Source organism: Lutra lutra, chromosome 13 (assembly GCF_902655055.1).
Source record: "Lutra lutra chromosome 13, mLutLut1.2, whole genome shotgun sequence".
Taxonomy (NCBI): domain Eukaryota; kingdom Metazoa; phylum Chordata; class Mammalia; order Carnivora; family Mustelidae; genus Lutra; species Lutra lutra.
The window spans coordinates 12,296,188-13,449,620 of record NC_062290.1 but is presented as its reverse complement, the minus strand read 5'-3'; the positions used below and the strand labels follow the sequence as shown (position 1 = coordinate 13,449,620).

The 1,153,433-nt window shown below is 41.8% G+C and overlaps 3 protein-coding genes, 1 long non-coding RNA gene, 1 other non-coding gene and 2 pseudogenes across 14 annotated transcripts in view; 4 read left to right on the top strand and 3 right to left on the bottom strand.

The window, feature by feature from the left end:
* Nucleotides 1-24,812, top strand: part of CEMIP2 (cell migration inducing hyaluronidase 2) — an 84,997-nt gene extending 60,185 nt beyond the window's left edge. Inside the window, 8 exon segments of the mRNA XM_047699331.1 lie at nucleotides 1,703-1,918; nucleotides 5,565-5,773; nucleotides 9,997-10,179; nucleotides 12,494-12,713; nucleotides 16,363-16,461; nucleotides 19,410-19,564; nucleotides 22,292-22,395; nucleotides 22,742-24,812. Coding sequence (XP_047555287.1) covers nucleotides 1,703-1,918; nucleotides 5,565-5,773; nucleotides 9,997-10,179; nucleotides 12,494-12,713; nucleotides 16,363-16,461; nucleotides 19,410-19,564; nucleotides 22,292-22,395; nucleotides 22,742-22,938 — 1,383 coding nt within the window. The 3' untranslated portion in view covers nucleotides 22,939-24,812.
* A 235,544-nt stretch (nucleotides 24,813-260,356) lies between these two features.
* On the top strand, nucleotides 260,357-1,058,218 carry TRPM3 (transient receptor potential cation channel subfamily M member 3). 10 transcript variants are annotated; one of them, XM_047699838.1, is made up of 28 exons: nucleotides 260,357-260,643; nucleotides 801,526-801,605; nucleotides 803,189-803,393; nucleotides 816,273-816,486; nucleotides 819,648-819,772; nucleotides 833,682-833,853; nucleotides 850,431-850,505; nucleotides 870,298-870,472; nucleotides 891,964-892,087; nucleotides 932,196-932,268; nucleotides 958,692-958,792; nucleotides 960,171-960,305; nucleotides 964,562-964,612; nucleotides 972,976-973,011; nucleotides 973,201-973,341; nucleotides 976,764-976,793; nucleotides 977,931-978,220; nucleotides 978,756-978,984; nucleotides 981,141-981,308; nucleotides 986,819-986,959; nucleotides 993,011-993,139; nucleotides 997,540-997,791; nucleotides 1,003,145-1,003,319; nucleotides 1,038,783-1,038,933; nucleotides 1,039,052-1,039,251; nucleotides 1,040,735-1,040,867; nucleotides 1,049,691-1,049,974; nucleotides 1,051,640-1,058,218. In XM_047699838.1, the coding sequence occupies exons 1-28, from the start codon at nucleotides 260,461-260,463 to the stop codon at nucleotides 1,051,660-1,051,662; spliced, it is 4,095 nt and encodes a 1,364-aa protein (XP_047555794.1). In that variant the 5' UTR covers nucleotides 260,357-260,460; the 3' UTR covers nucleotides 1,051,663-1,058,218. The 10 variants fall into 10 exon arrangements, with proteins under 10 accessions (XP_047555794.1, XP_047555786.1, XP_047555790.1 ...); XM_047699830.1 differs by having other exon boundaries at nucleotides 1,049,691-1,058,218; XM_047699839.1 differs by lacking the exons at nucleotides 260,357-260,643; nucleotides 850,431-850,505 and adding an exon at nucleotides 551,703-552,142.
* LOC125083695 (proline-rich protein 3-like) lies at nucleotides 284,076-285,210 on the bottom strand (annotated as a pseudogene).
* Nucleotides 519,425-519,554, bottom strand: LOC125084191 (small Cajal body-specific RNA 20). The gene has a single exon (XR_007122539.1). It is a non-coding gene; the product is annotated as a small Cajal body-specific RNA 20 (non-coding RNA).
* On the top strand, nucleotides 899,731-912,885 carry LOC125083694 (40S ribosomal protein S2-like; annotated as a pseudogene).
* Nucleotides 1,058,219-1,112,085: 53,867 nt separating the features above from the next.
* LOC125083244 (uncharacterized) lies at nucleotides 1,112,086-1,118,092 on the bottom strand. The gene is made up of 3 exons (XR_007122220.1): nucleotides 1,117,312-1,118,092; nucleotides 1,115,312-1,117,207; nucleotides 1,112,086-1,112,266 (listed from the first exon to the last, which is right to left on the bottom strand). It is a non-coding gene; the product is annotated as an uncharacterized LOC125083244 (long non-coding RNA).
* Nucleotides 1,118,093-1,137,231: 19,139 nt separating this feature from the next.
* Nucleotides 1,137,232-1,153,433, top strand: part of KLF9 (KLF transcription factor 9) — a 22,339-nt gene continuing 6,137 nt past the window's right edge. The window contains exon 1 of the mRNA XM_047699385.1: nucleotides 1,137,232-1,137,736. Within this exon, the coding sequence (XP_047555341.1) occupies nucleotides 1,137,232-1,137,736 (505 nt within the window). The remainder of the gene's footprint in view (nucleotides 1,137,737-1,153,433) is intronic.

Genomic DNA, 1,153,433 nt, shown 5'->3' with positions numbered 1-1,153,433 from the left:
AGTTGCCTAGCTTAAAATAGAACATGGGAGGGGTGCCTGGGTGGCTCAGTGGGTTAAGCCTCTGCATTTGGCTCAGGTCCTGATCTCAGGGTCCTGGGATCGAGCCTCACATCAGGCTCTCTGATCAGTGGGGAGCCTGCTTCCCCCTTTCTCTTTCTGCCTGCCTCTCTGCCTACTTGTGATCTCTGTCAAATAAATAAATAAAATCTTTGGGGGAAAAAAAAAAAAGAACATGGGATAGTTTGACCAGAGTCTGTATCCAGTTTTCCAGAATGGAACCCAGGTCCAAATTGGGATGCCAGCTTCGTTGGCTGGTTCTCTCTTAGGCCCTATGATTCCAGGGGAAGAGGGAAGGCTACACTAGCAGATCATTTCCCGCATAAATAAGTAGGCAGAACAGCTAGGAAGGAGGTGGGGTGTTCAATTACTGCCCACATAGACCTTTCCATACACAGACTTCTAGTGACCTCTGGCACATTCGTTCTGAAAAATAGCTCACTGGGTGTTACATTGGCTGTGGAGTTCCCGAGTTCTCACATCCGTGCTCTTCAAGGTAGTGGTCATCAGCCTGGGGGTCTGATGGTGCTGGTGCCCTGGGAACAGTTTGCAAAGGGAACAGTGCCATTTTTATTCTCCCTGAAGAGGTGGGAAATGTGCCCTAAACGTCTCCTAGATTTAACCACAGAAGGTACAAGGGAAATGGGGGAAGAAGGTCCTATAAGTAAGAATTTAGAGCCACTTGTCCCAAACATCACTGATTTTTCATTGAGTTGCCTATTTTAGATGTTCGGTTGATTTTACAACATCTGAGGGTGATGAGTACATAAAAGCATTTTTGAGGTGTATCTGTGAGGCTTGCGTAGTGGGAATAATTTACCACTAATAAGAAGTAGCTAAAGACTATAAAACATGTCACCTGCAGCCTGCTTTGCAGCTGTGTACTGTGTGTTTAATAAAAGCCTTAAATTAACTCTACCTGACATGAAAATGACTGAGCTGGGTTTGGTTGATGTTGGGGAGAATGTAAAAATAAAATGAGCTAGCTCAGAAGATGGAATTTATAATAGATATTTATTTAATTGAGGTATAATTAGCAGGCAGGGAAATGCACACACCTTAAGTGTGAAGTTTATAATTTTTTTTTTTAAGATTTTTATTTATTTGACAGAGATCACAAGTAGTCAGAGAGGCAGGCAGGGAGAGAGAGGAGGAAGCAGGCTCCCTGCTGAGCAGAGAGCCTGATGTGGGGCTCAATTCCAGGACCCTGGGATCATGACCTGAGCCGAAGGCAGAGTCTTTAAGCCACTGAGCCACCCAGGTGCCCCGAAGTTTGTAATTCTTAACAAATATGCGTGACTTCATGTTTCCCCCTTCCCACGACTGTTCTGAATCTCTTACCAAGGTTAGTTTTGTCTGGAGAGCAGCTAATTCTTTTTAAATGGAAAAAAAGGAAAACACCAACATTAGCTACCTGATCTCCACAAGGCTCTGTGACTTTTTTTTTTTTTTGCCCAACCATGTCATAATTAACTGAACACTTTGATTGATTGGGTGCCATCGTTGACAACTGTGAACTGGGACTCTCGGCTGCTCTAACCTTGAAGCAGTTGAAATGGATATGCCTTTGGGTGCTCGCAGGGGACGCCGGCCAGGACGGTAGAAACCTTCCCATTGTGATGTCCTGGTTTTTCACTGCCGGTAGGTCTCTCTGAACGTCTTCTTTGGAAAGCCTGGCCCCTGGTTTGAAGACTGTGAGCTGGATGGTGACAAGAACTCCATATTCCACGACATTGATGGCTCCGTGACAGGCTACAAGGATGCTTATGTGGGAAGAATTGACAACTACCTGATCCGCCACCCAAGCTGTGTGAACATTACCAAATGGAACGCGGTGGTCTGCAGCGGGAACTACGCCCAGGTGAGCCGTTGTGCACTGTGATGCCTGAACTCCGACCCAGCTGCTGACAGCATCTCTTCTGGGAGGAGGGCTCTCCTGCTCTGCAGTGTCATTGATCCTTTCCAAAGCATGATTTTTCTTTAGGAAAAAAGAAAAAAAAAATTCATAGGGGATCGGGGACTCATATAATTTTATTTCAAGTTCTCCTCCTTCAGAGCAATTCAACAAGTGGAAATGTGGGTCCAAGAGTGGTAGGATGATTTGCCCTTGGTTAAATATGCTTGGGATACAGTTGGGGTGAGAAGCTATGCTTCCTAAGTCTTAGGCCGGGTTTTCTTCCCATGCTGCCGCTGTGCTCACTGAAGGGGGGATTTATTCTTTGCTTTGAGGGTCATTATCTCTGCTAAATTAGAGAATTAGGCAGGGGGATAAAGATTGGAGGAAGTTTTCTGGCTTAATTTTAAAGGAGTATTAGCTTCTTTGTTGTGGGATTTCTTATTCCCATAAGGAAAAAAAATATGTTATTCTTGCCTAAGTTCTGGGGAAAACAAGGGAAAAAATGGAGAATTAACTATAATAGAGAAGAAAAGAATGTAGTTTGAAATGTAGTTTCTTTTTCCTTTCATCTTACTCTTAATCAGAATTGCCTGCTAAAACTAAGTTAACCTCGGATGCTGTAGAAATTCTAGAATTAAAATAAAACAAAACCAAAAAGCTTTTAGCTCTTTTCTGAAGCTACAGTTTAGTTGAATTTCATGGGTGTGTGTCTGTCTGAGAGTGGTATGTGCTCACCAGTGAAACAGAAAATTATTATAAATGTGCCTGTCAACCCTTTGGATTTCAAATGTATTCGAGAATGTGAATCTAATCCGCCTGTCTTATAAGGCAGAGTAGTAATTCAATTTTTATTGGAGGACGAAGAAAGACGTAAAACATCTAATGCTTCCTAGGAGGTTCCAGGAATGGTAGGACCACAAGTCAGAAATTTTCTCCTGAGAATTTGAGATTTGGGCTGGGAGCCCAGATCTGCAGCCATTTGCTGTTACTTAGATAATGTTTAGACTGTATGTTTTTCGGTAAAAGGTAGAAACAAAATAGGACTGTATGTTTTTAGGCAAAAGGTAGAAGCACCTGGATCTCAAGATGGAATATTAATTGTTCGACTCTTTGTGAATATATTTTAGCTCTTTGCTAACGCAAGGGTTAAAGGGGCTCAGGAAGAAAGGTGAAAACATGATCCCAGGTCCTGGGTTCGAGCCCCGCATCGGGCTCTCTGCTCAGCAGGGAGCCTGCTTCCTCCTCTCTCTCTGCCTGCCTCTCTGCCTACTTGTGATTTCTCTCTGTCAAATAAATAAATAAAATCTTTAAAAAAAAAAAAAAAAGATTTAAAAAAAAAAAAAAAAAAAAGAAAGGTGAAAACATAAGGCGAATTTAAGTTACAGGGGCGCCTGGGTGACTCAGTCGGTTGAGTGTCCCAGGGTCCTGGGATTGAGTCCTGTATCGGACTTCCTGCTCAGTGGGGAGTCTGCTTCTCCCTTTGCCTCTGCTGCTCCCCTTATTTATGCTCTCTTCCTCCCTCTCGCTCTCAAATAAATAAATAAAATCTTAAAAAAAAAAAGTTACATGTGTCACTTCCTGTCCTTCCTGGATTTGGAAGAAGGCAGGAGATTGATTTTGATATGTCTATTACATATATCCTATTATATAGAATCTGTTTTTTATGTTATAACCTAGTTCTAAAATTATATTGTTATTTTAACGTATATTTGAAATTATACATTCTATATTTGTATAATCTATATAATAAGTATAGGTTAAATATAAACATTTTAAAAAATAAGTATATTATGTTCGTGTAGTAACTATGATATAATATGTAGTACATAAATAAACACTAAATAAATATATACTAAATAAATATAAATATTTTTATAACAAATTTTTATACTTTTTATTTTAATAATATATTATGATTTTTATAATATGATTTTTATAATAAATACTATTATCATTTTTACAGTAAATACTAAATAGATATAAAATACTAAGTAAATATATACTGAATAAATATATATAAATGAAGACCATTGGTAGTCTCAAATGATATGTTTCCTATCGTTATTTTAAATCTTCAAGGAGTATAAAGAAGAGTGTTACTATACTGAAATAGTCAGACATGACTGAGATTTGGGAGTGTTTCTGGCTCACAGGTTGTATGCATGAGGAATCAATATGGACGAAACCATAGAATTGACAGGAAGAAAAATAGAGAACTATTGTGGATTAAATGCCATTTTCAGCAAGCATTTTAATCCGCCTGGAGAGTTCCGTTATGGGATAGTGATTTGTTTTAGGAAATCGTTCTGAGGTGTGTTCTTTGGAGGATGCCTTTGGAGAAGGTTTCATTTTGGCACAGCAAGGGGCACAGCCACTGGAATGAATTCAGGATTTTTAAATTTGTCTCTGTTGAATGTATTTTTTTCCAGTTTTTGCAAAGTGCTTTATAGCTTTTATTTAATTAATTTATTTTTTTTGAATGGGTGAAAAATGACTTCTTGGGCTGATGTAGGTCATGGAAAATTGAAAGCCAAAGCTCTAAGATATTTCAATTTTCCATCTCTTGTTTTAGAGGAAAGGCTTTCAGATTGACTGGTGGGTATCAGTTTTCACATTAATTTACAGATTCTTTGTATGTGTGTTCTTCAGACTGAGGTATTTCTTTGACAAGCTGTGTAAGCCACAGAGGTTTTATATTCTGATGAATAAGCCGGCCTGTGGCAGAGGAACGGATGATGAAGGTCTTGGCTAGCGGAACGCTTGGTCTGTTTTTACCATTGCCGCTTAAGTCGGCTTCGTTTTAAGTATAATTTAGGATGAAGTTGGCTACTATTCATTGAGTCTGGCTTAGGTCACAGAACCTCTGTTCTGTAAGGAGAGACTCTGAACTTTGTGCTGGAAAATGTTTGTTTAGGTTATCTGAGCTTTCGTTCTCTGCTCTTTAATTCTTTTTTAAAAAAATTCATTTTTAATTTTTTTTGCAAGATTTTTATTTATTTGAAAGAGAGCACGAGTTGAGGTGGGGAAGGTGAGAGGGAGGGGGAGAAGCAGACCCCCCCCACTGAGCAGGGAGCTCTATATGGGACTGGATGGCAGGACCCCGAGATCCTGACCCGAGCCACCCAGGTGCCCCTTAAGTTTTTAATTTAATTTAATTTAATTTAATTTTATTTTTTTTTTAGATTTTATTTATTTATTTGACAGAGAGAGATCACAAGCAGGCAGAGAGGCAGGCAGAGAGAGAGGAGGAAGCAGGCTCCCCGCTGAGCAGAGAGCCCGATGTGGGGCTCGATCCCAGGACCCTGAGATCATGACCTGAGCCGAAGGCAGCGGCTTAACCCACTGAGCCACCCAGGTGCCCCTTAAGTTTTTAATTTTAATTCCAGTTTAGTTAACATAGAGTGTTCAGTTAGTCTTAGGTGTATGGGGTAGTGATTCAGCAATTCTACACGTGGCTCAGTGCTCATCACAGTTCAGTGTGCTCCTGAATCCCCAGTCCCTATTTTGCCCAGCTCACCCTGCCCCCTACCTCTCCTCCGGGGACTACCAGCACATAGGTTCTCTGTGGTTAAGAGTCTTCTCCCCTTTACCTCTTGATTGCTTTCTGAAGGTTTACGTGCAGACGTGGAGCACCCAGAATCTGACTATGACCATCACGCGAGATGAGTACCCCTCCTACCCTATGGTGCTCCGGGGCATTAACCAGAAGGCTGCCTTTCCTCAGTACCAGCCGGTGCTTATGCTGGAGAAGGGCTACACCATCCACTGGAACGGACCGGCACCGAGGACTGCTTTTCTCTACCTCATAAACTTCAACAAGTACGTCTCCATTACTGTTACTTCCCATAGTGGAGCCAGGCGTCATTTCGTGGGGACAAACCAGACCGTATTGCTCTCGGAGCAGGGCAAGAATGCCAGTTTTCACGTACTTCGTTCTTAGGTGGAGGCTGTATCTGTCTTGTTGACACAATTATGCAGTTTCACAGATTGACAGGACCTAATCATGTTAAAAACATTTCTCTTTTGTCTGTGGTTGAGCTATTGTGTGCAGCCTCACAAGAGGCTTTACTACAACCTGCTGAACGCTTAATTCCCGGTCGCTGGGAGGGGACGAAGTTGTGTTGGGCCTTCCAGCGGAGCTCTTGGTTATCTAGAAAGTGCAAAGATGTTTGAGGCCCACTTTAGACCTGACAGAAGAGAGAGGCGTGATTGACAACTAACCTCAGCTACAGGCGAGAGGGGAAAGAGCCGGACGTGAATCCCAGGTGTCCACCACCCCTGCCGGAAGGCATCTATCTGTCCCTTCTGGATTTCAGTTGTCCGTCCTAATAACATTACTTTCAATCAAAGGCTCTGTTTTTCCATCAACGTATGCAAGTGTTTTCTGTGTGCCTGCTGACCTAAAGGTGAGTGAAAAAAGTTCTTGCCTTTCAGGAGTTCTTGTTGTCCAGGTAGAAAAAATTTTAAGTGCATTGACAACCCAGTGCTAATTTTAGTGGACACGGGATAGAGCAGGAATGTTACCTACCGGGGCCCGGCCGGGCTGCCCAGAGGAAGTGATACTGAGGGCTCAGTCTTGGTAGAAAAGCAGTGCTGTTGAGAACGGGCTTGCTCTGCTCAGGGACGGATGGATTCAGTGCAATGGGAGCATGGGGTGTGTCAGGGCAAGTGACAGATGACCCTGGCAAGGAGGCATGGGGCTATTTTGAAAGGCAGAGGTAACCAGTCTAGTTGCGTGTGATGGTGACCCCGGGGGAGTCCATGAGACTACTTGGATAGGTGTTGGAAAAATTGAAATGGCCTCTCTTAAAACACCCACTTGAAAAAAAAAAAAAAAAAAAGAAAAGAAAACAAAAAACACCCACCTGAAATGAACAGAGGTGGGCCTATAATGTGTAGGACTTCAGCTCTATGTAGGTCACTTCCAAGGGTCTGTGACATATCAGCGGATGCCCTTCTTCTGAGATGTTAGGGCCCCAGCACCTGCTCTAAAGCGGAGCATGACTGTTTTCCCCTAACACTTGGCTGCTGTTTCTCTGTGCCTTTGCTGGAGCATCGCACCCCTGCCTTATGGAGTCAGCCCCAGGCAAAAATCCCAGGACTCATCACTGACGCTTCTTTTCTTCGTCCCATCCCGTTAGCGACCAAAGCCTGTCGGTCGCATCTCCTTAGTGCTGTTTGAGTCTCTCTCCTTCTTTCCACCCACACTGTTTGCGGCTGAGTTCAGACCATTACCGTCTCTCACCTGGACCCTACATGACCTCCCCGCCTCCAGTCCTTAGTTCACACTGTGTCCAGGGTGAGGTTTCCAATCCTGTGTGGCCAGTCTCCGGGGTGAGCTGCGGAGAAGGCAGTGAAAGAAACCGTGACGGTCAGAGGGGACCACGGGGAAAGTCCAGGAAAGAGTGACCAGGAATGCGAAGACTGGTATCCAGCAGCGTGTGAACTTGACGCGAGAGATTACAACCAAAGGATACGCAGGGTTCTGTGCGGATCCCGTGTAACTTCTGAACAAGCGCCGAGCAGGAAAAGATCTTTTAGAGTAAAAATCTTTTAAAGTGAAACAAGGCCGAACCCAGAAGTTTCAAAAATCTGCATGGACTTTTTTTTTTTTTTTTTTTTTAAGATTTTATTTATTTATTTGAGAGAGAGACAGTGAGAGAGAGCATGAGCGAGGAGAAGGTCAGAGAGAGAAGCAGACTCCCCATGGAGCTGGGAGCCCGATGCGGGACTCGATCCCGGGACTCCCAGGATCATGACTGAGCTGAGCAGTCGTCCAACCAACTGAGCCACCCAGGCGTCCCTCTGCATGGACTTTTGAAGTTCAGTCAGACTTTCCTAGCCTAAGTAGCTCAAAGTGTATAAAAATTACATCATGGGCAGAGGCAAGAGGAAGAGATGGACAGTTTTTTCCCCCAAATTTGATGTGATGATAGAGCAGTCATAGGTTTTGTCATAGTGCCATGTCTACAAATAACACTTTAAAAATGGTAAGAGCTGTGCTTATTCGCTAAACAAAATAAGGAAGATAGAGAAAAATATAAAGAAAATGGAAATAACCTATAATTCTTCTAATCAGAGTGAGGCGTTATAAACGTAGTATTCTCTCTCTCCACCTCGGGTTTTTTTTTTTTTTTTTTTAAGATTTTATTCATTTATTTGACAGATAGAGATCACACGTAGGCAGAGAGGCAGGCAGAGAGAGAGGGGGAAGCAGTCTCCCTGCTGAGCGAGAGCCCAATGCGGGGCTCGATCCCAAGACCCTGGGACCATGACCTGAGCCAAAGGCAGAGGCTTTAACCCACTGAGCCACCCAGGCACCCGTCCACCCTTGTGTTTTCAGAGCATATAAATATACCAGAATTTACTTGACTGCTCTCTTTCTCCATGAGCATGTACCTTCTTTTTCTTTTGCTAGCCCCTCAACACACCCTTTATGCTATTAGAAATGATACAGCATAGAGCATCTTTCCTGGTCTATGTTCCTAATTATTCTTTAATGGGATTACTGGTAAAACCTGTATGAATAATTTTAAGGCCTTGTTACATATTATTTAAAAATTCTTTGGAAGAGTGGTGGTAATTGTAGAACCCTGTGAATGTACTTAATGCCACTGAACTGTGGAGTTAAAAATGGATAAAAAGATAAATTTTTGGTTATGTATATTTTACCACAACTTACAAAATGCCCTCAAACAGCAAATGATTTAATGGTTTCCAGAAAGTGTTGATTTTATATCTAAAGACAGGATATTACCTAAGGAAAAAAAAAAAACAACCACAGCAATTTGGTAACATGCATTGAAAGCTTTAAAAGCACATATGCCTTTATATCCAGCAGTTTTACCACTAAGTATTTATTCTAATGCAATCATAAAAGAAAAAAAATATTTATGAACAAAAAAATTCTTTGGAGGGGCATCTGGCTGGCTCAGAAGGTTGGAGTGTGCAACTCCTGATCTCAGGATTGTGAGTTTGAGCCCCACTTTGGGTGTAGAGATTACTTATAAATAAATAAAGTTAAAAAAATAATAAAAATAAGGGCGCCTGGGTGGCTCAGTGGGTTAAAGCCTCTGCCTTTGGCTCAGGTCATGATCCCAGAGTCCTGGGATTGAGCCCTACATTGGGCTCTCTGCTCAGTGGGGAGCCTGCTTCCTCCTCTCTCTCAGCCTGCCTCTCTACTTGCGATCTCTGTCTGTCAAATAAATAAAACCTTTAAAAAAAAAATCTTTGGAAAGATTTTACCAGCGTACACTCCCACTGTCAGGCTATTAGTGTTTCTTCTGTTTTCATAGACCCCATTCCCAGCCATCTCACTTAATTTTACTCTCCTCTTGCCGTGTCTAAGTACATTTTATCCAGTTTGTGTTCACATTCCTAGAGGTCCTGTTGAGACCTAGATGTTGCTGCAAGCCAGACAGTTGTCTAAGTATATTGATAAGAGAAGTTTGGGGAACATACAGAGGTGGGCGGAATTGTTGTATGTCGTGGTGTGGAACTTCCGTTGTTAGTGGCTCAGTCAATACATAGCAGAAATTTTTTTTTTTTTAAGATTTTATTTATTTACTTGACAGAGAGAGATCACAAGTAGGCAGAGAGGCAGGCAGAGAGAGAGGGGGAAGCAGGCTCCCTGTGAGCAGAGAGCCTGATGTGGGACTCAATCCCAGAACCCTGAGATCATGACCTGAGCTGAAGGCAGAGGCTTAACCCACTGAGCCACCCAGGCGCCCCTGTTTGTTTGTTTTTTAAAATGTATGTATTTATTTGACAGACAGAGATCACAAGTAGGCAGAGAGGCAGACAGAGAGAAGGGGAAGCAGGCTCCCTGCTGAGCAGAGAGCCCGATGCAGGACTCGATCCCAGGACCCCGGGATCATGACCTGAGCCGAAGGCAGAGGCTTTAACCCACTGATCCACCCAGGTGCCCCCACAGCAGAAATTTAAGGCGGAGAAGAGTTACGGCTGAAATTTACAAGTGCTATAGTACTCAAAATGTACAGGCTCAAGTGTGGATTCATTGTTTTATTGTCTCTCCTTTATAGGAATGACTGGATTCGAGTTGGCCTCTGCTATCCATCAAACACAAGTTTTCAGGTTACCTTCGGCTTTTTACAGCGCCATAATGGCTCATTATCCAGAATGGAGGAGTACGAGCCCGTGCACTCGCTGGAAGAGCTGCAGCGGAAGCAGTCGGAGCGGAAATTCTATTTTGACTCCAACACGGGGTAATTGGGCGCAACCAGTGAATGAGAATTATTGCTATTTTTCTTTAATGGTGAAATTACTAGTTCTTCAGCCTAACTAAGAATAGGTTGGGATGGGACGGCTGTTTAGAAACGCAGCTGATGTGGGTAATTCTCTGCTCATCACTATTAGAGGTTTAGAGATGTAGAATGACTCGTAATTACAGTTGGAGCAGGAATCGGATGAAGATGTTTGCCATATACCTATTAAGGCAATTTGGAGAGAGAAATTACCCTGGTCAATAAAGAACCAGTAGGCCCAATTGAAAATTAAAATAATTTTTTTTTTCCTATGGCAACCCTTAAGATGATTATTTACGTGGGCTAGAGTTCATATTTCAGGGAGAGCTCATTTTTTTCTTCCTTTACGGTGATCTCTCAAGTTGACCTTGAGTTTAAAAAAACAACCAACACCAAACCACTGTGTAACCATGGCATGTTTGCTTTCAACTTTCTCTAGGCTGCGTCTTTCCACTTTTTAATTCTAATCCTGTTCACCCGGGGTCCTGTTGGCTTTGTCTGCCTTTATCCAGTTACAGTCTCTCAGCCTTTGGGTTATGGTAGGCTCGATCTCCTGTACTCTTCCAGCAAGTAGCATGCTCCTTCAGCGTCCATCCCTGAAGCCGACATTCCCATCACATATGCCATCGTCTATGTGCCATAAAGATACTCATGTGACTAAGAGCCATTTCTTCGGCAAATTCACTGTCCGCCGAATGAAGGATGTGGGCTTGTAAAGCAAGTCATTAGCAAACTAGAGGTTTAAATGCTGCGATTTCTGTAGTGGGGTTTTCAGGGTGCTTTCTGAGGTCACCCAGAAGCTCAGCCTGGGATGCCCAGTGACATCCCAAGAGGGTGACACTGGGGCTAACTCCTGAGGAATGAGTAGGAGGAGATGGAAAAAGAGAGGGGTCAGGTGTCCCCAGGAGCAGCGTGGAGAGGTGCATGGAGGCATGGAAGAACGCGGCATGGCATGTTTGGGGGAAAGACGAAAGTTCAGAATGGGGAGAAGGGGGTGTGAGGGGCGGTTCCGTCAATTGGCTTGTTAGTTTTTGAAGAAGATGCCCCTCATTTGCCCTCCAGGGCTCCCTCAGCAGCCAGTGTAACCCGTTGAAGTCTTTTCTTATCATAATTGTCGCTGATTTTCAGTTCTTGGTAAGACTTAAGACAACCTACTTGGACTTTTATTCTGCAGATGACAGAACTTCCACAGTCCCTGTTGATTTTCCACAGAAATAAATGGAACACCCCAATTTGTGAGGATGGTCTGGAGATCACAAATGATGAATGATTAACTGGGAAATATTTTTTTTTCCATTCTGGTATTTTTAGAATCCCTCAGCCTTCGAGGTTCTAATTCTTTTTAATTCTATTCATTTTGTTGATTTTTAATTGTATTCATTTTTCAAATTTTTTTAATTTAAAAAAAATTTTTTTAATTGTATGTCAAAAGGCCCAAGCCTAATTAGGTCCTTTTCATTCCTGACAGATGTATGTTAAAAGTGTTGATGTTAGGACAATGGCTGATTTTTACCTTATAACTGCAACTTTTCGTTGTTGACGGACTTCGTATTAAAATATAAATTCATGATCTCCAGTAATCAATCACATTTGATCAGATGCTTTACAGTCTTGACTTCCTTTGGTTCAGAAAGACTAGGTTTGCTGACAGATGTTGGACTGTTGCCTGGAAGTTACTTTTCCTTCCATCTTGGCAGCAGGAGGATAATTCCAAGTGGGCGGGACTGTTCCTTTCCCTTGATTTTGGCCGAAGTACAGACAGAAGGACTTCAGGCCCATCTGCTCTTTGTAAACACCACAGGAATTGATGGGAGACCATAGCAAGCAAGTCACAGTTGCTATTTTTATTTATTTCGAATTTAAGCCTTAAACCGAAATGATTTATAAACCAAAAAAAAAGAAGGCACACTAATTTACGAAATCTTAAACTCAATGTAAGTCTAAAATTTTCCAAGGAAGTTTGAACCAAACCAAAGTCCATCTTCCCAAATTACCTACTGAACTAATTCACTCCAGGAATGAACTTTGGTATGTTTCAGAATGATTGAATCGGGTTATCAAAATATTTCCTGAAAGTGGTGTTGCATTTGACTTAGGGCCCTGGGAGGATAGAAAGGAAGGAGAAACGACTTTATTAGTTTTGTAATTTATTTTCTTTTAAGGAAAAGTTACTTTATTAGAGGAATAGCCTCCTGGGCCACGAGCCAGTGGGAGGAATCTCCGTGAGTTTGTGAGAGGCCGGCTAACATTCCCGTGGACTGGTTTGTGTTCTCAGGTTGCTGTTTTTGTATCTCAAAGCCAAAAGCCACAGGGACGGCCACAGTTACTGTTCATCTCAGGGATGCGAAAGAGTCAAGATCCAGGCAGCGACGGACTCAAAAGATATCAGTAACTGCATGGCCAGAGCGTATCCCCAGTATTCCAGGAAGCCGTCGGCCCTCAAGCGTATGCCTTCCATGCTCACCAGGCTCTGTCAAGACTGCGGGACCCGCCAGGTAGATCAGGGAGAAGAGTGTGCTGTGGGTGGGAGGAAGAACCAAAAGCAGTGTTCTGTTTTGTTTTTTGTTTGTTTCTTTATTTTGGCAATAGGCACGTTTTTCTTGGGAACGTGTGTCTTGCCAAGTTATAAGTACTGCGTGATTTCTCCTGAATTTTGGCCCATTCTAGAATGCGATAAGCCTAAGGAGTAAACTAGTCCAAATTCGTAATAGCAATATCTGATCCCTGAGATACAGCAGTTTACTGGGGATGGCTGTGGACTTTCTGGTCCTCGTTTTCTTCCCCCATCAGATGTGATTCTGTTAAAATATTGCTGTTGGATTTACATGTCAGTGATGTAGAAAAGTACTTTTTCTTTTATTGAGAACTATAAAATTTCTCTTCCAAAAATGCAACTCCTCTATGGGGCACCTGGGTGGCTCAGTCGGTTGAGTGCCTGACTTCTGATTTTGGCTGAGGTCCTGATCTCAGGGCTGTGAGACCCAGCCCCATGTTGGGCTCTGCGCTAAGCATGGAACCTGCTTGAGATTCTCTCCCTCTGCCTCTGCCCTTCCCCAACCAAAATAAATAAATCTTAAAAAAATGGAACTCCTGGGGCGCCTGGGTGGCTCAGCGGGTTAAGCCGCTGCCTTCGGCTCGGGTCATGATCTCAGGGTCCTGGGATCGAGCCCCGCGTCGGGCTCTCTGCTCAGTGGGGAGCCTGCTTCTTCCTCTCTCTCTGCCTGCCTCTCTGCCTACTTGTGATCTCTCTCTGTCAAATAATTAAATAAAATCTTAAAAAAAAAAAAATGGAACTCCTATGAAAATTGCCCCCCCCCAAGGTGGAAAGCTACTGTTAATTTTGAAGCATTTGCTATTACATTTACCTGTAATTAAAATTACAAACTAACTTTGGCTAGAAGCAAAATTCTTCTCCTTCTTAATTACAAGGCCTCCTTCTAGATCTTAAGAACATGTGGCAATGAAAGTAAATCCAAAATAACGAGCTCAGACTGGGCATGGGGTTTTCAGAGGAGGTCAGACCAGCTCCAAGTGAAAAAGAAGTATAGAGTTGATATTGCTCTAATTAATATTTACGTTTTGCACAACAAATATAGGTTATGGAAAATGGTTCTCAAAGTGTGGTCCCAGATCAACCACATCAGCATCACCTGGGAACTTATAAGATATTAGAATTCTTGGTCCCACCCTAGTCCTGCTGAATCAGAAATGTTTTGCATTTCTTTTTGCCTGTGGTGACGGTAAGAGCAGAAAGAGGAACATGGGTTTATTCTTCCTCTTATCATATATGAATATTTTTTCAGTGGCAACTCACTATCCACAGTTTCAATCTTTCATATCCTTGTCCCACTACTATTCTCCACCTCAAATAAAACTAGCCCATCAACCCACCCACCAACCAAGCAGCCAGCCAACCAACTCACCAACCAACCTACCAACCAAGCCACCTACCAACCAACCAGCCAGCCAACCAACTCACCAACCCACCCACCAACAAGCCAGCCACATACATGAAGAAGTTCATATAGATCCTTGCTTGTCCCATGTAATATGTTGACTGTCAAAGTGACATTTTATTTGTTTTTTATTTTATTTTCATTTTTATTTTCTTGGGGGTAGGGTTGGAGGGAGAGGAAGAGAGAGAATCTCAAGCAGACTACCTCCTGAGCACGGAGCCTGACACAGGGCTCAGTCTCACAACCCTTGAGATTATGACCTGAGCCGAAATCAAGAGTCAGATGCTTAACTGACTTAGCTACCCAGGTGCCCCTAAAGTGATATTTTTAGATAATCTTAGTGGGGAAGTAAATTCTTCAGCCTAATTCTCAAGCTGAATTTGTTAAAAGTCCTTCACTACAGAAAAGATTATATAGGGGCACCTGGGTGGCTCAGTGGGTTAAAGCCTCTGCCTTTGGCTCAGGTCATGATGCCAGGGTCCTGGGATTGAGCCCCACGTCCAGCTCTCTGCTCAGTGGGGAGCCTGCTTCCTCCCCTCTGTCTCTGCCTGCCTCTCTGCCTACTTGTGATCTGTCTGTCAAATAAATAAATAAAAATCTTAAAAACAAAGAAAAGATTATATAATTTATTAAAGCAATCACAACATGGTAATTTATAAAAATAATTATCATTGGAAATATCCTAAGCCTATCTAGATGGTTCCATATGTTAATGTTTAGCACTCCTAGTTTTTTTGTGTGTGTGTGCTTAAAACATTGATTAGAATTTATTTTTTATGTTTTATTCTTTTTAAAGACTCGATTTATTTATTTAACACAGAGAGAGATCACAAATAGGCAAAGAGGCAGGCAGAGACAGAGGAGGAAGCAGGCTCCCTGCTGAGCAGAGAGCCCAATGCGGGGCTCTATCCCAGGACCCTGAGATCATGACCTGAGCAGAAGGTAGAGGCTCAACCCACTGAGCCACCCAGGTGCCCCTAGAATTTATTTTTTTAAAAATGTATTGATTACTGACTTGGTGCAATTGCAAAGTACTTGAAGCATTTGGAAACCTCACTTTTACTTGGAAATTTGAAGGAATGAGTTTGTTTTGAATATCAGTATCAAAATCAAATATCAAAAAGAAACACACGTACATGAGGAGTAAGTAGGAAAATTCATGCAGACTTTTGACTCTAAACCTGAGCTTCTTTTTTTTTTTTTTTTTTTAAAGATTTTTATTTATTTATCTGACAGAGATCACAATAGGCAGATGGGCAGGCAGAGAGAGAGGGGGAAGCAGGCTCCCCGCTGAGCAGAGAGCCTGTTGCGGGGTTTGATCCCAGGACCCTGAGATCATGACCTGAGCCAAAGGCAGAGGCTTTAACCCACTGAGCCACCCAGGCACCCCTCTAAACCTGAGCTTCTAAACGTTGAGTATCATGATGATTGTTTGCCCTTGGAATGAGGTTGTCAACACGCATTCATAAGGAATATATACTTGAAGTGCTGAACTGTGTGAGAGTTCGGCCTGCTTTTGATTGAGAGGAAAGCTTTTAGGGAGGAGGCGCAATGTGGGATTTGGAAGCTGGAAGTGATTTCAAGGAGTGGAGGGAAACAAGGAAGGGCATTCTGGGGGAGGGAACAGCATCTGCAAAGGCAAAGTGGCGGGAAAGGAGATAAAGCACTTGTGGGAAAGCGAGGTTGCTCTGGTGCCTGCAGAAGGCGATAGAACAGTGGGATTAGGGGCCTGGATGTACTGGGTAGCTGGATTTATAGGACACAGTGCAAGTCAGGTCAGGAAGTTAGCTTGGTGATGCACCACTGGCTGAAAGGTTTTGAAGTATAATTCTTGTCACCTTTACTTTTCTTAGTTCTGGAGTGACTGAGTCTCAGTTTAAGATAACTGGTCTGAAAAGGACAAAGATCTAAGTGTGAAACACATTTATGTAGTCACTTGCAGAATTCATTTCCTGAACAAGATTTCAATTATTTGAGACTGGGATTATTCCAGAAAATGAGGAATATATACACTTCTTGAATTAAATCCGGATCCAAAGATGGAATTCCAGGCCATTCAGTCTGTACAAAAAGTTCACTGGGGGGAAAACCCCCCAGCACCATTGGGTTTCATATAATTGAGTTGATTTTGAGGCCCTTTTGAAGGAAGATGTGGTTGACAGATATACGGAATTTCTTCCCTGTTTAGGTGGTGTTTACCAGTGATCCTCATAAAAGCTACCTCCCCGTGCAGTTCCAGTCACCCAGTAAAGCAGAGACTCAGCGTGGAGACCTGACTATTATCTCTGTAAGTACGGTTGGCACATACCCTGCCTCAGCTTCTCACTGTTGTGTTTTGTCTGGTGACATGAATTCTCTGTGGCAACAGTCACTGGGTGGCAAGCAATGTGATCGAGCTACAAATACCTCCTAAACGTTTGCATTTTTACACAAATTAAAAGTATCAAGTCTTTTTTCTCTCTAGATTGTGTTTATTGATGACTTCGAGTGAATGTTAACATTGGTTCGCGAAGTGTTAGTCCTCTCTTCTAGGTGGGTTTATGAAAGTGTAGGCCTGAGCTTCATTGGCAACATGTAGAATTTGGGCGAAGAGCCCAGCTAGCCAGGGGTGACCTGCTCTTGGCATGAAGTCTGTTCCAAATCAGGTTGACCTGAGTGCCACTGTCTAAGGAGCTCTCTGTATGGCAGGTATCTAGCCACCTAACTGATATCTAGCTGGGCCTGGTCCCAGTCTCATGTGGTCTCTTTATTTATTTATTTATAAATTTAATTTTAATTTTAATTTTTTAAAAGATTTTATTTATGTATTTAAGAGTCGGGGGGAGAGCACAAGCAGGAGGAGTGACAGAGGGTGAGAGGGAGAAGCAGGGAGCCTGATGCGGGACTCATCCCAGGACTCTGGGATCATGACCTGAGCTGAAGGCAGGATTAACCCACTGAGCCACCCAGGAGCCCCTCACGTGGTCTCTCTAAAGAGCTCATTTTTTCTCTTTTTTGTAACTGAGGTATAGCTGACCTACAATATTACATTAGTTTCAGGTGTTCCACTTAGCGATTTGACATCTTTGTACGTTATGAAATGCTGACTGTGGTAAGTGTAGTTACCACCTGTCACCATACAAAGTTACTACAATATTATTTACTCTATTCCCTATGCTGTACTTTTCCTTCCTGTGACTTACACATTTTATAACTGGAAAAGTCTTTACCTCTTTTTTTTTTTAAGATTTTATTTATTTATTTGACAGAGGGAGAGAGATCACAAGTAGGTAGAGAGGCATGCAGAGAGAGAGAGGAGGAAGCAGGGTCCCCGCTGAGCAGAGAGCCCGATGTGGGGCTCGATCCCAGGACCCTGGAATCATGACCTAAGCTGAAGGCAGAGGCTTAACCCACTGAGCCACCCAGGTGTCCCCATGATGTAGGTTTTTTCTGGCATAAAACTTGTTAGCTTAGCATCTCAGGGCAGTCCTCGGCGTGGAGAAGCTGACCCCAGCCTTGTTGGTGTGGCAATCCATTGCAGAAGGGAAGCGAGTGGGTGCTAAGTCTCTCTGCTCTACTAACGTCACTAAACACTTCGAGAAGATAATGTTTGGCTCGCCCAAAAAATCTCAGGCAGGCTCTGCTCCAGCGTCTGAAGACACATTTTAAAACTGCTTTGCTGCACACTGGGTGCTCAGGACCCCAGAAAAGTCCCACAACATTGTGTTCTGTCATATTTACCTCCAGTGGTTTACCCAAGCATTGCCTGAGGTCTTTGCTAGGACATGGTGTTGCTTTCATCTTTATGGAAACTTTTGGGATTTCTTTAAGCAATAGGTTTTTAGGGGGTTCTTTTCAAGAGGACAGTTTAAGTGTGTAGAGGATCATTATGTATTTTTTCTCAAATGTATCTCAGTTTTACGTATTCAGATTTTTAAAAATAAGAGAATCATTTCCCATCTTCCCAAGTATGAAGTGGTACTTGACTCAAGAATTTTCAGAATTGTTCCCTGGATTAGAACAATATAAACGTATAGACAACGAAGTCATTTGACTCCTGTGAGACAAGTAGTGATTAGAAATAAAATTTAGGGGCACCAGGGTGGCTCAGTCAGTTGGGCGTCTGACTTTGGCTCGGGCCCATGATCTGGGGGTTCTGGGATCGAGTCCCGTGTTGGGCTCTGTGCTTAGTGCAGAATCTGCTTATCTTTCTGCCTGCCCCCCCACCTCGCTCTTTCTCTCAAATGAATAAATTCTTAAAAAAAATAAATAAAATTTAAGTGCTATTTCCCCAAACATGAACAAGTGTTGTTAGCTTTTAGCATAGTTTATAATTTTACACATTTTTCCCCAAGAAAAACCTTTTCTTTTCTTTTTAGTTTTTATTTCTTTAAGTAATCTCTATATTAGTGCAGGGCTTAAACTCAGGACCCCAAGATCAAAAGCCCCACACTCCTGACTGAGCCAGCCAGGTGCCCCAATTTTACTTATCTAAAATAAAACAGTGCCTATGGCTTAAATTAGTGTTCAGTCACTTTTTAGTCCAGCGAGTTTTTTTCCCTTTTTTTTCTGGCTGACGAGTTAATGATACTTGGATGTGTCTGGAGTTCCTTTTTCTTGAAGAGGTCTCAAATCACTAATTTAATTTAGAGAGGACTACTGGAAATTTCAGCTCACAATAAATTATGAACAAAATTTATTAATACCTTGTGGCTTACATCCTCGTGAAATTACCACATTTCATTTTTATTTTAAGGGAGAGCTATGGGTGGAACAAAGGAGATGAGGCCATCTGGCTCCTTCAGTATTCCAAACCTAAACTCTAATGGGGGGTTTCTGTGTCGGGGAAGGCATGATATTTTTTTCTGAACCAGTGTGACAGTAAGTGAGCGGCAGGAACGGTGGTACTGAGGCTGACACCTGATCGCCGAGTGTGAGAGCTTTGACCCCAGTGGGAGAGTGGGATAGGCATGGAGTCCTCACACCTGCAGTGAAGTCATACTACTCAGCTGAGTGGGGACTGCCATGCTTTGCTCAGAGATTTCAATCCAACCAGTAAAGACCCATCAAAGGCACAGTCTGTGAGAACACTGGCAGGGTTTCAGATGTTGGTAGAGAAAGAGTCACTGAGTTATGCAGTTTGAATCCTGGAAATAGAATTTGATTCATGGGTTTAGAAGACCGAGGGAAAGGCTAGAAAGATTCATCTTAGAGATAGGAACGTGGTGATGACAGCAGATGTTTCTCTGTTCCCAGGTCAACGGCACCGACTTTACCATCCAGAACGCAGGTGTCCTCCTCCTTATTGTGGATGCCTGTAGCGTTCCCTTCCGGTTAATGGAAAAAAAGATTTTCTCTCCTGCTGATGTCAGTCGCATGGAAGAGTATTTGAGAACAGGCATCCCTCCAAGGTAGGTGACGCTTGTTCTGCAAGAGGGGATGGACCATCGCAACAGGTGACACCTGGTTAACTCTGAGCTTTGGTTTGTCTTTCCACCCTTTTGTGGTGTGGGTTTTAGGGCTGTTGAAAGGCGGTCATTTCTTCCTCGTCTCAGATTGGCGCCCATGGTCTAAGCTGCATAGCATTGCTGGGTGAAAGCCCAGGTGTGAGCGGAGTTTGCAAATGGTGTGAAGGCTCTTCACGTGGGAATTGTTCAATATTTTGAAATACTAAACAGTATTTTCCCACTTTTTAGTATTTGGTCAATTATATTGCACCTAACTTACTCAGAAGGTTCATTTCCAGTTTAAAGCAATTTTATAGACAATTTGACCTTCGTGGCCATCCATCGTACTGATAAGCCCTCAGATGGCATTGTGCTGTGAATTCCCCACCTAGCTCAGGTGGAAGTGACTGGAAAGGAGTCAATTCAGTTTTAAGTGGACCAGTATCTGGTCTCTCTTTTAAAAGCCCTGGCCTGATGGGTTTTGTTTTGTTGGTCTCTGAAGAAGAATGCACCTGAGCAAAACCTTTCTTTTCGGGGGGATGGTTAGACCCTGCCTAGAGGCAAGGGGATGAATTCAGGCTCCTCTCTGCTGCCTGGCTGTGCGGCAGACACTAACTTACATGCAGACCTTTGTTCAGTGAGGCAGCTAAGGGAAGCATAAGCATCCTGGGGAGTAAGGTCCTGTCTGGTTTTTGAATGCATCTTCTATCATCTGATGACTTACGCTCTTTACATATGACAGGACCAAAAAAGTTTTGTTTTTTTTTTTTTAAAGATTTTATTTATTCATTTGACAGGCAGAGAGAGAGTGGGGGGGGGTGGGAAGCAGGCTCCCCGCTGAGCAGAGAGCCTGATGCGGGGCGCGATCCCAGGACCTTGGGTTCATGACCGAAGGCAGAGGCCCTAACCCACTGAACCACCCAGGCACCCTAACGGGACCAAATTACAAATAAAGTCACTGGATTATTTGAATGTAATATTCAGTGTGCTTAATATTACAGCTCTACTTTCTGCTTTGAGGTACTTCTAGGGAATTCCTTTCGAAGGCCTCAATTTTCTTTAAGGATTTAAAGATTTTTGCTGATGGTGGGTATGTTCACCTAAACCCCTCCAGGGCATACTGCTCACCAAAAACTTTTAGGATAACTCGGCAGTCCTGTAAGGTACCCTATAGATTTAAGAGTTAAAACCAACTCATTAAAAAGTCACTAGGTTGTTTCTGGAAAGGGTACTGAAGGAAGGCTCTTAAGATGTGGGTAGCTCTCTGTTTCTTCATCTAGGCTGGTTACGTAAGTACATCATGTGCAGAAATTCAAAATGCTATACACTTAATGATACTTTTCTGTATGTATATTGTATCTTTTTTTCCCCCTTACGATTTTATTTATTTATTTATTTGAGAGAGAGAGAGAGAGTGTAAGCGTAGAGGGAAAGAGAGAAGCAGACTCCTCACTGAGCAAGAAGCCCAACATATGGTCTAGATCCCTGCACCCTGGGATCTCGACCTGAGCCTAGGTAGACGCTTAACTGACTGAGCCACCCAGGAGGTCCTGTATGTTGTATCTTAACAAAGTCTTCAGAAGTTATGGAGCAGCTACCAGTGTCTTCTAGAGAACTAGGCACACATGGGGGTTTGCGGGTCCCTGGGGATCTGTAAGTGATCTCATGGGACGAACCTGAAGAAGAGGGTCAGGCCTGTAGGTTTGCTGTGGTCGGACCTCTGTCTTGATGCTGAGTGGTCTCCCCTGCTTTAGGATGACGTCAACATATCAAGACCCACATTAAGAAAATGAATACTGGGGGCGCCTGGGTGGCTCAGTGGGTTAAAGCCTCTGTCTTCAGCTCAGGTCATGATTCCAGGGTCCTGGGATCGAGCCCCACATCAGGCTCTCTGCTCCACGGGGAGACTGCTTCCTCCTCTCTCTCTGCCTGCCTCTCTGCCTGCTTGTGATCTCTGTCAAATAAATAAATAAAATCTAAAAAAAAAAAAAAAAAAGAATACTAATGGTTATATAAAAGTTGAAGAAAAGAATAGTGGAAGAGTAACTGTGGGACAATAATAAAATATTTGTAAACAACTTAAAATAATGCAAGGGGCCTGTTTTATAACATATTAAAATAAATCATGAGGCCATAGTAATTAAGCCCATGTGACACTGGCAGAGATGAGAGAGAGAGATCAGGAGAAGAGAAAATCTGCAAACGGATTTAAGTATATGTGTTGATAATGCTACATGATAAACAGGGAATTTAAACCAAACCATGGGGCACAGACTTTATTTCTTTTTAGAACTGGCGTTTATTCATTTATTTTATAAATAGATAATAGGATGTGAACAGTTAGAGCATCTGAAACAAAATTAGCTTCCCTTATTAATATAAAAATTGAGTTGAGTCCCAGTTCACTCACTGGGTTAACTGACCTCAATGACCTTGGCTTTCCCAACACTTGGAGACACCTTACAGGAGCAGTGTGGGTCCTGGGTGGATTCTGGGGGTGGCATGGAGCCTGAACTTGGAACAGCAGGGATGTGAAAAGCATCTGGGTTTTGTTTTGTTGTTTTGTTTCCTGTTTGTTTTTAGCTCTGCTTTTATCTAGTATTTCTCTGCTGTAGTCAGTTCAGAAAGGCACTCAATTAATACATGCTGATTTTTTGAAATTCCCTCCAATTTTCTGACTTTTATGTACAGGTCAATTGTTCTGTTGAGCACAAGAGGAGAAATAAAGCATTTAAATATTTCCGATTCATTAGTACCTCTGGGATTAGCCAAACCAGCTCATCTTTATAACAAAGGTTTGTATTCGTATTTTTCCTTAAAGTTCTTATGAGTCCAGCCATAGAACTTTCTTCAGGTGGGATAAGCTACGAGAGCTTAGTTTGCTGGAGTGGGTATCAGTAAGATAATTTTTAAATAAGGAGACATTGGAGGAAGTGTTTGGGGATGTGGTTTGTTATTTGGGGCAAGAGGTGGGTGGTCAGAGTTCATCGGCTGACGCAAGGAAGTGTAGCTTTTCTGTTTCATAGCCGTCTTTGTTTTGCTCACCTCCGGCTCACCTCCTGCATGGTCTTGCCTGGAACGATTAGATGGACAGATGGTGCATTTTCTTTCTTTCTTTTTTTTTTTTTTTTTTTTTTTAAGGGAGTACCATATTTTTGGGATTCAGCGGAAACTTTAAACCATCCTGGGCTAAGCTGTTTACCAGTCCTGCTGGCCAGGGCCTCGGGCTGCTCGAACAGTTCCTACCTTTGCAGCTGGATGAATATGGTTGTCCTCGAGCCAGCGTCGTCCGCCGGAGGGATCTGGAGCTGTTCATGCAGACTGCAAAAGCACATTAGGGACTCACTGTAACTTAAGTGCTGGGGGAAGAAAAAAAAAATGTGAACTAACTTATTTAATTTATGGCATTTAAAAAATGACACTGTTAACCCAATGGAACCATTTTCCTGTCTGATACAGAGAGGGGACGAAAGGATTTAAAATGATGGCTTGAATACCAGCTCGCGCACCTTCTAGTTGTACAGAGTGTTGAATTTATTTGGGTTGGTTAGGCTGGTGTATTCGGAGAGCATTTCTCCTGCCCCTCACCCGCCACTTCATGTGTCTTAGTGACTGTAAGCAGCTTCACCTTCTGTGTGACAGGATGCCGTGGGGGGGGAGGTGGGGACCTTGAGGGTCGGCCCGAGTCCTTGATCGGACCAGCTTTTGTAGCACCTAGGACACTTGTAGTCTGATGCCCAGTTGTGTCATTGGCTTTGGGTCAGCGGTTGACTTGGGTGGCGGACGTGTTCCACGAGGCCCCGGGCGCTGGATCGGGGCCCGCAGCCTTTGCAGATTGTATAGGATACTTGATGACAAGAGTATCCTATACTCTGTCTTACTTAAGTGGCAACTCAGGCCCAGCTCATGTCCCCCTTTTTTTTGCCTGGGGCATGTGCTATTTTTATCCATTTGTACATTGATTCCTTCTAAGGGTTGAACTTTCAGATGGAAAGCATACTGGGATGAAAGGGCTTTAGGGATTGGACATCCCTTTAAACTTGCACCTCTGGGGCAAAAAATTTGATCAGCACCGCCGAGGTCTGAAGTTGCTGGGACCATATTTGCAGCTTTAGTCCTTAGCCTGTTTCAACTGTATATTTGTGTTTAACATGCAGAGCTGAGCTGAATATTTACATTTTTTTAAAAAGAAGAAGGCCGTGTTCCTGAACTGTACATGTGGGTCATTTCAAGGCACAAGGGAAGTCTGTTCTCGGGGTTGCTCCTGTACCCGGGTTTTATTGTTGTTTTTGTGTGATTTTTTTTTTTTTTTTAAGGCTTTTCTGCTCACCATCCTGCCAGGAAAATTATAGAAAGCTCAATGATACCCCAAAATATTGTACTCAGGGGGAGGAAAAAGGAAGAGCCTTTGAAGGGCCAGAATCATGGAGGGGGGATATTTAGTAACAATACTCTGCAGAGCGTTAGAGGAATTGGTCACTCTTAATTAATTAAATTGTTAGAGCCGGTTAAAAAAAGAAAGTGCCGCCATGTGCGATTTCCCTTCCCCATGGGTGCATGCGTGTCCAGCCCGTGAGACTTGGATGTAGCAGAGAGATTAACTTCAGAGCCAGAGAGGACACCACACTGAGGGGTGAGAAGGATCAGAAAAACGCCTTTGCCTTTTCCCAAACCTGCAGTACAAGGAAGGTATGACAGACATGGCCATGGCGAGAGGGTAGGAAGTGAGTTCAGGCTGACTTGGCAGTGAACATGGACAGATTCACTCTCCTGCATCAAGAGCAAAGGCTGAGTGAGGGTCTGTCCCTCGGTGTCCCGGACAGGCTGCAGAGCAGGTCTGAAACTTCTGTTACTTTACAAAATATGCTACCTCAAAATGCTACCGATAAACCGTTCTCTTAAGTGCTCTTGCTAAGGGCATGTGTCTTAAAGTTGAGGGTTGTTGCTGTTGTTTTCTTTTGTATATTGATGAACAAGATCTTACCTATTAAATATATTATTGGATCATGGTTCCTGAAGGTGATTCAAGTTTGTGTGTGTGTGTGTGTGTTTTATATGAGTTAAATATCTTCGATGTGTGTTTTTTAGAGTTTGGTTCTTTAAAGATTTGGAGAGGCTATGTAAGTTCTGAGGCACTCAGTGTTTCTGATTTGTATGCTAATTGTCAGGGCCTAAGTTAAATAAATAAAAATATGTGTGCATGTATTTTTTATATATGCGTGTGACTCAGTCAATTGATCAGCCGTTTTTCATTCCAGCTTCCAGCCGTGGAGATGTTCTTGGCAGGGATGAGGAAGGAAAACTTTCCTCCAGGGAGATTGGGAAACACTAAGCTTCAGAAGGGCAAGGACCCTCTTCTGTAGTGCAGACCTTGACCACCGAGCCTGAGCAGTGGAATTGCCTGGGAGCTTTAAAAAACAAACAAACAAAAAACCAAGGCCTGGGACCCACCCCCCACCCTAACACTCAGATTTAATTAGGGTGGGATGCAGCTTGGGTATTGGAATTTTTTTAAAGCTCCCTGGGTGATTCCAGAACACAGCCAGGTTTAAAACCCATTGCACCCATATAAGAGGTCCACTGTTTAACTCGAGTCTGTAATTTTTTGTGACTCGAGCAAAATCACGTGTATCTATTATTTTTACATTCCCGAACTCCCAACCCTAAACAGCGCTTCACTATTGTCTTCTTTTAATAGAGCTTTAAATATGGTTTTTAGTCCTTAATCACCTCACATCGTTAAGTTGGTCAACTAAGTTTTTAAATACATTTCCGGCAAGGGGGGGGGGGTAGCCAGCAATCTGTTTTATTTCTATGGGGAAAATGGATCCAAGGGTGATTTACAAGTTCATAAGCATTTTCCATCAGGTGAGGCAGTTGGCGGAGCTCCAGAAATGTGGCCGTCCACAAATCAGCCGGCTGATGAGAAACACAGGGCCTTCTCCTATGTCCGCAGACGTGGGTTTTAAAGTCTTTGCTCTTGAGGTTCCTGCCTCTGCACCTGAGCCTGGCGTGCCGCGTAGTCTTTTCTGAAGCTGGAGGAGAGCTTGCAGGAACGTGAACGGCGGGCGCCTGGTTTCGGGATGTGACTGCAGGTGGCGGCTCAGCTGACATTCAGATGTGGGCATGGCGGAGGGGGTTTTAGGACTTCCCTGTTCTCCAGCTTTGTGAGAAGAGAACAAATGCATCCTCATGCCATTAAGTGGATAACTTCGTAGCGAGGAGGGACAGGCCATGAGGTGATAGACGCTTGAAGGCTTCAGATAACGAGGTGTTCCTTCCCTCGGAGATGAGGTCCTGTTCGGATAAGCCCGGTGGAAGGCATTTTAATAAACAGGAATGCACTTAGTGAATTCAAGTGGGTCCCCGCCCCTGCCCCGCTCAGCTTGGTCCTCGTTGGTAAGTGTACAGATCCCATTGTGACCATCTTTGTTGATTCTGTGATACAGAGTTGGATCTGACCCTCCAGAATTCTCGTTTGGCTTTCAGATACTTAGGAAACCATGCTTAATAACCAGAGAAGATCCCCTAAAGGTGAAGACTGAATGGGAGTAATTGGGTAACAGATTTGTATCATTACTGTTGTCTTAACTTGGTATAACAATCCAGTCTGCTGGAAATGCAAGCAGAGACTCTGGGTGGGAGTGGATTTTTTTTTTTCTTTCTTTCTTTAAAAAAAAAAAAAGATTTTATTTATTTATTTGACAGATACAGTGAGTGAGGGAACACAAGCAGGGGGAGTGGAAGAGGGAGAAGTAGGCTTCCTGCTGAGCAGGGAGCTCCACTCGGGGCTCAATCCCAGGACCCTGGGATCATGACCTGAGCTGAAGGCAGACACTTAATGACTGAGCCACCCAGGCGCCCCAGGAGCTGATTTTCAACCAAAGGTCAGGGAGGAAAAAAATCAAGGAAAGGCATCCCCAGTCCCTTGTTCACAAGTAACAAAATGCTATTCACATCTTGCTGGGCCATTGGAGTCATCTGGAAGGCAGAGGGTTTTGTTTTTTTATACCCATTTGTCCTCAAAATAAGAGAAAGCTGGGGATATCTGGTTGGCTTAGTCAGTTAAGCGTCTGACTTTGGCTCAAGTCATGATCCCAGGGTCCTGGCATTGATCCCTGTCGGGCTCCCTGTTCAGTGGGTAGCATGCTTCTCTCTCTCTCTCATAAATAAATATTAAAAAAAAATTTTTTTTAAAAAGAAGCTGAAAAAGATGCTAATCAGGCACTTGTGTTGTGGGGAAGGGCACACACAGACTTTATTTTATGTGATAAAATTAGAGAATGACTGAACAATGAAATGAAGATTTCTAAATGAGGAACTGTGTCCTACAGGGCATCCAAAAATATCAGCCGTAAGAAGGTGTGAAATGTTCTATCTGAAAATACATCAGTGAGTCTGTCAGAAAACAATCTCATAGATTCAGGTTTCCAATTTTCCTAAGATGGACAGTGTGATTAGTCTGGATAAGAGAAATCATCAATTTCGGGCACCTGAGTGGCTCAGTCGGTTGAAAGTCTGCCTTTGGCTGAGCTTGTGATCCTAGGGTCCTGGGATCGAGCCCCACATCAGGCTCCCTGCTCTGTGGAGAGCCTGCTTCTCCTTCTCTCTCCCTCTGTCAAATAAATAAATAAAATATTTTTTTTTAAAAGTCATCAGTTTCAAGCTCATCCTCAGAAGAACTTAGACCTTAGGAGCACAACTGAATTCCTCAGCGGTTGACGAAGTGACATAGAGGCCAGATTTGACCCCTGACTGGTTTTGTACAAGTTCTGAGCCAAGAATGATGTTTGTATCGGGACGCCTGGGTGGCTCAGTTGGTTAAGCAGCTGCCTTTGGCTCAGGTCGTGATCCCAGCGTCCTGGGATCGAGTCCCGCATCGGGCTCCTTGCTCATCGGGGAGCCTGCTTCTCCCTCTGCCTCTGCCTGCCATTCTGTCTGCCTGTGCTCGCTCTCTCTCCCTCTCTCTGACAAATAAATAAATAAAATCTTTAAAAAAAAAAATGATGTTTGTATCTTTAAAGGTGACACGTTGGAAAAAGTCAAAAGAAGAGCATAATTTTGTGATGTGAAAATTAAAGTTCAGTGATGATAAGTGAAGTCTTACTGGAAGACAGCCACATCCGTCTGCTCCCATGTGGGCTACATGTCCCAGGGGTAGAACTGAGGTGCTAGCTGGGCAGAGTCTACATGACTTCAGAGCTGAAAAGGTTTACTCTGTTCCTTTACTGAGGACGTTTTCTGACCCTTGCTCTTGGTGAAGGGTCTACTGGTGTTCATTATCCTCTTCTTGGGACTTACAGAAGACTTGAGAATTTTTTAACTAGAAAGTTAAGGGAAAAAACCAGCATGAAAAAAACCTGAGGTGCTTGATGGACATGGAGAATCTCCAGCCCCAACTCAGACCGGAGAATTGGCATCTCTGGGGGTTGGAGCCGGGAATATAATGTTAGAACAAGCTCCCCAGGTATTTCTTCTAAAGAAAAATCTGAGAATTTTTCTGAGAACCCATAAGGTTTAGTGAGCTCCTGTTACATCTTTCCCTCCTTTTCTTCAGCAGAGAACATATTTGAACAAATCGTAATGTTGTGTTTTTGAACCCTGATCTCCGTGGTCTTCCCCAGAGCTTTCTGTGACAGATGCAAGGCAGATCTGATGTGCACAGCACAGTCTGTCACTGTTCCTGGGGCAGAAGTTTGGAGCCTGTGATAAAAGCCTCTCTCCATAGTCTGAAATTCTGATTATTAGATGATTCCTTTGGCTTGGGTGTTCCCACTCTGGAGGGCCAGTCGTCCTTTGTTTCCTGCAAGTTCTTGTTAGTTTCCGGAGTTTAAAGGAAAATATACATTAAGCCACAATCAAGCCACACAGAATAACAAAACCGTAGTTTCTTTGCTTTGGGATGGAACTGTATATCCACTCTGGTGATTTCACATTCTTGGAAGCACTAATTGTCAATTGCAGATTTCTCTCTTTTTTTTTTTTTTAAGGTTAGAGTGAATGACTTCATACAAGCAGTTGGATTTGTAAGTGAAAGCCTTTTAACACATAAACTTTATGAAGGTGGTGGGAGGCGGTTGAATGAGCTTGGGAGATTATGAAATTGGTCTTTGCCGACAGAGGGTGGGACACTCTGTGGGAGACTGTGGCAGGGCTCCCTTCTTCCACCTCTTCCCACCAGCCCATGTTGGTCTGAAACACCCAGTTCCTGAGAGCGGAAGGCTTAGATCGGATGGGTTGCCGATGGGAGCCAATGTAGGATCTTACAGATCTCAGGGAGCAAGGGGCATCGTTAGTTCCCAATGTGGTAGGGAAGAAGAGAATTCTGATCCCGGGAGACAAAAGCCATCCAAAACTTGTTGTCTCCCAAAATGTGCACTTGAGCAGTCTTCTAAGGGAAATGATTCTTCATGATTGGTTAGTGGATTTGAGAATGTGAAGTGCCTAATCCAGTTCATTGCTGTAGGTCTGGTGCAAGTTCTGGCGACCAGGCTAGGTCCGATGTCAGTTGGGGGTCTTTACTAGCCTTGTGACTTCGGATGCATCCCTAGTCCTGATTTTCAGCTCTCTCATCTATACAATGGGGCTGCGGATACTGGGGTAAAATTACAAAGGGGATTAAATGAGAACAATCATGGTTCCCAAACAAGGTTCATTATCAACAATAACTATGCCTGGGTCGTTTGTTTACAAAACAAAATAAAAAACAAAACTTAGACTTCCAGGGGCGCCTGGGTGGCTCAGTGGGTTAAAGCCTCTGCCTTCGGCTCAGGTCATGATCTCAGGGTCCTGGGATCGAGTCCCGCATCGGGCTCTCTGCTCAGCAGGGAGCCTGCTTCCTCCCTCTCTCTCTGCCTGCCTCTCTGCCTCCTTGTGATCTCTCTGTCAAATAAATAAATAAATAATCTTAAAAAAAAAAAACCTTAGACTTCCAGACCCCTGTGAATTCTAATTTAGTAGTTTCAGGGCTAAGGATTAGGGAATCTGTTTTGTTTAAAGCAGACTTTGGAGATGATGCCAGATTTGGGAAGCCCTGAGAAGTGCGTGTGAAAGCCCGTGGTCTAGTTCTAACACGCTTTCTGTACTCAGTTGTTTGTATCTGGAAAACAGGACTTTGGGCCGGACCGTACGTGTTCAGTGACTCGGTTGGAGCATCCCCATGGAATGTGCCTTTGTGCCCTTTGTTGTGCCTGCTGTGTACCTCAGCAAGCCAGCCGTGTGCGGGCCAGCGCTACGAGCTGTGGAAGGCAGCTGTGAGTGAGACCCTGCGTCTGCACCCGATTCCTCGGCTGGTGTGTGTGGCTTTCTGCTCTCCGTTCTTGGGAGGGAAAAGTGCAGTTCAGCTAAGAGTTTGCTCTTCCAATCCCTCTTGCCCTAAACTCAACATGGGCTAGAAACAACTTATTTCTAATTATTACTCCATCCTTCAACCACCCACATTTTTGCTTTTACTTTTTTTTTTTTTTAAGATTTTATTTATTTGTCAGAGAGAGAAAGCATAAGCAGAGGAAGCAGCAGGCAGAGGGAGAGGGAGAAGCAGGCTCCCCGTTGAGCAGGGAGCCCCATGTGGGGCTCCATCCCAGGACCCCGGGATCATGACCCAAGCCGAAGGCAGACACTTAACCCACAGAGCCATCCAGGCGTTCATTCACTTTTGCTTCTTATCAAGCGGGACAGATGCTAACATACAGTGAAATGGTTCAAAGCTTAGGCTGATATGGCAAGCCGAAGCTGAGAGGAGGACTTGGAATGAGTGTCTTTGGCAGGGCAATTTCCCAAGTTTTTCTGCACCCCATTTCTTCCTTGTCACACCTCCTCCCGACTGCCCCAGGGTCCACTGCTGCAGTCTGGTCCAACTGGCCAAGACCACATTCCTGGACCTCTCTGTACCTCTCACACCCCTGCTCACACATTCCATGTCCAGCCTTCAGGAGCCTGAGCCCTTGCTAAACAAATTCAAAGTCAGATTAGTCCTCATGTCTAAAACTAGTTTCCTCTTAGGCAGTGATGCCGTTCGAGTATCAACCGACAGTACTTATAACGCTCCCGGTAATGTGTTGCTGGAAGTTTTGTGGACCCAATTTGAGGTAATTTTGCTCTCCTAAATACTTCACCTACAAATGAAGCTGATGCTGTCAAAGCCTAGGGAAAGTTGCAAATCTGGAAAATCCACAAACCAGGTAATCAGTCACTGGGTAATGGGATCAATACCATCGACCCCATACGAGCATTTGTATTCGAATGGAATCCCTTCTGATCATCTTTTTTTTCTTTTCCTTTTGATCATCGTTTAAGAAGGTTATGAATAATACGATGATTTTCCTCCTTTTTAAAAAAATATTTTATTTATTTGACAGAGAGAAATCACAAGTAGGCAGAGAGATGGGGGTGGGAAGCAGGCTCCCTGCTGAGCAGAGAACCCCATGCAGGGCTCAATCCCAGGACCCCGAGATCATGACCTGAGCCGAAGGCAGAGGCTTAACCCTCTGAGCCGCCCAGGCGCCCCAATTTTCCTCCTGCTTAAGCAATGTTCTCAGAACACAGGCTGGATGAGAACTGGATGAGAACCCTACCTGGCTCTGAAATCTGTAATCCATTTGGATTCCAGGCCCTGGGGCTTGCCACAAGAAAGAGTATTTATCCCAGTGTCTTCCTGGAAGCTGTGATCTCTGAGCACTGGAAAATCCCTTTGTTTATAGTGTCTTGCATTTCTGTAAATCGCCTTATCTCAGTAGTTTAAAGGAAGAGATTGGGTAATTACAGCTTTCCTTTGTTACAGCGTTATATTGAAAACACATGCCCCCAAGGTTAAATGAGGATCCAAGTGGATAGATAGATGATATATAAACAAGATTAGAGATCACAAGGATTAGGAGTTTCCTGTGCACTTTCATCCAGAGGAAGAAGGTCAATTACAAATACAAAATTATTATTTTGAGGGGTAAAGGCAGGGTGATTTTATTATATTGATGATCTATATTTTCTGGCTCTTGTTTCCAATTCCTTGAAATGGGATGATTTTTTAAAAAATTTCAGTTGTGAATTTTTAATGTGGTATTATCTAAAATAATTGGATTCAGAATCTATTGATAAGTATAATGATGGGATATTTTGGATAGTCAACTTTGAAATTATCAACTTAATGCCTATGTCCTTGCTACATACTTGAATTAGTAGGATAGGTTCTTTTCACTTTATTCAGGTTCTTTATCTTGTTTACAGAAGACAATTACTATGAAGCAATAAGGTACCCAGTGAAAGACTTATTTATTTTTTTAAGATTTTATTTGTTTATTTGACAGACAGAGATCACAAGTAGGCAGAGAGGCAGGCAGAGAGAGCGGGGGAGAAGCAGGCTCCATGCTGAGCAGAGAGCCCCATGCGGGGCTCCATCCCAGGACCCTGGGATCATGACCTGAGCCGAAGGCAGACGCTTCTCTTCTCGCTTCTCCACTGAGCCACCCAGGTGCTCTTCCATTAACTATTTCTATGCTTAAGTTAGCAGGTCAGAGCCGGTGGAATCTCATTACTAAATTCCTAAATTTCCTATTTTTTGTTTTAAAAGAAAGCAATTAACTTTTTAAAAAATTTAAATTAAATTAATTAGCATATAGTGTATTATTTGTTTCAGAGTTACAGATATGTGATTCATCAGTCTTACATAATACCCAGTGCTCATTTTAAAGAAATCCTGCCCTCCTTGTTACTCTGTGTGTGTGTGTGTCTAATATGCCTGAGAGTTTATGTTATGCTGATATCATCACTACAACCATGAAATTAAGTCTTTATCACTTGACCTTCATCTTGAATTCCGTTTTCAATGCTATTTCACTTGAATTTAATTAAAAGCCCTCAACATGACAACCTTGAATTTAATTTAATCTTCAACATTATGACCTTTATCACATTGTGAACAGATCTATCATTTTAGTGTGTCAAAAAGTATATATTCTTCACAGTGTTTCATGTAATCTAAATTTGTAAATACTGCTTCTGTTTTATTTATCCTTAATATACTTGACTGTCTAACTTTGTGATAAGTGACATGAACTTTATATTACGTATGTTTCTTTGAAACCTCATCTTTTTGGTAATGATAGAATTAATAATTTGGAATGAGACCATGTCAGAAACTCACATTTTATTTTATTTATTTATTTTTTGGAAAAGATTTTATTTATTTATTTGACAAAGAGAGAGAGATCGCAAGTAGGCATAGAAGCAGGCAGTGAGAGAGGGGGAAGCAGGCTCCCCACTGAGCAGAGAGCCCAATGCAGGGCTCTATCCCAGGGCCCTGAGATCATGACCTGAGCCAAAGGCAGAGCCTTAACCCACTGAGCCATCCAGGTGCCCCAGAAACTCACATTTTAAAAACAAAATTTGGTTCCAGCCCTGTTAAAGAACTTTGTCTTGCTGAGGGCTACACAGAGAATATTTTACTGGTGTGTACAGTGTTAAAGAAAAAAAAAATACTCAGTACTCTTGTAAAAGATGATGAGGTGGACTTTATTCAAGGGGTTATTACAGTGGGGTTTTGTACCAGGAGAGTGGATGGAGCTCAGTTCAGGATACAACAAGGACAAGTGGACTTTCATAGCCAAGGAGCAGAGTGGAGATTGGGTGATGGGAAATTACTAAGAGGAAACTTCTCCAGCAGGGGGATTCCAGCTTTACAGGATTTTTGACAGGGTGATAAGATACCAAGGGTCGGGGAATTTTCCCTAAACTGAGGCAGCAGGATTCCTGTTAAAACTGGATTAAATGGGCCAAAAGGTCCCAAGAACCCAAGGTCAGGGGCCTAGACAGAAGAAGGGCCCTGAGGAGCCTGACTCATTTTGGTCAGGGAGATCATCTTCATCAGTGGTAAGTAGAATATTGCTTTGTGGGTGAAGTCATGTCTACTGTTAATGACCATGGGGAAGTTAGCGACTTAGATGTACCATCTGCGTGGTATGAGTTTCTAAGTTTAGAGAGAAAGAACGTTTAGCTTTTCTCTCTGATTAGACTTCTGTGAGATTGCCATGAAATGGGCTGTAATGTTGAATATTAAGGTTTCAGGTTCTATATGGAAAAAGGATAGTTTTGAAGGAGGGACATCACTGTTAATGGAATATTACCTTCTGGGTTTTGCATTCTTGATTGTTTTCCAAAGCTCAAAATTATTTTATTATTTAATTTATTTATTTATTAAAAGATTTTATTTATTTATTTGACAGACAGAGATCACAAGTAGGCAGAGAGGCAGGCAGAGTGCAGGGCTCGATCCCAGGACCCCGAGATCATGACTTGAGCCAATGGCAGAGGCTTAATCCACGGAGCCATCCAGGCGCTCCTGGAATTATCTTTTAAAAAGTGAGGTTTATGGGCTGTTCCATCAGAACCATGGAGTTTACTGTTAAAACTGCAGATTCATGGATTCCATTCTAAATAGTTTGAGTTAGAATCTTTGGTTGAAACCCCCAAATCTGCATTTAAATAAGCAGCCTAAACAGTGGAATGAATCACAGCACCCAGAAATAGACCTGTAACAAAGATGGCATTACAATCAGTGGGCAAGGGATAAACTATTCAATAAATAGAGTGAGAATAAATGGTTTTCTATGGAAAAAGATGCAGTTGGAGCCCTACCAAACACCATGAAGAAAAACAAACTCAATATGAATTAAATGTTTAAGTGTGAAATGTAGAACTATAAAACGTTTATTTTATTATTTCTTTCAAAGAGTCTATTTATTTATTTGACAGAGACACAGCAAGAGAGTGAACACGAGCAGGTGGAATGAGAGAGGAAGCAGGGTCCCCGCAGAGCAGGGAGCCTGATGCGCGGGGCTCGATCCCAGGACTCAGGGATCATGACCTGAGCCGAAAGCAGACGCTTAAAGACTGAGCCACCCAGGTAACCCAAACTATAAAATTTTAGAGAAAATACAGAAGAATATAATTTTGACATTGGAAGGGAGAAATAGATGTTAAATACATAAAAACACAGGGGCACCTGGGTAGTGCAGTTGGTTAAGCATCTGACCCTTGGTTTCGGCTCAGGTGATCTCAGGGTCGAGACATTGAGCCCCATATGGGGCTTTGTGCTGAGCTCAGAGTCTGCTGAAGTTTTCTCTCTCCCTCTGCCCCTCCTGCCTCACTCTCTCTCTTAAATAAATAAATCTTTAAAAAAAAAATACATAGGGGCGCCTGGGCGGCTCAGTGGGTTAAAGCCTCTGCCTTCGGCTCAGGTCATGATCCCAGGGTCCTGGGATCGAGCCCCGCATCGGGCTCTCTGCTCAGCGGGGAGCCTGCTTCCTCCTCTCTCTCTCTCTGCCTGCCTCTCCGCCTACTGTGATCTCGTCTGTCAAATAAATAAATAAAATCTTAAAAAAAAAAAAAAGAAAAAAAATACATAAAAAAAGCATTAAAAAAAATTTACTAGATTACAATGTAATCATTTTGTATGACAAAAGATACCTTAAACAAAGCCAAGAGACACAGCATAAACTTGGATGAGGTATTTGTTAATGAGTATAACCAGAAAAAGAATTTGTAGCAAAAACATATAAAGAACTTCTCTAAATCATTAACAAAAATAAAAGCAAACCAAGGGGAAAAAAGGGCAAATGTCGATCATATCCAACTCAGAACAGGAAACCTGAAAGGTAAACACATATATGAAAAAGATGTCTAATTATATTAGTGTTTAGGGATAATGCAATTAAGTGAGATATTGGGGTGCCTGGATGGCTCAATCGGTTAAGGGCCCAACTCTTGGTTTCAGCTTAGGTCTTGATCTCAGGGTTGTGAGACTGAGCTCCATGTCGGGCTCCATGCTCAGCCCAAGAGTCTGCTTAAGACTCTCTCTGCCCTTCCCCACTGTGTGTGGTCTCTAAAATAAATAAATAAGTAAATTATAAAAAAAAAAAAAAGGTGAGATACTGTTCAAAGGGTTCATGAATATGTAGAGGAAATGAAACTTTTGGATACATTGTTGGCTGTAAAGTGAGTACAAACACTTTGGAGATTAAATTGGTAGTATCGGGGCAGCTGGGTGGCTCAGTTGGTTAAGTGACTGCCTTCAACTCAGGTCATGATCCTGGAGTCCTGGGATCGAGTCCCACATCAGGCTCCCTGCTCTGCAGGGAGTCTGCTTCTCCTGCTGACCACTCTCCTCTCATGCTCTCTCTCTCTCTCAAATAAATAAATAAAATCATTAAAAAAAATTTAAAAAGGGGCGCCTGGGTGGCTCAGTGGGTTAAAGCCTCTGCTTTTGGCTCAGGTCATGGTCTCAGGGTCCTGGGATCGAGCCCCGCATCAGGCTCTCTGCTCAGCAGGGAGCCTGCTTTCTCCTCTTTATCTCTCTGCCTGCCTCTCTGCCTACTTGTGATCTCTGTCAAATAAATAAATCTTAAAAAAAAAATTAAAAAAAAATTGGTAGTATCTAATAGCTTTGTATATAAGCTACCCTAACTATATATTTCTATGAATGTTCTGTTCATATGTGCAAAGAAATATGTGGGGATATTTATGGCTGGGTTTATATGAGTAAAACATTGGATAGAACATGGATGTTCGTTATTGAGGGGTCATATAAATATAGTGTATTCATAGATTCCACTACTATTCCAGTTAAAATGAATGAATTATGTTATGTATCAATATAAATACATCTAGAAAAGGTAATATTGGTAGGTGTTGGGGGAGGAAGAATTTCCTCTTCCTTTCAAAGCCTTTCTAGCTGGACTAAGAATCAAATTAACATGAGACAGATATTTAATAGCATATATATGGGAAATCTACATGGGCATGGAAATTCCAAAGACAGAACATTTTTCTTTTAAATACAGGCAATTTAAAGGATCCATCATCTGTCCATTTGTGAGTTGGATCTGTGAATAGTGACTCAAACTAATATGCCTTAATGGCTTAACCAAAGATGCAGGAGGTGTCCAAAGGGGACATAGATGATGTAGCCCCATGATCCAAAAGTTCACTCTCAGAATTAGCTGGAGAAGGCAAAGATGTTTTTTGCACAGGTGGTAACGATGGTGTAATGAAAACAGCATCTAAATAATACCCCCCAAATGTGAGATGCTTCTAGCCACAGACCTGCTAATCTGCGACACTGGGCTAGCAATATTTGGATGGGACTTTGCACATTACTAAGGAACAAAGGTTAGTGTGACAAAGGTTCCTGTGGTTTGGAACCTCTCACAGCAGACACCCCTGAGAGCTGGCATGGCCAAACAGAGAGAAAGAGAGAAAGGGAGAGCGGGAGAGACTTGGATCCCTGGTCTGTTTGAATCCCAAGTTCACCTCTTATATGTGCACCATCAGGATGGTGGAGACCAAAAAGAATGTTCTCATTGGTCATAAAGCCAATGGTCTTAGGACATAAAGCAAGACAGAAGGAAAAATGCATGTACATTAATAGTGTTAGCTGAGCTTTTGGTCTTTGGAGGCGTATTAATACCCAAGAGGTATATGCCATGGGGTTGGCGACTGTGTGTGGTTTTATAGTGTACCTCATTGCATGGAAGTTTTCTTGAGGTTAGCAGATGACCCAGTGTCAATGTGACCCATTCTGTGACCAATTTATCCCACCATGGGCGGCATCTTGAGGTGTGAGCACTCTAAAAGCTTTTAACTGCTAGTGGTTTTGTGGCTTTGGCTTCCAGGATGTTCCTTAGCAATAGCTTTTACCTCATGTGCACATCAAATGACATGGACAAAAGAAAACAAAGACTTTCTCTGGGAAGAAATGCATCAGTCCCCAGAGAGTACACTACCAAACTAGGCCCAAGGAACTGGCTCCGCAAGTATTTTCTCCTACTAATCTAGATTTGCAAAGAGAGAAAAAGGATTCTCATTATGCTCCTTTCATCCGATGCCACAGATAGAGAGATGTCAGGAAGCTGCCGTGTCAAGAAATGTGAACTTGTGTTGGCTGTTTGTTAGGTTTCCCAAGGACCTCTCAGCTGCAGCAGTGTCCAGAGCAAGCAGTGTCCAGTGAGTTCAAGTATCCTGCCAATGACATCAGTTGTTGGAGAGGAAGAATTTCCTCTTCTCTTCAAGGTCCTTCTAGCTGGGCTAAGAATCGGATGGCCATGAGATAGATAAACAGGAGAAAATCAAATTTAATCATGTATGTGCAGGGAATCCACAGACATGGAAATTCCAAAGACAGTGAGGCAACATGCTTGTGTGAGCTAAAGAGAGTGGTCGGGGGCGCCTGGGTGGCTCAGTTGGTTAAGTGACTGCCTTTGGCTCAGGTCATGATCCTGGAGTCCTGGGATCGAGTTCTGCATCAGGCTCCCTGCTCAGCAAGGAGTTTGCTTCTCCCTCTGATCTTCTCCCCTCTCGTGCTCTCTCTCTGTCAAATAAATAAATAAAACCTTAAAAAAAAAAAAAAAGCGGTCGGGGTCTGAGGATACAAAGGGGAGAAAGACCATTAACAAGAAGGTGAGAGGAGATGTTTGGAGAGCAAAGTTTTCCCTCTTATGTAGGTAAGTTTCTTAGGCACAGAGGAATCTCTGTTAAATAGTTTTCTTCCTGGTGTAACCAGGCAGTTGAGGGGTGGAGATAAACAGCTTTTCTGGAATCTGCTAGGTTTTTATTGCTTTTAACTGAAAATAATATTCCTGCCAAAGTGGCCCATCTTGGGGTGACCTGCCCTTGGCCCTTACATAGAGAAGGTACATATGAATCCGTAAGTATTGGTGACATTTTTATAGTTGCAAATATATTGTTGAAGCTGCATGATCCAATTTCCTTCTACTCTTGCTAACCTTACAGACTGATTATTTTATATTCAGAAATCAGAATGTTGAGGTTAAAAACTCTCTTAAAACTCATCTCATCCAATTTTTTACTTTTTAAGAAAGATCTTCTTAAATGAACTTTTAACTGTAGAATAGTTTTAGATGGATAGAAAAATTGTGAAGGTTGTGTACTACAGAGAGTTCCCATATATCCCCACACCTAGTTTTCCATATAATTAACATCTTACAGTAGTTGGTACGTTTGCTACAATCAATGAACTAAATAGAGTTTATGTTTTATTCAGTCTATGTTAATTTTTAGCTAATGTACCTTATGTGTTCCAGAATGCCATCTAGGATACAATGTAAATGTTTTTGTCATGTCTCCTTGGGCTCCTTTCAGTTATGGTAGTTTCTCAGACTTTTCCCTTTTTTGTTGTTTTTAATGGCTGTGCCCGTTTTGAGCTGTAATGATCAGGTAATTCATAGAATGCTCTTCACTGGAATCTGTCTGATATTTTTCTCATAATTACGTTGGAATTACATTGGAGAAGAACACCACAGAAATGAAGTACCTTTCTCATCACATTGTATCAAGTGTACATATTGTTAGCACGACTTACCATCTTTGGTGGTAACCTTGATCCTCTGGCAGAGGTGGTGTTTGCCAGGTTTCTCATCTGTAAAGTTATTTTGTTTTCTCCTTTCTATGTTGCGCTCTTTGGAAGGAAGTCGTTATGTGCATGCAGCCTGCACTGTTCTCCTTTTTTAGAAAGAGAAATTGTAAGGGCACCTGGGTAGCTCAGTTGGTTAAGTGTCTGACTTCGGCTCAGGTCATGATCTCAGGGTCCTGGGGTTGAGCCCCATGTTGGGCTCCCTGCTCAGTGGGGAGCTTGCTTCTCTCTCTACCTCTGCCCCTCTCTCAGCTCATGTTTTCTTTGTCTCTCAAATAAATAAATAAAATCTTAAAAAGAAAAGAGAGAAATTATAGCTCAGAATGATGAAGTAATTTGCCCTAGGCCATAGCATTAATCATACTTAGTCCGAGGTATGATCTGGGTCACAGTAAGAGGATTACTTAATGGATAGTAGGGTTTTTTTTTTTTTTTCTGTTTAAGGTTTTATTTATTTATTTGCCAGAGAGAGAGAGTGAGAGAGAGAGAGAGCGAGCGAGCAGGCGCACAAGCAGGGGGAGTGGTTGGCAGAGGGAGCCTGATGTGGGACTCCATCCAGGACCCTGGGATCATGATCTGAGTCGAAGGCAGATGTTCAGCAGACTGAGCCACCCAGGCATCCCTAGTAGTTTTATTTTAAAACTAATCAATGTGATTCAACAAATTTTATTTTACTTAGACTTCAGTTCAGTTTACATGTAAAATTAAGGTTCAGGCAGTGGATTTAGTACATATGAAATCTAGCTTCCCCTTGTCCTCAACAACCTTTCTACTCAAAACAGAGAGAATTATTAGATAATGTATTTTTTTCAAATTCACCCTGCCCCCGCACATGCATAGCTGAGCTCAAGGTGAATAAAGGAAAATGTATACATGTTGGAAACTTGGAAGGAACCAGTTTAAAGAGCAGGAGCTAAAGCTTCATGAGACTAGAGACTTATACTGAAAGCCAGGCCCGCAACAAGTGCCATCCACACAGGAGAGTCTAGAGTCCTGGATCTTTGAAACCTAGTCCAGAAGAGGACGACAGGTGCATGCCCAGAGAGGGGTGTGTCTTCTTGGGCTCCTGGATTCCTTGGTTCTTAAAGATGGGCAATGTGGATCAGCGGTCAGGGGGCAAGAGAAACCCTCTAAATGCTGAGTATCACGCTCCATCATGGATATTCAGGTCTGAGGGTGGTGCCGGAAACAGCCCTGGGAGCGCTCCTGAGGATGAAGAAAAATGATGGCGGGGAGACACTGTGGGGTCTGGGAAACAATGGTGAGTAAAGAGAGCAGTAAAACATGGGACGTGGTTTTAAAAAGTACTTCCCGGAAAACAAGTATAACAGTATTTGGGTTTGTATTTGGAAGCAAGCTGGAAATAAAATACTTCATAATAACTTGGAATTACTGTTCTTGAACCCAACTTGTTCGTGCACCTGAAGTGTCATAAGCCAGTGTCTGAGACACTGGTTTTGAAGCAAAGAGAGCTTCATTATCAGGGCAGCCCAAAAGGAAGGCAAGGGATCATTCTCAAAGCTGTGTTGCCCTGCTGAGCCCAGGGCCAGCTTATATATGCTTGGAGAAGGAGGTGGATACGTGAGAGGAGAGTGAGGGGTTTCTTGAAACTTTTAAGGGGGTGGGGTTTGAAATAACCTAGAGCTGTTCGTTCTTCTGAGTGAGGAGGCACCTGTCAGACCTGGTTCTGTCAGGTATGTCAGATAATTTCATGACAAATGTTACCGTCCTGTCCCCATTAGGTTTCTACTCTCAGTGTGTAAACAGAGAGTGGGGGTAAAAAGGCCAAGTCAAGGACTGATTGTGCATGAGGTTAAGAAGTGCATAAAACACACTTGAGTAGGGAACAAAACAGAATGTGGGGCTAAGTTAATAGCACAACTAACACAAGTTCAGTTCTGCTTACGCTTTCAAAACAGGTCCGGGAGCCGAGTGTCCGGCCTCATCAGGAGGCAGAGGAAGTTACTGTGTGCCAAGGCCCTGTCTTTTTCATAGAGAAAAGAGATACTGATTAATTTTGACTTTGTCAGCATATTTTAAGTGTAAGAATGTGTGCTAAAAATAAACAAAAAGCGTAACTTCTAAACTGGAAAGTGAAAAGAAAGAAGTTTAAAAAATCGATCTATTTAATGAAAGCATAAAGAAGAAAAACAGGATGAATTGCAAAAAAATATATATATATATAAAGATGGTAGAAATTAATCCAAATACATCAATAATTATAATGTACAAATGCAGGTTATACTCACTTTTCTAATATTGGATACAAAAATCTCTCAGTTTGGGATTAAAAAGTGAAATTTGTAAGAGGGTAGATCTTAAAAGTTCTCTTCGCAAGAAAAAAATGTGTAAATATGTATGGTGACTTGTAAACTAGACTTGTGGCAGTCATTCTGCGGTAAATACAAATATTGAATCATTATGTTGTACATTTGGAACTAATATAAGGTTATATGGCAATTATACCTCAATTTAAAAAAAAACCATAGTAATTACACGCTATTTATAGATATACCTTAAATAAAAGGATTTGGAGTGATCAAAATGAAAGGAGAGAAAATCATATACTGAGAAATTTGATGTAACAATATTGAAAAATATTAAGGGGATTCTAATAGGCTATTAAGCAAGAAATTGTGTAGACAATTTCTACACAATTGGCAGGGGCATTGAGAGACAAAGAGGAGGGGGGCTCTGGCTTGTTCAGAGGGTAGAGCATAGGATGCTTGCTTTTGGGGTTGTAAGTTCAATCTCCACATTGGGGGCAGAGTTTACTTAAACAAACAAAAAAAAAGAGGAATATCCCTCTTAGAGACTGATAGAGCAAGGAGGCACAATTAAGGAGTCACCCTGACGAATCATGAAAGTAGGAAATAGGCACTCTCTTGTTCTCCAATTCAAGATCCGTGGTTCAGTTTGCTTTATAGTGAAGGCCACATATTTCCCCCGTATTTCCTAAGTACATATTTTCAGTTCTCCAAACCAGCATGTGTTTTCTCATCTCTGGGCTTCATACACCCTTTGCTCTCTATCCAGATCTCTCCCCCACGACACAAGTGACACAAGCGATGGAGCCTTGGGGCTGGGCCCTTTTCCCTATTGCAACACATGCTCAGCACACTGAGTGCTTCAGTCAATGCAGAAATGAGATATGCAAGAAGAAAATGGGATCACAGATGGGGAGGGTTTAATTGAACCTGAGGAGACGCCTTCAAAGAGGAAGTGCCCTTTTATTTTTTTTTTTTAAAGATTTTATTTATTTAGGGGCGCCTGGGTGGCTCAGTGGGTTAAGCCGCTGCCTTCGGCTCAGGTCATGATCTCAGTGTCCTGGGATCGAGCCCCGCTTCGGGCTCTCTGCTCAGCAGGGAACCTGCTTCCTCCTCTCTCTCTGCCTGCCTCTCTGCCTGCTTGTGATCTCTCTCTGTCAAATAAATAAATAAAATCTTTAAAAAAAAAAAGATTTTATTTATTTATTTGTCAGAGAGAGAGAGAGGGAGAGAGAGCAAGCACAGGCAGACAGAATGGCAGGCAGAGGCAGAGGGAGAAGCAGGCTCCCCAGTGAGTAAGGAGCCCGATGCGGGACTCGATCCCAGGACGCCGGGATCATGACCTGAGCCGAAGGCAGCTGCTTAACCAACTGAGCCACCCAGGCGTCCCAGGAAGTGCCCTTTTAAAGAAGAATCTAGGAGAAAGAATAAGGGCAAAGGTTGCTTGGGTAAAGGGAACAGCGTGAGCAAATATCCTGAGGTTACCGAGAGAACCTGGCCTGGCAGGGAATTTTGAATAGTCACATTTCGTGTAGCTGGAGTGTGTGTGGTAATGAAGGAGGACGAAATGAAGCTGAAAATAAGAGTGGGGTCACTACACAGATCCCGGGATGCCATGCTAAGTAGTGTTCACTTTACCCTGCAGGTGGGAGATGTCCAGGAAGATACTGAAACAGTGGAACCATTGTGGTAGCTGTTAGAGCTATTGACTGAGTATTTCCAGTATGTCCTACTTCCAAGCCTCTATCAGGATTGTACTTCTCTGCCTGCCTTGAAGTGAGGCATGGCCACAGACCTGACATTGACCAACGTTAATGAATGAACGTGATGTGTGCCACTTTGGGCAGAAACCCTAAGAGATGCTATCTGATTTGTCAGAGCCTTTTCCTGCCTGAGCTCCTATGGAAATATGGGCCTTTGTCCTCAAGTGAGAATGACATAGAGAAGATCCTCAGCTTGTTTGTCACAGACACAAACAAAACAGAAACCATTGTTTTAAGATGCAGAGACATGGTGGTTATTATTGTAGCATAACCTTGCCGGTTTGGACTATTAATAGGTTTTTTGCTTTTGTTTTGTTTCAGATGTAACACTTGTTAGACTTGAAGCCAAGAGAAAAATGAGGAGACCATTTCCACTGGGGTACTGGCGGGAGGGAAGGGGAAAGATAGTCTGAGACCGAGAATAAGGATTCACCGATTTTACTTATTTATGGGTTTCTGGTACGTGGCTCAGTTCCTGGAATGAAAGAGGGGGTTGTAGAATCCTTGTTCTCATGCTTCCAAAAGGACTGTGTAGTTTCCTCCAAAAGATCTGTTCAAATTTTAATCCCTAGTACCTTTGAATGTGACCTTATTTGGAAGTTGGATTTTTGCAATAAAGTTAAGGATCTTGGGAGGAGATAGCCCTAGATTTAGGATGGGCTCCAATGACCATGACAGGTATCCTTCTAGGAGGAAGGGGAGAAAGATTTGGCCCAGAGACACAGAGCAAAGGTCATGCAGAGCGGGGGACAGAGACTAGAATCATGCAATCGCAAGTCAAGGAAAGCGAGGGATGCCCGCAGCCAGCACACAACGGAGAAGAAGTAAGAAAGGTGTTGTCCCTCAGAGCCTTGAGGAACACAAACGACACCTTGATTTTGGACACCTGGCCTCTAGAACCAGAGGGCTCAGGTAGAGAAAAAGAGCAAATGTTTGAATTCTTTACATAAACATACATACTTTACAAAACTGCTGATAACTTAGAGAAAAGAGAAGAAGCTTTCCTTAAGTCTGGAAAAACGAAATATTAAAGAACCACAGTGTTTCAACTTGAATGATATCCAGGTGGACCCACCCACCCAAGCGCATTATCAATGAACTTCTTTACATCAGGGAGATCTTCAACTAGGTTGGAAATCGAACGCAGAAAGTCAGGGTGTCTCAGTCTGACCGAGTCCCTTTCCTAAGTCGGACCCAGTCTGATCTCACCCTTGGTGCAATTTCCAAGTCGCAGCCGGCTGCCCCGCGTCTGACCCAGGTGGGGTTTGGTTTCCACGCGGGACTCAGCCCCACCCATGCCCGGACCGGTTTCCGAGTCGGACCCAGACCCGGACGGGTTTGCAAGTCGGACCGGGTCTGACTCGGGCCGGTTTCCAGACTCAGTCCTGGGAAAAGAAATGCTCGGTGGGGGTGGGGGGCGAAAGCTCCTCGCAGGATCCGCGAAGCTGGGATGGGAAGGTGACCGCCAGAGGCAGCGGGGACGGCAGGGAGCTGAAGGACTTCGACAGGTGGGTGGCCGGCTTGCTCTCTGCTCCCGGGACACGTGGTGGCGGGGGGTGGGGGGGTTAGGATGGGGTGGGGGGGCTGTGCTTGGAGAGGGTGGGGGAGGGTCTCCTTCAGTTCCCTCCTCTGACATCAGAACTGTCAAGAGGTAAACTGAGGCACATGCAAAATGTTAAGCATTTATTTGAGCCACGACCTGCGAGCGGCTAGGAACGCTGTACCCACAAGCAGGTGGGGAGAGTTTCTTCGGGAGAAAAGGTGGAAGCAAAGTAAGGGAATTACTGATTGGCTATAACCGAAAACCTAGTTGGCTTTGATTGACGTTTCGGTTTTGTAACCATGAGGGAGAGACAGAGCCTCTGTCGCATCACACGGGGTGACATCCCCATAAACCCTTTGTAAGTTGAAAATATCTTAAGTGGAGAATGCATTTAGTGCGCCTAACCTAAGGAACCCCGTGGCTTAGCCTAGCCAGCTGGAAACACATCAGCTCCCAGTTGGGCAAAATCAGCTCACACGAGCCCAATTTTATAGCCGAGTTTTGAATATCTTATGTAATGTATTGAATACTGCACTGAAAATGAAAACCAGAATGGCCGAGTGGGTAGAAAACGGCTGTAAGCCCATCGGTCATTTTCCCTGGTGGTTGTGGGGCGGACTGGGGGCTGTGGCTTGCTGTCCCCGCCCAGCTCAGGAGAGGGAATGGTACTGCTTATTGCTAAGCTGGGAAAAGACCCAGATTTGAAATTCGAAGTACATTTTCTGCTGAATATATGTCGCTTTTGCATCATCCTTTTAAAGTAGGAAAATCATAAAAGATAGGGACGGTCTGTGTAGGCTGAGATTTTGGTTGGCTTCAGTAAGCTGCTGTGGCATTAGAGCCCCATCAATCTAGGGCTTCCTTAGTTGATTAATTTAATGGAAGCCAGGGTTCTCAGTGCTGCTCAGGTCTTTTTTACTCTCTGTTGCACATTCCCAAGCTCAAACCCTCTCCTCTGTCCCCTGTCTCTGTGTTCTGCCTTCCAACTATCATAACCTATTTCTTGTCATTTCATTTTGCTCTGGTTTGTTTTTGTCCCCTGTTGAATCAAGTTTGGTTTGTTCTGAAGAAACAACAAATGCCTGATTCCCCTTCTTTAGAGCTCTGGGGTGAGTTCAGTCTACAGCTGTTTATGAGTGGTGACAATCCCCGCTGGCAGATGTAGGCGTAAGACTTTTGTTTGGGAATGCGCTATCTCCAATGATGCCAGCTGAAGGAGAATTTCAGGAATTTGCTTTCATGTCGACCATTCATTTAAACACATTGAAGAATGGCCCCCACTTTCTTTAGCTTTTATAAGCCCTTATGAGGCCCAAATTCTCTTGTGCAGTCTGAGAGCAATTTTTTTTTTTTTTTGGTTCTTTCATGTGGTGTGGGGGGGGATGGGGGAGTGGAAGACAGTTGTTCAAAGGGAAGCTCTTTATTCACTCTCTCAAGTCTGTTTCATAGGAAATTTTCCATAGGAATTCTAGAAAGAGAAACAAATGACTTAGGCTGAGAGCAACATTTGGTCTATGAAACATTCCAGTGGCTCTGTCTGTGGCCAGCAGGGCCGCCAAGCCTACGGAATTTCAAGGAACGCAGCACTTTTTAAAATCAGAGCCCTATGTCTGGCCGCAATGCTAATTGTTTCACAATAGTCACTTGGTATATAGTGTTATGGGGACTTCAGTGGTTTCTTTTGTCGGAAACAGGCTAACTCCTAGTGCTTATTCAAAAAGGTTACAATTAGGAAGGATATGGGAACAGAGCTTGAGAAAGTAATCGTGGGCACCAATATCCCCGTTCATTATAAGTCGCTTCCTCTTCCCTGTTTCTGTAGTTGGGAGATGCCAAATGCTTGAATCGACGGGGAGTTCTCTTTTCCTAGGGAAGGACGTGGTGTAACTGGGGGCAGCAGATATCTGAATCCCGTGGTCTAAACAGCCGGCACCCGGAACAGGCATGTCAATGGAGGCTGGTGGTGATTTTGAACAAAGCCCAAACATGCCTGGGGTTAGCTTGATTTACCAGAATCAAAATAACCTGGAAAAGAACCAAATTGTGGAGTCTTTGTTTGGAAAGTTTTGTAGGATAAAGGCTAGTTGGACTTAAATAAAACTGTTCCATCAGGATTTCGAAACAAAACATTGAAAAAGAACAGAGGGTGTCTCTATCTTTCCTTCCCACAGGCCAGGTTTTGAGTTCCATGAGAGGACTAGTTTGTTGGATGAGATGCAGACTCTCTTCTGCTTGGAACATAGGACACCCTGGCTTGGATTTATTTCCATTGCTTAAGGGGAAAACTAATTAGTTGATTTTTCCAATGTTTTTATTGTGGTTGAATATAAATTGGAGGCACTGTTAAGTTGACAAAGAAAGTAGAAGTGACCTATAAATGCCATAGTAGAGGTGTGGCCATCTACCTTCCATTTCTAGCTGCCTTTGCCAGCCAAGTCAGCAGATGAAGTGTGCGTCTCGGTGACATTTTTTTGTGAAATGATGGTACAAAAAATACCAATTTTATTATTTTTTAAAAAGATTTTATTATTTGAGAGTGAGAGAGCATGAGTTGGGGTGGGGGTGGGGATGGTAGGATGGGCAGAGGGAGAGGGAGAAGCAGACTCCCCACTGAGCAGGGAGCCCGATATGGGGCTTGATCCCAGTACCCTAGGATCGTGACCTGAGCTGAAGGCAGATGCTTAAGCGACTGAGCCACCCAGGCACCCCTAAAAATACCAGTTTTAAAACAAGCCAAGTGAAAAACTGTCTGTAAATATAACCTATGATGTTCTTGTGGCTTTGTATGGGTCTGTGCCCGAAATACTATGGTCTCCCCCAACACATGGATTCATCTGTGTGGAGCCAGAACACACATGGTAGGCGCTCAGCATTGTTGAATAACAGAATTTTTTGTGTGTGAAGGTATCATCATCATGCTCTATATCTATAGCAAGCTGGCCGACTATAGCCCTCAGACCTCTTTTCCTAAATAAAGTTTTATTGGAACACAGCTATACCCAATGTTGACTATGGCTGCTTTTTGCTACTAGAGCGGAAGTTAGTAGTTGTATCAGGGAACTTCTGGCCTGTAAAACCCCACACATTGACTAACTGGCCTTTTATGGAGAAAATTTGCTAACTGCTGCTCTACCTCCAGACTTCTCTATTTTCCCCTAAATGATGGATCCATGAATGCTTCTAGAACCAATTGTGTCAAAGTCTGTTCCAGGGAACACTCATTCTGTGAGCTACTCCTTCCTGGTTTAGGAAGTTCAGAAAATATAAATGAATAACATACTTTGTGCAGTTTGGCAGTCGAAAACAACTGTATAGGGGTGTCTGGGTGCTTAGTCAGTTAAGCATCTGCCTTTGGCTTGGGTCTTGGGATAAAGCCGTGCATCGGGCTCCCAGCTCAGCGGGAAGCCTGCTTCTCCCTCCCCCAATCCCCCTGCTTGTGTTCCCTCTCTTGCTGTCTCTCTCTCTGTGTGTCAAATAAGTAAATAACATCTTTAAAAAAAAAAAAAAAAGACCCAAGTGTATAGTTTTGATTCAGTATTTTCAAATTCATTTGATACAATAATTATTATTATATTTTTACCAGTTAATGTTTTATAGGAGGAAGCTACCTCAGACACAGCTTAGGAAATATGGATAACAGAATTGATTTTGCATGCTAGCTCCGGTAAATTGGAGGCGACTCCAATGTGTTGCATTCAGAAGGGTCATGAGATACTGCCAAGGGACTGGGAGGAATATAGCGACTCCTTCCCTAGATCAGCCATCTATCTGTGCCAGCATTTGCCAGCACCGGTTTAGACCTTACTCAAACTACATTATGCTGATGGCCTGTATGGTTTCTACGCCTACCCCTGCTCTGCCTAAAACACAACTTCAGAGATGCTCTTCTTGTGTGGCTTATGATCTAGTGATGAGGAAATTCACAACGAGTTAAAGGGAGAGTTCTCGTCTTATCTTACAGGAGAACTGCTTGGAAGATGAAATTTAATTGGTCGTACAGAAGAAAACTTGATTACATCATTCTGTGTCTGGTATTCCCATCACACTTATGTGACACTTTATCATTGTTTCACAGCCCTTCAATATTCTGTTTTGTTTTTTTCAGTCCTTGTTCTTTTTGTTTTTCAGATTTTGAAGTTCCTATTGACATTTGCACAAACCTAGAGGTTCTTTCCTCAGTCGTCTGGTGTACAGACAAGCTCACTGAAGGCGTTTTTCATTTCTGTTACAGTGGCTAGCATTTCTTTTTTATTCTTTTTTAGAATTTCCATCTCTCTGATTACCCATCTATTTTTGTATGTTCTCAGTTTTTCCCATTATAGCCCCGGGCATATTAATCACAGTGGTTTCAAATTCCCATCTTGTAATAATAGACCTAATAATAGTTCTCATTCCTGGCATATCTGAGTCTGGTTCTGATGCTTGTTATGTCTCTTCAAACTTTTTTTGCTTTAGCATGTTCTGTGATTTTTTTGTTAAAAGCCAGACATGATGTAGTGGGTTAAAAAAAAACCAAAAACCTCTAGTAAATAGACCTTAGTAATATGATGGTGAGGTGAGATGTGGGGGGTGGGGAAGTGTTTGATAGTCCTGAGGTTAGGTCTCAGTCTTTTAGTGAGCCCGTGCCTCCACACTGTCAAGTTCATGCTGGCTTCTGCCTACTCTGCCCCACCCACTTAGGTGGGGTAGGAGAGGAATGGGCTCTAGTTGGATAGTTCCCTTCCCAGAAATGGGTTAGGCTCTCTTGAGAGCAGGTCTTACTACCAAGAAGAAGGGAATTCTTTGGGTATTTCAAAATGGATGATTTTCCCCTGCTGGAGGCTTGAGAGGATTTTTCTCCATCACTGTCTACTTCTCTGCATTGAGCCTCCGGCAGTTTGTCAATTACTTTGAGGTTTCCTCCCCTGGTATTGGTTGCAATGGAGGTTTCTGCTCTGGTAAGCTGGGATTCTCTATTTTAAGTCGTTGATTTTCAGTTTATTCAGCTTTTAACTCATTGTTAGGAGGGAACGATAGCTTCCCAGCTCTTCACATGCCAGACTGGAAACTGGATGTCTACAGCATTCTGTACACCTTCCTGGGTCCTAAAAACATAATAAAGCAGATTCCTTGTCAGACCTTGGGTGTCAAGGAGACATTATAAATTAATTTTTGAAGCTCCATCTTTGCTCCAAACGTGTAACTGTATAAAAAGAGAAGATGAAAGTAATAGATACATTAACAAGAAAGAATAACATTTTCCCATACCAGAAATACAACAAAAGACAAAGCTATGGTTGGGGCTGGGATTGGAACCTGCTGTGTTGTATGTCTGAAAGCAGATAGGAGCTTCCGGAAACTAGGGCCTGGAGTGAGTCTCCCCTAGTTAAGAAAGGAGACTGGAAATCTCCTTAGGGCTGCTACTTCTATGAAACTTGGTGTCCAGGAAAGAAGGACACTGTACAAGTTTACAACCCCAAAATGAGGAAAGCCCCAAACAGTGGCAGCTCCTTATCTGCAGTGCCATCAAGGGGATGGAGGGCCAGAGGCAGTTACAGACCCACCATTAGAAGTGGGAGGCTGGCTAGAGGGGAAGGAAAGAGATTTCACCAAAGAGAACTTAAGGTGCAAATTCCAGAACATATGAAGAAATCAAGCCTGTGACTGCTAACCACTGGAGACAAACTTTAGGTACAATGAAAAGAATGGAGGAATATGAAAAAGACTTTAAATACATGTTTTGAGGATCTTCAGAGTGGTAAATGAAATAAAAACTTCCATAAAAAGAGCAAGAATTAACCGAAGGTAAGCAGAAATGAAATTAAGTAGCATATATGAAAGAGAGCCACTTAGGTATCTTGTACGTGAAAAACAGAGACTGAGATAAAGCACACAGTATGTGGCTTTAGCATTAGGCTGACACATGAAGGAAAATACTGTGCTCTCGATAATTGTGTCAGAACTTCGCCAAGAATGCAGTACACAGAGAAGAGGAAAAAAACATATGGAGAAATAGGGGAAGGGCATGGGAGATTGACCAAGAAGCTTACATCCAACAGGAAGTTCAGAAGAAAGGAAGAAGGGTGAGAAGCACTATTCAAAGAGAGATTGAGGATTTTTCAGAGTTAAAGACACAAACCCTCACATGTAAATGAAGACAAAGGATTATGAAGTGGTTAAATAGAAAATAGATGTAGATGTAGACACAAAACAATAATATTGTGGAACACCAGGCATGGAGAGAAAAGTCTTAAAAACTATGAGAGAGAAGAATGCCTGCTAATAAATACCTATTAGATGAACAACAGACTTCTTACCTGTAGCCAATGCCAGATTATAACAAAGTATCACTTTCAGTTTGCTGATAGCAAGTGCAAAAGTTGAATTCTAAATCCAAATAAAGTACAACTCAAAAATGCGGACCGTACAGTTTCAAAAAGCATTAGGAAAACTTGCTGCTTAACATTCTCGGTGAAAGGGCTATTAACAGATATCTAAGAATTGGGGTACAAAAAAACCAGAAAATAATACGTTATTATTTTAATTAATGATTGACACTATTCACACAGACACGCACACTCAAAATTCTACATAAGAATACCAAGGAAGCAGGAAAGGTGGAAATGGGAGTTGAGGTCTTTTGATTGGGTAGGAAAAGAGGACTTTGGTTGTTTAGAATCACTTGGTACACACAGGTTGTAGGCCCCACCTGGAGTTTCTTATTCCTTAGGTCTGTGGTGAGACCTGAGAACTTGCATTTCTTTTTTTTTTTTTTTTAAGATTTTATTTATTTATTTGACAGAGAGATCACAAGTAGACAGAGAAGCAGGCAGAGAGAGGGAAGCAGGCTCCCCGATGCGGGACTCGATCCCAGGACCCTGAGATCATGACCTGAGCCCAAGGCAGTGGAGAGCCCAAGGCGCCCCGAGAACTTGCATTTCTAACAATTACCAGGTGGTACTGATGCTACTGGTCTGGGATCTATACTTTGAGAACCACTCCTCTAGAGTTCAGGAGAAATATATTGTAGCTAACTCTGTAGGTTAGAAAAACTCAGTAACCTTGGAAGGCATAGAAACAATGTATCGTTTTAAAACCACAAAGGAGGAAAAAAATGTATGTAAAAATGTTATAAGTACAACAGAAGGCAAGAAAGAAAACATAATGAGGAAGAAAAGGAGAATAGTAAACACAAATGGAGACAATCTATAGACTGGAAGATAATTTTTGCAACACATCAAACTGAGAAGTTATTTGTATGTAGAATGTATTAAGAACCCTTGCCAAACTGTAAAGAAAGGACAAAACCTTGAGAAAATTTGCAAATGCTATAATTAAGCAATTCACCAGCAAGCCCAGGAAAGTGTTTTGTCTCATTAGCAACCAAAGAGACGCAAATTAAAACATGGGTTCTTACCCAGCAGATCCGTGAACACTTAAAAGCCTGATAATTGTAAATGTGAGTGGGAATGTGGAGAAACAAAGCAGAAGTCTCCCACCCAGCTGGTGAGTGGATACACTGGTATGATTCCTTTGTGAACAATCTGATACAACCTCGTAAGGATATGGTCTTCATGTCATCGCCAACTAAAGATGCATATTCTGTGGGACCCAGCAATTCTGCTTTCTAGGATTCTGTCAGAACTCTTGCATGGATACACAGAGGTGTGGGTGTGAATGTTCTTGCGGCATTGCTTGTGATAATGAAGAACTGAAAATAACCTAACTCTTTCACCAGCAAGTGCATAAAAATGTCGGATCTCCATAAAATGGAACTCAAGTAATTAAAATGAACTGGTCGCATGTGGAGATAAATTCTATCTGTAAGTTCCTTAATGTTATTAATGAGACAACATTATTGACCCCAACTACTTGGAAGTAGCCTTAGCTAAAATTATCATCAAAACATGTACTTTGCAGAGTTCCTGGGTGGCTCAGTTGTTAAGTCTCTGCCTTCGGCTCAGGTCATGATCCCAGGGTCCTGGGATCGAGCCAGGTTCTCTGCTCAGTGGGAAACCTGCTTTTCCCTCTCCTACTCCCCCTGTTTGTATCCCCCCCCCGTCTCTGTCAAATAAAGAAAATCTTAACAAAACAAAACAAAACACGTAGTTTGAGATTTCAGTGATAAATAAGAAATTTCCATGAAGTCTTTGGCATAAGGGCTTTTGTGAACCCCAAACGCTGGGTTAGCCACTGTTTGTTTAGATTAGAAAGATAATGCAGAAAGTTAGAGAAGATTTCCATTCCAGTAATGACAATTTAAAAATTAATCTATGCTTCTTTTATATGTTATCATAAAATTATCTCTAAGTTTGTTTATTAAATGGAACAAAGAACTTTGTATAATGTGGGCAGAAGTTTAATAGTTCTTGTCCAAAGAGAGTTGACTTGTGAACTTGAAACAATGTCTGTTTATTTTACATTTGTCAAAGAATTTATAATAGATAAGTGTATTTTTTACTTAGAGAAATAAAGTGTTATCTGTTCTTGTTTCACTTAGTACAACCAGTATATTTTTAAAAGTTCATTAAAGTTAAGAAGGCATAGGGGCGCCTGGGTAGCTCAGTCAGTTCAGTGTCCGACTCTTGATTTCGGCTCAGGTTATGATCTCAGGGTCCTGGGATTGAACCCCATGTCAGGCTCCGTGCTCAGTGTGGCATCTGAGATTCTCTCTCTCCCTCTTCGTGTGTCTCTGCCCTTCCCCTCATGTTCTCTCTGTCTCTCTCTCAAAATAAATAAAATCTTAAAAAAAAATTAAGAAAGCATAATTGAAATCTTGCTGTCTGCAAAAGGATTTTTTTGAAGTAAAATTAATTACTCTTTCTAACATTCACTTAAAACTGTAACACTAAATCTAATCTTCCAGTTACATGTATTAATGTGGTAAATCCCAAAAATGAAAAGTGGAGTGAAAAAGGCAAATTGTTGACACTTATATAAACAATTTCAACATTCAAAACAATGCTGTATATACAGAATATGAATAAAAAATATATGAAAAATGTGTTCTTTCCCCCATAAACTTAATTCTTATAAACCAATGCCTCACAGCTGTCCTTCTCCATCCTCCTACCCCAGCTTTCGCCTTTGGTTCACACAGATGCTGTGCAAACGTGTGGAAGTCCCGCCGCGGGGGCCTGTAGTAGCAGCAGCAGGCTGTTAACAGCGAGCCGGCTGTCTCTTCACACCGCACAGTAACCTTCCTGCGCATTTCCAGTTAGCACCTTCGTGTTTGTCCACAACTACACACACCTTCACCGGTCTCTTGACGCTCCCCAGGTAGGCCCCACACTCAGCAGAGGGCACCATCTAGCATTTAATCAGGAAAGTGGAGGTGAGTAGGCATTCCCAGCTGAGCTGCTCCTGCTCTGCTTCCTGACCCATGGATCTGAATCCAAAGCCTTTATTCCTTTCATTCCCCTCCATTTCTGTGAGAACTGTGGCCTGCCTTCTACATCTGTTCAGTGACCTGTGTTCTGGATCTCCTCTCGTTTTACTTTTTCAGAATATGTTTATCCATGGTGCCTCTGGCTCCTGTGTCTTAAATAGTTTTTTTTTTTTTTTAAGATTTTATTTATTTGACAGACAAAGATCACAAGTAGGCAGAGAGGCAGGCAGAGAGAGAGGAGGAAGCAGGCTCCCCACAGAGCAGAGAGCCTGATGCAGGGCTCAATCCCAGGACCCTGCGATCATGACCTGAGCCGAAGGCAGAGGCTTTAATCCACTGAGCCACCCAGGCGCCCCTGGCTCCTGTGTCTTTATTCCCTCTTGACGTGTTTTGATTTCCCTTTGGTCTACAATTGTGCTTCACTATCTTCCAACTTAAAAAAAAAATCCCCCTTGATTTTCTGTGACCTTCCCATTTCCAGTACACCTATTTATTCCTCCTTTGACAACTGATTTCTGAAAACTTTGTCACTAAACGAAGAGCCATTAGGGTGAAAATCCTTTTCTGACCCGCTATTACATGCAGTGACACAACCCTTCACCATCAAATTCCTCACAAGAGAAAGCTGCTGGTACTTTCTCCACTGTCTCCATCCACTTCCATGGTGGTCTGGTTTCTGCCTTAGTTCACTAACTTCTCTTGCCAAGAGCATTGTCAGTTCACTGTCTGTGGGTAAATACAGTGTTTTGACTTGGCTTCTTGGGAGTAGTTCATAAAGTTGATTATTTCCTCTTATTGAATGCTTTTCCTCCCGTGATTCCAGTTTAGTTGAATGGACAGTTATTGATGGGACAGATAAGATGTGCCAGAAACCAACCTGGGTGCCAGCGTAAGACTTGGACCCTGTCCTTGAGAGCTGTAGAAGCTGGAGATTGGTGGTATGGAGGAGAGGGAAATGCTGCTTCACTTAGAAGGTCATGGGCGCTGGGTATAACCCTGCTCATGAGCAAACAGCAGAAACAGGGTGGTGAGGTCGGGGAAGACCAAGAGAAGGCTTTTCTGGGGAAGGTGGTACCTGAACTGAGTCTTAAAACTTGAGTATTAATATGATTTCCAGCTCTTCTTGTTTCCTTTATATCTTTGTCTTTCCACATCTCTTCTTTTTTGCTATTTATGTTTCTCAGTCTTGCTTCCTCTATTCTCTATTCCTTTCCTCCTCTATTCTCATTCTGTTCACTCTTGACATGTGTCTCTGACCTTGATTACCACTTGTCTCCTCAGATCTGTCTCAGACTCCAAGCTAGATTTATTTCACCACTTCCCCCTCCACAGGGTTTGTTGAGATATCATGGATATATAACACTGTGTACATTTAAGACACACAATGTAATGATTTGTACACATATATATTGTAACATGTTTACTGCACCAACTCTGTCTGGTCTGGGTATTTTATAGGCAGTTCAACCTAGGATACCTAAAAATGGCTATTAACCCCTTCCATCCACTTTCCTCCTGTGCTTCCTGTCAGTGAATGCCACTATAATCTCTGTCTAGATGCCTAGGTCAAGCATTTAAGAATCAACTTTGATCCTCTGTCCGCCTTACCTACCATGTCTGTATGGTGACCGAGAGTTACTGATTTGGCTACTTCATAGGTCTCTAGTTCTCCGCTTCTCTGCATTCCCCTCCTTTTGCCTTGGCTTAGACCTTCCTCATTTTCTGCCTGTTGCACTCACCTACTAAGTGGTCTCTCCATCTTCAGGCTTTTTCCCCTTAAAGTCTTTCCATATCCCTATCAAGCAACCTCTCCAAGAGTGGATCTGGTCTCTTCATTCCCCTGATGAAGGTCCTTTGATCACTGCCCCTTGCCATCAAGGTGGAAGTGGCTCACGGAGCTTCTCCTCTGGAAGCTTCACTCCGTGTTCCTGATTTTTAACACAGTCAAACTGCATATGGTTCTCCGAGCATACCGGTCTCTGTCGTGCTTTTGTAATTATGCACATGCTATTCACTCTGTCTGGAACTTCCTTGTCCCCTTTCTTAGCTGACCGTACCCCAGTTACTCAGTTGTCACTTCCAACTACAAAAGGCTTCCCTCTCTCCATCTTTTCCGAATGTAGTTCACTCTGACCCATAGGCTCTGTAGCATCAGTTTTGTGTCTGGCATTTCTGACGCCATACATTTATTACCACTTGGCTTGTCTGTATCTTCTACTTAATCGCTAGGGTCCTTGAGGCCAAGGACTGTGTGTTCTCTGTGGCCTCAGTTCCTAGAGTAGTGACACACAGGCAGAAGACATGTACTCAACAGATGTGTATAAAGCGAATAAATGGATCTAGCCTCCCCTAAAACTTTCCCATGGCTATCATCCTGGCCCTGGTTCCTTTGTGGTCTGTGTTATAAAAAAAAGGGGGGTGGTTGAGGAAGTAATAGAAATAAGATAAAAATATTTTTCAAAAAGTGCTGAACAAATGACTCTTGAATAAAATTTTTATTTTTCTAACAGTCAAAACTGACATCTACAGCATAACCACACACAAAAATTCCTGTTGGGCAAAATGGCACAAAGGATCACAGAAAACTTTTGGATAAATTTTTTAAAAAGCAACACAGTGAAACAAATCCTGAGTAGTAAGTTTGAAGTTTACTTAAAGGCACATGTTTTAAGACAGTCACAGGTAATGCTTCTCAAAGACTAGAAAGACATCCTTAATAATAAGCAGATTATTAAACTATTTTGAGCTAACATTAATGAGCTGCTAGACTGTTTTACATACGTGTTCTCAATTAGTATTTACATGACACTGTCAAGTGTGTATAATTATGATGCCCAGGTTATTGAGAAAACAGGCCTTTCTCTGGATCCAAACCCAGTGCTTTCTGCTTTCCCCTAAGGAGGCTTTTCCTCAGGGGGCGGAGCTCAGCTCTCCAGGGAATGCAGGGGCTGGACTTTGTCTTCCTGGATAGAAATGCACCTTTGCTGATGTGGCCTCTGGCAACCTGGTTCCCTTTTGGGGGATTTCCCCATTTAGGAGTCTTTGAGCAGAGGGAGTCTTGGGGTCGCATATAATAATGGACCAGAGGCTATGGAGGGAGGTAAAATTCTTACTTAATGCCATCTCCTGTGGCAAACTTCCCTCTGAGGTCTCCAGGCCTGAGAATGAGCTGCTGCTTCCAGATGAGGAGGTAGCAGCACGAAGAGCCAGACTCCCTGCTCAGATGACCCCACGAAGTCAGGACCAGAACAAGGGTCCAGCTGTCACTCCTGGACACTCAGGTGGCTTACACTGGACACATATGTGTGGCAGAAATGGGACCTGAGAGAAGCAAATGCACCTTCCTGCTTGTGTTACACTGAGCCCAGGTGCACACACCTGTCTTCCATTATTTTGAGGTTCCTCAAAATCCCTGGTCAGAACTCCGCTCACAAGAAGACCCTCCGGTGTATGTTCCTGATGAATTTGGAAGATTTTACAGACAACTCACTGTCTGATGTAACGTCCACAAAGTTCCCTCAGCTATTCAAAGCCCTTCCAACAACGAGGACTGCAGCTTGGGTCCCAGAGTGGCAGCCCTTGAGGTCATGGTCTCCGAGGGTTGCCTCGTGCTCGCAGAGACCATTGTGAAATATTCAGGGCTTCTCAAGCTGGATATTGGATTGCTAGTGGCTTGACATCACATGGTGGGAGTCAACTGCAGAAGTTTTCGAACCCTACCTATCAGGGCTTCCCCCTGCATACTGGGAGCCAGTTGACGGAACTGGTTTAGTGGGTCTAACCTGTGACTGCTCCGGTGACTATCCCAAGTAACTAGTGTTGCTGTTAAGCACAGGATCACAATCCACTTTACAGCAGCCTTGCCTTAAAGGTCCCATGCAGCCAAGCCACGGGACTGCCTGTGGTGTGTCCTTTTGTCGGACGGGACTCCTGTGAATAATTAATCCACAGAGTAAAGAGCAAAATTAGTGAGACACCTGTAAAGAGATATTCTTTCCCTCTGCCTTTGATTTCTGTTGAAACGCTGTGAAACTGTCCCATCTGTCTTTGTGAGGTTGGTTGGTTAGCTGGTTGGTCTTCTCCCTCTGCTAGAATGTGAGCTCTCCGAGGGCACAGCCTTCATTTCTGCGGCGTCCCTGCTAGCCAGTAGTGTGAAAGAGGATCAGAAAAATCCCTGTTCCTCAAACAACAAATACAGTAGAAACCAGCAGCGAGTTCAGCAGCAGCGAGCAAGCAGGGAAATGGTTATACTCTTGCTCTGTGACTGTGAGAATCTGGTAGCCAAAGAAAGAATCAGGGGAGTCTACAATGGCTGTGCTTAGTTAACTTGGCTTCTTCCCTACTTCCACCTTCCAGAAGCAGCAGAAGGGGAGATAGTAAGTGATTTTTTTTTATGAGAGAGGTAGAAGCGGGGAGGGACAGAGGAAGAGGGAAAGAGAATCTTAAGCAAGCTCCACACCTAGCATGGAGCCTAACATGGGGCTTGATCTCACAACCCTACAATCACAGCTGGAGCTAAAATTAAGAGTTGTATGCTTAACTGAGCCAGAGGCCCCAGTAGGTGAAAATTCTTATAAAATTTTTATAAATATTGCCATATTTGTGGAGAAGCAGATGAAGGAAGTAGTAGCAGCATAGGAAAAGGTCTGGGCACTCTTGCCCCCATGGCAATAGTTTTAGCAGGGGAGAGCACTCACAATTAGGTGATATGAATTCTTAGGATATTAAGAAAATCTCTGAAAAAATAGAAGAGTTGTGTCCTCAAATTAAGGTTACCCAGAGCCCTGGCAGAGCTCTCTCCTTATCCTTTGCACCACAGACTATGGAAAAATGAATCTAAAACAATATTCACTCTCTAACCCATAATTCAGAGGAGAAAACAGTGCAGTGTCAGATGAGCTGCAAAGATGTCAGTGAGAACAGACTTGCATTCTATCTGAGCAAACAGAAGCTTGGTTAGAGCTGTCCACCTTAAAGGTGGGTAAAAAACAAAACAGTGCTAGATAGATTGAGAAGAAGGAAGGAAGGAAAAAAGGGAAGTGGGAAGAAAGGAAGAGAGTTGAAGGAAGTATGGGGAAGGAGAAAAGGAAGGAAGGACCAAGGTACAAGGAAGGAAGGAAGGAAGGGTGGGAGGAAGGAATGAGGGAATGAAAGGAAAGAAAGAAGGAAGGGAAGGAGAGTTGGAGAAGAAGGGAAGGAGTGAGAACATAGTGGGTAAAACAAAGACAAATAATTCCACCCATATTTCCATGGGTGCTTTGGGTCATAAAAGAAGTATGAACAGGGGAGTGCCTGGGTGGCTCAGTGAGTTAAAGCCTCTTTCTTCGACTCAGGTCATGATCCCAGGGTCCTGGAATTGAGCCCACATCGGGCTCTCTGCTCAGCGGGGAGCCTGCTTCCCCCACCCTCTCTGCCTGCCTCTCTGCCTACTTGGGATCTATGTCTGTCAAATAAATAAATAAAATCTTCAAAAAAAACCACCAAAAACTAAAAACCAAAAATAGAAGTATGAACAGGAATTTTTTTTAAAGGGGGGAGGGGCAGGAGAGGGAGAGAGAGAATCTTAAGCAGGCTCCATGCTTGGCATGGAGCCCCATGCAGGGCTCAGTCTCACCACCCCGGGATCATGACCCTGAGATCATGACCTGAGCTGAAATCAAAAGCTGGTTGCATAATTGACTGAGCTACACAGGGACCCCAGGCATTCTTTATTAGAACAGGAACATAAAAATAAGAACTCAAGGACAGAATGGTAAGAAACAGCAGCATGAAATGCAGAAGATTTCAGAGCTAAGGGAACAAATTAAGGACCAAAACAATGTCATTAAAAAACTTACTCATAAATTAGAGACAACAAAGAACAGAGTACGCACAGCTGAAAATCAAATTATTTCCATAGAGAGAAAGCTGAAATTTTCAGAGTGCACCCAGAAGGAAAATGCAAGAGTTGAAAGCAATTAGAACAGAGTCTCACCACCGCTGGGCTTCTGGCTCACTCTCAAGTCCACATCCTCGCAATTCTTCCACTTCACTGAGATTATCAGTCCAGTGACCTACTCCGTTTCATAATTCATAAAACTTTCTCGCCTCACTCCCACTGTATCCAGCTTAGATTTACTTAACACACTCCTTGAAAGTAGGGTTATAATACATTTGTTGTTTTATTTTATCTTTTGGACAAATTTCCCCTGGAATGATAGGCTTTTTGGTATGACGGGGGCTTGGTTTAGAGCTTCTAGGAACACTTAACTTCTCCTTTCTCTGTAGCTTTTCCTTCTTGGTCTTCTTTACTGGATTCTCCTTTTCCCAACCTCCAGATGTGACTGTATCCAAAGGCTTAGTCCTGGGTCAACTTTTCTGTTGGCACTGGTGCCATGTTCAGTCCTCACATATGCTGTTTGTTTTGGGGTTAGAGAACTGGGTGCAAGTCTTTCTTAAAGCCCAGATGATTTTGTTGCACAGTGAGGACTGAAGACCACTGTTTCCCCATGGTGATTGTCCTCTGGCTGTTAATTTTACCCATATGTTGACCAGTTCTAAATTTCTGTCTCCACTGAACTCTAGATAAGACGTAGATACCTCTTGTCTACTGGATTTCTGATTTCTGAAATGAGACATCTTGGACCCCTGTTCTCAACCCAACCTATTACTTCTCCATCCTTACCCATTTCAATAAGTAGCACTAATTTTAACCCTGTTGCTCAAGTAGAAAAAACCAACCAACCAACCAAACAGACAAAACATTAGAATTTGTCCTTGGTTCCAGTTTTCTTATTCCTCCACTAGTCATTCCATCCACTCTAGGAAGTTCCATCCATTTCACTTGTGATGTGCATCCCAGTGATGTCCCTCTCTGTGTCTTTGCTGTTACTACCCTAGTCCACATCATCATCTCTTGCCTGGATTACTAGTATTATCTCTCTCTTTTTAAAAAAGGTTTTATTTATTTATTTGACAGAGAAAGAGAGAGATCACAAGTAGGCAGAGCAGGAGGCAGAGAGAGAGGGAGAAGCAGGCTCCCTGCTGAGCAGAGAGCCCGACGTGGGGCTCGATCCCAGGACCCTGAGATCATGACCTGAGCTGAAGACAGGCTTAACCCACTGAGCCACCCAGGTGCCCCACTAGTATTATCTCTTAACTGGACTTTCTGCTTCTATATTTTCACCCCACCTGTTCTTTCAACTCATCCTCTACACAGCAGTCAAATTGGTCTTATCAAAATGTAAATTAGTTCATGCCCCCCTCTTCCCCCCTCTTGCTTATACCTTCTAAAACTTTTACATTGCATTTTGAATTTCATCATCTGAAATTCTCTGTGTGAGATGACTCTTGAATATTTCTCTGACCACCTAGGCTCCTCTCCCACTCTCCCGCTAAGCTGTAGCTACATTGACCTTCTTCCTGGTACTTAAGCCACATTTAATTTTGCCTTAGGAATTTTCTGTTCCTTCCATGTAGCAGGTTTCTCCTCTAAGGCGTTTTAGTGATGGAGTCTTTTGAATTATTTGGGACTCAGCTTACATGTCATATCTAAAGAGATACCTTTCTTTAGTAAAATAGCTTTCCCCCTACTCGTTACGTACGCAGCACTTAGCACACACAGTCTGAGAAATACCTTGTTTTGTTTTGTCTTGTTTGTTTTCTTTCTCCCCCTTTAGTAAGTTCTGTGAATGCAGAGATCTTACCCATTTTTCATACTCGTCTCCCCAGTGTCCAGATACCCCAAACATATGTCTTGAATATACTCCAGACATATGTATTGAATGGAAAGCCTACGGTAAAAATGATCAATGTTCAGGATGAGATACATTTAAATGGAAAACCAGGAATGACTACTTGGAGCCTTAGAATCACGAAACAGATTTTAAGTATTAAAAACCTTGACAAAGTTAAAATAATAATATAAGTTATGAAATAAAAATATGAATTACAAAGGGCAAATTTCCTTATTGTCTGAAGTAAGGAGTAAGTCTTAATTTCATTTTCTAGACATTTCTTGTGTAAAATTCAAGATCAATTAAATTTTATTTTAAAAAGATCTTACATGGAGTACAGTTTCATTTTATATTCTACATCTCTTCCCCTACCTATCCATCTTCTTTTTGGATGAAAAAATGTTATAAAGGGAAAAAGATGCTTTTGAGAGTTCCAGTAATTTTTTTTCTTTCTTCTTTAATTTTTTCCCTATTAGGTAAATTTTAAAAAGTGACCATACATCAGTGAAGTCATTCTGAAAAGTAGTAAAAGGGAGATGAGAGGGGTGCCTGGGTGGCTCAGTGGGTTAAGCCGCTGCCTTCGGCTCAGGTCATGATCTCAGGGTCCTGGGATCGAGTCCCGCATCGGGCTCTCTGCTCAGCAGGGAGCCTGCTTCCCTCTCTCTCTCTCTCTGCCTGCCTCTCCATCTACTTGTGATCTCTCTCTGTCAAATAAATAAATAAAATCTTTAAAAAAAATAAAAAAAAGGGAGATGAGAAAAGCAGAACTTTACAACTTACAAGCTTTCAAGCTACCTGTGAAGGAGGACATTGAAATAGGATCAAACTAGAGAGGTTTTCTCTAGGGTTTTGCTAGCTTGCTTCTTGTTTAAGAAGGGAAGTTTTAGAATAAACCTGAACGTAGGTGAAATGGACCCAGAAGCAAGAATGTGGGCATGTGGCATATTTAGGGAAGAGAGGTGACCTGTGGAGTGGGGGAGTCCCTTCCAGAGAAGACAACAGTGAATGAGTTTTATAGGATCTATTCCGATCCAGTCTTTGTTAGGAGATGTGTCATTTACCTACTGGAAAAGGGGGAACAGGAGAGGATGGGTGTGGGCAGATGCAGGAGGCTATGCCAATTTAGAATCCGTGGCGGGAGGTTGAGGGATTTGATGGCTAATTCCGTGTAGGACCTCTGTGAAGTTGGAGACAAGTTATTACTTGAGAATGTGTGATGGAAAGTGTATCGTATAAAAATGGTGGAAAAGCTACTCCTAGAGAAAGACAGCAAGATTAATCGGCCTGCTACGGATTTGGCTGAGGTTGCTGCTTTTAAGTGTGAAGCAATCTGTTCAGTGGAGTGATTTTTCTCCAGCTTTACTCGGCCGTTTGGGTGCAGGAGAACGTGGGTGGTTGAGTTTAGTCATGGTAGGTGCTTTGAGGGAGGTTCAGCAGTTTGTAGTCGGAGGAAGAGGATTGTGATGGACTCCAAGCCGATGAAGACGGAAGTGAAAAGACGCTGACGGATAAGGCGACGTGGCTTTGGCCTGTGAGTTGAAAGGTGGTGATGGGTTTGAAGGAGTTTTGTTCCTGGGGCATTTGAGCTGTTTGTCTTCTTTTCACGTACAGCAGAAGTGGACTAGCTGAAGCATTCATATCAAGGTCCTTGTCCTAGCTGCTTTCATGTATAACTTCATGGTTTGGCACAAGCTACTTGCTTGAGACTCTGTTTCTTTATCTGTAAATAAATGGATTGAGATCTTTGTCTCTCGAACTGAAGGGTGCACACAAATTCCTGGAGTATCATGTTTATGTACAGAATCTGATTTAGTGGGTCTTTTTTTTTTTTTAAAGATTTTGTTTATTTATTTGACTGACAGAGATCACAAGTAGGCAGAGAGTCAGGCAGAGAGAGAGGGGGAAGCAGGCTTCCCGCTGAGCAAAGAGCCCGATGTGGGGCTCGATCCCAGGACCCTAGGATCATGACCTGAGTGGAAGGCACAGGCTTTAACCCACTGAGCCACCCAGGCGCCCCTGATTTAGTGGGTTTTATGTAAGGTGTGAGGTTTTGCATTTATCATAGGCAACCATATAATTTGATGCTGCTGGTCTGGGGATCACACTTTGAGTAGCAGGGATCAGATAAATTCTCTAGGCTTCAAAATTCTGATTATAAAATCTTTGACCTTGAAATAGATTTCTCCCTCTTTCTTGTCTTCCTTTTCTAAGCTTTGCCAATTCATCTTGAAACCAAGTCTTTGGCCACTTCGATAGTTTTCCCTTCCCTGAGCAGGAAGTCAGGAGAGAAAGATGCAAGCCCGCAGAATCACCAACGCCCAGCAACGGAAACGGAAGAGCTCTGGTGACGTCTTACAGCTGGTGTCTGCCTGGGTGGGGGTAGTGATACTGCCTTTTCCCAGGCATAGTGTGTCAAACAGGAATGTACTATCATGCAGGAAACAGCTCCAATACAAACAGGGACACCAGAGATCAGGCTTGAGTAAGAGACTGATCACAGCAAATGGCACATTACAGACAGACACTTAGATCAATTTCCTTCCTTTGTTGTGTCAAAAGGTTTCACTGTGTCAGGCTTCCTTTCCTTAAAAAACATATGTTCCCCATCTCATGGGCTGACCACAAGCCCCCCTTTACTCCCCCAACTTTAGGTTTCATTTTGTTTTAAAGCCAAAGACGACTGGAAGGTCCGCTGGTACCAATGTAGGGGAACCAACCTAAACCGTTCCCATATTCTGTATTTCCCATAAGTAACCTTCCCATTCCAAAGGTCCTACCTACAGCGATGTGTTTTTCTGGACCGAACATTATTTTTTGCAGGCAATCAATTCATGTTTCAATTATTAGAAAAATAACAAAGTGCTTTAGCAGGTTGAATATGATGTATTTGACCCAAAGGGAAAATTTGTTGTAAGGAGAAGTAGATGAGAGAAAGGAACGTAACATTTTTGTAACAGCTGTAACTGTTCGAGGACAGTTTTCTTGTAATGAGATGGGTGTTAGTGATCGTAGGAAATGCTGAGTATGAGTAACTGAGGGAAAAGTCAGAGTCAACGTTTACTTTCCTTTTGGGATCTGTTTCAGAGGAGGGGGAGATCATTCTGAGAAGGACTTGGCTGGTTTATATGGCACAGGACACTGCCAGTAGGCCAAGTTCACAAATGAACCGAGAAAGACACATTCAGGGTCTAAATGTCAGCTTCTAGTCTTTCATCCTGTGGGGCACCCTGCCACCACTGACACTGACAAAGGGGGCTGACGTTATCGAATGGGTCCTTCTTGCTTTCTGGAGCTGGGTTGACGCCATATTTGAAGATGGTAAACCATAAAAGAACAAGAGCCATCTTACCTAAGGTCTGTTAGGTTTTCTTTAAATATCCTAACTCCATTCAAGAAATGTTTTGGGGGTGCCTGGGTGGCTTGGTGCCTGGGTTAAAGCCTCTGCCTTTGGCTCAGGTCATGATCCTGGGGTCCTGGGTTTGAGCCCCACATTGGGCTCTCTGCTTAGCAGGGAGCCTGCTTCCTCCTCTCTCTCTCTCTCTGCCTGCCTCTCTGCCTACTTGTGATCTCTGTCTGTCAAATAAATAAATAAAATCTTTAAGAAAAAAAAAAAAAGAAATGTCTTGGAATATGTTTTACGTTGTGCTGAAATGGAAGCCACTTTTATCTCCAGGAAATGATGGCAGGGAGTGAAAGTAAGACTTTTTATTGGTAGCAGCCTTTTGCAGCAATCCACAGAACTGGGGAAACAATAGTCACAAAAGCCCATTTGCACAGGAAAAGAACATTGTATGCAATAAACACAAATGAACTCTCTGCTGCCCCCTCACCCCCAGCCCACCACCTGTTATCACGCTTTCCGCAGGCATGGAATAGGTAGATGACACGTTGAATAATGAGGCTGACATGATGTAAGAGGCCGCTTGAATTATAAACCAGAGCTCATCATTGCATTGAAATGAGGAAAAAGGAATTGGAATAGCCTCGTTTGAATTGCATTAAGTTACTATTTTGCAGAGCCAAAAAATTCCTGGGGTCTTCACAATAGGCATTGTGGAGACTATTTTTTTTTTCCCCCAAAGGGGGTAGGCAGGGGTGTGTGTGAGTGGATTATAAAAGACTGTAATTTACTTGGAATAAAGAAGAAGTTTTAATTTTTTTTTTTTAATGAAAAGGGCTCCTACTACACATAGCAAATTAAATTCCAGATGTTCATGGCTACAGAATCTCTACCAGATGCAGGAACTCATGGTGGCTGGGGATGTTTATTGCAAGAAAGGCATTCAGCACCTGCTTAAAGAGCCCTCCCACTTACCTTTTCATGTGTGGTAGCATGTTGATTATCAGGAGTGATGAAATATTTAGTCTCAATAATTAAAGAGGCAAGGAAAATTTCTAAAACTATTAATTATTTTACTCTAAATGCCAGTTAAGTAAATGACTACAGTGTATCCTCTGGGACATTTTTGAAAATTCATTAATTACACTGTTTCAAAATAGGGGATCCATTTTGAGAAGATAGTTCAGAGTGGAAAAAAGGACTTCAGATCGCATAAGCCAGCCCAAAGGAAAGGCACTGGTTTTTAGCAACCCCGATTGCTGCTTTAAGGGAACCCGTTTGTTAAAGAGTCATCATGACCAATAGTTTCTGCACAGCAAAGGAAACAGTCAACAAAACAAAGAAGTAAACCACGAAATGGGAGAAGATATTTGCAAATGACACTACAGACAATGGGCTGGTATCCAAGATCTGTAAAGAGCTCCTCAAACTCAACACCCACAAAAAAGATAATCACGGGGTGCCTGGGTGGCTCAGTCATTAAGCATCTGCCTTCGGCTCAGGTCATAATCCCAGAGTCCTGGGATTGAACCCTGCGTCAGGCTCCCTGCTCAACGGGAAGTGTGCTTCTCCCTCCCCCACTCCCCCTACTTGTGTTCCCTCTCTTGCTGTCTCTCTGTCAAATAAAAAAACAACAAAACAGATAATCACGACAAAAAAGGGGCAGGAGACATGAACAGATACTTCTCCAAAGAAGACATACAAATGGCTAACAGACACATGAAAAAATGTTCATCATCATTAGCCATCAGGGAGATTCAAATCAAAGCCACATTGAGATACCACCTTACACCAGTTAGAATGGCCAAAATCAACAAGACCATAAACAACATGTGTTGGAGAGGATGTGGAAAAAAGGGAACCCTCTTACACTGTTGGTGGGAATGGAAGTTGGTACAGCCACTTTGGAAAATAGTGTGGAGATTCCTTAAGAAATTAAAAATAGAGCTACCCTATGACCCTGCAATTGCATTACTGGGTATTTACCCCAAAGATACAGATGTAGTGAAAAGAAGGGCCATCCGTACCCCAATGTTCATAGCAGCAATGGCCACAGTTGCCAAACTGTGGAAAGAACCAAGATGCCCTTCAACGGACGAATGGATAAAGAAGATTTGGTCCATATATACAATGGAGTATTATGCCTCCATCAGAAAGAATGAATACCCAACTTTTGTATCAGTATGGACAAAACTGCAGGAGATTGTGCTGAGAGAAGTAAGTCAAGCAGAGAGTCAATTATCATATGGTTTCACTTTCTTGTGGAACATAAGGAATAATATGGAGGACATTGGGAGATGGAGAAGTGAGTTGGAGGAAATCAAAGGGGGAGACGAAGCATGAGAGACTGTGGACTCTGAGAAACAAACTGAGGGTTTTGGAGGGGAGGGGGATGGGGGGACAGGTCAGCCTGGTAGTGGGTATTAAGGAGGGCATGTATTGTATGGAGCACTGGGTGTGGTGCATAAACAATGAATCTTGGAACACACACACACAAAATTAAATTAAAATTTTTAAAAAAGTCCTTATTAGAGAGCCTCCCCATTTATGAGCCACGGTGTTGCTAATGCCTTTCCCATTGCGTGAGCGCAAACAAGCCCTGTGTTCTCAGCACAGTGACCATCAGCAGAGTCGGACTGTCCCAGGCTGGAGGAGAGTCCTGACGAGGGCCACTTCCCCCTCTGGTGTCACACTGCAATCCACATGTCTATGTGAGTTCTTCAGTCTGGAATGCATGTTAAAAATATGTATTAATTAATATTACAGTCTCTGCTACTTCGGAGTGACTGTTTTAGTGTCTACCAAAACATTTTGTGTAATGATCATCCTTGTCTTTGGGATTCGTTGCTTGGTGTGGAGGTTGGGCAAGAGGAAAGAAATACTGTGGCATTTTTTGAAGCTCACACCACTATACATTCCCTCACATATTCTCTCTTCTGATCTGTGGCCCTTTTAGATGGTAAAACAAATGACCTCTTTTTATTTTTAATTTTTAATTTTAATTTAATTTAATTTAATTTTTTAAAAACAAATGACCTCTTTATGATCTTGTTTTGCCTCCTGAGGTCTGCCCTTATGAATTTAGCTGGGATTAATTTTTTTTAATAGACTGATTTTTTTTAGGCTCACAACAAAACTACATAAAGTAGGAGAGTTCCCATATATACATCATCCCTCCGCCTCCCCAGTTGCCTCCTCCACTATCATCATCCCCACCAGAGTGGGACATGTGTCACAATTGATAAACCTGTGTTGATACACAATTATGTCCCAAAGTCCACAGTTTACCTTATGGTTTGCTCTTGGTGTTGTGCTTTCTGTGGGTTTGGACAAATGTATAAGGCCGTGTATCCACTGGAGTGGTTTCTGCCCTGTGCATTCCTCCCTTCTCACCCCTGGGAACCCCTGATCTTTTTCTCTCTCTTTGGTTTCACCTTTTTCAGAACATCATGCAGTTAGAATCATTATGGTACGAACGCTTTTCAAGTTGGCTTCTTTCCTGTAGTCCTATGCTGTTAAGTTTCCTCCACGTCTTTCATGGCTAAATTTCTTTTCATCCCCATAAAATGTTGGGGTGGGAGAGTGAAAATACATGGTAGCTTGCCAGGAGTTGAGGCTTCAGTGTTGGATTCATTCTGTGAAAAGGCCCTAGGCTAACCCACCCCGGATTTTGATAGCCCACCAATCAACCTGGAAAGCTTTTACGTGATGGTTGGCCTAAGCCTGTTTTGCCCCATGATGTTCACATGCGTTTGATGGTCTTTGGTCCTCCTTTATTGCCTCCCGATCTGATAAACATAAGAATCCAGTGAGACTCAAAATGGATTAGGGAAAGAGGATATTTATTCATTTCTACAAATAAAAGGGTATAGAGAGGGTTGTTTTTTTTTTTTTTTTTTTTTTTTTTTTTTTGTTGTGGGTTTTTTTTTTTTTTTTTTTTTTTTATAAACAAGGCTAGAATAGTTTGTCTTCTGATTCCAGCTTCCTGTTTCAGCAGAGGGCACTCCGACCTTACCTAGAGCCCGGTGTTTTTCCATTTGACCAGTTGGGGAAGTAGCTAGCTTATCAGATCCACCTTTCAGTTTAACTGTCAGCAGGGATAGCACCACGAAAGTAGAAGCGGGACGCATCCAACCAGGGCTCAGCCCCATCCTGTGTGATCCTGAGGTCTTTCATTCATCTCTGCCCTAAAGCCCCTACAGTTCTCGACTGTAGTCCATGCATTGACATGCAGCCTTTCTGTCTAGTCTGTGAACTCCTTGGGTCTGGGATCCATACGTTTCATCCTAGCACCACGCCTGGGACAGACTACACACTCAGTAAATACCTATTCAATAAATGGGGAAAAAAGAAAGAGGGGAGTCTGAATGGACTGTATGAATGGAAGATGGGCATGCGTTTGGTGTTTCCATAGAAGCCGCTGTTTTGCCTATGGATTCAGTAGTGTGCCTGGTTGGGGTCATATCTGTGCTCCATATTGCTTTAGGTCAAGAGGGAAAAATGGCATTGACCTTAGTTCCAGAATAGAAGAACCCACCGTATTACCCTGTTCAGCATGGCCTCATGTTTGATCCCCCTGCTGGCTTGGTCATGGCAATCGTGTAGGTAATGCAATGCTAGTTCTCTCAGGAGAGTTGGGCTGACGAGAGCCCAAGACAGATCCAGCTTGCAAATTTGCATGTACCCTTCCCCGGTCCTAAAAGGTCCCCATCTTCATCTCTGAATCTCAGAATCTCTGAATGTCAGCACACATTCAGTCACCAGCTCAAATGCCACCTGTCCTAGACTTCTGTTTCAGGCCATCAGCAACCTTTCTGCCCCATCTCCTATAGCAGTGAAAACTTCGAACAACCCTCATGGCACTTAGCAAGTTCTCTGTTGCCTTACAATTTTTCATACGTATGTCCTACCTTCCAGAGTGTTATCTCCCGTAGTAAGGGACTCGACATTTTTTTTTTTTTAAGATTTTATTTATTTATTTGACAGAGAGATCACAAGTAGGCAGAGAGGCAGGCAGAGAGAGAGGGAGAAGCAGGCTCCTTGCTGAGCAGAGAGCCCGATTTCGGGCTCAATCCCAGGACCCTGAGATCATGACCTGAGCCGAAGGCAGAGATATTAACCCACTGAGCCATCCAGGCGCCCAAGGGACTCAACATTTTTGAGTGCTGGCTGCGTGTGTTATTTCATTTAATTCTAACAGCATTTCAGTGGCAAGTAACCGTCCTCAGCTTGCTCATGAACTGGAGCTCAGAGAAATGAATTATCTGTACTGTTATCACCGAGCTGGCAAAGGAGGGAGCCAGATTTTAGGACCAGTTTCTTGCCAAAGTCCATGCTCTTCCCATTACATTATGCTGCTTAAGAACAGGACCCATTAGCCCTGGAGAGAGCTGAGCCTTAGCAAGTTTTGGGAAGCAGAGCCCTTTTTAGTTTGCCCTGTGTGTGGGCCTCCAAAATCATCATGATTTTCTTATTTCACTATCATGACAGTATCATGACAAAGTGCTTATGGAAGAGAATTTCTGGGTCTGTCATTCGTATTACCTATTTTGTTTAAATTTTAAAAATTGATAATGTAGTCTACATGAAGTAAAACACTAAAATCTTAGATGTGCAGTTTGGTGAGGCTTCCTTCCTCCCTGCATCCATCCATCCATCCGTCCATCCATCCGTCCATCCATCTATTCCTTCCTTCCTTCCTTCACATATTGTTCGGGAAAGAAATAGCCAAGAAGACTTGACTGATATCCTTAGAAAGGCCTGCTTGCAAGGTTGCTAAGAATTTGAATTTTGAGAGGGTTTGTGTTGTTTTCTGCTAAGAAAGGCTCATTGTAGTAGTGCCTGGCTGGCTGTTGGAAGAGCATGCAACCCTTGATCTCAGGGTTGTGAGTTTTAGCCCCACATTTGGTGTAGGGATTGCTAAACAACAACAACAACAACAACAACAACAACAACAACAACAAAAAACAGTTTTAAAGTGGCTCATTGTGTGTTTATGGGAACAATATGGCTTATGCTGAAGACTTGCTTTTCTTCTCAGAGTTTGTAATTTGGTACACACTAGGCAGAAGCTACCTATGTGACTGTTTCCCAGTAAAAATCTTGGCACTGATTCTTCAACGGGTTTTCCTAGGAGATAGCACTTCGCACATACCACATTTGTTGCTGTAGGAATTAACTTCCTGTGTGACTTCACTGGGACTCTTAGACTTTTTCCCCTTTACTCTGAACTTTGCCCCATGCGCTTTTTCTTTCTGCTGATTTTACTTTGCATCCTTTTCCTCCTGTAGTACATTGTAGCCATGCTCGTGACTCAGTGCTGAGTCCTTTGAGTCCTCCCAGTAAACCATTGAACTTGGGCTTGGTCCTGCAGTTTCCTGACTCACATATGTACACACCAGTGTAATCATCAAGCAGATCAAGATATAGAAATTTCTCCTATTCCAGAAAGTTCCCTCCTGCTTCCTTCCAGCAAAAACCCTTCCTTCCTAAAAGAGGTAACATTTATTCCGACTTACATTGCTGGAGGTTGGTTTTGCCTATTCTTGAGTTTTAAATCAGCAGATCATAAGATAAATATATATACTCTTGTGCCTGACTTCTTCCACTCAAAGCCATTTTTTTTAAATCTTTTAAAAGATTTTATTTATTTATTTACAGACAGAGATCACAAGTAGGCAGAGAGGCAGGCGGGGTGGGGCAGCATGGGGCAGGGGGAAGCAGGTTCTCCCGGCTGAGCAAAGTTCCCAATGTGGGGCTCAATCCCAGGACCCTGGGGCGCCTGGGTGGCTCAGTGGGTTAAGCCGCTGCCTTAGGCTCAGGTCATGATCCCAGGTCCTGGGTTCGAGCCCCACATCGGGCTTTCTGCTCAGCAGGGAGCCTGCTTCCTCCTCTCTCAATCCCAGGACCCTGATATCATGACTTGAGCTGAAGGCAGAGGCTTGACCCACTGAGCCACCCAGGTGCCCCAAAACAATGTTTTTTGAGATTAATAAAAAATATCCAATACAATATCTAGCTTCTTAAAATCTATGGCAGTTCATATACATACAGCACAACTTAGTCTTTCTTCTGTGGATGGACATTTGTGTGGTTTCCAGATTTTGGCTATTACAGATCATAGCTGTGGTGAACATTCTTATATAAATCTCTGTGAGAATATACACATTCATTTCTCTTGGAGAAGATATCTTGGAGCCTAATTGTTGGATCATTGGGTGGATGCATTTTTACCTGTATTAGAAGCTGCTAAGCCATTTTCTAAAGCAGCTGTACCATCTACATTCCTATCACCAGTGTGTAGGAGTGTAAGTGTATAAAAGCATCCTTACTAGTGCTTAGTGTCATCAGGCTTTTTTGATTTTAGCTGTTCTAATGGGGGGGGGGGTGAAGTGATATTTCACTGTGGCTTAAATTTGACTTTCTGATGAGCAGTGACTCTGAGCATTTTTTTCACATTATTAAGATGACCCTTTGGATATCTTCTTTTGTGATGGGATGATGTTACATTTTGAAATGATTTAAAATTTTTTTTTCTTATTTTGTCCTTAGTCCTATTACCTCATTTCTGAGTTTTTAAAATTTTTTATTTTTGCATACTCTATTGTGGCAAAAAAAAATCTCCATTAGCTCATTTGAAAAATGCTAAGTTACAGTTTTCATCTGTTCCGTGGCCTTTTTTCTGGAGAGCTTTCATTATCTACAGAGATATTTTCCTATGCCTAGTTTTCTATTTTCTTACAAAAATGTTGTATAGAATTCAAGTATAATTCCTTTCTGTTGCTCATTTCCACATGAGATTAGTTTTCCTCAAGTCTTAGGGGGAAGAGTTGGGTCAGGATAGCTTGTCTAGTTTGATTGCTGTAGAGTTTTGTTGCTTTGTTGAAAAATATGGTGTCATAATTCTGGAGCTCTCCTGGTTTTGTTCCTCATCCCCACTTTCTTTGGACCTTCTCTTTTCTTCCTCCTTCTCTTCGTCAAATTAGGTCATATCCCCCACAGTTTTTTCCTAGTGCAAGCTTTGTCCTGGAATAACACTTTGGCAAATTCACTTCTACAGTTAAGTCCCAGATTAATCTGCTTCTTAAAATCTTCCTGCCATTTTATTGCACTTACCTGCAGACAGCCCTTCCGGTTCAGCTGTGGTCCTCACACTGGCCACCCACACTTTCCAGTCAGTATATCCTGGCGTGGTGTCCAGGTGGCGTAGTTCATTGAAGGGCCAGCTCTTGGTTTTGACTCAGGTCTGATCTCAGGGTCGTGAGATGGAGCCCAGTGTTGGGCCCTGTGCTCAACAGGGAGTCTGCTTGAGATTCTCTCCTTCCCCCCTGTGTGTGTGCATGCTCTCTCTCTCTCTCAAAGAAATAAAATATATATACAGGCAATTCTGGAGTTAACTTGTTCTCAGATCTGCTAGATGCCTCCTTACTTCCCTTGTCTTCTACCTGTATAGATGCTAATAATAGATGAGTCTTGGTGTGTTGTCCTCATTTACCCCAAGATAACTTACACTTAATGTTCTAGATACTGTATGTAGCTGTTGGTTTGGCTCTGTCTGTTTTTATGGGGTGATTAGGAATACTGAAAAAGCTACATACCCTCACTACTATCTTCCCTTATTATGTTTTAAATTTAAGCCACGGTGCATTTTTTTTCATCCCCTGTAGTGTGTTTATATTTTAGGTGTTATCTTACATTGTGGGACAGTAGAACACATCTCCAGTTAAAGAGCTCTCAGGGAACAGGTATCAGATTTTCAACCTATGAGATCATACTGTGGTAAACTGATGTCTGCCGGGGCTTTGCGTCAGAGCCCTTTGAGAGAAGGGGCTTACGAAGAATATATAACTCTGTGTTTGGCTTTTCTCTTTTCTTCTTAAAAAACAATTCCCCTACGTCCTCTACTTGTTTTCCTTCCCTTGACTTAAATTCCTGGGAGTATACTCCCCTGGTTTCTTACGTAAGGGGCGGCAAAAGAAACTTCTTAAACTTTTTCCCCACTTCCCAAGGCAACTGTTGACAAAGGTATGGATTTCAGTCCAAACATACAATGGAACACATGGGACTGTTTGAATCTTTACATAATGAAATTTCTCCATGGGGTTCTTGCTTTCTTTCCTATCTCTTTAGGACTCCTCTTATACGGAATTTGGATAATGAGCCTTCCGTCAGGGAAGTTTTCCCTTGTTCTGTGCTTAGTGACCAATTTCAGAGTGCTGCAAATTGGGGTAACCACATAATCCAATGGTACTCTAACCTTGTCTACATAAGAATCTCCTGGGGTTTTTGGATTCTACAAGCTGGAGATTCAGAAACAATATTGGAGGGTGAGTCTGGGAATCTGCACAGGATCTACATCCCAGATGATGCTGATGCCATTGGTTAGTCTAGGGATGTCAGTTCGAAAAACACTAGTGTAAGCCAAAACTATTTTCAGAGACTAAATCAAAACTAAGTTCAGTGACTGTGGGTTCTAAAATAGGCAGTGAGGTTTCAGAAAACGCTCTGTGTGAACATCCATCCATCCATCCATTCATTGTCTTAGTTAACATCTTAAATGCTAACTGTGTGTCAGGGTCTGTGCTCATTCATTTTGAAATGAATAAGAGAAGGATCTAGACTTTATGGCTAATATGAGGGAAATGTGCAAGGGAATAATTCCAATATAATGTTAAAAGGGAAAAGCGTTGGCCCTTGGCATTCTCATGGGAGGTATCTGTGACTTCCCAAATTTGCCATATAATTCCTCCCTCAAAATATGTTTATAATTAAGAGTGAAGACTGAATAATAATTTTAGTGATATGTACAGTCTGGGCTATTATAATTTTTTTCATTAAATTGCCTCCAATTCTGTTCTAATTTTGTTCAATAAAATGATGGCTCCGTGTCATGAACCTTGTGGTCTGTCAAGAGTATTAAATTTAGGGGCGCCTGGGTGGCTCAGTGGGTTAAGCCTCTGCCTTCGGCTCAGGTCATGATCTCAGGGTCCTGGGATCAAGCCCCGCATCAGGCAGGCTCTCTGCTCAGTGGGGAGCCTGTTTCCCTCTCTTTCTCTCTCTGCTTGCCTCTCTGTCTACTTGTGATCTCTCTCTGTCAAATAAATAAATAAAAATCTTAAAAAAAAGTATTAAATCTACAATTACCAAAGGTGAAAGGGTATTTGAGATTAAATTATTGTGGAACAGTGCTTCTTAAATTTAAGCAAGCTTGTTAGAACCCAGATTCCCAGGCCCTACCCCCAGATAAAAGGATTCAGTAGGTCAGAAGTGGGGCCTGTGAATGCCCAGTTTCAGTAATCTCCCAAGTGCAGCTGTTGTTGCTGGTCCAAGGACTACCATCGAATAGCACAGTTTTCGAAGAGCTGTTGGTAGCACTTAAGAACTAGTAATTAATATCCTGCTTTGGGGAGTGACAGAGCATGGTGAGGAGAAGGCTCTTCACAAGGGATCTGGGTATCGGAGGTTCAGTAGGGTGTGTAATGTGGGAGAGGATGGATCACAGGTAAAGAGAAGATTTCTAGGCAGATGGCAAAGAAGGTTCAAAGACACAGGCACAAATAAGCACAAAGTGTTCTGAGACCTGTCTACAGACAGATCTGCCCAAAGTCCAGCAGCCCACAGTGACCTTGGAGACAATGGGAAAAGCTAAGCTCCTACTTGAGCAGAGGAAATGAAGACAATGGTATGTGAGCTTCAAGGAAGCGAATTGTGCCAAGAGATAGGATGCACCGGTATGTGATGTCCTTTTGAGATATTTCTGAGAAAGGATGGCTGGTTTGCTTCCAGGGATGAGTTAAGTAGAGTTCTGTCTGTGTGGCAGAGCTTCCTGTGTTTAGAGCTTCCATCCAGGTTTCTGATTCTGTGATATTAAACATGCATTTAAAATTTGGGGGCACAAAGAGGAAAAACATACATATTTCTGTTTGATTAGGCTTGAAACATGCAAACAAGTAGAAAGCCAGCTTCTGCTAGAGAGAGGGGAAAGTCTCCAAAGATCTCTTTCTCTCTCTCTTTTTTAAAGATTGATTGATTTACTTGAGAGGGAGCATGCACATGTGATTGGGGGAAGGGGCAGAGGGAGAGAATCTCAAGCGGACTCCCCACTGAGCTGGGAGGTGGACGTGGGGCTCGATCTCATGCCTCATGAGGTCATGATCTGAGCCGAAATCACTAGTTGGATGCTTAACCAACTGAGTCACCCAGGCCCCCTCCAAAGATCTCTTAACTATACCTCTGAATGTACGCATTTGTGGTCACAAGTTCAGCATAGACTGACTTCTTGACGGTATTCTTGGGCAAAGAATCTACAACAGTCCAGTTTCTCATTAGAATGAGCTGCCAGTTGATGTTATATTACGGGGCAGCAGAGAGGACTGCCTCTGGTCAACAGATAAAATAATTGGGCATTCTCATTAGTGGTACCTGGAGTTTACAGGGGAGAAAACACCACAGGAGAACGAACATTTCTAATTGTGGCCCCAAAGACTTTCACATTGCCGGGTCTTCATGTCTTTACTCAGGAGGACCAGCAAGCCTTTTGTAAGAGGAAATAATAAGCCCAACCGAGCCAAACAAGTTTCTGTATGTGTTGTTAAAGAGAAAAAGAATATCCATTTTTAGCACAAATTTTTCTGATGAAAGGTGAATTTTCTCCCCCAGCCCTTCCCCTCACAGCTGCTGTGTAATTCTGGAGCCTGAAGTACTTCCACTCTAATAAAAATTTTCATCTTATCTATCAGCAGCAACTAATAGCAGACCCTAGGCCTGTGTGAACAGCCTGGCACATTCTCTCTTCCTTCACTTTTAACTGTCCAGGTCTGCGGGCAGAGGAGCCCCGTAGGCTCAGCTGCAGAACAAAAGCCAGGGGCTCTTTCTTTGCCACTGAGTGTTTTGGTAAATGGATTTGTCACAGAAATCCTCTCTCAAAGGAAGTGACCCAAGTCTTTGGGCTTTTATGTATTTATTTTATGCTGCTAAGAATTGGGTTTGACTCTGGTTTTTAAATAGAGAGCCTTGATAGTTCATTCAGCCATTTATTTATTTATGAACATGTATTGAAAATCTGCTATGTGCCAACCACTGTACCAGGCACAGGGATGCTAGGAACGGTAAGGGTTGGCTTTAGAACTTTCTTTCTAGTGGGAGAATTAGATAAGTAAGCAACTTTCCCCATTATCTTGAGGTACAAGGGGTATTTAATTCTACCTGGGGAAGTGCCCCAGACTAGGAAAAATGTAATCTGACTCCTTGAAGAAGGAGGCATTTGTCTTCCAGATCAAGGGTTGGTTGGGGTCTAGAAGCTGAGGAAGGCCTACAGGACAGCAGCAATGAGAAATGCAAGATCCTAGGAACTCTGCAGTCTTTGAAAAACTGGCGGGAGTTTGGATTGGGTATGGGTTGGGACAGATGGTGCTAGGAGTTGAACGTGGAGATCCAGGAGAGGCCACATGGTGACAGACTCAGTTCACAAACATGAGGAAAATCCCTGGGGTTTCTTTAAGGCTCTGGATCTAGGTGTGTGTTCTCTGTATACCATACACTCTGTCTGTAGAATGGGATAAGGATTGCGCTTCCTTCACGGCATTGTTGTAAATACAAAGTGAGGTGACATGTGTCGAGGTCTTAGCCTGATTACTGGCAATTTTTTGTTCTCCATAAATTGCGGTAATGACAGTGACAGCAGTGATAGTAGCTGTTCTTGGGCCTGTGCTGATTATAATATTTCTGGAGTCCTTCCCATCTGGGCCTGGGAACAACTGTGGGGAATCTGAAAAAGAACCCTGGTGAGTCTATTATCCTCCCGCTGGGGGTGGATTGGTGAGATACTGATTGGAGGAAGCCAGAGAGTTCTGGGTTCCCAGAGCTGAGAATGAACAAAACCTTGATCAGGACAGTGAGGATGAAGACGCAGATTTGATGACATACAGGTCTCCCCAAGTCTCCACCCTAAACTAGACTCTGTTGAACTTGACACTGCTCCAATGGTGCTCTCTAGTGGCCCATAGGAAAAGAACATTTCCCATCAATAGGATCAGGACGAAATACAGTAGTCTCCCCCATTATCTGAGGTTTTGCTTTCTGCCCTTTCAGTTACCCAAGGTCAACTGTGTCCAGAAGTGGACCATCCTTCTGACAAAATGCTGTGTCACAGTGCCTACGTCATTCACCTCATGTCATCCCATCACATCTCACATCACCACAAGCAGGGTGAGTACTGCATAGCAAGCTATTTTGAGAGAGACCACATTCACATAACTTTCGTTATAGTTTATTGTTAGAATTGTTCTAATTTATTATTAGTGATTGTTGTTGATCTCATACTGTTCCTAATTTATAAATTAAACTTTATTGCAAGTATGTGTGTATGGGAATAAACAGGATATGTAGGGTTTGTACTCTGCATGGTTTCAGCCATCCACTAGAGGTCTTGGAACATATCTTGTATAGATAAGGGGAGGAAACTACAGTAAATTATATGCAGACCACGGAATACTGTGCAGCCATTTAAAAAAAATAACTTAGAGCCATCCCAGCCAACTTGGAAGTATTTCCGTGAGGGTTTGAGAGAGAAAAACAGGATGCAGAAAAGCATAATTGATGTGAGCTCCCTCTTGTAAAACAACGACCAAAGAACTTGTCTCTGTAATGGTAGTTGTGTATGGGTGAGTATTTATATAGGATTAAGTAAAATTATGTGAGCATAAATAATATATGAAAGGATATAGACTAGTTTGTAAAAGTGAATTCTCTTAGGTGGGAGTAAGATAAGAGTTGCAAAGCCAAACAAAGGCCCACATTTATGCATTCATGTAAAATTATTTTTAAATACATATAATCATAAATAAAAGTTCATTTGCAAGTAAAATAGTCCAGATGATGGAGTCCATGAAAAAACTATTCCATGAAAGTGAAATAGTATGGAAGATAACTTACTCACGTCTTTATAATTTCTGATTTGTGATTTTTTTTCTTTCTTGCAAAGCTACTCTTTTACGTTATGGTGTTACAGAAGTTCAGGGTATACAGCAGGATCTGCTGAGCTATTTTAAACCCCTCCCAGTGCAAGTTTTTTTTTCTGAAATTCTCAGCTTTGGTTTCGTACCACAAAAGTGTGAAAAAGTCTCAAATCTAACCCTGTATAATAAGGTATTCTGGTATACCAGAAAACCCTGGTACTGTGTTTTCTTCCAGTTAGCAACCTTTACATGTGATGACACTATGTTTGTGCTTGTTTGCTTATCTTGTAGTGACTTATTCTTCACTTTCATGTGAACAGCAATAAAAATCTATTTGAAGATGCCGGTTGAGATCTATAATAGCAATATGATCGATACCAGACCTCTATCTCAGTTCTGTCACTCACTATGTATGTGAACTTAGGCAAGCTATTCTAGTTGGGACTTCAGCTTCTTTATTTGCAAAATGGGACAAAAATAGGACATAACCCATAGATTCATTTTGAGGGTTGAATGAGATAATTAAGGTAAAGTGTTTAGTGATCTTCCTGGTACATGGTATTCATTTATTCGTTCATTTATTTGTTTATTCATTCAGGAACTACTTCCTGGGTGCCTCTCTGTGCCAGGCTCTGTGCTGGGCACTGGAGATGGGAAGCAGTAGATCTATGTAGTCTACACAATAGCAGACGAGAGAGATGAATCTAATGGCCACACAGTGAATGGTTGAGAACTGTGATGCAGGCTGAGAAGAAACAGCACAGGGAGCAGTGAGAGTAACTGAGCTGGCCAGGGAGCCAGGGAAGGCTTTTCTGAGTAAGCAATGTTTCAGTTGAGAAATTAAGGATGAATAAATAGTCATTAGTTGATGGGGTGCTTGGGTGGCTCAGTCAGCTAAGCATGTGGCTTTGGCTCAGGTCATAGTCCCAGGGTCCTGGGGTCGAGCCCCGCACCAGGCTCCCTGCTCAGCAGAAAGTCTGCTTCTCCCTCTGCCTATCCTCTGGCTTGTGCGCTCTCTCTCATTCACTCTCTTTCTCAAATAAAATCTTAAAAAAATAGTTATTAGTTGAAATTGCACATACAGAACATTCTAGACAAAGGGAGGAGCCTGTACAATGCCTGTGGCAGTGGGGAGAAGGATCCGTTCTAAGAAGGGCTTTTTAACACATGGGGTGTAATTTCACCGAGCTCACTCTTCGTTTTCTCACGGGACCTATTTTGCTGGGCCTGTGAAGATGACATAATGCCCGCTTTGTAGTGTTGTGTAGATTAAGTAAGAACATGCACTTGAAGCATACTACTTAATACATAGTAGATATACCATAAATGCTCCCCCCTCTGATATCTTAGCTTTGGCACAGAGATGTTTAGTATAAATTAATTATTATTAGCTATAAATATAAATTAATGATTTCATATATACACACACACCCTCACCGACACCAGCCATTGTGAGGACATCCCATAGTACCCCTAGAGACCTAGTTTTGTTTGTGAAAGCTGAAGTTTTAACCCAATGAAATCTGTGCCTTCCATATTTGAGCCTTCATTTTAAAGACAAAGCCCCAGAAGTTGGCTGGTATAGGAAAAAGAAAAGTGGTATGACCTCTACCCGAATTCTCCAGACTTCAGGCAATAATCCTTTCTGTTCTGGGTTATGATGAGGCACTCATTTCAGGTCGTTACAATTTCATGTGTGCCAACTATGTGTTAGGCATTTTATTAGTTTCTGGGTAATAAAACATTATTAAAACAGAAGCCTTATTCAGAAGAGGAGAGATGCATATAATAACAACTAGTATCTTTTAGGATTCTTTTTTAGAGGCCGGTAAACCAAGTGTGGATGCTCAGTTGAAATCAGTGTTGCCTGAAGAAATCTCCAGCCCTGCCCAAGGCTCTTCTAGTGCATTTTCCCTCTAATGCTGCTCTCTGCTCTCCTCCAGCCGCTGTAGGGATCACACAGGAAAGTCTCTACCGTTGTAGCACTAGGAGAACCAAACGCTCCTGCCACTGTGCTTGTCTGAATGTCTAATTTCCCTGAGGGCTGCTGCATTTCTCTTCATCCATTTCTACTCTCAGGTCTTGAATGAATGTGTCTTTTTGGTGGAACTCAGGTCCCATGCATAGCCCCAGCTAAAACAGATTCTCACAAGTGAAGTGTTGGCTCCCACTCTCTATGGTACAGGAAAACATGGTAAAAGGGATTGAGATTAGGAATTGAGTGAGCAAATTTCTTTCTTTTTTTTAACTTTTTTTTTTAAATTTTATTTTTTATAAACATATAATATATTTTTATCCCCAGGGGTACAGGTCTGTGAATCGCCAGGTTTACACACTTCACAGCACTCACCATAGCACATACCCTCCCCAATGTCCATAATCCCACCCCCCCTCCCAACCCTCCTCCCCCCGTCAACCCTCAGTTTGTTTTGTGAGATTAAGAGTCACTTATGGTTTGTCTCCCTCCCAATCCCATCTTGTTTCATTTACTCTTCTCCTACCCCCTTGACCCCCCATGTTGCATCTCCTCTCCCTCATATCAGGGAGATCATATGATAGTTGTCTTTCTCCGATTGGCTTATTTCGCTAAGCATGATACCCTCTAGTTCCATCCACGTCGTCGCAAATGGCAAGATTTCATTTCTTTTGATGGCTGCATAGTATTCCATTGTGTATATATACCATATCTTCTTTATCCATTCGTCTGTTGATGGACATCTAGGTTCTTTCCATAGTTTGGCTATTGTGGACATTGCTGCTATAAGCATTCGGGTGCACGTGCCCCTTCGGATCTGAGTGAGCAAATTTCTAATGCCTTCCATAGCCCACCTCTTTAGCTGGATCCACAAAGTCTGAGAATTAAACTTCAAAACAATGACAACAAAGACATTTTCCTGTAAAACAAAATGCAGTGATTCCTTACTTACCCTCTTCCCAACGGGGAGAATCAGTCTCACCAGTTACTGCAAATATCTTGATGCACGCCTTTTTTTTTTTTTAAGATTTTTTTTTTTAAATTTATTTGACAGAGAGAGAGAGAGATCACAAGTAAGCAGAGAGGCAGGCAGAGGTAGAGGGGGAAGCAGGCTCGCCACCGAGCTGAGAGCCCAATGCGGGGCTTGATCCCAGGACCCTGAGATCATGACCCAAGCTGAAGGCAGAAACTTAACCCACTGAGCCACCCAGGCGCCCCTTGATGGACACTTATCCTTTAGTTTAGGATTTAGAAACTACAGTTTCCAGGTTAAATCTAGCCCATTGCTCTGCTTTAAGTAAAGTTTTGTTGTTGTTGTTGTTTGTCTTTTTAGAAGACTGTATTTCTAAGTAATCCCTACACACAATGTGGGCCTTAAACTCAGAACCCCAACATCAAGAATCACATGCTCTATGGACCGAGCAAGCCAGGCACCTCTGTTGTTAGTAAAGTTTTATTGGAACATAGCCATACTCATTTGTTTATGAATTGTCTATGGTTGCTTTTCTGCCCCAATGGTAGAGTTGAATAATTGCTATAGATACAAAGTAGGACCCACAAAGTCTGAAATAGTCACTAAAATATTCACTAAAATTGGACCCTTTACAGTAAAAGTTTGCTTTTACTTTTCTAGCTAGTTGTAACCCTGTCTTTTTTTTTTTTTTTTAAGGCAAGGTAGAATTTCTTTTCTTTTTTTTAATTTTTTTTTTCAATTTTATATATTCATCAGAAAGAGAGAGAGAGCACAAGTGGGGGCTGGGGGGATAGCAGGCAGAGAGAGGGGACAAGCTGGCTCTCCACTGAGCAAGGAGCCCGATGTGGGACTTGATCCCAGAACCTTGGGATCATGACCTGAGCTGAAGGCAAATGTTTAACTGACTGAGCCACCCAGGCATCCCTGTAACACTGCCTTGATATCTTGTAACTAAATTTACATTAATCACCATGAATAATAGGAGAGAGGGATTTTTTAAATTAACATTTTAATAGGATAAAGGGATTTAAAAAAAATTAATAATATAATATATTATTTGCCCCAGGGGTACAGATCTGTGAATCATCAGGCTTACACATTTCACAGCACTCACCACAGCACATACCCTCCCCAATGTCCCTAACCCAGCCATCCTATCCCTACCTCCCTACTGCCCCGCAACCCTCAGTTTGTTTTGTGAGATTAAATCTCTTATGGTTTGTCTCCCTCCCAATCCCATCTTGTTTCATTTTTCCCTTCCCTACTCCCCATGGCCCCCTGCCCTGCCCTCTCAACTTGAGAGGGATTTTTCTTAAAAAGAAAAGGATAGTTAGTATATTTGAGCAAGGAAGAAACTGCGAGTATATGCTCTGATCATCATTTCTACAACACATGTTAACAATGTCCTTTTCTCACTCCTCATTCTACATTCCTTTTACCCTCAGTGAGCATATAATCTGTACGTCTAGTTCTTATGGGTCTGAGCCTCAGTGGTCCGTCTTTATGCTGTTGCTAGACTCGTTCACTGTTACTGTTGGACGTGGCGGTTCTAGGAGAGGACCCAGAAGAATCATTTCAGACATGTAGCTTTCTGCTTACATTGTGGAGTAGCAATCGCTTTTCCTTTTGATTATTAGAATCTGTCACCTTAACCAACGAAGTAGTCCCCAGCCCTTTCACCAGCACATTCAGTGGACCAGGGCGCTCAGAATGACCAGGTATGATTCTTACTTTCTAGATCAGTTATTTTGTCAGCTAAAGTTGTTCTTTCACCCTTAGGTGCTAAGATCTCTAAACAAGCTGAGCCCAAAGACGCCAGAATAGGAAATAAAAATCTTGTCAAGACTTTATCAGGGGTAACACTGACAAGTACCATTCCAAATTCTACCCCTTTGGTCCCTGTTATGGGCTGAATTGTGAGTTCCTCAAAAATTTGTTGAGTTATAGTCCCCCATACTGAGATTGTGACTGTATTTAGGAATGGGATCTTTGTAGAGGAGATCAAGTCAAAATGAGGTCATTAAGTTGGGTCATAGTCCAAACTGACTGGTTTCCTTATAAAAGGAGGAAATTCAGACACAGACACATAGAGAAAAAAGATGAAATGAGGACACAGGGAGAAGAAGGGCATCTACAAGCCAACGAGAGAAATTGGGAGCAGATTCTTTCCTCATGGGTCTTAGTAGGAGCCAACCCCATTGATACCTTGATCTCAGACTTCCAGTCTCCAGAACTGTGAGAAAATAAATTTTGGTTGATTAAGCTAGCCGGTCTGTGGTATTTTATGATGGCAGCCTAAGAAAATGAATATAATCCTGGGCCTGTAAACAGCACAATATATCACTTACTTATTTAGAGCAAACTGTAGAAGAGCAGTCCAGACTCCCAGCTAATGTTATGACTCTTCAATTGGCAGTTCCACCATTCAGTAGGGTCAACTGCTTTTGAGTGATGGAGAACATCACAAGATCAGTGACTCTTGCAAGTAGTCCCCATTGTTTTATTTCTTTTGCTCTAAAATTGAGTTCATTAGTCAGAAATGTATTTTTTAGTCTGCTTTAATGGAGAGTCCCAGAGTGGTGATGTTGGCATAAGTGTGGCTAGCACAGAAGGCAAATCCATATTCAGAATAAATGTCTAGTCCAGAGAAGACAAATTAGTTTCACCACTCCACCAAGTGCCTTGCTGATCACCTAGATGGGTTGCTAGCAGTTGGTTTCTGTGGCTAGAAGTTTGAAGTGTGAACAGTTGTCAATGGTATTAGCCAGATAGGCCTTGATGCCATTATGCCAGTGCATAACTTTACTCCTGCCACTATTGTTACTTGATAGATGAGCCCATTGAGAAGGGTCTGGATAAGGATGTCAGTTGACATACACAGAATAAGTCATGTTGTCTACATGTCTGTTAAACACTTTAAGGAGGGCACTTTGGATGGGTATTAAATACAAAGGTACTAATCCTTGGTTTCTTCTGAAAAGATCACACATATACTTCTTTCCAGACATCTTGTCATAAACCCGTCTGCAATTATTTGGACAAAACCAGTAGCCTCTACCTTCTGTGAATTATTGCCCATGTCATTTCTCCTCTATACATTTTCCTCCTGCCCTTCTTGAAGGCTACCACTCACTAAGACTGTGCTAAGCGGTAACCCATTTACAGCTGATGCCAGCAAGCTGAACAAGCCTATTTGTAAGTCCAACTGACATTTTCCCCCCACTTTAATTCAACTTCTAAAAGGCAACTTCCCATCAGTTCGTTTATGTAGCAGTACAACAGGAGGAGGCATATTAGGAATGTGTATACAAACATACATGCTCACGCGACTAATTTGTGCTTCCAGGACCCGCCCCCCCCCCCCCCCCCCCAGCCTGACTGGAAGTATCAGACTTCACTGATGATGAGGTGCTGCTGGGCACACTTAGAGTTATGGCTTGGCAGGTCAATAACCTGCGTTTGTCCCGTGTATTTCAGATCTCATGGTTGCTTTGTGTTCCATTGTCCATCTTCTCAGGACTTAGGACCAAGTCTGAAACTAATTTTTAGAAGGAAAATAGTGATTTATTAAAAAGTGTGTGGTTATTTTCCAAATTCCAGATTGTTTACACTGTGATCTTCCATTTTAGATCTGCCACTGTTGCACATCACATCCTGATTTGTGACGGATACTTCAGACACCTTTGAGTTTGTTGGTTCATAAGGGACAATTGGCAGAATTATTTGTGCTACAACTAGCTGGCTGAGAGCTTCTCTAGCTGTGTTCCCTGTATTCAAAGCTGGCAGCTTTACAGATTACTCAGGGAGGGAGTAGGAGCAACATACCAAAATGAAGTATGTGTTACCACCAGTTGTCTCAAAGCATTAGTCCCTCTAGAACTTTACTGATGTGCCAGGTATCTGAGTATTCGTGAAGTTTATCTCTAATGTTCTAACATGCATGTGTCTCATAATAGCGTCTAGTGTACCTGCCCTCCTCTGCCTACAAATTACTGTCATCATGTCGTTCAAGTAGTGGGCCAACATGATGTCCTGTGGAATGGTGACACAAAGTCTCTGCACAGTAAATAATGGCACAGAACCAGAGGTCACATAGAGCCCTATAGCAAAAGAATGTAGGCAATCTGCTGACCGCCCCCAGGTGAAAGCAAACTGCTTCTGGAGTTCCATAATGGAACAGAAGTAAAGCATTTTTCAGATAAACAGTTGCAGACCACATGCCAAATGCAGGGTTGACTTGCTCCAGTAAATTCTCTCAAATGGAAACGGCAGCAGCCTTTAGAATTAACATCTGATTAAGTGTATGATAAGACACCTGTTACTCACCAAGAAACAGCTGTGTTTTACAGAAGTCGAACAGGCAAGTTAAACAGAGATATAAGTATTACCATCTTGCTCATGGACTCTCTCATGTATGTAGTATTTTTTAATCTATTATTTTGGAAGCTGTCTTAGCTCAGGCTGCTATGATATAATACCATAGACTAGATGTCTTAAATAACAGTTTTTCTCATGGTTCTGGAGGCTGGGAAGTCTGGGATCAAGATGTTGACAGATTTGTTTCTTAGGGAAGGCCCTCTTCCTGGCTTAGATGGTGGCCATTTTGCTGTGTACTCATGTGACCTCTTTGATGTTCATGTTCACACCTCTTTGATGTTCATGTTCATGGGAAGAGAGAGATCAAGCTCTCTTGTATCTTTTCATCTTCTTCTAACCTCACTAATCCTATGATGAGGGCACCATCTTCATGGGCCTAATCTCCAAATACATCATATTGGAGATTTGAGCTTCAACACATGAATTTGCGGGGGGTACACAGACTTTCAGTTCATAACAGAAGTCTCTACTGAATGGTCATAAAGTCAATGGGGGATGGTTTATGTTAATTTCCAGGTATCTTCATTTTGATCATAAATTTAGGGTGCATGGAAATGACCACAGAGTAGATTGAAAGATCCTCTGAGCCCACTGTGATATTCAGTACAAAGGTAGTTTATTGGCTGATTCACATGGGCTCTCATTGTGGCAGGTAGATAGCAGTGGTGTTTGGGGCCTTTTTATTAGTATGTGCTCATTGAATCTCCAAGTGATATCATTATGTCCCTTTCCCCCGATAACTAGCCACAGTGAAGGTAACTTTGAGGGACCTTCTTAAAGAGGATCAACTCCTCTTGATTCAAGGGGCCCTGGGGCAGACTCAAGTCTGAAATTGGTTCACAGAACATAATTGTCCATTGCCAGATCTAGAGTTCTCTAGATACAGATCCTAACAGCGAGTGCACTGCCAATTTTCAGCTAAGGGACTTCAAGATTTATAAGCCACTGTAGAGATTTTGCAGGTCAAATCATTCTCATCACCACTTATATTTTGCTATCATCACAGTAACTACTCTCACTTTGCTTCTTATAGTTAAATGATGTTACTTGGCCTCTGTTGCTCCAGGATCTCTTCATTCCTATTGAAATTAGGAAATTTATCTTAGCAGCAATTCTGCCATCTTCATTTCTTCCCTAGAGAAGACAGACACTAGGACACTTTGAAAAAACCCTACTACTTTCTTCATCGGTGTGAGTAAGTGGGTTACACTCAATATATCCATTTTAATATGCTTATCTCTGCAGTTTTTAGATTCCTTCCTGTACATTTCACCAAGAAATTTCTGGGATCTCAATTTTAGTTAGCAGAGACCCCATTAGGCTGAGTTTTATTAATTAGTTGAGCAATCAGAGTTCTTGTCAACTACTTGTACCAGCATAGTGAATCTAGAATCTGCTAAGTGCATCTGTATAAAAAAGATCGGTCTGATCTTAAATTGGGTTTTTTTCCCCTCAACTCTGTTTATTACTCTCAGAATCCATCCCCACACATCTCCTTTAGGATTATGTTGGTATAAATTATACCTTGAAATTTTATTGCTGGGTAAGGCCTTCACTTCTGAGTCTGTAATGGGCCTCCTGAAACGTGCTGGGATCTGACTTTTATATGGGTTTGGAGGTAATAAGGAGAGGACGGGTAAGGAATATAGAGAATTGACAACTCCTTTTAAAGAAACATGGCAGGGTCTTCAAGTAGGATAGCAAGAGTCTTATCAGACAGGGTGGCAAAGGCTACTTTTGCTGAGAAGGGAGGTTCAGTGGGGTTTGAGAGGATGGGTAACTTGAAGTTTTCCCAATTCCACAAAGTTCCCTATTCCTATTATTGAGGTTCCACTCTTTCCAAATTAGTGCTCTAATTCTCATATAATACTCAAGGATGAGGCTGCAGTTGAACTTACAGTGTATTTTTACAGACTATAGGATCAGACCCTGCAAGTTCTGTTTGGCTATATCTGCCCACCAGCAGCAATAGATAATGTCTATTAGGCAAGTCATGACTCTGTGGCATGCCATGACTCATGGCAACTGTGACTTTGGCCAAGAATTTAAAATCCCAAACTTATTATTTTCTTTATTAAAGCTCTCCGGCACAGTTTGAAATAGCTAGCTCACATCCCATATAACCATTGCATGCCCCATGTTGATCAGCATAGCTTCTCATAGCAGTAACTTCATCTGCCAAAGCCCACTAGGAACCTCTTTCCTTTAAAATGCCCATAGTGATAAGTTGACACTCAATTTCACGGGAACTCATTAGTTAGTGCCCCACCTTAGTGCTCATCAGCTTTAACTGACTTTACACCTAAAAGAATAGACAACTGTTATGGACTAAATGTTTGTGCCCCCCTCCACCCCCATTTATATGTTAAAGACCTAATTCCAGTGCGGATGATATTTGGGGAGGGTCTTTGGTATGTAATTAGGTTTAGAAGAGGTCATGAAGATGGAGTCCCCATGATGGGATTAGTGTTTTTATAAGAAGAAGAGAGACCAGAGTTCATTCTCTTTGCCATGTGAGGACACAGCAAGAAGGAAGCCATCTGCAAAGCAGGAAGAGGGCTCTTACCAAGGAATCAAATCAGCTGGCACCTTGATCTTGGACTTCCCAGCTTCTAAAGTATGAAAAAGTAAATTTCTGTTGTTTAAACACCCAGTCTTTGGTATTTTGTTATGGCAGCCTGAGCAGAGTTATATAATAACTAACATTAAGTGACCATTTTCTTAAAGGGTCCATTTATGGCAAGCATTTCTGGTACAAATTTCCATATGAACCAGTATTATTAGTTGCAGATAACAGAATCTACTCTAAGTAGTTTAAACAGAAAGTGATTAATTTTAGAGCATCAAGTAGCATAACGTATTTCCAAGAGGGCCAGGGAGCTAAGTTTGGATACTATATAATCAAACATGGTTTAGAGAATCTCTAAATCTAAATCACTTCAGAATTGTTTGAATGAAAATTTTTCTGTTGCTAATACTTGTTACTTGACATTTAGGAAGTTCGTGCACCCAGAGTACGATCTTAGTGACAGTTGCTCCTGGAGATCCAGATGCTGCTTCTTGTGGGCAGATCTGATCTCTCTACCTCCCATTGTTTGATTATACGTTCCAAGTCTCTAAAAGGTATTTTTACAAGAGAGTCTGGGTTATGTAGATATTAGCTTTCTAGTACATGAAGGCGTATACTAAAAAGAGCCTGATGTGGGTGTTGAGTGCATCGATCCATAGTGTCTACTGCCAGCTTCCATGGAATCTAATGAGAAATACTTGCGAAGACATAAAGAAGATTCTTGGCCTGGTTTTTTGTTACTGGTCTGAATATTCAAAAAGACCTCTATTTTGGGAATCTAATTTGTGATGATTAACTGAGTATCTGTTATTTTAACTCCAGTTTAGGGGAGACAAAGAAGTATCACCCTTTCATTTTAATGAGCTGCCCATCAGCACTATGTTATTGGACCTGGATGCCTCATTTCCTGACTAGAAGGATAAGCCATCTTTTGCAAGGATGCTTTCGGGAAAATTGTCCATAGGGGAGGAAGGCTGGGTTGAAACTTCAGCTCTTTTTTCCTTTTTTAAGCATTACTCACCATCCCAAGTCCAGCCTGTGTACCTTTCTCAGTTCTGTAAGATCTAGCTGGATGGGTCAGGGCTCTGTTGTCGCTTGCACAGCAAGGAGGAAGTCATTGCGCAAGTTGACAGCCTGTAGCCCACTGTCTTCCTCTGTGGTCCTCCTGGATTTTGTTCTCCCAATGGCACATCGGTTCCTTTTTAACCATCCTAACAATGAAGTGTGTTTAGCAATGAATGCTGTTTTCTCATTATCTTTCATCTTCTGCGAAAAAGCCATTTGTCTTCTCAAATAATAAACAGCAGGGACTCTTGTCTTCCCACATGCCATTTTCTCACATTCTTAGGTCTCAGTGTTGAAAAAGAGCAACAACATTTCTGCAGAAATACTACTAAATGCATCTCTCAGAGCTTCCGTGTCTCTAATAGGAGCAATTGTGGCCTTTGGCTAAGGGCAAGAGCTAAGGGGAGACTGGATGTTTCGATGCCTGAAAGACTTTTCTTTTCTTTTTTTTTTTCTGGTAGGAAAAAGAAACATAAAAAAAAAATAGACACTCAGGAACCTTGTTCAGGCACTGAGGAGAAACTATGGACCATATTTTAATGAGACATGTATTCTGCCTAGGAAACAAATGTTCGGATAAAAAACCATGAAGGGGGTGAGAACAGCCAGGCTATTGCTTTGTTAAGAAACAGTAATGTATTCTTCTCTGGAAGGAAAAGAAATGGTCTTTAGAAAGAGGAATCTTAGAACAGGGGTTTTCGAAGTACATTAGATTTGAATCCAAAACCTAAATATTCTACTTCTATCTAAGTAAGTTTGGGCTAGTTATCATCTCTTTGAAGTGTTCAAGTTTTCACATCAGTATAATGGGTATAAATATTAATAGCTATTAATAGTATTGTGAAGATCAAATATAATACTGTGTGGGGACACTTGGTTGGCTCAGGCAGTAGAGCATGTGACTCTTGATCTTGGAGTTATGAGTTCAACCACCACGTTGGGGGTACAGTTTACTTAATAAAATTTTTTTTAAAATGTAGTAATGTATAAAATACTTTAGTGCCTGGAATAGCCAGTAGCTATTATTAATATTGATGATTTTATAATCATCTTGTACAATGTAAGGTTGGAACTTTCAACTGGAAAGCTTTAAGACCATATACATGTGTACACACACACACACGCAAACTTTTTTTAGGTATATATGATTGACCTTTTAGTTTTCTTTGTAAATAAAAATAATTAGCAGACATTGAGTCTTTAGATGGCAGATAAAGCTTGTTGTCTACACATTTTTTTTCTTTCATTTTTCCTGGCTAAGAAAGTCATTATTGTTCCATGCTAAAAGACTCACATTCTTGCAGTTAGAAGTGGTTATGTGACACAGTTCTGACCAAGGAAAAGAAAGCAGAAGTTTGTGGGTGATTTCGGGAAAAGTCTTCCTTTCCTAATATTGCTACCCCCTCTTTCTTCTTATCACCTCCAGTGCTGCTTTTTTATTGGGAGGTTGAGATGAGGATAGAGGTAGAGTTTCCGTCTTGAAGGAACAAGGAGACCACGGGATGAGGGCCATTCACTGAGGCAGGCTGAGCAGAGAGAAAGAAAGGAGTAACTTGACACAGCTCATGGTGCTGAGCAGTTGCTTGCTTGGACCACCTTGACGTGAAATTTTTTTGAGGAAACAATAAATTCTTATTTAGTAATCTCTGAAGTACATCTTCTGTTCTGTGCAGCTGGAATTTATCCCTAACTGGTGATTTCTTTCTGTTGGCTGATGGCATGCTGATTGGCTTTTCATGAATTATCTGACTGAGACCTAACACTAGGGCTATCCCGTAGCGTACAGATATTTCCCTCATTTAAAAGCTTCGGAAAGCCCAGAACTGTTAAGTGACTTGTCCATGGTCACAGAGCCAATACATGGAATAGCCAACATTTAAAAAACCACAGCAGGGGCGCCTGGGTGGCTCAGTGGGTTGGGGTCTCTGCCTTTGGCTCAGGTCGTGATCCCAGGGTTCTGGGATCGAGCCCTGCATCGGGCTCTCTGCTTGGTGGGGAGCCTGCTTCCCTCTCTCTCTCTGCCTGCCGCTCTGCCTGCCTGTGATCTCTGTCTGTCAAATAAATAAATAAAATAAAATAAATTTAAAAACCACAGCAATCAGACTTCAGAACCGTTGTGTATCTACTCCTATCTTCATATCATTCTACGATGGATTTCAGGCCCTTTCAAGAACTATATAAAATAAGAGAAACAAATATCAATAAAAAATTAATATGAAAAACCCCAAAGTGTTTACAAAGTGTTATAAGAAATAATATATTTCAATAGGAGGCAAAAGCCAAGGAGCAGTCACCAGGGGAAACAGAATACAGATAGATGGACCATAAAGTCACTCCAGGAAAGATCCACAAACTTAATGTCTGAGCTTTCTGGTACCTAAGGGAAGGTACGGTATATTTTTGTGTGAGAAGAAAAAACAAGCCCATTCTTAATGGGAAACAAAACTTTTCCTAGGAAGTTCTAAAAGTAGTTGCAAACATGTGGTTTCAAGTGGGACAGAAATGTGATTAAGAGACTTTAAAAAAAAATTTATTTATTTGAGAGAGAGAGAGAGACAGAGAGAGAGAGCATGAGCAGGGCAGAGGGAGAGGGACAAGCAGACTCCAGCAGATCAGGGAGCCCAATGCAGGACTCGATTCCAGGACCCCGGGATCATGACCTGAGCCGAAGGCAGACGCTTAACTGACTGAGCCACCCAGGCACCCCCAAGAGATTGTGTTAAGACATGGATTCCTGGAAGCCACCCTCAGAGATTCTGAAACAGTGGGTTTGCAGTAGGGCCTGAGAATCTGCATTTATTCCCTACTTCTAGGTATTACTGATTCTGCTTGTCTGTGGACTGCATTTTGAGAGGCATAACTATAGGACAGAGGTCACAAACTTCTATGCCCAGAGGTATGAGCCAAGTAATATAAACGACTGAAGTGGGCCTCATGGAAGCCAATAGGGAGAGATGCTGCTACAGCCAATTGGAACTGAAAGCTTCGTTTTAAAGGGTAGCTGCCTCTCAACACCAGCCAGTTGTAGCCTTGTGAAAATCCAGGCAAATATTGCTAGATTTTCAACCATTTCAAGAGAAACCCAAGTGTTTCAAGATAACTCAAATGTTATCAAGAGAAAGTTACATGAAATTTCTATTTCTTAAAATACTGTTCATGCCAAATACGTCTCTTGCTCTCTCTCTCTCACTCTCTCTCCTCCTCCTTCTCCTCCTCCTCCTTCTCCTCCTCCTCCTTCTCCTCCTCTTCCTTCCCCTCCTCCTCCTCCTCCTTCTCCTTCTTCTCCTTCTCCTTCTTCTCCTTCTCATCCTTCTTCTTCTCATCCTTCTTCTTCTCATCCTTCTTCTTCTTCTTCTCCTTCTTCTTCTTCTTCTCCTTCTTCTTCTCCTCCTCCTCCTTCTTCTTCTCCTTCTTCTCCTCCTTCTTCTCCTTCTTCTCCTCCTTCTTCTCCTTCTCCTTCTTCTCCTCCTTCTTCTCCTTCTTCTCCTCCTCCTTCTTCTCCTTCTTCGTCTTCGTCTTCATCGTCGTCGTCGTCTTCTTCTTCTTCCTCCTCCTCCTCCTTTGTTTCTTCTCCTTTGAACGTGGACTCCAAGTCCAGTGTGGAGCCCAATGTGGGGATTGAACTCACAACCCTGAGGTGAAGACCTGGGCTGCAATCAAGAGTTGGATGCTTGGGGCACCTGGGTGGCTCAGTGGGTTAAGCCTCTGCCTTCGGCTCAGGTCATGATCCCGGGGTCCTGGGATCGAGCCCCGCATTGGGCTCTCTGTTCAGCAGGGAGCCTGCTTCCCTTCCTTTCTCTCTGCTTGCCTCTCTGCCTACTTGTAATCTCTGTCTGTCAAATAAATAACTAAAATCTTAAAAAAAAAAAAAAGATTCTCTCTTCCTCTCCCTCTGACCCTCCATTCTTAAAAAAAAAAAAAAAAAAAAAAAAGAGTTGGATGCTTAACCAACGGAGCCAACTACGTGCTTCTAAATACATCCATCTCTTAGTAAATGGGCTTTAGGGGGTGAATATATCTTACTGCTCTTGTTGTAAAAATTCTCTATATTTTTGTGAGTTTTGTAAAATATTTTTCTGCATGTTATTAATACAGCCATTCATGATTAAGGAATTCCTCCTGAGATAATGTTTGTTTATGGTTTTATTTATGTCCATAACTTAAGACCCGTTTCTGTTATTGATGGAGGTTCTTATATAAGGGGTAGGCAGGTGGCCACACTGCAAAAACTCACTCTGGTATCTTAAAGCTGAGGTGTTTGCTTCCATTTCCTTGGAGATCAAGGATTAATGGGAAACCATTATAGGGGTCCAAGATCTTGCAGATGAAATTCTTCTAGTTTTTGGTCCAGATTCCCTGAAATATGAGCTAGAAGATATCACATTATCTTTTCCTCAAGGTAAATTTTTTCTTCCAATAAATGGACAGAAGAGAAATCTCTTCGAAACTTCTAGAGTACTTTTTTTTTGTGGACTGGTGATATGCTGGTACACTGTGATAGCGTCTTTATTGTTGCTTTGATAATTTGTTCCTTTTTATTTCTTGTTCTCTTTTTCTAGAACTGCTAATATTCAGATATTGACCTCTTAGACCGATTCCTCTAAATGTTTGCTCTGTAGCTTTTATTTGGATACTCATTATAAGATAAAGGAAGTTCCCTTCTGGTCCCATTTTGCAAATAGCTTTTTTGTTTCAAGTCATAAATGGGTTTTTAATTTTATCAAGTGATATTTTTGCATCTATTAAGAGTTTCATGATTAATATGAAGGATTTTTTAGATTGATTTTGGCACATTGAATCATCTTCATATTCCTGAAATAAACCTTATTTGATTAGGGTATATCATGATTTTTATGTATTTGCTGATTTGATTTTCTAAAATTTGATTTTCTAAAATTTCTCTTTTATAAGGAACTTTAGCCTGTAATTTTCTTTCTTATAATATATTGTCAGATTGTGGAAGCAAGTTATCCTGGCTTTATCGAATGAGTTAGAAGTTTTTTCATATTTATTCTCTGGAAATAAGGAATATTAAATAATGTTCTTATTTCCTCCTTAATTATTTGTAGGGTCACTGATGAGGCCAGCTAAACCTACAGATTTCTTTGTAGAAAGATTCTCTTTTTCATTATGATGATTATTATTTTATTTAAATTTGATTTAGTTAACATATAGTATATTATTAGTTTCAGAGGTAGAATTAAGTGATTCATCAGTTGCATATAACACCCAGTGCTCATTACATCAAGTGCCCTCCTTAAGGCCCATCACCCAGTTACCCTATCCCTTAACCCCTTCCCTTCCAGCAACCCTCAGTTTTTTCCCTATTTAGTTAGGAGTCTTTTAACATTTGCTTCCCTCTCTGTTTTTATCTTACTTTATTTTTCTATACATTATTCCGTGTTTATCACAATAAGTATATTCTTGATTCCCTTTACCTATTTCACCTATCTCCCCCTCCCATCTCCCCTTTGGTGACCACCAGTTCTTTATATTTAAGAGTCTAGTTTTTTGTTTGTCTCTTTTTATCTTTGTTTGTTTTGTTTCTTAAATTCCACACATGAGTGAAAATATGGTATTTGTCTTTCTCTGACTGACTTATTTTGCTTAGCATTATACCCTCTAGTTCTATCCATGTTATTGCAAATGACAAGGTCTCATTCTTTTTTTTTTTTTTAAGATTTTATTTATTTATTTGAAAGAGAGGCAGTGAGAGAGAGCATGAGTGAGGAGAAGGTCAGAGGGAGAAGCAGACTTCCCGTGGAGCTGGGAGCCCGATGTGGGACTCGATCCTGGGTCTCCGGGATCATGATCTGAGCCGAAAGCAGTCGTCCAACCAACTGAGCCACCCAGGCGTCCTGGTCTCATTCTTTTTGATGGCTGAGTAATATTCCTCTCTGTGTGTGTGTGTGTGTGTGTGTGTGTGTGTGTGTGTGTGTGTGTGTGTCTGTATGTACATATACCACATCTTCTTTATTCATTCATCTGTTGATGAGAATCTAGGCTCTTTCCATATTTTGGCTATTATGGACATTGCTGCTATAAACATTGGAGTGTATGTGCCTCTTCGAATCACTACTGTTGTATCCTTTGGATAATACCTAGTAGTACAATTGCTGGATCATAAGGTTATTCTATTTTTAACTTTTAGAGGAACCTCCATACTGTTTCCCAGAGTGGCTGTACCAGTTTGCATTCCCACCAATAGGGTAAGAGGGTTCCCCTTTCTCCACATCCTCACCAACATCTGTTGTTTCCTGAGTTGTTAATTTTATCCATTCTGACTGGTGTGAGGTGGTATCTCATTGTGTTTTTTTCCTGATTTATTTATTTATTTGAGAGAGAGAGAGAGTGAGCAGGATGTAGGGGCAGAGGAAGAGGGAATAGAAGACTCTTTCCTGAGCAGGGATCCTGATGCAGGACTTGATCCCAGGACCCTGGGATCATGACCTGAGCTGAAGGCAGATACTTAACTGACTGAGCCACCCAGGCACCGATCATTGTGGTTTTGATTTGTATTTCTCTGATGCCGAATGATGTTAAACATTTTTTCATGTGTCTGTTAGCCATTTGTATGTTTTCTTTGGAGAAATGTCTGTTCATGTCTTTTGCCCAATTCTTGACTGGATTATTTGTTTTTTGGGTGTTGAGTTTGATAAGTTCTTTATAGATTTTGGATACTAGCCCTTTATCTGATATGTCATTTGCGAATATCTTCTCCTATTCTGAAGGTTGCCTTTTAGTTTTGTTGATTGTTTTCTTCGCTATAACAAAAGCTTTTTATCTTGATGAAGTCTCAGTAGTTCATGTTTGTCTTTGTTTCCCTTGCCTTTGGAGAGATGTCTAGCAAGAAGTTGCTGTGCCTGAGGTCAAAGAGGTTGCTATCTGTGTTCTCCTCTAGGGTTTTGATGAATTCCTGTCCCATATTTAGGTTTCTCATCGATTGTGAGTTTATTTTTGTATATGGTTTAAGAAAGTGGTCTGGTTTCATTCTTCTGCATGTGGCTGTCCAGTATTCCCAACACTATTTATTGAAGAGACTGTCTTTTTTCCATTAGGTATTCTTTTCTGCTTTGTTGAAGATCGGTTTACCATAGAATTGAGGGTATATTTCTGGGTCTCTATTTGTTCCATTGATCTATGTGTCTGTTTTTGTGCCAGTACAATACTGTCTTAATGATTATAGCTTTGTAAGAGAGCTTGAAGTCTGGAACTGTGATGCCTCCAGCTTTGGTTTTCTTTTTTAACATTCTTTTGACTATTCTGGGTCTTTTCTTGTTTCATACAAATTTTAGGATTATTTGTTCCAGCTCTGTTAAAAATGCTGGTGGTATTTTTTTTTTTTTTAAAGATTTTGTTTATTTATTTGCCAGAGCAAGAGAAGGAGTGAGAGAACACAAGTAGTGGGGTAACAGAGGGAGAGGGAGAAGCAGATTTCCTGCTGAGCCAGGACTTGATGCAGGGCTTGATCCCAGGACCATGAGAGCCAAAGGCAGACACTTAACCAGCTGAACACTCAGGTGCCCCTTCTGGTGGTATTTTGATAGTAATTGCATTGAATGTACAGATTGCTTTGGGTGGCATAGACATTTTAGCAATATTTGTTTTTCCAACCCATGAGCATGGTATGCTTTTCCATTTCTTTTTGTCTTCCTCAATTTCATTCATAAGTGTTTATAGTTTTCAGAGTATAAATCCTGTACTTCTTTGGTTAGGTTTATTCCTAGGTGTCTTACGGTTTTTTTGTTGCAGTGGTAAATGGGATTGATTCCTTGATTCCTCTTTCTTTGGCCTCATTGTTAGCATATAGAAATGCAACTGACTTCTGTGCATTTATATCCTGCAACTTTGCTGAATTCCTGTATCAGTTCTAGCATTTTTTTTTTTTTGGTAGTGTCTTTTGGGTTTTCTACATAGAGTATCATGTTGTTTGAGAAGGGTAAAAGTTTGACCTCTTTGCTGACTTGGAAACCTTTTATTTCTTTTTGTTGTCTGATTGCTGAAGCTAGGATTTCTAATACTATGTTGAGCAACAGTGGTGAGAGTGGATATCCCTATCGTGTTCCTGACCATAGGGGAAGAGTTCTCTTTTTTTCCCCTGTTGAGGATGATATTAGCTTTGGGTCTTTCATATATAGCCTTTATGAAATTGAGGTATGTTCCTTTATCCTTACATGGTAGAGGGTTTTTAATCAAGAAACGATGCTCTATTTTGTCAAAAGCTTTTCTGCATCTATTGTGGGGATCATATGATTCTTATCCTTTCTTTTATTAATGTGGTGTATCACACTGGTTGATTTGCAGATGATGAAACACCCCAGCAGCCCAGAAATAAGTCCCACTTGGTTGTGGTGAATAATCCTTTTAATGTACTGTTGGATCTGATTAGCTAGTATCTTACTGAGAATTTTTTGTACCCATATTTGTAAGGGATATTGGTCTGTAATTGTCCTTTTCACTGGAGTCTTTGTCTGGTTTTGGGATCAAGGTAGTGCTGGCCTGATAGAATGAGTTTGGTGGTTTTCCTTCCATTTCTATTTTTTGGAACAGTTTCAGAAGAATAGGTTTTAATTCTTTAAATGTTTGGTAGAATTCCTTTGGGAAGCCATTTGGCCCTGGACTCTTGTTTGTTGGGAGATTTTTGATTACTGATTCAATTTCTTTGCTGGTTATGAGTCTGTTCAGATTTTCTATTTCTTCCTTTTTCAGTTTTGGTAGTTTATGTATTTCTAGGAATTTATCCATTTCTTCCAGATTGCCTAATTTATTGGCATATAATTACTCATAGTATTTTCTAAAAATTGTTTGTATTTCTTCAGTGTTGGTTGTGATCTCCACTTACATTCATGATTTTATTTATTTGGGTCTTTCTCTTTTCTTTCTGAAAGTCTGGCTAGGGGTTTATCAATCTTGTAAATTCTTTTGAAGAACCAGTTCCTAGTTTCTTTGATGTGTTCTGTTTTTTTTTTTTTTTTTAAATTTCTATATAATTGATTTCTGCTCTAATCTTTGTTTTATTTCTCTTCTCCTTCTGGAGTTAAGCTTTATTTGCTGTTCTTTTTCCAGCTCCTTTAGGTGTTAGGTTAGGTTGTGTATTTGAGACTTACCTTGTTTCTTGAGGAAGATCTGTATTTGTATATACTTCCCTCTTAGGACTGCATTTGCTGCATCCCAGAGGTTTTGAACAGTTGTGTTTTCATTTTCATTTGCTTCCATGTATTTTTAAAAATTCTTCTTTAATTTCTTCATTGACTCATTCATTCTTTCATAGGATGTTCTTTAACCTCTATGTATATGTGGTTCTTCCAAATTTTTTCTTGTGGTTGACTTCAAGTTTCATAACACTGTGATCTGAAAATATTCATGGTATGATCTCATTCTTTTTGTACTGGTTGTGTCCTGATTTGTGACCCAGTATGTGATCTGTTCTGGAGAATGTTCCATATACATTCAAAAAGAATCAGTATTCTGCTGCTTTAGGATGAAATGCTCCAAATGTATCTGTGAAGACCCTCTGCTCCAATGTGTCATTCAAAACCGTTGTTTCCTGGGGCGCCTGGGTGGCTCAGTGGGTTAAAGCCTCTGTCTTCAGCTCAGGTCGTGATCCCAGGCTCCTGGGATCAAGCTCCGCATCAGGCTCTCTGTTCGGCGGGGAGCCTGCTTCCTCCTCTCTCTCTCTGCCTGCCTCTCTGTCTACTTATGATCTCTGTCTGCCAAATAAATAAATAAAATCTTAAAAAAAAAAAAACCGTTTGTTTCCTTGTTGATCTTCTGCTTAGATGATCTATCCATTGCTGTGAGTGGGGTGTTAACACTCCTACTATCTCCTACTATTATTGTATTATTATCAATTAATTTCTTTACGTTTATTATTAATTGATTTATATATTTGGCTTCTCCCAAGGGGCATAGATATTTACAACTGTTAGATCTTCTTGTTGGATAGACCCCTTTATTACAATATAGTGTTGTTCTTCATCTCTTATTACACTCTTTGGTGTAAAATCTAGTTTGTCTGGGGTGCCTGGGTGGCATGAGTTGAGTGGCTGACCCTTGGTTTTGGCTCAGGTCATGATCGCATGGGTCATGAGATTGAGCCCTGTGTCAGGCTCTGAGCTCAGTGAGGAGACTGTTTGAAGATTCTCTCCCTCTGCCCCTCCCCTGCCACTTGCATGCTCTTGTCCTCTCTCTCTAAAATAAGTAAATCTTTTTAAAAAAATCTAGTTTGTCTGATATAAGGTGGCTACTCCAGTTTTCTTTTGATGTCCACTAGCATGGTAAATAGTTCTCCACCCCCTCACTTTTAATCTGGAGGTGTCTTTGGGTCTAAAATGAGTCTCTTGTAAGCAGCATATTGATGGGTCCTTTTTTTTTTTTTTAATCCATTCTGATACCCTGTGTCTTTTGATTGGCACATTTAGTCCATTTACATTCAGACTATTTATTGAAAGATATGAATTTAGCACTGTTGTATTACCTGTTAAGCTGCTGTTCCTATAGATAGTCTTTGTTACTTTTGGTCTCTCCATTCAAAGTGTCCCCTTTAATATTTCTTGCAGGGCTGGTTTAGTGTTCACAAATTCCTTTAGTTTTTGTTTGTCTTGGAAACTCTTTATCTCTCCTACTATTTTGAATGACAGGCTTTTTGGATAAAGTATTCTTGGCTGCATATTTTTCCCATTTAGCACATTGAATATATCATGCCAATCTTTCTGGCCTGACAGGTCTCTTTGGACAGGTCTGCTGCTAGTTTCATGGGTCTGCCTTGTAGGTTAAGGACTTCTTGGCCCAAGCTGCTGTCAGGATTTTATCTTTATTTTTGTAATTTGCAAGTTTCACTATAATATGTCATGGTGCTGACCTATTTTTGTAAATTTTGGGGGGGTTCTCTGTGCCTCTTGGACTTGAATGCCTGTTTCTTTCCCCAGATTAGGGAAGTTCTCAGCTATAATTTGTTCCAATAAATCTTCTGCCCCTGTACCCCACTATTTCTCTGGAACTCGTATATTGTGGGTATTATTTTGCTTTATGGAATTGCTGAGTTCCCTAAGTCTATCTTCATGATCTGATAGTCTTCTTTCCCTCTTCTTTTTAGCTTCATATTTCCATATCTATATTCATATCTTCCATATTTCCATAATCTATACTACTGATTCAATCTTCTCCTTCATTTATCTCTGTTTTTATGGTCTGAACTTGGGACTGTATCTTGGTTATAACATTTTAAATTTTGACCTTACTAGATTTTAGTTCTTTTATCTCTACAATAAGGGATCCTCTGGTGTCTTATGTACTTTTTTCAGGCCCAGTTAGTATCCTTATAATCATTGTTTTAAATTCTAGTTCAGACACCTTACTTATATCCATATTGATTAAATCCCAAACTGTAAATACTACCTCTTGTTCTTTCTTTTGGGATGAATTTCTCCATCTCATCATTTTGTCCAGACAAGAAAAGAAGAAAGAAAACAAAAACAATCATAACAAAAACAACTACAAAAACAAAACAAAACACCCAAAACCAAACAAACCCCAAACAACAACAAAAACCAAAAAACCCCCAAATAACCCACAGAAAAACTAGATCCTGAATGTGTTTTGATCTGCTTGTTAAAAGAAACTAGACCAAAATAAGCAACAAGCAAAACAAACAAACAAAAGCAGTTAGGGAAACAAAAAATAAAATTATAAAGTATATATGAAAAATTAAAAAAAAAACAATTGAAAAAAATAATTAAAAAACCGAAAGAATAAAAGTACAAAGGATGCTAGATACTATTTTCCCCTAGAGCTGAAGCTTTGCAACCGTCTTTGATCAGTAACCTTGGTAGGAGGGAGTTCTTTGTGCTGGTCTCCTAGGGCAGGGGCCTTTTGCAGGGATTCTCAGGTGGACTTGCCCTAGTGGAAATGCACCTTCATTGCACAGGGTGGCGGGGCTTGGTGTGAGTGGCTCCAGACTCCACTAGGTGGTGCTGTTTTGTCTCTGGGATTAACATGGCGGCACCATGCTCTCTAGCCCGGAGCTGAAAGTTTGTGCTCCCTACTCTTCAGTAAGTCTTCACAGGAGAGCAGTCAATCACTCTTGTCTCCCTGGTTTCCGTTAGAACTCTGTTCACCTTGCCTGTGTCTGAGCATTTTTATCTTGGGCACGTGACTGAGTTTCAAAATTCCAAATTTTAGGGAGTCTTGGGGGAGTGGACCTGCTCTGTTTCTCCCAGGGAGGGTCTCACCATGCTTCAGTCTCTTGCTGGACCGCCCAAGGAAAGCAGTCACACAACTGTGCAGCGGTTCGCAGTTTATGGCAATACAGAGCAGAGAACCAGCATGTAGACTCACCATTCTCAGCTGTCTTCCTGGTGCCTGTGTCTGCACTTAGGTGTCGTCCATTCTTCTCACAATCCAGGGGATCCTCAGATCATGGTGTCATATCTAGGATTCTGCCCTGCTTCACTGAGCACCTGTAAGCCAGGCACATCCCCCACTGTAGCGGACTTGGAAAAGTTCTGATTTTGTGCTCTGCTGTTCATAATACTCCGCGGTAGCCTCCATAAGCAGGCTCCCTCTCTGCCACAGTGTACCCAGCTGTATCACCCTGACTTCAAGTCTCTGCACCTCCTACCTTCCAAGGTAGGAAAAGGTCACTTTTCTACTTGTAGACTTGGAGTATTTGTCTTCTCAAAGTTCCCAGTTGATTTCTTGGTGTTCAGAATGATTTGATAATTATCTCGTTTTATTCAAAGGATGGGACAGATTTAGGGTCCCCCCAACTCCTCTGCCATCTTGAGAGAAAGTATGGAAAGGTTCTGGAACTTACAGTTTATTTAACAGATAGAGGATTATTCAGATTTTGTTTTTTCTTATGTTAGTTTTGGTAAATTGCATTTTTCTAAGAGTTTGTCCATTTCACTGAAAATTTAATTAGCCTAAAATAATATATAATAGCATCTTTTAAAAAAAAAAGTCTGTTAAATCTGTGATGTCTGCTTATTATTTCTGGTAAGGGTAATTTGTAATTTTTTGTTACAAAAATACAAATAACCAGGAATTTATTGATTGTTAATCTTTTATTATATTGTATTTTTAAAAAAGATGTTATTTATTTATTTGAGAGAGGGAGAGAGCCCAAGTAAGCAGAGTGGTGGGCAGAGGGAGAAGGAGAACCAGACTCCCCACTGAGCAGGGAGCCCTACAGGTGGGGCTCAATCCTAGGACCCTGGGATCATGACCCGAGCTGAAAGCAGCCATTTAACTGACTGAGCCACCCAGGCATCCCATGATTATTAATCTTTTAAAAATGAAACAACTTCTGGCTTTGTTTTAATTTTTTTCTATTGAATAATTTGTTTCCACTTCATTAATTATTTTTTGTATCTTTGTCATTTGCTTGTTTCTTTGTTCTTTGTGTGTAATTTGCTCTATTTTTCTAACTTTTGGAGATGTATTTTTAGGTCACTGATTTTCAGCCTTTTCTAATAGATGCATTTAAGGTGCTATATTTGGACTGCTTTAGAAGCAAATCATATTTTGGAATGTTATTATTATTTTTTTTGCTATCATTCAGTTAAAATACTACTAATTTCCATTGTGATTTCCTCATTGGCTCATGGGTTATTTAGGAGTATACTGCATGGGGCGCCTGGGTGGCTCAGTGGGTTAAAGCCTCTGCTTTTGGCTCAGGTCATGGTCCCAGGGTCCTGGGATTGAGCCCCGCATCGGGCTCTCTGCTCGGCAGGGAGCCTGCTTCCCCCTCTTTCTCTGCCAGCCTCTCTGCCTACTGGTGATCTCTGTCTGTCAAATAAATAAATAAAATCTTTAAAAAAAATACTGCTTAATTTCCAAATATTTAGAGTTTTCTTGCTATATTTTCATATCGATTTAATGATTAAATCAACTGTGGTCAGAGATTGTTCTCTGTATGACTTTAGTCATTTCAAAATTTGTTGAAATTGGCCCAGTTGCCCAGCATATAATCAAATTTTTGTGTATATTTCTATGTACACTTGAAAAGAATAAAAATATTGCAGTTGGTAGCTGAGTGTTGCATGTAAATTAGGTCAAGTTGGTTAATAGTGTTAAAATCTTCTACAATATTATTGACTGTCTGTCTTCTTGTTCTATTAATTACTGAGGAGAATTGAAATCTCCAACTGTAATTGTGAATTTATCTCTTGCTCCTATTTCATCAATTATTTTTTGTTGTTGAATACAAATTAAAAAATTTTCCATCTTTTTAAAAAATTTTGTATCTCCCTAGTTGACCCATTATTATTATGAAATGTCTCAGTTTATCTCTAGCAATTTTCTTGCCTTAAAATTTACTTTATGTAATATTATTATAGTTAAGTGAGCTTTGATTGATTGGCATTTGTGTGGTATGTGTATTTCCATTATTTTGCTTTTTCACCCTCAGTTTTTTTGAGATATAACTGACATATAATATTGTGCAAGTTTAAGGTCTACAACATGATGATGATTTGATATGTATATATTGCAAAATGTCATCATTTTACATCCTTATATTTAAAGAGTGTTAGTAGCATGTAGTTAGGTCTTGGATTATAACCACCCTGACACCTTTGACATTTCATTGGGATATGTAGTCCATTTACACTTAATATAATTACTGATACACTTTAGTTTACATCTATAGTTTTTTATTTGTCTCATCTATTTTACATTCTTTTTCTCTCATTTCTTGCATTTTCTTTGATTAATTAAAAGTTCTCATTGTTCCATTTTTCTCTCTAGTTGCTTGTTATTAATATATGCCTCTACTCTTCTTTTAATAGTTACCTAGAAATGACAATCTGTATCATTTTATTTGTTAGAGACTAATATAAATTATTACTTTTAATACATCCAGGACAATGCAAGAAACTAGAAGAGTTTTTACTTCTTATTTTCACCTACTGGTGTGCTACTGTTGGCTAATATCAGCTCTTGAAGGTTGATTGATAACTTTTCAGAAAAATTTCAAGCCAGTTGGTAAAATGTTGATAGTCTCCATGGTTGGTCATGGTGGGGACTGTTTATGTCACAGAAACTGAGACAGTCAGATTAAGATATTTTGTGTTTTCTTGAGAACTTGTTAAAACATCTAAGACCACATTACTGTTTCCATCCCCAGTTATGTTTTGGCTTCCATATGTTTTTCCAATTTTTAAAATCATGTTTAATACTGTGTATATTATTTTGCAGTTAGTATTCCTATATAAATAGAATGACTGGAATCATAGGTCCCTGACAAAACTTCCTATGTATTTTAAAATCAGCAAATTTTTTCATAGCACAAAGAATTGAAGTACAATGAATAATTATCTAACCAGTTGAATGGACGTGAGTTGTGGGCAGAAGCTTTGCCTACTTTTGATTCCTTTTCATGTCAGTAACTTGAGGAATGTCAGCTATCTTCTTAATCATTCGGTCCAGTGTTTGCTGAATGAAAGACAAAATTAATATACATATGACCTATAACTTGTAGATAATAAAGATAATGTTACCTTTGATGCTACTATTACTACTAATATAATAACATTAAAAAGGAAATCCCTTTTATTGTATACCTGAAACACAGTGTGTGTTCAATAAATTTTTGTGGAATTGGTGAATGAATAATTCAAGCCATAAACATGTCCTTCTTTTCACCCGGATAATATTTTCTAAAACTGGGAGTATTCCTGTTTTGTCTCAAAAAGTCTATTCATAGTCCTGGCTTCACCCTCTCTAGAAAGCCTTTCTTGACTTTTCCAAGCTCTTGGTAGGTGTTCATTTGTGCCTCCACACCATCCCAGACTTTCTGTAGTACGACATATTATAATTGCTTGTTTAATTATCTTTTTAATTTAATTTTATTCTATTTTTTAAAAAATATTTTATCTATTTATTTGAGACACAGGGAGAGTATGTGCACAAGCAGAGCAGCGGAGAGGGACAAGTAAGTAGACTCTGCGCTGAGCATGGAGCTTGACACAGGGTTCGATCCCACAAACCTGAGATCATGACTTGAGCTAAAATCAAAAGTCAGGTGCTCAGCTGACCGAGCCAGCCACATACCCCATGTAATTACTTGTTTAATTATCGGTCATTCCACCATTCTGTGTGTTTTGTGAAGTCAGGGATCCTGGTTCTTTTGTTCTATAGTAGATGCTAAAAAAATTAACTTGAACATATGAATTACAGATTCTCCAGGGCAGGTGCTAAATCTCATTTGCCTGTTTTGACTTTGCAGTACAGGCATAGTACTACATTGCTATATGGTTTTCAGCTAACACTTCTAATTTGAAATTTCCTCCCTGTTAGAACATGTGCTCAGAAAAAACAAACTGCTTTCGATATTAATTTTGCAGAAAATATAGAAAACCAATCTTGGCTTAAACAGCAATGCAATGATATTTGAAGTATTTTCTGTTATAGTTTTTCAGCTTTTGTTATTCTTCAACTACATAGGTGACTGAGCCCTTTTGGCATTTCCAAGGAGAAAAAAGGGGAAATAGGGTCACAGAACACATTAATTAGAGGATTTCCAAACATTTAAGTGGTATTGAATGGTGATGTTTAGCAAAACTTGGGCAGAAGTGAATCGAATATAGTATCAGAATTAAAGTCAGGAGTTTTGACTCCCGGCTTCATGACTGCTCTGCAGGCAGAAGGCCTTGGGAGCTGTCCGTTGTGCCCCATGTAGCACCTTTGGACAATGTCACACCTAAGAAGGCAGAAATCTAAGTTTCCAAATGCAGTCAGCATATTTCCACAAGCCTGGGCTCCATTGAACAATTGTTTTCACTGTAATAACAATTTTCTCTTTGTCTTGCCATTGTCAAAGCATATTGAGAAAGTTTAGAAATGAGGATTATGTGTTTGGCACTATGCAAAATTTATAGAAGTCTCTGGACATGGCCTTAGGCTCAGAACCAACTGGCAACTCCAATTCGTTGAAAGGGTTAGTTACATTTCTAAAGGTTTTAGTTCTTAGAAAATCATACTCTGGGAATAATGAGAGGCAAAAAACCCAAAAAAACAAAAAACCCCAAAACCTTCCCCCAAACCCAAAGCCCCTGTCTAACTTGGCTGGGATGAGGCTAGTCATGTCATCTGTCTTAAATTTGCGGGCAATGGAAAGACATTAAGCTCTATTTTTAATGATTATGGTCATGATTTCCATAGCCTGACTGCATTAGGCAACATGTTATTGTGTTATATGGCGCACAGACACTTTTGAAACCTAAACCACGAGATTTTCCTCTTTTTTTTTTCTTTTTATTTGCTAATTGTAGCTGCTTTGTCTATCTCTTTTGCTGTGCTCTTAGAGAATCATAAGCAGACTTTCCTTAGGGAAGATTCTTCCTCAGGTTGGTCACTGAACATAATCTTTCTACGGAAGAGAGCACTTTTAATGACTAATTGAAACCAATACATGGTCTTTTGTCTAGTTTGGAGAACTGGTTCGGTTTCTGGTGGCCAGAAATGGCCAGGGCTTGGAGGCGAGGTGGAGCCCATGTTTGCTACGAGGGAGGAAGGTTTGCTGCCAGATCAGGTTGGAAGGGTGCCTGCTCTAAGTCAGATGCCACGTTATTTATCTAGCTCCAGCTTCTGTCATCTCTACTGGGCTAGTGATTTTCTCTCCATCTCATACACACAATTGTGTGTTGGAGGCCACGGCAAGGTTGGAGTCGAGGATCAAACCAGGCCCTGACTTGTGTCTCCTTCAAAGTTCGGGCACCTTTACAAGGTTAAGGACGGGAAAGTTGAGTAACACTGAGAAAAGGGTCTGTGCTATGTGTCGTGCGCTCGCCTACGTGACTTCCCACACACTCCCCCTACAGAAGGGAACAATGTGATCAGGGTCATGAATTCTTAGTTGGTCCTTGTTGTTCTGTACCTCCCATAACCCACTCCCTGGTTGATTGTCTTGCTAATGGCTTTAGCTGAAACTACCTGACATCATGAGGTTTGCTTGTAGTTAATGTAAACTTGTTATAGAAACTTGCAGTCATCTGACTAGGTACTGATGTATTACTCCTCCTATTCTGGTCTGCCTTATAAACGATTGTAAGATGTGGAATAAATTTGGCACTGTTGGACATCCTCCTCAGTGTCTCTCCTGCCCCCATCTTTTTGTCTCTTAATTTCTTTTCACCATCCTCTTAACCCTCACGTTTTCCTGGTCAATTTGTTGCGCCGGCCGCGGCAATTGTGTGTGTTGATTTTTGTGTGTATGATATGGGGATACAACAGGAACTATATATCTTTTTGATTTTCCAACAGTGTGTGATGCCTATTAAGTACAGAAAAAAACTGAGGGGTTACTTAGAGGAAGCAGAGTGAAAGTCTCTTTGTCTCAGGCATTTTCTTCACCCTGTGCACCGTGTAGGCTCTCACCTTCTCATGTCTGAGCGTCAGCCCCAGGAAAGAATGCCTGCCCAAACCTGCATCCTTTCCCTCCTTTTCTGTATTCTTCATTTAACCACTTTGGAAGGGCAGCCTCAGGACAGATTTCCACTGTTGGAAGGAGTGTCTCTCTACACTATGGTACAACCTGTTTGAGGCCATCTGACAGGGCTGTTGATACAGGATCCACAGGGTGACTTAGAACTATGGGTTAATGAGATAACATTGGCTTAATCCCTCCTCCTTGAAAATAATGCCCCTTACATGCATTTTAAAAATGGGGTCATAGTCTTCATTCTTTTAACCTACTTCAAAATATATATCATGGACAGCTTTCTGTGCCCTCAAATATAAGTCTACATTGTCTTTCTTATTGATTCCATGCTATTCCACTGTAGTTTACTTGAGCTTTTGTTGATACAGAAAATAAAAGTTTTCATTAATAGAGCTCTTTGTAATAGAGCTCATAGGAGAGGCTATGATTTATTTCAGGCCAAAAAGTTGCTACTCCTCTACTTTGGCATATTCTTTTTTAAGACTTGAAAGAAATTCTAAGTCTCTTAAGGTTTTCCAGAATATTCTAAGTAAACTTAATGCTCATGCCAGCTATTAACAGTTAATTGCTGGTGAGGTTTATGGTCCCATAGAGAAGATTGCAATCTATTTCAGAAAAAATTCCGTAACTTTCAAGATACACTGATAAACAATTTTTAGATACCCGAATCTGGCTAAATCTGGGCCTGGGTCCTCTGGACAAATGTCTTATGGCACCATCATTATTAATATGATGTCAGAAATAGCCTCTTGCCTCAAAATATTTTGCAGATAATTGAATATCCTGAGATCCTTTGCATAGTAACCTGATTATATTACCTTACATTTTTTATCCTGTGCTTATGAAATGCCATTGCCACTGGCCTCATTTATACTATGGTATGAATGAGTTTCAGAAGGCTTGTGGATTTTTTTCTCCATTTTCTTCTTGAAAAAATATGAGAGGAAAAGAGGATAAACATATCGGGTACCCAGTGTAGGAAAGTGGCCTGACCAGTGTGATAGGGTGGGTGGGAGTGGAGATTGGGGTCTGGGATAACTACCAGGCTGTTTGCCCCATCCTGAGTTTGTCCCTCACTATTTCTAATGTGGTTATAGATAAGACTGTAAATTTAAGCCCTTACTGGTGGAAAGGGGCAGTTCTCAACATCCCACGGACAGATTTGATAAGGAGCCTAAAGAACAAGACTGATTTCATGACGCGCATGAATGCTCGTTAACATTCAGCAGGTGGCAAGCAGGCCCTTTTATGCAATATATTGCAGGAAGCAAAGGAACCGAGGGCAAAAGAGCTTAAAGATGCTATGCAGGTACTAACTTCCTGACAGCTGAGCGCCTCCTAGGGGATGGCCAGTGGAAAAGATGGCCAGGGGATGGCCAGGTTCCAGAATTTTGGCCCCCTTTCCATTTGACCACTCCATGGGGGCAATGCCTAATGCCACCTGGGGACAAAAAGAGCCATTCATAATAGAGCAAGGAGAGTTCCAGCTCTGTTGATGACCAGCGATTGTGAGAAGTAAGGTAAGAGACAATACTTTGTCATTTATGAGGTGCAACATGAATGTTGGTAGTCGTTACAGCTCTGACGGTGCCCTGTAAGGCTGTCGGAGATCTTATTCGGGAGAGCATGTAGTTCTATTCTCCTAACAACCCTGAGAACAAGAGAAGAGGCTATTTTAATTTTACAGAATGAAAATAGCTTTATTTTTTGGTTAGGTTGTGCAAGTAATACCTCCATAGACTATCCCCCAAAATAAATATAGCCAAGGAAAGGGAATACATATTTAGAATTTTGATAAATATCCTTAAAGAGCCCTTTATTTATTTATTTTTAAAGATTTTATTTATTTATTTGACAGACAGAGATCACAACTAGGCAGAGAGGCAGGCAGAGAGAGAGGAGGAAGCAGATCCCTGCTGAGCAGAGAGCCCGACTTGGGGCTCGATCCCAGGACCCTGGGATCATGACCTGAGCAGAAGGCAGAGGCTTAACCCACTGAGCCACCCAGACACCCCTTAAAGAACCCTTTAAAGATATAGTCAATCAGCAGACTTACCAGACATGTATAAGGGCAGCTTGTACACTTGCAAAAGCTGGGGTTTGCCCATTTTTTACATCATAGCCAATCTGCTTTATTTCTATTTCTTTGATTACTAGTGAGGCTAAACATCTGCTAATATAGGTATTGGCCCCATTTTTATTGAATTACCTATTCATACCCTTTACCCATTTTTTTTTTCTGTTTCATACTGCTTTATAAGAATGTGATGGACTGTACATACTTACCCTCTTCCTGGTACATATGTACAAATAAATAAAAAAAAATCTTTAAAAAAAGATGTAAAATTCAGGTGAATACCTGAACTTTCCTTAAAAGTAGCATTTATTGGGTGCCTACATGTCTTCGTCTCAATGTATATATAATTTCATTAAATTTGCACTAAAATCTTATGAGGTAAGAATTATCATCATCTCCTTCTTACAAATAGAAAACTCGCAGGTCAGAAAACATGGTTCACTCTAAGCCGTCCAATGGAGAAGTGGTAGACTGAACACTGGAGGCCTGATCCCTGACTTTATAGAATATGAACTTCTCAACTACTTCATATTCCAGAAATGATCCTGCCTGCAGATATTTAATTTGAATAAATTCATAAGTTAAAAGGAAGCTATTACAAATACTTTCCCAGGAAAAAAATGCCCAATTCTGAAAAGAATAACTTTAATAGCTTTATGCAGGCTGGATAATAAAAAGTAAGAATAATGGCTGAGAATGCCAAGAGCTAGTTTATACAGTAAGATTTACTAATTTCTGTAACTTGGTGAATGGAATATTTTGGTTATTCAAATATTCCAGTTAAAATAAAATGCAGGACAGTGTCCTCATGAGCCGGGGATAGACATTCTGAGGTCCTTTCTGGGCAGAAATAATATTCTTCTCTAATAACCAGAAATAAATGAATGGATGTTATTTATCCTTCTACAGTAGCCATTTACAAACATTTTATTCCTACCCTGTCTACACATTTCATGTGTTAATTTATTTTTATAGCCAAGCTTTGGTTACATACCTGTTCTCTTTCAATTCAAGTGCTGTTTGATACCATACTTTATTGTTTTCTTTGAATTCTTTGTCATGTTACACATTTGTGACCCATTTCTAACAAAATCAAACCAGTGAGCTATGAGATGTTCTGTAAATGAATTGTTTACGTTCCTGCTAAGATGAGAACTGGTTGGCAAATTTTTAAAAACTATGAAGTATGATAGATATAAGTGTTGAGATGGGTTTTTTTATGTTGATACTTCAAGCTTTGGGGAGTTTCAGAGAACTTGTATAGGAAATGAGAAGCTTTAAAATTACATGGAAGATGCGTTGTTAACATTCTTTTGAACATTTCATATCACAGAGAAAATAGTGCTTTTTCTTGACTGGTAATTCAGTAGTCGAGGGTGATTTCCAAAATTTTAAAGCCAAGGGAAAAAAAATGACACGGAATAATAAAGCAATGGGCGATAGTTTTAACCATGATAATATGAGAAAGGGTTGCAGAATAATTTTAATTTGCTTAAGAAATGTGTATGTAAGACACAATATCTGAGGAAGTTCTTTGTTTTTGTTTTCATTTGGGGTTGGGCTGTGGTTAAACAAATAAAAATAATTCTACATACTTGATTTAATGACCTAAAACACAATTTGTAAGGTATGAAGAGGGAAGTTTGCAGGCTACTTATCCATCAAGCAAGGGGACACAGTGAAGGCAAAAGGATGTGAATTCAATCTTTGTCGTCTTCAAGGAATGTCTCTTGAACATCAAAAGTCAAGATAAATTCCTTTGAATATGCAGAATTTCTTTTTGCTTGCTTCTTATTAAAACCATGAAAGGCAGAATGAGAGAGACTCTGACTACTGGGTAACAAGTGCATCTCTCTAGGGGGTGATCCGTCCTTGCTGGAGAGAGCTGGAAGATGATGGCGTGAATGACGTGTGGGTAATGGTTCTGTTTATAAGATGGGACAGAAGAAGGAAGGCTTGGCGGGGAGTGGACTGGAATTCATGACTGGGGTCTGGACCGGACATACAGGTTTGGGAGTCATTTCTCAATTGATTCAGGCAGCAAATCTCTATGGAGTATCTGCTCGGTTCCAGGCATGTTTTGGGGAGCAGTACTGGCTGTTCACTGTAGTTTAGCCCACAGGCAATTAGACTAATTGGGGGAGTGCTGGGGAGCATGCTTTGTCTCTTCTTACATCCCTCCTTTACTCCCTGCTAAGGGAGAGAGAAAAGGTTCAGCAGTAGCTCAGAACTTGAAGTTAATGGACTGCATTTTACTGTGGGCAGAGCCGCTGTATTAATGGTGTTATTAATGGCCTGCGTTTTCCTTTCCCCGCTCCCTGGATCCATGCTGCTGGCAGGTTAGACAGTCAAGGACCTTCCCCTTGTGCGGAACAGCTTCTCCCTTTTGCTGCTCCGTCTGCCCCCCCATGCCAGGTGGTGACTGCAAAGACGTATCAGCTCAGAGCAAAGCTCTGGAGCGAGCTTGCTCTGTCTGTGGCCGTCTCTCAGTTCCTCTGTGTTGGGGCTGGTGAGGCAGCCTCTCATTCTTGTACATGTGGGTAGATACGTAAGTGGATTTGGGGTTGCCTGTGCAGTGCTGGTCTTTGTTGCTCACTTATTCCTGGCATAGCAGAGTCTCAGCACTCAAGGCTGGGAAGCAGTGGGTCCCTTGAGCCTGAGCTGTGTTTCCCATTCCAGCTTTTGCTAGAGCTCTGCTCTGCAAAGGCCGTTAATAAACAGCGTGTTTTGTTTGGCTAGTGATGTTTGTGTGCGTGCTCTGCTGGCCAGGCCTTGCAGGGAAGGAGGAGAGAGGAGCAACTCACGTCAATTCAACCCAACAGTAAGGGCATTTGAATAACATGTAGGATATCTGAAGCCTTGATAGTACATAAGCCAGGAACAGTACGTAAGATGAGAAAAGAGGGGAAAAGGTGACAGAATCCTAGGAAAATCGCTGCAACATTAAGGGCTAGGTATTACATTATAGAACTACAGTGAAAGAACTGGTATAGGGGGTCGCACAGAAGCCTGTGGGTAGTACCGCGGAGGTTTTCTTTTCATCTTGTTTTCACTTTTTGTTACCTTTTTTTTTCTCCCCATCACAACAATGAGCAATAACTACATTTATGGTAATAATAATAATAATAAAAAAACTCTAGGGGTATCTGGGTGGCACAGTTGGTTAACCATTGGATTTTTGCTTGGTTTCAGCTCAAGTTGTGATCTCAGGGTCATGAAGTCAAGCCCGGTGTCGGTCTCCACATTCAGCGTGGGGTCTGCTTGAGTTTCTCTCTCCCTTTGCTCCTCCCCGCCATGTTGGCTATTTCTCTCTCTCTCTCTCTCTCTCTCTCTCTCTCAATAAATAAATAAATCCTTGGGCGCCTGGGTGGCTCAGTGGGTTAAGCCGCTGCCTTCGGCTCAGGTCATGATCTCAGGGTCCTGGGATCGAGGCCCGCATCGGGCTCTCTGCTCAGCAGGGAGCCTGCTTCCTCCTCTCTCTCTCTGCCTGCCTCTCCGTCTACTTGTGATCTCTCTCTGTCAAATAAATAAATAAAATCTTTAAAAAAATAAATACATAAATAAATAAAATCCTTAAAAAAAGTTAGCTGATTCTAAAATACTGCAGTCTCTCTATGGTCTCAAGGAAAGAGGATTCTTCTTGCATCTCAGACTGCAATGAACAAACCCAGTTCTCTTTCTCTCTTTCTCTATTTTTTAAAAAAGATTTTATTTATTTGTCAGAGAGAGAGCACAAGCAGGGGGAGCAGCAGGCAGAGGGAGAAGCAGACTCCCCACCGCGCAAGGAGCCGGATGTGGGACTTGATCCCAGGACCCTGGGATAGTGACCTAAGCTGATGGCAGATGCTCAACCGACTGAGCCACCCGAGCGCCCAAACACACCCACTTTTTGACTGCAGGTTCTTTAGCAGAGTACTTCATTTGCAAACAACACAGAGATGCAGCAAATTCAGATTCTGAGAAAATTCATTTTGTGAGGAACCATCTGGGGACAATGAAATCTGAGGCCAGGAAGCATGCACCACAGCTGGAGAAAGTAAATGCCAAGGGAGAGAAGAAACCTAAGAGTAAAGAAATTTATTTGTCCATTCGACACATACCGTGTGTGCCTGTTATGCGTCAGGTTCCATGCGAAGTGGTGGGAATGTGAGGGTCAACAGGATTAGTGTGATTTCTGCCGTCTCTGACCTTCCAGACCAGTGAGGGTGCACAGTCAGGAGGGGGTCGAACAGAGTGAAATGCTGTGATGCATCATTGCTCCAGGAGCGCCTGGAAACATTTCTAACAGGCCATGGTGAGAGGCGAAGCAGACTGTGGTGGTCCAGAAGAGCGTAGAGCTCCCAGGTGGATCTGACCAGTCTAGCTACGTATCTGGAGATTTCTCCCCAGGCACGGAATGACATTTCCCCTAATAACAGTGTATGTGAGGTTGGGGTGCTTTCCCCTAGACACGCATGTTTCCATGACTGATAGAAAAATGATGGTTCTACTAATCAGCAAAATACCCAAATATTATGAGTACTTGGCTTAGCATCTGAATATGCTTTTTAGTTGTGTTCCAGAAACCTCTTTCACTTTAGAAGCTGTCTGGTTTCCACACCTAAACCCAGCTGGAAAGCTAATTTATGAACAGGGGATATCGAATGCCAAGACAGACAGGCCGTTCCGTAGCAGCTGTAGCAGATTACAGCCTGTTAAGTTTGTAAAGACACATGTCACTGCGCTCTTTTGCTTCGAGGAAGCCATATGCTCTATTCTCAAATGTTTTGGGTCTGCATTCCCCCAAGGTTTCAGCTCCATGGTGGCGTGTCTCATTGACACGTAAGGAGCCAAGAACATCAGCGCTATGTCTCCCAGCTTAAAGAAAGGAGACAGTGGATGAGCAGGGGGATTGAAACAAAGACGAGGATTAAAATGTGTACACCCATGGTTTTACCGTCATTGCCATATGCCTCTGAGCCTATGATCTGCCTAAAATGTTAATCCAATTTCTGGTAAGCTTTTCATTAGTTAAGTGGGGGGGATTGGTGCCTGTGAAATGGCCAGATTCGCTCTACGAGGGGCTTGCCTCCCCTTTTTGGGTTGAGAGATGCAGGGAGGTTTTTAGGAGAGCATGACAGTAGACCCTAACCTCTCTGGGTCAGGTGGTGCGGGCAGGAGGGACGCTCTGAGAAGACTATGGAATGGTGAAGTTGGGAGGAGTTAATGAGAGGAATTGTCAGGAAGCACTCATAACCTATAATAAGCACTCAATAACTGTTCCTCTCCTTTCCTTTCCTAATACAGTTTCCCTTCTCTCCCTGCGCCTCTGGTTGTAACAGCTCTTCTGCCGGCTCATCTGGGGACATAGGACAGGCTTGGCAGGAACAGAGCTGTGCTGACAGGGCCATTTACTTATGCTCTGGTGTTCAGTGCAACGGTGTAGTTTTCTCAAATTAAATGATGGTTCTGAGGCATCCTTGACCTTGAACAGAAAAAGTACCTTCCAAGTTGGTTCAGGGCCCACATCACGTCTGGTTACCCAGGCAGGGCCTGAGGACAGATGATCAGAATGTTGGGTGCAAAATAGCAAGGCTCGGGGCACATGGGTGGCTCAGTTAGTTAAGCATCTGACTCTTGGTTTTGGCTCAGGTCATCTCATGGGTAGTGAGGTCGAGTCCTCTGCATTGAGCGGGGAGTCTGCTTGCAGGTCTCTTCCTCTGCCCCTCCCCCCACTCACGTGCACCTGAACACACTCCCATGTGTATGCGCTCTCTCTAATAAATCAATCTTTAACCAAACCGAACCAGACAAAACGGCAAGGCTCTCAATTACAGCAGTGCTCCCTCCCTTCCCTCTTTGCTTTCTCTTTCCCTTTCTCCCTCTCTCCCTCCTTTTCTTCCTCTTCCCTTTTATGCTTTTCCACCAGAAAAAGGAAGCAAAGCAGAAAGAATTTAGGAGTAGGAAGATACCTGAATTAGAAATCTTAGTTCAGCCATGTACTAAACCTAGGTACCAAAAGTTGCTCCAAACTTCCTAGAAGCAAAGCAAAACTAGCCAGCATCCAAAATTTGAAAATAGGCTATCTTGGCAACTTGGAAATAAGACATTTGTGAATAACCCCAGCTCTGGCTTGCCCAGTGATTGTATTGTTGATGCAACCCGAGGCCAAAAGAGTGTTTCTGTTCTCATTCTCTCCTTTGCTCAGTTTCTTCTTTGCACTGATGACTATTTGTAATTATATAAAATTGCCTATTTACTGGTCTCTCTGATTAGACTATAAGCTTCTTGAGGGCAAGGATCATGCCTGCGTTGTTCACTACTGGATACCTATTCCCTAGCACAGTGACTTCTTCAGAGTACAATTTTTGTGAACACATGAGTGAATGAATGACTCTGAAAACATGCTAACATAATATACATAGAAGAGTAAATGAAGTCAGAAGGAGGCCACCAAGAATGAGACCAAAGGTGAGGTTAGCTCGGATGTTAAATCTTATTTAAAATTTTAAAGAAGATTTTATTAAGATTTTATTAAGATTTAAAAACAATCTTAAATTTGAGATCTAAGATCAATAGTAGCTTAGTAGCCTGGTTTTGAATATCAATCTGCTTCTAATGGACCCAAGATATTGAAGAGTAAACAATTAAGAGGGCTTTGCCAAATTATCTTTCTCCTGCATGCATAACTTACAGAATTGAGTATCACATCTGTGCTGTCTTTCTGTCAGAATATTTCACAGATAAGCCGCATAGAATTTCTTCCCCTTAGTTGAGAAGAAGGGAATGATCCTATGGATGAAAAAAGAAAGAAAGGGATGACTTGTCCAAATCCAAATGGTGAGTCAGTCACAGATCCCAGAAATGACTAATGAGCTATGGGAACCTCCCTGAGTTCCTAAATTCTTCTGAGCCTCATCCAGCCAGTGGGTGTAATAATAGATGCCCTATTACTTGTCTCATAGGGTTTTTGAGAGAATTAAATCTCCTACTAGATGTGAAAGCCTTTGGGAGACACATTACATAAATGTACGATAAGTGTGGTGTTTTGTTTTGCCTGCTAGCGTGCAGTTCTATATGAAGAAGTTCTTCTTGAAGAAGCCTAAATTGTTGAATCAATTAACCTAAAAGTAATGGCTCAAACAAAAGAGAGATTTTTTCCCTTCCCGGGTAAGGGGGATGATGGTAGTGGTGGAGGTCTGGCGGTGGGGGTGTAGTCTTTCCACACATTCAGGAACTTAAGCGGATGGAGGCTCTGCCATTCTCAACACATGACCTGTGGTTGCTCTGGGCCATGCCATCCTCACTCATGGGAGTGACTATGAGTTTAACGGCCTGGGCCTGGAAATGGTACTGATTGCCTTGTACTCATTGGAGAGGACTTTGTCACGTGGCCACACCTAGGGGTACAAGAAGCAGGGAAATGCAGTGCAGTTGGACAGGCTTCTGCTTTCTTCTATAGGAGAATGTGAGAGTAGATTTTGGTGAAAGCCAGCAGTCTTTGCTCTGGATGGGGTCACGTTCTCCCTTTATAGGATCTCCATTCTTCACAGTGGTCCAAGACACAATTACATTTTATGATTATTGGGTTCATTTTGCCTCACCAGACAAGGACAGGGATCATGTCTCTTGTTGGTCATGATCTCCAGCACTTGACGTAATGCTAAACTCACTATAGACTTTTCATCAAGATTTATTCCATGAGAAAGGATACATGAATGTATCAGAGACATTGGTTGATACTAAAGAACCTCTAGTGTGTCTGGGTGAGATGTTATAGCCTTGTGCTTATCAGGCATCTTTTGCAACTTTTGATACACTTTAGGAAAGGGGTGTGGTAGGTAGAATTCTAAGATGACCCACAGTGTCCCTCACCCTTGTATAATCTCCTCTTCTTAAGAGTGGCTGAAACCATTCACTCTTATGGTGATTAAATTATATTATTTGGCACAGATGACTTTAAGAAAAGGAAATTATCCTGGGTGGACCTGACCCACTCAGGTGAGCCCTTAAGAGGGACGGGGCTGTCCTTGAACAGGTTGGAAGGGTGAGAGGTTATTTGTTGCAAGGAGCCTCCCTGTTGGTGGCTCTGAAGATGGAGAGGGCCACACGGCAAGGAATACAGATGGCTTCTAGGAGCTGAGAGTGGCCCAACTGACGGCCAGTGAGATAATGAAGACCTCTGATTTTGGCCTACAACTCAATGAGCTTACTAGTGGATTCCCCCCCACCCGCCCTACAGCCTTCAGATGAAAGCTCTGGCTGGTTGGTACCTTGGTTTCTACCACAAAAGACCTTGAGCGGGTATCTCAGCTGAGATGCATTCAGACTTCTGGTCTACAGAAACCATGAGTCAATGAATGGGTGTTGTTTTAAACCACTAACTTCGTAAAAATCTATTAGGTAGGACTAGGAAGCTAATACAGGTTTATGCTTGTTTACTGGGATGGGATGGAAGTTGAAGGATAGAGAATGATGTCTGCTCCCCTGAGGGCTTCATGGATAGACTTAGGTAGGATAACTAACTGTTCTAGTTTGCCTGGGACCGAGGGTTCTCAAATACGTGGGATTTCCAAAACTAACACCAGGACAGTCCTGAGAAATGAAGGCAGTTGATTCCCCTACACACTGTAGGAGTTGCTTTGTGAAGAAGAGGTATGGTGAGCCGTGGTGATTAGCTTTCTTCTGTTCAGGGACCGCAGGAATGCGATGCTTACTGTAGCCCACAGCAGCCACTTGTTTTAGAACCACTGACACCAGTATGATTGTGGTAGAATCTGCGGTAGAGGGCGTGGTGAGGTCCAGCCCTCAAGGGACTGTCGCAGATTTGAAGTGAGGAATCCCTGAGGGATATTATACGAATGTCAGCTGTAATCACAGGGGCATCTCCCAGGCCTTCTAGAATTAACCATAGGTATCTCTGGAATGGATCTGCAGCTCCTGCACAGCACAGGTATGGGTTTGCCTTCTCATTGTCAGTGTGTCCTCCCGATAACCACAGACTCATGAAACGAAGGTGTACACCATCTTTCCTGGTGAATATTGTAAGCCCCATTTTGATTATGAGGATTTTGAGGCTTAGTGAATTTACATAATTTCCTTAGGAATGCCACCTGGACCTCTTTTACATGCATGCTAAATCTCCAGGAGATACTAGAAACAGCTTTAAGAGTCAGTACATATGACATCTTCAAAACTACTTGGGAGAGCCCAGTGGTAATTGATCTTTGGTTGCCTTTGCTTAGCTCAGGGGCTTGGAGCTCTGTGGGGAGAGGGGTACATTGAGTCTGAAGGGCATCTACATAGGTTTCTGTGGACAAAACATATGCATTTATCAAGGACGACTTAACCCCAGTATCTGACCAGGAATGCCATTATTTTATTATTTATTTGGAGGGGCCAGAGGGAAATAGAGAAGTTTAAGTGGGTTCCATGCTCACAGCCCTGAGATCGTGACCTGAGCTGAAGTCAAGAGTCAGACGTTCAACCAGCTGAGCCACCCGGGTGCCCCAGGAATGCCTTTATTTTAAAGGCGTGTGGAGATGGATTGACTGAATTAAGCAAGAAACAAGCATTAGCACATATCCTTCTACCAGGTTACTTTATAAAATACAGACTATCTGACAAAAAAAAGTCAGGAAAAACATCACGTTTCCTTTGCATCTGCTCCCTATTTGTCGTGCCAGGGCTAATAACAACCAGAAAATGAGCATCCTTCCTTCTAGCTCTTGTTTGTGAAGAAAACAGATTAAGTTTCTCATTTGCCAACCAAGAGCCACTGTGTACATTCGGGCAGGCTGTTTACTGCACAAGAGCGCCTGGCATAACAGGCATCTTTTTCTGATTTGCAAAGAATAAGTGCTCAGTGAGCTAGAAGCAGCCCTCTTAATCCCACATGGTGCCATGCCTCTCTCTCTGTATTCAGGCTGAGCTCTGAGGCTCTGAGGGGGTCCAGTGTATGCTTTTGGTTGTAGTCTGTCTGTTGGGTGGGATGGGCATGGGACAGATGGAAAGAACCCAGTTAACTCCGGATGTTGGGAGTTAGTTTTCACGTCCTATTTCTGGTTAGTAGATCAGAGAACATAATATGGGGATAACAGGAAGGTCTCCCTGTGCCACAGAGAGCTAGGTGAACCTGCCCCCAAATTTATGAAGGGTCCTGAATTTTCACTTATATGTGCAAATGATAACTGTCCTCAGTTTCTTACAACACAGCTTGTCTTTATTATAAGTGCTAGGGACAGGACACTTAATCTCACTCCATTTTTATTGCTTTCATTTATGCCAGGTTTCAATTCAGACAATTCAGGTCTTCCCACCTTCTCTCTCCCTCACCCCCCATAAAATTAGTTTATTTTCTCTTCTCAGTTCTTGGGGCTTAAATCTCATGATTGTACTGCAAGGAGGGGGCCTGTTCCCTGTGATTGGCTGCTGTCCCTTTGCTGGGTAGAAGATTGAAGTTATCCCACTTGGCCTTTGGTATTTCACATCTTTGCGGGTTGACTTTCCATCCTGCCTTAGTGTTAGGGTCCTCGGGCTGTACTCGTTCCTGTCTGCAAGTTGCTGTAGCCTCTTGGGAATACAGGAAAGTTGTAGCTCTTCTCTCATACCACCCCAGGAGTGTGCAAGAGTCTGGAGGCCCCTCCTGGAAAGTAAGTTCAGGTCCTTTCTGCTTTCCAAGCCCCACTGCCGTGTGGAGTTTTCTGTCTTTCCCTTGAGACCTGTCCCAAGAGGGTGGGCACTTGTTGGCAACATTTGCAGGATCTCACTTTTTTACTTTTACTTTGCTCTTTTAATCAAATTTGGGCTGCAGAACTGACTTTTTAAGTCATCTATGATTACTAAGATTAATGATTCCTCTTGATACTTAAAACTGAGTTTTTGAGACACAGGAACATCTTTCTCAACTATTTTTTTAAAGATTTTATTTATTTATTTAAGAGAGAGAGAATGAGAGATAGAGAGAGAGAGAACATGAGAAGGGGAGAAGGTCAGAGGAAGAAGCAGACTCCCTGTCAATAGGGAGCCCGATGCAGGACTCAATCCTGGGACTCCAGGATCATGACCTGAGCTGAAGGCAGTCACTTAACCAGCTGAGCCACACAGGCACCCCTCTTTCTCAACTTCTTACCTGTGCTGAGAATTTCAGAACTCTATATGGAGGGAGCTGAGACATGACACTTCTCTGTTGTTCTCCTATGGCCTTTCTCCCCCTAAGACATAAGCCTGAAGGGCCTGAACACATCTGAAAAGACAGAGTAGAAAGCCTAGAGCAGTTAATACTACAATACTCCTTCCTTAGGCTTGTTTCTTCAATAAAATCAGGGATCTTGACAGAGGCTGGGCAGGAGTAGACAGAGAGCAGGACACAGGTCATGTACATATCTTGCTCACTGACAACCCCAAGCCCAGGCAAATTGTCCCCCAAATCAACCTACAAAAGGTCTAGGAAGAAGCCTTGCACAGTAAGACAGAGGCAACTGGCAGACCCAGAGGAAGGGCAAGCTTTGAAAACTCACCTATCATCGGGGTGCCTGGTGGCTCAGTTGGTGGACTGTGTGACTCTTGATCTCAGGGTTGTGAGTTCAAGCCCCACAATGGGTATAGAAATTACTTTTTAAAAAAAGTATTAAAAAGAGAGAGAGAGAGAAAAATCACCTATGGTAGCATCTAAAGAAAAAAATGTCGTTGTCCTCAAAAGTGTGCATTGTGAATAAATTTAAAAAGGAGAAGGCCTTGTAGTGTTTGTCCCCAACTTAATTACACCTGAAGGAGAAAATGCAGATGACCTTGGCTTAATTCTGTTCATTTAGATATCATTTTCATCTCCTTTGATGCCACAGTTGAATCTCAGGTGAACTAATATGTTTGGTCTTGGCTTCCCAGACTTCAAGATTTCCTCTGCTACTGATATGATCTAAAAAAAAAAAAATTTTTTTTTAAGTAGGCTCCACACCCAGGATGGAGCCCAATGCGGGGCTTGATCTCATGACCCTGAAGATCAAAACCTGAGCTGAGATAAAGAGTTGGACACTTAACCGACTGAGCCACCCAGGTGCTCAGCCCTCCATATGATTTTTTAATCTCTTTTATTGACTATGTGGAGAATATAAATACCTCATAGACTTGGTGTTGTATCAGCCTTAGATTTTGAAAATGAATTATGGTTTCATCTTTTTCTATTTCTGATGATGTTTTGTTGAGAAATTTGGAGAAGCTACACTGGGGCCACCATCTTAAACTGGATGCCCCATTGTAAGTTATTTTTAAATTTATTATTTTTTTTTAAAGATTTTATTTATTTATTTGAGAGAGAGAGATCGCAAGTAGGCAGAGAGGCAGGCAGAGAGAGAGGAAGGGAAGCAGGCTCCCTGCTGAGCAGAGAGCCCGATGCGGGACTCGATCCCAGGACCCTGAGATCATGACCTGAGCCGAAGGCAGTGGCTTAACCCACTGAGCCACCCAGGCACCCATAAGTTATTTTTAATAACATTTTAATAATAATGCAAATAAATATTTTTATTTGGTAATTATTAAAGGCATTTACAATATTGAAAAACCAATTAGTTGTTTTTATAGGTAAGTCATTAACATTTTTGGAGTGAAAGACATCCTAAAAAAGTAACTTTTTTCAAAATAGTTAAAAGTGACAAAATGAGTATATGAATACAGTGAGTGGGTAAAGGCTTTGGATTGCACAGCTCAGGGGATGAATGATGTCCTTAAAGTTGATGAATTTAACAGTTCAGAGTAAAATCAACCACTAAATCTACCCTTTAGTAAATGGCATAGGGATATTTAAAACTGGAAATTACTGTCACATACTGAGAACTAAAACTGTATCTGATTAAAAAAAGACATAAAAGAAGTAGCAAATAATTTTCCTATTCCATAGCTGATGATGGGCAGGGGCGGCCTGAAGAACTGTGTTAAGAAGGATTCTGAAGTCACATGTAAACCTAGAGGGAAAGATCAGTTGTTCCTGGTTGTTAGGGACACTGACTGTGTGGCAATCAAGACTCGTGTCAAGCTTTTGCTATCCTTAGTATAAGAGAAAAACATGAGTGAAGAAAAAGAAACTAGGATAAGCAATACGTAGAACTAAACACATTAGTTTCAAAAAGTCCAGAGATGTCTTTCCCCAATTTAATGTGTGTGTACAAAGTCCTATGCTGGGAGCTCTGCGGAGAGAGAGGGCTGTTCAGTGAAGCTGAGATCCCTTCAGATCCTTGGACATCCGTCCGTCAAGCTTGAATGCCAAAAGCTTTTACTTTTACTTAGGCAGAAGAATATTGACAGTCCTTACACAGTGATCTTACTGAGCATTTTGTAATGTATCAAATTTAGGGGACTTTACAATGATGAAAAGGAAATTTCCTTTATTGTGTTCATTTGAACAATGTTTTCCTAGAGTCATTGTTGCAGCATTGTTACTTGTTTCCTTGGGCTCCATGTCAAGATACCACGAGGTAGCTGGTTTACACAACAGAAATTTATTTTCCTCAAAGTTCTGGAGGCTAGAAGTTGAAGAGGGAGATGCTAGCTAGCAAGGTTGGGTTCTGGGGAAGCCTTCCTCTAAGGGTTGTAGATAACTCTTTTCTAGCTGCATCCCTACATGGCCTCTGTACGCAGACAGACAGACACTCACACCACCCGCCTCATCCTCTTCTCGGAAGGACACCAGTTTTATCCCGTTAGGGCCTCACCCTTATGACCTCATTGAATTTAATTACCTTCTTAAAGGCCCTATCTTTTTTTTTATTTTTTATTATTTTTTATTTTTTGTAAACATATATATTTTTATTTTGTGTATTCTTTTTCTTTCTTTCTTTATTTTTTATTTTTTCAGCATAACAGTATTCATTATTTTTGCGCCACACCCAGTGCTCCATGCAATCCGTGCCCTCTACAATACCCACCACCTGGTGCCCCCAACCTCCCACCCCCCACCCCTTCAAAATTCTCAGATCGTTTTTCAGAGTCCATAGTCTCTCATGGTTCACCTCCCCATCCAATTTCCCTCAACTCCCTTCTCCTCTCCATCTCCCCTTGTCCTCCATGCTATTTGTTATGCTCCACAAATAAGTGAAACCATATGATAATTGACTCTCTCTGCTTGACTTATTTCACTCAGCATAATCTCTTCCAGTCCCGTCCATGTTGCTACAAAACTTGGGGATTCATCCTTTCTTTTTTTTTTTTTTAAATTTTATTTTTTATAAACATATATTTTTATCCCCAGGGGTACAGGTCTGTGAATCGCCAGGTTTACACACTTCACAGCACTCACCATAGCACATACCCTCCCCAATATCCATAACCTCACCCCCCTCTCCCAACCCCCCTCCCCCCATCAACCCTCAGTTTGTTTTGTGAGATTAAGAGTCACTTATGGTTTGTCTTCCTCCCAATCCCATCTTGTTATATTTACTCTTCTCCTACCCCCTCAACCCCCCATGTTGCATCTCCTCTCCCTCATATCAGGGAGATCATATGATAGTTGTCTTTCTCCGATTGACTCATTTCGCTAAGCATTAAAGGCTCTATCTTAACGACAGTCACAGAGCCAGTGAGGGCTTCTGCGCATGGATTTTGGAGGAACTCAGTTCGGTGCCTATCAGCAATCCTGTGCCTTCAGTGGCACATAATCTCCTAGAGGGGCGGGGGTGCTCACCTCCTGCGGTGGCAGCAAGGGGAGGAGGACCGGATATCAGCTCTGGGATGAGTGCGGAGGGAGTTAACAGTGAGAGGTTGCCATGAGCAGCGACCACAGCCTCCTGCGATTTAACTGTTTCCTTATCTCTTTAGCCACCTGGTTCTCCCTAAACTTCCACCACTTCTGCTTCCCGGGGGTTTTCGGACTGTGCTCCACAGAGCCCTGGTGTTCCACGGCCCCACTGTAGTGATTCCTTAAATGTGTGATTCAGATTCCGTTTAAAAATTCATTTCAGCTGTTAAAACTGTAATAGAATAACATGCAAACCAGCTTCAAGAAATAACTCACGTGTGTCACCAAATTTTCACACATTACGGATCGCTTACTCACCAACTTTGGGTGCCAGGTTATCTTGATTTCCCATAGACTTTGGAATAAAACCTCTGTGGTTGCATCCTGATTGAAGAATATCTTGAGAGCATCGGAGAAGCTGTAAGAAACAGCTTATCTGTGTGAAGAAACAACAACAAAATTATGCCAATAAATGGAGCATTGAAGTTAATGTATAATTTCATTTAAATCATGATTTAATGATTTTAATCATTAAATGGGCATCTGGTTGGCTCAGTCCATGAAGCATCTGCTTTCGGCTCAGGTCATGATCCCAGGATTTGGGATTGAGCCCCAAGTTGGGCTCCCTGATCAGCGGGGACCTTCTCCCTCTGCCTGCTGCTCTCCCTGCTTGTGCGCACGCTCTCTCTCAAATAAATAAAATCTTTAAAAAAATCATGATTTCTTGACAGATGCTGGCGAGGATGCGGAGAAAGGGGAACCCTCCTACACTGTTGGTGGGAATGAAAGCTGGTGCAACCACTCTGGAAAACAGCATGGAGGTTCCTCAAAATGTTGAAAATAGAACTACCCTATGACCCAGCAATTGCACTGCTGGATATTTACCCTAAAGATACAAACGTAGTGATCCGAAGGGGCACGTGCACCCAAATGTTTATAGCAGCAATGTCTACAATAGCCAAACTATGGAAAGAACCTAGATGTCCATCAACAGACGAATGGATAAAGAAGATGTGGTATATATACACAATGGAATACTATGCAGCCATCCAAAGAAATGAAATCTTGCCATTTGCGACGACGTGGATGGAACTAGAGGGTATCATGCTTAGCGAAATAAGTCAATCGGAGAAAGACAACTATCATATGATCTCCCTGATATGAGGGAGAGGAGATGCAACATGGGGGGTTGAGGGGGTAGGAGAAGAATAAATGAAACAAGATGGGATTGGGAGGGAGACAAACCATAAGTGACTCTTAATCTCACAAAACAAACTGAGGGTTGATGGGGGGAGGCGGATTGGGAGAGGGGGGGTTGGGTTATGGATATTGGGGAGGGTATGTGCTATGGTGAGTGCTGTGAAGTGTATAAACCTGGCGATTCACAGACCTGTACCCCTGGGGATAAAAATATATGTTTATAAAAAATAAAATTAAAAAAAATCATGATTTCTGCTTTCTTTAATAAAACAGATTTACTGACTTAAAATTGTTACAATATAAACTTGAGAATTACGTTTATGCTAATGAATGGATGTTACTAAATAATGATGTTATACTTATTTAGTGTAAGATTGCAAATAAAGGTAAGGTTGCCACTAAAGCAAGTTTGAAAACCATTGCTCTACTTGTCCACATGTCTTCTGTGCTGCCTGCGCTGTTGAACTACTAAAAGCTGGAGGAGCCTATTGTGTGATGTCAACCAATCGGTTAAGATCAGGTGGATAGACATACATTTATGTGCCCTTGAGTTCTTGGTTTTATAGCCTGGCAGCGAGCAGTCATTCATTATAAATCATTAGAATTTTAATTTAAAAAATTAGTGTAAGGAGCTGAGTTGTGGGGGACATTAATATGAGTATTTGGTATTAAGATGAGAGCAGCTCGGTAGGAAACTTCCTAATGGAAATGTCACTGTTAGTAATTACCCCTTTCCAGTCAAGCAGCTCTTTGATTTTCCTCCAGCATTAGGGGACCAGGCAGTCTGACAGATCCAGTGGAACGAGAAGGATGATTTTAGAAAGCTAGAGAATCTGGAAAGCTGGCTAGGGAATTGGGAGCCAGCAGTGTGGTTTGCTATTTGTACCATCCAAGAATCTTGCTGGGTCACGTTTTTTTCATTGGCTAATCGGTGGGGGCAAACTGGTGCGGGACACTGAGAAGTGGAGCCGAGGAACGAGACCCACAGATCTCGTGCTGATGGGCAGAGGGTGGGGTGGGCAAGGTGAGGGGACTGCTTGGTGGTGGCCGCTCTTGCACTCCTCCCATGAGGGGTGTCTGGCTCTCAGGGGGCCTGTGGGTGGTGCACCAGTGACCCTGGGAGGACGTTTAGCATCCTTGTTTTTGTACGCAGTGTGTGAGATGTGTATCATTACTCAAACCTTGTGAAATCTTACGTTGATTAAACCGAATGTACAAAAAGCTCTAACTAGAGTCCCTGAACCAAAGTAGCTTTTTTAGTCTTTTTTTCTTTTTCTTCAAATGAGTTCTTGGAATCCTGAAGCCAAGTGCTGGCAAGATCCTACTTCCAAAGAAAATCCTTACAAGCTGAAGGGTGAAATTTCTGATGATTAACACAGCCTCTTGCCAATGGACAAATACGTGTATCTTCCATTCCTCCCTCACAGAAACAGCCTTGTAACTTCAAAATGAAGAGATTGAATGAGAACCCTGGTCCTGGTGGTTTTTTTTTTTTTTTTTTTTTTTTTTTTTTTTTTTTTTACCTCCTTTCTTCTTCAATGATTAAAACTTTCTTTATTAAGAACATTAAAGGAAACATGTCAGAGGGCTTAAATTATCTATATTTGAGTGTGACAAGTTAATAATAAGATTGAGTTCTTCTGTCTGCCTCTGGAATAAGTCTCATTTCTCTGAGAATACATAACACACACAGAGAAGTACACATTGATACGGCAGCGGGCAAATATGGCAGCTATGTTTAAGAATATCCAAGGGTGAAATTAGACAAATAGTTTCAGAATGTAAATTTTTGTTTCTCAAGAAAGTAAATAGTGCAGAGGCGTCTCTGCAAAGCTATGCTGACTGTCTGTATTAACTGGCTGATATAATGTTCAGAGTAGTTTTTGGTTGATTTCCTAGCAATCAGAGATAACATAACAATTCACAGTATTTGATTTTTGTGGGTTGGTAATGGTTCAAACACATGGGAGTAATTCAAAACTTTGCTTTTGCGGGTTCAATAATTCCATCTCCACTTAGAAATGAAATGATTTTTTTTTAAAAGCAAGTAAATAATGCATGGTGTGAAGGGATGAGGAGAGTATTGCTAAAATTCACATCAAAAAGCATCCTCTATCATACCGCTCAGTTCTCAGAGCTGTTCCATTAGTGCCCCTTTAACATGTAATATTTTCCAATTAAATGTGTTGGTAAGAATTATTCATTTTAATAATTAAAGAGCTTCCCCAGCTCCCTGAAGAGCGTTACCATGGAGGCCGGGCTCCACTGCTGGGAATAATCACGGCGTGCTAATGTAAGGAGAGGGTGACAGTTGAATGCTAGTGTTGCCACTGGGTGAAACGAACTTGAGGCTCATTTCAATGGCTGGGCCCCGGGACACCCGCGAAGTGACCTTTTCCTGTAGCAGGCTGTGCTATGGTTTGGTTTTGCGGCTAGAATGGACTGTAAAATTCATCAGTTATTACGTATTTAGACTATGCTTTGAGACATTCTAGAATGATTTGAGAAGGCTTTCTGACTGCCTTTAATACTACTTAACTGTTACACAGTGATTTCCCCCCAAATAAGGGTTTTGTGATGCCTTAAGGCTGCCGTGAAATTCTGCAAACAAAAATTTCTTTCATTTTAGTTAAAAAGAAATATAGGGCTTTGGGGCTTTTAGGAGAGGCTGATGTAAAAGCCAAACTTGGAGAAGGGGTCATAACTAAACAGGACAGAAACCCGTGGTCTGTTGGCAGCCGCAGCTATGTTGAATCCGGGTCTCGGGGCTGGGAGTGAGACACTGCCTTCTTGGGTATAAAATGCTGGTAAATGTAATCCCAGCTGATAGTATTAAGGGAGTGATAGTTCCCAAACACTTGAGTTCCTAGTATAAGAAAGTTATATAGTACAGATAAGCCAAAACCCCATCCCATTACTGAAAATAGTGATGAGAATCATGGTAACCACTACCACCACTAACCACCAACCTAGGCGTGCCTGGGTGGCCCAGTCGGTTAAGCGTCTGCTTTCGCCTCAGGTTGTGATCTCAGGGTCCTGGGATGGCACCCCGCATTGGGCTCCCTGCTCAGCGGGAAGCCTTCTTCACCCTCTGCCCCTTCCCTGCCCCACCCACCTGGCTTGTGCTGTCGCTCTCTCTCAAATAAATAAAATATATCTTTAAAAAACCCATCATTGTAATAAAAAACTCATGCTTATGGAGTGTTGACCATGGAATGTTCTTCTAAGTGCATTACATAAACAGACTCATTTAACTGTCATCTACAAAGATCAGGGTCTAGATTCTGATAACTTGCTAGAGATATCAATGGTGATAAGTATGTCTACAAATATTTGCACTTTCCATCTGATGATGTGACTATTTAGTACTACCCAGCTTCCAAACCACTCTTAGCGTTTATTATTTGATTCTTGCAACAAACCATTGAGGTAAATAGAGCTACTTTTACGTTAATAGTACAGAGAAATGATGGGATTTTCCAAAAATTTAACAGCTAATCTTGGATTCCCAGAATTTTCAAAGTGGAATATTTCTACAGAGTCTTATCGGTGAGAAAACCGTCTAACAGCCATTTGTGCATTGCTCAAGCTGTTAAGTCTTGTCGTTGTCATTCTGATGACTTTCCCATGGCATCAGTGTGTTTGCTTTGATTATCAGAACTGGAACAATCATTCCTTAGCTTGATAAGAGGCAGCTGTGCTTAAGGCCATTCATAACCTGAAAAATGAAAAAAATGAAAAATGACCAAAAGGGTTCAGAAGGCAGAGGGCACAGCAGATTACCTGTCTGGCTTCTGATGCCCTCCCCAGGACAGGAGGAAAGCACTTTGTGGTTTCTCGGGCAATGAGAGGGCTCTGGTGCCATCCCCCCCAGGATTGCAAGCTGCAGGCAGTCTCAGGGCGGCTTGCTCCGAGAGTTTTGTCTACATTTGGGGGTAGTCATGAGGGAGTTGGGAGGTGTGAAGGGATGAGCAGAAGCCTGGGCTATGTTCCTCCCAGGGTGGCTTCGATTCTCCCATCTGCTGGCAGGCCTTGCCACCATCTTCTCTGTAATCCAGGCCCTATCTGGACAGATGGTCCTTATGCGATATTATAGCTGTTTTCCTTTTGAGGGGGAGCTCTCTCAGCCCTCAACTTACAGTTAACGTTCTAGCTAAATCTTTCTCTGTTCTCTTTGGGGAGTATATAGACATGACCTAGTGAATTTTTTTATGCACTGGGTGGGATCAATAACTTGATGATTTCTAAGTTTCAATACAACAGTCATGAGCCTGATACCTGTAGCAGCCTTGAACTGAAGGCAGAGTCATCATTCTCCATTATGAGAAGAAAGGTAGAGAGAGTCTTCTCGTGGTTTGTCCCCTCAGTCCCTCTGGGTCCCAGTTGTCCTGTTTCTCATGTCCCCAGATTATTATGATATGCTGTTTATCTGGCTGACTTAATCAGGACACATCTAATTGCAAGGAATAAAATTCTTTTTTAAGAAAAGGAGGGATTCATTTCAAGGATACAACAGGGAATTTTGATTTCAGGGAAATGAAGTCTGGCCTGTTTTTGTGAGACTGGGACTTGGAGATAGGGTGCAAACTGCCTTTCTCTTTCTCTCTTTGACTTTCATTTTCTGAAAGCCTCATAGTAATTGGTGTCTGCTTTTCTTGGTGATCTGTGGTCTTGTCTTCTGCTCTCATATGGCTTGTCGGGGCTGCCTCCCACAGCAGCGTCACATCTCCATTTACTCTGTCTTGTGGTCTCAAGCTGGCAGTCCCTCTTTGTTGTAAGCAACAGAAACTACCATGATGAATTTAAGCAGGAAAGGAACTTACTGAAGGATATTATGTAGCACGCAGAAATGTTTGGAAGGGATGGAGCATGGGCAGGAAACAAAAGACTCCAGAGCTGGAACAGATGTGCCACGGAACTGGTCCCATGGGAAGTTCACTGCTGATGAACTAGACCTGACTTATCCTTGGGCCCGACGCTGGAGGCTCTTGGATTCTGCTGGTGCTGCACTCATGGCTATTCCTTCTGAACTCGGATTCACCAGCACTCCTGTGTCTGGGCATCACCAGCTTCCACTTTGTCCAGGGGGTGGATTTCTGGCTGGTCAAACCTAGGTCATGGGCCAGTTCCTTGCCTGCAAAGGAGGCTGGGAAAGCCAGTGTCAGGTGCTTTCTTCAAAAGGAGGCTATTCCTCCCACCGTGTCTCATATGGTGGGAAGTTTCTCAAACCTAAAAAGGGGATTTAGATCTGGGCAGTGCCCCAAAACCAAAGCCAGATGGTCACTGCACTCAGTGTCCTTCTTCATCACAGCTGAATGAATATAAAAAGTTTATTTTGAGTCAGATATCCTTCCCTAGACCAGTGACCTATGACCCTTGAAGCAAGAAGCCTTTATATACAGAGAGCTGCACTTTCCAAAATTGTGGTTGAGTATATTCTTATCTAAGAAGCAGGGGTATGTGTGAAATCATGGCTGGGAAATCATGGCTACCTTTATTTCTGATAATGGTTCGTGATTAATATCCTGTGGCGACTTGTAATATTGCGAATTTCCCGTCAGTTGCATTAATCTGTTCATATGGTTTTTAGCGTCCCTAGAATAGAAATGGTTACTTTGAGGCATTTGGTAGCCTTGTGGATCCAGATCTCTTCTAGAAAGTCCAACTTCTTTTCCTCCGTAGATAATGGACAAATTCAAGCCTACTCTTTGACTGGAAATTTGGAGTTGTAGCTTTTAATATTCACCGGATTCTGTCTAATTAACCAGCTCTTGGGTCTTTGATGAAGGTATTACCTTTGACTATCTCTTAGAGATAGGTTAAGTGTGAAAATGGAAAAATACTTTGGGAAGAGAAAATACTACTACATAATAATTTATTACAATTACTACTGTTCATTCAAAAAATGCATATTGAGTACCTTTTGTATGCTAGGCATGGTATCAAACTTTATTAAATTTATTAAAGTTAATTCTTCTTAAATGGGCAGAGGATCAAAATGGGTATTTTTCCAAAGAAAACATGCAAATGGCCAACAGGTACATGAAAAGATGCTTAACATCACTAACTATCAAGGAAATGCACATCAAAACCACAATGGTATAGCACCTTATACTTGTCAGAATGGCTAAAATCAAAAAAGGCAGGAACTAACACATGTTGGTGAGGATGTGGACAAAAAGGAACCCTTGTATGCTTGCTAGTGGCAGTATAAACTGATACGGCCACTGGGGAAAATACTATGGAAGTTTCTCAAAAAATTAAGAACAGAAATACCATATGATTCAATAATTCTACTACTGAGTATTTAAAGCAAAGAGAACAAAAACACTGATTCAAAAAGATACATGCACTCCTATGTTTATTGTGGCATCATTTATAACAGTTAAGGTACAGAAACAAACCAAGTGTCATTGACAGAAGAATGGCTAAGGACGATGTGGACACAAACACACAGGAATATTACGTAGCCATAAAAAGGATGCGATTATGCCATTTATGACAACATGGATGGACCTAGAGGGTATTATGCTAAGTGAAATAAGTCAGAGCGAGAAAGACAATACCTTATGGTTTCTCTCATATATAGAGTCTAAAAATCCAAGTGAATAAACAGACAAAAAGCAAATCTCACCTAAAAATACAGAGAACTCTTGATAGTTGCCAGAGGGGAGGGAGTCAGGGATGAGCAAAATGGGTAGAGGGGAGTGGGAGATACAGCCTTCTGGTTATGGAATGAATAAACCATGGGAATAAAAGGCACAGCACAACATCCAAGATATTGTAACAGTGTTGCATGGTGATAGATGGTAGTTACACTTGTGGTGAGCATTTTATAATGTATAGAGAAGTTGAATCACTATGTTGTACACCTGAAACTAATGTAACATTGTGTGTCAACTCTACTCATATTAAAAACAAATTAGTTTTCTTAGCAATGCTCATGGTAAATTAAAATTAAAGAAATCTCTGTCAACTATAGCAAAAAAAAAACCAAAAAAAAAAAAACAACCAGTAAGAGCCATATATAGCTTTTCACCTCTGTATTTTAATAATCTGGATATTTGGGATTCAGATGTGGGGAGACTGGATATCTAGCTCAATATTACAGTCCCTCCTTAAGAGAGTTTAAAATCTTTTTCATTTAATAAAGATTCTGAAACTCTGCAGTCTTTGTTTGGGGGACTGAATTTTAAGAAGTACAACTGGGTATTTGTTTTGAATGAGGTAAATGGTGCCAGGAGCAACAATTATCATTAATATTTACTGTTACTTGAGCTTTACAGGAGAAAAAAAAGAAAGCTCATTGAAAATACCAAAGTTGATAAGTAATAAAAGGAGCTTGTAGGAAGCAAAACACAACCAAGGATGAACATTACATGAAAACTCCATTATGTGGAGGGGGCAAGAGTAGTAGAAAGATTTTCTTAATTATATACAGTCAGCTTTTAAAAGTATGAGGCCGTTATATTAAATTCGGTAAAAATATTTGGGCTTTGGAAGGAAAATGTGGATATTGAAACATGGGCAAATATTAAAAGAATATCAGTGTTTTACTCCATCTTTTGCTCATTTTACCAATCTACCTATGATCCACGTCCGTGTCAAATCTCTTATTCTGAAGGTCTGTCGAGTTCCATAAAGCTGTTGTAGTTTTATTTCCAAAGTAATGGCACAATTATGTCATAAAACAGAGTGGTGAGGCGCCTGGCTGGCTCAGTCAGTTAAGGGTCTGCCTTAGGCTCATGTCATGATCTCAGGGTCCTGGGATGGAGCCCTGCATCGGGCTCTCTGCTCAGGGGAGAGTCTGCTTCTGCCTCTCCTCCTCCTTCTGTGCGCTCTTTTTCTCAAATAAAGAAATCAATCTTAAAAAACAAAAACATACAAGAGTGGTGGGGCAGCTCTGTTTGACAGCATGGTTGCATGTGAGATGTAGCAAAATAAACCACGTTCTTTGATAGCATTTGAAAATAGAAGAAACATGATGACATGTGAAATAGTAATTTGTCTACCCAGTAGCATTAAGAGAAATATTTTTATTAACAAATAAAATCATCTCTTTATACTTTAAGGGGGACTGAGTTTTCTTTCAAAGGGCAAATACACACAGAGCAGCAGGTACGACTGTAACTTAGACCCATATGTTATGGGTCCAGGGAAATAAGTCCTCCCTGCACCTGCTCCACTCCCATTCATTGAAAATATGGGTGGATAAAACCCTCCTTATGTTAAAGATTAAAAGCAGGCAAGCTTACTATCCCAACTGCATTCTCTAAAATAAGAAGAGGCCAATTTTCTGTAAAGGGCCAGATAGCGAATATTTTTGGCTTCATGAGTACTACGGTCTCATGTCACAGTTACTCCATTCTGCTGTCAGGAGCACAAAAAATCCGTAGGCAATATGTAAGTGAGGAAGTGGAACTGTGTTCCTGTAAAGTTTTACTTATGGGCACTGTAATTTGAATTTCACATAGCATCCTGTGTCATGAAACATTCTTCTTCTTTTGATTTTTTTTCCCCAGCCATTAAAAAATGTCAAAATCATTCCCAGGTTTGTGGGCCATACAGAAACAGGTGGTGGGCCAAATTTGGCCTGTGAGCTATAATTTACCAGCCCTGCTTTAAAATGTACTAGCATTTTCCTTTGCTCAAGGCTTCCAAACTAAATCGGATTAAATGCGTTTTCAGGAGGCATAGCATGTTTCCTCTTGTGTCACAACTTTGTTTTAAAATATTGTGTTCTTGGGGCGCCTGGGTGGCTCAGTGGGTTAAGCCGCTGCCTTCGGCTCAGGTCATGATCTCAGTGTCCTGGGATGGAGCCCCGCATCGGGCTCTCTGCTCAGCGGGGAGCCTGCTTCCTCCTCTCTCTCTGCCTGCCTCTCTGCCTGCTTGTGATCTCTCTGTCAAATAAATAAAAATAAAATCTTTAAAAATATATATATATTGTGTTCTTGCCTTTCATGCCCCTTTCGCCATCCACGTGTTGATATCTTCCAATTAATAATGTCAAGAATGTGAAATGTAAGTAAGACTAGTCAGGAATTATGGATTCGGTATTTAACTACCTTCTTCCACATTATTTAATTCATCTTTTCTTTCTTCAATTTCGTGGCATAATTCCTAATCCCCTGCCCTTCACTCTTCCCTTCAAATCTAATTTGTATGTGACATATGTAATCTTCTTTAGAAAAGATATTTGCTGTGACTCAAACAATCCCTCCATTTGCTGTTGGTTTCTTACTCTTGAAATGAGAGAACACACATCTTAGTCCGGATGAATAAAAGAAAAAAAAAAAAGTAAATGGAGTTGAACCTCAGCCAAAATACAGGCTTTGCATAAGATGCCCGACTAATTTCCCTCAGCTTTGTCCGCTCTATTAATTTTCTGCCAGTTGCTTATTTTCTTCCAAATCTTACACATCCTCTGCATGCAAAAGCAATACCAGTGAAAGCTCATATTTGAGCCAGAGAAGCAGGGAGAACTCAGCCGTTCTTACTATTATAATAAGAAAGCATTTCTTAATTCAATTTAACCAATAATAAGGGTATGAGCATGTGTTTTTCCATAGACAGGACTGTGCAGAATGGGGGGTGCTAAAAGTCCATACATAGCACAGTATATACCTGCAGGGAACTTGCAGTTAAAGAATGTACTTAATATATTAAATACAAATAAAAAAAGAAATATGCCAACCTGAGCTGGCCAAGAGGGTAGCAGCATTGGAAAGCAAAAGTATTCTGTCTGGCTTCTTTACCTTCCTTCTTCCAGTGCTGTGCCTTTGAGGAAGTGTTCGTTGCTCTGACATTCTTACAGGCTCTTGGGTTGCTGTAGGATTTCTCACGCATGCTGTCTGTTGTAATTCCATCTGTATGTCATGACGGCTTGGTGTTCCACCTTGCTGAGCTCATGTTAGATCACAGCACAGAAGATTTCTGCTAGCTCGAGTTCCCCACCTGGACAGTGCCCCACACTGGAGGGTGCCTGGCAGTCTATCCTCTGTTGTTTCTAGCTGGGCACTCTTAATGATGTGTTCCTGGTCTGGAGGAAATGTCTTTTGTCCATTTTTGTTACTCTCTGCTGCAATGCACTACTGTCTCCCTGCCAGGTTTTGTACCAGAGAACAGAGCTATCACATTTTAATTTCATGTTAATTGCAGTCCCGTTTCCCATCTCCCGACTCCGGAACTCATCCTTGAAGACTATGCTGTGAATAATTTGAGGGTCAGACACCAAAATATAATCATCTCTTCCCCAAGAACCTGATAATCTTGAAGCACATGTATGCACTTAATTTCTCTCTTCTCTTGGCATGAATGTCTTCACCTAAAGTTTCTCAGCCACTCAGTCATCTATCTAGATCCCAGGCCAGGCAAATCCCATAAGCCCTACTGAAATGCTCCGTGGCCACACACAGCTTGGATTTCCATTCTAGGGTCTCCACAAACAAACATAATTAATAGCTAGAGTAAGTCACACAAACAAAGTTGTAGATAAGTGTTTGGAGAGAATAAAGATTATGTTTGAGTTAGAGTTGTCAGAGGAAGAGTCTGTTAGGGACTAAAATTTAATTTAGATTTTGAAAGAACAAAAGTTTAGAAGAAGAAATCAGTGGGAAAGGCATTCCTTATATGTTGTGGGTCAGTACTTTTTTATGGACACACATCAGAGTCCATACTTTGCCCTGTAGCATGTTTCAATTATGTCTGCACAAGATATGAGTGGATTTGTGTGCAAAAAAGGCTTTATGGAAGAGATGGGATTTCAGAAGTTTCTGATCGCTTCCCTGAAGGCTTAAGAGGCTCTGACCAATATTAATTCATAAGATTTGTAGGATAAAGTTTCTTGGAATACCACCAAGATGAAACCCAGGGTAAAAGAACTTATTTTTTTTCTTTGCACTTGCTTTAACAGGTTTCCCCTTGAATAGAGTTTTTTTAATCTCTAAGAGGTTGATTTTTGACTAGAAAGGAACCTTCGTTTCTGTGGTAAACCACTGAAAATGGAAAAAAAATAGCATAGCTAGTTGAATTCTCTGGTTACGGTTTTCATGGTTAGGTTTGTGTTGAGCCAAAAACAGTGACAGGACGGTGATTAAATGTGGCACAGGAGAATTACTAGGATTGAAAACCATAAATTGAGAAGTTGTCATAGTTCTTAAGAGTGTCTGTTTTAAATTCTTCTTTCTCTTTATGGATTATTGTTGTTTGATGGTAGTAGGTATTCATCACACATAGTTTCTGGGGCTGATGGACCCAGTCACAGCAGACTGGTGTCTTGTATGATATTTGTATCATTCTCCCCTTTCCCTGACCACAAATGAGGTCAAGGACAAGGAATATTTATTAACAAATCCTTCAAAAGTTCTATCATGGATGAAGTTAAAGGGAGGTTTGAAATGAAATCTGGAAATAGGTCTATGGATTTCTTTTGTTCCAGTCATCCAAGAGAAGCAGTGAATAGTCGAAAGACTCCAAGGTTTAGAGTCACAGGGCTGGTTTTGTCAGCCCAGCTTGGCCACTTAGCGACTACAGAGCCGAGTCAAATGTTTCTGGAGGGCAGGGACTTTGTTTTTTTTTCTTTCTTATAAACACTAAATACCTAGAACAATGTCCAGCACATCGTAGGTGCTAATTTAATATTTGTTAAAATATGGATTAGTGAATTTTACCTGAAAGTGACTTGTATATAGAAGGTGCCTATATTAGTCAAGTTCTCCAGAGAGAGAGAAAAAGATGTATTTTAAGGAATTGGCTAATATTATTATGGAGGTCAGCAAGTACAAAATTTGCAGTGTAAGCCAGTAGGCTGGAGACCCAGGAAAGAGCCAGTATTGCAGTTCATATCTGAGGGCTGTCAACTGGCAGAATTCTCTTTGGCTCAGGGGAGGTCCGTCTTACTCCATTTAGGCCTTCAACTGATTAGATGAGGCCCACCCACAGTATGGAAGTCAGTCTGCTTTGCCCGAAGTCCGCTGATTTAAATGTTAAATCTCATCCAAAACTACTCTCACAGAAATATTTAGAATAATATTTGACCAAATATCCAGGACCATGGCTTATCCAAATTGACACATAAAATTAATCATCTTAGTGTCCAATACATGTGGATTCACACATTCATCTTATCCATACTAGGCAGTGGATTATTATAGAATTGTCTATTACCAGAGCACAAACTCAGACTCAGTTTGTCATCAGTAATCAGTTTTCTTTAAAAAAAGATTTTATTTATTTATTTGACAGACAGAGATGACAAGTAGGCAGAGAGGCAGGCCTCTTCTTGTAACAATATCGGGTGCTGGTATTTGATGAAAGAGGGCTGGCTTTCAGCCCAATGTGGGGCTCGATACCAGGACCCTGGGATCATGACCTGAGCTGAAGGCAGAGGCTTTAAACCACTGAACCACCCAGGTGTCCCAGTAATCAGGTTTTTTTTGTTTGTTTGTTTGTTTTTTGTTTTTTTGTAGAAGACAGAGAAACAAAAATAAAGCATTTCTTTATTGATGTATGAATGTCTTGTTTCTTAGAGACATTTTTTCCCTCAGCAGTGAAAATGTACACTTGGACTATATTTAGGGGCTTTGCTTACTCCCTTGCCATAAGGAAATTTCTTTCTTCTATCACCTCTGGAGCCACCTTCATCTTCTGAATACTTTCTATTTTTAATAGGGTACTAGTCACGGGAGATATGATCATTGGCACTGCTGGAGTTGGAGATACAGGCTTGCTTCTTGTGTTGCCATTTGTGTTCCTTTAGTTTCTTTTGGCTGCAAGAAGCAAAGGCCTACTTGAATTTATTCGTGTGAAAACATATTATTACAAGGATTCAGGAAGATGTCATAGGAATCTAAGGGCATGTGGCTTCAGCCAGGTTGCAGGGGGACTGGAAAATGTTAATGAACAGAGGTTGCTCTCTCAAATTCTTAACCATCACCTGGGACTTTAGTTTTCTAGGGTTGCTTTAACAAAGTACGACAAATATAGTGGCTTAAAAAACAAAACAAAATAGGGTTTTATCTTCTTAAATTCTGGAGACTAGAAGTCTTTTTTTTTTTAAGATTTTATTTATTTATTTGACAGACAGAAATCACAAGTAGGCAGAGAGTCAGGCAGAGAGAGAGGGGGAAGCAGGCTCCATGCTGAGCAGAGAGCCCGATGCGGGGCTCGATTCCAGGACCCTGAGATCATGACCTGAGCCGAAGGCAGAGGCTTTAACCCACTGAGCCACCCAGGCGCCCCTGGAGACTAGAAGTCTTAAATCAAAGTGTTGGCAGAGCTGTTCTTCCTCTGAAGGATTTAGGAGAGGATCTTTCTTTCTTTTTTTTCCTGTCTCCAGTTTCCAATGGCAAACTTCAGTGTTCCATGGCTTATAGCAGCAGAGCTCCAGTCCCTGCCTCTGCCTTTATATGACCTTCTTCTTTGTTTCTCTCTGTGTCCAACTTTACCTCTTCTTGTAACAATATCGGGTGCTGGTATTTGATGAAAGAGGGCTGGCTTTCAGCATATCCTGTCTTTTGATATGCCTTCCTTATCAAACTAAATCATTTCTAGCTTCTGTTTTAAAGTGAGAGACACATGACTCTTCCTTTCACTTGAACTTTGAGAGGCCGTTGGTGGGTTACTAATTGGCCTAATTTCAGTATTGTTGGGTCTCAGGGAATAAGAAGGCATAAAGAGAGGGAGAAAGATGGGGAAATGACTGATGAGTGGTGCAGTCAGAACACACACATTTGTCAGTTAAGTTTGCTCTCTTTTATATGGGTGTGGTTTGTAGTGCCCCCAAACAATTACAATAGTAATGTCAAAAATCACTGATCACAAATCATCATAACAAAAGTAATCATAATGAAAAAATTGGAAATATTGTAGGAATTACCAAAATGTGACACAAAGTGACCAAATACTGTTGGAAGAATGGCACTGGTAGACTTGCTTGACTCAAGCAGGGTTGCCCCAAACTTTCAATTGGAAAAAATGCACTATCTGTGGTGTGTAGTAAAGCAGAGCTCAGGAAAACCAGGGATGCCCAGAGACACCTGGGTGGTACAGTCAGTTGAGCATCTTACTCTTGGTTTCAGCTCAGGTCATGATCTCCTGCTTGTGGGCTTGAGCCTTGCACTGGGCTCTGTACTCAGTGCGGAGTCTGCTTCAGATTCTCTCTCTCTCCTGTCCTCTGCCCCTCCCCACTCGTGTGTGCTCTCTTTCTAAAATGAACTAAAAAAAAAAAAAATGCCTGTATTTATTTTTGGGCAGAGGACGGGTGGAGTTTTGACATCTTCATGGTTCCACAGCCAATTTTATGTTTCTAAAGCATGAGAGATACAGATGTCTAATTTTATTTATAAGTCTAGCTTATGGCCATAGCAGGGAAGACATGCTTCCTCAGCCCAGTATATCCCCCTTTTTAGAAGGATCACTCTAGAAGAGATATTTGATGGTGCCAGATGCAATATATTTAAAAATGGCAGTAACTTATGGATTTAATTTCATTTTTTTTTCTTATCACATGTGGGACCTGTGTCATGCTAACTCTAACACTATTGTGTAGGTGGTATGACTTGGATATTATCTACATATAACTAATGTTGAGTTGGATGGACATCATTAAGTTATTTCAAAGATCTTAAAATTATGCATTTGCAACTCATAAAATTTAACTCTTAATTATCAGTGTTAATGGAGATGATCAAAAGTGTGATAATATCCAATTATTGGGCAAGATGATATATATTTTATATATTTATATTGGAAAATACTTTTATTTATCACACAACTGTTTTTACTATCAGGCTTAAACATGGTATATGTATGCTTTAATTGAGAATTGACATTTCTTTGAGGTGATTATTGTATTATCATTTTACCAACATGGAAACTGTGGCTAAGAGAAGTTAAGTAACTCACTGAAGGATGGACATATAAAACTTGGTGTAATGCAGGGGCACCTGGCTGTTTCAGTTGGTAGAGCGTGTAACTCTTTATATTTGAGTCGAGAGTTCAAGTCCCATGTAAGGCATGGTGCCTACTAAAAAAAACCACAAAAAACCAAAAAACAAAAAAACCCCAAAACACAAAACCCTGGTGTCAAGGTTTTTAGAAACCCATTTGGTGTGACTCCTGAGACCTTGTTTGTATAGAATGTGGCCATGTGATGTGAAAATTCACAGTATTATTTTCAACGGGGCATAATATGAATTTTAGATGTGAGATTTTTTATTTCCTTATCCTCCTCTTCTGCTGAACTTTTAGCCTTTCTCCTGAGACTGATAAAAACAGTTCATTTACAGCAATTCTAGCTCTCCTACCTTGCTGGCCTTTAACTTCCCTGGGGCCTAGTGGTAGTTGCTTTTATATACCTCATCTTATTGTCTTGCTTTGCTTGAGACATCAGAATTTATAAGTACAACTGTTTTACAGTCATTTAAATACAGGTAATCTTTTATTTGCCTTCCAAGCAAGTATTAGAAAAACTTGGGTTTTTGTTTTTGTTTCATTTTGTTTTTTGAATTAGTGTTTTGGAAATTCACAGCTTTCATCCCTGTTGCATTAAACAGAATGGAGCTCCCAGTTTATGTCTTCTATTTCCTTTATTATATGCAGAATACATAACGATGATATGAAGAATATGCAAGCCAAGATATTTTTTGTCCCTAGTAAGAAGCTTTGGGATAAACACAAATATGACATACTACCCTTGCATTTCATTCATTTAGTCCTAACATATGATTCTCTCTTAAAGACATCATGAGCCCTAAACTTGGAAAACACATGTTAGATGTGCGTGGTACCTCAGATATGCAAGATGCTATTTATTTGCTAACTTCATTGTTTGTTTGTTTGAGAATATGCATGAAGAGTGACCCAAGTGTTTCCCCAGTATCCCTGGGAGCCCCCCTGGGAGGGACACATGGCCAAATAGAGTATGCTAATGGTTACCTTTTGCGAAAGAATGTAGCCCAGATTATTTCAACGTCTTTGATGCTCACAAAAGAGGTGAAAAAGATCTCATGAACCGGCAGCATAAACTAACAGCCTTCACCTTTGCTGAGGAGCTGCTGTTAGCTGTGGGCTTTCCAGAGTGTTGGGGGTGATTCTGAGTCCCGCGGTACACAGGTAGCACCAGAAGCCACTCTCGGCGAAAGATGAACAACAATAAATATATACGAAGGGTTCATTTTTTCCCTCCGAAGTTTGAATCACGTTCATCTTTTCACCGGAAGCTGTTTTGCCCAGAGCCTATTTCATTCTGAGGTGGCTCAGCATTTGAACCTACCAGAGCACCACTTTGCGTTCTATGTGGTTCACTGAGCAGATACATATATTTTTTAATGTGAAGCAGAAACTAGAAGATTCTTTGCTGCAGAGGTTTGCTCAGAAATATCCTGCATCTGAAGAGATTTTCAAGCCTCTAGATGTGTTCGTTGTCCTTCAAAATCACCACCACAACCACCCCCCCTGCTCGTCAGAGTCCTTCAAGTCTATCTGGCCTCCCAGACACACACAGTTTCAACCAACCGTACATACAGACCTGTAGAACCAAGAATGCGGTGTGGTGGCTTCCAATAACAAAAATGCAAATAGGCAGTTATAGAGGAATTCGGTCTAATGCAAAAATTATATCTTAATGCACTGGATGCTGCTATAACTTTGGGGGCAAAGCCTCATGTTTTTCAGGCTGTCTTTCCTGGAAAGTGCGGTTTCCAAACAAGCTACTTTATGAAGAAGAAATTATTTAAAAACCAGCAGAAGTTGAAGTACTCTGTCACAGAAAGGAGAAATTAAGGGAAGTTTCTAAATGTGGCCCCAGCATTTGTCATGCAGTATTCTGGCTTGTCATTAGAATTTCCCAGGAACGGAAGTACGCAAGTTGGACATCTGAGAAAATGAACAGGAGGAATTATGGACAGATGAATGGTCCACAGAAATATTTCAGAAAGCTGCACATTGATGAACAGTCCCAGAGTCCCCAGGAAAACTCCCAGACAGGAGGACTTTTGAAGAGGAGATGAATGTTCCTCTATACATTTTTAGATAAATAATATGAAGAAATCAAAATCTTTTTCCTTTTTTCCTTCAAATCGGTGTGAAACCTGCTCCATTGAAATTACTGGTCTAGAAAATAAGGGAATTAGAGTTGATACTGAGGTGTAATTTTTCCATGCAGCCCTTCGGAATTCAAAATCGGCACAGTGGAATGTCAGCTACTGTTTATAACCATTCATGGCTGTGACAGTCCATAAATAATAAATGCTCGCTTTGTCTTCTATCCAGGAGCCTGGGATACTGGGATGACCTTAAAAGCATTGCCTTTTTCTAGCTGGCAGTGATTTGAGGACTTTTCCGACCAATCAGGGTAGAAACCAACATTCCTCCTGCGAAGCACTATGTTTCTGCCATTGGCTACAAGAAAACAAGCTGGATCGGTTGTGTTCTGATTACTTTGGAGGTTTCACCAACGTTCTCAAATGAGATAAGATAAAATAAATAGGGATACTGTTTACCAGCTATATTATTCCTCAATCTCAGAGTAGTGTAATCATGTGTAAGTGTCAGCCAGGCTCCACACAGAAGGTACTCTGAGCTGGAAACGGAGAACATTTAGTGCCAGGTTGGGAAGGGGTCTAACCTTAGGTGGCTTAAGTGCCATTTATGATGAGAAGGGGACATGTGCTCTGGGCCATCTTTTGACCCCTGGCTCCCACTGCGGTGAGCGCAGCTTGTCCTGCCTGTCTGTGGGCATCTTGTTTGGTACCTGCAAGGCTACTGGGCATCACCTGGCACCTTTGATGATGTCTAAGTCCTGCCTGTGATTTGAGGGTCTTACAGTTTGCATCTCTCTTATCTCAAACTTGGGTCTCTTCTGAGAAACTTCAGCTGTCTTCTCTGCACCACCTGAAAGTACATAGGTCCCTCAGGCTCCCATGGATCCACCTCTAAGTTCTGTTTTGATCACCAAAGCATCAGGTCCCTGCATTGCCAGGCCCCCTTGAGGCAGCGTATGCTCTTTCCAGGATATTCCCTTGAAAGGCAGGCTCAGCTGACTTTCCGTGTTATTCTGCCAAGCCTCCTTGGGGGTCCTGTTATTCTCCTTTCTACAACCAAGGCCCAGAGAAGTAGGGTGTTAGGAGCTCTCTCAGTGACCCACATAACATGTTAAACCTATTCTCGCATCCTTGAAATCCTTCCCTTTCTTCTCAACTTTGTGACTTAATTTTGTAAACACTCTGAGCTCAGTCCCCTAAACTTGCTCTTTCTTGCAGTTCAACATATAACCCTCTTTCACCGTAGCGCCTAGATCTGACAAATCTTAATGCACTTTGGCTTTTGGAGGATTATTTTTCCTCTGGGTATAAAACAATGTCTTATTTGAAACTCAAAACCAGACAATGACTTCTTTGTTATAGGAGGTATCTGCCCTCCTTTTTTCCAGGGAACTTAGCTGTGTGTTCAGGGCTCAGCTTTACTTACTGGTGGAAAGTACAATGACAAGTTCCAAGAAGGGAGGTGGACGAGGAAATCTAATATCAAAAAAATCCTCCTATTACATTGTAGTTATAACTTATATTTGCATCTGTACAAGAAATTTGTATAAATATAGTTTTCGAAGTGCTTTCATGTATGTCATCTTGAAGCAGTAGATAATAAAGGTTAAAAACCCAAACCTTGGACCTAGGCTTTGATTATGGTTCCGCGACTCAAGAGCAGTATGTTGTGGGACGAGCTAATTTAATTTTCTTCATCTGTAAAATAAAGACAAAAGGCATAGTGACAGTATCATCGTCAGGGTTTCAGCATTAAATAAGACTTAATCTGTGTAAAGAACTTCACAGGAAGCCTGATACACATTATTTATAGTTGGCATGACTTCTATTTCAAGAAACTGAAGAGTATAAATAAGGAGCACACTATGGTTCTTAACATTGGTATGAATCTCTTTGGTTTCTGTCAGGTTTGCTCAGCCTCCAATCTTAGTTGTGGATTCCATTTCTTTGTCTAAAGCTGGGGGAAGAAAATGGAGGTCCTTAATTGCCAAAATATCTGGCAGCTCCTGTGTGCCACCATGTGTATGCTTATTCTACTAGGTGATGCAGGACTTGGGGACTTTGTCAGCTCATGCTGGGAAACTGGGAGCCCCTGCCCAACGTCACTATGCGGGAGGCATGGAACGGTTTCAGTGGTCAGTCCTCCTGCAGCCCTGCAGAGGTTTCGCTGTTTTCTCTTTTTCACCCAGTGACACTCCTTTTCTTCTGTCCTCCTCTGGGAGAACCCAACATAATGTCAAGAAGTTCACAATTTAGGAACAAAAAGTGGAAGGGGGATTGATGTCAAAGCATTTCTCCTTCTGGATGGCATCTCTTGTGTTTAAGCAAAGGTGAGCTGCAGGAAAAGCAAAGCATATGTTAATATCTCAATAAATTATCCTGCTATGCATTGAATTCCTGGAAGCAGTCATTCTAGGCATTCCATGATACAATGGAAGGATAAAGAATTTTGAATTATACTTTTATCACTTAACCTAAATCCAGTGAAGGAGTTTTAGGAATAGATATTTGATATCATTGAAAATGAGGGTATGACATCAGACCTAATTTCTGTCAGGCTCAGAGAAAGAAGAAAAGGGAATCAGTCCAATACTGGATATTTAGATGGTTTTAGGAATTTTTCCTTATAGTTGGAATGAACCTAGAAATCATAACTAGTTGTCTGTGATGATTAAAGATGGAAATGCAAATATAGATACGAACAAAAATTTATAAGAAATCCTAGATTATATAGAAGAGGGAAATAAATTCACAACTAAGACTGGAAACTTAGATCTATAAAAGAAAAATATAGATATATTTGTTAAAAGTTAAAAATAATTATGGTATCTGGTACCATAATCAAACCCAAAAATAAATGATGGATTTGGAAAAAGTATTGGTAACACAGAAGACAGAAGGATTATATACATAATCATACACAGAACACTTAAAAATTGAAAAAGGGAGTAGAAAAATGAAAAAGTATGTGCTCAATAAACACAGAAAGCTGACATATCAATTCACCAGCATTAGGCTGACAAAATTGAACAAACATACATGGAAATCTAGAGTCCTTTCTTGGGGGACACACACAATGAAATGTACATTCATCCATTGATGGTAGGATTTGTGGCATTCTACTGGAAAGAGACATGGTGATGCCTCCTAAAATAAAAATAAAAAATATAGATATCTGTAGACTTGGTGATTCCACTGATAGAAATGTATTCCATGGGAATGAAAAGTCAGCCCCAAAGGGAAATTTATATACAAAATATTGATCACCATGTTGTTCATAATAGTTAAATAAATTATGGCAAACTCACATCTTGGAAAGCTATGTGTCTATTAAAAGGAATGAACTAGAGCTATATTAGTCATCTTGGAAGGATTTCCGTGAAATATCGTTGACTAAGCAAACAGAGATGTGTGCAATAGCATCTAATTCTTATAAAACAACAACTCTCCCATTTAAGTGACTGTGTGTATGTGTGTGTATGTGATTAGAGAGATACACCGTTGATTTTAACATGGGTTACCTGGAGGAGTAGTGATGGGTTGGAGGTAAAGGAAAGATGTTGGATGGGAAGCAAGGAAAAAAAACATCTAGACTTAAAAAAGCAGATGTACAGTTCCCCAAATAAAAATACACACATTTACACACACACAGAAATCAGAGGAAAAAAGGATAAGTTTAGTTCTTTGTGATGGCCCATGATCTGTCAAGTTTCAGTTTACAGAATAATATATATAGTATACTACCTTTGTTAAAACCAGTAAATAATCTGATGTATATATGTTTCTATATATGTGTGTATATTCATGCACACACATTGTGCAGCGGAAAAGCACACACTAGATGTAATATTGCATACTTTAGGAGGTGGGAATGGAGCAAGCCCAGGATTACATCTTTATTTCTTACGCATTGTTTGACTTTTTGTACTCCCGCGAATTTAAAAATTTTATTTATTTATTTATTTTTGGGAAGATTTTATTTATTTATTTGGCAGGCAGAGATCACAAGTAGGCAGAGAGGCAGGCAGAGAGAGAAGAAGGGAAGCAGGCTCCCGGACAAGCAGAGAGCCCGATGCGGGGCTTGATCCCACGACCCTGAGATCATGACCTGAGTCAAAGGCAGAGGCCTTAACCCACTGAACCACCCAGGTGCCCCTGAATTTTAAATTTTAAATAATAATGCCTGACATATGTATGACTTCTAGAGCCTATAAATCTATTGACTCAATCAAGTAGTGTACGAACCCCGGCCTCTGGTCAACATTACCTAAGCCAAACTCTGATCTTATCCTGAGGTAAAATTTATTTTCTTTACGCCGAATGACTGCTAAGATGCCATTTCCGCATTCATTTTCTCACCTACTTTTCATCAGTAGCCTGAGAAGGTATTATTATCCCCATATTTATATATATGGGAAGGAGTCAGAGGGCTCAGTGACTTGACAAATCCAGATTTCAAATTCTGTTTTTTTCGCCTTTCAATTATATCATGAATGCTGCTAAGGAAGTGCTTGCCTAGTTCCTTCCAAAAATCCAACACTTGCCCAAGTCCTAGCAATGGATGGATATTCATGCCACATAGTGAAATTCTGTCCCCTTGTTGTCAAGAGATCATTTATTTTTTCCAATCTCTGATGCCTTCTTTTCTTCTCCCTCCTTGGCTAAATTCTATTTGTGAAATCATTTAGATACTTTCCAAATGTATGGCATCAAAAGAAGACTCAGCCCTATCAGCTGCTTTCTGTTTCAAGTGAAACAGCCCGGTTCTTAAGAAGGTTCACCATCGGGCGCCTGGGTGGCTCAGTGGGTTAAGCCTCTGCCTTCGGCTCAGGTCATGATCTCAGGGTCCTGGGATTGAGCCCCGCATCGGGCTCTCTGCTCAGCAGGGAGCCTGCTTCTCCCCGCCTCTCTGCCTGCCTCTCTGCCTGCTTGTGATCTCTCTCTCTCCATCAAATAAATAAATAAATCTTAAAAAAAAAAAAAAAAAAAGAAGGTTCACCATCAAGGGTTTCACAGCCCGAGTGCTAAAGAAATAAAGATGAACAACACTAACAAAAAAGGCCTCACAGCCTCAGGCTACTACAGTGAAAGAAACAGAAAGTAACCAAAATAGAAGGTGGGTATGGACTGAATGTGTCCTCCCCAAATTCATAGATTGAAGCCTTCACCCCGCAGTGTGATGGTATTTGGAGGCGGGGCCTTTGGGAGGTAATTAGAGCTAGATGGGAGGGTGCGAGTGGGACTCTCGTCAAGGAGTAAATTCCCTTCTACAAAGAGGAAGAGACACGAGTGCTGTCTCCCTCCACCATGAGAGAACACAGCTGGAAGGCTCTGTGCAAAAGACAGGGCAAAAGTGCCCTCACTAGACTCTAATCTGCGGGCATCCTGATCTCGGACTTCCCGGCCTCCAGAACTGTGAGGAAGCAATGCTTGTTGCTTAAGCCACCCGGTCTGTGGCACTGCGTTAAGAGTAGCTCAGACAAAGGCAGAGGTGGAACTAGTGAGTGGAAAGCGCTGATACCACCGAGGCAGTGTAGGACTGTTGCACGTACGTGTGTGTGCTTTTGCGTCTTCCGTCGTAAATCGTACTTGTGGCAGGCAGGATTCTAAGGTGACCCTCGATGAGTCGTAGCCTGTGTACCACCTCGTTCCCTTGAATGTAGGCGAAACTTGGGTCTGGCTTTTAGTCGATACCATGTAGCAAAGGGGATGGGATAGCTGGTCCTGTGATTGCGTTACATGACTTAAGACTGTCTTAGGCCGGAGAGGGATTCTCCCGCTGGCGTGGAGAGCGGGTCGGCCGCCATGTTGTAGGTCACGTGACAGCGGTGGCCTCTGGGAGCTGAGACTGCCCCCACCTGACAGCTCGCGGAGAAACCCAGGGACTCCAGTCCCACAGCCCCGAGGGACTGAATTCTGCCAACGGCTGCATACACTTGGAAGAACACCCAGAACTCCAGAAATGCGTGCAGGCTGAGGGACATCTTGATTGCAGCTTTGTGAGACCCTGAGTAGAGGATCCGGCTGCGCAGTGCCTGGACTTCTAGGCCATGGAAACTCTGAGTTAAGAAACCTGTTTTGTCTTAAGCCACCGAGTATGTGGTAATCTGTTAGACACCAATAGAAAACGAACATGATACATAACGAGTACAAACCATGATGTCATGGAAACACAGCTTGGGAACGTAGATGTGGCTTTATCCCTCATGGCCGATGCACTTGCTGGGGGACGTCGAGCAAGTCGCACAAACTTTGGAAGCTTCAGGGACCTGCTCTGTGAAATGAGAGCCTCCTCAAGAGTTATTTAGGGTCTTGTGGCTGACACCTCCTGGCTAGTGTTGACATTAATTACTGCAGGAGTTTTGGCCACATCATATATACCAAATATCCTATCAAGTGCATGTTATCATCAGGTATTTTAATCTGGTTCATATGTTTATTGTCATTGTCACTCTTCTCCTGCCCCTAAGTCTGTTAAATTAGCATGCTCAGGTATGTTTTTTTTTGATTCTTTAAATTTAAATTTAGTTTGTCAACACATAGTACATCATTAGTTTCAGATGTAGTGTTCAATAATTCATCAGTTGCATAGAACACCCAGTGCTCATCACATCACGTGCTCAGATTTTGATTTAAGAGCTCAGGAAGACGTGTAAGGATGAGTTCAGAAAGATGTTTAAGAGAAATTGTATGATGATCATTATTACCTTTGAGAAATTTCATTGTAAAATTGAGAAGTAAGACATAGCTAAGGTAAAAAAGAAAAAAAAGAGGGAAATGGGGATTTTACTTTCCAAAACATTTTCAGGAATGTGAAAGATCTGTCAGATGTGATTTGTGTCTCTATTTCTGGAGCATTGCATAATGTGGGAAAACAGAGCAAATCCCCAGCGTCTCTGGAGAGAATGGGCACATTCCCCAGGTGAGACTCTTGCATCAGAAGGCAGCACCTTCCCCCTCACCGGCAGGATGCTGGTGGGTCAGCAGGTCTGTCTTATTGGTGTGCACTTGCTCATGCATGAAAGGGAGAAGTGAGCAACAATGGAACCACCAACTGTTTTATTGTACTTTGTCACTGTCATGAAGCATCATAGTTCATATTTAGTATAAGTCATGAGGCTTGGAGAGGCAAAGCTCCATGCCGCAGAGGGCAAGTGGTATACTCTGTCCTGATCCCACAAGGCACTGCAAACAAAGGTGATTTCTGCTATAAATAGGACCTGGGTCAGGAAATGCTGCATGCAAGTATTAATAATCCATGTCCTACACAGACAGCGTAAGGTGAAGGCTGGGGGTAATTATCATCCAGTTAGGAAAACGAAGAAATGACTTCCTTTGCACCAGGTGGCAGTCAGTGTGACCAGATGAAGGAATTCTTTATTAATTTAATTTTCCCTCCTTGCATTGACTTAGCTCTGCAGTTGACACAGGAATACTGGAGCTCACTCTAGGAAGGCAGCCCTTTGGAGCGGGGGAGTTAGCCATCATTTGCAAACTCACCACGAGACTGGAAGCAAAGCTAGAAGACGGGAACTGCCGAAGCCAATAGCTGCAACCTGTGGCAGGCTTCTCTGCCTGGGCTCTCCCATCGCCCTAGGAGAGAGTTCCCTCCCCCTCAGTCCTCCTCGACGGGTGCACGGGGCTGCTGCTGCTCTCCCCGCACCTGTCGCACCTCCTGGCTTTGGCAGAATGAAATGAGGAGACAGCTGGAATCATTATAGTTCCTGTGTTTGAAGGTTGCCCAAATGAAAAACAAACAAACAAATCTGGTGAGTTTCATGTTTCTTTTAAGTGTACAGAAATGCAGCTGCTGAGTGGTGTAGGAGATCAAAGAAGCCTTTTAAATTCAGGACACCAGCGTGTTCTTCCTGGCTTGATCCTTGGTGGAGATTCGTTAGAGAACTTTAGAAGGGAGTTGCAGAAGAGGATTGGGTCTATTAAACTTGTCTGAATTGTGAAAAGTTCTTTGTAAAGCTCATTAAGTGTCTTCATTGCTGATCTCTGTGGAGAATGGGGTAGTGTAGGGAGCCCCTAGGTTGTTATTTCGGATGGTGAGTCAAGTGCATAGTTGAAAAACATTTATTTAATAGAGTGATAAGATAATATGATTGATTGACTATTGATTTGCCGTTTCTTAGAAACGAAGGTATATTCTGAAGCATCCAGATATTCCAGTACTTGGAATGAAATGGGAGTTTAATTAGCCCCTAAGTCTGAAGTTGTGATTAAAATATAAAGGTATTATGTAGGTGAAATAATTGGCATATTATTTTCAGTGTACATTGCATTATTTTAAATAGCTTAGACTCCAAATGATTGGGGCAAACAAAAATGTGTGTTTGTTGTTTCTATCAGGACCTCAGCAGTTATTAATTTTCTTAACAGTAAGAGAATGTAAAATTACTTTGTCATTGGAGGTTACAATAGAAAAAGTGAACGATATTATTTGAATATTCAATGCTTCTGAACATTAAAAAAAACATATTTTTTGAGGTTATAGTTTCTATTTTGTCCGGAATTGGTTAAATGCCTACTTTGTGAATGGTGTTTACTTCGAAGTCACTTTTCTTTAATTTGACGTGCTTTAAATGACTTCTTGATCATGTGACTCTTCTTTAGCAGAAGAAAATTAAAAAGTATGCTATATATTATAAGACACATTGCTAATGTGTCTTATAATACATTTTAGTTACTATTGTTGACAGTATTTATATGTGTGATAAGATCTATTTTGATTATTCTGAGATTTTTTCCTATTTATTATCCGAAGTAAATGAGTTGCTTTTGGCTAAGTTCTCCCCACCGGCTAAAATAATATATCTAAAAGATTAATTTTTACCTAGAATTATTTTAATCCACAAACTTAATTGAGAACTCTTTCATAGCTAGTTATTTTGGTCAAGTTTGAATCTTATTTTGACAGTTTTAAGGGGCTTTCCGGGGCCAGGGTGGTGGGGGGAGTGAAAGGGAATGTGAAGAGGCTCTTGAATTAAATAATGTATAAAGGTTAAACATCAAACACTCGTGACTGTTATCATCACAATTCTAAATCACAGCTTACCATAGATATTGATCTGTTTCTCCAATAAGTCATCACATCCTTGATGTATTTTTTTCTTCTGTTGACCTGATTTTCATTTTCTTAGCCTCTGGGATGTAGCTCCATAAAAGGTAGGTTTGGGGTGGGTTTTCATTTTGGATACATGCTGGAATTTGGAATTGGAATTGGAATTACCAGAGGAATTCCAAATGAGGTCCTGGGTGGGGCACATTCTCAAGGTGGTCTTGTCAAGGTACTGAATTGTAGCGTTGGTTGGTTCTCCAATGAAAGGCAAGTGAATATGTGTGTGCGTCTAATTACAGGAGAAGCTCTGGTTTTTAAAGGACGTGTGTAGAATTTCTGGAAATGAAGCTTTAAGAACACTTTAAAACCATTCAACAAAAAACCATTTTAATTTATTTGCCCCTACATTTGAGGATTAATTCACAACCATTTAAATTTGGTAATTGGAATATGGGTTGCATGGTTGGAAGGGAGCTCTGCTTGTCTTCTGTCTTCAGTGTGAAATGCCCCCATTTTTTCTTATTTTGGTGCCTAATGGTATAGGTTTAGGTTTTCATCTCCTAATTTACATTTAAAAAATAAAGTCATTCAATTTCAAAGATAGAGTTTAGTATTTGTAAATTACTTTTATTAGGAATTTGACTGGAATATGTGTTTTACAAGGTCCATGGGAATTGAAGAATTCATCAAGGTAGTTGCTTCTTATAATAAAATAAATGTCCCTTTTGAGAACAAATATTTTAAACATGGTACATGTAGATAGATCAGAAGATACAGGAAAGTACAAAAATAGTTTTAAAAACTACCTAGTCTCAGAGTGAGGGAACTATTAAATATGGTGTATTTATCAGCATAAAGTATGCATATTTTTTAAAAAGTGGAATCATACTGTATACAAACTATATTTTGCCTTTTCCCATAAAATCTTAATTATTTTCAAGCAATTTTGACTACTTTTCAATACCTCTATATTTTTTTGCACAAAATTCAGTTTCTGTTATTAAACTTGAATAATTGTCTTTTCCTCTTTTGATTTATTATTCTTTGGATATCTCACATGTGAATGTGGAACATAAGAATTATAATCCTAATGGTCGAGCATTTACTATGTACTTATTACCTAAATCCTGAATAGTTTCATATTTAAAATTTGTAATGACAAACTCATTTTAAACATGTGTCATTAAGTATCTCATAATATTCTATTAAATGGATAAATCATAATTCTTTAAAATATTCCCTTGCTGACATTTAAAAATTCATTTTAGAGTAAGAGGATATAGTAAGATTTGCTTGGTACAATTCATTTTATATATTGGAAACACAGGCTCTTCCTTATTCCCTAAATATGGATGTTTTCACTTCTTTACCATGGAATACTTTGTGGCATGGATAAAGGAAGTTCTTTATTTCTACGCCTTCATTTTAATTTTAAGCATTGCAAACACCAATTATTATAACTAATATTGGCTGAGTGTGTTCTATAAAGATTCATTTAAAAAAGACTGAACAGACCATTAATATATCAAGGGAACACCTTGTAAAGAGTCTCCCTTACAAATCATGTAGAACACTCTTCTCTCTGAGGCACACCATTACAGTGTATATTTGCAAACAAATAGAACATTGGCTTTATTAAAATTCTCAAGGTACTTTTTTGATACTACTACCTCTAATGCAACAATAATAGTGTCAGCTGAGGTCTGTGGTTTTAGGTGGGTTATAAAGGTAGGGGCTGATGGATTTTGAAAAACTATCAGTTACTAGCTTAAAATAGTATTTGGGAAGCAGTTCCTATTTAATTGTTCCCCGTTTTACACTAAAATTCTTAGGAAGATATTCTAGAAGATGAACTCACAGTACTTCCAGAGACCAATACTGATAGTCAACCTGTTGCCAGGATCTGGGAGAAATTCTGCCGGACTAGAAAATATCAGATCTCAAGGTTCAATAATACCAGAAAAGGGGAAGAAATCCAGTTTGTGCCCTTTTTGGTATGTTTGCCTTCTAATTCACAGCCTCATGGTCTATACCAAACAGGGGACAGTTTCTGTCCCTTTACTGGGTACTGCTTTTGAGGAAGCCAAGCCAAAGTGCTCTGTGTTTCTGCTAGATACTAGCATTTCTCTTTCTAAAACTCTCCGAGATGGCAGACCATGTCAACAGCTGTGGAGAGAGGATGGCAGATTACCAATGTTGATGACACTAGGCACCCCTGGGTGACTCCCTGCAGGGAGGTAGAAAGCATGGGAGAAGCCCAAGACGGGTGCGCATGGAATGGGGGTTAGCCTGTATCCCGTCTTTCCAGGTTGGGCTCCCCGAGCAGGCTGTGCAGTTTGTACTCTGCTCAAGTGAACAGGGCACAGGGAGAATGCCTTAAGAAGGAACGGTGACTTTTTGAAGTGTGTGTGTGTGTGTGTGTTTGTGCACTTCATACAAAGTCCTTGCATGGGCATGGTCGCCTTCTCTTTAGAGCATTAGAAACCCAGACTGTAAAGGTAGGGAAAATACTTGGCGAGGCCATTAGAAGCAGGTATAAATGAGCTGTGTGAATCAGTCGACATGCTAGCAGCAGAGATTTGAGAAGGGGATGTGAACCGTGCCCAGTGGACCATGACTGAGGCTGAGGGAAATTCTCAAGACCTCTTTCTGTGTTGGCAAACAGCTGGCTGAACTCTTTTTTTATTGAGATTGAGTGCAGTTGTGTTAAATAATAGATGGTATTGAAAAATACTGGAAGGAAGATAATCTGGACATCCTCTGGTGAGATTATGGGGTTATGAATGATGATTAGTTTATGTAAAAGTAACTGTATAATATTTTAATAATAAAAAAATGGAAGTCCTCCTTAAATAAGAGAAAATCTGCTGAAAGTTTTATAGTCATTGATATTCTGATAATAGAATTGAGATCTTCTTGCCTCTTTTTAAATTTTCTTTTTCCTTTTCTTTTATTTTTTTCTTTTTTTAAAGATTTTATTTATTTATGTGACAGAGAGATAGATAGCAAGAGGGGGAACACAAACAGGGGGAGTATGAGAGGGAGAAGCAGGTTTCCCGCTGAGCAGGGAGCCCAATGCAGGGCTCAATCCCAGGACCCTGGGATCATGACCTGAGCCAAAGGCAGACATTTAATGGCTGAGCCACCTAGGTGCCCCCAAATTTGCTTTCTTCTTAATTAGCAAAAGTATCTAATAAGAAGATCTTAATGGTTCTATTTTCCTTATGGATTGCTGCTCCAGTGATGGTCCCCTTTTTGTTTATTACACACAGGTTGGCTAAGTATGGTGGTGAGAGGAGGAAGACTGCTTAGTCACCCAGATTTTCCCCCTTCCTGGAGTAGTGACCCCACAACCCACACCTGAAACAACTCTTTTAATCTAAAAAATCTCCCTCTTTGCTCTGGTTAGAGAATGTCAATGTACTGGGCAACCAAGGTTATGTGATCTGGTGGGCCAGATCCGATTAATGTTTTTAATTGTGATTTCGAGATGTAACACACCCAGGGAGATTTGTTCCAGATGGATGCAGTACAAAATGAAAAATAAAATAAAACCCCCTCCAAGCACAATATTGTTCTGAATACTTCTTTGAGGCATCAGCAGGTTTTAAGTCATTGGAAGACGGGCTGAAGGCATTCTCTACATCATTATGCCTTTCCAAGTTATTTGAAATAAGTTTTAGTTTTAAAGGCTTTTCTCTGTAGCTCTTTCCTCTGCCTGCATTGGCAACCTTACCTATTGTATTAGAAAGAAGTAACAGAGAAAGGTATAGAAGTCATAATGTGGATGGTCTCCTAAGAGTATTTTATATGACTACCCAATATTTTCTCTTAGTGTCTCAAAAGTTCTGGAGCTGTTTGTGTATGTCTGTGCATTGTTTACAAGGTCAAGGATAATACAGAAACTTTGTTTAGAAAATAATAAATGTTGGGGCGGCTGGGTGGCTCAGTGGGTTAAAGCCTTTGCCTTCGGCTCGGGTCGTGATCCCAGGGTCCTAGGATCGATCCCTGCATCGGGCTCTCTGCTCAGCGGGGAGTCTGCTTCCTTCTCTCTCTCTGCCTGCCTCTCTGCCTACTTGTGATTTCTGTCTGTCAAATAAGTAAATAAAAAAAAATAAAAAGAATAAAAAAGAAAATAATAAATCTTAAAAGTATATGAGCAAACCATTACATAAAAACTAATGAAACAAATATATTTTACTGTTTTCTGTATAGATACACAAGTTATTGGGATATTTTAAAATATCAGGGGGCGCCTGGGTGGCTCAGTGGGTTAAGCCACTGCCTTCGGCTCAGGTCATGATCTCAGGGTCCTGGATCGAGTCCCGCATCAGGCTCTCTGCTCAGCAGGGAGCCTGCTTCCCTTCCTCTCTCTCTCTGCCTGCCTCTCTGCCTACTTGTGATCTCTGACTGTCAAAAAAAAAAAAATCTCTAAAATATCAAATAAGAGAGTTTAATTATGTTGTAATTTCTGGTAGCTATTAGATTCTTGTTACATATCCTATAAAGTAGAAATGAATAATTGAAATGGCTCTTAGACTCTGCAAGCAAAAATAAATTTGGGGGGAGGACATTTTCAAGAGTAAATTAATTTGGATTTAGGTCAGTAAAGATCTCACAGACACATTGGGTTTATAAATGGATGAGTTTCATCTTGGTGCTCTTGGTTTAATAACTAGTTCTTACAACTGACCACTAAGAAGATATCTTGGCATATTAAGATGCTACTTCATATCCAATGCAATTTTAGTTTGTTGTTTTTGGGGGATGCTCAGGATCTATCCCCAGGATATTTCAGTTGTGTAAACACAATTAAAAACCTAGCATGGTTACTTCTCTTTGATTTTGTAATCATTTGCCCTTTCTCTTTGGATTTGGGTAGCCTTAGAAAATAAAAACTTTATTAAACTCTCTCTTACAATATAGAGGGAAAAAGGAATGTATCATAATTGGGGGCATTAGGTGTTTGAGGACTAAAACTGTTTAGGAAATCTGTTTCATGTTAAATCACCACCCAGAATGTAATTATCGAATTGAGTGTGACCTAGGAGGTGTGGATTTTGTCCTGTGTGATCAGATCACGCGGAAAATTTGCACACGTATAGAAGATGAAAACTTAAGAGCGTTACTAAAGAACGTGTTTAAAATATGCACACCTCAGACAGTTTAAACAGGCTTCTGCATGACTACCTTAAGCTCTACTTATAGGTAAATCCATGAAGCAGTTAGACATGAAATTCTTCCTACTGCAGATTCCATAATCTCTAAAACAAAATAAATAATATAAACCTATTTCTAATGTTTAGGCCATGGTCACCACCATTGAGGCTTTATTCCCAAATTTCCTTTTTTTTTTTTTTTAAGATTTTATTTATTTATTTGAGAGAGAGAAAGAGAGAGCATGAGCAGGGTGGAGGGGCAGACAAAGAGGAAGAAGCAGACCCCCTGCTGAGCAGGGAGCCCGATGTGGGACTTAATCCCAAAACCCCAGGATCATGACCTGAGCTGAAGGCAGAGGCTTAACTGACAGAGCCACCCAGGTGCCCCTGTGCCCAGATTTCTATATGAAGTTAAAATCACATAAATGTAACAAATAGCACAGGCACCTTTGGTTAAATACTGTAACTGTTTGAGCTAGTGGGACTAGTTGCCTTCATTTTAAAAAGCTAATTCCATTAGGAGAATGATTTGTTGACCATGTCCTGGATTAAGCTTGGACAGCCAGGGATCTTTGCCATCTAGGTGCTGTCCTACGATCGTTTTGATAGCAAATTGACTCCTTACAGGCTCAAATATCAGGGGTTCTCTTTCTTTACCTCCAAGTTCCTGAGCTTCTCTTTGAAAGCAAAATTTTCAGCTGTGTAGCTATCCACAGAACACATACTTGAAAGTGAGGATGATTCAGGAAGCTAATAGACTGGGAACTGTTTTAAGTTGTTCTTTTGATCTGAATACAGTTGCTAAAATAACAATGCTGTTTGGTTTTAGTACAGTAAAACAAAACATATGCCAAGGATATCGGTTTTTTTTTTTTTTTTTCAATAAGTCTCCAAAGGACTGGAGAAAACTTCCTGACTTGCATGGTTGAAAGGATTTGACTTGTGTAGACCTCAGGTTCTGTATAGGTATGAGGTGGAAATTGGGAGCAGGAGTGCAGGGAAATGACTCAATTATTCTCTTATTTCCTTTGTGCTTTGTTGATTGATTCAGTTTTTCTTGGCCTCTTTGGGCACAGTAGATGCGTGGTAAAATTCACTTTCTCTATACAGTAGCCCCCCTTATCTGCAATTTCATTTCCCCTGTGTCTGTTACCAGGGGTCAGTTGCAGCTCAGAATTATGATCCTCCTGACTTACTGTCAGGTCAACAGTAGCCTAACCTATGTCAGGGCACCTCCATCATTCACTTCTCTTCATCTTATTACATGGGCATTTAATCATCTCACAGTATCCCAAGAAGAAGGGTGAGTATGGTACATATGATGTTTTCAGAGAGAGAGGCCACATCCACATAACCTTGATTATAGTGTATTGTTGTAATTGTTCTATTTTATTTTTAGTTGTTGTTCATCTCTTACGATGACTAAATTTATAAATTAAACCTTAGCCTAAGTATGTATGTATAGGAAAAGCCATAGTATATACAAGACTTAGGGCTGTCCACTATAGATAGGGCTCAGTGCTGCCCAGGAATCCATTGGGGGTCTTGGAATGTTTCCCTGGCAGATGGTGGGGGGGGGGCTATAAAAAATGGAAAGACCTTGCCAGTTCTAAATGGAAAATTTGGCAAATATGGAAATCAGTATTGTTGTGAAGAGGCAAAAATTTCACAGGCGAAATGTTTTCTGGACACTGTATAATTTGGTGGCATTGGAAGAGAAAATCTCTTGAGGATGATTAATTTTCAGTAAGAAGTGTTGAATGGGTGCTACATAATCAGCCTGACCGTGGCTACTGTTTTCTTCAAGCCAGGCCTTCATTGCTTACCTTTTGTCAGTTCTGACTTTACCTTTTACAGAATTTAAGCCAAATAGAAAAGTTAAAATTGAATGCAGGGTTGAACATCTTTTCACTTCTTTTTTTTTTTTTTTAAGGTGGCTATTTTGGTTTGTGAGCTATGCAGACTTCTTCCTGCTCAAATCTCCTTTTGCAGCTTGTCTCTTGGTATTTATCCAAGTGGGAGCAAAAGGATTATGGCCAGAGGTGGGGCCCTGGGATGTGCCTTTTCAACAGGCATCTCTAGGTCATCTTTGAGAGTCAGTGCCTCAGGTGCTCAGAAGTCACCCCCCTGAGGTGAAGTATACCTCTGTCTCCCTCCTCACCTCACCTCCCTGTCACCCTTACTCCCCCCTCAACCCCCGCAAGTAGATCCTTTCCTCCGCCCCCACCCCACCCCGGCCTTGGCATTTTGACAGAGGGTTTCATGGGGGAGAAATTAGCCTGGATGTTGTAAGACTGGATTGTCTAAAAGTTTAGTTTGTGCAGTGCACCCCAGGTTACTGCAGAGCTGACATGTAGCATGGCTGGTCCAATAATTGTATAGTGTGAGTGTAGGTATAACAGTTATGGAGGGAAATTTCCCGAGTAATAAAAATAAGTGGTGGGTTCTTCACTGTGATTGTCAGTCATTGTCATTACCACCATCATTAGCAATGGCAGTTTAAAACACTGTGCTTTGGGGCACCTGGGTGGCTCAGTGGCTTAAAGCCTCTGCCTTCGGCTCAGGTCATGGTCCCAGTGTCCTGGGATCGAGCCCCACATCGGGCTCTGTGCTCTGCGGGGAGCCTGCTTCCCCCTCTCTATCTGTCTGCCTCTCTGCCTACTTGTGATCTCTGTCTGTCAAATAAATAAAATCTTTGAGGAAAAAAAAAAAAAAACACTGTGCTTTTGAAGTTGAGCTAAGAGGTCTAAATGGTTTCCAGACTGTGGGGGAGATCTTGACTCAGAGCTGTTGGTTTATAGCAAAGAAATATTGCTACATAAATGAGCCAGTGCTAAAATCTAATAATATAAAAGTCAGTTCTGTGTACCTATGTTGATGTTTTTTTAAGGGAAATTTTGGCTCTTCACAAGGCAAGAGGCATTTGGGGTATCTATATATTTAATATATACTAATATATTAAATATATAAATATAGATTCCCCTAAAGTAAACATAACACATGCCATCTTGGTATGCTACAGAAACCAGAATGAGATTAAAAAAATCCAACTAGGAGAGGAATAAGCTATTAAAATATGCCAATTTGAGACTTTAAAAAATATGTAATTTTATGAATAAAATGAACTACAATGGACTGAGCCAGATGTATGTAGAAAAGCAAGTGACTTGTGAGGGAAACAGTATTTAGTAGTATTCAAGGAAAACAGATAAAGCAAACTGTTGTGATCTTGGTGTTCTTAACATCAAGCAACTCCCAACTATTAATAGCCCCACAACTACAATATGGTATAATAAATACCATTTTAGACACACAAATGTTAGAAGAGAAGGTAGGCAACGTTCTAAACTTTGCTTAGGGAGGTTCTGGAAATTTCATCAGAACAGATGACCCTAGAGGTCCTTAGGGTATGTGTGCTCAAGAAATGTTAACCTGTTATTCATTATTGTTAATCTTCAGGACAAATGACCTGGGAATCAGGTTACTTTTCAGATTATTTTTTCACTGGGCTTAGTTTGACTTTAGTCTGTGGCTTTGGATATTGTGGTTTATTCTCTTTCTTCCTGTCTGTAAATACTATAGAAGGAGCAGAAGACCAGTAATTTGGTATTTGATAGAATGCTTCTTGATAATGCTGTTCAGTGTGCATTCAAGATTTAGAAATTCAGGGCCTTTCAGCAAATAGCCCTGGAAATGGTGTTGAGTAGCCGCTTTTGCATCTGGGAAAGGATGTCACGGAAATAGATGTATCATACCTAAAAGATAGTTTGAGTTTGTTTGTTTGTCTTAAAGTTGGATAGTGGATGTGGCTGTTAACAATACGTGTGTCTTTTTATTCAGGAAAACTGGTGATATCCCGGGGCTGGTTTGGTTGGGTTCTCTATTTCCCTCAGAGTCATTTCTTCTTCAAGAGCTAAAAAAGAGATGAAGAAAACACAGAATTCACAAACAGGGGAAGTTAAGGTCGTGGCATTTTAAGTAAGTAACCTGGGTGAGGTGCTGAGATTTTTAAATGCTAATTAAAGAGGAACCTGGCGAAGAATGAGAAACAGCTTGAGACCAACTGGATATTAAACCACACTGAAACTTAGGGATGAATCTCCTAGAGGGGCATTTCCCTACAAGCTAAAAAAAGTTTGGAATACCGACTCCTAAAAACTCTGTTCATTTAGAGAGAACTTTTGTTTTAATTTGCCAAATTTAAATTTTGCAAGTAGAAAAACCTATCTTTTAAAAATTTATTTTTTAATAAATTTTTTGTTCAATTATAATGAACGTAAGTCTTATATTAGTTTCAGGTGTACACTACAATCATCCAGCAATTCTCTACATCACTCAGTGCTCATCACAATAACGCCACTTTTCATCTCTTCACCTATTTTACCCATCCCCCCTCCTGCCTGGTAACCACCTGCTCTTCGTATTTAAGAGTCTGTTTTTTATATGTCTTCTTTTTTTTTTGTCTTCTTCTTTTTTGTTCATTTATTTTGTTTCTTAAATTCCTTGCATGAGTGAAATCATATGGTGTGGTGTCTAAATGTGGTGTCTCTCCCAATCAGATCAGGCCCCCAGATGTGGGGCGACAGTGGATCAATCGGTCAGAAGCTGGTGGCAAGGGCAGTGAAGAGAATTCACCTGAGGCAGAACAAAGTCGATAGAAGTTGATTGAATACACCTCAAGGGAGCAGCAGGCAGGTCAGCAAAGGAGAGACTGTGTGCAAGGAGACAGTGGGTGGGCGCTGTTGTGTTTTTTTTTTTAAGATTTATTTATTTATTGACAGAGATCACAAGTAGGCAGAGAGGCAGCAGAGAGAGAGAGGGAAGAAGGCTGCCTGCTGAGCAGAGAGCCCGATGCGGAGCTCGATCCCAGAACCCTGGGATCACGACCTGAGCCGAAGGCAGAGGCTTAACCCACTGAGCCACCCAAGTGCCCCTGGGCACTGTTTTTAAAGGGGGAAGGTGAGGAGGTGTGGGGATGTATAGAACTTTCCCTTTCTTGGTGACTGTGCCTGGTTTTAAGCAGCCCAGTGGTCAGTTAGGGGCTATGGATGTTTTGAGGTAGCCACCTGATGGGCCTGTCTGGATCTAACCAGGTGGTTGCTGTGGGCCTTTTCTACATTCCATGGCACACACCTGTTTGTCTAGACACGGCCTCTACATGTGGTATTCGTCTTTCTCTGATTCGTATTTCACTTAGCATTGTACCCTCCAGATCCATGTTCATGCAGATGGCAAGATCGCTTCTTTTTTATGGCTGAGTAATATTCCAACACACACACACACTCTCTCTCTCTCTCTCTCTCTCTCTCTCTCTCTCTTATTCTTTATCCATTCATCAATGGATGGACATGTGGATTGCTTCCATAATTTGGCTATTGTAAACAATGCTGCAGTAAACGTAGGGGTGCATATATCTCCTCAAATTAGTGTTTTTGTTTTCTTTGGGTAAATACCCAGTAGTGGAATTATTGGGTCATATGGTAATTCTGTTCTAATTTTTTGAGGAATGTCTGTACTGTTTCCCACAGTGGCTGTACCAGCTTGGATTCCCACCAACAGTATGTGAGTTTCCTTCTTCACATGCTCACCACTTGTTATTAAATCAATCTATTATGAGGAAGATCTGACTAGAGTCATCCACATTGGTGGTAGGGCGCTCACCATGTGACTGGAGTTATATGATGGAGGCTGCCTTGCCACCTAGTGGTGGCATATGAAAATTGCAAGTCTAATTTCTTCAGTTATGAACTTCTAAAATATATTTAATACTAAACAGCACAATAGAGAAGCGATAGGAAATATCATCTTAGTTCTTAAGATAGACCATATGAAGCATAGGGTTAAAAAGATCATGGAAGTCTCTGGAAAGCTGAAGCTGGAAAAGAGTCCTTTAATTGGCAAAATCTCTTTCACGGATGGGATTTTTCTTATTAAAGTTAGAGCACTGAATACTAAGAAGAAAATAAACATCTTTCTTGAAAGGTAAGTGAGTAGAATATAGTCAAATTGTTGCAAGTGACATTTATCAAGCTTCAGCGGGAAAAAAAAAAAAGAGGTTGTCAATCCCTTGTCTGTCACTCATTGGGACAATACTTTCTATATTTATTAAGTCAATGATATGCAGCCCACAGAACCACCAGGGTAGGCTGAGATGTTCTTAAGGGGAAAAAAAGAGGAGGAAGAAGAAGTCTAATATTTAGCAAGAAATAAGTAAACCTGTGGTTGCTCTTTACGTTTCGTTGCTTGACCTTGTGGCTGTTACTACTTTTAGTGACCTTTTCCCATCTACATTCTTTTCAGCATTAAGAATGGAATTTATAGGGCGCCTGGGTGGCTCAGTGGGTTAAGCTGCTGCCTTCGGCTCAGGTCATGATCTCAGGGTCTCTGGGATCGAGTCCCACATCGGGCTCTCTGCTCAGCGAGAGGCCTGCTTCCCTCTCTCTCTCTGCCTGCCTCTCCGTCTACTTGTGATCTCTCTCTCTGTCAAATAAATAAATAAAATCTTTAAAAAAAAAAGAATGGAATTTATAATCAGCCAGACATACCATCAGAATCTGTAAATTATCGCTTTGGTATTAAGCTTCTAGAAACTGAGTTTCGCATAATTGACTTCAGGATAGTAAAAGCAAAAGCAAACATATGTCCTTTTAAATATGTTTCTTTGCATAAATCTTCAGGCTTTTTAGCTATCAAGCCATAAAAGCATACAATTCTATTCTCTTTTTTATTCCCTCATTATGAGAGTTTCCTTATGGAAAAGCTGACAACACTTGGTAAACTGAGTGCTGCCACTCAAGCATTTTGTAGAAAAATCTCTTTAGAAAGGTGAGCAACCAAATGTCACCCTGGACTTTTGACATATGATTGGTGATTTCTTGGGAGTGATAAGGTGTACTGGTCTAGTTTTGTGTCTTGTGTTTTGGATATAGATCATCCCTCACACCATTTCCACAATTTGGCCAGGCATGGGGCTCCATCCCAAGACCCTGGGATCATGACCTGAGCTGAAAACAAGAGTCAATACTTAACCAGCTGAACCACCCAGGTGCCCCTGCGTTTTGTTTCTTGAGCTACACACTACACATTAAGACTGAGTCAGTCACCATATGTAACCAGTACCTGCTACTTCCAGCCTCCCTTCTGTATGACTTCAATGAACAGTAGTTATTGTGGTTATATTGTGAAGGTGTTTGCTTCATGACTTCATGGTCTGGGACTACAGCTAGATTTCAAATATTTTCATATATTTTTGTCTTGGTCATCACAATCTTCTTTTCATTGCCCCAACCCCAATCTTAAAAATATCCCAGCTTCCATACACCCCTTGGTATGGTAGTCATGTTCTAAATGTTGATGACAGACTGTCCTTTCTTGATTTCAAAATGCCATAGACTTCCTAGTGCAGAAATTGAAAACAAGGCCATAGAATCAAGTCTTGAGTAGTTCAAGTAATAAACTCTGTAGAGTTATAAGTATTTTGAAATATGACATTTTGAAATAATTGTTCAGTCCCAAGTAGAATCGCTACTTTATTTTATTTATTTATTTATTTTTGTAAGCAGCCATCTGGATTTGAATCTTTATTTAAGGTAATTTTCGCTTTATTACTTTCTCTAATACTACCCAAAATACAGAATTGCCACTTTAAACTAATATGGAGGCATAATGGTATTTTTGTGTAAAATACATTTTTCATTAATAATCAGAGGCTTTATAATTATATAAATGCATGCACAAAATCAGAGAGTCTGCCAAGAATTATCAGCAGACCATTTTCATTTATGATTTCTTTCTAATGTAAAATCAGTTACTGTGGCCTTTTTTCTTTGAGCTCAAATATAGCTCTAATTATATCTAGGGACTGTGCCTTGTGTCCTGCAAGCTTCCACACTGTGATGCTAAGAGCAGATGGAAAAAGGTGCTATAATACTGCAATGTAGTCTTGCAAATAGGTGTGAAGAATCAGTCTTCTAAAATTTCATCGTCTTTGTCTTCTGGTGGCTGCACCTGTGTAGTTGTTACAAACAATTTTATAATGTAGCTAACATTTTTTTGGAGTTTATTTTTATTTCTTTTATGCTCCAAGTCTGGTTTCATAATGATTTATTTGAGCTCCAGCCTGTGGAACTGGACAGACAGGAAGGCTGCAATATATGTGCAAGTTATGTTGACTTGTAGGGTCTTGAAAGATCATTCTGGATCTGAAGTTGCTTTTCTATTATCACCATCTCATCTAAGGGGCCATTTTGCTCTGTGACAGACATGAAGAAACTCCAAACCAGATATGCTACTTTGGTTGGACTTCCACCATTTCTTTCCTGCCCACCTCCATTTTGGCATAGGCACTAGGGGATGCCGGATGTTCTCTCCACACACAGGAGACTCAAGCTGAGGCAGTGTGTGCTGGTGAGGAGCCTTGATCTCTAGGGAGGGGAATCCCTGTGGATTTTGGCAGTGGACTCTGCCTAGAAGCAGTTGAAAAACAAGTACGCAGGAATGCCTACTTAGCCTTTATAGATAGCATTAGGGAGTGGGTGGTATTTGGGTCTTGAGTGACCCTGACATCCTTGGTTTCTGGCAAAAGAGTTTGAGTATTATTTCATCTCAGGAATGACAACAGAGTGCTTTCTAAGTGATTCTAAATAAATAATCAACCTTGACATTTGCTTAGGTTGTTTATAATTTTAGCCCTTGTGTAGAAAAATTTCAGAGCAGAAATTCTGGTCAGACACAATGGCATTCCAAGGCAGATGTCTTCATACTGGGGTTCACACACACTGGGGGTGCATGAAGACCTCCCAGACACTTAACATTCAGAAGTACTTTTAACTAATAGCCTTGCACGTGAGATTCGCCATCCTCCCCACTTCCCCTTGCCTCCCAACCGGGTCACAGTTGCTCTTTCTTGGCTTACCACATAATTGTCACTCACGCCGGAACACTTTTGAGAGTGAACAGAGGCGCTGCTAATAATTATACCAAGGCAACAAGTGTTGGGACTATTTTGGACAAAACTGTATTGTATTGTCCCCTTACACTTCTCCCATTTTACAGAAGGAAGGCAAACCTCTTCCTTCTCTTGCTTCTTACTGTGGTGAATGACCCTCAGTTTGTAAACTTCTGGATACCGAACAAATAGACAAGTGAGAATGCATGACTCCACAGAGAATAACTAGCAATAGCAAGTCAAAGTTCAATAGGGATGGCACTGTATATCATTTGTGCAATGAACTCATGGTGAGTTCCTATGACTTCTTGTTATCTTATAATTAAAATTCACAAGTGAGATGGTTATCATAAACATGTGACACACTCATTTAAAATGAAATGATGGGACGCCTGGGTGGCTCAGTTGGTTAAGCAGCTGCCTTCGGCTCAGGTCATGATCCCAGCGTCCTGGGATCGAGTCCCACATCGGGCTCCTTGCTTGGCAGCGAGCCTGCTTCTCCCTCTGCCTCTGCCTGCCACTCTGTCTGCCTGTGCTCACTCTCGCTTCTCTCTCTATGACAAATAAATAAATAAAATCTTAAAAAAAATAAAATGAAATGAAACCTGGCTTTTAAAGAATGGAACATATATCTCATTTGGCTGACAGGTTTGGACCCCCATTACCTATTAGGTGATGTGACAGATATTTCCCCTAAATCAGATGAGCTAAATCTTCAGTTCTGAGGTTTTGGAAAAGAAACCAAAACAGCGTTAAGTCCATATGCATTTTACCATGTGCCATGAATTACACCTATAGCACTATTAAACATTTTAAAACTAATAACGATTTTTAAGTGATAATTTGAAAATATAAGTAGTCACATAGTTTTTCATGATTCTGTTAGCAAAAACCTTGGAAGACCATTTAAAGTATTTGCATTGAAGAATCATGATGTTTACCATCCTGGTCTCCTGCCTCTTAGTCACTGATCACCTACAGCAGGTGCCATGTATTTCCAAATGTCACCTTCCCCCACCCATGTGGAACCACTGTGGGCCCAGTAACTCCTCAGTAAGTGAAGCCCATGCTAGAGAAAGTATCTGAAAGGAAAACTCCACCATCTTGCCGTCCGGCCTGGACACTTTATTTGTTTTGTTTTGTTTTTTTAAAGAATTTATTTATTTGACAGAGAGAGATCACAAGTAGGCAGAGAGGCAGGCAGAGAGAGAGAGGGAAGCAGGCTCCCTGCTGAGCAGAGAGCCCGATGCGGGGCTCGATCCCAGAACCCTGAGATCATGACCCGAGCCGAAGGCAGAGGCCTAAACCACTGAGCCACCCAGGTGCCTCTGGACACTTTATTTGTGATTGGGTCTGTCAGGGTCCAAGTATGCTTATCTCTGGGAAACTTGCTAAGGTCAATTTATTCCAAAACATACACACTTTTCCCTTCTTTTTTTTTTTTTTTTTTTTTTTTTTTTTTTTTTTTTTTTTGCCTATTTGGCAACCATGAGGTAAATTTCTGTTCAAAGAATATCAGAATTACACCCTGGCTATGGTCATCAATCTAATTAGATCCTTATTTCTGAGATTAGTAAATTTTCCCTGGTATCTAGCAGATAACTGTTTTGTGTCTTATGTTGTCCTTCAAGTGAATCTTAATACAACGACAGACGTGAAACCAAGAGGAAGGTGATTGAAATTTTCTTGAGTAAATTGGACTTCAGTCTTACTGGTCAGCGCACAGAGGAATAAAATCAGATTTACGTAGGAGAATATATTAGTGGGAATGACATCCACACTCTTCTTTGTAGTGCTCTAACTCCAATTTGCTAAAACTCAGCTGGAAAAAAAAAAGTTTTTGGAGTATGAAGGCAAGAAAACAAAAAAACAGATTCAGGAAAGGGGCCTGCTGCTTTGGAACAGGGGACAGTCTGGCGGGCCGGTGGCTTGCTGTCCCGTACAAAGAGGCCATTGTAAATACTTGTAATCACACAACTACGGATGGTGGAAAAGTTGTTGGTGGGCAAGTAGGAATTCCCATCCTAATTCTTAGTTTCCTTCTGGATGTTCTGAAACAGTCCGTTATCTCTGAACAGAGTAGCACAACTAATGTTACGTTTGGTACCTGTCAGGCAGAGCTACAAAAAGTGGCTTATATTTTTGTGGACTCTTGTCAGAAAAGGCATCCTCTCATGAATTATTCCATCTGATTTCGACGAGAGTAGCACGCCGCGTGTGGATGTGGCATTCAGGCTGAAGCCGCCACGCTCCAAGCATCCTTGTGGGGTTGGAAGGTTTATAAAAAGCATCTTCCGGGTTGCACTTTGATTCTGGTTTAAACGTTACTCATATCAGCAAATTAGCCTATGAAACAGTTAGTTAACTCATGCCTAATTAAAGAATTTCTCTGTAGCCATGATGAAAACAATTACATGAGTAATTTACAAAATTATTTTTTAACATTTGACAGATCTAATTATACCGACACTGCCACTGTAGGTAACCCAAAACCAACTGCATTGTAATTACAGTGTACTTTCTCACTGGCAGATTGAGCCCATGGCTTCAGGCTCTCAAAGATGATTTTCCTTCTTCTGCTCCCAAACTAGTAATTTTTCACAAAAGTCCATCAGACCTTCTAAAATGACATATCATTAGAAAGCCAATGACAATAAATTCATGTTAGAGAACACAAATTGCCACAATTCTGCATGCTACCGTGGTGAAGGATTAGGTGTAAATAGTATAATTTGATTGATGAGTAGTAGATGAGCCCATGAGCCCACAGGTGAAAAAGATGGGTTGGCACATTAGATATTAATGTTTGTGTAGGATTTCTCGGCTTGTGGATTTTCACCTAACTTCTTCTTCTCCTTCTTTTTCTCTTCCTCCTTCTTCCTCTTCTTCTCCTCCTCCTTCTTCCTCTTCCTATTCTTCTCCTTCTCTTCCTTCTTCTTCTTCTAGCAATTTACCACTTAAAAGTTACAATGAGGTTTTATTTCTCATGGAAGTCCTTACTTAAAAAACTGAAATGTTAGTCCAATACTTGGCAGAGAGTAAATTACCGAAAATTGTTAAAACCATGAGTCTTGTTCCAGTTGTTCTTCCGCTTTCTGCTGCCACAAAGTAGATTAGAGCACTTTTATTTCATGGTTGGATTATTGTAATCATACATAAAGCAGTGTTATATTCCTCTCATTCACTTCATTCTGCTGATTTAGATTAATCTTTTTTTTTTTTTAAAGATTTTATTTACTTATTAGACAGACAGAGATCACAAGTAGGCAGAGAGGCAGGCAGAGAGAGAGGGGAGAGAGCAGAGAGCCTGATGCGGGGCTCGATCCCAGTACCCTGAGATCATGACCTGAGCCAAAGGCAGAGGCTTTAAGACACTGAGCCACCCAGGCACCCCTCTAATTTACCCTTTTGCCTTAATGCCAATTACTTCCCCACATCTAGTATCATTCATTCATTCTAAAATATTTAGTAAGCATCTACCATGTGCCACAGACATTTAATTTCTGTTCATTCTTTGAGGACTATCTTGTGTCTTTCCTCTCCATGATGTCTTTCTAAACCACTTAGATCTGTGGTGATTTCTCCCTCTCTGAAGTTATAGTTAATACTCTTTCTCTAAGTTTAAACACTAGCTCTATCAGCAATTAGCTGTGTGATCTTGAGAAAGTTATTTAACTTCTCTGTACCTTAGTTTCCTCATCTGTGAAATGGAAATAATAGCAGTATCTGTCCCATAGTGTTATTGGTAGAATTAAACAAACTTACTTATATAAAGCACTGAGAACAGCACCTAGAATATATTAAGTACTGGGTTAAAATAACATTACTATATTATTAGTCTACAGTTCATTTATAAAAAATCTTGTGACATTTCCGGTATGCAGATAACTAGTATTAAATGCCTCTTGTAGTATTATTATAAAACTGTTATAGATTTCTTTTTATTTCTATCATACTTACAGAGTTTTTTTTTTTTCCCTGCTGTAATTTTGTTTTGATTGTTTTCTTTATAAGAAAATATCTGTTCAGGGATGCCTGGGTGGCTCAGTTGGTTAAGCGGCTGCCTTTGGCTCAGGTCATGATCCCAGTGTCCTGGGATTGAGTCCCACATTGGGCTCCTTGCTCAGCGGGGAGCCTGCTTCTCCCTCTGCCTCTGCCTGTGCTCACTCTCTCTGACAGTTAAATAAATAAAATCTTAAAAAAAATATTCTGTTCAAAGAAACTGACTTTAGTATTATTCTCATTTCTAGCAGAGTCATAATTAATTAATTAATTGCACCACGATTTTATTATTTTAAAAAATTTCCTTTAATCCAGGCTTTTAATTAATTCTAACTGAACTGCTTCTGTGGTTTCCCTTAGGTCTAATTGTTTTACCTGATGTCTCTTTTCTTTTTTCTTCTAATTGTTATTGAAATTCTAGTTAGTTAACAGATAGTGCAACGTTGGTTTGAGAAGTAGAATTTAGTGATTCATCACTTACATATGACACCCAGTGCTCCACACCACAGTGCCCTTCTTAGTACCCATCACCCATCCAGCCCATCCTCCACCTCCTCCCTCCAGCGACACCAGGGCCATATTTTAGAAGTCCAGTGTGTTCTGTGTTGTGCAACGGAACCTCTAACCTCATATTTTAATGGGGTTCCAAATATTGTGTTCCTTTTGTGATTTAGCCTCATTCTGTTTATGTTCATATATTTTACTCAGTGATATAAATGAATGCAACTTTTTGTGATTACACATTTACTTCTGTATAATAAATTTGTCTTAAAAATGAAGACCAGAATATAGAATATGTTAGTATACCCTTTTGCTTCTGAGTCTGTTAATTGTTACTAAACTCTGGATCCTGAAGCTATTTGAAGCTCTTACTTAACTCATCTACTTCAGACAGCAGCCCCAAAATAATCTAATCAGGACAATTATCCCTTTTGGGTGAAACAAATACTTGAAAACTGTTGAAAGGTAGAAGAAAATGCGTGCATGGTAGCAATAAAAATATTGGAAGAACATTTTGTTTAAGGAGAAAAATCAGTTTCTTACCTTTTTCTAATGAAATCAAGGTGCCTGGGGTAAAATATGATCATGGAAATCTTCATGATCTAAGAAAACATAAATTCCTGGAGAGAATGGGGACTCCCTTTCTAAAAATCTTTTTATTTTTCCATCCACAAAGGAGTTCTGGACACAGATATATCAGATACATTGTTGATGAAAGGATACCCTTAACCGAAGGAAGAAAAGTAGGCATCAGGATTTGTGGATGGAGGAGAGGCAACTTAAGTACCACAGCCACTCTGGGCCAGACACTTGGCTAGATATTTTGTATGTTACTTTATTAGATAATATTTCATAGATTTTTTTTTCTGGTGGCAGGTAACAAGGACTCAGAACAGCCTAGTTAGAGCAAAAATTAAATGTGGTGTTACTCTATTAGTGAGAAATCCAAGATTAAGTCACAACTAGATGCTCTGCTTTCCTTTGCGTTGGCTTAATGTTCAAGAAGACTCTTTCCATCAAGAGACAAAGGTGGCTGGCTGCTGGTTGATCTGGTCTAGGCTTCCATTATTCTTTCTGCTAGGAATTTCTGCAGAAACCCATGGGGCAACGCTGATCAGCCTTAAACCCGGATCTTGTGCCCATCCTTGAACAGCCTCTCTGCTTAGAGGGCTGAAGTGATCTGATTGGCCAGGCTGGGCCACTTGTCCACATTCACGCTGGTGGAAGCAAAGCTCTGTGAGGTGGAGGAAGAGCAGCTTCCAGAATGGGAAAATGGTAATGAATATCCGGACAAATAGAAATATCTGGACTAACCATATCCTGGGCCAATATAATAAGAGTGGGTGTGACAGACATTTATAAAATAAATCACAATAGAAGCCTTAATGCCCTTCTTGATTGTTTGTCCTTCAATCCATGAGATCTGGGAAGTTGAACATACTCTGTAGACGTGTGTAACCGCAGTTTCACTTCAGGCTCTGGAGGGGAGACCCACTCTTCATGTGAGAAAGGTAAAGGCCCCATCCACAGCCCAGTGTGTGTAATTCACCAGCACTGTCTCCAGGGAGTCTAGCTCTTGCTGTCACTGCCTCCGTGTATGCCAGTTCCCCATTCACTGGGTTCCTGCTATGACTGTTACTGAGTTTACTGTGGCTGACTCCTTGTCCTGTCCCCCAGAGTGACACCACCTGCAGCCCTATGATCAACTTCTTTTTACTACCCTTCCTCAGTTACTGAGAACGCCAGTTTCTGCTCTGTCGTTCTTTGACCGAAGCCCTGCTTACTACCTCAGCAATGCCAGGAACTGAATTTTCTTTGTATAAACTCCTTACCACAGAATTAGATCCATCACGGGTTTCCTGCTCCCTCTTCTCTGTGTTTCCGCCCATCTCGCTGGAAGAACATCTTCCATGATTTTGTCCTTTGGGTTCTACTACTTACTTACCCCTTTATACTTTTATCCACTAAATAGTTACACTTTTTTTTCCCCTCAGGAAATATTATTTCAGGTCTATTACTTAATTCTGGGTTAGGGCTGGAGGAAAGAAGATGAATGGTTTCTACCCTCAAGATTTTGAGTTCAGAGAGAAAAGAGTGCCTAATAATCTCCATATTATTAGAGAGCACTAGGGGCGCATATGTAAAGGACAGACCTGAAAAGAAAAAGGTCAGGAAGCCTTCCCTGTGAATGTGGACCTTGAATGAGTAGTGGTTAGCTGGGCCAAGGGATACCAGCTGCCCAAGTAAGGGGAACAGAATCTGCAAAGGCTCGGAGTCATGAGAGGGTGGAACCAGCTCAGTATGGCGTCCCGTGTGTGATGTGTATGGGAGAGCATTAACAGATGAGGAAAGTAGGTAGAGTGACAAGATCGTTGAGGAACTTGTGAGTCATAGAAATGTGCTTGGTCTCTTTCTTTAAAAAGCTCACTGTCTCTTGCTTTTCCCTATCGAACAGACCCCTTTTACATTTATCTTACTGGATGATTTGGGTGAGTGGCGATTAAATTCTGCCTGTCTTTCCTTCTGTGTGACAAATATGCAGGCATCAGTTCACCATAGCATTTGGATTTCCTGACTGAAGGGCTGTTCTTAAAATACCTATCCTGGGTCCCATTTCTTGAGGTCCAGACAGCTCTCTTCCACCGTAAAGTTCTGAAAATTCGCCGTGGGCTGATTGTAGAGATGGTGAAGTAGACATCCTCCTTTGGGAGTAATCTGATACTGCAGAAAGGTACACCTCACAAAACAATACTTTCTCAATCCTGGAGTCTGAGATTATGATTAGAATTATTTCATAAGGATCTTCCAGGATGAGGTTGGATGTCTATTTTCAGAGCAACAGGGGAGAAGATGTCCTACCTTACTGACACATTAGAAGGGCTTTGTCTATCCAATTCCATGTAAGTTTTTATGTTGTTTAAGGGAATGAGATAAGGAAAGAGGAACATGGGGTGCTTCTCGAGTCTGTTAGCCTTCACCACCACTAACCTTTAGAAGGGGCTCTCGAGTTTGTAGAATTCTGATGGTCTTCAGGTATCCAATAAATGGGTAAAGGGCTCTGCAGTAATGTCAGCCTAATTCATATATTTCTGAGAGCAAGCATAATTTAGAAGGAGAGAAATACTGGTTATAAGGCATGAGGGGGAGGAAGGTTTAGCCATAGAACCTGAAAGACGAGCTAGATATGTATTCAGAACTTAAAAGTAGTTCTTGGCCAAAGAAAATCTTACAGTTCCTGAGAAGGCTGGGCTAGACTATCCTCTAGACCATACTAGAAGTGAGCCAATGACATTTAAAATTTACAACAGGAAGCAATTCCACATTTTCACTTGTCTTCATAAATGCCTTCATTGCAAGGAGTAGGGGAGGGAGGTAGGATGGGGAGGAGTAGCAAGTCATCCTCCCTTCTGAAAGCGCTACCCAATTCTGTGGCGACCTGGATCTGGCCTCTCCTTGGTTCTGAGCACATTTCCTTCTGACCTCCTCTTTGCTTTATTAGAGCAGCCCCATTTACAAAAGGCAAAATCATCTTATCTATAAATACAAATACCTCTGTATAAAGAGAAGTGAAATTTTAAGTATGTCCATTTTTATCGGCACCAGACCATATGCCATGCTCTAAGCCCATGTCTTCTCCCACCTTTACACACCTGTGAGGTCAGCACAACTCCCTCCTGCCACATTAGAGCATGGCTTTGACTGGGGCTGGTTTTCTTCCGGGACTCTTAGCAGAAGAGAAGCTGTAATTATTTATTTATTATTTTAAAATTCAATTAAAATTTATTTTTATTGAAGTATAGTCAATGTACATGTTGCATTAGTTTCAGGCACGTGACATAATGATTCAACAAGTCTATGTGTTATGCTGTGCTTGCTCCAAATGTAGCCACCATCTGTCTCCATGCAATGCTACAATAATACCATTGACTCTGTTCCCTATGGTGTGCCTTTTAGCCCTGTGACTTACTCATTCTGTCACTGGAAGCCTATGTCTCCCGCTACCCTTCACCTATTTTGCTCATCCCCCACTTCCTTCCTTTCTGGCAACCGCCATTTTGTTCTCTGTATTTATTGTTCTCTACCTTTTTTTCGCTTGTTCATTTGCTCTGTTTTTTTAGATTCCACATAATAAGCGAAATCATATGGTATTTGGCTTTCTGTCTGACTGATTTCATTTAGCATAATACCATCTAGTTTTATCCATGTTGTTGAAAGTGGCAAGCTCTCATTCTTTTTTATGACTGTGTAATATTCCACTACACAGACACACAGACACACACAGCCACACACCCCACATCTTTTTTATCTCTTCATCTACTGATGGACACTTAGGTTGGAGAACCATTATTTAAAACAAGCTTATATTTCCTGGTTTGTCAACTCATTGCAATTACTTTATACGTAGGGTAAGTTGAGTTCTCAGAGCTGAACCCCACCTCATATATTCTCCTCTGTCAAGTGGCTATAGGGCTCAACTCCCCTTTCAGAGTTATGCTTTGGGTAAAGAACTGGTCTCATGAAAATATGTTAAAAAAAGCGATAGAGGTGTAGCATTTAAGAGTGGGAACATGAGAATGGTGTAAGGATGATAAATGCATGGTGTGTTTGTTACTTGTCCCCTACTCCTGACCTGTGGCAGACATTGCAAATCAAGCACAATGCTCTTTGCCGGTAAATCTCAATGGGGCCTTAAAATCCTTGCCCATCCATGCCCCCCGGCAGACATTACCAATCAGTTAGGATTGGTACTTGGAATAAAATCAATTTGCTGTCAGTGGCTGGACTGAGTAGTTTTATAAAATTGGCATAGCAGAGAGCCATCATCAAATAGTGGGTCATTAGAGCACTTGTCTTTTGGTAAATGGAGGGAACTGAGGAAGGGGAATGTGTCCTGATTGTAGATGAGTGGAATGTTAAAGAAAAATTAGATACAACAAGAATGAGTGTTGAGACAGAGACAGACTTCACAATTTGTCGCTGAACTACTTCTGCCCAGGTGCCTTGTACTTCTCTGTGCTCTAATAACAGTAGGAGAGCTGATGGATTGTACAAAAACATTAATTAAAAATATCCACCCCATTAGTCTCCACCATTCCATAGCACTTTTAGGCTCTAGGGATGGTCTCTGCTGGGTAGAATGCTGGCATGAAAAAAAAAATCATATTGAAACCCTGTTAGGATCTGAATTTCTAAAATTACTTATTGAGTAGAAAATTTTTCTTTTCTGATCTTCTCTGACCACTGTTCCTCATAGTCATTTTAAATATATTTTAAAGGATGTTACTTCCCATTTTCACTCTCTTGATCAGAACTTCCAAATGGATAAGCTCATTTTATCCAAAGAAAGGTTCTGTTGAGTAAAATCTGTTTTCAGTTCCTCTCTTGGGTAAGGTGTGACATTCAAAGATAAAATATATCTCACTAAATTTAAAAGGCCCACTCCAGGGGCGCCCGGGTGGCTCAATCCATGAAGCATCTGTCTTTGGCTCAGGTCATGATCCCAGGGTCCTGTGTTGGGCTCCCCTCTCAGCGGGGAGTCTGCTTCCCCCTCTTCTACTGCCCCTCCGCCTGCTTGTGCTCTCTCCCTCTCCCTCTCTCTCAAATAAATAAAATCTTTAGATAAATAAATAAATAGAAAGTTCTCTCTGTCACCCGTGTACAGATACATTTCCACCTGGACAACACTTTAGGGAGCTTAACTTTGGGACCATTTAGGAGAAATTAATCAATGTTCCCTGAGTATCAATAGTTCAATTGAGGAGATATTCCAAAAGGAAGGGCTTGGAATCCAACCCAAACACATTAATGACTGGAGACTGTGGTTTTAGAGAATGTTTGGATTGCTTTTTGTTTTGTTTTGCAATAGTTAGACATTAAAAAAAAAGCCTCTGTACAGTGAAGCTCATCTATATAATTCCTCTGAGTAATTTTTTCCTGTGCTATTGTTCATGTCTGTGGCCCTGCCAGAAAGAACATGGGCTTCAAATTAATTTTTCCTACACATGCTATTTTGTATGTGTTCTGTCTTTATTTTCGGTTGTTGTGAGGTCACCAATTTTGTTTTCCCTTTGGCATCCAGTATTCCTGGACAGTTCTCTGTGGCCTCAGAGAGACTCAGAGGGAACAGATGTTGTGTAAACCATATCCCCCGCATATTTTCCTACTTATATTTTCCTTTTGAAAGAAAAAACAGAGGATAGCTCTCTCTGTATGGAACCTTTTTCTGTCTGTTTTTTTTTTTTTAAATGCCCAGAGACCATTTATTAAGTCTATCCTACTTCTATTGTGGGAGAAAATGTTCCTTTTTGAATGGTATGACCAGTAAACTGTTCTAGCTGCTCAGAAAGGTTGATAAAGGACATATTGTAAAGATACCCATCACTTGGGATAGCAGCTATAAGCCACTAGTTTGCTTATTTTTTAATCCCCTTATGGAGAGACCTTTAAAAACACATATTAAGTTTCAGCAAAGGTCACCAAGTCCAGGACCATATATCAAAAATTTCAGCAATGACTTACCACCCTACTTGGTTGATAAACACAATTTTAGTATCTGTGAACTTTAATATCTGGATATTATATCCATGGTCCTGTTCCAATTTGCCAAGTCAAACCAGAAATCCACGTCACTGCTTTCATCCTTTTTCTCTGTGTAAATTTTGTGTCCCCCCCCCTCCCCTGTAAAAGTTTGAAATAAGCTGAATAAACAGAACACAGTAGGTAACCCAGGGAGTGTTCTAATCAGAAATATTTTCACTCATGGGGTAAGGCTTTATATAACCCACCAGGAGCTGTGATTTGAACCACCCATTGCAAGCAATAAAGCACCGAAATAAGGACGTGTTTTTATCAGATCTCTAGATCTATATTTATTTTTTCTCAGCTGCTCATGTAAAATTTCATTGTGAACTGTGCAGATGTGTAACTCTGCTTGTCTCTTGGGTGATGCATTCAAATGTCAACTTCTAGTCCCTGTTAATCTTTTCCATTATGTTTTTTTCTTCTGTCTTCCAAGCGTCAGAAGAGAATATAAAAACACAAGTGCTCTGAAGAGACCAATGCAAAATAAAATCTACCCTTGTGCGTTGCACATTCAATCTCAGATAGCTGCCTTCCAACGCATACTGGAGTCCAGTGTCTGCTAAGAAAAAAAAAATCATTTGGTCCTATGGCATCAGCACAGTGAGATGTGAAAAAGATTCTCTTTATTTGGCTTTCTAAAGCAGATGTTGGCATAAACTGTATCGCCCCAAAAGTTGTATAATGCATATGGGTAACATGTATAATACGGTTTAGATTAATAATAAATGGAACAGCTGTGTTTTTACCAACAGTTTAGGAAACTGTCAGTTCCTTTCCAGCCCTTTGTGTGTTCCTTTCTGTTATCCTTTCCATCTGTCTACTCCGAGATCACTTCTACCCCAAAAGTTGCTACCATCTCCTGCTTTCTCTTTCAGACTTTCCTGTGCTTCACTTTGTGTGTTCCCATAAGTAATTTTAGAGCAGGTGGAACACTACCATTATGCTTGTAATATCCACCTATGTTCATGTGTACTGCTCTAGTTCATTTATTTTCACTACCACGTAGTATTCCATTGTTCAAAGAAAAAAACCTCTCTGCTGTCCAGTCCTTCTCCTTTCAAGGGACATTTTGAGTTGGTCTTCTTATCTTCTTATTGCAAGTAACATTGCTAGAGAGATTCCTGGTCCATGTTGCCTGGTAGCTATGGGTAAGGGTTTTTCTACGATGCATATCTAGGAGTGAACTTACTGAGTCATAGAGTATAGGTGTCTTCAACTGTACTTGGCATTGCTATCCTGCATTTGAGTTTTAAACTTTTAAACTTTAAACTTTTAAAATTTAAAATGCACACTTAGAAAAGTGTGTATGAGAGAAATCAAACTTTTGAATACAATTTCAACGTGATGCTGATTTCTCCCTTTTTCTCCCCCGTATGCTAAAACAATGGTCCCTGGCTTAGAGTTACACACCATCAATCTGCATGAAGCTGTTACTGGTAGCTTTGCTGTGTCTTCTTTCCTGCCTGCCCACTCTGATTATGTGCAATGAGTCTAGACAAGTCTCTTCCATTCCTTAGTGTAACACTGTGCTTCCTTTGTTCACCTGCCTCCAGGGTGTTTCCATTAGGTAAGGGGATGAATAATTTCCCCCCTCATTTGTAACTGTAGTGGTCATAGGTCATTTCATCAGAAACAAACTCCAGCACCCTTCTGGGAATACTTCCTTTTCTTTTTAAGAATTTAAAATTTATTTTTCATTGTATAATACGCTTAATATAAAATGGACTTCTTAAGCACTTTTAAGAGCTAAGTTCAGTATTTTAAGCACATTCATTATTGTGCAACAAATCTCTCTCCAGAACTCTTTTCCTATTGCAGAGCTGAAACTTTGTACCCATTGAACAATTCCCCTTTCACCTGTCCTCCTGGTCCCTGAAAACCACCATTCTGCTTTCTGTCTTGATGAACTCGATTACTAGATACCTCTTATAAATGGAATTATATAGTATTTGTCTTTTCACAGCCGACTTACTTCACTTGGCATGATGTCCTCCAGGTCCATTGATGTTGCAGCACTTGTCAGAACCTTTATAAGGTTGAATAATATTCCATTGCATGTGTAGACCACCTTCTTTTTATCTCTTCATCCATCAGTGGACACTTAGGTTGCTTCTACCTTTTGGTATTGTCAGTAATGCTGCTATGAACATAGGTGTACAACTGTTACCTCAAGGCCCTGGTTTAATTCTTTTGGGTATATAACTAGAAGTGGAATTGCTGGCATACTTCCTACTCTTTAAGAGGACTGCTCCTATTCCTATTCCAACCATGAGGGAGTCCTTGCAGCATTTATTTTCCTGTCCTTTTCCATAGTCATATGAGCCAATAAATTCTTCTCTTCCCTTAATCAATTTGAGTAGGACTTCTGTTTTTTGCAGCAAGTGTCCAGACTAATATAGTGCATAATTACCTGCATCTTAGGCAGTAGGCCAGTTCTTTCTTATATTGGCCAAGAGTCAGTACTGATTCCTATAATTCTGTTGTAATGAGAGAAGAAGAAATACAATGATAAGAGATTGAATAAGTGGTGCCCTGCATTCCTTACTGAAATTGGCAGTGTGGAAGAATGAGAATGCAACTGATAAGGATTAAAACTAAGAAGGTAAAAAAAAAACAAAAACAACTAAGAGGGTAATGAGACAATAATGAGCCATCAGAAGAAAAGATTTGGGTTCATCTCAAATGTTGGATGAGGAGGCTGTAAACCTAGGAGAAGTGACTTATAGATTTCTGGGATTATGGAATGCAGAAAACCAAAATTTTCTGGAAAGGCATATTTATCTTAAATCATGAGAGTGATATGGACTCTACTTCTAAATGGCTTTGGTCTTTCCCAGAGTTTGGAAGCTGAGAAGAAGAGAGAGGGTTCTAGCCTAGCTAGTCTGGAAAACAGACATTTATATATAGCCTTAACTATTTCCTGGTTATAAGAAACAGAAATCCTCTCCAATGGAATCAAGTTCAAAAAAAAAAAAAAAGAAGAAGAAGAAGAAAGAGGGAAAAAAAGGAAATTTACTGAAAGAAAACCCCAGTGGCTAAGAATTAAAGGGCAAGATGTACAAACTGTGGCCTCATGGAAGACTAGGAACTCAAATGAGAATGCCCAGGGAGTGAAAGCATTTATTTTCTTGCTGTCTTTCTCTTTGGAACTTCTCTTTTCTTTCTGTCTGTGATTCTACTTCATCCTTCTCTGTTTCTTTTTATAGTCTGGCTTTCTCTGTTTACTCATCATATATCATGCCTTGAACATAGCCACCTCAGCCCTGACTTTACATGTCTTCACACATCCAACACTCAGATTTCAGAGAATGAGAATCTGATTGGCCCAAGTTGGGTTCCATCCCCGCCACCTCCAGTCCAACTAGCAGTGCTCAGAGCTAACTGTCAGTTCAGCACAGAACAGGCTAGCTGATGACCTGAGAGGAAGATGTGGGCACACTCTCTTACAATGAAGTGGGCAAAAGAGAAGACATGATTGACTTGTATGTATGTTCATCTGGACGAAGTTGGGCACCATATATAATGCTCCAGACCTGGTTGATGCAGTGTGTAGACTGAGCTATCAAATTCCTCAAAGTTCTGTCCTTCACTTTTCTCCAATGCCAATGGTTTAGTTGTAGTTTTTATACTTGTAGAACCTTCACCATGTGTATTTTTGCTACCCAAAGGTTACATGTGGCTAACTTCCATGTTAGTGGTAAGGGCATGTGTCTGGAGCCAAAAGACTGTGGAAGAGAATTAGCTACTGTCTAGTTGCATGAGATTTTAAAGAAAATTATTAAAGTTGAATAAGATATTGGGACTAAGCCTGATTTGTAAGCTACAAAGCAGTTCCAAAGAAATAGTCATGAGAACTGTGGTTCTCAGCCCCAATGTAGGTATCCTGGAATGTTGTTATGATTTGTGAGAGGTAAATGATTTGTTGCCCATAACTTATTACTAATCATGAAAATCTAAAGTATATGAAGCCTTTTTAAAAATGAAGAGTATATTCAAAGTTATGTGTGTAGTAGTATTACTGTCCTTTATTTGCATTTGAACATTTTCCTTAGTGGGAAAAGAAGGAGTGGGGTTTGGGATAGCATGGTGAGAATTGCCTGTAACTTTGACCTCACCTCGGGGAATGTGTGCAGACGTGTGCTTCATCTGCCATGGGTATTGTGGCCAGATAAGGTTGAGCAGTTGGGGAACTATTAGACTATGAGCTGCATGAGGTACCATGTTGTCTCATTCGTTGCTGTATGCCCAGCAAGTGGCATGGTTCCTGCCACGTAGTTTCTCAGTGAATATTTAAATGACCAGAAGCTGAACTTCCTAAGGGACTACAAATAGTTGTGCTCGTGCTCTAAATAATAGAATTTCATTATTGTACCAAGTGGAGAGGAATATGTCTTCTCTTCACCTTCACTTAGGGAAAAAATATGATGCTCAAGGTATTTGTGGTTGATTTAAGGTATTTGTCACAGTTGCTATGTTGTTCCTTTGGGGTTCTAGAGGAAGTCGTGAGCAGAGAGACATTTATTTACCACCGAACATCTAATTTTGAGGCATTTCCCGATGTGTACATCCTAAACCATGAGGAATTTGTTGCTGTACTAAAGAAAACAAATGATTGAAAAAAGTATACAAAATCTTGCTACAGAAAGTGGATCTGAGGAACAGAAATTTAAAATTTAAAAATTTCTGTTAAAATTTAACAGGAATTTGACAGAAATTTAAAATGCTTGCTCCCTTGTTTTAAAATAAAATCTTTGTCCTGGTAAAGACTCTGGATGGGAGAGAAATTTGAATTTCTCTACGAATGAGTTTTAGAAGATGGTGGTAGTCAACCAAGGGATTGGGAAAGGAGATAAAGAGCTAAAATTGATGACTTTGGTTTTGAATATTATTATTATTATTTTTAAAGTTGGTAACGAGTCAGGAAGTGATTTCCTTTGGTCTTGGCAGAGTGGGCACTGGGGAAGAGAATAATTGCTCCTTTGAGGAAACTTCTTGGGTGCTTGCCTCCTGCAGTTAGATTTTTCTATTTAAGAGAGCCATCTGCTCCATTAAACTTTCCAAGATCAGGCACTATCTACAGGGAGTTCCACAATGTCTTAAAACTGAGGACTGCAGCAAAGTTTTAAGTTGCTGCCAGAAAACCAGATGTTAACCAGATTGTCAAGTTCTTTTTTTCCTTCCAGAACCAAAGGTTTCAAGTGAGGCTGAATAAATGCAAATGTTGGACAATCCTAATGGTTAGAATTTGGAGCCAACATTGATCTCCTTTGGCCTCTATTCATGAAGCCCCTCTAAAGTCAAAGGGAATGCTGTTTATTTTATTTTATTTTATTTTATTTTTTACAGAGTGGGGGAGAAATTCTGGCCTTCCACATTCCCTAGTGTACATTCCTTACTGAAAAATCACACAATTCTAAATGCTGGGGAATTCAATAGATATTCCCAGTGCTCCTTCCTTAATCCAATATGCATTTCTCCACATTTTGGATGGGTATTCATTTCTGATTGTACCCTGCAGACTGCCTACTAATCTCAAAAAGACTGAGTGGAGAAAAAATATGCAATGGAAACTGAAAATGAGAATTGCTCCTTTTTGCATCCCCTATGAGTTGACAGTAGAATATCTGAATTATTTGAACGGGGGCTCTCCGCAGAGATTTGCAGGCAGAAAATAGGTATTCTCTTTAGAAACGAGTGCTGACGGAAGCTGTGTAGTCAAACACTCCAGGTAGAAAGGCCTCCATTTTTGTTATGACAAGTGCTAATTTATTTCCTAGGATCAGGGGGATCAGAACTTCTCCCTTCACCAACCAAACAAGGCAACGTTCATGTTTCAGGGATCCAAACTCTTCCATTTCCCCTTCTTAACCTCTTTTTTAAAATTAAATAAAATTAAGCAATAGGCAGCTGCACAACAACAAAACGAAACAACAGTCCTTCCTTGCCTCTAATTGTGTTTAATATTTTAAAAAGAGAGAGATTAAGTTTTAGGTGAAATTCTTCTGTGTTTAACTATTATCCTCTCATTTGATGAGACTAAAACAAGAAAAAACATAGTTTTGTTTACACTTACTATTAGTTTTTAAATCTACATGGTTTCTTAATTTAATTTTATTTTAATTGAAATTGGCCATGTTTGAGCTTAATGTGAATGCCTAGCTACTGATGTGTAGGAAAATCTGCATTTAACAGTATTAGGAAAATCAAAATAGACTGAATTCAGTGACAGGTGTGAAGGTGTTCCACAAGTGTACCCAAATGGACCAATTCTGCTTTTTGGCCCTCAGATGGCTCCTCCTGTCATTGCAAACAAGATGGTATGATTTCTCCTCTGTGATAAAGGCATGATTTTGCTGTCATAATTTGCTATCATATCTTCAAAATGTCTTTACCTCTGCTCATTTTCCTTGAGGACCATGAGAGAGAGAGAGAGTTGTATAAAACAGACTCCTCCATTGCTGAGGAAAGAATGACCTACATTTCCTGCTGCTTTACTTTTACAGGTAGAATTTTTTTCATGAAGACTCATTTCCTAATTTGGGAAGATATAAACTGTTATGTCAATATCACCTCTCAAGATTCCGTAGGTCTCTTCATAGCGGTTCATGTGATCACTTACAATATTTCACACCTTTCTATCTTGAGCCAATATAATCCAGTCGAATCAGTGTATCCTTCTGAAGCCTTAGTTACTGGCTGCTAAAGAGAAATGTCCTGTCTCTTGTGATAACAATAGCTTAAAGTTGCTGGCATCTAATTGTTCACTTGCCACTGGCAAGCAGAACGCTCATTGTCATTGTCATGGCTACTCTGCTCTTCTTCCAAAAGGTATTTCCTTCTTTCCAAGTAGCGGTGTATTATCCTCTTACTCCCTAGAAACCCTTGGGTTTCTGCTACTCTAAGAGCAGCCGCTACAACCCAGAACAGCTTTCTTATCAAATGAGCCATGGATTTTAAAACTGCCAATTCAACATGAATTAACATGAAGTTTCACTTGAAAAATGAGAATATCTTTCAAAGATTTTTTTTAAAAAGCCCAAAAGCAGTCCATCTTCAAAAAAAAAAAAAATCCATCAATCATCGTAATCCCTTTCTAAGAACTCTCTTCACTCCTAGGTTCAGCAAATAATATGTCCCAGATTTTCTTTACAAATCTGAGTCGTCTGCCTTTTAGTTTTGCAAATATGGGAGAGACTTCTTGGCTGTTTGCCTGGTTCTGCAGCTCCTACACTACCAAATGGAGTTTGAATCAATTTTAGACCAGTGGTGATATGAGGAGAGTAGAAGGCCCTGCTGAGATGTCAGCAGTACCCACAACCAAATATAGCCGTGGACCGTTCCAAGGCTAGAATTCAACTGTGAGTTCCTTTCTTGCCAGGGACCATGCCTTTTGCTTTTTTCTGTCTTCCTGATTTTGCCCATCACAAAGCTGACCATGTAGTGGCTGCTCGATGAATAGCCTGAACAATTATGATTCCTCTTTCTTTCCGGTTCAAGAAGCATACTCATGGGGCACCTGGGTGGCTTAGATGGTTAAGTGTCTGCCTTTGGCTCAGGTCATGATCCCAGTGTCATGGGATCAAGCCCCATATTGGGCTCCTGGCTCAGCGGAGAGCCTGCTTCTCCCTCTCCCTCTGCCTCTACCCCTGGTCATGCTCGCTCGCTCTCTCTGTATCTCTCTGTCTCAAACAAATAAATAAAATCCTTTAAAAAAATTGTTGAAAAAAAGCATGTACTCATTAAACAACTTTAAGAAGATGTAGGAAGAAGAAAAAAATTACTCAAGACTTCACAAGCCAAATATCAGCACAGTTGGTTTAGTAAATGTGTTGTTTGAAGTAATTTGAAATAAGGCTTCTATTGATTGTGCTGGTGCCCAACTGTCAGGTCATTAGCCCCACCCACTCTTTCTCACTCCCTGTAAACCTAAAAATAGTTCTTAAAATACCCTTCTGTTTGAAAAATTCCCATCTGCCACACCCACGATCACAGCTGGCCGAGTAAGACATCACAGTCCTTCTAGTATGCTCCTATGGTTGTATTTAACGGAACTCCGAAATCTGTATGCAGAAAATGATAGAAAGAGCCCCTTTATCCATCTACCCAACTACCTGTTGGTTCACTTAATTCAACAAATACGTGATTAGTGCTCACTATGAACAAGGTCATATTATTATATTCTGAGACCACAGTGGGGAACAAATAGATCAGATCTTTTTTATCCTACAGCATAAGATGTGGTGGGGGAGAAAGGAAATAGACCAGTAAGCAAGGAATTGAGTAAACATAGAATTCTTAGAAAATCAGAAAGCCAAAAGGAACAGGGAAGTGGACCAGATGTAATTGCTTTTAATTTCTTATTTGGCTAAGTGCTTGTCTCCCTTAGTGTTTGTTTGTTTGTTTGTTTGTTTGCTTTTGTTTGAACATCAGTACAACTATTCAATGGGCACGCCAAGAAACCTAAACTGTACAAAGGTCGTTTGAGTCAGTTCTTGCAATAGAAGACCTAGCAAGGTACGCAGACCAAAAACCAAAGAAGAAACCAAGAAGACAAGCTGTAGTAAATTATTAGATTGTAAGTAACAGGTAAGTCACTTCGAAGATTAGGTGTGTTATGGTGCCTTGTCGTGTTTTACAGACAGAGAATGATGCAGATAACTTGGTGCAGGCACTACGCGTCCTCTACCTCTGGACAATTAGAACTTTGGAATGTTCTGGATCCTCTTCCTCTCTGCACTGCTGCTTCACCAGTAGTAGTGACTTCTTCAAATATTATTGCAGGAAGAGATGGTTGATAGGGAGATGTTGACTGAAAAATGCTTGTGGGTTGAGAGTGATACTGCATTAATTATCATTTTATTTCCCTGCTAAAGTCACAATTAATATGTGTTGTGCTGTATTGCAAAGGCACTCACTTTGATAGGCGTTGGATACTCATTTCTCTTTCCTCTACTTTTCATACCTTTTATTTGGACTAGGTTCTTTATGATTTCCTGTTTTTAATGTATCTGGCTTTATTGAAATTAATTGAGATATAATGTTATGTAAGTTTAAAGGTTTAGAATGAAGTCATTTTTTTTTTAATTTTATTTTTTTATAAACATATATTTTTATCCCCAGGGGTACAGGTCTGCAAATCGCCAGGTTTACACACTTCACAGCACTCACCATAGCACATACCCTCCCCAATATCCATAACCCCACCCCCCCTCTCCCAATCCCTCTCCCCCCATCAACCCTCAGTTTGTTTTGTGAGATTAAGAGTCACTTATGGTTTGTCTCCCTCCCAATCCCATCTTGTTTCATTTATTCTTCTCCTACCCCCTCAACCCCCCATGTTGCATCTCCTCTCCCTCATATCAGGGAGATCATATGATAGTTGTCTTTCTCCGATTGACTTATTTCGCTAAGCATGATACCCTCTAGTTCCATCCACGTCGTCGCAAATGGCAAGATTTCATTTCTTTTGATGGCTGCATAGTATTCCATTGTGTATATATACCACATCTTCTTTATCCATTCGTCTGTAGATGGACATCTAGGTTCTTTCCATAGTTTGGCTATTGTAGACATTGCTGCTATAAACATTCGGGTGCACATGCCCCTTTGGATCACTACGTTTGTATCTTTAGGGTAAATACCCAGCAGTGCAATTGCTGGGTCATAGGGTAGCTCTATTTTCAACATTTTGAGGAACCTCCATGCTGTTTTCCAGAGTGGTTGCACCAACTTGCATTCCCACCAACAGTGTAGGAGGGTTCCCCTTTCTCCGCATCCTCGCCAGCATCTGTCATTTCCTGACTTGTTAATTTTAGCCATTCTGACTGGTGTGAGGTGATATCTCATGGTGGTTTTGATTTGTATTTCCCTGATGCCGAGTGATATGGAGCACTTTTTCATGTGTCTGTTGGCCATCTGGATGTCTTCTTTGCAGAAATGTCTGTTCATGTCCTCTGCCCATTTCTTGATTGGATTCTTTGTTCTTTGGGTGTTGAGTTTGCTAAGTTCTTTATAGATTTTGGACACTAGCCCTTTATCTGATATGTCATTTGCAAATATCTTCTCCCATTCTGTCAGTTGTCTTTTGGTTTTGTTAACTGTTTCCTTTGCTGTGCAAAAGCTTTTGATCTTGATAAAATCCCAATAGTTCATTTTTGCCCTTGCTTCCCTTTTTCCTTTGGTGACGTTCCTAGGAAGATGTTGCTGCAGCTGAGGTCGAAGAGGTTGCTGCCTGTGTTCTCCTCAAGGATTTTGATGGATTCCTTTCTCACATTGAGATCCTTCATCCATTTTGAGTCTATTTTCGTGTGTGGTGTAAGGAAATGATCCAATTTCATTTTTCTGCATGTGGCTGTCCAATTTTCCCAACACCATTTATTGAAGAGGCTGTCTTTTTTCCATTGGACATTCTTTCCTGCTTTGTCGAAGATGAGTTGACCATAGAGTTGAGGGTCTATTTCTGGGCTCTCTATTCTGTTCCATTGATCTATGTGTCTGTTTTTGTGCCAGTACCATGCTGTCTTGATGATGACAGCTTTGTAATAGAGCTTGAAGTCCGGAATTGTGATGCCACCAACTTTGGCTTTCTTTTTCAATATTCCTTTGGCTATTCGAGGTCTTTTCTGGTTCCATATAAATTTTAGGATTATTTGTTCCATTTCTTTGAAAAAAATGGATGGTACTTTGATGGGAATTGCATTAAATGTGTAGATTGCTTTAGGTAGCATACACATTTTCACAATATTTGTTCTTCCAATCCAGGAGCATGGAACATTTTTCCATTTCTTTGTGTCTTCCTCAATTTCTTTCATGAGTACTTTATAGTTTTCTGTGTATAGATTCTTAGTCTCTTTAGTTAGGTTTATTCCTAGGTATCTTATAGTTTTGGGTGCAATTGTAAATAGGATGGACTCCTTAATTTCTCTTTCTTCTGTCTTGTCGTTGGTGTAGAGAAATGCAACTGATTTCTGTGCATTGATTTTATATCCTGACACTTTACTGAATTCCTGTACAAGTTCTAGCAGTTTTGGAGTGGAGTCTTTTGGGTTTTCCACATATAGTATCATATCATCTGCAAAGAGTGATAGTTTGACTTCTTCTTTGCTGATTTGGATGCCTTTAATTTCCTTTTGTTGTCTGATTGCTGAGGCTAGGACTTTTAGTACTATGTTGAATAGCAGTGGTGATAACGCACATCCCTGCCATGTTCCTGACCTTAGTGGAAAAGCTTTCAGTTTTTCTCCATTGAGAATGATATTTGCGGTGGGTTTTTCATAGATGGCTTTGATAATATTGAGGTATGTGCTGTCTATCCCTACACTTTGGAGAGTTTTGATCAGGAAGGGATGCTGTACTTTGTCAAATGCTTTTTCAGCATCTATGGAGAGTATCATATGATTCTTGTTCTTTCTTTTATTAATGTGTTGTATCACATTGATTGATTTGCGGATGTTGAACCAACCTTGTAGCCCTGGAATAAATCCCACTTGGTCGTGGTGAATAATCTTTTTAATGTACTGTTGAATCCTATTGGCTAGTATTTTGGCGAGAATTTTTGCATCTGTGTTCATCAAGGATATTGGTCTGTAGTTCTCTTTTTTGATGGGATCTTTGTCTGGTTTGGGGATCAAGGTGATGCTGGCCTCATAAAATGAGTTTGGAAGTTTTCCTTCTATTTCTATTTTTTGGAACAGTTTCAGGAGAATAGGAATTAGTTCTTCTTTAATGTTTGGTAGAATTCCCCCGGGAAGCCATCTGGCCCTGGGCTTTTTGTTTGGAGATTTTTGATGACTGTTTCAATCTCCTTACTGGTTATGGGTCTGTTCAGGCTTTCCATTTCTTCCTGGTTCAGTTGTGGTAGTTTATATGTCTGTAGGAATGCATCCATTTCTTCCAGATTGTCAAATTTGTTGGCGTAGAGTTGCTCATAGTATGTTCTTATAATTGTCTGTATTTCTTTGGTGTTCGTTGTGATCTCTCCTCTTTCATTCATGATTTTATTTATTTGGGTCCTTTCTCTTTTCTTTTTGATAAGTCTGGCCCAGAGTTTATCAATCTTATTAATTCTTTCAAAGAACCAGCTCCTAGTTTCGTTGATTTGTTCTATTGTTTTTTTGGTTTCTATTTCATTGATTTCTGCTCTGATCTTTATGATTTCTCTTCTCCTGCCGGGTTCAGGGTTTCTTTCTTGTTCTTTCTCCAGCTCCTTTAGGTGTAGGGTTAGGTTGTGTACCTGAGACCTTTCTTGTTTCTTGAGAAAGGCTTGTACCGCTATATATTTTCCTCTCAGGACTGCCTTTGTTGTATCCCACAGATTCTGAACCGTTGTGTTTTCATTATCATTTGTTTCCATAAATTTTTTCAATTCTCCTTTAATTTCCTGGTTGACCCATTCATTCTTTAGAAGGATGCTGTTTAGTCTCCATGTATTTGGGTTCTTTCCAAATTTCCTCTTGTGATTGAGTTCTATATCTATATCAGGGAATGATCCCAATCTTTTGATACCGGTTGAGACTTGATTTAGGACCAAGAATGTGATCTATTCTGGAGAATGTTCCATGTGCACTAGAGAAGAATGTGTATTCTGTTGCTTTGGGATGAAATGTTCTGAATATATCTGTGATGTCCATCTGGTCCAGTGTGTCATTTAAGGCCTTGATTTCCTTGTTGATCTTTTGCTTGGATGATCTGTCCATTTCAGTGAGGGGAGTGTTAAAATCCCCTACTATTATTGTATTATTGGTGATGTGTTTCTTTGATTTTGTTATTAATTGGTTTATATAGTTGGCTGCTCCCACGTTAGGGGCATAGATATTTAAAATTGTTAGATCTTCTTGTTGGACAGTTCCTTTGAGTATGATATAGTGTCCTTCCTCATCTCTTATTATAGTCTTTGGCTTAAAATCTAATTGATCTTATATAAGGATTGCCACTCCTGCTTTCTTCTGATGTCCATTAGCATGGTAAATTCTTTTCCACCCCCTCACTTTAAACCTGGAGGTGTCTTCGGGTTTAAGATGAGTTTCTTGTAGGCAACATATAGATGGATTTTGTTTTTTTATCCATTCTGGTACCCTGTGTCTTTTGATTGGGGCATTTAACCCATTAACATTCAGGGTAAGTATTGAGAGATATGAATTTAGTGTCATTGTATTGCCTGTAAGGTGACTGTTATTGTATATTGTCTCTGTTTCTTTCTGATCGACTACTTTTAGGGTCTCTCTTTGCTTAGAGGACCCCTTTCAATATTTCCTGTAGAGCTGGTTTGGTATTTGCAAATCCTTTCAGTTTTTGTTTGTCCTGGAAGCTTTTAATCTCTCCTTCTATTTTATTTATTTATTTATTTATTTATTTATTTATTTATTTTTTAAAGATTTTTATTTATTTATCTGACAGAGAGAGATCACAAGCAGGCAGAGAGGCAGACAGAGAGAGAGGAGGAAGCAGGCTCCCTGCTAGCAGAGAGCCCGATGTGGGGCTCGATCCCAGGATCCTGAGATCATGACCTGAGCCGAAGGCAGCGGCTTAACCCACTGAGCCACCCAGGCGCCCCTCCTTCTGTTTTCAATGATAGCCTAGCTGGATATAGTATTCTTGGCTGCATGTTTTTCTCATTTAGTACTCTGAATATATCATGCCAGCTCTTTCTGGCCTGCCAGGTCTCTGTGGATAAGTCTGCTGCCAATCTAATATTTTTACCATTGCATGTTACAGACTTCTTTTCCCGGGCTGCTTTCAGGATCTTTTCTTTGTCACTAAGACTTGTCAATTTTACTATTAGGTGATGGGGTGTGGACCTTTTCTTATTGATTTTGAGGGGGGTTCTCTGAACCTCCTGGATTTTGATGCTTGTTCCCTTTGCCATATTGGGGAAACTCTCTACTATAATTCTCTCCAACATACCTTCTGCTCCCCTCTCTGTTTCCTCTTCTTCTGGAATCCCAATTATTCTAACGTTGTTTTGTCTTATGGTGTCACTTATCTCTCGAATTCTCCCCTCGTGGTCCAGTAGCTGTTTGTCCCTCTTTTGCTCAGCTTCTTTATACTCTGTCATTTGGTCTTCTATATCGCTAATTCTTTCTTCTGCCTCGTTTATCCTAGCAGTGAGAGCCTCCATTTTTGATTGCACCTCATTAATAGCTTTTTTTATTTCAACTTGGTTAGATTTTAGTTCTTTTATTTCTCCAGAAAGGGCTTTTATATCTCCCGAGAGGGTTGCTTTAATATCTTCCATGCCTTTTTCAAGCCCGGCTAGAACCTTGAGAATCATCATTCTGAACTCTATATCTGACATATTACCAATGTCTGTATTGATTAGGTCCCTAGCCTTTGGTACTGCTTCTTGTTCTTTTTTTTGTTGTGAATTTTTCCGCCTTGTCATTTTGTCCAGATAAGAGTATATGAAGGAGCAAGTAAAATACTAAAAGGGTGGCAACAACCCCAGGAAAATATGCTTTAGCCAAATCAGAAGAGATCCCAAATTGTGAGGGGGGAGAAAGGGGATAAAAAGGGGTTCAGAAAGAAAAAAAAAAAAGAAACTATTAAAAAAAGAAAGCCGATAAAGAAAAAATATAAAAAGAGGAAAAATATATATATATATATTAGATAAACTATTTAAAAAACGTTAAAAAAGAAAATGGTAAAAGTTAAAAAAATTTAGCAGAAGGTGAGAAAAAAAATTGAAAAAGAAAAGGAGCGCCTGGGTGGCTCAGTGGGTTAAGCCGCTGCCTTCGGCTCAGGTCATGATCCCAGGTCCTGGGTTCGAGCCCCACGTCGGGCTTTCTGCTCAGCAGGGAGCCTGCTTCCTCCTCTCTCTCTGCCTGCCTCTCTGCCTACTTGTGATTTCTCTCTGTCAAATAAATAAATAAAATCTTTAAAAAAAAAAAAAGAAAAAGAAAAAAAAATTAAATTAACTGCAAGGCTAAAGAATCATGGGGAGTAAGCCATGAGTTCCATGCTTTGCTTTCTTCTCCTCTGGAATTCCGCCGCTCTCCTTGGTATTGAAACTACACTCCTGGGTAGGTGAACTTGGTCCTGGCTGGGTTTCTTGTTGATCTTCTGGGGGAGGGGCCTGTTGTAGTGATTCTCAAGCGTCTTTGCCCCAGGCGGAGTTGCACCGCCCTTACCCGGGGCCCGGCTGAGTAATCCGCTCGGGTTTTCTGGGTTTGCTTTGGGGAGCTTTTGTTCCCTGAGCGCTTTCCGTAGAGTTCTGGAAGACCGGAATGAAGATGGCGGCCTCCCGGTCTCCGGCCCGGAGGAGCCGAGAGCCCGGGGCCCCACTCCTCAGTGTGCCCTTTCAGATAGTGGTTGATTTTCTGTTTCTAGAATTGCTGTTCTTCTTCTCTTCGATCTCCCGTTGGATTTGTAGGTGTTTGCAATCTTTAGATAAGCTATTTAGCTGATCACCCGCTACCTGAAGTAGTCTCAGCCTGCTACTTCTCCGCCATCTTGACTCCTCCCCATGAAGTCATTTTTTAAAACAATTAATTAATTAAATTTTGAAGATTTTATTTATTTATTGACAGAGAGAGAGAGAGAGCACAAGTAGGCAGAGAGGCAGGCAGAGGGAGAGGGAGAAGCAGGCTCCCTGCTGAGCAGAGAGCCCTATGTAGGACTTGATCCCAGGACCCTGAGATCATGACCTGAGCTGGAAGCAGCCACCCAGGCACCCTATTTATTTATTTTAGAGAGAGAGAGAGAGAGACACGGACAGAGAGAGAGCATGCCAGAGAGCATGAACAGGGAGGCGGGGCAGAGGGAGAAGGAGAAACAGGCTCCCGGCTGAGCAGGGAGCCTGACATGGGACTGAATCCCAAGACCCCGGAATCATGAACTGAGCTGAAGGCAAATACTTAACTGAGCCTCCAAGGTGCCCCTACAATGAGCTGATTTGATATATGTATGTACCATGAAATGATTACCACAATAAAGTTACTGCACAAATCCATTGCTTACATAGTTACTATTTTCTGTTAATTTTGGAAGGCTTTTGGGATTTTTCCCTAAACCCCAGCCCCTGGCAACTGCCAGTCTCCTCTCAGTTTCTATCAGTTCACTGTTTGTTTGTTTGTTTTCTAGATTCTTTATATAGATGAGATCATACAATATTTGTCTTTTTTTGTCTGGCTTATTTCATTTAGCATTATATCCTCAATGTCTATCCACGTTGCTGCAAATGACAGATTTCCTTATTTTTATGGCTGAATATATTGCATATATTCATATAAATACTGAATTTTCTTTATCATTCATCTGTCAATGGACACTTAATTGCTTTTATGTCTTGGCTATTATAAATGCTGTTGCAATAAACAGGGGTGCAGAGAGCTTTTTAAGGTAGTGATTGCATTTCCTTTGGATATATATGGTACCCAGAAGTGGGATTGCTGGATCATATAGTAGTTCTGTTTTTAACTTTTTATTGAGGAATCTCCATACTGTTTTCCATATACCAATTTACACTCCCATCAGCGGTACACAAGGGTTCCCTTTTTTGCCATATCCTTGCCAGCACTAATTATCTCTTGTCTATTTGCTGTTTGATAATAGCTATTTTAACAGGTGTGAAATGATAACTAATTGTGGTTTTAATTTGTGTTTCCTGATAATTAGTGATGTTGAGCACCTTTTCATGTTTTCATGTACCTGTTGGCCATTTGTGCATCTTCTTTGGAAAAACATTTATTCAGGTCTTTTGTACATTTTTAAATCAAATTAATTATCTGTTTTTGCTTTTGGGTTGTATGAATTTCTAATTTTATTTTTTCTCCCCCTGTTTTATTGAGCTATAATTGACATACAGCATTGTATAACTTTAAGCTGTACAGCATAATGACTTGACTTATATATATTGTGAAATGATTACCACAGTAAGTTTAGTTAGTATCCATCATCTTATGTAGATACAAAAAGAAAACAGATTTTTTCTTTGTGATGAGAACTCTTCCTATTTACTCTCTCAGGAACTTTCAAATCTAACATACGACAGTGTTAATTATAGTCCTTGTGTTGTACATTATATCCGTAGTACTTGTTTATTTCGATAACTGAAGTTTGTACCTTTTGGCCACCTTCACTCATCCTCTGGTGACCACAGTCTAATCTCTTTTCTATGAATTTGGATTTTTTATTTTTTAAAATTTTATTCCACATATAAGTCAGATCATACAGCATTTATCTTTCTCTGTCTGACTTATTTCACTTGGCATAATGCCCTCAAGGTCTATCCATATTGTTACAAATGGCAGAATTTCCTTCCCTTTTTATGGCTGAATTATTTGTGTGTGTGTGTGTGTGTGTGTGTGTATCAAAACTTCTTTATCCATTTATCTATTGATGGACACTTAAGTTGTTTCCATAGATTGGCTGTGGTAGCTTATGCTGCTCTGAGCATGGGGGTGCAGATATCTTTTTGACATAATGTTTTCATTTCCTTTGGATATATTCCCAGAAGTGGAGTTGCTGAATCATATGCTAGTTCTACTTCTAATTTAATGAGGAACCTCCATTCTGTTTTTCACAGTGGCTATACCAATTTATAATTTCACCAATAGTGCATAACATTTTCCTTTTCTTGGATATTAAGTCATCACCAGATATATGATTTGCAAATAAGTTTTCCCATTCTTTAGGCCATCTCTTCATTTTGTTGAATTGCAGAAACTTTTGAGTTTGATGTAGTTCCACTAGTTTATTTTTTATTTTGTTGCTTGTGCTTTTGGTGTAATAGCCAAAATATTATTACCAAGACTAGTGTCCAAGAGCTTTTCCCCTATGTTTTCTTCTAGGAGTTTTGTCATTTCTGGCCTATGTTTCTAGTACTGTGTTGAATAGGAATGGTAAAAGTGGCATCCTTGTCTTGTTCTTGATCCTAAAGGAAAATTTTACAGCCTTTTACCATTGTGTATGAGTTAGCTATGAGCTTGTCATAGTCTTTATTATATTGAGATACATTCCTTCTAAAACCAATTTATTGAGAATTTTTATTATGAAAGTATGTCGAATTTTGTCAAATGCTTTTCCCCCATCTATTGAGATGATCATATGATTTTTATCTTTCATTCTGTTAATGTGATTTATTGCATTTATTGATTTGTATATTAAACCAACCTTGCATTCAGGGCTGAATCCCACTTGATCATGGTATGTGATTGATTGTCTAAATATACTGTTGAATTTGGTTTGGTAGTATTTTATTGAGAATTTTTGCATCTGCATTCATCAGGGATATTGGCTTATATCTTTTTCTCTTGTGGTGTCCTTCTCTGGCTTTTGTATTAAGGTAATGCTGGCCTTGTAAAATGAGTTTGGGAGTGTTCCCTTCTCTTCAGTTTTTTGGAACTGTTTGAGAAGGATTGGTATTTTTTAAGTGTTTGGTGAAATTCTCCAGTGAAATCATCTGGTCCTGGGCTTTTCTCTGTTGGGAGGTTTTTGCTACTGATGGAGTCTCCTTACTTGTTATTGATGTGTTTAGATTTTCTATTTTTTCATGAGATGTTTTTATTTCCCTTTTGATTTCTTCTTTAATCATCCGTTATTCAGGAGTATGTTGTTTAATTTCCATGTCTTCCAGCTTTCTTCCTCTTATTGGTTCCTAGTTTCATACCATTGTCTTCAGTTCAGATACTTGATAGAATTTTGATTTCCTTGAATTTGTTGATATGTGTTTTGTGGCCTAACATTTCATCTATCTTAGAAAATATTCCATGTGCACTTGAGAAGAGCATATGTTCTGCCGTTGGATGGAATGTTCTTTATGTATTTGTTAGGTCCACTTGGTGTAGTGTTGTTCAGATGTGCTGTTCTTTTTTTTTTTTTAATTTATTTTTTTATTTTATTTTATTTTTCAGTGTAACAATATTCATTGTTTTTGCACCACACCCAGTGCTCCATGCAATCCGTGCCCTCTCCAATACCCACCACCTGGTTCCCCCAACCTCCCACCCCCGCCCCTTCAAAACCCTCAGATTGTTCTGTTCTCTTAACGATTCTCTGTTGGATGATGTCTCTGTTGTTGAGAGTGAGGTATTAAAGTCCTTAAGTATTATTGTATTGCTGTTTATTTTTCCTTTTAGTAGTTAATATTTCCGTTATATATTTAGGTACTCTGATGTTGAGTGCATATATATTTACCATTGTTAAATCTTCTTGATGAATTTTCTACTTTATTGTTATATTATGACCTTTTTTTTGTCTCTTGTGGCCATTTTCAGCTTGATGTCTATTATTTTCTGACAAAATTATGGCTATCTCTGCTTTCTTTTGGTTAGCATTTTCTTGGAATATAATTTTGCATCCCTTCACTCTCAGTCTATATATGTCCTTAAAGCTAGGGTGAATCTCTTTTAGGCAGCAAATCATTGGACTTTTTTCTATTCAACCATTCTCTTTTGATTAAAAAATTTAATTGATTTACATTTAAAGTAATTATTGATAAATAAGGACTTGCTATTTTATTCATTGTTTTCTGACTTTTATAGATCCTTTGTTTCTTATTTCTTACCTTGCTGTCTTCCTTTGTGATTTGATGACTTTTTGTGGCAGTGTGCTTTGACTTCTTTATCATAATCTTTTGTGTATCTACTACAGGTTTTTCCTCTAAGGTAAGCTTACCATGAAGCTTACATGAAATATGGTATAGTTATAACATACACTCTTAAGCTGATAACAACTTAACTTTGAGGACATACAGAAGTTTTATTTTTTTACTTTCCTCCCTCACATTTTAGGTTATTGATGTTATAGTTTTCCTTTTGTTTATATTGTGCATCCAATAAATAATTAATATAGTTATGGTTGTTTTCAATTTTTTTTAACTTTTAAGCTAGAGATATAAATGATTACTCACCACCATTATAACATGCAGAATGTGACTTTCACTATATTTACTGGTTAGTTTTATACCTTCATGTGTTTTTATGATATTAATTATTATCTTTTCATTTTAGTTTGAAGATTGCCCTTTAGCATTTCTTTTTTTTTATTATTTTTAAAACTTTCTATTCTTTTTTTTAATCATTTTTTAAAAATTTATTTTCAACATAACAGTATTCATTGTTTTTGTACCACACCCAGTGCTCCATGCAATCTGTGCCCTCTCTAATACCCACCACCTGGTCCTTTAGCATTTCTTTTAAGACTGGTCTAGTGGTAATGAATTTTGTCAGGTTTTATGTAAGAATATCTTTCTCTCTCCTTCATATCTGAAGGACAGCTTTTCTAGGTATAACATTCTTGGTATTCTCAATCTCCTTTTCCAGAGTTTGTAGGTTTGCTGTAGAAGGAAAGACCTTTATTAGTCAGCTTGGCTTGGCATACTAGATGGGTCAGTTCACAGTGTTCACGGGCAGGCAGGGTTTTATCAAGATCTCCAGTTGGGCAAGGTCACTACCTGTGCTCAGAGGTTCATGGCGGTTGCTGCTAGCTGGGCTCTGCAGTTGGATGGCTCTGTTGGCTGGGTTCCATGTTCACGTAGGGCTACTGGTGGGCTGCTGGGTTCTGTGGTTAGATGGGGCTACTAACTGGGCTTTTCAGTCAGCTCTGATCAGTCAGGGCTGCAGGCTGTTGTTCTCCTGCAGGGTGGTGCCATTGGTTGGATTCTACAACTTGGCAGGGCTGCAGGCTGCTCTCTGCAATTGTTACTGGTTGAGTGGGGCATCAGTCTCATCCAGTCAGTACTGCTGGCTGGACTTTGTGTTCAGGCAGGGCCGCAGACCTGTGCAGTTAAACAGGGCCTCAGGACGTGCTCTGTGATCAGGTAGGGCCACAGACTGGGCTTCATGATTGGGTAGGCTGTTGACTGTGCTCTTCTTTTGGGTAAGATTTCTGGCCAGGTTCTCGGTCAGATGGGGCCTCCAACTGTACCCTGCAGTTGGAGGTGCTGGAGACTGTGCTCTGCAGTCAGGTTAGGACAGTGTTTGAGCCCCCCTCCCTGGCTGAGCAGACTATGCTTACTAATTGGAAGGTTGACTGGCTGGCCTCCCTGTCTGGGTGAGGCCACAGGCCATATTCAGCAATCAGGCAGGTTGTAAGCTGGGCCCTGCTGCTAGGTGGAGTTGAAGTCTGGGCTCAGTAGCTGGGCAGTTCTGTAGCTGGGCTTCCCCTCTGCTCGGGGCCACTGTCCAGGCCACCAGATTATGTGGAGCCTGAAGCTGTGCTCAATAGTCGGGCAGGGCTACTGCCATGGCTCCCAGCCTGGGTGGGCCACAGGATGTGCTCAGTGTCTGCCTAGTGTCCATGGCCGGGCTTCACGGAGGAGGAGTACTGGAGGTCATGTGCCACAGTTAAATTTGTAAATTTGTGCCCTGGCATGGGTGGGGTCAAAGAGTGGTCTCCACAGCTGGTACTGTGGACTGATCCAAGTCAGTCAGAACTGCTGTCTGAGCTTGGCCTGATGGGGTCACCTGCGCAGCTCTGCAAATTGGCAGAGCAGTAGCTGGGATCTCTGTTTTGGCACTGCTACAAATTGCCATGATCTGAGCACTGTTTCATAAGCCCTGCCTTCTTTCTCTGTTTGTATCTCATCACCTGTGGTTGAGCTCTGCAGATGCTCCCAGTGAACCCCACAAGGTGAGTCCTGAGTGGGTCTCCTGGGAAGCGTTCTGCAACTGGTTGTTGACTCTAGGCCAGGGAGCAGAGTGTATGTGTTGGGGGGTACCTCATGGTGTGGCATGCTTGTCTGGGAGAGAGGCAATGCTTCAAAGTGAAGCTGACCCTCTTACTTTTCTAATACAGACCTCCATCTCTGTGGTCCGGGGCGTTGGTTCAGGCTCACCCCCAAGGTTCTGGGATTTTCACAGTGGTGCTGTCTACGAATAGTTGCTAGTTGATCTTCTGAGGGAGGCTGAAGTCAGGAATAACCTGGGTTGCCATCTTGACCTCACTCTTCTTCTCATGACTTTCTAATTTCCAGAGTTTGTCTGTGGTCCTTATCTGTGTGCATGTAGGAAAATATAGAGCTATGCTGTGCATTTGAATACAATTAATATCTTGACATAATGTGAACTGTGACACGGAATTATTGACTCATTTCTGTGTGCTTTAGATCATGACCTGAAAGCATCTGAAAGCAGAATAGCTTTACTTTGCTTGCACTGTTTGTGTGACAAAGGGCATTTCTAACAAGGGGTAGCAGTTTTCAAATGCCTTGTGTCAAAAGTCATGGAGGCTGCTTGGTCTGAATCTCAGTATGCCCACTTGTGAGTCTGGGCATGTTAAACTTCTCCAGACTTCAGTGTACTCATCCATAAACAGTTTTGTTAAGGGCATTCAGTAAAATACTATGTGTAGAGTTTGATGCCCGAAGCCTGGCATTTAGTAGACATCTAGTGAGTGTAAACACTATCATTCATTATAGATGTTTGCAAGAACCTGTGCATTTTTCAGTATCCAGAAACTAAGAAGAACTTGAAATACTGACTCTCAGCTCATGTATCACAGTGGTTCTTAAAAAAAAGTTATACAAGTCTTAAAAATTAATAGGTTATACTTTAATACCATTCAGATATGTAAATCATATAGATCAGTAGAAATGCAATAATAGTGTGGTAATAGCAATAAACATGATAGTAGCTAAAATGGACTGGAAGCTTATTTTGTGCATGGAGAGCACTATCTCATTTAATTTTTGCAAAACATCTGTGCTTTTATTATTCCCATTTTATGGATGTGGATACCGAGGCATAGAGATTAAATTAATTGCTGAAAGTCATGTAATTAGTAAGTAGAAGATCAGGACTAGAAACTTTCCTGTCTTGATCCCAAACTGAAAATTTATCTTGATCCAAAGCCCAAGGTCTTCTATGACCAGTATCATTTTTAGGCCTGTGAAAATGGGCCCTTGAGCTGCATCCTACACTTAAAAAGGATCTATTCTGACCTTTCTATGGCTGTGTCCTTTCCCAAGAGGCAAGAGCCTGAGGAGCCCAGGGGATGTGTTGACCTACACACAGCCCGTGACCCCTTCTATACCACAATCTGGGTGCTCAGGGCCTTGGAATTCTCTGCACTAAAAGTTCTCAGCAAGCTTCCCATTCTTGCTTAGACCTATCCCCACTGTGTCCTCCTGAGAATGGACCGTTTGTGGTATACGCACCCCAAGTGTAGTGTGAGAGGGAGTGTCCATAGCTGGACATATGGGGCACCTTGAGGTATGGGAATGAAATCAGGGGTGATGAGGGAAGGAGTCTGCATAAACATAGACAGGATGCTGCCTGGCTTTCCTGGGAATGGCTGTGATGTTCTGCCCTAGAACCTCAAGGAGTTGAAGCACCCTAAATCTGAATCTGGTCCTTCTGATCAGAGCAAAGACATTGTTCTCAAGGCGGGAGATACAACAAATTTTATTTGACAGTTTATTGTCTTGATTTATAATTTTAATATATTTAGGTTTTGAGTTATAAGAGGTGCTTTAAACCAACCCCACCTCTTCTCCCCTCTAATTTTAATGTCTGGGTTATTTGGAGATCTATCTCCAATGATTACTTTTTTCCCTTGAATGTGGGCCACACTTTTCAGATTTTTGATAAAACTAGTAATTATGGATTGTATCCAGCACTTTGCAATTATATATTGTAGAGACTCTACATTTTGTTATATTTCATTGCAGTTTTTTCCCCATATTATTCCAGTAGGCAATTAAATGGACTGAACTCAGACGTTGAATTCAAATCCCTTTTGTAGACAGAAACAAAAATCTCAGGTCCATTTTATTAGCCTTAGCTGAGCTGCTTGGAGTCTGCCCCACTTACAAATATTTTATAGGTCAGCCAGAGATTTGGGCAGAATTTTTATACCTAATTTGGGGCTATCCGTCTTCTGGTTCTCTTCTTTCTGGGACTTCTCTCTTCATTTTCTGGTTCCTGTGGTTACCCTGAACTCTATCCTCTATATCAAGCCAGTAAAACGACAGATTTCTATCAGTTTGATGGTGGAAGGGACTCACCTATAAAGTAAAAGCTTAAAAAATCAGGAAATTCAGTGCTGTTCCCATATTCTAAGTGTCTGCCCCCTTCCACTGCCCCAGAATCTACCTTTTTTGGGGGTTACATGAAAACACAATTTTAAAAAAAGATTTTATTTACTTATTTGACAGAGAGAGAGAGATCACAAGTAGGCAGAGAGAGAGGGAGAAGCAGGCTCCCCACTGAACAGAGAGCCCGATGCGGGGCTCAATCCCAGGACCCTGAGATCATGACCTGAGCTGAAGGCAGAGGCTTAACCCACTAAGCCACCCAGGCACCCCACATGTAAACATAATTAAAGAGTTCTTCACTAGTGTATTTCTATTGTTGATTATTTTTGTATATCTTTTTTATTCCTTGGGCATGAATATTGCTTGTTTTCAGATAAGCAGATAGAATTTCACTGTGTTTAAAATTTTCAGTCAAAAGAAAATGTAATATATCATCAAGCCTTGGCTTCTTGAGTTGATATACTTTTTCCCTGTGCTTAACTACAAAATGATTGATTATTACCAAATTATCTATCTTTGGACATTTTAAGTATATGTCTTACTGGTAGTGAGTGGGTCAAAGTCATAGGTAGTGTATGTATTACTTAAAGAAAAAATGTGATTTTCATGAAAATAAGTATCTATTTGTTGAAGACAAAACTTCATTTCCCATTTTCCCACTTTGTCCTACAATAGCACTGACATGTGGGCACTTGAAGTTAAAGGTCTCACAGATCCTACTTGCCTTACTACTTAAATCCAGTAAAAAATGTAGTAGCAATAGTAATTCCAGTTTATAGCCCTGCCTTGATCAAATTTAGCAGTTGTCTTTTAAGCTAGAGCAAGTTCTTTTAGAGCGATCTAAGTAGTTGAGACAAAATATACTAAAGACCAATAACAGAAATTCAATATCCAAGGATCTTGCTAATAAAATATAATCCAAAGAGAAAAAAAAAGATTATTTTTTTCATTCACATGGGCTGCTTCTAAATCTGTTAAGAAGGGCACACACTTGAATAGAAGATGTCTGAACCCTTGTAAAAACTCTGGGTATTTTTCATTTCAAAGAGGGTTTCAAATGCATATGATCCTTTATACCAAAATATACCCATATGAATAATTAATAAAAGGAACTCAACTCTGAAGGCATTACTGCTGGTTTCTAATCAGCCCATAAGGCAGGGCAGATGACTTCTCTGCACTGGAGTCAGAGGCGGTGCATATTTCAGGGAGTATGACTGCATATGGGGATTTTACTATCTCCTGTGTCTAAGTTTGCTTTACTTCTATAATCAGGCTGATGGTTCAGAACAAAGAAAAGGCATTTTGTAACAATAAGCTACTTTTGTTGTGAACACTAATATTTGTCTCCTTTTTCTGCCCCCCAAATATATTTTATTTCTTCATGCAAAATTTCTGTATAGCAATTTCTCTGTAATTAGCCATGGTTAGAAAAATCAGATGATCTGACAATAAGTGTCTCGAGTAGTGGAACATGTTATGTTTGGCCCTGCTTTGATGATTCCTAAAATAATTCAATATCTTATTGTCCTTTGCAGCCATTTCAATTACAAACATCATTCTTTTACTTATATGCTGATTCATAGATTAATTTCTGTAATACTCATTTGTTGAATGTTTTCAGTGTGTAAAATGCCATGTTATGCATATGAATAGAAATGCTGTTAAGTAGAGTGTTATTTAATTGAATAATCTCAAATGAATCATTGTACTTTGAATAAGCTTCTGTGTTTCCCAGATTGTGTTTTTCCCATGTCTCAATATACAGTCTAGAGGAAACTGAGGAATAAGCAAATTATTAACTGTCAGAAATCTGGTAGCAGCTGAAACATAGAGAGACCTAAATTTGGAGACATAAGTCACAGGTTTTTTTTAACTTTTTAATCATGATTTTTTGACAAGATGGAAAACCTAAACAATGGACACTATTGGCCACCTCCCCCTCCACCCCCCAAGTGGCTCAGTCAGTTAAGCAACAGTTCTTGATCTTGGCTCAGGGCATGAGCTCATGGGTCCTGAGATGAGCCCCATTTTGCCCTCCCTGGTCTGTGGGGAATCTGCTTAGAATCTGTACCCACCCCATCTCGGGTGCTTGCATTCTCTCTCTTAAAATAAATAAATAAATCTTTAAAACAAACAAACAAACAAAAACAATGAAATAAACACTGTCTTCTGGAGAAATTTGCTGCTGTCCCGTAAGACTTGGCATGCCCAGTCCTGATGCCTCTATCTCTGATGGAAGGCTGTTGATCTCGAATTATACTCCTCTTGGGAAAGACCCTTCACTCCTCCTATGCTTCTCCTTTCTCATCCCTCTTTTCTTTTCTTTTCTTTTTTTTTTTAACCCCTTAATCTGTGAGTCAGAGACCTAGCACGAAACATACAGAAAGCTCAAGCTGAGTAATTGAAGAGCATTTAATGAGAAGGTGTGGGTAGGGTGTAGGGAAACCAGTAAGTGTCTTTACCGTCTCTAGGACTGAACGGCCAATGGGAGAGAGGATTTACCTGTTACTCAGACAACAAAGTAGCTGTGTAAAGAGGGCCTCCTGACAGAAGCTGTGACCTCCAGAAGAGCAACACAGCGAGACTGTGGCAACCTGGCAGGGAGAGACCCAGGGCAAGGAGTTCCCTGGCCTCTATTCGTACTTTCTCTGGTACTTCCAGTTAGGCAAATTCATCCAGCAGTCAGAGGCAAGGAAGTCTCCAAGGGCTCAGGGTAAGTAAAAAGTGTAAAAAATAGCATACACTGCATTGTATGTTGTCAACTCAGTATCTCTGCCACTTTCTTCTAGATGTGAGGAGTCATGTTTCCCAGAAACCCTGTCACCATTAGGTTCACTTTAGGGTCTGCCAAGGAAAGCCACTCATGGGAGATTAGAAGAAGAGAGAAGAAGGGGGGAAATTATTTTTCTTCAGCAGTGGTGGACAGATGTGTGCCCGAACAAGTGTTCCAAAGCAGTTTCTAGGCAAATCCTTGAGTACCACCCTCTTCATGTTGAAGGCTGAGCCAGTTGGAGTGACTCAGAAGTTGGGGAGATTCATAGCCACTTTTCAACAAAAGGATCATAGATTGAGCTCATGGGTGGCAGTTTTTCTATTCCTTGTTCTCTTAATACTTCCTGTGACCTTGTATGTCTCTACTTACAAATCTGGGAAATGTGCAGTGGCTGCAGTTTTCCCGACTGAATCCTGATTGATACCCAGTACAATCCCTGTCTGCTGAGGTGCCTGAAATTCCCACTTGATTTGAAGAGGGAATGTTGGAAGAAATAGTCAGGTTGGCAGTGATACTAGACTGTGACTCTGAGTCTTAGGAATGGTGGGACAGAAGGAGGCCTGGGAGTACTTGAGGGTGAAGAAAGGGAAGGATGTCTTCAAGAAGGGAAATGGAATCATGCACTGATCTGGGTTCCCTGGAGTAGCTGTGAAGAAGAATCCTTTTGTAACCATGGAGTTGTTGGTACAATGGGTACCTAGTGGTTAAGTGTTGGATTTGGTTTTGTAAACAATAGTCTGCTATTTCAAGCATACTCTTACTGCAATTGTCAGGACTATTAGCCCCTTCAGAACATGACATATGTCTCCTTTGCATACAGTTTAGCTCATGGAGATGCCATGTGGTATAGCTTCAATCATAGTCTAAACCAGTGGTTTTTAACTGGCTATATATTACAATTAACTGAGGAGCTTAAAAATATTACAAATTCCCAGGACTCACCTGAGATCAGTTAAATCAGAATCTCCAGTTATCAGTAATTTTTTTCTGAAGCTGCACAGGAAATAGAAACCACATTGAGAAGTGGTTCTAGAGCCTTGCCACCCGAACACTGATCCACTGATAGCAGCATGGGCATCCAGCCATCCATCTATGTTTCCATCCATCCATCCAACCACCCCTCTAGCCATCTACTCCCCTACCTTGATAGCAGCATGGGCAGCCTCACCCCAGACCTACTGAATAAGAATCTATATTTTAACAAGATTCCCCAGGTGACTTGTGTGTACTTTTAAAGACTGATATGTACTAGTCCCGGCTGTTCTAAACAAGTAATATTTACCTTTGTTCCATCATACCTTCCCATCAGCACTTGCCTTTTTAAAAAAATAGCTTTTGGGGGGCATAACTGATATGTAGTAAGATTGACATATTTAGAGTGTACAATTTGGTGAACTTTGACATATGTATACAAGAGTGGAATCATTATCACAATCAAAAGAGTGAAAGTATCCATCATCACCAAAAGTTTCCTCCCTGTCCTTTGTAATACCTTCTTCCCACTCCTCTCCTCAGTCCTTCCCCTATCCCCATCCCTATGCAACCAGTGATCTACTTTCTGTCACTATAGGTGAGTGCATTTTCTGGAACTTTTTATGCACACAGTCATTTCATATAGAATTTCCTTGGCCTGGCATCTTTCACCCAGCAGAATTACTCTGAGATTCATCTGTGTTGTCATATGTATCCGTGGTCATTCTTTCTCATTTCTGAGTAGTGTTCTATTTCATGAAGTAACTCAATTTATTTATTCATCTGCTGATGGACATTCGGGTTGTTTCTAGTTTTTGCCTTTCACAGATAAGCTGCCAGAACTTTCATGTACAAGTCTTTGTGTGCACAAGTATTTTCATTTTTGGGGGGTCAATACCTAGGGGTAGAATGGTTAGGTTAGGTTATATAGGTTAGATGTGTATTTCACTTTTTGTAGAAATAGTTCTCAGAACAATTTTCTATGGTAGATGTTACTGTTGATCTCATTTTGCAGTGGAAGGGGAGCCCAGAGGGTTTAAGTGATTACATTGCCTACTGTGAGATATTTTCCCACTCTTCATAGTGATACCTCAGTGCTGACAAAAATTCATGTGTTCTTGGTTATTTACATTATAACCATTATTACAGTTTGGGGCTCACAGCTGGCATCTTAGCCAGATCTGATTCAAACCCTTTGGTCCAGAAGAGTCCTTATATATTCAGCAAGCTCCCTTTCCCTCTGGTCATTTTATATATATTGTGAATTAACAGATGACAGTGATTGAAGCCAAATCCCACTATGACCTTGAATCAGGTGAAAGCCCATAACCATATACTACTTCTTGAGCTAACAGGGTTCTATATTTGTAGTGTATTTGTGAAGAATGTAGACATTCTCTAACTCTTACCTTTGTCTAGCATGTAACTCATATCTTAGCACAAAGATTTTGTTCAACCTATAACTAGTAATAATTACCTTCTGAACAGTTTTACCCAATCTTATATGCCAGCCTCACTTAAATTATTTCCTTATCCATAAAAGAACTCTGACTTATTGGGCGCCTGGGTGGCTCAGTGGGTTAAGCCGCTGCCTTTGGCTCAGGTCATGATCTCAGGGTCCTGGGATCGAGTCCCGCATCGGGCTCTCTGCTCAGCGGGGAGCCTGCTTCCCTCTCTCTCTCTCTCTCTCTGCCTGCCTCTCTGTCTACTTGTGATCTCTCTCTGTCAAATAAATAAATAAAAAAAGAGAGGAAAATACTCTTTAAAAAAAAAAAGAACTCTGACTTATTGTATTATGAATCCTATTAATTTAGTCAGTTTGTGATATTTTCTTAGATAAATAAAACAGAATATATGTGAAATATGAATAGGTTGTAAAGTCTAATGAACATTCACAAAACTACTACAAACCTAGCAGCTAGAACCTTTCCAATCCTGTTGCATTTCTGAGTTTGTCTGTCTCCTGCCTGTCTCCACCAGAGGAAAATAGTATATAGAAATTTCTGTTTATTACTATCTTGCTCTTAAAATGTATAATTTTACTTAATGTATATTCTTCCCTACACATTATAGTATTTATCTTAACTGGTTACGAGCTTTAAAAAAATGGTATCATGTAATAATCACCTGAAAATTGCTTTTCTCATTCAAGAGTATACTTCTAAGGTTTGACCACAGTACTGTGCATTGCTTTTCATTTATTTTCTCTTCCTCTAGAATGATCCTTTTATGACAGTCAGTGCTGCTATGAATATTCTTATACAGGTTTACTGTTGCACTGTGTAAGAGATGCTCTTAAGAGATGTGCTTTGGAGGACGCCTGGGTGGCTCAGTCAGTTAAGTGTCTGCCTGTGGCTCATGTCATGATCTCAGGGTCCTGGGGTTGGGTCCTGCATCAGGCTCCCTGCTTGGTGGAGAGCCTGCTTCTCTCTCTCTCCTTCTGCTGCTCCCCCTGCTTGTGTTACTCTTTCTATATGTATCAAATAAAGAAATAAAATCTTAAAAAGAGATGAACTTTGGAGTCTAATTAGTATGTGAACGCTCAACTTTATAAGATTGTTGCCAGTATTTTTTCCAAAGGGGTGTAACCTGTTTACACTCCTACCAGCAGTGTGCAAGAATGGTCCTTACTGAATCTTTAACAACAGCTGGTATTGTCGATCTGGTGGCGAGAAAATTGAATCTCACTGTGATCTTACTTTGTATTGCTCTGCTTATAAGTAAGTGTGGACAGTATTTTATATTTTAATCACTGTGTTCCCTCTTGTGTCAAGTTTCAGATCAAATCCTGCACATATTTAAAGTTTTGAATTGTCTTTTTCTTATTGGTTTTTCAGAGTTCTTTGTCTTGATAGTAATCCTTTGTTGTAGGTACGCACTACAAACTCTTTTTCCCACTGTGACTTGTGTTTGGTTTTCCCCACTTCTTGAAAGGTTTTGAGACAGAAATTCTTATTTTTAGGGTAGTTGAATTTTTCAGCATCTTCCCTTATGGGTAGTGTTTCTTGCTTTGTGTTTAGGAGATCTCTTCCTAGTTACAGTAATAAATATGTTGCATATATTTTACTTCTGTGTTGTCCTCAATACACTGGCAGTTGGTTTTTGTGAATGGTGTGATATAGGCACTCAGTTTCAGGTTTTTTTTGCCTTATGGATAATCCATTGTCTAAACACCGTATGTGTTAAATTTCCATATATGTGTAGGTCTGTTTCTGGAATTTATATGTTCTTTATTTTGTCCTTTTTGGTAATATTTTTCTGGCTTTTAAAAATTATTTGAGGTTTTTATTTGCTCACTACCTTTTCCTATTTAATTTTTTCTCTTACTGGCTTAGAAGTTATATATTTTGGTTTTATTCTTTTTGTGATTACTTCTAAATTTTAATGTGCACTTATTAAGTACCATTACTATCTTAATCATTTTCCTAAATATTACAAGAATGTCAGAGACTTCACTGTCACCAGGATTATGATCCAGTGTTTTAATCCTGTTCTTTAAAAAAAAATAAACAGTCTTGTTAGTTAGAAACAAGTATTTTATGCCAGCCATGTGTGTTTCAAGATAACTACATACTTTCCAATTTCTTTACTCACTATTCTTTCTTTAATCTGAAACTTTCCTTCTGGGGGTGATATACTTCATTCCTGAAGTTTCTTTGGTGAACATCTCTTGACTGCAAATGCTTAATTTTTTTTCTTTTGTTCATCTATTTAGGAATGGTTTTTTGGATTACAGAATTCTAGGTCATCTATTATATTAGCACACTGGAAATATTAATTTTATTGATTTCTGGATTCCATCCTGGCTGTTGGGAAGTCTGATATTAGGCAAATCATCATACTTCATAAAAGATTTCTCTATCAGTCAGTCATTGCTGTGTAACAAATCTAAAACCTGAAAGCTTTCATTTATTTTAATCCGGGTGAGTTAGCTGGGAGTCAAGATGATGTAGGCTGAATTTGGATGGGTAATTGCCTCCAGCTGTAGGTCTGACTGAACTTGGCTTTTCACTGTGGGCTCATGTCAGCTCCATTTTTCATCCTTCTGGGGCCCGAATATTAGTTATTATTACATTAATTCTTTGTGTGTCCAACTTGCACACTGAATCTTCTAGAAGGGAACTGCCAAGTACATGGGTTGGTAGAGTAGTGGAATAGAAACTGTACAAATAGGGATAGAGAAGGACAGAAGAAGACAGATTTCTTTCTTTCTTTTTTTTTTTTTTTTTACAACTGGATACCTGTAACAGCTGCTGCAATTATTTCATAACATCTAGTCTGTGAAGAGGCTGACATGTTCACCTAAGGAATCTTGGCTAAATTAGGGGTCAGCTGACTCCATGTAACACGTCAATTATACCGAGAATTATAACATCATTATACCGAGAATACTGAATTCCACTGTGCTGCTTGAGAAAAGCCTGAAAATGGAGCGCCTGGGTGGCTCAGTGGGTTAAGCCGCTGCCTTCGGCTCAGGTCATGATCTCAGGGTCCTGGGATCGAGTCCCACATCGGGCTCTCTGCTCAGCAAGAAGCCTGCTTCCCCCTCTCTCTCTCTCTGCCTGCCTCTCCGTCTACTTGTGATCTCTCTCTGTCAAATAAATAAATAAAATCTTAAAAAAAAAAAAAAAAAGAAAAGCCTGAAAATGACCTGAAAAGCTTGTAAATGATATTCAGGAACTCTAATCTGCCAGTTTACTTAAGGTTTGACTTTTAACAGACTGATGATCTAGCAGTAGAGAATAAGTTTAGTATAGTAGGTTACAGTGAATATTCTGGCAGAATGTGCAAGGCACAGACCCAAATGACTTTGCATGGGATCATCAAAGTTGGTTATGAGAGAGTGGAAATAAATTGATGATTGGCAGCTAAGAGCATTATATGATTTTTAAGTGATAATGGCATTCTTACTCCGAGATATTTCTATTAGCTACAAATACTTTAAATGTCATTAGACAAAAATCAGCCTTTGACTGGAGTAACATTTCATTCTTTAGTGTTTGTAGCTCTGGCAGCAAATAAACATTTTTCTCACTCATACTACCTAAATGCCAGATGAAAATGAAAACATAATTTGTATAAATATTCAGATCTTGGTAGGATGTCCCAGTCTATTAATTCTAATTTCGGAAATTCATTGTCCTTACAAAACAGGTGTGATAAAAACCACTTGGTTTGCATATAATAGTGGCAAACCATCACCATCAGTGGAACTAATTTAATGTGGCATCATGCAAATGAAACATAAGCATGGTTCCCTAGGGTGAGTTGCCTTCAGAGATGGGCACAACACTGGCAGATGATTCATACCTGCCAACCATGGAAAGGGTGATACTCTGGCCAGGGCCACTGCTATCTCTTTAGTTTAATTTTTTTTTTTTTTTTTTTTTTTTTTTTTTTTTTTTTTTTTTTTGGTAAACAGACAGATGCTCTTCACTGACAGGTTGAAAAATGAGTCATTTCAATTTCATAAATTGGTAAAATATTCAACTAGCCCTTGCATTCTTATTAATACCATAACACTAGTTTGGAATACAGAAATTGTAGAAGCTGGAATTCCAATTAAACTTCTATTAGGGCAGCCTGTGATATTTGGCTGGGAAAGCAGTGTAAGGCATGACCAGTCTTCCAAGTTCAAATTCAGGTCTCTAACACTAAGGTTGCTTTAACTTTTGTCTGTGACATGCTACACAGTAGAGAAAGGTGTTTTCCTTGTATCATTGTTTCTGTAAGTTGAATGATGATAAGTGTATTCTGGGATGCTTATTAAAACTTTAGATTCCTGGGTGCTACCCCAAAGCTTCTGATTCAGTTTATCTATCCTGGAGTAGAATGAAAATCAGCATTTTTAGTAAATACCACAGGGATTCTTTTGAAAGTGGTTATGAGCTCATGTTTTGGTGTACACTTCAATGGACCTTTGTAATAAGGAGTAGAACTGTCTCGTAGAGATAAGGGGTGATGTATCGTAGTATCTTGGTATCTACATGTATCCCCCACCACCTCTTCTGCTCTTTTACATAGAGGACTTGAAGCAGAAGTGTCTTAAGACAAATGTAGATTTAAAAATAACATATTATTAAGAAACAATAAAACAAGGAAGATTTAAAAACACAATTGCAGGAAGGAACTAAGATTGAGAGATTCAGACTATAAAATCTCAATTATTTGCTATAATTAAACTAACAACTTGGTTTAAATTCTCCAGGCAACTGAAACGATAGGAAGATATCATCTATTCTACAGAGAGGGTTTTTGTTTGTTTGTTTGTTTGTTTGTTTGTTTTGGTTACCAAAATGAGGGGGAAATACCTGTGCTTTACCAGAATTTTCTCTGGCATTTCGTTGGCATAGAAGAGCTGTTATGGGTGATATCTTCCATGGCTTTCTTCATTGGTAGGAAGGAGTGGTCTAATTCTCCACTTCACTGTTAATTCCCTATTCATGGAAGATGAGGTATGAGGTGTTAGTGTTGTCTGGTCCACAGTGCCCAGATTTTCTCTTAATTTCCTTCTGAAACTGGAAATCAGTACCCAAGATATTTTCCTCTAACCCTCATGCCTGAATCTTCCCATCATTGGTAGCAGGTACTAAGACCAGTTTACTTTCCTGCCATGGAATTGTGTTATTCCAGCTATTAGAGACCTGCACATGCGCTACCCTCTCTAGGAGGCCCTCTAGCCAGATGATGGTTGTTCCCCTGATTCCATCCAAGATAGAATGTAGTATGGCGTCTGTGCAGTTGAAAAGATGATATGAGCCAGAATCATAACATCTTGTCCATCAATCTCAGATCCCACTCAGTTTTTAGGTCTGGAAGGGAAGAATAAAATTGACATAGGCTTCTGAATTTAGCAGGATGAGAGGAAATCTCAAATCTTAAAAGTTGCTTTAGGCTCTGGGAAGACAGTTTGCATTTTGGAACCATTGCCAGTCTTATGTGGAGGTAAAATGAGTAGCCATCTAGATGTGTAAATTTGTGGAGTAAGAAGCCCCACACTGAAAAAAGCATCACCCCAAGTAATAAGTAATTCAGGCTTGAAATTCCAGTTGTTGAAATTACCAATTCATTCCTTTGTTTGGAACTTTCAGTTCTGTATGGTTCCATCCTAAAACATACAGAACGATTCAGTGTGAGTGCATTCATTAGCTTACCCTTCTTTGCACCAGTAGGACAAGGATTAATTGAGAACCTTGATATCCTAGGGGCAGGAGTCAATTTCAGAGGCATCCTGGGTGTAGAAGAGTGGCAGGAATTAATGATATTTATGTATTTCATAATTTTATCTAAGGCTATTTTTGCCTCCCACATTTGGGTGAAATAAAATGAAACTATATTTTCTCTGTGATGTGCTATGTAATCTGCTCTTAGTATAAGAGAAGAAATCTAGAAACAAAGGAAACCCTTTAATACAGGAGTGTCTGCATTTGGTAAAATCCACACATGTAGTGTGGCTATATTTTAAAAGGACCAGAGGAGATCATAATTAACAGTTGAAGCATGGGAAGGAGCATTCAGGCTGTACAGTGGATCCCAAGGAGAACGTGAATGATTGCCCCCCCACCCCGCCCCACCCAGAGAATCCTTACATTACTTGTACATAGCAAGGTATGAGCCACTGGGACAAGTCACAGCTAGTGGATTTTATCCAGAACACTAGGGAGGGGACATTGTCAGAGGGACTCCTAGTCATTGATCCCTATTTAATATGGTGAGTTTGTGTTAAGATTCCTGGTAGTCCCAAAATTTAATATTCTGGCAAAGTCTGGACAAAATGGAAATGTTATTCCATTTGAAAATGGCCATGGCCTCTTTGTTTCATGAAGTACATCTTAAGAGAACAGTAAGGTGTAATGTCATTGCACATGGAAATAAGCCAAGCTTTCTCAAGATTAACCTAAGGGAATGGTCCAGACTGTAGAAGGAAAGTGTCCAGTGAAGTGACTGATCTTTAGAACATTTCAATTACACTCAAAAAGGAAAATTACATTAGCTTTTCATGGAATGTAAATGGGAAGAATTTGTTTCTTTTTACCTTTTTTAAAAAAAAGATTTATTTATATATTTTAGAGAGGGGGGATGTGGAGGGGCAGAGGAAGGAGAGAGAATCTCAAGCAGACTCCCCACTGCGCACGGAGCCTGATGTGGGGCTCTATCTCACAATCCTGAGATCATGACCTGAGCTGAAACCAAGAGTTGGATGCTTAACCAATGGTGCGGCACAAGTGCCCTTGTTTTATTTTATTTTTAAAAAATATATACCACTGGTATATTTTTAGAAGCTAATTTTAAAGTATCTGGAAAATCTTTATTTTACACAAACATCTTTAAATCCTATTTGTAAGCTAAAATCCAATTTTTCTTTATGAATTACAAAATATATATTCTATTATTATTTGATCAATTCCATTATTATTTTAATCTCCATCAATTTTTCTTTTTTAATATCAGTAGATGGCATAGCACTTAGAGTATATACCCTTAGACAATGATACCCATAGATGAAATGGCATAAGTAAAAATTAGATTCTTTAGTTCCCTCCTCAGACATGGTGGAACTCACATTGTACTCTGAACCAAATCCATTCTAACCACTCTGTCGTGTGTTCTTAGACCTCTGCATTCATTACTCTATAGCCCTCTAATCCGGCTTCTGCAAAGAATAGGATCATAGCAATGAGGGGCAAGCTTGGAGAAAGGAATAAAAGAAGGACTGAAACTCCATTAATAGTTCTGAGGTGGGATTTGAGAAGAGTTCCATCGCTGTTGGAATAAAATAGTGGTTGGTAATTCCTAGCCTTCGGGACTTTAAGGTGGGGGTTACCTGTCTCTCATTTTTGAGCATTTTCTTTGAGTGGGGAAAAATTATTAAATCTTTCATATTGGTCCTGTAGTCAACCAATAAAGCTGGCTTTAGGTATTTTTTTTTTTCTGGTGGCTCATAAATTTGGAGAGAAGAATTGGTTCAAAGTGATTGTAGCATATAATCTTTGCTTACAAGTTTGACTCACAGCCAGCCGCAAATTGATGTTACAGATAAAAGGGAATGCAGTTAATAAGAGGTAAGAAGTAGATAACCATCTAGGAGATCATTCTCCTTCCAGGTATACCTGTATGAGTTCTTCTTTTCTTAGAAATACAGTGGATTATGTGTTGGGGCACCTGGGTGGGTGAGTTGGTTGAATGTTGGACTCTTGCTTTCGGCTCAGGTCATGATCTAGGGTGTTAAGATCAAGCCCTTTGTCAGGCTCCATGCTCAGTGGGGAGTCTGCTCGAGATTCTCCCTCTCCTTCTCCCTGTGCCCCTCCCCCTGCCCCTATCTCATATCTTAAAAAAAAGAAAGAAAGAAACAAACAAACAAACAAAGAAATGTGGTGGATTACGTGATGTGCCAACAACAGGGACACAGATATGGAATTGTGAAAATATTATGCCAGTCAAATAAGTATTAATATTGCAGCTTTCTTTGTAACACAAAAAACACAAGATCTTAGTTTCTTGAAAAGACAAGCCCATTCATGGAGGAAATCAGTAAATAAATGAATAAAAGCTATAGCACATTACAGCTGCGTGGGTTCTTAAAGAGTATCTGTCCAGCTATGTCCCCTAGCTATGGAATCACACTTAGGAAAGTTATGACTTGCTCAAGTTTACCTAGCCTGGGGCAGGACTAGAGGGTTAGACTAGAATCTGGGGTTCCTGATTCCTAATTAAATCTTTCCCCCGTTTATTTCTCTACATCATCTGCCCAAAGCAGTGGTTCTCAAACAGAGGCTTTCTAGGTGTTCCCTTGGGCAAATCTTGAGGTATTTTTGGTTGTCACAGTTGGGTGCTTAGCAGGTGGCTGTTACTGGAAACCAGTGGGTAGAAGCCAGGGGTGCTCTTAAACATCATGCAATGTACAGGAAAGTTTCCTCAAGAGAGAATGGTCTGCCCAAGTGCCAATATTGTTGAGTTTGGCAAAGCCTGCTCTACACCGATAATAACAAGTCTCAGGGCCCTGCATTAAACAAACAGAGAATAGAAAACTCTAGATTTAAAGTCAAGCAAATACTTTATAAGGAACTTACCAGAGTATTTTGTTAATTGATAACATGTCGTATTGTCAAAATCTTAGAAAGTTTTAGTCAACAATAAAAAGACAAATGTCAAAATCACATGTACTGCAGAAAAGCCTGACATTTATGTTTGAGCAAAACATGAAGACAAATGAGAAAGAAACAAACTAATGCTGTTATTTCTATACCGTCTATAGAATATGGAATAATCGGGGTGCCTGGGTGGCTCAGTGGGTGAAAGCCTCTGCCTTCAGCTCAGGTCATGATCTCAGGGTCCTGGGATCGAGCCCTGCATCGGGCTCTCTGCGCAGTGGGGAGCCTGCTTCCTCCTCTCTCTCTCTGCCTGCCTCTCTCTGTCTACTTGTGATCTCTGTCAAATAAATAAACAAAATATTAAAAAAAAAAGAACACAGAATAATCTCTCATGGGTTTTCTCATTGTTAGAGTCTTGTAACAACCAACTGAAGAAAGAAGGGGAAGCATTCCTATGAAATATGAACACCGAAGTTCAAAGAGCTCAAAAGAGTGACTCCCGTCACGCAGTATCAGAGCTGACCCCTAAACCCAGGATTTATGTCTCTCATGACAATGTTCTGTCTACTTTTATATGTTGTCTGTACAGCATATTGGTATTTATATGTGTATATTTTAAGAAACCATAGTCTACAACGTGCGAAAGTTCACGCATCTTAACGTGTTTTCAAATAATGTGCACAGAAAACCAGTTTTGCATTGTTTTTCACTAGGAACTGATAATGAAAATAGTAGTAATATTTTATAGGAACTTCTCTGCCTGAAAGTGGATTAATTTCATTTAAAAAAAATTTTAAAAGTCAGACCTTGTCTAAAGCCTCTCTTCTTGGGATCATGAGGTCTGTGTTAAGGTTAGGTGGAGAACACCATGTCCCAAATCCATGGAGAGGGTAACTGTCACAGCTGATGCTCTCAGCAAATTTCTCAGATGCTTTTCACATGGTTTCTTTGCTCATTGACTTCAGCAGTGTTATGGACATATGGTAAAGGTGACAAGACTTCATTAGGATTTGTTGAGTCAAAGGCCACCATCCTTAAGAATGTCAACTCCGGGGGCACCTGGGTGGCTCAGTGGGTTAAGCCGCTGCCTTCGGCTTGGGTCATGATCTCAGGGTCCTGGGATCGAGTCCCACATCGGGCTCTCTGCTCAGCAGGAAGCCTGCTTCCCTCTCTCTCTCTCTCTCTCTCTCTCTCTCTGCCTTCCTCTCCGTCTACTTGTGATCTCTCTCTGTCAAATAAATAAATAAAATCTTAAAAAAAAAAAAGAATGTCAACTCTGTAACTTTGGAACTAAAATGTTCATTGTTTAATTCTTTCTCAGTCTGGGTTTCTGTCCTTTTCTGAGAGATTTCAAAAGAAATAGCATCCCCAAGTGAGTATTTCAGGGACATGACACTTGGTGTTAATGGGGTATTTCTGGTGGGTTCTAAATTTTGCTGTATTGCTTTAATATCTCAAGATAGTTATTTCTTCTGTTTTAAGGAATTGGTAATTTGAAACTTCTTAATTTTGATAATTTTAATACAGGCATTTTTGTAACATGAAAATGCTGTAGAATACATGTCCTATATCACTTCATACACCAGGAACAAAAAAACAAAATCCAATTTTTATAGGAATGAACTTTAAATTGTTTGATTTGGCTTTCTGAAGCCAAATTCTGAGTGTCTTTCTAGTAGGCTGGAAGGTAAAATAATTCATGCTTAAGCCTTTTTTTCTCTTTTTCATTTTTTAATCTGTCCCGTGGCAGAATGAAGGCATCTTTATTTTCTACCTTTACTCCCTCCCAATTCCGTTTCCATTTTGTACCCAATGCTAAAGGTCAAGAAAATTTGTTCTCCTCAATGTTCTAGGGAAGAAGACATTCATACCTGGCTGGTTCTTGGCATCTCAAGGCTCGGAGGCAGGAGTTGGGTTTGGTCAGGGTTTGCTCTCATAGAATGTTCTGAGCTCTCTACATCATTTTACAGTTGTGTCTACTCTTAAGAAAGCTGGCTATGGAAATGCCCTGCAGCAGCGGGTGGGGACTTAAGAGAAAAGTAAGGGTTCTGAGCAGCCATCTCTGGAAGCCCCATGGGTGGGCATAACAAAGCTGGGCAGAACAGTTAGAGATGCAAGAAAATAACCAACCTGTTCAAGATATTGTCCTGGGAGGCTTCTATCCATAGCAACAAATTTGGCTGCTGGGGTTCCATTTACATTTCATTCATATATTCTTAATTTATCCATTTAGGTACTCATTTAATCAAACATTTATCACTGATTGTTGGTGATTCCCAGCCCCACAGTCTCAGGAAATTAGCTGCCCGGTAGTCTCAGAAAAGACTCTCCTGTACAATTCACCCACGACATGAATTCTCCAAAGAGTAGAAAGGTAGGGCTATATTAATACTTTTAGCACTTGTGGAAAGTACTTGAATTGGGACATCTTAGGGTTGCATCCTCACATGTATGCATACGTATACAGAGAATCCATAGAGACCCACAGAAGCATGACTTCTTGCCATGTGAAGACATTGTTCTGTATGGAGGAGTATGGTTGAGGTACTGAAGCTGATTTTATAGTCAGGCATGAAACTTATCATCACTTTGGAGTTATAACTTTGCACAGAACTATGCTGCAAGGCAGGAAGGGTCAATCTGAGACAGTCAAAAATGTTGGACAGGGGTTCCTGGGTGGCTCAGTTGGTTAAGCATCTGACTCTTGGTTTTGGCTCAGGTCATCTCAGGGTTGTAAGATCAAGCCCCACATCAGGCTCCATGCTCAGCAGGAAGTCTGCTGGGGTTTCTGTCTCCCTCTCCCCCTACAAAATAAATAAATATATCTTTTAAAAAGAATGTTGGACAAAAAGATAACAGTTCCAGAGGTAGATGGAGTCAATGCACATTTGAGGACCAAGGATAATATTTTGTGGAATTAATATTTTTACAAGCTATTTCTAAAATGATATATAGATGATATTTTTATCTCTGCATATTATGGGTAAAAATAGAGATAGAAATATAAAGCAGTAAAAAAGCTTGTGTCCATACTCTCTCAATCTTCTGTCCTATTGAAGAAATAAATATCCGTCTTTTCTTTAGCAACAATGATTTGTTTATCATAACATAAGATGGATCAGAAAGCATTAATACCTGGAGAAGTAGCTAAATAAATAAATGGAAAGAAGTTGAAAAAGAGATTTATTTTTGTGAGTTTTGCAGACTGTGATATTAGATCTGGGCAGACATAGGGTGGTGTGGTGTTTGTGGCTTCACATCCTTCCAACAGAGCCATTTTTGTATTTATTAAGAGTGTGGAATGTGGGGTGGGACAATAAAACCCCAAATTCATCACAGCAAGGCTCAACAGGGGAAAAATACGTGTGTAAGAAGCATCAGGAGAAGTCCATTTAGCAACAGGAAGCTAATTGCTTCATTTTTATTCCACGGCAAAATCAAAACCAGGTGGCTGGCAGGCAGCCCACACGTGAAGATGTTTCTTAGAGTTCCTAAGTCATGGGCCATGGATGCTGTCAGATGAAGTTGGAAGGCTGAAACAGCCATCTGGTGGCCGGTCATATTGTTGAACTCCAGAGAGAGTTCAACACAGGGCTCTAACACAGAGCTTTCTAGGTAGATCACCTCCTGGTGATCTGCACATCTTTTATCAAGAATCAATAGAGCCACTAATGCTGGCCAGACAGATAAAGTGCACACACCTCATTACTCATGTAAGGTTGATTCAACATTCTTTGTAGAAGTAGGACTCATCGAGCAGTGTTTCTTAGACTTCAGCAGACATCAAGATCACCGGGAAAGCTTTTCAAAACATGGAGTACTGGGTATCGATTGCAGCCAGAGTTTCTGATATGGGTTAGGTCTGGGGTGTGGTCTGAGAATCTGCATTTCTGGTAAGTTCCCAGGTGATGCTGCTGATCTGGTTTACTATCATCTAGGAAGCCATTGATTATGTTAGGTATAAATAAGACAAGAATAGAGCTATGTTACAATATATTTTTTCCTTTCATGTTTCACCTAAAATTTCTGAGTTTTTATTTCTGATAAAATTATAAGACAGAGTAATGTGTATTAAGCTTTAGTTCTCTTGATCATTGCTTCTAGGTGATACACCTGTCTCCCCCCTGTCACCCTGAGAAGTACAAACAAATTGATGTTCTTATTTAGAATGAATCATTACTTGGTCAGAAAACAAACTTACATCCAGTGTGGGCTGAACTGACCCACAGGCTGGTTTATGAGAAAAATATCAAATCTATTGTGCTCCCACACTAACAAGCATTTAATAAGAAGTAAGGTTTCTTTTCTTTCTTTCTTTTTTTCCTTTTTTTTTTTTTTTTTTTTTGCTTTTCTTTCGAGGGAACTGTATTGACCTACACCTGGTATTCTGTTGTCACCACCATTTTTCAGGGAGTGCACTGACAGAAAAGTAGAGCGGAGGTGGGCTGCAGAGAGATGCAGAAGTTAAAAGAGGTGCTTTGCCATGTATCTAGAAATGCATTTTTTTTTGTTTCACATAAGTTTTTTTTTTTTAATTTTATAAACATATATTTTTATCCCCAGGGGTACAGGTCTGCGAATCGCCAGGTTTACACACTTCACAGCACTCACCATAGCACATACCCTCCCCAATATCCATAACCCCACCCCCCCTCTCCCAATCCCTCTCCCCCCATCAACCCTCAGTTTGTTTTGTGAGATTAAGAGTCACTTATGGTTTGTCTCCCTCCCAATCCCATCTTGTTTCATTTATTCTTCTCCTACCCCCTCAACCCCCCATGTTGCATCTCCTCTCCCTCATATCAGGGAGATCATATGATAGTTGTCTTTCTCCGATTGACTTATTTCGCTAAGCATGATACCCTCTAGTTCCATCCACGTCGTCGCAAATGGCAAGATTTCATTTCTTTTGATGGCTGCATAGTATTCCATTGTGTATATATACCACATCTTCTTTATCCATTCGTCTGTTGATGGACATCTAGGTTCTTTCCATAGTTTGGCTATTGTAGACATTGCTACTATAAACATTCGGGTGCATGTGCCCCTTCGGATCACTACGTTTGTCTCTTTAGGGTAAATACCCAGCAGTGCAATTGCTGGGTCATAGGGTAGTTCTATTTTCAACATTTTGAGGAACCTCCATGCTGTTTTCCAGAGTGGTTGCACCAGCTTTCATTCCCACCAACAGTGTAGGAGGGTTCCCCTTAGAAATGCATTTTTTTTAAAAAAAGATTTTCTGTTTTTTGACAGAGAGAGATACAGTGAGAGAGAAAACACAAGCAGGGGGAGAGGGAGTACAGGCTTCCCACGGAGCAGGGAACCTGATGTGGGGCTCGATCCCAGGACCCTGGGATCATGACCTGAGCAGAAGGCAGACGCTTAATGACTGAGCCACCCAGGCATCCCTGGAAGTGCATGTTATCTCATTTTTAGTAAAAATGATAAAGATAGGCTCTTCATCTACAATTTTAGTCTAACTGACTAAAATAAAAACCAGTTAGGTGTATCAAAAGAAAGAAAAACATTTTTTGTAACATCAGTCTCGAAGAAGAGGAACAATGTATTCATCAGCTTAGGCAAACGGGAAACTTGCTGGTTTAGCAGATGCAATGTCTTTTCCAGTCCGGTGATTTAATGAAAATCTCATCAATGGCTATACCAATTTCCTTCTCCCTTCCATTTTCTTCTCTTTCCTTTCCTACCTATTATTTGCTAGATTTTGATTTGGTTTTAGCACGTGCAAACAATATTCAAGATTGTAGGGGAAAAAGATTCTGTCCTCAAGGAAATACAGGTTGTCTGTTTTTCAGTGTTTAAATTCACTTGTGCTCAAACTATAATATTTTCACCCAGATATTAATATACATTTGTGTGATGATAGATTCTTTTTTAAAAAGTATTTTATTTATTTATTTGACAGAGAGAGATCACAAGTAGGCAGAGAGGCAGGCAGAGAGAGAGGAAGGGAAGCAGGCTCCCTGCTGAGCAGAGAGCCCAATGTGGGGCTAGATCCCAGGACCCTGGGATCAGGGCCTGAGCCGGAAGGCAGAGGCTTTAATCCACTGAGCCACCCAAGCATCCCTGAAAATAGATTCTTTTGAGGAGTGACAGAGTTGCCTTCTACTCTCCGTTATGTTTTGCTTGGCCTGGAAATCCCCTCATCTCATCCTGGGTGCTTCTCCAGCAGCCTCTCTCTGCTAATGTGGTTTCCTGGTATCACTTAGTGGGTTGAAGTATGTGTAGCTTATAGTAGATGAGTCTGGGTGTTCAACACTCAAGGGAAGTGAGCATTCAGGATAAAGAATGTGTACCCTTTTAGCTATTAAACTTTGACATGTGCCCCAAAGGCACGTGGGCATACCTACATGTGTATATATGTACCCATATGTACATATGTGTATGCCAGAGATCTGTATGCAGTTACTACACCCATACAGCTATGGCTCATACTAAGTTATGTTGGTTCATTGGATGGTTTAATGTATGGTTACCAAATTACGTGATTTCCATTGGGGGCATGTTTTTTTGATTATTTCATTGATCTATAAGTCCTAAGGAGCAGAACATGGTTATAGTTTTGGTGAGTCTGTCATTGGGGCCTGCCGAGACCTTATCCACAGTGATATTGGGGAGAGAAGGAACTGGTGAGTAAGTAGGACTAGGGGCCATGCTTTGGCTCCTGACTGTAGCACTGGCCAGTGGGAAGTAGCCAAAGTACAGTACATAGAGAAACATAACGTGTCATTGTTACAAAAAAGTGACACCTGAGGAGTCAGGACCAGCTCCAATACCTGCTGCCCTGTATGAACCCACTCAGCCCAATTCCCAAGGGCAATATGGGATCATTAATAATACACAAATTATGGGGTAGTTGTAAGGGGAAGTGGTAAATGTCAAGTGTTTAGCCCAGTGCCCTTAATAAATATTAGATTGAGGGACTGACTGTCTTTTTATTCATGCCTTGAAATACAAGCCACATATAAGCTTCTGTCCATATTCAAGTGATCCAGTCCCCTGCTGTAGAGATCCTCAAGGCGTGGTCCTCAGTGTTAATGCCATTGTCATAGGTATTTTACCAAAATTGCAAATGGATAAGTTCTATGCAGGCCTACTAGATTAGAAACTCTGAGGTTGGGCCCCACAAACCCTCTAGGGGAGGCTGATGCACATGCAAGTTTAGAACCACTGCTCTAGGAGGACATTGTAGTGTCATTTTCAGCAAAAAGGTGATGCTCAAAGCTGGCAGGTGATAGCACTATGGTTCAGGGGATTGGCACATAGAACAGAGGTTTCCAGACATCAGCTGGAGGTATGGGGGATGGGGACCTTCCAGGAAAGGAGGCTGGGGCAAAAGATAGGAGGATGGTGGGCTCTGTTCTATCCTTCCCTTCCCCATCCCAGCCAAGCCAACAGGCACTGGGGACAGGGTTCTTGTCCTTTGGGGGAATGGGAATACTAATCAACAGAATCCCATCATACATCAGGGCAAGCAGAGGGTAAGGGAGGCTTCCTATTCTGTAAGCATGTAGATAGTCAGGACCCACTTCCTGGAAGAGCCAAATTTGTCCCCAGTCGGGTACGAATAAGGCTCTGGAATTAGGTTGGAACCGATGTTGAAGATAAAAGTCTTCATTCTTCTGGTTAAACAGAGCTTGGCAAGGCAGGGATTGAGGTGCTCGGTATATTAACATGGACTTTTTGGCAATGTGAGGTCAACCTCAGTTCAAACCACCTCTGATCTTCCACTTTGTAGGCCTGTGGCTCTGTGCTCCTGGCTGACACATTCACGGACATCATGGAAAAATACTCTTTACTTTGTGTCAGCATTTTCTTTTTCAGGGGAGCGACAGGCTGTGGCCATGCTGTTTGTGTCTGGTGGCAGTCGCATGAAGCCCCTGGGATTGCCCGCTGATCTAGACACTGTGTCTGAGGGCCCTGGGCTGGAAATCGGGAAGGCGTATTTGTGTGGGTGAACAGCCTTGGCTACAGGTGCTGCTTTCCATGGTGCTCCTTGTAGAAGCCTCAGGGGGAGGAAGTCACAGGATGGTATAACTGGGAGGCCTTCTGAGAAGTCATTTAGTTTTGCCTCCTGTGGAGAGCTCAGGACACAGAAAATAAGGAAAAGAAAGGAAAAGAATCCTGATTCTCTTCCCTCTTGCTGACACATTGTCTATTCCAGTGCTTCCTCCCAGGCTTAGCAGATAGAAGTGAGGGTCAGACAGCCAGTTGGGTTGTTGCTTTTTTCTTGCCTCTCGTCATTTGAGCTCCCATTGTATGGTACTCAACAGCTTGGAAATTTTAGCCCTAATCACTAAGATAATGGATTGAAATTCAGCCTCCCAACCAGAATTACAAACAAAATCAAGTTGAATTGATGAGTCACATTGTTACTGAATGGGAATTATTATTGTTATGAAATAGTGTCATTTATATTGTTATTAAATAGTGTCACATTGTTATTAAATAGAAATTAAACCTTTAGAACATCAATGAGTTCAACAAGTATTTATTAAGTTCCCACTAGGTGGTTCTCAGATGACAACTGGAAGAATCTCTGAAAGACTTATTTAAAATGGTCCCAGGACCCCACACTCAGAATTTTTAATCCATTAGATTAGGAATGAGGTCCAGAAATCCATATTTTTAACTATTGTTCCCAGATCATGCTCATGCTAGTGCTCTACAGAGCAAGTGCTGAGTAGCACTGTTTGGGGGAAAAAGGACAGATATTTTGTGAGTGTTTACTATGTTCTGGTTCTAGACTATAAGCTTTCGGCCAGCAGGAATTCTGAGGTTTTCATTTACCACCAAACCATTCAGTGTCATGGCTTTACATACCTCTTATTTGCCCCAAACTCCAACTCTGTATCTTCAGCTCATACTACAACTCTGAACTCCAGATTGATGATATACCCACTAGCACTCTCACACACGTCTAGTAGACTTCTCCAAGTGAACATGTTGAAACTGAACTTCTAATTTTCCCAAGCCTACATCGACATCTCAGATGACAGCAAGTACATCCATCCAGCTGCTTAAATGAAAAGTCTTAGGCCATCTTTGACTCCTTCCTTTCACTTATACCCCTCATCTAGTCTGTTCGAAATCCTGTTACTTCCGTCTTTATTATTTATTATTTTTTATTATGTTATGTTAGTCATTATACAGTATATCATTAGTATTTGATGTAGTGTTCCATGATGGATTATTTGCGTGTAACACCCAGTGCTCCATGCAATATGTGCCCTCCTTAATAACCATCACCAGGCTAACCCACCCCACCCTCCACCCCTCTAAAACCCTCAGTTTGTTTCCTGGAGCCCATACTCTCTCATGGTTCATCTCCCCCTCTGATTCCCCCCTTCATTTTTCCCTTCCTTCTCCTAATGTCCTCCATGCTATTCCTTATGGTCCACAAATAAGTGAAACCATGATAATTGTCTTTCTCTGCTCGATTTATTTCACTTAGTATAATCACCTCCAGTCCCATCCATGTTGATGCAAAAGTTGGGTATTCATCCTTTCTGATGGCTGAGTAATATTCCATTGTGTATATGGACCACATCTTCTATAACCACTCATCTGTTGAAGGGCATCTTGACTCTTTCCACAGTTTAACTATTGTGGACATTGCTACTATGAGCCTTGGGTTGCATGTGGCCCTTCTTTTCAGTACATCTGTATCTTTGGGATAAATACCCAGTAATGCCAGGTCATAGGGTAGCTCTATTTTTAACTTTTTGGGTATCCTCCACACTGTTTTCCAAAGTGGCTGCACCAACTTGCATTCCCACCAATAGTGTAGGAAGGTTCCCCTTTCTCCACAACCTCTCTAACATTTGTTGTTTCTTGCCTTGTCAATTTTTGCCATTCTGACTGGTGTAAGGTGGTATCTCAGTATGATTTTGATTTGAATTTCCCTGATGGCTAGTGAATATGCACCTTTATTCACGTGTCTGTTAGCCATTTGTATGTCTTCTTTGGAGAAGTGTCTGTTCATCTTTTTAACTTATTTGTTTTTTGGGTATTGAGTTTGAGAAATTCTTTATAGATCTTGTATATCAGCCCTTTATCTGTAATGTCATTTCCAAATATCTTCTCCCATTCTGTGGGTTGCCTCTTTGTTTTGTTGACTGTTTCCTTTGCTGTGCAGAAACTTTTTATCTTGATGAAGTCCCAAAAGTTCATTTTCACTTTTGTTTCCCTTATCTTTGGAGACTTTGTTTTGAACAAAGTTGCTGTGACCAATGTCGAAGCGGTTACTGCTCATGTTCTCCTCTAGGATTTTGATGAATTCCTGTCTCATGTTGAGTCTTTCATACATTTAAAATTTATCTTTGTGTATGGTATAAAAGAATAGTTGAGTTTCATTCTTCTGTATATAGCTGTCCAATTTCCTCAGCACCATTTATTGAAGAGACTGTCTTGTTTCCACTGGATATTCTTTCCTGCTTTGTCGAAGATTAGTTGACACTAGAGCTTAGGGTCCATATCTGGGTGCTCTATTCTGTTCCATTGACCTACATGTCTTTTTTTGTGCCAGTACCATGCTGTCTTGACGATTATAGCTTTGCAGTATAGTTTGATATCAGGCCATGTGATGCCCCCAGCTTTTTTTTTTTTTTCCCCAACATTTCCTTGGTGATTTGGGGGTCTTTTCCGGTTCCATACAAATTTGAGGATTATTTGTCCCAGCACTTTGGAAAATGCCATTGGTATTTTGATTGGGATGGCACTGAAAGTGTAGATTGCTCTGGGCAGCATTGACATTTTAACAGTGAGCCATGAGCATGAAATGTTTTTCCATCTTTTTGTGTCTTCTTCAATTTCTTTTATAAGTCTGTCTTTAAATTATACTTAGAATCTGACTACTGCCTATTTTGTCACCCTGATTCAACACACTCTTATCTAATTTCTCTTGAGTTACAGTCAGTTATCTCTTAAGTGATCTTCATGCTTCTACACCTGCCCCTGTTTCTGTTGTCAATGTTGTAGCCTGAGAGATCCTGTTAAAACATAAATCAAGTGATTTGACTCCTTGGTTTATATTTCTTGTGTCTCCCATTTTATTAAGAGTGTAAGTCAAAGTACTTACAAAGGACAGCAAAACCCTATAAGAAGTGGCTTCTTGTTGACTCTCTGACCTCACGTCTTGCTACCATTCTTCTTGTTATTTTCACCACATCCAATGATATTCTGGCTCTTCCTGCCATACACTTGAAATGTTTGCATGTAGGTCTTTATATTGGTTGTTCACTTTGCCTGGAACACTATTTTTCCCCATGTACCCACATAGCTCACTCCCTCACTTTCTTCCTGTTTGGGTCTTTACTCAAATTTGTCTTTATTACCATCTCAGTAAGGTCTGACTTGGCTGCCTTATTTAATATTGTAATGACCCGGGTGCCTGGGTGGCTCAGTGGGCTAAGCCGCTGCCTTCCGGCTCAGGTCATGGTCTCAGGGTCCTGGAGTCGAGTCCCGCATCGGGCTCTCTGCTCAGCGGGGAGCCTGTTTCCTTCTCTCTGCCTGCCTCCCTGCCTACTTGTGATCTCTCTCTCTGTCAAATAAATAAATAAAATCTTAAAAAAAATATTGTAATGACCCCATCTCCCATCCACTCCAGGCATTTCTGAACTTCTACCTTCCTCCCCCGTGCTTTTTTTTCCCTATAGCACTTATCATCATCTAACATACTGTGCAATTTACTGATTTATTGTGTTTATTGTCTCTTTCTCCCCTTGAATGTAAGCTTCAACAAGTGTGGGGATCTTTGTCCATTTGGTTCAGTGGTGCATCCCAAACACCAAGAACAGTGCCTGCTATAGGGTAGATGCTCCATTAGCATTTATTGAATGAATTAATGCTTGACAGTGGTAAATTCTCAATATTTACCGAATGAATATCACTTCATTTAACTCATAGCAGCCTCCCCCCCTTTTTAAGATTTTATTTATTTGAGTCAAGAGAGAGCAGAGAAGGAGAAGCAGGCTCCCCACTGAGCAGGGAGCCCAATGTTGGGCTCAATCCCAGGGTCCTAAGATCATGATTTGAGCTAAAGGAAGATGTTTAACCAACTGAGCCACCCAGGCACCCCCAAGGACTTACTTTTTTTTTTAATTTGATTTAATTTTTTTCAGTGTTCCAATATTCATTGTTTATGCAACACACCCAGTGCTCCATGCAACACATGCCCTCCTTAATACGCACCACCAGGCTCACCTATTCCCTCACCCTCCTCCCTTTGAAAACCCTCAGTTTGTTTCTCAGAGTCCCGTCTCTCATGGATCGTCACCCCCTCCAATTTCCCCCAACTCACTTCTCTCCATCTCCCAATGTCCTCCGTGTTATTCCTTATGCTCCACAAGTAAGAGAAACCATATGATAATTGACTTTCTCTGCTTGCCTTATTTCACTCAGCATAATCTCTTCCAGTCCTGTCCATGTTGATACAAAAGTTGGGCATTCATCCTTTCTGATGGCTGAGTAATATTCCATTGTATATATGGACCATATCTTCTTTATCCATTCATCTGTTGAAGGGCATCTTGGCTCTTTCCACAGTTTGGCGATTGTGGCCATTGTCATAGCAGCCCTTTTATTCCCATTTTGCACATGGGAAAACCGAGGTTGACAGATACTAAGTGACGTGATCACGAACAAACATCCAGCTTTGCCTGATTCTGAAACCCCTTTGGTTTCTATTCTCTAAATACCTACCTAATGTGTCAGGTATTGTACTAGCTATTTAAAGATGGAAGAGGCATGGTCCCTTCCCAAGGATCTCATCTGTTAGAGAAGCCAGACATACAGGAAAAAGTAACTATCTTACAAGGAACTTACAGGTTATTACCATAGCAAATGCAAACAACTAATTACACTACAAGGCAGATTCTGGCATATGTTATTGGAAATGGATGAAGTGTCATAGGAAACAGAGTAAGCTACTGCCTGTAGTGATAAGAGATTGAATTCTTAGGAAAAGGAAATAATCAGTGACCATGTGAATAGTCTTCAGTTACTGAATAATAGGTAGGATTTAATAAGTAGAGATGGTAAGAACTAGCATTTCAGCATGAGCAAAGGAAATCAGCAGGAAAATGAAGACTAGGTGTGGGGATCGTGATATTTTCTAGAAACAGTATGTATATGAGGTGGCATAAAGGTGATAGCCTTAGTAAATCTCAGGCTAAGATCCAACAGAACTTTCTCTGAATCTGTAGAAGGCTTTTGCTAATGAGAAAGCTGTACTTTGGGAGGGCCATTCTGGTAGGCATATATTCACTTATGTAACATTTATCAAGTGCCTACCTGGTGTTCCATGAAGGGGTTAAAATGGAAAGAGATAAGGAAGATACCTTAGTTATTTACAGCTTGTAATCTGGTCAAGATGGCAGCTGATTAAGCAAATACAATCCAGTGAAATATGTACAGTGAAAGGAGACATAGAATCTATGAGAAGGGGGAATATCCTAATCTGGGAAAATATCAGAGATATACTAAAGGAAGTTACATTTTAGCTGAATCTTGAGTGCTGTGTAGGCATTACCAGAGCAAACAGAAAGGTGAAAAGTGTTGTAGGCAAAGGAATGACATGTAAGGAGAACTAGAAGTGACCAGTGCCTTTCACTGAACCCTCCAGAACCCTGAGGAAAGTTCAGAGTATGAGCTGGGGTTGAGAATGACAAAGGAAGGAGTAGGATGGAGATGCCAGGTCATGAAGCACCTTATAGGTATGCTAAGAGTTTAAATGTTATCATAAAGGGAAAGGGATGTCATAAAGGGTTTTAAGCAGGTTTTTTTTGTTTGTTTTGTTTTGTATGGTTTTGGGGGGGGCCTTAGGTTAAGCAGGGACATTTTATTTTTACTTTTTTCTTTCAAGATTTATTTATTTATTTATTTATTTATTTATTTATTTATTTATGGGACAGAGTATGTGGCAGAGCAGGGTCAGAGGGAGAGGGAGAATCCCAAGCAGGCTTCACACTCAGCGTGAACCAATGCTGAGCCTGACACAGAGCCCAACCAGGGGCTCAATCTGACTATCCTGAGATCATGACCTGAGCCAAAATCAAGAGTAGAGCCATCAACCGACTGAGCCACCCAGGTGCCTCATTTCAGGATTTTATTTAAGTTCCATTTAGTTACCATATAGTGTAGTATTACTTTCAGGGGTGAATTTAGTGATTCATCACTTGCATATAACACTCAGAAGCAGGAACAATTTATGATCAGATTTACATCTTAGAAGCTTTACTCCTGCTTCAGTGAGCAGAGTGCATTGGAAGGGTCTAAAAATGGACATGGAGATCTGATCAGAGGCTGCTCTAATAACCCAGTCAGGTGGGGATGGATTGAAGTATATAGAAATTGTCAGGATTTGGGGATTGACAGGTTGTATGAGATGGAGAAAGGGAGGGGTCAAAAGTGACTGGCAGGTTTCTCAGTTGTGCACATGGGTCATGGTAGAGCCAGTTACTTAAACATGCCTGGATGGAACGTTGCACATGCGTGGGCACGTACACACACAAGTGCGGGTGTCTATGTGTAGGAGGAATCAGCTGTTATCATAGACCAGGTACAACACTGAAAAATGGTAACAATAGAATGGAATCCAGGCAGCTGATATTTTGTGAAATTCATAAACATTTTAAGGTTATTGTTAGGAATTCAGGTATCGTTAGAAAGTGATGATGGCACAGTTTTTATAACCCATTTGTAGTTTTCTCTTTTTAAAAAAGTATTTTTTATTTATTTGACAGAGAGAGAGAGAGAGAGACAGAGAGAGACAGAGAGAGAGACAGAGAGGGAACACAAGCAGGGGGAGTGGGAGAAGGAGAAGCAGGCTTCCCGTGGAGCAGGGAGCCTGATGCAGGGCTGGATCTCAGAACCCTGGGATCATGACCTGAGCCGAAGGCCGACGCTTGATGACTGAGTCACCCAGGCGCCCCCCTCCTTTGTAGTTTTCTAGATTATTCCTTGATAGCCTGTCTGCACACTGAGTTTTTAGTCAGTGTTTCATTTATTTAGTCAATGCTTGTAGAAGAAGAAGATTTTAAATCATTTTATAGGATCAAAATTGGTTATTAAAAATATCCATGATTATCACTTTATCATTCATATCTCTGATGTAAAGAATGAACTTCACTCTTTAAAGAAAGTGCTAATTTATTAAGTACAGTGCAAAAGGAGCTGCTACCTACATGTAAGAATTCTTTTTTAAGAAACACAGCAATCTGGGAATTGTTAAAGTGTAAACGCTTAAAAAGTAAATAGAGGCAACAAAAAGCCACATACAGTTCATGGACATGAAGGATGGATGTAACTTCAGTGTAGCTTGATTCTTCAGGGAGTGATTTTTTTCAGACACTTAGCTGAATTCCCATGTAATATTCATTGCATTTGCAGAAAAAGTCCAGTTGTGGACTTGCAAGACTATTCTTTTAAAATGGTAAAATTAAACATCACTTTTGAAAGCACGGGTATAGAAAATGAGCCTTCAAAAGCTCTCCTTAGGGCGGTAATCAATAATGTGGCAAGCCTCACGCGTTAGGAATGATGGGCAGCCGGTGTGCAGAGGCTGCCCTACATATTCTGATGGAGATCGGTACAGTGAGAAAAGATCCAGCTGATCGGAAAAAGCAGTAGCCTTTTCAGTAAATACACTTGGTGGGATACTTTGCCCTTCTACCTTTTGGAGTAAGCAGGTGGGCTGTATTTTTCATATAATTCTCAGGAATATGGTCTGCTTTTATTATATACCTCCCTCTATAAAGAATTCCAACCCTCTCAGCAGACACTGTGCTAAGTGTTGGGGATACAAGGTACAGGTTCTGGCTTTAAGAAGCTTACAGCTTGGGGTGCCTTCTCTTCATGCCATGTTGGTAATTGAGCCAATAACATGTCTCGACCTGCTTACGGAAAGTATTCAACAGATAAGTGAAATAATAAACACTTATAATAAAATAAGTGAAATGATTTATAACCCATACTATTCGACTTTACCTCCCTGATTTCCTGTAGAGATCCTGGATTTGGGAGGTTAGTTTTTCATACCCAAGGGAATACTTTGGGTAAGAAATGCCTTATGGATAGTTATTGCAGAATCCTTAAATTTGCCAAATTGGATTCTTCTCTCTAACTGTTGCTGTGACTTTACTGAACCTCTATTTAATATCAAAATTATTCCTTGTGAAATTATTAGCTAAAAAGTAACACATGTCTGACCTAGCTTAATAAAAATTCCAGAAATTGGATACACACAGCTGCATGGAAGAGAGTTTTGAAATTTAGTATTTGTGGAGCATAACAAATAGTATGGAGGACAAGGGGAGTTAGAGAGGAGAAGGGAGTTGAGGGAAATTGGAAGGGGAGGTGAACCATGAGAGACTATGGACTCTGAAAAACAATCTGAGGGGTTTGAAGGGGTGGGGGGTGGGAGGTTGGGGGAACCAGGTGGTGGGTATTGGAGAGGGCACGGATTGCATGGAGCACTGGGTGTGGTACAAAAAACAATGAATACTGTTATGCTGAAAATAAATTAAAAAAAATAAAAATAAAAAATAAAGGAGGATGACCAGCAAGCGTATGGTGTGGTGTGAGGGGCCTTCAGTTTATCTTGTCACTGTCTTCTTTGCAACTGTGCCTTCTTCTTTGGGTCTCTAATGCCATTCACATTTCAGAATTTGCTCTCAGGAAAGCATCTATAACTGTGAAGAAAATCTTGAAAAATACATTATTCTCTAGGTGGTCTGAAATTTTAAGGCCTGATTCTCATTGAGAAAAAAATACTTTGTAACTTCATAAAGATTTTATATCTTTTAGGGTTCAGATGGCTGTCATGAGAGGAAGGGTAGGAGGTCCTTCTCAATATCAGACCACATAAACACTGTCTTTGGTATCCACAAGAGTGGGTTGAATAAACTTTGAATAAACTTTGAATTGCTTTGAATAAACTTTCATAATAAATTAACTTAATCTTTTGTTCCTGTGATAATTTAATGGTTAGTAAGACTTACCAAGTTCCTGGAGTTTGTGAGGCTGGGTGGAGTTATGAAGTGACTGAAATTGTAAAAAGGTATATAGAAGTAAAAGGTATATAGTAAAAGAAGTAAAAGGTATATAGTAAGTAAAAAGGGAGTAATGCGGTCAGTAGGTGAGAGATATGAGTGAAGTAGACTCAGAGAAATATAGACACGACTAGTAGAGTCGGAGGGTCTCTAATGCCTTGAAAGGACTGAGATTAGGGCTGTATCTGACCCTCATGCCTTTAGAAAAGTGTATTAGAAAATATTTTAAAACTCTAAGTGGAGTAGAGGTGGGAAGAAGTTGTGAATCAAGGAGATGTTAAGCCCATATACTTTCCCTCTCTTACAATGCCTTTCTCCCATCTAATTCCAACTCCGCCATTTCTCATGGCCACTTCTCTTCTTGACATCCTTTCAATCTTGCCCTATCTGCAAGCTCCTTAATTTGTTTCCCATTTCCAGAAGACAAATCCCATGAGAGTAGGATAGGCTCAGCTCATATGTGCATAGTGGTTGGCTATATTGATGTCATGTGCCTATATTCTGGTCTAATCCATCATCCATCAGTAGCTGCCTGAAGCTCTGGCCATGGGTAAGTCTGTTTCCTTCAGAAGAGATTTGGGGCTCTGTAGGCATGAAGACTGAAAATTCTAGAACAACAATGAATTGTTAGAATATAAAGAGAGCTGACTTTGAGTATTTGCCATAGGCTACATACTGCTTTATACATCTTAAATTTATTTATCCTTGAAAACAATCCTTTGAAGCAGGTAGCATCATTATACTCACTTAATAAGGAAACTGAAGCACAGATTTACTCAGTAACTTGCCGAAGTTGAATCAGACAGTGAAGGGCAGTGTTGAGATGTGAACTCAGGTAGCCTGGCCCCTCAACCTGTGTTGTACTGTCTAGGTTTTAAATTCCATTTTCTCATTTTACTATGAAGGATATGTTTCTAGGCCAATGGTATAACTTCTTTAAACTCCAGTTTTCCACCATCCAATGAAGATGATACCTGACTACATACCACACGTTGTCAGGATTACGTAAGAATGTATTTGAAAAATTCTCTTTGAACTGTAGAGTGAGGTATTGAAATTTAAACAACAATAGTATCCGTAATGATAAGAATAATAAAACTGCAGAGAGTTTTGTTGAGTAGTTAATTTTCTGATAACTCCTTAAAAAATTCATGTCATTTGCCCTCAAGTTCTATTATAAAATAGCTATAGTAATTTTTTACACTTTAACATGACAAGCTTTGGGGAATTTTCTTTTTTTTTTTGAGGCAGATCAAATTATTGCTGTATCATCCAAGAAATTATGATATTATTGAAAAGGGGCAAATGTCCAGGATCTACATCTATTTTTCTCTTCTTTCTCCTCCCACCCATGATTATTTGTAGGGTAGATAAATTTGTAACTGTTTTAAAAACTTCATATGAAACGTGTTATAAGCAATTTAATAACAGTATGCTCTGATACATTGTTTTTCTTCCTTGAGATTTTTCTATAGCAAATTGCACAATAGAACTTTTGACTTACTAATCTCTTAGTTCTATTTTTTATTTTACCATACTCAGATTTGCATAGCATACATCTAAATAAAGCTCTAAAAAAGAAATAATTTCTTAATTTTTCCTGATCTATGAGACTTTCTTTTAACACAGTTCTGCAGAGCAAGTAGGAAGAACAGTGTGTTTAAAAGGGAATAATTAGGAGTGGAGATAGTTTTGTATTTTATCCTTCTAGGTTTTTCTGTTGAAGGAGCAAGCACATTAAATGCCAAAATAGCAATAGCCCTAAGAACATATTAGCTTGCTATGGGATATTTAAAGCTCCATGGTAACAATTATTTGCAGAATTCGCAAGATATACTTTTGGAATTAAAAGATGCTTATCTCATTTTAGGAAAACAACATGTCTAGATGAAGGAGAACAGGGGAAGATTTAAACCAGACTATTTTTTTTCAAGAACTGACTTTATCCATAATTAATCCTTTCCTGTGGATATATTTATTTTCTTTCTCATTCCCTTCTTATATTTTTCATCTTCTTTTACACTGAAAAAGGGTAGGCTTGTGTGTCGCAGTCTGCTGGGGAAAGTGTATGGTTATAAGGTTGGGAAGATATTACATTTCTTCTCATAAAGTTGATTACGTCCTGAGAGTATGCATAAAAATGAATTTTCCCTTATTTGTTTGCTCTTTGAGAAAGAGGCTCAAAATAAACTACTTGTCTACCTTTTAAGTAGGTTGACAACCATATCCTTCTCCTATTTTTCATAGTGTTCTTCCTCTGTCCTTACCTCTGGGGCAACAACCTGTATTCATAATCACAGAGATAAGAGTTGGGGAATAGTCACCTGTGGTTTACAAGATCAGAGGGTCAGCTATGACCAAGCAGTCCTGGAAGAAATTATTACAGGCATAAATGAAAAATGAAAGGAGCCCTTACGAGTAGGAGAGTTTAGAAAATGTGAAATGAATATTATCATCAATTTCTCCTGGTTACAGAAGCAGTGAAAGCAATAGATGCAGAAAAAGCATTTGACAAAAGCAGTAATCTTTTGTTATTAAAAACACTGAACAAACTAGGAATAGATCAGAGTTTCCTTAACATGATATAGAACATCTATGAAAAAACCCTACAGCTAGGATCATATTTAATGGTCAGTGACCATTCCCTTAAGATCAGAAAAATTTAAAGATGTCAGCTCCCACCACTACTATTTAGCATGTACTGGACATTCTAACCAGGGCAATTAGGCAAGAAATGAAACAGAAGTCATCCAGATTGGAAAGGAAACAGTACAACTATCTCTGTTTGCAGATGACATGATCTCATATATAAAAAATTCTAAGGAATCCAATTAAAATTTATTAGAACTGATAAATACATTCAGCATGATTACAAGCTACAAAATCAATGTACAGAATCAGTTGTATTTCTGTACACTAGCAATAAACAATCAAAAAATGAAATTAAGAAAATTCCATTTAAGACAGCATAAAAAGAATAAAATAGTTAGGAACATATTTAGCCAAGGACATTCAAAACTTGTACATTGAAAAATACAAAACATTGTTGAAAGAAATTAAAGAATTTCCAAATTAATGGAAAGAAATCTCACAATCACAGCTTGATAGTCTTATTAAAATATTATTAGGATAATAGTATTCTTTTTTTTTTTAAAGATTTTATTTATTTATTTGACAGAGAGAAATCACAAGTAAACAGAGAGGCAGGCAGAGAGAGAGGAGGAAGCAGGCTCCCTGCTGAGCAGAAAGCCCGATGTGGGGCTCGAACCCAGGACCTGGGATCATGACCTGAGCCGAAGGCCGCGGCTTAACCCACTGAGCCACCCAGGTGCCCCAGATAATAGTATTCTTTAATGTGATTTACCAACTTGATGTAATCAACATACACCAAAATCCTAAAGGTCTCATTTTTCAGAAATGGAAAAGCTCACTGTAAAATTTATATGGAATTTATATGGAAATGCGTTTCAAGATCATAGTGAGATATTACTTTGCTCCCACTTGGATGACTATGATAAAGAAGATAATAAGTGTTGGCATAGATATGGAGAATTTGAGACCTTGATATATCACTGGTATAAATGTAAATTGGTAAAGCATCTTTCAGTTCCTCTAAATGTTAGACATAGAGTTACTATGTGACCCAGAAACTCCACTGCAAGTGTATACCCAAGAGAAATAAAAACATACATGCATACAAAAATTTGAAGGAATGTTCCTGGCAGCCTTACTTATTCTATATAGAAAATGGTAACAAACCAAATGTCTATCAGCTAATGAATGGATAAATAATCTGTGGTATATCCATACAACAGAATATTATTTGGCAATAAAAAGAAATGAAGTGTTGGTATATGCTATAGTAGGGGTGAAACTTGAAGGCATTATGCTAAGTGAAAGAAGCCAGGCAGAAAATAATATATATTGCATGATTCTATTTATATGAAATGTCCAGAAAAGAAAATCTGTAGAAACAAAAAGCAGATTAGTGGTTGCCTGGGGTAGGGGACAGGGAGGCAGTATGGGGAGTGATTATTATTTTTTTTAAAGATTTTTATTTATTCCTTTGACAGACAGAGATCACAAGTAGGCAGAGAGGCAGGCAGAGAGAGAGAGGAGGAAGCAGGCTCCCCGCTGAGCAGAGACCCCGATGCGGGGCTCGATCCCAGGATCCTGAGATCATGACCTGAGCTGAAGGCAGAGGCTTTAACCCACTGAACCACCCAGGCGCCCCTGGGGAGTGATTATTAATAGGTTTTGTTTGGAGGTGATGAAATCATTCTAAAGTTAGATTGTGGTGATAGTTGCAAATTTGTAGTGAGGACATCAAAAATCATTGACTTAACACTTTAAATAGGTGAATTTTATGGTAATATGAATTACATCTCAATAATGTTGTGTTTTTCTTTTTAAAAAGATTTTATTTATTTATTTGACAGGCAGAGATCACAAGTAGGCAGAGAGGCTGGCAGAGAGAGAGGAGGAAGCAGGCTCCCTGCTGAGCAGAGCAGAGAGCCTGATGCGGGGCTCGATCCGAGGACCCTGGGATTATGACCTGAGCCGAAGGCAGAGGCTTTAACCTACTGAGCCACCCAGGTGCCCCTCAATAATGTTGTTTTATTTTAAAGTTGAACCCCCAAACAGAATAAACCAAAGAAATCCATGTCAAGACACATCATAATTAAATTTAGAAAACTAATGGCAAAAAAAAAAAAAATCTTGAAAGCTGTGGGAGAGAAACAACAGTGTCAAAGTGACAACTCAAATGGGATCAGATTGTCTTCAGAAACTACGGAGGCCAGAAGGACTGACCAGTTTTTGAAGGGCTGGAAGAAAAGAATTATTAACCCTGAATTTTATATCATGCAAAATTTGCTGTCAGGAATGAAGAGGACATAATGACACTATGAGACAAAGGAAAACAAACAGAATTTTTACCAACAGACCTATCTCAAAATAATAGCTTTTAAAGAAGTTTTTGATAAAGAAAAAATATCTTAGAACATTAGCAATAGAGAGTGAACAATGGAAAGAGCCAAAATATGGTTAAATACAATGGACTTTCCTTTACTTTTTGAGTTTTCCAAATTATGGTCTCAGCAAAAAGTAAAACATTATCTGATGTGGATCTCAAAATATGTAGAGGAAATATTTAAAACAATGGTATTGTAAATAGAGGAGCGTAAAGGAACTTAAGGGAAGCTAAGTAGAGTTTTGGAATAGTTCTGTATCCTGATTCCTGTGGTGGTTACAGGACTCTACCCAGGCAGTAAAATGGCATAGAATGATACACATATATTTTATTGATGGAGATTTTCCTGACTCTGATACTATATTTTAGTTACACAAGATGTAACTGTTAGAGGAAACTGGGTGAAAGGTACATAAGACCACTCTGTATTATACATGAAAAAATGAAGTTTAAAAAAGTAGTGATGACCCAGTGACTAGAGAAACACCTATGGTGTGTGTGTGTGTGTGTGTGTGTGTGTGTGTGTGTGTTGTGTATCTGTGTGTGTGGAAAACAGAGGGAGACAGGGGTGGGAGGGAGAAGGAGAGATTGAACTATGTTGAATAGAAAGATGCTGAATGGAAGGTGGACGGATGTTAAAAGCAAATTTCACCAGTTTCGCAGTCTGGTTTATGGTAGTCCTCATACTTCCCACATAGTGTTCTCTTTCCACAACTGATTTCTTAGTTTTATCTTCAGTGTCTTCTGAGAATTCATACACATTAACTTCTGAAGCCATCATTGTATGGCAAATCTAAGTAATGACTTGAATCCTATTCTAGCTCCCCCAGAGTCAGGATGCATGCTTCAGTCTTGTGACTTATTTCCCACTTATGTGTGTCTTTGATGTTTATTGGCATACTTTATGATTTTTATCTGTTAAAAGACAGACTTTAAAAAATAAGTGTGTGTTTACTAAGTGTAACTCAGTGCAAAGTAGAATAACTTTGGAGATTAGGAGATTAAATGGGATATTTGAGAAAATAAAGGAATAAAAGATGTTGTGTCATATATTTTAAAACTTTATTTGTAGCAGTTTTAAACCATTGTAAGAGATTACACCAGAATTAGAAAATATAATAATCTTACAGAACAGAGAAGCTAATTATAGTTAAATCAGACAGAAGGTGGGATCTCTTGCCGACAAAAAGGAAAAATAAAAGCAATGATTAAGATAGTGGGAAGACTTGAAACAAAAAACAAATCCGCTTATTTTTTTTAAAGTTTTTTTTTTTTAAGATTTTATTTATTTGTTTGACAGAGATCAGAAGTAGGCAGAGAGAGAGAGGAGGAAGCAGGCTCCCTACTGAGCAGAGAGCCTGATGTGGGGCTTGATCCCAGGACCCTGGGATCATGACCTGAGCTGAAGGCAGAGGCTTTAACCCACTGAGCCACCCAGGCACCCCAACAAATCCGCTTATAAATAAGCAGCCCTTCCCCCACTAAAATCTTGATTAAAAAGTTCAAGTTTTATTCCCATTGAGGAAGGCAGGATATATGAGAAACATAATAACCTGTAAATTTTATTATATTCAATAAATATCCACCTGGTACAATGAATGACAGAAGCGTCATAGAAATCGGCACCTTTGAGCAAAATGGCAGACTGATATATTTGAGGGGAAGCAAGGAGGCATGAGGATAAAAAAAATAGTGTCCTAGATTTTCATGGTGTTACTTTTAATAAGTAGATAGAACTGGGATGTAGATGGAAATTGAACATCATAATCAGGCCTATCAAGAACTCCATGAACATAACGAAGAGGTACCTCGTACCTGTTGAAAGATAGCTTGTGAAAAGAGCCACAGGTGTTTATATATTCATTTGTCAAAGACAAGCCAAGAGTGTTTACAGCTCCGTCTTGGAACTTAACCTAATTGGCACGTAAGGAATATTTGTTTTTCGACACCTTTATCTAGCAGAATGTAATGATCTGTTTCGGGATTATAAGGCACAGAAGGTAGTACAATTCAGGGGCCCTGGCATTTGCAAGAGAGATCCAGAACTAAGGTTCATTCGCCGGCACATTCACCCTTCCTCTCCACTTTGATATCAGAGTGCTGAAAAACAATCCAGCTCAAATGAATTTCAAAAATGAAGAGAAGTAAAAAACAGATGATGTCTATCTCACCACATTGGCAGGCTTGTGGTGGAGGCAGGGAGATTGTTGGTTGAAGGTATAATGAGAGCCCTCAATGATTTTAAAGAATAATCATTGGTCGGTAGGGCTGCCACCTTCCTACCAACTGCCTCCATGACTCAGGGCCCCTCCGTCAGCTCTGGGGCATGGGTGTGGGGGTGGCTGGGGGATAGACCCAAAAGTTTGGCAAAATTCCAGCTGGTGGGAAGGATTTCCTGAAGTACTAAAATGCTTGATGACATCATCGTGGATTAGGCCAGAACTGAACCTTGGATAAAGTAGTAGAACCTGATGCGAATAAATATAGCATCACCATTATCATTCATAGTCCCCAGCACCATCCCCACTGTCAGACTGGAGATCAGAAACCAAGAACTCGGTGACTTTTCTCCATTAAAGACTGAATATATCGTCAGCTCCTGCTACGGAGCTGTTTAAATATGATTATTTATGTCTTTTTTTTTTTTTAAAGATTTTATTTATTTATTTGACAGAGAGAAATCACAAGTAAGCAGAGAGGCAGGCAGAGAGAGAGGAGGAAGCAGGCTCCCTGCTGAGCAGAGAGCCCGATGTGGGGCTTGATCCCAGGACCCTGAGATCATGACTGAGCCGAAGGCAGCGGCTTAACCCACTGAGCCACCCAGGCGCCCCTATTTATGTCTTTTAATACTGTTTACCTCCCTTCTCTATCTCACAGGACTATTGGGAGGATCTAAAATTGATCTATAAGTAAAAAAAAAGAAACAATATGTAAGTTCCAACCATTGTTTTAAAATGTGTATTTGTCATATTTCCTCCAATTTGTTCTAAAGATAATTATCACTATCCATGATGGCCTTTTTTAGTAAAATGAATAGTTCAAGTTTTGAGGTACAATGAAATCCATTCTTTATGTAAAAAGATTATTTTTATTAAAATAAAACTTGAGGGCGCCTGGGTGGCTCAGTGGGTTGGGCCTCTGCCTTTGGCTCGGGTCATGATCTCAGGGTCCTGGGATCGAGTCCCACATTGGGCTCTCTGCTTGGCGGGGAGCCTGCTTTCTCCTCTCTCTCTCTGCCTACTTGCGATCTCTGTCTGTCAAATAAATAAATAAAGTCTTTAAAAAATAAATAAAATAAAACTTGAGAGTTAGTACTATATATTGATACATCAGGAGTAATAATTTTAAAGCCACTTTTAATCTGACAATTCTCCCTTCTCCCTTAAAATTCCAAAAGGAATAATAAGCTCAATGTTTGTTTTCTTTTCTTTTCTTTTTTTTTTAAGGTTTTATTATTTACTTGAGAGAGTGAGTGAGAGAGCGAGCATGAGCGGGGGTGGGAGGGAGCAGAGGGAGAGGCAGGCTGCCCACTGAGCAGGAAGCCCGATGTGGGGCTCTATCCCAGGACCCTGAGATCATGACCTGGGCCGAAGGCAGAGGCTTAACACTCTGAGCCACCCAGGTGCCCCTCAATGTTTATTTTCAAGTGTAGAAGCATGCCTTACATATTGAATATATGTATACATGTATATGTCAAAGTTGGCATCAACAAATTCACTATTACTGAAGAACACTGTTATGTTAAAAAAGTAAAACATTTCACAATGTATAGGTTAGATAATTAAGATAGAAGGTGACAATAAGAGTCTCTTAACCACACAAAACAAACTGAGGGTTGCCGGAGGGAGGGGCTTAGGGAGAGGATGGTTGGGTTATGGACATTGGGGGAGGTATGTGCTATGGTGAGTGCTGTGAGGTGTAAACCTGGTGATTCAAAGACCTGTACCCCTGGGGCTAATAATAAATTATATCTTAATAACAAATTAAAAAAATTTTTTAAAAAGGTGACAAGAATTTTTGTTTTTATTTATTTATTTTTTTAGAGGAGGGAGGGTCTGAGTGAGAGGGAGAAAGAGATTCTTAAGCAGGCTCCATACCTAGCATGGAGCCCAGCGTGGGGCTGGATCTCACAAGGCTGTGATCAGGACCTGAGCTAAAATCAAGAGTTGGAAGCTTCACTGACTGACCCACCCAGGTGGCTGACAAGAATTTTTAAAACACTTATTATTTTGAAATAATTATAGATTCTCAGGAAATTGCCAAGGATGAACAAGGAGGACCCTTGTACCCTTTCCCCTGCCTCCCACTGTTAACATCTTACACAATCATAGTGGCATATCAGAACCAAGAAATTGACCTTGGGACAACCCATAGAACTTATTCAAATGTAACACATGACACATGAACTCATGCACATGTGTGTATGTGTGCAGCTCTACGCAAGTTGATCATGCATGTGGCCTTGCAGGACCACCAAGGTGATCAACTGCTCCATGACCATGAGACTCTGGTGATAAGGACTGTGACCATAGAGTTCATGTGGTTTGACACTATACAAATATTTTATAGAGAAATAAGTATATAATATACATAAAAACTGCCATAAAAGGTAAGAAACATTATTTCCCTAGTTTCTCTATTGAAAATTTGTATATGTTGAAGTGTCAGAAAAAAGTACGTGTGCATGTTTGTTTGCATGGATCTAGACAGAGAGTGGTAGTCCCTGTAATTCTTCTGGCAAGTCTGTACAGGACAACGGCAGCAGAAATAATAAGAATAAAAGCAAATTATACATGAATTCCCGCTTAAAAAAAGATAAAATGGGATTATTTGTAGGGAGGAGAAGGATCCCGAGCCTTTGCCTGTTCCCTTTTCCCCCAGCCTTTTTTGTACTTTCGAAGATTCTTAAAACATTACAGAACTTTCCAGTCGCTATTTCAGGACATACTCTTACATTCTTCTTTTGCAGCAGCATCTCAGGGCACTGCTCCTTATACCCTACTATCTTAGCAATTTCATGAAAAGCTCTTTTGGGGGCAAAAGAACTTTTTTCTGTGATACTAATATGTGTTTTACTTTTGTTTCCATTTCAAGAAGGAACCTGACTTTTGATATTTCTTTTCCTTGGGGGAATTTTGGAATGCCTATAGCAGGAGCTGCTTGAAGTCAAAGTTGGCTTCCTTTTGTTGAGAGAGCCAGAGCTCACTGAAGAGAAGGTGCTGGGTCTTTCAAAGGGGGAGGGAGGCAGCAGGAGAAGAGGAGAGAATAGAGGGAACAGAAGTCACGGGCACGGGGTTCTGGAACAACGGGAACCTGAACATCAAATTGTGCCAGAGCCCCAGGAAGGCAGTGAGCATACACGGAAAGAGTTCGTGAGGAAGTAAGGAAGACTAAGCACAAGTCTCAGGCCCCCACGCCTTGACGAAGAGTAAGGGGTTGGCAGGGAAGCAACAATGCAGAGAACTTGAAGACATGTGGTATCTTTTTGATTTTAGTGCAGTCCAAAGAGGTGAAGCAAGTCCCAGTAGATTTTCCAGGGGGGTGTCTGTTAAAGAACAACAGAGAAAAATGCTCTTTCTCATATACTAGAGTATAGGATTGAGATTCATACTTGCCTTCGAGGTTTACTGATGCCTTTCTCTCCCACCCCCATCTCCTCAGGTTATATAAGGCAGAAATTAGAATTCCTCTAAATTCTTAGAACGTGGAAGAGTTCCTTGAATACAGTAGGGACTCCAGACCTCATTGCTGAATGTAGACTGAACCGGAGTCCATAACGAATGGAGACCATACCTCTTTGCTGAATGAAGACCACACTGAAGGAAATGACAGTTATCTGTGGTCACTTTTGTATGTTTTGTTTTCATGATTGAGTCAAAGTTTTCATCAGACTCTTGCTTGAGAAGGAGACTTCTGAATCCCCAAAAGCTCCTGGACAGAAGAGAGTTGGAATTCCAAGAAAGTAAGGTGCAGGCTCAGCTGGAATTCCAGTTTCATAGTGAAACAGTTCTCAGCTCTTTCCGAAGATGTGTCAGCCTGGTCCCATTTGGAGAGTTTCTACCGTGGACTGTTCCCAGTGGGGCTAATATTCCTGTAGGTGATGGGGCTGTAGTGATGACCATTGATATTTCCTAATCTCTAGGACATAAACTTGAACACTTTTAATATATTTCCTGCATACCACTTTGAAACAATGTGAAGCAGGAAATCATTACACAGAAAGGAAATGTGAACTAATGGCTTAAAGTGAGGTCTCTGGGATCAGACTGCTTGGGGTTGAAACCTTGGTTATTTGAGCTCTCAGGGCTCAGTTTCCTCTTCTGCAATATGGCGAGAATAATTGTATCTGCATCACAGGGTTGTTGTGAGGTTTTAATGAGTTTATAGGGGTAACACTTGGAACAGTGTCTGGCTTATAATAATAAATGCTCTATTATAATTAGCTTTATTTAACATTACTTATAGTTGATAGTCATTAAAAGGTTGAAAGTAGTTTCTAATCTGCAGTAAGTTTTCAATAAATACTGGTTATTCTTTGTTACATGTTTCATTGACAGGAGTATTTCCTCTAGCTAGAAATATGTTTAAAAACACAGTTTTCAGTTGGATAAGGTTAGCCTTCTTGGAGGAAGTCACAGAAAGGTTATTTTTTTTGTATCATCCTTTGGTTTACATGAAGCTTCTCCTGTGTTCAGTGTAGCGTAAACCTACCCTTCGTAGGCTAGGATATTCAAGTAAAATCACGGATAAACAAAATAAGCTCAGTTCAGAAATCTCTACTGAACAAAATAAGAAATATTAAATGTAACTTTGGAATACTAAAATGTAACAGTATTTTGCTTTGGAATACTAAAATGTAACAGTATTTTGCATAAAGCTTAGCAAAGATAACCTTTCTCCGAAGAGTGAGGGTTTAGTATTGAAAATAAAAAGAGGGTGAGTTGATAACCCAAGGAATACTAAAATGTAACAGTATTTTGCATAAAGCTTAGCAAAGATAACCTTTCTCCGAAGAGTGAGGGTTTAGTATTGAAAATAAAAAGAGGGTGAGTTGATAACCCAAGGAGATGAGGGCATTTGTATTTTAATGTCAGTGTGATTCCATTCCCCTCTTCCCTGAAGCAGGTAGACCTTGGTTCCTTCCCGCGAGAAATCAGAATATTCATTTTCCTGGATTCGTGTGTGTATTACAGGGCATCTCTCAGGGTCTTGCCGCTGTGACCTGCAAGCCTGAGCTGGAGCCTGATCAAAGCAACCGAGGGACTGATTTTGCTCGGTTGCCTCTTGAAGTTTAGGCTGCACAACATCGCGGTAGCTTTCTCAGGCTTAAGCCATTCTCTGTCAACAATTTATTCCCCTGAAAGTTACACAGATAGGAGTTTTAAATCATCTCTTCTGATAGAAGCTCAAAATGCCCGTTATTTAAACTCCTACCTAAATCCACCAGCTTCTTAAACCTTTCCATGTTACTGCTTTCCTGCCTTGCCACACTGTTGAAATTATGTGACAAACGTTGTCATGATTTTCTTAAGTCTTCTGAATGTTGTCATAGCTCCTTGATGTTTTGGATTTCTGTGGTTACTTTTCTAAAAAGGTCTAACTGCCTTTTCATTTACTGTTAATGGTGTGTGTGTGTGTGTGTGTGTGTGTGTGTGTGTGCGCGCGTGTGTGTGTTTGGTGTAGCTCCAATCTGTTATTTTTTTTCACTTTATTTTTGAAGCTACGGTGTTATGATACAAGCAGTATTGCAAAACCCCTTTGTGGAGACAGGGTGCAGAAAGTGGTTTTGTGACTATCAAGTTGTTGTGGTTTCTATTGTATTGAAACTAATTAACTGAGAGAAAGTTGCTTTAGTTTTTATGTATTCTGGTTCTTTGAATTTTTTCAGGCCATACATGCAAAAAATCAAATACATTTCTTGCTAAAAATAAAGGATATCTATTTAAGGGGAAAGAGTTAGCTTGTTTATCAAACAGAAAGGAATAATGCCAATAAAATTATTGAGTTAGTTCCAAACATTAATTATATGTATGTATACAAAACATATAAATACACACACACACACACACACACACACACACACATATGTATACTGAAAATAGTATACCTATAGTAAGTAGTTATTATAAACTTGGGAAATAACAGGTATCATTTAGCCTGTTATATGCTAAGGTATTCTTTGCTTTATAATTACTATGGTATTCCTGCTAGATAGGTGTTATTATGTCCATATTATACTGTGTTGTACACCAAGACACTGTGGGTCCAATAAATGAAGATATTTGCCTCAAATCACGTCTGCAGCTTGAACCCAGATCTGTCTGAGCATCATATCTTGTACTTTCTACTTAATTTTATTTTTCTGGCATACACTATTTTTTTTTTTTTCTTTTCAAAGACAAGACTTGTTGTAAGGGTAAAACTCTTCTTGGCTTCTGTAGAGTCCAAGATTTAGCTACAAGTAAAAGCATGTTCTTGAAAAAACATGTGGTAGTCAAGGGAAAGCTCACCTAGGAAACTTTTGTCATTTCTGAAAGATAAGCTTGTAAAGGAAAACTTGATCTGCTGCAGTGTCAGATTTCTTGTGCTAATCTAATGATGGGAGTATTTTCCCCAGAAAGCTTCTGAATTTAAGAGAGGATTATGAATATATAATTGTCAACAGGCATTGTCATAATATATATATATTTTTTTACAAATGCCTAAACTACCCTCCATTATCTTTTGCTAGTAGGAGAAAAAGCTTTATAATTCCAGGCATTTTGTTTAGGAGAGAGGAAGTAATGAGAAGGGGCACACTGTTGTCTCATCCAGAGAACAGCACTGGGAACCAAACCAGGATCGATGCCATGGGCCCGTGGAGCCAGGAATACTCAGGGAAGAACTTGCCAGGCTCCTGCACTTCGTCCACATGCATAACCCTCAAGTTACCGCCTTCTCCAAAGACAGGGCAAAATCTGGAGCATCCCCCAGTGTGAGAGGCTAGGTGGCAAGGAGCTCAAAGAAAGTAGAATGTAGAAGTCTCATGAGTTCTCAGACTGTCCAGAGGAGGGCCCGAGGTGATAAATCTGTCCTAGTGAAATCCTAGAATACACCTTGAAAAGTCAACAATTCCTGCGGCTTCTTTTGCTTCGGCTTCCCCATGGGCTGTTCTAATCTGTTCGCAAATCACATTGTTTGTCTTGAAACATAATAAGCTTTTCAGAGAGGAGAGGTGGGTTGAGAGTGGGTGGGGTGTTATATTTGAGACACCATCCTTTTTTTTTTTTTTTAAAGATTTTCTTTATTTATTTGACAGAGGGAGATCACAAGCAGGCAGAGAGAGGGGGGGAAACAGGCCCTCCGCTGAGCAGAGAGCCCAATGCGGGGTTCAATCCCAGGACCCTGAGACCATGACCTGAGCCGAAGGCAGCGGCCTAACCCACTGAGCCACCCGGATGCCCGAGACACCATCCTTAATCAAACTTTTGAATGCTACTTGTCACATATTGCCCACTTTTGGAGCTGGAATACAAACACACACACACACACACACACACACACACTCTCTCTCTCTCTCTCATACACACACACACACACACACACACACCCTCCATATAATTCTTTCAAACAGAAAAGAATCTCTCCTTTGTTGAGATCACTGTTTCTGTTTCTAAAATTCTACCTAAAAGTTCAGCTGTAAACTCCCAGGAGATATCCTAGGGGAAAGGGAATTAAATACATTTGGAAAAAAAAATGATTGGCTTTTCAAAGGGAGATTATAAGAAAGTCGAAGACTCTGGTGTGGGGGCTAACTACAAATATTACAAATGGAAAAGGAAATCTCTCATACCCTCTCTGTCTCTTTCTCTCTGTCACACACACACACACACACACACACACACACACACACACACACACACGTTATAATAAAATAAAATATAAAGGAATAGACTGGGTAGCTTAAATACTTTTCTTTTTCTCTCCAAGGTAATAAACACTGTGCCTGAGTTGTCAGCTCATTAAGTCGCTGAAAAATGCACCAGCAGTTAGTGTTAAGTCCTTTGTAAACAGTGAAAGTCTCAAAGGTGCCTCCACACTTAGAAATAATCATTTACTCTGTCAAATTACTAAGAAATTGATGGAGGGAAGATGCTCCTGAGAAAGAATAAGTAAATATTGGATGGCTAGTTTGACAAATGAAATTAACACTCTGTGAACCTGTGTTTTTAAAAAGATAAGCAGAAGCGTAAGATATGAGTTCAGGATATTTTGAATTTTGGGTTATTTCATTTCAAAAATGGGTAAGACCCAATGCTGTTTAAACGACAAGGAAGAGTAAAGACGGGCGCCCAAAGTAAGAGCAGATTCAGCAAGTCTTTCATACATAAAACATGCACCGAGCCACACATTTGGATGCCTAATTAAATAAGTTCAGGCCAATGATAAATCCTTCTGACATTTAGGAAGAATTTAGAATGCTGTAAGGTTAAATCTCGGACACCGAGGCCCTAGTGCCTTGAGTAAAAAGGAGCAGTAGAATATGGTGGGGTTTCTCATATTTTCCGAGGATGTTGATATGGAGATAACTCTTTAGGAAATGTAGAATACATATCTGTTTTTGGTCTGCTTGGTTTAATGTAAAATATTAGTTACAAGAGTCCCCAGATCTCATGGGCCTTCTTGTAATTTCTGTCTCAGTGACACCTATAGGCTTCTCTGGTGAGAATCTTTCAAGTGTGCCAAGGTGGATGAATTCCACACAGCCGACTGGGTGTGAGAATGAGCTCACAGGGGCAGGAGACCACCACCACTGCTCCTGTCCACATTGTTCTCTGCAAAGCCAGAAGGTATCTCATAGTATGTGGGCACAGTCCCTTGTCATTCTCCAGAGATGGTCTCTCAAGCAAATCATTTAGGTGGTATGCTTTAGCTTGGGGCCATGGATTTCATGAAATTGTGGGCAAATGTATGGGGGTTACCTATAATTCAACTTCTCTTCATGTAGATGACCTATAACCTCCCAGAGGTTTTGGAACTATTATCTAATCTCCCTCCTCAACCCACCTTAAAAGCACCCACTTGATGTTTTTCTTCGCTGTTTTTTGAAGTCAATCACAATTATCTAGATGATATTTTATGACAATTCTATTGTCTGATAAGGTAGCTACTCGCCATATGTGATTATCGGACACTTGAAACATAGCTAATCTAAACTGAGTTATGCTGTAAATATAGATGCACACTGGATTTCAAAGACTTGGTACAAAACACTATGTAAAATATCTCAGTGTTCATTTTATGTTGATTACATGTTATAATAGTAATAACATTCTAATAGTAATAGCGAGTTTACAGCCACCAGAAGGCACTATCTTTAGAGAAAGGGAAGGCAGCTGAGAATGTACTAGATAGCGAGTAAAAGGCTTTCCTTATATTAACTGACTGGATTCTCACAACTCCCCTGTGAAAAAAATAATATTGGCTAAGAGAATCCCCGAGAAACTAGAGAACCTTATAACCATTCCCCCAACTTTAATTCCTGAACCAACAATGACAATCCATTATTTTAATAGCAATAATTATGCTTTTTTAAAATTTAAACTAAATTAGCAGTGTAATGGTTGAATGTACTAAAAGTAAAGTGTCATGGTGTGTCCCTAGGCTCAAGAGTCAGATATGCAGAATTGGAATCAGGATTCTGTCGATTATTACCTGGGTGTCCTGGGAAAGTTGCTTGGACTCTCTCTGAACCACAGTTTTTAATCTTCAGTACCAATGAAAGCAGGAACAGAGAGAAGTTATGTGCTCAGTAGTGCTTTCCGCTGAACCTGATTATATAGAAAATAATAAATATTGGTTATTATTTGTTTATAGGCTGTGGTTGGGAAGAGGTCAGGCAGACTAGAGATTAATCTCAGTGCTGCAACTTAAAAGTTGAATAATCGGGGTAATGTTCTTAACTTGTGTGAGTCTGTTTTTCTCACCTGAAAAAATGAGACTATTTCCTACTTGACAGAGTTTTGGACATCAGTGCTCTCATTCAAGACACTTAGCACAGAATATGGCACAAAGGAAGCAGTCCCAGGTCAGGCGGTTATGATAATTATTTCCTCCCCGTGTCTGCTTTTGTGTACATAATGACATAATAATAAATTGCTCTGGAACCAGTCTGATGCGGTCGAAGTCTCGGGTCTGCTGCTATCTCACTATGTAGCCTTCAACGATTTCTTTAGCCTCTTTTATCTCAGTTTCCTCATCTATAAAATGGAGTCATTGTGAGAATTCAATGAATTAATCTGTGGAGATAGACAATGCCCAACACAGTGAATTCTTATTAAATGTTAACCATTTTAATACCACGGTGTTCTGTTCCTACTTTTGTACTTCCACTGTCTTTCCTTTTCTTTTGTATTCTTTTTAACATACTCCTTGGACCTCCAGGAACACTTATGAATACTCTATGAATAAACTGGTGAGACTTAGAACTAATGTTCCTGCCACCACCTTGATCAGTGTGTTTACTTTACATCATAAATATATTTTTGGAGGGATGGGGTGGCTATGTGAGGAACACTGGTGGTGGGGTATGTGCTATGGTAAAGACTGATGAGTTACAGACCTGTACCCCTGAAACAGATAATACATTATATGTTAATAAAAAAAATATTTTTGGAAATAATGTGGTCTTGGCAGACACGTAGAGTTTTACTTTCAAGTTAAGTTTCATCAAGGACACAGTCAAGAAGTTAAGATTCTGAGAACACTTTTTAAAAATCACAGATATAGGGCATATCACTGTTGCAGAGCTGGTTAGATAGAAACTTCCAATTGGGGTGCCTGGGTGGCTCAGTGGATTAAGCCTCTGCCTTCAGCTCAGATCATGATCTCAGGGTCCTGGGATCAAGCCCCGCATCGGGCTCTCTGCTCAGCGGGGAGCCTGTTTCCTCCTCTCCCTCTGCCTGCCTCTCTGCCTACTTGTGATCTCTCTCTCTGTCAAATAAATAAATAAAATCTTAAAAAAAAAAACTTCCAATCAACGTGCAAACTTGTTCACAAGCGGGTGGTTGTAAGCATCCAATAGGATCTTTATCAATGAATATGACCACTTTATGTGTTTGCCATGGCTCCATGTTAGGTCTGGTTGGAAAATATGGGTAGGATTAAGAAGTAAAACTGATTAACTAAAATCACCAAATACTGAGGCATCATGTTGGTAGGAATCCTAAAAACCACTTAATTTTCCCCTTTAGATAAGTAAACATTTATATATAAAACTTTCAAAAAAGGAAGAGTTTAGAAGGAGTATGGCTTTCCCATTTGCCTTTCTCATTTTGGTTAAGTTTTTATTTTAAACAGCTTATCATTGCTCTCCATCTTCTTTTGCTTTCAACATCCTAAAGAGTTTTGTTTCTATGACACCGATGTGGTCATACAACTTTGCTAAACTTTTTTACTGTCACAGCAGATATCCTGTATTTCAGCCAATCACATCAGCTTTCTTTTCTAAGTAACAGACAAAACTACACAATCTGGCACAAAGGATTTCCTTTAAAATTCAGTTTAATACAAACCATCTTCTTTTTTAAATTTTTTAATTCTTAAAGATTTATTTATTTGTGAGAGGGGGCTGGAAGAGGTGGGTAGGGTCAGAGGGAGAGAGAAACTCAAACAGACTCGACACTGAGCATAGGGCCCTATCTCATGACCCTGAGATGATACCTGAGCCGAAACCAGAGTCAGATGCTTCACGGCCTGTGCCACCCAGGGGCCCCTACAAAGCATCTTTTAATTTAAAGCGTCATAGTAGGCATTGGAATCTCTGCTGAATGTCTCAAGACCCCATTCAGCCGGCAGAGTTAATTTCAGCGGAATACATCAGGTTAATGCAATAGTTTGTCTCATTTTTAGCATATTGTTGGCTTTGCTTCTTTTTGTAGAAGTCAAAGGAGACACGTGAAGCACTTGTGAATTTTTTAGTTCATTGAGTCTCTGCCTTCAGACTTTTTAAACTCCCAAACTGATTTTGCATGAGGAAAGGAATTTTGAAAGTACATCAAAGATGAAAAGGTAACCAAGTGCTACTTCTTGTTTAATGAATTGCTTTCACACCATTCACCTTTGTACTTTGCAGGGGAAACATGCACAGATTTGTTTTGTTTTGAGTAGTGAAAAAAGCTTAATAGGACTCTAGTATGCTCAGATTCAAAATCACAATTCTTTCCCAGCATGAATAGAAATTGTGACTCTCAATCCCATTTATAATTGCACCCAAAACCATAAGATATCTAGGAATAAACCTAACCAAAGAGGCAAAGAATCTATACTCAGAAAACTATAAAGTACTCATGAAAGAAATTGAGGAAGACACAAAGAAATGGAAAAATGTTCTATGCTCATGGATTGGAAGAACAAATATTGTGAAAATGTCTATGCTACCTAAAGCAATCTACACATTTAATGCAATCCCTATCAAAATACCATCCATTTTTTTCAAAGAAATGGAACAAATAATCCTAAAATTGATACAGAAACAGAAAAGACCTTGAATAGCCAGAGGAATATTGAAAAAGAAAGCCAAAGTTGTTGGCATCACAATCCCAGACTTCAAGGTCTATTACAAAGCTGTCATCATCAAGACAGTATGGCACTGGCACAAAAACAGACACATAGATCAATGGAACGGAACAGAGAGCCCAGAAATAGATCCTCAACTCTATGGTCAACTAATCTTCAACAAAGCAGGAAAGAATGTCCAATGGAAAAAAGACAGCCTCTTCAACAAATGGTGTTGGGAAAATTGGACAGCCACATGCAGAAGAATGAAACCAGACCATTTCCTTACACTACACACGAAAATAGACTCAAAATGGATGAAGGACCTCAATGTGAGAAACAAATCCATCAAAATCCTTGAGGAGAACAGGCAGCAATCTCTTTGACCTCAGCTGCAGCAACTTCTTCCTAGGAACATCGCCAAAGGCAAGGGAAGCAAGGGCAAAAATGAACTATTGGGACTATCAAGATCAAAAGCTTTTGCACAGCAAAGGAAACAGTTAACAAAACCAAAAGACAACTGACAGAATGGGAGAAGATATTTGCAAAGGACATATCAGATTAAGGGCTAGTATTCAAAATCTATAAAGAACTTACCAAACTTAACACCCAAAGAACATATAATCTAATCAAGAAATGGGCAGAGTACATGAACAGACATTTCTGTAAAGAAGACATCCAGATGGCCAACAGATACATGAAAAAGTGCTCCACGTCACTCAGCTTCAGGGAAATACAAATCAAAACCACAATGAGATACCACCTCACACCCGTCAGAATGGCTAAAATTAATAAGACAGGAAATGACAGATGCTGGTGAGGATGTGGAGAAAGGGGAACCCTCCTACACTGTTGGTGGGAATGCAAGCTGGTGCAACCACTCTGGAAAACAGCATGGAGGTTCCTCAAAATGTTGAAAATAGAACTACCCTACGACCCAGCAATTGCACTACTGGGTATTTACCCTAAAGATACAAACGTAGTGATCCGAAGGGGCACGTGCACCCGAATGTTTATAGCAGCAATGTCCACAATAGCCAAACTATGGAAAGAACCTAGATGTCCATCAACAGATGAATGGATAAAGAAGAGGTGGTATATATACACAATGGAATACTATGCAGTCAACAAAATGAAATCTTAACCATTCACGATGACATGGGTGGAACTAGAGGGTATTATGCTGAGTGAAATAAGTAAGTCAATCGGAGAAAGACAATTATCATATGATCTCCCTGATATGAGGAAGTGGAGATGCAACGTGGGGTGTCGGGGGGGTAGAAAAAGAATAAATGAAACAAGATGGGATCGGGAGGGAGACAAACCATAAGAAACTCTTAATCTCACAAAACAAACTGAGGGTTGCCTGGGGGGAGGGGGGTAGGGAGAGGGTGGTGGGGTTATGGACATTGGGGAGGGTATGTGCTATGGTGAGTGCTGTGAAGTGTGTAAACATGGCGATTCACAGACCTTTACCCCTGGGGATAATAATACATTATATGTTTATAAAAAAATAAAAAAAAACTATAAAAAAAAAAGAAATTGTGACTCTAAGAGATGGGGGAAATTTTGCATATTACTTCCATGCCCCCCTTTTACTTTGTTTTGTAATGGACCAGGCATAACTGTTTGTACTTCTGCACAAAAGCACAAAATTTCACAAAATTGTTCGAATAATTTTTTGTTTTGTTTTTTAAAGATCTTATTTATTTATTTGAGGGAGAGAGCATGAGAGGGAGGAGGGCTAGAGGGAGAAGCAGGCTCCCTGCTGAGTAGGGAGCCTGATGTGGGATGTGATCCTGGCACTCCAGGATCGTGACCTGAGCCAAAGGCAGTCACTTAACCAACTGAGCCATTCTTGAGAAATTCATACTTTCTTAAAAATAAAAAAGAAGAAAAAGTAACTTTCCCCTAAAGATTAGCCCCTGCCTCTAAAACTGAACATTCCTTTTTAAGATGGTCTTTGATGTTTTTCTGCCCTTTATACTGGACAAACAGAAATCATTGGATTTTGGCATAAATGATTGCCTTCTGTTTTAGTGTTGTAACTTGAGATCAGGCAGGAAACAATAGTTTACCTTTAGAAACCCCCAGACCTGGATGCCTGGGCGGCTCAGTGGGTTGGGCCGCTGCCTTTGGCTCGGGTCATGGTCCCGGGGTCCTGGGGTCATGATCCTGGGGTCCTGGGATCGGGTCCCACATTGGGCTCCTTGCTTGGCGGGGAGCCTGCCTCTCTCTCCGTCTCTGCCTTCCTCTCTGCCTGCTTGTGTGCTTTCTGACAAATAAACAAATAAATAAAATTAAAAAAAAAAAAAAAAGAAAGAAACCCCAGACCCCGGATTCTGCCTCTCTCCTTGATAGGGCTGTGTTATATGTCCTTCTCTACTGATATCCTAGAGTTCTGGCTACACAACTAAAAATCCTGACCTCAGAAAGATGGATAATGAGGGACAAATTCTAAGGATTACTGATCATAGAAGGAGTTGCATTTTTAAAGAAGCAAAACTAATGAAATTGTAAAGCTAGAAGTCCAGGCATCTGTGATGCCAGAAAAGGAGTTTGAGGAAAAATTTAGCCTTTCTAAATGGGTCACAACCAATTCCTTTGTTCTACCTAGGGATAGCTGGATCTTGTACCAGTTGAAAAGTCAGTTAAGCTTAAACATCTTTTTTGAACTTAAACATTATATTTATTTACCATTTTTTGGTATAAGAATAAAGTCTTTTCTTTGAAATGTTCCTAGTAATTCAATCTCTGAATTAACTTTTTACATAAACTACATCCATCACATAGGACCCAATTACCAGTTTTATTTCTTTAAAATAGAAACAGATCGTAAAGGTAATGGCAGAACAATTTGGGGGAAGCCAACCTCTGTTTTTTTTCTACTTAGTTCTTTTTAAAAGAACAGCTGTCTTGTCCACACCATGTTATTGCTGTTACATCACGCACGGTTTTGCATGTGATAGTGGTTCATTCACACTCACTGCTGAATAGTATTCCACTGTCTCATTATACTGTAATTTATGTATCCATTTTGCTCTCGATGGACATTTGTGTAGTTTCTACGTTTGGACTTGTGCAAACAGTGCTGCTATGAATATTCTTGCAGTGTTTTATTTTATTTTAAGATTTTACTTATTTATTTGAGAAGGAAAGCCTGAGGGAGAGCGCGCACGAGCGGGGGGAGGGGCAGAGAGAGGGAGAAACCGACTCCCCACTGAGCAGAGAGTCTGATATGGGACTGAGATCATGACTTGAGCCACCCAATGCCCTCTTGCAGTCTTTTTTTGATCACATGCATGCATTTCTGTTGGGTATATGTCTTTGAGTAGAATTGTGGGGTCACTGTAGGCATATTAGTGTTAGTGGATAGTACCAAGTGGTTTTCCAAAGTGGTCATACCAGTATCCTGCCAGTGGCATGTGAGAGTTCTGGTTGCTTCACATCCTGGGCAAATCTTGGTGTTTTTTGTCAGCTTAAATTATCTGTCTACAGAGTTTTATTCATTCTGTTGGGAATATTTATGAATTTTTTTATACTTCTATTTTATACATTATTTTATAATAGGTGAGAATTTAGTTCAGTTATATCTCCCTCTCTTCCCTGTTCTGTTCTCTTCCTTCTCTACCCCATTGTAATAGTTGTGTTATTTTTAATTCTATTATTATTTACATTTATAATTCTTACACCATTTACTTTAGTCATTATCTCTTAGTCTTGAATGAAAATTTCAGACAACTATGTATAGGTTCAAAAAGAGGGAAAACTGTTATATACATATGCATTTATGCATCAATGAAAAATAAAGAGGGTTTATACTACACATTCCTATGAATTATAATAGTGTTTAAAGTGTAGGAAGCCTGGATAATTGGAGGATTTTGTTTGTTCTGTGGTCTGTGCAAAAATTAATAGGAAAGAAGGGAGGGGGGAGGGAGATGGAGCAGACGAGGATGAAAGGAGGGAGAAAGGGGAAGAGAGAGCAAGGAAGCAGAGCAGATCTGTAGCTAGGTTCTCTGACCTGCACTGGCCTCTGCAGGGAGGATGTGATGGGGTATATAACCAGGAAGACTTGTCAGTGGGTATTTCAGAGAAGATACGCGATTGTTTTTCATTAAGAAGGAGGATAATTTTTCAGGAAGCTATTACCCAGAGAATTTCATCCACATAGATGGCCAATTTGCATAAACCAGTATAACCCTACTGCTCCTTGTCTTGATTAATAGTCGTGGGCTTTGGGAGATTTTTTGCTCGAGTTACAGGAATAATTGTTTCAACTCTCACGGTTGTTTGGCTTTGTGTGAAACTCAGCCCTCATGTCTACTGAAGGGAATCTAATCATGACTAAAGGCAGATTCTACAGCCTGTCTCCAGCTTCATAGGCATTGATGAAGCCTATTCCTCTGTGAGTCTAGTCATGGTGGCTATGTTTTTAGTGAATTCACAAAGCAGTTGGCCCCAAATTCATTTAACAGTCACATTTAAAAATCTCTCTTAGTACGCAAGAGTGCCAATTCAGACTTTGCTTCCCTGCGTGTGTAAGGACGTGACAGAAGGAATTAGACATCACTTGGCTTAAGAGAAGAGATATTCTACGGAAGTTGTAAAGGCCATCTTCAAATACCTGATGACTATCACTTGTTAAATTAGTGTGGAGACAAGAGTTTAGAATAAAGATGGAGGCATTGGTTTCAGCCAAGTTTATGAGGATGGGTTTCCTAATGCTTAAAATGGTTTAATAAGGAAGGGTCCTGCTTATGAGAAAGAGGATGTCTAATACTGAGGTCTGAATGTGTAGGCAAAGGGTGAATGCCAGCTTGTTGGGTTTCTAAGGTCAGACCTACAAGCATCTAACTCCTTATTCAACTCTACGATTCCATATAACATATTATACTGAAGCCAAGATACCATCCATTATCAAAAGCATCCTGTTTCGAGAGTGTTCAAAATGTAAAAAATTGGGAGTGTTAAAGTTCATGAAATATGTTGATATTCTCTTATTTTGCAAAGAGAGGTTTGGGAACAAACATAGCTTTACAGTTTTCATCACTTTCTCTATGTTTATCCTCCCTTCTTGGACTTTGCTTGATCGTGGTAGTCTCTGGGTATGCCTGTGGGTTTCCATGTCCTAGAATAACCAAAGGAAAATATATTTCCTGTTAACTTTTTTGCAATAAAGTTCATGACCATGTGCCTTAGAGCAAATGGATTTTGGAGAGAGTTTCTACTGATTATATACTCAACACACGCAACAGGCTGGTAGGATCATGTAAGGGTCATAGAGTGTGTAGGGCTAATGAAAAATTGTTGGCATTTGATATTTTCTAGAGAATTTTTTCAATACTATTTAAAGCTCACTTTTCAGAACATTTCAGTATATTTGGATTGATTTGTACATTTAAAGATTTACATATTTGCATTTTTATTTTATGTAGACTACCTATTGGATAACAATATAAGTAATTTTTGCCTAATCTTATCCTAATATGTGCATTCTTTTTTTTTTTTTTTTAAGATTTCATTTATTTATCTGACAGAGAGATCACAAGCAGGCAGAGAGGCAGGCAGAGAGAGAGGAGGAAGCAGGCTCCCCACCGAGCAGAGAGCCCGATGCGGGGCTCGATCCCAGGACTCCGAGACCATGACCCGAGCCGAAGGCAGCGGCCCAACCCACCGAGCCACCCAGGCGCCCCTAATATGTGCATTCTTGAATGCATTGAAACCAAGGAGGAAAAAAAAAAAGTTTTATGGCATCCTTCCCAATAGCCTTTTTGATGTATTTAGACTCACCTTTGCATTTACAGTGACTCTTCCAGGAAAGTTAAGTTACTCTAGAAATGGCTTCTAGCCTTGATCCCAGATTTTCAGTGCTGGTGATTTTAAACATGTTCTTAGCTTTGATGCTACCATTCTCTGCTAACTTCTAAGAAAAAATGGTATACTTTCAATGTAGTTTTCCAGTTTGTAGTTATTAGAAAATTTGGGAAAAGACAAATGAACGTCAGAAGAGGGAAGGGTCAATAATTTGCTTGTTTGTAATCACGTCTAACTTAGCCTCTTGTACAGTTCCCAGATATTTTCCCCTGTACTTGCCAAGTACAAAAACAAAATGCAGAGATCATCTTCAAACAAGGCTTTAAAACACAGCCTTAAGATAACAGCAATACAAGGCTCATTTTTAGACCAAACAGGTTAAAAAACAATTATAAATACAATCACTACTCACTGAATGTTCTAAATGTGTCTGAAAACTCACCAGGAGCTCTGAATAGTCATCGATGTCCTGGTGCCATCATTTGTGATAGATATTCTTGACAGCAGGGTTATTCCCCCTTAATGGGCTGATGTGAGTGAACTAGGGTCTTGAGACTCTGAGAAGTGAGTGTTCTTGGATTATGGGCCTTGATACATCTGGAAAGCCCCTCTTGTTCCTTTGCAGAGCTTTTATCATTATATTGAAAGAACTTTCAAGGCCTCCAGGTTAGCACACAGGCTTTTCATCTCCTAGGGAGGTTTCACTTACATTCCCCTTTGTTGACAACTAAGGAAAAGGCAAACATCTAATTTAAGTCCTAATTTGCTGTTTTTTTTTTTTACTCCCTAATTGGTATTTAGCTCTCATACCTGTCTGATCTGTAAACTATGCATAATCATTTTGATTCATTTTTGTGGGGGTGTAGAAATCTGGACTAAATTATTATATTTCCATGAAATGTCACTAATAGTTTCAAATCCATGAACTTAGACAGGGAGCGAGGAAATGTGAAATGCAGCCTGTGGTTTTCTCATTAAATGGCATTGTGTGTTGCAAACATTGTTTAGAGCTTCATTTTGTTTAATATGGGTGTGTGATTTCTGGACACAGAGGGTTATTTAAAAAGGTAGGAAATGTGCCCTGTGAGTCCCTTTGCTTAAGATGACAGGATTACTCTTAATAGAGCACTACACACAGGTATACAGCTGTAAGGGTTTTAAAGCTCCGTATTCCACTCCTGAAAACTAGTCAATTCTAAAACCTCTGCTTAATCAGACCCACCACGGACAACTCAGATTATGATTTCACAGCTGGTACCACAGTACAAATTTTCCTACAGCATCTCTCACTCTCTCCCTTTCCCTCTTAATCCCTTTCTACCTTTTCCTCCTGGAAGGACCTGGCCTTATTCAAAATGGAGAGAGAATGTTCCATTTCAGAAAGAAATGAAAATGAGTCTGTTGCCATTGCAACAGATAAGCAACCAGACAACTCTTTTCAACCAGGAGGGATATTAGGTCTTCTTCCCTTTAATAAGGAGCAAGGTCACTGTTTCAGCGTTTTAAAATTTGTGACACCCCCATTGGCTCTCTCTCATCTGATCAAGGAAATTTCTGAACAGGAGGACAGCTCAGTCTGGTAAAACAACTAACACAAAACTGTTGAGAGACTGTCGGGTTTCCTTCTAATGAGCAGAAGGCAGATAGATGAACCAAGGCCGAGGTGTCGGGGAATATTCGCCACAGAGGTGATCATCCTCACTGCGTTTACTGCTGTATCATCGTCCTGGCCTCGAGAGTGTGAGGGTAAAATGAACACCCCACTCCTGCCTCTCTTCCCTTCCAACGACTCTCCTGTGCTGTGTCCCCATAGGACAGGCTGTCACAGACGCTTAATTGCGGTTAGAGCAGCAAGAATCAAACTGGAGATTTTAAATATCCTGATTCCCAGGCCCCAGCCAGGCCAATTAAATTAGACTCTGAAGAATATCAGCATAAAAAAAAAAAAAAAATGAAGGAACTCGAACGTGCAACCAAGTTTGAGAACCAGTGGGCTAATCCGCACAAGCCCGAGAAGGAATTAGTGTGGCATCTGACAAAGAGGTGAAGCTCTACCCACCCCCCACCCCCCAAGGATACTTAGGAGACCTTTGTTGCTGCAGAGGAGAAAGGGAAGAAAGAGAAAAGGAAGGAAGACAAAGTTGCATGCTTCCTGTCTTTCTCCAAGTCAACTGGAGTCTCCCACTGTGGGCTTGTACCTGCAGCTGGGGTGTGGTTGGTCCGCAGGCCTGGGACTGGACTGGGCGGGGTGGGGTGATTGGCGGTAACCACCTAGCGGCGCATCAATAGCCCCAGGCGTGGGCCGTGTGCCCCCCAGAGAAGGCGGCGCCTGGGGATGGTGGAGAGCAATTTGGGGGCGCAAAAGGAAGCTGGCTCGGGCGCAGGTGGCGCTCGCAGCCCCAACCGACAGTTCAGCCAATCGCGGACGCAAGCGCAGCCTGGTGGCGGCGGCGGTAACGGGGCGCAGGGTTCTGGCAGGAGCCAGCGGAGGCAAAGGCGGCGCCAACAGAGAGCTGCGCGCGGGCTGGAGTGAGACCCGGCGGCGAGAGGAGGGAGCGAGAGCTCGGCGCCAGGGTGTTGCCTGGCAGAGCGAGGCGAACTTAGCATGGGGAAGAAGTGGAGGGATGCGGCGGAGGTGGAGCGGGGCTGCTCTGACCGCGACGACAGCGCGGAGAGCCGCAGGCGCAGCCGGAGCGCCAGCCGGGGCAGGTTTGCCGAGTCGTGGAAAAGGTTAAGTTCCAAGCAGGGATCCACCAAGCGCTCGGGACTCCCATCGCAGCAGACGCCGGTGAGTGGCCCAGGAAGAACCCCTGGGTCTCTTGCTCCCTCCGCCCGCGACTCGAGCCCTTTCCATGGTGCTGAACTTGCCTCCTTAGGGGTCGAGCCCGGGAACTTGTGGAGCGTCCTCTAACGAAAAGTGTCGGGGGCTGTGAGGAGGGGCAAGAAGGAACGACTTCCCTTTCTTCAGCGAGGGGAGGGTCTCCTGACGTCTGTGGTGTCTTTGCAAAAATGGAGAAAATGTTCGAGAGGCGAAGGGCTCACTGGCAGATCGTTGGAGTTTCGCAATTAGCAGAGCGTGCGAGATGTTGCTGAGGGTATTGTTGTGACTCCTGTGCATCCCGAGGGTCTGTCTGTGCCGCTTGTTCGAAGACGCGGGGCATCCACTGAATGAGGGCGGAATAGGATGGGCATGCCATTTTTCACTCTCTTAACACTTGCCCTTTTTCATCCCACACCCCCACTATGTTAATGGGTGCGTTTAATTGTTTGCAGAATATTATTTGCATGCAGAGAATAGCAGAATATCCCAGGTGCTTAGAATCCTCCTGTTAACAAACACAGCGTTCAGAAAACAGTTTTCCCATGCGTCAGCTCCTCTTCAATGTCTAATTAGAGCGATAAAAGCACTCAAGTGAAATTAATATAGGCATCGTATGTGTGTAGAGAAGTACAGTTGATAAAAAAACTTTAGCTGCATATGCATTTTTAGTATTCAAATATTATCTGTCTTCCTTTAGCCTAGAGGGAAAGAACTCTGTTCCAGAAGAGAGCAGAGAGCCCTCCTGTTGCTCCTAGGGAGCGAGGGTACAGCACTTCAACTTAGGAGACATCATTAAGAACATCGGTGTGTGTGTGTGCTGGTGTGTGTACCTATGCCTTATATTCAGAAGAGTTGATGGCAGATATTATATAGAGGGGAAACTAAATTAATTTTTTAAAAGGGTGGTACAAAAGCATTGTATCTCATAGCATGAATAATGGTACCTTCTTCTGTTTTCGAGAGTTCATCAATAAAGGATAAAAATCTGTGAAAAGCAGGACGTTTAAAACATTACTTCAACAGAATGAAATATGAACATGTAAATTTTTTGGTGTGTTTATTTTGTTTGCTTGTTCACAAAAACTAGCAGAAAAATATTGTTAAATTTGAAATATTTTTTCCTGATATTTAGTGTTGTGGGTAAGTTTTTTTTTTAATCTAAAGATGGATAGAGTACACTTAAAATGCAATTAATTTTATTTCAGGCATTGCAATATCATTTTTAAATAAAGGTGAATTTAATATTTTAAGAAGGAGACTATTATTCTGAAGATAGGAATGGATGACTTCTGGTTTTCATCAATTATGTGAACTAAGAATTTTATCCCTTTTAATAGAAAGTATTATTCTAAATAACGTCTTATATTGCTTCTTTGATTCTGTTCAACAGGTGTGGTAGAGTCTCAGGAACGTATAAAATCTTCCTATAACCATAGGTTAGGCTCAGTAACTTACAGGTCTGTTATTTAGAATAAAAATATGAGAAGAGAGGGAGGACATAATAGGATACCATGACAACAGGAGACATCTGGAAAAGTAACTGTGTCCTCCTGTTTACTAAGGGTGATGATGGTGCTATATTTCTCTGTAGTACTTGTTAATTGAAACATTAGTAATTCAGTTAAAAACTCATTATGGCAAAAGCCTGTGCTTCTTCTCACATTGCATGACCTGTTTGATACCAATTTTGTTCTAAAAACCTAGGAAGTGCTCCTCGTCATGATTTGAATTATCAGAATTTTTTAAACAAAGATAATGAAGTTTTATAAATTTTAGAGCTGGGATGGTGGTTTTTAATCAAGTTTTGATTCCATGAGTTGTTAACAAAGACTTTCTCTTCATCTGTAAGTGATACACCCAACTTGCTTATGCAAACCAGAGGGAGGAAATAATAAGGCTTGCAACAAACATGCTGACAAAAGTTTTTAATCTTCAGGGTGAGATTTTTTTCTGCCTCTTAAGGTGAGCTGGTGCTATTTTCAACTTTCATTGTATCTTATGCAAAAAAAAAGTTTAAATGACAGAGATTAAAGGAAGTGATTGAAGCAGTTAATATGATTAATGCTACTTTTTATTTATTCTTCTGAATAAATAAGATATTCTGTGATGTGACTCTGGATTTTATTCATTGTGTTGTACTCAGAAATATTGTGGCATCATTGTAATAAAAATCGTAGAAGAATTTTTTCTTTCTTTGAAGACAAGTAGATAAGTGTAGAAAAAGGTAGTAATAATAAAACATGAGAATGTTCTTAGATCCTTCTTTCTTCTTTCTTTTGAGAATGTGAAATGATTATGTAGTTGTTTTATTGATGTGGCCTTTGTTACTCTCTTTTCTGCTATAGTTAGAGTCTTGAAATCACTTCCAGTTAAAGTTATTCCCAGGGAACGATGACAGTCCATGACTCTGTCCCCAGTGGGAATGATTACATTAGTTTTCATTTTCACTAACAACAAAGCATGAATACATCATAGATAATGGGGGAGACTTTCTTCAGCAAGACTGCCATGTTCTTCATTATCCAGAAATACTTTCCTGCTATGGTCTGAGTCATGGTATTTTTATGTGTCAAGGGTAGGGGAGGTCTGTTTGAATCAACCTTGGTAATTAGATTTCCTATCTACTTATCACTAGATATGTTGGGGTTTTCTTAGAGACAGCTTAGAGGTTGGGCTGGCCCCATTATTTTGATGCCAGTATGAGAAATCAGAAAGTCACATTTCTGGCAGTCTTGGTCTAGTGATATTCTTTGTGGACTGTGGCAGGCCCAGGGGAGGACAGCGTGTGCTCTCCATGCCCTAGCTCCCTGGGGCCTGCTTCTATTCTGGCACAGGCAGAAGCAGTCCTACTCTGTGCATTGGTGAGAGGAAGGGGAAGCTGTTCTGGGTCCTGATAGTGGTATTTAAAGGCCATGTTTTCAAGTTCTGGGCCACAAGAGTAGATGTGTCCAACACATCAATTCTTGTTGATTTGAAAATATTTTTTTCCCAAGCAACCTTCTTCTTTCCCCTTATTTTTAGGCTTCGTAGTTGATAATGCACCATTGGATTCAGTAATCTACAATACTCAGATTATACCCCAAATCATAAAATTCTGATAAAGTGAAGTAGGATTTAATCATAGTCATTCCTTGGAATTTGTTCTTCTCTGACCATGGGTCATAGGATATTTTTAAAATCTGAAAACAGTGGGGTGTTTTTTTCAGTAAACTAATAAAGAAGTTTGATATCAGTTTTATAGTTATATCAATGTAAAAGTTACATATTTGCATTGTGGATATGAAATTCGGTTTCTGGACATTAATATTTTACATAATACCACTGTTAAATTGCTCAGGAGGCATAAAAGGATTTTAAAACTTCTTTGCCTCTATTCGATACTATCTGGATCTCATATTTGTCCTTGAAGTATTGTTCTTATTGTTCCTGTTACTTGTTTTAATCCTACCCACATAAAAATATATGGGAAATCCATTGAAAGGGGATTCAGCAAGTGCTGTCCGGTGTTACAAATACCACATGTTTGCCTCAGCCTGTAGTGTTTTTTATTTTGAAAGGTGATTTCCTCCTCTAGTCCCACAACTATTTCAGGGCTTCTTTTCAAACAGATGCAGATTTCATTTAATCTCCAAGTAAGCTCTGTGTAAAAGTGGGGGGAAAATGTGTTCTGAGGGAGTAAAATGGTCGAGTTGTAATTAGAGTTGTTTTTCAACCTTAGATGGCATGCTTCCTTCCACTAATGCTATAATTACCCTTATCAGCAGGTGCCAACCACAGAACATCACGCCTTGTGCAGAGAAGTGGGCAGCTGAGAGTGTATAGAAACAGCAGCCCTGCAAAGTAGACGAGTCCAGTACAGCTGGGTACCAAGTTGTGTCTTCCCACAGCTGTGTGAGAGGCGATGTGGGCAGGGAGGGATTCCAGGAACAAATCTGCTTCCGTTCCTCGGGCTGACTTGTCCCTTCTGGGCCTAGGAAGGGACTTCCAGTTATTCCTGCCAAAACCTGGGTCCTTCAGGGTCTTATAATAAATGAGGGAAAGCTGAGTCAAAGGCAGGGCTAAAGTGAGAAAAACCCTTCTCCCAACCTGTTGGTCTTTTGAGGATGATGTGGATGGGAATTCTGGTGAAGGCTGTAGCAGAAACAGCAGCAAGCTGGCGAAGAGGATCCTTGCTCCCTTTTCAGTGTTCTGATACGCGATGACAGTGTCGTTAAACCCTTAATGGTTTGTTCTTGTTAGGTACGCAAAGGGCTCTCCTGGTGAAATCAGAATGAATCCCCTGCAGGGCTAGTCCATTACTGCGTAACTGTTTCTTGACAGGTTGATTTTTGTCTGCTTTTTACTTACTGTGTTAAAAAAATGATAATAATTAAAAAAAAGGGACAATGTTGTATCACTCAGGAGTACAGATGTATTTTCTTATTATTGTGAATTTTTGATGGGGAAAAACACCATTTTCTGATAGTGGCTTATTTTATTTAAGCATTTCTGAAATATTATCTTTTTTTTCTAGTAATTAACATCTAAGAAGCTTGTTCTCATTGGTCACAAACGGTGAAATAAATTTAGTTTCATCTTTAATTTGAGGACCACAAATATATTAGGTGGCTAGTGAGTAATTCAAATATTTTAAGTTCTGAGGAAGAAAAGACCCTTGTATAGTGATGGTTAAATGTGTTTTCAATTATTCCAAAATATATTAGAACAGTTCCTCCTGCCATTATTTACTGAGATCTTGAAAAAGCAATTGAATCATTAAAAATCTTTTATAAATAGTAGCAACACATTATAGTCATTTGTCTCAACCAGCTGTGATGGTCTGTGCATTGGCTTTACTTTTTGTTTCTTTCATTGGCAAAACCCAGAGAGGACTTGTGGAGCAAAAATGCAAGGATGATGAACAGCACTGAAGCAAACTTTAATTCATCTAATATTCATTGAGTACCTAGGAAGTGTTAGGCAGCCTAGTAGGTACTGAACAGCTTTCCTAATAGAACTGATGGCTTCATACAAGACAAAGCAACCAGACAGAGATGTACAAAGTCTGCTTCGTGGTCAGAATACAATAGAGAGAAAGTTAAAGTAGTGAACGCCTGTTAAGTGATGGTGATGAGGAATGAAGGTAAAAAGCATCCTCCACTTGATGCCTGATTCTCAAAAGATGAGGAAGCAAAAGAGTTGTGTGGATTTGGCAGTTTGGAACCAGGGCTGTTATTTTCAGCGACTCCTGAGGGTGGATACCTGAATGCAGTGAGTAGAAGTCAAGGGAGATGAGACAGAGAAGCAACCGCATCAAGGACAAACACACTGTCAAGTATTTAGTACATGCCAGGCACACTCTAGGCACATCACCTAACTTACTACGTGTTGCCTGTTTTCAGCTAGAATGTAAGCTCCACAAAGGTAGGGATCTTTGTTTGGTTCACTAATTTATCCAGATGCCTTGAGCAGTGCCTGGTGTATAGCAGGCCCTCAAATGTTTGTTCAATGAATGAATTGACCAATTAATAAATACACTAATAGACAGGATTTTCTCATTAATATGAGGTAGACTTTAAGTTCTTGGCTATGAGAGCAAAGAGAAACAGAGGCAGAAGAATTTTCTTTCCTTTTTCTTGTGTGGCAAGATGGGAGAGACTTGAACATGTTTATTTGTTGGAGGAAGAACCTATTAAAGGGTTTAAACAAATAGGAAGAAAGAAGAGTAGTCAAACTAATCCATAGCCTTGGAGGAGTTGGGATTTGTTTTACGTGAGAATTGAAAACCAATTTTTTGCTAGTTTTCAATCCTGGTTCTGTCCTTTCTTTGTCTTACGAACTTGCCTGGTGGACACTGGATCTGATTGCTTATTCTTAATTTTTTAATTTTTTTATAAACATATAATGTATTATTAGCCCCAGGGGTACAGGTCTATGAATCTCCAGGTTTACACACTTCACAGTACTCACCATAGCCTGATTGCTTATTCTTTTGCAGGTTTTACTTAATACATATTTAGTCTATAATGTTGGTAAATTAATTCATAAGTTATGCAAAAAGTGTGCATTTTTAAGAAAACTTTTGTTTGTGATTCAGAGATTGCTGAAATATAACTTTGTATCTCCCTTTGATCTCTCTAAATACCTCAAGGAATGTGGGAAAATTCTCAGGCAGATTTCAAAAGGTGGGAATTACTACTTTAGCTCTTCTGAAGATAGTTATCTAAGTTCAGAGTTGACGCATCAAACTGCAAATTCATGCATTCAATGTCATGAGATTGCATGTTCATTACAAATAACTCTCTAGAATGCCAGAACTTCAACCCCAAACTAGTCACACAAAAAGGAATACATTCATGCTAGGTTTTTGTTCACACTGAAGGTTGATTTTTCTAGGACTTCCTTGGGAATGAACTTTACAACAGTGAGATTAGGAGGGGAGGGCTCTAATGATAAGCATTCTTAGGAGGCTCAGTTTGAATGCATGTCATCTCTACTTTGGGAGTTGTATGGAAAATCCAAATTGATCTTGAGAATAATATGGTGCTTTGAAATCAAACAGATCTAGATTGGAATCTTGGCTTTGTCTGTTATTAGCTGTGTGGCCTTCGGTGAATTATATTTCTATGTCTCTTTTCTCCTGAATTCTATCAGGAAAATTCCTTCTTCCTTTCCCACCGAGTGTCAAATTCACTCAAGTCTTTGTCTTCTTTTTATATAAAGAGAAAACATTTATTTATTTTTATTTAAAATTTAAATTGTCTGAAAATAGAAAAAAATAGAAAAATCATAGAAAATATTATGAAAAGGATCTACATACTCATAATACATATTAAACCAAGATTAATAATTTGGCATATTTTCTTCATGTCTTTAAAAAGAAGTAAAATGTTATAGGCACATTTAAAATACTATCCTACCATTCTCCTGATTCCTTCTCCAAAGGTCAGAAATATTCTGAACTTGGGGCACCTGGGTGGTTCAGTGGGTTAAGCCTCTGCCTTCAGCTCAGGTCATGATTTCAGGGTCCTGGGATGGAGCCCCACATTGTACTCTCTGCTCAGCGGGGAGCCTGTTTTCCTCTCTTTCTCTGCCTGCTTCTTTGCCTACTTGTGATCTCTGTCTCTCTGTGTCAAATAAATAAATAAAATCTAAAAAAAAAGGAGAAATATTAGGAACTTGAAGTTCATTCTTCTTATATAGTTTTTTAGATAACTCTAGTCTATATTTATATACTCATAAAATGTGTAAATAGTATGGTTCTATGTGTTTAAAATTTTTACATGCATTTTGAGACATACTCTTTTGCAATTTGCTTTTTTCACTCAACATTATATTTTTGGGGATATATGGTTATATGTAAATGTTGCCAATTATTTTAGTATATGTTTATATCACACATAGTTTATTCATTTCTCTACAATAAAAAGTTAAGTTTTTTTTTTCTTTTTCCTTTTTTTTTTTTTGGCGGTTACAAACAATATTCAGTTAACATCTTTGTACTTGTCGGTTCTTGCAAATATTTTTTGACAAGGTAAAAATTCAGGAACTGACCTTGCTTTTTGGAAGACGTAAGGACCAGGGCTTCCTTTGTAGTTGTTTTGCACCAGAGAAATGTCAAGCTTGTCTAGATCCTAACCTCTGAACAGAGTCAAAATTTGCAAGGGGCTGAAAGGTAGTGACACTGGCCTTCTGCTTTGAGATTATATTGGCATTCAAATCAGACAGACTTGATTTTAAGTCTGTCTCGGTCATTAACTGATTTTGCAACTTAAGCTTTCTTGTCTTCGTACCTTTTTCATAAAATGAGTATGGTAATCCCTGTCTCCAGGATGAATTGTGGAAGTTAAATGTATTGTGTAGCTAGTATAGTGCCTGGCAAGAGATACTTGCTAAATGGTAATAGTTACCTAACTCCTGGAATTAACTAGAGGTGTTACATCAAATACCAAAAGGAAAAGTTGCCTTTGCTTGATGGGGAAGTGTTGTTTGTGGTCTTCAGTCCTTTTGGGTTTAGAATGTTCTTGGTTACAGCCAAGATGTAATAAAAGGCTAATGATTATATTGAGCTTCTTGTTTTAAAAGTATTGTAGAAAATAAAATCAGCTTGTTTTCTCCAAGATGTTTATTTTCCACAGTAGGCCTGAAATGTGTGTTACTCTGTGTTTTTACGGAAGGTGAATTTGTTGATTATTTTTAGAGATAAAATATGAAATTTCTACCATATTGAAAAATATAAGATACTCTTTGCTTTTGGTATTTTTACCATTGGGCTCTGTATCATTGGATTTTGAAATAAATTATGGTGACCAAATTATCCTCTTCATGAACCTTAAGACCTTTGGGAAAGGATGTTTTAGAATCCTTTTATTAAGGAAAATTCAACCATGTACAATAGGAGAGGAAATAGTATAATTACCACATATACCCATAATCCAGCTTCAACAATTACCAAATCATGACAGTTTTGCTTCATTTGTACCTCTGTTTTCTATTTCTTCCCTCTGCACTAGATTGTTTTCAGGCAAATCTGGATGTCATATTTCTTCTAAAAAGTATCTGAAAGATAAGGATTCCTTATTAAAACAAAACTATAACACTGTTATAAAATGTAAACAAATTAATAATTTCCTGATACCCACATATATTAAGATCACATTTCATTAATGATCTCATAATTCTGTTTCTTACCCACAGTTTGTTTGAATCAGATTACAGTTATAATTGGCACATTACAGTTGTTTGGTTTTTCATCTGTTACGTTTTTCTTCCTGATCTCCTTTTTTTTCTGTTGAAGATCATTTGTCAAATAAATTTGTTTGTCCTGTAGATTTTCCCACATTCTGTATTCTGCTAAATACATCCCTCTGGTATCATCTTACATGTTCCTCTGTCCCTTGTATTTCCTATGATTTGATAGTTTGACCTGGAGTCTACATCAGTTTTAATTTTTTCCATATAGGTATTCTGTTTGCCTCTCATTTCAGATGTTAGCTACCATTATTCATCATCACCTAGAGTAGGGTTTGGCAAATATTTTATGCAGAGGACCAAAGAATAAATATTTCAGGTTTCGCACATCATAACGTCTCTTACAACTACTCACCTCTGCTGTTATTGTTTAAAAGCGGCCACAGTAAGTAAATGGGCATGGCTGTGTTCCAATATCACTTTATTAATAAAACACTGAAATCAGAATTTCAAATAATTATTTATGCCATGAATATTATTCTTTTGATTTTCTTAATCACTTGAAAATAAAAAAAATAGTTCTTAGCTCACAGGCTAAGAAAAGGGGCAATGGACTGGGTCAGGCCCTTGACTAGATCTGACTGATTTCTGGTTAAGATCCATTGCTTTGTCAGGGCTTTGCAAAATGGTGATATTACAATTCTGTCTTTCCTTTTTCATTTAATAGCTCAAATACTTTTATAAATAGGAACCCCCATCATCAACTATTCCATTATTCCGAGTTATAGTTCATACAGTGAAGTCAAGATAAATGCTTGAGAGAGATAGTTTTTTAGAAGTTGAACCAATACTACTAGGAACTGTGTATTGGCATTGATCTGCAGGTTTATTGTCAGGCCTTAGTCTTTAATTGGGTTATTGTGTTGAGTTAATGATCAGAAAATATTTGGTCTATTTATCATAGAGGCCAATTAAACTCTCATTAAGAAATAGAATGTGTAAAAATACATTGTCAAGTTATTACTGTATTAGTTTTTGCTATCAGCGCTAAAAAGAAAATCTTGGGCATTGTGTTTGGTTTCTACTGCTGCCATAAAAATTACCACAAATTTAGTGGCTCACAGCAATGTGAGTTTATTATTGTACAGTTCTGTAGTTCAGAAGTCTGACATGAATTTCACTAGACTAAAATCAAGGTGTCAGCTGTGTTCATTTCTTGTTTCTAAGGGGAGAATGCATTTACTTGCCTTTTCTAGCTTCTAGAAGATACCCTAGTTCCTTGGGTCCTGCCCTTTTTTCTTTAAAGTCAGTACAGTTGCATCCCATTGATCCTACTTTGGTCATTACATTGCTTTCTTTGACCCTCCCATCTGCCGCCTTCTTTGACTTTTAAGGACTCAAATGATTACATTGTACCCACCTGGATAATCCAGAACAATCTCTTTACTTTAAGGTTAGGTAATTAACAAACTTAATTCCATCTGCAATATTAATTCCTCTTTGCCTGTAAAGTAACATATTCCTAGATTCTGGGGATTAGGATGTGGACCTCCTTGGGAGGCCATTATTTTGCCTGTCATAGGCAAGGAGATGTTGCTATTCAATTTGTTAAGTCTTTACTGGACAAAATTGCAAAATGGTGTTGAAAGACCCTCTCTAAGCTGCCTTTAAGTTCATGATAAATGCTTATCTCTTTGGAATGAGGTTCTGTGGGCAAACAAAAGAACAGAAGAGATGAAGATTCACTGTTTTATTTTTTTTTCCTCCCCCTGCCCCTGGCTTTATGAGCTATAATTAACAAATAAAAATTATATATATCTGTGGTGTACAGTGTGATGTTTTGATGTAGTATACCTTGTGAAATGATTATAACAATCAAACTAATTAACATATCCATCACCTCACATAGTCACTGCTTTTTTCTTTGTGTGGTGAGAACAGTTGATATCCATTCTCTTAGTAAATTTCAAAAATAGAGTAGTGTTAACTGTAGTCACCCTGCTGCACATTTGATCTCCAGAATTAATTCATTCTGCATAATCGAAACTTATATTCTTTTGCTTTCTGAGTGTTGAGTTTATAATTACTGTAGACGTGGAAATTACCTTCCCTACAGTGGATATTCAGTAGATTTGGGAATACAAATGATTTATTTCGACATACATTTTAATGAGCACCCACTCTCATAAAACCTCAAATGCTACATGAGGAAGAGATGTGAATAAAACTTCTGGAAGACTTATGATGGTGGGAGGGATGAAAGTATAATTTGGTGTATAACATCATATAAGCATATTAAGTATATAGTTAGCAAGTATAGGTAAATGTTATACTATAACAATTATTCATATTATTAGTATATTAAGATTGACTTAATTATATTATTAGTCTGCTAAAAAGCTTGGTAAGACTGGTCAGGTCAGTGAGAAAATCAATTTACTGGACCAATAGTTTTTGATTTACTGAATTGAAGCTTCCTATGTAAAATAATTTGGGGGATAGTCTTATTTGATATATTCTATATAGATGTGGCAAACAGCAATTTTTTACTAATTTATAAATGTTTTATTGATTTTTTTTCTTAATGAATGAAAATAACCCTCCACTTAAAAGTTTGAATCACAACTACTTTTTAAATAGGACTCTTACTATTTTTTTTCCTGTTATTTGAAGACATCTGATTTTTCATATAAGTGCTTGTTTCCTGTACTCAGTAGACAATGATTATAACAATAGATAATTATTACAAATTACTGTTAATAGGCAAGAAAGCAGGGTGAATAATTAGCACCAAGTGAGGACACAGTAATAGAGAATGTCTTCAAATGCTGAGGTTAAATAAGGTGAGAAGTTGAGTCTTTCTTTTAAAGATCATGCCTATTTCTTCTTTTTAAAAAATATATTGGACATAATGTATAGATTTAAGGGGCATAATTTGTTAATATGATACAAAACAAAACAAACTGTGATGTGGAAAACAAAATCATTGGAAATACAACTGAAGATCAGTTACATTGAAGGAAATACTACATCTTTAAAGCAATACTTTGATAATTTTCTAGAGCACTAGACAGTGATTGCCTAAGCCATGCCAAATTGGACAATGAACAATTAAACTATCAAACTTCAGAGAAGCTGCAAGCAGGTTGTTTTCTCAGGAACAGTTGTCACATTTGACATTTGATGGTGATATTGGGAAGTTTTCAAGGTGCTCTGAGGCCTCCAAATTGGGAAGGCAGAGAGCTAAGAAGTGGGAGAAACTCAGGCCTTGAGCCGTTATCTTCCCATTAAACATCAGAGAGAGAAAGAGAGAGAGACTATAGCATTTATAGCTGGTATTCTTGGGTTGTCGGTATAGGAGTCATTTGTATATCTGGAGAATGTTTTGAGCCTGAAATTTTAGCACATGTTCAAAGTTAGGGAAAAATAAACAGATGTATTTGTAGATATAAAACTGATGGAGACTCCATGCAAGTGGTTGGGTTGAAAGCTCAGAAATTCTACAATTGATTTCTAGTGGCCTCAAAAAAGTACCAGGGAAGCAAGGAACAGGAACTAGAGAAAGCTGAAGACTGGGTCTATAGCAAGGCAGAAGGGCCAAGATAAGGAGAAAAGATTTGGATCTTGACTCAAGATCAAGACATTTTCCTTTGTCATTCCTGACCGAGGGTTTTACTGTAGTTATAGCTATGTGGTGTGTTGCTGGTATTATTATTAATATTAGTTATTATAACTTGTATAGGTAATCAAGTACAAGGTCATAGGTGTATAAACTCTATTCATTTAATTTTGTCATTGTTGTCTTTATAAAGTCTGTCAAAACAGACGTCCTTTAGGAATTATCGAGTAATAGTCGCAAAAATGGGCTTGATGGACATGTGTTATCACCAACTCACTGCCCAGAGCAGGTGCCCCTTTCAAAGTACTGTTCTCATTCCTTTTGACTTTATATCACAAAGTTATTTACATGTAAAGACACATTTTGAACACAACAGTTGACTTTAAAATTGCTTTCCTCACTGTATGCTAACTAGCTGGAATTTAAATAAAAACTTGGAAAGAAAAAAAATTGCTTTCATTTGTTCTGAGTTATTGGCAGCCATTTTGTGGGAAATAAATAGGAGTTTTTTTTTTTTTTAAAGATTTTATTTATTTATTTGTCAGAGAGAGAGAGGGAGAGAGAGCAAGCACAGGCAGACAGAATGGCAGGCAGAGGCAGAGGGAGAAGCAGGCTCCCTGATGAGCAAGGAGCCCGATGTGGGACTCGATCCCAGGACGCTGGGATCATGACCTGAGCCGAAGGCAGCTGCTTAACCAACTGAGCCACCCAGGCGTCCCATAAATAGGAGTTTTTAAGCATTTGAAATTCTTATCCTGCACCAGCACTAAGTGAAATTAGTTTTCTTTAAGAGATAAACAATGATGATTCAAATTACCAGAGCCTGGGACAAAGTGGGAATGATCTGGGTTATAGCTACAAAAAGAGATCATTGTTTAAGATGTGCACCAAGTTATTGGATGTAACAGTAGAATGCACTGGTAACAGTAACTAAAACAAGAGCTTAATTCATGTTGTGAAGACCACATACTCCAAATAAACAAGCTATGAAAAATGAATGCAGAAGGAACCAGTGGTAAATAATGGCTCAGTCCTACTTTTGTCTCATTACCCGTTAAGTACAGTTGGGGGAGGGAACAAGTTTTTTGTTTGTTTGTTTTTGTTTTTGTGACCATACCATGCCCTATGCGGCTGGTGCCTTTCCGTCCACCAATGGAGACAGACAGGTAGGCTGGTGTGATAACATTATGGTCCTGTATTGAGCTCAGCAGTGAGGTAATTCACAGGAAATTGTATTACTGGATAGTTTGTGAATCATACACATTGTAAAACCTTTGGAAGACTGGGCATTATTTCTTCTTCCTAGGGAAAATGTCTGATTATCAAACATACCTTAGATGTGATTAAAGTGCAGTCTAGTCCTTTGGTTTAGGATCTCCTTCGGGATGAGAATTGCATTTTGTTCATCAGTGTGGTCCCAGATCTTGCTCAGTGCCTGGAATGTTATGGAAACTCGGTATGTGGGTGTGGAACCAAGGAAAGAGCATAGTGAAAAAGCTCTAGACTTAGGTGTTTCATATCCTGGACAGAAAAAGGATGAAGAAGGGAAGGAAAGGGACCATCATTCTGGTATTTTTTTTTAAAGATTTTATTTATTTATTTGACAGAGAGAGATCACAAGTAGATAGAGAGGCAGGCAGAGAGAGAGAGAGAAAGAGGGAAGCAGGCTCCCTGCTGAGCAGAGAGCCCGATGCGGGACTCGATCCCAGGACCCCGAGATCATGACCTGAGCCGAAGGCAGAGGCTTAACCCACTGAGCCACCCAGGCGCCCCTCATTCTGGTATTTTTTAAATACCGGGCACTTAAAGTGATCTCTTATGCAATCTTCTTGCATATCAGAAAGATGTAGGCTTTATGCAGATACCCCCAAAGCACAGATGAAGAAACTAAATTTCAGAGAAGTTAAGTTAGTTTTAACCAGGGTCGCTGGGAAATGGTAGAGATAGATTTCAGAAGCAATCAATCTTTAATTTTTTTTAATACCCTGCTAACTTGTGAGTTAGAGATAAAATAATTAAAAGAGCGTAAACAAGGTTTATGTACTTCTTTTTTCTCACAAAGGTGATTTGTGGGGGTCTCTTAAGGGTCATTATGGGGGATGCCTGGGTGGTTCAGTCAGGTTAAGAGTCTGCTTTCAGCGTGGGTCGTGATCCCAGGATTCTGGGATGGAGCCCGCAACAGGCTCCCTGCTTCACAGGGAGCATGTTTCTCCCCCGGCCTCTGCCTCTTTCTCTGTCTTTCATGAATAAATAAATAAAATTTCTTTATAAATGAATGAATGAATGAATGAATGTATGTATGTATGTATGTATGTCAGTCTGGATGGTGAGACCAAGTCAGGGCAGTCGGGAATAACGAAAGCAATTAAACAATGTAGTTAGCAGCCTTGCAAACAAGCCCAGTTCCAGGAATAAACTATTGAGTGGAAAAAAAAACAACAGGTAATTTATTTTTGATGCTACTTCTCTCATTGTTGTTGGGTGAGAACAGGGCAATATGTTTGTATTCACATAATTATAAGACTATTCCCTTTATTATTTTTAATGTGTTGAATTTTTTCGTTATCTTTTAAAATTTTTAAGTAAGCTGATTATTTGACTATGGGATGCCAATCAAAAGTAGATCTAGAAAACTTGAAATTTAGGTGAAACTTGAGCATAGGATCCTTGTCAAATAGACTTTGTGTGTGCGAGTGTGTGCAGGTGTGCAATTTACCGTTAGAAAAATGTGACAAGTTAAGAGCTAGGTAAGAGCTTTTATTGAGAGTTTAATTTGAGAGAGTCATTACCTAGGTGTGTCTTGGGGGTCAGAATAAGGTTGGGTCAACATGCTGAGTCTTCAGTATCTTCAGTTATATAAAGGGGGAGCCATTGTCCGTAACAGTGACCCTCAGCCAAGATGTACTCAGACATGAGAACAAAGGATTTCTCTTCCTCTTTCCTACTTACTAAGGCAAGGAAGCGCATTAAGCTCAGGAAGAGTTGTTCAATAACAATGGGTGAATGAAAATGAGTTGATGATTGATTAGAAAAATCACTTAATTAAAGCATGTCTTTTCACAAGCACTCCTTGTTAATCTTACTCTGTGTACACACAGGAAGTATGTGCCCGTATTTTCACAAGCGAGTATATTTAAAATCTAATTAGGACATGCTGACTTTTGCTGCAAACCTAAGTAATGACCATAGCATTGAAGAGTTTCCATTTGTTCTTCTCAGGTCTCAGGGATACAGTGTAGGGGTGACTGTGGTCACAGGGAATATAAGAGAAGCAAAATGTGTGGGCCTCTTCATTTGTTATCATGAGAAAAGAGAGGAAATGAACATTTGCTGTATACTCAGCATTTTGTTAGACTTTTTTATATTTATGAAGGTTTTATGTTTTATACATGTTATCTCATTCATTCCACACAACAACCAACCTGATGAGGTACGCGTCATTTCCATTTTACCCAATTCCAGCTGTCCCGGGGCTTATATGCTCGTGAGGGCAGACAGAAGAGAAACAGACAAGCAAATAAATATATATAATTAACTGTCTAGTGATTATAAAGACTATGAGGAAAAATAGAGCAAGACGGGAGGGTAGAGAATGAGGAGGGGCACTGTTTTGGTTACAGGGAAAGTCTGATTGGTGCTATCAGACAGATGTCAGGATGGAGTGGAAGAAAACTCTGGAGATACCTGGGGAGGAATGTTCCAGGCAGAGAGAAAAAGTTCAAGTGTGCTGAAGCAGAGGAGTGTTTGAGGAACAAGAAGTCCAGAGACAGTGGAGCAGAGGAAGCCAGGAGGAGAGGTGAACCCGGGTCCATCTGCCTCCAAACTTGTCTCTGATGTTCCATTTACATCATGAAATGGGGGACATGAAACAGCTAGAGAGTGACACAGGAAGTCAAGAACAACACTAGATCTACAGGAGAAACTGTTAAATATTGTAGAAAATCAGGATGGACAGCAAGTTGCTTTGTTGAGGGCAGGATGACATGGGCTCTTGGGTTTAGGATCTAGGAGAAAGGTCATTGTGGATTTGCACATTCAGCTGCAAAGAGCCGTGATGTGGGAATGTTAACAGTCACACATATTGAACGTCATGTGCCAGAAACTGCCCTGTGAAGCTTCCGTATATTGAATAATTTGTTCCTTATAATAACCTCATTGTACCCATTTTAGAGATGAGGAAACTAAGGCACAAAGATACTAGGAATTTGCACAATGCCCTTGAGTTGAGGTTTGAAATCATGCTGCCTGGCACTATATTCTGCTCTAAAAAATGGAGGGAATAGAAGAAAATTCTTTTTATTTCTTGTCTTCACTCATCACTTTCCTGAAATATGGAGCAGAGGTTGACAGATGGGCTCTTAGGAGGAAAATTTTACTCTGATCCCTGTGAAGAATATAAAAGAAAATTTGGAAGGAAAGATTGGGAGGATGGTGAAGATACATATTTAGTCAAAGTACTTTCTCATTTTTCTCATTCTAGTCCCTCTGGCAGGGGTGAAAATATGATTAGCCAATGAGGTGCAGTACTGTGCGCATAGTGGGTCCTCATTAAAGAGCTTATTAAATCTGCTTTGAAGTGTTCATTATATGAGACTAAGAGGCCAGTTACCAAAACATGGGACAATTTGAAGCTTATAATGCATTCCACGGGTGCGCCAGGGTGAAAAGGAGCCGTAAGAGGTTATCTTTTTGTTCGTGCCTTCTGTGTTTTTCACCAAGCAAGACTTTTAGGCTGGTTTCAGTGGCAATTTGGCTGCTGAAATATGCCAGAAGCATCAGAACAAGTAGTTTCAGATCGGATTTGTCAAGGTCTGTGGAGATAGATACATCCGTGAGATAAACGAACAGACCAACCACCACCTATCTACGAATTCTGCAAATAAAACTGTTCATCAAAACGTGTCACTGCTTTGAAACAGACATGGCATTAGAGAAAGTTTCCCAAAGCTGCTGGCCTCTGAACACCTGGGTAGGGGTTAAAAAGACAGATTACTGGATTGGTGACACCATGCCTGTGGACACTCTCTTTCCCTGGCAAGGCTGGGAAAACTACCCTGAAAAGATCCCCAGGTGATTTAGATGAATTTGGAATGATGACTTTAATAACTTTTACCTGTGCTGGTAGTTCTCCACATCAGCATATATTGGAATCACCTGGAGGGTTTATTAAGCCCCCCCCCCCCCCCCCCCCCCCTTCCCATGGCCCTTCCTTCCCCGTGGGCCCAAGTCCTCCCTGTCCTCCCACCAGCCCTTTCTTCCCCTGGGCCCCACCTTCCGGTGTTTCTAAATAAACAGACCTGAGGCATGGTTTGAAAATTTGCATTTCAAGCAAGTTCTTCTGTGCTAGAGTTGGTGCTGCTTTAGGCAATGTGCTTTGAGGACTTCTGGTTTATAAGGACATCAGAGTTAAGACACAGGAGGCTGCAGGACCGGTAAGCGACATTATCTTCCTAAAAGGCATATGGAAAACTCCACGGTCCAGGATAGAATCATTGATTGCTTAAGAAAAATAATATAGTGAGTAAGGCAACGTTATTGCTCTAAGGTATATCTAATTAGTCTTGTTGTTTGTGGTTTTCGCGAGTTTGTGAATAATGGGCTAACCAAAAGCCTTTGATTGGGTTCTAGATTAAGAATTTTGAAAATAATTTAGTTTCTTGGGATTAGAAAGAGTCAAGGTGGGAAGGTAATATTTTATTCAAGAATGAGCTCCGACTTAATGGCAGACCTATAAAAAGGAGATAAGTAGACATTTCTCAAGACAGGAAAAAGTGAGTTACCTCTGGGATTAGGTCTGGAAATTTCTTTTCCTTAACACTACTAAATGTCTTACAGCTGTGAATACAGTGGTAAATCACTCCGTTCACTTAGATCCAAAATTCTGCTGTGTAAGAAATACCAAACTACTAGGAATAAATTGAGGAAGCTCTTCACGACAAAACCTGTGGTAGAGTCAAGAATGGCGAGGTAATTTGTGGGGCCCAGTGCAAAATGAAAACGCACGGCCCTGTTCAGAAACTGTTACGATTTCAAGACAGCAGTTCCAGCACATTAAAAATACCTGGGCCCTGTGTAGCTAAATAGGTCTCTGGCCCGTGAAGCCAACTCTGGGTTAATCAAAGAGATTCAAAAGATCTGGAGTCACATTTGAATTCCGACCCTGACACTCTGTATCGTGATGAGCGACTTGCTTTTGCCGCTCAGTTTCTTGATATGTGCAGTTTGCTAACTAATCCTTCCTTTGAAAACTCAGGAAAAATAATCCATGAAAACCTCTGTGGTTGTGCATGGCATAGGGCAGACAGCAATTAAAAAAAAAAAACAAAACAAAACCTAGGAAAAAAAGCATTGGCAGGGCTGGAGAGCTGACTGCTCTCCTCAGTGTAGTTGGGTCATTTCTTACTGCCTTCTAAAGCCAACTTGTTGAAGAGATGTTTGCTGATTGCTTATAAAGTGCTATGCAGTGTCCTAGGTGCTGGGCTCACCCTGTCTTTGTGTAGGTCACAATCTAGTGAGAGAGGCAGCCAACATCTGTGAAACACAAAATGTGGGGAAAGGAAATAACTGGCACGAGGTATATGATTTTGGAGCAAGGCCAAGAAAAGTTTCCCAGAAAAGGTGACTTAAGTTGCTACCAACCTCAGGTGGAGTAAAGTTCAGTTTGGGTAGCAGCATTCTAGGTGGAGAGGACAGCCTTTTAAGCAGGAGGGCCTGCGACGTGTTTGAGGGACTAAAAGGAGGCCAGCAGGCTACAGCCAGAAAATGGGGTAAAGAGTGCTAGGAGATGAAATTGGGGGGATTTTGGGGCCAGATATGTAGCCCTTTGTGGGTCAGCGGAAGAAGTCTAGGTTTTATTCTAAGCGCGAAGGGAGATCACTGAAAAAGAGTTCTGAGCAGGGAAATGATGTGAGGGAGCAGCTTTTGCTAAATCTGGTTTCACATGGTTTGTAGAGAATAGTTCAGAGGGACATAGGAGTAAGTCAGAGGCTGTTCTGGGAAAACATGGTAAGAAATGCTCAGGGGCACCTGGGTGGTACAGTTTGTTAAGCATTGTTGGCTCAGGTCATGATCTCAGGGTCCTGGGATGGAGCCCGGCATCGGACTCCCTGCTCAGTGGGTGGTGTGCTTGTCTCTCTCCCTCTGCCACTCCTCTGGTGCTTTTGCGCTCTCTCTCAAACCTTTAAAAAAATAAAAAATAAAAAATGTGCTCATGGCCTGGACCAGGTTGGTGGCAATGGTGATGGGAAGAAAGGGACTTTCTATTTTGGTGGTAGAAGCAATAGGGTCTGCAGCTGGGATGGGTGTAATGAGAGACCAGTGAATCAAGAATGGATCCCAGGTTTCTGGCTTGGGGAACTGAGTGGGCGGTAGTAGTCACAGAAATCATGAAGACGTGGAGGCAATCTGGCTTTGGAGGAATGTCAGGAGTCCAGTTTTGAACTTGCAGATTTTGAGATGGTATCACATTGAACAAATGTGACAAGTCAGAGGAGAGGCCAGAGTTAGAGATCCCTTAGATGTTCCCAGTTTATGGATTGTATTAAAGGCCTGGGAAAGAAAGGTTGTTAATTAAGATGGCTGTGCACAGAGCCAGGAGGGGGCTTAGGAAAAGCCCCTGTGGACTTATTTAGTAGAAGGGCTATTGAGGGAAATAAAGAACTAGAGATGCACACAGGTAGTTATGTCCCAGCGGCCTGGAGAGGAGTGTCCTTCAGGAGGAAAGTGATCAAGAGGGTTGAATAGCAAGAAAAACGAGGACACTTAACATCTTCCTGTCCTCCGCAGTTCAGATTCGTGGTGTATTTGCTGAGAGCCGTTTCACTGCAGGAACCAAAGCCAGATCGGAGTGGGCTGAGGCGGTGGAGATGGCGTGTGTGCTCGGTGTTCTGAGAAGTTGAATGTACCAGGGCAGAAAAATGGTCTGGACCCCTGGGGGGCGTATGCAGTCAAGGTGCTTCCTTTTGTCTTTGAAGATGAACAGTACCACAGTGTGTTTGTGCCCTGATGGGAATGATCCCACACACAGGGAGCGGATGCTCATGGAGGAGGAGGGACACCTGTAGAACAGAGGATGGACTCTGAGGAGAGGTCACCAGGGTAAACCTGTCACCGTCCATAACACTGGAAGTAGCTGTGCCCTCCCTGCCTTATGGCACTGCTTTTATTTGCATTATTTAACTGGTCTTGACTACTTCCTTTCTCGCCTTGCCTTACCCAAGGGGAGGAGAATGTAAAGTGCCGTCTGTAGGAGTTTACTGCAGTTTTGTCAAGGAGGAAAAAATGAGTTTGAACCCAGATCTTAAGACTTGGTAGATGGTTTGCCATAAGGTACAAAATGACTGTTCCCTGAAAAGGATAAGGACACAAAAGCAAATCAAGACTTAGGGCTGCTGACGCAGAGTAGAAAACAGTGCAGAACTCTCCTTTCACAGAACATTGTGCGTGGAACCATCTGTAAGCAACCGTGTGACTTATAAAGTTGGTAGTCTCTAAGACCTCCTCAAGAACTCGGGGGACTTCAGTTCTGGATGGGAGGTAAAAGACAGATCTGAGAAGTTGGAAAACTGTCCAGCTGTGCCCTGTGCCATAGGGAGCAGTCGGGGTCTGGAAGCCCAGCCAGTCTGATTCCATTCAGCCCTTTCTGTCAGCTTGTCCCAGATGAGGTGGTAACGTGACCAGATTTGGAGGAAAAGCAGATGAAGGAAGTAGGTTAGTTATGGGAAGGCGTGGTTGATACTTGAATAATTCTAGCCTTGTTAAGAAAATTGCACTTTTATGGGTTATGAAATTGGGGGCCAAGGCTAAGTTTAGGAAGAAATAAACTGTCAGATCTAGCAGAGAAACATTGTAAAGTGGATTAGGTGAAACTGTGCCCTTACTAGAACGTTAATATCCTGAATCATCCTTCTGGGTTTCTTCAGAGTGTGACGTTTCATAGCCCGACAAAGGTATATTGTATGTTGTCTTCTGTTTCTAGGAAAACATAATGTTTCCTATCTATGGAATTTTAATAAGGAGCATAAATATTGAAAGAAAGCAAACTTAACCTAGTTTCGTGGTGCCAGGCCTTACTTTTGGGAACCTGTTCTGTAGAGAATGGTGACCCTAAATTGAGAAAACCAAGGTATGGTTACTTGGAAAATGCATGATTTCTTCATCGTTATAGGTGGAGGGTTTGCATCTCCTGGATTCTGGTCACATTCCCAGATAGTCTCAAAAGGACGCCACTTTTAAGCAAAAGTGGCAAATTTGGATCAGTTCTTAAAGGGCACTTCATAAATAATGGCTATTTAAGGACTTTTAATTTTCCTGGCCATTTTGAATCTTTGCTCTTTAGGGCTAATGTTTTTAGAGTTACCTGTCAGAGCAAAACTGCTACAAACCCTGAGAAGTGAATTTAATGTTGATGAAAGCAAGTTGCTCACAGGGAAATGGTCTCCTCCCGGGTCTTTGTGTGGTGAAGAAGCCATGGCCGACTGAGACAAAAACGCTCGAAACTGAGCAAGACCGAAGAACCGCTGCGTGGGGCTCGTCACGGAATGCATCTGCGTTGATCGGGCTGAGATTTCAGCAGTAGGTTTTGCATTATCCATCGTCCCTCTTCGGGTGGTTATATTGCCTAGGGGAGCACTTCAGAGGTCCTCCGTCTTACTGGGGATGTGTGGTGAGCTGAGAAAGGTTTGAAAATTCTTAAATCTCCACTGAACACAAAGATCTGTGAGTTGCTGTAATCAACTGTGTCTTGAAGGTTTTGAGATACTGGGAAGCAGCTCTCCATGTGTCTTAATTATCAGCTGAATAATTTCCCAAAGCTAACTGTTTCTAAGAAACCAAGCATAGCAATATGACATGAGTTCAGCCAAATGTGTCTTGTTTAGAGTCCCTTTTTAATTTCCGTGATGATGGAAATGTTTTTGGCTTCTTTATAAGTCTTTGGAGGAATGCTACTAGAAAAAGCTGACCGATCCCCTTGTCTGTGGAGAGTGAGGGGACAGTGATTTTCAAACTCTGGTGAAACCCTAGGTTTTCATAGAGTGTCTAGTGGGAATCCTTGGGAAACTGGGCCTGTGGACAAGGAGTCCAACCCTTTGCCACTTGGTTAGTAGTGAACAGAGCTTGAGGGATCTCAAAGGCAGAAGGGTCCCCTGGGTCAAGGGGTGGAAAACCGTTGTCCTCAGTAATGCATTGCCCATGATACAGCATGCTGTCAGTCATACATGGCCTTGCTTGCCACATCTGCTTATAACTGTGTTGATAGTCTGTCTGTCCCATTGTCCTTCTGCACTGATGCTAGGGCTTTTCCTGTTTCCCTTTCAGTATGTTAGAATAGTCCTGATTCCTTCATAAGTTGGTGGTTGCGTTATCCTAGCTCAGTGGTACTTGATCCATTTACGACTCCCTTCAGAGTACATTCTACACATTTGCTCTAAACGTTCTACTGAAAGAAGGCAGAAGTTTATATAAGACGAACTTGGTAACAAGCAGAAGCCTCCTTTTTTTTTTTTTCTTCTTGACACGTACAAGGGGATGCACAGTTTCCCAAAGCACAGAGCAGCAGGGATCATGCTACTGATGCAGAAACTACAAAATCCAAGGGCAGGGAGAGTGGCCTCTGCACCAGTCATCCATACTTGGCCCAGGTCAACCTGGTGAGTTTCACAGGGCAACTGGCAACTTTGGGGGTAGGGGCTGTCACATAGAAAGAACTTAAAACAAGCAGCTAGAAGAAGGAAACTGCTCCAGGGCTCTCAGGAATCGAGGGCAGTACTGGGTCCTGGGTGGATGGATGTATCGAAATAGCACCAGAGAGGTTTCCTGTTCAGCAGTCGGCTGGTGAGGGGGGAAAAGGGTCCAGGAGGCAGTTGAAGGGAGCAAAGATGGGGTCCCAAAGGCAAGTCTCTGAAGGCTGGATCAGAAGAAATCCCACACACTGGGCACCAGCAATAAAACAGCCCTAGACCCCAGACTGGGGAGGTGGTGGATAGGGGTGGGTGTGACTGACTGAGGGTGGTGGGTGGAACATCCCCACAGTAGCCATCACAGGGCCACAGGAAAGCATGTGGCCACTAGGTCAGAGGGCTCCTTCCAGCCTGGATGGGAAGGCACACTCTCACAGAGGTCCATTGATGCCTGGGTAGGAGAAGGCACAGAGATCCTTGTATCAACAGTGGTCCTTTTTGGGAAAGTGTGGGCAGACAGGGCAGTTGGATTTGTCTTCCATAACTTGGGGGCCATCCTTGGGCAGCAGATATATATATTTTTTATTAACATATAAAGTATTATTTGCCCCAGGGGTATAGGTCTGTGAATCATCAGTCTTCTACATTTCACAGCACTCACCATAGCACATACCCTCCCCAATGTCCATCACCCAGTCACCTGATCCCTACCCCCTCACCCCCCAGCAACCCTCAGTTTCCTGAGATTAAGAGCCTCTTACGGTTTGTCTCCCTCCTGATCCCATCTTGTTTCATTTTTTCCCCCTTCCTTCCCCCTTTCCACCCAACCCCCCTCCCTGTCCCTCAAATTCCTCATATCAGAGAGATCATATGATAATTGTCTTTCTCTGCTTGACTTATTTCACTCAGCATAATACCCTCTAGTTCCATCATGGCGTTGGAAATGGTAAGATTTTGGGTTTTTATTGATGGGGGCAGCAGGCATTTTTGATAAGAAACCAACTTTTGAGTCTTGGAGGATTTCTCTGCTCTTTGTGAAAGCCTCCCCTGGAAGGACCCCCATGGCCTGGTCTTGGAAAAGGAGGTTCAGTATTGGCCCTCCACCAACCATGGCCATATGGGCCACCCCTGGACCTCCCTGAATGGGGCCTCTGCCCCAGGGAGGAGTGGGAGACTCAGCAGTGGTGGAACCGTTGGTCCCCTTGATTCTGGAGGACCTCCATGAAGAATGTCTGCATCCATTTCTGTCCGGCTCCTTCCGCTCAGCCTGGCGTTGGCGAGGTTCACTGAGGCTGTCTGCAGCAGGAGTTCATCATCTTCATGGCTATGTAGTATCCCATTGCCTCCACACACTGAACCTTATGTATCCATTCTCCTGAGGGTGGGCATGTGGGTGGATTCCAGTTTGGGGCTGAACTTGGGGTCACCAGGCTTTCTACTGGCCATGGGGGAAGGGCCCAGAAGGCTGGGTGGTCTGATGGGCCTCCCATCCTTCTTGTTTCCAGTCTCTTCCCACTCTGGTGGCAGGGGCTGCTGCTGATTCTCCATCTTTCCTTTCGGCGTCATGGTTGTGGCAATGGCTGCAGTGGGATTTGGAGGGAAGTAATAGGAAGCTCTTTGAAAGGGGAAAGCAGTCCATAGAGAATATGTTTGCAGCATTTTGTCCTCCGTGTTTTCCTTTGATCTCCTTTCATCTCTCCTTTGCCTGTCCCCTCCCTACTGGGCTTTGCACCCATATCACCCACCCTGAGATGTCTCCGATCCCTACTCTTCTCTTCATGAAGCGTAATGGGAGTGAAAGAGAGCAGCTAATGTTTCGAAGATTTTCAATGTGGAAACAATGAGCATTTTTATTTAAAACAAGCTGTAGTAGAGCATTTTACATGTCAAATACATAACCAGTTGGTCTGTGATTGGTTGACTAACTAGTACCTTCATGATTGGATAGAGTAGTTTTGGATTTCATTGAATTGGTGAAGCTTTAATGTTCAGAATGTCAGAATTAGACCCAATTTTTGCATCTTAATTCCTGTCTAGGAGCATTGTTGTCCTTAGGACTTACGGAACAGAAATCATCAAACTTTTATTATGGGAAGGACATAAGCCAAACCTCTGTATATTGGAACTTTTTAATAGTATATTTTAATTTAACTTTTTAATTTTTAAAAAATTAATTTAATAATTTTAAATTAACTTTTTAATAGTAATTTTAATTTTTTTGTTGGTAAATGGTAACATTTAATGTTATATATGTATATCTTACATTTTTAATGTATATCTTACATTTTTATGGTTTTTTTAAGTATATAGTTTTTTTTTATACTTAATGGCATTAACTATATTCACATGATACCGAACTTTTAGGGAAACATCTTATGTCCTATATTTCTTTTTCTTTTCTTTTTTTTTTTTTTAAAGATTTTATTTATTTATTTATTTGACAGAGAAAGACACAGTGAGAGAGGGAACACAAGCAGGCTTCCCCTGAAGCAGGGAACCCAATGCGGGACTTGATCCCAGGACCCTGGGATCATGACTTGAGCCGAAGGCAGACGTTTAATGACTGAGCCACCCAGGCACCCATGTCCTGTATTTCTGGTTACAAATATTTTGTGAATGTTTTTTCTTTTGCTATTACTTATTTATAACAATCTAAGCACATTAAGATTTGTAGCCAAAAGGAATTAACCAGCTTGATACCTTTTTTTCCCCTTCAGTTTGCTTAGAAATAAATTCTCTGAGAACTAAATTCCTCAGACCAAAAAGAAGCCAACCAGTTTGCAAACAAAAACACCACTAGAAAATATGGTGTATTCTATATACCTTAACTTCTCAACCTTGAAACCTTGAACAGTCATTTGACTTCTGGGTCCTTGGGTGGGGAAATGATCTTTAACAGAAGTCAGAACAAAGATCCACATCTTACTATCATTATGATTAAATCCTATCAAGAAGGCCTTTTGTTTATTAGTCCAGAAAGTTATTCTGGAAGAAAAATTGCCCTAGGAAGTAGAGAGTGTGTAAGGATGAACAAAACCTTTAAAGTAAGACCCAGCATTATCCATTTTATGAGTGTTTTTCAGTTTTATTTTCCTTAGGTTTGCATCTCTGTGTTTTCAAAGATTTCCTCTGTAAGTTAATATCCTTGCAATGAAATGTTAATATTTTCTAGGTGCCTTATGGCTTTTAAAGCACTTATGCACACAAATGGCATTGTTAGAGCCTTTCAGGGATCCCTTTCAATAGGGGAGTAGAGTCCATTCTCTGTGGACTTTGATAGGTTGAGAGCTTTCACTTTCATTAGTGGAGAGTGATTAGTTCCTGACCACTCTGAACCTTTTTTCCTTTCCCTAACACATGAATACCATAGATACGGTTGGCTTGGGTGGTTGTGAGGGTCTCGACAACACCTGGTGGTTGGGGCAGGTGTGAGACCTAAAGCCTAGGCAGAGGCTTCCTTTTTGGGAGGTGAGCAAACGCGCTGGTGGCCACATGCCTTCCTCTCAACAGAAGCGAGTCTTGATGGGCCTGTATCTGCTGAGACTTGCTGAGCTTCCAGCTTCCTCAGTCTAGAATTGCCTCGCTTCCTGTCTTTTCCATGATGGCATACCTCCTGGAAGCACTTTTTCTTTTTTTTCCTTTTTTAAGATTTTGAGAGAGAGCAAGAGGGCATGAGCACACAAGTGTGGGGGAGGGGCAGAGGGAGAAGAGAATCCCAGGGGGACTCCCAGCTGAGCACAGAGCCAGACTCGGGGCTTAATCCCAGGACTCTGGGATCATGACCTGAACCTAAGGCAAATGCTTAACTGACTGAGCCACCCAGGTGCCCCCAGTACTTGGTTCTTGTAGGTTCTTTATATACTAACTTAGATGAGGACCCTGAGGTCTTGGGATTATGTGACAATACTTTGGAATATCAACAGATATGTGGTCACCATCTGAGTGCTCATGGGACAGGCTCTGTGTAAGACTGTAGGTACATATCTTCCAACAAAAGTTATAGTCCCTGCTCCCCAAGAGCTTGGAACAGGGACCTCACAAAGGAACATCTATAAATGGCCAATGCTCAATGCCAATGCTCAGTGTTCGGGAAATATAAATCCAGACCACAAAGAGGTACAGATACACACCAGATGGAGGGGCTAAAATTAAGATGGACAGTACCCTGAGTCATCAGGGAGGTAGAGCAATTGGAACTCCCATATGTTGTGAGGACATAAACCGGTATAGACACTACTGAACACTTTGGAAAACAGCTTGACCATTTTGCATAAAATTAAACACTTACAGTATATCCGTGATATTCCCCCATGAAAATTTATCTCCACCCAAGCCCATGCTATGAATATTTATAGAAAAGATTAGTTGTAAGAGCCCCAAACTGGCCAAATGTTCATTAATAGGTGAATGATGAACAAAGTGTAGTGTATCCATATAACAGAATGCGCAGCAGTGGAAGGATGAATGGATACATACAGCTGTACAGTGAAGTCTTAGAGATGTTGAATGAAAAAAATCAGATACAAGAGTATACATCGTATGTTTCCATGTGTATGAAAATACAGGCAAAACCAGTTTAGAGTGACAGATCAGTGATTACCTAGGACTGGGCGTGAATGTTCCATGATCTGGGAAAAGGACAAAATAAAGCCTCTGGGCATAAGAAATACTGTATATCTTAGGGAGGTAGTTTCATAGGTGTATAATCGTATTAAAATTCCTTGAAACACTTAAATGGGGTGCAGTTTATTGTATTGTACTTAAATATCATTGACAAAAGTAAAGGTGAACACGGTCCTTAAAAGACTTTTTCTTTTAAAAATATTTTATTTATTTATTTGACAGAGAGAGAGAGTGATCATAAGTAGGCAGAGAGGCAGGCAGAGAGAGGGGAAAGCAGGCTCCCTGCTGAGCAGAGAGCCCGATGTGGGGCTGGATCCCAGGACCCTGAGATCATGACCTGAGCGGAAGGCAGAGGCTTAACCCACTGAGCCACCCAGGTGCCCCACCTTTTTTTAATTAGAGAATGTGTGAGCAGAAGGGGTGGAGGGAGAGAGAATCTCAAGGAGAGTCTGGTGAGCATGGAGCCCCACATGGGGCTTGATCCCATGACCCTGAGGTCATGGCCTGAGTCTAAACCAAGAAGAGTTGGTCGCTTAACCAACTGTGCCACCAAGCTGCCCCTAAAAAGACCTTATGTAAAGGCATATTTGAAATATTTTAATTATCATGGAAATACCATAAGGCACTTAATAGTTACCTTTTTAAAGAGTCTAGTTCTTTGAGAGCCATAAAAATGACTATCTATCAAAAATGATCTAGGATGGGGAAATTATCCAAGGCAACGAAGTATGTATTTTACTGATGATAAATGATAAGATAAACCCTTATCTTTAATTAGCTTGTGCTATTTGGGGAAAAAAATGTTAAAATAGAAAAAAAAAATCATCATAGATGGTAAGAAATTACCAACCAACCTAAACTGATTTATCAAATTAAAAAATTTTTATTCCCGGGTGCTACAATTGTTATTCAAGTATAATTATTATATTAGTTTTAGGTGTATAATGTAGTGATTTGACAGCTCTGTACTTTACTCAGTGCTCATCACTGTAGGTGTATTCTTAATCCCCATTACATATTTCACCCATCCCCCCCCCCACCAATCTCCCCTCTAGTAACCAGTAGTTTGTCATCTGTATTTGAGTGTTTTTTTTTTAATCTTTTGCTTCTTAAATTCCACTTCTGAGTGAAATCATACAGTACTTGTCTTCCTCTGACCTGCTTCACATTATTACTCTCTAGATCCATCTGTGTTGTTGCAGATGGTAAGATTAAATGATCATGATTTTCAAATCTTTGTCCATATTTATATCTCTTAAAACTTTAAAAAAAACCACATTACTGTGTTTAACTTCTCTTATAATACCTCTTCTAAGGTATATTGACTTACATTGATCTAAATTATTCATTGAAATCTCAGATAATTCTTTGATTCTTTAGGTAAACTGCATAGGTCCTTCTTTTTTTCTTTGTGAAATAAAAGCCAATAAAAAATTCATTTATTGGGAAGGGCAGTTCTCAGCCTCCTGTCAACTAATGGAAAGTAATACCTTAACAAAAGTCCTTGGGATATTATAACAGGGTTATTAAAAAATGTGTTTCTCCCAAGGCCTCAAGCAATAGAAATGCAATATTTTTCTACCATCCATTCGTTTAATGCAATTTCAGAGTGAGTTGTTTGGAAACAATCTTCCCAGTTTCTTCAGATTTTCACTCTTCTAATGCTTTTTAATTTTTAGTGTTTATGAAAATCCTTGCACCCTAAATAGAGGCTGTTAGAGATGAAGACCTCTGTTTCTCAGCCTTGGGTGGGGGGTACAGGAAACTCTCAGTAAGGCGGCAACAGAGGGGAGGCGAAGCACAAAATTTTTAAGCTGGAATCCATTTCAATATTAAGAGTTTAATGGCCCTACAAACAGCTGAGGTTTGCGACTGCTTGAAGTCTGTTTGCCTTCTCCCCCCCCACCCCCGTTTATGAGCCTGTGGGCTGTGGTTGGGAGGGGGAGGGCGCATGCGTGAGCATCCCAAGTGGGCCCACACGCAGAGCCATTTTCTCCCGTCATGACTGAAGCCAAAATCAGGAGTTGGAGGCTTAACTGACTGAACCACCCAGGCACCCCCCTTTGCAATTTTTGAAAATAGCTTTGAAACTTACTTGAGAGTCTCCCCTTTAAAGCGTATGTCAGTATCACCCTTCTATTCATAATTTATGAAAAATAGACAGTAATGCTGTATTGACACAATCATGGGCATTTCAGTTACCTGTGGCTTACAACCATAAACTTGATAGTTGAAGATGACAGATATTTTTTCTTCCACAGTTGCGGAGGTTGTCAGAAACTTGAAGTTAGTATTACTCATTGAAATTAAGGGGCCGCTCCCTTAACTCCCGGCCCAGGCTTGAGAGGAGGAGGAGGGTCTGTTCTCGGATCTTGGAGCTTGTGGTGGTTGGAGGCATTTCTTGGCTCGTAGCCACACCAATCTCTGCTCCCGTAGTCCTGTGCCTTCTCTTCTGTCTGTGTCCGATTGGCTTCTGTCCCTCTTCTGTGGTCACTGATTTCATTTAGGACCCACCCAGATAACCCAGGATAACCTTCCCATCTCAAGACCCTTAACTCCATCACTTCTACAGAGACCCTTTTTCTAAATTAAAGAGTAGTTACAGGTTCCAGAAATGAATTAGGACCTCCTATATTTGGGTGCCATTATGCAGCCTGCTACAAAGATCTTTAAAGAAAAAACAAACAAACCCAAAAACTTGCTATTCTAATTACATTGCTCTTTCCCCTGTTACTTGAAAGCACATATGGTCTTTCCTACACATCGTATAGTTTAAGTATATTTATTTACCCAAACAGACGGAGTATTTCTGTTGTCTAAGATACTGTCGTTGTCATTCATGATCAGAAGAAGAATCTTCGTTTTCTCTGCTTCATGAGTCAGTGTTTTGTCTCTAGCATGATAGTAAAGACTTAGAGCCCAAGACCTGTGTGCGTATTATGGCACGTATCCTACAGTTGAGAATTGCCCTGACAATACCAACTGAAAATTTTCAGTTCTGTTGTGAACCACTATATCTGTTGAATATTACATCTTAGACTTAGAAAGTGTGATTGCCATATACAGCTCATCAGGCAGAGTGAGCCTTCTAAAAGTATTGGTTCAGAAAATAAAAGCATCTTAATTTTTTTAAGCTTGACCGGTATATCCTCCTTCTGTTTTCCTTTTGAAAGGAAGTTAAAAGGTAATCAATGAAGAAGCTGTTCAGAGAGTGGGGATATCAAGTGTCTTTCACAACAGCCTATTAGGATGATGAACAGATTCTTGTAATAAGGCATTGATGGAGGAAAAAAAAATCTATCCTATTAAAATTTCATTTCCATGCTCTTACTTAAATGCTGGCATCTGACCTCAAATGGTATCATCATTTTTTAATCTCCCTGTCTTTTAGCTTTGTAGACCGCAGAACATGTGGCCTTGTGGAGAGGTTGGACCGACCCTATACATCATGAAGAAGTAACAGTTGAAATACAATGGGACAAATGAAGCCGAACCTTTTAATTGCATTATGTAAAAAAAAAAACAAACTATGTTTCAGTTGAGCCTTGTGAATATTACAAAGCAGAGGGTTCTTCTGCTTTTAATTCAAGTTAACATGTGGTATTGCATTAGCTCTGGTGTATAATATAGTAATTTAGCAGTTCCATACGTTCTCCTGCTCATCACGACAAGTGCACTCCTTAATTTCCATCACGTAGAGGGTTACTCTTAGAAGCTGTTTTTAGAGACATGTCTACACATGGATATGAAGCACAAAAGTATGTGAAAGGTGAGCAGTCTGTATATGAGCCAGGGAGGAGGTGAGAATGCCCCATAAGCACTATTCGCCTGCTGAACGAATATAGAGGGATTAGGATACTGATGGACTTGTAAAGTCCAAGTTTATTTTGGGGGGGGGCGTGGGTGGCTGACCACATGCATACAGATCATGACTACTCATTTTATGACCTTGAGAAAGTTGTCTGTAGTATTATCTAATATCTAGTATGTTATCTATAAAGACAGTTTATATTATCTCAAAAGTTGAGGGTTAAATTAGATAAATTGTACAAAACCCGAGGACTGGTCCATATTCACTGTTCAATAATCTGGGTTATTGATTTTTCAGGTTCTGAACTAGCTATAAAACCATTTATGGAGAAATAACCTGCATGATGGAATTGAAGCTGCCACTGCACACCCCACTGATCAAATTTAGTACATAGTCCGTACTCCATGCACAGGCCCAACCAGTTTTTCTCCTTCAGTGGGGATCAGAACTTTTTGAAAATCCCACACTGGCCCTTGAGTCCCCTATATCAAACCTAATCATCTCTCTAAACCCGCATCCCTGTGCGGGTTTGTAGACCATCTGAGTTGGGGCATCATGTGGTCAGAGTTCAATCCTTGATTCCCTCCAGCAATATCATCATCTCTATTTCCCAAGAGAACTCAGTAGCCCAAAAGAAAGTCCCCTAAGCCAATGGAAACTACTTGTTCTAGTTCATCAAGGCAGTGACAGATGATCTGATTATAACGAGATGGGAAAACAACCCCTTTGGGTTGCATTGATTTGAGGGTCCTCTAAATCTCTAAGGACACTTCAGCCCTATCGATCTTCCCCTACCTCTACTCTGTGGGCAGAATGTCCATTTGCTCTAATATATATTATTTTGTGTATATATACACAAAATATATATAAAGGACCTTTGTGTTACAGTTTTCTCTTGATAAACTGCTGTAAATGGCTTCCTTATTGAGGAAGGCTGGCCTTGGCTCAATACTAAGATTGCTGAAGTTTAAGTGAAATTTCAGATGGCTTCTTCCCTTGCAGATCTCCCCTTACCAGTGTTTCTCACTGTCCTCTTATTTCTTGAGGAAAACCTTGGCCAACTTTTCATGTTCATTTCTCTTTTCTATAGAAGTATCTCTAAGACTACATTATTTTCCTTTTTACATTGCTCTACATCCATTTCTTGATTCATTTACCCAACAGATACGAAGCATTCCCTGTATCCCAGGCATTGTCCTAGGCACTAGGGATACTAATAAACAAAATACAGGCTGGAAATTCTCATTTTGGGAGCTATTTACCAATTTTTTACTGTCTTCACAAATAAAGGCTTCCATCAGTGACTATAAGGTTATCTCTTTCTTGTTCTTACTTATTACTTTGTACTTACTTATTACTTTGAATGTTCTTGTACTTAGATGTGAGGCAATGAAGAATAGGTACCTAGATGTTTTCTTAGCTTTTGGTGTCCTTTAAAATATATTTTCATCTTGACTATGTATTAGTTGTCATCTGCCAACTATTTATAACTGTTCTTTGAAGTAGCCCTGGTACAGGAAATAAAGACAGTTTTTTTTTTTTAAACACTGCAAAGAAGAACCATTAGGAAGAGAAGAAATCTACAAAATGGCATTTTTGTTATAAAGCAATTGTAATTAGGTTTCAGTATGTAAGCAAACTTTCTAACAGAACTTGAATTTATGATTGTTAGAGTGGTTTACTTTTATCTTCTTCTGTTCCTGATGGTAAAAGACCCCTATTGATTCATACAACATTGACAAAAAACAAAACAAAAAACAAAACTGGGGCACCTGGGTGGCTCAGTGGGTTGAGCGGCTGCCTTTGGCTCATGTCATGATCCCGGGGTCCTGGGATGGAGTCCCTCATAGAGCTCCTAGCTCAGCGGGGACCCTGCTTCTCTCTCTGCCTGCCACTCTGCCTGTTTGTGCTCTCTCTCTCTCTGACAAATAAATAAAATCTTGAAAAAAAAATCTATGTATGTGGCTTTAGTTTTCAGGATAAGATCTTCTTTACATGTAAAAGAAAACCTAATTATCTATTTGTATTGAAATACCTTTGGGAATTAGAAGGATGTGGCAGCTAGTTTGTATCTTTCCCTAATCTAAACCTGGTGTATAATGATCACTTCTGCCTTGTTCTAAATTCCTGGAACTGAGCATAAGAGAAAATATTCTGTTTCTTCTTGACATTTGTATATCCCGTTGGGCACAGGACAGGGCCATACATGTATTAGATAAGGAAGTGCTAAATTCTGCTAACCTCAGAATGAAGTTGTTTTTAAATGCTGGAAGAATGTGCAAAGGCAATCAGACAAGGAATAATTATAACTTCACTTACTGGTACAAAAATATTTATTGGTAATTAGTATCAAGCAAGAAATATACAAGGTCTTGAAGATGTGAGGTCAAATGAGAGTGAATTCCTGCTTTAGAGAGAACCACAGCTTAGGTGTGACACAGGCATATTGATAACAGTACAAAGTAGGACACCCAACTGTAGCTCTGTGGGAAGGACTGCAGGAACTGGAGGGGTCCATGGACAGATTCTGCCTGCGTAAGTTAGAGGAGGGACTTAAAGTACACGAGATATTCCTTCTAGGTCTAGAGTGTCCTAGGTGTCAAGCAAGTCTAGGATCGATGAGCCTCATTTGTGGGGAAGTGGCAGAAATTGAGGCAGGGAGGTTGGATGGAAGCCAGGGAGGGATGGTGCTTGTGGGTTGTGAAGTCCAGACCGAATGCTCCATGCAATGGGGAGGACATAAGAGGACTAGGATTCTCCTAAGATTCCATCAACTAGTTGTGAGAATGGGCTAGGAGAGAGAAAAATATTTGAGGAAGCAACGGCAGTCAGAAGGTTAGAGCACCAGTCCAGTCAAGAGATGACCAGGGTCTGCCTGACCTAAGGCACGAGGAGGAGAGCTGGAGGATTGTGTCTGGTAGATTTGAAAGAAATTAGGGAATAATTAAATTGTGGGGAAAGGGAGAGAGGAGTAAGAGAAAAATACCTGGAATAACTTCAAATCCTGAAAAGATTCCCGTGTGATGCTGTTAAGTAGAAATGAATCTGAGTAAGGCTGATACTTGCTAAATTCACTTACTAATGAAAATCTATTAACGCAACAATTATGAAACACCTGTTTATTTCTCTTATGTGTTGGATACTGCTTTCTCTTTAAAAATTCAATGATAATAACAGGCTTTATTGAGCTGCTCTGTGTTAGGAACTTAGGTGTTTTAATCCACCTCTGTCACCTTGGGATGTGTGTATGAGAGGCCTTGTTTTATGGATCATACCAAGGCTCCGAGTAACTAGTATCTTGTGTATCTTCCTGAACTTGTAAGAGGTTTCATTAGTAGGACAAAATTGGATTTTTTAATTCTAAAGCGCTGCTCTTTTCACTGGCTTTCTCAGCCTCCATATGTTAGAATTTCATATACCTGTGTTTCAGGATTTTGAAAGGGGGAATATTGCTGTTTGGACCTGTTCTAAATTCCTTGTAGGAAGCAGCGACTTGTTGACCTGTTCTAAATTCCTTGCAGGAGGAATTGACTCGTTGACCTGTTCTAAATTCCTTGAAGTCTTCTATTCATGTTAGAAAATCCTCATGTTCTTTCTATTGTGGTGGCCTGTGGGGTTCCATAGGTTCTAGCTGCTTTTTTGGTTTTTGAACATGGTTGAGACACAATGTTACATTAGTTTCAGGTGTGCAACATAGTGATTTGGTTTCTGCATTATGCTGTGTTCACTGCAAGTGTAGCTGCCATCTGTCACCATACAATGCTATTATAATACCATTGACTATACTCCTTATGCTGTGCCTTTTATTCCCGTGACTTATTCCATAACTGGAAGCCTGTATCTCCCACTCCCCTTCACCCATTTTGCCCAGTCTCCCACTCCCTCCCATCTGGCAACCATCAGTTCTCTGTATTTATAGGTCTGATCCTGCTTTTTGTTCTTCTTCTTCTTCTTCTTTTTTTTTTTTTTTTTTTTAAGATTTCACTTGAGAGTGGAATCATGGTATTTGTCTTAAGTCTGACTTATTTCACTGAGCATAATACCCTCTCTGTGCATCCATGTTGTTGCAAATGGCAAGATCCCATCCTTTTTTTCTGGCTGAATAATATTCCATTATATATGTACTACCTCTTATGTATATGCTATTGATGGACACTTAGGTTGCTTCCATATCTTAGCTATTGCAAATAATGCTACAATAAATGAAGAGGGTGTATATCTTTTCAAGTCTGGGTTTTCATTTTCTTTTTTTTTTTTTTTTAAAGATTTTACTTATTTTATTTGACAGATCACAAGTAGGCAGAGAGGCAGGCAGAGAGAGAGGGAAGCAGACTCCCCACTGAGCAGAGAGCCCGATGTGGGGCTCGATCCCAGGACCCTGGGATCACGACCTGAGCCAAAGGCAGAGGCTTTAACCCACTGAGCCACCCAGGTGCCCCTGGGTTTTCATTTTCTTGGGGTAAATACCCAATGGTGGAGTTACTGGATCATATGGTATTTCTATTTTTATTTCTTTATAATAGAACTTTTGTTGGTTTTCTTTTTTTAAATAAATATTTATTTTGATCTATTTATTATTTGTTTTGATTTATTTGACACAGAGACTGCGATCACAAGCAGTGGGAGCAGGAGAGGGAGAAGCAGCCTCCTTGCTGAACAGGAAGCCGGATGTGGGGCTTGATCCCAGGACTGGGGTTCATGACCTGAGCTGAAGGCAGACACTCAGGATTGAGCCATCCAGGTGCCCCTGGTATTTCTATTTTTATTGGGACAGCGGCTGCACCAACTTGTATTGCCACCAGCAGAGTAGGAGGGGTCCTTTTTCTCTACATCCTTCAGGAACTTGCTGTTTCTTTCTGATTTTAGTTATTCTAACAGGTGTAAGGTGATATCGTGGTTTTGACTTTATTTTCCTGATTAGCAAGGGTGAACATCTTTTCATGTGACTTTTGGCATTTGTCTTTGGAAAGGTGCCTGTTCAGGTCCTCTGCACATTTTTAAATTGAACTGATATATTTTTTGGTGTGGAGTTGTAGATCTTTAAATATTTTGGATATTAACCTCTTCTCAGATTATTTGCGAATATCTTTTTCAGTTCAGTAGCTTATCTTTTAAATGTTTTAAACTGATGAAGTCCCAGTAGTTCCTTTTTGCTTTTGTTACCTTTGCCTTAGGAGACATATGTAGAATGATGTTGGTATACCATGTTAAAAACTACTCCCTTGTGCTATCTTCTAGGATTTTTATGGTTTCAGGTCTCACACTAGGGTCTCTAATCCATTTTGAGCGTGTTTTTGTGTATAGTGTTGAAAGGTGGTCCACTTTTATTCTTTTCCATGTAGTTGTCTGGTTTTCGCAGCACTGTTTATTGCAGAGATGGTCTCTTCCAGGTTATATTTTCTTGTCTCTTTTGTCATAGACCAGTTGACCATGTAAATGTGGGTTTATTTCTGTTTTTGTGCCAGTACCATACTGTTTGGATTACTACAGCTGTGTTAAGATGGCTTTGCCTTTTCGGGGCCTTTTGTGGTTCCACACAAATTACAGTATTCTAGTTTTGTGAAAATGCTTTTGGTATTTAGACAGAGATTGCACTGAATCCATAGATTGCTTTGGTTAGTATGCACCTTCCAACAATATTCTTTCAATCCACGAGCAGGGCATATCTTTGCATTTGTTTGTGTCCTCAATGTTTTCAATATTTTAGTTCTCTGAGTGCAAGTCTTTCACCTCTTGAGTTTATTCCTAGGTATTTTATTGTTTTTGGTGCAGTTGTAAATGCTTGTCTTCATTTAATTTCATTAGTATGAAGAAATGCTACCAATTTCTGTGAATATTGTATCCTGCACCTTTACTGAATTCATTACTAGTCGTTATTGGTAGAATCTTTAGGGTTTTCTTTGTGTAGTATCCTGTCACCTCCAAATAGTGACCATTTAGGCTTCTTCACCAGTGTGGATGCCTTTTGGACCTACCTCTTTCGATATTACCTCCCAAAGACTTAGTGGTGATAACTACTTTTTATTTGCTTTGTGAATGGAATAGAGCACAAGAGTCATACTGCCTGAGTTTGAACCCCTCCCCTGTCACTCACTAGCTGTGTGATGTTGCTCTGATTCTCTGCATATGTTGGCTCACTTAATAAATGAAGGTCCATCTTCCATCACATGACTGTTACAGAGAGTAACTGAGCTACTGGATGGGAAAGCTTGTAGTACCTGGCATATAGCAAATGTTAAAAAATGACAGACATTATGGACATGTATTTTTCAACTACCTAAGCATGAGGTGCTTTCTGATCAACTCCATGGTTATCCCTCTAGCCATAATCTTACTCACTCCCCAGACATACTCCATGCTCTAGCCACTCTAAGCCACACACAATTTCTAGAAATAAGCATTATTTTTGTTACTTTGCCATCTTTGCACATGCTTCCTTACTTGGGATGGCCAAACTCTGTCTCCAAACCCTTCATTTCCCCTTTCTCTAGAACATAAGTTGGCAAAGTTATTTGCAAAGGTCCCAGTAGTAACTGTCTTAGGCTTTGAGGTCCATGTTGTACCTAGCACATCCACCATTGTACTGTGAAAGCAGTCAAAGAACATGATTAAAGGAGTACTGTGCCTGTGCTGTAACAAAGTTTTTTTTTTTTTTTTCCAATATAACTGTTGAGCTGGATTTGACCTGCAGGCATATAGTTTGCCAACCTCTTTTCTAGAAAATTCCCTCAAAGCTCCCAGTCTGAAGTGGAAGGTGGGTGCCCTTCTGGGTGAACCTTTAGCTATTTACTACCTGAAACTAAGCACTCTCTACACCTGGGAAATGCTCTTCCAACGTGCTCTCTCACTCTCTCTCTTTCTCTCTGTCTCCCTCTCTCCCCCTCCCTCCCTCCCACCCATTAGATTGAGAACTTTGAGAGCATGGATTGCATTTTCAACTTTTTATATCCTTTCCAAGGGTAGAGAAGGCTTATAAATTTTGAGTGAACGGATGAATTCATCAACAGGGTTCTGTGCACTAGCTTTGTGTTCAATTGCTCTTTAAAAAATTGGGTCACTTAGAATAATACCCTCTAGTTCCATCCACATCATTGCAAATGGTAAGATTTCATTTTTTGATGCATAGTATTCCATTGTGTGTGTGTGTGTGTGTGTGTGTGTATGCCACATAAGTGAAATAAGTCAGTCAGAGAAAACAGTTATCATATGATCTCTCTGATATGAGGAATTTGAGAGGCAGGGTGGGGGGGTTTGTGGGGGTAGGGAGGGAAAAAATGAAATAAGATGGGATTGGGGAGGAAGACAAAGCATAAGAGGCTCTTAATCTCAGGAAACAAATCTCAGGGTTGCTGGGGGGTGTTGGGAGGAATAGGGTGGCTGGGTTATGGACATGGGGGAGGATATGTGCTATGGTGAGTGCTGTGGATTGTGTAAGACTGATGATTCACAGACCTGTACCCTTGAAGCAAATAATACTTTATATGTTAATTTAAAAAAATATAACCGGTAGGGTGATCATGCGGAAAGGATATGTGGTATGTAGAGAGTTTTGCACATGAGGCACTCAATAAATAAAAATCATTTCTTAAAAAAAAAAGGTTTAAATGAGTAAGAGTTGTGGTCGGTTCAAATTGAGGCCAAAGCAAGGTGGATCATCATTAGGAAGGGCATGGCGCGTCTGCCTCAGATAACACAAAATAGGCATAAAACACCTTTATGTTTGCTTTAAAATAAGTATTTTTCCTACAAAGCAGAAGCCATTGAAATCAAACATATAAAAACTGTTCTTTTGTTTCTTAGAAATGGGATGATTCAGTTAAGTGGATTTTCAATGTAAACTTTAAATTTAGGGATATAGGGAAAGATAACTGGGAAGGGGATGTTGATTGTAGACTTCAGAAATAACTGTCAAATGGGATTGAAATAGAGGAGTATAGACCTTTGCTACATCCATATAAGACCTTAGGTCATCTTCAACGTATCTGAGTATGGAGGATGAGGGTTATCAAAATTACTAAAGAACAGTTGATTTGGAAGAGATGATAAACCAGGTGATAGAAAACCATCCACTTTAAGACCTTGTTTCTTCAGTTTCAGGGTAGTCTACATACTTCTCATTGACTACTAAAACAGCAAGATTTTATAGCATCTTTTCATGTTTTCATTAAATTGTCTTGCCACATAAAAATGAATTGGATCTAAAACAGCTTTGGATTTAAATTTACTTTGGCGTATGTAAGCAGCATAATGCGAGGCTATGAAGACTCGCTATTGATTCTAATTTGTCATAAGTAATTGATGACCTTTTGTTTGAATGTTTACTTCTCTATCCATTTCAATTTTGCTGGCTGAAAGTTGGCAGAAGCTACTCTGATATGTAGGCCAGCCATCACTTTATTATGTACACAATGATCATTGATGGTGTGCTCTTTTAGAGGGCTCTTTCTTCTAGTAACCCATTAGAATGGGTGGGTAATAACTTTTGGAATTTCAGTTTTTGCCTCTGCCTAAGGCTTTTCAGGTAGGTAAGTCATTTATTTGAAAAAAAAAAAAATTCCTCCGTTATTTGGTTCTCTGTGGTCAGATTTGAGTCTGAGCTTTATTTTGACAGAGCCAAAGCAATCTGTTTCATTTCCTTTGACGTGGTGGGCAGGTACTTTTCCTCCTCTCCATTCTCTTGCCACCACTGGAGTTCAGCTCTTCAGCGCCTCTGCCACCTAGCTCATGGTCCATTCTCTACTCTCTAACTCCCCTGGGTGTTTATTCTGCTTTCAGAATATCATTATTCCAGAATGTTCAGTGAACCCTTGGTGTTTACATCAAGAGCAAACTCTTCAACTTGGCTTTCTAGACTTCTAACATCGAGCCCTCTCCTATCTATTCAGCCCTTGATTTCTCCCCACCCCCTTTACCTAACTCAAAATGCTGTTTTCATATATTGGCTCTTATGAATAATGCTGCAGTGAACCTGAAAGTGCAGAGAACTTAACTTCTAGAAATAGGAAAGAATGGCAGGTGGGAAAAGGAGAAATTAGGGTACAAAGTTACACAAGAGGAATGGGTACCGGAAATGTAATGCCACCATGAGTACGGTGATACTAGGTAAGAGGACTTAATGCTGTATTGTATACTTGATTTGCTAAGAGGTAGACCTTTAATCTACTCTCACACACACACACACACACACACACACACACACACACAGTGGTAACTATGTAGAAATGGTAAGTTACTTAGCTAGATAGCTTTTGACAATATGCATATGTCAAAACAGAGAGTTGTATACCTTAAATATGTACAATTTTTATATGTCCAAGATCTCTCAAAGTTAACAACGTCTCCAAACAGATGCATTTACTGTCCCCGGGACTGAAAAAAACCATGTCCTCCATCTGCATGCCCTTTAATCAGTAGTTTGCTCCTATGAATCCTGATACCCTCTAACTACCTCAGCCTACCTTGACTTCTCTTCCTCCTGTCCCATGTCCACTTGTTTCAGTTAAATGAACTAAATCTCTTGAAAGCAGAAGTTGCTGGCTACATTATCAGTTCTTAATGTGTGTTTGGTTTTACTAATGAAAATTAGAAACCTTTTCTTCGAATGTATTTTTATAAACTTTCTTTCCATGTCTCTAAAACCTCTGGAAAATGTAGGAGTAAAGTTAGCAATCTTTTTTTTTAAGGATTTATTTATTTTCGCAAGAGAGAGTGAGTGAGTGGGGAGGGGCAGGTAGAGAATCTCAAGCAGACCTCCTGCTGAGCATCAAGCCCAATGTGGGACTCAGTCTCACGACCCGGAGATCATGACCTGAGCTGAAATCACGAGTCGGACACTTAACCAACTGAGCCACCCAGGCACCCTGTAATCTATATAGTAATTATCTAAAGATAACTGTTCTCATTGGTAGATTCCTTGCTGTCTTTTTAAATGTATACCTAATACATAACTCTAATCACTGTGACTGGATGAAATCCAGTTTTCTCTCTAGTTATTTCTACTTAGACTCTAAGCTCTGTGAAATAGTTACTCTGCTCCTAGTATCATGAAAATTCTGTGAATGCTGGGCATTGACAAGCTCAGTTCATGGTGATTATTTCTACAGTAGTCTTCAAAGTCATGATTGTTAATGGCTTCATCATCTTCCATCTTTGAATTCTATATTATTTAAAATGTCCCCCTCACGTGTTGTTGTAAACATCCTCCTATTTCTATGCATTTTGGTTGTTACCACATTTCCCCCTATAAAACTGCTATGAAGCTTCGTGTGCACAAATATTTCTGTATACATTTTTAAAAATACTGATTTAGAAGCAAATAATATGGCCTAAGTTCTGTGTAAAGGCAGATTGTGGATATTGTTAATGCCCTTAATATCAGTTTTGAGAGATTTTTCTTTCAGGGTAAAAGAAGCTTAAGGTTTACATTATTATTCATGAAATTAAATGTTTTCCAACATTTGTGGGTTATTAATTGCCTTTTCACTCTGTGGCCTTCATTTTAGGAGGAATATTTCTTTACATTTATCACTTTCCACTTCTCGGGTGACTTACAGACATGAAGTGCATACAGTCCCTCAATTATCCATTATAACAACCTTGTGGGATAAATTGGGACCTGTAGGAATCTTACTTAATATGAAATTTAAATTAAGCTGCTTGCTCAGGGTAATAGGCTAACAAAGATGCAGCTGGGATCTGAACCAGGCTTTCCCCCTCGTTCTACCTAGCCTGAAGGAAAACCTTTTAAAAGGAGAGATCTTTGAACTTATAAAATAGAAATAAAAACTACCTGAAAATCAAGTATAATTAAATGGAGGTACTGTGAAGCAGCTGTGTCTATGCCAGCGTTCAGCACCTGTAGAGCACTTAATATATGATTGCAGAGCAAGTGCGTGGACAGTCTGTTTTTAGATCCACTGGATAAAGTTGCTGGGAGGATGCATGTTATGGTTGAAAATCCCAGTGATTGGGCTGGGAGTTTGGCTGGATGAAGAATCCATTCTATTTATTAGGTAAGGTTCAGATCTACTTCTGAAAGCCGTTTTGTCCACTTAAAGAATTTAGAATGTGGGTTCAGTGAGGCTTGATGAACTCCATATTCTAGATTATAGAATACAGATCCCCCATCTTTCTACTTTTAATGATGAGAAAGTTAGTTGTAAATGTATGTATAAAAGTATATATGTACATAAATAATATATATAAAAAATAAATGTGTAAACGTTAGTTATGAATGCATGTATTGTAATAGACTCACAAGTTTAGTCGCTGCATTTCAAATTGCATAATCCTCTTCCAAACTTTCATTTGAGGCCTCTGATTTAGGTAATCAGAGGTTTAATGCCACAGTGTTAATTCTTTGGCATTCCTTGCGCTTTGGAAAGAATGTGCCCAAAGAGAACGTTGATGGGGTGGAGGAGTGCCAGTTCTTCCCGTGTGAAGTTTGCATTTTTCTTACGTTTAATTCGACTTCATGGTGATGCTTGACACTGCAGGGTGTCAAGAATCTAGGAAGATAAGGCTCATATGATTATCTGATTTTAGAAAGACAAAGGAAAAAGCAGAGTTTGAGAAATGTGCTGATAGGTATTAAGCCAGAGAATAGAGTAGTACTAGAAGATCATGCTTTATAAACACAACAAAAAAATATCCGTATCTAAAGGGAAATGTGTATCACCATTGGAGGGACATGGTTTTATCCTGATCGACAGCTGTGCTTTTTGTGTGGAAATATGTTACTGTGCTATGTTAATTTTACTGAATTCTCTGTTAGAAACACTTTTTTTTGGTGATAGACTCAATTTTTCCTGCCTAAAAATTACCACAGCTAAGTGTAAATATACACAGTGGCAAAAAATTTAACCTAGTATATTTTCTTCATTCAACTATGTCTCTTTATTTATATATGTATTTTTTTTTCCTTTGGGATTCTGTTCCAAAGATTGACAATTTTTCCTAGATACGGTTCTTAAAACCTTGTTTCTCCTGAGCAGATATTCCTATGGTTGGGATTTATGAAGTACAAGAGTATGATAGGATGACTCACATCTACAATTGTGGCCATCAGATTGGAAAACTCTTGGGTTTGCTTCACAGTTATATTAGTTTCAGGTGTGTGGCATAGTGATTCACCATCTCGATACATTGTACACACTTCCCACAAGTGTAGCTACCAGCCATCCCTATACAACACCATTACAGTATCGTTGACTGTATTCCCTGTGTTCCTTTTTATTCCCATGACCTATTCATTCTGTAACTGGAAGCTTGGATCTCCCACTCCATTTTACCCATTTTGTGCATCTCCCTCTCCCTTCTCTCTATCAACCATCAGTTTCTGTATTTACAGGTCTGATCTTGCTTCTGTGTTCATTTTTTTTGACTCCACATATGAGATGTTACTTGTTTTTGACTTAATTCACTTATCCCAGTAGCCTCTAGGTCCATACATATTGTTTGCAAATGGCAGGATCTCATTCTTCTTTATAGCTGTGTAATATTACCTTGTGGGTACATATATATGAACCACATCATTATCTGTTCATCTGTTGATGGACACTTGGATTACTTTCATATCTTGAGCATTGTAAATAATGCAGTAAATGTAGGAGTGCATATATCTTTTCAAATTAGTGGGTTTTTTTTCTTTGTTTTGTTTTCTTTGGGTAAATACTCAGTAGTGGAACCACTGGATTGTATGGTATTCCTATTTTTAATTTTTAAAAAGATTTTATTTATTTGACAGATCACAATTAGGCAGAGAGCAGGCAGAAAGAGGGGGGATGCAAGCTCCCTGCTGAGCAGAGAGCCTGATGCAGGCCTCTATCCCAGGACCCTGAGATCATGACCTGAGCCAAAGGCAGAGGCTTTAACCCACTGAGCCACCCAGGTGCCCCGTCTATCTTTAATTTTTTTTGAGGAACCTCCATACTGTTTTCACACTGGCTGTACCAGTTTCCAATCCCAATCCATGCTCGAGGGTTCCTTTATTTCCACATCCTCATCAACACTTATAATTTCTTTCTGATTTTAGCACTTCTAATGGGTGTGATATAGCTCATTTTGGCTTTGGTTTGCATTTCCCTGATTGTGATGTTGAACATACTTTCATGTGTCTATTGGCCATCTGTACATCTTTGGAAAAATGTCTATTAAGGCCCCCTGAGGGGCCCTCTGACCTTTACTCTATTCCATTACAACAAAACTATTGCTTTAAATGAAAATGAAATTCCTGTTTCTATAACTGTGATTACAGTGTGTAAGACCAAACTGTCACTCTCTGGACTTTTAAACATGATATAAAAATGTTCAAAAAATAGTGCTTTGGCAATTGTATGTATATATAGGTGATTTATAATCATGCGCACATCAAGAATATTTAAAACAATAGTTCCTGCACTTGAATAAGGGGAATGTATATCTGCTAAATCTGTGATAAATTTTAAATCTCAGGAGCCAGAGCAGAAAACAACTTACAAAATCATTTGTCATTTGATTGCTTGAATCCTTTTATGGTCTTAGTAGTTGCCCACTAATCATGGAATTAAGAACAAATTGCCCAAACTCTTCTTCAAAGTAGTCCTCCTATTTTTTTTAATCTTCTCACTTTTCTCCATTTTACCCTTTCTACATCCTTTTCCTGAGCATTGCCATCACCTTAGTTTTTTGTCTCCACTCCTACCCTTGTTCATTCTCTGAATTCATACCCAACAGAAATTTTCCCTGCTTTCAGATTATTAATTCCTAGGCATTTGCATTAATCCTGTAATTCCAGCTCTCCCACTAAATCTTCACCTAACTGGTTAAAGAAGGGTATCCACCATACCTTTTTCAAAGAGGGTAATTTTTTGTTAGCATCTTTTGCTTCAAGGCTCTTTCTCCCTCACCACATCATGCTAGTCCCATAAAATTCAGTTTTTTTCTACACCTAGTAAAATTTTGCTTTTTTTTTTTCTATTGTTGGGAAACCACTAAAAAATAAACTTAGGTTTTAATTGGTAGGAAATTTCCCAGCATACGAACCTAATAAATGCTTTTTTTTTTTTTTAAGATTTTTTATTTATTTGTCAGAGAGAGAGGGAGAGAGGGCAAGCACAGGCAGACAGAATGGCAGGCAGAGGCAGAGGGAGAAGCAGGCTCCCCACCAAGCAAGGAGCCCGATGTAGGACTCGATCCCAGGACGCCGGGATCATGACCTGAGCCGAAGGCAGCTGCTTAACCAACTGAGCCACTCAGGCGTCCCCTAATAAGTGCTTTTTAAAAATAATTAAATTCAAGTTAACATAGTTTATTACTAGTTTTAGGGTAGAGTTTAGCGATTCATCACTTGCGTATAATACCCAGTGCTCATTCCATCACATTCCTTCCTTAATGCCCATCACGCAGTTACTCTACCCACTTTCTCTCCAGCAACTGTTTGTTACCTGTATTTAAGAGTCTTATGATTTGCCTCTGGTTTTCTATTTTCCTTCCATTCCCCTATGTTCCTCTGTTTAATTTTTTTAAATTCCACATATGAGTGAAGTCACATAGTAGTTGTCTTTCTCTGACTGACTCCTTTTGCTTAGCATAATACCCTCTAGTTCCAGCCACATTGTTGCAAATGACAAAGTTTCATTCTTTTTGATGGCTGAGTATTATTGCTCTCTCTCTCTCTCTCTCTCTCTCTGTGTGTGTGTGTGTGTGTGAGAGAGAGAGAGAGAGAGAGGGAGAGAGAAAGAGAAGTAGAGAGAGAGAGAATGTGCGAGATCTCTGCTTTATTCATTCAGTGTGTTGATGGGCATCTGGGCTCTTTCCATAGTTTGGCTATTGTGACATTGCTGCTGTAAACATTGGGGTGCAGGTGCCCCTTCGAATCCCTACTTTTGTTTCCTTTTGATAAATACCTAGTAGTGCAATTCCTTGGTCCTAGGGTAGCTCTATTTTTAACTTTTTGAGGAACCTTCTTACTGTTTTTTTTCAGAGTGGCTGCACCAGCTTGCATTCCCATCAGCAGTGTAAGCAGGTTCCTCTTCCTTTGCATCCTCACCAACATCTCTTGTTTCCTGACTTGTTAATTTCAGCAATTCTGACTGGTGTGAGGTGGTATCTCACTGTGGCTTTGATTTGTGTTTCCCTGATGAGTGATGTTGAGTATTTTTTCATGTGTCTATTGGCCATTTGTAGGTCTTCTTTGATAATATGTGCTTTTGATTATGATAAAGAATGAACTAGAGTTTTAGGACCTTAGCTAAGATGTCTAATCAAAATGTTGAAGTAAGCCTTCATGAAATTTCTAGCAAGTAGAAAAATCAGAAAGAGGAATATTTGACTTTCCACTTTGGTACTGGTATTGCTTGAGCCACCACTGTCAAGTTCTAAATTAAGGTTAACTCTTGAGATCAGCATGTACTTGCGTCTTTAGTTTTGCTTTGTTTTTGTTGTTCTGTTTTGTTTTATTCAATGAGTCTCCCTAGAAAGTCTAAAGCTATTACAATTTCTGGCCTTTCTCTATACTACTATCTATCCTGGTTTGTTCAGAGTCCATAGCATTTTCCTAGATGATTGTCCTCAACATTTTCTTAGAGGGCCATGCCTTTGAGAGCTAATACCTCAGTTGAGGAAAGCAAAGCATTTATATATGAAGCTCTTAAATCCTCCTATAAGAAAGTGCATAATTTAGTACCATATGGGTACTAGAGAGGGAAATAGAAGAGATGCAGTGAGGTGCTTGGGGAAGGTTCCCTAGAGTAGATGGATTTGGACTTGAGGCCTGCTGAAGAAGGGGTGGGAAGAACACAGGTAAAAGGCTCTTTCTCAGTGGAGACACTTTTGGCATTTTGACAGTACAGCTCTTCATTATGAGGGACCACTGTTGTGGTAGGCTGTTCAGCATCCCTGGCTTTTGTGTTCTAAAGGACATAGTAGCCCCTGGTAACAGTGATAATTGCAGTACCCCACACAGGTCCAGAACAGTATCTTGGGTGCCCTCCTACCCTTGGTTGGCAACCACTGCTGGAACATGCTCTCCTCCTAGGACTGGTGCTGATTTTGGCATTCCCAGGTACTGCGTTTATGATGCCAACAAGCTGGGGGTTTACTGACAGTTTTAGAAGGTGTGGACTTGGATGCTCCTAAAGGACAAGTTGGATTTTTTCTCTTCAAATTATTTCTAAAGTGGAATTTCCATTACCTGGGAGGAATCTTATACAGTTTAGAGGTACTGTGAGGTAAGGAGATCATATGTAATCAAAAAGCCTGGGATATGAGGGCAATATGCGCACCAACAAAACGGAATTTTCTCAAATTGGTGGGTATCCAGAAAAACCAGAAAGTGGGTCATTTTTGGCTGTCTGTTAAGCCCACCTAGGCAAGGTATCTTCACGTTTAATCTTGGATGTCTGTGGTTTCCATGTATCTTCAAATTATATACGGACACACAAACATACTAAATACATGTTATAACAATTCAGAGAACACAAAACATCTTGAAAAACTAAAATTTATCTTTTCTGAATGACAGTATGCATGAACCACTCGGGGTGGGAGTAAGAGGGAGAGGGAGAGAGAATCTTAAGCAGGCTCCACACTCAGTGCAGAGCCTGACACCGAGCTCGTTCTCAGGACCCCGAGATCATAACCAGAGCTGAAATCAAGAGTCACACACTTAACCAACTGAGTAATCCAGGTACCCCTGAAATTTAGATCCTTAATAGGGGACTTTTTTCTTTTTTTTCAAAATACATTTTCTATGGTTGAAATCCTATAATACATACAACTTTGTTTCCTGCATTTATTCCTTTAATGTATGTAAAATATGTTCATAATTTTAGGTCTTTATAAGGATATCTATTCAGTAATAAAAGGATATTAATATGAATGGTTGAGTCAATTGTATAATTTTTTTTTTTCTAGGAGAATTGTCAGGATTTACTTAATATGGTAAGTAGGTATCATTGACTGTATCCTTCAGCAATGGTTCCTAATGTCTTATATCCCAAATCTGAGGATCAAAGGAAATCAGTGGGTCTCCCTTCAGAAAAAGGCATATATGCACATAAAATTTCTAGATAACCTGAAGACTACTAAGGATCTTCTGAAAGCATATAGACCTTGGGTTGAGAAATTCTATTTTTTCAGCATAAATGGTCTCAAATATGGGAAAAGTCAGAAAAGAATTGTACTGAGAGGTCTATCACTTTGTTGGTCTCAGTGGTACTGAATGTGCTGTGTATTGTACTTTGGCCAACTGATCTGTACTCTGTGGCCATCTAGAGTTTATTTCAGACCGTTGTACCAGAACTTAATTACTGATGGAACTGGCTATGTGGAGTCAGAAGGGGGTACATTGTATTCTTAAATTAAGCTGTATTGCAGCTCTTCCCCCAGCAAGCATCCCTAAGTAGCCTTGGCAACATTTCCCTTTTTGGTTCTTGCCCTGTTACAATCCCCTCTATTTTATTCGTTTTAACCTAAGCCAGGTTCTGGGATGTGAGAATGAAAATAGATATTTTTCTTAATACTTGGAGTAATTTATTCTATATTATGCCATTTAATATCTGGAGAAACACCCAGAAAGAGGTGTTCTTTCTCAAACTTAATTCTGTGCTTCCTCTTGGTGGTTTTATTGCCGTGGAAACCTGGACAGATCAAAAGTCAGCTTACTTCTCTCACTCTCTTGGCTTAAATCAATCTCTGCTTTTCTTACTACATTATTTTAATCCCCTCACACTGAACTTCCCAGTCATCTTTGACTTCTTGATCTCCTGGCCATTTAGAACCATGATGGTCTACCTTTTCCCGGAAACAGATCATACCTCACTTATAGGTACTAATGCCCTGATCCAGGCCAATGATTCATGACCTAGATTTCTGGTCTTCCTTCTATATTGTTCTGTATTCCTACCTAACAACTTCCCAAAACATTACTTTGATCACATTACATAGGTACTCTAAAACATTGAATGGTTTTTCCATTTCCTGAGGGGTATAGAGTGCTTTCAGGGGAATGATGATTCAATCTCCAGGTCTTCAGTTCCATTTTTCTATGTTGTACAGGGTACAAATGTGATTTAGATATAGTTTCTCAAACTCCACTTAGTAGGAAAACCAAGATAGACATGGCTAACTACAATGCTGGATAGAGGGTTCTGTAAGTCTTGAGAGATGAATGGTCCTAGTGAACTTGAAGAAAATGGTGATGGCTCCCTCTGACTGAGGGATGTAGGGCAGGCTTATTAAAGCTAGATCCCAAAAAGGAATGGGAGATAAGCAAGGGGAAAACATGCAGCAAAAGGCTTTGAAAATGGACTAATAGAAATAAAGACTGATACCAAGCCCAGGCACATCTAGGGAAATTCAAGCTGTCTAGTTTAAACTTGTTAGTCTTTCACTGATGGCCTTTCTGACCTTGGCTGGCCTTCTTTCTGGACTTATCTCCTCTCTCCTCCTTCTGTTGTACTCTTTGTGCTAACAAACTAGCCTCTGCTTTTGTATCTGGCAAGCGCCTTGATAGTCCTTCTCCTTGCCTCTACCTTTTTGTTCTTTTGATAGGCTTGCTTAATTTTCTCTCTAACCAGAGTTCACAGACCATCAATCTCCGAAACCTTCTTCACTTATGAAGATATGTTTTGTTTAGTAAGTACAGTATTTGTTTTTAAAGTGAATTTGAATTCTGAATGCAAGACATACACACTTTATATCTAGTTCACCGCAGTGCCCCTGGTTCCTGTTGTCCTGCTCTTTTCAATAGCTTTTCTTTTTAGTTCCACCCAGGCCCTCATCAGCATTTAAATTTGCCATCCCTCTGAGCCTGCATCACAGTCTACTGAATTTTTAAGGTTTTCCCCAAGTCCCTCTAGCCCTTGGAGATGTCTGTAAATTACTTTCTTTCTCTGAGCTTGCTGTTTTATGCCCTTCATTTGGAAATTATGTACTTCTTTAAAAGACCTGGATTTAAAGATTAAATTTGCTTAAATCCTTAATAGTTTTTACCTTGTCCCTTAAGCAAGCTGAAGGAGTTAGAATTTATTTCCATGCCCATGAGAATGCCGTACGTTCAGCATGAATGAAACAAATACTAGATTGAACTGCATGAAATTATTTTTGTTGATGAAAATGGTTCAACATTAACAATTTCAAATGGTTCAACATAACAAACTTGGTTTTTTTTTCTTTGCAAATTTATGAAACTTCCTAAAATGGATTTTGAGCATGGGTAAAAGTCTTTTTCACATTCTTTTTTTTTTTTTAAGATTTCATTTATTTATTTGACAGACAGAGATCACAGGTAGGCAGAGAGGCAGGCAGGCAGAGAGAGAGGAGAAAGCAGGCTCCCCGCTGAGCAGAGAGCCCGATACAGGGCTCAATCCCTGGGCGCTGGGATCATGACCTCAGCCGAAGGCAGAGGTTTTAACCCACTGAGCCACCTAGGTGCCCCTTTTCACATTCTTCATGTGGAAAAATTCCAATAATATTTAATGACACTTGACTACTATATTTAAAAATTAGAAATTTAAAAAGAGATTTTAATCTGAATATATGAGCAATAATTATTAACCTACATTTAAATAGGAAAAAATTTTGAGAAAATACTTACGAGAATCATTTTATATATTTTACTAATATTTCATCCAAGAAACAAGGAGATAAAAGGAAATAATTGTAGTTCCTGAGTATTATCATGGAATCCATTGTCCAGAACCAAAAATCAAGTTTGTTTTTTAGCTTTCATTTTCTTTGTATAAAGTAGACAATGACATCCCTCTCCCAGGTTTTTTGGTTCAAATAAACTAATAAACTATCAAGAGGCCGAAGATGGTAACTAGTATATAGTAGATGTTCATGTTTCCTTCCCTTTGATGTTCACTTGGGGATGGTTTTAGGGAGACGGTTGGTGACAGATGAGGTAATTTGTAATTCTCAAGGCTATGGGGAATGTTTGCTTTTCTCATATTCTGCTGACTTGGGTTGCCTGATATCTCTGGCCTAATGTTCAACATCTTTACCTCTTTGGTCTGCTCCCTTGGTTCTAGCCAACAACATCACGTTGTCTTTCAGTCTTTGCTTGAACTACAGTCTTCCCCACACTCATGGGACACATCTCCTGTTCTCTGGGCTTCTTTCACCTTGAGAGCTATTCCCACAATTGCTTTGAAAAAGTGATCATGTACTTAGTACCTCTTCCTTCACTAGATTTAAAATTGCAGTTTCGTTCGTCATCACTGGAGCCAGGTGTGGTACCTAGTCCATAGCAGTGGAGTGCTTGGGATTTGCAGAATCAATGACGGACGGATCTGTTTAGTCTAGACCTAGAGTGGCACCTGCACAACTAGGATGGATGAAGAGTTTGTTAGGCAGCCTCCTCTAATTGCTGTTAGATGTGCCTAAAGGAGGGAACTGCTGGCCCTTATTTATGGAGCTGGTAGAGAGGAGAATCCTATCTTTAGCCAAGACAAGGATGTGGGCTTTACATTTAGAATTGTTAGAACTTAAAGATTTGCAAGTGACTGTGAAATTTGGAGAACTCCAAGAATGTGCTGTTAAGATTATAAGAGCCCAAATCAGTTAACTCAGAGGACGGAAGTTATTTAAACTTCCAGTGTACATGTGCATAATGAACTTGACAAAGTACATTATTTCCTTCTTCCTTCCTCTTCCCTCTCCTTCTTTCCTTTTCAAACTTATATGGGCTCTTAATAATTTCACCTCCTGTTTTATTATCAGTGCCACTGAGATCTATCCATCTATCTTTCAAAAGGAGAATGTAGATGAATATATGTGCATATGTCTTCTCTCACCAATATTGAAAAGAATTTGCTAGAGGGGTTATTTGAACTTTATACGGGGATGAGATTATCTTGTATCCTATTATATTTGGTTCTGTTCTCCATTTTCATTCAAAGAAGCTGTTTGGCTCTAATTCTCCCAGCAGGGAGAATTTTTCAAGTGGCCAAACCTTTGCACATTAGTTCAGGTCCTCAGAATTCTCATCTTGATTTCTCTGAAAAATAGACTCTGTTCTCTGGGCTCCGGACTGCAAATGTGCATTTCTTCAAACTGTGAGGGTACTCTTTTCCTGAGGTGCTGGACTCACATAAAGAAAATCGGAGACAAAAATTCTTTTGTTCTTGAGTTTCAAATGAGTTTGCTCTGAAGCTAACGTTCCCCTTGCCTGGTCATGTAGAGCTGTTAGAGAATGGAGAGGCTACGAAAATATCTGTGTGGAGCCCTAGTTTACTCTGTCAGCTGAAATAGGTAGACTGGACAGGATCATGGCTTAATTTCTGCTTCAGCTTCAGATGATTTACGTGTTCCTTAAGGGACTTTACATACTGTCCTCAGCTTTCCTGCGTGTATCCCATGTTATGAGGCCAAGATAATAGAGCAGATGACTTGCATGTACTCCAAGACTTAAGCTCTGAACTTTGGTGGGGAGAAATTTGTGGCAAATTTTTCTTTTTCAAGTCTTTTTTGTAGATGTAATTTGACTCTCAGACAGGAGTAATTAGCCAGTTTCTGTACGCCTTTATTTATTTGTTTATTTTTGAAAAGATGATCTTCAACTTTATGGCCCTAAAATTTATATGCCTATGTTTGTGAGAGACTGGAGGAAGTATTGAAGGACAAACCTGGAGGCAAAGGCAAGGTTTTTCCCTGCTGGCTCTTCTCCTGGAACTGGTTCTGTGTCTCCCCCCACTTCCCCAACCCCTGAATCTGGCTGCATAAGATGGGTGCTGCCTGAGTCTTTTGGACAGTGACACAGACATCTAACGATCCTTTGATTACTATAGTTTCTTTGAAGACAGGAAAAGAACCCTTCAACTTCTTAGAACCAGAGCTCTCTGAAGAGTACTGTTTGGCAGGCAGTAGAAAAGTTATTGGAGAAGAGACAAGTACGTATTTTAATGTGGAAATGTATTCACAATCTATGATGGAGTAGAAAAAGCATGACACATCATAGTGTCTCAAGTAGGATATTTCCTCCAAAGAGTGGAGTTCTGTGTATATGCATCTGTGAGCTTCTATCTGTGGATATTTTTCTGAATATGCCTTTTGGTGCTAATGTAGATTTTATAGTTCGAGTGGTGCTAAGTTTTGAGTGCTCATTACATGTCAGGCATTGCTAATGCCTTATCTAAATTATTTCAGTTCTCATGTAATATACATATTTTAATAAGTTACATTAAAACAATGAAAAACATTTTAAAAGGATGTCCCTACTTTCTCCATCCTGCCAACTAAAGGTCAGGTGTATAAATAATAAATATTTAATTTGAAAAATTGTGGCATTAATAGCCTTTGTCAAGCATCAAAATCTTTATTTCCTTTAGTTAAGCCTCTTCATAGACTTGATATATGGATATGAAATACCATGGTTCTTGGCTTAAAAAGAAAGGTAGTAATATTGAGGATCCTATTACCTCAAGTCATCTGTGAATGTGCCAAAAGTAGATTTTTCTGAGCGAGAACCCACAGATAATCTGATGCTCTCAAATTAGAGATCAGGTGCTCATCTCTGATTTGGAGACCGTGGGGATATAGAAATCGGAAACCCTGGTGTTGGCAGTTGGTAGCTTCTGGTACCCTATGGTCTCGAAGTCAATGGTTCTTGAGGCTGTTGTGAAGCTGCTTACCTGGCTCCCTAACCAGAATCCAGGAAGACGTTGCTCTCTTGCCAGAGGCAACCCAAGTTTTAAAATACCGAGTGCAGTTTTCTTCTTACAAGCTCCTCAATCATTGGTTTATTTATATTCTCTGTCTTTGGCAAGAGAATTTGCCTCAACTCAGTGGCTCACAATCTTGGGGTTCCTGGGTGAAATTTGAAACTGGCCATCTCACGTGGAGGGTAAGGAGAGCGACCAAAGGCAGCAAGGCACTGCGGAGGAGGAGGCTGGGGTGGACTTCCTAAGCGGCAGATCTTACCCAGGAGCCCTGTCATGTGCATAGCTCCAAGATGAGCCGACATTAGCCCCTGGCTGCCAGTATCCGAAGGGTTTCTTTTAAGACCTTATGTGGCTTAGTCACGTGTTCAGCCCAGATGGTCTCAACACCTCTTACTGTCTCCAGACTGTGTCCTTGAAAACTTGCTAGCATGGGTAGAGTAGGTAGACTATACATTTCAAAGGGGAGAGAGGGTGAGGAGCCTCAGATTGCCTGGGGCCAGATTACGTGGCCAACTGGCTCTTATATTCTCTTGATGACCAACTATAACTCAACTCTTTTTGGCCTGTTCCATAACTTGAATGAGTGCAGGAATTAATCAGTTGAGTAAATGTCCTCCCTGGGGGGAAGCTGCATACAAGTACATTTTCTAGTATTCTGATCATTACTCAGCTGTAGCTCTCCATGCCAATGCAGAAGAACATGATTTACTAGAAAAGTAAATGTTTGTGCTTTGTGTATATGTCTCAGTCAGACTGTGGGGTAAACTAAGAGTCAGATTGATACTATGGAACATTGTTATTTTCTTCAGAAATTTGATCATTTCCTAGCCTTTTGAAGACTCGTTAAAGTTATTCCGTCATTATTTTGAGGACCTACCCAGACTGAAGCTTACAAGTCAAGTATGAGGGTTCTAGTATCCTATAATGAACACTAGTATGTAGTATTAATTTTTTAGAAGTTACTCTCAATAATGGCATGAAAATTAATGCAAGTTGTATATACATTCCCCCCAGTATTGACTCCCTGCTGTGTCTACCTTGATCTTGCACAGCTACTACAAAGCCACAATTTCCAGATTTATTTTCATGAATTCTGCTTCCTCAACCCCTCTGTATGTATCCTCTTCTATTTTTTGAGATTTATTTTTAGTACGTGCACACACAGTATGGGGGTCAGGGGGAGAGGGAGAGAATCATCAAGCAGATGCCTCAGTGGGTGTGGACCCCTTGTGCAGGGCTTGATCTCCTGACCCATGAGATCATGACCCAAGCTGAAACCAAGAGGCAGATGCTTACCTTAGATTGAGCCACCCTAGTGCCCTATTGTCTTGTATTTTTTATTCCAGGGATTTGCCTACCACACTTTGCCCTTTCTCCAACCAAGAAATCTTGGTCATTTCTTAGTTCTGTTCTTCATCTTGTAACTTCCACATCCAACCAATCACTATTTCTTTTTTTTTTTTTTTTAAAGATTTTTTTATTTATTAATTTGTCAGAGAGAGAGAGAGAGAGAGAGAGAGAGAGAGAGAGAGAGAGCACAGGCAGACAGAGTGGCAGGCAGAGGCAGAGGGAGAAGCAGGCTCCCCACAGAACAAGGAGCCTGATGTGGGACTCGATCCCAGCACGCCGGGATCATGACCTGAGCCGAAGGCAGCGGCTTAACCAACTGAGCCACCCAGGCGTCCCAATCACTATTTCTTAATGACTTAATACCTGCATATTCTAAGGATCGCATCTGCTAGTGTGACTGATGTTTTTATTATAGATAGGGACTAGTGCTGTCATTGGAATGAGTGCCATAGTCTGGTGGTAATGCAGCTGGGGATGGCAGGGATGTGGCAAGCTGGATAGTAACCATGTAGAAATACAGACTTCATGTTTTCAGATATCCCAGTGTCTTTCTTTAGTGGGGGTCGGGAGATGGTAGCGTGTAGGGGCAGAGGGAGAGACGGAGCACCAGACTCTGCACTGATCAGGGATCCCCATATGGGACTTGATTCCAGGACCCTGGGATCATGACCGGAGCCCGAAGGCAGACACTTAACTGACTGAGCCACCCAGGCATGCCCAGATACTCCAGTGTCTTAAGAGAAGCTGGGGATCTGAATCTGGGTGTGCTCCTGATTTTTAAATGTAAGCCTATAATTCAAATAAAGAATATGCCCCGACAGTTGAGCTCTAGAAACCTAATTGGCCCTGTGAGTTGCCAGTTTTAGATCTATGCATATAGGTTGTTTTGGCTACCATGTGTTTCATATACAGTTTACTTTCTTCTGAAGTTATTAAATAGCTTATTTTTCAGAAATTGGTTTTCTAGGTTGATAGGCTGAGAATACTGAAGAGGCAGATCTGTAATTGTGTCCCCACTGAGTTGTCTTAGGACATTCCACATCTCATTTCTTGGTTACCTTTTTGCCGAAAGGGATGGACTTCAAAGTCTATTACATTAAGTAATTTTTCCTCTATTACTGGAGAGATTCTTATTAACTAAGGAATTAGTGCATTTTATGACATTAGAGATCTCTTTAGAGTTTTGAGCTGCTAAATGGTTTTAAGGCTCACCTGGGATTGTATTAAAATTATTACTAACATGGTATTCATGCCGTAACATTTGACCGAAATAAATTGTTAGATTAAGGTACAGGATACCAAGAGTTGTTTGTTTTTCTTTCTGGCCTTGCCAGAAAGCCCTGAGACTGCCAAAGGTTAGGAAAATCATAGCTGAAATTTCAGTGGTATCTGTGGGAGCATGGAGGAATAGAAAGGCTAGTGACTGGCAGTTTCCATGGCAACAACGGGATTTTTCGGGGCTAGAAAGATGTGTAGGTTACACCATCAAATGTGCCAGAGATTGGTCTCCATGACAACAGCAGTGTGAATGGGGAAATGTATGCTCATGAGATTTTGTTTTAAAAGCCTATTGGATTAATTTAGATGAAAATGCTTGCCAAATTGATATTTTTCCTATCTTTTAAAAAATATTCAAAATAAGGGATTCCATTTATTCGTGTATTTTTGAGCAAGTGACATTCTTGCATATTTCTGTGAAGAGGGGTTCTTGCTTTACAGATAATTTCTTCGGCAGCATGCCTGAGATGAAGCACCCAAAGAATGGAGACTTTTTTCAAATTTACTTTTAAATTTCAACATTTATTTCAGGGAGCCCTGCCTCCACATGTGAAATTACTAGAGTTACTCAAACTTCGTTTAAACTTTGTAATATTTCTGAGCATAAATCTGAATGATCAGAATGTATAATGTATTAAAGCTTTATTCCTGTTGCATCTAAAAGATAGGATTTATTACAACAGTGGTAGAATAGAAGAATACTCAAAACTGCTCAAGTTCGTCCCATGCATTTGTAACAGCTTTTGGTGAAATTTCCTTATTGCTGTGTTTTGAAATCTCTGATTTAACATGAGGACTAGGGAGCCTGACTATGTCTTTTAGAGTGTTTTGTGCATCACGAAGGACACATATTCAAAGTGTTAATAAGGGATCGGTTTGGCCCTAGAAGCAGATGCTGGCCTTTTGCCTAAGGTTTAAAACACTTCGTGAGCACATTTTTGTTTTCGTTTCATGGGCAGATGCTTGTATAATCTTTTTTTTTTTTTTTTTTTTTTTTTTTTTTTTTTTTTTGCGATCTGCTTGGTAAGACTAATCTGTCTGCGTTAGTGGAGAAATGTATAACTCACAAAACTAGATTTGTAGACAGGGTTTGGGGAAAATGAAGAAGGGATAGTATCCTCCAGGCTGGTTCTGGCTGGGAGCAGTTGGACTAAATGGGGGAAGAGGAAGGAGGTAATCCCACAACCTGGGGAGTATGGCTGTGGGGGAGAGTCACTTGATAGGAGCTGCTGCCTTAGGTAGAGGGACATAGCTGATTAACTTGAAGCAGCCCAATGGAGCAGGAGCAGGGAGGAAATACTCCGGAATTCCCTCTCCACCCCCTCCACCCTCCGCCATTGCCTATTGGTGTCGCCCCTGGCTGAACCCAACAGAACTGAAGACAAAGATCTAGGTCAACAGAGTCCCTCAAGGTCCATCTACCAGGCACACAGCAGGAAAATGGGAAAGGGATCTGGTGGGCCAAACGCAAGCTCTCCAGCATCAGAAGTAATGACACATTTTTCAAAGAATGAATTTTTTTTTTTTAATCTAAAAATATCCAATGCATGCATGTGTGTATACATAGGTGTATGTATTAGTTTGGGTAAATATTGATCAATATTGATGTAAAAGGTTAGAAATCTTATTACACTCCATAAAAACACTGAAAAATGCAGAATATTGACTTGAAGTATTTTTGTTTAGTGAGTTCCTTTGTTTTAGATCATTTATTCAGTATCCATATGCAGTGTGCAATATCATGTGGGGTTTATAAAGTGAGCTAAATAATGCAGTCCCCTTTTCTAAAGTTTAGTATCACAGACGTGAAAAGGATGATGAGATACTATTTTAATACTCAGCTGTCAGACAAGACATTATAAACCGAGACTATCTTAGTCGATGAGTAAAATTCATATACCCCTAAATAAACGTAGAAAAGGAAGTATAAAATGTAGCCTTTAAAGAGCTGGTCATCTAGTTGAGAAGAATTTATGTTGGAGACATTGGAAGACATGAAAAGCAGTATGTGAGGAACTACAGAAATTATGGGTTTACAGATAAGAGTTTTATAGATGTTGGGAAGCTTTTTATTGTTTTGCAAGATTATCAAACGAGAGATATCAGAATATCCCCGATATGGGGATTCATCTGGTATTTTCGCTGGGTCTACACAGGCAAGCATTTTCTATTCTCTCTTGCAGCCTTGTGTGTGGACCTCTTATTCTCACTGATTAAATTCAATTGTAAAAACCACTGTACTTAGAGTCAATAAGCATGAATTCAAATCTCGGTTTTATCCTTTTCTAGTAGTAGAATTTTTTATTTGTGAAAAAACTCAGAATAAAACAATGGATGGAAAGGCTTTTTATCTGCAGCTGGCACACTGTAAATCCTATGAATGAAGTAGTCCTATCCTTCTATTTTTCAGTAAAACAGTCAGCTGATTTATTTATTCATTCATTCATTCATTCATTTATTTATTTGAGATTCCATTATTTAGAGGATGAATGGGCACAGAGGGAGAGAGAATATCAAGCAGACTCCATGCTGAGCTTGGAGCCCGACATGGGGCCCAATCCCATGCCTCTGAGATTATGACCTGAGCCAGAATCAAGAGTCGGACGCTCAACCGAGCCACCCAAGTGTCCCTCAGTAGGGTTGTTGTTGTTGTTGTGTTTTTTTTTTTTAAGATTTTATTTATTTATCTGAGAGAGAGACAGTGAGAGAGAGCATGAGCAAGGAGAAGGTCAAAGGGAGAAGCAGACTCCCCATGGAGCTGGGAGCCCGATGTGGGACTCGATCCTGGGACTCCAGGATCATGACCTGAGCTGAAGGCAGCCGTCCAACCAACTGAGCCACCCAGGCGTCCCTGTTGTTGTGTTTTTGTTTTTGTTGTTGTTGTTGTTTTTTATGGAGCATTAGAAAAGTAACCATTTCTAAAGTTTAATGAGAATTCTCATTGTCTTTTTTTCTAGTCTGTGACTCCTTTTCTCCTAGTTAAAAAAAGTACTTACTTTCAACGATTCCATTGGATAACTGAATGCTTAGACTGGCTCCATGAGGTAGCCAATCTTAGCTTCTCATCACCTTGTAAAAACGAGTCCATATTCCATGTCTATAGGAAATATGAATTGGTTTCCTTAAATTCACAGACTGATGTGGCAAGTATGCACATATGGACAGTAAGAAAGGTGGGCATTTGTTCATGTTCACACTGTTGATGCTTGTGTCTAGTGGCACAAAAACGTAGGCCTCCATCTGTGAGATCACAGGATGCCACCACTTCTGACGCCAGTAAGGATGTCAGTTGAGGGCTTATCCAAGTCAGACACAGCACTAAGGCTTTACATACATGATTTTACTTGAATGGGAACCTGTAACTCACAGGTATTCTCATTTTATGGCTGAAGAAACTGAAGTTTTGAGAAATCACGTCGCTTGTACAGAGCCGTGTGGCTAAAAAATACCAGGGACAGGGTTCGAAACGAAGTCAAACACTCAAGCCATGTTAACCAATACTGCAGTCTCACATGTGTTCCCCGTGTTAAGTGCATGCATTCAATCCCTCAGCCTCGGCAGGAATCTCAATAGATTGTGATTGTTAACTTCCGTCTTTAGTGAGTTTGTCAGCACTGTGAGGTCAGGTCCGGGCAGAAACTAGCTGAACCCAGGCCCCTCTCCAGATGTTGAGGACAAATAAGAATGATTCCTTTCTTTGAAAACTAAGCCACTCGTCATTCTAGAGAAAACTGTGTAGCATAATGAATTGTATGGGCTCTGAAATACATACATGCCTTCACATCCTAATTTTTCTGTTTATTGAGTGATCTTCTCTGAGCCTCCATTTCCTTACCTGTAACCCGTGGTCGGTAGTGGCTACATCATTGTGTTGTTAGCATTGCTGTGCTGCCAGATATACACACCCAGTACATAGTCACTAGTAATGATCCCTGACTGCCATCTGTTTTTCTGTCCAACAACAAATCTTTTTTCAACTTTCAACTGGGCAGTTGCATAGAATCCCGCTTAATAACTGCGTGAGAGTACACGCAGGGCATTCCCAGTCAGTGAAATGGCCAGGTTCTGGCTTTGCCATCGGTGGGAGACTTAGTTCTCACTACTCTGTGGTCTCCAGGGACATGCTCACCTGCTCTCTTCTACCACTGATTTTCGTTATGTTCACCATACGTCTGGCAACACCCTCTTCTCTGTACGCCCATCTGAATGTTACTAGCTCTTTAAGATTTAATTCAATCTTGATTGTTTTTAAAAAGGCTTCCCTATTTTCCAGTATTTATTGATGTGTGAGTGTTCTAGACCTTGCTGCGTAACACAATATTCTCTACTATGCTGTCTGAGTTTGTCTGATAGCATTCCATATGCATGAGGCTTAAGGGTAGGGTTATGCTTTCTATTCCTATATAATCTTCCTTAGGTATTGTCTATTCTGGTTTCTGAGTTCTCTGCTAATGCAGTTTCTTTCTCTGGGAAGCATGAGTTGGAGAGACGGATCCAGGACTCAGCCTTGTGGACTTCAGTTGGTAACTGTTGCTCCAGAATCGAGAGGACCTGCCTCCCTCCTTAGGAAATCACTGGCCAAGATGAAACCAAGTTTAAACTTTTCTTTTCTTTTTTTTTTTTAAGATTTTATTTATCTATCTGACAGAGAGACAGAGATCACAAGAAGGCAGAGAGGCAGGCAGAGAGAGAGAGAGAGGGAGAAGCAGGCTCCCTGCTGAGCAGAGAGCCCGATGTGGGGCTCGATCCCAGGACCCTGAGATCATGACCTGAGCCGAAGGCAGAGGCTTAACCCGCTGAGCCACCCAGGTGCCCCAAGTTTAAACTTTTCTTAATTGTGATATTAAGAGTTGGGCTTCCTCCTCTAATTTGTAATATTACAAAATAACAAGCATGCAAAATTTCTCATAACCTTGGACATGATCTGAAGTATTTACAGATGGGGGGGCATCTGGGTTGCTCATTTAGGTGTTGGACTCTTGTTTTGGCTCAGGGCATGGTCTTGGGGTCCTAGGTTTGAGCCCCGTGTCTGGCTCTAGGCTCAACAGGGAGTCTTCTAGGGATGCTCTTTCCCTCTCCTTCTACCTTCCCACCCCTAAAACATAAAGAAGTCTTTTATAAAAAAAAGTATCTATGGACTATTTCACATGTTCCCTCGTGTGTCATGTGCACATGTTGGGATTATCTTTTGGGAATAAAACAGCCCATGACTTATTGTATCAAGCTCAAAGAACATCAGTGACATTTGGCAGCCTTTTTCAAGAAGGAAGAATTTGCCTAGGCAAGGAACTAAGACACACTGAGGGGAAAACTAGGGTCCCTTCCAATACAGGGAATGTTGGGTGTTAATACCTTGAATCAAGACTTCTTGAAACATGTATTAGTCAATTGGCTGTGCTGAAGGATTGTGAAAACAGTGAAAACTAATGCTTTCACAAACCTGAGCAATCTCTGTAGAACCTTATTCTACAAAAACTGATAGTATTTAAGTCTTGTTCCAAATAATGCTCTTCAGTATTTTATATCTGCATAAGACTTGAATAGTACAGATGCAGTCTGTCATACGTGACAAAGATAAGATTAAGCATATTTTGTTCTGTTTTGTTTTGTTTTTTTGAGAGAGAGAGAGAGAGCATGTAAGTGGTTGGGGGGAGAAGGGGAAGAGAGAGAATATCAAGCAGACTCTGCACTCAGTATGGAGCCCACTGCCAGGCTCCATCTCATAGCCCTGAGATATGACCTGAGCTGAAATCAAATCAAATCACACCCTTAACCAGCTGAGCCATCCAGGTGCCCCTAAGCCTATAGATCTTCTCCATAGGCTACTTCACAGTTTGTTTGTCCAAAGGTGAAAAATGATGTTAAGTGTTCTACATATAGAAACGTTGTCTTTCTAGCCAGGGTGCTTGTAAATTTGTCATGCAATATCCTACCTAAAGTGGAGTTTAAAAAATAAGACACCACTGATTTTTAGCACTTAAAAATTGTGCTTTTTATTGTTTATCTTCAAGCTTATAGTATATGGCAATTCCAGTTTTACTACTGCTGGAGTTTTAAGTTACATCGAAACTGCACCGTTGTGGTTGAGATGGTTGTGTACATTATATATTATTCAATAATACATAATTCTGTAAGGTATATAATATAAAGGCTGGATGTGCTTAGATCCTAGTCAAGGGAGTTAATTTTTTTTAAAGATTTTATTTATCTATTTGACAGAGATCACAAGTAAGCAGAGAGAAAGGAGGAAGCAGGCTCCCCACTGAGCAGAGAGCCTGATGTGGGGCTCGATCCCAGGACCCTGGGATCATGACCCGAGCTGAAGGCAGAGACTTTGACCCACTGAGCCACCCAGGCACCCATGGAGTTAATTTTTTTTTAATTAAACCTCTTTTGTTAAAAAGTTTTTCTTAGATAATTGAAGATGTCCACTCAAGGGCATTATTATAGTTATACTCTCAAGTTTTGATCATTTGGGGGATGTTTCCATGTTGTCACCATTCAGAGTTTCCAGAGGGCAACAACAGGAAGCATCTCCGTATGAAAATATAAAGGAGAATTAATTTGGAGTCTTGTCGCCTTAACACTTGATATGGGATCTGTGATTTAGGTGGTTAGAGTTTGTTGACTGAAGAGCACTGGATTTTCTCAGAACCAGGAAAATGATGGTCCAGGCGTGTCTTCTGTACCTTGGAATTGCTCGAACTGCAGCATCATCAGGTGAGGAATACTACAGGTCGTGGTGCTGTTGAACACTTTTGCTCAGTAGTTTTCTGTAGTTTGTTCCAATTTACAGAGTGGTTGTATCAGCATTGCGCCTACGTTCTAGTTGTTCACTTTGTTGCGAACTCTCGATGTTCTGTTTTTTTCTATTTTAGCCGTTATAGTGTATATATAGTGGTATCTTACTGTGTTAATGTGCATCACCTTGCTGATGAACGAAACTAAGTCTTTTTTGGGGGGATGCTTATTGACAATTGGCATATTCTCCTTTTTGAAGTTCTTTGTTGCAACTATTTCCTTCAACAGGTTAATCTGTCTTTTATTTGACTTAATTATGTCTTCTAGATATTATTTAGCACCTGTATGGCAAGTATCTTCTCCCACTCTGCAGTTTGTTGCTTTGTTTATTTATTTATTTATTTAAGAGAGAGAAAGAGAGAGAGGGACAGTGTGGGAGGAGGGAGGTTCAGAGGGAGAATCAGACTCCCTGCTGAGTAGGGAGCCTGATTCGGGACTTGATCCCTGGACTTCAGGATCATGACCTGAGACAAAGGCAGTCGCTTAACCAACTGAGCTACCCAAACACCCATGTTGCTTTATTTCTTGAAGGTCACTTGACAATCCAAAAGTCTCCCAATAATAGAATGGGTAAATGATTAGTCGTACAGTGATATAAAGAACAATGAGAAAAATGGACTACAACTACATGGACAGGTGAAAGAAGCCAGGTACAATATAGTATTTAATGAGTCTACTTATGTAACACTCACAGATGGGCAACAGTAATTGATGGGGGAGACTACTAATGTCCTATTTTTATATCTAGGTGCTGTTCATATAGATGTTGATTCCATTGGTGTGTTTACTTAGTAAAGAGACATGGAGCTACACCCTAGGAGTTGTGCTTTTCTGTGTATTTTTCTATACATTCTAGTTTTCTATACACTCTACATCAAAAAAAACCCATCAAGATAGACTAAATACACTTAAAAGAATAAAGTGCAAGGTTGGAAATGATATTATAGAGGAAGAAATTAATGGGTGTCATTTATTGCAGATCTCCCTTATGTTAAGTTTGTTCTGCTCAAAATTTTGGCTGTTGAATATAAGCAATGGAGCCAACAATATCTCCTATTAAACTTAAACTTTATTTGATTTAAAGAAACTTAGACTAGCCCATCCATATAATCCCTTTATCTTATAAAATGACTCAAATGTTCATCTTTGGATGGTGGTTATTAACAGTCCATCTCAGAGGTTGAAAGTTAATTTCTTAAAAGGTTGAACGGTTTTTAATGCTCATATACCCTGGATTTATTATATTCAGTTACCAAAATATATTCGGTTAATAGGAATTGTTTGAGGGAATGGCTGTCTAAATATTTAATCCATATCAGGCAGTATAGCATGGTGAAAAATTAAAAATGACTTGGCATCTCCAAAAAATGTTCTAAACTCTTCTCTTCCATTTATCAGTTGTTTGCATTGTATAAATTTCTTAATTTTTGAACCATCTTTTAGTTGTTCACCAAGAAACACTCTCATTGCATATAGTAGTTATTCAATTTTTTGAGCCTTTCAAATTTTAAAGTCTATTTAAGAGAATTTCAGTTACAGTGAGAAAAATTGTTTATGAACTGCATAGGAAATAGAAAATACTTTCAAATTTAATTTCAATATTGAGCAGAAATCTAAGTATCTTTTAATCCATGCTTCACTGTACTTTTGTGAGTAGAAACACAGAATTTCCAAGTTTTGTTTTCCTTGGTGTGTTAAATGAAGGTAGAAATGAACGTAAAACATACCACATATTTGATGATTGAACCCTGGGACTGCATTTAATTGGGAGAGAAGAAGTTATTCTCATGGTCAAGATGATGATAAAACAGCCAGCAATTAGTGGGCTCTTACTATGTGACAGGCACTGTTTTATTACACATTTCACTATTTAATCCTAACAACTTGGTTAAAATAGAACACTACATTCCTATTACACTGAGTAGGTAAGAGAAAGGTTAAGACCTCCTTTTAAACATGTTACAAATATAGAACTCTTGGAAAATTACTTGTTATGTAGCCTGTTACTGATAATTATGAAATGCAATGTTGTAGATTTCAAATCTCATTCTATTTAAGGGGTTTTCTTTAAGTCACTTGCAGGGGAAAATTGTTTGGAATAGAGAGCTGGCTTTAAAATTCTTAAAGCTCTGTTATAGTATTCCAGTCTCCCTTAATCATAAATGAAAATAATGAAATGAAAAAGCTAAATTTTTCCAGACTTCTGTGTTAATTCAGAATTTGGAGTATGGACCCTACCCTTTACCACCCAATATTAGAAATTATAATCTATGAACTTGGGAGAAAAAAGATGGTAGTCTTGTCAGGAAGTATCTAGGTATGTAACTTTCTTTTTGAAAGAAATGGTTTATTGTAACATTCTGTACAGGAAAAAAATATAGACGTTAATAAGCTCAGAAATTGAATATTCACAAACACCATCCATAGCCTCAATCCAGAAATGGACTGGCACCAGCAAGTTGGAGATCCCCTTCCAGATCCTCCCAGCACGGGGCCCCTAGGTACAGTGCTAGTAGATGGTTCATCTTAGTTCAGCTTTCTAAGTGCATTTTTAAAAAGTATGTCCTTTTATCTATATATGCAAGTGTGTTGGCATAAAGTTTATAATCTTACTGTTTTATTTTTATTTAGTAACATATAATGTATTATTTGCTTCAGGGGTACAGGTCTGTGAATCATCAGTCTTAACACCGTTCACAGCACTCACCATAGCACAAACCCTCCCCAGTGTCCATAACCCAACCACCCTCTCCCTACTCCCCCCACCCCCGCAACCCTCAGTTTGTTTTGTGAGATTAAGAGTCTCTTATAGTTTGTCTCCCTCCTGATCCCATCTTGTTTCATTTTTTCCTTCCCTACCTCCCACAACCTCCCATTCTACCTCTCAAATTCCTCATATCAGAGAGATCATATGATAATTGTCTTTCTCTGATTGACTTATTTCGCTCAGCATAATACACTTTAGATCCAGCCACATAGTTGCAAATGGCAAGATTTCATTTCTTTTGATCGCCACATAGTATTCCATTGTGTATATATATGACACATCTTCTTTATCCATTCATCTGTTGATGGACATCTAGGTTCTTTCCATAGTGTGGCTGTGGTGGACATTGCTGCTGTAAATGTTCAGGCACACATGCCCCTTCGGATCACTACATTTGTATCTTTAGGGGAAATACTCAGTAGTGCAGTTGCTGGGTTATAGGGTAGCTCTATTTTAAACTTTTTGAGGAACCTCCATGCCGTTTTCCAGAGTGACTGCACCAGTTTGCATTCCCACCAACAATGTAGGAGGGTTCCCCTTTCTTTGCATCCTTGCCAACATCTGTTGTTTCCTGACTTGTTAATTATAGCTATTCTGACTGGTGTGGGGTGGTATCTCACTGTGGTTTTGATTCATATTTCCCTGATGCCAAGTGATGTGGAGCACTTTTTCATGTGTCTGTTGGCCATCTGGATGTCTTCTTTGCAGAAATGTCTGTTCACGTCTTCTGCTCATTTCTTGATTGGATTATTTGTTCTTTGGGTGTTGAGTTTGATAAGTTCTTTATAGATTTTGGATACTAGCCCTTTATCTGATAGGTCATTTGTGAATATCTTCTCCCATTCTGTCAGTTGTCTTTTGGTTTTGTTGGCTGTTTCTTTTGCTGTACAAAAGCTTTTGATCTTGATGAAGTCCCAATACTTCATTTTTGCCCTTGCTTCCCTTGCCTTTGGTGATATTTCTATGAAGAAGTTGCTGTGGCTGAGGTCGAAGAGGTTGCTGCCTGTGTTCTCCTCAAGGATTTTGATGGATTCCTGTCTCACATTGAGGTCTTTTATACATTTTGAGTCTGTTTTTGTGTGCATTGTAAGGAAATGGTCCAATTTCATTTTTCTGCATGTGGCTGTCCAATTTTCCAAACACCATTTGTTGAAGAGGCTGTCTTTTTTCCATTGGACATTCTTTCCTGCTTTGTCGAAGATTAGTTGACCATAGAGTTGAGGGTCCATTTCTGGGCTCTCTGTTCTGTTCCATTGATCTATGTGTCTGTTTTTGTGCCAGTACCATGCTGTCTTGATGATGACAAGCTTTGTAATAGAGCTTGAAGTCCGGAATTGTGATGCCACCAACTTTGGTTTTCTTTTTCAACATTCCTCTGGCTATTTGGGGTCTTTTCTGTTTCCGTATCAATTTTAGGATTATTTGTTCCATTTCTTTGAAAAAAATGGATGGTATTTTGATAGGAATTGTGTTAAATGTGTAGATTGCTTTGTAGCATAGACATTTTCACAATATTTGTTCTTCCAATCCATGAGCATTAAACGTTTTTCCATTTCTTTGTGTCTTCCTCAATTTCTTTCATGCGTACTGTATAGTTTTCTGAGTACAGATTCTTTGCCTCTTTGGTTAGGTTTATTCCTAGGTATCTTATGGTTTTGGGTGCAATTGTAAATGGGATCGACTCCTTAATTTCTCTTTCTTCTGTCTTGCTGTTGGTGTGAAATGCAACTGATTTCTGTGCCTTGTTTTTATGTCCTGACTCTTCACTGAATTCCTGTCTCAGTTCTAGCAGTTTTGGAGTGGAGTCTTTTTGGTTTCCCACATAAAGTATCATATCACCGGAATGAGAGTGAGAGTTTGACGACTTCTTTACTGAATAATCTTACTATTTTTAAGTAGAGGAATATCCCTTTTGATCAGTATTACTAGGAATTTATTGGTCTTTTCTGGAAAAAAACCCAAAACCATTATTTCTCCTTTTTGTGTGTTTCCCTCCTATTTCTGTTCTTATTTTCACTATTTTCCCCCTTTTTTGGGGGGGATTAACTTATGTGGTGGGATGTGTGTGTGTTTAGGTTCTTGAGATGGATAGTTAACTCATTTTAGCTATTACTGATCTTAGCTTTTATAATATATGTATTTAAGACTCAATCCCCCCAGGCCTGTGTATTTTTTTCCCTACATATTTTGGTATGTCCTATTTTTATTACCAGTTTATCCATTTAAAAATTTCCACTGTGATTTCCTTTTTGGCCTATGTGTTTTGGGGAGTTTTATGTTTGTCTAATATTATATATATATATTTTTTCCAAACAAATGTATATATATATACATTTTTTTTTTTTTTGAGAGAGAAAACACAAGTAGGGGAAGCAGCAGGGAGAGGGAGAAGCAGGCTTCCCAGCAGAGCAGGGAGCCCGATGTAGGGCTCAATCCCAGAACCCTGGGAACATGAACTGAGCCAAAGGCAGACACTAAACCATCTGAGTTCCCCAGGTGCCCCTGTTTGTCCTTTATCTTATTTTCATTTATTTTTATGTGAAATTGGGTGGATTCAGAGTCTATTATTACTATGATTTGATTAGTATATGTCTAGTTGCTGTGGAACATATAGGAAACATCCTTTTCATAAATCAGAGCCAAAACATTTTTTTACTTAAACTTAGGTGTGATAGCAAACATTTCAAAATAGTAAATCATGGGGCGCCTGGGTGGCTCAGTGGATTAAAGCCTCTGCCTTCGGCTCAGGTCATGATCCCAGGGTCCTGGGATCGAGCCCCGCATCAGGCTCTCTGCTCAGCGGGAAGCCTGCTTCTCCCTCTCTCTCTCTGCCTGCCTCTCTGCCTACTTGTGATTTCTGTCTGTCAAATAAATAAATAAAATAGTAAATCACTAAAACCATTATGAGCAGTTATATTAAGGCTAGAGATAACTGCATAACAAAATTACTGTCAATAATATATATTAAGCAGTATGTGTTCTGATTGTTTGAAAACTTTACCACTCATACACAGACAATGACAGAAGATGAAGTTTTTGTTTTAGCTGAATTTAATTTTGGTGAAATACTTGGAATTCTGATTAGGGTCCAATAAAACATACTTTGTAGAAGACCAGAAAAACGTGGTTCAATGCTTCAAGCTTTAAAAAAAACCAAAAACATAAAATTAATATGTAGTATTAAAATTATTGATTAAATTAACAATTTGTCGTTAAAATTTCTGGTTAAATTTTATTTAGTGAAAACTTTTCACCCAGGAAAACAAAAATATTGAATGCTCAGTTTTAGGAGCTCAACAGTAACTGGTGAGTCATCATCTTTCTACATATCAAAGAATGGTTTAACAATTTAAGAGGTAGTAGAAATTAATGTGCCATTTTAGCATTTATTTTTTATTTGTTTATATTTTTTTAAAAAGATTTTTATTTATTTATTTGACAGAGGGACACACAACAAGAGAGGGAACACAAGCAGAGGCGGGGAGAGAGGGAGAAGCAGGCTTCCCGCTGAGCAGGGAGCCTGATGTGGGGCCGGATCCCAGGACCCTGGGATCATGACCTGAGCGAAGGCAGCCACTTAATGAATGAGCCACCCAGGTGCCCCTTAGCATTTAGATAGTAAGAAAAATGTTTTAGAGTAATTACAGGTAATCAAAAATTTTAACTCAAAATCTGGTATCCTCTATTTTGATATAAAGCTCACAATGTCTGCAATGAAGATTAACTCCATTGTTAGGCAGAAAAATCGGAGGATCCCTGTAACAGGGTGAAGTGAGATTTAAAAAAATGGGTATGTGGATATTCTTAAAACAGATACATGTAGTGCGTTTGTAGTTTCTGGTAAGGAATTTGTGAATATTCTCAAATAATCTAGGTGTATGAGATAATAAAGTGTGAGGTTTTAAAGGTTGAGTAAATGAAATTCCTTTTATTTAAAAAAAAGTGTTTATTTGTATTACAGTTGCAAACTGTCTTTAGAACTTACAGTTACCTGGGGCGTCTGGGTGGCTCAGTGGGTTAAAGCCTCTGCCTTCAGCTAAGGTCATGATCCCAGGGTCTTGGGATCGGCCCTCATTGGGCTCTCTGCTCAGCAGGGAGCCTGCTTCCTCCTCTCTCTCTGCCTCCTCTCTCTTTGCCTGCTTCTCTGCCTACTTGTGATCTTCGTCTGTCAAATAAATAAATAAAATCTGAAAAAAAAAAAGAACTTACAGTTACCTTTTTTTCTCTTAGCTTAAAGTTACAAGTGCAGCTTTGTTGCAAATTGTTAAAGGCAGCTAATGATTTGCCTATGCAAGTTGTATTATAAACCCCTTTGGGTTTTTGGGTCGGGTGGGGGAAGTGGGGGAAATTCCTGAAAAAATTAGTTTCTGTTAGAATAGAAGGCTTCAGTGAAAGCTAAATAAAATGGCTTTGGACCTAGCCTGTATGAAGCAGCCGGTGACTTAATGACTCTCCTCCCGTGCTGCTTTATCCAAAGCAGGTCTTCGGTGTGGCCAGTAATTAGGACTATTTTGTTGTGTTCTGATTCCTGATGATGAAATGGTTTCAGTTAGTTGAACTAGTAATTCATAAACCTTTTAGCTCAACATTTTAAAGTTAAGGAATTGATTTAAAAATATTGTCTATCTTCTGTTACTTATGCAAAGGACAGTGGGTTATTGGTCAACACTCCTAAGTCTACAAATAGAGAATCTAAAAAGCTTTTGAGGGGATCTATTAATAGATATGGTTCTATTGATTTATTATTCTCAGACTACCACTAGACCATCTTAGTGACTATTGCTGAGAAAGCATTCCCTACGTAACCCTTTACCTTGAAAGCTTAATATACTAACTAGCTAATTGAGTTATTGACCAAACTTTCTTTTAAAAAAGGGAAATGAAAAGGTGAAGAGTAGTAGAAAAAAGAGGAAGTGAGCCAGTTAAATCAGGGATGTGGTTTGAAGTACACAGGGCCACCTGTGTGTTTGGTGGCAGCTCTTAACCTATGCTTGCTAGACAAGGTGCAGACCTTGTCTGCTGTGCGCAAGGGGAGTGAGTGCACTACCCACTGCAGGCGGTTCTAACTCTGAGTGATTTGATGAATGCTAGTAAGCAGGAAACTCCAGGACATGCAGAAGTTCTTAAGGCATATGGGGAGTTTTAAGAGCTCCTATGATCTGTGTCTCTAAACTTCATAGGAACAAGTCCTGTCATAAATTATAGTAAGTGAATTCATGTACTTGTGAATTACCCTGGAGTAACTGTGGGTTGCCAGTCATAAAAATTTCTCTAAAGCATTTGCTTCCCCCTTTTCTTCCCCAACCCCAGTCTGTTTATGGACTTTGAGGGACTCTGCTTAGAACCTCTCATTTTATTGCAGGTCTGTTCATTCACTCAACAAACATACCTCAGAGCAGGTCACTATATGCTAGCCAGCCCTTTTGCTCTCTGTTGGGCAAACATGATTAAATAAGATAGACATGGTCCCTGCTCTCAGGGGGCTTTCCATCTACTGGGAAAGAGGCAAGTTCCACTCCTTGGGTGTCTGTATGTGCATGCAAGATTGCACGTGTGCATTTCTGTCCCCCTCACCCCCCAACCGCAACGCACCACTCTCCAGTGGTGGAACTTTTCCCCCTACAGGCTTTGGGATAAAACTTTCTCTGCTGTCACTAGGATTCACATGGGAATTCAGGCCTGGAGTTGGGCCAGCTGCCTGAGAATTTTCCAGTCATTCTGTTTGTTAGTGAAATTTTCAGGGTAGCCTTAGCTCCCTTGAGTTAATGGACACATTCTACAGCTGTCAAACAAGTAATCAGAGCGTCCAAATCAGCTTCTGCAATTGTACTCCCAATCAAGGGACTAGCGCTGCTGGGTGTCTCATCACATTTTACCGAAGACATTTATTTTAAGGTCGCTGTGGCTCATCTAAAGTCTTGGTCCTCTCTTAAGTGGTTGCGGGTCTGTTTCCAGTTACTGATTCGTCTTCAGTCAGTGAACCTAACATAGATACCTACTGAGGAAGACACTGTAATGGCGAGTTGAAAGTTTACAGCCTCTGAAGTAGGGGAAAGATACCTAGGAGTTGGGAGGATGGCCCCAAAGCTGCCACAACCACCCTAAGAGTAACTGAAGTAGGGCCTAAGCAGGCACTAACGGCCTCCATTCCCAAGACAGGTGACCGTTTCCGCATGCGTCTTCTGCCAGGAATTGGGCAGTATGGGGACCCTGCCACTTCCTCGGGCCTTGTTCTTTTGTGCAGAGTTCTTGTGTCTTCATCCTCTTAGTGGATGTTTTTGACAGCTCTTGATCTGGATTAGATGTTTCTGACTGAGAAAACGGGCGGGGAGAAAGTGGGGGACCCTGAACTAGAGCTCAGCCCTTTTTCCTCCTGCCGCTATTTTCAAGAACATGACTTTGCTCCTATTCAAGAGAATCTAAAAAGTTCACGATGTTAACTTTTCCTGTGTGAAATGTAGACATCTTGGCGAACTTCAGCAGATCTCCACGGCCTGATCTGCAAGTGGAGATGATAACAGACTCCTCCAGGGGTTCTCCTGAGGCTGTAGTGGCTTTGTTGCCAGCTTCTGGGACAGAGGCACACAGTCCAGGTGGGTCAGCTCTTACAGCGTAAGACTTGCCAAAATGCTTTCCTGCCCGTGGTCGCTGTGAGTTGTTTATGTACAGCCTTTTCAAATTGTGCTCTTTGCCCGGGGCAAAACATTTCTGATATCACCAGATTTTTCAAGCTATTGTTTTAAGGAAGAAAATTTGATTCAGAGATTACATTGAATGCTTTTCTTAGAATCATTTTGTTTTATCGTCTTGTTTGAACAACAGAGTCCTAAAAATCTAAAAGAAATTCCTTATTAATTCTGTTTATCATAGAAAAGTTAATGCCCTCTGTCTCCCTGGCACTTCCAAACCATCAATTAAATAGGCTCATTTGCCTTGAAGTCTTGAACTTCTGTTGGTGCAATCTCATCTATAAGAAATCCATTTGAATTTGTAACAACCTTTAAATTTCTGAAAATGCAGATTCATCACTGCCAAATTATTTCTATTAGAGTAATCCGCATTGAAATTACTGAATTCATTTTTTTGATCTCTCACATAATAAAAATGTGCTTAAAACCTCTAAATGACAGGGAGACTTTTAAGACCCACTGCCCTGTGGAATAAGTTATGAGAAGAATGCTCTCTTGGGAGGTATTTTAAGATAGCACTGAACTGTGTCCTTAAGCTATAAAGAGCATCACAGTGGCTCAGCCCTGTGCAAGCAGGTCACATAGGCAGCCTTAGCTGCGGAGACCTAGCTTTTCTTCTTTTTTTCCCCACACCACCTCAACCTATTCTGATGCTTGAGCCCTGAGCCCCCAAGCTGCCTACAGGGCGGCAGAGGGCCTCACATGGTCCTTCCCTCAGGTGAGTGTGGGTCCCAAGCCCTGCATACCTCCCTGTTGCCCTCCCTGAAGCTGTCCCAAGGTGTCATTCCTTTAAGCTCTAACTCCATTTCTCCTGTTTTCCAGGCAAGCCATAGGAGGAGAAAGCTCCCCATGGTGAGGTGCTTGTGGGTGCTCTAGAATAAGTAATAACACTTCAGTGTTTTAATAACTTGGGCCTTAATGATAGAAATGAAGGGAACTCAAATTTTTGTATATATCAATTTTTGTAGGAGTGCTTTCAAGGTACTAAGCATGTCCTGTACTAGGTCCTTGATCACCATGATGTTTATTAACCTCTGAAATTCTTTGGGCAGCCTTTACCTCGTTTTATGGGTGATTCAGCTCAAGTGTGACCTCTAAAAGGCCCTCCTCTCTAACATGGCTTCCATCTCCATCCATCTTTGTCCCCTTTTCCTGTTCCATTTGTTTCACATCATTTATCACTGACGTTATAGCCAATGCTTACTATTTGCTTCTATTTGAACACATCAGCTAGAGTGGTAGCCCTGTGAGAGAGTGCCCTTTGTTTTCGTTGCCACTGTATCCCCCATAACTAGAACAGTAGGTGTTATATATCGAGTGAGGTTGGGCATTATCCCCAATTCCACAGTTGAGGAGGCCAGGTTCAGAACAATTAACGAGCTTAAAGTCTCCTAATAGAAAGTGGTGGAAACGGGTCAGGATCTAGGCTTGTTTGGCTCCAAATTCTTCATCTTTGATTACATCATGGTACAACTTCCCCATCTGCAATATAACAAGGAGGGATCCTAATTAAATAAATAGCAGACAACACTAGCTCTTAAGCCATTCTTGGCTGAGTCACACCCTACAGAATTCCTAAAATCATAACCCATAGGTTGTTACCTATTCAGTGTGTCTGGCCCAGTTAATGTTCATATCTGGGGAATTTTTAAAATCTCAGAAAGGGATTTCTTAGCCACCCTGAGTGGTGGCTCCATCTGTTGAGTGTCCTACTCATGATCTTGGCTCAGGGCTTGGTCCAGCCCCGTGTAGGCTCAGTGCTCAGGAATCTGCTGGGGATTTTTTGTCTTCCTCAACACCCCACCCCCACTTGCACTCTTTCTCTAAAGTCCTAATAGGAACAAATCTGATTTATTAAATGAAGTGAAAAGGAACAGGAGGGAAAGGGGTCTTTGCCTTTTGTCTACATCGTCTGTTGTCTACATTGACCTTAAGGAGAAATAAGCTCGGCCCCTCTTAGGTCCTTGAATGGTAAGCTTGTTTGCTTCAAGCTTGTTTCTTCCTTTTTTTTGTTTTGTTTTGTTTTGCTTTTCCTTTCTGCCTTGGTGTCCTTAATACCAGGCCTTTCTTTTTGTCTGTACGTCTGCATTGTTAAGGTGAGCAAATTCTAATGAGAAACAAGATTGTATCTTATTTCCTTTCTGAAAAATAGGTTCTCTTCCCCCGGGCGGATGCTTACGAATGGAACATTAGTGTGATTATTCCGTTAAAAAGAAAAGGGATGTGTTTTTGTGTCTGAGTAAATCTCTCGTGATCCTCAGTTCATGATTTCCTTCATTGGGGACTTCTCTGTTCTCACTCGCAGTGCCCTGGGTCAGTCACTTCAGTCACCCAGGATGATGAAGACCTTTTATTTAATGAGACCTACTCGGAAGCTGCAGGTATAAATACTCTTCCCTTGTCTCAGACATGGGAGACTTACCACCTCGTCTCTCCTAGGATTTGTGGAGATTTAAAAATCACTTCCTTCTCCCAGTTTAGCTCTGAACCTCACATTAAACTTTAAGAGGATTTATGATCCTTCATAGTCATTTGGAATAACTGGTTGGGTTCTGTGATAAGCAAACAAATTAGCCAACCTTCCCCTAATGACCATCCCTTTCTCCCTGATGCTGCTGATGGCAGATGTGTTAACCTAATGTCACACACACGCGTGCACACACACACGTTTTGCACCAGCCAATTAGTGGTTGAAAATGTCCTGAAGAAATCCCATTTGGTTAGGCACAAACAATGGCTGCATGAGTCTCCTGTTATCTTTGAATGTTGAAATTTCCTTAAATGAATGTTTCAAGAATTAGTCTTCAACCCTGTCTTGGAATTGATAGGCCCTAATAAAGGGGAATAGAACTAGTAAGGTTGCCCTGGGAATGACCATCCTCTCTTTGTATATGGGGGTCTAACACTCTATTTTTTACTGTCCTTCTCCCTAGAGAGAACAGTCTCCTCATAGTACAGTGAGATAGTCCTACGTCTTTTCTCCAGTCTTACCAGTTTTTTGTTTTCTTTCAAGTAGCTTCCAAAGTCCAGATGAATTCAGATACCACAAGTATAGCAAATTCTGTCCACCTATTTCATAAATACTTGGGTGCATTTATTATATGCCAGGCCTGGGGACACAGTGGATTCTAAAACATGTTCAGGATCTACCCTCATGGAACTTGGGCCTGTGGGGTGGCAGATTCAGTTAGCAGTGAAGCCTAGTGGGATGTGTTTTGGTAGTACACGGGAGCTCTGGGGACATGAGTCAGGGGCCTCCCGTTCAGGGAGCAAGGAAGAATTCCCTGAGGACTTGGGAGGTAAATGGAGATCTGATGGAGGAGAAGGAGTTAGCATAGACATTTTATAAAGCACACTTATACATTGTGCTTCTCAGCTTCTGGTTCTGGCAAATGTATTTTCTGTAGCTGGCTAGGGCCAGAAGAGTTGTTTCAAACAACTACTAATGAAGTTGAAAATACTAAGATATAGAGCGATGGTGTATGTGGCAGCCTAGTGACATGAAAATGCAATGGTACTGGAATGTGGGGGCTTGGGTTCAAATCCCACCCCTGCCATTTAATGAAATGTGTGTCCCTGGACAAGTTACTGAACTACGCCAGCCTTGGGTTTTCTCTTCGCATTTGTTTGAATGAGGTCCAGAGTGTCAGCGCACAGTAGCTGCTGCCTAATGGATGCTATTTTGTTACTCTTTCCAGACGGGATTTGAAAGCCATTTACCACATTAAACATCTGCAGTAATGTGAGCAAGAAGCTTACCAAAAGGCGTTGGAGAGTTTGGCTCCCGTATTCATGACATAGCATGGGTATCTTTTTTCAGAATAAAATTACCTCATGGCAGGCAGGATGGTGATGACCACTGCAATGGGCTTGCAATTAGTAGTGAATCCAGATGAACTTAGTTTTACAAAGTGTATTTTGTAGATTCCTTATGGGCTTAAGGAGCTAGGTCGACATTTTGGAGAACTCCATTACTATGTAGTTTTCTGGAGCACACTTTTGGAGTTGTAGGATTTGTTCTTCTAATTAAAAAATGAATTTTATAGAACTAAGAGTATTCATTTAATAACCTCTCAGTTCAGATTCTGTGGAAAGCTTTCCACTTCCCATTTAAGCAGCGTATATGGGCACCTGCCTGGGAAATAGTCTTTATGGAGATTGGGGATGTAGATTTCAGAGTTACCCTGATTATGTTCTGGTTGTGTCTCTGATACATACTAGTTTAGACAAGTTAATATCACTAAGCTTCAGTGATGACTAGTAATTAGGAAAATGTTTACAGTAATAGCTACCTGACAGTGATTTCAGGGTCTGTTAAAATAGTACAAAGCACATACTACATTCTTAGAGCAGGAGCGCAATGGTAATATTTAAAAGTAGTCATTATAATCTATTTTGTTTGGAACGTAAAAGCACAATTTCGAGTCCATTGGTAGGTTGACTACTTACTTGTCTAGTATAAGCAAGACCTAAGACAAAATTACTAATAAGTCTGTGATCACCCTTAGAAATGGTAGAATGATGTTACCGACCTGGGAATATGGCAAGGATCCTCTTATTGGAGCAGAGTGTTTCTTTAATCTACTCCTAAGTCTCCAGTGGTAACTGGGGATCCAGCAGAGCCCACATGCAGAAATTTTGCCTTGTGAAAATTTGATTGGAATGATCCCTCTGGAGTAGTATAGGTAGTAAAACAAATAAAATGAACAATTGTGATTTGTCAACCTGAGCATTAGCAAGACTTCTTGTTCCATAGTATTGCCCAGAAGATGATTTTGCTTGTTTTAGTTCGTTAGCTTATTTCGGATGAAAGGATTACTGTTGGCTCTTAAACAATCCCAATGAAATGCCAGCCTGCTTGCCCAAATCCATGCCTGCTAAACTTAATTCCTAAGACAGTTATTTTATCTCTACAAGTTCTAGAATGAATCTCCTGCGTTCATGGACTGGGGTTATATTGTGTATTTCTTAAGTCACTCAGCTTTAGTAGGCATAGGTACTGTTTAATTTGAAACTTGAGATCTAATTCATTATGTTAGGAAAGGTATTTAATTACAAGTGACAAGAATTTTTATCTGTTATTTTTAGAAGGTTTACATGTAGTCCCAGAGACTGGCAATGATGTTAAATTGAAGGTAACCAGAGGCACCTGGGGGGCTCAGTGGGTTAAGCCACTGCCTTCGACTCAGGTCATGATCTCAGGGTCCTGCGATCGAGTCCCGCATCAGGCTCCCTGCTCAGTGGGGAGCTTGCTTCTCCCTCTTCTACCCTCCCTGCTTGTGCTTGCTCGCTCGCTCTCTCAAATAAGTCTTTAAAAAGAAAGAAAGAAAGAAAGAAAGAAAGAAAGAAAGAAAGAAAGAAAGGAGCCTTCTGAATGCTGGTTGTTTGAAAACTTGAACTTCAACTCTTAGATTTTCAGAGTGGGTGAGCATGTGGGTACCCTTGCTGAAATTTCCTTTACCAGCCAAGAGTAACAATGTACCATCCTTCAGGGCCACCTCAGGGGAAGGTGGAGTTTCCCTTTGACAGGGTGTTAACTTTGGGTACCACAACTCTCTTTGCAGATCTGAAGAAAGCCCCAAGGCCAGCCTCCTGGAATTCCTACTCAGTGGAACTTCCTCTGCCCAAGTTCAACATCCTTTGCTCTGAGCTGACTGTTAATGGCTCCAGATGCCTCTCCCCACCCTCTCCCCTGACCCCAGGGGGAAATTAGTTGTGTAATTATTCCCACATAAAGAAACCTTAAGAAACTCGAGCAGTGAAAGATGTTCAGGTCCTGTGAACCCTGGGGGAATAGAGGGAATCCTGCCTGAAGTTTCTCTAGTCAGCCATATATACTTGGGATGTGTTGTTACTGTGGGCATGATGAATGCAACAGAGAGCGCTATCGGGGAGTCAGCCTGTCCGCCCACTCCTTGCCATTAACTAATGTGCTGTGGTCTTAAAGCATATCACCCTCAAGCTGAGCCTTGGGTCTCTTACCTGTAAAATGAGGAGACTTCAGTATGAACATTCTATGATTCTATAATCTGTTTCATCTCTTTCTGTATGCTTGCTTTTTTATTGGGCCACAGGTGAAAAAAGAAAAAATGGCAGGGTTTTCTTTTTCAAATATTTGAAACTGATCTGGGAAGAATGACTAGTCCTCAAATGTAATAAATTCTGTTTAATGCCCCCCTTTTGGCAGGAGTTGTAGTGGAGACTTAGAGAAAATCTAGAAGAATTTCATGTGGCAGAACTCATTAGGCACTAGAAACAGTCATTTTTTGTTCCAGAAATTTCTCCATTGCTGTGGTAGTACCATGGGGATACTGTAACGACTCAACGTGGGCCAAACACTGATCTTCAGATACAGCCAAACACAGGTGCGGGAGCGGAAACTGTGCTCCATCTTCCAGCCAGCTGGTCAAACCTGACTCCCTCCGAAGGAAAACTCTTGTGACTACTCCTGGCTCACAGATTTGGTTATGGTCAGCCCCAAGGACTGCCCATGAACCAGTCCCTGCTGCCATCTCTACTTCTCCCTCAGGGAGGTGGCGTTTTTGGAGACATTTTTTCTGTCCATTTGCTTCATCTGTCTCTCCTTTGTCCCTTTGCTTTTCCTGGAGATCTTTGAGAGTGAAACTTAGTATGCCAAGGTCTCTAAAGTCCTTGTAGAGACATTTACTGTCCTGCCCTAGCCATTAGTTCTAGGAAATGCAAAGCCCGTTTCGAAGTTAGATGGTAGTTAAGATTTATTAATGCCTCATTTTCAACTTCAGAGTTTCTCATATACACAGAAGGAAGAAAACGTAATAACCTCCCCTCCCCCACACACCTATCTAATTTAGATGCCACAGTTTTCAACATTTTGGCAACCTTCTTGATAATTCTTCTGGAGCACTTTTGTCTTAACTCCACTGTTAACAAAAAGGATGATATTTGCAATTAGAAATTGTTGTAGATGATAAAAACTCCTAATGTATAAGAAACTACAAATAAACTCTTACCTAATTCAAAGAGATAATGCTATATAATATAATCAGAGACCATCTCCAGGGGTTAGTATATGATATTATCTTGCTTAGGTTTCCTCTGCTAGAATGTAAGCTTGTGACAGCACCTTTTTATTTTTATTTATTTTTATTTTTTAAAGATTTTATTTATCTATTTGACAGAGAGAGAGATCACAAGTAGGCAGAGAGGCAGGCAGAGAGAGAGGGGGAAGCAGGCTCCCTGCTGAGCAGAGAGCCTGATGTGGGGCTCGATCCCAGGACCCTGAGATCATGACCTGAGCTGAAGGCAGAGGCTTTAACCCACTGAGCCACCCAGGCACCCCGAAAGCACCTTTTTAAAAAGTGTGTTCATGGATGCCTGGGTGGCTCAGTTGTTAAGCATCTGTTTTGGCTCAGGTCATGGTCCTGGGGTCTAGTCCTGCATCAGGCTCCTTGCTCCGTGGGGAGTCTGCTTCAGCCTCTCCCTCTGCCTGCTATTCCCCCTGATTGTGCACTCTCTGTCTCTGTCAAATCTTTAAAAAGTGAGTTCACTTAATATTTGGTCTCTGGTTCTCTGTTTAGGGCTTAGAATAATTTAGAAATTTAGAAATCTAGAAATTGAGTCTTTGTTACCTTTTAACACCCAGCTATAATATCTTATCCAACACCTTAGGGTAAAATATCTGACTGAATTTCACTGGAATCCACTTTAAAATAACATCCTTCTGAGATTCTTAACATTTTCACCATTCAGTTCTCATCTTTGTAGTCAGAAATAATAATAACAAAATTATCATATTTGTCATACTATTCTGTCTGTTCACGATGACCAAGATAGTAGAGACTTGTCCAAGAAAATAATTATATATGGTTGAGTGATTCCTGATTGAGACCAGGACATTTATCACTATCTCAGAGTGCTTTATAAAATCCAATAGAAACTTAGAGATTAAATAACTATCTGATGGTCTCACAGATGGGAAGTAAAGATTAGAACAAATAGGATATAGGAATGAAAATAACTATTTTAGCTATGTGCCAGCCATTTTTCCAACTGCACTGTTTATTCTTTAACATTGAATCTGAAGTGTCAAGTCCTGTTCTAGGTGCTACAATGTAGCAATAAACAAAGCCCTGAATTCCTGCTCATTGTAGATCATTCTACTTGGATGTATGAGGCAACTGTATGCATAGAAACCCTTAACTCCATTTTATTGTTGGAGAAACTGAATCACTGGAGGTTGAAGTATCTGAAGTACGTGCTTCATAGGTGGGTTGAGAACACACGGTCTTGTTTCAGAAACCCGATCATGAGCATCATGCTATGCTGTGTCTATACTGAACTTCAAGGCGTTTATCTGTAACCACTCTGCTATGCTGCCCCTCTAGTTGTGTGTTCCTTCCTGAAGTTCTTAGCTTTGTCAGTGAAAATGAAACCATGGATGGCAAAACATAGATCTGTATGATACAGTCTATTTCTAGGGAACTGCTGTTGGAGGCAAGGGGACGGCTTTATCTCCACATTCATTTAGACATTGGAATGTGAGTTAAGAGCCTCAGCTGTGACTGTGATTCTTCTGATGGCAACACAGACTGCTGTCTCATTGCAAAATTTGAGCAGCTTTGTTCCTCAGGATCATTCTTACAGTAGCCTTGCTAATATGCCCTAAGAGAGCCCATATAAAATTGGATTTAGAGGCAAGAAAGATGGATTAAAAAAAACATAGGCACATATTTTAAGCATTTTAATTATTTTGAAAGAATGGCTTTTTTTTTTTTTAATGGGGGAAAACAAGAAATAGGAAAAACCAAAACAGAACTGCATTTTTTTAAAAAAGATTTTATTTATTCACTTGACAGAGAGATCACAAGTAGGCAGAGAGGCAGGCAGAGAGAGAGAAGGGGAAGGAGGCTCCCTGTGGAGGAGAGAGCCCAATTGGGGGCCCCAATCCCAGGATTCTGGGATCATGACCTGAGCCGAAGGCAGAGGCTTTAACCCACTGAGCTGCCCAGGTGCCCCAGAACTGTATTTCTTGTACTGTCTGATCAAGAGTAGATATGAAAATAATATAGGTAGTAATCAGCCACAGAAATGAATTAAAGCAGCCAGAAATTGACAACATGGGGATTTTAAAAGTTCCTTTAGCAACTTTCCCTTTAGCAAGCATTCCCTTAAAGTGTTCTATAGAAAATCAGCCAATTGATGAACTATTGGAGATGAAAAGACAGCACAGGTATTCATAATCCAAAGTCAGATTTGTTTCCCTTTTAACGATTTTATACAGAGTGTTTTCCTCCTTAGTGGGAGCTATTAACTAGGGGTGTTAAGTATATTAGGTTGGGTCTTGAAGACCCTCAACTGCGAAGGTGTCTATGAAAGAACCCATCTGTGGAAATAGCTGTGAAGACTTCTGAAATGGATGGAGACCAGTAAGACATTATAGGCATTTCTGTTTTGAGAGAAATCAAGGGTAATTCTTGGATAAACTTAGCAGCATTCATAACTTACCTTGGCATGTTGGCCTGGGAATCAATTACTGCCCACATGCCTGTTATATTAGCCCGAGTCCTGAAATAACAACGTTTTCTGCCTAATGTGAAGATCCAGGAACATCTTAAAATCTGGGTGGAAATATATGCCCCAAAGGAAAATTAAGAAAACAGAGGCAAAAAACCAAACACCCCCCCAAAAAAACCCTTTAAAATACTGGCATAATTACAGGTTAACCATAGTATTTGCCATTAGCAATTAAATGAAGCTGAATACAGTGTGTTTCAAATTACTTATATTTTAGGACAATAGACATTTATTTGGGCATATCTCAGAATTTTCTGTCAAGTTTCAGTGACTCCCACTGAAGAATTTTTTTTCTTCATGGATACAGTCAGAAATACATGAATGTAGATCATAAACACTGTACCAAAACATTTATGTTTGCGCTTTACCTTCCCAACCGTTATTTGAGTCTTAATGAAATGGATTGTGTAAATTCTAGTGGCCATTGTCTCCTACTCGAGCCCCAAGCCTCTTGTGTACAATGACTGCTCTCTCTTCATTCCCGCTCTGGGCGGAACAGGATAATTTCCATAACCCTTCCCTGACTTTGGTTCTTAGTATTTAGATAAACGATACCTAGTCTTGGTTTCAAGGCTCAGTCAGGCACCATAGCATCAAAGCAAGCTTGACCAAATTCTTGAATTCGGTCAGTAGAGTTGATTGAATTTATTTTGAGGTGTAAATGTCCATTTATTTATTTTGAGGTGTAAAATGTCCATCTTTAGAAAAATTTAAAAGGTGCCTTGAAGTGTGATGGCTACTGGCAAAAAAATTTGGAATTAGAGGATGTGCCTGTTTATCCCTTTGGCAGAGCACCTTTATATTGTGAGCCCTGATAATCGCCAAATTCATGTAGTTTCCATAAAGCTTAATCTGAAACTTGTTGTGCTAATGATTTAGGCTTTATGGGTCTATTTGAAGTAATTTTTTTGATCCTGAGGTTATACATCTATTCCCCTACATTTCCTTCTAGTCGTTTTCATGATTTTTTTTTTCTCCCTTCTACATTTTTGTTGTTGGTCTATTTTGGATTTAACTTTGGAATAAGCTATGTGGTAAGAATCTAATTTTATATTCTTCCATAGAGAGAGCTAATTTTCCCAGCATTATTTGCTAAATAACTCACTTTCAAATTGACATATACTAAGTTTTCATGTAAATGCTGTGTTTCTCTATTTTTTTTAAAATTAGATTTCCTCATTCTACTTACAGTCCCAGAACTGTGCCTATTGTGAACTCTATGGATTTATTCTAGGAATCAACATATGACAGGGAAAGTCTTCTGTTTTTGTTCTTCTTTGAAAAATTGATGATCTCTTTATTAAACTTCTTCCATGGGGGAAAAATAATTAACGTGTCATTTTTTATGTACTTCCTATGATGAGCTACTTGGGAGAAGAGAGCTGTCCCATCCCAACGTTACAATTTCTGTTGACCTCCACTTCTACCTTACCTTGTGTTCTGCTCGCTCTGGATTTTTCTGGCTACCCCCTATTTTCTATTCTTACTGGTATCTTTCTATTTAGGGTTTGAAGTTTGAAATACCTTGTGATTAGAAGGGGAGTCAGTACACTGTGAAGCCTTTAGACTCAAGGTGCATTTAATCTGAAGAGAACAGAAAGCTTGAGTAAATAGATGTACTTGCAGCCTTGGAATTTTGGAAATAACGTTTAACCCCCCAATCAGTAATGTAGACGTCTTCAGTTTGCCCAGTATTGGTGAGGGACCGTGTTGATTTAGCCATAGATCTTGCTTGGCCTTGACTGACAAATGATATGCGCTTCCTAAAAACGTGTCTAAGTCCTAACAGTGTGATTTTTTTTTTTTGAAAGTGATGTATCGGTAACAGATTCATGTAAGGATGGAGCCCATAACCTTGGTCTCCTCAAACCCTCCCGATGAGTGAGTTATTTAAAACAAACATGGGGAATGATAGTGCTTGATAACAAAGTGAGTTGATGTGGTATTTACTGACCTTCCAGACTACTTGGCCAAAAGTGAGATTTGAACCTGAGCTTTATTGAATTTAATTGAAGATTAAATGCCCGTTACTTTCCAGTCAGTAATTAGGTTTAGTTGGGGGAACTCCTATATATATATTGGTAAAATACAACAAATATTTCACGTCCACTGTGCTGTTGACTTGTATCTGCACTTTTTCCTACTCCCCAAGGCCCTTCTTGCATTCAGATCTGGGACAAAAACGTAGTGACCTAGCTCATTTTGACAAACTGAAATGTGTTAGCAGTGTGTGCAGTATTCTCTCTCTTATGCTTTCCAAGCGCTCCCGGAATCCCTTTCCTTCATCACAGATTCATAGCAAAAGCTTTAGAGCTGAATAGCTATTTGACTATGGGTCTCTCTGTATAATTAAAAAATGCATTTCTTTTGAGGATGATAGATCACTCAAGTGTGAAGCAGTTAAGCCTGGTTTGAACTTTGTCCCAGTGAACTGGGCATGATTCATATTTCAGAGGACAGTTAGTTTTGTCTGGGACATGACAGACAGCGTTCCCAGTTCCAGCAAAACACCTGACACGTGCGTACCGTTCTTAGACAGGACCGGAAAATGTTGGTGGATGCAAGTTCTTGCCAAAACAAGGGGAGGGGAGTGCTGTCTCTGTGTGCGACTGAGATTGGCCATGAATTGCCATACAATAAAGTGTGCCTGCTTATCCTTGTTTTCAGAACTTCTGAGCTTGGGTTCATCAAGTGACACGGGTCACTACTTGAGCTAATGGCACTTAAAGAATGTGAAGATGTTACTTGGGAACTATTACCACTTCAGGTTGAAGATAAAGGACACAAAATTGTATCTTTACATGTGCCATTTGCTTCTTAACCACACTGGTGGTGCGGTGAGAAGTGAAGTTTGTCGTGTTAGAAAAGAATGAAAGAAATCTGTTGCACCTGTGTGATGTGTTCATTTTTAAACACCGCCCCCACCCCCAGCAAACTTAATATTGTGGTAACTCTGAATGCAGGTGTTTGCCGGAGGGTGTGTTCTCTGTTCATTCACATCCCGCTGTCTCTTCTCTCAGTTTCTTTTCATGGGTGCCCTCACCATCGAGAGCTGCTCTGGGAGCATTTTTTTTATTCCCATTTGGACCCATTGTTCCCTTGTTCCTGCTCTCCCAGTAGCCTCCCAGCTCAGGCTGGGTTACAGAAGAGTGTGAGAAAGAATCAGAACTACATACATACATACACTAAACACAACATGGCAGGAGTCTCCGGGTTGTGTGTTACCAAGTCAAAAAGTTATATTCTTTTTTTTTTTTTTAAAGGAAACACAATGGCTTTTTTTTTTAAATTTATATATTTGAGAGACAGAGAGAGAGCATGAGAGGGGAAGTCAGAGGGAGAAGCAGACTCCCCATGGAGCTGGGAGCCCGATGTGGGACTCGATCCGAGGACTCCAGGATCATGACCTGAGCTGAAGGCAGTTGCTTAACCAACTGAGCCACCCAGGCGCCCCAAAAAGTTATATTCTTAATAGCCATTGCTAGTATCGAGAACATACTGTGTGCCAGACCCTGACTCCGATGGATCCCGTGGACTCCCTCATCAGCTTCTCCGAGCATCCTAACGAAGCCCTCCCCATGTTAGAGCTGTGAAACCAGAGGCCTGGTGGAGGAGGAAGGAGCGGAGATGCGAATGCAAGCATTCTGTCCTCATCACTTGCCTGTTCTACCATCTCAGAGACATTAACCTCCGAGTGTCTGTGGCCACAGACCCCACAAAGAGCTCAATGCAGATGGTATTCTGGGCCCCAGTCAGTGTAGCTGTTTCCAGTGGCTGAACGATAATCACTTCCTTGGCATGATTTCAAGTGTGGCAGAGGGACCCACCTGCTGGTTATTGCCTGAAATTTTATGATTAGGCTTCAGTGTTTTCATTCCTGGAGGAAATCCCTAATCAACCACTACCTGGCAGATTTGTTCTTCCTAAAGAGTGCTTTTTTTCTAAGCAGCATGATTTAGGTTATTTGGATGTTACTATAAGATTTTTTTTTTAATCTATTAAAAATCTTAATTATTTTCCAGTGTATTATGTCCTTTAAAGTTATAGCCCCTGGAAAAACTAGGATAAATTGTATTATTCCATGGTGAATGTACCCCAGTGATCATTAGTGAATAACAAAGGTTTGGTTGTAGCCCCTGCCATGTGTCCATGTCCATTGTAGGTGATTGGAAGCTCAAGCCAGAGGGAAAGAATGGGAGGGTCTGACATCAGTGAATTGTTTTTGCCTGTAATACATGTACTTCCCCTTACAGCTTACTGGGAAGAAAAAGTCACAGAACTTCAAACAGCCATAAGAAACCTGTGAATTTATCTTGGCAGCCATAGGAAACAAAGACAGACTGGGTGGCTTGAGACAAAACAAAGTTATTCTCACACATCTGGGGTGGAAATCCCAAATCTAGGTGTTTGGTAGGATTGGCTTCTGCTGAAGGCCTCCGTAAGAATCTGCTGCTTGCCTCTCTGCTAGCTTCTGGTGGTCATCAACCATCCTTGGCATGTGTCTGTTTATAGAAACATCACTGTAGTCTCTGTCTCTGTCTTCACGTGGGGTTCTTGGCTGTATGAGTCCATCCATGTCTGTCTCGGGATTTCTGTCTTAAAAGAAGACCAGTCATTGGATTACTGCCCATCTTAATCTGGTTGACTTCATTTTAACTTAAATCTGTCAAGACCCTTTGTCCAAATAAAGTCACATTCACAGGTACTAGGGATTAGGATTTGGACATATCTTTTTTTTTGGGGGGGGGTGGTTAGTCCAACTTAAAACAGGGACTGTGAACCACAATGGGACCATGAGGTTGGAAAGGAAGAGACGTGGAAACACAGGGTAAGGAGTACTGATGATGGCTCCCTTGTCCTTTGACATTGGAAATGGAGACCCTTCTTTGCAGAAGTTGCTAAGAGTTTAAGAAAGGTTAGCAGCTCAAAGAACTAAGGCAGGCTTGATTATGAACATAAAGCAGATAGTTTGACCTATAAAAGGGTGTTCGAATAACAGCTACTATTTGGGAAAGTAGCCTGGAGGATATTTATAGCAGGCACCACCAGAAGCTTATTTAAAATATACATGAGTCAAAATCATGGGATTTGGGTCAGAGTCTAATATAAAGGATGATCCAGGATCTAACGACCAAAGTAGTAGCAACATCCCAAGAATACCGTGTACCTAACTAGTAGGTGAAGAGGAGTGTTTCTAGCAGGAAAAAACCAGTGCAAAGAATCCAGAGCTGGCTTTGGACTGGTGCTGATGGGGCTGCATGAGCACTGCTTGAGATTCTGACTTGGTAGGTGTGGCTTGGGGGCTGGGCCCTTGTCATGCACACAGGCTGGTTGTGAATGCTAGGCTGGTTTGTGAACCCTGAATTTTGGGTTGTTGTCCCTCCAGGAGTCTTGCATGCAGGTAGGGTGGTTGTGAGGCTCCAGTTGGAGAACCGGAATCATTCTGGAAGAGGGCAGGAAGAGAGCCTGCTTGGATAGGAAAGATGACTGTTTCCAAGGGAGCTTCCTGCCCTGGTGGGCTTGGCTGGTGTCTTGAGACAGACAGGGGCTGTACTTCCTGAGGAGCCGTCAGGGGAGAGGCCGGGGCCAGCTGGGGGTGTGAGTTGGAGGAGGTGCTGAAGTCACATGGCGGGACCCATTCTCCTCTCATTAAGCTATATTTTGGGTAATATCTAATTCTCAAGGACTTGTGGCCAAGATAAATCATGGGATGAAGAATCCTCCTGCCTTCCTCGTGAACCATGTGGTAAATGTGTTAGTAATGCAATAGCATTTGTAGATACTGCATATCAACTTCTCAGGCCAAATGCTGTCCTGGCTTAGCCCCTTTCCATCCATAAATAACCATAAAAGAATATAAACAGCATCATTTTTTTCATGGTGTCAGTGACATGTCTGTGCTGTTTTATAGGAAAAAAAATTCACTGTTTAACATAGTGGGAAAAAATATCTGAAGTTATACAGTATTTGGGTTAATTTCAGAATACTCATGGGAGAAATTCTTGGTTTTTTTTTTTAAAGTTTAATATTCTCTTGTATTACAGAACTTTTCTAATACATGAAAGGTAAAAAATGATGAGCATCTGTATGTACACTATTAGCTTAAAAATTGTCCCCAACTCTGTTTCCTTCTCCCTACTTTTTAATCACCTCCCCAACATCCATAAGACTTTTTATTCAACTAGGTGTCAAATTTCCATTACTTTTCAATTTAATTGTTTTTAAATATCCAACTATATGTTTTAGGGTTATATACCTCCATAGAAAATAACATTTTAGGCATTTAAAAAAATTAGGTATATCCTAAAAACACATAGTAATTTGGACATTTTAAAACATTTTCCTAGCTTATCTTTCCAGAATATTTTTGCCCAGTGTTGTAATTTGAAGATCCCTTTGATGTACATATCTCTACTTCATTCATTTTCATTGCTTTATAGTATTTCACTGTAGAAAAAAGCCATGATTTATTTATTCATTCTCCTGTTGATAGATGTTTAAATTGGAAACAATCTAAATGTCAAGTTCTTTGACTAATCATACATATAATTTAAATTATTCAGTCTTTGCTGTTTATAGCTGCCTCAGTCCATTTTCAGAGATCCTCTAAGTTATACAACCATTATTTCTGAAAGAAAATGAAAGAGACAACATGTCAATCACTTTTTTTTTTTTTTTTTTTTTTTTTTTTTTGCTGTATGACTCCTGTTACAGCTTGAAAAATGTGTCTAAGCTTACAATTGGACCTACTGATGACCTTCTACATGGAGAGGAATTGGTCAACCATAATAAAGTAGAAGCTCTAGTTTTATTCCATAATCCAGTACTTTCTGGCTCCAGCAAGTTTATTAAAGGGGTCAAATGAATTGGTAACTATCTGCAGGAAAATATTTTCATATCCACTTCTTTACAGCGGCTCGGCAGGTTCACCTTTAAAAGAATGACTTATTGTAAGAAAAGGTCACCCAATCAGATCCTGTCACACTATTGGCCTTTTCAGTGTTGAATTCTGAATTTTAAGAAGCCCTCATTTTTAGCCATTCCTAATTTCCTGAGAGGCCTAAAGATACTTGTTTCATGAGCTTGGAGGTAGATGTCAGTATAGCCTAATCACTGGGGTGTATGTGGAACTGGGATCCTCTCCTCCAGATACCTCCCACACCCGTTATCATTGATGCTTCCAATGTTTTCACCAGAAGACACATTCTTTCTGCTGTGTGACTAAAAATAATGCTTATTAAATTTGAGTGACACAAAGCTTGGAAAATGACTCAGAAGCTAGATGACAGAGCCGGTAATTTAATCCACTTGAAGGAGAAATCCAAATCAACAAAATAAAATTGAACTCTAGAATGAATGGAAGAATTAAAAGAATCAGTGAAAAGGCAGTAGATTAGGTCAAGTATATTTGGCAGATTTCCACGTGGGCAAAACATGTTGGGATTTTGGATACACTAGTGGTCTAATGAGAGTCAGCAGTTCAATTATGCGGTGGAAAGGAAAAAGTAGACTGATGGCTGCATTAATAGAAGTATAATTCCACAGCCCAGGGAGATAATGGCCTATTCTACTCAGGGACTTGTCCGACCACAGCTGCAGACTTGCTTGCGGTTCCAGGACCTGCATTTTCCTTGGCACGTTGATAAACTAGAAGTGTGGAACCTGACCAGAGTAGTGCAGGGTTTGGAAACGGTGCCATTGAAGAATATGAAAGTTTCTTTGTAATTGCCTATAGTTGTAGTGTTGTGATTCACCAGTTGAGACAGAATACATTAGACAGTTTGAAGCACTGCAAATTGTGACTTTTTCTCATCATATAATATATAAATTACTTGTGAGTAGACCTCATCATGACCACTCCAGACAGGACAAATCATAAATAAGAAGATGGGAAAAAGGAATAAATTTTAATATACTCTCTAACCTGTTGATGGATACAGACTAATTATTAGTATGTGGAGGAAAATCACAAATGTATACACACACACGTAAATATATACATATATATACTTGGAGCATATGCCTTACGTGTGTGTGTGTGTATAGATAGATAGATACACATGCTTTGAAGAAAAAAGTGAAAAAAACAGAGTAAAAATTTTTCAGCTTCCAAGCAGGGTTTTAGGTCCTTCTGTAGGACAACAACATAAATAATACTGAGGGGGTGGTGGTCTCCAGATTTGCACACTAGCACTTCCCTCTGTGATGAAGAGTAGAGTAGAAGAGTGGACAGCCTATTCAAGGAGGAGGTGAATGTGTCCTCCCTATGTAGCAAAGGGGAAAAAAATCATGGAGAGGTGAAGATGCTACAGCATGAGTGAATTACTCTAGAGCCTCTTTTACAAACATGTTTCAGGGAGAAAATTAGTCAAAGGAAAAGACATTAAAATCATTATTGTTTGTAATGCTGCTTAAGTGTACATATGAAAGGGTGTTTGTTAACTTTCAAAGGAATTTGGGAGCAGACTTGAAATAAAGTCAAGATTCTAGTGAAGTAGAATATCTTGGGGTTTTATAAATCTAACGTGGGATTCCTGGGTGGCTCAGTCAGTTAAGCAGTTTCTCTCCTGATCTCGTCTCAGGTCTTGATCTCAGGGTCCTGAGTTCAAGCCCTGTGTTGGGCTCCATGCTGGATGGGGAGACCTCTTAAAAAAAAAACAACACTGCCACCACCAACAAAACCTAAGGTCAGTCTCCAAATAGGGAGACCATTTGTAGAACAGTGTGCTGAGGTCTCCTTAGTGCAGTTTGTCTCAACTGGTTTTCTAGAACGTGAACTACTAATTCTCACTGTTATACTTCGATGCTTGGGGAGATGTCCATTTCTCTTAGGCTTTATGGTGGGGGTTTCATCTTTTCCACCTGATAACTTCTGGTAGACTGAGCCTTCCAGAAGAGCACAAGGTCTTCATATTGAACACCTGTAGCTTTATAACTTTCCTCAAGTCAAATACTGGTGTAGATTTTACTTTGATTCTAGGATGCTAGAGAGACTGTTTCAGAGCCATCACAATACTGATAGAAAATGCATTTTTTTTTAAAGATTTTATTTATTTATTTGACAGAGAGAGATCACAAGTAGACAGAGAGGCAGGCAGAGAGAGAGAGAGAGAGAGAGAGAGAGAGAGAGGGAGAGAGGGAAGCAGGCTCCCTGCTGAGCAGAGAGCCCGATGCGGGACTCGATCCCAGGATCCTGAGATCATGACCTGAGCCGAAGGCAGTGGTTTAACCCACTGAGCCACCCAGGCGCCCAGAAAATGCATTTTTATATTCATATTACTTTCTTCTCGACTATGAGGTCCTGTTAGAGCAGGCAATCTTCAAAGCAACAAATGCTTTTTCTGGCTATAATTTAAGCCACTTGATATTCTCAAATGTATAATGTACGTGAAGGCTGGGAATGTGGGCTTTAAAAAATAGAATGGTTACTTGTGATCTCCTATATTGGCTAATCTAACTAGTCTTCAGTAGCTTTTTTTAAAAAATATTTTATTTATTTATTTGACACAGATATCACAAGTAGGCAGAGAGGCAGGCAGAGAGAGAAAGGGGGAAGCAGGCTCCCCGGTGAGCAGAGAGCCCGATGTGGGGCTCAATCCCAGGAACCTGGGATCATGACCCGAGCCGAAGGCAGAGGCTTAACCCACTGAGCCACCCAGGCGCCCCTTTCAGTAGCTTTTTAAAGGAAATGTCACAACAGAGAAATATAAAACTTATCATTGGTTCTGATTACTGAGAAGGAGTTCAAAGGCCTTTAAAAAAAGACTTTCTCCTTATTTTTCCTTAATGTTATCAGGTATTTTAAAGTTAAACACACTGCCGTGAGCCAGGGTGGTGGTAATTCAAATAAATGTTCATGAAGATTCAGAGATTACCCGGAAAGGGGTTTGCAGCTTATTAACAAATCATTGCTACCCTTCATCCAGTCTCTGTATTCATCAGGCAAACTGGTCTGTTACTTGTGATTCGGTATCTTAGGGTAGCAAAATTCTCTACTGCTTTTTTTGGGGTGGTTGATGCTGTACTAGGCACTTTCACGAACAGTATAGCTGACACAGTGTTACATTCGTTTCAGGTGTCCAACTTGGTGATTTGATAAGTTTATACGTGTTCACCACTAAAATATAAAGTTCAGTAAAATACAAAGATCACAAGTAAAGCTGCATCTGTCCCACTACATCGCTATTTCCATATAGACTATATTCCTTATGTTCTTTTATTATGAATTACCCATTCCACAACTACAGGCCTCTGTCTTCCTCTCCCCTTTACCCATTCGCCCAACCATTCGCCTCTTTCCCCTCTGGCAACCATTAGTCCTCTGTATTTATACTTCTGATTCTTTTTGTTTTCTTTCTTCAAGAGTCCATCTGTGAGTAGAGTCACATGGCATTTGTCTTCCTCCCTCTGATTCATGAGCACGATACCCTCTGGTATCCATGTCCATCCATGTTGTTACAAATGGCACAATCTCTTCCTTTTTTAAATGGCTGTAGAGTTTTCCCAGTATACATATAATTTTCCATGTCCATTTCTCTATTGATGTGCACTTAGATTTCATCCGTGTCTTGGCCATTGTAAATAATGCTGCAGTAAACACAGGGTTGCATTCCCGGGTAAATACCCAAGAGTGGAAGTACTAGATCATAGGGCATTTCTGTGGGGTTTCCTCTCATGTAAGTTCTTTTAACTTTTTGAGGAGATTTCATACCTTTCCCACAGTGGCTAGACCAAAGGACATTGGTCCAACAGTGCATGAGAGTTCCTTTTTCTCCACATCCTCACCAACTCTTGTGTCTTGTCTTGATTTTAGCCATTCTAACTGCTGTGAGATGATACTGTGGTTTTGAATTGCATTTCCCCTATGATTAGTGATGTTGAACAACTTTTTATGTGTCTGTTGGTCTTCTGTATATTGTTTCTGGAAAAATGTCTATTCAGATCCTCTGCCCATTTTTAATCAGATTGTGAGGGGTTTTTTTTGGTGGTGGTGTGTAAGGTATTTATAGAATTTGGCTGCTGATAGATCATTTGCAAATATCTTCTCCCATTCAGTAGGTTGTCCTTTTGTTGTGTGGATGATTTCCTTGACTGTGCAAAAGCTTTATTTTGATGTAGTAGCAATAGTTCATTTCTGCTTTTGCTTGTCATAGGAGACCTACCTAGAAAGGTGATGCTGTGCTCGATTTCAGAAATTACTGCGTTCTTTTCTAGGGTTTTTATGGTTTCAGGACTCACTTAGGTCTGTATTCCTTTTGGGTTTATTTTTGTGTATGGCATCCAAAAGTAGTCCGGGTACAGTTAGCTTTCCAGTTTTCCCAGCACCATTTGTTGAAGAGACCGTCTTTTTCCCATTGTATATTCTTGACTCCTTTGCTGTAGATTAGTTGGCCACATAAATGTGGGTCTATTTATGGGGTCTCTATTCTGTTCATCAATCAATATGTCTGTTTTTGTGCCAATACTATATTGTTTTGACTACTACAGATTTTAGTATGTCTTGAAATCTAGATTTTCTTTTTAAATATTTTATTTATTTATTTGATAGAGAGAGCGAGAGCATGAGCATGGGGAGAGACATGCAGAGGGAGAAGCAGGATCCCCTCTGAGCAGGGAGCCTGGTGTGGGACTCAATCCCAGCACCCTGGGATCATGACCCCAGCAGAAGACAGACACTTAATCAATTGAGCCACCAAGGTACCCCCAAATCTAGAATTTTGATACCTCCAGCTTCATTCTTTTCCCTCAGGATTGCTATAGCTCTTTGGGGTGTTCTGTGGTTCCATACAAATGTTAGTATTTGTTTTAGTTTTGTGAAAAATACTGTTGACATTTTAATAGGGATTGCATTGAATCTGTAGATAGCTTTGTGTAATACAGATATTTTAACAATATTAGTTCTTTCAACCTGTGAACACAGAATTATCTTTCCATTAGTGTCTCCTTCAATTTCTTTCCTCAGTGTTTTAGTTTCCAAAGTTCAGGTCTCTAACCTCCTTTGTAAGTTAATTTCGGAATATTTTCTTTTTGGCACAATTGTAAATTGTTTCTAAAAATTTCTCTTTGAAACTTTTTGTTAATGTACAGAAATAGTGATGATTTCTGAGTGTTAATTATATATCTTGCCACTTTGCTGAATTTGTTTATTCCAGTATTTTGGTGGAGTCTTTAGGGTTTTGTATGTGTAGTACTGTGTCATTTGCCATAGTGACAATTTAACTTCTTTACCAGTATGTATGCCTCTTATTTATTTTCCTTGTTTGATTGCTGTGGCTAAGTACTATGTTGAAAAAAGGTAGCAAGAGTGGACATCCTTGTCTTGCTTTTGGCCTTACAAGGAAAACTGTTTTTTTTTTTTTTTTTTTTTACCACCAAGGATGATGTTAGCTGTGGATTTTTCATATATGGCCTTTATTATGTTGAGGTATATTCCTCCATCCCCATTTTATTGAGAGTTTTTATTAGGGATGGTTGTATTTGTGAATATCCATCTACCTTTGTATCCCAGAAATAAATCTCACCTGATCATGGTGAATGATATTTTTAATGTATTGTTGGATTTGGTTTGCTAATATTTTGAGGATTTTTGCATCTGTATGTGTCAAGGATATTGGTTTATAGTTCTTTTTTAGTGGTGTCTTTGGATTTGGTATCAGGGTAATGTTGGCCTCACAGAAAGTATTTGGAAGCTTTCCTTCTTTTTTTTTTTTTAAATAGTTTGAGGAGAATAGTTATATAGTGTTCTTTAAATGTCTGGTAGAATTCACCTGTGAATTCATCTGGATCTGGCTTGTATTTTTGGAGAGGGTTTTGATAACCAGTAAGATGGAGTTATTTGCAACTGGTCTATTGAGATTTTATATTTTTTCCTGGTTCAATTTGAGAAGATTGAAGGTTTCCAGGAATTTATCCATTTCCTCTTAGTTGTCCAGTTTGTTTGCTTACTTCTTATAGTATTGGAAACATTTGTATTTCTGTAGTGTCTGTTGTTACTTGTCCTCTCATTTTTGATGTTGTTTATTTGGGTCCTTTCAAAGAACCAGCTCTTGGTTTCATTGTTTTTGTTTTTGTCTCTATATCTTTATATATAAAGATATAGAGACAAAAACAAAAGTTTGTGCTGAAAAATCAGCTCTGCTCTTTATTTCCTTTCTTCAACTCACCTTGAGTTTTGTTCTTTTTTTTTCCGCCTAGTTCCTTTAGGTGGAATGTTAGATAGTTTGAGGTTTTTGTTAAGGTAAGCCTGCACTGATCTATCTTTTCCTTTTAAAACTGCTTTCTCAGTGTCCTGGAGAACTTCTTGTGTTACTTCCATTTTCATTTGTCTCCATGTTTTTTTGTTTTGTTTTTGTTTTTTAGTTTCTTTGATTTCTTCATTGACCCTCTGGTTGTTTAGTATCATGCTGTTTGGTCTCTAGATGTTGCTGCTTTTTTTTTCCCCCCCAGGTTTTTTTCTTGTGGTTTCTAGTTTCATTGTATTGTGGTCAGGAAGATGCATGGCATTGTTTCAGTATTCTTAAGCCATAAAACAAGCCTCAGTAAATTTAATATGTGATCTCTTCTGAAGTTTGTTCCATGTGCCCCTAAAGAGTGTGTATTCTGTTTTTGGATGGAGTGTTCTGAATAATATGTCCATCTGGTCCATTGTGTCCTTCAAAGATTGTAGCCTTATTGATAACTCTGGATGGATGGTCTATCCATTGAGGTGAGTGGAGTGTTAAAGTCGCCTATTGTATTACCATTAATTTCTCTCTTTATATTCATTAATATTTGCTTTATGTGTTTAGGAGATCCATTGTTGGGTGTGTAGGTATTGACAATGTGATGTCCTCTTGTCGGATTGATCATTTTATCATTATGTAATGCCCTTCATTGTCTTTCATTACAATCTTTATTTTAAAGTCTAGCTTGTCTAAATATTGCTACTTTAGCTTTTTTTTTTTTTTTTTTTTTTTACTTCCACTTCTGTTTGCATGGTGAATGCTTTTCCATCACTTCACTTTCAGTTTGTATGCATTTTTAGATCTACGGTGAGTCTCTTGTAGGCAGTATAGAGATATGTCATTTTTTAAAAAATCCATTCTGCCACTCTGCCTTTTGATTGGAGCATTTAGGCCATTTAGGTTTAAAGTAATTATTGACAGGTATATAGTTGCTTTTTAGGAATTCATTTTCTGGTTGTTTTTGTAGTTCTTTTTCCTTTTTGCTATTTGTGATAGATGAGTGTCCATTGGGTTTATTTGGCTTTCTGTGTGTGTGTGTGTGTGTGTGTGTGTGTGTGTGACCCATAGATTTGGGGTGTGTAGTTACCGTGAGGTTCATATATTGCCTCCTAAGTAAATAACAAACAATATAAATTTGGTAATTTAAGTTAAAAAATGTTCTAAATAGAAAAAGAAGAAATCTTTCTTATTCCCTTCTTTCCTCTTGATTCCCTTCTCCACTTTGTACGTTTATGTTGTCATATTTTATATCTTTTTATTCATAGTTTTCTTATGTCTAATTATGGCCATCTCTTTTCCACTTAAAGAAGTCCTCTTAACATTTCTTGTAAGGCTAGTTTGGTGATGATAGACTCCTTTTTATCCTCTCTGTTTGTCTGGAAAATGCTTTATCATTGAGATTTGAAAGGGTGGGGGTCATCTTACTTTGTAGAATGTTCTTGGTTTTAGGTGTGGTGGTTTTTTGTTTTTGTTTTTGTTTTTTTTTCCCTTTCTGCACTTTGGCTATATCCTACCATTCTCTTCTGGCTTGGAAAGTTTGTGCTGAAAAATTAGCTGATAGCCTTATAGGTTTTCCCTCATAGGTAACTTTTTTTTGGTTTCTCTCTTGCTGCTTTTAAGATTTGATATTTTTCTTTAACCTTTGACATTTTAATTCTTATGTAGCATGGTGTGGACTTCCTTGGATTTACCATATTTGGAACTCTGCTTCTTGGACTTGGATGTCTATTTCCTTTCCTAGGATAGGGAAGTTTTCAGTTATTATTCAGTGAAGTTTTCTACACCTTTTTCCTGGAACACCTATAATGGCAATGTGTGCTTGATGTTTTCCAAGAGATTTTTTTTTTTTAAGATTTTATTTATTTATTTGACAGACAGCGATCACAAATAGGCAGAGAGGCAGGCAGAGAGAGAGAGAGAGAGAGAGAGTGTGAGGAGGAAGCAGGCTCCCCGCTGAGCAGAGAGCCCGATGCGGGGCTCGATCCCAGAACCCTGAGATCATGACCTGAGCCGAAGGCAGAGGCTTTAACCCACTGAGCCACCCAGGTGCCCCTCCAAGAGATCTTTTAATTTATTCTGATCTTAAAAAATTCTTTACTATTTTTGCTGTTCAGCTTGTGTGCTTTGCATTACCTTGTCTTCCAGATTGTTGATATGTTCTTCTGCATCTGGTAATCTACTGTTAATTCCCTCTAGTGTTTTTTTTTTGTTTGTTTTTTCTCCCCTCTAGTGTTTTTTCAGTTATATTTAACTCTGGTTGGTTCTTTTCAATATTTTAATATACTGAAGGTCTGAGTTCTTTTTTCAAGCCTAGTGATCTTCACAATCATTACTGTAAATTCTTTATCAGGCATATTATGTCTGTTTTGTGTCGTTTGTTTCTGAGGTTTTTCTTTGTTCACTCTTTTGGAGCATATTCTGTTGTCTTCCCATTTTGCTTTACTTTCTGTGTGTGTTTCTATGGATTAGGCAAAATGGCTACTTCTCCTAAGCTTGAAATAGTGGTCTTGTGAATGGTGTCCCTTAAGTACAGTGTGTGTGCTTGGTGACTTGCTGGCTGGCTGGAGCTATGGCTTTCTATGCTAGTTTTTCTTTTAAGCTGTGGCTTTTTAGTGAAAGAATAAAGAAAAAAAACTGTAAGAAAGGAAAAATCAAGAGAAAATAAAATTTTAAAAGTAAAAACAATAAAAGTAAAAACTAAAACCAAAAACAAATGCCCACAAAACCATGGCTCGTTTTCTGTGCCCCAGCATCACAGGGCAGATCATATAGGCTTGAGGACACTGAGAACACTGAGGTTGCAAGTTCTCTGTGAAGACCAGACCTACCAGTTGGGGAGTCTAGACCCATTTATTATGGTATGGGACCCTTAATAATGGCACTGAGCCTTGCCCCTTATGGCATCCAGACTCTGCTCTTTTAAGGTGGGTGAGAGGAGAGCATTCTTGTAGCCCTTGCCCCTTTTAAACCTTGGCCTCTTTTCTGTGTTCTGACATGACTAGGGCTGGAGTAGGTTTGGGGACCCTGAGCTTACTGAAGTAGCCAGCTTGCTGAGATAACCAGATTTACCTGTTGCGGTGTCTGGATCCTGCTCCGGTCTAGACTTTTAAGATGGGGTGTGAATGTAAACTGTGGTGTTCTCCAGGCCCTCTGACCTGGGGAGCTTCCCTGCCATTCCTGTACCATTTGGCAGAATTCTAGTGTTGACTGTTTTATATGCTAATTGCTTTCTTAAACTGGAGAGAGAGAGAGAGAGAGAGAGAGAGTGTGTGTGTGTGTGTGTGTGTGTGTGTGTGTGTGTGTGTTTTCTTTTTTGTTTCTTTCCTGTGCTCCAGGATAGAGGGATTGATTTTCAGTCCCTTAGTATTACCCTCCCCACTGCCATGTGCAGTGTTGGGGATGGGGTTTCCCGTTTTACTGTGTTTTGGTGTCTCTTGCTGTTCTGTCTTGGGTTTAGTCATCTCTCAGTTCTTCAAGAGGGATTGTTCTCTTAGTTTGATGTGTTATATGGAGGAGGTGAGTTTGAAATAGAACCACCTGATGATTACTTTCTACTCTTTATCAGGTAGATGGCTAATCTTCTTTTCATTAAGGTTTTTTTCTGATGTCTTATTCTTCACTTGCACTGTATTTCTCTGTCTCCTAATTTTGCTGGACTCTGTGTTTCTATGTGTTAGGTAAATCAGTTGCCTTTCTCAATCTTGAAGGAGTGAGCTTGTATACAACATGTTATGTGAAGAGTGAAAGTGTAGTTTCTTCTGACCATTAGATATAGGTGCTCAAGGGTGTCTTCTGTGTGCCCATCTGCAATATGTTCTGGGTCCTTTTCTAGTTGGCATTTTTGGGCTGAGTTCTGGGGGAGTGAGTCTGTGCTTAAGTCCTTTAAGAGTATGTTTTCATTTCCCTACAGATGTGTGGTTTTCCTGGACATAGTCTCCATTGGTTTTCAAAGCCCAATATTTAGAGTTTGTCTTTCTCATGCAGGGTCTAGGGGTTGGGGTGCCTAATGTGACATACAAATCCTCTCTCCTTAGGGAAAAGTTCAGTATTTTTGAGTGAGGTCACTTCCAATTGTGAATCATTGCAGCTGGTTTTTGTTTTTGTTTTTCTCAAGGAGATGATATCTGTGCCTCTCCTATCTGTCAGAATGATGTGCTTTCTGTCCTTTGATGGAAAGGCTAGGTTTACCAGTTTTCTGGTCTTTTCCAGAGGAAATTATTCCATATATAGTTGCATATATGTTGTATCTGTGTGAGAGATGGAGTTTAGGATCTTCCTACACTGACATCTTTGAACCCAAATCCTGTATCAGTTTGTTAAAATCCACTTCCAAGCTAATCCCACAACATTCTTCTGTGCTTTTTTTTCCTTTCCATATTTGAATCTTCTTTCTCCCATGTGAATATCCTGGCTCCCAATAATATCCACATGTTCATGTATTGTTACATATAATACACATAAAATCCAGAATTCCTGCCCCAAGGCCCTTGTGAAAAACAACCTACAAAAAAAAAAAAAAAAGTTTCAAGATTTGTTTGAATCTTTTCCCCCCACCTATACTGAAGGTATATAGTAAATACTGTGATGAAAAACTACTTGGACTATTTTTTTTCCCTCTTCAGTAACATTGTTTTAAAATAAAATTTGGTACATTCCTTTGCATTCAGTTCTGAGATTTTCCTTATTATTGGTTTAATTTTATATTCTACATATAGGGCATTAATATGCTTATGGAAGTCAAAATCCTACAAAAAAAAATGATACCCTATACCTTCTCTTGCACTAACCCTAACTCTAAGCCTCTATAGGAAATAAGTTTATTTTCTGGTTTATTCTTGTTTTCTTTTGCAAAAATAGATATATCTCCTTTGCTTTTTTTCTTACACTAGAGGTAGAATGCCATAGATACTACTTCAAAAAAATTTTATGGTCTTAGAAATAGGCATTTAAGAACTTCATGTGTTTTCATAGCTTGATAGCTCATTTGTCACTATTTCATTACATGAATTTTTAAAATTTACCTATTAAAAGAGAACTTGGTTGTTCCCAATTCATAGTAATTGAATATTGCTATGAATGTTAATGTATAGGTTTTTATATGGACATAGTTTTCAACTCCTTTGGTTGAAAATACCTGGGATTGCATTGCTGGGTTGTATAAGCCTATCTTTAGCTTTGTAAGAAGCTTTGTAAGAATGTTTTTGCATTTCTGTCAGCAGTGAATGGGAGGAGTTGCACATCCTTGCCAACTCTGAATTAGTAGTTGACTACTTTATATTGCTGAGTAGTGTACCATTATGTATCTCTACTACAGTGTGTCTGTTTATTGGCTGAAGGACACCTGTGTTGTTCATAGTTGTAAATGGCTCTGAATATAGCAGCTATAAATCTCATGTACAGATATTTGTGTGGCTATGAATTTGCATTTTTCTTATGTAAAATCTAGGGGTGATCATGCTGTGTCATAAAGGTAGATGTCTACACAAGAAACAAAACAGTTTTCAAAGAGGCCATACCATTTTACATTTCCAACATCAGAATTCTAGTTGTTGCACATGTTTGCCAGCACTTGATACTGCCTTTTTTTTTTTTTTTTTTGCCATTGTAATTGAGGTGTATCTGCTGGGTACCCATTTTTAAAAATTGCCTTATTTGCTGAAAATTTGAGAGCTCTTTGTGTATTCTGGATATATGCTCTTTATCAGAAATGTGATTTGGTAAGTAAGCATTTCCTTCTAGTATCAGGCTGTCTCTTCATTCTCTTAATATTTCTTAATATGGTCTCCCCCCCCACATAATTATTTGTATATTGTCAAGGTTCAAAACCTGCATTTTTATTGAACATGGATTTTACGTCCTTGGTGGAGAGCCTTCCCCTACATTTGGGTTACAGATGACAGTTATATTAAAAAAGTTTAAATTGGGGCGCCTGGGTGGCTCGGTGGGTTAAACCCTCAGCCTTCGGCTCAGGTCATGATCTCGGGGTCCTGGGATCGAGCCCCGTGTCGGGCTCTCTGCTCAGCGGGGAGCCTGCTTCCCTCTCTCTCTCTGCCTGCCTCTCTGTCTACCTGTGATCTCTGTCTAATAAATAAATAAAATCTTTAAAAAAAAAGTTTAAATCGCATGCATTTGGAGTTTTAGTATGTGGTGTGAGGAGGGGATCCAGTGGATTGCCTGTGTTATTTTCCAAATGGTTGTACAGTTGCCTCAATACTATTTAAGAGTGTGTTGCCTCCATGATTTGAGATGCCACTTGTGTAATATGCTAAAATTCCATAAGTTGTTAGATGTATTTCGGGGCTTTCTATTCTATTTCATTGTTTTATTGGTCTACTCATGCCTTGGCCACCGTACTGTTTTAATTTTGGAGGCTTTGTAGTATGTTGAAAAAATCCCGTGGAGCTAGATTTTCACTGTTGACTCTGAGCTCTTTTTCACTGTTGCCCCAGTTATCCATGTATACCTATTTTTCTGTTTGGATTGTATCAAACTCTCTAGGTCCAAGAAGAGATTCTTAGGACAATCACATTAAATTTATAAATTTGAGAGAACATGTATCTTTTTTTAATAATTTTTAAATTTTTTAATAAACATATAATGTATTATTAGCCCCAGGGGTACAGGTCTGTGAATCGCCAGGTTTACATACTTCACAGCACTCACCATAGCACATACCCTCCCCAATGTGCCTAACCCCACCACCCTCTCCCTACCCCCTCCGCCTGGCAACCCTCAGTTTGTTTTGTGAGATTAAGAGTCTCTTATGGTTTGTCTCCCTCCTGATCCCATCTTGTTTCATTTATTCTTTTCCTACCCCCCAAACCCTCCACGTTGCATCTCCACTTCCTCATGTCAGGGAGATCATATGATAGTTGTCTTGCTCCGATTGACTTACTTTGCCCAGCATAATACCCTCTAGTTCCATCCACGTTGTTGCAAATAGCAAAATTTTGTGAGAATATGTATCTTGATAATAAAACTTTTAAAGCAATAAAAGAAATGTTTTCCATTTACACAAGCCTCCATTTATATAATTTGAGGGTGTTTTCATGATTTACTTCAAAAAAGGCTTTGAAGTTAATTGTGTTCATTTGAGTATTTCTCTTGTTGCCATTGTGAATCGAGTTTACTTCCATCTTGCATTCTAACTTGTTACTGTATAAAGAATATTGATTTTTGCAAGCTAATTGTGTATCTGCTATCCTGTCTAATTCTTTGAGCTTTATCATTGAGTCTCTAGGTGTTTCTTGATACGATACAGTATGGTGTTACTTGCAAATGCAGATGGCTTTATTTATCAAGTCTAATTGCATTGATTAAAACCTCCAATATAATCCTGAATAGTATTGGGAGATGGTGGGTATCATGTCTTCACCCTGTTTTTGACCTTAATGGCAGTGTTTATACGCTCTACCCATGAAGTGAGATGCTGACTGACTCTGAGGTATAGGGATATGTGTGTGTAAGGAAGTACCCATCTATTCCTCTTTATTTTTTTTTTAAGATGTTAATTATTTACTTGACAGAGGGGGAGAGACAGCAAGAGAGGGAACACAAGCAGGGGAGGGGCAGACAGGGAGGGAGAAGCAGGTTCCCTGCTGAGGTTCCATCCCAAGACTCTGGGATCTTGACCTGAACTGAAGGCAGATGCTTAACAACTGAGCCACCCAGGCACCCCTATTTTTTTTTTAATTAAGAGAGTTAGGAGGGGCAGAGGAACAGGGACAGGGATGGAGAGTCTTAAGCAGGGTCCATGCTCAGCACAGAGCTCAGTGTGGGGCTTGAGCCCATGACCCTGAGATCATGACCTGCATCGAAATCAAGAATTGAATGCTTAACTGACCGAGCCACCCAGGCACTCCACCATTCCTATTGATAATGGGTTTTATTAGATGTAGGTGTTGAACTTTGCCAAAGACTTTAACAATCAAATATTGTATTTCAGGTGTTGCTTTTTCATTAGCTCTAGAATTTCCATTGGTTATTTCCATAGTTTTCATATTGGGTTTGAAACTGTTTTTTAAATTCCTCTTTATTCTTAAATTTATATTGTAGTTCTACACTGATCATACGTTCTTTTTTGTTTTAATTCTTTTGTAGTAATTTCAAAATTTTCCTTGACAGTGGACCTATTTCTGTCAATTTTTCTTCTATGACCATGAATTATCTTCTCATGTTTGTCTGTGAATACACTGGGATTTCTGTTGGAAACACTGAGGACACTTTGGATTTTATAATGTCTCTTACAAGAGTGTTGAATGTTGTTCACCAAGCACTTAAATTACTGGGATATCACCTTGATGTCCTAGAGGCTTGGTTTTGGGTTTTGTTGAAGTGGTTCTGTATCAGGTTTGCCATTAAGCTAGGGAAAATCATTAGTCATGGAATGTTGGAATGTGACATAGCTATCTAGATGTCTATATATTTCTATCTCTCTCTCTCTCTGTCTATCTTAACTCAAACTGGGAGCTTCACTGGATTGATCAAGGTGTATACCATGCTCCTGAATTCATGTGGGAGGCAGCTGCTGAAGTCTTTAGTTGGCTCTTTCAGCTTTCTAGATATTTTCCCCCTGGGTTGTGTGGAGTTTTGCCTGGAACGTGTGTAGTTAGGAGGCATCAAAACATTTTGAGAGAAATTTATGCAGGTTTTGGGACTCCCTACTTTCTGGCCACCTTCCTTCAGGGAATTTATTCCTTGATTTGTAGTTTTTCTGGTCGCCCCAGACTCTGATAACTGATCCTTCAGTCCATTAAGATTACCAGTTTTCTTTTTTTTCTAGCCCTTGCTCTGGGAAGAGTAGATAGTGCTCTCGAAAGAATGGTTGTATACACTGGGTCTCATTCAATGTCCTTTTCATCTCTCAAGGGATAGATTATTTCTAGTTCTGTCTACTTTTGGTCCTTCTATAACCAAAAGTGCACACCGTCAAAAACATTTAAAAATATGTTGCCTAGAATTTTTTTGTTTTAGATTTTATTTATTTATTTGACAGAGAGAGATCACACGTAGGCAGAGAGGCAGACAGAGAGAGAGAGGAGGAAGCAGGATCCTCGCTGAGCAGAGAGCCCGATTCAGGGCTCGATCCCAAGACTCTGGGATCATGACTTAAGCCAAATGCAGAGGCTTTAATCCACTGACCCACCCAGGTGCCCCTAGAATTTTTTATTGGCAGGATACAATACAGTCTGGTACGACTGCCATTACGTAGATTCAGAAGTCTGGAACCAAGATTAATCCTGGTAGAATTAACTCCTAAGTGTCTGCCTACTCCATTTAACCACACTGTCTTACCTACTTGATTGGTACTTCCTAGGCATGAGAAATGAGCTTGATTCTTTTCTGGTTATTTTTCAAAGCCAGATTTTTAGAAAATACATGGTAGTATTCTTGGAGTGTGGTACTAAGCAGATAATAGTTTTTAAAAATTTTTTTATTTTTTATTTTTGTAAATTGATGGGTAGGTTGGAGGTACCACTATCTTGAATAATTTCTCCTGGACTAATTATCACTGACCCATGATCATTTTCCTGACTTGAGTAATAAACTCATCTGCTCTGTTTATGCTGTATATATACAGAATCTAAAGTCAAAGAGCACCATGTCTTCGTACTCCTAGCAGGGCGAAAGATACTTAAGAGTGAAGCGCCCAAAACTTGTTTCTAAATGATAGATTCTAATAGCTTCTGCTTGATACTAAACCTTAATCATCTGTCTCTCATGTTTATAAAATTAAGTTGAAGACTTGGAAAAAATATATGCTAAAATTTGTAGGAGAAAAACTCACTAAAAAAAGATTATTTGCTTATTTTTGAAGTAACCCAGTTTATTGGTCCTGGAGGCATAATATCACACTAACTTAGTATTTATTTCTCCTACTTTAAATGGAAAAAAATGGTGAATTTAATTTTGGCGGTTGTCTTCAGAATTGTTTCATATTAGCCATGAGCAGATCTTATCAGATACAGGTTTATCAAGTTAGTAGTAAGTGTTTGGTGTGAGTCATACTGGGAAGATCGTAAAGGTGTGTTCTATTTTAAGTGCTCCCGAGTTACTATACGTTCTCAAAAGTAATTAAATGATATAACATAAAAAAAAAAAAACTTTGCAATTTAGTTTTCTACAAATTCAGACTGCCATTATGGCTCCCATTAGCTAAGGTGAGTGAGCTGTTCCTATGTGGGATGGGACAACTGAGCCTTGCCTGCATGAAGGGTGCCTCAGGGCTGTACATGAGGGATGTTAAAGTGCTACTTTGGGAAGTAGGCTATAGCTCCTACCCAGCTGTGGTTTCTGAAGGGTTGATGCTCTCCTATTGTCTTCCTAAATTTGGGTCCTTTTTTGCTCACTCATTTTCTTTCAGGTCTGCCAACTCACATCTCATAATTGCTTCAAATTGAAACTTGGAATATGATGCTTCCAAGAAGGTTTCTATTATTTGTTTGTACGAATGTTTCTGAGTACTTATGCTTGAGTTGCTGGGTGCTTAGCATACACCAGGTACTCAGGCAAGTTCCTTTAATAGAATTCAGGAATCATTAATTTTTTTTTTTTTGCCTTGTTGTTGGGAGACTGTTCACTGTCCTTGCCTCCAAATTTTGGAGTTCTGTGTGTACTTTTTTCTCTCAGGATAAAATGCAGGAAGAATGTAGAGGAAAACTGCTGTAGAATGGAGATTCGTGTTTTGATGGAAGACATCTAAGATACAGATTGATTTGTCTTCATGGTTGCATATTATTTTGACTACCCATGGCAATGATTTTCAACATCTCTTTAAAACTCTTTGCCCCGGGGCACCTGGGTGGCTCAGTCGTTAAGCGTCTGCCTTTGGCTCAGGTCATGATCCCGGGGCTCTGGGATCGAGCCCCGCATCGGGCTCCCGGCTTGGTGGGAAGCTTGCTTCTCCCTCTCTCACTCCTCCTGCTTGTGTTCCCTCTCTCGCTGTGTCTCTCTGTCAAATAAATATTAAAAAAAAAAAAAACTCTTTGCCCCCTTTTACTGAATTTCAATTTTATTCATATCTCCAATTTCTGAAACCTACAGAGATTCTGTAGTGGAAGCCACATCTTCTTGGCTTCTTTGAGCCCTTTGCTACATCCCCAAGTCTGAGCTCAGCTGTGTGGCTTTGGGACACTACACTCTTCTTGACCAATTGAAATATTGAAGAATCATTGTGTAATTAAAACCATATTCTGTCTACTGTGTGCTCAGAATCACATTAGCAAGTGTAATTGTACAAAATACGTTTGCTGGCATTCAGTATTGTCCATGCATGAGTGTGGAAGGTGGTAACCTCTGGGGCTTGGTGACAGAGATGCATTCCTTTGTATGACAACAGTGACGGTAGCAGTTAAAATACACATGGGATGTATTGCTATAATGCAGTACAGGAGACATAGTAAAAATCAACTGAATAATCCTAAATTTCATAAACTGATGGTGTTTTGAAAGCAGCTTCATATTAGGTGATCATAGGTAGGAATTTATCATGATAAGCTATAGTGTTATATAATGAGTATTACTGTATGGGTTAGAAAAATGAGGAACTCTACCAAAAGACCTGAAATTACTTGTCTTATCGAGCTAGGGATAGATTCTGGCAGGGGAAATCTGTATCCCAGACCACTTTCCACTGAGGCTTTCTTCAGAATTGGGAGATAAGGTAAAAACAAAATAAAACACCCCCCCCCCCCAAAAAAAAAACAGTTCTATGGGATGCTGGAATACTTTTAGTAACAATAGTTTTTCAATCTATAGCAATGATCCATGCTTCTCAAGTATTAGTGAGAACTTAACACTGATTGCTTGAACTTAGGTACTTGACATGTAACTGTTTTTCATTTTTAAAGAAATCTTTCAAATCCCTCTGGAATTGAACCCTTAATTATCTGATCCCTTTCTGTTCCAATAGTAATTGTGGAGGACTGTGGACATGCTAACGTGAGACCTAGTGGCAGTCACCTAGAGAGTATAATGATGGGCCCTCTTTAGATTCTTGTGGTTAATTATTTCCTGGGTCTTAGTAAACTGGCTAAGACCGTTCCTCCTTGGCTCAACACCTCAGACCCCACTTCAGTCATGTGCTGAGCTTCTGGTCATTGTACCCCATGGTTTGTTGGGTAGGGAAAAGGCGGGAGAGATCAGGATGAAAGATGATGTGTCCTGGTAGGATACCCTAGTGACAAAGGTGGGCCAGGTTGAGGTCCTAGGGATGGAGCAAAGATGAAAGAGAAACCAGAGCATCCAGACAGGGGACTCTCTGGCTTCTTTATGCTGGTCACTTGGGTATTTTTTTTTTCCTCAGAAAAGCTGTAGATCTTTTCTTTGGCTAATGCCATTTGTACTCGGGCCCACTCTTTGATTCTAGAGTCTCCTCATTTCCCAAAAGAACTGAGCCTGGCAGTACTGTGGGGCAGCTTCAAGGCACAGCTTCAGGGCAGTTGAACTGGTTGCTTGAAGGGCTGCAGTCCTGTTGTACTACTTAATGTTAGATACCTACACACAGCTGACACGAAGTAATTCCCCTTACAGCCTTTTTGGAAGTAGACAAGGTATAATGATTAATACATTACAACATTTTTAAAACATTGACAGAACTTCTCAGAAAGTGCTAGTAGGTTCAGATGGTTTCAGAAGCATAGCTGATTTCTGAAGGGAATTCAGAGGTGGTTGCTGAGATAAAAGAAGAGTTGAAAGAACTTAAGAACAGTGTATTTTGTTCCAGATACAGATACAACACATGAAACACTGTCTCATTCATTGTATCATTGCATCATTCTTTGGGTTTGAAAGCCAGTAGGTGATTTGTTCTATGCTGTTCCCTGTGGTTGTAGTGTATATATCGTATGTCACATTTATCTGATGAATTTTGTCTCAAATGCAGTCAATGTGACTCCTGTTTCAGATAAAATACTTCTGTATTCCCCGAAAGCCCCTCTATCTCTGCTGGGAGGGGTACATTAGCTGGGGGAGACAGAGTATATGGTGTGACCGAGTAGCCCGCTCCAGAATGCTAGGTTCTCAGGTATCCCCAGGAGTAGTAGCTTTGGATGGTTGTCCATTGCTCTCCACAGCTCACTTCCTTTCAATGATCTTTTGGCCCTTAGAACAACCGAGCAATATCCTAACTTGACATCAAATCTTCAGCATCTCTCTAATAAAAGCTAAGACATTCAGTCGTAGTACCACAGGAAAGCAGATGCCAGGATCTAAGAAAAGTTGAAAAGCAGCATAACTCCAAACAGTAGTTCCTAACAGCCAGTCTAAGTGATGTGAACTCAGATCTGTAAGTGGGGGAGAGTTTCCTGTAGAAGTAGAGGCTCTGCAAATATCATGAGTAGCCCATGTACCTAGAGACACCGTTCCGATGTCGTCATGCCAGGTGAATTCCTAACCAGTGTGTTCTGTAGTTGGAGTGAGTACTTCAGAGAACCAGGGCTTGGGAGTCCCAGCAGGCGCACCGGTCCTGTTCTTTTTCTGTCTGCTGGGTTAGAGAAGGTCATGAGGGGAGGACCCTCATCCATTACCGCGGCTCAGAGTTCCTAAGACTAGGACGGTGTTTATGGGGCCGAGGAAGCTACAGCTGTCTCCAGGCTTTCCTGTTCATCTTCCCTGTTTCGAAGAGTATCCTAGGGCTGCTTTGCAAGCCAATCAGGAGGCTCAGTGACGTTATCAACCATGGTAAAGATGGCATTCAAACAGCAGTCATCTACTTTTAATTCATGCTTGAAATTTTGAGTTGAATTTCTTTTGAGTTCTTTACTCATCCAACCCATGCTCACAGGATAGTCAGGTTGAACCAAGTAAGTTATTGGTAATGTGCATGCAAAGATGAAGGAAATACATATTCTTTGCCATCCAAGAGAAGGAGCTGAAGAATCACAACACAAAGAGTACCTGATAAGCATTTCTAACCTGGTCGTCATTTGGGAAAGACTTAGTTTCTTTATCTGTAAAATGGAAATGTTCAATGAAATGGATTCTGGGCTCTTCAGATTTGAAGTTCCAGGATTCCTACTGACCTGTTATCAACAAATACCATGGTTCCTAGGAATCTATTTTATTAAGTTAGCACTCTTTTTTCAGTCACTACATGCGCTCTTCCCCAAAAATCTTACAGAAGGATGCTCAGTGTTTGTATTTTAAAGCTCTTAAAACCCAAGTGAAAGAATGAATGAGAATATGGCCAGTATCTTTGAGAAGAAAGAAGGGAAGTTATGTTTTTGTTGACTTGGTTATTGCTCTGATTCTTGCCCTTGACCTAAGCAATTCTCCCATTTACTAAGAAACATTTACTTACTATGTGAAAGGCAGTTCTTAAAATGTGTCTTTCCCAGGTTGCCTGGGTGGCTCAGTCAGCTAAGTGTATGATTCAGGATTTTGACTCAGGTCATGATCTTGGGGTCATGAATTTGAGCTTCTGTCAGGCTCTGCGCTCAGCGGGGAGTCTAAGATTCTCTCTGTCTCTCTCTGTCCCTCACTTTAACAGTCTCTACTGACCCCATAAAATAGAAGTTGGGAGAAGGTGACTCATCCTTGCTCCCAAAATGTTCATGAGGTAGGACTTGACATTTTCCTTGTAGCCCCCTCAGTTGCACCGAACAGAATGCCATAGTCTAACTCCGCTATGACCTGGGGCAGTATGACTGGCTACGATGTCATTTCTTGGATAAAGTATCAGCTTGGATAGCTAGTTACACATGCAGATGCTTAATGAATTCTCGTGTAAGAGAATTTACTGTAATCCTACAAGTATAGCAATATGTTTATCCTGACAATGATATTATCTTCTAATTGGATGAATCGCTGAGTGGTTTGTTCAGATGCGAATTATCCATGCAAAATTTCCCTGTCAACATTCATTTAACACACCAGTAGGGTCTCTCTTAACCTCCGAGATGGCTTATGGTCAAATGAATCACAACGGATTTTAATTATCTAAAATACTGAAGAAATGTATAATGGAGTATTCAACTAAAATTTATTCCATAAAAGCTTTAAGTCAAAGCTCCTGCCCAAACCCATTGGCCACTTCACCTACAACTTTTTATTAAAATGTAATTCTTTTACTTCTGTTGACTTTCCATAAAGTTTTTATGCATCTCTTAATCTCTATTCTCCCTCACCTCACTTTTTTCCTTCTGTGACAACTTCTGGTCACTTGCTTTTAAATTTTTTCTCATAAATGAGTCACATCTCCTCAAGTAGATTATGAGCACCTTGAGAGTAGTGAGGGGCCACTTATAAGTGTGTATGTACTCAGAGTTGCTTACCAAATAAATGTGTATGGACTAGCTGCTCAGTAAAACTTTTCTGAATAAAAACTTGTCTTTTTACAGATGATAGCCCCAGCTCAGATCCCTGAGCAGCTCATAGACACATTTAATTTCCTTTGTCTAGTAGACAACATTTACTGGGAAGTTCTTTTCATAGTAACTATTGTCATTTAGTCTGCAAAACATGTATGCAATGCACTTTACATCTTACTCAGCAAATGGGCAAAATTTCAACTGTTTGTTTTTATGTTTTTGATGTCTTATGACATATTCTAAGAATGGGAAGCCTCATATGAATGCCTCATAAGATGAAAGTGATATTTATGTGTATTTGTAATTTTATGTTACTGGTTTTTCTGTTTATATGATTTTGGCTATGTAGTTAAACGAGAACAATATAATCTTTTGCTTTAGAATGATCAGTTTATGTTTCTAAGTGAAGATAGAGTCCAGTTTCATTGTGGTTGGTATAATCTAGGCAAGAAATGAGATATGTCAGGGTCTAGTTTAGTGGCTTTGGGGTCGGGGAAAAGTGGATATATTCAAGAGAGATTTAGTAGGTAGACTAAAAGGTGTAGGTGATTATATTTCAGAGGCTGAGGAGGAGGAGGGGATGGTTTGCTTTGAAGGATCCTCTGGCTGCATTGCAGAGAAGAAGAGAGGTTGAGAAGGTATGGGATGACTAGCTGGGGCATTATTGCAGCTGTCTGTGATGGCAATTTGGATTAGGACAAAATCAGTGGAAATGGATAGAAGTAGACCAATTTGGGAGAAAGATTATGTTTAGAGAGTGAAGACTGTAAGAACTGATGATGGCTGAAATATGGAAGGGGGATGGGGGTGAAGGAAATGTCAAGGAGGGCTCCTATGTATGAGTGGCTGGATGAATCACTCACTGAGACAGGGAATTTTGGAAGAGAATCTTGATTGGGAAGAAGATTAAAAGTTTATTTTTGGCATGTTGATTTTGAGAGGGCTTTGGAACATTCAATAGGATTTTTCAAGTGGCTGAGTGACTGTGTACCTCTAGAGTTATGAGGGAAAGTCTGGGCTGGAGTTGTGAGTCATCATGGATAGGTGGCAATTAAAGGCATGGGAGTGGATGAGGTTGTCAGAGCAGGAAGTGAGGGTTGAAGAGGGTTGACGTCTGAGCTGAGAGAAGTATAGCATTTATCCAGTAGGTTGAGGAAGTTAAGCTGCAGAAGAATCAGGAGTTAGGTTCTACTGGTAGGAGTGATGAAAAGACCCGTGATGAAGAGTATGAAAGATAATGCCAAGAGAATTATTTTTCTCTCTTTGATGAACTCTGGTATTCTCTTATTTCTACACAAATCTGTGTTGCTCTCCTCTAGTTGTGGAGACTTTTCTGATAAGTGGAGAATTGTTTTGTGAGCAATGGCTCAGTGCTTGGACCATAGGCAATACTAATACTACAGATACAGTCACAACATCAGAATTGCAGGAAATATAATTCTAAGATTAGCTTTGCTGTATATCCCGCTGCTCTTCTTAATGGACCTTTCACACTTGAGGGAAGATTATCTTCTCTTGTAGGATGGCTGTGGCCCAGAAGATGCCTGCTCCTCACCCAAATTCCTGTCCTTCTGAAGCCTTCCTGGAAGTTGTTTCAGCTGATCCATAATCATGTTTTAGAGTAGTGCAGATCTTAAAATAAATACAAAAAAGGTCTTCTCATAATAGGATTTTGGTAATACCTCCTTTTCAGATGTCTCCGGGGTGAACAATGGTGGCACAGGGGAATTTGTGTTCTTCCCCACTCAAAATTTCCTTTCCATTTCATGCAGTCAAATCTCTAACCCAACTGACCCCTAAGGACCATTTTCTTGTTGCCAAAGTGCTGAAATATCTGAGGCTTAGGGTAACATTTTTTGAGTAGTAGTAGTAGGAATCTAATAATATGTTGTAACGTGTGTATAGTATTTGGGTGTAGAGAGGATTATGAGTCCCAGCTCCTGATTTACCCACTGAGTTCATTACATGGGCAGCGATAACAAATGGGAGGCATAGTACTCATTGAAGAAAAATGGAAAGCAGTTCAGTGGTTGTTGGGGGTACCTAGGGAGGGTTACCAAGGGGCAGAGGGAAATTTTAGGAGGTAACATTCATTATTTTGATTGTAATGATGGTTTCAAATGTCAAAACCAAACACATTTTATACTTTAAATATGTAAAACTTATTTTACTTCCATTACATCAAATTTTTAAAAATCTGAGTAACACATAAAGAGTCAGTGGTATTATAGTCGTGCTGTATGGTGACAGATGGTAGCTGCACTTGGGGTGAGCATGACATAACATGACATAAAAAAAGTGAGTCAAAGAAAGTCCATTTTAGGGGCACCTGGGTGGCTCAGTGGATTGAGCCTCTGCCTTCGGTTCAGGTCATGGTCTCAGGGTCCTGGGATCAAGCCCTGCATCGGGCTCTCTGCTCAGCAGGGAGCCTGCTTCCCCCTCCTCCCTCTCCCTGCCTCTCTACCTTCTTGTGATCTCTCTCTCTCTCTCTCTCTCTCTGTCAAATAAATAAATAAATAAAATCTTTAAAAAAAAAAAAGTCCATTTTAATGTTGCTTCTAACTCTGACTTTTTGTGATTATTACTTTAGAGGTGAGAGAACTGGAGGTAAAGGACAATGTATCTTGAAAAAGTTACATCTGTTCCTAACATCAGAGCTAGTTGGTTATGATGACTGATGGCTGGTTCGCAACAACCACCACTCTAACAGAGCATCTGTTCCTTCTCAGAACCTAAGCTAGTGCTGAACATGCTCTGAAATAGTAACATGTTGGTTGAAACAGAGATGTATTTGTTGTGAAGGTTTACTAAAAAAAAAAAAAAAAAGTTACCATTAAGATGTTCTTGAATGACATACAGTGGAACCTTGTCATCAACGGAGAGCTGTGTGAGTCCTGTCCAAACTTAGGACAAGCCAGAATTTCAGGTTTTTAAAGGAGGTGTCATTCAAGTTATCAAAAATGACGTGTTAATGGAACATGATTACATTTGGAGTTAAGCCTCTATTACAGAATATCTTTTTAAAACATCTCATTTGACTATGTTTTCATAACTTGGATTTCAATAATGAGCAAACGTATTTTTGAATTAGCACAAAATCTGCGTTAGTAGACATGGACAACCCTCCAGTTTTTCGCAATCTGTTTTAAAAGTCAGGGCCTAGAATTTTGCTTACCTGGATGTACTTAAAGAATACCTTTTTGTATTTCAAGCATTTGGTCATAGATGGTCCAAAATTTAATGAACATAATCAATGCTACTTTTGATAATTTTGTAATACTTAAAAACAAAAGTATTTCATTAAGTGCAAGAATGAATGAGAATAGCAGTTCAAAAAGGTAAATATAATTAAAATGACAGCTTTTGGGTGCCTGGGTGGCTCAGTGGGTTAAGCTTCTGCCTTCAGCTCAGGTCCATGATCTCAGGGTCCTGGGATTGAGCCCCGCATCAGGATCTCTGCTCAGCAGGAAGCCTGCTTCCTCCTCTCTCTTTCTCTGCCTACTTGTGATCTCTGTCTGTCAAATAAATAAATTTAAAAAACTTAAAAAAATGACAGGTTTTTCATGAGAGACTCTTGACTCCTGGAAACAAATTGAGGGTGGCGGAAAGGGAGGTGGGTGGAGGGTTGGGATAACTGGGTGATGGGCATTAAGACAGAGCATATGACGTGATGAGCACTGGGTGTTATATGAAAGTAATGAATCATTGAACACTATATCCCAAACTAATGATATACCATATGCTGGCTAGTTGAATTTAAATAAAAACGACAGTTTTTTTTTTCTTTATTTTTCATAATATATTTTCTTGGCCCTATAGAAAACACAAATTTTTTTTTTCCATTATCATCTCTTACTTCACAAAACATGGTTATCATTCTGGCCAATGTATTCATGATTTCTACTGGAAAGATCTGATCTCTTCATGCATTCGTGTTTTGCATTCATGTGTGCCACAGTGAAAGCCTATGACAGGTCGGAATATATCTTGGTCATTGAGAGTAAGTACATCCTTGACGTGTTGGGGAGAGAGCAGAATAGAATACAAAAATCAGGGGTGCTGGGATGGCTCAGTTGGTTAAACACCAGACTCTAGATTTTTGGCTCAGGTCGTGATCTCAGGATTGTGAGATCAGCCCCACATCAGGCTCTGCCCTGGGTGTGGAGCCTGCTTCAGATTCTCTCCCTCTCCTTCTCTCCCTTTCCTCCTCTCCCTTTGGCGGCCTTCTGACCCTCTGCCTTCCATCTCCCTCCCTTTCTTAAAAAAAAAGTATCACAGGGAATATGGCTCATGTAGAACCTCAGAAACTTTCATGCCTCCAGAAGTTTAGAATTCAATATGTACAGATGGTCTTAATAGGGGGAAAAAAAAAAGCCTTTAGCAGTACAATCACAATGCTGTAGATGGCCTGATGCATCTGAAAAGCACAGCAGTCACTTGGCCCACAAGATTTTTTTCCTTTAAAATGTGACTTATTCTTGTGGGTTGTATCTGTTTCCTACTGCTATCATAATATAGTCCCACAGTAGCTTAAAACCATAAAAATGTAATCTCTCCAGCTTCTGTAGGTCAGTCTGATGTGGGCCTCGCAGTGTTGACAAGGACGGATTCCCTTCTGGAGGCTCTGGGGCGGGATCCTTTTCTTTGCCCTTGCTGGCTTCTAGAGGTCCGCCCTGCAGTCCTTGACCCGTGCCCCCATTCCTGTCTTCAAGCACAGTAAGGCTGCAGTTCCCTGTGACCTCTCTCTGGCTCTTAACTCAGCCAGAAATTGGCTTTTAAGGACTCAGGTCTGATGGTTGGATTCACCTGCAGAACCCTGGATAATTCTTTCTCACAGTATTATGCCCACCATCAGGTTAAAATACAGGAGGAGGAACTAAAACAAGGGTAGCAGGAGATTGAATTAATGTGAGTGTTTTGGAGAGGGTCAGCCAGTGTGGTTTTCAACAGAAGAGTCCACAAATGAAAAAAATGAGAGAGAGAGAAGTAGCTGTTAGGATAATGCTTTTAATATGCCAGTCGCCACACTTTGGACGTACCGATCCTCTTTGTTCGCTCAATGTTTAAACTAACCACATGAATAGGCCCATTTGATCAGTTGTTTCTCAGTCTGGGTGGCAGATGCAACTCAATTTAAATACTTGAAAATCTATGGCAAACATTTATGTGCATTAAACTATTAAGGTAAAACAGAACTAGGTTCATACAGTTACTAAACTTTGAGTTTCTTGCTTAGTGGCTATATAGGATCCATAGGAGAATGATAAGAACTATAGATCAAATAAACTAGGGACCAGATGTTTTCTATTTAAATAGATAAGACTGTGATATGTGAATGTCAGAAAGGCAGGATTTAATTCTCGGATTCGAATTAGCAAAATAAATTCCGGTCTTCACAAAACGAAGTTGATAAGGAAAGGCAGATTACATTTTAAAAATCATTTTTAAAACATGGCAGGATAATAGCCTGTTTTAGTTAATTAAATGCCTTTAATTTCTTACAGAATCCATTTAAACTGTATTTTTCTTAAATTGATTTTAATAAATGAGCTGGTTAGAATATTCACATGAATCTAATAGCTGCAAGCGTAGCTGGATTTGATTGTCTCAAAATTAATTGTAGTTTGAAGTTGGGAGCAGAAGCTGTAAGATCAGTGACAGGTGAGGAAAGCAGAGATCTATACAGAGTGGGAAGATAATTTTGCATAATTTAGGAAATTCCTCCGCTTCAAATGTATAGAACTTGAAAAATGCCTTGTTCCCTAGCACCAATCTTTGTAAAAGCAGTAACTGGTTTTATTGGATAATTCAGCTATTTCTGAAAGTTCACTTGGTCTTACAAATGAACACCGTGTTTATGTGTATAATTCCTATTCCGCTTCCTGGAAAGAATGCAGGGTCGTCTTGATCTCACCCTTGCCTGAGTCAGTAGGAGCCGAAGGAAGGATTGAGGGAGAAGAGGTGGTCTAGTACAGGTGGTTTAGTAGACACCTGCTATGTATCAGGTACACTGCTGGGTGCTTTGCACATTGCCGCAGCTTTTTGAGTTACCCAGCAGAGAAAAACCAAGATTTAGAGCAGCGAAGAACCCGTGCGAGGTCAAACATACCCTGAGCAGCGTAGCCTGACCGGACTCACATAGACTGGGCTCCAAAGCTCCATCCTTGCCATGGCCTCCATGCTGCCTCCTGAACCTCAAGGACCATCTTGTTCTGACTTCTCTCCTCAAATAGAAGGCACTGTGCACCAAAAGGAAAAAAAAAAAACAAAAAACAGGTTGTGTTCCAAAAAACCTCTGACTTTGACCAAGCCACAGGATTCCCCAGAGCATCCCCAGGGCCCCCAAATCAGAAAAGTCTTAAAATCCCAGAGGCTTTCTTCTTCTGGTTGTAGGATGTGTTCATTCCAACCTAAGGCTGCACTCTCCAGGTGTGGCAACAGATGGACTAGGACCTCGGCCATGCTCCCTATGGGGGGACATGCCCTGTCACTGCCGCTCACATCTTCTGCACCCTAGTAACCCGCATGAGCTTCTCCAGGGACTCCTGCTTCCTTGTCTGTTCCTCCCCTCCTAGGACTCATCAGGGGTTATTAGGGTGGATAGAAGGGCAAAAAAACAAAAACAAAAACAAAAACCCAAAAAAAACACCTGTTACTAATTTTAAAAGAACTTCAATAAGGTGGACTGTAACTGAAACCAGAGAATTTAAAAAATTACACATAGGTTACTGAAAGGGGCAAAACCCCAATAACAGGGAATAAAGGAGGTATGAGAACTTGGGAAAATGTTGGGTAGCAGTGATCCAGATACGGCTGACATTTTTTTGTGATAAGGAATAATATAATGGCGTTCATGGCTGAGCTGTCACGGGTTTATTTGAATTATCTTTAAAACCAATAAGGTATTGAGAAAACCACCAGCAAGAGGGGCTTAAAATGGAGGCAGGCTTTCCTGTGAAAAGGTGTTCATTGCAAAATCGTATTGCCTGGCAACAGGAAAATGTTTAAATAAAGAACAACTTGGGAAGTTAGGGATATGATTTTTTTTCCCTTGATTATGAAGATTCATAAAAATTCTAAACAAAATGGCTAAAATGTTAACAGTGGTTTCCTGGGGGGGGGGTTATTGCTGATACTTTATTCTGCTTTATTATATTCTTGGACTATTTATAGCCAGAAAAACAAATCAGGCTCTATGATGAAAAGGAAAAGCAGAAGCTTGTGAGCATTTTCAGTGACTAGGGATGAAACAAAAGATCCTCCTGGCCAGAGGGGACTTAGCGTTGTTGCAGGTTAATTGATCCGGTGATCCTTCTGTTCAGAGGAAAGCCAGTAGAAATAAGGTAGTGACTGCGCTGGTGAACAGCAGGTTATCTTAGCAACAGGAAAAAATAATAGAAAGTTAGATGACGCAAATCTCTCACCTGTGCTCCCTTAAGAAAAGACCCATCAGGAATCCTGGTAAGGCCCGTGTTTTAGATACCACGATGTATTTACTTGTGGAAGCAATCCTATGTTAATTACATAATCTATGAGTGCCGGATGAATAGCATCTTCATGTGTTTGCCGTGTTCTACTCTTTGTAACATCCTTCGATTTCCCGTCTGAAGCAGTTTATTTAGAAATTAAACACCAGCTATCAAGTGTCAGCTCATCCTTTTAAGGCTATTAAAGTACCAGATTTGAGTATTCATGTCAGTCAGCAATAACTTAGGTTATATAAACTCATACTGACACTACCTGACAAATTTCTAGTGTTGGATTTCTTTTAACAACTTCTCAAGAGCAGTTTCAGGTTTATAGCCAAGTTGAGCTGAAAGTGCAGAAAGTGGCCCTATTCCTGTGTCCCTCCTGCTCCTAGATGTGCTCCTCACCACCCCCCACCCCAGTCAGCATCTGCGCACATCCCACGTTTGGTACAATCGATGACCCTACGCTGACACATTATTATTACTTCAAGTTCATAATGTACGTTTCTGTTCACTCTGGGTGGTGTTACAGTCTATAGGTCCTGGGCGTATTGACAATGATATGTAGCCATCATTGGAGTATCCTACAGAATAATTTGCCTCCCAGATCCTCTGTGCTTAGTCATTTTTCTCTCACTAACCCATGGTAGCTACTGGGTAGTTGTTGTTGTTGTTGTTGTTTTTCCCATTACCATTTACACAGTTTTGCCGCCTTCAGAATGTCCTATAGTTGGAATCAAAACAGTATGTAGTCTTTTCAGTTGGCTTCTTTAACTTAGTAATATGCATTTAAGATTCTGCCATATCTTTTCATGGCTTGATAGCTTCTTTCTTCAGTGCTGAATAATATTCCAGCCCCTGGATGTACCATGGCTTACCCCTTCACTTACTGAAGGTCATCTTGCTTGCTTCCAAGTGTTAGCAGTTAGGAGTAAAGCTGCTATACAGTGTCCACAATCGTCAAACTGTGGGAAGAACCAAGATGCCCTTCAACAGATGAATGGATAAAGAAGATGTGGTCCATATATACAATGGAGTATTACACCTCCATCAGAAAGGATGAATACCAACTTTTGTATCAACACGGACAGGACTAGAGAAGATTATGCTGAGTGAAATGAGCCAAGCAGAAAAAGTCAGTTATATGGTTTCACTTACTTGTGGAGCATCAGGAATAACATGGAGGGCATTAGGAGAAGGAAAGGGAAAGAAGGTTTTGGAGGGGAAAGGGGTGGGGGGATGGCTGAGCCTGGTGGTGGGTATTAAGGAGGCACGTATTGCATGGAGCACTGGGTGTGGTGCATAAACGATGAATCTTGGAACACTGAAAAACTAAAATAAAAAAAAAGTTGCTATAAAAGCAGGTTTTTGTGCAGACAGATGTTTTCAACTCCTTTGGGTAAGACCAAGGAGCACAACTGCCGGATTGTATGGTTAAAGTATATCTGATTTTATAAGAAATTACAGAATTGTCTTCCAAAGTAGCTAGATGATTTAACATTTTCACCAACAGTGAAAGGAATTCCCATTGTCCCATGCCCTCATCAGCATTTTGGTATTGTCCAGGTCTGAGATTTTGGTTGTTTTAATGGGCGTACATTCTAATGGGTGGACATGTATAATGCAGAGCATCTTTTTATATCCTTGTTTGTTACCAATATAGCTCCTTTGATAAGGTGCAGTTCTGATCTTTGGCTCATTTTTAATTGGGTTTTGTTGGATTTTAAGAGTTCTTCGTATATTTTGGGTGGTAGTCCTTTATTAGATGGGCCTTTTGCACATATTTTCTCCTCATCTGTGGCTTCTCTTCTCATTCTCTTGACGGTGTATTTCACATAACAGAAGTTCTTAAATTTAACGAAGCCAAGCTAATCAATTACTTCCTCCATAAGTCATGCCTTTGGTGTTGCGTCTGAAGGTCATCACCATAGTCAAGGTCGTCTAGATTCTTTCTATTCTATGTTACTTGTTATCCTACTTTGGAATTTTACCTTGAGGTCTGTGATTGGTGTCACTTTTTGTATAAAGGTACGTCTGCATCCAGTTTCATTGCATGTGGATGTCCAGTTGTTCCAGTACCATTTCTTGAAAAGACCATCTTTTCTCCATTCCATTGCCTTTTATCTTGTCAAATACCAAGCTGATGAAGCTTGTTTTGTGTTCTCTAGTCTGTTCTGTTGATCTGTTTTTCTCTTCTTTTGACAACATGGCACCGTCTCCAAGAGAAAAAACTTCCGCAGCCAATAAGAGGTAGAGGTCTTGCTACCTCCTATTCTAGTATGGATGATACAGTCTCTACAAAATAATTGTGTTCTTGTAGACCATGTTTCTCTGATGTTGAACTTAGATCTAATGTTTCAGATCTTCCATAGTTTCAAAAAAGATGAATTTACCAAAAAAAAATACTTACTGGAAATTTGGCTTCACTGTATTTGTGCACAAGTTTTAAGCTATTTCTTCAAGAACAGAAATGAAATAAAATACTAGACTCATACTGGGTTATGTGTGTGTGTGCGCGCACATGCACGTGTGTATTTTCTTTAAAGTCACTGCCCAAAAAAGTGTATGATGAAAAAGAGCTAAGAAAAGAGAAGTGTAGCATTATGTTTTTCATTCACCACAATTCTAGAATAATCTGTAATTTTTAGTAGGAAGTTCTCTTTAAGGGTAAAGCTCAGTTGAGGAACAGATTGGAAAATTAAATCAATATCTGATTTGAAACTATTACTTTATCTCTTGATGGGTTCTGGTGTAAAGAGAAATAATTAAGCCATTTCAGGTTGAGTCTTGGTGCCCAGATTTTGGCAGAGTGTTACTTAGGGTATTGTTCTATGCTTGAAACCTCAGAGCGTATCTATTCAGCTGGTAGTGAAACAGCCTGACAGATTGATTCATATTAGCTAAAGTCACAAGAGACTGATCTATAAGTCTTAATGCCCACTCATTAATTTACAGTGGAAGTTGCATTTAGTACAATAACTGGATCAGTTAACTGGAAAAGACATGCCCTTTGGGTGAGTAGATGTACTTTGGTGGCCAAATTACAGTAAAGAAAGTTGTTTAGAGGCTATGAAATTAGAGTAATGGGAATTGAATATTAACAGATATTTCTTTCCAGCTAGGAGAGGCTGACAATTTATCCTTTATCCCCTCCCCCTCCAGGATTTTTCTATTACAATAACCAGAGACATTGCCCAGATTTCCTCTTAACTGTTTTTACTCTACCATTCCTTTCTCTAGATTGTATAAGGTTATTGGAACATAATATCACTAAATTGTCCTCTAATGAAATGTTGCTTTCTATTTCTAAGATGATGGTATAGTTCAGATTTGTTTTCTTTTACTATGGGTTCCTTTTGATGACTTTTAGTTTAGTAGAGAAAGAGCTCTATCTGAAAATACAAATATAAGGTAGGTTATGATGAATTCCAGTTAGGTATTCTTACCTTGCTTGATTTCAGAGATTGCTGTGCTTGACCTAGGGTTCTGTCCTGTTCTGTGGGCTTGCTGGTTCTTTCCCTGTAACGCATTGAAGATAGGTTACCTACATTCTGAATTGTAATTTGATATTTTATTTTGATGGTGTATAAATACCAGTATTTCAGCATTTTTGCTACCCACCTCAGTATGTGTTACAGTCCTTTATGAAGGGTAAATTCTTTCTTGAAGGTTTATTCTCCACTATAAATTTTTTTCACAAACTCTGAAATGTGCTAAAGGACAGCATAATTTCAAACCCCAGAAATGACTTTCCAAAATAGAAAAATAGATACAGTTGACTTTGGAACAACTCAGGGGTTGGGATGATGACCCTCTGTGCAGTCAGAAGATCTATAGCTTCTGACTGCTGCAAAACTTAACTACCAACAGCCTGCTGATGACCTAACAGTCAGTAGCACATACATTTTGTATGTTACATGTATTATGTACTGTGTTCTTACAATAAAGCTAGAGAAGAGAGAATGTTAAGAAAACCATAGAGAGAAAATGCATTTGGGGTGCTTGGGTGGTGCAGTTGGTTAAGTGTCCAACTCCTGGTTTCAGCACACGTAGTGATCTCAGGGTCCTGAGGTTGAGCCTCTGTGCTCAGTGTGGGGTTGGCTTGGGAGTCTCTTTCTCTCTCTCTCTCTCTCCCTCTGCTCCCCCTGCTCATTCTCCCTTCCCCTCTCTCTCTCCCTTTCTCAGATAAATCTTTAAAAAGCCCCACATTTATAGTAGTACTGTACTATATTTATTTAAAAAAATCTATGTAAATATAAGTGGATCCATGTAGTTTAAACCTGTGTTGCTCAAGGGCCAACTGTATGTAGCCTACTGACAGAATCTTGTTTGCGGTCATTTTTGTCAATTCTGCCATGATGTTTTTATAAAAATGAGTGTGCATTTCCACTGTGAATGAACATGTCAACATACAGTTTGTGGCAAGTACGTCATTGTAAGAAATCGGAATCGATGGATTCAGTATTCATGTGGTTCCCTGGGCCTGTTATTCAAGTGCACATTATTTCAGAATTATAGGAAAGTGTAAGTTCAAGAAAATAACTGGAAATCCAGCATTAGGAATAGGCAGTTGTGCTGGATTGCGAGGCATACTTTATTTTGGAGTGATAAGTGGTTATAAGTGATGGCTGGGATAGTTCACATATCACAATACTTAGTTCTACTAAGTAAAATGAATTCACTCACTGTTGACAGTCTCTGTTGAGACATGTCCTTTACATTAGCATTAAAAATACACCTATGCTGTTAGTATTTTTCCTGGAGAAAATAATGGTTACTGTATTACTTTGCATCTGTATTAGGAACATCCATGAAGCAAATGGAAATTTTACCATGACTACAATCTAACAGTAGAATATTGAGGAAACTCACCTCAAAGTCTAGGTGTGCTATAATACATTATATGTTAATAAAAATAATTTAAAAAAAAGTCTAGATGTGCTGAATACATAGAATTGCTGTAGGCCAATGGGCGGTAGACAAGATCGTTGGGTGTGAGTCCTTTTTGAAAAGGAAAAAAACAATCTGGAGAAGTCACACACTTCAGTGGACCTTCAAAGATTAAAAGTGAGTTTCAGATAGTGGTGTTTGTTTGTCTCGTACCAAGTCCTGTTTCCTCAGGGGTCTCCTAGCCTGCCTTGGAAAATGCAGTAGCCGCTTCAAATACAGGCCAGACAAAGGCAAATTCTACTCAGTGGAAAATTCGGATAGCTGATTCAAGTCCCAGTAAATCTTCTGGTACGATGTCCTTCGAGGAGGAATACAGTCTAATTCTTTTTTTTTTTTCTAAGATTTTATTTATTCATTTGACAGACAGAGATCACAAGTAGGCAGAGAGGCAGGCAGAGAGAGAAGGGGGAAGCAGGCTCCCCGTGGAGCAGAGAGCCCAACGCGGGGCTCGATACCAGGACTCTGGGATCACGACCTGAGCCGAAGGCAGAGGCTTTAACCCACTGAGCCACCCAGGTGCCCCAGTACAGTCTAATTCTAACGCAAGCTTTCAGTGTATTAGAATTGGCTTCATGCTGTACTGTTCCTGAAGATGGGGAGTCCCTTTTCACCTGAAGCACCATTGGTTTATATTTCTTTTCAGGAAAGTTTACTTGGGTTTTCTGCTTCTCTGGTTTCATGATCTGTCTTTGAGCTTCAATTACAGAGCTCAGCAGTACTGTTTTATGTCAAAGCCCCCCCATTACTTTGTTTGCTGAAGTGTAAAATAATTTTCATTCTGAGCCAGACCAAGTCCTACCTAATTTCCACTGGCCTTGCAAAAGAAAATGATGAGGTCCTTTAAGGTTGTTAAATACTACTTTTAGGACAGGCATTTTAATGAAGTGATAACTAATCATTAAGTAGTTATGACAACTACATTCTGCCTGAATTGCTAGGAAGACCAGATAAATGTAGTGATCACAAATTGATGTTTAAATTAGATGTGTAAACAGCCTTATTAATCTTCCCCTCAGCACTCCTGGATTCATGCTGAGAAAATCTCAGCTAACCCTCTATACTTAGGCAGTGACAATGTGTGAAAACAAGTAATTGTTTTAAAGAAATATTTCCTAATTATATTTTTGCATAGATTACAAGTAGAATTTATTTTTAATGATTTTGGGAAGGGCAGGGGTGTTAGGATGTATTTGGAACTTACCCAAACCTTAAACATTTACTTACTGAAATGAGTAAAAGTCAGGTGTAAATATTTTCAGGGCGTGATCATATAAAACATCTAAAACTGTAAGCCTGAAAAATATCTATTGCCACTTTTGGGGACACAAAAATCTATAATAGAAATGCTAGACAATACAGTAAAAGAATAAGCCTACTCTGATAACTCAGATTTATCCCGGAATTTATTCAGTAGTAATAAAATGTTCACTAATGCAAGAGACCGAAACTGTTAAGGACAGCAATAGGGTTATGTTAATAGATGAGGGAAAAAAATACTTAATAAATATTAACACAAATTCATATGAACCACTCAAAATATACTTTCTTGACATAGTTAACATGTATCCAACATGTATCCCAAAGTAACGTGTTTCTGTCTAGCTAAAAACAATTCTATTTATATAAAATACAAAAATGTTTGTTATGATTATTTTAGCATGAGACTATTGATGTTTTGGATGGTTTGACAAATGTAATATAACATAGACCCTATAATATCAGTATTGGAATAACTAGGAAAAAAACCCATATACAGTTAAACATAACTTCATAGAAGTGTTAAATTAAGTAAAGTAGATGAAGAAAAGTAACCAATAAAGTGCCTGAGAAGTACTTAGTTAGAAATGATACTGAAAGAAAACAACTCATGAAAATAGCAGATATGTATGAAATAGCTAAGAATCTGCAGAGGTGTGCATTTCTTAGGAAACTACTGAGATAATAAAAGGCAAAGTTGAAGAAACAGACATACTGTTAGTGGAGAAACAAGTTTATAAACACGTCAGTGCATCCAAAATTGATCTTTAAAATGACTCCCCCTGTATTCTGTAGAATAATTCTCAACCCCAACTGTGTGTGAGCAGTGTCTTCAAGTGCTTAAAAATTACTGACATCCAGGCCAAGGCAGAGAACAATTAAAATAGGGTCTCTGGGGTTGGATCCCAGGCATGAGTATTGGAAAATCTCCCCCAAAGATTACTCACAGGTAGCCACTGCTGAGAACCAGTGCCTTAATGAAATATCTGTGGTCTAAGAGTTACTTCATAGAATGAAGGTTGCAAATAAAATTACCTGGGGTGGGGGGTGTCCTGATATGTAGTGAAATGAATGAAGCTGGCCAGGTTTTTTTGTTTTGTTTTGTTTTCCATAGTAGTGTCTTTGGTGGCATTTTTTTTTTTTCCCCAAAACAAACACTCTGCTTACATAGGCCACATGTTAGGAATCGTTTGTCCTTGGACCAAAAAAAAAAAAAATTTTTTTTTTCTTTGTAAAACACATGGCCATTTGGGGCTATTTTGTTTGCCCAATTTTGGTAGAGACTTGGCGCAAGAAATACTTGACTTTCTATTTAGTGTATGAAAACGTAGCGCTAGGGTGATGATAAAGGATAATTACCATTCGTAGGCCCCAGTGATGGCAACTGCTCTTCAAGCCTGGCCTGTAGTCAACACTTGGGAACCCAGACCCTTGTTGTAGATTCAGGCATTTCAGTGGAAGACAGATTTAGATTGGCCTGATGAAGTTGCTCATTATTTAAAATCGGCCATTAGATTTTTGAAAGACTGTGTCTGCATCCACATGACAAGCCAAAGAACACATCTGTGGGCTTTTTCTGCTCACAGATTAAATCTGGCTGGTAGAGTGGCCATTGGTATTCTTGAAGGTCGGTTCACCAAGGCCCCATGATCACATGACCCTTACTGCATCATTTGGGAAGGAATTAGTCATTGGTTATAAAAAATAGGCTGGGAATTCAGTTAGGAAAAAATATTTGGTCTCATAAATAAGATTAGGATATTAGAGTTAAGACACATGATCAGACTTAGATTATTGGCCTCACATTTGATAATGATTGAGCTTCTAGAGTGACACTCAAGTGCCTCTGACCCAGGGCAGGGCAGGTTCCAGAGACCCTCGCCAGCCTTGTAAGGTTAGAGGGAAGATGGGAACTCTGGAACAAATGAACCAAGATCCATTGAGTCCAAGTCCTTGGAACAGATCGTTGTATCGCTCTTGACGTGGCTTGTTGATGTGGACACCACATGTACCTCTTGTTGGCCTCATGATCTAAACACCTCCCTTAATCTTCCATTCTTTGCAGCAGGTTGCTTTTTAGGAAAAAAATTGGGATGAAAAATGGGTTCTCCTTTGGGTGGCTAGACGGAAGAGTGAACGTTACAGCTGGGAGCTGTGGTTCCCACCCTTGAGGGTCAGACTCACCTGGCGGATTTGCTACAACACAGCTTGCTGGGCCCATCCCAGAGGTTATGATGAGGAGGGGTGCAGTGGTACCTGGGAGTTTGCGTTTCCTGTAACTTCTTTGGTGATGCTAATGCTTTTGCATTGAGCATCACATTTCAGATCCTCAGGCCTTGGATCCGCCATTCTCATTTTCCCCTGCTGACCCCTTCTTATACCCTTTGTCTCTGAGTTAGTGGGATTGTGGCACTCTTGCAGCCTATTTGTTGCAGTGCTTTTTAGAATAAAATAAGACATAAATGCCAAAGAAGAGTTATAAGGTATTTCTTAGGGCTAGCACTGATGTTTGGGTTCTATTAACTGACAATTTTAGGAGCTGCTTGCGACAGTTTTCGGGAAAGCTTTCAGGGCCCTCAGAGGAGGCTGTTTCTGCCCTCGTCCCGATGCCAATTGCTAGGAAATGTGTTGACAGTTGAACCCAGAACCTGTACCTCATAGTCCAAGCACGTGGGGCTTGGATTGGGTGGTCGAAAGTTGGGTTTCTCTCTTCTTTGTCTTTGTACATGTAATGTGATTTTCAAAGATTGTTGACTCTCCCTGGAAGAGGTTCATGATTGCCTTCTTACTCTGACGTTCCTGACTCCAGCTGCCGGTTATCAGGCATGGTCCCAGTAATTGAACTCTCTGGAGGTCGGAATTACTCAGAGGGAAAGCATTAGCATGTGCAGTTCTGCCAGATAATTTTTTCTGTATTTTCCGGGAGGAAGATGGCATTTATTAGTATCATTTGAAACAAGCCTTAACAAGCCAGTAGCCCTCAACGGTGGGTGTGAGACAGTAGAGAATTGCATGCCCCTTTGGGGTGGGAGGCCAGATGCCTGGGTCCCGCCCCAGACTGATTGAGTCTAATGCCCCAGGTATTGCCCTGGTGTTGTTTTATTTTAAAATCTTCTAGAATTAACAAATTAATTAACAAATTAATTTAATTGGTTAATTAAATTAATTAGCAAGTTAATTAAATTAATTAACAAATTAACAAACAAAATACTTCCAGATTCAGTGGTTCTCAGATTTTGGTGTAGGTCAGAATCACCAAGAAGGAAACCTTCTTGGGCGTTGCTGCATCCCAGCCCTGGAGTTTGAGTAGACTGTGTTGGGAACCTCCCAGATGTGCATTTGTAACAAGGGCTCGTGGGATGTGGATGCTGCCGGTTCTAGGACCATGCTTGGAAGACCACTGTTCTCGAGGTGACCATGTGCAACTCCAGGAGCCTGATGCTGCGGGCACATGTGGCATGTTCTCTGAGCCTGGCTGTTGCTAATTCCTTATTCTCGGCTTGCCTATCGGGCTGCGCAAACCTTAAATCCACTGAGAACCCTTCTTTGTAGACTTAAGTATTTAGGGGAGTTGTACTCTTATTTTGGAGTCCACTAAACTATATGGTAACTTAATTTTGTACAAACAAAAAGATAATCTTTGTATTGAAATTTGTCACTCTAGCCACTTCTAACTATGTCAGTCGGCTTCGAAGAGCTCTGCTTTGCTGACATTTTTCACCACATTTTCCTGTAACTTTATTTACCAGGCCCTTATAGTATGGAAAAATAGCAACCGCAGCATCAGCAGGCCTAAAATAAATTAGATCTATGTGGGCAGTTTTCTGCGTTATACTCCCCTAGCATGATCAATTCAGTCTTCATTTTATGAGGCTTGCCATTTCTGGAAAGGTTATTTTTACCAAAGTGTCTGAAGATCGTTCTTTTGCTCAATGAATCTTAGGAGTTTCCAAATCTTGGCTCTTGGCTTTCTTCTCTGGCAGTGTTCTCTGTATATTTTAATCATAATTAAAACTTACAAAATACATATGTACATTGGTTTCCTCATTCAGGACCTGTGCGTGCCTCTCTTGCTCATGAAAAGAGAAGAGGAGCAAGACCTTCGTGGACAGATTCATATTATTACTAGCTCAGTAGGTTTGGCCAAATTGCTTGCTCTCTCCCACCTTCCCATTTTCTTACCTGTAAAATGTTAGATTAGTTCTTGTCTCACAAGAATATTCTTTTTTTTTAAATTTTTTATTTTTTATAAACATATATTTTTATCCCCAGGGTACAGGTCTGTGAATCTCCAGGTTTACACACTTCACAGCACTCACCATAGCATATACCCTCCCCAATGTCCATAACCCCACCCCCTTCCCCCAACCCTCCTCCCCCCGGCAACCCTCAGTTTGTTTTGTGAGATTAAGAGTCACTTATGGTTTGTCTCCCTCCCAATCTCATCTTCACAAGAATATTCTAAGGGTCAAATGAGATAAGGCCAAGTCCCCAGCATAGCACCTGCTATGAAGTTCTCTAGAAATGCAGACTATTTTTGGTGGTGATGATCCTGTCTCAGAGGCTCTTGGAATCCCGTATTTGGGGAAAAGATGTCCTAATCAAAACTAGAGATTGACCCATGCCACAGAACCAAACCCAGTGTCACTATACCACAGAGCTCTCTTTGATCTACACGTGGACTCGCTACATGTCTACGTGACTTGAGTACTTCTTGACATATTGCCTCAAGAGAGAACATTGCAGACCAGATCCCTGTTCTTAAAGAAAATAATAAATAACTTTTGCAAATGTAACTGCTGACCCAATTTTTAGTATTATATTTCATATTTACATGGAGGCGTGATGTGTCTGTTAGGCACAATTTTCAGTGTAGAGTCTTGAGAGTAGTTTGTTTAAGCTTAATTAAAAGTGGGACTTGATTTCATGAAAGGATTACCTTCACAAGGAAGGCTAGGTTGGGTTTCATTGAAGTTTTAGAGTCTTCACTTTAGGTACCACGTGGCTGATGCCTTGTGAGATGATACTTATTTACAGCTTACATTAGTCCTTGCACTGCTGACTTCTCTCGCTGTACAAAAAAAGGGCTTTTGGAACTTTACCCTCCTCAGAGTGAGGTGGGCACACAGAACCAGAGACTACCGGGTTTTCAAAGCCGGTGCTCATTTGGAAGAAATAAAGTCCAGGTGAAAAAACCTAAAACCACACCTGGAGAACTCCGATGACTCTTACCTTGGGGTGTTCATTGAATTTAAGTCTGCAACATGACTGTAAAACTAAAATTATCACGTTAACTACATAGCTGTCGTAGACAACTCAAAGTACAGGAAGCACAATTTGTTGCATCAACTTTGTGTGCAGTTGCTTCAGGTTAGGAATTTTCTACGTTGGCCCTCAAGGTGCATGTATCCCAGGGTTCACAGGAATGTTTATATGTGTTTCCTGTAGAGGTCTGAGAGGAGGGTTTCTCTTGATAGTTCACAGAAACAAACCTTGAATCAATGCAATATAATGAACGTAACACATAGTTTTAGTTTCCTTAAGCATTTCTGTTAAAACCTCATTTAAAAATAACATAAGAACCTCTATATTCTACCTTGTTTCTTGGGGTCTTGAAAATAGAATTTAATTTTCTGTACCTTTTTATATTTTAATAAGCTAGTGAAACAAACTAGCTCTGAGGTTTAATTTTGCCTAACTCTAGGTAGGAGATGAGTTGTCTCGTATAGAGTTGACCATGCCTCTCCTCTCCTCTCTCTCTCTCTTTTTTTTAAAGATTTTATTTATTCATTTGACAGACAGAGATCACAAATAGGCAGAGAGAGAGGAGGAAGCAGGCTCCTTGCTGAGCAGAGAGCCCGATGCGGGTCTCGATCCCAGGACCCCGGGATCATGACCTGAGCCGAAGGCAGAGGCTTTAACCCACTGAGCCACCCTGGCGCCCCATGCCTCTCCTCTTCTCCTCAGAGATCTGTCTCTTCTCACTAATGAGCTAAAGACTTAAAAACAGGCCAGTGCCAAGAAATGCATGGGATTATCACTACCAGCATGAGGATGCCCCCTCATCCACTTTGATTTCTTGCCAACTATTTTCTTCTGTCTTGAGATTTTTAAGTATTTTTGCTTCTGTTCTGTGAATGTTCAAAGTTGGCATCTAGCAAAATGTTGTAGTCTGTTAGAATTTGCACCATAGGATGCAGATATACAGAAATTTGACTTTTTTTTCTTTGCAATTGCACTCTATTTGGTCCTAGGCTTCTGTTTCTGTTGATAGTGGGGGGAAAAAGAAACTTTATTTTCTTAAGTCATTTTCTTTTCTTCTTCTTCTTTTTTTCTTTTCAAGATTTTATTTATTTGACAGAGCACAAGCAGGGGGAGCTACAGGCAGAGGGAGAAGCACGCTCCCCACTAAGCCAGGAGCCTGATAATGGCACTTAGTCCCAGGACCCTGGGATCATGACCCAAGCCAAAGGCAGACCCTTAACTGACTGAGCCACCCAGGCAACCCCAAAATAATTCATTTACTTTATACAGTTGAGTCTTTATATAAGGGAACAAGTCCAGAATCACCTTTTACTGCCCTCCTTCCCTTTCCTTTTCTTGGGAAAAGGGATGACGAGGTGGATGGGGTGGTGTGTGCAGGCGGTATGCTCTGGTCTCTCTCTGGCCCAGGTAGGTGAGGATACTAGATTCACTCAGCTTCTGCTACACTCCCAGGAGTCTGTGATAGCCTCTGGCCTTGAAGTTCAGGAACTCTGTACATATTATTCAAATTCACTGTGACCACCAGATATACTCCCAGAGCCCCAGCTGTGAGATACTGCACAGACCTCTTCCACTTTCAGGTTTCCCTTCAGTCTGTCTGGAGTTTCTCTGTGGTATAGGCAGTACCTTAATGCTAGACTTCTCCCTGTATGATCTCTTCAATCTGTACTACAGCTGTAAAGGGCTTTTCTAATAGCCTTTTCTGGTACTTGGCAAAAATAAACTATAGAAACTCTACTATGCCAAAATAAAAGGCTATTGCACAGTGAAGGAAACTATCAGCAAACTGAAATACCAAATGGGAGATAGTTGCAAATGATACATTCGGTAAGGGGTTAATCTCCAAAGTATATAAAGAACTTCTACAATTCAACACCAAAACCACAATAATCTGATTAAAAACGGGCAGAGGATCTGAATTAACATTTTTTCCAAAGAAGACTTATGGAGGCCAACAGAAATGCAATTAGTGATATTAACCATCTTTTCATCAGGGAAATACAAGTTAAAACCACAATGAGCCAATCTCCTCACACCAGTCAGAATGACAAGTGTCAAAGAGAAGAAATAATAAGTGTTGGTGAGGTTGTGGAGAAAAGGGAATCCCACCGTTGGTGAGAATATGAATTGATTAAACCACTGTGAAAAGATGTATGTACATACACACACACACACACATGCATGCATGCACGCACGCACATAATGGGATATTACTCAGCTGTAAAAAAGAATGAGATCTTGCCATTTGCCGTGACATAGATGGACCTAGAGACTGTTATGATAAGTGAAATAAATCAGAAAGACAAATACAATAAGATTTTATCTGTGGAATATATATATATATCTCCATATATATATATATATATATACAGAAAAGAAAAGAAAACCATAAATCAATCTGGTTCTAGTTTGGGAATGTGTTGGGAGAATGCAAAATAGGTGGAGTTGATTGAGGGCTACAGACTTCCCAACTATAAGTCAGGGGGATGAAAAGAACAGCATGGGGAACTTAGTATTGGAGTACATTCCATGGTGACAGGTGGGGGCTACACTTAAGATGGTGAGCGTTGTGTGTAAGGTACAGAATTGTTGAATAACTATGTGCACCTGAAACTAGTACAAGATTGTGTGTCAAGTATACTTCAATAAAAAGTATTATGTATTCTACGGTCGACATTGATCACTTCCTGTTGAGTCTCCCACCTTTGATGCATTGAGCCCCCTACACGCAACCCGTCAATAAGGCCTGGCTTTTTACCAATAAAAGCTTCTGTTCTCACAAGTGTTGTCTCTGAAATGGACATTAAGAACCTATTTTGGAATTCAAAAGTAGGGTATTCTTCTTCTCTGCTGGATTTTGCCTTTCTTTTGAACCAAAGGAAACCTCAACTTAGGGTGTGTGGACAAGGGTTAAGGAGAAGTAAGGCAATAAAAGGCAGAGTTCCCTGATACTGTTATTTCGCATTAGCTTCTGTGTTGCAAATCTTGCATAATGGTTCTGTCTCGTAGTGTTCCATAGAAGATTTTGGTGGTTTTTGGACTTTATATGAAGTAGCCCCATTTACTTGAATAGTCTGTTGACCCTTCCATTTAACCATAAGTGTAGGTAATGAGAATACAAAATAATATTTACTAGTATTCAATAAACTTATATGATCCCAGACCTATTAAACCCTATCTGCAATGACTTTTTTTGTGTGTGATTTAAGTAACTACAGTTTCTTGACTGTGTAGATTTTTAAAACTATACTTACATAGAAAACAATTTAAAAACCTGTGTAGGAGTTGATTGGTGACACTAAATTGTACATCGTTTTTGTTTTGTTTTATGGAGACATTTGAATTTGCTTTTATTCCCAAAGCTATGGCAATTACCTCTAATGGTTCAGAATAAAGGGGGGGAGCATAAACATAAAAGCTATTTCAGTAAGGTTAATTCAATGCAGAATTTCTAGGGAGAATAATTGATCAGATTTTCCAACTATTGAGAAAACCCCTTGAGGGCAAATCCATGTTTCCACAGAAACATAAAGGGAATTAATATTTAGGAAGCTTCTACCGTGTACCAGATTCTCCACTCATAGCTCAGACTTATATGCTGTTTTCTTTAGTCCCTATTAGGTAGGAAATTCTTATAGTAATGAAACAACTGTGGTGTGGCCAAATTGGAATTCTAAAAACTCTCCCTATGCCCCTTGCCAAACACAGAAATTGTCTTTTTATAATCTCTTTCCATCAGATGCGCAGCAGGTGATTTTCCATAAAATATAAGCATTTATTCTTATATGCTGACTCAGTATCTGACTCTAAAATGCAGTGTAAATGATTTGGGGAACAACTGAACACAATGGTTTGGCACGAATTCCCTTACTCTTGGGAGGTGGGAATAACAGGAACCAACACGTAAAGCATCAGTTTTCCCTCCTTCCAAATTATTTTGGAAATAGAAAGTTTTCTCTTATGTTTTCAAAACAAAAACAAAAAACAAAACAAAAAAAACCCACACCATGTCTCATGTGAAATCAGATGTCCACACTAAACTAAAATGTTTTGGGCACATGCTGCTGGGAGACGCTTCCCTGAGGACAAGTAAACTGTTTTTTCCCCTATATTTTTTGTATTTTAAAATACTGTATAGGTAGGAAGTGTCCCATACATACTCATTTGATGAAGACATGGAAGCATGGTGAGATGGAGCCTCTGTTGAGTAGTGTGGGATCTAGTACATGTAGCTATTGAATACGTATTAGTCATGTTAAATTGATGTCAAGATGCTGTTTAAGGCTTGACCGAGGGCCCCGATCTGATCCTGAGAACATCACAGAGGAGCTGGTATCATTCTAAGCTCTGAAATCCCACATATCTTTGGGGGGCATCGTTGGCTTTAGGTTCTTCCTTTTTTCTACTTCATAAGGGAAAAAAAAGGTCTTTGAACTGTATCATCTAGGAATTAATTACAGAAGTTGGAAAGCTGTCAGGGCTTTTCTTAATAAACTTTTATATTGTAAAGACTGACTTTGAGTTAAAAATTCTAAATTAGGATGTGTGAGAAAATTCCTGATTCAGAATTCCATTTAAAACTTTATTTTTATTTCAGTTCAATTAGCCCACATACAGTACATCGTTAGTTTTGGATGTAATGTTCAGTGATCCATTAGTAGCACAGAACACCGAGTGCTCATGACATCATGGACCGTCCTTAATGCCCATCACCCAGTTACTCCATCCCCCCGTTACCCCATTCCCCCACCCACCTCCCTTTTCACAGCCCTCAGTTTGTTTCCTGAAGTCAAGAGTCTCTCATGGTTTGGTTCTCTCTGATTTCTTCCCACTCAGTTTTCCCTCCCTTCCCCTGTGATCCTCTGTGCTATTTCTTTTTTTTTTTTTAAAGATTTTATTTATTTATTTGACAGAGAGAGAGATCACAAGTAGATGGAGAGGCAGGCAGAGAGAGAGAGAGGGAAGCAGGATCTCTGCCGAGCAGAGAACCGATGCGGGACTCGATCCCAGGACCCTGAGATCATGACCTGAGCCGAAGGCAGAGGCTTTAACCACTGAGCCACCCAGGCGCCCCTCTGTGCTATTTCTTAAATCACCTTTATATCACTATCCTTTAAGGACAAACGTATAAACAAAAGCCTTCCCATATTCATCATTCAGGTAGTTGTTTCAGTTTAACTGTACTTAGCTGAAAGGGTCACTTGCCACAAGTTGTGATGAAGGTAAGACTTACACCCTCACTCGACCTTTGGACAAAATAGAATCATTAGGAATGCAATAAGGAGACCTTGTGTGAGCTCAGAAATGTACATACTTTACAACCGAATGGAGAAGGAATCCAATTAAATAATTTGCTAGCCCGTTAAGAGGCTCTCTGGTTCTGGGCTTCCATGACTGTGCCATTAAAACCAGCTGTGAAGTGTGTAAACCTGGCGATTCACCAACCTGTACCCCTGGGGTAATAACACATTACATGTTAATAAAAAATAAAAAATTAAAAAAAAAAACAGCTCCCAGCATCATGCATTTTAAAAGTGTGTTATGACCACCTGTGAGAATATATGTAAATTTTTATAAAGTTTGTGTGTAAGATACCGTTCTTTTGGTTGATATGATTAATAATATTTCATCATTATAGAGTTCCTTTTATCTTTAAGAGCCATGAAATGAAGGACAGTATCAGTGATGTCCTGCTTCTGTAAAGCTTCAAGCACAGAGAGGGATAATTTTCAATTAGGAATTCCATTTCCTCTCTGTGTATGGGAATTAGCACATGGAGGCTGATGGGATAGCTGTCTTGCTAATTTTGTTAGACTTTCCTAGAAAGATTCCTACCAAATCTCTCCCATATAAATGAGCCTTTCTTGTGAATGTTTATCCTGTTTTCTCTCTGTTACATTGTAGTCTAATATATCCATTGAAACGTGAATGATCTTTGCCCCTGTGCCTAGGTTCTTTTAATGGTTATATTTTCACAGTTGTTTTTTCCATTTCCATGTTTATAAATATGTGCAAGACCATTTGAGGGATGGCTTGCTATCTGAGCCACCCAGTGGAAATACCAGATTTGTTTTTCAACTCTTAACAGCTTCCTACATGGAAAGTCGTGGTTAATTTTCTGAGAACTGAGAAGCAAGTTTTTGCTCTAAAACTAGATGTTCAACGATGATCTTGTTGGCAAACTGGAATGGTTTATCCAGTCCCCTAATCTTCCTTCTTTCCTTCCTTCCCTCCTTCCTTTTCATTCTTTTTTTCTCTCTCTCGTGTCCTAGCCCCCACTCCATTTTTAAATTCTTCTTCCCTGCTTTTTTTCTTACCTTCCACTTTTTAGATTTTTTGTGCTTTTTAAACTTTCATTTTCATATAACTTCTGATTTATAGATGAGTTGTAAAGATATTATAAAGAAATTCCAGATGCCATTCATCTAGCTTCCCCCAAAGTTAATATTTTATATAGCAATGGTATATTTATCAAAACTCTTGTATTTCTTGCGTACCTGTAAACTTAGTGTTACATAAATGTTAATTGGGGATGGCTGATGACGTTCTTGGTTTGCTTTTGTCCCTAACTCATTGTGAAACCTTGAGCAATTCCCTTTCCCTTAATAATTGTCAAATTCTTTCTTAAGGGTTGACAGGGCTGGTGACCTGTTATTCAACACCTGTTAAGCACCCCATGCAACAGGAATGGTTTATATCAATGAACGGATTGCTTACATATTACACAGGGATACAATTAAATAGCGTCAGTCCCACATCCTCTTTCATTTCCTCTCCTACTTACCGTTATTTATACTCTGATAGTGTGTTTCGAGGGACTTTTTTTCCTTAAGTTGTTCTTTACCTTAATGATCTCATTCGAGAGCCTGTTGGCAGAGCTCTGCAGTGGTTTGATAACTCCCAGAATTGATTCCTGGAATGCTGAAGCCATTTCTGGACTGTTGCCTTTGTCTCCAGTCTTGGCATCTCCATCCTTTCTCCAGTCAGCTGCCAAGGGGCTGTTTCTAGAATGTACATCTGGATCATGTCTTTCTCCTGTTTCGGATCTTTTTTAGGATTCCTCACTGATGAGAACCGTGGTTCCCAAACTGTGTGTGCTAAGGCATCCCAGGCACTGCAGTGAACTCATATGGGCACTATGGATATTTTTATTTTAAAGATTTTATTTATTTATTTGAGATCACAAGTAGGCAGTGGTGGGCAGAGAGAGAGGAGGAAGCAGGCTCCCTGCTGAGCAGAGAGCCCGATGCAGGGCTCAATCCCAGGACCCTGGGATCATGACCTGAGCTGAAGGCAGAGGCTTTAACCCACTGAACCACCCAGGTGCCCCACTATGGATATTTTAAATGTGTAGGTGATACAAAGCAATGTACATGTTGAACATACTCAATACCAGCGTTGAGGTCATTTTGTTTCTGCATTAGATTGGCTACATTCCTTTCGATGATGTCCTATTTTACAAAGCTGGGTTTTTAGTGGCTGCTGTGGTTAAAAGCAAGTATCTCACAAAAAAACAATGTAAAACAAAGGTGGCTCTATCCAGCCTGACTTAAAGTCTTAAGGTACACAGTGCCTAGTCAAGCCTATCCCATTTCTAAGTAATGTGGCTGCTAAGGATGAAATAAAAATGGTACTTTGACTTTTGACTGATGTATATTTTTCAGATGGTTACTAAGCTTTTAGGACATAAATGTGTGTGTGTGTGTATATATATATATATATATATATTTTTTTTTTTAAGATTTTATTTATTTATTTGATAGAGATCACAAGCAGGCAGAAAGGCAGGCAGAGAGAGAGAGAGAGAGGAGGAAGCAGGCTTGCCGCTGAGCAGAGAGCCCGACGCGGGGCTCGATCCCAGGACCCTGAGACCATGACCTGAGCCGAAGGCAGAGGCTTTAACCCACTGAGCCACCCAGGCGCCCCTATATATATTTTTTTAACAAAGAGAACTGTTACATCTTTTGACCTGGAGTTTCATTGGAAAAAAAAAATTACTGAAATTGAATGTGTCAAAGTTTGCACATCTCTGGTCTGTAGTATAAAACTCAAACTCCAAGGCATGTGATGTCCTTAATCCATTTTCCCATCTCAGAATGAGGGAATCTTGCCATTCTTGTAAGATTTCTAAGGTTTCAATGTCCTCCTTTATAAGAATGGGAAAATATTAGTACCTGATAGGCATTAAGAAAATTCCCAAAATGAAATCAGCATGTACTGACACTTAGCATACTACATGGTACATGACAACTGTTCAGTCAAGTTTTGGTGATTAAATACGTGGTTTTTGCTCGTAAAATTAACATCTGAATCAAAACTCATCCCACTTAGAATCTGAGAACCCCAGTAGTCTTAACAGTCCTAATGTTTGTTGGGGTGCTTGGGTGGCTCAGTCAGTTGAGCACCTGACTCTTGATCTTAGCTAAGGTCTTGGTTTCAGGGTCATGGGTTCAAGCCTGTGTTGGGCTCCATGCTAGGGGTGGAACCTCCTTAAAAAAAGTCCCAATGTTTGTTGACTGACTTAAGGTAATTCAGCTGGTTAGTAGTAATGTGGAAACTCAAAGGATGACCCTCTTGGGTCTTAGCAGTCTTTCTGTTTCTCTGCAAGTAAATCAGTGATGTTCATCATTCTAAAGGTAGATATTAGGAAGTACTTGTCTTGACTAGAAAAATTTGGGGGTTCAAGGAAGACCTTAAGAATTTGAATCTGGTAGTGTTTTTATTCCTTTTCTTGGGGCAAATATTTATCTGGTATTACATTTGTGGAAGTGGGAGGAATACAATACTGAGTTGTTTGCCTTTCCTAGGAAAGTAGGGCAATGTGGGCTCTAATTTGAATTGGTTCTTGTTCCCATCTTGCTTTTCTGATTCTGTGTCCTCTTTTTCCTTAAAAGGGAGGGCTCTATAAAAATACTTAAATGCATTCTGCAGGTGAAAGCACATTTGTCTAGTGACGCAAGTTCTCTGAAGGAGGCCTGTTTTGAGCTGGAGAGAAGTGGAGAGACACCGTAGATGTGACATTAGAAGGTCTTGCCCGTGTCGCTGCCTGCAGTGTGGTCCTGGGCCCTGGCCAAGTAGTGATGGGGCATCTGTTTAGGCTATGAATTCCTAATATTGAGAAAAACAGAACTAAAAATGAGGATTAGATGATGTCTCAGGCTTAGTCAAGGATTATTATGAAGCATACCGCTGTCAAACTTAAGACTGGGAACCGGGATCTCCTCATCTATGCAAGAAAACACTTGATTGGGCTATTTCTAATTTCCTTTCTTGTTCCATGACCGCTTGAGGGGATCAGAATTTACTGTCAGCAGGACCATAAACTCCTATCCCTGGGACTGGTCTTGGTGCATGAGCTTTCAGATCCATTAGATGGCTCCAGCTGGGTCTGTGGATGCTTCCTGAGGTCCTGCAGAATGACCAGGTAACAAAGACAAACTCTAAGGATTTCTAGGTGCGGTAAGTTCAGCATGTAGTACATCCTCTGGTCCTCTTAGAGATTCGTAACATACACTCCATTGAAGACTCAAGGTATGCTTCAGTAAAGGTAGATTTATTTGACGTGGTTTCTGAAAGGAACTGTATTTCGGGGACATAGTTCATTCATGTAACATGCACTGACTACCCAAAAGTTATATAGAAATTTCAACTGTAAAGTATTGATGCTATGTCCCCCCCCCCAAAAAAAAAAAAAGATCAGAGGAGTGAGTAGTCTTCCCTTTGAGTCTACTGAGCTATACCATTCACCTGTAATTACATGTAGAGGTCAGTTGCATTCTGGATGTGCTAAGTAAACCATGAAATTGAGCAGTCAAGTGGTCAAGAGTCAGGTAATGGAACCAGACTGTCTGGATTCAAAATTCAAACCCTGCTTTGGCCACTTACCCTAGAGATTTGATGTAGGTTGAGAAACCAATGCTTTGTTTTCTATTAATTAAATGAACATGGTACCACCTGCATCTTCAGGTTCAGATCAGGACCAGGATCTGGTACATGATCAATTCTCAGAAATGTTGGAGGACGAGGATTACTGCAGGAAGCTACAGATGTCTCTTCTGGAGACATGGAGAAGGAATGGAAGAGTGTCATCCCGTGTTTGTGAATTGTTCCTTTTCCTTTCAAGCCTTCTCTCCAGTGTTTTCTGTCTCAGTAAATGGCATTACTCTTCAGCCGATAGCTCAGGCCCCAAACTTAGGAGGCCAGTTAAGTTACTTTTTCCTCTACCTTCAGAATCTGTCTCAAAACTAGTTCTTTAGAGATAGTTGTTGCTATCCTTCCTCTGCAAGCCATCACGGTCCCTTCTCTGGGATCCTACTGTAACCCTCTAGTGATTTGTAGTCCACATAGTCCTTCTGTCAGTAGCAACTAGAGTGCTAATTTAAAACCCGACATCAGGGGGTGTCTGGGTGGCTCCATTGGTTAGGCGGCTGACTCTTGGTTTCAGCTCATATCAAGATCTCCTGGTGATCGAGCCCCGTGTCAGGCTCCCCTCCTCAGCAGAGTTGGGGGTAGCCTGGTTTCCCTCTCCCTTGTCCCCCTCACCCTCAATCTCTCTCGCTTTCTCTCTGAAATAAATAAATCTTAAACAAACAAGACAAAACACCTATATCAGACTATTGCCTAAGACCCCAGGGCGTTAGAATGAAATCCAAACACCTAATCATGATGTTCACCATTGATACCTGCCTCCCTAATTTCATGTGCTTCATTCGCAGTGCTTTTGTCTTCCTAACCAGACACTCAAAGCTTGTGCTTTCCTTCCCTTCCTTCCTTCCTTCCTTCCTTCCTTCCTTCCTTCCTTCCTTCCTTCCTTTTTTGGTATTTGATGTTCCTTTTGCTGGCAATATTCCTTCCCTGGATCTTTATAAGCCTGGTTTCATCATTTTAGTCTGAGTCAAATGTGACCTCAGGAAGGCAATCCTCCATCACCCGCGGTCAAAGCAGCCTCCGACATATTCTGTCTGAATGTGATGTTTGTGTTTGTTCATTTTTCCATCCTCCTCCTAGAATTTAAAGCTGCGTAGGTGTGAGGACCATGCAGATCTTGTTCACTGCTATAGAGGAACTTTTTCTGTTTTGCTGTATGTTTAATGACAATGCAGTTTTGCTTAACATCCTGAGAGGATCCGCCTCACAGGCTTGTTTTAAAGGTTGAGAGAGAGTTAATGCATAGAGCACACAAGGTCAGTGCTTAGTATGTGGAAGATGCTGAGTGTCTGTCCTCAGTGGTCCTTCTAGGCCACTGCCACATTTTCCCATTGTTAATACCGCACAGGTCCCAACAAAGAGCCTCAGGAGACTCTCCTGAAATCTGAAGGGTGCAGAGAAGCAGAGTCAGGACTGTAGGCTGGATCTTAGGGCCTTTGGTCCAAGGATTTTTCTCACTAGAGCAGCCAAGTTCTGTAGGGGATTATAACCAGCATTTAGGTTTAAGGAGACAATAGATATATTTTTGACTTCATATGAATAAATGTTAATCCCTCTTTAAAATAAGGGAATCACAACAAATTGTGATCCCATGATAGAGTTAATTCACTCTCCTATAATCATTTAAAATCCTTTTTATAGCTGATCTGTTTTTTTCCCATTTATTTTAAGATTAACTGTTTGGTGTGAGTTCTCATTCTGTAATATTCCACTTGGTCAACTTCAACTCCCTAATATTTTAAACCTTTATTCTCAGACTTTGAAAGTACTGACCATGATATCGGACTTTCTATATCTAACCCCCATTCTAACCTTCTGAATGTCGTGTTACTTACAGAACGAATTAGGAAGACTCCTGTTCAGGTACCTATATTACTGATACAGCTGTACATATAGAAGAGTATTATGGAACAGAGCATACATACAAAAGTGTGCAACAAGAGTTTATGTGTGGTTTTAAGAAAGAATTAAATGAACATCTATTCCCCCGCTCCAAGTTATAAAAATAGAACATGTTCAGTACCACTGATACTCCTTGTATGCTCCCGTCCACTTACAGAGGGGGTTGCCTTGAATTCAGTAATATTTCCTTGCTTTTCTTGATATCCCTAAGCAAATTAAGTTTATTTTTGCCTATTTTTGTTCATTTCCTACAAATAGGACCATATTGTTCGTATTTGGTGACGTGTGTTCCACTTTAGGTTCTGTGTTTGAGATTCATCCCTGCTGATGAATATAACTGTGGTGTGGTCACGCTCACATCAGTACAGAATTCCATTGTGTGAATAAGTCGCAATTTACTTCCTCTTGCTGATAGGTAGTTGAACTATTGACAGGTTTTGCTATTATGAACAGTGTTGCTGTGGATAATTTCTTATGCCTGCTAGAACACATGTGCAAGAGTCTTTTCTTTTTTTTAAAGGTTTGTACCTCAAATAGGTATTACTCTGTCATGGGATGTTCTTAAATCAAACTCTCCTGTGCAATACCTACTTGTTTTCCAAAGTAATTATATCAATTTGCATTTCCCTCCTGTTGGACATGAAAATTCATGACGCTTTCTAGCTTTCTGAACATTGTCAAGAAGATTGTCAGGTTTTTCAAGTTCTGCCAGTCTGGCAGGGGTGAACTGCTATCTCCTTAAGATTTGGATTTGCATTTCCTTGAGTACTAAAGAAGCGGAGGCGCTTTCATACACTTAGTTGGCATTCCCATTTTCTCTTCTAGGAAATGCTCAGGTTTGTTTTCTCTTGGATTGCGGGCATTTCTTACTGATTTATAGAAGCTCTTCTTACATGTTCTACACACTGTTATGTCTGTCATGTACAACAGATGTCTTATCCCAGTTTTTGGGTTGTCACATCATGGTTCCTCTCTATAAGCAGAATTTTTACAGTTAGTGTAGTTGAATTTATCAATATTTTCCTTTTTGAATTGGTATGTAAAGCATTCTCCATTTTGATGCCGTGTCTTTGATGCCAAAGGCAATCTCCTGCATTTTTTTCAAAAACCCTTAATGTAAGTCCTTGAGTAGATTTTTGTATATTCCAAAGAAAGAATCGATTTTGTATTGTTTTGGATATGGAGGTGTAATTATCCCAGCATAACCTACTGAAAAATGTATCCATTGCCCACAGAGATGCATTACCCAGTCTTTATACCCAAGTCTTTTGCTGAGTTTTGACTGTCCTGTTTGATTGACCTCTTTGTTCCTGAGATGATAATATAGTTTTAAAATTGAGCTAGCTTTAGAATAAATCTTAATAATTGGTAGGACAAGTAATTTCATCATTTTCTTGACCCTTTTACTTGTACATGAAAATGTTCAGAATTAATCTCTCAAGTCCCATAAAACATCCTATTGGAGTTGTATTGAAAGTATAAGTCAATTTGGGGCAGGGGGCCAATAACTTTATAACATGGGGTATTTTTATCCATGGACATAGTATATTCCTCCATTTATTTAGCTATCTTTTTATAGATATCTTTTAGCTATCTTTTAAAAAAATTGTAGTTTCTATATGAAGGATTTGCCCATATTTATATTAGAATTATGCTCAGGGACCTTTTTTCTTTTATTTATAAACAATATATTTTAATACTGAATTCTTAAGTTCTATTGAAAAGTACTTTACTCCTTTTACTAACTGTAGTAATTTGGGAATGCTTATCTTCCTATATATACAGTGTCATCCATGAACAATAAAAACTTTGTTTCTGGGGCGCCTGGGTGGCTCAGTGGGTTAAAGCCTCTGCCTTCGGCTCGGGTCATGATCCCAGGGTCCTGGGATCGAGCCCCACATCGGGCTCTCTGCTCTGCAGGGAGCCTGCTTCCTCCAGTCTCTCTCTTTCTCTGCCTGCCTCTCTGCCTACTTGTGATCTCTGTCTGTCAAATAAATAAATAAAATCTTTAAAAACAAAACAAAACAAAAACTTTGTTTCTTCACTTACAAGCCATTTGTATGTTACTTTTTTTTTTTTATTTTTGAATTAGTGTACTGATTTCAACCTTAAAGTTAATGTTGAATAGAAGTGATACTGGACATTTTTTGGTGTAAATTCAAAGAAAATGATTTCACTATTTCAGCATTGAATAAGATGTTCACTCTGTTTTTGTAGATAGCCATTTTAAGTCCTAGTTTTAAAAAAATTAGTAGGAAAAAATTAATTAGGAACTTTTGCTGAATGTTAGAGTGGTTAGATTTTCTTCCTTTGAGCTATTAATGAGTTACAGTTCTGATTTCCAGTATTCAATGAACTTCATAGTCTTGAGATTAAAACCAGTGTGGTTTTAAATATATATTTTAATATATTTTATACTGTTTAATACTGTTTAAATATATTTTAAACTGTTGTATGCATTTTTGTGTTAGGTATGCTATTCTAATTAAGTATATACATATATATAATTAAGATTGGCCTGATATTTTTCTTCCCTGCTATCTGTTTATGTGGTTTTAGTGCCAAGGCTAGATTCAGTTTGTTGGCCATTGTTTTTTCCTTTTCTATTTAAGAATAATGGTAGTATATTGTGGTTATTGATCGCTTCAGGATTTGTAGAATTTGTTTACAAAATGGCCTGAGTATGATGTTTCCTTGCAAGATTTTTAACAATTGACTTTATTTTTAGAATGTTAGAATTATTCAGATTTTCTTTTTTTGAGTCTGTACTAATTTACATATTTTAGGACATTGTCCTTTCCAGTTTATTTTTATGTTGTAGTTTGTAATGTTCTTTTAAGATGTTACTTTTATTCCAATAGTACTTGTGTCTTTAAAAAAAAATCAGTCCTTTTTGAGATTACTTAATTTTATTAGCTTCTAAATGTTGACTTCACTAATCTTCTCTATTGATCTTTTCTATTTTTTCTTTTCTGTTTATGCTTTCAATTATATTGTTTCCTACTGCCAGCTTAAAAAAAATGGTTCTCCTGTTTTCTTTCTTCTTAAATTGATTCTTTCCACCTATTTTAGCCATATATGTTTATGCATTCTATACCTTTCCCTTCTGGGTTTTGCTATATTGTACTTTTTATCCTCATTCTTTGAGTTTTAAGCATTTCTTTTTCTTAGCCTTTATTTTAAAAATGTGCTGTTTAAAAGTGTGGTTTTTTTAATTTTCATTTTCTGTCTTCCTCCTCCTGATTCTACCTGCTCTGGTCTTCCACCTCTTACTTTTTCTTTTACTTGCTTATAACGTGTTTGTGGTGAGAGAGCATGATCTATAGGATAATGATTTTCTGAAATACAGTGAGATCTGTCTCACGTCTTACATTGTGGTCAGATATTTTCACTACTTTGATTTTTACTGCATTATAGTATCAGTTATTGAGGTCTATGAGAACCTCTTACTGTGATGGCTGATTTGTCATTTTTTCTTGTATTTATATTAATTTTTCCTTCATATATTTTTGAGGTTATTAGGGGCATAGAAATTTGGAGCAGATATATTCTTGGTAAATTAAGCAGTTTGTAAATAGATAGTGACATACTCATACCTCTGCTAAGACTTTTGCCTTCAGAATCTGTAATGATTGGTAATAAGATACACTCTAGTTTGGTTCAGGTAGTTTTTGGCTAATATATCTTTTACTGCCATTTTCTTGTAATTTTTTGTGTGTTTGTAAATAGCACATGTTTGGATTTAATCTTTTTTGAATAAATCTGATTATTTTACATTGGGTATTTCTAATACATTTGTCTTCATTTCTAACATATTTATGTTTACTGTTCTTTAATTTGATTACCCTTTTCCCCCCAGAATTTTTCCTCATTCCATTTTCTGTGGTATAGAATTTAATATGTTCGGTGTGCATTCTTTAGGCTCAATATATTTTAAAGAGTATATTTAATTTAGCAGAGTCTAAATGTTTGTGCATATTTTACAATCCTCCCAAATAATTTAAGGATTTTTAGAATGACTTTACTTATATTATTTTTTCCTGATTTGTATAATAATGCTGAATTTCAGCTATATCTTGATTCTTTTAACTCTACAAATAAGGCATGTATTTTTGTTCTGTATAGTTTTACTACTCATATGTTTGCAAATTTTCCTTAATTTCTTGAATCTTATGTATTCCTTTTGAGATCATTTTCTTTTTTCTGAACTCCTTTAAAGGGCCTTTAAAGCATCTTTTGATTCTAAGCTCTGTTGATCTGAAAATATCTTTGTTCTACATTTTTTTCTGCTGGACATAAAATCTTGGTTGACTTTTTCTCTCCATATTTTGAAAGTACTATTCCAGCTACTGTTTTCCTGCTCTTTCTAATACAAAAATTAATTCAACATGAATGAAATTGAAAATCCTTTCATTTGTATGTCTTTTTGCCATTTTAATTATCTTTTTTTTCTTGTTTCCTGAGCTCTGAAATTTCACCATGATATATTTAAGTAGGGACTTCTCTTTATTCATAGGATATCTTGAACTTGTTAAATGTGTATGCCAGTGTATTCGAAATACGAAGTCAATATCTGTACAAGTATTGCCTCTGCTCCATTTTGTCTGTCCTCCCCCAAAATTTAGTCAAATTTTGACTAAATCTGTGTTGTACTTTCTCATGTTTGTTCTCTTTTCGCCTCTTTTATGTTTTGCCTCTTAGTGCTACATTACAATAATTTCTTCAGATCTAGTTAAGTTCATATATTTTTCTTCATTTGTACCTAATCTGTCAAACTCATTAAGGTTGTGATTTCTTTTTTTTTTTTAAATTAACATATAATGTCTTATTTGCTTCAGGAGTACAAGTCTGTGAATCATCACAGCACTTAAATAATTCACAGCACTCACCATGGCATGTTGTACCCTCCCCAGTGTGCATCACCCAGCCACCGTATCCCTCTCCTGCCACCCCCTAGCAACCCTCAGTTTGTTTCCTGAGATTAAGAGTCTCTTACGCTTTGTCTCCCTCCTGAACCCATCTTGAAGGTTGTGATTTCTATTAGAAGTTTTCTCTCTAGAAGCTTACTGCTTTCTTTTTTGAAACTTTCTGGTCCATTTTTGGTCTCTTTCCCTTTTATATACTTTGTGGATCATCTTCTATTTATTCATTTAAAGCATTTATAGGTATTAATAGGTTGTGGGTTTTGCAGGGCTGATCCCACAATTTGCATTTTCTGCTGACTCTAGCCTACTGTCTGCTTACCTGTTGTGTGAATTTTTTTCTTATGAGCTTATGTTTCTTGGAACTTTACTTATGGACATTCTTTTAGGCTTGGTTTCACCGTGTTCCTCAAGAAGGATTTGGGTTTGCTTTGTATGTGGTGCTAAAGACGCTACCCATCCATTAGGTCTTTAAATGTGTACACTAGGATCAGTGATCCACTTAGGTTAAAGAAGGCCAGTGTAGCTGGAACATAGCAAGGTGTAGAGCAGAATGAGATGAAATCTGAGAAGCAGACCAGAGCTACATCATGTGACGTGTAATTTGTATTATCAGTTTATTCCAGGAGGAATTGAATAGAATTTAGGGTGTTGACTTCTGTTTCATTTTGTCTTCTCCCCTGTGACTGGTTGTTCTTTTGCTCAAGCTATTGATGCCAGTAAATGTCTTCTCCTGGCCTAGCCTTCCACACGCATCCTAACTCCTATGGGCTCCAGTGACCAAGAAAGCTGGTTTGATTAGTGAGGAAATAAAGAATAAATGCATTCATGGGCTGGATTCTCTGTGAAGAGATTTTCCCTCTCCATGGAAGACAGATTCTGTGGAGTGAGCTTTGTACATGAAGGGCAGATCACAGCAAGATTCTGGCTGCTTGCAATAAACAGATTGGAAATCTGAATAAATTACATGCCCTCCCTTGGCTCAGCTTAATTTGAATTAACTATTGTCTAATGTGAGTTTCCTGAACTGTTAATCATGATTTATCAACAAGTTGATTGGGAAGTTATAAAACTCTTATTTCTGGTCTGATGACAGTGTCGTTACAGAGTCCGGTGGTTGACTCACTTCACTGCCTTCTGTAAGGAGCTCATGAAAGGGAATTCTTGGGAACTTAGGGGACACTATTTAAACTTTCTCATTACCTTCTCCTCTGAAGCCCTTGACCTTGTGGCTCCGGGTCTCTGGAAATGTTACTCTTCTGAAACGAGGCTTTTTGCATGGGAGGAAGTAAGCAATGTAAGAGATAAGGATATGGAGGGAAGTTCCAACCAGATATGAACGACTTTATGCTGCGACACTGTAAATCTTTTTGCTTCTGTAACATGGATCTATTACCCTTTCGAAATTACAGAGCATAATGGATTAATTGGCACCTGCAGAGTGACTGTCAAAGAAGTCTATGTGGCAGGCTTCAGTTTGAAATTTGGTGCAAACCCCAGCTGGGAAGTTGGGCCACAGAAACAACAGGGGCAAGCTAAATGTGTGCAGAAGCTGGTCCGGGGGGGCAGGGAGGGGGCACTTGTTCTCAGCAAAGAAAGCCTCGTGTGATGTCTGATCACTCGAGTGGCTTGGACCAAACAGCTTCGGCATTATTTGATTTTGACTGAGTAGCCCTGGGATGAAATGGCCTTTCATTCAACTTTGTTAAACAGAAGGGCTTGCCGGTCCTTGCTTCCCTCTGAGTTTGCCAAGTACAAGGTTGGCAGCTGTGGGGCAGAGCAGGACATTCTGCCATATCAGTCTCTTGATGGAGGCACTCCGAGCTAATAGGCAGCTTTTCAGTTCTGAGAGAGTTTCCCTGTTTGCTCAGTGTTTCCCTTGCTTGTCTGGGTGCACAAAAAGGAACAGGACTAAGAGCGGCGGAGGCTCTCTTTACATTATGTAGCTGACGCCCTCTAGTGGACGACGGTAAGTATGCAGGTAAATTGAACAGCAGGTCTGGAAAAACTGAATTACTTCGAATTCTCAGATGAATGATACCCAGGCAGAATTAGGTACGAGTTCAGTGGGGCTGAAAGCTTATATAGTTGAGAGTCCCCCTTTTTAAAAAGAGCAAAATATCTGAAGTCTTACCAAATATGCAAACGTATAAATGCAACTAGATTTCCTCTTCTGTCCTATTTTGGGCAGATCTGCCTCCGTAAATTTACTGATTCTGTTTGCTGATGTTAAAGGGAAATTAAGAATAATATGTGGGAAATAAAGCTTTGTAGTTTATTAGAATTTTGTCCAAATGTAACTTTTAGTTACATTTTTCGTGCAATACAAAATCCAGACTTAATTCACAGCTCTTGCATAGTAACTAATCCAGCTTTTATAGCGTTTCCTAGAGTGAATATTCTTTGATTTCCCAGCTGAGTTTGGAATTGTATGTACCAAATAATACAGAGCATATTAGTCTTTAACCTGCAAAATGGGAGTATGGGAAGGTACAAAATTTGGCACATTTCCTGAATAACTTTGTCCTCATGAACCTGAAGAGATTATTTTAGTGGTCTGTACGGTCAGTTTTCCTTATTTATTGGTGGTAACTACAGAAAAATGTGAGTCCTGTAATTAGAATTTTGGGGTTCGCAGATCAGCCTACCGATCAAAAGTGTCAGGCACAACCTGCCAAGTGGAACAAGGAGATTGATTCAGTGTTGAAGTGCAGAAGCGTTGACTCAGAGATACTGTCCTCTCAGAGTGAGGGCATTCAGAAGTCGATACTTGAAACAATGTAAGAATTCCATCTTCAACCATTGCCTCACATGAAAGGAGATGGTTCTGTGGTTTTCTCTCTTACATGCTTTTTTGTAAGAATGAAGAGTTGGAAGTAAAGTTAAACTTGCGTCGCTGGAATTTCTGTGCCAAAAAACTCCGAAATAATGATGTATAGACATTTCCTCTTTCACATAGTTGCATTTGTGGGTAGGGTTTTTCCACACAAAGTGGGTTTATTTTCAGAAATGTGCCGTCCTGCCATTCAAAAGAATCCTATGCTAATACAACAGCACAGAGTGCATCAGAATTAGGTTTGTAGAGGAAAAAAAAAAAAAAAAAGAAAGAAAAACAGAAGACAACACGTAAGGCCATCTCGTTTGGTCTCCTCTGATAAAGAGTTATGTTCTCCATGTGTCCTTTGCATACAAGGATGGCTGGTTTTAAAGAAAACCTTACGTTGAACTTCTTGATCTCCGTGAACAGGGAGGCAAGTTATGTGATGTATTAGCAGCACCAGACCGTTAGCCTGAGTCTCTATTTTTAGACAGAAATAAATGGATTTTATTTTTGCAGAGATAAATTATTTCAGTTTAAGGTGTGCCTGGGCGGCTCAGTGGGTTAAGCCTCTGCCTTCAGTTCAGGTCATGATCCCAGGGTCCTGGGATCGAGTCCCGCATCGGGCTCTCTGCTTGGCGGGGAGCCTGCTTCCCCCTCTCTCTCTGCCTGCTTCTCTGCTTACTTGTCATCTCTGTCTGTCAAATAAATAAATAAATCTTTAAAAATATTACTTCAATTTAAAATGTGAGGTAGTAAGAATTAGCTTTTTTGTTTGGTTTTTATGGTGTATTGGTCACTGATCCATGCGTCATTACACTGCTTTCTCTTCTCATGGATTATTTTCTTTTATCATTTCAATAGCCCATTGAGGCTGGAGCTGCAGATGAGAAAACTAAGGGCCACAAATTTTAAGTCAGCTTACGGGGGGGTTCGTCCGGGGTCAGCTAGGTGGCAGTTGTCTGGAGGGCTCCGACCCAGGCAGCCTGCTCCCTGAAATACTGCCTGACAGAAGGCCTTTGGTGGAGCAGGGGACAGATGAATGCATTACCCAAGAAGGAATAGATCTAGGACTGTGAATCCTGCACACCAGAGGACAATGTCCTGACTTAGGTGTGGGTATACTGGAAGGCACATTCAGCTTGCAAAGTGAAATTTCTGAGTAGTGGTGATAGTGAAAAGTGTGGGGGTAGATACAATTTCCAAGAAAAGAGTTGTACTTAAAAGAGGAGTGGTCAGAATGTAGAAGCTTGGGGAACACCAGAAGAGAAGGTTCCCTGGACGTGAGATGGAGCTGGTTGGTGGCGTGGGGGAGCTATCATCTGGCAGTGCCCTGGGTGGGTGGAGGTAGACATTCTTATAAGGGGAGGGTCACCAGCGGTGTTGATCGTACGCATAGCCTCCTTAGCTGTGAACGCTCCGTAGTGACCTGAGGGTATCTGGTCCCGTCAGTCACAGCCAGAGCCTGATGGTGCCCTTCACAGAGGCTGGCAGGAGAGGCTGTAACAGTCCTCGGGAAGAACATGAATCCGATGGCTTTAGGTTCTCCTGCTTCTGAGCCTTAAACAGGAAAGAGCATGCCGTTAATTTTGGTTTTGAATTCCTTTACAGATGGTGCTAACAGATGTTTCCAAACAACACACTTCTAAAAAATCACAGCTCTCCTTGAAGTCTCAAACATAAATGCACAGAGACTTGCTAATGCTTTGGTGTCACAGTTTCAACCACTTGGGGGGAAGGGAACCTCTGGATAAGGAGCATTGTCACTTCCAGATGGACCTTCCTGTTGTTGCCCGTGTTTGCGTACACTAGAACGTGACTGTTTCCTGTTCTTTCCAGGACTTCGACAGATAATAATAAGATAGCTTGGAATCAGACAAATTCTAAAACAATAGGAAAAAGCACATGTGGCCAGTTTAGGAGAGGAACAGCGAAATGGAGAGAACATCACCATGCCTGTTATAAAATGTGTTTTCCTAAACCTCCACCAGCAGAATTCATTCAGTCATTAAATACTCAGTGCATTCTGCATGCCAGATTCTGGATGTGGACAGTGAGGGGCAGGACACTATCCTGTGGAAATGGATTACAGGAGACAAAATAGGTAAACAAAATGGAGAGCGTGTTAGATGTAGATGAGTTGGGGAGGTAGGTAGCCAAACTTCTCCTGATGTCTTAAGTGTCTCGGGGTGCTTATGGATTCTTAGTAACAGTCATTCACCGTGTGGCCCTGTCACTGTTGAAGTTCACCTCTCATTTGACCCTTGTGCTCTGAATTGTTGCTGCCTCTTGGCCTCTTCCCTGATGGGGGTTCATCTCGTGAGGTTGCGACCAGCCAGGGTAGGTCTTGAGCACATAGGCAGACCTCTCACCTTCACTCTTGGGGTCCTGCTTTTGTCTGTGCCCTCTTCTCCAATGCATGTACCGGTCATTTCTACCAGCACTGATTGAGAAGGTATTGTGTGTCAGGCACTGTGCAGGTGCTGGGTGCGTAGAGGTGATATAGAGGTGATGAAGACCGGTGTGCTCCTTGCCTGACGGGGCTTACCATTGTGATAAGGAAAAAAGGACAAAAGCACCCAGCACCCCTCAAGTCAATCTGATGAGTGCTATGAAGGGAGCAAACAGGATGTGGAAAGAGAGAGTAACGGAAATTATTTGAGTGATAATTCTTCCTGAATTCCTCCTTGGAAATGCATCATTTAAGCTGAGCTCAAAAGAAAGGAAGAAATCAGCCTTTTAATGGGCATATTTGCGTATGTAAGTGTTTGTGGGAGGGGAGGGTTGCATTTGAGGCCACTGAACAGCATGGACAGAGACCTTGAGCTCAGGGGAACAGATTCTGGCCCCTTAAAGGATCTGCATAAAAGCATTGGTGACATTGAGTTGCAATTGGAATACTGGGTGGCCCGAATCTGTTTCATTCATTCATTCATTTGTTTGCTCGTTCGTCCATTTATTGTGTTATGTTAGCCATAACATACATCATTAGTTTCTGATGCAGCGTTCCAGCATTCACTGTTAATGTATGACACCCAGTGCTCTATGCAATACTGCCCTCCTTAATACCCACCACCAGGCTCACCCATCCCCACACGCCCCTCCCCTCTGGAACCTGTTTGTTTCTTAGAGTCCACAGTCACTCCTGGTTCCTCTCCCCCCAAATCTGTTTCTTAAAGCAAGCCACATGTTAAAATCTTAAGGGACTGCATTATCACTTTCTCTTCCCCAAAACCGGGGGGTCATTTCCATCCATGCTGAATGTTGGTATATTTGACAAAGTCCATGTCAGTATTGCTCCCCAGATGAGCCATCTCCGTCCACATGGTCCCAGCACCTAGACTCCCTTCTCCAGGGGTTGCTCTCCAAGCACCCCAGGGAACTCCTTCCAGGTGTTCCCATGCTGTTGCACATGGGATGCAGTCGAGCCCCTCGTGGTCCCTCCACGTCCTCCAAGACCTCCTCGGTGGCTTGGCCCTATTCTGAGATCCTCTCCACAAACATACATGCTTGGGGAAAAACAAAGGATATGATTTCCATTTTCTGCTTCACCTAAATAAAACATTTTTTCCTTTAAATCCAGATTCACTCTATCTTTTAAAAATACTTTATTTTTCTAAAGCACCAGATGGACAGATATTTAACTACATCCTCTGTTGTCTTGGCGAACCTCCGTGAGCCAACACACCTTTGAGCTCTGTTGTGTAACTCTCCATATTTGGGCTTCGTTTTCCTTCATTGTGTATTTCTTACCCAGTGGGGTCACTCTGGCTGTTGACACTTTCACAGGAAGGTGTTGCCCTCCTCCGCCTGTGTGAACGTTTCGGGCTTAGTAGCCGAGCCAAAGGAAATATTTGTGGTAAAGTCCGCTCTGTTGAAGAAATGAAGTTACTTCCTTTCATTTCCACTACACGGTATTCTTCAGCAATTTCCCTGGAAGAAAAAAGAAAAAAAAAGAGCATAAATGGTCATTGGGTGTTGTTGCTGTGTGCTTGTGCGCGGAAGCAGGGTCAGATTGGTGAAGAGAGAACTTGAGGAATGGAGTCTTTTTCAATCTGATGTCCCCCAAATAGTGTCTTATTATTACGTTCACTCTCATGTCTCTGATTACCCTTGAGGTGGACGATGTCTGATGGTGCTCGTTAGCCACGGGCGCTTCCCCCGTCTCTCGCTGCTGCTCTCCACTTCCCTGTTTTTCTCTCTGAGGCTTGATCTTCCTGTGGATAAGGGAAGCTCTCCGGGTCTGTTGCGTGGGGATGTACTAATTAAGTATTCGTTCTCCCTCCGTCACATGTGTCTAGGTTCTTACTTCTGGACAGATCTCTCTGTTCCTTTATATCGGGTTGAGCCCTTATGCTATTGCTCTTTGTGTCCATCAAACAGGGGGAAAAATGGGCAGTTACATAGCATTCAACCTAAGTGGTTTGTGCTTTTCAGAATTAAAGAGTTGGTACTGCCCCCAGGTGACAGAAAGTTTCATCTGCACTTTATTTTGCCTGTGTGTCTAGTAACCTGTACTTGTTCCCCAGTTTAAGAATTGCATTTCTTTGAAAATAAACACTTTATTTCTCCTTAGAGAATTAAAATGACTCAATCGTGTTCTAGTGTTAACTGCTTGGGTACCTCGTGCTTTTGCTGTGGTTCTAATATGGTGGTGGTCATTCCCTTCCCTACCGCCACCTAGATTCGGCTCAAGCATCAGCCCCCGCGGGGGAGCCTTGGTGCAGTGCTCCTGTGCTAGGCTTTGGTGGGACACGGTGGGTACTTCTCCCTTGGGATTTACTGTCCCTGCTGTGACTGCTCCTCTTTGCACCTCCAAGCTGTAACCCAATTTTGTTGACTTCCATATCCTCGGATCCAGGACACAGGTTGGCTCACGGTAAACTCCCAGTTAGTGTTCCTTTTATCGGAATTGAACCGATTGAGCGAGAGCTTCCTGTGGATCAAGGAATAGTGAGTATTTTACAGCTCAGTGCTCTGTGACCTGCGCTAGAGCTCAGCACCAATGGAAATAGCAGGAACACCGGAACAGAATGTGCTCAGTGGCTTTGCATTATTATCCTACACTCTCGTTAGATTTTTTTTTCACCTTTTCATTCATCTCCTTCTTATATTTGTAGAATAACCTCCTGCCTTTCATTTCTACTTTCGGACTCTGTCTCTGCATGCTCTCTTTCTGAAAGTCATCTGTGGGGTACAGTGTTCGTTTCATGTGTGCGTATGTTAAACTGCGATGAAATGTTTCCTTTTAGAATATTTTATTCATTGTTTTATTTAAATGTGGGTTAGATGTTTGTTGAAAAAATAATGTCACTAAAAGAGTCCTCTCATTATAGTCAGCCTCTACCGCAGGCATTTTCCATTTTTTTTTTTTTTTAGATTTTATTTATTTTTTTGATAGACAGAGATCACAAGTAGGCAGAGAGGCAGGCAGAGAGAGAGGAGGAAGCAGGCTCCCCGTGGAGCAGAGAGCCCGATGTGGGGCTCGATTCCAGGACCCTGGGATCATGACCTGAGCTGAAGGCAGAGGCTTTAACCCACTGAGCCACCCAGGCGCCCCGGCATTTTCCATTTGGGGAGAACTTTAGATTACCCACTGTATACTATTCTTTATTGTCCATATCTTTTCTAAATCGGTGTTAAAAACCACCAAATCCACTCCCTCTTCTTCAGTTTATCACATTGATTTTTCCAAAACTTTATACTCATGCATGTTAACCTATGCAGCTGAAGAACAATAAAGAAATCCATATCTGTATATACTTCACCCAATAAAGTTCCATTTTATTGTCTTTTTTTCCTATATAGCCCTTCAGAGGGGGACCATTATCCTGAATATTGTTAATTATCCCTTGCTCTTCTAAACTTTTTAAAAACCTTTGTAGGAATTTTTAAATACTATATTCAGATTTGTCTGTTTTTGTAATTTCTGTAATTATATAAAAGCATACTATGGATTTTTTGGCAATTTGATTTTATTGTTTAATGTATTTTTGAGGCTTAGCCAGTGTGTAGAATACGACCTTAAATTCAGACTTTGCCATGGAATTAGAGTGTTCCATGGGAAGGATTGATCATAACTTCTTTTTCCTTTGGAGACATACACAGGAGTTTTCCAGCTTTACTGCTATTGTAAGTAGCATAATGGTTAACATTCTTACACCTATTTCCTGGGGCACATGTGCAAGACTTTTTTCCAGGATAAATATCTAGTAATGAGATTCCTGCATCATAAACTAGGTACTTGTGTGGATTCCCTACATGATTTTCCAAAGCAGAATCCATTTCCATACCTATTTTCCGTGGATGAGAACCCTCTTTGTTCTATGTTCACGGCAGTACTTAGTATCCTACTACAGTTACAGTTTTGCCGACCTTGTGGGTATGATTTGCATCTCATTATGATTTCAATGTATGCTTCCTTGATCACTGGAGAGTTAATATTTTTCAGTATATTTTGGATCATCTGTTTTTTTCTCTTTTATGAAATTCGTGTTCATTTCTTACCATATTTCAGTGGTGGTTGACTTTGTCTTATGTGGAGTTCTTTATATATACTGCATAGTAACCCTTTATTAGTGTAGTGCCTTCTCTAAATTTGTGACTTGTATTTGTACTAATGATGGCTTTTGAGGATAGAAGTTCTCATTTTATGTGCAATTGCATTTACCAGTTTTACTCTTCATCTTACGCCTTCAGTAATTTCTGCCCTCCTAAGATAAAATTGCCGAAATTTCTTCTAATATCTTGTCTTACACATTTAAGTGCTCAGTTCATCAGGAATTGATCTACATGTATGGCCGAAAAAGGAATTTTCCCAAATAGAGAGTCAGTTGCCCCAGTACAGTTTATTTATTTATTTTTTAAATTTATTTATTTGATAGAGATCACAAGTAGACAAAGAGGCAGGCAGAGAGAGAGAGAGAGAGAGAGAGAGAGAGGGAAGCAGGATCCCTGCTGAGCAGAGAGCCTGATGTGGGACTCGATCCCAGGACCCTGAGATCATGACCTGAGCCAAAGGCTGCAGCTTAATCCACTGAGCCACCCAGGCGCCCCAGTACAGTTTATTTTAAAATGTTCATCTTTTCTCCCCTGATCTACATTATAACCTCCATCATCTGCTGTGACCGTGTGGTCCTCCCTCTATTTATGGGCTCTCTGTTTTGTTAAGTTGCTTTGTTTGTCAGTCGCTGTCCCAATACCTGACTGTCTTTGGGAAGATGGCTTTATGATAGTGCAGTATCTGTTGGTCAAGTCCCATGATAACATTCCTCTTCTTCATTAGATTATTGGCAATTATGGGAACTTTGAAATTCCCTTTGTATTTTAGAATCAGTTTGTCAAGCATTTATATAAAATGCACATGCACAGATGGAATTTTGGTTGGAATTTATAGATCAGTTTGTAATCAAACAACATTTTTGTAATATTGAGTATTCCAATTCATTCATGTTTCCGTTTGTTAAGTTATTTTAATAATCACTAAATTATTTAAATTGTCTTTTAATAAATTATAATTTTACCAGAGTCTGCATATAATTTTTATACTATTATAAATGGTATATATTCTTAAAGTTTTTGTTTTCTAAATTTTGTTGCAGATGAAGAGAAATTTGCATGTCTTGTGCACAGATTTTATGACTAGTCTTGCTAGTTGTGTAAAGAGTCATAATAACTTACTGGCAGATCATTTTTTTTATCATCTACAAACATAATCCTATCATGATGAATTTCCTCCCTAATCCTCACACGTTTATTTTTTCCTTTTCTTACTGGGTTGGCTAGGCATTCCAAAACAATGATGAATAGAAGCCAGAGATAGCAGACATCTTTGCCTTTCTTTGCAAACTCAAAGGAGATACTCTGAATATTTCAACATTGAAAATCAGATGGGTTTCCCCTGTCTGCCTTAGGTGTTTACACATAAGCCCCTAAGAATTGAGATAAAGCCCTGAAGACAAAGGAAAAGATCCCAACCCAAAGTTATTTCTGCTGCAAAACATATTAGAAAGTTTTACTTTAAGCTTATATCAGAAAAACATACTTCCTGTATACCTAAGTTTGTGGACAAAGGTAAATGCCCACTATATAGTGAATAGATGGAAGAAAATGATATCTTCCAGTACAGAGAACATTGTCTGTTTCCTGAGAGCATTTTTTGGCTCTTTCAGGATACAATCTTTGTAAAAAGTCTCCCTATTACGGAGGAAGACAGTGGCCGACAGATTCACTGGCAGTCTTAGTAGCATTTCCTGGAGAAGCAAAAGCTGGCAGCATGATTGCAGGACCCTTTCACTGCCCCCCTTATGGGTAGGAAGGACCTATTGCTCTTTCCCCTTATGGGGTGGGACGTGGAAGTGATGGGGAGACTGGACAGTAGTACTCTCCAGCTGTCTCATTCTAAATTCTTACTCAGTAGAATCACTCTCTTCTATCCCAAATAAAAATAGAACTCTTAGTGCTGGTCCCTACACAAAGAAGGCTTTCTCTGAAGTAGGCATCTGTCTTTTGAAATCCACTGGGAGACTTGTGAAGTCTAATTCAAGGCGTAATAAATCCAGGAACCCTCTTTCTGGCACCCCGCTGTGACCGTGAAAGGGGCTAAGCTCCTGGGAGCAGCCTGGAGTGCAGGTGAGCCAAGGGATGGGGCAGGTGTTGAGCTCACAGCTCCGAGAGGAGGAGGGAATGCGTGTTGCACAGAAACTATTGCTAACAGATGAAGAGATGCATGGATTTCTCTCCACAGACAAAGGTTATTCTTAAATACTCACTCAGAGGCAAGGAGTGGTGGACTCTGTGTTGTCAGGAACTGGAATGGAGAGACAGGATGTTTGGGGGGAAGGGTCTTGGGGAAGAGTGTGTAGGATGTAACTGGCATATTGGGAGGCTCCTACCAGGAGTTCAGGGCGGGCTAGAAGGCGTATTTCATCGTGCCCAGCAGACATGTCTACGGTGCAGTAAGCCAGGCTTTGTGCCAAGGACAAATACTAGGAAGGATGCTGAAAAGTGAAATGATTTTTAGAGTTGCATTATCTCCCCCAAGAGTTCCAAACTAGTTATGGGCACAGCACGCTTAATTGGCACTTTAGGGACTAGACTAATAGCAAACAGTGTAAAGCTCCCAGAATCACAGAAGCCTTCCTTTTGATGATAGGACCTTCCTGACATCCTTAATGACAGCCCTAACAGGGAAATGCAGGGCATAATGTTGCCTTATTGAGTTACTACTTACTGATACCAACTTTGCCTGACAGTGCGAACTCCCTGTGCTTGTGCCAAAAGATGAAAGAAGTTAAGAGAGGACAACATGATTGGTGATAAGAGGTCAGGTCCCTCAAACAGTGTCCTGCTGCTTGTCAATACCACGTGTAGCAGTCTCGGCTTGGCTCTACTCATCACTGTTGCAGAACTGTGTCGGTGGAATTGGACTTACCTCTGACGGCAAAGGGGGCCCGGAAGAAGCCAAAACGTGATGTCTTCCTTTACCTTGAGAATTCTGGTCCTATAGAAGTGTTAAAGAATCAAACACACTTTGATACAATTTTTGTAACTTCACATATGTTTTTAGATTCTGGCTCCTGATTTACCTTACTAGAATCCTACATTTGAGCTCTTCCCATAGAGCATAATTATGAATACACACCATGGTCATGTGAAATGATAAAATGCATAAAAATTTATAAAGAACTTTTGCTGTTGGGTGGCTCAGTAGTTAAGTGTCTGCTTTTGGCTCAGGTCATGATCCCAGAGTTCTGGGATTGAGCCCCCACATCGGGCTCCCTGCTCCATGGGAAGCCTGCTTCTCCCTCTCCCACTCCCCTTGCTTGTATTCCCTAGCTGGCTGTCTCTCTCTGTCTGTCAAATAAATAAATAAAATCTTAAAAAAAAAAGATTTTATTTGACAGTGAGAGAGTAAGTGCAAATACAAGTAGGCAGAGTGACAGGCAGAGGGAGAGGGGGAAGCAGGCTTCCCACTGAGCAGGGAGCCCTTTATGGGGCTCAATCCTAAGACCCTGGGATCATGACCTGAGCCCAAGGCAGACATTTAAACCAATTGAGCCACCCAGGCATCCCAAAAAATTTACAAAGAATGTATATGGTTTTATTACAAACGGGCTGATTTCACAGCAGCAGCATCCAGGAATACACCACGTGCAGGTGTGAAACCTGAGTCTGTTTCATCTTTCGAATGGTCAAGTTGCTTGGGTACTTAGGAAATGAGCAGATCCATGGATGAGTGAAAAAATTAATAAATGAGCTAATATGTAAGTACAGAAATACATAATATGCCTATCTGTAGCCAACAAGGTTAGTATGTAGTGGCTTATTTGGGCTGTGTGCAGTGTATTGCCAAACAGACTTTCACTTATTTTATAGCCTTCACAGAAATAAACAAATTCATGGGTTTTCTTGACTGGGCAAAACCTATTTTTGTTTGGAATCTAGCTGTGTGAAATTGTAATCACCTTTGAAAAGTGTTGGTTTCCTTTTGTGCCACTTCTATTTTATTGGTATCTTAATGATTGAAAATGAAAAAAAAATTAGGAAAACCCCCAACACTTCCCCTATCCCCAGGCATTGTGTGAATAGGGCACCCACTCATTTCAGTTTGCCACCTGCAGGGGTGGTTTCTAGGATGCCTTTGATGCATGGCTCTTCCGAGGTTTGATTTAAGAGGCACTCCCTCTGTCACCAAAAATTAGGTCTCAGACTCTCCATTGGGCACAGAAACCTGGAGGAAGTAGCTCTTCACAAGAGGAACAACAGGAACCACTAGTTTGGCCCTCCAGGAAGGAAGAATGAATAGATCTTTATCCTTTTCATACCCCACCGCAGTCCTGTGCACCCCTTTCCTTTATGTCTTCTGATTGGAAAGTTGAACCTCCAGGAGTGTGTCTTGAGTATGTGAGGGTGTGTGCAGGTGTGATGCCGCCTCCTCACTGAGAGCTGGGATTAAACACTGTGCAGCTGCAGTTTTGTGCAGATGGCAGGACCTCAGCCCGAAGGGCTGAAAGAGGCTTTCTGAAATGAAGCCAAGGAGCAGATCCAGTTTTTCTCACTGAGTCTGCAGAAGAAACCACATGAAAATACATATGAGGTGTGTGGATATACATGCTGGTGTGTATAGATCCTTATCCCTATTTCTGGTCATGGAATTGTATATATGGTAAATCTCCTATCTGACTGTGAGGTCTTAAACCATGTATCTATGTAGAAACTTAAATGATTTATTTATCAGAAGTGGCTGGCTGTAGAGTGGTTTTCCCTTCTTGGGCTCTTAAAACTGCTTTGGACAGTTCACATGTGTATCTTTTCAGGTGGTCCAAAGGAAACCAGATGACCTATATTATAATTGCTTTTTCCTCTCATTTATAAAACTTTTCTCCTTTTTTTGCCAGTGATCATCTCTTCTATCTTAACTCTGAACTTCTAATATTTTTACCAGCTCTTGCTAACGAAAATGATGTTCATTTCTTCTAGATTTTCACATTCTCTGTGCTAAAATCTTCCCTAAATAGTGGTTATCACAAAAAACACACAAACAACACAACACTGTTCTTTCTGTAGTTGAGAACATGAAGTTTTGGCAGAGGGATAACTGAGAGTCATGGTTCCTCTTCTTTGTTGTGGACAAAATACTTCCTGACTCTGGTAGAGAATCTGAGCCTGGTGAGAACCTCATTAGTTGGGAGAGGGATCCAATTAGCCATGTATGTCATGGAGAATAAGTGAAATCAAATTTTCAGAGTATTAAGTTATTTTTCCAACAGGTGTGTATTAAGCATCTACTCTAGCGGACCCAGTTCTGGGGATAAACATAAATGAATTGGACAAAGTTTCTGCTTCCAAGAAGCTTACTTTCCAGTGGAGGGAAAAAGTAACAACAACAACAACAAAAAAGAACGAAATTAACAAGATATTCCTGGGTACAAGGACTAAGATAACATGAAATAATTTCATGTGACAGGCGTAGGGTTTTCTGAGTTTGGGTGTTGGGGGAGACCAGTATGAGAATATGTAAGAGTTACTGCTTTGTAACAAATGACCCCAAACCTAACAGCTTAAAACATTCGTACTCTGTCACATGATTTTTGTCACACAGGATTTCAGTAATGACATAGGTAGTTCTGTCTCTGAGTCTCTAGAGGATTACAGTCATCTGAAAGCTTGACCGGGGCCAGAGACTATTCTCGTGACTGTTGACACGGCATTTCAATTGGCTTCCAGATAGATACTTCTGTAAGGATTGTGCAAGTGTCCTCATGACGTGTTGACTGGTTTCCCCCAAAACAAATGATCCAAGAGAGCAAAGCAGAACAGCAATACATTTTCTTAGTCTTGGAAGTCACATCATGTCCCTTCCATTCTATTCTGTTGGTCACACATGTTAATGCTGCTTCAGTATGGGAGGAGACTGTCATGGGGGTATGAATAGCAGGAGGTGAGGCTCTTCAGGGGCCATCTTGGATGCTGGCTACCACCAGAAGGGATAGTTGAACTGATGCCAGAATAACTCGAAACAGTCTGTTAGGTGAACAGTTGAGAGTGTACGGCATTTTAATTGGAGGAGAACCAATGACCCTGTGGCAGGGAAACCCTTGGGTTTTCAAGGAATAAACATGTGGCTACTTGAACAAGAAGGAGAATCATATGGGATGAGTCCAATAAGCAAGGGCCAGATTGTGTAAGATCCTTTTCCTGGGGTTTGGAATATATTTTGAGTGTAGGGAGGACCTGAAGCTTTTAAACAGAGGAGTAACAAAAACTGGATGACCATATGGGGAACAAAAGTATAATCCTAACAACTGAATTGGGCCTGAGAAATTGGGATGCTGATGAGAATGAGTTAGACTGAGAAGATTAACTTTTACCCTTGATGGTCATATTGTGCAAACTCCTGTAAGGATTGCAAATATTTATTCTGTTCTGTTGAGTTATAGGACACAAGTGATCCAGGGATTTAAACAAAAAGTGTCAACTTCTCTATGACAGCTCTGACCTCCTGTTCTGTCATCATAAAGGAGGCTCTCCTTTTGATCCTGGCCATTTACAGGGACTGAAATCCACAGGGAGTTCAGGCAGGAATACATCTAGGAGGTGTTTTCTAAATATTTCAAACCCCGAGTTGCTTTTCTGCTCAAGCAGTTGACGTCGCTTCTGTTATTTGCCGGATATAGTGTTGTTCACTCCAATTTTTCCAGTTCCTTTCATGCTGTTAAAAGGTAGGTTTTGACTCATTTTTAGAAAATTCACTTCAGACATGAAAGAATAACTTTTCTTTGGACCCATGTTTCAGCCCTCTGACTCACTGGCCAGTGGTGAGTCTTGGCCTTTGTAAGGTGGTTTCGACCTCCAGAGAAAATGCAGCCTTTGATTTCAAATGAGATTATTCTGCTTTGCTGCTCTGTGCAGGTGCTGAGATTGTGGCCATGGCTCACTGACTTTGGAGGAGGAATGTATTCAGTCTTACTCTTAAACACCTGCCATGCTCCTGCCAAGCCCCTTGAAATATCTCAACAGTACTAGAATGTAGCACAGAAAATTGTTCATAGTCTCTGGTCCCAATCATGTATGCAAAAGTAACCTTTTCTCCAGGTCTAATGGTTTTGATGTGGCATTCTTATCTCCATTTTACACAAGAAAGGAATACTTGTGATTTTCAGAGCCTTGCATATAACATACTGGCTCTTCAGATATGTATCTACTAAACTCCGAGTGTCTTTATGATTAAAAATATTTTTAATAGTAAGAATGTACCTATGTAATAGAATTCAAAATGTTTTGGTTGACCCTCCACCTCTGCCCACAGCCTGAACCTGATGGCGTTACTCACTAGTAAGTATACCATGTATTTTCTTACCTTCACTGCTTTATGTATGTGGTTTGCTTGGCCTCAGATGTCCTCCAACCTTGCTTTTTTCAAAGCTCAAAATAACCCTTCTACTGAGAAGCCTTCTCTGATCTCTCTGGACAAATAAAATTCCTGTTTCCACCACAAATCCATGCTAGGACTTTGAGGTCTCCATTTAAGAGCACTTAGTTGAAAGTACCGTAACAGTTCAGTGACACAACCCGATTCATAGTCTTTGGTATGTCATAGATTGAATAAATGTTATTGATGTTAGCCAGTCTGCTCAAAAGCACTTTAAATAATCAATGTAAAGTATTGTAGTGTTTCCGAGCAAATTTGCTTCCATGTCATTTGGTCATCAGACCTTGTAACCGCCTCAAGAACAGGAACAACTTACAGTTGACTGATTTCAAGGGATTTTAAATACACTGAGATAAAAAGTCATCTCTGTCTTGTCCATACACCCTGGATGCTATGGTAGCAATGGTCAGGAAGATCTGAGGTTTGAGTGACTTATACTATGATTGTTCTCATTTATCACCCACTGGGAATATTACCAAAAATGACAGAAGTCTGTATTCTGTCATGTCCATTTAGATTATGTGGCAGCAAACAAATGCCTATTTGTATCTCTGGGCATTCTAAAAAATAAAAATAAAAATAATTGATAATCACACCAAGAGAGGGAGTGAGCCTTGGCATTTGAAGTGAGGTGTAGGCTGTGGAGTTTAAGGTCATCTAAGCAGGGAGGGCAGAGATGATGAATCATCTAAGTAAAGAGACTCCTTGGGACTTCAAAATCTCTCTGTGGCCTGGGGAAGTAACAGGCAGGAGCTGAAATACAGAGTCCTTGGGGGAAATTATCCATTTATTTACTCGTGCATTCCTATATTCCCCAACCATCTGTTGGGTACTCCCTATGGGCAGCCACCATCCTGGGTGTTGGAGGTACACTGATGAATGAAACAGAGACACATCTTGCCCTCATGGTGCTTCCAATCTGGAAGGGAAGAGAGATGTTATTACATAAATAATTTGTTTACTGTATTTTTTTATAAGTGCCATAAAGTAATATTCTAGGGTATAAGGGCTTATCATGGTGGATGGGAATGTGGGGTTCTTAAGAGGCTTTTCTGAGGAAGTGACATTTAAATTTAGTCTTAAAGGATAAGGTTGGTCAAGTAAGAAGGATAGGACTTGGGGAGGAGAAGGAGGGCCAGGAGCAGGGGTCAGCTAGTCCCAGCTGATGAAATAGGTCCTAGGATGCTTGATGAATCCGCCGTAAATGATTAACAGGGGTAACTTTTTTTTTTTTTAGTTTGAATTATGTGGAATTTTAAAATTAACTTTTGTCATTTGGCAGGACTCCTTTTTAGGGGAAGGAGAAAGATGTATTTAAACTGTTTTCTTTTTTTTCTTTTTTTTTTTTTTTAAAGATTTTATTTATTTATTTGACAGAGAGAGATCACAAGTAGATGGAGAGGCAGGCAGAGAGAGAGAGAGAGAGGGAAGCAGGATCTCTGCCGAGCAGAGAACCCAATGCGGGACTCGATCCCAGGACCCTGAGATCATGACCTGAGCCGAAGGCAGCGGCTTAACCCACTGAGCCACCCAGGCGCCCTTTAAACTGTTTTCTAATGAAAACCTAGAACACACTAAAACTGTCCTCAAACTTCTGTGCTCATTTTGCCACTTAAGGTGAGAATTAGGGGAGAAAGATAAGAGAGATGGTGACCAGAAGGAATTAATTGGGGGGGGGGGGGGCAAAGGCACAGGAAGAGAAAAGAGAAGAAAACATAGAATGATGTACCATATGTACCAAATACTAAAAAGAAATGGTTTTGTTCTTTCTTGCTAGAACATCAAGTTTCAAACTGATATTTAATCATTCCCTCATGATAGAAAAATTTTGAGATTATATTCATAGCCCCTAAACTTAATCTTGACACGTTTTGGGGACATCTTTAAATAAATGATTCTCCAGGTTTCAGGACCCAGAATCCTATAAATGTGGGTGCTGGATAAACTGAAGGCAAGAGCCCAGACAAGCTCCAGTTCACTACTACTGAACGTGGGACTCAAAAGGGGTGAACTGTAATGTAAAAATAGTAAGGAACTAGCAGAAACATCTGAGTTTTCTGGTTTGGGCTGCAGTGGGTTTCATGAGAGAGAGAATATTCTCAGGCTAAATGAGGTTACAGTTGAGGGAAGAACTACATCCACAGCAAATAGTCCAATAACCCAGCCAATTGTTGGGTATTAGAAAGGAAAATGAATACACCAAAGATGTTAGTTTTTTTTTTTTTTTAAGATTTTATTTATTTATTTGACAGACAGAGATCACAAGTAGGCAGAGAGGCAGGCAGAGAGAGAGAGGAGGAAGCAGGCTCCCCGCTGAGCAGAGAGCCCAATTCAGGCCTCGATCCCAGGACCCTGGGATCATGACCTGAGCTGAAGGCAGAGGCTTGAACCACTGAGCCACCCAGGCGCCCCAATGTTTATATGATTAATATCAAGGGGAACTGTCCTTCCTGCTTGAGACTTAGATGTGTGAAGGGCCCTAGGCTATTTCTCATGGAGGAGTCAAAACAACAAAAAGAGGCTTGAGCATCTTTTGGAAACAGATGTTTGAAAACAATAGGGTAGAGAGGCACTGGGAAATAAGTTCAGTGAAACGGGAACTGAGGGTGAACTTGGCTGACTCGATGTGTGTACTCCACTGACACTAGAAAGCAATCCCTGGCATGCACGTTCACTCACATCCCCAAATGTCGTCCTTTTCAAAGACTTTAAAAAAATCAGTCTTCCTAATTTATAGTTTCATCTTTTATCCAAATGAGTCTCTTCAAAAGGATGTGAGAGAAAAAAAAATTATAATCTACACAAGCAATTTAAATGACTGTCAGTTGGGGCCCTTGGGTGGCTCCGTTGGTTGAGTTGCCAACTCGATTTTGGCTCAGGTCTTGATCTCAGGGTCCTGGGATCGAGCCCCACATCAGGCTACCTGCTTAGTGGGGAGTCTGCTTGTCCCTCTCCCTCCCCCAACTTGTGCGTGCACTCTCTTTCTCTGTCTCAAATGAGTAAATGAATCTTTATAAATTACCCTCACTAAGATAAGCCAGGTGTTCTGTGGAACTATTACGCTCAAAGACAACTTACAACTATAAAATGATAATTTGATTATTTTGAAAATGTGTGATATGTTTTGTAAGTGATACGAGAGTGGCCATATCAGCTTTTACTTACTTTCTTTGTGTTACAAAAGCTCCAATTCACTTTTCCCCTTAATCCATTTTACGATATTAAAAATCGCACATTTGGATTTAAGAGCACAGAGTGGGTGTTTTGTACTCACAAAAATACCTTTCTCTGCTATCATCTAAATTTAAGTGTATTTCTTTGTTAAGACACCTTGTGGTAAGACGTACACATTCTTTTCTCCAGCATTAATGAGCAGTGGTACACCCACATGGAAACATGCTTCAAAGGCTTTTTAAAAATAATCTGGCATTAAGTAGATTTCCAAAATATACTTTACCTAGAAATACTCTGCTCTGGGATACAGAGGATGGAAGATGAAATACTTTCATAATGTGAGGAAGAAGGAAGGCAGACCTGAAGCTTATGGGATGGGTTCCTGTGCAGATTGGAAGTTCGCTTTGCTGGGTTCTTACTCAGGTTCTGTTCCAGGGCAGTCTTGAGCAAGTCAAACAAACTTTCCTAGCGTGTTTCCTCTGCTGCAAGATGGGTCAGAGTGGTTCCTAGCTTACAGGGGTTTTGTAAGGATCAAATAAGTGGCTGTGTAAAGCTTAGAGCCTGGTGGTGAAGGCTCGTCTGTTACTTTCTTCTGAGAGGAGGTGTTTCCTATGATGATTTGGGGACTTTGCTTTGGGTCACTTCATGTGGTTTCTGAAACATCAGCCACTTCTGTTTCCTGGGTATATTGGGCAGTAGAGAAGAGAGGGGAGTTAAACTCCACTGTTGTCAGTAAAAATTCTCTCTTGCTGTGAGAGGGAGCACACCGTTCCAGTGTGGTTTTCTCCCTCAGGTTTTTCCTTGTCACTTTTCCTTCCTTTTGTTCTTCAGAATCTTAATTGGGTCCAAGGTGGTGGCATTAATTGTGTGGGCTAAACTAAGGGGCAGGGGCTAGTTCAAATGAGAATTGGGAGAGGGTTGTGTGTTTGAGATCTGGGGTGGTTCTTTTCTCGGCTGGTTCTGTGGCCCTTGCACACATTCAGGGACACCTTCCTTCTGGACCCACTGTGATTCTGCCCAAATCAACAGCTAACCTCACTTCTCTGGGCAGAACAATCTAAGTGCTATCTAGAGAAGGTAAGTAAACCAAGATCACTTAGCCTAAGGAATGTGTCATTGCCAGCATAGACCACGTGAGCTGACCATTCCGTGGAGATCTGAGATGAGCTCCACAAACAATGGCTGGAAGAATTGAAAGAGGAAAGATACGGTTACTGGCCAGAAGACTTCATTGACTGTCCTTTCTCATGGTCTTGAAAGTAAATTTCAAGCAAAATAGTCTTTTGACTATACTATCAGTCACCTACTTGTTCTTAGAACTTGATTTTCTTTTATTTTTTAATTTTTAAAAGATTTTATTTATTGGATAGAGATCACAAGTAGGCAGAGAGGCAGGCAGAGAGAGAGGAGGAAGCAGGTTCCCTGTTGAGCAGAGAGCCCGATGCGGGGCTCTATCCCAGGACTCTGAGATCATGATCTGAGCCGAAAGCAGAGCCACCCAGGTGCCCTGGAACTTGATTTTATTTATTTATTTATTTATTTATTTATTTATTTATTTATTTATTTATTTTTAAAGATTATATTTATTTATTTGACAGAGAGAGATCACAAGTAGGCAGAGAGGCAGGCAGAGAGAGAGGAAGGGAAGCAGGCTTCCTGCTGAGCAGCGAGCCCGATGCGGGACTCGATCCCAGGACTCTGGGATCATGACCTGAGCCGAAGGCAGCGGCTTAACCCACTGAGCCACCCAGGCGCCCCTGGAACTTGATTTTAAAGAAGAACCCAAAAGAAGGGGAAAAACACGTGTATACATTTGGTCATTGTAATGTTTTAAACAAAAAAATGTAATTGTGAGTGTACTAAATGTAGATCAGAGGAGGGAGATTAACTATGTTACAATGTCAATGACATGAAAAGATGTAGTCATTAAAAATGAGAACTATAGGGGCGCTTGGGTGGCTCAGTGGGTTAAGCCGCTGCCTTCGGCTCAGGTCATGATCTCAGGGTCCTGGGATAGAGTCCTGCATCGGGCTCTCTGCTCAGCAAGAAGCCTGCTTCCCTCTCTCTCTCTGCCTGCCTCTCTGTCTACTTGTGATCTCTCTCTATCAAATAAATAAAATCTTAAAAAAAAATGAGAACTATATTATAATAAGTAAAATCAGGATAACAAGTTTTAGAAGAGAAAAAGGAATTAATGGTGGTTACTGTAAATTGTGTGGTTTTCTTGATTTTAGTTTTTTCTAGTTGTTCTTAAGGCCATTGGTGTTCTTAAAAATGTCTTCAGATAAAATTGAGGAGGTCAGGTATTCAACTTTGATTATTACCACCCAGAAATTAAGTTTATCAGTCCATCATAATTCCCTAAAAAGCAGGTAGTCTATAATTTTTAAGGGGACAGTTTTCAAGGTGCCGAGACCAGGGAAATTTCTTTATGCCTTGGGAATCTAAGAGTGCTTATGGGTAAAATACTCTGTTGATGTTGGGAAGATTAAATATGATTGATACATGTAAAGTAATTACCATAGTACTTGGTGTTCAGCAATCATACAGGAAGATCTTAATGTGTTGGTATGTTTTGAAGGACTGACATATTAACAACAAAAACATTGCTTCAGACGATAGAAATTAAAAGTGAAAATCCTAGAAGATGACTACCAACTTAATATTCTAAGTTATTTATTTTTGAATAGGAAAATAAGAGCTAAGACTCTCAATGTATGAAATCCAGATGATGCGTAGCTTGTGCTCCTTTAAAAAATAGAATCCATAGGGACAGTGGAGGCATAAGCTTGAAAGGTCACTTCTGGGCAAATGCTAATTAGGTACAGTGGGGTGGGGGCGAGGGAGAGGAGGGGGAGGGCTCAAGAGCTGAGAGGCTGTTGCCAGCCTACCTGTGTTCAAGTGCTACCTTTGGTGCATAAACTTGGGCACCCTACTGAATTTCCGTTTCCCCACCTATACAATGCGGCTAATAACCACACCCATTTCGTACTGTTACGGTAGGAATTAAGTGAGTCACTGTATGCAAAGAGCTGAGAGTGCTGATACCGGTATGTTACTCCTTGCTGTGTCATATACCTAGAAAATGTGACTGTGAGGACCTAGACCCTGTCACATTTTTGCTGTCATAATTTTAGTCATTCATCTGCTTTTGATTTAATGAGCAATACCACTTCCGGCGTTAATAAAATAACATTTTTGGAAACGTAAGTCCTGATGATTTTAAATGGTGAAATCTTCCGAGGTAGTTCTTGAGGTATAAATACTTAGGAAATGAGTATAAGCAAATTCTCCTACAGAGCAATTACTACATAGTGACCAAATTACCCTTCCCCCAATTTGAGGTAGTTAATAACAAAATCACTCTGGTCTCAGGAAGTGAAGTAATGGGACCACTGAATGAAAATCAAAACCTCTTGTTTAGGTACCAGGATATTAGCTATAATGGAGGAGTCGTGACTGACAAATGGCATTATCAAAAGGGCCTTCCGCACTTTGCCGGTCTCAGCCTAAAAAATCAGTATGCATGCAACTACACGCTTACTGCGAGGAACCATTGATCTGGGATTATAGGTTTTTTTGAAAGTATTTCCCTTACGACTGCTATAAATACACGATTTCCCTTTGTGTACCTAAACTCAGTTTATATGTGTGTGTGACATATAAGTATGTAAAGAAATGTTCTAAATAGCTCGGTCAGACCCATGCCTTTGCTGTTATAGTGAGAAAGTATTCGATAATAATATTGCAGTCTTCACAGTCTGTTTCCATTGAACAGCCATGGAGCCCATGGCCTGTAGCTCTTCATGGCACCTGCACTGAAGTCATCATTTTGCTCCCAACCTGCTTTGCCTCCTGTTTCCCTCTTCCCTTAGTAGATGAAGCCGCATCTACTAAGTTGCCCTGTTGGACACCTTAGGGTCCGTCGCCTCCTTCTTTCCTATATGGTGCCCCCCACTCCCCACATCAGTTACCATGGTTTCTAACGTGTCTCCTCTGAAGACGCTTTATGTAAGAGCTCATCTCTTGTTGTCTGGTTCTTGGAAGGCCTTGTCACCTTCACCTGTACTCTTACAGCACTTGCCTCCCTATTCCCCTTCTAATCCACCTGCTACAATACTTGAGAAGATGGCCTCCAAGCAGTTCTTCTAAAATGCAAATCTAATTACATTAGCAGACATTTCCCGTAGTGCTCTACAAACACTCTTTCTGCAGAATGTTAAAAATGTTACATTAGGGAAATTCTGGGTTAAATCACATTACACCAGATTCTTCCTTGTAAGACTTACCAGAGCTTTTGAGATTTACACATCATGGTTATCTGAAAGGCTGTTATAATATGTAATCTCTCCTAAAGCTTAACAAAATCTTTATTTTTTTTTTTTTGGAAGTCCACTAAAAGAGGAACTGGTGTTTTATGGAATATGCTTTATGAAAAATTATTTTATTTGCCTCTTGAAACCCTCACAATTGACAATGACCTGTAAGATACAGCAGAAATTCCTTAACACGCTTTCCAAGAGCCTCTGTGGTCAGCCCCCTGCTGTCACCCCAGCTCGATACACAACATCTGCTCTTAAACAACTTCTTTCTGGCCCCTGTCAAACTCTGTGCATCTAGATTCAGCATCATTTATCTTGTCCCGTGTGTTTTGCATACACAGCTCTCTTGACTTAAACTTTTCCCTCCGCCTTCTCCTGCTTGATGAACTCCTCTGTCCCTCCAGATTGGGCAGGGGGGGTGCAAATAACATTTCCTTTGGAAATCTTACCCTGACCCACCCAAGCAGCAGATCTTTTTCTGTAGTATATTTCCCTGGCACTGATGTTTCTTGGAGTTTTCATTGCACTTTATTAAAAATAAATTATTTGTACATAGGACTCCCCCCCCCATTCTGTGCCCAACTGGAAATTTCTTAATAGTCAGTGCTCTTTGATCTGGTGTCCTGGCACCTGGCACATAGTTGTGGTCAGCAAGAAAAGGAATTGCGCTTCTGTTGGAGGTGAATTGATACCCTGTTGTCTCTGGAAGAGAGAGCTACAGGCCATTAAGTTAGGACTGTAATGAAGTCACCAGAGGCAAGACTGTGTTTACTAATTAAATACATGGTTAACTGTAGACATGAAATCCTTATCATCAGGAATGGCATCTGAATTTCGACTTCACTGTCTACTAAAAAAAGATGGCTTCAAATAAAATGATGAGTATCTGTAACTTTGAAGGTCACTTCCTACCTTCTCTCTTTTCTGCTTTCCTGGTTACCTTATCTCTGAATAAAAGAGAAGAGGAACAGAATGGCCTTCAGAGGGGTTGAGATCATTATTGAATATGTTATATCTCAGATCTTGGAAGGAGATCAAAGGAGAAACAATAAATAGGTTTTTTTTTCCTCCTTTTGATTTAACCACTCACTCTTGGTTGGCTGTAGATCATTCATTTTTGAAAAGATAATTGTGGCAACAGCTGTCTATAAGAAGCAAACAGCAGAGAGAGGTAGCTCTGTCCCAGGAGGAAAGATATTCAGAGAATGAATTTACTAAGGGCAGTAACATGATGGGCTTTACAAATTAATAGGCATATAGAACCCATATTATTACCCATAAGAAAATAATATTGGAACAAGATAGAAGACTTTTCCAAGGTCCCAAGAATCAATCATACACTTTCTAGGTTGCAAAGATACGTTTTTATCCATATTTAAAGATCATTAGGCAATATAATTCTATCTTTTATCTTCAGTTGTGTGTAGCATCTGTCCTTTAATTCATTTGTACATGTTTCATGTCAGTAGGTCTTTTGAACAGAGAGCTACATGCAGAGGGGGTCCAGGAAGGAGTTAGGAAGAGACGGGTAGTGGTGGAAACTCAGCCAGGGAGGAGGGGGGTGATTAGCCAGCCAACAGGTGTGCCGGTGGATTCTTCTAAAGCCTTCTTTAATTGTCATTTATTTTTGTTTCCTACTCAGGAGACCTGAAATTGACTAACGGGTCAGGAGTTCCTTCAAAGTGAGCATTTAAGGGATGCCTGGGTAGCTCAGTCGGGTAAGCCGCTGCCTTCGTCTCAGGTCATGATCCCAGAGTCCTGTAATTGAGTCCCGCATCAGGCTCCTTGTCCAGCAGGGAGCCTGCTTCTGTCTCTGCCTGTGCCTGCTTGTGTTCTCTTTCTCTGACAAATAAATAAATAAATAAAATCTTAAAAAAAGAGCATTTAAAAAAACAGTTAAAAAAGAGCAGAATACTTCACCATTTATGTAAGCCAGATGTTTTAGATATGCAGCACTGGGAAGGCAGATGTCAACAGAGATGGCCAGAGTAGTAGGTTCTGGTTGTGTCTGCTCAGAGCAGGCCCCGCAAAGGATTGATGGTAACCGTAAGGACTTCAGTTTTGTGTGTGTGTGGGCTCAGGTGAACTGGCTAAAGGAAGGATACAGTTCCACAGCTACAGCATAATCCAACACCAGATGTGGCTTTGCTGGAATGAGGGTGATCTGGAAAAGAGGTAGGATAGATCTTTTGATGATATTGTGGGAACTCCAGTGAACCTTGCCTGAATGAGCGATAAAGAGGGAGAGTTCCTCATTTCTCCTTGCCCTTACTTCCTCTGCACTTGAAAGGATGCATGGGATTGGATCTTACCATTGTCAGTAAAAATTAAAACCACATCAGTAAAAAGTAGTTAGTCAGAGGTTATTGTACATATAAGAAGAGTTCACCAACAGGGAGCTTTCTTCTTCTTTTTAAAAAGATCGACTGATTGATTGATTGATTGATTGATTGATTCATGAAAGACAGGGAACGAGGAAGAGGCAGAGGGAGACACAGACTCCACACAGAGCAAGGAGCCTGATGCCGGGCTCAGGCCCAGCTGGGATCATAACCTGAGCCGAAGGACGACGCTTAACGGGCTGAGCCACTCAGGCAGCCCTGGGAGCTCTCAAACCCAAAACTGATACAGAGCTCTGACGCATGATGGTACAAGATGGCTTCTAAGATGAACGTGACGAAATTGTTTATGCTCAACAATGGTGGGTTATTACAGTGGGGGTTTCCAAGAGGAAGAAGATTGGCTTGAAGTGATTATCTTAAACCATTTTAGGAAGATGGCTCAAGTGTTGTGATTGCCTTCTGTGATTGTCAGAGGCTGTTTAGAAATAAAAAAAAACAAACACCTAAGTTTTGCTTACGATCATGGAATCAGCTAGATTTAGGTTTGCTTACATGGTGTGATTGGTTCTGTCTATGCAGGGAATTCTCAAGTTCAGTCGCCGTCTTGTATCTTACTTCAGCTCATGTACACACAAAACTTATAAACCCTCTGAAGATCAGCAGGGCCAGCATGCTAAAATGTTGTTGCTTTCGACCTCTTCAGAATACTGGTTTGGTAACTCATAAGACTTTAGGTAAAACCAAAGCAATTTCTAGTAGGATAAATTGGGGCTGGTGTCCTATGTTAACATGTGTTAAGAGTAATTGAAGAGTAATTGAAGTCTTAACCTAAAAGTGTGGCTGTCTCTGCCTTGGCACTCGTGATGTTCTGAATTGCTTCATTGGAGGTGGTGGCCACGTGCACTAGGTGGTGTTGAGCAGTGTTATTGACCTCTGTCAGCTAAACGACAGCAGCAAAACCCACCTCACAGCTGTGGCAACTATAAGTGTGTCCAGATACTGGCATATGTCCCCTGGAGGCCCAGGTTGCCCCCTGGTTGAGAATGACCTGAAATGCAATGTGTGGTTCCTCACTGTGAACTTAAAAACTTGTCTTGGAGTCAGGAAATCTTTTAACTAGTCCTGATTGTCCTTTTTCCTTAATCATCATGAGTTGAGCATCTTACAGTGAGTCCGATGCTGGGGATATGAAGACAAAAAAGAAGCTGCCCTCACAGACTTACATTTTAATAAGGAAGACCGATGTATGGAATAAACCGTTACTCTGTAGAGCAGGAGAGTGGTTCTTGAGACGTTAAGTCCCAGGTGCCGGGGGAGCCCGAGGGACACAGAGTCAAATTTGGAGTGACCAGCTCGGGGGAGTTGTGTAATGAAAGCGATTTCTGCCCTATTCCAGCTTGTTTCTTCTGTGTTAGATCCGCTCCTTGCAAGACAAGGCCCCACATGCTCCCTAGACGCAGGAAAATCATAATTTTAGTTACCAAAAATTCCCAATAAAAACTGCACAATTTTTTGCTGAAAGCAGTTGGTCCTGCTGAGTGATTTTTCACACCGTTCTGTGTCGATGAGGGGAGACCCTGAGACAGAGGTCGTTAGTATTAAAAATTTTCATCGTTTTCAGAAATAAGGAGAAAAGCAAAGTCCGTGTCGGGTAAACAGGTATCCTGGCTCTAAAGAAAATGAACAGAACCTAGAATATCACGTATCTGCCCCAGAAAAACGATTTAATCACCGTGCTATGCTGTAGTCCCCTTGTCCGAAGAGCCGAAGAGCAGATTTTATAAAGAGTCACACATTCTACCTCAACTGGCCATAATTAGAAAACGTCAGTAAATGCCAGATAAATTAGCTTGGATCTAAATTTTCTTTGAGGGAGGTGAAGATTCTAATTTGATGAATTAAAATTCTATGGTACAATGAATTAGTATTATACTTTAGTTTTTATTTAAACATTCACAATGAAGTTGCCAGGTACAAAGGGGAGTATTCTATGATCGCAGGGGGGAAACCACGCTTTGTGTTGAAGCATTTACAGTCTTGGAGGAAAGATGAATGCAAAATACCTGTTAATGCCTTGGGCGGTAAGAAGAGTGCTGCGAAGGGAGAGTTCAGATGAGAAAACGAATTAAAACTTGTGAAGGAGGCAAAAGGAGCACCACCAGCTCTTATTTCCTGAGCTGCAGAACGTCTACCAGGGACATAGGCAAGTCAAGGAGTGCTCTCCACTAGCGCTCATGAAGCTGCTGGAAAGCTGTGAGTTGCTTTTGATAGATTGTTAACAAATTAACTTTTCTTCTTAGTAACAGAAGTAAAAGGAAATTTCTCTTAAAATGTGGGAATTCCCTCCCTTCCCACCATCCATCCACCCGCCCAATGGCAGTTGTACTGATTTTCTGAAAACAAATCAAATTGTTATTCCCGTGATTGAATCTCTTCCTTGACTTTCCACTGTTTGTAAACCAAAAGTTTGACTCCTTCCCAGGACCTAGGAGAAGCTGTGATGGGTTGCCCCCTTCTTCTCTCTGACCTCAGTCCCAGCACTGCGCACCTTGTTCAGTGCACAGTGCACCGCTCTTCTGCCTTTGCCCATCTCCGGGTCTTGGCACATGCACCTGCAATTCTCCTGCCTTTGCTCTTCCCTCCTGTCCTCTCCTCTGCTGGCTCCTTTTCACGGTTCACATCACAGCTTAAATGTCACTGGCCTGGGAAGGGTCCCTGTTACACGCTCTGTTCGCTTCCTCCTCTGTGTTTCAAGACATTCCTTGAGAGTAGGAATCCTTGTCTGGTTTGTTTTTTTTTTTTTTTAAACAAATACATCCCTGAACAGAGCTTAAGAAAAGCGTTTCTTTTAAAGATTTTAATTTATTTATTTGACAGAGAGAGAGATCACAAGTAGGCAGAGAGGCAGGCAGAGGGAGAGAGGGAAGCAGGCTCCCCACCGAGCAGAGAGCCGGATGCGGGGCTCGATGCAGGGCTCAATCCCAGGACCCTGCCTGCGATCATGACCTGAGCCGAAGGCAGAGGCTTAACCCACTGAGCCACCCAGGCTCCCTGAACAGTGTACGCTTAATACATATATTTTGACTGAATCAACAAACACATCTCTACAAATGTTCAATGACCTACAGTAGATTATAATCTTTGTGAGGGCAGAATTATATCTGTTTCGCTCACCATTACAGATCCATTTGATAAAGATTATCAAATATTTTTTTGAAGATGGAAATGAATCAGTTATTTCAGGTGAAAAGCCAAAAACCGAATTGAGAGCAAAAACAAAAAACTAGGATATTGCTAGCAGGCGGCCACGGGATTTGGAAAGGAAAAATAAAAAAACTGGTGAGCTAACTAAACCTACAGCTCCAGGAGCGCCTGGGTGGCTCAGTGGGTTAAGCCTCTGCCTTCGGCTCGGGTCATGATCTCAGGGTCCTGGGATCGAGCCCTGCATGGAGCCCCGCATCGGGCTCTCTGCTCGGTGGGGAGCCTGCTTCCCTCTCTCCCTCTGCCTGCCTCTCTGCTCTCTGCCTACTTGTGATCTGCCTGTCGAATAAATAAATAAAATCTTTAAAAAAAATTAAAATAAACCTACAGCTCCAGAGTTAAGTAGAGTTGTAAATATCTACTCAATTTGAATTTATCATGGAAAAATTCACTAAAAATCATTTATTAAGCCAGATGGAATAATTTTAAGCATTCCTCCCCTCTCCTATAGAAATAAGACTGATAATCTATCAGTCATTAACATTTCTTAGAAACCTGTCATTACTGTAATGGAATAATAAAGGTTGTCAAGGGGATTTTCTCTGGTAATACTAATAGACAGTTGTCAAGCCTTAAATTACGGACCTCATGGAAGATCAATATTCACACTATAGTTTTATCAGTCTAAAATGATTTCCAGTATTGGCCACCAGATGGCAATGTTTGGAAAACCCGTTCCCCACTAGAGGAAAAATTTTTTCTTCAGCCACTTGATGGCATCTCTCCATTGTTTTCAAAAACTCTTGACCTACTCCTGACAGCGTGTTCCCGGTCTGCACTGCCCTCCTCTGGCCCTTATCTCGCATTCCCACCTGCAGTACTGATTGTTTGGAAGGCTTCCTAACGAGAAGGTCTTTAAGAGGTTTCTTTAAAGAATAGTTACTGTGGGGGCACCTGGGTGGCTCAGTGGGTTAAAGCCTCTGCCTTTGGCTCAGGTCATGATCTCAGGGTCCTGGGATTGAGCCCCGCATTGGGCTCTCTGCTCAGCGGGGAGCCTGCTTCCTCCTCTCTCTCTCTGCCTGCCTCTCTGACTACTTGTGATCTCTCTCTGTCAAATAAATAAATAAATAAAATCTTTAAAAATACATATATATTTACTGTGGAAATTTCTCATTCTCCTTGTTAAAACTGTGCTTTAAAGAACTGTTTCTTCTCTTTTAATGGAAATGGAAAGCTGCAAAGGATTTTCAAAAAAAAATTATCAGAAAATTATATGTATAATGGACAAAATGTGGGTGTTTGTGAGTGTGTGATATTTTTGTTTACTTATTAGCTTGCACCGTAATACCACGTCGTTGAACCATTATACCATGATTCCGTATAGGGAGCGTTAAGCGATCCTCTTTATAGTAAAACAGAATATTTATACTTCCTTTGCTTATTAAAAACTTCCTTTGCTTATTAAAAAAAATTAAAAAAATAATTAGCGTATAATGTGCAGCCCCATCAAAACTCCAATGTATTGTAGACTTTGGTTTCATAGTTTTTGCAGGCAAATTGAACCTTTTGAATGTATATATTTTTTTTCTTAAGGACTGGTAACTTTTTTGCTGAGTTTGGATATTTCCTCATTCACTGAGTTGATTTGGCCTTATAAGAGAAATTTTATTTGGAATTTTGTAAAACGAAGCTTTGGGGGAATGCTGCTTTGAGGGGGCAGTGGCCCAGAGCACTGTAAAGATGCTGCAGATGAATTTGGCTATTAACAGGTTGCAGATGAAATGAAGCAGTTTTGCAGATACTCTTTGTAAGTCCTGGTATATTCTACATGAGCCGTGGTTTTCATGCCTACTGTTTTGAAGCAAGTCATAGGCATCTTAAAGCTCATTAGAGATTATCTGCTTTGAAATAAATTGGTTTTCATATTCTTCCTTCCTGAAGATTTTTAGCTGTGTATCCTCAAATGGCTTTCTTTGTACTTGGTGTACTATAAGGCTCTCTTCTTTTCATAATACACACAATTTAGACTTCTGATCTTGAGGGCTCTTAGAAAATGTTGGTGTTGAGGGAGCTGGACAACCATGGGGAGCTGTGTAAGTGTATAAGCGGTAATTGACAGACATTGTAACACTTACACCAGTGCTCTGTTGCAAGTGCCGTGGCTGAATGGCAGTCAGTCTGACAATGGAAGAAATTGGTAATTAGATGAGAATAGGGATTTTATCTCTCCTCTGCCCCCCTTTATATCAGTTAAGTTGGAATTTGCCCCACGTAACAAAAAAACCAGACAGACAAAAAACCCAAAACTCAACTAAAGTGAAATATAAGACAAATGTTTTATCTCCTGTGAAGAGGAGGACTGAGGTATGAGGTTTTCCAGGGTTGGTTAATACAGAGCCTGACAGATATCCTGTCTTTCTCTTATACCATTCTCAGATTGTGTCAGCTCTGCCTTCTGGCTTGTCCCCCCCCCCCCCCCCCCCGTGGTCACAAGATGGTTGTATATTTCCACAAATCACAGTCAAATACAGGATGTCCTGGTGGGGGATGGGGTGGGGGAGGCAGTGTATGACCATACTCAGAGGCCCGGTAGCCAACTCAAGTCACGTTGACCAGTATTAGTTATATACTCCATTCTAGACCAACCCATGGCAAAGCAATTTGATTTCCATGCTTTCTCAGACTGTTTAGTTGACCCTTGAGTCCCAGAGTAGAGGGGAGAATTTTGCAGGGGAAGGTACCCAAGAAACGCTGAAAGGGCTTGGGCTAAACAGCCAGTAATTTCTGATCCTCTGACGTTCTCTCAGTGGTTAAAAGTATAGGAGAGTTTGAATAGATTCAGTAATCAGATAAGAATGAGAGTTTGCTTAAAATCACTGTGTTTTAGTTCGTGGATCTTTGGGGAATGACAGTCCATCAGCCTTTGAAATTGGGCTGCCAAGTGGGTAAAGCTGGTCTCCTTTTTGTTCTTTAGATATTTCATTAGTACACCTGCTTTGAAACCTTCACTCTAGATGGTACTATGGTATTTATTATAGTATTATTAATACTATGGTATTATTATTGGGGTTCCGGGTCTCCTTATTGTAAATCCTCATTCATAATTGACTACATGTCCTATTTCCATCACGAATGGTGGTTCCAGGCCATCGTTAACGACTAGGCAGGAGAAAGAAATCTGTTGTCCCACCAGCTCGTCTCCACAGTAGTTCTTCACTCTGAGCTCATGGTTTGTTTCCTTCGGTCAGCTCATGTGAGTCTCTTCAAATGTTACTCCCTTGGTCCTCTCCCAGTCTCCCCTTCCCTCTCATATTTGAGTTCGGGAATACTTCCCTCTTCCATTGATAATCTCTCTGCTAGTGTTTGTTTTTTTTCCCCTCCGGACTCTTTGAGAGCCTTGTCGTCCCAGTCCTTCTCCACGTCACCTAGGCAGGACATGTTGGATTTGACTTTGACCCTTCCCTTGACCACCCCCCTCCCCGCCACACACATACAATGAGTTGCCAATTTCTATTGACTCTGCCTCTCAGGTATCCCTCCCATCCCTCCCTACTGCCACTGTTGTCTCTTGCTGACGTAGTTTTAGATTCTTGGAGTTCAGGAGGTATGTTCCTTGAATCTAGTTGTGCAATAGTCTGGCATTTGAAGTAGAGTTTCTATTGTGCTACATTTTTTTAGCTTTATTAAGTACTCTGAGAGGTAACCTTTTGGTAATCTATATTTGCTTTGCAGTACATGAGAATTACAGGGTGTACATAAAACCTAAAGAGGCTAAAATGGTAGCAGCTAACTACCAAGTACCGAGAGAACACTAATTAAAGTGTCTTACCACTAAGTCTTCCTGATATTAAGGTAGATAAATTAGAACTGTGTGAATTTACAGAGGCCAATTTTGAGATGGCAAAATAAATCCTGTTATTATTCACCCACTGAAAGTAGGTTGATAAAATTGTAGGCGAGTGTCAGTTTCGTGAAACTAGTTATTTGTATAAATGGTTATTAAATAGAGCCAATTCAATTCTGGGTGCTTTTTGTTAAAAGCATTGTTGACTTTTCTTTCTTGTAGTTAAAATCTTAATCCGTTATATATCAGGGCCCAGATTGAAGGGCTTGGTGAAACAGCTCATTTTCCAGAAGCATGTGCTGGACAGTGGGAAGGGGAAGCCCCTTAAATAATTTCATTTAGTTTGTATCTGATGCTCTGTTGACTGTTCTGCTTTTGTTTTCATTGATCTCATCCATTCACAAATCCAAACTGTGACCAGTCTGGTTTGCAAACTTGATGAAAACATGACTTTTCTAATTGTATTCCAAAATATAAACACTTAGAAAATTTAAAAAACATCAACAAACCCCTAGAGAAAAACATAAAACATTCTCATAAAAACTGTTAGACTATTAGAACGGTCACTGAACTACATGTCTGCCTATCAGTGGATCCAGAACAGGGTGCATTATTAATGCAACACAATAAACTTCCACGTTGTCTAGCGATCCATTTCCCGACCTTTAACCAAGTCCCATTACATAGTTTAGAAAGTCTCAAAAACAGTATTTAAAACCCTTGGCCATATTCCAATCTCTTCTTTCTCAAGTGATGACCTCGGGCTTCTGCCTCACTGAGATTTTTGCAAGATCTTCTTTATTAACTTCATCAAATATCCTAATTACTTCTTTTCTGCCAAAATCTCATCCATTCCTCTCCTACCTGGGGCAGTTGAGACCTTCCTCTTTTCTAACATGAACACCAGCCCCGTGCATTGATAACTTCTGTTGCTGTTCTTTTAGTTGTCCCTGCTAGACCCTTTCCCATCATGCCTGCTCCCTCCAGGGGGCTGTCATCAAATGATTACCTATTGTCATTCCTTCATCTTCTCCATAATTCTATCCAGTTCTTTTTATTTCCACCACTACTGCCCTGTTTGAATTTTTTCCTTACCTGCACGTCCTTTGCAGTCCTAATACATTGTCCTTGCAAAGTTGTGTTCCTGAAACAGGTGGAGTTATGGGATTCCTTGCCTGGAAACATTCATTCAGTGCCTTCTGTGACCTAGAGATAAAAATTCAGATGCCTTCATTCAGAATCTTCCTCAGTTTGACAAAGACCATTTTCCCAAACTCTTCTCACCAAATAGTCTTGGATCTACCCACTTTGGACTCACCAGTGATGTACCCATCACTGTGATGGTCATGGCTCTGCTCCTGTCGGTTTGGCAACTCAGAACATCTCTCCGCACTGACCTGTTCAAGTCCTACTTAGCTTTCAGGATCTCCTTTGAAGGCCATCTGGATTTCCCTAGAATCCTTCTCCTGGTTCTTACATCAGGATTAACCAGACATTTTCTGTATTCCTAATTTAAGTTCCTTATAGGGCTGCCACATCACTTTACTTACTCTGCTTTTTACTGTATCCAGTGACTAATCTGCATTTTCCCCAGAGGATGACACACCTTTTGAAGACGGTAACTCTACACTGTTTATCTTCGTAGCCACATCGAGTCCATTTCCCCAAGCACCGAGCAGGCACTCAGCAACACCTGCTGGACTGAAATGACCTGCGATCAAGTAGTCTGGCTTATGTTTTGATGTGATCTTTCTAATTTTATGGAATTTACAAGGAAGAGTAAAGCACAGTATTCAACGTTCTCATGCTCGATGCGCCGGTTTGCCACAAGTGGATTTTTGATGGGTCTCAGCCTTGATCCTCTTAGCATTCAAGGCAGCATGACAGGGCTTGGGGGGCCCTGAACGATTTACCTCAGTCTGCATTACAAATAGCATTTTACATGTTTACCGGGATGTGAACAAGGTTGTCAGAGGAGTCAAAAGCATGAGTCCTGGAATCAGAATGGTTGCAGAAGAGATCAGACTCTGCTACTCACTCTTTAGAGATGCAAACTTTTGAGTTTTTGATTCTTAGAGTCTGGTAAAAGGGGCTGCTGCTTTGAAAAGTTCTAGCTGGTGGTACCCTTCTTCACAAGACGAAGAGTTTATGCTGCTAAGGGGTTGTGCTTACCTGGAGCCTGTATCCTCCCCTTGTAGAGCAAGCTCTGGATTCCTGAGACCTTCTGCCCAGATGACCTCGTACCCACTTTCAGTACCTTGCCAGGCCTCTTGGCTCAGCCTGTCTTGCTGTGGCTGCTCCATGGGAACAAAGTGTTCTCCAGGGATAGCTGTTCTGTGCAGTGTGGACTGAGCTTAGCCCCGTGGGCGGGGATTTCCACAGACTGTGCACATGGTGTGCCACGCAGGATGGGACACAGCCAGGATGAGAGATAAGGGAAGGGGACTGGATGGTGGGGTTTCAGAATGATCTGTTTCTCTGTGTCCCTGTTGTGGAATCTGGGGAATTCAAGCCTGATTATACATGTTTTTATGAAAGTATATTGCCAAGATAAGATTAGAGAGCATGTTTTATGTAATGGTTTATTAGTTTTTTTTATGACTTTTGAGACTTGAGACTCAGAATGTGTGGGTCTCTATTTGTCTTTTTCCCTAAGCCTTACATCTCTTGCAGGCTATGAAATTGGTACCATGAACAGTTTTCTCCCTTACAGCCTGGCAGTATAGATCAGCTATGACCCTGTAATTGCAGCACATTGTCTGGTTCTTAGAAAATGATCAGTAAATATAAGCTCCCAGTAGTAGTCGTATTTATTCCTCCATTCATTTGTTTGAAATATTTTTCCAAGTACATACACTGGATCCAGCACAATTTTACATGAAAACAGACAAGATTCCTGCCCTCATGAAGTTTACATCTGTCAGAGAGACAGATGGCTGAGGCTTGAACAGAAAAGTTACAAATTATGCCCAAGGCAATAAGAGTAGGGAAGTGGTATTCCAAAGAGTGAGTGGTAGGGCGTCTTCATGTGAAGGGTGTAGAGCATGAGAACTCCAGGTAGTGGGAACAGCAGGTGCAAAGGCTCTGGGGCAAGAAGGAGGGCAGTCGGAGCTGGTACACAGCGGGCAGTGGCTCCCACTGCACTCCAGCCACCGGAGATGGTGTGACATCAGTAAACAGGGGGAAGACGGTATTTAACAGGATTAGCAGCTTGCATTTTACTTTGACCTAATGGGCACTCATTGGAGGGCTCATCAGCTTGTAATGTGGAGAGTGGATGGTGAAGAGTAATGAAGGCAATAATGGATGATAAAAGGGCAAGAAGGAAGCTAGAGAGATCAGTGAGAAGACTTGTACAGAAGGCCCAGGCAAGGGGTGCTTGTGGTAATGATGGTAGTGGCCACAGAAACAGGAGTACTAACCCATTGTTATAAAGATGACATCAATATTAGCATCAGTAATGGCCCTGGTAATAATAGTGATAATTATGCAGAATTTGCCAGGTTCTAAATTGGATGCCCTAGACACCAAGTTTTAGATAGCCAACTTAAGTTGAATCCTTGTGTCTAAATTTAAATTCCTTCCCTGGCATGTGCTGTTAACGAAAGTCAAGCATAAATGAATAGGTCGTTTTCCCACTCAACCAAGTAGGGACCTGCACTTTCCAGAGTAGTGCTCTGTGCTTATAGATGGTGTGTTTGGCTGTAGAGAACCAGACATTTTTGCAGCTGACTGCAAACAGAATCCGCCTCTTGGGGCTGAAAGTCGTCTTGTGGATCATGTGGTCACTTGCCGGAGAAGAAGCTGCGTCTGAGGGCTTAGTGACCTGAGCTGGAGGTGCGTTGGATTTGTTGTGGCTTCGGGTCTGTAGATCTGTGCACCGTGCAGAGCCCAGGACCTTGTGGTGCTGAAGGAGTTGATGTGTAAAATACTGCTTTCCACATCTGTTTGCTATAAAAAAGTTAAACTTCGAGCTCTTGAGAAGCAGTGATTTCCCTAGGTGACCCACATGCAAATGTGCGAAATGTTTCTGTCTCAAGTTTCCTTCCCAAAGCAATCGGTACTTCCCCTTATCTGTGGATACACTTCCTGTGATTTTAGTTACCCCCTGTCAGGAGTGGTCTGGCAACCAACCATCCGCCTTCCCACACAGACTAATATCAGAAGGTCAGTAGTGATATGAAGGCCATGTCACAGCGCTCACGGCATTCACCCCGCTTCATCTGATCGCAGAGGTGCTCTTCTATCTCCTGTTAGCGCAAGGGTGAATGCAATAAAATATTTTGAGAGAGAGATGGTATTTACACACCGTATGACAGTATATTGTTAGAACTGTTCCGTTTTGTTAATCTCTTACTGTGCCTAACTTATCAGTTAAATCTTTTCTTTTCTTTTTTTTTTTAAAGATTTTATTTTATTTATTTGACAGAGAGAGAGAGATCACAAGTAGGCAGAGAGGCAGGCAGAGAGAGGAGGAAGCAGGCTCACTGCTGAGCAGAGAGCCCGATGCGGGGCTCGATCCCAGGACCCTGAGATCATGACCTGAGCCGAAGGCAGCGGCTTTAACCCACTGAGCCACCAGGCGCCCCTCAATTGAATTTTTTCATAGGCATGTGTGTGTAGGAGAAATTATACATGGGGTTTGATACTATTCTCGGTTACAGGCATCTCCTGGGAGTCCTGGAATGTATCCCCTGTGGGTGAGGGGGTTACTGTGCTCTATCTTAGTCCTTCTGATGCAGAGAGTCCACTGGAGAAATGAGCAGTGCTGCTGGGTGATGAAATGAGTGTCCTGAATAAAGTCACATGAGAGATTTGTATTCAACAATACTTACAGTCAACGCTCATCAACAACCATTGACATCAAGCACCAAGTCCAAAGTCTGTCTATTAGGCTTTACTTACTTACTTAATTAATTAACTAAAGATTTTATTCATTTATTTCACAGAGAGAGACACAGCGAGAGAGGGAACACAAGCAGGGGGAGTGGGAGAGGGAGAAGCAGGCTTCCCGCTGAGCAGGGAGCCAGATGCAGGGCTCAGTCCCAGGACCCTGGGATCACTACCTGAGCCGAAGGCAGATGCTTAATGACTGGGCCACCCAGGTGCCCCTTTAGCCTTTAATTTTAAAATGAGTGTGCATATGTCACCTTTATTGCTAGGATTTCTGTTGTTTTGCAAGATGAGTTTAGGTTTCACAGTGTGTCAAATCCACAAGCTTATGAAGTGTTGCTGTGTTACATAATAGAATTCCAATATATTCCATAAAAAAAACATTATTAGACAAACCCCGATTTCAATCGAGAATAATTTTTGAAGTGTTGAAGCAATTGAATTTTTGGCTAGCTGTAGTTAAGAAGGCCACCAGAGCTGTAGAGGAAGGAGCTACAAAGAGCAGGAACAGGAAGAGCTCTAATAGCTTTGCCATCTTACCCCTGGAGAAGATGTTAATTTTAAAGCTGCGAAATGGGAGCTGGATAAATGGGTGATTACCTGACATTCAAGGTCTACTGGAAGGACTTTGCATTGAGGTGAAGCGGTGTATTCTGGCTGTTAACTTTATACCCTACAAAGAAGTGGTAATTTTGAGGTATTGTCCTCCATTTGCGTTTCTCTTGGAAGCCAAGTAACTCAGCATTTTAAAAGCTTTTTGTCTTTGGAAAGAAAAATAGTTGAAAAAGGACACAGTGTTCAGAAAAGTTCTAATGATCAACTCATAAAGCAAAATCCACATTATAGGGAATTTTCAACATAAAAAATTGGGTATTCTAGAAGCCAAAACAGTTCAATTAAAATTTTATTCCTGGCATGACCTAGATACTACCGTATGAATTCTTTTTAGCAGACTAATCCTGCAATGGGTAGTCTAGAGGCTTCTGTTTCTTTGTGCTTTTCCCCCAGCATGTTGGTGTTTTTCTTTCCCTTTCTTGTTTTCCCTCTTTACCGAATTGACTTCAAACACAGAACTTGTTTTCAAATTTCTGTCTTTGCTCCAAACAAGAAAAGATAAATTCGCTGTTGTTGTTTAATGCTGGGTATTTAATGCCAACATTTAAAGCTGTATTGACATTTGCATAAATTATCTGCCTTAGAATTGCTGTAGAGTTGGATATAGGGTGTCAAACTAAGATTGTGGTGATAATGTATCCCATTGGCCAATAGTCAAGGCTAGATTTACAGTGTGTTTGTTCTTTCAGTCCCTGAAGACAACTCAAGTTTATTGCTCACTCTGGTAGGTGGGGCACAAGGGAGAAAAAGATGAATATGACCTAATATTGCCCTCCAGGAAGAAGTAGTCTGTCCAGTCTGTCTGGATTGTCATTTTGAAGGTTATAACAATAACTTAAAAATTTCCTTAAAAATCAAAATAATGACTGAGTGTCCTAGAAAATTACTTTTAAATGTACAAAGCAAAATTTTGATAAAGAATCTGAAACAGGTGCAAACACTGGTACGGGTATGTTGGGCTCCTCCTGTACCGGTGGGAGAGAAACTTTACCTTTATGTAATGAATTTCATGATGCACTAAATTATTCCCCTGAGCTATATTTAGATGCTACAGAGTTCTCTTCAGTTAATCTCTGACAAAAGAATGAAGGCTTTCATGCGAATAAATTCTTAGGTAGCTAATATGAATAAATTCAACAGGCTGCTCTAATTAATTCCATTTTCTAAATACAATGAAATCCCTCTTCTAGCAAAGATCTAAATAGGCAAAGCAGCTTTTGAAAACTCCAATTCACGAGGCTCTGTCATGGTGATATAATAGTTTCAACGCATAACTTTTATTTTTGGTATCCTTAAAGACTTGGAGTTGATAAATTGTGTGAAAATATATTTTCCTCATCACTATTTAACTAGTAAGAATAAAAGACCATCAAAAAATTACTCATTCTAAGAAATGCTTGGTATATTACCATGCTAAGGAATGAATGAGTATATTATATTTCCTCTTAAATTATATTTTGAGTTTGTATCAAAGGAAATAGGCAGTATTTCCTATAACTCATGTAGTCCCTGTTTGGATTCATGACTTCTGATGTAGAAAGGTGATTTTGTTTCGACTTTTTTTTTTCGCTACTTTTTAGTAACCTTTACTTCAAAATACTCATTTGTGTGACAAATTCATAGATTCGTGTGGCGATATATTTTCCTATGGGACATGAGCTCTTTTGTACCATTTTGTATTGTGATGACCTCAGGTAGAGTTGGCAGAGGGCCATATCTTGATATCTCTTAGAATGATGGTGGGCAGTTTTTCAAGAAGTGTTCTTCAAAAGTAGTATCAATACTCTTGATCTACCAGGGAGGGAGAAAGCCCAAATACCCTTTCACGCTGTAGAGTAGATGATCGTTTGTGTGATGTGATTTTGGAAAACACCAGAAAGATCTCCATTTCTCTGTTTTCTTTTTCTTTAAGATCTCCATTTTCCTAAGTTTTCTTGACAACTTTTGCATAGGGCTCATTGCTTAAAGTTCTACTGAAGAGAGATACATTGAGTTTATAAGTAAGTAGTGCCTGAAGGTGAAAACGGTGTAGACCCAATCTTATCTACCTAGTACCTTCATTTCATCCTAAGTCCACACATACTGAAGCATTGGGGCCCTGAGGAGAACAGAGATCTGAGAGACACGGGAGGGAGGCGGCTGAATGAGGGCTCCACACAAGGATGATGAACACCAGAGCCTCATTTCACTTTGAACATCTTTCCTGTGGTGGAGTTAAAAATTTACATCATTGTGTAATACTTAGGGAGAGAGGATTGCCATTTCACTTGAGTTAGGGAATGATACGTGGAGAAGGAAACCAGGCTTACTCCCCAAAATATCAGGTATCATCTTTGGTGGCAACCATTACTCATGATCCATGTGGGATAGAATAAAAGCTGATTTACTGAGGAGGAAATGGATATCCCAATAATTAATGCTATTACTGCCTTTTTCTTCATTCAGCTGCATTATAGGAATGCAGAGATAGTACCATGAAAAACATGTTGAGTATCTGCTGATTCTTCATTGCAATGAGCCATTAAAAATTTGATAGGTATAAAATTTGATAGGTACTTGACAGGTATTCCGAGGGGGAATCTGAAAGTGAAAAATCTGCCAATCACTTTTTGAGAGTCTTCCAATCTTTTGCTTGGGAGATTCATGTTAATGTTGAAAATGGGGTCAAAATTCCCCCCAAAATTTAAATTTTATCAGGAATGCTAAAGAATTTAAAATGGAATTCATCTTCCAGACTACCTATTAAATAGAAGTATAAAAGGTGGGCTTTCTTTTTTTTTAAATTTTTTTTATTTATTTATTTGACAGAGAGAGATCACAAGTAGGCAGAGAGACAGGCAGAGAGAGAGGAAGGGAAGCAGGCTCCCTGCCAAGCAGAGAGCCCGACGTGGGGCTCGATCCCAGGACCTCGGGATCATGACCCGAGCCAAAGGCAGAGGCTTAACCCACTCAGCCACCCAGGTGCCCCTAAAAGGTGGGCTTTCTATTGCTGTCCAGCAACCCTGTAAGAAAATAAAGCAAGTTTTTGAAATGATGTGCCTAGATAAAGAAAGAGTATTGAAAATTTCAAGAGGGAAGTATTTCTAAAGGATAAGATCTAGGAAATTGTGGAAGTTCTATTGGATGTGCTCTAGAACTATGCTGATATTATCATCACCTCATTCAGATAAAAATAAAGAATATTTGATTCACGAGTATACCTACAAGACTGTGAGTAGAGTGAATTATATTGTGTCAAAACCACACAACCTAACTGTACCCATTTCTTGTAGAGCTCAGTACCCCAAAATTTCAACATTTAGCAACTTAAAAAAAAAAGATTTTATTTATTATTTGGGTTGGGGGAGGACAAGCAGGTGGGAAGAGCAGAGTGAGAGGGAAAAGCAGACCCCCACTGAGCAGAGAACCCAACATGAGGCTCAATCCCAGGACCCTGATATCATTGCCCAGCCAAAGGCAGACACTTAACTGACCCACCGAGATGCATCTTTAACAGCTTTTATGCATGGATTTTATTTAATTTTTTGCTCAAAACATATGAAAATAAGTTGTTCATAAAACAATGTAGTGAGAAACACACTGACCTATTGTGAACATTTCTTGAGCATCCTAGTTAGATAATGTTATATAAGACACATATTCTCCTTTCTCTGTCCTGAGGGGACTTAATGTTTGTGACTAGGGTGTTTTGTATGTGGTGAGGTCAAATTATGAAAGTCGTCATAGTTAATTGGATGCCACCTACCTTTATTTTAACAGATGTTAGTAGAGTGGTGTATTGTATCTTCCAGTCTAAATAGTAAACAAAGGTGTGTTATATGACCCTTTATGACCTGAAAGGCCATAACTTAATTCATCCCTAGATGATTCTCCAGAGATTTGGAAACAGCAATCAAGGAGAAATGAAGAGTGAATAACAAACTGTGATTTTTAACTGAAATCAGATTACTAATTATAAGCCACTGCTATTCCTAAACTTGTCCAGCTACCTTTTATTTCCATTTATAAATAAGGGGGGGAAGTGAAAGGGAGAAGCTCAGGAGAAGTAAATGATGGGGCTTTAGAATCAAAAGAAACAATACAAATTAGACAGTCACTCCTTGATTTATAGATTTATAGATGAGGAAACTAATGTCCAGAGAATTTAAATGCCTTACCACACTCCACACATACTTGTGACTCTAACACTAGAAATCAGGTCCTCAAAATCCCAGCTAAGGAACACATAATACATAACAAATGCAAGAAAGGAGACAGATAATTTCTGTGTCTCTAGACATTTTCTGTAGGTTGGGCCTATTAACCTTTCTTAATAAATCTGTAGACCAGAGAGAGTTGCTGAGCCATTTAAACTTTTGTTATATGATGATATGTAAAAATTATTTTACAGCCCCAGAATTTGATTTTCAGGTAAGAAATTAATATGCATTAAGAAAGGAAGTCACAAAGCATTTTGCAAGTTTGATCTTTAGTGTATGTAATGTCTTGTTAGAGTAAAGAATTATTTCCTACCTTTATGGCTGAGTTTTGGATAATGTACAAACTGTATGCATCATCAGAGAGCTCTTTGCAAACATAAGAACTCGAGGTTTAGAGAATTTCTGGGAAACCTATCCAGATTGGCAGCCATTGGCGTGTTTGATTGTTCAGCATTGAGTAATATGTAAATCTCAGTCACACATCTAAGAAAAACATTTACTTGGAAGTTCCAATGTGATTAAAGTGATTTGCTGAAATTAAAGCAAAGAAAAAAAAATACCCTACTACTGACCAGAAACCCTGGAAGATGTAGATCATACAACATAGATAGATACTACCTTCATTCATCTTTTTTCTGGTTCATCTACTAGTCAGGTTTCCCAAACTAACCTAATTGTTACTTTATTCATTTCTTCAACAAATAAGTATATTGCTTGTCTAATATACACTATGTACTGGGCTCTGTGAATATGTAGTAAACAAGATAAATAAAGTTCCAATTATCATGGATCTCACTGGCTAGTGTGACAAAAAGAAGTAGAAGTAGAAATAGACTATTTCAAATAGTGATCTGTTGGTTGATAAAAAATCAGAGCAAAAGTTGGGAGGCTAACTGGGGAGGAGGGAGGAAGAGTGAAAAGAGTGAGACGTCCGGGAAGGTCTGTTTGAAAAGGAGCCATTTGAGTAGAGTCCTGAGTAAGCGAGTAAACAAGCCAAGCAACAATATAGCAGAACATTCCTCAGAGAACAGCGTGGGCAAAAGTCCTGCATGGCAATGAGCCTGTCCTGTTACGGGAGCAAGGAGGAGGGAGTGGGGTGAACAAGCAAAATGGGAAGGAACTAGGTTGAGAGGTAGTCAGGGGCCAGATCAGATGGAGAGAACTCCGTTCATAGGGCATTTCAGTCCCGGTCTTCTCAGAACTTTCTCCTGAATGCCTGTGACTTACATATAAATAGATACAGAATAGTTACCTGTTCACTATTTAAGCAGTTTCTGGGTAAGCACTTTGAATACTTGATTTCACAAGGCCAAGGATAAAGGATATCTGTTGTGAAGAAGGTGCCTAGCAGGGTGCTAGGGATGGAATTGTGTGCCACAAGAATGTATATGTAGAAGCCTAACCTCAGTTCCTCAGAAAGCAACTATAGTTGGGGACCCGTTCTTGAAAGAGGTAAAATGACATCATTAGGCTGGGACCTCATTAGGCTGATAGGACTGGTGTCTTAGTGAACGAACAGGACACAGACACAGAAGATTGTGTGAACACACAGGGAGAAGACCACCATCTACAGACCAAGGAGAGAGAGGTCTGTGGAAAAACTCACCCTATTGACACGTTGATCTCAAACTTCTAGCCTGTGGAACTGTAAGGAAACAAACTTTAGTTTGAGCCATCTGGTCTGTGGAACTTGGTTATGGCAGTCAGAGCCAATGAGTGGATCTGGAGTTGTCACAATCTTATAGCTGGGGTAATTAGCCTTCAAGATGGTGGCCCCCAATGGTCCCTGCCTCCTGGCATTCTTAGCCTTATGTGGTTCCCTCACACAAAATAGAATTGATTCATGTAACCCAGAGAAAACAATGGTGACTTCCAAGGCCAGGTCATAAATGATATGGTGGCTCCCAAATTGCTTTCACCTGAATCCTGCATTGTGGAAAAGGCCAGCTGTCATGTCAGAAGGACACACAAACAGCCCTGGGAAGAGGTGAACAGGGTAATGAACTCGGGCATTCTGACAGCAGCCAGGCACATTAGTGAGGGAGCCCGAGAGGCACGCTCTGCCGCTTTGGCTGACGTCAGGATGGCAACCCTATGAGAGATCTTGAGCCAGAACCACCCATTCAAGCTGCTCCCCAATTCCTGACCCACAGAGATAGTTGAACAATCACTGTATCTTATTGTTGGGAACTATTCCATCTAGGATGATTTGTTACACAGCAATAGATATGTTATGTCATAAAGAGAAAAGCACTCGGCAACTCGGCAAGATAGCCACATTCCTTCTTGTGAGTCTGAAAGTAGGTCAGTGGAATCTCATTCAGTCTGAATTAAAGGAAACGATTTGTGAGCTTCACTACAAAGGGAAAACCCAACCTTAGAATGACATTCAAAAGGCCTAACTGAATTTTTGGCAAGGGCTTTGCAATGTGGGCTTCTTAAAAATTGTGGAAGACTTTCTAATGCTGATTAAAAACATTCACAATTTATTTAACTATAATTTTAAACACGTGTTCACGTGTGTTTATTTTTGTCTGGAAGATGGCAGTTCTTTCTGCAGCTCCTTAGAGTTTTTGCATGGTTTTCTACATTTACCAGTTCTGTTCCCCATGTAATGATAAATGAGATTTTTTTTAAAGATTTTATTTATTGATTTGACAGACAGAGATCACAAGTAGGCAGAGAGGCAGGCAGAGAAAGAGAGAGGAGGAAGCAGGCTCCCTGTGGAGCAGAGAGCCCGATGTGGGGCTCGATCCCAGGACCCTAGGATCATGACCTGAGCTGAAGGCAGAGGCTTTAACCCACTGAGCCACCCAGGTGCCCCGATAAATGAGATTTTTTTGTTCTGTTTTCATGGTAGAGATGATGCCTCTGCAAAGTGGAATGATATCCTCTGATTTTAACATGCCTTTTGATTTTGCATAGACTACTTAAACCAAGAAATGAGCAGTTGAAGGTATCTGCAAATAATTAACGTGGCTACGTTGACTGCAGTTTGAGTATTTGGTACACAAACGCTACCTTAATGATCAAGTTGTGATTTGGAGATGAAGGAGATGTCTGTTGGCTATAAGCAATTACAGCTTTTACAAAAAGAAATGAACCAGAGTCTTTGATAAAGTTAGTATGGATTTGTTCTCCTTTTGAATTTTAAAAGGGAAATACAATTTATTTTCTTTGATTACGAGGTTTGTTAATCCAATAGTCTTATGCTCTCTTCATGAGGAATACTGTGTGTTCTTGGACAGTACAGCAGGAGAGTAAAACAAAGACCCAGGTTGGCCTTTTCCTGGCTACGTGTGGCACTTGCAGGGCTCTCCTGGAGGGAGGCTGAGGAGGGAGAGCACATTCCAACCCCCCCCCCCCCACACACAACAGGGTGATAACAGGGACCAGCAGGTTAGCCCACCAGAGCTAAAGAGCAGAGACAACACAATGAGGGAGAGGCAGCACACTTAAGGAGGAAGGGAGACAGGCACAACTTAATAAGTACCTGGATACTAATCCAACTTATGCATAATCAGGATGTACACCAGGGAGAGGATGGGGTAAGGGAAATGAGCAAACAGTATTGTCGAAAATACATGGGAGGCAGGTGGGTAGACCATTGGTAGTTGGAACGTTGGAGTTAGACCAACTTTGGTTCAACTCCTGATCCCACTATGTACTGGTTAATAGTGTGATCCTGGAAGGTCGTTATGATGGTATGACAAGGAACCTATGACAGGCCAGACTACCATGTAAGAGATGCAGACAGTGCTGGTTCCTGTTCATTTCCAGATGGGAGGCTCAGATTCCCTGTGTTGGCTTTATCTCTTTCCTTCTTGGACTCTGCCATGTTTGCTAACGGGACTTACTTGAACCTTCTGTTCTCAAAGGCTAGTTTCTTTTCTTTCTTTTTTTTTTTTTTTAATTTGTCAGAGATGGTAGTTTGTAGCTAGCAGGCATTTTTTTTAAATTTCCAAAGGAACGCACTGCTTTTGGGATACTTGAACTACTTGAAAGGACTAATAAAATGTGACACTGAAATCCGATTTTTAAATTATTTTTCAGATGTAAACATATACTTTCAAGGTTTACGTATGAGTTTCCTATTACCGTTATAACAAATGACCACCAACTTAATGGCCTTACAAAGCACGTACTGATTCTCTTGCAGTTCTGGAGATGCAAAATCTTAAAATGGGTTGGCAGGGTCATGTGCCTTCTGGAGGCTCTAGTGGAGGATCTGTTCCCCTGCTTTTTCTAGCTTCTAGCAGCTGTCTGCATTTCTTGGCTCGCAGGTTTCCTTTCTGTCTTCAAGCCCAGCAGTGTAGCACCGGTCTCTCTCTCTCTCTCTCCTCTCTCTTTTTCCGTTAGCACATCTCTCTCCGATCCTCCTGCTTTTACAAGGCCCATTGTGATTACATTGGCTCCATCGGGAAAATTCAGGGAAATCTACCCTTTTCCAGATTCTTCATCCCATCAGCCACGTTTCTTTTGCCCTGTACATTAACATATTTGCAAGTTCTGGGATAAGGGCATGGACATCTTTCGTGGTCCATTATTCAACCTTCCACAGCCTACTGCTCAAGGCAGTGAGACAGAAGGAATTCTCTTACTCAGTTCTTTCTGTTCTATTCAGGCCTGTTGATTTAAATGTTGATTTCATCTAGAAATACTGTCACAGACATGCCCCGAGTAATGTGTGACCACCTGCCAGCGCACCCAGTGGACGAGTGAAGGTGACATAGAACTGTCAGATTCTGAGTAGAGCTCACATCCTGTCATAATACAGCTAAATTAATCTTCACCATATAGCAGTATCAGTCTTTGCTGTCCTGATATATACACCGCCACACTGGAGGTGCCAACCAGCTTGTCAGACTCCATGAAAGAACTTTATTCCCTGTGCCAGAGTTGGGGAAATTGAGCTAGATGATACTGGTGAAATGGTGGCTCAGAAACCTAGTTAGACTGGAAAGTAGTCAACCCATTTTCTCTCTATTTCACCAAAAATTCTTTCCTGTCATGTGAACAATGTGAAGTTTATCTTGCAAATGAAAAAGAAAGACAACCCAAAAGCCAAAAGCGAAATGTGTGCTTTGGAGCAAGGCTGGAGACATGGCAGACCTGCCTGGACAATCCTTCAGCCTTAGGAGCTCGGCAGAAGCCTCGGGTTGTCCTCTGTTTCTGTCTGGTTTTGGATTTCGCGGTCTTGAAAACTATGCATGTCAGAGCCCTAACCTGCCCAGAGTAAGATCACCAGCAGCTGGGACCAAGTCTACTTGGGGAAAGCACAGTTTGGGGCAGAAACTGGCTGAGTTGGCCTGCAAGTACCTTTGTATTAGCTTGCTTTGTACACATTGCCTATTTTTTTTTTTTAAGATTTTATTTATTTATTTAATAGAGAGAAATAATGAGAGAGGGAACACAAGCAGGGGCCATGGCAGAGGGAGAGGAAGAAGCAGGCTCCCCACTGAGCAGGGAGCTGGATGTGGGGCTTGATCCCAAGACCCTGGGATCGTGACTTGAGCTGAAGGCAGATGCTTAATGACTGAGCCACCCAGGCGCCCCAGCATTTCCTATGTTAACAATTTCCTATGTTAATGATTGGGAAGGGTACATATGGGTGCCCTGAGAAGCTCTTCCTGCTCCTCCACCCTCCTCCCCCATAAAGCACACTAACAAGAATAATGAGGGGCGCCTGGGTGGCTCAGTGGATTAAGCCTCTGGCTTAGGCTCAGGTCATGATCTCAGGGTCCTGGGATCAAGCCCTACATCAGGCTCTCTGCTCAGCAGGGAGCCTGCTTCCCCCTGTCTCTCTGCCTGCCTCTCTGCCTACTTGTGATCTCTCTGTCAAAGAAATAAATAAAATCTTAAAAAAAAAAAGAATAATGATTCACTTTCTGTTAATAGAACAATTCTTGGTGTTTCTCAATAAAACTTTGTTTCTTCAAGTTTCAGATTCTCATCCTTATTAACCCCTAAGTGTACTGGGGGGATCGACACTATTAGCAGCACCAAAAAATGGTGTATTACGGGGCACCTGGGTGGCTCAGTGGGTTAAAGCCTCTGCCTTCAGCTCAGGTCATGATCTCGGGGTCCTGGGATCAAGCCCCGCATCGGGCTCTCTGCTCTGCGGGGAGCCTGCTTCCTCCTCTCTCTCTGCCTGCCTCTCTGCCTACTTGTGCTCTCTCTCTCTCTGTCAAATAAATAAATAAAATATTTTTTTAAAAAAATGGTGTATTACTCTATTTTTAGTGACCCGTGCAGACAATAATCCTTTTTCTACTTAGCAACAGTCCGTGGCTGCATTTGAGCTTTAATGCATTTGAAGGCCAAGCTAAGGGCCAAGCACCGTGGTAGATGCCAGGGTCACGCACCACACCAATAGAACTTGGTTTTTGCCTTGGAAGAGCTAACGCTTCTCTAAGGGTATATAACAAATGCAAGAATTGTTTCAAATCTCAGTGGTAGGGAGAGTGTCATTTAATTTTATTAAATTCCAGCTGTGCATACACACTCGCTCGTTGTGGCTCTGGTAGCTTCATCTTCTGGGGCAACATTTTCCTCCATCCTTCTCCTCCCACATGCTCTAACTTTCCTGCTGTTTATCTTACCTGGTTTATGTTCTCTGATTTGTCTTCCCTTACCCATTGCCTGACAGGGTTCCCAGAGGTAATGTGTGTTATGTTAGTCATCATAAAATACATCATTAGTGTTTGATGCAGTGTTCCAAGATTCATTGTTTATGTACGACACCCTGTGTTCCATGCAATACGTGCCACTCCTGTCCTCAGGACCTTTATTTATTTTTTAAAGATATTTAATTGAGAGACTAGACAGCACAGGTGGGAGGAGCAGAGGGAGAGGGAGGGGAAGAATCTCAAGCAGTTTCCCCACGCATGGAGCTAGGTACGGGGCTCGATCCCAGGATCTGAGATCACAACCTGAGCCAAGATCAGGAGTTGAAAGCTTGCCCAACTGTGCCACTCAGGTGCCCCTGCCCTCAGGATCTTTAGATCACTATTGTCGTGTGTCAGCAGCAGCTACTGCGCCCTGGAGAGTGGCTAGGCCAACCTGATGTGTTAGAGAAGTACAAGACCCACAAGGGATTTCCAAGACTTAGTAGGGGGAAAGAGAAAAACCATTAATTTGTAATGCTTTTAAATATGTTGGATTAATGGCAATGTTAAAATAATTCCTTTATTTTTCAAAAAAAGCTACCAGGAAATTTAAAATTACATAGTTTATGTAACAGACCTATTACACAAGATTTAAAAATTAAAAGCACATTACACTTCTCTTGTAGAGTCCTGCTTTAAGGCAGAGGTCAGCGACTTCTCGAAGTAAATGGACAGATAGTAAACAATTTTGAGTTTTGGTCACAGACAGTGTGCGATGATGGGATATGGCTGTATTCGTGAGTTGTGCAGGACAAGGGCAGGCCACAGTTGGCCAATGAACCAGAGCTGATGGGCGTTACCTAGACTCCAAGCAGTAGGCAACGGGTTTCCTCCAGGAACGTGGACTTGGGTCAGTTTTTGGACCTCGGCCTCTACTTGGGTCATTTGCATTAACGAATGCACACATCTCTGTGTGATTCCAGCAGTGCTCCACATTTGACCATTCTCACATGGTACGACTGTGTTGGAGTAAAGGCTCCCACAACAGAGTCCTAACAGCAGCTAGTGTGCATACAAGATGGAATATGATAAAGGTTAAAGGTCAAAGCAAAGTGCTTTGATGCAGAAAGTTGTGATGTGGGTGTGAGGTTGTACTAAAAAGCTCTTTTTTTCCTTATCTCATTTACTCTTAAGAACCTGGGAAGTATTACTTCATGGTATAAGGGGACAGTGACTTAGCTAAGCAATGAGCTCAGAGGAACGTTGTTGATAGAGACAGAGCTGGAAATGGGCCTGGGGCTGGAGACCAGAGCCCAGACCCTTTTACAGTAAGTTGTATGGTATTCCGTGAAGGTCCAGGATGGCTGAAGGTGTAAGTAGAAACCTCAGAACAGGGCATAAACTAAGAAAATTTCACTTGGCCTTTGAGGTAGCTAAGAAGATTAAAGGCTATTCAGACAATGTGCGTCTGGGATCAGTTTTTCTTCCTTAACTTACCTATTTAGGTCAGTTGGTAGACTGAGCACAGGAGAACCAGACTTCGAAAAGTTAAACATTATGTGTAAGTATTGAGCACAGTGGCCAAGGAAGGGAGTAACGCCTGCTAACTGTTTTTCTGTTACCCCAGGACCAGATAGCCTAAAACCTGTGGTCTAAATATTGCCTTGGCCTAGGGTGGCTGATGTCAAGTGGGGGTTAGTAATTCCTCTTAGGTCACGGCTGACTCTTCTGAGTCCAGTTTTGTACCTTTCATTATACAGTCAACCAGACATAACTATTATACTAATTATACTAATTCTAAAACAATGGGGACCCCATATCAGTTTCTTTCTAACCAGTGAACCCATGTGGCTTAATGGTTTTAGAGGTTTTATTGAGGGGGAGGAGTGGAAAGGAATATAGCCCATTCTGCGATTTTGATAAAAATCCATCCTAGGAAATGTAGGTGTGACTGTACATACCCAGTTGTATCAGTATATAGTATCAGACAGTAAAGATCCTTGAAGGCTTCCCATACACTGCATTCTTAAACTCCTAATGTATATTCATTGTCCCACATTTTCTACTGATGCTTTGATCTAATCTCTGTTGGGAAATCTGTCTAAATTCACCATTTCCTGATTCCCATCTTCCCAGACTAACATTGTTCACATTACATTAATATCCAAGACATGGTATCTGTGATTCTAGAAAAATCTATACAGTATCCTGTAGCACATGCTTATGTCCTTGTATTAAGAAACGTGAAGGAAAGTTCAGTGTATAAGTGTGCAGTGTTTAGTTATCCTGAGATAGTAGCAAATGGAAACAGTTTTCTTTTTCTGAATTCTTTTCAGAATTCAGAATTTTATTGGGTTCTTGGATGGCGGATACTTTTTCCTGTCAATGATCTAAATAATTTTAGAGTGATGAGGCTGCTTAAACTTATCCCTTAAAAACGTAAGGTGTGGATTTAAATACACAGAGCTAGCTATAAAGAGTATCAGGAGTTTCTCTACTCTTTGAGAATTAGAGAATACACAGATGTGGACTTATTTTGTGTGTCAAGGTGGCCATGTTATATGGATGCTCTTAATATTTTGGAAGTCGCTAAAAGAAAAGCGATTGAGAGCCATGCAAAAAAGCAAAAAACAAAACCACAAAAAACCATCACTTCTCTCACCAAGCTTTTCTGAAAACTTGGTTAGTCTAGATTAAACCCACTGCAAAGAAAAAAAAATGCAGCCTTTTCTTACTGGAAAATAGGAGCATGATCATAATATGGCTGTGACACCACCAGTCAATGTGTTTCTCATCCTGTGTTAGATTTGGTTAAATAATCATTCACTATGTAAAAGTCTCCTTCCCTTGGCAAACAGTCTCCTGGGCCTCTGCACTCCGGTAGCATTTTTGAACAATGATGTAGCCCTTGGAATATGGGCCTGACTTTCCCAGTTGACTTTAACATTGACCTCAGGCATCTTTGTATCCCTGACTTTAAGCACAGTGACTTGTGTACAGTGGGGGTATTGGATGAATGAGTAAAGGGATAAATGTCTTTAAGAAGGGCCAAAAGAGATCAGTCCCATCAGAGAGCCAGATGAAGGACTTCACTGTTTGTGATAGAAAATTAAAATTCACTCCTGGTGATGATCCTTGGCAGCTTTCATAGATGAAGACCTATAATATAACTTAGTGGTTATTACTGGGCACAAATCCTTTCATTCCTACTCACTAGCTGTGTGACCTTGGGCAAGCTACTTATCCATTCTGTGCTAGAATTTAGTCATCTGAAAAAGATGATAAAAGTGTATTTGTGCATTGTTTGGCTATGTTACTGTAATTAAATGAGCCAGTATTTGCAGCACCTTCCTCGTAAGAAGTGCTACATAAGAGGTAGGTGTTACTGATGTTGTTGTACTTACTGAGTCTGTGTATTTGGGGTGAAGAGGAATGAACGAGACAAATCACATGCCCTGTTCCACATCCTAAAATTCCATGTGCAGGACACGCTGGGATCATGTGGATGGGAAAAGTTACAGCAAGAACCAGACTGACATTAAGTTAAAATACAAATAACCAAAAAAAACAAAAACAAAAACAAAAAACAAACCCCAAATACAAATAACCACAGATCCCTTTTATTTTACCTTTAATCAAATTTTGCTATTTCCATACAGTAAAAATCAGGTAAGCAAAGCCATCTTCTTCTTCCTGGAAAAAAATTACTTATAAATAATCCCAACAACCTGTGATTCTAGGTAATTGACTTGCAGTTTGGCAAGGAGCTGTTTGGATGGAAGTAGTGGTTCCTTCTTTTCCAGGTCCTGGTCCTTCCAGGGTAATGAGCTGGGTAGCAGAAGAGGCCCCTGAATTCTTCCAGACGCCAAAGCTGCTGTCAAGTAGAGTCCCAGCAGGAGGGCCCTGGAGGGGACACTGTGGCCAGGATGCACTGTTGCATAAGGCTTTAACACAATGACTCCAAGTTTGCTGGTTTGGTTCCCGCGGAGACTGCCTGGCTTTTTCTGAAGCAGAATGATCTGGCAAAAAAACAAAAGAACAAACAAACAAAAAGACAACCCAAAACAAACAAAAAAAAACATTGGATTTAATCAGGAGACAGATTTCAATCCAAACTTCAAAACCTTGCATGCATTAAGCCTTTAGATGTCAGAAGGTTTCCATTTGTCTATTAAATTACATGAACTGAGAAATTTTTATTGTGCACCCTGTAAGGATGATATTGTTATGTTAAATACCTGGCCATAAATCCTGGCTTCATAGGGAAGAGTTGGAGGTGACTGAGTGGATGAGTACGCTGTCTCAGCCTTAGCTCGATCCTAGAGGACGGACCCAAAACATCCCTTGTCTCCCACCGCACTTACCCCACACGTGTATACCTGAGTGCCTGCAAAAGTGCCGTGAGATGGTGGTTGCATGGCTCATCTTTGCTAAACAGATGACCCCATATTTCATTATATGGTCTAGTGAAAGGTCTCAGAAAGGGCCCCCAAATAGGCATCAATGAGACCCATTTCACAGGTTACTTGCTAGGGCATTTTCATTGGATATTTTGTTGAAGTAAATTTTCTTGGGGGTCACTGTAGAAGCACTTGGCCTCTCCTAAGGGATAAGCCTAGAAATTGATACTCCATTCAAGGCTAAAATAGGAATTGAGCACCTATCATGTGCCAAGTGCTGTTAACATACAGAAGTGAGGATAGAGATTAATCCCTTTTTAAAAGAGATTTACCGGGAGTAGAGTGTAATGAGACCTAAATATGCCAGGAAGTGTGCTGAGTTCAATGAAAATGTGCTCTTTGCTTAGCTTTTCACTTTTTACTCAGCCTAACAGAATAAATAACAAATGAGCTACCTTTCTCTCTCTATACATGTGTCTAAAAAACTCATTATGGACCTATATACGGAAATGAGAACACAAAGCCGCAAGTTAAATTTCCAACCTTCTGCCAAAGTAAAGAGCTACATTTTACTATTTTATATAAGGTATAATAACTGCATTAGCCCTTCTAGGTAATGACCGTGTGAAAGTGATTTGTAATCTGATTCCTTTACCCCTCACCAAGAACTAGGCAGACGTAAGAGACACATAAGCATACATATCTTTGAATCTATTTAATCTGTTAGATAGGTATCTGTGAGATCAATTCATTTTAAGATGTGTAGCCATGAATAGAAAAATTATTAGTCTTACAATTTAACTGTTTGTAGTAATTCTCATTTAATACAATCACATCTGTTAAGAAAACAAGCCAGAATTTCTGTAAGTCCCCTTTGTTGGAAATAAACTTCTGTCAGCAATCTTATACTTCTGTTACCATCAAGGTCTGGTTTCCCCTTAAGCTTTCAGCTTTCATGTTAAACATACACTGGGCCCTTTTTTGCAAATCTCTGCTGGCTCTGACCTATTAGCTTTTCTCCATCTTTAGCTCTGGCCTGTGTCTCTATATTTACTCCTCTGGGCCAACTGAGGGAAAACATCTCCATCTGGTTATGTAAGTAACTTTTTGAGGGTTTCCTTGCTACTTAGTGATACTGGCTTCCTCTGTTTTACACTAAAATGTCTGTTCATCCTGGCATTAAAAAAAAAAAAGAAGAAGAAGAAAGAAAGAAAGAGAGAAAGAAAAAGAATGCCGTGGAAAATTCTTTAGAAAGGTAAATAAGCAAGTGCCTTATACAATTAAAACTACAATTAAAACCACCATCAAAGAAGAATCTGCAATTCCTTCTCGAGGTGGGGCTGGATACTCTAGAGGTTTCATTCTATTTTACTTTATACTTAAGTAAATCTCCCTCCCAAATTTGTCAGTTTTTTAATAGTGGCCCTAATCTGGACTGCCAGACATGTCAAGAAAAGTTAGTGCACCCACTGGTAATAGTCCAAGAATGCATTCAGTTAAGAGAAGTTAAGTATTTTTTATTTTTTATTTTTTTTTAAGATTTTATTTATTTGACAGAGAGAGAGAGATCACAAGTAGGCAGAGAGGCAGGCAGAGAGAGAGAGAGAGAGGGAAGCAGGCTCCCCGCTGAGCAGAGAGCCCGATGTGGGGCTCGATCCCAGGACCCTGAGATCATGACCTGAGCTGAAGGCAGAGGCTTTAACCCACTGAGCCACCCAGGCGCCCCAAAGTTCAGTATTTTTTAGAAGGCTGAGTGCTTCTGGAAGGAATCCCTTAAGCTGAAAAATAAGAAGAGTTAGGATCTATGGAATTACAGAATGCTCTCTCATTAAACTTGCGATTGTGAGCAAAAGTGAATTGCAAAGCAGAGCCTCCCCACCACCTAGTCTCACTTCACTTCATCAGCTGTCACAGGTGAGACTATGGGAATTGCCTGCTGCAGTCATAGGGACCGTATGTCATGAAACAATCATTGTTTTCACTGTTGGCTGTTTGCATGCTACGTTATGAGAGCTCATTTTGTATGCATCTCTCCCATATGCAAGCCATTTTCAGTGTCTTCATGAAATAAGTCAGTTTTTGTTTTGTTTTGTTTTGTTTTTAAACTTGCTTTCCAGAGAAAGTGCGAGTACTCATGTTCAGGGATATTGATATTTAACGAATACTTGAACCACAACTTAGGGTCGGGTGTTTGTGTTAAGAGTTAATAAGACATTTTTCCTATCCTCATGGAGCTTACAGTTTTAAAGGTTTCTTTTTTTGCAAGGGTGGACAGATAGATAATAAAGTCTGCTACAAAGTAAAAACAAAACAAAACAAAACAAAAAACTAGAATTATGACAGCTGTGAAGAGGCCTTGGGGGCACAGAATGACAGAACAATTCACCCGGACCGTGGAAGGACTCTGGAAGGGCAGTCAAGGATGAAAGACTATTGCTTTTGACCCAGCAACTGCTCTTGCAAAGTGAACAAGTTGGGAAAGGGCATTTCAGGCAGAGCAGTCAATAGAAGCAGGGATGTGGTCTATTCAGGGCCAGGTCATTAGCCTTAGAGCTGGGGCATAGAGTGTGTGATACCTGCCCGTGGTTCCTAGAAGGGAGCTTTGGTGCTGTACCAGGTTCAGTAGTTTGGGCTTCGTCCTGCCAGTCATGGGGAGCCCTGAAAAGTTGAAGAGAGAAGGGACATGATACGACAAAAATGGGAGAATGATGAATGGAGCCACCATGTAGGAAAGACCAGATGCTGTCATTAGAGGGTCCAGAGCAGTTAGTGGGCATTTGGCTTGTTTTTGCTTTATTGCTATATGAACATTGGTGCAGGAGTCTTTGTGGGGATGTAGGTTTTCCTTATTCTTAGGGAGATACGCAAGTATGAAGCTACTGGATTCTGTGATAAATACGTATTTAACTTTTTAAGAAACTTCCCAACTGTTTTCCTAATAATTTTTTGAAATGCCTGGGAATTCCGATGTATCTGATGCATTAAGTTGTGATTAAGGTTCCATTCTTAAGACTCTTGGTCCTTTCCAATAAAACTTGCTTCCTGGTTCTCTCTGTCTCCTTGTTCTGGGGATGCTGGCAACCCGCCTAAGACCTTCTTTTGTAAAAGTTGAATGAGTTGGAGGCATTTTCTCCAACCAAGACTATTACATAATTGCTTGTTTTGTGTGTGTGTGTGTGTGTTTGTATTTTTAAAGCAACTATGAGTTTTGAGATAATAGTTGAGGGAAGTAAGCTTACTTTTTTTTTTTTTAACTTGGGGGCAGAATATGAAGCATTTGATGAAAAAATCAAAAAGATCACAATAAAAGAAGCTTTGCACTTAAGTTTTCAAAGTAAATATAAATCTACACCAGGCTCTGCCATGGTGAACAGGCTCTGTGTGTGTGTATTGTATCAGAAAAAGATACTCTTGATTTAGACACAGTGAATGGATGGAATCATTTCTTTATGAAGTACTTACACACTTAATGGAAACGAGGGGCTATGTCTTAGAATTCTGGTCAGCATTTTAAAATTTTTATAATATCTCTTTAAAGTACCTCCCCTCCAGTAGCCTTAAGAATTAATGTTTTCCATTTGGTTTAATATCCTTTCCTTAAAAGAGTGAACTCAAGAAGGTAAGTTTTGTGACTCATGTACTACTCTAAGGCATCTTTAAAAGTTCTTTATTCTGAGATCGAGCAGAACAAAGCAAGGAAAGAATAAAAGCAAATACCTAGTTCATTGGCTTGCAAACTTTTTCTGTTAATGGGGTAGCTAGGACATATTTTAGGATCTGTGTACCACGCACATTCACAGCGGCACACCTGTGTCTGAGAAATGTCCATGAATGTACATGGCTCTGTTCCACGAAAACTTTATGGATGGATGCTGACATTTATATTTCTTGGACTTTTCATGTGTCAGGAATTGAATTCTTTTCAACCATTTTAGAGTGTAAAAACTGTTACTCATGGGCTACACAGAAACAGACATTAGGCTGCTTTGACCTGGGGACAGTAGTTTGCACCCCTACCATGGACAGTTCTCTCTGTCAGCGGGTGCTCTTTTGCCCAGCTCTCCTGAATTTTGCCAAGCTCACTGATGTTCTTTGTACACCTACAAATAACATGGGCTCCAGTAGTTGATATTTTTCTGCTTGGAAATATGTTGAAAAGTTTGTCTTTCTTTTACCCGGTAATAGATTTTATATTCATGTTAGAAAAGACAGTAATTTCTCCAAGGAAACTCTCCTTTCTCACTATATACTTTAAAGCCCCTTTTCCTTGGTTGCATATTTTAATTCATAAAATTACTCTTGGAACTGCCTTCCTCATCAGAAAATTTAAAATTACAAAATAAATTTTGCTTATGGAAATGCAAACTTTCACTTCCTAAAAAACATGCAGTTGGGGTGCCTGGGTGGCTCAGTCAGTTGAGCATCCAACTCTTGCTTTCAGGTCAGGTCATGATCTCTGTACTCAGTGTGGAGTCTGCATGGGATTCTCTCTCCCTCTCTCTCTGTCCCTCCGCCCCCTCCCCCAACAGGCATGCACACACTCTCTCTCTCAAATAAATAAATCTTTAAAAAGAAAAAAACAAGCAGTTAGTTTTTTAAAAAAAGATTCTACTTATTAATAAGAGAAAGCATTAGTGGGGTGAGGGGCAAAGGGAGAAGCAGACTCCCCACTGAGCAGGGAACCCAACGTGGGCTTGATCCCACGACTCCAGGAACATGACCTGAGCTGAAGGTAGACACCTGACTGACGGAGCCACCCAGGTGCCCCGACAAGCAGTTAGTTTTAACAGTCATGAGGCAGAATATACTTGATCTCAGCCAAAAGGCCAAGAAGCCATATAATGCAGAATAGAAAAGGGACATCAATTTGCCAATTATTCTTTTCTATTCTAATGGATTCTGAATGGAAACTGAATTCCATTCAGATGTGGTATGTGCAATGGTATGTGGATAATTAAAATGATTGAAGTTTCGTAATTCATGTTGTATATGGATGGCCCAAGATGTCTGTATTCACTGAAATTCTTCACAAGTACGTAGTTTCATGGACTACTACTGAAAGTCGTGAGATCTGTGTTTTAGGCTTACTAAGGTTCCCAGATGCCGTAAACTGAGCTATAATTTTTTAATTACAGTAGGTTATATTTAAGTTTATACTTCGCTGGCCATTTTGGGTTTTTACCTCAGAAAGTGGAACAATGAAAGGGAGAATTACAGTGTCTAATTAGCAGGTATCACAAATATCTAGAGATATTTTGACTGTGAGATCTACTCTTGTGATAGTACATAATTGTAATTAGAGAGTTTAAAACCATTTCTTGTTAACTTCTTGTGTAAGTCTTGGTGACATTAATATAACTAGGATACTTGCATTTCAATTGACTTCAAAGACTGAAATTCTTGATTCTTCCTTGGAACCTGACCTCACAGTCAATGTTAATTAATGCAAACCAAATTAGGTCTTCCTAGAACAATTTGAACTATTTATTCCTAACACTGCCACCCCCCTCACCACCAAATGTTCGCCTATCTTGCACTGCAGGAATATTTTCCACTGACTTATTCCAGTTCTCTGGGTAAAGAATAAAAGTCAAATTGTTTCTTTCAATGTTTCAAATCTTTGTGATACCTAAATTATTGATATTGTGTGTGTGTGTGTGTGTGTGTGTGTGAGAGAGAGTGTGAGAATGTTCTGTTCAAAAGGAAAACTTAAAACGGCAATGACAAGTTGTATTCCTCCTCTCCCTTTACCCTGGCAGTATTTTCACACATTTATTTATTTTTATTTATTTATATTTATTTATTTATGCACCATTTTTTTGCACCATTATTCAGTAGTCCATTCTAGCTAAGGTGAATGTCAGTTGCCGGTTAGATAAGTATGTCAGATAAAAATAATTGACTTAAAATCTGGTTGGGTCCTGCCTGCCCTGTAGTTTTAGCAAAACACTGCCACAGAGTTAATTCCGGTTTTTTTTTTGTTTTGTTTTTAAAAATATTTTATTTATTTATTTGACAGAGAGACACAGTGAGAGAGGGAGCACAATCAGGGGGAGTGGGATAGGGAGAAGCAGGAAGCCTAATGCGGGGCTCAATCCCAGGACCCTGGGATCATGACCTGAGCTGAAGGCAGGCGCTTGACGATGAAGCCACCCAGGTGCCCCGAGTTAATTCTGTTTTTAGGATCTTCTTGCTTTTCAGAGCTAGACAGGGAAGAACAAATTGGAAATAATTCAGGGCCCTTAACTATTTTCCCAACTGCCCTCCTTCCTCCTCACCCCTGTAGTATAAGATGTCTTACTCCATTAGTCAAGTGTGGACGTACGGCAGGTAGGCTTTGAAAGAAAACAAGTCCCATTAAAGAATGGATCAGTATAATTTTGAAGCAATTATGGAAGCAAAAGAAAAGTGTCGTTACTGTGTTGGGGAACGGATGGAAAAAATCTTGACATATGTCAGCTCTTTATGTTCTTTTATATTGATTTTTCAAAAGGGCAGTAAAGCTATTAAAAAGATCAAGTGGTTTTATATGGAGTATTTTAAAATACTTTAAAATTCATTCTCGTTTTGAACAATAACCAATTCAGAGAGTTTCTGTGATTACACTGTCCATCACTCTATGGAAGGTCTATAGTACCACCCTGAAACTGCCGAATTTCCCATTGGTGAGGAATTAATCAAAGGATGTGCAGTAGCTATTACAAAATCTATGTGGGACCTCCCATTTATCCCTTCTGTCAAAATCACTTTAGGAAATGTGACCAATATGACTTAATTGGGCACACCACTGAAGAAAGTCAAGATGTTTTTTTTTTTTTTTTTTCATTTAAAAAGGTGAAATACATGAGGTATATTATTCCAGAAATTAGGTCAGTAATTAGTAGTAGAATGTTAGGTATTTTTATAGTGTCCTGACCCATTTCTTTAAGAAAAAGCAATCTTAGTAGAAACTGGCTATTTGTCTCATCAAGTTTTAAGGAAAAACATTCTTACTCAGTGTCCAGGTATTAGCATGGAAAGAAAAGGTAAACACTTGATTTTATACTAGTAGCTGCCTTTTTTTCTTCTTGTTCAGTTTCTGTACTCACTTCAGTTGCTGAAAAGAGGACCAGGCCAAGAAAGCTGTGTGGGGTAGTTTTGGGTTCATGAATTATTCATTGAGGTAAGTTAGAGAACCCATTTAGTATGTTTTAAATCATTTTTGTCCTGAAAAGCATGTTACAAACCTGTGTATTTTCTTTACTTGGTAAGCTTTCTCTTTACCCCAGCCATCTACTATCCCTCTTTACAAAACTCCATTTTCCTTTCAAATTGCTGAAGAATGTTCTTATAATGGAAGCCAATGCTTCTTTTGCTTATTTTCGTCCCCTGAAGTGACTCTTTCACACTTGAATTTTCCTGAAATCATAGTGTACAAACACAGAGATTTCTGTCCTTTTGCAGAGAAACTACAAGCGGAGAATTCATCCTGTTCATTTCTTTTTTATGACAGTCTGAGGTGGGAGACACTCATTAATTGGTGTGAATGAATCATTTTACTATTACACAAAACATAAATTTGGGAAGGATGAGTAATTCATTCTTGTGCTAATATCTTCCTGGCTACACGGTATAATAGTTTAGTATGTATCAGTATATTTTTTTTTCAGGAAAGTGCAAATTAGTAAATACAGCTTTTATTTTGTCTGTGTTCTCCAAACAATCCCTGATATGTTTTAACACTTCATGTAGCATTGCATATAATTTTATTTAAAAAGTGTTCATGGCATGGGCACCGTTCCATCTCCTTTATGCCTTCTGTCCAGCCCCACTCTTGAACACTGTCCACCCACTCTTCAACACTATCCACAAAGAAGGAAAAAGAAGCACAGGTAGGCAGGGGCACTCCTAAAATGCAAGCAAATTCAGTGTAGAATACGTTGAGCTTTTTTTTTTTCTTTTTGAAATTTTGAACAAAAGGAAGACTTGTGTATATTTTCACGGAAGAGGTCTTTTTCCTTCTTTTACACTCACATCTTTGAAATGGGACTGCTGTGATTCTATTGCTATATGTGGGACTGAATTGGCATTTAAGACGATAATGGTTGATGACAGCTGATACTTGCAGAAAGCTTCTCACAGTGCGCCAGGCACTGTCCAAAGTACCAGAGCTATATTATCACGAAACCCTCACGACAATCCTAAGAGGCGGTAACAACTATACCTTCTGTTCGATGAATGAAGAAACTGACACTGAGAGGTCAAGCAACATGCCCAAGGTGACAGAGTCTAGTTAGTAGCAGAGCTGGGGTTTCAACCATGACAGTCTATCTCCCAGGTAATTCTGCCTGATATCATTAATATTCAATTTTACTCAGCTCTTATTGAGCCTTCAAGACCTAATTTGAGCTATATAAACAAATGAGCAACTGAAAGTTAAAAATAGACTGGAATTGGTGTCTTGTATTTTATATAAAAGGAAGCCTAGTAGATTTGGCTACAAGTTATGGAGACGTGGTAGAAGGAAAAGGGGGATCACAGTCATGCTGAATGTGCGTGACTGGCTAACCATAATGGTCTTAGGGTATTTTCCAGATTGGCAGATCGGGTGAAGGAAGCCAAGAAAGGCTAATAAAACCAAGTATGACCTTGTAAGCGGTGCACCTGCCGTCATAAGCAACACTGTCCTGCTCCAAAGTTTCTGTTTCTCTAGAGTGTATATGAGTCCATGTCACCTGGAGAAGCAGCACCACTTCTGCCCACATGCTGTCCTGCGGACCAGCCTTGAGGCTACCAAGTTGCATCCTGGCTTTCAGTACTTGACGTTGATTTCACAGAGTCAGGTGCATTGGGCATACCACGCTGGCAGCTGACATTGTGGGAATGTCTCTTTAACCAAAAAATGCATTATTTAAGATATGCTGTCCTTGCTTGAGAACTTCTTCCCAATACCTACCATATAACAGACACTTTTAAGCTTGTTACATAAATTTACTTGCTTACTCCCCATAACGCATCTGTGATGTTCACCGTATCATTCCGTTCATCTCACTAATGAGGGTACCAGCAAGTAGAAGGCCTTGTAGGGCATGTGGTTGGCATTCAGAGCTAGCGCAGGCGGTCTAGCTGATGATTCTTACAAAGGTGTGACGACAAAAGATGCCGCTTCACGTCCTGACACACGGTCACTGATTGTCTAGGTGAGTACCGGGGCCCATCAGTCTTCTCCATGAGGCTGAGACAGAGCCTACTCTCCACCTGTGGAGATGCTCAGAGCAAGCACAAGGCAATAGTTGGGAAGTATTAAACATAGCAACTTGAGATCTCTGGGAAGTCCATGCCGGGGAATTCAATAACGAGATTCTGTTAAAACAGTCGTTGATGGAATCGTCTTTTGAAGTGCATGCAGAGACCTAACTTCAAATCTGTTCTGTAGTCGCAGCTGTGTGCAGAAAGAATGGCTTAACTTCCTATGCGTGTATTAGTTTTCTTTGGAAAAACAGGGAAGTCTCCTAAGTATTGCTAAATAAAATTTAAGTGAAAAGAAAGAGAAAAGCTCTCATCTTATATTTATTTGATGTAGCAGGGGTTTAATGACTAGGTGTCAATTAGGAAAGCAGACATAGGAAGATAGTTGTAGCTGAAGTTAGGGTGGGCTGAAAGCATCGCAATAGGTCAATGTATGGGGGTGAAGGAGAAAATGTGATAAAATGCCCATGACATTTATTAGAAAAATATACACTATCAAACTCCATCCATGACTGTCGAGTGGAAATGCAGATACTGTATCTGCACAGTAACTGGGACCAAAGGGTAACATACATTTTAAAATATGCCACTGGGGATGGGATTATGGGTGATTTTTTTCCTTCTTTCTGTTATCGTGCTACTATCTGAAATAAAATATTTAAAAACAAAGAAACAGAGTTGAGGAAGTTGTGAAATCAAATAAATAAACCACAAATAGAACAGTAAGAACAGAACACTGTTCTATGGTAGTTAACAAGTAAGTGTTGGGGTGCCTGGGTGGCTCAGGAGGTTAAGCCTCTGCCTTCGGCTCAGGTCATGATCTCAGGGTCCTGGGATCGAGCCCCACATCGGGTTCTCTGCTCAGCAGGAAGCCTGCTTCCCCCTTCTCTGCCTGCCTCTCTGCCTACTTGTGATCTCTCTGTCTGTCAAATAAATAAATAAATAAAATCTTTAAAAAAACATGTATCTGTTACACTTTTCTTGAATGTGATGGCTAGGACCTTGTCTAAACTGCTTCTTATCAGTGAAATGAAAGAAAGTAGTATCACTGTTTCTTTGTGCAACAGGTGTGCCATCAATCCTTAATGCACTGCCTACTTAGAAATTCATACAGGGTGATTGATCTAAAGTCAACTTAAAGCTATACACACACACACACACACACACACACACACACACTCTCCTGTTGTAAATTTCTTTAAAGGAATTTCCATTCATTTATTAGCATCCTTCAGCTTGGACCTTAAATTGCCAAATTGCTGTCAGGGGGAGAACTTGACGCCTGTTTCTTCCCCGCCCCGCCCCCCGCCACCTCCTCAGAAGCCTAGATTTGGAAGAAGAGAAGATTAAAAATGCTATAAAAAGGACAGAATCACAGTGATACCTTTAGGATTTCTTGTTCAATAACTTGTGCTTTTGCTATATTTACATAAAGATTTAAGGCACTGCCTTCCTTGAGCTTAGAAATAAAGGTTACCACATATGAGATACATTTTTCTTTTTCTTTGATTCCACTCCTCAAAAGGTGGGGCAGAAAAAGTAACAAGTCTATTAGAATGTTAGATTCATCTCTATGCAAAGGAGTAAAGCAGCCAAAGGGCACCTTCTCATCAGCTCTCCAGATAATAAAGGCAAGGTAATGAGCCCCATAGACATTATATTACCCTGAGGCAGGGGCTCCCAGTGGCTGAATTCACACTTCACTTCTGATCTTTGATGATATGGTGGGGTCAGAAAATTGTTAAATTTAAGGAAATAAGTAAAATAATTGGTCCATAATGGAAGAGACAAACTTTATATTGGAAAGAGATCAGCTCCAAATTGTCAAAACAATAGTGCTCCCAAGGAATTTTCAATCTCCTAATTTTAGAGGCGAGTCTAATACAATCCAGCAAGTGAACATGCAGAACCCACAAGATCCTGTTTTATTTATTCAACAAAAGTTTATTGAGCAACTGTTACCTACTGAGCACCATGCTAGCCACTGAGGATAGATACAAGAGTTGAAGTCCAAAATTACAGACCTGTTCAGTACAAACCTTTAGGTTTAGGGATGCCTGGGTGGCTCAGTTGGTTGAGTGTCTGACTCCAGGTTTTGGCTCAGGTCTAATCTCAAGAGTTTTAAGATTAAACCCTACGTGGGGCTCTGTACTCAGTGTGGAGTCTGCTAGAGATCCTCTCCCCTGCTTCTGCATGTACGTATCTGCACATTCCCTCTCGAATAAATGAGATCTTTATAAAATAGACCTTCAGGCTTAAGATGGTTGGGAATGAGTATGCAAGTTCTAGCTACATTGTTTTCTAGCTGTGTGGCCTTACAAGAGTTCCTTATTTTAGGTTTAGGTTTCCTCCTCTCTAATCCAAGCCGGGAGGTCTCCCTGGCAGGGCTGATGTAAGGACTAAAGGAGTACATAGACCTCCGCTATTAAAAACGGTGCCTGGTGTGTATATATAGCAAGAGCTTAGAAAATGAGAGTTGCTTTTTCCTGATTGGAGCTTCCATTTAGTGGAATAGGAGATGTCATCATGGTGCTTTGGTGGGAGACAGACTGTGACTGGCTTTCAGGGAAATTGGGCATATTCTTTCTGTAGGTCATACAAAGCCCTTCACAGGTCTCTGCCCATGATAGTGTCATGATCACAGTGGTTGTATAACGTGGACTAGAACAGAGGAGCAAGGCAGCCATTTGATGAGCTGTCAAAGCCTGACATCCTGGGATAAGTGAAGTGGTTCTCTGTACTTTTGTCCTATTTCATAAGGAAGTGTGTGTTGTGAATTTGTCATCAATTTATGGATTTTATGATATCTCCATGAGTTGATGAAGTGTCTATACAAAATTAAACATTTCCTTTATCCTCCCCTTCATCATCCTACCCATCCCTCTGCACAGAGTGGCTTCTGAGGCCTGGAAAACTTGTATGATTTCAGATACTTGATAAATGATCAGTTGTGAAAAGATGCTTGTCTCTGAGGTAATTGCTCCAAGTCTGTCCGGCAGAAATGTGAGCGTGATAACTTGGAGATGAGAGGGAAGACCTTAATTGGTGAGGATATAGAAAGGGCTGGCTTTCACTCAGCAGATCCTAGTGGAGAGCTTGGTCCTCAGGTGTTTGTGTAAGTTGTTAGGGGCAGGATGGACAGAGCTGCTGTGTGCAGTGTGTTTGACGCTATGCATCCCCGCTCAGGCATTTCAGTGCCAGTGCTACCCTGTCTGTGCATTTGCTCCTGCTCCTGCTTTCCATACTAAACTGTTGACACAGCGAAGCCCATAGCATTGTAACTCAAAGTAAAGGCCAAAGGCAAGGTATTTGGTTTGCTCTTTCAAATTCTTCCATCTCTTGACAGCCATTGGGGAAATCAAGTGGTAACATAAAATGTATAAAAATGACACCAGAATCCATTAAAAGGATGGAAAGCCTTTGGAGTTACCATGGCTTGCAGGTGAATTTTTGTATGAAGAACGCATGTGAGTGGAAAAAGCTGTTTATATAATATGTAAAGTCTTGGATATAAAAGGCTTAAAAAGCACATCATTGGTATATGTTCTCAAGAGACCTAGCATCTCTATGAATGGGGAGAGAAAACAAATTATGATATACATGGCAAGAGCTAACTTGAGACAGATGCAGAGTGTTGAAGGAAGAGGGAGGGAGGAAAAAGGGCAAAGGGATGGAAGAGACATTTGCCTTGGGCCTTCCAGAATGGAGTAGGAGTTTGCTGTGTGAGGGCTGGAAAGGACAAAGTGTTCTTAGGCAGCAGGGTCAGCTTGGTCCCAGGTGGAGACCTGGATAAATGGGAGCGATCAGGGAGCCATGGAGGTCCAGGTTGGAGGTCAGTGTAATGGAACTGAAACAAGGAAGCTGGGAAAGTTCCAGAATGCCAATAATCTTAACTGCCAATAAAGCATCCACACGTCGGGCTGAGGGTTTGTGCATGGCGTCGATGCCCTACATAACACGTAGGTAATTTTACAACAACATACACTCGGGGGGGACCCAAATTAAATTCACATTCCTGTTGTGACTGATTTCTATGGCAGGAACAACTGGTTTTCATATGAACTAATCTGTAGTAATTCTCTACTTGAAAACAGAGCTTTTTCTCTCTTTTTGGGGGGGGGGAGGATAATAAGACTTGAGATAGCAGTAAGCTTTTATACTTCATTAATCAAGATGGCTTCCTTTCATGATACCTAGCTTATACTGGAGATGGTAGGCTTCGAGGCAAAAGGAGAAGGTGAACTTTACTATGTAGCACGCCAAGGGAGTATGTTAGCCTTAAAGTTTTTAACTAAAGGTACCATAAATGCTGTTTGGGGAAGAGGCTTCCCTCAGCATCTGAATCCACAAGCTGAGTCTGTTGCTTATGGAGTGAAGGGACGCTCTGCCTCTCGAGCACAGTGAGCCAAGCACACAGAGGGGCTAGGAAAGAGTTTCGGGAAGGTGGGGTTTGGACTGGCTGACCTTTATCCTGGAAACCGGGGCCACCCCGAGGTTACTGCTGATGGAGTGGCTTTGAGAAGCATCTTTACTGAAGTAGTGTTGGCACAGATGGATTTAAAACCAGTTCTGGAATTGTGTGTTGAAGGCGTGGGGATGAGAACCATCTGTGTCTTCACTTCTCAAATTAGTAAAATGGGTCCTTTTTTTTCCCCTTTCTTTCTTCGTGGACCCATGCACAAAGTACACAGCAATATAAAAATAACAATTTTATACATTTACTGTGTGCCAAGCACTGTGCCTGTTACTTGAAATAAATCATGAACTGTTTATATATCAAGTTTAAGAGGTGAATCTTAGTCATTATCTGCATTTTACAGAAGACACAAAACCATGATGCCAAGTAGCTTTTTCATTGGCACAAAGCTCATGCGTGGATACTTGGATTTACACGCAGGGGAGGAAGCATGGTGGCTCCTGGGGCATGGTGGGATGCCCTGGGCCAGCTACGGGCTGGTGCCGGGGGGTCAGCCTAGAGCAGAGTTGTGAGCGTGTGAGGGACCTGTGCTTTCTCCCCAGCTCCCGAGCTGGGCGAAGCCCCATCTCCCAGGCTCATCCAACTACATCATTATTTCAACTCTGCAGCATCGTAATCCTCAGTATCACATGGCAGCATCGAAAGGATTATCTAGGAATTTAAACACGAAGGGAAAAATATGTAATTGCTTCTACACTCTGATTACAGTGATGAAAACCTGTCTGGAGACACGGTCAGCTTAGGCATGTCAGCTCTGTGAATGGGCACTGCTGTCATGTAGATAGGAGGTTTTTAATTAAAAATTTCCTTTTTCCTAATCAGATTGGAAAAGATTGAGATGGAGATGATACTGGGGTTCGGCAAGAATGTGGGGGAGCGTGCAGTCTCACACAGTGCTACCAGGAGCGTCAGCCTGGATGAACTTTGACATTGCCCTCTAAAGTGAAAACTGTGCAGAATATTTATTTAGCCCTTCTTCCTCTGGAAACTTATCATGGAGATACATTTGCTCCCAAAGGAGGGTGGGCATGAGGATGTTTATTACAGCTTATAAGAGGAAAAAAGGGAAACAGCCTAAATGTTCATGAAGACAAGTGTTAAATGGTGAACTGTGATAGAGATACATAATTGAATACCAGTGAACTTAAAATGAAAAAATGCATATCTATATCTTGTGACATGAAAGGAGAAGGTGGATTCACAGAGAAAAGTCCTGCAAACTAACGCAAGAACTGTGTTTTCTTTATGACGTAAGGAGTGTATGCCTATGTTTAATCATAGATTCTTGAGCAATGTTGAAATAATACAATTAGGAGCGCTCAGATTTGGGTAAGTAGGGAAACAGGAAGGGGAGCTCTAAAATTTATTTTGTTCAGCATTCTTTATTATTCTTAATATTCGTTTGAGTTTTTTTTTTATTTCATACACATGTACTTTAATAAAAATAAACCTTAGGTTTTAAAAAATCACTGTTTTGTTACAGTTATCTCTGAGGTGATGATTCTGTGCTTTCCAGTGTCATGAATCCCAGTCTCCCCGCCCTCGTTTCCCAGAAATCTCTTGGAGTGAGTGGTGCCATGTGCACATGTCTGGTTAGGATCACCAGGAGAGCACATCCTTCCTCCATCCCCTCCATTCTTCTAGCTTGTAGGCCTTTGCTGAGAGTGCTGAGTACCCAGGAGGACGCGGGGGTAAATGAGGTGAGCAAGATGTTGGCTTTGTGACCAGGAATTTCCTGGAGGAAACTGTAAACTGTGTGTTGAAAGGCTTTTCAGTTGGAGCAAACTATGTAGAAACAAAGATTGTGGTTCCAGCATTCAAACTGTTGAATGTAAATGGACTAATTAGAAATGAGGGAATATTTAACCTAAAGTGAACTGAAGTTTAACTTTATCTGATCTACGAAGAAATTTGCCAAGCACAATAGTATTGTTACGAAGATAGCCAAAAGCTAGCTTAATCTGCTCCGTAGAGCTCCTATTAAAGATTTCGTGAGCTAATTATTGGTATGCAGATAGGCCAGTAATTATAGATCAGGCTTATCTTTTAATTAAAACTGACCCAGAATTATGTGTGTTCACTTGATAAAGTATTATGCACTATTATAGATGATTTCTAAGAAGGGTTCTTAACTGATAGGGGAAAATATGTTTATGAGATATGTTTAAACCTCTGTGATAGGCTCAGATTTACTCACAGATGCAAATGAGGCATAAGGAGCTGGTTAGACTCTTGCTAGGCTCACCTTCATGGACACGACACCTGTGTGACCACAAGACGTATGAGCAAAGCTGAAAGGTTTTATAGTCCTTCAAATCTGTTCTTTAAGGAGCTAAATAGAATAATTACTAGCAAATTCTGCTAATATATTCCTAACTAGGAATAATACAAATTGTAAAATTCTGACAGATTTTGTCCTCGGTCTTGGTCTGGGATGACCGCAGATTGTCATGATTCATTTGTGAACTTTTTCAAACTCCACTGCAGGATGTAAATCGGTTGCCTTTGATGATTTGGAAATAAATATGTTGGAGATAAAAAGTTTAGTAGAGCTAGAACTTGCCCTTAAAAAGTATATAGTCTAAGAGCAGAAAGGGTCTAAATTTAAGGAGATGTAGTGGTGGCCTTGATAAGGAGTACTTAGATTTTTCTAAGTTGATTGTAGAGCAGTAATTGACACTTACTGGTCAGCTAATCTCTACAATGTTGCTCATAAAGTACATAATCAGGGAACTAAAATATTTACTTAGATTTTTCCATGAACGTGTGATTCTCATGCTTTTCACGTGCACAAGCTCCAGCTTCTGCAAAGTGCTCTTGATACTGAGAGTGGACCAAGAGCCCAGGGAAGAAGTCCCTCGTCTCCGTGAGCCTCAGTGTCTTGACCTGTGACACACTATGACTAGTACCTAATAGCAAGGTTATGCGGTGAGAGCACGTATGAAACACGGAGCACAGAGCTTGGCATGGAACAGATGCTTGCATGGGAGTTTTCAAGCAGTGCCCCTCTAGGAGTTGTGCAGGGCAGACCATGGCTCTGTGAGAAGCTCTGTCCAAAGTCCGTCCTCCTTGGTGTCTGAGGAAGGAGAGCTCGGTCTTTATCCATGACTAGGGTTATGCTCCAGCTGACCCAAAGGGCCAAGGCCAAAACAAGAGGGTTTCTCTACTTCCGAAGCAAATTTTGATGTTCCTGTTTTGTTGGGGTTCATTTTTGGTTTTGTTCTTGGGTGTTTTTTGGGCTACTCTAGGTAAAATGCAAATACCTGTGGAATTTTGCAGGTTGAAATCTTTGCTTTCGAGCCGGGGGATAGTATTACACTTTGCAGTTGTAAAGAGCAGGGAGAAGGGTTGAACCTGAAGCAGCTGGGGTTGTGCTAAGTTCTGTACCCGGGGTTGCTCTAAACTGATTGCTTTCCTCAAGTCTCCTCTTTGCTTTTATGTACCGGTTGCACGTGGGGGTTTATTACCATAGGTTGTAGATTCCTCCCAGCAACTTTTCTGCCCCAAAGAGTTCCCTATAGTTCATCCAAGAACACAGTCTTGGAAAAGTCGCTTGGGTTCTCTGAACATGCACTTTGCTCATCAGTGCATGTGTTTGCATATCTGCTCCTTAAGACCAACAGATCTTAGTCCAGTCGTCCTGTGTCTTGAATTTACTCTTCACCTTTGAGTCTTGACCACCTATTTCTTAATTACCCTCCTGCCTTTTAAAAATAAGAATGAATCGAACCTCTTCATCAATGAGAAATAGGATTTACATGCAAATTCTTCAGGAGTAAGCAACATCTGGAGTTCAGTTTGGATAATCAAGCAGATGTTGTCAGATCCTTGCCTGAGAGCAGGGTTGGAGACGGAAGTGAGCATTAGGAGAAAGAATGAGTCAAGGAGACAGAAGAAAAGGCAGAGGTTGAGGCTGCCTAATGAGAATTTTTGCCTGAGGCTAGTTCTAGGTTAATGCCTCACAGCAAGGATATTGTCTGCCTGCTCAGTGCCCAAATGGCCCCACTGCGGGAGACAGTTAGGGAATGAATTGAGGATGAGCAGATGTCAAGAGAGCCCTAGACCGTATTGATTTTTCAGGGCTTCGGTAATTTTGAAAAGAAAAAGAGATGCCAAGGCCAGTTCACAAGAACTGTAATATTTAAATGATTACAGTCAAAAAGTAAACATTTCTTTTCATTACTTTCATTTCATTTCTGTCATCAATGTAGATCTGAGACCCTAAGAGTGACCATTGGGCCAGCTGGGCCTCTCGAAGCCCCCATCTCAGGTCCTGGCATGGATTAATACCACTAGTTATTCTCTGGTTTCTTCCCATTTGGTGTGGGGTCGGTGATTCTTCACTCATAGCAATAGCTCTTTGCAGGTGGTGTTCTTGACGACTCTAACATCCACACATGGCCGACACCTGGGACAGAATCCCCACTAGCTCCTTCGGGAGAGTTATATGAGCAAGCCGGCTAACTGTCTAGCTAAAAAAACCTGTCCTGATGGTGGCCGACCTCATGGTAGGAGCCGACATTTCCTGACGAGGGTGTGAGAGAAGATGGGGCAAGGCTACAGCACCATTGCTCATTGTCTGTCAGTGGGGCCCAGGATGAATTGCTGTTGAGTTTTCTCTACTGTGTTCCGTGGTGGGCATATGAGTGAGGCCTTAAAGCTGGAAACCATGTTTTCTTCTGTTCCTCGTCCTGTATTCCCCATAGGGGAAACATACTAACAGGTTTTCAGTCAAATGGCCCCATAGGTCAAACTTGGACAGGCATACTTGTTAAAGAGCAGAGGACCTGGAAAAACTTAGACCACTTAACATCCTTCATGTGATTCGTGTGCTCAGGAAATGGTGTTAACAGCTACAGTGACATGATGGAAACTCCAGAGGGGAAGACTTTCCTAGCCACGTTGATTTGCATGGGGAAGTGTTCTAAATCAGTCATCCTGAAATTGTAGAATTTGCATGAAATTAATAAACAAGGCTTAGAAAATAATAGGTTTGTATATAATAAGGAAAAAATATCCTGCAGTGCAACTGTGCTTGGCTTGGGCTGTGTTTAGAGGCGTTTGTAAGAGAAGGAGCTGATTAACTGTTGTAAGACAGGAAATTGAAGAGCGGAGGAGAAGGGGTGCCTTGAAAGGGACCGGATGACTAGAGCCAGAACCGCCGCCAGCATCACTGCACTGAAGGACTTGCTAGAGGAAGATCTGACTCGAGCAAGATGCTTTTCTTTTGTTCTTCTACTTTAACTATCCTTAGAGAATGTGGTAGAGGGTGGTACTGAGTGGTAGCCTCAACCTTGTACATCCATTGTTAACACGTCCATTGATCTAACTGGGACACGTAAGTTCTGGATCACAAACATTGCTTTGATTTTAGGTCTCCCCATCAGAGTGAATGATGGATTGTCAAAGTACATGCATCTAGATACCCAAACCCCTATTTACAGCCTTGCCTACAGAGAGAGGATAAGGTCTGTCTGTATATTACCAGACGATTTTCTTTCTTACACCACTTGGGGAATGTGTTACTTCATTCCCTGCCTTGATGTGCTTTTGAATTTGGCAGTAGTGAGTGCTTTGGGGCATATAAGTAAGCCTTTATATTATTCTGTGTTTTATTATGTTTAATCCCATCAAATAAGATCTTAAAGTGCAAAAAAAAATCTTTTTAGGACAAAGAGGTTCATGTATGTTTTTGCTAAAGGTACTTGAAGTTAAGACTATGTTCTTCATTGAGGTCCTACTTGTCATATTAAAAGAAAAAAAGAGATTATCAGATTTTACTAGGCCAAATCAAATTATTTAATGACACAGAAGAAGACAGATTCCTTTCATGGCCTTGGAGCCCTGGAAGGCAGCTCTCCCACCCTGGTTGTCATTTGAGGAGAGGAATTCAGGGGGACAGAAAGTGCACATTTCTCAGGATGGCAGCCTATGGGGTCTCCAGTACTCCTCTCACTCACACGTCCACACCAAGGATTGTTCCTTTTCCTGATAATATCTGCTGTGACTTTGACTTAAGAAACATCTCTGAAAATACTATGTACTTGGTAGTAGTGTTAGAAGAGAAAAATGTTTGTCCAGCACATACTTCCAAATGACTTATATGCTTGTGTGGGTTTGGCAAAATATGGTTCTCATATATATATATATATATATATATATATATATATGTATATATATATATATATTTTTTTTTTTTTAAAGCTGAGAATGGCCTGAAAAAATATTTTGCGGCATCCATGATGCAGAGGCCATTGTTCTGATCATTCGTGTGCTTTTGAAAAATGGTCAATGATGCTTGTCAGACATGCAGATTCCCAGGCTCCCACTGACTCTGATTCTCTATTTATGGAGTCTCTGTGGAATTTGTGTTTTTACAGACACACCAGGTGGTTATAATATAGGTAGTACAAGAAACATGAAGGGGGTCATCTTAAACCTGAACTTTACACTATGGGAGATGATCTTAAAAGTATTTGGGGCCAGACTTTTGCACAAAAGTGATATCTAACAGTCCCATGTGAGTGAGCGTATGGCTGAGAAAGGACAAAGAAGGAAAAAAAAGACCTCCTGTTGCTAAAGGACATGGTAAAGTTGACATCATCTGTGTAAGTTTTAAAGAGAAAAACTGATCTATAGAAATGCAGGTAATTACAGTATTTACCTCAGAGGATTTAACGAGAGTGATTATAAAATACTTGGTAGTATTTCACACAGCGTCTGATGATAAGCTATTTAATAAATGCCATGTATTCCTTTTATCATTCTTTCATTATTTAAGCTATGCATTTCCTATTTGCTGCTTTATTTTTAATACAGTTGACCTGAGGACTGGGTTTGTCATCTTGCCATTGGAAGAACTAGGTTTTCTCTAAATCAAGAGAAAATAGCAGTTTCTGACTCTGTTCTCCTTAAAAATAAAATAGCTATTTTGATTAAATCAGAAGTTCGAATTAAAAGTGGCTACATACATACTATTCCTAATAGGGTTCAAAGCTGTAGGAGGCTGTGATAATATGAGATCAGTTTCTACACAATTTCAGAGAAAACGTTGGAGAGTCTGAGTGGTGAATGACGGGCTTCGTTTCTTTGTTCTCTGGAAGATCATACGTCTTTCTTGCTCTGTAAAGAAGGAGCATTAAAAAGAGGCAGCATTAAAAAAAGAAAGGCAGCATTAAATTAATTTTAAGAGAAATGAATCTAACTTCAGAAACATCAGGGCCTCAAGTAAGGGCAATCTTGTCAACGCCCTGTGCTCACGTTACCATGATTGAAATAAACATGGTGGAGCCCTCATGAACCCTTTGCCTTTATCGTTAGCAACTTAATTCTCACCAGACTGAAAGGCCAAACCTTAAATAGTACTTTTATTCTATCATTAGAAGATTCAGTATGCCAGAGTTTTGGGAGGGAGGTGGCGTGAGGACTCTTTACAATGACTGTTCGTCTTTTGTGTACTCTTAACCTCTTAATCTTGGGATTTATGGCATTTTGACTGGGGTCACATTGTTCAAACTTGCTTTATCCATGAGAGAAAACTCTTGCGATGCATGCTGTTCATTTTGGTAAAAATTTTCAGAATTTCTTAAGAGAAAGAACGTGTAGCCTTAGGACATCCCCCACACATCCCCACAGCAAATGCACTCTAGTTTCTTGGGAACTTTAGAACCACGCAGCCTCCTCCCTTCTACCTGATCAGACACATTTTCAGAGATTAATTTGACCTTCAAATGTCTGTTCTGGATTCCCATGTGAAGTATTGGAACTCACATTTCCCACTAAGTACAGAACTTACAAGGTTCAGGTTCCTTTCTAGAAATGGGGTCAGGCTGTGACCCACACCTTAGGGAATTATGTCCAGGTTAAATTCCTTTTTTCAAATGAACTAAATTTCACATACATTAGGAATGATGTCCCTTTCTAAGGAATATGGATGGTAAGGATCTCCCCTTTATTGTGTCCTGTAAAATCTATTACATTCTTCTGGGAGAGAGATTATTTCCAACATGGTAGTTGCAACAAAGCAATTTCCTGTAGTGATGAACACCAGCATCCCAGACACATTAATGGCATATGGCGAGTCCTGCTGCTATTGTCAAGTGAACCACTAAAATTCACTTTCTATTTTGGGATGCAGATTCGATTAGGAAGTCTGATTATGAGTTTAAAATTTTGTTGACATAAGGTGTTTATGAAAAAATATTCCCTAGTGGAAAATTCCCCAAACGCAAATATGGGTTGGTTAGGTTTCATTGGCACGACGAGTAAAGAGCTTCTAGATCACAGCGGATCACAGCCATCCTCAGCTAAGTCCGCATTCTGCCTTTCAGAAAACGCATGGAGTCTGGTTTCCTTGTTGCCTTGCCTGGCTCGGGACCATTTTGTCTTACAGTTTCAGTATTTATTAAGTAGATAGCATTTTGTGTGTGTGTGTGTGTGTGTGTGTGTGTTTTGTTTAGATTTCTCTAAACTCATCAAATTCACCAAAAATAGCAAATTCCCCATTTTGTTCAGGTAATATGAATTTGGACTTGATTTCTAATAAGGTCAAGTCGAGAACATATAACAGAAGTGTGGGGAGACTGCTTATACCCGGATGTAGAGGAAGCTTTACTATTTCGCTGGACGAACAGATGTCTGTCCAGTGTCTGCGTTCTCTTGAGGCTCAGAGGTGGTGCTGCCTCTTGCCTTTTCCCGTCCCCTCCCTCCTTGTTGAGTGTGGTTGACACACAATGTTACATTAGTTTCAGGTGTACGACACAGTGATTCCACAGTTTCTACATTTTATGCTGTGCTCACCACAAGCAAAGCCACCATCTGTCTCCACACAGCTTTGTTACAATCCCAGTGACTCAGTTTCCTGTGCTCTGCCTTTTAGTCTCATGACTTTATCCCATAACTGGAAGCCTGTGTCTCCCACTCCCCTTCACTCATTTTGCTGCCCCTTTTAACGATCGGCTCCTCTGATCAAGTCTTTTCTGCCCAGTGTGACTAGACCAGCCCAGTATCTCATATTGGGGCAGAGCTAACTTTTCATCCTGCGTGGGGTTGCCAATTTCTTGAAAGCAGGTGAAATGCTGGGATAAAAGAACTAAGGAAAATCGAGCTGCATATCTCATGGAAGCTCCCCTTTATCTAGTTCATCATTCTAAGGCATGAAATTTTATTCAATAAAGTTGAATCTGTCCTCTTAAAAATGTTTTTGAACAAAAGTTAAAAAGTTAATTTTTAGAATCTAGGTTCTATGGCAGCTGGAGTGTCACTGAGGGAATAAGATGGATTAATTACCTTGACTTCATAGAAGTAAATCCTCTGAAGTAAGGCAAGCCTCCCTTGCCTGTTGGGGTTTCGGAGTGAAGGAAGCAGACATTTTTAGCAGCAGATGGAACAGCAAGGATAAAGAGCTAATGATTCTGATAGTGTTATGGATGCTATAACATTTGCGACTTCTATTTTGTTGGAAAGTATTCTTAGAAATGGAATGAGTATTATAAAATTGCTATTTTCTATTCAGCTGTGGTATCTTCTCATAATTTGCCCATTCTTTAGTAATTATTCCTTCAAATCCTATCTTCTGAATACCACTACCATGAAGATAGTATCCTAAAGGAAATACAGCCTTAGATGTTTCCACAGTAGAAAACACATTATGTCTTAAGAAATAATTGTTTGCAAATGTATTGTTATAGATTTATTGACTCTTAAAAGTTTTAGATGTGGACAATTCTGAACTCTTGTTTGACAGGGGTCTTACTGAGTAATAATAAATAATGATTAATTTGAATGAAAGATAAAATTGCCTGTGATCTTAGAGTGAAATTGTATTCTGTTTTTCCTCCCCCCTTTCATTTTTTTCCCCCAGCCTTATGGAGATCTAGTGGACCCGTAACACTGTGTATCATTTTTTTTTTCTTTTGCTCTTTTGTATTTATTACATCATTTGCATTTTTTATTAACATATACTGTATTGCTTCAGGGGTATAGGTCTGTGAATCATCAGTCTTACACAATTCACAACACTCACCATACTGCACACCCTCCGCAGTGTCCATAACCCATCACCCTATCTCTCCCCAACACTGTGTAGTTTTAAGGTACACAGCATGTTGCTTTGATACATGTGTACGTGGCAGAATGATTACTCTCATAGCATAAGCTACCACCTCCATCCAATCATGTAGTTACCATTTCTTTTGCCCTCCTTTCCTTTTTTTTTTTTTTTTTCCAAAGTAGGCCCCATGCTGGGACCCCACCACAGGGCTTGAACTCACAACCCTGAGGTCAAGACCTGAGCTAAGATCAAGAGTCAGACCCTCAATGAACTGAGTCACTAGGTGCCCCAATCCCTCCTTGCATCTAAATTGCCTTGATGTGTACCCTCTCTTCAGATGTTGTTCTGTTCAACTGCTATGAGAAACACTGTTTCTACTACCTAAAACAAAACCCATTGAATGTACATACCCACTTCTGTAATACACTCCATTCTGTTGTATATGCAGTTGTAAATATGGAGAATGTGCGCCTAAGAATTCCTCCTTGAAGGATAGTCTTGGCAATTCAGATGCAGGGACACCTTGTAAATCATACGTGGCTACATCTGCCATTGTGTCACTTTATCACATAATTTGTACAGTGTGGCTGTGATAAAAATCTTATGTAGAAGAAAACAAATTCCCAGAGGTACCCAGCTGAGTGAGGTTTACACTCCTACTGAGTTGAAGATCAGATATTGGTTGACTGTAAAACATCTTCTGGTAGCAAAGACGGGTTCATTAGAAGTGTTTTTATTTTATTTTATTTATTTTTTTTAAAGATTTTATTTATTTATTTGACAGAGAGAGAGATCACAAGTAGACAGAGAGAGAGAGAAGCAGGCTCCCCGCCGAGCAGAGAGCCCGATGCGGAACTCGATCCCAGGACCCTGAGATCATGACCTGAGCCGAAGGCAGTGGCTCAACCCACTGAGCCACCCAGGCGCCCAAGAAGTGTTTTTATTTTAAACTATCCTTCCTGTTGTGGTACAGAACTACAACCCTCCTGTAGCCTACGGAAAGTAGGGCAAATGAATGGCAAACTTCATTGAGTCAGTGTAGGCTGTAACCCTTGATGACACGTCCACAGGACTAAAAACCAAGCGTCTGTGTGCTTGTCTCAAAGTCAGAGGAAGCAAGAGCTGAAAATCAAAATACTCCGTGAAGGTTGCGGTGCGTGTTGAATAACTTTGGGGACATTTAGAATATCAGTTGGGTCGTCTTGAAATTGAGTATTTGGGCGTGGGGGAAAAGCTAGGTTTTTCCTAATGCACGAATGATAGGAATCCCGTCTCTGTGTGTGAAAACTTGGATACTCAGTGTGTTTGAGTAAATCTGTGAAATCACTGATGGCTTTTTATACCTCCCAGAATTTCTGCTCCTGGCTTGGGTTTTTAAGGCCTCATCTATTCACGTCCTTTACCTTTTGAGGATTTTTGTTTCAGAAGCCAATCAGATTCCTCCCTCACCTGGCTTTATGCCTTCTTTGCCAGCACGGCCATTCACCAGCAGCCCAGCACGGAGGACAGCGAGCCCCGCTGCGTCTCCGAGATCTCTCTGCAGCCCTCCTGGTCTCTCACAGCGCCTGCCACCGTCCCCGGCCTGCCACCGCGGGGACGCGTCCTCACTCCTGCCCGCCTGCCACCCGACATCACAGGGCTGCCTTCCAGCTCACCGTCTACCTCCCTCCCTTTGGCCTCCAACCTTCCTTCTATTGGAGATTTCCTTTCCCCAGCCATGTCCCCTCGCCCGGGATCTGCCGCCCAGCTTCGCATATGGCCGGGAACGCTTGGAACGGTCGCAGCGCGCGCTCTCTGCTCTCCGGCTCCTCAGCTGCTAGGCTCACCGGGGGGAAGCCTAGAATCACACCTGCCGAGCCTGTTACAGGCTCCCACAAACGTAGTTCGGTTATTAACGCAGCCCCACGGGCGGATTCACGGCTCCCTTGCGCAGCCCGAAGCGAGCTCGCCCAGAGGCTGCTGGTGACCTCCTTTCCGGTCTCTGCCGAGGAGTCCTGCCTTCCCTCACTTCCACAGGACGGCGGAGAGAGCTTCACTCTGGCGGGAGCTGCTCTGCCTCTTCGGTCAAGTTCACCTCCATCTGTCCCTTCCTTCCTGTCGGTGCTCTTGTCCCCAGCCCTCGGGTTCCAGAACTCACCTGCTTTGGGCCCTTCAGGCGTCCCGCCGCTCCCGAGAGCCACGTGTACGACAATTAGCTCTCACTGTGTGGAAATAAGACAAGCAGACAGCTTGTGCAAGGCCTGGCTGTCCCCTCCTACCTGTCCTCTGTCCCTGTGGGAACGTGGGGTCCTTCCCTGAAGGCCGTGTCGTCTTCAGCAGCAGCAGCTTTTAATGGCCCCGGACTCCGGCTGCCAGCCGCGCTGACCCCGCATTCTGTCCGACAGTCCTGCTCTGATGGTCCCCTTCTGCCGGATGGCTTCTTTTTCACCCCTCAGGCTCAAAAGAGAAATGTTTTTTTTTAGAAAGTTTATCCTTGATAGTTTTCCCTGCTGGGCTTTTGCCCGGCATTCCCCAATTTCAGCCATCAGCACACTTTCATTTCAACTCTATTTTCTCGATGCCCCGAAATACACCTCCACTCAGATCTCTTCAGAACTACAACTCCATTTGCAGAGACCTGCTGGACGTGGCACCTCAGTTTTCCTACGAGGTTTTCCATTTTAGCTTGTCTGCAATTTAATCGGGGACATTTCCCCAAGACCTTTCTCCTTTGGCTTTCCTTCCCCAGATGCCTTTTCATTTCTAAATTTATTTTATTTAAATTTTTGAGGAAGAAGTATAGCCTAATAGAACCTACTCTTTTGATTTGGTGCTAAAATAATCACATGCATGGTCAGTTAACACATTCACGGATTTTGAAGTATGTTCCTTCACAGAAAGTACATTGTATTGCAGATGACGATCGAGATCGGGTTTATCTGGGAGTGCAGTGAATGTGGAATGACTTTATTTTTAGCAATTTATAATACAAAGCCATGCCCAGATCTTGTCAGTTATTTGCTCATCAAACTTGTTGTCTTTGTACAAGTAAAAGCTCACAAGGAAGAATAGTAATTTCAAGAAATAAATTAGTCATCCTAGGTAATACATCTAAAAACAAATTAAAAGTTGGCTCAAGCTGCCCTGCAGCCTTTTCAGTATCATTCTTACCTTAGATGAAGGTAGGGAAAAAAACGTTTGGATGATTTGTGACATGATTGTTTCCAAAGCTTCTTCATTGGCAGGTAGTGATCCATCTCCCTGCTGCCCCCTCCCACCCCGTGGAATTTTCCATGAAGAAGCCAGACACCTCCATCAATACCTGCCCATGGCTCGCTCTTCTCCCAGAGGCAGGGGTAGCCCTTGCCAATCACATTTTTAGGAAGAGCACTCTTGCAGTACAACTTGTTTCTTTCTTCACTACCAAATAGAAGACTTACAAGGTAAATAAACCGCTTTTTCATATATGTTCTATAGGGCAGGACAAGCTTTCCTTCTGTCCTCTTAAGGTCCCTGGCTGCTTCTGAAAACTAAACTGGCAAAGACGGTCAACAGAAGAAAAGCTTACACATGGGCTTGAGTTTTCTTTGACATGGGGACCTTCACCAGGAAATGGAGACCTGAAGAAATAGTTAAACCTGAGTATTTTTAATTGGCAGGTGTGACGAAGGCTGTGTGCTCATTTGGCATAATAGGTCAAAGGGTGTGAGGTAAGTGTGGTACCTCGCATGAGGATTTTATGATCTGTTTCAGGGGAGAAGCTACGTGGGAAGGTCTCGGTGAGCTTCCTGCTTCTGCCATTTTCTCGGACTCCTTCAGCTCAAAGGCTTTAACAGGCTAAGGTGTTGAGTCTTAGGGTAGCATGTCCTGAACTCCCCAAGTTCAGAGTATACTTCTAGTATCATTTGATTCTCTGGTTGTCCATATTATTCTGTAATTAGGAAAAGTTATTTATAATGCTTTACTAAGGAAAATAGGTGCTCAGATCAGGAGGATTGTTTTTAATTGAGTATTAAGTATGTTTACAGAAGTTTGGAGATTCTGGGGCAATGTTCAGTGCCTGAGAAAGAGGTAGAAGTATTGAAGGCATAGAAGGGAGATCAGGGCAGGTGGTAAATAATACTGTCCCATATAGTCCCGGAAAATGGGAAGCCCCCAGTAGGAGGCTGGTGAAGGGACTGGAAGAAAACGAACATGTCCAGTAGTGATTCATAAAGTGTGCTTGGAGAGAGGTACAATACCGTGTCCAATTAAACTGTAAAAGGTTGAGGAGCGTCTGCTTTGCTCGCTAATCCTTTTCAGTGGGGGTAGATTGTTACTGGGAAAGGCAAAGGATGCTATACACTGGTGACACTCACAGAGATTTCTTGGTGGTGGTTGCACATGTCGGTGGTACCGTTCATAGATCTTAAAGCAGTCTGTGGTCCTGTGGTGTTCTGCTTCTACACATCATCCGTATGTATTCTTGGTGGAAACTGATGCTCCGGGGACCGTGGAAAATGCAGAGTTATGAGAAGAGACACGTCCAGTCTTGTTAGGAAGAGAGTAAAACATCAGAAAGGCAAGTAGGGTGTCACTGACAAGTATGTGGCCCAGTCAGAAGGTAGTCCAAGGAGGGAGATAGTTATGGTTGAAGAAAAAAAAACAAAAACCCTACTAGCTCTGTCTTGCTTTCTGATATCCATGTGGCTTTTCCAGGTTGTCATGGTGTTTTGTTCAAGCTCCCATTTACTTCACTAGTTACAAAATGCCTTTGGTCTTCAGATATCTCTTGACCACGTGTGGTATCCTTTCTATACCTGACGCCATCTTTAATTTTGAGTTTCCTTAGGCTACTTCCTGAATCAGTCCATTCCAGCTCAATGAGAAGAAATCTGTTCAGATGTTCTGTTTGGAAAAATTCCTTTGTGCACATCACATTCAGTAAATCTGGGCAACAGTGAGAAAGCTTTCACTGTTTCTGTCTGAGGCCTCCCAATTAAATATATGACTCACTATTTGGTGGCAAATGTCCTTTAAGCCTGGCAATGATGTAATTATTAGCGATGTTTATGTTTTATTTTTTAAAGTTCCTCTATGGGAATGAGATCTTTTCTATTCTGTTTCCTCCCTGTCTCACCCAGCAATTTTCTGTATGGCTAAATTCTACTTTTTAACTCTGTCCAGGAGCTTTTAAGACTTAGTCCAAGAGTGATTTCCTCCAAAAAGTGTTCTGTGGCACGAGACTCGTTTCAGGTAGTGACCTTGCCACATCACACACTTCCAGAGAGTGCTGTTTACTTCCACTCTGTGAATGGTACCTCTTGCATTTGTGCAGTTCACAACTTGAGCAGCAGTACTTCTCCCAGAGAACCCAGTGTTTTCCTCTATTACACTACTGCTTCTATTTATGTTTCTATCCCTGAACACATTGTATTTTTAGAAACAGAATCTATGACTTAATTCCTGGCCCATAGTAAGTACAGAATAAAGGCTTATTTTATTAATGAAAAAGAAATGAATTTGAATAGAAGAATCTCTTTGTAAAATTCGTGCTCGAAGATGAAGGATCTAGGCTTAACTCAGAATGTTGCTACACATCCTTACTCATAGGATTTAGTGACCCAGACTTTCTCTCCAACTTTGAATCTTGATCCAAAATACTGGAGTTTCCGTTTCTTCAGCCTTGTACACTTGCGATCCTCTCAGCTCCCTGCCCCTTGTCATCACATTCTCTGTCTGCTGTAAGCTGGTACACTGACCATTATCGCCTTACCCCTCAGCCCATTAACTTTATAGGAAGAATACTAGCGGAACCTTTTCAGAAGTCCACCAGACTGAATTTCTCCTCCAGGGTCTTTTCCCTCTTCCTCCATTGTGTGTCTCTCGCCATTCTCTTCCATAGCTGACACCAAAAATTGGAAATTCAGCAATATAGATAGAATTTGGATTTTTTTCTATCACTGCCTCTTTCTCTTCCTGGCCTTCCATCCCAATGCGGGGAAAATCACGGTTTTAATAAAGTCAGTGAGGAATCAAATCTGTTTGTTTAACTGAAACTAAATCACTGAATAGAGCACTTGCCTCTAAATAGTTTGTTTTTCTCCTATCCATAGTATTTAGTTGGCTTCCCAGACCCACCCTTGATCTGTATGCTTGGCCTCATTCCGCCCATCATTTTTCTATTGCCTATAAATAACACTCACCTATACGCTCTCACTTTCCAAGGCTGCATTTCCCAGTCTCCTCTGTCACAGAATAAATGTGGGGGGGTCCTCTTTCCAGCCATTGGTGAACATGAAGAGCCAGCCTTGCACATTGGAGGCTTGAAGGTCACATTGGACCTGCATATCTGTTTTCTGTGGACAGTGCACTACATGGAAAAATTCTTTTTCAGTCAACATATGAAAATTGGAAAGTTGAACATAAAGTATTCCCAGTTTGCTTTAAAAAAAAAAAAAAGCGTGGGGAGTGGGGTGAGCCTGGCAGTGGGTATTAAGGAGGGCACATATTGCATGGAGCCCTGAGTATAGGGTATAAACAATGAATTTTGGAACACTGAAAAAAATAAATAAAATATTTAAAAATTTTAAATAAAATCACACTTGAGAAAAATTTTAAAAAAATCCAACAGATGATCCCCTTTTATGGAAAAACTCAGCAAGGACTTAGGAGCCCATCTTCATTTGTATGGCTCTCAACTTGCCACAGACCACAGTCTCAGCCATCTGTATTACTTCTCGGATGTGGAGGCCGAGGGCATATGACCATTCATTCATCTCGGCTCTCTCATTGCATTCTCTTGTAGTGGGAAAATACATCCTTGTATCCATGGCTTGGTCAGTTATAGGATAATGAAAGATGTCTGGAGAGCATGATGTATTTCAAGCAAACACTAGAGGCTTATTTTTTCGTGTCATCGGAGCACATCCTTCTGTATTTCAAATGCAAACCAAAAGTGTGCCTGGAACTCGAACCAGGCATCTTAACTCCTTCAAGACACTTCCTTCTTGCAGGCATGAAAGTTTGTGATTGTTGAAAAATGGAAAGAATTATTTTATTGGTAAATTATACCAACATCCGGGAAGTAGCTCATTACCAGTTGTACGAGATATTCCACGTGGGGAGAGGTCAGGGATAAGGGCAGTGGAGATGCTGGAGTTGTGGATGGTAAAGTGGGGCTCTGGCTAAATCCCCCTGCCCCTCAGCATGCTCCCTTGCCCTCTCCCCACAAGTGGAATGGGGGGCTGGAGTGGGAGAGGGAGGGTAGTATCAAATCTGTCCTTTCTCCTCCGATACTAAGAGGTACAAATAAGTGAAAAACAGACCACAAGGAGAGACAGCAGATAAGTAGCATGTTCAAGGTCAATGTGGTCTGTATGCCACGTGGAAACCGGAGTGTCTGGTGGCTTCAAAGCCAGGCAAAAAATACAACTAAAGAGAGTCCAGTGATGGGTGGTAGTTTTTAATTTGGCTTGCTAGCTCATTAAAAGAACATTTTCGGCAATCCATTTTTGTATTCTTGGGATAATAACAGTTTTTCCTCTAGATGAAGTATGTCATAGTTTACTTATTTTCAGCTTCAGCACAAACAATTCCTTAGAAGTCTATCTGTCATGGTATTATACTGCTGCTGGTAAGATAACTGTGTACCTAATGAAAAGGATTGTTTTAGTTCTTGTATGCTCCCACATCCTGCCCTCCACTTACCTACCCTTTCTAATTTCTCAATTTTTTCTTCTGTATAATGCAACTAGAATGCTGCTAGATTTTGTTTTTTAAATTACGTTGTCACGATTCCCTCCATAATTGGTTTATTAGAAAAATTGGGTGAATCTCTCATAGCTCAGCAGGGAAAACATTAAAAAAAAAAACCCACTCTAGTTGTGCAAGGGGTGACATTACTAGGGAGTCTTAATTGGAACTTAGACCATGAGCCTATGGTTCTCAAGAGTCTGAAAACTGCTAATTAGGTTCTAAATTAATCTTTGCATGGAATAGAGATTTGTCGAATTCGGGAATGCATTGTCACTCTGTGGAAAAGTCATACATGTAAAGATTCCAAAATGAAATACATCATGAGAGAAATAATTGTGTTTGTTTTCATTTTTTTGGTGGGGTCACGGTTCTGGAGATACTTGGTTGTGTGGTTGGTTTTATGGACAAAGTTAGGTATTACTCCAGTCAGTTCACTCTTGTGTTTTGCAAGTCTTTGTGTATAAAATTGGGGGTACCAGTGGAAAATGACAGTGAACTTTATATTATTTTTATTAGTTTTATTTATTTATTTGTTTGCTTGTTTTTAGAGCAAGCACATGCACAGCTGGAGAGAGTGGAAGAGAGAGAATCTTAGGCAGGCTCCTTGCTCAGTGTGAAGCCCAACACGGGGCTCAGTCTCATGACCCTGAGATGATGACCTGAGCCAAAATCAAGAGTTGGATGCCCAACTGACTGAGCCACCCATGTGCCTGGACAGTGAATTTTAAATGAAAGATAGTATCTTTATACCGTGCCCAGTAATCTTAAGGAAACCCACATGATAGAAATAGATAAAGAGAGAAATTACCTATCTAAAGTAGGTTGGGCTGAAATGGAGATATCTTTTTCAGAATTATCTGGATATTGTTCCACAGCCAACCACTGATGACTAGCTCAGGTAAAGTCTTAATCTTGAATTGTAATACATCACATATTTAACCTAATTCAAATTTTAAAATTTTAGCTATAACAAATTTTGGGCTTTTTCCCCCCCTCTTCCTTCCTTCCTTCCTTCTTTCTTTCTTTCTTTCTTTCTTTCTTTCTTTCTTTCTTTCTTTCTTTCTTTCTCTCTCTCTCTCTCTCTCTCTCTCTCTCTCTCTCTTTCTTTCTTTCTTTTTTGTAACTCTGTATCTGTTGACCAGTTGGTCTCTAAGATCTAGAGACCAACTTTACTGATACTTTCTAGGTATGAGAATGGAATAGTAAATGGAGTTTTTGAAATCTCTTCTACCATTTACCTCATTTTTCTACATAATGATAAGAAGTTGAAATAATATTGACAGTACCCAGGATATTTCCAGGTCATTTAATTTGCTGTAATGTCTTTAATCAGTTCCAAGTGAACGATTCCAAGTTCTTTGTATGAGATTTCAGTCGTACAACCCATTATTTTACTTTGTTGCTCTCTTAGTCAACTTCCAAATATTTTATGCTTGATGATATGGCTAAATTTACTTTCATATAATCAAAGATAGACTGAAGTTTGACTTTTTAGCCTCTGCATTGATGACCTGCCAGTTCTTTTAATTTTTCTCTACAGAACACTTTCAAAAGAATATGCCAGCACAAAAACATTTTTTTTTTTCCTTAGTCACAACTTTCAACCTATTAACTTGAATTTCCTTCTGGTCCTTTTTGGCCAGATACCATAACTTTCTGGTCACTTTGGGTCATTATAATTAATCTAATCCTTTTGAAACTCCAGTGTCATGTCTAATTCAAAATTCTCTTTGTCCAGGCTTGGGTTATGATCTTGGCCACTTGGACTTGGAGAGTAGGAGGGTCTGGTTTCTAGATCATCATTCTCTTTTTCTTTTCAAGGTTTAGTCTCTTGAAAGAGGAGGGAGAGGAATAATGGAAACAGAACTTACTGTAACTAAGCTGTTCTGGTTCCTTCTGGTCCTACTTAGGCTCTGAGGAATGGTTTCTGTAGGGGCTTTGCATTTGTGGGGGAAAGTCAGTGGGGGTGGTGAGGGCTTTGTTCATCCTCCTGTTGGTGACTACTGTTGTTCACAAGTACTGGAGAGAAGGACAGCTAGAATCCCTTGTGTCCTTCCAGGAGACCATGTTTCCAGTTCCTTCTTATGGAGAGGACTTCCTCATCTGTCTCTGCCTTCCTCTGTTCCCTTGTTACCTCCTGTGGGGCCAGATGAATCACAGGAGTTCTCTTCTGTGCCCACTGATGGCCTCTGGCACCCTAGAGGGGGCTTGTCCCCTGTTCTTCACACATATAATGGACTTAATCCTTTTCAGACCTGCTGACATAGGCCACTCTGAAGAGCTTTCTGTCTTCAGCTCCAGCCCAGAAATGCATAGCAGGTTTACCCCCACATTCCAGGGGACAGGTGTTAACCTCACCTAAGAACTTGATCACTGTGCTCGGTTCCAGCTCAGGAATCAACCTGCCAGGTTCCCTGACAAGCAGCTGCTCAGTGAGTCTCCTCCTCCCCTGAAATGCTTGGCCCTAGGAACGAGCTATTCTTGCCTGTTACAGTTGGGATAAGGATGAGTAACCTCTCATCACAGAGTGAGCGGACCTGTGGACTCTAAGGGTGCCCTTGAGGCTCGCGCTTCTGCGGACTGGGACATAGAGCAGGGAGAAAGGTTGGTGAATGGGGAGCACACCTGGCACGTTAATACAGTTTCTTACACTTCCTGCAATGTGTGCAGTCCCACTTACCATGCTGTTAGGATGTTTGTGTGCATCTGTGTAAGTACGTTATATTTTCTCTCTCTTCTGTGAATTTTAAGCTACTTTAAGACAAATCAAGTCTTATAAGGGTAGTTCATAGGGATTAAAAAAAAAGCAACAATAAAAATAAGAACGGGGTGCCTGGGTGGCATAGTCGATTGAGCACCCCAATCCTGGTTTTGGCTCAGGTCATGATCTCAGGGTTGTGGGATTGAGCCCTGCCCTGGGCTCTGTGCTCGGCGTGGAGTCTGCTTGAGATTCTCTCTCTCTCCCCCTTCTCCCATTCACACTTTGTCTTCCTCTCAAATAAATAAAGACATCTTTTTAAGAAATAACAAGCACAGTAATAGTGAACACTTAAATGGTGCTTACCGTTCGGGTCAGTCCCTGTCCTGGAAGCATCATACGTATTACTGCATTTAATCCTCATAAACCTTCAAAAGTCATTCTTTTTTTTTTTTTTTAAATCTATAAACATACATTTTTATCCCCAGGGGTACAGGTCTGCGAATCGCCAGGTTTACACACTTCACAGCACTCACCATAGCACATACCCTCCCCAATATCCATAACCCCACCCCCCCTCTCCCAAAACCCTCCCCCCATCAACCCTCAGTTTGTTTTGTGAGATTAAGAGTCACTTATGGTGTGTCTCCCTCCCAATCCCATCTTGTTTCATTTACTCTTCTCCTACCCCCTTAACCCACCATGTTGCATCTCCTCTCCCTCATATCAGGGAGATCATATGATAGTTGTCTTTCTCCGATTGACTTATTTCGCTAAGCATGATATCCTCTAGTTCCATCCACGTCGTCGCAAATGGCAAGATTTCATTTCTTTTGATGGCTGCATAGTATTCCATTGTGTATATATACCACATCTTCTTTATCCATTCGTCTGTAGATGGATATCTAGGTTCTTTCCATAGTTTGGCTATTGTAGACATTGCTGCTATAAACATTCGGATGCACGTGCCCCTTCGGATCACTATGTTTGTATCTTTAGGGTAAATACCTAGCAGTGCAATTGCTGGGTCATAGGGTAGTTCTATTTTCAACATTTTGAGGAACCTCCATGCTGTTTTCCAGAGTGGTTGCACCAGCTTGCATTCCCACCAACAGTGTAGGAGGGTTCCCCTTTCTCCGCATCCTCGCCAGCATCTGTCATTTCCTGACTTGTAAATTTTAGCCATTCTGACTGGTGTGAGGTGATATCTCATGGTGGTTTTGATTTGTATTTCCCTGATGCCGAGTGATATGGAGCACTTTTTCATGTGTCTGTTGGCCATCTGGATGTCTTCTTTGCAGAAATGTCTGTTCATGTCCTCTGCCCATTTCTTGATTGGATTATTTGTTCTTTGGGTGTTGAGTTTGCTAAGTTCTTTATAGATTTTGGACACTAGCCCTTTATCTGATATGTCATTTGCAAATATCTTCTCCCATTCTGTCAGTTGTCTTTTGGTTTTGTTCACTGTTTCCTTTGCTGTGCAAAAGCTTTTGATCTTGATAAAATCCCAAAAGTTCATTTTTGCCCTTGCTTCCCTTGCCTTTGGTGATGTTCCTAGGAAGATGTTGTTGCGGCTGAGGTCGAAGAGGTTGCTGCCTGTGTTCTCCTCGAGGATTTTGATGGATTCCTTTCTCACATTGAGATCCTTCATCCATTTTGAGTCTATTTTCGTGTGTGGTGTAAGGAAATGATCCAATTTCATTTTTCTGCATGTGGCTGTCCAATTTTCCCAACACCATTTATTGAAGAGGCTGTCTTTTTTCCATTGGACATTCTTTCCTGCTTTGTCGAAGATGAGTTGACCATAGAGTTGAGGATCTATTTCTGGGCTCTCTATTCTGTTCCATTGATCTATGTGTCTGTTTTTGTGCCAGTACCATGCAGTCTTGATGATGACAGCTTTGTAATAGAGCTTGAAGTCCGGAATTGTGATGCCACCAACTTTGGCTTTCTTTTTCAATAATCCTTTGGCTATTCGAGGTCTTTTCTGGTTCCATATAAATTTTAGGATTATTTGTTCCATTTCTTTGAAAAAAATGGATGGTACTTTGATAGGAATTGCATTAAATGTGTAGATTGCTTTAGGTAGCATAGACATTTTCACAATATTTATTCTTCCAATCCAGGAGCATGGAACATTTTTCCATTTCTTTGTGTCTTCCTCAATTTCTTTCATGAGTACTTTATAGTTTTCTGTGTATAGATTCTTAGTCTCTTTGGTTAGGTTTATTCCTAGGTATCTTATAGTTTTGGGTGCAATTGTAAATGGGATGGACTCCTTAATTTCTCTTTCTTCTGTCTTGTCGTTGGTGTAGAGAAATGCAACTGATTTCTGTGCATTGATTTTATATCCTGACACTTTACTGAATTCCTGTACAAGTTCTAGCAGTTTTGGAGTGGAGTCTTTTGGGTTTTCCACATATAGTATCATATCATCTGCAAAGAGTGATAGTTTGACTTCTTCTTTGCCGATTTGGATGCCTTTAATTTCCTTTTGTTGTCTGATTGCCGAGGCTAGGACTTCTAGTACTATGTTGAATAGCAGTGGTGATAACGGACATCCCTGCCGTGTTCCTGACCTTAGCGGAAAAGCTTTCAGTTTTTCTCCATTGAGAATGATATTTGCGGTGGATTTTTCATAGATGGCTTTGATAATATTGAGGTATGTGCCGTTCTGTCCCTACACTTTGAAGAGTTTTGATCAGGAAGGGATGCTGTACTTTGTCAAATGCTTTTTCAGCATCTATGGAGAGTATCATATGATTCTTGTTCTTTCTTTTATTAATGTGTTGTATCACATTGATTGATTTGCAGATGTTGAACCAGCCTTGCAGCCCTGGAATAAATCCCACTTGGTCGTGGTGAATAATCCTTTTAATGTACTGTTGAATCCTATTGGCTAGTATTTTGGCGAGAATTTTTGCATCTGTGTTCATCAAGGATATTGGTCTGTAGTTCTCTTTTTTGTTGGGATCCTTGTCTGGTTTTGGGATCAAGGTGATGCTGGCCTCATAAAATGAGTTTGGAAGTTTTCCTTCTATTTCTATTTTTTGGAACAGTTTCAGGAGAATAGGAATTAGTTCTTCTTTAAATGTTTGGTAGAATTCCCCCGGGAAGCCATCTGGCCCTGGGCTTTTGTTTGTTTGGAGATTTTTGATGACTGTTTCAATCTCCTTACTGGTTATGGGTCTGTTGAGGCTTTCCATTTCTTCCTGGTTCAGTTGTGGTAGTTTATATGTCTCTAGGAATGCATCCATTTCTTCCAGATTGTCAAATTTGTTGGCGTAGAGTTGCTCATAGTATGTTCTTATAATTCTCTGTATTTCTATGGTGTTCGTTGTGATTTCTCCTCTTTCATTCATGATTTTATTGATTTGGGTCCTTTCTCTTTTCTTTTTGATAAGTCTGGCCAGGGGTTTATCAATCTTATTAATTCTTTCAAAGAACCAGCTCCTAGTTTCGTTGATTTGTTCTATTGTTTTTTTGGTTTCTATTTCATTGATTTCTGCTCTGATCTTTATGATTTCTCTTCTCCTGCTGGGTTTAGGGTTTCTTTCTTGTTCTTTCTCCAGCCCTTTTAGGTGTAGGGTTAGGTTGTGTACCTGAGACCTTTCTTGTTTCTTGAGAAAGGCTTGTACCGCTATATATTTTCCTCTCAGGAATGCCTTTGTTGTGTCCCACAGATTCTGAACCGTTGTGTTTTCATTATCATTTGTTTCCATAAATTTTTTCAATTCTTCTTTAATTTCCTGGTTGACCCATTCATTCTTTAGAAGAATGCTGTTTAGTCTCCATGTATTTGGGTTCTTTCCAAATTTCTTCTTGTTATTAAGTTCTAGCTTCAGAGCATTGTGGTCTGAAAATATGCAGGGAATGATCCCAATCTTCTGATACCGGTTGAGACTTGATTTAGGACCAAGAATGTGATCTATTCTGGAGAATGTTCCATGTGCACTAGAGAAGAATGTGTATTCTGTTGCTGTGGGATGAAATGTTCTGAATATATCTGTGATGTCCATCTGGTCCAGTGTGTCATTTAAGGCCTTGATTTCCTTGTTGATCTTTTGCTTGGATGATCTGTCCATTTCAGTGAGGGGAGTGTTAAAATCCCCTACTATTATTGTATTCTTGTCGATGTGTTTCTTTGATTTTGTTATTAATTGGTTTATATAGTTGGCTGCTCCCACGTTAGGGGCATAGATATTTAAAATTGTTAGATCTTCTTGTTGGACAGTTCCTTTGAGTATAATATAGTGTCCTTCCTCATCTCTTATTATAGTCTTTGGCTTAAAATCTAATTGATCTGATATAAGGATTGCCACTCCTGCTTTCTTCTGATGTCCATTAGCATGGTAAATTCTTTTCCACCCCCTCACTTTAAACCTGGAGGTGTCTTCGGGTTTAAGATGAATTTCTTGTAGGCAACATATAGATGGGTTTTGTTTTTTTATCCATTCTGATACCCTGTGTCTTTTGATTGGGGCATTTAGCCCATTAACATTCAGGGTAAGTATTGAGAGATATGAATTTAGTGCCATTGTATTGCCTGTAAGGTGACTGTTATTGTATATTGTCTCTGTTTCTTTCTGATCTACTACTTTTAGGGTCTCTCTTTGCTTAGAGGACCCCTTTCAATATTTCCTGTAGAGCTGGTTTGGTATTTGCAAATTCTTTCAGTTTTTTTTTTTTTTTAAAGATTTTATTTATTTGACAGAGAGAGATCACAAGTAGACGGAGAGGCAGGCAGAGAGAGAGAGAGAGGGAAGCAGGCTTCCTGCTGAGCAGAGAGCCCGACGCGGGACTCGATCCCAGGACCCTGAGATCATGACCTGAGCCGAAGGCAGCGGCCCAACCCACTGAGCCACCCAGGCGCCCAATTCTTTCAGTTTTTCTTTGTCCTGGAAGCTTTTAATCTCTCCTTCTATTTTCAATGATAGCCTAGCTGGATATAGTATTCTTGGCTGCATGTTTTTCTCATTTAGTACTCTGAATATATCATGCCAGCTCTTTCTGGCCTGCCAGGTCTCTGTGGATAAGTCTGCTGCCAATCTAATATTTTTACCATTGTACATTACAGACTTCTTTTCCCGGGCTGCTTTCAGGATCTTTTCTTTGTCACTAAGACTTGTAAATTTTACTATTAGGTGACGGGGTGTGGACCTATTCTTATTGATTTTGAGGGGGGTTCTCTGAACCTCCTGGATTTTGATGCTTGTTCCCTTTGCCATATTAGGGAAATTCTCTCTAATAATTCTCTCCAATAATTCCTTCTGCTCCCCTCTCTGTTTCCTCTTCTTCTGGAATCCCAATTATTCTAATGTTGTTTCGTCTTATGGTGTCACTTATCTCTCCAATTCTCCCCTTGTGGTCCAGTAGCTGTTTGTCCCTCTTTTGCTCAGCTTCTTTATTCTCTGTCATTTGGTCTTCTATATCGCTAATTCTTTCTTCTGCCTCATTTATCCTAGCAGTGAGAGCCTCCATTTTTGATTGCACCTCATTAATAGCTTTTTTGATTTCAACTTGGTTCGATTTTAGTTCTTTTATTTCTCCAGAAAGGGCTTTTATATCTCCCGAGAGGGTTGCTTTAATATCTTCCATGCCTTTTTCAAGCCCGGCTAGAACCTTGAGAATCATCATTCTGAACTCTATATCTGACATATTACCAATGTCTGTATTGATTAGGTCCCTAGCCTTTGGTACTGCCTCTTGTTCTTTTTTTTGTTGTGAATTTTTCCGCCTTGTCATTTTGTCCAGATAAGAGTTTATGAAGGAGCAAGTAAAATACTAAAAGGGTGGCAACACCCCAGGAAAATATGCTTTAGCCAAATCAGAAGAGATCCCAAATTGTGAGGGGGGAGAAAGGGGATAAAAAGGGGTTCAGAGGGGCGCCTGGGTGGCTCAGTGGGTTAAAGCCTCTGCCTTCAGCTCAGGTCGTGATCTCAGGGTCCTGGGATCGAGCCCCACATCGGGCTCTCCGCTCAGCGGGAAGCCTGCTTCCTCCTCTCTCTGCCTGCCTCTCTGCCTACCTGTGATATCTGTCTGTCAAATAAATAAATAAAATCTTTTAAAAAAAAAAAGGGTTCAGAAAGAAAAAAAAAAGAAACTATTAAAAAAGAAAGCCGATAAAGAAAAAATATAAAAAGAGGAAAAATATATATATATATTAGATAAACTATTTAAAAAACGTTAAAAAAAGAAAACGGTAAAAGTTAAAAAAATTTAGCAGAAGAAGAGAAAAAGAAAAAAAATTAAAAAAAAAAAAATTAAATTAACTGCAAGGCTAAAAAATCATGGGGAGAAAGCCATGAGTTCCGTGCTTTGCTTTCTTCTCCTCTGGAATTCCACCGCTCTCCTTGGTATTGAAACTGCACTCCTCGGTAGGGGAACTTGGTCCTGGCTGGGTTTCCCGTTGATCTTCTGGGGGAGGGGCCTGTTGTAGTGATTCTCAAGCGTCTTTGCCCCAGGCGGAGTTGCACCGCCCTTACCTGGGGCCGCGCTGAGTAATCCGCTCGGGTTTGCTTTCGGGAGCTTTTGTTCCCTGAGCGCTTTCCGTAGAGTCTGGAAGACGGGAATGAAGATGGTGGCCTCCCGGTGTCCGGCCCGGAGGAGCCGAGAGCCCGGGGCCCCACTCCTCAGTGCGCCCTCAGAGAACAGCGCCCAATGACTCCCGTCACCCTGCCTCCGGCCACGCCCCGAGCTGACCGAGCCTGCGACCGTTTCAAGGCAACCCCGAGCTGAGAGTCACTCCTCGGCTCTGTCTCTGCAGCCGGCTTCCCCGTTCTAATACCGGTAAGCTCTGCGACACTGAGACACCCCCGATCCTTCTGCGACCCTTCGGGAGCTGAGGCCGCGCTGACCCCGCCTGGGCTTCACCCCAGTTAAGCCTCTGGAGCGATGTCCCTCAGCGGAACAGACTTTTAAAAGTCCTGATTTTGCTCCGTTGCTCCGCCGCTCGCCGGGAGCCGGCCCCTCCCCCCGCGGTCTATCTTCCCGTCGCTTTGTATTCACTTCTCCGCCAGTCCTACCTTGCAGATAGTGGTTGATTTTCTGTTTCTAGAATTGCTGTTCTTCTTCTCTTCAATCTCCCGTTGGATTTGTAGGTGTTTGCAATCTTTAGATAAGCTATTTAGCTGATCTCCCGCTACCCGAAGTAGTCTCAGCCTGCTACTTCTCCGTCATCTTGACTCCTCCCTCCAGAAGTCATTCTTGCTGCGTCAGTGTTGGCTTATGAAACTAGATCCAGAGTGGTTAAGTAACTTGCCTGAGGTCCCACAGTGGATGAATGGTAAAGCTGGGCATGGCACCCAGGCGGCCCTCTGAGGCTCCTCTAGACTGATTGTTCTTGTCATAAACATATGGCATCACTGTGAACAGGTGTTGGTGGTAAAGCTAATTAGACACAAGGATAACGTGCTCAGTCGGATTTGGTATGTGAGGGAATGTGTTAAATGGTAATTTCCATGCATTATTTTGTTTTAAAAAAAATCTGATTATTCCTACCTATGCATGTAACTTTATAAGTTATTGTTGAACTCAGTGAATTTGAAGCTTTATGGATTTGAATGTAAGCAAAAAGATGAGTCATGAAAGGATTGAGAATGTTAAAGTAATTCTTTCCAAAGAGTTAAAGCAGTTATTTAGTGAGTGTCCCGGAATGTATTAGATGTTTGGAAACAAAAACAAAAAGTTCAAAACGTATGGCTATCTGGCCTCAGGTGCTATCTAGCACTTCCTGTTTTGTTGATAGGAAAATAAAATTCAGAACAATGCGGTTCATTGTCCTCACTTTGCATCTTCTTAAAACCCTGGTGATCCTCTTCCTAGTTTTGAACACATGCTTTTCGGACTTTGCCTCTCACTCCCCTTTTCCCCTCCAGACTCTGCCTCTGGCTCTCATCTGCACCCACCCGATTCCCATCAGATCATCCACAGTACTCCCTGGGATGCAGGCTGCCTCTGCTCTCCTCCAGCTGTGGGGCTGCTGCCTCTACCCCTTCCTTGGCCAGCTCTAACCGTGGGGATCCAGGACACACTGAAATCTCTTGTGCTATTATGGAGGGAGAAAATAAAGAAAATTGGTCAGTTACAACATGCATAAATTTTTTCACGAGCTCTTACCCCTATCCCAGCTAATAAAAAGTTCTGTAAACCATTTCAGATTTTTTTTTAAAGATTTTGTTTATTTATTTGACAGAGATTACAAGGAGGCAGAGGCAGGCAGAGAGATGGGGAAGCAGGCTCCCTCCTGAGCAGAGAGCCCATTTCGAGGCTCGATCCCAGGACCCCGAGACCATGACCTGAGCTGAAGGCGGAGGCCTTAACCCACTGAGCCACCCAGGCACTCCCCAATTCAGATTGTTAAGGCAACAAGTAAATTCGAGGAACTCATTGGTTAGTGAATGGGCTTTCAGAAGACAATGGCCATTCACCCAGTTGATGAAATGGTAAATTCCCTCGGGATATGGGCCCTGAGGCTGCCCTGGGTCCTGCCTTCCTGGTTGTTAAGTTCATCCTTTGATGCTGTGAGCTCTCCCAGCATGCTTTGTGCTTCCGTTCATTCTGGCTGCCATCTGTGACTTGATAGAAAGAGTCCTGACTGACACTTCTGAACCGTAATTCAATTAGTCCTTTGAACAGTTCTGGGAGTGGCAGAGGCAGAAAATTCTAGGTCATCTGGCACTCCTGTTTTCAGACTTTCTATGATCACATGTGGCCTGTGTACCTGTCTTACTCAAAATATAAGCCTGGACTTTTTAGTGTGTGCATTATAGATAAACACCAGGATTCGGATTAGGGTTGCTACTTAGCTTAAGGATGGATTTTGACTCTTTAATGAAATTTCTCTACCCCCAGTGACCATTGACCTTCATATGGCCAAACTGAGTAGCTGTATTTCTGTCATTATATTTCTCAATAACCTTACTGCTTTTATGCAATGTTGATAGTTCTCTACTACTTGAAATATCTTTGGTTTCCAGAATCTTCCTTTCCAGGATTTATGGTCTCTTTTCTAGATGTTACTTCTGCCACCTTGACAAATCTCTCTTCAGCCACTGACTCCCTTTAATATTGTCTTTCTGTGGAATGGAGCCCTTGACCCTCTGGGTTCCTCCTTTACATCTATCTGTAAATGTACTTCTCTGTGTCTGTGATGCCAGTGGATGCATCTGTATTGACCATCCCCAAATATATATCTCTAGTTTGGCCTCTCTACTGGTCTCCAGATAGCTATAAAACTGTCTAATTGTTACCTCAATTTGCTTATGTCATAAGCAGTTCAATCTTGTCATCATCCTTCTCCAAATTGTGCTCTCTGACATTGCCCATCTGGTAAATGGTACTGCTGTTCAGTCAACCTTGTTCTGTCCATTTGGCCACCAGATCCTACCATTTCCATCTCCCAAGTCAGCATCGACCACTGTCTGCCCACCCCCTTTACCTTCCTTATCACCACTTCTTCTGTGTAGTGCTGGTGTTCCTCTCTTCTCCCCCATATCACCAAAATGGTTCATCAATGATCATTTTCTTTCTGCTCTCCTCTCCCTCCAGTCAGCCCTTAAAGGACCTACTCTGATCATTTCACTTCTCTGGGTAAAAGTTGTCATTAGATGACCATTCTTTTTTTGAACAGTGTCCTCTAATTATTATCAACATAATAATTATAATGTAATTATAATAATTATAACCTGGCCCATCTAACACTTATCCTTTCCTGCATATATCCATTTTTCCAGAAATAACAAACATGATGTTTTATAAGTGTGCCATGTATATTCTTAGGGCCTGCTTGTAAGACCTACAGAAAGCATCACCTTCCAAGACACTTTCTCTGACTCCTGCCCCTCTGGAAGTCTGTACATATACATTTCTACCTTAGTGCTTATCATACCCTTCTGGAATAGTCTGTTGACTTTTCTGTCTCTTACACTAAAATGTTTGGTCAAATCCTGTTAATTTTATGTCCCCAAATCTAGCCTAGTACACAGTTGGTAATTAGTGTTTATTGAATGAATGATTAATATATAAATGAATGAAATAAATGAAGATACAAGCAGAAATTTTTCTACATTAAAAAAATTCATATGATTCCTCTGAACAGTTCCATTTAGGTAATTTCATTTCTATTTTCAAATTCTATTCTGCATATTTGGAGAGAAGTTACATTCTTGCTAATTAAATGTTTCAGTTATAGTGTGTAAAGCTATTTATGCTATATAAAGCATGCCCATTTTATTGAATTAGAATATAATAAAATATGTAATACAAAAAAATCTTACTCTAAATGATTCAGTCTACAGTGTTTTCTTGTCCTTTGTCCACTGCCATAACTGTCAGTTATTATTGTATGGTAGGTAAGAGAAGTATAGGTTACCGGAAAGTCAGAAGTACTTATATTTTATTATGAACTAATCTTACTCTAATCCCCAAGGCAGCTACTTCCTTTGAATAAAGTTTCTTTAAAAGATCTTCTGGCATCTGCGTAGACTTGGTAATTTGAATATAGCAAAGCTTTAGGTGTTTCACTCATCTCTGTGCAGTGTTTTAAATTACTAAACATTTCCTTTTAAAAACTTTATTTAAATTCAGGTTAGTTAACATATACTGTATTATTAGTTTCTGGGTAGAATTTAGTGATTTATCACTTGCATGTAACACCCACTGCTCATTACATCATGTGCCCTTAATGCCCTCCTTAATGCCAATCACCCAATTACTGCATCCCCCCGCCACTTCACCTCCCCTCCAGCAACCCTCAGCTTGTTTCCTATAGTTAAGAGTCTCTTATGGTTTGCCTCCCTCTCTGTTTTTATCTCATTTTATTGTTCCTTCCCTTCCTGTACATTCATCTGTATTGCTTCTTCAATTCCACATACAAGTGAAAGCATATGGTATTTGTCTTTCTTTGCCTGACTTAATTTGCTTAGCATAATACCCTCTAATTCCATCCACATTGTTGCAAATGGCGAGATTTCTATCAAAATAACACCAGCATTTTTCACAGAGCTGGGACAAACAACTTTAAAACTTGTATGGAATCAGAAAAGACCCCCCAAAATAGCCAGAGGAATGTTGACAAAGAAAACCAAAGCTGGAAGCATCACAATTCCAGACTTCAAGCTCTATTACAAAGCTGTCATCATCAAGACAGTATGGTACTGGCACAAAAACAGACACATAGACCAGTGGAACAGAGTAGAGAGCCCAGAAATGGACCCTCAGCTGTATGGCCAACTAATCTTTGACAAAGCAGGAAAGAATGTCCAGTGGAAAAAAGACAGTCTCTTCAACAAATGGTGCTGGAAAAATTGGTCAACCACATGCAGAGGAATGAAACTGGACCATTTCCTTACACCATACACAAGAAGAAACTCAAAATGGATAAAAGACCAGAATGTGAGATAGGAATCCATCAAAATCCTAGAGGAGAAGTAGGCAACAACATTTTTGACCTCAGCCACAGCAACTTCTTACTAGACATGTCTCTGGAGGCAAGGGAAACAAAAGCAAAAATAAACATCTCCTTTTGAAATAATTTTTCTGGAATATAGTGTCTTTCTGAAAGTCTAAACCTTCCCCCAAATAACCCAACTTTTCTCTAGAGTTTGACTTATTAGAGGTTCCCTTTTCCAATTCTTCCTTAGCATAGTACCAGATGCTAAGCAGGTTCTCAGTGACAGTATTTTGAGTCTGTATTCTTGAAGCTGTTCTTTCTTTTTAGTTTGACCATTTTAGAGGATTCCCAACCCACCAAAGCTCCTAATGTATTCTCTGCAAAGCCAAGGTGAATTCAAGGATATAACAGAGTAGAGAATAGGAAGTAGAGTGAGTGTTTCTTCATCTCCTTGGGATTGTAGCCCGCTTGACCATCGGATAGAGTCCTCTTTCAAAGAGAATGCGCATACTCATACTCACAGATGCTAACAATAGGTTCAGGGGGTCATAGATTTCTAAAGGCATTTCATTGACTCTCTAGGATCCACGGAGCTCAGGTCGGTTAGCTCTGAAATCAGGTTTGGTTATTTCTGGAGTGAAGGATGTCATGTTGTATTGGGACAGGGTACAAGATGAGGCCAAACCAGAGATAACCAAAAATGGAAGAGGGCTTAGATTCTGTGAAAGTACACTCAGAACTTCCTTCTAAAGAAACATTAAAACTAAATTGAAGCATATTTACAAAACCAAGACCAGTAAGTCCGAAAGGAACCTTTTCATTTATTATAATGGGGAAGAGTGATACAATTTTACCTAAGTTTGAAGGGAAATACTGCATTGGCAGAATCACCTCATTGCTCAATAAATTGTCACTAAGCAGGAAACCTCATATTTCATCAGACTGAAAGGATTTGCATTGAGTTGGGAGTAGTTCATTGCCATTGTCTACAAAGCATAACACTTATTGTCTAATAGTTTATCTAGTAACAACACACAACCACAAAGTTAAGGCCAGTTCAGTTTTTTTTTTTAAAGATTTTATTTATTTATTTGACAGATCACAAGTAGGCAGAGAGGCAGGCAGAGAGAGAGGAGGAAGCAGGCTCCCTGCTGAGCAGAAAGCCCGATGCAGGGCTTGATCCCAGGACCCTGAGATCATGACCTGAGCCAAAGGCAGAGGCTTTAACCCACTGAGCCACCCAGGCACCCAAAGCCAGTTCAGTTTCATATCTATAATTAAATGCCTCTAAAGTGCCAGGCACTGTGCTAGGCTCTAGGGGAATATACATATGATTTTTTAAGGACTATACCTTCTTGGAGAGCTTGAGAAAGAGACTCAACTGTGGTAATTACTTTAACTAAAGTCATGGGAATGAGGAAAAGAGGCTTTAATACTCCCTACAGGAATGTAGGAAGACTTTATGGAGGAGACAGAACTTGAGCAGGCTTGGAAGATAGTTGGATTTTGACCAGTGAAAGTGAAGTGGGGAAACCATTTTAATTACAAATGTGTTCCAAGCAAACACATGGACATTAGAGCAAAAGGAACAGTCAGTACCTTCTTGTGTTGGTGCAGAGTGGCGTGCCACAAGGTAGAGAAATGTCCTTATATGGAACAATGGGCTTCACATTCGACAGGTGTTGAATACTTACAATGTGCAAGTGGAGAGAGACAAAAGGTAAACAATAATCATAATAGAAGGATTATAAAGGATTTTAGAGAGTGATTATGTCCTACAAAAATAATGGGGGGAAAGGCGGGGTAAGGGGGATTGCTGTGCCTTCTAGATTGCAAGTTAACGTGTTAAACTGGGTAGTCCAAGCATAATTTGGGTAGTCCAAGCGAAGACTTGAAGGGGATTAGGGAGAGAGCCATTCAGATATCTTAAGGGAGAATGTTCCAGCAAGATAGTGATGAGAAAAAACTGTGAGTGGTGTGTTCAAGAAATGACATGGATATCTGTATTACTGGAGCCAAGTGCAGAGGAGAGAAGTTGAAGACGCTGAGAAGTAAAGTGGTGTGGGGTGGGGGTTGGGGGTGGTCTAGAGGGTCTGGTAGAAGATTGACAGTATTTCTTGTTTCCTCTGCCAACTCCTCCCAAACACTCTGTAGTTCTCCGGTCCTGGAATCTCAAAGAAAACATACTCCCCTACAGCTTTCCCCTGGCACGGATGTGGCAACTCATCTATTCATATCGCAGTGGAACGGAATCCACTTAGTTTCTATTGCATTGTAAATTTTTGACTCAACCTCACAGATCTCTGAAATGGAGATGATTTTACTAGACTTCAAGTAGAAAGGAGGTAATATTTCAGAATGTTATGTGTTCCCTGTGATGGAGACATACACGTGTTGCATTAGACACAGCAGGTATGAGTTATTTTCCTAGAAAGGGTTTTTACACCAAGGATATTCGAAGGAAATTTGTTTGAAAGAAAGAGGGCCATTACAAAATAACTTTTTTAAAAACAAAGGGTGGGGAGAAAAAATTATGTTTGTAGATTTTATGTACGTCGAGAATTTTTTTTTTTTTTTTTTGACAGAGAGATCACAAGCAGGCAGAGAGGCAGGCAGAGAGAGAGGAGGAAGCAGGCTCCCCAAGAGAGCAGAGAGCCCGATGCGGGGCTCGATCCCAGGACTCCGAGATCATGACCTGAGCCGAAGGCAGCGGCTTAACTCACTGAGCCACCCAGGCGCCCCATATGTTGAGAATTTTTTAAACATACATGTGTTTTCTTTGGTCAAACAATGAAGTATGCATTTCGATATATTTGATTCCACGTGGTAATGGTTAAATTCCCTCTTCTAAACTGACACAGATGGTCTAGCCGAACCTTATTTTCTTCATGTGACTCTATCTACAGCAAGGGTATGAGGAACATGTTTGTGTGTGCCTGAGTGTGTTAATGGCCGCCTTCCGTTCATGTGTTCCTACTGTGTACACTGTACTTTATTTCTGATCTTCAAAAGGAGTCAATAAAAGAGACACTTTTATTCAAATTCCAAAGAAGAGTTACCTGAAGCTTACAGAGATTAAAAAATTCTGTTCAAGCTGCACAGCTTACATGTTCTTGTGCTGTAGTATTCGTGTTGCTATGACCCCCACATTCTTTGTATTTGCACACAATTAAATTGTCACCTTCTTTTTAACTCTCTTTGAACCGTATGTAACGAGAGTCTGGTAGAGGGGATAATTGTTAATAGGTTGATACCTACTGTGTGTTCTTGACCTGATAGAGCATCCTAGATTGTGGAAGGTAGTAAAGGTGTGAAAATCCTGTGTTCAAGTCCTAGCTTTGCCCCTCGTGAACAGTATGACTCTGGTCAAGTTACCATACAGTGGTGAGCTTACATTTCCTGATCTATAAATTGAGGATAATCGCACGTACCCTGCAGAGTTTTTTTGACAGAATTGAATAAGGATCTATTTTAGACTGAGTAAGCTTGGAGTGTTTGTCAGTTGAATATAGTAGGACCTGTTCTTTGTGTGGTTGGCAAAGCATGTTTCGGTACCAAGTGTTAATAGTCTACTCCGTGTCACACTTTAAGATTACACGTAATATAGCTCAAGGTATGATACGATAATTAGGTTGGAAGAAGAAAAGTTTATTACCAGTCTTGAATGGCAAGTTGTATTAACCTCATTTAACCCAGTCAAGTGTTCTGTAGCACCAAATGCAGAAATTTTTTGACAATCTGTCTCATGGTTCTTGCATAATTTAATTATTCCAGTTTCAACAATCTGTCTGTGTGCTCTTTGGCTTACATTGTACCTTACTGAACTACTTGATTCCTCTGATTCACAAAAGAAGAATAAAAGTATATTTTAACCCAAGTCGTTTTATTACTTACCATCTGCACTCAAATATAAAGTGTTGGTTAAATGTTAGGCCAGCACAGATCTATAGTTTTTGCTTCCTATAGTACTTAAACACAGTAATGATACAGCAAAGCATCTTTAGACCAAGAGCATGGCTAATTACTGAGCTTGATCAGAGTTGTGAGTTTCTGCCAAAAATATGTATTGATGAAAAATTAGAATGGCTTTGCTTTGACTTGAAGTTTTTCATTGATATCCTCATTGTATTTAATAAGTTTACCTAAAGAGTGTCATTGGTTTAATTTCATCCTGCTCATACTGGGAAGGAGGCAAGAGTTAAAGAAATGATGCTATCTGTATCTTCAGGTGGTTCAGAAAATCATAGAGGTTAACATCTTTTGAAATTGATAGCTATAGCCTTTAAAACTTTCTGGAATAAAAAACTTAGGGGCACCTGGGTGGCACATTTGGTTAAGTGTCTGCTTTCTGCTCAGGTCATGATCTCGAGGTCCTGGGATCGAACCCCATATCGGGCTCCTTGCTCAGCCGGGAGTCTGCTTTTCCCTCTCCCTCTGCCTATCACTCCCCCTGCTTGTGCACTCTCCCTCTCTTTCTCTCTGCCAAATAAATAAATAAAATCCTTAAAAACAAATAAAATTTAAAAATATAAAGTAATACTTAGAGGGGTGCCCAGATGGCTCAGTCAGTGAAGCATCCAGCCCTTGATTTCAGCTCAGGTCATGATCTCAGGGTTGATGAGATGGAGCTCCCCATCAGGCTCTGTGCTTAGAGAGGCTTTGCTTGAGATTCTCTCTGTCCCTCTCCCCCTCTGCTCACTCACACATGCACACTTTCTCTCTCTCAAATAAATCTCTAAAAAAGTAATACTTTTAAAGATGTTTACATAACATTATAGAGACCTATTCATAATTTGTGTGTGTGTATATATGTGTGTGTGTGTGTGTGTGATACTGATAGACACACACACACACACTTTGCCACTTGTTTAGGCAAAACTATTCTTTGCCTTCAGAGCTGTAACATTTGTTAGCTCAGCAAACCAGAATGTTCCCTCAACATTGTGTAGGTGTTATGTTTTTTGTTGATAATGTACTGCTTTTCATCTTCTATTAATGTTTGGAAAATAAACCTAGAGTCTAAGAAAGTCGCTAAGTATTCAGTGTGGATTATTACAGTCAGGGAAGCCCTCAGTCATCCATGTGTGGGAAGAAGGCAGAAATGGAACATTTAAATATTTGATCAAGTCTACTTTATGGAAATTATACTAGGCTTTGACATTCTTAGACACAATCTCAGGGACACCTCTGTATAACAAGGGTTATAATTTAAGCACTTCAAAGTGATTTGGTCTTGGAGAATGGTCATCATGAGGATGCCTATTATCACATCAAGCTATAATCATGGTTCTTTCCAAAGCAATTTGGAATGCATTCACAAGTGACATTGAACATTCTTTTGTAAGAGTCTACAAATTTTCAAGAGGGTAAAAGTCCCTATCCTATATTAAAAATAAATATATAAGTCTCCTAAGGATCCTGAAGAATGCTTATAGCAAATTTTCACAAGTATGGTGGTGAGTAATTTAGAGATAGAACTCCCATTTTTATCTTACTCATAATTTGAAGGCATTTAACAAAATAATTATATGGTATTACATGGATAGCAACCTAATCACAATTAGTTCTTCCCATTTAAAGCAATAAAAATGAATCTTGAGAACGAGAAATTATACTTGTTTTTTTTTTTAAGTAGATAAAGAGACTAGGCTATTCGATTAATTAACAATAATGGTAGTTGGTACTTAACAATTACTATGTACTTGGTGCAGTGATAAGCACTGTATATATGTCAGCTGGTGAACAATCATGTAGATACCAGCTGTATACTCATAATTTGTATAGAGAAGTAAACACTGAAAGAATTCAGTGACTTGCCCAACTCTCTATAGCTAATGAGAGTACTCATTCCTGATGAGAAGGAAGATCTGACTCAGGACTCACATTCTCAGCCAACACACATGAAGGCCTTTCTCAAACTCCCAATGTACCTGAATTAACAAAGTCAACCTGAGGTTGACCATTAGAGTGAAGGACCCCCAGACACAGTCTGGCTTCTAGAATATGCCATTTTCTAGATTAATTTAGAATGATGGCATTCATTTCTCCTTATATATTAAAATTGTCTGGGGAATTTTTATACTGAGATTCTGATTCCGTTGATCTTGGGTGGGGCCTGGGCGCTGGTATGTTTAATTACTCTGTAATTGATGTTAATATATAGCCATTTATAGATGCATTTATTTAGAGCAAACCGTGTCTTCTAGGACAACAGAATTCAGTGGAAATGCTTTGAGTTTGTTTCATTTAATTTTTAATACACTTGAACCACTAAAGAGTTATAATAAAAAACTCTTCCAGATGTATGAAGTACAAAAGTTTAATCCTAGCATGAGCAAAGCTCACTTTAGCCTCAGGGTCTTTGCAGTTGGCCTACAATACTGAGAAGTGTTGCCTGGATGGTTTTTTCTCTCGATTAAGGTTTCTACTCTAATGTTCCTTTAGAGAGACTGCCTGTGAATGTTCCCAAAATAACTCCTTCCAAATTGTTTATTATATTTAAAAAATTTTTTTCTTTAAACACTTCTGATTTTCTGAAATATTGCTTTTACTTGTTTATTGTTGGTGTCTTTGCAAAAACATGAACTGATAGCTTATCTGTCTCGTTTGAACATGTGTGTGTCCCTTGCACAGGGACTGGAGTTTGGCACTTAGTAAGAAGTCAGTAAATGCCTCTTGAATGAATGAATGAACAGCAAAAATTTAGGACAGATTTTGGTTAGTTCATTTGTTCTGACTTCAAACACAAATTCTATGGATCATTTTCTGGATAATTGGAAAGAGAGCACAGCTGGTGCTCAAATAGAGGTACTCTGTCTTCAGTTTAAAATTAAAGTTATTTGATAAGGCCTTTCCTGGAATGGTGACTCATTTGAAGATAATACTATATCTGGAAAATATTAGTTGTGTTTTCCAGTAAACTAGCCCCTTTAGCATGTAGCCAGGCTGTTTTTAGACTTAAAACAGCAAAAAAAAAAAAAAAAAAAAGAAAGAAAGAAAGAAAGAAAGAAACCAATGAAATAAGACCAACATAATGCTTTTTTGATGAGTTCGTATCATTAGTAACACTAGATATAATTTGTAGTTTATATCAGCTTGAAGGGAATCTCGGGTATTGAATTCTAAGCAATATCATTCTTACCTCTGGTGACAATGGTTTCTACCTGGACACAATATTCTTTAGAGAAACTGGGAAAAATTGTTTGGGAAAAACTCCTTTTTTCCCCTCAAGAGATAAGAAGTTGGATAGTATGGAGTAATGAAAATATCTCATAGGAGGGCATCTTCGCCTTTGTCCATGTATTCCTGAGGGCAGTTTTCTAGAAACTGCCCAAGCCAGGTACCGATTCCTAGAATAATAGAAAGTTTGCAACTTAAGTAAAAATGGCTTGATGATTCCTGTGGGACAGGGAAGCTTTCTTCAGTTAGATTATTTTGAAGGAAGGGAAGGACGGTTGGGTTTCATTCCATGCACATATATTTTGATCTGCAAATGACTGAAGTTCGTTGACTTGCCAAGCAACAGTGGACTCAAGGCATCTTCAAATGTGAAGAAGCCTTACGTATCATTTGTCTCAGCCACTTCACTTTACATCAGATAAGGGAGGCCCGGGAGGAAGTGACACTGGAACTCTAGCTTCCCTGGGTGATGGCCACGTAGGGCACACTGCGCCTTCCCGGCTAATGCGCTTCCGGCTAATGCACTGGGGGGCTTGCTGTGCTTATCTTGGGTTTATTCTAGAAGAATCATTTTGCTTCTTACTTAAAAATCCTGAAAATATATGTTTTAAAAATAATGAGGTATAGGTATATTATAAATGCAAAATATCCCTGGGTAAGAGATCTAAAGCATATGCGGGTATTTGAAGTGACAATGTGAAACTTGTTCTTCTGCAGGCTTACCTACAGTAGAATCCCATTTGTTTGGATAACTCTGGGATAATAAACTGTGAGGCTTTGTGCCGCTTAAGAGTTGAACGTTGACTAGCGCATCTCCCTCAGGTTCACCCTCAGAGCTCAACATAAATCTACTCCTGGTGATGTCAAGTCGGCCTTATAGAAGGACGGCTGTATACATCTCAAAGTACACAACATTAAAGAAGTTTGTGGGGAAATACCCTAAGTTAGGTTATGTGTCCGGAAGCGACGTTGCTGAGGTACAAGAAAGCGTGAACGTGCTCCCTGTACTTGGTGGGTCACATTTGGGTATAGAGAATTCCTTTGCCTTCTGGGAGGTGGTATAGTGAAAAAGTGGGGACTTAAAATCTCACTCTACTGCTTCAAGTCAGGGCCCTGGGACAAGTGAGAGGACACCCCTGACCCTTCTTTGGATCAGCTGCCAAATCACCTTAAGATAAAAGCATTGTAGAGTCAGCAGTTTAACAGCACCCATGTTTAGGGAGTGCAGACACTTCAAAAAGATAAAAGTTTTAATGCCATTTACAGTGGTGTGACATTTACATATCGATAGCTTTGAGCTTAGAACCTAGTTAGGAAGAAAGAGTAATTAAAATAGGAAGCCACTGTGTGACAAGCGTTGTTACCAAAACCCACAAGCATCTAGACAGATGACCAGGGGGTCTAACGGCATCACTTTTGGGGTCAGTATTGCCAGGGAGTGTTCTGACCAAGCCAGCCTCATGCGTGTTATGAAGATTCAACAAAATGCAGCTTGGCATTGGTAGGCATTGGCATAGATGGTAGGCATTGGTCATTGTGACTATTTGGGGCTCCTTCTCAGTTCTCTAGATTTAATATGATGCTCACTGCTTGATAGACATGCTGTTTTTTTTTTTTTTTTTTTTTTAAGATTTATTTGTTTGAGAGAGAGCACGAGAGAGAGAGAAGGGAAGGAGGGACAGAGGGAGAGGGAAAAGCAGACTCCCCACTGAAGAGGGAGCTCAATTCCAGGATCTTGGGATCATGACCTGAGTCGAAGGCAGATGCTAAACTAACTGAGCCACCCAGGTGCCTCTGGAATAGGTCCTAATCTTTAAAGAGATGAAATGAATGTATACTGTCATCCAGAAGTTACCTAATTGAAGAGCTTGTTATCATTTTGAGAGTTCAAATCTCTGTCCTTCATAGAATAATGAGCTAATAAAGGAGGACTGAGTCCTGATTCTACTTGCTAAGAGCTTCAAACTTCATGGGAGGTAAGAGGCAAGAAAGAGCTAGTGAGGGGCCACTCCAATATTAGGACAAACTGTGTGTATGTATTATCTCTCCCTGGCTTTTCTTTCTGTATTTCAGTTCACTTGAAATATGGTGGGTTGAATTCAAAAAGTGGAAAAAATTCCCTTTTATTTATATTATTTTAAAATTATTTTTAAAGATTTTATTTGACAGAGAGGTACAGTGAGAGAGGTAACACAAACAGGAGGGAGTGGGAGAGGGAGAAGCAGGCTTCCTGCTAAGCAGGGGGCCCAATGCAGGGCTCAATCCCAGGACCCTGGAATTATGACCTGAGCCGAAGGCAGATGCTTAACCACTGAGCCACCCAGGAGCACCTGTATTATTTTTTATTGAACATTAATGATCCAGTTGAACAGAAAATTAAACCTACTTTTTGGTCAGAGCTGTACTTGCTCTTGCATTTGCCGCTTTCCTTGAGATTGAAACTTGTCAGTAATGATGATTTACTCACTTAAGTACAATAATAATAAGGAATTTGTCAGGTCCTTAAGTCCTTAGAAGCAAAGTGCAAGACAATCAACATGCAGCTGCTTTCTGGCAAAGAAACAACACACGTCCTCAAAGTGACTTAGCTTCTAGTGGCGGCCTTGACTTGGAGAATAAATCCTCAAGATACTCAGGCAGTAAGTTTTGGGATCGTTTCTCTCACAGTTTATAACAGCACAGGTTGAAGGTGATGAAATTCTTATCAACAAGGAGTTTACAGTTTTGTATGTGATTAAGGACGTGCGCTTCTGGTTATTTATAACGTGCATCGGGATTTTAAACACTCCCATGATCATAAAATCCGCTATGACATATCAACTGATGGAACCAGCCATAGTTCTTACACCTCTTCTGAAAGGAAAGGTAGATCTGTCCTGGTATGGTTTTTACAATGTACATTTTTCACTTGTCGATGGCAGATGCTGAAGGAAGAAACTCACAACCATCCCATGAGAGCTTGGCACATGTCTTTGCAGTAAGGGAAACGGGCTTGACTCAGTACTAGCCGCCTTGCTTTTTTCCTTTGGAGCTCGTTCCACGTTAGTGCATGCAGAATTGCCTCATTTTTTTGTAAGGGCTACCAAATATCCTTTTATGTGAGTTTATACAACGTAGGCAGCCATTCTCCTGTGGATGGAGATTTGTGCTGTCTGCAGACTTTGGCCGCTGTAAACAAAGATGTCAAGAATATTGGTGTGTGCCATGTAGCGAATGGGTTAGTGCTGTGCAGCAGGAATTCCTAGGTAAAACTCTAGGCCCTAGGGTCTGTACAATTTTTAAATTTTTTTAAAGATTTATTTATTTCAGAGAGAGAGAGTGCACGTGTGTGAGTTTGGGGAAGGGGTAGAGGGAGACAGAAAGGGAGAGACACTTTGCAGCAGACTCCTGGATGGCTGAGCACAGTGCCTGTCAGGGGCTCTGTCCCAGGGTCTGAGCTGACCCAGGAGTCAGACGCTGAACCGACGGAGCCACCCAGTACCCCCAACTTTTTAAATTTTTGATAAGGGTGGCCAAATTGTCCTTTATAGAAGATTTGTTGTTTATATTCCCACCAGAAGTATGAGAAGATACATAATGGGTCCCATATGTATATCAAGCTTTTAAATCTTCACCAATCTGATAGGTGAAAAATACTATCTGTATATTTTTAATTTACACAGATTTTGTTACACATGAGAGAGCATTTGAGGTTATCCCTATTTTATTTGCTATGAACTCTCCCTGCCTTTTCTGTCCTTGTTATCTAGGAGAGTTGGTCTTTTTAAGATTTGTTGAAAATCTTCCCATGTTGGAAGAACATGCCTTTTTGACAAGATTTGCAAATATTTTCCTCATTTGTTGTTTATCTTGTGACATTTTTGTACTATGTTTATCTATGAAAGAAATTAATTTTTTAACTTGTTAATCTTCGATTATTTCTGCCTGCAAACATACAGACACACACATGTGCATACACACATAGGCACTCTCTTATTTGTTTCAAGTGGTTTTATCTAGAAGTTATTTGATAAATAAAAATAAAAACCAAATAAAAATATTTGGTTTTATCTAGAATTTATTTGATTTATCTCTAGTTTTCCTCAGATGGCTTCTCAGTTATCTCAACACCTTTCAGTCCCATTGCCCTGCTGGTTCAACATGCCATTTACCTCCTAGCCTGAAGTCCCATATGTATGTGTGTGGGTTTTTGTCTAGACTCTGTTCACTGATCTACGTTTTTATGCAACTGTGAGAACTTGACAACTTTTCTAAAACATTATTTTGCCAGCTGATGACATAGGCATTTCAACACAGAATACTTTTCCCATTTGCAACTGTGGGGAGCCCAAGCTGTCCAGTTAATACAGCTAACTACTCAGAAGTGGGGCTTGCACTTGCGGCTGGTGTACTGTCAGGTCTGACCTCTTTGCCCTGACGCCTGTAGTGCTCTTCCTTCTCCGGCACCCACTCACAGCTCTTCCTCACCATTCCACACCTCACAGTCCTGTACGGGACTCTATGCAGGAGACAGTTCTGAGTGGGTGGATGGAGTGTCCTGTCCACACCTAAGCTAATCCACACAGGGAAAAATGGTGATCCTCCCTGAGTTAGGTGACCTTGGATGCCCCTTCTACAACAGAAGTTCCCTCTTTCGGACACCATCTCCTCCCCCAGTGATATCCCCCAGGGCCAAAGAAATTGTTATAGTAGGACAGCAGGAGGTGAGAGGTCCTACTCCCTCACAGGCATCTTTGTGGTAATGACTACCTGTTTAGGTATGTTTGTTAGGTGTTGTCTATGGGGTAGGCAGGGGGCCAAGGTACTTTTGGGGCAACATAGGTCAAGATCAGTTCATGAGAGCCTGGCACTACCTAAAGAGAGCCAGAGGCCCCATGCTGCCACTTCAGACCCTAGTCTGGCTGGGGGGTCAGCATGCCTGGGATAGACCAACTGTGGGCTCCCAGCAACTCCACATGTCTGAGGCAGGAAAACAAGGCTGCCAGCTTGTGGCAGCCCTGACAGTGACCCTCAAGGGTTGATCTTGGCCTCCAGCCCTCGCTAAGGAGAAAAGGGACCTCCCCAGCCCCATGGGAAAGAGGCCCTGAGGACAACAGTGTTTTAATAGCAGTAGACATCTGTGACTTACAAGACTTAAAATACATTTTTACTCTATCTCCTTCTCTTAAACAGGATTCTTTTCTAAAAAATTTCCCTTTTGTGCACCTTTATTTTTCCATAGGGAAATTAAATAGCTTGATATCAGTCAAACAAATAGGTTGCTGCTGTATTTAAGGTGTCTGCATCAGTTTTCCGAAGTGCTATTTGTTAGTGGTTTTACTGGGAGACCATGGGACTTTGGACCTTGGTGTCCATATTATCGTGGCTTCGTTTTAAATAATGTAGGGGATTTTTTTTCTTTCTCTCTGTTTTGGAACTATTTCAGTTCTGGAGGTATTGGAGGATACAGTATTGGAGCTATTTACTCCTTATAGTTTTCTTTTCACGGAATTACCTGAGACTGGTACTTTTTCAAAGGTATACAGTAATGGTGGGATGGGATTGGGGGGGGCAGGAATCACTGTCCTAGCGTTTCCTCAATTTTATTTTCATCAACTGGGATATTTATAGATTCTGTCATGCTAGGCCAGTGGTTTTTATACTTCATTTATTTTCTTTTTTATTTATTTATTTTTATTAACATATAATGTATTATCAGCCCCAGGAGTACAGGTCTGTAAATCACCGGGTTTACACACTTCACAGCACTCACCATAGCACATACCCTCCCCAGTGTCCATAACCCCACCCCCTCTCCCTACCCCTCTACCCCCGGCAACCCTCAGTTTGTTTTGTGAGATTAAAAGTCTCTTATGGTTTGTCTCGCTCCCGATCCCATCTTGTTTCCTTTATTCTATACTTTATATTTTAGAGCAGTTTTCTGTTTACAACAAAATTGAGAGGAAGGTATACAGAAGGTATACACCACACACTAAGAGCCTCCCTCATTATTAACATCCCTCACCAGAATGGTAACTTTTTTTTTTTTAAACCAAGGAGGAACCTACATGGACACATCATAATCACCCAGCGTCCATAGCTCACCTTAGGGTTCACTTTTGGTGCTGTGTGTTGATTGGGATTGGACAGATGTGCAATGACATGTATCCATTATCGTAATATCATACAAAGTATTTTCACTGCCCTGAAAATCCTCAGTGCTCTGCTTATTTGTCTCTTGCTCTAGCCCAGTTTTGGCAAATTACATTTTCCTAGTGAACCATGCGTTTCATACAAGTGCATTTTCAAATTGCTGAGAGAAGTAGCAGTCTCATTTCTGTTACCTTCCTCGGTTCTTTTTTTTTTTTTTTTTTTTTTTAAAGATTTTATTTATTTATTTGACAGAGAGATCACAAGCAGGCAGAGAGGCAGGCAGAGAGAGGAGGAAGCAGGCTCCCTGCTGAGCAGAGAGCCCGATGCGGGGCTCGATCCCAGGACTCTGAGATCATGACCTGAGCCAAAGGCAGCGGCTTAACCCACTGAGCCACCCAGGCGCCCCCACCTTCCTCGGTTCTTGACATTATTTCCTTTTATGTTATGTATGCGTGTGCCTCCCATTTTTTTAAGAAAAGGATCTCTTGGGGCTCCTGGGTGGCTCAGTGGGTTAAAGCCTCTGCCTTCAGTTCAGGTCATGATCCCAGGGTCTCTGCTCCACAGAGAGTCTGCTTCCTCCTCTGTCTCTCTGCCTGCCTCTCTGCCTGCTTGTGATCTCTCTCTGTCAAATAAATAAATAAAATCTTAAAAAAAAAAAAAAGATGTGCGATGAAACATTTTTAAAGAAGAATCTCTTGTGTTTTTAAATTAATTTTTCAAAAGTTCTGTATTCTAATTATCTGCTTTTCCTTTTTCTTTACCGTTTTTCTCTTTGCGTTCCATACTTTCATTTTGCTGTTCTTTTTCAACTTTCTTGTGTAAGATTGGATAAATCTTTTAGTAATTTCAGTTTTCATGGTTCTACAAATATTTAAGACTGTACATTTTCTCCTTAATCTGGCTTTAGCTATTTCTTAACATTTTTTTAAAAGATTTTATTTATTTATTGGACAAACAGAGATCACAAGTAGGCAGAGAGGCAGGCAGAGAGAGAAGAAGGGAAGCAGGCTCACTGCTGAGCAGAGAGCCCAATGTGGGGCTCAGTCCCAGGACCCTGGGATCACGACCTGAGCCAAAGGCAGAGGCTTAACCCACTGAGCCACCCAGGCGCCCCTTTCTTAACATTTTTAAAAGAATTTTTATTGTATGTATTTTCTAAGTATTCTGTAATTTTACATTTATTTCCTCTTTAACTTGTGTATCTATACTGTTACATGTTTATGGAGGTTTCTTAATTTTTTGTTGGTTATTACATCATTACTTCAAAAGGAGTTATTGTTTTGGTTCGTAGGTTATAAGAATCTGTATCAATGACCTTATTAAGCTTGCTCTTTAGGCCTAAGATACCTTGGTTATTTGTAGTGCATTTGCTTTTTTGTGAGCTGGGAAAAAGAAATTAAATGTGCTATGTTTAATAAGATTCTGTCTATATCTCCTGTGTTTCCTATAAGTTTTGCTTTATGAATTTTAATACTTAACTATTTTATTCACAGATGTTGTAATTGTTAAATCTTCTATGGGTTACATTCTTCATCATCACAGAATGCCTTCTTTTTTGTAATTTAATGTTTATGGTCCTGAATTGACCTGTTTAGTATTAATTCTTAACCTTTACTCTTTTTATTTACTTTTCCTGGAAAACCTTTGCTCACATTTTTTTTTCCCAACCATCCCTGAGCACCTTGTTTTAAGTGTATCTCTTACATGTGTATTTACTACACGTAGTTGTTCTGCTTTCAAGAATATCATTCTTTCAAAGATGAGAATATTCTTCTTATAATTAGAAGACCACTTTGGCCTAATTCTGTCATCACCTTTTGTGCTGTGTGTGCTTCTCTTTATTTAGACAAAATGTATTGGCTCTCCTCTATGTGTGGTGTTTAAGTTAATAAATTTCCACTTCTTCTCACTTGCCTTCCTTCCTGTCTTTTCTTTCACAATTAAGGGTGTTTATATTTTAATTAATACTAATACTTTTATTTCTATCTTTGAATATACCTCTGTTTCTCTTACTGAATTTATCAGCTGTATAAGATAATTTTTGAATCCCCAGTTCTGAAAAGACTCAGTATCTAATCGACTACTGTGTCCTTCTCATTAAAGTTTTGGTAGTTATATTCTACATTTTATGATTCTATTACCATAATGGCCACAGGTTTGGTTTTTGTTCTTTTGTTTTTTTCTTTATCCTAGGATTAAATGACTTCAGAGGCCACTACTATTGTTTTTCTTACTCCATTTTTCTCTTCTTCAACTGGAATGTATCCTCAGACTTCAAGAAATTTCAAACTGCTTCAAGAAAGCTATCTTGGAACAATGTTCTCTGAGTTCTTTTATGTTGAAAAATACCTATCTTTGGACTCTATACTTCAGCAGTTGCTTAGCTGGATATAAAATTCTTGGTTCATGCTTTTTCTAAGATCTTCTCAGCCATCACTTTACCATGTGCTTGTTGTATATTCTCTTAAAGAATTCTGTAAACGGTTGACAGAGGAACAAGAGAGGAGATTTTTAACAAAATCATAAAAATCTAAATGAAGCCCCCCCAAAGTGAAGCCTTTCAAAACAACATCCCACACACCTCAGTTGTGTCTATAAGCATTACGGCAGCATGTCCCATCATAATGATATACATTATAATGTCTCAAGGTGTTAAGAAAAATGTAAATCACCTTTAGTGTTAGTTATAATAATTTGGCAAGTGTATAATTTGTTTTGGAAGTATTCTAGTAATTGAATAGATCTAATACTTTTTTAACATTATCTGTTAATTTTAGCTGATGAAAAAATTTGGTTCTTGAAATTTATCTCCTAAGGACTCAAGCCATATGTGGTACTTAAGTCTCTAACAGTTTTTCTAAAATGGGAGAACAAGTATGTGATGATCACTTGAGAAGATTTTTAAATTTAAGACAAGTATGTTCTACCAGTTCCTGTCATCCCCATTTGAGAATTAGTGATTAAGTCCGTAAGGATACCTGTTAGTGAGAGGAAGGAGGGGCCGTTGTTGACTAGATTTTTCAAAGCAGGTTTCTTGATGAGCTGATTCTTGGGCTGGATAGATTTTTGTCAAGGTAGAGAAGAGAGGGAGAATATTCTAGATTGCTGGGAAATGACATGTTGGTCAGAAAGTGCCATACAGTGAGTGCCTGTTGAGAGGCCCCCGCTTGTCATGCTGCTGCTGCTTTGGCAGGTCTGATGTAGGAGTCGAGTACCTGCCTTCGTCCGAGGGCGGGATTTTCTGTCTGCAAGAACTTGAATCAGCAAAGGTTGGCAGCAAACAGTTATTTTTTTCAGGCTGTTATGTGATTAGCACCCTTGAAATAGGCTGAATTCCAAAGTGCAGTCTTAACCTGATTTCCATTCAGAGTGGAGATCAGTTTAAAAAATCGCTGAGTACACAATCCAGATCTCTTGAGGGTTTCTATCAAGTGTGGACATAGGACTCCAGAGAAGCTCTGGGAAAGAGTTCTCTTAGGAGACAGAACAGTTGAGTTTGGTTTCCATTAACCCTTTCCCGGCAAGTCCAAATTTTATTGCCCTGGGTGTGGGGGGGTCATACTGGTAGGAGTGTTTGATGATAAGTGTGTGTATTTTGTTTTAATGTTAAAGAGAAATGATTATCTGGACTCTGGCCCGTTATAGTTTAGATATTCCTCTATGAAATTTCTGTTCTAAAGGTTCCAAGTTCTATTTTTTTTTAATGCACAGCAATTTTAAAACAGGGGCAAATTAACCTATGCCTTTCAGTACATTGTGAAACCTCACAGTAATTTCTAGGCTTTTCTGTTTTCTAAGACACAGCTAGAAGTATGTTCATTTATTTATTTATTTGAGAAAGTGAGAAAGAGAGAGAGAGACAGACAGAGAGAGGGAGCAAGAGAGAGGGCACAAAGGAAGAGTAAGAGGGAGAAGCAGACTCCCTGCTGAGCTGGGAGTCCCATGTGGGACTTGGTCCCAGGACACTGAGATCATGACCTGAGCCGAAGGCAGACACCTAACTGAGCCACCCAGGCACCCCAGAATGTTACATATTTTTGTTCTTCTCTTCAGCAAACATTTGCTGAATCCTGTGAATTGGGGAAACAAAGGTGTAGAGGAGTACTGAGAGTCCATGGAAGCAGTGGTCTGCAGATAGGAAGTCCATGGGATCTTTACAGAGTACCCAGAACTAAATAGGAGCTCTGGTATGTATGTTTGGCATTTCCTGACTTTAGGGCTTCTTAAGCATCCAACTTCCATTTCCCAAATTCTGTGGCCTCCCCGTGCATAGCATTAGTAGGTCAGGCCTGTGGCGTAGCCTTCTGTCTACCTATTTCCCATCAAACTAGTGCTCACCCAATACCAGAGAACATAGACGTTTTCATTCTAGATGCAGTTTATGCCATGTTTATAAACCTGGTTTTGGTAGACAGAGGTATTAGGGTCAAAATACACCTCTGAGCCTTACTGGCTATGTGACATTAGGCCTTTAATTGGATCTGTAAGTTGAGAATGATATGGTCCTTACGAAAACTAAACGTGGTATCCTACGTGAAGGACTTAGCCAAGTGCCTGGCACGTAATAATTGTCAATAATTATGTGTATATGGTAGATATTCCTCTCATAATTATTGTGTGTAATAAATTGTGAACTCCTTAAAGGCAGAAAGCAAATTCATTCCATTTTTCTGTTTGACGATTAGGGACATTGCTGAGATAGTAATGTAACAAATGTTTGTTCAATAAATTATGCAAGGCTACCAGCTGCTGAGATCTCCAGGAGAAAGTGTGTTCTTTCAAGATTCTAAGGACATGGGTGTTGCCTCATTTCCCACCACCGTCAGCGCCATCTGGGGCTCATAGAAGTCAGGTGCTGAGTCTGAGACACCTGTGGTTGTTTGGGTGTTTATTGTATCATTGTGTAGAATTATAAAAGAAAAAATTAAATAGGTATTATTAGGAAAATGGATAGACCTGATGATGCATTGACCTCAGTGAAGCTATTTTGTAGCATTTAAAGCAGACGGCTTAGCACCCGCTGACACCTGATGGAACACTACAACGTATTGGTAAGCAAGGGGAGCAAGGTGCAGAAAACAAAACCATACATAAAATGATTCCGTTAGTTAGAATCACATGCAAGGTAACTGTCTATTCATTTCCCCACACTCATAGATCTATCATTTTCATACCAGTACCTCTAGAAGGGGCTCTCAGTCCTTCATCCATCTCTCTATTGCGCCCCTCCCCCATCTTCTCTTTGGAAACAAGAAGAAAAATAGTTCTGAGGCTACAAACCCAACTGATACAAATGGATTTGGCAGAGGACAGTGTTGGGCAAGGCAAAGTTTTGATTGATCTGTAACATCCTAATACTTTGCAGGGAGAATTCTTTAAGAAATTTCCTGTTTGTGAACTCTAATTTATGTAAGAAAGCCATGGAGCTGTTTCCTTGTTGAAAATGTTGTATGATGTCTCTGTGGGCTACAGGCGAAACCTTATTCACCCTGGCTTGAGCAAAAAAAGGAACTTTCGGCCACCATACTGGCAAGCCCAAGTTGGTGTTACTGGTTTTGTTCAGGGTATATCCAGGGGCTCAAGAAATGTTAATCAGGTTTCTTTTTGTTTCTCAGTTGTGCCTGCCTGTAGTTTATTTCATTCTCGGAATCAGTTTCTGTTATGGTATATAAATACAAGGGAATATAACTCAGGCATAAAAAAGGAAGGAAATCCTGCAGTATGTGACAACACGGGTAAACCTTGAATACATTCTAAGCAAAGGAAATCGATGCAGAAGGACAAATACTGTATAATTCCATATATATATGAGATGTCTAAAACAGCTAAACCCCTAGAATCAGACAGTACAAATTCACATGGGAGCATGGGAGAAATGGGGAGAAGTTGGTCAAAGGGTATCAGCTTTGAGCTATGAGATAATATGGTATTACCGTATGGTAATACCCTTTGATTGGGGTATTATTAGTGGTGTCATGGATAACGGAATCATGGCTGCTTGCAATGTCCAAACTCATCCAGCTGTACTCATCAAATATGTACAGTTCTTTGTATGTCCATCACACCTCAGTAAGCTTTTGTTTTAACAGAAAAAGATGATGAATATGTTCTGGGGATCTAATGCCCAGCATGGGGGCCATACTTAATGCTTTTTTGTAACTTTGCAGTTACTGAGAAACTAGATCTCTCTCTTTTTTTTTTAGTAGAGTTGACAAGAAAGTGCATCTTTAAAAAAAAAAAGATTTTATTAGAGAGAGAGAGAACAATTTAGGGGGAGGGACAGAAAGAGGGGAGAAGCCGACTCCCTGCTTAGTGGATCCCCAGGAGGCATCATGATCTGAGTTGAAGGCAGACCCTTAAACCTACTGAGCCACCCAGGCACCCCCACAGGAAAATAGATATTAGTGTTCTCAACACACACATATACACACATACACAAGCTGTATGTGAGGTGACCCGTGTGATAACTCTCCTTAGACAATGTTCTGTGTCATTTATTATCTCAGTAAAGCTGCAGCAAGTTAACGAACCTGTGAATAGGTATCAGGAAGATAAAAGATGGTTTGGTCATCTTTCCTTCCTGTCCCAAAGACAGGAGGTGTTGATTCGTGTTGTCTGCGAGGGGAGAATTGATCTAAATAATAGGCGTGCCTCGGAGAGTAAACAGCACCTCCCTTCCTATCCGAGTACCTCAATACAAGCTGTACATTGACTCCGTGTGTCTTCCTGAAGAACCATGCTGCTTGCTAGGCAGACGTTTTCTCCTTCAGAAGTCTTTGCTAGACCTGATGCACTGAGAAATTGAATCTGGCATCAGGGGAGGAATTAAAATGTTTAATTTTATACTTTAGCGTCCCGTTAATTTTCATGTTTTATTCCAATTAGTTTATAAGTTTCCCTTTTTAAAAGACATTTTAGATACTATTGGAAAACTTTAATCTGAAATTTAAATTCCATATGTGTGTGTGTGTATGCGTATTTTTTTGAGAGAGGGAGGGGGGAGGGGCAGAAGGAGAGGGAGAGAGAATCTTAAAGCAGGCTCCATGCCCAGCATGGAACCTGATTTGGGGCTTGATCTCATACCCCTGAGATCCTGACCTGAGCTGAAATCAAGAGTCAGATGCTTAACCAACTGAGGCACCCAGGTGCCCCTAAATTCCATATTTTAAGACCTGTTTCTCTCAATGCTTCTTTTTCTGCACATCACAATAGCAGTGTGCTTTTCTTTTCCATTATACAAAAGAAAAATTGGGATTCTACATGACAATATAGACTTTGGAATGCCTGTTTTATCCAAACTTCATATCATCAATATTTTCTTTCCCAGAAATTCACAGTTTTCCTGCAGGGCACCTCCAGAATTTGTCACTGTTGACTAGGGCTTTCAGCATGCTCTGAGTAGACACAGTCTAATGGTGTGGTATTGGCTCCTTTCTCACGGAAAGAATATTCCAGAATCCATTCTTCAAGTCTCCTTTCGAAAGGAGATTACTCCTCTCACTGGAAAAAGAAAAGAGTTAGCAGGAACCCTTGCCTGGATACCCACACTGACTCCTCAGTGGCGGTTTTCCTCTGGTGTGTAGCGGCAACAAGGAAGTGACGCTGTCAGACTTCCAAATGGAGTTCCATCTGCTAGTTTAGGTAGCATGGATATTTTCTCTTATGTTCCTATCCTTCTGCTTCACGACAGTCTGAAGGGTATGTGACCCCTTACCTCTTACTTCCCATTACAATTATGATAATAAACAGCTTTTCTAATTTCTTCTCTAAGAATAATCAAAACACTTCAGATTTGTGAAGTCTTTTGTTGGACTGTTTGCTAGTGGATATTTATGGAGAAAAATCACTTTATCTTATTACAACATTTTAAATAATTTACATACTTCTGGTGGCATAGCTATTTGAAACTTAAAAATATAAACCTGAGTTGTCATGGATACGTACATGGAGAAGCTTACTTCATCAATTTATTACGAACTATTTTTAGCATGTAATGTAGTTTAACCAAAAATACGGCTCTTTGATTGGGGTTCATTTTCTTTTTCACTAGGTTTATTTTATTAAGCATATTGTTCCTGAGTTGTTTTTAATTCTTTTTTCTCTAAAGACTGCCCCCCCACCCCAAGGGCACAGTTTAAACTGTGTTTCAAAAGGACTGATCAGCAGTCTGGTTTGACTTTTTTCTTTCTGTTGCTGATGTGTTAAGGAGGGTTTATGTATGACCCTCAGAATAGTGCTTATTATAATGTGTTAGACTAACCCACTAGGGAGCTCATAGAAATCTAATTGACCCAGAGCAGGGCCGGGGCAGGGAGTGCAACCTTTGCTCCCCCTAAAAAAAAAGTCCCCAAATCTCATTGCATGCACTGCCTATTTCAAGGATACTGTAACAATTATTAAGAAGGGACTAGAAGCAAGAAATGATCTGAGCTGACTGAAACCTACGAAGGAGGGAAACAGAAAATGCATGGAGAAGTGGGTGGAACCAGATCCAGGTCACAGTGCCCATGAGCAAAGTGTTGGAAGAGAGGATTTGGGAAAGGTTGTTTTGTTCTGTGCTGTTCTGTGTGTGTGTGTGTTTGAATAAGCCAAGATTGGCTAGAACTAAAATTAAGGTATCAGATGAGTCTTCTTAAAAGTAATTTCTTTCGGTAAAATATACTGCTGCTAGGTACATAGACTCAAACCTGGGTAATAGTAAACTGAAAAAGAAATGAAATTTAGAACTCTCTTAATCACTTTTTGTACTTCTTCTTTCCCAGGGGGAATGGCCATAAAGTGCGGGAGATTTTCTAGAAACATAGAGAAAACATGCATTTCAGAACTAACCAACAGGAAAAGAAATAAAGTTTTTTAGAATATGCTTTTAAAATGCAGCTCTATTAAAAAAAAATAAAATGCAGCTCTATTAACCAGGGTAATAGCTAATGGGACAAAATTCTAACTGGAAAAATACACGACTGCTTTGAAGACTGTGTACTATTTATATAAAGAAACAGAATCTGACAGTGCATGAAAAACACATCTTCACATAAGCAGAAGAGACAACTCTAATATAAATTGCTAGACGAGCTTCTTTTTATAAGTTATCAGTGAAAAGTAAATTTGGGGAGGTTACCGTTGTTAAAGTGACTGTGCTCAAAATAGCTTGGTTGCTGGTTTTTTATAACCTTTCAATAGTAAAATTTAAACATTAGATCTGATCTCAGGTTAAATTCTATATATTCTATGGATTATAGAATTAATATCAATATTATGTAATAATTATATATAATGATAATTTAATATATAATTATAAGTATAGAATACTAGAAATTATCATTTCTATAAATATAGAATAATATATAAATAGAAATATATTTCTATAAATATAGAAATTATAATTATAATGTATAGAATACTAGAAATGTCCTGAGCACTACAGTGCTTTAAACATACTGGGTAGACACCCAATATATGCTTGCTGGAGCTGCTGCTGCTAAAGCTTCTTGGCCCACCATGTTTTTGATGTTGCGAATTTGATAGCAACATTAAAATGTCAGTATAAACTACTCAACTATTTAGATGTCTAAGTAGTTTAAGAATTGCAGACAGGGATACCTGTTTGGCCCGAGCTAGTATAGTAAACTTCTGTATGGTCTGTTTCCTTAATGAAATGAGTTAAGAGATAGTTTGGCAAAGGGTAGGTTTTGACAGAACCACCACAGGCTTATCTAACAGTGACGATCAGGTAGATGGAGATGGACTACAAGGTAGAGATAGAATGTGGGAGTTTAATAGGGAGATAGGGACCTGATGTGACCATTCTCGTGACGAAAGCATATGGTACAGCAGAGCTTGGGAGTCAGAGAAGCTGTTCACAGATGATGTGACAGTTGAGCTAGTCCAGAGGATGGTCTTCCTGGTAGATATGGGGAAAGGGGCACCGACCGTGGTGTAGCAAACTGTCAGGGGACCCTCCCCTCCCCCACTGCACCACACATATCGTTCATCAAGCTTCACTGGATCTCCTCCCATCTGCATCTCTTTGCTTGAGAACATCCTCCAGCAGCTGGAGCCCTGTGTGGCAGGATGGACGTGTCATGAGCAGTGTCCCCCCACCCTCCACTCGCAGTAGCCCTCAGCCAGTGACTGACAGGAGTTGATGTGCAAATCCCATGGTTCCTTCAGCTTTCAGATGGGATCACTCTGGTCCCAAAGCATCTGGTGATAGAACCTCCGGGTGCTCATTGTGGTGACTTAGGAACATCCTCATTGTCTTTCCCGACCAGCCTCAATTCCTCCTTTCCTTCTGTTCGCTGGGCTAGCTACCAAACGAACTGCTTGCACTCATGTTCTCATTGCATGGTTTGGGGGAAGAACCCAACCTCAGGCATTTCAGAACAAGTGGCCACCACATACAGAGGCATTTTGGAGATACACCCTGTCAAGAAATGACCCAGCTCAAGCCCCTGTCTTGAGAAAGTGGCAACAGGAGGTCCAGAGAGACTGAGGCCTATGCAGAGTCACAAACAGAGGAGAGAATATTCTACCCTCTGGAAGTAAAGATGAAGACAGAAACTCTTTAGTGGTGATAAAATCCTTCCTGCTCAGAGATCACACACTGTTGTTTTTTATGACATCTTTCATATGCCAAGAGCATGGTTATAGCACAGGTCAAGAGAATAGAATTCCAGGAACAATCAAAACACAAAATGTTTAGTAACATGGCATTATAGGTGCTATGGTGGAAAAAACCATCATTTTGTGGGAAATCAAAAGGCCATTCCAAAGTAATTGGGGTTTTGTAGGACAGCAACTATCCGAATTACAAACATGAGTGAAAGTGGTACGTAAAAAATGTTATCAACCTGTGAAATGTAGTAAGTTTATTGTAAGTGGTAGTAATACTGTTAATTCCGTTGCTTGAGGCCTCAGAGATAGACTTCAAACGTTGTCATGTTTTGCTACAGATCCAAGCAATCATATGAACACGTAACTTCATTAACTCAGAATATTTCTAGGTTTGTGTTTGAAAAACCCCTATAACTTAATAAATCGAGAATGCAGAAAAGGCATAACTTACCACAAAAAGATGAGTTAAGAAAGATCTACTTTGAAATGATCAATGAAAAAAAAAAAGAATCAGAATCAGAAGTCAAAGGACAGTTATAGCCATCCCCAAATTAAAAACTAAATGTTCATGACTTGTTACAATCTTTTTGAACATTAAAATCCATCTTATGTATGAATTTCAGTATTTTTGTGTATTTATATTAAAAGCTCAAAATATTTATAAGTTGTGCCAGGATATTGGAATCTCACTCAAGTAGATGCTAGTTAGAAAGATCTCTGAAGTCAAATGCATATGATAATACTTTCAGGAACATGCCAACACTCTAACCATCTTAGTTTTTTGTGGGCATTTTAATTTTATATGTGAAGTTAAATGTCATGTTCAATGTACTTGATTGTGGTTCTTGTCAGTACAAAAAGGTAAAACAAGGATATGCATAATCACAATATTTTAACATGAATGGACACATGACAAGTGGACATCGGGGGTTTTATCTGCCTACTTTTGAGGCTAGACACTAATTAAATTTGAACGATACAGTCCACCTCAAGCACACACCCTGTGAATCCCTCAGATTTCCCCAGGCAGAGCCAGCTGCTTTATTCCTCTGCTAAAATCATAGTTTGTTTGTTTGTATTGTGCTCATTGCTGTGATATATTTATGTGGTATTATTAATAGTGTTTTTCTCTACAAGTACACTTATGACTCAACTGTTAGGCACTAGTCCTGTTTATCTCTTGCCTTGCTACTTTTATCTCACGGCCAGGCACCTAGAAGCTCAGCATGTGTTTGGGTGGGTGGATGGATGGATTAACTGTTAATTTAGGGCAATCATTGAGCAAGGTTATATGCCTCTTGGCCTGAAAGGTACCATGACATTAAACTCTTCCCAGACATTATGCTAGGATGGGGTAAAGGATCAAACGTGGCAAGATGTCAGGATGCCGTATTAAGGACGCGGGGCAGAGTGTAGAGCAGATACTGAAAACAGCGCAAAGTGCTTGGGTTGCAACGTGTCTCTTCCACTTCCTGCCTACGTGTCTTGGGGGAGGTTAGCTTTTCTCCCCTTCAGTCTCTTCATCCGTAATTTGCTCCCTAGGGCTGCTTGTACTGGATCATCAAGCTACAGGTAATAGAAACCCTCTTAAATAATAAAGGGGTCTAGTTATCTTGTGTAACTAGAAATCTTGGAAATAACAGATTTCCCCATGAGCTCATCAGCCCAGGACACCTGGCTGCTGGGCTACCACCTCCGCCTGCCTTTTGGCCTTTCACTCGGGGTTTCCAGATGATTGCCGCAGCCCCGGACATCCCCTCCTCAAATGACGGCATCCCGAAGGAACAGGTGGAGGGACAGTAAGTGGCTTCGTGAAGGGGCTGCCAGATTATTGGGTGCCTTTCTCATTTTTCCCAAAGGGAAGTCTTTCCGCCATGTCCCACATGCTTTCTTTCCCTTTTTGACCAGAACTGATGGGAAGGGAAGCTTAGACAATAAGACTCTGATTCTTGGTTTTTCTAGCAGAAGGACAAGTAAGAAAGAGGTTGTGAATGGCTCTTGGGCCGCCCGCCGAGAGTCTGTGTTGCTGTCATTACAAGGAGTATTCCTGCTTTACACCATGCCTGGTGCAGATCATATATATATATATATATATATATATATATATATATATATATATATTTTTTTTTTTTTTTTAAGGGTTTATTTTTTTATTGGAGGGAGAGAGAGACACTGAGACCACACAAGTGGTGGGGGCAGTGGGGAGGGAGAGACAATCTCAAGCAGAGTCTACAGTGAGCACAGAGCCCAACATGGGGCTCAATCCCAGAGCCCTGAGATCATGACCTGAGCTGAAACTAACAAGTCAGACGCTTAACCAACTGTGCCACCCAGATCCCCCCAACTCAGGATGTGAAATCCTTACTATTCAGTATTACTGTTATTACTGTGACTATCCCAGACCGCACTTAAGAGAAACATTCCAATATAAGTTATGATTTTCCATGGTAAAATAGGCTACTTCTTACCACTTAAATTTTTTTCCATAAATTATTTACGAACTCGGACACTGTTATTATCCTTTATGTATCTTCTCAATTCTTGCCTTTTCTTTAATCCCACCCCCACCCTGTTTTTATGAAGATTCCCAGGCAAGAGTTCATACCTGTTTTCAGGACTGAAATATAAACAGTGGTTTATCAGTTAAGATGAGTGGAAGTTTTTGTCTTAATTATTTTAAATATATCCTTAGGAATTAAAGTGAATTTTACTTCGGAGTTTCATGACTTATAAAAATTTTCATGGCAGAAAACCTCTTGGGATAATACCTCGCCACATGACCATTTCTACGTGGTCTGTTCAGCTAATGAGAGAAATTCTGATATGCTGTTGTCATCAATTTATTCTTGGAGGACGTCCCTTGTTTCAGTCACAACATGTGTTGTGGTGAAAGCAGACAGCATTTGGGGAAGATAAAATAGCATGTATTCAGGGAATTAAGTAAGAACCCCAAGGAGGTAAACAAAATGCAAATCTGCAAAGGAGAGAAAAAAAGCTGGAAAGTAATAAAATCTATGAGAGATCCCTTTGAACATACTAATCATTAGAGTTTCTGTTATACAAGTTATATGCTAGTGTTAACTTGCCAAGCCAGGAGCCTTTGGGAATAGTATTGTTCATGTTTGTAAGTGGAAAGACAAATCACATTAAAAAAAAAATTTTTTTTAAAGATTTCAACTATTTGAGAGAGAGAAAGAGTATGCACAGGTGCAAGTTGGGGGAGGGGCAGAGGGAGAGAGAGAACCTTGAGCAGACTCCCCGCTGAGAGTGAAGCCCAAGGTGGGGTTCAGTCTCAGGACCGGAGATCACAACCTGAACAGAGTCGGCTGTTCAATTGATTGAGCCACCTAGGTGCCCCTAAAAATCAATTTTTGTGTTGGAGCAAGCATAGATGTACATGACTTTGAAGTATAGTTCATGAATATACTGAAGGGATCAGAGGGTAAATTAGAGAAAAGAGAGACTCTAACCAGAGACATCAGAAGAATTCTACCTAATAAATAGGTACCATTTGGAACCTATGGACTTATGAACCTATGGAACCTATGGAATAAATGGAACCATAACCCAGACCTATTATTGTTTCCTTATTATAATCTGTTTCATTTTTTAGAAGAGCTTTATTGAGATACAATTTATGTACAATAAAATTTCACCAATTTGAAGTATACCATTCGGTGGTTGGTTCTATTATTTTTAAGTAAATAGAAAACAAAGAACGGATAGAAAATGCTGATTTTGAATTAGAAACTCCTATGAATACTGAAAAACCTTTTGGATAACATTTCTTTTTCATTTAAAACCTGAAAGCATATTAAAAATAATATTTATGCTCTGCTGTGGTGTCTATGCCATGAGTTTGAGCGTTCTTCGTCCTTGGTATTCACGCAGAATCCGCCAGGAAATAGAAAAGCCCCACATACCCGGGAGCAAATAAAAATGCAGAGGGAAGGCTGGGTAGAGAAAGATGCTAAGGAGACCTTTGATGTGGAACCAAGGTGTGTGAGTTTGAGAATGGAGGTTGTGTTGGCATGATTCCTTTCGGGTTTTTCTTGATTCCTAATACAGTAATCGTCTGTGCCTCCCCTCCTTCCCCTTCCTGCCCCACCCCCCACTGTCCCCTTACCCATGATTTTGCTTCTTGTGGTTTCAGTTACTGTGGCTTATGGTCAGCTACTGTCTGGAGGCAGAAAAATCCTCTTTCCAACATAGTGTCAGAAGGTCAGCAGTCGTCTAGTGTGATGTCACAGTGCCCATGTCATTCCCCTCACCTTGTCTTACCATGTAGGCATTTTGTCATCTAGTATCACAAGGATGGGTAGAGTATGTAAGCTATTTTGAGAAGGACCACATTCACACTTTATTACCATATATTGTTACAACTGTTCTACTTTATTAGTGTTAATCTCTTACTGTGGCTAATTTATACATTCCATTTTATCTTCGGTGTGTAGGTATAGGAGCAAACCTAGTAGGTGGGGTTCGGTACAGTCCACAATTTCAGGCATCCATAGAAGGTCTTGGAACATACCTCCCACAGATGAGGGGGGAGGAATTAGTTCCTCTTTTCGAAGTTCCATTGTCTATTTCTACTTGCAGAAGTTACTTAAACATGTATTTAAGCTACTTTTTTTAAAAAAGATTTTATTTATTTATTTGACAGAGAGAGATCACAAGTAGATGGAGAGGCAGGCAGAGAGAGAGAGAGGGAAGCAGGATCTCTGCCGAGCAGAGAACCCGATGCGGGACTCAATCCCAGGATCCTGAGATCATGACCTGAGCCGAAGGCAGCGGCTTAACCCACTGAGCCACCCAGGCGCCCGTATTTAAGCTACTTAATAGAAAAATGTTTCTTTCCTAAAAGTAATTGTTGAAAAGTATCATCTAAACCGCAAGCTTCCTTTTGGACATTTTGCAGAACTCTTGAATCTTTTGCATATGAGACCTTTAGTGAACTATTAAAGTAAACTGGTGAGGATTACAGCTCAAACTCACGTGCTTATTCCGTGTGGGAAATTGAAGAGAAATATGGGAAGAACCGTTTTTTTTCAAGAAGAAAAGAGATTAAAATAATTGGAACTGCTCAGCCATTTTTACCTGTTTATTGACACCATTGCTAAATACATTGTCTAGAATCCCACTGATGAAACTTCAAAACTCAGTTATCATTTCTTCATGTTAGTTATGTTCAGATGAGTTTAAGTATTGACTAAAGTATTTAAGATAATCTGTTTGCCTGATATTTATTAGACTATTAGATTTTTATTTGATGTTCTTGGTACAGGGGAGAAGCTATCTCAAACATAATAGATTTTTGTCTTAGTCTTAAACCATGAAAATGGTGACAATCTTTATTTCTTTGAAGTAATATCCTTTTTTGGTGTGATTTTCAATACGTTCATGTTAGTTTTAAGGAATAGTCACAACATAAATAATTTTGCATTAGTAAGCACATGCTTGGAGCATTAGGTTGGTCTCAACTCTAAGAAAATTTTAGTGTTGAGTCTGGCAGTTAAAGAAAATTTTGTTGTCAACCACACACACACACACACACACACACAGCATTACTATTTGTTTTCCTTCCTCTAGTCCTCCCCCACAATGAGCCCTTGGCTACACATGCCCCACTGTGATCCATTGTCTACACTGAAAACACTTACTCCCAGGATTTAGAACTTTAGGACTGCCTCCACCCGTCCGTTTTGATGGTACAAGTGAAACCATCACTTTCTACTGGCCTATTCTTTTGTGGTACAAGACGACTTCCTGTCTTTGAAAGGTACCAATGGGGCCTCTTCCTTCCTTGCCTTTACCAGGGCTGTTGTATCTGGAATTCCTTTCTCTGGCTACACTGACAAAAATCTTGTGCTCCCAGTAGTAGTTTAGAAATGACATGTCTTCCTGTGCTCAGTACTGTGAGACCATCCACAGGTACGTCCCTCTCCTGTATTCTTTTTAGCATTTTGGGCATCTCCTGATCTAGACCTGGATTAAGGAGCAAAAACTAGGAGGCCCTATCTGGTCCCTGTTGCATAATGGACGTTTGAATGTTGTTGGCATACCGTAATACCACTGGATGTGTCCTAAGGAAGATGAGAACACATTTATTAGAACGTCTCTCAAGGACGCTAAGGTATAGGGTTGGGAAGGTTGGGAAGGACTGACTGAAAAGTCATTAGGGTTAAAGAGTAAAAATCCCCAGGAAGTAGGTTCCAATCCTAGCTCCAAGCTACCTTCTCAGGTAGATGAGTCTGGGTACCTGTGACACTTGTGTTTTACTAGATGGAGTGTCCATATTTGGTGTCAGAGTTAAGTGACTTAAGGCAGTAGAGGAGAGGCTGGGCCTAGCAATCTTTAATCACTCCCCACACAACTCTCAGCCACTCCTCCAAAGAAGATTGAAAGGATTAACCCTTCTTGATCCAGTAGCTAAAGAATTTGTGTTTTTACTGTGTCTAGGAGGCTCTCTGTCCAGTCTTGCTTTTCGTCTGGCATTTACTATGCTGTGTGAACGTCTCATTTTCTCAAGTAATGCGCTTATGTGTTCCATCATTGCGTGGGTTATATTTTAATCTCTTTTATCTTCAGAAATTAGCGTAGTGCTGGACACACAGCAGAGAGTAAGAAGGAATTGGTTGGATTAGCCAATATGTCCAATTAGTGCAGTCGGTGTTAATTAAATCACCTTTAAACATTTTCTTCATAAATGTGCAAAATTCTTAAATTCATGATCAGTTTGTGAGTATGGCATCAAACAAGTTTGAGGCCTAGAGAAATACGTTTATGTGATTCCTCAGCAAACAATAATATTTGTCTTCTATATTAATAGCCTTTGACACATGACTGTTTCAGTCTGAGAAAAATAAAGCACATCTAAAATTTGCTGATACTGGGTTGTTTGTTTTTTGCCTGATGATAACCATATGCTGAGGTGTATCTGGTCCAGATGTTTCACAGCATAAACTCCTGAAGGATGCAGAAGTCTCCATTTATATCTCTGATTGCATTCCATGTGGCTCTAGAGATGAATTTAGCCTCTTAGATTGTCCTATAATAGGTAAATATTAGGAAATGGTAAATATTAGGTAAATATATGTGGTAAATATTAGGCAATATTCACTTCTTATTCTTTTTTTTTTTTTTTTTTTTTTGACAGATCACAAGTAGGCAGAGAGGCAGGCAGAGAGAGACAGGAGGAGAGTAGGAGGAGGCAGGCTCCCTGCCAAGCAGAGAGCCCGATGCGGGACTCGATCCCAAGACCCTGAGATCATGACCTGAGCCGAAGGCAGAGGCTTTAACCACTGAGCCACCCAGGCGCCCCCACTTCTTATTCTTAATAGTTAATGCTAGAAATGCTTTATTTGTACTACCCTGAAAATGGATGGAAACAATCTAGGAAGGCATAAGTCTTAAAATCTGAAATGTTAGCTCTGGAATGAGCTCACCAGAGCATCCACATCACTGTTCCTTTGTACCATCCTCCCGAGGCCCAGAGGAGTGAGGTGCCCTGATGAAGTCCACACTGCTACTCAGTGTGACACAGGAGAAGAATCCAGCTGCCTTGGCCTCCGTTTGACTCCCATTCTGTGTAATCATGTCTCCATGTCTTCTGCTTGATACCCTTCTCTCTGCCCTACCCCCTCAATGAACTAGAGATAACAGATGGCAGGTTTTTGGAAAGAGGGGAACCAGGGAGGTGAAGGGTGGCTGAGAATTTGCTGTCCAGTGTATAGATAGGCTGCCAATAGAAGATGATGTTCGGAGTCCAAAAATAAGTTTTGATCCCAGATGAATGCTTGAGGAGTCATTCATGTCATTCAGGGATGCTGAAGATTCTCCTATTAATTCCAGAATGTTGGGGTTTAGGTAAGTTATGCTCTTGGAAGGTATATTTATGATGTGTTCCTTTTGTTGACATACTCTTTGTCTGTCTGCTTCTTGCCTTTGCTTACTGTTGTGAGGGTTTAGTGCGTTTTCACATTGGATTTTCCCCCAACTGGTTTGGGGCCAGGTTGACAGCTCAAAGAAACAGAACTTCTCTGTTTTCTGGCTACCAGTCTAGAGAGCTCAGTTCAAGGTGTTGGCTCAGATCTTCTACAAGTCTCTAGTGGTTTAGATTCCTCTGTTCAGTGGCTGGCCAGTAAGATAGCATGCAGTCCACGCATTGCTGCTTCCTGCACATCCTGTGGTAGAGATCACTGCCATGTTGAATGCCACAGGATTGCACCGATCAGAGACTGAGATGACCAAGATTCCAAGGCAGTTGTGCTCTTTACTCTGTGGAGAGAGTGTTTGTGGGAAAGAAGAAGCCCTTAATAATATTTGAAAATATGAAGCAACAGGCCTCATTTAGAACAGATTGTAGATGGTATCATGGAACAGAAGATCCCTGTCTTCACAGTTGCTGTTTAAGGAATTTTATCACACCATTTGGATGGGACTATAATAAAAAGAGTAATAGAGAATTGCAGTTTGGTTAAGTATCAGCAAGGAAATTTTAGTCAAAATATTTAAAATATAACGAAAGAGAGGGAGAGAAATGGAGATAGGCACACACACAAGCACACACTTTCATAGGTAATAGGCAAACTAAAGAAGTCACGAAGGAAGGAGAACAGAGCAAAGATGGTGTTAAGAGCTCTCACTGACCACAGAACAGCTGTGAGAATATATAAATGGGTGTTAATCTGAGTGTGGGTTGGCAATGGCCTTCCTTCAGCATAGCAACCATACTGGGAGATGCAAAGGAAATGATTGCTAGGTTAGAATGTATACATGTTAAAAATTTCTAGGTTAGAATGTATACATGTTAAACATTTCTTCTAACTAACAAAATAAAGAGCCAAATGGAAAATTGTAAAAACAGTAGCAACTCCTATGACAATGAATTAATACCCTTAATATAAAAGAACTGTTATGAATTCATAAGAAAAGTGAAAAGCTAATACAAGAAGAAGGGACTCACTAGAAGAGTGACAAATGGCCACCAGAAGAATGGAGCTTTATAAGTTACCAAATCAGTGCACGATGTTTCTTTTCCTGTGATCAACTTGGTCAAAAGTTAATTTAAATTAATGATACAACAAGTTTTCTCAATGGTTCAATAATAGGGACTATTATTTTATATATTGCTGAGGGGCATATAAAATGGTACATTTCTGGATTGCAATTTGGAAGTACCTCTCGGGGCGCCTGGGTGGCTCAGTGGGTTAAGCCGCTGCCTTCGGCTCAGGTCATGATCTCAGGGTCCTGGGATCGAGTCCCACATCGGGCTCTCTGCTCAGCAAGAAGCCTGCTTCCCTCTCTCTCTCTCTCTGCCTGCCTCTCCGTCTACTTGTGATCTCTCTCTGTCAAATAAATAAATAAAATCTTTAAAAAAAAAAAATGGAAGTACCTCTCAAGAGCCGGAAAAAATATTCCTGACTTATGAACCAATTATCCTTCGTCCTAAGTTGTATCGTAAGGAAATAATCGAAAGATGCACACAAAAGTGTATGATCAAATATATTCATAGTAGCATTATTTATAACAATAACAATGGAGGCAGGCTGCTTATCTTGCAGTGAATAACACATAAAATTCCATATAATCAGAATATTCAATAACATGGGGATTACTTCATGATATCATAATCTTATTAAGCTATAGATAAAGCACGATTCCTAAAATACCTGATGGAATTTCATATAATCTCATCAATGGTTACTTATGAGTGATGGAATTAAAGGTAATTTTTATTTCTTTATATGTGTATAACTTTTTAAATTTTCTATATTGAAAAGTTCTTTCACAATCAGAAAAAAAACACACAGTAGACATTTTCCCTAGCTTTCTTACATACACAGAATCCACAGATTTTGACTGTATAGTTTGATAAATTGCAGCAATTACAGTACATTTGAGTAACTGCCATTGCTTTCAAGGTAGAAAGCATTTTCATCACCCTTAGAAGTTCCTCACGACCCTCTGCAGTCAGTTGCATCTCCCCAAATAATTCCTGACAGCCACGGCTTTGCTTTCTGCCACTGTTGTTCTGTCTTTTCTAGAATTTCAGTATGATTTTTAAGACAGATCCATGCTGTTGTATATGCTGTGTCTTGTTCTAAAGAATCTATTCTGTGGTTTCGTTCCAAAAATTAACCTTGGGATGAAGAGGCAGGCCATGGGCATAGTGGAAAGAATAATGTTACTGCGTCTGGAGACCTTAGACAAGTCATTACCTTTTCTGATTCGTAGTTTGCTCATCTGTAAAGTGAGGCTAATAGTAACACCATCCTTACCCATCCTTCAGCATCGTTATGGGTAACAAATCAGAATATGCTTGTTAAACCACTTTGTGAGGCATGAGCATCAGTTTCTGGTTTTACTGTCGTTATGAGTCTAATTAAGATTGTGGGTATGCAGGTTGGTCTTCCTTTCCTTGAAAAGGAGGCTTGTCTTTGCAGTTCCTGACGTTAGGATAAGCCCGCAATGAATTGCCATCACGGAGAATGTTGAGAAATGAGCCAGATATTTTAAAATGTTTTACTATGAGAGGTAATTGATGGAATTCTCTAGCGTGTTATTTCCAGACCCAAGTTCTGATATCCATACTTCTTACTTCTTTGGCTTTCTTTTCCAAATCGGTCTGTATTGAGAGCATCGTCTCTACTAGTGGGTTAGAGTCCACAAACACTCTCCTCCTTTTGTGAATCTTTCGTTATTTAATAAGCAATTCTTAGACTTTTCAAGGCAATACAGTTAAGATTTGGGGGAACAACAAGGCACTGAAAAACCAGAAAGTGTTCAAACCAAGTTGCAGATAAGTCCTAGACACTAGGAAGTAGCTCTAAATGACTTGAAAGAAAGGATGCAACAAACATGCCTGGGTCATTCATGCCTCATTTATTTATTCATTATTCGTTCAACCAACCGAATTTTGGTTGCGTTTCTGTTGTGTTCTAGATACCCTGTAGACCTGAGAATTGCCTTAATGGAAATTACATTAACATAGGAGATGAAGACCAAAAATCAACCAACCAACCAGTGAAATAGTTACAAACTGATAAGTAAGAAGAATTTAAACAAGAGCTGCAACAGGGATGCCCTAACTCCGTAGGGAGAATTGGTTTGTTTTATTTATGAGAGTGACTTGCTAGGTTTTAGTCCTAGATGTTTTCATAAACGGAACTGATCATTCTCACATCTGTTGCCAGTGGTTTATTTGCAAGGAATTTAATTAAAATGCAAGGAAAAGGGGCGCCTGGGTGGCTCAGTGGGTTAAAGCCTCTGCCTTCAGCTCAGGTCATGATCCCAGCATCCTGGGATCGAGGCCCGCGTCGGGCTCTCCGCTCAGTGGGGAGCCTGCTTCTCCCCTCTCTCTCTCTCTGCCTGCCTCTCTGCCTACTTGTGATCTCTTTTTAATAGAAAAATTAAATCTTTAAAAAAATAAATAAATAAAATAAAATGCAAGGAAAAAATACGTTAAAGTTTTCTTTACCTATTATTTCCTAAAACAATAATTTTTCAAGATTTTCCCTTTGGGATAATGTCAGGTATTATGGGACACCATAGTCTTCCCTTTATTAATCTGTCCACTTGCTTACTGGGGGAGGCTCCCTGCCTGGGGTTCCCAACGCAGTGAGCCACATACCCTGTGTCAGCATGTGTATCCTTTAGGCTCCTGTGGCTGGCTTTGCCTGGATTTAAAAAAATAGTCAGAATCTGATTTATTAGCCAATTGAGGAGATACTTTAAATCAAATTCTTTGACACCTTCATTTTCTAACACGGCAGCTTCAGGTCGGTAGTAGAATTTGATGATATATTTTTCCCTCCCCACATGTTTTGCATATTTCGTGTAAGCATCATGTAACCTTGAAGAATCATCCTCATGTTTTATATGGTTACACAGATACCTTTGGTATTTACTTACCATGATAGTTATCGGGATTTCTGGCCAAGTGCATCTTCTGTGTGATTGCAACCTCCTGTTGCCCTCGTAGATATTTGAGAATATTGTCTTTCAGTCATGAAGAATGATAGATCCTGGTTTTATTAGTTATCTAACTAAAGTATCTGAAACTAAGTTGCCTTAAAAGTAGATTTTATTTTTCATTTATATACTCGAAGGCGGTATACAGTATTATCAAGAGTTTATATTTGAATTAAAACCATGGCTCTGAAACTGTGTGAACTTGGGCAAATATTTAAAGTTTCTGTGTCTCTGTTTCCTCATCTAGAAAATGCAGGTGGTAGTGAGAGACTCGTGAGAATTACATGAGTTCGTATGTATAAAGAATTTAACTCATATTTGCAAGAATCATGTGAGTCCTTCAGGAACATTCATTTTTCCACTTAATAAATACCGTGTCCCGGCACTTGTGTTATATACTGGCATATTAAATGATGAAGGATAAATCTTTGTCTCAGCGAGAGGCCTGAGCTTCTGGCCCAGGGTGGGCTGCTCCAGCCAGATGGAAGTGGAGAGTAGGAGAGTGTGGAAACCCAGAGCCACTGGGGAGACCTTTGGTACTTCTGTGCTCTGCGGGATTTGGATGTCAAGGTTAGATCCATTGAGTTGCTTTTTAGTGATCAAACACTCCCTTGCTTTTGGAATGCCGCAGGATACCTTTTTTTTTTTTTTTTTTTAATTGGTAGCAGCACAGTAGATAAGGGAGTTTATAGAATCAGATACACACAAGGTACAAAATTGTAGACCTGGATTCAAGTCCATTTATCAGCTTCGTGACTTGCAAGTTTCTCAACCTCATGGAGTCTGTGGTTCCCTGAGACTATTACCTCATTCTATTACCCAATCTAAGAATACGAAGATCGTCATGCTCCAAAAGTTGTCTGCAAACAAAATAGGTTTGCTGTAGGAATCAAAAGAGCTATGCCTTTACGAGGGTTTGCACAGGGGCGCCTGGGTGGCTCAGTGGGTTAAAGCCTCTGCCTTAGGCTCGGGTCATGGTCCCAGGGTCCTGGGATGGAGCCCCACATCGGGCTCTTTGCTCAGCGGGGAGCCTGCTTCCTTCTCTCTCTCTGCCTGCTTCTCTGCCTGCTTGTGATCTTCGGCTGTCAAATAAATAAATAAAATATTAAAAAAAAGAAAAAGAGGGTTTGCACATTTTAGCACACGCTATACGCTCACAGTTACTTATCATCATCTTACATTGTATAATTAGCCATTATATTGCTTTTAAGAGAAAGATTCATGAAGGTTATTCGAACTGCCTGGGTGTTGTAACATGGGTTCAAACCCAGGTCTTCCTGGTTTCAGAATCTGTGCTGTTTGCATTGATGTCATGCTGCCTCATGAGAGAAACAAAAGAAAAACTGGACAAACCTCTCTGAAAGACTAAAGTCATGTAATTCCTGCCACGACTCTTAGTCAAAAGAAAAATGAGAGGCTCACGGTTGTTAAAAATGATATTGGAGTAAACATTAACAGTCATACATTTTATGGAAACATGATCAAAATAGATGGCAAGGATGGTTTCCGTCAGCTTTCTTCAGTAATATCCTCTACCATGCACAGCTACCAGGCTGAGGATTTGCCAAATCCCAGCACGGCTCTGTTTGCCAGGTGAGCGGACTTCAGGGTTCAAATCCGTGCTAGCCATTCATGTCCAAAACCCACACGCAGAAGGGGGTGTGTGGTTGGGACAGGCTCTCGGCTCTCGGGGACAGAAGTCAGATGGTGTCTGAGAAAGACATATGTGAGGCTTGAGTTTGAACTTGTATCTTGAGCAACATTGACCAGAAGATCTGATTTACACTGCTGTGCCGTGAGTAATGAAACGCTGAGCTTCCCTCCGATTCACACGATTTATTCAAATAGTAATTGAAGCCTCAAGGCTTAAATTCCCTTTCCCAAAGGTATTCATTCAGGAGTTCCTTACCAAGTTGGTCAGATTCTTGGTTTCATAATGGAAAATTATCTAAAATATCTTTATTCTCTCTGTGTGTGTATATTCATGTGCACATGTGTGTTCTGTGTGTGTGTGTGAAAGAGAGAGAGATAGAGGTCTAGGCTCACAGTAGAGAACATCTACACTAAGGAATAGCATTGCAGATAATAGAAGAAGGCATATATATTAAGTGGTTTAGAAATGCATCTTTCAAATTCTTATATTTTTAACAAGCCTCTATGGACTCATTAAAATTTTAGAATGATACAAAAAATTATCCCCTTTGTAAATGGAAATTTTAGATTTTCAAAGCTTGAATGAGGATGTATTTTAGCTTTTGGCCTTTGAATATTTGTTATACATTGTGTGTGTGTGTGTGTGTGTGTGTGTAGGCTTTCTGTTTTTGCTGAGACAGAAGCTGCTTATATCCCTTAGGGTTTTCCAGAGTGAAACATTTTTATATTAAAGTTTTGTACTCTACTAATGGAATATACGATCCCCTCAGCTGCAGAGAGAGAGCCAGAAGCAAAGCCCCACGTGCTTTTCCTCTCTCCTGTTCTTTGCAGCTTATCTTCTTCCTGGAGGAAGCAATGGAGGGTGTAAAGATGATTTTGCTCTGCTTTTCCTAAAGCAGTAGCTTGGGGAAAGACAGTAGAGGACTTCATATTGGTAGTTTCAGTTGCTAATATTTTTTGAACTTTCACCATGCACCAGTTTCTCTTCCAGGGCTCTGTGCATATTAGCTAATCAGCTTCGCAGTATTCCTCTGACATGGGGGGTATAATTATCCTCAGTCTGCAGATGAAGACACTAAAGCATGGTGAGGTAAAGAAATTTCTCAAAGCCATGTGTACATGGTGAAGGGCGTTCAAACCCAGGCCATTGGGTGTACGGCTTGGGCTATTACAGGCTATGCCAGTGATGTCAATGAAAGAAATAACAATCATCATGGGGCACCTGGGTGGCTCAGTGGGTTAAACCTCTGCTTTCAGCTCAGGTCATGATCTCAGGATCTTGGGATGGAGCCCTGCATCAGGCTCTCTGCTCAGCAGGGAGCCTGCCTCCCCCTCTCTTTCTTCCTGCCTCTCTGCCTGCTTGTGATCTCTGTCAAATAAATAAATAAAATCTTTAAAAAAAAAAAAAAGACCAATCATCATCCTAACCATAACTCCATTTAAACGTATGTTTACCCTCTAAGCATTGTGCTAATCATTTTTTATCTTCACAAAGACCTTGAGGGAAAACTATCACAGACCCCATTTTATCACATGGAAACCAAGGCTGAGTGGTTGTGTCACTGGCCCAGATCCCCACTGCCAGTGAGGGTGGGGACTTGAGTTTGAAATGAGTCTGACTTCAGAGTGGGCAGGTGAGGATACAGAGGAGGAAGCACAGTGGTCCAGTCTCTACCCATGTCTTTTTTTTTTTAATATTTTATTTATTTGAGAGATGGAGATCACAAGTAGGCAGAGAGGCAGGCAGCGAGAGAGAGGGGGAAGCAGGCTCCTCGCTGAGCAGAGAGCCCGATGCGGGGCCTGATCCCAGAACCCTGAGATCATGACCTGAGCCGAAGGCAGAGGCTTAACCCACTGAGCCACCCAGGCCCCCTCTACCCATGTCTTGATATGAGCATAAGCTTCTCCTTAGCCAGGGCTCACCACAACCTCCCTGACCAGTCAGGATCATAAAAGTAAATTACACACAACATTGCAGGCGTCGGATATCACGGAGGCCACTTTGCAATAAGGATCTGTTTGGCACAATCACATGGGAGGTTGAGGGAAGAAGACGTGTGTGTCTGTGTGTGTATCTGCTGTGACTTAAAGTTCTCAAAAAGACCTTTATGAGAAGTAATTGAAGGCCTTTAAGAGGATAAGACACTACGATATTGAAAGTACCTTTATGACATAATATAGATGATCACCCAAGAGGGTTTTCCCAGAACTGCACTGCATCACGTGGAGAAGGGGAAGTGCATGTTATGTCGGAGATGGCCGGGGAGAGTTTGTGTCAGCTAGAGCCACCCAGCAACAGGATGGGCTGCTTCGGAGGCTCACCTGCTCCCCGGGGCGGGGGGGGGGGTCACCTGTGGAGGGCGGCCAGCAGGGAGGGAAGCGGGGCGAGGTCTCGGTACTGCAGGGAACAGAGAAGGAAACTATTCTGGCTCTGAGATCTTGTCATTTTACACAAAATAAATGCCATCGAAGCTATAAATGCGAGTCATTTATTTTAATAGATTTTAGTGTACTTCGGAAACTATTACTTATGAAAGATGCCAAGCAGAAACATACCTTCGGTAGAAAAAAAGTTATTTCATCTATTGGAAGAACATACACTGGGAAGTTAGTTAAGGACTCTCGAGTGTCATCGGAATCTATAAAGAGATTTGCTATTTTGGAAAATACTGTAGAAGCATCTAGAAATTCCTAACAATATTATAGCAGTATTTAAATGTAGTTAAAGAGAAGAAATGGGAAAGGCATTTTTCTAATAAGACTGTTAAATTGCCAGAGTTCACAACATGAATTATTTTTCTGATAAAAATGGGGAACTATGAAATGTAACAAAGGCCAGTAATGTAACACTGGCCAGAGGCCAGTCACAAAGCAAGCAGGAAGTTAATATCAGGGTCTCAGAATATTGCGGCAAACGGAGTTATCTACAAAGGCTTGAGCATTGGGCTTGTTCCCGCATTTCCCTTGGATGCTTGCATACCATTTTTTGCACTTACGTACTTTACGTTCACTGTTAGAGCCTGAAAATAGCTGCTCAATTAATGTCCAGATAACTATGAATTTCAGTGTTCTACTGTGAAAAATTATATTGGAGTTTTTGTTTTTGCTTTGGTTTTCTTGAGCATGAAGTAGAGTAGGCTTTGGAACACTGAACTGTCTGGGTCCTTTCCTTTCTGTTGTCTTAGGTTTTCATGGGTCAGGCCCTTTTATATTTAAAGGGGGTAAAGGAAGACAGCATGCAAAGTGGTACCTTGGGGGTTCTGTGAGTGTTTTTCTTTAAAGAGAAGGAACTTGCTTTTCAAAAGGAAGGGAAGCAGAACATCTATACCATGGCTCATTGTCAGCCATGAGACAGCTCAAATCTTATCATGATTCTTAAATTTAGTATCATTTACATAGGAAATAAAATGCAAAGAGGATCACTCGGAAGTGGGCTTATATAGCATGAAAGAGAATTAGTTTGCGCAAAGGCAGACTTCAGAGTGCAGAGATTGGCTGTGTGTTGGGCTTGCTGTTTGTTAGGATCCTGAAAGCTAATGTGGTCGCGTCAGGTCTTTAAGCCTGCTAGAATTTCTTCTGTAGATTTGTAAACACCCACGTTCATAAAACTGGTAAAGAAGCATTTTGGGTGGCTAACATCCAGGTCTGGACTTGCTGCTCTCAGCTCTTCCCTCATTAGACTTCTCTCCCTACCCTGGGAGAAGGTATCATTCCGGGTGAAAATTTCATTTCTTGAAGGGGGCGGGGTCCTGAGAACCCGGCTTGAGACGTTTTGACAGCCGACCATTCTGGCACAAACTACTCCAATGATGGAAGAAAATCCTCCTCTCTCGCACCCCCTTCCCTCTTTGATCTGTACCTCTCCTGCAGTGTCGTCTCCAAAACAATTCTCCAGAGCTTCTGTGTTTCTCTCTAATTGCCATTAGAGAGAGCCGAGACTCCTTCTCCTTTTCTCTTCTGCAGGGTTCCTAACTATTCTCTTTGACTAAAGTTACTCACTAAAAATGAAAGGGGCTCCGAGGATCAAAGGCTGTGTGTTTTCAGAATGGTGCTGGCACTTTTGTGGGGGTCCTTTAACAGTGTGAACAGTGAGGGGCAGGAGGAGAGGCAACTGGATGTTTCAGCATTTTCTTGGGGTGGACTTCTCCCAACTCCAAGGGAGCCTCACCATGTGGCATTTTATTAAGCCTGCGGCCTTCACGAAAGGCCGCATCTTGCATTCTGCCAAATGCCACCCTGCAGTATAGCGTGAGGAAACCCATACCGACCTCACAGGCTCCCACCTTCCACTTTCCCCCATTTATGAAATGCATGGCAACTGCAAGGAAACATCCAGGTTTAATCTGCCTTCTCAGCTTCATTATCTGGTACTAGAAGTGCATACAGTGGTGCATACTTAGTGGAAGTGATTAGCAGGCTCCTACTTCAACATCAACACAAGCTTCCTTAGAAGGCGGGTCATGGTGGAAGGGACCCAGTCTGGGCTGGGCACTGTTCTGGGTGCTGGGCTGACAGGATCCCATTCAGTCCTCCTAATAACCTTAGGTGTGCAGTTTCATTTGTATCTCCATTTACGGAGGAAGACTAAAGCCCAGCGTAGGTGAGTAGATTGCCCAAGGCCAGGGTCAGAATTAGAACGGGAACCACGCAGCCTGATTCTAGAGTTCAATGGCTTATTACTGCGCCAGTGTCACACCGAAGAAGTGATCTGGAAGAAATGTGGAGCACTTCTTCTTCAAGGGCTTTTAGCTCAGCTATTAGATGGTTGAATCACCAGAAAACTGAGCCCCAGGCTTTAATGCTGGGTCCCCATGATTATGAAAGAAAGACGGAAGACAACACTTGTCTTTGGAGTGCAATAGACTAGTTTTTTTTGTTTTTGTTTTTGTTTTTTTTTTTTAAAGATTTTATTTATTTGAGAGAGAGAGAGAGAGAGAGAGCATGAAAGGGGCAAGGGGCAGAGGGAGAAGCCAGCTCCCTGATGAGCAGAGGGCCTGATGCGGGATTTGATCCCGGGACTCCAGGATCATGACCTGAGCCGAAGGCAGTTGCTTAACCAACTGAGCCACCCAGGTGCCCAATAGACCAGTTTTGATCTAAATTCTGGTTTTACTAGTTACGTGTTTTAGACCTGTTAGTAATTTCCAAGTCCTCAGTTGCTTAATCTTTGAAGTGGGCACATGACCACAGCATCTACTCGGTAGGGTGCTGTTGACAGGAACTTTGGTAATGCGTTCAGAGTGCCGATAACAATACGTGATCATTCATCTTTTGTGGAAATAGAATCGTGACAAAATGAACCAGCTGGGGGTGGGGGGAATCTATTAAAGTGAAATTGTTGAGTAGAAGATACTCAGACGCTGAATTTTCAACAAGGCAAGTCAGTGGTCTGGATTCCACCAATAGATGAGGTTTTCTGCAAGTGTCCTTAGCTGGTGAGGGAGATAGCGTTGTAATGCAGTGTGTCAGATGCTAACTACTCCATAGGGAAAAGTCAAGTTGTCCCCAAATCTGAATTACAGCAGGGTCCCAGCATGTCACATCTCTCTGCTCTACTGATTCTGCTTCAGAATGCATACACTGTGGGGCTAGGATTTACTAATCTCCTTGAGGTCTTTAGAAATGTAAAATCAGTGTAGCCATGGGGAGGGACTTAGGAAAAATCGGGAAGATGGTAATGCTATAAAGATGTGGGGATTCTCGGGGTGCCTGGGTGCTCAGTGGGTTGAGCCTCTGCCTTCTGCTCAGGTCATGATCCCAGGATCCTGGGATGGAGCCCTGCATCAGGCTCTCTGCTCAGCAGGGAGCCTGCTTCCTCCCCTCTCTCTCTCTCTCTCTCTCTCTCTGCCTGCCTCTCTGCCCACTTGTGATCTCTCTCTGTGTCAAATAAATAAATAAAATCTTTTTAAAAAATGTGGGGATTCATCTGGCCAGCCAAGGGTCAACTGCACCCACAGAGTCTGATGCTGGGGGTGGGGGGTTGGGGGAGCGAGGTGGTAGCAGGAGGTCCCACTGGGTTGTGACATGAACTTCCTCTTGCCAATGCCAGAACTTCTCTTCAAGTGAAATTATCCAATTTCTACCTCCAGATGGAAAGTTCTCCTTGATTCTCTCTTTTGCCACAGGAGCCAGAATCATGCTCACTCAGCCACTCTCTCTCTCTCATTCTCTCACTCTCACTCTTAAAGCTGTCCTTAGAAAATGAGGGGGGTGGGTATCCCCACATGAGGAAACTCATCTTTTATGTAAAGCATCCTGTGTGGCACATTGAGGGTTAAATTTTTGTTGCAGAGAAAGAGTATCAAGTGGCTTTCCAGGAAGATATAAGCCCCAGTTTAGAAACTGCCATTTCTGAAAGGTAAGCCCAATGTACATTAGTTTGCACTGCTTTCTAAGAAAGGAATAACTTGCCGCTCCCTGTGGCCGGGGGTTGGTTCGCTTCTGTCAGTCTGCCTGTCCATCATGGATACAATGTATATATCAGGGCGAGGACCTCTGTCACAGTTAATAAAAATCCCGGGAACACGACAGAGATCCCTTTTACTATAGATCCATTTTACAACAGCTCCATTTCTTCGGTCACATAAATCAAAAGGGGAGTCTTTATCTTATCATTTGGAGGCATTCCTTCTCCCTCTGTGTCCTAGCCCCTCCCCTTGTGCCAGTTTCCAGCCCCTCAAAGATGCTTTGTGCAAGAAAGTGCAAGTTGCTCGTTCTGGCTTTATTGATTTTCCCTCTTGCTCTCCTCCTGGCTCCCCCCCCCCCTCAAAGCAAGCGAGAGCAGAGCAAATGGCCCGGGTTCTCCCCCAGTGCCTGACTTGCGTTCACTGGGAGGAGAGCCGGAGAGGGAGCGCGCATTCGGAGCGGGCTGCTCTCACTGCGACCACAGGCTGGTTCGTGCAGGCTGTCCTTCTCCTTCAAAACCGTGCATCCCCTCCCCGAAGCAGCAGGCAGTGTGCCTCCATTCAGCCACATTTGGTATGCATGAGCACGGCTGCAGGGAGAGGGGAGGTGGCTTTCTTAAGAAGGTTCCGTGGCTCAGGCAACGCCACTTGACTAGTCTCCCAAGTTCCAGCAAGCCTCTGCCCTGATGGAATTTGCAGGTGTGGAGATGACCATGGGATGCCAAGGCCGTGGGGGACCGTTTGTTTTCTAGGCATTGCTCAGGGTTGCAGTTTTTGGTTCTCCCGGTGGAATTTGGAAGGGGTCATGAATCAGACTGATGCTCCTCGTCCCCTAAACTGGACCATCCGGAAGCTGTGCCATGCAGCCTTTCTCCCATCTGTCAGACTTCTGAAGGTACTGTAACTTGCTGCTTTGAATGGCTTTAATTGTGCTTTTCAGGTCTAAATACCCAACTTCGCACTTGGGCTGGGACACACCTTTTGGGGAGCACAAACGCTTATGGTATTGGCTCCATTGCCTAAGGCTGGAGAGAGGCTCTCAGCGGTCCATCACCCACCCCCACCCCATGGTGTCAGGGAGGAGAGATGGTCTGAGCCACATTTGAGAATGAGAGTATGATGGCAGAGAATGGGCTGCCTGAGTGCTCTCCCCCTTCAGCCCCCCACCCTAAACATCCCTGAAATAGAATTAATTAACTTCTTTGGGAGGGTGGGAACCATAGTGGGAGTGAAATCTCTTCCTCCTGGGTGTTGGGCTCTTCCTTGTGGTTTTTTTTCCCACCCCGCTCCCTGGGGAAGCCCTTCGACCCACTTTCCCTTTAAATGGAACCAGAGAGAACAAAGGATTCTCCTCACTATTTTAAAAGCCCCGTGTCCTTAGGTGGTCGCTCAGGTAAAGACAAAGAATGAATCTCATCCCTTGGTGACTTCTTAGGTGTCCTTGTTTTTAGAAAGGTGTGATAATTTTCGTCTCCTACGTGAAGCCCTAGTGGGAAAGTGTTGTTAAATATATGTTGAATGTAATCCTTGAGCTCCTGCTCTGAGTTACACAAAAGAATGGGACTACACCTGGGCTCAGAATTGTCACCTTGTGTTTGCAGCACTCCTCTCTCTGGAGGCTAGTATGTTAAAGATCTGGAAAAGTCCCCACAACTGCATAATAATTCATCTTCATCATCTGCCATATAGGGAAGAAAAATCACATGAAATTTAAAAGGTGCAGAAAACAAGTATTTTTCCCCAGAAGAGAGAATGCACTAACACTTATTTGGGAAAAGTATGTATCTCTGGAAGTCCCACATCCACGTGAAGTTAAAAAGGCAAAGTTCCTTATTCTCTTTTCCATATTAATATGATACCATGATTTAATGACCGCTGGATATTGAGCCTAATTGACCACAACAGAGGATTAAGGAATTAGTCCTAAATAAATGACACTTGCAGCATTTTTTTTCTTTTTTCCTTTTTTTTTTTCTTTCTTTCTTTTTTTCTTTTTTCTTTGTTAAGGCTGTGGTTTGGTTGGGTCAAGTTAGATATGGACAGTTAGTTCTGTGCAGCTAAGTGGCTCACAAGAGAGCATTACCAACTGTCTGAGTTTTCTTTATCCTGTTCAGCAAAATCCCCATGTTAACTTTGACAAAGGCTGCCCCATGTCCTGTTCAAACCCCCATCATAATGTTGTCATGGCGATGGTTTGCTTCCCTAAGAGAGTATTGAGGAGGAAAAGCCAATTTGGGAATAAGGAGTGGGAGAGAAGCATCCTTGGATGTAAGTGTTTTTGCTGTATAGGAACAACATGTGTGATAGGGCATGAGAGAGAAGGAGGCCAGGGAAGGAAACAAATGAATGTAATTTTTCCTCCAGAATCACTATTGAATCAAGGGTCTGGGGCAAAGGATGTCTTGGCAAATCCAACAAGGACTGAGAAAATTGATGCTAGCAGTCCCATGTGCAATGAGAAACATTTTTCACTTGAAGTCATTAATTGGCCCTACCCTCCCCAAATAATGCTTTTGAACTTACAAAATGACCTTCTTTAACAGGCATGTGCAAAATAGCACTCTCAATATATTATTCATTAATACTCTAGTTTTTTTTTTTTCCAATGGAAAACTTTATTCGTCGTTTCATAGTCACAAAACCAGCAGAGAAGTATGTATTTGAGGTAGATTACTTATTTTGAGAACAGCTGTTGTCTTTTTTAATGGAAACCACTGTTGATGTTCTCTACCAGCAGGCATTGTCAATGTTATACCAATACTGTGATTGGTGTACAGTTGGCTCCTACCATGCTTTTTTAACATGGTACTTTATAACAATTCATCTAATAAAGTGTACTGATGAGTGTCCTTCCAAGTCTCTCAATACATGAAAGACAGGATGTGTGTTACTAGAGAAGTTCCTTTCCAAATGACATCTATATTTTTGAAAGATCATACCTATCCTAGGAAACTTCAGATAGTGAACATATTTCAAACTCTTTAAAAAAAGAAAGTGACACCAGATTCTTCCAGCAATACTTAAAAAGAAAGGAAAGCTACTTTGGTTTATTCAGTTTTATATCACCAACGTTCTGGATATGGATTTCGTATAATTTTGTCCCCCTTTGGATTGCTGCTGTCTTATCTGCTTTGCTAGTCCCTATGTATTCTTGCCCTGCTTTTGTATTTCCATTTATATATAAATTAGAAGTTCCTGAGTAATCCTTTGCATCTTTTGGTCTGTGTTCTTCCTGGTTTAGTTTATAAATTAAATATTTAGTAACTGTGATTCTTCACAGTTCTTCCTCCCTTCCCAGTCTCCTATTCTCCCTCCCCCACACCATTGCCACCATGGTAATTTAGTGGATGTGTTCTCTGGGCATCCCAGAGTCTATGAAATCATAAGCTAACAAACCCAATTCTCCTATTCAACAGGTAATTTTTGGTCCCCTTCCAAGCATTTTTCGGATGTAATATGTTTTTTTTCTAGTGCTCTGACTTGTTGTCAGTAACACAGCAGAGGATGTGACGGTATGGTCAGATTTAGCTAACCTTGGATCACTCCCCGTTTCTCACAGACTGGGCTCAAGCCACCTTCCCTCCCCGCCCTCTCCTTGAGAATGTACATGTTCCTTTGCTAACTTACTTCAATATTTAGAAATGGCTTTATAATCCTATTTTCTCTATTTCCTAATAGAAACAGGATACAAAGGAATTAGAAGGGGAAGGCTGGCATCTGAAGCATGAATTAAACTCAGTGAATGAATGTTGGAATATACTTATTATTTCTTCTGAAAACATCTCATTTGTTGCTTTGTCCATCTCAGAGCAAATTTTGAACCTGCCAACCAACTCACATTTTGAATTTGAGATTGCACTTGGAAATAACATTTGAAAATGAATTTTTGGACAGGCTCGTGGTGATGATAGCCAAAAGAGAGAGGCTGTTTTCAAACGGATACATTTCAAATGGGACCCTGTCCAGACTATTTCTCTTCAGTCGTCCTTTGCTTCATTCTTGTGTTTTAAGATATCATCTTGCTAATCACAAGAAGTCAAGTTAATTTCAGTGACAGAATGTTCTTAGCATATTTCATATTCATTATTAGGTCTGCCTCTGCTTTTGTTTTATTTGGGAGATTTTTATTTTGGTGACTTAACGATGAATTTGAAGATTAATTTTAGGGCAGAGAGCTTTGTTTGTATTGACGTCTCAGTGGACTTATTGAAGAGAAGGCTTCTGAAAATGGATTGCACGGAGGGAAAGGGAAGCTCTATACTTTGAACAGATTTTAGATACAAACATTTAAGTCAGTTTGTCCATCAAGACCAAGACCTAGACCTATCATTTTAGGATATTCAGAGTTTTATACTGAGAAGGAATCTGCTTTCGTACTTAGAGCAATGTCAAAATAGATTAAAGAAATTATATTCTGGGGGCGCCTGGGTGGCTCAGTGAGTTGGGCCGCTGCCTTCGGCTCAGGTCATGATCTCAGGGTCCTGGGATCGAGCCCCGCATCGGGCTCTCTGCTCAGCAGGGAGCCTGCTTCCCCCCTTCTCTCTCTCTGCCTGCCTCTCTGTCTACTTGTGATCTCTATCAAATAAATAAATAAAATCTTAAAAAAAAAAAAAGAAATTATATTCTGGAGGGTTAGACCTAAACACTGGATTCTAAATGTGTTTTGTTCCTAACCACTTGTGTGACCTTGGGTAACTTACTTAACCTCTCTGTAACTTGGTGCCCTCTTCTTTAAAATGAAAGGTTAGGTCTTGACTTGGATCCAGTGCTAAAATTCCACGTGGTAAAGGCTACCATCTTCTGTGGGTATGAAAGGACATACTCTCTCAGTTCGACTGGATTGGATATTCAAATAGAAGAGGACTAGAACATTCAGCAGCTTTTAAAATCATAGAGGGCCTTAGCTGCTAAGCTAAGATGTTTGACAATTATCCTGAAAACTGTGGAGTACCATCAAAGGGACGTTAGCAGACTTCCAGATTGAGGCATTAAACATATTGTTCCGGCTATACTGTCGGGAATGGGTAGAAGATGGTAGGATCAAAAGCTTAGAGGCCAAATTGGAGACCCAGACAATTGATGAGGATGTGGGCTAAGGCAGTAGGAATGGAGGTAACATAAACAGGGATTAACACTTGATTCATTGTGGCAAAGGGAAGAATTGAGGCTAAGTTCTGAGTTTTGATCTTTGTGCCTTGTCGGTTAGAGGTCCCCTTTCTAAGAAGAAAAGTCTTGAGAAGGAAGGACAGACCTTCTCATTTTGTGGTTCTTCTTTGTTGAGTTAAAAAGGGGATGTCAGTTCTTCTAGTGGGATTGAGAAAAGAAATAACCCCATGTCATTGAGGAGTATGAGCCCCAGTCACTACTTGATCACAGAACTCTTTAGAGTGAATAATATATAATCAGGAATATCTCTTCTAATGTATTTTTTAGATTGTATGCATAGTAAACTGCTAATTTTTTAGAATCCAGTCAAAAGGCTCACCTTTCTCTCTCTTCTCCTTTCTTTCATAGTATTAGCCAAAGGATTAATGAAAGTGAACTGGGTCACAAAAAGGAATTAATTGAGAGTACTGATCAAGGTAGGCTACCAGATGAACATACATTCGGCTCGATTACTGAGGTTTTCTACATCTATAATTCCTTGTAATAGTAACCAGTGTCCATCACGCTGTCCCTGAAGCATAGTGAGATCCTTACAATGAGATGAATTGAGTCTGTCTTCTGTTGTTGATGCCAGGCATTCTGGAAATTGACTTCACTTTGATGGTCTCCAACTCGTAGGAAACAATTACGTTGAGATTTCTTTTTTTTTTTCTAATTTTTTTAAAATTTCTTTTTTAAGACTTCATTTATTTATTTATTTATTTGACAGACAGAGATCACAAGTAGGCAGAGAGGCAGGCAGAGAGAGAGAGAGAGGAGGAAGCAGGCTCCCCGCTGAGCAGAGAGCCCGATGCGGGGCTCGATCCCAGGACCCTGAGATCATGACCTGAGCCGAAGGCAGAGGCTTCAACCCACTGAGCCACCCAGGCGCCCCTAGATTGAGATTCATTTCAACGTGTGTTTTAAATTTTACCCTTCCAAGGTCTCCTTTTCACATCTAAAATCCTGATTTTTTACATGGCACATAGAGGAATGTCAGTAAACCAGACTATTTTTGCTTAGGCAGGACGAGGCACTCCTGAGCCACCTGCTCGTGACCAGCAGTTAAGTTTCCAGCACAGGACAGAAAACACACACCTGTTCTATCTAGACACGTCGGTGAGCCGTGTGGCAAGCAAGGTCAGGGAGTGTCTGAGGGGCCCGTTCCACTAAGTGCCTTCACGATGAGACACTTGAAGCATCAACTGCTTTTAGGCCAACACAGTGGGTTGTCAGGGAAAATGTTAAGGGCTGCTAATAAAGAAACTTCCGGCGTTTCATCTCAGCAAGCCAGCCTCATATTCCCTTTAAGAAAATGAGAGAAAGAAGAGAGAAAAAGAAAAGAAAATGTGCTCAAACTGAAACCCGGGAGAGAGAGAGCAAGAGCGAATCTGTCTGGTGTGTTTCAGATGGTGGCTTGATTCCGGCTGCCGAGCACTCACCGTGTGACTTGCCTTTTGTGTGAAATGTTCCTCGGGCAGCCTGATGGGAATTCCTGAGGCAACAAGAAACCCTCCTGTCTCTTTGGGGAGCTCTGTCTTCTGGGGCCATCTCCTACAGAAAAAAGGCTGAAAGCTGTGGTCGCTGGGGAAAGAGGGAGGATGTGGCTGGGAGTCTGAGTCCAGGGCCACCTGGCTCCGGGATGACTTGTGGAGTCCCAGGCAAGGGCTGTCTCCAGGGAGGGTCTGTCTCCAGGGAACGGGCTCTGCCTTGCTTGTAGTCCGGATTTGTGGCAGCTCAAGAGAGCACTGCCTCTCCAAGTGGATTTTCCCTCATCTTGTTGGTGTAACCTCAGCTGGCTCCCAGCTCGTCTGCAGATGGCTAGATCGTATCCTTTCTCCCTCTCTATTGCTGACAGGGAAAGGAGTTTTGACAGCTCCGGCTGACAAAGAAAAAAAAAAGTATTCAGTAAGTCTTTATTGAAGAGTAAAGAAACAGCGCTAGTGTGTGGAATCCTGGGGATGCTTAGGAATCCCCTGGAGAGCTGGGGAGCAAATACCCAAGTCCACCCCCCCCCCCGCATGCTAATTCAGGAGGTAGGTGGTGGGCCTGGGAATTTGCATTTTAACCAGCTCTTCAGTGATTCTGATGCGAACAGCTCTTAGAAGGACCACAGGAGGAGAAAAGCCAACACAGATTCAGCTCAGCTGGAGGGAAACTAGATTAAATGCCCTTTCCTATGCTGGCATCTGGGCTGAACAGATTTTGTGATTGTCAACAGTGAGAGCAAAAGGTTTTACGTAAACAGTTCCTAGGTTTTCAAAATTTAATCATGAGCGGTCATTTATAGATAAAGAAGCAAATTGAGTTCAGCTGTACTGTTTTGATGAGCAGATGATAAAACAGTCTGGAGGAATGGTTGTCCCTCTTTCTCGGTTTCGTTTATTTGTGTATTTCTCCGTGATTGTCTCAAGTTGTTTTCAGTCACGTGACATTGGATTTCAGATGTTTCCGTTCTGTGGAATTCACCTGGAGCTTTGTGAACCAGAGCTCCCAGAGACGGTGTGTATGGTAAAAATTCTGCAGTGTCTTCTCTAGGCCCCCTTTATCCTTCACCTGTGCCCTTCGGATTGCAGAGGTCATTCCAAGTGCATGTTCCTTTGATTCCAGTGGAATGTGGTTGTACCAAGTGAGTCATGGCCTGTTCACTTGGGGGCCAAGGCCAAAGCAGCCATGGCCAATGCCTACAGTGGTAGAGTTGCTCCCCACTCGCCCCCGCCCACTCTACCCTACAGCCTTCAAAAACCAAGGAAAGAGGAGATTCTGGACTGGAACCGGGAGGGGAGGAAGACAACATTCGGGGCTTTCATTTGGAAAAATACATTCGAAGTTAAAATTAATTTTATACTTGAAATTTTTCTTAAAATAATTCCCAATATTAATTCTTAAATAAGGAAAGCTGAGCTGAACAAAATTTTCTTGGCCCTCAAGCATATGAGAAAGATACAATAATGGAACTGCTGTGATGGGTGGGGGCAGACATAACAAAATCTCTAGTAGAGGAATTTTGAATTTTTCTGTTTATCACGCATAATTTATTTTTAAAAACATTTGGAAATGCACCAACCAGGGTCTGCTCTCTACCTCCATTTTCAGAGGCACATGCATAGGAATTGCAGATTTGGGATAGAACTGATAATTTTTATTTCATCTCCCCCAAATAATTAAAAGATTTTTTGAGAGTGGATGGATGGATAACTAGGTGGGAAGGAAGGAAGGACTGATCCTATTTATAAATCTGTTAACAGCAACATCTTCTATGTTAAATTGCCTTGGAAGAAGATGTATCCACCAAATGAACCCTTGAAGCATTTCTCCAAGTGTGGTCCAAGACTCCCGGTTCCAGAATCCATTTCTTCGGATTCCACCCAAACCAACTAAGATAAACACCTGGGAGGACCTTGAGCATTCACATTTTAACAAGCAATACAGATGAACCGTATGCATTGTAATATTTCGAAACTCTGTCTTCTGAAGTGTGACACTTAAGTAAAGAAACATGGACTCATTAAAATCATGCCTCTGGCAGGACCACACCTCAGTATCTGATTTTCATTGTTAGAAATTGAGCACACAGTCTCTCTAAGTGTATATAGGCCCATAATGTTTCCATATCTTAAAAGTCCCCACGTTCATAGAGCATTGGATAACTTTTATAATTGTTTCTTTTTTTTTTTTTTAAGATTTTATTTATTTATTTGACAGAGATCACAAGCAGGCAGAGAGGCAGGCAGAGAGAGAGAGAAGAGGAAGCAGACTCCCCGACAAGCAGAGAGCCCCATGTGGGGCTTGATCCCAGGACCCTGGGATCATGACCTGAGCCGAAGGCAGAGGCTTAACCCACTGAGCCACCCAGGCGCCCCTAAGGGATCATGGAGGGAGCTAGTTTGGGTGTTAGAAATGTACAGTAGGTAAGTGGTATCCTGTAATAAAAGAAAACATGGGGAGGGGCGCCTGGGTGGCTCAGTGGGTTAAGCGTCTGACTCTTGATTTCTGCTCAGGTCGTGATTTCACAGTTGTGGGATCGAGCCCCGCTTTGGACTCTGCACTCAGTGGGCAGTCAGTCTGCTTGAGGATTCTCTCTCTCTTCCTCGGCACTGCCCCCCCCCCACCTGCTCTCTTTTGCTCTCTCTAAAAGAAATCTTTTTAAAAAAAATAAAGCATGGCATATCAACCTCTGTTTATGTGAAGAAACAACATACTTACATGGTTCCAGCTGCAGCAAAGAAAGCACTAAGTCTAACATTTGCTCTAATCGTTCAGCCATTGCTGAATTAATTGTGACTCCTTCATATCTGCTGCTTCTCCTTCTGTCTCCCATTTACTGTCACCCATTCCCCAGGTTGTCTGAACTGCAAAACCTGGGTTTGTGCCTTTTCCTTTGTTGGCTCTCATCCCTGCCATTACCAGCCAATTAGTTCTGCCAGGTTTCCTCATAAATATGTCTCTGCTCTACTCCTTCTGTCTATTCGTAGCTCCCAAGATTAGTCTCTTATTCTTGGATCCAAAATACTGTAGTTGTCTACTTCAAATTGATCCTTCCCACAGTCACCAGAGTGGTCCACTTGAAATGCAAGTAAGAGTAGGATGCTGCCATTTTTGACATTCTTCAGTGGTTCCCTTTCTCATGTGCACTAAAATCTCACATCCTTGATGTGGTATGAAGCATCCTCAGTGACCAGTCCTTTGCCTACTTCTTGACCTTTATATTTTGTCTTTCCTTCCTCAAACCTTGACATTCCCTCTAGCTGGGCTTTTTGCACATGCTATTTCTACTACCTGGAAAGTCTGAGTCATGCCTCCTACCCAACTCCTGCCCATATTTTAAGACAGAACTCAGGTGAGCTGGATGAATTTAGGAAAAATTCCCCTGAATCCCCAAAACCAGATTAGGCTCTACTTGTATGCATGTCCCTAAAAATCGTTGGGCATTTCTGTCTTGCTCTTAGTATGTTGTAATATTAGTTCTTTCATCCCATGGGATTCATATTTTAGACAATTTGGTGTGTGCATTTGGCAAAGAGCTGAGAATATTTTGAGTGCTAGGTGAATTACAGTTGACCAGGGAAATGTCCAAGTAGATAACTAGCTCTTGATGCAGTTCTCTGAAGTTGTTACACAAAAGAACCAAATGCTGTTACAGGGTCTTGGCATTTTTGTCTAATTAAAGAAAACATTGAGCTTGAGTTGATATACTTTGTGTGTTCCCCAAATTGGATGATTAGTTAAGGAATTGAACCAATAATTAATACTCAGTAAAAGTGATGCAGAATAGAATTACATACTCAAGAAAGAAACTGTAAATAGATAGCACCTGATATCTGCTTTGAAAATACTTGCTGAAAGAGAAAGTGAGCGATTGTAATTACCTCATCTATCGATTATGTCAGAGAAAGGACATTCCTTAATTTAGTGATGTAAGAGACTTTAACATATTACCTTTAATAATGTTATTGGATGGGTTACCCTGTGAATTAGAGGCAGTGCTGTTCTACATAGTTGTCTTGCTGGGCCATTCTTCATTTTTTAAAATTTTTTTGAGAGAGAGAGAGCAAGAGCATGAGAGAGTGTGATCGAGGGGATAGGGACAAAGGGAGAGAATCTTTTTTTTTTTTAATAAATTTAAAAAAAGTTTTTATAAACATATAATGTATTATTAGCCCCAGGGGTACAGGTCTGTGAATCTCCAGGTTTACACACTTCACAGCACTCACCATAGCACATACCCTCCCCAATGTCCATAACCCAACCACCCTCTCCCTACCCGCCTCCCCCTGGCAACCCTCAGTTTGTTTTGTGACATTAAGAGTCTCTTTTGGTTTGTCTCCCTCCTGATCCCATCTTGTTTCATTTGTTCTTTTCCTACATAACCTCCCCTCCCGCCATTGCATTTCTACTTCCTCATATCAGGGAGATCATATGATAGTTGTCTTTCTCTGATTGACTTATTTCGATAAGCATAATACCTTCTAGTTCCATCCACGTCGTCGCAAATGGCAAGATTTCATTTCTTTTGATGGCTGCATAGTATTCCATTGTATATATGTACCACATCTTCTTTATCCATTCATCTGTTGATGGACATCTAGGTTCCTTCCATAGTTTGGCTATTGTGGACATTGCTGCTATACACGTGCCCCTTAGGATCACTACATTTGTACCTTTAGGGTAAATACCCAGTAGTGCAATTGCTGGGTCGTAAGGTAGCTCTATTTTCAACTTTTTGAGGCACCTCCATGCTGTTTTCCAGAGTGGTTGCACCAGCTTGCATTCCCACCAACTGTGTAGGAGGGTTCCAAATGGAGAGAATCTTAAGCAGGCTCCACTCACAACACAGAGCCCTACGCAGGGCTCCATCTCATGACCCTGAGATCATGACTTGAGCTGAAATCAATGGTCAGATACTTAATTGACTGAGCCACCTAGATGTCCCTTGCTTTCTTTAAATGTGCCTCTTGCAAGTGTCTAGAGATAACTGTAAGATATAATCCTATTGAAGTATCTTGACATTTCCATTTAAAGGTAAATGGGACTTAGAATTTGTTTTTCTGTTAGCATTAGGTTATTTTTACTATATCAGCTGTTATGGATACAAGTCAAATAGAGTTTATCAGGTTCCTACTGGGAAAAAATAGATCAAACTCAAAATAAATTTTTTAGGAAAGATACCAGAATCATTAGAAAAATTATCCTAGTACTGGTTGGCTAAGATCAATAAAAGAAGTAGCTGGAAAGAAGGTAATTTTTTTTTTTTTTTTTTTTTTTTTTTGCATCGTCTCCATGCTTTCCCATCTATTTGCTGGGATAAAGAAATGAATAAAAATATTTAAAGGAATGAACTATTATACAGGCATCCATAGAACATATTTGCTCTACAGTGCTAGTTCAGGAGCGAATGATGCCTTGACATTTAAGCTCTGGAAATTTAAGTTGTAATTATTGAGTGCTGTGGGCCAGTCTGGTGATTTCCCTTTAAAACAGGGTTCCCCAACGATGACATTACTGACATTTTGCCCTGAATAAGTCTTTGTTGTGAGGCTCTCTGTCCTGTGCATTGTAGGATATTTAGCAATATGTTTGGATTTATTGACTAGATTCCAGGAGCACCTTCCTCCCACATCCCATTGTGACAACCAAACATGTTTCCATACATTGCCAAATATCCGTCAGGGGACAAAAATCACCCCCAGTTGAGAACCCATGCTGTAATTACCTCTTGAAGATGAATATTTTAAGAGATGGGTAGGTAATTGATTTCACCAGCTACCCAACAGAGACCTTCCGGTGATGGGGTGGGGATGCTCAACTTTAGACACACTTCCTTTTTTATTTTACAAAAGACTGAAATTCAGCTTACATTTGGGAAATTAACTGGTCGAGTTCTATTCACTAAACATAGAAAGACTAAGGAACTATTTTCTCAATCTTATTGTCAATCATCTCTTGTAAGAAAATTCAGTGGGTCCAATTTGTCTGAAAGTGTTTGAATGTTCCATACATTATTGCTTTGTAATTTAAAAGCAGAGCATATTTTATTTGATTGATGTATCAAGTGAAATATTTAATTTTTATCATCATTTTGTTCTACAATAACTTCTACTAGAACTATTTAAGAATAATAAGATAGAAAATCCATTTCTATGAACACACGAAAACGTTTTACTTCAAGGTGAATTTTTTGTATGAAGTTAGTTTATGTGAGCAATCAAAGATTTTAAGATAAATCCAATAATTAGCACAAGGAACTTGTATAATTTAAAGATGAGTAGCATAACATATAGCTATGTTATGTACCTAAAACTAATATAACCTGGTGTGTCAACTATATTCAAATAAAACTAATGCCATAAAGAAAAGTATAATGACAGCTAATTTTTCAGTCATTAAATTCAGCATGATCAAAAATGGACAGAAGAACTAGATTTTAGCCTGATTCTGCATTTAAATAATATGCTAGCTGAGTTACTGAGAATAAGTATTTTATCTTTCAGGGCTTTAGTTTCCTCATCTGTAAAATGACAAGATTGGACTAGATCATGGTTGGCAAACTTTCTCTATAAAAGACCACATTGTAAATGGCTTTGTAGGTCATACAGTCTCTGTCACAGTTTTTCAACTCTGTCACTGTAGCCTGAGAAAGCAGCCATACACAATGCATAAATGAGTGTAGCTATGTTCTAGTACAACTTACTGGGAATACCATGCAATGGTCTGAATGTTCATATGGTGAAAATTTACACATTGAAATCCTGATCCCCAAAGGTGATGATATGAGTAGGTGAGGACTTTGGGAAGTACTTAAGTCTTGAAGGTGGCCCTTATGAATGGGATTCGTGACTTGTAAAAGAGGCTTCCTAGCCTCTTCCATCATGTGAGGACACAAGTCTCTGACCTAAAAGAGGGCCCTCACCTGACCATGCTGGCACCCTGATCTTGAACTTTTGCTTCTACAACTGTGAACAATGCATTTCTGTTTTTTATAAGCCACCCGCTCTGTTATTTTATTACAGCAGCTTGAGGAGACTAAGACAGACTGACAGTTGAATTTCCTATAATTGTGGCAGGCCATAAAATATTATTTTCATTGTTTTCAACTGTTTTTAAATGTAAAACTAGTCCTAGCTCACTGGCTGTAGATAGAGGGCAGGTGGTACTTGGGCTGTGGGCTATAGTTTGCCAACTCTGAGATGATTGTTAAGGTCCTTTACAGCTCTAACATTCTGGGATTGAGTAGGAATGGGAGAAAGTCATTGTATGTCCTTAGTTATTTTAAAATTACCTTAATATCTAAAAGAGCTGAGAGTAAATGGTTCATTAATTATAATAATGTAATGCTTATCAGGGAGTGGTGTGTGGTGGGCTTGATGTCTCACGATGTAGCTCACATTTAGCAAATGTTTGTAGGGGGTCCTTGTTTTCTAATGCTCTGAGAAAAAGGAACGTTCCAGTCCTATAAAAGATGGTATTTTTCATGAACTCTATTGAAATGCACAGAGATGGAAAGTGAAATGGTTTTAAAATCTAACATTTGTAAAGTTCTTTTCAGTTTGCAGAGTACCTTGCTTTACATCAAAGGAGCTGAACTTCACAGCCACCCTGCAAAGCAAGTAGAGTAAACAATTACTCTCCTTTTTAGCTGAAAAAAAAAATGTATATGTATGTATGTATATGTGTGTGTGTATATATGTATGTGTGTGTATGTATGTATATATATATATATAGCGCCCAGGTAGGTTAGGCAGAATACTAGCAGGCTTTTCTGATCCTAAATTCAGAATTCCATCCTGTGCACTCCTCTGCATCTTGTGTCTCCCCTCTGCTGCTCTCTCTTCATCTGAGGCTCAACTAGACCATCGAGTTTTCTTAGGTACCATGGAATCTCATTTCCACTTCTCTTGCCCATCTACTCTATGCTTGGGTTTTCCTTTGTAGACCAGCTTTCTCCATAACTCCGTATTTTACTAACACTTGCTACAGTGTTCTGTACTACGTGATCCTACAGTTGCATCCCTCATGTCTCACCAGTTTGTCTCTCTCCCTCTCCTGTGGAATCTCACTGACCAGGGTTTGGACAGATCTCCACCCTTGCCTATGTGGCTCTCGGTAGGGGAATTGAATCACCAGATAAATATGTGGCCACCTAGACCCATTCTTCCAGCGGGTGATGTGGGCCAAAACGGATTGTCTTTAGAAAGGATATAGGTGGGCGCCTGGGTGGCTCAGTGGGTTAAGCCACTGCCTTCGGCATGCGGTCATGATCTCAGGGTCCTGGGATCGAGTCCCGCATCGGGCTCTCTGCTCAGCAGGGACCCTGCTTCCCTCTCTCTCTCTCTCTCTGCCTGCCTCTCCGTCTACTTGTGATCTCTCTCTGTCAAATAAATAAATAAAATCTTTAAAAAAAATAAAAAAGAAAGGATATAGGCACAAGGCTTGACTAATTCAATTAGTGGGGATCCCCCTAGATACATAGTAGCTTAATGGTTCTGGAAGACACCCAGGCCTCAAACCGCAGTTCATCTCAAACTAAGATTTCACTCTGCAGGAGAAACTCACCAACGAGTCTGTGCCTTTCTGAATAGTAACAGGAGGAGAGGGACTCCCAGCTCTAGAACCTGATTCTGGAGGGCCATAAACAGTGTTTCTGAGGAGGAGCCTTAATGAACTTAGAAACATAGGAAGAAGCTCTCCTCCACTGGAGGAGTACATTGAAGTCCAGAAGAAATGCTTTTAGAGTTCCACTGCAAGATGGCGTGATAGGCTCCCATGTCCCCTCAAATTCTCCTGGAGTTCTCCCTTGTTTATGGTTCCATGCCTGCTAAAAGGTTGTGTGGAACTTTTAATGGGGTTTGTCAACTCTTCTGGCTTCGTGAAATGGCAGCATCCCAAATCTACATACCTGAGAAAAGAAAGGGGAATAACATGTGGTTTAGAAGTAGCAATAGGAGGGGCGCCTGGGTGGCTCAGTGGGTTAAAGCGTCTGCCTTTGGCTCAGGTTGTGATCCCAGGGTCCTGGGATGGAGCCCTGAGTCGGGCTCTCTGCTCAGCGGGGAGCCTGCTTCCTCCTCTCTCTCTACCTGTCTCTCTGCCTGCTTGTGATCTCTGTCTGTCAAATAAATAAATAAAATATTTAAAAAGAAAAAGCAATAGGATAGTAAACTGAATATGAGAACAGTTTTAGGATTTTTTTTTTTTAATTAACGACACTTAAAGGAATTCAGTATAAGAGGGATTAATGCTTTAATCAGAGTATTCCTGTTTCTGTGGACATTCTTTTGAGGTGGAAAGTTGATACATATTGAATACTGTCAAAATGAGCATTTTGTTTTTAGGTCTACAGCAATTCACATATCAAAACAAGAGTGCAAAATTAGCTTTTCTCCCCCATTTATTCATGCTTACCACATTTATTCTACAATCACCTGTTGCTTTGTGTCAAACTACCAAAGATATTAGAAATTCAAGGATGAAAAAATACTAGACCCCGATCGAAAGGAGCTAATAATGGAGTTAGGGAGACAGACAAGCAAATTGGAGATGACCCTATGGCTTGGTAGATGTTTTCACAGTGATGAGCTTAGATGAGGGGCACCAAACAGAGCTGGGGAGTTACTAGAGCAAAGCATTGAAGGGATCTCTAAGGGAAGTTGGGATAGAAAGAATATTCCAGAGAAGTAGAGTGGCATATACAAAGGCAAGGAGGTATCCTAGGGAGTCTAGCACATGGAGGGAAGCTGAAGCACAAAGTGTGAAGGGAATGCTGGGACAAGAAGTGGGGCTCCTTGGGGTGCTGGGTGTGGGGTATGTGTACGTTGCTCTGATGTACAGCTCATACCCCAACAGTCCGCACAGTTGAGGCTGCTCAAGTTGAAATGCAATGCCACCACCTCCTCACCCACTACCTCAGAGAACTCTGCCCAGAGCACTGCCATCCCCAGCTGTGTAAATGCAGAGGCGAGCCCAGATGAGTTAGTCATTAAATGCAGAATGGTTCAGCAGCCACGGGATGCTTTCTTAAGAGAGTTACACTGTAGGAGGGACCCTTGCTTTGCTTTTCCTTTTTTTTTTTTTTTAAGTTTTTTAAAATTTATTTGACACAGAGAGAGAGATCATAAGTAAGCAGACCGGCAGGCAGAGAGAGAGGGGGAGGGAGGCTCCCCGCTGAACAGAGAGCCTGATGATGTGGGGCTTGATCCCGGGACCCTGAGATCATGACCTGAGCCGAAGGCAGAGGCTTAACTCACTAAGCCACCCAGGCGCCCGCTTTTCCTTTGTTTTGTTTTGTTTTGTTTTGTTTTGTTTTTGGTGCCTGTGGCAAACTCATTTTCCATATCCAGACACCTTTGCAAACTGCCCCCTCATGGACAAGTGTTTCATTCTGTTGAATACATTCTATGAATTTTTGAGAAGTTTTTATTTAAGTGTTCTCTACAACCAATGTGGGGCTCGAACTCCTGACCCGGGATCAAGAGTGGAGTGCTCTTCTGACATAGCCAGCCAGGCACCTCCTGTTACATAGATTTTATTTTATTTTGTTTAAGATTTTATTTATTTGACAGAGAGATAGAGAGCATAAGTAGGCAGAGAGGCAGGCAGAGAGAGAGGAGGAAGCAGGCTCCCTGCTGAGCAGAGAGCCCGATGTGGGGCTCAATCCCAGGACCCTGGGATCATGACCTTAGTAGAAGGGAGACACTTAACCAACTGAGCCACCCAGGTGCCCCCTGTTAAGTATATTTTAAAATGTCTTCCTCCAGAGTGATCAAATGGCCTTATGAGAATTCTAGTCAAGAGCAGCTCTGGCATGGAACGCTTTCTCTTGTTCCCGACGGCTCTGAAATGTTAGGCAAAGGGAATGAGGAGCTTACTCTGCCCTTGTTAATGGTGCTATATCTCTGAGGAGAAGGAGTGAACATGCATTTGCAGGTGTCCTCACACAACAAACAAATGAACTTTAGACTCAAAACTCTTGAACTTCAAACTGGCTTCTCTGGCGTGGGTGTGTTTCCCCATTCTGTGAAATTTCTAACAGGTGAACTACTCAAACCAACTGTTGAACGTCATCGAGAAAAGTTACTTAAATCAAAGTAAACGTACATACTGTAAAATTAATGACTTTTACCTCTAACCTCAGTCATTTTTTATAAATGAAATCACTTAGGTGACCACCATCCACATCGAAACATGTCAGTTTACATTACCCTCGCAAGTTCCCCAGTACCCTTCCCAGTTAATTCCACGGCACCCATGACCTGAGGTAACCACGGTCAGGCTTTATCATTCCATTACTGTCTGGCCTGATTAGGAACTTCTGAGTAAGTGGAACCAGACAGTATGTATTCTTGTGTCCATGTTCTTCTGTTCTGCATAAGGCTTTTGAGATTCATCCATTTTGTTTCATCTCTCATTTTGTGTAAGAGCACGTTGTATGACTCTAGCGTAACTCATTTCCTCTTTCCTGTTTCCGGACATTTGGTTTATTTCTCATCTTGCGCGCCTACAAATAAAGGTGCTATGAACATTTCTGTGAACATATGCACTCATGGGTCTCGTTTATATAGTAGGAATGGGATTGCCGGCTTATAGGGGAGGCATATGGTCATACAATTCTGTGCTCCTTTTAATGTAGCATATGAGAGTTTTCCACTGCTGCATATTCTCACCAAAATAAGCATTGTCTTAATTTTTAAATTTTAGCCCTTCTGATGGGTGTATAGTTTTATCTTTATTATAATTTTCATTTTTCCAGTAACTAATGTGATACTAATTATCACATACAACAGTATTTTTTTTTTAACTAGAACAATAGCAAAAAAAAGTGGGTAAAGTTGAAAGGGGAAGAAAATGCTCTTTTATCCAGCTATCGGGGCTAGAAACTAAGACATAATTTATACTATGTCATGTCATCTATAATAATGAGGTATTATGTCCAGTTTTCAGATGAATTTGTGACAAAGAGACGTTACATAAGATAGGGATAGTAGTATTACCTTGCAGTGTATTTGGGAGAAATGGGTTATACTCATTTGTACACATTATTATTATTATTTTTTAATGTAAAGAACTGAGAATAGTACCTGCCACGTGAGAAGGACTCAATGTGCTTTTGCTGTTTGGAAATATAATACTATAAATTTTAAGGATTTTTTTTTTCTTTCACTTTTGGGAGAAGAGAGAGCATGAGCAGGGGGAGAGGCAGAGACAGAGGGAGAAGCAGGTTCCCTGCTGAGCAGGGAGCCAACATGGGGCTCAGTCCCAGGACCCCAGGACCATGACTTGAGCCAGAGGCAGACATTTAACCAACTGAGCCACCCTGGCACTCCTACTACAAATTTTAAATAAAAACAGATTGCTTGGGGAGCCTGGGTGGCTCAGTTGGTTAAGTGACTGCCTTTGGCTCAGGTCATGATCCTGTTATCCCGGGATCGAGTCCCGAATCTGTCTTCTTGCTCAGCGGCTAGTCTGCGCCTCCCTCTGACCCTTCCCCTTGTCATGCTCTCTCTCTCTCATTGTCTCTTTCTCGAATAAATAAAATCTTAAAGAAAAAAAACCAACAAGTTAGCTTTGTGGCTTGGGAAGATTGGGGTGTGACAGGCTATGGCTTTAACCCAGCTGGAGTTAACATGAAGACATTTTATAAAATGTCGGCAGTACCACTAGGGATGTGTCCATATTAGTGGTAATGGTCGCCCTTGAAGAGTTGCCGAATGGGTCTGATTGTGCTCAGCTATCGTTACTCCACGGACCCTGGTTTAGGTGGAGAGTGTCCACATTTCAGAAAGAGGTCATAGCCTTTTGTTAATTGAGTGATGAATTCACTGACTCTGCCAAACTTCTCAGATGCCTTCTATGCCTAAGATACACTGGGTGATGGGGGCACCTGGGTGGCTCAGTGGGTTAAGCCTCTGCCTTTGGCTCAGGTCATGATCTCAGGGTCCTGGGATCGAGCCGCACATCGGGCTCTCTGCTGGATGGGGAGTCTGCTTCCTCCTCTCTCTGCCTGCCTCTCTGCCTACTTGTCATCTCTGTCAAATAAATAAATAAAATATTAAAAAAAAAGATATACTGGGCGATGGCAATACACACTTGTACAGTGAGTATGTCTAGCCTTCAGAGAGCTGAAGAGAAAAGGCTATCTTTCTGGATGTGTTCTATCTCCCCAACCTCACATGTAGTTCCTTAATTAATTGTACTTAGACCACCTAGGGTGATCTTTTCAAGATGTATTAGCTTCCAGGTCTCCATGGTTAGCTAGATCTTTGTGTTTGGGCTATGGGGTAGTTTGTTTTGTTTGTGTTTGTGGTTTTTTTTTTTTTTTTTTAATTTCTAATGCCCCTTATTAGTAAATTTCAAAGATCACAGGGACACAAATTTCTGTGTCAGTATTTCATAATTTTTTTTTTCACCACTCGCTCCTGAAATCTCAGACCTTATGTGGCAGACTTCTCAAATACATAGTCCTTCTTTGATTTCAGCAGGTGGATAGATCAGTTTTCTTAGGATACTCAAGTAATAAGAGAGAAGATACTTGTCACTTTATTCTGAGATTCCTATTCCACTTTTTCTTTTTAATAATTCTCATTTTATAATAAAACTTAATAGGAGTATTTACCTTGGTTACAATCAGGATTCGATGGAAAAAAATAGTACAAGTGTTTAAGAAAACTTCAAACAGTGCAGTTTAACGTGTGATTTAAGGGATAGGTATTTTAAAATGATTACAGCTGTTATCTTTTTTACCTATTTACATAAGTACGTATTTACTGGCTTTCTTGTTTTAAAGAGGATTTGACTTCTGTGACTAATTAAAAAAAATTTTTTTACTCTACCTCTAGAATTTTATTAAAATACTGGTAAGGGGGAAAATATATACTAGTTAATCAGGGGCAAAATAAAGTTTATGTGTTGGGCTTGGACCTAGAAATCCACTTAATTCAATAAATATTTTTGAGCATTTCCCATGTTCTAAGCTTCATGCTGGGCATTAGCAGTACCGAAGATGAAAATGTCATAATTTATACATTCTACAATCTGACCAACTAATGGGAGAAATGGACATAAGCAATGAATTATAATGCTTTCTAATAAAACATACCATAAAAATATTCTAGCTAGCAGAGTGTACAAAATAATTTTGCCTGAGGGAGAAGACATTGTAAAGTGGGTTATGTTGGGGTTATAGGAATCTTAAAAGATGATTAGCCAAGGAGGGAATGAACATGCCAGATGGAAATATGAGTATTTGCAAAAGCATCATGGTGTGAATGGGCATGCCGTGTTGGATGATTTGAAGTTGATCAGTGTAGCTGGGTATTGTAGACTCTAGGGGAGTGTAGGCAATGTGACAGGAGCTAGTACAGGAAGTGAGAAGGGCTTCATGTGCTATGCTCAGTAATTTGGATTTTATATCTGAAATTTTTTCTAAAATGTTCTTAGGGGAAAACATTTTCCCCTAATACTTGACAAATAATTATAGAAATCTGTGTGGCAGAATCTGAACTAGGCACTGAGAACACAATGAATAAAAATTCACTCCCATCTCCCAGGAATCTTAAGTGGAGATAGAACAACATAGAAACAATGGGAGTTGATTCAAGGATGGGTGGCTCTTTGTACATCATGGGAAGGAAGATGGGAGAATAAGGGACAGGCTTTGTTTTCTTTACTGGTAAAGGAATACATCGCACTCACTACAAGATGAAAATGTTCATGTTTTGAATCAAAAACTTAGTGTGTCTTTAATGTCATTTCTGATTTTGCTTCGGTGTGGAAGAGATGATTGAAATGTGTTTGAAAAGAATAATTTGTGCTAAAACTCTTGTTTGACCGATCTGGTGTTCAAAGGACATACACATCCCTCTAAAGAGGAAAGCTGGAACAGAGTCTTGATCTAATTGCTTTTTCCAAACAGCCCAGAAAACTTGTTGGACTTTGCAGGCCCTTCCCAGTTTTGTTATCAATAATACAAAAGATGGATGCTTAAATGTAGCTTCCTCACAAGGGAAATGCTGCCACGAGAGCCAATGACCTAAATTGTCTTTGAGCATCAAACTCTCCAAAGTGAAGAGAACACATCTGCCCTTTGAATATTAAACTAGTCACTAAACTGGGTCAGAAGGCTCACAAAGAACGCATTTACAGCACTCTTCCCTCTTCCTCTCAGGAAGAGATGTCTCGGGTGTTCATTACCTTGAAGAAACTCATACAAATGAATGCAAATTGCATCCGATGGAAGATGTTTTTGCAGTGTTCATCTTTGACAGCATAGCTCTCTGCCAACTTTTTTTATTTCCTTAACTGAGTTTGTGTGAGTTCCCTGGATATTACTCATCCCACCTTAGCTACAGTCCCTCTCTGTCTTCTAGTCTGTCCTCAATTATACAAACACATACAAGCCAGCCCTCCTTTCAGTCATGAGAAACATTCAGCAACTGGTTGAGACTATTTCTGCAGATTCTGTTCTATTAGCTTCCTTGAAATGAGGAAGACAGTGAGGACTTAGGAAAGACCCTTAGTTTGAGTGATTTTGGAGACTCAAGGGTGACTCCATGAGGAGCTGTGGTAGGGCGCTCATGGGACACAAACATAACCATCTCAGGAGCAGAGATCGTAACACCTACACTGAGGTCACAGATGTTTGTGTGTTTCCTGAAGGGATGGAGAAGCAGAGGGAGAGGCCCTGGGTGTGTTCTAAGCAGTGGAAGAGAGGAGGACACAGAGAAGGTGGGTTTCAGATGGTAACATGGCCCCGGGTGAAAGGTATATTTCGCTTTTCAACACGTGAGGTTGGAAGCAAAAGGAGAAAAGGGGATTTAAACTTGAAGCCTGATTTAAGAAGACAAGACGAGTCAGAATCAGAGGCAGAGTTTTTCTTGGAGAGGAGAAATCTAATAGTGGGCCCATAATATTTGTTAAATAAGCAAGGGTATGAGGAATGACCGTTCATCTTCTAAGACAGAAGGAAGAGGAGTTAAAAGTGCAATGGTTTTGATGAAGAAGGGAAGGAGTTTGGAGACTCTTACGCTTTAGTCCTCCAAGGTTATTGTGGTAAAGATTTAGGAAATGATGGCCATGTGCCAGGTACCATGTTGTGTACTTTACGTATGTTGTCTCATTTAATCCTCACCATACACCTGCAGGGTGGGGGATGGGGTTAGTATTCTGGTCATTTACAGTTTGGGGAACTAGGCTCAGAGAACAATTGGAACTGAGCTAGGATTTGAACTTAGAGTCTGTGCTTCCAGAGGCCATCACTTTCTGACAGTAAGGGGATAAGGCTGGGAGCTTGAGCCTCCTTCTCATTTTCCAGTGGTTTCCTCAATATTTATGCGTCTCTTGCTTTGTGGATTGTATATTCACTGAAGGTAAAGGCATCGACTTGGTGTCTCTGATTCTCTCTCAGTGGCTAACAAGATGCCTCGCTCGAGGCAGTCAGTCAGATAGTTGTTAACGGATCTTTTAATCAAAGGGATTCAAGTTGGGGAGATGGAAATTAAGAATTGAAAGTCAGAAATAATTTTTATAAAATATGATGACAGAAATATAGCAGTCCCTTGAAGTGTGGCCAGTAAGATCTGAGGTCCTGCTATGTCAGGTAAAACTTCCAAAATAAAGGTGTCTTTAATTTCTCCCAGTGTTGAAAATAATGGGAGTGACTGTAGCCTACCGCCCAGCACATAACAGGGTCAGTAATCATCCCCAAGGATGCAGAATACCAGAAGCATTATAAATGCCCGAATCTCATCCCGAGTCACTGGAAACTTTGGGCAAACTGATTTCTGTAAACCTGAGTCTCCTCGTCTGTAAAGGAAATAATACCTCCTTCAGTTGTTACAAAGATCAAATAAGCTAACACACTTAAAGCACTTAAGGCTTTATGCACAGTAAAAGCTCAGTCAGTATTAACTCTTCTTTGATGCTATATGAATGAGAGGGAGCTTGGGGTCCTAACACAAACATAGCACGGAGCCGGTGGAGGCCATGTTGTATCTTCCATCCTGGCGTGCGGAGAGCTGGCACAGGGGGCTTGCTGCCGCCATTTGGGGAAAGACTGCGTCTCCAGGCATAGTCACACGTGAGCTTCGGTCATTAAAAAGGCCCTCCGTGGGCGGGGGTGGGGCATGCACTTTGCAGCCTTGTGCCCATCCTGTGTGTTTCAGGAGATGGGGATTATAAATGAAATATAGTGGGGAGATGGGGGCTCTTTTGTTCTGGAGTGCCTGAGATGTTGGAAGCACAAGGCAATGTTAGTTCGTGTTTGGTGTGCTGCTGTGATGCCTGCGGAGTGGAAACTGAGCACTCCCTCCCCCTCGCCTGCACAGCACAGCATGGCCCCACCAATAGCACCAGGCTCCCAGCCCTGGGAGAGGAGGGAGGAGGGGTTCCTGGGGAGGCATGGCATCACTTGTGAGGTTTCACTGGCCACCGACTCTCCAGGGGACTCAAAGATATCTTTGGGAAAGAGAAGAACGAGCAGACCTTTGGTTGGTGTTAGAGGTAGAGAGCTGTGCTACTCTTATATCTACACATTTACAACTTCCATCCTCGTGTGGTCAAGGAAACTGGAATTACATGGAATTCCAGAGCTGAGAAGAACCTAACAGCGTATTTGGTCCAGCGATAGCCCTTAACTGGCGATCCAGAAAGTCTGAGTGATGTTCCTAAGATCACCTGTAATAAGAATCTGCTTAACAAAGTTTGGGGAAAGGCGGGGGTGGGGGGCATCTGCCAGTGCATTTGCCGGTGAGCAACCAGCATTAGGAAGAGTGCGGCTGGCTTGAAGAGGGTGTGAAGGTGGTCGCATTAAACCAGAAAACACCAGCATGAGCAGCCAGGCAGCCCAGCTTGGTTTGTTTCCCCAGGGTTGCTAGCTAACTGATGATGTGAAAACAGACTTGCTTCACTCCAACACACTAAATCGATTAATGTTTGGTACTACTAGCTTCCCACTGAGAAGCATCGACTTCTTTACTTTTAGTTGTTGCTTTTGCGACTTTTGGTTTTGAGATTGTGTTAGTCGAGTGAGGACAGCTGACATGGTCCATGGTCCTGCTACAGAGGCTATTCGGAGACAAGTAAACCTATGACACACGTTCCAGTGTTGACTCTCTTCGTTACGCAGCACAGCTCCTGGCATGGCGTGGATCCAAGAGGCCATGCTGGCGTTGGCGGAGTTTTTGCTTCCTCTTTCCATCCTCTCTACAGCAGCACCCTCACAAGAGTCCTGGACAGTGTTAGGAGCTTTCCTATCTGCATCTTTCCCTTCCTCTCCCTGCACCTCTACCCGCATACCATCTGTGACACTTGGCAACTGCTAGTTACATCCAAAGTGCCCCTTGGCCCCAACATCTATCAAAAATAGTTCGTCTGTTGGCAATGTCTTTCAAAACCATAATTGCCTGTTCTGTCACCTATGATATTGGGATAATCATTTCCCTTCTACATGGCACTGCCAGGCACTTGGACTTCTGTTGACAGCTATTTTTAAGCCCTAAAATGTAGAGGCATGTGAGCCTGAGTAATGGGAAATGTTTTTCCTTTGGGGTGTATATTTGGTTTCTGGAGAAATTCAATGGTACCAATAAGAATAAGGAGACTTGGAAGTGTCAGAAAGTTCACCATGGTGAGTTGTAAGTTCAGAAGACTTCAGAAGAATGTAGGAACTAAAAAAAAAAAACCCATGCATTTACATGTAAATATATTTTGTCTGCATAAATTAAGTGTAAATACTACATAGGCATGGAAGTTAAACATGTCTTACCTTAAACTACATATATGTGTGAGTATGTGTGTATGAGAATGTGTATGTGTACATGGAATGTTGACCGGGGGCGCCTGGGTGACTCACTGAGTTAAGCGTCTGCCTTTGGCTCAGGTCCTGATCCCAGGGTCCTGGGATGGAGCTCCTCAGCGTGGACCCTGCTTCTCCCTCTCCCTCTGCCACACCCATTGCTTCTGCTCTCTTGCTCTCTCTGTCAAATAAATACAACCTTAAAAAAAAAAATGTTGGCCATGTATATATGTATATGTATCTGAAAGTGTTAATATTACTACAGGAAACTATTAGACAGTATATATGTTCTGTGTATTTTGAGTGTTTTCAAAGTTTTTCAGGGAGCATGGAGCCTTTTTATAAAAAGGATATAATAAACAATATAAAGCCAATTATAAAGCTTCAGTCTTTTCAACAACAAGCCATAAAAGCTGCCCAAGTCAGGAAGGACACAGAAATTGCTAATGTTACCTGGTGGGCTCTGGCCAAATAGGTCATAGGAATTGGTCCCTCCCGCCCCGCAGCGAAGCCCTAGCTACTTGGAGGCACAATTATATTGACGATCAATGGAGGCAGTGCCTAGTATCATCAAACGGATCATTCCAGCAACTGTTCTGGCAACAGGAGTCTGATCATGTTTGAATTCTATATCCATATTTTCTCTCCAGTCGTCCCAAATGGTGTCTTCCACTTGTTCACAAAATTCGCAGAAACCTTCATTCAGACCACCAGCTGATCTGAAAGTGAACATTTAATTATGAAGGATTATTTGTGTATAGATAATGATCGCAGCCCTCCAGGTAGTGAGAGCTCTGCCATTGCCATGGTAGCTCCTCGTCCTTTCTTCACCATTTTACTGCGTCGAGTGTGTGCAGACACTAGTGGATGCAGGTTCCAAAGATCGGTGGGCGATCCTGCATGCTCCCCACCTGCTGGGTCCCGTTCTCACTCTCCACCTCTGGAAGAGTTCCCTGTCGCCCAGAGGCAAGGTGGTATGCACGATGTGCTTGGCTTCCTCTGAGGTTTCATAGAAATTCAACCATGGACATGATTCTCTTTGTCCTTCAGACCCTAGCAGAGTAGTTCCTGCGATTTTTAGTAATAAAGAGAAAAGCAACTAGATACAGAAATCAGTTGCAGGAAGAAGCTGGGCTCCGGTTCTGTGCTCTCTTGATTTTGGATAGAAGTATAGCATGTATAACATTTTTTTTTAAATCCCCCCCCCTTTTTTTTCCCTGACCACTGATCTGTTTTTAGGTAGGGGCAAATGACCTTACGGTTTAGAAACATGAACTTCACTTAAAATCAGATTTGGTCCTCCAGAGGCACGAAAGCTAATATTGGAAAGTTATCTTGAGTAAATGCCTTTGTTTAACTCTCAACTGGATGAAACCGTGGCGGTTCCCAGAAAAGAAAACCACAGGCCCACTTCGATTTTTACGACTGATCTGATAATGGGAGAAGAGAATTGTAATTCCTTGAGAAGTTATTCTGATGAAAATCTCAAGTGTCCACTCCATATCACTGGTAGGTAGTCCACGAACAATGGAAATAGTAGAAAATAAACTTAAATAGAAAATTCTCAACTTCTCCTGGGTTGACAGAGTTAATTTTATCTTCTACCTATTTTAGTTTGTGATTAGGGGCTCATAAGAAAACAGTTGAAAAGCTGAAATTAAGGGCTCTCCCTTCTTGCCTCATGGCACCCCCTCCCCCAATTCCATGTTCTTTCATAAGAGAAGAAAATGAATGGAATCTGGAAAATGGCTCTAGCTTCTATGCATGGTGAAGGAGTCCATGGGACCTCTTCTCTATTCATTTAATAAGCAGATCTTCTCTCAGTGAAAACAGGAGAGTTTTTGTTCACGTAAATTTTAACAGGCAAATGTAATCAGAAACTCAGTCCAAGAAGCACAAAAGGGAAATAGTAATATGTTCTTTGAACCCTATTCCAGATAAGAGCCAAGGCATTTCACAGGGCTTGGATTACTGGCCATATTGTAGATGGTCATCTGTGGCGATGGTATAGTTCCTCTTATGAATACCAAGTAGTTGTTTGGATGGAGTGTGCAGAGAGGAACTTCAGACCTTCCTAGAGCTATATGTACGTCTCAAACTGGAAAGCTTTGCGGTCATCCTCTTCCTGGCCCTGTAATGTAAACCCTGACTATAGCCAGTGAGACCAGTGTCATTTTGCTAAGTTGAATGTCCGTATTCAGAGGATGGATTTTTTCTTATTGTGGATTTCACCATACAATAAATAAATAAACCTGCAATAAATCTTATCGTAGATTTCACCATACAGTAAATCATTGGTTTGATTTTTTTTTTAATTCTTCAATGATGTAAATGGTCAAACCAGAAGCAAATTTGATTTTTAGAATGCACTTCTACCTCATGTACAACAGAAAAATTATGGTGTGACAGGCACCGTGCTTACTGTCTTTCATACATTTATCTCATTGATCTTCCCAACAGCACTATGCCTGACATACGATCACCCATTGTCCATACAACTTAGAGAGTTAGAGGTGACTCTGCTAGCAGTTGGTGGTAAGTGGTAGCTCACATTTGATCTTGCTCAGCGTCCTTAACTACCAATTGATTTCTCTGTCCGGAGTTCCTCTTATTCTGCTCTCTTCCATGGAACAATAAGGATTCTCTAAAACAATAAAGCACAGCATATAAAAAGTGGGAAGGAAGTAGAGAAGCAGTCAAGCTAATATAATGAGAATATGCAGGCTTGAAAGAAGATTCAATTTTTTAATCCTAAATGTCTGTCAGAGATTGTTTCTACAAGAAGAAGCACCTTGTCTTTTCATTCTTGCATTGCTAGCACCTGGCACTGTGCTTGGCAGATGGAAACAACCAAATATTTTTAAATAAATTAATGTTTATGTCATACCCTCCATAAATGTAGCCCAGTGTTTAATATAAAAGATACATTATAATAAAAACCAAAGAGCAGACGACATTGATTTTCTCAATACAAATGAATGCAGCCATATCAGTCTTAAAGATTCAGAAATTTAGAATCAGAGCAGAAAAACATGAAATACTTATTTTGTCTCTGTTACTCTTAAGTCTCTATTACAGTCAATATGGTATTACAATTACAGAAATACCACTGACATTATTTGTGGATATCTTCTGATTCAGATCCTGAAATTTCAAAGCTGGTGTGTTTTATAGCTTATAAAATATTAAGAGAAGGCAGAAAAATCTATACTTGGTAAGTGAAGAAGTTAGTCTTACTGCCATTAGGGAAACATTAGTGAGAAATCACATTTAAGTTTCAATAAATCCACGTCTCCTCATGTTTGTCATGAAGAGAGATAATCTGTGTTTTATTGTGTGTAGTTTAGAAGCCTTGCTCAGGCAGCGCCATCGCACAACTCCAGGGGGCGCCGTTCCCATCGTAGTAAATCTGTGTGAATGGCAGCCTGGCTTATGGAGTGTTCCAGTTTCCTAAACATTAGTAGCCCTGCCTTTCCTTCTCTTGAGCTAGATTGTTTAGTCCAAGGCAATGATTTCTGTCTGCACAAGGAACAATTTATCCAGGGAATTATTTTTTTCCATGTTCCTATGTTAATTCATTTTATTTTTGCATTTATTAGATACATATGTCAAACTTTGGGCTAGAACCTTGCAGATGAATAAGACATGATCTCTAAGGGAGATTTACCATTTATCAGAATGAAAAACACTAAACTGATGTGACAGTATCTTCAGGCAGATGTGATGGATCTAGTGGTACAGATAGATGCATAGATGCATAGATGTACAGAGCTATAAATGATGCATGCTCATGCTTGAATAGCTAGAAACTAGCTAATAGCTAAGGTTACTATGATACTTTTTTTTTTAAAACATTTTATTTATTTATTTGACAGAGAGAGATCACAAGTAGGCAGAGAGGCAGGCAGAGAGAGAGGAAGGGAAGCAGGCTTCCTGCTGAGCAGCGAGCCCGATGCGGGACTCGATCCCAGGACCCTGGGATCATGACCTGAGCCGAAGGCAGCGGCTTAACCCACTGAGCCACCCAGGCGCCCACTATGATACTTTAAATCAGGGGCACACACACACAATTCTTTACCCCTCATATTTACTCTGACCACAGTAGCTACGACTCCTTATTTTCATGGGTTTTCTGATAATGGAAGATGCTGGGAAACTGGCCTTTTGTAGGGCTTTTATATCCTTGATTTTCTTTAGTGACACACTGTGATTTCATTTGGATCAGCTTTGCCTTCTTTATGAGCAGGAAATGATGAAAATCCAACCCCAACCAACTGGAAGCCCAAAGTAGCTTGATCGGGTCCTCCAACTGTGAGCTCTAAGCATTAATTGTTCAGTTTCAAGTAGACGATGTTGCTGGTATTGGGTTTCTCTTCTTCCATCTTTTTATTAGGTTGTTTCTGGGTTACCTTCAGTCCTCTGCATGGTGTCCTCTTAAGGCTCACAGTGACTGCAGCAAGTCTGGACTCACATCATGTGTTTCACAGGCTCTGGCTAGGTCCCAGGGCAAATTCAAACCAACTGTTGTGGCAAGGGCAGTGTTGTTCTCTGAGCAGCTTAGGCCTGTGTTACACCTTCCAGCTCTGAACTGGGGTAGATTCACCAGCTAAAGATTGAAGGCCAAAACTGAGAGAAGAGGGAAGTTTAACTCTCCATGACCAGAATTTCCATGACCAGGAATTCAGGGAGCAGAAACAGTAGATGTCAATTACAGAAGCCATAAAGAGAAGTGTGACCTTCTTTGTCTATACTTTACCATAACCCACTCAATTTTTTTTTTTTTTTTTTTTAAGATTTCATTCATTCACCTGACAGAGAGACCACAAGCAGGCAGAGAGGCAGGCAGAGAGAGAGGAGGAAGCAGGCTCCCTGCCGAGCAGAGAGCCCAATGCGGGGCTCGATCCCAGGACCCCGAGATCATGACCTGAGCCGAAGGCAGCGGCCTAACCCACTGAGCCACCCAGGCGCCCCAACCCACTCAATTTTCATAACAAAAGCTAACACCATGCCAAAAAGGGAGATGCTCTGTCTGCAAGGGAATGGTAAGCATAGCATTTTCCAGATTTAATGTTTCAAGGAGATCCTTACTGAGCCAGAATCCAAAGGTAGGGTCAGTGACCATTAAGCAAAAATTAATTTAGAAGGTAGAAAATGACAGTAATTTTTTATGACTTATTAAAAGAAAAAATGGGTGGGGGTGATGTTTGAAAATTTCCTGATAGAGACAGCAGTCAAGAGTCTGAAAGTTTTATTGGCACTTTTAAAATCATTACATGTGAATGTGCTACTAACACTGCTTGACATTTATTAGGTCCTTCCTATATGTCTGGCATTTTCCTGAATCCTTTTAATTCTCACATAAACCTCACAGTAAACCGGTGGTAGCCCTGTGAAAGTAGCGACTTGTTATCCTCATTTCGCAAGTGAGGACACTGAGGATTGGCCAAGTTAAATCACTTGTCTCAGATCCCAGAACAAGCGAGTAATACAGCCTGCGTTAACCTTCAGTAGATTTGAGAGACAGGGAATTAACCTGTGCCCTCAGCTCCTTCCATCCACAGAAACAACCCACGGCAGGAGAAGCGGTGGTTGTTCAGGGCACATGGAAGCAGACTGTGGAGGAGACCTTCAGAAACATGAGGGTGTGTTGTGGAGAACGGCCAGGAGGCTGATGAGTCTGAAAATTGGCTGATGAGTAGGTTTCTACCGAGGAAAGGGACACGATGGCTTCTCCTATGTCTTAGTTAGGCTAGTCTAACAAATGACGGTAGCCTGGGTGGCTTACACAACAAACATTTACTTCTCCCAGTTCTGGAGGCTTGAAGTGTGAGATCAGGGCACCAGCAGGTTCCTGGTTCCCAGATGGCAGTCGACCTACTGTACGTCACATGGCAGAGAGAGAGGGAGCAGGCTGTCTTGTGTGTCTTCATGTAAGGGCACTCATCCCCTCAAGTGGGCTCCCTCCTCACGGCCTCATGACCTCCCAAAGACGCCATCTCTAAATATCATCACCTTAAGATTAGGATTTTGACATATGAATGGGGGGGAGGGGACACAGACGTTCAGGCCATAGCATCCTCTTTGTGAGAACCATCTCAGAGATAGAGAATTATACTTTCCCTGCTTGGAACGAGTGCAGGATGTTTCAGGGAGACGGTTCACAGCTAAGCGAAGATGTCAGCAATTACCCTTTGGCATATACTATTCCTTCCATCTAGAATACTCCACCACCCTTCACATATCTAAATGCCACCTGTCCTTGAAAGCTCAAAATGCCATTTATTCTATGAGACCTTGCTTGATTCCCTTCACCACTGCCACCAGTATCCTCCTCCAGTAACTCTGAAAGCACGAACACGCTGCTGTTCCTAAGACAGTCGCGGCTGCTGCCTTGTGCTGTCCTTGACTGACGAAGATTTCTCTCTGAGGCTAGCCCATGAGCTCTCTGAGGACAAGTGCTTTGCTAGCTTCGTCCATGAACCCTTTGGGAGTCCTCCATTAGCCTTGTACACAGCAGATGCTTAGGGCTGCCGGCTGGTAAGACACAGGGCCCCTGTCCCCGGTCATTTGCAACAGAGAACTGGGGACCATAGTTATGGTGGTAAATTAATGCATTATGCAGATGATAACTTATGTGACCCCACTTTGTTCTGTGATATTTATAGCATGATTTTATGCCTACTTTGTATGTTCTTCACATCATCATTCAAATAAAAAAAAAATCCTAAATGAATGTCTGGCAGTAATGTATCTAGATGTCTCTCTTAGATAGAAGTAGTTTCAGGTGACATAAAGGAAGCTGCAGATGATGCAGACATAGAGTCTGTCACTATCTCTTATCTGTTCCCAAGCAGATGATCTTTATGGATAAGCTACATGGAGATAGAAATGCTATGTTAAGAAAATATGTATCATATGTATGTATTCTTGCATGTATGCTGTTTTTAAAAATATTTATTTATTTGAGAGAGAGAGAGCACGATGGAGATGATGGGTCAGGGGGCAAAGGGAGAGGGAGAAGCAGACTCCCAGCTGAGCAGTGAGCCCAACGTGGGGCTTGATCCCAGGACTCCGAGATCATGACGTGAACCAAAGGTAGACGCTTAATTGACTGAGCCACCCAGGCGGCCCTTACATGTATGCTCTTATATAGCATCTTCAGAGTTACAAAACACTTCTCCAGAACTAATTTTATAGTTATATAAAAACTATACATATGTATAAGCTAATGTTCATATATATAATGTAATATACCTGACCAGATATACATACATTATATGTGTGTGTGTGTTTCATTTTTCAGAGAGAGAAAGAGGAGATCAATGTCTCCGAAGCTGTGTCCTTCCCCATCCAGTTTCTATGACACCCTTTCCCCACTCTTTCCACCTCTTTACTTGTGGATTTTATCATCTGGTCTCAATGCGCAAGTGCAGAGGGCAAGTATGGATGCAGTGACTTCTAAAATCAAAAGAGCATGACGAATCTTTCAAAGAGAGGAGCACTGGGTAAAGTGGTGTTACAGAATTTTAGAACCAGAAATGAAATCCCCCAAATCCACCTGCTAATTATGTTACCTTGGATGAATTAAGAATGAGGAAACCTCCTTCTGCCTCTTAAAATTCTGCTGCTTATATCCAGAAATGTTAGTTAGCTTCTCAGTTAGCTTGGACAATTTTTGACTTTCTAAAATAAAGTACTAGTAGTCAGCTTGAATCTAGAACCAGAGAGAAACATCGTTGTTACATTTGGAAACATTCGGTTAAACAAGTAACTATAGCTTAGTCTGTATAATAAGCTATTATTAGATTCTGTATATAGATTATCTTGGCCTCCAAAGATATTTTATGTCCATCTTTAAAATGTGATTTAATAGAGCTTAAGATACATCAAACCCATTCAGAATTCTCTATAGTTCTATAGAGAAGCCTCCACAGTCTGTTGGAAAAGCTTCCATCCTACAGTCCATTTTCTCATTTTTAAAACCCTGTATCCTTTCCTCTTGATAATTTGGGTTCCCAGATGCTTCCCTCTACCAGTGCTTGTCTTCTACAACAGGCTATGGAGTCCCTGGAACCTGACAGGTATAACCATATCTCATTTTTTTTTTTTAAGATTTTATTTATTTATTTGACAGACAGATCACAAATAGGCAGAGAAGGCAGAGAGAGAGGAGGAAGCAGGCTCCCTGCTGAGCAGAGAGCCCAATGTGGGGCTTGATCCCAGGAACCTGGGACCATGACGTGAGCCGAAGGCAGAGGCTTTAACCCACTGAGCCACCCAGGCACCCACCATATCTCATTGTTGACAAGAGCTCACTGACTTTCCTCTCTGTTTTCTCTTTCTAGCCCCTAGCCCAGTGGAGACACACATTAAATGCTTAATTGAAAAAATGAAAAACAGTATAAGAGTTAAAGCAGATGGACTGCCGTAGACCTGGTTTCTTTGTCACCATACGAATCTAAAGACCATCATGTTCACATTTTTTGAGGTTTTTAAATATTTGCACTTCTAGGACTTACTTGCTTTGTATGTATGCAGATTGTAATTTTTAAAACACAGTTACACCATGTCCTCACCCTGAAGTCATTTATTAGTTATAAGTGTTTTCCTAGTCTTTATACCCAGTAGAATGGGCCTGAACATTCAACAGCCTATGTTTAAAATCTGCTTTGCTGATTAAAAAAGAAATGAGCTTGCGCTCGCTTGCTTGCTCTCCCTAAAAGCTTATTAATCCATGTACACTTACTTTTCCAAAGAGGGCACTCAGTCATGCAGCGAGGTGTAAATGGATTGACGCCCCACCATGTGCCATTCAGTGCCAGATCCTCTGGGAGTACAGAGACAAGGGCAATAGGTTCTCCCCTCCAGGAGGCCGAAGGCTGATCATAGAATAGATGTAACGGCAAATAATGTTTTTATAAAAGGAGCACTGACATCCATGCTCGGTTATTACTGTGAACAAAGGAAATGGTAGAACAAGGATGGAAAAAATTAATTCCTATGGGTGGGATGTAAAAAGACCTCCCAGAGGAAAGGGCATTTGAATCAAGCTTTGAAGTATATGATGTAAAACATTGCACAGTATAAGCTGTATAGAGAAGGGAACTTTCTTTTTTTTTTTTTCTTGTAATTAAATTTTATTTTTTATAAACATATATTTTTATCCCCAGGGGTACAGGTCTGCGAATCACCAGGTTTACACACTTCACAGCACTCACCATAGCACATACCCTCCCCAATATCCATAACCCCACCCCCCCTTTCCCAACCCCCCTCCCCCTATCAACCCTCAGTTTGTTTTGTGAGATTAAGAGTCACTTATGGTTTGTCTCCCTCCCAATCCCATCTTGTTTCATTTACTCTTCTCCTACCCCCTTAACCCCCCATGTTGCATCTTCTCTCCCTCATATCAGGGAGATCATATGATAGTTGTCTTTCTCCGATTGACTTATTTCGCTAAGCATGATACCCTCTAGTTCCATCCACGTCGTCGCAAATGGCAAGATTTAGCTGTGTCTTGGACATAAGGCTGAAAACAGCAAAGTTGAAAGCTAATTTTTTGTGGGGGGGGGCACAGATAGGATTTAGGAGTGGAGATGGGGTATGAGATAAGGCTGTAAAATCAGATTTGGATCAAACATTCTTGGTGAGAGGCGAGGATCTTGATTTCATTTCCCAGGCAGATAATGAAAGTTTTGGAGGCTGGGGAGAGAAGAAATAAGCCAAGGTGTGCAAAAGTTTTCAAGCACCCGACATCAGAGTTCATGGCCAGTGAATTGGTAAGTAGGAGGCAGTTTGGTAATTTCATAAGGAAAGGAAATGTCCAGACATAACTGTCCTTCCACTGAAGCCCGAGACTGTGGAAATGCATGTGGGGTGCTTAGGGTATAAACTTAGAAACACTCATTCTGCTGGTCGTGCAAGTGCCTGAAATGGTACCTCATTCACCTTAACCTAGCCCAGGCTCCAGGCTAGAGGACTAAGTTAGTATCACTGTAGTAGACATTTGTAGCATTTCCTATCTCTTTTCCTGCATACTCTCACAGTGGTCAATGGATTCTTTGCTGGGCCACCATTTTCAATTCCTGTAGGGGAGAGAAAGCCTATTTTGCATAGAAATGTAGCACTGCAATGAGATCTTTCAGTCAACCAGGCCAACTAAAAAAAGAGGACCTTAGTCTCCCTGAGGCTGAAGCTCTCACTTACCCTGACAGGATATGCATAATGACCTTCAGTTCTCCATCACTTTGACCTAGGTTAGATTCTTGGTCTCAGGTAGAGAAAGGACATCTCTGATGGGTGATGGCACCTAATGCTGAGAATGAGTTTGTCAGTGGTCTGTTAGGATAATCCTGACTTACCACTCATATTGAAGCTTGCTGAGAAGAGGAGGAAAATAAAAATTAGAATCTCTTCTTTTTCAAACCAGGAAGTAGGTGTCCTGGAACACTTGCTCATTCATTGATAGGATCCCTTTGTTTGTTACTAATTCATTATTGAGTGCCTACATGAATCCATGTACAATCACAGATTTTTAGAGCAGTTTATTTTGTAAATCTACTGTGTGGTCCATTGTTACAATTAGTGTACACTCTCTATGCCTCTCTGGTCAAGAGTATCTACTCAACTCTAGTCAGTCCACATTATTTGTCATGCATGAGAAATAAAGGAGATATTCAGGAAGCACCTGTCACAACATTAGCATACTGTAGGCCTTCAGCCAAATACTGGTTTGCTTCTCCTTTCAAAAATCTTTTCTCCTATAGAAATGCTTTCTTCCACATAGACTGGGTCCATATCACAGTACTTCAGGATTCCCCTGCTAAGATAATTGCCATCTTTGAACATCCTGTGCCATTTGATTGACTGGTTTTAGGACACATCGTACCTCCACTTCAAAGGAAAAGTTGTTGAAAAATTTTATATGTACACATAAAATATATCTGTGTATACACACACATATATATCTGTATATATACTTATACACACATATATACTACATACATACATGTACATACTAAAAATATACATATGCATGTACATATAAAGAATGTACGTATATGCTGGTTGTATATACATTACACTGGTATGGTGTATACAGTATCGGTATATTGGGGTGCATGTGTAAATATATATACACACATAACCCCTTCAACGTACAGGTCTAGTAATTTCAAAAAACAAATAATGTGTAGAGTCACAGTCATGAAAAATAAGGGCTACGGGGGCACCTGGGTGGCTCAGTGGGTTAAGCATCAGCCTTCGGTCCAGGTCATGAACTTGGAATCCTGGGATCGAGCCCCACATTGGGGTCCCTGCTCAGCGGGGAGTCTGCTTGTCTCTCTGCCTGCCCCTCACCCCGCTCATGTTCTCTCTCTGTCTCTCTCTGTCTCTCTCAAATAAATAAAATCTTTTAAAAAAGTAAAGTCTACATTTATTCCTTTATACTTTCTCCTCCATCAAAAACAATGCAGTGTGCAGTCAGAGAGTTGTGGTGTTTACAGTTTCAGAGTCTGTGGCTTTTCAGATTAGCTCACCCCATAAAATACAGTGGCCAGGCGATGATGGGGAAGCACATGAGCTTTCTCATTCAGTGAGGCTTGGGTTTCAGATTCCCATCCACCAGCCTTATGACCTTGATCAGGTTGCTTGCCTTTCTGAACATTTGTTTTAGATATTAAATTGTTTCTCTGTGGTGCTGTATTAGGTGAGATGATATACGTAAATCATCCAGCATAGTTCCGGATCCATGGTACGCACTCAGTAAATGGTAACTATGACTACCGGCCTGACATTGATTACAATTTTATGAAATTATTTCCACCTCATACAAATCACTCAGCCACTTTATTCCCTATATATTTGAAGGGATTTGCTTGGAATTCAGACTCATACCTCTTTTATGTGTTCATTAGATTCTGTGAAATGCATTACGTGTCATGTCATATCATCTAAATGAAGGCTATTCTTCAGAACACACACATAGAGCTGTTTGAGAATTTTCCCTATTCAGGACAAGCTAGAATTTTCCACATGAAATTTCCATATAAAGACTTTTTCAGATTGTCTTCCTCGATGTTATTGGCCCTATTCCTGCCTTTGTAATTCCTTCCTGCTATTCTAAATCCTCTTACAATAGAAGTAAAATTTAGCACCTTGTGTTTTTATGTGACTTTTCTTGTCTCAACCCCTACGGAGGTACTATTCCCGGTAAAACCACTCTCAGTGGTTACCTTATTAACCTTTCAGCTTCTTTTTCTTGACATGGGCCTTTGTAATTTCAGTAACAAACTGTTCTCTCTCCCCTGATTTGACAGGGGATCAGGCTTGTAAGATCACATAATCTACTAATGATAGAATCAGAAACCATTAGTGCGGGAAGGCATTGGACGGAGTGTTTCCAGCTCCCTTTGTCTCTACTCAGGATGAAAGGGAAGTTCTGAGAAGTTAAGGCACCTTGTGAGCCATCATTCTATAGTGTCTGTGAGTGAGGTCTTGAATCCAAATGTAAATTTCCTTTACCTAGAATGAATTGAGAAGGCAACTCTAACTTAACCTGACAGCCCTCCTCTCCTTGCTCCCTATGTTAGTAGGAATCACACAAGAAGATGCTACAGAATGGTAAACTTATACAGCCTTGTTAATGACGCTCTAAAAGAAAAGTAAAGTAAGGTGATATTCCATCAATGTCAGGAAAATTGGAACCATTCTAATGGTTTCCTAACTTTTATTTTTCAACTTCAGCTGTTTGGACCTCTTTTAAGAATGAGTGCTCGTAATTAAATCCAAAGTACCCAAACAATTATCAGTAAATACCAAGGGAATTACCCATAGTACATTTGATATATTTCCATGATCCTTGAGATTGATGCTGGGGTTAGTTGATAGTATACAACTATTAATTGAACACACAGTTAACTAATTGGTATTTTAGGAACCCTATGATATGGCCAGATAGAGGCACTTTTTCTGCATTCTTTCCAACAGGATTTATTTTAAAACATCACTTGATGGTACATCTGTACAGGGACATAAGGTGCTGGTTGTACAGAAATAAAAGATTGATGGATAGGCAGATGTGACTTGTATCTTATTTGGAGTCATCCTAAACTGTAAACCAGTGTGGCAGTGTAGCCAAGGAAAGAGCCATAATAAAAGACAGATGTTTGCACACTTTCATTAGAACTGCTTAATACTGAATCAGGACTCTGTGAGATTGGGAAAACCAGCATAATCGTTTAAGAAATACCTTACAAAGGATATAGTTAAACTAAGTCTCTTACTTCTAAGTGGTCCCCTGTGTGTGTGTGTGTGTGTTTTCAAATAACAACATAAAGCATTTTCATCTAGACAGTATACCAAAGATTGTTTCTAATGAAAGTTTTGTCTTCTTAGCAATGCCGTGCAGATTTTCAGTAAATTTAACCTTTGTCTGGGCACCTTACGAATCTTTTCTGGATGACCCTGAGTCCCTCAAAAACTTTTGTTCTTTGAACCTTTACTTATTTATTTTTTAAAGATTTTATTTATTTATTTGAGATAGAGCACATGTGGTGGGGTTGAGGAGGGGTGGGCAGAGGGAGAAGCCATCTTCTCCCTGAGCAGGGAGCCTGATATGGAGCTCGATCCCAGGACACTGAGATCATGACCTGAGTCGAAGGCAGATGCTTAATGGATTGAGCCACCCAGGTGCCCCTCTTTGAACCTTTATATTAACATTAATTAAAGCACTTTTATGTGCTGGGCACTATTCTAAGCATTTAATCCTTTTAACAGTTACTAAGGGGAGCTGCTCTTATTAGACTATTATAAAGATGAGAGCAGTGTTTAAAACAAAGAGGACAGTTTGTCCAAAAGCACACAACTAGGGAGGGATGAGCCAGGAATGCAAGCTAGGCACAATCTTTTCTGAGTGCCCCCTTTCCTAATTGCTTCCATAGATCACCTTACATGTTCACTATTAACTACTATTCTCTGTGATTGTATCTTTCCAGGTAGTTTTTTTTTTTCTCCAAGATTTTATTTATTGGAGAGAGAGAGTGAGCAAGAGAGAGGTCAAAAGAGAGAAAGCATGCTCACAAATGGGGAAGAGGCACAGGGAGGGAGAAGTAGACTCCCCACTGGGATCCCAGTGTGAAACTTGAATCCAGGACCCTGGGATCATGACCTGAGCTGAAGGCAGGCGCTTAACTGACTGAGCCACCCAGGTGCCCTTCCAGGTAGTTTTTTAATACGTGATAGGCATTGTTCCCTTTTATACCCTTGAAGGCACAGTAAGTCTTGGTTTGATAAAAACCAGTTTGGCTTCACATCCAGAAAGCCGAGGGTAGAGTTCAAGGCCTGGACCCGTGGAGGTCAGAGCTGGAAGGCATAGTCCTGCCTCCAACAAGCCTGGCATCTCCATCCTCTCCCCCTCAACTTCTGCTCCCTGGTCTTTCCTCCTTCGGAAATGGTCGACCCCAAAGTGTGTATGTAGAAGGGGTTTAGGACTGTGGAAGGAGGAACTTTAGGGACTTGCGTGCCAGCTACATAATTTGCTAGGCCTAGTGCAAAAGGAAAATATAGGCCTCTTATTCAAAACACAGCAAAAGTTTATTCCTTTTTTCTGCAGTATTTCGCCCAGTCGTGGTGATTTTTATTTGCTATTTAATGTTGCACTCCCTCAGCCAAGGGGATAGTTGCTGGCTGAATGCAGTGAGGACCCCTGAAGGAGAGAGATGGAAGGGGGACAATTGCTAGGTGATGCTGGGATTGGGGATGACCAAGAATCTGTCCCTAGGAGCAGTGAGAGATGGGACTGCAGCTCAGCCTGGTCTCCAAAGCCCCAGAGAATTCTCCATTGTCCCATCAGACCTCCCAGAATACAAACTCAAAATAAAAATTATGAAGAATTTCACGATAGCAACTGTGGAGTATTAAACCCCAAGGGCAGGTCCCCCTTCTGAGCAGGGGGCCTGAGCAGCTACACTGCTTGCTGGTCTAGGAAGCTGGCTCTTAATACTTATTTATTTGGTTTGGCTTCATAGTCAGAGCTGATGGAAGGTATGGCTGAAGCCCCTTCATGCTCCGGCCACAACTGGGGTGGTGGCATCCTTTGAGGTGGGCATGGCTGTCTCATCTCCAGAACTAGATTGTGTATGTTAGAGGGCAGAACCTCTTTTGGGTCCTTAGAAAGGTCCTAGGGTAAGGAGAGAGAACCATGAGGGTCCATTTCAGGGTGGACCAGCCTTCCCAATCTGATAGAGGAATATGTGTACCATGATGGCAGAGTCTTCAGGGCCAGTGGACCCACTGAGTAAACCAGCCAGAGAGGGAGCAGCTGGGTGCAGTTTGCATAACCAAGCACTACATTCCACTGGGAAGACTTGTGCATTTTTAATAAAGAACGATGTACTTTCCAGCTCATCTCCAAATGCTACAGGTCTGAATGTGCAAATGGAAAGGGACTTTTGCAAATATTTCTTCCCACTTAGGCACTTAAAGAGAAGGCAGAGGCCGAGAGAGGTGGCTTGACTTACTAAGGTCACACTTCTCCTGCGGCCCAATTTTCCTTTGGCCTGGTCTTTATTACATACAGCACACCTTTCCCCAGAACCTGGTACAAGTTCTTTGGGACAGAAGCCAACCCAAGGGAACGCGCAGAAATCCTCTCGTGTATTTAAAGAAGCAAGGTGATCAGGGGAAGATAGTTTTTGGTAATCCCTTTCACATTGCAAACTCTTAGGTAACAAAATGTTATACCTACATATACATATGTAAGTCTGAAGACTTAAAACTTTTCAATGATGGTGTTTTCTGTTTTAAAAAAAATATTAATAACGTAATACAGGCCATGGCAAAACTTTTAAAGAGTACAAGACAAAGAAAAATAATATGACATCTCATCACCACTAATTAATTCTAGATTCTCCTTCCCAAGATGCAGTTACTGTTAAAATATTCATGGTGTATCTTTCTAGAAATTTGCTATGTATAAACGAAAGTATGTGTTTATGTGCATGAGAAGAAACTTTACATAGTATCCTGCATCTTTCTTTTTCTTTTTTCCACCTAAAATTATATCTAGGAGACAGTTACATATCAGCACAAATAGATCTGTCTCACTTTTTAGCATCTCCATATATTTCCATTTTAAAGATGTTCCTTAATTTGTGTAACGAGTCATCTAAAGAGGATGATTCCTAGATTTTTGCAATTATGAACAACAGTGTAAAAAAAAAATCTCATTAGTATGTTTTTGCCCACACGCTCACATAAATGTATAAGATGATTTTCTGGAGGTGGAGTTACTGGCTCAAAACACACATGCATTTAAACCTTTTGATAAGGGTTTCTGAATTTCTAAACTATAAGAAGCTCGTGTGACTAGCTAGCATGGAAAAACTGATGGACTAGGGAAAAAAGAAAGGCAAATATGAAACCCAAACAGGTGACTATGAATTGAATTAAAATGTTACAACATACTAAAATCATAGATATTTATTAGTTTATTTTTGAAGATTTTATTTATTTAATAGAGCATGAGAGAGAGGGCGAGCCACAGGCAGGAGGGAGGGATGGAGAGAGAAGCAGAGTCTCCGCCAAGTGGAAGCCAGACATGGGACTTGATCCTAGGAACCTGGGATCATGACCTCGAGCTGAAGGTAGACACTTAACTGAGTCACCCAGGCACCTAAGGAGTCGGTGATTTAGTTAGTTTGTTCTAGTACGTGTAAGCAATGCTGGGTGGATGGGAAGGAGCCAGAGGGCACGGGCAGGGGGAAGGTGCACACCGGTGAGGATGGCTGCGGGCTTGTCTTACCTTTCAGAGATCCCCAGTCCACTGGCGCAGGCAGGTGGTACAGGAGTGCAGGTGAGAAATTTTAAGATCAGGATGGTGCTGGTGGGGAGGGCACTGATGTTCACAGGACACTTTTGTACCTCAAATATATTTCTGCTTCAGCCTGTAGGATTTATCAACAATTCAGGACAAACTGATATACAGGCTATTCCCTGTTTAACCATGGGTTGATTTCCAAAATCCAGAAGTTGGTTCAATCCATTGGAGCTTGGCATACCTGTGCTCACAGAAACCTTGGGGTACATTGTATCAATTCCTAAACGGTCATACAACAGTATATCTTAGGCACAAGGTAGCAGAAACAAATGTACATCTATTTGAAAGAAGGCAATATTGTAACAAAAGGTAATTCTGCAAAGATAAAAACAACCAATTTAAATCGGTAGTTTACCATCACTTGAAGGCCACCAGGTGTTGGTCGAGGAAGGAGAAAAGATCTTTGGAGATTCTGAAGGGCATTCATTGTTTCTCTGGAAACTTTAAGGGCCTTTAGGAGTTAACCAATCTATCCTGACTTTGACTGTTTTGTCCTTTGACTGACTTTCTTTTGTGATTCATGGAAATGGATCAGAGGAAGAGGTTTTCATGAGGTGAGAGAGATTGGAATAAAGAGTAGAGGAGGAATGAAAGGGGTGTCCTGCAGCGGAACTGAGACCTGTATGTTGAGCCGGGAGATGAAGCCCAGCGTCAGGCGTGTGAGAACTGCCCAGTGGCTCCTGGTATTTCTCCAAGACCCCCGGCTGGCCTCTGGAAGGACGGTGGCCTTTGGCAGCGCCTACTTTCCACCAGTGATTCTCAAATCTGGAAGCACTTCAGGGTCCCCTGGCAAATTTTGGGAATGCAGATTGGAGGTGAAGTGGGAGACCTAGGTTCTTGTCTCACCAAATGAAAGAATGAATCTTGCGGACAACACAGAGTGAGTAAAGGAATATTAGTTTATTAAGTGAAGATACAGAGAAAGCTCTCAAGGGTGAGAGGGGTCCCGACAGGGTTGCTACCGAGGGCCTCCAGGGTTGCTCTTTTATAGAAAGCTAGCCAGGGACCTCAAATCCTTCTAACATCTCTGCTGATACCACCATTGAGCAAGGACTAGAGGTAACACCTTCATTGGTTTCCTTCCTTTGTAGGGTCTGCTAACTCTTTGTTGGTCACGAGTAGCTGTTATAACAAGACCCCACCTCTGACACCTAAGACAGGATGGTCTGATTTGTTTTCTGATCTCTAGTTTCCTTTCATCTACGAATTTTTGGAATTTTGTGAGCCTGATCCCATGGCGCGCTCCCTATCTCTCCCTTCCTAGCCCCGCCCAGCCCCTTACTCACTGGCTCCCAGTAGTGGAGATCTGACGGAGGCTCTTCAAGGGCAGGGCCCGGGGAATGGGTGTTCTCCTGTCTATGGGCGGTTCTGATACTCAAGCAGGGTTGGAGGACATAATCTTGGGTGACAGGGAGAGAGGACTATGGACACCTGTTGATGGTGTAAGAAACCTTTGTTTAGGCCAAGTGTCTGTAGTGCATGGAATGTTTGTTGTATCTCCAGAAAGTTCCTTCTCTCTGTGGAGGAGTACAGGTTGTGAATCCTCTGTTCCTGTGGGTCAGGATAATAAACAAGGTGGATCCTGCTGTCTGAGATTAGATTCTGTTTTTTGTATTATTCAGTGATCCGGATAAGTGATTCTCAGTTGCACCGTCCCTGATGCCCGAGCTCTAGCCGCAGATGGGATTCACTGGTTTCAGGATGGGGCTCAGACACTGACATATTTTTAAAGCTTTCCAGGCAGAAGTGTTGGGAACCTTGTCTGGATTTACGTGAGTCTGAGGAGGCACCAGTGACCTCTCTCCGGCTCTTCTTTCCCAAATTAGCTCCCTTCCCCTCCTTGATTTCCGGCGGAGGAAAAGATGCTGGGATTATCAGACATTTTTGCAATGGGGAGAGTGAACGTGTTGTTCATTGTCCTAGCAGAGGAGGATGCTAAGAGCCACAGAACAAAGATCTTCAGTGACTCGAAGGCTTTTCCTTGTGTTATGTGTAGCAGCCCTCCCTTTCCCAGATGATGGTTTCTGCAGAGAACTCCCCATCAGAATCTGAGAGCAAATGAAAGCTTTTTTCCCTCTTCCCAAGGATGGCTGCTTGATCCACTAGCAAATTAGCCCATTGTTTTTATCATAAGATACAGTGATGTGCTAGTGAACGCGTAACACCCAGCTCTGGAAAAAAAGAAAAAAATGAATCCCTTATTGACAGCCTTTGCTAATTTGTGGTGCAGAGACTCTCCCATGGCTGATTCCACTCTGATGGCCGTTGGACACCTGGCTTGCCAAGTTTCCTGCAACCTGGATGAGCAGCTCTCCTGACTCAGTGAGAACCAATTTCAGCACACCGCTGCTGAATCCTTCCCGGACCCCCCACATGCTAGTCATTTGTAAAATTTTGGTAGTTTCTTTTGCATAAATAAAGAGTTGGCACTTCATTGTATATAAGTGATACTGATGCTGGCAGGATGGGTCCAAGGACCCCATCAGAAGGGGTCCTGTAGGACCAGCCAGGAGGATCCCTTGGCTGTGCTCAGAAGAGAAGTAAAGGCAAGCCAGCAGCAGGTGAAAGTTGTTCATTGAAGGCATAGAGAGAGTACAGGTACAGATGGAGTGTCCGGGAGAGTCAGAAAGGAAAGAAGGGAGTCTCATCTCTGTTGGGAGTCTGAGGGTTTGCGTTGAGGATTGTGGTCTAGTGCATGTGTCCCCTCAGGCATCGAGGAACCAGTTAGAACAAAGATGAGGACCCAAGTGTTATTCCTTGGAGCCAGCAAGCCTTGGCGTTGAGCTGTCCAGCGCCATGCTCGGGGCTATGCCTCCGATAGCTTCATTCTCACCTGGTCCTTCTTTAGATGTCACCCCCCCCCCCCCATAAAAATCATAACTCCTTGTCCCTTACAAGGAGGACACGTACAATTTGCATTCTGAGGCCTGTGTAAAGTGGGGTGCTGCCTTAGTAAGAATGGGAGCAAGAAAAGGAGCAAAAAGCAGATTTTTATGAAGTCCGTTGGCTTCCCTATCTCAGTATCTCAATTAAACAATAAAACAAAACCAAAATGAAGGGTTGAGGCTAAAGTTTCCTTCTTTTTACCGTGATTAGTGATTTTCATCTGTGTCCTGTTTAGTTTTCCGTTTTAGAGAAAGCCTACCTTGTTGTTAGTTAATACGTACTCTTCACAGTCTGTTGACTTGAGCGTCACGATTAAGAATAGTATACAGTATTTCTGTTCCGAGAGATCCAGTTACAAATCTTAGGCCAAAAGAATTATAGCTTTCCTTAAAGCACAAAAAAGTCTTTTAGTTAAACCTATGACTTACTGTTGACTTAGGACACACAAGTCACGTACTAGGTGGCTTTTTGAAGCATTCAATGGGCTCAGTACATGGAGTCTTAAAGATTTTTAAAAGACAAAATAGATGTATATTTATTTATTTTTTTTTAAAGATTTTATTTATTTATTTGACAGAGAGAGAGATCACAAGCAGGCAGAGAGGCAGGCAGAGAGAGAGGAGGAAGCAGGCTCCCTGCTGAGCAGAGAGCCCAATGCGGGGCTCGATCCCAGGACCCTGAGATCATGACCTGAGCCAAAGGCAGCGGCTTAACCCACTGAGCCACCCAGGCGCCCCCAAAATAGATGTATATTTAAATTAAATCTATCAAATGGCATATGAGAGGGGGTAGTTTTTTCTGTAAACATTTCTTATCCAGATCTCTGTGGGAATAAGCTTGCACGGGGAAAGCAAAGATGACCATATCATGCAATTATTCACAAATGAATTGGCCACTTAAAAAATTAGCCCCCGCTCGAACAACCCTCTCCCAGTTGACGTCTTGTCTGTTTAAACATTGAAGAAAATGTAATAAAAACTGATTAAATGAAATTGAAAATCCTTTCATATGCGGAATTTCACTGTTGGCCATGTTGGGGAATGGTCTGAGTCTTGTGCAAAGCCACAAAACAAATGATCTGATTGACTTAGCGGAGTCAAGAATTGAAGAAATCTGAAGATGAGTACAAGACAGGCTCTTCAGAAGTGAATTATTCAAATATCAAAACATTGAGAGAAACCTTTGCAAAAATTGTTTTTTTTTGTTTTTTACCAAAATGGCCATTTTAATAATGGTACTATGATGTGTCATGCAAATTTGTTAGGAAACCTAGCTAGCTATGTCCCCATCCACCAAAAACAAAACCAAAGCAAAACAAAAACAGTAGAGCCATGTATCCTTAGAAACAATAGACTCATTCTAAGAATCAACACATCAGGGTGCCTGGGTGGCTCAGGGGGTTGAGCCTCTGCCTTCAGCTCAGGTCATGATCTCAGGGTCCTAGGAAAGAGTCCTGCATCAGGCTCTCTGCTTGGCAGGGAGCCTGCTTCCTCCTCTCTCTCTGTCTGCCTCTCTGCCTACTTGTGATTTCTGTCTGTCAAATAAATAAATAATCTTAAAAAAAAAATCAACACATCAATGGATTAAAACTTAAGTTTTTGACATAAAATTTCATTTTTCCTGGATCAAGTCCCATTCAAACTTTCTACCCCCACTATTTATAACAAAATGTGTTTTCCCACAGTGAATAGGGTCATTTCCAATTAGCCTTTCCTGGTAATGGTTAGTCATAAATCACCGCAGTGATGTCCTTCTGAATTCTGTCCAGACCTTACCAGGTCTCTGCTTTTTTTTTTTTTTTTTTTTTTAAGCTATACTGACAGCAGTAATAACTATTGAGAATCTGTGTATTATTCTGTGACTACTATGACTTTATTCTAAGATATCCCATGTGTCTTCAAATGAGTGTCTTCTCATTAGAATAAGTGTCCTCTCCTTTAATCCTTAGAACACTGTGAGGGAGAAAGTTATGTTGTTTCCATTTTAGATGTGGAGCCCCTGGAGCAGGAGGTTGGTAAGTCACTTGCTCTGGAGGGGAATCTGGTGCCAGAACCTGCAGCCAGTGTTGACAAGTGACGTCACAGGGTCGAGAAACACCGAAACTCTCAACTACCCCAAATCCAGTGGTTATGTGACCATAAGCCATATTTATTACTACTTTAAAGCGCGCACACACACACACACACACACACACACACAAATTATACAAACAGGAGTAAGTAAATATCCATGCCAGGAAATTCTCTCCTCCTAAATGGCTTACTCACATTACCAATTAGAGTAAAAGCTACAAGAATCAGTTGCACAGATTGCTTACCTCATGCTCAGAAAAAATACTGTGTAATATTTAGACAATAATTTAAGAGCTAAACTAATAATTTACCTCTTCTGATAGCTATGAAAATAGAATTAATTACAGGCTGTTGAGTTATATTAACCATAATCATATTGACCGTAATCTTCTGGCCTCTCTGTTTGATGGAGAAAAAACTATTTTTGTAGATCTTAAAGTAACTCATGTAAAAGCCCTGATTTAATACAGTCAAAAGATGCATTTTTACAGAGAAGGAAAATGGATCTAGAAAAGAAAGTTTAAATTAGAACAGTTTGATATGATAGATGCATATCTTTTCCTTTGATCAGTGATTTTCCAGCTTCCTAATAGCTACTTAGGGAAATAACATCAAGATAATCATAAATGTATCAATAGAAAATTAAGCATTACTTTTTCAGCATGAGCTCAGCAGTAGTTCTTTTGGGTTTTAAAAAAACTGAATAATATTTAATTCAGGCATATCCTAGAGTTCCTGCTATATATAAGCAACTAGTTTGAAAAGCACAACTCTGTGCTTTAATATTATATGGCAGAAGAAATAAGATTTTCTAAACAAATTGGATTATTGTTCATTGATCATCTGTGGAGTGGAGGGGGAAGGCCCTGCAACTTGTTACCAAGAAGACATAGCGGGCTGATTGGAATATGGACATTAGTTGAAGCTACGTCTCTGACCAGCACCACTGAAGCAGTTGGACAGGGTCCACGGCTGGCTACTCACGGATGAGCACTCCCTCCGTCCTCAAGGTCAGCGCAGGGAAACTAATCGAAGGGCTGGGAATACAGTCAGACAGTATGTTTCTTCTTCAAAACGGGAAGTCTGCACTTTGCTCTATAGTGAAAACCCCACCCTCGCTCCTGTTTTCCTTTTTGCCTCAACCTCCCAAGAAGTTGAGAGGTAGGATTTTGGCCCCGATTCAGGATCTTGCATTAAGCTTACATTTTTGGCTGTTCCGTCTCAACTCTCTGCCACCCTCCATCCTCATCCTTTTCTACGCGGTTTTCCCTGGTCTTCTGTTCATAGTTTTATTTTCTCTGGTTTCTGTACCCAATGCTATGTATAGTTTTAGTTTTTGTGACTTATTATGAGACTTGAAGAGACAGTTTAACTGCAAGGAAACCGCCTGCGTCTTGATCTTGGCTCTGCCACTCAATGAGCTGTGTGACCTTGGGCAACAGGTGAATCCAGCTATCACATCTGCAGAATGGGGTAATAATGGTATGTGCCTCCAAGGGTTACTGTGAGGATTAAATGAGTTAATATCAGTTAAGTGCTTTAGAAGGAAGTCTGGCACATGGTAAGTTCTTAATAAGTATTAGCTGTTGAAGAGATGGATGGACAGACATAGTCTGGGGGGAAGGGAAATGGGCAAATGCTTGGTAAAATGCTTTGTAGAAGTAATGGTAAGTTAACTACCCTAACTTAAAAAAAAAATAATAACTGGGGCACCTGGGTGGCTCAGTTGTTAAGCATCTGCATTTAGCTCAGGTCATGACCCAGGGTCCTGGGATCGATTCCCATAAGGGGCTCCTTGCCCAGCAGGAAGCCTGCTTCTCCCTCTCCCTCTGCCCCTGCTTGTGTTCCCTCTCTAGCTGTCTCTCTCTCTCTCTGTCAAATAAATAAATAAAATCTTTAAAAAAATTAACTGATGATTCTGAAAGCAAAATGTGGTCCTGACCCTCAGCAACTATAATAGCAAATAGAGAAATCTCAAACGACGTAAACGTCATAAATGAGGGCATTCCATAAACTGCTGGAAACTAGACCTGAAATGTGTGGGTTTCCCTCGATGAAGAAATCAGATAGGCATATATTGTGTGATACTAGTTTCACTCAGTTTCTCTTTGAAATTATGTCTTAGAGTCCTGGGCCTAGTAATCTGGGAATTACTGCCTAATTAAGAGATTAGCCTTACCTAATCAAGAGATCCAGTACTAGAAACATTCAAATTCCATTTCTTACTCTTCCCCCTTACCTCTCTTTTCTTCTTTCCTGGCACTAAGATGTCTGTGATATCCCTCACAGGAACAGAGAGAGATAAATGCACCTGACATTTATTGATTTCCTCGGTATGAATGAGGTCCGCTGCCAGAAGCTCTAAGCCACATCCTTTGCAACGGGCGGGTATCTGTATCCCCATTTACATTATAGGTTTGGAGGAGTTAAATGAATCTCCCAGCATCTTTCATTTTAAGTAAATGACAGAGCTGGAGTCAAACCTGGTCATTATGGCACTAGGACCCATTCTCTTATAAAGAAGCCCAGGTTGGCATCTCTCATCCCTGTAGCACAGAATCTATGGATAAAGTTGTAGATATAATGCACTAATTTGTTCTTGCTTAATTAGGAACCTGTAAGCAATAGATACAGAGTCTGGTTCAGTTACAGTTCCCTATGGCCAATTTTTTAGTTTTTTTATTAACATATAATGTATTATTAGCCCCAGCGGTACAGGTCTGTGAATCGCCATGTTTACACACTTCACAGCACTCACCATAGCACATACCCTCCCCAATGTCCATAACCCCACCCCCTCTCTCTCCCCCTTCCCCCCAGGAACCCTCAGTTTGTTTTGTGAGATTAAGAGTCTCTTATGGTTTGTCTCCCTCCCAATCCCATCTTGTTTCATTTATTCCTTTCCTACCTATGGTCAACTTTTGAAGACAGGTTTTCCTGGGTAGTTTAATATTACTCATTTCATTTTTATCATCGTATTCCTATGGATTCAACTTTCTAATAATCTCTTGCCTTTTACTTGATTTGTTGTTATTACCCATAGCTAAACTCATTTCCTAAAATGCTTTCCCCATCTTTATTCATTAAGGCATAAGGTATATTTCTCTTTCATGTAATAGTTCAATCCTAGCAAACAGTTTTGCTGTCCTCAAAACATGGCTTTGAATGTTGCCTCTTTCCCAGGAAGGGAGAAGCAGGTAGTCCAAGGCAAGGAGACGGCCCCAAAATGGCGCATATTCCTGCTACTGCCATCTTACTGGTCCAAACTCACTCATACAACAAAACTAGCTACAAAACCAGTGAACCTTCTAACCAGGCAGGTGCAGAGATGAGGTTCTCCTGCTGAAAGGAAAACATACTGGGGCATAATCCAATGGGTCTCTGACTCCTCCCTAAGTAAAGAACCTTCACGAGTCCCACTGTCTCTCCTACGGAAGCTGACCTAGGTTCCACTGCCCTCTCTGAGGTCCTAACCTTGCCCATTCAGTTTTTTCTCCAGACCCTCACCAACATAGAATTATATCAGTTTTAGAGCTGGAAGGAAATCTTTTAAAGCAACAGTTAAGGTGTTGGTAGATGTAAAAGTCTGTATTTTACAAGCTGATCAGCTGAGTTGGAAAAATCTCCAGCCTTTCTCCAGGATCCAGGGAAAATGAGATTTCTATTCATTCTAACTACGAGACAAAGACTTATATTTGTGTTACAAAGAGGCAATAACTAGACAGCAAAGATAATTCCAGATTTGCATATCTCTTCTTATCCTCTCTCCCTTTGCAAACGTCAGCATTTTTTTGTAGTGGATATGTTGTTGTTGGCAGGGACCATTCAGCAACTCGGAGTTCTGCAAATGTTGTTCTTCTAAAATATCTTGCTCTGGTTTTGTGTTGTTTTGATTTTTTTTTTTAAGAAAATATATCTGATAAGAAATCTGGCCTGAGAGAATCTAGGGAACAAAGCTTACAGAAGCTGTGGTGGATTTGCTCCATAAGCTGGTGCGGAGGCCAAAGCAGAGTGAGGACCTGTTTGTGCTTTTCTCCCAGTCGTCTGTGTTTTCATTCAGCATTGGAGAGCTTTGTACCTGAACCTCTGGTCTCACCGTGCATCATTCCTGACCTGACGGGGTAGACAAAGTACATGATGATCAATGCCCGAATCCCACCACACAAATCGGTTCACCTGTAGGTGACAGGCTACTCCTGTTGCATTTTCTGCTGATCTAGGCACATTTCCCCCTCCCATTTCAGGAACAAATAACTAATACATTTTAATAATAGCTCCTCATCCAGATATGTCCCCCCTTAATTTGCGAGTTGATTTGGGAGATGAGAGTTTTGGCAACTGAGCGAAATAGAGTAATGTCATGGTCAACACCCATTAAAATCTAAATTAAACAGAATGATAACTTGGCATATTAAATTGCAGGACTGGTGGCTTTAAATCCACTTTTCTTTGATTAGAATGAATTTATGTTACAGGCAGAGACAAAAGGGCATGCTTTTAAGAAAATTAATTTGGGATCCTTCTGTTCCTATCTCCCCATTCCCACACTGTGATCCTCACTGGTAACCATTTTTACGACTTTTTTAATACGCTTAATGTATAAATGCAAGTGCATTTCCCCTGCCTTTCTTACGTGAAAGAGCATATAAGTTGTATACGTTCTACTCTGTACTTGCCATTTCTCATGTAAACTATCTTAGGGAGATTTTGATACAAGTACATAAACTGTTTCTCCATTCTTTCATAGGGCTACCTTGTTTTCTATGGTGTGGTTGTGTCAGAGTTTATAACTAGTCTAAGGGGAATTACGTGCTCAAGTGCTCTAATATCCTTGACTACTCAAAGGTAGGCACTAGTAGCCTGAATTTGCAGAAGGGTAAAGCCCTGGGAGCTTCCATGTGCTTCTGTGTGCTTTCAGGGTCTAAGAGAGGGGTTCCTGATCTACTATCCCTTGGAAGCAGTAATACCAGTTCTTAAATACTGGGTAGTCTGAAGGCAGTCTTCTTCCTCTGTATGCTCACAGAGAAGTTTTTCTATGACAGAGGTTCTCACGCTAGAGAATCCATTGATGCCTCTGAAAATGCAGATTTCCAGGCTCTGATCTCATAAGTTCTCATCGGCAGGTCTAGGGTGAGTTGCTAGAACACATCTGTTACCAGGAGCCCAACTCTAGCAGGGCCATTCATGTAAAATGGTACCTACATGTCCTGCTTGGCAATCTTCATTTTGAACCTACACCCCCCAGATGATTGAGGAGCAGTGAGCCCTGCTCCATGCTTTAGCCCAGAGCTGTAGATGGTGTCTAGAGGCACAAGTTATTTGTGGAGGGCGTCCTGCTGGGTAGTCAGCAGCATTCTCAGGTCCCACTGCCATCTGGTTCCATGGTAGTACTTTGCGCCAGGCCTTGTTCTCCAGGGCATTTTGCACTCTGGCCATGCACAGGCTGCCTTAGGCTTCAGTGGGTGCAGCAAAGCATAAGGCTGAATATCTCTTGTGCCTTTGGGATTGAGAAAGACCACAGTTCTCTGTAGCAAATTAGCATATAAATAAGGTGTTAGATTCCGAGATCCTGAGTGCACCAGGAATCGAAAGTAGATGCCAGAGATTTAATTAGGAAACTCTCACAATCTCCAATAAGGCCGAAAACAGAAAAATCGTCAGTGAGGAAGAGTTGCTTCCTGAGTTTACCTTTTACCTTTCTCTTGTTTCCACAATAGTCAGGTCAGAAATCATAAGCATGGGGCCATTTTTACAGAACGGACCACCACAGAATGTCGGATCTTCAGGAACCTTCAGAGATCATATAGCATAAGGTGGTTTCATCTGAGGCCCCTAGAAGAGACCCTTGATCTTCCAAGGGTCAGTGGACATCCTGAAGTCATAAACAGAATGCTGTGTCAAAGGAGTTTCTAATCTCCTCAAAATGATTCAGCTCTACCAGCGTAGCCTAGCACCTTCGTTTTCCCAATGATGAAGCAAGGATCCAGAGGACTGCAATGACTTGTCAAGGTCACATAATTATATGCAGCAAGGATAGAGCTGGAATATGGGAATCTTAATATGTGGTCACTGATGTCTTCAAGACTTTGAAAATCATCTATGAACGTGGCCCCCAGTATGAGCCCTTGTCAGTGAAGAAATACGCCATTACCAGGTCATACAGTCTTTATGATTCTAAGTGTTGGTTGACCACTTACTTGGTGCTAGTGACTGTCCTGAGTACGTCACATATTAACTCAGTTGGTTCTAATAATCATTCCATAAAGTAAGTGGCATTATTATTATCATTACTATTGTTGTTGTCCTTTCCATTTTATTTATGAGGAAAAGGAGGTACAGAAATTCATTCGTTTGCTGGTATTCCAACTCCAGCACTTTGGCTCCATAAGCCCATGGTCTGCATTATTATGTGAGGGCTGTTTCTCCCTGGGAAATGATGATTAAGGCCAACTTTGAGAGTAATGACCAAAGCTTTTACCTATCTGCGTTCTTATGAAACATGAAACATAATAGAATCTTGGCTCTGTGCCTGGTAACTTTTGCATTTGAACATAAGCCCTACAATGAAGAAACACCACTGAGATGTTTTCAGTGATAAAAGACTAGATGGTTATGTACTCAGATGTCCACAGTGATTATCTCTTGGTCCTCCAATAAGTGCAATTTGATTTTTGCTTGGCACTGATCTGTATTCCAAATGTTCTACAAAGTACATCTGCTACTTGGATAGTCAAAAAGAAAATAAATATTATTCTTATAATATGGTATAAGCAACCTAGAGATTCATCGCCTCCTTTCTGTCTCAAACCATCGGAAGGCTTCCTTGACTACTTCTACAGACGTTTACTGTCCAGTTTCAGGCCTCGAGGGTATATTCTTGTCTGTCTTCGGAGTGGTCTTGTACTGTGGGGATTTTAAGGGCTGGCGGAACAGTGTGAATGTTTTCGTGGGCTGAAATATGGCACCATTGCACCAACCCCTTAAAGTCACTGAAGAAGACAGACCTCCAAATTTTATCCGTAGAACACTATGAATGGGTGGATTGCAGGAGTTAGCTTTTGGGTACAGCGAGGTGACCAAGGACTGGATACTGTGGAGAGATGAGGTAAGAAAGGGGAATGGGGACCAGGAGGGATCAGCAGGGCGGAGGCCTTTCAGATAGACCACATAAGAAAGAGTGGTCTGAACAGTGAATTATGTTTAGCCATGATTTCCCACTTTAGGGGGAAAAAAACAAAGTAATTTCATATGCAGCAGCCTTCAGTGCTAGTCAGCAATGATTCACCAGTGTGTGTCTCTAATGCCAAAACTCCGAGTTGTGAATTAAACAACAGCCTGGAATGTGACCCTGCTCTGCGTTTCAGGCCATCAGGGGCCCTCTCTGTTCCTTGCTGTCACAAAACAGTATGAGCACAACTTAAAGACTGCACCCCATCTGCCAAGACCCCATTTACAAAACAGCTTTAGAATCCATTATTCATGACCAGGAAGGTCTCTGTCATAGAGTTTCTTGTGATTTCGAGCCTCTACGTTAATGGGCAATTTCTTGGAAAGTCTGCATGGAATTCATCTCTTAGGATTGCATTTCTTGGTATGAAAATCAGACCGTATGTTCATTTCTCGGGCAACCTAATGTTTCTCAAGTGTCAAGCTCTGCCCTGGGCAGGTTTTCCAATATTTTAATAGTAGAGTTTACAAAGTCAAGTCTTGTTTAGATATTCCTGTCATCAGGATAGAAAATATTTTACTTGAATGAATGTTTTTTCCCCGCAAGACCGGGTTTTATAACTTGAAGGTGTCACAGCTTACTGTCTCTAAACTTGAAGCAGGTGGGTAGGAACACTTCTCAAATGCGTGATCCATTTCTGTCCCTTTTGAAGCAAAGCCCTGTACTTTGGGGTGGCTGGGATGGGGGTCAGCATTGTACACACAAGTGATTATTTTTGAAGAGAAATGATGAGTATGTAGTCGTTTCTCTGCACTTGAGTTCCAGCCTCCTATCCTGGGTCAGTTTGTGTATCTGCCCTTGAATTGGGTTCTCTTCCTTAATATGCCACTTCCGAGTGTCCTTCCTTACTCTTCCCAGCTTGCCAGTCACACACATGTTCTACGAATTTTGGCTACTTTGCTCAATCTCCTGGGTTCCAGGATTACTTTAGGTGGTTGAGACCATAAGATGAATGCTTTTTAGGTCCGTGAATTTTTTCCTGTGAGCATCAATAGATACTTTTAATGGTTTTTTCCTTGTAATAAATGTACTTGATGATACACCCTCAAAGTGTTCAGAACAGGTCCGTGGACCCGTCGTTGAGAAACGTAGGATGAGCAAGTGAGTCACAGCCTTCTGCAGCTGCGCCTCGACCACGGCCCTTAGCCAGTTAGAAGCAGTGCGGATGGTTTCCAGAATCTCCCAGGATTCCGAGCTCTCACTCATTCATTCACTCCCTCATCAACGAGGTATTTAAGAAGGATTAATTCTGTACTTGTATGCAGAGGGATCTCAAGTCTAAAGAGGCTTAAGAGGGAATGGGGCTTCAAAGAAATAGGACTCGGAAAGAACTTTAAACTAGATAGAGGCGTTTTCAATAATTGAGCGTGAAAAAAATCACCCTTACTTGACATTCCCCCTTGAACATGTTTTCTCCATCTACTAGCTTTGAGAATCTCCAGTGACTATTACCTTTTCCAATAAAAGTCAGTTTTGTGGTATGGTTCATCATTACAGGGATTTGGACAAGTGACGTCCACAGAATATTCTGGAAGATCTGTGTGTCGATTGCTTACAAGCCCTATCACCTAACTATAGGAAAGCATGTTCTAAGCAAGCGTCTCATACTGGTCATTGGCCTCCAATTCTCTTTATTTGAAACTAGATTTCCCAGATTTATTTTTCTCAAATTATTTTCTCTTTTTAATATGCCTGCATATTAAAGTCCAGGGATAGGAATGTAAACCTGCCTTGAAGATGTGGCCAGGATGGCTGGATTCCAGGCGTAGAAGAGCAGTGGTGTGGTTTGATTGTTTACTTTAAAGTGGGATTTGTCTTCCATGCCGGTTCTTATCTCATCAACATTGGATTGCTGTTTTTTTTTTTTTTTTCTGGGAATGTAAGAGTAAGTATATTGAATTTTCATTTACTCAAACAAAAGTATTTAGTAAGCAAAATCAACAGCTTTAAGCATTGTTCCCCTGGCTGTAGTGAAGTGGCTTATATTTTATAAAATTTGCTTTTGTGTGGTTTCTAGTATGTTTATATTGCTAGATCTTGCAATTAGCAGAATGTAAAGTACAAAGAAATGACTGATTTTCCTTGGTCTTGAATAAGAAGTTAAAAGCATAAAAAAGGAAGTTATTAAGACAGTAATGTAGGCTATCTAAATGTAAAGATATAAAATGGAAATGCCCTTAAGACTACCTTGTTAGACTCATTGGTGCATCCTGCATTTTAATAAAGGGCAGATAGAATAAAGCTATAGAGCATTACAGAATTGGCTTTCTGAGCTCCTGATGGTAAGACGGCATGTTCCTGGCGGATCCAGGGCTGTGGGACTGGGGTTGCAGGTGCTTATTTAATATTTATTATGCATCTTCCCTGGAAGTTGGTGTTTGTCTTTAAATTTTCATTGCACAGCTGTGGATCACTGCAGACATTTCTAGACCTTAAAGTAGGGAATTAGTTACAGAGGCTGGAGGTCCGCAGAAGCGAGGAGACCATTTCAGCCCGTCTCAATAAGCTCTTGTGCCGTCAGAGGGGAACTCCTGTTTCCATGGCCACTGTTGGGGAGTCAGCAAGGTCACATCCTGTGTCAGGGGTTCCCAAGACCAACCTCCCCCCAACACTGGTGACTCCCTACCGACACTCACAGGACTTACGCAGTTGCACTCATGGTAAGATTTATTACAAGGAAAAGACACAAAGCCAGCTCAGCCATAGGACAAAGATGCGTGGAGGAAGAGATAAGAGACCAAGCTCAAGTTTCCTGAGCCCTCCCTGCAGAGTCACCCAGGGTAAGCGGATCCCTCTGTCAGAGGAGTGACCATTGTATGAAATGATTTCCACCAGGAAGGCTCATTAGGCGCTTAGTGCTCAGGGGCTTTCTTAGGGGTTGGTCACATAGGCATCTTCTGCCTACCCAATTCCAGACATGTGAAAAAAAGCAAGTGCTCAACATAAACCATATTGTTCCCACAAACAGTGTAGCCACTGAGCCACTCGTATCCTTGTGGGAACAGTGGGAGCCTTCTGAATGTCCCGAGTTTCCTGACGCCAGCCAAGGGGCCCACCTTGCAGAGAGGACTTCCAGGAATGGCGATTTCCAGTCTGCCCTGTTGACCCAAGCCACCAAGTTATCTCTATCCTCACTGACTCATTTAAAATCATTCCATATTCTGTGCAAGTGGTCTCTGTCACCTCTCCATCCCCTGCCTTTTTTATTAATAAAAAGTCAGCCACATGGGTCGTTTCTGAGTTCTTCCAGAGCTCTGATTTCCTGTGTCAGGGCCTTGCTCTGCATCGCCCCCTGGCTAAGCACGTGCTTTCTTCGGTTCCCACCCTGGCACCCCCTCATTGAGGGTCTTCCCTGACCCTCCATACAGGAAGAGGATCCACCTGATGCTCATTCTCAGAGAATCCATTTCTTATCCTTCTCAGCATTGGTGACCATTGTAATTAAATACTTAATACATTTTCATTTAATATTTGCCTTTCCTGGAGATGTAAGTTTCTTGATGGGATCGAGGCCACGTCTGTGTTGTTTGTAGCTACTTTTCTAGATAACTAGTACCTATGGTCAACCGGTATTTGTTTTGTGATAGAATGTATTTCTTTCGCTTTCACTGCTTTGGCAGATAAGGCATGGCTATATCACAGAAAAATTCACCTCCCCCCATTGGACTGAAGGCAGATGAACGTGTAATTGGGATGCTGTGCTATTTGGAAAGTCAATGGCTTGTGGCTCACACGCGCCATTTTTGAGTCCTGCTGTCACAGGGAAGCCCAGTGTTTCCACACAGTGGAGGCGTGAGGGTCAGGTGGGCCTCGGTTGGAAACCTACTGCTTCCCTATTTGGTGGATGACTTTGGATCAGTTACCGGATATCCAAGAGCCTTATTTTTCCAGTCTTTAAAGTGAAGATACACTAAGGCCACCTTAGGAGTTGGAAGGCTGATGTGGCGAAATCAAATGTATGAAGTACTGAGCACAGTGTTTGGCACACAGGAAGCCCTTGGTAAATGAATCCTTGCTGATTCTGAGTTCTTTCCTCTCACCTAATCAAGGAGTCCTTATTCTAAGTTTCCTCCACATATCTCTGTTCTGTTGGAAATCCCATCCCTTGGGAGCTGGTGGATCTCAAACCATTAGTGTGGACTCTTGCAACTGTTGATCCTAGATCTGCCTGCTGTTACCTCTAACCTTAGGGCCAAATTCTGGTTTCTGGTGTAGCACAGAACAAGTCTGATGCCTCCTCCACATTTCAGCCTTTTAAATGTACGAAGACAGCTGTCTGATCACGCTCGGACCTCCTCCTTCCAGAAGAAGCATGTGTAGTGTTGTCAGCCACTCCTCAAATTAACAGACTGGTGTTTCCAGCCCCCCTGCTTTCCAGACCCCTCGCAGTCTTTGCTGTCTTTCTGCACACGTGCTCCAAATGGGCCGCAGATCCATCAGAGCTCTCCAGAGAAGCAGAACCAATGGGATAGATGTTGGGTTTTTAAATTTTTTTTTTTTTTTTTTTTTTTTTTTTTTTACTTTAAGGAATTGGTTCATGGTATTCTCTGGGCTGTCAAGTCCAAAGTCTGTGGAGCAGGTCCTGGCAGGCTGGGAACTCAGGCAGGCATTGATGGTGTCTCCTTGAGGCAGAATTTCTTCTTCCTGTGAAATACGGTTTTGCTCTTCTGGCCTTCGCTTGTTTGGAGGAGCCCCCCGCCATCCCCCCATTATTGATGGTAAACTGCCAAAATTCAGCTGATTGCAGGTGTTAACAAAATACCTTCACAGCCACACCTGAGTTACTCTTTGATGAAATAACTCATGCTCTTGTCTAGCTGAGCGGCCATAAAATTAACTTTCACAGGCAGTATGCTGCAAGTGTGATGCCGGAGCCCAGCACCAAACATTTGCTCTGACTTGGGTCCAACACGGAGAATGTTAGCTCCCTTGTTCCGGAAACCACTTTCGTGTTAACATGCTCTAAGGTTGTATTAACTTTTTAAAAAGAGACCACACAGACTTGTTTACACTGACTGTATAGACGCTCCTTGCAAGCAGGGGGCCTGGACCTGTTGGAGAAGTTCCTGGTCCTGGTGGCGGGATGCTTGACAGCACAGGAAAACCCCAGATCAGAGGGAGGGTGGGGAAAGGGAGGAATTCTGTCTAGGAGCCCAGAAGAGGGAAGGAGGCACTTCACTTTAACATACCCATCCCCCAACCCTGGTCGAGTCCTTCTGTTCCCAAGCCCCTTCTGTCACGGAAAACCACTAGCAGAGTATAGGTAGTAATGACTTAGAGTGTTCTTTTTCCTACAAGTTACTTATAACCTAATACGTGACTCTGGAATTTTCCCACACATGACATAGAAACGTACTTATTACAACAGCACTTCAGATTTCAAAGACAGGCGGAGAGGGAGATATTTTGGGAAATGGGCACGAGATTCAGCAGGTGGACCCAACTGTATCCTACTTTCCTGAAATCTGTTCCCTCTGCCTGACAGGAGGCTGACCTCTCCAAGAACTGCTTGCGTTCGATTGGCCTATAAAGCCAGTCGCTCTGCAACTAGGCAGCTGGGCTGGGTCAGTTTCTCCTTTGGTTTCCTGATTCCCTTATCAATATCAACAGAGACTGTGGAGCTCAAGAATCAACAGGAGACGAAGAGAGTGCAGCCGATTACTTCAAAAACAGTGTAAGCCAGGGCGCCTGGGTGGCTCAGCTGGTTAAGCTTCCAACTCTTGATCACAGCCCAGGTCTTGAGCTCAGCGTCTTGAGTTCAGGTCCTGCTTTGGGCTCCGCACTGGGCGTGGAACCTAGTTTAAAAAAAATAATAATAATAAAGCATTAAGTGCAGTACCCATTAGGCAAAGGTCTAGATTTTAAGATCCTGCCAGGAGGCTGCACAGCTTGCTTAGAATGCATGGCTCGTGGTTCTGGGAAAACGTCACGGCTTGTGCTGGGCCCTGCCCTACGTTCATTCTGTTCCTAAGTAGTACCAGTTTGTAGTGTCATGTTTCCAAGAGTATGATATCTATACCGGGGGTGACAAAGGACAGTTTTAGGTTTTACGTGGTTGTTCATATTTTATTCAGCTCATGAGCTTATTTGTTTTAGTGTGTATTCATGTAAAATGTAATGTTGTATTCATTTTAATGAATATTTAAGGAGTATAGCTGTTGCATTAAGCTACATAAAAATACAGTTGTTGCATATTGCTTGAAACAACATTAAGGTAGAACTTCGAAGGAAAATGTTAAATAAATAATAGTATGGGCAGTAGGCAGATATGATCAACATCGTGGCAGTGACATGGGAATGATCACAGTTAGAAAATAGCATGTCCAGGGAGAAAAAGCTGGGTTTTACTGTCAGGACTTTGTTCAGATTTCACTTCCTTTATGGCCTCTTTCAAGTCTTATATTTCGCATCCATAAAACAGAAGTGATCATATTTAACCTTAAGGACAGGTTTGAGGATTAGAGCTAATAATATGAAGTGTTGGCCACATCATAGAAACTCCATGAATAGAAATCATTGCCTTTGTTAGGCACACCTCCCAAATAGATGGGAACAAAGGTAGAGATCCAGGAGCAAGACAGACAGCAAATGCATTAAATCCATGAGACCACATCGATATAACTGAACAGTAGTTTAGCTGAGCCTGTTGAGAACACTTTCTTATCTGAGTGGCTTCATATACAGAAGCAGAAGAAGACAACCACCAGGCTGAGGTGAGGCTATGCTCTGTTTAAGAGGAGACTCAATGGAATGAAAACTATCATGAAAGATTTTCAGTGGAAGGTGCAGAGGGGAAGAACTGACAGCCCCCGCCCTTCAGAGGCAGGGGGAGAATGGCAGGGACCCCCTGGTCAGGCACAGAAGCACCAAGAGGGGCATGGAAATCCAGGTCTCTGTAAAGGGCCTCACGAGCTCATCGCATGGGTGCCTGGAGACTTAAAATGACAGTGTTGCTGCAGATCAGAATCTTTTGTCTCCTTCCTCTGTTGTGTTTTTTTGCTTTGTTTGTTTGTTTTTGTTTTTGTTTTTGTTTTTGTTTTTAACCTATAAGAGAACACTCCAAAGCATTTCTTCTCACCATTTCATCCTTCTCAATGAATATGCTGATATGATTTTCCTCAAAAGGGAGCCCAGGTTCTCAACTGTGGACAACTCCAAGCACACTATATTAGTTTGCTAGGGCTGCCGCCACAAAGGACCACAGATGGCATGGCTTAAACAACAGAAATGTATTTTGTCTCCTCTTCCGAAGGATAGAAGAGTGAGGTCAAGGTGTTAGCAAGGTTGGTTTCTTCTGAGGCCTCTTTCCTTTCCTGTAGATGACCTTCTTCTCCCCGTGTCTTCACATGGTCTTCCTTCTGTGCCTGTCTTTGTCTGAATTTCTTTTTCTTGTCAAGAAATTTTCTTTTTCTTGTCAAGGAAGCAGCCAAATTGAATTAGGGCCTTCCCTCGTGACCTCATTTTGCCTTATCTCTGTAAGATCCTACTTCCAAATGTAGTCACATTCTGTGGTATGAAGGGTTAGGACTTTAACATATGAATTTTGCCTTTAAGTGCTCCTGGAAAGGAAAAATTCAGCGTGACCCACTGACTAGACCACAAGCTTCATCTTCATCTCCATGAAGAGTACCTAATTATCTCTATCTTTGCACCGCATCCTAAGAATTAGAGTCAAATAATCATCCTATTCTGAAGTTTTGAAACTAATAAATTAGATTTCCTTTGAACATATGAAAAAATTACAAGAGGCAGCACACTGTGATTGATGTTAATTTCCATTCACAGCTAATGAGTACTTTGTAAACACCAGAACGTAATATATTCTTCCTCAGTTCTAGTCCCAATTTTCTAGTCTGCAAAAAATTTCACCCCCTACATAAGTTCTTTTAATACTCCTTTGAACTTGATTTGAATCGTGGCTCTCACACTAGCTACTTGAGCGGCCTTGGACAAATTTGTTTCTATAGGTCTCACTCCATTCTTCTGTAAAATGGGGGCAGTTTCCTAATAGGAAACTAAGAAAGTAAGAGGAGCTGTTGCTCTGAAGTGCTTTGTACAATGTCTGGTATACAGTAGGCACTCAATGCATGATAGGTAAATCTATAAGGGTTATTTCTATAAATGGTGTATGGGAAAAGGAGTGGCTTTTCAGATGTTGAGTTGAGAAGAGGTTGAGAAAGAGGTATTCTCCTTCAACTTTTGTTCTCTGTCAGGAACAGAAACTATTCTGGATTACTTCTAAATCACTCATTCCAATCCACATTCATTTGCGAACTCAGAAGGACACACTCACCTTGAACTGTAGCAGCACCAATAGATGTGACACTGTCTTCAAGAAATTGGCATGAAGATCTGAACTCTTAGGACGTCCATCTACATCACCAGTTCCTTTGAGAGAGCAAGCATCGAGGCTGGAGGGTTTATGCTGTATCAGGCCAGTAGTGCAAAGCAGTGGGTGACACTGCCTGGACATGCGTACATTTGAACTGTGATCCAGCTGAAGCTGTGCTTTTGGAAAAATGTGGCATTTGGATATAAGAAAGGATGTGTGTTGAACAGTATTTGGCCACTCAAAATCCTGGATATATAAACATATGCTGAAAAATAGGAAATTGGAAACCTTGTCTTTCCCCCTCTTGATTCTCTTGCTCATCCTGAATTGTCTCCTTTTCTAGGTGCTATATTTTAAATCTTGCAGACACCTCTAATTTTCTCCATTTTATTCTCCATCACCAGTGGTATCTAATTATCCTCAGGCTGCCTCTTTGTTATTTTCTAAATCTTTTGCATTGACTTTACCTTAAGTTCCCACTAACTCTTGCCAAGATTATTATTTTTATAACTAGTCTCCTTGACTTTATTCTCTGTGCTCTCCCATCCATCCACTTGCCTGATTAAGTTTCTTCAAATGTAACTCTGTTCAACCCAGTGAATTTTTAGCCATCTACCCTCCCAAGTAGTTGAAGCAGAACCTAATGGGAGTAACTAAACAATGCCTCACCTCCTCACCTAGTTTTTAAGTCAACTGGAACCTCCCAGTGTATTCTCAACTCACTGCTTAAAGCACAAATAGGGCTAACGTTTACTGAGTGCTTACTAGCTGCGAAGTATGTGCACCGTGCTATCTGTGTGTCATTTCCTTAAATCTTCACAGTAACTGGATAAGAACTCATTAGAAGATGCTGTTATTGTCCTCAGGTTATATAAAGGAGGTGAGTTTGCTTGACTCCAAAGCTGTCCTCCTGCCCCAGTCCCAGTCCCTGCTGCTGCCGATCTACCAGTGAGACCTTTGAGCATCTCCACTGGGAAGACCATGAGCTACTTTATTACTGGGACCATGGAGATATCAACAGAATACGTCCTTTTCATTCTCATGAGGTCTAGCACAGTGTTAGCCTTAGAGGAGACATTCCATGAATGTTTGGTGAATGGATAGAATGGATGGTTTCAGAGCAAGCATAACACGAAAGTTAAAAAGCAACGTGGCACCCAGGGCTACTGTATGGACCCACACCAACGCTGAGCTGAATTAAATTCCATTCATTTCACAACTACCTCTGTCTGCCTCAAAGGGCAGAATAAACTAATTCTGTGAACTTGATGAGTTGGTGCTATGAAGGAACATTGCTGGTGTGTGGCTTCCTACAAGAGGGAAGAGAGTTCCGTAGAGGCCTCCGGAATAAGCAAAGAAGCAGAACGCGGAATGTGGGCAATGGCTCAAGCCAGTCCATAAATCAGGCTGCTGCCCCTCCTCAGAACCGTTCTCTTCCTTTAGCCTCTGCACAACTGATTGGGTTGTCTTGGTCAGGCCCCTTCCCATTTTTTGACCAAGTACCTACTCTCTGACCTAAAGAGGCTGCTAGAGATAGTTAACAGCTAGCGGGGTTTCAGGGGTCGCACAGCATGCCAAAGGCATACACATGTCGACTGCGGCTAGCACAGCTAGTTTGGGCCCGAGCTAGGGTTTACACCTGCTAAGTGAACTTAAAGGTTTGAATGCCACCGTTGTAAGGCCTCTTCCAGCTCCAAAATTCAGTGATTCTTCCACAAGTTCTCTTTGACTCTGAAGCTCCTGAGTTGACTGGAATCTCTCCCACTCCAGTATCTGAAGATCCTTCAACCCATTTTGTGAGGTTTGGCCAATCTTCTGTATTGATGGTTCTTGTACTTCTACCCCATGGGCAGAGGAGGCTGCTGGACCGATCTCCATCAAGATGTAGCTCAGTCTGGCTCCTGTCTGCTGGGGCATCCTGACTGGGGAGTGAAAGGCAGAACAGACACTAGAAAGAAGCTTCACTTGCCAAGTCCACGTCATTGAGAAGCAATGTGATACTTAAACAGAAATTCTAAAATGTTTTCAGATTGTCAGAAGACCTTGCTAATCTCCAGCAGAGCTGAAAAATAGCACACGTTGGTCAAAATTGGGATGTTGAATTATAGATGGTGTCCATACCTCTTTCATCATCTTGTGTTTCATACACAGTAAGCAAGTCAGCCCTCATCCTCTGCCACCATAACCTTGAGAGACAGCCTTCCATTCTCAAGGCCGCCAACTCTACGTGTGTATTTAGCAATAAATCTTTTCACTTCTGGGACATGTCTTCTTCAGAATTTCTGTGACATTAGCACTTAAATGAATGTGATGGGAAATGAGATGGGCAGCTCTGTGGACATGAGGATAATCAGGCAGAATGAGTTCACGTGAGAGACCCAGGACTGCACGGACATCTACAGAGGGCAGTGTGTCTCCGCCTTCCATCACACTGTTCTTCGGCAGGGAGTTGAAATAAACGATCCTGAAGTCCCTTCAGGTTGTTAATGGCAAGATTCTAAACATCTACTCCAAGGCCAACAACTTCCTCCTTCTCTGTCTGCTCCTTTCTTTTTTCTTTTTTCTTTTTTTTTTTTGTCCCTATAGCATGATTCTGCGGAAGAGACACATTGGTTTGCAGGTTATAAGATTTCATGTACATCATTGGTGCCAAGAGAGTCACCGAAACCACTTGGGAGAGGTGTAAATGTTTTGTCACTTTGTTTTTTGTAATCATGGTTTTTGTTTTTTTGTTTGTTTTTTGGTTTTTGGTTTTTGGGTTGTTTTTTTGTTTTTTTTTTTTTTTTTTGCCATGAAAATAGTGCTATTGATGGTCATTTCAGTCAAAAAGAGAAATTATTGTCTCACATGGATTTAGGGGAATTTATTTTATCTGGTGAAAGTGAGTTGTGTTTTGCTTGTGTATTGAAGAAAGCAGATGTTGGTATCTTGGACTTCGGCAGAAAACTCCTAGATACTTGGAATTATAGGGTTGTCCAGATAGTTATATGGTTTTTGGTTTGGTTATTGAATAGAAGTAGAAGAAAGCTCTTAGTATGACTGTCATGATTAAGAATTACTGTAAAGTATTTGTGATGAGAATTATAGTTATTTTCTGATTTCAGTAGGTAAAGTTCATGAACTATGGAGCGTTCATGTCCTCACTCCTACTTAGACTCCCCCACCCTCCTTAGACATGACTAACTGAACATGGCACTTTTTCCTGCTGGTGTGGGTCAAGACCTCAGAATCCTTTCTCAACACGGCAGTTCAGGAAGGTACTACTGGCTCCTAAGAATTAGTACCCCAAGCCCAGCTGCTATTCCAAGTCTCATCCCAATGAGCATCTAAGAATTTCATCTGGGTTCTCAGTAGAGTACATTCAGTTTTGCTCAGTTTGGATTAATGAGCTCATACCTCCTTCCTCTAGCTTAATTTTAAGTTCATATTAAACATCTACTTGGATGAGACTATGTGTCCTTGATCTGCTGTTTACTACCTGTGTGACTGGCAAGTTTTGGGGTTTTTTTTTGTTGTTGTTCTTCTTCTTAAAGATTTTATTTATTCTAGAGAGGGAGAGAGAGAGTGTGAGAGTGGGTGGAGGAGCAAAGGGACAGAGAGAGAATCTCGAGCTGATTCCATGCTTAGCAGGAAGCCCAACACGGGGCTTGATCTCACGAGCCTGACATCATGACCTGAGCCAAAATCAAGAGGCAAAACGCTCGACAGCCTGAGCCACCCAGGTGACCCTGGCCAAGTTTTTTTTTAAACTTATTTCATTTCCCTGCTACGAAATGGGAATAATAATAAGTACAAAAACACATTGACATATTTCTTTCACATGACGCTACATTATGCCCCAAATTTTCCTTCTTCATGTGATACAGATCCAACTGCCAGTGACGACAGTGTGTCTCCTTTATACTTTTTCTTTCACCATGCCCGGCTTTCTTCTCCTTCTGACTTGGTTATTCCAGTGTCAGGCATACATTTGATTAAGAGATGTAGTACAGAAGTGGGTAGGACGTGCTAGACTTGAATACTAATGGAGGTGAAATTAAATGATAATTAAGTGCTTCCCCCGTCCCCTAGATAATGATGATAGAAATGAACACCCAGATTGTGTGTTCTGCGATAATCCGTGGTGACAGAAGAAGGAAACAGCCAAATGACATGTTGGCCTCGATACTTGGGGCATATTTGCAATGCAGAATAAGACTAAACAGTCTGCTTGTCTTTCCTTTCTCTCCTCTCAGGTGTTGTGCCATCTGAGTGGGAGAGTCCCCTACATGGGTGAGGCAGTGCACTGTGCGGGAGGGACACTGCCCTTGGGACCAGAACACTTGTGCTCTTGTGTGGACTGCCTGTGTATCTTTAGGTCCGTGGTTGACCTCAACAAGCTTCCTAATCGTTAAGATGGAGGGGAAGGTAACATTGACCTCACAACAGTGTTGAAGCGAGACCATGCATACAATTTAGTGCATTTAGTAAATCGCAAAGCACTTAAACATTTTTAGTCTTAGAGGCTCAAAGACCTGCTGATTAAATGCAAACCAATTAATTTGCTTAGTCCACCACCGACTTTACAGATTTTTTATAGTTTAATACTTTGTTCAAAGAAAGTCTTACTATGACAAGCTAATAATTAAGACAGATTAAAAAAAAAATGGAAGCTTCCCAGATTGAAGAAGACCCAAAGCCCAGCTCAGTCATAACTCCACCATACCAGAACTGCCTAGGCCAGTAGAAATAGTTAGAGAAGCACTGCCTGGGTCTAAGTCTCTTGTTTTATAGATAAGGATACTAAAGCCTATGGATGTGAGAGACTCGTTTCTCATGAAATGAAGTCCATTTCTTCATTGGCCTTCCCCCATCCCATCTTACCAGTGCCCTTACTGAATTATGCATTTATCTGAAGCCCTCCCTCTTCTGTGAAGTGATATCCAGAGACATCAAAGACCAGCTTTGAGTTAATATTAGTTCATTCAGTATGGCAGCCGGTGTGTGTTCTGTTGGCATGGGCCCATTTTCAAGCTCAGACAAGTAAAAGGTCTGAACAATCCTTGTACATCAGAGTTGTGGATAACACTTGCATATGATATGTAAACAGAAGTATGTTTTAAGAAAGTGACACTTCTGGTCAACAAGTAGTATATTCAGATAGGATATTTTGTGTGGTAAAATATAGCTGGTGTCAAATAAGACACAATTTTTCTTATTGAATTATACAATAATAAGTGCATTTTAATAACCCAAGATACATTGTTTTGTTTTCTATGTGTCCTTTTTTCCCCCCCTTCCATTACTGTGGTTTTCCTGTGTTTCGTGTCTGACATGACAGGGACTCCAGGACACATCTGAGTAACACTTCCTTTTCTATAAGCAACATTGTACCTTATCGCTGCCCTTCTTAAAAGTACAAATTGTACTTTGTTTCTATTTATTTTTAAAATTCTCTGGTACCAAGGTGTGTTTTATGAGACCTATGTGAGTCTCACAAAAAGATAATTGGTACATCTCATTCACATTTATACATTTTAGTTGAGAGCTTCTTAGGTCCCAAGTACCATGGTTCACATCAGCAAAATAATGATGAAAAAGTCACAATCCCCATAGAACAATTTCCCATCTGCATTGTTTCCTATTATGTGTGTGATGCTGAGGGGGGACTTTATAGAAAACAATTAATAAAGCTTTTGAGCACCTTTTGTGTTCCAACCCCAGTTGTTATTCCACTTTGCATTATTTTATTGAAGTTTCAAAATAACTTGGAGTGCTTTTTGTTTAGTTGAGTTTTGTGGAGGGTTTTTTTGATTGATTTTTTTAAATTTTGATTTTGATTGTTAAGAGCACTTAACACGAGATCCACCCTTAACAAAAATGTAAGTATACAGTACATTGTATTGCTGATTATAGGCACAATATTGTATGGAAGATTCGAAGAGAGGCTGTTACTAACCCCAAGGTCACGAATGAGGGAACTGAGTCTCAAAGAGTGGGGTAACTTATCCAAACTCATGGAGCTGGGAAGTGAAGGAAATGAGACTTCAATCTATGCCACTGGGAGTCTAGAACTTATATTTTTTTGCCATCACACCTCAGTGCCCCCTCTGCCTTCAAAGAGTGGGAGTCCAGCAGAGCCAGGCAAGGTGTCAGTCTCTTTTGGAACCTTCTTGTTTGGCCATTTCCTCCCTTCCCCTCCCAAACCCTGGCAACACATATGCCCCCTTACTGGCATATGTGGGTTCCCTGGAGCCACCCTTTCCCCCTTCTCCTCACAAAACCAATAGGCGTTGGTTAATTTGATTTCAGGTTTAATTATAAAGTGATGTTTCAGGGACTACAACCTCCATTTCAGATATGGACAATGTCAGAGCATTATTAGATAGTTTTCTCATACGCTAGAAGATGAGTTCTTAACTCTACCGCCATGTCTCTGAGCATCATTGGGTGCAAGACGGGGCCTGGGTTTTAGAGAACCATCAAGCCAGTAGGACAGGTCAGGACAGCCTTGGGGTGGGAGGACTCAGAGTGTGCTTCAGGATGAAAAGATAAGTGAGCTAGAGTCATTTATTTATTTTTTTAATTTAATTTTAGTCCATTAACATGCAATGCAATATTGGTTTCTGGAATAAGAGATGGAGGCAGTTATAGTGTCCATGACACATGATCAAGGACGGTGCCGAAGATGTTAGTGCAGCCAGGAAACGGTAAAGAAGGTGAGGCTCCTCCAGCTGCTCTGGAGAAAGACTCATTTGTCCCATATCCCTGGATGTGGAAGACTGTGGGGAGGCTATTTTATAAGATGGCATTTTAAGAACGTGAGTTTGGAGGGAATGAATAATTTCCATCTGCTTTCATCTCGTAATGGCTAATGCAGGCAAGGCTGGAGCCAGAGCTCAGATGCCTGATGAAAAATCGTATGTCCTTTTTTACATTAGCAATGAGTGATTTCCAGTCCCTTCAGTTACTTAATACCCCCACGGAAATCCATCTTGACATTCCTCTCACGTGAGCATCAAAGTGAGAGTTTTGCTCTCCGAGGCAGCCTCAAAAATTGGACACTGCTTTTCAGTCACCTGCAGTTTCCATGCCCGAGTTGGATGGTCTGCAACTGTCTCCATCCTTTTCAGGGCAAGGCTCAGATTCTAAGCACAAGTAAAACATAGTATTCAAATCACAAAACCAAGGGAGGTAAGTTGAGGCTTGAGGCAAGGCTGGCCACCTTGGCTGGAGTGATAAACGAAGTATGCAGAGAGGAAGCAGAAACAAGTAGGCATTCTCCTGATTTACATGGCAGATGAGAGCCACAGGACTGTTGCTAAAAGCACGCACTGCCCAGCGTGCCTGTAGGGAAGGGTTGGGTACTTTGTAAATGGCCCCAAGTGAAGTACTCCCAAAGACATGAGGGTTGAAGGCCAGTTTCTGTGCCCCTAAGTGAAGGCCAACCTCTTGAGCACTTGAGTCACTTATTTCTTTGGCATAATTTACGTATTATACTTATTATATTATTATACATATTTACTATGTATAGTATAATACATGATAATATATTATTATACAGAATTACTTACTTATTTGGCATAAAGGGACATGGTAATTCAATAACTAAATGCTCTAAAAAGTTAAAAGATAGTTTTAGCTATCCTTTCACTTAAAAAAAATATATCAAGCACCTGTTTTGAGTAGAACATTGATCAAAGCTGTATGCAGAATGGGGTGATGAAAATATTACTCTTCTCCCTTTTTTTCCCCCAAAGTGTCAATATCATCTTAGATTAAGTATCTATTAGAGTTGAATAATGATATGAGCAGAGTAGACAAGATTTGTTCAACAAAGATTTTTTAAGCACCTACCACTTAGGCTATGTATAAAGCATCGGTGAGTTATCGGTGAATGAGAGAGTCAGATTATCTGCCCCTAACATGCTTCTGTTCTAGAAGGATGCAACCGGTAGGTTTTCATTTAGGAGACAATGATTTTCTGTGGTTGCATGTGGATAAACTTGGAGTTGTATAATTCTGACTGTCAGATTGAACCATTGGATTGAGCCATTGCTATCCTTCTCTGATCATGAAGGAAGGAGTTCTGGCATGTGGTGACCCAGCAGACCAGCTTACATCTTCTCCAAATAATCAAATGAGCAGTGTTTGTCTTATCTAGAGGATAATCAAAGTTGCAGCAGTTGGGGACAGTTTCCTTTCTACCAGAACATTTCAGTCCATGTACAATATCAACTCATCAACTGAATTCTTTCTAACCCTATTTATGCCATGTCTAGATTCTTAATGAAGGATCTTGATTAGGAGACATTCAAGTAAAATATTTCATAAGAATTTCAGGAAAGAGAATTATTAAAATTTTCTTACCTGATGATCAGGTCAGGCTAAAGCATTTGAATGGATAGAAGAAAACCAACAAAAACTGGGATACTGTAAAAATAAAGGTCTGTGAATGATCAAAGAGTATAACCTATTTATATATCTACATAGTCAGTATTAGTAATTCCCACTAATCCAATTATCTTGATTCCAAGTTGCCCCGGAGATATCCATATGTGGGTTTAATTTGGAACCCTCTCCATCTATTGGAAAACAATTTTATTTATTTTACACACACACACACACACACACACACACTCTCTCTCTCTCTCTCTTCTTTCCCTAAAGGAACAGTCCTGAGGAATTCATCCTCAGAAACATTAAAAATGAAACTTGTATTTTGCATTCAAGATACTGGGAGAGGCAGTTCTTGAGGATACAAGGATAAGATTATTTGGCCATCTGGGTGGAACTCAAGCGATATTTGGTGCTTATTATTTTAAATTATTATTAGGAACATTTCTTAAGTAAATGTCATGGCAAAAAAGATGGGCCGCAACTATGAAATATCGAAGTCCAGGTAGAATATTCACTCCATTGTAATCAGTTTCTTACTCTGTGCCCACATGCAAATATCTATTTAATATATATGTTGCTTTAGCAACACTTTCAAGTTGTGGTAAATCCATTGTAAATTATAAGGGCCTGAGAGTTACACGTGTAGTTAATTTTCTCTTTTCCACCTTCCTGGGATTGTTAAGAAGATCCCTGCAGAAAAAAAGTGTCTCACAAAGTGAGAATAGAAAAGAGGGGTGGGTGGTAGCTGGTGGGGGGCCAGAGCTGGAAACAGGCAACAAATAACGATAGTCAGGAAATCTTCTTGGGAGAGGGGACTGTGAAGCAGATAATATTTTGGAGGCTTAAAATAGAAATGCCCCCTTTCTTGCCATTTTATGGGCTAGCTAATTTATTTATTTTTTTCATTTCTAAGGTCCTGAATATTAAAATTGCCTTTAGTTTTTTATTTAAAAGCTCACAGTGTTCCCCAGCATGAGTTTGTCAGCAATGCTGTTCCTACATGATGCTCGGTGATAAAAGAGGGTTGTGCTCAGAGAAGTGTAGGAAATACCTCGGGCTGCAGACCACTCTGGAAAGTCATACATTAGTAAGTGGAAAGACCTAGGAAGTCATACAGGCAAGAACCCTGTTTAGACAAAAATTGTCTATCATATTTCCCGCAACTATTTGATTATAGAACTCCTGATTTTATGGACTTTTAGCTATTCATTTTCCTCAGAACTCAGAACACAAGTATTAAGCATCTTTCCCCTGACAGAATGGGCACTAGTTACTGAAGGGAGGAAGGAAAACTTAAAGACCGTCTCAGCACCTGTCTTCACGGAGGTTACAATCTAACCACATGAGGGGGCATCGTATGCGTTATTAGAGGGTCTGCCGGTGTGTCACCTGCCGTGAGAGGGGTATAAAGGAGGTGAAAATAGGGTAAAGGTAATGTCCAGTGGGGGACACCTAAGAAGGAGACACGGAAGAGAACTGAGATGATACTGCATGTTGAGTGAGAGCGTTAGAAGGTGCAGGTGCAGAACTACAGACGTGGTAGGCTTGGAGACTCTTCAGTGGGGAGGCTCCCAGTTTGGCTGTAATCTCACAAGGAGTGGCATGAACTAAACGTGGAAGGAAAATGAGGAGTCATGGAATAAATAATGGCACGTGTCAGGATGATGAATGAAGATTTGATGTGGAAGGCTGCAGCCCATATCACAGCATCCTTGAATGTCTTTATAATGATACATTACTGAGAAATAATTATCTTAGTAGCATTAAGAAAATTACTTAGTAGCAATTATGAGGGAAAAAACTCAAGTGAAAGAAGACTAGAAGCTTGGATACTGGGAAGGTGGTGGAAAGGCCAAGGTGGCAGGCAGAAAGAAGGTACAGAGGCTCCACAAGACGTAGTGAGTCGTTGGTCACAGAGTGAATTAAAACCATGGATGGGTCTGAGTCTCCAAGTGTTCTTGTCTGAGAGTTGAGAGAGAACTAGGAGAGCTGAAGAGCAGCTGCTTTGGGGGCGGTGAGGACGGGGTGTTTGGGTTTCCATGTCTTCCTTTTAAGAGGCCATGGAACATGGGGATGTCATTTCCCTGCAAGCAATCTGAAACACAAACGTGAAGACTAACATAGAGGCTTGGATAAAAAACACAATTCTAAGGGCACCTGGGTGGCTCAGTGGGTTAGAGCCTCTGCCTTCAGTCCAGGCCATGATTCCAGGGTCCTGGGATAGAGCCCCACATTAGGCTCTCTGCTCAGCGGGGAGCCTGCTTCCTCCTCTCTCTCTGCCTACCTGTGATCTCTGTCAAATAAATAAACTCTTTTTAAAAAAACACACAATTCTAAAACTCCTGTAATTAAATTAATACTTGAGATCATCGAGGTGGCTCAGATCCTCATGGGAGAATGTAGACAGTGAAAGGAGGGGAGATTTAAACTGAACAGAATGGCAGATAATGGGAAAAAAAAGTGTCAATGAAAGAGATCAAGAACTGATGGGAGGTGAAGAGAGTCAGGGTAGTATAAAACCACAGGAAACAAAGGAGGAGAAAGTCTCAAGCAGTGATGTGAAATGTGGACATAGTGTGATGCTTACAGAGGTAAAGATGGATCCAATCTGAGGAAAGACCCCTAGATTTGGTGAATCAGAGGTGATTGCTGAACTTGACGAATGTGGTTTCCAAGAGGGCAGTGGTTCTGACTGCAGTATGCATTAGAACCCCCTGGAGGGCTTGTTACAACACAGACTGCTGCTCAGTTCTCCTCCCTAACCACAAATATTCTGATTTTGTGGATCTGCAATGAGGCAGATCTGCTAACAGATTTCCTGCTGATGCTGATGTTGCTTCTCCAAGGGACCATATTTTGAGAACCACAGTAACAGAGTGGTGGAAGATTGTAACAGGTGTAAGAGAGTGAGGGAATAAATGATGGCCAGATGCCTAGGCAGCGAATGGAAGCAAGATCAAAATAGTTGCTTATGAAAAGAAGATGGGAAGAGGCTGTACTTCTGGGGACTAATCTTCCCTCCCATAGCACCCAGCACTGCAACTTACATGCATGAGGTACCCAGGAGCTGTCTCTGCATGGAAGAGAGCCAATAGCCGTTTCTTTCTCCTTGCTCTGGTACCTAAGACTTCATAAAAGTAGCCTTCAATACGGTCACTCACCTCTTCAGAACTCCTTCATCTCTTCTCCCCAGAAACTGCCCCCCCATTCCATCTTGTATCCAAAATATATCAGTTGTGTGACAATCACCCCATATCAAAGTTGGGATCTAGCAAGGTTTGAGGTTCTCTGCAGAGAGTTGAGCTATGAAAGGATCATATCTGATACTGATGTATCAGACATCAGTTCAGTCTGAAAAATGCAGCAGCACGTGCCTTCTTACGTTTATGTGCTGAAGCTCAAGATCTGTTTTGCAAAGATATCAAAATTTCTGTCTCATAAAACTACAAGAAGTTGGCAGACCACTTTCTGCTTCCTACCAACTGCAGTCATGCTCATGTGCAATCCTAGGCAATACAAAGTAACGCAACTCTTCCCGTTTAGAAAAGTCATTTCAAAGTCTGCTTAGTGGTTTTCTTTATGACACCATGATTTTATTACCTATAATTTAACACGCCATGGTGCTTCCTGATGTACTTCTTAGGGCCCTTTCATTTTTCCCAACTGCCAGGTATGTGATGCTTATTTAAATTCAATTTTTCCTCTCTCATTCAAAAACCCTTTAAGGACTCTGCTCTTTACAAAATTGACCCTTCCCTGTGTAAGAGGAGGATGAAGAGTTAGACAAATGTAATCAAAGGGTGTCAGAAGGCTGGAGTTTCTATTAATGATTACAAGTCAGCGTCAGGACAACCGTAGGTCAGTTTATATGTAAATATTAGTGTGGACACAGGAAGTTGGAGGAATGAAAATTCAGGGAAAACTAAGAAATACTGTAAGAAGAAAGGAGACCATATAGGAGGCTGAGGCTGATCACTAAACCAGTGATCATGGTTTATTTATTGAATACCTACTAGGGGCTTAACACCTGAAGGAGACTGAAGTGTAAGGCACATCCCATTCTTCAAGCAAATACTACGTATTTGAGTGCCAAGACAAAATTGCATAAAATAGCAACAATTTTTTTAAAGTAGCTGTTGCAGGTGCCCATGACGTAGGGAATGCCGCATAGCTGCATGCACATCGAGGAATAGCAACATAAAAGAGCATGCCAGAAGATAACTTAATTTCATTTAATGCAGTCTGTCCTCAGTGTATTTGCTCATCCTACTCTCCCCCATCCCCCACCCCGCTTTTTTTCTCAAATAATCTCCTCGGTATTCTAAGGTACCTACTTTAGGAAATAAGTAGGGAAAGGACAAACCCAGACAACTAAAAATTGTCTTTCAATCCTGTTTCCTGAGCTGTAAAATTGGAACAATAATGGCTACCCCATTGAAAATGTAGGGATTCATGTATGTGGGCGGATGCATGCGCACACAGTCACAGATTCTACCCTTAATGACCTGGGTATTTCCTCCAAATGAGGATGTTCTTTCATAACAGGAGTGCAGTGACCTAATTCATGCCTTTGGAACAAATACCTTATTACCTAATCCACATACTTTATTCAAATTTTGCCAGATGTTTCCTTCTTTCCTTCCTTTGTCTTTCATGACTTGACAGTTTTTTGAAGAGTCCAGGCCAGTTATTTTGGTGACTCTCTCAATATTTGAGTCTGTCTGAGATCTCCGCAGAATGGCATTCAGGTCCCTTGTTTTTGCCACAGAAGCATCACTGTGTTCGTTCCAGTGCGTCACATCGGGAACCACCTGATGGCTCTCGTTGCTGGTGCTAATTTTCATCTCTGGGTTAAGGTGGTACCTACTAGGCTTCTCCTGTTCTCTGCTTCACTTTGCAACTATGTAAAAATACCCTGTTACTAAAAAACTGACACTAGCTTTAGCATCCCTTGGTGAATCTTTCTGAATCGGTTATTACCATGATGGGTCCCTAATGGTGACTTCTAAAATTCCACATCCACAGCCACTTTTAAAGCCTATATTCAGGGAGATGCTACTTTTTGCGAATGACTCCACTTTATAAAATGCCACCCCGAAATCACAATGTTTATTATAGAAAGCTAGGAAAAGGCTCTCAAGCCCTAGTGGTGACTGTTAATGCCCAGGGGCTGGCCCTACTGAGGAGGGATGGGAAGCAGCACCAGGCCAATGAGCAGCTACGCCGTGAAAGCTTCTGTTAGAGAGAAAGCTTGGTTCACCAAGGTTCATCTTTAAAATAGACTGAGAACTAGTATTGCTTTGGGATAAACTATTTTTTATGAAGAACTCCAGCTCTGGCCACCAGAATGTGCTTCTGCCGAAAGACGTGAAGAATTTTGTCTTTTGCTTTTACTCAAGCAGTAAAGTTGTTTGTGTATCACTGAAAGTAGAATGGAGAAGCCTTAAAAGTCTTGTGTGAAACAGACACAAGCTTTCTCTTCCCTCCATGGGGGCTCCTGCTCTCTTCCCCCTTTCCTTGAAAATGAAGGGGAAAAAATGAGTTCTCATAAACTCCACGAGTTGGATTGGAGAAAGAAAACGTTTGGCTGCTCTTGCGTTACTACTATTAAAATCAAATTATCAAGTATTAGGGTTTCAAACACTGCACTTTTTTAAAAAAAGATTTTATTTATTTATTTGACAGACAGAGATCACAAGTACGCAGAGAGGCAGGCGGTGGGGGGGGAAGCAGGCTCCCTACTTGAGCAGAGAGCGATCCCAGGACCCCAAGATCATGACGCAAGCCAAAGGGAGTGGCTTTAACCCACTGAATCACCCAGGCATCCCCAAACACTGCACTTTGAAACAGGACCTTCACATACACCCAGAATAAAAGAGTATAACATCTGCTTATCACACACGGTGCTCCGGGTACAAGATATACCAATATGTTCTATATATTCTCATTCAGTCTTAAGCCACCCTATGAAGCACTGTCTCCATTTACAGAAGACAAAACTGAGATGGAGTTTAGTGCTTTTCATTCCATTTCCAGTGTTGATGAGTCTTACTCATAAATGCTAAGAGCTGGGGTCTTTCTTGGTGTGTGTATCTGTGTTGGTGAGAACAGTGTTGAGTGGACTTAACCGAGTTTATGGCCCAAAAGACTCATCCATGTTTCCACCTTCTGTGTTCACATCTGGCATTTCTAGTCCCAATATGTTCTCTTGAAACAGAACCTTCTATCATCCTGGCAGTATCTAGTCAGAGGTTATAGATTTGCATTTCTGTAAACCCACTGGTATCATTATAGAACATCTACTGGTAGTATGATTTAAAACGTTTACTTTAAAAATATTATATACCTTTTGACCCACTCACTGAATGTTTTGGGTGTTTGTTGAGTCCTTAATATGCCTGGCACTGTGCTGGGCTCTTTACATGTCTAACCTGCTGGTTTCCTACCTTCTGGATGATAGTTTTGAATTTTAATTCTGTACATGAGAAAGCTGAAGCTTAGCCATAGAAAGATTTGCTCGAGACCAAAGCCTCAGGACGTTTGGAGTGAGAATTAGATTCTCTGATTTCTCCGATGTCAGTATCCGTAATTCGTATAGCACACTGACTACACGGGCTTGCCCAAGGGTGCGGGGATGTGCGGGTAAAAAAAAAAAGACCACCGTGCATGGTTATAGTGCCAGCGTCTTTTTTCCTTATTGATTAGGTCACGGTTTAAAGAGTATACAGGAGTGAAAATATTCTAGAGGGAATGTGGGCCTGGGGCCTGGGGCTGTGACCTTGAAGCTGGGTCAAAAAACAATCTTTTGCATTTGCCTGGTATGTCAGTTCTGCTGAGATCCCCCTAATGGTCTCTTTGAGCAGCTTTCTGCCGTGGGACATCAGCACAAATGATTTCCTCTGCCCAGAATATTACCTTCCCCCATTCCACAACAGGCTTTCCTCAGGTCTCACTGTAAATAGGACTTCCTTCTCCTGACGTGTCTGTGTGCCCGTTCAGGGACCCACCAAATCCCTAGTACCTAACACTGTGCCTGCCACATAATACGTACTCAGCAAATAATTGTTAAATAGATGGATGGTCGGGAGATGAAAGAGAAAGAAGAGAGAGAGAGAGAGGAGGGAGAGTTATCAGAGAGATAAGAAGGGAGGGAAGGAGAAAAGGAGAAGGGAAGGTGGAGAGAGGAAGAGAATCTTGGCGGCAGATATATGATAAACATAATGAATACAAAAATGTACCGGAGTGAAGGCTAGTAGAAATGCGTTCAGGTGCCCCTCTATTTGCTTGCTTTATAACTTTGAATAAATTATCTCCCCTCTCTGAACTTCTAATTTTTTATCGGTGAAATTGGAATCTGAACTTGAAGACAAGAGGCATCTCAGATTGCTTTAAACTCCATCCTTCTCCAGAACTACAGTTGTTCACAGATAAGTGTTCTCAAGTCCTAATGTACACCAAGACGCACTTCTCTTCCAGCTCCCCAAAGAATGAGGTGACCCGTGGCCCTCAACAATGCAAATCTGTTTGGAAACACTTCATACTCTGTCGCACCAGCTCTTATCTTACTAAGCTAAGACTGTTGAAAATTGAGTCAGGTCATTAAAATCAATTCTTAGACCTCTATTCCCCTGTAATCAGTAAGCCCTACTGTATTTTGACTGAAAAAGACTGGAAAAAAAAAAAAAAGCATGTAAGAGCTTTAGCTGCAGGAATGATAGGCTGGACCACTTATTTGGATGCATAAATGCCATTTTCTAGAAGCACTGATGTTATTATCAGGTGCCTCTCGATGAGGATTCTCCTGTGCCATCATGCTCAGTGAACAGTGAGTGGGCAGGAGGGGAGAGCAGCAGGTTGGCTTGTGTTATACAACTAATGGGCTCTTGTACATTACTGATTAGATCTGATGTGATAAGTTTCACTGAGAGGTTTCTGCGGGTGCCGACCGCATCGTACCAAAGTTCTGCAGGCAGTTAGCTGAGGAATGAAGTGAACCACACAGCACACAGTCAGCTATAGTGGGAAGGTTCGAGTAAACAAGAAGGACGGTCTTGTAACTCCACATTGGAAAAGCTGTGCTCAGTGCATTGGTACACATGTGCTCACACATGGGGGTATAAGCTTGTCCCTTTGAAGCCGCACGCCACCTGCACACATCCATACACATACAAATGTTCGTGAACACACAAAGCCCCACTGACTTCTAGGAAACTCCTGGATCCCACCCAGCAAAATTAAAAATCCAGTTACGACACTGGAGTTGTATTATATATTCAGACTTTAAACATGCTATGTCCCAGGATACCAAGACTTATTCTGAGGTTGAGCCAGTGGCTGCTAATTGGTTAAATTAGTCTAGTCTTGAATGCCTAAGTATCCAAGTGTTGAAACTCTTCTCACTATCATAAGTTGGAAATAATCATCATAAGAATTGATCAAGGCTGGATGATCAGGGTACAGTTAACTCTCAGTACCGTAAGAGAAAAGGAAGTAAGTGTAGAGTTATACATAATAGAGTATACCTTGTCACATGCGGTGCTTTTTAAAGTTTTGTGTTACTACTGATGCTTCTCCTGTTGCTGCTGTTGCTGGTCATGGACTATTTGAGTACAGCAACTGGGTCCAATATTTCTAGATATCTCCATCATAGCTTCTTGCCTTAAATGCTTGTAGTCATGTTGGAGCGGGTTGTCCTAAATGTTGCATAATTTAAAAATGGCCAATTTGTGTTTGTCTTTGGAATGTGTTTTTATGCATATTAAAGTATCTGTTGGTCTTCAACAACCATTGAAACACCTAGTGACATCCCCGTGGTACAAAGGAGTTGTCCAGGTCCCCGTGCCACCAAAAGTCACTTCATAAAGGTAGGCAGCTGCTTTGCTTCAGACTAATGCAAACTTAGCCTTCTTTCAAAACAACCCTTAATCTGGGCAAGGGGCCAAAAACTTCTGTTTCGAGGAGCTCTCATCAGGCAAAGTAAATTGAGGGAGTGCCCTCATGGATTCACCTATTCCTTCAAACATATTATGCCAACAAATGTGTAATGAAGGCATTTCACTGATAATTTTCCAGTTAATACCCAGCAAGTGGAGATAAATAATTAAGTGAACTGGGCTCTGTGGGAAAACCAGAAGGCAGTGCAGATAATATAACCACAAATAAGTGAAATGTGGTTGCCCTGAGTTTCTATGGTCTTCCTGAAAACTGTGTCAAGGTGCCTGAGACATAAGTGCTTTTTCAAGAAAATTGAAGAGGCATAATTTACAGAGATGTGACCTGGAGGTCCATGCTTCATGCATCCTAATTAAGTAAAGCAGTCACTGAAATTGCTTTCTGTCATCTGGATAAGAAGCAATTACAGCTACTCTTCAGGTTGCTGGTTTGGTTAGGGAATAAGGTATTATATTGAGCTGACTCCTCCAGCCAACCAAGGGTTAATAAATTAATGTCCATTTTTGTGAAAGTATGTTGCAAAGGGGGGAACCCCTTAACTGCTTAGAAGTTGGGGGACTAAAAATCCAGTCTGAAACCCACCCCTCCCAGACCACATGGTTAGGGTTGGTTTTGTCTCTTATTAAAACCGAAAAACAAAATCTCCGAATCACTAAAAGGCTCATATTTGATCACCAAGTTGAGTTTTAACATGGGAGAGAATAAATCTAATTAAAATAGATCACTTATAAAACATCTCTTTATCTCTGTGTAAAAAATATTGCAATGTAATTTATGATCTGACCTCCAGTAGATATTGAGTTCTTCAAGGGTAGAGGCTGTGAGTTTTTTCTTGAAGAGATCCTGACTAGAATGACCTTCATAAGATTTGATGAAGGAGTAAATTTTTAAAAATATTTTGTTTGAGAGAGTGAGAGCATGTGAGAGAGAGCATGAGAGAGAGAGAGTGCGCACACACGCACGCATGCACAGACGCAGTGGGGGAGGGGCAGAGGCAGAGGGAGAAGCAGACCCCCTGCTGAGCAGGGAGCCCAATGCGGGACTCAGTCCAAAGACCCTGGGATCATGACCTGGACTGAAGGCAGATGCTTAACTGACTGAGCCACCCAAATGCCCGAAGAGTAAATTTTTATATTCTATTTTTATGGAATATAGGAATTGGCAAATTTGTGTCTTCTAGTGCCTGTTTTTGACATATACTAAGTGTCGCAGAGTAGTTTCTGGCTTGCTGTTGTTACTGTTTTTGTTGTTAGATTGCAAAGTTTGCAAACAACGGTTTGACCTTTCTCTTCCTGATCACTCAACATTCTATGGAATGCCTGTTATTTGAAGATTACAGTTAGCTGAGTGGTTGCTAACCGAGGTTCTACTAATCAAGAGAAACAAATGAGCTTAATAGGAAAAGCTTTAGAATAACTCTAGTTAAGTTCGAAGGAAGGGTTGGCCTACTAAGGGAAAGAATTGGACTGGAATCCTTGACAGGTTGAGATTAGTCTGCTGTCAACAACTTCCCACTATAAAAAAATGAATAAGCAAAAGGAAATAGGAAGTAGAGTTGAGGTTTATAGCTATTAGAACATATAGCTGATCCTCTCTCAAAACATGGGTGAGCTAGAGCAGTCTTTAAAGTTATTTTGATTAATTTTGTATTAATTTTCCAGAATTAAATTTCCAGAATGTGTGTGCATGCACAGACCTACAGAAACACACTGAGTCATGTGTTGATGTATATTTAACAACAGGACAGCTCTCTGAAAACAGAAATATAAAAATGCCCTGATTTGTAGTGATGATTTCCATGGTATCAAGACTCCATCGCAGCCAGTTTCAAGCAGTGACAGTTACATCACTGAGTGCAGAGTTGGGAATAGATGCCCCTCAGCTCTTTCCACTGAAAACCAACTAAAGCAAACCGCTGCATACCCCGCCCTTGTATACCACTTACCCTTGTATCTCTGAGACTCAACTTGTGAATCCGATATACAGATGACCCAGTATAAAATCATCTAAATACACAGAATGATATATTCATCTTCCTTTTTCCTGTGTTTCAGTCAATGGAATAAAACAGTGAGACTTGCCTCATCTTGTGAATAAGCTCATGTTAGTGAAATACAGTCATTTGATAAATGATCTCTATAAACATGAAGCCCTCACCAAACCTTCTCTCGGTTTGCCAGTGACTCAGACTTACTGGCCAGATGGAGTGCTGACGGGATCGCTATTGTTCCAAGCAGAGCTGGGGCGTGACCGCCATGAGGGAGGAAGAGGAAGGTCAACTGTAGAGTTACTGCTTTGAAGATACCAGAGTCAGCCATGTCCCAGGGACTTTGCTCTCGGGACAGCCTGATTAGAACAACTCACTCTGGCTGTTTGTCCGTATGACAGTCTAGGACCCCTTTTCTTCAGCCCCTGCATTCCCTTTTACTTCAGAGACTGGAAGCACCAACTTGCTTGAGATGGGGAGATGACTCAGCACTGAGCATCACGTGGGTGCTCAAAGCCTCCAAGGGAAATAGACCTGATTATTGAACTCTGCTTACGATCAATAATTGGCACTAAGTGAAGAAGGGGGTTTTACTCAAGGTGAAAAAGACTGTGATGAATAGATAGTGAGATGGAGTCCAGGAAATAATAGAGTATAATTCAAAAAGGTTACATTTAATCCAAATTTGCAAAATGTTTCTGAGAGGGAGGATAGTTACTTCCTTAAAAATTCTGGAAATACCATTAGTTAATGACCGTATGCTGAGAACTCTTGTGGTATAAATAGCCATGGACATGGTTCTAACACTCAAGAAATTGTTTTCCTCTAATCAACAAATATTTTCCGAAACCTACACAATTAAGTCTTTCGTCAGGTCAAAAAAAAAATCAGATGTGCATTCGTTCTTGATGGAATTTTATAATTCAGAATTGATCTGAGCAACCTAGCATGCCTCTTCTCATAAGAAAATAAAACACTTCATTACTTCAAAATCCACTGGCAAAAGGCTGAAGCTTAGAGTAGAAATTATCACAGAAAAACTGCTACAAAACAAATTTAAAGCATTTGAGCACACACATGTCCAGACAGTGGTGTGATAGAAAGGAAGAAACGCTTACGTTTTCAGATTCAAGGTTAATTGGACACGGAAGATAGCTTTTGCAATCTATGGGTCCAGATCTTTTCATTATGCACATTTTTATATCATCCCTTGTTAATAAAATAGTATTTACATTTATGTGGACTTAAATAACTGTCTTCTCTTCCTCACTTTTAAATTTTTCCTCTTCTTCTGTCATATTAGTTTGTTCACTTCTGCAATATTGAGACTGTATTTCAGTAATATGTTGAAGTTAATGGTGGATTTGTAACCCGATGTCTATGTTTTAAAACCCTGATATTAGTAAATACATCAAAGGTGGGTCCTGATATCTTCCATCTAGTATATAAGTAGCAAGTGTCAAATTTCAGTGGTTTTCCAATTGGGTTCATGAAATAGATTTTATGAAAGAACCTGGCTAAACACATTGAAGGTGGGATTAACACAGTGTCTCCAACCTTGACCCTCAAGTTCAGGTTTTTACATGTGAAAAGAGAGAGTGTAAATCTCCCATGATACCCCACTTTGGAAATGCCAGGGCCTTCCTTGAAGATAAATTAGCATGACACTTTTAAAAAATTATTAAAAATAGCAACAACCACAAAAACAACACCAGTGAGTATGCTTTTTTTAAGTATCTACTTTGTGCCAGGAATCTGACTTTTCTTAAGTACCATTATTGTACTGAAGGGTTCACTTGGTACTTCTGATTGTTTTTCGTAGCAACTTCGCATAGGGTTATCACTGTCCTGTGTTCATAAATGAAGAAATTGAAGCTAAGAAAAGTTCAGAGAGAAATACGAGGTAAAGCCAACATTCAGACTTAAATCAGGCTGACAGAATTCTCTTCTCTTACTATTACGGCATCTGATGGCAAGCTTTGGAAGGGCAAAGACTGTGTGTCTTTCTAATACTTAATAATTTGCTTGGCATTCAGTGTATTTGTCTGAGTCAGAAGAATAGGTGAGCGTTTCTCCCAGGTTCTTGTTAGCTGTCATGTTTTTTTCATCTGTAAAGTGAGAATTATAATGTTAACATTTTGTTGAACTTCCAGACCATTCAAATGAGACCATTTGAATTAGTGAGTTTGCAGCAGTGGAGAATATAATCTAGGAAATAATATAATCTAGGAAATAGATTATATTTCCTAGATACAATACGTAATCTCAGAAAGACTACCGAGATGCTGAAATCCAGAATCCCCCAGGAGTTCAGTAATTCACCGTTTACCTCCTATAATTTCATTGGTGACCGGTAAATACTCTGTGTCTGCATAATTTCTTTTCAGGAGTTTCATGTCAATATCAGTATAATAAATGCAAGACTTAAAAAGTCTCAGGGGAAAATAGCTTGATATTCATGCAATCTCTGGAACCCGAGTAGAATTACCAAATAGCATGGACTGTTTCCTGGGTGTTGAATTCACGAATTTGCTGTGACAGCTTAATACGTTTATTCTTTACGTCCAAGCTAATGTTGCACTAGACTCCAAAATGAATAATCTTGTCCATACTAAAATAATGCTTTGTGTTCTTAAAATGCCATTTAGCCTGATTAGCCAAGAAAAAGCTACATGTTATCTGAGCAACCTTTAAGCAGCATTAAAACTGAGGATTTTGTCATAAGGGAAAAATAGAACTATTACCAAATAGATGACTCTGTCATCTCTAAAAATGAATTGATGGTAAATCGTTCTTAAATAATTTTAATAACTATAAAAGAAGTGTATGTTCATTGAACAAACTTTAGAAACTATAATCAAAAATAAGAAATCCATCTCTTGGGCCCAAGATAATCACCGTGAACACTCATTAACATTTAGTTTCTGTGTCCTAAGAGATTTTATACTCTATTTATAGATATGCAAGTCAGTAGAAAGGGAAAGGGGATCAGACATTCTTGTTCCAAATGTCATTTCAGGTATGGAGACCCCTAGAGTAGCTCCTTGTAGCTAAGAGATCAGTGTATATCCTGGTACATGACTGAAATGATAAGAGTGACCCACTAAAGCAGTGCCATAGCCCTAATTCTACTCTGATTTTCCAGATATTTCTTTTCTGAATTCAGTAGTCTAGTATTTACGATCAGCGCCTATTATACTGACATTTCAACTCATTACTCTGTAAGGTTCTGAACTGACTTGATGTGCTTTCTTGCCAAAAGGCCTCTTAAATGCATCCTTATATATCTGATTCATAAAGACTTTACAATGCCTAAAGGACTGTTCTCAAGAATACATGTACTGAAAAACCTATTGATTTTTTCCTTTTTTTCCCCTTAAGCTTAAATTCTCTAAACTTTATTATGATATTTTTCTTACTTTATCATATCTTCATATAGTAGTTGAGTTTTGAATGGGTAAATCTTGAACTTTTTATTTATATAATTTAGACATATTAATTTGGTGTGACTTTATATTTTAGTCATCTTTCAATATGTAGCTTTTATTCAATACTGGATTTTGTAAATCTTTGGCATTAGAAATTTGTGAATATATAGAACACATTAAAGAATCTTTCTTATTAATATTAAGGTGATTTCTATAAGTATTTTACTTTTTTACTTTCTCCTTATGAGAATGTTTTGGTCTTGCTATAATTTAGGAGTTCTGGAATCCATAGACTCCCAAAGCATTCAAAGATTAAATTCATAAGGTCTTTGAAGTTGGATAGGAAAAATATATACATCTTCATATTCAGTAACCCCTAACTGAAATGTATCAGTTTATTCAATTATGAATGTAGACAACAAACTACAGTAGTGTTAGCAATATCATATATAATTTTGTCACCAATGAAATTTAGATATTTTCTATTCACTTCACAGGTGTTAGAGACCCCTAAACAGAGTACATTCATCACTAATTTGAAATTACCATAGTTAATAGACCTGTACTGATATTTAATATACTAATAAAAGCTTACATATTTTATTCTACTAGCAATTTATTGTTTTATTACTTTAACAATAATATTTGGCATTTTAGTATTTCAATATAATAAGTTTTCTTTGTAAATAAGTTTATTTTATGCATAAAAAACTATTTTGCAAATAAAACTAGAATCTACCTATTTATTTTAGTCCCCCAGAGATGAAGATAATATACCAACACATAATAATAATGCTATCATAGCTTGTAACATTAAGAGCTTTGTAAGAATAAGGCTGGATGAACTTTAAAATCTGATTAGTTAGATATTTTTATTTAAGATGCATATTTTAAAATACACATTTAAAATGGTACTGATTTCAACCTCTATTTGTTTGATTTATGGATGGATATTGGCCATATTTCCCCCTCAGAAATAACTACTGTTATTTGATGGATGTTTTTCCAGCATTTTCTTAGGCACACGCTTTATTTATTTTTTTTAGTAGGATGATACCACACATAAAGTTTTATAACGTGCTTTTTTAACTGACAATATACCAGAAAGATCATGCCTTACTATGAATTTTTTTATACATTATCTTAGTGGCCATGTAATACAAAGGGATTACATAGAAGTGCCACATAGAGCCAATCTTTCTTGAGGCTTAGGCTTCAAAAATAGCTTTTGATTAGTTTTCAGACTTTAAAAAAAAGAGATGATAATAGAACTTGGGTAGGAAATTGGGTAGAAAGAACTGGATAAAAAACTAACTTCAAAATAAAAGAGACTGATTAAAAGGTAGAGGGAGAAAAATAAATAAGGGTATGCTTAAGTGATCTTTTTTAAAAGAAGAAAATTCCAGGGGCGCCTGGGTGGCTCAGTGGGTTAAGCCTCTGCCTTTGGCTCAGGTCATGATCCTGGGATCCTGGGATGGAGCCCTGCATCGGGCTCTCTGCTCAGCAGGGAGCCTGCTTCCCCCTCTCTCTCTGCCTACTTGTGATCTCTCTCTATCAAATAAATAAATAAAAATCTTAAAAAAAAAAAAAAGAAGAAAGTTCCAATCTTTGTATCTAGAGATGATGCTAATCTCCTCCAGAGAATGATTTGCCACAGTAATAAGGATGATTTCAAAAAGACCTGGTAAGACTTGGTAGATGTGCTTTCATGGGGAAAGGTAACAGGTTTGCAGAAAACCATTCCGTTGTATCTTGAAGTGACTGTTGACTGTTTCCCAAAGTGTAGTGTTCTGTAGGCAGTTCCCCACTCTTCCATGTCTCTGCAGAGCTGATAGACTTTAGGAAGAGTTCTAGCAGGAAAAATTGAAAATCTGGTTTGGAGTATGATGTGTCTGATCATTCTGTGCTCTTGTCCGATGTATGTTTCTGGTGCCTGACCTTACACAAGAAGAAAGGAGGTTCAGTCGGTGTGAACTAAACTGATCAGGAGATGGAGGGACGCTTGACTGGAGAAGGTGAGGACTGAGCACACCCCAGCCGGATACCTTCTGGGGAGTGTAAAGAAGATGGAGATGGCTCTTTGAGCCAAATTCTGAAACACAGAACTCCTCCAGGGTGGTTGGACTTAAGAAATCAGGTTGAAAAAGTGATAGAACCCCGTGCACAGCAAGCACTAAACATACGGAACTGGTCATCTCCGAAGATGGCATGTGTTAATATTATCAAAAAAAAAGAGGTGCAAAACAGTTCAGTGCGTGAATGGTGGGTTTCTAAGGGGATTTCATGGAGGGAAAATAGAAACGATAAACTCACATGCCTAAATTTCTGAAGTTACTGACAGAGAGGTCAACCATTGCCGATGACAAAAATCTCTTTTCGCGACATTAACAGGAGCCACACAATGGACTGTATTCTGATGTTCCCTCTGTGTGGGTTTTTTTTTTTTTTTTTTTTGGTGTTTCCATGGCTGCGTGTTTTGTGTGATACACCCACAGCAATGGCTGCCAGTCCGTGCTTGTCCTTATTAAAGAAGAAATGTGCCTATACCACCAACATCGTATTTTCCCTAGGAGTGACCATATTATGGTTCATTAGAAGATAATGAGTCTCCTAGAGCTCATGCCCATAAATTAAAAAATATATATATATTTCTTTTTTTCCATGAATCATGTGTTCTTGCCAGTAAAGCTCCTGCTGTCATAGAGTGGAATTCTCTGGGCTGTCATTCTGCAGGCTTCAGGGCTACTCCAGCACCCACTCCCACACCTGTGACAAGCCGAGCAGGGGTGTCTGTAGGGGATTTAGAGCCGACGACTTCCGTCTAGATCATTACCATCTGTCAATCTTCATCAGTCAAGGAGGGTACAAAATGAGGAAGAAAATGGTCAGCCGGGCTAGGAAATGATGATGAGAGCTTCAGTGAGTGTTGAATTTAAACTCCATCAAAGACTAGACAGATTGCTTGGTGCCGAGAGGGTGAAGAAACTACAGAATTACCTCTGATTTGCCCTGGACTAAAACAAAGATACGTTGGAAATGAGAGCCAGGAAAGGGGGAACAGGTTCTAGTGGGATGTACTGATGAACCAGTTTCTCACCCCAAGTAGGACTGTGTGTACCTGGATGGGTAAGCAGCTGCCTACACGATTCTGTGCTGCTTTGGCCTGCTTTCAAATAGATGACTTTCGCAATCAGAGATGGAGAGGCAATTCCCCACCTCTGGACACTGTGAGATGAGCTCAGAGAGTGGAAGCTTCAGAACACAGGAAATTATAAGAAAAAAGAGAAAAATGATACCTTCTGTTATCATATGTGATAAATGCCCTCAGGTCAGGCAGTTACACAACTCACTAAGACTGGCTGAATCCCAGGCAATTTTCTCCGCGTTTTAGATACATTACCCTCTCTGGTCTTCATGAGAACCTTCTGGGATCCATGTATTATGAGTAAACTGAGGCACGCAGCTCATAACTGACAGAGTTGGTATTGGGCTTCAGGAAATCCGTTTTAGAGCTCACACTCAACAACCACACTCTGCTGTGTATTTTGGGTGGTGATGTGTTCCGCACCAGCATTTAGGACTGTCACTATTTTGTATTTTCACCTTTCCGACAGGAGCATAGTGATAGCTTACTGGGGTTTTCATTTGCATTTTTCTGATGTCTGGTGATGTTGAACATCTTTTCATGTGCTTATTTGCTGTCTGTATTTTTCTTCTGTGCAATGTCTGTCCATGTCTTTTGCCGATCTTCTAACTGGATTTAGTTGTTTTTTTTTTCTTTCTTTACCATTGAGCTTTGAGAGTTCTTTGCACATTCCAGTTAATTGTCTTTTGCTGGATATGAGGTTTACAAATATTTTCTCTGAGTTTGTATGTTGTATTTTTGACCCGTTAATGGGTTCTTGTGCAGAACAAAATTTTAAAAATGTTGATAAAGTCCTCAAATGATTTTTTTTCTTTTATAGATCATGCTTTGTTGGTGTCGAGACTAAGAATTCTCTACCCATCCTTAGATTTCAAAGACTTTTCTCAGTTTTCTTTGCCAAAACTTTTATATTTTATGGTTTACATTTAGGCCTGTGATCTATTTTGAGTTAATTTTTGTATGAAGTGTAAGGTTTAGGTCAAAGTTAATCTGTTTATTTGCTCATTTTGCTGCGGATTCCAATTGTTCTAGTATTATCTCTTGAGAAAACTGTTCTTCCTGATGAATTGCTATTACACCCTTTCCAAAAGCCAGTTGGATATATTTGTGTGGACTGTTTGTGGATTCTCTATTCAGTTTCATTAACTATATGCACTGTCCTCTACAAATACCACACTGTCTTGGTTAATGTAGCTATCCAGTAAGACTTGATTTTGGGTAAAGTGATTCCTTCCACTTTATTCTTTTGCAAGTTTGCTTTAACAGTTTCATATCTGTACTGTTATTTTGTAATGAAAAGCAACAACCCCTGATCTACTCCCATCCTATGCCAACCTCTAGAAGGCAACAACTGTAGACTAATTCTTTTTAGGTTATTTTTGGATGTTGACCCTATCTTTAAATAATATGCTTGTATGGCTACCTCTTGATTTATCACATTTTGATATTACGCATTTTTCTGCTATGACATATAGGTCTTGGCTCACTGAAATCAGTCCCCACTCCCTCTTCCTCTTCCTTCTCCTGTGGTTAAACCACTGTTTCTAGTTTGTTCACTAGCTGCCTGTGCATCTTCAAAAGACATACTTGAACCTTCATCTCTTGACTCCCAACTTTGTAAGATGACGTTATTGTTCCCCCAAACCTTTTACCTCGCATTCTTTTTCTTAAACGTTGTCAGAATTTTCAACTTTTGCAATCTTTTTTAAGATGATAATTGTCTGCAGTTGGACTTGAACAGTTGAAAATCACTCAACATTTTCAGCTTTTTAAAACTATGAAAATTTAGTTATGAATTTCTATACTATGCCAGTAACAATGCTTGGGCCATTCCAACACATATGTTCCTAATGCCAAGTTGAAATAGACCACCTCCACCAATTACTTGAAATTATGTCACATTTCATATTACTTCACACTTGAATGATGTATTTCTTGATTCCTTACATTGCTATTGTCAATCATTTTGTAATAAATTTTTATTGAAGTATTTGCATATGTTAAAAGTGCAGATTATAACTTTATAGCTCAATAAATTTTCATGACAAATAGAACATTACCAGTGCCTCCAAAACCTTGTTATCTACCACCCCAGTCACTAGTCCTTCACCAAAGATAACATTACCCTGACTTCAACACTATATAGTTGTTTTACCTGATTTTGTATTTTATATAAATTGAGAGGTACAATATTAATTTTTTGATCTAGCTTTTTTTAGTTAACATTAGGTTTGTGAGAGATACCCATATGATCATATACAACAGGAATTCTTTTATTTTTGTGGTTATCAAGTGTGTATGTGTGTGTGTGTGTGTGTTTAATTAAAATACCAAAATGTCTTTATTCCAGCTCTTACAGGTATTTGGGGCTTTTTGGCTATTGTGAATATGTTGCTATAAACAGTCTTTCCCATGTCTTTGGGTACCTATGTATAAATTTCTTTTGGGCATATGTTAGGAGTGCATTTACTCTTTTATAGAATGTGAGTATTTTCAAGTTCAATAGATACTGATAAAGGGTATTCCTAAGTATTACTGTTATATAGTCTCACGAGCATGTATGAGAATTCTGCTTGATCAACTCCTCCACCAACATTTGGTCTTGACAGTTATTTTAATTTTACCCAGATTGGCAAGTACATATTTTTTTAATCTCATTCTGGTTTTAATTTGCATTTTCCTAGTGATTAATGAGGTTGAAGACCTTTTCGTATATATTTTTTGGCTAGTTCTTTATGTATTCTGAATGTGACTCATTGTTACTATGTATTGCAAATTAATTGTCCTGTGACTTTCCTTTTCAGTTTTAAAAAATTGTCTGGATAAGTACAAACTCCTAATGTTGTCCAATTTATCAATCTTTTCTGTTTGGATTAGTATTATTTCCTCCCTTTAAAACATATTTGCCTATCTCAAGATGGTAGAAATAATTGCCTAATAGTTTCATCTAGAAGCTTTATTGTTTTACCTTTCATATTTAGATCAACAATTCATGTGAAATTAATTATTGTGTGTGGTATAAAGTAGGAGTCTTATTTTTCCATATGAGTATGCAACTAATTTGGTTCCATTTCTTTAGAAGACTATCCCTTCCCCAAAGTTCTGCAATGAAACCCTAGTCATTAATCAATTGTCCATATATGTGTGGGTCTTTTTCTACATCTGCTTTTCTTTTGCATTGTTCTATTTGTCTGTCTTTGCACACTCTGTATTGATACACTGTAGCTCTGTACTAATTCTTGAAATGTGGTTGTTAAAGTCTTCCAGGTTATGATTGTTTTGGCTATTCTTGGTTCTTTGAATTTCCAAATAATTCTATAATCAGGGTACTATTTCAATTTAATCTATAGATTAATTTGCAAAGATATGACATCTTTACAATATTAATATTCCAATCCATGGATCTGGTATAAATCCCCCCTCCCCTGCATTATTTAATTCTTTAAAAACCTTTAAGTATTTTTGTAGTTTCTGGGTACTTGCACTTCTTTTACTTCTTTTGTTAAAATTATTACTAGGTATTTGAAGATTTTTTTATTTAAACAGGACTTTACGAAACTTTCATTTTGTAGGTGTCAGTGATGTATAGAAATAAATTGATTTTTTTTGTATATTGACATTTTAGTCAATGACCTGAATAATTTCATTTGTTAATTCTGAGAACTTATTTTTAGATTTTTTTGTATTTGCTATAATTCTTTTGCATTTTCAGTCATAAGACAATTTTATTCATTCCTTTCCATTCCTTTTATTTTCTTGCTTTATTACATTGTCCAGGATGTCCAATAAAATATTGAGTAGAAGTGGTGTTAAAAGGCATCTCTTTCTTGTACCAGGACTCTTAGAAGGAAGCTTCCAGTATTTATCATTAAGAATATATTTCCTATAGTTTTGTTTCTTTTTTTAAGGTATACCTTATCCTATTAAAGATATCTTACTCCTAGTTCTTTATATGCATTTTAGAGATAATCATACAAATTTTATTATGGTTGGTGCCATAATAATTTGGAAGATAGACTCCCTCTTTCTGTCCTCCAGAAGTATTTGGTTAAGATTGTCATCATGTTTTCCTTAAATATTTGCAAGAATTTTCATCTAGGCCAGTAGTTTCCTTTGTAAGGGGATTTTAAATTATGGCTTTCATTTCTTAAAAAAGATGAAGGATTTTCATACTTTACTCTTTCTTTTGTCATCTTTGGTGTTTCATTTTTCTGGAAATTTGCCCTTTGCATCTGAATTTTCAAGTTTATTGGCATAAAAATGATCACAATATTTTTCTGTGTCTTTTTGTGTCTTCTGTGTTTTCAGTATTTATTAGTTGTAGGATAATGGCCCTTTTACATTTACAACATTGGTTTTGGTCTTGTGCATGCACAATCTGTTTTATTAGTACTTTCTGAAAAAAAGTATTTATTATTTCTTAGTACCCCTCCAATCTGTCTTATTAGTACTTTCTGGAAAATCACCTTTTGGTTTCTTTATTTTACTTTAAGTTTGTTTCTTATGTCACTAATCTCTGTTCTTATCTTTATTATCTTCTTTATTTTACTTGGTTTCATTTGTTCTTTTTTCAGCTTCTTGAGGTAGAAGTTTGGATCCATTTTTAAGCTTTTTTTTCTTTTCTAATATATTCAACTAAGGCTATAAATTTTTTTTCTCTAAGCTTTAAATATATCCTTCACATTATATTATTATTTCATTGTAATTCATCCTCAAATATTTTATAATTTAATTTTGATTTTATATTTGACTCATGAGTTCCTCAGAAGTGTATTGTTCAGCTTTTAAACATTGAAAATTATCCACTTATCTTTTCATTATTGAAGCCTATTGTAATTCCATTTGATCAGAAAAAAAATCTGCATGTGTTTATTTCCCCCCCTTTACTTATTTATTTACTTATTTAAGGATTTTATTTATATGAGAGAGAATGAGAGAGATGGCACAGAGGAGGGAGGGTCAGAGAGAGAAAAGCAGAATCCCCCTGAGCAGGGAGCCCAATGCAGGGCTTAAGCAACTGCCTTTGGCTCAGGATCAACTAACTGAGCCACCCAGGCACCCTCTTTCTTATTTATTTTTAATTTTTTCAAAAATTGAAGTATTATTGACACTAAATGTTACCTTCGTTTCAGGTGTACATCACAGTGATTGGACAAGTTGACACTTTATGTTATACTTACCACAAGTATAGTAGCTACCATCTTTCACCACACAACAGTATTATAATACTATTGACTATATTCTTTTTTTTTTAAAGATTTTATTTATTTATTTGACAGAGAGAGATCACAAGTAGACAGAGAGGCAGGCAGAGAGAGCAGAGAGAGAGAGGCAAGCAGGCTCCCTGCTGAGCAGAGAGCCCGATGCGGGACTCGATCCCAGGACCCTGAGATCATGACCTGAGCCGAAGGCAGCGGCTTTACCCACTGAGCCACCCAGGCGCCCCTTGACTATATTCTCTATGCAGTATCTTTTATCCCCATGACTTATTTATTCCATCACTGCAAACCTATATCTCCCACTCGGCTTTACCCATTTTGCCTATCCCCATCCTCTCCCCTTCCCCACTGGCAACTATCAGTCCATTCTCTGTATTTATGGGTCTGTCTCTTCTTTTCGTTTATTCTTAATTTTTAAATTACTTTTAAAGATTTTATTTCTTTATTTGACAGAGAGAGAGTGAGAGAGCACAAGCAGGGGGAACAGCAGGCAGCGGGAGAGGGAGGAGCAGACTCTGTGCTGAGCAAGGAGCTTGATGTGGGGCTTGATCTCAGGACTCTGGGTCATGACCTGAGCTGAAGGCAGATGCTTAACCGACTGAGCCACCCAGGCGTCCCCCATTCATTTGATATTAGATCCCACATATAAATGAAATCATGTGTATTTATCTTTCACTTGGTGTAATACCAGCTAGGTCCATCCATATTGTTGTAGCTGGCAAGATCTCCTTCTTTTCTACTGCTCAGTAATAACCCATTTTATATATATATATATATATACATATATATCTGTGTATGTGTGTGTGTGTGTGTGTTTACACAGACACCACATCTTTATGCATTCATCTATTGATGTGTGTGTGTATACACAGACACCACATCTTTATGCATTCATCTATTGATGGACACTTGGGTTGCTTTTGTATTTTAGCTATGGTAAATAATGCTTCAGTACAGATAGGGGTACACATTAGTGAATTAGTGTTTTGTTTTCTTTGGTTAATAGCCAGTAGTGGAATCACTGGATCCTATGGTTATTCTAGTGTTAATTTTTTGAAGAAACTCTGTACTGTTTTCCTCACTGTTCGTACCAATTTCATTCCTAACAAGCATACACAAGAGTTTCTCTCTCTTTGTAAGATTTTATTTATTTATTTGAGAGAGCGAAAGACATAGAACATGACAGAGAGCATGAGCCAGGAGGAGAGGGAGAAACAGGCTCCCCACAAGTTTCTTTTTCTTCATATCTTTGCCAATACTTGTTATTTCTCAGCTTTTTGATTCTAGCTGTCTGACAGGTGTAAAGTGGCATCTCATTGTGGTTTTGATTTGCATTTCCCTGATCATTAGTGATGTTGAGCACCTCTTCTTGTGTCTGTTCACATCTGTATGTCTTCTTTGGAAAATATCTATTCAGGTCCTCTGCCCATTTTTGAACCAGATTGGGTTTTTATGGTGCTGAATTGTGTAAGTTCTTTATATATTTTAGATAATAACTCCTTGTCAGATACATCATTTGCAATATCTTCTCCATTCAGTATGTTACCTTTTTGTTTTGTTGGTGGTTTCCTTCACTGGGCAGAAGCTTTTATTTGATTTCATTTTTTAAAAACTTTTAAAGCTTGTTTTACAGCCCAGAATATGAACAATTTTGTCAGACATTCTTTTTATCATTTAGAAAGAAAGTATGTTTAATAGTTGTTGGATGTAGAGTTCTCTGTATGCTAGTTAGGTCAAGTCTGTTAGTTGTTTTCTATATCCTTGATGATATTTTCCCACTTATTCTATTAGGAGAAAGATATGTTGTATTTTTTCACTAGTATCTATCAATTTTTGCTTTATAAATCAAGGCTATATAATTAAGAAATGAACATTAATTCTATGTGAACTGACCTTTTGTTATTTTGAAATAACCTTTATTTCTAATAATGCTTCTTGCTTTAATTAAAGCAATATATATTAATATATCTGATATTAGCATATTCTTCTTTGCTTCATGTGTATACATATATGTTTTCCACCTTTCTATTTGAAACCTCTTATATTAGTGTATTTATGATATGTTTTTTATAATCAGCATATGGTTGTTTCTTGGTTCTTTGGGGAATTTTTTGCTGGTTTGTTATTTGCTTGCTTGTTTTTCTCTGATCCAGGGTGCCCTTTAAATTAGCCCTTACATTTTTGTCTGTTTATATTTTATATACTTATATGCAATTTACGGTTTAAATATGCCATCATACTATTCGTTTTCTGTTTGTCCCATATTTCTTTATTTTCCTTTTCCTCTCCTTTCTTATTTAGAAGGTTAAGTAACTTATTTAAGAAGATCAGAAAACTTAGTAGAACAGAGATTTGCCAAGGCTCCTTTATTCAGGTCTCTTTGAGCATACTTTGGAAGTTTATTTGATTTATTTACACAAGAAGTAAACTAGCAGGGTTTTCTATATGCACTGAATGTGAAAATCTTTGTAAGGGTATCTCACACAATATCTGGCACATAGTGGCCCCAGTCTGCTCAACTGATTGCATCTGAATCTTGTGCTTACACCATAATGGAAAATAACAATAATATAATACTGAAATACAGCAACAGAAGCACAAAAAGTATGTTTCACAATGAGATACCCTTTCATACCCACCAGGATGGCTATTATTAAAAAGCAAAACAACACAAAAATCCAAAAGATAACAGAGTGTTGGTGGGACATAGAGAAACTGGCACCCTCTCCACTGTGGATGGGACTATAACATGATACAGCTTCTCTGGACAGCAGTGCGGTGGTGCCTCAGAAAATTAAAAATTGAATTGCCGTATGATTCGCCAACTCCTCATACACTCTGCATATATACTCAAAAGAATTGAAAACGTGACTTTAAACAGGTATTTGTGCCGCTATTAGCAGGATTATTCATAATAGCGAAAGGTGGAAGCAACCCAGGTCTGCATGGACGGATGAATGGATAAATAAGATGTGGTACATGCACAAATGGAATATTAGTCAGCCTTAAAAATGGGTGACATCCTGACACGAGCTCCTAAGAGGATGGACCGTGAAGACATGGTACTGTGTGAAATGAGCCAGCACAAAAGCTCAAATACTCTATGATTCTATGTAGATGAAGTACTTAGAGTTGTTAAATTCATAGAGAAAAACAGTAGAATAGTGATTCCCAGGGGCTGGGGCTAGAGAGAGGGGAATGGAGACGTACTATTCAATGAGTACAGTGTGAAAAAGTTCTAGAGATGGATGTTGGCGATAGTTATAGAACAGTGTGGATGCACTTCATGCCATGGAAGTATAGACTGCAAAATGGTTAGAAAGATAAACTTTAGGTTATGTATGTTTTACCACAATTTTAAAAAGGGATGCTAGGAAGATCTTCAGTCTACGTATGGTTGGTAACATCTTCAGAATGTCCTTACCTCTCTTTTGATTTATTTTTATGAGGCCATAGGACAGTCTATCTAGGGATCTACCCAAAACCTGCTCCTCAGTGTGACAGATGAGTATTTCATTCAGAGCAAAAGCATGACAGAAGTCTTTAGTGAATTAAACAACACAATTCTGGTTCATTGGCTTTCTTTTTGCTTAGCCTGTGTTCACAAGGAAAGCTTTGGTTTTATTGATTGAGAATGCAGAACAAACGTGAGATAAAATTCAAAGTGCATGATAATGGGGACACTCTTTAATAATGGCAATGGGTAAACACCTTGAAATCAAGAAAGTTTTAAAACTGTTTGAGATATTTTGCACTACTCTATGCAAATAGATTACAGGTCTAGCTGAAATGGATAATCCCTAAAATAATACAATTTGCCAAAATTGACCTTGAGAGATAAAAAAAAAAAAAAAAACTTAGACCAATTTAAATAGAATAGAAATAGTTACCAAAGTACCACCTCACCAAAAAATGCTCCTTTAGCTGTTTTCTGAAGCAAATTCTACTAAACCTTCAAAGGCTCGGTCACCCCAAATGTACCTACATTGTTTCAAAGCACAGAAATAAAAAAAAACAAATGTGTCTGAAGTATTCTTTTTTTTTTTTAAAGATTTTATTTATTTGATAGAGAGAGAGAGATCACAGTAGGCAGAGAGGCAGGCAGAGAGAGAGGGAAGCAGGCTCCCCGCTGAGCAGAGAGCCCAATGCGGGGCTCGATCCCAGGACCCTGAGATCATGACCTGAGCTGAAGGCAGAGGCTTAACCCACTGAGCCATCCAGGTGCCCCATGTCTGAAGTATTCTTATGAAACAAGTATAGTATCGGTTTCTAAATATTACAAAGACAGTACAACAAGGTAAGCAATAGTTTAGTCTCACATGTGAATATAAATGCAAATATCATAAATAAAACCCAATAGCACCTAAAATTTTTTTTTATAAGGAAGTTTTATTCTGGAAATTCAAAGATGGTTCAGTAACAGGAAACCCACTAATAAAATCTTACCATAGCCATAGATCTAAGGAGAAAAATCATACAATTACCTCCATTCAAAAGGCATTTATTAAAAAACTCCATCCATTCCTGAGTTAAAAGAGAAATCAACAAAATAGAAATTAATGGATCCTTCCTCGGTATGACTCCTTTTTCTCATTTCTCTCCCCCTTCTCATATGCAGACCCATATATGTATGCATGTATAAATACATTTGTATATACACGTATTACCTGCACGTATATGTATTTGTGTATTTGTATGCCAAACCCAGCACCACTAAGGAAACACAAGGTATTCACATTAAGATCAGGAACAAGGGGATGAAGGCCTGTACCCTACTACTGTTAAATATTGCATTGCATGCATTAGCCAATGAGATCAAGTAAGAGTAAATATACAGTCAGAGGAATTGAGAAAGAAATAAAAATTATCTGTATTTATTAACAGGATATCTAAAAAAAGTCTTTGTATCTCCATAATGAAGCCAAGATAAATCATAAAAGAATCCAGTAAGATATCAGAATATAAAACAAACATGATTACTATTAGCTTTCACGCATATAAACAAAAGCTATTAGAAAAACTAATGGAAGGAGTCACTTCAAGAAATTTGCTGAAACAGGGGCACCTGGGTGGGTTAAGCCTCTGCCTTCGGCACAGGTCATGATCTCCGGGTCCTGAAATCGAGCCCCACATCGGGCTCTCTGCTCAGCGGGAAACCTACTTCCCCCTCTCTCTCTGCCTGCATCTCTGCCTACTTGTGATCTCTGTCAAATATGTAAATAAAATCTTTAAAAAAAAATTTGCCAAAATAATGAGGAAAACTTGAAAGCACTCATAAAAGACAGAAAAGTCGAAGTGAACAAGTTAACATAAAAAAACAAGTTAACAAGTTAACTTAAAACAAGTTAACAAGTTAACATAAAAAGCAATACTTTCCAAAACAATACGTTTTTGTTCTTCCTGGCAATAGATAAATTAGTGCTAAGTTCTTATGGAAAAATTAACATGTGTAATTACTAAGAAAATGCTGAAAAAGACCAGCAATAATGGAAAGACTGCTCCTACCAGATATTAAAGCAAACTATAAACTTCTGTATCTAGAAGAGTGTGGTATATGAATAGATACACAAACCAAAAAAATGGAATGGAAAATCAAGAAACAAACACGCATATGAAAATAAAGTATAGGGGCGCCTGGGTGGCTCAGTGGGTTAAGCCGCTGCCTTCGGCTCAGGTCATGATCTCGGAGTCCTGGGATCGAGCCCTGCATCGGGCTCTCTGCTCTCTCGGGGAGCCTGCTTCCTCCTGTCTCTCTGCCTGCCTCTCTGTCTGCTTGTGATCTCTCTGTCAAATTAAAAAAAAAAAAAAGAAAAAAGAAAATTAAGTATATGAAAAAGTATTATCTCTGATCACTGGGGGTAAGATAGTCTTTTAAATAAATAGTGTTGAGAAAACAAAAAATTGAATCCATACCTCACACCATGTAGCAGAGTAAACTTCAAATGTGTCAGCAGTTAAGTGTAAAAAAATGAAACCACGGAACTACTGGAAGAAAACATGGGTGAAATCTATTTTTTTTTTTTTTTTGGTGGTTAGTTACATTTTATTTTAGTTTTTTTTAATTTTTTTCAGCATAACAGTATTCATTATTTTTGCACCTACACCCAGTGCTCCATGCAATCTGTGCCCTCTACAATACCCACCACCTGGTGCCCCCAACCTCCCACCCCCCACCCCTTCAAAATTCTCAGATCGTTTTTCAGAGTCCATAGTATCTCATGGTTCACCTCCCCTTCCAATTTCCCTCAACTCCCTTCTCCTCTCCATCTCCCCTTGTCCTCCATGCTATTTGTTATGCTCCACAAATAAGTGAAACCATATGATAATTGACTCTCTCTGCTTGACTTATTTCACTCAGCATCATCTCTTCCAGTCCCGTCCATGTTGCTACAAAACTTGGGTATTCATCCTTTCTTTTTTCTTTCTTTTTTTTTTTTTTTACAGCTTTATAAACATATATTTTTATCCCCAGGGGTACAGGTCTGCAAATCGCCAGGTTTACATACTTCACAGCACTCACCATAGCACATACCCTCCCCAATATCCATAACCCCACCCCCCTCTCCCAACCCGCTCCCCCCATCAACCCTCAGTTTGTTTTGTGAGATTAAGAGTCACTTATGGTTTGTCTCCCTCCCAATCCCATCTTCTTTCATTTACTCTTCTCCTACCCCCTCAACCCCCCATGTTGCATCTCCTCTCCCTCATATCAGGGAGATCATATGATAGTTGTCTTTCTCCGATTGACTTATTTCGCTAAGCCTGATACCCTCTAGTTCCATCCACGTCGTCGCAAATGGCAAGATTTCATTTCTTTTGATGGCTGCAAAGTATTCCATTGTGTATATATACCACATCTTCTTTATCCATTTGTCTGTTGATGGACATCTAGGTTCTTTCCATAGTTTGGCTATTGTAGACATTGCTGCTATAAACATTCGGGTGCACGTGCCCCTTCAGATCACTACGTTTGTATCTTTAGGGTAAATACCCAGCAGTGCAATTGCAGGGTCATAGGGTAGTTCTATTTTCAACATTTTGAGGAACCTCCATGCTGTTTTCCAGAGTGGTTGCACCAGCTTGCATTCCCACCAACAGTGTAGGAGGGTTCCCCTTTCTCCGCATCCTCGCCAGCATCTGTCATTTCCTGACTTGTTAATTTTAGCCATTCTGACTGGTGTGAGGTGATATCTCATGGTGGTTTTGATTTGTATTTCCCTGATGCCGAGTGATATGGAGCACTTTTTCATGTGTCTGTTGGCCATCTGGATGTCTTCTTTGCAGAAATGTCTGTTCATGTCTTCTGCCCATTTCTTGATTGGATTATTTGTTCTTTGGGTGTTGAGTTTGCTAAGTTCTTTATAGATTTTGGACACTAGCCCTTTATCTGATATGTCATTTGCAAATATCTTCTCCCATTCTGTCAGTTGTCTTTCGGTTATGTTCACTGTTTCCTTTGCTGTGCAAAAGCTTTTGATCTTGATAAAATCCCAATAGTTCATTTTTGCCCTTGCTTCCCTTGCCTTTGGTGATGTTCCTAGGAAGATGTTGCTGCGACTGACGTCGAAGAGGTTGCTGCCTGTGTTCTCCTCGAGGATTTTGATGGATTCCTTTCTCACATTGAGATCCTTCATCCATTTTGAGTCTATTTTCATGTGTGGTGTAAGGAAATGATCCAATTTCATTTTTCTGCATGTGGCTGTCCAATTTTCCCAACACCATTTATTGAAGAGGCTGTCTTTTTTCCATTGGACATTCTTTCCTGCTTTGTCGAAGATGAGTTGACCATAGAGTTGAGGGTCCATTTCTGGGCTCTCTATTCTGTTCCATTGATCTATGTGTCTGTTTTTGTGCCAGTACCATGCTGTCTTGATGATGACAGCTTTGTAATAGAGCTTGAAGTCCGGAATTGTGATGCCACCAACTTTGGCTTTCTTTTTCAATATTCCTTTGGCTATTCGAGGTCTTTTCTGGTTCCATATAAATTTTAGGATTATTTGTTCCATTTCTTTGAAAAAAAATGGATGGTACTTTGATAGGAATTGCATTAAATGTGTAGATTGCTTTAGGTAGCATAGACATTTTCACAATATTTATTCTTCCAATCCAGGAGCATGGAACATTTTTCCATTTCTTTGTGTCTTCCTCAATTTCTTTCATGAGTACTTTATAGTTTTCTGTGTATAGATCCTTAGTCTCTTTGGTTAGGTTTATTCCTAGGTATCTTATAGTTTTGGGTGCAATTGTAAATGGGATTGACTCCTTAATTTCTCTTTCTTCTGTCTTGTTGTTGGTGTAGAGAAATGCAACTGATTTCTGTGCATTGATTTTATATCCTGACACTTTACTGAATTCCTGTACAAGTTCTAGCAGTTTTGGAGTGGAGTCTTTTGGGTTTTCCACATATAGTATCATATCATCTGCAAAGAGTGATAGTTTGACTTCTTCTTTGCCGATTTGGATGCCTTTAATTTCCTTTTGTTGTCTGATTGCCAAGGCTAGGACTTCTAGTACTATGTTGAATAGCAGTGGCGATAACGGACATCCCTGCCGTGTTCCTGACCTTAGCTGAAAAGCTTTCAGTTTTTCTCCATTGAGAATGATATTTGCGGTGGGTTTTTCATAGATGGCTTTGATAATATTGAGGTATGTGCCGTCTATCCCTACACTTTGAAGAGTTTTGATCAGGAAGGGATGCTGTACTTTGTCAAATGCTTTTTCAGCATCTATGGAGAGTATCATATGGTTCTTGTTCTTTCTTTTATTAATGTGTTGTATCACATTGATTGATTGGCGGATGTTGAACCAACCTTGCAGCCCTGGAATAAATCCCACTTGGTCGTGGTGAATAATCCTTTTAATGTACTGTTGAATCCTATTGGCTAGTATTTTGGTGAGAATTTTTGCATCTGTGTTCATCAAGGATATTGGTCTGTAGTTCTCTTTTTTGTTGGGATCCTTGTCTGGTTTTGGGATCAAGGTGATGCTGGCCTCATAAAATGAATTTGGAAGTTTTCCTTCTATTTCTATTTTTTTGGAACAGTTTCAGGAGAATAGGAATTAGTTCTTCTTTAAATGTTTGGTAGAATTCCCCCGGGAAGCCGTCTGGCCCTGGGCTTTTGTTTGTTTGGAGATTTTTGATGACTGTTTCAATCTCCTTACTGGTTATGGGTCTGTTGAGGCTTTCCATTTCTTCCTGGTTCAGTTGTGGTAGTTTATATGTCTCTAGGAATGCATCCATTTCTTCCAGATTGTCAAATTTGTTGGCGTAGAGTTGGTCATAGTATGTTCTTATAATTGTCTGTATTTCTTTGGTGTTCGTTGTGATCTCTCCTCTTTCATTCATGATTTTATTTATTTGGGTCCTTTCTCTTTTCTTTTTGATAAGTCTGGCCAGGGGTTTATCAATCTTATTAATTCTTTCAAAGAACCAGCTCCTAGTTTCGTTGATTTGTTCTATTGTTTTTTTGGTTTCTATTTCATTGATTTCTGCTCTGATCTTTATGATTTCTCTTCTCCTGCTGGGTTTAGGCTTTCTGTCTTGTTCTTTCTCCAGCTCCTTTAGGTGTAGGGTTAGGTTGTGTACCTGAGACCTTTCTTGTTTCTTGAGAAAGGCTTGTACCGCTATATATTTTCCTCTCAGGACTGCCTTTGTTGTGTCCCACAGATTCTGAACCGTTGTGTTTTCATTATCATTTGTTTCCATGAATTTTTTCAATTCTTCTTTAATTTCCTGGTTGACCCATTCATTCTTTAGAAGGATGCTGTTCAGTCTCCATGTATTTGGGTTCTTTCCAAATTTCCTCTTGTTATTGAGTTCTAGCTTTAGAGCATTGTGGTCTGAAAATATGCAGGGAATGATCCCAATCTTTTGATACCGGTTGAGACTTGATTTAGGACCAAGAATGTGATCTATTCTGGAGAATGTTCCATGTGCACTAGAGAAGAATGTGTATTCTGTTGCTTTGGGATGAAATGTTCTGAATAAATCTGTGATGTCCATCTGGTCCAGTGTGTCATTTAAGGCCTTGATTTCCTTGTTGATCTTTTGCTTGGATGATCTGTCCATTTCAGTGAGGGGAGTGTTAAAATCCCCTACTATTATTGTATTCTTGTCGATGTGTTTCTTTGATTTTGTTATTAATTGGTTTATATAGTTGGCTGCTCCCACGTTAGGGGCATAGATATTTAAAATTGTTAGATCTTCTTGTTGGACAGTTCCTTTGAGTATAATATAGTGTCCTTCCTCATCTCTTATTATAGTCTTTGGCTTAAAATCTAATTGATCTGATATAAGGATTGCCACTCCTGCTTTCTTCTGATGTTCATTAGCATGGTAAATTCTTTTCCACCCCCTCACTTTAAACCTGGAGGTGTCTTCAGGTTTAAGATGAGTTTCTTGTAGGCAACATATAGATGGGTTTTGTTTTTTTATCCATTCTGATACCCTGTGTCTCTTGATTGGGGCATTTAGCCCATTAACATTCAGGGTAAGTATTGAGAGATATGAATTTAGTGCCATTGTATTGCCTGTAAGGTGACTGTTATTGTACATTGTCTCTGTTTCTTTCTGATCTACTACTTTTAGGGTCTCTCTTTGCTTAGAGGACCCCTTTCAATATTTCCTGTAGAGCTGGTTTGGTATTTGCAAATTCTTTCAGTTTTTGTTTGTCCTGGAAGCTTTTAATCTCTCCTTCTATTTTCAATGATAGCCTAGCTGGATATAGTATTCTTGGCTGCATGTTTTTCTCATTTAGTACTCTGAATATATCATGCCAGCTATTTCTGGCCTGCCAGGTCTCTGTGGATAAGTCTGCTGCCAATCTAATATTTTTACCATTGTATGTTACAGACTTCTTTTCCCGGGCTGCTTTCAGGATCTTTTCTTTGTCACTAAGACTTGTAAATTTTACTATTAGGTGACGGGGTGTGGACCTATTCTTATTGATTTTTGAGGGGGGTTCTCTGAACCTCCTGGATTTTGATGCTTGTTCCCTTTGCCATATTAGGGAAATTCTCTCTAATAATTCTCTCCAGTATACCTTCTGCTCCCCTCTCTGTTTCCTCTTCTTCTGGAATCCCAATTATTCTAATGTTGTTTCGTCTTATGGTGTCACTTATCTCTCCAATTCTCCCCTTATGGTCCAGTAGCTGTTTGTCCCTCTTTTGCTCAGCTTCTTTATTCTCTGTCATTTGGTCTTCTATATCGCTAATTCTTTCTTCTGCCTCATTTATCCTAGCAGTGAGAGCCTCCATTTTTGATTGCACCTCATTAATAGCTTTTTTGATTTCAACTTGGTTAGATTTTAGTTCTTTTATTTCTCCAGAAAGGGCTTTTATATCTCCCGAGAGGGTTGCTTTAATATCTTCCATGCCTTTTTCAAGCCCGGCTAGAACCTTGAGAATCGTCATTCTGAACTCTATATCTGACATATTACCAATGTCTGTATTGATTAGGTCCCTAGCCTTTGGTACTGCCTCTTGTTCTTTTTTTTTGTTGTGAATTTTTCCGCCTTGTCATTTTGTCCAGATAAGAGTTTATGAAGGAGCAAGTAAAATACTAAAAGGGTGGCAACAACCCCAGGAAAATATGCTTTAGCCAAATCAGAAGAGATCCTGAATTGTGAGGGGGGAGAAAGGGGATAAAAAGGGGTTCAGACATGAGAGACTATGGACTCTGAAAAACGATCTGGGAATTTTGAAGGGGTGGGGGGTGGGGGGTTGGGGCACCAGGTGGTGGGTATTGTGGAGGGCACAGATTGCATGGAGCACTGGGTGTGGTGCAAAAATAATGAATACTGTTATGCTGAAAAAATAAAAAAAATTAAAAAAAAAAAAAAAAAGGGTTCAGAAAGAAAAAAAAAAAAAAAGAAACTATTAAAAAAAAAGAAAGCCGATAAAGAAAAAATATAAAAAGAGGAAAAATATATATATATATTAGATAAACTATTTTAAAAACGTTAAAAAAGAAAACGGTAAAAGTTAAAAAAATTTAGCAGAAGAAGAGAAAAAAAAATTGAAAAAGAAAAAAAAATTAAATTAACTGCAAGGCTAAAGAATCATGGGGAGAAAGCCATGAGTTCCGTGCTTTGCTTTCTTCTCCTCTGGAATTCCGCCGCTCTCCTTGGTATTGAAACTGCACTCCTCAGTAGGGGAACTTGGTCCTGGCTGGGTTTCCCGTTGATCTTCTGGGGGAGGGGCCTGTTGTAGTGATTCTCCAGCGTCTTTGCCCCAGGCGGAGTTGCACCGCCCTTACCCGGGGCCGTGCTGAGTAATCCGCCCGGGTTTGCTTTCGGGAGCTTTTGTTCCCTGAGCGCTTTCCGTAGAGTCCAGAAGACGGGAATGAAGATGGCGGCCTCCCGGTCTCCGGCCCGGAGGAGCCGAGAGCCCGGGGCCCCACTCCTCAGTGCGCCCTCAGAGAACAGCGCCCAATGACTCCCGTCACCCTGCCTCCTGCCGCGCTCCGAGCTGACCGACCCTGCGACCGGTTCACGGTAACCCCGAGCTGAGAGTCACTCCTCGGCTCTGTCTCTGTAGCCGGCTTCCCCGTTCTAATACCGGTAAGCTCTGCGACACTCAGACACCCCCGATCCTTCTGCGACCCTGCGGGACCTGAGGCCACGCTGTCCCCGCCTGGGCTTCACCCCAGTTAAGCCTCTGGAGCGATGTCCCTCAGCGGAACAGACTTTTAAAAGTCCTGATTTTGCTCCGTTGCTCCGCCGCTCGCCGGGAGCCGGCCCCTCCCCCTGCGGTCTATCTTCCCGTCGCTTTGGATTCACTTCTCCACCAGTCCTACCTTTCAGATAGTGGTTGATTTTCCGTTTCTAGAATTGCTGTTCTTCTTCTCTTCAATCTCCCGTTGGATTTGTAGGTGTTTGCAATCTTTAGATAAGCTATTTAGCTGATCTCCCGCTTCCCGAAGTAGTCTCAGCTACTACTTCTCCGCCATCTTGACTCCTCCCTCAACATGGGTGAATTCTTATATGATCCCTGTATGAAAAGCCTTTTTGTTATGACTCAAGCAAGATGCAATTAGATAAAGAAGCTTATCAATTTTATTTTGGTGACGTAAAAAAATCTTACATAAAAAATCGTGAGATTTGAAATCAAAGAAAAAATTTGCAGAAGATACCTGCAAATATAACACAAAGGGCTAATCCTCCTAACATATAAAAAAACTTCTTAAAAATGATAGGAAAAGAAATAGCAAAAACCTGACGATAAATGGGAAAAAGACACAGTCGGCAAAAAATAGAATGCAAATAGTCTTTAAGATAAAAAGATACCAAAGTTTATCTAAAAGAATAATGTAAATCAAACTGTAGTGAGATCTAGTTCTCATCCATCAGACTGATAAAAATTCAAAAGATTGGCAACATGCCCTATTAGTGCGTCTATAGAGAAAGACCCTATGTTGTCAGTAGGAATGCCAAATAGAACCACGCCTGTGGAGGGGAGTTTATTACAATCTACAAAACATAAGCATTCATTTCTCTTTGACCAGCAATTTCAATTCTAGTAATTTACCCTGGAATTTCACCTGAATAAATTTAAACAAACATATATTTGTTTAACAAAATTTCTTGATTGCACCACTGTTTGTTGTAATGAGATTCTGGAAACAGCACAAATGTCCCCCCACAGAAGAATGTTGGAGTGACCTTTGCACAGCAAAGTACTCTATATGGAAAGACACACAGATTGAGGGAAATGTCCTGAACTGTGATACAATGATTTCCAGGATATAATGTCAAGTGGGAAAAAAAAAAAAAAAAGACTGAGAGGATTCAAATTTTACACTGAATTTAGCTTTGAAGCTACAGTCACACAAAGCAAACTGTGGAAAATCGCACAGGATACCAGACTACAGGACTCTTTAAAAATGTCAGTATAATGAATGACCAGAAAAAGAGAAATATACAAGGCCCTGGACCTGTTCTAGATAAAAGACACTGGCGAGACTTGAAACCAAATGCTGTAATTAATCTTCGATTGAGTCCTGGATCCAACAACAGTTATTAAAGGCATTTTTGGAAGACTCGAATATGGACTGTATATTAAATCATACTCTTCAACGTGAAATTCTTAGTTGTGATATGGGTATTGTGTCTGCATGGGAGGATTTTCCCATTCATGCTAAACAGGGTCCGTGCTGAAGTATTTAGGGAAGAGGAGTCATGTTCTCTGCAACTTGTATTCGAAGAGTTCTAAAGGATAGGTGTAGATAGATAAAGGTACATAGGTGCTCATTGTACTATGCAGCTCAAAAGCAGATTTGAAATTATTCAAATAAAAATGTGAGAGATACAAGAGATGTCCAGAATAAAAGATAAAGTAGACCTATGCCTTTTATTTACTTTGTAGTTCACTGACATTTACACCTAAGTTTTAATAATGTTTAAAGGTAAAAAAATTGTCATCCTGACTGAATAGACATTCCCTGATGCCTGTTCTAGTTGAGGTGTGGTAGGGGACAAAAGAACCTAGTGAGTTTCCTAAAGAACAGACATATATAGTGGAAGGAGAAAAGGAGAAAAATGATGAACATACTGGATGCAGTTTTAGTGAGAACATAAATATAGGATAATTATGTTGTGTGTCTAAAACGTTGGTCTTTCATTTCCCCTGAGAGCTCTCATTAAAAAGAAATGCAGTCTCTTGTATTAGTTTCCCACAGACTGACATTCCTCTTTAAAGTTCAAAAGCTAAAACCATTGGCTCCAGTTTCAATCTCGAGAAGTATTTTTAGCAACTGATGATTGCTTATAGAGTGCAGTGCATGAAATTACTTAGTCCATGGAGTCAGGGAACGCTTCCTTGATGAAATGATGTCGAAATGAACTCTGAAGGATGGGAGAGAATTAACTAGGAAGGACACCGGGATGGCTCAGTGGGTTAAGCGTCCGACTCCTGATCTCGTCTCAGGTCATGATCTTGTGGTTGTGGAATCAAGCCCTGCACTGGGGGTTCACACTCAGTGAGGAGTCGGCTTCAGATTTTGTCTCTCCTCTCCCTCTGCCCCTCCCTGCTCATGCTCTCTCTTTCTGTCTCTAAAATCTTAAAAAAAAAAAAAAAATTAGGCAAATGGGTGGATGAGATGGCGTTGTAAGCACAGGGGACAGCTTGTGTGAAGAACAAAAGCAAGAAAGAAGTAGGACACATTCGGGAACTAAGAGAAGAAAGCCAGTGTGGCTAGAACACAGAAAAGGAAAATGGAAGAGTGAGAAAAAAGATTGCATTTTTTTTTTCACTTCCCCCTCCCCCCACTGCTCAGTTCTGCCCTCTGTATTGGCATGGCAACCACAAGGGGGCACCCAAGACCTGATACCTGGTCTGGTTCCCCTGAGGCTTCCGGAAGGTATTTCCTTTGTTCGTTATGGTTCTGCACAGCCCTCCTGGGCAGCTCCCACCTCTCTCACAGATGCCCCTGCCAACTGAGCAGCCACGGGAAAAGAGACGAGAGTAAGTTTCAAGTTGCTGACACCACACAGTAGATGCCATGTGTCTCATCCTCCCCCTTGGGTTGGAAATCACGATAGCTGCCTGGACACGGGAAAATCAACAGTACCTTCCCCCTTCCATTCAGAATGCCCCCCCCTTTTTTTTTTGCTTTGCTTTGGTTCAACATCAAAAAGGCTAATCTTTCAGGGCTAGGGACTTGATGGTTTTCCAGGAGAAAAGAAGAAAGGAGAATGTTTGGTTTTATTTTTTACAATGCCTCTATTGTGCCTCCCCCAACACCCCGCCCCACCTTCCCCACCCCCCACCAACCACACAGGCACCTTAATGGACATTGTGTGCTACGAAGACATTTAGAAGTAACTCAGCATGCCTATTCGGAATGCATTTGGGTCAAGGAATATTGAAACTTCTGATACTACAAGTATGAGAGACCAGAAATCTCAGGTTTGTTGAGATACAGTGAAGCTTAAAATGACCTTAATAAAACAAAAATAGAGAAACCTGAGGGAGAATGATGACTTTTTCTCTATCTCTGTGTTTTCCTCGGGTTTATAAACCGAATCAGAAGGCACAGTGACTATATAGACTTAGAATTCTTCATAGGGCTGACATCTGGGGACATGTGGGCATTGTCAGACCATACCGCCTAGCACAGCCTGGGCTGGGTTCCAAAGCCCTAATCAGAATTTACTCAATAACCCATCCACCAGACACTGCCCCCATATATTCTACACCAATCTTTGATCAGAATGGAAGGCAATTCAGTAGAACAGAGGGAATTTGGCTGCCAAACTCTCAACTTTGTATCTGGCATGAAGTTCATCGAGACCCTTCTAAGAAGAGAAGATGTTTTGTTATCTAGCTGGCATTAAGTTGATTAGAAACAAAACTTACCAGACAAGTATCAGTTTCTTCTACAAGAGGATGGGAGGACAGGGTGACTGCAATTTATACTGGTTCTGTGAAGATTGTCATCTATTCATGCTAGTGAGAAAAATGGGAAAAAGAGCCCAGTTGATGTTTCAAGCTGTGTCACCCAATGAACTAAATGACAGATGCACATTTTATTGTCAGCTTCTAAACTAGATGAGGGGTCTTGGTTAATGAAGTAAAGGGCAAGATCCCTTTCCTGTATGATGATAGACGATGAGGGTACTTAATCAGCAAACTGTGTTTAACTAGCTCTAAAGGTAATAAAACCAGGTAAGTTTCACTGTTAATTGGCAGAGCAAGGTCAAATAAATTATGAAGCCAAATCTGAATTTCTCAAGATCTTGATTAGATGGAGAAGAATTTCCTTCAGTTGTACGTATACACTTAAAATTTATTTTTCACTTACCAATACACCTCAGGGGATTATTTTTGCACCGAGAGGCGGCTCATGGATCTGAAAACCAGTTTAGCACTTTCTTTATTTTATTTCCAGAATTTAGCAGTATTTTGGAAGTGGCCAAAGAAAAGATAATAACTAAGATGAGATGGAAATCAACACTTCAACCCCCGTGTTCAGCCAAATAGAATTTTAAGGCTCTGAATTGTAAACTCATGCCACTTGACTTTAGGGTCACATTGAGCCAAAACTAACTTCTGTGTCTTGAATTCACTGCTTTGAACTGAACAGTAAACTGTTTACTTGCTCCCAATGGGAATACATTATGCTGAAAGATGGCTTCCTGTTTGTCCTAAAGGGGTTTCCCTTCCCTGAAAGAACTCATAATTTAGGCCAGCTGTCTCTGCAGGGGCCATCCCTGACAGCTTTCTCAGGGTAAGTGAGATCAGAAAACCACCAGGCTGTTGCAATATATGAAACTAGACGCTTGGCCTGGCCCCTCCCCCTGCACAGGGCTTTAACTTTAAAAACGGCCTGAGCGCTGAAGACAGAAAGAACACATGTTGCCCTGGGTGCGTCCTGCCGAATATCACAGTGGATGGTTTCAGATGCTCCTGAAAGCAGTAGGAATGCTACCCCCGTGGATATTTTAGACCATCTGTAGGAGGAGTGCCCAGAAAATGTACCTTTTTCTAGTGTGACATTGGGAGGTGCTGGAGAATAAAAATAATCCAGCATCAACAGGAGTGAAACACTATGCTTGTCCATTCTGCGATTAAGAAACAAAGACTTAAAATGCCACCTTGCCAAAAATAACGGGCCATCAAAGTATGCCAGATTCATGATACTACGTGTGGTAGCCAAGCATTCTCAAGAAACATGCTTATGGAGGAATGATTATACTGGAGTTTTCAGCCCTTCACTTCCCCTGATGTCACCTCCTGAACTCTTTACCTTCTGCCTTTGAAGAGAAGTAAAGGTGCCTCTATTTCCCTCTTCTGGATTCGTCCCAGGTGGGATCATCCCTTCTGCTTGGTGTTTGTGATCACAGTCACATGAAGGAACTACCGTGCCCGGTCCTGGTCAGTTGTCGGTATGATGCTGAATTCTGGAATGAGCTATTATTGCGTGAATGAGTCCCAGCAAGAAGGTGTGGGTCTCCAAAGGCTGCCCTGTTCACGCTGCTGGCAAAGTCAATTCAGCTGAAAACGGAGAGGCGATCTCCTTCAGGTGTGATGGGCAGCACATTACTAGGTCAGTGCCTTCATCGTTCTTCCTAGTGAGGCCGTGTGGGAGCCGGGCCAGATACTCTGACTTATCGTTGCCAAGTGCTTTCATTCCAGCATGCCCCGAAAGGCAGCCAGAATGGAAGAAAAATGGAGAACCATTTGAGGTGAAATTGGAAGGAACCAAGGAGCTTAAAGGAGGCAGTGGCTGTCAGGAAGGTGGCAGTAGGCAGCTCTGCTAGACCCCTGTCTTTTTTTTTTTTTTTTTAAAGATTTTATTTATTTATTTGACAGAGAGAAATCACAAGTAGGCAGAGAGGCAGGCAGAGAGAGAGGAGGAAGCAGGCTCCCTGCTGAGCAGAAAGCCCGATGCGGGGCTTGAACCCAGGACCTGGGATCATGACCTGAGCCGAAGGCAGGGGCCCAACCCACTGAGCCACCCAGGTGCGCCTAGACCCCTGTCTTTTAAACGTGGCTATCCTCTCCCACATTATCTCTTCCATCCCGAGAATGCAACCAGAAAATGATGAAAAGTATGAACGAGGTGCATGCACTGTGTGGCGTGACGGGATGAGAAGATAGAAAGCTACATTTTAATAGGATGCAAAGACCCTTATTTTAGAACAGGTGGAAGTGCAGTTCTAGGCCTTGAAAACCACGCTTGTGAAATTGTGCGTTTCATAGCATTTTCCTCCCAGTTCTCAGAGTAAATAATGTATCCTTCTCCTAGTAACAATGTAAACAGAAGGGGAAAAAGGGAAAGGATACTGTACGAGAAAACAATTTAAAAATAGTGATAGCGATATAAATAAAATTCCATGACAGAGGTTATATCAGGATAAGAAAAAGCCTGACATAGAGAAATACAACAGAAACATTGTGTATGGAGTATATAAATAGAGAAAAAACTTAAAATAGAATTTTTCAGCAACAGCCATACCTCCAGAACAATAGGAACAGGCTCGAAGGCATATGGACAAGGTATTTCTTGTCACCGTGTGGGCTGTGTGCTGTGGGATGTGGGATATTCTGCTGGGAGGCTTGAGAGATCCTGTTGGGTGTTGTTAAGTGGGTATTAAAGAAGTGTGGAGATTTTGTAAATTACTACCACTTTCAAGAAAGTAGACACAGAAGCGGATCAGGCGGGTCATGCAAGTTCATCCAAGAAACGCAAAAAAATAAAAAAGTGAAATTTCTAGTAGAAATCCACAGTGCGTTATAATTAACATCGATACCCAGGAACCCTGAACATGGAAAGCTGTCCAATACCTACAGTGCGCTTGTGATATGAACATCATCTGGACAGAGACAACAGTGATGAACCCTGGGGAAGAAGCCATTTTATCCTTTCAAGAGGAAAGTGAAAGCTGTGGGGAAGTCCTCTACCCTGACTTACCAGAGTCCAAAAATACTGGAAATGGTAGTCTGGGAAAGAACGTGGGAAACTCCAGTTCTGAAAAGGCCGAAGAAAAACGAAGAAAAGTATTAAGATGAATGAGTATTTAAAAAAAAAAAAAAAAAACAGACAGGGAGGAGAAGGAAAGAACGGACAATACATTCCTAAAGTTATGAAACAGTTTTTGAGGTCTGTTGTTAGAAAGTATGTTGTCCATCTAGTCCTTCTTAGATAAAAACAACAGACCATACTCATAGAGCATTAAAGAGAATTAAGGCAGAAGAAGCCCCAGTACTACCCATGGGAGGAAAACAAAAGGAACAGGACTCATAAACCCCTAGCAAAGGGATATTCATGGCTGATTAGAAGGTTGCTCTCATTTGTGAAAAGAATGGCAAGCCCTACCCTCAACGCCTGAGACCCAAAAGAGTAGTTTCCACATCTGGTGTCAAATAGCACCAGAACCAATTTAATTCACATTTTAGCTGCTTTGACACTCGAGATGATCAGTGTGAAAACTTCGGAGGAAACCTCATCAGATAGTCAACAAACCCAATGAAAGAAAGCTTAAAGCCGCTGTTGAAGGGAAAGGGAAAAGTGAAATTCCAAACAGACTGTTAAACCAGATAGTATTCAGTACATTAGAAATGCCCCGGGGCACTGAACTCAAGGTGCGGAATTAGTGTGATTAAATCCTGTGACTTGGCCAGTGAGTCACCGTTAGCATCAGATACCATTCCATCGCAGTGGCCCTGGGATGCAACTGGAAGGTGGGACCCTATATTTACCATCCTAGTTTGTTCATCATGTCTTCATAAGCCAACATAACAAATTCCTGGGTATCTTGTTCACTTGGCTTGATCATCAGAATTTGTCTGTAGTCGACCTTGGTAGCCCGAGTCCTCTGGTGTCATTATAGAATAGGAAACAAGGAGAGAGCCCATCCCCCCCTTTTTAACCAGATTCCCATGAACTCCAAATATTTTGGGTCCAAGTATTTCACCACCTAGGACTTCACACTCTAGGTAGACCGAGCAAGGTGAGTTCATGGCTGTAGATCCAAGTCCTTAACTCCTTAAAATGATAGGCAGAATTTTGTCTCTACAGATATGTGGTCAGTTTTTTTGAGATGAAGATATCATTGGTCAAGTACCTGAAATGATCAAGAAAGACCTTTTGTTAGCTGAACGATGTAGTGCCGTCAGTGTATGTGACAGCAGGTTCTGTGGTTATAAAAGCGAATGAGACATTAGTTGCCCTTTTAAGCCGTTCTGAGTCCCCTGGGGTAAAACAAGAGCCAGCCAGTTTAAAAAAAATGCGTTGTGCATTACAGGGAAGAGACACACAGAGCTAATGGACCCAGGGAATTAGGAAAAAGCGACAAGACGGAAGTTTCTTCCTGAAATTGTCTGAAGCGGTGGCAATTAGAAATGAAAGTTGAGACACCAAGGCAGGACAGTTAAGTAAATAAGTCCAGAAACCTAAGCCCAAGTGTGAGCAGGGAGGTATGGGGGCAGACAGTGGCTGGGTTTTGCAGGAATTTATTTAGAGCAATTGATTTTTAGGAGTGTGGAATGCTGAGTTTATTCACCACCTTGCCCACACATCTGGAAAGATGCTAGGAACCTCTGACATAGCTAATTAAAGCAAATGGGTCCTACTGTGGTATTCCCAATGGCTGGGCAAGCAACAGCTCCCTTTCTCCAGCACATTCTGCGATAGCCTAGTGGAGGAAAATTCTCAAAAAGTCCCGCCAGATGTCTTTCCTAATTGATACAAGGACTTGATCTGCCAGGATGATAAATGCCAAAAGGAAAGGGAGGCATAAAGACAAATGGATCCAGTGTATTGGGTTTGGAGAGTACATTGTTGGGAATTTAAAAAAATAAAAAAAAGTGATCCTCTAACAGGTGCACTTTAGGAAAGGCAAGGGTTAACGAGCAAGGGACCCATCTCTACTTCTCATATGCCTCGATGTAGAGAAAAATTGCTTGAACTGGTGATTTCAAATGCATTTTTGAATTAATCCTAACCCCTGATAAGGGAGTTCAAAGTAAGTTTATTAGATCCTCTACCCTGAGAAAATGCTGACTGTTTAAGAAAGGGTCAGCATCTACGTGTCACACCATAAAGACTTGTGGGCCAAGCCTAAGGCAGGGAAATGCTGATGAGATGCACACACACGCGGACACACAGAAGGGGGAGCAGGTACCGTGGAAGCCTACACGCGGAGTCCTGCCGAAGTCCCCCGCACGTGCCTCGGCGGGGCTGGTTCATTCGGAAGGTCTGCGTGGATCCAGCGAATCACTGGCAGAGAAACACGCTCTTCAGAAAGCAGGGAAGGGAGTTGAGGAGCTGACCACACCGGGCTGGATGCAGGTTTCTAACTGACCAGCAGGGATAAATAAACCGTCTGCCATCTCTTTGTTTCTTACATCCAGAGTGGCTGGAGGTTTATTAAACAGAACGCACAGGGAAAGCAGAGTCAGCAGGAACATAGCTGATCCACATGTCTCACTGCAGGTTGAGAAAAGAGCAGACTCGAGGCTTCCCTGGCAGGCTCTGGATGCTGCGCAAGCCGGGGAAGTTCCCCTGAGAAGGGAGCTGGGTTGGGAGGAGGAAATGGGGAAACAGTGGGGGGAAAGAATTTGCCCAGACTTCTATCTGAGAGAGACATATCCGACTGAATACTTGGCTTCTCTCGGAGCAGAAGGCAAAACCAGTTTAAGGAAAGAGCACTGTCCAATTTTTAAAAAGTGAGTTAAATTAAAAAAACTATTTTTAGGGAACATTAGCGAACTCAACGAGACAAAGAAGGGGTAAAGCCAATGTCAGGTAGCTCTCAAGCACAGTCATGGACCCATGGGAAGGAAGATCACCAGCTTTAGGGTTGCATAACCTGCATACATTTCTTAGGGGTAGTGCACAGCAACGGGGATTACTATCACTGGTCGGGGTGTTTTGTGTGGATAGCTAACACGTTTTGATCATTTATGTATTAGGCATTGGGATTTTATGCATTATTTTACATAAGTCTCTCTGCAGCTTTATTTTCTTGATGAAGTTTGGGAAATATTAAATACCTTGTCTGAGGTTATGCAGGGTAACCTTTTAAGGGTTAACCTATAAGGGTAGAGTTGGGATTTTAACTCGGGTCTCCATGACTGCATATTTGTTCTCTCATTACATTCTCTGTGAAAAAATGATGCTCTTACTAATCTTCCAGGGCTTGTGGGTGGACATAGTTAGCAGCTGGTAATGGTTGGTTCTCTCTCTCCCTGACTGTACGTATTTGCCCAGAGCAAAAATCAAACTATAGCTCTGTGTTGTGCAGTTTGGGTCACTGACGGCTGGGCCCTTGGAGCCCATTTTTGCCCCAACGGGAGAGTGACCGTCACCTGAAGGGAAAAACCACCCTCTGCAGGCAGTGCTCATGCTCGGTCCTCCTGGAGTGCTTTCTCTTTTCTTGCCTGTACCCATCCCAGAGGTCATCTCCTCTAGCCCCTCAGCTTCAAAAACCATCTCTAATGGTTAAGTCCCAGACCCACATTCCCAGTCTTGACATTTCCTCAGAACTCAAGACGTCACATTTCCACTTGGATGTCTAACAGGTACTACCCTTGGCATATTCAAAACTGAACTCTCCATTTCTTGCCTCCCCCATCGGCTCCTTCTCCAGTCATATCCCATCAATAGCGTGATCCACGCCATTGCTGAAGCCCCAAATATAAGAGCTGTTCTTGGTCCCCTCTCTGCATCAGTCCAGAAAATTTTGTTGACTTCACTTGTAGAATATATACTGATTCTACTCACTCCTCTCTACCTACATAACCATGACCCTAATACAGAACCATCATCCCCTCACACCTGAGTCACTGTAATTATTCTGACTGGACCCCTGGCTTCCGTTCTGCCATCCGTTTTATTTATTTATTTATTTGACACACAGAGATCACAAGTAGGCAGAGAGGCAGGCGGGGGGGGGGGGGGAGCGGGGAGCAGGCTCCTGGCTGAGCAGAGAGCGGACGCCGGGCTTGATCCCAGGACCCTGAGATCACGACCTGAGCTGAAGTTAGAGGCTTTAACCCACTGAGCCACCCAGGCACCCCTCTGCCATCCATTCTTCATGTAGGCATCAGCATGAGCTTTATGAATTGTGGATAAGGCCATGCTGTCCCCTTATTAAAGTCCCTCCAATGACTTCCCTTTGGTCTTGGAAAACAAATCTGAACTCCTTATACTGATTTTCAGATCCAAAGGGGGGCCAGCCCTCCTCTGACCTTATGTCCTCCTTCAGTCACATTGCCACCCCGTGTCCTTCAAACCGTCTAAGCACATCTCTCCTGCAAGTTTGTAATTGTTCCCTCTGCCTAGAGTTTTCTTTGTCCGTTTCTTCCCAGAACCGATTTTTTCTTGATACTCAGCTCTCGGCTCAAATGTCACCTCCTCAAAGGAACTTTATCTGACAGCCTGTTGACTCGCCATTGGCCGAGTTCTCAGCACTGGCACTCCTTGGTGTCTGGGGGAGTTCTTGTGTTTCTGGTTGTCAGGCATTTATTCACACACTTGTTCACATACTCATTTCTACCCTGCACTGCAGACAGTATGGTGCCCGCTGTCAACATATGGCTGTTTCCACATACAGCGAGTGGTTACCATATTGGACAATGCATACATGCATTTCTATCATCACAGAAAGTTCTGTTGGACAGCACTGCCCTACATTGTAAGCTCCATGAGAACAGGGGCAGGGTTTGACTCATTCACTGCTGAGTCCCCCCCAACAGTCCCTGGCAGGTCATAGACCTTGGACATGTTTGCTGAGCGAATGAGCAGATGAACAAATTATGTATATAAAGAGGAATGGAATTCTTCAGGAGGAAACCCCACTTGGAGCTATCACAAAGAGTTAATCTGTTGACTGTGCTTCTTTTACCAGAGAAGTTTCCTTAGCATTCTGAAGATAAAAATGAATCCACCCAGAGGGGCTGGCGGAACCCAGCCCTCAGTTGGAATTTAACGGCTGTGCTTCACAAAGATGCCATCAGCAAGACAAATTAGTCCCATTTCACCTCAGCTGAGAATCCTACCCTTGCCATGAAACCAGCTTTGGGGCCAACTCAGAGTTTATTTTCTCACATACCCCTCGTGGACAGTAGTCTGGCTCAGGGGCATCAGAGGCCTGCGGTGTGCTGGGTGCCACTGGAGCCCAAGAACTCCCAGACTCCCAGACCCTTAAAGGGACCTGTATGTCCACAACCATGATGCCCTGTGGTAGGGGCTGTAACACATGTGCCATGTGCAGGAGCGGAGCAAAGGAACACGGGATTCTCCCGAGTGTGGAAGGGGTAAAGCGTCCTTATGTCAGAGTATCTCAAGGAGGTAACTTTGAGCTGGGTCTTGCAGAATGAGTAGGAGTTTGCTAGCAGTCAGTGAGAGAGGTTTTTTATCAGAGAGACCGGCACCCAGAGACAAACGGAAGTTGTGATGGTTCAGTGCAACTGGGAGCTTGAAACAATTTGGAACAGATGAATTGCAGAGTACCAGGCTTAGCACACAGGTGGCAAGGCTTTCTGTGAACCACAGAGGGTTTGCACACTCTTAGGAAGATGACCTGCTCCCCATAAGGAAGTTTAAGGACATAACATGATAAGAACTTTATTTTAGAAAGATCCAGAGTGGAGGTTCTTAATTCTTGTGTGTGCATGCCAGGAACTCCCTTTTAGCAGTCTGGGAAGGCCAAGAGATCCCTTCTCAGGATTTGGAAAAAAAAAAGAGAGAGAGAGAGAGAGAGAGACACCTAGAATTTCCAAGGAGACCAATTACATTAAAATACAGTGATCCAAATCTAGAAAAAAAGTAAGTTTGTCATCTAACAATAGATGTGCTTCACTATTCAAGGTAATAAATAATAAGATCTAGCAGCAAGTCTAATAACTATGATAATTTTGAGTGGCGGTGAGCATGCATGCTCTTTGGGGATATTTACTGCAGCTACAATGAGATAGGAAGGTGTCTCTGATTTTGTTTGGTGACAGAGGTCACTGCTACAACAAATAATACTGAGCTATGTTGTCTCCATTCTTGACAGAAATAAATGCTAAATTTCAATTAGATAGCAGTGAAAATACAGATTTTTTTTTTTTTAATTCAAGTTGATAGACCACTGAGCTCGATCTGGATCCAGGGCCTGCACCCCTGCAACAAGGTGATTTAGGGGATGAACTTGTGGTAGGAAGGAGCTGGGAGCAGGGGCCATGAGACTGAACACAGGCAATGCGGTTAGAAGTACATCGGGTGATCCCGTCCGGGAGGAGGATGCCGGAGCTGAGCAGTTCCTTTAAAACCAACATGGCATGTATTTGCTGCCAAATTAGAACATTTAAAGGCCAGTTATTTGTATGTCCTACAGGTCTCCTGCAAATATAGGCACCTCCTCCCTTTACCTCATGCAAGGCATAACGTAATTTACAGAGCTTGGAGATAGGCAAGCTTCAGAGACACAGTATTGCTGGAGAGAGACAGTTGTGCTCCTTCTATTTCCAGAGCTCATTTGGAACATGATAGGAAGAAAACTGAGTAGCCCTAAAATCTGCTCTTCCGGGAAAAGAAATCCCTTTTGTGCATCTTATGGCATTGTTTTGTTTTTAAATATGTCCACACACAAACACACAGTTGAACACGCTGACATCAGTGACAGTCAGAAACAGCTCAGGACAGAGAGGAGTGGATTATGCGTTCCTTCGTTTCAAGCTGAGCACAGTGTTTTGGACCCAAGAACACATGATAAAGGAACAGGGATCCAGGGAGTCACCTTTCAAGACCTGTTTATCCCATAACTTGAACTGAAAGCTTCTATCTTGTTATAAACTCTTAAATTGTACTGTCTGGTTTATGGCGTCTTATTGAATTGTCAAGGCTCTAGGCAGCCCCTTTAAAGTGGCTTTCTTATTCTTCATTTTTATTGCCAGTAGCCGTGGTGAAGAGGAGAAAAAGGTTTGAACTTTATCACCATTTTAAAAGATGTTTCCTTGTCTCCCGCCTGTGCGTTTTGCCTCTCCAGGCAGAGAAAACATGCTTTGACAGGAAGGTTCTGTATCTTCTGCTGAATGCTGCATTTTGCAAGCCGTGGACCTGGGGACTGAGGGGACTAATACCTCTCATCTCAAAATAGAAAAGGCATTAAGTACATAACCCGAGAGCCAGGATTTCTGGGTTCCCTGCCCCTCCACTTAGTATCCATGCAATGTAGGGGGAAGATATTGAAATACTCTGTAGTTCCAGCATTATACAAGAAGCCCAAGGTTAGAACCTTCATGCCCTTCTCAGAGAGATGTTACTACAGTTAAATCAGTACACCTAAAATGCCCACGGTGGGGTCTGGCATAAATGGTCGGCGCTGTCATCTATGTGGGAAATGCACACACGCCCTCTACACCAGTGGAGATGCCCACCTAGAGTTGCCTCGGGCTGTAAAAAGAAGGAAAGAGATCGTTAGGCTTCTATTAGCTCAGGCTTCAGGGAGACTAAAGATGATTTATTTTTGAAACACATTAGAAGATCCAGTTACTAATTTCAGTTCCTCGTTTAAACAGTCCAGACCAAGTGGGATTTAGTTTGAACATCACATAAAGCTCACTGTTCTTGCAGAAGCCTAAAGATTTTCTAAGAAATTCTTGATCTTGGTCCAGGTCAGAAGGGCAGAAAGGACCAACCCCTTCCCCAACAATAGAGAAGGACCAAGAAAACAAAGTCAGGCACAGTAATAAGAGAGAAAGCTCTTAACAGTTGTAAACCTCTGGGGGATTGCTGCTTCTCCAAGCTAAAAGTTCAGTTGCAAAAAAAAGAAAAAAATGTTCAGTTGCCATTTCTTCTAGACTCTTAACTAAGCCTGTGGGCAAGATGGGAAGGTTATTTCACTGTAGGGCGTTTATAACAAACTAAAGGAGATGGAGTGAAAGAGATGCGCATGTATGCAAGCCTCCATGATAATGTCAAAATAGTAGATACATTGCTTTTCCTTCCATTTGTCCCTTGGAAATAAGAACTGTCCCTTTGTATTTATATTATAGATACACACCTAGGTGGGTGGTGAAGAAGACAAGAGGAAGAATTTGTTCTTTGAATAATGTTTCCTTTTAAAAATGTAATCATAGAGCACGGTTACATTGTAGATATCTTCTTCTGTCGCCATGTAATGAGTTGTTTGTGAGTTGTCACAAACCTGGAGACTTCGCGCAGACTCACTGTCTGAGTATAGTGTAGATCGGAAGTCTGACACAGCAGGACTGGGAGTCTCTGCGGAGGGAATGGCGGACTCCATTCAGTTCCAGGTACCAGCTGGCCGCATCCTCATCCAGAGACTCAATTAGGGAAAGATCTCCTCCAAGCTTCTCCAGATGCATTTCCTTGCAGGTGTAGGACTGAGGTTCCCTTTGTGGGCTGTCCGTCAGGGACTGATTTTAGTACCTCGAGGCCACTCTCAAGACCTCACCATGTGGCCCCATGGCAGTTCACAACAACAATGCTGACTTTCTTCCAGGCCTGCCTGAGTGCATCTCGCGGACTCCTGTGCTTTTAAAGGGCCCATGTGAGTTATCGAAGTTCGTTATATATTTTAGATACTAACCTCTTACCAGATAAATCATTTGCAAATATATACTCCTATTCAGTAGGTTGTGTTTATGGTTTTGTGGATGGTTACCTTTGTTGCACGAAACATTTTTATTTCGAGGTAGTCCCAGTAGTTTGTTTTTGCTCTTATGTCCCTTGCCTCAGGAGACATATCTAGAAAACTTGTTATTGTGGTCAGCGGCAGAGAAATTACCACCTGTGTTCTCTTCTAGGATTTCTGTGGATTAATTGACTGTATAATCATGGGTTTATTTATTTATTTTTTTTTTAAAGATTTTATTTATTTATTTGACAGACAGAGATCACAAGTAGGCAGAGAGGCAGGCAGAGAGAGAGGAAGGGAAGCAGGCTCCCTGCTGAGCAGAGAGCCCGATTCGGGACTCGATCCCAGGACCCTGAGATCATGACCTGAGCCGAAGGCAGCGGCTTAACCCACTGAGCCACCCAGGTGCCCCTAATCATGGGTTTATTTCTGGTGTCTCTGTTCTCCTCTGTTGATCTACATGTCTATTTTTGTGCCAGTTCCATTCTGTTTGATTACTACAGCTTTGCGGTATGTCTCAAAATCTGATTTTGTGGTTCCTCCAAGTTTTCTTCTTTCTCAAGAGTGCTTTGGCTATCCAGGGTCTTTTGCGACTCATACAAATTTTAGTATTATTTTTTCTAGTTTTGTGAAAAATGCTATTGGTATTTTGATAGGAATTGCCTTGAATCTATAGGTGGCTTTGGGTAATATGGGCATTTTAACAATTTATGCACTCAACACCAAAAAAAAAAAATCCAATTAAAAAATGGGCAAAGGACCTGAATAGACATTTTTCCAAGAAAAGACATACAGATAGCCAACAGACACATAACAGATGCTCAACATCACTAATCCTCAGGAAAATAGAAATCAAAACCACTATTAGACATTATCTTACACCTATTAGAATGGCTAGATTCAAAAAGTCAAGAAATAACAAGGCTTGGTGAGGATACGGAGAAAAAGAACCCTTGTGCACTATTGATGGGAATATATGTTGGTATGGCCACCTGTAGAAAACAGTATGGAGGCTCCTCAAAAGATTAAAAATAGAAATACAGTATGATTCAGTAATTCTATTGGGTATTTACCTAGGGGGAACAAAAACACTAAATCGAAAAGACAGGCACCTCTATGTTTATTGCAGCATTATTTACAATAGTCAAGACTTGGAAACAATTTAAGCGTCCATCAGTAGACAAATAAGGAAGATACGGTATGTGTATGTGTACACACACACACACATACACAATGGAATATCATGCAGCCGTTAAAGATGATATCATGCTGTATGTCAAAGAAAGACATATACCGTATGACTCCACTTATAAATGGAATCTTAAAAAATGAATAAACTAAAGCAGAATCAGAATGATAAATACAGACAACAAACTGTTGGTCGCCAGAGGGGAAGGGATAAGGAGGGTGGGCAAAATGGGTGAAGGGGAGAGGGAGATACAGGCCTCCCAGTTAGGGAATGAGTAAATCACAGGAATAAAAAAGCAGAGGGAATACAGTCAGTGATACTATAATAGCAATGTAGTGGGACAGATGGCCCCTACACTCAGGGTGAGCATAGCATCATGTAGAAACTTATCAAATCACCATGTTGTAACCCGAAACTAATGTAACATCATGTGTCAAGTATATTCAAAGGAAGAAAGAGAGAGAGAGAGAGAGAAAGGGAAAGGGGAAAAAAAAAGAAAAAAAAAAGGAAGAAAGCAACTTCGATACCAAAGATTCAGGAAATGTCACCGGGTGTTATCTCATAGGGGGAACAAGCTGGAATACATTAAAACCTTTGAAATGAAAGTTATATAAGAAAGGTTTGTACCCCAATCACATGGTCGAAATAACACAGATCACCAAGTAGAAGCCCAAACATAAAAATAGAAACTAAGCTCTGGTCAACTTAAACTAAGAAAGTTGAGAACCAAACTTAAGGACATTTTCTGGTCATTCGAAGCTTTAAACTTGCAGTCAATCAACCGATCAATTAATCAATCAATACTAAACAGATAAAAGGCTCATATGATTAGGTCAGGTGTACCAGAATAATCTTCTTCCTTTAAGATCAACATATTTGGGACTTTAAAAATTAAATAAGCCAAATTACATACCTAGATTTGTGTTTAATTCAGTAATCGGTGATCAGAAATTTGGGGGGGACCACCTTACAATTCTATCAATATATACATATGCGAGATACAGTATGGTAGATACTTAGCATCTACAGGGTTTGAAGAGAACTAGTGTCCTTGGGTTTCTTTCTGTTCTAGACTAGGTGCTGTTGGAAATGTCACACTGATTCACATTTTCTCTTCTAAAATTCTTCCAATTTATCTTTGAGATGATAAAGGCTGAGAGACTTTCAGTAAAGCCTCTTAGGTCACTCAGAAAACAGCAAGACAAGTTTTGAACTTTTGAGTGTCTGAATTCAAAGTCTGCATGCTTGACTCCATACTAGTGGGTCTCAAACATTAGGATGTTTTTGAATCAATCGAAAACTTGCTAAAGATGTTAATTTCTAGGCACTCCTCCAAGACATTCTGATTCTCTAGGTCTAGAGTTGAAAGAATCTCAGCAGCTAGTGTAAACTCGCCTGCTTTAAAAACAGATATTTTAATACCCAGGAAATCTAGAAAAATGTCATTATGGAACAAAAGACGATCATTTACATCCTTATTTTTCTAACTTCTCCATGGAGTGAAAACAAACTTGTCAGTGAATGTACTAATCCCTGGTCTGGCATTTGGGAACCAATGCTTATAGTTGGAGTATTTTTTTAATTGCTATTTATATAACATGCAGAGCATTACTTATTCATAAAAGAAAATATTAATATAATTTAAAGTACACGAATATTTTAATATGGTGTTAAAAATTTTTTAGCACTTCAAAGACTTTTCACAATCCAACTGATAATTAATCTTTGTTATTTTATTGGTGTGTAGAGATTACTTAATGGAAAGTTCCAGCTGATAGATTACTAGATTAATAATATGCTGTGTATGCATTATTATATCTTCAGAATGCTAATAATGGCAGTGAGAACCTCTTTGATCTTTTTTTCACAGGCTCCATTCCTAAAAAGTTTTCATTGCTCACAAACATAGTAATTTATGTGTGTGTTTTTACCCACAAAAAACCAAATATATATGAACATATATTTTGACTTATTAGTAACAATTAATGTGCCATATATACTTGCCTCTGGCTTTCAAGTTTCAAAAAACACTAGAATTAGTGATTGCGACATCATCTCTATGGCAATAAACTAGTAATCCCATCAGAAATAATATTTACAAATGTTGGGGGATGTAACAGATTTTAGAGAGCTCAGAAAGAAAAGAGCACAAGAAATGGAAGAATGAAGCAGAAATTTCCCAAAAGTTGAGTATATTTCAATTCCTGTCTATGTCAAGTAGGGTAGCTCCAAGTCATATCTTACTCAGAGCCTGTGCCCAAATTTCAGCAGGAGACGCAAAAATTATATGAAGTCAAAATGATCTTCAACGACTCGATAAAGGGATAGAACAGATCATTCTTCAGTTAAGCATGAGTTCAGATATTTGACTTAAGTTGTAGGGGCTTTTTTGTATTTAAGCAAAATGTATCAGTTCTTATTTGTTGCTGTTCTTGTACTATCATTGTTACTGGGTTTCTGCTGTGCACACGTGATTTCACTTGAATTTAATGGACATGTAATACAGTTCCACTTTTTTCTTAAGCTTCTTGAATTGGGTTTTTGTCTCTCACTGACTGAGGTGGGGGTTTGGTTACAGAGATGGTGCTGTTTGAGCTGACTACCACTCAGTTTGAAAAAGTATGAAAAAAAAAAGGCATAGGAAGAAAGAAGAAATGAGCTGAGGATTTAAAAATAAAAGGCAAGTGTCCACATGTGTTCCCACCATTATTTTAAGTAACGTCTCTCAGAAACTGCTTTCATGGAAGCTAAAATAGTATTTTTAGTTTTGTTGATAAGGAAACTGGGAATTTTTGCTAGGCTTGCATCAACAACGATTGCAAACCCTTGCATTTTACATTTTTGTTTTGTAATTAAAAATTTTTTCTACCTTCAGTGATTTCACTCCTTCCCCCAGTGCCCCACTCCTCCATCCCTCCACTTCCTGGCAGCCACCAATCTTTCTGTGTATCTGTGAGTTTGATTTTGGTCTGTGTTTTAGAGTCCACATACAAGTGAGATCGTACAGTATTTGTCTTTCTCTGACTTATTTCACTTAGCATAATACTCCCTAGCTCCACCCATGTTGCTACAAATGACAGGATTTCCTTTTTTATAGCTGAATAATATTCCATTGTGTGTATATACATACATACATACATACATATGTATCTTTTTTTAAATCAATTTAGACTAATACTCTATTGGATACATATATTACCACAGCTTTTTTATCCATTTATTCATCTGTGAAAAAGATTAACAAGATCTATGTTCTGTTTCTGTACTCTTCAATAAATTAAATTTAAATATAAATTAAAGTAAATAAAAAATCTAGTTTCTCAGTCACACTCATTATAATTCCAATGCCCAAGAGCCACTGTGGCTAGAGGCTACCATACTGGAAAGATACAGCGGAGATACGAACACTTCCATCACCCAGAAGACTATTAGAAGATACTGATCCACCATTGGTTAAATGATTCTCCTTGAAGGGTAAATGTGGCCTGTGGTCTTCTGAGGTGTTAGTCTTTTTTTTTTTTTTTTTCCCCTAACACCAGAGATCTGAAGAGAGTCTACTAGATTAAACATCTGTTTTTGCACACCTGCCTGTATTCTGTCTGTCTACATTTTTTGGAAATCATAAATACTAAAGAAAGAGGCAGATTTAACTTCCAAAGGCCAGTCACCCTAGGTTTCTAGGTTTCTATCCTCAGGTGGAAATTATCTGATTTGACTTAGATCTTTCTAGGGGAAGCTATCTCAAAGCAAATCGTTCTGAATCATAGCGAACTTGTTCTCAGGATGAATGTATAATCAAGTCTATATGTTTATTGAAGTATAAATAATAAAAAGATAATAATTTCAAGCAAACGTATATATTACTAAAACACAATTATAACCAAAGAATTATCTAGAACTTGGACTCAAAAAGTACTTTTTCCAGGAAGAATATTTGATCATTGAAATTATTTAGAATTGCTGGTGTGTGATAAAAAGCAGACTGATGATTTTTTTTTTTTTTTGGTCAGCTTTATTGTTGGTTTAAATCCTCTGTCTCCTTCCTGCCTGTGGTACACCTCGGTATTCAATATACCTGTTTCAGTGGCTCATTCTCTTTCTAAACCTTTGGCTCTTTGAGTTCCCCTCCCCCCTTTTTAAAAGGTTTATGTATTCCTTGGATAGAATTTCTGCAAATAGAATGCTTCTCTTCCCCTGATAGATTATAAGTTTCGCGTGTATAAGGATCATATTTGGGCCATTTTTCTGTCCCCCAATATAACAGTGTGAAGTCAGTTCTCAGAAAACACTTGACTTCTGAGCTGAGATGACTGATAAGTATTTTAGATGGATTTAGAAGCCAAACTTTATTTTTTATTTATTTATTTTTCTAAAGATTATTTATTTTAGAGACATGAGTGCAGGGAGGGACAGAGAGAGAGGGAGGGAGAGGCAGAGAAACAGACTCCCTGCCGAACGTGGAGCCCCACTCAGGGCTCTGTTCTAGGACCCTGAGATCATGACCCGAACTCAAACCAAGAATTGGAGGCTTAATCAACTGAACCATCCAGGTGTCTCCAAGCTTTATTTTTTAATGTACCATTTTTCTTATAATGCTTTTGACCACAAGTGATAGAATAAATTTCTGACTAAAAAATAATATAGATATTCCATTTCCTATCTAAAACGAAATTTAGAAATGTGCATGCCCCGTAGCTGACTCCGAGGCTCGATGCTATAAGAACACTGGATTGCCCTCTCCAGAATTCTCTTGGTCTTTCCTCATGGTCCCAAAATGGCTGCAGTAGTTCCATGTGGCCTGTCTTCACATCAAGCGCACCAAACAGGAACAGAAGTAGGGAAGGATCCTTTCTTCACCCGTATCTCTTTAAGAAAAAATTCTTTCCCAGACATCCTCCAGCAGAAGTCTCTTTAAATTAGTTACCACTGGGTATCTGAGGTACCTTTGACATTCCCCATCTAAGGAATGTCTGGTATTGGCCCCAACAGCTGCTTCCACAGTACAGCTGGCCCTAACTCCTATAGATAATAATGGCATAATTAGACCTCCTTTGTGATCTCATTTCCTTTCACTTTTTCTTTCTTTCCCCCCATCTGTTGCTACAGCACTCCATGCCATCTGCTGGGTATTATTAACACCTGAATCTTAAAGTGTATTTAGTTTGTGAAAACCCAACAGCAGAAAGCTGGAACCTGGGATGGGGATACAGGGAGCTTTGCATGACGCCATAATCTGTGGGGTAAATGAGACTGGGGATGACATGACTTTCTATTGTTGCTGCAACAAAATTTGACCGATTTAGCAGCTTGAAACAACGCAGTCCGTTCTCTTACGATTCTGGATGTTGGAAGTTTAAAAGGAGCCATAAGTGGCTAAAATCAAGGTGTCAGCAGGGCTGCTGCTTCCTGGAGGCCTCAGGGAATCTTTCTTGCCTTTTCCGGGAGGCGTGAAATGCCACCCCTCTCTAGAAGCTGAGATAGGCCATGAACAAAATCCCTGTCCGTGTGGGATCCCACCTCTCAAGGCAGCATGCTCTCCTCTAGAAATGAGGACACGTGACTTACCTGCACTTGTTGTTTGGGAGTCCAGGTCCAAGACCAGGGGTCTGAGTCACAGCTTCTAACAAGGATCAGGCAGGACAAAAGACCCATCAAACACAGCAATTGTATTCATGCTTTTATGCCTGCTGGACCAGATTACATGGGATATGTGCAGGAGCTTTAATTGGTAAGTTTTCAAGGGAAAGTTAATTCTGGGGGTAGAAAAACAGAAAAACAGCGAAGGAAGTGTCTGTTTTCACACCGCATCAGGTCTCCTTTCTACTTACTATAAACATCGTATATATTACTAGATATATTTGTAAGATATTACAAATCTATTTGTAAGATGTCAGGTGTCCACGTGGATACCAGTGCCAGTGACAGAGGAAGTATGAGGTCCTAAGAGAACAGTTTTTAAAAGGCCACTTTCAAAGTTTTTCCCTGGTTCCAAAAGAGAATTTTTCCAAATCAAGGGCGTTTTGAGCACAAGATAACGTGGGTTTGAGAGAAGCAAACAACGTATAACTGGTATTTATTAAGCACCTAAGGGCTATAGAGAATTACTGCGCCTTGAGAGAGCAGTTACAGAAATCCATGCATCCAGAAACAAGGAAGAGATTGAACCATGGGTGGAAGGATTTGGGGGAATATTTCTGAGGACTGGGCTGGAAACAGACTTTAAATAAAGGAAAGATGTAATAACGAAGAGAGGAGGAATTCCCATAATAGCATCTAGGTACCAGGTACTCAGCCTGATACGAACATAATGGCAAATCCTTACAATGTACATTATCCACATTGTATAGGGAAGAATGCTGAGGCTCTAGGATAACTCCACTGGGTCATAGAGCTCATCAGGAGCAGAAGCAGAGTTCAAAATGATGGTCTAATTCTAAAGCCCACATTCCCTGCACTACTCTTGCTATGTATCCTCTCGGGACTAAAATGTTTCTTTCTTGAGTAGTGAGGAAATCTTTGAGGAAACAGTGTGCTACATTGACTCGTTCCTTTTGAATGTGAACTGGAGAAGAAGGAATAGTCTGCCATGCGTTTGTGTCAGGATAGAAAAAGAAATCTCTCTCTTGTTGAGATCACATTATCATTATCTAGTAAATATAAAAGGAAAGAAACTTCCCATGAAAGCATGTAACCAAAGAACTAGATTTGGGCAGGGGATTTTAGAAAGGCTTCCCTGAAGTTATACTTTAGCTTGAAGAATGAGTAGGAGGAAATTCAGCAAAAGAGAGGCAGTGGTTGCTTTGCAAATGGTGGGGACAGCACATGCAAAGGCCCTGTGGTGGGAAGGAGCAAAGTTCATTCCAGGAACTGAAATAAGTCAAGCATGATTGGAATACAGAGAGCAAGGGAAAGAGTAATAGATAATGTGACTGAAGGGATAAGTAGAGGTTGGGTGGTAGAGGACTGTTGTAGGCCATGCTAAGGATATTAATCTTGATCCCAGGAGTGAAGCCACTGAGTTTTTAGTTGGGTAAGAGCAGAAAGACAGGTTCACTGTATGATAGGTAATGAAGGGGCTCCTCAGTAGTGCAGAAGAGATGTTAAGTAACTGATAGCAGCAAGCATGGAGCGGAAAGATGTCACTGATGCCGGGGAGATGGTGATAATAGGAAGGATTTGGTGAGAGTTTGGAAAATAGGAAGTAGATAATTATTTTAGCTATTATTTGTTAAATGTTTACCATGTGAGATGTGGTGATAAACAACTTTCTTCGTAAGTTTCCTTATTTTTCACAGCATCTAGACAATAGCATTATCCGTACACTTTGGCTTCCGGTCCCAGAAAAGACATGTCACAATGTTGCAGAATAATATCCCGCAGGTAGGGTAGTTTTGATGTTGAATGAATTCATCAGCCCTAACCTCGTGTGGGACCCAGAGTCATTCTGTGTCCACTCTGTCATCAACAGTGAATACTGTGACGATTCTTTATATAGGTCCCTTCATGGTTGCAAGCTGGCTGCATCAGCTCCAGTCATCACTACTCATCCAGCTAAATCTAGAAGAACTTGCCACCTCTGTCTCCTTCTGTTACCTCCCTTCTTCCTTAGTAAGCATCCATTTTCGTTTGCGGGTATTATCCTTACATTGTGTCTTTATGGAAACAGAAGCCAATATGTAGATGTATATCCTTTCTTTTATAAAGATAGCATGTAATACACATTGTCCTGCCCATATATTTTTATCACTTAATAACATACCCTGAAGATCACTCCTATATGAAGATCACTCATTCCTCACTTCTTTTTATAGCTGCATAGCACTCCATTTGTGGCTGTACCATCATTTATTCAACTAGTCTTTTACTGATAGACATTTCGGTATATTCTAGCCTTCTGCGCTTATAAGGAGTGTTATATCGAGTAAGCTGCTCATATGTCATTTCATGTTTTTTCCAGTGTATCTTCAGAATTGATTCCCAAAAGGACTGCTCTGTTAAAGGGTAAACACATAACAGTTGGAGCACCAAATTTCCCTCCCCGGTAATATGCTGTACCTCTTTGCCTTCCCACGAGCAACAGACAAATGTTTGCTTCGTGATGGCCTGAGATGTAATTGTCAGGCTTTGGGTTTTTGACAATCTGAGAGGTGACAAGTGGAATCACATTATGTTTAATTTTGCCTTTACCTTATTAGAAGCATGAAGAATCTCCTATGATTGGGGCCATTTATTCTGTGAGCTGTCTGTTCTCATCATGTGCTCATTTTTCTATTGGCTTGTTAGTCTTAATTTGGGACTTAAGTTGGGAAAGCCTTTATATATTACAGGTTATAGTTATTTATTATTTAATTTGCAAATACTTTTCTCATTTTTGTCACTTGGCATTTTATTTTATTACTGTCGCTTTTTGTCAGGCAAAGTTTTTATTTTTATGTAATCAAACTGATTTTTTTTCTCATAATTAATTAATGAAAGCATTTACACGAATTAATTTTTTTATAATCAGCTCTCTGCTCTTATGTGGAATTAGTCTTGACATACTGTGCAAGCAGCCGTCCTGTTTTATCTTTTTCCATGTTTTCACTCCATTGTCAAAACTTGGTAACCTTATTTCCCCTCACATCACTGACATGAGATGTTGTACTGATCATATTCTAAATTTTCATCCATCCTTGGATCTGTTCCTACATTTCTTCCCTATTCTATGGGTTTGTCTCTCTCCTCATTACATAATTGCATACTATTTTAATTATAGAAGCTTATATAATACTGAATATCCATTAGCCATCTCTGCCCCCTCCCCAACATTGCATTTTTAAGTTTTCCCGGAAATTTTTGCTTGCTAATTCTTCCAAATAAACTCTGTGGCTGATTTAACTGACTCCAGAAAAAGACTGACTGGTGCTTTCATTGGAATTGTGTCACATATGTGAACAGACTTTGGAGAATTGACCTCCGTTTGATGCCAAGTCTTTCTTTCCAAGGATGTTGGATATCTTTCTATTTGCTCAACTATACTATATTTTTTTTCAAAGGAACTTACTTAAAAAAATTTTTTTATTATGTTATGTTAGTCAACATACAGTACATCATTAGTTTGTGATGTAGTGTTCCATGATTCATTGTTTAGGTGTAACACCCAGTGCTCCATGCCCTCCTTGATACCCATCACTGGGCTAAAACATCCCCCATCCCTTCCCGTCTGAAACCCCATTTGTTTCTCAGAGTCCACAGTCTTTCGTGGTTTGTCTTCCCCTCTGACTCCCACCCCTTCACTTTTCCTTTCCTTCTCCTAATGTTCTCCATGCTATTCCTTATGTTCCACAAGTAAGTGAAATGATAGGATAATAGACCTTATTTTCTTTATGAGTAGTTTTAGTTTTGCAACAAAACTGAGAGGAAGGTGCAGAGATGTCCCTTACACCTCCTCCCCACACGTACACAGCCTCCCCCACCATCAGCATCTCGTACAGGAGAGGTGTAGTTTTTGCAGTTGATGGATACACCAGGACTACTCAAAGTCTGTAGTTCATATTCTAGCTCATTTACAGTGTTGTGCATTCTGGGAGTTTGGAAAAATATACAGTAATTATTTTCCACTTCTCTTGTGTCCTACAGAATAGTCTCACTGCCCTAAAAGTCCTCCTCTGTGCTCCATCTTCTCCTCCTTGCTCCCGCAGTTCCTGACACCCACTGATATTTCATTGTCTCCATAGTCTTGACCTTTCGAGAATGTCATATAGTCAGAATTATATGATTTCTAGCTTTTTTAGATTGGCTTCTTTCACTTAGTCATATGCATTTAAGATTGCTCTATGTCTTTTCATGGCTTGATAACTCGTTACTTTTTATCCATTATGTGGTTGTTCCACCGTTTATACACCTACTAAAGGACATTTTTGTTGCGTCCAAGTTTTGACAATTGTAAAGGAAGTTGCTGTAAACATTTGTGTGCAAGTTTGTGCATGGACACAAGTTTTCAGCCCCTTTGGGTAAACGCCAAGGAGCATGACTGCTGGATGGTACGGTAAGAGTCTATTTAGTTTTGTGAGATCATGCCAACCTGTCTTGCAAGTAGTGAATGAGCTCTCCTGTTGCTCCATATCCTCACCAGTATTGGCCGTTGTCCCTGTTGTGGTTTTCAACCATTCTTAGAGGTGTGTTGTGTTATTCATTATTGTCTTAATGTGCATTTCCTTGATGACATGTGATGTGGAGCATCTTTTCTTACGCCTGTTCGCAATCTGTGTATCATCTTTGGTGAGGCGTCTGTTAAGGTCTTTGGCCTAATTTTTAATTGGGTTGTTTTGTTATTTAAATGCCTTTTCTGTATCTATTGAAGTGATCATATGGTTTTTAATCCTTTTTCTAACTGATGGGACATAGCACATTGATTTGCAAATATTGAACTACACTTGCATCCCAGGAATACATCCCAGTCAATTGTGGGGAATGATTTTTTTTTAAATGCATTGCTAGGTTTGGTTTGCTGTCACTTTGTATTATTTTGTTGAGGCTTTTTGTATCTATGTTCATCAGAGATACTGGCCTGTAATTCTCTCTCACCGCCCCCCCCCCCTTTTTTTTTGCAGTGTCATTATCTGTATTTGATACCAAGGTAATTCGGCTTCGTAGAATGAATGTGGAAGCTCTCCTTCCTCTTCTATTTTTTGGTGTAGTTTGAGAAGAATAGAATACTTTAAAAGTTTGGTAGAATTCACCTGTGAAGCCATCTGAACCCAGACTTTTGTTTATTGGGAGTTTTTTGGTTACTGATTCAATTTCTTTGCTGGTAATGGGTCTGTTCAAATTTTCTATTACTCCCTGATTCAGTTTTTGGAGGTTATATGTTTCTAGGAATTTATCCATTTCTTCTAGGTTGTCCAGATTGTTCGCATATAATTTTCCATAATGCTCTCTTATAGTCCCTCATATTTCTGTGGTGTTATTTCTCCTCTTTCATTTATGGTTTTGTTTTTTAGAGTCCTAAAATGAGTCTGACTAGAGGTTTGTCAATTTTGTGGATCTTTTCAAAGAAACTGCTCCTGGTTTCATTGGTCTGGTTTTGTTTTGTTTTTAATTTGTGCTCTAATCTTTATTATCTCCTTCCCTCTACTGGTTTAGGGTTTTGTTTGCTCTTCTTTTTCTAACTCCTTTAGATATAAGGTTAGGTGGTTTGAGATTCTTCTTGTTTCTTGATGTAGGCCTATATTGCTACAGATTTCTGTTGTCTTAGAACAGCTTTTGCTGTGTGCCAAAGATTGGACCATGGTGTTTTCGTTTTCATTTGTGCCTATGTCTTTATTTCTTCTTTGATTTCTTGGCTGGCCCCTTCATTGTTTAGTAGCATGTTACTTAACCCCCACGCCTATGTGTTCTTTCCAGCTTTTCTCTCGTGATTGATTTCTAGTTTCACAGCATTGTGGTCAGAAAAGATGCATAGTACGTCTTTGATCTTTTTGCATTTTTTGAGACTTGTTCTGTGGCGTCACATGTGATCTCTTCTGGAGAGTGTTCCATGTGTTCTTGAAAAGAACATGTATTCTGCTATTTTAGGATGGAATGTTCTGAATATGTCTGTTAGATCCATCTGGTCAGAGCCACTGTTGCCGTGTTGATTTTCTGTCTGGATGATCGATCCAGGTGAGTCAGTCAAGCCATTTGCCAGAGATCCCATAGCGCTGGACCATAGGGCACTTGCCCTGTGCTTTTCCCTGAGAAGCTTTCATCAGCGGGCAGCACCCCAGGGGCACTGGTGTGTGCAGTTATCCTCTCCTCACCCAAGGACAGGAGACCCTTGGAGTGGGGCTGGCCCCTCTCCATGTTGCTGGCACACTGCCAGACTTGGGGCACTGCTTTGGATGGGCTCTGGCCATGGGTGTATTGGAGGGGTCAGATCCCCAGGAAAACAAGGGGGTGGGGCACGTGATGCCAACAAGGTCTGTGCTGGTCCTCTGTGGGAAGAGACCTGCAGCAACTTGGGAAGATGCCTGCCAGGTAAGGCGAGTGGGAAGGGGTGGGTCCATTAGGTGCACAGGAGTGGGGTGCACCATTAGCAAGATCTTGAGATCTTGGTGGAGAGTGTTGGGCTGCACTGATTCCTGCAGGGGTCTGACTAGTCTAGACTGGGGAGCTGGGGAAGGAGATGGCATCTGCAGGCTCCTGTGTTTCTGGGGGAAGTCTCACAAAGATCCCTGTCCCTCCAATACCCCCTCTGAGATTAGTAAATAAATCTCCTTCCTGGGGGTGCCTGCGTGGTTCAGTTGGTTAAGCCTCTGACTCTTGATTTGGGCTCAGGTCATGACCTCAGGTTCATGAGATGGAGCCTAGCATCTGGGCCCACTGCTTTTCCCTCTCTCCCTCTTCTCCTGTCCCTCCTCCCCCACCCCTGCTCATTCAGGTGCTCTTGCTCTCGCTCAAAAAAATTTATAAATAAATAAAAACGAATAAATAAGTCTCCTTCCTCTACACCCCAGGCATTTTCCAAACTGGGCTTCTGTGCGATAGCTCAGTGGCCTCTGTGTTGTGCTGTCTCTTTAAGGGTGGGGTCTCAGTTTCCTGTCACACTCCCGCTCTCCCAGAACAACCCTGATGATTTTTGAAGTTCCAGGTGTTAAATCCCAGTGGTTGTAAGAACTTATGAAATTTGGCCCCTCTGGGTTTCCAAGCCAGATGTTACAGGAAGTCATCTTCCCTATGTGGACTCTGTGGTGTGACAGTCTGTTGCTCCCCCGTCTCCAGCCCCACACGCCCCTTCCTCTGGTGGCCAGGGCCATACGGTTTCACTCCCCACTGCATCTCCACCCTTCCTACACTCTTCAGTGTGGCCTCTTCTCTTCGTTTCGCAGTGGGGGGTCCTTTCTGTCAGTCTTTGGTCCTTCTCTGGGTCACTTAAACTGATGTGTGTTATCTAGTTGGATTCATGGGATGAGATGCGCTACAGTCCTCTGACTCAACTACCTTTCCCAGAGGTCTTGGATAACAGTGCTTTATCATATGTGTCTTTAGCAAATATTTTCTCCCAGTCTCTGACTTGTCTTCTCATTCTCTTGACATGTTCTTTCTCGGAGCAGAAGTTTGTCACTTAATTAGGTCCACTTTGTCAATTATTCCTTTCATGGATCTTGCTTCTGGTATCGTGTCTACAGAGCCGTCACCAAACCCAGAGTCATCCAAGTTTTCTCCTGTGGTCTCTTCTGTAGTTTTGCATTTTACATTTAGATCTTTGATCCGTTTTAAATTTTGTGAATCTTGTGGAGTCCGTGTTCTAGATTTATTTACAGTTGTTCTAGTACCATTTGTTGAAAAGCCCATCTTTCCCCCCTGCATAATATTTGTTCCTTTGTCAAAGATCACTTGACTATATTCACTTGGTCTATTCTGGGTTCTCTGTTCTGTTCTATTGAACGATGTGTCTGTTCTTTCACTAATACTGCACTGTCTTAATCACTGTGTCTTTATAGTTAGTCTTGGAGTCCAACAGTGTCCATCTTTCTGCTTTGTCCTTCTCCCTCAATCTTGTGTTGGCTGTTCTGGGAGTTTTGCTGTAGTATAAACTGTATAAAAACTGTAGTACCAGTTTGTCAACATCCACAAAATAACTTGTGGGGATTTTTATCAGGATTACATTGAATGTATAAGTCAAGTTGGGGAAAACTGACCTCTTGACAATATTATATCTTTGTCTCCATGAGTATCTCTCTACTTATTTAGTTTGTCTTTTCTTTTTCCCTAAATCCTTTTTTTTTTTTTAATTTGAATACAGTTGAGCCACAGTGGTCTGTTAGTTTCAGGTGTACAACATAGTGATTTGAGAAGTCCATACATAATGCCGTCCTCACCACAAGTATAGCTACCATCTGTCACCACACAGCTCTGTTACAATATTTGACTGAATTCTCTATGCTGTGCCTTTTATTCCTGTGATTTCTTTATTCTATAATTGGAAACTAGTATCTCTCAGTACCCTTCTCCCACTAATTCAAAAAGATAAATGCACCCCTGTGTTTCTTGTAGCATTTTACAGTAGCCAATGTATAAAAGAAACCCGAGTGTCCATCTACAGACAGATGGATAAGGAAGATGTGTGTATACATGAACACATTTACACACACACACACACACAAACACACTGGAGTATTTTGTGGCCATAAAAAAGGAACAACATGGATGGACCTAGAGAGTATTATGCTAAGTGAAAGAAGTCAGACCAAGAAAGACAAACACCATGTGATTTCACTTATATGTGGAACCTGAAGAAAACCAAACAAATGAATAAACAAACAAACAAACAGAAAGGAGACCTGTAAGTACAGAGAACAAACTGATGGTTGCCAAAGGGAAAGGGGGACGGGAAAAGGGGCAAAAGGAGTATTTAGTTTGTCTTTGATTTCTTTTGTCAGAGTTTTATAACTTTCTTGATGGAGGGCTTATACATATTCTCTTCGATTTGTACCTAGGCATTTCCTTTTTTTGGATGCTAAAATAAATGTTCTCTAAAAATTTTAATTTCACTCTTTCATTGCTAGTATCTAGGACAGTAATTCACTTTTGTATATTAATCTTAGATTCTATAACCTTGCTATAATCACTTATGATCATGTTAGCTAAAAAGGCAAATTTATGCTTTCCTCCCCAATTTATATATCTCTTATTTCCTTTTTTTAATTGCATTAGTTAGAACTTTAAATATGATGTTGAAAAGGAGTGATGAGGAGGTGCATTTTTACTGATCTTAGTGGGAAATGTTTGAATCTCTCACTAGTAAGTATGATGTTAGCTGTAGATTTTTTATAAATATTTATCAAGTTGGGTAAGTTCCCTTCTGTTAGTTTTTTTAAAGGCAAGAAAAATATTTCTAGAAACCTCTCAGCATGTTTATTATTCTCTTTCATTAGCCAGAATTATATCACATACTCATTCCTAAAACAATTGCTGGTAAGGAAATGGAGTTATCAAGATTAGCACAGGCTAATCAAGATTTACCACGGGCGGGGGGGGGGCACCTGGGTGGCTCAGTGGGTTGAGCCTCTGCCTTCGGCTCAGGTCATGATCTCAGGGTCCTGGGATCAAGCCCCACATTGGGCTCTCTGCTCAGTGGGGAGCCCTGCTTCCTCCTCCCTCTCTCTCTGCCTGCCTCTCTGCCTACTTGTGATCTCTCTGTATGTCAAATAAATAAAATCTTTAAAAAAAAAAAAAAGATTTACCATGGGGCTGCAGTGACACCCAAGTTGCACTAAGCATGTGTTCAATTTAAACATGGACATTGTATTTTATCAGGGAAGAAGCAGTAAGGGAGGGGCAACAGAATGAGAACGACTGTTGCATTAGAACAGCATCTGCCGGAGTCCACCTCTTTTAGTGCCCAAGGCCCATTAACATCCATCACCCCACACACTCATCGAAGAAATGGCATATCTACATAAAACACACTGGCCTCCTCTCCTACAAAGATTTTAAATCCCCACCAGTTATTTATTCTGCTGGGGTCCCTGGTGTGAATGTATTCCCCCGCATCCAGTCTGGAAATGATGACTCATGTTCAGGTCCTCAAAGTATAGAAGACAAACTGTTCAACCCCTTTTGCACCAGATCACTGTGTCAAAGAAGTAAATGGATCACTATAGTTTAAAACTACTTTTCAGAGGAAGAGAAAGAGGAGAAGTGACACACACGGTGAAAAATGGCAAATATCCTATCTCCCTATACAGGAAAGTTAAAGACTCTCCACTGGGGTAGAGGTCATTCAGTCAGGCTGGTCTCCCTGATTCTGCCCTAGATCTTCCTTATCTGTTGTCTTTCAGAACGATACCTGAACATGAACTGGGGAGCACATCCCTTTGAGCCACACGGTTTTAGCCATCCGGTGTGGAGCATCTGCTCTGTACTGTAAGCTCAGGGCCAGCAATCTCCTTGTGCATAATCCTTGTGGACACCTGTCTTCTGGCCACTTGTCTATATCCTTGGCTGCTCCCAGTAGCTTTTATTTTAATGGCTCCAGTTAAAATATGAGTCAGTCTCTTGAGTAGTATGGGAAAACATCTCTTTTAAGCTTGTCTTTCCTATCACTTTTCTCCTTCATCAACCAGAGAATAACTAAGAGGAGAGGCTTGGAAGATGCAACAGGGTTGGGGATGGTGGTGGAGCATAGTTTTCTCAATAGTGTATTTCCTACCTCTCTCTGTGGGTTTACACTAATTGAAGGTGAGAATTAATGTATTCTAACCCTACAAGGCTTCCAATTATAGAAGTCTTAATTGATTTAAATTTCCAGCTCTCGGTGGAAAGAGCTTCTCTTTGCAAGTTTGACTCTTAAAAGACTATACTGAATTCTGCAAGGCTGAAGCTAACACAAAAGAACAGGCCGAATTCTCCTTATTTTAGTATCAGCCTTGTTAGTAAAATTGTCTTCATTCTAAAGTAATAAGGCAATAACCAATCCAAACATTTTGACATTGAAAGCTTATTAACTTCAAATCTAAGAATAGAGTTCTCAGTACCCCCATCTCTTTTCTTCCTTCAATCACATTCTCATTTTAGGCTCTGTTACTTATAATGTGCCATTCTTGATTATCCTTGGACCAAGCACATAGCTACTAGATAATGCTGTGAACACTTTTAGCAAAGTGTGGGTAGTGGCTGTTGGTAGGCAATAACCGTGTCAGACTCAGATAAGTCTCTCGTTCTCCTAATTTTGGGGGTATGTAAAAGAAAATTAAAATAAAACTGAAGTAGCTTATCCAGGGTACACAGCTCATGTGTGCTGGACCTAGGAAATAAATGGTGTGATTCTAGAACTCACATTCTTGTCATCAGTGCTATCTTGCGTCCTTAGCTTCTAGTGTACACAGCTGGACGGATGGAGTTGAGAGACTATAAATACAAATGGGCAATGGAAAGACTAGATATAAAATAGAATTCCGACCCAGCAGAATTCTGCTCCTACAGCAACCAGCCCAGGAAGCTAACCTCCTATTTATAGAGCACCAGTCCAGGAAATCAGACTACTATCTCTAGCAGCCCGTTTAGGAAACAAACAATAACCCCCATAACAATTGGCCTCAGATGGCCCAGGCTTGATTAACAACCGACATCTTTCCTAATATTTGCCTCCACTTCCAGTATAGCACCAACTGGAGAAATCTAAATGCGTACCCTAACCAGTCACATGGGATGCCCACGTCTAGTTAGCTCGCCTACATTTCCCCATGCCAACAGCCTCATCAGGGCTTACCTGAAGCCTTTGTTTTTCTTCTCCACTAGGAAACATTGGCACTCCTCTGCCTGCCTTTGAGCCTCTGCCAAATACCAATATGGCGGCCGATTCCCTTACTCTTAATAAATACAGTTGGCCCTTGAACAACATTGATTTCAACCGTATGGATCCACTTATACATGGAATTTTTTTCAATACGTACTCTACAGCCCTGTAAATGTATTTTTTCTTTTTTATGATTTTCTTAACATTGTCTTTCTTCTAGCTTAGTTTATTATAAAAATACAGTATATAGAGTATACAAAATATGTGTTAACCAACCATTTTTGTTATAGGTAAGGCTTTTGGTCAGTGGTAGGCTGTTAGTAGTTAAGTTTGAGCAGGAGTCAAAAGTCATACACAGATTTTCAACTGCATGGGGGCTCAGTGCCCCTTACTCCTGCATTGTTCAAGAGTGAATTGTCTTCTTTACTTCCTCTCATTTGGTTGATCTTTTTTTATTTCCACAGATATATCTTTCAGTGAGAGAGAAAATGCTATCGTGAGAGGAAATGGACATTGGATAGGGTGGGTTTGATATCTTTGAAGCCTTGAAGTCCCCATGTCAGGTCGGCACTTAGCTATACTAAGCTGTGGAGGGTGGGTTAAGTTGCGTAGCGAAATGTATAAAGTGAGAAGATAGGAAATATTAGAACTGATCCTGGAGGAAAAAGCAGCATCAGCCTAGAAAAGAGTGTGAAGAGATAATAGGGCGATAAGAGGAAAACTAGGGCAGTGGGATCGTGGGCATCAAGGGAGGGGAGGTTTCAGAAGCAAGTGATTGACACCATCTAATGCTGACAGTGAGTGAGTTAGCAATAGGGACACGTGATGGCCACGTGTGATGGATGTGTGATGGTCAGAGTCAAGGAGGTGGAGCAGGAAGGGAGAGAAAGGAAGACTGAAAGTTCAGAGAGTATGAAAACGTACTGGGAGATGGAGTAGAATGTGAGAATCAGGAAGGCTTACTGGAAGACATCTAAAGTTTGCATTCATTCATTCATTCATTTAAAATTTTTTTTTAGAGAGAAGGAACATGTGCAAGCGGTGGGTGAAAGAAGGGCAGAAGGAGAGGGAGAGAGAACCTTAAGCAGGCTCCACGCCTAGCATGTAGCCTGATGAGGGGCTCGATCTCAGGATCCTGAGATCATGACCTGAGCCAAAATCGAGAGTCAGATGTTTAACAGACTGAGCCACCCAGGAGCCCCAAGTTTGCACATATCTAAATGTTGACAGGGGATGCCTGGGAGGCTCAGTCCGTTAAGCGTCTGACTTTTGCTCAGGTCATGATCCTAGAGTGCTACAATGGAGCCCCACATTGGGTTCCTCACCCAGCAGGGAGCCTGCCACTCCCCCTGCTTGTGTGCACTCTCTCTTTCTCTCTGGAAAATGAATAAATAACATCTTTAAAAATAATAATAATAAAAAAAAGTGTTGACAGGAAGGGTCCACTTTAAAGGGTTTGGTTGACTAAATGGAAGAGGAAAATAAATGACCATGTCATGGTCCTGAGGAGAGAGAACAAGAGCTTAAACGATAGTTGGAATGACTCCCTTAATCTAACACGAGAGAGGATGGGGATTATTGTGTAGGTCAGTGGGTTTGGTATTTTCACAAGGCATCCTTTGGAAAGCTTTGAGATTCTGAGTGATATGACATGAGATTGGAAATGTTTCCAGTAGTCACTGTGGAAAGTCGGAGATGCAGTTTACTGGGGAAATGATGGAAAGAATTCCAGGCACAGTTGAAGGCCCATTTGAGGTTTAAATCTTGAACGTGTTTTTACAACAGTAAGTTGACCCAAGAATATCAGGTTGTACAGTATCACTGACTTGGAGAAATGAAATCAACAGAGAGATGAGGGGCTGGGCTGAGAGAGAAAAGAGAACATTCACGAAGGATAACTTGGAATTAGTTTCAAGAGTGGATATCGCGGAGAACTGAGGTTTGGTGAGGGGTCAACGGTGAAATAGTTCCCGTCCTCCAAGGCTTCCAAAAGAAGAGGAAGTTTTGCAAGTTTTGCTTAAGTCACACTAGTAGGCAAGGTGCCTTAGCATACATTTCTCTTTGGGTCACTTATAAATCTCCTAAGAATACTCTTAGTGCTTTATTGGATGCAGTCCAATTTGGAGATAATAGAAAGATAGTATTTTCTTTTTTTTTTTTTTAAAGATTTTATTTATTATTTATTTTGACAGAGAGAGATCACAAGCAGACAGAGAGGCAGGCAGGCGGAGAGAGAGAGAGAGAGAGAAGCAGGCTCCCCGTCGAGCAGAGAGCCCGATGCGGGACTCGATCCCAGGACCCTGAGATCATGACCTGAGCCGAAGGCAGCGGCTCAACCCACTGAGCCACCCAGGCGCCCCGAAAGATAGTATTTTCTAAGCTTGGGATGCTTCCATGCTTTTCTATTACTTTTTTGGAACTTCTGTTGGTTTTTTGGTATTTCCATTACGTGTGTCTTGGGCCCTGAGCTTCAAACTGGAATGGGGGGGAAAGATGTTATTCTAGCATAATAATAATTATTAGCATTGAGTGTTCACAGTGAGACAGATACTCTGCCAACTGTTTGTCTACATTACGTCATTTCATCCTTGCAACTATCATGTAATTTAGATGCCGTTATTATCTCCATATTACAATCAGGGAAACTAAGGTTTCTGGAGTCTTGGGGCTTGCTGGAGGTCCCTCTGCAAGGAAGGGACGGTGCCAACACCAGAACCCAGGCAGGACGTTCTCAGGCGATATTGTGACGTCAGCAGGAGTGATCTCCAGGAAATCCCCAGGTGTCCTGCAACTGTCTCCCTTTACTTGGCCTTCTCAGACCTTGCCAGACACCCCCAGCTTCCCAGCATGACACATCTTCCATCTCCTTTCCAAGCACAGCAACAAAAACAGTCTTTGCTGATGGGTTAGTCATGTCTTCCCAGAGGTCATATTCATAATTTATTAGAAAACTTTCTGAAGGCTGTGGCCTAAATCAAAGAAATCGCTCTAATGGTGCTTTTACTCTCCCATTTTCGAGCCATTCTGTGCTATAAAGCTGCAGAGGAGAGAACAGTACTGTTTTAATACACTAGGGCCCTCAGATCAAGACCTCGAAAGCTCGGGACCAAATCACACAGTCATCTTTCTCAGTAGAAGTAAACAGGTCTGGGGAATGGGAACAGAAAGACCTGACAGAGACTCTGGGCTCATCAAAGCTCATTGTAATTTGGAAGCAACTGCTTTGATGTGGCTCCTGAGAGTCCCAATCACCTAAGAAAAGACACATTCTCTTTTTTGAGAGAGAGAGAGGGAAAGCGCAAGTGGGGAAGGAGCAGAGGGAGAGAGAGAGTCTCAAACAGACTTCACACTGAGGGTGGAGCCTAACTCGGGGCTCGATCTCAGGACCCTGAGATCATCATCTGAGCTGAAATCAAGAATCAGGTGCTTCACTGACTGAGCCACCCACATGCCATGAAAAGAGGCATTCTCATGCACTCATGCAAACACATGTGTGTGCAGTGAAATTCCTTTAGGTCTCTCCTCTGTGTTCTTTTTTAAAATATTTCAGCTTTATCAAAGTATGATTGACAAATAAAATCATAAGCTATTTAAAGTATGCATCATGATGATTTGACATTTATATAAACTGTGAATTTGCCCTTCTCCCATCCAGCAAATTCACATATTCCTCAGCTCATGCATTTGTATTCATCTTATTGTGCGTGTGACACACATTTCCTAAAACAAATGAATATGTGTGTGCTTCCTGGCACCTAAAATGTAGGTGACGATGGGAACAGGCCAGTAGGCTATAATCGTGTGCCTATCTCTGTGGTGAACCAACATTCAGCTTACGGTCCCGGCCAAGACAGCAGAATGTACCCAAACATGGCGTTCTCACATGTGAAAAAGTAGTTTGCTTAATTTTTAATCACCTGTGCCCACTTTTTGGAAATTTATTTATTTAATTATTTTTAAAGATTTTATTTATTTATTTGACAGAGAGAGATCACAAGTAGGCAGAGAGGCAGGCAGAGAGAGAGGGGGAAGCAGGCTCCCTGCTAAGCAGAGAGCCTGATGTGGGGGTCTATCCCAGGATCCCAAGATCATGACCTAGGCTGAAGGCAGAGGTTTAACCCACTGAGCCACCCAGGTGCCCTGAAAATTTATTTTTTTTTTTAAGGATGTATTTATTTATTTGAGAGAGAAGGAGCGAGCACACATGCACATGTGCACTGGGGGGGAGGGGGCCGAGCAGAGGAGAGGGAGAGAGAGAATGTCAAGCAGACACCCTGCTGAATGCAGAGCCAGACCCAGGGCTCGATCTCACAACCCTGAGATCATGACCTGAGCCCAAATCAAGAGTCGGACGCTTAACCCACTGAGCCACTCAGGTGCCCCTGGGCCCACTTAGTAGAGATAAGTTCAAGCTAAGGCAGCTAAGAGGGGTATGTCTTGGCAGGGGCCAGGATGCTGTTAAATTAGGTGGGAGTGAGTGGGAGGCAAAGGAGACGGGGTTAGATGAGTAAGGATAGAAGGTGAGTAAATCAGGCCGTCTAGAGAGAGATGGGAATAATGGGAGAAAATGAAGCAGACGCCTTCGAGCCCCAGGGAGCAGTAAACAGAAGTGCGCAGGGGGAATAAAAGAAAAATGCATACCTACACCCAGCCAGCGTCGACGAACTTCCTGCATTAGGAGCACAAAGGCAAACCATTTTAAAACCACTTTAGAAAAGTGAAGGGAAAGTAGGAAAACTCTCCCCGACGGGCCCCTCTGTATATCTTTCTTTCTTCTAACTCAGATCTCTCTCTTTTGCTGCTGCTCCCGCTGGTCTTGGTATCCTTTCTGTTATCATTTAAGTCTGTCTTTCCGCCCTCCAGATAGCACCACATACCCCCATTTCTCTAGAAAGCCTTTCCTGGCCCAATGAAGACAGCTCACACTGACTGTCAGGATGCCTCCCAGAGCACACGGGGGGCCTGCTTCAGGAAGGTTCTCCTCGAGGTAAATGTTCCGTCACCCGTGGTCTCACCATCCCACTAGCTCTTGGCTGAGTGTGAAGTGCATGTGAAATGCTGTGGACTGACTCACACCCCTGCCAGTTCATAGGTTGAAATCCTAACCCCCAGTGGGACTGTATTTGGAAATACAGTTGTTGGGGTAATAGAGGTTAAGTGAGGTCCTACGGGTGGGGCCCGAATTTGAAAGTACTGTGGCCTTTTAGGAAGAGGGAAGAATGAGGACCTACTTACCCCCAAATCCTCACCCCTCACTCCCAGCCACCACCTGGAGAAGACGTGCAAGAAGGTGGCTCCCTGCAAGCCAGGGAAAGAGTCATCACTAGAGACTGGACCCTGCTTGAACCTTGATCTTGGACTAGTGGTTCTGCAGAGCCAGGGGAAGGTAAACTTGTGCTGTTGACAATGCCCAGCAATGCTCTGTTTGCCCGTGGCAGCCAGAACAGTCCACGGCGGTGTGCGGGTACGGGGTGCTGGCGGCTGGGAAGAGTGGTGGTTGAATTTAGGTCATCCGTGATAGGATAAAACTCCCACAAGGCAAAAATTGCCCATTTGACTGCATTTACAATAGGCAGAGTGCTTATATAAAGCCAGTACTCATAAATACCGGTAAATTCTGGTGTTTCTCTTAATGTGGGGGTGACACATGTCTTCTGCCTGTCTTCGTTTACGGCTTCCAGTTGGCTTGCCCCGTCGACTTACCCTCTCTGCCTTTTCTAAACTTCTGGTTACCCGACACCAGAGAGAGCAACACGGCGTGTTCTCAGTGTACGCAGGACCAGTGTGGAGTCAAGTTAGCTAGTGTTGGCAGGCTGCATCGCTGGTTACGGGCGCATCTTTCACAGCCTATAGAAGTCCCGTTAAGCTCAAGCTGTGGTCATCTGTCTGCATTTTTAGGTGTAGCATTCTCCTCCGACAAACTGCTTCAAGTAAGGACTCCCTCGGTTATCAAGAAGTAGCCACTCGTGGTGAGCCTTGAGTAGTGCTAGAATAGTCCAGTCGCTATGGCATACACCTGTAACTCCGATAACGCATGTCAACTGGACTTCAATAATAATTGTTTTTAAGTAGGAAGGGGAGAGCCCAGCTGAAAAAGTGCTTCTCCCACTACCTTAACTACCGTGTTGTGAAGCTGTCTAGAAGCCTGGAAGTAATTTGATGCTATTAAAAGGGGGCGGAAGGACAAAGCTTTGTTCCCATCCCCGAGCCAACACACCCATACCATAATTTATATCAAGGAATCCTTCCCTCTGACTCAGAAAGAGGGTGGTCCCTGGGGGACTTCTCCTCAGGTTGGGGGTACATGCGCCCCTGCAGACTCACCCCCTTTAGTCCTCGATACTCAGTCCAGCAACGGGACCTCCAGGAGGGGTATTAGCAAGGTTGGCAGAAGCACATGTTTGCCTTCTAGAAGGCTTGAGGGCCAGCTGGGAGAATAAAATGGCAGTGGCCATATAACAGGAAGATTAATTCTGGTCCTATTTGCATTCTTGTGGGGGAGAGGGGTGGCAGCCAGAACAGTCTACATTCTGTTGAGATCTCAATTTTTCTGACGGTCATGGTTTTTTCTGCATTATATACCTCACCACCCCCAGAAGATTTCTCTGTGCTGGATTTTGTGTTGCATGTATCCATGAGCTCTTGCAGGGCACTGGCCAGTTAAGGGGGAGGGGAGGGAGCCCATGCTCGACACCCACCACTCCCACCTCCATCCTTACCTTGTGACCCCCATGAAATCCAACAGGGTCCTGAGGGCAGAGATTGGGGTGGAGGAGGCCAAGCCAGAAAGAGAAAGGGACCAGACCTCAGTCTTTATGAAGATTTTTGCTCTTCCTCTGACCATGCTGGTGATGACATAATTACAAGCATTTGGGAAGGGGACCTACATGATCTGGCTTGCATTTTAAACTGATCACTCTGACTGTCTTGTTGAAAATAGACTATAGGATGGCAAAGGTAGAAGGAGGGACTTTCTAGGAATCTCCTGTCATGACCTGGGCACAAGATGGTAGTTCGAGCCAGGGAGGCAGCAGAGAGGTAGGGAGCAGTGATCAGATTCCAGATGCGTTTGGAAGATGGAGACAGGTGAGATTTCCAGACAGATTGGATGTGAGGTGTTGCAGAAAGAGAAGAATCAGAGATCCACTTGAAGATGTACCGGGAGGTAAGGAGAACACTTGAGAGGGTTGGGCTGAAAAGACTAATGTGTCCCCAAAGGGACTTTGTGTCTTGATCACTGGTATCACGAAGCAGTACGCAGCCTTCCCTTGAAAGTCATTGTGTTCGTTAGAGGTTCTTTCCTGCTCTAGAAAAGTGTTCCCTTGACATAACTCATTTCACGATAACTGCCAGGACAGTAATGCTCAGTCTTCCGGTTTTGTTTCTTCCCTTGGGGGGGGGGATCTCTGGCCTTTGTGGAAAAGGTATCATTGTGGCATTCCGTTCATCCCTACAACATGGGTGGCGGCCAACCTCAGCATTCCCTGGTGAAGGCCCTGGCAGGGTACTCGGGGAGCCCGAAACCTAACTTCCAAAACTAGCGCCTTTCTATTTCATGCCATTTATATTTTATGAAGTTGTTTAAATTCTGCTGATGGCAAATGAGCGCTAAGCTAAATGCCTTCCCCGCGGCAGGAGCTACAGGATTCCCTGGTGAAGGCAGGGTTTCCGGAATTTATCTTGCAAACAGAAGCATGGAAGTAGCGGGCACACGGATGGAGCTGTGGCCGAGTAAGCAGGATTGTTTCCGGGAAAAGAGGTCGAACCCACGTTTTGGAAAGGGTGAACCCCAAAAAGGGATTTTTCTGAGCAATGTCAACAGACTGCAGAAGAGTGAAATACATTGTTGAGAGGTAGCGGGGCGGGCTGGGGCTGGTTTTCCTGCACTCAGCAAGCTGCGTTGCCTTTGCCTTCATCACTAGGCAGGAGTATGGAAGGAAGCAGCAGCCTGGAGAAGCCACTGGGATGTTTCTTAGGCCACATGTGCACGTTAGTCAAAGCTGTGCTAGAGACTATGCCGGGGGCGGGGGTGCTGACACACCCCATTTCTGCCCAGCACATAGCCTCAGGCAGAATGGGGTTTCAATTCTTAGTATTCAGATGTATTTCTTTCTTTTCTTTTCTTTTCTTTTTAAAGATGTTATTTATTCATTTGACAGAGATCACAAGTAGGCAGAGAGGTAGGCAGAGAGAGGAGGAAGCACAGCTCCGATGTGGGGCTCCATCCCAGGACCCTGAGTCATGACCTGAGCCAAAGACAGAGGCTTAACCCACTGAGCCACCCAGGTGCCCCCCCCTTTTTTAAAGATTTTATTTATTTATTTGACAGACAGAGATCACAAGCAGACAGAGAGGCAAGCAGAGAGAGAGAAAGGGGGAAGCAGGCTCCCCGCTAGTAGGGAGCCCGATGCGGGCTCGATCCCAGGACCCCGGGATCAGGGCCCAAGCCTAAGGCAGAAGCCTTAACCCAATGAGCCACCCAGGTGCACCCAGATGTATTTCTTTTTTCTTTCTTTTTTTTTTTTTTTAAAGATTTTATTTATTTATTTGAGAGAGAGGCAGTGAGAGAGAGCATGAGCAAGGAGAAGGTCAGAGGGAGAAGCAGACTCCCCATGGAGCTGGGAGCCCGATGTGGGACTCGATCCCGGGACTCCGGGATCATGACCTGAGCCAAAGGCAGTCGTCCAACCAACTGAGCCACCCAGGCGTCCCCCCAGATGTATTTCTTAAATGTTGTTTGGCCCTTCATCCTGAAAGGAATGCCGTGCCTTGCTTTTTTTCCGCCTTCTTGAAAAGAAGAAAATCTCTGTGATTAAAGGAGAATCACATTAGGGCAATCCACGAATGAGAAAATGGCAAGTCAAAGGGATCATTCAGAGGCTGGCCTACCGTTCAGCAGCAGCAGTCCTGAGGGTCCTTTGTCCTCCGGCAAGGAGTTTTTGGTGTCAGTACCTTGTTTACAAAGCACTCGTTAGAGAGCCTTATGCTGAGGCATTGTCTCGTTCAGTGCTCACTGTAATTCCAGGAGGCAGAGACTCTTGTCACGCCCAGAGAGGTTAAGTCGATTGCCCAAGACTGCACAGCTGCTAAGGGAAGGAGGCAGGGATTAAATAAAGGCAGTCTAATTCTCGGATTCCATGCCCTTCACCACTGCATAAACTACCTTTTAAGACATAAGCACTTGCAAAGAAATTAGCTTCTTTAGAAGCTGCTTGCAAATTGTAGCATACATAAGAATTTCCAGGAACCATCTAATTTAGAAACCTTTTGCGCTCATTTCCCTGTGGCTGGATCCCATGCTTTGAGGATATTTGGCGTCCGGAATGAGCTAGGATGCTCTTGAATCTCTTGACTTGAGCGTGAAGTTTGGACATTCTGCCCAGGGCCCTGGTGTCCTGAGAACTTTACCTGTGCGTGACATGGTGAATCTCTTTGAGAAATCACTAGCCGCGTGATGTCCTTGGAAGAAGCTGAGCTTCCCTGGTCTGTGTCCACCTTCACGGGGACAAACCCTTCGCCCCTGCAGTTTGGGCTCATGGGATAATATTTATTGACCTCTCTCCTTCTTGACCAGTGTCTCCTGCTGAGTTGTTCTTCACCAAGAATGAGCCTATCTGTGCCCTCCTCTTTCTTGTCCGGGGAATCTCGTCACGGCTTGCCTGCTCTGCCCTGGAAGGAGATGGCCTCTCCCTAAGTAATTGTACTGAAAGTGTGTGTTGGACAGAGTGAAAGGAGACCCCCTGGGTTCCATCTCAGGCTGGGAATGGAGATCAGGCTTGGGGGAGGAGGGCTGAAAAGAAGGGGAACTAAGACATGTGTCCTAGGCTCTGCACCTGATCATTTGGTTAAATGATCTACAAGGAACCTGATGTCCATGTTCTTACAGATGAGGATCTAGGTGCAGAGAAGTGAAGTCACAGTCCCAATGGTGTAGAGCTGGAAAATGGCAGCCTCGGAATTCAGCCCCGGCTTGTCTGATTCCAAAGATAAGATTCCTTCCATGATCTCATGCTGGTTCCTGAGAGGAAGGCCGGCCAAAATAGGGCAGGGGCTAACCAGAGGAAGCTCCTGGGTGATGCTGACATGTCCGAACGCAGCGTCTGTAACCTGTGAGCTGCACCGCTTTCCAGCAAGGGTGACGTCTTCCCCGAGAGCTTCCCTGGGACAAAGGGCTCGCGTGGCCTTTATCCCCTGCAACAGATCCGAGAAACTGCCTCCGAAGTTGTGACTGCTTGATGTTAGATGGGTGTACAGATGGACACCTGTTTTTTACTGATAGGAGTAAAATACACTCGGGCTTAAAGCCCTGGGTAGCATTATGTATGTGTTCCAAGAGGCGCATAAAGAGGTTTATAACTTCGTAGGTTTTTCCACAAGGTGTTTCCTAGGAATGATGTGGTGCAAGTGACGAGCTCTTTCCCGGACAGAATCCTAAATTCCTCTTATTTCTTACTCTCAAAGGCACATTTTGAGGAGCACCTCGATACTGTGAAATGGCTCAATAATTCCGTTGCTGGAGTTTCTTTCTTTTTTTTTTTTTTTTTAAGATTTTATTTCTTTATTTGTCCGAGAGAGACAGGAGAGAACACAAGCAGAGGGAGAGGCAGACAGAGGGAGAAGCAGGCTCCCCGCCAAGTAGGGAGCCCGATGCGGGACTCGATCCCAGGACCCCGAGATGACGACCTGAGCCCAAGGCAGAGGCTCAGCCAACTGAGCCAACCAGGTGCCCCGTTATCGCTGGAGTTTCTTTAACAGACACGGATGGTCTCTTGTTCTTGTGGACTTGGCGATCGATCTTGAGTTTTTGTCTTTATGAACATTTATTAGCCTTTCCTGAATTTCACCATTCTCTTGTTAAAAACAAATGCCAAAAAAACCTTTCTCATTTATATATGGGAGCAGTTAATATCATTCAAAAAATAGTGCCTGTGAAAAGGTTCCATAAAGTTATCATGCTGCTCAAAGAGAAGGAATTTGCTTTCAGTAAACCCTGATGGCTGGCTTACATTTCAGGCCTAGCCTGCTGATTTCTTTGGTTGGTAAGCACTTAAAAACGTGTGTATCATTCCTTTTTATTTCTGCTGTGCTCCTGGGTACTTCACTGGCTCTACGCCAGGCATTTGGTGAATAATAACTCATTTAACTTACTGGGAAATATTATCCTTGTAGGCATCGACTCCTTTATAAATTTCTTTGCGCAGTGGTGAGGAATTGTACCATGTCTTTGTAGCTGACCAGGTCTGTGCTGTGTAATTTATAGAACTTTATTTAAAAACTCTGTTCAGCGATGGCTTTGTTATAATTAGTAGTCCTTTTCCAATGATGTCAGTCTGGGTTTTTAATTTCTTTCCAGTGGGAGATAGTTCTCACCCAGGGGTGTGCTATAAAAGTTGAACAACCAGATGGACGATGTTTAATAACCAGGTCGGGGGAAAGGATGAAGACCCTAATTTGTATCATTTGCTGGTTCCCCTGGAGTCAATACGTGCACTGGGGCTGATTTAATCTTCCCAACAGGATGTCACAGTGCAGAGATGGGAAGAGATGCCAACAGCCAGATCCCTTGAGTGTCATATTTTTATTTCTTATTCTTAAAATTCTATAAATTTTAATTAAATTTAAACTAAAAAAAATGCTGTACATTTGAGGTTAGTGAGAGGGACCTAGATACATAGATAAGCTCGGAAGGAAGGAAGTGTGTCCTAAAGTGCCCAGTTTGAGTTCCTGACAGTAACTCCTTTCCCATGTAGGTGTAGCTGATGAGGTTTGAGATGTCACCGTACGCTTGCATGAGTCACTTATGAGAAGTCAGATGCATTCACAACGGACGAGGAGCTCCTCGTACTTGGACTAACTCAGCTAAAGTAAGCAGAGTAGGCAGTGGTCCGATCAGCATGATCAGAAGTCTAAGGAGAAGAGGCCCCTGCTAATATTTACCCCCCACAACCTGTCCCTGAGGTGATCAATCGGCCCTTTGAGCTGGGAAGTGATTGTACGTAGGAAGGTATAAAGGGGACTCTTGGCTGTCATTCAGCAGACTCGGATTCTGGGGTAGCTCCCTGCCTGTGTCACTTACAATCTGATTTAGACCCCAGCTGCTACATCTTTACATTAGAAATAATCATTCTGATTGAAAGCATAAATGCCAAGGTCCTTTAAAAACCAAAGGCATTATACAGATATCCCACGTGAATGACAGCGTATGGAGAGGATGGTTATATCCTAGGTAGGGATTAGAGCCCAGATCAGGACATGAGAAGGCAGAAGACTTCCCCGCACACTTCCAACCTTTTAGATATCAGAGTTTTCATAGAAAACAATAGTAATGGTGGGTCACACTGGGTGTCCTGATGAATGACACTTATTAGATGAGACCTTACAGATTGTGAGCCGGTTATCATCCAGGGTCTCTCTGCCCCTGGAGATGGAGGAGGGAAAACAAAACAAAACATATCTGCAACGGAACACATCCAAAGATCCCTTCAAGAACCTAGAAAGTTCCAGGAGCCCTGATGTTCTTTATAACGCTCCTCCGCAGCTTTGGTGAGAGCTAATTCACATGCCATAAAGTTCACCTTTTACAGTTGTACAATATACTGGATTTCAGTATATTCACAGGGTTGTGCATCCTGTTACCAATTCCAGAATGTTCTCACTACCCCCAAAAGAAACCCTGCACCGGTTAGAAGTCAGTGTTCATTTCCCCTCTTCCCCTAGTCCCTGGCAAACCTTAACCTACATTCTGTCTCTCTAGAGTTGCCTCTTCTGAATACTTCCTATAAACCTAATCTCACTGTACGTGGCCTTTCATGTCTGGTTTCTTCCGCTTTACCATGACGCCGTCTGGATTCATTTATGTTGTAGCATGTATCACAATCTCATTCCTTTTCATGGCTGGATAACATTTCATTGTATGGTTTTCCACATCAGTTGATGGGCCTTTGGATTGTTTGCATTTTTTTATAGTAAATAATCCTGATGTCAACATCCATATACAAGTTTTCGTGTGAACATGCATGCTCAGTTCTCTGGGGCATCTAGCTCGAGAGGAATTGCTGAGGGCCACGGAGACTCTGTGTACCTCTTTGAGGAACTGCCTCCGAGGCAGCTAGTCTGGCTTGCATTGCCCCCAACAGCAGAGGAGGATTTCAGTTTCTCGCCGTTCTTGGCTCCCATTGTTACTGTCTCCTTTATTCATTATAACCATCCTGGTGGGTGTGAAGTGGTTACATCTTGTTGTTTGGATTCATATTTCTCTAATGACTAATAAAATTCAGCATCTCTCCATGTAGTTTATTGGCCATTTGTATATCCTCCTTGGAGAAATGCCCTTTCAAATCCCGTTCCCATTTTTAGTTGGGTTGTCATTTTATTATTGAGTTTTAAGAGTTCTTTATATATTGTGGATACAAATTCCTAATCAGATGTATGATGTGCAACACTTTCCTCTCACTACGTGGGTGTCTTTTTACTGTCTTGTTGGTACTCTTTGGTGCACAAAAGTTTTTAATTTTGATGAAGTCTGATTTACTTTTTTATTTTTGTCACCTGTGCTGCTGTAGTTACATGTTTTCTTCTAAGAGTTTAATAGTGTTAGCTTTTATGCTTAAGTCTTGGTCCATTTTGAGTTGTGTGTATATATATATACATATATATATACACACACACACATACACAGAGATATAATGCTTTGATGGTACCTCTCTCTTTGGCTTATACGTGGCTTCTTAGTACAGAGTGTCCCTGTTGTCACATCAGCACAGAGGAAAACCAAGCCCTTCCTTGATTTGTAGGTACACACAGAAACACACACACATACACCCAAACTCCTCTTTCATAAAACATCCATGGGATAGACTTCACAAAAATTTTAGTAGTCACATAATATATCAGATGAACATCCTAAAATCACATTTTAGACATCTCTAACCATCAAAGTTATTTTGGCTGAGGGATGTTTTACTGTTAATTATCCCCAGTATAATCTGCTTCCTAAATGCTTCTTTTCTTCAGCTGGGTCCTCCATCTTTCCTGCTCTTCTCTCAGGTCTCTCAAGAACCATAACACAAATTTCTCTCATTTCCTCACGGCCCCACAGCTTAACACCTTCATTTCCTTACTCGAATTCCTCACTTTCTTCCCCACAAGAATTTATTCTCCACCACCCCCCAAGACAGCTTTCTCTGTAACAGGAGTTCTGGTACCATTTTTCACGCCCTGATTCCAGTCACGTCTGGGTAAGGTAATGGATGGAGACTAGTCCCGGGGTAGAGAGCCTGGGTACCTGAAAAGCCAAAAGTGAGAATCATCAAATGAATAAAAGGGACCAAAAGGGGAGACCAAAAATGCTTATGATGAACTCCAACTATTTCTGTGTGTTGAGGGGGGAGAAGGGATTGGCCATCTGGAGACAGTGGGGGTTGTGGAGACATTAATCCATGGAAGGGGGTAAAAAACCTTTTAAATACCCAAAGTTACGATATTCTGGTTATACAGAACTACGCTCCATTGGAGCTAGGGTACGTTTTGTAATTCAGTCTTTTTCAGATTTTAGAAAAGGATTACAGTGGATGTGCCATATGTTATATAACACCCTGCTAGGGTCTGAGGCAGAATCAAACACAACAGCAAATGAATATAACACAAAGGGGGATGAAAACCCTAAATAGCTTTGTATCGGTTTAGATCTGCTTTCGTTGCCAAATGAGTTAGAGAAAAAAATGTCTATTTGCAGTTTTGGTTTTTCTTTTCTTAGTCCTAAGTGCCATACTGTGGAAATACAAGATCTCTGTGTGGGCGACCAGCCACTCTTCAGATGTTCTCTTTTGCTGAGACCGCCCAGCAAGGCCAGGAGGAGGAGGATGAAGATGACGGTGTTTCCCAGGCACTAAGTTTCTTTCTAGCCTGTGTGTTATTTGCCCGTCATTTGCCATGTGGATGAGAAGCCCTCACTTGGGCCTCATCGCCCTGCCCCCACTGTCTTTTATAGTTGACTGCGAGGAAAATAGAACGCGAGATGATGAGCAGGTGCTGTTCAGGACATGTGAGCTCGAACAGGAGAAAGACATCACTCCAGAGAGAGAAGAGCAGGGCAGCAAAGAGGGGACCAGACCGGTTTAGGAGACACTACGCCCCCCTCCGCATCAAAGGGCCCATTGGCTGTACCAACTCTCTCTGGAATGCCTTGAATGACAGCAAACGAGCCCAGGGATCTAGAAGGAGTGACTGGCAGCCTTCATGGACTTGGTTTGCCTTTTGCTTCAAAGGAATTCTGAGGCACTTCTGATGTAGTAAAAGATGCTCAGGATTTGGACTCAGGGCACTGGGTTTTAGCCAACCTTCTCCTCCATGTGACCCTACTGGGCATTATTCAATGCCATTAGTGAAGATCACCATTCTGTCAGAATCTCTGTGATAGGAACACTTAACATAAATCAGCTTGCATGTTTATAACAACCCTGCAATCCAGTCCTCCCTTCCTCCTATCCTCGGTGAATGAATTGAGGTTTGGAGAGGTTAGCTAACTGATTCACGTAATACAGTAAATGATCTGTCCTACCGCCATTAGACACGCTCTGTCTGATGCAGAAGCTCGTGCTCCTTCTGTCGCTCAGCGTATATCTGTAATTGCTGATTTTGCCACTGTCCACGTGGATGTTGAATTGACTGTCTAGTGTAGAGACCCACAAACCTGCTTTCAAATATAAGCCTTACCATATGCTAGTCATACAACCGCGGGATCGTAATCATAGTAGTAGTGGTAATGGTTACTCTTCACTATGTATCGGGCGCTACTCTAAGAGGATGACTAGCTAGCTACCTAGCTGCTAGGTAGTTCAAGGGGGAGATATAGATAAATATGTAGATACTAGAGAGAGGGACAGATAATGGGATAATGACACTAGCTTGGTTTCCATGGAGTTCACATGGCATAATGTGAACCAGCATTTTCCAGGATGCAGTGTAGGGATTACTAGATACTTGAAATATCCCAAGAGGATTTTATGCTAAAATAAATTTGAAAACCCTAAATATATTCCCTGTTACAGATTTTCAATGCACATTTGCACCATAATGATGCTGAGAAGTACTTAAGGCTAAAAAGAAATGGTCAAACCTTGGAGGTTTCCAAATATTTGGACCATAGAACCTCTTTATCCAGAATTTATCCGTGAACACTGCAGGTTCCATGGAACAGACTTTGAGAAATGCTAACACTCACATAAGTCCTTTGTGTGCTTGTATAAAGTACATGATCACCCATGTTATTTTGTGTAATTATAGTGTATGTTCACAAAGTAAATAGTTTCTTTGGGTCAGAAAATGTGTCTGACACTAGCTTCTCATTCTACCCATGGGTTTGTCTACTTGGGTTTTTTTTTTTTTAAGATTTTATTTATTTATTTGACAGAGAGAAAGAGAGCTCAGAAGCAGGGGGACCAGTAGGCAGAGGAAGAGGGAGAAGCAGGCTCCCTGCTGAGCAGAGAGTCCAGGATGGGACTCTATCCCACAAGACCCCGGGATCATGACCTGAGCTGACGGTGGATGCTAAACAGACTAAACCACCAGGTGTCCTTGGATATATTTTGTTTAAATAAAAAGCATTTTTAGAGTTATGTCTTACCATCTAACTCAACCCACTTAAACCCTCTTCAAGGTTTCTGTCTTTTACAAAATCTTCCCAACACCCCCCCCGCTCTTGCCCACAGGGATCCCTCTGTTCTCTGACCTGTCTTAGCACTGACTGTCCCCAAGGAACTGGGTTCTTAGCAGTTGTCTCTAAGAAACTAGAATTATGCGGAATTAAAATGTCCCACATTTGATGGAGTTGAATAGGATTAGAGTGAGATTTGTGAGAAAACCACAGTTTTAAAAGAAAAGGCAGCATTTCTTCATTAGAGTTCCAAAAAAATTGCACCAAGGGAAGCTGCTTCTTTATTTTTTTTCCTTTCTTTTCCTTCTTTCTTCTTGTTTTTTTTTTGTTTGCATTATGACTCAATCCTGAGTTCACAATTATAAAAATTTCATTTATCCAAAATAGATATTAAGTTTGAATCTTCTAAACTTGGATGGATTTACATTTAAATTCTCATCTATCTTTTTGTAAAAATACAGCTGTAAAAAATGATAATTCTCTGCCCTCTGTGAGTCCTTGATTATTTTTCACCTTCAACTCTTCTCTACTATGCTGACAACTATGAGTTTCTATCCAAAATCACTTTTAAAATGTGATGAAATGCAGCATTCCTAATGGAAAATTATCACATTATTTTTTACCAGGGGCCCCTTTTATTGGAGTGGTAAGATCAAAGTATAGTGTTTACTCAATTTAAAATCTCATAAATATACTCAGTGCTGCTCTTGCAAATGAGATGCTCTTTGACCTTCTGACTAATGCACTGATGTAAATGTTATCTGTGGTGAAAGAAAATTCCCATTAGCCACTTCCACTGTGAATTTCAGGAGAAAAAAAAAAAAAGGAAAGCTTGAGGGCATGATACCAGGCATCCTTGGAGAATCTAGGTATTAGATTGAGGGTAGAGAAGAGTGAGTTAAAGAATTTTAGAGTAGTAGGATCAGCAACTGTGGGGTGTAGGTACGAAGGGATGGCGTGAGAAGCTAGTTTACTACACTACAAACAACCTCAGTGTAGTGTTCATCTTATTATAGACAGAATTAAAATTAGGCAGAGAAGTGAAGATTGATACAAATTTCTATCTCATGTAATAAAAGAGTCAGAAAAGATTTGATTTTGATAGTCTTGTGATTTATGAAAACAGAACTGAACACATAAGCAGGATCTTTGTGATGGATGGTTTCTCTAAACCTCTGTCCTTAATTACAATGTCATTATTCCAATCCAAGTTGTGATGGAGGAAAATGAGTCAAGGTAAGGAATCATCCCTGTGTCACAAATTCAAATTATTATAATAATACACGTTGGTTCAGAATGTAACTGCAGATCTGTCTGTGAGCTCCTCAACCAGTTTATTCCCACCCCACATACATGCCCTCGAATGTAGTAGCTGCTCAATAAACACTGACTGTCTGGACTAAGTCACATCAGTAAATAAACCAGAGTGAAGAACCACACAGGAACAAGATAGCAGTCAGGGAGATTAGTGCCCTGACTTCAAAAATATGCTTCTGCCATTTACCAAAAGACCTCATAATTTTTAAATTCTTGTCATTCTGTTTCTTCTCTGTTAATTCATGCATTAATTTTAAACATCCATTCATTCACTCAAAACCTCTTCCTTGAGATTCTTCTGTGTAGCTCGTAGTGGGTATGCACTCTGCCCTCATAGGGCTTATGATCTAGTAGGAGAGATAGGCCAAGAACCCTGAAAAAAATATATAAAGCCACAGTGTGGATAAATAATAAGAATAAAAGTGATGGCAAATGATGACAAGTCTCCAGGAAGGATGTACTACTTCACCATGGCCACTCCCAAGTGGGCACAAGTCTCACTGTCCTTTGAGAAAGCACTCCATTAAACTGATTTGTAATCAAAAATAAACTGATATGCCAGCAAAGCACCACAAAATTTATGTATTAATTTTTCCAATTGCTTTCCATCCTTGCCAACGATTGATGTCACCTCTCTTTTAGCTCTTCTCGTGAGGGTATCCTGATATCTCACTGTGAATTTAGTTACTCTGATGACCAGTGGATGTTAAACAAATTCTTATGTGCTTGTTGACTCATCCATTTTTTTTTTTTTTTATAAAGTGCATTCCGTTACTTTGCCTGTTAAAAATATTACACCATTTATCTTTGGATTATTGATTTGTGGGACCTTTCAAAATATATTCTGGATTAGAATCCTTTGTTAGATACACATGTGGCAAAAATTTTTCATTTTTCTCATTGTTCTCTTTTAAGGAACAGAAGTTATTAATTTTAATTAAGTCAAATTAATCAAATTTCTCATTTTAAGATAAGTGCTATTTTTGACCGATTTAAGAATCTTTGCCTCCTCCATTGGATATTTTCTTATATTTTTTAGAAACTATAGTTTTGGGGTTTGATAAAACTCTGATCCATCTTGAATTAATTTTTCTGTATGCTGTAAGATAGGAGTTGAAGAGTTCTTTTTTCTGTACAATTATCCAGTTTTTCTAGAATCATTTTTTTCAAGATTTTATGTATTTGTTTGAGAGAGAAAGAGAACAAGTGGTGGGGAGGGGCAGAGGGATGGAGAGAAAGGGAGAGGCAGACTGCCCACAGAGCAGGGAGCCCCATGCATGACTCGATCCCAGGACCCTGAGATCATGACCTGAACCAAAAAGCAGACGATTGACTGGCTGAATCTCCCTTCCCCGGTCCTTTCTTGACAAGACTTTTTTTTTTTTTTTCCTTTTTGAATTGCTTATGAGACTTTGTCAAAAATTGCTTAACTGTATATATCCAGACTGTCTGTTCAGTTTTAATGATTTTTTTTATCCTTATTTTACTGACTCGGGTCCCTGGACTCTTCAAACAATAGAAATCTACTAGACACCAAACTACCTGTTCCAGACAAGGCTTTTTACTGGAGTTGTTGCCTCAGTTTTAAAGGTTGGGAACCATTCTAACTCAAAGAAAACATTACCAGAGAAAACCCACTTTGAAAGGGAAAAAAAATGTGTATAAAGATGATAGGCTCTTGAATGTCCTTCCTTAATTAGAAAACAACAAAGGAATATTGCTTTAAAACATTGCTTTCTGACCCCAAACAGAAGTTTCTGGACCACAGCATAGCGTACTCTTGATGCAGAAGACTCATTTTTTTTTAAATTTTATTTTTTATAAACATATAATATATTTTTATCCCCAGGGGTACAGGTCTGTGAATCACCAGGTTTACACACTTCACAGCACTCACCATAGCACATACCCTCCCCAGTGTCCATAATCCCACCCTCCTCCCAACCCCCCTCCCCCCATCAACCCTCAGTTTGTTTTGTGAGGTTAAGAGTCACTTATGGTTTGTCTCCCTCCCAATCCCATCTTGTTTCATTTATTCTTCTCCTACCCCCTCAACCCCACATGTTGCATCTCCTCTCCCTCATATCAGGGAGATCATATGATAGTTGTCTTTCTCCGATTGACTTATTTTGCTAAGCCTGATACCCTCTAGTTCCATCCACGTCGTCGCAAATGGCAAGATTTCATTTCTTTTGATGGCTGCATAGTATTCCATTGTGTATATATACCACATCTTCTTTATCCATTCGTCTGTTGATGGACATCTAGGTTCTTTCCATAGTTTGGCTATTGTAGACATTGCTGCTATAAACATTCGGGTGCATGTGCCCCTTCGGATCACTACGTTTGTCTCTTTAGGGTAAATACCCAGCAGTGCAATTGCTGGGTCATAGGGTAGTTCTATTTTCAACATTTTGAGGAACCTCCATGCTGTTTTCCAGAGTGGTTGCACCAGCTTGCATTCCCACCAACAGTGTAGGAGGGTTCCCCTTTCTCCGCATCCTCGCCAGCATCTGTCATTTCCTGACTTGTTAATTTTAGCCATTCTGACTGGTGTGAGGTGATATCTCATGGTGGTTTTGATTTGTATTTCCCTGATGCCGAGTGATATGGAGCACTTTTTCATGTGTCTGTTGGCCATCTGGATGTCTTCTTTGCAGAAATGTCTGTTCATGTCCTCTGCCCATTTCTTGATTGGATTATTTGTTCTTTGGGTGTTGAGTTTACTAAATTCTTTATAGATTTTGGACACTAGCCCTTTATCTGATATGTCATTTGCAGATATCTTCTCCCATTCTGTCAGTTGTCTTTTGGTTTTGTTCACTGTTTCCTTTGCTGTGCAATAGCTTTTGATCTTGATAAAATCCCAAAAGTTCATTTTTGCCCTTGCTTCCCTTGCCTTTGGTGATGTTCCTAGGAAGATGTTGTTGCGGCTGAGGTCGAAGAGGTTGCTGCCTGTGTTCTCCTCGAGGATTTTGATGGATTCCTTTCTCACATTGAGATCCTTCATCCATTTTGAGTCTATTTTCGTGTGTGGTGTAAGGAAATGCTCCAATTTCATTTTTCTGCATGTGGCTGTCCAATTTTCCCAACACCATTTATTGAAGAGGCTGTCTTTTTTCCATTGGACATTCTTTCCTGCTTTGTCGAAGATGAGTTGACCATAGAGTTGAGGGTCCATTTCTGGGCTCTCTATTCTGTTCCATTGATCTATGTGCCTGTTTTTGTGCCAGTACCATGCTGTCTTGATGATGACAGCTTTGTAATAGAGCTTGAAGTCCGGAATTGTGATGCCACCGACTTTGGCTTTCTTTTTCAATATTCCTTTGGCTATTCGAGGTCTTTTCTGGTTCCATATAAATTTTAGGATTATTTGTTCCATTTCTTTGAAAAAAATGGATGGTACTTTGATAGGAATTGCATTAAATGTGTAGATTGCTTTAGGTAGCATAGACATTTTCACTATATTTATTCTTCCAATCCAGGAGCATGGAACATTTTTCCATTTCTTTGTGTCTTCCTCCATTTCTTTCATGAGTACTTTATAGTTTTCTGTGTATAGATTCTTAGTCTCTTTGGTTAGGTTTATTCCTAGGTATCTTATAGTTTTGGGTGCAATTGTAAATGGGATTGACTCCTTAATTTCTCTTTCTTCTGTCTTGTTGGTGCAGAAGACTCATTTTTTATTTGCCCTCTTTGAAGGCAACAGAGCTTGGGGAAGACTACTTTTTCATGCCCCGTCTGAGAAACATGGGTAGGAATCCACACCCTTCCAGAGGTTTCCCACATGAACTTCAGAGCCTCATTTTTGTAAGCATTTTAGCTGAAGTACAGCGCACTTAAAAAATGCACTAGGGGCGCCTGGGTGGCTCAGTGGGTTAAAGCCTCTGCCTTCAGCTAAGGTCATGGTCCCAGGGTCCTAGGATCGAGCCCCGCGTCGGGCTCTCTGCTCAGCAGGGAGCCTGCTTCCTCCTCTCTCTCTGCCTGCCTCTCTGCCTACCTGTGATCTCTGTCTGTCAGATAAGTAAATAAAATCTTTAAAAAAAAAATGCACTAAATATGGCTATACAGCTTGGTGAATTATCGCCAAAAGATATGTGTAGCTACCACCCAAACCATGATGTGGGCTGTTGCCAGCCCATCAGAATCCCCTTTCAATGGCTTCCCCTCTCTCCTCTCCACAGTAACCACTTTCTTGACTTAGTTTTAACCTAAAATTTTGTGTTCTACTCTTTTAAAACCTTTAAAACCTTTTAAAACCTGTGAAATCAAATTAGATGCATTGTGGGGTGTCTGGCTTCCTACACTGAGGCACATTCCTTTATCTGTAAAATGGGGAGAAATATTGCACACCTTATACTGTGATCATGATAATTGTGTGGGAGCTATGCAAGATGTAGGGCTGGGCTTCCATGGAGGTGCTGGAAACGCTGAGTGTTTTATCCCTAGTTCTGTGCTCACAAGCAGAACATACACGTGTGGAAGTGCTCGTGACAAGCCTGGGAGTGGATGCGGAAACACTGGATAGACCTGACCTTGGCTCCGGGTCTACCGCTAAAACGTGAGCTTGATCCCACCATTGATTCTTCTCTATGCCATTCCCTCCTATGTGATAGCTCTTCGTCCTACATTCATCTCCAAACACACTCGGTTGGTTCGTGCCCTGAAAGATTAGAATTGTGACCCAAGCAGGATTCCAGAGAGAACAATAATCATAAGTAATCTCTCTTGAAGACTCTTGAAGGGCTGGGCCCTTTACAGATCACCTCCCATGCCTTATCTCATTTGACCCTCACCATGGCCAAATGAGAAAGGTATTCATGTTATTCCCATTGTAGAGATGAGGAACTGAGGCCGGAAAGTCATGAAAGTTGACTCAACCACTAAGAAGATTTCAATGCAGGCTGTTGGTCTCCAGAAGGTGGACTCACTGTTGATAGGCAGAGCCCTAGTACAAACAGATCTTGTCATTTTTTTTTTTAAACCACAGTTTTGGTAGGAAATGCTATTGCTTGTATATTTCAACTTCCCATTGGAGAAGGTCTTGGTTGAAAAAATACAGGGAAGTCTATTACACACTCCTCTGTACCCTTACCAGGAAATAGCACTGAGCACAGCTCGGAGGACACAGGCCATAGAAATCCCTCATGGAAAGCCCTAAAATTTAAAACACAAATCTATTTTTATTGTGTTACATCTGCACGAGACCATGTCAGGCTGTCTGGGAAGAGCTTTGGGGGATTTGAGTGCCTTGCTGATTATACTACCATTTTCTTCTTTTTATCTTTATAATACTTGCACCTGTTGTTTTATTTTCCGTTACTGATCAGTAATCACAGCCCTACAGGTCGTTCTATGATGCTGCTTTAGAAGTCTAGAGAGCCTCTGTGAAAACCCACTGCCAGGTTTAATCCTATGAAGTTGCTGCTAAGAAGGGCTATTTGCACATTTTATAATAAATCTTACAGCATTATTTCATATGGCTCCATTGACCAAAAAAACAAAAACAAAAACAAAACAACAACAACAAAACAGCCTAACGAATATTTATTTAGTGCTTTCCTATTTAGTGCATGACCCTAGGAACTGTGGGTAAAACAAAAAAATAATATAACCTAAGCCCCATCCTCAGAGTACTTAAAATTCGGCTGGGGAGGAGGACAAAAGTATAGTCACAGAAAGTTAAATATTAGTTCAAAGTAGTAGTAGAAATGTTGTTGTACTACCCACGAGTAAGAGGACATCAGGGGTGGTTTCAGATTAATTTCTAGAGATGTCCCAAGAAAGCAGGAATCCCTTGGTCACAAAGAGGTAGAATTGGAGATGTTCCTGGAGAAAGAGTAGAATCTGCAGTCAGACTGATAAAAGCTGGCTTTAACCAAGGATTCAGGATGCTGAGGGGAGAGAAGGTGTAAGGTGAGTGCACTTGCTGTAACAAATTACCACAACAGACTTGGTGGCTTCTGGTAACAAATATATTATCTAACAGTTGTGTATGTCACACGTCCAAAATGGGTCTTATGGCTAAAATCAAGGTGTCGGCAGAACTGCCTTCCTTCTGGAGGCTCTGGGGGAAAATCTCTTTCCATAACTTTCCCAGCTTTTAGAAGCCACCTGAATTTCTTGGCTGGCGGCCCCATCCTCCATTTTCAGAGCACATCACTCCAACATCTGCTTATGTCATCACATCTTCCCTGACTTGCACCCTCCTGCCTTCTTCTTGTAAGGGTCCTGTGGTGGCCTTGTCCCCACCAGAAGAATCTGGGATTATCTCCTCAAGTCTTAATTAACCCAATCCCATCTGCAAAGTCCGTTCTGCGGGGCGAGACGACGTACTCGCAGTTCCAGGAATAGGACTTGGGCATGTGTGGGGGGCCATCCTTCTGCCAGGTATAGTCATCAGCGCCACATTGAGGAGCTTTTCAAGTGAGAGGCTTGGAATTTTGTCCCACACAGCTCAGAACCACTGAACATTTCAGTTTGGGGGGTGACATGAGCAAAGCACAGAGTAAAAAGCGGAGCACTGTGAAGAGAAGTGTAGAGACGGGGGACCAAAGCAGTGGTTGTTAAATCTGTCATTGGACGGTGTATGTGTGGTGTGGTGTGGTGTGATGTGGTGTGCTTGCTTGTCTATGTGTTTGTCACATGGGAGCAAGAGACCCCCCACATGCTTGCCTTCCTTTGCACTTGTGAACACAGTCTTAACTTTCTCCAAGTGGTCTTTGCTTCGCCATGGAAGAGCAGCCGCCTGGGGAGGACTGGGCCCCTTCCTGCCTCCTAGTACACAAGAATGGGAATCAGACGCACATGTTTTGGTTTCTGAGGAATCCCTGTCAGGCTCAGAGGCTGGGAACTACCTCTCCAGATAGCCTTCCCAGGGCCTCCTAAAGGGGGGTTTCGCCTTAAAGAGATAAAGTAGAGACAGTTTTCATTGGTGGTGGGGGCGATCACGTGCTGGCAGCCAGCAGAACCAGTCTGATGCAGAAGAACCCTGAAGGGTGTTCACAGCAGAGTCTGAGATGCGGTGCAGGAACTCTCTGTTGCTTTCCCTTTCTACGTTGTCCACAATTTAAAATAAGTTGTCACACGCTGTGAGTTTTGACTCAGCTAGTACGCTGTTGAAACTGGGGATAGCTATGACTCCACATGGGGCGAAATTAGGGGGAAAAAAACAAACACAAACACAACCCAAGAGTCAAATGAATGACTTGCTATAGACTGGGAGAATTTTTTAGGGGAATTCTCACTAATTCTCACTAATGGGAGCAAGGGCTGGAGTCGTGTCTCTGGCAACGCAAATTCCGATGGCATAGGAGTTAGCAAGCACAGATGGTCTATTAACTCATTAGGGGGCCCTATTACCAGTAGGGTTGCTTATCTATGGTAAAGCAATTCCGATGGGATCAGAAAGCTGTACCCTCAGACTTGATAACATGGAATTTCGCATGCATTTGGCAATGGGAGAGAAAATTATAATGCTGGTGTTCAGACCTGGAAGAATTACAGCGCGATCTGAGAGGGATGGATGTTACGAAATGAACATGTTCTCCTCTTCCCGAGGCAGAACAGTACGGCAGAGTTATTTGGGGGGCATTTAACTATTACGATGTTCAGTAGCAGAGAAAGAGCCTCAGAGAGAAGCCCAGAAGTCTCTGAGGGAAAACATAAATACTCAGCTGTGTTTTTAAAGACTCGGTATTTTCTTTCTTAATTGTGTTTACCTTTTAAGCAACAACAAACAGAAGCGAAAAACTTGGCAGAGGGCTGCTTTTTAAGGGGAATGTCTTCCTTTGCTGCCAAATGAACACGCCTCTCTTTTTCACTTGGTTCTCTTCCTTTAGAAGAGCGGGGGGAAGAAGTGATCTTTCCCATTTCCTTCATTCAAGAACATTTTACCCTTTAGCCATCGAAGTCCTCAGACTTTAGAATGTAGATGTCCCAACAAGGACAAGTCAAGGGCTACACTTACCAATATGAGCATTATTGTTACATTCTTGCATTAAATTGTAATAAGCATTTGTTGAAACTCAAGGTATGGGGGCATTAGAGATATACTAGTTTGAGAGGAACATTTTCATAAACAAATAATGACTGCACGATACAGTAAGGCATTTGTGCTTTAAAATTATTGAGAGTTTTGTTACGATCAAGGGAGATGACCTCTAGTGAATTTATGCACTTTTGCTACCGTTAAAGAGTTCTTTACCTTCTAGTACAAAACCAAACAAACTGCAAAGTGATAGCAACCTGCCCATTTTGTCCCTGTTTCCCATGCTCAGGATGTAGGACAGAAGGGGACCATTGCTCCAGAGTCACGGACATTGGGAGTAGCTACAGTGGTAATTAGGAGAGACCCTGAGGGGAAGGGGACCTCAAGTCAGGGATCTCTGGGCATGCAGTGTCCCCTTCTATACTCCATCTGGAAGTTGGTTATGTGTCTCCTGCATGCTATTCCTGATTTTCTGGTGATTAAACCCTCTTCCTTGGGCACCCAAAGAGTATCTCCAGAGAAGTTTGCTCGGAAGGCAAAGCGCTCTCTTTTTTTACATGATATTCCTTTAAGGAAGGGCAAGAGGGCTGAAGAACCAGGGGGACTTTGACACGATAGGAGGAGAAAGTCTGTTTCCTAAATGTGAACAGCTCTGCCTCTTCTCACTGATTGCGTCTTTGAAGGCATCCCATTCCGAATGATGGCTGATGAGGGTAGAGCAGGGCAGCTGCTGGGCAGAGTGCTGGAATTACTGTGGCATTCGTGGAAATTGAGAGGAATGAGCATTGGTGGCCAACTCTGAGTCAGGTCCTCTGTGAAATCATTTAAATATCTATTCCGTTTCATATACCTTTCAAAACAAACTATGAGGTTCACAGATGTGAACATTAACAAGAAGTTATCCAAATACATGATTGTCCCACAACCATTGGGTGGTAGAGCTGGAGTTTGAATTTGGTCCTCTTGACCCCAGAGCTCTTTTCCACCCCAATGCTGATACCACCTGGGCTCACGGGTAACACACAGTCGATGCTTCCTAACTGTTTAGTGGTTGTAAACTTAATAGGTCACGTGTTCCGTGACCTATTCCAAAGCTATCTTCGTCATTGCCATTGTACACAAGTCTACTTATAAAGCATTTACTTTAAAAATAAAACTTCAAAATTTAGGAGACTTTTTAATGTAAGATGTATGTAAGAAGTAAAACCATGAAAACTCTCATTCATCTTGGCATGACATGTTGGTCAGTACGTGCACGTCCAGCCATGTCTTTAGTCAATACTACCTTCCTACAGATTTTTAACATCTCTCTCTTTGCTTTAGGAGCTGGCTGCCACTCTTCTGTTAGCTTTGAGGACATACTGCCATTTATATATTTTTCCTTATTTTTTTTTATATTTAAAATTTACTATCCTTAGATGGAAATGTTGAATTTATTAATGGAAACCAATGCTCTCTGAAGTTAAAAATGTACATTTCTCTTAGTAGAGTCTTAGCTATTTTTATTTACATGATTAAAAAAATCCTAAGAGAGGCACCCGGGTGGCTCAGCCAGTTAAGTGTCTCCTTTGGCTCAGCATGATCTCAGGGTCCTGGGATCCAGCCCCACATCAAGCTCCCTGCTCAGCAGGGAATCTGCTTTTCCCTCTGCCCCTCACCCCCTTCTCATGATCTCTCTCACTCACTCTCTCTCAAATAATAATCTTTAAAAAAATCTTAAAAAAATTTTTTTTTAATTAATTTTTTTTATTTTTTCAGCATAACAGTATTCATTATTTTTGCACCACAACCAGTGCTCCATGCAATCCGTGCCCTCTACCATACCCACCACCTGGTGCCCCCAACCTCCCACCCCCCACCCCTTCAAAATTCTCAGATCGTTTTTCAGAGTCCATAGTCTCTCATGGTTCACCTCCCCTTCCAATTTCCCTCAACTCCCCTCTCCTCTCCATCTCCCCTTGTCCTCCATGCTATTTGTTATGCTCCACAAATAAGTGAAACCATATGATAATTGACTCTCTCTGCTTGACTTATTTCACTCAGCATCATCTCTTCCAGTCCCGTCCATGTTGCTACAAAACTTGGGTATTCATCCTTTCTTTTTTCTTTTTCTTTTTTTTTTTTTTTTACAGCTTTATAAACATATATTTTTATCCCCAGGGGTACAGGTCTGCGAATCGCCAGGTTTACACACTTCACAGCACTCACCATAGCACATACCCTCCCCAATATCCATAACCCCACCCCCCTCTCCCAACCCCCTCCCCCCATCAACCCTCAGTTTGTTTTGTGAATTAAGAGTCACTTAGGTTTGTCTCCCTCCCAATCCCATCTTGTTTCATTTACTCTTCTCCTACCCCCTCAACCCCCCATGTTGCATCTCCTCTCCCTCATATCAGGGAGATCATATGATAGTTGTCTTTCTCCGATTGACTTATTTCGCTAAGCATGATACCCTCTAGTTCCATCCACGTCGTCGCAAATGGCAAGATTTCATTTCTTTTGATGGCTGCATAGTATTCCATTGTGTATATATACCACATCTTCTTTATCCATTCGTCTGTTGATGGACATCTAGGTTCTTTCCATAGTTTGGCTATTGTAGACATTGCTGCTATAAACATTCGGGTGCACGTGCCCCTTCGGATCACTACGTTTGTATCTTTAGGGTAAATACCCAGCAGTGCAATTGCTGGGTCATAGGGTAGTTCTATTTTCAACATTTTGAGGAACCTCCATGCTGTTTTCCAGAGTGGTTGCACCAGCTTGCATTCCCACCAACAGTGTAGGAGGGTTCCCCTTTCTCCGCATCCTCGCCAGCATCTGTCATTTCCTGACTTGTTCATTTTAGCCATTCTGACTGGTGTGAGGTGATATCTCATGGTGGTTTTGATTTGTATTTCCCTGATGCCGAGTGATATGGAGCACTTTTTCATGTGTCTGTTGGCCATCTGGATGTCTTCTTTGCAGAAATGTCTGTTCATGTCCTCTGCCCATTTCTTGATTGGATTATTTGTTCTTTGGGTGTTGAGTTTGCTAAGTTCTTTATAGATTTTGGACACTAGCCCTTTATCTGATATGTCATTTGCAGATATCTTCTCCCATTCTGTCAGTTGTCTTTTGGTTTTGTTCACTGTTTCCTTTGCTGTGCAATAGCTTTTGATCTTGATAAAATCCCAAAAGTTCATTTTTGCCCTTGCTTCCCTTGCCTTTGGTGATGTTCCTAGGAAGATGTTGTTGCGGCTGAGGTCGAAGAGGTTGCTGCCTGTGTTCTCCTCGAGGATTTTGATGGATTCCTTTCTCACATTGAGATCCTTCATCCATTTTGAGTCTATTTTCGTGTGTGGTGTAAGGAAATGATCCAATTTCATTTTTCTGCATGTGGCTGTCCAATTTTCCCAACACCATTTATTGAAGAGGCTGTCTTTTTTCCATTGGACATTCTTTCCTGCTTTGTCGAAGATGAGTTGACCATAGAGTTGAGGGTCCATTTCTGGGCTCTCTATTCTGTTCCATTGATCTATGTGTCTGTTTTTGTGCCAGTACCATGCTGTCTTGATGATGACAGCTTTGTAATAGAGCTTGAAGTCCGGAATTGTGATGCCACCAACTTTGGCTTTCTTTTTCAATATTCCTTTGGCTATTCGAGGTCTTTTATGGTTCCATATAAATTAAAAGGATTATTCACCACGACCAAGTGGGATTTATTCCAGGGCTGCAGGGCTGGTTCAACATCCGCAAATCAATCAATGTGATACAACACATTAATAAAAGAAAGAACAAGAACCATATGATACTCTCCATAGATGCTGAAAAAGCATTTGACAAAGTACAGCATCCCTTCCTGATCAAAACTCTTCAAAGTGTAGGGATAGACGGTACATATCTCAATATTATCAAAGCCATCTATGAAAAACCCACCGCAAATATCATTCTCAATGGAGAAAAACTGAAAGCTTTTCCGCTAAGGTCAGGAACACGGCAGGGATGTCCGTTATCACCACTGCTATTCAACATAGTACTAGAAGTCCTAGCCTCAGCAATCAGACAACAAAAGGAAATTAAAGGCATCCAAATCGGCAAAGAAGAAGTCAAACTATCACTCTTTGCAGATGATATGATACTATATGTGGAAAACCCAAAAGACTCCACTCCAAAACTGCTAGAACTTGTACAGGAATTCAGTAAAGTGTCAGGATATAAAATCAATGCACAGAAATCAGTTGCATTTCTCTACACCAACAACAAGACAGAAGAAAGAGAAATTAAGGAGTCCATCCCATTTACAATTGCACCCAAAACTATAAGATACCTAGGAATAAACCTAACTAAAGAGACTAAGAATCTATACTCAGAAAACTATAAAGTACTCATGAAAGAAATTGAGGAAGACACAAAGAAATGGAAAAATGTTCCATGCTCCTGGATTGGAAGAATAAATATTGTGAAAATGTCTATGCTACCTAAAGCAATCTACACATTTAATGCAATTCCTATCAAAGTACCATCCATTTTTTTCAAAGAAATGGAATAAAAAATTTTTTAAAAACCTGAAAGCTATTCAGTATTCATACATTCAGTATAGCCTGTGGTCTTTTACTCTTGATATTACCCAATTCCTTTATTTTTATTCTGAAAAAATTTATGTTTGAATAAGCAAGAAGTTCTGTCCCTCTCATTCTCAGTTTGGTGCCCTTTAAGTGACATTGTCAAATAGTCCAGTTAGAATCTTGAGAGCTTCTCCAGCATGAAAACTCATTCAGTAGATAGTAGACCACTGACTAATTGGTATGAGCCACTGAAAGGTTGTCAGAGATAATGATATGTTGTCACTCCCATTATTATTATACTTTGCCAGAATCCCAGATATATTTGAGGCCAAATAGCAATCATAGAGCTTCCCCCCCACCCCACCAATGATCGTGCAGTTACCCATTGAGCTTGTTAAATTAATTTGAAGAATAAGTTTCAAAGCATTGACAAAGACTCGGAATGTACTCACACAAAAGAAATGTGGTAACTCAAGAGTTCATAAGGCTTAAACTCTCGGAAATTTCCCAGATTGGGAAAGTTACGTGCAAGGGTTGCCATCTTAACTTGACAAGATAGTAGAATCCTGTCAGGCATCTTAGAATAGTAGTAGTCAAAAATCTTGAAGTTTGGTCCTAGCACACCCCATGCTTTTCTGTCTAGCCTCGAATGAATCACTTAACCTCTCTGGGTCTCAAATTTTCCATGTATAAAATAGGAAAATATAATGCCATTCCATTCAAGTGATAAAATTACCATGACGATCAAGCAAGATAACGTATATTAAGTGTGCATTGAAAAGTGTTAAGAACTAGAGAGGTGTTATTGCTGCTGCTGTTGTTACGCAACCATGTGGGTTAGTGGAGAATATCTATAGACAGGAGCATGAAGTATAAATAAAGTGCATGAGACAGGGAACTAAATAAGTCCAAAGAATAGTCCTCAGTCTTCCTGTAATGTCATTTATAACACCAAAACAGCCTCTAAAAAGACTACCCCTTAGCCGTTAAAAGACTCTGTTAGCTGAAAGAAGAGGAGTGTCACATAGGAAAAAGAAGAACATGATTGTCACTTGTTTTCAGTCACTCTAAGCATTTCAAGCAGAAAAGAATGCAGTGCAGGGAATTAGAGGCTGATCCACTGTTGGAAGGGCTGCAGGAGCAAAGGTGGGTGGATGGAAATGCTCCTGGTTTTCGGGAGCTCTGGCAATGCAGGAAACATTGAAGAGCTAGTGCTAATGATCTCTGTCGCCTCCGACTCCCAAGTGACTCACAGGCGCTCCCCTAAAAGCCCCTGGCAGACTCTTCCATGGGCGTCTGTCATGCTCTCCTGTTCGTGGCTGGAGGCTGCAGGCTGAAGGCTGCTCCTCCCCATCTTCTCTCCGGATTTCCTGCAGGTGATTCCCATAGGCAGAGCTCATGTAGGGACTTAGCTGGCAAGGGATCCCAGGAAGTGGGGGTCCCAGGGTTCTCCCCAAGGATGAGGAGTGATGTGCAGCTGACAGTAGACAGACTAACACCCCAGCTGATAACTTCCCTTCAAAGCCATTTCTCTAATAGCACTTGTGTGAAAAGTCCAAAATTAAGAACCAAGGATTTCAAATATTGACTCCAGATCACTTGAGTGTATGAAACTAGATTTGATTCCTATGCACTTGGACATTATACTACTTCCCCAATTCCAAGACTCCAGTGCTTGGGATATACCATTAACTTAATAAGAGCTTTTAAAAGAACAACAGCGACAATGAAAGGCACACATCAGACATGAGACTTGCCTTCCAATCACTGTTGTTAATAGGGTTAAGATAAGTCTTAGAGACAAGGAAATAGGATTTCACTGCAATTTGGCAGGGGGGAGGGGTCTAGTGGACACAGAAACCCTTCATAGACTCCCACATACCTCTACACACTTGTATCTGATCCTTTAACAGAACTGGATCAGGGTCAAGGCATTTCACTCCTCCACCAAAGAGGTCTGGCGGACATGCTGAAGGATATTCTATTGGTCGTTGAGCTGTAAGAGTAACAGAATGTTTCACTGTCCCGAGCAGAGAAGGAAGGAAGAAGAGGGACCATCACTGTCTCTTACTCTACATGGATTTTCTTTTTTTTTTTTTTTAAGATTTTATTTATTTATTTGACAGAGAGAGATCACAAGTAGGCAGAGAGGCAGGCAGAGAGAGAGGAGGAAGCAGGCTTCCCGCTGAGCAGAGAGCCCGATGCGGTACTCGATCCCAGGACCCTGGGATCATGACCTGAGCTGAAGGCAGCGGCTTAACCCACTGAGCCACCCAGGCGCCCCTACATGGATTTTCTTACAGTAAGCTAGAGAGAAGTGGCTAGTGCCCTTGTGGTCTTTGGTTTCCTTCTGAACTTTGTCCCCATGTGACCAGAATAGAGATGGTCTGCTTTCTTCTGGAAGAAGCCTAGTTATTCCCCTCTGTTTCTTTGTGGGATGCTATTTTTTCAGGGATGTTCCTGATGACCCCAGCCTCAGAAGACCTGTGGAAGCTTTTCTAGACTAAATCTGCAGTAGGCATCACAAAACACATTTCTTTGATCTTCCTCTTTGAGCTCTTAGGCTGGCTCTGGTTGAAAGTTTTGGCAGTCACCTGGTGAGGTCTAAGATTTGGGCTTAGGCACGGTGGTCCCCTCAGTCTGGTTCAGCCTTTGGTCTTTTCAGCCAACCGTGTTTAAGCCATAGGGGTTGAATCTGGGGTCCTTCTGGTCCCTGGAGAGTTCTGCCCCAGAACTTGGACCTAGAGAGCAATGGCTAGTGTATGACCCAGATTTTTGGGTTCTTGGTCACATTCTATAGTCATATTGAATACTGCCATTTTTATTGCCTACAAAATAATTTCTAAGCGTTTTAGCATAGAATCCATGTTGAACAATTGACATACGTTGCCTCTTATGAGGAGTAGAAGTTTGAACACTGCTGCCCACTGCATCTTGGCATCAAAGCCACCAAGGAAAACAATGCAATCAAGCACTTGAAGAAATAATGCTTAACTCACACAGAGCAGTGGTAGCTTCAGTAATGGACGTTGATCCCATATGACCAATGAGTCCTTCCCAGCAGCCAGTGTAGGGCTGTTGGCCTTCCTATACCCCCGCTTTGCCACTGAATGGAGGACCCCCAATCTCCTTCCTGTAGAGGACTGATACAGCAATGGCTTGACCAGGCACCGTATCACACACACGCTTAAGCTGAGCAGAGGAGCACATGTTGAATCTGTGAGTCTGAAACAGAGAAAGATAGTCTTACACAGATGCTAAGTCCAGCACATGCAGTGTGGACTTTAAAAAAAATTTTTTTTGATAAAAAAGTGTTTCCCGTACAAGGCCCATTCTTATGCAGCTAAGAGGTGGTCAAAAACCACATGTGTAAAACTTTTCTCAACAATCAGGATTCTCAAAAAATAGATTTCCTGGTTTCTAAAGAATATGTGTTCATGATGAAACATGTAAAATGCTTGAGAACATCGTAGATTTTTCTGGAAATAGTGTTGTGTTCTTAAACTGATTTTTTTTTTTTTTTGAGACTAGAAGAAAAACATTATCCACAGTAATCTTCCTCAGGGGTGATTAGTTCATTCTTCACTTTGAAAGAATGTCTATGGACCCCACACCCCAGTTACAGGTGTTAAGATGACAGCCTTCTCATCGGCGCCCCAGTGGGTTAGGTGACCCTGAAAAACAAAAGCACTTTGAAACTCAATGACCTTGACGTGGGCCATTCTCAGGCAAACCTCCCCGCCCCCATTGGAAAAGAAAAGAGATTATAAATGTTCTCTTGAGTGGCTATGGAGAATGAAACATTAGGTGTCTCACAGCTGTGGCCCATCATTTGACTTTAGTCTGTATACCTGTAAGACCAGAAAAGAGGCACCTAGTTTTAAGTCTATTTTTATGTTATTTGGGTCAGTAGAGAAACCATTTTTGTCAGTACGTGGCCTAGCGGCAGAAAAATGGCCTGAATGCTCTGCCATTTCTTTGGTGATTCTAAACAGTTTTGTCACTTCCCTCCTTAAAAATTCTTTCAGTTGCTTTCCCTTATTTTCTGAATAAAGTCCAAACTCTTTCACACGGCTCTGCTAGGCCTGTCAGCAACTGGTTCCTGTTTCCCTCTCCAGAGTCAGCTCCCAGTGACCTCCCACAGGCTTTGGTCACTGCAAACTCAGTAGACTCCTGTCATTTGCCCCAGCACTCTGTCTAGATTCCTGTCCTTGCCCATCCTCCCTCCCTTCCTTATTCGGTCTTCCAGGTGAATTTTTACTTACCCTTCAGGAGAGACTACACTTTAAACTCTTCCCAGAATTGGCCATTTCGCATTCTTCTCCAAATTCCCGGAGCCTGTCAGAAAGCCTGGTCCATCACAAATGCCCGAAACAATTAGTGTTTCTGAAAGGAGCTAAATAATTGTACATTTTCTATATTATCTCTATCCCGGTGTCAAGAGTCTTCCGCTTATGCCGTGTAAACAGTGATTAGAAACTGCTCAATTAATTTTTGTGACATCTCGCCAGCAGATATTTTTGGTCATTACTGAAGAGCCTGTTAAGAGCCGTAGTATGAACTTCACGCGTAAAAACATGTCCTAACACATCATTTAAGAATTCAACACAATTGTAGTTGTAGGAGCAAGGTATCCCTTGGCTGTGGGGTCAGTCTGTAAGGTGAGCAATAAAATTTTGCTGCTAAAGAAAAATGTGTTTTCATTAGTGCCGCGAGTTCATCAAATGAGGGAGTCTTAGCTGAAAGGCAGTGAGCAGATCTTTTAAGGAAGAAACGTGGGCTTGTGGATGATTAGGAGAATGGCCCTTTTCTAATCAGGGACTTGCATTTGTTTTCTGGAGGATCCAAGACTTCTTGGTTCATGGATCCCAGGAGTCTCCTGACGTTGAATAGTTTGGTCTGCCCTAGAACAGCTCCTTCCAGCAAAGGAAACAGCCTCGATGTCCAGGGTGAAGTTTTGTTCAACAAATCACCAATTCTGGAATGCTGAAATGCAGTGACACAAGTTATGGTTTTCGTTTTGTTTTGTTTTGTTTGGAAAGCTTATTAGTTGGTTTGTTTGTTTAAATAGAATTCCATCCTCATTACCAAAACAGTTGGCATGTTGAATGGTAATAGAAAACAGGGAAGAACAAGAGGGCCTTCCAGAAGACATTCCTTTCACTCTGCAAAACTCTGTATTTCTCTGGGAGTTCCTGGAGACACTCAAGAACAGACTGTAACAGAAATGTTATCAATGAGCGTCTCTGCCCCTGGGTTATGTAAGCAACGAGACTTAATAGTTCTGTCCTATTTCTCAAATTCTACAAGTATCATGATGATATAATATGATTTATGGGGTATGTTTTGTGAAGAGCCAGCAATGTAATAGGATAAGATTGAACAGAGTGTTAGTATATTTTAAAAGAGTTAGTTTACCTCTTAATATTGTACCTCTGTTTTCCTTCCTCTTTTATGTGCACGATACATATTTTGACATTTAAACATTTAAAGCAAACTCCTCTAATCCATAATGTGATTACTTGCAGGATAATAGAATGCTGTCACTGTCCTATTTTTTGTTTGTTTTTAATTAGTCATCTCGACCGCAGATCTAGAGTTTCTTATATTGAGCTGAAAATTATTCAAGAAGTTTATCATCATTATTTGTTGACATTCTGTCTCTCCACCCATTCAAATATAATTATTTATTAACTGTCTATGAAAGCTGACTAGCAAGATGGGAAATCTAATTGTTGTTTTCCCCAGGCTAAGTTGATTGAACCAGGACATTTTTGTGTAAGAGATCGGGAAGGCTGATCTTGAAGGCTGAAAAGTTGAAAAACAGATCAAGTAAACCAGCAAGGTCGAGGTGCTATATGAAAGACTGGATGAGAGTGAACGGGCCTTTTCAGATTCTTAATTTCAATGAATGCATAGGCCATCATGTTGGTTTTCTCCTCTGTCTTCATTTTGGTTAATTCCAGTTGCCTCAGAACCCATCTGCCCATTAACTGGGGAGCGACCTCCATTCTCGGTGCCTCAGCTCAATCCTGTTTCTTTCTTTCTTTTTTTTTTTTTCAATCCTGTTTCTTGAAAGAGACACATTTTCCACAGGATTCTCGTACAATCCATGAAATACTAGGTGGTCTCAGTTTTATATGTTCTCAACCATGTTATTTGTTTCAGTGATACTGTCAGTTGCATACAACTAATACAACACCCATGAAAATATCGTGGAGGTTTGCCCATCTAGGTTTGATGGATTAAGTAAAAAATGTATTCTAATCACTTGAAAAATAACACCAGGAGCTCATGAAAGCTCTTTGTTAAGAGCAAATAGAGAATTCTGAAAAGTTTTTTGAGGCCAAAAATCATGGGCTGCTGTGAGTTTCCATGCATCTCTACTGCGGCACTACTTAAAAAGAAAGCCATTTTGCTACTGAAATACTTTCTAAATTGTTTAAATAAGGCAGTTTTAGAGGGTTTTGCTAGAAACTACAATTCTGTGTAGAGTTTACCATCTCGGTTTAAGAGGAAGATGACTTCATGGAGAGGTTTTCAAATCATTTTTTTCAAATCTAAGTAAATAGCGTATGAACATCTCACCAGTCACACCGAAATGAATTGTATTAGCATTCTTCTAAGCCACAGTGCCAAATTAGTATTTGGGGAGCTTGCAAGTTGCACGTGGACTCCATCAGTGGGAATCCATTGGCCCTGCGACTCAGGCATGGGGAGGAAAAGCAGACTACCTTGGCCGGGCAGTGACTCCCATGTCTCAGATGAAGGAGACAATTCTCACCACTAGAAACGAAAGAATGTTGAATCTCTTCCAGAAACTTATACCATTAAAAAAAACAAAAAAAAAAACAAAAAAAAAAAAAACCAAAAAAAACTCCTGCGAACACACATCTGATCACCATTCTATTTCCTTAGTATCCTCCATGGGCTTCCCATTCATTGTCTTTCAGAATTTTTTTGTTTAAGATCTAAAAAAAAATTTTTTTAAAGTAATCTCTACACCCAACATGAGGCTCCAACTCATGACCCCAAGATCAAGAGTCACATGCTCTCCTAACTGAGCCAGCTGGGCACCCCCCATCATCTTTAGGATTAAGCTTAAACTCCCTAACGTGGCAGAGAATTCCTCCCAGAATCTCACCTCCCCCCAGCTCTTCAGACTCACTTCCCTCTCCCTGAGGCTGCAGCCATATTGAAACCCCCGTGGTTCTGTGCGCCCCATGTTGTCCACACACAGCCGTACCTGCTGAGAACACTGGGCCACCCCCACCTAAACCATTCCGTTTGTCCCTTCCTATTTTCCCAGGCTCACCTGATGAATCACATCCTTGATGAGAACTTTCAGAAACATGGGACCACTTTTGGCACATGAACAACTTTTTATATAACCTGTTACTTTTTTGTGTATCTCAGCTAGACTGTAAGCTGTTTAGAGGGGAAAATGTCATGTTAGTTATCACCGTATCCCCAGGGCTTGACATAATGCTTAGCACTTTGGAAAGCAATTTTGTTTTGTTTTGTTTTATTTAGAAGGGGTAGAGAAGGAGAGAGAGAGTGTACCAGCTGAGGGCCAGGGGAAGAAGGAGAGAGAGATTCCCAGGCAGGCTCTACAGCCAGCGTGGAGCCTGACACAGGGCTCCATCTCACATTCCTGAGGTAATGACCTGAGCTGAAATCAAGAGTTTGATGCTTAACTGACAGAGCCATCCAGGTGCCCCTGGAAAGCACTTAAAAAAAAAAATTCAGTTAACCAACATATAGTACATCATTAGTTTTTGATGTAGTGTTCAATGATTCATAAGTTGCATATAACACCCATTCTCATCATATCACGTGCCCTCCTTAATGCCCATTATAAAAAAAATTTTAATTTATGAGAGAGAGAGAGCATGAACAGGGGGAGAGGCAGGCGGAGAGGGAGAAGAGAGCCTGATGTGGGGCTCAATCCCAGGACCCCGGGATCATTACCTGAGCCAAAAGCAGACATTTAACCATCTGAGCCACCCAGGCGCCCTCTTAATGCCCATTTTTTTTTTTTAAGATTTACTTATTTGACAGAGTTCACAAGTAGGCAGAGAGAGAGGAGTGGAAGCAGGCTCCCTGCTGAGCAGAGAGCCCGATGCAGGACTCGATCCCAGGACCCTGAGATCATGACCTGACCCGAAGGCAGAGGATTAACCCACTGAGCCACCCAGGCGCCCCAATGCCCATTTTTTTTTTAATGGCAGGTGAAAGAGAGAAAGAAGGGAGCTAGCCATGAAAAGAGATGACATTATACAATTGCCACTCCATAAATAGATTTTTGTACCATTATGTTTTGAAATCCCTTCACTGGAAGATTTTAGAAATGAAAATACAAAAATGTGTTTTTGTAAAAGGGAACTTGTTTTATTAATCTGATTATAAAAGTGATATAGATTAATTATAGAAATGCAACATAATACAGAAAAATGTAAATCTGTTTTACATTTACAAATTAAAATCATCATCCAGATATAACCACCACTAATATTCTCTATTATGTTCTGTCCTTTTCATGCAAGAGTATTAAAAATATGTTAGACATACTATTTGTATGGTTGTGTAACCTACATTTTAGACTTTGCAATGGCCAGGCTTTCTAAGTCAGTAAATGATGATAACAACATAGAACACACAAAGACACTTTAATTCCTTTTTGTGTGTTGACTCCTGTAAATTTCAGAACAACCCTCTCTTAGATTATTATCGTCATTGTAAATATAAGATAACTAAAGCACAGAGAAGTTGTGTGATTTTCCCAAGGTCACACAGCTACTAAGTGGCCAAACCTCACTTTGGACAGAGGCAGTTTTGTTCCAGCCGCTATATTCAGAACCATTAGACACTACTATCATCTACCTCCAATCCTATTTTTAATAATGAATACTTTTGAATTATAAGCATAAGCCTTAATTTGGTGACTGATTCTGTTATTGTTAGACATGAAATCTAGTTTTCCAGTTTTCCAGGATGATAAATGATGCCATGATAAATAGCTTTCTGCAGTTGCTCTCGTCCAGTTGTCCGGTGATCGCATTATGATAAACCCCCATTTACAACTTTCTCTTCTTTTGCCTGTGGATGGTGTGCTCCTGCTACACATGGCTTTTGTCAGTTCCATAAACTCGGAAATTCCTTCTATGACTGTTCTGACTGCATTCCCCCCTTGAATATTCAATATCATTGCATGTAATTTATTGCCTTTAAAGCACCGAAATTCTCATAAAATAGACATCTGATATTCTACCTGTTTATTACCCTCTCCCCCCACCCTCAGTGCACTGTGAGTGCCACGAATCCATCAATCATGTCTATTTCATAGAACACTTTGTCCAGGGGTTATTTCCATGCTCGGGCTGTAGTGGGTATTTAAATACTAATCGAATAAACAAATTTAAGTATAATTGGCAAGTCAAGGCAATGTCATGAGAATTTAAGCTGAGGCACTCTCTCCCGAAAAATAAAATGTAGGAAAACATTCCAGTATCAACAAAGAACAGACCTGTTTGTGGTAAAGATACAATGTAATTAAAACTTTGAAGCAGAAAGTTTAACATCTTCCTGCATTCATTACCAGGAAAATCTATGTCCAAGGTGACCCTGGGTCCAATGTCAGGTTGGGAGTTCACCAAGAGCGGGGACTACTGTTTGGACCGGCCACCTACCATGCATAGTGGCCGGAATGCCAACTGCTGGGAACAGCGGAAATCCCGTTTGCGGATTCTAAATTCCTAATGAGTGTGCTGTTTGTTTAATAGCCTCGCTTCTGCCCAAGCCCGTGTTTTGGAAGACAGTCTTTGCAATTGTTAATAGCTTCATTCATTTTCAACCTTCAGCCCAGACTGCTGGTCACAGTCTCAATTCTTCATAGATGTACCCAAACCAAAGAACACGCCACTCTCTAACAACTTACTGCCCTCATCAAAGGGCTCTTTGTTTTTCAGGCTTCGTGTTTCATTACAGAGAAAGACAGGGAAAGATCAGAATAGGGCTGAATGCTTCTAGTTGGAACCCTTAAAGTATAGTTTGCTTTCAGCAATGTTCAGATTGGCATAGGTGATTAAAAATGTACTTCCCGACCCAAATTTCCCAAGCTAAAAAAAAAAAAATCATTTTAAATAATTTATATTTGAGAAGATTTCTTGACGAAGAAGTTTCCTTCACATCCAGAAGAAAAACTGTCTATGATTTGGACATAAGCCAAGAAAATAAATCCATTAGCTGGAACCCTTTTATGAGAATGAAGAACAATTTAGTGTTTTATATGAGAAGTTTTTAAAAAGCTGGCTTTTGAGGATGAGAATGAAAATGTAGGAGCTGGGGTGTGCCTGGGGGGCTCATTTAAGCATCTGACTCTTGAGTTCAGCTCAGGTCTTGATCTCAGGGTTGTGAGATCCAAGCCCCACATTGCGCTGCATGCTGGGCGTGGTGCCTACTTTTAAAAAAAGAAATTGTGTGTGTGTGTGTGTTTATATATGCGTGTTTATATATATGTTTATATATCAAGATATATTAATGTGTTTATATGTATTAAAAACATGTTTATATGTAAAATGTATATATATAAGACATTTACATATAAAACATTATGTGTATATGGGGGCGCCAGGGTAGCTCAGTGGGTTAAAGCCTCTGCCTTTGGCTCAGGTCATGATCCCAGGGTCCTGGGATCGAGCCCCGCATCGGGCTCTCTGCTCAGTGGGGAGCCTGCTTCCTCCTCTCTCTCTCTGCCTGCCTCTCTGCCTAATTGTGATCTCTGTCTGTCAAATACATAAATAAAAATCTTTAAAAACAACAAAAAACCCCAACAAAACAACAACAACAAAATATATATGTATATGAATAAATTGGGAGTCTTATCCTGGATGATACTAACGCTCCTGTTTATAAAATCAAGTGAAGTTAAGAAACCAGGTAGTAGTCCTGCTCATTGTCATAAATACAAATAAAAGCTAAAACAGGGTGTTTTTATAAGTGATACATCTTACAGTAGCACCTTTCCTCTGCTTAGCTTCCCTGGCCGAAAAGCTTTGCAGGAAACGCGGGGAAACTTCGAGTTACCTCTATGTGTGAACAATGAAAATAAAACTTAAAACCCCAAACTGCAGTCCTGCATTGCCCTGCAAAATTCTCATGGGCTTTCTGTATTGTCATTGTTCTCGACATACAGCACACGTGCTTCCCCACTCACCTGGCTCCGTTTCAGATATAAATGTTGTGAAAGCACCTTGCAGTGACTAAAAATGGTGTCACGGAGCCTGGAAAAGTAGGTCAGCTTCCCTTATTGTGTGCTCCTTCCCCTCCCCTGGGCTCTGAGCTGGACTGCAGAGCCCAGATAATTTTTTAATCCCGCTTTGAATGGCAACAAAAGGAAGAGCAAAAATGTCTTTTATGGAAGACCCCTTTCTTCCCCTCCATTACCAGAAGATAATTCTCTAAATTACAAAACGGGGGGGAAGTGAACACAAAATAAAAATAGTGAACACCCTCAGTTTCTAAATCAGGACTTAGAATTCTCTGAAAACCATGGGAGGGAGAGATTTTTTTTTTTTTTTTTTTTTGAAAAAGTGGGGATAGAGAGAGACCACAGGCTTTTGACCTAGAAAAACCTAAGTTTGAATCTTGGCATTACTTCACAGAAGAAGCTATCCAAGTGCCCAAAAAACAGGTGTTCAGTTGCGTTAATCATCAAAGAAATGCAAAGTAAAATCACAAAGAGATGTCTCACTGTTCCCTCCAGAATAGCTCTAGTGGAAAAGACAAAAGAAGTAGACTCCCTTTCACTGCGGATGGGTATCTCTTGTGTACCCACTTTGTTTTACTGTATAGTCTAAAGCTGACTATGTTCATACCTGGCGAGCCAGAAATTTCACTCCCAAGTGAGTAATACATGAAACCGTGTACACATGTTCACCAAAGAGCATTGGGAGAATGTTTATAGCACTACGAAGGACAGTAGCTTAAAGAGCTTAAATCTAGGAAATACTCAAATTCCTATCCGTAGTAAATTAGATATATAAACTCGTAAATTTCTAGTACTGCACAGAAAGAAGGCTAAAGGATTTTTATCTATACACAGCAACATGAATGCATCTCATATATATAATGTTTGGTGCAAGAGGTCAGATAAAGAACTTAGGCATTGTATGGTTCCCACAAAAACAGGAACACCTATGCTGCATGTGAGATGTCAGACTGTGGGATAATCTGGAGGAGGGAGGGTGATGGGATGGGAAGGGGAGCACGAGTGCAGCTTTTGGGCAGAGATAATCTTCTGTGTCACGGTCTAGATGCTGGCTGCATGTGTGTTCAGCAGGTGACATCCATCAAGATACATATAAATTCTACGAGCTTTATGAAAGTTTGGTTCTCTACAATCACAAGCTGTGTATCCCTACGTATGATTAGACAGTACCACTCTGTGCCAATATTCTGAGTGCTTTGTAAATAGTAAGGCAATGAACCATCCTAATGACCCTAGATGGTCGTTACAATCATTATCATCCCTGCCTTACAGAAGAGGAAACTGATGCGTGGGCATGTAAGTAACTTGCCCAGGGTCCCATGGCCAGTATGTGCTAGAGCTGGGTTTCTAACCCAGACTGTCTCTCTGTAGATTGAGTGTCCCTAACACTGTTACTTACGGTGCTTCTCTAGGAGCTGAACATCTGTGAATGACTATTTCTCCTCTTCTAAAATTGGGATAGCAGTATATCAAGAGCCGTGTTTTATTGAGGATTAAATGATAACACAATATGGCAATCACTGGGGCTCCTGGCTGGCTCTGTTGGAAGAGTGTGTGACTCTTGACCTCAGGGTTGTGAGTTCAAGCCCCATGTTGGACGTGCACTGTGCATATATATATGGCAGTCATCAACTTAACTAATGTTGACTAAAAGCGTAACTGTTCTACCTTTCTTATCAGAACTGACCCTAGACCTCCCCAGTTCAGGGTCAACAAAGTTCATCCCTCACATACTTCTCTCTCCTTTTCTGGTCCCCTTGGGACTCAGTGTCTTCCACACCCTGTCCCATTTTTCACGCCCTCTCCATCGTCCTAGCCAATTCTTTCTACAAGCTGGGGCTGCCCTGCCTGAATAGGACAGAACACCCCTCAATTTTTCATTTATTTCAGAAATAACTTATTCTGTATTTTAGAGCTGCTAATGGTTGCTAAGTGAGAAAACTCACCTAATTAATATTATTCCACCAAGGTGAGCGATTTACATGTTAACAAAAGACAGCCAAAAGCCAGATGAGGGAATCTGATCTTGGAAATTGTGAGCCAGGAACTCTTTGGGGAAACATTTTGGGCTAGAGTAATAAGAATAACATTTCTTGGCATTTCACACCACCCACTTTAGTTTATATACACACAGCTTCCCTGGATCTTCACAGCAATCTGGTTTGATCCATGTCCATTGCAAGGTGAGAATGCAGACGTGTAATGGATTTAAATTGTCTATTTGACAAATATATAAGAAGGCAACTACCCTATACCAAATACTGTTCTGGGTCCACTGGAACTTCCGTTCTTGAGAGAGCAGAGGGGCCACACACAACTGACACACAAGTCCATAAAGGTAATTGCAATGGTAGTAATGTTATGGGAAAAAAAAAAAAAAAACTCATGAAACAGAATGATAAATTAGAAAAGAACCTGCAGAGCTGGGCAGGGGCTCGATTTCACCCCGAAAATTCAAGGCAGAATCTCCTGTACCTTCTCACTTCCTTGTAGATAATAGTTCTCTACTCCGGCTGCATATAAGAATCACCAAGGAGCTTTTAAAAAATACCTCTGCTCATGCTCTACTCCCAAAGAGACTTTTTAATTAGACATGATACCTTTACAGCAAAACACAATTGAATGTGGCCTTAAAAATGACAGTGCTTGTTGGGGCGCCTGGGTGGCTCAGTGGGTTAAAGCCTCTGCCTTCGGCTCAGGTCATGGTCTCAGGGTCCTGGGATCAAGCCCCTCATCGGGCTTCCTGCTCAGAGGGGAGCCTGCTTCTCCCTCTCTCTCTCCCCCTGCTTGTGTTCCCTCACCCACTATGTCTTAAAAAAAAAAGAAAAAAAATGACAGTGCTTGCTTCTGTTGATGCCTTAAGTTTAATGTAAAACATGGACACATATACATAGGTCTCTGATCACTCAGTTTGATTGAAACTTTTATGTGTCGTCAGGTTTCTTTTTTCCTGTGAGCATGTAATCTGTTTCTATATAATAGAAAATACAACCTACAAAACATAATTGAGCAGAAACATTTCCTTGCAAACCACAAGCGATCACTGTTAAAATGTAAAAATTGGGATTAATGCTGTCCTTCTGGCCATTTTAATCAAGAAGTCTTAGGGAGGTCCTCAGAGAAATCTTAACTTATGCTATCTATTTTTCTAAATGTCTCTAAATCAAGTTTCTCCTGCTGGCGTACACATTTTGCATGGGGGAATTTCAACTGGTATCAAAGGACATTATCATCCACACTGAACCCCTTCAGGCATGGAGTGGGCGTTTATAGAGGAGGAAAGGGGAAGTCTTCATAGGAGGAATCTAGGATAACTCTTGACTCATAACCTCATTCATTGAAGAATAAAGAGATCAGAAAAAAAGGAGGAGGAGACAAAGGAAAGGAATAAGAAAATAAGAGAAATTGGGGGATGCGAAAATGAAAGGGAAGGATGTGGGCGCTGTGGTTGAAAGCCCACTCAGAAGTCAGAGAACAAAATAAAGAAACACCAGAGAAACATGCCTTGTTCCAAGGCTGTTGCTCACTTAGGCTTGTGACTTCCTTTTTGCTGATTGGAAGAGGAATTATTCAAGCAGGGTGGCCACTAATGCTGCTGCCGCTTGTTTTCTCTGGCTCCATTCATCCACCTCCAGCCCTCCAACTACTTCCTTCTTCCCACTGCCAGCTAGAACAGAGGCCAGACCCAGCCTGCTTCTCTGTTGCCTATGCAACCCGATGGAGTCCCCTTTTATTTAAAAAAAAAATTACTTTAAAATCATCATCATCATCATCATCATGACTAATACTCAGTATAATTATTATTCAATATCAGACACTGGAGACCTTGAAGTCTACACAAAATCTTTTAACCAAATGATAAGATTTTCTTAAATTAATGAAGGGGGAGAATGACTTAGCTCGGAAACATAGTTCCATGACTCTGACCCATGTTTGCGGTTAGCTATGATTTGGAGCCGAAGAGGTGGTGCACATAGTTCATAAAAATAACTTGTAATCCAGTGAAACAAAACACGTTACCAGTCTTTCTGGAAAATCGACTCAGGTAATTGAGTGGATGTAAGAAACCAACAGGTTTGATAGGAGTTGTGTATGACATAATCAAAACATTCTGTGTCAGAAATGATACTCAGTTTCACGGGTAAATATAGTCAGTGGCAGCCATGCATTCAATTCCTACATTCAAGAAATCTGGGGCACGTGGGTGGCTCAGTGGGTTAAAGCCTCTGCCTTCGGCTCAGGTCATGATCTCAGGGTCCTAGGATCAAGCCCTGCATCAGGCGCTCTGCTCAGCGGGGAGCCTGCTTCCTCCTCTCTTTCTCTGCCTGCCTCTCTGCCTGCTTGTGATCTCTCTCTCTGTGTCAAATAAATAAATAAAATCTTAAAAAAAAAAAAAAGAAAGAAATACATAATCTATTGGAAATTTTTTGAAAGAGTTTTCATGGAGCCAAATCCACACAAGTTTTGTGTCTAGATGGTTCTAAATGGGTTAAACACATATATGGGGGAGATTCTGCTTTTGCCAGCATCCATGAATCACCTCCTGTGAGCCACCTTATCTCATCAAATTCATGATCTGTCAGGGTGGGAAATACTATCCCTGTCTAACACATGAGTACACCATGGGTCACGCAAGTTGAGCGACCTAGCCAAACTTAGTAAGCAGTAGAACCCACCTAGGAAGTCAGGTCTTAGACTCCAAAGACAAATCCCCTTTTCATTTTACCATAAAATCCCAGTTAGGAAACATTTATAGATGTCTAGGTGCTTGTTAAATTAGCTCATCTTTAATCTCCCAAATCAGTGAGTATCAGAATTGTCTGGGGGAACTTGAACCTGCGAATGCCCGGACCCTAGCATCCTTTAGTGAGCTTGACTTCTGTGTTCTTTATTAGCTCTCCACCAAAGTTTGAGTCAAAACCATCCATATGACAGAGGATCTGCTGAGGTTAGTAGCTTCCCCAAAGGCAGGGGTAGAGCCAAGGCTCAACCCAGTCTGACCCCAGAGTCTCTGCTTCTGAACTTAGAATGCAATACCAGCAGAGACAGAAAATATGGAAGGTATATGCTACATAGAACTGATACTCATTGCTGGAAAATTTTTTTTTAAAAAATCATATGATCACTTCTTTTATTAACTGGGCAAGGCTTCTTTTCTCAATGGGCAAGAAAAGAAGCCTTGCCCAGTGAAATTTCCAAGCAACGTTTTGATCTCCAAGAGCCAGAGTTGATTGATAAATAACGTGTCCATGTGTCAACGTGTTGGTTGATATCGGGGTGGTTGCCTCTTCTTTCTGGATCTTGCCGTCATTTTCCTTTGGCTCTCCTTTTGGACTTCCATGCATTTTTGGCCTAAATCTGTTTGTCCATCTCTGCTTTGTTTGATATTCCCTATTATTTGTGAATGGTTAATTCAACTCTGTGTGTGTGTGCGTGTGTGCATGCGTGCGTGTGTGCATGCGTGCGTGTGTGTGTGTATGCATAAATATAGAAGTGTTTGAGATCCTCAAGGTGAGCTCTAAAAACAACAGCAGAAAAAATGGTGCTAGGGTGGGGTTTGGGGAAGGAATATTGTCTCTTTTTCAAGTCTGTTTCTGGAAAGTATCTCAGTCAAAGGGTCGTCACTTGTTCCTGCTAGCACTCGCTAACAGCTGCATGACCCATTTGTCTCACACATGAAAAGCAAATGGCATCGAAAGAGAAGTTGAAAAGCATATGTAGGATGATTTTATTGGAAAAAACCTACAGGTTTAGAGTAAAGTATTTTACAAGATATCCAAGAGCCTCTACTGATTGTTTTTGGAACTGATAGAGACAGATTTTTTTTTTTAAGTAATGATTTGGGGGTGGAAACTACTTGCTATTATTGATGAGTCAAGAAACAGTGATCATATTCATTTTGCCAGAGTGCATTGAGTTCCCAGGAGACTGAGATTCAGGGGAACAAAATCTGATCAGATGCTCATTTGGCACAAGGCAGTACCTCTGGGTCTTTCGCAGTGTGAATTGGAAGCTGGTAGTTTGCCACCTTCAGTAAAATGCCTCTTGCTTTTCTGTATCAGTCTGTGCATCGACAAAATCTGCAGGACATGGGGTCGCCTCTCAGCCCAGGGCAAATGCTGCCCTGATACCCCCTGAGATACTGTTTTACACTCCAGAATGATTTTCGATTCTATTCTTGCATTCTTTAGGTGCAAACTATTAGGAATCATAAAGTGTTCATCATTTCCAAGAGGAATCTTAAGTAAATGCATCAGCTGTAATGCCATCTGAAAGGAGAGTGAATTTTCTCTCTCACTCAGACACTACAACAATGGCCATCCTTCACTTACTCAAATATGAGCTAGCTCTTTCTCTCCTCAAGCCCCAGCTCGGTGCTCCCTTGGCATCTAGCTCCCCTTTTCTCCGCTTCCCATCCCAGTCCTCCAGCTTCTCGCTGCTAACTTTGTACCCTTTCATCTTAGCTCCACTGCAGCCTCCCGAGGGAGGCTTTTCCTAATGACTTTATGGGAATAGGTCCGTGCCTTGATTTCTGTTTGCTTCACAATGATTTCTTCCATGTTATTTTTATTATACACCTTTATGTATTTGTATATGTTTTTTCTTTACCTCCTTTGTTGTGTACTTCTTTCTTTAGTTCACTAATATCCTAAGAGCCCTATAATGGCAAGGAACATCCCATTACCTAGCATCGCACATAGCACATAGTAGATGCTCAAGAAATTTTGAATTGATGGACCAGCAAAACTAAGAAATTGAGAAACTGAGCCACTTTCTTGTCCCCATTCTCTACCAGTTACCCTCCAGTCATGTCTTTATATTCCAGTGGAGCCCTAATGAGTTTTTAGATAAGCATAAAAGAGATAATATCCACTTGATGATGAAAAACACAAGCTCACACCCCAGCTTTGCTTAAGAGAACTTAAGCGGAGTGCTTTATCTCTCTTTGGGCAAGTCTCCTCATCTGTAAGCTAGAGGTAATGACTGCATCTGATTCAAAAGGTGGTTTTGAAGCGTAAATAAGTTAACACATGTCATGCACTTTTTTTTTTTTTTTTTTAAATAACAGTGACTGGCATATATGTTCTGGCTAGAATTCCTCAGGAAAGAGTTTCAAAGGCCTCCTCCAGGGGTTCCAGCACTGTAGGAATCCTCAGTTCACTGCAGGAGGTTAAAGTCACCCAACTGAGCACCACATTGTGTGTTTTAAATAATGACTCCTCACTGTAGCTTCTTGAGCTAGAAAGTAGGGTAGTGTCATTATAATGGTGAATTTGCTTCAGCAAGCTGAATTGCAAAGGACTTTAAGCACTCTATATCCATGCCACCTTTACGCTTCAAGAGGCAGCATCTTATGTCATTAGCAGGATTAATTAATTTGACCTTCATAGATGGGTACACGGAGGAGAAAAACACCCCAGGGCCAGGGAAAGAGTGAACAGAGATGCTTGGGAAGGTAGCAACTCGAGTCCATAATTCAGCACTCAATCAAAAGTCGGAGCTGTCTCTCCATCAGATTTCCTCTTGTATCTCTCGGTATAAATTTTAATTCGATTTGTCTTAGGAAATTTCTCTTTCCAGTTGTTCGCTGGCAAAATCAACCCTTCTGGGCACGTCCGATCACTATAACCCAATTAGGGGTTTGTTGATTTATCTCAAGAAACTGTTCCTTGAAGCAGATCAGGTAAATCTCCCCACTGCTGTTCAGATCCTGTACTGCTCTGAGCAATTGGGCTAATATTTGCTCTCCTGCTGAAATCAGAGTGAGAAGTCATTAATCTTACTGAGTAATTAACATCTATGAGAGAAAGGGAGGAGTTACTCTCCAGAGCGGAGAGAAGCTCCAGGGACTGTTGGATAATGAGCAGCAACAGTAGGTGGGACCTCGTGCTCACTGGTAAAGGTTCTGTCCTCAAGAGAGACAATGGCTTCGGTGAGAATTTTGGGAAACAACTTGAAGCAAACGGAGAGTCATTGGTGATCTTGAAGAGAGCAGGCTCGGGGCTCAGTGAACTGAGAAGGGAAAGGACCTGAGGAAGGAGAGGTGATGTAGCTGAAATTTGTGCTTCAGAATCTACCTGGATCTCTGGAGTGTTAGAAGCAACCTCACCTGACAGCTCAATGCTCATGACAAAGACTTTGAGCATCGTAGTTCCCTCTGCCCCAGCTCTGCATACCCAGCGCCCCCTTCCCTTGCAGTGATGCAGCCGCACGTCCTAGTCCCCATCCCAGCAGATGTAAGAGTCCTAAAAGTGGGCCTCCGACTTCTGCTTACTGGACAGAAAATACCGGGACACTGTAGCAGAAGAGGGTCCTCATAGGAAATTAGGGAACATATGCTCAGAAACCAACGAAGAGGTCAAAATTCAGAAGAGGAGTTCTTTAGAAGCAAGCCCCTCCCCGAACATTGCTAGCTTTTAGTCTGAGAATCTATCAGGATCTCAGCTGATTTCTCTAGGATGTAGGAGAGTCACAAGTAATCACAAATAGAATTTCTGGACCCCTCCTGCCTCAGGAGCTTGGAAAGATTTCACCGTCTACCCAGTAAACATTCAAATCTTTGTTCACTGATGGCCACATTTTCAGTCAGCACATTTTGAGGCTGGTTTCCTGCTGAGATTTCCACACCAGGGACTCAATGAATATGCTCTCTGCAAATATGTTTAGTTTATTTTAACTCAAGAATGGCAGTCAATTAAAATACTGTGGTTTTTTTTTTTCTTTCTTTTCTTTTTTTCTTGGTCCACAGAGAAATTTGTCTCAGTAACTTCGGACCCTTCTGTCTAGAATGTGTTGCAGAGTTATTTCAGCAAGAATGAAATGAAATATTCTAAAATATTGCCATGTTTACTGTTTCCAGTAAAGCATCTTATAGTCTAGATCCTCAAAGGATTGATTTTAGAATCATGATAAATTTTTTCATAGGGGTATGGTGGTATACTGAGGGAGAGGTAGCTGAATTTGCCCAAAGATGCTAGTTTGTGGCCAAACTACCCAGGGAAACTAGAGAATAGAACCTAAATCTAATTCCCAGCTCAGTGCCTGTTTCTCTGCCTATATGTCTACTTTTAACTAACCACTTTGAAAAATATATCTCATTTTGAAAGGTACAATGATGAAGTTATCTCAACTCTCGCCAGCTGGGGAAGTTGCATCAAAATGTTTAACATCGTTCCTTTAAAATTCTTTTCAGCTCATGACACATTTCTTCATTTTGTTCATATTGAGCAAAAGTGTAATTACGACAATTCATGCCTTGGTCTGATTGCTTCGGAAGGTGTGTGAGATAGCAGAGATGGAAAAGCAGTGATCCTTTGTATGGTCTGGAATCCTGAGAGCCTGCAAGTTCTTGATAAATATGAGGTAGAGCAGAGAAATCGTAAGTGAATTTCCTCCTCGGGATGCCAAAGCCTGGAGTCATATGAGCTGAGTCAGAATGAGCGTGGTCTCAGTTCCCATCATCTACAGGGAGTGCTCTTCTTGTGAGCAGAGAGTGTGTCCCGTTGAGTGTGAACGAGAAACCTGTTTACTGAATCAGAGGTACTCTAAGCATAGGAGGCTCGTGTGAAACAGGAACTCCCAGAGCCCCTGAGCGTAGAGATGGCAGCTTTCAGCTTACCTGAACCATTATTGAAAACACCCATCAGTGTGGTAGTGACCAACCCATGGTTGGTGTTGTTTGCTGCTCCTCTATTAACCCACAGTGGTGTCAGAATAAAACATCTTCTCTCCGGCTGGGCTTCCCCATTTCTGCCAGTGCAGCCTGGTTTCCGCATATGATTCTAAAGAATGAAGGGTTCTATCGGGGGTATAATGTACAGAACCCCACTCTTAGCTGAAGCTTAGCAGAGGATGGACATATGTGTTCTCTCCCCTGCCCCCCATGGCTGCCAGGTCTTCATAATAAAATTTACAGAATGGACTTAAGTTTTTGTTAATTTTTATTTTGTTTCAGAAATCCCTGAAAATTGAATCAAAGCAAGCAATACTATTGTTCGCATCTAAAGATCAGCCCATTTAGTCATTTCTTTATGTGTTAATTGGCTACACTTATTGAACTCACAGCACATTTATGCCATACAATCAGTGGAAAAGCCTTACAAACTGTAAATTATAAAGTTATTTCAGGGGAACAGTCACCCCAAGAAAGCTCTCTCTTCCATGTTTTCAGGCCAAAGTGAATCCTATTGCTAAGCACTGTCAGGTGTCCTTGGCATTACCAGAAAGTGTTGGAAGAAAGAAACATGTATAAATGCACCAGCATTTGCAGACGTGTTTTTTTTCCCCATCACTTAACTGGATCACCAATACTCCTTTTCTGAAGCCTCACAGCTTCGAAGCGTGTGAGGGCAAATTTGAAAATGGGGAACTGATCCCCGCAAACAGCATAGCAAAGGATGTTATGCAGAGCATGGATCACGCAAAGGGAAAGAAACTTCTTTCCTCTTTTTAAATTCACAAATAGAAACAAGATTTTGTTTACATCTCATCCAGAAAACATACGTAGGTGTCAGCCTGTTCTTGGAACGAGACTAATTATGAGATATCACTTGTTTGTCGGGGTTCCCGCTGCTCAGTGACCCACATGGAGATATTGAAAACACATCACTGAGGAGGGGGGCAGAGTAGACGCAGGAAGACAGTGGATAATCTGTTGCATTTTCGATGTGTACAGCTCAGAGGTTGGGCACATTTGAGACCAGCTGTAAAGTGTGAACGGCTTCCTGTTTCAATGGCATGATTTTGTAACAGAGATACCTGTTAGATAATTCTCCAAGCCAGCCTCCTTATTTAAAATATCCCCAGCATTCATTCTTGACTTCACCTCATGCATGTTGACGCCGCGATGCTCTGACATCATAGGAGATGCTGATGAGATCCCCAAAATGAATTGAGTTCTTCTCCCCCAGGGTGCTCACAGGCTGGTGTGGAAGTCAGACCCGTTAACAGATAAATTCTGGGTGAGTGGGAGTCAAGGAGTTAATGAGCCAAGCAGTGGGTGTGCAGAGGGCGAGGAAGGGCTGAGATGCAGAGAATGCTCTGGTGGCAGAGGAGGGCATTGGCTCACCTAGGGCTGTACCTGCACAGCACACCTCCTCCCAGAAGATACTCGTGGGTGAAAGAAAGACAGATGTTCAAATTTTTCTGAGGGAAAGGGAAATTCTTCTGTAGTCGGCATTTTACATAGAGCTCTGCGAGTCTGTGGTCCTAGGTATCATTCATTCCTCATTTTGGGGATGAGAAAGTTGAGGAAACGCACACAGAGTAGTTAGCTAGCCCAAATTCACCAATGTAACAACTGTCCAGGTTGTACTTAATGTGTTCCGGGTGATATACACATGGTATATATGCTGTCTGTATTGCTTGCTTTAGTTTTCACAACTCTGTGAGATCATTTTCTTATTAACATATAATGTATTATTAGCCCCAGGGGTACAGGTCTGTGAATCATCAGTCTTACACAGTTCACAGCACTCACCATAGCACATACCCTCCCCAATGTCCATCACCCAACCACCCTCTGCCTCCCCCCATCCCCCCAGCAGCCCTCAGTTTGTTTTGTGAGATGAAGAGTCTCTTATGGTTTGTCTCCCTCCTGATACCATCTTGTTTCATTTTTTTCCTCCCTAGCCCCCACGACTCCCGCCCTGCCTCTCAAATTGCTCATATCAGAAAGATCATATGATAATTGTCTTTCTCTGATTGAGTTATTTCACTCGGCATAATACCGCTAGTTCCATCCACATCATTGCAAATGGCAAGATTTCAATTTTTTGATAGCTGCATGGTATTCCATTGTATATTTATATGCCACATATTCTTTATCCATTCGTCTGTTGATGGACATCTAGGTTCTTTCCATAGTTTGGCTGTTGTGGACATTGCTGCTATAAACATTCGGGTGCACGTACCCCTTCAGATCACTACATTTGTATCTTTAGGGTAAACACCCAGTAGTGCAATTGCTGGGTCATAGGATAGCTCTATTTTCAACTTTTTGAGGAACCTCCATGCTGTTTTCCAGAGTGACTGCACCAGCTTGCATTCCCACCTGCAGTGTAGGAGGGTTCCCCCTTCTCTACATCCTCACCAGCATCTGTCATTTCCTGACTTGTTAATTTTAACCATTCTGACTGGTGTGAGGTGGTATCTCATTGTGGTTTTGATTTGTATTTCTCTGATGCTGAGTGATGTGGAGCACTTTTTCATGTGTCTGTTGGCCATCTGGATGTCTTCTTTGCAGAAATGTCTGTTCATGTCTTCTGCCCATTTCTGGATTGGATAATTTTTTCTTTGGGTGTTGAGTTTGATAAATTTTTTTATAGATTTTGGATACTAGCCCTTAATCTGATATGTCATTTGCAAATTTCTTTTCCCATTCTGTCAGTTGTCTTTTGGTTTTGTTGGCTCTTTCCTTTGCTGTGCAAAAGCATTTGATCCTGATGAAGTCAGTCAATAGTTCATTTTTGCCCTTGCTTCCACTGCTTTTGGAGATGTTTCTAGGAAGAAGTTGCTATGGCTGAGGTCGAAGAGGTTGATGCCTGTCTCCTCAAGGATTTTGATGGATTCCTGTCTCACATTGAGGTCTTTCATCCATTTAGAGTCTATTTTTGTGCATTTGGAAAGAAATGGTCTGGTTTCATTCTTCTGCATGGGGCTGTCCAATTTTCCCAACACCATTTGTTGAAGAGACTGTCTTTTTTCCATTGGAAACTTTTTCCTGCTTTGTCAAAGATTAGTTGACCATAGAGTTGAGGGTCCAGTTCTGGACTCTATTCTGTTCCATTGATCTATGTGTCTGTTTTTGTGCCAGTACCATACGTCTTGATTATTGCAGCTTTGTAATAGAGCTTGAAGTCTGGAATTGTGATGCTGCCAACTTTGGTTTTCTTTTTCTATATTCTTCTGGCTATTCAGGGTCTTTTCTGGTTCCATATAAATTTTAGGATTATTTGTTCCATTTCATTGAAAAAAATTGATAGTATTTTGATAAGGATTGCATTAAAGGTGTAGATTGCTTTAGGTAGCATAAATGTTTTCACAATATTTGTTCTTCCAATCTGTGAGCGTGGAATGTTTTTCCATTTCTTTGTGTCTTCCTCAATTTCTTTCATGAGCACTGTATAGTTTTCTGAGTACAGATTCTTTGCCTCTTTGGTTAGATTTATTCCTAGGTATCTTATGGTCTTGGGTGCAATTGTAAATGGGATTGACTCCTTCATGTTTCTTTCTTCTGTCTTGCTATTGGTGTATAGAAATGCCACTGATTTCTGTGCATTGATTTTATATCCTGACACTTTACTGAATTCCTGTATGAGTTCTGGCAGTTTTGGAGTGGAGTCTTTTGGGTGTTCCACATAAAGTATCCTATCATCTGCAAAGAGTGAGAGTTTGACTTCTTCTTTGCTGATTCAGATGTCTTTTATTTCATTTTGTTGTCTGATTGCTGAGGCTAGGACTTCTAGTACTATGTTGAATAACAGTGGTAATAGTGGATATCCCTGCCATGTTCCGGACCTTAGGGAAAAAGCTCTCAATTCTTCCCCATTGAGAATGATATTTGCTGTGGGTTTTTCATAGATGGCTTTGATGATATTGAGGAATGTACCCTCTATCCCTACACTATGAAGAGTTTTGATCAGGAAAGGATGCTGTACTTTGTCAAATGCATTTTCAGCATCTGTTGAGAGTATCACATGGTTCTTGTTCTTTCTTTTATTAATGTAGTACATTGATTGATTTGCAGATATTGAGCCAACTTTGCAGCCCAGGAGTAAATCCCACTTGGTCGTGTTGAATAATACTTTTAATGTACTGTTGGATCCTATTGACTAGTATTTTGGTGAGAATTTTTGCATCCATGTTCATCAAGGATATTGTCTGTAATTCTCCTTTTTGATGGAGTCTTTGTCTGGTTTTGGGATCAAAATAATGCTGGCCTCATAAAATGAGTTTGGAAATATTCCTTCCATTTAGATTTTTTGGAACAGTTTCTGGAAAATAGGAATTAATTCTTCTTTAAATGTTTGGTAGAATTCTCCCGGGAAGCTGTCTGGCCCTGGGCTCTTGTTTGTTGGGAGATTTTTGATGACTGTTTCAATCTCCTTACTGGTTATGGGTCTGTTCAGGTTTTCTATTTCTTGCTGGTAGTTTATATGTCTCTGGGAATGTATCCATTTCTTCCAGATTGTCAAATTTGCTGTTGTATCGTTGCTCATGTTATGTTCTTTTGTTTGTATTTCTTTGGTGTTGGTTGGAATCTCTTCTCTTTCATTCATGATTTTATTTATTTGAGTCCTTTGTCTTTTCTTTTTGATAAGTCTGGCTAGGGCTTTATCAAGCTTATTAATTCTTTCAAAGAACCAGCTCCCAGTTTCATTGATTTGTACTACTGTTTCATTCATTGGTTTCTGTTTCATTGATTTCTGCTCTGATCTTTATGATTTCTCTTCTCCTGATGGGTGATGGGGATAGGCTTTCTTTGCTGTTCTTTCTCCAGCTCCTTTAGGTGTAGGGGTAGGTTGTATATTTGAGACCTTTCTTATTCTTGAAAAAGGGTTGTGTTGCTAAATACTTACCTCTCAGGACCACCTTTGCTGTGTCCCAAAGATTTTGAACAGTTGTGTTTTCATTTTCATTTGTTTCCATGAATTTTTAAAATTCTTCTTTAATTTCCTTGTTGACCCATTCTTTCTTTAGTAGGATGCTCTTTAGCCTCCATGTATTTGAGCTCTTTCCAACTTTTTTCTTGTGATTGAGTTCTAGTTTCAAAGCATTGTTGTCTGAAAATATGCAGGGATTGATCCCAACCTTTTGGTACTGGTTGAGACCTGATTTGTGACCCAGGATGTAATCTATTCTGGAGAATGTTCCATGTGCACCAGAGAAGAATGTGTATTCTGTTGCTTTGGGATGGAATGTTCTAAATATATATGTGATATCCATCTGGTCCAGTGTGTCGTTTAAAGCCTTTATTTCTTTGTTGATCTTTTGCTTAGATGATCTGTCCATTTCAATGAGGGGTGTGTTGAAGTCCCCTACTTTTATTATATTATTGTTGATGTGTTTCTTTGATTTTGTTATTAATTGTCTTATATAATTGGCTGCTCCCATGTTAGGGGCATAGATATTTTAAACTGTTAGATCTTCTTCTTGGACAGACCCTTTAAGTATGACATAGTCTTTGGCTTAAAATCTAATTTATCTGATACAAGGATTGCCACCCCAACGTTCCTTTGATGTCCGTCAGCATGGTAAATAAACCATGCATATACTATAGCAATGAAAATTTTAAAAGATTTTTAAAAAGGTTTTGATAAGATAAAATATTTTAAAAATGTTAAAATAAGAAAGAGGAAAATTTTTAAAAAGATAGGATAAGAAAAAAATAAAATTAAAAAAAAAACAACTTTGAAAGACTAAAGAATCATGGGGGAAAAGCCATGAAATCTATGTCTCTTTCCCCTAGCTCTGGAGTTCCACATTCTCATTGATCAGTGAACTTGGTCTTGACTGAATGTTCTTTCTGATCTTCTGGGGGAGGGGCCTGTTGCAGTGATTCTCAAATGTCTTTGCCTGAGGTGGAACTGCACTGCCCTTGCCAGGGGCCGGGCTAAGTAATCTGCTTGGGTTCGCTCTCAGGAGCTTTTGTTCCCTGAATGCTTTCTGTAGAGCTTTGGAGGACGGGAATGAACATGGCAGCCTCCCAATCTCCAGCCTGGAGGAGCCAAGTGCTCAGGGCCCCACTCCTCAGTGTGCCCTCAGAGAAAAGCAGTCACTCCCTCCCATCTCCCTGGTCTCTGGCTGCACTCTGTGCTCACCTGGCTTGTGACCCAGTGTTTCTGTCTCTGGTGCTCAGCCCTGTTTGGAATCTCCAAAACCAGCAGATTCCTGCCACGTGCTTCCATGCCACTCCTCCCAGAGGAGGAAGAAAGGGTTCTCCCTGGAACTGCCACTTGTGGGGTCTCTGCTCAAAGACCAGTAGCCTGCCTGTGCCTGGACCACAGTTTAAGGTAACCCTGAGCTGAGAATCCCTCCTCAGCTCCATCTCTGCAGCCAGCTTCCCTGCTCCAATACCTGGGGGCTCTGCCACACTCAGACACCTCCGGTCTTTCTGTGACCCTGTGGGTCCGGAAACCACACTGTCTTCGTGTGGGCTCCACCACCACTTATCTTCTGGAGTGACATCCCTCAGTGGAGCAGACGTCTAAAAGTTCTGATTTTGTGCTCTTTTCCTCTACCACTTGCCAGGAACCGACCCCTCTCCCAGTGGTCTCACTTCCCTAATGTCCCTTTGGATTCACTTCTCCCACGTCCTACCTTCCAGGAAGTGGTTGCTTTTCTGTTCGTAGAATTGCTGCTCTTCTTCTCTTCAATCTCCTGTTGAGTTTCTAGGTGTCCAGAATGGTTTCATAACTATCTAGCTGATCTCCTGGACCTAATGATATTTAGGGCTCCTACTTTTATGCCATCTTGCTCCTCCCTCTGAGATCATATTTTATTCCCTTTCAGTGATGAGGTCACTGAGGCTAAAGGCTAAATCACTTGCTTATGGCACAACTGGGATTTGAACCCAAGTGTAGCTGATTCCCAAATCTATTTTTCCCCATAACGTCACTTAACACTCATAAAGCAGACCGGAATTGCTCCCAAGCTTTTCCCTGGCCCGATCCTGGAATCATCAAATACTGCATTTTTCTTGCAAAATCCTCCTGTCATCCTTCCATACTGAACATTTATCCTTTGTGTCCTTCTTTGTTATTCCTGAGTCTGTCCAGGACTCAGCCCAGGCTGATCCTGTCCTGTGTACTCCAAGGACTTGGGCGCACTTATAAAAAGACATTGGCAAATACTTGTTTTGGACAGCCATGAGACAATCCTTCAGCATCCAGCAGATTGGGAAAACAACAGAAACCAGGGAATGTGATTGTATGACTTTCTTAATTTCAGGGGCCAGGTTTAGTGGGAGTTGATGCACTGAAGACAATATTTGATTATATGCTCATTAATTTAGAAACATACAAATGTATGTGATAGGAAAACTGCAAGATATATCATAAAGTTGTGATTTTAAAGTTTTACACTAATGCAGAAAGCACTGGTGAAAATACTAAAAGATGTGTCATTTGGAGAAAATACTATCTTTCTCCAGAGAGTTCATTTTTCCATTTCTTGTTGGTCCTTCTTCTACTCTGAAAAAGCAAAGAAAAAAAGACCGAAATGGTATTTGGCCCTGCGTTTCACTTGTTTAAATGAATTTTTTTTTAACTTCATTTTATTGTTGCCAGTTGAAGGCTGGGAGATACCATCTTTGGATATAGCTCTGTTTTCCGGGTTCTGTCTCCATTCGGCTTTAACCAGCAAGAGTTCACATTTATGAAACCATTCTTATTTTTAATTATGGACATATTTTCTTTATGCATTCTCTTAATGCATTTGAATACACTGTCTTAAAATTATATAACTTTTGCATTTTTATCTCTTGGATTCTTTGGGAAATAAGAGTTTTTAAAATTTACTCATAGTGCAAATTACACATTTCACATTATTCTTAATACTTATAACTTACACATGTATATAAATGCATTTACTGTAAGGATAGTGATTGTTAATGCAGGCACCCTATGGAACATGAGTTTCTGCAGATGCTGAACTTTGTCTACCCAATGTTGCATTGATTATCATTATCCTTATATAACTCATAAAGGTAGGAAACAAATTAGTTGCATTCAAAAACTAAAAAATGACTTTTTTGGAAAAAAGTCAATAGTACACTCCTTTATCCAATCCAGAGCTTAGAGGGTACGGTAACCGGAGCCCCAGCATTCAAGGTTACCTGTGTCTTCCCCATTGGGTTATTATATTTGATGCCAGGGAGTCTGTGTACTGTACTACATCTCAGCTGTTTTCCTCAACCCTGCTTCTTCTGGTCTCTCAGGTCCCACATCTCAGCTCAACACACCAGCAAGATTTGGTCTTGTTTTTAATGAATATTGAAAACGAACTCTTCTGGCCTTTGCCAAAGTTTTTATGGAAATGACTTTTGATATTTAAGTTAATTGAGTTTAAATCCTATTTCATTACATGAAACAGCCATGTGATCCTGTTCCAGGACCTCCGCATTCCTTGGTGATCCTTCCTTTCATTCCTTAGCAACTCCTAACATACCTTAGTAAGACTATGTGATGCTTTGCTCTGTCATGAACTTTTTAATCTCTTGTGCAGTCAAATCATAATGTGGCTTTCATGTTAATACTTAAATAAAGAGTCCAATGACATACAAGTTACGCTTTTTAAATAATCAGAAAACACTTGTAAGCAGAAGGTAATAAAAGATGGTAAGCAGAAATATAAACATTCACCCAAAGAAACAATCTCCTGACACTGCTGAATCCTCTCATCGGCTCTTACTACAGCAGCAGGAAGTAACAACATGGATGATTTCTTTGAACTGCCATTTTGGAAACGACGATAGGAAGTAGACCTCATTTACTGTTTGTTCTCAGTGTAAGGCAGTATGCTAGGAACTTTACAAATGTGGCTATGTTTCTATCTATTAATTTTTTTCCCCATCCCCCCACCACCCTCCATTGTCTCCTGTGAATCGCTTCCATTCTCCAACACCGCCCCCCCAAACATGGATGGATGTAGAAAGTAAAACTGTGGGACGCTCCAGATATGGCCTCCCACCTCTACCATTTACAATATGTGCTCTGTCTTCTTCCAGAAAAGAGGAACGAGCCTCAGTTGGAGAGGTAAAGTGGGAACAAAAGACGTCCCTCATAAAGGTTGTTGTGAGGAACAAATCACGTTATGTACATTCAGCGGTTGACACTTAGGATTTCACAGTTTCTTTCTCTTCTAGCTGGCAGACCAAGAGCTGAAATTTTGAGAGTTAATTCAAATTCTGTACAGGGAAGGGAGGCTAGAGTTAGGGATTGGGAAAGAGGGTAGGGTAAGTGTCCTAAAAAACAAAACACGAAAAACTAAGTATGTTCAAGCACTTAGAGGAGCTGTTGGTTAAGGTAAGGGCCCTGTGCCAGAAACTGTAGGAGAAGCAATTTTTTTTTGAAGTATTGTTGACACACAGTGTTACATTACTTTCTGGTTTACGGCATAGTGATTCACAACTCTACAAGTTACAAGTTATGCTGTGCTCACCACAAGTGTGGCTGCCATCTGTCACCACACAATGCTATTACAATACCACTGACTGTACTCCCTATGCTGTTCCTTTCATCCTGGTGACATACTCTTTCTGTAACTGGGAGCTTGAACCCCCCACTCCCTTTCACCCATTTTCCCCATCCCCCCACCTCACTCCCCTCTGGCAAATATCAGCTGTTCTATGTATTTATGGGTCTGTTTCTGTGTTTTGTTTATTCACTTGTTTTGGTTTTTTATAGATTCTGCATATAAGTGAGATCATATGGCATTTGGCTTATTTCATTTAGCCTAATACCCTCTAGGTCCATCCATGTTGTCACAGATGGCAAGATCCCATTCTCTTTTATGGCTGAGTAATATTTCACTGTATATATGCCTGCCGCATCTTCTTTACCCATTCATCTATTATTGGACTCTTGTGTGTTTCCCTATATTGGCTATTGTCAATAATGCTGCAATAAACATAGGGACCTTTTAAATTAGTGTTTTCATTTTCTTTGCATAAATACCCAGTAGTGGAATTACTAGATCATATGGTATTTCTATTTTTAACTTTTCAAGGAACCTCCATCTCTTTTCCACAGTGTCTGTACCACCAATTTACACACCTGCCAACAGTGCACGAGGTTTCCCTTTTGGGAGAAGGAATTTATCTCTGCCCATATCAAGGATAGATTTTCTGGTTTTCAAGATCAGCCATAAAGAGACTCATGTAAGACCCAGTAAACATGTGATTTTGGAAAGAACTGTCCTGAAAGACCACCCAGAATGTGTGATTTTTGTAAAGCACAACTTATCATGTGGCTTAGACTCCAAAGTCATGAACAAATATGAGGAAGAATTATATTTCAGAAATGAGGCAGAAAGGAAGGCAATGTTTGAAGACCACTGTTATTTATCAGCTGCCAACTAAATAAACCAAAAGACTTTCCACTGTTTGTGAATATGGCTAGAAAAACTATGAGAATGTAGACTCCTTTCCCCCCTAATCTTCCTGGACTATAGAGGAAACCACAGTTGGTTGGCCTACTAAGAATGAGTAACTCATGTCACACACGGTGCTGTGCCAGAATGGGGAACCTAGGGCTTTTTTAGGGACAACTTGGTGGTAAACTATAGAAACCTGTTCCAGCTAGATTCTGTGGTAGGTTGTTCATGGTCAGGACAAACTCTGAGATAGCCAAGGTCAAGAAGCAAAGGTAAGCCAGGTCTCTCATGAGGTTGTGTGATACCCTGCTCCATTCTGTCTCCACATACCTGCTTTATCCTCCCACCTCTCTCCATGACCATGTTTCTCAGAACCTCCTGGCTTCTGTTCCTCCCTGTCATCTGTGGCTCAGGTTTGCCATCTTTCCTTTGGATCCAGTTGAACATGTTCAGCTGCGAGATACAATGAAGCATCTGGAGGGGCAAGCCCATGTGGGTAGTCAGGATCACCGAGTTCCCATGCTCCGTATTGTCTCAGCTACATTTTGTGTGTGTCTTTTGTTTTATGTTCTCGAGAAAGACACCATAATTGGCTGTACTTAATTCCTCGATGGGTTCCCTTGGGGTCAGGTGTCCATGTTGTTCTGTCAGTGCAGCCACAGGGTCCAGACCACCTGCATTAAGTCAGACCATCCCTAGGCTCACTCTTCTAGCATGAATTGAAGAGAGAAGGCAGTTATTTAAAAATGAGTGAGTGACATGGTCTATTCAGATGAGGCTAGATGTTTTTCACAGAGCATTAGCTTACAATCCTGACAGTTCATAGATGAGGAAACTGAGGTCCCAAGACATTAAAGCTTCCCTTTTCACATACTTAGTAAGTTACAGAAATGGCAACTGATCCCAGATCTATCTCTCTCTCTCTGACCCCAAAACCCATGCTCTTCCCATCTTGCCTTACTAGTTAAATATTCAGATGGCCTGCAAAGATGGACGCAACTGGCTTGAAGTCATGAGGACTCAGAAAGAATAAAGGTCTCTAGAATGCACTCTAGAACTGCACTTCTAGGCAGTATGCTCATTATCTGGGAAATAAGAGATTTCTCAGAAAAGTTATTAATAAAAAATAAATACTGCCTGTAAATGCTATTAGAAACTAGTAATTCATGAGAGGTGCAGAAGCTGCTCCAGTGCTGAAAGTGGGGAGGAGGCAGCTTAAATTAAGGGGCAGTGGGTGATACCCAAAAGCAAAAGAGAGAGCTGGTTGATTGTGCTGGTCTCATAGTTTTGCCCTAAATCATTCTTGCTGGCAGGACCTATAAGCTGCAGTGACTTTGCCACATCTCCCTTTTTTATAAATGGGAACTTCAGACTCTCTGTGTCCAGACCTTGGAGAAACACTGGAAGAAGAAAGAATATGGGAGAAAAATATTCGGAAAATATTGTGAATAGCAGGGATCATTAAACCAGGCATTGGAACCTGGAAACCCAAGAAAGTATATAATAAAACATTTTCTTTCTCTCTCCCTCCTTCTCTCTCTCAGAAAACCCTAATGTACTTTTCTAACTTAAAAAATTAAATTGGAAAATTTGGATGCATTTAGCCTTTGCTAGTTGCATTAAAACTCCTTTACCTTTTCTGATGCTGTGACTTTCCTGAAATGTCATCCATTGATTTACATAGCTGTCTGACAGCTGCTTCTGAATGGCATTTACCAGTGTCATTCAGGGAGCGTTCAATAGTGCCTTATCTGCCACTTAACGTGCTTTCACCTCCTGTAGGCAGAACATAATAGTGTGAAAGGAAATTTAAATTTCCATAAAAATATAAGGGGACACACTCTCTCTGGGTTCCACATAAGAGAACTTTCTATGAAAGCTTCCCATAAAAAGAGCACTAGAGGGCAATAAATTCAGATACAAAGTGAGGATAAACAGAAAAACATTTCAGTGTGTTGATAATAACGTATAATATAAAACCATGATCAGTAAGACTGAGCCCTTCAATTGTGACAGTCATGGAGAATTCTAGAATAAAGTTGCATGTTATTAGAAATGGAATTTCCTTCTATATGGTGCATTTCCAGGCTAGCATTCAACCTTCAAGCTGGAAATTTTCTGATTAAGCCCAATGCTTGCCTTGGGGAGAGCTGTCAACACAGGTCTCCTCTGATTGGAAGATCTAGTTGACATGTTCTGAGTTGTGGATATCTGTGATCTCAAATTGCAGGGTTGCAGATACCTTTGAAAATGCAGTCTTTAAAATACCTTCCCTACGCACACTCAGGACTGAGAGGACTGCCTACCAGTTACAGTGCGTGTGGGAGCAACGCAGCCAAGTGCCTCAGTCAGATAACGTGGAAGACTAAGTAAATTATAGCGAATTTCAAATAACGGGTCACAGAGAAGTGGTTCTGCTTGTTAACTTCTGTTATTAAAGCCCTGGACTGGGTTGTTAGTTGAATTAGAAAGTGCCGTCGTGTTTCTTTGAAGGAGTAGTAGGTGAAAAAAAGCTGTGGCTTTTTTTTCTGGGATGTTTTAAGACCTAAAAGAGTAATTATACCTTTGGTATATTGTTCTGCCTCCTTTTCCAATGCCACTTCTTTTTGGGAGACCCTACTTTTCCTTTCATTCTTTCTTCCTTTCTTTTTTTTTTTTTTTTTTTTTTTTTGAGTCTCTCCATGGAATCACATGCAGTCTTGTGATTTTGCAAAAGATTAGGCTTCATACGTTAGTATCTCTTATGTATATACCCCCAGATCTTTACAAATAAACACAGATAACTTCACAAGTACATTCGTTGGGGCTGGACCTGAAATACTTCACAATTTCTGCTGTCATCTCACTTGGGTCTTGCTGTTTTGAGAGGAATCAGACTGGCTTCGTGTCTACATTGTAAACAATTTCTGAACCTGGGAAAGGCTCTGCTCTCCTCCAAGCCCTCAATGTGTTTAAGAGAATGTCTAACTTGGATTGACAGTGAGAAATTTATCTCCATTGGGCTGACTGAAAGGAGTAATTGTGCTTCTTCATCCATCTTAACATTAAATTATTTTGGAAGATGAGACACTGCTGATTCTGCCCTCCCTTACCCCCTTCCCCACCAGCTAATCCGCATTCCACAACCCTTGTTCTGTGATATCTACCATAGATATGATATAGAATCTTTTTATGACTCCTAATCTTTCTCTACTCTATTTGAGACCCACCCGTGATTTCTCTATAGCGTCCCCAAAACATTTAAGTTTGTATCTCCAGGAAAAGGGTCTGGTTTGATAGGTCATTGCTGTTGGACGGTGAGTCATCGTTTATTTCCCCCTTGGTAGTCTCAAAAAACGTATTTTTTCCATCAATACTGAGCAAAGACAGGTTTTGTATTTGAAGTATGCTTCTCGTTTTCAAGTTCAATTGGGGCTTGTGAGCAATTTCAATAATATCCATGTGCAAAGTAGACTTCATTGAACACCCCTAAGCAAGCTTGCTCAAATCAATCAAAAGTTGCTGCGTAGCAAATTTAAATGTTGGAAAAACAGCACCATCTGCTGGAAAGGGGCAGGTAGGGAAACACTTGTTAGCCAAGTATTAGAGAATCTGAAGGCCAAAATACTTGACTAGCTCAAATCAGTGCATGTCTGTGTCCAAGTAATTCACGTTACAAAATGGCAATTGTGTTATCTCCATGATAATGAGGCTTCATAGTTGAGTAGACAGAGCACAGAATGGAAGTAGGCTTCTTATCCTGGTTCAGCCTTCTTCACCTTGTTTTGTCGTCTTCTTTTTTTCTTCTGCGTACCCTTGAGGAAATCACTTCTTTAAAATAAGAGTGCTTTGTGAAGGAGTTAGAGATGCAGAGCAAATAGGGGTTAGGAATCCAGGCCCTGATGTCAGCATGTCTGGGTTCAAATCCCAGGACTCCTTTTTAATGGACGTGTGGTCGTAGGCTGGCTCTAGCCCTCCTCCTCATGCTCAGCTATAAAATTGCTGGAGGGGTGGTAATCAAAACAAAGCCAATGAATGGATGAGCAAAAGAGTGAGTGAATGAATGAGAGTTCTCTATGTATGTCTGGCGGGGGTGTGGGTGGGTGGGGGGGAGAGGAAATGGTTCCTTAGCTTCCTACCTCCCATTGGTCAGAGAATGGTTGCCAAAGTGCTTAATACCCTATATATCACATTCGAGCTCTGAGATACAAGTATTAGTGTTAGCATTTAGTCACATTTTAACTGAGCGAGATGTGAGAGAAACGGCATGGGCCTGATGTGCTCTCTAATACACTGCCAGAGAGGCTGTTAATTGAAAAAGTAATTTGGCAGCAAGAGGAAAAGCTTTAAAAACATTCATTTAGTTTGACTCAGTAATTGTACTTCTAGGAATCCATCCAAAGAAAATCATTAGAGACATGGAAGTAGGTTTATGGTCAAAAATGTTCATACCAACATGGTTTATGATGTTGACATACTGGAAAGACAATGAATGATTATCAGAAAGGAATAAATAAATCACATGGCAGAGTATTATGCACCATTAAATATCATGTTTTGAAGTCTCCTGATGTAAGGAAGTATTCACAGTATAATTGTAAGTAAAAAACAGTAGGATATGAAAGCAAATGACCAGTATGATTATAATTTGGGGAGGAAAATGAAAAGGAATGAAGGAAGGAAAAATGATATTAATGGACACTCAATGAAATGTCAAGAGTGGTTATTTCTGTTATTGGAGGACGTTCAGCAGCACCCTTGGCCCCCAGATAGGACACCCAAAATGTCTCCGGGCTGTTAAATGTCCTCCGAGGTGGCATGGAAAATCATCTTTCATTGCAAACCACTGACTTAAAAGAAGGAAGTAAAATCAAGTTACTTTTGTGCTTGTAGGTTATAAAGTCCAGCTTGATCAATAACCTGGTTAGAGGTATCAGACTTGAAGAGGGACCTACCGGCTCTCCAGGGTCTTGCCTAAAGGAGACTCTCTGGAATTGGGTTTGACCTCTAGCAAGAAGGACTCACAGGAGATACGGATCTATGCACACACTGAAAAAAAAGAAAAAAATAAAAAGATTCTCTAATTCATGACCCGAGAACGGAGGCATCTTTTCTTTCATATTAGCTCTATTACTTTACAGTCGTCTCTTGGGCAAAAGAGACTCGATTCTCATCACTGACAGATGATGATGACTTGGGGTTTTTTTTTCCTTCTTTGTGTTTTCTACATGTTCCATACTTGGCTACAATTAACGTGAATTAATGGTATCAGAAAAAAAAATAACTAAATACGTTTAAGAACCTCCTGTAGCAGTCTAGGAAGTAAATGCTTGAACCCTGGCTTGAAATCCTGACGCATTTCTTCTTCTCTGTGTACCTCTTCTGTCGTCTTAACGTAGGACAAACGTGCGTAATTGTAATAGTAAATATGAACATGTATGGAAAGGTGTGAAATCCCATGGGGATGGAAACTTACCTGCCTTAAGTTGCATTTCCTTTCAGGTTTTCTGGACTTTGTTTTCATCAGCTCGTTTACCCAGCTTGTCGAAGAAATGACCACATTGAGCCATTTGTAGACGCACTGAATTGTCCCCGGAGAGGCACTGTAGTTTCTGGTAGGTCCTCTAGCCTGCGCCGTTTAGGAAACCAAAGTCAAGAAGGCCAGTCACTTTTGCCCTCAGTGTGGACATGATTTCTGATGAGCTGATCAGGAGCCTGGAGACAGATGAGCTCACAGCTGATGGGCTGTGCAACGGGCTTGGAGAGTCTCTTCTCGTTCCTCAGGGCCCAAACATTACATTCTGTATAACATGCTGGTTACCTGCAAAATCTCCTTTTGAAAAAGAACCTGTTTGGAGACCCAACCTCAATATGTGGAGGGAAAACAAGCATGAGACCACTTAGCTCCCTCTAACTACCGAAATCAAATAAAATGAGCCAGCTGCTTCCCTTAACCATTTTTTGAAATGATATTTTCTCACCAGTGGAGAATCAGTGTGTGAGGGCTTAGCCACAAGTGAAGTTGAAGGAATTGTAATAAGTTCTGAAAGGCATGACGGAGTAGAAACATGGTAATCACAGGAAAGGGTTATATATCTTCGGAGAGAAGCGGGAAGGGTATCTGCAGAAGATACGCAGAGATGCAAAAATGTCAAAACTCCCTTTGTGTTGTAAACTCCTTTTCCAAATAGCTTTATTGAAGTATAGTTCACAGGACATTAAATTAATTCATTTTAGGTGCACCATGCAGTGATTTTTAGGAAAATCACAGCCCACCAGTAGAACTTCGTTTTGAGGCCCAGCATATTGGGTTGTCCAAGTCTGCGCTGATAACCCAATGCACGGGGACATGCGTGTACGGCTGAGGACAGGACTGGAGAGGGGGTGTTCATTCAGCATTGGATTCCTTTTGCTGAGAATCGATTCTAAAGGAATGTAGTGCATGCAAAGAGAAAGATGCGTAGGTTCTTCAGAGTCCTAGTTTAGAGAATCTTCTCTCTGCACACAGATACGTATGGAATGGGGTACTCTTTGTATACAAATTCCTGCTTAACATTATGTTGATGAGAATCCCCCCCATGGGTGCATGTAGGAGTATATTCTTTCTCACTGTCCTATAGGATTTCCTTGTGTAAGCATGCCACAATTCAGCTCTCTCTCCTACCATGAATAGAAATGCGGATTGTTTCCAGCTTGAGGCTACTATAACTCAATATCATACTATATTATGTATATAGATGTAGTATATATAGTATATAGTACTATATATATTAATACATAACATACAATATATAATACTATATACATATATAGTACTATATACATATATAATACACATAATATATAGTATATAATACTATATTCATAGTACATTATGTGACCGTATTATAACTATATAACTATAACATACATACTGTAACTCAATATCATACAATAATGATATCATACATGTTCATCTACAAGTCTTTTTTCTGAGCTTATGTATGGGTTCCTGTTGCTATATTTGCCTGAGAGCAGGATGGCTGGATCCTAGGGTATGCTTATATTCAATATTCACAGAGAATTTGAAGTCGTTATATCCGTTTACACTCCAACTTAGGCCACTGTATGCCCTGCTCAGCGTTCCAGAATTTCATTCTTGTAACATCACCAATATTTCATGTTGGTCTTTTTACTTATAGCCATTAGGTGGGAATGTACCAGTATTTCGGTATTTCATTGCGATTTCACTTTTCATTTTCCTGATGACACGGGAGGCTGAATACATCTCACTATCTTTATCGGCCATTTGGATTACTTCAGAGGGTCTCATCAGGTACTTTGGCAGCTCCTCATAGATTGTGTCAGACCCAATTTATATGCCCTCCCCTCAAGTAACTCAGTCCTTCTAACCCCCACCCTTGAACCTTAACTACTTGCTCAATGAACGGCACAAACGGCCAATGCTGTGGCCTCCTTTCCTACTCCTCAGGCTGCTTAGGGCTCCCCCAGCATAAGGAGCTGGTCATGAGCATGGTCTTCCTCATGCCCACCATGCTGGGGCTACACACGTTCTGGCTCCCCAGCCCAACCTGTGAGACTGTGGAGGGTCTCCTCCTTCCACCACCTCACTGCACGCTACTCGGAAAGGCCGAGTAGCCTAGAAATGGAACACAGTTAATGCCCTAGTGCAGAGTACTTTGACCATGAGAGACAGGAGCTAGAAGAAAACCAGCATACAGGTTCTTGCCCTTCCCTCCTCTTGCTGCCCCGGACTTTTTATTCCCCAGCAAAGCAGTTTTTCATTAGCTTTCCCTCAGGATTGGTTTTTAAGAGGGTCTGGACTATTGATTTGTATTTATTGATACAAACTCTTAATTGATGACATGCATTGCAAATGTCATCTACCATGTGACTTGCCTTTTAATTCTTATAATGGATTATCTCCAGCAAATTTATCAGCTACAGAGATGACAAATGGTTGTTCATTGCATGTCTAATTTATAAAGTGTTGCTGCATCTATCTAGAGCAGTAAATCTGTTGGTCTCTTTGTACGGTGGTAAGTTACTCCTCAGAGTAATCAAATTCACTTTATTCAGAGAAATACACATAATTACAGCCAAATAGAGGCCATTCCCCTCAGTTGGTTGTAATGACAGTGAAAATTCTAGCATAGACACTTTGGTATCTTCTGCAAGACGTCCACAGTTGCTACTGGTCTCTACTTAAAGGGAAGAGGGACTTTTAATTAGTTTTGAAAATGTTGACTTAAAAGTTAAGCTGCTTTTTTTAACTGCAATATTTATGCTCTTTAATATGGTACTGTGTATTTGGCGTCTCCAGGAGGAGATTACAGTATATACAGTCTCAGTCATACTTAACTTCGGATGTTAAGATGTTAAGCAACATCTTGCAGGAATAATGCCACGAAAGGCGTAGATTTGGAAAAAGTGCTCCAGAATGTGACCTACATTACATTTGAAGGCTTAGACAATCTCATGGAAGAAAACAGATGATTAATGATTGGCAGGAGCCAGGTCTGTTTATTACTGATGCTCAAGAGATGGCCTTTTAGGATTACTCGCATCTCCCCTGCAAGTCTTGAAACCTGCCAAAGCAGTTGAGTTTGGCTTACCTGCTTCATTAAACCACACCAAGTGAAGCAGATGTGATGGCACTTGGGATCATTCGAAGGAAAGCTTCCCCAGCCTTAAGGAAATTCAGGCTTCCAAATATAAACAACAAATTTCAGAAAACCTCCTTTCAGATTTTGTTAATACCCAAAGAAACTGAGGTTCAGTGAAAAGACTCCCCCGCTTCGTTCCTCTTTGAAGATGTCATTAAGTTAGTAAAACTTCATTTCCACACCTTTGAAGAGAAAATGTTCTACATGATCACCCTGGTCACCCTTCCCAAACTCAGAACACCAAGTCTAATTTAGCCCTTCCTTGAAAGAGGCGTCATTTTGTGACATTTCGTGCTGAAAGTCCGCGCTGTTCCAAGGCCATTAATACATGTTGGCCATTGACCTCACCTCCAGGTGGCCCCAGGTTGCTCTCTTTTCTGAAGTTACTTCTTCTCTGCCTTTGAGAGCCTTCTTTTTCCCCCTCCTTCCTGCCCCACCCCAGACTGCTTCTAATCTGCTGCGCTCTTGGAAACCAAGTTCACAGTTGTTGGTACAGGTAGTGAATTAGAGGAGCAGGCCCAGAACAAATATCTAAGCTATGCTTCTTTGATTAGAAAGAAGTAACTTCTCAGAAACTTCGTTTTTTTCTTATTAGGCAAGTATTGAATCAACAAATACTATTATAACACAGGTTGGGGCTATGTTATGGATAGTCATGATAGCCAGAAAAGTAAGGAATCTTTATTTTATTTTATTAATTAATCTTTATTTATGTTAATTAATTTCAAGTAAGCAAAAAAGAAAATATATGACAACTTCAAATTCTATGTAATTCTGTACCTCAAAGAAAATATTTTTTTCCTTTCTATTCTTACATACACATGATGAATACTTAATTAAACAATGGTTAAATAAATTCATTTATTGCACACCTCTTACATATGAGAACCCCACTATTTGCAAGGGCTACAACCAAAACTGTGGTAAATTAGATCCTAATAGTCCTAGCCAACAAAGTGAAACAAAACAGCAAAATTTAACTTAAATTGCTTTTTAGTGTTTTATATTCAGCGTTTTGCTTTTTCATTTTTTAGTGATAAACTCAACAAAATTTCTCTCAGTTCCCCTGTCAAGGAAAAAAATATGTTGATTCCTAATTGTGATCCCGTTCTTTTTGCCCAATTCCATTTGAAAAAGAAAGAAAGAAAAGAAAAGAAAATCCCGAGAACACCTTCTGTGAGTATTTTAAGGGAAATTATCTTTTTAGGGAGGTAGGCGGAAGCCACCATTCACACTTTAAGAGATGGAGAATGTCAGTGTGGGGATGCCAACGTGGCATTTCCATACAATGAAGCTGATCCCCACGACCAAACTTGTCAGTCATCTCTCTGTGTATTAATGCCCAACTCTCATTTAAATAGCCAGGAAAACTCTGATCTTTGTTTTAAGTGCGAAGCCCTTCTGATGAGCCAGCTTTGTTCAGGTCCCGGTGCGTTGTTTGTGTTTCATGACCTGGAAAAAAGACCCATTATATCTGAAAATGTTAACGTTTCAACACAGGAAAGGACAGTAAGATACAAACCAACACGGAGTCATCTTTCCTTTGTACTGGATTTGGTTTCTGAATTCTTTTCCTGGGAAAGAGCTCTGGCTCTAATTCCCCCCACCCCTGCTCCCCGCCATCTACATGGATAACATCTCCACATCTCTCGTCCCCTTTGCCTTCTCTTTCACATTGACAGCAGAACACATTTTGCCTTGTATTATGGAATCGTATGCGTCTGGGGCAGCCTTTACACCCGACTATAAACCAGAGGCAGAAATGGGGTTATCGCTGGATTTATGGCACAACTGTGAGCTCTTGCAGAGCGTTCTGTGACTTATTTTAATAATATCCAAGCCAACAACTTTCTTTTCCCTGAAACATTATTATGTGCAAGTCAGAGGTCATTCATGGATTCATCAAGGATGTACTAGGCGTCAGGCACTGTAAAATTCTTCAGCGATCCCCAGCATCTTGCATGGTCCCTGGGGCTGAACATGTCCACAAAAGTTGAATCACTGAGTGAATGGCCTGTGTTTAGCTCATTGTAGCTTCCCTGGAAGAAGAAAAAAAGCAATTAACATGATTCTTATTCAAATAATAGATGAAAGATTGGGAGGAAAACCAAAGCGACCCTCACTTGTCTCATACGGACGCAAAGAATTTTTGTCTCTTGTACAAAATCTGAAATCTGTGTCCCTCTCTTGTCTTCTTCCAAATTAAAATGCTTGGCCTTCAGAGTAACAACATAAATCTTAATTGGTTCCCATTCAGCCATCAGCGTTTATTAAATGAGTACAGTGAGCGTCAAGCACAAAAGAGATGAGGCATCCCAGATCTTGAGTGTGATAAGGTCTAGCATAACCATGGCTTTGCTGAGTATGGGTTATGAAGAGATGAAGGGACTTGCCTAAACCAGGCAGCAGCCATGACCGACTTTGCAAGATAATGCCTATTTGCATGTTAGACTTTTCTGATCGTGCCTTTGCTAGGTATGGTTCGTTTGCAGGTGTGGTAAATTTGGATCCTTATCAACTAGCCATGTTGCAGAGAAGCAGGCTTGGTAAAAGGATAGTTACATAATATACTAAAGCTCTGTGATATTCAGTGTTGACCCTCATGTTCTATATGACTGTACCCCAACCACCAAGGAACCAGAATGTCAGTGCATAAAACTTGCTTTCTGTGACCACAGGTGTCTGTCAGTGTCCTCTTATCCCAACCGTAGCCACCAACACCGTATTTAGTACATGCATAGTTATGATAATGTACATTTATCAGTTGGTTCAAAGTTTACACTTTTACCTATGAGCTCTTGTGTACTCCTATCAGAAGTCATCCTTAGAGAACATGAATCAATTATTAATAATTTGGAAATTAATACCTTGAAAACAAAACTCACCTTCTCTGTATTCTTTTGTGTCATTAGGTAACACCAAAACTTTAATGCTTCAAATTGTCCTAGTCTCATGATGATTCGTAGCCGCATGTATTTCTGCTCCCATGGTTAACAACTTTTTTGACTGCTTCAATTTTGTAATTATTTAATGAATTTATTTCTGGGTATAAAATAAAATTCTCGAGTATATCCTTTCCACAGTATATTTCAGATTCCCTAAGATGGTTTACCACTATAGACGTGTTGCTAACAAGGGTCACATTTAACCTACCTTGTCAAGAGAGATAAGGTGAATGTAATATCTTGATAAGTTACTCAAGCAAGATAAGCCATCAGATTAAGGAATGTACCTCCAGAAAGTCTAGTCTTCCGTGTTACTTGGCAATATTTGGAGCTAGCTCATGGGGATTTTTCTCTCTAAGAACTGGAAATGCTTCAGGAGTCATTAATCTACTGTCCCCTCTGAGTTTAGTGATGAAGGATGTGTCTCTTGGTTTGAATTTGTGTGATCAGAGCCAAACCTATAACCATTGTGTAGGTCATTACCCAATGCACTGTCACCTATTTCCTATTTACATTTTTAGCTCCCCTCCCCCCTTTTCCCCTCTTTTTCATTACCTTTTCATTTTAGGCTGTTCCTGTTCCTTCTGGAGCAAGACAGTATATAAATAGCCCTGGAACAAAGAGCAGTGTTAAGGCAAACCAATCAGGAATTTCTCTTGAAAACTAATGAGTGGGTGGGGGGAGTTGCCCTCTCAATCCCACTGGAAATATCACAGAGCACAGTTTTGAAAGCTCTGTATAAACCTCAAAAACATAAGTGTTCAAAGTGTCTTTCGCCCAGAAGGAAACCATTGCCCTCATGAAAGTATTGTGACTGTCTGAGACCAGACAGACTCTTCCTCTAGACGGACACTGCTCATGTCATCGTCAGCCCTGAGTCTGGACCCTCAGCATGATTTAGGGCGGAACCATCAGCCCTGCCGTCCCGTCAGGCTAGGAGAAAAATGGGAAGAGTGTATGTGTAAAGGTTGGTCCAAGTGAACCATCCACTTGAAGTAGGAAAAGACCAGAGATTCTCATTGAAAAATATTTGGGGATACTTCCTAGTTTTGTGCTATAAGTTATAGAATATGCCTTTTGAGGTGAAGTCCGTAAGTACTTGATTCTCTTTTAATTTTCATAATGTATTTCTTTTTTTTTATTTTTTTTATTTTCAGCATAACAGTATTCCTTGTTTTTGTACCACACCCAGTGCTCCATGCAATCCGTGCCCTCTCTAATACCCACCACCTGGTTCTCCCAACCTCCCACCCCGCACCGCTTCAAACCCCTCAGCTTGTTTTTCAGAGTCCATAGTCTCTCATGGTTCACCTCCCCTTCCAATTTCCCCCAACTCCCTTCTCCTCTCTAACTCCCCTTGTCCTCCATTCATAATGTATTTCTATAATGCTCCGCTGTTTATTTTTTTCTGTTATTCCTTATTTGTTCCCTTAAGTTCCAAACTCTGTTCCAGTTTTTTTTTCTTTTCTTTCTTATAACTTTCTTAATCTCTGCAAGAAGTCTCTAAACGATGACCCATACTTGTACCTCACTCACTTGATTTTCTAGAGATCTATTTCTCGACCTCTAACATGTTTGATTGTATCTATGAGATTAAAGTGATGGTTCCCATACTGGGAACTTGATTTTTCTCTTTTGATGAATTTGTTTTTAAGGGCACTTTCAACCCTGAGATTCCCTGAAATGTCCCTTTTGTCCAATGAAGGGAGGGATAATGAGAGTTGAGACGGTGCCTGTCCTTACACTCTTTATGGATATTTTAAAGCAATTATAATGCCTCAGCAGTATAATGAAGACCATGTCTTAAAGTATACATTTACCCAGTGGTTGGTTGACTGACCCATTCATTCATTCATTCTTCAAACATTAAGCAACTTCTCTATGCCAGCACAATGCTAAGAACTATTTCTGTGGTAATAAAGCAGAGACAGTTTCTAACCTGGAGGCGTTCCCACTCTGGTGGAGACAAACACATAGTTAAGCAGATGCCATAAAGTGTAATCATTACTATGGTCTAGGCATCTGGGGGGTGCTTTGTGGCACAAAAGAACGGGTGATCGGGTCACCCTCAGATGCAGCTAAGAAAAAGCTTTATAGATGGCCTCACTGATTCAGCTGAGATTGATTCAGCAGCAGATCCCTATGAGGTCAGGGGAGGGGACAAGAACTTTGTTTTGGGTGGAGTGTAAGTACAAAAAAAAAAAAAAAAAACAAAAAACAAAACAAAACCCAAGGGACTTAATCCTATATAAGCAGCTCAGGATCTCAGATGTCGTTTTGTGGCTCAAGGAGGAGGGATGAAGGGGAGACGAAGTAAGAAATGAGCCAGGATAGAGATGGAGCAGGGTTCCGGATGCCATGAGAAGTCTGGACACAAACCTTTAGTCAGCGAGGATCTAGTTGGAGGATATGGTCAGATTTGCCCAAGAGACCATGTTTTCATACATAAACCCTAACTGGAGGGTTACCCGCAGGGATGCCAGTCAGCTGATAAGGCTATAACAAAATGTGGTTCAAGTTTATGATCACGGGTGGTCATTTGGTTTATCTTGGAAAATGAAAGCTCTCTTTCCCTCTTTCGACTTTGGTCTGATACATTGCATTCCCATCCCGGTTCCCCAGATATCTCTCAGCCTTTTGCCAGAGGCTTCCATGCCCTGCTCCCTTCTCTCTACAAGCTCACATTTCAGGTTCTTCGAATACTTTATGTAGGCATTGGCTCTGGATTCAGCTCTATTCCCTGGCTGCTTCCTACAGGGCACATTTACTTCTGTTGTCCAGGTTCCACATTGGTAACAAACTCGGCGGTTAGGTACACATTTCCCAGAGCCATTAGGGTCACTTTTATTCCCAGAGAGGGTCTTGCTTCTAGAGACTTACGCAGCCTGAATTTTGTCCCAAGCGTCTCCTATCCTCTGTCTGCTTTCAGGTTGGTAGAAGTAGAGGAAAGCCAAGAAAACCTTTCAAAAACATTACCTTTGAAACTTCCATGAGTTACTGAGTGAGACTGTAGTTTCCCCAATGCCAGAACACAGACTGTTCTAACAGACTGCTTAGCACATAGCACTTGGAGGGATCTCATTCGAGCAAGGGCGTCTTCAGGACTAGCAAAGCTCCACAAATTGGAGTTAGTGCTTTATTTTGTCTTGAACTGTTAATTATCTATAGTTCAATGACAACTGCCCAGACAGCTTGAGCCTTGCTATAATTTACCAGGCTGCCCCTCCTTGACCTTCACGCGAGATGCTGTTAATGGCCCCTGAGCTGGTGCACAGCAGTACAGAGAATTGTCTTCTAGGTCATCAGCATAATTTAGAAGCCATTATTTGCTTAATTTACAAACCATTAGCATACTCTGGTACTTCCCCTCAATAAATGTAATCACTGCCTTCTCCTAGATGGAGACATCTTCCTACAGATTTTACAATTTTTTCTAGGAGACTGCCACTGGGAAAACAGTCTCCTCTTCAGAACTTCAGCCTAGACTTGTTCAAACTTTTTGGAGCTACTGTCCGATATAATCAAAGATCTCTGGAAGGAATGGTTAGAAATCTGGACCTAGTTCCAACCCTGATAGTCACGATCCCTGGTGCACTTTGGTTTTCTCACCTGTCAAAAAGATGAGTCAGAATGTCTGCTTCGCTCTAAAGGGCTCTGTGGTGTGAGGCTCTTGCACTGCTCTGTTGCATAAAAAACCACAGTAAACGAGAGAAATTCATTTTTAAAAAAGATAAATCTCTTGGTTGAAGCATTAGTCCCTTTAAATCTCTTTATTGTTATTTGTCAGAGGTACTCTTTTAATTAAAACCTGCCTAACCAGATCCAGGAGTGATATACAATGCACTTTGAGGCTTTTATTAATAAATGTTAAAATATCTCCGCACACAGTGAGCCTCAGTAGTGATTAAACAGCTGTATTTTTTTTGTTTCTTTTGTTATTGAAAGTACTCATTGTCTCTACACGTTCACAAATTGATTACTGCTCTTTTTGTATAATAATTCATGCACATTCACTTTGGAATTCTCTTGTCTTCTAGCATCTGGTTCTTTATTTTCTGTGACTGTATCTCATAAAAGCAATCAAAGATATGGCGGTTATCTGCTTAATGTAATCATATGTGTAGCCGAAGTGGAAAACTCACCCAGACCCTCAGTATATTGTGAAGGGTGTCAGCCTTCCAGTGATCGATTTCGCTAACTACATTTGTAAGATTAAATCACCACTTTCCACTAGACAATAGAGTCATACTGTGCACCCAAGACTTATCCAATACTAGTGCTCTCTCTCGTTAAATTTGCTCTCTCTTCCAGATGTATTCCTTCCGTGATTACCCCCTTGGGTTTGGAGGGTGTTTTGACGGTTAGTCAGTAGTCTGTCTCCTTTTGTAAATTACCGATATCATCTAATTTTAGAGGTCCTTCTGTACCTGTACAATATATTCTCAGTGCTATTTCCCTTAAAATGGCTTGTCGCACAGGAAATTCCTTGGAAGGGTGTTTTAAAATATACAACATAGTAGAACACTGTCTAAAGGAATTCTCTGCACTTAGAAGTACTGGGAATTTTCTGTAATCCATTCGTCTTTTAAATATTGGGTGTTGTCAGAGGCCAGTTTTAGTTGATCTGTTTGTTGTATTAGATAATTTAATGAAAATATCAGATGGGAAGGAAAAGGAAAGTTGGGATTCCATCCAGTTGTTAGTTATGTAGTTTTATTTCAAATAGTTTGGGCCAGTTAACATGCTCCTCTAGATTTTTAGTGATGTAAGCAATTTTGTAAATAGATGTGCCTTGTCGAAATGGGACAGGTGGTCCTGCCCCCTTGCAGGAAATTTTTAGGATATAAGAATCTTCTGAAAAGTTAGTACGCATGAAACATGAGAACAAAATTCAGGGTGGTGTGCACTTGAGGATTCTGTAGAGAACGTAAAATGCAGTAGCAGATCTCATCTGAGCTCAGATCTGTGTGTGTTCAGAATGGCTTACAGAATTGTCATACCACTGCTAATGTTTATATTGCACTTGACACTTTGCCAAGTGCTTTCACGGACAAGATCACATCTGATGTTCAGGATGCCTGATAAATAAGGACCCTTGTCATCTCTGTGGGTTTTCAATAGAGGCTCTGAAGAGATAAGGATCTTCCCAGGTCCTGGCCCCAGCACCCAGTAAAGCCAGCCTTTAGACTAGCTGTTGTCTGACTTTTAAACTTGTGCTCTTTTTTCTCACATCAGATTCACAGACCAAGCAGCAGGGTCCAAGTACTCTAGTAGGTCCTGTTAGAATTAGCAGGGTACTAAGACAGAAGCTTCTTTAGAGACAGAGGCCCTCAAGAATGTCTGTTGTAAGAAGTGATATTGTCGGGGCGCCTGGGTGGCTCAGTGGGTTAAAGCCTCTGCCTTCGGCTCAGGTCATGATCTCGGAATCCTCGGATCAAGCCCTGCATCGGGCTCTCTGCTCAGCAAGGAGTCTGCTTCCTCCTCTCTCTCTCTGCCGGACTTTCTTCCTACTTGTGATCTCTGTCAAATAAATAAATAAAATCTTTAAAAAAAAAAAAAGAGAGAGATTGTCATGATACTAGTAACATTTATGTAGCAAACTGTCAAGTGTTATATAATTGTTAGTAATACTGTTGCAATTTCCTATGACAGCCCAAGCAGAGATCTGGGCCCCAGAGATACCTGCTGCTTTATTTTCTGTTCTTTACAGAATTCGCAGGTACTCATAACTTTGTATTTTATTCTCTTCAATGCTGTTGATCAGCACTGTACAACTAGGTGCCTCACTCAGTGCCTGGGACATGGTAAGGGCTCAAGGAACATTTGTTGATGGAAAGTGATGAGAGTGACGCAGGTCTTTGTACCAAAGGCACACACAGAGAAAGAACACACAGTTCTTTGCCATTCTGGTGCTGTGCTACTCTTTGCTCCCTTGTAACTTAGGGACATGCATATATCTGTAATGAAATTACTTCCCAACTTTTGAGCAAAGCAAAGTAAATTTTTCCTCTAGTGGATGTCTGCATATCTTTTTATTTTGGTCTTAGATCATATTCCTGATTTTGTATGATAAAAGCATGCAGAACCTAGAACCTCCACACGTGTGTGTGTGTGTGTGTGTGTGTGTGTGTGTGAGAGAGAGAGAGAGAGAGAGAGAGAGAGAGTTCTTTGGTCACACATCAGAATTAGATGACCGTGTACATGCAAACACAGACATGCATCTTCTGCATTTGTACAGAATGCCATATATGAGAACTTGCATCTTGTAATTCAACAAGAGGCACATTAAAACACAAAAACAAAAAACTTGTTGGTTTTGAAATTTGGTGGTATGACTGTAGACACCTTTTCATTCTGTCTACTGTACGTGCTGTCCTCTAACTCTTCCAAATAAGATTTTCAAGTTCCCAGACATCCATGACCCCATTTGCCTTCCAGTACAGTATTATTTCCCATATGTGGAGTAATGCCTTAAGCATATTACAACTTCTGCTGTTTTTCCAGTTGAAAAAATATTGTGCTTACCTCGTCATATTTTTCCACTTCTTTAAAAATAACCGAGAGGCTTAAAATGCTCTTCATAAGGACTTCTTCCATGTCCCAGGCCTTCTTTGGGAGAAAAGAGAAAGAACCCTTTGATGTAAATCTTTTTCGATGTAATCCTTTTCTAATATTAATCTTATTCACTCTGTGTCGATCTTTAATTACCGTGAGCCCTTTAATCTGACCACGTGTGGGATTTGAAGTGGGGGGGAGGTATTTTGCTACCACAGTAACATGACTCCACATTCATATATTTCAGTTTTCCTATTCCAGAAAATAAGACCACAGAACCCTAAGCATTCCAGGTCTAAAAGGTATACTTTCAATCCCAAAGTTATCCCGATACAGCTAAAAAGTTGATGGTCACCATGGGGCTTCCTGATATTTACGCGACACCATTACATGTATCAGTAGTCGTATCATTGTAACTTGTATCTTTGTGGCACTTTAGCATTTGGGAAAGAGTTTCTTATACAGTACTCATTCACAGTATGCATTCATCTGAGCCTACCAAAAGTCTATGAAGCAAACAGGGCTTCCTTTCTGTGGGTGAGAAAATTGGGGCTCGGAGCATTCTAGCTTCTGCCCAAGGGTCTTTGTGATGAAGCCAGATCTTTGACCCCAGCCCTGCACCTGGTCCCCGTGACCTCTCCAAGCAAATCTCCACGTCATGTGGGCCTTCTAACTGGAGGACTTGTGGGGAATAATTTCATGAGCAAATGTGTTATTGCTGTCACAGATAGTACCTGCACCTAGACATTAAAACAGCCATCCAGTGCAGGAGACCAGTGCTTTCGAAAGGAGATAATTAGTGTTGCTTCTTTTGCAGAACAGGATGTAGAGAGATTGTACTTTGTGCTTGTTTGAAATGCCGCCTCATGGGGGTGCCCCATGGCTCAGTCGGTTAAGCGTGTGCCTTAGGCTCACGTCATGTGCCCAAGGTCCTGGAGTCGAGCCTCAAGGTCCTGGGATCAAGCCCCACGACTGGCTTCCCCCTCAGTGGGGAGTCTGTTTCTCCCTCTGCCCCTCCCTCTGCTCATGCTCTCTCTCGCTCTCTCAAATAAATAAATAAAATCTTTCTAAAAAATAAAATAAAATGCCATCTCATGTTGCAGCATGTTTACAATCTCATAAGTAGTTAGAGCAGATGGTGTATTTTCTCACTTTTATTTAAAGGCATATTTGGTCATGTCACTAAGTGATGTTCTCAGACATGTTCAGTAACATACAGAACAGGGGACCTATAGTATTTTTGTTGTTGTTGTTCAAGTTATTTCCTTTTCCACCTGTGGCATATATATGATTAAAATAATAATTATCAGTATTAACTACTTACATTCTCATATTGATTAAGAATTAGAATAGCCTCTTCAGCTGAAAATGCTTAAACTGTCTGCAAATATAGATTCCCTTAGAGCTGGTTTTCACCATCCTGAACTTAATAGTTTTTCATAAATGCTTGCAGATTGGCTAATTTGTTGATCCTCCTTTTTTTTTTTTTTTTTTTGAGGTCGAACATGCAGGTATAAAGCTTGACTCCAAAGTAGAAAGAACAATGTATTAATTTGAGACCTTTTTTTTTTTTAATTCCAAAAGCACAAAAAAACTGAAGTCACAAGAATTGAATCAAACCACAGTGTTTCTTTCACGATAATTATTTAAAAAATAAAAAGTGGCACAATATCAGTAAATCAGGTAAAAGTATTCCCCATAATATAGTAAAATTCCAGAAACTGGCTTTATTTTTAATCACAAAACTCAGGTCTACACCATTAATGTAAAGGAAGGAAGTGTTAATCTAGGAGAATTACCTATTTCTAGATATCCCTAGCAACTTATAGATGCCTAAGTTCATGTTCTCACTGTAATAGGGGTTTCTTTCTCTGAAAGACATTGAATATTGTTGACTCATTCCACTTATGGTAACGTATACTACCCTGGTGATTATAAAAGTAACTCCTCTACCCCATGAGGAGTTAATTTCTAAATATAGTTTTCCAAAACTTTTTTTTTTTTTTAATGATCTCTGTCTTTCATGTTAGAGGCTTTCCTCAAGTCCTAGAAACATTTGGTTATTATGGTATCTTAAAATGAGGCACTGACATGCAAACTGGGAATTCTTCGTCCTGAGGTGGGACTCACTGCCTGGGGACCTCTTCAGTGAGGTCCCTGAATTTTGTTGGGAGAGCCCCCAAAGCCAAGACCATTAGGTCCTTGCTTGGCACTCTTTAGTGTTTCCAAAGAAAAGTCGTCCTATGTCATACCTGAGGATGTGCGCCAGGTGGTGCAGGCATGGGCAGGGGTCATGGGGAAGAAATTCAGCCGCACTGCTCATGTCCTAGCAGCTGAGAGAAGACTTTCACTTGATCTTTTTGTTTCCAGTCTGGTGTCTTGTGCCTTCTCTCATCTGTGCCTCAGGACCCAACCCTCTAAGGTTCAGCTTTTCAAAAGAATAAACCTGGGGGGAGGGGGAGGGAGACGGTGATGGGGTTATAGACATTGGGGAGGGTATATGCTATGGTGAGTGCTGTGAAGTGTGTAAACCTGGCAATTCATAGACCTGTACGGCTGGGGCTAATAATACATTATATGTTTATAAAAAATTTTAAAAATTATAAGAAAATGAAATAAGGGTGCCTGGGTAGTCCAGTGGGTTAAAGCCTCTGCCTTCAGCTCAGGTCATGATCCCAGGGTCCTGGGATCGAGTCCTGCATCGGGCTCTCTGCTCCGCAGGGAGCCTGCTTCCCCCTCTCTCTCTGCCTGCCTCTCTGCCTACTTGTGATCTCTGTCAAATAAATAAATAAAATATTTTTTAAAAATTAAATTAAATTTAAAAAATAATAATAATTAAAAAAAATAAAGAATTAACCTCTGGTTTTCTACCTGTGTAGGAAAGGGTCATTTTCTTGACTATGTGGAGTGAAGGAGGAAATTTGGCTTTTTGTCTTAAAGACTCTAAAACCAATTGTTCCTATGGGTTTGACCCTACAACCTAACCAGTCTGCAGCCTTCAAAACTGCTCAGTGCCTCTATCCCTGAGCCTGTCAGTTTCAACCGAGTGAAACAGCCTGTTTCTTGTTGGCTTGTACCACGTCCAGTCATTTAATCTTCGAACAATCCCAGTGAGGTCTACCAGCTACCACTCAACCACTTAAAGCTTTCAGAATGTTGTTGGCATCCATCATGAGTTACCACCCCCTTCTTCTCCATGCTCTTGTCCTTGTGGGATATGCCTTTGTTTCGTTTTTATTTTTCCTTTACTGTCATTTTAGGAGAATATTGGAAAGCGACCAGGAAAAAATGCATGTATTCCATCTTCCAGTGTTTGATCGGAAGTGCTGTCACTGAGCACTCCAGAATGTACATCAGCACTTTATCCCAATTGTGCATCATCACCTCTTCACATAGACGAAAGTCGGCCTGAAGGGAGCCATGCCTCCTTACTATTCTCTACACACTGGAGGCAAGTTGGTGTCTCTACTGAGCCAAACTATCCAAATGGAAATGGTTAGGGAATTATCACTGGCTTAGAGGGAGGATACTGTGCAGCCATCCTTCCCCATTATCAGAGACATTTTTTTAAATGGTATGGATTATACATTAACAATGGAGATAAGACAGTAGACAAAGCTGAAAGCAAAATATATATCTGTCAATGGCAAAATAAATTCAAAAACAAAATAAATCATGTAAAAATATATATATTATAAATACACATATTTATAATATATATAATATAATATAATATATAAAATAAATATATAAATATATAAAATAATATAAAAATTAAAATAAACAAAAGATAAAATTTTTTTTTTTTTAAAGATTTTACCTATTTATTTGACAGAGAGAGACCACAAGTAGATGGAGAGGCAGGCAGAGAGAGAGAGAGGGAAGCAGGATCTCCGCTGAGCAGAGAACCCGATGTGGGACTCGATCCCAGGACCCTGAGATCATGACCTGAGCCGAAGGCAGCGGCTTAACCCACTGAGCCACCCAGGCGCCCCCAAAAGATAAAATTTTTGATAGAATATAATATTCTGAGAGAACTTATTTTAAGAGAATATAATATTTATATTATAAATAATATAAAATAGATATAAATATGTTATTTATAATATATATTATATATAAAATATAAAATAAATATATAAATATATATAAATAATATAAAAATTAAAATAAAAGATAAAATTTTTGAGTTAAATTTTGGAGTATATATACTACTGGATCAACTATTATTTTATCTTAATTATCCAGAAAATTTTATATCCAAGATTGGACAGACCACACACACATGCAAAAAATACTCTTAATTCCTGTTAACCCAATAAGAAATCTTAAAAAATGAATACATGATCTTAGAAATTTGGATTTTTCAGGCAACTACTATGTGTTAGGTGGTTACAACAGTTGATAGTAAAGACTGAAGTTAAGCTTCCTTCAGACATAGAAAGCCTCATCATTATAGTGACTTAGGGATAGCCAAATCTAGTTAATACGCCTTCTTGGTTCTATGGAGCATACTACAATCTGTGCCAAATGCAATTAAAGAATGGTTCAGATGGCAATCTGTAGAGCTTTGAAGATATCTGTGGGAAATAGGCTGCCTGGCTGTTCATTACTGTTGTAATAGATTAGAAGTGACATTGGTTTTAAAAAAAAAAAAAAAAGCAACTCATCATTCTGGTCTAGTTGACCAATTAGGGCATTCACACTTGTCATACTGCAGTTGCACAATTGTTGACATTATTTTTCATCGGATGATGGTTATGGGAAAGATGCATGGTGTTTGACAGACAACTTGTAATATGTCTGCCTCAGATCAGATTTAAGTCTTCCACACATGTGGTTCTAAATGCATGTGTTGAGGCACAACGGTAAAATGGACCAAGCGGGCAACTGGTGATAATCAGTGGGTTGATAACTTAAAAAGCGAACGTTGAAAACCAAGATAACCAGGCAGCAAGAAAATATGAGATTTTTATGAGCTGCCTCACGAAACTAAGGCCCATGAATTCCTGTTCTCAGCCCTCTCTCTGTCTAACCAGGAGACCAACCAGCTGAGACACAGGTGTTGTGTTTAAAGAAATCCAAATGACGCAGGACTTGGGCAGTCTTCACTCATAAACTCTAGGCAGAATTATCGATTTCCATGAGGAAGAAGGTCCTCTTAACCTTCGTTTTGGTTTCATTTCCTACAGATTATCAGTGATAAATGTTGACACCTTATAAATGAAAACAGAAGCTCTCAGAGGACCTCTCCCATCACCATCATTTCTTCCTCAACAGTCCCTACTCCATCCCCTCCCAAACCCTGGTCTCCATCTCCCTCTGAATTCCAGGTAGTTAAGGTGGTAGAAATAAGCGCTGCAGACCTGAGGCCAGACCTGCTGCTGGTGCAGACTGGATGCATTTGTTACACAACAGAAGAAAGGGCACAAGGCAATGGGGGGGGGGGGAACCATAGACAAGTTAATTGCTGTGAATTACTGCAATTGTTAAGCCAATAATAGAGTAATTCCTAAAAGCTAGGACTCCTTGGGTGTTCTCTTTGGAACAATTCCACCAAAGGTGCTAACACAGCACCTCCCTGAATGAGTGCTTTGCAAAGATGACTTGAGGTATAACTTAGGTCTATGAAAGGGAGAAATACTAAAGTGAAGAGGGCTTATGGGCTGGTTTGAGGGGTGTGTGGTTTTACTTAATAGAAGTTGCCTATGGGTAGCTTGGTCACCTATTCTTACTAGTTTTAACATAATTCTAGTTAAAGACTTAATGCCGCATAACTGTTCTGGTGTTGACGGCTGATAGATACCCTGGCTCCCTGCGTGGGGCTACGGGTCTAGTACACACATTGCATTTCACTTCCATTATTCCTGGTGAGTCAGTTATAACATGTGGATGTAGGAAAAAAAAAAAAACGTTTACTCTCTGTGGTGGGCTTTCTATGTCACATTTTTATTTATTTGCACAGACCTTTTTTTTTTAGATTTTATTTATTTATTTGACAGACAGAAATCACAAGTAGGCAGAGAGGCAGGCAGAGAGAGAGGAGGAAGCAGGCTCCCTGCTGAGCAGAAAGCCCGATGTGGGGCTTGAACCCAGGACCTGGGATCATGACCTGAGCCAAAGGCAGCGGCTTAACCCACTGAGCCACCCAGGCGCCCCTTGCACAGACATTATTAAGGACCCATGTGTGCTTTCCCTAGGCTAAGTGTTAGCGACCTGGGCAGAAATAAGGTCTGGTCTTTGCAGTCCAAGGGAAAGAGATGGACAAAACTTTGGTTGCAGGACAAGTCTGAGCAAGTTCTGCATAGAAGGGCAGGTGAACGTGCGGAACACAAGAAGGGAACTGACGAAATTGGGAAAAATCAAGAAAAACTTGGGAGAAGATAAATTTTAAGCTAAGCTTTGAAGGAGTCCGGTTTTCCTGGGAAAGCAGAGTGAGGGTCATTGAGGAGTTGAATGATAGACAAGGCTGGAAATGTGGTTTGGAGCTAAGTCACACAGGTGCTTGAACGCCACAGAAAAACATGTATACAATAGAGGAGACCAGCCCATTCTTCCTAAGGTTTAAGAACTGTGGTTTTCAATCTAGGTCCGTTTTGCCGCAGAGGGACGTTGTGCAATCTCTGGAGACAATTGCGGTTGTTGTAACTGGAGTTGGGGATGCTACTGGTTGCTAGTGAGTAGAGGCCATGGGTGTTGTTAACCCCCTACAAGGACAGGACAGCCCCACACAACAAAGAATTGTAGTAGTACCAAGGTTGTACCAGTAGTCCCGTGGTTGAGAAACGTTGGTTTCAGACGATATTTCTATGGTACCAGGGAGGGTGGCCGAGGGAGGGGGGTGGAGGGCAGAGAGGCCCGTAGGGAAATTCTAGTCACAATGTCAGAGCAGGATGACAGGGCTACGGTAAGGCAGCAGCAGAGGGTTCAGTGCATTGCAAGGAATCCTAAGTAGCCAACCTTGAGAAACTCAGACCCCAACCAGTGGCCAAGGGGAAACATTAGCAGTGTATCTCAGAGAGTTGTTTCTGGAATTGTCCGTGGTTGTTATTTAAAAGTGGAAATGGTGGGACACCTGGGTGGCTCAGTGGGTTAAAGCCTCTGCCTTCGGCTCAGGTCATGATCTCAGGGTCCTGGGATCGAGCCCCGCATCAGGCTCTCTGCTCAGCAGGGAGCCTGCATCCTCCTCTCTCTGCCTGCTTCTCTGCCTACTTGTGATCTCTGTCTGTCCAATAAATAAATAAAATCTTTTTTAAAAATAAATAAATAAAAATAAAAATGGAAATGCTGAGAACCCCACCTTGCCGACAGACACAGAATCCATGAGCAAGGGGCCAGTAGGCACATTTTTCACAAGCTCCTGGGATAATTTTTCAGCAGGAGTTCCACCTCAAATCCCTGATTCCTAAACTTGTTTTCTAACACATCAAGGATGCTTATAAATCCAGGATTGTCCTGATTTTTTTTAACCACTCAAATTGGAAGAATTCATGCCCCCAACTTATAAAGTAGGCAGGTAAAGCAAACACATTGCAGATGTTGCAGAAACAAAGGTGTAGCTGTGTCTTCTGTATGCAGGACCTGTTTGGGGGTATTTGTATAAATGCCACATCTCTCCTGAAAGAAGGCACACCTTTGCCACATTTCACAGGCACGCTTTGTCCCATGCTGGGGCCATCGCTAGTCCTGCCCCTCCCATGCTTGGTCAGCACATTCTCAGATGAATGGTTAATTCAATTGTGCATGCTCTCTCCGGGTCACCGCATCTCAGGGGGAAATCGGACATTTGTCTTGTAGGCTTCTGGGCTATCCTATACTTTTCTACGCCAACTATTTCTGCTTTTCCTATACGCCAACATGTTACCAGAATCCTTTCCTAATGGGAGTCAGGATTAAAGGTAATAGGTAATTTTCCTCTTCTTGTATAACTATTTCCTGGAAGGCCCCCACTGAATCATCACAGCTCTTGTAGCACAGAAAGACATACAAAACAAGTTGTCAAAAGGCAATTTGATGAGTTTGCATTTGAGCACTGTCCCTGCAAGAGATCACCAGAAACCATCCTCTGACAGACCCCTGAGGAAGCCCTTCATTGTCAATAGCATCCTTGGGGCAAAGGATGGAGCCCCAAGGGGATGGATTTCACTATAAATGTCCATCCCTGTATTTATTGAGATCCCTAAACTATGTTTTCCAATACAGTCCAGAAAGAAACTGCCCAAATGTTGAAAGTCACGTTCCTTTAGATGAGTCTCATTAAGTGAAACGTTGGGACAGCCAAGACCCATGGATGTCGGCGCAAACACGTGATTCCAAATGCAAAATAACATCTCAGATCCTGCCCTTGATACAGACAGAATGTATCAGCTTATTTGTACTTGTCCTTCAAACGAGCCCCTTTCCAGAGATGAAAATACTCTAGTCTTCGAAGCCAGCCAACTCTCCCTTCCACCCGGAAGGGTGAGTAGATGTGTCTGGGTCGGAATCGTTGGTTTGGATTCTGGCTTTGCTAGTTGCTAGTGGTGTGACCTTGAGCAAGTCATATCTGCTCTCCGAATGCCAGTTTCTTCCACCATGATGCTCAGGTAGATCAAATGAGATGCTGCCCTTGAGAGCTGGATCTGTGCCCTAGGAAGAAATAAGGTGTTTTTGGTGTGTTTTGGCTTATCTGATTTTACTGGTACCTCTCCGAGACACACTAGCAAGAATACACTTAAGTCACTTCAGGAGAAAGGAAATTATTGTGAGCCTAGAAATTGACTGGAATTGAAATGGGGGGGAAAAGGATTAGGAAGTAGGACTTTTCCCTCCATCCCTTGTCTTCCATAGGTTACCTGGTTTCTTTCTCAGACACACCATCTCGGCTTGTAACTCCACCAGTCTTATAGAGGACTCTGATGATGCCTGTCACCCTCCTCCAGTTTCTACTTAGGCACAGGTCTTGTTGCCTTTCGGGAACTTTCTCTCCCTCAAGACTTCCCTGCATTAGTTCACCATGGTTCCTGGCTCATTTTTTCTAAGTGTCTAAGTTTGAATTTTCAAGAAAAGGAATATGAATGATCAGCTTCTCTTTGGGGGCTAATGCATAAGTCACAGGTAGTGGCCCACCTCTCAGTTTTTTGCTCTGCAATCAGGCACCATCGCTGGTCCACTGGTCTCTTCCACTCTGAACATTGTGGCTGGGTGAGGAGGTAGTGCCATAATAAAAATGGCCACATGTGGACAGAAAGGCACTGACTGAGAGCTCTAAGACTGGTGTAAATGCTTGACTCTAATTCCTGGCTTTAGCACTCTTACATATGTATCCTTTTGAAGTTTGTTACTCTTCTGTTCTGTTCTGTGGTTTAGGAAACAGACATGTCTAGGGATATTGCCTTGGAAAAACGGTCCATCGTTTACAAAGTATGTAGTCTGGAAAAAAGTCACTACTCATTCACATGAAAGACCAGAATCAGGTTTCATTCTCCTTTGCTCTTTCTGCTATCATCGTGTCCCTGGGGATAGCGTCCATGACCTGCAGCCAAGCATCCTTGCTAAGTCACTTGGTAGAATCTTTAAGGGAGAACTTTATAATAATTCAGTGTGGCCCTCATACGATCTATAGAATGAAGTGGGAGACAGAGAAGTGGGATCGAGTTTAAAATTAACTTTAAGGAAAGTGATATCTCCCCAAATATTCAGCATTGCTTGCCAAGTTTGAGGTTTCGGGTGTCACTCTGAAAAAGCAAAGCAGCCTGAAAAACCAATGGAGGAAAAAAACCAGCATCAGTCCCTGAGACCTGAGTCTCCACACCTGCGGTCTTGCTGATGTTCTAATGTTCAGAGATAGAAGAGGGAAAAAATGAAAAAAGGATTGACTTTAGAAATTCATTTCCAGCCATTTCAAACAGCTTTGGCATTTCCTGTTAAGAAATGTTATTTATGTCGGCTCCCCTAGTGTAGCATTTTTCACTGTCTGCTTGGTGACCCTGTTAGAACTATGGTAGACCCAGCAGTCCAGGGGGATAAGGAGTCTTTCTCTTCGTGCATGCCACCAAATCAACTGAAGTCAGGACTGGGCCATGTTAACACACTAAGTTAATTTGTTTAGCCAACTGACTTGGGCTAGATGCTCTGTGTGGCCGAGAATCTCTCAGATAATAAATCATCATTTCACTCATTGATATGATCTCTTTCCTCTGTTGACTCAGTCTTCTGGCTAAAACAGCAACCTGATACCCCCCTCTAAGACTAACTTCCTGGAATTTGAAAGTGTGGCAATAACGTTACTAGTAAGCATACTTTGTAATTATTTGAAACAATTCCTTAATCTGGTGGGCACACAGACTGTATCGCTACAGGCCCGATGCTGTACTGGTTGCTAAGGAATCAGAGGAGAGGCCTGGCCTCTGCCCTCAAGAGACTTACAATCTGGACAAAGGAGTGGACAAAAAATTTTAGGGAAAAGTTACGACTCAGGTAGAAGACAGCCTGCTCTGAAGTAAATATTTGTGCTCAGGAGTCACATTTCACGTGAGCTCATCGGTCATGGCCCTTGAAACGAGGTAATTTACAGGTGCTCGATTTGGGTGTCGCTGGAGAGAAATGCACAGAACTTTAAAGGCCGGGCCCCAAAGGAAACTGCAGAAATGCAGAAATGGCCCGAAGCACCATTGTGATGTCGCCTTTTATTAGCCCACTGAGGAGATGTAATTATTCTGCTAAGTCTGTGTTTGCTGTTTGAGAGCAACAAATTAAACCCCACTAATCTACCTTGCTGGATGGTACTTGTCAAACCTAAGAGGCTTCAATTATCAACAGCTTAATAAAGTTACTAATCTGCATTAAATGAAATCCTTTGCAAAATCACATTGAAACAATGCTTAAGTCATAATCAGCCTGCCTGGTGTCTAGAACCTGCTGAGGCTGAGCCCCAGAATGCACTGTGTAATCAAATTCCATGTTACTTAAACTCAGAAAAATTCCCAATGGGTGTGTGTGTGTGTGCTTTTTAAAGTTATGTTAATTTATAGAGAGCCTTTTTAATCCAAAGAAAATTGACATTTAGGTATAAGGCAAACAAGAATGTCATTTAAAACTGCTTAAACTCAGCCACCTGTTATACAAAGAAAGTTGAACAGACTGCTTTATTTTGCATACAGCAAGCTAGCACTGTAGCTAACAAGCCTTCATATGATACTCGGAGAATCCAAAGCTGTCATCATGTTATCAATTCAGACCACAGTGCCTTGGGAGGTAATAAGAGATAGGCAGTGTGCTTTAGGTTTGCGAGGGAGAAAGGCAATGGAATGTTTTGTCCTCGGTCATCATCAGAAACACAAGCAGGCTATCATTGCATCTCTCTCTCTCTCTTTCTCTCTCTTTCTTTTTTCCTAAGTGGTCCAGGTAAGAGAGGACTGTAAAAACAGAATCACTAGCAGTGGTTTAGCGTTCACGTCAATGTTCGCCAAATTACTTAGACTGATGTCTCTCACAAAAGCTCAAGTTGATAGTAACAGTGTCTTGAGGAACTCCTCAATGAGGACTGAAATCTTAAGTAGTGCACAGAGCAGTACAGATGCCGGTAGGATTTGTGTCTAAGAACAAAAGAAAGGGAGCCACAGAATTAAGTGGAATAAAGCACTTCAAGATGTTGTCCTCAGTCTTATGGACTAATTTATCATTTAAACCTGGCCAGGACACACAGAACTCCCTATATAGGCAAATACCAGCTAGCATGCAGCCATTTAGGATTCTTTTGGTGCAATTTCATTTTTTTAACATAGAAAATGCAGAACTTTCTATTTGGATAGAACAGAAGCTAGCAAGGACCCTCATTTAAAGGCTACCTAAGAAGTAAAAGTCCTGGTCTCTGTTATTTTGAATGACATTGACTAAAATTATCTTTTACATAATCCACCGCCAGCCTCTATTTTCTAAGACTTGAAAATTTTTGAGCAAAGGAGTGGTATAACATGATCTAAATTCAGTGGGAAAACCTAATTGATGGGTAATTACACTACTTAACCAATGGCTGAATTTAAATAATGACATCTACTGACACTTGAGAAAAGACTTTGTGTACTTTCAAAATAACATATGGCAATCAAAAACCTTCCTAAGGTTTTTTTTTTTCCCTTGGATTCCAAAATACTAATTTGGAGACTCATGCATTCAAGAATGATAGTATGCACCCATCGTCCTTCTAATGTGCTAATAAGCTATAATGCCAGTCAGAGGAGGGGTGGAGATTTGATACATTTTAATATATTTCTCTTCAGTTCTTTCCAGCATGTTTTCTATAACATAGAATTGGTGAAAGTAGAACTTGGAGTGTGTCTAGCAGATTCCAACAACATAAAACAAAACATGACATGCTTGGGCGTGTGTGTGCGCACACATGCGTGGCACGCACAGAAACATGACCCAGCGTACCCACTCAGCCAGTTCAGGGGCAATGCCTTTAGACTGACAGGTACATTTGGCCCAGAATTTCAAGGCTCAGTAGTTCCACTGGTGCAAAACAGGTTAGGAAGATAGAAAAGCACGGTGTCCCATTAATGAATATTTTAAAGCATGCTCCATCAACAGTTGATTGACCATTTTCTTGATAAATGTGTAATATCATCCATTATTTTAACAAGTATTTTCTGAGGGTCTGTTAGGTACCAGGCACTGGGGTTAGGGAAGAGAGTAAAAAGGCAAGTAGATATGACCCCAGCCCTAAATGAGCCCAAGGATACAGAATAACTACTCCATCGAGAGGGGTAGAAAGCGTTAACAGACAGGGAAAGCACAAAGTGCTTAGAAGTTGAGAGGAGGAAACCCTTTACATTGTAGAGATGGAAAGAGAAGAAGAATGGAAAATTGAAGCTAAATCTTAAAAAGTAGAAAGCCTGAGAGCAGCTCATTAAATTGAAACCACCTCCCTGGAAATTATAGAACTATCGAAGGACAAAAGTCAATTAATTCAAAGAAATGCAACAAAAATCATTTAAGTGCCTCCTCTATGCTGAGACCACTGGCGGTCCTCCAGACCCGGCTCCAGGTCCTCTCTTGGCCAACACTGACCCTTCCCTCCTCCGAGCATCCCTGCTCAGTCTGTCTCTACATCTCTTATTTCACTCACGCTATTCCGTGTGCCAGCTTTCTGCTCCCTAGCTGTGTGACATTGGTCAAGAAGCCTGACTTCTACTGCCTCATTGTCCCTATCTGCAAAAGGAGCATAACAGAAGCTCTTACTTCACAGGTGTGTTAGGTTCAAATTAGTTAATATAAGGAAATAATTAGACCAGTGTATATATGCTGTTGTAAGGACTGTAAACCCACTACTACTGCTATGATTGTATGTTATTGTAGCTTTTGTTTCTTTTTTTAAAAGATTATTTATTTGGGGGAGAGACAGAGCAGGAGAAGGGGAAGAGGGAGAGAGAGAGAGAGACTCAAGCAGACTTCCTGCTGGGTGCAGAGCCCACATGGGGCTCCATCTCAGGACCCAAGATCATGCCCTAAGCCAAACCTCGAGTTGGATGCTTAAGCAGCTGAGCCATCCAGGTATCCCTATTGTAACTTTTCATCCATCTGATTGATCTCTCTTCAGAAGAGTGCTGATTCAATGGGTCTGGCGGGGGCGGCTAGGAATCTGCATTTCTAGCAAGTTCCTGGATGCGGCTGGTGCTGCTAGTTCACAGGCTACACTTTGGGTTGAGCCTTAGGGCCCGTGAACTGGTGCTGGCCCACAGCCTGTTTGTGGATGCCGAGAGAGGTGCAGAAACTGAGAAAAGAACACTCAGAAATGTACAGCAGTTTGCCATTGCCGCAAAGTCCATGTGCATCATTCTGTGGCATTTTACAAAACTATCAGTTTGTAATGGATTGAACTTTTTTAAAAAAGAAAAATGATCCTTCACCACAGGTCATGTGAGAAGCATTGCTCTAGCACACAGTAGGTACTGAAAAGCAGATACAGGGTCTTTGTAAAGTTTTGAATTTCCTCTGCGACTAAAACAATGTTGCACATGATCAGTGTTCCGCAAATGTTCCTGAATGCTGATGTAAATTAATTAAAAGAGAGGTGAATGCGGCTCTGATTTCCAGATTCTCCAGGCAGTGGTTACAGTCAGAGCTCCAGGTAGCATCAAACTTTAATGAGGTATACTTAGCAAGTCCACAGCCAAGCTTTTGTTTACATTTCATTCTTAATGATTGTTTAAAGACTTCTGCATTAGAACTGTTAGCATAAAGAAATGTTTTTTCTACCTCATTCTCTCTTGTGGAGTACTAGATCTGTACATTTGTGAAATGCACGCCCTCTCTCATAATAATTTACTTTCAAATAACCGACCCTGGGATTTGAAGTGGGAGAAATCACATACCCAAGTGTGCATTCCTATGTGTCCTGAACCTCATCATTGTTCTTCTGTTGCTATGACCTCGGGTGGACTCAGTATTTAATGGTAATGCACACCTCAGTAGGACATGTGGTGCTCAAAACAAAAAGGAAAAGGAGAAAGAAATACCTGTTTGAACAGAAGAAACAGTATTACTTTGTGTGTGTGTGTATCTGCATGTATGCGTGTGTGTGTGTGTGTGTGTGTGTGTGTGTGTGTGTGTGAAAGTCAAATGGAATTACAGTCTATTATATACCTTTACCTGAAGTGACAGTTTTAATGAATGGTCACACACCGTATTTTAACACAGGGATAGCATCCCAGAATCAGGAACTTTATGTGAGAGTTTGTGTGTTTTATGACTTTCCTTTACAATGACTTCATTAGGGTCGTGCCCCGCATCGGGCTCTCTGGTCAGTGGGGAGCCTGCTTCTCTGCCTACTTGTGATCTCTCTCTCTGTCAAATAAATAAATAAAGTCTAAAAAACAAAAAACAGAAAACAATGACATCATTAGCTAGGAACAAGGTGTCTTTCACCAGAAAGGAGGTAGTTTTTTACTAAATACTGGAGAAAGGACCTAAGATCTCTTGCAAACTTAGGGTTTGGAGTTTAAGTTGGTAGATAAAACAGGATATTTAGTCTCTGCTCCATGATTTCTCAGTGATTAATGACCTGACCCTACTTCCAATTTAGTTATCACACTTACCCTTCACGTGCTGATAGGAAACTTAGGATAGATCTCATGATCAAGTTAAATACATCTGTGGAGAATTGCTACTTATGAAAATGTACATTTGAAACATCAAATCATCCACAACCCCTTCTACTCAGGTCATGAATATTATCTGTTTATATTTCCTTCAAAAAGTAGTGTTCAGATGAAAGACTAACTTATATTATGACATTCTTACTGTTATGCCCCTTTCTCTGGAGCGGTGACAGATCTGAAAGAAACTTGGTGTGGCTGGAGGCAGTGAGCGGGGATGTGAGAAGTATGCCAGCTTGGGACCAGTTGAGGAATCTAGATTTTCCTCTAGAAGCAGTGAGAAATCACTGGATGATTTTTGGGGCCAGGGAGATGGAATGCCATGAGCTAATTCCTTATTTTATTTTATTGTTATTATTTATTTATTTATTTAGAAAGAGTGTGGGGGGAGCAGGGCAGAGGGAGGGAGAGAATTTTAAGCAGGCTCCATGCCCAGTGTGAAGCCTGATGTGGGGCTCGATCTCACGAACCTGAGATCATGACCTGAGCCAGAACCAAGAGTAGGATGCTCAACCGACTAAGCCACCGAGGTGCTGCAACTAATCCGTTCTTTTAAATGGTCATCATTAGGGCCACCTGGGTGGCTCGGTTGATTAATCATCTGCCTTCGGCTCTGGCAGTGATCCCAGAGTCCTGGGATGGAGCCCGTGTCCATCTCTCCACTCAGTGGGGCACCTACTTCTCCCTCACCCTCTCCTGCTTCCCCTGCCTGTGCTCTCTCTCTGTCAAATAAATGAATTTTTTTAAAAAATGGCCATCACTAAAACTCTTCCATACGGTCCCACAATGATAGAGTCATGATGCTATGCATTTGGCAAAACTCGGAGAACTGTACACCACAAAGAAGGAACCCTGACATAAATTGTGGATTTAACAGAATGAAGACATGTCAATGTCAGTTCGTAAATTGGAACAAATGTAGCACACCAATGCAAGACGTTAGATAAGAAGGAAACCATGGGGACAGTAGAGGGAGGGAATATTAGAGAACTCTCTGTACTTCTGTTCAATTTTTCTTCAAATCTAAAACTGCTCTGAGAAAGTCTCTTGAGTAAGACGGGAAAAAAGATTATTGCTGGATGGACAGTGAAATGGGGAGACAAATTAGGAAGCCACCACAGTATACTTTTTGAAATAATTTTATTAGCATAGCTTCTTTCAGAAGAATAGTGCTATCAGAAATTCATTTTGGTATCACTCAAAGATGGGAATTCTCAGGGCACCTGGGTGGCTCAGTCAGTTAACCATCTGCCTTCAGCTCAGATCGTCATCTCAGGGGCCTGGGGTCGAGCCTCCCTCCCACCCCTCCAATCATACTAGGTTCCCTGCTCAGCAGGGAATCTGCTTCTCTCTCTCACTCTCCCTCTGTTCTCACTCTCTCTCTCTTTCAAATAAATAAGTAAAATCTTAAAAAAAAAAAAAATGGAGGGTGCCTGGGTGGCTCAGCAGGTTAAGCCTCTGCCTTCGGCTCAGGTCATGATCTCAGGGTCCTGGAATCGAGCCCCACATTGGGCTCTCTGCTTGGTGGGAAGCCTGCTTCCCCCTCTCTCTCTGCCTGCCTCTCTACCTGCTTGTGATCTCTGTCTGTCCAATAAATAAATAAAGTCTTAAAAAAAAAAAAAGATGAGATTCTCTATGTTAGAGTAAGGTGAGGTAGTAAGAAAATAGAGGAGAAAAAAAAAATCACGTTGCCATTCCATGGAACACAAATTGGAGATTCAATCTATATTTCTCATTATCTACTGTTTTTACACCTACTTTTGAGTTTTTGTTCATTTCTGTGTGCCTCAAACTTAAATCAGTATATTTAGAGAAAGCTAATACATGGACCTGTGTCTTCTAGGACCTAAAATCTTCCATAGAGATTTTATATTATACTAAGATAAGAATAAATAAAAAAGTTAGAGCTGAGGTTGGTAGTGAGAATGTAAGGGAAGACACCGACAGGATTTTGAAGCTAGGCCCCATAACCTTGAACCACCGTAAAACTTCAGTACAACATAACCAGAGGCTGAATTTATGTGGACGGTTTTATTTCCTACCTAGCAATCTAGTAATTTGACAGAGAAAGATGGCTATCAGACAGAATACATTTACACTGCATTAAATGAATAGCTAGCAGCTTTTCATTTCCAGAGATTAATAGGAATACTTTCACATTTACATCACGGCACCTGTTTGCTTATAACTTGCTTCTCATAATAAAAATGGGATTGACTTGATCTCAGCCTCTGCAATTAAATAATTCTTGATTGCTGGGTTTAAAAAAAAAAGAAAAATAAAAATCATGGGCAGTCTCTGCAGAGTCTGACCCAAATGATCACCAAAATGTGGTTCATCCTTTGGCGGTGGAGGAGAGCAAGAGAACACTTAAGTTCTGGTCTTGAAAACTCTCTCAATGGCCGAACTTAGAAATGTCAACTTATTAGTTAATTGCAATAATGTCTTAATAATACTTGAAGTCTTACTGAAACAGAATTAGAACTTCTCACGTGTGCCAGATTGCTATACCAGTGGCGTTCTTAAGAATGGTTGGCATCTAGTGAGAATTCTTTCAGGGATTATTTATTAATTCAAATCTCCTTATGTACTTTGTCTCGGTAGGCACAAAACCTCATGCTGTGCTACATTTATGTTTGTTATCAAAAAAATAATGGTTCCACGAATTGGTAAAAATTAAAAAAAAAAACAAAACAAAACACAACACAACAAACCTTTTCAAAATGCCTCTACACACACTCTCTACACACTTATGAGGACAGACTTGTTGGTTTCTGATTCCCTGAATCCTCAGCTCTAAGAACTGAGGATGACCTAAGAGATCACCAAGATGAGGTCACTTCCCCAAGGTCACATGCATAGTGGTCAGCAAGCCGGGGCTAGGCTGGGTAACTCGGGACTCCTGACCAGTCAGTCAGGCTTCCACGGGGCTCGGCCTTTCAACAGCTTTGAATGGATAAAGAAAAGCAGGGTTTCAGAAATAAAAGCCCACAGCCAGATTTAAGCCTGTCCCTTGTGAGGACACAGTGTTTGGCCTGAGAATTGAAATCACTCCTTGATTAAGATAAATCAGTATCTCAGATAAACCAGAAGACTTTAAAGTAGTTAGGACTGATGATAAAGAAACTAAAAATAGTTGAAAAATGTATATGCGTATGCACAAATATTTAGAAGTATATGCATATGTTCTAAATACATTTTAATATGTTATGAAATATATTTTATAAATAAAATGTGTGAAATTCAAAATAAATACAAAATATGAGGACAATATAAAAATAGTAACATAAAATGTAGACTATATTATCTATTAGCAATATAGAAATATGAATATATATTTGTATGTGTTTTAAATTTTGGGTATCTATGTATTTATTTGTATATCGAGAGAGAGAGAGAGAGAGAGAGGAGGAGAGGGAAGGGGGCTTTGGTTTCCTTAGCAGTGAATCCTGACCTGGGAACTCTACTACAAATACGATTGCAACTATGTATCCATCTGTACTTCTTCTCAACATTTTCATTCTTTCAGGGCCAGAGAGGTAAACAAAATGGACATTAGCCTCTGAATCTGTGATACAGTTTGTCACATAAATTCCACATTTCTACATAACACAACATGTTTCCATTTCACCACTCAGCCTCTGTCTTGGGCTCCTGACAAAGTCAGAGCAGGGCAGGAATGAAGAGTGAAAGGTAAATAGAATTAAGAGCATAGAGGAGGACGTCTGGTGGCTCCCACTCCTCTTTCACTCCACAGAAAATAAAGTTATATTTCCCTTGGGGGCGGCCTCCACCAAATAGAAACCACCACCCCCTCCCTGCCCCCACCCCGCCCCATCACTGGTTGTGCACACAGGTGCTTCTAACAAATAACTCATCGTTTTAAACTTCCTGGCTCTTGTCCTTGGGGTTGGCAGGGCGGCGGGGGGAGGTCAAATCTCATTCCCATAGTGTGGTTAGTCATCATTTTTTCTTGCATTTTCTCCTTTCTGGTCAAGTTCATCTTACCATTACCTTTGAAATAGGGTTGGCACTATTGTGATTCCGTTTTTCGGTCAATGAAACCAATAAAGTCCCTAAGAGTAGGTATGTGGCTTTTAAGTGTTTATGGTACCAGGTAGGAAATGAGCTATATTACATTCAAACAAATGGACTCTAACTGGGATGCTTTTGAAATAGAAGCCTACATCCCCATGCAATATTTCAGTAATGTATTAGGCTTGATGATGTATGTATATGTTTATTCCGATCAGGATGATTAAAATGCACTTATTCCACTACAAAGAAGAAAAAAGATCATTCAGCACCCCTAAAACCAGTCACAGAGTGTAAAGAGATGCAGGGCTCTCTGTACCCTAGCAAAAGGGAGCACAAGGGCTTGGGGTTTGTCCGGCTAAGCCTGACGGCTGATGTGTAACTTTGGCATGCTGTAACCTCTGTAAGCCACAGTTTTTTATTCGGGTAATGGAATTTTATAATACCTGCCTTACAGAGTTACTGTGAATATTTCATGAAATGCTATTTGGGAAAGCATTCTGTGAACTGTAGAATTCTTTAGAAATTTATGTTATTGCCAAGCAGTCATTAGCGGCTTTATGATGAAGAAACAGTTTTCCAAAGAAACCTGGAAATATATTTTTAAATGGTTTGTGAAAATGCCTTTGAGATTAAGATTCTTATATATATTCATGTTACCTCTACGGAAGAATTCTGAATGCATTTATAATTTACATGGCATGACCCATTGATAAAAAAATGAGTTTCCTTTGTAATTGTAAAGTATAACTTACTGAATTTTTTCCCAGTCTGGTGACAAAATATAATTTAACTTTGTGTTAAGGTGTATATGATTGAAGTGTAGAGACTATAAAGTGAAATTTCTTACAAATAATTTCAGTCCACAAAGAATTATCCCCCAAAGATGATTTATTAAAAATGAGGTTTTCATTCATATTCCCATAGAAACCAGGGTAACAAATAGAAGGGAGAAGGGACATGTTCCACCATAACAGACCCAGAGTACTGCGTATGGTCATTGGTTGATTATAAATTTTGATCTGAAAATAAATAATTATAAGCCTGTATGACTTTTCCCCTAATGGAAGTGTGGGCAAGGCACGGAAGTGGAACGGTAAGCATGATGAGTTACTATGTCTGGCAGTGCCCAGCCAAGCGTCTTCAAGAACACAGTGTTTTGTCCAGAGTCTGGAGGACTGAAGATGCATTTACGAAGTACAGATCCTGGAACTTGGCATTCGGGGACTAATGGGATCGCGTCTTCGGAGGCTGAGAATTCTGGACTAGCCTGGTGCACAGGGGAACAGTCAATAGTTCAGTTTACTAGAGCATAATATGTTCAAAGATTCGGCAGGAAATTGACAGATCTGATGAAGATACCTCCAGGACCAGATCCTAAAGGTTTAAATACTGAGTTGACTGGATGGTGCTGGGGATGGGGTGCCATGGAGGGGACCGGACCAAGGAGTGGCCACTGAACCGATCACTGCAGGAAGAATGTGCTGGTGGCAGCATTCTCTGGAGGTGGCTGGTTTTATGAGGTTTCTCTGGCATTGTTTTCTACTTTATAGGTAACTGCAACTCTGAATATCAGAGACCACCATGTATTCATTTTCAAGCATCAGAATGAAAATAAGGAACACTTAAGAGGAACTGGTCCTGCGTTTCCCCAGTTTCAGTCTCTTGCGTCGTGATTTTTATCAAATGGTTTTTACTCTAATTTATTAAATATTTTTTCATGACTCTGAAAGGGAAAATGTAGGTCCCTTGAGCAATAGCATTTGTTAAGTTGTGGAATTAACCTTTGCTTGTGTGTTATATTTTAACATTAACCCAACTATTGAAAATGCCCATCAAGGTACCATCCTAAAGTCCCTCTTTAGGGAACACAGGTCCATCTGCTTCTGTCATCTTACAGGTGAAAAACTGATGTGTAAGGAAGTCCAACAAGGTGCCTAAGCTCCTATGTATGCCTATGATGTCCCAAACACACTTCTAGGTGCCTGGGCAACAGAAATCACAAAACACATCGCTGTCCTCAACACTCCCATTCTAGGGGTGGACGGAGACAGTAGACAAATAATGACGTAAGGATGTTATGTACTGCCAGGTAATGTGAAGGGCTGTGAGAAAGACACAGTGTGCCCTGCGAGAGCTGGTCAAGAAACGTCTCTTAGTGGCCCCGGATGTGTGCAGGGAGCAAGCTGTGGGATCTCAGGATGCAGCTGTCCGGGCAGGAGAAACAGTAGCAAAGGCACCTGGGTGAGAAATTGCCTGACATGCTCGAGGAAGAGCCGGGAGTCGCAAGGAATGGTTCCAGGAAAGCCTGGTTCTTCGGCCCACCAGCCCTCCCCTGCTACCCCATCATGAACACCCCCTTTTCCTGTTCCAGGGGCTGACCAGCACACACCAGTCCCAGCCCGCTGCCCACTTCAGGGGGACACAGCCATGCTCCCTGATTCGTGTGTTGCCCACAGCCTCTTGTGGCACTTGTGGCACTACAATATGAGAGCCAAACAGTACAACAGAGATTATATGGCCCCCAAAGAGCCTAAATGATTTGCCATCTGGCCCTTTCGAGAAAATGTCTGCTGAGTCCTCCTCCGTATCATGCTGTTTGTTGCTGTTGTCATCAGATGTGGACATCACAGGAAAGAAAGAAAAAAAAAAAAGCCTTGAATGGTGAAATATGCATTTTTCCATCTTAAAACCTAGTTTTTACTGGTAGGAAATCTGATTTCCATTCTTAAAATTGAGTTAGGTACCCGTGGAAAGTTTTTAGTATATTCTATTCGAGTGTGACTTTTCTCTTTAATGATGAATTAGGGGAATAAGGTATTCCGCCACTACATAAGGAACAACCACAGCCAGCATTCCCCTTGTGGTTTCCTCTTGTTGGTATTCAAATTATATTCTCTCTAAACTACATCTGAAACAGGCTGGAAATACATCCTGTCAGGAGTTGCATTGTTGGGTGATGCACAAGATTTTAAAAAGATCCGTATGGACAGTGTGGCCCAGAGCTACGAGTCTCTTTGGAACTAATTACCTTTTCAAATCAAAGGGTCCTGAAGATCCTCTGTGGCTTCACGTGAAAACATTGGCCTGACTTTACCTGGGGCCTCCCTTTCTCTTAAACAAAAGTACTCATGCTTCTGGGGGTAATATTTTTGTCTTTGGCATAAAGTTCATGGAGATGCCCCGTATTCTTGTCCCTATCAAATATTTCTCTCTGTAAAGGAAAAGTAAGCAAAAAGGGGGGAGGGGGTATGAGTAAGAGTGAGGGAACAGAATTAGGAAAAATACAGGGGCAGTATTTAAAACGTTCAGTATGAATGTGAGGGAATTCAGGATCTAAAGTAAGTCACATGACGGTTGAAGTAGCATCTGGTGAGGAAGGAGGTTGAAGAAAGCTGAATTTTTCATGTTTCTTACATGGGAGGGATCATCCTTAACCAATTTATTTAGTCATACAGATAGTCTACAGCCTACCAGCCTGCCAGCCGTCCTTCTCCTCTTCTCCTTCCTCCTTCTCCTCCTTCTGTCCCTCCTACTTCTGGTCTTTCTCCTATTCTCTGTTCCCTTCCCAAACTCCTCCTTCTGGAAGACTCACCCAGGACATTGTAGAAATTTTCTTTCCACATATTCCCCACTGAGCCTTCTCTATTTTTTCAAGATAATCTCTAACACCCAGTGTGGGGCTCACCTCGTCACCCAGAGGTCAGAGGTTGCATGCTCTCCTGACTAAGCCAGCCAGGCCCTCTCTCTTTTGACCAAATTCTTCCTAAGTCACTTCCTGAACTGCTCTTCCCAGGGACTTCCTGTTATCTTAAGCTTCATTGCTGGGGCGGGGGGGGGGGGGGGGGGGAGGGGGGTGGGGGGAGGAACTGGAAACCGGACCACAAAGAATATAGTTTTATGACTACAAATATATGGTTACAGGGGGGGAAAAAAGCTTAGGAAAATATAGAAAAACAAAAGGAAGAAAATAAAAATTAGCCACAGTTTCCACTTTAGTATAGTTCTTACCTATTATGTCTGTATGTATTTAAAATTTCTAATTATTATTCACTTACTATTTTATGCCCGCTTTTCACACATAAGAATGTGAAAATATGTATTTCTGTAGGTAATTAGTCTTTTGAAACTGGATTCTGATCCTCAAGTGCGATGAGCCATAGCTTAATTGGCTCCCGTTGATGGACTTTTGTTTCCAATTTTTCTGTTATAAATAAAGCTGCAATGAACATCTTTATGTGCTCACATCTCTGGTGAGTCCCTGAGAATAGAACGCATGGGAGTGTTCCCACTGCTTGAAAAGAGGGGATGCACATCGTCAAGGCTGTCACTACAACCATTCTGTAGCCAAACTCCTGAAGACAAGTGAAGGGACTTCTCTGCGCTGTGTTTAAGGGTAAAGCTCAGTCTGGTGTTCCACTTGTAAGTTGTTTACTGGGCTGCCTCCTCGGTTGAAGGTCATTAAGCAATTTATTGATTCTTGTGTCTGGGGAACCTCAGTATGTGAGAGACCAGAGTTTGAAGGAGATCAGTTTTGGAAACAGCAGAGAGGCAAGGAGAAGGCGAAGGATTCCATCCAAATTCGGGGTAAGTCCGCTGGGTCACGCTATGACCCCTCGCAAGCATTCAGGTAACACCTACTAGGTGTTTTCAGGAAAAATGAAGATCAAAGTGGCCCTGCCCTCACAGATTCACAGCCCAGGTTGTTGAGCATAAACACCCCCTCTCTGCTCTGACTTCGGTCTGTGGGGAGAGAGCAGTCCTTTGGAGAGGACATGCTTATATATTTACCTTTACAAAGTACTTGTGCATTGTTCAAAGTGGAGCTCTCTTCTCTCTCAGGTTGTTCACTTAGGTAGGTGAGAACTACTGTTATCTGAAAAATTCACCCCCGGGTGATGTTTGAAAGAGCCCTTTTTGTGTGAGCCAGAAGCTCCCACTTGGGCCACCACAGGTCACAAACCACGCTGGTGTGACTGCTTTCAGTCCACGTCCCTGTCCTGGAATGCTCACTGCTCCTCTCTGTCACGGGGAAACGGGAGTGTGTAGGTTTCTAATCACACATTTGCAATTCCAAGGGAGGGACCAAGGATGGGAGGTGTCATCAGACAAGTTTTATCATTTATTGACATTTTAGAAGTTGTGGGAAGCCACTGGCAAAGTCCAACTTCATCCTGCTTGGGCTCAGGTTTGAGGACCAAACTATTCTTTTTGAAACATGCGGAGTTGTTAGCCATTCCTCTTTAAAGAAACGCTATCTTCCCATTCTTTGGAGAGGAAGGAACAATGCCCCTTGTGTGTTCGAACCACTCGGGGCATTAATACACAGTTTCCTTAAAAGGGTTTGCTTTCCCGAGTTGAACTTTTCAGAACTCAGAACACCTTATCACACTTTCAGAAGCCTACTCTCTGAAAATGGAAAAAGGAAAGGGGGGGGTGGGTGGCGCGGGGAGCCTGTCAGGACTTGTGCCGGCTAAATCCGATCTCTCCGGGGATTTGTTTTTCTTCTGGCGTCAGATTAGGTGTTCAAATCAAGCAGTGTTTGAGGGCTGCAAGGGAATGTCCATGGGATTCTTAGTGAGGTTAATCCCAAAGCGGCACATTCCAAGGGGCTAATCTGCCCAAGTTCATTGCTTACTTGAAACGTCTCTCGTCTCTCGGGGGAAGAGCTGGGCAAGTGGCTTTTTTTCCAGTGGGCGGTCATAAGAGCATTATTAACGGGATGACCAGCCCCAGACACAGCAAAATGAAAGCAACAGGAGCTGCTCGTGGGACTGCCTTTGCCACCACCCAGAGTCAGTGCTCAGGTAAAATGATTTTGGCTTGTTTTCTTCTTGTTCAACCTCCCAAAAGTGGATCAGGGGGACCTAGAGAAAGACCAAAGGATTGCCCAGGTTGATGCTGAAGGAAAGCTAGAGTCAAAAAGGAATACAGGCATTCATTACCTTTGGGTCTTTGGTGTTTTTGTTCTGATTAGGACAGAGCGTACATCTGAAACAGGAGAGTCTCAAAATAAGGAACATGGTGAAATTTCAGTTTGTTCTATAGATTTAGTGAATTCTTTTTTTCCTGTCTCTCCTCTTGTCATTACTGGTCTGGGTTGTTGTTGTTCTGTTAAGTTACCTTCCTAAAGGGTGGATTACAGTTGCAGTTTCCAAGACTTTCTGGCGACAGATTTAGTATATACTTGATGTATGTGCTTATCAACCATTCCCGCCTGGAGAAGTTCTTGATCCTGTAGCTGGGGGTGGGGAGGGGCGGGGGTGGGAGTCAGGAGTATGAAGCATCAGAATCATCGGGGGGAATGAATGTTTCAGCAGAACCTTTGTGAAAAAGAAGTGAAACCTGACTAAGTGAAATAACTTAACTTTTTTCCCTTTAAGAGGCAATATTTACAGCTTTTGTTTGTTTGTTTCTATCATTTGTATCCTTTGTTGACTGTACATTTTACTTGCAAAATTAGTGCTTTATTTTTTCAGGGTAATCATGATACTTTGTTCAAGACACGAATGTCCTCATTTTTGTTTTCAATACGATGTCCTTTAATTATTAGCCTTAGAAACCACTTCCCTATTACACATCACACATGACTGATAATGCAGAAAGACAAGAAAGAAAATAGCCCTTCATGAACTCAGTCATGGTGATGTGGCTGTTCTACCTTTAGAAAAGAATGTACAAAGTGATTTTCTAAGGTCCGATGGAAGCCATCTTTTCTAAGAGTACACAAGACTTCCGAAGCCAATTTAAAAAGAAAAGATTTTAGGGCATCCTGTCCATTGAAGTTTTGTATTAGAAGAGAATTAAAGGGTCAGTGAGAATTGTGGCATGTCAAAACTATTTCATGCTTTCTAACAACAAGGATAGCCATTCTGAGCTAACTTACTTGGATATTTAAGCCAAGTATGAAGCTCACGTAGAGCAGTTCAAAGCCTTTGGACAAAAGAAAAAGGAATTAGTTTGGGGAACAAGTTAAACCGTGATTATACTTCAAATTTATGCTCTTCTAGAAAATAATTTTAAAAATCTAATATCTACCCACACTGAAGACCTGAATAAAAGCATAATACAGCAAAGCCCACAGGAGAGCATAATCAGTTATGCACGATATTTTGTAGCATTTCTAATTCATGTGTTATACATGTGCTTTTTCTATTATGTTTTATACTTTTTTTCTGCAAAAAAAAAAGAATTCAATTATGAATGTTGGAAAGATTTTTTTTTCTATTATATTCTTTCCCCTACTCTCCTCCCAATTTTCCATGCCTTTGCAAGGGAAATGGTTAATCTGCTGGTAGTAAGAAATAGAAATTGATCTTCATTCCTTTCACTAACAGTGAGGTGAGATTTTTGGCTTCAGGAAGGCAATTAAGTTTCTAAACCGAAACAAGTCAAGTTACTTTATTTTTAAAAACTAACCAGTTGGCAATTTCTCTGTGTAGTAATTCCGAGTAAAACTTCTAGGGCCTTCCAAGTTGAAACTGGGATGCATGAGTGAGACAAATAATCAAGGTGTCCTTGGAAAGTCTAATTCTTATGTCATGGTCCTCTAGATTCTCAAGTTAGGAATCCTGTTGGAATCACCTTTCTTTGTTAGAGCTGTTATAATGACACCCCCCCCCTTTTACTTCTTGCTCCTATTACAATGTCTTCCTAATGTCCCACCCCAATCCTTTATCCTAAGGAGAGAGGTAGAACGCAGAGTAGAGTATGTATTACTCCACACGTGGGGACAGAGCAGGGGAAAGAGGAGAGAAAGGTGCTAGTATATGCTGGGTCTAAGGCATGCCTCTAGGAGTCCAACTCTGTCTAAAAACCAAGGCAATCCCAAGCATGCCCAGATGGTATTGCCCAGATCAAGGCTATTTCATATAAATAATAGATAATTAGGAAAGGCAGTTTAGCAGAGTGGGTAAGTGTGTGAACTCTAGTCAAACTGCACAAGCTCAAACTCTGGCTTTAAAATGTCCTTGCTGCATCTCTCTGCCTCAACTCCTTCAATGGTAGAGCAGATATAAAAGTAGCACTTCCCTCATGGGGTCCTTATGAGGACCCATAGAGATAATACATATATGGCATATTTCCAGGCACAAGAGGAGCCCTTCGTAAATGTTAAATATTGAGTGGCTCCTGAGTCCCAGGTGCTCTCCCTGAATCATGTGCTTTGGTAAATACGACAGTGTTCTGAGGTGGCTAGATTATCCTCATGTTAATAGAAAAGACTCAGGGAAGTTAAATAACTTTTCTGTATGCCATTTTTTTGTGGCCAGCTAGGCTTTCTCAGAGCCTCTGATCCCCAACACAAAGAGAAATCAAACTAGGTCAAGACTGTGAGAGCAGGTTCATAGTGCTCTTCTCTGAATCTGCATCTGAACTTTCAGTACCAGAACCAAGCCAGCACTGGTCCCTTCTCTTGAAGTGAAACACAGTGCCCAAATAATAATGGTAACAACTTGGTGTGTCAGCTATTACTATTGTGCCCATTTTATAGATGAGGAAAACTGAGGACCCCCAAAATTATGTGACTCTGTCCATGCTGTAGAGTCCCAGTCATGCCACTGTTTCTAATGGCAAACCTCAGGCTCTATCCATGATACTGCCATGTCTTTTTTCTCTCGGGGAGTATTGGTTGGCACTGCCCCAAATTTGCAGATGCTTCTCCAAAAGATCCTTTTGAATTCTCGCCAAAGTGGGCCACAAAGAAGAAAGGAAAGTGCGTTCTACCTTTCCTGCTCCCCAAGGTGTAGGGAAAGTTGGTTTCAAATGTCCAGGGAGGAATATTTTTACCATCTTTGTGCCAAGAGATGTTATCAATGAAAGTATTCAGTGTCTAGGAAAAATCACAGCCTGTGAATAGTTTAACTTACAGGCTTTTCACAAAGATAAAGCCTGGTTATCTACGCTGCTCAGCTCATTTCTGTTGCAAAGATGCAGCCACTTGCTTTTCCTATATATTTGAGAAGAAAAATCTTTGTGAAGAGACACTGGGGCTTTCTTCATGCCCAGCTGACAAACAGAATTGCAAATGTTACCTTTTGTGGTTTGAGGGTGCAGAGGGCCACCTGGACCCAGAGATCTCGAGGCAGGCTGGGTGCTCCTCTTCGTGTGGACAGTGTATAAACACTGAGAAATGCACGCATCCCCCACGTTGCTACTTTTACGATGTTGTTTGTCATATGAGATAACTCCTGCCTTCTGTGCTGTATGCTTGCCTAGCCTCCATCAGGAGAGAGGAGAGAGATGGGAGACTAAGGGTTGAGAGCAAACTAGACCTTGGCACAGTTTATATAGATGTTTGGGTCCTTGGCGGAGTCCGTATCAATTACAGCCAACATATGGGGGCTTGTAACAGTTAGCAGTGGGCTCAGAGGCCAAATAAACCATGAAGTTGCACTTTGGCCCTGTATATTTCAAGAGTATAAATTTATCCCTGATACTGTGTTAAAGAAAAGATGATACCATATGGAAATAACTTTACGTGATGCTTTAACAACTTCCGTCTTAAATGCTTAGAAAAGGAATCTTCTGAGTAGCTTACAGGATCTCATGGGAAACTCCTCTACTTTTTCAAAAACTGGTAAAGAAAGAGGTAAAGGGCTGTGGGATGGACACTGTGCTTTGGAACAAAGATGGTATAGTTTTCTGGAGCCTCCTTTATCCTTCTGGGAACGCAATCTCAGAGCCCGGACTTCCTGGTGGACAGTCCCAACAATGCCCATTCTAAGAAGCTGTGTTTCCTGTGCTGAAAGACATGTGGAATTAAAAAAAAGAAAGGAAAAGAAAGAGTGCTATCTTCCTTCCTTCTAAAGGCATTACCTGTGAAGTTCTGTGATGAAGACATTTATCTTCCTTATGCTTCCATTTCCTTTTTTTCCTCTGGCATTTAAGCACAGCTAATTAGGATTATTGAAAAAAAAGCCATGATGGAATAGAGCTCTTGAATTTTGTAATTCTCTTACCACTTTTCTCTCTTTCTCTCTCTCTCTCTCTCTCTCTTTCTTTTTGGAGAGGTGGAGGGAGGGACAGAGGGAGAGAGAGAATCTCAAGCAGATTCCTCAACAAGATCAGAACCCAACATGGGGCTTGATCTCATGACCCTGAGATCATGACCTGAGCCAAAATCAAGAACTGAACACTCAACCGACTGAACGCCCCAGGCACCTCAGTTTCTCTTTCTGTCCACAACGAAAATCAAATGGAAGTGTTAGCCATGAGAACTTCATACTGATTTACATGTATTTCCTTCCACCCCTGAATATTTGTTATGTATGGGGATATAAACATACCGTAGCTCTGTGTTTTTCATTTCCTCCGTAAATAGCATTGTTCTCTGCCTTCAGAAATCATCAAGAATTTGTATCTGGTTCCATCTCTAACATTTTTTTTTATTATGGTCATTTTCTTGGACTCAGTGTTACCAGGTTAACCTAATCAACAGGGACTGACAGAAATTGATTTTGTTATATGCACCGTTTATGTGTGAAGTAACCACAATTTCGATTTGGTTTATGAAATACTAGTTTATGACATGATTATGAAAATTTGCTTCCCCAACAAGAATACGTCAAGGTTATGTTCACCTTTTTCTTCTTCTTCTTCTTTTTTTTTTTTCAGGCTCAGAAATCCTGGATAGAAAGAGCATTTTATAAAAGAGAATGTGTTCACATCATACCCAGCACCAAAGACCCCCATAGGTAATCTTGCTGTTTCTATAATGAAGTGAGAACACAGAGTAGCAATTACAGGAGCAGAGAACTACAATAGTAATCACTATCCATTGCAAGGGAACCAATGTCAAAGATTTTTGTTTTTTATATTTGCTGGGCTTCTCTGTAACAATCTTCTATGTATACCCCACATGATATACCATGCCTGCAGTTAATTCTCTAAGAGCCTGTACAAAATAACAGATACCCCATTGGGAAGGAATTAATCACCGTCTATAAGTGGGTTATATGTATTTTTAGTATGGTTACTGATTTTCTCTTCTAAGCATTTCATCAAAATGCTTGGTTTGTACCAACATTCTCTGCTATAATGAAAAAGAGCTTTTTAAACAAAAGACTCCTAGCAGATTACTGACTAGACTGCTGACCAGCAAATTCCTGTCCGAGCACGTTTTTAGTATCCTACTTACCTTACCTTTAGTATTCTCCTTACCTCCCTCATTTTGCCTTAAAACATATGAGGTAAGAAGCATTTGGGATGCAGTAAATATGAATGTCTGGAAATGCCTTTATGGAAAGGCAATGTAACCAAGCAATTTAAAGATGTCATTTATTTATTTGACAGACAGAGATCACAAGTAGGCAGAGAGGCAGGCAGAGACAGAGATGGAGGAGCAGGCTCCCTGCTGAGCAGAGAGCCCGATGCGGGGCTCCATCCCAGGACTCTGGGATCATGACCTGAGCTGAAGGCAGAGGCTTTAACCCACTGAGTCACCCAGGCACCCCACAATTTAAAATACAGTCTGTAGAGTCATATAGACTAGCTGTGTAACCTTGAGCATGTTTCCTAACCTTCAAAACTGCAATATTTTATTCATAAAATGAATGTGATCATCATTAGTATTTAATAAGTGATAACTATGTGTCAGTATTTTTACTAACAGTTGTAATAGTGGTACAAGTCTGAAGGATATGTACCAGTATTATTACTAATGTTTTAATAGTGTTAGTGGGAAAGTATAAAGGCCGTTTCCATAATGTGAAGATTGAATTTTTTTTCAAATATCTTGTGAATAATATTTTCATTGTTTCTTTGGGAACACTCAGGCTGTAGGTTTTTATTCTCAGAATTGGACATTTGACAGTGAATGTCAGTTGGGGAAAGACAAGTTAGGTTGTGACTCATGTATAAGTGAGAGTCCTTATTTAAATGTGCATGTTAAAATTCTCCCCTCAAAGCCGTGCAGTGGCTTTCATGCAAGATTTGATAGATGGGAGGAGTGAAAGGTAGAAAAATCTGTAGGATTTTTGTTCACAGGTTCTGATCCTGAACAATATGGCGGGTCTGAGGTGGGTGGAGAAGGCCGGGAGGCATGTTATAGCTTCTCTAGCTAAAGGAAAATGAGGAGGGCCAGAAAAGAAAATTCCTAGGGCAAGTAAATCCTGAGTTCACTATTTGCCTCATACAGCCACGTCATGGGATTCTGCCGGAGCTGCCCGGAGAGCTGACTGGCTGGCTACGGTCTATTGATGTCTCCTCCGGGTCTTCCTAAGTGGGTGCTCCAATCATGGCAGAGACAAGGGATTCACCTTGACCTCTTCTGTTGCAGGTGTTGCTGTGGGCGTCTGATCGGCCAACATGTGGGCCTCACTCCCAGTATCTCTGTTCTTCAGAATGAGAAAAATGAGAGTCGCCTCTCCCGAAATGACATCCAGTCTGAGAAGTGGTCCATCAGCAAGCACACACAGCTCAGCCCGACGGATGCTTTTGGGACCATTGAGTTCCAAGGAGGTGGCCATTCCAACAAAGCCATGGTAATCAGAAACCCATTCAGTCCCTTCCCAAGTTCTTCCTCACGTTTTGTGAAGGAGAGGCAAAGAGCCAGAGAGGGAGCCTTTGGGCTTGATCCCATGTCTGCCCGATCCCGGCTGGGCAGAGGGCTCTGATAACCTTGGCCTTGTGTATCTCTGCTCTTCTCTGTAGAATGGGAGGAAGAAAAGGTTCTTCCCAGGATTTTTTTAAACAATTAGTATGGTTACTGGACACAGTGGCTATTGTTATAAATAATAATAACAAGTAGCTTTCTACAGTGACCCACTGTTTATACTGTTACTCTCTGGGTCCATCCCTTAGGGCATGTTTTTCTGTTTCCTTTGGTTAAAAAAAAAAAAAAAAAATTCTTACCTTTAGGTTTCTGTTTTGTTCTATGGGTAACTAGCATTTCTCTCAGTTCAAGGTAGAAATGATCATCCCAGACTGTCCTACCAGAGATCTTGCCATCTAAAGCGAGTGCTTTTGTTCCAAGCAGCTGTGTCCAATAATGAGCTCAGGAGAAGAGCTCCATATGAAAAGCGTTTTGTTTGGAACAGAGGCTTTAGGAAATAATACAATTTTTACTTCTAAGAGTTGTTGCTTCTAAATTGCAGCTTTCATCATGAAACTCTCCCTCCTTGGCCGACAGATTTTTTTCCAGGAGAACAGTACACCATATGTTTTTGGAAATTCTAGAAATGCTCTATTTCAACAAGCTTGCTTCTAACAGAGAGAGTTAGTTGAGGCGGACCAGTGGCTGCTCTCAGGCACAGCGGGAGGCTTTCCGAGTTTGGAGAGGAAATTTTGCTTAGAGCAGCATATTGCAAAATGCAAGGGAAGTCACCTTACACTAGTCACAGACTAAAAATGGGGAAAAAGCCACCTCTCTCCCCTCTCATCTCTCCTCCCCTTTCCCTCTATTCCCCCACTCCTACAGGGGTTTCTTCCCCATGAATGACTGACTGAGTTATTCTCATCGTTCTTCCCTAAGAAAATCAGTCCAGAGCTATACATTAGAGTAAGAACAATTTTGAGCAGAGTATTGGGAAGGAAAGGGTGCCATGTGCAGCCCCCAGTAAGGCCTGGGGGAAAAGGTGGCCTGTGGGGGGAGGTAGTTAGTCTTGGCCTCTACAGAACCAAGGGCAGTGGAAATTTGGCAATGTCCCCATCCACCCAGGGGATGTATTCCCCTACACAAAGTCATTAAAGTCCCCAGCTCAGCACAATTCCCATTCACAGTATGGGATTGAACCATATACACTGGGGATCCTCTAGACCCGTGCATTAATTAAAAGCCATCTAAGTTCATCCTTTAAGAAAAGTGCTGCAAAAAAAAAAAAAGAAAGAAAGAAAGAAAAGAAAAGAAAGCCAAGGGATGGAAATGGATCCATGAGGGGCCAAAGTTCTTCGCTGGAGATGAGACTATGATAATGCTGAGAATGAAGTGTGCCCCCCAGATGAGAGAACAGGCCACAGATGAGGAAGTGGGTTAGTAGACGGTGATCATCGTGGAGTGGTCTACCCAGTGACATCATAGGGCGCTTGAATGGTGCCTGCGAGCTTTGTGCCGCACGTCGTACAGCTGATACGTGATATGTGTATATTATGACATTTGGCAGTAGAAGAAAAACTTGAAGAGGCAACTCTTCTGCTCTGGGAGTGTGAATATGTATGACATTGAACTCCCATAGCCCTCCCCAAGCCCCACATAGCTCTGTGACACCCAGAACTGTCAGCCATCAGGTCAGGAAAGGTCAGCTACAGGATTGTAGATCCCAGTGTAAAATGAAAATGTAGGCCCCCAGCTGGGGCAGGGAAAGCAATCTTCTTTTATTCCCATGGCTGACAACCCCAACTCACATAGACAGGCAACGATCCAGGGAATGGCTGTCTCTGTCATGGGACCTGCTCGGGATCTGGTGTGGGTGAGACTTTCCAGCAAGTCACCTAGGAAACACACCACGGCCTGGGCAGCCTAAAGTGGAGACAGCTACTTCCTTCTCTGTCCCTAAATGCTACAGGGAATACACCCAACCCTGCCCCTGTCCTTGCCAGTTCTCAGCTCCCAGTCAGTGATGGAGCATAAACCCCTTTGCTGCCCCAGAGGGACACTGGAGGTGGGAGCTGGTGACTGAGATCCCTTGTCCCAGGGAGGCAGCAGGAGGGGGTGGGATGTGGGCCCATGACCACGTGTGAGCTGAGGTCCCAAGCCCTCTGCACATGCTCTCCCGTCCCATCAGACTTCACGTACAAAACACAGATTCAAGGATAAAACTGTTAAGGACCTCAGGATAGCAGGTGCAGAGCATTAGACTAAGCACTGCCTTTCTGAGCAGTGTGACCATGAAGCCGGCCCTCAGATTAGGTCTTGCGTGTCCTTGATGGTCTCCTAGCAGACTCCATGAGGAGAAACCTTTCTTTCAGAGTCTTATCAGCCAAACGAGGACCAGTTTTCTTTCTTTCTTTTCTTCTTCTACTTTTTTTTTTCTTCATACAACCAAATATTTAGTGAGTGAGAGTCCCTCCTATCCAGAGACAATGAACATTTTGTCCACTTTGAATACCCGGCCTTGAGTTATTCTGATTCTCTTGTCTAGACCAAGGGGCGGGGCTGACAACAGGTCAGATATCTGGCTTTGTCAGGCAGGATGGTGGTTTTGTGCCAACGTGGGCCTCCCTTACTTCTTGCCCTCCCGAACGAACTGGCATGCAGTTTGGACAAAGGGAAAAATCAGCAGCTACTGTCTGTTAAAGAATGTCAGTCAGTCTTCAGATGGGGAAGGCGTGGCTAAGTGTTCACCATGATTGAAGGGAAACAGGTCAGCTAACTTGGCGTCTTTGATACGTGTTCCTGACAAGAATATTTGAAAGTTGAGATGATTTTTAGCAAAGTGGACAAAAAAACTTCTGGAGGGCAGATCAATTTTGAATTTTATTTTTTAAAATTATATACATAACATTAATTTTTACCTTCAAGACAGCCCAAGATGAGGCATTTGGGTCTTCAAAATGCCATTGTGGTCTGGACACATTGTGAGGTAGAATCCACCAGAGTTTGGTAGAAGGTTCAGTTGGAGAAAAGAGAATCTTTATTAAAATATGGTGGGCCATAGGGAAACCATAATCTGCTCGGAAACATTATGTCTGTGTGTCTTCCCCTAGGAAGTACAGCATGATGTCACAGAGCTTCGGTCACCTAAAACGCTGGAAAGATTGATACGGTGGCTCTCTGCTTGGGGGAATCACAATGACCTTGGGCTACTACAGATGCCCGTGGCCAAGAATCACTCCCAGAGAGTCTCCCTCATTGGTCTGGGTTGGAACCTGGGCATTTGAAGTATTTTTTTAAATTATCCAGGTTTTTCTATTCAGCTGGGCTCAAAAAGTACTAAGTAATCTCACCCTACCTGTTTTATAGATGAGGCGACCAGAGCCCAGAGAAGTTAAATTCTTTTCCGAGAGTTACTCGGTTATTTAATGACATAGATAATTCTTGAACCGGGGCCCCTCCGGACTTGCCGTCAGTTCTGTGTCTTCTCTGTCCTGTATGCTTGGTATCGACAATAGATGTTTTGAAGGGAAGCTAATTACTATTCTATTCTAGCTCCCTTGTAAGGGTTTTGAAAACTTTGCAGTAGAATTAGCAAATTACTGTTATTTGATGAGGTTAATTAAACTCAAAAGCTACGAGCAGGAGGAGGTCTTTGTAAAATTACATCCTAGGTTAATGGGACCATTTTCTGAGCTTTTCCCAGCACTTTGTGGTATCCTGTCCTCAATTCCCAGGCTTGACAAGCCTGGGAATGTGCAGTAGCCCTGGGTCCAGCATCCCACTCACTTCACAAAGAAACCCAGACCCAGGCAGGAGACACTCCCACAGCTGACAGTGAGTAAGGGATCCTCATTTCCTTCCGGTCTCGGCACCGGGTCAGGCCCTACCAAATTGCATGCCCCAAGTGCCATCCCTGGGCTACTGGGGGACCGGGCAGTTCATGCAGGTGCCTCCTAAATGTGAGAATATGAGGACCAAGGAAGAAGATGATAAGATACTAAAGCTGTGGGTTAGACATTGTCTTAGTAGAATGAGTTCTCAGTAACCTTTTAAAACTGACTTAGAGAGCAGTTGCGAGATGTGGCCCCAACAGCAGACGTCGGGCCCTCCCTCCCTCAAAGACTCTTCTTTATCTGGGGCTACGGCTGTAGGTTCTTTAGAAAACGGGGCAGGGCGGGACTCGAGTGTACAGAATCTTCTTTGCTACTAATCATGTCTTCCAATTAATGCTGAGCTGACTTGTGGACCAGGTAAGTATAACCTAATTAAGGGCTTGTATTTAAACCTCTCAAGTCATTCACATAATTATCTTCAGGTTTTCCCTTGCTATTCACCGTTTATTAGATCAGGTTGAGCCCCTTATTACAGTTTTTATTATAATTTAGGTAATTGTTCCTCTGCCTCATTGTCACACTTAAAGCTCTAACTGTTGAGTCCGCTCGAGTGAAAGCCTCATTCTCTGAGCATGGCCAGTGGGAGGATGCTTCTGGGGGTGGAGAGTCCGTTGGCAACACATCATCTATGATCGTATGCTCTTCAAACGTTTTGGGATGGAATTTGATTTTTTTTTAATTGTCTGTCTTTGAATTATGCAAATTTAATCTGGGACTCATCACTGACTGACACATACCAAATACGAAATTAAATGAAATCCATTTCACCAAACAAAACAACTAATCATTAGACGTTGGCTTACTAGGCAGCTTTCCATAAGCATGGTAAGGTATTTGAGGGGTTTGGTAATTGTTCCATTGATTTCCACTTTCTACCTTTTAATCTTCAGGCCACTGAATTTGCAGTACCTTTGGGAGGGCTTTCTGAAACAGAGATTAAAACTAGAATATATCACTGAAACTTCTGCACCCGATCATAGACCTATAGGAAAGGAAGGAAAGAACCAACCCTCCTGCGGGAAACACATTTTGCTTTAGAAGAGTCCCATCTCGTTGCCTCGAGAATATTTTATGCTAAATAATTCTGACAGAAAATATAGAGAGTACCCCTACTCTGACCTATTTGTATGCTCAGTGGAGTTTGATATTTCTAAACCTTTGGCTCTGACTTCTCAGCCAGCAGCTATCACCTGGATGTACCTGGTATTTAACACTGAGAAGTCACAAAAACAAAGTAGACTAAATTGCAATGGCATTTTTCACTTCCAAAGTTTTGTGGGTCAGCAACTAGGAATGTGATAACCAGTGACACCACACATTTGCTCTCCGAGTATTTTCCTTCTAGGGAACTTTCACATATACGGAACCACCATCAGTGTGAAACTCTTGCTGCAAAACTCATAGCTCCAGGGGCTTAGGAAGCTGGTGTCAGCAAAATCGTCTAGCAGTCTGACCCAACGCATCGTCCTTGGCCACAGCTTCAATTAAAAGTACCCAATTAAGGATGTGGCTACAAAGAATTAAAAAAATGAAATGATGCTTATCACATTTCTCAACAGAAAGGAAAATGGGCCAAATGTCCCCCTACAGCCTTGGAAGAAAAGCATTCAAAATAAGTGCTCGGATAGTTCACAGTGGTCTTACCACTCCTCCAGGCAAGCTCTACTGACCAACCCCAATGGATAAAGATGGTGGTACGAGACCAGGAAGAGGATTTACTGTTTCCAGGGGCGTGGCCAGATTTACCATTCTGTAGTTCTTTTACATTTTCATTTAAAAAACCGTGCAAGGTTACCGGGGTCAAAATTTAGGCCTACAGAGGTGACTCATTCATCATCACAGCCACCAACTCTCCAGTTCAGAATTACCATACAGTCCAGAATTTTTTATTATATTTTAATTAAACAGCCCCAGCCCGTCCTAAGTTGTAATGGCGATCCCTCACACATCTACACGTGCGTGCACACGCGCACACACACACGCACGCACACCACCAGCCTTTGCCCACCCTGGGTGTTACAAAGGCAGAATCATATTGTCTGGTCTCTGACGCACCTGGGACCTCCAAGTTTAGTTCAGAGTGAGGCCAGGGGTAAAGTCAAGTCCTGTTTTCATGAGTGAATAGTAACATTTCTACTGACTTGGCAGGAAGAGTAGCTTTAGAAAAAACTTCAGTGAAGTCACCTGCTACCCAGAAAGACCTTTAGCATCAGGCAGAATAAAAACTCAGGCTTCAGCTACCAAAGCCCTGTGCCACTGGAGCAAAAGAAACCCCTAGTTTTCTCTCAGAGTCTCACAAAATTTAATTCATAAGTTTGTGTTTCGGAACTCAAAATGTGTGTTCTTTGTGAAAATCACACTACATGCCCCCAAAGCACCTAAGAACAGACCCAATAGGACAATTTCAACCAGAGCAAACTCCTATTTTATATAGAAATTTCTTGAAGTGCTGTCTGGATGTCATTAGCTCATCACACAGGCTTCCTGCTACAGGCAGGGGTGCTAATGATAGAAAAGAAAAGGAGATTATTCTAGGCCTGGGCAACTTATCTGAGCTCCGTTTATCTCTAGAAATTATACAGTGAGCGACTAAGGGCATGTGGGCGAAGGATGGGTTAGGCAGCCCAGGGCAAAAGGAGCATTTTTGCTCTTGACAGGTACTTTCATGTAGATAAATACCTGCACCAGTCACGCCCCCAGATAACTCAGAACTGAGAAACAAACTGCTCCTTTAACCCATCTGCTGAAGAGTTAAAGGCAATTTATTTGTTGTAGTCAGAAGCCATTTATAAGGTGAATGTTTGGAACCTTCATTCAGTTTTCATGTATTGGTTTTTCTGTCATACCAGGTGATTTTCCACAATTTAGTCCTCATGGTGTCCTGTGAGGTGGTTGGAATCACCCCCATTTCACAAGTGAAGGTGCGCAAATTGGCCAAATGACTTACAGTGCCCATACCTGATGATAGAGTGTGATACTGCTCATGATTAGAAAATCCATAAGTGGAAGCACGCCTCACCGTATCAGAGTATTGCCCAGGTGACAAAATGTAGTATCCACATCAGGAAGGTTTCTTGTTACTTGTAAGGTGATCCCTTAGCAGTCAATGAGCTCACAGGTGGACAGTCAAAACTGCTTATCTTGACAACCAAAATAGCTCCTAATTTCCAATGACATTGACCACTTATTAATTGCTCTGGAGACAACTGTTTATGGCCTTGAAGCTGCTGATTTGGCACATGAGTTAGCTGTGTTACATTATAAGCTCCTGGAGAGTTCCCGACTAACCCGCTTTTTATGGGTGTAAAATCATAATTTTAAAGATTGACATCTTCAGATCATCATTAAGTGTCATTTGATCCCTTTGTTTTAATTAGCCCCTTAACCCCCAGATCATTGGAGTTACTAAACCATGACAATAACAAAAACGATTAATAGATTCCTTTAAATTCTTCCTTTAAAAAGAAATCTTGCCCCTTATTCTCCAGGGGATTAGGTCATTGGCGATCATTTGGGTCACTGAAAATAGCTGTGTTTTCTTATTTATTGTCGCCTGAGTAATTCTGGTATCTCTCCCGTTCATGCTGTTCCTGTGAGTTTCATGTAAAATATTGAGTGATCTTTCTATCCATTGGCACAATGAGAAACACAAGACACCGCGTAGAATCTTTGGTCTGGGGAAGAGTTGTGATCCTTGCTTCTCACGTGGTCCCTGGGAAGCTAGTCAGAAATGCAAAACCACAGGCCCCACCCCAGCCCTACCGGACCAGAAGCTCTATTTTTGACAAGGTCCCCGGGAGAGTTGTACACATTAAATTCTGAGAGGCACAGCTCCACCGAGAGTTTCTGCAGCAGCATTGGTTTTAATCATGAACTAGATGAGTGGTTGATTATTAGACGGCTAGCTTGGAGGTCCCAGTCACTCACTTTCTCTGGCTCTCACTGTCCTTCCCTGTAAAGCAGAAGAATTGAACCCAATGATTTCTAGTTCCCATGATTGCTAAGATACTTCTAGGTTCCCTTCCATTTCTAAGATTGACTACTTCATGGTCAATATGAAAGTTTTATCAAAAATCATGGTCAGGTCAAACATGGTCCCTGCTCTCAAATATCTTGCAACCTGGGCAGATAAAACGGACAAGTGCAAGAAACAACTGGGAAAAACAATCCAGTTGGGTTAGGTGGAGAGCTATGCTGCATCGATAAGAGCTTGCATTCTCGGGGGAAGTCGCGTAAAGCCTTTGGTAGAGGAGAATGATTTCTGTAGACAAGATAGGAGTGAACTGGGTATTCTAGGACTTAGGGAACAGCATTAGCCAAATGCAGAGAGAAGTGGGGAAACACCTCTAGGTGGGGTCAGGCCAAAGTGGGGAGGACCAGGACAGGCAGTGTGAGAGTTTACATATATTGTAGCACTTTGAACTGAGAAACAGTGGGATCAAAAAGGAGTTGGAGAAAGAACTCTATTGATGTCTTGGTGAGGGCATGGGGTTGAGAAGCCTGTTGGAGGCTGCTGGATCATTAGAACTTTGAGACTGCTTCTAGGCGAAAGAAAAGGAGAAGAAAGGAGGGGCATTTTTAGTTTGAAGTCAAGAGCGAGGACTCTAGAGTCAGCAAACCTGGGCTATGGACCCTGTCATTACCACTAACTGTCAGTTGAACTTGAGAACCTGATGGATCATTTCTGTCCCCCAGCAGTGAAATGTGGCTGATACCAACCTCCTCATTACTGGGGGGAATCATGATAATACATGTGCTGGGGCACAGTAAATACGAAAAGGTCTTGGTTTGGGGTTTGGGAGGGGTGGTTCTTAGTAGACTTAAGAAATTGAGAGCAGAAAAAAATATATGAAGAGGATGTACCGGCAGTTTGACCTTACACAGACTGGACAGCAAGTGCCTCTGTTTCCCCATCTATAAAACAGAGCCGGAGACAAGGTCACCCAAGGTCATTCATTCCCTAGTAGAGCACTCAGAGTAACAAGACTTCTGTGATCACAAGCAAGCTTCTCTTAACTAGGAAAAAGATTAGGCTGCTTCAAAAGGAATTTTAACAAGTTCAGTAGGTTTTTTTTTTTTTTTTTTTGGTCACTTTCCTGGGGTTCTATTTTTCTTTTTTGAAGGCAGAAGAGGGTAAAGAAGAGAACAGTAACTTAGGAAGCGATTTTTTTTTAAACCATCTCCTACACTAAGCATTTTAGGTTTGTATGGTTTGGAAGCCTTGGGAGTCCCAGCCCTAATTTATTTCACTAAATACCCCTTTTCAGAATTAGTCAACATGACATAAATTCAATCCAGCAGGGCCGCCGAATTTTAACTACCCAAATGGCGTAGATGCGGTATACAGGCAAAGAAAACATTTTATTCTTTCATCTTATAGCATCTGTTATCCAAGGTTTTCCTTAGGGTCACTCAGTGAGTTCATAAATATAACAATAGAGATGATAGCATAGCCTTTATTGAAGCCTGTACTTGCTTCTACAGAGGCTGTACCCACTCTTCAGCCCCAAGGCTCTTTGCGTGGCACGAAAACACACATCGTTATTGAAAATCTCTGTGGATCTGTATCAGAAAGATCTTGCCCTCTGCAGGAAAGTTTGTGCACAAAATATGCCACTTCTACTATTACTCTGTTGGTATAATGTACTTAGCTAAAATTGCCGACCCTTACCCTTTCCATTCTGGAATTGATTGTTGCTGCGTAGATTAATTTAATAGAGAATTAGCTTACTAGATTCCAACGCCTCTTTAGATTTCTGGTCTATGTGTGTAGGAAACGTTAGCTCTTTGGTATTTCTTGATGATGCAGTTTATGTTGTCAGGCTGTGTTCATTTTTTCTGCTACTTGGCTTCACATTCCAGCTAAATATATTTAAAGTGCATTTTAACAAAAGAATTGACATAATTTCTGAGGTTTTTGCAACCATGGGGTCTCCTAGGTCCAAAAATATTGCAATAAATTGTCACCTCCAGCATAACCTCATTTGTGTGTACATCCAAAAGCGTATGTTTGCACGATTACACGTCGTTCTGTTCTTTCTGTGGTTGTGCTATTTCAACATTAATACTTAACAAATTCCGAAGTTAATCAGTACCTCTCCCTGTCCTCTCCCACACAGCATACAGACTTTAGAATGCTTTCATGCTGATAACTGCTACCCAATTAAATGTGGTATTGTCCAGTGCTGTAGTTCTAGCTCTTCCTACCGTAAATTAGACTGTATCATCATTTTATATTCTACACCCAGTGCTTTTTTTAGATTTGCCACGTATTTGCTAATTTCTTCGTTAATGATTCTTCCTTGTATCCCAGATCATCCATTCGGGATTGTGCAATTTCTCCCTGCTGTATATATCTTAAAATTTCCTTCAGGGAAGTCTGCTAGAGATAAATTCTGTTTGGGTAGTCTGAAAGTGTCTGTAATTTGCTCTCATCTTTGGAAGATATTTTCGCTGAATGTAGAATTTTACACTGACAGATAATTCCTCTTGGCACATTGAAGACATTGGCTTGTGGTACCCATTTTTGCTGTTGAGGAATAGACCTTCTGTCTTACAGCAGGTTTCTTTGTAGGTGATTTGTCTTATTTTCTAGCAGATTTTGAAGGTTTTTAAAATTTCCCTCCCTTTGGTGTTCTCTATGAGGTGTCTCTGAGTGGTGTGTTTTTTTTTTTTTTAATTCATCCTGCTTGGGATTCATGGGTGTTTCTGGATTTGAGAATCTGTATCATTCAACATTTCTAAGAAATTGCCAGCCAGCGTCTTTTTGAGTATTGCTTCTTGCCCATTATTTCTTTTAGTTCCATCTAGAACGCAGATCATCTCCTCCAAGGTTTTCAATTTTGCTTCTGTTTTTAATTCCTTTGTCTCTCTAGGCTGCATCTGGTCAATTTCTCTGGATCTATCGTTAGTGTGTCTAATCTGTAGCTTAATTTTTCTATCGTATTTTTCTTTAAATTATTACTTTTTTATTTCTCAGCGTTGCTTTTGATTCTTTTTCAAAAGGATTGGTCATTCCCTATAGTCTGTTGTTCTTTATTGATACATTCAATAATCTCATGTGTGTTTTTAACATATTAAATATAGCTATTTTATAATCTCTGAATATTTCAATATCTTTGAGGGTCTTATTCTGCTACCCGTTATTTCTTTCGGTCTTTCCAACATATTGCTGGATTTCCTTATGCGAGACGTGATTTTATTTTATTTTTTTTACTATGAAATGTTTATTTTCCTGCAGATACTCTGCAAGCTCTGGATTGAGGACTCATTCCTCCACAGGGGATTTTGCATGTGTTTCTGCCGAGTATCCGGAGCCATTACCCAGCCAGATCCATTTAAAATCAAATACTCTGGTATTTTTCAAGCCACACTAATAGTGTGAATGTGGATCAAAGCCTTCGTGAGGGCCCCCTGGTTTATAAATAATCAGAGGGGAGGGACGCCTGGGTGGCTCAGTTGGTTAAGCAGCTGCCTTCGGCTCAGGTCATGATCCCAGCGTCCTGGGATCGAGTCCCACATCGGGCTCCTTGCTTGGCAGCGAGCCTGCTTCTCCCTCTGCCTCTGCCTGCCACTCTGTCTGCCTGTGCTCACTCTCGCTTCTCTCTCTATGACAAATAAATAAATAAAATCTTTAAAAAAAAAATAATCAGAGGGGAATTTTTTTCCCCATCCACTCAGAACCAAGGTAGAAGCAGGCAGGTTTCCTTGCTCTCTTCTGTACATCAGACTTCTGCTCACTTGTTTCTTCCTTACGCTTGAGAATGGAGCCCTTTGAAGGATCCCAGCTTACATGGGGTTTCCCTGTTAAACTTGTCCATACTGCGTAAAGCTGGTAAAGCAGGTTCCCGCATCTGCCAGGGTTTAGGAGAAACTCTCAGGTCCAAAGCCTGCTTTGGTCCTTCCTTGTTTCCTGAGGTTCCAGCTTCTACTTTGTTTGGCAATCTGAATATTGGCTCTTTTCATGCCTGCTCAGCAATGCATTTCAGAAGGCTTTCAGATATATTTGCCCAATATTTCAGTTGTTTCCACCTAAAGGTGAAAGTCTTTATATAATTAAAATGAGACCTAAATGAGTATGTATGTGCTTATATATATGCTTATCTTTGTATGTATATATAGCATTTCATTTACATATACTTAGTATACTTATTTCTAGATGCATCTGCTAATACCTTGAAATCTGATATACACTTTAATTTTTTGTATTATTCTATAAAAATGATTGGCATGCCTTTTGTCACTTGTCTTCTTTAAGAAATATTTAGTGTGCAGGGGCGCCTGGGTGGCTCCATGGGTTAAAGCCTCTGCTTTCGGCTCAGGTCATGATCCCAGGGTCCTAGGATCGAGCCCCACAACAGGCTCTCTGCTCATCAAGGAGCCTGCTTCTCCCCTCTCTCTGCCTGCTTCTGTGCTTACTTGTGATCTCTCTCTGTCAAATAAATAAATAAAATCTTTAAAAAAAAGAAATATTTAGTGTGCAGTATTATAGATTAAATAAATGCAATCAGCTGTTACCATGTTTTAAAATTCTCCTTAGATTAGGTAGAACTGCAGAATTTTTCCAAACCGCTCAGACTATCAGGGTCACAGAAACCAGTGATATCTAGGCCCCGTCAGTGTAACTGGGGAAAGTTACGTTTTAGAAATGTAACTTTTAGAAAATCGAACCATTTTAAAGTTCGTAATCACAATTTCAAGAAAACCTTTAAAAGCGATGAATCCCTTCATCAAAGACTCTCTTGGTGAAGAAAATGATTTGCCTTTTTTCAAAAGTCAGATTTCACATGAGAGGTTTTCTTCAAGTACAGGACATGTTGTTGCAATCAGTAAAGCTAAGCAGCAACACACACACCCCCACACACCCCCTCCCCGAACCCCTGCCAACCCAGGCAGCCCTGCCCTGTCTCCCTAACTGGTGGCCCTTCTTCTTCCAGTACGTGCGAGTGTCCTTCGACACAAAACCTGATCTCCTTCTGCACCTGATGACCAAGGAATGGCAGCTGGAGCTTCCCAAGCTCCTCATCTCCGTGCACGGGGGCCTGCAGAACTTCGAACTGCAGCCAAAACTCAAGCAAGTCTTCGGGAAGGGGCTCATCAAAGCGGCCATGACCACCGGAGCGTGGATCTTCACGGGAGGGGTTAACACAGGTAACTGGAAGTGGGACAGGGAAGGGCAAGCTAAGGCCACGGGGGTGCTGTCACTAAGGCCATTTTCTCCTAAGGCTCAGTCTATGTGTGTCCCCCCATCTCATCTCTCATCCTGGCGGGTCCTTTATCCTCTGATTCTGCATCTGTCCTCTGCGACCAGCCTGACAACCATACAGGCAGTTCTCAACCACGAGGGATTACTTACACCTGGGAAACAGGTTGGGATATTTAATACTCGACTCCACAGAATTTGGAAACCTGGCTAATGGAATTTCGCAGTGTCCTTTCAATACCTCAGCTTGCCAGATAAGTATCCGGTAATTTTTTTAAAGAATAACCTTTGCTCTAAATTGGAAGCTCGAGTCTGATCTTGAAGCGATTTTCAGCTAGGTGCAAATAGCTTTCATTGTTGTAAAATGCCCGTTACATCTGGGACATAAATTGTGACAGCAAAGTCTGGAGTACTGTTTGTTTATTATTTAAAATAGTTTATTAAATCAGCTCTAAACCAATAGAAGACACATCACGCTCTGATTTCCAAATAATTTTTTTTCCTCCTGCCATGTTAGTTTCTCTACCTCGTGGTGCAGGTAGGCTGTCAAATCAATTCTTACAAGCCCACTACAGTTAAGTGCTTGCGTGAAGCACGTTATTAATGTGCAGCAGATAATAGAATGGATGCCTGTAAATTGCTTTGCCGTATTTTCCCCAGCCCGAGTCAGAAGGGCCGATTGGAAATGCACAAGGAAGACTGAAGCAAGTTCATTTAAACTTGGTTCAAGGCTCTAAGTCTGGGCATCCCACCCGCGTTTGGAATTGGGGAAGATTCAGCATAACCCTGGGCTAACTAATTTTAAATAAGAGGTTATCTCAGTACTGTTTATTCATTTGTGTGCAATGTGGGAAATATTGCAGCAAGACCTGTGCTCAGAATTCTCCCCGATACCTAGAATTTGTGAATATCCAGCCTGTGACTCCACAGGCACATTTCAGCGGGGAACGCTGCTCATGGCCCACGCTCATCATTGTTCTGTGCGTTCCTGACTCTGTCTGACCTGATCTGACAGTGACCTGCCCAGTCAGCCCTTTACTGTTTACTTGGTAGTCATCAAATACCCACGGAGCAATCATCTCTCAGTGGCTGTTCAGCCTTTAGGCACCAGCTTTCATTCCGTGTCTCGGCCTCATTCACACGTGATCATTCAACCTTTTGCCCTCCTGCCATCCCTGCCCCTCACTGCAGACCCACTGCAAGGTTTCTGAAGGTTCAAAAGAATCTCTTCACAATCTTCTGTTTCTGGGAACGCGGAATGTCCTTTATTACTTTTTTCTTTTATGAAATGCACCCAGTACCAAAAGAAGAAGTTATAGCGTGAATACCGTAAAGCAAATAGTTCATCTCTGCCTCACCCCAGGCTAGCGCTCAGTCCAGCACCCAAAGTCGGGTTCTAATGGTGGCATCTCAGGTTAGGTAAGGGGTAATGGTAGGATTGTGGCTGACGGAGGGCAGGCCATGAGGATAAACTTGTTCTTGATAGGCCCTGAAAGGAGCTTTGCGTATAAATAGCGGGGGAAATGAACACTGATATTCCCAGCTTAATTCTTGCATTTGCTTTTCCTTTGCTTTTCTTTTTTTTTCACCATTACTCTGTCTTAGAAGATCCCTAGATAAGTTCCCGAGTGAAATTGATATTTTTATTTATCAACACTGCCAGCATGGCTCAATATGGATTAATGCTATTTACACTCTTTTATTTGATTTTTTTTTTTTTTTAAGTAGGGTCTTGGGGCACCTGGGTAGCTCAGTGGGTTGAGCCTCTGCCTTCGGTTCAGGTCATGATCTCAGGGTCCTGGGATCAAACCCTGCATCAGGCTCTCTGCTCAATAGGGAGGCTGCTTCCCCCTCTCTCTGCCTGCCTCTCTGCCTACTTGTGATCTCTGTCTGTCAAATAAATAAATAAATAAAATCTTTAAAAAAAAAAAAAGGAGGGTCTTTCTGTTTGCTCTTATGACTATTTCAGAATGGCGTGATTCACATGTGTCTCCTCTCCGGTTATGAAATTGCCTGGGGCATTCTGTGTGCTCTGTCCGTTCCCTGCAGTGTTGGAGCCCTTACTCGGTTCTAGCACCTGAGACAGGTAAAGGTGAAGTAAGACCCGCCCCAGCCTGCCCCACGGGGAGTTTTACCCTCACGTGTGATAGCGACTCTCAGAAGATACGCCAACTGCAGTCCTACTCAAAGGGAGAGAAAAATCAAATCCAACTCAGCTTTCCTGTAGGAGATGGCACTACATGTGAATTTTTCCTTGAGGAGTGGGTAGAATTGAGATGAGTGGATACAACTTTCCTTAGAGAATATAGTTTACATCTTCTATAAAAATGATTTGAGAAGGAGGTTAATAGATTAGAAATTGCATCTTCTTTCAATGCAGCTTATCTTTATTAAAATACAAGAGACAGGTTCCCTGCCATCTTATAAACTGGATTTTTTCATTTTTAACTATGGTGAGGAAGGCCGTGGTGATAGAAAAGGCCATTATGAGAGAAGAGGAAAACAATTAGAATGATGAAGCTAAAAAGCTGTATTTTCAACATAAATTTTCCGAAGAATATGCCAAGGTTTTCTTTCGAAGTAGGGTCTCCACGTGATGTGTCAATAAATAGGAAGATGAAATCAAGGTTAACAAAATATGATCGAAGTAACTACGCTATTTGAATGACTCGATAGACACAAACTGTGGCATAGATTTCGTATAATATCCTGTATGGTGCTTTTTATAGGATATACTCATGGTATCAGTTCTCAGCCATGCTAATACCATTATACTTACAGTACAAGAAAAAGATTCCCTAAGTTTAAAGAATTGTATTTGTTTTGTTTTATAAGACATCGGATGCTTTTAAATTGTTTTTTCCTTAGGCAAAAAAGAACTTAAAATCGAATGAGAAACCCATTGCTGGAGTTCATATAAAAGTCCCACAAATATATCTGACATTAGAGCCACAAATTTATGTTCTGTTCTGAACATTTGTGTAGAAATGTGTTAAAATTTTATATTCAATGCATTTAGCCTTGCAAGACACATTTATCACAATTTCTTTTAGAACAATAGAGAGTAATTGCTTTAAAAGAAAGAATAATTACTTCTTTTTCCTCTCAGGTGTTATTCGCCATGTTGGAGACGCCTTAAAGGACCATGCATCCAAGTCTCGAGGGAAGATATGTACCATAGGCATTGCCCCCTGGGGAATTGTGGAAAACCAGGAGGACCTGATTGGAAGAGATGTAAGTCCTAGAAACTGCCCCGGTCTGTGACTTCTCCTAGAGTGCCTATCGTAAGATAAAATTAGAACTCAGAATACACATTTTATAATACTCTTTTGGTCCCCACCTCCCAAAAAGAAATTCACGTGAGGAATAATTTATTGGAAGACAATGTATTTTCCAAAATCTACCTATATAAACTCCAACCTCAGTTCTTTTTTTTTTTTTTTTTGGACATACAGAGATCACAAGTAGAGAGGCAGGCAGAGAGAGAGAGGAGGAAGCAGCCTCCCTGCTAAGCAGAGAGCCTGATGCGGGGCTCGATCCCAGGACCCTGAGATCATGACCTGAGCCGAAGGCAGAGGCTTTAACCCACTGAGCCACCCAGGTGCCCCCCAACCTCAGTTCTTATGATCAGAAAGATCCTATATAAGACTTACGAACTACCCTCTTGGTTTGAATCAAGCAGTGTCTTTCCTCACCCATCAAATCTTCTGAGTGCTATTGGCATGGTTCGGTTGAGATTAACTAACACCAGGTCACATCAAGCAACATGAGCTCATCGACTGCCACATTACATGGGGACCTTCACACCCAAGTCTCCCGCTTCTCTTCCCTTATTATTCGAGTGCCCTTCAGCTAGCTCAGGAAAGCTACAGGGGAAGATTCTTTCGGAATCTGATTCTTGCTGAATGCTTGGGTAAGGAGTAGGCACAGTTGGATTCTTGATTTCCCACTCAGAAACTCCTCAGAAACTTTTGACCAAAATCAGCAAGCTGCTGAACTCTGTTTCCTTCTCTCAGGTCCAGAGCAACACGTCAGTTTTTGCCAGAGAGAACTTACCTTATTTTTTCTGAGTCATCATTTTTCTTCTGTTTCTTCTTAGTCCTGCTTTTGTTTTGCTTTGTTTTGTTTTGTTTACCACCAACAGGTTATCTCCAACCTCCTTTGGAGGGTTTTCTCTCCTACAATCCACCAGACTTCTTCCCCTATATATAACCTATCAATTCCAGTTGATAGGAATTGTAGTTAAACTATATGTAATGGCCATACTTTATTCACTGCTTTTTTCCCCTGATAATTTTCATAATTAATTATTGGTAATTGCACCTCTACATAAGGTCAATACACTCTTCCCTTCCTGATCAAGACACTGTAGGTGTAACAAATGTGCTCTATGGTTTTTCCAAGTTCCATGAGGTCTGTCTGAACCGAAAACTGAGAGCTTGAGAATTAACTGGTCTTAAATTGCTCCTTCTGTTGCGTAGCAATACGATGAAACCATCTTATTTTAATACAGCACAGCCTCTGCAGTTTTTAATACAAGGCAAAATTCTTTGAGTAAAAAGAGAAATCAAACATCATGAAATGCAATAAAACACTCTTTAAATCCTTCAGGACCTTTAAGTGGATAAGAAGCATCCTTATCAATGTGACACCTGTAGAAACACTAATTTATCTAGAAAACATGGGGTAAGAAATGAGATATTAATTTTATCAGTGTAATAGTCTCTTGACTAGAATTTTCTGGCTGTTTTATATCACACACAACTTGATTATCTCAAGCAGCAATTTCCAAAGTGATATGTAGGCAGAACTGACTGGAAAAACAAACATGGCTGATTTTTTCTTTTTTTTTAGAGTATGTGGAATTAGTCTTGGATGAAATATACTTGGGTAAATGCTTTCCTCAGATTCTGAGCTGGCTTTGAAGTTGATGGTGAACTAGAATAAGTGTATTTTATTAGCAAATGACTTAATTATTTTTAAATGTTGTGATGATTCAGAGGTCGTTTTTAAATGTCATGGCTTCAGGATCTCTATTGTAAACCTGAGTTACTATTATTTAGGGGTTTTTTTTGGTGGGGGGGGAACCACTTTGGAACTTTCTTATTCAGATGAACTATGAATAAATGGAAGCTGATGATTTCATTATTCAAATAGAGTAATTAGACCTCAGTTGCCTAAACATTTGCAGACAATGCTGACCTACTGCCTTTCTGTGTCATTTTGTGTGTCTTAGAAATTCTGTGTGAGTGAAGATAGACAGAGCTTCTGCTACATTCACTTGTCTTGCTGAGTTGAAAGAATGACCCCTGATTCCTCTTCCTCCAGTTTGAGCTCCTTTCCTCTGATTTCACCTACTCTTGTGCTTCTCCTTTTTATTCTTAATTTCTTTCTACCCATATTTCTTCCCAGTTTTATGCCAATAGGAACTTCCGCAGGCCTATGCCCGTGGGCATCATAGTCACGTTGCCTGACTGCCCAATGAAAAAATTTAGTCCTGATCTCACTCACAGGGGCTAATAGAGGCAAACTGTGGCTCACGAAGGGCCAGGTGAATCTGCAGAGACCATCGAGGAAAGGATTGACATTGACAGATTATAAAAAGCACTGGAAAAAACAGTTGCATTTTACTTTCTTGAAAAATCTTTTACCGAGAGCTATTGAATTTTTCAACCCCTCTGGTTCAAGGCCCCATCCCCCACCAAACTCGGGAGTCGGAATGTGCATAGGGTTTCCTGGCTCCCGTAGAGCAATAGAATTTGTTCTTCACATTCTAAATTACGTGGACGAAAAGTGCTGTTTTTTGGTGTACAGGATTTAGGGCATAGTTTGAGGGAAATTTTTATATGTGTTCACTATTCTAATATTATAATTAAAAAGGAATGTGGTGCTACTGTGGAGGTCATAACACTACGTTGTCATAAAAGGAGATATTTGAATACAATATTAGTGGTCACTCTTGAGAGTCTGCCTAAAAATCATGGAAGTAGAAGTGTTATCTGGTAAACTTCTTAAGTAGTTACAGGAATTTTTATAACTAGCCTAATTTAGTGCCGTCTGTCCTTTTCCTTCCATTTTATATAGTCAAACTTACAGTAATAAGCATCAAGAAAATAAACCTGAGAGCATCAGACATGAGGTAGCAGAAGAAAAAAAAAAAACTAACGTATTATTAAAGATCTTTAGCACTTCAGAATTCTATCGGAATTCATTTATTTAAAAAAAAGTAGCTGTATTTTTGGTCTGTTCTATGGCTGTATTCCAGAATAAGGTTGAAGCAGCACAAAATAAATGTCAAGGGAAATCGAAGAAACTTACGTGAAATAAAAATATGAGGGTAAAAGAAAGGCTCCATTTCTTATGCCTAATATTTTATTACAGTAGATTTATTTCCAAGCTGATAGAATATAAAGATCCTTTTATTTCTGTGGGGATGCCTCTCCAATGGGCACTTTCAGAAGCCGAACAATCAAATAGTTCTGTAGTTATTTTATCAGTAGAAGTGGTAGACACAGCAGTTACTATCCTTCCTAGCATGGACTGTCCCTTTGGAATGGCACTATAAATGCAAAGACTAGTCCTACACATAACAAAGAAGAGTTAACTTTCCCTTGGGTCTGCTTCTAGATATTCTGAAGCACCTACCTCCTTTCCAGTCTTATCTCTTAGCCAGACTTCAGCTGAGATTTCAAAAATATTGGGCATGTATCTTTGGCTTCTCAGAGCTCAACTTACTGATGAAGACAGACTGGGCGTGATGAAATTCAGGCTACAGGGAAAATTAATGTTATAGAAAAAAATGAAATGATACCTCTTACCTAGTTGACAACTTTACCACAATTTTATCTCCATGTACATTCCCAAGCTTGATCCTACTTTAGTAACTATAATGAAAGCATTTTTTTAATCAAGCATCAAAATACAAAACTGCTTTCTTATGTAGCAACTCAAGATGGGAGGTGGATGCTGAAGCTTCATGTTGGATATGGGGACAAAGAGGAACGGAATGAGAACAGGCTTTTCTGTAACCCCTTTGAGAGATGCATGGTCTACCCAAATGAGTAATGAACTAGCCGTGGTTCTTTAAATTTAAATCTCTTCTACTCTGTTTCATCAGACCTTCAATTACTAGATCAAAACAATAGAATTTGATGAGAAATAATGTTATGATTACTGAGATGGTAATAACTTTTGCTCTACCATGAAACGTGAAAATAAATATTGTTCAGCTGTCTAGTTTTTCTACTCCCCTGTGATTTCTCCATATGATTCCTACTGCCCCATTCCGTTATTACAACCCATGATCTACTCTTCAGTCAAACTGATCTCAAGGCTTGGTTCCACCAAGATGTCTTCCATGACTAACTTCACCCATAATGTCATATCCCTGATTATAATTCTTCTAACAATGTTCCTCTCCGCCCATTTAGGTAGAAGTTCCTCAAAAGTAGAGATGAAATTGTTGTCTTTGTTTTTTGCCAACCACTAATACACTACTTTGCATGGACAGGAGGTACTGACACGTGACTTAAAACTCTGTAAGAGTTGATTCCTTCATTTCTAAGTGAACTATAAAAATCCTTGCTCTATCTTTATATGACTTGTATGAGCATAATCATAGTAGTAGTAATTATAATTTATTGAGCTCCTAGTTGAGGAAGCTCCCTGTGATTGCATGTATTAGCATTATGAGGTATGTATTATTATGTAAGGAAACTAAATAAGGGCTAGAACCAAGGTGCACTATCTCCAAAGCTCAAACACTTATCTAGTAGCATGTCAGGTAATACAGAAGAAAATATTTAAGGATGTTTTTATTGTTAGTTGAGATACTGGCAAATACCTAATGCCTATAAATAGAACTAAGGAAATAAGACTATGAGAATGACCAGTCCCTTTTCTTTGTCCCTAGGGATTCTTGATCTGGATAGATGATGAAAGTATCCCCATTGTAAAGTCAGGAAAGAACTTCCATTGAATTACAATTTTTACAGACTCATTGTAGCCTTCTATTTCCCTACTTTGGAAAACAGTTTGACCAGAATTATTTCAGGTAATTGAGCAGTTCCTGAAACCTTTATAATTTGTCTTTTCCCAAATCTAGACTAACAAAATACATGCCAGATTAAAAATCCAGACATGATCATAAGAAAAAACACTTTTCATTTTCACTTGAGGATGAAAATTGTATTTGGGAAGCTTTCCAACCCATGAGCTTATGTGGTTATTAAATTATCATGACAGTCAGTGATATCTTACATTTTCCCCTAAACCGTAGATTTATGCTCAGAATTTTATAACCTTTAAGAGTTCTTATATTTAATCGGAAAGTATTCTTTCAATGCCATCTTTATATTTCAAGCCATGAAAAAATCAAGCTTAATAACACACCTGATTGATAATTCTCATATCATTATCAACTCAGTGTATTTGTCACCTATTTCTAAAGCAGGCCAAATATGACTTCATACTGTAAGCTCCGAAAACTTCCCTGTCACGGTTCTCGCATGGACTTTATTGGACTTCCATGTCTCAGTGATATAAGATGTTTCCAGAGGATGTGAGAGGAGAAGTTCAAAGATAAGGAGACTCACCCAAGTCTCTAACAGTCATACAAGAGCCAACTCTAGCTAACCCTAGACCACATTCCAATCCTGGGCTGCATTCAGTGATGTAGGGAATGCAGTTTCAGTGAAGATAGTATTGAGTTTGGATTTGGATATGTTGATTTCAAAGTTGCTTTGAGAGGTCTGTATCAAAAGTGTCCAGCAGGACAGTAAGTTTTTTTTTTTTTTTTATTAAAGATTTTTTATTTATTTATCAGAGAGAGAGGGAGAGAGAGCAAGCACAGGCAGACAGAATGGCAGGCAGAGGCAGAGGGAGAAGCAGGCTCCCCGCCGAGCAAGGAGCCCGATGTGGGACTCGATCCCAGGACGCTGGGATCATGACCTGAGCCGAAGGCAGCTGCTTAACCAACTGAGCCACCCAGGCGTCCCAGGACAGTAAGTTTTTGAGGTAGAGTCTCAGGAGTAAGATCTGGCTATATATTCAGACTCGAGGGACCTTTGCATATAGATGACAATTAAAGTCATTGTGGTGGATGGGATCACCAAGGGAATGTGTGTGGAGTGAGGGAAAGGAGGGTCTACACCTGGATCCTGATGGTATCCAATATTTAATGGTTAAGCAGAGGAAAAACAGCCTGCAAAGAAGACCAGAAAAGGGCCAAGAGGTAGAAAAAAATCAGAGAGTGTTGTGGAAACCAAGGGAACAGTGTGCTTCAGAAGGATGGGGTGAAGGGCAGCGCCCAGTACAACAGAGAGACAGAGGAGGAGGAGGACTTGGAAGCATTTGTTCTGTTTCTCAAGACAGATATTGTTGGCATCACTAGTCAGAACAGTCTCAGAATGATGAAGGGGCAGGTCACAAGGGGTTGAAGAGGAAGAAGTGAAAAAGTAGAGATGCCAGTAGAAACCAGCCTCTTAGAAGTTTGGCTGTAATAAGAGGTGAGTAGCTGAAGGGAGCCATAATTTGGGGGATTTTTCTTCAAGAAGGGAGGGACTTGAGTCTGTTTCTGTGTTGATGTTAGGGGAGAAAATAGGGATAGGGAGAATAGAATTGATGAAATAAATCCTAGGGTGGGCCTGAGGAGATGGGGTCCAGATCTAGATCTAGAGGGGAGAGGAACCATCTGTATCCTTACAACTGAAGGAGAAGTGGAAAGAGTATGTATGCAGAGGATTGATGGCAGGATATTGAAGTTTCAGCCTGGAGGTTTTATCATTTGTTACCAAAATAATAATAATAAATAACAACACCAATAATCATAATGGCACCACTTTCGTTGAGCTTAGTGCATCTCAGCACACATCACAAGTGGTCCCTTAACTCCTGCAATGGCATTCAGAAGTTGTTTTTAGTATCTCTGTCATCCTCCCATGTCTCTGATGATAAAATTAAACACAAAAAGATTAAGTAACTTGCCCAATGTTACATGACTAATAAGTCATATGGCTGGGATTTCAGCCTACACCGTCCAGCTCCCAAGACCACATCCTTAACTATGATGTGATATGACTTCTCCATAATCATAGCAGCGATCATTTATCTGAGTTCATATGTGCATTAGGCTGTGCATTTTATATCTCATCTAATATTTACAGTACTCTAATTATTATTAATCAATTATTAATTGACATATGGAGATGCTGAATCACAGAGGACAACCTGCTTTGGTTCACCTGACTGGCAGGTGTGTAGGTATAGGTACAGGAGTCAGACCATCTGCCCACTGAGGAGGCTGGGGTGAGGCGTCAGACGTGTTCAGTGAGAGAGTGGAAGATGGCGGCCATAGCCCCAGCAGAGAACAGGAGCCAGAGCTGACTGGAGCCCAGGGAGGAGGCAGGGAAGCACTAGAGGGCACAAAATTACGATGCACCAGCGAATCCAGAACAGAGGGGAGAGAACACATTCTGAAGCTTCAATATAGCAATAATACGCTATTGTGTTACCTACTGCTGTGTAACAAATTACCCCAAAATTTAATGGCTTGACACAACAATGATTGTGTCACGGTTCCTGTGGGTCAGAAATTTATTAGTAGCTCATCTGTGTGGTTCTGGCTTGGATCTCTCTTAAGGTCACTGTCAAGATATCAGTTGGGGCTGCATCATCTAAAGGATCGAATGGGGATACGGTACCTTCTTCTAAGATGACTCACTCACATGGCTGTGGGTAGGAGTCCCTCCCCATGTGGACGTCTCCAGAAGGCTGCTTTATTATGGCAGCTGGCTTCCCCCAGAGTAAGTGATCCAAGAGAGCTAAAAGGAACCCTTTCATGACCTAGTTTTTTGCAAGTCGACACACCATCACTTCTGTTTTATTCTATTTCTTCGAAGTGAGTCACTGACAACTGCAGACTGGATGGGAAGATTTTCAAAGAATTTTTTAACATATTTTAAAAAACCACCCCACTGACACATGGTGATTTCTTAAGCAAGTAACCCGTTTTAGAACTTAAGGGCCTTTTTCCACTCTAGATAGGCCCTTAACCTGGACGGTCCGTGGCTTCCCTCAGGACAGGGCGAAGGGAGGTGGGCCAGAAATGAGGACGATGTAACCCCCTGCAAGCCTATGATTTGAGGGACACATTTTCAGAATGCTGCAGAAAGACATAATTGTTCCACCTGTGGATTTTAGCAGTGGATTTTAGGCACCTGGACACTCTCTGGGACAGATGTCTGGGTTTTACTGGTTTCTTGCTTGGATTGCTGGGCAGAAAGGCAGCATCTGGGTTTCATATGACCCTACTTTATACCTAGACTTGCAGCCAAGCTGGCTGAATGGGTACTAACCAGCCCAGTATCCCTGCTAACACAGACCTCGCTAAGCTTATGAGGACACACAGTGTCTTTCTCTATTTGGTTTTCATCTCCTCCTCTCAGTCCCTATGTTCCTCGTTCTCAGACAGAGAGTGCTGCCCACGTCTCGGCAATATCCCCTCACTCTCCCAGAAACGCAGGCCTGATCCTACAAGAGCCTTGCCCGTCCCTTTTGTGTCTCTTTCTGCAAAGCACAAACCCCATCTTGCCGCCCACTGCCGCCTCTCCTGACTTCTGCATACTCTACAGTTCTAGATGACTCATCTGGAAATAATCTGATCGGCCGTCACAAGGATTTCAGTGCTCAGCTGAGCCACTGGCAAAGATGTCCAGCAGCAACACCAACCATAATATCCTTTATAAATTTAACATCAGGCTGGCTCCTCCATCTTCCCTCTAAATGGCTCCTGGTCTGTACAGGAATTTAAGATCTATGTCTGTGTAGATTTAGAGGAAAGAGTGTTTGTGGGACACGTTTGTCCAAAAGACTTCACTTCTCTGAGCATCTATAGTTTTGCCTATATGGTAAGCACAGAATGGATTAATCCATGGGAAAGTTTTATCATAGTGCCTGATAGAATAAGTGATCAGTAATTCCTCACTTTCTTCCTGCCTAAATTAAAATCATAGTGCTGTTATGAGGGAACAAATGCTTCGGTATCCTGCCTGCCTGTTACTTACCATGAGCATGTTGATACGTACCTCACTGGGTCATAAGTTCAGGGATTGCCAAAGGCTGCGATGGGTAACACAAGAACCCAGTTGAGCTCAATTCAATTCTGCTCAGGAAAGGAGTTTCAGATGAGCCAACTGCCCCTGCATGGTAGAAAGCACTAGAAAGGGGAAGGAGACCCCAGGACAGGAGTGACCCACCTCTATGTCCTTTTTCTGTGCTACCTTGGAAGAAGCAGATGTACTTTTCAACACAGGCTGTTCAGACTCAATCTTAGAGGTAGAAAGCCCTTAGAAACTACAGACAAGTAGTTTCAATGTAATTTGAACATTCAGTGAAAGACATTACCTAGGTGCAAAGTTGTATGTCTCCTCAAGCCAGCATAGTACTTACCAAGAACACTTCCTCAAGGCATTCTTAACGTATGAATAGAGGAAGAAAAGAATGAGTTGAAAGACTTGCCCAAAGTCACAAATGAGTAGCTGGAGGAACTAGAATGCCGCCCCCCATCTCCTGACTGTCCACTAAGTACTCCTGAATGAGACCAGAACATGTGTGAAAGTAGCTAAAAAAACTCAAGCAGGTATCTTAGATCAGCTCCCAAATGATCCACTGAAGTACCCCCGTGGGTAAGAAATGTAGCAAACTGACACCAGCTCATAAAAAATGTTCAGATTTTCCATGGTGTCTCTGGATCGTCCCCTCCCGGCAACAATAATGACCCTAAAAATACATCAAGAGCTTTCACCTTCATTAATTTCTCTCTTTTTTTAAAAGATTTTTATTTATTTATTTTAGAGAGAGAGTGGGTGGGGGGCAGAGGGAGAGGGAGAGAAGCAGACTCCCTACTGATTGCAGAGCCCAACTTGGGGCTTGATCCCCCAACCCCTGAGATCATGACCTGAGCCAAAACCAAGAGTCAGCTGCTTACCTGACAGATCCATCCAGGTGCCCCTACCTTCATTAGTTTCTTAAACATTAATTTCAACTTCATTACCTCTTTGTTTCAGAGTCAAGATATACAGAGGCCTTGGAACCAGGATTTTACCAGTCAGCCAGTACAAAGTGGTGTAGATATATTAAAGAGTGCAGAATTCTTCCATCTCGCCTTGAGGGACAAGAAAGGGGCAAAAATGTTATTACTTAGAGGTATACTGGCCCATGATACCCAAAGAGTACAAAGTATCTAAAATCCACTTTTTTTTTTTTAAAGATTTTATTTATTTATTTGACAGAGAGAGATCACAAGTAGACAGAGAGGCAGGCAGAGAGAGAGAGAGGGAAGCAGGCTCCCTGCTGAGCAGAGAGCCCGATGCGGGACTCGATCCCAGGACCCTGAGATCATGACCTGAGCCGAAGGCAGCGGCTCAACCCACTGAGCCACCCAGGCGCCCTAAAATCCACTTCTAAGCAGATTTCCCATCTAGGTATATATAATTCTGTATGTACCAATAATGAAGGCCTTTCAGATGCCATTCAGCCTTCATCAACCCAGATTCCACATCTGAAATATGAACACGGAAAATGATTTGAGTGATTCTCTTCTTAATTCCCTCAAAGATAGTACATAAGCTGGACCATCTTTTATTCTTAGGGGAGTCATCCATTATGTATAGGCATTAGGATTTGATGCTCTCAGAAAACAGTGACTGAGAGATGTGTTAGAGCCATCTAACATGTCTACAAGTCCAGAACGTGTCACACTTGTTCTTGCTGTGGGCTCACGTGCACACACACACACACACACACTTCCAAAAAAGCGCTTTTTTATGAGCTCTTAACAATGCAAGTAGATGCATTACCTCCAAAATTTGTCAGAGGGAAGAATTTATTTGTATTCATGTGACACAAAGGCATGACTTTTTTTTCCCCGATTTGAGAAGCAACAGGAAGATCAGCAAGTCTTTTGTAGATATGCAAATTGTAACTCAAACAAGAATAGACTGCTGGTATGTTTGTTATGAAGAATATTAAGAGGATTTTGTAGGCAAGTAGACCAACACGCATTCCTCTTGAAGCACTTGGGGAGCTCTTTCCAACTTTGTAGCTAATCCACCAATAATTCCAGAGCCTCGCCTTCTTAAATGGCCTGAGAGAAGGTGACGGAGTAAAAACACGCCACGTGGTGTGTTTTGCCAACTGATTGCTATTTTTTTCTTCTTTACTTAAAAAGATTGATTCAGGTCTCTTGTGGAAAACAAAAGTCTGTGATTTGTCTGTCATCATATCATTTTGGTCACTAGCTTGCAGTGGGAAAATCAGTTTGTAGTTGGTAGAATAAAGCCAAGCCCGAGAAGGAATTCCCATTTATAGATTGCCTGCTAGGAACCAGGCAAAGTGCCCGGTACTTTGCACCTGTAATCTCATCTAACCCGCGAAGTTAAGTGGTGTTCTCACTTCCCTTTTACAGATGAAAAATGTGAGCCTCAGATTTATACAGCAGCTGGCAGAACTCATGGGATTCGGACAGATTTCCATGGCTTGTATGACCAGGATTCTCAAGGATATGGCAGAAATCTTCCTCCAATGATGATAGCAAAATAAATTAGGGCATTTTACTTACTTTCCAGTTGTATATCCCCTATTACACAGCAGACAAAATTTCTGCCAAAATATGACCACTTTTAACTTACCTTCATATGAGATCAAACAAAACGGGTAGCAGTAAGATGAAGAAATTAAAATTCATGTGCTACTGTAAACTTGACTTGCCATGACTGATTCAAAGGAACAGTATTTCCAAAGAGCTGGTACACCATGTTTCACAAGAAAAGAAGGTCCAAACTCAGAAGACTGATGCCCCACTGTCCTTAGAATCCTGTGGTGAGGAAACATAGAGAATTTAGTTAGATGATTTAATACAGTTCTGTTATTCTCAGATTGTGGTAAGTATGTCAGTTGGCCCAGAATTATTTTCACAACCTTCTTCATTTGAAAATTTTGTGTTCACTGATGGTCTTTAACTCTGTTCCCAGGAATTAAAAAGTGTGTTTTCATGTCTCAGCTAGAACAAGTGTCTGGGATTCACTATCACACACTGTTTAACCTCTAGAAAATCCACTGTCCCCTGCCTCTCAAAGAAATAATTTGGGTCTTCCTCCTCCTTGGCTTGGAGACTTGGGGACCTGCTCAGAAAATAGTGAAGAGTAACTAAAGCATTTTCTTTTGTCCAAAAGCACAATGCAGAGGCTCTTAAAGGATAGGAGAAAGTCCTTCTGCTAAGCCTCTTTTCTTTCAGCAAGGCATTAATATTTATTAACTTGCACTTTGCTATAGAATGAATGTTTTATAATCAAAAATGGGTAACAACAAAATGGGAATTTCAGCCACAGGCGACCCACTCTTCAGTGATAAAGAACTCAGGATGGAGTTAGCAAACCGCTGTCTCTGTATTTTGGAGGACTCTCGTGTACTCATCTAGACAAAGCAGTAATTGAATACCGCTCCATTACTGGAAAATATCCAATCCATTACTGGAAACAATAATCGGAAAGTTACGAGCTTCCTTTATCACTAAGAGTCAACTAAATGAGGCTATGAATTAATGTTGTATTAATGCTACATTAACAAATAAGACATACATGAAAAAGGAATGAAGGCTATTTCATAGGCTCAAAATTACACATTTTAAATTTAGATTAGATCAACTCCCAAGCAATTCAGAGAGGGTCCTTTTTTTTTTTTTTAATTTTAAACAAAAACATGCCTGTCTCAAGTTTTCCTGTTCATTCATTCACTATGTATTGAGTAGATTCTGTGTGCCAGTCACATAGAAATGGATTTTGAAATCAGAATCAAGATCTAAAAAAAAAAAAAAGACTTTTATGAGATCTCTACTATTAAAGGCTGCCCTTACTAAATCACTTTGTAATTTCTTTAGCAAACTATTCAATCTTACTACAGCTTTCCATGAGTGAGTTATTACATACTGAAAATGAATGAGAGCGTCTCAATTCCATAATGAATGTACACATCGCACAAAGGCACGGAAATAAAAACCCAGTAGCATGTATTTCTGTCCTGTCAATTCTGATGATTCAGTATAAGGATAACCACACCAGGCCTTGTAACAATGAGCTTGTTGAGCTTTCCTTTTCATGGTCTTGAGTGGAGTCTCTACCTAAATATTTTAGGAGTAGATTTCCAAAGCATCATCTTGTTTCCATCATGTCTAAGCAGTGTGGGCAGGGGAACAAGCACAGATTTTGGAATGAGACCCAGATGTCAGTTCTGGTTTGTGCATAAGAAACTCTTGAAAAACCCATTTTACCTCCAGTGCCATTTCTCCATCTATGAGATAAACATGAGAGCACCCTCTTTGCAGGATTGTTGCAAAGAATATAGGTAATGTCTATAAAGCAACTAGAACTAGCAACCCAAACTCACAATAGATTTTGCTTTTCTTTTGATATAAAAAACTGAAAGACTTACTCTGTTTGGGATAGTATAATTCACCACAAAATGAAAATAACACAATAACAAACAAAGACAGATGAATATTTTGATTCACGCTCATTTCATGAGACACGTATTTGACATTCAGTATTTCCACTTAAATAAGGTGTCTAATAAGAACAAGGTTGATTTTTCGAATTAACAGACCTTCAGATGACTGAATGGGCTTGACTGAAAAGATCTGCCTGGCCCCCACTCCCAACCCAACCCTACTCCAGAACCATGATGGCTCTGCTGTGCCAATTGGAGTAAGGACATCATGGAGAAGAGAAAGAAAAAACAAAATGAGTAAACGTTAAAATTACTGTGGTTTGTCAGCAGATGAAAGATCGACCTCACAATGACACAATCCTTCACATGCCAGTTTTTGAGTATGGTGAGAGCACAAACTCTGGCTTCTGTATCAAACTCAGCATATAAACATGTTATTCCTTAAGTATAACCTTGTTGGGACTGGGGAACTTTGACCATAAAATTTGCTACCCACAGTGGTGTTAGGAAGAGGATATAAACTGTTTTCACTGTACCAAAGAACTGATTTATTCTCTCTCTGTTTCCTCTCTGGCTGGTTCTCCTTTTCATATTTTGCTCGCTCTTTCTCTGACTTCCACCTCTTCCTTTTGAAATCCTGCAGGTTGTCCGGCCATATCAGACCATGTCCAACCCCATGAGCAAGCTCACTGTTCTCAACAGCATGCATTCTCACTTCATCCTGGCTGACAACGGGACCACCGGGAAATACGGAGCTGAGGTCAAGCTGCGGAGACAACTGGAAAAGCACATTTCTCTCCAGAAGATAAACACAAGTAAGTAGGCTGCTCTACTCACTGCTGGGCCTCATGGGAAGCCTGTGGAAAGTAACTACAAGTGTACCATGTGGCAATATTATAAGAACTCGAGCAAGTGTCAAACAGGGACCATTATGTGTCTGCAGGGCTAATGGTTAGAACCCGAGGTAGTCATCCGGGGGCAGAGGACTGGACGTGAAAGACGAGGGATTACACGATTAGTGGATTAGCGCTCATTTGTCAGACATGAGAAACTCAATCCCATCTAGGGTGTATGCATGCAGACACATTTTTCTTTCCAGACTTTTCCTACATCCTTTACACAGTACTCTAGGAGGAAAGGCACCCTGGAGAAATTGCTTCTATTTGTTTTTTTGTTGTTGTTGGCCAGAAATTACATATATATATCATATATATATCATATATATCTTAGTGTGTATATAGATATGTATATCTATATAGTGTGTATATAGATATGTATATCTATATACACACTATATATATCGTAGTATAGATCTGCCTATGCTTAGGAATTTCAAGACAACTGGCATTCTCCAAACAAAAGTACTCTGTGTACCTATTTTCATAAACTTTAGTTCTGTGTCTTAATTCTGCGTATTTATTCATTGTCTTTAAATATATATGTTTAGATTTATGTGCATGTTTATGCATACTACATAATCCATATCTATGGTGGGTTTACTGAAATTACCTCTTAAGTACTTGTGCGTTCTATGCTGTATTTAGTGTGCCCACAATTAACTGTGAAAAGGTAACACTGTGAAAACAGCAATGCTCCCCAAATCACTAAGTAGCTTGCGTGTAAATGTAGCAGAGGTAGGAAAGTCATCTACCATGTCTCCTCACAATATTTTAGTTTGTTTCCACAAAGCAAACGTTAAGGAGGATTCATGGCAAGCTCAGACTTTAGGGGTAATTGTTTGTCTCATCAGGGCAACTTGGATTTAATTGATCAACTTTCACAGCTTGCAGTTCTAAATAACAAACGATTCTCTTTGGCTGGATAAGTTTCCAGACGCTCAGTGTGCTGTGATTCAGCCTGTCTGGTCTTTTCTCTGTATTTGTCTGGGGGGGAGGGGTTTCCTTGCCAGAACCACGTTCCTTCCAGAACTGGAATGTTCGCCCTGTCAGATCACACCTTCTCTCTCTTACACTTGTTGCTGTCCCAACGCTTAGGAGCTACTCCTGTTTTGTCTTTTCCACAGGGGTGTCTAGAATAGTACCTTTTGGCCTAGGCCTGAAGTCCAACTTGTATTAGGAAACTGTCTTCTATCCTAGAATCCCCAGCTGTCTTTGGAAAGAGAAAACAGGATTATCCCAAGCTAGACGTCTTTTTTTTGGGGGGGAATAGAAAGGACTAGAAAATGGATCCAGAAATCGGCAGAGATCAAGTGTAACAAAGCACTCTAACCAATGGGTAGTAGGTTTTGTAATACTAAAATTGAATTTACAGTAGTGGATAGAAAGGCCAAATGTTATGAGTGATATCTCCTTAGATTTTGACTTCTTATACACCATCAGATTAAGAATGAGAACCTCAGTGGGAATGACCTGAAAGACACAGGATGGGAGCAGGATAGATAAAGAGCAAATTCAGAGTCAGATTCAGGGATCTGATGAGGCAAAACCTGTCCAGACCAGGAAACCTGTCATGGGGTCGGGCACCGGTGGCAGCTGGGCCGGTTAGTCAGTGATGAGGAGGAGAACTAGGTACATGGTGGTGTAAGTTATACACCCAGCTCGGGGGTGCTGGGGGGCGGGGGCAAACCTGCCAAGTTCTGTCTGCCAAGCTCCATGCCTTACAGGCTGCCTGAGGATAGGGTGCTGTTTTCCTAACTGGTCATCTTAGAGGGAACATCTTTTTGTAATTGATCTTCCTGGTAGGGGGGTGGGGTTACCTTTCTCGTAAAGCTCCCAGAAGTGCTCTCCGTGTGAATGGCCTATGGGGGGACCCAGAGAGGCTCCCTTACGGTGACCTGGCCACAATGAGGCGCAAAGCCCAGAAACATGGCGTCAAAGAGCAGGCCAAGGTGGGTCAGGATGTCAGGGATGCTGGAAGAGCCAGGACCCCCTGCACACGTCTCACGCCATTCAGAGAGACTGTGGACCCTCGCTAGCTTACCAAGGCAGGTAGCAGCACGCAGAAACATTGACAAGTGGGGACCCAGTCAAGGGTCTGGGGCAAAAAGTAGGGGAGAAGCATGCACCAGGTGCAAAGCTGAGGCACAAGGTCAGAGAAGCAGGCCAGAGACTCTCAAACTGCTCCAAGTCCACAAGTAGGATTAGGTCTAAGGTAAGGGGTGAACCCCCCAAGTGGGTTGGGTGAAGGGAGCTGGAATGAGGGTTGGGGGCAGGGGAGCCACATGGTCATTGGATGTATCGTAATTTATAAACATAACTTTCCTCCCTGCTTTGAGATACTTAACTTGAGGATTTGCAGAAACCCATAGGTTCCCATTGAATAAAAATAATTACATGGGAGGCGGAGGTTAAAGACACCCAGAGGAGGTCTCTGAGGTCACAGGAGGTAGAAAGGCTCAGGGTCGCAGTTTGCCCACAGTGAGAAACACCGGGAGTTAGCTTTCACACCAGTTCTGTCCCTGAGCTGAATCTGAGAGGGTCATCACCTTGTCCCAGGTGCCTGGGGCTGTCTCTGATTTGTCACTAAAAGTCCCATGCTGAATGCCCTCCGCGTGTTTCTCATTAAAGTGCCTTTCCTCCTCATCACTTGGGGGTGACCTGCCTACCACAGTAGCCTTTCAACAAGTCTGTTTCTGACTTAAGTGACATAATCTTCTGAAGGATATTTTCCTTAAATATTAAGTGAGTCTTGCTCGGGAGAACTTTCAACCCTTTCTCATCTAAATGACAATCATTCATGATAATGTGTCACAAATACCAGTCTCTTCCATTTGTCTCTGCACCCTGGCCTCCATTATCTCTTCTCTTCCCTGCCCCCCACTCATTCCTGGTGTCAGCTGTCCCTTCTCAAGTATTGTCACTGGTTCCTGAAGGTCTTTGTTTTTAAAGGAGAACCCTTTTGGACATGAGCAGTGACCTGCTTTGGAACACTTTTCCACTGGCCACTTGCTAAACTTCAAATTTCATGTGCAAAGCCTTTTAGGATATAGATAGTTCTTGAACTCCCAGTACAGACCGGTCATGGCTGAGGTCTGGGAAAGCAGCTGTCGACAGTTCATTGACTTTAACTGCAGAGGGGTTGAGTAATAGGTTAAATAAGGAAACAAATAAATACGTGATGTCTGGTAATAAAAAGAACTGTTAAGAAAAAGAGAGCAGAGGAAGGTATAGGACCAGACCTGCGTGGGTGGGTTTGTACGCACACGCGCCTGTGCATTGAGAGGCTGCTGTAAGGTAGTCAGGAAGGGCCTCTGTGAGGAGGTGACATGGAAGCAGAGACCTGAATGAAGTCAGGGAGCCCACTGCGGGGAGAAGATTCTGGAAGGGAGCGAAAGTAGGGACGAAAGCCCTGGGTGTTCGAGAAAGAGCAAGGCATTTGTAGAGAGCTGGGTTTTATTCTAACAGAATTGTGATCTGGCACATTACAGGATCTCCTTTCCGGTTTAGAACCTCACTCTGCTGCTGTGTGCAGAGACCAGACTGAGGTGGGAGCAAGCTGTCCAGCAGGGAGATGTTTTGGGAGGAATAATGCAGGTGGGAATGAGCGCGCTTTGAAATAGAATGGCAGCAAGAGGGGAAGTAAAATGTGGTCGGATTCAAATATATGCATAGATATCTTCTTAACTGGGCTTTTTAAAAAATGTAAAATATATATAAGATAAAATTTACCATTTGCACCATTTTTAAGTATACAGTTCAGTGACATTAAGTACATATGCATTGTTGTGTGACCGTCACCACCGCCCATCCCCAGAACATTTTCATCATTCCACACTTAAATTCTGTGCCCATTAACACTAACTCCCCTTTCCTCCCTCCCTTCAGCCTCTGGTAACCACTACTCTACTTTGTATCTTTGTGAATCCGCCTCTTCTAGATGCCTCATATGAAGCATACATCCTAAGATATATCATGCAGGTAGAACTCAGGAGGACTTGCTAATGAATTGGGCATCCATGGTAAGGAGTAGACACACCAAGTAAAAGCTGAGAGGCCATTCTTAACAACACTGGTAGATTCTTAAAAAGGGGCAGGGGGAGCTAGGGAGAGCTCCAAACAAGTAAGCTTTTGCAGGGAAAAAAAGGCAGGGGGAATCTCTGGGGGAATTCAGGACAAAGGTGATGAGATTCAGTGCACAAATAAAGAGCTCGGCTTTCGGACGTGGCCACCTTCTCCCTGCATAGCAGGAGGGAAGACAGAGCATATGGGCACAGACATGGGTAGGACGGAGCATTTTCTGCTGGGCTGATCAGGTGCTTTTCTGTAGATAGTTTCTTTACAAAGAAAAGAATGGAGGAGGTCATCAGCAAACATCATTGTGGAAGGAGAGGAGAATAGGGAGCGCAAGGTACTACAGTTAATGTAGAGACAGGGAGAATGTCGGGACCAGGGAAATGTAGCTTGACCCCACAGCATCCTGGCCCCATCGGGTATTTTGGTTGTGAATTTTGAGAGCCATGGATCTCTCGGGTTGTGTGTTTTCTTTGCAGCCGTGTTCAGCTCGAGCAATAGAACAGACATAGAATTGGGTTGAGCACCTGCTGGGATTGTGTCTGGCAAGTAGGAGGGAGAGAGAGGCAAGGGAGTGAGGCTGTTTGACTCTGCAATCCTATATACCTATATCCCAGAAGTGTCATCTATGTCTGTGGACGAAAGCAACAGTGTAGTTGACATTCATAAGAACATAAAGTCATTCATCTCAAAGATCAGACTGCAGTGCTGGGAAGTGATTAAGGGCATTATCAAGGGTGACCCACACCTTTCATTAATATTGCCAAGCACCATATGCGAAGTTTGAACTATTTAAATTTTAAAAAGGTAGATAATAAAAAATTCCTCATATTAAAATATTTTATTGCTATTCATATATTCATGTAAATTGAGGCAACTTAACCCATTGCTGGGAACACAGTAGCTGCTCAGGAAATATGTATTAGCTGAAAGGCTACCAAGGGGCTGCTCTAGAAAGTAGCACAAAAGTAGCCTCATGGGACTTTAAAACCCTAAGCATATCTTGTGCATCTATTTTTATTGTTAAAACATTTCACATACAAAAAAGTTGGAGATTATAATAACCCACCATGACTGTCACCCAACCTCCACATTTACCAGCCCATGGCCAAGCTTCGAATCTCCCTATACATACCTACCTACATCCTCCTCTGGATAATTTTGAAGGAAATCCAGACAGCATATCATTTTATCCATAAACATTCTAGTATCTAAGCATTTCTCTTAGACTCTGTTTCTGGATCTGTGAACCCTGGTTAAAGGAGTTGACATAGGAGTCAGCATATGAAAGGATTCTAGCATGTGGCTGTCCAGAAACACAGCTTCCCTTCCTGCCTTCTTGGTGGTACAGTGGTCCCCCACCGCCAGGGAACCATGTCCTGTGTTGATATAGCCTGGATGCCATGGGTTCCAACCTGAGACCAGACCCTCTCATTTGAAACCTACAAGAGTCAAGAGAATTCATCACAATGTGTGTATGTATGTGTGTGTATATATTTTTTCTCTTCTCTTCTCTTCTCTTCTTTTGTTTTGTTTTGTTTTTTTAACCACAAATCAGACCTGGCTCTCCTTGTTAAGGAGGAACCATATATGTCTATAGTTAATGGAAAGATCCAAAGAGAAAAAAATGAGGGCTCAAAATTATGTTCTGGACCATATCATCAAGTCTCTGTTAACATGATTTGTTGAAGAGTAATTGATTTAAAATCTTAACCATTACAGCAATAACCAGAAAACCCTTTTGTCTTTTTCTATATTGTAGAAAGTGTATTCTACACTGTAGTTGTTCCTTCTGCCCAAATAAACAGAGCATGATGGAGAAAATATAACCTTTCTTTAGAGATTCAAGCCATCCAGTGTCTTAGAGCAGTCATGATGACTGTCAGGGCTGTTGACTACATATTTGGTAGCAGTGTCAGATTTCAGGCTAAACGTGAATCAGCCCAGAATATATCTTACACTTTAAATTTTCTTCTCGTAAGTTATCATTTTATTCAAAAAGGGGATTGAAGGAAGACAAGAGAAATCTAGTTATCTTTGGGCTCTATTTGATTAAAATGTTACTCTTGTTATTTGTATTTTGTTTTAGGTTTGCCCAAATGCAAAATTTTATTCAGATTGCATATCTAATTATATTGTGAACATCAACTTAAGCTATAGGAAATTTCATTATGAGGCTAGAAATTTCTAACTTTGTCATGTCCATGCTCTAAAGTGAAATCTATGTCAGACTAAATCCAGTCTAAGGGATTATGTCCCTGTGACAGTCATCATAGATACGTTTACTTTGTGATATTAATTAATGGGGGTGTCTGGGTGGGTTTAAGTTTCCATAACCAATACTTTTGCTACTGTCGGGTTTGGTTGAGAGAGAATTTGTTTCTCTGCATTTTCTCTGCCCCAGAGTACTGACTGACATTTGAGCATAGCCTCGTCTGATGAGGACACCAGGAGTACTTTCTCTAAAGCAGCAGCTTAAAATGGGCTTGGTATTTCTGAGTAAACAAGTGGCAGAAACGATGGCAGAATTCATAAAGCATAATCACATTTGGTATTAGAAGATATTGCTATTTAGAATTCTGTAGGAAAAATACGTTTTCTTATGCAGTCCCTAAGCCAACATACCTATTTATGTATGACTGTATGCTTACTCACCCAAACTAACAAAAATAATAAGAAGAATAATGTCTTCCAACAGTACAGGACATCATCCCTAATAAATTATGCCTTATTGAGGAAACAAATATATCCCCTTTCCGCCGAGTTATAGACTCCATGAGCCACAGAAACTTCTAATGCCCAGAGTGAGTCAATACTGGTAAAGTCCTATTGGCTCCAGAGGATTTTATTTTAAAAAGCTCATCTCTATGACATGGCACACATCAATTTAAAGCAGTTTGTTCCCATGAAATTTCCATAATCAGAAATAAGTAATCATGACTGCATCATTGATATCTTCCTTCCTTTACCACCATTTGGGTGATAATTCTTAAACACGGCTGTCATGGCTTACAACTGGGGTGACCCGGCCTCCCCTAGGAGGCATTTAAAAATATCAGGGGGCCTCCAGGTTGACACGATTTCTGGTGCTCCCGAATGACATGAGAGAAGAGGCAGGGATGTTAATATTCTGCCTTGGGCAGAACAGTTTCACGTGAAGACCTGTGTGCCCCAAAGGCCAATCACGTCCCTCAGGAAACACTACTGCAAATGTGTTTCCATGAGTTTTCTTTTTGTTTGTTTGGTTGTTTTTGTTATTTTTGCTGTTTCCCAAATCTTTCCAATAGCCCACACCTGACGTGTCAAGGCCACACCATGATGCTCTATTCTAGTCTAAAGACACACAGACAAGGCAGCAATCGTGAGCTAGCAATGAGGTTTATAATCTTTAACCACCGGTGAGGATAGTGGTTTCCGAAACCAACAGCATCCACTGGATGTCCGCCCTGACATGCCCTTCCGATCCTAACGTCCTTGCCATTGGGAAGTTCTTCCTTCTGTCTGACTTCGTTGGCTCTGAACCCCTTCTCTCCGGGGTGAGGACCAAAGTCATTGTCTAATCCCAAACTCCAGGCATACTCGAAAACTATAAATGGACTTGAGTTGACCTTTCTGCCCTAATGGCTATTAGGAACCTGTTACTCATTTGAAGAGACACACTGACTTGCTTAACCGGCAGAACCAAGACTCACGAAGTAGATCAGTGTTTCCAACTCAGCGGCACCCACTCTGAGTACCACGGCTTTACGTTTCAGAAAATGTGACTCCAGAAATGTGCTTCTTGCCAGGAGCTCTCCTGTCAGAGTCCCTGAGACTCAGAGAAAGCCCACAGCCCACGGTTATTAGCTGGTGTAGGGGCAGACACAGAGATGGGGCTGCTTTACCCAGAGGCTCCTGGAAAAGCCTACTCAGTAGAATGCATTGCAACGGGGAATGCATTAATTAATCAAGGTTCTAGTAGAATAAGGAGTTTTAAAATTGAATACAAAGAGAACTCTAATTTTTAATCTATAAATTACTGAGAATCTTGGGGGGAAGTAAGGGGGCAGGGCAGTAATATAAATCTTGAGGGAATGAATAAATCAATGGTATAAAGCTCCATGAAGCAGAGCTTTTTAAAAATTCACATTTCATTTCTTGTGTATATTTCTCACTTCCCTGGACTATAGACTCCTTATATGTATTATTTTTTTTTATTGTTAAATTATGAAACCACATTACCCAGGAGATTTAACATAGATTGTCAAAAGAGTACTACTGACTTCCTCAATTGATTACCAACCTCTTGGACACCCAAACTAACGATGTTAGGCATAGCAAATGCTCAATAAAGAGTTGCTGTTGGGCATGAAAGAAATTCTAGTGATTTGGTTCAGTCTTATTATTATAAGAAATGGGTGGATATACAACTTCAAAACAATTCCAAAAAATATTTTAGTAATGGCAGCATCATTGAAGTAAGCATACAGTTTTCCAGGAGGCTCTTTTAAAGGATTGTAGACATTTATATATAAATAAATAGTATATCCTAAATATGACACATATTACTTATTTTATTCTTATTATGATTGTTAAGTCAGTCTCATTTCTTTGTATTTCTACCAATTACAGAGAGGTTAAGCCTGAAGTGGTTAACAATAGCACAGAGAGGGAGATGGGTATTTAGACAAGGAAAGCTGTAATGTACGAGTGACATAAAAGGGGTTGTTTCTGTTTTGTTTTGTTTTGTTTTTGAGAGTTTTCCATTTTGGAGTAGGTTAGCTATCAATACAGTAAGAGCTTAGAGTTGGTAGACCATCGGGTCCCTTGCCCACAGCCGGCATTGCAAACCTAGCATGACTTTTCCCACTGAGCCTTGATTCAGCTCAGAACCATTTTGCATTCATTAAGACACAGGTTCTGCTGCTGTAATAAGGACTCAAAACACTGGATGCCTAAAAGAGATGGGATTTTTTTCCCTTATTTTCATGTTATTCTGAATAGGAGTCCAGATTTAATGTAGTGGCCTCATGGAGTTGAGAACTCAGATTCCTTTTCTTTTCTCCTCCAGTCTGTCTTCATGGTCCATGGGAGCTCCCCATCTCTTCTATTTCAAGCCAGAAAGAATCAGGAAAAAGGAGCAAGGGAACATCACACCCTTTCCCTTTAAAATCACCATGAGGAAGTCATACAAACCATTTTGGTTTCCATCCCATGTGGCACTATTTGGTCCCACGTTCACACCTCGCTAAAAGGGGGTCTGAAAATGTAGCCTTTCTCCTAGTCAAATACATCTCGAGCTAAAATCCCATCACTTTGAAGGAAGGGAAAAGTAGATACCGGGGTATAGCCAGTAATTTTTGCCATCTCTTTTCAGATTAGCATTCCAGATTGTTGTTAAGAAATGGCTGGAGTTGTCACATAAGATAAACGTTATCTGCCACTCACAGAGGAGATATGCCTGTTACAGTTCCAATATGTTCACTGGGGAGCCTTGTCCTTAAACAGTTCCTGTAGCACAGGCTTCCTACCCCGCCCTTTCTCTCTCTACCTGTGAGTCTCTCCGTGATCAGTAGTTGCAGAGTCTTGCCCTGGATCTGGAAATTGCAATTTCTGCTTGCAGCTGGATGGAGACAAGATTGTCTAAAATTATATAGCTTATCTTGGACCATTCTGGTTTCATTAACTTCTTAAGTTAACTATTTCAGGTAGAGCCCCTACGCCTCAGAGTAACTGCAGACGCTGTGCTATGCATAATGCATGTATAACCCATAATGGGTCCTTAGTGGAGGCACAAATTTTGTTACACATCATTTAGTAACATTTTAAATCCCAAAGTATTGAAAATAAATCAGAAAGATTCCATGTTTCCATGACGCTGTACTCTTGATACAAATGTTTCAAAGATAAATCCCAGAAAATAATTCTCATGTGACTGACACTTGGCTGTCACCTTGGTGGTAGGGAGGAGAGTGGAGATTGGTCAGCGCCTCAAAGCCATAGGTTCCAATAGGACTTCAGCCCTGTTGAGAGAAAAGGACAAAGGAGCTATCTTAGGGAATAAGAATACCCCCTCTGCACCGTCCAGTCTGTTGCAGAAACATCTGAGGAGACCTGATGAGCAGATGGGTTTCGCAGGGACTGAAAACCTTCTTATGCGAATTATCCAATATGATCTTCCTACGTTTTAATAACCCCTAAATGATAACTAATAATATGGCAAGATACATCTGAAGGTCCCTTAAAATGTTTTGAATGTCAATAAATACAGAATTGAAACTATTTGGTGACACTGACAGTTACAACAAGGTTAATTCATGAAGCTTCTTATAATAAATAGTGAATTGGGTAACCTTGTTTTAGAGACCAAGATACGCATGTCCTTGTTCATCCAACCATAGTTAGTTTTTCTTTTGATTTTAGCTTGTGTTATTCAATAAAACCCTAGAGGTAGAGCTGTAGACAGTTGGAATTTCCCTTCTAGCTTCCTAACTGAATAGAGGTAGGAGGATCTAATGCCTTACAGATTGGATGAAACCGCAGGCAGGTGTTTTGAAAACAAACCTCACCTTTCCTCTTCAGATACTCCATATGTGGAACTGTTAACTTTCCTTGGTTTCTGCCTACCCTGGTATCTTTACACTTCTTCTTTTAGTACTACCAAACTCAGAGCTGTCGTGACTCATCCATTCACACGAGCTAAGCTGCTGTAGAAAACAAATTCAGTGCTTAGAAGGGCTGTTAGAAAATACTAGTTCAAAAAAAAAATGGCAAAGGAAAGCAAATAGTTGCAACCATGACACAGGGCTAATTTCCATAATACACAAAGGACACCCACAAATCCAAAAGAAAAATTCTATAAAAATGGGCAAAATATAGCAACAGGAGGATCACAGGGAAGAACGTACAGATTTCCTCACTCGAAATTAAAGAAATGAGAATTAAGACAGCGAAATGTATTCAACCTATTGGTTGGCAGGAAACAAAGTTTACAATTATCTACTGTCAAGAAGTGTATATAGAAATAGGCATTATTTGTGTGTGCCAATGTGGGGAATCTTATTTGGAAGATCATTTGGCTACCTCTATTAAATTTTAAAAGTGCATACCCCTTAGCCATATATTTTTACTTCTACAAATTTATTCTATTCATATTTCTTATAGTATTTTTGACCCAAAGATTCATGAGTAAGTGACTAATTAAATTTTATGTAAACATATAGCGAAATACTTTGAAGTTATGAATAATGCACGAACTCTGTTTGGGTTCGTATGGAAAGATATCCAAGGGTATTTTTTTCCTAAGTTAAAAAACCTGTTGTGAAACAGTACAACTGTGTGTTTATGATTACATGTATGTTTATAAAATTTTTTTAAATATATGTGCATATTTATAATGTATCTGAAAGGGCACAGGTGGATAATTATCAATCATAGCTTCTTGGGGTGCCTGGGTGGCTCAGTGGGTTAAAGCCTCGGCTCAGGTCATGATCTCAGGGTCCTGGGATTGAGCCCCACATCAGGCTATCTGCTCAGCAGGGAGCCTGCTTCCCCCTCTCTCTCTGCCTGCCTCTCTGCCTACTTGTGATCTCTGTCTGTCAAATAAATTAAAAAAATCTTTAAAAAAAAAATCATAGCTTCTAGGGAGTGAAACCTGAGGTGGTGGAGGTAAGATGAGAACTGATGTGTTCCTTGTATACCTTTTAAGTACTTCTCAGTGTTTTTATAATGAGCAAATACAGCTTCTGTAGTGCAAGGAAGGAAAGAAGGAAAGGAAGGGAATAGGGAGAGGGAGGGAGGGAGGGAGGGAAGGAAGGAAACAAGGAAGGAGGGAGGAAGGAAAGGAGAGGTTGAGGGAAGGAAGGAAGGAAGGGAGGAAGGAAAGGACAGGGGGAGAGAAGGAAGGAGGAAGACAACCTTTGGAAGTAGTCTGCCTATCCATGTAATGTATGAGCTCAGAACCTTCCTCCCTCAAGTGTATATATATCATTCTTGACCTCTGGGTAAGGAGCCAACCTCTGCTCCCCATGTTTTCTCTTGCTTACTCAACCTGCTGGCGATCCCGGGCTTCATCCAAGAGCATAGAGTCAAGTCAGGAAACCTAAGAGAAGAGGCTGGTTAAGGACACATCATACAAAATAATATGTCCAATCATATATAAAGGATGTGTATAAAAATTATGTGACTGGGTTGCCTGGGTGGCTCATGTTTGTTAAGCATCTGTCTTCAGCTCAGGTCATGATCTTGGGGTCCTGGCATCCAGCCCACTACTGGGCTCTGCTCAGCAGGGAGCCTGCTTCTCCCTCTTCCTCTGCCCCTCCCCCTGCTTGTGCGTTCTTTCTCTCTCGTTCTCTCTCAAATAGACAATTCGTTTTTTAGTTATGAGACCAATGTAACAGATTTGATGCCTACATTTGACAGTAGCTGAAATCAGAAGCAAAATTATCTTCCCTGTTGGGACTTAGTGAACGACAAAACAACCTAAATTTATTCCCAGGCCTCAGCCATAGCCAGACATCCTAGTACAATGGGGCTCCTGAAAATGTCCTACTTTTATATCTCTACTGTGAGTCTAGTTCAGCAGAGCTGGAATTGTTCATTTTCCCTTCATTATGCTCCTGGCCACCCCAAAATTCTGCTCCCCTCTCCCAGGGTCCTCCTCCCTGAGATGGAGCTGGGTCACCCCGTAGCTCATTCCATAGCTATTTCATGTTAGAGATGGTGGCGCTCATGTTAGAGAAGAGTGGCTCCCGCTATATTCTTTAGTCCACCATCCCTTTAAGATGCTTCCTATGGAGCCAAAACATGGACTTAAAGTTCTTCAGCTCTTCAAAATGTAGCAAAATGGGAACTTCGGATGTCTGTCATTTACAATAAATAGCGATCGCTCTGTTACATTTCCCTTCGACGGTGCTCCTGTGGCTCTACCAGTATTGGCTTGTGCGCCTGCACCTGTGACATACAGAGCACCGCGGGACTCGCAAGACAAATAAGGCATAGTTGTGCACTTGGAGAATTAGGGTTTTACAAACCGGTGAACAATAACTAGTGTTCAGTGCTATTCTAAGCACTTTGCAAGACATCATGATTTACCCCTAACGACAACCCTAGGAAGTGAGTACCATTGATTATCCCCACTGACCAAAAAGAAAACTGAGGTCAAGCGTCCGCCCTGACGTCACACTGGTCATAAGAGGCAGAGCCAAGAAGTCTGCCTGCGTCGGAGCTGCTACCACCGGGCTGTTTCCGCTGGGGACACAAAGAGCTGCATTATCGTGAGCAGCAAGTGTTACGTGCCCTTTAAGGACATGAACTACGACAGGAGTTCAGAGGAAGAGTATTTCTCGGTGGAATGTTCAAGGGTCTATGCGGCAGAGGTATTTTCAGTAAGATTTTGAGGGGTGGGATGTGAGCGATGGTTTGCAAGCCATGTGGGTGAAAGCTTTGGACATCCAGAAACGGAGTGCCTGGCCTGCGGTGCACTGAAATCGTTCTACTCTCATTAACTTGTTTAGCTTATCTGGTTGCATTATTTTAGCTGCAAATCTAAACAAGGTCTGTTTAGACTTTGTTTAAATAGCCTAGTGGTTAGTTTTTTGTTTTTTTTTTTTTTAAGATTTTTTATTTATTTATTTGACAGAGAGAGATCACAAGTAGGCAGAGAGGCAGGAAGAGAGAGAAGAAGGGAAGCAGGCTTCCTGCTGATCAGCGAGCCCGATGCGGACCTCGATCCCAGGACTCTGGGACCATGACCTGAGCCGAAGGCAGCGGCTTAACCCACTGAGCCACCCAGGCGCCCCTAGTGGTTAGTTTTTTAAGGAAGACAAATTACAAGATCATAAGGAAAAGATACATATGTTTCGTTGTTTTCTTTTTCTAGATACTCCTTACCATGCAGGTATAAAGATAACTATAGAATAATATATGATACCTGGGATATAATTACATATATAGAGATGTACAGATGGGGCAGGTACAAAGCTGCTCATTTCATGGGTTCTATATAACCATATATGTACACTATTATCATATATTACACTATTATCATATATACTATATATACAACTATACATATATGCTTTTATTTATATATATTTATACAGATATTTATATGTGTGTGTGTGTGTATATATGTGTATATATGTATATTTCATGTAGTTCATCACCTTCATTTTCCAGGTAGGAAAGCCCCCTTGGAAACCGTCACACATCCTGCCCCCTTTCCTTCCGTGCATTAGCTGGCATCTCAGCTCAAAACACCACACTTCAAGTCTGCTGCTCAGCATAGTCAATGTGTTCGTTTGGGAGGTACTTTTCTTACTCTATTTAGCGCAACACCAGGGAACCCAGATTAGGAAAGGTTCTCCATGCATCCCAGCAAGGAGTGAAAGCAGGGTCCTTAGGGCATCAGCCTCATTGGAAGCAAAATCCTTGGCCCTTTAATGTCCCCATTTTCCTCCTTGAGACCACTTTTTCCATCATGCCCAGAAGGGTAATCAAGGAAATAAGATAGTTGGAGTCACAGTCAGCCGATGCCGGATGGCTGGACATTTCCGTTCTCAATCACGCAACAAATCTTCAACGAATCTGGTTGATCTTCACTAAAATGTCATTTTAACTTTTGTTAGTTAGAGTTTGGTATCTGGAAGGAAAGAAGGAACAAAGTGAAAATACCACGGTGCTGTTCACTCTGCGGGAAAGACAGAGCTCAGCCAGTTGTGTGCTTGGTTCTGTAAGCAAATGCTTGTGCTAAATTTCCAGGAGGGCTTGTGCTGTTGTCTGTTTACAGCTTTGCTCAGAGTGCCTAGCCAGCAGTCTAATTGTTGTGCACAGTGGTAGAGCGGCCTGGGGAGGCGTATGCTCCCAAGTTGAATCTGTGTTCTCAGGAACATGCTAATTGGTAACTTTCTGGAAAATACACAGTAGTTACTCTTGGCTTATTGTTTTATATAAACTCTTAAGAATCCAGAGGAACCGATCCTTACATTATGTGCTTCTTTGTGTTTTGCCCACTGGATACATTCTCACGAAAAGGCAGCTCAGCCAGGTTGTGGACAATGAGGAATCACCAAGTAATATTCCATAAAAGTGGGTAAGACCCTACTGTGTCTCTCACCGACCAGCTACCTTCTGCCCAGCCACCGCCCCCAGTGAGGCTGCTCTAGAAGTCTGGCTTGATCCTAGGAAGCTGGGGCCAGAAGACATAACTTGAGGATGTGGGGGCTTCCATAAATGTCATTTCCAGGGAAGAAACAGAGCGGCAGAAACAGATGTTCATGGGATTGTCCTCTGAGGCCTAGATTTGAAATGAAATACTGAATCATCTTAACCTGAGCTAGCTTCTTAAGTCAATTAACAACTCCAGAGGCGGGATATTACAATTAAATTTACCTCCCAGTTTGGGATAATACAGCCAAATTAGTAAGGAAGCTATTATAATGAAATGGCTATGGTGACTTTTTCTGTAGATAGATACATACACGCATACCTAGAAGGAAGGAAGGAAGCAGCAGATACACGATATGGATAGATAATGTATATATGGCTGTATCTATCTAATTAGTCATTTTCTTGGTGATAAGAGAAAGAAAAGAGTGACAAATGGAATTTTTTCAGTAAATAATATGCATGTTGAGTGATATATCAGCATTCGTTTCAATTTCTCTTTAAAAGGAAAAGAAGTTAAGTCCATTAGCCAATGGGGGGAAAATATTCCTTTTAGGTCGAAAGTAAGCCAGTCACCTGAAAACAGGATACATGGCTCCAAAAAAAAAATAGACAAGTGTCTTTATTTATTTTTTTTAAGATTTTATTTATTTATTTGACAGACAGAGATCACAAGTAGGCAGAGAAGCAGGCAGAGAGAGAGGAGGAAGCAGGCTCCCCGCCGAGCAGAGAGCCCGATGTGGGGCTCGATCCCAGGACCCTGGGATCATGACCTGAGCTGAAAGCAGAGGCTTTAACCCACTGAGCCACCCAGGCACCCCCAGACAAGTGTCTTTAAAAGGAGAGAGGGGACAATCTGGTTTTTGCTCAATCTTGGAAAACACAGAGCCAAATTCATAATTGTGATTAGAATCACTATAACAATGGCCAGAGCCATTTCTTGAGGATTTACCAAGGGCTAAGCATCCTTAGGAGTACTGGACACACGTGCCTCTTTAACCCTTTGACCACCAGAGCAGTCACCTAGGCTAAAGCAGAATCACAAGGGATGCTTCCTCCAGCTTAGGGGACACTGGTTTGAAGGACCCAACAGGTAGAGTGATGGGACGTGGTAGAGCCGGTGCAGAGGGCTGGTGATGCGTTGTGAAAGTCTGATTGTGCGACTTAGATTTCCATTCCGTGCACACATTTATAAATTGGGTGAGTCTGTCTTCTTTAATAAAATGTGTATTCAACCACTGGGTTGTAGAAATTTCAAAGATTTTATTTTTTGACAGGATGCCTGCCGTTTTTCTCTCTTGACTCCCGCTTGTTTTATTCATTTTGGGGTAGTTGCCAATTAGACCCAATTGGTAAGTATAATTAATGGACAACCGAATCTTCTCTTAAACCCCAACCAAGAAAATTAACCATAAAAACCATTCGTTTCCTTTAGATATTCCTAACGCTATCTCTCCTTATGACTGTTGTTTATCTCTTTCTTAGACTTTTAGCCACATCGGAGATTAGTTACTCCCTATTGTTTATCATCCTAAAATCCCATGTAAGACAGGGAGGAGGGAGGCATTTCTTGTGGCCCCAGTATGTTCCGGGCACCATGCTGGGCATTCATACATACTATCTCTCTTAATACTCACAGCAACCTTTCAGGGTAGGGATTATTATCTTCCTTTTTTATAGTTAATGAAACAGCATTTCAGAGTAACCAAGCCCTTGTTCTAAATCCAGTTAGTGGCACAGAGTGGCGCAAACCAGGCTCATGTGATTCCAGAACCCTTGCTCCTTTTACCCTACATAAGGAAGCATCATTTCACTCAAAAAGACACTCCCCTAAAATCATGTTACCTTGGAGGGTTTGGAGGTTATTATTTCATTCAGCAACTATTGGAACATAAACTCCATGTCACACACGGGTAGAACATTGGTTCAGTTGGAATTCATCAGCAGCAGAACTTTGGGCAGAAGACAGTGGTTAGTGGCAAGATGGCAGAGGAATTCACAGGAGCAACAGAGAATGAGGAGGAAGTAAGGCGGGGTGATGGCATGGAGGGTGGGGTGAAGAGAAACAGAGAAGCTCCTGATCGTGTACCCATGGCTACAGTCTTTCTTCATGTGACTCGTGGACTTCCCTTTGTCATCCTATGCCTGAGAATATATGAAGGAGGCTGGGAAGGCAAAGGGACGTTCACTTGTCATCACTGGCATCTTTGTTGATCATTGCACCATCTTCAAATGCATTGGGGTAACCATGACATGAAAATTTCCATCATTGAGCCCATAACTGTTCCATGAGATCAGTAAGAGTTCTGTGGGTTAAGGGTCATAGCAGAACTTCATCCAGGGAGACCTGGAATTAAGAAATAATGAATTTATATTCCCCCAGAATGACAGCCCTGGGTTCAAACCACATGACTTGAAAAAGATGTTATTAAACTTCCTCTGGGTGAGTTACATGTATTTCAGGGACATTTCATTGCCTTCTGTGGATGCTCTAACCTGTTCAGCCCAGTCATTTGGACTTTCTACTACCTGTAGACTCAACCAGTCAAGTAAAAGACCATCCAAAATAGGAATATCAAATTCATAATCACTTAACTTTGGACTCTGGTGACCTGCCATTTTTCTGTCGCTCTCAGCTGAACATGTTGTTTGAAGTTCTCTCTGCCTTTTAAAGAATTTTCCCTCTAAAAGAATAGGTTGTGTGATGAAGACAATGCCACGTAAACATCTGCCCTCTCTTCATCTTTTGAAATGGCCTGATAGAAGTTGGCTGTCACTGAAATGTTTGTCATGGTACTAAAATGTCCCTTTGTCAGTCAAGACAATAATGGAGTCAAAAGAAGGATGTTGGGGATGTAGAATTAACATTAGCAAAACCTGTTTCTAGGTAGCTGCCTGTCTTGTTTATCTGACTCATTTTCCAGGTCAAGCTAGGAGCCTTTTCTCTTTTAGGAAAGCACTCCTTTATGCATTAGAATGACTTGTTCAGGGCCTAGGGCAGTCCCTGTAAACAATGAGTCCAGCTGGGGAACTATCACCATTCCATAAGATCTCCTAGCTTCTTTTAGTTCAGGGAAGGAGGCTGAGATCTCTTTTCAGATTAGAAAGATTTGCCTTGCAAACATTTGGCATTTTGGTCTCAATGTCAGCACAATCTGCTGTTGTCCGTCAGATCTAATTGACCTTCTTAACCCAACCCCTCTGGTTTCACTGCTAAAGGAAAGTCTTTCCCTTTCTTTTCATCTGTTGTGTTTCTAGTTTCTCCTTCCATCATGCATTTTGGATCTTCTGTTGCACCCATCCAAAGCTACTTGCAGTTTCCCATAAATGACATAATGACATACCTCGTCGGATGTGTTTTCCGCCTGTTTTGACATTTGCTGAAATTTCACCCTTTTCCAACTCTAGTTATTGATAGAAACCTCAGCTTGAAAATCTTCCCTTTGGTGAAATCTTATCATAAGACACACACACACACACACACACACACACACACACTGATTCTTGTAGACTCCATTACTCACCCCATAATCCCCGTTTCCACACTGTGTGAGCCTCTGAATAAGAGGCCCTATCTCTTCCGACCCAGGGCTTCTGTGCCTTTGCCTGCCTGCCCCGCCCTCCGTCACCTGCAGATTGCGATTGTGAGCAGAGCCTGAGTCCTCCTCATCTTTCTCACCCAGCAACCCTAGCACCTGGTATGGTCAGGTCGGTGCGAAATAAATGTTTATTGTAAACATCAATCCATGTTTTTCTGGCCTTATTTTTAGCTCTGATTTCCAACCTGACATAAAGATGTAATAGAGGAGCTTGGATGTGGAAAGCTACAAGGAAGGACACCTAATAAAGCAGTAACACAGACAGACTTAGGGAAGAGAAACGAATAGGGACATGTACTGGCAAAGACCGTCGTGAACACCTCAGACTGTCGTGAGCATGAATGCTTGTATTCTGGAAGTCTGACTGTGTTCCTTGTTGACTTGTGATTCTTGTTAAATCGTGGCCATTGTATGAACTTAGAGAGTCGAAGGATATGTATTTTTTGTAGCAGCCAACACCGTGGTGGCTTCTTCATTTCCGTTGACACAGAAAAAGAAATAAGTATTGATTTCCCCCCACTTATTTAAGGTGATAATTGCCCATGGCTGCTTTTCAGTCTAGATTAGGATCCACCATTCACTGGAAATGCGTGGCTAACTTTAGAATGTTAGGCAAACGTGAAGTAAACGCCAGAACTTGTGCTAAGTACTTTTCTGCCATAATCAATGATTGACAGTGGGATGTATTTAGAGAGGATAAGGTATCTCATTCTCTAGGAGTCTAAAAAAAAAAGAAAGAGCTGAGATTTTAATTTGCTTGTAAGGCCAGGGAATTTATCATGGGACCCCTACAGCCTCTTCCCAGAATTTAAAATAATCTGCCTCTCCCTTCGAATATCAGTTGGATCATTTCAAAATCATTGAAACTGATGGCTGTGAAAGTAAAGTCAGTTTCAGATAGGCTTGAAAAGTGACCAGAAATAGGGCTCCCAAGGTGTCAGGAACAAAATGGCCAGAGGTTGTAAGAGAATACACATCTTTTCATCTCAGACCCTCTGCAAAAGAGATTAACCCCTAAGGGGGCGTGGGGGGAGAGGAAAATAGAGATTTTCTGCCCAAATACCAGCCAAATAGGCAAACAGTTGATTTCTTTTTTTTCCTTTTCTTTTCTGGCATCCAGAGCTGAAACAGACAAGCAGCTCTTCCCCTCAGTGAACAGGCTGTCCCTGTTCTGTGAGGACGCCAGATTTCAAAAGCTGCCTGGAGTTCCACATGCCACGGCGCTGCGGGGAAACACTGAGGTCCTGAGTCTCAGGCAGAGGAACCAACAGCCCGGGTTGGCTAATGAGGCTTGGCGTCTTGGCATCTTGGCGTCCACACGGGGTTCTGTGGGCAATTCCTGCTGGAGTGAGGGAGGATGAAAAACAAAACCAAACCAAACAGGTGCACCTTTGTGCAACCAGGGGAGTGAGGATCCAAGAGTCAGCTTTTCTGGTCATCAGACGAATCTGAGCTGAACCTCTCCTCATTAGCCGCATTGTTTCCACCCAAGAGGGAGAACCCAGGAAGTGAGGATGACTCAGATGCATATTAGGAAATCACGGAGGAGATTCTGAAAAGGACGATTAAGCATGGCGTGCCACATCAGGCGTTGGAGGAGAGGGAGAGAGTTCTCACCCTTGTATTTCCGTCTCTAGATTTGGTTTTCATGGTGGGCAAGATTTTTTCTGTCCACTTATTTCTTTCTGTTATTCAAGTAATAAGAACGGTTGCAGTGAGTATGAATTATGCTTCATAAACTTAGGTATGTAGGAAATGTCACATAATAAAAATTTTCCTTAATTCAAATAAGTCCAAGCCCTCTTTCCATCTGGTTTTAGTGTATTCGATCTCAGTCTTTATTAGGTCTCTCTCTCCTTCCCCACCCCGCCCGCACCCCCTCCCACTTCTCTCCTTTTCCCCCACTCATTTCCTGTCTTATTATCCCTCTCTCCCCTCCTGCCTGCTCTCTCTCGGGCTTATAGTGTACCTGGGAAATCGGGAAGGGGCCTCTTACTTTCCCTCAGCCAAGGTTGCCATTGCTACCGTAACCACCTAGACCTCTGTGGTCCCTTCCAGGCCAGGCAGAAGGAAGCCTCTGGAGCTCCAGTGCTGAGAAGAGCCCCAGGGTGCATTTCATGGCAGTCCCCCTCAGGTCTCATGTCCATGATCATTGTACCCTCCTGGAGCTTGCATTTGGGTGGAGGGAAACAGGAAATAAACAAGTGAAACATGTAATATATTGCATAGCGGTAAGTGTTAGGGAAAGAAGTAAGGCAGAGAAGCCAAAAAAGGGAGTGCAGGGAGGGAGCTGCGATCTTACAGAGTGGTGGAGGAGGCCTCACTGGAATGAAGACCTTAGGAAGGGAGGGAGCGAGTTATGGGACATCTTGGGGAAGATCATTTCCAGCACAGCAAAGAAAAGGCCCTAAGGCGGGAATGTGGGCAACATGATTAGAGAACATCAGGAGCCCTGGATGTCCATGTGGATGGAACAGGGAGGAGAGGAGCAGGAAAGGACTCTGGGGAAGGAACAAGGGGCAGATCCAGGGAAGAGGGTAACAACTTTGACTTCTATGTTCACCCTGTATGGAATAGTAACTTGTAGAGTTTTGAGCAAAGGAATACATGTTCTTGTATGTTTCATCAGCATTGCCTTACCTACTGAGTTGAGTAGGCTACACAGGGAGCGGGTGTGAAAGCAGAACCACAGTCGAGAGACCATGGCAGTAACCCAGGCAGGAGCTGGAGGTGCGTAGACGAGGGGCGGCAGCAGATGAGGAGGTGAGAAGTGTATCATTCAGGCTGTAATTCAAAGACGAAAGAGCAGACAAGATTTACCATTAAATTAGCTACAAGTTGTGAAAGGGAAAAGGTGAGTCCAGTTATGGGGGGGACTGCCCAGCAAGAAGAACGTGTTGCCATTTATTCGGATGGAGAAGATGGTGGGGACGGCAATGGCAGGCATGAGAAATCAGAAGCTCACGTTCGGGCATGTCTGATATAAGGCATCTCACAGTCCATGCGGTGATGACCACAGGAGCACGGTTGTGCAAGACTGAAGTTCAGTGGTGATATTCTGTCTGGAGATGTAAATATGGAAGTTTTCCATGTGTAGCCAGGATATGAAACCATGTGGGTGGGTGGGTGGGATCATCCAGGGAGTGTGCGAGGAGAGGAGAGAAGAGGACAGCAGAGGACCAAGAATGATTCCTAAGACAGTCTGTCTTACCAGAGGTCAGGGAGATGACAAGGGACCCGCAAAGATGAAGAAGGAGACGCTAGCAGAGTAAGGAGAGGGAGCTGTCTGGAAAGTAAGAGTAAAGTACATATTTCCTCTTTATAAGTAAAGAACATATTTCCAAGAGGAAGGAATGACCAACTGGCTCAAGTCAGAAAAGACCTAGGAACTGACCATTGGGGGAGATTGTGAATCCCTTCTTCCTGCCCCATCTGCTCCCACTTGTCCCCATCAGAGACACTTGCCTTCTCCTCTTTCTCTTCATGACATTAGTGAGCTTGGGTTCTTAACAAAAGCCATGTGGTGAGTTCATCCTCGGTCCATCAATGCCAACTTTCCCTGAGGAAAGACAGCTCAGTGGGCCCTTTTGGAAATAAGGAGAAAGAGAAACAAATGGAAAACAAAATATGAATATAATCGTTTTTCATCGAAATAGTTTTTCATCGATCATGTATATACTCAGTCTTGGCAGATGAACAGATGTTGCCTCATAGGAATCATTTTTATCACATTAGTTAGACCTAAGGGTTGGCAGACTAGAACCCATGGGCTATGCAAATCCAGCGTGCTATCTGTCTTTGTAAATAAAGCTTTATTGGAACATGGCCACATCCATGCTCATTCTTTCATGTACCGCCTCTGGCTGCCTTCATGCTACAGTGGCAGAGTTGAGGACTTAAACAGAGGCTGTCTGGCCTGCAAAGCTGAAAATACTTACTATCGGGCGTTTTTCAGGCAAAGTTCGCTGACCCTAGTTTGGACTTTAAAATAGACTACTGGAAACATAACATGCGTGTTTCAGTCCTACTCCATGGGCTTTCATTAATAAGTTACCGCAAGAGACACATCTTAGATTTCACTTCTTTTCCGAGATGGGAGTCTCCTCTACTCAGAGCTTCATGCTGGGCAGTGGTTCTCAACGTGTAGTCTGTGGACCCGCAGCAACAGGAACTTGGGAGCTTGTTAGAAATGCACATCCTCAAGTCACATTTTAGACCTCCTTGGATGCTTTGGGTGATTCTGAACACGCTACTCTCAGAAGTCGTGTGCTAGAGCAGATACGGACCAGCAAAGCAGATACGGACCAGCAAAGCAGATACGGACCAGAAAAGCTAAGGACTTGAAGTGGTCATTTTCTTTTTTTCAAAGTAAATAGATTTATTCCAGAATGTTACCACTGTAAGAAACAAAAATGGGATATTATATGTTGATATCAATTACATATTGTTTTAAATTATTCAACGACTTTTTCTATTTAGCAGTGTATATTGGAGCTTTCTAGGTACTAATTTTCAATGCACTAACTAGTTCTTTGTACATTAGCATTAGGGTTTTAAGAACAGTCCTTAGAGGGCCACTTTCTTATCCAAAACATTAGGGTCATGCACTTTCTAGGATGATGGTATTAGCACTTATTATTGCGATCAGACAGTGGTGGCAGAGTAGGAACAGGCCAAGTGACTGTTTTCACACAGACAGGACAGAGTAGGATAAGGAGTGAGTGCCCCTGGGCCATGACTGTCTGCTGATTCCTCATCCTGGCACTCCAATGTGTTTAAGTAATAGAATGTAATGAGGCATTTATTTATGAGAGAAAAGTAGAAGGGATTTGTTTTCAGCACCATCAAGGATATGCTAGAATGAGAAAAACTTTAAATCGATATTTTTCCCCCTCCAGGATTTATGCAGGTGCTGCTGGATTGTAGATGCTGTTTTCCTTTGCTTAATGATCTAATCCTTCCCTGGAGCTTCTTCCCTCCGAGAACCTGACAGGAAGGAGTATCTGTGACTAGGAACAGCTATGGTTTAGAAGGAACTGGAAACCTGATCCCAGGGAATCAGAGAGGGAGAGCAGTGAGCCTTGGCCTTATTAAGCCCGGAAGCGATGTAGCAAAGGAACAGCGAGAAGACTCGGGCCCCTTTCTGAATATTGGAGGGTAGCATCCATGTTTAGAATCTTCCAGAAACGAGTCTGATATGCTAAGACATGAGAGACGTAGAGTGATTCTATGTACTCGTTTGTCCCGGACAAGATAGTTCTGGATTAGACCTGTCATCCTGGAAAAACTATTCATGATGGATGACCCCTTCCCTTGCAAATGTGTCCTGGCCTTTGAGAGCTACATCATATGGTCACCCCTGTGAGAGACAACCCAGAAAAGTACAGTGTCCAGACTCTGCATTTCCTAACAGGCCCCGGTTTGAAATCCAGTTCAGGTAGGCAGTTTATGCTGTAGGCCTCAGTTTATTTAACTATAAAATGGGGATAATAATATCTCCATCATAGGGTTGTTGAGCAGACTGAGTAAGCCAGTGCAACCCGCCTGGCTGCGGGCCATAGCTGGTAGGTGTTCAGCAACCACTCCTTCCCCTAAGAGAAAAAGAAATTGCCTTTAGCCATTTGGCTGAGCAGACTCTACTACATGAGATAATTCACAGTGACCCAGAAATTCATAAGCGACCTTGTTTGGGCTCCATTTACAACAGGGTTGTTTGGTTATGGTTTTTTGGGGTTTTTTTTTGTTTTGTTTTGTTTTTGTTTTTGTTTTTTAGCATTTTGTAACTGTTGTTTCCTTTTGAGGAGCTATAGAAACATTAAAAAAAATGGTCTTTCAGAGAAGGTCATATTTGCACTTGAAAAATAATTTCACATTCACAGGTCTGAACCAGAGGCTTGAGTTTGTTAGATGCTGTGCTACGAAGTGAAGGCCAGGAAGAGAAAGGACGGTATTGTAGTTCACGATGTTAGAGCTCAGGAAAGCCCAATAAATTATACTTCACCCTCGATGGGACAAGACTGAAACTGACTGAGAGTTGGACCCCAGAGTCAGGCAGATGGAGATCAAAATATCGTTTTTATTAATGGTGAAGTTGTTGGAAATAATGACTTAGTGTGAGTGCTGAAAGGGTTTGCCTACTCACTTCGGCCTCCAGACAGCCACCCAGAGAAGAAATTTGTGTCTATAAAAGACACCTTTGCTAACAGCACTGACTGGCACTGGTCCGCGGAGGTAAAGGAAGAAAGAAACCAAATTTTCTTCAGTGGGAGACTTTTAGTAGATTTATTCTATCCACCAGAGAAACATGGACACACAGTCACCACCAATCAATTTACTCAATTTTCTATGTGGAGAGGAGTAATGGAAGGACAAGGGGCAAGGTGTGTTACCCTAATAGACCTCCATCCACACAGAAACTTGAAACCAGGGGAAAGAAGGTTCCTCGTGACCTTGTCATTCATATTTCTCACTGAGCATTTAGTCACAGTAAAGATTTGATTAGATGTGACACATTGTCTTTTAAGAAAAGATGCCCAAGTAATCAAAAAAAATTTGTCATTTCTCCCAACTGCTGGTCAGAAATTGGACTCAATGCCATTACTAGATCCCAAATAATCAGAATACTTCCTTTGTCTCATGTATGATAGGCAGTCGGTTATTTTAATAACCTTGGTGGTGAATGAAGGTCACTTTTAGCCCACAGCACCTTCACTGCTGAATCATCCCTCAGAGGGAACAGAATTGGGTTGTCATTTCAGTCATGTAGCTCCATCTTCATTTTATTTGGAGGAAGTAATAGCTCCAGCAAAGGGAAGGATGTAAACATTTGTTTACGTCTTTCCCCCTCCATGGCCAGAACACGTTGTCACTCCAGCTGGGTCCAATTCTGAGAAACAATGAGCCTTCAATTTAAAAGTACAAGACAGCTGAACCGAAACTGGCTCTTTGAGTCACTAAGAATCTGGACTCGTCCAGACCTAATCCAAAAAGACAAGCGAAATGTGAGCACCCCTCCGGGTGACTCAGCACCTTCTTCTCTAGGTCTCTGACTACTGCTGGGTCCCATTAGTTAAGGCCTATGAAAGGCCAGCATGAGGCCACTTTGAAGCCATTTATGGCTATCATTTCTACTATCAGCAGGACACATCAATAGAATTGAGATTAAGGCACTCGGTCCCTTTATAACCACCAATTTATTCCTGTCCCTTCAGCTGTGCTAGTCACAAGGTCTAGACCCCAGATATGGTGCATTTTAATTTTGTTTTATTTCACAAGTATTTAAACTACCTTCTATGTGTGAAGCACTTTGGAAACCAGGATGTTGTCTAAGAGGGATGGAGGTAGGGGGTTTTCTGTCCCAAGAAATTTAAAATCTAGAGGGTGAACCTTTCATTAAAGCAAGACAGAATAAAATAATTGCCAAAAGATATGTAAAAGAAAAACAAATCGACGGTGGACTACAAAGGAATGAATGATTAATGCTACCCAAGGGAGCTAAGAAGTACCTCAGGAATTAGTAACATTTGAACTGGACTTTGAAGATGGAGTTGGCGGTCTTTGAGGGACCTCAGCAAATAGCACCTGTCTTCCTCATCTAAATTCTGAACAATTTAAGAAATAAAAAAAGAACTTGATGGGACCCAAAATACCAGTTTCTGTTGTTGGGCAAGTTAGCAGATGTGGCTTTAAGTTTGTTGGCCAGATGGGCTTAATGGCTCCCCCAGATCAGTCAGTATCCCACAAGGAGCCTTCAGCACCCCCACCCCAGCACACACAGCTATAGGTCCAGCGCCCCCAGGGAAGCTGGAAAACCTCATTCTTCTTCAAGAAACTGGAAGCAGGGAGAGGTACTTCCCTCTAAAAATTAGCATGGCTAGGAATCTTATATGGCGGATCCTGAGGATAGTCTGATGAGATCAGAATTAGGGTGGACAGAGGGTTCTGGAGGAAGATAAGGCTGCAGATGAAGGCTGGGGCCAGAACATGGGGAGCCTTGCCTGACATGTGAAATGTGTGGGCTTTTGTCTATAACCCACTAAAGATGGCTCCAGAGAAGACTGTGTTTATGATGCGAACTAGCTGGGGGTGATGGTTGTCAGGGCAGGGAAATCAGGATGCACTTCTGGTAGTCCACAGGAATGAGCATACCAATGAGCATAGGGACGAGGCATTTGGAATAATTCCTGATTTCATGAGAATTCAAATCAGATCTCAGTGCCCTGGAACTCAGACCAGTTGACTGAGGGGAAATTGCTTATGTCAGAAAACATCTAAAACTTTATGTGGAAATAATGACATTGTCATTCAACCTCCAAGAAATCAGGAGCCACCTGATGGTAATGCAGTGTCCTGCCTTCCCGCCTCCCTTCTGGACCCCGAGTTTTAGTGAGCAACTACCCGGTGTAGAGCACTGGGTGACATGCAGGGAATACAAAGATAAGCCTACCTAGAAGAGGAAAGAGGTGCCCAAACGTGTCAGTAATGAACTAAACCTCCGGGATGAAAGGTACTATGAGAATGTTTTTATTTACAACCAAGTCACTGACGGACGAAGTTATAAAATATACTCACTGGCATGGGCGTTTAACAAAAGCAAATGCTATGAGGCAACACAAGTGAGAATGGTTCATTCTGCCCAGGGGGGTGAGAGGGGAAGGGGCTTGGGAGGACTTGTCTTTGAACCTGAGAACTGCAGGGTGAGTATGAGTTCCTCACAGACAGTAAGTCAAAAAGAACATTCCTTAAAGAGAGAAGAGACCTTTTCACATTTGGGGTGGGAAGAAGTAATTGCAGCCTGTCTTAACTGATACAAAGAGGGTTTTTTGGTTTGTTTTTTGGAAGGGCAATTTAATACACGTGTCACCATTTTGCCATTACCTGCAATATTTCTCTTTCCTATCGCCTCCCTCTCCTCCCACCTCTGTCCTGCCCTGGGGGCTGGGTCTTTCCAGGCTTTGTTCAATCCATAATTCCCTGGGCTGCTCTGCTGCCTGCTAATTCCACCAAGAAGCCAAAGGAACTTTGGCTGTGGACCTAGATCCTGGCACATTTATAGGGGACAATAGGCAAAGTATTGTAAAGTAAAATAAGTTAGAACCATTCTGATTACCTTACATTTGAGAAGGCAGGGGATGCCTTTTGATGTGGGTTTTGAACAGAGTAGAAACGAAGAAGCCTCTAGCTTTGTCTGGGCGACTTTTCTTGTAGACTTAGATTAATCACATTAAAACATTCAGCCTGCAAACAATGGCCTCAAAGAAAACACTGGCTCTTTCCTTTTATTAAAGTAATACTTGCCCCGCAGCCCCTGGGACTGGCTGGTCCCTTTTTATTGAAAGAATTCACAGAGAATGTTACTTGGATGTCCTGGTAATATGTGAACATTAATAGCACGATATTTCAATCAGAGCTGGCTGGCCATGAGGGGATGGCTGTTTCCCATTGACTAAGTCAAAGGCCAAGTTACTTTATTAGCATATAATAGACTTGGAGTCAGTTTATGGGTTTTGTTATTTGGTGTTTACATTGTCTTCCAACCCACAGAACTCAAAAGGCTTTCCAAGCTGATCAAAGCACCGAGGAGCGGCCCAAGGTAGAAGGCATTTGGGGAGTAATGCAAAAAGTCACCAAACCGCCCCCCCCCCCCAGAAAGAGTCACCTACCCCAAACCAGAAAGTTTTAGCCTTTCAGATACAAGATTAAAAAAAAAAAAAAAAAAAATGTCTTCCTAAGCTGCTTATTGGTCCGTGTGAGAGAACATTCAAACTTTGGAAAAATATGTTTCAAATAATTTGTAGAGCATACTTTTGGTTTAAACATATGAAATGCATTTATTTTTCTTTCCTCCTCATGAATATTTACATATACTTAAAGTAGAAATCTTGCATAAGCTTAATAAATATAAATAAGAATCTTTATATGTGTTTGTTTAACCATATGGCCCTCAAGTGTCAGACTCTGTTCTACATGTTTTATAAATACTGACTAATTATAAATCTCCCTCTCCCTCTCTCTCTGTCTCTCACTTACATACACACACCACACACCCTTTCACTCCCCTCACTCAGGTCATATAATCCCTTCTCTGCGGTACCCCCTGCCCTTTCCTTTCTTCCCACATACATTCTTCTCAGCTTGGTTAAACACCCTTCAGGATCCCACCAGAGCCACAGCTCACAGAGGCTTCACTCCCACCAGCCCACTTTATAGTTACTCACTCCAGGCCTAGGGATTTCCACTCCAATTCCAGGAAGGGAAGTGTGGTCCACTGCAGCTCTGAAATCCTCTAGTCCAACTGCTTTGAAAGAAGACAAATAAGGCCAACCTTCTATGGACGGGTCAGTTCTCTGACAGGGGAGTGTGGACATGGAGGACATGACACGTGTGGTGTGGTACGCGTGCCACAGTGTACCGTGGCTGGCCTACAGGATGCCTCACTTAATCCACTCATGCACCCTCCCAGTATGTCCTTATTTCTGATGACCAGACAGAAAATCAAAGCAAGGAAATCTCCAAGAAAAGCCAGCCGGTGGGAGCTAGTCCAGCATTCCCATGAAATACCGGTAGCATGGATAACGCTTAAAATAAATGAGTTCAACAGTATTGAAAAGAGGCTGGACAAAAAGGGTTTTGCCACATTAATTTCATAGATTTTGCATTCTCTGTCCCCAGGAAAAGAAAGGCTACACCACCAGCTTCCAATCATTTATCACTAGGAGAGGCTTTCCCATTAATTCGAACTCTGTATCTTTGGTGTCTTAACAACCACCTGTCTCCAGCCAAATTTGCTGAGATTAAATGGCAAGATAAAATACAGTGTGTGTTTATCTGGCATACTGGCATTAGCTGTAAACAGGAAGGACTGTATAGGGAGGGGACCCATTACATTGAATATCAGTAAGGGAATTGCCATAGGAATTGGTGATGGCCAGAAAGGACATTTAAGAAATTCACATTCTTTTCCCACTGCCTAATCCTAAAGGGAATTGGAAAGTTATACGTTGGGAAGTCCCAACCACCAGGAAAGACCCCAGCCATCTTTCCAGGAATTTCCTTCCCACTCAAGAACCGTAAGCATTCACAAGTGAAGCATCTTGTTGTATGTGGCTTTATTTTCACTGCCTAAGAGTTTGTGCAGTATTTTGTATCTCCAGATGCTTTCCTAAGCATCAATTTAGGTGCAGAATTATAGTGGCAAAAAGATATAGTAATTACAATGATGCATAGCAGTGGTTTGCAGTGGGTTTGGTGTTGACCAATTGTTATACCACCATGATTCACCAACAGATAATTAATTGGGTTTATTACTCATTTCAAGGAAGGCCAGCCACATTCCAGTTATAGTTCTGTTGTCTTGAGTAGATAGTATATCCTACCTCTAAAACATGAAGGCAATATCCAAAACATCTGCTCCACAGAAGACTGAGAAGATCTTTTCAGAAGAAGGAAAGATGTTTTCTTATGTCATTTTCTAGAGTTTTTTCTTATGTCATTCCCTAGATATTTTCTTGGGCTCACCCTGTTCCTTGATAGCTGAACAATTTCCAATTATGTTTCCTTTCACAAAATACAGCATATTAAAATACTCTCTTTCTGGACTGTAATATTCTATAGTTGTTCCTAAATATTCAAGGGTTATGAATCTTCCTAATTATAAGAAGCACCTTAATAAACTTAATAAACAAGAATAGTTTTGAGTGTTGTCAGTTGAATACAAGTGATTACCAGATTTACGTACTTTTCATAAATCTATCCACAATTTCTCTGACCATAAAAGAGATACACTAAATAGATAAGAACTTCAAGAATCTCTCTTTGAACCTATCTGTTGAAAGTTGTGTATTACGCAAACTTCAGCCGTTACTACTTGAGTGGGCAGCAAATTGGTGTCCGTTAAAATGAGGCAAACAGCTTACTGCTTATCTTCCCATCACTATAGTAACCACTAAGGCCCTCCAAGTCCATGCAAGGTTCTGTTTGAGAAATGCAAAATCTTGGGCAATTGCTGAGTTTTTATGGCTTCATTATGTGGCCCAAATGTAGGAGATAGTAGATAGTGTTCTGTTGGTAGAGTCAACCAGTGAACCAAAGACCAGGCAATTCAAGTGAGAAGTTGGATGAAGGGGACATGTCCAATGCTTTAAAATTATATGCCAATTTTAATTACGCAACTTTAAAATTGCGAAATATAAAATATACTGGTAAAATCCTACCATATGCATAATTTCAGAGCGTGTGAATTCTCCACACAAACTTCCAAATCATCAAGAGTCACATAATCCCAGAGGTGGCAAGGCCAGGGTATTACGTGTGTTCATGTTATTGCTACACAATTTTAGGGGCTTGACAGAAAGGCCCACCCACCATTGGCAGACTCAGTCTTGAATGCATTAAGATCTTTGGGAAGTCGTCTCTCATGGAGAGTTTGAACCTTCCTTTCTACATGGTCTCTCCTATAATAACCACCTAATTTGTGGCTTATGTCATGATGGCCTACCTAAGATCAACATTCCATACTCCATCCTCATGTAAATATGAACAATTTCCAACAGAAAATAAAATATTCCTTAGGCCCATAGGCATTTTAGATCATATATGGTGATGTTGACATAAAATCAAAGTGTTTCTTCCCTTTGATCAAACCTATCATATTATCCAGGCATTTGACTACAACTTGTGAATGTTTTCACAAGTATCTGAACTGATCATAGATTGCGATCTCAAGTCAGCAGCAAGAAAGGGGGTGGGGGAAGCCTTTTGGGATTTTAAGACATTCTCCTATTCCTGCTACCTCCCTTCCTCACAACACCCAACCTAGTTTTTGCTTCAGCCAAATTTGATACTTTCTGCCTTACTGGGAGCCCAAGCTAAAGGACATTGAAGCGAGAACAAAATGTGACAGAAGTCCAAGAGGTTATCTTCTGCAAAGAACAGTGAACTGGGGTTCAGTTTGTAATTTGAAAGCCCTAGGTCAACCTGGAATGTTGTCAAATCCATTAACCAACCCACAGTTTCGAAGGCTATGCTCCTAGCTACAACATTGCAAAAGCTTGAGAGTGTGGCAAGCATCTTGCTTCTTCCTGCTTAAGCAACTCCACATTACTCTAAAATTAAATTCTAATGGAAATCTTTTGGATTTCAAAGGAAAGCCTTTGGTTATAGTAGAAACGAAAAATTATTGTGATCAACTAAGGAATTTACCTATTTTTTCCCCAAAGCACAGGAAATGTATTCACAAAAAAAAAAAAAAAAAAAAGTCCCTGAGGGCTCTAGATAAAATGAAAAAAGTTTCCTGAATAATAGAGGTTATAGCTTTTAAAACTATAAATCTGAACAACTATTTTGTGTGTGTGTGAATGGCTAGTAGGTTTAGCTGAGCATGGTATAAATTTGCAGTTATCTTCAAAGGAATTTATATTAATTTTGTTATGGGCATGAAGAAAATAGTAGCAGGCCATGTGAATCAAGCTGAATATGCAGTGGATTCCAGAAAGAAAAATGTTTTCTTTATATCCTAAACAGAAAATGTATTCTTCTTGGTAGTTTAGAAGCTTTTTTTTTTTTTTTTTTAACTAAAGAGGTCATATACTACAGAGTCTAATTTTTGTATTTGTTACTATCTCTAGGGTATTTTTTTTTAAGATTTTTTTTTTTCTGACAGAGATCACAAGCAGGCAGAGAAGCAGGCAGAGAGAGGAAGGGAAACAGGCTCCCTGCTGAGCAGAGCCTGATTTGGGGCTCGATTCCAGGACCCTGGGACCATGACCCAAGCCAAAGGCAGAGGCTTTAACCCACTGAGCCACCCAGGCACCCCCAAGAGAGAGATCACAAGTAGGCAGAGAGGCAGGCAGAGAGAGGGGGAAGCAGGCTCCCCACTGAGCAGAGAGCCCCATGTGGGGCTTGATCCCAGGACCCTGAGATCATGACCTGAGCCGAAGGCAGAGGCTTTAACCCACTGAGCCACCCAGGTGCCCCTCTAGGGTATTTTTAATATCCTGTGTCCAAAATGTAACTTGGAAACTTAAGTGTGAATAGAAGAAATAAAGAAAAATGAGAGAGAACGAAGAGAAGGGTGATGTCCTACAGACAGTGTGTTTGCTGTGGAAGTGTAGCCCGTCAGTGTACCTGAACAGCAACAGTGTGACAGAGTTCCCTTGGGCATAGAGTTTCACTTGAAAACCCATTCCAGATCATCTCTCACAGGGCTTCAAAGAATAATGTGCTTAATTTAGGGTGGAGTTTTATAAGGGTCCACTTGCAGGTTTTTCATGAGTCACTCTCAAAGATCCGTATACCCTTGAAATTGCATAGACACACTTTTTTGACTATCCCTATGTGTGTTTATTTTTCTGGAGAAAAGAGTCACTAGCCTTAATCAGAGTCACAAAAGTATTCAAAGACCCTTGTCTCCAAAAAAATGGGCTAAGGACCACTGCTTTTGTGCATTACTGATTATTTGATGTCATTTTCTTGTCTCAGAAACAAGGGCGGTGTGTGTGTGTGTGTGTGTGTGTGTGTGTGTGTGTGTGTGTGTGTGTGTGTGTGTGTGTGTTTCCTGACAGAAAGACTTAATGTTACCATATTCTGGAAGTTTACATAAAGCATGAAATTTTTAGATATAGCCTCTTTCTCTACCTCTCATAACTAAGAAATTCAAGAGTACTTTATTTTAGACAGTAAGTACTTTATTTTAGACTATAAGAGCTTTTGTTGTCTATGGAACAAATTTCCATGTATTATCACTGTAGGAAATGGGAGAGAATTTGGAGGCCAGATATAATCAGAACTGTTGAAAAAGGAGATGATATCTTGATACTTCATTCAATTTTTAGCACTGGATATATACTAGCATGGATATAATAGTAATATAAATTAATATAGTTTTTCTCATCCTTGTGATTGATAATGGCTTCATTCCAAATATAGGAAATTTGATCATCTTAAATGTGTCTGTGTTTCTACGGGTTACAACAATTTGATAAAAATACTGATATGAAGTCATTTGACAGTTTATTGCTCTCAAGTCACCCTATGAAAATTGATCCTTTGGAGGGGATCCTATGTATCCCCTCAAAGGGAAGAGAAGTTTCCAGCTGTCTTGCTGTTGTCTGGTAGGTTGTAGATGACTGGAAATTCTAGGAGACTCATTCTAAGACTTTGTTCTCCATGAGATCATTGAGTGGATCACAATTGGTTTGTAAGTCGGAGTAAAGATTCCACTGACAGAATCAATGCCCAAGATCAGAATTTGGCAAATGCCTCTCTTGGAAGATCCTAGAATGAGTCTAAATATATCATTTGGTATAAAACAGCTAGAATGGTGTATTACTGTTCCTTGATATGAAGCCCTACAATACATGTACTAACCCAAGGAAAAGGGAAAAATTAGATATCATAGTTCTTTGGGAAATGCCTCATAAAAATTTTAAATATTGGAAAAGAGACCCTTTTCTAACATGTATGAAAATACAAATCCATGTAGGGATGGGTATTTCCTATGTCAGCAAATTCTCTTCGTAAACAAGTGTGCTGTATTAACATTTCAAGTTAGCCCTTGATTTTCAAAGAGCCTTTCAACAGGAACTTATGTAATCCTCAGGATCACCAGTGGGGAAAAAAATCTCCTTCGTAGACGTGTAAATGGAGTTTTTTTTTTTTTTTAAGATTTTATTTATTTATTTGACAGATGGAGATCACAAGTAGGCAGAGAGACAGGCAGAGAGAGGGGGGAAGCAGGCTCCCCACTGAGCAGAGAGCCCCATGCGGGGCTCAATCCCAGGACCCTGAGATCATGACCTGAGCCGAAGGCAGAGGCTTTAACCCACTGAGCCACCCAGGTGCCCCCATAAATGGAGTTTTAAAGGGATATTTTGTCTGAATCATTAATGGCCTTTGAGCCCAAGGGGAGCAGCACTGACCTTTTGCTTCCTGCTTCCCGCTTCCCTCCCCTTGGACCTAAAGGAGGAATTTTCAAACGTTCTCCATCCACAGGAACATCCAATCACACATGGGTCATCCGTCTCCTGTAATTCCCTCTGGAGTACAAAAAGAAATCTTGGGACCCACAATCATCATTTTCTTACATTTTTAATATGTTGATTTAAAAATAGCACCCATTTTTGTGTAACTGACATTGTGGACCATTCCTTTAAGATGAAAATCAAACCATGAAAAACACTGACTTATGAAGAGAAGTCCCCGGGATACTGATAATACTGTAGAAGTGTAACAGGTCACCACGTTAAACACAATCCCTTCTTAATGGAGCAAGAAATACTATTATTTCTCACAGGGCAGCAGTTTCTGGATAAAAGTGGGGGGGGGACCCACAACAGGAGGGGGAAAGGGAAAAACTGAGATGACTAAAGGCCTTTTTTTTAGTTCGTATTTACAGAAGTGGTACAGAATCTTGATTATTTCTTTTTTAAGATAGCTTCTCTGTATAACACCATCTCATTTTTTTTTTAAACCATCTCATTTTTATGGTACTGCTCAATTCCTTAACTATTCTGGGAAGGTGAAGAGTGAGAAAATGCTGTGTGATACCAAAATGAGCAAAAGAAGTAGTTTGATGAACCGTGATGACACTTGGAGAGGTCACTTGAAAATGAACTTCATTTCTTTTTCATCGTCGTCTCTCATGGACATTCGTTTTTAATACTCGTCTTTAATATGTTGGGTTGAACCCTATGTGACTGCTGATGTTAGGGCAAGTTTTACATCTTTGAGCTCACCATGAATCGCTGAAATACTTTAGAAAAGGTCTGGGACACCCCAGAATTCAACAACTGAATTCAACACCTGTTTCCAGACCGCCCACCATGTGCCTAGCGCCTTGCTCAGTGGTGAGGACACAGTAATGGCAAGAGGCAGATGGAAGATGCCATGTCTCTCAGATTCTTTATCATGACTACTGTGCTGTTAAGAACCCATAATCCAGAAGGTCATTTACGGTCAGATGTACATAGACCCCCCCCACAATGTAGCCAGTAGTTGACTCAACAAGTGTAAATATGTCCCCAGCTGATTTTGATAATCTTTAATAAAGGGAACCTTTCAGGTGTTTTCTTAGCACTGTGATGACATCAGGGATCTGACCTGTTTTAAATTCCCATTTTCCACGTAAGAAACTGAACCACTGGGTACATAGGAGACTTGCTTAAGGTCACATTTAGCTTCCAGTCTTCCGGTTGCTGGCTCAGGACTTCATCTACTAACCTTCCTTCCTCTCTCTCCTCACCCTGTGCACACACACCCCGCCCCCAGAAAGTAGGGTGGTGGGTGCCTTCACCGGCCCCAGCACCCCGGGAGCTCTGTCCAGGGAGAGGGCAAAGTCAGATAGACTCTGTGGTGGGAAGATTCTGCAAAAGGATTTTCTGTACAATTTTTGCTCCGTATTTTTTCCCTTCATATGTTGTTATCTCCCCCGTGCTCAGTAATTTTAGTTTGTGCTTTTTGTTTCCCTTTTTTGTTTCTTTGGTTTGCTGGCTTTGTGTTCTTTTCTCTTTTTTTTTTTTTTTCCTTTTCTTTTCCTTTTTTAATGCAGGAATCGGTCAAGGTGTTCCAGTGGTGGCGCTCATTGTGGAAGGAGGACCCAATGTGATCTCGATTGTCTTGGAGTACCTTCGAGACACCCCTCCTGTGCCTGTTGTTGTCTGTGATGGGAGTGGACGGGCATCTGACATCCTGGCATTTGGGCATAAATATTCAGAAGAAGGCGGGTAGGTAATTTACCAGGCCCTATAAGAGACCTTTGAGTACAAAGCCTGTGTTCAAAGCTCTGAAAGATGGTATCCATTGATGGAGATGTTTGGTCTGGGAAGGTGGTAGGGAAGATATTCTAGATGTCCTATGAAGTGAGAAATTCCATGAAAACCCCACTAGACCAGACTAATAAGGAAGAAAAAAAGGGAAAGAGGGGTCATAGCACGTCTCTTCTCTTCATTTCTTCTCTCTTCTGCTCTTCCCACTATGGAGAAGCAGGGACTGGGTTTGAACACATAAAGGACAGCTAATCCAGACCCTATGGTTCATGCAAGAACCTTGGGAGAAGCTGGGATGTGCAGCTTTCAGGTTCAGCCTCCAAATACCAGCTTCACCAAACCGCTGCATGTTTACAAAGGCCAAAGGTTTACCAAAATTTTGGGTGGCCTGTGCTATCAAATCCTTCTAGATCAGCTCAAAAAGCAGAACCTCTAACCACTCTGGTCCTCTGTACGTCCTTCCTGGCCTCCTGCCCATGGACTTTCCTTGGTCTCTCTGTCCCCTGTTGGTATTTTCAACAGTCCAAAGCCCCAACCCCAAGAAGGACCTCCCTTCCCGCCTTCCCTACCAATCTGAGGTCCCACCCAGGGAGTGGTAAAAACCCAAGCACTCGCGTATTATTGATCAAAGTAGCTCATCCTGAGGTGTGAATAAGTTTAAGGAAGAAAACTCAGGAGGAGTCATTTAATTTATTTATTTTTACTTATTTTTTGTTTGTTTTTTTAAAATTTTTTAATTTTTTTATAAACATATAATGTATTATTAGCCCCAGGGGTACAGGTCTGTGAATCGCCAGGTTTACACAGTTCACAGCACTCACCATTGTTTTTTTTTTTTAAGTTCTTATTGATTTACATAATCTTGTACCCAGCATGGGGCTCAAGCTCACAACCCCAAGATTAAGAGTTGCACGCTCTTCTGACAGGGGCAGCCAGGCACCCCAGTCATTGAATTTTTAAATATGGAAGTTTCTCACCTAATCAGTTCTCCTAACCCATGAACCTGGTGGGAGAAAGGAGCCCCAGAGGAGATGGGATCTTTTATTTATCCCTTTTGCAAACATACACAAAGTGCCCACTGGGCACCACACACGCAGATAGGAAAAAGCATAACAACTCTTCCTAGTCTCCAAGAGCTCCTAGGAAGTCTAATAGGTAGACAAGCGTGTAATGATAATAGTGAGTGACTGGTGAGCTTGCCCAGTACGGGACACTCCATGCCCCACCGTCCGCCAGGTGGCCATTCACACAGCACCCTGTCCTGGCAAGTGTACAGACCTGAATCCAGGAGAGTCACGGGCCCTCCAGTTAACAAGGCATACAGGGACAGTGATTTCAGGCCCCCTAAAGCTTTCAATATGAAAAACACAAAAACAAAAGCCAATATTCATAAGCATGAAATTGGAGTTTGCTTCCTGGCAAATTGATACTACTTTTCTGTTCTCCTTTCAGCATAAATATTGGTCCATTCTCTAGCTAAAAAACTCAAAAGAACACTAGCCCGAAAGCCTCCATGTGGATTACGAGCCAGAGCTCAGGATTCTCAACTGTGCTTTGAGTTTATTAAAAATTTAGCCATAGTGCTCAGTGATTGACGTACAGCAACGCGTTCCTTTCGCAAACATACCAGAAGAATTTACACAATTTTTAGCTTTGGCTTCCTTTCTGCCTTCCCAGTGCTTGTAATCACCGTACAGTGTTTCCACAAAGTAGACACGAGGTTGCGTTGAGAATGCACATTTCCTTTTCAGAAAATTCATGGAGAAGTGAGCTATGGATCTCAGCATTTCAGGTCTTCTAGGTCTGTGCGCAGTGAAGGTCTGGGTCCAGGGCCTCCTTTTTGTCCTATTATGGATTGTATACTTTGAAAATGTTACAGTTTTTTGCTCAGTTGCTCTTCCTGATTCTGTTTTGTATGTAGGGAAATGGTACACACCTTAGAGCTTGGGCGGGAGGGACAGAACTGGGGGGGACGGATGCACAGAGCAGTTATGTGCTTGCCCATGATCCCAGGTCAGGACTCTTCCTGGTCTATTACAAAAATTCACTGAAATGGATTTTGTGGCATCTGCCTTCATGTTTCTTATGTAGTACTTCAGTGGTCCTGTTGTTTGGCTGTAGGTGCACTTAAGTTCCCTTTAACGTCCCCTTTGCATTGTAATTTCGTATTTTTTTATATTAGTCTATGTAGTCCCAAAAGATAAAATCAATGCATTCCTGGCTGTAAACCAGTGTTCAAGCTGACCAGTGCGGGTTCCTCTTCCCCCCCCCACTTTCCTTTAAAAGAAAAAAATATTAAGTTTTTACCTAAATTCCAGTTAACACATAGTATAATATTAGTGTCAGGCATCATATAGATAGATTTTTTTCCTTCCCCTGACCCAGACCCAAATAAGAGTCAGAATACCATGGCCTTTTAACTTTAATTGGCAATTCTAGTTTTAAAGCCAAAGTTTAGTTTTAGCTCTGTTTTTTTTATGACCAATGTGAAAAAGCGTAGTCTATGTGGGATGTGTGCAAACATATAAACCAAGAGGATCATCAAAGAATTAACCAGTGTGAAGATGGAGAATTAAGATCTAATTTCTAACCTTGGGAATTATTAAAATTAAAACTTAAAAAATTTTAAGAAACACTTAGAAACAGTTATTAAGAAAATACAAACTTCAAGAGAAACTTTATATTTGCCAACCCAAATATACAAGTCTGCATTTATTTACTTTATAGGCTGTTACAGTAGAAGTATGCTCTTGCTCCAGGAAAGCAATTATAAATTTATCCTGATCAAATGAATTCGTGACGTTGCTCTGTGTCATTTGAATAACTGCCAGAATTAATCATGTTTATTTTGCTTGAATAAGAAGTTGTCTAGCCACACATGTGTAGCTGATTTAAAAAAGCACTTCCAAGGAACAGTATTTTACAGGAGTGTGTTTTCTTTATGCTGAAAAAAAAAAATAAAACAAAAAACAAACAAAAATGAGCCTATCTCCAACTACATTCACCAAAAATTTCTTTTTTGATTCCCAAAAAGTCCAACAGAGTTGAGATATATTTCACTACAAATAAATATAAATGTGTAACTATATGTTCAAATAGACAAACATATATAAATAAATGGGTATAATTGTACATATAAAATTGATTATAGAAAACACCTTGTTTACTAAACCTGAATCAGAGTTTGGAGTCATTGATTTTTGCTTTTTGGGTTTTTTTTTTTTTTTTTTTTGGTTATTCAAATATGCTTTAAAATGTTTCAAACTCATTTACAGATGGTTAGATAAATAATACAGGTCCAAAGACTGGTAAATGTGTATATTCAACTCTAAAGCTTTTCATTTTGTAATCTTAAAGAAGGGAATGAAATTTACATACCTTCTGGTTTAACTTTTGTGAACTTGCTATTTTGCCTTTAAATTCCCTGTTATTAACCACCTTCCAAGAATATGAATTTGAAATGGCATCACTTTGGAAGCAAATTATAATTGGCAAAACTAATTAACTTTTGTAGATGAGATTACTGGTGATAGAGGAAGACAGGCTCTATCTATTCCCACGCAAATGGCTCTCTGCTCTATGGTACAAGCTCCCCCAAAAATGGCCAAATTCTCTTTTTCCCTTATTGTCCTACTAGATTTTCTATTTCTCATCTGTCATAGTTTAAAATGAGTCACAGATCACTTTCCTTAACTAATTTCATTCCTTAAAAATCTTACCAATTTTTTTTTTTCTGAATCATGAATGACTAAACACTGCAAACAGAAACAGATTAATGCCACCCAGGAGCATTAGATTGGATTACCTACATTTTCTTTTCTTTTTCTCTTTTTAAAAGATTTTATTTATTCATTTGACAGAGAGAGACAGCAAGAGAGGGAACACAAGCAGGGGGAGTGAGAGAGGGAGAAGCAGGCTTCCGCTGAGCAGGGAGGCTGATGTAGGGCTCCATCTCAGGGTCCTGGGATCGTGACCTGAGCTGAAGGCAGACGCTTAGCAACTGAGCCACCCAGGCACCCCAATGACCTACATTTTCAAATACTAAGATTCAGTACTAAGATTCCACTTTTTGCTGCTGACCAAGGAAGCCGACCAACATCACGCATTGTTAGGAACACCTTTCAGGGGATAGGTGCCTGCAGCAGAAGTCAGAGGTTGCTTGAAAATTCGTAATCTAAGTTTCAGATTGCAGAGAAACATGGTCTAGCTCATTTATCAGTCAGTGAGAACGAGTCAGCGTGAAAAAGGCATCTGAATAGATGCGCATTCTGAGACGATGTTCCTCGTTCCTCTGGGTTTTATTGCCAATCCTTACATTTATTTTGGTGTCTTTTCCCCATACGTAATTATATGGATTTAGCATTTTTAGAGCACCTAGGACAAGAAGCAGGACCTGTGATAGCAGAAAGCCTTACAGATCTTAAGTAGTCTCTGGATAACTTTTGGGAATTTACCAGTGGGTCAGACACCAGGACTCTTCCCATTGTTCTGTGTCAGTGGAATTTGTAGTAGATATGGTGGAGAAACACTGAAGAATGGCCTTCTCTTGAGGACAGGAATAAATTTTTAAAAAATCAAATGAATCAAATAAAAATTCTGATCTTCCCTCTTTTGGCCTACTCTTGAGGACAGGAGTAGATTTAAAAAAAATCAAATGAATCAAATAAAAAATCTTATCTTCCCGGTTTTAAGGGAGTTTAATAAAGGTCCCTTTATTTTTTTGATTAGCTGAGCTGAAGGCATAAATGGAAGGCAAAGTGGAGATGAATAAGGAAAAATAGGTTGCATGGCTTCCCATTTTATCTCTGTCCTAGCACAGATGTAACAAAAGTTTGTTTCTCTACAAGTACGCATCAAAATGGCCAAAATTAGGAGGAAGTTGCCAGAAAACTAGCCATTTTAGAAATCCAGGTGTGGTCTGTATCCCTAGGGCATATCACTCTGTGCGATGGTTACTAATGCTTTCTTCTGCTCCTTGAGATTTCCATCTAAGGCTGAAGGCTGTCACAGCCCTATCATTTGTCTCTATGAGATCTGCTGAAAGGAGGTAATTGATCTCGGTGGTTTGTATCCCAGTATGATTTAGACATAATTGGAATGTCAAGTGAGAAATAAGGAAACAAATATCAAGCATGCTGACTTCAAGTGTCCATTTCAGTTTCCATTAATTTCATCTTACCTTGTCTCTTTTCTAGAATTTTCTGTAAGAGATTAGCCTGTCAAAACTTCAGTCTGTTTTGTAACTTTCCAAGAAGGAAGGAAAGAAAGTTGGAAACATGTTGTACAGACAAAAGATATTGGGGGCTTTATTTATAAAAAGCGTTGTTTTTGTAAACGTTTCTAAGTTAACATTTATGCATAGGACTGCTAGAGAATGAGCAAGACTGTTAGAGATTCTAGAATGGAGATTAAAACATAGGCATAAATACAGATAACTAGAAGGTCACATGTGCTGTGATAAATGTACAAAGTGTTTCAAGAGCCCAGAGGACAAAGTACTTGAGTGTGGCATTCCTCCCAAAAATCTATTCAGTGGAACAGCCTACGTTAATTACACACAAAATGGCAATATAATGACTCTGTTGCTCCTGTTCTCCTTTTTCCCTTAAAAACTGGATCCAAACTGAGGATCAGCCTGATTGACCAAGAAAAAGCTAACACTTGACCCTCTTTTATGTAGCTCAACACAAAACAAAGAATCAGTCTGCATGGTATTGAAGGAAAGTCAATAAAAGGGATAATTTTATGAGATAGTGTGTTTGGAGGTCTGTGTACATATTATTACATTGAATTTATATATACTCAAATTTATATATCTTTAAATATGTTACATAGGATATGAGATATGTTAATTATATATTTCTATAACTATAATTCAAATATATTAATATATAATATATTTACATATTATAAATATAATTTAAATCTAGTTATATACCAATATTCTGTTTTTATATTGATATTATTACATATTGATCATATTAATATATTTTATATTATATATTTATATATGGAATTTCTATATTTCAATTTAAATGACAAATTAATAAAATTAATTATGTATAATTAGTATGTGTGTATATATATACACATATATTTATATATGAAATTTCTATATTTCAATTTAAATGACAAATTAATAAAATTAATTATGTATAATTAGTATGTGTGTGTATATATATACACACATATGTGTGTGTATATATATACACATATATTTATATATGAAATTTCTATATTTCAATTTAAATGACAAATTAATAAAATTAATTATATGTATAATTAGTATGTGTGTATATATATACACATATATATACACATATGTGTGTATATATATACACATATATTTATATATGGAATTTCTATATTTCAGTTTAAATGACAAATTAATAAAATTAATTATATGTATAATTAGTATGTGTGTGTATATATACACACACATACACTAATGCCTGTAATTATTAAATTGCAATTTTTCAATTTTTACATTGCAATTTTTCCCTCCATGAAATATATTACAGATATTGCTGTATAGATACCTGTGTCATTGTCTCCCCAGTTCCAGAAGGCTGGAGTAGCTTCATTTATTAAAAAGAAAATATGGTTACTTGATCCATCCATGCTGTGTCAACACGGAGAGGATGAAGCATTGACTTTAAAACAATTACCTAGCATTCATGGAAGAAAGTACTAGTGAGGGGAGAAGCTTTACTGATCTCAGTTGGTCAGTCAGTTCTCCTATTGATTAAATTTGCTTTAGAATTGCTCAGCTCCAAGCTGGTAAACTGTGGCCTTGAATATAAACAGGAGGCAGAAGAAAAAAAAAAAAAACACAGAGCTGAGTAATCCATTATGATAAACCAATCCTTTTCAGAGAACCACTGCCCATGACTTTTAGACAGCCCATCAATGCCAAGTGAAGATTTCAAAGGATGGATTAACTATGTTCCTCTGAGATTTGGTTAGCTAACTTCTTGACCACTTATTACACAGAAGACATTGAAAATAGGCATAATAATCCTGATTCAGTGTGCCTGGGCTGGGTTGCAGGAAACTGTCCTTGAAACCAAAATCCCAGTGATGCTGGGGCACGTGGGGGCTCAGTCAGTTAAGCATCTACTCTTGACTTCAGCCCAGGTCATGATCTCAGGGTCTTGGGATTGAGCCCTATGTAGGGCTCCATGCTCAGCAGGGAGTCTACTTGAGATTCTCTCTCTCACTCTTCCTCTTCCCCTTCCCCTACTTGTTGGCTTGTTCTCTCTAAAAAATAAATCTTTAAAAAAAAAAAAATCCCAGTGATTCCAACCAGAGTGGTCCATGGACCACACTTGCAGAAACTCTTAAATGTATATGAATGAGCTTTGTCTTCATATTTCCCTGATGTTTTCAGAAAGAGCTTCATCACTTTCTACATGTCATGCATGTACTGGGCACACCAGCCATTGCTCTGTTACCACAAGCACTTTGTACCACTGCCAACTTTTGTCTCTGGAACCCAGTTGACTTGAAAAGTTTATTTAGCAAGGATCACCTCATTTATTTCTTGATCACAGCTGTTTTTGGTTCCAAACATCTGTTAGACTTGAAAATCTCTCCCTTGAAGAGAAAGCTTTGCCACAGAAATGCTTGTTTTGACAGGACTGGTAGATTGCTCTGTTCATATTTACATGGACTTCTTAAGGGCATTCAGTTCATTTCCTCCTTTCTTTTGAAAATGATTTTCTGACTAGGTCAAAATGGATGACCAATTTCAAAAGAGAAAAGAAGAGAATGAGAAACGTAAAGGTATTTAGACCCAAAATGGTGCTAGTTGTGAAGCACAGCTTTCTCTGCTGTGGAAGATGCCACAGAGAGTCATCAAGGCCACTATGTTCAGCATTAGAAGGGCCTGGCTCATTTACCTTAGACTTCATAATTGCAGGGGACAACCCTTTAAGAGTCCCAATTTTCCACATGCCTGTAGCATTGATTTTCACTTTTTAAAAGCCCTTGGGTCCCTTCTCATATGGAACCTCAGAAGTACAATATATAATGAAAATACAGAAAGGGAAATTAGACAATCAGTCCCATTTACTATAGCACCAAGAACCATAAGATACCTGGGAATAAACCTAACCCAAGAGGTAAAGGCTCTGTACTCAAGGAACTACAGAACACTCATGAAAGAAATTGAAGAAGACACAAAAAAGATGGAAAAGCATTCCATGCTCATGGATTGAAAGAATAAACATTGTTAAAATGTCTATACTGCCTAGAGCAATCTATACTTTCAGTACCATCCCGATCAAAATTCCACCGACATTCTTCAAATAGCTGGAGTAAACAATCCTAAAATTTGTGTGGAACCAGAAGAGACCCTGAATTGCTAAGGAAATGTTGAAAAAGAAAAACAAAACTAGGGGCATCGTGTTGCCTGATTTCAAGCTTTACTACAAAGCTGTGATCACCAAGACAGCATGGTGTAGCTCAAAAACAGACACATAGACCAGTGGAACAGAGTGGACAGTCCAGATATGGGCCTGCAACTCTCTTCAACAAAGCAGGAAAAAATATACAGTAGAAAAAAGACAGTCTCTTCAATAAATGGTGCTGGGAAAATTGGACAGCTATGTATAGAAGAATGAAATTCGACCATTCTCTTACACCATACACAAAGATAAACCTGAAACAGATAAAAGACCTCAACATGAGGCAGGAATCTATCAGAATCCTAGAGGAGAACATAGGCAGTAACCTCTTTGACATCAGCCACAGCAACTTCTTTCAAAACATGTCTCCAAAGGCAAAGGAAACAAAGCGAAAATGAACTTTTGGGACTTCATCAAGATCAAGAGCTTCTGCACAGCAAAGGAAACGGTCGATAAAACAAAGAAGCAAACCACAGAATGGGAGAAGATATTCGCAAATGACACTACAGACAAAAGGCTGATATCCAAGATCTATAAAGAACTCAAACTCAACACACACAAAACAGATAATCACATCAAAAAATGGGCAGAAGACATGAACAGACACTTCTCCAAAGAAGACATACAAATGACTAGCAGACACATGAAAAAATGTTCATCATCATTAGCCATCAGGGAGATTTAAATCAAAACCACATTGAGATACCACCTTACACCAGTTAGAATGGCCAAAATCAACAAGAAAGTAAACAACAAGTGTTAGAGAAGATGTGGAGAAAGGGGAACCCTCTTACACTGTTGGTGGGAATGCAAATTGGTGCAGCCACTTTGGAAAACAGTGTGGAGATTCCTTAAGAAATTAAAAATAGAGCTTCCCTATGACCCTGTAATTGCACTACTGGGTATTTACCCCAAAGATACAGATGTAGTGAAAAGAAGAGCCATCTTACCCCAATGTTCATAGCAGCAATGGCCATGGTCGCTAAACTGTGAAAAGAGCCAAGATACCCTTCAACAGATGAATGGATAAAGAAGATGTGGTCCATATATACAATGGAATATTATGCCTCCATTAGAAAGGACGAATACCCAGCTTTTGTATCAACATGGACGGGACTGAAGGAGAGTATACTGAGTGAAATAAGTCAAGCAGAGAGAGTCAATTATATATGGTTTCACTTATTTGTGGAGCATAAGGAATAACACGGAGGACATTGGGGGTTGGAAATAAATGAGTTTGGGGAGATCAGAGTGGGAGACAAACCATGAGAGACTGTGGACTCTGAGAAGCAAACTGAGGGTTTTGGAGGGGAGGAGGGTGGGGGTTGGGTGAGTGTGGTGGTCAGTATTAAGTAGGGCACGTATTGTGTGGAACACTGGGTGTGGTGCATAAATAATGAATCTTGGAACGCTGAAAAAATTTAAAAAAAAAAAGACAAGATACACACATGTTTACATGTTTACTCTGGTGAAGCTGAGGTGGAAGGCCTAGACCAGTAGTTCTCAAGTGTTTATCTTGCATCAGAATCACCTCGAGGGCTTATTAAAAATCATATAGCTGGGCTCCATCTCAGATTTTCTAGTTCAGTCAGATTGGCCAGGTGGTTTGCTTTTCCAAGAAGTACCCAGGAGATGCAGATGCTGTTGGTCCAGGGACCATAATTTGAGAGCCACTGATCTAGAGCCTCTCTCTGTCCAGCTGTCACTCACTCAGGCAGCTCTGAAGCACCTCCTCAAAATTCTAGGGGCTTCTTTGTGGAACACAGTTAAAGACCACTAATCCACAGGTCAAGACCACAGTTCTTTGCTTGGACTCAAGACCCTTTGCATTCTGGCCCCAGCTGCTTCCTAGGGCCATCTCAATGAACCTTCCATTCACCAAACAACCAGACTGATTTGTCCTCCCCACTGCTGTCTTAGCAGGAGATGTACATGTCCATGTCCCCACCTGCTTCTACAAGATAGCCTCTTTCTCATGTGAAAAGAAGTCGTGAGGACTCAAAATCCACAAACACATTTAAAATGTGTCTGAGGGAGCCTCAGATAATAAAATGCCTTGGTATTTAATACTTCTACCTTAGAGGAGATGAATTTTGAATCATCCTGGCTGACAGGAGAACCTGCAGCTTCTAGAAATAGAGTGGATTAACATCTCACCCCGTGGTATCATTAATAATAGATAATGTTTGCAGTGTTCTTAATGGATTTCCATTAGGTTCCCCACGTAGTTCTCATTGTTGATTACGGACCACAGGATTCATAAAAACTAAATAGAGCAGTGATGACCACGTGCTGTAAAAGCTTCTTCCACCAGAGACACGCTAAAGATGCATTAATGTAGCATTCCAAGGTTAACTCATATCTGTACTACTGTTGTCAAGAAAAGTCTCCACTCAGCTTTCTCTTTAGTTGTTGTAATTGCTGGACAACTATCCTTGAGTTGATATACATATTCATTGTGTTTTCTGGAGATATTCAGTGCAAATCAAGTATCCATAAGCAGGATCCCTAAAGTAAGCAGTAAAAAATCTATTCCTTTGAATTCATGGAGGTCCTAGTTCAGTGTCTTGGAGACAAAGCTAAAATTTGGAGTTCTTCAACACTGTGACATCCTTGGTATTCACCATTTGATTGTATATTTGAGATTTTATTATCTCTAATGCAGGCATGACAAATAGTTTTCATCTTGAGTGTCAACAATAATCCACTGATACCAGCGTCCTAGGATGTTGTGTTGAGAATGAGTCTGAGGCCACATTTGGGCTCAGGGGAAAGAGTTCCATGGTGAATTAACAATGATGCAAAGAAAGAGCCATCCAGTCAACATGCCATGGGTGGCTACTTTTATTCTGGAGTGAAGACAAAGTGTTATAAATAACCCCATATATCACTACCAGACAATCATCAAATAGCACACTGAATTATGAAGCCAAGGGAAAAATAAATTTATCTGTCTTAAATAGGTCTGGGAAATAGTCAATGTTTCATCAACACCGTGAAGTGCATCAGTCTAAATTATCTGACAATATGAGTCCTTCCCTATAGGCATAATACATAGGATATCAGAAACAAGAGGCTCTTTGTTGTGGGGTACTGTTTGAAGCTGCACTGAGGGACAGATTAACTGAGCAGTTGTCTATGGATAATTTATAAGAAAGAATAATTGAAAAACCGTGAAGAATTAATCCGTCACTAATCCACCTGAAAAAATAGTCTTACTTGCTCCCACACCTCCTAGAGTCGAATATGGGGTCCGAAGGAATCTTTGACAAATTACTTAGACTGAGAGCTGAGATTTACCCCACCCTTTCCCCCCATACCTGTGACCCTCTTCCCAAAAGCATACTTGAAACATTGAATTTTTTTAAAGCTTCTGCATGCAAGAACCTGATCTAAACACGGTCTATCATCCACTCTCTGGGGTGGCTATGATAATTATCCCCATTTTATAAATAAGGAAATTGAGAACAGAAAGATTAGGACGTTTGCTCGACAGCTCCTGCTAGGGAGGGTCTGTTCTGGAACATTGGGGCTGGAAGCTATAGTCCTAGCAGCTACATGGTATTGCCTCTGGGAAGATGAGACCAGTAACTGCAGGAGGCTTGCAGGCCCCAGAGCTGAGTGATTCTTCATGACAGCTTCCAGCTGCCCCCCCTTCTCTCACGTGCTGGTGAGCGTCTGCTCTGAGTAAATGTTGGACCAGCCTTTAAAACGTGTCCATTAAAGAGGAGCCAGCATTTTTGCCTGCTCAAGAAGCTCCTACATCTAAGACCAGCTCTGATTCTGTCTTTTGCAGAGGGCCTAAAACAATAAAAATCCCACTGTTCCTCCTGCCTGGCTACATGTAATAGTCGTTGATGGGATGATCACAGAGGGTGTGTTCTCCCCTTCAGTTTGGGCAGCAGAGATGCTACCTGACCATGTGGCAGTCCCTGTATGCTTTGGCAAACCACAACAGTGTTCACTCTTGGGCATGCTCATACCCAAAAGAAGGAAAGGAGAGAAATTACAGACACAGCCAACACTGCTGAGGATTTTTCACCTACATGTCTTCCTAATTTCTGCCCAAGGTAACGAGCTTGGCAGCCCCATCTGCCTCAAGAGCACTGCTGTCCAGTAGAACCTTCTGTGATGATGGCAATGTCCTCAATCCAGTCAGATGGTCACTGAACACTTGAGCTGTCATTAGTGTGACTAAGGATTTGAATTTTATTTTATTTTTTTAAAGATTTTATTTATTTATTTGACAGACAGAGATCACAGGTAGGCAGAGAGGCAGGCAGAGAGAAAGGAAGGGAAGCAGGCTCCCTGCTGAGCAGAGAGCCTGATGCAGGGCTCGATCCCAGGACCCCGGGATCATGACCTGAGCTGAAGGCAGAGGCTTTAACCCATTGAGCCATCCAGGCACCCCTGAGGATTTGAATTTTAAATTTATTAGCCGTACATCCATTTAAATTTGAATTGCCATGTGTGGCTAACAGCTCCCATATTGGATAACATAACTAATCGAGCTACCACTTGGGGACCCCTTCCGTGTCTGATGGATTTTCAGTGTTATTAGACATTGTTCCCTTCGTTGTTTAATTACATTCTTTCATCCAACATTATGTGTTCAGTCATTCAACAAATATTTTTTAAAAGATTTATTTATTTTAGAATGAGAGTGAGCAAGAGAGGACATGAGCTGGGGGAGGGGCAGAGGGAGAAGGAGAGAGAGCATCTCAAGCAGACTCCCCACTGAGCATGGAGCCCAATGTGGAGCTCAATCTCGCAACCCTGAGATAATGCCCTGAGCCAAAACGGAGAGTTAAATGCTTAGCTGACACACCCACCCAGGTACCCCTCAACAAATATTTTTTTTTTAAAGATTTTATTTATTTATTTGACAGACAGAGATCACAAGTAGGCAGAGAGGCAGGCAGAGAGAGGAAAGGAAGCAGGCTCCCTGTTGAGCAGAGAGCCCGATGCAGGGCTCGATCCCAGGACTCCGGGATCATGACCTGAGCCAAAGGCAGAGGCTTAACCCACTGAGCCACCCAGGCGCCCCTCAACAAATATTTTTTAAAGACCTCCTCTGTTCCAGACACTGTTCTAGGCACTGGTAAAAATACACCTGTCAAGAAAATAGACAAAAATGTGGTTATGGAACTTAGATTTTAGCAGGGTCAGATAGATAATAAGTAGTTAACTTAATAAGCGCACCATACTATACTTTAGAAAGTGATATGCTATGGGCAAAGAGAAGGGAGAACAGAATCAAGGTAATGGAATAGTGGAAAAACATCTGTCTTCAGCACCTTGATCCTTGATGTAGACCAAGAAAAGAGAATACATAAGTAATACCACATGTCATCGTCCATGCATCCAAGGAGTTAGTCTAGTTAGGAATTTCTTGAATTAATCTGTCTTTATGAAATGCCACACACAAAATGGCTAGCATAGATTTTGTCTTATAATAGATACTGTGTGCCTCTCTTTACAACCCTCAACCCCATTGCACCCCCCCCCTTCTGTTTCCTTTTGTATATGTATCCACACCTTCTGTTTTACCATATCTAGTTCAAGATTCTAGAGTGGATTTTTAAAAAAGTAAAAAAATAAGGAGAAAGTGAACACAAATAAGAACTGCTGCCTCTGGGAGTAGTGGTAAATGATATTTTTTGAACAGATCACATCCACAAGTGTGCATCCTTCCCGATTACAGGCAGCTTCTCCAAGATCATTCTCACCACCTCACGTGACTAGATAAAACCCTCTGGAAAAGCCCAGGTGAACCACTTTTCTAAGCTACATATTAAGACAAGATAGAGATACTATTTTCACAGTCTTTGCTGATAGAACCCATTTGTATCTAGAGTTGATCTCCCATAAGAAGTTGGGCAAAGTAGGTTGCTCCCCATCCCATCCCATCTGTTGGTCACTTTCCTGGGTCCCATTTACATTTCCCCAACTTTCTGTCAAACAAGAAATGGTTTCTACAAATCATCGCGTCTGTCAGTTACCTGTGAGTTTAACATGAAATATCACTCAACCTAAGAGTTGCTTTTAGGGATCCCAATGGTTGAGCAAAATATTTTTTGGCTTCTCAGTTAATTAAAAGGAACTTTGGGCATCAGAGAAGCTGGGGAGTAATTCTGGGGGAAATAGTGGATTTTTGAAACCATGTTACTCAGTCTCAGTCCTCTCACACATAAGATATAGAACATCCTATCTCAGGGATAAAACAGAAGAAACCTCCCCTTGTATCTAGTCATTAAGCAACAAAATACTAACTTTACATAACCACACTGAGTTGAGCCTACATATTTAGGTCAGCGTAGTTCATTATGAAAGATTCTTCCTTCCTGACTCTCTTGTCCTCTAAGGTCAGCTCTGATGCTTTCAGATATATAATCTTTAGCAGATTAGTCTCCCACTGTAGTCTCCAGACTCTTCATCTGGAAAACAGTGAACTCCTAAATTGTATCATTAGTTTATCCCAAAGTTCAAATCCCTCAGCTGAATTTTCAGGTAAGCAACATGCAAACTCCAGAAATGTCAGAGGTTGAGATGTTATCTTACCAGTGATGAGAAACTGTTGCAGGGTTTTCAGAAGGATGTGGTGGAATCATCCCTGCTTTGTAGAACAACCATTTCAATCCAATGTGTGGAATGGATTAAGGGAGCATAGAGAAGAAACCTATTAGTAGTCTGTTGGTCCCATCCAAGTAAGATGGGGGAGGGCCCGGACAAAGGTAGATCAAGACTAATGTAAACTGGGAGGTGCCTGGGTAGCTCAGTCAGTGAAACGTCTGACTCTTGATTTCATCTCAGGTCGTGATCTTGGGGTCGTGAGATCAAGCCCCTCGTCAGGCCCCGTGCTGGGCGTAGAGTCTACTTATGATTCCCTCTTTCTCTCTCTGCCCCTCCCCCACAAAAAAAGCATAACATAAACTGGAACAGTACTTTAGTAAGCCAGAATTTCTCTCTAGCTTTTGGCAGGTGATTGTTGTTGCTTTTCCTCTCCAAACAGACTTCAAAGCGAGATGAGGGCACCAAGAAAACACCCTGCTGGTTTTGATGGTGACTTAAGCTGGGCATTAAGGCTGACCCAAGCACGTGCACATTTGGCTGAAGATGTCCCTTGCACACAACACTTAAGAGGGACAGAGTACAATGATGGTGTCTATGGACAAAAGTCTCTGGCCGGATGCCCAAGGCCTAAAAGTAACATCTGGTACCTAGTACAAGCTAAAGAGATGTAAACAGGCTACTGAAGCAAAGGAGAAAATATTTGCCGGTTCTGTGCTTCGAATCAGTAATAACATTTGAAAATACTTCTGAGTAGTTAGACTATCACTTTTAAGGAAAACAGTGATTCTCATAATCTGCTATTAAAAGAAAAAATGCAAAGTAAGATACCTGAGGCTGTTTATCATTAAACTGTGGAAAAGACTGATGCTTTATAATGTCTCATCTGAACAGAGCCCCTTGACAGGTTTGCTGGTCTCCAGGATGACCACCATCCATATATTCCTTCTCTGTCTATTCCTGCTTTCCTTCCACCAAGAGGTGGAGTCCCTCCCTCCTCTTGAACCCAGACTACTCTTAGACATGCTTGATTAATTGAATGTAAGGAAATGACATTCTGGGACTTGTGAGATTAAATCAGAGGAAGTCTTGATGTTTTGGCCTGGGCCCCTTTGAATGCTCTCTTGGAATCCTCAATTTGAGAGAAGCCAGTTGTCCTGTATGAAGTCCATCCACCATGCAGCCAGCAGAGAGAATAGTGCCAGCCAGTCCTCAGTTCTCTCTGCCATCCCAGGCTGGGTTCCAGTCAAAGAAGCAAAGAAGTCATCTTGGACATTGCACCCCAGCAGATGCTCATGGAGAGGAATGGAGCCCCAGACATATGGCCCTGGTTGAGGCACCAAAGTCATCTATAGCCATTCTGTCCTCTCCAGCTGAGGACCCGGATATCACGGAGCAGCCATGAGTCATCCCCACTGTGCTCTGCCTCAATTCCTGACCCACAAATCTTCAACACACAGGCAAAAAAACACTCTGTTACATCACTAAGTATGGGGGTGTGTTACCTATTAATAGATGACCAGAATATATGGGTTACAACTCTATGAGTTCATTGAGGCTAAGACTAAATATTATTCATCTCTCCACCCCTCGCAGAGTGCCTGGCAGGCACCAGTCTTGTTTGCTGAATGAGTAAGTAGATGGGAAGAAGTCTGCATGGAGTGTTTGCAAGTTTCCACGGTAATGAAGCCTCCTAAGTCTGCTATGCATCCCTCTTTCCCAAATGTAAGAAAGAACGGGTGATCTCTGACCTCTCTGAAGTGGTAAAGTTCTTTTTCCAGCTTGGATTGGGAGTGGCCTTATACCGTGGGGCAGATCAAGAAGAGTTCCTGTGGTCTCAGGAGAGAGGTCTGTATTGCACACAAAGGCCCAGCCACTGGCCGTGCTCCTTAAGAAGATGGAGTGTCAGTGAGCCAGGAGACGTGTGGGACTGTGTGTTCATAACACAAATGCTTGCATAAGGCTTGCTATGCATCAGGCCCTCTACAAAGATTAATTCATTAAATATTCACAAGTCTATGAGATAAGCACTCTTGTAATTCTCACTTCACATATATGAAAAACATGACACGGAAAGACCCAACAACTTGAATGAGATTCTATAGCTAGCAAGTGACAGCTTCGATCTAGAGAGCCTAACCCTGGTGACTGTGATGCTTTTTTTATTCCCCACCTCTTTGGGAAGAATCTTGCTATTATTTGTGACCCCAGGGTCATGGCATTTGGGAGGAAGGGGTAACTTTTACTAAGTAAGAAAAAGGAGAAGAAGAAGAAAGAAGAAGAGGAGAGGGAGAAAGTTGGAAGAAGAAGGGGACAGGAAGAGAAGGAGAAAAGAAAAATGCCATTTTTTGGTGACCTTAGGAAAGACATGTAACCTTTCCGTGTCCTAAGGTTACATGTAGTAATTTGCTTTGTCATGAAGCCAATGACAAAATTTCATTTTTCTTTAGAGCATTAGAGATTCTCTGGCAAATGATGTCTTTTAAGTGCCCAATTGTAATACTATTAATGATCTTTATTTATAGAGGTACAATGTTCTCATATTGTACCTGAAGAAATGAACCAAGAGCGTGTGTGGAGGGCAGGAGAAGGGCTTCGCTCCTCGATGAAAGCCATTAACCTAAGTCTAGCTCTTCATGTCCCATTGAATCCTAAATGTATTATCTTATTTTTAAATCAAGGAAAAAAACTCGGATATGGCAGGTAATTAAAGTCATTCTGAGAAAAGTGTGCACATGTGGGTTGTATTGCTAACCTTTGAACAGAAAGCAAATAGCCAAGTTTGGGAAGGTCCGAGCACTGGATGAATGTTGACCTATTTCAGATACTTCTGTGAGTCATCCAAAAAGCTCCAGATCACAAGTTCAGCGTCTAAATGGAAACACAAATGCCATAGTATGGAGATTTTCCTCACTTCAATGACTACCCTTCCTAAATCAAGAAACATTCTAATTTGAGGTATACCAAAAATAGCATTGGTCCATATGGAGCCACACATTAGCATTTTCTATAAATAGGCACCATTTTGTCAGAGGCCCAAGTCTAAAATGAAAACTTTATATAATACTATGACCATGTTTTGATGTCAAGAAATTCTCAATCACTATTCTGGTGCCATAAAAAAGAAATCTAAAATGGGCTTATTTCTATTTTTTGCTGGTGATTAAATATCACGGTCAAGATTTTTAAATCATTCCGGTGTTGTGCAGGAAAAAAAAAATGGGAAGAGCTAGGAAAGCAGTAATTTCAAAAAAGTAGGCTTCCCAATATCCTACAGAATATGGTCACAGAGTAAGAAAGGGTCCTTAGAGAAGACAGAGGAAGTCTTTGTGCCAAAAAGAAAACATCTCATTCAGCATAGCAAATACTTGTGAGGAAATCAGAAGCAAATAGAATCTTCAACATACTAAATGCACTTTGCCATTGTCCTCACTCTTCCCCGTATCTTCTTCAAACTCGTCTGATATCCTTCAGATGTCCTATCACAAGAAGGAATTTCCTAAAGGAAAATTTCCTAAATTTTCCTAAAAGGAAGCAATTTCCTAAAACAAATATATATACTTAAATTTCTACTTCCAATGCAGATGAGTAGGAAACCAAAAGACATATTTAGAGGTTTCGCACAGAAAAAGCAGCACCACGATGGAAGGCAGACTTGGCTCAAGCTCTGAGACCATCAGCCTCTGTGACTTTGTACACATCATTTGGTCTCTCGGGACCACAGTCTCCTCTTCTGCAAAATGGAATTACTACCTGCTTCGCTCTCAGATTGTTATGAAAATCAGGTGATATGATGCCGTTGTATGTCCTATACCATGATGTGCTCTGAACACATCAGATACTATACAGGATCTTCTTTTAAAAGTTCTTTAACTCTTCCTGCAAAAAGCATGGGATCTATATTTCTTTGTCAAAAGGGAGGAGACTTACAAATGCTAATGAGTTAATAAAGCCAAAGAAGCATCAAAAATGTTGATTTTCCTCTTGATGCAATCAGGATGGTACAAGAACTAAAGCCGGGATAACAGTCATTTGATGTTTAATGAGTATAACTTAATCCTTCGGAAAGACTACGTCATCTTCGTCTCACCTAAAACCACTCTGTTCCATCAGTGATGGGCACCCCACACTTTAGAAAACACCAATCTAGAGAATCCTTGTACTTCTAGAGGTAGAATTCTGGGTTTCTGTTGCTAAGTGATTTAACTAAAGGCACAACTTCATTCAGTTGCAAAATTGGGCTAAAAAGTATAAGATCTTTATACTTTTTAGTATAAAGACATCTTCAAGGTCTTTCAGCTCTCCTCACAATCGACTAAGTTGTACATGGTTTCTCAGTTTTTACAAACTGATAGACTACATATGAATAACAGACAGGTCCCTCAAACAGTTAATGACCTCTGGGAACTGGGATTTCACTACAGATGGTTAGCAATGGAAAACAAATCTCGAGTTGTTATCAAAATTAAACACCTGCCGATGAATGATTAGATCTATCAAGTGGCTAATGAGAAGAGTGTCTTCTTGTGTTGTTAATCACGTATAGCATTTATGTATGCTCAGTACCGCAGAACCCTCTAGACCCATCCACATGGGTTGCCTGTCAAGTAGAGTGCTCATGTCTTGACCCTTCAGGAAATTTGGTGACACAGATGGGATCATGTCACTCTCCCGCAGGTTCCTCATTACCTGTGGGATAAAATCCAAAGTCTCTAACACCATCTCAGAAGTCTCCCATGATCTTCTCCATACTCACCCCTTTTGCAGCATCATCTTGTTTCACTCTTTCTTTGCTCTCCATGTTCCAGCCATACCGACCCTATTTTTTCAATCTGGGCTTGTTGGTAATATCTCATCAGCCAAGAAGGCTCTTACTGAGCCCCAACACCTCCCCAATCGTGCTATGCTCCTGTATTCTTCAAGTGTCAGATTAAACAGCACTTCCTCAAAGGAGTCTTCCCTATACCCCCAGACTAGATTATATCCAACTGTCACAACTTCTCTACTTTCTTTTTCAACTTCATCTGGATCATTCTCCTTTTCTAAATATTCATGGTATAAATCTACTTGGGGTGCAGAAGCCGTAACCCCGTCCTCCATCGAGCTGCATGACATTGCAGGATCCTTGATACAATTCCATCATGAGGAGTGCACCCTCCTCAAAGCTTAGGGCACCATATTGTCCAATCTAGTGGGCTCAGGTAATCCTCACACAATCCTGGGGCACAGAAGGATATCCTCAAGCCTGCCGTCTTGCTTTCTGGAAGCAACAAAATTTGTTATGCTTTCACATGAAAGCAAATGTTATAATTTGCTTCTCAGGTAGTCACAGTGATGAAGAGAGGCCTTGGAGTAATGAGAGAAAGTGGCATAAGGGAAAGAGTACTGGACAAGGAATCAGAAGAACTAGATTCTAGTTCTAGCTCTGCCCTTAAGCATCCAGCTCTTACAGCTAAAATACCTTTCCCTTTTCAATTGTACAGACCTTTTGCCTACAGGGTTCCCATGAGCACCAAATGAAATACTTATATTTTACTACTTGTATAGGGGAGTTTCTGGTTCTTCAATTATGGAAAAAAATGATAAAACTATAAAATGCTAGGCAAAGTATGATAATGTTGTTACTGGTCCTTGGAAGCAGTTTTATCCTCCTGATTTTGGACAGAATCTCTGAAGAGTAAAATGATTTTTCATTCCCTGCCATCTGATGGCTGGTAAAGATAGCCCAGTTCTCACCAGGCCAGTTAGTGAAGGTGGAGTTAAAAGTTACATCTGGTTTGTCTTCAAGAGGCAACAGGGCAGTGACTGGGTATCAGGTACCTCCCTTGCTTTCCCTCGTTCTTCTCTAGCATAAAAACTCTCTCCAGATGAAACAGTCCATATTAAACCTCCTGTGGGTCAGTTTCCTGTTGGCTTATGTCAAGGCTTGACATAAATGGTGATCTGAATCATAGGTCAGAGAAGTTACCACCTACAGGAAGTGGTTTTAGAAGAAACATAAGTCCCATGTCTCCTCAATGGTGCTCAAATTACTGAGATGAAAGCTTCCCCCCCCACAATTAGAGATGAAGTTGAAATTTAAATCTTCATGTAAGTAATACAGTAAAGTTTTGCCACGGTGCTAATGAGTAAGGCTTTTTTTTTTATAAGAGCACTTGCAGAAGAGGGTATTAGACACTTGCCATATAAAAGGAAAAAAGAGAGACAAAGAAAAAAAACCAAATTCATCTCTGACTTTACTCTTTTAGGTTCTGAGACATTAAAATGGATAATTATTTTTAAGTGTACTGTTATTGTTGTAGTTTTAAATTACCACAGCTGAAATAACTGTGGTGAGAAAAATATAGGAAGAAATAACTCCTGTCTAAACTCAATCCCCACAGTGCTTTCCTGGGTTCTAGAATATTCCTCAGAAACACGTAGTGACAAGGAGCCAGGTTGACCTAATGTTGACATTGTTTCTAACTGCAGACTTATCAATGAATCTCTGAGGGACCAGCTGTTGGTGACCATCCAGAAGACTTTCACGTACACTCGGACCCAAGCCCAGCATCTGTTCATCATCCTCATGGAGTGCATGAAGAAGAAGGAATTGGTATGTCAACAGCGTCCCCCATGAGTGGTAGAGCCCTCTCCATATTCCCTTGGTCCGTCGAAACATTTTCTTGAATCACACGCCAACTGTTCTTCATTTCCAGCCAAGCTCACAACGTTCCTCAGCCTCCATTGGCTCCTGTAGCCTCCTCCCCTCAGTAGCTAAGACACTACATTTTGTGCCCAGATTTAATGAAGTGTGCACAGCCGGGCTTCCGCACCCTAGTGAAGCTCACCCCAATGCTTCCGATTGCCTCCACCAAATGAGTTGAGGAGAGAAAATAGGTATCCTCCTGGAAAATGCTTCCCTTCAAGGCTTTCCCTTTGTTTGGGACTAGGGAATCACTGATGGGCTTATTGTCAAATATCTTAGTGACACAGGACTGCTATGCTAATATGCTCATCCATGCAGGTAGAAAAGGGAGGGACGTGCCCGCGGAATGCTGGAAACTTCCGTAGCTTCTGAAGTGTCCTCCAATAGCTACTGAAACATTTCTTACATCTGGTGAAAAGTGTCTTGCAAATGTGGTATCATCACAGAGACCTTCTGTTAGAGTGAACAGAAATAACATGAGCTAACATTTAACGAGTACTTGCTGTGTGCCAGGCAGTATGCTAAGTCTTTACATGTATTAACTCCCGCGATCTTTACAACGGGCCCAAAGAGAGAGGCAGGATCGTTATCCTCACCTGACAGATGAGGAGATGCAGACAGACTTGATTACTAAACGAGGAAGCAGGACTCCACACCGCAGTATTTCATCTCTGTGGAAAATGTTCTTAGCAGAAATCACCCCACCAAAGCCCACTCTGAGCGGATTCCCTGCCACCTCCATGGACAGAACCTATCCTCAGAGGTCACAAGAGTCTGCCTGCTGACGGGAAGTTAAAAGAGCAGCTTAAATCAGAGCAGAAGCCTCTCTCAGGCTTTGAACCACCTCAAGGCCACGTGCGCATCTGGGGACACTGGGGAGGGGACACCTCACCTCCAGAGGGGCACCAGGGCCAGACCCTGACAGGTTCAGCCACAGGGAAGCAGAGAGGGTTGGGAGGGCCTGGAGTGAGCCACTTTCAGCCAGCTCCCCCACTAGACCCTAAGCTCCTCCAGGCACGGTCTGGAGTCCTCTTGCTCACGATGGTGTCCCTATGCCCAGGACAGTGGCTGGCATACACCAGAGCTCACTGAGACTGCCAGGAAGAGGGGGAGCAGGGGAAGTAGGCAATTTCTGAGTGTAAAAAGCCAAACATTTGTGAAAACTGGCTTTGATTCAAGTAAGCAAGACCCATGTCCAGAAAGCATCTGCGTGACCTCTGTGAGAACCTTCAGCCCCTTCCAGATTTGGGGCAGAAGTTGCCACCTCTAATCCTTGAGTGTCCAAGGTAGTCTGGCCACCTGGTATAGAGAAGCCAGTGCACAGATGGGTTTCACAGCCAGGACCACTGCTGCCTATAAGGAGACTCTCAGTTCAAACTCTTCCTCTAGACCCAAAGTGGTACATGAACCCCTGAACCTGCCACACATAGGATGGATTTCTTGCTGACTGCCTGCTAATGGCTTTCCAATGCCAACCATGAGAACTTACCAGAACTCTCCATTTCAGAGGTCCTGTAAATTTCCTAGAAAAGCAGTTAGTATTAAAATTCCAGGAACCACTTGGAAGTCATAAAACTGAATGAAGGTGAATGTCCTCTCCAGATGAGGTATTTTGTAGGACTGTTCCCTGGGATTCTGCCTAACAGTCATTATGTCCCTTCATCATGGTCCCTGCTGAAAAGGTCAAGTGTATTTTAGTGACAGATACTCACTGCAGGATAAATGACATATCCCTCACTGTAGGCTAAGGCAATGCAATCTTTCTTTTTTTTTTTTTTTTTTTTTTAAAGATTTTATTTATTTATTTGACAGAGAGAAATCACAAGTAGGCAGAGAGGCAGGCAGAGAGAGAGAGGAGGAAGCAGGCTTCCTGCCGAGCAGAAAGCCCGATGTGGGGCTCGAACCCAGGACCTGGGATCATGACCTGAGCCGAAGGCAGCGGCTTAACCCACTGAGCCACCCAGGTGCCCAAGGCAATGCAATCTTAACAAGAAATACATTGTCCTCATTTCCATAACTGGGCAGGAATGAAGATTTTTAAAGTCATGTCATTAAAGTGATTTTCATTTTTGGAGGGACTGTTTATGTATGTAGACAGTACTAGATGCTCCATAAAGATATGGACAGGAGGTAGGCCTTGTTTCTCTCCTTTGGAGGGGACCAGGGGAAGGGACTGAGGTGGGAGAGGGAGGTGCACCCAGTCAGGATAAGCCCCCCAGAGGCTGTCTTGCTGCGAAGCCCCAGCAGCTACTCCCCATGCTGCCCAGGATAGCACCTCCCAGGTCCAGAAAGCATCCGCATGACCTTTGTGAGAACTTTCAGCCCCTTGCAGGTTTGGAGGGAAAGTTGCCACCTCTAAGAAGTAGCCTTCACAGATGAAGTGGTATATGATATTTTGAGGACAGTCTAACCCTTGCTAAGTTCAGTGAAGGAACTTGGTTCCAGAGCTGAACTGACATCTTTCTCATCCTGGCACTGTCATAACTTCTGTAGTGAAGAACTTCACTAGGCAGGTGTAGTAGGCTCGTGAAACTTGAGCCTCTGGGCCAGGTGGCCTCATGGAAAATACCTCTTCATGGGCCTTTTGTGTTCATGCTTTCTATTCATTTCATATTGTTCTTGGAGAAATTTGCTTCTCCTCTCACGCTCTCACCCACACCCTCCTTGTCTTCCTTGTCTAGACTGTTTTCTGTCCCCACACTAAGCCGGTCTGCCCCAGTCCAGTACCCCCCGCAATCCATTCTGTATGCCGAAGGGTTGGCAAACATCTGGGGTTTGTGTGCCGCAGAAAGTCTCTGTCGCGGTTTCTTTGTTTATGTGCTTCTTTGTTTTTAAACAACACTTCAAAATCTCTAAGCCATTTCCTACTTACTGGCCATCAAGAAACAAGCCGTGGGCCAAATGGGACCCACGAGCTGTGCTTTGCTGGCCGCTGACACTCAGTGCTGCCCGCGACTTCCGACCTAAGCCCAGAGCCGATGACATCACTCCTTCGAATGGAAGGTGTCCTGTGTTGCTTCGATTTCCGGTCTTAAGTTCCACCACTTTTTTATGGACCTTTCATGTTACCTAAACCAGTCTTCTTGCAGTTAATTTTTTATTGCCTGTTTCCCTTCATTCATTCAAACTCAGAGCTCTCTCGTTAGCCGTAACCAATGGACAGACACATACGTGCCCACGAATGCACATGAGCACACACATTCACATCTGCCCCCGCGCACACCTAGCATGCACTGCATTCCTTTATTTGCAACTCTCTCATGGTGCTCACCATTGATACCTTAAGTCATTTAGGTATGTCTCTGCCTTCTCACGTGAGCTCCAAAGAGCGGAATCTGTGTCTAATTCATTCTTCTGTTTTCCCTGCGCTCACTCATCCCTTAACCGTCAGTAGCACAGCGCATACACAGCAGACACTCGATAAATCTTTATTTAATGGATGAGTGAATGAATTCAGAGGAATATACGTTAGCAAGGAGAGGTACATATTTAATATCCATAAATTGCCTTAAAATCTCCGCTAATGCAGCATTACCTCTCCGTAGGGAGTCATAGATGTGGTTTATGGACTCTGGTTTGACTCCGGGCCATCTGCTTCAGTGATGGGCGCTATGCCTGTGTTGTAGTTAGGAGGGGAAACTCTAGAAGCAGACAAACCTGGGTTCCAACTCTGGCTTCATCATTCAAGGGACTTAACTGCATGAAGCCCCAGGACTGTTTACTTTAAAGATTTTATTTTTTATTATTTATTTGACAAAGATCACAAATAGGCAGAGGCAGGCAGAGAGAGCGAGACAGAGGAAGCAGGCTCCTCGCTAAGCAGAGAGCCCAGAGAGCCCAATATGGGGCTTGATCCCAGGACCCTGGGATCATGACCTAAGCTGAAGGCAGAGCTTAACCCACTGAGCCACCCAGGCGCCCCTGGACTGTCCACTTTAAAAGTGATAATAATACCCATGTGTTCTAGGATTGGCCACACTTCCTCGTCTTGGAACAGATACACTTGATTCTTTAAACACACACACACACACAGAGAGAGAAAAAAATTATAATACACCAAATGATCAAGACTGGCGCGAGGGTCTCACATGCCCTCCATCCATGTCCTGCCTTAGACGAGGCTGAGCGGAATCCAGATGTCACCTATACAGCTTCCTGTCTTTGCTGGACAGTCCCAGGCTCCACCGCTGGTGAATGTCCCCTAGATACATGGGAGGGCAACGGCAGAGGGTTGTCTGTGCCTTACCAATGAGACTCTGGGTGGAGATCTGTGTCTTTATGAGGTTGTAGCTAAAGTGCATGCTGATATCCCATCACACCCTCTGCCCCATGAGGGAAACTGAGGGATGACTTCCTACCCATCTTTTCACAGATTCATAAAAAATCAAGCAAACATGACTTCTGAACAAAGAGGTTTCTTCTCTTTTTGCCAATGGCCCCTTATATCCAGGGAAGGACCACAAAGTCCTTGCTTGGAAATTCAATGCTTGTCAGACTCTTAATACCACGGGCCAGTGGCTGAGTGGTACTGGGCAGGTTAGGGTCTCGGTGTCGTGTAGGAGATGCTCCTGGAGACCCCAGTTACTCTATGGGCCTGACTTACTGAGAGAACTCAGCACTTCAGCATGGGTAAAGAATGTTGGCTCAGTGGGTGGCTGGTAGGAAGTGCTGGATGACTTTTCGCTGTAATTGCATTTATTCTGCAAGTAACTATAGATACTAACCCGAGTGTAAGCACAGATGTCTACTCTTGCCCTTGTGTTTTTGTAGTCCTCACTAAAATTGTTAGTGAGGCACAATTTGAGGTGGGAGACTTGTCATCCCACCTTCAAGTTCCAGCTCCCTGCTTTGCTCATCTTAATGGACGGAGAATACAGACAAGAGGAAACATACATGGAACTTCCTAATGGCCTCCCCATTGAACGCCAGTGCCCAGACAAGCACAGTGAACCCCTATGGTCATGACGGAAGAAATGCTTCAAGTTGCAAAGGAAGGGGCTTTTTAGGCCAAATGGCTGAAAATCATAGAGTCATGTATCAAATTTAAAAAACAGTTCTTGGGGCACCTGAGTGGCTCAGTGGGTTAAGCCTCTGCCTTCGGCTCAGGTCCAGGGTCCTGGGATTGAGCCCTGCATCGGGCTCTCTGCTCAGCAGTGAGCCTGCTTCCCCCTCTCTCTCTTCCTGCCTCGCTGCCTACTTGTGATCTCTCTGTCAAATAAATAAGTAAAATCTTTAAAAATAATAAAAATAAAAAAGTTTCCTCCAACACAGAGTTTGAGGAGAAATAGAAATGCTCTTTGAGACAGATGCTGAATTATACCTAACTCCTTTTAAATTCATTTAAATGTCATCTTAACATAACTTAAATCTAAATAATTTAAATGAGATTGTGGAAAAGGATGCAGAAGTAATGCTCCCTTAAAAATGTTCTCCATATCATGTTCTCAACACACAGTGGGGTGCAGGTTGATTTCTGAAGGTTCTGAAACTCTTAGACGATCAGAATATCCCTTTCTAGGAATAAGGATGATGCAGGTTTTGGAATCTGTTTGCTGGGCTCCAAATCCCAGATTTGCCATTTAATGCATGGCACTTGGCAAACTATTGAACCACTAGATGCCTTTGTTTTTTTCCTCCAGATAATAATAATTGCATTTATAAGATTAATTATAAGAATTGAATAAGTTAATAGATGAAGATAACATAATACGTACTCAGTAGATACTTTCATTGTAAGAATGATGATGACAGTGGTGATGATGTCTGTATAATGCTTCATATTTAACAAAGATCATCTTCATGTCTCCTTATTTGATATTATAGTGACCCTTGTCAAGGTCACTGTTAGTATCTCCACATCATAGCAACTTCAGTACTTAAACCAAGAGCATCTTTTTCAAGGACTGAACACTTCCCACCATATGTCAGCTGATTCCATATTCTAAATATCAGGTATGACCAAGGTAAAAATGCCCTTGAAGTAGGAACCCATTTTCTCTCTCATATCTGGAATAATCTGAACAAATATTTATGAGACTTCAAAATTCCGGATACGAAAATATTTTTATTTTAAAAGGCATGTATTAATTCTCATATAGATTACAAATAATGACAACAAAACACAAAACCATGAATGGTAAGTTTAAATAAACACAAATTTTAAAGGGGGATCTGTTTGAAGAAAACAATCTAATTGTTGTGTTGGGATATAGAAATGGTGAAACAGTGAAGACTGTACAAGAAAGACTGTTAGGTTGGAACATGCTGCCTTCAGAACTAAGTTTTAGTTCCTTAATGTAGTGCTCAGGGCCCTTTCTGGTCTGGACTTGGTCTACCTTTCCAGCCACAACTACTAGTACCAATACTTTTACACTCGAGTCTAACTAAATCTAATTTTCCTTGAGGAAGAAGACCGTGCCTTATACATCTTTCTGTATTTTGTGCAAGCTCTTGAATCCTCTTTTCAAATGTTAAATGCACTCATTTCTAGAGGTACTGGAATGGATTCTCTACCCCTACCCTACAGTAAATTTCCAAATAGGAATGTTACTATTCACAAAAAGGAATACATGGACTAGTGTTTTCTCTGAATTCAATAGAGTCAGGATTCTTAGCCTCGTGTCTAAGAACAGCAATAAAACTTTAGTAAGTTCTGTGAATCCCCTGAAAATGTGTGCAGAATTTTGTATGTATAAGCACATTATGGGAAGAATGCATTCAATTCTCAGATTACCCAGGGATGAATCACTCCAGAGAGTTAAGAACCCCTGTAGTAGATGACTTTCCATGGCAACAACTAAGTTTGGATCACAGGAACCATAAACACCGCCTCACATTCCAATAGACCTAGTCCCTCAGAGACACCCCATCTGGATGAACATTTAACCTCTGAGCAATTTTAAATGTGTGCACCTCCACATTTCTCATTAACAGTTTTTGTAGATATAATCTCTTCCATGACAAACAGTCAATCATACACTTCAGGAAGCCAGCCGCTTGTAAATGGGCTGTGATCCAAAGATCTATTTACAGCTCAGAACTCACTGTCTCATAAAGCAATGTAAATAATACAGCAAAATTCTGGTTTGCTATAATGAGACTGGGAACGGGAAACCAAGAAATGTACTTGCAAAGAAGAGAAAGATTGATCCTAGATGGGGCGGGATTGACCCTAGACAAAATTGTTAACGTATTAACATTTTAGAACCTGTTCCCTCTTTCTCTGCGACATTGCTCACAAAGCCCCTCACCCACCCTACCCACCACAAAGCCTCTTTGTACTCCTGAATCGGATTTCCCCATCTCATTCCTCCAGCATTGCCCATCTTCCAACTGGTACAATGCCATGACCTCACTGCTGATGAGCTTACCTGGGAATCTGGAGGCCAGTATTATTTGAATTCATGTTCATGGATTTGGGACTGAGAGCCCTCTGCCCTCTGTAACTGCTTAAGCTTCTGATGGAGGATGCATATGGAGCCGAAGGAATTATTTTTTTCTAAGATTTTATTTATTTATGTGAGAGAGAGAGAGAGAGCAAGAGCAGGGGGAGAGGCAGAGGGAGAAGCAGACTCCCCACTGAGAGGGGAGCCCAACACAGGTCTTGATCCCAGGACCCTGGAATCATGACCTGAGCCAAAGGCAGACACTTAACCAATTGAGCCCCCCAGGTGCCCCAGAACTGAAGGAGTTATTGATTAGGGGACTCTAAGACAGTATAACAAGTGAAGGGAAAAATACAGGGGGGAGGTTTTGAAGGGCTAAGCTGTCACATAGATTGTCCAGTCTTATTTGGAAAACTCATGTCAACCTTCATATTCACATCATTTCCACTCTGCTTCATCCAGCATCTCCTTCATGGCCAAATGCAAGGAGAAGAAGCGTAACAGACACTTTCTTACCTTTTTTCTGTTTTAAATTTATCTGAGGTCTCTAACCCTTCCCAGTAAACTTCATTTGACCAAAGACTGTAAAACTACAGTTTGAAAATTACAGCTCCAGAGGACACAGGTGGTTCCTGACGTATTTCCTTCCATTGCTTTGATCCCGCAGAATGTATTCAAACCTGTATGTTTTGTTGTGGTTTGGACAGTGTTTGCAGGAGGGTTGAGGAGAAATTAAATGGGAAGGAGCTGGAGAGGCCATTGATGAGCGTGGGTCATTTGTAAACCAGGTGTCCAAAAGCCGGATACTTTCTGCTCTCTCGTCCATGCTAATCAAGGTGTATATGTACCTCCTGCCATTTAAAGTCATTCACCCACATTTCCATCTGTATTAGTATTTATGCTTCTTCTTATTAGGTGTGATTCCGAGTAAATGGATACATTCATCAATTCCCAAGGTTTCAGCCCAGGGCCATTAGCCTGGTGCTGATTGCGTGTCACCCAATAGACCATCCTCCCAATTTATTTTCTGCTTTCAGCAAACCCAAGCCTTGACCAGAGAAAATTACCCTAATGGAGAAGGACAGACACACACTGCATAAAGATGATCACTGTCATATCATCTCTCTTATTTATCTTTGCTATTTATCTGCTTTACTTGGCTGTTTTCTCCCTCAAAGAGAATTTAAATGTCCTGTCTGTCAATCTCCTCCTTTATTTTAAATCTGATTTGCTTTTTTTCCTCTTTCTCATCTGGCCTTTCTCTCTCTTGTGTTTTCTTTATTCTCCTGCCCAGTATCATGGTTTGTGATCTGCCGTGGCCAGAGCTCAGTCTCCCTCTGGAGCCGGTCTGTCTTGTTCATTTCCATAATGATAGGACTCACACTTACCTCCCCCCATTTCTTGTGGACCATGGCATTGGCCTCTGGTGGCCACACCATTGTAGTTTCCTCCTTCTTCTCTGGCTTCTCCTCCTCCCTCTTTTTAATTCATAGAAACATAGAGGTTCAGGGTGTAAAAAAAAAAAATCACACAGTGGTTTCAACATGGGCTGTGTGTTAGAATCACCTAGGGAGCTTTAGAAATGACTGACACCTGGATCCTAACCCTGGAAGCTCGTGTCATTGGCCTGGGATGTGGCCTAAGACTGTAAGATGTGGAATGCTCTCCAGGTGGGACTTTTATGGAAGAAAATTCTTGGTTCCGCCACGTTACCATTTATACACTCTATTTCCTTCTTTGCCTTTGAGCCTAAAGAGGTTCTGGTATAACTCGCCACAAGGAGATGGGCTTAAGTTTTCTAAAAAACAAACTAAGGTTTCACTTGTATGATACTCTTCATTTTCCAAAGATGACACCAAATGAAGCATCGTGATATATTAAGAACAGGCCTGGTGGGGGGCAGAACAGAGGAAAAGTATAATTAGGTGAAATTAGCCACAATCAAGTTGATTTTACATTCACATCTTTCTCAACTTACAGTGGGGTTATGTCCTGATAAACCCATCACACAGTGAAAATATCATTAAGTCAAAAATCTATTTAGTACAGCTAACCTACTAAACATCATAGCTTTGCAGAGCCTACCAGAACAGGTGCTTAGAACATGGTAGCCTACAGTTAGATAAAGTCATTGAACACAAAGGCTATTTTATAGTAAAGTGTTGGATATCTCACATAATTTCTGGAATACTCTACTGAACATGAAAAACATAATGTCTATATGTGTACAGAATGGTCATCAGCGTATCCGTTGTTGACGCTCGTGACTACAGGGCTGACCAGGAGTGCAGCTACCACTGCCCAGCATCATGAGAAGATGTCCTAACACATACCATTAGCCCAGAATGATCCAAATTCAAAATCTGAAGTCCAGTTTCTATGGAATGCAAATCACTTTCACACCAGAGTAAAGCTGAAAGATCGTAAACTGAACCATCAGAAGTTGGGAACCATCTGTACTGTGATCACATTCTTCTCCAAATACTTGGCCAAGACTTCTAACAAGTGGTCAGAAGGACTGTGGGTGCTTCATACCCACCCAAGGGCTCTGCACGTGCCCACGATGAGCCATTCAATGATCGAGGACAAAAAGGAGGGAGCAGAGGAGGGACAGACTCGTGGAGAGGAGGAAAGGAAAGGCAGGAACTGGAAGAGGAGGAGTAAATTAATCCCTAGCTTACCAGTTGCTTTGTAATTTCATCTTCCTCACAATATTAAGAAAGAATATCCTCCCTATTTTTACTGACTTGAGATCACTCAGCTAGTAAGTGACATGAGTGGGCCTCCTGCTACCTCCTGCTCACTGCTATCATCCATTCAAAGACAACAGTCCTGCTTCTTCTTGAGAAAACACCAAGTGTCACATGACATCAATGTTGTGGGTGGGCCTGGGGGGTCCCAGGGACCATGGAAAGACACAGTGGCTTCTCTGTGGGCCAAAGACAAGGAGTCGATCCCCATCACCAAGCTGGGCCTCCTGGTCAAGGACATGAAGGTGAAGTCCCTGGAGGAGATGTGTTTCTCCTCCCTGCCCATCAAGGAATCTGAGATCGTTGACTTTCCCTGGGGGCAACCCTCAAGGATGAGGTTTTGAAGACTATGCTTGTGCAAAAGCAGACCTGTGCTGGCCAGTGGACCAAGTTCAAGGCATTTGTTGCCATCAGAGAGGACAATGGACACGGCAGTCTGGGTGTTAAGTAGTCCAAAGAGGTCGCCACTGCCATCTGTGGGGCCATGATTCCTGACAAGCTTTCCATGGACTTGTGTGGTGAGGCTACTTGGGGAACAAGATCGGCAAGCCCCACGTTGTCCCATGCACGGTGACCAGCCACTGTGCCTCTGTGCCGGGGCGCCTCATTCCTGACCCCAGGGGCACTGGCACTGCCTCAGCTCCCGTACCCACGAAGCTATTGATGGTGGCCAGTACAGACAATAGCTCCCCCTTAGCCAGGGACTGCACTGCCACCCTGGGCAACTTCGCCAAGGCCACTTTTGATGTCATTCCCAAGTCTTACATCTGGCTCACCCTGACTCTGGAAACAGACTGCATTCACCGAGTTTCCCAATCAGGGATTCCCTGACCATCTTGTAACAACCCACACCAGAGTCTCGGTGTAGAAGACCCAGGCTCCTGCTGTAGCCACCACATGCTTTATACAAGAAAAACAAAGTGAATTAAAGCCTACCAAAAAAAAAACAAAAATAAACAGAAAAATAAAGATAACTACCATCCATCCACTGAGAAAATCAAGGTCCCTTGCTGCTTCCCGCCAGCCTCATTCCAGGTCGGGGAAGCGTACTTTCTGCCCAGAGCAGAGGGAACTTGCCCCTCTCGGCCTCAGGGGGAGGCAGGCTGACTTGGGACCCAAGAAGTAAAGATGGAGTTTTCCTGGCAGCATGCTCACCTCCACCGGGCGCTGGGTCAGGGAAGAAACACAACTTCTTTCAGTAATTTCCAGCAGCTGTTGCAGGAATGTCAACCCCAAGGCGTGAGTCCTTTCATCAGGCTCCCCCGCATGGAGAGAGCCACAGGACTTCTGCCACGGAGCCAGCAGTTCTCCTGCAGAACAACAGAATGCTCACACAAGCTCCCCATTCTGTCATCTACCAACACTAACCAACAGTCAGATGCCAGTGATTCGAATAGTGGCAGATGACCTCACTTCAAAAAAAAGAAGCATCATCTTGTTTCCAAACCCGTAGAGAACAGGCTGGTAACCAGAGGGAGAAATCCCATCACAAAGCAGCATTTTTGGGGGGCAGGGGGCAATAATAGACTCTCAGGAGTAGTTTTCCTTGGGAATGACCGCCAACACCTACATGTGTGTCTCTTTCCTTACTCTGGCCCTGGTCTCTCATCTTAGCCACTTTGGGTTTCTTGGGTCTCAGACGTTGGCTTGTACCCTTCTTTCTGACTGTGACTCCTTCCCTCCCGTCTTCACAGGACTGGCTCTTGTCATTTTTCATTCTCAGCTTGAACCTCCCCTCCTCCAGGAAGCCTTCCCTGACCACCCTACATAAAGCTGTTCCCCCATTCACACCACTGTTTGTTTTGTGATGGCAATTGCCACACTGTGCCCTTCTCTCATGGATTCATATTTGCATGTGTTTTTGTCTCTCTGCACTCTTAGCCTCAATGAAGGCATGTTCTTGTCCAGCATGCCACATGTCTCTAGAAACAAAGCAGATGCTCAATTTAAAAATAAATTTAAATATCAATAAATTGATAAATGAAGCCCAGGTCTGCCACATCTGATGCTGTATTTTCTCCCACTGCCCTTTTTTTTTTTTTTTCTCCAACTACTATTTAGGGAGGACTCTATTTCAGACCCTATGCTAGGCACTTTGCACCTATATTTCATTTATAACTCAAAATAACACTATGTGATAGGTGTTATTTCTCCAGTTTCACAGATGAAGAAACTAAGGCTTGAGAAATTAGGTTTCTTGCCTCAGCCAATATCATAACTGAAACGGCCAGGATTCAAGCACAGATGAGTCGAATTCCAAAGCTTTTCCTTTTCTCACTCTGTGACACTTTCTCTGCCGGCATTTGGGGGTGGGAGGGGGGTAAAAAAAAGACAGTATCAGGGAGGATGAGTAACTTTCCAAAGACTTGGACAACAATGCTTCTCATTTATCTTTCTTCCTCTCCTTGTATGTGTTCATTCTTTCTCCTTAGGCTCCCATTTCACATTGCCAAAAACATGCACGTTCCCTGGCAGGAAACACAGAAGTCATTCCTGCCAGAGAGAGCACTCTCTGGGAACAGTGAAGACCGGAAGTCACTTTGAATGGCAAGTTCCTTCTCCATGGCGCTCTGGAAATCTCCTCTCTGAACACCCATGTTTCCAGCGCCTCGATGCCGCATCCTCAGTCCTTGTACCTCCAGAGAGATGCCCCTGCCATGGCAGAATGCTCTGGAATAGGGCACAGCACCCAGATGACACACCTGCTTGCAGGTTCCTTTATGGACCAAAATGGGGCTAGGACCATGAAGGAGAGGGTCTCCTCCTGACACCAGTAGGGCCCTTGTGTGGCTTTAAATGCCAATGTTCCAGCTTTGCCTAAGACAAAATGTTTTCTTGACAACCCGATTTCTAACCAGACCTCCACCATCTGCCATCTGGGAGCTGTAATCTCTGTCTTCCTCTTTCATTGGTCGTCCGACGTTCCCCATCCCCACTGCAGCTGTTTTAGCTGCTTGTGTGGGTCAGTGTTGTCCCTTGGCCAGATGAGCAGTACTTCATAGCTTTCTCAGCCCCGGGAGGGGAAGCCAGAGGGCTCAGAGAGGAGAATTTTCCAAACCTTCTTACAACATGCCAGCAGACTCCCAGATGCCCTGGGGGTATGGGCACACAGAGGGGCCAGAAGCAGAGCAGATGCCTGGCACAGCACACATTGTCCACAGATCAGCGTGGGCATATGCAGAAAGCTCACTGCGGGAAAAACCAGGCAGGAAATGCATCTTTTTTTTTGAAGCCAAACCATCACACATGCCAATAAATGATAAGCATCAAACAGAAGTCTAGACTGTATTCCCGGAATGCTCATGGCACCCATGGGGTGGTCTTTAGTGGGAACATTCATTCACATTCCATTCAGGGTCCCCCTCTACATCACCTGGAGCAAGCTAGCGTCTGCGTGTTATGTGCGATACTCTTCTGTTCAACAAACTATGTGTGCAGTTTTTCATTCATTTCTTGAACACCTGCTACATGCCCAGAGGTATTTACGGGGCTGGGGTTATGGCAGTACCGATCCTCAGACAGCCTACGCGCCGGTGGGGGAGAGATAGTAAAGAAATAGCAAATACATGGGAACGGAGGAGGGAACAGGCTTGTGCTCATATATCAAGTACCACCGGGATTAAAGATCGGCCACCAGATTTAGCAAGATACGATTTTGCTCTTGACCTTGAGGAGTGCGGTTTCAGTGGTTGTGTAGAAAAAATCCAAATCTCATTCAAGAAAGAGTGAGACTTGTGAGAAGCAGAAACAAGTGAGAATAAGATGTTTTGGGGGAATTTTGCGATTTAAAAAAATGGGGAGGCTGGAGGAGGACAGAAATCAAGGGATGGAATCACAATAACTCTCATCTATAAAAAAAATTCCATGACCTTAAATATTTACCCTCTTCAGTTTTGGAAGACTCAGGACAGAGATTTTGGTAATTATCTTCATTCTCTTCTAAACCAGAGAGAAATGGCTTTGAAATACTTTTGGCCTGGGGGCCCCTGAGAAATTAAAGAAATTCAAATAATAATGTTTTTATTTTTTAAAGATTTTATTTATTTATTTGATAGACAGAGATCACAAGTAGGCAGAGAGGCAGGCAGAGAAAGAGGCAGAAGCAGGCTCCCCGCTGAGCAGAGAGCCCAATTCAGGCCTCGATCCCAGGACCCTGGGATCATGACCTGAGCCGAAGGCAGAGGCTTTAACCCACTGAGCCATCCAGGCACCCCCAAATAATAATGTTTAAAAGCTGCCATTTATTGAGTACTTATGAGATACTTGGAAATTAATACGTATTCCTTCCCCCCATCTCTCTCTCTCTCTCTCTCCCTCTTTCCTTTAAATCAAAAACCACCTTAACAACTAGGTATTATTGTCATTTTTCCTCTTTAAAGCTGAGAGAGATTAAATAATTTGCCTAAGGGACAGGGAGGGTTAAAAAGCAGCCTCAAGGTTTGAATCCAGACGTTTCTGAATAAGCATCTTGAGTACTTTCCTCTTCTCTCATCTAATATAAGAAGGACTGGCTTCTAACTCTCCAGCCAAAAAATCTCACCTTCTAATGATTTGATGAGATGGAAGACACAATCTGAATGACCTCTGGGTACCAGCCAGCTTTGCCTGTCTTGGGTTCTATGATTCATTTACATGGTCTGAGTCTTCTCCCATACTTAAGGTTAATGTCACAGCTCTCAGGGAACAATCATCTTGAACTTGAGTATGAACGTAGCTTTGATCCAGTTCATTTTTTCCATTGTAAAAGCAATACACACTGATTAAAAATATGTTTATTTTCAATTTAGAGACTACCACAAAATAAAAGGAAGAAAAATACTGACCCCGGCCCCACAAGCACAGTGACTTTTGTTAAATTTCCCTCTGGTTTTTTTTTTCCCCCTATATGTAAGTTATTAGATTTGTTTTAAACACCATCATAATCATATATATATATATATATATATATATATATATATATATAATTTAACATTAACATTTAACATTAAAATGCTTGCATTGTTTCATGTATTTCACATGCATACGTTTTAAGGTGGACTCTTTCGTTATTTGACAGTGGGATTCCCCCACTAAAAACATTAGGTTGAGTTTTAAACTTAGGAACTGACGTGGATCCCACACCTAAGCCCTCCTACCTGTACTTATAGAAAAGTGTAGGTGTCTGGTTAGAATGATACCAGAGTCAGTGCTACCAATAGCTACTTCTCCCCTTCTGCCATGATTCTCAAACCTGCTTTCTGTAAAAATTAACTTTTTGGTCCTCCTATTATCAATGTGATGAGTTATCAATGTTATGACTCTATTGAAACACTTTAAAATATTTAAAACATTTAGGAGCAGGCCAACCCTCCATCGCCTTAACCAAGCCCTCCTAACCATTAAAATTGCACATGAATGCAATTTATGAGCACGTACTGAAAACTGCACAATTTCATGCCTTGAACAAAGGGTGATTGTTAAATATGATAATGAAGAAATGGCACTTACTAGCAGACCCGTTTTACTTGTGAAGTTTATGTAATTAATTTTAATTCATTGAATGTCCCAACATTTTGTTGGGTGATTTGCCGAGTTGGAGAGTATCATGGATTTTTAGACCTTGTGGGATTTGACCTTAGTCAAAACCTCCTTTGTCCCCTGCATATGCAGTCCATGTGGAGGAGCCACAAGATAAGAAGAAATCATGTGATGAAAAGAAGTAGGAAGACCTAGTCTGGACTTGATATCTGTAATATATGCAGTCTTTCACTGATGTATTCCTGCCAGTCTTACCTTGACTGAATTTGTATTCTCCACAAATGTGACTCTGAAGTTGGTCCTGGAGACAATCCCATTGTAAGTTTCCTGTTTGTTGAGTATAATACAACCAGCAGGGCTCCCTCCATACCAGTCCTTGACTAACCTTGGACTAACAATGACCTATTATGGAATAGTCAGGGTTCGGTGTTACTCTTCACGCTCAACAAAGGCTATGTCACGGACAGTGGTAGAAACCAACTAGAACCACCAAAGAGAATCCCTCTTCATGCCTCCTCTCACATGCTCTGTTTCTCTTTCTGTCTTTCTTTTCCCTTTGAATTGTTTGCAAGCAGAGTTACCAAAAAAATCCACGTCTCATCAGAAGTGATTCATTTCGTTAAACTCCACTGAAATTGAACTACTGATGAACAGTATTTTTTTCTTTTCTGGACAGTTCTCTAAAACAAACGAACAAACAAAACCACCCATATCTTCTTAACTACTTCGTCTCTCACCATTATTTTTTTTTAAATACTTTTTCTATGCATTTGGAAGCAAGAAATAGAGCCCTCAAGTTTGGTGGAGGGAAAATACTGGGAAAGGTAAGGGGAAAAAAAATCTTTCTTAGGAGGGGCCATACTCACTAGGCAAAGCCTAATTTTAAGCAGTTTATAGCCCGCACAACTAGCATTTATTCTGTGTAGGAGGACACTTGAGAAAGAGAGCAACTACTTGGGGAATGAAGGATTTACAGTAGCAATGGTTGGAACAACTGGCCTTCAGCCTGTCCAAACATTCTCCCGAATTTATAACATAAAATTGCCGCATCAGAATGAGCCCCCAGAGAGTGAAAACAGCCAGTTGACAAGCTGTTCTGCTCTCCGTGAAGGCTGATGGGGTCTCTCTCCTTCTGGATTCCCAAAGCATTCAAAGTTAGGCCAAGTAATTAAGCCCCCAGGGGAAATTACCTGGGACTGATCATTTCATCATTCTGGCATTAAAAAAAAAAAATCATAGAGACAGAATAGTTAGTTATTCTTATGTTCTATTTGCTACGCTGGCCCACTCATCTAGGATTTGGGTCACTCCCTAGGAAATTAAAGGACACCACAGCAAGAGAAAGAAACTGAAGGGATCATAGAGATTAAATCTCCCCGTTCAAGGTGCTGGTGAGGAAATCAGGGCTTTAAATGATGACAATAATAGCAACAGCATTTACTGAACACTTACATTTTCCAGGTGGCTTGGTTTTTTGAGCCCATCTACTCAAGCTAGTTCAGTTTCTCCAAGAATATGTCATGGTCTTTTCTGACCGGGTTATGCATATTAATTCATTTTTCTCACAACAACCTACGCAGGCAATCTTCTTATTTAAATTCCATTTAATTAACATATAGTGTATTATTCATTTCAGAGGTAGAATTTAGTGATTCATAATGTTGTTAATGTCATCGTCTGTAAAACAGATGATGTGCTCAAGGCCACAGAGCCCACTAAGTGGCCTAAAATATTTATGGTTATCTTTTATTATATTATCTATAACATCATAAAATATAATGTTATAACAAACATATTATATAATAATAAGTATTCTGTATTGAAACTTACAAAAATCCATTTCTCTAAAAGGTTCTATGCATCAAATATTTCAGTCAAGAGTATTGCAATCCATCCATCACGTGTTGGTGAGGCCGCTCAGAAAAAAATAATATGCCATATCCCATGTAATAAAGGTCCTCTGATTTCACTAAATATTGACTTGAAACACCAACCCTGCATCTGGAGAAGGTGTTCAGAAAATGTCTACTAAATCAAAATCTGAATGTCACTTAGAGTCAACACAGTGGATCATATGGGTCCAGAAACCATAGTTTCAGTACTAAAATCTAGACTGGATGGCCTTGTAACTACCAGCTGGGTAGGGCATCCATAGACTGGATGGCCTTGTAACTACCAACTGGGTGGAACATTTGAAATAGGGACAATTCTGGAAAATTCCATGTGTATAGTTAGTGTATGTGTTTGATGTGTGTATCTAATGCGTATATTAGTTGTATGTCAGTGTAAACAGTGCAATGCCATTTTTTAACTTCTTTGGATTGACATCTACTCAAATATTTGCAAAAGTTAAAAACCTGATCATTTAAAAAACTGTAGGTAAAACCCAACAAAGATTTGAGCTGGAGTGAAAGCAGGAGCATCCAAAATTCTTTCACAAGTCAGCATGAGTAAGTTATGAGTGATAAAGATGAAGTCTTCCCCCTGGATTCCATCCCAGTTCCAGAAATATCTCCTTTCTTCTTGCATCTCAGAAAGTAGAGGATCCATCACTATGAAAAAGGTATATTTAGTATGCTTGTTTTTCAGAAAGCTGTTACAATACCCTTTTGCTTTAAGGGACTTTCGAGTTCTTTCCCTCAGCCTTTGCTGCTTTGGCCTGGGCGGTTCTGTCATTGCTGAGTGTGTTCAATGAAGCAATGCTTGAAAGCAATCGAAACCTTGAGTTGATTGGACCTCTAACCACAGCCGTCCTACTTGAAATTACAAGCTGGACTCTTTGAAATGAAACATGTCATACCCAGCAAAGCTGTTGACTGCCTGTCAGATCTGGGAATTCTTAGAGGAATTGAACTAGCCTGACAGATGGACTCAAAAAACCCAGTAACCCAGGGAATGTTCACGAACCCCCTCCTTTCTTCTCGGTATCAGGGCTGGTGACTGTGGGCTGTCTTCCTTTTTTGTTCCTAGTGGCAGGTTGGTCATACTTTAGGTGGCTTTTTTTTTTTTTTTAATGTAGGCTACATACACAATGGGGAGCCCAACACAGGGCTTGAACTCACGACCCAAGACCAAGTCCTGAGTTGATATCAAGAGTTGGGCACTTGGGGCGCCTGGGTGGCTCAGTGGGTTAAGCTGCTGCCTTCGGCTCAGGTCATGATCTCAGAGTCCTGGGATCGAGCCCCGCATCGGGCTCTCTGCTCAGCAGGGAGTCTGCTTCCTCCTCTCTCTCTGCCTGCCTCTCTGCCTGCTTGTGACCTCTCTGTCAAATAAATAAATAAAATCTTTAAAAAAAAAAAAAGAGTTGGGCATTTAACTGACAGAGCCTAGGTGGACTTTTTAAAAAAAAAAAAAAGTTGTTGAGTAATACTTGATAAGATACTGTCTTGAGTAAGTAAAGGATTTGTCACTGACATGATATTTCTTCTTTTGGGGGAAAAAAAAAATCTTCCCATGGCCTAATTTATTTTAGGGATGGCCTGCCTCACTTCTGTTAGGTCTTAGGCTCATGAAGTTTTGGTGTCCATGAACTTGGCCTTACCTGCCCTTTCAGACTGACAGTATAATTATGAAGAGACATAACAGTGTCATGCTCTCAGAATCTACTACCTATTAAAAACTAGGTTTTTTTTTCCTAAATGGTAAATAAAAACAAAACCTGGTTTCCTTCCACGGAATTAGAATTGTCCATTTTACCTAACATAAATCCACTACTTTTCTTTGTGGTCAGAATTTCAGGGACCCGCTCAATGGTACCTAATTTTATGATTTTCCCCCTGGCTAAATTTAGCTTCACTCAGCTCTTAATATATTCTATTATTTCTTGTTTTGTACCAGTATGGTCAGGAAAAAAAAAAAAAAAAACCTCAGCTACATTATTCCTATCTTATGAAAACTATATTCTTTTAACTAATAACATTTCAGTTTTTAAGGTTCTAAACTTGGAACTGAGCTTTACCTAACCAATATAGTTCCTATTCCATAGAAACAAATATTTCTGTGGAATCACGGTGTCACCAAAGTTCAGTCAAGTGTCGATGAAGTTGTATGAACTCAATTATCCAAAACATGAGAGAAAGAGCAAGTGATCCTAAAGGCAGGCACCGTACAGAAACATAAACAGATGCGGATAATAGACATATATTCCTAGGCATGCGTCAATATGTGTCAATATATTATATATAATATCTGTGTGTGTATATCTAACATCAACTAGCCTCCACGTAGGTCACTGTGGACGCGACTGTGTGCTGGTGCTTTAAAGATTCCTAGTTAATATCTTAACTAAAGACTCCTAGAAAATATGTGTGTATATATGTACATATTCATTATTGATCATTAGTTATTAATTATATTATTAATATATTTATATGAAATACAGTATATTAAATATGATTAATATGTGTATGCACATATAAACTGGGAGCCTTTAAATTTATGTATGTATCTATTGTATATATCGCACAGTGTCTTAACATTTTTGGAAGGAAGGAAAGAAAGAAGGGAGAGGAGGAATGAAGAGGGAAATAGAGGAGGAGGCTGAAAATAAGCAAAAGAAATGCAGGGTTTGAGAGGGACTGAGCATCTCACTATTCCTTGCATGTTCCCATGCATCTATGCATACATGCTTTCAAGCTACGTGATGTTTTGCTGCAATGGGCTGATAAGGAAGAGGTTAAAAAGCAGAGAAGGATCTCTCACTCCGGTCCAGAAGTGAACAGCAGAGTGGCAGACTCAAAGACAGGTACTGGACAGAAAATAAGTACATTCTACTTCGTACCACTGTCACCTCAATTAAATGCAGTAGCTTTATAATTGCTAGCTAAAAATATACACCTTTCCATGCCATCCTCCCGTGCCTATTTTTGGGAGCTTGACTCTCTTCGGCAGCTTGCTTTATTCCATGTTAGTTCTCCTGCTGGACCTTTCGGGAATTCTGTATTCAAAAAAAGCAAAGTCCAAAGGAGCTGCTGATCAGCGACAGATAGACTCTGACCAATCAGCAGGGGCTCTTGCCAAAGCAGTAGAGAGGAAGTTCAAGGCTGGCGGGTAACCGTGTCTCCTTCTTTGTAATCAGGTTCTTCCTACCCTCTCTGCTGGGTTGGTGGCTTTCCAGGAAATAAGAGATGAATTCTGACCTTTAGAGAATGCAGGGAAGACAGGCCAGCCACCATGATTCTTTCTTTCTGCTGGGCTTTTCTTTTCCTTCCAGTGCACTGAGTAGATGACTGCACTGCACCCAATGAGGGGAAATGCGGCTTCTGTGACAGGGCAGCTGGTCAGGGGGGTCTGAGAGCCATCAGGCTTCTGGTACCTCCTGCAAGGCAGTGCTGTCCCACCCCTTCTTCCGGCAGGTCTTTCTTTGCATGGGAGCAGTGGCCATGGGCATCATTGATGAAACACTACCTCTGTCCTCTGTGTGGCTGCCATTCCTTCTTCTGTCCTTCCACAGAATCCTGGAAATTCTAAGGAGCCATCAGGCAGAATGAGTGGGGAGGTCTCTAACCAGGTCGTATCTGAGAGCACAGCCTGGGAATGCCGGCTCTATGACTTTGAGTTAGTTCCTGGACTTCTTAAGCCTCAGGTATCCCTACAGGAACACAGGAGCGATGACACTGAGGGTCATGGGGGAGGTTCCACGAGAGCCGTAGAGGCACGCCTGCCCCGCAGAGCTGCTTTCTCATCACGAAGGGCTCACTTCCATTCCCACCTTAGACAGAGGTGCTGACTTCCCTCAGCAGCTGCTCCCCTTGAGAATCTAGAAATGTTCAAGATCCTTCCTCCCTAACCAGATAGTAGCAGGAGGAGCTGAAATAAAATTAATTGGAAAATTTGCCTGCTAAAAAAAAAATGACAATATCTAATTTACCGAAAGATCTCATACAGAAACGTCAACTGTTCTGAACCAGGAAATAAGAAATGGAAAAAAAAAAAAAGAAGAATTATCTGAATGTCAGCACCGATATCAGGCAGTCTGTGTACGAAATCCCACGTGGTCATAGGCACAAAGTGCCACAGAAACCAGCACACGCCTGCTCCAGGTCGGCCTGGCTGTCCTGCTCTGTGCAGCCAGAGGGCAGGGTGGCGTAATGAATGAGCACTGTCAGAGGAGTTCGTCAGACCGAGTGTCCAGGATCTATAAATAGCAGATTCAGGATCTCTAAATGTGAGAAGCCTGGGCCATTGACATAAGGCCAAACAGACCTACCTTTCTTGTCCACGAGAACACCACTAAATCATGCCAGAAGGGGAAAAAAATGAATTTTCATTGTATTTAATGTTGTCTGAGAAGACAAATGTGTCCGTTCCAGTGTAGAAAAGTTTCTACCCAAGAGAAGTAACGTGTTTTTACTTGGCATGAAGGGATAATCCATCCTTAACTAGAAAGTTCTTTTCAGCGGAACCCTTCATCCTTTATGTCTCTGATAGGGTAGACGTCATTCTGTAGCTGGACAGCCAGTGTGACAGGGGGATGTGAGAAAACGCGGGCATTTGATTGACGCGGTGATTACAAAGTCAAACATTGTTCTGAGCGTTCTTTGTGGGAAAGGCAATGCTGGTTAAAATGTACATTCTGCCTTTCAAGAGAAACACGCTCAGATTGGTACTGAGTTGCCTTCTGGGACAATGGTTGGCCTATTTAATATGGCCCCGTCACATGACTCATGAAACCACTGTGTGTGTGTGTGTGTGTGTGTGCATGCACACGTATCTTCCTGTTGCTGTGATAGGCCAGTGGGTCTGTGTATAACCTCCCTCCAGTTTTGCAGAGCAAAAGAGATGAGATGAGGAAGATGAGAGATTCCGCTTTCTTAATCTTGAGTTACCCACATTTACACACACATTTACACACATTGCTCTGGGACGGTTATACCCTCAAAGCTATTGGCAGCCTCTAAGGTTTGCCGGATTGAGAAGCTCTCTCCAGAGCCTCCCCAGGGCTGAGCTCTAGCTCCAGGGAGCGACGCTCTAACAAAGAGCTCATTATTTTTGCTCACCAGCGCAAAGGTGTGGAGTGCATGTGGGCAGCAGAAACTCGAACAGTTTTGGTTTCACTGCAGGACAGAGCACCGTCCGAACTGCCACCCCCTGCCTGGCAGGGTCTGCCCTGGGCCTCCACTCAGCTTTTGAGTCATAAAGGATAGAAATGATGGATAAACTCCTCACCTGCCCCCAAATTATCCTGGCTTCTGTCTCTCCTAAGAGCAGCCCCACGCTGTCATCACCAAGGCTGAAAATCTAAGTCACCTTGGTTTCCACCCTGACTCTTGACCCCTGAAGGTCACCCACCTCGTGATTCTCCTTGATCCCCCTCATGCATGTCTCCCCCATCATACAGCCACCCACTAACCGAGGCCCTTGTTACCCATTTCACGCCTGCTGCCACAGCTCTGAAGCTGGTCCCCAACTCCAGTCCCCACCCTGAGATTGATTTGTGCCTGAGAGCGTTTGACTGCAGCAAAACAGTTTCGAGAGGCGCGGGGCACAGCCTTTAGAGCTGCACGGACCTGAGACCCAATCGTGACCGTCATGTTCCAGCTAAGCACTCTGGGTAACAGTTTAATCTCTGAGCCTCATAGGGTTGATGATTAACAAGGTGACAGGTGTAAGGTGCATGGCACCAGGCCTTGTGTGAACCGAACTCTGTCCAAATTCCTTAAGCCTCAAAATCATTCGTAGCTTGGCCTCGGCCTTCCCTTCTAGGCTTGCTTCGAGAGTCACCTTCCCTCCATCCAGGGCTCCAGCCAAACTGAATATTTGTATATAACATTTTTATGTTTACTTTGCTCTTATGTTCTCTTAACCATTTTCTTCTTCCTGATCCTCCCAGCACCACACTTCCCGATTGAAATTCAAAGTAGCCCAGGAGTTTCAGTCCAAATCCTGGCCTCCTCCATGAAATCTTCTAGGGTCATACCAGCTAGAAATGACCTTTGTCTCCTTAGTCCTTACATTCTGAGCCTAGTTGGAATTTTCTCGTGGCCTTCCTCATAGCGTCCTCATTTTGAGCATCTTTGGATCTCTCTTTCTCCCCAAATGCTTTCCCATTGGACATATGTACCCATGATCTGGAACATATGACATGAAATGTAAGCCAACTGTAAGGGAGACAGGGAGGAATTGCTCGACTTGGGACAAAAGTTATCCCTTCTAAGCAGTCATGTGCCAAGAAGTTAATAGTTCTGACATCCAGGCCTACAATTCTGGGGGGAGCAGGCGGTGGCCAGACCCTCCCTTGCCCTCAATTTATTATGCTAAGAGTTCTGACCCTGGGAGAGTTTGCAGCTCTGGCTTGTGCAATGAGCAACGAGGAGAAAGAACTCAACGGTTCAGTGGAAGGAGATAGGGCTATGTCCATGTTAGCCCAAAGAGGAGAAAGGGATTACTTCGGTTTAGAGAGAGATGACGGAGCTGATAAATGGAATCGTGCTTTCCTCCAATCAATCCCATCAGACTTTGAAAGAATAGAAAACTCTTCAAAATGAGGTTCACTGTAGGCCGGTATATATGACAATAGATGCGCCCTGGACTCATGCTCCCTTTTACCATTGAACAAATGTCATGTCCTGCCATTGTCAGGCCAGAAAATGCAGGGGAGGGCTTCCAGTTTCCCACCAGCTTTATTTTTAATTTGCCAGGCTGGGTTAAGGGGAAAACCTCCTGGGGCTACTTTTTGTTTCCCTTTGTATTTTCATTCTTGTCATATAACAAAGGAAGCCCTTGCTTCTTATTCTTCTCAAGCGGTCCTAGAAAAAAGCTGTGGAGAGAGCACACACTAAAATCAAAACCTGCAAAAAGGGGGAGGAAAAAAAGCTGTATTCCCAGGCTGCCATTGTGTACAATAAACAAGGGATTTTCTCTGCCCCTGGGACTGTGGGGCAGGCACACCGGAACCAGGAGAGGAGAGCAGCCCTGGGCAGGCTTGCAAACTTAAAGGCAGAGGACGGTCTAGAGAAGGTCTGACTCTCAGTAAATGATCTTTGTGATTTTCTCTCTTAATTACCGTGGTTTAAGACATGAGTCATCATACTAAAATACCTTCTTGTCCACTTGCACATGCATTCAAATACATTCATTCAAACAAACACATAAGATTCAGGATCATCTTGGGTCAGGCACGTTCCCCAGGACATCCCAATGTTGGCTTAACATGTCCTTCCAACATGGGTCCCTGCACCATGTGGTTTCTGTCCCCAACCACAAAGCCACCTGAAAGGTTTTCTTTCTTTACCCTCTGACTCAGGCTAGGAATTTAATTTAATATTGGTTCTTATGACCATGTGGGGGATATTCTTGACCAAATGGCAGCATCAGTTTTGCTTCTGATTAGCCTGCAAGGGTACACGTGAAATGCGTCCTAATCCTTTAGGACCAGGGTGCCCTTGGAATATAGGGCTGAGCTTGTCTTGTCTTTACTGGCGAGACTGGGGATGAATATTAGGAGGAAATCTGATTGGTCTCTGGATGACAGGCAATGCAGAGATACATAGACACCCAAGCCCAGATGCTGAACATCCAAGACCCCAGGCCTGCCTTTCTGGAATCCAATTAGTACATTTCAGTCTCAGATATGTTAAAGAAAAAAATATATTCTGACACTTGTTCAGGCAGTAAGGAAGATTTTATTCAAGGAGCTCTGCACTGGGGTTTTGTAGCAGGAGAAAGAGACTGGACTCAACTCTGTACAGAAAAAAGAAAAGTGGGAATTTATAGTTAAGGGGTAGAAGGAGGGGGGCGGCCAATGGACAGGAAATGACTAAGAGGGTGGGAGGATTCTTGCAAAACAGACCTACCAAGATGCTTGCTAAAGGCAGCTAGGGTGCTCAGATATCACTAGGGGATGGTGGAGGATAAAGAATTTGGCCAAATATAGAGAATGATCCAATACTAAGAGTGGCGCATTCTTGCTAAAACAAGGCAATGTCAAGATGAACATGGAAGCCTAAAGGTTGGAGCCTGGTAGAGAAGAGGGTTCAGAGAAGCCAGGCTAAACTTTGGTCAGGGAGAGAGCCTTAGTCATGCACGGTCCCATCTGAAAACCAAAGCCAGATTTGAACTTGGAATGAAGAATTCATTCCGCATTCATGGGGCACCCACAACATGCCGAGCATACTACTGGGTAACAGGAATGTAGAGAGGGAAGAAGGGTCCTTGACTTCTAAGAAATCAGACTGTTGAAGGAGGGAGACCAGCCAACAGGTGACCATGCTCTCAAACCAGGCCGCCTGGCTCTGAACGTACCCCAGCTTTTCCTGACTGCCCGGCCTTCCAAATGGCATCTAACCTCCCCGGCCTTCAGGTCATCATCTGGGAAATGGGAATCATCATAGACACTAGATGATAGATTTTTGTGGGGTCATCTGAAGCCTGTCTGTGGACCTCTTTGCGCAGTGTTCAGCATGTCGTCAATAACACAACAAACACCCTTAGTAGTATTGCCATCACAGATGGGGACATGGTTTGTAGTATGCCATCAGCGCGACAGAGGACAGACGCCGGACCCCAGGGAAGGCTGCTTTGAGTCCAGACGGGCTCACAAGAGATGATATACTTGAACAGTGCCTGAGAGGACAAGGGGCAGATAGGCAGGCAGAGCTGAAGGGACCAGACACAGCATCAGAGAGAACGGACAGGACAAAGCCACTGCCATGGGAGAGGGAGCAGGCCCAGGGAACATGCCCAGCTTAGCAAATGGGAAGAGAATTAACAATTATTAAGCCCATGTGAGACACTAGAATCTGCACTATGTGGTTTTAAAAGATGATCCCCCAGAAAGCTTTGCACTAACCCCGAGACAAGGCACATCCCTGATTTTTGCTCAGAAAGAACCTGAAGCTCCAAGACTTACACAAGCACCTCAGCAGTGACCGAAGGTCGCACATCCCTCCACTGGCCTGAGTCACTTCTGGGTCCAAAGGACTCTAAAGCTTGGGTTCTGTACAAAGTCTGTGCTCTGGGAGCCAGGCCATAACTGTGTTGGTGTTGGGAGGGCTGTGGGGGGCTGTGGAACATTCTCAGGGGCCAGACCGGGAAAGTCCCAGAGTTCACTGTGAGGGGTGTAAGTGTTACTCCTGGAGGAACAGCTTTTCCTGACAGAGGAAGGGTTATCACTAATCCCAGAGGCGTAAGAGCTGGGCGTGTAAGGATCACCAGTATGGCATTCATGGCATGGAGGTGATCTGGCTCCGCAACATGGACGGGGAATGTTTTAAAAATGGTCATTTGTTTCTATGAGTTTGGCTTTTTTAGATTCCAAATGTAAATGATATCATGCAGTATTTGTCTTTCTCAGTCTGACTTATCTTACTTAGCATTTTACCCTCAAGGCCCACCCATGTTGTCACAGAGGGCAGGATTTCCTTCTTTCTCAAGGCTGAATAATATTCCCTCCCGTGTGTTATCATCCATTCATCTGTTGACAGACACTTAGGTGGCTTCTGTATCTTGGCTATAGTGAATGACGCTGCAGGGAACACAGGAATGCAGATCTCTTTCTGACATCCCGTTTTCATTTCCTTTGGATGGATACCGAGAAGTGGGGTTCCTGGATCCTATCATGAGCTAATGCTGTAGTGGTAATCATACCGCCATATATAAGTGTATCAAGTCAACACACTACAGACCGGAAATGTATACACCATTATATGTCAATTACATCTTGATAAAAAAGTGGTAATTTGCCCAAAGCTAATGAACAGATGAGAGTGAGATAGCAAAAGGAAACAAAGTTACCATATGGTACCAGGCACAAAAATCAAGATCCCTTCTTAGGGATGTTCTCGAGGGAATTAATGTATCAGATAGGAAGCCAAACCTATTAGATGACCCCAATGAAGATTTTCTGCCATTTTGAGCACAAGGAAAGAAATTGTGTGATTTTTCTAAAGCTAAAAAGAGCCCTAATGATCATCTAGTTGGAGTTGTTGTTGTTGTTATTATTATTATTATTATTTTATAGATGGTAAAATCAAGATTCAGAGAAGTGAGGTGATTAGGCCAAGATCCTTTAGACATGTGGCATCTGCCATATGAAAGGAGCCGCATCCTATCAGCCATACAAAGAAAGTCCAGGAATCTGAAAGCATTCACACAGGCAGGTGCCCACAGCGCTACCCCAAGGGCGTCCCTTGTTGTCAGGAAACTGACAACAAGTTCATTGCTGGGGGAACTAGACGGGCTGAAGAAGAGACACAAGAGAACCCCACCATCTGTAGCACTTTATGTGGCTTTCTTGGCAGTCTCTCCCGTGGGAGATCACAGAAGGATGTAGTGTCTTGATAAATATAACAGGGAAGTCAGAAAAAAGATAGAATGCTACCTTGTAATGATAAAAAAAAAAAAATAAAGCCACCAAAATAACCCCTAAAAATTATTACAGTCCCAATAAGAAGCCCATATGGTGTCGGCCTTTGAGAACCGTCTGTGGCCCTACATATTCTCCTCAGAGAGATTTCTAATTATTTTTTTTAAATATATAAGAAAACACACACGAATCCAATAATGCCCTTCCTGAGATAGAAAGTAATCCTTTGGGTTGAATTGAATTTTCACCCATCTGTCTGGCTGACGAGATGGTAGATGACAAATATTCTTGATTCTGCTGGCCAAGGCCATGAAATATAGAAAGAAGCTTCTAGAAATGTTATTACTGGACCTGTAGGATCTGTCATGTTGGTACCCAGTGAGGTACACCACATGGTTATATAACAGATGAAAGAGGTAATGTCAGTTGTCAGGAGAAGAACTGAAACAGGAGACGGTAGGTGACAGGTTGTCATATAGTTCCAACCCCCTAAAGAGCCCTGCTGAAGTTTCTCCAAATAATTAATAGATGAGGAGTTTAGCCTGTTCCCATTTTTTGCCCTCATCACAAACTCAGCTGGGCTGCTTTTTCTGTCCTCCCTCTGTGTCACCTTACGGTCGCAAAGTGTTCCTCAGACTATGAAGGATATGTCAGTCAAGATCTGGGGAGCCTTGGTTGAGTTCCTGACCCATATTTAATGGTTTCCTTACTGTGACATGTGCTGAAAAGCAAAAAACAAAAAAAGAAGAGGAAGATGAAGTCTCCAAAGCTCATGTTCACCAAATGATTTCATTTGCACCTTTATTTAAGCCAGTGCTGCCCTGGGACCAAGGCAGCAGCTAAGGGCTAAAGGAAACATCAGGAAAATGAAAGTAGGAGAAAATCATGAGGTCAGTCTGTTTTTCAAGACCCCTTTTCCAAAAAAGAAGAGCCTAAACTCCTCCTGGTGGTTGTTAGTGGTGCAAATAAGCAGGGGACAAGAGCTGATCCTGCTCAAAGCTCCTGTGTCCCCAGATCAGAAGGCTGCACTCTCAACAGGGCGTGTGCTGGTTTCCCACCGCCATTTTGTACAACCAGCTTGGCAAGAGTTGCCTCCATCTCTCCAGCACGTCACTGACTGGGTTGGAGGCCATTACAGTAAATCTGGTTTGAGAACAACACGAGTGGGGTTTTTTGTTATTTTGTTTTGGGTTTGGGTTTTTTTTTTGTTTTTGTTTTTTGTTTCTGTTTTACTTCAGCTCGCTTATGAGGTACTGAAATACTCATTTCTAGCTGCGAGACAGTTGGTGACAAGAGTTTCAAGCTTTTGGGGATCTATCCTAAGGACAGAATACCACATACAGATCAGGTTTTAAATGATATTCATCCCATTGTTATCTGTATCAGGCATTTAGACACAATATAAATGTCCAACAAAGCAGGTATTGGTTAAGTGAGCTATTCTCATCTATTGGACAGAATACTCTATAGATATTGAACATTATGCTTTTAAAAGAGTTCCCAATAATACAGGAAAGCACTTGGAAAAGAGTAAGAGAATACAAACGAGCAGTTCACAAATATGCCTAACCCCCCCCCCCAACACAGACACATATATACCCCGTGGCAATGGGGGGAAAGAAAAGAAGAAAGAGACCTGAAGGAAATAAACGAAGGTATCTTTAGTAGTTATCTTTGGGTAGGACTTGGGATTTGGGAAATTATTTCTCATTTGACTTTTTCTAAACTTCCTTCAGTTTTTCATGACTGTCATGCACGGTCATGTAATGCTTTTATAATAAGAAAAAAATTATTTCTCATATTGGCACCAGTGGGCTTCTCACCTTTGAATTGTATTTCTTAAAAAGAGAAACAAACAGTAGTCTTCTTAATTACAGTGGGAAAAAGAGAAAGGGGAGTCAAGGATTAGAGTCAAACAAGCAAAATGTCCTCCTTTCTCTGGCACTCGGGTAATTGCCCCATTGTGCATGCGTGAAGATCCCTTGAGAGAATGTGGCGTCACGGGAATATGGGTGTGCTCTAATCTACTAAAAGCAACCTAAACAGAATTGTGTCCCAAAAGTAGAGAGAACACACTTTTAAAATTAACTGGCAAATCCAATGTGTAATAAAATATCCTTTTAGAAGTCAGCTAATCGCATATTTTATCTGATGTGTAAATTCATACATCTGAGTCTTTGGAAGGTAGGGCAAAGTAGATTTACAGTAATTTCATCCAATTTCTATCTCCGTAGCATTACTTTTTATTCAGCCACTTCAATACGAGACTGAATCCTGTTCAAAAATATTACACGGAGAGTCAATACATAATTTATATAGAACTCCATAACAAATGAGTACACTTATTTGGTATTAATTTTCTCACAAAAATTTTGACTATCCCCTTCCACTGATCTTTGGTTTGCTCATTTCCAGTTGTGTTTGAATTTCCTATGATTTCCTCCCCTCCTCCATATAAATCAGCCTGTCCCTTTCCAAGCTAGCACCTTTGGCACAACGTTACCTTTAAGAATTTTGTCAATCAGGAGAGCCTAGGTGGCTCAGCCAGTTAAGCGTCTGACTCTTGGTTGTGAGATTGAACCCCATGTCAACTCTGCAGTCAACACAGATTCCGCTTAAAGATTCTCTCCCTCTCCCCCTCCCCCTGCTCTTGCTCTTTCTCAAGTAAATAAATAAAGCTTTAAAAAAGAAAAGAAAAAAAAAAGGATTTTGTCAATCAAAAGGAGTTCTTTTCCACAAATGGTGGAAATAAAATAGGAGTGTATTTTAGATGGCATAGGAACTTTTCATCCAGTTGCATTGCTGTCTTCCCTAGGCCAAGTGACCTTTAGTCATACCAGAGTGAAAACTGAAGCCAATATCTGCTCAAAGGCCTTTTGTTATCAAGCCCGATGTGGGGCTTGAACCCAGGACCTGGGATCATGACCTGAGCCGAAGGCAGCGGCTTAACCCACTGAGCCACCCAGGCGCCCCTGTCTCTTGAATATTAATATTTCACCAGGGAAATATTCTGCTTAGGTGGTGACTTTCTTTAGCAAATGGGGAATGGCAGAGAGAGAGAATTTCAAGCAGACTTCTGGCTGAGTGCAAAGCCCACTGAGGGATCGATCTCACAGCCCTGAGGTCATGACCTGAACCAAAATCAGGAGTCAGACACGTGTCTGACTGAGCCATCCAGGTGCCCCTTTGCTGGTGGTTTTTAAGTTACTCCATTGTGAGGATTGAATGGCTTCTGGGTCTAATGGTCTCCCTCTCTCCCTGCTCCAGTCCTCAGGAGACACATCTCCAGATTTTATTAAGAAATTAAATGAGTAAATAGGAAACATTTTAGAGATGGTTCTTTGAAGAAAGTTTCAGATGTAGCATGTTAATGTCCTCAAAGTTGTTGGTTAACATTATTATAGGTGGACTTTCCTGAATGTCTACAAAATCATGAGACTTGTGCTAATTACCTATTGTATAGTTTTGGTGTTTCTCTAAAATTCTCTGACATGTTCCAAACCACTGGTCAAACCCAGGTATCATCTCTTACATAGCTAACACAGCATGAAATGACTGTGGAATGTTCCTTTCTGTTTGTGATAGATGCAAAGTGGCCTTACTACTTACCAATATTTTTCAGCTTAATATCATGGCTATTTTCATTTTCAAAAGCTTGCTTCAATCTCCATGTCAATTTTTACAGATTCCTTGCCTGCTGTTACATAAATAAAAATCACAAATTAAGCTAGTTAATAGACACCTTGAACAGGAGTCAGTTTAATTTTTCCAGTATGTTTTTCTGTAGCTTCATCTTTGTTCCACTCCAGGACCTGCTGGGTTTTAGAAGTGGAAAGTCCATGATTAGTTCAGCCGCATGTACTCTGTTTTATTATTTAAGTGGTGAATACACTTGTATGTTGCCCAGAAGGTGAACCAAACCATCTTCAAATATAAAATTCCTTCTCCCACGTCATTTTTAGACTTCTGCGATTTTGTCATTTTTCTATAATATATTCCTGCTCTGAGTCTTTTTCCATACCATGGTTTAATCTACATGGCACTGAAGTTTCAGACATTTTGGTGAAACATATTTCTGGGTTAATCAGTTGCTGCTGGATCTCAAAACTGTCACATTCATCATAAGCCTCAAACAATTTCTAAGAACCCAGGCAGCCCAGTTTCTGTCACATAATGTTTGACTAAGTGCTTAGCACTAATACAGCATCCAGGAGAGTCTTAATTAAAATTGATGGTTTGCATTTGAAATACCAGCTTGGTGTCTAGCCTAACGTGGCCATGCACTTCAGCTGTGTTACCATCCCTTGTGGACCGTGCTACTTTTCATTTACCAGTTTCCTTAACACAGCGATTTGGTAACAATTCATCCAGTCAGCAAGGACGACTGGCAATCCCGTCTGCAACAGACCTCTCTTTTATACAAGATGACGTGTGCAAACAAGGGGAAGGGAGGGCTAGAGCAGAGTGCCAGGTAGCCTCCCAGAGTCTGTGGGAGGCACAAGGGGAAGTGAGGGTTCCATCCCTGTTATACCAGAGGGCTTCCTTTGTGGCACATGTCAGCTGAACGTCTTGTGGTGGGTTCTGCAAGCAGAGGGAAGGACGTTCCAAAAAGAAGGGAACTGAATAAACAAAGTCTAAGAGGATAGAAACAACGTTGGGGGCCCTGAAGGACCAAGTTGCTTGGTACAGCTGGGGCATCAGGCGTGTGGGGCTGGGCTGTGATGGTGGGAGTAGCAGCAAGGGAGTAGCAGCAACCCCGTAGCAGCAAGAGATAAAACTAAAGACCTAGATGGGAATGCGATACTGGCAGTCCTTGAATTCCCGGCGAAGGATGTTTAGCAATGGGAACACCTGAGTGGCTCAGTCAGTGAAGCATCTGACCTCGGCTCAGGTATAATCTCAAGGTCCTGGGGTCGAGTCCCTTGTCCTCAGGCTCCCTGCTCCGTGGGGAGTCAGCTGCTCCCTCTTCCTCTCCATCTGCCCCTACCCTCCCTTGTGCTTGCCCTCTGTCCCTCTCACAAATACATAAATAATATTTTTTTAAAAACGCATTTTTAGCAATGCAAGCCATTAAAATATTTTAGTAAGGAGGGTGATATAATCAGGAAGATCGCTTGGGCAGCAGCATGGGGAGTAGGAATGGAAGGACCAGCATGGAGAGGACCAGTAAAGAAATTCCTGGAAGGTTAAGAGTCTACAGGCTGAATAATGGCCATGACAGTGAGACAGAGAAGGAGGAGGAGGCTGTAAGGAACCTGGACATACCATATGCTTACTCACTTCCCTCCATCTCTCTTATATAGAATGCACTAGAAGGAGGTGAGCTCCGGGAAGGCAGGAATTTTTTGTCAGCTCTGCTCACTGCTCTGTCCTAGCACCTCCGCGGTCCATAGCACAGAGATGCTCCATGAATCTGTGTTTCCTGACTCCCTTGTTTGCAGGGGGGCGCAGGTGACAGATATGACGCCCTGACTCCCTCCCGACTTTGAACGGGGCGCAAAATGAGAGCCAGAACATAAGCAGAAGAGATGCTTGGCAGACCAGTTCGAGGGGTGGAAAATACAGGCATCTTGTCATTTGGAAAGACTTAGCCTCCCTTCAATCTGAGAATCAGAATTGCGTCTGGGCTAAGGCAGTTTGTCCGCAAGTGAGCTGAAGATAGAAAATGTCAAACTGAATTTGGGGGAACGTTGTAGGTTTTTTAAACAAAATGAGGTTTGTTCTTTCAAATCTTAAGGAATACTTTAATCTCTACATATTTCATAGCATTTTGACAAAATAACCAAACATGTCAAACAAATCCAAGAGTTGCTTTTAGAGTACATGTTGAAAATACCAATTTTATCAAAAAGGGAAATCAAGCTTTATTTACTAAATCAATCAATAAAATAACTAAATAGCTTCTACTTCTTTGTAATTAAAAATGTTTTTTCTGTTAAAGGTACATTGATGAGATTTAATAGAATGAGCATAGCCTGCCCCTAAAATGACCAAAACAAGGCAAAAATAACAAAAAACATATATTTGTTTTAAACAAATCTTCATCAGTGCTTAGCACAGAAGAAGATGAAAAAGGATACCATGCTGGGAGGCAAGAAATTTTGAGTAATTTCTGGAATATTAAAAGCAGGTATAAAAAAATAAAAAAATAAAAAGCAGGTATAGAAACTAGAATTTGCAAGGGCTGTTGGGTGGCTCAGTTGATTAAGCATCTGACTCTTGATCTCAGCTCAGGTGTTAATCTCAGGGTCATGAGGTCAAGCCCTTTGTTGGGCTCCATGCTGGGTGTGGAGGCTACTTACAAAAACAAAAACAAAAATGAGAGCTTGCAAATTATTTGAGCAGAAAAATACATACTGTAAAGTTAAAAATTATTTCAGTTACCATACAGGATCAGAATAAACCAAAGTAGGAGTGTTCTACCTATGGACTCAGCCATGGGCCTTCCATGTGCACTCCCTGCAATGCTGTTTGTCATGACCAAAGATGGATGGGAGACACCCAATGCTCATTGGTAGAAGATTGGTTACAGAAATCATAGTACATGCATATAATGAAGCATCTGGAGTCAACAAACAACGAAGCAAGCAGTCTTCAAGGCTGAGTGGAATGGTCTCCAGGACAGTCAAATAAAAAAAGTGAAATGTTATAATGTATGAAGCTTGCTACCATTCGTGTGAAAAGGGAGAGATGCATGCATTTCTGTTTATTTATAATGTAGAACATCTCCAAAACCAGTCATATGCTTGCCTTTGTTGAGAAGTGCTGGAAAACTAAGGACAGAAAGGATACCCTTCATTTTTACCATATATTTCTTTATGCTGTTGGGATTTTGTTCTTGCCATGTACATTTATTATCTAAGCAAGTATGATATTTTTAAAGGAAAAGAAAGGTAGAAGGGAAATGATAAAGTCTAGAAAATAGAAAACAAAATATGCTGAAAAAAAGACAAAAGAAATCAGTAATCATATTAAACATAGCTGAATTCTTTTCTGCCTTGAAGAGAAAGATATTCTGATTCATTTAAAACAAACAAACAAACAAACTCTAGCCTTGTTGTTTACGAGATAGACACCTAAAACAAAATGACCACCAAGAAGTGACCGCCCCAAAAAACCCACAAATGCACAGATGGAATAATGTATCAGACACATTCTAATCCCCTATAAGATCATATATGGTGATTAAAATGTTAATTTAAAATAAAATGTAACACAAAGCAACAGCACTAAATAGAAAAGGGAGCTAGTTGATATTGATAAAAACTGCAGCCCACCAAGAACAGAATGTCATGAACCTTTATACATTTTTGAAAAGCTTCAAAACGTGCAAACCAAAGACTTATTTACTTTGAAGGAATAATTATGAAGCGTTACTCATAATAGGAGACTTTAACAGGGTGCCTGGGTGGCTCAGTGTGTTAAATCCCCTGTTTTCGGCTCAGGTCATGATCCCAATGTCTTGGGATCGAGCCCCGCATCGGGCTCTCTGATCAGCAGGGAGTCCTTCTCTCTCTCTCTGCCTCTCCCCCTACTTGAGATCTCTGTCAAATAAATATTAAAAAAAAATAGGAGACTTTAACATGCCTCTTGAAAATAAATATGTAGAGTATTTGAATAAAAAGTATGATCTGTATCTATATCAATCTACCTAAAACTCTGTACCCAGCAGATAGAGAAGACATGCTTTTTTTAAGCAAAAGAGCATGTTTAAAAAATGTTAAAATATACACATTCTAACATTAAAAACAATTTTAAGAGAAAATAAGTGACATATATTTAAAAATGAATGAAAATTACATAATGCGTATAAAAACATGTGAGAGATATAATCTTAGATCCAATGATTAGGAAACAAGAAGGAATAAAAATAACATAACCACAGCATCCGCCTAAAATTCTAGGAAAAGAATAGCTTAAGGGAGCAAAAACAGAAGAAATGAATGGATAATGATAAAAGCAGAAAATAGTAACTTCAAATTGTAAATAATAATATTGATCCATAAAATTAAAATCAAATTCTTGGAGATGACTGAGATTTTGATTAACTTAAAAATAAATAATTTTTTAAAATCCATATAATTCTAGACAAAAAGGAGATTTTTAAAAAATAAGAGAATTGTGCATATAATTGTGTACCCATAAACTTGAAAATGTAGATGAAATATCTGATTACATAGGAAAATACATGAAACTGACTCATGGACAGCAGAAAAGCTAAATTGGTCAATAATTGCTGGAAAATTTATATAGGTGATCAGCGATCTGTCCCTAAATAAGGATGTTTATAGACATCCTCCTAAACCTGGAGAAGTGGGAGAATTTCTTTTGTTATATAAACTGTTCTGGGGCATAAGTAAATTCAAAAGCCTTTCCAAGTCATTCTGAAAAGTCACTGCAACTCTAATCCCAAAATGAGGCAAGATTGATGACATGTACCAACCTCATTTCCAAACAGTTGCAAAGACCTAAATAAAATATTAGTGCTGTTAAAGAATCATATATCAATACCAGTGAATTTTTATCAACCTATCATACTCCAAAACTACTATTTTGATTCATAGCCCCACCAAGAATATTTAAGAATACTTGATTTTCTGCAGCTCTGCCAAACTTGGGGTTGGTAGAATGGCTCTGATTTTATTTGACCTTTTACCCCCTGAGGTTAGATGGATACATCGTGTAATTGGGATTTTAAAAGGTCTTAAATTTCAAATAAAAATGTTTTAGAGTAGTGATGAAGACACAATCCCGCAAATCAGCTCAAGTCAAGGCAAAATTATGAAATAAATTTTGTCTTTGGAACCTCCAGCCTCTCCTTCATTCTTCCTTCTCATCTTGAATAGGGGCATGGACAGATGGGCAGCCACTCCCTCCACATCAGTTTTCCAGAAAAACTGTGAAGCCCTGGTATACAATTCCACATCAGGCTCCTTGACAAACAAAAACAGAGAGGGGCGCCTGGGTGGCTCCATCAGTTAAACATCCAAAAATAGAGAGATTTCGGCTCAGGTCCTGATCTCAGGGTCATGGGATCGAGCCCTGTGTTGGGCTCCGTGCTCAGTGTTGAGTCTGCTTGAAATTTTCTCTCTCCCTCTCCCTCAGACCCTTCCTTCTCTCTCTCTCTCTCTCTCTCTTTCTCTCTCAAATAAATAAATAAATCTTTAAAAAAACAAACATGTAACTGTGTCTCCACTGCCTCTTACCCCAAATCCTTTAGAAACCCTACACTATAAACCTTCTTTTCCCCTCCTCAAATCTGTTCCTAGGAAGGCCTGATAATGTTATATTTCAGGGTAAATTTTTCTATTTGCTGCCTCAGAAAAATTTGTGTAAAAAATGTGATCTCTAATTAGGCAGTAAAATCTCAGCATCTACAGAACAAGTAGGTCCGATGTTTAAGGAATTCTTTGATGCCTACGTTTTGGATTCTTCCAAAACAACGAGCTCACATGTTATTCTGATTCTCCTCAGCTTGCTCCTAGCTAAGGACACAGCATAGCTGGCCTGGCTCAAAGAGTTCATCTGTAGGGTTGGCCAAGTTCCACTTCTGCCCCACTGGTTCTTTTTTTTTTTTTTTTTAAGATTTTATTTATTTATTTGACAGAGAGAGAGGGATCACAAGTAGGCAGAGAGGCAGGCGGGGAGAGAGAGGGGGAAGCAGGCTCCCCGCTGAGCAGAGAGCCCGATGCGGGGCTCGATCCCAGGACCCTGGGATCATGACCCAAGCCGAAGGCAGAGGCTTTAACCCGCTGAGCCACCCAGGCGCCCCTGCCCCCCTGGTTCTTAATCCTGTGGACTGCAGACTGTCTTCCCAATTCAGGCACCTGTCCTCGAGTTCCGAACTGAGAAGAGCTGCCTCCCTTCTTCCAAGTGGATTTTGTGGGGGCAACCGTAGGCATTTGGGAGAATGTCCTGTTGGCCCTTTGGCCAAACCTACAGACGAGTGGAAGTCGATTTCAGTGCAAATCTAACAGAGCTGGGGCACGCCTCCACACGCTGGTCCTTTCCAGAGATCACAGTTTTGGCCTGTGAGCCAAACACAGGGTATAGATAGGTTTTGTTTGTCTCTCTCTATTTTTCATATTTTTACGTTCAAAAGCCTACAAAGGCATTTCAGTCTACACTCTCTGCCTTACACTCATCCCACACTCTGACCTCAGGACATGAACAATCAAGACACAAAAGAATTAAGCAGCTCACAAGTCAGATGTTCATATGATCTTTCTTCCCCCTCTTTGTTGCTGTGTTTTAAGACACAAGACAAAAATGTCAGGGCTCTTGGGTTCTAATCACAACTCTCCTAGCTAACTAACTCATTTTGTGACCTTAAGTTATTTTGGATAGTGGACTGGATTTCTAAGGCAACTGATAATGTCACAGTCTTTGAGTCTGTGTCTCTTCTTTCCCTCACAGTGGCTAAACTTGGAATTCTCTGTTAGCAAATGCAGTAAAGTGTACTTCCCATATTTGGAGACGGACAAGCACTGTTGTTTTCCCGTTTTATAGCTAGAGAAACCTGAAGCCTAAAGTAGCTGAGAAAAATAGTAATTCAGTGCAGATAGTCAAATAACCTTTTGGCTTCCTTAAGTAACTTCCCTCTGACTTTAAGAAGAGATCTTTGTTATTGTTCAGCATTATTTGGGGACTTTTTATTAATTCGACATGTATCATTCCTTCATTGCTGTGTCTTTACGCTCCTTCCTGCGATTCATCCATGGAGAATACTTTTCTCCCCTGGCTCACCGAAAGGAAAGATGTTATTGTAGTGTCTGCTTTCCCCTTCTTACAACCTGGAAGTGATTGCTAAGTTACTCTCAAGGGAGTTCAAGGTTATTTTTTTTAATTTAAATTCAATTTTATTAACATACAGTGTATTGTTAGTTCAGAGGTAGAATTTAGAGATTCATGGTTGCATACAACACCCAGTGCTCATTACTTCAAGTATCTTCCTTAATGCCCATCCCCCAGTTACTCCATCCCCTCATCCACTCCCCTCCCCTCCAAGCCCTCCGTTTGTTCCCTAGAGTTCAGCATCCCTTACGATTTGTCTCCCTGTTTTCCTCTTATTTTATTTTTCCTTCCTTTCCCCTATGTTCATCTGTTTTGTTTCTTAAATTCCATATATGAGTGAAATCATATATTTGCCTTTCTCTAAGTTATTTCGCTCAGCATAATACCCTCTAGCTCCAACCACATCGTTGCAAATGGGAAGACTTCATTCTTTTTGATGGCTGCATAGTATTCCCGTGTGTGTGTGTGTGTGTGTGTGTGTACACACCACATCTTCTTTATCCATTCATCTGTTGATGGTACTGCTATAAATTTTGGGAGGCAGATGTCCCTTCAAATCACTATGTTTGTGTCCTTTGGGTAAATACCCAGTAGTATGACTGCTGGGTCATAGAGTAGCTCTATTTTTAGCTTTTTGAGGAAACTCCATATTGTTTTCCAGAGTGGTTGCTCCAGTTTGCATTTTCACCAACAGTGCGAGAGAGTTCAAAGGGGTTCAAGGTTAGTGAGAGGACTGAAGAATCTAGAGCCATCACACTGTTGAGAAACCCTTTGTAACTATTGCTGTGGAGTAAGTGTGGTGATGGCATTGCACACGCGCAGATACATGCACACATGCACACACACACACACAGACACATGTGTAGGACCACTTACTGAAGGGCATACTAAACTACTTTTAAACACTTAATTTCTCAACTCACTGTGTACGTCACAGCTTACGCATTTTTTTTAAGTCCAGTAAGTTTTAATTTTAAAACTGAAATGATAGAAGAGGACATTTTCCTCGGTCTCGGGTTTCTCATCATTGTCAACATAATCGATGCAATTATATGAATTGGTCTCTGTTAGGAGGCTATGAGACATCTTCCTCTTAATGAACTGCAGAACCCTGTAGCTGAATTCCTGCTCTGTCTGCTTCCCCTGGGGCCAAGAATCCACCTTGTAGATATTAAGATAATCTGTGTTCAGATATGGTCTCATTGATTGAATTTGTCTTGGGGAAAAACATGCATTGTTAATGGTCCCCTTGTCTCAAATTGCAGATTACGGTATTCCGGATGGGATCAGAAGGACACCAGGACATTGACTTAGCTATCCTGACAGCTTTGCTCAAAGGTAAAAGAGTTTCTATGTCCAGAGAGTAAAAACATAATTTAAATGGATTAACATAGCAACCTTGTCTCCTAATAGTAGATGCAATCCCAAATGATACTGTGACATCCAGTTATTGATAACATAAGGACTTCTCCTGGAAGACATTGTTCCTGCTATAAAATTCTTCTATGATAGAGCTGTCAAAGTATGACTCAATTTCATAAAGTTTAAATGTATTACAATTCAGTCATGTCCATTGAGTCATAAAAATATACAAAGCAAAATGCTAATGTAGTACATAAGACACTAAGTCACTGAAGTTGTTTAATAATTATTACCCTGTCTACTTCCAAAAGCCATTTAATCTGGTATAGATGGTAGATAGATACAGAGATATAATAATGCATTGAAAATGGAAAATCAAAACCATTGAGAAGAAAGGAGGAAGAAATAAACAAAAAAACTAGGTTACTATACTTGTAATTGGAACATTAAATTTAGCTCTAAGTTTCCTTGAAGTCCAGGCAAAAATAGAATTGGATTTTATGATTTTCCTTGAGGGTGGATGTTTGTCCTGTTCTCTAGTGCCCTTACTATCAAGAGGTCTCACTACATGTGCTCATCCTTGGAACCAAATCCCGGAGAAGAGCGGATCAAATTCTGTCCTTCATGCCCCCTTAATAGGTCTATACATTTGACCCATAACATTCAACATTAAAATAAACAGAAGGAAGTCATCTCTGTTCAGCACTGAACTGGAAACTAGAACTATGAGACAAAACAAAACCACAAATCTTGTTGAACATGGTTCTGAGTTCAAGCTGTTGCCCTCATTCTCCCCAAGCCCCATACTTTGCCTGCTGCTCCATTTAATCACAAGGTTGGTGACTGCCTGTTTGTAAGCCTTCCTGGATCGTGAGCTCTGTGAGGGCAGAGAATGTGTCTTACCAATGGATAAGACACACCTCACCACCTCACCCAAGCCCTCACATGTGGCAGCATTTGGTCCATTTTTGTTGAATAAGTGAAGGAATTGATTACTGAGTGAATGATTACTTAATGATTCAGTGACAGACTTAACATTCCAAAATTGAAATTCAGAATAGCAACCATTATATGCTATTCTCCATTCTCCCTACCCTTTCTCCGCCATTAATACTTCCTTGAATACCCATCCTGTGACAGCCATTTTGCCTGTGCTAAGCTTTTTACAAATACTGTAAACATTAATTATTACAGCAACTGTGTTGTGTAGCAGCTATCTTTAATTCCCATTCTACAGACAGGTAAGTGGAGCTACACGATTCAGTAACTTGCTCAGGGTTACCATGCTAATTAATAAGCCTGAACTTAGATCTAGGCTCTTTGAAGTCTTCACTGCACTACATGTGGCCCCGTTAATGCTAGAAGCCATTGATCCCCTCTATGTATCCCCTGAAGATGTATTTGCACATACATTCAAAATCCCAGTCACATTTCAGAAATTCACAATCCTGCAAGGTGTATCATGTGTCCCAGGTTGAGAACTTCGCTCTGAAGCAGTTCATTCCAATGAACTGACAATGACACGAAAAAGAATTCACGCATGGGCCTGTGCGTGGGCTGAACCACAAAGCACGCTCTGGCCTCCGTTCTCCAGCTGTCAGGGATAAAATTAAAAGTTTGAGGCAGGAAAGTCTCTAATACTTCCTATTCTTACCCGAAAATGAGAAAAAGTAATAAAACCAGTAACTAATACTTATTGAAGATTTGCTATGGTGCCAAACGCTGTGTTAGATACATTCTGTGTATAAATTCATTTAATCTTTCCAAGTTGGATGACCAGTTCATCACAAGGCCCATCTTATCAATAAGGAAAGTGGGACACAGAAAATTCAGTTGCATGACCAAGATCAGCTGGCCAGTAAGCAGTAGAGACAGGCTGCCCCCATAGCCCTCGCTTGTATAGACTACCAAGGCATCCCTATTGCATTGATAATAAGAAGTAGATTTGCCACATGTATCACCTTGAATCAGAACTCAGCAAGTGGAGAAGTGGCTCCATTATTGGTTAGACACATATAAGCCATCACAATATCTTCTTTACTGTCAATATTTTCTTCTTCTTTCACCAATGTGTGACTTAAACTTGTGTTTTACCTTTAGATCATAGAATTTATTTGTTATAATATAAGAGAGCGGTTTCCCGACTGTGCAGAACAGATCCCATGAAATACATTTTATATTGTAACCAAGTAGTTATACATATGCTTTTAGAAAGCTGAAGCTAAAGCTCATGAAATTATATTTACATTGTATGCAATGAAATTGAATATTTTCCATTCTATTCTATTCTATTCTCTTTAATGCTGATTATATCCCACTAAATTGATTTCATGACCCACTAATGGGTCATAATCTGGAGTTTAAAAAACACTGCCATAGTCGATTAAAGGAAATTATGATTGCTCTAAGAAATTAACATTTCTAATCACTATAGTGAATATTAATTATGCAACAGTTTATGCTAATGGGAATTTCTGCCATTAAAAGATTCTGATGTATCAACTCTGTTTTACAAAGGCTTTTAAATGTTGATTTTGACCCAGCTGATTTGTGAAGGATGCAAGCTTAATCCTTTCGCTGACTTTCTTGGAGGCCAAGAGCATACTTCTATCAGTTTCAAATTTTTAAGTTTGTTAAATTGTGCTTATCTATTTTTTTAATTATGCCTAGGCACATAATATGATTTAACACTTAATTTTTACAATTATGGTTAGTTTTCAATTATCCCATGCATGAGGGATTTTTTTACAGTCAAGTTTTTATTCCTGCCATCATCTGAGAAAACTAGAAATTAGATAGGAGGACGGGGAGAAAGGTGTGAGACTAAACACTGGTCTATAAATCCAGAGCCCAGCGAAGGAAAAAAAAAAAAAAAAAAAAAAAAAGGAGAAATTCTACCTTTGCTGACCCATTGCTTCTGATTGGGTTTGATTTTCTTCAGTAACTGTATATATTAAAGGATACTGTTTATAGGACACAGACTTCCTGGGTATTTGTTCAAAAATAAAGAAAGAAGGAGACAAAAAGAATGCTGTTCCAGAGGTCTTAGAGGCTCGCAGTTTCTTTGAAAGCTGACCTGGGGTAGCTTTTGAGAATACATGATACAACATTTATCTTTCATGTTAAGGTAACTGCTCCCTGAAAGTGGTGGGCTGAGGCTAGAAACCGTCCACCCTACACCCTTCTCCTTTGCCGCCCTTTCCTCTCCCCTGCCTACCCAACGGGAACCCAAGGAAAATGCAGAGAAAATGCAGGACGTTGACTATTCAGACAAACAACAAATAAATTTTTAGCGTAAGCGTGTCCCAAATATTGGCTGGAACTTACTTATACTAAAAAAAGCTGTTCATTATTTATCTGAAATTCATCCTTAACTGGGAGTCTTGTGTTTCTATTTGCCAAATCAGGCTTCCCTACTCAGAGGAGGCCTGGTGCCATGAATATTTCTGGACTTCAGACATCCTGAGTGGTTCTAGGGGAAAAGTGCTCAAAACTCTAGGGAAGCCACGGAGTCCCTCTCTGTCTGCCTCCTTCTTAGCCCCGCCCTGTCTAAATCTTAGCAACCAGAGGCTTCACTGGAAACAACCCCAGACTTACCTTTGTAAACTATCCAGTGTTTACCAGCCTGCTCTGAGTCACCTTTGCCTGGCCAGTGTGCGCATGCCCCTTGCTTCAGCCCCTTCTGCTCCAGGATCAGCAAAGCCAGAAAACATCTGCTCAGCAGGGTCCCTTGACCCTCTCTGTGGATGTAATTATTTCCAGTTTTTAAAAATCTTCTCTTGGGCAGCTCAGAAGTCAAATCAGTGGGTGTGTACCCTTTCATTCTTCTGCATGTATGGAAGTACAATATGTGGCAATCACTATCCTCCATAAGCAAAAAATTATTTTTCTTTGGGTTTTTTTTTTTAGAGATTTTTTTTTAGAGCTATTCTTTTTTTTTTTTAAATTTAGTTTTGTTTTTCAATGTTCCAAGATTCATCGTTTATGCACCACACCCAGTGCTCCATGCAATACATGCCTCCTTAATCCCCACCACCAGACTCTCCCAACCCCCACCCCACTCCCCTCCAAAACCCTCAGTTTGTTTCTCAGAGTCCACAGTCTCTCATGGTTTGTCTCCTCCTCTGATTTCCCCCAACTCACTTCTCCTCTCCATCTCCCCATGTCCTCCGTGTTATTCCTTATGCTCCACAAATAAGTGAAACCATGTGATAATTGACTCTCTCTGCTTGACTTATTTCACTCAGCATAATCTCTTCCAGTCCCGTCCATGTTGATACAAAAGTTGGGTATTCATCCTTTCTGATGGAGGCATAATACTCCGTAGTATATATGGACCAAATCTTCTTTATCCATTCGTCCGTTGAAGGGCATCTTGGTTCTTTCCACAGTTTGGCAACTGTGGCCGTTGCTGCTATAAACATTGGGGTGCAGATGACCCTTCTTTTCACTACATCTCTGTCTTTGGGGTAAAGACCCAGTAGTGCAATTGCAGGGTTTAATCTGCCTGGTAAACAAATTCTTCTGTGACACAGGAAAAGACCTTTATTGCTTACTTCTTTTTTCTGGAAAGCATTTTTTAAAAGCTCAAAGGGCTACAAAAGTCTTATGTTCCTCCTCAAAACTGCCCAGCTCATCAAAAACAAGAGTAGTTTGAGAAATTGTCACAGCCTGGAGGAGCCTAAGGAGGCATAATGACCACAGGTAATGCGACTTCCTGGACAGGATCCTCAAGCAGAAAAAAAGAAAGAGTATTGGGTTTAAAACTAGGAAAATATGAATGAAACATAGACATTTGTGGCATTTTTTAAAGGTTTTAAGGGGAAAATAGGAGTGCTGTGTTATCATATATTTTGAATCTGAGCAGGAGACATATTGTCACCAAGGAAACCTTTCATGTCATGTCAAAATGACAAAAGAGGAGAAAGCATCCTAGGGAATTAGCTGTGAAAGTCATGTACATATGTAATCAAAGTCCTGTACTAGGTGCAGACTGTGTTAATATAAATTATCTATATAAATCAGATAGGCATGGATAATAGCTGATCACTAAGAAATTATTAGAAATCTCACTGGGGCATCTAAGCAGGAGACATTTAAATTCAGGACTAATAGGAAGCAATTTGTATGAAATTCGGTTTCCCTATGGACTTACACAATCATTTCAGAGAAAATTATCTAGTTCTTCCCCCCTTTTTTTAATGTTTTGGCTCTTCAGACAAAATTAATCCTATCGATAATTAAACTAATTAATTACTCACAGATACTTGTAAGTGGAGAGTGACAACTTCTTTTTAAGATACACTTCTATAATTTTCTCAAAACGATGAGGGAAGGAGTTTGAAATAAAAATTGAAATGCCAAAAGAAGAGTGGGTATGTTCTAACTTTAGAACATTCTCAAGAATGCTGTTGATTAGATGATTCAAAACAATGAAAATCACTATGTTCTGAACCATTTTCCTTTAAAATTATATCTTTACAAACTACTCAACTTGAAATAGGATTGGATAAAATGTTTAAAAAAACAATATATTTTAATGTTTTGAAACTACTTCTGTGGGCATACCCCTCCAACTCTATTAGCTAGAAAATGCAATTATTATCACAAACTATCCTGATATCAATAGGCAATTAGTCTTGCTAAATAACTCATCTTAGTTTTTAAATGACTTAATTAATCCTTAGTAAAACCAAATTGTGGCATTATTCTGAAGTAGGGTTTGTGCAATAATTCTATGCACCCAGTAGATCTCAAAAGCAACTAATACCCAAAAGTGTTTACTGAGAAGCTACCTTGCTTGATCTCAGATGATTCATGAATAGATTTAATGGGAATTAATTATGGCCTTGCTTTGAAGATAAAAAATTATTTCTGATTATATGTTCAGTCTTTCCCATCCCTCTTTCTTATGTGTAGGCAGCTTAAAACAGCACATGCATTATTGCTTTCCTTTTTTCTATTTTTTTTATTGCTTTCCTTTTAATAATATTTTTTTAACCTGAAAGTGTTTAGATAGCCTCAATACGTCCAAAAAAAACAAAAAGAGAGACATTCATGTTGACACTATCATCACTTATATGAAATGCAAAGTTACCATAGTTATTAAATATTATACAAATGGAAGTAGATGAAATTTTATCCAAAAAAGATTGACAAGTCCATATGTGTGGCATATTTTAAGCTTAAAAGGGTACGAGGGGTAAACTGGGGGAGAATAGTGAAATATATCAGTTAGAGACAAAACTCACTAAGCAATTTTTTCAAAGAAGATTCTTTCCAAAAGTGTTCAGTCCTTCTCTCCATAAGGCCACGTTTGGTCTTCCTTTTGTCCCTTGACTTGTCAATCAGGCTTCCGCATGGGCACGTTTCCTCATGGCTCCTTTTACCCCTTTTGTCACAGTTTTAACTTCGATATCACAGAGCAGATTGGCCAGGAGCAGGTAGAGTCCTAGCGTGGGCCCTCTAAACCCCATATAGAGCAGGAAATCTGCTTCCTTAAAACTCTCAGAGGTGGGGTGCCTGAGTGGCTCAGTCATTGAGCGACTGCTTTTGACTCAGGTCATGATCCCAGGAACCTGGGATCAAGCCCCGAATCAGGCTCCCTGCTCCGTGGGAAGCCTGCTTTCCCTCTCTCCCTCCCCCTGCTTATGTTCCTGCTGTCACTGTCTCTCTCTGTGTCAAATAAATAAATAAAATCTTTAAAATCAATCAATCAACCAATCTCTCAGAGCTCTTACCAGGGCACTTACCTACCAGATGACCTTGGCTGCCCACACAATATCTTAGTGACGAAACTAGAATGCCCACAATTTCTCTGAATGTAATGGCTATAATCTGTGTGATCTGACACTTGTTCTATTTTTAAAGATTAGATCACCAGTGGAATATGGTTTCAACCTAGAAACTTTTTGGTGACAAGTAACAGAAACAAAATTCAAATGCACTAAAGCAAAAATAAATAAGATGATGGACTTGTGGGTTTAAATGTTGAGGAAGTTGAAGGGTAAATGGAGTTCAGGCAAAGTAGGATCCATGGCTCAACTGACATTATCAGGATCTATCCTCTGTCTCTCAGACATAAGTCTGTCTACCTGTCGCACAGAATGGCTATCAGCAGTGCTAGGCTCATTCCCAACCAACTGAGTAAATCCCCATTAAATCCTGGGTGATGAGGGCAGAAGGAACCCAGGGGGGACTTGCATATGTTTACCTTAGGTCTGTGCCCATCCCTGAATTCATCCCTGTGGCAAAGGCCATGGGAGAATCCCTGTAACCATGAAATGGGAGATGGGACCAGCCATACTCATATGGTTTACTTCAGGTAGACCTAAACATATAACTTAATAATATTTTTTACTACACAGTGATTATGTATTATTATAATCACTATTACCTTTTTCAATTTTTATAGTCTGTACTTGAGTCTTACTGGCAAAAATTTTAAAGGAAATTACATTCTTACCATTTCTTCCCCAAAACCAAAGTCCATTCCTTAGAAAAAAAATGATTCCATAAAGACCAAGTCGCCCAGGCTTTCCCCACTGGGCTGCTTCCAGGCCATCCTCCACTGACCCCCAGCCCGTCAGTGGGCTACCAAGCACGGTGGGACTGTCCCGCAAAGGTCCTGGTTGTAGGGACAGTGACACCATAGGCAAACCATTACTACTCTCTGTTGGTCAAACAGCTTCCCTTCATTGAAGCTCAGTTTCCTAATCTGTAAAACCCAGGGATTTTAATCTCTCTAACATTGCCGTTGTAACCAGTTTCATTGATAATGCAAGTAAAGCGTGAACCCTGTACCTGGAAAAATCTTTAATAAATGATGGTCTGACAGATGATGATGGCGCTGCCAAGATAGATAGGAGAACCAAGACCAGCTGGTTTTACTCACCGCCTTTCACGTCGTCAGTATTCAAAAACCATTGTCACACTCATGAAGAAATGATCAACGGGCTTTAGAATCAGATTACATACATATTTAGATCCTAGCGCTTTCCTGGCTGTCGCATTGATTAACTAGGTTACTTAACCTCTCTATACACATGCCTCAGTTCCCTTCCCTGTGCCAAAGATCACAGCTCTGTCATGTGGAGGGACATAAGGGACACATGAGACATTGACGCTGGGAGCTCGTTGAGGGCAGACACTCTGCCTTCTTTATGGTAAAGACCTAACAATGAGTATTTTTATACTTTTCACCTTCTCATATGGGCTTTAAAAATTCCTAGGGAACTGGCATCCACCCTATGTCCAAAACCCAACAGAATCAGAAAATGTTAAATTCAAAAGGACCCATAATCTGCAAATGTCAAGCAACCAATAATTAAACCTCAAGCATACATGTAAGGATCTGAAACAATCCACAAAGAGAAGTTTCATCTTTTTTTTTTTTAAAGATTTTATTTATTTATTAGACAGAGATCACAAGTAAGCAGAGAAGCAGGCACAGAGAGAGGAGGAAGCAGGCTCCCCGCTGAGCAGAGAGCCCGATGAGGGGCTCCATCCCAGGACCCTGGGATCATGACCTGAGCCAAAGGCAGAGGCTTTAACCCTCTGAGCCACCCAGGCGCCCCAAGAGGAGTTTCATCTTGAAACTGGTTGAGAACATGCCAAGCTGCCTTAAAATGAAATTAATTTTCTGGCAAGTTTATTTTCTTACAAATCCAAGGACATCTTAGAGCAATAACAGGGAGCAAGGTAGAGAGCGATTGTAGACGTTTTTGGCTCAGTAGGAGAATGAATAAAATAACTTAAATCTTTTCATCCTGTTATTTGTACTTTCTACAGTTCACAAAGCATTTTCACATAAATTTTATCATCTAATCTTTGCAACAACTCTGGGGAATGGTTACCAGATAATTTATCTCCAGCCCAAGACTTTTTTGGTCAGGGAAATGAGCAATACTAATAATTATGCCTGAAAAACTAGAATAAACCAAGAATGTCCAGGTAAACTGGGAAGTGTGATCATCCTGATTACAAACCCCCCTTCAGTAGGAAGTTTCTGGAGCAAAAGGATTATGTCATCTTTGTCTTTGTCTCCTAACACCCAGAAAAATGCTTGACATATGGTAGGCATTTTATATATGTATATGCATATATATCTGCAAATATATGTGAATATCTATGAATATATGTGAATACAAATGAATATATGTGAATATGTATATGAAAATATATATGGTAATATATAATCATCATTGCAATCATTTTAGAAAATGTCCCTGAAGTCCAGAACACATATTTCTAGATTATAAGGTCCCACTGAGTGCCCAGCACAGGATGAAAATAAACTCTTCTCAAGTTGTATTGTAATATTGCAAAACAAATGGGAAAACAAATATATATAACATATATTTTTAAATGTATTATAAATATTATATTTATAAATTAGATTTAATATCCATATAGTTTATAAATTATATTACAGAGTATAATATGGTATTATAAATATATATAATTATATATATACATATTTAAAACATACACATATATATATCTACATATATATACACACATATATAAAATTCTCCTATGAGCTTCCAAAGAGAAAAACAGGTCTCATGCAAAAGAGCCAGATGCTGTCGACTTCTAAACAACTATGTAGAAATCGATTGTGCAATGCCTTAAAAATTCTGAAGAACATTTATCTGCAATCTAGATTTTTATGCATAATCTACCAGCCACTGGCAAAGATAGAATAGACATGGTCAGACATGAGTTATCAGAACTTTTACTACCCATGGAACTATTTCTTCAGGAATGGCTGGAGGACATGCACCCCTAGAAGGAAAGAGGAAACCAAACCAAACACCAATAGAAAGAGGAGACATGGAACATGGGCAGGGGGCACTCTAACACAGGAGGGCAGTGTTGGCAATGCCTGGAGGACAAGGCAGGGGAACCCTTCTGCACCACCGGCATAGTAGGCAGAAGCAGGAGATGCCAGATCTTCTTCCTAAGACTCAAGTCTGAAATCGGCATGGTGTCATTTCTGCTGCATTCCATGGGCACAGGGGTTCACGAGAGGAGCCCAGATCCAGTGTGAATGCCAGGAGAGTATCTATCGGTCCTTAGAAGCTACTGTCAAAGACTAGCTACCATGGAGGCCCAAAATAATCAGCTCCAAAAAGTGAAGCACTTGAGTCTGGGTAAAGAGGCCTGGGGTGAGGAGATTTGTGACTTTATAACAAATCTTGTAGGAATAGGTGACTTGAAAATCTGTGCGTGTATAACCTTAGTAAAAATGAAGTACAAAATGGATTACCTGGTTCTCAATGAAAGAGCATGAGCGAAAGACAAAGGAAGAGAGAACAGAAGATAAGAAATCATCAATGCAGTAATTCCAGAAAATGTGCCAGAACTCCAGAGTGTAAATTTCCATGTAATCCTGCTAAAAATCACAATATGAAAATTGCAAATATTTTACATACTCATCCATGTAAATGAATTCATTTTTGTCATATCACAAACAAGTAGGATAACCCCGTAGAATTTTTGTTTCTTTTATTCCCTCTGTCTTAAGTGGATAAGATTTCTCAGTTGCATATTGTGCATGGTACAGGAACACTATTTTTATAAAGTTTTTTTTTAACATGTTAATGGGAGACTTTGTGAAGTATTGGCTTCTTTTATTGCAGAAAGGGCACAATAAAGAGGACTCATCCATTTAGCTAGGTTGGCAAAAAGGAGGAAATAGGATAGTGCTGCACAATGTTATTAATATTAAGGCATATAATTTCATTTGTCCTTTTTGCTTGCATATGTTATTAGGACACAAAGAAATAGTAGCAATATTTCCCGCAGAAACTCTCGGCAAATATCATCACCTAGACAACTGGACTTTGTAAGGTTTTTATAGAATGTTGGTCTATAAAAGCCTTCCAACCAGGGGAGCCTGGGTGGCTCAGTGGGTTAAAGCCTCTGCCTTCGGCTCAGGTCATGATCCCAGGGTCCTGAGATAGAGACCCTCATTGGGCTCTCTGCTCAGCAGGGAGCCTCCTCCCCCACCCCCACCCCGCTTCTGCCTGCCTGCCTCTCTGCCCACTTGTGATCTCTGCCTGTCAAATAAATAAAAATATTAAATAAATAAATAAATAAAGTCTTCCAACCAAACTTTAAAATGACAGGAACAGCTTTTCAAAGTGAATGAGACCATGTGCCAAAAACACAGACCCAATAAATTGGAGAAAAACAAAACAAAGTTTAATCACCACCTCCTCCCACCGCTAGATCCAGTGTCTAGGAACCCAGGGGAGGAAGAGTTCAGCTCTTACTCCAGGCAGGGAACAAGGCTGAGAGAAGTCAGTCCCCACAGAGGCTGAGGTCACCTCTGACAGGCCAGAGAAGGTGCAGGATCCTTCCGAAGGTTGCAGCAAGTGTCTTGCACTTGAACAATGTTCTGTTACACCAGGCAGCCTGGGGAGGGGCCAGAGGCACTTTCCTAATTGAAGGTGGTTCTAGATTATATGGAGGACACCCAGCTTCTCAGTTTATTAGCCTACAAAACAATCACATTCTTAAAATTCGAAGAGACCATTTGTATCTAAACTCAGCCTCTTGCTGAGTTGTAACAAGTGGACCTACTCCTGTGCTATCAGCACCTAGAAGCTTCAGCTCACTTAGGGGAGTGCTGGAAGAGAAAACCTCAGTAGAAGGTAGCATTTGATTGACTCCCCAAGCTCTATCAGAGGAACATTCCCGGAGCCTGACCCCAATTCTGACATGAGCATAAACCCTGGGTAATTTAGGGAGTGTCAGCACTTAATTCTGAGAATTCCTTTTTTACTACATAGTAACTATTCCTTTTAAGAAAATTCAATGACACCTAATCACTCACATCGACACAGAAGACACTGTAGTGAGGAGTATCTGCCCGCCAATGGCATTATAACTGCGTTAATTTATTAAATTACTATTAATCTGGCAAATTTATCGTTGGGAATAGTAAGATACTGAAAATATTTGCACAGTGCTTTAATTTAACAAAACAGTTTTTCCATCTACTTTTCTACTTAACCTTCAAAGCCATCCCTTAAGGAAGATATTATTAACTTCATTTTATATAAGAAGCAGTTAGGTCTTAGGATAAGTAAGCTTCCCAAGGCCTCACAGGTAATAAACAAGTTCAGTGCCCTTTCTTTTCCCCTCAGAAAAAGTCCATAAGGCCCCTACTTAATTCTTACCCCACCCCACCCAGCGAAGGGTAACCTGACAGATCAGAACTAGACCAGGAAGCTGCTGCCATCAGACTAGTCACTCATTCGTAAGGGGCCACTGTGAGTCGGTCTTGATATTAGAAGTTAATGACCCAGTCATCAGAACACCTCCTGTGCACAAGGCATTATCTTAAGTGGTACAAGTCTTCAAAGTCTTAAAATATGGTAGAAGTACATGTCATAATAAAAAGTAAATAAAATGCTAACAAGGGGCAAACCAAGGGAACTCCACTCCTGGTTTCAGGGGACATTTTACTAGAGAGGCAACATGTGAAGTGCCTCTCTACGGTTCAGAGTGCCAACCCGTGATAACGAACAAACAGCCTAAAGAAAGACAAACAGTATGCCAATTACTTTTTCAGAGGAATTTAAAATTAAGAAGATATCAAAAAATTAAATTAAGAAGATACTTTAAAAAATCTCATTAAATCCTTAAATTCCACATATGAATGACTTATTTCACTTAGCGTGATACATTCTAGCTCCATCCACGTCATTGCCAATGGCAAGATTTCGTTCTTTTTTATGGCCGAGTAATATTCCATCACTATACAACACATCTTCTCTATCCATTCATCTGTCAGTGGACACGTGAACGCCTTCCATAATGTGACTGTCGTACATAATGCTACAATAAACATCAGGGGTGCCTGTGTCCTTTCCAATTAGTGTTTTTGTGTTCTTTGGGTAAATACCCAATAGTGTGTTACTGGCTCATAGGGTAGCTCTATTTTTAATTTTTTGAGGAACCTCCATACAGTTTTCCACAGTGGCTGCACCAGCTTGCATTCCCACTTTCAACTTCATGAAGTTTTAAAAACTTAATAAATATCTTATCAGTCTTAAAAATCAGAGCCTTCAAATAAACAGGACCTAAGAATATCCAGACAGGGGTCATGTTGCCCAAACAGGTGCACATCATTGTATCCAGTCACTAAGTTCCTTAAAGGGTATTCACAAACTGTATCTTTTAAACAGCAGCCTCTTTTAGATGCACTAATAAATGTTTTTAAATAGTTAAACCAGATAAATAAATAAATCTCCAAGCCCAGATGGGTTGGCTGACAAAAAAGAAAGATTAAAAATAATTAAGGCGGGGCGCCTGGGTGGCTCAGCGGGTTAAGCCACTGCCTTCGGCTCAGGTCATGATCTCAGGGTCCTGGGATCGAGCCCCGCATCGGGCTCTCTGCTCGGCGGAGAGCCTGCTTCCTCCTCTCTCTCTGCCTGCCTCTCTGCCTGCTTGTGATCTCTCTCTCTGTCAAATAAATAAATAAATAATCTTTAAAAAAAATAAATAATTAAGGGGATAAGTGAATTTTAGATATCAGTTTACCAAGTTTGGCCCTAATGACAGAGCATTAGAGAATATCCAGGCTTCCTGCATTCAATGCACACACATGTGGGTGGTTTTATGATAGAGAACACACAAAAGCCTGTTTGCCTACTTCCCTTTGTTTGTAGCATGACTTCATTAAAATTCACTAAGTTCCTATGAATTGAAAAAAAAAAAAAATTCAGCTCTAAAATCCGACTGCCTGCATTTGAAGCTTGCCTCTGGCTCTTCCTGGCTACTTGACCTTGGACAAGTTTCTGTACCTCAGTTTCCTTGTCTGCAAAATGGAGGTAATGTCACCTCCTAGTTTGTTGTGAGAATTTAATACATGGAGATTTAGAAGCAGTGCCTGGTACAAGCTAAGCATGAAAGAAATATTAATTTTATTGTCTTGATTCCTAAAGATAAACCGAGAAAGAAAACCCTATCTTTCTGTACCAGGCTCCTTCCCCTCCGCTGCCTGTTTTGTCTCTTACAAACCAAGTGTGAATTCCTTCCAGCTAAAGTTAATCTAATTTTTCCTGATTCCTTTTAACTTTCTCCTGGGAATCTACCTGAAGTTATTTTTACCAAGAGGAGATGGTTCTCATTCAGGGCAAGAAAATAGAGCAAAGAATAAATTATACACAGATCTCATCTACTTTTTAATGTGCGTGTTTCAAGCCTTTAATTTGGTTTTTTCTCGATGTAGCTGCCCCATCCCTAAGAGAGGCTCACCAGGATGGGGGGGCAGCTCTGCCCTGGGGACCGCTGAAGCCGTCTCCTAGCAACCCAGTCACGTGACAGGGCCCTTCAGCTAGTTCCCTTGCACCTTTGTGGTTTTCATACACGTAGGGAAGGTGATGTCCTTATTTTTTTTTCTTTTTTAAGATTTTATTTATTTATTTGACACAGAGAGAGAGATCACAAGTAGGCAGAGAGGCAGGCAGAGAGAGAGGAGGAAGCAGGCTCCCGGCTGAGCAGAGAGGCCGATTTGGGGCTCGATCCCAGGACCCTGAGATCATGACCTGAGCCCAAAGGCAGAGGCTTAACCCACTGAGCCACCCAGGCGCCCCATGTGATGTCTCTAAATGAATGGATGGTTAGGTTTTCATTGACTGAGACCCTGTCGCATTTTGGCACAACATCTACAAAAAAGTGAATTGATGGAAACGAACAGAATCCCCAGGATCGTATTTAACCCAGACAGGATTCCTCAGATAAAACACGGAAAGGTCCAAAGACCCCCACAAGAAAAAAATGTTTCTCAACTAACAGAGAGATGGGTGGTATCAGCCTACAGATCAGAGGATCCTGGCACCCCCCAGGGCGTTGCAAGTCCTGCCCCCTCCACGACTCCCGGCCATCAAGCAGGATCATCAAGCTCAGATGACACACACCCGACACTTTTATTTAGCAACTCTCCTGAAGGGAGTCCGCAACTCCATTTACGAGCCACCGAAATATTGAGTGACCCTCAGGGTATTAAAAAAAAAAATGTCTTCCAACACCGAATCTCAAGTCCCTAAATAAACAAACATTCCCTATCATATGTGCCTTTGGTGCCTTTGGTGACATCGCTGGGATGTCTTACTTCACAGGGGCCCTGGCTCGGCTTGGATACCCCCTCCTTCTTAAGGCCTCAGCCTGTGGCATGTTCTCCACATCCCTCCTTTCTCTTCAGCTCCTCAGTCCCACTCCCTCTCGGCACGGGGTGTCCCCTCTTCCTTCACTTTCCATGTTGAGCTGCATCGAAGCTCTCTTTCCACCTCAAGGAATATTAGTTTCTCCACTCAGCCTCCCGTCTCCTCTTCGATGGCTGACTGCTCTCCGGCTGAGGCTGCGGGATCTGACCCAAGGGACTTGTACTTCCCTCCCTCGCCCACTGCTGTTTCCTCTCTGCTCTCAGCACATTCAGGCTCCCCGTCACCTACAGAGACCTGTCCCCTCTCCACCAAGTCCCTCCAGGAAGCATCTTACGTTTCCCCTCTTAACCATCCAGCTCTGAAAGGTGATCTGCTTTCCTGCCAACTGTCCTTACCGCCCACCTCCTCTCTCTTCTGGGCTCACTGGCTCAGTCGGCAAACTTCTGCCTTCTGCATTCTTGCCCATCCAGTCCTCTCACACAGATTTCAGTATGCCTGGAGACCCAAATACTCTTCTGACCCCCACGATTATTATTATTCCTGAAGTTCAGCAACTTTTGACAGTGTTGACTTTATCTCCTATTTTTAAAAGATTTTTATTTATTTGTTTGAGATAGAACGAGAGCGAGTGAGCGAGTGAGAACACAAGTGGTGGGTAGGGGCACAGGGAGCGGGAGAAGCAGGGTCTCCACTGAGCAGGGAGCCGGACGTGGGGCTCCATCCCAGGACCCTGGGATCATAACCCGAGCCAAAGGCAGACGCCCAACCAACTGAGCCACCCAGGCGCCCCCAACTTTATCTCCTGCTCTCTGTGACTCTTTTCTAGCCTGAGAGAAGGCTTCAGTTTACAGCCTGGTTCTAAACATTACTCCATGTCTCTGAGACTCTGTTTTCTGAGTAGAGATAAAGACATTCACTGTACAGGGTTTCGTATTAAATGAGATAATAAATGTAAAATGCCTAGTATGTGACTGACTTTCGATAAAGCATGGTAATCGTATTTATATTTACCTTTCCTCAGAGCACCGAGTGCTCTACATTTCTCATGGCTCCTTGTCTCCTTTGTCAGACATTCTTACTTCTCCCCCTCTGCCTTCTGTCAAAATTATAAAATACCATGTCTTTACTATCATGTCTGCGTGGACGACCTCCAGTTACACGTCCAGCTCCAGCTTCCCTCCATGCCCCCTCTTCTAGTTGCCTACTGACAACTCCCCTTGGTGTCACTCTCCACCCCAAATTCAATCAAATTAATTGTCTTTAAGTATACATATATTAGGGGCACCTGGGTGGCTCAGTCATTAAGCATCTGCCTTCAGCTCAGGTCATGATCCCAGGGTCCTGGGATTGAGCCCTGCATCGGGCTCCCTGCTCAGCGGGAAGCCTACATCTCCCTCTGCCCTTCCCCCTACTTGTGTTCCCTCTCTCGCTATCCGTCAAATAAAGAAATAAAATCTTTTTTAAAAATAAATAAGTAAATAACCATATATCAAAAAACAAAAACAAATCATCTTTCCCCACAAAGTTGATTTCTACCTGATTTTCCTAGTTGTGTTCATACAGCCCCTATCTGCGGAATTCTCCAGGCTCAAAACCTCCATCACATTTTTCCTCCCTTTGTTCAAGCAAATTATTACTAATTTGGGGCATTTTTGCCACCACAATATCTCATACATCTATCCCTTCTTTTCCCTCCTGGTTCAGCACCATTAGACCCTTCAGGACATTTGACCTGGTTAACTGCAGTGACTTCTTACCGGATCTTCCCGCTTCTTACTGGCATACCCCTCTGCATTCTCAGTACTTCAATTAGAGGAACACTACTAATGAAAAGATCTGATCAAAAACACTCTTTACCTACAGAATCCTTCAGGATGTCCAGGGCAAGCATGGCAACACAAATTCATCACAAATAGAGAACATTTCTTCTCTAGAAAGCTTCAAAAAGCAATAATGGAAAGGGAAGAGAAGAAGCAGGCAAACTCTATTTTTGGTCAACACTGGGAAATATTCCAAAATATCTGTAAATGCAAGAGCTCTGTGGGAGGAAAGAGTAAAAGCTGAGGAGAGAGGAGCTAGCAGCGGCAATCCTCAGAAAGCCCCAAATGAAATTGCTAGATGCCAGGATGGCCTAAGGTGCAATGTTCTCTCCTTTGCCTGGAACAGCATGTGCGAGAACAAGAGTGAGTTCCGTGGCGACCCCTGACCTCAAATTTATACCTAGAAATAGAGGCAGTAAGCTGCATATAGAATTATGCAGAGAAGTCCTACTTGCAGCAAGGAGGTTATCTTTGTGGGAGCTGAGAAGAAAGCCTTCCAGTCGTGAATAATAACTAGACTGGAATGCTACCCTGGGCCCATTATAACCCAGCTCACTAGATGATAAATAATAAAAAAGCAATTAGCATATAGATGCATTCTTTAAAAAATAACAAAAGGGCAAAATGTGTGCGCAGAAGAATACTCTATAAAAATGTTTCCGGAGACCAGATGAACATTATGAATAAATATTTTACCGTGAACTTTAAAAAAAATTAAATCTCAGTGAAGCACTTTATCCATGACGTAATACTTCCAACTTGGAATGCCAAAACCCAGGTAAGAGTAGGTGAGGCAGCAGGAAGGGATGAAATGTGCATCGTGCTTAGGAATGAAGTCGAGGGGGAGATGAAGTCGGCACAAAATTGCAGACCTGAGACCCGGTGCAAGGGCAGATATGCATGGTGAAAAACAAAAACAAACACAGAGGATAGAAATGAGGCAAGTGGACAGAAATGAAATGAAAAGGAAATAAAGAGTTTAAGGAGAAATTACAGAAGATTGAAAATGGAGATCCAACATAAGCAGAACTGGTGTGGTGTCTCCAAAGAAGAAGACAGAGTAACAGATCAGAACACACAAGTTAAGAATTTTTTCATCAAACACATTTTGAAACTTCGATCTACGTATTGAAAGGGCCACCTGTGCCAGGTTAAACTGATTCAGAATCCTCAACACCTAGAAAATTCCTAATGAAGTTACTGAACCTCCAAGAAAAATAAAGACTCCTTTGGGTCCCCATGCAAAATGATCAAGTCTTTCATGAGATTAAAAAATCAGGTTGGCTACAAGCCTCCTTACAGTAACAGTCAATGCCAGGAGATAATAGAGCAACAGATTTTAAATTGAGCCAATGTCATTCAACTCTGAAGACTACTTAAAAAAAAAAAAGCAGTTTAGAACATTCTAGAACTCAGACAATATTGTTCCCACGAGTTCCTCTCAGAAAACTTACTAGAGAAGATGCAGCCTACTGACCAAGAGACAATTGGGTACATTCTGGCAAAATTACCAATTGTAAGCATTGATGCTAGAATCTAACAGAACTAAGATAAAAACAAAAACGGACTTTGAGTAACAGGAAGGAATTTAAGTATTTCCTGCCTTCCAAGGTAGAAATAACACAACAACAAAAGAAATTAAGAGGAGGAAGGATGGAGGTAGAGGTGGGGTAGGCTCTTTGACTCTTTATAACATCTACACATTCTGCCTCCTAAAATAGGAATATAATTTAAGATGGACAATTCAAATATTAGTAATGGAAATGTAAGCATATTTACCAGAACCCACTAAAACACTAAAAATATAATGGTATATTCTAAAATCGAAAGGTAGAGGAGAGAAAAGGGAGAAAGAACACAGGCAGAAGATCAATCATTGCTCACGGAAGTAATGAGTGCTGCCTAAAGAGATAGGATTAGGAGTCCCACCCCAGACCAACTGAATCAGAGTCGCCATTTAAGCAAGATTCCCAGATGAACTAACCTATGACCCAGCAATTGCACTACTGGGTATTTACCCTAAAGATATAAGGTAGTGATCCAAAGGGGCACGTGTACCTGAATGTTTATAGCAGCATTGTCTACAGTAGCCAAACTATGGAAAGAACCTAGAGGTCCATCAACAGTTGAATGGATAAAGAAGATGTGGTATATATACACAATGGAATACTATGCAGCCATCAAAAGAAATGAAATCTTGCCATTTGCGATGACGTGGATGGAACTAGAGGGTATCATGCTTAGCGAAATAAGTCAATTGGAGAAAGACAACTATCATATGATCTCCCTGATATGAGGGAGAGGAGATGCAACATGGGTGGTTAAGGGGGTAGGAGAAGAGTAAATGAAACAAGATGGGATTGGTAGGGAGACAAACCATAAGTGACTCTTAATCTCACAAAACAAACTGAGGGTTGATGGGGGGAGGGGGGGTTGGGAGAGGGGGGATGGGATTATGGACATTGGGGAGGGTATGTGCTATGGTGAGTGCTGTGAAGTGTGTAAACCTGGCGATTCACAGACCTGTACCCCTCGGGATAAAAATATATGTTTATAAAATTTTAAAAAATTTAAAAAAGAGATTCCCAGATGAGTCATACGCATATTAAAGTTTGAGAATTCTGCTCTGCCCCAAAGCCAACGTGTAAAATACTCCTGCTTTCTCAACTCCATTTTACCTTCTTACCTTGATGTTTTACCTTCAATAGTATTGTTAATGGCTAATAGTGTTTTCTTCTATTATAATAAATTTCCTCAAACTTAGTACCTTAAAACAAAAAAAATCATTCTCTTATAATTTTGGAGGCTAGAAGTCTAAAATTAAGGTATCAGCAGGGTTATGTTCCTTCTGAAAGCTTCAGGGGAGAATCACTTCTTTGCCTTTTTCAGCTGCCGAACGCTGTTCACAATCCTTGACTTGTGGCTCTTTGCTTGTCTTGTTCCAACCGATGCCTTCATCTTCACATGTCCTAGGACTACTTTGAATCCCTTGTCTCCCTCTCATAAGGACCCTTGTAATTACATCGCATTGAGCCCACCAGATAAGCCAGTATAACCTCCTCGTCTCAAAATTCTTAATTTAATTGCATTTACAAAGTCCCTCCGCCATATGAAGGAACATCTTCCCTGGTTCCCGGGATCAGGACAAGCACAACTTTGAGGGGCAGGGGCATCGTTCAGCTTACCACACAGTCCAAATGTGTTCAAATCTCCACCATCCTTTCCTGCTAGAATCAAAGTCTTATTTCCTCCTCAAAGTGACACAGCTGAAAAGGAAGCCTTCTGGGCTTACGTGTGTAGCTTCCATAGCACTTAACCACTTTGTTCTTTGATAGAGTGATTTGTAGACTTGTCCTAGCTCTCCCTTTATCCCATCCCACCTCCTTTCTTTTTTTCTTTTTTAAAGAATTTATTTTTTTATTTGACAGAGAGAGAGAAAGCACAAGCAGAGGGAACAGCAGGCAGAGGGAGAGGCAGGCTCCCTACTGGGCAAGGAACCCAATGTGGGGCTTGATCCCAAGACCCTGGGATCATGACCTGAAGCTAAAGCAGACACTCAACTGACTGAGCCACCCAGGCGTCTTACCACCTCCATTCTTATTAGACTGCATTTTTCTGGAGGGAAGAGATTGCAGATATGCTTCTGTTCTCACACTCTCCTAAAGGTGCACGCACTAACATGGCCAGACTTCTTAATTGCTAAATCCAGTGCACACTTGGAGGTTCATTCATTCGTTCCACAAATGGTTATTGAGCACCCATGATGTGCCAAGCACTGTTCTGAACTCTCAGAACACAACAGTGAGTAAAGTGGACAATGCCCTGGCCCCTTGAGGTTTACACTTCAGAGAAGGAAGGAAGTAATAAACTAATAGATTCATAACCTAGTCCCTTGTAGTAAAAAGAGTTGTAAAGAAGGAAAGCCAATCGGGGCACCTGGATGGCTCAGGTGGTTGAGCATCCAACTCTTGATTTTGGCTCAGGTCATGATCTTGGGGTCCTGGGATCTAGCCCCAGCACCCAGGGCTCTGTGCTAGATGTGGAACCTGCTTGAGATTCTCTCTCTCCCTCTCCATCTGCCCCTTCCCCCCACCTCACTCTAGCTCTCTCTCACTCTTTCTAAAATAAATAATCTTAAAAAAAAAAAAAAAGGAAAGCCTACCTTTTTTACTTGCCCTCTTTGCAGCTTTTGACCTAATGACCACCCCCTCTTTCTTAAAAGTCTCTCTTCCCAAAGGTTAGGGCACCCTGATCTCCAGGTTTTCTTCCCATCTCCCTGTTTTCTGTATGTGTTCATGTGTGACTGCTTTCTAAAGATTTGCCTTACTTTCACAGCTTTTAAATATCCATTTATCCAGTCATCCATTCTCTGCTCTCTTCCTCTCACCTTCATGCTAATGTTTTCCAAATCTCTGTCTTCACACTCACCCTTCCTCTGCCCCGCATCTCCATATCCAATGGCCTCTGGTCATTCCCACTTGGATGGATATACCTCAGGCATTTTTAGGCTCACTATGTTCAAGGACGCCATTTTGCTGTTTCCCCAAAAGCCTGTTTTTATCTTGCATTGCCAATCTCAGTTGGTCATTATGTACCTGGGCTCCCAAGCTAGGGTTAGGAGACCACTTCTGACTTCTCTTGTGCCCTACTTTAAATCTCTTACCCAAAGCTATCAATTTTGCTTTCTAAATATCCCTCCATCCCAGCTGCTCCCGCCAGTCATTATCCCTTTCCTACAATACAGCAAAATGTTCCTTATTGCTCCAGTCCAGTGTCCCTTCCAATGTACCCTCCACACAGCTGCCAAAGGGATTTTTCCAAGACATGCATCTGAATGCGTTATTTCTGAAACCAGGTGTTCTGGCAGTTTGCCCGCATCTTCAGAATAAGGGGAAACTCCTCCAACATCATGTACAAGTCCTTCCATTTTGGTTTCATCTTTTTTTGCTTCTAATGCTCCCTCAATGTCTTCCCGTGAATTTCCTAAACACACAGGTATTTAACTCTCCCAAACCTTGCTTGGGTTGTTCCTTTTTGCTACAATGCCTTTCTTTGTCTCATTTGTCTAGTGAGGTAATCCTTCCCTGAAAACTATTATCTATGCACTTAAAGTTTCCCTGACCTCCTGCAGAAAGAGGAAATATTAAAACTCTTTTTTTTAAATGTCTTATACCGACTTGCATTCATTCCCACATCAGGGGCTTTGTATCTGATGTTCTCTCTTTCTGGAATGTTCCCCCCACTCCCGCCCCCTACCCACTTCTTCACATGGTGGCTTTTCCTCATCATTTAGATCCCTGTTCAAGTGTCACTCTCAGGGAGGTCTCCTGTCAATTCAACCTAACAGAACAGCTCCACTCCCATCTGGGTTGTCAACGGAACCACCATGAAGCCAGCACTTTAAAAGGCCTTCTCCATGCCCAGCTGGGGTCTGGCATCAGCCAAGGCCACAGTGTCATATGGATGGTGTATCCTTAGCCCAGACCAGGATCCTCATGGATCCCCAACCCCATTTCAGGGCCTTTATCTAACCCTCTCTTTCCCTCCCAGGGCCAACCAGATGCCCCAAAGGACACCCACACTTGTACCTATGAGGTTATCCAAGGGCTTCATGAGAGACCAGGGAGCCAGGATGGTGCTGCCACACTGACTTGGAGTGACTCAAAGTGTCCCCAGACACAGGTCCCACATCTCCTGGGAATGACTCTTCTCCTTCACAGCACTCACACTATCAGAAAGTACACAGTACCTCTGTTTGTTTTTTCCTTTACTTTCTGAGTGCTGCCCCCTCCATGGGTAGAAGTAAGTAGTAAGCCCTGTGCAGAGTGACCTTAGCGGTCTCCCTCCCCATGGGATGGATGGTCAATGTTCAAATAGTTCCTGACATAGACGGTATTCAGTGTCTATTGAGCAGATAAATGAATGACTGCCCAAGATGATGCACTTACTTACAGACCTAGCTCTTCCTCTAGAATGGAAGCTCTCCAGACAATGGACTCTGCCTTCCTCCTAACCAGGGGAGTAAGTGAATGAATATATACCATCTAGACTCAAGGTTTTTCCCCTTGTCTCCATGATTCGAATGTCAAGACAAGGTTGAGGACCTCTTTTTCTTAAAAGTTCTTGGGGAGCTTTTAAAAACTGCAGTGCCCAGGACCAATGAAACCAGAATCTCTGGGATGGCTTCCAAGTATGAGTCTACTTCAAGGTCTCTGGGCAATTCCAGCATGCAGCTACAGTGCGGCATAGGCTGACCAGTACTGGCAGGTCTCCAAGGATGTGTAAATTTCAGTGCTAACAGCCTGACTCCTGGGTAGCTGGGATGGTTGGTCACCCAAGTTGAGAACCTCGGATCCAGACTGTCACCCAGGATCTCTTAAGAGTGATGTATTTTCAATTTTTGAAAAGTCAAGACTCATTGGCTTTGTGATCTCCCTTGACACTTACGTGATTACATTCAGGTAGCTCACATCGATCCCAAGAGCTGCTTCCTCCTGTGTTCTTGTTCAGACTTGTGCTGCTATCATTGACGGGGTGACATACAAATTTGTGGCATACAAATGGAAAGGGATTGATTAGACCATTACAGCAGGTCCGCAAGGACCAAGGGAGCAAAGGATTAAGTGCTACCTTTCCAGACGCATCTGCAGTGAGCCTGCCCTTTCTTTCCTCCCAAGTGATGATGGTACACTTCGACACGTTTCTACTTATCACTTGTTTCCACCAGTTACTCTGGGTGTTAGTTTGCAGTTTCTGATGTTATCACCTGAGGTGATAAATAAATTTTAATTGAAAAATCCCTGTGGAAACTGAATTAATGCTCATCATCCCAAACATTAATTTACTACAAGTATGTGGTTTATACCGAACCCATTCATGTGTAGACACCAGAATCAAAACACCCTTTACCCTGGGAAGAGTAAGTGGCCCACCAGGCTCGAGGGCCTTTGTTATTCAAATGAAGGTCTCTGGATCCTCCTTTTACCAGCACCGCCTGGGAGACCAGAAATGCAGAGACTTGGGTCCCACGGGGACCCACTAAATCTGATGCTCAGGAGGTAGGGCCCATCTCTCTAGGTTATTCCTGTGCTCAAATTTGAGACGTGCTGTCTAGAGAACATTTTGCTCACCCGATTCTTAACTTCACTATCTCAGAATGAAGAGGAGAGAAGAGGTTAAGGGAGGCAGCAGACAGAATCACGCAGCTCACTGGTTCCCAAGCTCAGGGGCACGTTGAAAACGCCTGGAGATGTTTGAAACTATCAGAGCCTGGCTCCCAGTCCAAGCAAGGGGATGTGGTTGTTTTGGGGGTGCATCCTGGGCATAGGGATGTTTTAAAACATCCCCCATGATTCTAATGGACAGCAGACTTTGAGAACCCCTGTTTCATCACCAGCAACCCTATCTGCAGCTCATTGCTTCGAGCCTCCACTGCTGAAGAATCCAGAAAAATGGGCCATACTAACATTTGCTAGCCCTCCTTCCCTCATCAGAATCATCAGAAGTAAAACAAAGGAAAACTCACTGGGGTCCAATCTCACCTCTGGCATGATAAGTGCTTTTTCTGTTCACCTTCTGTTAGTAGCTATTTGCTTTTAACCTCTCTGAACCTCAGTATCTTCATCTGTCAAACAGAGACAAGAAGACCCATTTCCCAGGATTATTTGGGACATTACCTACAATAGTATGTGCCAAGTGCCTAATACGTTGTCTAGCACATAGCGGATATCCAAAACCTCTGAGGCAAGAGTGTGGTCTCTGAACCCTGCGCCCCTGCTGGTGGGACCACTAGCAGCATGAGGTCAGACACATATTTAGGGAAGGGTCCTGGTCAGGGTACCAAGGCTGTTAACTGCAAAAACCCTGCACATTTATGATCTCATTCCAGTCTCCCATCCCAGCCAGTAAGTAGGATCATTCTTATTATCCCCATTTCACAAGGTGATAGAATAGTGGTACAGAGAGGACCAAAGTCACACAGCTGTAAAATGGCAGACTCCGGTGCACTGACTGTAACCCAGGGTTCTCCCACCTGCTGTTCTCAGCCTCATACCCAGCCGCTTGGCAGCTGCATTGATCCAGACCGGCCCTGTTCCAGCAAACCTTTCGGGGATGGTGGAGCTATTTTGAATCTGCACTCTCCAATCCAAAGACCACCAGCCACATCTGGCTCCTGAGCATTTGAAAAGTGGCTAGTGTGACTGAAGCATTAAAAGTTTTAATTTTAATGAACTTAGATGTAAATAGCCCCTGGTGGACTGCACCCATCTAGCCACGGAGTCTGGAGAATAATGAGAAACTGAAGGTTTATTTCAGTGGCTTCTACCCACCAATCAAAGAAAACCTAAGCCACTTGTTTGACTTTCTCTTAAAAGATTTTAACTTTATTTCAGTAGAGTAGCAAAGTTGGCCCACTCGTTGTAGCCCTGTGCAACATACATCGGAACAATGCTTCATTCACACCAGCGATCAGCCACCAAAAGAGACACAAGTTACAGAGTACTGCTTCCCAAACCTGAATGTGTGCATGAGTCATCTGAGACCTTGTTAAAATATAGATTCTCAGATGGAGAGGAGAAGGGAGTTGAGGGAAATTGGAAGGGGAGGTGAACCATGAGAGACTATGGACTCTGAAAAACGATCTGAGAATTTTGAAGGGGTGGGGGGTGGGAGGTTGGGGGCACCAGGTGGTGGGTATTGTAGAGGGCACAGATTGCATGGAGCACTGGGTGTGGTGCAAAAATATTGAATACTGTTATGCTGAAAAAATAAAAAAAAAATTAAAAAAAAAAAAAAAGGAATAGGGACTTAAACCAAAATTTAAACTGCAGTTCCACGGTTTATAAGTGACAGATCTTGGGAAATAATGATACTAATAAAAATAAGAATAAAGAATAAAAATATATATATATATATAGATTCTCATTTAACAGACCTAGGGTGGGACCTGAGGGTCTGCATCTCTAGCAGGTGCCCGGGTGCTGCTGCTTCGGCTCCATGGGCCACACGCGGACTAGCAAGGGTGTTGAGCAGTGGTCTTCCGTGAGCTGATTTTGTCTCTTTCCTGCCACCCAGAGGCATCTGGCAATGCCTGGAGACATTCTGGATTGTCATGACTGGGGTGCAGGTGTCATGGGCATCTACTGGGTTGGATGCAGAGATGCTGCATCCAATTACCTACCATGTTCAATTACCTACCATGTGCAGGACAGTCCCCACCGGAAAGAATTATCCTGCCCCCAAATGCCCATAGTGCCCCATATGACAACCCTGTTGTCCAGCCGAGTCTACTGTTCCTGAAGAGGGTGGTTGATGAGAGAGTCGTGGAGCAGGTCTTCTTGGTATGATAACTGATCATTGCTTTCTCTCTCCCACTCTTTTCTCTTCCTTGTCTGCACAGGAGCAAATGCCTCGGCCCCCGACCAGCTGAGCTTAGCTCTAGCCTGGAACAGAGTGGACATCGCTCGCAGCCAGATCTTTATTTATGGGCAGCAGTGGCCGGTAGAGTATATGTCACCACCCCTGCAAAGCCCGCTTGCTTGGGCAACGGTATTTGCTTAGGAGCAGCTCAGAGAAACGGAGGCCTGTTCTCTAGGATGCAGATGTTCCCTCCCTCGCGGCCATCCTCAGGCTCCGCCCCTTTCTCATATTTAGGAAAACACTGCCACCTGGTGACGACGCGACAAAGCACAACTGCAAACATTCCAGACAGTTCCCATCTCGGTTCGGGGTGGGGGGGCTCTGATGGTAACCTTCAGAGGCAAATAATGCCATTTCTTCCATACATCCGAGAAAACATATAAGGCCAAAACGTGTTCGGTAAAATGACAGAAGGCGTGGAACTAGCAGTTGGTTTCTGGTTGTCTCTCCGGAGCGGCGGCGCCCCATGTTACAGCGTATGGCTCAGTCACACCTCCGGACGCAGGATTAGCAAGCTCCCGCGTGCAGGTGCCATCTGGTCCTGGTGGCTGAGCACAGGTCCTCCCTATTCCCGAGCACCACTCAGAGGGAACCAAAGCTTTATGTAACTGTTCTTGGTTCGTTTCCCTCAACGGACACTACCAAAAATAAAAACTTGGAAAATTGGCTATAGGGTGGTTGGTGTCTGGATCCCGGGGAGGCAGCCAGCAGTCTGAGATTTGACTTTAATGCTGGAATAACTGAACGGCAATACCCCCACGGATGGGTCTTCTTTAACCCTGTCTTGCCCCCAGAGAGCTGCTGCCTGGCCATGAAGCCCCTGTCTTTATTTAGTGCCACTAGTGGATTGCTAGGGTGGTAAGATTTGTCAAGGAGTCTGGACACCAGGAGGTTTTTGTGAAATTATTGAATAAAACCCTGGTAGACAGACTCAAGGACCTGAATAGTTGCTAAGTCTCTGCACGGAAATGAGTGAGACAGAAGCAAGGTAGTCTAACAATTAAAATAAAGAAAGGCCTACTTTCTGATCTGTTCGCTAGGGTCCCTCTTTGCAACGTAGCCGGAGGTCTAATTCAGAGCCTCAGGAAGATGAAAATGAGGACAGCAAAGCAGCCACTTTGGTGCTTCACTAGTATTACAGGAAGTTTGGTCAGAGAATACACGGGAAATTCTTGTATATCCTGTGTCTTCTCGGGACCCAGAAGAGAAAAAGAGTCACAGAGGAAATAGCTTTGGAACTAGAAAAGTTTGAATTCTGTTTACAAAGACAGATCCCAAAACACAAGAGAGATTATGGCTGTGCCAAAAGTGGAGTTGGGAACAGTCTTGTTCGCATGTTCTTGGATGTGCTGAAGGTTTACCAGATGCCAAAGGCATCCATTCTAAACTGTTCAGGTGAACACCAAGGAACCGCATCCCTGGAGCCTGGGGCAGACTAACTCAGTGACTTGATTTGCAGGTGGGGTCTTTGGAGCAAGCCATGTTGGATGCCCTAGTTCTGGACAGAGTGGATTTTGTGAAATTACTCATAGAGAATGGAGTAAGCATGCACCGTTTTCTCACCATCTCCAGACTAGAGGAATTGTACAATACGGTAGGGCCAAGCTAAGGCACTTTTTATTTTCTCTGTGTTTTTTCATTTTGCCTTCTCCTGCCCCCCACATGCCTGTGAGCCTCTTCCCTCCCTTCCAAATGCATGGATCATTTTTCAAAGATGCTCCCTTAGACCTGTAGACAGCAACGCCAAGTCACTAAGATTCCGCTTGTTTTAACTGCTCAGTTGTCAGCATCTAAAGCAGAAAGTTATGGGATCACACCAAAAGCTAACGTTCTCAGATTCTTACACAAACCCACAAGGCTCTGAAAATTAGAATCCAGTTTATGCTGTAAGCCCAGAAGGCGTTTGAGGCAATCAGCAGAGGACAATTGATTTAACTCAAAGCATCAAAGGAGACTGATCAACTATCCCACACCATCTTGTTATCCTCAGAGCTATGACATTCATTCCCTTTCCTCTATAGTGGAATAAACCATAAAATACCCCTTGTTTGGAGTTACCACAAAATATTATTTGTATTATTTTGTAATAATTTGCTACTTCATTTACTAGGAATACCAAGGAGTGATCATAAAGAAAAACTACTATTTAGGAAGTTGTTTGTAGTATTCAGTGAGCTAAGTACTTTGGCTCTGAGCTGATAGGCACTAAAATCCAAAGAAGTTTAAAGAGCAGATGTTGGGGGGGCACCTGGGTGGCTCAGTGGGTTAAAGCCTCTGCCTTCGGCTCAGGTCATGATCTCAGGGTCCTGGGATCAAGCCCCGCATCGGGCTCTCTGCTCAGCGGGGAGCCTGCTTCCTCCTCTCTCTCTCTCTGCCTGCCTCTCTGCCTCCTTGTGATCTCTGTCTGTCAAATAAATAAATAAATAAATCTTAAAAAAAATAAAAAAATAAAAAAAGAGCAGATGTTGGAAACTTCAAGAGGGTACAGGACGCTTGGAGAGTACAATTCAGGAAGGTTAGGAAAAACTTTCTTCCCAAAGGTTCTGGACCTGCTTAAATGGCTTTTGCTGCTTGTTCTTTTGCCATAAGGGCAAATCCCTTTGGATCTCCAGTAGACTATAATGTGATTTATACTTACATAAACAACATTACTACATTTCCCATATACTCTTTCAGTCCAGCCTTGATTACTATTTTGGGGAAGTAATTCCTATGATACATTAGAAGCAATATTAAATATGTAAGAATTCTTGATCAAGGTCGATAAACTTTTACTTGGAATATTAAAAGAAAGAGAGATATTGTTTTCCTCCATTTTATAGATAAGAAAACTGAAGCTAAGAAGTAAATTGGTTTATTTAAGGTCAAAACTCCTAAGAAAGAAGAAAGCTAGTACTGAACCAATACTTCTGTCTTAGAGGTTATTCTTCCCCTCGTTTATCAATGCTTCTTTGTCCCACCACCCACAGCTCTAATGAGATGGAGCTTGTTGACCTCTCCCTAGCCAGCGGAGGGTGTTAGGTGATACTACTGCACTGGCTCTATCTCCTTCTTGCTGCTGGAACTAGAAAACAGTTTGGCAGAGCGGCTCCAGGTTTCTGTTTTCTCTGCAGATTTTTCTTGGTTCTGCATAGTGAGACTTTCAGTAAGAATAATAGACTGAAATGATAGCATAGGAAATCCCAGTTCCTGTCCCCACCAAAACATCGATAATTAGCCATGGAGAAGTGGATAAATTCCTAGAAACATGCAACTGATCAAATCTGAATCATGAAGAAACAGAAAAATTTGAACAGACCGATAATAAGTAAGGAGATGGAATCAGTAATCAAAAACTTCCTGACAAAGAAAAGCCCAGGAGTAGGTGGCTTCACAGGTGAATTCTACCAAATATTTAAAGAATTAACCCCAATTCTTGTCCAATTTTTCAAAAAATTTGAAGAGTTATTTTAGGAGGCCAGCAATATACTGACACTAAAACAAGATAAGGACACTACAAGAAAATAAAACTATAGGCCAATATCCCTGATGAACATAGGTCCAAAAATTCTCAACAAAATAGTAGCAATTGAAATTCACCAGCACTTAAAAAGATCATGCACCATGACCAAATGGGATTCCATCCCTAAATGCAAGGATGGTTCAATATATGCAAATCAATAAATGCACATCACATTAATAGAATGAAAGACAAAACTCATATCATCTCAATAGAGAGAGGGGCAGGGAAAAACAGGCACCCAGTTTGGAAAGGAAGAAGTAAAATTGTCTATGCTGATAACATGATTTTGTATACAGAAAATCCTAAAGACTTGACCAAAAAAAACAAAAACAAAAACAAAAAACAAAAAAAAAAAAACAAAATAAAAACCAAAAACAAAACTGTTAGAACTAATAAAAGAACCCAGTAGAGTTTAACGATACAAAATCAACATACAAAAAAGCAGTTGCATGTCTATACACTAACAATGAACAATCTGAAAAGAGAATAAGACAGTCCTATTTACAAGAGCATCTAAAGCTATAAAATACTTAGAGATAATTTTCACCAAGAAGTAAAAGATCTCTAAGGCAAAAACTGTAAGAGATTGATTAAAGAAATTGAAGAAGACACAAATAAATGGAAAGATATCCCATGTTCATGGATTCCAAGTGTTAATAATGTTAAATTATCCATATCACAGAGTCAAAAGCCAAGCAATAAACACATGCATATATGGTCAACTAATATTTGAAAAGGGAGCCAGATATAAAAGTGTGTTTTGGAGGAGTCCCAAAATATTTGGGGCTGAAGGGTGGGAAAAATGAGAGATGTTAGCCAAAGGGTATAAACTTTCAACTATAAGACAAATGAATTCCAGGGATCTAATGTACAGCTTGGAGACTATAGTTAACAACACCACATTGTATAATTGAAAGTTGCCATGAGATCAGAGCTTTGATGTTCTCACCATAACAACAACAATGAAATGATAATTGTGTTAGGCGAAGGTGTGTTAACTAACCTTATTGTGATAAATAAATCACATTGTATACCTTCAACTGACACAATGTCTTATTCAATTATATCTCAATAAAGCCGGGGGGGGGGGAGAATAATAGGGTTTTCAGTAAAATAAATAAAATAGAACACAGGTGGGGATGGTGGCTGGCATTCTGACTCCAGAGTCTGTGTGTTTAATCCCTATATCAGACTGCATTCCTCAGTGGAAGAAGAATTCTGGGAAGTGTGTTGCATGAATGGGCAGGTAGTTGAGGCCATACCCAGGAATCGTCTCCATACCTGAATGTGTTCCCGCACTGCTAAAGGATTTGCCATCACTGTTTGAGAGTCTCGAATAGGGTCACCAGATTTTGCAAATAAAAATACAGGATCCCCAGTTAAATTTGAATCCCAGGTAGACAATGAGTAATTTCTAATATGAGGTGTCCCGTGAAATATTTGGGATATACTTCTACTAAAACGTATTTCTCATTTATCTGAAATTCAAATTTAACTGGGCATCCTGTATGCCATCTAGCGTTCATATTCCCGAAAGACGGCAGGATGGCGAGTCATTTCACATTAGCCTCTCTTTTCCTGCCAAGAGCCTGTGGCTTTTTCTTTAGATTTGAGCAAAATGCTACCAAAGAATCAAATCCAGCCCACTGCCTTTTTTTTTTTTAAATATGGCCTGCAAGCTAAAAATGGTTTTTTAAACATTTTTAATGATTGAAAAAATCAGTAGAAGAATGATATTTTGTGACATATTAAAATTCTACGAAATTTGATTCTCTTTTGGTGTCCATAAAGATTTATCGATACAGGGGCAGACTCACTTGTTGACATATTGTCTCTGGCTGCTTTTGCACAATGGCAGATTCGAACAGTTGCCATGAAAAATATATGACCTATGAAGTGTAAAAAAGCAATTCCTTGGCCATTTACAGAAAACGTTGCCAACACGTGTTGGACAATTTCTCATTCACGATGGGTAACAAGTTGTGATCGGCCATGTGCCACAGTGTATTTCCAATGCTCTAAATTGGCCCCTTTGTCTCCCCCGCTGACCCCCGCCTCAAAACTGGCCTCTTTAATGATGTTTTGGCCCAGCCATCCACTGAGTTGACAACCTCCTTTACAAAGCTTGAACCTAGACCCTCAACTGCTTTTTCTTGAGGAATCACAATCCAAAAATCTGCCAGTGTGTTCATTTAGAAAAGGCAGGTACAACTGAGCAACTACAACAAGGTTCATCTTAAACAACTGCCCCTCCTCCGGCCAGAACCCTTCCTTTCCAGAACCTTCTTGCCTTACCGACGAGAGCCCATGACCCGCAAATCCATTTGATTCTTCTTTATTGTTTTCAGAGACATGGGCCCTCAAACACATTGTACCACTTGGTCAGGGATGTCAAAAAGGTAAGAACCCTCCTGACTGAAGGTCGGAGGCCTGTCTTGACTGCTTCCTGTGATTAGAAAGCGCCTCTGTTTTGCATGAGCTGCCAGAGCAGTCCTGTCCCCGCGAGCCCCCTCATTTCAGGACGCTGTATGTGTGTGTGTGCGTGCGTGTGTGTGTGCGTGCGTGTGTGTGCGTTGCCTTTTAACGATGACATCTCTGCTTACAATGCAGCTGTGGTTTCACCTCCCGCCTCTGCGGTTTTAGATGCTTTCACTGGACATAATGTTTTTGGAAGGCAGAACGCGTCATGTTTTTGAGAGCTTCGCACCACGCTGGGTGGATTTATGCCACTGCCTGTTTTCTCCCACGCGCCCCTTACCGTCTGGGGAGCTAGTTTCCTTGTTGTTGGACTAACCGTAGGCGGGATCTTCACGTCCTAGCTCCTGAGGCCTTGCGTCACTGTCCCTTCTAACATTATGCAGAGCACGGGAAACACGGCTCAGAAAGTCTCGAGCATCAGAGACGAAAACACATATGTGCATTCCATTCTTCTAAGACTTGATATTTCCCGGTAGATTTTTTTCACATTGCCACCTAACTTGGTGGTGTGTGTTGGGGGGGGGTCGCAGGGAGACAAGCAGCCGGGAGGTTTGGATCAAGGAGAATTATTCCCATTTTACAGACATAGAGGGTGTGGTTAGGGAAGAGGCGGAGTTCAAACTCAGATCCTCTGATAAACAATCATAAAAGAGTGCCAGATCTTTAGTGACGACGAGGTGTGTGGCACTGACCTGAGTCTACTGTACATCGCAGCTCGTTTCATTGTTGTGACAATTCTATGGAGTCGAATTGTTATTTGATTATCGTTATTATATAGTATGGTTCCAGTGTATAGATGGGAAGAGTGAGGGGCAGGGAAGCTATGTTTAATCTTAGCCAAGGGCTTGTTGTTTTGCTCCCTTCGCTCTCTCTCAGAAGTAACTAACTTCATTCTGAAACCTTGACAGCATTCCCAGACACTGCTCTTCTAACTCCAGAGGACGAAATAGATGGGGGCACTTTTCCCACCCCCTGCACACAGAGGCACCCCACCCACCAGTCCATAGCAATTCTTCACCAAAGCCCACAAGGACCTACTCAGAGAAGGCTACCAAGTAAGGTCAAAACTAGAGTACGATCCCTTCATCTCATAGGAGTCATTGTCTAGAACTTCCCTTAGAAGTTTGTTTCCCTTGAAAGGCCAAGTAAATGTCCTGGGGCTGCTGAGAATGTACGTATTAAGTAGCTAGACCTTTGCTAGTAATGAGTAAAGGGTACCAAAAAAACAAACAAAAACCTTCTGCTGGCTCCTAGAGACTTTCCTCTCATCTCCACACAAACTTACTGAAGGGTTTTTCATCTGAGAGAGTGAGTGAAGCCTTCAAAGTGAGAGAAACAGACGCTGCACAATCTCTACCCCCAGTCCAACCAGGTGGTCTTTACCAAGACCACATCTTTCCCTGATTTGCCCCATTTCGAGCCAGAAGCACATTTGCCCCCAACAGAGCCATTTCTCTTATCCTCAAGCCTTCCAATTTTGTGTGATTTATTCTGGCTTAAAGTTGCCTGGAAACTAAATAGGGGGAAGGATCTCGAAAGATTAGGTATACACATCTAACGCATATTCTCTGCCAAGATATTTGTTGCTCATGTACCACAAAACGTCCTGAGGGTTTTTAAATAGTAAATAAGATATCATCCCCTCCCCCATCACCGAGAGCGAGTCTGGGTCACTGCAGAAATTGTGAGACTTTCCGAAGAGACAACTATGCCTTTGTCCCTCAACCTCAGCCATAGGCCAATTCGAGCCTTCAAATAAAGTCACTGATTCACCTCCCTCCCCCCGCCCCAGTTTCTCAATATTTTGCCGGATTTTCTAAGGGATTTTTGCAGTTAGGTTTCATTGGGTACAAATGATCAAAATCCCTCCTGTTAGGTTCTCTTCCTTGCAGGGCTCTGCTTTGCAACACCATTTCCTCCCTTCTGAAATCCCACTCACTGCCTCTTACAGTCGCTCACGTCACTGGCATTAGAAGGCATGTATTTTTAAGGTAGCATTTTTTTTTTAAACTTCTCAGCTAAAGATGTACTTCAGAAGTAATACAAACTAACAAGAGAGAATGGGATGTGAGGATTGGGGAGGAAGGAGTATTAGGAGCCGTCTTATTTTTCTTTCAAGTGTGATCCAAATATTGGAACAAAAATATATAAGGATTCTTTTACGTACTGATTCAGTAACTGGAAAAAGTGATTGCAAATGACCCAGGGTAGTTCTGAGCTGGCTTAGGAACCAGTTAAACTTTTACCTGGGAAAAGAGACTGACAGTCGGGTGGGGAGAAACAGACAGCCTGTGTTTCGTTTCTTCGCTTGGGAAGAGAGAGGGACAGGAAAAGCAGACGCCTGTTTACTTCTGTGGATGAGGTGAGCCCTTAACTTAACGACTAGAAGGGATAACAGTGGAAGCTCGAGGAGGGGAAGTCTCTACGTTTCGTGTTATATGGATGAAGGGAGCTAAGAATGAGGGACCTTTATGTTTTCTTAAGAAGTAAATGAGAGGAGAGCGCCTGGGTGGCTCAGTCGGTTGAGTGTCTGCCCTTCAGCCCAGGTCATGATGCCAGAGTCCTGGAATCAAGTCCCGCGTTAGACTCCCTGCTCAGCGGGAAGCCTGCTTCTCCCTCTCCATCTGCCTTTCCCCCCTGCTTATGCTCTCTCTTGCTCTCTCTCAAATAAAAAATAATAATTAAATCTTAAAAGAAAAAAAAAAGAAGTAAATGAGAGAAGTTAACATCAATGCACATCTTCTTCAGATGGTTCCAGATGACGTCCAGCAGTTTAGGCCAATGCGATTCGCAGGGTCTACAAAAGCTAGGTTTAATATGCTAAGAAAATCTTGGCAGGTTAAGCCATTTTCAAAATTAAGGAAGTTGGTAATTCGCATGTGCTTTGTGCTTTAGGATTGTAGGACTTTATGTTACTTGTTAATTGATGTGATCTGTGACCAAAAAATATGAAACAATAAGGGCTAAGCCCTGGTGTGAAATGCTACTCCTGTGTTAGGAACATAGTTCTGAACCTTAAACATAGTGTTTGATGATATGCCTGGAAAATCAAAAGCAAATAACTCTTAGGAACCCAGGGAGTACGTTTAGGAATCACCTGATGGTCCCACGTAACAGCAGGATATCTCCAAGCCCAGCTCTCCTTTGACTTCCACAGAACCAACTTTGGAGAACTGACTCTCAAATTATTTATATCAAGGGAACAATCTAGGAGCCAGGAGGTAGAAAGCTGGTTATACAGCATCCATCAGAAAGTTTAAATGATAGAAGCTAACGCACTTCCCGGAACTGCTTTTCTGCATAAATCCATCGGACGCAACAAGGCCACATCAATCCAGAGCAGCCCGAGTCTGTCTGCTTTACCGCGAAATCTAACTTGCCATTTTTAGAAGCTAACTGTCTGCTCGATTTGTGCCTCTCTGTGTTTTAAAGTACTAGCTTTTCTTTCCTAACTTAAATGTGCTAATACTTTGGATGACCTGTACTATTATTCCCCACAAAGGGAGGGTGATAGTTGAGTATTATATAGAGGTAGTTGTGAAATTATGACAGTTTAATGTCATTCACGTGGGAATTAAGACCCAGAGCTTTGGCAGAACGAAAGGGTGGGGGAAGCATTTTAGACAATCTTTGGATAAAGAAAGGACATTTTCATAATCCCATCTGCCGAATTCATGCAGATTTGCAAAAGGATTTTTATTTTTTAAAAGATTGCCTGGTCTGTAACAAAGCTGAACATTGAGGGAATGTCCTCTTTTCCATAAACTTTGGCCAGAATAGACTTTTGAACACCCTTCCTTGGTAAACTCAATGACCAGCAATCACTTTACACCTTTACATACATCAGAAGGAAACAATCTTCTTTTGAATGCTTGTTATAAGTTTCCACAAAATGTGTTTCCTGAACAGCTGAAATCTGATAGCGATATCACGAGCTGACTTCTGAAAAAGAGTATATTCAGAAGAGCAGATCCATACATGCATTTAAACTCTTAGTTAAAAGTCATCTTTAGGATGGCATGGATTAAAATTTACCTTCAGAGAAGTAGCCCATGGTACAAGAAAAAGGAGCAACGTTCTCCTGTTGTCAGATTTTTACCTGCTGATAGAGTCAAGCCTTTCTGTTTCACTCTGTGGATCAAATTGTTTGAGTCACATGGCTTGCCATGTGTTGTTGAGGCATGAAAGGGGACGTAAGTGCTCAGGCATTACCAATTACCAAAGTAATTACCAAAAGAGGAAGGAGGGACGAACAGAAATGACAGAAGAAGCATTTCTTCAGTGTTGTTGTTGGCTTCCTATTTGGAAAGCCTCCAGGAGAAGGAAGACTCTTCCAGAAGGTTTTTGGACATTACCTGTGGTGTGTCTGCTTTTTCCAAAGGAGGTGGATGCGATGAGCTCAACACCATCTCTTTCTAGTCCTTAACTGTCCTGTCTCTGAGTCCTCGGCTCCACTGACCACACTTCAAGGGTGGTTAATGGGAACTTTGTCAACTCTGCATGCTCCGGACAATAGTCTTTGCCCGGTGCCCAGGCAGCATAGAAATAAGAGCAGCCTGCCAGGTACAGGTCAGAAAAATTGGACCTCTAGAAATAGACATCACCTTTGAAGTCACGCTGCCCAAAGTGCCTGTTTGCAGAGTGTAAACTGAGTCACAGAGAAAGGAAGCCATGTGCCCAGGGTCACAGAGAAGCAGAGCTGGACCACAGTCCAGCCCAGTGCTATTTCCACTGCGGGGTGCTACTGCGGGCTGTTCTCTGTGTTTGTGACATCTAGGGTCGCAGGTGGCCAAGGCCATCAGCCCAGTGCATCAGACATACCCCAAACGTTCCCATTCCCTTCAGAGTTCATCCAGGACACAGTTATCCAAAGAGTCTAAAATGGTACCCGATTTTATTAATTTTATGAAATCTGTTTCTTCTTCCCCAAAAGGTTTCCATTCTCCCCAGTAAAACTTGTGAAACTGATTCCCTTAATTTCCGTGCTTTCTAAGACTCTAGGGGGAGAAAACAGATGCAATCAGTCTTGCAGGCTTTCAGACACATTACCTGGTAAAGTAAGCTGTCCCTCCTCCAGATATCACTTTAACAAGGGCATCTGACTCCTGATTTCCAAGTCCTCCAATCTTCCCTATTCATGTACATCGCCTTATTACTCATATAAAACAGAACAGGCAGGTAAAATGCTGATGGAACCGCCATTGGGTTCCGTCCCGTGAACATCGCCCCCTTATGGTCAAACAGAAGGCCAGCCCGTTCCTTTAAGGCCTTTGCTCAAAGCTGGGCAGAACCAAGACTTTGCTTCCTTGAATCCCTTCTCTGGCTTGATACCAGATCCTATGTAAATCACTTCAGAATAATCAAGCTTTACATGAGAAGTTCCTACCAAAAAAGATTCCAGCACCTTCCTTAGGTAGTATATAAACCTAAGGACCCTTTATGAATATAATCATTGGCAAAAATATTTTCTTTGCCCCTCTCAAATTTTGATTATTTTGAATTTTACCATTATCACTTTCCTGGTAACCCCTACTCTTATAGACAATCCCAAAGCATAGTTCTTGACACTCCCTGTCGGTCTTCAGGCAATATTTATGTCTTGTTCTTAGAACTCAAACTGACGTTCACACATCGGTGTCTCAAAAGAAAATATATAGGTGTTAGGTTCGCTGTTACTCATGTGTTTTAAATTGAGAAAATTCTTACGGGATTAAAAATAGGCACGCATTCATAGACTTGCTATGCCTTCCTTCCGAAAGCATCATACTACATCTCCTAGGTTTGTTTCTGTAACCTGGAACTTGGGCTTTACAGACAATAGAGGCCATCGAGTTCTAACCTGGAACTTGGGCTTTACAGACAATAGAGGTCATCGAGTTCCACCCTTTGTACAGGGAAGAAAACAGAGGCCTTGCAGGAAGCTGGTTGATTTATGAAGGACAGACAGAAAGAAGCCCAGGACAGTTGATTCCCAGCCACTGTTGTTTCCTCTGCCGGCCGCACAATGCCCAGGAAAATAACACAAATGCAGGACCTCCTCTGCGGGTCATCCTTATAGGAGCCAAATGCAGAAGAGAGGAGGCGGACCCACGTGCGTCCAGGCTCTCCAGCTCTTCTACTCCTGAAAGAAGAGGCCTGCCTAGGCGTCGGGTACAGCCCGTCGAGACAGAAACTCGCAGCCTTGCTCCCCTGCCCCCACACGGTGCAGAAAAGCAGTTGCAGGAGGAATATTTTCAAACTCAGTTTCGTGTTTATGGAAAGGGTGATACATGGACAGTTACCATCTTAAAACTTTCTCTGAGTTCCCTTTCCTCTGTTGTTGCCACGCTTGGCATAAAGAGGTCAGGCAGTTGGCCTTTTCTAATAGCCTGTGGGGAGCTTCCCTTGCCAGTGTGGTTAGGCTAGTGAGCTGCTCAGAGGAGAGGGTGGAATTCTGAGCATGGCAAGGAGGAGAATAAGGCCATTTTTATGACGGGAACTTTTGGGTGGGGTTCTGATGAGCCAAGCTCAAGGATGGGAGGTGTTCTCTGCCTGAAGTCCCCCAAGCCTGTTTTGTGCCCCAAGCCAAGGGAGAGGTAGAACCCGACGGGTTGGAACTGTGCAGAGGCGGCAAGCCAGTCTAAAGGGTAGCACTAGGCTCTCCTCTGCGGTGGGCTGGGACGACAACTGCTATCCCCTTGTTCCCACTCCACTGAAAATACCCGCAGAGCCATCGGCCTATTTCAAGTCGAATTTCCACAGTGACGCGGGGCTCTCCCAGACACGATGACCCAGAGACCGTGGCTAGTTAGTTGCATCACTGACCAGAACACAGTACCGAGAAACCGGAAACTGAGACTAGATCCCAACCACATCAATGAATTGTACTGTTTTACTCATTCTCAACTTCACCACAGAAACGGCCGACCACACACCAGTGACTATAGAAGGCACCGGGAATACAGAGATCAGTAACACCATCAAAGCTATAGGTTTGGTGAAAGGCTACAGTGGGCCCCCTCTAACCCTGAATACCCTTCAGATGGGTGCTGTTGGCCATAGCAAAGCTGAGTATGGGTAACAGAAAACCTATCCTCTGTTCTGCAAAAACGGAAGCTGATTTCCTAATGACAGTGATTGTACACCATGAGTTTTCTGATTCTGCCACGTGAGCCCACCTGACCCACCTTATTTAGCACAAACTTGGGTGTATCTCAGAACCACCCAGAGAGCTAACAAGGCACGGAGAAGCCCATACATTAAAGCCAGTGCTTGGCACTGTCACCAAGTTCACCAGGTGATTCTGATGCCACCAAAGTTGGAGAGCCACCACCGTGGCTATGAGCCACTTCTGTAAGCGGCAGAAACCTCGCACGGTATCGGGGTGGGTCCTCCATTAAGACAAAAGTAGACAGAGCCCTCCCACCTCTCCACAATATATCTGAGGCTTCCTACGCAGGGCAGGGCTGTACCCTTGTGGTTCATGGTACAGAGCGTGCTCCTGCCGCAGGAAGCCAAACCAGACAGCGTGTTCCTTACTCACGCTTTTTGAAACTCGCGGTGCGCTCAGAACTTGCCTAGATGGAACTAACTCTCCCCTGACCTAGCAGAGCAGGTATTTTCCTTAGACCCTAGAGAGAACCCTTTTGGTGTAGAAACCAGTAATGAGTAGACAATGAATGATAATAAAATCCTTATGTTTTGCATCTGTGCATACAAGCCCCATAAAACTTAAATGCCATCATTCTTGGTCTTTAAGAAATGCTCTTCTCTTTAAAAGAAAATATCCCAAACCTCCTTAATTCCAGGGAAATAAATATTCCCTCAAAATCTCTTCTCATGCCACCCCCTTTCTATCTAACCACAAAGGATGCTCCTAACTGACTTCATCCTGACATCCATCCGCTCTCCTTTTATGAAAAAGCTGCTCCTTTTTTTTTTCCATTGTTCATCGAGGTTTTGCAGAGGAATTCTCAGCATATCCCACCTGATGCAGGCGATGGTAATAACCACCATCTTCTGGAAGGAGTCTTCCTTTAGTGAGTGGGAAGAAGTAAATGGTTGGCAAAAGCGGGAGCAAGGCTGGGGCAGAGGCAGGGCAGCGCTGGGCGGGGGCCTGGGGACCGTCTGGGGAGCCGAGTTGCTAGCGGCTGGAGCTCAGTGTTTGCCATGTCAAGCCTTGTGTTTCTCTCTGCTACACTGGTGTTTTTTTCTCCCCAGCTGAAGACTTGAATAAATATTTTGATTTTCTGTTATTGCCGACGATTTCTGCATCTTCTTATTTAACTTATGTCTTCTTTCCAAGCGAGAATATCCAGGTTTCGGTTGGATCTATTTTAAGGTGAATTAATTAACCAGCATAATACTACATTCATATGTTTCTGAATTAGTTTTTTTTTTTACTCTAAAATAGTTACAGAACACATGGCATCGAATCCCTAGTAAACCACGCTGTCTTTTGCGTGTGTGTGTGTGTGTGTGTGTGTGTGTGTGTGTGTGTGTGTGTGTGTGTTTCGTTCTTCCCTGATAGGGGAACCTGCCTCCGGATTACAGAATCAGCCTGATAGACATCGGCCTGGTGATCGAATACCTGATGGGCGGGGCTTACCGCTGCAACTACACGCGCAAGCGCTTCCGGACGCTTTACCACAATCTCTTCGGCCCCAAGAGGGTGAGTTTTGCAGCGGGTTCCCTTTCCTGGGCTCCTGGGGAGGACTAGGGTGGGACACGTTTGGGATGTGGCTTCGTTATCTCCCAGGGGGAGATCCAGTAAGAAGGCAGCTGGCCCCACCCATCTCTTCCCTCCACCATCAAATCCATTAAAAAAAAAAAAAAAAAGGCAGTGTGTTGGGGGATACACCCCTTTCTTTTCCTCACTAGGTCCCGTTAAAATCAGAAACCGGCCCCGAGAGTGAGCCCTAATGATCAGGGACTAATCATGAAATTCAAATTAGTCTTACCTGCCTCAATCACGGTTTTTGGTCTTGGGAATCCATTTATACCTTTAAAAAATTATTGAGGACCCCCAAAAGCTTTTATTTCTGGGAGTTCTATCAATTGCTATTATCATGTTAGGAATTAAAGACTTCACAATATTTATTAATTATTAATATTAATTCATTTTCAATTAACTCTAAGAAGCCCATTACCTGTTAACATAAATGACATGTTTGTGAAAAATAACTGTATTTTCAAAACAAAATTTGGTATAAGAGTAGCATTGGTCTACATTTTGTGCATATTTCTGTAATATCTGGCTTAATGGAAGAAAGCTAGATTCTCATATCTCCTTCTGCACTCTGTTGCCAGATGTTTGGGTTGAATTGGACAAAGAAAATCTGACTTCACACAAAGATGTGACAAATATGACAAATATATATAAATATGTATATATATGTATGAAGGAAGGAGTGTTTTAATAATTTTTATAAATAATTATAGATATTCTTTTTTGATGCTGCATACATCAAAACTCAGTTGGCAATTTCTTAAAGATCAGTGGATACACAAAGTCTGAAATAGTTCAATGAACTTTTCATACCCTGCAACTTCAGATTGCATTGACTGATCTTACACTTTGGATCTGGGAACATGGTAGACTGGTCATTGTATCACATCGGTTTGTGGAGTTATGCACATCTTCTGACGGCTGACACATTTCATTAGACAATTTCAGAAACTCGCCCTTCACTAAAATCACCTCCAATCTCATCAGAAAAGTCTTTAACTTCTGAAAAACCATCCAGGTCATGGGGGAGAGAATATGCAAGTTTTTAAAAATTCTAATTTTTTTCTAATTTTGGTTTGGAAAATTCTGTCATTGGCAACAAACACCATCAGTTAGTTATTTTCCTTGAAACAACAGCTCCACTTAGGCCATTACCAAAAACGTCTGCCCAATGTCCAAGGCTAAGTAAACCGTAGTTGGTCTGCCAGTCATTCCTTCAAGTAGATCGCCCATGAAGCAGTGTGGTTCTAATCCAAGTAAGTGTGTGTTTGTCCTCAGAACGACCTGTCCTCTTCCACTATGTAGCAAAAGTGGTTTCAGCACACTTACCATTTCATCCCTCAAAATAGCCAAAAGACTTTTTTTTTTTTTTTGGAGGGTAGAGATTTAATATAGTTAACTTTTTTTTTTAGGCCTCATCAAGGACTTCTTAAGTCTAACTGGTTTTTTATTTGTCTTTTTTTTTTTTAATATTTTTTTAAAGATTTTTTATTTATTTATTTGGCAGAGAGAGATCACAAGCAGGCAGAGAGGCAGACAGAGAGAGAGGAGGAAGCAGGCTCTCCGCCGAGCAGAGAGCCCGATGCAGGGCTCGATCCCAGGACCCTGAGATCATGACCTGAGCCGAAGGCAGCGGCTTAACCCGCTGAGCCACCCAGGCGCCCCGTTTTTTGTTTGTCTTTAAACTTCAAGTACGTAACAGTGGAATCTAATGGCAGCTAGTGAAGTCTGGGGCTGCTGCCTTTGTCATTCCTGCTAGGGCCCCCCACAGTTTGGCTCACCACTCACTGCCTTTGCACCATCATTGCAAAATGTTAATGGGTATTGAAACCAAAGAACATCTTAGTATTATTAGGAAAACACCTTTGAGCCCCAGAAAGGATCATATGATTCCTGGACCACATTTTAAAACCGTTACTCTAGCTGGTGGTGGGCATGATTTCTGCCTTTTTTTTTTTTTAAGATTTTATTTATTTACTTGACAGAGAGAGATACAGTGAGAGAGGGAACACAAGCAGGGGGAGTGGGAGAGGGAGAAGCAGGCTCCCCGCAGAGCAGGGAGCCCAATGCAGGGCTCGATCCCAGGACCCTGAGATCACGACCTGAGTTGAAGGCAGAGGCTTAACCCACTGAGCCACCCAGGCTCCTTGATTTCTACTTTTAACAAAGCTGATCTTCTGATGACGAAAGTATTTGGTGGTGCTCGAAGACCACTTTGAAAACACCAAAAAGTATAAATAAGAAAAATAAAATCACACAAATTTCAAACTGTGATCACTTTAGAAGCTAAAAGGGAAAGAAAGGGAGAGAGACAAGGTTCAGGCTAGTCTTCGTTTTATTTTATTCCAAAATAAAATTTGGAGGAATGGAGAATACTTTAACCTTACTAGTTACCGAACAACTTCCAAGATAGCACCTCACCATTCTGTAACACTTAAAACACAGAACTGGAATTCCTGATCCCTGAGATGCAATTTTGTATCTCCACTTGTTAGGTATAAATCAAGTTCTGTAATTTGCTGAGTTGCCTTCTCTCTCTGTGTGTGTGTCTTGGCCTGTGGCTATTTTGCACATTCCCAGCATGACCAGTGATGCCACTGTATGTGCTGACACTTTCCATGGCACTGAGCACCTTCTGCCACGGTCTGCACATGTCCCCGTAGCCCCACTCACCCTTGCCTTACTGGAGAGCTACCTAGGGAGATGGCCCGCGTGAAATACCTAAACACATACTCTGAATAATTTTCCAAGTCTCCAGGTAATAGAGGCCTTGCAAAAGGGCTTAAGAAATAGCTCTTGGTTTGACTGAGCCCAAGGGCTTGAGATCATGGAGATGTCAGCCAAGCAGTTCAGTTCTGGGAAGATGAAGAAATTTTGGCTCATAAAAGAGATTATCAACAGGGTCTCCCCTTGGACAATCTCATTATGCCTCTCTGGGTGTCTGGTTTTCTGTGATTCACCAAAATCACTAAATCCTTAATTCTAGAATTTCTTTTTTTTTTATAAGATTTTATTTATTTATTTATTTGACAGAGAGAGAGAAAGTAGGCAGAGAAGTAGGCAGAGGGAGAGGGGGAAGTAGGCTCCCCGCTGAGCAGAGATCCTGATGCGGGGCTCGATCGCAGGACCCTGAGATCATGACCTGAGCCAAAGGCAGAGGCTTTAACCCACTGAGCCACCCAGGCGCTCCTTAATTCTAGAATTTCTATAAATGGGTTCCTCTTGTGGTGTTTTGTTTAGTGAAATGGATAAATGCTATATGTGCGGAAGAGTTCTTCTATTACCTGGTTAAGATATAGTAGGATTCTTTTCTTACCTCTATAAAGAAAAATCTAACTTTATATATAACATTTCTTTTTAAATAGCCCAAAGCCTTGAAACTACTGGGAATGGAGGTAAGTATTTGCCCAAATTATTAATGTCAATTATTTGTTTTCTTTATTATACATTTTAAATATATGTATGTATGTGTGTGTGTGTGTGTGTGTGCATACACACACACACACACATATATTCATTTAATTGGTAAGGCTTAGTATGTGATTCTAAAATAAGGAAGGGGAGTTTTTTCCCAGTTTTTTTTTTTTAAGATTTTATTTATTTTATTTTTCCCAGTTTTTTTTTTTTTAAGATTTTATTTATTTATTTGACAGACAGAGATCACAAGTAGGCAGATGGGGGGTGGGAGAAGCAGGCTACCCACTGAGCAGAGAGCCCCATACGGGGCTCGATCCCAGGACCCTGAGATCATGACCCAAGCCGAAGGCAGAGGCTTAACCCACTGAGCCACCCAGGAGCCCATTTTTTCCCATTATTAAGGGGGGCAAGTTACAGTAGCTTTGAAAATTCTACCATAAGGTTACATTAGCATTACAAGTAAGAAAATAAGTCTTACTTGAAATACTAATTTGAAAACCAAGGAAGCATATAAATTCCAGTGAGTGAAATCTGTCCATGGTTGTTTACAACTAGCAACAGATCCAAAGGCCAGAAATACTTCACAAATGCATCTAAGAGGTTTGTAGAAAGTGGAGATAGGTCATCTGTTTCCCATTTCCCATCTCTTTGTGTTGGTGTTGTCATTTATGCACCTGTAAGAAAAGGATGTCCTTGTCCTTTCAGAGAAAAGGGCAATGCTGTTCCATCATGAGGCACAAATAGCCTTACCTGTAGGAAAAGAAATGACAAAAACAAAAGTGAAAGGAAGGAAGGGAGGGAGGGAAGGAGGTAAGGAGGGAGGGAAAGGAGGAAAAGAAAAGGAAAAGAGAAAGGAAGGGAATGGCCCATTAAAAATACTTTTTAAAAATCAAGTATAACTCCAGCATATTCCCATAGGACTATGCTTCTGCATTCATTGCAACTTGTTTTAAAGTTAGGCATGAGTACTTTTGGGTTAGGAGCTGGGATAGGCTAGTTGTTTCTGTGTTGATCCCGGAACAGGACCTTTAGTAGGTATACAACAAATAACTATTTAATAAATGTAACTGGTTCGTTTCTAACTCTACCTCTGTGTTTTTTCCCTAAAATTATAGGATGATGTCCCCTTGAGGCGAGGAAGAAAGACCACCAAGAAGAGAGAAGAAGAGGTGGACATTGACTTGGACGACCCTGAGATCAACCACTTCCCTTTCCCTTTCCACGAGCTGATGGTGTGGGCCGTCCTGATGAAGAGGCAGAAGATGGCCCTGTTCTTCTGGCAACATGGCGAAGAGGCCATGGCCAAGGCCCTGGTGGCCTGTAAACTTTGCAAAGCCATGGCTCATGAGGCTTCAGAGAATGACATGGTCGATGACATCTCCCAGGAGCTGAACCACAACTCCAGGTTGGCCAGCCTAGCAGGGGTTTCTCAGATACTGGGGGGTCTGAGCTACCCAAACCTTTAAGCGTGGGTAGTATCACCTCCATGGTACACACAAAGAGGGTGGACGTGAATAATTAACATTTGTGGCACACAGTGCTAGACAGAGAAGTACACAAGATACATAGATTGTATTTCATCCTCTCGGAGAATTAAGTAACTTGCCCAAGATCACACCCTCAGGGTTGATAGGGCTCCAACAGGAACTGAGGCCTGTCCCATTTAAGAAGACCTACTGTACTCTGTTGCTTTTTCTCAGTCTACCTCCCCCATCCAGAGCCTTGAGTACCAGAACAACCGCCTGCTTGACTTATGCCCCCAGCACATAGTAGGTGCTTAATCGACGTCAGCTAGATGAGCGAAGGAACAGACCAGACCCTATGAAAGACAGCGAGGCCACCCAGTAACCACCTCCCGTGGCTTGGCCCCCAGGTTCCCGCTTCCATCATCTAAGTCTCCAAGATGGCCAAAAGACACCCCCTCGCATTCTGTCTTCCAGGGACTTCGGCCAGCTGGCTGTGGAGCTCCTCGACCAGTCGTACAAGCAGGATGAGCAGCTGGCCATGAAGCTGCTGACGTACGAGCTGAAGAACTGGAGCAATGCCACCTGCCTGCAGCTCGCCGTGGCGGCCAAGCACCGCGACTTCATCGCGCACACGTGCAGCCAGATGCTGCTCACAGATATGTGGATGGGCCGGCTGCGCATGCGCAAGAACTCAGGCCTCAAGGTCAGCGCGCCCCGAAGGGTCTGTTGGCTGGGAGGCGTGGAGGGCTGGTTTGGCGCTCCCCAAGCCAAGTCTGTGGCAGGACTGGGCTCTCTCTGGTCTCAGGAGGGTGACTTGAAGCTCCAACTATGTATCGGAATCTTTTCTTTAGTGGGTTGTTGTTTTTTTTTCATATAGAGACTAGGGCCTACCCCAAATTCTGCTAAGTCAGAACTTCTAGAGACGGCATGCCCAGACGTTAGTATTTTGCAAAAGATCCGGAGGTGATGGGCCAACAGAGGTGCTATAGGAAGTACCGTTTGCTCTGGCACAAGCCGTGCTGTACCAGGAACCCCTCACCAGGCAACCTGTCCTGGCTGCCCACACCCCAGTGCCTCGGCTGTCTTTTGCACCGTGTCATAGGGACACTGGCTCTTAGTAGCTGTGCTTGAGAAACGTTTTAAACTGAAATCAAAAGGAGACGGATTTATAGGTAAAGATGTTGCCGTATCATTGCGATCTATCCATAAGTGAAGAGGAACAAGTGGTAGACCAGTTATATAAAGCCTGAGTCCGTCTGTGGTTTTTTTAAGCATGTACGTGCCTAGTTACATCTGTCTATGATTTTGTTAAGAAACGAGGAAGGATATACTGTCAGTTGTTTGTAGCAGTTACTTCTGGGCTGGAAAGTACAAGACATGGGACGACACATGGCTTCGCTTCTTTATGTTTTCCTTAGTGTTTCACAAGGAAGTCCTTAAACTGAAAGACGTACAAAGAAAAAATGGGAGGGTGAGATGGAAAGAATGTTTTCACATGCTTTCTCGGTCGAGAGTTTGTGGCTGTGACAACGGAAGTCAGGCTCACATTTACCTGGAGCTACCTGGTCTGGGTAACCCTGAGGTCAGAGCCAAGCAGAAGGGCCACCAGACCAAGCATTCCAGAGGCCACCCTGATGGACCCAGCACCCCTCCCCCACACCACCCTTCCCACGGGCTCTTGGCCCAGAGTCACGGAAGGGTTCCATGACGTGGGTCATGGGTGCTTCATAGCCACACCACTAGCGACTGCTAAGCCTGGCTCTCTGCTCCGAGGACGGGGTGTCATGTCCCCTGAAGGCTGCCAGCCAGCCACCTGAGCCTTCCCAGGCCTGCCAGTCACCCCGACCTCAGGGCCACCTCCTTCCCTTGGTTGCTCCCGAGTCCCTGTGGGCATTCAAGCACAGGCTGTCCCTGCCTCATTACTTGAGGATCATTTTCACTTACTGCTCGGGATCTCTCTGAGCCCCTCCCCTTGGCGCGGCTTCTCCAAGGACGCTCGTATTCAGAAATCTCATACAGTAGAACCAGCTTAGTGTTTGAGAGGAGAGGCAGGAGAAGATCGAGGGATCCCAAGTCGCATGCCCAGATTATCATTCAAAGGCAGAATACAATTGTCCTCTCGGGAGAAGGGCCCATGGATTTATTATCATCACATGGAGGTGGAACCATGTCCTTTATACCTGAGAGGAACACAGTGCTGAGCCCCCTGGTTCCTCATGGTGAATAAGGAGCCCACTAGTGTGTGTGTGTGTGTGTGTGTGTGTGTGTGTGTGTGTATTTCTGTGCTATAGTAGCAAATGCCAGGCAAGTACTCTGGAATGAAAGCATGTTTTCCCACATGGACTTCCTCAAGGTCAACTGGGGACAGCCTTCTTTTACAGAGATAACCAGATGATGCATAATCACCTCCACTTGATGTGTTAGCAGATAAATGCCAGGGGACATATGTAGGAATTGATTTCGCAAAACCAAGCACTGATGGCTAAAGGAAAATCTGAATTCTTTTCCACTGTGGCCTTGGGCAGGTCCTGGCATTTTCCTGGGTCTCCCCCATGCCAAGTGGGTGTTAACTGGGTAAGAAGTATTTGGGCAGGATACTGTTTCTCCAAACTTGGGCTGAGCTCCTGCCATGCATGACAGATTCTCAGACAGGCAAGAGTGACCCCCTGAGCAGTAACATATGCAGGTCCTTGCTCAGGGCACACACAGTGCACACACGCATGCGCACGCGCACACACACACATACACACACACCCCACCCTAGGCGCTCTGATTCTAAAAAAGAAAAACAAACAAAAAAATGCCCTAATCTTAATCCTTTAAATGTGATTATTATTATTATCATTATTATTACTTTAGGTAATTCTGGGAATTCTACTTCCTCCTTCAATTCTCAGCTTGGAGTTCAAGAACAAAGACGACATGCCCTACATGTCTCAGGCCCAGGAAATCCACCTTCAAGAGAAGGAGCCGGAAGAGCCAGAGAAGCCCACGAAGGAAAAAGATGAAGAGGACATGGAATTGACAGTAAGGAAAACCACACAGTCATGGTCCACGGGCAGCAACCCTAACCTCCTTGAACCATAGACTTAAGGCTTAAGACTTAAGATGGCTTAAGACTCAGTCACTCCCGAGCTCACCCTCCAACCAGGTGTTTCCTTGAAGGATGCAGACCTGGGTATTACAAAAGGGTCTTCTCTGTGCACTGATGTCCATTTCTGCGCAAAATCCTTCAGCCAGAGTCAGTGGCGCAGGGCCACCCAGGAGGACTGAAAAGCAAGGCACCTTCAGCTTTCCAAACAGGCAATGCTTTATACACAAGCAGGGGAGGTGGCTCGGAGCCTACAAGGGAGGCAAAGGCATCAATGCGATGGGAGCAGCCAGCTTCCCTGGGCTGGAGCCGTGCAGGTGATCAGATGCTCCGCCTTTTTGTCTTCAGGGTCAGGCCCACAAATGCAGGACTAATTGAATTTTGAGGTTTGTATGGAAGGCTTTTATTAGCTCTCTCTGGTATAATTATAGAAAGTGGCTGCTTTGTTCTGCAGGGGAAACAGGGCAGCTGGGCCTGGGACGGCTTCCCACAACCCCCGCCCAAGCAGCGTGACTGCTACTGGAATGTATCCAAAGTCTAAAAATATCACCTGCCATTAAAGGGACAGGCAGGGCTTCAGAGTTTTGGAGACAGCAAGTAACAACTCTGTAGGACTTCCTTGATATCCCCCGCCCTCCCCAACCATGACTGTGATGACCCAAAAAACTTGTAAAGAGAGAAAACAAAAATGGGTTCTGCTCGGGTGACAAAAGGCCCTTTGCATTATTAGCCTAGTGAGACCGCCCTGTGAATAGTTTTTCTTCCAGATCAACAATATTTCCTTCCTAAAGGGAGCAGTTCCAACCCCAAGTATAGCAGGGCATAGGCATCTGACCACTCTTTTGATTGATTAATCATTCACAGTTTTTGACTCACAGAGTTAAAAAAAAAAAAAAAAGAAAGAAAGAAAGTTTATTTTCCATTTCAGGATTCTGGTTTTTTTTTTTAGATTATTTATTTATTTATTTGACAGACAGAGATCACAAGTAGGCAGAGAGGCAGGCACAGAGAGAGGAGGAAGCAGGCTCCCTGCTGAGCAGAGAGCCCAATGCAGGGCTCGATCCCAGGACCCTGAGATCATGACCTGAGCCGAAGGCAGAGGCTTTAACCCACTGAGCCACCCAGGCAGCCCTCATTTCAGGATTCTTATAAAAACGAGTGGACGGGTCTGCTTGCCTCCGTGATAGGATCAGAAGACCGTCTCCATAAAGAGCTTACCATAATGGTGACCTCTAAATCCCTCAGGGAGAGGGAACGATGTTTTAGTCATTAACAGAAACAGTAAGAGTCATGGTACCAAGTCTTTACCGAATACTTCAGTAGAGGGGCAAAGAGCGTACAGCCTGGACCCAGAATCCTGCCCCAGCACCTATGCACTGTGGGACCTGGGTCATGGCTGCTTCACTTCTAACACGGGAATAAGAACATTATCCAGCTCACAGGTAGTTTTTCAGTCTAAGAACCATACATCTAAATTCTCTAGACCAGGGCCTGGTACACAGTCAGCCTTGATAAATGTTTGCAAATATTGTGATCACAGTAACAAATATTTGATGTGCACCTACTCCTGGAATCCTCCCAGCCATCCCATGAGGTAGATACTGTTATTATCCCATCTTACAGATGAGGAAGCTGAGACTCAGAGAAGTTAAGTTGCCCAAGGTTACCCAGCTAATTAGTTGCAAGGCCAGGATTAGAACCCAGGTATAGAGATCCCATCGGCCATGCTTGGAGGCCTATAGGCTTAGGGATGCAGAGAATTTCTTCTTAGTCTCAAATGTGGGGATTCAGGTTTGGTCTACCATATAGCAAAAAGAATCCAAAAATAATGCATGGGCCTCCTGCATCAAGGATGACATGACCTTGAAGCCCAAGGAAGGAGCCTATGAAGGCAGCCAGGTGCTAGATCAGCATTCTTTGTGGTTGGGTCTCGAGCAAGAAAACAACAGAAGCAGCTCCCTTCTCCTGCTCTAGGTAGAACTTCGAGGGCCTGGACCAAAGTCTGGTTCCCAGAGAGTCAGCCCCGCTGTTGTATACCCAAGTCAAAGCAAGCCCATGAGGAGTACTGCCTGGCCTTCTCCCCTGCAGGCAGAAAGAGCTAGGAGGAATGGAAGAAGGGACTTGTGGTCTGGTAAAGTCAGGGATGAACAGCAGCTGTCTTCAAGCTGGAGCTTCCTCTGACCCCAAGGACAATTTTGTGACTGCTGGATCACTGTTCTTGTCTCACCCAGGGGAGGGTTGAAGAATGCCGCCTGTTGATACCTCCACTCTTTTCATAGGAACGCTATCTGGACTTCTGTGTTAAGCCAAACATCTCCTTTCTTGGACTGGGACGTTTTCCCTGGCCCTTCCAAAATTATACACAAGCATGAGTCTCGGTTTCATCTCGGTAGCCTTTCACAGATCTTTCCCAGACCCAACATCTGTGTCCAGCCAGCAAAAAATTCTCCAATCCATATTGTGCCGTTTTGCCTGTATTTGACCCTATTACATTCCGCTAAAGGAATGTAGTCAAAGGAAATGTTTGGCTACTGGGAAGAGAAATCAAGAAAATCAGTCAGTTGAGCTGCTTAGGCTAGAATTAATAAAGTTTTGGAAAATGCTTTCCTTCAATCCATGAAAGAAAAGCATTTTAAAAAAGCATTCACTTGGGAATTATTGGAATAAGAAAGGCCAGGCTGGCTGTGGTGTTTTTGTTTTTGTGTTACCTGCATTGCCGGATAAGTGTTTTTGCACTCTGCCTACTAAAGTCCCAGCCTGTCCATGGACCCAGGGCATTGTTTCAACTCTGTTGAGGGAAGCCACTGTCCCTAGAGGTTACCCCAAGATGTCACCCTCCAAGACGCCTAAAACTCCCCAAGGTGCCTTTGCTAAAGTTCTATTATGTCTCCAAATAGTACTGTACTGTTGAGCAGATAAATAAGTAGAACAGAGGCAGGATAACTATGTTACATAAATTATAAATTATAGAAGGATAAATATCATGGAATGTCGGAGTTTCTTGAGGTCAATATTTATAGAAGTCTAATGTGCTCTATCCATCATGAAGGCTGACCCAGCTCACTGACCAAATGAAGGCTCGGATAGGCCATCAAATGGGATCTTACTTATTCATTAAGTCAAGGCAACCTTCTAGTCAGAGAGTCCAAGAAAGAAATGGAAGTTACCTCGTTACCTTCTCCAGAAATCCCACAGATTACAGGTTTATCATTTATTGTTATATATGTGAGTAGTTAGATAGTTGAGACAATGACAAAAGTAGTTGAAACTTATATATGTATGTCTTGAGTAAGGTGGTTTGAAACCAGAATTATCTGGTTCTCAAATTCAAAATAAACAAATTATTTCTATAATATAATTATAATAATTTCTATAATCCCAGTATTTTTCTTGTCCCAAATCCTTGTCAGTCTCTGAGCAGTTAGAAGGATTTGCCCTGTTATCACATTTAATAAAAATCTCATTTCCCTCAAAAAAAAAAAGTCTTTTGCAATGATATAGATGGAACTAGAGGGTATTATTCTAAGTGAAATAAGTCAGTCAGAAAAGAAAAGTATCACATTTGTCTTTTTCATTCATTCATTTCATTTATTTCATTCATTCATATGTGGAATTTAAGAAAAAAGACAGAGGATCAAGGAGAGGGGAAGGAAAAATAAGACAAAAACAGAGAGGGAGGCAAACCATAAGAGACTCTTAACTCTAGGGAACCAACTGAAGGTTGCTGGGGGGAGGTAGGTAGTGGATGGGGTAACTGGGTGATGGGCATTAGGGAGGGCACTTGCTCGAATGAGCAATGAGTGTTATATGCAACTGATGAATCACTGAACTTTACCTCTGAAACTAACAATATACTATATGTTAATTAATTAAATTTAAATAACATAAATAATAAAAAATACAAATAAATAAAAATGTCACTTACCAAATATTATAGAACTAACCTTTCCTTAGAATAATATTGAAAGAATTAAAGCCAGCACACCTGGGTGACTCAGTCAGTTAAACATCCAATTCTTGATCTCGGCTCAGGTCTTCATCTCAGGGTTGTGAGTTTGGGCCCCATGTTGGGTTCCACGCTGGGCATGGAACTGAAAGAAAGAGAGAGAGAGAGAGAGAAGGGAAGGAAGGAAGGAGGGAGGGAAGGGGTTGGGAGGAAGATGGAAAGGGAGAGAGGAGAAAGGAAGAAAGAGAGAGGAGGAGGAAGGGAGAAAGGGAGAAAGAAAGGGAGAAAAGGAGAGATAATGGAAGAAAGGAAGGAAGGAAGCCAATAAATTATGTTATATTAGACCCTGATAATACTTTTCTTTTTTCTGGTGAGAGATTCCCAACTAGATCCTTTCAGTCGAGAGTACCCAAGAAAGTCTCAGTTCGTTGTAAACACCAGCTGGAATGTACTGAGCTCTTATTAAGAGGACAGATGCTTATTGATTTATAGACCAATCCTATAAAAGATGCTATTATTACCTCCAATTTAAGATAAAGAAACTAAGATTCAGAAAGCTTTTCCCAAGGTGCCATGGGTGCCATGTATCCAGGAGAGGACTCAGTCCTCCTCCTGAGTGACCCAAAGTCTGGACCTCTTCACCAGTGGGATCTCCAGCCCTCTTTGGGACACTCATCCTGTCACGTGCTGTCCAGACAGGCATGCATCTGCCTTTTCTCAAATTCTGCCCTTTTTTGTGCTGTTTAATGACTGTTTTTGCTGCTGCCGTTGTCATGAGTGAGAAGAAAACAATTCTATTTGTAAAGAAACTTCCAACAGCCTGGAGACCAGGCTTCTCCAGGTCAGGCCCTGCTTCTCCGAGTCCACTTGGCGGACTGTCCCACCCAGAGGAAGGCCGTGTGCCTAAGAGTCGCCATGAAACTAATACCAGCAGGAATGCAGGATTTATGGGGTCTGAAAACCAGGAGCCAAGGTTTATGCCTCAGGGTAGAGATGTTTCTAACCTAACTAAGCTCCAGGCATTTCAGATAACTTAGCCTCTGAAACACTTCATAACCTTTGGGTAAGTTAGGTATTACTGGTCCAGTGTATTTTTTGCTTAAGAGTCATTAGCCTAAGTGAAGACAGAATTCGAATCCAGTTCTGCCTGTCTCATTACATGTATGGGAGAGGGGGTGGAAAAAGAAAAAAAGATGCCTGGACTTCTCCCTGTCAGAACCCTGGGTATCTTCCATCATGGACATCTTCCAGAGCTCCCAGGGTAGAAGAAAAGAGAGTAATCAAGAGCTCTCCCTAAGGCTTCCATCCTGGGCCAAAACCTTTGATTCTATATATATTGCAAATGGACGCTTAGGAAAGGCACAACGTCTGAATCTCTAGGGACCCAGGACAACACCCTCCAGCTCTGTGAGCATGCATGCTTGGTTGGTAAAATGAGCACATTGAACTACCTGCTTTCCGGGGCCCTGCCGTGAAGGTATTGATTCTCTTCCACTGTAGGCAATGTTGGGACGCAACAATGGGGAGTCTTCCAGAAAGAAGGATGAAGAGGAAGTTCAGAGCAGACACCGGCTGATCCCCCTGGGCAGAAAAATCTATGAATTCTACAACGCACCCATCGTGAAGTTCTGGTTCTACACCGTAAGCATCTTCCTTTTTCTTCTTGCTCATGGGTGACTGCAGAGAGCCAAGGTCAGGTTTGTGTGCACGTACGCAGCTTCCTCTGAGTCCCACAGTGGAAGGATCACACAGGCAGGAATGAGAGCTTTCCCCAGGGGTTCTGCAAGACATGTGGAGTGTGCAAGGCAGCTTCCACAGCGTCTGCATTTCTCCTCCTTGCAGAAAATAAAGGAAATGGTAAAAGTGAGAACTAACAGAAATAGAGGTGAGATGAGTATGAGTCTAGTCTAGCAGGAAAATAGATGTCATTTTCTAAAACGCTTCTGTGTTCTGGTTGGATGAGCGCTGGATCAGAGTTGCCCGTTTTCGATGCCAATCCTGGGTTTGGGGGACGACTGAAGGGTAAGGACTGAGCAGAGTGTCAGAAGTAACACCACTAAAGGGTGGAGGTGGGGGGAACCTAAGTGTGTGACTACTGCCAACCTGGGAGTGTCATCAAACAACCTTTCTTGCTCAGACACAATTAAACAACATGCCAAACAAGGCAGCAGAAAGCACTCACAGTCACCTACGATCATGGCAAGGATACTTCAGTGCCCAGAGATAAAGATCGTCCCTGAAAGAGCCTCTGGATAGGGAAGAAATGGCTCCGCTGTTGGCTTTCTACTTCTCTGTTTCATGGTATTTTAAGCCTAAGGTGAGCACAGGCTCAGGTCAGCTCTGTTCTCCCCAGCCACAGTGGCACGGTGCCAGATGACGGAGGGCATTTGTATTTTTGGCCTTTCTCAACCAGCTACACACCAGTCACCTGAGTCAGCAAAGGAAAATCCAAGTGCGAGGCCAGGATGACTCAGCTGACCAGCTGAGCTGTCTGTCCTGCATGGTCCTGTATGCTCGCACTTGACGCTGTCTTTCAATCGGGCTTTCGGAACCTCAGCACGACTGACACGTTAGGCAGAGTGATTCTTGGTGGAGGAGGACTGTCCTGAGCATAATCGCACGTTCAGCTGCAGCCTTGGCCTCTGTCCACTAGATGCCAGCAGCGTTCTCTAACCCCGTAGCGGGGCGACCACAAGGTCTCCGGACATTGCCCCATGTCCTCCCTCCCCCCCCTTATGGGCTGATGTTGCCACGGGTCGGGTCAGAAATGACTGCTTTCAACTAAGATCTTGGAAGAGGTTATCATCAAAATATAATTATCAGATTTTTTTAGTGAAGTAAAATTCCTTAAGATAGGGATAATAATAGTACCTACTTTGTAGGATTTAGGAAAGATTAAATGTGTTAAAATATGTAAAGCACTTAGAACAGTGCTTGGAACGCGGAAGCACAATAGGAATGTAACTGTTTTTATTCTGAGGCTAGTCACAGTGCACAAGGAGAGGGTTTTTTATTCATCCATCCACTCAATAATGTTAATATCCGTCTTTGAACACCTACTATGCAGCCCTGTTAGGAGTGCTTTACATAGACTTTCCCTAAACGAACAGTTTTATCAAGATAATGGTTTTCCTGCATTTTATACCCATTCCCGTCTTTCCTCTCATACCAGGCTCCCTCAGTTGTCTCCACCTAGAACAGGGCTTGGCAAGCTACATTCCCACAGGCTGAATCCAGTCCCAAATCCAGGCGCATCATTGTGGACTGCAAGCTAAGAATGGTTTTCACATTTTTAAAGAACGGAAAATAAAATCGAAGGAAGAACACTTTATGACACATGAAAATTATATGAAATTCACACTTCAGTGTCCATAAAATAAAGTTTTCTTAGAACACAACCAAATTCCTTTGTTTACCTATAATCTGGCTGCTTTGTGCTACAACCATTGAGTCAATTACTTGCCATAAAGGTTGTCAGGCCTGCAAAGCTTCAAAAATTAACTTTCTCATCCTTTACAGAAGAAGTTTGCTGTAGACTTCCTGATCTAGAGCATAAAGGAACCAGAAGGAGCCAGAGTATCGAGAATTATCTATCACCTTTACAAATACAGGACTCCCTTCTCTTATCCTTCCAAAACTTCTCTTTTTCCCTTAATCTTTGTTTAGTATTAACTTTATTTCTTTGATTCCCTTGGCCCCCATTTATTCAGCTGTGGTTTCTTAGCCAAGGATGCTTTTATGTCACCAATGCCCTGGACAGTGGTTTTCAGCCTTGGCTACACATTGGAACCACCCAGAGTACTTTAAAAAGAAAAAACAATACCTGGGTTCCATTTAATCTCTATCTTCATCTATTTTTTTAAGGTCACCTGGGTTCTATTCTCAGCGATTCTGACATCATTGGTCTGGGGCACAGCCCAAGCATCCAGGTATTTTGCAGCTCCCAGGTAGTTGTAACGGGCAGCCAGGGTTAAGAACCATGGCTCTAGGCAGAGGCCCGGGTTTTAGCCCAGTATTTCCCCAAACTTCTGTGATGATAAAGAATCTTGTTAGACATGCAAATCCTGTTCCCATCACAGACCCGTTAAATCAAATCTCCAAGGAGGAGATGAGGAGGCTGTAGGTTTAACAAGCTTCCCACGTGAGTTCTGTGGTTCTGGAAGCTTGGGACATACTGCTTTCCTTGTCTCATTAGTTGGCCGGTCGTGAAGCTGCCTCTGAGAAGGGGAGCCTCTGTGTCTAGCTCCCTCCCACACAGCTGACTATAGACTAGATGCCCCAGTCCCGTTTGGTTGTATTTACACGACGACGTTCAGAAACCCATATTTATGTATTTGCAAAGCCCAGGCCTCAAGGAAGTACCTGGAGATGAGGAGTGCCCGGTTTTGAAATCCCCAGAGACTCTTAAGAGGAAAATTCAGCTTTAGATCAAATGTCCCCATGGCTTTCAGTTGTGTTCTTTTCTGTAAGAGTATTTCCCACTCTGATTTCAAAAAATATCCCCTTCTACGCTCCCAAGTTTCTCAAAGATAGGACACACCTCGCTTCTGCATAACCTCACTTCTAATATCTTAGCAAGCTTCTGGAGGAGCAGGTTGGGTCCTCTTCTGTTCCAAGAAGAAAGGAGGCAGGGATCCAGCTGGCTTCCAGACCTGGTTTGTAATGAAAGCCATTTCAACTGCCCAGCTGGAGAGAATGCCAGTTCAAGCTATGAAAGAGGACCCAAGACAGAGCACAAGGGACATGCTCCAGGCTCCTCCAGCAGTGACAGACTCCTTCCTCCATTTCAGTGCCACGTGTCCCCTGCACTCTCCAGCAGCAGTAGGAAAATCCGGACCCACCCGACCTACTGCGGACTTTGGTGCTTGTATCACATAGTTCAGGAGTTGTGCATCTTGTCAATGGAAAATTGATACAAAGAATATAGAAGCCAATAACATAAAACCCTTACTGGACTTCAATAAGAGTCATAAGGTTATGTTTCTATTCAAAGCTTTGACATTCTACACAGAGCCTGTGAAAGCTTACAGAATACATGTGTGGATGTGTCTACACACGCACGCACACACACACAACATGAAAGCATGTCATGTTAAGGTAATCTGCGGCAAGGCTCACAAATGTTGGTGAGTTCTAAGATAGGTTGCTTCCCAGACAGGAGCCAGTCCTCCGTCGTGCCATTTAAACACATTTAAACCCGTATTTTTGGAAGTCCATATTTTGAGAGTTGTCCCAAAATGTTATATTGTAGCCTGATTATGGAAAGAAAAACACCATAGAGTAACTGGGATTTAAGGAACAGGCTGATCATGGAAGAAGCATGAATGTTAACAGGGGCAATTTAGAAAAGGAGAGGTATGGCTAGTTAACAGGATCCAAAGGAAGCAAGGAGTGAGGCAAGAGGAGACAAGAGAAATAGAACTTTCTTGAAAAAAGAGGCAAATAATAACCGTAGCCACCATTCATGGGGCCTCTACTGTCAGGAAAGAGACATGCATTTTCCCCCCTCTCTCCCCCCCACCCAGTCCTTCCCAAAGCTCTGTAAGGTCAGTAGCCATCATCTCAGGTCAGGATGAGGCCCAGGCAGGTGACATGATTTACCCAAAATGATACAGCTTGGAAGGACCCGAGCTAGGATTTAAATCCAAGTTTCACTGACCGGGGTGTCTACATTCCTTCCACCCAATGAATATGCTAGACCTGTATTTGGAGGACAGAGGCAGGTTGGAGGAGTGAAATGATAAAATGCTGAGGTTTGGGAGAATGGTGTGTGTGTCACTGGGCCTCCATGTGCCAGGAGAAGATAATGCTTTGGAATGTGTTGCAGTGAATTGGGCGATAACCACCAGGGCAGTTAAGGAGACTGGTTTGTCCTGAAGCAATGGAATGGGCTCCAACAAACAAAAAGAAGCAACCAGAAAGGATTTCAGGCCAGGAGGGGGCTCAGCATATGTTTTAGAGTTTAGCTGTCAAAGTCCACTGTGTCTTGAGAAATACTCACAGGGACCAGAGCGGATGCCAGTGTATAATGGTAAACAGGAACCCCATGAGCCAAGTTACATTTTAAACAGCATCCTGTGTGCTTTCAAGGAGAGGACACTTCTCAGATGAGGTGGGCAGAGGGTGCTGAGAATCCCCAAGGGGAGGGGTGGGACCTGAGGTGTGGAATAGAATGACAGGCCCAGAAGGGGCAGCTGTACAAGAGTGTGTCCATCAGGTGGAGAACGAGCCCTCCTTGCCCTCGGGCCTCCCATGGCTTCTGCACCCAAACTACAGAGCTCTGACATCTGTTCACCTCGCCAGAGGTGAGGAATTAGAGGGTCGTGTCTGCAAGTGCACCAAAGTCATTGGGTCTTTAAAAATGCCTTTGACTCGTATTAAGAATCTGTGTATTCATTTTATTGAAAAAGGAGAGAAAGGGAGAGGGAGTGGCCCCGTTAGCGGAGAATGCTGTATTTCTCCAGCTTTGCAGGGCTGCCGGCTCCCCTTCGGTCTCCCAGCCAGGCGGAGCCTTTCTCCACCTACTAAGCTGCCTCCAGGGCTCCAAAGTCACCCTGTACCTCTAAGGCCTCAACCTTTTTGCCCACACTGTGTCTTTGCTAGGCGGGCTCCGAAGAGGGCCCATAGGAATGAAGTCACTCTCAGTTCCCACGCACAGCCTCAAAGCCCCCAAAATCAGCAAGCACCTTAGCTCGCAATGTCCCCTAGACAAGGCTGAGCTCACACGCCATTTCCCCAAGGGGGCCTTTTTCTCCAGAGGTTCCTCGCCCCCCTGTGCGAGAACCTCACCGGCCCTCCTCCACTCCACCCACTCATTGAGACGTAACTGAATGCTCCAGGGATAGTCACCAAACCTGAGCCCTGAGTTTTCCTCAGACACCTAGCCCTTCAGCCAGTCCTATTGGGATTCAAACAGGATTCAAGCCTCGTGAGGATTATACCCCCTCCAAGCTGCAGTAGGATACACAGACCCGTTTCTTTCTATAAATCGCTTTCTCTTCTCTTGTTTTCTTTTGAAGACCCCAGCTTGGGTTGGGTGGGGAGGTGGTACAACGGAAAACAGATAAATCCCTCCCCCGGTCCCGCCAAGCCAAGCGCATTAAAGTAGGAGGGAAAAAAAAAAAAAAAAAGAAGGAAAGAAGAAGACATGAACTCGGAAAATAATTCAAGTGAGACTTGGAGATCAAGTCCAGTCTATTTTTACGTTGGTTTGACTGGTTTACAAGTACAGTATAGTATGTGTCTTCCTTTCCTTCCTACAGACATTTAATCTACCTGGCATCCGTGAGGCTCAAATCCACTGTGTTGCCCTCGTTCAAGAACCTGAGACTCAGGCAGGAACGAGAATAGCCCTGAGAGAAGCGGTTTGCTTTTTAGCCAGAAAGACACAAGAAACTGGGTAATTGCAAAACAAAATGATGCTTCAGGACACAGAGGTGTAAGCAGAGTACTGGGACCCAGACACATGCGTAAGGGTCAAAAGGAAGACAGCACATCACATGATTTCAGATATTACCATCATTTTTTTTTTTAATTATTTGGACAGTTGAAAGCTTTCAGGTTAATTCCATCGTGAATGCTGCGTCCTGCTCGCTGACCTTTCCGTCCTGCGGGGCGGGCTCCTTCCGTCCCAAGGGCGGGGCTCCCGGGTCTTCGGAACCCAGGCGCCCTCTTCATTGTGCTTCCTTGCAGCTGGCATACATCGGGTATCTGATGCTCTTCAACTACATCGTGTTGGTGAAGATGGAGCGCTGGCCTTCCACACAGGAATGGATCGTCATTTCCTACATATTCACCCTGGGAATAGAAAAGATGAGAGAGGTAACCGCTTTCAGAAACGAGAACAGGGGAGAAAAACGATGGTTAGTTACACTTGGTGGGTGGAAGCCGGGGGGGGGGGGGGGTTGTGGTGGCTGCCGGGAAGCCAAATGAAGCCAGAAACTGTATTCTCTAATGCTGCCGTAGAAATAATGGACATGGCCTTGAGGAGGCCTTGACCTGGGGAGGCATCACAGTGTGTGTTTATTAGTTGCCACTCTGCGCATGCTCAGGGTCTGTTCTAGCTTCTGCCCACAGAGCTCTTGCCCCAAGAAACCCTCCCCCTGTCTCTGATACCGTCGACGCCTCTCTTTCCTCGACTCTATAAACAGGACTTCTCAAATTGTTCCATTTTTCCACTTTTAACTCCCGCTGCAACCCTTTACTCTGGGTCTCTTTGGACACTGTCATCCAATACCTATGATTCTTCAAATGCGTTTCAGCAGCTGTGGGAGGGGGAACTATGCTTTCGTTCATTAATTCATCCTCTGGTTTATTCCTTCTCCACATTTATTATGCACTTGCTCGGCACCAGCCTTTCCACCAGCTCTAGGCATTACGGAAGTGAAATGAAGAGACTTCTTGCCCTTTAGGTTGAGGATGTGGGTCTCCCTCTTCCCCCGCTCCTCAATCCCTATCTTGCAAAAGGAACCAGCATAATAACCCCACACCCACCTGTCTTGCTTGAAGTCAAAGCCAGCCCCCAGGGCCTTCAGAATGTGAGCTGCTAAAATGAATGTGCTCAGGCAACGGTCCACCAGAGGGCTCTGCAACCCTGCTAAACGTGCCCCACGAACTCCCATTCCCTAGGCTGGGAAGGCGGGCTTGCCCTGTGTGAGGATTCTTCTGCATTTCCCCATGGAGTCAGCAGGCAAGGCCTCATCTGGAAGAATTACTCTCTGTCAAGTCCACTGCACCCTCAGGAGCTCCGGAACAATCCTACTCATTATACTATAGTGAGTGGGAAGATGTATCAGGCTCCACAGAAAAAAAAAAAGGATTCCTACAAATTCATAAATTCATCCTTGCCTTCGTTACCAAGACAGGTTAAAAGCTCAATATCTTAGGTTACGGCTCTCGAATGTTCTCTTCCAGAAAAAAAGGGACACAGTATCTACTAGATGCCATCATATGGGGATCATTAAAAAAAAAATCTCTTCAATATATTTAGAGCCCTTCTTTTGGCTTTTAAACTGCTTTGGGGATACTTAAATTCTAATCGGCATGCCCCCATCCTGAGAGTTTGGAGGTGTGTACTAGTCCCTTTGATGAGCTGGATTTTTTTTTTTTTAATGGATGCCTTGCCTGGCCCTGTTCTAGTTGGTGGTCTTCACAATGCCTTCTACTTCCTGACCAGGGCCGCGGACCTCCCATCTGTGAACTGAACAACTGTAATAAATTTGCTCCGGTCTTTGTGCAGCTCTCTGAGAACCGAGGGCTGCTGCTCACTGGTCAGGGCTCTGCTGCTGCTAAGAGCCAGCTCCCCTCCCGTGATTTAACGCCCTGATGCATATTCCTTCCCCATGATGAGCAGAAAAGGGAAAGACTTGGGCAGGGAGACTGGAATCCCTCCAGGGACCAGACTGGAAGAAGACAGGGAGCAGTCTGTACTCCACGGACTGTTCTGGAAGAGGCTGCCAAGCAGGCGGGCTGCCAGGAACCTCCCGGCCTGGATATCCATTTCTCCTGAGGCTGCATGTACCAGTGCACAGGGCCGGGCTCTGCAGCCTCGGGTCAGCAGGGGGTCAGCCCAAGAGCCCGGCTTCGGAGGAGGCAGCGCACAGGGAGGCGCTGACCACCTTCCTGCCCGGTCCCGCCTTTTTCTCCTCTGCCTGGCGAGGCAGCCGCCCCCGCCCGGCGCCCCGGGACCCATCCCAGCGAGGATGCCCGAGCGCCCCGAGGCCGAGGACCCCCACAGGTCCCGCCTCCTCATCTCCCGCAGCGCGCGGGCACGCCAGATCCTGGAAACGTGGGAGAGTCTGCAGGCTTCCCGGCCTCCCAACATACAAGCGGGGCTTTGTGGCTTCACAGGCGGCCCTCCCATTCCCAGCACCACATACTTCTGCGCGCAGTCACCAACACGGGCCGCGGGGATCCCTCAAGGGGCCGGAACTGTTTACAGCGCGCCCTGGCGGACATCCTCCCGCCCAGACCCTCCTCCCAGCAACCCCGCGAGGGCACCGCGGGTCCGCGACCCGCCGCCACGCCCCCTCCGCCGCCACGCCCCCTCAGAGCCCGTCGGAGAAGCTTTAGTTTCTGGGGCCTTCGCGCTTCAGCTTCCCGGCAGCCCCTCAGCCCTGCCCTTTTTTGTTTACGTTGAGATTCACAAAAAGATCGCTGCCGTTTAAAACATGAAGCTGTCAGCCCCTGTGCTGACCAGTTAGTTGAAGGAAGGTGTGGACCTAGGGTTAGAAAACTCCCAAGTCAGTTCCCGTCCCCACCCCACCCCCACTCCGCCCACACACGCGGAGTTTCTCCTCGTGGAGGCGAAGCCGGGTGAGAAGCCACCAGGACGGCGGCAGGTGCGGGGATCCCCGATGGGTAGGACAGTGGTTCTCGGCCTGTTGTCACCGGCTTGACCTGGGTCAGAAATGTCAACTCTCGAGCCCCGCAGCAGGCGCGCCGACGCAGAAGCTCCAGGCGCAGGGCGCAGCCGTCTGCGCTTTCGCCCGCCGCGCAGGTGACGCTGATGACGGCTCCCGTCGGAGAAGCCCCGGGGCTAGGGTTAGGAATGGCGCCCGGCAGAGCAGGACGCAGGAGGCTCCGCGCTGGCGCAGGTATTCGCGCGGCACTCCAACCCCTCGTCCCAAGACCTCCCTCCCTTAATATTTCAGGCCAAGGTAAGCCATTAAAGGGGACACAGGGTTCCCATAAATAGCTGCAGATTCGACCTGCCCCTGTCTTTGCTTTCCTCTCCCTTGAGAGGAGGTCCGGAGCTGGGAAAGCGGGGCTGGTGATGACGGCGGCAAGGGACCCAAGTCTCGGGGTAAACCCCCAGGATTCAGGGAGGTAGCCCAGCTCTCCAACCTCACTAGGCCGGCCTTCCTGGCTCCCCGCATCCGCTGGCAGGTTGTGCTGTGGGTGGGGTGGCAACTCCCACTATCCAACTGTGCCTTTCATAGAGCCTGTGTGTGGCAGCAGAAGAGCCCCTCTAGATTTAAGGTCCCTCAGAGTCCCCTCCCCCCACCCCAGCTGCCAATGATGTAGGAGGGAGCGGAGAATTGCTGTGAGGACGTGTCCATGTAGTGGTCAGTCAACAAACATTGAGAATCTGTTATGTCACAGGCCCTGGGGAACAAAGGGTCTGCCTTCAGAGTTTACAGTCTAGCGGGGTTGATAGGTAGACAGACACATACAACATATTTACATGCATACAGAAGCTAGGATAGTGGAACATAAGGGTGATAGGTTACTGACTGACTTGGGGGTGGGGAGGCCCCTGCAGGTAGGGTAGTCAAAGTAGTCCTAAGAAGGGGAAATTAGAGCAGAAACCTTGAGGAGAAAAATCTGGGAGAAGAAAATGCCCAAGAGAAGGAACAAGTGCAAATATCCTGAGCATAGAATGAACTTGCTATGCTGGAGAGCACACGACTGTGTCTGCAGGTGAGAACAGCAAGAATAGGGTGGGATGTGACATGAGGCCGCGGGAAGGAGTTTGGATCTTTCTCTGTATTGGAAGCCATCGAGCGATTTAAATATTCACTTATCACAATTTGCTTTAGTTTGTTGTTGTTGTTGTTGTTGTTATTGAAGAAAATGAACAACTCGTAAGGGTCCAGCTTGATGGCTTTCTGTCTACCCGTACAACTGTGTAATCGCCGCCCAGATCATGGCTTCAGTTTTTAAAGATCATTCTGTGTGCTACTCAGAGAATGGACTGAGGAAGGGTGGGCATCCCTGGTGGCAGAGATACTGGTTAGAAGGCTGTTGCAATCATCTGGTTGACGTGATAGGACTTAGAATAGAGTGGCAGCAGTGGGTAGTGGTGAGAAGTGGTTGGATCAGATCGTATTTAGAAATAGAGGTGATATTGATGCAATTCTCTGGATGTGGAGAGAAGACTGAAGGAGTCCTCCTGGGGATCTGAGGAACTCAATATGGTGGCACCAAGATGGAACAGAATTTCAACAGATTTACAGTTTATTAGGAATCAGTAATTTTATAGTAAAACCCACATGCATGTCTTAGGGTTGTAAGGCAACCCAAAGGAGAAAACTTCTTGCTTATATTTGCCTCCAGAATGTTTGTCTCTGCATGGCCTAAGTTTAGTTTGCACATATCCAAGTAGACCCAGGTAAACAAAACAAGCTACGGATGTCGACTAACAGTCCAGGCATTTTCCAGCTGGACCAAAAACATAGACTGAAATCAGACCTAAGCCTGTTCTCTTTCCTGTCTTTTAGATTCTAATGTCGGAACCAGGGAAGTTGCTGCAGAAAGTGAAGGTGTGGCTGCAGGAATACTGGAACGTCACAGACCTGATAGCCATCCTTTTGTTCTCTGTCGGAATGATCCTTCGTCTCCAAGACCAGCCCTTCAGGAGTGATGGGAGAGTCATCTATTGTGTGAACATCATTTATTGGTACATCCGTCTATTAGACATCTTCGGCGTGAACAAGTATTTGGGCCCCTATGTAATGATGATTGGAAAAATGGTAAGCAGGATCCTCTGATTCCATGTTGTACATTTGCAGAGGAGGAGTTATCGCAGAGGCAATAACAGGAAGAGGAGAATAATTCATTTGGGCCTGCCGTGCTGGTCTGAAATGGCCCTGGGGGTGTTTTATTTTTTTTTCATTCCTTGTGAGTATTTAGGAGTTTGACTACATGTATATCCATCACTGGAAAATTAATCATCACTCACCCATTTACTTACTGAAAAACAATCACAGATCATCTATTTTGTGCTAAGCACTGGAGTAGGAGTTGGGTATATAAAGGAGCTCATTCCCCGAGATCAAAGATGAGAGAAAGAGAAGTAATTACCATATAGTATGAGAATGCTGTGATAGAGAGGCCTATAAAGTATAAAGGAGCATAGAAAAGACAATGTAGGTCAGGGAAGGCTTCCCATGGAGGTTACATTTTAGCTGGATCTTGGAGGAGGAGTGGGTGTCCACTCCAAATTTTTAACAGATTTTTCAATTTGTAACATTTCTTCTCCTCTTCCTCCTCCTCCTCCTTCTCCATCTCCTGCTTCTTCTTCTTCTTCTTCTTAATGAAGTGCTTGAAAAATGCCTTTCCTTATGCAAAGGGAAGAAAATATAATTTATTTTAGCTGAGTTAAGTTAGGTTGAATTTGAGTAGTGTCCCTTACTTCACCTTTACAGGGCATTCGTGGAAGAGCCAGATACCTCCCTCCTACAGCTCTTACTGAAAATCCTCTGTGCTGAGAACCTCCATTCCACTTCTACTTGTAGCTGTTGAAAACCAACCCTCAGTCAATAGATGTCCTTTATAATTCTCAGTCAAGTTTTACTATATACATCATTGCTGCTGACCTTAGGTCAGCAAATCAATATTTGTTATCATTATTAGTGTGTATGTGTGTATATAAGTCTACTGAAATGAATCTTAAATAACCAAGTCTCTTCCTACAGAAGCACTGGCAAACACATGCAAAGAGGAGAATTTGAATCCAAAAGGAAGGGGTTGTGAGACCTGGAGCAATTTATTTAACCTCTTTAAGACTTTAGTTTATTCATTCAAAGTAATTATAATAAAGGCAAGGTTATATCTTGTAAGGGTTGTGATGATTAGAAAGAACATACTAAATAGCTAATAAGGTCTGGCCCATAGTAGGTAGTTGATAAATGACATCTCTTATATTTATGTTCACTTTATGTTAAAGTCTAATAAAAAGGGGGAGGAGGGATAGGGGATTGGTGAGCGTGGTTAGTCTGCTCTATTCTTAACCCTTTTGTACAAAAGCTTGCAATCTATAACACCAGTATTGTTTAGGGGATATATCACCAAGCCCATTCTGGAGAGGAAAATTGGAATTCAACAAGCCTGATTTATTTACCCAAAACCAAATCCCAGTTCAACTGGGATTTTTGACTAGATAAAATATGTATATCTTACTCCGTTGCACAGCCCGTTATATAATCTTCTCTGTGTTTTAGTAATGAATTTGGGATTGTGGTAAAGATTTGGATGTCTAAAAGCAGAAACTCTCAACTTAGAGTCTTCAGGAGAGATTTAGAAGAAAGGATTGGTGGACCCTCCACCCAATTTATATATAAAAAATACACAGGCATATGAATTCCCGGACAGAGAGGACAAGCTTCCCTGAGACTCTCAAATATATTTTCAAATGGACCCAATGAGAGTGAAAATTGTAACAGCTACAAAATTAGGCCCAGTTTTCTCAGCCTGGGCCCTACTGATATTTCAGATTAGATAATTCGTTGTCATGGGGGCCATCCTGTTCATCTTAGGGTGTTTAACAACATCACTGGCTTCTACCCACTAATGCCAGTAGGGAAGGTATACACACACACACACACACACACACACACACAACAACAACATTGCCATATGTACTCTGGGGACACACTTGCTCTCTGTTGAGAACCACCACAGTAGACGATTACATAATCTGATGGCTTGTTTCTTCTGGTTGATTGGTTGCCTTGTTTTGTTTCAGTAAATAAGATCTAAGGTCTCAAACCAGCTAAGTATATTACTTTAAAAACGTTGGGTGGTACTGAAATACTTGAAATATCTAAAGTCACACTAAAACAGCAAAAGCTCATTGTAAAATCCCCGTCTATCATTTTAATAATGGCATAATTATCCCCAGTTTTGACTTGAATGAACCCTTACTATGGAGTGAGCAAGAGAGATGTACTGCATTTTCTCTACCTTCCAACTTACGAATGACTTCCCTTATCAGTCAAGAATAAGTAGAAAATGAGTGTATTTGGTGGCTTTGTTCTCTTTCCTGGAGTTTCCAAGATACTTAGTTCAATAATTGAGTCACTCATCTAGAAGAGAGGTAAAAAATGCCCATAGAATTTTTCATTGAGCCAGATGGACTGCCAGGTGGGACGCATAACAAAATATGCCCAGATGTGATTATTCTGAAAGCCCCTCAACATTAGAGAGTCCCTATTCGGTACTAAACAGTCAAGTAACTCACTGTGCCCTGTGGTAAGGGATAGACAGACAGCTGCTAAGATACCTGGACACAATACTTGATCAAGTAGGATTCCAACTGATCTTTAAATCCAGAATCACTTACGGGGATCCTGACCTCTTTCCTTCATAGTCCACTTCTCAGTGCAATTCTCTAAGCCTAGTACTAAGCTCACTTATATAATGCAGAAAAAAAAAACAATGATAGCTCTCATTTACTCTGTGCCAAACACCGTGTCAGACATGTCATCATCACTACAACCCCATAAAATGGCTTTTAGTATCTTCATTTGGTACCTAGATAAACTGAAACTAGGCAAAGAACAAAGGCAGGATTCCAGCTTGGGTGGGTCTGACGTCACAGCCCGGCCATCCGGTGCTAATAATAACAATACGTGAACATTTACGGGGATCTATCCACATTGCTTCACGTGTTATCACATTTAATCCTTACAAAATTCATATGCATTGCTATTGTCTTTGTTATTCCCATTTTGAAAATGAAGGGGAAAACCAAGATTAAGTAACTTGCATGTGACCACCTAAGCTGTTTTTACTAGAACAGTTAAGATGAAAACTCAGGTGGTCTAACACCTATACAGAATGCAACCAACGAATAGTTGTAAGAGTGAGACAGAATCAGCTCTCCTCATGTTGAACCAACTGGACAGTTCAGCTCTAAAAACAGAGGTCCCCCGTTTTTACTAATAATGTTCTGTTTCTGCACTCTACCAGATTTCAGTATTTGTGTGGTATAGGGTTTTGAGATCTATGATGTTGGGTAGGAAGAGCGTTTCTTGTCTTTGGTTGTTTGGCCCTGCGGGTAGATAGCAGACTCAATCTGAATGAAAACAGCCCTGGGAAATTAAATCAGACCAGTTGCTGTGTGTACTGGCTGTTTTCTTGGGTCAGACTGGCTCCTAAATTTCATGAGTACATACATTCCTCTTCCCACCCACCTTTTAATCAATCCAAATATACAACTTGAAGGCCCCATTAGTGTTTTTTCATTGATAGAACTTTTTGTAAATGAGGAGTGAAAGAATTTTACAAAATAGAAAATGAGCAACAGGCCTCTGTTTCCTATGAAACTGTTTCAACACAGCTGGCTTGTTCACTTTTAAGAGCATTCTGAGGCTGCTATGCTGTGAAAGGAATAACCAATTAAGTCACATATATTTTTAAAAACAGTGAACAGATATGAATGAACGTCAAGTTTTGAGAGATTCTTACTGAATCTCAAAATTAGATGATACTTGACAGCTGGGTTTGGAAGTTGCCTTGATGGTTGATTAATTGACCTAAAATATATTGAGCCCCCAGTGTCCTGAGGCAAACAGGAAGGCTCTAGTGTTTTAATTCTATTAACAGGCGCTGTGGAATATATTCTTTCAAAATAAAATTTTAAAGCAAATTTACAGCCTTTATTATCATTGATAAAATTATCGTTAGTGTTTCTTTGTGGGTGGGTATCCCTTCAGGAAGTTTGATATCCAAGAGAAGGTCATCTTTTGTATTCGGTGGTTTGATGTGAGGAATAGAAGCCAGTCTCCAACTAGCTTAAGCCCAGGAGGGCTATTTTGACTTAGAGAAGGGCAAAATGAAATTGGCCTAAAGGGCTACTTCAATCAGGCCCTCAACCCCTGTCAGGACATAACTCTCTCTCTCTCTCTCTCTGTCTGGAATATCTGCTTCATTCACTCCTGATCAGTTTCACTAGTGGGAGCCTCAGCCACTCTGAATTCATATCATTACAGAAAAAGAAAGGGAGCTTCTCTCTCCCAGCTTCAGTTGAAAAAAATCCAAAGATAGGATTCTGGTTGGCCCATCTTATGTCGCATGCCTACTTCCTATCGCTGTTGCCGGAGGGTGAGCTACCATGATTAACTTAGCCTGGAAAAGACATCTATCTTTGTGGCCAAAATGGGTGGGAACTGCTTCTAAAAGAAGGAGGCAATGGGTTCTGGCCAGGCAAAATAATAGTTATTATATCCCCATCTATTTTTGGTGATAAAAGGAAAGTAATTTGGCATATGAGAAACAGATCCCAGATAATATGTATCATGAAAACAAGCAAAAAAGAAAGGAATCAAGAGGAACAAGAGATGATATTGTGCTCAAATGCAGTCAAGAGAATTTTATAAACACGTCAAGATGAAAATCCAACATTTCAACAGCAGACACAGAAATGAGCCATTAGGCAACTTGATTCTGTCGCCTACAAAAACAGCCTCCATAACTGATAGGACATGCTACAATAGAATTAAGTACAGAAAGAATGGTTCTCTGAGGGACTGGTTTGTGGTAGAATACCAAGTGATGAAGTGGGACCACAAGAATAAGAAGGTAAATGATGGATATTTGGGTTGTACTAGCTTTGTTCTCAAATGGTTATTTTCTTGCGCATTTGAGATCTTCATTAGCCTTTCCAGTTTAGGGAATTTACAGCACTGCAGTTGTTCTTGAAATATTTCAAATTCTTTCAGTTTCACTTTTGCTAAGAAGAGACCTTAGGAGGACCTTTCCCGTTCCCAAGAACAGAGACAAAGTTAGTACTGGATTCGTAGAGAGACCCGAGCTTCATGTGACTCCCATGCCTAATCCTAAATAGGTGGCACAGACTACAGTGAAAGATGAGGGGGTTCCATGCTATGTGTGCTTTTCTAAAAATGATTTTTGAGTTACTGATAAGTTCTGTGGACATTGCTTCAATAGATCAAGTGTTCTCTTTCTTACTTGGACACAGCTGTCTATCTATATATTCCGTAGCAATAGGGTTAAAAGTGAACCTCCTTCACAGGTTTCCATCACTGTTGGTGTCATAGGAACACTCAATTATATGGATTTTCTTTTATTTCTCTCTTCCAGATGATAGACATGATGTACTTTGTCATCATTATGCTGGTGGTACTGATGAGTTTTGGGGTCGCCAGGCAAGCCATTCTCTTTCCCAATGAGGAGCCATCATGGAAACTGGCCAAGAACATCTTCTACATGCCCTACTGGATGATTTATGGGGAAGTGTTTGCGGACCAGATAGACCGTAAGCAAGTTTATGATTCTCATACACCAAAGTCAGGTATTGAACTTCAATTGGGTCACGTCTTTTCTGAGTTCATTTGTTTGTTCTCAATAAATGGCTCAAGATAGAGGACCGATTCCTAGCTTGCTATCTCGGAGAAAGAAAAAAAAATTAACAATTACAGAAGGCGAATACGCAATTTTCACAAAGTAGTCCTCTGGTGTTTCTCCAGGTATGTCCTTTCTGTGACACATATTGATATCTGACATCCTAAATTTGATCAAAAACTGTATAACAAGATCTAAATTATATTTGGGGAATCAAAATCCTAGGCCATGTGGTGGCCCATAATATTAAAATATTATGTCATTACTCCCACCCCTACCCTAGGCCCCAGCCTGTAAAAACTAAATTCTTTGGGTTTGACTTCAGAACAAATAAACAATTCTCTATTTTGCCATCAGAATTCAAGAGGGCAAACATCTGCATGGTGTTTTCCTTGCAATGGAAACTATTCTTCAGCTCCTTTTCCCCCCTGTCTTAAATTATGTACTTTTGAGACTCAAAAGAAGCTAGTATTCATTGCCTGGAAGTATGGAAAATGCCTTAGGTTATAAACTGAGTTGCTTGCTGTAAATGCCAGGAAAAAAAAAAAAAAAAACAGTATCTATATCCTGAAATGATTCAGTGTGAGGAGTGAGCTCCAGCAGGCCCCAAATGTTTCATGCCCTAATAGGTGCCGTTTCTCTGTAATAAACACCCTCTCATACAGAGTTTGGAGGTAGGTGTATTGTAGGAGTGTGTTCCAGCATTTTATTTGGACCAAATGTCAGGGCACACCAGGCATTGGGAAATGATTTGGGAAGAAAGCATCAGGAAGGAAGTACCTTGCAGTATGGAAGAACTGAATCCCTCCAACAACTTGTTCTCATTTTCCCTGAGGAATTTAGCTCTAGAAATAACAACCCTCCAACATTGTCGAATTAACATTTCTGAAACGTTTTTTGCTGACAAGCCAGCCATCCGAGCCCTGGACTGTGACACGGATCGGGGTTACATAACCAGGTAGAGCAGGAGCAAAGCGCCGTCAGCATAGCCCCGCCCCCCTCGGCCAGTCCCAGGTAGGACAGACACGGAGTAAAGAAGGAGCAAGCACAAGAGAGGTGAGCCCTCCAGGCCTGTGAGGAGTTGGTGAACTCTGGCACCAGGACCCATTAGTATGTCGTTTTCCTGCCTGCGATGGATTTTAAACAAATACCTTTCTTAAAATGAGTCATCTGAGGCAAGAAGGCTTTTTGGAACACCTAATTGGAACAAATATTCATTTCAGGAGACTTGGCCAACCTCACTGAGGAAGAATTTTAATTCCATCTCCTGGTTGTAAGATCTTTGGTTGGCAATGTGCAGCCTTCACAGAGACAGCTTTCCAGGGCCTGGGGAAAACCCTTTCGGTATCCTCCTTTCAAATGGCCCCCAAAGGCAAAACAGCTTAAAAGCCCATCTATAATCATTCTCCTCAGGGATGAATTGTCTTATCTCCCCCAAGAAATTGCTTTCCACGTACATTATTTTGCCTTTTTAAGTTTTCCTTTCTTCCGCAAAATGAGATTAAGCCCCCACGGGTGTTTTGGACAGTGCAACATTTTGGGAGGGGAGAAGACAGGAAGTGTAGGTGTGTTTTATAAATGGGATTCTGTCTGTCCCTCTACAAGTGGCCATTTATTGATGTTGTACTATGAGCCCAACCTAGTGCAACAGACACTACCATCTGGCTGAATAAGAAGCCTTCTTATTGTTATTTTAAAAGAAGGGCTGATTGTAGTTTAGAACTGGAACCCCACCCCCAACCCCCCGAGATGGAAGGAGAGGTGTTTCGTGTGAGTGAAGCGTGAAAATAGACATCCCTTATTGTTCATTAGATCTGTGGTGCTCTACGTGTGTGAGAATAAATTTCTGCCCCAAATCTCAATACAGAACTGACCCAGCCTTGGATGGACGCAAGCAAGCTTCATGATACCTTTTCCCCAGTTACCTTCCTTCTTGACATTCCAAAATTGGCTGCAGTGGTAGCCACTGTTCTAAGCTAAATCAGCCAGTTTGCTGTTTGGAGTGCTAAAGAGCATTTATTTGTCCTTTCTCAAATGGGTATAGGAGGCTGCCCCCAAATCTGTCATTATATTTGGCCAAGGCCATTGAACACCCATCGCTGTCTTGGAAATAATTTGATTTTCATGTTATGGCACTGGACAAGCCTAAGGGCCATTGGGTGACTGCCCCACCCAGCCATGCAGAATTGCCCCGGGAGACCCAAGAACCGAGCTATTTGAGAAAGGTACAGATCATTTACGCTGCCCTACAGTGTCTTGCCTCTTTTCTGTGCCGTGTCCAGGCTGGTTTGTGAAGCATGTGTTCAGGCCGACGGGATCTCATATCCGCCTGGACCCGCGACCCTGCGCAGGGTCTGCCAGTCCCATCCTGTGGATGTGGCCCTGAGGGGCCCTCGCCAATGCTGCTCATTCACACACCCCTCCTCAGAGCGACTCATTTCTAACGTGATGCACGTGCTCCGTGTCTAACTCTTTTTGTTTTGAACCGCAAAGTTGCTGAAGCCATTTCATGTTTGGGGAAATAATATGCTGGGGATGGACTGTATGTGGATGAGTAATGGGGCCCAAGGGGTGGGTTATTGACATCTGTCTTCCGCCTCAGAAGGGAGGACGGCGCTAACGCCCTCACTTCTGGAAGGCAGTGTTACTGGATGGCAGATTTTTTATATACACTCCCATTTTTTTTTTCTTGTCATTTCTCCTAAACCCAGAGACTTTCAATAAGGCCAAAAAAGCTGGAATGAGACTTCTAAGGTTACTTTCCAAATGTGCTTAAAGACAGAAAGCAAAAGAAGAAAGAAAGAATGGAGTCACTGTAAAATCCCCAAATAATTTAGGGGGCTTTCACCTCTAAACCAGATTAGATTAACACAAATTATAGTCTGGCGTGAATCTCAGTGATCTGTGAGGCTGAAACATGCTTTGTGCCGGGAGCTGGTGTGCGTGCAAAATCGTGATTGGTAGCAGCGGGTAATAAAACTGGGAACTGGCAGTCATGGTCCACTCTGCTGGGTGTTTTGCCTAGCAGCCTCATGAACTGAGGAGAAATGCCCTTGCTGTTGTCGTTGGGTTGATGTTTAAGTTATATATAACAGCAGCTCTCTACGACCCAATCTATGGGCTACCGTTCAGTGACTCGGGCCCCAGCTTGCTAAATGTATTGCCAAATGATGACATCCTTTTAAGTGTCTCATTAAGGTGACCCATGTTGCACGGCATCTGAGAGCTGGTCAGGATCCCACTGGAGCCTGAGGGGGAAAAAGCCACTTAGAGAGAAGGAGCAACAGAATAAATTTCCAGCACATTCATGTCAAGGCCAGGGCAAAGCTAAAATTAGAGGGCCTCTTGGCAGTTGAGAAATGTGGTTCCATGGTGGGTGAGGTACCTAGAAATACACCTTTGTTGGCCAAGAAGATGGGGTATCTCTAGCTTCCTTAAGCCTCTGAATGAGTGAGACTTCCCTTTATTCACAGGGTATCCTTGTGTTGCCTGCCATACACACAGATTTCCCAGGCTGTACCGGGACAGGGGAGAAATGAATCATGCTCTTGAATGCATGAAATCAGGGTCTAAATTTAGTCCTTCTTTTTGCTGCTCTGAGTATTTTTACAAGTTTGGGTACTAACGTGAAAGCAGAATGTCCAAAACTTACTTCCTACCATAACCACTTGATATTATTTGGCTGTTCCCCTTGGCCCAAATTGACTATCCAATCTACTTAACGCATGGGTCAAATTTTTTTTTTCTCTTACTGCCTAGGGCTTTCCATCTAAAATTAATAGGTAATCTGGAGTAAGAGGGCTTATTTGTGTTGCAGTTTGGTTTGGTGTTGCTCCATTTTATTTATTTATTTATTTATTTATTTATTTATTTCAAATGTTTTGCTGTTTAAAAGGCAAACAAACAATAACCTTGCTCTTCTGGTGTCTCTGTGATGTTGACTGGGTTTGAAGCGCTGTTTCTGTGAGGAAACAGGGAGCCTGCGTGTACATGTGAAGCTAAAACATTGCCTTATATTACTTTTCTGTCTCAAATTATTCGCTCCTCGTTTTATGTGTGGAAGTTAAGATAGCTCAAGGCCAGTCTCTAAAATATGCCTGCTTATGGCGAAGCTTAGAACAGCATGGACAGAGAAGATGGCCATCATTATGCCTTTCCATCCGTAGACTCCCGTTCTGGAAACTCAGGGCTCTGCAGCCGTTTGGTATTCAGGGCTGACCTTCTCTAATGGATTCAGAGCACACTAATGCCTAACAGCTATAGCGTGGGGAGTGTTGCCCAACCCAAGATAGTATTTTGGAAAAGAAAAACTTGAGCCAGTGCCAACTTTGGGGAAAGGGGGAATTGTTAGGCTGGGTTTTGTTTTTTTGCAGATTGCTAAGGACAGAAGCCAGCAGAAGGCACCACCCCCCTTTTCCTGTCCCTGAAAGTCAGCTTATATTCTAAAGGATACCCACCCAACTTGTTTGCTAATGCAAACTGAGACTTGGTGAGTTTACAAACAGCAGAGCTCTCTGCAGACAAGCCTTTGTGATGATTCAGGATGCTGCAGTGATCAGCGTTTGTTTCACTCTCACAATATTCCTTCAGCCTTAGCTCACAGGTTTGGGCTCCATTTTTAATCCATTCATTCTTCATTCAGGGGAGGTTTGTTTTGATCCTACCAGGAGCCCAGACACTGAGGTAAAGAGAGGCACATGACAGAGATACTGTGGTTTTGTTTTGTTTTGTTTTTTTTAGATTTTATTTATTTTTCAGAGAGAGAGAGAGCACACAAGCAGGCAGAGGCAGAGAGAGAAACAGGCTCCCTGCTGAGCAAGGAGCCTGATGCAGGACTTGATCCCAGGACCCTGGGATCATGACCTGAGCCAAAGGCAGTGGCTTAACCAACTGAGCCACCCAGGCATCCCAGAGAGATATTGTCTTTAAGGAGGTTTACAGTACCAAAGAGGCAAACTGACATTGACAATATATATGTGGAGATGGAGCCCCCAAAGAAAAGTAGTCAGTTCAGTAGTAGTCCTAGGGTGAGAGCCAGGGGGCACAACAGAAGAAGCCTTGCAAAGAATGGGAAGGTTGAGCTGAGACCTGAAATACGAGCAGTTATTTGCTGGGTAGATGGGAGTAGGGGGGTGTGAAGGAGAAGAATGGCATTCCAAACTGAGACTCAGCATGGACAGTTCCAGGCACAGCAGGTAGTTTAATGTGGAGGACTGTGGGGTGAGAGGCAGGAGGCAGGAAGCAGGACAGATGGGTCTGAAGTGAGGGATGGGAGTATAGATCTTGCAAGCCTTATACTCCATGTTCAGGGTAGTACCATGATCTGACATGTTGTAGTCAGAACTCTCGAGCAGAAATCTAGAGATGGGAGGTGAGTGCGCACTAGCTCCACAGTACCCGTTGGGATGGAGAAGATAGGCAACCTGAGAGTTTAAGAAAGTCAAATCAGGAGGACCTGGGCAGACATCAGATGGTGCACAGGGTGCACATGGGGAAATGATGAGGATTTAAGATGGGGAAGTTCACTCTGAGGTTTCTGGCTCGGTCAGAAGAATGACGTCATTTAGTGAGATAGAGAACCCACGGGGAAGAACTATGGGGAGAGGTGGATTTGTTCAGTTGGGGTCGGATTGAGTTTGAGGTTCCCGTGGGAATTCTAAGAAAACCATGAAGAAGGCTATTTTGTATGTGGATGCAGAAAAAGCCAGCCTGGAGATCCAGATCTTGGGATCAAGACTATAATTCCAGTTAAAGCCATGCAAGTGGGTGAGCTTGCCTGGGAGCACAAGCCGAGAGAGAAGGCCAGAGTGGAACAGTGGAATGGAGGAGTCAACAATAGCAAGAGCAAGAGAGGACAACACTTAGCTGAATCTTCAGAAAAAGTTCATTCAGCTAGACCTTTAGAAAGTCACAGGTAGTTTTGGCCAGAGAATCTTCCTTTCAGGAGTGAATGTAGAAAACAAACTACAGTGATTTAAGAGTTAAGGAGCAGCAAGGCAAGACATTTACCAGGGAAGAGAGAGAGCAGTGTTGTGTCTGTGTGAGGTGGCAAGGGGAAGAGGAGGTTCAATGAAGTGGGGCTTTGAGAGAAAGAGTACTATTTTGTCACCACTCAGGAAAGTCACCAAGCATGCATCAAAGGATTGCTTAGGGCCACCTGTTTGCAGAGTTGGGTTTTCTGTTTTCTCAGTCAAGACTCAACAGCCCAGATCAAGAAAAATAAATAGTTGGATTAATCCAAGATTGATGCGTTACCGTGTCAGTATGGCATAAAGAAAGGGGCCGAGGTTTTTTGAAGATGCTTACAAGGGTTTAAAGTTGTGTGTTATGAGGTCTAAGATGGGAGGAGAAGCAAATTAAGAGAAACAAATTATAATGTTGGTAAGTACCTAGAAAGAAGAAGCAACAATCAGGGGACAAGAGTCCTGGCCTGAGCACCAAGTGCTTTGAGAACTAGGGATCCCGAGAGGTGGGATGATAAGATGTTGTGGTTGAAGGTGGTAAATTGATATTCATAGTTCAGAGGTAGAGCAATTTAGGAGAATGATAAGGTCCAGAATGGATTCTCAGATATGCTGGAATTGAGGTCAAGCATCTTGAAGCTAGGTTCTTCTGTGTTTGTCACAGAGGCTGTTGAAGTGTTCCTATGACAGGAGTGGACAGGAAGACTTTGATCAGAATTACCTGAAACTCAGAGGAAAAAGGGCTTTTGGTACAAGAGTGAAAAGCAATGGGTGGGAAGAGGCAAAGTATCAGGGACAATGCAGATGTCACTTAGGGGAACTGAAATGATGGACGTACAAGAATGTGCGATTTTCGTTTGAGAAGGTTATAGGGAAGGGGTGTGTTTCTGCAAAACGGGATTTAGTTAAGGCTAGAAAATGGAGACTGGGATTGTAGAAGTATGAGAAAGCAGAGGAGTATGTGTTCAATGACAAGGATGTTCCAGAAGGTTCCGGGGAAAGGGAGGAAAGGGAGAAATGACAGGAAAATTCAGTGGACGAAAGCCCAACATGACATGAGGGCAGAAGCTTAGGGGAGCGTAGTTGACCAGAGGAACTTGCACTACAGGGATAGAGGACAATAGGTAAGAGAAGTAGGGTGGGAATAATTATTTAGAGTTTTGAGGCAGCTGAAGTCTGGAGCCCTAGTAGTATAAGGGGCCAAACTGGGCTAATAGCAGCTCGGTCTCATAGGCGGTCTAGAGCAACCTTTGCTCAGGTTCCCAAGATTGTGATGAAGACAGATGATTCCGATGCCCTCAAAGGGTGGAAGTGGAAACCTTTTGTAGTGACGCAGAACAGCCAGATTCTAAAGAAGAACCACCCCACGTGGCTTGGAGAGTTCTCCTGCCTTGGGGGAGGCTCCCCTTTTGAAATTAGCAGTCACCTGTCGTACTATAGAAGCATCACCATTCATTACCTTTCACAAGAATGAGCTCTTGTTATCACCTGAAGTGTTCCATTTGTCTTTTAACTGTAGACTTGCTGATACCTTGGCTATAGTTAAATGCCATGCTTGGCCCGTCCTGGCCAATTTCAGCCTCTGTTGTAACTCTGCCCTTAACAGATCAGCTCTGGTACATGGTATGTTTGCATGACTCCAAAGCCCATGCTTTTTCTACTCTACCGCAAATACTCCAAGCAGTCCTACATAACCCCATGGAAAATAAAGCATCAGCAGATGGGATATATTTAAAATTTTTGAAACTATCTCAAAAAAGCTCTAAACCATTTCCCAAAAAGTTTACTCGGGAGAGAAGAGTTAGCCTCCCATCTAGCTGTTGTGGCTATTTTGTCACCTATAGGGAGCTAACTTGTCGCTGGGGACAAGAGATATAAAAAGTATGTGTCCCTTCGCATAGAAGCAAATCAGTAGGGTTTTCTTTAAAACTCTGGTGGAATTTGTCCTCTTTAGCACGTGCAAAAATAAAATGGGATTCTGTAAGATTTAGAGAAAACACTAGTCTCTGGCAATGCTGAATACTAAGCCAACAGTGAAGGACAGAAAGAGTTCATGTGTGTGCCAGAAGAAAAGTAGCGGAAAGGTTGACTAAGAGCGTGTTTAAGATGAAAGCAGTCATTAAAATCCAATAATAGTGTGGGGCGCCTGGCTGGCTCAGTAGGAAGAGCATACAACTCTTGATACTGGGGTTGTGAGTTCGAGCCCCATGTTAGGCGTAGAGATCACTTTAAAAGAAATTTTTTTTTAAATGTAAAAATTTAAAAAACAAAAACAAAAAAACAGTAATAGTCTGTTGTCCAGCCAGATGCAATTGATTACATGGAGGGAAAGGTAATCACTATAGATTAAATACTAGAGACACCTACATGGTGTATAACCCAACCCAGTGATGCTGGACATCATCTAGAATAGCATAAAAAGAAAAACAAAACAGACTACCTCTACTTGATCTGGAGCTGTGGCATATGTGTGCCTGGGACCCTGAGGATGGGGCTGGCCACTGTCTCTCAAGAAAGACCTAGATGCATTGAGCCAGAGAAGAGCAGCCAGACTTATCGAGGGAGTGAATGAAAAGCTGTAATTTGAGGACAGATCAGGAAGGTGAGGGCTCTTTGCTCTGAAAGATGAAAGCAACCAGGTGTGGAGTCTGTGAACGCCCCAAATGAATCTCTCTGCAGAGAAAGCATGTCTGACAGGGGCCCCCAAATCCCAGTGTACTCGAGCCAAGGCTCCATTTAAGGAGGAAAGTTGTAGATTTGGGTCAAATAAAAGAAATGCCCTTCTACAGAGTGGGTAGAGAAATCCTGGGATTTATTGCCCCTTGGAGATGTTACAGGAGAAATGATATAGTCTCAAAGCAAATTTTGAACATTTTATCTTTTTAATTATAACAAGGGAGACCCTGAACAAAAAGTGGCTTTTTGGGCGGGGGGGGGGGGTTCCCCCTCCAAAACAATTTTCTTCTGAAGAAAAATGAAAAGTATGAGGGAAAAGAGGAAGAAGAGTCTGCTATATATGGGAGGGCCCATATCGTAGAAATGGTGTGGATGATTCAAAATGGCATATAACCCCAAATCACTGGTAAGCCTTGGCATGTAGCAAATACTGTTAGTCCCCTTACCCAGATCCCCTTTCTCCAAAGTCTTGTTTATACCGTCCAGTTTCCATGTGCTTTGATGCTAAGGGCTCTTCACTATGAACTTCACCTTGAGTTGCGGACGCCTCTGCACCGCCCAGAGAGCCGGAAGTGCCTGAGAGTTTCTGTACCTCCAGGGCTTCCGAACTCTGATGCTACCTCCTGGGAAAGAAAGGAAGACAGGGTATGGAAGCCCAGTTCCCTTGACTCTTGGCTTCAATGGAAAAGCTACTGTCTTCAGAACTGCACAGTCACTTCTTGAATGTGAAGTGCGACTCATACTCCAAAGGTACCCCGTGGGATCAGGCTAAGGCTTGGACTTCATCTGAAATTAGACTTAGTTTCTTTTGGGGTTTTTTGTTGTTGTTGTTTTTGGTTTTTTACTACTGCTTACTCTGTTTCCTCCACTTTCTGTCTGGTTTCTCTTGTGGAGCACAGCCTTAACAAATCACTTTCTCATGATTCCTTTACATGGTGTTGCTCCTGGAAGAATTCCTCCTAAGAAGGATGCACAGCCCATGTGCATTGGAGGCTTCAGGACCCTTCCTTGCAGTGCAGAGACCGTGGGCACCCAGATTATACATAAAGGAGACAGTTGATATGATCACCTGTAGTAACAAGGCAACAAGGTTCTCTCTCTCATGACAGATGACTGAGACTGATTTACACCTTGTCCTTCTTTAACACTTGAAGTTGATGCTGTAACTCCAGGAGTTATGTTCCCAAGAGTCCATGAAGGCGGTCATTCTGGAAGCAAGCAAGTTTATCTCAGCCTTAGAATCTTTCCCACCATGTTTCTCAGCTCCCTGCTCTGGACCTGCTCTTCTACTGGGCAGGCCCTGCCAGGAAACAGGAGATGTACACTGTTCTAGTCTTTTAGGAGTTTGTAATCTGAGCCAAAGGGTCAGCAGCCTCTTTCTATTGAATGTCAGGTGGAGTTGAGAGCCATACAGTCTACGTTATAACTCTGCGTGTTCCGATAAAACTTTATTATTGAAACAGGAGATGAGCCAGATTCAGCCTATGGGCAATAGTTTGCTAACTCCTCATCAGAACCATCCTGTTATGTGATGGGATTGGCTTCCTCCCCTTACTTCTGTTGATGAACGTGTGAAACCAGAGCTCCAGGATGGAACCAATTTCCTATTTGACGTTTTATCCAAATACAGAAGAGGACACCACTTTGTGCCTTTATTTCTTCCAGGAGAAATGTTACCCGACCAAATCAAGTACAACAGACCAAAGGGGATGAGGTCTGTGGTTGCTGAGTTAGTGTGCACGGAAACCACACTGCTTGAGGAGTGGGGATGGCTCCCAGAATACAAACACCAGAAAAGCAGCTTTATTTTTTTATTAGAACTCTACTGATTCCTGTTTTGAACATGCATCCCCATAAAGCTAGAGGAAAGTCACAACCTGAGGCTTATCCCTCTTTGCCTTCCCAGAGGTGGGTTAAGGTTGGAGTGGAAACAGTATGTAGTGGAATTATCACACAGCTGCTAAAATGTCCATCATCGCTGTCAGTTTGATCCTTCAGGTCTAGTGGATCTATGATGTCTCCCTGCTGTCCCAATCCTAGACACTATCCCCCTGGGATCCCTACCCCCAGTAGAATGGCCAGGAAAACCATGCAGCCTGAGCCCACGACACACATGCATTCCCTCTCAAACACCCTCACCTGTCTGCACAAACATTTCTTTCTTCTCTCCTCTCTCCTCTCTTCTCTCCGCCAGTCCTCCTGAGGCCAAGGCCTTTTCATCTATTCCCCAAATCTTCCTTTCTGTTGCCCCTTCTACAGATGCTTGAAGGTCCTGAGCTTGTACATTGGGACCACAAAAGCAGCCAGAGACTCAAAGGCTGTTTCTGGATTCTGCCCTGCAGTCCCTCTTTCTCTGATATAGAGCCAATACCTGCTTGAAAGACAAGAGGGGAAAATGAGTATTTTAAAAGGCTCTTCCACCACACTGATGTAGCCGTCTTGTAAGTAAAACAAGATGCTCAAAATAAAAATAAATTCATTGGCTCCAGGCCTCCTGGATACAAGCTCCGTGTTTCAAAGGGTGGATTGTATGTAAAGGAATCATGATCTGGTGTCATAATTAATCTCATAGTATGGCTATGGGGATTTCTTACAGTCTCAGAGTGGTAGTAGGTCTGGCAAATTCTTCCAGAACTTCCTTGTTCACTAGAATCTTCTGCGATGATGGGACTGGTCTAGATCTGTGCTGTCCAATACCTAGCTGCTAGTCATGGGCTTAGCGAGCCCTTGAAAGGGGGCCAGTACGAAGACGGTGAATATTACATTTTATATAATTTTAATTAATTTAAATAGCTGCATGTCATTAGTGGCTACCACCCTGGACAGCTCAGTTCTAGAATATAAAAACCCTTTAAAATACCAGCCCCATGAGAAAAGGGGCCACCTCTGCCTTACTCCCTGCTGTAGCCTCAGTGTCTCAGACTGTGTCTGTCACATAGTAGATGCTCAGAAAATTGTGCTGGAATTAAACCCTGTGAAGCAAGGAACAGAACGAGAATAAGGCTGTTATTTGCTTTACCCCCCAAAGTGTTTTAATTTGAGTTAAAGTTAAATACAGTGATAGTGGATTCATGCATCACACACGCACACACACACACACAAGGAAAAGTGAAATCAGAAGACCCTAGAATTGACAACTTGCTGAAATTTAGCTGAATTTATGTTCAAGAAAAGAATTATAGCCAGGCTCAAGAAATACTTACTGAACAAGTCCTTATTCTACTCTGTATATAGAGGTTACTGCTGGACAGCTATAAGGAAGGGAAGAAAGAAAGGAAGGAGGGGAGACAGGGCTGGATAAAGGCAAAGAGGAGGAATGGAAGAAGGCAGGGAGGCTGGTCCTTGCGTGTAGAGGGCAGCTGGGGAAGGAAGAGAGGCCCGGGGGGCCCAGCAGCAGGACTGGATGAGACCCGCATAGTCAGCCCTGCCAGCTTGGAGCCGTGTCGCGCCGAGGGGGGTTGCCATGCCTCCTGGAACTGCAGGCCTTTCCAAAGGCACAGTGTTCTGACCAAATGCAGTGAGGCAGATGGCTGCTTTTCACTCAAAGCAGAGCACAGTACACCACTTCCGATCACATGGCAAGATTTTAGCTGATCCGTATTAACAGCCACCAAAAAATCAACCCATCTCCACGCAAGTTATCTATTAGCAGAGAGGCTCACGTGTTCAGTTTTTTCCTCAAATGTGACAGAGTCCACATAAACCTGCAATCTTGATACATAGGGGGAGAGTAAGGTACTCGAGATCTCGTACAAGATACTGTCCAGTGGAGCGAATAGCTTCCTCCGGCTAGATTTCAGGCCACGTCTGCCAAGTGATGTTTGACTGAATTGCTTGGCTTTCAGCCAAGCTTGTGGTATCTGGAATCTCAGGCCTGAGGTACAAGCTGAGAACATGCTTCACAGGAGACCCCAATAACTTCAGGTCGGATAGAGAATTTTGAGTTCTTGTCTTCATGACATACTTGGTTGGAGAGATGACACCCACTGATGAGCTAGGAATAGAGGAGAGCAATTTCTTGACCCAGGTTGTGGTTACGTGAGTTTTCATTTTAAACTGGACATGTATGTTTTATGGGCTCTCCCGTATAAAAATCCCACAATGTAAGACAAAAGGGAATAAAGCAGGCAACCTGTGATCACATCTTCCAGATTCTAGTTTGGATGAATTCATTCATACAGTGACCTTTACTGAGACCTTCTGTGTGCCAGGCGCTGTGCTAGGAGCTGGGGCTTTAAAAAGAGATACACTTTGTTGCCTCGGCTTTGAAAAAAGTTTCATAGGGAAGACAAGTAAACACATCGTTGCAAATCACCATGATACGTATTTCTGTATTGCCCTGGAATGGGCATATAAGCTTAAAGAAAAGAACAGACTTATTTGGAGGGTGAGCAGGGGGAGACATGGCAAAGCAAAGCAAGAGAGGAAAAAGTACAGCCAGAGAGAAATTCTCCTGGGGGTAGCAGATAAACTGGATCATAAAAGAGTTTTCCAGAAGGTGAGGGGAGGGCATTTAGACGGAGGGACACTCAGGTACAAAGCTGGAGGGAGGTAACAAGGTGTGTCAGGTATAGGTATGTGGAGATGGCAGCAAGACTCCCTCCCTGGACCAGCCACTGGAGCTAGTACCCCTGCAAGGTGCTCCCAGGCCGCCTTGACCTACCCTGGGCCAACATGTGGCATTATATTGATTTTGTCTGGTTTGCTTTGTATAGCCCCCTCTGGACAACATGCATTTTTGGAGAGTGGGTGCCAGGGTCTGTGTTCATCTTTTTCACCCAGTTTGAGTGAACAAATGGAGAAGAGGCTAGAAAGGGGGGATTGTAAAGACATTTGTAGGCCAGGCTCAGGAATTTTGGGTCATTTTTTTTTATGGGAAACTCACAGCTCACCTTGTGTGAAGCCCCTTTGTAAGTTGATTCTCCAGTGTATGGATTTCAAAGGCTGTGATCGCCAGGTGGGGAGACCATGACTGGGAAAATATGCAACCAGGATGCTCATTTCAGGGAAACTGGATAAGCTATGGCAAGGCCATTTGTTCCCAAATGTGTTCTCGAAGAGGAGGAGCAAGCTTCAGTGAATCAAAACATCCCCTGAATAGGTTAAACCTACTGACTCTTCTCCCCTTAGTGTGAGGTATTTGAATCTTTAGTCTTAACCCCCCAAATAGCTGAATCAGCATTCGGGTAAGCAGAGTGAGACTGGGGGCAGATAACGAGCAGATGGCTCAGGCTGGGCAAGTCAGACTTAGCAGCTAGAGGACAGCGCAGGCGACTGTGTGCCTGGAGGGCAGAGAAAGTGAGACAGGGTGTGGGGGAGGTTCAGAAAGAGAGGTGGCGGCAAAAACAGCTTTGCCTACATGGCAGCTTTGCCAAGGGCCCCGGCTGATGCCCAGCTTGCCTCCAGAAACCGTCTTCCATGCTGCCGGCAGGAATTTGCTGATGCCTGAACTGATATAGCAGGATTGCTTGAAGTTCAGAAATCCTCAGGCCCTCCCAGTTTTGTCTGCAGGCACTGGGCTTCCCAGCTCCGGCTTCTCCAGTTCAGCCAAGGTGCCCCTCATCTGTGCCACTCCCTGCTTCACTGCTAGAAGATGAGAGGGAGGAAGAGAGAAGAGGAATCAAGTACATTTGGGTTCCACCCTCTCAGATCTTTGCCTTTAGTTCCTCCTTTGCCTGTCTGCAGGTCCATCAGAAATCTATTTCCCAGGAAACTCAAAGGTCTTAAAGCCCCAGGACAGCCCAGAGAAACTGGAATATCCAAGTTTACATGTGACCATGAAATCTCCCGCAGAGAAGGTTCTCCACCAGGGGCGGTTTCGCTCCCAGCCCCTGCCTCCCAGGAACGTTTGGCACTGCCTCAGAGTATTTTTGGCTGTCCCAACTTGGAGGGGGCTTACAGCATCTAATGATAGAGGCCAGGAATGCTACTGCACGTGTTGGGGTACACAGGACACCCCCCCCCAAGAGAGAATTAGCCAACCCAAAAAGTCAGTAGTGCTGAGTTCGAGCAAACCTTGTCTCTCAGAATCCAAAATTCAACTTCTTGTTGCTTCACAAAGAAAAATGGCGCAAGAGAGTTGCTCTCGACGTCTGCAAAGTCCTCGAAAACAGATCTGAAAAGATCCCGAGTTCTCACAACCTGAAGCCAGGAGCAAAGCACGCCAGCCCCCATGTGCCATCCCTTACAGAGTTCCACATCCCACTCTGCTCTGCTCACTGACTTCAGACCAAAGGCCAAGCTGGACATCAGGCAATGATGGATGGAGTCACAACAGCCAACGTGACAAACCACTTTTGGACACCAGTAGGTCCCATCTTCTGCTCTTGGGCATGAATTTCAGATAGAATAAAGCCAACTGCCATTGCAGTGAAGAATGAGAAGAACCCAGAGGCCTGACTGATCATTCAGAATTCACCAAAAATGTTGCTGATCAAGGCAAAGTCTAGGAAACTTCAACTCTTCCCAAGTGCACATCTGCGAAAAGCCAGTGACTTTTTCAAACAACAGGAGAGCACTATCCTGCACTAACAGAAAAAGTGGCTTGTGTGACCTCAGATGTCCTGTGACATTGTCCAGTTCAATCCGCCCAGCTCATCATCGGGACGAAGCAGGAAAGAGAACCACACTCCCCGTGCTCAGACTCATAGTGATAGTTACCGACCAACTTGAGCACCACTGGACCCAATTCAAACCGTCTTTAAACATTTGCTGGAGCCAGCAACTCTCTCCTGAGTAGACCATGGGGTCCAGCTTTACAAAATTACAGTCCTTGAAGCAAAGGAATGAAGTCTGCTGCATGCCCTTTTTAATATTCCGAACAAGGGCTTCCGAAGCAAAATGCCACTGTGAACTGAGCAGTTGCAGTATGCCTCCAGGAAGGCTAGTTGCTGACAGGTACTTCAAAGTCACTTATGCCACCTGAGGAACGTACTGTTCAGCTACCAAACTCTCTGTGGTGCGTCCGGTTCTATTATACGGCGAGTAATTGAATATACAGGGGAGGGATACCTCTATTAGCTAGGTCATGCACTGAAAGACTCTGTTCTTTTCAGCGGATTTAAGACTCTATCCCCGCTCAGGAGCCTGCATAAGATAACCAAGAATCGAAAATGTCACTGCTTTTTGAAAAATGTATGGCAGTTGTACTTAACGCAGATTGTACCAAACGTAAGGACGCCCGAGTTCTTTATTAGCTGTCAAGTGTGTTACAGGGGCTGTCATGAGTTTCGTGGGTTTCTTCTGGCATTTGTAAGGTAAGGGAAGTCAATTAGCATTTGTTGAGATCCCAGTACTGAGGTTGGCCTGGGCCCAGGCATGTGATATCCCGGAGCAGCGTGCTGAGTCCTGGTTTACTGCGGCTGCGCATAAAGAGCGGAAGTGGAATAACTTGCTTCTGGCGCACAGCCAGGCCGACGGACGTGGAACTGGGGTCCAGCCCTATCGAACTCCTAAGCCTGTGTTCTTATTTCTCCATGAAAACAGACGGCTGCATCCAGCTGACCCCACAGCCCTTCCTTTAACCCCTGCACCTCACTGTGGGGACTGGACCCCAGTCCTGCGTTTGTGTACTGAGCAACAACTTACGGAGTACCCTAGCCGGCACTAGAGAGGAAGCAGTCAGCAAGAGATCCCTTCTCTGGTGGGCGTTACATCCTCCTTGGGGCAAGAGCGGGATAGGCCATTAGTAAACAAATAAGCCAATGGGGGGGGTCAAAATAAGTCCCACGAGGAAAGTAAGTCCAAGTAATAGACAAGGGGGTCGTTGGCTGAGGAGTTGGGAGTGCAGTTTAACATAGGATGGTCAGGGAAAGGCCTTGAAGAGATAAGGTTGCGTTGCAGCATGAATGATGAAAACAGGTGTGGCAAGAACAGGGGAGAGAATGTTCCAGTCCGAGGGAACAGCAAGGACCCACGCCATGCGTTTGGAGTGATCTAGATGTGTTCGGCAAGGAGCAGAAAGAACGCCAGTGTGATCAGAGTTTAAGGTCGAAAGCAGCTCAGGTTGGTGTAACATGTCGTGGTGGAATGCTTGGGGTCCAGTGTGTGACTTAATTCTAAATTATGGACTGAATTTAAAAACAGCATCAGCAGCTCTGCCGTAGTGCAGGAAACAGCACACCACCATATGCTGACAGGAGGGCAGGGAATCTTCCAGAAGTCAGTGGTGGCTTCCAGAGTCAGGAGGGGAGCTCCCTCCAGTGTTGGAGCCATTCTGGGGCCTCACTGAAAGTTTCTCTGGCCCTGGGGTGGTGATACCTTGGCTATTCTCAGAAGCACCATCATGGATGAGTTAGACACTCACATGAAAAATACATCCTCCCTCCCAAGAGGAGATTTACCTGACTCCTATGAGGAAGTCAGAATAGCATTCATCATCCAAACTGTGAACCTCCCAGTAACGTAAACAGGAAGAATGAAGCATTTGTAAATGAGACATGGCTCACAGATGGCTCAGAATATTACAAATTGGGAAGAGCCTGCTGAAAGGTGTTGGCTCCCCAGGTACCAGCAGCATGTACTGCATACGACATCCTCAGGGGGAAAAGCCTCACAGAAGGGTCGGCTTTGAGGAGTGATTAGTCCCATCACAATTCACATTTATGGAGTGCCTGGTGTGGCGGGAGAACTGGGTTAAGAATGCTTTGAGTCTGCGTGACCAGGGAGAGCCCAGGTCAGAACGAGGAGCCAGACACTCAGAATCCCTGCTCTGTCAGCGCCAATCACTCTGTGGCTTTGCAAGTGAGCGGACCTCTCTGTTCATCAGCGTTCTTAACAAATTAAGGACAGGAAGGAGGTCTGCTTTCGTGTGCGTCCCCACCTCCACATCCGGAACATGGTGAAGAAAAAGCAATCCTTCCCAAATGAATATAACAAGCCCCAGAAATACAGGAGTTCATGCCTATTAGTGTGTGTTTTGAAGCTAAAATCTGCATCAATGTCAGGGCGTGATGGGTTCAAAGATAAACATTAATAAATAATAGCACTGGTGACGTGCAGATGTGCCAAATTAATGCAAGTGATACCCAAAGGACCGAAGTTTGGGAAAGAACGAAGCTGAAATTTGCACTTTAAAAGAGACAACATCCAGAGCTATTCAGAGATAGGATGATATTGGTAATACCCGGGGAAGGAAGAAGTGTACCAGGCGTACTTACCGGGTTGAGTCTTAGAATGCTTGCAAAGCTGTTAGTTGAGCCTCCAGTTCCTTCTAGCAGGGAAGTTAGCTCCAGACAGACGCAGGAGCTTTGAGTTGTCTAAACAGAGGTCCTCCCAGCCTTCTCTGTGCTATGGTGTCCTTTTGAAACCAAGCCCACTGAAACAACAAAGCCAAAAGAAACAGTCTCAGATAGCATGCCTCTCTGTCTTCCCAGCAAAGCAGAACCAAGGTTCCATTGCTCCTGCCCATCATGGAAAGCCGTGATTTTGTGTGCCCTATTGTGTCTGCCTTCTAGTCAACCCAGTAGAACGAAATTATTCCTCTCTTCACATGTTGCGCAAAGATTTAGAACGTCCTCTGTTACCGGGCCCTAGGCTGTGTGCTGGGAGTACAATAACAAGCAAAGCCAGGGAAGCTCCTGCCTCTTGGGGGGCCTAGTGGAGGCATCAGGTATCAAACACAGAATCGCACAAATACTGAATCCTAAACTCTGATAAGTGTATATTCAAGAAATAGAAGAAACTAGAGTATTTACACAAGGAGACTCAGGGAAGGGCTTTCTGAATAAGTGACTTTGAAGCTATGCTGTGCAGAGTAAGTAGGAGCTTGCCAGACAACAAGTAGGAAAGGAGCCAGGGAGGAGGGGATCGTACGTGCCAAGGCCCTGTAGCAGGGAGGAGGTAACTGTTGACAGTAACTGAGAGGAGACCAGCATGGTAGGAACAACATGCGTGGGCGGGGGGGAGAAATTGTATGAAATAAAGCTGAAGGGCAAATGAGGGTCAAGTTGAGCAGGGCCTTTTAGGCCAATGTAAAGTAATGAATATTCTCCTACGTTTAAGGGAAAGTCTACGAAGGGTAGACTCATTGCAGGAATTGAGTTGTGGCAGTGATGGTGGGGTGTGTGTACGTAAGCATGTGCATAGGCATGTGTGTAGGTGATGTGAGTTGCATGATTTGATCAAGCAGCAACAATCCAAGGGTTACCAGTGGGTCCTCTTGAGGTTCTGACAAGCACCAGATTGTGCAGATTAGGAGCTGAAAGACCTGACTTCCAGGTTAAGTCTTGCCTTCCTGTGCTGGTGACATGGACCCGCGCCCAGCTCCGAGGAATGAACAGGAGCCATTGAACATCAGCTACACTGGTGGTAGTCTTGACTAGGGCAACATGGCCCCTGTAGTTTGGAAATTTTGTCTTGAAATTCAAGGAGTATGTCTCTTTGCCCTCTCTGATTCAGGTGTGCCACTAGCATTTGGCAGGTGGAGTCCAAGGAGAACCTGTGTCCTAAAACGCGCAGGATATTCCCACAATCAAGCACTCTTCTCTGCCCCACACAGCTTTGTGCTGTTCCAGCACATACACACGTGTGTTATGGTCATCAGAGCCTAACTCCATCATACCTTTAAAGGCATAATATTTTTGCATGGTTTCCGTAAGCAGTGGGTTTTTCCAGGAAAGAAACACCATGAAAATTGAGGGCGGTGGTTATTTTCTTGGCTTTGGACCTTTCCCAAGTGTGGTTCACCCCTTGAGAAAATGAGCTCACCAATGACAGTGCCACTCACTGTCCTTGAGTCCTTGATCAATCTGTACATTTGTGTCTGTCTCATTTGTGAACGGCCTTCCTACGGGTATAAGAATCTGACCGCGTTACTAGGGCTTATAGAGTAGTCAGACCTGAGCATTTATATATGGAAATGTTTATTATTTTATTACATGTCATTTTCCTTGTATTTTTACTAACTTTATATTATATATAAATTTTATATAATTTTATATATAATTTTTAATATAATTTTTAATATAATTTTTATATAATTTATATAATTTTTTATATAATTTTACTAACTTTATATTAAAGTTTGGATATTATATTGATTTTACTGTACTCATTGACCATGAGTACAGATAAATTTTACCCTCTATAAATTTTTTACTCAGAATAGTAAGCAAGGCATTTGAAAATATTTATTGTTTAAAAAAAGGTGTTGGGTCTGATAAGGTTGAGAACAACTGAGCAAGCCTGTTCAGTGCTTCAGAATGCTGTGGTTTTGGCATTGTAGATACTTACCATGAATGTTTGGATAGTCTCTCGGTAACTATAGTGTACAGAGAATTCTGTGTAAGAATTGTAGACCCACAGAGGTACCAAGGTTGACATCACCAATGAGAAGTCATGTTGGTATCATATACCCCCAAGATAATATGATGAGAAGGACATTTGATGTTTTGGTGTTCTTCCCAAGAGTCCATAACCCCAGTCTAATCATTAGGGGGAGAAAATAAAATTAACTCAAATTATTAATTTCCTACTCTGTAAAACAGACTGGGAGTTAATTTCCCACTCTGTAAAACAGGCTGGGATTCCTCAAGACTGTCAAGGTCTTGAAAACATGGAAGACTAAGAACTGTCACAAACCAGAGGAGACTGAGGGGACAGAATGACCAAATGCAACTTAGTGTCCTAGATGGGATCCTGAGAGAGAGAAAGAACATTAGTGAAAAATGGGTAAAATGTTGGATCAAGTCTGAAGTTTGATTAGTAGAAGTGGATGCATGTAGGTTTCTTCATTTTGGCAAATGTAAAATGGTTGTGGATGATTCTAACATTAGAGGACACTGGGTAAAGGGCATTTGGGAATTCTCTGGACTAGCTTTGCAACTTTTCTTTAAGTCTACAGTTATTTTTTAAGTCCGTTGTAAAACACACACACACACACACACGCACACGCACACACACACACACACACACACACACACACACAGGAAGATGCTAGGAGGTCCCATACTTACATACAACTTAAGGAATTTTTCTAAAGATATAAAATAATCATCCCCTGAAAGGACACAAAGTAGAAGAAATGTCACGTCCTCCCTAGACCCTCACACCTCATATGAAGAAGACAAAGATGCCACAAGAACCACTGGTGGCTTAAATGTAAAAACACCGTGTCCTTGGTAAGATACAAAAGCCAGGAGATGTGGTAGAAATGGAGGGAATGGCAGGGGTGGGGCAGTTGGACAGACTGAGACCAAGCTTTGGAGGACAGGATGGGCATTGCACATGCGACAGAAAGTCTGATTGACAGAAGCAAGAAGGATTACTAAGCAGGCTATTCTTGGGGACAGTTTGTCTCAAGTGGTAATGAGATGTGAGGGTAAGACAAATAATAATACCGAATACTTAAGTGGGCTGTCTGTATATCAAGCACTGTCCCACGTGTTTGTGAATGCACCCTCATTTCCTCCCCATAATAATCCTAGAAGGTAAGATTATGGCCCCTGTTTTTAATGGACAAATGAACCGAGGCACAGAGAATATCGCGCATGTATTCGACTGAACCCTGTGACGTTGCCATTTCTCTAGAAACCAGTCATACAGCTTGACCTAATACGTAACTTGCCTCTGTGCACAGCTATTCGAGAGCTGGTGCTGAACTTTGAAACCTGGCAGCTGGCTCAGGAGCCTGGGCTGGGGGCTTTCAGCCAGAGGGCCTCTTACAGGGACGGCGGCATTTACTGAGTGCTCACTACGTTTTGGGCACTATCTAAAGCTCTACGTGGATCGACAACCCATTTCCCTCTGCAGCAACACTCTTGAGGTACTTTTGATTATCACCCAATTTATAGTAGAGGAAACTGAGGCCCAGAGAGCTTCAGTGGCCTGCCATAGGTTGCCCAGCTAACAAATGGTGGAGCTGGGATTTGGACGCAGACTGCGGGCTCTGGAGCACGGTTCCAGGGCTCTCTGTGTCTCGTGTGTACAGGTGCAATACGGCAGCATTGATAGAGACTGGCTTTCACAGCATTCTGAGAATCTGGAGAGAGGAGGCTTCTTCCCCTGTGCAACCTCAAAGCAGATGTCAAGGGCCTTGCATTAGCTAGGACATGCAGGAGGGGGACACTGGATCTTCTGGCCAGCTCAAAACAAATGGCATTGTTATTCTGGGGGAACAGAAAATTGACCTCAGAATCGCTTCAAAAAATCAGCATGCAAATAAAAGAGAATGAAAGACAATGGAGCAAAAGAAGAGAATGTTGAGAGACTGGGAGAAGAGTTCCTGTGCTGGAGCCATTTGGAATCCAGTACTTCGTTTGCAATGGGCTGGCTTCTCTCTACTCTTAAATGACTTGCCGGACATCCCATGGACATTTGGTGCTTGGATCTACTCTACCCAACAGTGATGTGGTCATGTCAGAATGACCCAATACTTAATCGACTTAATTTACACCAGGATTCTCTTAGGTGGAGAAGAAAGAAATAGCCAAATGTTGCTTGTCTGGCAAATTAACTTTTTACAATGTCATTGCATAATATGGTCTAAACCTTTACTAATATGAAATGCCAACTAAATCCAAATTAGCAACAACAACAAAAAATCTGTACTATGTAATTTTAAGAAATGCAAGTCCATTGTTTTTACATGTATACCATGTGTTAAATTAAGCTAGCTACAGATTGCCTAGCAAGAAGATTCTACACAAATAAAGAGTCCCAGACTCTGAAGTAACTCCAGTCTTGACCACTAAGTAATTCAGACTGCCAAATCCACACAAAGATGGAAACCTCCTTGGCTTTACCTCTTCAAATCTCAAAGTAGAGCAGATTAAGAACCATTATTCATGGATCAATATTCTGGGTCAGTTGTGTGGAAATACAACTTAGACTACAAACAGGCCTGAATGAGGCACAGGTACCAAAAAAATTCATTCATTCATATGAAAACCTAATTAATTAAATGAAAAGAGCACTGCAATGAATATATCATGGCCCCACTTTGCTTACGGGGCCCTGTGTGCCTGTCTTAACGATGGCAGTTCTCTCTGATTCTGAAGCACATAAACATGACTGTGAACATCTCGATTGGTCTCAGATGCTCACACTCTTCCACCAGTCGGTCAGGCCGGATCCCTTTGCTTGATAGTCCTCAACTCAATATCATATTGTAATCTGGGATCAGTTGGAGCGGAGCATATCCATGGCAACCACGGATATAACCAGTTCCTTCACTCACCTAGTAACGTGAAGTAATAGGCTAATTGCTCACGACACACAGCAAAACAAGGTTTGGCTCTGTTCACTGATTATACATTATTTTAGGCCATGCCTCACCCTTTTCCCAACAGATCCCACTGCAGACCCCACACCGTGGTGCTAAATGAAGCCCTCGGTCACGGCGGATGCAAACAGCTGTGCCTAAGCCAGTTGCTTATGCTTGGGCCCATCTACACCTTCTAGTGAAGTGGGGAGATCTCTGTTTCCGTGGGTTAAAAACAGACTGTTTACACAGTTGACTGGGGTAAAGGAGACCTGAAGAGGACTGAGATAGAGTTTCAAACCTATGAGATGAAGCAGCTTGTCCAGCACCCCATGAATGGCACTTCTGGGTCAAGAATTATTGTTCATGAACCTTCCAAAAAATATCAGCTTACTCAGTTCCAAAAGCAGCAGTGGACAATCAATAAAATGAAAACTGGGCTTTGTGATTTCTTGCACTATATTTGTGGTGATCAATCTACATTTTCCATTTATATTGAATGTATTATCCACATAGATGTGGTTCTAAAGTAAGCATGTTGGCCAAAAATTACTTATGCTTAAACTTACACTCTGAGAAGTCTTCATCAGAGTATTCCCTATGGATATCACCATTTGGGGGCGCCTGACCCAGACAAAAGAATGAAACACAAGGAAAGTCTATATGCAAACATCTGGACCTTCAACTTTAACGCAGCGTCAACTGCCTCATCATGAGACATGAAACAGTATGGTAGCTAAGATGATGGAATGTCTTAGGAGTTCAGGCTCTGAGGCCTCTTACTAGCTGTGTGCCGTTGAGCAAGTGACTTCCTATTTGGGCCTCAGTTTATTTATCTGTAGAATGGACAAAATAGTACCTAGTGGGTATGCACTAAATTATTTCTCCCCAAATTTATGTGTTGAATCCCCAGGCCCCAGTGTGACTATGTTGAGGCCCTTAGAAGGTAACTAGATTTAGAGGAAACGAGAGGGACCCTCATGGTGAGCTTAGTGCCCATTTAATAACAGACAGTGGAAGGCTTGCTTCCCCTCTCTCTCTCTCTCTCTCTCTCTCTGCCATATGAGGATACAGTGAGAAGATGGCTGTCTGCAGACCAGAGGGAGGGCTCTCGCTGGAGAACGGATTCATCAGGCTCCTAGGTCTTAGACTCTCCAGCCTCCAGAACTGGGGGAAGTTCATATCTGTTGTTTAAGCCCCCCCAGTGAATGGCATTTTTATTAGGACAGTTTGACTCACTAAGACACTACCTTGTATTTTTCTCCTGGTTTTTTTGGAGCTGAAATTTATAAAGCATGCAGAATACTTCCTGGGATATAGCAAGTGTTTTATTATTTGTCAAATGAGCCGATGGGAAACCCTCAAGTGCTTCTTGCAGGATTTTCACCACGTTGTCCTCATGTTCAGCCTCTGTAACCTTTACTACCTTTTTTAAAGAAGCGAATTTGTTAATTATGACGATAAAATGAGCTAATATGAAAGCATCCGGTATAGACTCTGACATAGAATCTCTAAGATGGTTGGAACTATGGTTTGTTTGCTATATAATTCTAAACCCTAGGGGGCGCCTGGGTGGCTCAGTGGGTTAAGCCGCTGCCTTCGGCTCAGGTCATGATCTCAGGGTCCTGGGATCGAGCCCCGCATCGGGCTCTCTGCTCAGCAGGGAGCCTGCTTCCTCCTCTCTCTCTGCCTGCCTCTCTGCCTGCTTGTGATCTCTGTCTGTCAAATAAATAAATAAAATCTTTAAAAAAAAAAATTCTAAATCCTTGTACCTGAGTTTGAAACTTGTTTGATCAGAGCCGCATCAACCCTGTTCTTTGAAAGCCCATAGATGAACATCCGCCTTATATGTCTGTCCACGTTGGCACGTTCTGTTGCGGCCCCAAGGAGCGGTGATCACTCTCGTTCCGTCAGACGTTGGTTTCCTGTCACCTACAGCAGCACTGCATCTCACGCTGGGATCTGACTGTAGCTGGGCGGACGGCAGATGCGCATGGGAGGCCGCTGCTCTGTATCTTGCTAGCTAACTTAGCAGTCCAGCTGAACTTGACCCCGCAGCTCTCTTAGCGGCTCTCTCTCCTCTCTTCCTGGGTGTGGCTGTGCTCACCCACATGTGTGTATGTGTCATGACACATATGTCAGTGTGTGGCCCAGAGCCTGCATATTAATCATTCTCCTTTGCCTCGATGGTTGGACAATATATGGGGAAAGAAAGAACATTCCATTATAAACGCCCCGCATTTGCAGCCCACTAGCTGGTTGGCCAGAGAACCCAGAGAGCAGCCTTTGCTTCATGATGAGTCAAGGCATAGAGCAGGGAAGCCCGGCTTTTTCTTCTTCTAGGCAGGCCTCAGAAACGAGCCCATTTCATACTGCTTGTAATTTAATGTTCACATTCTCCCGAAGGTCTCCTCAGACCGGCTTGGCCACAGGAAACACCACCACCCGGTGTTACTAGAGTGGAGCCTCATGAAGCAGAAACTTATTTTAAAAATGGGATGGCCGTGGTTTTAAAAAACAAATACAGGTCAGCTGTCTCATCAGCGGCGTGTGCTTTGTGCAATGACAAAGTGAAGTCATCTCTCTTCCAGTACTCTCTTCAACTCAGCTGTTGGTTTGTGAAAACAGGGGCATCCTTGTTGGAGGAAGGGGGAGAACCCAGGTCTGAGAGGAAAATGCAGTTGCTACATCAACCATCCATTTCACTTAAAAAAGCAGTCACAACCTTCCTGTCTTCAGGAGCTGGGAGCTCAAACCCGCCCTTTCTCTTCATTAACTGTGAGAGCCGCGCGCTCTGCTGAGTACAACGGTCCACACGTTTTTCAGACTTATCCGCCGGTCACAGCTTTTGGTGGGAGTCCTGCACCAGGGAAGGTTAAAATATTCAAGGCACCGAGGGGGTTCGCCTGTACCTGGGCTTGTTGTTCTTTGACACGGCGGGTACAGCAGTTGGCACCAAGCAGCTGCCGCTAAAGGGTTTCGCTGCAAGGACAAAAGGTGGGTTTGTGTTCCGAAGCCATCTTGCGAACCCTGTTCCCTCCCCCAGGCTCGCACTGTGAGTGTTTCTTCTGTCTAGAAAAGGTGATTTAGCTCAAGTCAGATGAGAAATCAGCTCTGCCTTTGGCCAATAGAGGCAGGACAGCCCTTCACATGGGTGGGATCGTGAGAATGCTCGTGTGAGCCCGGGTACCAGTTTAAATGAGTTCCCCCATTTCTCTCTGGCAGGAGGGTACAGAGGGGAGTCTGAGAGTCCCTGTTGCAGACTGCGCAGGACCAAAATTCAGCCGGCTTCAGCTCTCCCACCTGGGGACAGGGGTTTGGTCCCAATTTCATTTAAGGGCATCAGGGAGCTGTTGAGAAAAAACAGAAGCCATGAAGAGAGGGCTCACTTAGTAGAGCAAGAAACTACCAGGCAGGAGCTAAATTAGGTGAAGGGGGTGAAGGGGAATTACTGTTTCTTTAATAGAGCCAGGAAGGATGACAGTAAGCAATAGCACCTTATCACTATCTGACTGGATCTGCCCAAGGCCCCAGGATGCCCTCCCTCTACCCCTCAGTGATCTTTCCTCTTATTAAGTTCCTGTTCCCTGCACTACTTCACACGAGAGAACTCGCCTGTGGCTCACAGAATGCAACAAGCATGTGACTACCCCAGGGCCTTTGCACTGGCAGTGCCTGCTGCCGAATGCACCCTGTCGCCAGAAAGCATCTTGTCCAACACCCTCACTGGCTCCCACCTCACCTTCTCTCTGTGGCTCCCAGCCACCCACACGTCCTCCTGATCCTCTTGCCTTTGCCTTGCCCTTTTTTCTTCCACAATGCTTATCACCTACTAGCATACCACTTTGTTTATTCATTTATTACATTAGTGTTTATTTTCTGCCCACCCACTCCCATCCCCACCCCTTCCCTGTGCAGGCAGTGGAAGGGCAGGGGTCTCTGGTGTGCCATCACCCATGTACCCCAAGCCCTCAGAACAGGCTAAGGGACTCTATTAGTACTTGAAAGAATGATGACGGAAGCTGGACAGGCATCATCACCGTTATTCATATTATTTCTACTGCTGTGATGTCAAACTTAGACATGAGGACATTGAGGCTCAGATACAGGAACTGACCTACTGAGTAGTATACAGATAGCAAAACATCAAGTCTAGGGCTCAGACTGAGCCCACCTACAGTCAGTGCCTTGTGTCCAGGGACTTCAGAACATGACTTAGTAAGATGGACCCATTATAGGTAGATCCCCGAATGGGAAGTGTGCAGCAATGTGATTATTTAAAATATTCCAACCATGATTAACAGCAAAGTGCTTTTCCCAATCCTTCCCCTCTGTGCCCCCCAACCTTGCATCTCCATTTGACCTGCACCCGAGTTTCTTACCTTTAACAGATCACTCGTATAATGTGAAAGTGTTCATTGCAACTGGTGTATGTCAGTGTTGCCCGGGGAGAGAAAATATTTGTTAATCTACTATGTGTAGATGTGCTGCCCTGCAACCATGTACTAGAATCACAATGCTGTTTATATGTAGCATACAGCTGGACTTGGGCTCACAACATGGCAGCAAGTGATGGGCACCGGTGAGCCCACCCACAGGAGTTTAGGTTTAAGCAGAATGTGGACCACCTCTGATCTAGATTTTCTGCTGTTGGAAGAGCATCCGTTGAAGTGTGAAAAGCTCACATTTAATTTTTTTTTAAGATTTTATCTATTTATTTGACAGACAGAGATCAGAAGTAGGCAGAGAGGCAGACAGAGAGAGAGAGGGAAGAAGGTTCCCTGCTGAGCAGAGAGCCCGATGTAGGGCTCGATCCCAGGACCCTGAGATCATGACCCGAGCTAAAGGTAGAGGCTTAACCCACTGAGCCACCCAGGCGCCCCAAAGCTCACATTTTAACAGGAAACAGAGACAGGTGGGCTCTTGTTTACGTGAAGCTGGCCTTCAAGTAACAGGAGAGGGGGCAAGGTGAACAGAGCCAGGCAAGAAGGGCCAGAGGGCCCCCAAGAGGGAAGTGGGCCGGCAGACAGAGCCAGGAGCATGAGCTGTGAGTGTAAACGGATTTCTTGCCTTGTCGCTTACCAGGGAATTTGTAAATAATGTCAGCGGGAACTCGTGTTTGCTTGTAAATGCTTTGCTGAATATTAGGGGCCACATTGATTGTTTCCTTGATGTCAATAACTCTGGGGGCACGATCCAGTGGGAATTGGCGGGAGCCATGGATCATTTTTGTGGAGCCGTTACAGCTTCGCGTCTGTGATGTACGTCTGTATGTCTACATGGAGAGATGCCGAGTCTGGCTCTCAGGACTGATGTTTCTCAGCACAGGAAGCCCTGCAGGGAGATTGCTGGTTCTTTTGATAAGGCGCTCCCTCCTGAAGAAGAGCCTGGTTCTTCCCTCTTCAGGCACCTTATGGAATAGATGAATGGGTTTCTGAAAAACCATGCAATCCCTTTTTAAACAAAAGCATGAAACATACTCCTGTGGCATGATGGCTGAGATGGTGTGGACCCACTGGGGAAACCTTACACGGTTAAGGCCATGAGAGTGGATTCAAGCTCCCCACATCTGTGACGGAAGGAGAAGGGATATTGTTGCCACATGAGGAGCTATGGCAAGAACCTTCCAGTCAAGAATGACAGTGGAGATGGACGGTGACACAGAGATCTGGGAGAGTCAATCATTTATTTGACTTTCTCGGACTTTTGTTTTCTTTGGTTTTTGGTCTGAAGAAGAAAAAAGCTCCAGTAATCCTAGTTTGTTTAGGCAAATAGCAAAAGGAGTGAGGTGAGCCCTCAGTAAAATTGTAAGTTAAATGCTTTTTATTTCTGTCCTTCTGACATTTTCCTGAGCCCCCTCCCGTAACTGCCATGAATTCCCAGCACTCTGGATCATGGTCCCCTCTCAAGAAACTTCTAGCCCAAGATGCTGATTCTCTCTAAGGTGTGAATGACTGTCCTCAACAAGAGAAAAATGGTAATTGTGAGAAAACAAAACCCACTCAAACTAGAATAAATAAAGACCGACTCTAAGTGTATAAGAGGAAACCTCAGAGACATTCAAAGACAGGAAGTAAAGCATGACGTGTGCTGACTGGAAATGAAACTGGAAGTGGTTTGGGGAAGCCAGACTCCGAAGACATGACGGCTCTCGTCTGCCTTCTCACCACTTCCCTCCAGCCTCAATCAATCAGTCATCTCCCTGTCTCTCCCCTTTCCTCCCTCCTCTCTCTCTCTGCTCCTTCCCTCTGATGACTTGCTTTCCTTTGACATGATCTAACGTGGTCTGACTCCAGTGATGTTTCCGTGAAGCTCCTGGCATCCTCTCCCTCAAGTTTCTGCACCTCAGTTTAAGTTCTAAAGACAAAGTCTGGTTAGTCATTGGTCATTCAGTGAATTTGCTCCTCTTTGGTTGGTGATGGGAATGGCCCTAAACTGGGAGTTTGGGGGGGAGGAGGTGGTAGTGAAGAACTTAGGGCTTTGTCTGCCTTGAAAGGCAGGCTGTCTCTCCTAGCTGTGACCATGCAAAGGATGTCGAGTGTGCATTATCAGTATGTATTGTCATTGTCTCTTGGCCGTGGATATGGACATTACCTATTGATGATGCCCAGGGACCCACCACCCTAGAAGGTGTGCCTTAAAGCTGTGAGCCTATCGAGCTCAGGAGGGTGTGGGCTGGCTGAACGGTTCTCCTGGTCATGGCTGGGCTCAGTCATGTGCCAGGGACTCAGCTGGCTGTCAGCTGATCCAGACCAGCCTGAGCTCCAGCAGCAGAAGTGCCTAGAATCAGAGGTGCATGTGTGTCCTCCTCCAGCAGACTACCTTGGACATGTTCCTCATGGTTATGACTGGGGTGGAAGAGCGGAAACAGAAGCATTCAAGGGTTTTGTCTAGGTTCTCTGGGGATCCCATTTGCTAACATTCCATTGGCCAAAGACACTCACATGGCCAAACTCAGAATCAAGGATCAAAAAAATAGTTTCTACTTGTTTGGTGAGAGAAACTGTCAGATCACATGGTAAAGGAGCTTTGCTATGGGGGGAGGAGAGAAACTGGAGCCATTCGTGCAGTCAATCCAGTGTGTCATGGCAACAAACTCACGGACCCGTGCCACAGGCTACCTCCTGCCCCAGCAAGACTTGCCCAGAATCTTTCTGATACTAATTCCTGATCCAAAGAATGGATACCAAGGTTGGAATTTTGAAGCCTCTCAAATAACATCAAAAAACAACAATTTTGTCACCATGTGAACTACATGTATTGAATAGCAAGACTGGAGAACTAAGGCAACAGAGGGAAGTGAATTTCTCCCCCATATTGCATGCCCCACCCACACCTGCGATTCACACATGACCCACCTTGGCTTGTGACATCCTGCTTTCTCATTCACCAGATGAAAAAAAATGAGGCGTATTCAGTTTAATAGTGCTTTTTAAGTGGCTCAAGGCTGAACATGTGTGCAAATAGCTAGTAGACCAGAAGCCCTGAAGAGTCCAAGCCTTTGTCATTGGTGCCCCCTGCAGTGGGGCATGTCAGGCTGTGGGGGCTAATTATTTGATTGGTTTTGGGCTCAGGGTGGAAAGTGTAAGGCTTCTACAAGTGACCTACAGGGATAGACCTACAGGGATAGATTAGCTCCAGGGATAGACCATCCAGTCTGAGAGTTATTCTGGTCTTTTACTCCTCGCCATAGAAACACAGAGTCACAGAATAACAGAATAACAGGCTAGATGGGCTTGGAAATCACCTAGTCCAGCATTTCTCAATCGTTAGTCACATAAACCATTCATTGTTTTGTAGAAATGTGTTCTAGTCTTTGATGCTTTTAGAGAAACTGGCTTCTTTTTCAAAGCTAAATTATTTAAAAAAATGTATCATCATGGCCTTAAGTTAAAAAATCAGTGTGATTTTATAGAAATAGAAGATAACCATAAAACAAACAGAACGACCACCACCTTGTTATGAAATTCTGTTCAGTCGTTTGAGCCTTCAGCCTGCCCAATTTTCACTAATAAGGGAGTTCAGCAAAAATGAAGCAAGTGTTAAAGGAGTATTATGCTCAACTGGCGTATTCTTTCTGATGGAGTCAGAGAGATCAAAAGGGACTTGAAAAGGTCATCAGTTTCTCACTATCTGATTCAGTGTTATTCAGTGCCCTGCCCCTGTATTCTAAAATCATCTTGGACTTCCTGAGTTGTCATGTGTGCCCCATGCTGTAGGGAATAGCATTCCCTACATTCACATGTGGAGAAACTGAGCATTCCCATCCATTCACATATGGAGAAACTGAGGCCTCTTCTCTCTCCTTCCTGACAGTTACCTTTGTGCCACGTCACTACTGCTTTGCCTCTTACCTAGCAGTTTGGCTACGGGAAGGGAAAAGAAATGAAACACAAAAGAAGTCAGAGGCAGAGCTGACAGATGGTGCTTTTGACTCTACGAAGTTGGAGCTTCCCTGGTTTTCAATTACACCTGCTCTTCCTGTCCTCCGTTACTGGAAGACATAGATGGTAGCCCTACCCAGAAGCTGAAAGAAATAGAAAGTTGCCCCCCCACTTCCATAAGGAAAACTCCTGTCTGGCTCCACCACCACCCAAGACATTTAGATCAGGAACCTTCTAGAAGGATGTAGCCATACGAAGGGAAGCATCTCCAGTTGTCTTGCCAAAAAAAGCATTGTGTGAGAAAAGAGCAGAGCCATCTAAATCTAATTCACCCTTGGAGTAGGCCATAGAAGCTGTGCTAATGGAATTCTAAATCCTCTGGCAAACTGTATGGATTTTCAAAAGGAAGTGGAGAATCCTTTTTGTCCTGTTATCTTCTCAAGATGGATTTTTAGTTGAAAATCCTTCCTTAAAAAAAAGATAGGATAAATGTAGTCATACACTTAACTAAGCTCTTTATTCCATTGACTGTGATCTGGAATAAGCTTTTGAGACGTTTCTTCAGACAGGAAGGGAAGGGACAATCTTGGAGAAATACCCTTCTTCATCATATTTTTAAGGATGACTCTGATTATATCAAACACCGCTTAGTGTTTCATTTTAATTTTCTGTTACTCTTTGGGGAAAAGGTACTGTGTGCATTTTTTTTTTTCAAAGATTTTATTTATTTATTTGACAGAGAGAGATCACAAGCAGGCAGAGAGGCAGGCAGAGAGGGAGGAGGAAGCAGGCTCCCCGCCAAGCAGAGAGCCCGATGCGGGGCTCGATCCCAGGACCCTGAGATCATGACCCAAGCCGAAGGCAGCGGCTTAACCCACTGAGCCACCCAGGCGCCCCACTGTGTGCATTTTTTAAAAAGTTTCTTTTCCACATATATTATAGGATGGAATTAAAAGGGTATGCATCTTAATCTTTGCGATGTGGGTGCCTACATCTGATACCTATAATGTGAATGAGATTGCTTTCTTCACTCTCTGACTTTGTTACCTCATCTGAATGGCTCAGGCCATTATTCATGTTGACGGAAATGAGAAAAATTCAGATGCCTATCGGCTTGTGTCTGCATTTGTTCATAAGAGAAAGGCTCCCCTCAGCCCTGTGTAGGCCCTTTCCTCAGAGACACAGTGGGAACTTTGTAGTCAAGAAGGCTTGCACGGACTTTCTGACTCTGAGATCCAGACAGGATCCTCAAGCTTTCTGAGCCTCAGGTCTTCATCTGTAAAATGGGAATAAGGATATCTATTGTGTCAAAATATTGTCACAATTAAAATAAGGTGGTATAACTAAAGCTCATAGCACAGGGCCTGACATTTAAGCATGCACTAGGTGGTCGCTACTATTATTATGTATTACTACATGGGAAAGACCACTTGAGATAAATCAGAATACTTACCAGCTCTGGGGTCAGAGGGAAGACCGGACTCACTTCTTCGTTCATCACTGTATCTCCAGTCCCAGTTCCGCTTAGCATGTAGCAAACTCTTGGTATTTTTTTTTTTTTTTTGGATGAATGTTTGAATGGTTCTCGCATTATCCCTCATTAGCTGTGCGATCTTGGGTAAGGCATGTCACCCCTCGTGAAGTGTCCAGAGCAGAGGCTGGCACATGCTATGCTCTCCCCACGGGTGTCCTCCAGTCTCTATGGTCCTTCACTTTTGAGGATCCCAGATAAAGAACTGGGATCGGCATTTCCTGGGGAAGATGGCAAGGGAGACTTCATTCAAGGGGGTGGGGAGCTACTACGATGGCAGTTTGCAATAGGAGAGAGAGATTGGGCCCAACTCTGAATGCAGCCAGGGAAACCAGAAATCGGTGGGTAGCTCAGTAGCTGGAAAATCAGGAAGAGGAAATACCAGGGTAAGGGGGTTCCTGCCCTACAGGCCGAACCGGCTTCTTGGCGAGGGCTGGCCACGGTGGTCAAGACATCGGCTGGGGGATGGTGGAGGATGAGAAAATGGAGCAGATATCAGTGGTGATGAGTTATTAAGGGTGGGAATTCTGGCCAAAGTGGCTTCGCAGGATTCTTGCTGAAAAGGACAATGAAGAGACAAAAGTCCAGGCCTAGCTGAAAAAGAGCCCAGAAGAGCCTGAGCAGAGCTTAGCCCGGCAGAGAGTCTCTGTCAGTACCTCCCCCAGTCCTGGCTGGAAAGGAGCAGAAAGTGAGCTGGGGTGGGTTCCAGAAAGCTCCAGAAAGCTATGTGAACATTGAAAACTGAACAGGGTGCATCCAAGGTGGAGCATGGGAGTGGGAGCAAGGTTTCGGAGGGGCCTTCTGGAAGCAAAAGTAGCATGGCTGAAGATCAGGAAGTAAGAGAAAGCGTGACATTTCTAGGAACCGCGAGAGACTCAGTCCAGTGTGTATGCTGCGGAGGGGTAGGAAGTGGCAAGAGGTGGCACAGGACCAGACCCCCTCAGAGTTCGGACTTCGTCCTGAAGCACAGGGAGGGGGTGCTCCGTCACTGGGTTTTCCTTCCGAGGGAGTAGATAATCAGCTCCTTCCAGACGACCCTCTTGGGTGGTTTTAGTGCCCCACGTGCCAGTAACAATGATGCTGGAACATACCTGACCCCAATACACAGCCGCCTTACAGCCGGATCCAAACGAAGCATCTTTTCTGGCTGTAAAGCATCTTTTCTGTCTTAGTGTCCTGACATTAAAAACCCCTTTTGGGCTAAGAACATGCATTTGGGGGCTTGAGAGAATGTCAGAAATCACATACACTTGCCAGCCTAAGTCTAGCTCAGTGGACTCTCCTGAGTGCACCTGGGAAGTTTTAAAGGAAAGAAATACCCTTTCCCCGGCCACCCTCAGAGATTCTGGTTCAGTTGTCTGGGGGTGGAATGGGGCATCGGTGTATTTTAAAGCTCCCCAGCACAGCCAGGGTTGAGAACCATGATGGCATGCCCCACGTAGCCACGTTTGCTCTTGAGAAGGGAATGGACCCCCCTTGCCAGATACTCCAGCCGAGACTCTGGACCAGCATTGCACACCTTCCCAGCAGACCTTCAAAAGCTGCCTGTAGCAACTGCTGAGACCACTGCAGGCCCTGCCGGCTTCCTACAGGCAGGCCACCTTCTAAAGCCAGTAGGAGGCAGCTGGAGAAGGAGAGGGACCTCACGTCTCCCTGCTCACCTCTGGGCACCGTCTCACTCCCCAGCCATGTTCTACATGCAGCACTAAGAAGCTCTGTGAAGGATTTGCTTTTCCCCTGAATTTACCTGGAAACTCCAAGCAGGCCTCATTAGCACATTACTCACACTCCCCCAGTCCCACACATCACCTTCCTCCTCGCCCCCACCTCCAGAACTTTCTTTTTTTTTTTCCCCCCACTTGCCCACTTAATCAATGCAGTTGGGTTCTGTGTCCTGGGCCCTTGAAAAGCACATTTTCGGGATGGAAATGCCACCAGAAGAAAGCAGGTAACTAAGGGCTCCAGGGTCCCAGCTCATCACCTCTCATTGGCCTCCCGGCGAAATGGCATCCGTCAGGGGCGCCGAGCAGCAAGCCCTCCACGTACTTCCCAAGGCGCTGCCCTGCTTTACGCCTTCCACGCTGAGACAGCAGATCCTTCGCTTGGTGCCCTGGGTTGTTTCCCACAGCAATTAGCTGTGCCCTGTGTTAATTCCAATCAATAACCCGCTGCCACTGCTCTTACGCCTGGCTGGACGCTGCAGCCTCCACGGCACATTTTGGAAGTAACTTGCTGGGGCCGTGAGACTCTGCACCCCCCGCCTCTCCCCAGGAAAGCCCTTGACAGGCTTCCTCCTGACAGCCAGTATCCTTCACTGAGTGTCGGAGGCAAGGGACAGGGTGAGCAAGCGGGCGTCCCAACACCTCTTTCATGTCTGGTGACAACTCGGGAGCCGAACCAGCTCCCCTCTGGGATCCATCCCTTGGGATATCCACAAAGCTTTCATTTTTCTATTTTGGCTTTTTTAGAATTCTTTTTTTTTTCCTTTTTGTTTGAGATGGCCATCTTTTTCTTCCATCTAAAAAAACCCTCTCTCCTTCAGATCAGTCCTTTTTTTCTTTTCTTTTTTTTTTTAATCACAGAACCACGGTTTCTCATTTCTTGCCTCTGTTGCTTCCTTCAGCTCCCTGTGGACAGAATGAGACCCGGGAGGATGGCAAAATAATTCAGTTGCCTCCCTGCAAGACGGGAGCCTGGATTGTGCCGGCCATCATGGCCTGCTACCTTTTAGTGGCAAACATCCTGCTGGTCAACCTGCTCATCGCCGTCTTTAAGTAAGTGGGTCCTTCCTCGGAGGTCTTGGGACGGAGTGGGAGGCCAGGGGAGGGCAGGCTCTGGTGCCTGAGAAAGGAGTGGCATCTCTCACTTGATTCTCTCTCATCTCTATTTCAGCAATACATTCTTTGAGGTAAAATCCATATCCAACCAAGTGTGGAAGTTTCAGAGGTATCAGCTTATCATGACTTTCCACGAAAGGCCGGTTCTGCCCCCACCTCTGATCATCTTTAGCCACATGACCATGATCTTCCAGCATCTGTGCTGCCGATGGCGAAAACACGAGAGCGACCCAGACGAGAGGGACTACGGCCTGAGTAAGCTTCGGGTGACGGCCCTGGGCCCCCACAAAGCAGGGATTCTCACCACCTCCTGCAGACTGTCATGTAGGACTCCATGCCCGCCTGGTTGTGCCTGTAGGACTTCATGAAGAAACCAGCCCTGCTCTCTATCAGTCAAAGGAAAAACAGAAACACTCCACGATCCACCTTCTACCCAGTGTTTCTAAAAGGAGGTTCTATTGGCATTGGGGTGGAATAATTCTTCACTGCGTGGGATTGTCCCACACAGCACAGAAGATTTAGCACGCCCGGCCTCCACACATTGAATACCAATAGCTCCTGCAGGTCCCTAAATGTCCCTCAGTACCCCACCCACACTTAGGAACCACTGGGAGTCCAGCCCCATACAGGCAAGCTCCTGTGGTTTCTCCAAGTGTTAAAGAGAGCACCTACATTAAATCTACTGGACCAGAGCCTCTGGGATTGGGGCTCAGGGGGTACCTCTTGGTGATCACTAGTGCACCAAAGCTGAAACCAAAGCCACTTCCTCAATGGCTTCTCGAAGTCTAAAGCTTTTAACAACTTCCCTGACGAAACAATGCCCAGCTTCATTCTAGACATTAAAACTAGTGAGTCAAAGAGGGCCTGGAATTCCAGAAGTTACTGTTTGCACTAGAAACACAAATCTAGGCAAATAGAAAACTTAGTGGGAAAAGGGTTCACATTTCCACGGGGCTCTTTCTACAGCTGTATCAGTTATGAATTACTCTCCCTGATAGTTTTAGAAAACCAGACTAACAACAGCACAAATCAATAAAGTTGTATTTTTCTCGTGTAACCAAAAGTGAAGGGGTAGGAGTCCAGAGCTCAGCAGTGGCTCCCTGAAGTCAAAGACCCTGCATTCTGTTTTAGGCTCTGCTCTTCCTCTCGTGGGAGCAAAATAGCTGCTGTCTTCCCAGTCATCACATTCGTGTTCCAGACAGGAAGAAGGGGAAGGTGAGAAAATGTGGAGTGAAGCAGCTCCCTCTGAAGAGTTTATCAGGAAGGCAGAACCTCTTCCCAGCACACCACCCCTCCCTGCAGCACACTTCTTTCTCTGGAGCCAAACTGGGTCTTGTGGTTGCTGCCAACCTCAGAGGAGGCTGGAGATGTGTGGATGTGGCTTTCCAGCCTCAGCTGTGGGCGTCTGCCACACTCCACAAACCAGAAACTGAGCTTTTGAGTAACCTGCTTTTTCTTTGACTTAGCTCCTTTCTCAGCCTTGCAATGTGTATAATGCGAACCCGTCCCTGCAGTAAACCAGACACACTCAGAACTTCAGGGCTCCAGAGTGAGCCTAACGCACAGAAGGAGCACAAGGACAGAGGTCACCCAACTGGGTTGGGAGTTAGCCTGACACTTAGTAAAGAATTTCAGCCCCTTTTCTGAACGTTGATTAAGTGAGGAATGTCATTAGGCCCACAGATCAGACGCCATTGCTTGTCCTTCCTGTCTTACATTGCTCACTTTTTTCCCACAGAATTGTTCATAACTGATGATGAGCTCAAGAAAGTACATGATTTCGAAGAGCAGTGCATAGAGGAATATTTCAGAGAAAAGGATGATCGATTCAACTCGTCCAATGATGAGAGGATACGGGTGACTTCGGAAAGGTATGTTCCGTGGGCACACGCCTCTCACAAGGATGTTTGTGTCATGGCAATGCCTTATCAGCTGTGTTTGTTTGCAGCCCCCAAAACAGAGATTCCCCGTGTGTTATCTTTAGTGTCCAAGCTTATGAGAGAATGGAACATTGTCTGAAGCATCTATAGACCAAAATCCCATACTCAGAGCTCTTGGACTTCTCCAGGAGGCAATAGCACCCACTCTCCTGGACACTAGGTTGTTGAGTCTAGGACAGGTTCAATGGCTTAGACCAGAAAGTGCGACATTCCCGCCCAGACACGAACCAAGAGAGACCCAGCCCGAGGTCTCTCCTTGGGCTGGGTCTCCCGCAGGTTGGTGTTTCATGTAGATCTCCAGACATCTTTTCAGGAGGAGTAGAACAGTCCTCGTACCTGGTTCATATGGACATTCAGTGCCTCTGAATCAGCAGTAGCCAGAGACTTCTGAATTCGGCACAATAATGGATGAGGGTTTTTTCCCAAATTATTTTGTTTTATTCTTTTTATAGAACAATATGAAAACAAATGAAGAGAAGCAGATTCTTCTAGCCAGTGGTGATATACTTGCAGATCTCACTGGTCAAATAGTTTTGTGGACCAGTAACACTATAAGAAAAAAAAAAATCCCAAAAATTAAAAAAGAAAGAATCCTGGAAGTGTAATTAATCTAGCTTAATGCAAAGGGATTTACATTTTCTGATTTTTCTCATTTTGCTGTAGACTAATAAACACTTCATTCTGGGCTGGCATGTACAAAGCCCAGCATTTGGGAACCATTCTGGTAAAGAATGTGCAGACTTACAAAGCTTGGGGTAACTTTCAGTTGTAAGCATTTGAGACATGAAGATGGCACTATTATAAGTAGTGGGGAAAGGCATTATATTGATGACTTCAGTTGATATGATTTAGACTTCTAAGATATGAATCAGTGACCTCGAGTTTTCAAGAAATGACATTTTATCTGTTTACCCACTTTGTACACTCTCTAGTTGCTCTGTAGAAATTACACAAGCAGCATTCTTCTGTCCCTGGCTCTTCATTTCTTTGAAGAATGCAGTCTAGATAAGCAGGTATACACACACATGCCCGTGAGTGATTGTATCCATTGGTACTCTGCCAATATTAACAAAGTTTAAAGCTGCGCACAAATTTTATGCACATCTGTCATTGCACAACAGAGCGTTCTAGGATGATATGATGTGAAGCAATTTTCTGGCAAACAGAGGAAGGAGCTGTAAATCTAAAAATCGCTCATTCTAAGGCCTTGAAAAAGCTATTTATTAATGGACATATAGCCATGTGGTTTCCAGAAAACTGTGCCACGTGGACACATTGCCTGTTGCTCAAACATTTCCAAAGCATATGTGCACGAGACTTTGAAATGCTTTTTGATCTCAAAAAGCTACAGACCTGGGATCAAAGAAAGGTAGGGGGAAGGAGTATTGAGATGCAAGGAAGCCTTCACCTCTCTGGGGAACTAGAATGAGAGGTATTGGCGCCAGCGCCTGTGAACATGTTGTGACCATGCCACCAGTTCCTTGGCACTGGATAGAAACAGGAAGGAACTATATATAACACCTTACCTGAGCCTCTCATGCCCACCTGTAAGCACTTGCAGGAGACTCCTTCCCCAAGACCGTCTTCCTCTGGGTGTGGTTACAGAGCTCTGCCCTCAAGGACGATGACCAAGGTGAGCAATTTCCAGAAATTCAGGACAGATCACAGGCACCCCCTTCCTGTGTCTTAGGCATTAAGTAGCTTTCTGGAGAAGTGGAGGCCTGGAGGACCAGGACAAGCTCACGACCAAGCTCAGGTGCCAGAGACATGCATCTAAACCCAGGTCTCATCCTGCTTCTGTTGCTTCTGTCTGTGTTTGTTTGGGGTTTGACTTTTGTTGGTGGTGGTAGTGGTGGTATTGGTTTGTTTCGCATTTGCAAGTGTACCAAAAAATCATTAAAAACTAGAATTGCACTCTGCACAACAAACACCACAAGGTGCATGAGGGAACGAAGATCAACCAAGGAAACAGAAGACCCATATTCCCCACCTCACACACGCTCTAGGACACATCCTTTCTGAGTGGAATGGCGGGTGAAATCACATGTCCTATTTGCTTTCAACAGATAGACAACATATAATAGATAATAAATGATAGATAATACACATATATATAATATACACACACATTTGGATAGTTACATGTTTAATTTACGTAATTAACTGTACACATATGAATAGGATATTATATAATTCTCCCTTCATGTTAAACAGCCCCAATACAGGGATTTGAGATCAGAAAAATTAAGACCTGGCCCTGCTCTGCTAAAAGCCTTGGGAAAAGGATTTCTTTACACAGCGAGCCCCACATTCCTCTCTTTGCCACTGCCTATAAAACATAACTTATTTATATAAGTTTTACTTGCATACATCTTTTTAGAAATACAAAGATACTTCCGTAATTGTCAACTTAAATGCATCATTCCTAAGTCATATTTTTGCACCCAAATGTTATATAAAGAGTGCAATATAATATTTGAGAGATCACTAACACCTCTTAGGAATTGATTCTGAAAAGTCCTTCTTTTCTCCATTATATTCATTTTGTCTCATTGTTGACTTGATAAGTATACCTGCTATGCCTTCACCATAATTCCCCAGATACCCACCAGCACAGATCAGGTGAACCAAGACAGAACCAAGACATTGGTATGACTCTAAAAATACCTTCCACTGGCAGTATTGGCCCCTGTTCCACCACCTCTCCTTTTGTTAATAACCAGCCAGATATCCACATTTCTCCCCTCAGTCCAGTGTGTCAGCCTCCCTGCTAAAATCACTAGGTACTCCATCACAAACATTATGCATCTGTGTTACTGTATTGGTCTAAATTATCAAGACAAGATGACTGCTGTGCCCATAAAGTCTCCTGTTAAAGAACTCTACCTTTTTAAAGTACTCAAAAAGTGCCATCTGCTTAACTATATACTACTGAGCTATTCTGTAATGCTGCCTAGAATTTATGTCAAACTCATATAATTCCTATAATTCAGGAACTTTCCATATCAGAAAAACCTTTTCCTATCTCCAGTCTCCTGGCATTTCTTTTTTATCTCCCACTGGTTATTAAGGGTTGCCTACTTTTTCTAGTGATCGCAGCTGCAAGTTCTTAACTCCCTTAAAGCAGGGTTTGCAAACTGGTGGCTCTTGGGCAACATCTGCCCACAGAGGGCTATTGGGTTAGGCTTGCAGTGATGGTTGAAATCTGTTCTGAGTGCCTCTGGCCTGGGCATCCCCTCTGCTGCCACAGCATCCCTGCTTCTGTTCTCACATGCTTCCCGGCTTCACCTGCTAACTTGATCTGCCCCCCCCATAGGCATTTAACTCTCAGACCCACGACTTAGAGCTTCCAGATCACCCTCCCCATCACCCCACCTGTCAAGTTCCACTTGTCAGAAGAAGTTGCAGTTTGATTTTTCTTCTCTCCAGTAACAATTTAAGCGAAGAAGGATATACATGGTTTCTAGCATCACTTATCGAACATCATCATTCCTGAGCCAAAGGGCTTTGTGCCCTTTTTGCTCTTCACCTAGATCCAAAAAAAAAAAAAAAGGAACAGTCATGTGACTATTAATAGTGTATTCAACTTCTAATTTTCATAACAAAGGGAGACAAGAATAACTTAAGATATATGAGACTCATAAGTAATCAAAAACCAGTGTAAGCCAAGAAAGATGAGCTTTACCCACCTCCCAACCATATCTTTTTTCCAGTGCTGATCTTTGGTAGCTCTGCTGATTGAATTGGATTTAAATTGCGTTCCTTTTCCTTCCCAGGATGATGAGAAAGATGACTGGCCCAAAGGGAAGGGAAGGTGACCCCAAGGGAATTGAATAATTCACAAATTAGGTGTCAGTCTATGGAGAAGCCAGAGTTTGCCTTATTTGTTCTTCATCATTGCCTTTCATTTGAAAACCTGTGTGAGCATGCCCTCTCCCCCAGCAAGAGGCCCTGTGATTGGTTCATGTGATATGGGATTGTGTTTGCCCCTCATCCTATAGCCATCCTACTGCTAGCACTCCAGGGAGGTTGTTTTTTTTTTGTTTGTTTTTTGTTTTTTAAATTCAGTTTAATTAATATACGGTGTATTATTAGTTTCAGAGGTAGAATTGAGTGATTCATCAGTTGCATACAACACCCAGTGCTCATTACTTCAAGGGCCCTCCTTAATGCCCATCCCCCAGTTACCCTCTACCCCCCACCGCCCCCCCAGCAACCCTCAGTTTTTTCCCTAAAGTTAAGAGTCTCTAATGATTTGCCTCCCTCTCTGTTTCCATCTTATTTTATTTGAGATCTAAAACAGGCATGGCAGGGCACCTGGGTGGCTCAGTTGATTAAGCGTCTGCCTTCAGCTCAGGTCATGATCCCAGGGTCCCAGGATCAAGTCCAAATAGGGTTCCCCTCCCAGTAGAGAGCCTGCTACTCCCTCTCTCTCTGCCTCTCCCCCTGCTTGTGTGCTCTCTTCCTCTCTCTTTATCAAGTAAATAAATAAATCTTTTTTAAAAAATAAGTGAAACAGGCATGGCCAACCAGTCTTCTTTCTTTCTTTTTTTTTTTTTTAAAGATTTATTTATTTATTTATTTGACAGACAGAGATCACAAGTAGGCAGAGAGGCAGTCAGAGAGAGGAGGAAGCAGGCTCCCTGCCGAGCAGAGAGCCCGATGTGGGACTCCATCAGGGCCCTGGGATCAAGACCTGAGCTGAAGGCAGAGGCTTTAACCCACTGAGCCACCTAGGTGCCCCAGTCCTTGTCTTTCTTTTACTGCATTTCCTTTGACCACATTTTGAGGATATCAGGAAAGAAAATGAATTTGTAGAAAATAACAGCTCTTAAGAAATTGCACTTTGAAGCTGACATTTTCTGTGTCATTAGAATCTTCTTGTGAAGGCTCTTTTCTTCATCATATTGGCCATTAGAGGCTCGTTGTCTTCTTCCCTGTGCTTTTCAACAACCCACTGCGTGCCCTCTGGTGGGGTCCCAGCTGTCACTTTCTTGGGCACCCAGGGACAGGAGACATCACATCCTTCCAGGATCCTGTCGTGCCCCTCTTGTGCTTGCCTCCGAAGTGATGCTGAGTAAGCCCTGTGGCACCTAGAGACGTGCAAAAGGGAAAGAAGAAAAGAGTGGTCTTCCCACACGGCTTCTTCCTTTCCGTGGTCCCTCCTTTTCATCCTTACTTAGTGACTTCCTGTATCTCTCTCCTTGAGACTTCCTATCGATTCATAAATTCTTACCATTCTTACTTCTGTTTTATCTCCTGAGTGGTTTGACCAGAGTCAGTAACTAGTGACTGCAATTGTGACCCAGAATTCTCAGCTTGTCCCTCATACCTGTTTATATCGGTGACGCACACCCATGTATAATCACTTCTCAAAAAAATGTTCTGGGAGGCCTGGGTGGCTCAGTCAGTTAAGCTGATGCCTTTGGCTCAGGTCATGACCCCAGGGTCCTAGGATCGAGTCCCCCATCAGGGTCCTTGCTCGGTGGGGAGCCTTCTCTCTCTGCCTCTGCCTGCCTCTCTGCCTGCTTGTGCGTGTGTGCGCTCTCTCTGACAAATAAATAAATAAATAAGATCTTTTAAAAAAAATGTTTTAAGGTGAAGGGAGGCACTCTGTTTATGGAACAAACATGTAAATTTGATTCCAGGATCTTTTCTTCTCTTCAACTGTTAGATTAAACGTCTACAGTTATATTCACGACCTAACTGAGCATACAGTTTGGTGGTTAAACACATCCAGAAATACGGGAGAAGTTGGAAGAAACAGCCCCTCCCCCCAATTCTTACTTTTCCAAACACCTCAGACCCCACAGGAGAGCCGGCTGAGGAGAGATTGGCAACGGAATAGCTCCGTGGTTCTGTTCAGGCTGTCTTTGCAACCACCTCCACCTCTTCCATTCCCTGGGGCGTGCTTCTTTCCTTTGCTTTTGAGTTTCCCCCCTGGCCACCTCTTTGTTTTCCTTGAAAACCCTCTTCCTCCTTGCACCACCTGTCTGTCCTTCCCCCTCTCTGTTCTTCCCTTCCCGTTGGGCTCCTTAGTTTTTGTCTTGTTTACTATCCGTAACCAGCTCCAAACGCCTCCTTGGGCTCACGGTGCCTTAGTTCTGCCTCTCACCGGCTACTTTTCTCTGCCCTGTTGGATCCTTGGGTGGAAGGCAGGTGGGACACAGGGAGGGAGCTCCCCGCAGAGCAGGAAGATATTTTACAGTGTTCAGACCTGTGTTCACACACAGTTATGCTGAAAGAGCATCTTTCGCTCTTTCCATACCAACGTTTTGTATACCAGGCTCCAGGAAAGGAAGGAGAGGGAGGAAGAAAACTATCCTGCCTATTTTGATTCTGCCAACACTAAACAACTAAGAGATCCCAGTACCTAGAGCATCCAAAATGGAAAATCTCATTCTACAAAAATAGGTCTCTCCTGCTCCCGACTTTAATGAGGACGTATTTTACCCACTTACCCAAAGCTTATTACATGGCAAAAAATGAAACTGCAGTCCCTGTGAAACCGAACTGCAGAGGCTAGATGGTGACAAAGTGAACCGTGCCTCTGTACGACACACAAACTTATTATTTTAAGTAGTGTTTCTCCAGCTATGTTTACACCACAAAATCAACTGAAGCTGGGGAAGGTTGTATGTTCCTTCTGAATCAGCTGCATTAGCTGGGTGAATGAAGAACATTGGGTTTGCCAGATACAGAATTGCTCAATTTTCCTCAAGTCTTTTAGGAATACACCGGGGCGTGGCGGCAGAAAGTTCCGGGACCCTGGGAAGTGCTGCACTGGGTCTGGAGCATGAGAAGGACATCTCCAAGGCAGGGCTGGTGAGGGCAGTCTGGAACCTTGAGCCGGGGGAAGGGACCCTGGAAGATAAAAGAGTGGGAGGAGGGAGTTGGGGGATGGGAGGACTATTGCTGATGGAGACAGAGACATGGCCCGAGGCCAGAGGATCACACACACCTACTCTGGCCAGAAGAGCTTTTTGGTTTTTTAAAGCCTCCAGGTCTGAGGCACCCAGGTGGCTTTGTAGATTAAGTGTCTGCGTCCAGCTCAGGTCATGATCCCAAGGTCCTGAGATGGCATCTGGCTCACCGCTCAGTGGGGGGCCTGCTTCTCCCTCTGCCTCTCCCCCTGTCTGTGTTCCCTCTCACTGTGCTTCTCTCTGTCAAATAAATAAAGAAAATCTTAAAAAAAAAAAAAAAGAAAAGAAAAGAAAAGAACTTCAGTTCCTCCCAGAGGGAAACCAGTTGCCTCTAACTCCTCCTGGGCACTGTAACATGTAGTTTTCTCTGACGAGGGTGTCGCTACTATTTACATATTGCTCCCCCCATCACAACAGCTGAGGGGACCCAGCCCCAATTCCCACCACTGTTCCTAAAGCACATTCTGTACTCCGCCCCCAGCATGTTTCTTTGAAGGCTCAGCAGTCACGGGACTTACTGCGCCCACTAGGAGTATTGGAAACGTATCTTTATCTCTAGCTTCTCCAGAAAAGTTGTGAATGGATCTCACTTAGAGTCTCCAAAAGATTTGCCTTGCGGCATTTCACAGTGAAAGTTGGAGGTCACAGCAAAGCTTGGTTCTGGTTTCTCCTTTCCCAGTCAAGTGAAAAGTATGGCACAACTTTAAGTATGTGGACTCTGTCTTTGTAAATAAATGTCCAGGCAGCCTACTAGACCATTGAAATCAAGTTCATAACCATGATGGTCTCGGTGAACCATTAGTGGCAGCTGGCAGCATGGAAATGGAAAAAGGAATATGAGACAGATCACACCCTTGAGAATTATCAGTGGGGAGGGTGGAGACATCTAGAAATGACTGTAATATACGGCATCTGTGACCAGCTATCCAGAGAGACACAGCGAGAGAGAGAGAGAGGGGGAGGGGAGTAGCAGAATTTACTTCTTGATAGGCATTCCGGGGTTTACCACAAATTACTTTATGTAATCTTGGTTAAATTCCTTGATGTTTGCTTTTCCCTCATTAATGAAATGCTTGGGTTAAATTATGTCACAGGTGCCTCTGTGACAGGACTGTATTAATTCCTTCGGAGGTGCTAAATTTTAAAAAGATGATTGTGAATGGCAACAACCAAAAAAGATTATTATCTAAATGCAAAATGGGGGTGCCTAGGAGGCTCCAGAGGTTAAGTGTCTGCCTTCAGCTCAGGTCATGATCCAAGGGTCCTGGGATCGAGCCCTATGTCCGGACTCCCTGCTCAGTGGGGAGTCTACTTCTCTCTCTCCCTCTGCTGCTCCCCCTGCTTGCACACAATCTCTTTTTCGCTTTCTCTCTGTCAAATAAATAAATAAATAAATCTTAAAAAAAAAAAATAATAAGTGCAAAGCAAAATAACTCCAGTCCACACTCCAAGTCTTCTGTGGACACTGCAACGAGAAAAGCTGCCTCCTAAAATTCTCTGGTGCAGTTCTGAATCAAGTCATCGAAAGGCAACATCCTCATCTTGGTGGCGACTGATTATGCCTACACCCTAATACATGGTTAGTTCCTTGAACCCCGCTCCAGGTCCCAGCTAAGTCATGAGGTACTTGGGTCCCACTCCACTTCAATAAGAACTACTCAACTTTGGTGTTTATCGGGATTGTGCATTAAATTTTACTGAGTGGAAAGGGGTTTGGTAGATAAATACCACTGGATTAGATCATCTCTCAGGCCTCTTCCAGCTCCAGATGATTTAGCTTCTCCGGAGAGGAGCCCGGCCTTGCGTGACCCTCCTTGTGTTTCTCGCCCAGGGTGGAGAACATGTCCATGCGGCTGGAGGAAGTCAATGAGAGGGAGCACTGCATGAAGGCCTCGCTCCAGACCGTGGACATCCGGCTGGCGCAGCTCGAGGACCTCATTGGGCGCATGGCCACGGCCCTAGAGCGCCTGACAGGTCTGGAGCGGGCCGAGTCCAACAAAATCCGCTCCCGGACCTCGTCGGACTGCACAGACGCCGCCTACATCGTTCGCCAGAGCAGCTTCAACAGCCAGGAGGGGAACACCTTTAAGCTCCAAGAGAGTATAGACCCTGCAGGTGAGGAGACCATGTCCCCAACTTCTCCAACCCTAATGCCCCGTATGAGAAGCCATTCTTTCTATTCGGTCAATATGAAAGACAAAGGTGGTATAGAAAAGTTGGAGAGTCTTTTTAAAGAAAGGTCCCTGAGCCTACACCGGGCTACTAGCTCCCACTCTGTAGCGAAAGAGTCCAAAGCTCCTGCAGCCCCCGCAAACACCTTGGCCATTGTTCCTGACTCTAGAAGACCGTCTTCGTGTATAGACATCTATGTCTCTGCCATGGATGAACTCCACTGTGATATGGACCCTCTGGACAATTCCATGAACATCCTTGGGCTGGGGGAGCCCAGCTTTTCGGCTCCAGCACCTTCCACAGCTCCTTCAAGTAGTGCCTATGCAACTCTTGCACCCACAGACAGACCTCCAAGCCGGAGCCTCGATTTTGAGGACATCACCTCCATGGACACGAGATCTTTTTCTTCAGACTATACCCACCTCCCAGAATGCCAAAACCCCTGGGACACTGACCCTCCAATGTACCAGAGCATCGAGCGCTCCAAAAGTAGCCGCTACCTAGCCACCACTCCCTTTCTTCTAGAAGAGGCCCCTATTGTTAAATCTCATAGCTTTATGTTTTCTCCATCGAGGAGCTACTATGCCAACTTTGGGGTGCCCATGAAAACAGCAGAATACACAAGTATTACAGACTGTATTGACACAAGGTGTGTCAATGCCCCTCAAGCGATTGCTGACAGGGCCACCTTCCCTGGTGCCCTGGGAGGCAAAGTGGAGGATCCATCTTGCTGCCATCCTGAGCGAGAAGCAGAACTGAGTCACCCCAGCTCTGACAGCGAGGAGAACGAGGCCAAAGGCCGCAGAGCCACCATCACAGTACCCTCCCAGGAGGGTGATAACTCGGACAGAACCCTGTCCAACAACATCACAGTTCCCAAGATAGAGCGTGCCAACAGCTACTCGGCAGAGGAGCCAAGTGCGTCATATGCACACACCAGGAAGAGCTTCTCCATCAGTGACAAGCTCGACAGGCAGCGGAACACAGCAAGCCTGCGAAACCCCTTCCAGAGGAGTAAGTCCTCCAAGCCAGAGGGACGAGGGGACAGCCTGTCCATGAGGAGACTGTCCAGAACATCCGCCTTCCACAGCTTTGAAAGCAAGCACAACTAAACCTTCTTAGCACTGCAGGAGGCTCAAGAATCCAGCCCTGAAATTCTCCCTGAACTCCACCTGTTCCCCTTCCTTGAAGCTTACCTGCTTTATTCTTAGCTGAGCAAAACAAGCAATGCCTTGGGAGGTGTTAACTTGAAGGTGACCTCTGGGCCGCAAATCAAGAAAGCACTTGGTCTAGCCCAGTGCCAAACACAGGGGCTTTAAGTCATGTTCACATTCAATGGGTAGGGTGGGAAAAGAGGGAGAAGAAGGGGTGCGGTGAGTGTGTAGGTCTAGCGACTTCAGAAAGCCATGAGCTCTGGGAATCAAGGGGCTTCAAGCACTCTCCATGCCAGGAGGCATCTTTCCATTTCTGACCATTATCAAGAGATTTAGGATACAGGGCTAAATTGCAAAATAAGATAAAATAAAGTAGCCAGCATACAAATGAGATATTCTAAACTTCAATTCTGTTTTCTTTTCACATTGGCTCCATCACTGGTGACTGATGAAGAGCATCCTTTTTATTCAGTATAAGCCGGCAGCAAGCAGTTCTACCTAACGTCCCACATCCTTCTCATGCCAACACTTCTGTAATTGATCATTATAAAGAAAAAACAAGGTAACAGTCATAGTTCACCTGTCTCTTCTATATTCACTTCTGGTGCCACAACTGTTTATCTTTTTTGAAGAAAATAAAGGGAACAGAAATGCCTTTTTGTGTTGCAAGCAAAATGAAAGAAGAATTGAGGCTAAAAACAAGGGTCAAGTAGTTTATTATAGACAGTGGGCATTCGAGTATAGTCGAGCAAGCTCAGGATGAATGTAATTAAATAATTTTATATTTTTAATTTATTTTGTATCTCACTTGTCATCAATGAAGTCACTCACTGAATCTGTGATAGTGAACTGAAAGAAAGAAATATATACAGTGGGCAGAACTCACCTAAAATTGCCATGTGGTATACTGTTACATTCTCACCCTTCGTGTCCCGTGTCATGCTGCTGTGTGATTGTCATCATTTGCATGGCTCCACCATGTCTTCTGAACATCTCCAAGATGTACCTAGAAATTCTTCACACCACTCATCACATGACCATTTTGTATATGAAGATCTGATCACACGTGGATATTTTCATACCAACAGTTTTGCCGTTTAATCTGAGCTCAGCATAAATTTAATTGGAGTTTTTTAAGGGCTGGTATCTTTTTTATGGAAATGTTCCAAAGTACTTTTTAAGGAAGTTTCAAATCATAAATAACCTTAGAATTGACTGGGAATTTGGTACAACCCAAAGCCATCAGTTGCAGGCCTACCATGAATATTTTTCTTATATGTAGAGCTATAAAAATGATAGAGTAGACTCAAGTAGAAAGCAAACCACATAAAGACTTCTATAGTATATGCTGCTTATATACCTATATATGCATTTACACAGAGACATGTTTATATATAGTATATAAACAGGCATATAGAGCTTTCTTCAGAGGCTTGGACTTTTCTATCACCTTGAGGTATAAACCAGGATTTTTAATATCCAAGGAGTTCCATTGAAAGAGTTCATTCTGTTATGTTGGATTTTGACAGATGTTGAAATTATGTTTTTGTTTTTTTTTAAATCCCTATGACCTTAACTCTTCCTTGTACTAAACTGAAGTTGCCAAAATGACTGGCTACCTGCCCTTTGCTTCTTTTCTGTCCGGAAACACTTGCTGCGATGACATCTTATTTAGTCTGGTTTCTCCTGCACGAAGTGATTACGCCAAGTACAGTCTGAATTAGACATGCAGTTCTAAACCAGATAGTATTACAGACTCTTTAATACAGACGTACGCTACTAGGTCAGAATCTGGATTTGAAGGGGGATAAAGAAATATTGACTCTCAAATCTTCCAATTCCTTCTTGTGTCCCTGATTTTCAAAAGAATAAAATCTTTAAAGAAAATGACCTAATGTTCTTGACCCCCAAAATAGTATGTGGTTCTCCCGTTGAGTTGTCATTGGGAGCTCCAGATTTTCTCATTATGTGAAATCAAGTAAATACGTGGACTAAAGCTGTAGCCTGTAAGGTTTTTGTGTTTGTTTTTTTTTTAAACCCCTCTGAACAAACCTTTTGGCTATAGAAATAGTTATGAGGCCACATACAAAGAATTAAAGAATTCCTTCTCACTCTTTGGCATTTGAGTAAATCGGACACAAGCAACCAGACTCCCTCATGTGTGATTGCTCTAGAAATGCTTACATTTTTATTGAGCCCCACATTGGCTGTTTCCCTTTCAGCAAATAGGCATTTGGTCTGAGAATAAATCAGTTGCCCTTAAACTTCCTTGAGTCATGCATCTCAGTGAGAATCTGATGAAAGCTCTGGGCCCTCTCCCCAGAAAAAAATGTATATACATGCAGCATTGCAATGTAACTTGAAAGGGTCCATGAACCCCTGGTTCCACGTTGCTTGATAATGAGGAAGAGGAACCATGTTTGTTCATAATCGATACGAAATCCTAATAGGCACTTTACATTTGAGACCATTTCTCTGTGATTCTCAGGAAGGCCAAGTCTCAGCACCAGAGTTGGAACCAAGATTTTGTTCTTTTCGTCCCTTAGATTATATTTTGCTAGTTTGATATACTTGTATCCTAATGTTTGATGATTTAAGAAGCCAGAGGCTCTCTGAGTGAGTCTGTAGAGGAATCCAGGAAGGAGGCAAAACCATTATTCTTTGACCACAGAGCAGGACATCACGGTACCTCTAGGGCCCCATTCTGGACCAGACGGAAAGCGAGGGAAAGAAATTATGTGCACAAGTGTTTCCATTCATCATGATTTCTGGAGAGAGCAGAACAGGACGGGGGAAATGCAGTCCTTGCCAGTCCAGACCTCGTGACTGCCTGGTCCTTTTGTCGTACAGGAAAACGAAGCTCTTACATCTTTCATGACGTGTGCAAAATATATAAGCCAAATTTAAATTACTTTAAACGTAAACTGTGCAATTCTCATGAGCCATTTCTTTCCTGTGCACATACATGCGTATTCTGTCTCAACCCATTTCTTCCCATTTCTGGGTTCTCCGTGCCCCGACATGGCATTGACTCCATGGTCTTGTGCAGTCAAGCTCGTGTTCAGTTCATTTATTCCATCCCATCCCTGATCAAGGGGACGTTAATTACCTGTCTCTATGAGTTAAGCAGCTCATGAGCAGCACATTATTGAGGAACATAAATAAAGTCAGAGAGAGCTCACAGCAGTAATAGCTTTGGTTTCATCATCTGCTTCTGAGGTGCCAATTTTTACATGCTACTATACGTCATGATTTGTTCTAAGTCACTTGTTCCTTTTGAAAAAAAAAAAAAAAGAAAGAAAAGGTGTTTTGTGAAAATGGCCATGGAAATTCCCTGATTGACCCACATACTTACAGTTACAAACTTCGTCCTTGATAGATTTGAATGAGGGGCTGGAAAACTTGGGCACAATTGCCATGGCTAGTTCATACATTTCTGCAAGCCAGAGGCGTATTAGCAGGCAGAACACAGCACTTTACCAGAACTGGCTTTCCTTTTAAGTCTAAACTTCCAGGTCTAGGATATATATTTAGCACTTTGAAAGTTCCCCTTAAAAGAAAAAAAAAAAAATATATATATATATATATATACATATACACACACACACACATATGTATGTATGTATATGTGTATGTGTGTGTATATATATACACACACATATATATGTGAATATATATATGAATAATCCAGTGGGGAAAATGTACTTGTAAAAACACACAGTGTGTTTCTTCTGAATGTTTCAAATGTATTCTAAAAGATGGTTTCTATAGATAATATTATGGTAGATAACTGGATAGTACATTAATTAGACTTTCTGAGGCTCTGCAGTCTAATCTTCCTGAATGTTTGGCTGTGTGACTTCTGTCTTGGCAATCAATATTATCCAGTCATCCATCATGCGCCATCTATAGACTGTACCATTCGATGTGTCGAGCAATGCTGTATTATAAAACCCGTGTACACATATATGTAACCCATGTTTCACCCGGCATAGTTGTGGCATGTGGTTGTATTAATGAACGTTACAGGACAGCTTTATAATCATCGGCCAGTCTGTAACATTCAATAAAGAAGCACATGTTGCAAGGATTAAGTATGTTCCCAATTCCACGTTATTCAGCATCCTCGCAAAATGAGCACTTTGGTTCCCGATCTGCTTTATGGTTTTCACAGTCTTCTAACCCTCAAGGAACTACTTGCCTCGGCCGAGGTCCGTCCTCTAACCAGCCCTGTGAGCCGTGGTAGGCAAGTTGGGTTTTGCAAAATGCGAACTGGCCTGTGATGCGAAAGACTCTGTGACAAAGGAACTTAAGATAATATTTTCAACTCCAGTGGAATTAGCTGTTTGTTTACATCTGCTAACCCCCTGCGGATGCAGTGTACAGTATTTTATAAATATGTTCATTCAGTAACACTGATACATTTGTTTCTAGATGAAGTGATGCTAGTGTGTAGGTAGTTATATATGTTCTTGATATTGCATCTGACTCATTATTCTTTAACGATAGCAATGTAACTTAAACGAAGTAATCCCTCTCCAAATCCAGTCTTAATTTTGTGGCAACAAATTGCATGCTCTGCTTTATGCGTTTCTTTTGACTTTTTAAAGACACTTAATATTTGACTATTGCCTGCTGTAACACTTAACCCAGCTAGGAATTCGCTCACATTGTTGGGCTTCTTATACTGTTTGGGGATTATGTTTGATTTTTAAAAATTAAAAACAAAAAAGTAACCAAGGGTTTTTTTTTTTTAATCTTATTTTAAGCTCCGAACAAATAATATGAAATAAAGTATTAACCACAGGGTGTGTAGCTAGGGGACCCAGAGATGGCTGGCCAACACTGTGCGGGTGTTGGCGCATCTGTGATGTAGGAAAGACACATTTCTGATCCTTTAGGGCCACTGGGTGCAAATCGCGAAGCCAGAGAGAAGAGTGAGAAGTCCATTCAGACGGTGCAGAAAGCCACAGAGCATTTTGAATGAGTGGCCCAATGACGCCTGTGACCTCCCTCCTACGTGGTGGCTTTTCTACCTTGTGTGCGAGCCTGGTCCAGGGGAGAGCGAGGGATGGGTGACTGGGGGTCTGATCAAGAACCGGGTGACTGAAGAAGGTTGCCCTTTAAAGAAATCACCATGTCATTATCAGAAGCCTCTCTTTTCCACTTGGAAAAGAGAGGAGCCACTTTGCACAGTCTTATAAATGACTGCTCTTCCAACAGGGAGAGAAAACTTCTCCCAGCCTCTGCTGGCCTAAGCTTTCTCTTCCCTTTCCATGTCAAATGTTCTCTTTCCCCAGATCAGAGTCAACCAAAGCAGGGATTGGTTCTAATTTAAGGAAAACAAGATTTTTTTTTCTTTTCTTTTTTAATCCACTCGCAAAAGCCATTTTGTTACCTTTTCTCCTATGAGTTCCTTGCGCTGGTCGCTGCTATGACATCAAAACATGACGATCTCTATATGTCTGTCTGAGAAAGGGTCTCGGTGGCCACGTAATCCGCCTGGCAGTAAGAGTGAGGTGAATTTTCCCTTCCCTAAGTTCCCTTGTCTGCCCCCGCCCTTAAGCCTCGAGCCCCTTGCCTGTCTGCATAGCGTTTATGTGCTGGAAAGTGAAAAGGGCACACATGGCCACAAGTCGTTGGGCTCTCTGCAGAGCTTCGGTACCAACCTTGACCCAGGCCTTCCTCTGGGACAGGCAGGCTACCCGGAGCATTGGGCCACAGAAGTAAGTTCAGCTTGGCCCCCAGATGTGCCGCTTTCTTCACACCCTTAACTTTCTTCTTTTCTCTTAGCCAAGCACAACAGGCTTTTTGCCAAACCCACAGACCCTTGGTCCTATGACCTCAGCACCCCACGGAGCCTAGCACAGTAAGCTGAAACACGGGCTCCTTGGAACGGGTCATGCTTTCAGACTTTGTCCACCCCTCTTCTTCCCACTAACCTAGGCTCTCCCCACCCCCCGCATTCTACCCTCATCCCAAACTCAGCCAGTGTTTGTGTAGGCCCCGTCCAATTCTTTGCCTATCTGAACCCCAAAAGAGCGCCTCACGTCGTTACCCCAGTTCCCCACATGTCATCAGAACCAGCCTTCTGCATCTAGATGGCGGGGCTGTAAGCCCAAGGACAGGCATGGCCTGAAGCCAGGACATAAACGTTCCCGTTGGACTCAAGAAAGACAACAGGAAGAAGCAGGGTTTGTGGGGCACGAGGGAACACGTGTCCTATGACAAAAACATTCACATTCCAATTTGTAAACACCCTGCTAGCCAAACAAACATGTCTGCCAGCAGCATTCAGTCCCGGTGGCAAGAGTTTGGGACCTCTGATTTAGGGCCAGCTGGGATCATGTTCTTGATCCTGACTTAGTGTATACAAGAAATACACCGAGAACTGAGGTGGGGGTGGAGAGGAACTCACCCTATTCAGGGTTATTCCTTTTCTCCCGAATGAGAGATGCACGTGTATTTGCTAGCTGCGTCCTTCTGGACCCAAAGGGAGGATCTTTGTGAGGGGGATTCAGAAGAAGAGTACCGTACATAGCATCGTATCAAGGCTTATCTGCTTTTTGTCACTAGAGCGTCTAACTTGAGTTTATATTGTTGTTCCTGCTGTGCAAAACAGTATACCTGGTATACTGTACTCATAGTCATTGCATAACCTAGAACTTAGACTCTCATTTGTAAGCATTCTAACCATAGTTTATAATGGGGGAAATTATTCAAATATCACTTTTAAATGAATTCCTATAAACACAACAATTTTGAAATTGGGTTTGTTAAATATATATACATCTTTTCCTTCTTTGTGTATGGATAGACCACGGTTGGCATATCTGTTGACATTATAAATATATATAAATCCTTAGAGGAATTGTTCTTTTTTAAAGGTCTATTATTGGATTCACAATGCACTTTGAGCTTGTTTGTTTAGATACATAATTCGAAGCAGAAGTTGGCAGATACCATGGGAAAAACTTTCTGAAATTTCTGTAACAAATGTTTTGCAATAAAAAAAAAAAAAACCTCAGTAGTTTAAAACATGACTTGGGTTTCCTTGTGCATTTATTTGCCATCACTTGATCTCCACCATCTGCATGCCAAGAGGAGTTGGGGCACACAGAGATAATTGCTTAGGGCCATGTAAATTAATTTGCAGAGCAGAAGTTGAGAACAGGTAGCCTCTGGAAAAGGCTGCCCTGGAATGTTCCTAAGGAACAGGGCGGGTTTAATAAGACACACGGAGGTCACTCCAGGTAAGGGGAACAGTAATTTGATGAGCCTTCAAATGCTCCAGTGCTTCATCCTGGTTAGAACTTCTGGGCAGCCCCATGGAATCTCCAGCACTGACCCCAGTTTTATGAATGAGGCTTTGCTCCAGCTAGTCTCTTCATCTGTACCTTTCCCACTGGCTCTGTCTAGCCAATTTTTTGAAAACGGAAGGATAGTATAGCAATGTGTCTGTGTTTATGAATATGCAGATTTATGTAACACACACACTCTTCAACTGCATGCTCTCAGATTTCCTGGAAAATTGGGTCCCCATCCTTTGCTACCAAAATCTCAGATTTGGAGAAGCATAGAGCTTCCTTGAAGGAGATATTGATGAAGGCTGAAGAAAATTAATTCTCTAGGGCTAAATTTAAAAGTTAATTTAGATTTAAAAGTAATTTGTCATTACTTACTTGTTGACATTACTCTGTTTGATTAAAAACCAGAACATGGCTTGTTGTTTAAAGGCCTAGATTACCACCACATCCTTATCAGTGGAATGTTCTCAGGAATTACTTCTTTTTTACCTCTCCTGATCTCTGGTTGTTAACTTCGCCTCTGCCCAACATTTGGCACAGTACTGTCTTCCAGTTTCAGCCGTCTCTCAGCCCTCTCTCTCTTGTGCTGTGTCACAGTCATTATCTTAGAACATAATATAGTCACACTAAAAGGACTTGTACTCAAAACAATGAACCATTGCCCCAATATTCTTCATCTCAGGCGCCAAAGACCCACCTATTTTATATAAGACTAGATGTGTTTGTCAGGGCCGCCTTTAAAAAATACCACAAATTAGGTGGTATAACAGAAATGTTTTGCCTTATAGTTCTAGAAGCAAGAAGTCCAAGATCAAAGCGTTGTCAAGATTGGTTCCTTTTGAGGGCTGTGAGAATCTATTCAATGCCTCTTTCATAGCTTCTCGTGATTTTCTGGCAATCTTTGACATTCCTTGGCTTGTGGCATCACCCCAATCTCTGCCATCTTCACATGACACTCTACCTGTGTGCTACCCGTGTCCAGATTTACTCTTTTTATAGTATGGCACTCACTGCATTCCAGTGCAACCTCATCTGAACTAGTTATATCTGAAATGACCCTATTCACTGAAAAGGTCACATTCTAAGGTTTAAGGGGCTAGGATTTCAACATAGAAACAGTGGAGGCAATAAAGCTCAACCCTTAATATGAGGTAAATTTATAAGTAAGAGTGTGGTGGTCATTTATCTTTTTAATACCTTTCAAAGCAGAGAAATTGGAATTCAGGAATCAGTTGGAAACAATAGATGTACTGTCAGTAGGGGAAAAAAAAATAGACCAACTGTGCCACACCATGGAGCCATTAAGAATAATTAAATCTTTGTACATTGACATGAGAAGAGGCCATTGGTATATTGTCAAGTCTTTTTATTTATTTATTTATTTATTTATTTTTATTATGTTCAATTAACCACTGTGTAGTACATCATTACTTTTTGAGGCACGTGCCCTCCTCAATACCCATCACCCAGCTACCCCATCCCTCCCCCCCCGCTCCTGAAACCTTCAGTTTATTTCCTGGAGTCCATAGTTTCTCATGGTTCATCTCCCTCCCTTATTTCTCCCCTTTAATTTTCCCTCCCCACCTCTACGGTCCTCCGTGCTATTGCTTATATTCCACATATGAGTGAAGCCATATGATAATTGTCTTTCTCTGCTTTTTAAGTCTTTTTAAAAGGAAATTGAGAACAACATATAGGGTCTAATCCTAATTTTCTTAAAAATTAAAGCAGGGATATAGATGTAGATATAGTCATATGTGAATAGTAAAGATTGAAAGAATACAGAGGAAGGAGTAGAAGTTGTATTGCAGAAGTTTTTCCTTTTTTTCCAAAAATTCAAATACTGTTGAAAAGTAATCTAAAGTGGCCCAAGAAAAGTTGGTTCAAGGATCAACAGACACCTTTGCCTTCTTTCTGCTCAGACATCTGTTCTAGACATCGTTCCAATAATCACAAGTCCTGGAAAAACAATATGTCTCCTCCAAGGAATGGTAAATTTGAAAGAAGAGAAAAGTGGTAGCAATGGTTTAACTACTAATGTCGTGAAATTGTCATTTTAGGCAGAAATACAACCAATATCTTTCAAGCAGCTACTTTGTTCCCCTGGAAATACTGAAAATGTTATTAAAAAGGCAAGACTGTCATGACTAAAAAGATAATTACATGGTATAGTTATTTAATTAGAGCTGTTGAAGCAATCAGGATGAGCGGCCCAAATTTAGCTCATCAACACTGAAAGTGTTCACGTGGAAGCAAAATGGCCGCCAGGAAGGCGGGGTGTGGATGGTTTCCCACATTCAGGGAGGAAACTGGACTACATAATGTGCTCTGAGACTGCATAGAACAAACAAGAGATGCTTTTCGGGTAAGAGGAAAGAATGAACATCTGTAGCCTAGCCAGGCTTAACGAAATAGACGGGGCTGGGGAAGACAGGAGGTGAGAAGCAGGTGTTTATTTCCAAGGCTGTTGGAAAACAAAGCTGTAGCCATGAGAATGATTAAGGTCTGCTTGGAAAACAGAAGCCAACCTGATCAGGGCAGAGGACTCACACTGGAGATTTGCAGGGAAATATCACCATCCCTTATCTCCACTTCATCTACTCAGCACATCTACGAAATCAGCATTATTATTCTTCCGTCCCAGATGCAGGGGAGAGGGAAGCACTCATCATTTTACAGATGAATCCAGATTAGAGTTTGGACTTTATTCTTGAAAGTGACTAAAGAATTCTGGGCAAAAATGTGACATGGCAGGGCAGGGAGAGGTGCCGTGGGACTGACCACAGGGTTCCAGGCAAGAGGTAGTAAAACCCCATGGATGAAGACACTGAAGAACTTTTACAACTCAACCTAATTCAAGAAATATTTCAGTGGAGACTCACTTTTGGAAAAACACTTGACCAAGTACCAGCACATTCTACTTGAAATGTTACCCTCTTACTTAATTTCCTGATGAACGAGTCATCCTTTCAGAAGACTGTGTTCTAGGATGTGCCCAGACGAGCATCCCTCGAGATCCTTCCTTCCTGGCAGCCATTTTGTATGTTGTGGAAGAGCTGTATCCTTTGTCTGTGGCCACCGTTTTGGCTAGATCTTTGGCAAAGGGTGACATGGACCCAAGAGTGCTAGTCAGAGCTTTTTTCTTAGGAATTTGGAACAAATGGGGTTGGCAATCTCTGCATGGTGAAGCCATAACTTACAGGCTCAGGAATTCTTGACAATCATGTTCCTGTGCATGGCAGAGTTGCAGAGAAAATCAATCTGCCATGAGAAAGAAGGAATATAGAGACAGAGACAGGATCAGATAGGGGAAACAGAAATTCGAGACTCCTCCTGGGACATAACCATAGTCCCATGTTGGGGTCTAAGAGCATATCAGTATCCTTAATATAAATTCCGCATGTGGTAAGCCAACTGATGACCACCCAAAGATGCCCACATTCTCACCCCCCAGGACCTATGCATGTTATCTTATCTGCAGATGTAATGAATTAAGAGTGTTGAGATAGGCAGATGATCTTGGATTAGCCACATAGGCTCAGTGTAATTACAAAGGTCTTTATAAGAGGGAGGAGGGGGTGGTCAGAGTCAGAGAGCAGGTGTTGTGGCAAGGGAAGCAAAGATTGAAGTGATTCACGCTGAAGATGAGCAAAGGGGCCACAAGCCGAGAAATGAATGAAGGCAGCCTCAAAAGCTGGAGAAGACAAGGAATAGATTCCTCCCCTGGCCTCCAGAAGGAAACAGACCTGCTGACATCTTGATATTAGCACCTCAAGATTCATTTTTACTTCTGATCTCCAGAACTGTAAAAGAATAAATTTGTGTTGCTGAAAGCTGCTGCATTTGTGGTGACTTACTGCAGCAGTGGTAGGAAACTAATACACCTCCCATGCACACGTTTCATTTAAAATCAAGTTGGTACCTTTTACATGTAACCACAAGAATCTAAGCACCCTACCTTAGTACAAAGATGCCACAGACCGTATGACACCCTGCCAAATCAGTATCAGTGTTGCGGCGAAAAAGAAATGCTGCCACACGATAGGTACACGTTGATCAAAAGACATTCTGGTTTCAAAATATGGGGGGAAAATGTGTACTCAGGATTAACGAAATAAGGCAATATATCCTTTAAGTCCGAACTCAACCAGCTCTACCTCTGTGAAGCCTTCTGTAATTCATCATCATAAACTCTCCTTTCTTGACCATGTGTCAAGCCTCACATGTATCCTCCATCAATTGTCACCTTACTTGATGATGGTAGGTTGACTTGTTTGTCTCTCCAGGTAAACCACAAGCACCGTGGTGCAGTCTCTGGTGCCCAGTTCAGTGCCTGCTCATGGAATGAGTCAGGAAATAAATGCATAGACTGTCTGTGACCTCAGCGAGCTCCCCGTCCAACAGAAACAGATAAGTCATTATCCAAATCAGAGTGTTCAAAGCACCATGAATAGATTACATAAACAAAGCCTTCTGGACAGAGTGTGCTTTTGAAATGTGCAGTCAAATTCGCAATAACTGGAGAGCAGGGTTGAAGGAAAGTTTGGGAGGGGCTTCTCAGGAGGGGTGATGGACACTTGAGCTCAAATATCTCAGCCTTGAAGGATGAGTGGGATTTTGAAAGGCTGAAAAGCGGGGGAGGGGAGAAGGATTACAGGCAAAAAGTTTTACCATCAAAAAAGGATTGCTATCGGGGCACCTGGGTGGCTCAGTGGGTTAAAGCCTCTGCCTTCGGTTCAGGTCATGGTCCCAGTGTCCTGGGATCGAGCCCCACATCAGGGTCTGTGCTCTGCAGGGAGCCTGCTTCCACCTCTCTATCTGTCTGCCTCTCTGCGTACTTGTGATCTCTGTCTGTCAAACAGATAAATAAAATCTTAAAAAAAAAAAAAAAGGATTGCTATCAAAAAAAGTCACAATGGAATGAAGAGATAAGAAAGCACCAGAAAACAGGTAAGTAATTCATTATGGCTACAGGTATGTCAATGTATCATAGTAGGACAAGGCAAGTCCAGAAAATTTGGTCTAAGGGAGAGGTGAGGATGACCTGAAAAAGGAAATGATAGAAGTCAAAGTGGAAGAGGGGCAAGACTTGCCAATGGGGTAAAAGGACCATCGATGGGGTTAAATGCAGCAGGAGAAATCAAGTAGGGCACACACGATAGGCTGAGGATAGAAACAGGCCAATGGAAAGGGGAACATGGAAGATCACTCTGAGATTTTGATTCTCAAATGTGAATCCTACAAATATTCTTCGGGCGGGGGATGGGGTGAGCAATTGTATATTCCAATTGTGAGCCAATCAACATTTGCGAAATATATGAGTAAACAAATGAATTTTGAAACAAACAAGTGATGAGCTGAATGGCTGAACGTATGAACGATGGTTCTTTGGCCAAGCCATGGCAAGTGGGAATAAGGCTGAGGTAGGAGACAGATGGGACCTTTTCGAGCATACTGGATCTGGGCTGAAAGGTATTTGGGAGACCATAGTCATAGATACTTTGCCCACCAAGGTATTTTTCCTCATCGTGACATGTCTGAATATGCCCTCAGTGACCTCCTAATCCAGGAGAAGCGTATACAAAATCCAACAGATGTCCCATAAGGGAAATTTCAAACTTGGCATGAAAGTCAGTGCAGTGGTAGAAAGATGCTACTAACAGAGAGGTCCACGGGGTGATTGGGTGCTCGGGAGGAGCTGACAATAAGAGACTATGGCAGAAAGGAGATTGGATGCAGAAGGAAGCTTCCCACATCACCAGGAGCCACTCAAGACAGGCAGAGGCAACTTCAGGACACACCAGACCCTCCATCTGGCACCCAGACACTTGGAGCCTTTCTCCAGGGAGGAGGTGTAAAGAGATGGGTGAAACAGGTGAGGGGGATCACTTACGGTGATGAGCACTGAGTCATGTATACAATTGCTGAATCGTTATAATGTAAACCTGAAACTAACTTAAAACTGTTATTTATGCTTAATTAAAGAAAAATAAGATAGAGGTACCTAAATGGGTTGGTTATAGCTATTCTCCAACCCCTTGCTATGCCCCTATCACTTTCAATGTTTAAAGAATCTCTTCTGTATTTATCTTGCTCATTGGGTGAGCACAGCCATACTTCATCAAAGAGAGGGCTTTCTGTGTTTCAGAAAGAAAACTGAGCTTTCTCGGTTCTCAGTTCTGCCAGAACTCAGTTCTGCCAAGAGACCCACATTTTTTAAAAATGGGTTGGATGGGCCAGGTGGAGAGGTGGAGAGGAAAATGGGTGGACAATAGAATTTGTTGACATTAATATTTCTCAATGATACTCTTTTTCTCAGAGCTCAAATGTAAATATGCAAAAGCATCCAACTGGTCTCCCCCATGTCACTGGCTTCTCCAGCGAGACTGCAGAGCCTGCTCCCAAATGATGTTGCCTTCGTAGGGATTTCAACCAGACTTGTCTCTGCTATTTGGAGTTTCTGTGCTGACAGCAAAAGCTCCCCAGTGGCTCTCTGTCATTCAACCGATTTTCCTGGCCCATTAGCTCAGTCTGCAGAGGCTGAAAACCAGGTCAGTTCTTTAAAGTATACAGACATTCCAAAAAAATGTTTTTCCTAATTTGTTCTCTCATTTTTTTTCTGTCTGCTATGTGGGGTGTAGGGGTTGGACCAGATAAGCGGCTCTTAAATTTCTCGAGTTGTAATCACTTATTGGAATCTGCTGAAAGATAGGAACCTTTCCTAGGGAAGAAAGCTTAGAATCACGAGACTGTTGAAAAGTGTTCTTGGAATCCCGGAAGCCCATCCATAGTCACCAAAGGAAGAATCTAGGAGCCCAGGTTAAGACTCAAACGTCTCTCCAAGTCCGAAGCCCTGAGATTCCATGCAGGCTGGCAAAGCAAAAAGCAGACACAGTCGTCCTGAAACATCTGTCTGCAGAAGAAATGGGGCTGACAGCTGGATGAGCCCTGAGGCAAATGGCAGGCTCTCACCTGTCCTCCTCCACAGCTGCTGAGCAACTGCACTGAACTCGAGACCATAAGCTCCTGAATTAAATAAGTCAGTCTATTTCCGATGAAGGCAGCTCGAACAGCCTGCGCACCTCCAAGTCCCCTGAGAACCAAAGATTCTCCCACTGCAAACTCCGCCTACAAATGGAGATGAGCTAATAGTCTTGTCAATTACCTCAATTCGTCTTGAGATCAGGCTCCCCACCTCCACTCAGGAAGGACTGTCTGCTGCTGAGAAAGTCGCCCACATCCCAGCACCCGGATTTCTCATCGTGACTTTAAGGGACTGACATATAACTAGATTTCCTCTCTGTCACATTGAAAAGTCTAAGGCTTCGTCTCCTTTTTTTTTAAACCAGTATGGCCTGCTGGTCTACTAACAGGGAATAGAACGATTACTGTCTCTTAGTTTTTCCAGTGTTAACAAGAAGTCTAGTACCAACCCCTAAGTCCCCCCCCTCTCTTTTTTCCCCTCTTAATCATAAAAACTTGCAAACATACAGAGCCATTGAAAGAATAGGATGATGAACACTTTTATACCCTCTGCCTATGGGCAATGATTCTTGACATTTTGCTCTATTTGCTTTATATCTGTATGTATGTTTTCCAAAGCTGTAGGAAAGTAAGTTGCGATGATCTTCCATTATAACTAGGAAGAGTGGATCTGATCACCCGTCCTCCATCTTCTCTATCCACAAGGACCTGCCATTGTTCTCATACTTACACAATGTAGTTAATGTGCTTCCTTCCTAAGGCTATGTATGTGGCTTGTGACCATTGAGGAGTTGACTTGTCTCCAAACCTAGTCGTTTTCAGCAAGACTAGAGGAGCGAACAGTAAAGTGTGTGGTATATAAAGGGGTGCTCTGAGGTAACTCCCTAAGGCAAATAGTTTCAGTTAAAGTAGATGTCCTAAATTTATCAGTACAGACTACAGACAACATGATCATCAGAGCTACCATTGATTAGGCATCTGTTGTTATAACACACTTCACATACATTATGTCGAATCCTCAAAACAGTTCTACAAGGTAGATTTTGTCATCTCCAACTTATGGATAAGAAAATTGAGGTTCCTATGGTTAAAGGATATTTCCAAAGTCACACACCTAGCAGATAGAAGAGCCCCAGTTCAAACCCAGCTGTCTCCCAATTCCAAGGCCTATGCTTTTTCCAATCCCCTTCTCAGATTGCATGCAAACTGTGTGCTTGGAGTTCTAGAACTCTGTGTTCTGGGATCCTAAGAGAAGGTTTTCAGTTGGAGCTCATTCAGTGGCACCGACCAACGTCTCCTCCGATCTCTTTGCCTACCATATTTATTTGCACAAAGTACTGTCAAATAATGTTTAACTCTAGCCAGTGTTTACTTTATCTTCTCCAAATACAATTGTGCCAAGAGGTGTTTTTTTTTTTTCCTTAAACCTGAATAAGGCACTTTTTCTGGGAATTTTCAAGTCAGTAAGTGAAACCAGGGAGGGAAGATTGGGATTCAGAAATTTCTATTTCCTGAGCTGCTTGTTAGGCTAAATTGAAGCACTTAAGTATTTCCCACTTCTACATCACAAAGAAAATGATCACAACATCCCGTTACTTATTATCCTGACAACCTATAATCCATCTCCTCCAGCTCACCTGTTAGAAAACAAATGGCTCCAACAGCAAGCTAGAAGATAAATGGGGAGCAAAGTCTTTGCTGCCTGTGGGTTCGTCCATCATGCCTCCCGGGAAGTAGGACCAAGGAGAGCAGCTATGAATCAGGAAACATTCCATGCAGCTGCCAGGAATGACCAGGCCACTGAGATGGCATCCTCTCAGCTCCATGTACACAATTATCAAATTTCTTCTCCTCTTAATCAACATCTAAGTGCTGGAAACCCACTCCTCTGAGACAGCCCTCTGTGTCATCAAGAGATACCCCCCCCAAAAGCAACTTTTCCTGTTATATCATCTAGTTCTCTGTGTATGCACTTCGAGAAAAGAGAAGGAGGCCAATGTTTCATAGACTGCTGGCTATGAGCCAGCCAATTTGACATATGTTTTCTCATTGAATAGCTACCTAGACGGTGGTCAATATTATTCCATTTTTCAAAGAGATTCTATCTCTTGCTCAAAAACACACAAATAAATTAGGTGACAGAGCTGGGAAATCACAAGTCTGTGTGGCCAGAAATTCTGGTAACTCTTGACCGTCCTTCCAAGTGGTCTCTCCTCTATTCTTTGAGGACACATGCTAACAGGAGATGCACCAAACCGTATGTTAGACCTCTAGAGACTTTGAGCCAAAAGGGAACTGTACTAAATCACCTAGTTTCAGTGGATCTTTGCCTCTTTCCTCTGCTGTGGTGACTTACGCTTCCTGGGGTGAACCCATCCTATGCTCGCTGTGCTCCCACTCAAGAAAGCACATCAGAACTCAGATAAGTAGAGCAGCCTTACGCTAGGAGACAATGCCAAATATGCCTTAATTTTTTATTAAATCAATATTTCTAAGCTTTGCTCTTTTATATTATTTTATCTTTCATTACTTCTCTATGTATTATTATCTATGATTTTATCATCATAGTGGGTTGAAAATCTTGATTTTGTCCTGCCAAGAGCTAAGGAAGAGGAAAACCCTATGAAGATAAGTGATCTGCCCAGATCGCACCATTCCTAAATGGTTTTGCTGAAACGAGTCTTCCGAAGCAGGTCTTCGTTCCCACCACTACACCATAATAATCCAACTCCCAGTCCTGGGTATAGAGAAGCTTTTGTTCCTAGCGCTTCCCAACTCCCCTCTCCATGCCCTCTTCTCTCCCTGAAGACCCTCCTGCTATCTTCTCAGGCCTAAGTCTGTCCTCCATTAAAGCCCACCTTTCTCCCCATCGACTCTCACTTCCAGTGCTGGCTGTCTCAGAGAAAAAGCAACTCAGCCCACATCTCGATGAAGAAGATTAGGCAGTGTGCTAGCTGTGCCACTGAACAGCAGTTCTCAAATATTTCGATCTCAGGATGCTTTGCACTCCTCAAAATTATTGACAATCCCAAAGAGCTCCAAAATAAATAAACAAAAAAATAAGCAAGTAGAATGGCATTGTTTTGTATGTTTGCAAAGCTCTTCAGCGCCTGACTTAGAAGACAGCTGGATTCCCTATCTGCTTCTGATTCAATCTGTAGTAATAGCACATGTCATGTAGCCTCTGGAAAACTCCACCATATGTCCATGAGGGAATGAGAGTTCAAAAGGCAAATACTGTCTTCGTATTACTGTGAAAACAGTTCTGACCTCATAGACCTGCCTCAGGACCCGCAGAAGTCCTAGGAACATACACTGAGAACTAACTTCTACAAAGACCAAGAAATCTGGAGTTGGAGGAGCCCACTGTTGGTGACCACTGACTAGCTATGTCACCTTGGGCACGAATTCATGTATAAGGAAGAGGCTGGCACAGACAGTAACGGTATTTTAAAAAGCCTTTTTTAAAGCTTCTCCCAAGGATATTTATACAAAAAGAGACCATGCCTAGGGATCGTGTCTGAATACCAAGATATGGCTCTCTAGCAATGGGATATTGGACAGGTAAGGAAGCAGAGATGGAAGCTGAATTTTGCAAAATGGTGGTGGTGGTGGGTATCCCTCGGGTCACCCCTTCCCGACATCCTCTGGTTCACATCATGCACGTGCCCTCTCCATGGAAACGTTCCAGCTACAGTTTGCCTGTGTTGTTGAGCTGGCAGTATCTTTTATATTTCAGTCTCAGTCCACACTGATTCATCTGAACCCACTTCTGCCCACGGCACTGGGCACGCAGTCTTCTGCGAGGTTGCCCTGTGGAAATGAGTCTTTTGATTGAATGACCTATTTGAACCTGCCACTGAGCCTCTCTTTCTCCTCATCTGGGGAGCCCTTGCCCTCCCGCCCCCACCCCATACACAGGCAGGGATGGAGTCTGGGACTCATCCCAATCTATTTTCTCACTAGATAATGAGTAGGAATTCTTAATTAGACTTCGTTCTTTGGGAATCGTTGCTGTGGGTGTTATAAATAATAGAGTGCGGTCTGCATTCAGAATTGTAAAATTTATTTTTGGCAGTCGGGTGCACTCTGCCATCTTTCACGGCCACAGAGGACCAAGACCAAGCACTAAGGTCAGGGTCCTGCCAATGAGGAACCAGGGTTTTAAGGAGGATCTACCAACTCACCTTTTAGTGGAATCAGATTGCACAACTCCCAAAGAAATCAAAGGCCTGAGGAAGGTGGGGGAGCCCTAGGGGCGCAGGGCTCTTGGTTTTCATTTGAATATGACTGGAAACATGTGATTGAAAATGTTCTAAGGGAAGAAACCTTGGTAAGGGGAGAAATGCAAATGCCATTATCTGCTGAGGGAAAGTAGGCAGTACTGATCTGTTAATGGAGAAGGCAGGTGACAGGGATAAGGGGCACTGTCCTGTGGGGACAGCAGGTAGCGGGAGAGCACATGCTCCCCCTGCAGGGGACGGCACTCCCGGTGACTGCTCCCTGCCACCCACACACAGTGAGCCCAGAGGTGCCCGAATTTATATAGTTTTTAATGTGAAATCTCCCAATACTTCAATGTTTACCCAATTTTAAATAGTACATTTTTCCCAATAAAAATTCAGCCAAAAAAAATTTTTTTTTTTTTTTTGCCAAAACAGTTTTAACAAAAAACATTTGTGGGCTGCCAGCTTGCCTCCCAAAACCCACAGTCTCATTTCTCAGAGCACAAGACTGTTTCTCCCACCCCCAAACATTGTGGCTTTTGCCTCCTATCGCCCAGGGCTCCGTTTTTCTTTGTTTGCAGCTCCTCTGGTGATGAAAATTTGCACTTTATACTGTCACAGAGCACGCAACTGATTTCGGAAGCTGATTTCCTGTACTTTTTACAGATCTGACATGTTTACCCAAGAAACAGTCTTCCTTCTGGAAGGTTGCAGAAAGCACGGAGTAAATACAACCTTGGGGTTCTCTCTTCAGTACTGTTGCTCCCTCCACCCTGGTCCCCTAAAGTGGCTCACCACCCAGGCCGGTCACTGCCATTTCCCCCGTATGCCTTCGCAAGAATGCGTCCAAGTGGAAGTATCAATCAGACTAGCCAATCAAACCTGAATCCCAGGGGAAGCCGGAAGGCAAAGCAGTGCAATGAGCAGAGAAACAGGAAAATAATATAAAAAGAGTTATTTACAAACTACAGTTCTCTCTTCCCAGGGAGCTCAGAGAAAGAAGGGTTTTGTTCATGTTTTATTACAGTTAAAATCTATATATGTAGCCATAAACAGCACACAGTATCGTTTTGTAGATTTTAATTTTATACAAACGATATGTTACCATACTCATTCTATAGTCTGTTTTTTGTTCAATATTATGTTCTTGAAATCTATGTTGCTATATATTGATCTATTCTATCACTTGAATATATAATAATCCATTTAGTTATTCTCCTTTTTTGGACATTAACAGGGTGGTTTTTTTTTATGCCTATTATTATAAATAATGTTGTACACCTGCAACTTTAAGAGTTTCTCTAGAAAAAAAATTGCTGGGTTGGAGCAACGTACTTATCTTTTCTAGAGTGGTTCCAACGATTGACATTTCCACAAACAGTGCATGAGAAGCTCTTCCTAAAGAGTCTTGTTTTTCCCTGTGCAGTCCTGAACACTGGTAAGGCCTAGATAGTCTATGAACACAGTTAAAAATATGACTTTATAGGAATGCAGAACTTCTCCATATGCTCCTCAGAGAACCAACTCATTATCCCGAAAACTAATAAATAGAAGGAAAGAATCAAGCATTTACTGTTTCCTGAAGGAACCGTACATCAGGGCAATCAAACGGTTGACCTGGAAATTTTCTCTTCATAGCTGGTCTCCCGGCCAATAAAGAATGATAAAATCAGTATATGATCATTTCTCGACAATAATGAATTAATATATCCAGACAATGAACATTAGTGGTTGCTCATAACCCTAAGGGAGAGATCACCAGATAGAAAACACAAGGCCAATTCTGAGTCCTTAGCGAAACAAGAACAAGGAGAAGAATCTGACCAAACCCCTAGTTCTGAAGACCAGAGTGCATGTACTACCAAAAATAGAGAAACACGTAAAATGACCCCGGGGGGCGGGGGGGGGGGGGGCATGTGACACAGGACCGGCAGTATGGCCGGTCACCAGGTTGCTCTTGAACCAACGCTACCGCCAAAGTATTAAACTCTGAACTCTGAATGAGTCTTAATGCTCCTTGAACAATGCACTCATTTTCAGTAGAGCTGACCATTCCACCTCTTCTTGATTTCCACAATCATATCCTTAAAATTAACCCCCATTAACTGAAGTTCCCGATCTTATCTATCCCTTCATAAAAAGGCATACTATGCATGCAGAGGGCAGTACAAAGTTCCCTCCCTAGCCCTGGTACCCAGGTTGTCCCTCCTCCGCCTTCCCCACCTCCACCCCTCACCTCCACCCCCCCACCCCCCAACCCACCACCCCCACCTCCACCCCTGGCCCCCCACCCCACCCCGCAGTTCCACTGACACGCCCACTGAATCAATTCAGAGAACACTGGGAGCCAGTGCGGATCTCGAGGTAAAGGGAGGACTCCTCCAAGAAAAAAGATGCCATTTGCTTCATTCCCTGTGTTGGGCAGCCATCAGACCACCAGGAAATAGAAATGATCATTCACGGAGCTTTATCCTTTATACAAAAATAAAAGCCAGAGAACATCTCCAGAAACTGTGACCGTGCAGAGGGCTCTGACTTTTCCACAGGGAGGGGACTTCTGAGACATTGTAAACACAGCCTCAAAGAGATGAAATGATTTCTTAACAGAAGGACTAAAAAAAGCAGAACAGCTCCCCTGCTTCTCGTGGTGTCTCAATCTTTCCATATTTAGTGAGCAAGAGTCAAAAATACCCAAACTCCTGGGAAATTCTCAGGAAAAGAATATTTTTTGCTCAGCATAATTTGGTTCCTTTTGTGGCTTTATCATGCGAGGCTCTGGGTCCCTTATCCTTGAGAGAGAGAGAGAGAGAGAGATGAGGAAAAGGGTGAGGCGTGATTGTCAATCAATGATCCCAAGATTCCTTTATCATTGGGCCATCTTTCTAGCACATTCATAGGAAATTAAGGAAATGGAGTAAAAAAGAATAGGAGTGTGGCCTTAAATAACACATCAGCCTTCCCTGAAGAACACTAGGCTGGGGTGTCGCCATGTTATTCACCCAGGATGACAGAGATCTCACATCATCTGGGACCAGATAGCAAAGGAAGCAAATTTACTGATGAACCATCCCACGCAACAAGGAGGGCCTTGATTTTAATTGCCCTTAGTTTATACTGCAAGTCAGACAAAAGGCGACACTTCAGAGAGCGTTGTGATTTTATTTTTAAACCCAAAGCCCTGCGATCATGGTGTCCCTGAAGACAGAGAAGCGGGGTTCTGCTGGAGCCCCTCTCTGGAACTACAGAAGACATTTCCTCCCCGCTTCCTCGGACCAGCTGTCTGTGCAGCTCTCTATACCTGCTGCCCTGGGGTGCCGGCCCATGTGCAAATTTGGAAACTAGAGCCAGACTCGAAGTGACCCTGAGTGCGGGACTCCAGAGATCCACTGAGAAGGGAGTTCAGGGCAGTTACAGCCCAAGCCGCCAAACCTCGTGCTTGGCCTCGGGTTTGCTCCAGGAGTCCCGTGCGTGCTGTTGAGCCCGTCAGCAATGGCTGATGGCAGGGTTCGCCCCATCCAGGCTGGAACAAACCTTGGGAATAAACTTACTCCCCGACGACACGTCTGCTTGCTGTGGGCTGAATCGCGCCCCCTCCCCTAATTCATTGCTGCGGGTCCCAAGGCCCCCCACGTGGCCGTATTTGGAGAGAGAGGCCCCGTGGAGGTCGTTAAGGCTAAATCAGCTCACAAAGGCCCTCACTAGCGGGGAGAGCGGCCTCCAGCTTCCACGTTCCCCTGAGCACTCGCTCGCCCGCTCTCTCGGGCGCACGCCGAGGAGTGAGCACCCGTGAGACGCGCCGCCGGAGAAGTCACCGGAGCCACAACAGTCAGCGCCTCGGACTTGGACTTCTGGCCCCCAGAACGGTGAGAGTGAAGTTTCTGTTGCTCGAACCACCCCGCTTCTGTGGCATTTTATTATGGCGGCCAGAGCTGACTCCCACCGCTGCAGTTCGAGTGGCCATGCAGAGGCTACAGACAAAAGCCATCACGTTTTATAACCTCAAGCTTCTTTTTTCGAGATTTATTGATTTATCTTAGCACACGTGCGCCCAGGGCAGGCGGTCGGGGGGTGCTGGGCGGGGGAAGGGCGGCAGAGGGAAAGAATCTCGGGCCGTTTCCCTGCTGAGCGCAGAGCCTGACACCGGGCTTGATCCCATAACCCCAAGATCAGAACCCGAAACCGAGAGCCGGATGTTCTGGACCGAATGAGCCACCCAGGTGCCCTTATGATCTCGTCTTTTTAATCTTGTACATAGCCCTACAATTTGAGGATCTTTGAGTTTCACAGAACTCTAAAAATTGTCCCTCTGTCTTGGGAATATCTGTTGTGTGACTGGCGATGTGTGTCTGGGGCCCTGTGGGGAGGACTCTGGCCATGGTTGTGCTCAGTGGGAAACGCGTGCAGATCAGTGAGGGCTGTACTGCCCCCTCTCGGACCCTGGAGCTTGTATGTGGGGGTAGTTGCCGGGGTGGGGGGTGGTGTGGCTGCGTCAATTACAGGTGCCGCAGATTTGCCACCTGCTCAGGTCCAGCGTCCCACGTGGAGGCCAAAGACCCAACTCTACCTCTCAATTCTTCCACCAGCTAGTCTGGGCCAGAAACATTGGAAAGCAAAAAATAAGTCCTCTAAAAATATTTGAGCCTGGGTTTGTTTACTCATCAGCAGTCAAATGGGAATGGTAATTAGTGATACCTGCTCCAGCTCGCAGGCTAGTTGATGAGCTCAAATAAGGTAATGATTATGCAAAGGCTTTGTAAGCCCCACGCTTGCCTCTCCGATGATACGATGATACGGGTCTTAGATGAAACCCACAAGGATGGCTGCTTGTCTTTCACCCAAATGGGACCCCTCCTGGCCGCCACCCACACATAGCATTTCACTATGATTACAAAATAAAATCAGATGGAACCGTTTTTAAGCATTGAGGGTTTTTTTAAAGGGGTGAATATTTTGCAAGGTTTCCATTTATTAATTATATGTGTTTGAGGCTGTATACAAACCGTATGAAAATACGCAATAAATAATAATAGAACCAAGAAGGAAGAACACTGTCAGACAAGATAGAAGTTTTGGATCTGAGCTTCCTGGCAAGCAAAGAAAACATAAAACAATGCAATGACCATTTTCATTTTCAGAAGGAAGAAAACCGTTTTACTTAAAAATTGTAACCCGAGGAAGCTGCCTTGTGCCGAAGATAGCCAGTATTTTCCCACTGAGCCTCCCATTTGCCTCTGTAAATGCGGACCCAATGAACAGTGTCTCTCAAGAGAACTCTGAATAGAAGATGGCCCGTGTCACGGAGATTGGGGAGAAACTTCGTGGCAGGACCTGAATTTCAGAAGCATGGGGCAGTGCCCAGGAGGCCAGGTGGAACCCTAGTAAGAACATGGAATGGAGAATCTAAAACCCAGTCTCCCCATGTGTTGGTTGTTGGCCATGAGAACATACTTTAATTCTGAGCCCTGGTTCTCCTAGATGAAGGAATAATTAGACCGACCTCGGATGACCATGAAAAGGCAAAAACAAAATCTACTGGGTAGATATGTCCGTTTTAAAGCGCCAATAACGTGTTTATTAACCCTCGTGCCTTCCAGGCCGTGAAGGTGTCTAATGTAGCAATGTCCAGTGTGTACTGAAAGTGCACTGATTGGACACGCTCCCTCTTGGAGATTTAACGTGTCCGTGGTCGTGTGGCAGGCCTGGGACGTCCTGCAAACAAGTAGCTCTGGTTAGCGGCTTCTCACTCCGCATTTGCTGACTGACAGGGCCACAGAGACCCCACGTCCGTTTTGCATAAACCCATTCCATGATGCACACTTTGGGAACGTGAAACTAAGCCAATGTTCTCTGTGGGGAGGCAGTTTTGCCCCCCAACCCCGACAGAAGACATACGGAGTCATCTGAATGTATTATCACACCTGGGGTTGGGCAGGGGTCAAGGCGCTCCTGTCCTCTGGTGGGCTGAGGCCAGGGCTGCTGCTAGACATCTTGCAATACACAGGACGACAAAGGATTACCTGCCTCACAGTGCCGATGATGCGAAGGATAAGAAACGCTATGCCCTAAGTGAACCCCTTCTTGGACATTATTCGTACTTTTATTTGTTTACATTCTTGCAGGTCTAATAGGCCCAGAGATCTTTTCTCCTCTGTGATTCCAAAAATACCTTCCCTCCAGTACTGTGCTGTGGGCCCAGCTCTCGATCCGCAGTGCTCTGGGTCTGCACACACAATCCAGGGGCCCAGCCCTCCCCCTTGATGATTCTGAGGAGACCTCCTGTTAGCCGCGTGCCTGCTAGGCCTCGCTCATCACAGCTGCCATGCCTGTCAGCCCTTCCCTGCCACCTTCCTCCTCCTCTCAGCACGGCCTACCCTGAGTCTTCCCCAGATAGTTCCTTCGTGGAGCGCACGTGCTGTCCAGACCCCCACCCGGTGCTCCAGATCAGGGGAGCCTGGCAGGGAACTAGATGCTTCTGAAAAGAGAAAACCCGGCCATAGTCAGTCAAGAGCCACCTCCTAATTACAGTCTGGGAAATGCCTTTCTTTCTTTCTTTTTTTTTTTTTAAATTAATTCATTTACTTATTTGAGAGAGAACACCAGTGGGGTGTGGGCGGGTGGGGGTAAGAGGAGAGGGAGAAGCAGGCTCCCCGCTGAGCAGGGAGCCCCATGGGGCTCCATCCCAGGACCCTGAGATCATGACCTGAGCTGAAGGCGACCTTAACCCCCTGAGCCACCCAGGCACCCTGGGGAGTGCCTATGTGCAGTGCATATAAATATCCACTAAAATGTGCCCACAATGTGACTCTTTCCTTTTCCGTGCTCCCATTCTGCTCAATGGCAGAAATTTTATCTCCCCAAACTCAGAATCCCTGTAGCGATCATTTCTGCCTGTCTCCCCAGATGCCAGGGCAAGGGGTCCCTGGGCCCTCTGTGTCATCTACCACGCTGGTATCACAGGGGGTCCCTACCCTCACTGTCTTCTGCCCTGTGGTGTGTCCCCTGCCTCTCTCTGTGCCTCATCCTTGGCGCTCTCAGGAGCTCAGCATCCTGCTGAGCAAGCTTCTCACACTCCCCTGGGCTTTAAGAAACCCAGAGGGTTGGACTGAGGCCCTCCACCTTCCACACCATGCTGGGCCCTTTCTTGGGCTCACCCCAGGAAAGAGAGTGCAGGTTCCCTTTGGCCTTAGTTTCCCAAGCCTAGCTGGGGATCCATCATATCTCCTCCAGACGTGACCCAGGGACCTGCAGGGCCCAGGAGCGCTTGTCAGAGACTCCCTGCTCCCCAGAATTTCACCTCTGCGGTCTTAGTCTCCAACCTCCACTCCAGGACTGCCTTTCCCCTTTCGCCTTTCCCTGTTTGTCTGCCTTCGTTCCTTTTTTCTATTCCTCCTGTGTTCCTAGTGCCCTGAGCTCCCCTTTGGAGCTATCCTTTTGAAACTCCAAAACTTAAGCTTCTGAACATCAAATGCTTTTCTCTCCACACCACCCCCCCTCCCCCGAATTACCATCTCTGCCAGGAGTTTCAAAAGTCTGTTTAGACTCTTAACTCTCTCTGCATTTTTGCTGAGTCATTCGCTCAGTAAGAGACTAAAAGCAGAATGTCTTTAGCCTGAATTCAGGAAAGGGCTAGGGGTAACCGGGAATGAGAAAAAAATTTTCTGGTTAAATCTCAAAATGTAATCATCACACAATTGTGAGCACCAACCCCTTCCCCCCTACCACTATGGGTCCCTTGTAGTGGCCTGTTCATGTCTTCTTATACCTAGTCTTATCAAGGTTTAGAGTTTCGTTCAGTCGAAGAAGTGTGTGTCGGAATAACAGGTTTCCGTCTCACTTGCCAAATTCAGTCAGTGGGTATTGGTGGCCCAGGTGGGGTTCAGAAACATTTTGAGGTCTCAGCTGGGCTCCTTGAGCCCTAAGTGGATTAGTCCCAACTGGGTCTGAGAGGAAAAACGTGAGAGCCTTCGTGCCAAGAACTAGCTATCACCGGCTTCTCGTGATCTACAAACCTGGAGATCCATCTAGAACCTTCCTTTTCCAGATCGTGTAAGCAGCTGCTATTTGAAGGCCTGGGATAAGGAGGAACCCCAAATGGAAAGGATGTTTGGCTCAAGAGGCAGGATCACCCCAGGACCAACATTCCAAGTGGCATCCCCTGGGACTGGGAGACGGGGTCCCAGCCTACTGACAGTCATGGCTCCCCGGCTCCCAGGCCTGCCCTCAGGGTTGTACTCTCTGGACAAAGCACAGAGAGTTTGATGGCACAAACCGGTTGTTCATTCCGTAATAGGCAGTGGTAGTCACTGATGGCTTTTGAGGGGAAGAATGAGAAGCTATGAGACGGCCTTTAGCAAAATGAATCCAACAACCACAGATCGAAGGGAGGGGAGCGTCTGGAGGCCAGGTGTCTTTCCAGAGTCGCTGCCTAGTCCAGGAGCGAAGGCTTCACGAATGAGAACGCACGTAGTGCTAAGACTAACACAAAAGAAGACAGCTGCGGGACCCCTCACCTGGACACATGCCACATCACGGGCTTTAGAGGAGCCCACATATACGAACTTTCTTCATAACTCTCGTGCCTAGAGGCTTTGCCTTCACTCTTAAGGGAGCAAGGATTTGCAGAAGTCCGAGAACCTCACCAGAATGTTGCCAGTCTGCCCTGAGCTAGGGAGAGCCTAGCCGGGAACCCAGAAAGGAAGAAGGATACCCCAGGGCTGGGGCAGCAGGCCCGAGGCCCACCCACTTCCATGGGCCTGCCGGGCCCAGGGAAACTCCGGGCATCTGAGTGGCTCCAGGCCATCCTGAGAAAGGTCAGCCTGCACTGGAGATGCGACCACAGTCTGTCCCTCTGGGCGCCCGTCCAGCTCTCGGAATAATTCCTCCAGGGCACAAGTCCGCTTCCTGCGTGGAAATGAACTAAACCAGAAACACAGAAACAGAGCGGGGCACAGCACAGAGAGGATGTTGCCAAGGGGGGATGCAGTCTGGGCTGAGGCTGCTTTGGACTGTGACAGCAGGTGACTTGAGAAGAGCAGGATGATGGTGCATCCTGGGCGAGGGGAGGAGGAGGAGGAGAAAAGCGTGGATACAGGAGCCCAAGGACCACCAGCTCCTCCCTTCAGCAAGATGAGAAAAATCTCGCTTTTCAACAAGTTTGGGATTCCTTGATCTCTTCCCCTCCCCCACCCTTCCTCTACTTTGACTTGCCCTTTCTCTCTGTTCCTGCCTTATCTTCCCTCCCCAAATTCCCTTTCTTGCTCCCTTCCCTCTCTCCCTTTCCCCCAACCCTCCACCTAAACATGGCCACAACGGAATGTACTTCTGGCTTAACCTGAAAGGACTCCAAGCAGAGCATGTTTGACCATCAATTCCCTTTTTTAAAAAAAATATTATTTATTTATTTGACAGAGATCACAAGTAGGTAGAGAGAGAGAGGGAAGCAGGCTCCCCACTGAGCAGAGAGCCCAATGCGGGGCTCCATCCCAGGACCCTGAGATCATGACCTGAGCCGAAGGCAGAGGCTTTAACCCACTGAACCACCCAGGCACCCCTGACCATCACTTCCTGATGCCTAGTCCTAGTGGGACCCTGGGCAGGTGTCCCTGGAAGATGGCGGAGCTCTCCAGAGTCCCCTTCCTCACTCCTTCCTAACATCTCACTCACCAGCCTGGAGAAGGGTTTGGGTCCTGTGGCCTTGGCTAATCGCCCTTTTGTCTGGCTCTGCCAGTTTCCGTTTTTGAGGACACATGGCATGAGGGGATGGGAGGGTCAGCCTTCATGCTGACCACAATCAGTGGGGTCATTCAACTCACCCCGTCCCCAGAAGATGGTGTCAACCCATAGCAGGTCACTAGCCACCAAGGCAGCACACACCTGCCCAAAAGGGACAGGCCAGGCAGTGGACTTCAGGGAGGAGAGGAGGCTGGAAAGCCAGGAAGGCGGTGAGAAGAGAAGGGCAAAGAGCCTCCCATCCAGGAAGAGAGGAAGTGCGTTCCAGGTGGGGATGGCAGGGTAAAGGACCCCAACCCAAATGGAGCGAGGTCTCTCTGGAGGCAGTGAGTTGAGCAGACCAGCCTACACGGAGCAGAGTTTGTGTGGGACACAGCGAGAAGGAAGACTAAACAGGAACTAGTTTGTCAAGGGCCTTGAATGCCAAGCCAAGAGTTTGGGATTGACCCATTCATAATAGACGTGGAAAGCTGCTGAGTGGGGAGGAACATTATCAAAATGATGCATAAGGAGACCTCAGATAAGACCTTCCTGTGGCAGCTTGGTCCTTAAGCCTGTAGCTGAAAATGACGGCAGCTAAACAGCACATATGGTCAAGAGTATAGGGGGAAAATGGGGCCAGATGTTACACTCTCCCAGGGCTTGTTAACTGTGCTTTCACTATAATCATCCCACTTCGAGCTAGGTAAGCGCTTCCTGCCAGGGTAGCAGTGGGAATCAGGAGACACTGGCCAGTGAATACGGTGGCTTTTCCCCTGCGCACTGGGGATTTGTCGTCTTCATCCCACTCCATACCTGTGTAGGGAAGGGATTCCCATAGAGATGCACCCAGAGGGTCTGAGAACAGCCGATTCCCTGCTTAGACGAGCAGGGTGCTGCTGTCCCACTGAGTCAGGGGGAAGGAAACCAGAGTGACAGCAGGGGGAGAGAGGAGGCATCTGTGGGGACCTGCCCAGCCAGAGCTTGGTACAACAGTGGATGAGCTTCCCATGGGTCACAGGGACCCTCAGAAAGTAGCTGTGCTCAAAGACCTAGATTGAATGATTCTATTTATACGTAACAGCCAGAATAGGCAATTTCATAGACAGAAAGCCGATTAAAGATTGCCAGGGCTGGAGGGAGGATAGAAATGGGGAGTAACTGCTTAATGGGTATGGGGTTTCCCTTTGGGGGGGTGGAAATGCTCTGGAATGAGGAAGTGGTGATGATTGTACAACCCTGTAATGTAGTAAATATCACTAAATTATGTACTTTAAAATAATGCAATTGGTCAATTTCATGGCAAGCGTGTATTTGAGCAGGATAATTTTCTTAAAAAAAGAAAATAGCAGCTGAGCTTCAGACATCTTATGACTTATCCCCTTGGGTTGGGGGTGGGGGGAGCAGTGCTGCCTGCCAGGAGTAGAAACCCAGAAGCCTGTGCTGGGGAGTGCACCTTCAGTGATGGAGACGGGGGTCAGCCTGAGGCAGGCTGGAGTCTGATCTCCCCCGCCAGAGAACAAGGCCGTGCAGAATCTTCTGAAGAACTCACGCGTGTGCCCTGTGGACGCATGTGCCCTGTGGTAGCATCAGCAGCGTTCCAGGCTCGCTCAGATCACCCGCTCTGGGGAGGTGGAAAGATTACATTTCCTGACCCCTCCCAATTGAGTGGAGTCATGTGACTAGTTCTGGCCAATGACATGCCTGCAAGTGTCAGTCTCTCCCTGATCGGTGGCAGTCCCGGCGCAGGACCTTCTGCGGGGCGCTGTCCTCCTGGGAAAGCAGCAGTGGTGGGACAGGGGCTGTCCCATCAGCTTGAGTCCCTGAGGGATCTGGTGAGCAGGGCTTCTGCCAACCTGTGGTGAACGTGCTGTAGATAGAGAAGTCAGGCTTTGCCGATCTGGGTTTTTCAGATTCTGGGTTGGTTTGGTAGCACAGAATAACCTCACCCATTTGTCTGGACTCTTGTCCCTTAGAGAGCCTCACCTGGCCTATGGTGTCAGCCAGAGACTTTCATGGACCAGAAAGATGAAACTGTCTCAGTAGCTAGATGGGGAAAGAGAGATTTGTCCCCTTCCCTCTTCCTCCTCCCCAACATGCAGTGGACGCCTGGTAGAGGGAGAAGACATGAAAGGCTCTACCATACCTTACTCCGCACATCCCTATCCTTGAGGAAAGGACAAGAAATGAGAATTAAATTAGAGAGGAGATGAAATTTCTAACCAGACTGAGCTAAGTTGTATTAAACTGGAGTGACCAGAATGCAGTGTGAGCTCCCTCCATGACGAGAAGGGGAGTCTACTGGGTTTGACTCATTAGGGCCCCAGGACCAGTTAGTCGGGGTCCCAGCAGGAAGCCTAAGGCATCCTCAACTGAAGGTCATTCAGGAGAGTTTCACAGGACAAGACTATGAACGAGGTGGTGGGCAGGTGAAGGCGAGCAGCAGGAGGGAGAGGCTCTCTTCCCAAGACCCGGAGGGGAGAAGGAGCTGCAGCGGTGGGGGCGTCTGCCGGCAGCTGTGGTCCACGCGAGGGACGCATGGCCACTGCCAACCCCTGCCCATTCGGGAGGCAGCCGGGGAGATGAGTACCCCAACCTCACCTTCCTCCTACCTTCTGCTTTCCCGCCAGTGCTTCCCAACTGGCTCAACCCATCAGGAAGTGAGGGGACGAGGGAGTCCTTTGATCCTTTGATCCCAGGGCTCAGAGCAAGGTGGGGCAGGATGGGAGACCCTCAAAAGGGGAGAATGGAGGCTATCAGGAACCTCCCTATCCCGAGTGAGATCGCTTTGTAAATGGGTTCTAGGTGTTTGGGGAGATTTATTTTTGAAAAATAGAGTTATAGGGTGTGCCTGGGTGGCATAGTCCGTTAAGGGGACAATTCTTGGTCTCGGATCAGGTCGTGAGCTAAGGGTCCTGGAGTTGAGCCTCACATCAGGCTCCGTCCTCAACACAGAGTCTGCTGAAGACTCTGTCCCTCTCACTCTGCCTCTCTCTCTCTCTCAAATAAATAAATAGGGTACACCTAGGGCTCAGTCGGTTAAGTGTCTGCCTTCAGCTCAGGTCCTAATCCCAGAGTCTTAGGACTGAGCTCCACATCGGGCTCTCTGCTGAGCGGGGAGCCTGCATCTCCCTCTCCCTCTCCCTCTGCTTCTCCCCCAGCTCAGGCTCTCTTGCTCTCAAATAAAAACAATCTTTAAAAGTAAATAAATAAATAAAATCTTTAGACTATAGTTGTAGGTTCCTAATGTAACACAGGGTCACACGAGTCTCCGTTTCAGGTGTAGAACAGCGATACGACGTTTCTGTATGTTATGCTGTGCTCACCGCAGGCGTGGCTGCCATCTGTCACCATACGACTCTGTCACGATACCACTGGCTATATTCCCCATGCTGTACCTTTCATCCCCATGATTTATTCACTTCATAACCGGAGGCCTGTATCTAGGGAGATTTTTTAATGGCTGATTTCCAGATGAGGCAGGATGGAGTGGACATAAGACCACTTAAGAAACAGCGATGATGGTTTTTGTCGGTGAGCAGAAGGAAGGGAAGGAGGATGGAACAGCGTCCAGAAGACGAGAGGATCACAGAGAATTAACCTGGGCATAGGTGGCTAAAGAGATGGGCTGGGGAGTTCTCTTAGGTCCCTGGTGAACGTCCAGGAGGACACTCCAGAAGAGGGCAAGGATGAAGACTGTATCAGTGTCCCTGCAGGAAACAGACGGACACCTTCTGGTGGCCCGCTGTGCCTCTCAACCAGAAACATGGGGGCAAGGAGCCCAGCGGGGGCCAAAAAAAAAAGGGGGGGGTGGGCAGAGAATGGATCTATGGGGAGAGGAGGACAAACAGAAAAACCATGACCTGGGAGGCAGGAGGAAATAAACAGGGCAGCAGACTCTTCTGGGTCCCAGAAGAGGACTGAAGGAAGAACAGCGGTGTGAAGCCAAGGTCCAGACCAAGTCCAGACCAAAGAGACCCGAGCACGCGTCACACTGACATTGGGTTTACCTAAACCGCAGCACTGGCCTCACGGCGATGGGTGAATCCTGGTTCATGTTGCATTGAAAAGTCTCTAGCATTTCAGGTGTCCCAGAAGACACCAAGGATGAAGCGAAAGGGGCAACAACATGGCAAGTTCCTGTTGGCTCCAACTATCCATCTGTCACACAAGAGAAGGATAATCTTTTAAGAAGAAGAAGACTTTCAGTCACAGTAACACAAAGGCTACAGTATTAGATCCCTGGCTCCCTGGAGGCTGGCTGGCTCTGGTTCAAATAATTTCTTTCCGGAGTTGCTGTTGCCAGGAGGATTTAGAACAGCAAACAGTGGCGGTCCGTCTAGATGAAGCTGCCTGTGCTTTTCCTCCCTTCTTCCTGGACATTTCAGAGAAATCGGCGTCTGACTTTCCAGCCACAGCCGACCGCGGTGCAGCAATTGCCCTGTGTTCATTTTAAAGGGTGAGCCACCCTCGGCGACATCACTCATCAGCGTGGTTAGAAAGGAAGTCTTCTCTTCCCTGCTGTTGGAATGATGTGCACTGAGCATCTGAAAAGGCCGGCCGATTCTGAATCGCCAGCGGGTAATTAACTAAAAGACACAGAATGCAGACTGGTGCATTTAGCATGAAGTGGACATGCTCCAAAAAGAGGAAGGTGATAAATGGTCTTAAGGCTTGCATGAACTTTGCCAGGAAAAGGAGGAGTGAGGCTTCCAGAGTTCAACCTGCTCGATGGTTGATCACCAGCGTCAGGGCCACAAAGTACAGCTGTGCAAGTTGTGCACTGCACAGAACTCCCCACCCCTGCCTGGTCACCTTCCTGCCTAGGGGGCAGCAACTGCTGAAATCCAGTATGCTTCCCACTCACCATGCCATGTCAGCTAGCACGCAGGTGTGTCTAGCTAGGGGAAGGGGTGACTTTTTCTTTGCACAAAGATTCTATCCACTTGTCAAGCCATGTTCCCTGAGAACTGCGTCACCTAGAGGGAAGGAGGGGTCTATTTCTGATTCTCCTAGAGATGTCACATATGCTTAGGGCCACCCTGGCCAAAATCATTCTAGCTGCTACTGATGCATTTCCTCCTCTGTCTTGCCTGAAATCACATTACATCCTAATCAGAGCATGAGTGGGAGAAACTCAGAAAAGACAACAGTAATGACAGACAACAGTCCCTCATGTGGGTTTAGCCTTTAACATTTTAAAAAGTACTTTGCTATACAGGATCTCATTCAATCCCCAACGATCCGCCAGCAAATGGCAAAGTGGTATCCCTCCCCAGTGAACTATTGTGGGCTGAGATCTCTGATTTCAAATTCTCTGCTCTGTGCACAATATAAACCCAACAAAACCTACACATTGGAAAAGCTTCTAGTTATTGAGTTGGGCAGCCAGCACCAATTTGCCTGTCTCCTGGCTGACAGAACAGTAATTTTCCTTCACGGATCGGCTGCCGTTTGCAGTTGGTGTTCTTTCCAGGGAGAGAGAGACACACAACTTGGGCCTGGCCATTGAGACCACGGCCGCAGCCATCGGTGGGGAAACGGCCAGGTGATCCCCCAGAGCCAATGAGACCCCTGTGATCCACAGAGCAATGAGGGGGCAGGGATTCACGTCCACTCCACTGGTCTGGGGCCGGGGAGAAGGTGTATCCAGAGCTCTTGGCTGTGTTGGCTGTTGTCCACTGACCCTGTGGGGAATGTGAGAATAAATAAAGCCAATGTGGGCGATAGGACGGCCAAGAAGTGACTAGAGGCAGGTCCTAGTGATGTCATTTGAGCCTATAGACTGAGTCACGCATCCAAGTACTTTTGCTTTACTCGAGCCAGTGTGTTTCTTTTGTTATTTAGGCAGCTTGAAGTGCATCATCCATTTCTTACAGCCACAATATCTTGGCTAGTTCAGGTACTTCCTTCCTCTCCTGTCTCTGTTTCCACGTGCAGACGCAGGCACTGCCATTCACTGCACTGGGGACCAGCATAAGGTTCACCTGCTGCAAACCGAGCCCCAGGAAGCCATTCGGTGCTCTGACGGTGTTTGGAAACCTGCATCAGAGAGACCCCTGATGACTCCCACTGGGAATGGAGGCAACAGGCAGGAAAGACCGTCTTCTCCCCCAAGCGTGGGACCTAAGTCCTCCCTTTGGATCTGACTGGGCCACCCCAGGTCAGGTCCTCACCACGGGATCCGTAGCAGTTACCGGGAGAATGCCGTGTGTAGACTGGCTTAGACGAACCAGGATCTGCCCGGTGCTGGACATGGTGTCACCTTGAGCATCCCTAAGTCACACTGGGAAGGACAGATCCCCAAATTGGTAATTCTGTTGGGAAGAAAGAAGTAGGGACTAGATGTTTGATCAAGAATGTTCGAGAATGTCCTTACAGCCACTACTTGACCATGTGACCCTGGGCATATCCCTCTAAGTCTTTGGATCTCAGTATGCGTGTCTACAAACTGAAGAGGATGACATCAAGGACACTGATTACTCTTGGAATTTTTTTTTTTTTAAAGATTTTATTTATTTATTTGTCAGAGAGAGTGAGCACAGGCAGACAGAGAGGCAGGCAGAGGCAGAGGGAGAAGCAGGCTCCCCGCCGAGCAAGGAACCTGATGCGGGACTCGATCCCAGGACCCCGGGATCATGACCTGAGCCGAAGGCAGCTGCCCAACCAACTGAGCCACCCAGGCGTCCCTACTCTTGGAATTTTTTGATGTTTGTTTTTTTATTTGAAGAATTGCAATGCGTCTCCATGCTTGAGAGAGGATTACAAGCTGTCTTCTAATGGAGTGTGGGAAGGAACTAAGGTGACTTTCCAAGACAGGATGGGATCTGTGTGTCTACTCTCCACATGTGCTTTTTGGCACTCAGTGGTTTTTTTTGTTTGTTTTTTGTTTTTTTAAATATTTATTTTCAGAGACCTTGAGAAGGAGAGAATCCCCAGCAGACTCCCCACTGAGCACGGAGCCCCACATGGGGCTTGATCTCACAACCATGAGATCATGACCTGAACTGAAATTAAGAGTCAGACGCTTAACTGACTGAGCCACCCAGCTGACAGCTCAGTGTTCTTAAAAGTGAAAGATTCAATTTACAAATCCTTATGTATGTGTTCTCAAAAAAAAAAGGTACCAATCAGCCACCCCTGAGTCAATGTCACACCTTGAGCTAGGTAGGAGTCCTGCCTCACTCCAGGCCTTTAGCTCCTTGTTCATATCCTGCTTATCTCCTCCAGCATTTAGCTGCCTGACCCCATCCTTACCCCGGACAAGTGTGCAAGGCTGCAAATCCTGGTATACAGAGCACTGCCCCTCCCCCTCCACCCCCCAATCCTCCCCCAGCTCCTCACTCCCACTCCCCTACCCCTTCTACTATGGGATGTGCAAGGAGGAGACTTTTCCTCCCACCGATAGCCAAAAAAACAAAAAGTCTTGTCTAGATTTCTTTATTACAAAGTCATAAATTCCATGGCATATAAAAAGGAAATTCTAAGCAATGATAACCTTTATAAACAAAGGCTGGATTTAGCCTTTTCTTTTTTCCTCAGCACTTGGTCAGATCACACAACTACAGCACCTTATAAATAGCTGGGAAGACTTTTCCTTTCTCTCCTTTTTTTTTTTTAAGATTTTATTTATTTACTTGACAGAGAGACACGGCAAGAGCAGGAACACAAGCAGGGGGAGTGGGAGAGGGAGAGGCAGGCTCCATGCCAAGCCGGGAACCCAATGCGGGAGCTGCATCCCAGGACCCTGGGATCACGACCTGAGCCAAAGGCAGACGCTTAACTGAGCCACCCAGGTGCCCCAGGTGGCAAGATTTCTCAATCCTGATACCAGATGCACATTAACTCAGACTCTCAGTGTGGTGGGGGAGGGGGCGGGGCAGACATGAGTAGTTTTTTAAACCCCCAGGTTTCTTTTTTCTTTTCTTTTCTTTTTTTTTTTTTTTAAGATTGTTAAGTAATCACAACCAATGCGGGGCTCGAACTTAGAACCCTGAGATCAACAGTCATGCTCTACTGACTGAGCTAGCCAGACGCCCCTAAAATCTTCATTTTCTAATGTGACCTCCAGGCTGAGAGCCAGTGCCCAGGAGACCCACTGCTTTAGCATGTGCCCGAAAACCACGGCTACCCAGCTTCCGTGAAGGAGAGCAGGTAAGTGAAATATACTGCCCAGCTCTTGGCTATAGGAAAAATACAACTGTTACCAGATCTTTCAAGTCTAGTGATTTCTGGAATATTGGGGGCAGGGCAAGTATTGTTCTGTCTCAGAAGGGAGTCTGAGCTTTCTTTTCTTTTTTTAAGATTTTATTTATTTATTTGCGAGAGAGAGATCACAAGTAGGCAGAGAGGCAGGTAGTGGGGGGAGGGGGAAGCAGGTGCCCTGCTGAGCAGAGAGCCCAATGCGGGGCTCCATCCCAGAACCCTGAGATCATGACCTGAGCAGAAAGCACAGGCTTAACCCACTGAACCACCCAGGCGCCCAGTCTGAGCTTTCTTAATCAGAAGGAGCTGAATGGGAAGTCCTGCTCCTAACAGGTTCTAATTAAATCACCCTCTCTGGTAGGATTGCCCACTACCCACCGTCTCACGTGCAGACCGGTGGCTAGCCTCGCTTCTGAATGCACCTCTAACAGGAGATACTCACTGGGCTCCGTCGCAGAAGACTGCTCATTATTTTATTATGACTGGACTACAGAAGGCCTTACCTAAAAGGGGCCAGAGAGGGTGCCTGAAATGTTCCAAATACTCACCAGGCAGAAGCACTTAAGCAAGAAGGACCTGAGCCAAGGGCGTGTCGGCGTGTGGCCTTGGCCGGAGACTGGATGCAGGCTCGGAAGTGGGCAGGGCGGCCTCAGGACATTGAAGGTAAGGAAGTGTTTTAGTTCAAGGCATAACCCGCCCTGTAAAAATATTCTCAGGAATATTTGGTCATTCCTTGACCCAGGGGTGGAGACAAGCACCATGTTGGGAACCAAGGGTTTGTCTTCCTTGTGTTCAATGTTGTCTCTAAATGACATCAAGGCTGTAAAGCACTATTAATCACCAAAGATGTGTATTAGACAAGGATTGGCTTAGGGCTCTGGCAGATGCCTGCCAGGGTCTGGCTCTAATTTCTAGTCAGTGCTTATTAGATACACGCTGATGGACTGATAAGAACTTCGCAGAGAACAGATAAAGCATATACCCAGTGGTCAGCACTCACCCACAGGCATTACTGAAATGAAGTTTTTTCCCAGTTCTCTCTGTGTCACCACTTACGGTTGATCGGTCCCCTGTAGACCTACAAGCTCATTTCTGCAAGTCTTGCTCGACATGAGGATCCTATCGCATTTCGAGATAGACCTTGCCTAGCAAATGATAGAGGGTCACCTCTACCATGTGCAGAGACACCAAACCAACTCTTGGCACCAGTGGACAGACAGGAAGTGGCCCAGAAGCCGCAGGGATTCACTGAGCAGTTGAAGGCCACCAGCGCCGGGCCGGGGCCATGGGAAGGATTTGATGGGGGGGGGACAGGCGGGGCTCCTCTCCGACAGCACCGTGTGAAATCAACCCACTCGCTTGAATCTGACCCTCGGCCCAGCCTGAGCCGGGATGGGAATGCAGCTTGGCTAGTGAGGGCCGGGGAGCCGCTCTAGGCCATATGCCAGGGAGCCGTGTCTTGAGCTGTTCCCCGCTGGGAGATCACCACGGAGCGGGGATCCCAGAGGAGGCCGCACAGTTAGAGCTCTTGGAGTGGCTCGTTGCTGAATCTGCCCAGAAACCGGCCTCAGCGAGAAAGAATTCAGTGACTTTCTGGTACAGTAGTGGCTGCGTTTAGGGGCTTAGCAGGTGCTATCCAGAAGCCCTCAACTCCGATGTCCTCCATGCTGGCTTCACTTTTGGACGGGTCCCCTGCAGGTGGTGGCAGTAATAATTGCCCGAAGCTCCTGGCTCATGTTCCACCAGCCTGACACTCCCAGATAGTTCTAGCAAGAACCCGGGACTGGTTTCCCAGGGTCCTAGCCAGGCACACCCCGTCTCTGAACCAATATCTGTGACCAGGAGAGTGCACGTCTCTCACCGGCCCACCCTCTCTCACATGCCCCCTTCTCTCTGGAGGTGGGGGGAGGGGGCTCCGGCCCTGCCCCTACAGCTCTCCCCTGCACGGAGCTGCCCTGTTTGCAAATCCTGGGGTCACAATACCTCTTCTTACCTTCTCTGTCATAGATTTTCCTGCGTCTGAAACTTAATAGGCAATTCAAACAATAATTTTAAAATGAATAAGTGAAGGGGCACCTGGGTGGCCCAGCTGGTTAAGCGTCTGACTCTTAGGTTCTGGCGCAGGTCATGATCTCAGGGTCGTAAGAGAGAACCCCATGTCTGGCTCTGCCCTCAGCAGGGAACCTGCTTGAGACTCTCTCCCCCCTCCCATCACTCACACATGCACACTCTCTCTCTCCCTCTAAAATGAATAAATCTTGGGACACTTGGGTGGCTCAGTCAGTTAAGCATCTGTCTTTAGCTCAGGTCATGATCCCAGGGTTCTGGGATCGAGTCCCACATCAGGCTTCCTGCTCAGCAGGGAGCCTACTTCTCCCTCTGCCTGCAGCTCCCCCTGCTTTACTCTCTGACAAGTAAATAAATAAAATCTTTAAAAAAAAAATAAGTAAATCTTTAAATAAATAAAACGAATGAATGAATTTGTTGAGGGTGTACACATGGACCATTTAAATATTCTGCAATGTTTGGTGATACTTCTCAATGAATGATACAAAAGCAAAGAGGCAAAGACAAAAGGGATAGGGGAAGCCATCAGGGCAGAAGCCAGGTGGGAACAGAGTCTTCAAGCCTGGGTAGATCTAGAGGGAGAAGGAGGAGGTGCATTCCAGGTGGGGACACAAGACGTCCCCAGGCACTGAGATCAGACAGGCCCATGCATCCAGCGACAGAGAGAAAAGCTCCCAGGCTGAACCACATGAGGGGAAGTCATGGGCCAGGAGTGGGGGCGGTAGGTAGGGCTGGAATGGCCATGAGAAGGGGAGACCCTGAACTGGCATTGAAGGGAGAGAGGAAGGGTTTCAGCTCAGGACAGGGAGAGTGGGCCGTGTCAGCAGGCAGCACGAGACAGGAGAGTGAGGACGACAGAGCTGTTCGGGAGAGGTAAGCCCGCTGGAGATGTGGGGGTGGGTGACAGGGCGAAGACAGAGGCAGGGAGGTCAAGGTGACGAGGGCCTGTCCTCTACCCCTTCCGACAGCCTTTTCCAGCCCTGCCTCAAAAGTGCATTCATCAACCTGCCGCACGGCTCCCTTTTCCTCTCTGGCTGTCTTCTTTTCCTGCCTCTGCTTCTCGAATGCATGTCAGAGACTCCGTTATAGTCAAGAAAGTTTTAGAGGCACGAGGCCACGCTGAGAGAAGAAATAAAGAGCACAGGGAGAACAGACCCAGCCTTGCTGAGAGACACTTGCTGGGGGACTGACGGGGATGACATGGAACAAACCAAGGAAGATAGAGCTTAACTCCGCTGCTCCTCGAGCCAGATGAGGAGGCAGTTCAGCTCTCTGTTCACAGGCAGATCGGAGTTGGAGGGGGGGGTCCCTCTCTTAGCTCTGATAGATCTCATCTGTAAAATTGAGATAATAATCACATTTCCCTCACAGGCTTGTTCTGAGAATCGTTAATAATGTATGTGAAGTGCTTGATTCAATCCCTGTCCTGATGATGGTGATGGTGATGATTTGCCTCTGGGAACCACATCAGCACCCTGTGGGCAGAACTCACCTAGACTTCCTCCCAAAGCTAAAAATTCCTCCAGGAAAGAGGGGCCCTTGGAGATGGAGCTAAGTTCTTTTGCATGGGTCGCCAGGCCCAGCTGAGACTAAGAGGAACAAGCTCTGATCTCTGCTGAAAGATGCCAACCACTAGAGGGAGAGTCGACTTCCCAAAACCACCGCCCTGAACCCATGTCTCTTCTGGTATCAACTCATTGGGACCCAGCTAGCTTTTTTTTTTTTTTTTTTTCTTTCCTTACTGAAAGAGAATAAAATAGAAAATAGCATCAGATGTAGAAGATACAGGTAGATATTGTTCCACAAAGCCCTTTGTCTCAGATACATAATTATATATGCGTAAGCAACTTGTATTTCTCTCTGGGAGTCACGGCCAACCACCAAGAGTTGAAATACTGCCTTAGAGAATGTGCAGGAGAAAACAACCTATTTTCTTTCATTCTCAAGCAGGCACAGAATACAGATTCTGTATTAAGATGAGTCATCATTCTTTTTTTTCTTTTTAGGACTATTTATTTAGAGAGAGCGCACACACAAGTGGGGGGGAGGGGCAGAGGGAAAGAGAATCCCCCAGCAAACTGCCCGCTGAGGGTGCCGCCCAAAGTAGGGCTCGATCCCAAGACTCTAAGGTCATGACCTGAGCCAAAATCAAGAGGTGGACCAACCAACTGAGCCACCCAGGCACTCCAAAAAAAATTTTTTTTAATTAAGTAAACTGTATCCCTAATGTGAGGCTAGAACTCACAGCCCCGAGGTTAAGAGTTGTACACTCTACCAACCGAGCCAGCCAGGCACCCCCAGTCTTTGTTGTGTGTTAAAGAAAAATCAGATACAGCAGTGGAGAGCTAGATGGTCTCCCATAGTGTTAGAAATTTGAATTATTTCTAGAATGTTCTTCCTCTGGTGTTCATTAATATAACTACCTCTCAAGGTCTAACCTGGCCCTTTTCCCCCACGGGCCTGTAAAAGACCTGCATAGCTCTCTTTCTGGGTGATAACATCTACTCTCAGGGCTTCCCTTGGTTCCTCTGTGTGACTGAATGCTGAATTACTTTTTTAGCTCTTGACTCCAGATCTGTACTTCCAAATGATGGCTGGAATCGTCTCCATTCTCTCTCCTGTCAAATTCAGCCTATCTGAAACTCAGTGTATCATCTTCCCTTTATAAAAGAAAGGTAAAAAGCTCACCAGGGGCGCATGGGTGGTTCAGTCAGTTGGGTGCCCAACTCTGAGTTTCGGCTCAGGTCGTGACCTTGGAGTCGTGAGATTGAGCTCTGAGTTAGGCTCCGTGCAGAGCAGGGAATCTGCCTGATATTCTCTCTCTCTCTCTCTCCCCCCCGTGTCTGCCCCTGTTCTCTCTCTCTCAAATAAATAAATGCATCTTAAATAATAATAATAAAATAAATATCACAGACTGGATAGCTTATAAACCACAGAAATGTATTTCTCATGGTTCTGGAAGCCGGAAGACCAAGATCATAGCACAGTAGAGGAGGGATCTCTGCCAGATCTGAAACTTCTTGCTGGGTCCCTGTAGGTGGAAGGGGCTGGGTAGCTCAGCTGGGTCTCTCTCATAAGGAAATACTCCCATCATGAGGGCTCTACCCCCAATGCCTCATTTATTTAGGGTTAGCATTTCTCAACCTATGAATTTGGGGGGGGGACACATTCAGACCATAGCAACCCCTCTTGCCTAGAAAGCAAAATGAAATGTAAGCCAAATGAAAAAACTCAGTTACTGTCAAGTTTCCTTCCCCTTCCTCTATTATCACTAACCCTACCTCCGCAGAGCCCATCTGTCCAGCACATTTGTCCTTCCCACTCACACTGGTCAGGATGGTTTGTGTGGTCTTCTTACTTGTCTCTCTGTCCCCCACCTTTCCCAGGGAGCCTTCCCATGGCCAGCAGCTACCTTACGAAAGCATCAGTTGAATCTTGGCATTCACTCTTATCAATCCCCTTCTTAAAAACATTCAGAAACTCCCCCAAGAACACCAAATAACATACAAATGTGTAAACATGAGAATCACAGCCCCAGCAGAGAATGACAAGTGGCTTTAAAAAAATTTTTTTAATATTTTTTTCTATTTTAGTTAAATATAGTTGACATGTAATATTATAGTAGTTCCAGATGCACAACATAGTGATTCCATAGTTATATGCATGGCAACAGGCTCACCATAATAAATATTACCACCTGTTACCATATGAAGTTATTACAGTTACTGTGTTCCCTAGGCTGTATTTTTCATCCCTGTGACTTCTTTTTATAATAACAAAGTCTGTAGCCCCTAATCTGCTTTACGTACTTTGCCTATTCCTCTGCCCATCTCCCCTCTGGAAACCACCAGTTTTTTCTATTTATTTTTTTTTAATTTAAATTCAACCAGACAACATATAGTACATCATTAGTTTCAGATGTAGTGTTCAAGGATCCATTAGTTGCATAGAACACCCAGTGCCTGTCACATCATGTGTTTGTGTTTTAGATCCCACATATAAGTGAAGTCATATGGTGTTTGTCTTTTTCTACCTGACATATTTCACTTAATACCTTCTAGGTCCATCCATGTTATCAGGAATAGCAAAATCTCATTCTCTTTTATGGCTAAGTAACATTTCATTATATACATACACATCTTTATCCATTCATCTACAGATGGACACGTAGGTTGCTTCCAGATCTTTGCTATTGTAAATAATGCTGACATGAACATAGGGATGCAGATATCTCTTTGAATTAGTATTTTCATTTCGTTTTGGAAAGTACCCAGAAGTGGAATTAGTGGATCCTATGGTAATTCTTTTTTTTTTTTTTAACCTCCATACTATCTTCCACAGTAGCTGCACCAATTTACACTCCCACCAGCAGTGCAGGAAGGTTCTTTTTTCTCCACATCCTTACCAGCATTTGTCTTTCTGTTTTTAGCCATTCTGCTGGTGTTAGGTGATACCTCATTGGGATTTTGATTTATATTTCCCACGTGATTCGTGATGACCAGCATCTTTTCATGTATCTCTTGGCCCTCTGTATGTCTTGTTCAGAAAAATGTCTATTCAGGTCCTCTGCTCATTTTTACATCAGATTATTGGGGGGAGTTTTTTGGTGTTGAGTTGTAGGAGTTCTTTATATACTTTGGGTATGAACCCTTTATTGGATTTATCATTTGCAAATATCTTCTCCCATGCAGTAGGTTGTCTTTTCATTTTGTGATGGTTGCCTTCACTGTTCAAAAGCTTTTTATTTGGATGTAGTCCCAATTGTTTATTTTTGCTTTCATTTCCCTTTCTGGGGAGAGACATGCAGAAAAATATTGCTAAGGCCAATATCCACGACAACCTATGTTTGCTTTTAAAAGTTTTATGGTTTCAGGATGCCTGGGTGGCTCATTCAGTTAAGCCGCTGCCTTTGGCTCAGGTCATGATCCCAGGGTCATGGGATCGAGTCCCACATCAGGCTCCTTGCTCAGCAGGGAGCCTGCTTCTCTCTCTGCCTCTGTGTGCCACTCTGCCTGCTTGTGCGTGCTCTCGCTCGCTTGCTCTCTCTCTCTCTCTCTCTCTGACAAATAAATAAATAAAATAAAATCTTTTTTAAAAGTCTAAAAGTTTTATAGCTTCAGGTCTTACATTTAGGTCTGTAATCCATTTGAGTTTATTTTTGTGTATGGTATAAGAAAGTGGTCCAGTTTCATGCTTTTTCATATAGCTGTCCTGTTTTCCCAATACCATTCATTTACTGAAAAGACTATCTTTCCCCCCCATTGTATATTTTCACTTCCTTTGTCATAGATTAAGTGACCATAATAGCACAGATTCACCTCTGGGATCTCAATTCTGTTCCATTCATCTGTGTGTCTGTTTTTGTGCTCATGCCGTACTGTTTAGATTGCTACAGTTTTGTCGTATAGCTTGAAATCTGCAAGTGTGATGCCTCCATCTTTGTTTTTCTTTCTCAAGATTGCTTTGTCTATCCAGAGCCTTTGTGGTTCCATATACATTCAGGATTTTTTTGTTCCAGTTTTGTGAAAAATACAGTTGGTATTTTGAAAGAGATTGCACTGAATCTGTAGATTGCTTTGGGTAGTATGGACATTTTAACAATATTAATTCTTCCAGTCCACAAGCGTGGTATCCCTTTCCACTTATTTGTGTCATATTTAATTTCTTTCATCAATGCCTCATAGTTCTCGGAGTACAGATCTTTCACTTCCTTGGTTAAATTTATTTCTAGGTATTTTACTCTTTTTGACACAATTGTAAATGGGATTGTTTTCTTATTTCTCTTTCTACTATTTCATTACTGGTGTATAGAAGCACAAGAGATTTCTGTATATTAATTTTATATCCTGCAACTTTACTGAATTCAATTATTAGTTTTAATAGCTTTTGCTGGAGTCTTCAGGGTTTTCTAAGTAGAACACCATGTCATCTGCAAATAGTGTCAGTTTTGCTCCTTCCTTACCAATTTGGATGCCTTTTATTTATTTTATTTGATTGCTGTGGACAGGACTTCCACACTCTGGTAAATAAAAATGGTGAGAGTGGACACTGTGTCTTATTTCTGATCTTGGAAAAAAAGATTTCAGCTTTTTACTACTGAGTACTTGTTAGCTGTGGATTTGTCAGTATGGCCTTTATTTTGTTGAGGTATGGGTTTTTTGTACCACTTGGTTGAGAGTTTTTATCATAAATGGATGTTAAACTTTGTCAAATACTTTTTCTGCACCTATGGATAAGCATATAATTTTTATCCTTCATTGTGTTAAATGTGGTAGGTCATGTTGATCAGTTTTTGGATACAAACCATCCTTGTGTTCCTGGGATAATACCATATGACCTGGTGAATAATCCTTTTAATGTATTTTCTAATTGGGTTTGCTAATATTTTGTTGGAGATTTTTGTATCTATATTCACGTTGGTCTGTAATTTTCTTTTTTTGTAGTGCCTATAGGATTAGTATCGGGGTAATGCTGGCCTCATAGGATGAGTTCAAAAACATCCCCTCCTCTTCTGATTTTTGGAATAGTTTGAGAAGGATAGATGTTAACTTTTCTCTAAATATTTGCTAGAATTCACCTGTGAAGCCATGTGGTCCTGGACTTCTGTGTGTTGGGAGTTTTTTGATTACTGATTCAATTTTGTCTGTTCAGATTTTCTATTTCTTCAGTGTTCAGTCTTAGAAGATTGTAACCATTTCTTCTAGTTGTCCAATTTACTGGCGTATAATTTTCTGTAGTAGTCTCTTATGCTCCTTTGTGTTTCTTTGTGTCAGTTGTAACTTCTTCATTCCTGATTTTCTTTATTCAAGGCCTCTCCTTTCTTCCTGGTTGTTGTGGCTGAAGGTTTGTCAACTTTGTTAATCTTATCAAAGAACCACCCTTAATTCTATTTCTTTTTTTTTTTTTTAACTCTCTACTTCATTTATTTCCCCTCTGACTTCTGTTTTTCCTTCTTCCTCCTAACTTTGGGCTTTGTTTATTCTTTTTTGTTGCTGTTCTTTAGGCATATATGTATCACTATATATATACATTTTCTTTAGTCTCCTGATATTGTTTCCTCTTTGATTTCTCTATTGACCCTTCCGTTGTTGAGTAACGTATTGTTTAACCTCCATGTGTTTGTATTTTTCCAGGTTTTTTTCCTTGTAATTGATTTCCCATTTCCCACAAGATCTCAGTCTTCTCAAATTACTGAGACTTGTTTTGTGGCCTAGCATGTGATCTATCCTACAGAATATTCCACGTGCACTTGAAAGGAATGGGTATTCTGTTTCAGTGGGCTGCCCACCGGATGTGGCAGGGTGGGAGCCCCTTGGGAGGGGAGCCTGCCTGCGGGTGGGGGGGGGGGGTGGATCCACAGGGGACCAGCTGGGCAAGGAAATGGAGAGTGTCAGAGCTGGCTCCTGCAAATTTTCAGCTATCTGTGCTAAAGGAGAGCAAGAAAATGGCACTCACCAATACTTCTGTTTCCATAGAAAGCTCCTACAGATTCCTGTCCCTCTACCACACATCCTGAAATTAACCAACAAATCTCCTTCATGTATAACCCAGGCACCTTTTAAACTGCTACTTTCATGCTCCCTCCTCCATACTTGTGCTCTCCTGCCCACTTGCAGGTAGTCAGGCTGGGTGTCTGCTTCCCAACTGCATCTCTTTCTCTCCCAACCTTTTCCATGTGGCCTCTTCCTTATGACTCCAGCCGTGGAAGATATGCTCTGCCAGCCTTCCGGTGGTTTTTAGACTGAGTTGCAATATGTGTAGTTATGACCTTGGTGTATCTCTGGGAGGGTGTCAGCTCAGGATCCTTCTCCTCTGCCATCTTCCCTGACTCTGACAGGTGGTTTTATTTCAAGGACCAACACCAACTGATTGGTGGTGGCTTCTTAGAGAACTGTGTTGAGTAGGATTCTGAGGTTCATACAGACTCCAGAAGAATGGTTAACAATAGACATGAGAGGGAAGTAGACATCCCCAATCTAGGGTCAGTGTCTTTTTTTGCTTCTTCCTACATCCTCTAGCATCAACTGCTCAGCCAAAAGAACTACTCACTGATATTCAAATATACTACACTATCCTGTTAACCATAAAGACCATCTATTTTCATGATGTCTGTATTCTGCTGTCTAGACTGCTCTTGGCTCAACTCCCACTCATTAGAATCTTCATCTTGTTCCTGTAATACTCTACCTTCACATTTTATAACTTGTCCCTCTATTGAACATGTATTGACCTCATTTGTATTACAAGGAATACATAAATATTATGTGTGAATGGGTGTGTGTGTATGTACGTGTGTATTTCCGCTGCTCCCACTGGACAATAACCTCTTTAAAGGCAATGAACATAGCTTCCTTATCTCCCAACCCCTAGGTCCCATCCAGTAACTTAAACACAACAAGAATTCAGTAATATTTTATAGAGTGAATGAACCAATATTCTGGTGGCATGTTAACCTAAAAAAGAAAGTCAGAAAGTCACATGGACTGTCCAGGGAAATGGAATCATCTCAGTAGACCCTCTTGTAGGAATCTCCCAGTTTCCAGCAGTGAGCAAGGTCCATCAGCCAATGGGCCCCCAGTTATGAGGCACATGGTAGAGAGCAAATTCCAGAGAAGATCCTTTTACTGGTGTCCCAGGATAGCACTCAACGCTTGTAAATGAGTGTACACATACAAAAGACAAGCTTTGTGTCCCTCTCACACATTGACTTGTCCAATATCTTATGTACACTCACAAGTAGGAGACTCAGACCCACAGCTCACACTTCCAATCCATGACTCACATGAAGTTGTGCTCTTCTGCCTTACCAGTGAGTTTGGGGTAAATATGAGTACAAGGAAAGGAATCCACTGCTATTAAAAATAATAAGTTGGAAAGCTACTGCTGTCTGTCCTAGAGAGGTCTCACACTCAGAGCCTCCAAGCAGACCCCCAAACTGTTTATCAGAGTGACTCCAAACTGGAGACTGGGCCCTAAGACTAGGCAAAGGTTGTTTTCAAAGAGAAATTTCAAACCACTTTTACCAAGCATGGGCAGCTTCTCAAGTGGGTGATTTAATGAAGGCCATCAACCCAAAGCCCTCGCTGTCCGTTCTCTCGGGCCATACAACAAATTGGGGAACACGCTTTTAAAATCATGATAGCCTGAACAACTGAAAGAGAAGTCACAGGCACTGGAAGCCTTTCTCTCTCTTACAGGAAAAATGGCTTTTGTTGTCCCTGTCCCTTTAGTGCCTTAAAGGGAAGAAAGAGAGAGAAAGAGAGAGAGATGGGTAAGAGGGAGGGAGAGGGGAATGGGAAGGAAGATAAGAGAGAGAAGGAAGAAAGAAAAAAGAAGAAATTTTAAAAAAGGGAAAGAAAAAAAAAGGAGAAAGAGTGACGGACTTGTACATTTCCAAAGTTGAAGCCCCATGCCCTGGCTGAGACAAAGGACATCACAGGCATTTAGTTCCTCCAACAGCTGTAATGCTTGGGATTTTTCACTGTGCGTAGTGAAAAGCAACCGATCTGGGCCAAAACCAGAGAGAACACAATGATTTCAACAATTTGGGGGTTATCTTCCCTGCCTTTTCCCCTCTGCGGCTGTGTGATTCCTCAGACAAAGTGGGTTGGAGAAGTTCAAGCTCAGTTCACAGAAGAGAACATTCTGTACTCTGCACAACAGGCTGGGCCGCTCTCTGTAAAACAAAATCAACAGCATGATCTCAGCCGCAGCGGCGGCAGGCACCGCGCCGCCAGCCCGCGGCCCGGGCGTTTGAATAGAGCGGCTGTCAAAGGCGCCCCGCGGCCGGTCCCCGAGCTGCCACCGCGTGCACAGGCGGACGCACGCACCGCAGCCGCCCGCGGGCGCGCTCACACCCGCCCCGGGAGCCCCGAGGTCGCAGAAGTGCTTCTCCACCCGGTGGTTGCTTCTTGTCCCCAGCGGGTCGAGGAAGTTGTTTGGATATTTCTTCGGGGAGAGTAATTACAGCTGAATCATTTCCAAGGAAACAAGCCCCTGCGTGGTCACTTCTGCTCTGGCATCGACTGGAGCTTTCTGCCGGTTCGGATGTTGCCGTCATCCAAAGACAACCTGACCTCTGCGTCCGCCAGGCTGCATGGGTCCTGGGGCAGGGGGAGGAGAGGAGAGAGGAGAGTGGGAGCCTGCAGCCCCTCCCCCACCCTCTGGGCTTTTCCATTTTCTTCTGGATTCGAGTTTTCGTCTTCTTTCTTCTGGAAGTTAGCATGCACTTCAGTAAATATTTGATGAGTGCATATATGATGCTGGAGGCGGTCTATGTATGGGGTAGTAGCTGTAGCAGGATCGTCCTAGGGAAGGGAAATCCTAGCCTTGAAGCCAATCAGAAGAGGAGGAAAAGAGGGAAGTTGTGTGCATCCACACTGGGAAGGTGTCAAGGGAGGGAAGGACGTTTTTGGGGGAGGGTCTGGAGACCGAGGTACCAGAAGGCCTGAATATGGGTGGGTGCTTTCAGTATTAAGGGCTGACCTCTGGAATGGGGCCGCTGCACCACTGCGCTTTTCATGCTGAATTCAAGCCCATTTGATAGAGGAAGAAATGACAGCAAGAATGCAGGCTGCCCACCACCGGGGAGTGGCGGTGCTGCCTCCTCGGCCCCCCTCCCCCCTCCTTGGAGGTCCCTCTTTCTTGTGCTGCTGCAGGAGGCAGAGGCCAACAGGGGTGAGGGGCAGCGTGGGAAAAATGGGAAGTGGAAAAGCAGGGGGCCTTGGGTGCTGGCTGGAGCGTCTGAGTCCTGCTTTGCTGTCTGTAAACCTCAGGCAAGATCCCAGACCTTGGGCCCATGAGTCTCTGTGGCCTCTTTGGCTATTAAGGGGAACAAGGGCTACCATTCTGTAGAACTATTGACTATCGTAGAATGTAAGGAAATCACATATGCCTTTGCATGGCATCGACTAGATAATAAAGAGTCATGAGCGTTAGTAATGGAAGTACCACCGTTCAGAGAAAGCCGTTAACGTGTCAGTTGAGAACCGCCACCACTGTGTCCTCTCACATGTTTTCTTGTCCACGCGTTTGACCCGTTATTGACTTAGTGGATGGCCACTGATCGTGGCCACCATGCACTGCACTCAGTGCGAGCCACTGCACCAAACACTGAGGCGACAAAGCCTTGTTCTCAAGGTGCTTCCTCGCCTCTAGGGTTTACACAAGGCGGCCACGGAGCCCTGGGGCTCGGTGAAGGCTTAGTCACAGCCTGTCTTCTTCATGCTCAGGCTCCTTCCTTCTGGGTCACAAGCCATCCCAGAGAGAAGAAGCTGAGGGGGAGCAGGGATTGATTGGGGACAGCCCTGATGTCAGACACTGCTCGGGACTGCTCTTCTAGAATGTAAACAGCCTTTCTCACTTCAGCCCTGGAACTCCTGCCAAGACTTTGAAAAACAAGTTACACAAGCACCTTTGGAGAGATTGGACCAGCTACCTCATGGCTGCTGCCTCCCCAGGGGGCGGGGTCGGGGGATATGGACAGAGGTAGCCTCAATGACTCAGTCACGGACAACGGACAACGCATGAACCTGAGAACACAGGGCTCACTAGGCTGGGAGTTCAAGGAAACACAAGCCCTCAGGCGCCATACCAAGCCCCAGGCTACAGAACGAGTCAGTCATTGACAAATTCACAGGTGTCCCTGCTGCCATCACCATCACCGATAGGATCCCAGGGTTCAATAAGGATCATCGGCTCCGTGAGCCAGGGCCCAGGCCAAGGTGGGGCTTCCTTGGACCTGGTCACCATGACATCCTCAATTTTTTCTGCCCCACGAAGATCACCTCCCTGACTACACCCACCACGCGGAGGGCCCTTTTTAAGATTTTGGCAGCAAACAGCCAGTTGCAAAAAATGCTTCCCCCTCACCCCCTCCCTGACGTCCTTTGCCAAGGGCTACTGCCAATTCCAGTCAGTTGCAGATGGAATTTCTCAGAATGCCAGAGTGTGCATGGGGCAGTAAAAGCAAAACCCCAGGGATCTGAGGTAGACCAAGCTAAATAAATTCAAGGACTAGGCAAGCGACCAAGATCTCAGAGGGAGTAACCGAAGGGAAGTCGTTCCCAGAGAATTAAGCAAGATTTCGTACAACCCACACACATTTGATGGGAGGAGAGCCTAAGACAATGACGTTGGTTGCCATTCATTATGTGCCAGAAGCTTTACATACCTTCTCTCATTTAATCCCCGCAGTAATCCTATACAGCAGGTCGTGATGTCATTTCCAACTCAACTACAGTAATGGGCCCACAGGTCGTGCCGCCCAGTGCCTGGCAGAGCTTTGCCCTTACACCCAGGCCAGTCCAGCGTGAGAGCCCAGGTTCCTAGCCTTACGCTCTCCTGCCTCCTCGCATGTGAGAATCTTATTAGAATACTGCTAGAATCATCTGATACACTTCTTTAGGATTTCCCAAGGCCAAAGCCTCTGGCTGAAGTCCTGACACCAAGTCCTACTCTCTAGTCTCCTCTACGCACCTTATCTCAGTATATAGAGTCATTCAGCAAAAGTTATCAGATGTCCCGGGGGCATTGTGCTATGTTCTCTGGGGGATAGAAAGGTCAGCTTTGCCTGGGCTCCGCAAGGAACTTACAGTCTGTCTGGATAGGACTGGTTGTGCAAGCGTAACTTTATGTTATTAATTAATGTTATTAATTATTATTAATTATTAATTATTCAAATAACCTCTGGATCAAGCCAATATAACACAACCACAGCTGACTGCTTGGTCACACCATGTGCCCATTGTGAATCACCTGGGCTTTTCCTCAAGACCCCGGACGGGTGAACGACCCCCCAGACAGCTCTCACACTGCCAGTCACTGGGTCGGGGGACACACAGCATGATCAACCACTCACCCGCTCGTCATGCTTCTCCCTCTGAAAGCTTCTTCTCCAAAGGGGCTCATGTCTGTTCTGCTTATCTTTTATTGGGCAAAGCAAATTAAAGGGACACACATGACCACATCACTTCAAGGGGTAAGAGAAGCACCAGCATACTGCAAGTCTGGAAATGGGCAAAAGGCCTGAAAATTTCCGTCAATAGGTCTAATCACGAGCACATTCTGGGAAGAGGAATGACCTCAAAACCTCATACCCCCCAATTGCATGATAATGTAAGTCCGGATAATTCAGGGGCGTCAGAGTGGCTGCATTCGAGGCTTCAGGAACCTTTCCAGAGGTCGGCGAGGCATTGAGCCTTGAAGAATGGTCAGGACTTGAATGGACCACAAGACCAGACCAGTTGCATCCATGGTGGCCTTCCATGGGGTTATGGCACCCCACCACCAGCCACTCTCTTGAGTGACACAGGTTATTCCAGGCCTGGAGAGATGACACAAATGGGCACCTGAAGGCAACATTATGCACGTGGCCTTGAGGGTAGAGGGCCCATCATAGCCGAGCAGAGAGCTGGAGTCAGGGAGAAGGGGCTGTTGGCCAGAGCAGGAGTGGAGAAGGTATGGAAGGTGTTTGAGCAGAAGAAAGCCGTGGTCACAGTGGAACTTCAGAGATTTTATTCTGTGGCTAGATTCTCTTATCCTTACGTTTCACAAATATTTTAAATATTTTGCATGGGAGACACCAAGGTGTGTTGATTCCTACCCTCAAGGAGCTCGAGTCTTCAGCAGGAAGAGAAGAAATGTATTTGGTGTTGTTACCCTGGTCTTTTAAGAGGAATCTCAAAGAGATGGCTTGTTCCATGAAAGGCCCTGAAACTTCAGGGATTTTGAGGCTTTCTCCTTTACGATTGGGGAAGGGTTGAAAGGGCTGAAATGCTAGATGGGATTGAGGCGACAACGAGGCAGGCAGGTGGGAGGAGGTCAGAGGGGAGTGGAGAATGAAGGAGACAGCAGAGAGAAGCCTGCTGCTAATGAGAGAAGAGGCTTTGGGAATGGAGGTGATTTTACAAAGTTTGCCCATGTGGTGTTCCGTGTAAGCCTTCCACTGACCTCCCTTGTGAACACTTCAGCAAAATACACATTACTCAAAATGCTTTGGGAAGAGGCTTGAGAGATCACAAGGAGGCAACTGGGTAGCAATGGAGTATTGATTATGACCTCAAAGTGTACAGGGGGAGAGCAGAGGACTTCCCAAGAGAGCATAGCCATGTTTGTGTTAAATAGATAGGTGCATTTGCATGGGATAAAGTGGCAGTTCTAAGAGTGGGAAAATGTGTCAAGAAAAACTTCATAAAGGAAATGAAAGGTTATCCTGCAACTGGGTATTAAAATATCAGAAAGTGACCCCAGCCCATCTGGATTAACAGGGAGCATTCTGGTCCAGGCACAAAAGATAGCATGTGCAAAGGTACTGGGGTGTGGAAGAGTCTGGTTTATTTGAGCTCCTCCAAGCAAACATGGATGGGTAGGATTATGAGAGATAAAATCAGAAGGAGCAAGTTCAGTTAATTTAGCCCAGTAATCAGGGTTTATGGAAATAAGGGCTTGTGTTTACCTTCAGAATTATTTACTCAGTATTTATTGACAGTCAAATACTCTCCAGCTTTTATACTGTTACACAAGTATTTTCTTTTGCATTGGTAAAAACCTGGGAAACTCATGATTTCTTATTCTGTTACCTATTGGGGAAAAAAATGGTGGATCCAGAGGTCAACTTTTCTAAGGCTATCCTGACTTATTTATATTCTCCACTCATATTTGCTTTGCTGCTAAGCACCACTCTCCATGTGCAGTGGAGAGAAAGTGCCAAGATCCTTCAAGTCCCGTGTCCCGGGAGGTGAAGGATTGCCGAAAACAGCAGCACACAGCAGCAGAAAGCTGGTGACTATTCGAACACACTTTTGATTTACAGTCAACTGTCAAGTAGGAAAATTTATCCCTGCTGATCAGAGCGGAAAGTACCCTGAGTGTGGGGTCTGAGCGTTATGTGTGAGCCTGGGTATATTTTAACTATCCACCTGGGAAATCTCTAAATCAGCATTTATTTCAATAATCTCATACATTCATATGGTACCTTTCTCTACAGATGCTTCCAAAGCAGTTTGTAAATTTTATATAGCTGGGGAATCATCATTGTTGGAATAGAAGGAAACAGGATGCTTCTCAGCTTCCTAATGAGAACTCGGGACTAAATGTGCTTTTGATGAGAAGGACAGGGATCCAAGAACGTGTCTGTAGTTCACAGTGTATATGTGCTTAGATGGCATCAGATTTCATTAAAATAGTATTCAAATTTCCTGCGAATAATCCGTTCAAATTTCACCCAGCCTTCCAGGCTCACCTCTGGATTCAGCTCCACAGCTGATGCTAAATTTTGGTCCCCCGGAGCAAAGTAATGTCACCTTGCCCTAAATACCCAGAAGTACGGAGGTGGGCGGGAGGCCTCGTGTCACGCCTGGGGGTTATACGTTATGCATTTCTGGCCCATGCAGAGGCCGAGAGGTCTGCTAGTGAGCACCTGCGACAGAATTAAAGGAGCTTCAAATCATTTGTTCGGTAAAAATTTATTGAGCAATTACTGTGTTCTGGAAACTCTGCTGGGGTGCTGGGGATACAGGAGAGAGCCTCCTGACCTCCCGGAGCCCTCAGTCTGGCGGGGAGATGGTCGTGGGTGAGATAATCTAACAGGTCATTGTGACTGAGAGCTGGAGATCAGTGCCACAAAGGAGACGAGTGAGAACATAAGCAGGGGACTTCCTGTGGGTGCGGAGTCAGGGAAAGCTGCCGAAGAAAGTGAAGTTTGGGTTTCTGTCTAAAGGATGAGTACAGTCTAGCTAGGGGTGCGTGTGTGTGTGTGTGTGTGTATGAGAGAGAGAGAAAGAGAGAGAGAGTGTGTGTGTGTGTCTCAGGTTTCTTATTTGTAAAACGACTGTGGCCACACTACTTTGTCTAAGTCCGGGGTCCCCTGAAGCAGACCCCGAGAGGAGGATTCATGTAAACGTGATTTACCAGCAAGTGGGCCCAGGAACTACTGCTTCAGAAGTTGAGGAGTAAGGGCGCCTCGGTGGCTCAGTCCCTTAAGCACTGGACCCTTCATTCTATCACCTCAGGTCATGATCTCAGGGTTGTGAGATCGAGCCCGGCCACCGGCTCCTCCGTGCTGGGAGTGAAGTCTGCCTGTGATTCTCTCTCTCTCTCTCTCTCTCTCTCTCTCTCTCTCTGCCCCTGCTGCCCTCTCTCCCTCTCTAAAATAAAAATAAGTAAAATAAAAGAAGTTGAGGAAAAGGGACAGGGAAGTGAAAGCAGCCAAGCAATGGTGAGTCAAGCAAAATGCCATAAACCAGAGAACTGGAGATAAGGCAGGTGACATGGGGATCTGGGGTGCTTGTCCCATAAGGGACAAGGTGCTGGTTACCCATAAGTCCCAGGTACTTCCGCTGTCTGGGCTGGGATGCAAATTAATTCCAACAGCTCAAGGACTGTCCCCCAACACAGAGTCACCTCCATGCTGGCTGCTGGGGGCACACGGCTCGCAGTGATAAGTGCACAGGAACATGGTAAGGGGGGCACCCGGTGGCTCGGTCGGTTAGGCGTCTGCCTTCGGCTCAGGTCATGATCTGAAGTCCTGGGATCGAGTCCCACATAAGGCTCCCTGCTCAGCGGGGAGTCTGCTCTCCCCCCTCCCTCTGCTGCTCCCCCTGCTTGGTCCCCCCCCCACCGTCGAATAAATTCTTTAAAAAGAAAAAGGAATACGATAAGGGACGTGATGGACACGGGCAGAGACTCAGGCACAGGCAGAGACTCACAGGACGCAGTGAGTATAGGAAGAGTGCCAGGTGCCCAGTGAGTGCTCAGGAAATACCAGCTCTCCTTGTAGTTCTCATTTATCGGCCACACAACTGACGTGGTCTTCCCCTGACCTGGTAACCTCTGCCCACCCCAGCCCTGCAGGACCCCGCTCTGCCACCGGCCACTTCCTGCCGGGTCTCCTGAAGCAGGTGCGCATGTAAATACGGCAGTATATTTTCTGTTTCCCAGATCGTCCCATTTTGCTGAACTTAGAACCAGACAAATAGCCCAGTCGTCCTCTGTCGTGTGTCCTGTCATTCACAGTGCCTCATCGCTCCCGGTCCTCCTGGGCTCTCGCCCCTCCAAAATTCGTGGGTCTGGCTGCTGCTTAAATGGGATTCGACCAACCTGACCCAGTCCTAGGGTCTGCGCTTCCTGGGCGAGTTGATAGAATTTGTAGAACGGAGGGACCTCCTTGATCCCCTCCTCTTCCTGAGTGTGAAAACCTAACGTCTGCTGGCTCCTTAAAAAATCAGCATTTTAGGGTGCCTGGGTGGCTCAGTGAGTTGAGCCTCTACCTTCAGCTCAGGTCTTGGTCTTGGGGTTCTGGGTTCAGGCCCCACATCGGGCTCTCTGCTCAGCAGGGAGCCTGCTTCCTCCTCTCTCTCTCTCTCTCTCTGCCTACTTGTGATCACTCAAATAAATAAATAAAATCTTTTTAAAAAATCAGCATTTTAAATAAAGGAATGGACCGAGAATACATGAACAACAGGAATCTGTCTCAAGAACATGATCCCAGGGGAGAGGGCTAGACACAACAGAACACTACGGTGGGATTCCATTTAGTGGAAGTTCTGAAACAGGCCAAATTGATCTCTGGTGACAGAAAGGGGGTCGGTGGTCGCCTGGGGCTGAGGGAACCAGAGGAAGCCCTAAGGGGACTTTGGGGGGGGGTCACACACATTCCCGTCTTGGTTGTGGAGAAAGTGGCGCCCACACACACATTTGTCGGAACTCGCAGAACAGTATACTTAAAACGGGTGCGTTTTATTGCGTGTAAATCACACCTTTAAAAAGTTATTTTGAAACTAAATAAATAGGCATTTTATTGCCTGACCAAGAGATCAAAAGTAGATCCAAGCCTAATCACAGGGAACTCTGGCCAGACACACAGAATCCTTTGTTTTGTTTCCCATCCCACACCCTATTTTTTTTTTTTCTTTTGGCAAGAAGTTGGTCTTTATTATTTGCACAAATGGAGGGGAACAATGACCCAGAGAACTCTAAAAAGGAGAAAATACGCAAGTCACTTACATCCAGCCGCTCTGGAATATACTTTTGTGTGCCTCCCTGGTGTTTGACTAGAGATGGGCCTGCTGGACATGCCTAAAATTCACTTCACATGAAATCATGAAATTCCCTCTAAAGACCCGAATTGTTGGAAGCTTGGGAGCCCTTCACTTTCCCCGCCTGACCCCACCTCTCCCTGCTCCTTCTGAGCAGGAAATGCAACGTTTCACCCAGTCCCAGGCCTTCCCTCCCGCAGACTGTCTCCATCCATCCGTAGGTGCCTCCGACTTCAGGAGACTTGTGCCTCTGGGGTAGCTCACAGCAGATGCAGAAGGAATTGGGAGACTCAATCTATTGAGAAAAAAAAAGGCTTGGAAAAGGTTCCTTGCAAAGGAAGGGGAGTCATCGACTTGCAGATAAATGAGAACAGATTCTACAAACCTTAGTTTCTCATGTTTTGGGGGCGGTTTAGCGGGATTTGGTTCTCTGTTGGCACATCCACACCCCTGACCCCAAGCCCTGCCAGGCCTGAGCCTGGGTTCGCTGCCCCTGCTATTTGCCCCCACCCCCCACCTCTCATCCCAGCACCCTGGACTTTATCCTTCACGGCCCTCACCATGTGGAGGGCAAGTGCCTGTTTACTAATCAGCGTCCTGGACCTGACTGAGAGCTCTCTGAACGGGGTGTCTTCTGAGGTCACCACCATCCACTCAGCCCCTGGAACAGGGCCGGGCTCGTAGTAGGTGCTCAATAAACAGCTGTTGAGTTGTTACGATTCTGAACACATCACAACAGAGTTTATTTAAGGTTTTGGAAAATCAACTGCACAAACAGGAAAACTCTGGCACTTCAGCAGGAACTCCACCCAGACAGAGCTCCAGCAGGAAATACCAAAAAGTCAGTATCTAGCGCAGAAATCCTTCTGTGTGTTTCAGGACAAAGGCCGATGGGCCGATCTCTAGGGCTTCCAAAGCAGGTGGGCTTGGAGGGGGAAGGGAGGGGAAGTGCTTGAGTGAGGAGGAACTAGAAAACAAAAAATACAGGGGACCCAGGTAAATACTTGAGAAACCCAGAGGAAACATCTCGAATCACGCCTTTCTAGCCCAGAGTTTCAGCAAGCACAAAAGGTTCCCTAATATGTCCCTACCTACCTAACTACAATCCAAGCAAAGGTTTTGTAAATAACTTGTGCCAATACATTCAATAAATATGTATCATGCCTTCGGTGGGAGAGGCCAGTGAGAGAACCAAACGTGAATCCTATGGGAGCTTTCCTGAAGGAATGTGTCTGATAAATAGTTCATGACTTAAACAGAAAGGTGGATAGCATTTTCCAGTTTATCAAGTTCCGTAGCATCTGGCTGGTGCCCCTTGCAGCGGTTTAGACGAGCCTGTTGGCAAGCAACGTGGAAGTGTCTGTGGCTGGTCCACCACTGTGTTCCTTGTGTCACTCAATGAAGGGCCCAGCCCTGTGACACATATAAACACTTTTAAAGGGTGCAAAAATGGACTATAGTCATCTACGTCATTCTTGAAACCATTGATAAGATAGGCCTGCATTCAGCCGAAATGTCTGGATCTCCATCCTTTCCCAGTAGCGTAGCATACCACTCTCCGGTGGGTGAGGGCAGCCCTCTTTCCTGTCTCTTTAAAGCTCACCACCTTCTCTCTCCCATCACATCTTCCTCTGGCCGCTGACAAGTCATTGGCTGTTCATTCAGAGTATACACCTACGGAAGGAGCTAGAAAGCCCATACAGCCCAGCCTCTACCCCACCAACTGCAGTGACACTCAGGCAGCTAAGCAGGAGGGCGCGTCTCTCCAGGTCACACAGCCAGCGAGAGGGTCGGAAGCAGGCCCAGGTTCTTGACTTCTCATCCTCCATATACCGTCTTCCCAACAAATTTAAATCCCAAGTTGGAGGAGAGGCGTGATTCAAAGAGCTAACCCTGAGGACAGCAGAAGTACGCAAACAGTGCCTTCCTTGTGTTTATTGACTTTGAACTTAAAGCCTTGGGGGGTGGGGGGGGTTGTTCTGTTCTATGTAGCAAATGTGTGTGTATACATGTGTTTTGTTCTGCATATACGTATACGTATCCATCTGTAGCGTTAAATCCTAAGATGTGTGTAAACATAGTATTATTGTGTATTATCATATATATTCTATATATCTTTATTGCATTTAGTTAGCATGTATGTATGTATGTATGTATTATGTATTCAGACATGGCCTGGTCAGCTGTTGGGGTTGGCTCTTGAAGAGTTCTACTCGCCTGAGGAGCCAAGGGGCTTCCTGAGAGAGGTTTCTTCCTACTGAAACTTGCATCCCCGTGTGTCCCCTTGGTTGAAAAGGGTCAGTTTGTGTTTGAGAAGCGGGAGGCCAGGCACTGCCTCTCCCTGCTCTCCATTCCCAAAGTTCTCCTCCCCCTCGAGTTATCAGATGGAGGAGCCTGGAAAAAAGGGTCTGTCAGCAGCTGCCTCAAAACAGGAGAGGGTTACACCTCCTGCAGGGAAGGGAGTGGCATCCCCCACCCCCAGAAGAGGGCCAGGGTGGGCTTGGGTGCAGGGCCTCAAAGAAAGGAAATTATTTGTTCTGTGAAAACTGGTTAAGGGCTGAACCAAGGAAACAATCTGCTTCTCCCTGGGCTCTACAGCCGGGGCAGCCCCACCCCACCCCCAAACACTTGACCTTAGCTATTTGTACTTGAGGAAGTCCCTTCCTCACCCAAGTTCAGAACCGGCTGAGGAAAAAGTCACAGGAGTCCAGCGGAAGAAGACAAAAGTACCATCTTTATTACAATGCTGTGGACCAAATGTGTGTCCCCAAAATTCATATGTTGGAACTCTAATTTCCAGTGGGGTGGTATTTGGAGATGAGGCCTTTGGAAGGGGATTAAGTCATGGGAGTGGAGCCTTCACGAGGGTTTGGTGCCTTTAGAAGAAGAGGTACAAGACCGCTCCCTGCTCTCCACCATGTGAGAATACAGCGAGAGGACGGCCCTCTGCAAACCAGGACGGGGCCCCTCACCAGAGCGCAACTGTGCTGGACCCTGCCCTTGGCCTCCAGACCTATAAGACATAGATGTTGTTTAAGCCACCGAGTTTATGATATTTTTGTTACAGCAGCCTGAACTAACACATGAGTCATAAAGACTGGGAGGGAAGATGCGGCTTAGGGGTACAGGAATAATGAGCTTTCTAATACTGAATTCCAGAATAGGGCAGACCTCCCCACCCACAGATGGGCAGCACCGAATGATGACAAGGCCCTCGACAAAGGCAAAGCCTGCCTCTCCTATAGAGAGGATGCCTTAGCAGAGGGGAATGGGGGCTGTCTGCTGCCAGATCAGTCCCCTCTCCCTGACTCCTCATCCTATAAGGTCACCAGTCCTCTCCATGATGCACAGTAGGTACTTTGTAAATAATGGTCTCTTGAATGAATGAATGAATGATTTGACTTTTCTTCTGAGTCAGAGTCAAAATGGTCAAACGTGGGTTAAAATTTTTAGAGAATGCTCCAAAATTCAAACTAATTAAAATATCCAGCCATAGGGAAATGTAAAGAATATCATGGCATAGCCCCTTAATTGGAAAACTATGGGCCCCTAAAAAGCACATGAATGAAGAAGTTTGTGAAAAGATAGAAAGTGTACTACAAGGTTAAACACAAAGCATCAACATATACAGAAATAAGCAAAAACCTTTAGATGTTTTTTCTGTTTCATATCACTCTTCTGTAGATTCCAAATAGTCTAGAATAAGGCCTAGAATAAAGCATGATACTTCTATAGTTCAAAAGTTAACTTTTCTTTAAAAATTATGTCATAAATCTAGCCAGAAATTCTAGAAATCAAAGCAAAAGATGGAAATGGTATATCCACTTCAATTTTTGCCTTGAAATGATGACTAGGTAGGAAAAAAAAAAAAAAAAATATATATATATATATATATATATATATGGATATAATAAATCTCATTAACCCATTCAAATGAAGTTTTGTTTCTAGAGTGGGTTTATATATTTATTCAATTCACTTTGACATGATTCATTACATCATTTACAAACTGCAACATTTATTTTATAAATCACCAATGGCTCATGAGCTTGACTCTTCAGTCTGAAGAGAAGTAAATCTTAGAAAGTTTGCTATGGTAGCCAGCCTCCAAGGTGACCCTCTGTAATCCCCACCCCTTGGTCTTCATGCCCTTATGGAAGTCTCTCCGTTTGAGTGTTATCTGGATTCAGGGTGACAAGTTCTCCTGGTTTGCCCAGCACCAAGGGGATGCCCAAGATGTGGGCCTTTCAGTGCTAATGTAGGAAAGCTCCCGGGCAAACGAGGAGGAGCCGGTCACCGTCACTGGGTTTAGCGACTCATCAAGAACAGAATGCAGCAGAAGCGATGAGCTACCACTTCCACGATTATGTTACCAAAAGACTGTGGCTTCCATGTGAGGCTCTCTCTCATGCTCTCATGGTTCACTTGCTCTAGGAGAAGCTGGCTGCCGGGTCAGGAGGCAGCCTTGTGGAGAGACCCACAGGTGTGAATTTGACAGCCACACCAATGCCTGCCTACAGCCTCCAGGGAGACTGAGAGCCAGAACCACCTTCCAGAGAGCCGTAAGATAATAAATGTTAGTGGTTTTCAGCCACTGAACGTGGGCGTATTTGTTACACGGCACAGATAACGAATACAGTGGTGATAGTGCTGGAAATCCATGCTAAGGTATAAGTTATTTCTGAGTCTAGGACAGAGTTTCTTTAAAATGAGCTTTATCGAATCTTAAAAAAAGGGGGGAGAGGGGTGGTTGTGTGTGGATGGCTCCGTCAGTTCGGCTTGGGTCATGATCTGGGTTCTGGGGTCCAGCCCAGAGTGGGGCTCCAAGCTCAACAGGAGAGTCAGTTTCTCCCTCTGTCTCTGCCCCTCCCCCCACTCGAGCTCTTTCTCTTTCTCTCAAAAAAATAGATAAAATCTTTAAAAAAAATTTTAATTTAAATTGAAATGAGCTGTATCACACAAACCATAACTACTCTCCCCAGCCGCATTTATAAGAGTGCCTGAAGCCTAGCATTATCTTGTCCCGCATTACCCGACCCCCTTATAACCAATCAGACTGATCCCTGACTTTGTGTAAGTAAAAAAAAAAAAACCAACCACTTCCCAGTGGATGGAGTCCCTTGCTTTCCTGCCTCTCCCCAAGCCCAGTGTCACTTCATCACAATTTTACAGAATCATATAATCAAAGATTCATAAGATTAGAAAGAGCCCATTGAGATTTCTTTGATTATAAATTGAACCAGGGTAACGATTGTATGCCCCATTGGAGAGGGGATCCTTACTACCTTTTCCTTCCCTTACAAAGAAAAAACAGAGACAAGAGTCAAGGAGATCTTTCATTTTTAACTTTTCATCACAGAAATGTTCATCATGGAAAAGTAGAGACAATAATACAATAAATCAGAACTCTCGTAAGCATCTCTCATCGTCAACACTTACCAGTTCAAGGCCAATTTTATTTCATCTCTTGCCTCCCCTCCCTTGCCATACACTTAACCCCCATCCTGACCCTTTGGGTTATTTTGAAACAAATTTCAGACATTATATCATTTCATCTGTAAATACTTCAGTACCTATTTCTAAAATATAAGAAGATGAGAACTTTTTTTTTTTTTAAGATTTTATTTATTTTTCAGGGAGAGTGCACAAGCAGGCAGGACTTGCAGAGACCAGCAGGCAGAGGGAGAGGGAGAAACAGGCTCCCCACTGAGCAGAGAGCCCGATGCAGGGCTCGATCCCAGGACCCCAGGATCATGACCTGAGCTGAAGGCAGCCACTTAACTGATTAAGCCACCCAGGTGTCCTGAGAACTTAAAAAAAAAAAAAAAAAAAAAAAAAAAGCATAACTGCAATGCCATTTAAGAAAAAATAATTTCTTAATGTCATCAAATATCCAGTCAGTGTCTTATTTCCCCCAATTGTCACAGGTTCTGTTTCCCTGTGTGTTTGTTTTAGAGTCAGTTGGTTTGTCCAAGGCAGGATCCAAGCAAGGTCTTCCATTGCCTTTGGTTGATAGAGCTCTTAAATCTGTTTTAATTTATGGCCTCTCCCTCCCTCTCCCACCACTCCCCATCTACCACACCCTGCACTAGTGGTACATGTTGAGACCGTCTTTCCAAGCTCTAGTAAACAGGCCACTGCTTTCTGATTCCCAGTGGTGACTCATCTCTCCAGATAAACAAATGGCAGCCTACGGGAGCCCCTCTTTGAGATATCACTTTTTGAGGTATTCTTGATCTTGGGTCCATTTTCAAGTATCAAAATTTATCAAAGAAAGACACTCTGATTACACACTATACTGGAGGAGATAGAAGTCAATTTCACACTAGAGTTGACATAAGTTTTTTAAAAAGTCACTATTGGGGGACGGTTCACGAAAGTCAATAAATATTTTGCTCCATTGACACTGCCCTTGGTATCTCTTTTAAATAATAAATATGAAACGAGAAAGCGTTTCAACAGCAGTGCACATCCGCTATATCATGGTGACCAGGGCCCTTCTTCCTAATCCTTCGGTTTTTGTTTTTTTGTTTTTTTCTTATTTTCTCTCTAGGAAGTGGGATAAAACTAATAGCTTCGCAGGAAAATTCTCCCTGAGGCCTTTTCCCAAGTACTTCCCCAGCCGAGGCACATCTGGGGAGAGTCGGTGTGAAGTGAAAACACAGGCAGTCACTGATATCTGTGAATTTATTTAGGTCATCGTGATGCTATTAGCTGCAGGGTTTTGACAGGATTGCTGTGAGATCTCCTCCCAAGGCTAGCGTCACTTAGGACCCAGGAGGAAGCACATTCTCGGGCCCTGTTTACTCGTCAGACCTGCCCCGCCTTGGGCTTGCACTTCACCTTGGCACTTAACACCTGACCAGACACAGTCCGAGTCTGGGGGTGATGTCAGCTTGGAGGTGTGAGCCTCATTACCGGTTTTCCTATGGTGCCTGCCTGGGATTTTGTCCGGCATTGGAACAGGCAAGAGTTCAAAGCACATGGCACCTTTTCCTGACTTGAGTCAATTAAGGAGGGACTCCACGCCCAAGCCGGCCTGGAAGGCCTGGTTGCTCAAAGGGCCTTGGCACAGGAGCTGGAATAAAACTAATAAAAACAACCACAAGCCATCTGTGAAAATGTCAAGGCCAGCACAAACACGTTGACCCTCGTAAACCTTGAGGTGAACTTGGAGAGGCTGGCCCACCCGGCCTTCTGGATGACAAAGCAGGGAAGGAGGCTGAGGGCTCCTCGGCAATTGGTGGGTCTTTCCAAATGCCCCCCATGCCTGGCCCCCTTGGCCTCTTCTGAGGTGGCTCACCCCAGGGGATCAGACATCTGGGCCTCCACCCTTTCTTCTAGATAGACCCTCTTTCCACACACAACTTCCCGCTGTGATGAATGGACACGTAGCTTCCAGAAGGGGCAGAAGCCTACAAGCCAACGGGCCGGTTGAAGAAGGAGCCTCTCTAGAAAGTGTGATGGGTACGTAGCTCCTCATGCCCGTAAAGACACCGAGATCCTAAAATAAGTAAATGTGAGGAATCCAGGCACCACATTCACCCTTTCTTCTCCTCGCTCCGTCCCTGTAAATGGTCCGGGCTGTACTCACCACTGTGGACACGAGCAAATGCCGCTGGCAGGATGCATGGCCTTTCCGTAGACACAGCTGCAGAAGCCACAGAAAGTCACAGAGATGATGAAGGGACGAAGACAGCAGCTCAGTCATATAGATGCAGACAGGAGGACAGCCCGGACCGCGGTTCTGTGACTACCGTAGGGACTGAACCAAATGACCATTTCAGGACACCCCCCACCCCCACCCCCGCCAAAGTCAGTCAGACTAAGATGAGGAGAAACTAAGCTAAAATTGGAAAAAGGAAAATAAGGAAGATGGGCTTTTGTTTTTTTTTTAATTGACGCAATTTCCAAATGAGCGGTTTCTTTTCAAGTGCTTTCGTGAGGATGTGGTTCTCCTGGGGGCGGGGGGAGGGTGGGGGGAGTGGAGGGAAGGGGGGTCTGAACGGGAAGGGGGCTTCCTTCCGGGGTGCTGGCAGCGTTGCCCACATTTCTAGCACGGCATGATGGTCACAGCGAGGTGTGCTCTGGGATCTATCACAGAGTTTCGTTGTACATTTCAGTATGTGGGTAACGGTTCACCTTTATATATATGTACTTGTTTCCCAGATGAATAGTCCTAAATAATACACAGTTCTGAAAAGAGTTTTGCCAGTTTATTTTTAAGTACTTTCCTCTGATGGGCGCCTCTCAGAACTCTCTGTTCCTTCAAGTGTGCCACTCAGCCACCTGTTTCCAAGTCATCTGGCATGACTGTTGGAGAAGCAGAGAGCAGGGTGCCACCAGCCCAACTAATACAGACTTAGAGGAGGGGGCGGGAGGGGGTGAAGGGTGAGGGGTCGGGGGTGGCGGGGCAGGGGCGGCAGCTCTGGAGTCCCTTGATCCAGCCAGAAAACCAAGAATGATTTTTCACACCTCCCTTTCACAACTGGCCACATCCAGACACAGGGTGGCCTGGCCTTTCGACCACCACCCTTCTCCCCCCTAACTTCCTAATATGGTCCCAGCTCCATTCCTGCCCTCTGCCCACTCGTCCTCCATGTTTTCTCTAGGATGGTATTTCTCAAACACAAATGTGAGTATTTAACAAGAGACTCCATGTGCTAAAGCCCTTACACACACACATAGCCCAGCTCCCTAGCTAGGTCTGAAATCTGAAACTGTACCCCTCTAAACCCCTCTCCCTGCTGTGTACCTATTACCCTTCATGCCTCCAACCTGCTCTCGGTTCCCAAAGGCACCACGTTTCTACACACCTCCTTGTCTTTGCTAATTGTGTCTCTTCTGCCAGGAAGGCCTGTCCACTCCCTTCTTCTCCTAGCAAAGTCCTACTCACGTCACCTTCTCTACCTTCCTCTCCTACTGCCCGAGACCCTGTAAGCTCCCCCGGCCCCACGCTGTGCTGTCCCAGCTGGAAAGACACAGACATCCTCTGGAGAACTTCTTTACCAGATTATAAACACCTAAAGAATGGACCGTGCCGTGTTTATCTTTGAATTCCTAAAGCTGGGCTCAGTTTCTGACCCGTAGGAGGTTCTCAGTAACCGTCCCTCCACTGAATTTAATTGACCCTAACAACAGCCCAATAAAACCTTTTCCTTGGTTCCTAGGCATTGGCTCTTTTACCGAAACTGTTCTCTTTTGGTTCCTTTTCAGTCGTGGTGAACACTTGATCACTTCCGGCCCATGAGATGCTGCTGCTTCTCCTGCTGCCTTGCCTTGCTGGGCCTCCTGTCACGGGTCACCCTGGGGCCTGAGCAGCCCACGCCGGTGCCAACTATGATGGCCGTTACCTGCCTCCCCTGCCAACAGTGGCCACGACTCAGGGCCAGGTGAGCACGGTCACTGGAAAACCTTCTGTCTTTGCCAGTGATGGAGTCTTCTCTGGTCACCTTCCGCAGTAGCAGGCAGCAGGTAGAATTACCCTCACCTGGAACAGAGATGTCCGGTAGGAGACGTCCCTCCCTCCCAACCAAACCACCTCTCCTTCCACAAGCCTCTGCCATCCAGACTTCTCTCTTACCTAGATCTCACCTTCTTGGAAGTTGCTTTTCCAGCCCAAGAATCATCTCGGAATTCTCTGAGTACTGTGGGCAGTCACACAGCTCGGGGGCGGGATGGGGGAGAATGTGACTGAGAGCAGGTTCCATGCGACAAGCACTGGGTCTGTAAAGCATTCTATTAAAACATTAAGATAAAGGAGAACACTTAGAATTGCAGCACGTCCGCATCAAAAAGGATGGTAGGTAAGTGCCCAGGTGTCGTAGAAGCACCTTAGAGATCAACCAGCCTGCACTCCTATTTTACAGATGGGAAACTGAGGCCAGGAGATAGGGCACGGCTTGCCCAAGGTCACACGGCTGGCTCACGCTGAGCCTGCTCCAGTTGGGGCTTTTTCCAGCTTCCATACTTAAACTCAAGGACTTACTGGCAAAAACAGACTCCAGGATTTCCCAGCACCTCCTCCCAGCTCAACTGCTCTGAAGGGGGTTGCTTTTCTCATCCATGGCCCATTTATTTACAGTGCACATCTGTCCCCTCAGCAGCTGATGAACGTGCCTCCTGCTCCGTGCTCTTGGAGGGGTTCCACGTAAGCCATGGTTTCTAAACCAGCACCAGGTGACCTGCGGTGATTTTGTTAAATACAGAATCCTGGTGTTTTCCATTGTTGGCATTTTCCATTTCAGGAGGCTGGGCCTCAGAAAGCTGTAGTCTTGGACTCCTTCACGAGTTCCCCTGTAAGGCAAAATTTCAGGACCATTAAGCCAGCCGTCCTTTCTAGGTCCTTTCTAACCTGGAGATTCTGCGCTTAAGTATAATAAGAACTCCCTCACCTCTGATTCACTGGCAATCCATCATTCCTAATCTAAAAAAAAAAAGATACGGTCAGATGTATGGGTGTGTTATCTAGACTTCCAGCAAGAAAACAGGCAGCCAGAAAGACTGTGAAAGTCACTCAAGGTCACCAACCGCCTGCCTCCAACCGGAGGGGAGCCCAGGACTTTGAACGCGCTGACCACGAGGTGAGGCTGTCCTATAGAATAAGCAGCAGAAAGCAGACCTGTGACCCTGAATGACTCAGCCATTGCCCTGCAAGGTGAAGGTCGATTCGTGCCGTGCACCCTCTTTTCATCCATGACATGAGAGCAATAATATTTGCCTCCATTTCAGGTGACAAAGCTGCTTAGAAAGCACTGAAAGTATAAAAGTGTTAAGAGAAGACACGTTGCCTTTTCCAAACAACTCAGACATGATATTCCCCCTGAAGTGGTTGTGCTGAGTAAAATTTCCACCGAGATCCACACGGTAATGTGAACTATGAGAGCGCTGACATCTTAAACCCTGTTCATATAACTTGGGCTGAATGGATGGCCTCACTCAGTGTGGCTAGTTCCATTTATAATTTATTGAAATCAGCCTAATGCCAAGATGCAACTTTCTCTGGTCGGCTGATTTCTCTTAGTCTCCAGTCAAATCCAAAACCGTGCTAACAGACCTTGCAACACGGAAGGGGCCTCCGTGGGAGAAGTCACACACCTTTTCAACAATAAACACCAAACTCAGGAAGCTGAAAACTGAGAGCTGGCTGCAGACAGTTGCTTGGGGATCCAAAGGAAGGTTCCTATAATCATTGCAGACCCCTTGGGGAACACTTAGGCTCACTTCCTATACCATCTTTGCCCCAACTCCTGCTAATCTATGAGCTGCTAGAAACATAGACTCATTCAGTAGAATGCCTTAGAATTGAGAGCTTAAGAAAGACTGGAGTAAAATTTAAAATGGTTGTATGGGATTTCAATGGCCACCATCTCCTGAGATTTAAGATCTGATAATGCTGAAATTTTTTTTTGTAATTTATTATGATCTGCTTCCCTGCACATAATGCTCACGCTCAGAGCTCCTTATGGCTTTTCCATTAGTCTGTGGGACAGAAAGCTCTCACTGATCTTCACATACGTTAGTGGGAAGCCACAGAGAGAACAAGTATGCAGAAATACAGGGGAAAGGAGGAGAGATCAGAGTAAATAGAGCACTGGGACAGGCCAGAGAGAGCGAAATGGACACACTGTGAAACCATAAAGTCATGTATGGAAACCAGAGAAGCAAATGGCAAAAGCTGAGAAGGATGGAGAAGAGAGGGAGAATAAGACACCTACATTTCAAGGAATGCATATGCCAGGTAGATGGTAAACGCAAGAAACAGTTCTCTATTTCAGATTGGTTTAAGCTGAGGCAGTAGGAGTAGAGGTGAGGGCAGATGGTTTTGCGGGGTGCAGGGAGGAGGAAAGTCATACCTACCATATGCTAACTGTCTAGGGCTAACAGCCCTAGACCAAGGAAGCTGCAGCCTTCCTGGCCCACTTGACAGACTAGAATCAACATGGCAGCATGGCTGGTGTCCAAGTCCCAAGGGAGTAGAGGCCATGGTGTCAACTTGAGGAAGAAGAGAGAATTCCCAATGGTCAACACAAATGAGGATCTTTCCACAGAGTGGACTGGAAACTTGAAGGGACTCCACGCTCAAGTTTGCCACCCAGACCAAATGAAGGCCTTCTGGGCTGGCGTGCAAAGCAAGGTGCTCTCGGCAGAGCCTAAGTCTTCAGGAGAGATCTTTTGTCATTACACATAGCATATGCCAAACGATTGCTAACGGGTAGCTAGCATTCTTCCAGAATATTGGTTTTTGCACTGGCTTCTGCTTGGATTCCCCATCAACTCTGCCATCACTGCAGGCTCCCCAGTGTTCTCAGGCTTCTCTCAGATAACAAGGGCTCCTTCTGACCTTCCCAGAGGGCCTTACCAAGTGTCTATCCATTCATTGATCCTTCATTCATCTTTCTTTTTTGCATTAGCAAATTTTCACTATAATACCTCTTGGAAGTTATACCACTTCTTTCTCTTATATACATATGTATAATAACTCTTTTACTCAAAAACTCACTAAACAATGAACAAGTACTATTTCTTCATCGGGGTTTCAAACAAAGACCACTCACCAATTTTCTTGACACACAGTTTATTGCTTGGAACAAATTTGAATTGTAAGTCATGCTGGTATGAACCCAAAACATCTTGGTGTGTGTACACATGCTCCAGGAGAGGACTGAGGAATTGCAACATCTATGACTCTGTGACCTTTAGTGTGCCCACACTATTTCCATGTATTTCCAAGCACGTGCTTGTTTAACTTTTATTTTAACTCTGGAAATATCTTTCTGGGCCATAATTTTATTTTTAACCCAGTGAGAATGCAGAAGTCACCAAAAGGATAAAAAAAAAAAAAGAATAACTACAAGAAAGTTTTAATACATTACCTTTTCTGTAGAAACTGTATTGATTGAACTTTCAATTGTGCTTATTCTTTTTTTTTTTAATTGAGTCATCTCTGCACCCAACGTGGAGCTCAAACTCAGGATCCCAATATCAAGAATCACGTGCTCTGCCAACTGAACCAGCCAGATGCCCCAAATTGTGCTTAGTCTTTAACTTAATTTGTTGCCATTGTTCAGTTGCTATATTGTTCTATCTGTGAAAATTGTTTGGTATCTTAGGATGGGATACAACACAGTTTTTCCCACTAAAATGAATAGAGGTTTGTTTGGGTTTTTTCCCATGTAACAGCTTTTCACTTAGCAGCAAAATTTTTAGTCCATTTTAAAGTCACTTAGTGGGAGATGAGTATACTGTGTTCAGGGTACCCTAGGAGACGCTAGAAAGCCAAAGATGAATTGGACCCCGAGCCTGCCTCCAGCTTGTAATCCAGTAAGGAACACTGGTGGTTAAATGGACAACTTAGCAGTAACAGTGGGAGGAACACTCAAGAGAAAGTGCAGGGAGTTTAACGCAATCAGGAGAGGGGGATCTCTCATTGGATGTATGATTTCAAGGTGGGAGACTGTCCTTCCTCCTTGAGCAAAGCAAAGGTACTTGCATCTTATCCCCTTAGTAATTTGCAAGTTTGGTTGTTAATCTGTAACAAAGTAATTCAAGGTGAGGTGTCCTCCATCTGCTGGACAGCTCCACGGACACTTCAAACTCAACTCGCCCAAAGGCCAACTTTGTCTTGACCACAAGCTTGTGTCCCCAGTTGTCCGATTCCTGGACCGAAGAGTCATGCTTGCCCTGCCTTGCCCTGCTCCACCTGATCTGATTCCCAAGCCCTGACAATGTTTCATCCTCAGCTTCTCAGAAACTGCCAACTTCCGTCCATCCCTTTGCCCCCCACCCCCATTCCAAGCCACGTCCTTTCTTCCCTGGGCTCTTATCTCCCTTCCTCTAAGCTTGGCTCCACTCCATTCAGTCCTCAGAATGTAGACACAATAGTATTCCAAAGGTACAAATCTCTGTCTCCTTCCAGGCTAAAGACCTGAAGGGCTTGCCCTTGTCTTTGTCCTCCAAGGCCCTATGGAGATTCAAAGCCCATGAAGATGTGACTTGAGCTGCCTTTCCTAGCATCAGCTCTCCCTCTTGGGGCCTCCCCACTGAAAGGATTCAGTTTCTTATAGGAGCTTAATTTCTCACCTCTGGACTTTGTATTTGCTCTTCCCCTTCCTACAACATCCCTCCCCACCACTCCCCTCCTTCCTTACCTAACTGCCCCTCGGCTTTGTTCTCAGTCCCTCCCTGATGCTCTGACAAGGTGGGAGGCCCCTGTTACGTTTTCTTTTGTGGCACCCTTTGATTGCTTTGACCCCGTGTTAATCACACTGTACTGCAACTGATTAGTTTCCTCCCCTTTTAGACTGTAGGACTGGGAAGGCAGGGGTCATGGGTGTTCTAGTCACCATTATACCCCTACTACCAAGTCCATGCTGGCATATTGTGGAAGCCCAATCTATTGAAGAATGAATGAATGAATGAATGAATTGCTTCCTTCATGAGTAACTACAGAAAGTTACCTATAGGCTTTAACTCGGGAAATAAATAAGGACATTTTTGACAATGGTGTAGGCATAGGGGAGGTATATCTGAAAGTGCCTTATCCCTCAGTGGGCTCTTTTTGGTCTCTAAAGGGTTGGAACACAGGTCTGGGTTCCCTAGGAGGTGCCTCTGCTTTCTCTCTAGGTCACCCCCCCACCTCCACAGTGGCAGGGCCACACTCTGACCCTTGTAACCACCCTCCCCAAATCTCCAGAACCTTCTCTGAACATCTTCCCTATTCCTTTCCTGTTGGTGGGTTCTTCAGAGCCAATGTGAGGCCTGGTGTCTGCTTCCAGAAGCAGGTCTAGAAAAGCCCAACCCCCAAGTACTGCTGAGAGACCCATTGTTTACTCTGCACCAGTAAGTTATAGAAAGAACAGTAAAAGATAAATTTAATGGTAGACCAGATATAAAAAAAAAACAACCACAAAAACAAAAAACTATATGAATTTTGTGACAAACGATAATACTCACCATCAGATCTGTTTTCTTCTTTAAGGGGGTGACACACTGGAGCACAGGGAGGGTTTCTAGTCAGACTCCCTGAGTTGGCAGAGCAGGGAACCAATTCGTTGACTTCTCTGCTCTTGCTTTTGCTACTGCTGGAGACTGTCAAGGGGGACCCTTAAGCACTTCCCTATCAGCACCATAACGAATTTGTGGTTTCCCAGGCAACTCCCTACATTGGCAAGTAATTCAAATTGGCATAAACTTTATGAGGAGCCATTTGGCAATGGAGCAGCCCTGGCATTTTCCTCTCAGCTTCTGGTCCCTCCGTGCTCTGCTCGGTAGGACCGACCACATCATCTGCAGGGCCAGAGCAATGTGAAAATGCAAGACCCCTTGCTCAGAAAGGATTATGAATTTCAAGACACTGACAGCAAAGGGCTTCTCTAAGGACAGGGCTCCTTACAACTGCGCAGATCCAATGTCCTCGATCCCAGCCCTGCTGTTCTGTCTCAGTTGGAGCTGGATCCTGCCAAGGACTTTTCCACATTTCTTTGCCATCTTGCTTCCGCTTAGGTTCCTTCAATGGGACGCATGAGTGGGATGGGAGGGGCCCCTGGAAGGCATGAAGGAAGAAAGCATTTGTACACTACTCTGCTTCCATCTATCCATTGACCCAGTTACTCAACTTCTAAGGATTTATACTAAGGGTATAGTCAAGGAATCAGAAAAGATCTAGCCGAAATACTGTTCATTGCAGCATTGTCTGTAATAGCAGGACACGGGAAATAACCCAATTCCTAAATATCCAACAATCCACCCATTAACAATAGTAAGATAAAGGCAATGATTCATGGAAGAGAATATAATATAAAATCCAGAAATGGACTGAAAAATGAACAGGAATTTAAATCAATACATAGCAAGGATGCTATAAGAAAGGCAGTTACAGACCAATATCCCTTATGAACAGATTATAAAATTCCATTACCGAATATTAGCCATACATAATCAAGCAATATATAAAGGGATAAGGCATGACCAAGTGGGGTTTACTCCAGAAATGCAAGGTTGACTTCAGGGTCAAAAAATAAATTAATATAATTCACTACATTAACAGGATAAAGGCCAAAAAAAAAAAAAAAAACAAACCAGCATATGATCATCCCCATAGATACAGAAAAAGCACTTGTCAAAATTTATGATAAAAACTCTCAGCAAACTAGGAATAGAAGGGGACTTTTTAAATGTGATAAAGGACATCGACAACCTACAGCTAACATCATACTTAATGGTTACGGTTTCCTAGGCAACTCCAAGCCAAGCAGAGCAGTTCAAATTGGCATCAACTTTGTGGAGAGTAATTTGGCAATGCAGAGTCAGCCCATCATTTACCTATTTGCTCCTGTGTAAGACCAAGATCAAGGCAAGGATGCCCACTGTCCCTACTTTCACCAACATTTTGCTAGAGATTTTGGTAAGTACAATGAGGTAAGAAAAAAAAAAAGAAAGAAAAGGCATTATCCACTCAGAAAAAATTTTTAATGGATCAATAAGATCATAAAGGCATGAGAGGAAGCCATGAGATAGTTATTTCATAATAAGAATATGGAAGACCTTTCTGAAATAACATCTGGAAGTACAGAAAACTGAAAAATACAACAATAATAACATTAAAAACTCCTGCACAGCACAAACACAATAAGTAAAGTGAAAAGGCAAGTGACACATTGGGGAAAATGTTTGTGATCCATGCAGAGAGAAGGCTGATGTCCCAATAGAGAAAGACCCTGTGGGGAAAAAATCTTATGGTCTGAAAGAAAAGGGGTAATAACTATGGATAAAATATATATATATATAAAATATATAAATATAGTTATAATATATAGTATTAATATAATATATAATATATTTATGTTATATATAAATAAATAAATATATATATATATATATATATATAAAATCAAAAGCTCTCAATCATGTGAAAAGATACTCAACCTCACCTATGAGAGGTGGAAAATTGAAAGCACCCTAAAATATCATTTTTATTAATCACATCAGCAAAGATCAAACACGTTTTTAACCAACTTGTTGATGGGGATGGGAGTAACACGTGCTCCTGCAGACTTAGGAGGAGGCGTCTAAAAACTGGTACAAAGTCTGGAGAAAGCAGTTTGACATCTCTCAGAATTACGAATGCAGGTATCTTTTTTTTTTTTTAAAGATTTTATTTATTTGACAGAGAGAGATCACAAGTAGACGGAGAGGCAGGCAGAGAGAGAGAGAGAGGGAAGCAGGCTTCTTGCCGAGCAGAGAGCCCGATGTGGGACTCGATCCCAGGACCCTGAGATCATGACCTGAGCCGAAGGCAGCGGCTTAACCCACTGAGCCACCCAGGCGCCCCTAATCGGGCATTTCATTTCAAGAACTTCCTCCTACGGCTGCATTGCCCCGTTGTGAACGAAGGTTATTTATGGTAATAATTTTTGAAATTCCAAAAGATTCAAAGTAACCTAAATGCTGAGCAGCAGGGGACTTGTTAAATAAATTAAGGTACATTTAAATCAGAATTCTTTTTTTTTTTTTTTTTTAGATTTTATTTATTTGCCAGAGAGAGCACAAGCAGGGAGAGCTACAGGCAGAGGGAGGAGCAGGCTGTCCAGCCAAGCAAGGAGTTCATTTCCCGCTCAAACCCCTGGGGTCATGATCATGACCTGAACCAAAGGCAGATGCTTAGCCAACTGAGCCACCCAGGCGTCCCTTATATCAGAATTACATGGAAGCCCTTAAACTTAAGGAAACTACATATATTGATCTGTAGTGATTGTCAAGATATATTATTATGTTCATAAAGTAAGGTACAGGGGTGCCTGGATGGCCCTGTCGGTTGAGCGTCAGACTCTGGGTTTCTGCTCAGGTCCTGATCTCAGGGTCATGAGAGGACACCCCACAATGGGCTCCAAGCTCAGTGCAGAGTCTGCTTGAGATTTTTTTCTCCCTCTATCCTTCCTGTTCGTGCTTTCTCTTTCTAAAATAAATAAATAAATCTATCTTTTTAAAAAATAAAGTAAGCCACAGAGCATTGATTTGATATTAGCCATTTGTGTTCAATGTAAGCAAGATATATGTATTTGCTTGGATGTACATAAAATACCTGAGGAAGAACTTACCTCCCGAAAAGGGTTGGGGGGGGGGGTTGTGCGGGACAGAAATATTCCGTTGCTTCCGAAAAAGGTAACAAGAAAAGAGACAAGGTTGGGAAAGAGATTTTGCATTATATAATAGCCTTTTATACTTTTTTAACTGAACCATGTGAATGTTTACTTATTCAAGAGAGAAATTATCTTTTTAAATAATAAGGTAGAAGAATGTGATGTAGGATATGGAAAACATTCACAGAAAATTGTTAGCTGAAAACGAGATTTTGAAAAGTACAGCCTGATCTTACTTTTGTTTTTTTGTAAATGTAGAGAAGCAGGGCCCCTGGGTGGCTCAGTCAGTTAAGGGTCTGACTCTTGATTTCAGCTCAGGTTTTGATCTCAGGGTCATGAGATAGAGACCCACAGCGGGCTGTGCAGTAAGTGTGCAGTCTACTTAAGATTCTCTCCTTCTCTGCTTCTCCCCCAACACTTATGCACATGCACACACACACACACACACACACACACTCTCTCTCTCTCTCTCTCTCTCTCATAAATAAGCAAATTGTGTAGCATGTCATAATATGCTAAGTGTCACAGGAAAAAAAGAAAACTTAGGAGCGAGCAATCGCAGTTGTCTAAATGCAACTGTCAGGGTAGATAGACCACTTTTAGAGGGGGATAGGGGAGCAAAGACTTGAGGAAGGTGTGGGAGTGAGCCATGCAGAACCCTCTCTTGTTTTTTACAGATTTTATTTATTCATTTGAGATAGAGAGCACGGTGTGGGGGGTGGTGCTGGGATAGAGGGAGAGGGAGAAGCAGGCTCCCCGCTGAGTAGGGAGCCCAGGTGGGGTTCAATCTCAGGACCCTGGGATCACGACCTGAGCCAAAGGCAGACACTCAACCAACTGAGCCACCCCAGCAGCCCATGCAGAACCCTCGTGGAGCAGAGTTTCCAGGCAGGAGAAAGAGCCTGGATAAGGACTTGGACAGTTACTCAAGGAGAGATGGGGAGCACTGTGGAGATCTGAGCAGAGGAGGTACCTGACCTGGTATGGGGGTCAAGGAGAGCACTGTGGTAGTTGTGTTGAGAAAAAAAGAAGCCAGGACTCAGTGGGAGCACGGAGAGCAGCTAGAAGGCTCCTGCAGTTAGCAACCCGAGAGAGAGGAAGGTGGTTGTGAAATTGACAAGTGCAGATTCCCGATATATTTGGAAATCACAGCTGACGGGATTCCTGAGGGCTTAGCCGAGGGGTATAGATTAAGGAACAGAATGAAGGATAACTCCTCAGTTCCTGGCCTGAGCAACCAGAAGCACAGGGATGCCTTTTCCAAAGATGGGGGGGGGGGGGGCCTTGTATGAAGCCTTTGTAGGGAGAAATAACCACTAGTTCCATTAGAATATGTTAAGTTTGAGATGCCTGCTAGATAATCAAGTGGAAATGATGAATCGACAGATGGACAGTCAAATGTGGAATTCAGGAGTGAGGTCTAGACTGAAGATAAATTTTGAGAGTCAGCAGCACATGGGTGGCTCAGTGAGTTAAGCATCCGCCTTCAGCTCAGGTCATGATCCCAGGGTCCTGGGATCGAGTCCTGCATTGGGCTCCCAGGGAGTTTGCTTCTCCCTCTGCCCCTTTCCCCAGCTCGTGTGCTCACTAACTCTCTCTCAAAGAAATAAAATCTTTAAAAAATATTTTTGAGAGTCATTGGCAGCTAGAAGGTGAGGATTCTATCACCAAGAGAGCGAGTGTAGGTATAGAGAAGAGCCAAAGGACAGGGCACCGCGATGTTCAGAGAGTCCAGAGAAGAAACCAGCAAAGGAGATGAAGAATTAAACTCTTTTCCCTAAAACACTGTCTCCCCTTTGCTTCTAAGATGGCATATTTTTCCTGTTTTCCTCCTCCTTCACTGCCCTCCTTAGTCTTCTTTGCTCTAAGCTACATGAAGGGAAATGCCTGGCCAGTGGATTCGGTAGGATGGAGCTCCTTCGGACCTAGACAAGAGCAGTTTGGTGGTGCAAGGACAGTGAAAGTCAGATGGGCATGAGATCAAGAGAGAATGGGAGATGTAGGCACACAGGCAACTTTGAGATGTCTGCAGCCAAGAAAAAAGTGGCAAAAAAGAGTAATAATGGAGGGGAATTGGGGGCTAAGGAGATACATACAAACACATATAAAGAAAGGAAGGGAAGGGGTGCCTGGGTGGCTCAGTCCGTTAAGCATTGGACTCTCGATGTCAGCTCAGGTCACCATCTCAGGGTCATGAGACTGAGCCCCACATTAGTCTCTGTGCTGAGCGTGGTGACTGTTTAAGATTCAGTCTCTCTCTCTCTCTCTGCCCCACCCCTGCTGCTTACACACACATTTTCACTCTTTCTCAGTCTCCCTCTCTCTCTCAAAAATAGAAAGAAAGGACTACACCATGCTTTTGTGTCCCCAAGAATTATTTAAGAGACGGGGACAGCTGATGAGCAGGAGATAGGGGATAATTCCAGGAGCAGTCATTAGGTGGTTGAGAGAGGGAGGGACCATGGTGCCAAGTGGAAAGATCTGGTTTACATAAGGGCCAGGATGCTACTACCTCCCTGTGGCAGGAGGGAAGGCCAAGCCAGGGCAGAGAGGAAGGTGGGATGGAAGCTATGGTGCTGGGAAGATAGGGCAGTTCTTGTGAAACTGCGTTTATTTTGTCAGAGATTAAGGAGCAAGGTTTTCAGCTCAGAGTGAGGAAGGGGAGAGGGGTGGGAGACTCGAGGACAGAAGGTGCATGGTCATTTCAGAGTGTGAGAGAGCAAACAGAGTAGGGAAAAGCAGAAGGGCAGTGTTGATCATGAACTTGAGATTCATGATCATAGAATTAGTGAGGACGGCACTGTTGGTTTTGTCCTGTGGGTTAAGCTGGACAGAATCAGGGTCTTGCCGGGTGGGTGGTCCCAGGAAGAAGACAGAGAGAGGTGCATGGATGATAGAGTGATGGACAGAGACCATGAAATCGAAGCTGGATATAGGAGGGTTGTGAGACTGTAAGGGCCATGATGAACAGTGAAAGAGTAGGTTGAAGGTCAAAATAAGGTCACAGAACGGTTCAAATGTGTTATTAGAGTAAATAAGGTGGAGGGGGAAGAGGTATTGGTCAGGCACCCGTTGGCTTGAGATGAAGAGATCAGAGGTGGTGCTGTTCTTTAGAAGTAAAAAAGGTCCAGGGTATCCACATGACAAAGGTCCAAGGTGGAGGGGAAAAGGGTTGCCGTGGGGGACTAGGGTTCCTGATAGGTCATTATTCCACAAGGCTGCTAGATTCCCCTGAAACATCAGCAGGGGTGGCGCGAAGGTGGAGGACTGTGGGTCAGGTGTTGGAATCTTGGGAAGGAGAGGGTATCCACAGGAGACGGCAGAAGCGGGTGGTGTAGTGTGCTGGGGGTTCAGCAGCTGGGGAGTAAGGCTGGGTGGAAAGGGCAGAAGACTGACGTGAGATTCCCCAGCGCAGGTGGACCTCCTCTGTTCCGAACTCCACTCTGTAGTATCTCAACCGGCTCCTTTCCCTCTTCTGGCAGCTGAGGGGCCAGTTAGGGTGACGGATTCATTCAAGGTCATGGGGTCAGAAGGCAAGCACTGAACCACAGGGGAACTTCTCCGTTCTCTCTTCTCCACTACCCAAATTCCAAGGCTGCGTTTGGAATATTCAAAAGGACATGTTAAATGTCCCTGTTTGTTTCCACCTCTGTGCAATATTCGTGCTGCTGCTGAAGGACAGGGAGCTGGTAACCATGACAGTGGAGCCCAGAGCTGTGGTGAAGAGGTGGTTTATAAATGGGGGTGAGCTTCAGGTGGGCGGCCCCCAGAGCGCACCCTCATGGCCTCCGGGGAGCTCTTTGTTCACTCAGCTTACTTAGGAAGAGAAACCGAATTTTTCCCTGCTGGGAAGCAAGCTTTGCAAGGGAAGGTTTTGCCAGACTCCATAAGGAGAGGGTGTGTCCCTGGGAGCAGGTTTTGGGGGGGCTCTGCCTGAAAACCTCAGTCAGCAGGGAACTTCCGGCACCCTGGCCCCAACAGGACAGCCTGTGATGGCAAATTAGCCAGCCCCGCAGCATCCTGGATTCGGAGTCCTTACACACTGTCGGTTCTCTCACTACCCCTCCCGGGACAGGTGGCCACTCCTAGGGGTGGCCTAGAGCCCTGGCCAAAAAGGCAGCCAGGCAGCGCCCCCACAGGATGGTATCTGGTGCCAAGGGAGGGAGGGAGGATAAAGGAGTGAGGGGGGAGGCTGTCACCTCTTCCGGTTCCTGGATGGGGAGCCCTAAGAGCCTCTCCTTCCAGGACCAAGAGCCCCAAGTGGACCCAGGGCAAGGCAGGGCAAAGCAGGGCAAGGCAGGGCAAACCCAGGCCACAGCTCGGGTCCAGGGAAATCTCATGACTGCAGTGTTTTGCAGCAGGTTTCCCAGCTGCTCCGGGGCGGGAGGCAGCGTGGGGTGGTGGGGGCGAGGCGGAGGGAGGGGGAAGACGAGGAGGGAAGTAAACAGGAGACCACAGAGAGAGCCAGTTCCCGGCGTTCAGAGAACACCAGCCGCCTCCGGTCCCCGGTGGGTGGCTGTATGTGTGCAAATGAAAGCGGGAGGGGAAGGGGGAGAGGGAAGGGTAAGCACGCGCTTCTCGGCTGTTATCCACCCACCCCGATTTTCCCGCCCCTCCAGCCCACTCCCCTCTGGGGTGAGGGGGTGGGAAGAGACGTTCACGAAGCGCCCACCCCCAAGTGAGCGTCGCGGGTTTAGCGGTCTGTGAATCAGACACTGTCTCAGCAGCTCGTCACCTGCGCTCAGTAGGGGAACAGGGGGCGGCCCTGGGACTTGGGAGAGGGGAGGTTGGGTAAGTGGAGGACCCAGGACTGGCCAGAGCGCGGGGGGGCGGGGGGGACGCCTGGGGCTGGGAAGAACGGGAGTCTACCTCCCAACACCTACACAAATCCCGGCCCGGTCCCCGGGACAACGGGCCACAGGGGTGGGACGAAGGCTTGGGGGCACAACTCGCGGGGGAACTGGCAGCAGGGGTGGGAACAGGAGGTGGGGGTGGGAGTGTACCGCCCGGGAAGCGGTGGGGTGCAGGGCTGGCGGGGACCGTGGGGCAAGCTGCTGCCCGCCGCCTGCCCGCGCGGGGTTATGCGAGGTAACCGCGAGCCGGGAGGAGGAGGGAGGCGGCGGGGGCCGCGGGCCGGGGTGTCTGGCGCTCGTTGGACAAAGAGATGATGAAACGTGAGCGCTATATTTACCAAGGGGGTGGAGACCGGGCGAGGGGGGGGGTTGGTAAAAAGGACAAACTGTTCCACAACAACCACAGGAAACACAGCCCATCTGACTCACCGGGAGGGCTGCGCCGACCCCCTCGCGGGCTTAGCCCCCAGGCAGGCGCGAGGATGGAGGGCGTGGATGCCCCCGGGAGGACCCAAGCTGGGAGCTACGGCCGGGGGTTGGGTTGATTTATATAAATAAAGACACCTTAGATTCCAGGACTGCGTGCGTGCGCACGTGTGTCCGTGGCTTTTGTGGGGCAAGAGAGCGCGCGGAATGGAAAGAATGTTTCCTAACCCCGTGGCCCGACCATCGCGGGAGAGATTGCCTGCAAACTCTTGCGAGCAGGATTCCTGCAAAGTCATGTCCTCCCGCACAGCCGGGCCGGCCGGCCGGCGCGCCCCGCCCGCGGACAGCAGCACCCGCCTCCCTGCGTTCCCCTCGCTCCCGCCCCAGCTCTGCTCGCTGCTCTCAGAGTTGGGGTGCGGTGCGGGCTATGTTTAGAAGCTGATGTCATCCCGACACCCTACTCCGCAGTGTTCCCAGGGGAGACCGCAAGGCAGGTTTTCCTCTTCTTCGCGGGTGTGGGGGATGGGGAAGGTGCCTCTACCCGCCCCCTCCAACCCCCTTCAACACACACATACACATGCACACGCGCGCGCGCACCTATGCTCCCCCGAAGAGTTAAAAAAGAAAAATATTCACCCCGACAGTTATGAAACAGGGTGGTGGGCGCGGTACGCGCCAGCAGACGGCCCAGACCCAAGGGCTTGGGCCTAGAAGAGCCAACAGCCGGCCCCCGCCCACTCTCACCCCCGCCAGCCTGCCCCACCTCCCGCCGGGGTTGCGGGGACTAATTTCAAGGTTAGCTCACGTGGGCGCGGGCGCCCGGAGCTCCTTGCACGAGTTTGGGGCGGGTTCCTCATCCCCCAATCTAGGGCAGTTTGTTCAACTGCAGTAAAGGGAGCTTGATGTTCCAGTAGGGAAGGGATTTCTGAGAACTGGGGCTGTCCTCGGATGAACTCGGCTCCTCCGGCTGCTGCTGCGGCGACCGCCTGCGGAAGACTTTTTAAAAGGGCGATGCCAGGCCGGGGCGCTCAGCCCGCAAGTGGCTGCGCCGCCCGCCAGTCTGCTGCCGGAGCCGAGCGCCCGCCCCCGAGCGCGGGTGATGCACGGTGCGCCGCGCAGGGCCTCTCCGCGCGCGGGGGGCTGCTAGCTAAACTTATCCTCCTGCATATGCATGAACGTGTGGCCTTTCTGCTCGGCAAAGGAAAGGCCTGGAGTTTGCGGAAGGCTGCTAAGTGGAGCGAGAGCAAAGTAGGGCGTTGTGCAAGTTTGCGAGCGGGCCGGAGCCCCCCTCCCTCTCCAGACCCTGCGTGTTAACTGATGTTATGGTCGCGGGCGTTTTGGCAGATAGGTCTTTACCTGATTGTATTTCAAATCCAGAACTGCTGCCTTTGCTGGGAGCCCGGATCCCTTCGGCCCGCCTTCCCCTCCCCCAACTCACCACCACCTCCTAATTCCCAGCTTTCATTAAAATGAACGCTGGTTTGCCCCAGGTAAAGCTGTGTGCCTAGGTGGAACGGCTGAAGCCAAAGGGCCTGGGTCCTGAAAGAAGTCTGGATCTAGCCCAGAGTAAGGTCCGACATGTGATCCCCTACCCCCAGCGGGCCATCTGTTCTCCTTCCTTCCCGCCGGGAGGCTGGCAGCTCTGCCCAGCACCGTCCACGCCTCCCAGCAGGAAAGAGTGAGAAAAGCCAGAGTTGGCAGAAACCACTACGTACATAGTCCTGTTCTAACCTAAACCTCCCTGGGTCTTGGACAAAGATGAGACTGGGCAATATGTATTTTAGATTAAGCCCCAGGTGATAAGCTCCACCAGAGAGTTGGGGAAACTGCCCAATGAGGATTAAAATCTCCAGGGAAGGGGACTGGGAATGGGCTGCATTCGTCCTGGAAATACCTCTGCTTGGGCTAGGCTAGGGTGGAAAATTTGCACAAGCTAGCTTGAAGAGAGAAAAAGCAAGACCATGAAATTAAGGAAGAAAAGATTTAAGGGATTCGGGACAAGTTTGTATTGTGCCTGCTATCCCTTTAAATACTGATTTAAGACATTCTGACCTTCATTGCCATAAAGACCTGTCTGTACATGCATAACACATGAGATGGTGTCTAAAGAACCCAAGTCTTGGTCAGTACTTTTCCCTATGATTTTTTTTTGGGGGGGGGGGGTGGGATCCGTAGAATATTTGGAATTTGTAAGAGACTATGGAGATGTATTCATCTAATGCCCTTAATTCACAGATAAGGAAATAACTCTAAGAGGTTGCCTAGGGTCATGATGCTCATCTTGGGCCCAGGAGGCCCCTTCTCTACCCTAAGCTGGCCCAAACACCTGCTCAAAGAATCAGCTCAAGGTAGGCACTACCTCTTCTAGAGGTGATACTGATAATTATCTTAGGATGCACAGAAAATAAGACTTCTAGCTACAGGCCCATAAACGCTTGTTCTTGAGAACTGGGATAATAAAGCCAAGCCTTAGACAGAATTTAGAGAGGAAAACACATACTTAAAAACGAGGAGCACAGTTAGAGTCTTTGAATTCCCATGCTCCTCCCAGTTGGTCTGTGTGGATTTGAAATGTGTATTTACAAAGACTAAATTGGGGGAAACCAGACCTCTCATATTTATGTGGCATAATATATACTTTACTGGTAAATTATTCATTGTAATTAGGAATGATTCATATTAATTTGGGATAATTTACTTTGCCAGAATTTAATTGGGACAACTACATGCTGGCAAAACAGTGTAAGCTGAGTTTAATCATAAAACTATTATAACACACATCCTAACAGAGCAAGGGAAGCTTGTTAAATTACACACACACACACACACACACACACACACACACACAATCCTGATGTAGGAATTATTACTTGTGATATATGTTAGTTTGTGGTATATATAATTTGTTTTTAACATATAAGTCTCATAGAGGATAGACTGTCTTTTCATTTCTGTACTCGCCCATGCCTAGCTCCGTGACTGAAACTTAAGTATCTGGAGAAGGAATGAGTGGAAAAAGAGATAAAGGGGAAAGCATTCTATAATTCTAGAATTTCTGGGTTTAAAAAGCTATTCTAAATCAAGTCGAGCCGCAGATACATTTATAAATATGTGAGAGAAACTCGTGTGCATGAAATCTCGGTTTTCTTTTATTACTTTTCTTCTATAACTGTGAAATGAATGAGTTGGAAGAATTCAGGGTTTATGTCCAGTCCAAACAAAATTAAATTAAAGGTAATTAATAAAAGAAAAGAGGGCAAGAAGTAAGGGGGGGAGTTATATTTTGCAAAAAAACTATGATGATGGATTCATTCAAGTTCCTGAATTACAATGTCCAAGGAAAGATACAGACTTTCCTTCTTTTCTGGAATAACCCCAATGTTAATTAACTCTAGGGCAATCTGGGGGTGCTCAGTGCAATGCCTGTTGCAATGCAAGTTCAAGAGACTGTGCAGGCAGTGATCATAGAGACCCTGGAGCCATCCCATTGGTATTTGTGTTGGACTTTAAAGAAGCAAGCCAAGGTGCGACTTCTAGATGATCATGTATCCTTGGGGACAGAGTTTGTCCCAGAAAAATTATGAAGTAGGCAAACTCCCCTGGGCTTCAGTGAATTCTTTTCTAAAATTAAGGGGATTGGAATATAAGAACTCTAAGATGGCTTCACTTCTACTTTTTTTTTTTTTTTTGCCACTTTTACCATCACATACCACGACGTACCTACTTTACCATGATAGTGAGGGTGACTGCCACTTCCTTTCGGCTGACTGCCAGCCATATTCTTTCTACACTTCACTTTTCCATATAATCAACCTACTGCTATATCTTCTGGACCACGGCAAAAGCGAAGTCAAAAAAAGAAAAAAAAACTATACTGGCCTTCAAACTGGGAGGGTTCATTTGGAACTCTTCCTTTCGAGACCAGGAAAGTAATATAACTTTCCCAAACCTTAACCCAAGGCTAACAGCCAGTGGAGCCCATGGTTGAACCTCAGTGGATCTGTATCAGTGAGAGGCAGGTACCTCTCACACCCAATTAGGAAAATCAACGTATTTTTAACCAATCGTGCTAAGTTTGCCTCCTGCAATAGGCATTAACTTTAGATTCTTTTCTCAGCTATCATGATGGAAAACAACTCATCGTTCATTCAGAGGGAGAGGCAAACTGAGTTCATCAGACTCCAAGACCCATGCTAATCATTGATCAAGTAATGCCACAGTATTCAATAGCTAAGGATCTCTGGCTTGTTCCAGTTCTTAGGAATCTGTTTATCACAGTTAATATTTCACAAAATCGAAGAGCTCAGTTGTTGTATAGCCCAAAGGGCTTGGAATCATTAGATTTATGATTTCAGTTGAGCTCTGTCACTATCTACCTGATAGATAGACAAGTCATGTCCCTGCATATCACTGCTTCTAAGGGGAAGAGAACCCCTGAAATTCATCCAGGGGTTGATCGAAGGAGAATGGTGTCTTTGAAAAAGTCATACAAATTTTTGCGTCCATTTAATTGAAGATGGGTTCCAGTAGCTTCAAAACAAAACTGAAATAACTTACCTAGAGTAGATTGCATTGGGAAGGAGAGGAATGAAAAGGCATCACAGAAGCAAAGATGGGGTGTTTCCAGGTAGGAATAGTGAGCCAGTAAAAAAGACTTTGGTTTAAGACTTTGGTTTTAAGATGAATTACTCATAGTCAATTTATGCACTAGATCGAATGATTATTAAAAATCTGCCCCCAAGTATGTTGCATCCCCGAACTGAAAAAAAAAATGAAATGATGCTTTCTCATTTGTATTTATTCTTGGGCAACTCGGCCTGACATATTTAGTTTTGTTTTTTTTTTTTTAAGTTTTGACTCGGCATTGCATTTGCTCATCAACCCTGCCCTCGCATACATGTCTCACTTCTACTACCAGCCACCCAAAACACGGGGATGTGTCCAGTTTCACTACAGCTCTCGGCGTTTACAAGTGTGGAGCGCCGGCTTTCGGAACGCCGTCCTGATTGGCTGGGCCCATGTCAGTGACATCAACCAACTTACTTTTGATTGGAAGGCTGGTTGCTGGGACTCTAGCGTTTGCAGGAAGTCACTTAACTGTTTGCAAGCTGGAAAACCGCACCTGAAGTTTTCTTTTGTCACGAGAGCGAGCGCAAGTGCCTGGGGAAGGCGTGTCCCCCGGCTCCGCAGGCGGGACCGCGGGCTCGGAGGCCCCGGCGCCGCTCCCGGACCCAGAGGCGCTCCCGAGGAAGGGCAGCGGCTCCCTTCCAGCCTCCCGGCTGTTACCCTTTTAAATGTCAGCGTTCGAGGCTGTCGGGGTAGCACGAGGCAGCGAAACGGAACAGTCGGATTGGCCGCACGCCTCGGTTCTAGACGCACCTCTCCACCGAAAGGCCGTTCTGACTGGCAGGGGGAGAAAGTAAACAGAGTTGAATCACCCTCCCCACTGGCCAATTGGAGGGGGTTTGGATTGTGACGTGATGGGATTCTGCGAAATTGTTACTGAGCGAGAGAATGCCGGAACGGTGCGGACCGGCCAGAGCAGGGGCTCAGAAGGCGTCCGCCGACGGGGGGAAAAGTGTCTCTTAGACGCGGCGCTCCGTCCGGCCCTCGCCACCCGCGTCGGGGTGGTCGGGTGAATGTCCTGGGGCTTTGGCTGGACGGAGAGGCGGCGGAGGGCGTGGACCGCGCTTGCAGTTTCCTCTCCCAGCGCCTCGGGGGCGTTTTCCAGCGAATAAACTTGCGGCCGCCACGTGTGGCATCTTTCCAAGGGAGCCGGCTCCGAGCGGCCGGCGCGCCCGTCGAGGGGATCACGCCGGGCGCGGGGCGCGGGCGGCGGCGAGCGGCGGCGGCGGCAGCAGCAGCGCGGCGGAGCCCGGGGCCGTGGATGCTGCGTGCGGAGGCGCTGCCGGTTACGTAAAGATGAGGGGCTGAGGTCGCCTCGCGCTCCTGCGAGTCGGAAGCGCCCCGCGCCCCCGCCACCTTGGCCGCCGCGCCGCGCCGCGCTCGTCGTCCGAGGCCAGGGCAGGGCGAGCCGAACCTCCGCAGCCACCGCCAAGTTCGGCCGCGCCGCCGGGGCTGCTGTCGCCCGCACCATGTCCGCGGCCGCCTACATGGACTTCGTGGCTGCCCAGTGTCTGGTTTCTATTTCGAACCGCGCTGCGGTGCCGGAGCACGGGGGCGCTCCGGACGCCGAGCGACTGCGACTACCTGAGCGCGAGGTGACCAAGGAGCACGGCGACCCGGGGGACACCTGGAAGGATTACTGCACGCTGGTCACCATCGCCAAGAGCTTGTTGGACCTGAACAAGTACCGACCCATCCAGACCCCCTCGGTGTGCAGCGACAGTCTGGAGAGTCCGGATGAGGATATGGGATCTGACAGCGACGTGACCACCGAATCTGGGTCGAGTCCTTCTCACAGCCCGGAGGAGAGACAGGATCCTGGCAGCGCGCCCAGCCCGCTCTCCCTCCTCCACCCTGGAGTGGCTGCGAAGGGGAAACACGCCTCCGAAAAGAGGCACAAGTGCCCCTACAGTGGCTGTGGGAAAGTCTATGGAAAATCCTCCCATCTCAAAGCCCATTACAGAGTGCATACAGGTTAGCGGCGTCTCCCTCTCCCACCGAGCTCTGGGGTTAGTTAACCTTTGGCCGGGCAGTCCTTCCGGGCGTTAAGGACACCACGCTTGGCCTCAAGGGTGCCCACATTTTGGATAAGATGCTGTTTAACTCTTTAAAGGTTGGAGCCGCGTAGAGACGGAAAAGCTCCCTCTCTCCGTAATCGTCTCCAGTCTCTAGAAGCCATGGAGAGCCTTAACCTGGCGGGCAGAGTGAGTGCGGAGTGCCAGCCCCTGTGCGTGGCTTGGAGGGGAGTGGTGCCGCCCCTCCCGGCCCGCCCCGCCCCCAGGACTCCCGCACCCCGCGGCCGACCGTGGGGCCACCCCACCTGGGCAGGCGCTGGCACTGGGGAGGTCAAATGGCATATCTTTTATTTGATTCTCTTGAGGGATTGCAGCGAAATGCCCAGAACCTGGGGAGAAGCGGCACGCTTTACGTGGAACCTTTTAGGGATGACTAAGGACTCATTTAGCTGTATGCTTGCCACTTTCCAGGGCTTGCCGAGGTGGTTTTAAATTTGGCCAAGAGTCCCCAGGGAGGTTTAAAATAACACAGCTTCAGGAGGCAGAGGAGTTTGATCAAGTGATGGCTGGTGGGTTAACTTCAGGACTAGTTAGCCTTTTTAATGATAGCCTTTTTAATGAGATTCGGTAGCTGATTCCCACCCCCCCCACCCACCCCCTCCCACGATTCGTGGCACCCTCTCTACCCTGAATAGTTAGGGGGCAGGTGTGGTCCTTGCCTGAGGTCAAGGCTCGGTAGAGAACGTGGGCCTGGAGACCTCCTGGAAGGCTCTCTCCCCAGAGAGACTGAAAAGGCAGGGGCCTGGCTGAAGGAATGTGGCCAGGAAGACATATGCAGTATAAAACGGGCTTTGGAGGCGTACAGAGACCTTGGTCAGCCAATTTTGCTGATTCTGTTTAACATAACTCAGAAAAAGTTGGAAAGGGTTGGGCCGTGCTATCTCACCATCTTTAGTAATGTTCTTCTGCTGATGCTATTCTGATAAGGAAGCACAGGACTTGATCTTTTCTTGGATCCTCTGTTCCTTCGACCCTCTGACGCGATCTCGAAGAGGCTGTTGGAGTTACTTAGCCAAGTATTGTCATCTGGGGGTGTCATTGTTGGTACTTTTAAGACGAGGCCCTGGGCCTGTGGTTTTAAAATGATCATGGGTTGGTTTGGTTTGGTTTGGTTTTGCTTTTGAAAAGCAAGGCCACGTAACTGCATTTCGGATTTTATTTCCTTTGGATGGTGCTTCTTGTCGAGGTGGCTGCTGGCACGGGCGTGCAACAGAGTTTCCTGCGTGGTTAATGCCCCAAGAGGTTGTTTGGGGTTGTCACCCAAAGCTGCCCTCAAACAGCAGACTTGGAAGTTTGTATGTGTAAGGCTGTCGGAAGGCAGATGTACGCCCGGATTGGGGGATGTGACCTTTAGCGTGACTCCCCTGGGGTGAGGCAGGGGTATATTAACTGGAGGGTGTTACTCACCAGCAGCTGTTGGGCGGGCCTGGCCTTGTCAGCCATGTTCCCGGAGTTCCGTTCCGTGGCTCACACTGACACCCACTGCCACCTTGAGCAAAGGCATGCTCTCCTTCAGGGAGCTGCCCAGTCGGGAGGCTGGGCTGGGGAGGCTTGCAGGGTCTCTGTGGCAGCCACCTGAGCCTTTCTGTCTTAGAAAAAAAGATTCCTGGAGTTCTGAACCATTCAGCTGAGTGATTTTTTTCTCGGGCATTTACAGAAATGGCTGCTTATGTGTGCGTGCATTCGTGCTGATCTCTAATTCTCCATAAGGCAAGGCAGCTCAGCTGTTCCAGGAGAACCTTTTACACAGTCAGGAGTGGAAGACCGAATGAAATGTTAATCCCATTCTAAATGCTGCAGTCGGTCTCTTGAAACTAGTGATAGGATGAGAGCAGGTGTCTTGTTTAGGTTTGGGGACTCTGGAACACCAGGACAAGGTTAAACAAAAACCTCAGCGTCTGTAAATATGGTGGGAAGCACCCTCCTACTGAAGAAGGTGTGTGTCAAGGATCCTCTTTAAATAAGAGACTTACAGGTCTGGTGCTTGCAGGTCTGGAATTTGCAGTTTTGGCTTCAAGTTAGATTGCGTTGGGGTGGGGGGAAATGAGGTAATGTTGTTGTTGTTATTGTTTTGCTTCTTGCTGGTATTAAATCCAGAAGGTGGACCTGAGCTAGCCCTTGGAACGTCTGCATTTGGTGAAGATTTAACAGCTAAAATTCCAGCCACACCCCCCTGCTCAGTGTGGCCCAATGAGAGTCCTTCCTGCTGCGTGATCGCCTCCTAGAGCCTTCTACCTCCTACAGCTCCCACTTCCATGGACCCAGTGGCCTGAGAAGTTGAGTCATTTAAACAAAATTGCCTTTAAGCCAGTGCAGCCACTGCTGTCCTGTCCTAAGAGAGAAGGACGACTTTGAGTTCGGTTCTCCTCTGTCGTCTTGTTTCCCAGATGGGGGAAACTTCAGTGAGTTCCTTCAATTCCAAGCTGGCAAACTAGAGGCCTGCTGCTGGGTTTGCTTCGCAAATCCGTTTGTCTTAGCCAACACAGAGTTAATAGAAAAATGGAATTAGTCACCAGCATCTGAAAATCAGAAGATTCGGCCCAAATCCAGAGTTTTGGCTTCTCTGGAAAAATCGATCAGTCGGGCAGTACGGGGCCTGAATCCCTATCCAGCAACAATTGGCTTGAACTGATCATTTTTTGCAGGGCAGTGTCCTTTATTTTAGTCATTTGCATCATCCCTGCTGGCATGTAAGTTTACTACCCCCTCTTTGAACCTCAGTTTCTTAATCCACTGGATAGGCTGTTACCACTGTCTCCTCATAGGCTCTTGTGCAAAGATTAAATAACATAGACAAAGCACCTAGCATAGGGTGCCACAAACAGAAAACCTCAAGAAACCCTGGATCTTAGAGTTTGTGTGTAATAGAGAGGGATTCCTCCAAATCAGGAACCAGGATGAACTTTTTTGTAAGTAGTACGTCAGTTTACATTTTATAATACTGTGCTCAGTTTGCTTTCCTTCAGCCCCTGGGTCAGATACTCTTTTCCAAGAATGCACTTCTAACCTTTAAGCAGCAGATCCATGGTTTAATTTGAAAAATGCCACAAATACATTCCTTCTCATTTCCAGACTTTTGGGACACTTTCGATGGTATTTTTGGTAAGGTTACAGCTTAACAATTAGACCCATTAGAGTGCTTTTTCTGATAACACATGGAGTATATATATATATATTAAATGCAAGTAATTTGAAGTTTATCCTGTCCACGCCCCCCCTGCAGACCCACACCCACGTCACTGCCATCACCTACACACACACACACACACACACACACACACACACACACAGAAGTCCCCTCACAGCCCCCACATCCACACCCATACACTCTTCCCCCACCTCAGAGCATATACCCCAAATCGGCTCCACAAATAACGCACTCACACCCCAGGCCTCTGCCACATCCCCGTCTCCTCCACCCAAAATGAACACTAAAAAAAAAGAAAAAAGTTTATCCTGTTTCCTGACTTTGTGGTCACCTTGCATAGTTATGTATATGGGGGTGGGTGGTAAGTCTGGGGGAAGGAAACAAGGATATCCAAATTCCAGATCGAAATCTTCAGAACCAGCTGGTGTAGACAAGGCTGACATCCCGGTGACAGAGACCTTAGTTAGGCTTTGCTCCCAGGCGGAGTGCCATTTTACTTTCTTTTCTGAAGGACTTGAGTCAGCTCTCCCCAAATGACGACACACGTTGAGCTTGAGGACACTGGGTATATCGTTCCAGTTCTACAGAAAAAGTTTTAAAAACAACATTTTTTTTTTAATAGAGCAGAAGGACGTTTGTGTAAAATCAAGGAGACAGAGTTGCAAAACCCCCAAAAGAGCGATTGCTTCTGTTTCTCCCTCTCCTGCTTGCGTATTTCCCTGGGATACCTGAGAAAATCGGACAGAAGGGATCTGGAGGACCCTCGCCGTGGAAGGTCTCCTCCAACCCTGGAAACGGGTTTTCTGGGCTCTTTAGGAATGTCCGTTCAGCCACGAAGTTCTCTTCCTGAACCAAAGGTTTAAAATTTTGCTAATACAGGTGCCAGGCCTGGCTTGAGCCTCTTGTACTCGTCTCCTTTAATTATCAGAAAAAGCTTTAGAGTGAATCCTTTGGTTTAGGACAGCTTTGTCCCATCAGAGGTGTGAAGAAGGACCCATTCCATCACCCAGGAGGCAGGGGCTCAGGCACAGGGCAAGGTCTCGCTTTGGCTGCAGACCCCAGACTTGGGAGCCTCAGGGCACAAGTGTCCTCGGGGCAGGCTCTTCATTTGCCGGTGTCCAGTCTCTGCCACTTTCTCTGCTCTTCCGAAGCAGAAGGGAGGCCCTGCGTGTGGTCCCTGAGGAGACATTCTCTGCCCTGTTCTTCTCTCCATAGGGCTCCCCAAGTGATGTGGATTGTTGTATTTCATAACCTGACACGCTTCATCCAAAATAGATTTACAGCTTAGCCTGAGTGGGGCTTGCTTGCACAGGTAATTGTTTTTCTACCCCCCACCCCCATTTTCTTTCCCCTAAGGAGACTTTATACTTTTTTTCCCTGTAATCGTCCTCCTCTCCCATGACGTTTCAGTGCCACGGGAATACTGCAGGGCTGTTTGTGTCCTGAACTCCTTTAAAAGGCCACAAACCACTGTGATAGCTAAGACTTTCCTCACCTGCCAAAGATGTGATTTTTGCCCCCTTGGGGCCATATCCACCCCACTCCCCAGTGAGACTGTCTAGACACACCCTCATGCGTCTTGTCAGGAAAAAAAACATGACAATCTACATGCGAGAAGAAGGCAAATAGCAGCACACGCGCCGTAGCTCTAGAAGATGTGAGGTTTCTAAGGATCTCGAGGATGGACTCCTGAAGGGATTGCTTCTGGGTTTCAGACAAGAGGCTAAAACCCCCTCTATTCCCAGGAATCATGGCCCAGGTGGCCGCCGGAGCCCCAGCCCGCTGGGGATTGAGGCCTTTCGGGGGACCCAACTTCGCTTTGTTGCCAGTCCCCAAGGTAGGACCCACCGTTCCTCTTCCTCACTTCCCCTGTCCTTGCAGAAACAAAGCGTAGTTGACTTAGAAAAGCTTTTGCTGCTGACAAGGTTATTATCTCACGACAGAAAATACACACGGAGTAGAATCATAGGATGAAAACATTTTTCCCCTCTTTTCCCCTTGGATCTTTGATGAGTGGTGAGGAGACGGGAAGGGACAAGTGGGGCCTGGGGTCGGGGAGGAGGTCTCGGGACAAACACAGAGCTGTTTTGATGGCAACACCCCAGAACCTTCAGACACAAAGATGTAACCTGAGGGAAATGAATTCGTGGATTCTGAACATAAGGGTCAGATTTACAGTCTTGTCTCAATTGTTGACGTTTATCCCAAGAGCTAGTCATTCTGCAATGTCTGTGGGAAATTCCCAGCTCGAACTTCCCAGGGAGAACTATCATATGACATATTGGGAAAGCGGCTGACAATGGTCTTTGAGAAGTTCATTGGGAAGAAAAGTGGGCAGATGAGTTCCAGTATTCACTCTTCCAGGAGCCCCTGAGAGCACGTGGCGTGCGCTGGATAGAGATGGCCTTCTGGGCCATCAGGGTGATTTCTGAATGCCTTATGGTCACTGGCATTCTTTATTTTTTTTTTTTTTTAAGATTTTTATATTCATTTATTTGACAGAGATCACAAGTAGGCAGAAAGGCAGGCAGAGAGAGAGGGGGAGGCAGGCTCCCCGCTGAGCAGAGAGCCTGATGTGGGGTTTGATCCCAGGACCCTGGGATCAGGACCTGAGCCGAAGGCAAAGGCTTTAATCCACTGAACCACCCAGGCACACCGGTCACTGGCATTCTTGATTTAAACAAACAAGATAAAACCAGCTTCGTCATTTTCGTTAGTCTTGACTTCCAGATTTTTCGGGTTGTTCTCTCCCTCCCCTTGGCTGTTCTCAGGCTTAGAGAAAAAGCTTGCAGCCCTCCAGGCCTCCCCCACATCCGACCCTCCCACCTTCTCCTAATGTTTCTCCAGCAAGCCCCACGCCCACTGAAGAACGTAAATTAGTACCTCGTAATTGGTACAAAGGCACTTTCTGTTTCTATGCAACACATGCAAAAAGGAGGGGCGACGGAAAGGAAAAAAAAAAAAAAAAACCCACAGATGGCTAAAAGGAAAGAAATGGGACCCTTTGCAGGGGTCTCTGAGCAATCCTGTCTCTTGCTCTGCCTCACTTTTTGCTGGGAAGCTAGTCATAGGCCTAGGCCTAGGTCAAAGTCCTTTGGTGCAGCAGCTGTCAGTATCAAAAGAAAATTTGGAGCTTGAAAGTGACCTTGAGGGGTCATCACATCCATCATTTTGCCTGTAGAGGAGGGTCTGGCCACCCTCTCAGGTACCCGGATTGTTCCGTGGACACACGTTCTCTTAGAGGGTTCGGAGGCTGGCCTGCTGCCCTGACAGCCATGTGACTTTGGGCCCAGGGCCCGGCCTCCGGGGGCCCGGGTTTCCTCAGCAACACAAGAGGGCGCCCCGGACTCTGAAGGGCTGTCAAAGACCTGCTAAAGGCCTGGGCAAGGCCGACCTAGAGACCTTCCCTCATGGTGAATTCTTTGCAATTCTTTGATCTGAATCCCCCCCCCCCCCCGCCCGCCTCCCGCCACGGTCTCCCGAAAATTCCAACCCTCGGTTAACATTTTTTAAATCCCGGTTTAAAGAGCGGCGGCTTCGCATTAACCAAATTAACCAAGCAAAAGGACAGAGGTAGTGTCAGCCCTGGGACCTCTGCCCTCTTACTATGGGAGCTGCACACTGTGAACCAGCCCGAGGCCAAGTGTCAGTGAGATTTCCTACTCCACCCTTCCTGGAGCCCTCCTGAAACTTTAATACGTTTTTGGTGCATTAAGGCCAGTAGTAAACATTTGTCTTACCCTGGCCACAAGCAGTCCCCTCAGGAAATAATAGGACTCACATTATTATGCATAGAGAATGCCTTTCCCACTAAGGGAGTGAGGGGTCTCCCATTTTTTTATGCCTGGGTTCCTCCAAGGCATTCATTTCCATTGGCGCTCCAAGCACATGTTTACGAAGGTGCACCCACAGGCTTCCTTTGGAATCTGGGTGCATCGTGAGCTATGTTAGCCTCTGGAATCCTGAGCTGCGAATGAACATCCGGAAATGAAATCCAAGGGTTCTAGAGCTGCATGAACCAGCTGCTCTCTGGCTAAGGCCGGGGCCCCTGGGTGTTCGATTTCTTTTCTTTTTTTTTAATAAAACTGAGAATGATCACAAATTTGAATAGGAGAATGGAATGCATCTCTGATTGAGCCTTTTTAAAAAGCGAGGGCATTATTTACATAGATGAAAATAAAGAGAGGGGAGCTTAAGCCATGCAAAATTAATGAAAAGGATTTGAAATGCAAGCAGCAGTATTTTGTATCAAACAAAGTGTGAACATTTTTCCAAGGCAAGTCTCTGTCGTTTTGGCAGTGAGTGCCTCCCAGAGTTGACTGGAACCGAAGTGGGAACCGGTGGGGCAGGCAACGGACAAAAGCTTTGCAGACACTTCAGAACCGCAATGAATTTTATAGATCGTCTTGGTTCAAAGGGAGGGAAAAGGAGGTTTCCCCATCTCTCCCTCCCAGGGGCCCAGCTTTGATGAGGTAGAGGCAGTGAGAAGAGTGTGTGGTGGGGAGGCCAGCCCACTCTAAGGACCTCGAATGCAGGCATCTCCAGGACAGGCCTTTGCTTCGGTAGAGAGACCAGTCAGAGCATGGGCTTTGGGGCCCTCAGACCTGTGCTCGAGTCCTGCCTCTGCCACTCTCATATGGTGCAAACTCTCTGAGCCTCAGTGTTCTCATCTGTAAAATGGAGTTCAGTGATTCAACTGGCGTTGTTCCGAGACTAATTCAGATGAGGTGTTTAAAGCATATCGAACAGTGTCCCCATACACCAAGAATTATAATTAAAAATAATTTACAGGTATTTCCCAGAAGGCCTCGAGGTTCCTTAGAATTTTTGTTTGCAATTCCAGAATGTCCAGAAACAGCTCATTCGTTGAAAGAATATTTATTTATTGAGTGACTGTTACAGGCATAGAGCTGTTTTAGACGTTGAAAGCAGGCACGTGAACATTGTGAATAATAGTAATAATGGAAAATTATTAATGTTAATAGTAATAATAGAAACAGCAATAACATTCAGCATTTATTACATGCCAGCTTCTAAGCCAAATGGTTTACTTACACTGTGACACTGAAACTCACGGAAGTCCTATGAGATAGGAAAGTACTCTTGTTTTATCGGAGGAATTAGACTTGGTGTCAGTTATCTTAGTCCAAGGTTGTTACTCTGGAATTTTCCTAGTGTGTTTCTGACTACCTGGAATTACGCATGAATCGTTGTTGGCGTGGACCCTGTGGTGTTCACCAGTGGAAACAGACCCTGTCTTGCATGCCTCTCCTGGACTTGGCCCCAAGGTCTTAGCTGTCTACTCTTGTGTTCTAACTCTGGCGCGTGGCTGGTTTTTATGAACCTTGGTTAAGAATATCTACAGAGATCTTCGACTCTGACCAAACCTATCCTATATTTTCCGAGAGCTATTCAGAACCTGCTTCCTTCCCATTGAAAAGACACCCGTCCCGTCCAAAGCTGTATTAGTCAGGGCTCTTGGTTGCAAGAGACTGAGTCTAGACTTGGACCAGCTCCTTAAAAAAAATAGAACTTTATTGGTTCAAATTACCCACACATCCAGGGTAGCTCTGGTTTCTGGTATCTCTGGATTCGGGGACTCAGTGTCTGGCTCTCTCCCTGGCTCAGCTCTGCGGTCCTGTGCTTTGGCTTTATTCGTAGGCAGGCTGTCTCTGGAGGGTGCTAAGGTAGCCGCCGGCGGTAGCACTCTCCCAGCCTGCCAATTCGGCAAGGAGAGAAAGTTCTCCTTTCCTAATGATCCCAGCAAAAGTCTTGGGCTTCAGTCTTCATAACTGAGCTAGAATTTTGCGCCTGTCCCTGAATTCAGTCACAGTGGCATGGCTAGGTCACATCGAACCTCTGGACTGGGGGTGTGGGGTCACCTCTCCTGCCCGAGAATTACATAGACTCAGAGTGGGGAAAGGGTAGTTTCCACAAGGAAATTCAAGGCATGCTCTTTGTTACCCCAAAGAAGCAATGGATGCCAGGCAGGCAGAGCCAGCAGATATCCCCTCCATCTGCCCACGTAGAACTATAGACAGGATTTTCCAAAAAGCAGCGGTTTGACAAAATGAGAGACAGATCCGTATGACAGCATTCCCCCCCCTTCCTTTGAAGAGAAAGGACTCAGAGCTATCGCTGGAGTTCATCCTTAAAGATAGGCCACCACTGCATATACTAAATGGTCTTGGCAGAAAATAAATTATTTCAACACGCATTTCTTGTGTTCAGGCTCATGCTTCATGCCGCTTCCGTGGACGTTCTAGAAGCCAGTACCCAAAACCTCTCATGGAATAAGGTTAACAGCAGCCGTGTGATAAGCAGCCCCATTCACGTTTTCTTAATTCCGGTTGCCTATCCATTTTAATGCCCAGAGAAATGAATTGTGTCTACAGGAATGTTTGTCACCCTGGGTGTGAACAGATAAAGGCCTCAAATGCACAAAGATGGGCTGTTTGTACGACAATTCCCATTGGGGTTCACGAGTCAATTCATTATGCGTCGTGCCCAACACCACCACCCTACTAAATAGTGAGGCAAAGATTAGCTCTTAAAAATAACTCACAAAAAAACACATAAACACGACTTAAATTCCTGTGTGGCCGTAATTCTATGGTAGTTTTGTACCTCTGCCGTTTTAATGAAAATAAGCAGAATGACAGCCGAACAGCCAGCTTTTCGTCGGTCATGTTACAAATCATTCCCGTGGCCAGCCACGAAAGGTTTGTCTAGGGAGCATTATCCTTCGGAAGCGGGGGTTCCGGTGTAAAGAAACAGGGGCTCTGCCCCTCCAGCCTGAGTCATCTCGATGTCCTGCTGCCTTTCACATGGCGAAGCTCTGCCCAGGGAATGCCAGCCCCAGGAGGGCTGGTGGGGGGCTGCTTGCGGAAGGTCGGACAGCTCAGTCCTGCCAAGCTTTGTGGTCCTTGGTGACAAACGCCAGGCCATAGGAATCCGTAGCTCAGCCCATTAAAGCTTGAAAAACGATTTGACGGTGGCCCATGTGGCATGTGGTCATCACAGCCTTATTGTGGGGCCAGCGGCGTACAGAGCTTGAGCCCAGAGGGAAAAGGCCGGCCGCATGTGCTGGAAAAGCATCACCAGTCCTTCTGAGCCACCGCGAGGGCCCCCCTGCCTGGCTGGCAGGTAGAGCAGGCATTTTTCTAACCAGACAGCAGTCTTGTCTCCTGGGCTTTTGTCTTATGCCCATTGCTTGATCCGAGCCGAAGGCATTAGTCCTGGATCGCGGTTGCTTGAGATTGGGAGCTGCGGATGCTACATATCATTAGATCTAAGTGCGCAAATGGAAAGGGAATCCTTGTATTGGCGAAGGAGGCCAGACGTCTCATTGGCGCTTATAAAGCAACTGTGTGCATCGGGCACGAATTTCCCAGTCACAAGCCCGAGGTGTGCAAAGATGTCACTCCGTAACCAGAGCTGGGCTCTTGAGTGCTGCCCCTTATTCTCCACACCCCCCTCCCTGTCCCCACCCCCTACCGCTTTGGGCTGTTGATGCAGAAATGTCATCTTGACTCCTATTCAGGGTCTCTCTGTCACTTCTATTGAATTGCATTCTTTTTTAGGTAAATGTTTGCAAAAATCAGCATTCTCTCTCCCTCTCCCTTTGCCTTTCTTTCTCCTGGGAGTGAGCTAGTATTTGGGAAGCAAGAAAGTCCCCCTCTTTTCTTTCTGACTTCATGGGAGGGCTGTGTATCTTGCACACTATGCTTTGACCTTGATGGTCCTCTCTGGGGTGTCATGCGCCGGCTTAGGTCTCAGTCCTCATGTGTTGACCTCCTCTGCTCGAAAGGGCCTCTGGAGAGTGGCAGATCCTTGTGCTCTGTGACTCGGGATGCCAGGGACATTCTCCCAGCTGTGTGGGCCTGGGCTCAGGAACACCCAGTCCCTTTCCCCACCCTACATTTGGGGTGTAGGCTAGGAGGCATGCACCGAGACCCTCCTCTCGGCGTGGCTGCCCAACTCCAGCCGTCGGGTGCCCCGCCACGGGAGGGAGGGGACTTCCCCAGAGCGGCTGGTGCAGTCTCCAGGCCAGGTGACAGTGGCCACTCCCTGGGACTGCTCACACCTATTACTAACAAGACAGTAGAGAATACAGGACCTTTCTTAGGGACCATCAACATGTGTTCTGTAAACTCAGCCCCTCCAGCCTTTTTATAGCTCAGGTGTCAGTAGGAAGCACTGGTCCAGTCAAGAGACTTGAAACTGCATGCCCTCCCGAAGTCAGCCCGTCTGGGAAGAAGAACCCAGGAGTAAGAGAATGAGAGAAGCCCGTGGTAGGAGGCTCGTTCTCCAGTGAGTTAGAGCCTTTGCTCTTCTTTCATATCTAATCCTGTCTTGTGCTCTGAGTTGAAGGAGGCATTTGAAAACCGGTCCTCCTCCTGGCATACCCTTGGACAAGCCCTCTGCCCTCTGAGTTGGCTTTATCTGTCAGGTTTGACAGGTTTGAATCTGATGGTTCTCAAAGTCATCCAAAATGCAAAGATCCAAAGAATCTATGTTCTCAGGATGGTTTTGCCATTAAACATTTATATCCCGCTCAGTGTTGAGTGGGTTCATTTATTATTTCTCTTTCCCACAAACAACTGGGCAGAAGCCATATAGTCTGGGATGGGCGGGAAGACCGTGGGCGTGGGAGTCAGCTAATCTGAGCCCAGACCTAGCTGTGTGCTTAGGAGTGGGGGTAAGGTCACTCCACCTCGGCCAGCTCTGGTGGGGCCATATGATTGAGACATGAGGACATTTCTCTCGCTAGGTTGAGAACCCAGAGTCAAGAATCTGGTGTCCACTGTCTCTCCTTCTGAGGTCCCAGCACACGAGTGAACTCCCAGATCAGTTGAGGTTGGGGACACACAAACAATATTCAGACAGGCTTGCTTCCTAGACACCGACATCAAGCGTCCCATGATAGATGTTACAGACACACCCACCACTTCCCAGCTCAGAACCTAGAGAATGGAGCGGGTTGCTTTCCACAGATAAACACAGGGGCCAGGAAGTAAAATCACACATTCAAGCTCTAAAATGACTCTGTTAGGGTGCCTGGGTGGCTCAGCGGGTTAAGCCGCTGCCTTCGGCTCAGGTTGTGATCTCGGGGTCCTGGCATCGAGCCCCGCATCGGGCTCTCTGCTCAGCGGAGAACCTGCTTCCTCCTCTCTCTCTGCCTGCCTCTCTGCCTGCTTGTGATCTCTCTCTCTGTCAAATAAATAAATAAAAAATCTTTTTAAAAAAATGACTCTGTTATATCAACCAGTGGAATATAAAAAGAAACCAGATCACAAGTGGGATTCAGAGAGGGGCCAAGAGCAAATGGCAGTATAATGGGATGGCAGTAGATATGGGGCAGGACGATTCTTCCAGAGCCGATGAAGTGTTTTTATTTTTCAGAGCGTCTGCATGTGCAGGTCGCAATAATTCTGGCAAACGGGAGACTTTCGGTTTTTCTTCTGACTTTTGATTTCTTGAATTTTGAGGTCGTAGTTAATTGGAGCAACGTATGCAGGGAAGTGTGGAATTGTCTGTTGCCCACCTCTTCTGTCAAGTGCATGGTCCTGCTGCATTTGAGGGTCAAGGACATGAAAAAGAATAGAGCAAAGGCTCACATTCTGTACCTGTAATAGCATCGCTTTCCAGTAGGAACGAGGATAGGTGATGGTGGACAATGGGATGGGGGTGCCGAAGGCCTAGGGTCAGGGCAGGTCTGGACGGGTATGTGTCCCGCCAGCCTCATCTGCGAACACTGTATGGGACCCTGGGGTTTGCACCCCTGCATACACTCACTCCCCGGCTTCCCAGTGAACGCACGCCGCAGTGTTGCAGCCTTGCCATTACTGTCCATGTAACTCTGAAGGGAGATTCCCGCCTGTCCTTGTGGGGCGATTTTTTCTCAAGTACAGAAAAAGTTGGCGGGGGGAGAAGAGAAGGAGTGAGGAAACAGGTGAAGTGTCCTCTGAAAGTTTCTTGCGTTCTAACAGTTTGAGAAGGAAACCGAATGATGCTCCTTTCTTTGGTCTTGGACACTGGAATGTTATTTCCCAGTAGAAAGTAAATACCTGAGCCCGCCCCCCATTCTCTGTGTAGAATATATTCTTGATCAACGGTCAGTCCATTCATGGAAAACTTTAAACTCAAATTCATCTGTTTCCTTTGTTTTGTGTAAGACTTTTTTCTGACTTTGTCTTATGAAAGAAACTTCTACTTAACTGTTTTTAAAAAATCAGAAAATACAACAGAAAGTGTTACTCTTAATCCCCCCATCTGTAGACATCTACTGTCCATATTCTGTATATACTGTTCCGGGGTTTTCTCCCTCCATAGATGCTGCTCATACATTCGTATATAGCCAATCACACACTGTTCTTTTCACCTAGTGGTGTCTTACTAACCTTTTCAGTTTCATTCTGTAACAGCCTAGTATATTTGTAACAAATACACATTTTCCCACTGGATGGATACACTACAATGTAGCAAACTGTTTCTCTATTGTTAAGTTGTTACCAAGTTTTAGCTCTTATGAACCAAGCAGGTATCCCTGTATACTTTTGTGTTCCTCTCTAATTAATACCAGAAATAATTCCTAGACGAAGGTATTGCCAGATAGCTCTAGATCAATTATAAGTCCCACTTTTGCAGGAGTTGTCTGTTTCCACATGGCTCCACTAATGATGGATCCATGTACAAACTTTTTTTTTTTTTTTTTTTTTTTTGATAAGTAGGCACCATGCCCAGCATGGAGCCCAACACAGGGCTTGAACTCATGACCTTGAGGTCAAAAGTAGATGCTTAACCAACTGAGGCACCCAGATGCCCCATATGCACATACTTTTGAACATCTTTGCCTGCCTGATAAATATTTCATTGATGTCTTAATTGTTTTGATTACTTGTGAGATTAAATATATTTCCATTTATTTATTTGAGATGAAATATATTTCCATTTATTTATTTATTGGCCATTAATATTTATTTTTCAAATTACTTATTTGCATCCTTGTGCCATTTTGTTAAATTGAGTTATTAGTTTTGATTTGTAAGTGTCCCTTTTGTATTATGGATTTTAAACTTTTGTCTTACACCGCAGTTTCCTTTATTAGTTCACCGTTCTGACTCAAATTTTTTCACTCATGTATATTTTTACCACACAGAAGTTTAAAATTTTTATGTATTTCACAACTACTCTTCCAAGAGGATTTTGCCTTTGGTTTCATGTTTAGACAATCTCTCCCCACTCCAGGATTCTAAAAATAGTCACCTATACTTTCTCTCACCTCTATGGTTTTATATTTTACATTTATGTATATAGCTCATTTGGAATTTCTTGAAGGGAATGGTTTAAGGTAGGGATCGAGATTTAATCTTTTCAGATGTCTATACCATTTATTGAGTTAAACATTCATTTTGTCACTAATTTGGAACATCCCATCCCTGATGAGCCTTCGGTTTATTTTCAGACTTGACTCTGTTCCACTGAGTTGTCTTTTCCTGTGCTGGTCTTGCACTGTTTTAATTGTTACAGCTTTAATCATGCATTGTAATAACTGGTATCACTAGTGTTCACTTATTGTTGTTCTATTGCAAAATTTTCTTGGCAAGTGGAGTGTACTTATTCTTCCAAATTCACTTCAGAATAATTTTGTCAAGTTCAAGAAAGAAGAATTTCTAAGGTATGTGTTAATTTCATAGACGAATTTGTACAGCATTGCCATATTCTACCGTTGAATCTTATCATCCGAGAGCATGGGAAGTGTTCCATTTGTTCATTTTCTTTTATATCAGGGTCTGATGATTTTCTTCATTCAGGTCCTGAACTTTTATCATTAGGCTCATCCTGACTATCTGTGGTTAACATATAAGAAAACCACTGCTCTTTTGTATGTTTATACCTGAGAACGCATTTTTTAAATTTATATTAGTTTTTTCGGTATTTCTCTTTGACTTTCCAAATAGAAAGTTGTATCAACTGCAAATAATCCTTCTATCACCTTCCCCTTCTGATGATTTACTTCTTCCTTTGTTATCTAATGGCATTCAGCAGCATTTCCTGAACAACATTAAGTAGCTATAGGGATGGGGACAGTGTCCATTCATGCCTCCAGCCCGACTAATAGAATGCTACGTTTATCTTCCTGTTGACCTTGCTGGGGAAGTGTTTTGGATCTATATATTTCTACCCCGTTAAGGAATAATTCTTCTATTTTCCTAAAAGCTTTTATTAGGGCTGGACGTTGAATTTTACCAAACACTATTTTGCATTTTTCAAGGGAAAATACACGTGGGGGTGAGTGTATTAGTCGGTTTAAAGAGGGAATCCTATCAATGTGATTTTCTAATGTCAGGTTATCCTTTTATCTCTGGAATCCTAGTTGCTTTTTTATGATCAAAACGCACTATTTTCTCCTCAAGAAGCGGCCCTGATTTTGTCCATCTGCAAG

Bases quoted from the DNA above. Each gene is read 5' to 3' on its own strand.
- TRPM3 (XM_047699830.1), top strand. From the start codon at position 260,461: ATGGGGAAGAAGTGGAGGGATGCGGCGGAGGTGGAGCGGGGCTGCTCT. The intron at 981,309-986,818 runs GTAAGGAAAACC...CTTCCACTGTAG, and splicing joins AAGAGGACATGGAATTGACA to GCAATGTTGGGACGCAACAA. The intron at 997,792-1,003,144 runs GTAAGCAGGATC...TCTCTCTTCCAG, and splicing joins TAATGATGATTGGAAAAATG to ATGATAGACATGATGTACTT.